Source organism: Nothobranchius furzeri, chromosome 2 (genome assembly GCF_043380555.1).
Source record: "Nothobranchius furzeri strain GRZ-AD chromosome 2, NfurGRZ-RIMD1, whole genome shotgun sequence".
NCBI lineage: Eukaryota > Metazoa > Chordata > Actinopteri > Cyprinodontiformes > Nothobranchiidae > Nothobranchius > Nothobranchius furzeri.
The window spans coordinates 69,068,464-70,193,426 of NC_091742.1; the positions used below are offsets into that span (position 1 = coordinate 69,068,464).

The following is a 1,124,963-nucleotide window of genomic DNA, read 5'->3' on the forward strand; positions in this document are numbered from 1 at the left end:
AGAAGAAGAACAGATGAACAGACAGACAGAACAGAAACAGACGAACAGACAGAACAGAAGAACAGACGAACAGACAGACAGAACAGAAAAAGAACAGACTGAACAAAAGAAGAACAGACGAACAGACAGACAGAACAGAAAGAGACAAACAGACAGAACAGAAGAAGAACAGACAAACAGACAGACAGAACAGAAGAAGAACAGACAGAACAGAAGAAGAACAGACGAACAGACAGAACAGACGAACAGAAAGAAAGAAGAACAGACGAACAGACAGAACAGAAGAAGAACAGACGAACAGACAGAACAGACGAACAGACAGAACAGAAGAAGAACAGACGAACAGACAGACAGAACAGAAACAGACGAACAGACAGAACAGAAGAACAGATGAACAGACAGAACAGAAGAAGAACAGACGAACAGACAGAACAGAAGAAGAACAGACGAACAGACAGAACAGACGAACAGACAGAACAGAAGAAGAACAGACAAACAGACAGAACAGACGAACAGACAGAACAGAAGAAGAACAGACGAACAGACAGACAGAACAGAAACAAACGAACAGACAGAACAGATGAACAGACAGAACAGAAGAAGAACAGACAAACAGACAGAACAGACGAACAGACAGAACAGAAGAAGAACAGACAAACAGACAGAACAGACGAACAGACAGAACAGAAGAAGAACAGACGAACAGACAGACAGAACAGAAACAGACGAACAGACAGAACAGAAGAAGAACAGACGAACAGACAGAACAGACGGACAGACAGAACAGAAGAAGAACAGACAAACAGAGAGACAGAACAGAAACAGACGAACAGACAGAACAGAAGAAGAACAGACGAACAGACAGACAGAACAGAAACAGACGAACAGACAGAACAGAAGAAGAACAGACGAACAGAAAGACAGAACAGAAGAAGAACATACAGAACAGAAGAAGAACAGACGAACAGACAGAACAGAAGAATAACAGACGAAAAGACAGAACAGACGAACGGACAGAACACAAGAAGAACAGACGAACAGACAGACAGAACAGAAACAGACGAACAGACAGAACAGAAGAAGAACAGACGAACAGACAGAACAGACGAACAGACGAACAGAAGAAGAACAGACGAACAAACAGAACAGAAGAAGAACAGACGAACAGACAGAAACAGACGACCAGACAGAAAAAGACGAACAGACAGAACAGAAGAACAGACAGAACAGACGAACAGACAGAACAGAAGAAGAACAGACAAACAGAACAGACGAACAGACAGAACAGAAGAAGAACAGACGAACAGACAGAACAGACGAACAGACAGAACAGAAGAAGAACAGACGAACTGACAGAACAGACGAACAGAAAGAACAGACGAACAGACAGAACAGACGAACAGACAGAACAGAAGAAGAACAGACGAACAGACAGAACAGAAGAAGAACAGACGAACAGACGAACAGACAGAACAGAAGAAGAACAGACGAACAGACAGACAGAACATAAACAGACGAACAGACAGAACAGAAGAACAGACAGACAGAACAGAAACAGACGAACAGACAGAACAGAAGAAGAACAGACGAACAGACAGAACAGACGAACAGACAGAACAGAAGAAGAACAGACGAACAAACAGAAGAGACGAACAGACAGAACAGAAGAAGAACAGACGAACAGACAGAACAGAAGAAGAACAGACGAACAGACAGACAGAACAAAAACAGACGAACAGACAGAAAAGAAGAAGAACAGACGAACAGACAGAACAGACGAACAGACAGAACAGAAGAAGAACAGACGAACAGACGGACAGAACAGAAACAGACGAACAGACAGAACAGAAGAAGAACAGATGAACAGACAGAACAGACGGACAGACAGAACAGAAGAAGAACAGACGAACAGACAGACAGAACAGAAACAGACGAACAGACAGAACAGAAGAAGAACAGACAAACAAACAGACAGAACAGAAACAGACGAACAGACAGAACAGAAGAAGAACAGAAAAAACAGAAGAAGAAAAGACGAACAGACAGAACAGAAGAAGAACAGATGAACAGACAGAACAGAAGAACGGACAGAACAGAAGAAGAACAGACGAACAGACAGACAGAACAGAAACAGACGAACAGACAGAACAGAAGAAGAACAGATGAACAGACAGACAGAACAGAAACAGACGAACAGACAGAACAGAAGAACAGACGAACAGACAGACAGAACAGAAAAAGAACAGACTGAACAAAAGAAGAACAGACGAACAGACAGAATAGAAGAAGAACAGACGAACAGACAGACAGAACAGAAAGAGACAAACAGACAGAACAGAAGAAGAACAGACAAACAGACAGACAGAACAGAAGAAGAACAGACAGAACAGAAGAAGAACAGACGAACAGACAGAACTGAAGAAGAACAGACGAACAGACAGAACAGACGAACAGAAAGAAAGAAGAACAGACGAACAGACAGAACAGAAGAAGAACAGACGAACAGACAGAACAGACGAACAGACAGAACAGAAGAAGAACAGACGAACAGACAGACAGAACAGAAACAGACGAACAGACAGAACAGAAGAACAGATGAACAGACAGAACAGAAGAAGAACAGACGAACAGACAGAACAGAAGAAGAACAGACGAACAGACAGAACAGACGAACAGACAGAACAGAAGAAGAACAGACAAACAGACAGACAGAACAGAAACAGACGAACAGACAGAACAGAAGAAGAACAGACGAACAGACAGAACAGACGAACAGACAGAACAGAAGAAGAACAGACAAACAGACAGACAGAACAGAAACAGACGAACAGACAGAACAGAAGAAGAACAGACGAACAGACAGAACAGACGAACAGACAGAACAGAAGAAGAACAGACGAACAGACAGACAGAACAGAAACAGACGAACAGACAGAACAGAAGAAGAACAGACGAACAGACAGACAGAACAGAAACAGATGAACAGATAGAACAGAAGAAGAACAGACGAACAGAAGAAGAACAGACGAACAGACAGACAGAACAGAAAGAGACAAACAAACAGAACAGAAGAACAGACGAACAGACAGACAGAACAGAAGAAGAACTGACAGAACAGAAGAAGAACAGACGAACAGACAGAACAGAAGAAGAACAGACGAACAGACAGAACAGATGAAAAGAAAGAAAGAAGAACAGACGAACAGACAGAACAGAAGAAGGACAGACGAACAGACAGAACAGACGAACAGACAGAACAGAAGAAGAACAGACGAACAGACAGACAGAACAGAAACAGACGAACAGACAGAACAGAAGAACAGATGAACAGACAGAACAGAAGAAGAACAGACGAACAGACAGAACAGACGAACAGACAGAACAGAAGAAGAACAGACGAACAGACAGAACAGACGAACAGACAGAACAGAAGAAGAACAGACGAACAGACAGACAGAACAGAAACAGATGAACAGACAGAACAGAAGAAGAACAGACGAACAGACAGAACAGACGAACAGACAGAACAGAAGAAGAACAGACAAACAGACAGACAGAACAGAAACAGACGAACAGACAGAACAGAAGAAGAACAGACGAACAGACAGAACAGACGAACAGTTAGAACAGAAGAAGAACAGACGAACAGACAGACAGAACAGAAACAGACGAACAGACAGAACAGAAGAAGAACAGACAAACAGACAGACAGAACAGAAGAAGAACAGACAGAACAGAAGAATAACAGACGAACAGACATAACAGACGAACAGACAGAACAGAAGAAGAACAGACGAACAGAAACAGACGAACAGACAGAACAGAAGAAGAACAGACGAACAGACAGACAGAACAGAAACAGACGAACAGACAGAACTGAAGAAGAACAGACGAACAGACAGACAGAACAGAAGAAGAACAGACAGAACAGAAGAATAACAGACGAACAGACATAACAGACGAACAGACAGAACAGAAGAAGAACAGACGAACAGACATAACAGACGAACAGACAGAACAGAAGAAGAACTGACGAACAGACAGAACAGAAGAAGAACAGACGAACAGACAGAACAGAAGAAGAACAGACGAACAGAAGAAGAACAGACGAACAGACAGAACAGAAGAAGAACAGACGAACAGACAGAACAGAAGAAGAACAGACGAAGAGACAGAACAGAAGAAGAACAGACGAACAGACAGAACAGACGAACAGACAGAACAGAAGAACAGACGAACAGACAGACAGAACAGAAACAGACGAACAGACAGAACAGAAGAAGAACAGACGAACAGACAGACAGAACAGAAACAGACGAACAGACATAACAGAAGAAGAACAGACAGAACAGAAGAACAGAAGAAGAACAGACAGAACAGAAGAACAGACGAACAGACAGAACAGACGAACAGACAGAACAGAAGAAGAACAGACAGACAGAACAGAAGAAGAACAGACAGACAGAACAGAAGAAGAACAGACAGACAGACCAGAAGAAGAAAAGACAGACAGACCAGAAGAAGAACAGACAGACAGACCAGATGAAGAACAGACAGACAGACCAGAAGAAGAAGAGACAGACAGAACAGAAGAAGAACAGACAGACAGAACAGAAGAAGAACAGACAGACAGAACAGAACAGACAGACAGAACAGAAGAAGAACAGACAGACAGACAGACAGAACAGAACAGGCAGACAGAACAGAAGAAGAACAGACAGACAGACAGAACAGACAGACAGACAGAACAGAACAGACAGACAGAACAGAAAAAGAACAGACAATCAGACAGAACAGACAGAACAGAAGAAGAACAGACAGACAGACCAGAAGAACAGACAGACAGACCAGAAGAAGAACAGACAGACAGAACAGAAGAAGAACAGACAGACAGACAGAACAGAACAGACAGACAGAACAGAAGAAGAACAGACAGACAGACAGAACAGAACAGACAGAACAGACAGACAGACAGAACAGACAGACAGACAGAACAGAACAGACAGACAGACCAGAAGAAGAACAGACAAACAGACAGAACAGACAGACCAGAAGAAGAACAGACAGACAGACCAGAAGAAGAACAGACAGACAGACCAGAAGAAGAACAGGCAGACAGAACAGAAGAAGAACAGACAGACAGAACAGGAGAAGAACAGACAGACAGAACAGAAGAAGAACAGACAGACAGAACAGAACAGACAGACAGACAGACAGACAGACAGAACAGAAGAAGAACAGAAGAAGAACAGACAGACAGAACAGAAGAAGAACAGACAGACAGACCAGAAGAAGAACAGACAGACAGACCAGAAGAAGAACAGACAGACAGACCAGAAGAAGAACAGACAGACAGAACAGAAGAAGAACAGACAGACAGAACAGAAGAAGAACAGACGAACAGACAGAACAGACGAACAGACAGAACAGAAGAAGAACAGACGAACAGACAGACAGAACAGAAACAGACGAACAGACAGAACAGAAGAAGAACAGACGAACAGACAGACAGAACAGAAAAAGAGGAACAGACAGAACAGAAGAAGAACAGACGAACAGACAGACAGAACAGAAACAGACGAACAGACAGAAAAGAAGAAGAACAGACGAACAGACAGAACAGACGAACAGACAGAACAGAAGAAGAACAGACGAACAGAAACAGACGAACAGACAGAACAGAAGAACAGACGAACAGACAGAACTGAAGAAGAACAGACGAACAGACAGACAGAACAGAAGAAGAACAGACAGAACAGAAGAATAACAGACGAACAGACATAACAGACGAACAGACAGAACAGAAGAAGAACAGACGAACAGACAAAACAGAAGAAGAACTGACGAACAGACAGAACAGAAGAAGAACAGACGAACAGACAGAACAGAAGAAGAACAGACGAACAGAAGAAGAACAGACGAACAGACAGAACAGAAGAAGAACAGACGAACAGACAGAACAGAAGAAGAACAGACGAACAGACAGAACAGAAGAATAGAAGAACAGACGAACAGACAGAACAGACGAACAGACAGAACAGACGAACAGACAGAACAGAAGAACAGACGAACAGACAGACAGAACAGAAACAGACGAACAGACAGAACAGAAGAAGAACAGACGAACAGACAGACAGAACAGAAACAGACGAACAGACAGAACAGAAGAAGAACAGACAGAACAGAAGATGAAGAGACAGAATAGAAGAACAGACAGACAGAAGAAGAACAGACAAACAGAAGAAGAACAGACGAACAGACAGAACAGATGAACAGACAGAACAGAAGAAGAACAGACGAACAGACAGAACAGAAGAAGAACAGACGAACAGACAGAACAGAAGAAGAACAGACGAACAGACAGAACAGACGAACAGACAGAACAGAAGAAAAGACAGAACAGACGAACAGACAGAACAGACGAACAGACAGAACAGAAGAAGAACAGACGAACAGACAGAACAGAAGAAGAACAGACGAACAGACAGAACAGACGAACAGACAGAACAGACGAACAGACACAACAGAAGAAGAACAGACGAACAGACACAACAGACGAACAGACAGAACAGAAGAAGAACAGACAGAACAGACGAACAGACAGAACAGAAGAAGAACAGACGAACAGACAGAACAGAAGAAGAACAGACGAACAGACAGAACAGAAGAAGAACAGACGATCAGACAGACAGAACAGAAACAGACGAACAGACAGAACAGAAGAAGAACAGACGAACAGACAGAACAGACGAACAGACAGAACAGAAGAAGAACAGACAAACAGACAGACAGAACAGAAACAGACGAACAGACAGAACAGAAGAAGAACAGACAAACAGACAGACAGAACAGAAACAGACGAACAGACAGAACAAAAGAAGAACAGACGAACAGACAGAACAGAAGAATAACAGACGAAAAGACAGAACAGACAAACGGACATAACAGAAGAAGAACAGACGAACAGACAGACAGAACAGAAACAGACGAACAGACAGAACAGAAGAAGAACAGACGAACAGACAGAACAAAAGAATAACAGACGAAAAGACAGAACAGACGAACGGACAGAACAGAAGAAGAACAGACGAACAGACAGACAGAACAGAAACAGACGAACAGACAGAACAGAAGAAGAACAGACGAACAGACAGAACAGACGAACAGACGAACAGAAGAAGAACAGACGAACAGACAGAACAGAAGAAGAACAGACGAACAGACAGAAACAGACGACCAGACAGAAACAGACGAACAGACAGAACAGAAGAACAGACAGAACAGACGAACAGACAGAACAGACGAACAGACAGAACAGAAGAAGAACAGACGAACAGACAGAACAGACGAACAGACAGAACAGAAGAAGAACAGACGAACTGACAGAACAGACGAACAGACAGAACAGAAGAAGAACAGACGAACAGACAGAACAGAAGAAGAACAGACGAACAGACAGAACAGAAGAAGAACAGACGAACAGACAATCAGACAGAACAGAAGAAGAACAGACGAACAGACAGAACAGAAGAAGAACAGACGAACAGACAGACAGAACAGAAACAGACGAACAGACAGAACAGAAGAAGAACAGACGAACAGACAGAACAGACGAACAGACAGAACAGAAGAAGAACAGATGAACAGACAGACAGAACAGAAACAGACGAACAGACAGAACAGAAGAAGAACAGACAAACAGACAGACAGAACAGAAACAGACGAACAGACAGAACAGAAGAACAGACGAACAGAAAGACAGAACAGAAGAAGAACATACAGAACAGAAGAAGAACAGACGAACAGACAGAACAGAAGAATAACAGACGAAAAGACAGAACAGACGAACGGACAGAACAGAAGAAGAACAGACGAACAGACAGACAGAACCGAAACAGACGAACAGACAGAACAGAAGAAGAACAGACGAACAGACAGAACAGACGAACAGACGAACAGAAGAAGAACAGACGAACAAACAGAACAGAAGAAGAACAGACGAACAGACAGAAACAGACGACCAGACAAAAAAAGACGAACAGACAGAACAGAAGAACAGACAGAACAGACGAACAGACAGAACAGAAGAAGAACAGACAAACAGAACAGACGAACAGACAGAACAGAAGAACAGACGAACAGACAGAACAGACGAACAGACAGAACAGAAGAAGAACAGACGAACTGACAGAACAGACGAACAGAAAGAACAGACGAACAGACAGAACAGACGAACAGACAGAACAGAAGAAGAACAGACGAACAGACGAACAGACAGAACAGAAGAAGAACAGACGAACAGACAGACAGAACATAAACAGACGAACAGACAGAACAGAAGAACAGACAGACAGGACAGAAACAGACGAACAGACAGAACAGAAGAAGAACAGACGAACAGACAGAACAGACGAACAGACAGAACAGAAGAAGAACAGACGAACAGACAGAAGAGACGAACAGACAGAACAGAAGAAGAACAGACGAACAGACAGAACAGAAGAAGAACAGACGAACAGACAGACAGAACAGAAACAGACGAACAGACAGAAAAGAAGAAGAACAGACGAAGAGACAGAACAGACGAACAGACAGAACAGAAGAAGAACAGACGACCAGACGGACAGAACAGAAACAGACGAACAGACAGAACAGAAGAAGAACAGATGAACAGACAGAACAGACGAACAGACAGAACAGAAGAAGAACATACAGAACAGAAGAAGAACAGACGAACAGACAGAACAGAAGAATAACAGACGAAAAGACAGAACAGACGAACGGACAGAACAGAAGAAGAACAGACGAACAGACAGACAGAACCGAAACAGACGAACAGACAGAACAGAAGAAGAACAGACGAACAGACAGAACAGACGAACAGACGAACAGAAGAAGAACAGACGAACAAACAGAACAGAAGAAGAACAGACGAACAGACAGAAACAGACGACCAGACAAAAAAAGACGAACAGACAGAACAGAAGAACAGACAGAACAGACGAACAGACAGAACAGAAGAAGAACAGACAAACAGAACAGACGAACAGACAGAACAGAAGAACAGACGAACAGACAGAACAGACGAACAGACAGAACAGAAGAAGAACAGACGAACTGACAGAACAGACGAACAGAAAGAACAGACGAACAGACAGAACAGACGAACAGACAGAACAGAAGAAGAACAGACGAACAGACGAACAGACAGAACAGAAGAAGAACAGACGAACAGACAGACAGAACATAAACAGACGAACAGACAGAACAGAAGAACAGACAGACAGGACAGAAACAGACGAACAGACAGAACAGAAGAAGAACAGACGAACAGACAGAACAGACGAACAGACAGAACAGAAGAAGAACAGACGAACAGACAGAAGAGACGAACAGACAGAACAGAAGAAGAACAGACGAACAGACAGAACAGAAGAAGAACAGACGAACAGACAGACAGAACAGAAACAGACGAACAGACAGAAAAGAAGAAGAACAGACGAAGAGACAGAACAGACGAACAGACAGAACAGAAGAAGAACAGACGACCAGACGGACAGAACAGAAACAGACGAACAGACAGAACAGAAGAAGAACAGATGAACAGACAGAACAGACGAACAGACAGAACAGAAGAAGAACAGACGAACAGACAGACAGAACAGAAACAGACGAACAGACAGAACAGAAGAAGAACAGACGAACTGACAGACAGAACAGAAGAAGAACAGATGAACAGACAGAACAGAAGAACGGACAGAACAGAAGACAGACAGAACAGAAACAGACGAACAGACAGAACAGAAGAAGAACAGACGAACAGACAGACAGAACAGAAACAGACGAACAGACAGAACAGAAGAACAGACGAACAGACAGACAGAACAGAAAAAGAACAGACTGAACAAAAGAAGAACAGACGAACAGACAGAATAGAAGAAGAACAGACGAACAGACAGACAGAACAGAAAGAGACAAACAGACAGAACAGAAGAAGAACAGACGAACAGACAGACAGAACAGAAGAAGAACAGACAGAACAGAAGAAGAACAGACGAACAGACAGAACAGAAGAAGAACAGACGAACAGACAGAACAGACGAACAGAAAGAAAGAAGAACAGACGAACAGACAGAACAGAAGAAGAACAGACGAACAGACAGAACAGACGAACAGACAGAACAGAAGAAGAACAGACGAACAGACAGACAGACAGAACAGAAACAAACAAACAGACAGAACAGAAGAACAGATGAACAGACAGAACAGAAGAAGAACAGATGAACAGACAGAACAGACGAACAGACAGAACAGAAGAAGAACAGACGAACAGACAGAACAGACGAACAGAAAGAACAGAAGAAGAACAGACGAACAGACAGACAGAACAGAAACAGACGAACAGACAGAACAGAAGAAGAACAGACGAACAGACAGACAGAACAGAAACAGATGAACAGACAGAACAGAAGAAGAACAGACGAACAGAAGAAGAACAGATGAACAGACAGACAGAACAGAAAGAGACAAACAGACAGAACAGAAGAAGAACAGACGAACAGACAGACAGAACAGAAGAAGAACAGACAGAACAGAAGAAGAACAGACGAACAGACAGAACAGAAGAAGAACAGACGAACAGACAGAACAGATGAAAAGAAAGAAAGAAGAACAGACGAACAGACAGAACAGAAGAAGAACAGACGAACAGACAGAACAGACGAACAGACAGAACAGAAGAAGAACAGACGAAGAGACAGAACAGAAGAAGAACAGACGAACAGACAGAACAGAAGAATAGAAGAACAGACGAACAGACAGAACAGACGAACAGACAGAACAGAAGAACAGACGAACAGACAGACAGAACAGAAACAGACGAACAGACAGAACAGAAGAAGAACAGACGAACAGACAGACAGAACAGAAACAGACGAACAGACATAACAGAAGAAGAACAGACAGAACAGAAGATGAAGAGACAGAATAGAAGAACCGAAGAAGAACGGACAGAACAGAAGAACAGAAGAAGAACAGACAGAACAGAAGAACAGACGAACAGACAGAACAGACGAACAGACAGAACAGAAGAAGAACAGACAGACAGAACAGAAGAAGAACAGACAGACAGAACAGAAGAAGAACAGACAGACAGACCAGAAGAAGAACAGACAGACAGACCAGAAGAAGAACAGACAGACAGACCAGATGAAGAACAGACAGACAGACCAGAAGTAGAACAGACAGACAGAACAGAAGAAGAACAGACAGACAGACCAGATGAAGAACAGACAGACAGAACAGAACAGACAGACAGACCAGAAGAAGAACAGACAGACAGACAGAACAGAACAGACAGACAGAACAGAAGAAGAACAGACAGACAGACAGAACAGACAGACAGAACAGACAGACAGACAGAACAGAACAGACAGACAGAACAGAAAAAGAACAGACAATCAGACAGAACAGACAGAACAGAAGAAGAACAGACAGACAGACCAGAAGAACAGACAGACAGACCAGAAGAATAACAGACAGACAGAACAGAAGAAGAACAGACAGACAGAACAGAACAGACAGACAGAACAGAAGAAGAACAGACAGACAGACAGAACAGAACAGACAGACAGAACAGAAGAAGAACAGACAGACAGACAGAACAGAACAGACAGAACAGACAGACAGACAGAACAGACAGACAGACAGAACAGAACAGACAGACAGACCAGAAGAAGAACAGACAAACAGACAGAACAGACAGACCAGAAGAAGAACAGACAGACAGACCAGAAGAAGAACAGACAGACAGACCAGAAGAAGAACAGGCAGACAGAACAGAAGAAGAACAGACAGACAGAACAGGAGAAGAACAGACAGACAGAACAGAAGAAGAACAGACAGACAGAACAGAACAGACAGACAGACAGACAGACAGAACAGAAGAAGAACAGAAGAAGAACAGACAGACAGAACAGAAGAAGAACAGAAGAAGAACAGACAGACAGACCAGAAGAAGAACAGACAGACAGACCAGAAGAAGAACAGACAGACAGACCAGAAGAAGAACAGACAGACAGAACAGAAGAAGAACAGACAGACAGAACAGAAGAAGAACAGACAGACAGAACAGAAAAGACAGACAAAACAGAAGAAGAACAGACGGACAGACAGAACAGACAGAACAGAAGAAGAACAGACGAACAGACAGAACAGACAGAACAGACAGAACAGAAGAAGAACAGACGAACTGACAGAACAGACGAACAGACAGAACAGAAGAAGAACAGACGAACAGACAGAACAGAAGAAGAACAGACGAACAGACAGAACAGAAGAAGAACAGACGAACAGACAGAACAGAAGAAGAACAGACGAACAGACGATCAGACAGAACAGAAGAAGAACAGACGAACAGACAGAACAGAAGAAGAACAGACGAACAGACAGACAGAACAGAAACAGACGAACAGACAGAACAGAAGAAGAACAGACGAACAGACAGAACAGACGAACAGACAGAACAGAAGAAGAACAGACGAACAGACAGACAGAACAGAAACAGACGAACAGACAGAACAGAAGAAGAACAGACAAACAGACAGACAGAACAGAAACAGACGAACAGACAGAACAGAAGAAGAACAGACGAACAGAAAGACAGAACAGAAGAAGAACATACAGAACAGAAGAAGAACAGACGAACAGACAGAACAAAAGAATAACAGACGAAAAGACAGAACAGACGAACGGACAGAACAGAAGAAGAACAGACGAACAGACAGACAGAACAGAAACAGACGAACAGACAGAACAGAAGAAGAACAGACGAACAGACAGAACAGACGAACAGACGAACAGAAGAAGAACAGACGAACAAACAGAACAGAAGAAGAACAGACGAACAGACAGAAACAGACGACCAGACAGAAACAGATGAACAGACAGAACAGAAGAACAGACAGAACAGACGAACAGACAGAACAGAAGAAGAACAGACAAACAGAACAGACGAACAGACAGAACAGAAGAAGAACAGACGAACAGACAGAACAGACGAACAGACAGAACAGAAGAAGAACAGACGAACTGACAGAACAGACGAACAGAAAGAACAGACGAACAGACAGAACAGACGAACAGACAGAACAGAAGAAGAACAGACGAACAGACAGAACAGATGAAGAACAGACGAACAGACGAACAGACGAACAGACAGAACAGAAGAAGAACAGACGAACAGACAGAACAGAAGAACAGACAGACAGAACAGAAACAGACGAACAGACATAACAGAAGAAGAACAGACGAACAGACAGAACAGACGAACAGACAGAACAGAAGAAGAACAGACGAACAGACAGAAGAGACAAACAGACAGAACAGAAGAAGAACAGACGAACAGACAGACAGAACAGAAACAGACTAACAGACAGAACAGACGAACAGACAGAACAGAAGAAGAACAGACGAACAGACAGACAGAACAGAAACAGACGAAAAGACAGAACAGAAGAAGAACAGATGAACAGACAGAACAGACGAACAGACAGAACAGAAGAAGAACAGACAGAACAGAAGAACAGACGAACAGACAGACAGAACAGAAACAGACGAACAGACAGAACAGAAGAAGAACAGACGAACAGACAGACAGAACAGAAACAGACGAACAGACATAACAGAAGAAGAACAGACAGAACAGAAGATGAAGAGACAGAATAGAAGAACCGAAGAAGAACAGACAGAAAAGAAGAACAGAAGAAGAACAGACAGAACAGAATAACAGACGAACAGACAGAACAGACGAACAGACAGAACAGACGAACAGACAGAACAGAAGAAGAACAGACAGACAGAACAGAAGAAGAACAGACAGACAGAACAGAAGAAGAACAGACAGACAGACCAGAAGAAGAACAGACAGACAGACCAGATGAAGAACAGACAGACAGACCAGAAGAAGAACAGACAGACAGAACAGAAGAAGAACAGACAGACAGAACAGAAGAAGAACAGACAGACAGAACAGAAGAAGAACAGACAGACAGAACAGAACAGACAGACAGAACAGAAGAAGAACAGACAGACAGACAGACAGAACAGAACAGACAGACAGTACAGAAGAAGAACAGACAAACTGACAGAACAGAAGAAGAACAGACGAACAGACAGAACAGAAGAAGAACAGACGAACAGACAGAACAGAAGAAGAACAGACGAACAGATGATCAGACAGAACAGAAGAAGAACAGACGAACAGACAGAACAGAAGAAGAACAGACGAACAGACAGACAGAACAGAAACAGACGAACAGACAGAACAGAAGAAGAACAGACGAACAGACAGAACAGAAGAAGAACAGACGAACAGACAGACAGAACAGAAACAGACGAACAGACAGAACAGAAGAAGAACAGACAAACAGACAGACAGAACAGAAACAGACGAACAGACAGAACAGAAGAAGAACAGACGAACAGAAAGACAGAACAGAAGAAGAACATACAGAACAGAAGAAGAACAGACGAACAGACAGAACAGAAGAATAACAGACGAAAAGACAGAAACAGACGACCAGACAGAAACAGATGAACAGACAGAACAGAAGAACAGACAGAACAGACGAACAGACAGAACAGAAGAAGAACAGACAAACAGAACAGACGAACAGACAGAACAGAAGAAGAACAGACGAACAGACAGAACAGACAGAACAGAAGAAGAACAGACGAACAGACAGAACAGACGAACAGACAGAACAGAACAGAAGAAGAACAGACAGAACAGACGAACAGAAAGAACAGACGAACAGACAGAACAGACGAACAGACAGAACAGAAGAAGAACAGACGAACAGACAGAGCAGAAGAAGAACAGACGAACAGACGAACAGACAGAACAGAAGAAGAACAGACGAACAGACAGACAGAACATAAACAGACGAACAGACAGAACAGAAGAACAGACAGACAGAACAGAAACAGACGAACAGACATAACAGAAGAAGAACGGACGAACAGACAGAACAGACGAACAGACAGTACAGAAGAAGAACAGACGAACAGACAGAAGAGACGAACAGACAGAACAGAAGAAGAACAGACGAACAGACAGAACAGAAGAAGAACAGACGAACAGACAGACAGAACAGAAACAGACGAACAGACAGAAAAGAAGAAGAACAGACGAACAGACAGAACAGACGGACAGACAGAACAGAAGAAGAACAGACGAACAGACAGACAGAACAGATACAGACGAACAGACAGAACAGAAGAAGAACAGATGAACAGACAGAACAGACGAACAGACAGAACAGAAGAAGAACAGACGAACAGACAGACAGAACAGAAACAGACGAACAGACAGAACAGAAGAAGAACAGACAAACAAACAGACAGAACAGAAACAGACGAACAGACAGAACAGAAGAAGAACAGACGAACAGACAGACAGAACAGAAGAAGAACAGAAAAAACAGAAGAAGAAAAGACGAACAGACAGAACAGAAGAAGAACAGATGAACAGACAGAACAGAAGAACGGACAGAACAGAAGAAGAACAGACGAACAGACAGACAGAACAGAAACAGACGAACAGACAGAACAGAAGAAGAATAGACGAACAGACAGACAGAACAGAAACAGACGAACAGACAGAACAGAAGAACAGACGAACAGACAGACAGAACAGAAAAAGAACAGACTGAACAAAAGAAGAACAGACGAACAGACAGAATAGAAGAAGAACAGACGAACAGACAGACAGAACAGAAAGAGACAAACAGACAGAACAGAAGAAGAACAGACGAACAGACAGACAGAACAGATGAAGAACAGACAGAACAGAAGAAGAACAGACGAACAGACAGAACAGAAGAAGAACAGACGAACAGACAGAACAGACGAACAGAAAGAGAGAAGAACAGACGAACAGACAGAACAGAAGAAGAACAGATGAACAGACAGAACAGACGAACAGACAGAACAGACGAACAGACAGAACAGAAGAAGAACAGACGAACAGACAGAACAGACGAACAGACAGAACAGAAGAAGAACAGACGAACAGACAGACAGAACAGAAACAGACGAACAGACAGAACAGAAGAAGAACAGACGAACAGACAGAACAGACGAACAGACAGAACAGAAGAAGAACAGACAAACAGACAGACAGAACAGAAACAGACGAACAGACAGAACAGAAGAAGAACAGACGAACAGAAAGACAGAACAGAAACAGACGAACAGACAGAACAGAAGAAGAACAGACGAACAGACAGACAGAACAGAAAGAGACAAACAGACAGAACAGAAGAAGAACAGACGAACAGACAGACAGAACAGAAGAAGAACAGACAGAACAGAAGAAGAACAGACGAACAGACAGAACAGAAGAAGAACAGACGAACAGACAGAACAGATGAAAAGAAAGAAAGAAGAACAGACGAACAGACAGAACAGAAGAAGAACAGACGAACAGACAGAACAGACGAACACACAGAACAGAAGAAGAACAGACGAACAGACAGACAGAACAGAAACAGACGAACAGACAGAACAGAAGAACAGATGAACAGACAGAACAGAAGAAGAACAGACGAACAGACAGAACAGACGAACAGACAGAACAGAAGAAGAACAGACGAACAGACAGACAGAACAGAAACAGACGAACAGACAGAACAGAAGAAGAACAGACGAACAGACAGAACAGAAGAAGAACAGACGAACAGACAGACAGAACAGAAACAGACGAACGGACAGAACAGAAGAAGAACAGACAAACAGACAGACAGAACAGAAACAGATGAACAGACAGAACAGAAGAAGAACAGACGAACAGACAGACAGAACAGAAACAGACGAACAGACAGAAAAGAAGAAGAACAGACGAACAGAAACAGACGAACAGACAGAACAGAAGAAGAACAGATGAACAGACAGACAGAACAGAAACAGACGAACAGACAGAACTGAAGAAGAACAGACAAACAGACAGACAGAACAGAAGAAGAACAGACAGAACAGAAGAATAACAGACGAACAGACATAACAGACGAACAGACAGAGCAGAAGAAGAACAGACGAACAGAAACAGACGAACAGACAGAACAGAAGAAGAACAGACGAACAGACAGACAGAACAGAAACAGACGAACAGACAGAACTGAAGAAGAACAGACGAACAGACAGACAGAACAGAAGAAGAACAGACAGAACAGAAGAATAACAGACGAACAGACATAACAGACGAACAGACAGAACAGAAGAAGAACAGACGAACAGACAGAACAGAAGAAGAACTGACGAACAGACAGAACAGAAGAAGAACAGACAAACAGACAGAACAGAAGAAGAACAGACGAACAGAAGAAGAACAGACGAACAGACAGAACAGAAGAAGAACAGATGAACAGACAGAACAGAAGAATAGAAGAACAGACGAACAGACAGAACAGACGAACAGACAGAACAGAAGAACAGACGAACAGACAGACAGAACAGAAACAGACGAACAGACAGAACAGAAGAAGAACATACGAACAGACAGACAGAACAGAAACAGACGAACAGACATAACAGAAGAAGAAGAGACAGAACAGAAGATGAAGAGACAGAATAGAAGAACAGAAGAAGAACAGACAGAACAGAAGAACAGAAGAAGAACAGACAGAACAGAAGAACAGACGAACAGACAGAACAGACGAACAGACAGAACAGAAGAAGAATAGACAGACAGAACAGAAGAACAGACAGACAGAACAGAAGAAGAACAGACAGACAGACCAGGAGAAGAACAGACAGACAGACCAGAAGACGAACAGACAGACAGACCAGAAGAAGAACAGACAGACAGAACAGAAGAAGAACAGACAGACAGAACAGAAGAAGAACAGACAGACAGAACAGAACAGACAGACAGAACAGAAGAAGAACAGACAGACAGACAGACAGAACAGAACAGACAGACAGAACAGAAGAAGAACAGACAGACAGACCAGAAGAACGGACAGACAGACCAGAAGAATAACAGACAGACAGAACAGAAGAAGAACAGACAGACAGAACAGAACAGACAGACAGAACAGAAGAAGAACAGACAGACAGCCAGAACAGAACAGACAGACAGAACAGAAGAAGAACAGACAGACAGACAGAACAGAACAGACAGAACAAAACAGACAGACAGACAGAACAGAACAGACAGACAGACCAGAAGAAGAACAGACAAACAGACAGAACAGACAGACCAGAAGAAGAACAGACAGACAGACCAGAAGAAGAACAGACAGACAGACCAGAAGAAGAACAGACAGACAGAACAGGAGAAGAACAGACAGACAGAACAGGAGAAGAACAGACAGACAGAACAGAAGAAGAACAGACAGACAGAACAGAACAGACAGACAGACAGAACAGAAGAAGAACAGAAGAAGAACAGACAGACAGAACAGAAGAAGAACAGAAGAAGAACAGAAGAAGAACAGACAGACAGACCAGAAGAAGAACAGACAGACAGACCAGAAGAAGAACAGACAGACAGACCAGAAGAAGAACAGACAGACAGAACAGAAGAAGAACAGACAGACAGAACAGAAGAAGAACAGACAGACAGAACAGAAGAAGAACAGACAGACAGAACAGAAAAGACAGACAAAACAGAAGAAGAACAGACGGACAGACAGAACAGACAGACAGAACAGAACAGAACAGACAGACAGAACAGACAGACAGACAGAACAGAACAGACAGACAGACCAGAAGAAGAACAGACAAACAGACAGAACAGACAGACCAGAAGAAGAACAGACAGACAGACCTGAAGAAGAACAGACAGACAGACCAGAAGAAGAACAGGCAGACAGAACAGAAGAAGAACAGACAGACAGAACAGAAGAAGAACAGACAGACAGAACAGAAGAAGAACAGACAGACAGAACAGGAGAAGAACAGACAGACAGAACAGAAGAAGAACAGACAGACAGAACAGAACAGACAGACAGACAGACAGACAGACAGACAGACAGAACAGAAGAAGAACAGACAGACAGAACAGAAGAAGAACAGACAGACAGACCAGAAGAAGAACAGACAGACAGACCAGAAGAAGAACAGACAGACAGACCAGAAGAAGAACAGACAGACAGAACAGAAGAAGAACAGACAGACAGACAGAACAGAAGAAGAACAGACAAACAGACAGAACAGACAGAACAGAAGAAGAACAGACAGACAGAACAGAAGAAGAACAGACAGACAGACCAGAAGAAGAACAGACAGACAGACCAGAGGAAGAACAGACAGACAGAACAGAAGAAGAACAGACAGACAGAACAGAAGAAGAACAGACAGACAGAACAGAAGAAGAACAGACAGACAGAACAGAACAGACAGACAGACAGAACAGAACAGACAGACAGAACAGAAGAAGAACAGACAGACAGAACAGAACAGACAGACAGAACAGAAGAAGAACAGACAGACAGAACAGAACAGACAGACAAAACAGAACAGACAGACAGAACAGAAGAAGAACAGACAGACAGACCAGAAGAAGAACAGACAGACAGACCAGAAGAAGAACAGACAGACAGACCAGAAGAAGAACAGACAGACAGAACAGAAGAAGAACAGACAGACAGAACAGAAGAAGAACAGAAAAACAGAACAGAAGAAGAACAGACAGACAGAACAGAAGAAGAACAGTCAGACAGACAGACAGACAGAAAAGAAGAAGAACAGACAGACAAAACAGAAGAACAACAGACAGACAGAACAGACAGAAAAGAAGAAGAACAGACTGACAGAACAGACAGAAAAGAAGAAGAACAGACAGACAGAACAGAACAGACAGACAGAACAGAAGAAGAACAGACAGAACAGAAGAAGAACAGACAGAACAGAAGAAGAACAGACAGACAGAACAGAAGAAGAACAGACAGACAGAACAGAAGAAGAACAGACAGACAGAACAGAAGAACAGACAGACAGAACAGAAGAAGAACAGACAGACAGAACAGAAGAAGAACAGACAAAACAGAACAGACAGAACAGAACAGACAGACAGAACAGAAGAAGAACAGACAAACATACAGAACAGACAGACAGACAGAACAGACAGAACAGAGGAACAGACTGAACAGACAGACAGACAGACAGACAGAACAGAAGAACAGACGAACAGACAGAACAGAAGAAGAACAGACGAACAGACAGAACAGACGAACAGACAGAACAGAAGAAGAACAGACGAAGAGACAGAACAGAAGAAGAACAGACGAACAGACAGAACAGAAGAATAGAAGAACAGACGAACAGACAGAACAGACGAACAGACAGAACAGAAGAACAGACGAACAGACAGACAGAACAGAAACAGACGAACAGACAGAACAGAAGAAGAACAGACGAACAGACAGACAGAACAGAAACAGACGAACAGACATAACAGAAGAAGAACAGACAGAACAGAAGATGAAGAGACAGAATAGAAGAACCGAAGAAGAACGGACAGAACAGAAGAACAGAAGAAGAACAGACAGAACAGAAGAACAGACGAACAGACAGAACAGACGAACAGACAGAACAGAAGAAGAACAGACAGACAGAACAGAAGAAGAACAGACAGACAGAACAGAAGAAGAACAGACAGACAGAACAGAAGAAGAACAGACAGACAGACCAGAAGAAGAACAGACAGACAGACCAGAAGAAGAACAGACAGACAGACCAGATGAAGAACAGACAGACAGACCAGAAGTAGAACAGACAGACAGAACAGAAGAAGAACAGACAGACAGACCAGATGAAGAACAGACAGACAGAACAGAACAGACAGACAGACCAGAAGAAGAACAGACAGACAGACAGAACAGAACAGACAGACAGAACAGAAGAAGAACAGACAGACAGACAGAACAGACAGACAGAACAGACAGACAGACAGAACAGAACAGACAGACAGAACAGAAAAAGAACAGACAATCAGACAGAACAGACAGAACAGAAGAAGAACAGACAGACAGACCAGAAGAACAGACAGACAGACCAGAAGAATAACAGACAGACAGAACAGAAGAAGAACAGACAGACAGAACAGAACAGACAGACAGAACAGAAGAAGAACAGACAGACAGACAGAACAGAACAGACAGACAGAACAGAAGAAGAACAGACAGACAGACAGAACAGAACAGACAGAACAGACAGACAGACAGAACAGACAGACAGACAGAACAGAACAGACAGACAGACCAGAAGAAGAACAGACAAACAGACAGAACAGACAGACCAGAAGAAGAACAGACAGACAGACCAGAAGAAGAACAGACAGACAGACCAGAAGAAGAACAGGCAGACAGAACAGAAGAAGAACAGACAGACAGAACAGGAGAAGAACAGACAGACAGAACAGAAGAAGAACAGACAGACAGAACAGAACAGACAGACAGACAGACAGACAGAACAGAAGAAGAACAGAAGAAGAACAGACAGACAGAACAGAAGAAGAACAGAAGAAGAACAGACAGACAGACCAGAAGAAGAACAGACAGACAGACCAGAAGAAGAACAGACAGACAGACCAGAAGAAGAACAGACAGACAGAACAGAAGAAGAACAGACAGACAGAACAGAAGAAGAACAGACAGACAGAACAGAAAAGACAGACAAAACAGAAGAAGAACAGACGGACAGACAGAACAGACAGAACAGAAGAAGAACAGACGAACAGACAGAACAGACAGAACAGACAGAACAGAAGAAGAACAGACGAACTGACAGAACAGACGAACAGACAGAACAGAAGAAGAACAGACGAACAGACAGAACAGAAGAAGAACAGACGAACAGACAGAACAGAAGAAGAACAGACGAACAGACAGAACAGAAGAAGAACAGACGAACAGACGATCAGACAGAACAGAAGAAGAACAGACGAACAGACAGAACAGAAGAAGAACAGACGAACAGACAGACAGAACAGAAACAGACGAACAGACAGAACAGAAGAAGAACAGACGAACAGACAGAACAGACGAACAGACAGAACAGAAGAAGAACAGACGAACAGACAGACAGAACAGAAACAGACGAACAGACAGAACAGAAGAAGAACAGACAAACAGACAGACAGAACAGAAACAGACGAACAGACAGAACAGAAGAAGAACAGACGAACAGAAAGACAGAACAGAAGAAGAACATACAGAACAGAAGAAGAACAGACGAACAGACAGAACAAAAGAATAACAGACGAAAAGACAGAACAGACGAACGGACAGAACAGAAGAAGAACAGACGAACAGACAGACAGAACAGAAACAGACGAACAGACAGAACAGAAGAAGAACAGACGAACAGACAGAACAGACGAACAGACGAACAGAAGAAGAACAGACGAACAAACAGAACAGAAGAAGAACAGACGAACAGACAGAAACAGACGACCAGACAGAAACAGATGAACAGACAGAACAGAAGAACAGACAGAACAGACGAACAGACAGAACAGAAGAAGAACAGACAAACAGAACAGACGAACAGACAGAACAGAAGAAGAACAGACGAACAGACAGAACAGACGAACAGACAGAACAGAAGAAGAACAGACGAACTGACAGAACAGACGAACAGAAAGAACAGACGAACAGACAGAACAGACGAACAGACAGAACAGAAGAAGAACAGACGAACAGACAGAACAGATGAAGAACAGACGAACAGACGAACAGACGAACAGACAGAACAGAAGAAGAACAGACGAACAGACAGAACAGAAGAACAGACAGACAGAACAGAAACAGACGAACAGACATAACAGAAGAAGAACAGACGAACAGACAGAACAGACGAACAGACAGAACAGAAGAAGAACAGACGAACAGACAGAAGAGACAAACAGACAGAACAGAAGAAGAACAGACGAACAGACAGACAGAACAGAAACAGACTAACAGACAGAACAGACGAACAGACAGAACAGAAGAAGAACAGACGAACAGACAGACAGAACAGAAACAGACGAAAAGACAGAACAGAAGAAGAACAGATGAACAGACAGAACAGACGAACAGACAGAACAGAAGAAGAACAGACAGAACAGAAGAACAGACGAACAGACAGACAGAACAGAAACAGACGAACAGACAGAACAGAAGAAGAACAGACGAACAGACAGACAGAACAGAAACAGACGAACAGACATAACAGAAGAAGAACAGACAGAACAGAAGATGAAGAGACAGAATAGAAGAACCGAAGAAGAACAGACAGAAAAGAAGAACAGAAGAAGAACAGACAGAACAGAATAACAGACGAACAGACAGAACAGACGAACAGACAGAACAGACGAACAGACAGAACAGAAGAAGAACAGACAGACAGAACAGAAGAAGAACAGACAGACAGAACAGAAGAAGAACAGACAGACAGACCAGAAGAAGAACAGACAGACAGACCAGATGAAGAACAGACAGACAGACCAGAAGAAGAACAGACAGACAGAACAGAAGAAGAACAGACAGACAGAACAGAAGAAGAACAGACAGAAAGAACAGAAGAAGAACAGACAGACAGAACAGAACAGACAGACAGAACAGAAGAAGAACAGACAGACAGACAGACAGAACAGAACAGACAGACAGTACAGAAGAAGAACAGACAAACTGACAGAACAGAAGAAGAACAGACGAACAGACAGAACAGAAGAAGAACAGACGAACAGACAGAACAGAAGAAGAACAGACGAACAGATGATCAGACAGAACAGAAGAAGAACAGACGAACAGACAGAACAGAAGAAGAACAGACGAACAGACAGACAGAACAGAAACAGACGAACAGACAGAACAGAAGAAGAACAGACGAACAGACAGAACAGAAGAAGAACAGACGAACAGACAGACAGAACAGAAACAGACGAACAGACAGAACAGAAGAAGAACAGACAAACAGACAGACAGAACAGAAACAGACGAACAGACAGAACAGAAGAAGAACAGACGAACAGAAAGACAGAACAGAAGAAGAACATACAGAACAGAAGAAGAACAGACGAACAGACAGAACAGAAGAATAACAGACGAAAAGACAGAAACAGACGACCAGACAGAAACAGATGAACAGACAGAACAGAAGAACAGACAGAACAGACGAACAGACAGAACAGAAGAAGAACAGACAAACAGAACAGACGAACAGACAGAACAGAAGAAGAACAGACGAACAGACAGAACAGACAGAACAGAAGAAGAACAGACGAACAGACAGAACAGAACAGAAGAAGAACAGACAGAACAGACGAACAGAAAGAACAGACGAACAGACAGAACAGACGAACAGACAGAACAGAAGAAGAACAGACGAACAGACAGAGCAGAAGAAGAACAGACGAACAGACGAACAGACAGAACAGAAGAAGAACAGACGAACAGACAGACAGAACATAAACAGACGAACAGACAGAACAGAAGAACAGACAGACAGAACAGAAACAGACGAACAGACATAACAGAAGAAGAACGGACGAACAGACAGAACAGACGAACAGACAGTACAGAAGAAGAACAGACGAACAGACAGAAGAGACGAACAGACAGAACAGAAGAAGAACAGACGAACAGACAGAACAGAAGAAGAACAGACGAACAGACAGACAGAACAGAAACAGACGAACAGACAGAAAAGAAGAAGAACAGACGAACAGACAGAACAGACGAACAGACAGAACAGAAGAAGAACAGACGAACAGACAGACAGAACAGATACAGACGAACAGACAGAACAGAAGAAGAACAGATGAACAGACAGAACAGACGAACAGACAGAACAGAAGAAGAACAGACGAACAGACAGACAGAACAGAAACAGACGAACAGACAGAACAGAAGAAGAACAGACAAACAAACAGACAGAACAGAAACAGACGAACAGACAGAACAGAAGAAGAACAGACGAACAGACAGACAGAACAGAAGAAGAACAGAAAAAACAGAAGAAGAAAAGACGAACAGACAGAACAGAAGAAGAACAGATGAACAGACAGAACAGAAGAACGGACAGAACAGAAGAAGAACAGACGAACAGACAGACAGAACAGAAACAGACGAACAGACAGAACAGAAGAAGAATAGACGAACAGACAGACAGAACAGAAACAGACGAACAGACAGAACAGAAGAACAGACGAACAGACAGACAGAACAGAAAAAGAACAGACTGAACAAAAGAAGAACAGACGAACAGACAGAATAGAAGAAGAACAGACGAACAGACAGACAGAACAGAAAGAGACAAACAGACAGAACAGAAGAAGAACAGACGAACAGACAGACAGAACAGAAGAAGAACAGACAGAACAGAAGAAGAACAGACGAACAGACAGAACAGAAGAAGAACAGACGAACAGACAGAACAGACGAACAGAAAGAGAGAAGAACAGACGAACAGACAGAACAGAAGAAGAACAGATGAACAGACAGAACAGACGAACAGACAGAACAGACGAACAGACAGAACAGAAGAAGAACAGACGAACAGACAGAACAGACGAACAGACAGAACAGAAGAAGAACAGACGAACAGACAGACAGAACAGAAACAGACGAACAGACAGAACAGAAGAAGAACAGACGAACAGACAGAACAGACGAACAGACAGAACAGAAGAAGAACAGACAAACAGACAGACAGAACAGAAACAGACGAACAGACAGAACAGAAGAAGAACAGACGAACAGAAAGACAGAACAGAAACAGACGAACAGACAGAACAGAAGAAGAACAGACGAACAGACAGACAGAACAGAAAGAGACAAACAGACAGAACAGAAGAAGAACAGACGAACAGACAGACAGAACAGAAGAAGAACAGACAGAACAGAAGAAGAACAGACGAACAGACAGAACAGAAGAAGAACAGACGAACAGACAGAACAGATGAAAAGAAAGAAAGAAGAACAGACGAACAGACAGAACAGAAGAAGAACAGACGAACAGACAGAACAGACGAACACACAGAACAGAAGAAGAACAGACGAACAGACAGACAGAACAGAAACAGACGAACAGACAGAACAGAAGAACAGATGAACAGACAGAACAGAAGAAGAACAGACGAACAGACAGAACAGACGAACAGACAGAACAGAAGAAGAACAGACGAACAGACAGACAGAACAGAAACAGACGAACAGACAGAACAGAAGAAGAACAGACGAACAGACAGAACAGAAGAAGAACAGACGAACAGACAGACAGAACAGAAACAGACGAACGGACAGAACAGAAGAAGAACAGACAAACAGACAGACAGAACAGAAACAGATGAACAGACAGAACAGAAGAAGAACAGACGAACAGACAGACAGAACAGAAACAGACGAACAGACAGAAAAGAAGAAGAACAGACGAACAGAAACAGACGAACAGACAGAACAGAAGAAGAACAGATGAACAGACAGACAGAACAGAAACAGACGAACAGACAGAACTGAAGAAGAACAGACAAACAGACAGACAGAACAGAAGAAGAACAGACAGAACAGAAGAATAACAGACGAACAGACATAACAGACGAACAGACAGAGCAGAAGAAGAACAGACGAACAGAAACAGACGAACAGACAGAACAGAAGAAGAACAGACGAACAGACAGACAGAACAGAAACAGACGAACAGACAGAACTGAAGAAGAACAGACGAACAGACAGACAGAACAGAAGAAGAACAGACAGAACAGAAGAATAACAGACGAACAGACATAACAGACGAACAGACAGAACAGAAGAAGAACAGACGAACAGACAGAACAGAAGAAGAACTGACGAACAGACAGAACAGAAGAAGAACAGACAAACAGACAGAACAGAAGAAGAACAGACGAACAGAAGAAGAACAGACGAACAGACAGAACAGAAGAAGAACAGATGAACAGACAGAACAGAAGAATAGAAGAACAGACGAACAGACAGAACAGACGAACAGACAGAACAGAAGAACAGACGAACAGACAGACAGAACAGAAACAGACGAACAGACAGAACAGAAGAAGAACATACGAACAGACAGACAGAACAGAAACAGACGAACAGACATAACAGAAGAAGAAGAGACAGAACAGAAGATGAAGAGACAGAATAGAAGAACAGAAGAAGAACAGACAGAACAGAAGAACAGAAGAAGAACAGACAGAACAGAAGAACAGACGAACAGACAGAACAGACGAACAGACAGAACAGAAGAAGAATAGACAGACAGAACAGAAGAACAGACAGACAGAACAGAAGAAGAACAGACAGACAGACCAGGAGAAGAACAGACAGACAGACCAGAAGACGAACAGACAGACAGACCAGAAGAAGAACAGACAGACAGAACAGAAGAAGAACAGACAGACAGAACAGATGAAGAACAGACAGACAGAACAGAACAGACAGACAGAACAGAAGAAGAACAGACAGACAGACAGACAGAACAGAACAGACAGACAGAACAGAAGAAGAACAGACAGACAGACCAGAAGAACGGACAGACAGACCAGAAGAATAACAGACAGACAGAACAGAAGAAGAACAGACAGACAGAACAGAACAGACAGACAGAACAGAAGAAGAACAGACAGACAGCCAGAACAGAACAGACAGACAGAACAGAAGAAGAACAGACAGACAGACAGAACAGAACAGACAGAACAAAACAGACAGACAGACAGAACAGAACAGACAGACAGACCAGAAGAAGAACAGACAAACAGACAGAACAGACAGACCAGAAGAAGAACAGACAGACAGACCAGAAGAAGAACAGACAGACAGACCAGAAGAAGAACAGACAGACAGAACAGGAGAAGAACAGACAGACAGAACAGGAGAAGAACAGACAGACAGAACAGAAGAAGAACAGACAGACAGAACAGAACAGACAGACAGACAGAACAGAAGAAGAACAGAAGAAGAACAGACAGACAGAACAGAAGAAGAACAGAAGAAGAACAGAAGAAGAACAGACAGACAGACCAGAAGAAGAACAGACAGACAGACCAGAAGAAGAACAGACAGACAGACCAGAAGAAGAACAGACAGACAGAACAGAAGAAGAACAGACAGACAGAACAGAAGAAGAACAGACAGACAGAACAGAAGAAGAACAGACAGACAGAACAGAAAAGACAGACAAAACAGAAGAAGAACAGACGGACAGACAGAACAGACAGACAGAACAGAACAGACAGACAGAACAGACAGACAGACAGAACAGAACAGACAGACAGACCAGAAGAAGAACAGACAAACAGACAGAACAGACAGACCAGAAGAAGAACAGACAGACAGACCTGAAGAAGAACAGACAGACAGACCAGAAGAAGAACAGGCAGACAGAACAGAAGAAGAACAGACAGACAGAACAGAAGAAGAACAGACAGACAGAACAGAAGAAGAACAGACAGACAGAACAGGAGAAGAACAGACAGACAGAACAGAAGAAGAACAGACAGACAGAACAGAACAGACAGACAGACAGACAGACAGACAGACAGACAGAACAGAAGAAGAACAGACAGACAGAACAGAAGAAGAACAGACAGACAGACCAGAAGAAGAACAGACAGACAGACCAGAAGAAGAACAGACAGACAGACCAGAAGAAGAACAGACAGACAGAACAGAAGAAGAACAGACAGACAGACAGAACAGAAGAAGAACAGACAAACAGACAGAACAGACAGAACAGAAGAAGAACAGACAGACAGAACAGAAGAAGAACAGACAGACAGACCAGAAGAAGAACAGACAGACAGACCAGAGGAAGAACAGACAGACAGAACAGAAGAAGAACAGACAGACAGAACAGAAGAAGAACAGACAGACAGAACAGAAGAAGAACAGACAGACAGAACAGAACAGACAGACAGACAGAACAGAACAGACAGACAGAACAGAAGAAGAACAGACAGACAGAACAGAACAGACAGACAGAACAGAAGAAGAACAGACAGACAGAACAGAACAGACAGACAAAACAGAACAGACAGACAGAACAGAAGAAGAACAGACAGACAGACCAGAAGAAGAACAGACAGACAGACCAGAAGAAGAACAGACAGACAGACCAGAAGAAGAACAGACAGACAGAACAGAAGAAGAACAGACAGACAGAACAGAAGAAGAACAGAAAAACAGAACAGAAGAAGAACAGACAGACAGAACAGAAGAAGAACAGTCAGACAGACAGACAGACAGAAAAGAAGAAGAACAGACAGACAAAACAGAAGAACAACAGACAGACAGAACAGACAGAAAAGAAGAAGAACAGACTGACAGAACAGACAGAAAAGAAGAAGAACAGACAGACAGAACAGAACAGACAGACAGAACAGAAGAAGAACAGACAGAACAGAAGAAGAACAGACAGAACAGAAGAAGAACAGACAGACAGAACAGAAGAAGAACAGACAGACAGAACAGAAGAAGAACAGACAGACAGAACAGAAGAACAGACAGACAGAACAGAAGAAGAACAGACAGACAGAACAGAAGAAGAACAGACAAAACAGAACAGACAGAACAGAACAGACAGACAGAACAGAAGAAGAACAGACAAACATACAGAACAGACAGACAGACAGAACAGACAGAACAGAGGAACAGACTGAACAGACAGACAGACAGACAGACAGAACAGAAGAACAGACAGAACAGACAGACGGAACAGAAGAAGAACAGACAGAACAGACAGAAAAGAAGAACAGACAGAACAGACTGAACAGACAAACATACAGAAAGGAAGAATAGACAGAGCAGACAGAACAGAAGAACAGACAGAACAGACAAACATACAGAACAGACAGAACAGAAGAAGAACAGACAGAACAGACAGAACAGAAGAACAGACAGAACAGACAAACATACCGAACAGAAGAAGAACAGACAGACAGAACAGAAGAAGAACAGAACAGACAGAACAGAACAGAAGAAGAACAGACAAACAGACAGACAGACAGAACAGACGAACAGACAGAACAGAAGAAGAACAGACGAACAGACAGAACAGAAGAATAGAAGAACAGACGAACAGACAGAACAGACGAACAGACAGAACAGAAGAACAGACGAACAGACAGAACAGAACAGAAACAGACGAACAGACAGAACAGAAGAAGAACAGATGAACAGACAGACAGAACAGAACAGACAGACAGAACAGAACAGACAGACAGACAGACAGACAGACAGAACAGAAGAAGAACAGAAGAAGAACAGACAGACAGACCAGAAGAAGAACAGACAGACAGACCAGAAGAAGAACAGACAGACAGACCAGAAGAAGAACAGACAGACAGAACAGAAGAAGAACAGACAGACAGAACAGAAGAAGAACAGACAGACAGAACAGAAGAAGAACAGACAGACAGAACAGAAAAGACAGACAAAACAGAAGAAGAACAGACGGAAAGACAGAACAGACAGACAGAACAGAACAGACAGACAGAACAGAAGAAGAACAGACAGACAGACAGACAGAACAGAACAGACGGACAGAACAGAAGAAGAACAGACAGACAGACAGAACAGACAGACAGACAGAACAGAACAGACAGACAGAACAGAAAAAGAACAGACAATCAGACAGAACAGACAGAACAGAAGAAGAACAGACAGACAGACCAGAAGAACAGACAGACAGAACAGAAGAATAACAGACAGACAGAACAGAAGAAGAACAGACAGACAGAACAGAACAGACAGACAGAACAGAAGAAGAACAGACAGACAGACAGAAGAGAACAGACAGACAGAACAGAAGAAGAACAGACAGACAGACAGAACAGAACAGACAGAACAGAACAGACAGACAGAACAGACAGACAGACAGAACAGAACAGACAGACAGACCAGAAGAAGAACAGACAAACAGACAGAACAGACAGACCAGAAGAAGAACAGACAGACAGACCAGAAGAAGAACAGACAGACAGACCAGAAGAAGAACAGGCAGACAGAACAGAAGAAGAACAGACAGACAGAACAGAAGAAGAACAGACAGACAGAACAGAAGAAGAACAGACAGACAGAACAGGAGAAGAACAGACAGACAGAACAGAAGAAGAACAGACAGACAGAACAGAACAGACAGACAGACAGACAGACAGACAGACAGAACAGAAGAAGAACAGACAGACAGAACAGAAGAAGAACAGACAGACAGACCAGAAGAAGAACAGACAGACAGACCAGAAGAAGAACAGACAGACAGACCAGAAGAAGAACAGACAGACAGAACAGAAGAAGAACAGACGAACACGAACAGACAGAACAGAAGAAGAACAGACGAACAGACAGACAGAACATAAACAGACGAACAGACAAAACAGAAGAACAGACAGACAGAACAGAAACAGACGAACAGACATAACAGAAGAAGAACGGACGAACAGACAGAACAGACGAACAGACAGAACAGAAGAAGAACAGACGAACAGACAGAAGAGACGAACAGACAGAACAGAAGAAGAACAGACGAACAGACAGAACAGAAGAAGAACAGACGAACAGACAGACAGAACAGAAACAGACGAACAGACAGAAAAGAAGAAGAACATACGAACAGACAGAACAGACGAACAGACAGAACAGAAGAAGAACAGACGAACAGACAGACAGAACAGATACAGACGAACAGACAGAACAGAAGAAGAACAGATGAACAGACAGAACAGACGAACAGACAGAACAGAAGAAGAACAGACGAACAGACAGACAGAACAGAAACAGACGAACAGACAGAACAGAAGAAGAACAGACAAACAAACAGACAGAACAGAAACAGACGAACAGACAGAACAGAAGAAGAACAGACGAACAGACAAACAGAACAGAAGAAGAACAGAAAAAACAGAAGAAGAAAAGACGAACAGACAGAACAGAAGAAGAACAGATGAACAGACAGAACAGAAGAACGGACAGAACAGAAGAAGAACAGACGAACAGACAGACAGAACAGAAACAGACGAACAGACAGAACAGAAGAAGAACAGACGAACAGACAGACAGAACAGAAACAGACGAACAGACAGAACAGAAGAACAGACGAACAGACAGACAGAACAGAAAAAGAACAGACTGAACAAAAGAAGAACAGACGAACAGACAGAATAGAAGAAGAACAGACGAACAGACAGACAGAACAGAAAGAGACAAACAGACAGAACAGAAGAAGAACAGACGAACAGACAGACAGAACAGAAGAAGAACAGACAGAACAGAAGAAGAACAGACGAACAGACAGAACAGAAGAAGAACAGACGAACAGACAGAACAGACGAACAGAAAGAGAGAAGAACAGACGAACAGACAGAACAGAAGAAGAACAGATGAACAGACAGAACAGACGAACAGACAGAACAGAAGAAGAACAGACGAACAGACAGACAGAACAGAAACAGACGAACAGACAGAACAGAAGAACAGATGAACAGACAGAACAGAAGAAGAACAAACGAACAGACAGAACAGACGAACAGACAGAACAGAAGAAGAACAGACGAACAGACAGAACAGACGAACAGACAGAACAGAAGAAGAACAGACGAACAGACAGACAGAACAGAAACAGACGAACAGACAGAACAGAAGAAGAACAGACGAACAGACAGAACAGACAAACAGACAGAACAGAAGAAGAACAGACGAACAGACAGACAGAACAGAAACAGACGAACAGACAGAACAGAAGAAGAACAGACGAACAGACAGACAGAACAGAAAGAGACAAACAGACAGAACAGAAGAAGAACAGACGAACAGACAGACAGAACAGAAGAAGAACAGACAGAACAGAAGAAGAACAGACTAACAGACAGAACAGAAGAAGAACAGACGAACAGACAGAACAGATGAAAAGAAAGAAAGAAGAACAGACGAAGAGACAGAACAGAAGAAGAACAGACGAACAGACAGAACAGACGAACACACAGAACAGAAGAAGAACAGACGAACAGACAGACAGAACAGAAACAGACGAACAGACAGAACAGAAGAACAGATGAACAGACAGAACAGAAGAAGAACAGACGAACAGACAGAACAGACGAACAGACAGAACAGAAGAAGAACAGACGAACAGACAGAACAGACGAACAGACAGAACAGAAGAAGAACAGACGAACAGACAGACAGAACAGAAACAGACGAACAGACAGAACAGAAGAAGAACAGACGAACAGACAGAACAGAAGAAGAACAGACGAACAGACAGACAGAACAGAAACAGACGAACGGACAGAACAGAAGAAGAACAGACAAACAGACAGACAGAACAGAAACAGATGAACAGACAGAACAGAAGAAGAACAGACGAACAGACAGACAGAACAGAAACAGACGAACAGACAGAAAAGAAGAAGAACAGACGAACAGAAACAGACGAACAGACAGAACAGAAGAAGAACAGATGAACAGACAGACAGAACAGAAACAGACGAACAGACAGAACTGAAGAAGAACAGACAAACAGACAGACAGAACAGAAGAAGAACAGACAGAACAGAAGAATAACAGACGAACAGACATAACAGACGAACAGACAGAGCAGAAGAAGAACAGACGAACAGAAACAGACGAACAGACAGAACAGAAGAAGAACAGACGAACAGACAGACAGAACAGAAACAGACGAACAGACAGAACAGAAGAAGAACAGACAGAACAGAAGAATAACAGACGAACAGACATAACAGACGAACAGACAGAACAGAAGAAGAACAGACGAACAGACAGAACAGAAGAAGAACTGACGAACAGACAGAACAGAAGAAGAACAGACGAACAGACAGAACAGAAGAAGAACAGACGAACAGAAGAAGAACAGACGAACAGACAGAACAGAAGAAGAACAGATGAACAGACAGAACAGAAGAATAGAAGAACAGACGAACAGACAGACAGAACAGAAACAGACGAACAGACAGAACAGAAGAAGAACAGACGAACAGACAGACAGAACAGAAACAGACGAACAGACATAACAGAAGAAGAAGAGACAGAACAGAAGATGAAGAGACAGAATAGAAGAACAGAAGAAGAACAGACAGAACAGAAGAACAGAAGAAGAACAGACAGAACAGAAGAACAGACGAACAGACAGAACAGACGAACAGACAGAACAGAAGAAGAACAGACAGACAGAACAGAAGAACAGACAGACAGAACAGAAGAAGAACAGACAGACAGACCAGGAGAAGAACAGACAGACAGACCAGAAGAAGAACAGACAGACAGACCAGAAGAAGAACAGACAGACAGAACAGAAGAAGAACAGACAGACAGAACAGAAGAAGAACAGACAGACAGAACAGAACAGACAGACAGAACAGAAGAAGAACAGACAGACAGACAGACAGAACAGAACAGACAGACAGAACAGAAGAAGAACAGACAGACAGACCAGAAGAACGGACAGACAGACCAGAAGAATAACAGACAGACAGAACAGAAGAAGAACAGACAGACAGAACAGAAGAAGAACAGACAGACAGACAGAACAGAACAGACAGACAGAACAGAACAGACAGAACACAACAGACAGACAGACAGAACAGAACAGACAGACAGACCAGAAGAAGAACAGACAAACAGACAGAACAGACAGACCAGAAGAAGAACAGACAGACAGACCAGAAGAAGAACAGACAGACAGACCAGAAGAAGAACAGGCAGACAGAACAGAAGAAGAACAGACAGACAGAACAGGAGAAGAACAGACAGACAGAACAGAAGAAGAACAGACAGACAGAACAGAACAGACAGACAGAACAGAACAGACAGACAGACAGACAGACAGACAGACAGACAGACAGAACAGAAGAAGAACAGAAGAAGAACAGACAGACAGAACAGAAGAAGAACAGACAGACAGAACAGAAGAAGAACAGAAGAAGAACAGACAGACAGACCAGAAGAAGAACAGACAGACAGACCAGAAGAAGAACAGACAGACAGACCAGAAGAAGAACAGACAGACAGAACAGAAGAAGAACAGACAGACAGAACAGAAGAAGAACAGACAGACAGAACAGAAAAGACAGACAAAACAGAAGAAGAACAGACGGACAGACAGAACAGACAGACAGAACAGAACAGACAGACAGAACAGACAGACAGACAGAACAGAACAGACAGACAGACCAGAAGAAGAACAGACAAACAAACAGAACAGACAGACCAGAAGAAGAACAGACAGACAGACCAGAAGAAGAACAGACAGACAGACCAGAAGAAGAACAGGCAGACAGAACAGAAGAAGAACAGACAGACAGAACAGAAGAAGAACAGACAGACAGAACAGAAGAAGAACAGACAGACAGAACAGGAGAAGAACAGACAGACAGAACAGAAGAAGAACAGACAGACAGAACAGAACAGACAGACAGACAGACAGACAGACAGACAGACAGAACAGAAGAAGAACAGACAGACAGAACAGAAGAAGAACAGACAGACAGACCAGAAGAAGAACAGACAGACAGACCAGAAGAAGAACAGACAGACAGAACAGAAGAAGAACAGACAGACAGAACAGAAGAAGAACAGACAGACAGAACAGAAGAAGAACAGACAGACAGAACAGAAAAGACAGACAAAACAGAAGAAGAACAGACGGACAGACAGAACAGACAGACAGAACAGAACAGACAGACAGAACAGAAGAAGAACAGACAGACAGACAGAACAGAAGAAGAACAGACAAACAGACAGAACAGACAGAACAGAAGAAGAACAGACAGACAGAACAGAAGAAGAACAGACAGACAGACCAGAAGAAGAACAGACAGACAGACCAGAGGAAGAACAGACAGACAGAACAGAAGAAGAACAGACAGACAGAACAGAAGAAGAACAGACAGACAGAACAGAAGAAGAACAGACAGACAGAACAGAACAGACAGACAGACAGAACAGAACAGACAGACAGAACAGAAGAAGAACAGACAGACAGAACAGAACAGACAGACAGAACAGAAGAAGAACAGACAGACAGAACAGAACAGACAGACAAAACAGAACAGACAGACAGAACAGAAGAAGAACAGACAGACAGACCAGAAGAAGAACAGACAGACAGACCAGAAGAAGAACAGACAGACAGACCAGAAGAAGAACAGACAGACAGAACAGAAGAAGAACAGACAGACAGAACAGAAGAAGAACAGAAAAACAGAACAGAAGAAGAACAGACAGACAGAACAGAAGAAGAACAGTCAGACAGACAGACAGACAGACAGACAGACAGACAGAACAGAAGAACAACAGACAGACAAAACAGAAGAACAACAGACAGACAGAACAGACAGAAAAGAAGAAGAACAGACTGACAGAACAGACAGAAAAGAAGAAGAACAGACAGACAGAACAGAAGAAGAACAGACAGAACAGAAGAAGAACAGACAGAACAGAAGAAGAACAGACAGACAGAACAGAAGAAGAACAGACAGACAGAACAGAGGAAGAACAGACAGACAGAACAGAAGAACAGACAGACAGAACAGAAGAAGAACAGACAGACAGAACAGAAGAAGAACAGACAAAACAGAACAGACAGAACAGAACAGACAGACAGAACAGAAGAAGAACAGACAAACATACAGAACAGACAGACAGACAGAACAGACAGAACAGAGGAACAGACTGAACAGACAGACAGACAGACAGACAGAACAGAAGAACAGACTGAACAGACAGACAGACAGAACAGACAGAAAAGAAGAACAGACAGAACAGACTGAACAGACAAACATACAGCAAGGAAGAATAGACAGAGCAGACAGAACAGAAGAACAGACAGAACAGACAAACATACAGAACAGACAGAACAGAAGAAGAACAGACAGAACAGACAGAACAGAAGAACAGACAGAACAGACAAACATACCGAACAGAAGAAGAACAGACAGACAGAACAGAAGAAGAACAGAACAGACAGAACAGAACAGAAGAAGAACAGACAAACAGACAGACAGACAGAACAGAAGAAGAACAGACGAACAGACAGAACAGAAGAAGAACAGACGAACAGACAGAACAGAAGAATAGAAGAACAGACGAACAGACAGAACAGACGAACAGACAGAACAGAAGAACAGACGAACAGACAGAACAGAACAGAAACAGACGAACAGACAGAACAGAAGAAGAACAGACGAACAGACAGACAGAACAGAACAGACAGACAGAACAGAACAGACAGACAGACAGACAGACAGACAGACAGACAGACAGAACAGAAGAAGAACAGAAGAAGAACAGACAGACAGAACAGAAGAAGAACAGAAGAAGAACAGACAGACAGACCAGAAGAAGAACAGACAGACAGACCAGAAGAACAGACAGACAGACCAGAAGAAGAACAGACAGACAGAACAGAAGAAGAACAGACAGACAGAACAGAAGAAGAACAGACAGACAGAACAGAAGAAGAACAGACAGACAGAACAGAAAAGACAGACAAAACAGAAGAAGAACAGACGGACAGACAGAACAGACAGACAGAACAGAACAGACAGACAGAACAGAAGAAGAACAGACAGACAGACAGACAGAACAGAACAGACGGACAGAACAGAAGAAGAACAGACAGACAGACAGAACAGACAGACAGACAGAACAGAACAGACAGACAGAACAGAAAAAGAACAGACAATCAGACAGAACAGACAGAACAGAAGAAGAACAGACAGACAGACCAGAAGAACAGACAGACAGAACAGAAGAATAACAGACAGACAGAACAGAAGAAGAACAGACAGACAGAACAGAACAGACAGACAGAACAGAAGAAGAACAGACAGACAGACAGAAGAGAACAGACAGACAGAACAGAAGAAGAACAGACAGACAGACAGAACAGAACAGACAGAACAGAACAGACAGACAGAACAGACAGACAGACAGAACAGAACAGACAGACAGACCAGAAGAAGAACAGACAAACAGACAGAACAGACAGACCAGAAGAAGAACAGACAGACAGACCAGAAGAAGAACAGACAGACAGACCAGAAGAAGAACAGGCAGACAGAACAGAAGAAGAACAGACAGACAGAACAGAAGAAGAACAGACAGACAGAACAGAAGAAGAACAGACAGACAGAACAGGAGAAGAACAGGAGAAGAACAGACAGACAGAACAGAAGAAGAACAGACAGACAGAACAGAACAGACAGACAGACAGACAGACAGACAGACAGACAGACAGACAGACAGACAGACAGACAGAACAGAAGAAGAACAGACAGACAGAACAGAAGAAGAACAGACAGACAGACCAGAAGAAGAACAGACAGACAGACCAGAAGAAGAACAGACAGACAGACCAGAAGAAGAACAGACAGACAGAACAGAAGAAGAACAGACAGACAGAACAGAAGAAGAACAGACAGACAGAACAGAAGAAGAACAGACAGACAGAACAGAAGAAGAACAGACAGACAGAACAGAAAAGACAGACAAAACAGAAGAAGAACAGACGGACAGACAGAACAGACAGACAGAACAGAACAGACAGACAGAACAGAAGAAGAACAGACAGACAGACAGAACAGAAGAAGAACAGACAAACAGACAGAACAGACAGAACAGAAGAAGAACAGACAGACAGAACAGAAGAAGAACAGACAGACAGAACAGAAAAGACAGACAAAACAGAAGAAGAACAGACGGACAGACAGAACAGACAGACAGAACAGAACAGACAGACAGAACAGAAGAAGAACAGACAGACAGACAGAACAGAAGAAGAACAGACAAACAGACAGAACAGACAGAACAGAAGAAGAACAGACAGACAGAACAGAAGAAGAACAGACAGACAGACCAGAAGAAGAACAGACAGACAGACCAGAGGAAGAACAGACAGACAGAACAGAAGAAGAACAGACAGACAGAACAGAAGAAGAACAGACAGACAGAACAGAAGAAGAACAGACAGACAGAACAGAACAGACAGACAGACAGAACAGAACAGACAGACAGAACAGAAGAAGAACAGACAGACAGAACAGAACAGACAGACAGAACAGAAGAAGAACAGACAGACAGAACAGAACAGACAGACAAAACAGAACAGACAGACAGAACAGAAGAAGAACAGACAGACAGACCAGAAGAAGAACAGACAGACAGACCAGAAGAAGAACAGACAGACAGACCAGAAGAAGAACAGACAGACAGAACAGAAGAAGAACAGACAGACAGAACAGAAGAAGAACAGAAAAACAGAACAGAAGAAGAACAGACAGACAGAACAGAAGAAGAACAGTCAGACAGACAGACAGACAGACAGACAGACAGACAGAACAGAAGAACAACAGACAGACAAAACAGAAGAACAACAGACAGACAGAACAGACAGAAAAGAAGAAGAACAGACTGACAGAACAGACAGAAAAGAAGAAGAACAGACAGACAGAACAGAAGAAGAACAGACAGAACAGAAGAAGAACAGACAGAACAGAAGAAGAACAGACAGACAGAACAGAAGAAGAACAGACAGACAGAACAGAGGAAGAACAGACAGACAGAACAGAAGAACAGACAGACAGAACAGAAGAAGAACAGACAGACAGAACAGAAGAAGAACAGACAAAACAGAACAGACAGAACAGAACAGACAGACAGAACAGAAGAAGAACAGACAAACATACAGAACAGACAGACAGACAGAACAGACAGAACAGAGGAACAGACTGAACAGACAGACAGACAGACAGACAGAACAGAAGAACAGACTGAACAGACAGACAGACAGAACAGACAGAAAAGAAGAACAGACAGAACAGACTGAACAGACAAACATACAGCAAGGAAGAATAGACAGAGCAGACAGAACAGAAGAACAGACAGAACAGACAAACATACAGAACAGACAGAACAGAAGAAGAACAGACAGAACAGACAGAACAGAAGAACAGACAGAACAGACAAACATACCGAACAGAAGAAGAACAGACAGACAGAACAGAAGAAGAACAGAACAGACAGAACAGAACAGAAGAAGAACAGACAAACAGACAGACAGACAGAACAGAAGAAGAACAGACGAACAGACAGAACAGAAGAAGAACAGACGAACAGACAGAACAGAAGAATAGAAGAACAGACGAACAGACAGAACAGACGAACAGACAGAACAGAAGAACAGACGAACAGACAGAACAGAACAGAAACAGACGAACAGACAGAACAGAAGAAGAACAGACGAACAGACAGACAGAACAGAACAGACAGACAGAACAGAACAGACAGACAGACAGACAGACAGACAGACAGACAGACAGAACAGAAGAAGAACAGAAGAAGAACAGACAGACAGAACAGAAGAAGAACAGAAGAAGAACAGACAGACAGACCAGAAGAAGAACAGACAGACAGACCAGAAGAACAGACAGACAGACCAGAAGAAGAACAGACAGACAGAACAGAAGAAGAACAGACAGACAGAACAGAAGAAGAACAGACAGACAGAACAGAAGAAGAACAGACAGACAGAACAGAAAAGACAGACAAAACAGAAGAAGAACAGACGGACAGACAGAACAGACAGACAGAACAGAACAGACAGACAGAACAGAAGAAGAACAGACAGACAGACAGACAGAACAGAACAGACGGACAGAACAGAAGAAGAACAGACAGACAGACAGAACAGACAGACAGACAGAACAGAACAGACAGACAGAACAGAAAAAGAACAGACAATCAGACAGAACAGACAGAACAGAAGAAGAACAGACAGACAGACCAGAAGAACAGACAGACAGAACAGAAGAATAACAGACAGACAGAACAGAAGAAGAACAGACAGACAGAACAGAACAGACAGACAGAACAGAAGAAGAACAGACAGACAGACAGAAGAGAACAGACAGACAGAACAGAAGAAGAACAGACAGACAGACAGAACAGAACAGACAGAACAGAACAGACAGACAGAACAGACAGACAGACAGAACAGAACAGACAGACAGACCAGAAGAAGAACAGACAAACAGACAGAACAGACAGACCAGAAGAAGAACAGACAGACAGACCAGAAGAAGAACAGACAGACAGACCAGAAGAAGAACAGGCAGACAGAACAGAAGAAGAACAGACAGACAGAACAGAAGAAGAACAGACAGACAGAACAGAAGAAGAACAGACAGACAGAACAGGAGAAGAACAGGAGAAGAACAGACAGACAGAACAGAAGAAGAACAGACAGACAGAACAGAACAGACAGACAGACAGACAGACAGACAGACAGACAGACAGACAGACAGACAGACAGACAGACAGAACAGAAGAAGAACAGACAGACAGAACAGAAGAAGAACAGACAGACAGACCAGAAGAAGAACAGACAGACAGACCAGAAGAAGAACAGACAGACAGACCAGAAGAAGAACAGACAGACAGAACAGAAGAAGAACAGACAGACAGAACAGAAGAAGAACAGACAGACAGAACAGAAGAAGAACAGACAGACAGAACAGAAGAAGAACAGACAGACAGAACAGAAAAGACAGACAAAACAGAAGAAGAACAGACGGACAGACAGAACAGACAGACAGAACAGAACAGACAGACAGAACAGAAGAAGAACAGACAGACAGACAGAACAGAAGAAGAACAGACAAACAGACAGAACAGACAGAACAGAAGAAGAACAGACAGACAGAACAGAAGAAGAACAGACAGACAGACCAGAAGAAGACCAGACAGACAGACCAGAGGAAGAACAGACAGACAGAACAGAAGAAGAACAGACAGACAGAACAGAAGAAGAACAGACAGACAGAACAGAAGAAGAACAGACAGACAGAACAGAACAGACAGACAGACAGAACAGAACAGACAGACAGAACAGAAGAAGAACAGACAGACAGAACAGAACAGACAGACAGAACAGAAGAAGAACAGACAGACAGAACAAAACAGACAGACAAAACAGAACAGACAGACAGAACAGAAGAAGAACAGACAGACAGACCAGAAGAAGAACAGACAGACAGACCAGAAGAACAGACAGACAGACCAGAAGAAGAACAGACAGACAGAACAGAAGAAGAACAGACAGACAGAACAGAAGAAGAACAGAAAAACAGAACAGAAGAAGAACAGACAGACAGAACAGAAGAAGAACAGTCAGACAGACAGACAGACAGACAGAACAGAAGAAGAACAGACAGACAAAACAGAAGAACAACAGACAGACAGAACAGACAGAAAAGAAGAAGAACAGACTGACAGAACAGACAGAAAAGAAGAAGAACAGACAGACAGAACAGAACAGACAGACAGAACAGAAGAAGAACAGACAGAACAGAAGAAGAACAGACAGAACAGAAGAAGAACAGACAGACAGAACAGAAGAAGAACAGACAGACAGAACAGAAGAAGAACAGACAGACAGAACAGAAGAACAGACAGACAGAACAGAAGAAGAACAGACAGACAGAACAGAAGAAGAACAGACAAAACAGAACAGACAGAACAGAACAGACAGACAGAACAGAAGAAGAACAGACAAACATACAGAACAGACAGACAGACAGAACAGACAGAACAGAGGAACAGACTGAACAGACAGACAGACAGACAGACAGAACAGAAGAACAGACAGAACAGAAGAAGAACAGACGAACAGACAGAACAGAAGAAGAACAGACGAACAGACAGAACAGAAGAATAGAAGAACAGACGAACAGACAGAACAGACGAACAGACAGAACAGAAGAACAGACGAACAGACAGAACAGAACAGAAACAGACGAACAGACAGAACAGAAGAAGAACAGACGAACAGACAGACAGAACAGAACAGACAGACAGAACAGAACAGACAGACAGACATACAGACAGACAGACAGACAGACAGAACAGAAGAAGAACAGAAGAAGAACAGACAGACAGAACAGAAGAAGAACAGAAGAAGAACAGACAGACAGACCAGAAGAAGAACAGACAGACAGACCAGAAGAAGAACAGACAGACAGACCAGAAGAAGAACAGACAGACAGAACAGAAGAAGAACAGACAGACAGAACAGAAGAAGAACAGACAGACAGAACAGAAGAAGAACAGACAGACAGAACAGAAAAGACAGACAAAACAGAAGAAGAACAGACGGACAGACAGAACAGACAGACAGAACAGAACAGACAGACAGAACAGAAGAAGAACAGACAGACAGACAGACAGAACAGAACAGACGGACAGAACAGAAGAAGAACAGACAGACAGACAGAACAGACAGACAGACAGAACAGAACAGACAGACAGAACAGAAAAAGAACAGACAATCAGACAGAACAGACAGAACAGAAGAAGAACAGACAGACAGACCAGAAGAACAGACAGACAGAACAGAAGAATAACAGACAGACAGAACAGAAGAAGAACAGACAGACAGAACAGAACAGACAGACAGAACAGAAGAAGAACAGACAGACAGACAGAAGAGAACAGACAGACAGAACAGAAGAAGAACAGACAGACAGACAGAACAGAACAGACAGAACAGAACAGACAGACAGAACAGACAGACAGACAGAACAGAACAGACAGACAGACCAGAAGAAGAACAGACAAACAGACAGAACAGACAGACCAGAAGAAGAACAGACAGACAGACCAGAAGAAGAACAGACAGACAGACCAGAAGAAGAACAGGCAGACAGAACAGAAGAAGAACAGACAGACAGAACAGAAGAAGAACAGACAGACAGAACAGAAGAAGAACAGACAGACAGAACAGGAGAAGAACAGACAGACAGAACAGAAGAAGAACAGACAGACAGAACAGAACAGACAGACAGACAGACAGACAGACAGACAGAACAGAAGAAGAACAGACAGACAGAACAGAAGAAGAACAGACAGACAGACCAGAAGAAGAACAGACAGACAGACCAGAAGAAGAACAGACAGACAGAACAGAAGAAGAACAGACAGACAGAACAGAAGAAGAACAGACAGACAGAACAGAAGAAGAACAGACAGACAGAACAGAAAAGACAGACAAAACAGAAGAAGAACAGACGGACAGACAGAACAGACAGACAGAACAGAACAGACAGACAGAACAGAAGAAGAACAGACAGACAGACAGAACAGAAGAAGAACAGACAAACAGACAGAACAGACAGAACAGAAGAAGAACAGACAGACAGAACAGAAGAAGAACAGACAGACAGACCAGAAGAAGACCAGACAGACAGACCAGAGGAAGAACAGACAGACAGAACAGAAGAAGAACAGACAGACAGAACAGAAGAAGAACAGACAGACAGAACAGAACAGACAGACAGACAGAACAGAACAGACAGACAGAACAGAAGAAGAACAGACAGACAGAACAGAACAGACAGACAGAACAGAAGAAGAACAGACAGACAGAACAAAACAGACAGACAAAACAGAACAGACAGACAGAACAGAAGAAGAACAGACAGACAGACCAGAAGAAGAACAGACAGACAGACCAGAAGAAGAACAGACAGACAGACCAGAAGAAGAACAGACAGACAGAACAGAAGAAGAACAGACAGACAGAACAGAAGAAGAACAGAAAAACAGAACAGAAGAAGAACAGACAGACAGAACAGAAGAAGAACAGTCAGACAGACAGACAGACAGACAGAACAGAAGAAGAACAGACAGACAAAACAGAAGAACAACAGACAGACAGAACAGACAGAAAAGAAGAAGAACAGACTGACAGAACAGACAGAAAAGAAGAAGAACAGACAGACAGAACAGAACAGACAGACAGAACAGAAGAAGAACAGACAGAACAGAAGAAGAACAGACAGAACAGAAGAAGAACAGACAGACAGAACAGAAGAAGAACAGACAGACAGAACAGAAGAAGAACAGACAAAACAGAACAGACAGAACAGAACAGACAGACAGAACAGAAGAAGAACAGACAAACATACAGAACAGACAAACATACAGAACAGACAGACAGACAGAACAGACAGAACAGAGGAACAGACTGAACAGACAGACAGACAGACATACAGAACAGAAGAACAGACAGAACAGACAGACGGAACAGAAGAAGAACAGACAGAACAGACAGAAAAGAAGAACAGACAGAACAGACTGAACAGACAAACATACAGAAAGGAAGAATAGACAGAGCAGACAGAACAGAAGAACAGACAGAACAGACAAACATACAGAACAGACAGAACAGAAGAAGAACAGACAGAACAGACAGAACAGAAGAACAGACAGAACAGACAAACATACCGAACAGAAGAAGAACAGACAGACAGAACAGAAGAAGAACAGAACAGACAGAACAGAACAGAAGAAGAACAGACAAACAGACAGACAGACAGAACAGACGAACAGACAGAACAGAAGAAGAACAGACGAACAGACAGAACAGAAGAAGAACAGACGAACAGACAGAACAGAAGAATAGAAGAACAGACGAACAGACAGAACAGACGAACAGACAGAACAGAAGAACAGACGAACAGACAGAACAGAACAGAAACAGACGAACAGACAGAACAGAAGAAGAACAGACGAACAGACAGACAGAACAGAAACAGACGAACAGACATAACAGAAGAAGAACAGACAGAACAGAAGATGAAGAGACAGAATAGAAGAACAGAAGAAGAACAGACAGAACAGAAGAATAGAAGAAGAACAGACAGAACAGAAGAACAGACGAACAGACAGAACAGACGAACAGACAGAACAGAAGAAGAACAGACAGACAGAACAGAAGAAGAACAGACAGACAGAACAGAAGAAGAACAGACAGACAGACCAGAAGAAGAACAGACAGACAGACCAGAAGAAGAACAGACAGACAGACCAGAAGAAGAACAGACAGACAGAACAGAAGAAGAACAGACAGACAGAACAGAAGAAGAACAGACAGACAGAACAGAACAGACAGACAGAACAGAAGAAGAACAGACAGACAGACAGACAGAACAGAACAGACAGACAGAACAGAAGAAGAACAGACAGACAGACAGAACAGACAGACAGACAGAACAGAACAGACAGACAGAACAGAAAAAGAACAGACAATCGGACAGAACAGACAGAACAGAAGAAGAACAGACAGACAGACCAGAAGAACAGACAGACAGTCCAGAAGAATAACAGACAGACAGAACAGAAGAAGAACAGACAGACAGAACAGAACAGACAGACAGAAAAGAAGAAGAACAGACAGACAGACAGAACAGAACAGACAGACAGAACAGAAGAAGAACAGACAGACAGACAGAACAGAACAGACAGAACAGACAGACAGACAGAACAGACAGACAGACAGAACAGAACAGACAGACAGACCAGAAGAAGAACAGACAAACAGACAGAACAGACAGACCAGAAGAAGAACAGACAGACAGACCAGAAGAAGAACAGACAGACAGACCAGAAGAAGAACAGACAGACAGAACAGAAGAAGAACAGACAGACAGAACAGAAGAAGACCAGACAGACAGAACAGAAGAAGAACAGACAGACAGAACAGAAAAGACAGACAAAACAGAAGAATAACAGACGGACAGACAGAACAGACAGACAGAACAGAACAGACAGACAGAACAGAAGAAGAACAGACAGACAGACAGAACAGAAGAAGAACAGACAAACAGACAGAACAGACAGAACAGAAGAAAAACAGACAGACAGAACAGAAGAAGAACAGACAGACAGACCAGAAGAAGACCAGACAGACAGACCAGAGGAAGAACAGACAGACAGAACAGAAGAAGAACAGACAGACAGAACAGAAGAAGAACAGACTGACAGAACAGAAGAAGAACAGACAGACAGAACAGAACAGACAGACAGACAGAACAGAACAGACAGACAGAACAGAAGAAGAACAGACAGACAGAACAGAACAGACAGACAGAACAGAAGAAGAACAGACAGACAGAACAAAACAGACAGACAAAACAGAACAGACAGACAGAACAGAAGAAGAACAGACAGACAGACCAGAAGAAGAACAGACAGACCAGAAGAAGAACAGACAGACAGACCAGAAGAAGAACAGACAGACAGAACAGAAGAAGAACAGACAGACAGAACAGAAGAAGAACAGAAAAACAGAACAGAAGAAGAACAGACAGACAGAACAGAAGAAGAACAGTCAGACAGACAGACAGACAGACAGAACAGAAGAAGAACAGACAGACAAAACAGAAGAACAACAGACAGACAGAACAGACAGAAAAGAAGAAGAACAGACTGACAGAACAGACAGAAAAGAAGAAGAACAGACAGACAGAACAGAACAGACAGACAGAACAGAAGAAGAACAGACAGAACAGAAGAAGAACAGACAGAACAGAAGAAGAACAGACAGACAGAACAGAAGAAGAACAGACAGACAGAACAGAAGAACAGACAGACAGAACAGAAGAAGAACAGACAGACAGAACAGAAGAAGAACAGACAAACATACAGAACAGACAGACAGACAGAACAGACAGAACAGAGGAACAGACTGAACAGACAGACAGACAGACAGACAGAACAGAAGAAAAGACAGAACAGACAGACGGAACAGAAGAAGAACAGACAGAACAGACAGAAAAGAAGAACAGACAGAACAGACTGAACAGACAAACATACAGAAAGGAAGAATAGACAGAGCAGACAGAACAGAAGAACAGACAGAACAGACAAACATACAGAACAGACAGAACAGAAGAAGAATAGACAGAACAGACAGAACAGAAGAACAGACAGAACAGACAAACATACCGAACAGAAGAAGAACAGACAGACAGAACAGAAGAAGAACAGAACAGACAGAACAGAACAGAAGAAGAACAGACAAACAGACAGACAGACAGACAGAACAGACGAACAGACAGAACAGAAGAAGAACAGACGAACAGACAGAACAGAAGAAGAACAGACGAACAGACAGAACAGAAGAATAGAAGAACAGACGAACAGACAGAACAGACGAACAGACAGAACAGAAGAACAGACGAACAGACAGAACAGAACAGAAACAGACGAACAGACAGAACAGAAGAAGAACAGACGAACAGACAGACAGAACAGAAACAGACGAACAGACATAACAGAAGAAGAACAGACAGAACAGAAGATGAAGAGACAGAATAGAAGAACAGAAGAAGAACAGACAGAACAGAAGAACAGAAGAAGAACAGACAGAACAGAAGAACAGACGAACAGACAGAACAGACGAACAGACAGAACAGAAGAAGAACAGACAGACAGAACAGAAGAAGAACAGACAGACAGAACAGAAGAAGAACAGACAGACAGACCAGAAGAAGAACAGACAGACAGACCAGAAGAAGAACAGACAGACAGACAAGAAGAAGAACAGACAGACAGACCAGAAGAAGAACAGACAGACAGAACAGAAGAAGAACAGACAGACAGAACAGAAGAAGAACAGACAGACAGAACAGAACAGACAGACAGAACAGAAGAAGAACAGACAGACAGACAGACAGAACAGAACAGACAGACAGAACAGAAGAAGAACAGACAGACAGACAGAACAGACAGACAGACAGAACAGAACAGACAGACAGAACAGAAAAAGAACAGACAATCGGACAGAACAGACAGAACAGAAGAAGAACAGACAGACAGACCAGAAGAACAGACAGACAGTCCAGAAGAATAACAGACAGACAGAACAGAAGAAGAACAGACAGACAGAACAGAACAGACAGACAGAAAAGAAGAAGAACAGACAGACAGACAGAACAGAACAGACAGACAGAACAGAAGAAGAACAGACAGACAGACAGAACAGAACAGACAGAACAGACAGACAGACAGAACAGACAGACAGACAGAACAGAACAGGCAGACAGACCAGAAGAAGAACAGACAAACAGACAGAACAGACAGACCAGAAGAAGAACAGACAGACAGACCAGAAGAAGAACAGACAGACAGACCAGAAGAAGAACAGGCGGACAGAACAGAAGAAGAACAGACAGACAGAACAGGAGAAGAACAGACAGACAGAACCGAAGAAGAACAGACAGACAGAACAGAACAGACAGACAGACAGACAGACAGACAGACAGACAGACAGACAGAACAGAAGAAGAACAGAAGAAGAACAGACAGACAGAACAGAAGAAGAACAGAAGAAGAACAGACAGACAGACCAAAAGAAGAACAGACAGACAGACCAGAAGAAGAACAGACAGACAGAACAGAAGAAGAACAGACAGACAGAACAGAAGAAGAACAGACAGACAGAACAGAAAAGACAGACAAAACAGAAGAAGAACAGACGGACAGACAGAACAGACAGACAGAACAGAACAGACAGACAGAACAGAAGAAAAACAGACAGACAGACAGAACAGACAGAACAGAAGAAGAACAGACAGACAGAACAGAAGAAGAACAGACAGACAGACCAGAAGAAGAACAGACAGACAGACCAGAGGAAGAACAGACAGACAGAACAGAAGAAGAACAGACAGACAGAACAGAAGAAGAACAGACAGACAGAACAGAACAGACAGACAGACAGAACAGAACAGACAGACAGAACAGAAGAAGAACAGACAGACAGAACAGAACAGACAGACAGAACAGAAGAAGAACAGACAGACAGAACAGACAGACAAAACAGAACAGACAGACAGAACAGAAGAAGAACAGACAGACAGACCAGAAGAAGAACAGACAGACAGACCAGAAGAAGAACAGACAGACAGACCAGAAGAAGAACGGACAGACAGAACAGAAGAAGAACAGACAGACAGAACAGAAGAAGAACAGAAAAACAGAACAGAAGAAGAACAGACAGACAGAACAGAAGAAGAACAGTCAGACAGACAGACAGAACAGAAGAAGAACAGACAGACAAAACAGAAGAACAACAGACAGACAGAACAGACAGAAAAGAAGAAGAACAGACAGACAGAACAGACAGAAAAGAAGAAGAACAGACAGACAGAACAGAACAGACAGACAGAACAGAAGAAGAATAGACAGAACAGAAGAAGAACAGACAGAACAGAAGAAGAACAGACAGACAGAACAGAAGAAGAACAGACAGACAGAACAGAAGAAGAACAGACAGACAGAACAGAAGAACAGACAGACAGAACAGAAGAAGAACAGACAGACAGAACAGAAGAAGAACAGACAAAACAGAACAGACAGACAGAACAGAAGAAGAACAGACAGAACAGACAGAAAAGAAGAACAGACAGAACAGACTGAACAGACAAACATACAGAGCAGACAGAACAGAAGAACAGACAGAACAGACAAACATACAGAACAGACAGAACAGAAGAAGAACAGACAGAACAGAAGAACAGACAGAACAGACAAACATACAGAACAGAAGAAGAACAGACAGACAGAACAGAAGAAGAACAGAACAGACAGAACAGAACAGAAGAAGAACAGACAAACAGACAGACAGACAGAACAGACGAACAGACAGAACAGACAGAACAGACAGAACAGAAGAACAGACAGAACAGACAAACATACAGAACAGAAGAACAGACAGAACAGACAGAACAGAAGAACAGACAGAACAGACAAACATACAGAACAGAAGAACAGACAGAACAGAAGAAGAACAGAAAGAACAGACAGAACAGAAGAACAGACAGAACAGACAAACATACAGAACAGAAGAAGAACAGACAGACAGAACAGAAGAAGAACAGAACAGACAGAACAGACAGAACAGAAGAACAGACAGAACAGACAAACATACAGAACAGACAGAACAGACAAACATACAGAACAGAAGAACAGACAGAACAGAAGAAGAACAGACAGAACAGAAGAACAGACAGAACAGACAAACATACAGAACAGAAGAAGAACAGACAGACAGAACAGAAGAAGAACAGACAGACAGAACAGAAGAAGAACAGACAAACAGACGGACAGACAGAACAGACGAACAGACAGAACAGACGAACAGACAGAACAGACAGAACAGACAGAACAGATGGACAGACAGACAGACAGAACAGAAGAACAGACAGAACAGACGAACAGACAGACAGACAGAACAGACAGAACAGAAGAAGAACAGACAGAACAGAAGAAGAACAGACGGACAGACAGACAGAACAGAACAGACAGACAGACAGAACAGAACAGACAGACAGACAGAACAGAACAGACAGACAGAACAGAAGAAGAACAGACAGACAGACAGACAGAACAGAAGAAGAACAGACAGACAGAACAGAAGAAGAACAGACAGACAGACAGACAGACAGACAGAACAGAAGAAGAACAGACAGACAGAACAGACAGAACAGAACAGACAGACAGAGAGACAGACAGACAGACAGACAGACAGACAGACAGACAGAACAGAAGAAGAACAGAAAAACAGACAGACAGACAGAACAGACGAACAGACAGAACAGACAGACAGACAGAACAGAAGAACAGACAGAACAGACGAACAGACAGAACAGACGAACAGACAGAACAGACAGACAGACAGACAGACAGACAGACAGACAGACAGAACAGAAGAACAGACAGAACATAAGAAGAACAGACAGAACAGAAGAAGAACAGACAGAACAGAAGAAGAACAGACAGAACAGAAGAACAGACAGAACAGAAGAAGAACAGACAGAACAGAAGAAGAACAGACAGAACAGAAGAATAGACAGAACAGAAGAACAGACAGAACAGACAGAAAGACAAACATACAGAACAGAAGAAGAACAGACAGACAGACAGACAGACAGAACAGAAGAAGAACAGACAAAACAGAAGAAGAACAGACAGACAGACGGACAGACAGACAGACAGAACAGATGAAGAACAGACAGACAGACAGAGCAGAAGAAGAACAGACAGACAGAACAGACGAACAGACAGAACAGACGAACAGACGAACAGAGGAAGAACCGACAGACAGACAGACAGACAGAACAGAAGAAGAACAGACGGAACTGAAGAACAGACAGAACTGAAGAACAGACAGACAGAACAGATGAACAGACAGACAGAACAGACGAACAGACAGACAGACAGAACAGACAGAACAGAAGAAGAACAGACAGAACAGAAGAAGAACAGACGGACAGACAGACAGAACAGAACAGACAGACAGACAGAACAGAACAGACAGACAGACAGAACAGAACAGACAGACAGAACAGAAGAAGAACAGACAGACAGACAGACAGAACAGAAGAAGAACAGACAGACAGAACAGAAGAAGAACAGACAGACAGACAGACAGAACAGAAGAAGAACAGACAGACAGAACAGAAGAAGAACAGACAGACAGACAGAACAGACAGACAGAACAGACAGAACAGAAGAAGAACAGACAGAACAGAAGAAGAACAGACAGAACAGAAGAAGAACAGACAGACAGAACAGAAGAAGAACAGACAGACTGAACAGAAGAAGAACAGACAGACAGAACAGAAGAACAGACAGACAGAACAGAAGAAGAACAGACAGACAGAACAGAAGAAGAACAGACAAAACAGAACAGACAGACAGAACAGAAGAAGAACAGACAAACATACAGAACAGACAGACAGACAGAACAGACAGAACAGAGGAACAGACTGAACAGACAGACAGACAGACAGAACAGAAGAACAGACAGAACAGACAGACAGAACAGAAGAAGAACAGACAGAACAGACAGAAAAGAAGAACAGACAGAACAGACTGAACAGACAAACATACAGAGAAGACAGAACAGAAGAACAGACAGAACAGACAAACATACAGAACAGACAGAACAGAAGAAGAACAGACAGAACAGAAGAACAGACAGAACAGACAAACATACAGAACAGAAGAAGAACAGACAGACAGAACAGAAGAAGAACAGAACAGACAGAACAGAACAGAAGAAGAACAGACAAACAGACAGACAGACAGAACAGACGAACAGACAGAACAGACAGAACAGACAGAACAGAAGAACAGACAGAACAGACAAACATACAGAACAGAAGAACAGACAGAACAGACAGAACAGAAGAACAGACAGAACAGACAAACATACAGAACAGAAGAACAGACAGAACAGAAGAAGAACAGAAAGAACAGACAGAACAGAAGAACAGACAGAACAGACAAACATACAGAACAGAAGAAGAACAGACAGACAGAACAGAAGAAGAACAGAACAGACAGAACAGACAGAACAGAAGAACAGACAGAACAGACAAACATACAGAACAGAAGAACAGACAGAACAGACAGAACAGACAAACATACAGAACAGAAGAACAGACAGAACAGAAGAAGAACAGACAGAACAGAAGAACAGACAGAACAGACAAACATACAGAACAGAAGAAGAACAGACAGACAGAACAGAAGAAGAACAGACAGACAGAACAGAAGAAGAACAGACAAACAGACGGACAGACAGAACAGACGAACAGACAGAACAGACGAACAGACAGAACAGACAGAACAGACAGAACAGATGGACAGACAGACAGACAGAACAGAAGAACAGACAGAACAGACAAACAGACAGACAGACAGAACAGACAGAACAGAAGAAGAACAGACAGAACAGAAGAAGAACAGACGGACAGACAGACAGAACAGAACAGACAGACAGACAGAACAGAACAGACAGACAGACAGAACAGAACAGACAGACAGAACAGAAGAAGAACAGACAGACAGACAGACAGAACAGAAGAAGAACAGACAGACAGAACAGAAGAAGAACAGACAGACAGACAGACAGACAGACAGACAGACAGAACAGAAGAAGAACAGACAGACAGAACAGACAGAACAGAAGAAGAACAGACAGACAGAACAGAACAGAACAGACAGACAGAGAGACAGACAGACAGACAGACAGACAGACAGACAGAACAGAAGAAGAACAGAAAAACAGACAGACAGACAGAACAGACGAACAGACAGAACAGACAGACAGACAGAACAGAAGAACAGACAGAACAGACAGAACAGACGAACAGACAGAACAGACGAACAGACAGAACAGACAGACAGACAGACAGACAGACAGACAGAACAGAAGAACAGACAGAACATAAGAAGAACAGACAGAACAGAAGAACAGACAGAACAGAAGAAGAACAGACAGAACAGAAGAAGAACAGAGAGAACAGAAGAATAGACAGAACAGAAGAACAGACAGAACAGACAGAAAGACAAACATACAGAACAGAAGAAGAACAGACAGACAGACAGACAGACAGAACAGAAGAAGAACAGACAAAACAGATGAAGAACAGACAGACAGACAGAGCAGAAGAAGAACAGACAGACAGAACAGACGAACAGACAGAACAGACGAACAGACGAACAGAGGAAGAACCGACAGACAGACAGACAGACAGAACAGAAGAAGAACAGACGGAACTGAAGAACAGACAGAACTGAAGAACAGACAGACAGAACAGATGAACAGACAGACAGAACAGACGAACAGACAGACAGACAGAACAGAAGAAGAACAGACAGAACAGAAGAACAGACGGACAGACAGACAGAACAGAACAGACAGACAGACAGAACAGAACAGACAGACAGACAGAACAGAACAGACAGACAGAACAGAAGAAGAACAGACAGACAGACAGACAGAACAGAAGAAGAACAGACAGACAGAACAGAAGAAGAACAGACAGACAGACAGACAGAACAGAAGAAGAACAGACAGACAGAACAGAAGAAGAACAGACAGACAGACAGAACAGACAGACAGAACAGACAGAACAGAAGAAGAACAGACAGAACAGAAGAAGAACAGACGGACAGACAGACAGAACTGAACAGACAGACAGACAGAACAGAACATACAGACAGACAGAACAGAACAGACAGACAGAACAGAAGAAGAACAGACAGACAGACAGACAGACATACAGAACAGAAGAAGAACAGACAGACAGAACAGAAGAAGAACAGACAGACAGACAGACAGACAGACAGACAGACAGACAGAACAGATGAAGAACAGACAGACAGAACAGACAGAACAGAAGAAGAACAGACAGGCAGAACAGAACAGACAGACAGAACAGAAGAAGAACAGACAGACAGAACAGAACAGACAGACAGAGAGACAGACAGACAGACAGACAGACAGACAGAACAGAAGAAGAACAGACAAACAGACAGACAGACAGAACAGACGAACAGACAGAACAGACAGACAGACAGAACAGAAGAACAGACAGAACAGACAGAACAGACGAACAGACAGAACAGACAGACAGACAGACAGACAGACAGACAGAACAGAAGAACAGACAGAACAGACAGAACAGACGAACAGACAGAACAGACAGACAGACAGATAGACAGACAGACAGACAGACAGAACAGAAGAAGAACAGACGGAACTGAAGAACAGACAGAACTGAAGAACAGACAGACAGAACAGATGAACAGACAGACAGAACAGACGAACAGACAGACAGACAGAACAGACAGAACAGAAGAAGAACAGACAGAACAGAAGAAGAACAGACGGACAGACAGACAGAACAGAACAGACAGACAGACAGAACAGAACAGACAGACAGACAGAACAGAACAGACAGACAGAACAGAAGAAGAACAGACAGACAGACAGACAGAACAGAAGAAGAACAGACAGAACAGAAGAAGAACAGACAGACAGACGGACAGACGGACAGACAGACAGACAGAACAGATGAAGAACAGACAGACAGACAGAGCAGAAGAAGAACAGACAGACAGAACAGACGAACAGACAGAACAGACGAACAGAGGAAGAACCGACAGACAGACAGACAGACAGAACAGAAGAAGAACAGACGGAACTGAAGAACAGACAGAACTGAAGAACAGACAGACAGAACAGATGAACAGACAGACAGAACAGACGAACAGACAGACAGACAGAACAGACAGACAGACAGAACAGACAGACAGAACAGACAGAACAGAAGAAGAACAGACAGAACAGAAGAAGAACAGACGGACAGACAGACAGAACAGAACAGACAGACAGACAGAACAGAACAGACAGACAGAACAGAAGAAGAACAGACAGACAGACAGACAGAACAGAAGAAGAACAGACAGACAGAACAGAAGAAGAACAGACAGACAGACAGACAGAACAGAAGAAGAACAGACAGACAGAACAGAAGAAGAACAGACAGACAGACAGAACAGACAGACAGAACAGACAGAACAGAAGAAGAACAGACAGAACAGAAGAAGAACAGACGGACAGACAGACAGAACAGAACAGACAGACAGACAGAACAGAACAGACAGACAGACAGAACAGAACAGACAGACAGAACAGAAGAAGAACAGACAGACAGACAGACAGAACAGAAGAAGAACAGACAGACAGAACAGAAGAAGAACAGACAGACAGACAGACAGACAGAACAGAAGAAGAACAGACAGACAGACGGACAGACAGAACAGACGAACAGACAGAACAGACGAACAGACAGAACAGACGAACAGACAGAACAGACAGAACAGACGAACAGACAGAACAGACAGAACAGACAGAACAGATGGACAGACAGACAGACAGAACAGAAGAACAGACAGAACAGACGAACAGACAGACAGACAGAACAGACAGACAGAACAGACAGAACAGAAGAAGAACAGACAGAACAGAAGAAGAACAGACGGACAGACAGACAGAACAGAAAAGACAGACAGACAGAACAGAACAGACAGACAGACAGAACAGAACAGACAGACAGAACAGAAGAAGAACAGACAGACAGACAGACAGACAGACAGACAGAACAGAAGAAGAACAGACAGACAGACAGACAGACAGACAGACAGAACAGAAGAAGAACAGACAGACAGAACAGACAGAACAGAAGAAGAACAGACAGACAGAACAGAACAGACAGACAGAGAGACAGACAGACAGACGGACAGACAGACAGACAGAACAGAAGAAGAACAGAAAAACAGACAGACAGACAGAACAGACGAACAGACAGAACAGACAGACAGACAGAACAGAAGAACAGACAGAACAGACGAACAGACAGAACAGACGCACAGACAGAACAGACGAACAGACAGAACAGACGAACAGACGAACAGAGGAAGAACCGACAGACAGACAGACAGACAGAACAGAAGAAGAACAGACGGAATTGAAGAACAGACAGAACTGAAGAACAGACAGAACTGAAGAACAGACAGACAGAACAGATGAACAGACAGACAGAACAGACGAACAGACAGACAGACAGAACAGACAGAACAGAAGAAGAACAGACAGAACAGAAGAAGAACAGACGGACAGTCAGACAGAACAGAACAGACAGACAGACAGAACAGAAGAAGAACAGACAGACAGACAGACAGAACAGAAGAAGAACAGACAGACAGAACAGAAGAAGAACAGACAGACAGACAGACAGAACAGAAGAAGAACAGACAGACAGAACAGAAGAAGAACAGACAGACAGACAGAACAGACAGAACAGAAGAAGAACAGACAGAACAGAAGAAGAACAGATGGACAGACAGACAGAACTGAACAGACAGACAGACAGAACAAAACAGACAGACAGACAGAACAGAACAGACAGACAGAACAGAACAAGAACAGACAGACAGACAGACAGACAGAACAGAAGAAGAACAGACAGACAGAACAGAAGAAGAACAGACAGACAGACAGACAGACAGACAGAACAGAAGAAGAACAGACAGACAGAACAGACAGAACAGAAGAAGAACAGACAGGCAGAACAGAACAGACAGACAGAACAGAAGAAGAACAGACAGACAGAACAGAACAGACAGACAGAGAGACAGACAGACAGACAGACAGACAGAACAGAAGAAGAACAGACAAACAGACAGACAGACAGAACAGACGAACAGACAGAACAGACAGACAGACAGAACAGAAGAACAGACAGAACAGACAGAACAGACGAACAGACAGAACAGACAGACAGACAGATAGACAGACAGACAGACAGACAGACAGACAGAACAGAAGAACAGACAGAACAGACAGAACAGACGAACAGACAGAACAGACAGACAGACAGATAGACAGACAGACAGACAGACAGAACAGAAGAACAGACAGAACAGAAGAAGAACAGACAGACAGACAGACAGAACAGAAGAAGAACAGACAGAACAGAAGAAGAACAGACAGACAGACGGACAGACGGACAGACAGACAGACAGAACAGATGAAGAACAGACAGACAGACAGAGCAGAAGAAGAACAGACAGACAGAACAGACGAACAGACAGAACAGACGAACAGACGAACAGAGGAAGAACCGACAGACAGACAGACAGACAGAACAGAAGAAGAACAGACGGAACTGAAGAACAGACAGAACTGAAGAACAGACAGACAGAACAGATGAACAGACAGACAGAACAGACAGAACAGACGAACAGACAGACAGACAGAACAGACAGACAGAACAGACAGAACAGAAGAAGAACAGACAGAACAGAAGAAGAACAGACGGACAGACAGACAGAACAGAACAGACAGACAGACAGAACAGAACAGACAGACAGACAGAACAGAACAGACAGACAGAACAGAAGAAGAACAGACAGACAGAACAGAAGAAGAACAGACAGACAGACAGACAGAACAGAAGAAGAACAGACAGACAGAACAGAAGAAGAACAGACAGACAGACAGAACAGACAGACAGAACAGACAGAACAGAAGAAGAACAGACAGAACAGAAGAAGAACAGACGGACAGACAGACAGAACAGAACAGACAGACAGACAGAACAGAACAGACAGACAGACAGAACAGAACAGACAGACAGAACAGAAGAAGAACAGACAGACAGAACAGAAGAAGAACAGACAGACAGACAGACAGACAGACAGAACAGAAGAAGAACAGACAGACAGAACAGACAGAACAGAAGAAGAACAGACAGGCAGAACAGAACAGACAGACAGAACAGAAGAAGAACAGACAGACAGAACAGAACAGACAGACAGAGAGACAGACAGACAGACAGACAGACAGACAGAACAGAAGAAGAACAGACAAACAGACAGACAAACAGAACAGACGAACAGACAGAACAGACAGACAGACAGAACAGAAGAACAGACAGAACAGACAGAACAGACGAACAGACAGAACAGACAGACAGACAGATAGACAGACAGACAGACAGACAGACAGAACAGAAGAACAGACAGAACAGACAGAACAGACGAACAGACAGAACAGACAGACAGACAGACAGAACAGAAGAACAGACAGAACAGAAGAAGAACAGACAGAACAGAAGAAGAACAGACAGAACAGAAGAAGAACAGACAGAACAGACAGAAAGACAAACATACAGAACAGAAGAAGAACAGACTGACAGACAGACAGACAGAACAGAAGAAGAACAGACAGACAGACGGACAGACAGACAGACAGAACAGAAGAAGAACAGACAGACAGACAGAGCAGAAGAAGAACAGACAGACAGAACAGATGAACAGACAGAACAGACAAACAGACGAACAGAGGAGGAACAGACAGACAGACAGACAGACAGACAGAACAGAAGAAGAACAGACGGAACTGAAGAACAGACAGAACTGAAGAACAGACAGACAGAACAGATGAACAGACAGACAGAACAGATGAACAGACAGACAGAACAGATGAACAGACAGAAAGAACAGATGAACAGAAGAAGAACAGACAGAACTAAAGAACAGACAGAACAGAAGAAGGGCAGACAGAACAGAAGAAGAACAGACAGAACAGAAGAAGAACAGACAGAACAGAAGAACTGACAGAACAGAAGAAGAACAGACGAACAGAAGAAGAACAGACGAACAGAAGAAGAACAGACGAACAGAAGAAGAACAGACGAACAGAAGAAGAACAGACGAACAGAAGAAGAACAGACGAACAGAAAAAGAACAAACGAACAGACAGAAGAAGAACAGACGAACAGAAGAAGAACAGACAGAACAGACAGAACAGACGGACAGACAGACAGACAGACAGACAGACAGACAGACAGACAGAGCAGAACAGACAGACAGACAGAACAGAACAGACAGAACAGAACAGACAGACAGAACAGAAGAAGAACAGACAGACAGACAGACAGAACAGAAGAAGAACAGACAGACAGACAGACAGACAGACAGACAGACAGAACAGAAGAAGAACAGACGGGCAGAACAGACAGAACAGAAGAAGAACAGACAGACAGAACAGAACAGACAGACAGAGAGACAGAGAGACAGACAGACAGACAGACAGACAGACAGACAGACAGACAGACAGACAGACAGACAGACAAACAGAACAGAACAGACAGACAGAACAGAAGAAGAACAGACAAACAGACAGACAGACAGAACAGACGAACAGACAGAACAGACAGACAGACAGAACAGAAGAACAGACAGAACAGACGAAAAGACAGAAAAGACAGACAGACAGACAGACAGACAGAACAGAAGAACAGACAGAACAGAAGAAGAACAGACAGAACAGAAGAAGAACAGACAGAACAGAAGAAGAACAGACAGAACAGAAGAAGAACAGACAGAACAGAAGAACAGACAGAACAGAAGAAGAACAGACAGAACAGAAGAACAGACAGAACAGAAGAAGAACAGACAGAACAGAAGAAGAACAGACAGAACAGAAGAACAGACAGAACAGACAGAAAGACAAACATACAGAACAGAAGAAGAACAGACAGACAGACAGAACAGAAGAAGAACAGACAGAACAGAAGAAGAACACACAGAACAGAAGAAGAACAGACAGAACAGAAGAAGAACAGACAGAACAGAAGAAGAACAGACAGACAGACAGACAGACAGACAGAACAGAAGAAGAACAGACAGACAGACCAGAAGAAGAACAGACAGACAGAACAGAAGAAGAACAGACAGACAGAACAGACGAACAGACAGAACAGACGAACAGACGAACAGACAGACAGACAGACAGAACGTAAGAACAGAAGAAGAACAGATGGAACTGAAGAACAGACAGAACTGAAGAACAGACAGACAGAACAGATGAACAGACAGACAGAACAGATGAACAGACAGACAGAACAGATGAACAGACAGAAAGAACAGATGTACAGAAGAAGAACAGACAGAACGAAAGAACAGACAGAACAGAAGAAGAACAGACAGAACAGAAGAAGAACAGACGAACAGATGAAGAACAGACGAACAGAAGAACAGACGAACAGAAGAAGAACAGACAGACAGAACAGATGAACAGACAGACAGAAGAAGAACAGACGAACAGAAGAAGAACAGACGAACAGAAGAAGAACAGACGAACAGAAGAAGAACAGACAGACAGAACAGATGAACAGACGAACAGAAGAAGAACAGACGAACAGACAAAACAGAAGAAGAACAGACGAACAGACAGAACAGAAGAAGAACAGACGAACAGACAGAACAGACGAACAGACAGAACAGAAGAAGAACAGACAAACAGACAGAACAGAAGAACAGAGAGAACAGACGAACAGACAGAACAGACGAACAGACAGAACAGAAGAAGAACAGACGAACTGACAGAACAGAAGAAGAACAGACAGAACAGACGAACAGACAGAACAGAAGAAGAACAGACGAACAGACAGAACAGAAGAAGAACAGACGAACAGACAGAACAGAATAAGAACAGACGAACAGACAGAACAGAAGAAGAACAGACGAACAGACAGACAGAACAGAAACAGACGAACAGACAGAACAGAAGAACAGACAGACAGAACAGAAACAGACGAACAGAACAGAAGAACAGACGAACAGAACAGAAGAACAGACGAACAGAACAGAAGAACAGACGAACAGAACAGAAGAACAGCCGAACAGAACAGAAGAACAGACGAACAGAACAGAAGAACAGAAGAACAGAACAGAAGAACAGACGAACAGAACAGAAGAACAGAGGAACAGAACAGAGGAACAGAAGATAAGAACAGAAGAACAGAGGAACAGACAAACAGAACAGACGAACAGACGGACAGAACAGAAGAACAGACGAACAGAAGAGAAGAACAGACGAACAGAAGAACAGACGAACAGAACAGAAGAACAGACGAACAGAACAAAAGAACAGACGAACAGACGAACAGAACAGAAGAACAGACGAACAGAACAGAAGAACAGACGAACAGACGAACAGAACAGAAGAACAGATGAACAGAACAGACAGACGGACAGAACAGACGTCTGTTCTTCTTCTGTTCTGTCTGTTCTTTTTATGTTCTGTCTGTCTGTTCGTCTGTTCTTCTTCTGTTCTGTCTGTTCGTCTGTTTCTGTTCTGTCTGTCTGTTCGTCTGTTCTTCCTCTGTTCTGTCTGTTCGTCTGTTTCTGTTCTGACAGTCTGTTCGTCTGATCTTCCTCTGTTCTGTCAGTTCGTCTGTTTCTGTTCTGTCTGTCTGTTCGTCTGTTCTTCTTCTGTTCTGTCCGTTCGTCTGTTCTGTCTTTTCGTCTGTTCTTCTTCTGTTCTGTCTGTTCGTCTGTTCTTCTTCTGTTCTGTATGTTCTTCTTCTGTTCTGTCTGTCTGTTCGTCTGTTCTTCTTCTGTTCTGTCTGTTCGTCTGTTTCTGTTCTGTCTGTCTGTTCGTCTGTTTCTGTTCTGTCTGTCTGTTTGTCTGTTCTTCTTCTGTTCTGTCTGTTCGTCTGTTTCTCTTCTGTCTGTCTGTTTGTCTGTTCTTCTTCTGTTTTTTCTGTTCGTCTGTTTCTGTTCTGTCTGTCTGTTCTTCTGTTCTGTTGATCTGTTCGTCTGTTCTTTTCGTCTGTTTGTCTGTTCTTTTCGTCTGTTCGTCTGTTCTTTTCGTCTGTTCGTCTGTTCTGTTCGTCTGTTCTTCTGTTCTGTTCGTCTGTTCTTCTGTTCTGTTCGTCTGTTCTTCTATTCTTTTCTTCTGTTCTTTTCGTCTGTTCGTCTGTTCGTCTGTTCTTTTCGTCTGTTCGTCTGTTCTTCTGTTCTGTTCGTCTGTTCTTCTGTTCTGTTCGTCTGTTCTTCTGTTCTGTTCGTCTGTTCTTCTGTTCTGTTCGTCTGTTCTTCTGTTCTGTTCTTCTGTTGTTCTGTTCGTCTGTTCGTCTGTTCTTCTGTTCTTTTCCTCTGTTCGTCTGTTCGTCTGTTCTTTTCCTCTGTTCGTCTGTTCTTTTCCTCTGTTCGTCTGTTCTTCTGTTGTTCTGTTCGTCTGTTCGTCTGTTCGTTTCTTTTGTTCATCTGTTCGTCTGTTCTTCTGTTGTTCTGTTCGTCTGTTCTTCTGTTCTGTTCGTCTGTTCGTCTGTTCTGTTCTGTTCGTCTGTTCATCTGTTCTTCTGTTCTGTTCGTCTGTTCTGGTCGTCTGTTCGTCTGTTCTGTTCGTCTGTTCGTCTGTTCTTCTGTTCTGTCCGTCTGTTCTGTTCATCTGTTCGTCTGTTCTGTTCATCTGTTCGTCTGTTCTGTTCATCTGTTCGTCTGTTCTGTTCGTCTGTTCGTCTGTTCGTCCGTTCTGTTCGTCCGTTCGTCCGTTCTGTTCGTCTGTTCGTCTGTTCGTCTGTTCGTCTGTTCTGTTCGTCTGTTCTGTTCGTCTGTTCGTCTGTTCGTCTATTCTTCTGTTGTTCTGTTCGTCTGTTCGTCTGTTCGTCTCTTTTGTTCATCTGTTCGTCTGTTCTTCTGTTCTGTTCGTCTGTTCTTCTGTTCTGTTCGTCTGTTCTGTTCATCTGTTCGTCTGTTCTGTTCATCTGTTCGTCTGTTCTGTTCGTCTGTTCGTCCGTTCGTCCGTTCTGTTCGTCTGTTCGTCTGTTCGTCTGTTCTGTTCGTCTGTTCTGTTCATCTGTTCTGTTCGTCTGTTCGTCTGTTCTTCTGTTGTTCTGTTCGTCTGTTCGTCTCTTTTGTTCATCTGTTCGTCTGTTCTTCTGTTCTGTTCGTCTGTTCTTCTGTTCTGTTCGTCTGTTCTGTTCATCTGTTCGTCTGTTCTGTTCGTCTGTTCGTCCGTTCTGTTCGTCTGTTCGTCCGTTCTGTTCGTCTGTTCGTCTGTTCGTCTGTTCTGTTCGTCTGTTCTGTTCGTCTGTTCTGTTCGTCTGTTCGTCTGTTCTTCTGTTGTTCTGTTCGTCTGTTCGTCTCTTTTGTTCATCTGTTCGTCTGTTCTTCTGTTCTGTTCGTCTGTTCGTCTGTTCGTCCGTTCGTCTGTTCGTCCGTTCTTCTGTTCTGTTCGTCTGTTCTTCTGTTCTGTTCGTCTGTTCTTCTGTTCTGTTCGTCTGTTCTTCTGTTCGTCTCTTTTGTTCATCTGTTCGTCTGTTCTTCTGTTGTTCTGTTCGTCTGTTCGTCTGTTCTTCTGTTCTGTTCGTCTGTCTGTCTGTACTGTCCGTCTGTCTGTCTGTTCTGTTCGTCTGTCTGTCTGTTCTGTTCGTCTGTCTGTCTGTTCTGTTCGTCTGTCTGTCTGTTCTGTTCGTCTGTCTGTCTGTTCTGTGTGTCTGTTCTTCTGTTCTGTCCGTCTGTCTGTTCTGTCCGTCTGTCTGTTCTGTCCGTCTGTCTGTTCTGTCCGTCTGTCTTTTCTGTTCGTCTGTCTTTTCTGTTCTTCTGTTCGTCTGTTCTTCTGTTCGTCTATTGTTCTGTTCGTCTGTTCGTCTGTTCTTCTGTTCGTCAGTTCGTCTGTTCTTCAGTTCGTCTATTGTTCTGTTCGTCTGTTCGTCTGTTCTGTTCTTCTGTTCGTCTGTTCGTCTGTTCTTCTGTACTGTTCGTCTGTTCTTCTGTTCGTCTGTTCTTCTGTTCTATTCGTCTGTTCTGTTCGTCTGTTCTTCTGTTCTGTTCATCTGTTCTTCTGTTCTGTTCGTCTGTTCGTCTGTTCTTCTGTTCTGTTCGTCTGTTTGTCTGTTCTTCTGTTCGTCTGTTCGTCTGTTCTTTTTGTCTGTTCTTCTGTTCTTCTGTTCGTCTGTTCGTCTGTTCTGTTCGTCTGTTCGTTTCTTTTGTCCGTCTGTTCGTCTGTTCTTCTGTTGTTCTGTTCGTCTGTTCGTCTGTTCTTCGGTTCTGTTCGTCTGTTCTTCTGTTCGTCTGTCTGTCTGTTCTGTTCGTCTGTCTGTCTGTACTGTCCGTCTGTCTGTCTGTTCTGTTCGTCTGTCTGTCTGTTCTGTTCGTCTGTCTGTCTGTTCTGTTCGTCTGTCTGTCTGTTCTGTTCGTCTGTCTGTCTGTTCTGTTCGTCTGTCTGTCTGTTCTGTGTGTCTGTTCTTCTGTTCTGTCCGTCTGTCTGTCTGTTCTGTCCGTCTGTCTGTCTGTTCTGTCCGTCTGTCTGTTCTGTCCGTCTGTCTGTTCTGTTCGTCTGTCTTTTCTGTTCGTCTGTCAGTTCGTCTGTTCTTCTGTTCGTCTATTGTTCTGTTCGTCTGTTCGTCTGTTCTTCTGTTCGTCTATTGTTCTGTTCGTCTGTTCGTCTGTTCTGTTGGTCTGTTCTTCTGTTCTTCTGTTCGTCTGTTCGTCTGTTCTGTTCATCTGTTCTTCTGTTCTTCTGTTCTTCTGTTCGTCTGTTCGTCTGTTCTGTTCGTCTGTTCGTTTCTTTTGTTCATCTGTTCGTCTGTTCGTCTGTTCTTCTGTTCTGTTCGTCTGTTCTTCTGTTCTGTTCTTTCGTTCGTCTGTTCTGTTCGTCCGTTCATCTGTTCTGTTCGTCCGTTCGTCCATTCTGTTCGTCCGTTCGTCCGTTCTGTTCGTCTTTTCTTCTGTTCTGTTCGTCTTTTCTTCTGTTCTGTTCGTCTGTTCTTCTGTTCTGTTCGTCTGTTCTTCTGTTCTGTTCGTCTGTTCTTCTGTTCTGTTCGTCTGTTCTTCTGTTCTGTTCGTCCGTTCTTCTGTTCGTCTGTTCTTCTGTTCTGTTCGTCTGTTCTGTTCGTCTGTTCTTCTGTTCTGTTCATCTGTTCTTCTGTTCTGTTCGTCTGTTCGTCTGTTCTTCTGTTCTGTTCGTCTGTTCGTCTGTTCTTCTGTTCGTCTGTTCGTCTGTTCTGTTTGTCTGTTCTTCTGTTCTTCTGTTCGTCTGTTCGTCTGTTCGTTTCTTTTGTCCGTCTGTTCGTCTGTTCGTCTGTCCGTTTATTTTGTCCGTCTGTTCGTCTGTTCGTCTGTTCGTTTATTTTGTCCGTCTGTTCGTCTGTTCTTCTGTTGTTCTGTTCGTCTGTTCGTCTGTTCTTCGGTTCTGTTCGTCTGTTCGTCTGTTCTTCTGTTCTGTTCGTCTGTTCTTCTGTTCTGTTCGTCTGTTGTTCTGTTCGTCTGTTCGTCTGTTCTGTTCGTCTGTTCTTCTGTTCTGTTCATCTGTTCTTCTGTTCTGTTCGTCTGATCTTCTGTTCTGTTCGTCTGTTTGTCTGTTCTTCTGTTCGTCTGTTCGTCCGTTCTGTTCGTCCATTCTGTCCGATCTGTTCGTCCGTTCTGTTCGTCTGTTCTTCTGTTCTGTTCGTCTGTTGTTCTGTTCGTCTGTTCGTCTGTTCTGTTCGTCTGTTCTGTTCGTCTGTTCTGTTCGTCTGTTCTTCTGTTCTGTTCATCTGTTCTTCTGTTCTGTTCGTCTGTTCGTCTGTTCTTCTGTTCTGTTCGTCTGTTCGTCTGTTCTTCTGTTCGTCTGTTCGTCTGTTCTGTTTGTCTGTTCTTCTGTTCTTCTGTTCGTCTGTTCGTCTGTTCGTTTCTTTTGTCCGTCTGTTCGTCTGTTCGTCTGTTCGTTTATTTTGTCCGTCTGTTCGTCTGTTCGTCTGTTCGTTTCTTTTGTCCGTCTGTTCGTCTGTTCTTCTGTTGTTCTGTTCGTCTGTTCGTCTGTTCTTCGGTTCTGTTCGTCTGTTCGTCTGTTCTTCTTTTCTGTTCGTCTTTTCTTCTGTTCTGTTCGTCTGTTCTTCTGTTCTGTTCGTCTGTTCTTCTGTTCTGTTCGTCCGTTCTTCTGTTCGTCTGTTCTTCTGTTCTGTTCGTCTGTTCTGTTCGTCTGTTCTTCTGTTCTGTTCATCTGTTCTTCTGTTCTGTTCGTCTGTTCGTCTGTTCTTCTGTTCTGTTCGTCTGTTCGTCTGTTCTTCTGTTCGTCTGTTCGTCTGTTCTGTTTGTCTGTTCTTCTGTTCTTCTGTTCGTCTGTTCGTCTGTTCGTTTCTTTTGTCCGTCTGTTCGTCTGTTCGTCTGTTCATTTATTTTGTCCGTCTGTTCGTCTGTTCGTCTGTTCGTTTCTTTTGTCCGTCTGTTCGTCTGTTCTTCTGTTGTTCTGTTCGTCTGTTCGTCTGTTCTTCGGTTCTGTTCGTCTGTTCGTCTGTTCTTCTGTTCTGTTCGTCTGTTCTTCTGTTCTGTTCGTCTGTTGTTCTGTTCGTCTGTTCGTCTGTTCTGTTCGTCTGTTCTTCTGTTCTGTTCATCTGTTCTTCTGTTCTGTTCGTCTGATCTTCTGTTCTGGTCGTCTGTTTGTCTGTTCTTCTGTTCGTCTGTTCGTCCGTTCTGTTCGTCCATTCTGTCCGATCTGTTCGTCCGTTCTGTTCGTCTGTTCTTCTGTTCTGTTCGTCTGTTGTTCTGTTCGTCTGTTCGTCTGTTCTGTTCGTCTGTTCTGTTAGTCTGTTCTTCTGTTCTGTTCATCTGTTCTTCTGTTCTGTTCGTCTGTTGGTCTGTTCTTCTGTTCTGTTCATCTGTTCGTCTGTTCTTCTGTTCGTCTGTTCGTCTGTTCTGTTTGTCTGTTCTTCTGTTCTTCTGTTCGTCTGTTCGTCTGTTCGTTTCTTTTGTCCGTCTGTTCGTCTGTTCGTCTGTTCGTTTATTTTGTCCGTCTGTTCGTCTGTTCGTCTGTTCGTTTCTTTTGTCCGTCTGTTCGTCTGTTCTTCTGTTGTTCTGTTTGTCTGTTCGTCTGTTCTTCGGTTCTGTTCGTCTGTTCGTCTGTTCTTCTGTTCTGTTCGTCTGTTCTTCTGTTCTGTTCGTCTGTTGTTCTGTTCGTCTGTTCGTCTGTTCGTCTGTTCTGTTCGTCTGTTCTTCTGTTCTGTTCATCTGTTCTTCTGTTCTGTTCGTCTGATCTTCTGTTCTGTTCGTCTGTTTGTCTGTTCTTATGTTCGTCTGTTCGTCCATTCTGTTCGTCCATTCTGTCCGATCTGTTCGTCCGTTCTGTTCGTCTGTTCTTCTGTTCGTCTCTTTTGTTCATCTGTTCGTCTGTTCTTCTGTTGTTCTGTTCGTCTGTTCGTCTGTTCTTCTGTTCTGTTCGTCTGTCTGTCTGTACTGTCCGTCTGTCTGTCTGTTCTGTTCGTCTGTCTGTCTGTTCTGTTCGTCTGTCTGTCTGTCTGTTCTGTTCGTCTGTCTGTCTGTTCTGTTCGTCTGTCTGTCTGTTCTGTTCGTCTGTCTGTCTGTTCTGTTCGTCTGTCTGTCTGTTCTGTGTGTCTGTTCTTCTGTTCTGTCCGTCTGTCTGTTCTGTCCGTCTGTCTGTTCTGTCCGTCTGTCTGTTCTGTCCGTCTGTCTGTTCTGTTCGTCTGTCTTTTCTGTTCGTCTGTCTTTTCTGTTCGTCTGTTCGTCTGTTCTTCTGTTCGTCTATTGTTCTGTTCGTCTGTTCGTCTGTTCGTCTGTTCTTCTGTTCGTCTGTTCGTCTGTTCTTCTGTTCGTCTGTTCGTCTGTTCTTCAGTTCGTCTATTGTTCTGTTCGTCTGTTCGTCTGTTCTGTTCTTCTGTTCGTCTGTTCGTCTGTTCTTCTGTACTGTTCGTCTGTTCTTCTGTTCGTCTGTTCGTCTGTTCTTCTGTTCTTCTGTTCTATTCGTCTGTTCTGTTCGTCTGTTCTTCTGTTCTGTTCATCTGTTCTTCTGTTCTGTTCCTCTGTTCGTCTGTTCTTCTGTTCTGTTCGTCTGTTTGTCTGTTCTTCTGTTCGTCTGTTCGTCTGTTCTGTTTGTCTGTTCTTCTGTTCTTCTGTTCGTCTGTTCGTCTGTTCTGTTCGTCTGTTCGTTTCTTTTGTCCGTCTGTTCGTCTGTTCTTCTGTTGTTCTGTTCGTCTGTTCGTCTGTTCTTCGGTTCTGTTCGTCTGTTCTTCTGTTCGTCTGTCTGTCTGTTCTGTTCGTCTGTCTGTCTGTACTGTCCGTCTGTCTGTCTGTTCTGTTCGTCTGTCTGTCTGTTCTGTTCGTCTGTCTGTCTGTTCTGTTCGTCTGTCTGTCTGTTCTGTTCGTCTGTCTGTCTGTTCCTCTGTCTGTCTGTTCTGTGTGTCTGTTCTTCTGTTCTGTCCGTCTGTCTGTCTGTTCTGTCCGTCTGTCTGTCTGTTCTGTCCGTCCGTCTGTTCTGTCCGTCTGTCTGTTCTGTCCGTCTGTCTGTTCTGTTCGTCTGTCTTTTCTGTTCGTCTGTCAGTTCGTCTGTTCTTCTGTTCGTCTATTGTTCTGTTCGTCTGTTCGTCTGTTCTTCTGTTCGTCTATTGTTCTGTTCGTCTGTTCGTCTGTTCTGTTGGTCTGTTCTTCTGTTCTTCTGTTCGTCTGTTCGTCTGTTCGTCTGTTCTGTTCATCTGTTCTTCTGTTCTTCTGTTCGTCTGTTCGTCTGTTCTGTTCGTCTGTTCGTTTCTTTTGTTCATCTGTTCGTCTGTTCGTCTGTTCTTCTGTTCTGTTCGTCTGTTCTTCTGTTCTGTTCTTTCGTTCGTCTGTTCTGTTCGTCCGTTCGTCTGTTCTGTTCGTCCGTTCGTCCATTCTGTTCGTCCGTTCGTCCGTTCTGTTCGTCCGTTCGTCCGTTCTGTTCGTCTTTTCTTCTGTTCTGTTCGTCTTTTCTTCTGTTCTGTTCGTCTGTTCTTCTGTTCTGTTCGTCTGTTCTTCTGTTCTGTTCGTCCGTTCTTCTGTTCGTCTGTTCTTCTGTTCTGTTCGTCTGTTCTGTTCGTCTGTTCTTCTGTTCTGTTCATCTGTTCTTCTGTTCTGTTCGTCTGTTCGTCTGTTCTTCTGTTCTGTTCGTCTGTTCGTCTGTTCTTCTGTTCGTCTGTTCGTCTGTTCTGTTTGTCTGTTCTTCTGTTCTTCTGTTCGTCTGTTCGTCTGTTCGTTTCTTTTGTCCGTCTGTTCGTCTGTTCGTCTGTCCGTTTATTTTGTCCGTCTGTTCGTCTGTTCGTCTGTTCGTTTATTTTGTCCGTCTGTTCGTCTGTTCTTCTGTTGTTCTGTTCGTCTGTTCGTCTGTTCTTCGGTTCTGTTCGTCTGTTCGTCTGTTCTTCTGTTCTGTTCGTCTGTTCTTCTGTTCTGTTCGTCTGTTGTTCTGTTCGTCTGTTCGTCTGTTCGTCTGTTCTGTTCGTCTGTTCTTCTGTTCTGTTCATCTGTTCTTCTGTTCTGTTCGTCTGATCTTCTGTTCTGTTCGTCTGTTTGTCTGTTCTTCTGTTCGTCTGTTCGTCCGTTCTGTTCGTCCATTCTGTCCGATCTGTTCGTCCGTTCTGTTCGTCTGTTCTTCTGTTCTGTTCGTCTGTTGTTCTGTTCGTCTGTTCGTCTGTTCTGTTCGTCTGTTCTGTTCGTCTGTTCTGTTCGTCTGTTCTTCTGTTCTGTTCATCTGTTCTTCTGTTCTGTTCGTCTGTTCGTCTGTTCTTCTGTTCTGTTCGTCTGTTTGTCTGTTCGTCTGTTCTGTTTGTCTGTTCTTCTGTTCTTCTGTTCGTCTGTTCGTCTGTTCGTTTCTTTTGTCCGTCTGTTCGTCTGTTCGTCTGTTCGTTTATTTTGTCCGTCTGTTCGTCTGTTCGTCTGTTCGTTTCTTTTGTCCGTCTGTTCGTCTGTTCTTCTGTTGTTCTGTTCGTCTGTTCGTCTGTTCTTCGGTTCTGTTCGTCTGTTCGTCTGTTCTTCTTTTCTGTTCGTCTTTTCTTCTGTTCTGTTCGTCTGTTCTTCTGTTCTGTTCGTCTGTTCTTCTGTTCTGTTCGTCCGTTCTTCTGTTCGTCTGTTCTTCTGTTCTGTTCGTCTGTTCTTCTGTTCTGTTCATCTGTTCTTCTGTTCTGTTCGTCTGTTCGTCTGTTCTTCTGTTCTGTTCGTCTGTTCGTCTGTTCTTCTGTTCGTCTGTTCGTCTGTTCTGTTTGTCTGTTCTTCTGTTCTTCTGTTCGTCTGTTCGTCTGTTCGTTTCTTTTGTCCGTCTGTTCGTCTGTTCGTCTGTTCGTTTATTTTGTCCGTCTGTTCGTCTGTTCGTCTGTTCGTTTCTTTTGTCCGTCTGTTCGTCTGTTCTTCTGTTGTTCTGTTCGTCTGTTCGTCTGTTCTTCGGTTCTGTTCGTCTGTTCGTCTGTTCTTCTGTTCTGTTCGTCTGTTCTTCTGTTCTGTTCGTCTGTTGTTCTGTTGTTCTGTTCGTCTGTTCGTCTGTTCTGTTCGTCTGTTCTTCTGTTCTGTTCATCTGTTCTTCTGTTCTGTTCGTCTGATCTTCTGTTCTGGTCGTCTGTTTGTCTGTTCTTCTGTTCGTCTGTTCGTCCGTTCTGTTCGTCCATTCTGTCCGATCTGTTCGTCCGTTCTGTTCGTCTGTTCTTCTGTTCTGTTCGTCTGTTGTTCTGTTCGTCTGTTCGTCTGTTCTGTTCGTCTGTTCTGTTAGTCTGTTCTTCTGTTCTGTTCATCTGTTCTTCTGTTCTGTTCGTCTGTTCGTCTGTTCTTCTGTTCTGTTCGTCTGTTCGTCTGTTCTTCTGTTCGTCTGTTCGTCTGTTCTGTTTGTCTGTTCTTCTGTTCTTCTGTTCGTCCTTTCGTCTGTTCGTTTCTTTTGTCCGTCTGTTCGTCTGTTCGTCTGTTCGTTTATTTTGTCCGTCTGTTCGTCTGTTCGTCTGTTCGTTTCTTTTGTCCGTCTGTTCGTCTGTTCTTCTGTTGTTCTGTTCGTCTGTTCGTCTGTTCTTCGGTTCTGTTCGTCTGTTCATCTGTTCTTCTGTTCTGTTCGTCTGTTCTTCTGTTCTGTTCGTCTGTTGTTCTGTTCGTCTGTTCGTCTGTTCGTCTGTTCTGTTCGTCTGTTCTTCTGTTCTGTTCATCTGTTCTTCTGTTCTGTTCGTCTGATCTTCTGTTCTGTTCGTCTGTTTGTCTGTTCTTCTGTTCGTCTGTTCGTCCGTTCTGTTCGTCCATTCTGTCCGATCTGTTCGTCCGTTCTGTTCGTCTGTTCTTCTGTTCTGTTCGTCTGTTGTTCTGTTCGTCTGTTCGTCTGTTCTGTTCGTCTGTTCTTCTGTTCTGTTCATCTGTTCTTCTGTTCTGTTCGTCTGATCTTCTGTTCTGTTCGTCTGTTTGTCTGTTCTTCTGTTCGTCTGTTCGTCTGTTCTTCTGTTGTTCTGTTCGTCTGTTCGTCTGTTCGTCTCTTTTGTTCATCTGTTCGTCTGTTCTTATGTTCTGTTCGTCTGTTCGTCTGTTCTTCTGTTCTTCTGTTCTTCTGTTCGTCTGTTCTTCTGTTCGTCTGTTCTTCTGTTCTTCTGTTCTTCTGTTCGTCTGTTCTTCTGTTCTTCTGTTCGTCTGTTGTTCTGTTCGTCTGTTCTGTTCGTCTTGTTGGGGTTATTAGGAGCGAACAATTCGTAAGCTTTAACTTACTTTTGGATTCTTCAATAAATTCTGTAAATATGGGAATATTTACTGATTTATTAATTAATTAAGATATTCTTAGATATACGGGGCACCATTCCCCTTTAACCGGGGAAAAATTGAATCCAAAACTCTTATCAGTCTTTCTTGAAGTTCGTAGAATCCTTGGAGCAGAGACTTCTCTTCGACACAACAAAGCTACTGGAGACGAAAATCTGAATTTTATAACGTTTAATTAACAATTTGTCAAATGAATAAACAGTGGCATAGATGAATAATAACCAGAATCGTCTGTTCTGTTCGTCTGTTCTTCTGTTGTTCTGTTCGTCTCTTTTGTTCATCTATTCGTCTCTTGTTCATCTGTTCGTCTGTTCTTCTGTTGTTCTGTTCGTCTGTTCTTCTGTTCTGTTCGTCTGTTCGTCTGTTCTTCTGTTCTGTTCGTCTGTTCGTCCGTTCTGTTCGTCCGTTCTGTTCGTCTGTTGTTCTGTTCTGTTCGTCTGTTGGTCTGTTCGTCTGTTCTTCTGTTGTTCTGTTCGTCTCTTTTGTTCATCTGTTCGTCTCATTTGTTCATCTGTTCTTCTGTTGTTCTGTCCGTCTGTTCTTCTGTTCTCTTCGTCTGTTCGTCTGTTCTTCTGTTCTGTTCGTCTGTTCGTCCGTTTGTCCGTTCTGTTCGTCTGTTCTTCAGTTCTGTTCGTCTGTTCGTCTGTTCGTCCGTTCTGTTCGTCTGTTCTTCTGTTCTGTTCGTCTGTTCTTCTGTTCTGTTCGTCCGTTCTGTTCGTCTGTTCTTCTGTTCTGTTCGTCTGTTGTTCTGTTGGTCTGTTGGTCTGTTCGTCTGTTCTATTCGTCTGTTCTTCTGTTCTGTTCGTCTGTTCGTCCGTTCGTCCGTTCTGTTCGTCTGTTCTTCTGTTCTGTTCGTCTGTTCTTCTGTTCTGTTCGTCTGTTCTTCTGTTCTGTTCGTCTGTTCGTCTGTTCTGTTCGTCTGTTCTGTTCGTCTGTTCGTCCGTTCTGTTCGTCTGTTCTGTCCGTCTGTTTGTCTGTTTGTCTGTTCGTCTGTTCGTCCGTTCTGTTCGTCCGTTCGTCCGTTCTGTTCGTCTGTTGTTCTGTTCTGTTCGTCTGTTGTTCTGTTCGTCTGTTCATCTGTTCTGTTTGTCTCTTCTTCTGTTGTTCTGTTCGTCTCTTTTGTTCATCTGTTCGTCTCTTTTGTTCATCTGTTCGTCTCTTTTGTTCATCTGTTCGTCTCTTTTGTTCATCTGTTCTTCTGTTGTTCTGTTCGTCTGTTCTTCTGTTCTGTTCGTCTGTTCGTCTGTTCTTCTGTTCTGTTCGTCTGTTCGTCCGTTCGTCCGTTCTGTTCATCTGTTCTTCTGTTCTGTTCGTCCGTTCGTCCGTTCTGTTCATCTGTTCTTCTGTTCTGTTCGTCTGTTCTTCTGTTCTGTTCGTCTGTTCTTCTGTTCTGTTCGTCTGTTCTTCTGTTCTGTTCGTCTGTTCGTCTGTTCGTCCGTTCGTCCGTTCTGTTCGTCTGTTCTTCTGTTCTGTTCGTCTGTTCGTCCGTTCGTCCGTTCTATTCGTCTTTTCTTCTGTTCTGTTCGTCTGTTGTTCTGTTGGTCTGTTCGTCTGTTCTATTCGTCTGTTCTTCTGTTCTGTTAATCTGTTCGTCCGTTCTTCTGTTCTGTTAATCTGTTCGTCCGTTCGTCCGTTCTGTTCGTCTGTTCTTCTGTTCTGTTCGTCTGTTCGTCTGTTCTGGTCGTCTGTTCGTCTGTTCGTCCGTTCTGTTCGTCCGTTCTGTTCGTCTGTTGTTCTGTTCTGTTCGTCTGTTGTTCTGTTCGTCTGTTCGTCTGTTCTGTTCGTCTGTTCTTCTGTTGTTCTGTTCGTCTCTTTTGTTCATCTGTTCGTCTCTTTTGTTCATCTGTTCTTCTGTTGTTCTGTTCGTCTGTTCTTCTGTTCTCTTCGTCTGTTCGTCTGTTCGTCCGTTCGTCCGTTCTGTTCGTCTGTTCTTCCGTTCTGTTCGTCCGTTCGTCCGTTCTGTTCGTCCGTTCTGTTCGTCCGTTCTGTTCATCTGTTCTTCTGTTCTGTTCGTCTTTTCGTCTGTTCTTCCGTTCTATTCGTCTGTTGTTCTATTCGTCTGTTGTTCTGTTGTTCTGTTGGTCTGTTCTATTCGTCTGTTCTATTCGTCTGTTGTTCTATTCGTCCGTTCTATTCGTCTGTTGTTCTGTTGGTCTGTTCTATTCGTCTGTTCGTCTGTTCGTCCGTTCGTCCGTTCGTCCGTTCGTCCGTTCGTCCGTTCTTCCGTTCTGTTCGTCCGTTCTTCCGTTCTGTTCGTCTGTTCTTCCGTTCTGTTCGTCTGTTCTTCCGTTCTGTTCGTCTGTTCTTCCGTTCTGTTCGTCTGTTCTTCCGTTCTGTTCGTCTGTTCTTCCGTTCTGTTCGTCTGTTCGTCTGTTCTTCTGTTCTGTTCGTCTGTTCTTCTGTTCTGTTCGTCTGTTCTGTTCGTCTGTTCGTCTGTTCTTCTGTTCTGTTCGTCTGTTCTTCTGTTCTGTTCGTCTTTTCTGTTCGTCTGTTTGTCTGTTCTGTTCGTCTGTTCGTCTGTTCTTCTGTTCTGTTCGTCTGTCCGTCTGTTCTTCTGTTCTGTTCGTCTGTTCGTCTGTTCTTCTGTTCGTCTGTTCCTCTGTTCGTCTGTTGTTCTGTTCGTCTGTTCGTTTGTTGTTCTGTTCGTCTGTTCGTCTGTTGTTCTGTTCGTCTGTTCTGTTCGTCTGTTCTTCTGTTGTTCTGTTCGTCTGTTCGTCTGTTCTGTTCGTCTGTTCGTCTCTTTTGTTCATCTGTTCGTCTGTTCTTCTGTTCTGTTCGTCTGTTCGTCTGTTCTGTTCGTCTGTTCGTCTGTTCTGTTCGTCTGTTCTTCTGTTCTGTTCGTCTGTTCGTCTGTTCTTCTGTTCGTCTGTTCGTCTGTTGTTCTGTTCGTCTGTTCGTCTGTTCTGTTCGTCTGTTCGTCTGTTGTTCTGTTCGTCTGTTCGTCTGTTCTGTTGGTCTGTTCTTCTGTTGTTTTGTTCGTCTGTTCGTCTGTTCTGTTCGTCTGTTCGTCTGTTCTGTTCGTCTGTTCTTCTGTTGTTTTGTTCGTCTGTTCTGTTCGTCTGTTCGTCTGTTCTGTTCGTCTGTTCGTCTGTTCTGTACGTCTGTTCGTCTGTTCTTCTGTTCTGTTTGTCTGTTCGTCTGTTCGTCTGTTCTTCTGTTCGTCTGTTCGTCTGTTGTTCTGTTCGTCTGTTCGTCTGTTGTTCTGTTCGTCTGTTCGTCTGTTCTGTTCGTCTGTTCTTCTGTTGTTCTGTTCGTCTGTTCTCCTGTTCTGTTCGTCTGTTCGTCTCTTTTGTTCATCTGTTCGTCTGTTCTTCTGTTCTGTCCGTCTGTCTGTCTGTTCTGTTCTGTCCGTCTGTCTGTTCTGTTCTGTCCGTCTGTCTGTTCTGTCCGTCTGTCTGTTCTGTTCTGTCTGTCTGTCTGTTCTGTCCGTCTGTCTGTTCTGTTCTGTTCTGTCTGTCTGTCTGTTCTGTTCGTCTGTTCTGTTCGTCTGTCCTGTTCGTCTGTCCTGTTCGTCTGTCCTGTTCGTCTGTCCTGTTCGTCTGTTCTGTTCGTCTGTTCTGTTCGTCTGTTCTGTTCGTCTGTTCTGTTCGTCTGTCCTGTTCGTCTGTCCTGTTCGTCTGTCCTGTTCGTCTGTCTGTTCGTCTGTCTGTTCGTCTGTCTGTTCGTCTGTCTGTTCGTCTGTCTGTTCGTCTGGCTGTTCGTCTGTCTGTTCGTCTGGCTGTTCGTCTGTCTGTTCGTCTGTCTGTTCGTCTGTCTGTTCGTCTGTCTGTTCGTCTGTCTGTTCGTCTGTCTGTTCGTCTGTTCTTCTGTTCGTCTGTCTGTTCGTCTGTTCTTCTGTTCTTCTGTTCGTCTGATCGTCTGTTCTTCTGTTCTGTTCGTCTGTTCGTCTGTTCGTCTGTTCTGTTCGTCTGTTCGTCTGTTCTTCTGTTCTGTTCGTCTGTTCTTCTGTTCGTCTGTTCGTCTGTTCTTCTGTTCTGTTCGTCTGTTCTTCTGTTCTTCTGTTCGTCTGTTCGTTTCTTTTGTTCGTCTGTTCGTCTGTTCTTCTGTTGTTCTGTTCGTCTGTTCGTCTGTTCGTCTGTTCGTCCGTTCTGTTCGTCTGTTCGTCCGTTCTGTTCGTCCGTTCGTCCGTTCTGTTCGTCTGTTCTTCTGTTCTGTTCGTCTGTTCGTCTGTTCGTCCGTTCTGTTCGTCTGTTCTTCTGTTCTGTTCGTCTGTTCGTCTGTTCGTCCGTTCTGTTCGTCTGTTCTTCTGTTCTATTCGTCTGTTCGTCTGTTCGTCCATTCTGTTCGTCTGTTCTTCTGTTCTGTTCGTCTGTTCTTCTGTTCTGTTCATCTGTTCTTCTGTTCTGTTCGTCTGATCTTCTGTTCTGTTCGTCTGTTTGTCTGTTCTTCTGTTCGTCTGTTCGTCCGTTCTGTTCGTCCATTCTGTCCGATCTGTTCGTCCGTTCTGTTCGTCTGTTGTTCTGTTCTGTTCGTCTGTTCTTCTGTTCTTCTGTTCGTCTGTTCGTTTCTTTTGTTCGTCTGTTCGTCTGTTCTTCTGTTGTTCTGTTCGTCTGTTCGTCCGTTCTGTTCGTCCGTTCTTCTGTTCTGTTCGTCTGTTCTTCTGTTCTGTTCGTCTGTTCTTCTGTTCTTCTGTTCGTCTGTTCTTCTGTCCATCTGTCTGTTCGTCTGTTCTTCTGTCTGTCTGTCTGTCTGTCTGTTCGTCTGTTCTGTTCTGTCCGTCTGTCTGTTCGTCTGTTCTTCTGTCTGTCTGTCTGTTCGTCTGTTCTTCTGTTCTGTTCATCTGTTCGTCTGTTCTTCTGTCTGTCTGTCTGTTCGTCTGTTCTTCTGTTCTGTTCATCTGTTCCTCTGTTCTTCTGTCCGTCTGTTCGTCTGTTCTTCTGTCCGTCTGTTCGTCTGTTCTTCTGTCCGTCTGTTCGTCAATTCTTCTGTCCGTCTGTTCGTCAGTTCTTCTGTCCGTCTGTTCGTCAGTTCTTCTGTCCGTCTGTTGTCTGTTCGTCTGTTCTGTTCGTCTGTTCTGTGCGTCTGTTCTGTTCGTCTGTTCTTTTCGTCTGTTCTGTTCGTCTGTTCTGTTCGTCTGTTCTGTTCGTCTGTTCTGTTCTGTCCGTCTGTCTGTTCGTCTGTTCTTCTGTTCTGTTCATCTGTTCTTCTGTTCTGTTCGTCTGTTCTTCTGTTGTTCTGTTCGTCTGTTCTCCTGTTCTGTTCGTCTGTTCGTCTCTTTTGTTCATCTGTTCGTCTGTTCTTCTGTTCTGTTCGTCTGTTCGTCTGTTCTGTTCGTCTGTTCGTCTGTTCGTCTGTTCTGTTCGTCTGTTGTTCTGTTCGTCTGTTCTGTTCGTCTGTTCGTCTGTTGTTCTGTTCGTCTGTTCTGTTGGTCTGTTCTTCTGTTGTTTTGTTCGTCTGTTCGTCTGTTCTGTTCGTCTGTTCGTCTCTTTTGTTCATCTGTTCGTCTGTTCTTCTGTTCTGTTCGTCTGTTCGTCTGTTCTGTTCGTCTGTTCTTCTGTTCTGTTCGTCTGTTCGTCTGTTCTGTTCGTCTGTTCGTCTGTTCTTCTGTTCGTCTGTTCGTCTGTTCTGTTCGTCTGTTCGTCTGTTGTTCTGTTCGTCTGTTCTGTTGGTCTGTTCTGTTTGTCTGTTCGTTTGTTCTGTTCGTCTGTTTGTCTGTTCGTTTGTTCTGTTCGTCTGTTCGTCTGTTCTTCTGTTCTGTCCGTCTGTCTGTCTGTTCTGTTCTGTCCGTCTGTCTGTTCTGTCCGTCTGTCTGTTCTGTTCTGTCTGTCTGTCTGTTCTGTCCGTCTGTCTGTTCTGTTCTGTCTGTCTGTCTGTTCTGTTCGTCTGTTCTGTTCGTCTGTTCTGTTCGTCTGTTCTGTTCGTCTGTCCTGTTCGTCTGTCCTGTTCGTCTGTCCTGTTCGTCTGTCCTGTTCGTCTGTCCTGTTCGTCTGTCCTGTTCGTCTGTCCTGTTCGTCTGTCCTGTTCGTCTGTCCTGTTCGTCTGTTCTGTTCGTCTGTCCTGTTCGTCTGTCCTGTTCGTCTGTCTGTTCGTCTGTCTGTTCGTCTGTCTGTTCGTCTGGCTGTTCGTCTGTCTGTTCGTCTGTCTGTTCGTCTGTCTGTTCGTCTGTCTGTTCGTCTGTCTGTTCGTCTGTCTGTTCGTCTGTCTGTTCGTCTGTTCTTCTGTTCGTCTGTCTGTTCGTCTGTTCTTCTGTTCTTCTGTTCGTCTGATCGTCTGTTCTTCTGTTCTGTTCCTCTGTTCGTCTGTTCGTCTGTTCTTCTGTTCGTCTGTTCGTCTGTTCTTCTGTTCTGTTCGTCTGTTCTTCTGTTCTTCTGTTCGTCTGTTCGTTTCTTTTGTTCGTCTGTTCGTCTGTTCTTCTGTTGTTCTGTTCGTCTGTTCGTCTGTTCGTCCGTTCTGTTCGTCTGTTCGTCCGTTCTGTTCGTCCGTTCGTCCGTTCTGTTCGTCCGTTCGTCCGTTCTGTTCGTCTGTTCTTCTGTTCTGTTCGTCTGTTCGTCTGTTCTTCCGTTCTGTTCGTCTGTTCTTCTGTTCTGTTCGTCTGTTCGTCTGTTCGTCCATTCTGTTCGTCTGTTCTTCTGTTCTGTTCGTCTGTTCTTCTGTTCTTCTGTTCGTCTGTTCGTTTCTTTTGTTCGTCTGTTCGTCTGTTCTTCTGTTGTTCTGTTCGTCTGTTCGTCCGTTCTGTTCGTCCGTTCTTCTGTTCTGTTCGTCTGTTCTTCTGTTCTGTTCGTCTGTTCTTCTGTTCGTCTGTTCTTCTGTCCATCTGTCTGTTAGTCTGTTCTTCTGTCTGTCTGTTCTGTTCGTCTGTTCTTCTTTGTTCGTCTGTTCTGTTCGTCTGTTCTTTGTTCGTCTGTTCTGTTCGTCTGTTCTTCTGTTCGTCTGTTCTGTTCGTCTGTTCTTCTGTTCGTCTGTTCTGTTCGTCTGTTCTGTTCGTCTGTTCGTCTGTTCTTCTGTTCTGTTCGTCTGTTCGTCTGTTCTGTTCGTCTGTTCGTCCGTTCTTCTGTTCTGTTCGTCCGTTCTTCTGTTCTGTTCGTCTGTTCTTCTGTTCTGTTCGTCTGTTCTTCTGTTCGTCTGTTCTTCTGTCCATCTGTCTGTTAGTCTGTTCTTCTGTCTGTCTGTCTGTTCGTCTGTTCTTCTGTCTGTCTGTCTGTCTGTCTGTTCGTCTGTTCTGTTCTGTCCGTCTGTCTGTTCGTCTGTTCTTCTGTCTGTCTGTCTGTTCGTCTGTTCTTCTGTTCTGTTCATCTGTTCGTCTGTTCTTCTGTCTGTCTGTCTGTTCGTCTGTTCTTCTGTTCCGTTCATCTGTTCCTCTGTTCTTCTGTCCGTCTGTTCTTCTGTCCGTCTGTTCGTCTGTTCTTCTGTCCGTCTGTTCGTCTGTTCTTCTGTCCGTCTGTTCGTCTGTTCTTCTGTCCGTCTGTTGTCTTTTCTGTTTGTCTGTTGTCTGTTCGTCTGTTCTGTTCGTCTGTTCTGTTCGTCTGTTCTGTGCGTCTGTTCTGTGCGTCTGTTCTGTTCGTCTGTTCTGTTCGTCTGTTCTGTTCGTCTGTTCTGTTCGTCTGTTCTGTTCGTCTGTTCTGTTCTGTCCGTCTGTCTGTTCGTCTGTTCTTCTGTTCTGTTCATCTGTTCTTCTGTTCTGTTCGTCTGTTCTGTTCGTCTGTTCGTCTGTTCTGTTCGTCTGTTCTGTTCGTCTGTTCGTCTGTTCTGTTCGTCTGTTCTTCTGTTCTGTTCGTCTGTTCGTCTGTTCTGTTCGTCTGTTCTGTTCTGTCCGTCTGTCTGTTCATCTGTTCTTCTGTTCTGTTCTTCTGTTGTCTGTTCATCTGTTCTTCTGTTCTGTTCTTCTGTTGTCTGTTCGTCTGTTCTGTTCGTCTGTTGTCTGTTCTGTTCGTCTGTTGTCTGTTCTGTTCGTCTGTTCGTCTGTTCTTCCGTTCTTCCGTTCTTCCGTTCTTCTGTTCCTCTGTTCCTCTGTTCCTCTCTTCTTCTGTTCCTCTGTTCCTCTCTTCTTCCGTTCGTCTGTTCTTCTGTCCGTCTGTTCGTCTGTTCTTCTGTCCGTCTGTTCGTCTGTTCTTCTGTTCGTCTGTTGTCTGTTCTGTTCGTCTGTTGTCTGTTCTGTTCGTCTGTTCTGTTCATCTGTTGTCTGTTCTGTTCGTCTGTTCTGTTCGTCTGTTCTGTTCGTCTGTTCTATTCGTCTGTTCTGTTCGTCTGTTCTGTTCGTCTGTTCTGTTCGTCTGTTCTGTTCGTCTGTTCTTCTTTGTTCGTCTGTTCTGTTCGTCTGTTCTTCTTTGTTCGTCTGTTCTGTTCGTCTGTTCTTCTGTTCGTCTGTTCTGTTCGTCTGTTCTTCTGTTCGTCTGTTCTGTTCGTCTGTTCTGTTCGTCTGTTCGTCTGTTCTTCTGTTCTGTTCGTCTGTTCGTCTGTTCTGTTCGTCTGTTCGTCTGTTCTTCTGTTCTGTTCGTCTGTTCGTCTGTTCTTCTGTTCTGTTCTTCTGTTCTTCTGTTCTGTTCGTCTGTTCTGTTCTTCCGTTCCTCTGTTCTTCCGTTCTTCTGTTCCTCTGTTCTTCTGTTCCTCTGTTCTTCTGTTCGTCTGTTCGTCTGTTCTTCTGTCCGTCTGTCTGTTAGTCTGTTCTTCTGTCTGTCTGTCTGTTCGTCTGTTCTGTTCTGTCCGTCTGTCTGTTCGTCTGTTCTGTTCGTCTGTCTGTCTGTTCTTCTGTTCTGTTCGTCTGTTCTTCTGTTCTGTTCGTCTGTTCGTCTGTTCTGTTCGTCTGTTCTTCTGTTCGTCTGTTCTGTTCGTCTGTTCGTCTGTTCTGTTCGTCTGTTCTGTTCGTCTGTTCTGTTCGTCTGTTCTTCTGTTCCTCTGTTCTTCTGTTCGTCTGTTCTTCTGTCCGTCTGTCTGTTAGTCTGTTCTTCTGTCTATCTGTCTGTTCGTCTGTTCTGTTCGTCTGTCTGTCTGTTCTTCTGTTCTGTTCGTCTGTTCTTCTGTTCTGTTCGTCTGTTCGTCTGTTCTGTTCGTCTGTTCTTCTGTTCGTCTGTTCTGTTCGTCTGTTCGTCTGTTCTGTTCGTCTGTTCTGTTCGTCTGTTCTTCTGTTCCTCTGTTCTTCTGTTCGTCTGTTCTTCTGTCCGTCTGTCTGTTAGTCTGTTCTTCTGTCTGTCTGTCTGTTCGTCTGTTCTTCTGTTCTGTTCATCTGTTCGTCTGTTCTTCTGTTGTTCTGTCTGTGTGTTCGTCTGTTCTTCTGTTCTGTTCATCTGTTCGTCTGTTCTTCTGTTGTTCTGTCTGTGTGTTCGTCTGTTCTTCTGTTCTAATCGTCTGTTCTTTTGTTCTGTCTGTGTGTTCATCTGTTCTTCTGTTCTGTTCATCTGTTCGTCTGTTCTTCTGTTGTTCTGTTCGTCTGTTCTTCTGTTCTGTCCGTCTGTCTGTTGTTCTGTTCGTCTGTTCTTCTGTTCTGTCCGTCTGTCTGTTCATCTGTTCTTCTGTTCTGTTCTTCTGTTGTCTGTTCATCTGTTCTTCTGTTCTGTTCTTCTGTTGTCTGTTCATCTGTTCTTCTGTTCTGTTCTTCTGTTGTCTGTTCATCTGTTCTTCTGTTCTGTTCTTCTGTTGTCTGTTCCTCTCTTCTTCTGTTCCTCTGTTCCTCTGTTCTTCTGTCCGTCTGTTCCTCTGTTCTTCTGTCCTTGTGTTCGTCTGTTCTTCTGTCCGTCTGTTCGTCTGTTCTTCTGTCCGTCTGTTCGTCTGTTCTTCTGTCCGTCTGTTGTCTTTTCTGTTCGTCTGTTGTCTGTTCGTCTGTTCTGTTCGTCTGTTGTCTGTTCTGTTTGTCTGTCCTGTTCGTCTGTCCTGTTCGTCTGTTCTGTTCGTCTGTTCTGTTCGTCTGTTCTGTTCGTCTGTTCTGTTCGTCTGTTCTGTTCGTCTGTTCTGTTCGTCTGTTCTGTTCGTCTGTTCTGTTCGTCTGTTCTGTTCGTCTGTTCTGTTCTTCTGTTCGTCTGTTCTGTTTGTCTGTTCGTCTGTTCGTCTGTTCTGTTCGTCTGTTCTGTTCTTCCGTTCCTCTGTTCTTCTGTTCCTCTGTTCTTCTGTTCGTCTGTTCCTCTGTTCTTCTGTTCGTCTGTTCGTCTGTTCTTCTGTCCGTCTGTCTGTTAGTCTGTTCTGTTCTGTCTGTCTGTCTGTTCGTCTGTTCTGTTCTGTCTGTCTGTCTGTTCGTCTGTTCTGTTCTGTCTGTCTGTCTGTTCGTCTGTTCTTCTGTCTGTCTGTCTGTTCGTCTGTTCTTCTGTCTGTCTGTCTGTTCGTCTGTTCTGTTCTGTCCGTCTGTCTGTTCGTCTGTTCTTCTGTCTGTCTGTCTGTTAGTCTGTTCTTCTGTTCTGTCTGTCTGTTCGTCTGTTCTTCTGTCTGTCTGTCTGTCTGTCTGTTCGTCTGTTCTTCTGTCTGTCTGTCTGTCTGTCTGTTCGTCTGTTCTTCTGTTCTGTTCGTCTGTTCTTCTGTTCTGTTCTTCTGTTCTGTTCGTCTGTTCGTGTGTTCTTCTGTTCTGTTCGTCTGTTCTTCTGTTCTGTTCGTCTGTTCTTCTGTCTGTCTGTCTGTCTGTCTGTTCGTCTGTTCTTCTGTTCTGTCCGTCTGTTCTTCTGTTCGTCTGTTCTTCTGTTCGTCTGTTCGTCTGTTCTTCTGTTCCGTCCGTCTGTTCGTCTGTTCGTCTGTTCTTCTGTTCTGTCCGTCTGTTCTTCTGTTCTTCTGTTCTGTTCGTCTGTTCGTCTGTTCGTCTGTTCTTCTGTTCTGTCCGTCTGTTCTTCTGTTCGTCTGTTCGTCTGTTCGTCTGTTCTTCTGTTCTGTCCGTCTGTTCGTCTGTTCTTCTGTTCTGTTCGTCTGTTCGTCTGTTCTGTTCGTCTGTTCTTCTGTTCTTCTGTTCGTCTGTTCTGTTCGTCTGTTCGTCTGTTCTGTTCGTCTGTTCGTCTGTTCTGTTCGTCTGTTCTGTTGTCTGTTCTGTTGTCTGTTCTGTTGTCTGTTCTGTTCGTCTGTTCTGTTCGTCTGTTCTGTTCGTCTGTTCTGTTCGTCTGTTCTGTTCGTCTGTTCTGTTCGTCTGTTCTGTTCGTCTGTTCTGTTCGTCTGTTCTGTTCGTCTGTTCGTCTGTTCTATGCGTCTGTTCTGTTCGTCTGTTCTGTTCGTCTGTTCTGTTCGTCTGTTCTATGCGTCTGTTCTGTTCGTCTGTTCTGTTCGACTGTTCTTCTGTTCTGTTCGTCTGTTCTGTTCGTCTGTTCTGTTCGTCTGTTCTGTTGTCTGTTCTGTTCGTCTGTTCGTCTGTTCTGTTCGTCTGTTCTGTTGTCTGTTCTGTTGTCTGTTCTGTTGTCTGTTCTGTTCGTCTGTTCTGTTCGTCTGTTCTGTTCGTCTGTTCTGTTCGTCTGTTCTGTTCGTCTGTTCTGTTCGTCTGTTCTGTTCGTCTGTTCTGTTCGTCTGTTCTGTTCGTCTGTTCTGTTCGTCTGTTCTGTTCGTCTGTTCTGTTCGTCTGTTCGTCTGTTCTGTTCGTCTGTTCTATGCGTCTGTTCTGTTCGTCTGTTCTGTTCAACTGTTCTTCTGTTCTGTTCGTCTGTTCTGTTCGTCTGTTCTGTTTGTCTGTTCTGTTCGTCTGTTCTGTTCGTCTGTTCGTCTGTTCTTCTGTTCGTCTGTTCGTCTGTTCTGTTCTTCTGTTCGTCTGTTCTGTTCGTCTGTTCGTCTGTTCTGTTCCTCTGTTCGTCTGTTCTGTTCCTCTGTTCGTCTGTTCTGTTCCTCTGTTCGTCTGTTCTGTTCCTCTGTTCGTCTGTTCTGTTCGTCTGTTCGTCTGTTCTGTTCCTCTGTTCGTCTGTTCTGTTCGTCTGTTCGTCTGTTCTGTTCGTCTGTTCTTCTGTTCTGTTCGTCTGTTCGTCTGTTCTGTTCGTCTGTTCGTCTGTTCTGTTCGTCTGTTCTGTTCGTCTGTTCTTCTGTTCTGTTCGTCTGTTCTTCTGTTCTGTTCGTCTGTTCTTCTGTTCTGTTCGTCTGTTCTTCTGTTCTGTTCGTCTGTTCTTCTGTTCTGTTCGTCTGTTCTGTTCGTCTGTTCTGTTCTTCTGTTCTGTTCGTCTGTTCTTCTGTTCTGTTCGTCTGTTCTTCTGTTCTGTTCGTCTGTTCTTCTGTTCTGTTCGTCTGTTCTTCTGTTCTGTTCGTCTGTTCGTGTGTTCTTCTGTTCTGTTCGTCTGTTCTTCTGTTCTGTTCGTCTGTTCTTCTGTTCTGTTCGTCTGTTCTGTTCGTCTGTTCTGTTCGTCTGTTCTGTTCGTCTGATCTGTTCGTCTGTTCTGTTCGTCTGTTCTGTTCGTCTGTTCTGTTCGTCTGTTCTGTTCGTCTGTTCTGTTCGTCTGTTCTGTTCGTCTGTTCTGTTCGTCTGTTCGTCTGTTCTGTTCGTCTGTTCTTCTGTTCTGTTCGTCTGTTCGTCTGTTCTTCTGTTCGTCTGTTCTGTTCGTCTGTTCTGTTCGTCTGTTCTGTTCATCTGTTCTGTACGTCTGTTCGTCTGTTCTGTTCGTCTGTTCTGTTCGTCTGTTCTGTTCGTCTGTTCTGTTCGTCTGTTCTGTTCGTCTGTTCTGTTCGTCTGTTCTGTTCGTCTGTTCTGTTCGTCTGTTCTGTTCGTCTGTTCTGTTCGTCTGTTCGTCTGTTCGTCTGTTCTTCTGTTCTGTTCGTCTGTTCTTCTGTTCTGTTCTTCTGTTCGTCTGTTCGTCTGTTCTTCTGTTCTGTTCTTCTGTTCTTCTGTTCTGTTCTTCTGTTCTGGTCGTCTGTTCATCTGTTCTGTTCGTCTGTTCTGTTCTTCTGTTCGTCTGTTCTGTTCGTCTGTTCGTCTGTTCTGTTCGTCTGTTCGTCTGTTCTGTTCGTCTGTTCTGTTCGTCTGTTCGTCTGTTCTGTTCGTCTGTTCTGTTCGTCTGTTCTTCTGTTCTGTTCGTCTGTTCTTCTGTTCTGTTCGTCTGTTCTTCTGTTCGTCTGTTCTTCTGTTCTGTTCGTCTGTTCTTCTGTTCTGTTCGTCTGTTCTTCTGTTCTGTTCGTCTGTTCGTCTGTTCTGTTCGTCTGTTCGTCTGTTCTGTTCTTCTGTTCTGTTCGTCTGTTCGTCTGTTCTGTTCGTCTGTTCGTCTGTTCTTCTGTTCTGTTCGTCTGTTCGTCTGTTCTGTTCTTCTGTTCGTCTGTTCGTCTGTTCTTCTGTTCTGTTCTTCTGTTCTGTTCTTCTGTTCTTCTGTTCTGTTCTTCTGTTCTGTTCGTCTGTTCGTCTGTTCGTCTGTTCTGTTCGTCTGTTCGTCTGTTCTGTTCGTCTGTTCGTCTGTTCTGTTCGTCTGTTCGTCTGTTCTGTTCGTCTGTTCGTCTGTTCTGTTCGTCTGTTCTGTTCGTCTGTTCGTCTGTTCTTCTGTTCTGTTCGTCTGTTCTTCTGTTCTGTTCGTCTGTTCTTCTGTTCTGTTCGTCTGTTCTTCTGTTCTGTTCGTCTGTTCGTCTGTTCGTCTGTTCTTCTGTTTTGTTCGTCTGTTCGTCTGTTCTGTTCGTCTGTTCGTCTGTTCTTCTGTTTTGTTCGTCTGTTCGTCTGTTCTGTTCGTCTGTTAGTCTGTTCTGTTCGTCTGTTCGTCTGTTCTGTTCTTCTGTTCTGTTCGTCTGTTCTTCTGTTCTGTTTGTCTGTTCTTCTGTTCTGTTCGTCTGTTCTTCTGTTCTGTTCGTCTGTTCTTCTGTTCTGTTCGTCTGTTCTTCTGTTCTGTTCGTCTGTTCTTCTGTTCGTCTGTTCTTCTGTTCTGTTCGTCTGTTCTGTTCGTCTGTTCTGTTCTTCTGTTCTGTTCGTCTGTTCTTCTGTTCTGTTCGTCTGTTCTTCTGTTCTGTTCGTCTGTTCTTCTGTTCTGTTCGTCTGTTCTTCTGTTCTGTTCATCTGTTCTTTTCGTCTGTTCGTCTGTTCTTTTAGTCTGTTCGTCTGTTCTTTTAGTCTGTTCGTCTGTTCTTTTAGTCTGTTCGTCTGTTCTTTTCGTCTGTTCTGTTCGTCTGTTCTGTTCGTCTGTTCTGTTCGTCTGTTCTGTTCGTCTGTTCTGTTCTTCTGTTCTGTTCTTCTGTTCTGTTCGTCTGTTCTTCTGTTCTGTTCGTCTGTTCTTCTGTTCTGTTCGTCTGTTCTTCTGTTCTGTTCGTCTGTTCTTTTCGTCTGTTCGTCTGTTCTTTTCGTCTGTTCGTCTGTTCTTTTCGTCTGTTCGTCTGTTCTTTTCGTCTGTTCGTCTGTTCTGTTCATCTGTTCTTTTCGTCTGTTCGTCTGTTCTTTTAGTCTGTTCGTCTGTTCTTTTAGTCTGTTCGTCTGTTCTTTTAGTCTGTTCGTCTGTTCTTTTCGTCTGTTCTGTTCGTCTGTTCTGTTCGTCTGTTCTGTTCTTCTGTTCTGTTCTTCTGTTCTGTTCTTCTGTTCTGTTCTTCTGTTCTGTTCGTCTGTTCTTCTGTTCTGTTCGTCTGTTCTTCTGTTCTGTTCGTCTGTTCTTCTGTTCTGTTCGTCTGTTCTTTTCGTCTGTTCGTCTGTTCTTTTCGTCTGTTCGTCTGTTCTTTTCGTCTGTTCGTCTGTTCTTTTCGTCTGTTCGTCTGTTCTATTCGTCTGTTCTTCTGTTCTGTTCGTCTGTTCTTCTGTTCTGTTCGTCTGTTCGTCTGTTCTGTTGTTCTGTTGTTCTGTTCGTCTGTTCTTCTGTTCTGTTCGTCTGTTCTGTTCGTCTGTTCTGTTCGTCTGTTCTGTTCGTCTGTTCTGTTCGTCTGTTCTGTTCGTCTGTTCTGTTCGTCTGTTCGTCTGTTCTGTTCGTCTGTTCTGTTCGTCTGTTCTGTTCGTCTGTTCTGTTCGTCTGTTCGTCTGTTCTTCTGTTCCGTTCGTCTGTTCGTCTGTTCTTCTGTTCCGTTCGTCTGTTCTGTTCTGTCCGTCTGTCTGTTCGTCTGTTCTTCTGTTCTGTTCATCTGTTCGTCTGTTCTTCTGTTGTTCTGTCTGTGTGTTCGTCTGTTCTTCTGTTCTGTTCGTCTGTTCTTTTGTTCTGTCTGTGTGTTCATCTGTTCGTCTGTTCTTCTGTTGTTCTGTTCGTCTGTTGTTCTGTTCGTCTGTTCTTCTGTTCTGTCCGTCTGTCTGTTGTTCTGTTCGTCTGTTCTTCTGTTCTGTCCGTCTGTCTGTTGTTCTGTTCGTCTGTTCTTCTGTTCTGTCCGTCTGTCTGTTGTTCTGTTCGTCTGTTCTTCTGTTCTGTCCGTCTGTCTGTTCATCTGTTCTTCTGTTCTGTTCTTCTGTTGTCTGTTCATCTGTTCTTCTGTTCTGTTCTTCTGTTGTCTGTTCATCTGTTCTTCTGTTCTGTTCTTCTGTTGTCTGTTCATCTGTTCTTCTGTTCTGTTCTTCTGTTGTCTGTTCCTCTCTTCTTCTGTTCCTCTGTTCCTCTGTTCTTCTGTCCGTCTGTTCCTCTGTTCTTCTGTCCGTCTGTTCCTCTGTTCTTCTGTCCGTCTGTTCGTCTGTTCTTCTGTCCGTCTGTTCGTCTGTTCTTCTGTCCGTCTGTTGTCTTTTCTGTTCGTCTGTTGTCTGTTCGTCTCTTCTTCTGTTCCTCTGTTCCTCTGTTCTTCTGTTCCTCTGTTCCTCTGTTCCTCTGTTCTTCTGTTCCTCTGTTCCTCTGTTCTTCTGTTCTGTTCTTCTGTTGTCTGTTCCTCTGTTCTTCTGTCCGTCTGTTCCTCTGTTCTTCTGTTCCTCTGTTCCTCTGTTCTTCTGTCCGTCTGTTCCTCTGTTCTTCTGTCCGTCTGTTCCTCTGTTCTTCTGTCCGTCTGTTCGTCTGTTCTTCTGTCCGTCTGTTCGTCTGTTCTTCTGTCCGTCTGTTGTCTTTTCTGTTCGTCTGTTGTCTGTTCGTCTGTTCTGTTCGTCTGTTCTGTTCTTCTGTTCTGTTCTTCTGTTCTGTTCGTCTGTTCTTCTGTTCTGTTCGTCTGTTCTGTTCGTCTGTTCTGTTCGTCTGTTCTGTTCGTCTGTTCGTCTGTTCTGTTCGTCTGTTCTGTTCGTCTGTTCTGTTCGTCTGTTCTGTTCGTCTGTTCGTCTGTTCTTCTGTTCCATTCGTCTGTTCTGTTCTGTCCGTCTGTCTGTTCGTCTGTTCTTCTGTTCTGTTCATCTGTTCGTCTGTTCTTCTGTTGTTCTGTCTGTGTGTTCGTCTGTTCTTCTGTTCTGTTCGTCTGTTCTTTTGTTCTGTCTGTGTGTTCATCTGTTCGTCTGTTCTTCTGTTGTTCTGTTCGTCTGTTGTTCTGTTCGTCTGTTCTTCTGTTCTGTCCGTCTGTCTGTTGTTCTGTTCGTCTGTTCTTCTGTTCTGTCCATCTGTCTGTTGTTCTGTTCGTCTGTTCTTCTGTTCTGTCCGTCTGTCTGTTCATCTGTTCTTCTGTTCTGTTCTTCTGTTGTCTGTTCATCTGTTCTTCTGTTCTGTTCTTCTGTTGTCTGTTCATCTGTTCTTCTGTTCTGTTCTTCTGTTGTCTGTTCATCTGTTCTTCTGTTCTGTTCTTCTGTTGTCTGTTCCTCTCTTCTTCTGTTCCTCTGTTCCTCTGTTCTTCTGTCCGTCTGTTCCTCTGTTCTTCTGTCCGTCTGTTCCTCTGTTCTTCTGTCCGTCTGTTCGTCTGTTCTTCTGTCCGTCTGTTCGTCTGTTCTTCTGTCCGTCTGTTGTCTTTTCTGTTCGTCTGTTGTCTGTTCGTCTCTTCTTCTGTTCCTCTGTTCCTCTGTTCTTCTGTTCCTCTGTTCCTCTGTTCTTCTGTTCCTCTGTTCCTCTGTTCCTCTGTTCTTCTGTTCCTCTGTTCCTCTGTTCTTCTGTTCTGTTCTTCTGTTGTCTGTTCCTCTCTTCTTCTGTTCCTCTGTTCCTCTGTTCTTCTGTCCGTCTGTTCCTCTGTTCTTCTGTCCGTCTGTTCCTCTGTTCTTCTGTCCGTCTGTTCCTCTGTTCTTCTGTTCCTCTCTTCTTCTGTCCGTCTGTTCCTCTGTTCTTCTGTCCGTCTGTTCCTCTGTTCTTCTGTCCGTCTGTTCGTCTGTTCTTCTGTCCGTCTGTTCGTCTGTTCTTCTGTCCGTCTGTTCGTCTGTTCTTCTGTCCGTCTGTTGTCTTTTCTGTTCGTCTGTTGTCTGTCCGTCTCTTCTTCTGTTCCTCTGTTCCTCTGTTCTTCTGTTCCTCTGTTCCTCTGTTCCTCTGTTCCTCTGTTCTTCTGTTCTTCTGTTCCTCTGTTCCTCTGTTCCTCTGTTCCTCTGTTCTTCTGTTCCTCTGTTCCTCTGTTCCTCTGTTCTTCTGTTCTGTTCTTCTGTTGTCTGTTCCTCTCTTCTTCTGTTCCTCTGTTCCTCTGTTCTTCTGTTCCTCTGTTCCTCTGTTCCTCTGTTCTTCTGTCCGTCTGTTCCTCTCTTCTTCTGTTCCTCTGTTCCTCTGTTCTTCTGTCCGTCTGTTCCTCTCTTCTTCTGTTCCTCTGTTCCTCTGTTCTTCTGTCCGTCTGTTCCTCTGTTCTTCTGTCCGTCTGTTCCTCTGTTCTTCTGTCCGTCTGTTCGTCTGTTCTTCTGTCCGTCTGTTCGTCTGTTCTTCTGTCCGTCTGTTGTCTTTTCTGTTCGTCTGTTGTCTGTCCGTCTCTTCTTCTGTTCCTCTGTTCCTCTGTTCTTCTGTTCCTCTGTTCCTCTGTTCCTCTGTTCCTCTGTTCTTCTGTTCCTCTGTTCCTCTGTTCTTCTGTTCTTCTGTTCCTCTGTTCCTCTGTTCTTCTGTTCTTCTGTTCCTCTGTTCCTCTGTTCCTCTGTTCTTCTGTTCTGTTCTTCTGTTGTCTGTTCCTCTCTTCTTCTGTTCCTCTGTTCCTCTGTTCTTCTGTTCCTCTGTTCCTCTGTTCCTCTGTTCTTCTGTTCCTCTGTTCCTCTGTTCTTCTGTTCCTCTGTTCCTCTGTTCCTCTGTTCTTCTGTTCTGTTCTTCTGTTGTCTGTTCCTCTCTTCTTCTGTTCCTCTGTTCCTCTGTTCTTCTGTTCCTCTGTTCCTCTGTTCTTCTGTCCGTCTGTTCCTCTGTTCTTCTGTTCCTCTGTTCCTCTGTTCTTCTGTCCGTCTGTTCCTCTGTTCTTCTGTCCGTCTGTTCCTCTGTTCTTCTGTTCCTCTGTTCCTCTGTTCTTCTGTCCGTCTGTTCCTCTGTTCTTCTGTCCGTCTGTTCGTCTGTTCTTCTGTCCGTCTGTTCGTCTGTTCTTCTGTCCGTCTGTTGTCTTTTCTGTTCGTCTGTTGTCTGTTCGTCTGTTCTGTTCGTCTGTTGTCTGTTCTGTTCGTCTGTTCTGTTTGTCTGTCCTGTTCGTCTGTTCTGTTCGTCTGTTCTGTTCGTCTGTTCTGTTCGTCTGTTCTGTTCGTCTGTTCTGTTCGTCTGTTCGTCTGTTCTGTTCGTCTGTTCTGTTCGTCTGTTCTGTTCGTCTGTTCGTCTGTTCTGTTCGTCTGTTCTGTTCGTCTGTTCTGTTCGTCTGTTCTGTTCGTCTGTTCTGTTCTTCCGTTCCTCTGTTCTTCCGTTCTTCTGTTCCTCTGTTCTTCTGTTCCCCTGTTCTTCTGTTCGTCTGTTCGTCTGTTCTTCTGTCCGTCTGTCTGTTAGTCTGTTCTTCTGTCTGTCTGTCTGTTAGTCTGTTCTTCTGTCTGTCTGTCTGTTCGTCTGTTCTGTTCTGTCTGTCTGTCTGTTCGTCTGTTCTTCTGTTCTGTCTGTCTGTTCGTCTGTTCTTCTGTTCTGTCTGTCTGTTCGTCTGTTCGTCTGTTCGTCTGTTCTTCTGTCTGTCTGTCTGTTCGTCTGTTCTGTTCTGTCCGTCTGTCTGTTCGTCTGTTCTTCTGTCTGTCTGTCTGTTCGTCTGTTCTTCTGTTCTGTCTGTCTGTTCGTCTGTTCGTCTGTTCGTCTGTTCGTCTGTTCGTCTGTTCTTCTGTCTGTTCGTCTGTTCGTCTGTTCGTCTGTTCGTCTGTTCTTCTGTCTGTTCGTCTGTTCGTCTGTTCGTCTGTTCTTCTGTTCTGTCCGTCTGTTGTCTGTTCGTCTCTTCTTCTGTTCCTCTGTTCCTCTGTTCTTCTGTTCCTCTGTTCTTCTGTTCCTCTGTTCCTCTGTTCTTCTGTTCCTCTGTTCCTCTGTTCTTCTGTTCCTCTGTTCCTCTGTTCTTCTGTTCCTCTGTTCCTCTGTTCTTCTGTTCTTCTGTTCCTCTGTTCCTCTGTTCTTCTGTTCCTCTGTTCCTCTGTTCTTCTGTTCTGTTCTTCTGTTGTCTGTTCCTCTCTTCTTCTGTTCCTCTGTTCTTCTGTCCGTCTGTTCCTCTGTTCTTCTGTTCCTCTGTTCCTCTGTTCTTCTGTCCGTCTGTTCCTCTGTTCTTCTGTCCGTCTGTTCGTCTGTTCTTCTGTCCGTCTGTTCGTCTGTTCTTCTGTCCGTCTGTTGTCTGTTCTGTTCGTCTGTTGTCTGTTCGTCTGTTCTGTTCGTCTGTTGTCTGTTCTGTTCGTCTGTTCTGTTTGTCTGTCCTGTTCGTCTGTCCTGTTCGTCTGTCCTGTTCGTCTGTCCTGTTCGTCTGTTCTGTTCGTCTGTTCTGTTCGTCTGTTCTGTTCGTCTGTTCGGTTCGTCTGTTCGTCTGTTCTGTTTGTCTGTCCTGTTCGTCTGTCCTGTTCGTCTGTCCTGTTCGTCTGTTCTGTTCGTCTGTTCTGTTCGTCTGTTCTGTTCGTCTGTTCGTCTGTTCTGTTCGTCTGTTCTGTTCGTCTGTTCTGTTCGTCTGTTCGTCTGTTCTGTTCGTCTGTTCTGTTCGTCTGTTCGTCTGTTCTGTTCGTCTGTTCTGTTCGTCTGTTCTGTTCGTCTGTTCTTTTCGTCTGTTCTGTTCCTCCGTTCTTCTGTTCCTCCGTTCTTCTGTTCCTCCGTTCTTCTGTTCCTCTGTTCCTCTGTTCTTCTGTCCGTCTGTCCGTCTGTCTGTTAGTCTGTTCTTCTGTCTGTCTGTCTGTTCGTCTGTTCGTCTGTTCTTCTGTCTGTTCGTCTGTTCGTCTGTTCTTCTGTCTGTTCGTCTGTTCGTCTGTTCTTCTGTTCTGTTCGTCTGTTCGTCTGTTCTTCTGTTCTGTCCATCTGTTCGTCTGTTCTTCTGTTCGTCTGTTCTTCTCTTCTGTCCGTCTGTTCGTCTGTTCTTCTCTTCTGTCCGTCTGTTCGTCTGTTCTTCTGTTCGTCTGTTCTTCTCTTCTGTCCGTCTGTTCGTCTGTTCTTCTGTTCTGTCCGTCTGTTCGTCTGTTCTTCTGTTCGTCTGTTCGTCTGTTCTTCTGTCCGTCTGTTCGTCTGTTCTTCTGTCCGTCTGTTCGTCTGTTCTTCTGTCCGTCTGTTCGTCTGTTCTGTTCTCTGTTCTGTTCGTCTGTTCTGTTCGTCTGTTCTGTTCGTCTGTTCTGTTGTCTGTTCTGTTCGTCTGTTCTGTTGTCTGTTCTGTTGTCTGTTCTGTTGTCTGTTCTGTTGTCTGTTCTGTTCGTCTGTTCTGTTCGTCTGTTCTGTTCGTCTGTTCTGTTGTCTGTTCTGTTCGTCTGTTCTGTTCGTCTGTTCTGTTGTCTGTTCTGTTGTCTGTTCTGTTCGTCTGTTCTGTTCGTCTGTTCTGTTGTCTGTTCTGTTCGTCTGTTCGTCTGTTCTGTTGTCTGTTCTGTTCGTCTGTTCTGTTGTCTGTTCTGTTCGTCTGTTCTGTTCGTCTGTTCTGTTCGTCTGTTCTGTTCGTCTGTTCTGTTCGTCTGTTCTGTTCGTCTGTTCTGTTCGTCTGTTCTGTTCGTCTGTTCTGTTCGTCTGTTCTGTTCGTCTGTTCTGTTCGTCTGTTCTGTTCGTCTGTTCTGTTCGTCTGTTCTGTTCGTCTGTTCTGTTCGTCTGTTCTATGCGTCTGTTCTATGCGTCTGTTCTGTTCGTCTGTTCTGTTCGTCTGTTCTGTTCGTCTGTTCTTCTGTTCTGTTCGTCTGTTCTTCTGTTCTGTTCGTCTGTTCTTCTGTTCTGTTCGTCTGTTCTTCTGTTCTGTTCGTCTGTTCTTCTGTTCTGTTCGTCTGTTCTTCTGTTCTGTTCGTCTGTTCTTCTGTTCTGTTCGTCTGTTCTTCTGTTCTGTTCGTCTGTTCTTCTGTTCTGTTCTTCTGTTCGGTTCGTCTGTTCGTCTGTTCTTCTGTTCTGTTCGTCTGTTCTTCTGTTCTGTTCGTCTGTTCTTCTGTTCTGTTCGTCTGTTCTGTTCGTCTGTTCTGTTCGTCTGTTCTGTTCGTCTGTTCTGTTCGTCTGTTCGTCTGTTCTGTTCGTCTGTTCTGTTCGTCTGTTCTGTTCGTCTGTTCTGTTCGTCTGTTCTGTTCGTCTGTTCTGTTCGTCTGTTCTGTTCGTCTGTTCTGTTCGTCTGTTGTCTGTTCTGTTCTTCTGTTCTGTTCGTCTGTTCTTCTGTTCTGTTCGTCTGTTGTCTGTTCTGTTCGTCTGTTCTGTTCGTCTGTTCTGTTCGTCTGTTCTGTTCGTCTGTTCTGTTCGTCTGTTCTGTTCGTCTGTTCTGTTCGTCTGTTCTGTTCGTCTGTTCTGTTCGTCTGTTCTGTTGTCTGTTCTGTTCGTCTGTTCTGTTGTCTGTTCTGTTGTCTGTTCTGTTGTCTGTTCTGTTGTCTGTTCTGTTCGTCTGTTCTGTTGTCTGTTCTGTTCATCTGTTCTGTTCGTCTGTTCTGTTGTCTGTTCTGTTGTCTGTTCTGTTCGTCTGTTCTGTTGTCTGTTCTGTTCGTCTGTTCTGTTCGTCTGTTCTGTTCGTCTGTTCTGTTCGTCTGTTCTGTTCGTCTGTTCTGTTCGTCTGTTCTGTTCGTCTGTTCTGTTCGTCTGTTCGTCTGTTCTGTTCGTCTGTTCTATGCGTCTGTTCTATGCGTCTGTTCTGTTCGTCTGTTCTGTTCGTCTGTTCTTCTGTTCTGTTCGTCTGTTCTGTTCGTCTGTTCGTCTGTTCTTCTGTTCTGTTCGTCTGTTCGTCTGTTCGTCTGTTCTTCTGTTCTTCTGTTCGTCTGTTCTGTTCGTCTGTTCTTCTGTTCTGTTCGTCTGTTCTTCTGTTCTGTTCGTCTGTTCTTCTGTTCTGTTCGTCTGTTCTTCTGTTCTGTTCTTCTGTTCGGTTCGTCTGTTCGTCTGTTCTTCTGTTCTGTTCGTCTGTTCTTCTGTTCTGTTCGTCTGTTCTTCTGTTCTGTTCGTCTGTTCTGTTCGTCTGTTCTGTTCGTCTGTTCGGTTCGTCTGTTCGTCTGTTCTTCTGTTCTGTTCGTCTGTTCTTCTGTTCTGTTCGTCTGTTCTTCTGTTCTGTTCGTCTGTTCTGTTCGTCTGTTCTGTTCGTCTGTTCTGTTCGTCTGTTCTTTTCGTCTGTTCTGTTCGTCTGTTCTGTTCGTCTGTTCTGTTCGTCTGTTCTGTTCTTCTGTTCTGTTTGTCTGTTCTTCTGTTCTGTTTGTCTGTTCTTCTGTTCTGTTCGTCTGTTCTTCTGTTCTGTTCGTCTGTTCTTCTGTTCTGTTTGTCTGTTCTTCTGTTCTGTTCGTCTGTTCTTCTGTTCTGTTCGTCTGTTCTTCTGTTCTGTTCGTCTGTTCTTCTGTTCTGTTCGTCTGTTCTTCTGTTCTGTTCGTCTGTTCTTCTGTTCTGTTCGGTTCGTCTGTTCGTCTGTTCTTCTGTTCTGTTTGTCTGTTCTTCTGTTCTGTTCGTCTGTTCTTCTGTTCTGTTCGTCTGTTCTTCTGTTCTGTTCGTCTGTTCTTCTGTTCTGTTCGTCTGTTCTTCTGTTCTGTTCGTCTGTTCTTCTGTTCTGTTCGGTTCGTCTGTTCGTCTGTTCTTCTGTTCTGTTCGTCTGTTCGTCTGTTCTGTTCGTCCGTTCTGTTCGTCTGTTCTGTTCGTCTGTTCTGTTCGTCTGTTCTGTTCGTCTGTTCTGTTCGTCTGTTCTGTTCGTCTGTTCTGTTCGTCTGTTCTGTTCGTCTGTTCTGTTCGTCTGTTCTTCTGTTCTGTTCGTCTGTTCTTCTGTTCTGTTCGTCTGTTCTTCTGTTCTGTTCGTCTGTTCTTCTGTTCTGTTCTTCTGTTCTGTTCGTCTGTTCGTCTGTACTGTTCGTCTGTTCTGTTCGTCTGTTCTGTTCGTCTGTTCTGTTCGTCTGTTCTGTTCGTCTGTTCTGTTCGTCTGTTCTGTTCGTCTGTTCTGTTCGTCTGTTCTGTTCGTCTGTTCTGTTCGTCTGTTCTGTTCGTCTGTTCGTCCGTTCTGTTCGTCTGTTCGTCTGTTCTGTTCGTCTGTTCGTCTGTTCTTCTGTTCTGTTAGTCTGTTCGTCTGTTCTTCTGTTCAGTTCTTCTGTTCGTCTGTTCTGTTCGTCTGTTCTGTTCGTCTGTTCTGTTCGTCTGTTCTGTTCGTCTGTTCTGTACGTCTGTTCTGTACGTCTGTTCTGTACGTCTGTTCGTCTGTTCTGTTCGTCTGTTCTGTTCGTCTGTTCTGTTCCTCTGTTCTGTTCGTCTGTTCTGTTCGTCTGTTCTGTTCGTCTGTTCTGTTCGTCTGTTCTGTTCGTCTGTTCTGTACGTCTGTTCTGTTCATCTGTTCGTCTGTTCTGTTCGTCTGTTCTTCTGTTCTGTTCGTCTGTTCTGTTCGTCTGTTCTGTTCGTCTGTTCTGTTCGTCTGTTCTGTTCGTCTGTTCTGTTCGTCTGTTCTGTTCGTCTGTTCTGTTCGTCTGTTCTGTTCGTCTGTTCTGTTCGTCTGTTCTGTTCGTCTGTTCTGTTCGTCTGTTCTGTTCGTCTGTTCTGTTCGTCTGTTCATCTGTCGTCTGTTCTGTTCGTCTGTTCATCTGTCGTCTGTTCTGTTCGTCTGTTCATCGTTCGTCTGTTCTGTTCGTCTGTTCATCGTTCGTCTGTTCTGTTCGTCTGTTCTGTTCGTCTGTTCTGTTCGTCTGTTCTGTTCGTCTGTTCTGTTCGTCTGTTCTGTTCGTCTGTTCTGTTCGTCTGTTCTGTTCGTCTGTTCTGTTCGTCTGTTCTGTTCTGTCTGTTCTGTTTTGTCTGTTCATCTGTCGTCTGTTCTGTTCGTCTGTTCATCTGTCGTCTGTTCTGTTCGTCTGTTCATCTGTCGTCTGTTCTGTTCGTCTGTTCATCTGTCGTCTGTTCTGTTCGTCTGTTCATCTGTCGTCTGTTCTGTTCGTCTGTTCTGTTCGTCTGTTCTGTTCGTCTGTTCTGTTCGTCTGTTCTGTTCGTCTGTTCTGTTCGTCTGTTCTGTTCGTCTGTTCTGTTCGTCAGTTCTGTTCGTCAGTTCTGTTCGTCTGTTCTGTTCGTCTGTTCTGTTCGTCTGTTCTGTTCGTCTGTTCTGTTCGTCTGTTCTGTTCGTCTGTTCTGTTCGTCTGTTCTGTTCGTCTGTTCTGTTCGTCTGTTCTGTTCATCTGTTCTGTTCATCTGTTCGTCTGTTCGTCTGTTCTGTTCGTCTGTTCGTCTGTTCTGTTCGTCTGTTCGTCTGTTCTGTTCGTCTGTTCGTCTGTTCTGTTCGTCTGTTCGTCTGTTCTGTTCGTCTGTTCATCTGTTCTGTTCGTCTGTTCTTCTGTTCTGTTCTTCTGTTCTGTTCTTCTGTTCTGTTCTTCTGTTCTGTTCTTCTGTTCTGTTCTTCTGTTCTGTTCTTCTGTTCTGTTCGTCTGTTCTGTTCTTCTGTTCTGTTCGTCTGTTCTGTTCGTCTGTTCTGTTCGTCTGTTCTGTTCGTCTGTTCTGTTCGTCTGTTCTGTTCGTCTGTTCTGTTCGTCTGTTCTGTTCGTCTGTTCTGTTCGTCTGTTCTGTTCGTCTGTTCTGTTCGTCTGTTCTGTTCGTCTGTTCTTCTGTTCTGTTCGTCTGTTGTCTGTTCTGTTCGTCTGTTCTTCTGTTCTGTTCGTCTGTTCTTCTGTTCTGTTCGTCTGTTGTCTGTTCTGTTCGTCTGTTGTCTGTTCTGTTCGTCTGTTGTCTGTTCTGTTCGTCTGTTGTCTGTTCTGTTCGTCTGTTGTCTGTTCTGTTCGTCTGTTGTCTGTTCTGTTCGTCTGTTGTCTGTTCTGTTCGTCTGTTGTCTGTTCTGTTCGTCTGTTGTCTGTTCTGTTCGTCTGTTGTCTGTTCTGTTCGTCTGTTGTCTGTTCTGTTCGTCTGTTCTGTTCATCTGTTCTGTTCGTCTGTTGTCTGTTCTGTTCGTCTGTTGTCTGTTCTGTTCGTCTGTTCTGTTCGTCTGTTCTGTTCGTCTGTTCTGTTCGTCTGTTCTGTTCTGTTCGTTTTTTGTCTGTTCTGTTCGTTTTTTGTCTGTTCTGTTCGTCTGTTCTGTTCGTTTTTTGTCTGTTCTGTTCGTCTGTTCTGTTCGTCTGTTCTGTTCTGTTCGTCTGTTCTGTTCTGTTCGTCTGTTCTGTTCTGTTCGTCTGTTCTGTTCTGTTCGTCTGTTCTGTTCTGTTCGTCTGTTCTGTTCTGTTCGTCTGTTCTTCTGTTCTGTTCGTCTGTTCTGTTCTGTTCGTCTGTTCTGTTCTGTTCGTCTGTTCTTCTGTTCTGTTCGTCTGTTCTTCTGTTCTGTTCGTCTGTTCTTCTGTTCTGTTCGTCTGTTCTTCTGTTCTGTTCGTCTGTTCTTCTGTTCTGTTCGTCTGTTCTTCTGTTCTGTTCTTCTGTTCTGTTCGTCTGTTCTGTTCGTCTGTTCTGTTCGTCTGTTCTGTTCGTCTGTTCTGTTCGTCTGTTCTGTTCGTCTGTTCTGTTCGTCTGTTCTGTTCGTCTGTTCTGTTCGTCTGTTCTGTTCGTCTGTTCTGTTCGTCTGTTCTGTTCGTCTGTTCTGTTCGTCTGTTCTGTTCGTCTGTTCTGTTCGTCTGTTCTGTTCGTCTGTTCTGTTCGTCTGTTCTGTTCGTCTGTTCTGTTCGTCTGTTCTGTTCGTCTGTTCTGTTCGTCTGTTCTGGTCGTCTGTTCTGTTCGTCTGTTCTGTTCGTCTGTTCTGTTCGTCTGTTCTGTTCGTCTGTTCTGGTCGTCTGTTCTGGTCGTCTGTTCTGGTCGTCTGTTCTGGTCGTCTGTTCTGGTCGTCTGTTCTGGTCGTCTGTTCTGGTCGTCTGTTCTGGTCGTCTGTTCTGGTCGTCTGTTCTGGTCGTCTGTTCTGGTCGTCTGTTCTGGTCGTCCGTTCTGGTCGTCCGTTCTGGTCGTCCGTTCTGGTCGTCCGTTCTGGTCGTCCGTTCTGGTCGTCCGTTCTGGTCGTCCGTTCTGGTCGTCCGTTCTGGTCGTCCGTTCTGGTCGTCCGTTCTGGTCGTCCGTTCTGTTCGTCCGTTCTGTTCGTCCGTTCTGTTCGTCCATTCTGTTCGTCCATTCTGTTCGTCCATTCTGTTCGTCCATTCTGTTCGTCTATTCTGTTCGTCTATTCTGTTCGTCTATTCTGTTCGTCTATTCTGTTCGTCTGTTCTGTTCTTCCGTTCTGTTCGTCTATTCTGTTCTTCCGTTCTGTTCGTCTATTCTGTTCTTCCGTTCTGTTCGTCCGTTCTGTTCGTCCGTTCTGTTCGTCTGTTCGTCTATTCTGTTCTTCCATTCTGTTCGTCTATTCTGTTCTTCCGTTCTGTTCGTCCGTTCTGTTCGTCTGTTCGTCTATTCTGTTCTTCCGTTCTGTTCGTGTTACGGCCGCAGCCGTTTTGAAGCCCAGAGGTGTGCTCCGCGCCGTTCCCTGTGCAGCAGCGCAGCACCACGGACAGCTACGCTCTGGGATGTTGTCCTTACTCCAGCACCATGGAGAGCGCCGGAGCGGCAGGCACAAGCAGCTGGGACTTTTTATCTCATCAGCCGGCCCTTCAAAAGCGGCCAGCTGGAGCTCATCAGGGGAGAGACATGTTTGGAGTTGCAGAGGCAACGTTTGTTCTCTCCCCGTTGGCAGTTAACAGGTTGTTGTTGGCTTTTTGTAAAGAAGCAGCTTTAGAACCTTTTGTGTTTTGGGATAGTTGCATTTAAGCGGTAATTTTGGTTTTGGTGTGTCTGCTAGACCATCTTGTGGTTTAAATTACCAGGTGGGGATTATTCCCCTTTTGAAGTCTCAGTTTCCTGAGCTATTTTTGTTGTTTGGGTAACCTAAGTTAATTCAGCATTTGGTTTTGTCTGTTAGACAAACCTTGGTTAATTTAAGGGTGGGATTTCCCCCTTTTGCGTTTCATTCCCTTTTTAAATAAAGGAGATTAATTTTAAGAGAGGTTGGTCCTCTGGACATTTTCAGTTATTCGTTTAAACTTAGTTTGGTAAGGGTTTTTGGCCCTTCTTTTGGTACTTTCTTTTTGTAATAAAATCCTTGAAAGGAAACTTTGAGTTTTGGTCTTGCTTGGACAAGCCTTTTTCTCCCCAACGAGGGTCTCTTTTTGTTAGACTGGTCCATCTTATGTTTATTCCCCTCACCTTCCTAGCTGAGCCCATAGAGGGGTGTAGCATAAATGGGGGCTCGTCCGGGATTTGACTGATTTATAGCTGTTTTATTACACGTTTATAGCCTGTTTTAGATCAGTTAAGCCCGTGCCAAACGTTTGGACTAGTTTTAACGTTTGCTCTTTGTTGGTTTTGTGAAGACACAAAACCCACGCTGTTTTGTGTTGTGTCATTTTGTTTTGTGCTTAAACATGGCTCAGTTTTGTGTGGAGACATTTATGGAGGCTCCATCCCGTGAGGTGCTGGAGCGTTGCCGCAAGGCTGACCTTCTGCAGATAGCTGTCAACCTTGCTCTTGACATCCCAAACCCTGTGCTGAAAAAAGACTTGAAATTGCTCATTGTGGAGCATTTGGAGGACATGGGGATTTTAAAGACTGAGAATGAGTCTGGTGCAAAGACTGAACCAGAAGGATCTCCTGCAGATCCTGATGAATGTGACGATCCTGAAGTCCCTGCTGCTGCGGAGGATCATGAGGGTGAGACGATGGAGACAGGAAAAACTCCTCTAACCGTACAAAAGTCTGTTCCGACCTCCCCAGGTTCGCCAATGGAAGGATCTCGAGACGCACGACTACAGGTGCGGCTGGCACGTCTGGACATGGAAAGAGAGGAGAGAGCCCAGGCTAAAAGAGTCCAGATGGAACTGGAGGTTCGGAGGATGGAGATTGAAGCTGACACAGCTGTGAGAATAAGGAAATTGGAACTAGAAGCCCAGCTTTCCAACCCTGGACTTCATATCACGCCCACCAAAGCTCCGCAACCCGCCACAACCCCGGCCTTTGACATTAGTAAGTGCATTTCCTTAATGCCTACATTTAGAGAGACCGAGGTTGACAGCTATTTTGTAGCTTTTGAAAGAATTGCGGAGACGTTGCAGTGGCCGCGCGGGGTGTGGTCTCTGCTGCTCCAGTGCAAGCTGAGCGGCAGAGCTTTAGAAGTTCTGTCTGCGCTCCCTGTCACAGATAGTCTGGACTATGACCGAGTGAAAACTGTTATACTGCAAGCGTATGAGTTAATCCCTGAAGCTTATCGTCAAAAATTCAGACAAGCTAAGAAAAGTGCTGGACAAACACATGTGGAATTTGCACGTGAAATAAGCATGCTGTTTGATAAATGGTGTGCGTCCACAAAAATTAAAACTTTGAGTGACCTCCGAGAGCTTATCCTTTTGGAGGATTTTAAACGTAAGCTGCCTGAGAGACTGGTAACCTACTTAAACGAACAAAAAGTCAGCACTTTATCAGCTGCGTCCCTTTTAGCGGACGAATTCACACTCACTCACAGAGAGGTTGTGAGGAGAGATGAGAGAAAAGACGTTCAGCCCGTTTTGATGAAGAAATCCATAAAAAGAAGCCCTCAAAACGGAAATCCTGAAACCCGTACCTGTTACTATTGTCACAGAACGGGACACGTTCTTAAGCATTGTTTTATGCTGCAGAAAAAGAACGGGAAGCCCACTGCAGCTCCTAAGGAAGTTGCATTCCTTAAAAAGTCGCCTGTGGTTAACCCCTTGTGCGCCGCCGGGGAGCCTGATGCTTGTTTTGCACCCTTTATTCTTTCGGGGGAGATCTCGTTGACTCCTGGTGATGCAGACAAGCAAAACGTTCGCATTTTGAGAGACACAGGTGCGTCTCAAACGTTAATACTGAGCAGCGCACTCCCATTTTCAGCCAGTAGTTCACGCGGGTACGCTGTTTTGTTACAGGGAATTGAAATGAAATCCCTGCCTGCCCAGGTGCACCGCGTTCACCTGGAATGCCAGCTCGTTAGCGGCTGCTTTGATGTTGCCATTTGTGACCACTTACCGGTAAACGGGGTTGATGTGTTGTTGGGGAATGATGTTGCTGGAGGTAAAGTGCTACCTCTTCTAGAAGTAGTTCCTCAACCTCAAGCCGAACATGTAAATTGTGCTGCTGATTCACATTTTTACCCAGCTTGTGCTGTCACCCGTTCGCAAACGCAGAATAATGCGGACATCCAGTTAAGTGACTCAGTGCTGATGAGACTCCTCAGTGATGACTCCGAACAGACAGCCCATGATGGACTTGGATTTGTTCCGTCATCAGACGCAGAAGAGCAGAGAGAAAAGGCTGATGCTGATCCTCAGCAAGGAGAACCTTTTCCACTTACGGCAGAAACCCTTTCTGCTGCACAGAAGAGTGATATTACTCTGAAACCTTATTTTGAACAGGTGACCACTTCAGATAAAACAGACAAAACTACAACACATTATTTATTAGATAATGATGTGCTGGTACGTTGTTGGCCTCAGCCCGCGGCTGAGGGCATGGAATGGGGGTTGGTGAAGCAAATAATTGTTCCATCCTCTTACAGAGAACATGTGGTCTCCTTGGCACACGAGAGTGACTGGTCTGGCCATTTGGGTGTCAACAAAACTTATAAACTGTTGTTGCAGCATTTCTTTTGGCCAGGGATGAAGAAAGAGGTGTCTCTCTTCTGTCGGCGTTGCCATGTCTGTCAGATGACAGGAAAGCCGAACCAGCCCATTCCTCCTGCCCCGTTACAGCCCATTCCTGTAGAGAGTACGCCTTTTGACCATGTCATCTTAGACTGTGTGGGACCTTTACCTCCTTCTAGAACAGGAAAGCGATTTTTGTTAACCCTTATGTGTTCAGCTACAAGGTTTCCGGAGGCCATTCCGCTGAACTCCATCACCACCAGGTCTATAATCAGAGCTCTAACCCATTTCTTCTCCATCTTTGGGTTACCAAAGGTAATACAGACCGACCAAGGGACAAACTTCAAATCTAAACTGTTCAAACAGGTAACAAAAACCTTAGGAATCACACATGTCATGTCATCCGCGTATCATCCTCAGAGTCAAGGCGCTTTGGAAAGATGGCACCAAACTTTAAAGGCAATGCTGACAAAGTATTGCTTAAGTAAAAGCAAAACGTGGGAAGAAGGATTGCCTTTTGTGTTGTTTGCTGCTCGTGAGGCTGTGCAGGATTCTCTTGGTTTTAGTCCTGCCCAGCTTGTGTTTGGACACACTCCTCGTGGTCCCCTGAAAGCTCTAAAAGAGAGATTTCTTTTTTCTGATCCGCCTGACAGAAAAGTGCGGGAGTATGTCCAACTCTTCCAGAAAAGATTAAAGGAAGCAAACTCTATTGCTAAAACTCACTTGGACAAAGCTAAACTGAAGATGAAGGTTCAGTATGATAAGACGGCAACCAGACGTAACTTTGCAGTTGGAGACAAGGTACTGGTTCTAACTCCTTTGTCCAATTCGGCTCTCAGCACCAAATTTGAGGGACCATTTGAGATCCTGAGTAAGCTCGGGGACACAAATTATGTGCTACACACACCTGTCAGGAGACAGAAAAGCAGGGTTTGTCATGTTAACATGTTGAAGCGCTATGAGGATGGTTCCCCTTTGTCTAAACCTGTAACAACTTGTGTTTTAATACCAGATGCTGCTAACAAACCTATGGTACCACAGGAAGCTGGTGAAGTCGGAGAAGACTTCCCCTCTAGTTGTAGTCCTCGGTTAAATACCTCCGAGGCACTTAAGGAACTGGAAGGACAGATAACACATTTGTCACCTGAAATGGCTGGAGACTTGGTGAAGTTAATTCACTCTAGGAAGAGTCTGTTTGTTGATGTGCCCACTCAGACCACTGTGTTAGCACATCATGTTGAGGTGAGTGAAGCCAAGCCCATTAGACAGCATCCGTACCGTGCTAGTCCCGAGAAAAGACTGATTATGAAAGAAGAAACGGAGTACTTATTGAAAAATGGCTTTGCTATTCCCAGCAGGAGCCCCTGGAGTTCACCCTGTCTGGTGGAGAGGAAACCAGATGGAACCGCTCGGTTTATAACCGATTACAGGAAGTTAAATGCGGTTACCATCTCAGACTCATATCCTCTACCCCGTATAGATGATTGCGTTGACAGTGTGGGACCTTCCAAGTTTGTGACTAAGTTGGACCTGTTAAAGGGATATTGGCAGGTACCTTTAACAGAAGAAGCTTCTCTTATGTCAGCTTTTGTTACCCCAGATGCCTTTTTACAGTACACTGTGTTACCCTTTGGCATGAAAAATGCACCTGCCACCTTCCAAAGGTTAATTAACACTGTTACTTCTGGCCTCTCACATTGTAGTGCTTACCTCGACGATATTGTTATTTATACAGACACCTGGGAAGAACACCTCAACACTCTCACTCAGTTATTTGATCGTCTGGTGCAGGCCAACCTGACCCTGAACTTGGCCAAATGTGACTTTGTTAAGGCTACCGTCACTTACTTAGGTAAAGAAGTTGGGCAGGGGAAAGTAAAGGTCCTGCATGAAAAGGTGAAGGCTATGATGTCGTTTCCTCCTCCCTCTACTCGCCGAGAACTGAGACGGTTCCTGGGCATGGTTGGATACTATAGGGGGTTTTGTCGAAACTTTTCTGCCGTTCTTCCTCTCACAGATCAGCTAAGTCCCAAAAGGAAGTTTGAATGGACTTCGGAGTGCCAGGCCTCTTTTGAGGCTGCCAAGCTGCTGCTGTGCTCTGCTCCTGTCCTGGCTGCACCCGATCTGACCAGGCCGTTCAAGCTGGAAGTTGATGCCAGCGCTATAGCCGCTGGAAGTGTGCTGATCCAGGAAGATTCAGCTGGTATTGATCATCCGGTCTGTTATTTTTCTAAGAAGTTCAACCGACACCAACTGCACTATTCCACCATTGAAAAGGAAACGTTGGCTCTACTCCTTTCATTGCAGCATTTCCACGTTTACGTGGGTTCCAGTTGTTCTCCTACAATAGTGTATACAGACCATAACCCTTTGACTTTCCTCAGTAGGATGTATAACCAGAACCAGCGGCTCATGCGGTGGGCGCTCATCCTACAGGAATATGCCATCGAGGTTCGACACAAGAAGGGGACTAACAACATCATTGCTGATGGGTTGTCCAGAAGTTTTGGTAACCTGTAGCGTCCAATAACCACTACATATCACAGATGCATACAATTTGTTTTAACTCCTCCTTCCAGGGCCCCTTGTAGGCACAAGGGCTTCACCCTCTTTAGGGTGTTGCCGTTTGTTGTTTTCTCTAGGGTTGCGGCAAGAGGCTAGTGTTGTCTGTGTCCTGCAGACATCTCGGGAGCACCCCAGGGTGATGGGGGACGGGCTTGCCAATGGGCCACCCCTCGTCTTCGCTGGTTTGTATGTGTACACCCACACATGTGCTTAATCTGCCCGCCTTAACCCGCATGAAGAGCAAGGGTTGAGTTAGAGAAGCTCCCCCATAGGTAGTTAGCGGGATGCCCTGGTTGTGTGTAAATGGAGGATACTGTTGAGTTTTAAATGTATCTTGCGTTTTAAGAAAAAAGATGGTGGTGTCTTGGGTATGGTTTTAGATTCTTTATCTCACCCCCTCCTTTTTTCTTTTAAGGGTGGGGATGTTACGGCCGCAGCCGTTTTGAAGCCCAGAGGTGTGCTCCGCGCCGTTCCCTGTGCAGCAGCGCAGCACCACGGACAGCTACGCTCTGGGATGTTGTCCTTACTCCAGCACCATGGAGAGCGCCGGAGCGGCAGGCACAAGCAGCTGGGACTTTTTATCTCATCAGCCGGCCCTTCAAAAGCGGCCAGCTGGAGCTCATCAGGGGAGAGAAATGTTTGGAGTTGCAGAGGCAACGTTTGTTCTCTCCCCGTTGGCAGTTAACAGGTTGTTGTTGGCTTTTTGTAAAGAAGCAGCTTTAGAACCTTTTGTGTTTTGGGATAGTTGCATTTAAGCGGTAATTTTGGTTTTGGTGTGTCTGCTAGACCATCTTGTGGTTTAAATTACCAGGTGGGGATTATTCCCCTTTTGAAGTCTCAGTTTCCTGAGCTATTTTTGTTGTTTGGGTAACCTAAGTTAATTCAGCATTTGGTTTTGTCTGTTAGACAAACCTTGGTTAATTTAAGGGTGGGATTTCCCCCTTTTGCGTTTCATTCCCTTTTTAAATAAAGGAGATTAATTTTAAGAGAGGTTGGTCCTCTGGACATTTTCAGTTATTCGTTTAAACTTAGTTTGGTAAGGGGTTTTGGCCCTTCTTTTGGTACTTTCTTTTTGTAATAAAATCCTTGAAAGGAAACTTTGAGTTTTGGTCTTGCTTGGACAAGCCTTTTTCTCCCCAACGAGGGTCACTTTTTGTTAGACTGGTCCATCTTATGTTTATTCCCCTCACCTTCCTAGCTGAGCCCATAGAGGGGTGTAGCAGTTCGTCTATTCTGTTCTTCCGTTCTGTTCGTCCGTTCTGTTCGTCTGTTCGTCTATTCTGTTCGTCTATTCTGTTCTTCCGTTCTGTTCGTCCGTTCTGTTCGTCTGTTCGTCTGTTCTGTTCTTCCGTTCTGTTCGTCCGTTCTGTTCGTCTGTTCGTCTATTCTGTTCGTCTGTTCTGTTCTTCCGTTCTGTTCGTCCGTTCTGTTCGTCCGTTCTGTTCGTCCGTTCTGTTCGTCTATTCTGTTCGTCTATTCTGTTCGTCTGTTCTGTTCGTCTATTCTGTTCGTCTATTCTGTTCGTCTGTTCTGTTCGTCTATTCTGTTCGTCTATTCTGTTCGTCTGTTCTGTTCGTCTATTCTGTTCTTCCGTTCTGTTCGTCTATTCTGTTCTTCCGTTCTGTTCGTCCGTTCTGTTCGTCCGTTCTGTTCGTCCGTTCTGTTCGTCTGTTCGTCTATTCTGTTCTTCCGTTCTGTTCGTCTATTCTGTTCTTCCGTTTTGTTCGTCCGTTCTGTTCGTCTATTCTGTTCGTCTGTTCTGTTCTTCTATTCTGTTCGTCCGTTCTGTTCGTCTATTCTGTTCGTCCGTTCTGTTCGTCTATTCTGTTCTTCCGTTCTGTTCGTCTATTCTGTTCGTCCGTTCTGTTCGTCCGTTCTGTTCGTCTGTTCGTCTATTCTGTTCTTCCGTTCTGTTCGTCTATTCTGTTCTTCCGTTTTGTTCGTCTGTTCTGTTCGTCTGTTCTGGTCGTCTGTTCGTCTGTTCTGTTCGTCTATTCTGTTCGTCTGTTCTGTTCGTCTATTCTGTTCGTCTGTTCTGTTCTTCCGTTCTGTTCGTCCGTTCTGTTCGTCTATTCTGTTCTTCCGTTCTGTTCGTCTATTCTGTTCTTCCGTTCTGTTCGTCCGTTCTGTTCGTCTGTTCGTCTATTCTGTTCTTCCGTTCTGTTCGTCTATTCTGTTCTTCCGTTTTGTTCGTCCGTTCTGTTCGTCTATTCTGTTCGTCTGTTCGTCTGTTCTTCCGTTCTGTTCGTCTGTTCTGTTCGTCTGTTCTGTTCGTCTGTTCTGTTCGTCTGTTCTGTTCGTCTGTTCTGTTCGTCTGTTCTGTTCGTCTGTTCTGTTCTGTTCGTCTATTCTGTTCTTCCGTTCTGTTCGTCTATTCTGTTCTTCCGTTCTGTTCGTCTATTCTGTTCTTCCGTTCTGTTCGTCCGTTCTGTTCGTCTGTTCGTCTATTCTGTTCTTCCGTTCTGTTCGTCTATTCTGTTCTTCCGTTTTGTTCGTCCGTTCTGTTCGTCTATTCTGTTCGTCTGTTCTGTTCTTCTATTCTGTTCGTCTGTTCTGTTCTTCTATTCTGTTCGTCCGTTCTGTTCGTCTATTCTGTTCGTCCGTTCTGTTCGTCTATTCTGTTCTTCCGTTCTGTTCGTCTATTCTGTTCGTCCGTTCTGTTCGTCTGTTCGTCTATTCTGTTCTTCCGTTCTGTTCGTCTATTCTGTTCTTCCGTTCTGTTCGTCTATTCTGTTCTTCCGTTTTGTTCGTCTGTTCTGTTCGTCTGTTCTGGTCGTCTGTTCGTCTGTTCTGTTCGTCTGTTCGTCTGTTCTTCCGTTCTGTTCGTCTGTTCTGTTCGTCTGTTCTGTTCGTCTGTTCTGTTCGTCTGTTCTGTTCGTCTGTTCTGTTCGTCTGTTCTGTTCGTCTGTTCTGTTCTGTTCGTCTGTTCTGTTCGTCTGTTCTGTTCTGTTCGTCTGTTCTGTTCTGTTCGTCTGTTCTGTTCTGTTCGTCTGTTCTGTTCTGTTCGTCTGTTCCGTTCTGTTCGTCTGTTCCGTTCTGTTGTCTGTTCTGTTCTGTTGTCTGTTCTGTTCTGTTGTCTGTTCTGTTCGTCTGTTGTCTGTTCTGTTCGTCTGTTCTGTTCTGTTCGTCTGTTCTGTTCTGTTCGTCTGTTCTGTTCTGTTCGTCTGTTCTGTTCTGTTCGTCTGTTCCGTTCTGTTCGTCCGTTCTGTTCGTCTGTTCGTCTATTCTGTTCTTCCGTTTTGTTCGTCCGTTCTCTTCGTCTATTCTGTTCTTCCGTTTTGTTCGTCCGTTCTGTTCGTCTATTCTGTTCTTCCGTTCTGTTCGTCCGTTCTGTTCGTCCGTTCTGTTCGTCTGTTCGTCTATTCTGTTCTTCTGTTCTGTTCGTCCGTTCTGTTCGTCTGTTTGTCTATTCTGTTCTTCCGTTCTGTTCGTCCGTTCTGTTCGTCTGTTCGTCTATTCTGTTCTTCCGTTCTGTTCGTCCGTTCTGTTCGTCTGTTCGTCTGTTCTGTTCGTCTGTTCTGTTCGTCTGTTCGTCTGTTCTGTTCGTCTGTTCGTCTGTTCTGTTCGTCTGTTCGTCTGTTCGTCTGTTCTTCCGTTCTGTTCGTCTGTTCTGTTCGTCTGTTCTGTTCGTCTGTTCTGTTCGTCTGTTCTGTTCGTCTGTTCTGTTCGTCTGTTCTGTTCGTCTGTTCTGTTCGTCTGTTCTGTTCGTCTGTTCTGTTCTGTTCGTCTGTTCTGTTCGTCTGTTCTGTTCGTCTATTCTGTTCTTCCGTTCTGTTCGTCTATTCTGTTCTTCCGTTTTGTTCGTCCATTCTGTTCGTCTATTCTGTTCTTCCGTTTTGTTCGTCCGTTCTGTTCGTCTATTCTGTTCTTCCGTTTTGTTCGTCCGTTCTGTTCGTCTATTCTGTTCTTCCGTTCTGTTCGTCCGTTCTGTTCGTCTGTTCGTCTATTCTGTTCTTCTGTTCTGTTCGTCTATTCTGTTCTTCCGTTCTGTTCGTCCGTTCTGTTCGTCTGTTTGTCTATTCTGTTCTTCCGTTCTGTTCGTCCGTTCTGTTCGTCTGTTCGTCTATTCTGTTCTTCCGTTCTGTTCGTCCGTTCTGTTCGTCTGTTCGTCTGTTCTGTTCGTCTGTTCTGTTCGTCTGTTCGTCTGTTCTGTTCGTCTGTTCGTCTGTTCTGTTCGTCTGTTCGTCTGTTCGTCTGTTCTTCCGTTCTGTTCGTCTGTTCTGTTCGTCTGTTCTGTTCGTCTGTTCTGTTCGTCTGTTCTGTTCGTCTGTTCTGTTCGTCTGTTCTGTTCGTCTGTTCTGTTCGTCTGTTCTGTTCGTCTGTTCTGTTCGTCTGTTCTGTTCGTCTGTTCTGTTCGTCTGTTCTGTTCGTCTGTTCTGTTCTGTTCTTGTTGTCTGTTCTGTTCGTGTTGTCTGTTCTGTTCGTGTTGTCTGTTCTGTTCGTGTTGTCTGTTCTGTTCGTGTTGTCTGTTCTGTTCTGTTCGTCTGTTCTGTTCTGTTCGTCTGTTCTGTTCTGTTCGTCTGTTGTCTGTTCTGTTCGTCTGTTCTGTTCGTCTGTTCTGTTCGTCTGTTCTGTTCGTCTGTTCTGTTCGTCTGTTCTGTTCGTCTGTTGTCTGTTCTGTTCGTCTGTTGTCTGTTCTGTTCGTCTGTTCTGTTCTGTTCGTCTGTTCTGTTCTGTTCGTCTGTTCCGTTCTGTTCGTCCGTTCTGTTCGTCTGTTCGTCTATTCTGTTCTTCCGTTCTGTTCGTCTATTCTGTTCTTCCGTTCTGTTCGTCCGTTCTGTTCGTCTGTTCGTCTATTCTGTTCTTCCGTTCTGTTCGTCTATTCTGTTCTTCCGTTCTGTTCGTCTATTCTGTTCGTCTGTTCGTCTATTCTGTTCTTCCGTTCTGTTCGTCTATTCTGTTCTTCCGTTCTGTTCGTCTATTCTGTTCTTCCGTTCTGTTTGTCCGTTCTGTTCGTCTGTTCGTCTATTCTGTTCTTCCGTTCTGTTCGTCTATTCTGTTCTTCCGTTCTGTTCGTCCGTTCTGTTCGTCTGTTCGTCTATTCTGTTCTTCCGTTCTGTTCGTCTATTCTGTTCTTCCGTTCTGTTCGTCCGTTCTGTTCGTCTGTTCGTCTATTCTGTTCTTCCGTTCTGTTCGTCTATTCTGTTCTTCCGTTCTGTTCGTCTATTCTGTTCTTCCGTTCTGTTTGTCCGTTCTGTTCGTCTGTTCTGTTCTGTTCGTCTGTTCTGTTCTGTTCGTCTGTTCTGTTCTGTTCGTCTGTTCTGTTCTGTTCGTCTGTTCTGTTCTGTTCGTCTGTTCTGTTCTGTCCGTCTGTTCTGTTCTGTTCGTCTGTTCTGTTCTGTTCGTCTGTTCTGTTCTTCCGTTCTGTTCGTCTGTTCTGTTCGTCTGTTCTGTTCTTCCGTTCTGTTCGTCTGTTCTGTTCGTCTGTTCTGTTCGTCTGTTCTGTTCGTCTGTTCTGTTCGTCTGTTCTGTTCGTCTGTTCTGTTCGTCTGTTCTGTTCGTCTGTTCTGTTCGTCTGTTCTGTTCTGTTCGTGTTGTCTGTTCTGTTCGTGTTGTCTGTTCTGTTCGTGTTGTCTGTTCTGTTCGTGTTGTCTGTTCTGTTCTGTTCGTCTGTTCTGTTCTGTTCGTCTGTTCTGTTCTGTTCGTCTGTTCTGTTCTGTTCGTCTGTTCTGTTCTTTTCGTCTGTTCTGTTCTGTTCGTCTGTTCTGTTCTGTCCGTCTGTTCTGTTCTGTCCGTCTGTTCTGTTCGTCTGTTCTGTTCGTCTGTTCTGTTCGTCTGTTCTGTTCGTCTGTTCTGTTCGTCTGTTCTGTTCGTCTGTTCTGTTCGTCTGTTCTGTTCGTCTGTTCGTCTGGTCTGTTCTGTTCGTCTGGTCTGTTCTGTTTGTGTTGTCTGTTCTGTTCGTCTGGTCTGTTCTGTTTGTGTTGTCTGTTCTGTTTGTGTTGTCTGTTCTGTTTGTGTTGTCTGTTCTGTTCGTCTGTTCTGTTCTGTTCGTCTGTTCTGTTCTGTTCGTCTGTTCTGTTCTGTTCGTCTGTTCTGTTCTGTTCGTCTGTTCTGTTCTGTTCGTCTGTTCTGTTCTGTTCGTCTGTTCTGTTCGTCTGTTCTGTTCGTCTTTTCTGTTCGTCTTTTCTGTTCGTCTGTTCTGTTCGTCTGTTCTGTTCGTCTGTTCTGTTCGTCTGTTCTGTTCGTCTGTTCTGTTCTGTTCGTCTGTTCTGTTCTGTTCGTCTGTTCTGTTCTGTCCGTCTGTTCTGTCCGTCTGTTCTGTCCGTCTGTTCTGTCCGTCTATTCTGTTCTTCTGTTCTGTTCGTCTATTCTGTTCGTCTCTTCTGTTCGTCTGTTCTGTTCGTCTCTTCTGTTCGTCTGTTCTGTTCGTCTGTTCTGTTCGTCTGTTCTGTTCGTCTGTTCTGTTCGTCTATTCTGTTCGTCTATTCTGTTCGTCTATTCTGTTCGTCTATTCTGTTCTTCCGTTCTGTTCGTCCGTTCTGTTCGTCTATTCTGTTCTTCCGTTCTGTTCTTCCGTTCTGTTCGTCCGTTCTGTTCGTCCGTTCTGTTCGTCTGTTCGTCCGTTCTGTTCGTCCGTTCTGTTCGTCTGTTCTGTTCGTCTGTTCTGTTCGTCTGTTCTGTTCGTCTGTTCTGTTCGTCTGTTCTGTTCTGTCCGTCTGTTCTGTTCGTGTTGTCTGTTCTGTTCGTGTTGTCTGTTCTGTTCGTGTTGTCTGTTCTGTTCGTGTTGTCTGTTCTGTTCGTCTGTTGTCTGTTCTGTTCGTCTGTTCTGTTCTGTTCGTCTGTTCTGTTCTGTTCGTCTGTTCTGTTCTGTTCGTCTGTTCTGTTCTGTTCGTCTGTTCTGTTCTGTTCGTCTGTTCTGTTCTGTTCGTCTGTTCTGTTCGTCTGTTCTGTTCGTCTGTTCTGTTCGTCTGTTCTGTTCTGTTCGTCTGTTCTGTTCTGTTCGTCTGTTCTGTTCTGTTCGTCTGTTCTGTTCTGTTCGTCTGTTCTGTCCGTCTGTTCTGTCCGTCTATTCTGTTCTTCTGTTCTGTTCGTCTATTCTGTTCGTCTCTTCTGTTCGTCTCTTCTGTTCGTCTGTTCTGTTCGTCTCTTCTGTTCGTCTGTTCTGTTCGTCTCTTCTGTTCGTCTGTTCTGTTCGTCTCTTCTGTTCGTCTCTTCTGTTCGTCTGTTCTGTTCGTCTGTTCTGTTCGTCTGTTCTGTTCGTCTGTTCTGTTCGTCTGTTCTGTTCGTCTGTTCTGTTCTGTTCGTCTGTTCTGTTCTGTTCGTCTGTTCTGTTCTGTTCGTCTGTTCTGTTCTGTTCGTCTGTTCTGTTCTGTTCGTCTGTTCTGTTCTGTTCGTCTGTTCTGTCCGTCTGTTCTGTCCGTCTATTCTGTTCTTCTGTTCTGTTCGTCTATTCTGTTCGTCTCTTCTGTTCGTCTGTTCTGTTCGTCTCTTCTGTTCGTCTGTTCTGTTCGTCTGTTCTGTTCGTCTGTTCTGTTCGTCTGTTCTGTTCGTCTATTCTGTTCGTCTGTTCTGTTCGTCTATTCTGTTCGTCTATTCTGTTCGTCTATTCTGTTCGTCTGTTCTGTTCGTCTGTTCTGTTCTTCCGTTCTGTTTGTCCATTCTGTTCGTCTGTTCGTCTATTCTGTTCTTCCGTTCTGTTCGTCCATTCTGTTCGTCTGTTCGTCTATTCTGTTCTTCCGTTCTGTTCGTCCATTCTGTTCGTCTGTTCGTCTATTCTGTTCTTCCATTCTGTTCGTCTATTCTGTTCGTCTATTCTGTTCGTCTATTCTGTTCGTCCATTCTGTTCGTCTATTCTGTTCGTCTATTCTGTTCGTCCATTCTGTTCGTCTATTCTGTTCGTCTATTCTGTTCGTCCATTCTGTTCGTCTATTCTGTTCGTCCATTCTGTTCGTCTATTCTGTTCTTCCGTTCTGTTCGTCCATTCTGTTCTTCCGTTCTGTTCGTCCATTCTGTTCTTCCGTTCTGTTCGTCCATTCTGTTCTTCCGTTCTGTTCGTCCATTCTGTTCGTCTATTCTGTTCGTCCATTCTGTTCGTCTATTCTGTTCGTCCGTTCTGTTCGTCTATTCTGTTCGTCCATTCTGTTCGTCCGTTCTGTTCGTCTATTCTGTTCGTCTATTCTGTTCTTCCGTTCTGTTCGTCCATTCTGTTCGTCTGTTCGTCTATTCTGTTCTTCCGTTCTGTTCGTCCATTCTGTTCGTCTGTTCGTCTATTCTGTTCTTCCGTTCTGTTCGTCCATTCTGTTCGTCCATTCTGTTCGTCCATTCTGTTCGTCCATTCTGTTCGTCCATTCTGTTCGTCCATTCTGTTCGTCCATTCTGTTCGTCCATTCTGTTCGTCTATTCTGTTCGTCTATTCTGTTCGTCCATTCTGTTCGTCCATTCTGTTCGTCCATTCTGTTCGTCTATTCTGTTCTTCCGTTCTGTTCGTCTATTCTGTTCTTCCGTTCTGTTCGTCTATTCTGTTCTTCCGTTCTGTTCGTCCGTTCTGTTCGTCTGTTCGTCTATTCTGTTCTTCCGTTCTGTTCGTCTATTCTGTTCTTCCGTTCTGTTCGTCTATTCTGTTCTTCCGTTCTGTTCGTCTATTCTGTTCTTCCGTTCTGTTCGTCTGTTCTGTTCTTCCGTTCTGTTCGTCTATTCTGTTCTTCTGTTCTGTTCGTCTGTTCTGTTCGTCTGTTCTGTTCGTCTGTTCTGTTCGTCTGTTCTGTTCGTCTGTTCTGTTCGTCTGTTCTGTTCGTCTGTTCTGTTCTTCTGTTCTTCCGTTCTTCTGTTCTTCCGTTCTTCTGTTCTGTTCGTCTGTTCTGTTCGTCTGTTCTGTTCGTCTGTTTGTCCGTTCGTCTGTTTGTCCGTTCGTCTCTTTGTCCGTTCGTCTCTTTGTCCGTTCGTCTCTTTGTCCGTTCGTCTCTTTGTCCGTTCGTCTCTTTGTCCGTTCGTCTCTTTGTCCGTTCGTCTGTTTGTCCGTTCGTCTCTTTGTCCGTTCGTCTCTTTGTCCGTTCGTCTCTTTGTCCGTTCGTCTCTTTGTCCGTTCGTCTCTTTGTCCGTTCGTCTCTTTGTCCGTTCGTCTCTTTGTCCGTTCGTCTGTTTGTCCGTTCGTCTGTTTGTCCGTTCGTCTGTTTGTCCGTTCGTCTGTTTGTCCGTTCGTCTGTTTGTCCGTTCGTCTGTTTGTCCGTTCGTCTGTTTGTCCGTTCGTCTGTTTGTCCGTTCGTCTGTTTGTCCGTTCGTCTGTTTGTCCGTTCGTCTGTTTGTCCGTTCGTCTGTTCTGTTCGTCTGTTCTGTTCGTCTGTTCTTCTGTTCCGTCCGTCCGTCTGTCCGATTTTCTAACTCCTGGAGTGATGCATTTACATCTTTTCTTTTACTATGACTGTTGTTTAAATGTTTTATTTTGCCTTTAAGTTGCCTGATCCGTAAACAAGTAAGAACATCCTGATGTGAGATTTTGTTTTTATTTCTTGGATTCTTGTCATGAGCAGACTCTTTGCCAAGGTGAGATATCTGGCCATAATACTTTGACTTACTGTTTTTACAGAAAGGTGTTTGGCTTTTTCATAAACCTAAAAACTTCTTGTTAAATGAGTCTTATCAACCAGTTATTGGGTTACATAAACTAATGGTGTGGGTTGTTTAATACAACATGGAACATGAATTGATGAATGTACTTTGGTATAGTTTGCTGATAATTATATGAGTTGATTCCAGCTTAGGGATGATGATGGTAAATTTCTGGTGAATTTTGGACCCATTTGGAATCCAAAGTGTACTGTATACTGAATGGCTGTTGCTGAAGATGTCAAAAAGCCACAATGACCCTTTTGCACTTTCTCACCGCAGGCCATGGAACCAAGGAGTTTGGGGTCCTGTTGCACGTGATACCACAAATGAGGCGTCAAGGTCACTCATCTCATCCCTCCCACTGCTGCATACTGCTGAGAGGCCACTACAACTGATCATCATCGGATAGAATGCATGCAGGCTCGCCGAGGACGGCAGATAAGTAAACGATCTGCCTTAAGCTTGCAGGGCCAATCCCTCATGTCGCTGCTGATGGTGGGGGATCGCACTTTGCTCTGAAACTGCCCCTCAGCATCTTATGGAACGAGAGGAATAGCAGCAGTTGGGAGGAACAACGGAATCAACATCTGGTGTTTGAGACCCCTCCTGGGTCCGTCCACACGACACTGTGACCTGCCTCCAACGACGTATTCAGTACCCCAAATCTCCCGTCTGGTTTCATGGCTTCCCATCCAAAAGACATCCCCTCACCATCTCTCAGAATGTCTCTCTCTCCTGCCACACAACTGGTGTGGCCCAAAGTGCAGGTTGGCTCCCTACCCCCCACTTCACGTTGCTTGAAGATGGGCGTCCTTACGAGGACATTTGAGCTGAAGAAAGAGTCTGGGTCTGTGATGAGCCTTCTGTTTCATCTCGACAAAAGGGCAACACCATTCTATGGAAAACATTGTTTTAACATCAACTTTCCCCCTCTAGCAACTTCCTGAAATCCAATGGATCGACTGTTGGCTGGTATCTGATAATTGGTGTCAACTCGTGTTAAAGGTTCTTGCACCTGTTATGGTTATCTTAATAAAGCTAGGCACACAGGATAAAGTAGATTTTGGTGTTTGGGTTACTGTTAAGCTAAAATCGTCGTATTGATTCATAATTCGTGTTTTTGATTATTGGGTTATTGACATCTTACTCTGATTTGTTATAACAACAAAAATGAACATCAGGAGGGATTGTTAGGTATTTTTAATTGTTCATCTTTGTTGTGAAATCTTTTCCTTTGTGAAATGTTGTTAGGAAAAACCCTTACTTGTTTACTGTGTATGTTTCAGCACCTCCTTTCTGCTTTAGGCATATTGTTCTATTATTTGAGGCCAAACCAGGGAGTTTCTGCCAGACCAAGAAACTTGTAGATCTAGTATCTGAAGAATTCCTTTGTCCTGTGCATTCTAAGACCAAGGGGTTTTCCATTAGTTAAAAGCGAACTGGTCAGGTAGGGAATTAGCTCAACTCTAGAAACTTCTCTTGTGCTTTTTGTATACTTCTTAAGGCAAAGAAGGGTGGTTCATAAATTGTGGGTGTGGTTTATGTATTCAATAAATTGACTCCACGAGCTTCGGCTCCTTTGTGAGAGGAAAATGGCTTCTGACTCCAGTATGTCTCCGTGCCTCACTCTCACCCGTTACAAAGTGAGCTTTGCAATGTATGTTATGGCCTTTGCAAAGTGTCACACTTTGCAGAGTTTGTTGTCTGTTTAAAGGTTTGTTACAATTTACCAAATTAAGAATCTAATCCCTCTGTGTGTGTGTTCTGACTTTCTTTGAGGTAATATAAGAACAATAGTAGATAAATTAAAATACCCAACACAAGATTTGTCGAGAAAGCATGTTTGCTGTGGTTATGTCAAATTATACTGATCACAAAACATTTACTTTCTTTCATTTTCCTCCGCCACTCATAAATACCTGTGTCCTCCTGCAGCAATCCTCAGGGACAACAGACATCAATAACACAGTAAAAAGTCCGACGTGTTGTAAAAACTGCTATTTTTAGCACATTTTAAGTCTGACGTGTTGCTACCAGAAGCACAGTGTGAGATGAAACTGACTGCTACAAGTGAAAAAGTCTCACAGTGTCCGCAGAATAGATAGAAATACACGCTAAAATACATTATCTTGTAGAGGCTCCGAGCCTGCTTGCAGAAGTGACATTTACATGTGGATGTCAGGTGCTGCCGCATCGAGGAATGTGGTGCTGTGGTAGGCTAAATCCATTTTACATTATTTACACTGGACAACGTTTTCCGCCTTGGTCCCACACCTTTGACATTTCCTGTCTTTTTCACACTCCACCAGGGTCCACGTTGTCCACCATGGCTTAAGAGAAAGTTAAATTACATTCGCTACTCACGTGTGTATTCAGTGCAGTGTGTATGTGCGTCACTTATTTCGGTCCGGGCGAAACATGACCCCGGGCGATTGCAAAGCCATGAATTAAGTAAACATGAATTAAACGAAGCCGGAGGCAGAGAATTTGACTCGAGGATTTTTTGTGCTCGAATTATTCGAGGTACTCGAGGAATCGTTTCAGCCCTAAAATAGACAAAAACATGTTTGGTTGGAGATGTCAGGGAATCAATGGTGAACGTGCTACAGGAAGCCCTCGCTCCTTTCTTATGTTGTTAAAGTGCAACTAATTAAACAATTTGTAATTAGTGCCTCCGTTGTATAAAATCTAAATGTTGGACGGGAATAAAAGCCACATCAGAGTGGAATAATAATGAAATATCTACTTCCCCTCTTTGCTACCCGATGAATCTCAGACCCAAAAAAAAAAAAAAAACTGATGGCTGTGACTTAATAAAAAATGTTCAGTGCTTATCAGGTTCACATTTCTATGTTATTCTTCTAGAAAGTACCAGATTTGCTCTGCGTTTAATATATTGCCTGTTTTCACCTCTCTGCTCACTACAAAAAGCCATCTATGAGCAGTGATTTGTCTTTATCAACCCCTGCAACAGACAAACTGGATGTACTTGTGGGAAGTCTTGCAATGAGGAAAAAAATAAACCCCAACAGCAAAGTCTTATCATATATTAAGATGGATTGTCAATTGACAGCAGAAACAAAAAGTATTTTTTTATGAATAACCTTGGCTGTTTCAAACAGGTTTTGATCTCAAAGGACACTTTGGTAGCACACACACACACACACACACACACACACACACACACCACTAATGAAGGTTCTGAGTTTCTGTTGCGCAGCTAATGTATAGGCAGCCTCTGTTTCCAGTTGGCTCATGGGACCTGGAAGAACAAAAGATTAATGCAAATCAATGGGGCTGAAAATGCTATTTTGAGCATTTAATGTTTAGGTACAGTGCTCAGCATAAGTGAGTACACTCCACTACATTTTTCAGAAAACCTTTAGTTTCCTTTCAGAATCAACATTTTCTGTGTGGTACCATACTACAAAATATTCCACAAACATGGGCCATTGAAACATGATTTGTTAATTTCCACACAAAAAGTGATTTTTCTAACAAACCATTCAGGCCCATCTTGCAAAAATGAGTACACCCCAATTATAGTCTTAGAAAAGTCACATGTAAGACTACAACATTCAAATTAACAGGCATGTAACCACAGGTGAGTAATGATTCATTTAAAACGGAGTCCATACAGGTGACTAGAAAAGAGCATTACTTAAAGAAAGGCCCTTCCCACCGTGGGCTGGAGAGGACTGGCTTGTTTATGGGATTGCTGTGGTGGCTGTGTGTGACTTGACAGGCAGGTTTGGGTGGTCGGCCGACTGCCTCTACGGGCCCGGGAAGACGGCGGCTCAACTTTGCTCTGAGTCGGACACGTTTGCTGTTGTGAATGGGGAAGAAGGGAGCTGGAAAGGCCAGGGTGGCCGATTCTCTGGCGGGATCTGGGGCGGGTAAGAGAGACCATGCGGAGAGCAGTGATGCCTCGGACGGTGATTGGGACAAGCAGGCGAAGCAGCAGAGGCTGGCGGAGGGCAGCTTTGTGGCTGGTGCGCGTTTTGCAAAGTCCAACCCGTTTGCGGTGTCCAGGGAGATCAGTACGGTGATTGGGGATGTGATATGATAGATGCTGTAAAAAGAGGAATGTTATTACTTATGTGTTTCTAGGGGGAACTGTTTAGAGGGAACACAAAGAAGCCGGAAACAGGGGGGGGCTTATGTTTGTACCTGTAGTTGGCACGGATGTTAATAAAGTTTCACGTGTAAGCAACAATACTGCTTTAACTGTCCTTTCTGTAAAGTTGAGTAACAGAACAGAATGAAACATGGTGGCAGCGGTGGTAAATGCAGCTACAAGGTGAGAGAGCTGCTTTGGGAACAGCGGACTGTGCCGATAGCTGGAGGCTGTTAGCCTAGCACGCTAGCACAGACGGGAGCGTGTCCACTAGTACAGAGCCACTGATGGAGCCGAAGGGTGCGCTTGGCGTCATGAATGAAGGTATCCGACCACCTCCGACCCTCTGCTTGGACTCTGCCAACATGGCTAAGATGTGGAACAGTTGGAAGGAGGAGCTCACACTGTACACGGACCTCACAATGCCGGAGGCAGAAGAAACGACGAGAGTTAAGTTATTTAACTATCTACTCGGTGAAAGAGGGAGAGAACTTCTGATAACACTGATGGGGGGTGCCACATCAGCGAGAGTTACTGTGAGTTCGACGATAAAGCTGTTTGACGACCATTGCAATCCAAAAGTGAACGAGACTGTGGAGCGGTACAAATTTTTTGTCAGAGATCAGGGACAAGATGAAAATATCGACAAATATGTGACGGACTTAAGAGTTTTGGCCTGTTCATGCAACTTTGGTGCCATTCAGGATTCACTGATAAGGGATCGCATTGTTTGTGGAACAAGTAGCCCTTCTTTGAGGGAGGAGGACTTAACACTGGATAAGTGCATACAAATATGTAGAGCCTCAGAACTGTTGAAAGAAAACAGTAAAACACTCCAGAGGAGATTGACGGAGGAACTGCATGCAATGACAATGAGTCCAGGAAGAAAAACAAAGGAGATTATTTGCAACTTTTGTGGCAACAGGCATGTAAAAAATAAACGAAAATGCCCAGCATATGGAAAGAAGTGTAAAAAATGCGGGAAAGAGAACAACTTTGCAGTGAAATGTAAATCGAGACCCGTGAAAGACAAGAAAAGCAGGCCAGTGCTAACAGTTGAGGATACAAGTGAATAGGGTGAGGACATCATGACAATAACACATGTCAGGGAACACCAAGAGATGATAAACCAAATGAATGAGGCACACAGGAAAAGTCAACGCCTCTTTGCAGGGATGTTGCTGGACAAAAAGCTTGTCAACTTTCAGATTGACTGTGGTGCTCTGTGTAACGTTATCCCCATACAAAGGTTGAGAGCCCAAACACACAACTGAATAACACGGAGAAGATACTTGTCATGTATAATAAAAGGAAAATACGCCCGCTTGGGAAATGCAAAACAAAACTGCGGAACCCGAGAACTAATAAACTGTACAAGCTTGAGTTTCGGGTGGTGGATCAGGAAGTCGGGGCCCCCATATTGGGCAGGAGGGCAAGCGAAGCCATGAAACTGATCAGGGTGCAGTATGAAAATATACTGGCAATGGACAGTATAGTGACAACGCATAACACAGACAAAGTCCCAAAAAGAGAGCAACTAACAAACATGGACAAAATTAAGAAGGAGTTCCATGATGTTTTCAAAGGCGTTTGCTGCCTGGAAGGAGAGTGCTGCATAGAAATAGATGAAACTGTAACACCGGTAAAACTGCCCAAATGTAGGGTGCCTGTTGCTATGATGGCCCCACTCAAAGGAGTTGAAAAGTCTGGAAGACAGAGAAATCATAGCACCCGTGGAGTGCAGTACAGATTGGATAAGCTATATGGTGTCAGTAACGGAACCCAATGGAAAGACAATGATCTGCATAGATCCCAAACCACTGAACAGATCCCTCAAAAGGAGCCATTTTCCACTCCCAACCATTGACGATATTCTGCCGGCACTTTCCAAAGCAAAGGTCTTCACTGTGTGTGATGTAAAGCAGGGATTTTGGCATGTTAAACTGGATGAGGAGTCTAGTTATCTCACCACTTTAGCTACCCCTTTCGGACAATATCGGTGGCTCAGGATGCCAATGGGTATTAGTCTGGCCCCAGAAGTATTCCAAAGAAAACTGATGCAAGCACTCGAGGGCTTACCCCAAAATTCCACTACCTCCATTCCGCTGCGCTCCGCTCTGGCACGAACTCCGCAGCAAAATCGGTCCCGTTGTTGTCAGAGCTGTTCCACTACTGCGGTCGTGCGGTACAGTGCGCCGCCCTCTGTTCCGGCGTCCGGCAAAAATAGATCCGATCCTATTTTCGCCGGACGCCGGAGCACCTCCGCAGTCAATGGACAGAAATCACAACCGCCCAACAGGAAAGGGAGCAAGCACAGCTTCCGTTATTTCACAATAAATCGATAAACAAAAAGCGTTTTGTTTCATATGCACAGGTTTAACAACTTTTAACAACTATCAATGGCGGCTGAACTTTAAATGCACAAAAGTAAGCCATAAATACAGTTTCCACTATCAAAGTAGTCACACTTTGTTGATCCAAACACTGCTGATCTCTCAACACAAATGATGGGCAGATTAAACAGTTCATTTTGATGCTTCTCCCACACAACGGGTGTTTGGATCTAACTTCCGCGTTTATTGCTCGGACTGTATCGCAAGATCTGGAAAATCCCGCGCATGCTTGTTTGCGCACCTCAGGTCTCCGCACCGGAGCGGAGCCGTTGTAGAGCGGGTACCAGTAAAAATTGAGTTCGGAAACGAGCAGCTGCGGAGGGCGTGGGCGGAGCGGAGATAGTGGAATTTGGGGGTAAGCCTATAGCAGCAAAACTACAGAGATAACTCTGGATAACTTAGCCTTTTTAGATGGAGGCATGTTGGAGGCAGGGCAAGGGAGAGCCGTCTTTACAGACTGTACACTCCACCTCCCTCTACTCCCCCACTTGTCCAGATCTATGCTATCAGATTTGAACCGTAAGCCCTATCAAATAAAAAAGTTTTAAGCCTAGTCTTAAAAGTAGACAAGGTGTCTGCCTCACGGACTAAGACTGGGAGCTGGTTCCACAGGGGAGGAGCCTGATAACTAAAAGATCTGCCTCCCATCCTAATTTTAGATATTCTGGGAACCACCAGTAAACCTGCAGTCTGACCCCGGGTTTCCACGGGAGCCGTTAGCAGCACGTTACTGCAGCAGCACGTCTTGCTCGCGTAAGCTGCTGCTTGGCCCTTCCCACGAGACGCGAAGCAGCAGGGGAGCAGTGTCACCGTCAGAGCACGAAGTCACACGAGTTTCGCCAGTAAACACAACAACAAGCAGGAGAAAATTACAACATGGTTTGTGTTTTATGTTCTGCCCGTTTTATAATCGCCAATACGGACCTGAAAAACAAAGGAGACCGCTAGCTAGGTGATAACTTCTCACGGGGACGCACAGTTAGTAACCTTTTTTAAAAGTAAAGCAACCAGAAGGCAGTACGTTCTTTATTCTGAAAATCTCGGTAGAATCTCTCCATTTCCGCGTCCGATTTCCTGTCTTTCCTTTCCCAAAAATGTCGAACTTGACCCGTTTCAGAGGCGTCGCGCGTAGGAAATAGAACCGACGCGTAAAGGCCGCGACATGCTGCTCCTGAGACGCGGCCGACTTGCGCTGCTGACGGCTGCCGACGGCTCCAGTGGAAAAGGTTCTGTTGACCACAGCGGTTCCTATCAGCAGCTATGACGTGCTGCTGCAGTAACGTGCTGCTGACGGCTCCCCTGGAAAGCCGGGGTGAGAGCGAAGTGCTCGGTTAGGAACGTATCGAACAATCAGATCACTGACGTATGATGGAGCTTGATTTTTAAGAGCTTTATATGTGAGAAGAAGGATCTTAAAATCTATTCTGAATTTAACAGGTAGCCAATGTAAGGAAGCTAAGACAGGAGAGATATGATCTCTCTTTTTAATTCTCATCAAAACTCTAGCTGCAGCATTTTGGACAAGCTGAAGACTTTTAACTGCATTCTGTGGACTTCCTGAGAGTAATGAATTACAGTAATCCAGTCTTGATGTAATAAATGCATGAACTAGTTTTTCCAGCATCACTCCTGGAAAGGATGCTTCTAATCTTTGCAATATTCCGAAGGTGGAAAAAGGAAATCCTACAAAACTGATTAACCTGGGATTTGAATGACATGCCCTGGTCAAAAATAACACAAAGGTTGCTTACTTTGTTCTAGGAGACTAATTTAATGCCATTCAGGTCAGGTGATTGACTAAGCAATGTCCTTTTCTGGATTTCTGGTTCAAAGATGAGAACTTCCACCTTGTCTTGATTTAAAAGCAAAAAGTTTAGAGTCATCCAATTGTTATGTCCTCAAGACAAGCCTGTAATCTACCTAACCAATTAGTTTCATCAGGGTTAATGGATAAATATAACTGAGTATTGTCAGCATAACAGTGGAAGTTTATCCCATGCTGTCTAATAATTTTACCAATTTGGAACATATATATAGTAAAAAGAATTGCTCCAAGCACTGAACCCTGTGGTACTCCACAAGTAACCCTGGAGTATGAAGAAGATTTGTCATGTACATTTACAAAATGAAATCTGTCAGACAGGTAGGATTTAAACCAGCCTAGCGCTGTTCCTTTGATCCCTACAACATGTTCAAGCATTTCTACAAGAACATTGTGATCTACTGTGTCAAAAGCAGCACTGAGATCTAACAAGACTAGAACAGACACAAGATTCTTATCTGAGGCCATGAGAATATAATTTGTAACTCTCACTAATGCAGTTTCAGTGCTTTGATACTCTCTAAAACCAGACTGAAATTCCTCAAACAGAATATTAGTGTTTAAATGCTCACATACTTGGATGGCCACTATTTTCTCCAGGATTTTGGATAAAAATGGAAGGTTAGATATTGGTCTATAATTCATTGGGTCATCTGGATCCAGAGAAGGCTTCTTAAGTGAAGGTTTGATTACAGCAACCTTAAAATCCTGTGGTACATATCCATTTACTAAGGATAGATTTATTATATCTAGAATGGGGGCAGTAACCAAAGGAAATGTATCTTTAAATAATTTGGTTGGGATTGGATCTTAAATGCAAGTGGAAGGTTTAGATGAAGCTAACATTTTTGATAACTCTGAAAGCTCAACTGGATCAAAACGGTTCAAACACAGATGAGGTTCTACAGTTACCTCTGATGATGCCTCACTTACTGAGGAACAAGAAATCGCATTGCGCCGTGTGTGTGTGTGTGTGTGTATGTGTATGTGTGTATGTGTATGTGTGTGTGTGTGAATGTATGTGTATGTGTGTGTGTGTGTGTGTGTATGTGTGTATGTATGTGTGTGTGTGTGAGTGTGTGTATGTATGTGTGTGTGTGTGAGTGTGTGTATGTATGTGTGTGTGTGTGAGAGAGAGAGAGAGAGAGAGAGAGAGAGAGAGAGAGAGAGAGAGAGAGAGAGAGAGAGAGAGAGAGAGAGAGAGAGAGAGTTAAAGAAAATAAAAAAACCCGACTGGAGCGGAGGTAGAGTCACAGCACGTCAGCTCTGTCTTGTCAAATGCACCATGTAAGTTACGAAAAAAGTTACTTTACATATTCAACTGAAAAAGAGGCGAGCTGAAGAAACCTAGGGAAAACTGAAGAAACGTGAGCAACAGTGAAGCAATCACAGCGAGATCCGTTACTGTCTGTGTGTGTGCGTGGATGAGCCGGCCGGACTGCGCTCCCGGGCGGATAGAGAGTTTTGTGTGTAGGGAGGGGCGGGCGCTCTATGTGACTGGCCAATCACAGAGCGTGAAGACAGTCAGTTACCCAATGAGGATTTTCCATCAGCACGATTACAGATATTTATGAGGTTTACTCGTGTCATGCTCATATTTATCAAAAATGCTTTATCCGTACCGGATACTCGTCTGAAACGAGTATCTGGCTCATCCCTACCAGTAACCATTGACGGCCAAGTAACAGGAAAGGAGGAAAGGATAACCATCTCTCATACACTCCAGAGAAAGCTGTGTGAGAGAAGACTAAAGAAGCAGATGAAGAAGCATACACAACACATACTGTGAGAGTATTTTTATAAATATTTCCACCCAATCCCTTGTACTATGACTTACTACATATAGTATTCTTTACAGATTTACCCTAATTTTTTTTTCTTGCAGCATACTTTGATCGTCGGCAGCCAACACAGCACCAGGTGGCTTCCCGGATCGAGCCGCAGGTTTGGAAAAGCAACACACCCAAACCTCCTTCGGTCATCAGGGACTGGAAGTCACCTGATAGCCGCGAAGAAGCCCTCGACTAAAAAGAGATTCGAAAATACATTAGGAGCCAAAAATAGACTGTATTCTTGAATGTATTCTTTAGGGGTGTCCTGATACAATGTTTCACTTCCGATACGATACCAATATTGCAGCCTTCAGTATTGACAGATACTGATTTCAATCCAACATTATATCAGCACAAATTATACATACTTTTACCTGTTTTGTAGTGTGGAATGTATGAAAGGCTTGATCAAGTGAAGAAGAGCCAATAATAGTAACTATGAAAAAAAAATTACTATTTTTTTAAAACCATTGGTTGCAAAAATGTGAACCTGAAAGGAGCATGGGGCAGGAATTGTCCAAAAACAAAAAGTAAATGTTCATTCTTGTGAAGCTTATGGGTGATGAAGCATTTTAAACTAAAAAGAAGGATGAAACCAGTTTATCATTCCATTTTGTTAATCAGGCTGTGTGCTGCAAAATGCAAAACATTCCTGATCCGAATTTCCCGTGCTGTTTTACGGATATGACGTTAATTGACGCTTCAAGCGCGTTCTCAACAAGGTTCAAACCCGGAAAAACATTTGGAAGCTTGCTAGGTGGCGGTAATGCGTCTTTCACTACTAGCCACGTTAAAACCCCAAACAGTAGAGGAAGAACCCTGGAAATGGATTCTACAACTAGCAAACGACCAAGCGCAACCCAAAGCCCAATAAAGAGTGGCACAAAGAAGAAGGTTTTATCAGCGGCATCTCGAGAGTCAAAAAGAAAATATGATAAAAGTCGGTCAGGGACCCGAATATCTATTGGTTACGTTCTGGAAGAATGGAGGCTGCTTCAACTGGATTTGGGCCTGAAAAAGGATGCGGACATGGCGCATTTTCTAGTGACCAGGTAAGTGTTGGTCTCCTTATTTCCGCTGTAGGTTTCAGTAACGAGTAGGTAAACATATCAGAGCTGTACCTGCACAATTTGAGAAAATAAAATAAAACTTATGGATTTAGATAATGCTGATTTAGGTAAACTAACAAATCTTTGTGCAGATGAACAAGAAACTTATCTAAGCTAACGGTGTTTAGCATATGGCTTCCTGATCAGTTTGAAAAAGCTAAAAGCAACTAAGGAGTAATCGGATCACTTCTACGTTTCGTGGACGACACGCCGCATGTGTTTGGAGATAAATGGATGCTCCGTTTATTCTGACGAGAAAAGTAAACAGAGCTTGATTTGATTATATGACGTCACCGCTCAGCCGGAGAGAGCTAGCGTGCGTAGCATGTTAGCTGCGATCACGCTTCAGTTTGTATGTACTACAGAAGAGAACGGACATTTTCCAAACCAAAGATGAGTCTTTAGAATTATGTCATATTTGATCTACAGTCCAACCTCTAAGCAGGACTGTTACTTTAGTAGATAATGTTATTCGTGGGGTTTGTGTAACAGAATCCCATCGGAATATATTTCCCTAGCGCTATTGCTGTGCTACATAAGAATAAATAATAAGTCAGCCATAACAACACGTTTGACTAAAAGTAAAGTTGTGCAGAAGTTTGTGTTTATTTTTCTAAATTTGTCCAGTTGAATGTAGGTCAGAATAAAATATGTTTGTGAAAATGATAATTTTTTTTATAACTGACCTGCATTTTCATATTACTAGTTGTGCCACAGGTAAAGAAGCTTAGCCATTATTGATCTATGTAAACAGAAGGTGTAGAGTCTCAACCAACTTGTTGACATTTTTGTTTAAAAATGTGTTTTCCAGCTACCGGAAGAAGCAGGCTCCTGAAACTGCAATTCAGGGAGGTAATGTGAAGGCAACCTCGACACCCAGTATGAGAACAGCAGCTAAAATGTCGCATCGATTATCTCCAGTTGAACCTGTGTCCGAGGGGTTAGTATCTTTTCTGTAAAACAAATATTCAAGTTTTTGTGCTATGATATTTCATACATTAAATTACACCTTGCATATCCACACTGGTTCAGAACTAACATCACACCACCAAACACTTCTGACATTATCTTTACAGGGAAGATTTTCTAATGGCTGGTGTTGAGGCCTTAGCTGATGACCAAGGATTGGATCCTTTTGAAGAAAGGTAAATTTGTTCATGAGAAGTCTTGCCATATATTCAGGAAATTACTGCTGTACTATGTGCAAAAAAGATAAAAACACAATAGATAAGCAAATATTGGTCATTATATATATTTATTTATTTTGTGAAGTGTCAATTCACAGCAGATTGTTGTTATTTGCAGAAAGAATTAATGACAGATGTATTAGGCTCCACATTTATCTCTTTAGAATCAGTACCATTTCAGGTGAGTTCCAGTATTTATCTTTACGTACAACAAATATTATTTTGTTGTCTGTAGTTTCAAATCCATGGATCTAGCTACGGATGCAGTCAAAATTGATGAGGACCAAGCAAATAACTTACTCAACAGTGTGTGAGTTGCAATGGCTTCTTTACACTCTTTTTTTAAACTCCAAAGTCTTATAACAATATATTAATTCTACTTTTATTTATTGTTTTCATAACAGAATAGAACTGGATGAAAATGGTTCAAATCCTATGGACAGTGATTATGTGCCACCGATCTGTATACAGTATAGGGCTGCAACTAACGATTATTTTCATAATCGATTAATCTTCGATTATTTTTTCGATTAATCGATTAATCAGTTTGTTATTGTTTAGCTATTTAACCTATACAAAAGATGAATACATTTCAGTTAAGAAAAAGAAAAACATAAGAGAATTGTGCAGTTGACTGCAATCTATTTTATTGCACATGAACACAGTCAGCGGTGTAAAATGAGCTAAACAGTGCAAAATATCAGTCCAGAATAATTTTTTGGCATCAAAATATAAGAGGTAAATTCCATAAAAAATAATGTAGAATCTGGAATAGAGTTTGTAAGTGGTATGCATTGCTGGGGGTGAGTGTCTTGTTCCCCATGTAGTTGTCCATCGTTGCTTGTTTTTTTCTGCATAAGAAACACAAATAAACTGAATTAAGTACACATATAAAATAAAGCAGCCCACACACTACAACACTAAATCAATATTACATTATTTGAATTAATTAACAATATACAGTGATAATTTAATTTGACAAAAATGTGTTGTGAGGCGTTTTACGGCGTTAGATAGTAAAACAGCCTTTTAATAGTTAAAAAAAGGACTTTCTGAATTTCTCCTGTATTTAAAAATTGAAAGCGTACAACTATGCCGCGTTATATTCACCTGGACACAGCTCGTCTGTATATTTTTCACCGCGGAGTTGTCCTTTTTTTAATGAGGAACATAGTTATGGGTTTGTGCCGTTTTTCTCTTAACGAGAACATTCTTATAAACAGACGTGCTGAATTTGGCAAGCGCATGATACACAACACGGAGGAGATTCACGATTGCATCTAGTCAATCAGAAGTAGAACACCGTAAACTGACGCGGCAAAAAAAAAACATGTTTAACATCCACTATAACAAACTCAGCTAACACTAAGTCCCAAATGTGATCTGCGTTAGCTTGTTTATTTTCTGTTACTTACCGGACATTCCTCTGCTGCATCAGCCCCCACGTTTTCGTCTCAAATGTTCACTTAGGGACGTCGTGCTTCCGTCGTGCCATGGTTTTTGCATATTTTGCAGGTCACCGGTTTTTTCAAGGCATCTAGTGAAGTGCTCCCATACTCGTGAGGTTTTTGTCCGGGGTTTCTCTTGTTTTGTCGCTTCTGTTTTTCTTCCGTATTTCTTGTTGATCCGCCATCTCTCACAGCAAGATGAGCGTCAGTAACGTGATACGTCATGAAAACCGAGGGCACTTATTGGCTCATTTCTTCTTCTACGGCTCCACTGGTAGATCAGTGGCTCATTACTGCCACACACTGGCGGCAAATTTAACAGATTGTAACCGATGTCAGATTGTGGTAAAAAATAGACTTTATGCGGTAAAATATGATTATTAAACAACTAATCGATGACTAAAAAAGTTGTTAACTATTTTAATAATCGATTATAATCGATTAAATCGATTAGTTGTTTCAGCTCTAATACAGTATGTATTTCTTTGTAGTAGATCCTATGATCTGTTTCCTTAAGCTTTGTTGGTAGGGTGGGTGGTGGAGGCGGGACGTGCATTTTACATGTATAAATGAATTAAGATGATGATGACTTACATTTTTGTATCCTAAAGACAGTTCACATGTTTGTTTCCTGTCACACAGAGCTGCTGGTGGTTTACAGCGTGCAGTTGATGCTCTACCCATTGTTGGGCTGGACGAAAGTGTCATTGACATTCTTCAACGAGATGATGAAACAGATGAAGAAGCTGACAACCCAGAGCAATATGAGGAGGCGGACAATGATGTACCCTCCTTCCCCAGTTTAGAGAAGGTCTCCATAGAAGAAGACCTAGTCAACCAGCCAGCATGCATCGCTTTTACCAGCAGCATGGCAAGACTGGTCAATTTCCTCCAGCTGCCCATCCAGAAATGTTTTTATAGGGACAAGATGATTGGTACAGAATGTGATGCCACTCCACCATTTCATGTCAAACTCAACCGAAGGGGAAGTGCTACCATTATCGAGTGGGTGGGTTGACTTTAGATGTCATTTTGGTTATTAACCTGAAAATATATACAAAACACAGAGTTTTACACTGGTCAGGTTGCCCTTAGAATGACATAAAGTTAGGCACCTATTTTACAGAGGATCAGAAATATTTAGGATGTAGCCTATAAATATATTTGATTTGGAGCTGGAGATCAGAATTTCCTTGACAGGTAAGCCTCAAATTATGAATTTGGTTAGAACACAAAATGCCTACACATTGAGCTGCTGCTAATATAGACATCATATCAGATTGTAGATATCCTGATACAAATCAACACGTTCTTGTCTTTTCTAGTTTTGCATTAATGGGCATATGCTGTGGAAGTGGAACAGCCAGCCTGTCCTGAAGTACGCGATGCAAGGAGGGGACTTCATGGTTGCCACCAACATACTCCTCTCTGGCAATAACTTCTGAAAGCTTGCCCTCTTCTTTAGGTTTATGAATATTGGCTTTGTGTCTCCAAAAACATTCAGACTTATACAGAACCATTACTTGGTAGACTCTATTAAAGATTTTTGGGAGAAGAAGAGAGCGATCATCATTGACTGCCTGCGTGCAAAGGAAAGTGTTGTTGCACTTGGTGAGTATGGAAATGCACTACATCAAACAGCAGCAGAGAATACTTTGCATAAACAATTTGGACTAACTTGCAAGTGAAAAAAGTTAGCAATTAGTTAAATTGCTGTTGTGGGCAAATTACTACTTCATATATTTTAGAAGATATTTTATGATTTGATGTATATCTAACGTTCTAAATTTAATGCATCTATAATATCTACTAGCCAAGAGTTCAGGTTCGAATGTCATATACTTGCATTTCTCTGTTTCAGCTGATGGAAGGATGGACTCTCCAGGTAATATTAATTATTTTCTAATCGTTTATTTTTGTTGACAGGTTTTATGCAACCTAAAATCATTTTTAAATTGTAACAGGCCACACTGCCCAGTTCTGCACTTATACGACCATGGAGAACGACTCCAAGGACATAATAAGTGTTGTCACTGTTGACAAACGACAAACCAATCGCAACAGTGTGATAATGGAGAAGCATGCCTTCATTCAAACGTTTGACAACCTTTTGGCGGACCTGAACATCACTGAGATTGTCACAGATGCGCACATGCAGATTTCTGCACTGTTGGGTAAATATGTCTTTATAAGGATTGCAACACTTTATGTTCCACATTATGGAGCATGCCACTGTTCATAAATGAACAAAAGGCAACATTTTAATAATATAATTGAAGAATACTGTGATTAAACCTTACTAAGTGCTTATTTATTGCCGATCCAAGAAAAGGAAGATACAAAGAGAAAGCTATAATACATTCCTTGGATGTCTGGCATGCAGCCAAAAATCTGACCAAGAAACTTCATATGGTAGGATTAATAACAATGGATGTTATTGTTTCAAATATTTGTGAATACCAATAATAATAATGAGACTTTATTGTTGTTATTGTTGTTGTTTTATCATCTTTGGTGTGTTCTTGCTGTGTTGAAATTCTAATTCCATCTTTTAGTTCTTTTTAAAACACAGAAAGGTTTGATTTACCTGAAACGTTTCGTCTGCGGCTGCAAACCTTTCTGTGTTTTAAAAAGAACTAAAAGATGGAATTGTTGTATCCTTGTTCACAGGCTGGGATTCTAAAGGGAAATTCCATCCTACTTGTGTGGCTGAAGGACATCAACCAATTTTGGTACATTTGCCAGAAAGCACAACATTGTGATATGTTTAATGTAAGTATTGTGACATCTTTTGGACAACAAGACAACAATGCACTTTGACATAATTAGGCCCGAGCAGCGAAGCTGCGAAGGCCTATTGTATCTGCTCCGTTTATTATTGTTATTTTTATTTATTTATTTTTCTTTTTCTTCCGCGTCTTTGAAGGGCCTTTAGGGGGTCTTAGCATATCCAAAAAGTCACCAAATTCTGGCCCAATATAGAAAGTGCGTGAAATTTACGTATTTTAATGGCGATGTGAAAGTTGGTAAAAAAAATTCAAAGTTTTCAAATAAAACTTATTTTTTCTGTTAGGACATGTGGGTGGGTGTGCTTCACCATGTCACAGGGAAGCATAAATGGACCCGTGGCAAATGTGACCATGGACCACTTGATGCAATGACCAGTGATAAAGAGCTCATGGTGCCAGGATCACCACCACACGAGGCTCTTCAACGAATCATGTTCAACAGACGCTGGTTGAAGGATGTCACCAAGTATCTGACCTTTAGGTATATTAATAACATTTTCATAAGCAAAAAAGCTTAAGTGTCAATATCAAAGCTGACAGTTTACATATAGAAATGACAATTGTGGGTGAAAAGGCAATCAAAGGTGTGATTCGTAATAATCTATAAAGTTGTAGCTTTTGTTTTTTTACAGGTCAACTTCAGAACTGGAGAGTTTCCAGAACTGCATTCTCATGTATGCTGGAAAAAGGTAATTTTATTTAGAAGTGATTTGTACATTAATTGTTATAATTACTAACTGAAATTATTACATTTTCCAGGTTATGAATGACAAATAGAAATATCTAGCATGTGCTATGTCCAAGCAATATTAGTCCCTTGAAAATTATGTGGTTCAATTTTTATAAATCTTGTCCCCCCTCTCCATGTAAAACAGGTTTGCCTTCTCTCCTCCTGTCTACAAAGCCAGGTGCCTTCTTGCTGCGTTGGATTACAACCACCACAACCACCGACCAGATTATATAACCCAGAAAAATGAGAAGTCGTAAGTCTAATAGTTTTGTTTATCTTCAAGGCAACTGAATATGATCTGTACTTCAAAATAAGTTGTTGGATTTGTTACTGTAAAATATTCGTGTCGTTGAATGAAAATGTAGAAAGGTGGACCTTCAGTAAATCCTGTAATGCTTGTCTTTTTGTCATGTTGTGTGGTAGATGCCTAACCCACGACATACAGAATCAGTCCACAGAGTCAAAGAAGATCGCAAACAATAATTTATTAGAAAAGGAGAACAGAAGGAGCTGCTAGGAAGTCTAGCATTATTCGGCAGAGAAGCGAGGTTCGGGTGTGGAGAATCCTGGAGGAACAGGGAGAGTTAGGTCTGGCACTCGGAAATCTGAATGTTGGATCTGATGGAACTTACAGGTTGGAGGTGAGACCTCGTGAGAGAGGGAGGAGTGACCGGTCTGGGGAGGGCAGGAGGCTTACTGGAGGCTGATGAGCTTGGAGTCCAAATGAGGAGGGAGCTGAGCATGAAGGGTAATGGTGATCCAGGAGGGAGGGTGGGCAGCCTGGAGTGGGAAGACCAGAGGAGGACGCTGAGAGACGAGTGGACAGTGAAGAAACCAGGTTGGTAGCAGCAAACGAGGTGAACTGATAGGTGATATCTGCAGGAGGCAAAACAAGCAGTCAAAAACACAGAGATCTCAAAAATCAAAAATCCATAACCCAGAAATTCTCAAAATCAAAGCTTAGTTTGGATTTGGCTGTTAGGAGAAATACCCAAGTTGAGTTAATCATCCAGCGAAGTGAAGGCGTCTCTCAGGAGCTTAAATATCCCTGGCCAGCTAATCAGCAGATTACCTGCAGCCTCCCAACTTCCAGGCACGCCCACCTGCAGAGGAGAGATGAGACTCTACACCAATTAGTGTGTGAAAAAAAAAACCAGACCGTGACAGTACCCCCCCCCCCCCCCTCAAGGGACGCCACCCGGCGTCCTGGCAGAGGAGGAGGAGGCGGAGGAGGAGGCAGACCGGGCAGCCTCAAAATCCCTAATGAGGGAGGGGTCGTCAATCCAGGACCCCGGGACCCATTGCCTGTGCTCGGGCCCATAGCCCTCCCATTCCACCAGATACTGGAGACCTCGGCCACGACGCCTAACGTCCAGGAGGCGCCGGACCCGAAAACCGAGACCCCCATCAGCCAACCGAACCGGAGGAGGAGGAGCAGGAGGAGGGCAAAGGGGACTGGAGGAGACAGGCTTCAGGAGGGAAACATGAAAAACCGGATGTACCTTCATATGAGGGGGAAGCTCCAAACGGACAGACGAGGGATTGATGATTGAGGAGATGGTGAAGGGGCCGATGAACTTGGGGGACAATTTCTTGCAGTGGCCTTTCAACGCAATATCCCGGGTCGACAGCCAGACGCGCTGACCAGGCACATAGACTGGAGCCGGCCTCCGGTGACGGTCGGCTAAACGCCGGTTACGGTCAGCAGTCCTTTGCAGGGCCTTCTGCGTGGCTGACCAGGTACGCTTTGCACTCCTGAGGAACTGGGGAATGGAGACGACTGAGGAGGGAAACTCAGAAGGGAACAGGCAGGGCTGAAAACCAAGGGAGACCTCGAAAGGAGACAACCCGGTAGAAGAGGAGACATGTGAGTTATGGGCGTATTCGATCCAGGGTAGTTCTGAACTCCAGCGGGAGGGGTTGGAGGAACATAAACAACGGAGCATGGCACCTAGTTCCTGATTCATCCTCTCACACTGGCCATTAGATTGAGGATGAAATCCGGAGTTGAGGGCGACCTTGGCCCCGAGACAGGCGGCAAAATCCTTCCAGACTCGAGAAATGAACTGGGGACCTCGATCAGAGAGTATTTCGAACGGAATGCCATGTAACCTAAAAACGTGTTTCACCAAAAGTGCAGCTGATTCTGCAGCTGAAGGGAGGGCCTTTAAGGGGATGAGATGGCAAGCCTTAGAAAAACGGTCAACTACTGTCATGATTACTGAGAAGCCACGAGAAGGAGGCAGGCCAGTTACAAAATCCATGGCGATGTGGGACCATGGTCTAGACGGAACGTGTAATGGGTTGAGTAAGCCAGAGGGTGATTGATTACTGGTCTTATTGCGGGCACAGGTCTGGCAGGCGGCAATGTACTCCTTAGTGTCCTTAAACATAGTTGGCCACCAAAAAGTCCGTCTGATCAATGCTACCGTACGACTAACCCCAGGATGGACAGAAAACCTAGCTGTATGCCCCCAGTGGATTACATTGCTTCTGACCGAAGGGGGAACAAATAATGTGTTTGGGGGTACCTTGCTTGGGCCCGGAGTGGTCTTGAGGGCCTCAAGTACTTGGTCTCGGACCTCCCAGGTTACGGACCCAATGACACAGTCAGGAGGGAGAATGGATGCTGGTTCTGGATTGGAGTCAGCCGAAAACTGTCGGGATAGGGCGTCCGGTTTGATGTTCTTAGTGCCTGGTCTGTAAGAGAGGACAAAATGGAACCGTGAAAAGAACAAGGACCACCTAGACTGTCTGGGATTCAACCGCTTTGCCTCCTTCAAATAGGCGAGGTTTTTGTGGTCTGTCCATATGATGATGGGGTGCTCAGCTCCCTCCAACCAGTGCCTCCACTCCTCCAGGGCGAGTTTCATGGCCAGGAGCTCCCGGTCCCCCACATCATAGTTTCTCTCGGCTGGGGAGAGGCGCCGGGAAAAAAAAGCACAGGGGTGGAGACGGTGGTCTGAGGGAGAAACCTGGGATAGGACGGCACCCACACCTTTATCCGATGCATCCACCTCGAGTGTGAATTGCCGAGAGGGATCTGGTCGGGTAACAACCGGTGCTTGAGTAAACTTGTCTTTGAGTGCAGAGAAGGCACTCTCGGCTGTGGAATCCCAAACAAAAGGTCTCTTGATGGAGCTTAACCGAGTCAGCGGACTGGCAATCTGGCTGTAGCCCTTAATGAAACATCTGTAGAAATTTGCAAAACCCAGAAATCTTTGCAGCTCCTTACGTGTTGTGGGTGTTGGCCAGCTCTGTACCGCTTGGACCTTCTCAGGATCTGGTCCCAGTCTCCCACTCTCCAGAACAAAACCCAGGAACTTCACACTCGGGACATGGAATTCACACTTCTCCGCTTTCACGTAGAGGCGATTTTCCAAAAGGCGGTGGAGAACAGCACGGACATGTTTGGAATGCTCTTCAGGTGTCCTCGAAAAAATCAAGATATCATCAAGATACACAGTAACAAACTTGTTCACAAAATCAGCCAAAACCGAGTTCACCAAAGACTGAAAAACAGCTGGGGCATTGGTGAGCCCAAACGGCATTACCAAATACTCGAAATGTCCCACTGGTGTCTTAAATGCCGTCTTCCATTCATCACCCTCCTTTATTCGGACGAGGTGGTATGCGTTCCTCAGGTCGAGTTTGGTGAAGATGGAGGCATCTTGTACAGGCTCAAAGGTTGACGATAACAAAGGTAATGGATATTTGTTTCTTACTGTTATCTGGTTGAGTCCTCGATAGTCGATACATGGTCGGAGAGTGCCATCCTTCTTTGTAACAAAGAAGAACCCCGCTCCCAGAGGGGATGTAGACGGTCGGATTATGCCAGCTGAGAGTGATTCTGAGATGTATTTTTCCATACACTCACGTTCTGGTCTTGAGATGTTGTAGAGACGGCTAGATGGAAGAGGAGCTCCAGGAAACAAGTCTATAGCACAATCAAAAGGCCTATGGGGGGGTAAGGAGGAAGCTTTATCCTTTGAAAATACCTGCAGTAGGTCGAAATATTCCTTGGGGACACCAGTGAGATCGGGAGGTGGTTGTTCAGGGGTTCTGCACTCAGAGCGGATCTGAGCTGTGCCCAGACAGGAAACGTGACATTGGTTGCTCCATTCCTCCACCCTGTTAGACACCCAGTTGATGCGGGGATTGTGGAGACTTAACCAGGGATGCCCCAAGACGATTTCTGACTGGTGACATGGAAAAACAAAAAAGGTCAGTGATTCATGATGATTGCCAGAGATCGAGAGGTTAACCGGAACAGTTTTATGGGTTATAGAGGTTAGGAAGCTGCCATCTAAAGAAACAACCCTCGTTGGGGCCTCGAGTGGAATAGTGGTTATGCCGAGCCGATCAACTAGTAGTTGGTCTAATAGGTTCTGTTCACATCCAGAGTCAATCAGGGCTCGGGTGGATATTGAGGTTTTACTGAAGGTTAAAAAACAGTCTAAAGCACACCGAGACTTCATGAGTGCAGATGAACCGCCCACCAGTATCCTAGGTTCTACTGGTGGGCTCTGGAGTTTAGTCTTGGGACAGTCAGACATGAAATGGCCAGCTAGGCCACAGTACAAACAAAGACCAGATCTCATTCTTTTATCTCGTTCCTCCTGGCTTAGTCTAGCCCGGCCCAACTGCATGGGTTCGCTGGGGAGAGAGGATGGTGCTGGTTGGGCCGCCCTGGACTGAGTATGGGTCTGAAGATGAAAAAACAAATTGTTACCTTTATGACGGTCATTCAGTCTCCTCTCGATCCGGTTGCAGAGCATTATCAAGTCCTCCAGGTTTGTGGGTTCCTGGCAGAAAGCCAGCTGGTCTTGGAGGCGCTCGTTTAAGGCTTGTGAAAACGCCCCTTTTAATGAATCCTCGTCGAGAGTGGAAGCCGATGCCAGGGTCCTAAACTCGATGGCGAAGTCAGCCACTGATTGCTTGCCTTGGCGGAGGTTCCAGAGCCGTTTTGCTAGCTCTGAGGCGGGCTCGGATTTGTCAAATGTCAAGTTAAACTCGGATAAAAACTCAGTAAATGGGCCCGCAAGGAAGTTCGGAGAGCGGCTCTTGGCTTCTGCCCACCTGAGGGCCTTGCCGCGCAGTAATCCGACAATGTAGGAAATCTTGGCTGCGTCGGTTGCAAAAGATTCCGGGGAGCGTAGGAAAGCCAAGTTACACTGGAGGAGGAAACCTCTACAAACGTTTCGATCCCCGTCGAACGTCTCGGGGGGAGGAGACAAGGCAACCCGGAAGTTGGGCGGGATGGACTGTGCCGAGGTAACGGGTCCGGGCGGACTCGGAGCAGGAGGAGCAGAGGGTTCCGGATTGGTGAGCTGTTCACTTAATTGTTTAACCATCGCACCCAACTGAAACAGAGTCTGGTTAGCGTCTGACAGTTGTTTGGTGAGGGAATGAAGGGCTAAACTGTGTTGTGATAAGGTTTCGGTGATAACAGGTGGAACTGATTTGGTACTGAGGTTAGGATTCTGGCTGGATGATTCTGTCATGTTGTGTGGTAGATGCCTAACCCACGACATACAGAATCAGTCCACAGAGTCAAAGAAGATCGCAAACAATAATTTATTAGAAAAGGAGAACAGAAGGAGCTGCTAGGAAGTCTAGCAGTATTCGGCAGAGAAGCGAGGTTCGGGTGTGGAGAATCCTGGAGGAACAGGGAGAGTTAGGTCTGGCACTCGGAAATCTGAATGTTGGATCTGATGGAACTTACAGGTTGGAGGTGAGACCTCGTGAGAGAGGGAGGAGTGACCGGTCTGGGGAGGGCAGGAGGCTTACTGGAGGCTGATGAGCTTGGAGTCCAAATGAGGAGGGAGCTGAGCATGAAGGGTAATGGTGATCCAGGAGGGAGGGTGGGCAGCCTGGAGTGGGAAGACCAGAGGAGGACGCTGAGAGACGAGTGGACAGTGAAGAAACCAGGTTGGTAGCAGCAAACGAGGTGAACTGATAGGTGATATCTGCAGGAGGCAAAACAAGCAGTCAAAAACACAGAGATCTCAAAAATCAAAAATCCATAACCCAGAAATTCTCAAAATCAAAGCTTAGTTTGGATTTGGCTGTTAGGAGAAATACCCAAGTTGAGTTAATCATCCAGCGAAGTGAAGGCGTCTCTCAGGAGCTTAAATATCCCTGGCCAGCTAATCAGCAGATTACCTGCAGCCTCCCAACTTCCAGGCACGCCCACCTGCAGAGGAGAGATGAGACTCTACACCAATTAGTGTGTGAAAAAAAAAACCAGACCGTGACACTTTTAGATACAAGCGACTCTACAGCAAAAAGTCACAAAATTACCGCGTACAAGTGGTCAAGATTGCCAAAAACTACAGCTACATCCCTGAACTTCAGCGTTGCATCCTCAGAAAACGTATGGATGGAGGGCCACTCCCAAGAAAGGCAAAACCCAACCCCGATGACCCAAGAAATCTTGGGAATTTAGCTGGAGTTGTGGCAACCCCCACGGCGGAACTGGTACAGACACAAATTCGCAGAGGACAGGTGTGTCATTCAACAAAATCCCACATTTCTTGTCAGCTCAATTCTAATTATGTTTATTGTTGTACTGGTTAAAATAAATAAATAAAACAGCATAAAATATTCAGTCTCACAAGCCATCCGCTGCACCTTTGTGCAGTTTTGGATGTATCACCAATTATAATACACCAGTAATTGTCTTCTTTTTTCCTATTTAACATAGTTTGGGTAGATGTATTTTTACCTTTCATGTTTCAGTCGGATCACTTACACCTTCGCCAGTGTCGCCAGCTGTTCGAGACGTCGCTTCCATTTATATGCAGGCAGCAGATGGCGACATCGTCCCTCTGCTGCCTGCATATAAAAGGAAAAAACATCTACCCAAACTGTGTTACATAAGAAAAAAAGAAGACTATTATGAGTCACAAAGTAAGAATATACAGAAGAACACCAGTAATTCATTTATAAGTCTGGAACTATTTGTAATGTTCACAGTACCTGCACAACACATCACTTTTCTGTTGTGCCAAGGTCAAGTTGAAATGACAGTTACCAGATTGGATGGAGCCTTACTATATGATCTAATGCTGCTGTTCTCCTCTCTCCATAAAGGCCCCAGCTACATGAAGCATCAAAAGACAGGAATGACTTCTTTCATTCACACTGATTTATTAGAAATTAAGAAAAAAAAACTATGTACAAATGCAAATAACAGAACTTTTTTGTACATAAATAAAAATAAATATATTGCACAAACAGTTTGTTTATTTTTGGGTGAAAATGCTGTCTTCAGCTAAAGTTATTTTGAGGTATTGTGCTGTTTTGGAACTACTGTAGTTGTAGATAAACGTTTTGGATTTTTAGTCTGCAGCCCTAAATGGTGCTTCTTTGTAACCAGTGTAATTCCCAAATGGATCAGGGAATTTTTCCCGTATACGTACAACACAGCAGCTTGGAACTGGTCTCCGACTTGCTCTTCCCAGACGCCCATGATGCCAGACTGTAAACTGACGATACGCAGCAAAACGAAACTCTCGGTTGTCTGTGCCCACATCTTGGTTGTCCTCTAAGGCGAAGATGTCATTCCAGGTCATCCTCACTAGACGCAGTGTGCCCTCATCCAAGCAGTATAGCTCCAGGTGAGCACTTCTGCTTAGACAGAGTTCCGGAACCTGCCTACAACACAGATTTTCAATCTGTGTAGGCATGCGTCGGCAGTTCTGGCAAGTGCACCACACAGGCTGCCCTCGATCAGGAAGATGGTGTCCTGGCGTCTCTTGCCGAAACTCCAGGATATCCAGCATCACCCCTGGAAGACGGGTCACCACTCTCTCGAGAATATAATCTCTCTCCTCCTGGCTCAGGTGTTGTAAAGCTGTCTAGAAATTAAAGAACATATGTTTACATGACTAGATTCATATCTCCAGTGAGTGATGTTATAGTTTTTGGCACCTCTCTATTTTTTATTTATTTTTTCTTTACACACATATGGCTACAACCAACCTGCATCTCAGCTATACTGGCAGCTCTCAGCTGTGCAAGCCGGTCTCGGTCCTCTTCTCTGAAAGCTGATGTTCGCTGCCTACCCTGGCGCCCTGGTCTTCTTGAAGGAGCTCTGGACCTCGACCTGCTGCCCTCACCCCTTGAGCGTGTCCTTCCCCGACCCTCCGAGCGACCTTTTCCTTTCCCTTTTCCTTTACCCCCTGGTCTCAGACTTTCCCACGACACATCATAGCCTGTGCCTTAGCCTGCCACAGGCACATACTCCTCATCCGAACTGTTTTCCATCACTCCTTCCAATGTGAATTCCTGAAAATCAATGACAGTAATGATAAAAATGACTGTATTACCCTGTTGGTCTTCTTGATATTATGATTTTATTTGATGCATTTTTTTGAACTAAACATTAATATTTATGTTCTTATTTACATTGTTGTAATGCCTGTCCTGTAATGAAATTGGTTTCACAAATGATGTCAGTGACTTGAAATTGGATGTTCTTACATGATGTATAAACAATAACATTAGCTTGTTAGTAAGCTTAGTGCAAAATAATAACTGTAATTTGTCTAAAAACATCAGAAATCACCTGCAGCCACAAAGCCTTATGCTAATAAAGTAGCATCATGTTACTGTCTTGCTCGCCAGTCACAAAACTGGCTTATGAATATTTCATAGGAAGGAGCACTTGCTTTACATCACGAGTGTCATGGCTAAATTAAAAAGCTAATGTCATGGAATTTTACAAATATTAGACAAAAGTAACAATGTTACTTCATCGCTCGACATGGTGCCTTGTTCGAGCCGCACTCTGGCCGTACATCACTAACTTTTTTTTTTCTAGTGAAGAGTTTGTGCGCGCTCTCGTGCCGGGCTGCAGTTACTCACAGCGCCGAGTGCGTCGCTAATGAGTTTTGTTTCTTCATCCTGCCCCATGCTCCTTTAACAGACCACTTACATCGGAGAATTTTGATGCAGTCCAATACATTGTTTTAGGGCCGATATTGAATTACTTCCGATATCTATATCGGAATGGGGCATTCCTAGTATTATTTAAACAATCTTTATCTTGGTGACAGAAGATGTTACAAAGTTTAGGCTATGCTTATTGGAAACAGTCAATTATGCAGACAATTTAAAGGCCAGGCAATCCAGAATCCAAGCATGTCTTCTGCTCTCTGCACCAAGTCCATAGTAAGTTGTAATTCAGGCTGTTATTCTCACTTACACGCATGTTAAAGACTGGGTGGATTTTGACTAGCAGTATAAAACTGCACAAATGGTATGTTTTCAGAGAACGCACATCATTTGACATGCGACTTTAAAATTAGGGCTGAGCCGTATACTCATTTTAAACGAGTATCTGGTAAGGATAAAACATTTTTAACGCGTACGAACATAAAACAAGCAAAATCCATGAATATTCGTTCGTGCTTGAGGAAAATCCTCATTGGGTAACTGACCGTCTTTACGCTCTGTGACTGGCCAGTAACACAGAGCACCTGCCCCTCTCTACTCACACACAAAACGTTGGTTACGTATTGTAACCCCAGATTCTATGAGTCTAGTCGCAGCCCTTAAGCGAGCTGCTATTGGAAGGATGATCTCCGCATCAGCCAATCATGAAGAGCTAAAATGTACGCCCACCAATAGAGGGCCCCCTCGTGGTATATAACCGCAGTGACCCCACTGCTCACCTCCAATGGCTCTTATTCCCATCATAACCAGTGGGGCCAGTGGCTTAAGGGCTGCGGCTAGACTCATAGAATCTGGGGTTACAATACGTAACCAACGTTCTATTTCGTCTAGTCTTAGCCCCTAAGCGAGCTGCTATTGGAATAAAGCGCAGCTGGATGGGTTTACGCCCCACTGGTTAACACAACCAATGGACACACCGAATCAAATCTCCTCTAGTGGGGGACGTTCAGCCTCAGACCAGGCTTAAAGACTGAGGCAGCCACGATAAAAGAGGGGCCCCCACTAAAAAACATAATCCACAAGAGGATGAAATCCATCTCAGCAAGGCCAATGAGGTGCCATAAGCATTCATTTAGCCTGCTGGGGTCCAAGCACTGAACGAGTGATGGAACCTGAAGACACATCTCATAAATAATAACGAGTAAAGGAACAGGGTGAAGCCCATGAAGCAGCCTGACAAATGTCTTCCATTGACACACCACTGAGGAGCGCCATAGAAGTGGAAATCCCTCTGGCTTAGTGAGCCCTGAGTGCCTCAGGGGGATCCTGCCCTGATGATGTGTAAGCGAGGGAAATGGCGTCACACAGCCAGTGTGAAAGACGCTGGGCCGACAGCGCCTGACCAAGGGAAGACTCCCTGTAGCGCACAAACAGGTTTTGTGAGCGACGAATCCCTGAAGTGCGTGACACATATCGTGCAAGCACGCACACCGGGCAGAGAAGGTGCGAAGCCGCTTCCTCCTCAGAATTATGGGGAGGAGGAAAAAGTCCAGCCAATGAAATTGACCTGGATTTGAAGGAAGCATTAATGCTTTTGGGCACAAAGGCTGGGTTGGGGCATAAAACAGCAGACCCGCCATCCTCCCGGATCCTGAGGTGTGCAGGAGCCACTGAGAGGGCGGTCAGGTCACTCACTCTCTTAACTGATGCTAGCGCCAGCAGCAATGCAGTTTTAAGCGACAGGAACTTGAGTGAGACCTGGTCCAAGGGTTCAAATGGAGCTCCAGATAAGCTGTGCAGAACCACCGTTAGATCCCATTGGGGAAAAAGCGGGCGGGACACAGGTCTGTTCCTCCTGACACCTTTTAGAAAACGTTTTGTGAGGGTATGATTGAAAACAGATCTATCTCCAAAACCCTGATGACAGGATGAGATAGCTGCAGCATATGTCTTAACAGTGCTGAATGCGAGGCCCCTGTCCATCAGTATCTGCAGAAACGATAGGACATCCGCCAACTGGCAGGAGAGCGCTTGAACATTTCGCTCTGTGCACCATTTCTGGAAAGCTGCCCATTTAGCAGCGTAAGACGAAAAAGTAGAAGGCGCCCGCGCACTCTGAATCGTGGCGACCACATCATGCGGCAGCCCAGAAGCCTCTAAGTGTGACCGCTCAGCGGCCAAACCCACAGCCGCTGGCCTATTTCTGGAGGATGTTCGATTATCCCATCCGCCTGGAGAAGGGCGTCCGCCCTCCACGGGAGCCTCCACGGGGAGCCGGACACTAGCGCTTGCAGGTCCGGAAACCATGACGCGGACAAGCGTCTGGGAGCCACCAGAATCACCGAGAGCTGTTCCGACCGAATTCGGTCCAGGAGACGGGGAATCAGAGGGACTGGTGGAAACGCATAAAGGAGCATTCGAGGCCAGGGCTGGTGTGAGAAGGCGTCCGCCCCGAGCGGGGGTCCGTCCCAGGGACTCAGGGAAAACCACAGGCGACACTGAGCGTTTTCGCGAGCCGCGAACAGATCCACAGACGGTTCCCCGAACCTGATCCAGATCTGTGATATCAGTGCGGGATGCAGACGCCAGTCGGAGTCGCGGGGTCCCCCTCTCGACAGGATGTCTGCCGCTACATTCAGGACCCCCGGAATGTAGATGGCTCTGATGGACAGCAGATGGACATGTGTCCAACACAGTAAATCTGTGGCGACACACAACAGTGGGAGGGATCGGACTCCCCCTTGGCGATTTATGTAGGCTGCCGCCACCTGGTTGTCTCTGTGAACTTCGACATGACGGCCCTCGAGAAGGGCGGCGAAGTGTCTGATCACATTCCTCACTGTCATAAGCTCTACCACATGTATGTGCTCGTGCGTGTGGGAGGGCCAGCGATCTGCCACTGTATGGGAAAAGCACGTGCCCCCCCACCCCTACAGTGACGCATCCGTAAACACAGATACGTGTGACGCAGGACGTCCGATGGGAACCCCGCGTGAGAGGATGCAGGGGTTCCCCCAGTGAGCGAGGTCCCCGCCCACTGAAGGGGGAATCCTCAACATACGTCTCTGACGTATCGGGTGTACCCGGAGGCGGATGAACCAGCGTTGCAAGCGCCTCGTGCGCAGCAAACCTAGCGGTACCACCGAATGGGCTGCGGACATCATGCCCAGGAGTTTCATGACTAACAGGGCTCTCACGATCTTGCGGGGTTGTACATGGGAGATCACCGTGGAGAGATCTGCCGCTCTTGCAGGCGATAAACGTGCTCTCATTAGGGAGGCGTTCAGCTCCACCCCGAGATACACAATCGACTGGGACGGAAGGATGGAGCTCTTCTCCCAGTTTATAGAAAACCCTAGGGTTGACAGATGCTCTGTCAACCTCCTGGTTTGCCTTAACGCCTCGTCCTTGGACCGAGCGCACAGGAGAAGATCGTCCAGGTAAAATAAGACCCTCATTCCCTTCGTGCGCAGTGGCTGCAGCGCGGTCTCCAGACATTTGGAGAAGGTGCGCGGGACTAGCGAGTAGCCGAAAGGGAGGCGATTGAACTGATATTGAACTCCCTTGAACAAAAAAAAACGCAGAAACTTCCGGTGGTTTGGAACTACTGGTAAGTGGAAGTATGCGTCTTTCAGGTCGATTGACGTGAACCAATCCCCGGGGCGCACGTATTCCAGGACTTGTCTCATCGTTAACATGTGGAAATGCATTACTGCTATGGAGCAGTTGAACAGGGACAGGTCAAGAATCGGCCTCATTCCTCCCGACTTCTTCGGTACTACGAAGTAGCGGGAGTAGAAGCCCGAGAGTTCTTGTCCGCGAGGGACTCGGGAAATAGCGTCCTTGGACAGAAGTTCCCGCAGCTCCAGCTCTAGGGCCTGAGACTGTACTTGCGATGTGAACGTCGTCTCCACGATCCCGTTGAAGGGAGGTGGAGTGGCCTGAAAATGAAGTGTGTGACCGCAATGAATGGTGTCCGAAATCCATTTGCTCATGATACAAAGGCGGCGCCACTCGTGCGCGCGTTCCGACAGTGGACGCGTGTGAGCGGTCACGTGAAAATCGTCCGAGGGTTGTGCATGCGCCCTTACCGCCGTCACCCGTACCAGAGAACTGGGGGCGACCCATGGAGGGCTGCGCTCGAAAGGGCGAGTGCGAAACAGCTGGAACAGGCTGGTCCACACCGTGGAGCGTGGAGTCCGAGAGTGAAAAACGAGTGGGAGCCGGACCCGTGCACGGGGGCGACAGAGTGCCAGCGGATGGAGCCGCGCACTGTGCCGCCGCGCGTGGTCGAGACAGCGACCTGACATCCCGCCCCACCCAACGGTGTGGGGAGAGCGGGAAGAGTTGGGCCTGGCCGGATGCTGGGGCCGGAGCGCAAATGGAGCGCACCCTTACGGCTGGCCGTGTATTATGACTGCCTGTACCTGCAGGAACATGTGTGCGTGCAGCAGTGCTTGGTGTGGGGAACATGTGTGAGAACTCGGCAGAGGATTCTGCGGAGGACTGTAGGATTGTGCTCTTTGAGTGACGTTCTTTGGGTTTTATTTCAAAACCAACAACAACATCAGAACAATCAGTAACACACACATTCCCCCCAAAGAGTCACTTCTGTGGCTGCTTTTGGCGAGGCTCCTGCACTTGGGACTGCCAAGACTGCATCTGCTGGCCCCGCCGGAACCGTTGTCCGCCATCTCGCTGGTCCCGCTGATGTGGAGCCAAAGCGGGAGGCCAGCTCCGTGGAGCGGGCGGTGCAGCTGGACGTCTGAAGCTTCCGCGCCGTTCATCCCATCCTCTGGCTGAACGGCCGGAGTGCGAGGCTGACCGAGGGTGGACCAGGTCTCGCACCGTAACCGATAGTTCGGCCGTCTTCTGAGCCCGCTCAATGACGCCTCTAAGATGGGGATCAAACAGAACATCGGTGGTGATGGGGCCGTCTAGCATCTCCCTTTGCAGATGTTCTGGAATGGAGGGCAGGGCCTTCCGCCAGATAGCTCGCTGGATGAGGGTCTGCCAGGCAGCGACGCGAGCAGAACCAGTGAGCACAGCAGCACACAGATTGAGGATAGCATCAGCAGTCTTAGTAATGACAGCTTTCGACTCCTCGGGAGCTTCCAGCTCCTCCATCATCTTTGAGACGCCGAAGGCAAGAAGGGCGATGTTATTCCCTGCAGCGCCGGTCTGAAAGGCACACTGATGTGCGCGGTCGGTGAGCCGCGTCAGCAGCTGGTCATGTTTTGAAGTGGGAACAGCTCGCGGGCCAGCGAGGTGGTTCTTGGCGCCAAACAGCGAGGCCAAGTCCGGCTCTAGCGGAGGAACGGACGGCCAGCCTTGGTCGTAAAACCCCTCGACCTTGGTGATGGGCGCATACGTGGAGACTGGTGCCTTGAGCTTGGCAGGCTCGGAGAAGGCGGCAGACCAGCAGCTCATAGCAGCAGGGAAGCGCGGCCAGATAGGGTCTGGACAGCGTGTCTGAGTCGCCCCGAAAATTCCCGCCAAATCATCCGCTTCAGGCGGGGCCGGTTCTGGCACAGCTAGCCCCTTGCGGGCTGCTGCCGCAGAAATGATGGCGGGCAGCTCCTGGAGCAGTGCTCTTACTGCTGGCAGGGAGGAGCGAGAAGCCAGTGGGGCAGAAGGACCCACTGAGCGAAGCTCGTCGACCTCCGTTATGTCCAGGAGGGATTTCGCCTCATCGTAGTTCTCGCTGTCGGTGACGTCATCCAGCCGGTTGAAGCCAGCCGGCTCCTGACCGGCGTCGAAGAAATCCAAAGCCTCGTCCAGCGGGTACGAGTCAGCCACCGGAAATTCGTCGTTGGCGACGGGAGTGAAGTACTCGACCCGGCGAATCTTCTCTGCCACGGGCAGAGCGGCACAAACGGGCACGAGGCCTGCGGGGTCAAGGCCAGGCCAGCGTGGTGAGCCCCGAGACAGACCTCACACTTAGCGTGCAGGTCGCCACTGGAAATGGAGCCCGTCTGGCAGGTCGGGCAGGGTCTGGCGTCGCTGGACATGGCTGGTAAGTCGTCTTCGGATAATTTTGCTCTTTAGGATAATATTTGCTCTTTAATAAAGCTCTCAAGCTTGGCATGAAGAGAAAAAGGAGGTGAGCAGTGGGGTCACTGCGGTTATATACCACGAGGGGGCCCACTATTGGTGGGCGTACATTTTAGCTCTTCATGATTGGCTGATGCGGAGATCATCCTTCCAATAGCAGCTCGCTTAAGGGCTAAGACTAGACGAAATAGAACCAGCAGATGGTCCACAGCTGCTGTCCCACAGAAACACAAACAGCGCTCCATGAGCCACATATCTAAGTTGTGTTTATTTATGAAAATTTTTAGAATGTAGACGCACTAAAAAGCAGGGGTGTGGACTCGAGTCACATGACTTCTGACTTGACGTGATAAAATCTATAAAGACTTACAACTTGGCTTGGATGCCAATGACTTGTGGCTTGAATCGACTTGCATCTGTTGACTTGAGCATATTTGATATTTTTGCACAAAAGTGGCACAACGTGAACAAAAATCATATATCATTCTATGTTTTAGGTTTGATTTTGAACTGCTAAATGCAGAAGCACTTTGTTTAAAAATCAATTTCAGTTGCACTTTCTGCTTGTTTGAGCAAATAAATTAAGCTTTAAGAAGCTTTATTTCTGGAATTTATTTATTATCATCGTCATTAAATACAAGTTGGACAGATGACTTGAAATTTCAAAGTTTACGACTTGGAATTTGTTGTCTTTGACTTGACTGGAAAGACTTGTGACTAGGAAAGCAGGAACTTGTTCACACCTCTGCTAATAAGCGCCTATAGGGCCAAGCTCTGGTGTGATTTAATGTGATGAGGTGCTCCTGTCTAACAGGGACGGCGAGTGGAACCAGGACCCGACTGGACGGACACACACACACACACACACACACACACACACACACACACACACACACACACACACACACACACACACACACACACACACACACACACACACACTTTAGTTTAACTGTGTGGGAAGAAAATGCCCAGAACATTAGAGGGGGGGAAAATCTGTTTATCATTAAAAAAAAAAAGATGCATTTTGTTCTAGTAGTTCATATTTCCTACTGCATGAGTTCATATGTATTCATTCATGTGCTTAAATATTCAATTCAACTTTATTTTTAAAGCACCAAATTACAATATTAGTTTTTGCTGTTGTCAGCAGTGTATAGAGATGGCCAAAGTTTTCAAACCCAAATAAATATTAATTTGTAAAGACCACAATGCACCTGTATTTTTTTTTTTTTTTGCTACCTTAGTTGCACAAATTAAGTCCTACAGATGCTCAAACTAACTAGTTTGTTGGTGCTACAGTTCAGCTGTTTTGAAGAACGTCCCCCCCTTTGAACCAATTTAGAGTTTGAAAGATTTAATGCTGGGTGATTTTATCATTTCGCTATTTTGAGGAGACGCAAGAAAGGTCTGAACCAGCTTGAACAACAAACAATCTGGCACTGGAACAGAGGATGCAGGGTGTTTAAGTAGAGTCAGATACAGGTGGAGCTAATCAGCAATCAAGTAGAGAGGAAGAAGATGGATGGCCGTGCAAACTAAAATGTATACAAGCAACCTGCAAGGTCACATTTTTGTGATTATTTGGTCAAATTATAACACTTTTGGTATTTATTTTATTTGTGTTTTATTTTTTAAGTTTGGCCCAATCCTCAATAAAATGTAAATATAAAAATGTACTCTACCATTTTGTATATGGTTAATTCCAGGCTTCACAAATAAATTTTTGCAGTGTTTACAATGTGATTCACACTATACAAATCATAACCCCCCAAAAAGAAATGTCATCCCCAAGCCTTTTGTGAAGGGCAAATAATATGAAAAAGTTGATCATCTGTTGCAAAACTCACTGCGTTTGCCTCCTCGTATGCTCGGCAAGTGATGGAAGCCTGGAGGCTTCTGGACGGAATCCCCGGTGTTGCATGAGCGAATCTTGCAGTTCAGAGGCATTAGAGCTGCATAAACACATATAAAAAAATTAGGATTCGGAGTTAAGAGGCTGAAGATGTATCTCACAATACAGCACTAAATGTTTTAGGTAATTAGTATTTGACAAAATGGCTCACATTATGGATGTCACTAATTGGTATTTTGTTTTTAGAGTAAAAAACACAAGTAACCATGCACAGGATTTAGTGGACTAACCTTGAAAGTAACAAAGTACCCACAAGCTATGTTGGCTGAGAGAAAATAAAAAATGGAGAATTGTATGAAATTTTGTGTAACCATATAAATGGTGCTATAGTATATCAATGTGCATGTTGCATTTTTGAAAAGCATCTGCAGTGTCCCATTTGGAAGCACATTTTTATAGAAATCCTTTACAAAATGAATGATGCAAAAGATTTCTTGCTTAGGAAACTGCAAAATGCTGAATTAATTTTCCAATCAACACTTAAAGCTTCATTAACATAGCACAGAAATCTAGACCAAGACCGTAAAAGTAGCAAAACGATTTTGCTCTGCAGGTCAGTCTAGCCCACTCCACTGTAGCCTTAGCAGATCTACCATATGTATATATATATATATATATATATATATATATATATATATATATATATACATACACATATATACACATATACGTATATGGTGTGGGGGGTGGGGGGGTGTCGACATGGTCGGGACTTAGAAGTGGGTACGCAGCTAAATAAGTTTGGGAACCACTGTAAAGATTGTCTTAACCTTAAAGAAAAAATAAACAGGAAATATGTCACAAGATGATTTAAAACTACACTTAAATGCAGATTACACACGGCACTTAAAGTCTGTATGATATATAGTTCATTTAGTTTAATTTTCATGTTTTCTTTAATATATTTTGTGATTCCTATGTTCTTCTTCCTGTGAGACTGGTGCCCTAGCGCCCCCTATTGACAAGCTGCCACCACATAATTTGAAACCCTTTTAATTTAAACAAAACTAAACAAAAATCTCAATTGCATAAAGGGACAAAAATCTGTCATTCACCAAGTTAAAACCAAATAATAATACAGTTACTGCTAATGTTAGCAGTTAATCACATTTACATTGATTTTAATATGCAGCAGTTGTCAGAAAAAATATATCAACAATTATGCAGAGTTAATAATTTGCATAATTACTATTTACCTTCAATACAGTAGACAGTAAATAGCAAAGCCATGATCAAATGACTGGAAAATTAAGTATACCGTTGAGTTAACCAACTCAGTTATTTTCTCCCTCAAATGTTTTTGGTGTTACAAACAAAAAACGGGCACTAATCAGCCAAAATATTATGACCAATGTCAGGTAAAGCTGTTTGCTTCATTAAAATGTTTCTTCCTTGTGAAAAAAATAAATTTTTCCCGGCAATCACATGTTGGTGTTACTTGACTATTACCTCCCGCACATTTAGACAACCGTTTAAATATTCCTACTCATTCCATAAAAGCAACCTCCTCATACCCCATACGTGCCCTTGTCAGACTCGAAGACTGGGTTCGGGAGTAAGAGCTTTATTTAGACTGCTGGCTGAAAGCGGTGCTGGAAAGGCTGACGGTTGGATGAGGTCTGAGTGAGAAAGGTGGAGGTTCAGCTGTATTAGCTTCAGAATACTCTGATCATGGATCACGGTGGAACGATGACTGAGTGAAGAGCCGGTGTGGCGTCTTCCATATATAGACACGGATTGACGCAGGTGCAATGTGGAGGGAATCCCTGCGAGGGGCATGGTGGGTAATGTGGTCCAAGACGGAAGCCTGTCAGCTGGGAGAGCCCGGCCTGGGGGCTTGGACTCTGACAGCCCTCCACAGGGCAAAAATGAGGCCTGTACAATTGGTACAAAGTGTCTGAAGAATTTACCTGGTTATGTCTTTGCTGATATAAGTATACATTTCGATATGTAAAGTTGTGTTAATAAGTCAACATTAACCCTCCAACTGTCCCCGCAAGGAAAGTTGACCATTGAGCAGGATTGATGGTTTATCCCTTGAGGTCCACGTGGCAGGGGTTAGGTGGTGCTCACTCCTCACCCTTGCCACATGGACCCAAGGAATAAACCATCAACCCTGCTCAGTGCTGGACTGACCATAGGGCATAGCGGGCAACTGCCCGCTGGGCCGACCCTTTCATCTTTTATGGGCCGGTGTCTGTTTTTTTTTTTTTTTCCTGGCCTCTAGTTGTTGCAGACAACTTGCCCGCGCCGCCCCACGCGATGCCTCGTAAAAGTTGGTGGATTGGCCAATTGGTAATAATACACTCTGGGCTGGACCAATAGCCAGAGGTCTGATGCACCCGCCAGTTGTTTGTGAATCTCAGTAAACAGACAGACGAGCTTAACAAAATGGAGAACAAAAAACGCAAAGGAGAAGCGGAGAAAATTCGACTAAAAAAGAAACTGGTCCTTCAGGCTGATGCTGGCACATGTGTTAAAATCTCACAGTTGTTTGGTAGTGAAGGTTCAAGTAAAATCAATTTAGGAAGTGATGGAGCCTCAGCCCAGCGACAGGTTGGAGAAGAAAAGAGGGAGGAGGAGGAGAAACCCGAGCCGGTGTTGTGCATAAATTGACTCGCTGCCAAAAAATGATTAGGCACCACGGGATCGCGCACGGTTAGGTAATTGCATTTCTAGACAAAATTCCCCAGGATTTCGCCCTAAAACTCAGCATATCTAGCAATATGGACATTCGGAAAGCAAAGATAACCTCTTCCGGTACTTAAACAGATGTTTATCGCGGATATTACTGTGGCAGTGTTTGTGGCACCCTGCGCAGGAGCACAAGGACGTGCTTGTGGAAAGAAGGAGTAAGATGTGGCAGTGTGAGCATCCACAATGTCCCGATAGATCATGCGCCCTGGCTACATGGCCAAGAAGATGCCCCTTTGGCTGACTGGTTAGAGCGTATGACTCTCACCAGGGAGTCTGGGGATCGAATCCCGTCCGGGCACTCGTTTCTGCACCTTGCCACATTAGTTTTTCCAGTTCGGAAGTTGTTTGAAGTGTTGCTATTTGTCTTAAACGTTCAAAATGAGGATATATTAATCCTTTTTGCAATATTTGCGATTGAAAGATGGTTTGTGCCACAAACTTTGTGGTAAGAACTGGCTTTCTTTATGTTACAGCCTTGATACTAAAAAAATAAATAAACAATGTAAAATGGCACCCTGTATTGAATGTAAACGTTGTATAAATGGAAATAAACAATTCTCCAGCGATTTAATTTTTTCCCCTTCCTTTCTTTAGTCCACTTGACATGGAGCCACAGCTAACTAGTTTGGGGCACATTTTTACTTGAAAAAAAGTATTTAAAATGATCAAGCTTTGGCTTTACAATGACACTGTGTAGGTTGCTATTCATTACGTTGCTCTATTTAAAAGTAACAAGATAAAAGCATTTCAGCACATAAAATCAAGATTGTCACTTGCCAAATAGACTACACCCTCCCGTTTACCTATAAGAAACGCCTCAAAATATCTTTAAATTCTTTATTGATGATTTAATTGTAGACAAATAAAATGGCATTTTTCATGGAGGCTAAAATTGACCAAATAAGGGTTTGATGTATTATCTGTTGACGTTACTGTACTCATACTGCCTACTGTGTCATCAAAAACACCCCAAAAATGGCAAAAAAAAAAAAGAAAAAAGAAAAAGATAATTTCCCTTGCCAAAAATTGATTACAGTGTCCTGGTCACCTGTAAAGGGTTACATTTACCTAAATATTACTTTATTTATTATCTCTTGATGTTATTAGTGCCATCACAGGACGCCGGGTGTCTTTCACATTCATAAACACCTCAAAAATGGCAACAAATGATCATTTCCCTTGCCAAAAATTGATCACAGAGTCCTGGTCACGTGTAAAGGGTTAAATTGACCTAAATATTACCTTATTTATTATCTCTTGATGTTATTAGTGCCATCACAGGATGCTGGGTGTCTTCCACATTCATAAACACAGAGTCCTGGTCACCCATAAAGGCTTAAATTGGCATAAATATTACTTCATTTATTATGATGCTGGGTGTGTTCCACAATCATATTCGAATAAACGTGAAAATATTCTGTCAGAATATCTGTTTCTTGTTATAAATATAACAGCTAGAAGGATTTACAGTTAAAATAGGAGAAACACGTGACTCCCCAGGAAGGGTCGTAACACCACTTGCCTCATGCACATAAGTGAACAAAACAAAGCAGCATGGAGACACTCCGTCTCCAACCACCTCTCAGGCAGCAGCCTGCACTCCCAAGTTCTACACGTCACCAGAACATAAACAACCGCAACACAATAAAAGCAGTGTTATACAAAATGGAAGGCCTGTAGTGTTTATTCTCTTACAGTAACAACTTATCAATTTTTTGGAGGAATTTATTTGAGAATTTTTTGGCTTTTATTAATTGTGCAATAGAAAAGTAATCGCTAGATTAATCATCTAAATAGTCATTAGAATAGTCGACTATTCGATAAAATAATCGTCAGAATAATCATTTTAAAAATAATCAGTTACCCCCAACCCTACTTTTTAGAATACCAGGATAGGAAGGATGGTGTAGGTTTACGTTTATTAGATTGATACATAAATACTACCAATAAGAAAGTGTACGTTGGTGTGTGTCAGAAACAGCGTAAGGCTTAATGTCTTTTCCAAAAAAAAACAGGTGATGGGCCGGTCTCCAGTCAAAATGCCCAGGCTGAATTTTTGTCCCAGTCCAGCCCTGACCCTGCTCAATGGTCAACTTTCCTCACAGGGTCACACCTATTAAGACAGTGGGAGGGTTAAAGAAACAAGAGACTGTTTAAAGAGAGAGTGTGTAGTTTTTACCATGAATCTCTGGAAATATCCATCAAAATGTTGTCGTAAATGAATTAAAAGACACCCAGTTGTTGAAAAATATTGGCAGTTTCATAACATATAACCATAAAAATTGGGTTTAAAATACATGGGAGCGGGTGTACGTTTCTGGGCGATGCCATATTGGATGCCATGTTTCCTTCTACAGAAGCACGTGAGGACAAAATGCATTTACTGATTTGTAACAAATGGTTACACAATGTTCACTAGTAATAAACAATGTTGTTTTACCCATTTACCTCTTCATTCATTGCAAGTGATAAAATGTTCTGATGTTCTTGTTATTTTGCTGGAGGTTGCGCTCCCAAGGATTTTTGACCCTAACAGCTAGGGATGAGCCGGGTACTCGTTTCAGACGAGTATCTGGTATGGATAAAGTATTTTTGGTGAATACGAGCATGAAACGAGTAAAATTTGTAAATATCTGTAATCGTGCTGAAGGAAAATCCTCATTGGGTAACTGACTGTCTTCACTCTCTATGATTGGCCAGTCACATAGAGGGCCCGCCCCTCCCTACACAGAAAACTCTGCAGCCGGACGGGAGCTCAGTCTGTCCGCGGCTCATCCACGCACACACACACAGACAGTAATAGATCTCTCTGTGATTGCTTCACTGTTGCTCGCGTTTCTTCAGAACTCCCTAGGTTTTCTTCAACTTGCCTCTTTTTCGGTTGAATATTTAAAGTTACTTTTTTCGTAACTTACGTGGTGCATTTGACAAGGCAGAGCTGACGTGCTGCGTCAGTCACTGCCTCCACTCCAGTCGTTTTTTTTTAAATATTTTTAACTCTGTCCCTCTCTCTCTCTCTATCTCTCTCTCACACACACACACCTTAATCAACATTGTTTTGTTTAACTTTGTGTGGGAAAATGCCAAGAACGTTAAGGAAAAAATCATTTAAATCAAATAAAAATAAAAATATATAAAGTTGTGTCTGGTTCTAGCATTTCATATTTCCTAGTTCCTACTGCATGAGTTCAGATGTATTAATTCATGCACTTAAATAATAATGTTCTGATTTTATTGAAAAACTTGTTCTGTAATAGTTCCTTTACTATTGTGATCAAAAATATTTAATCTCAATTCTGAGGCTGCTCTATAAATAGTTTTCAAATAAGCAATACACATAGCAGCTTCTGATTAATCCATATCAATTTCAGACTTAAAATATTATATTGATCTAAACCACACCCATTTCTGGTTAAACCACACCCACGTCCAGGTTATGCAATGCCCACTCCGAGTACAGATACAGATAGTGGTGTACTCGCTCATCCCTACTAACGGCCATCTGTTGGTAAGGTCTTACTTAAACACAAAAATAATACGTTCTTGCAATGATTTAGGTATGTACTGCCCCCTATAGCCAGGGAAAACACACACTGTCACTTTAAAACTTCATAGTACTGTTTGCAGCGGGTTATAAAGGTACACCTGAGTGAGGCATTGCAAGAGAGAGGTAGAATATTATAAACAGTGAAATCTGGGTTTCATCTAACCCTTTTCATTACAGATTTCACAGATTTGTCTAAAATAAAGGACAACACAAAGATGTTTGGGAACAAAACAAGAGGCAACAACATTTTCTGTGAAAAGTCACCTTAAACATGATTACATAATTGTGAAATCTGCAGAAAAGAAAATCAACTCTGAAAGGATCTGATGATGCTTGTTATAGCCTGTGCATCATCAGGCCTATGCAGGAGACTTTGCCAAGACAAACACACACATGCAGAGCTAATGTAGCTATTATGTAGGCCATTGTATTCAATAACTGTTTAAGTCTCAACGTGTATTTGTTAAAGTGAACGCTATCTCTAAAAAAAGCAATTAAAAAAAGCAATATACACATTACTTATCAGCAGGTTGCTCTGTGACAGAGTGACCCAGTAATTGACACTTTCCGCATTGATTTTGCCTATCCCATTTTAGCGATGAACAACTGGAGAAAATGCGTTCTCCTTTCTCAAAGTTTGTAAGTGAACACGACAGGATGTTTGTGTGGATAAAGCTTGGCTCTGCTCTGAGACATATTTCCAGGCCCCAATATTTGAGCTGTGTAGGAAGAAGACAGAGAAAAAATTGAAACGTAAGGAGCAGCTTCGGTGGCGCCACGGTGATCTGAGAGGTGCCATGGAGATGCCTGTCATGGCTGGGGCGTCCTCAGAAGTTGGCGTGTCTCTCTTTCTGCAAAGGGCTGACAATCTGCTGGAGTCAAACTCCTCAGATGAGTGCTCAGTGTGCATGTGTGGACGCGCACACATATTAATTTGTGTATAATCTCATGTGCATGAGTGTGTTTGTGTCGAAGTTTCACTCGGTGTGTAGGTGTGTTCCTGCCCTTTGTAGATGCATACTTTGATTTGAATATATCCAAAGAAGGTGCTGCCTGGAGCACAGTGACAGGTTCAAAGGAAAAGCGACCCAATTACGACCAGGAAATAGAATTTTCATATAGAGCCCATGAGTATTAGAAGATGCAGCCACAGATCATAAAACAAAGAAATATTATTCTTGTACAGCTTGACTGAGAAAGAGACTTGCATAAGAACACTTGGCTGGCTTTGAGTAAAAGAAGTCAGTTCCCCAAATCGTCTAATTTTACGTAATTAGACTCCTTTAAAAATTCCGCATCATGGTAAAGTGATCATCATCACGAAGGAAATCTCACAAAATGAAGGCATGCATGTCTCTAAACTTTGATCTTTTTATAATATCCTTTTTTGACAAAATGTCGGCCATCTGTGCAAATTGAAGAAGACTCATTCCATCATTTGACCAAAATTATTACAGCATTCTGAAGCAAAATTTCACCTTCAATCCATTCAATGTTAGAATTGGGTTTTGCCCAATTTAGCACACATTGCTGCTTGCTTACTATAGAAACTGAATAGGTCAAATTATGATTATTTGTAAGAAAGAATAAAAAAGTGTAACCAAGTCTATATTGGTCACAGTTAAATCCTCCCTTTCCTCTTGTGAACCCTGTACTTGATACATTTATAAAGCGTTTTTTCCTTAAAGCTGCAAAACGCGGTCACAGATCTCACACTCCTTCCATCGACTATCAACGCTGGCCACGTCCACCGGATACAGGACCCTACATCGCCAGTAGAAATGAGAAAGGGCTAAACACCAGCGGTGTCTAAATGTGTTTTTTTTTTTTTTTTTTTTGTCTGTGACTTCAAATGGTGATTTTCTTTTTGGGTGGTAGCAACTGGCTGTTTCTCCTTCTCTGATATTATTGAGCGGCGAACATCTCACACCAGTGGTGTTCTTTTGCCAAATGCATGAGTGAGTAATGGAGGACCTAGGGAAATGCAGAAGTGAGGGGATTCGGTGAGACCGACAAATGGATGTTCTATTTCGTCTAGTCTTAGCCCTTAAGCGAGCTGCTATTGGAAGGATGATCTCCGCATCAGCCAATCATGAAGAGCTTAAATGTACGCCCACCAATAGTGGGCCCCCTCGTGGTATATAACCGCAGTGACCCCACTGCTCGCCTCCTTTTTCTCTTCATGCCAAGCTGAGAGCTTCTTAAAGAGCAAATTTATCCAGAAAGAGCAAGATTATCCGAGAAGACTTACCAGCCATGTCCAGCGACGCCAGACCCTGCCCGACCTGCCAGTCGGGCTCCATTTCCAGCGGAGACCTGCACGCTAAGTGTGAGGTCTGTCTCGGGGCTCACCACGCTGGCCTGGCCTTGACCCCGCAGGCCTCGTGCCCGTTCTGTGCCGCTCTGCCCGTGGCAGAGAAGATTCGCCGGGTCGAGTACTTCACTCCCGCCGCCGACGAAGAATTTCCGGTGGCTGACTCGTACCCGCTGGACAAGGCTTTGGATTTCTTCGACGCCGGTCAGGAGCCGGCTGGCTTCAACCGGCTGGATGACGTCACCGACAGCGAGAACTACGACGAGGCGGCATCCCTCCTAGACATAACGGAGGTCGATGAGCTCCGCCCAGCGGGTCCTTCTGCCCCAGTGGCTTCTCGCTCCTCCCTGCCAGCAGTAAGAGCACTGCTCCAGGAGCTGCCCACCATCATTTCTGCGGCAGCAGCCCACAAGGGGCTAGCTGTGCCAGAACCAGCCCCGCCTGAAGCGGATGATTTGGCGGGAATCTTCGGGGCAACTCAGACACGCTGTCTAGACCCTATTTGGCCGCGCTTCCCTGCTGCTATGAGCTGCTGGTCTGCCGCCTTCTCCGAGCCTGCCAAGCTCAAGGCACCAGTCTCCACCTTTGCGCCCATCACCAAGGTCGAGGGGTTTTCCGACCAAAGCTGGCCGTCCGTTCCTCCGCTAGAGCCGGACTTGGCCTTGCTGTTTGGCGCCAAGAACCACCTCGCTGGCCCGCGAGCTGTTCCCGCTTCAAAACATGACCAGCTGCTGACGCGGCTCACCGACCACGCACATCAGTGTGCCTTTCAGACCGGCGCTGCAGGGAATAACATCGCCCTCCTTGCCTTCGGTGTCTCGAGGATGATGGAGGAGCTGGAAGCCCCCGAGGAGTCGAAGGCCGTCATTACTAAGACTGCTGATGCTATCCTCAATTTGTGTGCTGCTGTGCTCACCGGTTCTGCTCGCATCGCTGCCTGGCAGACCCTCATCCAGCGAGCGATCTGGCTCAAGGCCCTGCCCTCCATTCCGGAGCATCTGCAAAGGGAGATGCTGGACGGCCCCATCACCACCGATGTTCTGTTTGGTCCCCATCTTAGGGGCGTCATTGAGAGGGCTCAGAAGACGGCCGAACTATCGGCTACGGTACGAGACCTGGTTCACCCTCGGTCAGCCTCGCACTCCGGCCGTTCTGCCAGAGGATGGGACGACTGGCGCGGAAGCTTCAAACGCCCAGCTGCACCGTCCGCTCCACGGAGCCGGCCTCCCGCTTTGGCTCCACATCAGCGGGACCAGCGAGATGGCGGGCAACGGTTCCGGCGGGGCCAGCAGACGCCGTCTTGGCAGTCCCAGGTGCACGAGCCTCGCCGAAAGCAGCCACGGAAGTGACTCTTTGGGGGGAATGTGTGTGTACATGATTGTAATGTTGATGTTGGTTTTGAAATAAAACCCAAAACATGTCACTCAAAGAGCACAGTCCTACAGTCCTCCGCAGAATCTCCTGCCGTTTTCTCACACATGTTCCCCACACCAAGCACTGCTGCACGCACACATGTTCCTGCAGGCAGTCATAATATACGGCCAACCGTAAGGGTGCGCTCCATTGGCGCTCCGGCCCCAGCATCCGGCCGGGCCCAACTCTCACCACATCGTCGGGTGGGGCGAGATGTCAGGTCGCTGTCTCGACCAAGCGCGGCGGCACAGTGCGCGGCTTCGTCCGCTGGCACTTTGTCGCCCCCGTGCACAGGCTCGGCTCCCACTCGTCCTTCACTTTCGGACTCCACGCTCCGCGGTGCGGACAAGCCTGTTCCAGCTGTTTCGCACCCGCCCTTTCGAGCGCAGCCCTCCATGGGTCGCCCCCAGTTCTCTGGTATGGGCGACGGCGGTAAGGGCGCATGCACAACCCTCAGTCGTTGCTCACGTGACCGCGCACACGCGTCCTCTGTCGGAACGCGCGCACGAGTGGTGCCGCCTTTGTATCATGAGCAAATGGATTTCGGACACCATTCATTGCGGTCACACACTTCATTTTCAGGTCACTCCACCTCCCTTCAACGGGATCGTGGAGACGACGTTCACATCGCAAGTACAGTCTCAGGCTCTAGAGCTGGAGTTGCGGGAACTTCTGTCCAAGGACGCTATTTCACGAGTCCCTCGCGGACAAGAGCTCTCGGGCTTCTACTCCCGCTACTTCATAGTACCGAAGAAGTCGGGAGGAATGAGACCGATTCTCGACCTGTCCCTGTTCAACTGCTCCATAGCAGTAATGCATTTCCGCATGTTAACGATGAGACAAGTCCTGGAATATGTGCGCCCCGGGGATTGGTTCACGTCAATCGACCTGAAAGACGCATACTTCCACATACCAGTAATTCCGAATCACCGGAAGTTTCTGCGTTTTTCATTCAAGGGAGTTCAATATCAGTTCAATCGCCTCCCTTTCGGCTACTCGCTAGCCCCGCGCACCTTCTCCAAATGTCTGGAGACCGCGCTGCAGCCACTGCGCACGGAGGGAATGAGGGTTTTATTTTACTTGGACGATCTTCTCCTGTGCGCCCGGTCCAAGGACGAGGCGTCACAGCAAACCAGGAGGTTGACAGAGCATCTGTCGACCCTGGGGTTTTCTATAAACTGGGAAAAGAGCTCCGTTCTTCCATCCCAGTCGATTGTGTATCTCGGGGTGGAGTTGGACGCCTCCCTGATGAGAGCACGTTTGTCGCCTGCAAGAGCGGCAGATCTCTCCACGGTGATCTCCCGTGTACAACCCCGCAAGATCGTGAGAGCCCTGTTAGTCATGAAACTCCTGGGCATGATGTCCGCAGCCCACGCTGTGGTACCGCTAGGCTTGCTGCACACGAGGCGCTTGCAACGTTGGTTCACCCGCCTCCGGGTGCACCCGATACGTCAGAAGAGACGTATGTTGAGGATTCCCCCTTCAGTGGGCGGGGACCTCGCTCACTGGGGGAACCCCTGCATCCTCTCACGCGGGGTTCCCATCGGACGTCCTGCGTCACACGTATCTGTGTTTACGGATGCGTCACTGTCGGGGTGGGGGGGCACGTGCTTGTCCCATACGGTGGCGGATCGTTGGCCCTCCCACACGCACGAGCACATAAATGTGTTGGAGCTTATGACAGTGAGGAATGTGATCAGACACTTTGCTGCCCTTCTCGAGGGCCGTCATGTCGAAGTTCACACAGACAACCAGGTGGCGGCAGCCTACATAAATCGCCAAGGGGGAGTTCGATCCCTCCCTCTGTTGCGTGTCGCCACAGATTTACTGTGTTGGACACATGTCCACCTGCTGTCCATCAGGGCCATCTACATTCCGGGGGTCCTGAATGTAGCGGCAGACATCCTGTCGAGAGGGGGACCCCGCGACTCCGACTGGCGTCTGCATCCCGCACTGATATCACAGATCTGGATCAGGTTCGGGGAACCGTCTGTGGATCTGTTTGCGGCTCACGAAAACGCTCAGTGTCGCCTGTGGTTTTCCCTGAGTCCCCGGGACGGACCTCCGCTCGGGGCGGACGCCTTCTCACACCAGCCCTGGCCTCGAGCGCTCCTTTATGCGTTTCCACCAGTCCCTCTGATTCCCGGTCTCTTAGACCGAATTCGGTCGGAACGGCTCTCGGTGATTCTGGTGGCTCCCAGGCGCTTGTCCGCGTCATGGTTTCCGGACCTGCAAGCGCTAGTGTCCGGCTCCCCGTGGAGGCTCCCGTGGAGGGCGGGCGCCCTTCTCCAGGCGGATGGGATAATCAAACATCCTCCGGAAATAGGCCAACGGCTGTGGGTCTGGCCGCTGAGCGGTCACGCTTAGAGGCTTCTGGGCTGCCGCATGATGTGGTCGCCACGATTCAGAGTGCGCGGGCGCCCTCTACCATTGCGTCTTACGCTGCTAAATGGGCAGCTTTCCAGAAATGGTGCACAGAGCGGAATGTTCAAGCGCTCTCCTGCCAGCTGGCGGATGTCCTGTCGTTTCTGCAGATACTGATGGACAGGGGCCTCGCCTTCAGCACTATTAAAACATATGCTGCAGCCATCTCATCCTGTCATCAAGGGTTTGGAGATAGATCTGTTTTCAATCATCCCCTCACAAAACGTTTTCTAAAAGGTGTCAGGAGGAACAGACCTGTGTCCCGCCCGCTTTTTCCCCAGTGGGATCTAACGGTGGTTCTGCACGGCTTATCCAAAGCCCCATTTGAACCCTTGGACCAGGTCTCACTCAAGTTCCTGTCACTTAAAACTGCATTGCTGCTAGCGCTAGCATCAGTTAAGAGAGTGAGTGACCTGACCGCCCTTTCAGTGGCTCCCGCATGCCTCAGGATCCGGGAAGATGGCGGGTCTGCTGTTTTATGCCCCAATCCAGCCTTTGTGCCCAAAAGCATTAATGCTTCCTTCAAGTCCAGGTCAATTTCATTGGCTGGACTTTTTCCTCCTCCCCATAATTCTGAGGAGGAGGCGGCTTCTCATCTTCTCTGCCCGGTGCGCGCGCTTGTACGGTATGTGTCACGCACTTCAGGGATTCGTCGTTCACAAAACCTGTTTGTGCACTACAGGGAGTCTTCCCTTGGTCAGGCGCTGACGGCCCAGCGTCTTTCACACTGGCTGTGTGACGCCATTTCCCTCGCTTACACGTCATCGGGGCAGGTTTCCCCTGAGGCACTCAGGGCTCACTCAGCCAGGGGGATTTCCTCTTCGATGGAGCTCCACAGTGGTGTGTCAATGGAAGACATTTGTCAGGCTGCTTCATGGGCTTCACCCTGTTCCTTTACTCGTCATTATTTACGGGATGTGTCTTCAGGTTCCATCACTCGTTCAGTGCTTGGACCCCAGCAGGCTGAATGAATGCTTATGACGCCTCATTGGCCTTGCTGAGATGGATTTCATCCTCTCGTGGATGATGTTTTTTTAGTGGGGGCCCTTCTTTTATCGTGGCTGCCTCAGTCTTTAAGCCTGGTCTGAGGCTGAACCTCCCTCACTAAAGGAGATTGATTGGGTGTGTCCATTGGTTGTGTTAACCAGTGTGGCGTAAACCCATCCAGCTGCGCTTTATTCCAATAGCAGCTCGCTTAAGGGCTAAGACTAGACGAAATAGAACATTGGTTACGTATTGTAACCCCAGATTCTATGAGTCTAGTCGCAGCCCTTAAGCCACTTGGCCCCACTGGTTATGATGGAATAAGAGCCATTGGAGGCGAGCAGTGGGGTCACTGCGGTTATATACCACGAGGGGGCCCACTATTGGTGGGCGTACATTTAAGCTCTTCATGATTGGCTGATGCGGAGATCATCCTTCCAATAGCAGCTCGCTTAAGGGCTGCGACTAGACTCATAGAATCTGGGGTTACAATACGTAACCAACGGTCCAATTGTTGCTTTCATTTCAAGCCGTGTTAAAGGCAGAGGTTTGTAGACAAAAATGAGGGAACCACTTTTTCATTTTTTCCATTTTTTAATCACCAAAATATATTTATAACTCTAAACTGTTAGAAGGTTGCTAAGAGGCATGAAAACATGTTTTAAGCTTGCTTGTTTTACCTATTTGCTGTTGCAGTTTTAATTATGTAAACAATGAAGAATTCAATTCAATTCAATTCAAGTTTATTTATATAGCGCCAAATCACGACAAGAGTCGTCTCAAGGCACTTCACGTAATAAACATTCCAATTCACAGTTCATTAAGCCAATCAGAAATAATGTTTCCTATATAAGGAACCCAGCAAATTGCATCAAGTCACTGACTAGTGTCAGTGACTATACAGCAATCCTCATACTAAGCAAGCATGCAGCGACAGTGGAGAGGAAAACTCCCTTTTAACAGGAAGAAACCTCCAGAGAATCCTGGCTCAGTATAAGCAGCCATCCTCCACGGCTCACTGGGGATCGAGAAGACAGAGCAGGCAGACACACACACACACACACACACACACACACACACACACACACACACACACACACATATACACACACACACACACACACACACACACACACACGTAATGTGTCTATAGTTATATTGTGATGTCTTAGTAAATATTGTATTTGGTGAAATATAAACTTTATTGTATTTATCCTAGTGGATAATTAAACGGATAAACTAGTATTAGCACATCAAAAGTCAATGAAAACAAAAAGTTATTATCAGGAGAGAGAGAATGTATTAGTGGTTAGCAGCAGTGTGCTAGTCGATGGCCCCCTCCATGAGGCCACCACAGCTGAGCAGAACGTCATTGTAGCTTATTCTGGGGAGAAAAACACTTACAGAGAAAATAAAGTTAACAGCTGAAATTGCACAAAATAGTACAGTTAAAGAGCAGACTGTAGAAGAAAGCAGTAGAGTGTGAAAAGTGGTCAGTGTGTCCTCCAGCAGTCTAAGCCTATAGCAGCATAACTACAGAGTTAACTCTGGATAACCTATCCTATTTAGATGTAGTCATGTTGGAGGCAGGGCAAGGGAGAGCCGTCTTTACCGACTGTACACTCCACCTCCCTGTAATCCCCAACTTGTCCAGATTTAGGCTAACATCAGATTTTAACTATAAGCCCTATCAAATAAAAATGTTTTAAGCCTATTCTTAAAATTAGACAAAGTGTCTGCCTCACGGACTAAAGCTGGGAGCTGGTTCCACAGGAGAGGAGCCTGATAACTAAAAGATCTGCCTCCCATCCTAAGTTTAGATATTCTTGGAACCACCAGTAGACCTGCAGTCTGAGAGCGAAGTGCTCGGTTAGGAACATATGGAACAATCAGATTACTGATGTATGATGGACCTTGATTATTAAGAGCTTTATATGTGAGAAGAAGGATCTTAAAATCTATTCTGAATTTAACAGGTAGCCAATGTAGGGAAGCTAAGACAGGAGAGATATGATCTCTCTTTTTAATTCTCATCAGAACTCTAGCTGCAGCATTTTGGACAAGCTGAAGACTTTTAACTACATTCTGTGGACTTCCTGAGAGTAATGAATTACAGTAATCCAGTCTTGATGTAATAAATGCATGAACTAGTTTTTCAGCATCACTCCTGGAAAGTATGCTTCTAATCTTAGCAATATTCCGAAGGTGGAAAAAGGAAATCCGACAAACTTGTGAAACCTGGGATTTGAATGACATGTCCTGGTCAAAGATAACACCAAGGTTCCTTGCTTTGTACTCGGAGATTAATGTAATGCCATTAAGGTCAGGCGATTGGCTAAGCAATTTTCTTTTCTGGATTTCTGGTCCAAAGATGAGAACTTCCGTCTTGTCTTGATTTAAAAGCAAGAAGTTAAGAGTCATCCAATTTTTATGTCCTCAAGACAAGCCTGTAATCTACCCAACCGATTAGGTTCATCAGGGTTAATGGATAAATATAACTGAGTATCGTCAGCATAACAGTGGAAGTTTATCCCATGCTGTCTAATGATTTTACCAATTGGGAGCATATATATAGTAAAAAGAATTGGCCCAAGCACTGAACCCTGTGGTACTCCACAAGTAACCCTGGAGTATGAAGAAGATTTGTCATGTACATTTACAAAATGAAATCTGTCAGACAGGTAGGATTTAAACCAGCCTAACGTTGTTCCTTTGATCCCTACAACATGTTCAAGTCTTTCTAAAAGAACATTGTGATCAACTGTGTCAAAGGCAGCACTGAGATCTAACAAGACTAGAACAGACACAAGATTCTTATCTGAGGCCATAAGAATATCATTTGTAACTCTCACTAATGCAGTTTCAGTGCTGTGATACTCTCTAAAACCAGACTGAAATTCCTCAAACAGAGCATTAGTGTTTAAATGCTCACATACTTGGATGGCCACTATTTTCTCCAGGACTTTGGATAAAAATGGAAGGTTAGATATTGGTCTGTAATTCATTGGGTCATCTGGATCCAGAGAAGGCTTCTTAAGTGAAGGTTTGATTACAGCAACCTTAAAATCTTGTGGTACATACCCATTTACTAAGGATAGATTGATTATATTTAGAATGGGGGCAGTAACCAAAGGAAATGCATCTTTAAATAATTTGGTTGGGATTGGATCCAAAATGCAAGTTGAAGGTTTAGATGAAGCTAATATTTTTGATAACTCTGAAAGCTCAACTGGATCAAAACGGTTCAAGCACAGATGAGGTTCTAGAGTCACCTCTGAAGCTGCCTCACTTACTGAGGAAGAAGAAATTGCATTAGGGAGGATGCTAAAGATTTTGTTTCTAATAGAATTAATTTTACTTGTAAAAAATCCCATGAAGTCATTGCTGCTGAGGGCTAAGGGAATAGATGGCTCAGAGCTACGATTCTGTGTAAGTTTAGCAACTGTACTGAAAAGAAATTTAGGATTATGCTTATTCTCCTCAATTAATGCTGAAAAATAAGCATTTCTAGTTTGTTGAAGCTTATTTTTATAAAGCACAAGACTATTTTTCCAGGATAGGTAGGCCTCCTCATGGTGCGTAGAGCGCCATGTTCTCTCCAATTTCCTAGAGTTTTGTTTTAAGGCTCGTAGATGAGAGTTAAACCAGGGAGCCAAATTCCTGTCCCTAATTACCTTCTTTTTTAAAGGGGCAACATCATCTAATGCCACACGTAAAGAGGAATTCACATGATGAACTAAGGCATCAATTTGTGAGAGGCTAGAACTGAAAATATTGCCCTCTGCTACATGCCTCTGAGATGCTGAGGACAGTAAAGATGGAACAGTTGATTTAAAAGACGCAACAGCGTTGTCAGATAGAGACCGACTATAATGAAATTTACTTTCATGTCTCGAGAACTCAGTTATAAAAAACTCAAAGGTTATCAGAAAGTGGTCCGAGAGGACTGGATTATGTGGAAAGATTGTTATTTCCTCACACTCAATGCCATAAGTCAGAACAAGGTCCAATGTATGATGGCAGGAGTGGGTGGAGCTATGTATTATTTGAGTAAAACCAATTGAGTCTAAGATATTGCTAAAGGCTACATTGAGGCAATCATTTTCGATGTCCACATGAATGTTGAAATCCCCCACTACAATGACCTTATCAGTATTTAGCACCAAATCAGATAAAAAATCAGAGATCTGATCCAAAAACACAGAGTAAGGGCCTGGTGGACGATATAAAACTACAAACAAGAGTGGTTTTACAGTTTTGCAATCTGGATTAGGAAAACTAAGAATAAGATGTTCAAACGAACTGTAGCTATTAATTGGTAAGGGACTGATTAATAAGTCTGAATGAAAAATGGTTGCCACTCCTCCTCCTCGCCCTGTACTTCGAGCAATGTGATGATTTAAATAATTTGAAGGAGTCGACTCGTTTAAGCTAACATAGTCCTCTTGCTGCAGCCAGGATTCTGTGAGAGAGAGCAAAGAGATCTGATTATCACAAATCAACTCATTAACTAACAAAGTCTTAGAAAAAATGGATCTAATGTTCAACAACCCACATTTAATTTTTCTAGTTTTCTGCTCAGTTGAATTTGTTCTAATATTTATGAGATTTCCATGATTTGCTTTATTAAGCCTGATATTTAATCTGTGTGATTTTGGCTGTGGGCAGGACACTGTCTCTATGGGGTAGTGGGTGGGTAACAGTACAGTAGCTGCAGAGGGGTGAGTTAAACTATGACTCTGCTTCCTGGTCTGGACCCTGGGTAGTCATGGAGGACTAATAAAACTGGCCATATTCCTAGAAAGAAGAGCTGCACCATCCAAAGAGGGATGGATGCCGTCTCTCCGCATCAGACCAGGTTTTCCCCAAAAAGTTTTCCAATTATCAATGTAGCCCACGTTGTTTTCTGGACACCACCTAGACAACCAGCGGTTGAAGGACAGCATGCGGCTAAACATGTCGTCACTGGTCCGATCAGGCAGGGGGCCAGAGAAAATTACGGAGTCCGACATTGTTTTGGCAAACTTACACACCGAAGCAACATTAATTTTAGTGACCTCCGATTGGCGTAACCGGGTGTCGTTACCGCCAGCGTGAATAACAATCTTACTGTATTCACGCTTATCCTTAGCCAGCAGTTTCAGGTAAGATTTAATGTTGCCCGCTCTGGCCCCAGGTAAACATTTAACTATGGTTGCTGGAGTCTCAAGAATAAATACACAAATCTAAAGTTATAAAGTACATCTACTTTGACATTATGATTTCATTACCATAAAATGGTCTTAGCATTACTCAGCGAGTTCCAAATACTTGGATTCTCCAAACATTTCTTTACACCTCCTGAGTAGTTTTTGCTCATTGCTGGTGAAATGCTAGGGGCCGGCATTGTGTTTCTGCTAGCCCAGCTCCTAAAATATCCAAGTGGCATGACAGTCTTTTACATTCCTATTGTTTAATTATTATGAGAAATAATCCATTTTGAACATCTATGAATTGCTATCAAGTTGGTATAGTTCACATTACAAGTAAAGGCTTTAATAGTGGCATGACACTAATTAGTTGGCACCAGTGATTTTTATTACAGCACATACCACAAAGGTTTATCAAAGAAGAATTTTAAATATGAAAGTTGTTTTTGTTTTCTAAACAGCTACTAACATAGCCTAGGAATTACCTACACTCCACCTACCCAGATGATGCAATAAAAATAAAAAATAATAGTTGAGAAACGAAACTCCTTCTTGCAAAGTAAAGTTCTGCAATCATTTTCATCATAAGCTGTACCAACACCAATAGGTCAACAATAACATGGCGGTGTACAGCTTCCACCACAAATACATAAATAATATTTTATGTTGGAGCAACTGTCCTTTTTTTATATTTGTAATTTATATAACTGTTCAAATATTTAAAAATATCAAATGTAAAATAAAATATCGATGAAAACTTACTTTGTCTCTCAGTTTGTTTATTAATTTGTACGACAAATAAATTAGGTTATAAGGACAATAATGAGCACATTTTAAAGAATGTTCTAAAAATGTAACTAAATAGTAACTTTTACAGTAATGCATTACTTTTTGGCGTAAGTAATCGAGATTAACTGAGTTATTTTTCTGAAAAGAGGAACTGGTACCTGTAACTAATAACTTATTTCAGTAACTAGCCAAGCACTGAATTCCACCAACAATTTGCATCTTTTTCTCATAACCCTAACCCTAACCCATCACAACCCAGTGAGATACTGACTTTGGATTTATATTTAGCTTAAACATGGAAACAAATTCTGAAGAGTAAAACGTGTTACTAAAATAAAGATTTTCTTAGTAACAAAAAGTTTGAGCAAACGTTCATTAAACTATTTTAATAAACTAAACTGGAAAATGTTTCATTAACTGACAAACCATGTTATTGATAGCATTTTGAAGAATTCTGAGACTACACTCAGAATTCTTAAATATGTTGTTTTAAAAATATTAACTCTCTAATTTAGTTTGATATCGTTGTCCCAGGTGAAATATAAGGTGCCCCAATTTGCATTGAAAGAGCCAAGGTTAGCTGCTGATGCTGTTACAGCTTGTGAATGACCGTGGCTGTTCCTCGATACATGTACTTGTCTGAACTCGTGTACTCACGTCATTATGAAAAGCCATCAGTGATGGACCAAGTACTGTTCCAGTCCTAAGTACGAATCATCGTAAATTCGCTCAGAGTTCCTGGATGTGTTCCTGCTTTGCCTGTTGTGTCGAGAAGGCATCAATGCATCCTTCTGTGGACTTGAGACAGCAAAGTATTCCACAATGAATTGTGCCGTAAACTATGCTACCCTGAACATCAGAGGAGAAACCTCATAACTGCAATGTTTTATTTCAGAAATACAAATAAAGAAATATAAAGCTGTCTGTCAATGTAAAATTGTCTGCAACCTGTAAAATTAGCTGTGTGAGTTTGGTTTTTACTCTTCACGATCCCTCAAACTGCTAGCTAACCCATTATCAAAATAAAAGCAGCGTATGTCTGCTCTGATGAAAAATAAACTTTTTTTTATTAATTTAACAGCAGGAAATGACAGCATTTTATCAGTTTTAATTAAAAATGGACCAGATATAATACAAAAATACACTTTCATTGTTATTTTGTTATTTAAGGAACAAACTAGACTTTTATTTTTATGACAGTTCATTTTTCTTTTACTATAGCAGCCGTGATGCAGCAGGGTAGGGTTTTGTTGCAAAATACTGTCCTCGTACTCCTGTATTGGGGAAAATGGACGTTCAGGTGTCATCGCCAAAGTCAGACTTGTCAAGTACACAAGAATGTACTTGCTTCCTCGAATATTGAGAAACAGCCCCTGCCATGTGAATTTGAAATGTATGGTTGTGGCATGATTTTAAAAATAACATAAACATGGACCACCTTCACATTTTGTAAATTGGTGCAGTTTTAATATAACAGCGTTGGTCCTGGCCCCTATGGAGTTGTTGTTAGCCCATCATTCTGGTGAGAATAAATTATTTCTTCAAATTGAAGCCATTCAAAGAGTTGTTTACGAAAGGTGAACTACTAAGTATTCATACCTTTTCCACAGATCTTCACTTCATAGGATCTAAAATGTCCTTTTAAAACAGTGGTTCCCAATCATGACCCCAACCCCCACCCCCCACCCCAGGGCGTCCCCAAAAGGTTGTAGGACATTCCCACAATTTTGTGTGTGCTGAGGCGTCTAGGTTACCAAGAATATATTTGTAAAAATTGCATTCATAAAACCCAAATAACATGCCCAATAGTACAACAAACCTCTTTTTAAGAGGCATTACTCTGTACACCTGTGTAAAGTTAGTAATTATTCACTTTTAATTGTGTTCATGTGCGTAGGAGTTGGGGTTGGGGGGCCGTGGTTGTTCTTGAACACAGGAAAAAAGGTTGGGAACCACTGCTTTAAAGTCATAGTTATTCTCAGAATGACGGGTTGTTCAAGCTCTTTTCTATGTCCCTACTAATATTAGTCCATCCCAGCCATAAAGTTTCTTCTGACTATTACATTTGAAGTTATGATTGAGTCCAGCACCACCTGTTCCTGAGTGTACCCAAACTCTTGATTTGTAGGTTGACGTTCTGCCTCCTAACTCCCAGCCAATCTTGCCCATATTGCTAAATCAATACCTCCACAGATGGATGTTCAGCCAGATGGATGGTAGGCGACAAAAATCAACTCAAACATTTGCTGCGTGTCTATTCAAATATTCATTTGTATATGGAGGATGAGGTGGTGGTACCGGGGCTCAGGAACACTATTGCCATTTCAATTACTGCTGACCCCCCCCACCCCCCCCCCCACCCCCCCCACCCCCCCACCCCCCCACACACATCCTGCCTCCAGAGAATTGGGTTGAAACAGAGTTCACATCAGGAGACATGAAGGAAAGCATGTCTTATTAACAGAGAAAGCTGATTTTAGTAGATGCTTTGACTTCTGTTTACATCGGTTTAAACACTCTCCAGTCTACAAACACTTCAACTTCAAAACCCACAATTTAAAGTAAAACTGGTACCCAAACATCATGCATATTATGTAATGAAGCTATGTTATCTAAAGACGAATTATATTTTGATAAACATCAGTTTAATGTAGAAATAATGTATCTTTAAATCCAAATGGTTAAACACATTCAGAGCTAAAACTCTTTTATGGGCCTTGATAAAGTGTTGTGAAGAAATTCCGAGTGAGGAATGTGTGAGAATCAGCAGGAGGAGGGAAGTTGTCAGCGAGAAAACCTGTTATTTTTAAACCTCTGACTCATCCCTATTTGCTTGTACCAAATTGTCCTGTGTGACAAGAAGCTAAACAGTTATAAAAGTAATAACAGCATACTTCTGCAAACTTTTTTGTCTTGCACTGCAATGCATTTGGGGAGAATGCTTGGCACCACTTCCCGCCGTTGCTAAAAATTGCAACAGATAACAATGGCATGTTTATGAATACATGACTGCTGCAGGGAATGTAGCGCAAGACAAGCCTTGACAGTGACATTTGTCTAGAAAATATCTTGTGTAAGATATGTCACCTAACTTCCATTTGACAATGACAGAGCATATATATATATATATATATATATATATATATATATATATATATATATATATATAACAGGATAATGGCTTGAAGTGCCTGAGTTGAACGCTGTCTCAGCAGAAGTAGCCACCTAACGTGACAACACCATCATCTAAATCTTGGGGTGAGGTGAAACTGCTAAATCTTGCACTTAAGGGGCTCCACAAGCTCATATAGCCCAGCAGATACAACAAGGAAGCAGACCAATCCACCAAAGAGAGCCAGATTCTCCAGTGAAGCATGAGCGATTCCCTACATAAGCACATCATCAATCTGTCCTAAGGGGCCCCAATCTGTATGCCTTAATAGCTAAAGCAGCGATTCAGTCATGAGCACAAAAATTAGAGACGAAAAGAAAAAATGAAGAGAAGGGGGGAGGAAAGTGCTTTGAAGTGAATTGGGAATTAATGCCGTCTACGCTCGTGGCCCCATATATCAAACATGATAGGTGTTGCCCTACTTCTGTAAGCAGCAGTTACATTTGCTAAGAGTGTTTTGTCTCCTCAGAGAAAATGAAGCTTGAAACAGGGCAACGTGGTTAAAGAAAAACCACAGTCAGAGCCAGTGTGTGTTTTTTTCTCTCCTTACAGTCCATTGGTCAATATAGTCATGAGAATTGCATACTGATCATCACATTACTACATCAACAGAGTTCTAGTAATCCAGAGCATATTTTACAATTACAGGTGTAATTTTGGGCTTCCTTTTAAAACGGGTTGCAAATTTAGCCTCGCAAGTTTCCAGCTTCAGCACTCCTGTTCCACAAGATTACCAGTAAACAGCATTCCCAGAGCCAAAATTCTACTTTTATCTTTTCACAAACTTGCCAATCCGCTAACCACTTTTGTCATGGAGTTAGAACATTCTCAGCAACACACCACTGTAGCCACTCAACACATGCTCCGATAATTATCTTAAATGGCTGCCATGGTAGAAGTCAATAAAATGATCATAAGTATTTCCATGATAATTGCCTTACTTTTGAAGCAGTTGCCGATGGGAGACCAAAATACATTTAACTAGGTTTTAAGGTGTGGTTCACTGAAAACCTGTTTTGTAATTATTATTTCTGATTATGATCAGTCATTCTGAGTTTTTAATGAAAATAGTCTCCTACACCTATCTCCTGCTTTATCTTCTGATAGAAAATAGACGGTGAAACTCTAGGATTAGAAAATCTGGACAGATCTACGTCACACTGTTACTTAAGATTCATAGACTCACCCATCCTGACTCTTGACAGGGAAGGGTGTTGTTGGTTTAGCGTCCAGGAAACAGCAGAAAACATCTAGACTAGAAGAAACTAATTGTTAGCATTAGCAACACCACCACACAGCAGAAGGTCCTCCAGGCTTGTGTTATTTGAGGAGATAAAACATCCACATTACAAGACAGTGGCAGAGTTGTGTTGCTGTTATCCAATCCAAGCCAAGATCTCCAAATGTCAGGAAAGAGTTCAAAACCTCTTGTCTGAGGCCCTGTCCACACGTAGCCGGGGATCTGCCAAAACGTAGATATTTTTCTACGTTTTGGCCTGTCATCCACACGAAAACGGAGTTTTTTCACACAAAAACGGATCTTTTTAAAAACTCCAGCCAAAGTGAAGATCTGCGTTTTCTCCGTTTTGGGTGTCTGCGTGTGGACGGACAAAACCGGAGTTTTAAGGTCCGCAACGTCACTTTCCGTGACAAAAAAATGCTGACATCATGTGTGCGACCTGTGTTTACACTAGCCGACAGCATGGATGCCCTCAGAGCTGCGCTCACTTTATCAATTGTCCAAGCGCTTTTTGCTTGTTTGTTTTTGCAAGTGGAATTACTGCTCCTTGCGGAAGACCACAGACGACGCTGACTGGACACAATTCGGGGGAAGTACTGCCGCCTACAGGTCTGGCATGTCCTTAACAACGTATTTATCCGGTACGTGTGGACAAGGTGGTGTGGATGCAAGTTTTTGGAGGGGTGGATATTCGTTTAAAAGAAAACGGCTACGTGTGGACTAGGCCTGAAGCTCAGCTGTGGTGTGAGCAGCTTTTAGTTTCATGAACTGTTGCATCGGTCTATTTTCTCTCCCCCACCCCCTTACATGGAGGAACACGTAGATTCAGGTATTGTTTTATTTCATTTTGTTTTATCCCTATAACAGTTCAGCTAATAAGGTTTTGCTAGAATGTCCACTCATGAATAAATTAAAAACAGATAAAGATGAAAATAAACATGATGGTGTAAAGTTGCTGTCGACTTAAGTAGCTATATATTTAGGTCACCACAACTGCAACCTTGCGCTGATGGAACATTAACAAAAATGGAAACGTGAACATCTTTCTACTGTAGCGAGAATTTTGGCTCATTTAACAACTTCAGTGGCAAATATTTGATAACGGTTCATGAAATGCATAAATGTTTGTTTCACCAACAGTTGTACTTTGCAACTTTTTCCTGTGCAGCATGGGACACTTCCATAATAGTTATCAAATAATTAATTTTACACACCATTTTTAAGATATTAGGAGTGAAAGTGTAACCTAAAGTGTAGGAATAAAAACTGTAAATAAATATATCATTATCAGATAAGACGGTCATTTAGAAATTCATCTCTTTTCTTGAGAATCATAGAATGAGCTGTAGACAGTAAAAAATAAAGAAAATGTATCCATGCACAAAAACATGTTGTGTCTTAGCAAAACACTTATGAGCTGATAGTATTTGGCTCAGGACACAAAAATGCCTTTGAGTAATTGCAACACCAAGATTTGTCTTTATCTAAATATCAACAGTAGCTTTTAGCTACAGTTTTAAGGCTTTACAGAATCATTATTTGGGTTGCAGACAAAGATTTATCTCTTCTGGTGTGTCAGAAAAAAAACAGCTGCGTAAAAAATAGTTACTGCAAGCCTTTCTTACCTCTGTGCTGTTGTCTAGATGCTACAATGAAAGCTGCATTTAGCACGTGTTCCGCTCACATTCTAGATTACTTACAAGTAAAAGTCAAGGTCATTATGAAGATGCTGAAGGTATGATAGTAGAAAATCACGGGCGTTTTATCAAACCAGATATAAATCTTTTCTGCTATATTTTGGTTTGCTTGTGATTCCACACAGAGGTGGACTTAATCTATTTGGGGCCCTGGGCAGAGCACAGACACCCCCCCCCCACACACACACACACACACACACCTTGACATTTTTTGTGACACTACTGAAAACCTGCTTGTTTCCTATTATCATAGTTGTTGTAAGTACAAATTTTGATCACAGTTATTTAAAAAGTGTCAAACCACCATACCCTCAAGAATAAAGAACAAAAAGCTAGAGTGTGTGTGTGTGTGTATGTAAAAAGTTAAAGAAAAACAGACAAAACAGATATCCAGAAAACCTGTTTTTTAAACACTTACAATAGTGTTAGTCATTTGGTCTACAATGCCTTTTAAAAGTGTGGAACACTGACAAAAAAGTGATGATTATTTCAGATTGTAATCAATTGATAGTCACTCTGAGTTGTCATGCATTATTGGATTTTCTTTGTGGTATTTGGAATATTTATGAATATTAAAGTAATAAAGTAATATTAAAGTCCTGGAATGATTTATTGAATTAGGAAAAGATGAATTATGAATATCTGATTTGCTTGTCATACATCTTACAGCTTTAATGATGCTATTGCTCCCACTAGGAATTTTGCTAGTAGTCTTTTCTTTTAGTTTCTCACTATTGTTTGAATTGCCAGTGGCTGAATTAAAACCCTTTCTTGTTGGCAGTTAACCCTGAAACTCTATACACCTTTATTATGTTTTTCCTTCTCCTGTTGGTATGGTAGCAGAAAACACCATAATTTGTTCATATTTGTATCAAACAAGTGCAGCGAGCCTGAGCAGTCAACTATCCTGAGGGGGTATTTCTTTAAATTAGCATTTTGAAGTCATTTGCAGCCAAACCTTTATACTGTACCTTTATGAGGCCTGTATCTTGAGGCTAATGCGTCCATTGCCTAATTATAAGTCTTTCTTTGGTTTCACTTGTTTTATTGGGTTTGACCATTATGTTTGCCTGTTAGTTTATGGGAATACAATTTGTGTTAAAATAAAATGTTTTGTAACCCTATGTTGGCCGGTTGGATCAGGATACAGAAATGCATAAATATTGGCATTCATTTGACCACATTCTTCCATCTTAAAGACATATTTGTTGGCCAGATTTTGTTGCATAACCAAAAGGAGAGGCGTTTCATCCACAAATAAACTCTCGATAAGAAAAAGAAAAACTAACAGGTGCATGCCAGGACATCGTAAAATATTTGCACAATGATTTCAATGCTACATAGACAATAAACCTGCCTGTTGAAAGGCAGTGTGTAAGGAAGCGAACCCCAAACTATTCGGCGTCTCATACTCATCTGCATCTGTCAAAATCCCTGTTTACAGGCCCCCCGGTCATGTCACAGACGCGTGTGAAAATATAGCTGCTGAGAGAAAAGCAGATGGGGAGAAGCTGGGAATGGGAGTTGGGAGTGAGAAATCAAGCAATGATGAAATAAAAGCAAGTGGGAAAAACAAGGAAGAGAAATAAAGTGAGAGGAGAAGTGAAAGCAGGGTAGGAGGCTGGAGAGAAAATATGGATAACGGAGTAAGAGAAAAACAAAATCAAATGGGCTCTGAATCCCAATAGCTTCCATTTCAAAGCATCTAAACTTAACATGTACAACTGTGATTAAGAGAACTGTACAGAAGGATATCTTCTACTTTTACTTTATTTTCTGCTCAAGGAATGTGTGCGTGAATAAGGGCCTGCCCAGCGTGTCCCCCGCCTCTGACCCTGCTGGATTTAGCCATCACCTTCTAACTCCAGCAGAGGTGTCCAGTTTTGGGACCCGTGGATCTCATCCCTGCTTTTTGCAGGTTGTATGGTTTTCAGGGCATGGCCTTTAGCATGTGCTTAGGTGGTTCATAGATGAGTGCTAAGTGGTTGGGATGAGAATGAGCTCCACCAAATCTGAGGATGTGGTTCTCAACTGGAAAAAGGTGTAATGAGCCATCTGGTCTGGGAGTAAGCCTTAGCTTCGAGTGGAAGATATCAAGTATCTGTATTATAGTAAGTAGTGAATGATGATAGGGTGGAGTGAGAGATAGATCCATGGGTTGGGGTTTCATCTTTCGTAGTGATGATGTTGCTCCATCATTGAGACAATTTCATGGTGATTTCACTCGTTAACGGGTTCTCATGGATATTGTTAATTTTTAGTTGCAATGAGCAACTAATGAAGCCTCGACATTCAGTCTATAAATTCCTAGTTTTTAGTGTCTAAACATGTAGAGTCATGAGGATCAAAAAGATCAAAAGAAAAAAAAAATCTGGATGAGTAGAGTCATAGGACTCAAATATTACTGTTTTCTCTGAGTTTATGCTACATTTAGTCCAAGAAATGTAGTCCTTATTTCCACATAAACAATTGAAATATGTAAGATGCCCAACTCATCTCTCGATTTTGTGTAAAAATGCTAAGAAATGCTAGCCTAGCAAGCCATCCTTTATATGAATATACATTCCTGCTACCACCCATAGACAGAGCTCAGTTGAGGGGTGGAATCTACGGTTGTCTTTCAAACTGTCTCCAGATGCTATTGGACAATGAACAACGTGACATACTCACTGCTACAGAGGTTAGCCATTGGGGCAGTCTGCCGTATATTGTTGAATAAGACATAAATGCATCCTTGGGTGGGACACTTTACCCACCTTGCCTGCTGGTGGTGGTCGGTGGTGCCAGTATTTGGCAGCCTCACTTCCGTCAGGGCGCCCCAGGGCAGCTTTAGCTACAATGTAGCTCATCAACACCAGTGTGTGAATGTGTGTATTCATGGGTGAATGACTGATTGGGCTGTAAAGCACATTGGGGGGTTGTAAAGCCCTAGAAGGAAATATACAAATCCAGTATTTGGAGTCAAACACAGGTTCCCCAGTTTGGCTTGCAAAAAAGACTACTATATTATAAACCATTTCCAGTCATGATCATATGCTATGTTTGAGCATTCTGATTGGCTAAAAAACAGCCAACTTTAATTCTTTTTAAACCAGTTTACATTTGATACCTTTACTAGACTGTACCAAGATTTGATATTTAACGATTGTGCTTGATAGCACAAGTTCTACAGCCAGAAAAGGTCCTGGGCCACTAGCTGACTAGATGGTAGGATGATCAAAATGGGACGTGAGCATTTGAAACGTAACGGAACCAAGCAGAAATGACCATTTGAGGAACTACAAAACCACATCAAATGCGTTTAGCTACGAAAGGAAATATCTAAGCCACAAAACATTTACGTTGCATTGACACAACAATCACGAGAGTCATGTAACACCCCCTTGTCGTATCACCAGACACAACTGCAGAGCTAAAATAGAATGATGGGAAGTTCGACAAGGTGAGGGAATGAATGTGTGTGTGTGTGTGTGTGTGTGTGTGTGTGTGTGTGTGTGTGTGTGTGTGTGTGTGTGTGTGTGTCTGTGTGTGTCTGTGTGTGTGTGTGTGTTAGGAAGCAATGCCAGGCTTCATTGTCTAGAAGTTGATCTATAAAAAGAAAAAAAAGAGGTTGGAGAGAGCTGTGGGAGGAGAGTTCCCAGAGGACAGCACCATTTCATAGAGCAGCGCCCTGTAGTACCTTCTGGGTTGGAACTAATTGGTGCGAGATTAACTTTCCAGCAAGATATAACGCCCTCGAGCAGTGCCCACATCAGTGGATCAGTGACATCAGTAAAGGCCGGTTTCCACGCCACGACCTCGGAGTGATTACTTGTTCCCGGACTGTCTGGTGATATACCACTACAGCCAGAAGGGGCAAAATAGCATGCTTCTGAAAACACTGTCGGGCTGTGATTCTTGATTATGACACAGTGATGAGAAACTATGAGTGTGGTGCACTCGTGGCTGTTACATAGTTGCTGAATCAATATAAAACAAGATGCCGGATTGGACGGATAATGCTTGACTCCCAAACCGCTCCTTCAGAAATAAACATTTTAAAGTAATGACATGGAATGGAAAATTCTAAAAATACCCATCTTGCTGCAATAATGCAATCTGCTAGCTGTTGTATGAGTCATGTCTCTCTGCATTGCAAAAATGAGGCAAGCTGGAAACATTTTTAAGCCACTTTTCCTGTTGTGCTTAGGCTGCAATACTCCATGATCCGATAGTCCTCATAAACACAGCTTGTTTTCCTTGTATCCACTTCCCACTCTCACCTCTCAGTCCTGACAACCTGAGAGCAGCATCAGTCAATTCCTGTGTTGAACTAGTTGTGGTAACAGACAGATTTGTTGTTGACACGTTGATCTTTGCTATTGATCCTGCATCTGTTTGATTATTGGGCGACAGCTTGTTTTGGCAGGATTAGGAGTCCCACCAACAACTTCCCCCAGCTGTACTGCTGTTTGTTCTCTGCAAATCTGGTGTTGATCCACACAGGAGCACAGCGAGTCTCACCTTCACGGGGAAACACTGCTGTTAAAGTAGCTTTTGATGGAGCACTGCTCTGAAACTTTATTTTACAGAGTGAAAGGTGAAAAGTTAGTTAGGTATGAAGTTGCATTAAACATAGCTGCACTCATGTGTTCATAAGGCATGTAATGTCTGGTATCTTCTCCAAGTACCTAGAAAATATCCAGAGAGAGGCAACAAGGAGGCATTCTAGTCAGATGCTTGAACCACCACCTTTCATTGAGGAGGAGCAATGGCTCTACACTGAGCAAAGCCTGGATGTTGGAGCTCTCACCTTACCTCTGACCTGGGCTTTCCACCAGATGCGTAACACAATAGTCGTGTTTTCTCAGGGATCTTAAACCTGATTTATGCTTCTCCGTCTGCGTCAGTGCGGAGAAATGCAACGCCATTATCCGTCCTTGCGTAGGGCACGCAAGGACGTACGGAGTCGAGCCCACTTTTTTAAACATCCGTCGAACGAGACGGATTACGCAAGCTTGTGATTGGTCAGGACACCACTGTTGTTTACAGCGCCGCCATTGCAAAGAGAGCCGAGGATAACTAGCGGCAGACACGGAGAAGCTTGAAGAATACCTCACAAAAAAACTCTAAATATATGAACGTTTAATTCTCCCGTGACTGGAGGAGTGAAAAGATGCGCAGCAAGCGTTTTATTTGTGGACGGAAATGACAGGAAACGTAGGTTTAGAGGTGGGGAGCGCATGAAGCGGTGGGAGAATGAGAGACAAATATGTCCGTGTTAAAAGTCTCTTATATACACAAAAAACACAATATAAACACACTGTCTTGGACCGATACATGACAGGATACCACAGAACAGCGCTACGCCCTCTGTTGTCCTGCCGGGCAATTGCTTTGCAACACTCCCCAGGAGACGGAGAAGTAAAAGAGCAAAACGCTTCCGTCAATCCGTGCGTGTCTGTCCGTTGCGGAGCTGACGGAGAAGCATAAACCAGGCTTAAGAGGCACGTTCCTTCCCAACAAGAGAATTTCAGACCCTTAGCGGCTACGACTGTGTTCCATGTAGCTGGTCCTATGTGATCACAAAGTCACTGGAGAATTGCAAGATCATGCCTGAATGTACCAGGTCTTGTCTTTTATTTTGAAATTTTCCAGATTCTAATCTACGGAATGCCATGATCTGAACTACGGGCATTGGCGTGTTCTGGAAGTGTAACTTAAGTGGAGCGCCACCACACGATGCTGGGATGAGTCCAAGATTTGCCACTCCATACCCGATGAAAACAAACCCAATGACTACATCGGCGACTATTAGATGTTACGTGACGATTCCACATCTGGTGGAAAGCTAGGGTGAAGCTGAGCTTTCAGAGGTCTCTAAGTTGTGATGACAATTTAGTTTACAAAACCGAAGTACCCAGAGAAAACTCACACATGCCTGGTGAGAACATCTCAACTCCACGCAGAAAGGCCACAATCAGGTTTCGAACTGTATGACTTTCTGGCTGCAAGGCAAGACTGCGAACACCGAGCAGCTGTTTAAACATCCTTTGCAATATTAATAATATAGCACTTTAGCTGTTATAATGGTAAATTACAAATATACCAGGAAGTCCAGCTGTTTGGTTATTCTTTTTTACTTTAGTTGATTTAGTATCTTTCTAGTGATTTTCAACAAAACACAAATGTTAAGTCACAAAGTGTACAATTATGCTCCAACTGGTGAAAACTATACAAAGAAGGAAGCTGATTTGAAACATCTATCTGCTGCTTACCTTACTCTTTCAACCTTTTTGTTGCTGATACTTTCTCATCCTTTTCACACATTTACGGAAACAAATTCGCACTCAGAAACATAATTGTTGTCCTCCTCTGCCATTCTTCTCTTTTCATTCTATTACCGTTCCTCCTTTGCAGGCACGTAATAGGCCTTTCTTCTACCTAATGCACAGTGACTTTGAGGAGATATGAAAGAGAAAATCATCCAAAGAAAGCAGACGGTAATTGTTTTTTCTTTGAATTTAAGCCTGTCTCAATTTTAACAAGCAATTTGACAATTAGGTAACTATGAGTCATCTGTTCTGTTGACAGTGGCTGTATTAACTAATGAGAAATACTACATTCAGCATTTCAAGCATGACTGGCATCTAGTTATAGAGGCCATTTACTCGTCAGGTTTTTTTTTTCATGGACGTTTAACATGAAAGCTTGTCTTGTACAAATAAATCCATGAAACTGATAAATCATGACAAAAAATTAGACCTGCAGTTCATTCGAGGCAAAATGTCTGAAGAAATGGAAGGGAATGCTTTTCAGATGGTTGAAAACGGAGCATAGAGGCTTCACAGTTTCTCTGAACCTTACATGATTAAGTAGAATATATTTATTTCAATATGACTAGAAAACACATACATACACCACTTTAAAATTGCATTAAAGTATTGCCTGTGGTTCCATTTCCATGATGAATGTGTTAATTTAATTTGAAAGTGGGTAGGTATACCCACTGTTGTGCAGAAGAAGCTCTGCATTATTTTTCAAGGTCACAGCAGGATGGCAATTAAGGAGGTGTAAACCAGAAACTTTCTCACGTGTACATTTGTTAGGTCAGTTCACAAAAGAAATGAAGGTTTCTTGTTGTCCAGTGGGAATGTGCTGCTTCACGAAACCATAAGCTGTTTGACAAATCATTTTTGCTTTATTCTATAGCCAGTACAGTTAAAAGCAATCCCTCATATTTGGCTGTTCTTTTCATTTCTTCAAAAATAAGTTCTGCTCATATAAGTCCTTTATTTAGAAAAAGGATGTATTTGCATCTTCTTCACCAGAGTATGGTGGACTGCCCTGTTGACTGGCATCTGTAGCCGTGAGTGTGTCATGTTGTTTGTTGTCCAATAGCATGCAGAGACAGTTCAAAAAGAAAATCTCAGATCCCGCCCATGACATAGATCTGTCTATGGGTCATGGCCAGACTATATATTTACAGACTAGACTAAATTTCTGTCATAACACTGGTCAGATACATAACACACTAAAGAAATCCAGTCATTTATCAATTCTCTTAAGTTGAGAATTTTTGTAATGGTTGATCAACATTAGCATGATAAATAGGTTCCATTGCACCATAGTCAGTAATCTCTTTGCAGCATTTTAGCATTAAGCCAATGTATGGTGATTAACAATGGACATTCGACTATTGGAAAGGCTATTTCTGTGATAGAAGGCAGACTAGTGTGGCTAGTTTTTACTTCTAATCATCACCACCTCTAAATTTAGCTTTTTCACAGATTAGACCAAGCTTGTGTAAAAACCAAATTTTGCAACTGTTCATTTACCATCTGTTAATTTAACTCAAAGAAGAGGACTGAATACCATAATAAGCTCTACAAAGACTGATAAAAAGTGCCTTAATCCATATATTATAATGTTGTTGTAACAATTTTTTTCACCATCTCCTGAGGAAATCATCTGGCTTACTGTGATTTGCCAGATGTTCATTTTTCAGTGTTTACTCCAGCTCCTTTACAACAGATGTCACAAGAGACAATTAAAACACTGAGTGACAGACTGGGCCAGAGGTTAGCAGGACTTTTTATGCTATTCAGAACCATGGTATTTATAGCAAAAATTACTCCTGCTATGTCCTTATTTCACCCCCATTGTTTTATGGGCTGAGTTGCCTAGATAGATGGTGGAGTTATGTTTTTATTTTTATTTTAAAGGGTTTATTAGTAGATTTGTTTAGTTTCCACATTACGGAACTCAGAGTAATAACGAATAAAAAGACAATTTTTGAGCATTTTTGTTAAGTTCATTTAACTCATTCGCTGCCAGCCGTTTCCTGATCGCTAACGGCCTTCGCTGCCAGCGTTTCTCACCATTTTTCCTGTTTTTTAAGACTCACAGAACATTGCGTGCTAGGATGATGTCCACGCCAAAACGACCAAAACAACCAAAACAAAGCGGAGACTAACTTCTTACATCGGGAAGAATCAGCGCGTTTCGAGCTCTAAATGTCCTTTCATAATCTGTTGTTAAATTGTGATCGGCAGAAGTCTTTTCGGTTTGCATCTCACTTTTTTTACAGCAGCAGCTCAAAACGACCTCCTAAAACATGGATTTTCTGCTTCCCGATCAGGTGACGTGTGACGTATGACGTATGCGGATTAAGATCGGCTTTAGAGCTGGGATGCTTGTTCTCACAGTGCGGGGGCTCGTTCCGATGCCCACACAGAAAAAAAATGCAAATGACGATTTTAGACGTCTTTGGCAGTGAACAGTTGGATTTAAAATGACGACTTTAGTCATCAATGGCAGTGGATGAGTTAAATGTTTCATTCACTCGCTTTTCAATAATTCTCCTGTGGTCTAGTAAGAATGAATGCCTTATGAGACATTTTCTTTAGAAGAAAGGCTCTTGCACTCCTGTTTCAGGGGGTTAACATTTTCCAGAGTAGTGGGTGGTCGGATAAGGAAATGATTTCAAGTCTAATTCATTAATATACACAATATGCAAATGTATCACCTTTGATTGGCTAACACCAATGCAACTCTTCTGCTGCCTTCGGGAAAACTCTTAAAGGGCCTGTGCCTTGCTATTTTACACCTCCCATACCAAGGACAGGTACAAAATATGAAATATTCTCATTGGCACTATTAAGATGACATTTTTTTTTAATTATCAAGACACATTCCTAAACCCGAAAATAAGAAGCTTCCCCCAGTACTATTCCACAATAGTGCACAACTGCAGACCTGGAAACAACAGATTCACTCCATCATGTCCTACATAGCGACTGCCGCATGCTGGCCTTTTTATTTTGTTTGTTTGTTTTTTTTGATCCAGTCTTCTATTTTCTTTCTGCAGCTAAGGCAAGTGGTTTGGACATGGTGTGCAGAAAAATTAACCAAAGCACAAGAACGAAGCTAGTATAATAGACAGTGTTTGACCACAGTAAACAAACTAAATGCGTAAAAACACAACAATTGCAGAAATAAATCAAAATGATTTTGAGCTGGAGAAACAGCTTTACATTTTAATCTGAACACTTTGATTAAAACAGCAAAGAAACATGTGAGTACTCAAATTCATATCAGCAAACAGAGAGGAGGTGAGACAGCAGGTGTCGATCACTGGACAATGTCTGAACGTTGGTTTAACAGAGGGACTACTGCACACTATACTAGCATGGCTAGAGGGAAATAACTGAACAAAAAGTGTGAAAAAGCAGCCAAAGCCCATGAAAACCTTTCAGAAAACCTAAGGTACTATTGATCAATAAAATCTGGCTTCTTGGAAGTAAAGCCCAAGGACTTTTGTACAGTAATATACATATTAATATTTCCTGTACTTACAGCTGAAATACATCTGAGCAGCTGGCGAGAGATTTTGAAGGTATTTAAATGAATGGTCATGAAAAAATGGTATAAATTACTGTCAAGAATGCACACGGTTGCAGACAATTACTTTAGAATGAAGAGCGTGCCAGTCAGGCTTAAAAGGTGGCAGTAGGAAAATCTTTAATCATCCTTTATAAAGGAGACGTACAGTGACGGTTACTGAATGCTGATGATATCCATGTTTAAGACTGTTATCTGTGTAAGGGATTAATCTATCACCTCGTCTTGTCACAAAAACTCCAGCCTCCATTTCTGCTTCTATAAAAGTCATATTTAAGTTAAGTTCAAGACTATTGAAGTCTACTAATTCAGAGTTATGTAACATTTAATCAAATTATTTTCCAATCCCTACACACTGACTGTTTAACAAAGTCACTGTTGCAACAGATTGGATAGAAACTTTTAAAGAAATGGTTGCATAGATTTTCAAACATTCTGCATAATTTTGGACGACATCATCAATATTTGCAGACTTAGACAAAACATTGGTGACACATTTACAACAGCATTATAAAGTTCTATGTAGCTGTTTCTGGTCAGAGGTAATAAATACCCTGGAAAGAGAACCTGTCCACTGGCAGACAGTGTCCCAACATACAGCCTATAATTAAAGTGATGGATTCACAGGATCCATAGTTTACATCACTAACTGTTGGGAGTTTAAGGTCAAAGGAAGCCAATGAAAAAGGTCATATTGAGACAATGGAGCTAAACCAATTTTATATCCAAAGGAAGCGACACAGGTTAAATGTTGACCCAGTAAATAAAGGTCAGCCAAGGCCCAACTGATTTGATTATCGGTATACAACATTGATCAAATCAGTGTTTCCAATCTAAACAACAGACAGTGTTGTTTGATTTGCTACGTGTCATGTCTCTGCGGTGGTGGTCCCTAAAATAAACTGAATAAAAGAAGCAAAGTACTGTGCTAAACTTTGAAAGGCACATTTATATCACTAAATTTGTTTCCAAGCAGCAAAACATCAGCCTAGTAATCTAGACCAAATTCTGGCTTTGCAAAGTTTGGTCTAGGAATGATTCATATGAACCTCCGCAGCCCCTAGCAGCATTCTGGCTGGTTAATCACAGCACTCTATTGGATTTGTGGGCCAATCAAGCACCTCTATTGATCTGGTGGGCGGGATGACACAACAGAGTGGAACAGGATGGCGACAGCTTATTTGAAATTACTTTTACATAAATTTTGGACTATTTTCACTTGGGCTTAATTAGAATTAGGAGCAGATACGTATATTTAAGTTGTTTATTTAAAAAAATGTATTTTTGCCTTCTTCAACAGCAGACTGCCCTGTTGATGGACATCCGTTGTGGTGAGTATGTCACATTGCTCATTGTCCAGTAGCATGCAGAGATCATTGGAAAGACAACGGTAGAACCTACCCCATTACGGAGAACCATCAATGGAGTGTTGCCAGACTAAATAATATATTCATTTAGTCTGGCTTGCCAGGCTATCAAAACATCTCTCTAAAATTTATTTCTGCATGGAGTCTATTTAAGTAAATGTTGGAGGTAATGAGATCACATGAGCCAGACAGGAAGTGATTTGTGGTTCAGCAAGACGCATGACGTATATTTCAAATTAAAACCAGTGTTGCATTGTTTTTTCCACCTGTTGTCTTAATCTTCAATGACAAGAATATCAGTCCACAGTTTATGATAGTTCACTTTATTTTTACAGGTAAATCTTCAGTGAATAAGTTCAGCAGTAGAATTTTCACGTTCAGTCTGCATGTTAAACTCCAAGTGACCAATCATATATCACAAATAACAAGTAGAAAATGGTTTCTCAGTTAATTTGACCTTTGAAAAAGTAGTGTTTAATTTCTTGTGGAGCAGATTTCCAGAGACATTCAGAACAAGAACCGTCAGTATGAATGGAAGTTCAAAGCTGTACGAAGATTGGGCCGCATCATTTCTACACTTGTGTGGCGTGAACAAGGGTTAAGTCTGATATGTAGGATGTAAAATGTAAAGAAATATGTCATTTGAACTCCACTTCAAAGCTGTAACAGCAAATTAGAAAAATAAATGTTACTTTAAAACTTTTTTTCATGCCTCAACTATTTTCTTACAGTATAGCTATGAAAATATTGAGGATATTCAAAAAAATTAATAAAGTGTTTTTCTCACATTTCTCTGAAAACCTCTACCAATAACATGGCTCAGACCGAAAGCTACAATTGAACCCTTCGGTTGTCAGTCTCGCCGAACCGCCACTCTTTCCTGGGTCCTCCACTCATTATCCACTCACGCATTTAGCAACAGAACGTCACTGGTGTGAGAGGGTCTCCGCTCAATATTAACAGAGAAGGAGAAACAGCCGGCTGCTACCACTTCTACTTTAGGACAAACTACCTGCCCCAAAAAGAAAAACAACATTTGAAGTCACGGACAACAATAGATGTTTGGACCTAGAAAATGGCGACTTTGTTTAGGACTCTGGTGTCCTCTAGCAATGCAGGTTTCTGGTTCTGGTCGATGCAAATCCAGGGAAGATACCCGAGGTGAGGGGTGAGTTTTCAATGACCGTGTTTGCATTCAAAAGCTAGCTTGTCCTGCAGTTTTGTTATAGCAGCTTTAAACTGGGGGGTTGACTCTGGTAATTGGAAACAAGAGTAGTGCCACATATCACTCGACCTCTGAAAGAAAAACAACTCATATTGTTAAAGAGATACTTTGCAATATTTTCATACTTTTAAATCATTTTTCTTGAGCCAGCATGTGCTAAAATGACTCTTTAAGCTGTTAATGAAAAGCCACCCAGCCCCTACCACCCCCTGTGGCCACAATGTTTGGAATTTCAAATTGAGCTGACATACCTGGCGCTACAGTCTGTATATTTCCTGCATGTTTTAGATCAGGAACGCAGCTGATTTGTTTAATTGAGTGATGAATCACTCCTGTAAACACTAATGAAGACTGGGAGACATAAAGATGAATGCACAGCAAGAAAATAGGTTTTGTTTTGGTTCTACAAACAGACACTAGTGTGTGCTAAAAGCAAGCCAAAACTGCCTAGTTCCCGTTTAAACAGGCAGTAATCATAGACAAAACTTTAAAACTTGAAGCAATGTTCCTGATGGTAATTTTGTCTTTCCCTGGAATCAAGGTAGAAATGATTCCAGTAGAAGTTGTGATGCATGATCCAGCTAATTGTTTGGATTTTTTTTCTTTGCAGACTGAATGCGGAGTAGAACAATGAATCATTCAAATGTGTTCATTTAATAAATAAATGACTTGTGATTTCTGTGCGAACACATCTATCTTGCTTGTTCCTACTAGAGAGCACCACTAAGAGAGAATAAGATTGTGCAGGATTTCACCTGACTTCCTACAGGCAGCAGGCTGCTGTTAAAAATAGCCACAAGCTGAACACACACATTTTTTCTACTAAAAAACCACACCACAGCGTTCGCCGCAGAAACACACATAGCAGCTCTGTGAAGACCAATATATCCTCAAACTCTACTGGCAGCGGTGGAAAATTACTATCCCTGTTTGTTTTTGTGATGTTGTACACCTGCTGCGTAAGAGTCCATTCCGAGGTTCGTGTAGCCTTGTTTGACACAAATTTCAGACAAGATTTACATGTTGCAAGCAGGAAGTAATAAAGCCACCTTCAATAGTTGTGAAATAGTCTGATCTTCACAGTTTCTGGAACTTTAGTTGAACCACAATGGCACTTCAAGGGGAAACAGAAATCAAATAAATCTAACAAATAGCAAGGATGTTTGACAGGAAAAGGCAAAAAGGTTTGCCTCAAACAGAAGAGTTTGACCATCTTTGTGTCATGGTATTATGTGATGGTAGTGGTGGTTTGCTGTGGTAAAGTTCTCCATTCGTTGGTCTGTCTACATTCCAACAATCACCAATACACACAATGTTTGAGTCAAGACTGACAGCTCCCTTGCAGGGTGACCAGGTTTAGCTTTACGGATAAAGTGTGGAGCTCTGTCACCTGATATGGTGCAGAGTGAAGACATAACTCCTTATCGAAAGAAGCCAGCTGAGGTGGTTCAGGTATCTAATGCTGATGCTTCCTGGTCTTTTTCCCTGAGGTTTTTCCAGAAAAATTTCAATTAGTTGAGAGACCAGCTACGACTACAGGACCTGGAAAGAGGGATGCCTGGTATTCCTCAGATGGACCTGTTATCTCTGGATCGATTGATTAATTCCAGACATGCTGGTCAGTATAAAGTAAGTGCCAGTGGCTCCTGGCTTTGTTGGGTCCCCGGCGGGGCTGGCCGCCCCTGGGTCCCGGGTTGCTGGTTTTCGGGCTCGGCCGGCTTGGGGGTGGGAGGCTGTGGGCGCGCCTGTGGGCTTGCCGCTGATATCTCCCGGGACTCTCCCGGCTGCTGGTTGTGACCCCCCCCCCCCCCCCCCCCCCGGGCAATCCTCTGCGCCTCTTGAGGGGAGCTTGGGCTTTTCTGGTTACAGTCTCCCTGGGGTCCCTGCACTCTGGGGCAGCTCCTGAATCTCTGGGACTTGGAGTTCCCTCCATTTCCTACACATCTTTGGGGGGCAGATCTGTGGCCCCTCACACTCTCTATTGGACGCTCCTATAGAGAAACCTTACATATACACGCACGTGTATGTACTTGTTGGCTAAAAAGTTAGCTCAACAATTCAGTTGCCAGATCCTAGCAGAGAGTTACCTGGAATGCGACCTTTCAAAATAAGACAGACTGAAATCAAGCTCTGGTGCTAACGACAGTTATCCTCATTTGAATGCGGTGAACCTCACAGACGACCATGTAAGCAACGTTACCTAAAAAGCTAACAGCCCAGACGAAGCCATCCGAGATCTGTGGCGTCGGGCTGCAAGGCATCACAGTCCCAGGAACAGGAATGCTTCCAGATTCAGAGAAAATCACGTTTCTTTTAATTATATAGAAAAAAACACATACGTCATTACATTGCTATAAGTTGTTTGTTTCTGGACATGTGCGGCAGATATTTTCACTTTTTTATTCTGTCACAAGACTTTGTCTGGGGGGTGTGGTGGGGTGGGGTGGGGGTGGGGGGGTTACGTCATGTTGCAATGGGTCTTAAGTAAGAAGGAGTGAATGCCTTGTAAACCATAGCTTGGGGGCAGTTTGTATGTTTTCTCAGACAAAAGTGTGTGCTAAACACATTAACATTATCATAAACAAATTAAATGTATTAAATAACCTTTAATAAAAACTACTGATTTCTGGGACATGTGTTGCGTTCAGTTCTCCATATGTTGCATATACTTCTCTCTGGAAAACATTGGAGTGTACACAAGTGTATATATGTCGATGTGTACACATCAGCAAGAAGAAGTGATGGTTATGTTTCTGTTTTAGTCGTTAATGTAGTGCATGTTCACCAGTTTGCCTGCCAATGTTGTAGCCATCTTGTCGAGTCGAGATTTCTTCAGCTATCTGTGAGGATGGAGTGAGTGTGCTACTCTTGTGTTGTCAGTTTTCATAGGTTAGTGGAAGTGTTGGTTGATTGTGAGAACTACAGAGGAGCAAAAAGAGGCCACTGCTGTGCTTTTGCACTACTTGGCTTTCTTTGTTTTCTCTCTCTCTCTCTCTCTCTCTCTCTCTCTCTCTCTCTCTCTCTCTCTCTCTCTCTCTCTCTCTCTCTCTCTCTCTCTCTCTCTCTCTCTCTCTCTCTCTCTCTCTCTCTCTCTCGCTCTCTCCGGCATACACCATCATACATCAAGCCATGCATTTATGCCAAGCAATTGAATTCTTATTGGATATAAATCTGAACAATGACAAACGAGGCTTCTGTCTGCGTCTTCGTCCTATAAACTTGGCATGCAGTTCTCATGACTGATACTTTTAATTAGCACAGCAGTTTGAAAGATCCAAGGCTCTGCCTTTCACCTGTTAAAGCCAAGAGACGCTCGCTGAATGGAGTTATAGACAAGTAGAACTTAAGTGAAGCAGTAAGACACTTTCAGACCTTTTCAGGGCAATTAAGAAAAACTCAAGATCTAGCTATCTCAATATATCACTTGAAAGTAAATATTTCAACATATATTGTTGTGATTTGAATACATTGGCGTGTTGTTCCTTTGTGTTTAATGAACAAAAATACCACAGATATATGGAAAATAAGTACTTAAAAAGGCTGTGGGGGTCAGCTTAGTAATGCATTTTATAATATTAATACTTAATTGATACTGTATTAAGTAGTTGATTAATGCTTAATAATGCGCCTTTTGGGTCAAGTGTTTTAGCTTTTTTTTAATCGAAGAAGACGAATAAGCGTGAATTCCAATGCTATGTGATTTGTATACAAACCAAGGTTTTAACCATATACTGTTTAGGTCAAAGAGGAAGGTTATTAGGAAGATTTTAGAGAAGTAATATGAGCTCTGTTATTCTATAGTGATAAGCATTTATTCGCTAGTGGAAAATGTTAAAGACAGTTGCCAGACTACCCAAGAGTCACTGTCCCATCAAGATTGTCTTGACATTTAACTGTCCAATGCTCTTAAAATGCCTGAGCCCATATCTCAAGCTAAAAATATGAGTTGAGCATAATAAACACCAAAGTTCACAGAGGTAAACCTGAAATAGGAGTAAGCAATTTCTAATCGGATTCTGGTGCCCTTGAGCCTGCAAGGCTCCAACGAAAACTCCCCCCTCAGAAGATATGCTGGCAGTAGGACCGGGAGTTGAGCTTGACTCCATCCTCAACCCCAAAAGAACCCACAAGCTCATCTTTGATGATACCAGCCCAAACCAGTACTCCACCTCCACCTTGCTGGTGTCTGAGTCGGACTGGAGCTCTCTGCCCTTTACCAATCCAGCCACGGGCCCATCCATCTGGCCCATCAAGACTCACTCTCATTTCATTAGTCCATAAAACCTTAGAAAAATCAGTCTTGAGATATTTCTTGGCCCAGTCTTGACGTTTCAGCTTGTGTGTCTTGTTCAGTGGTGGTCGTCTTTCAGCCTTTCTTACCTTGGCCATGTCTCTGAGTATTGCACACCTTGTGCTTTTGGGCACACCAGTGATGTTGCAGCTCTGAAATATGTCCAAACTGGTGGCAAGTGGCATCTTGGCAGCTGCGCGCTTGACTTTTCTCAGTTCATGGGCAGTTATTTTGTGCCTTGGTTTGTCCACACGCTTCTTGCGACCCTGTTGACTATTTTGAATGAAACGCTTGATTGTTCGATGATCACGCTTCAGAAGCTTTGCAATTTTAAGACTGCTGCATCCCTCTGCAAGATAGCTCACTATTTTTGACTTTTCTGAGCCTGTCAAGTCCTTCTTTTGACCCATTTTGCCAAAGGAAAGGAAGTTGCCTAATTATTATGCACACCTGATATAGGGTGTTGATGTCATTAGACCACACCCCTTCTCATTACCGAGATGCCTCTCGTCTCGTCTCGTCTTCCTCCGCTTATCCGGGTCCGGGTCGCGGGGGCAGCATCCCAACTAGGGAGCTCCAGGCCGTCCTCTCCCCGACCTTGTCCACCAGCTCCTCCGGCAGGACCCCAAGGCGTTCCCGGACCAGATTGGAGATGCAACCTCTCCAACGAGTCCTGGGTCGACCCGGGGGCCTTCTGCCGGCAGGACATGCCCGAAACACCTCCCCGGGGAGGCGTCCAGGAGGCATCCTGACCAGATGCCCAAACCACCTCAACTGGCTCCTTTCGATCCGGAGGAGCAGCGGTTCTACTCCGAGTCCCTCCCGAATGTCCGAGCTCCTCACCCTATCTCTAAGGCTGAGCCCGGCCACCCTACGGAGGAAACTCATTTCGGCCGCTTGTATCCGCGATCTCGTTCTTTCGGTCATTACCCAAAGCTCATGACCATAAGTGAGGATTGGGACGTAGATCGACCGGTAAATCGAGAGCCTGGCTTTCTGGCTCAGCTCCCTCTTCCCCACGACAGATCGGCTCAGCGTCCGCATCACTGCAGACGCTGAACCAATCCGCCTGTCGATCTCCCGATCCCTCCTACCCTCACTCGTGAACAAGACCCCGAGATACTTAAACTCCTCCACTTGAGGTAGGACCTCTCCCCCGACCCGGAGGTGGCAAGCCACCCTTTTCCGGTCGAGAACCATGGTCTCAGATTTGGAGGTGCTGATCCTCATCCCAGCCGCTTCACATTCGGCCGCGAACCTACCCAGCAAGAGCTGAAGGTCAGAGCTGGATGAAGCTAGGAGGACCACATCATCCGCAAAAAGCAGAGACGAGATTCTCCTGCCACCAAACTCGACACACTCCACACCACGGCTGCGTCTAGAAATTCTGTCCATAAAAGTGATGAACAGAACCGGTGACAAAGGGCAGCCCTGGCGGAGTCCAACCCTCACTGGGAACAGGTCCGACTTACTACCGGCTATGCGGACCAAACTCACGCTCCTCTGGTAAAGGGACTGAATGGCCCTTAACAGAAAGCCACCCACCCCATACTCCTGGGGCGTCCCCCACAGGGTGCCCCTGGGGACATGGTCATAAGCCTTCTCCAAATCCACAAAGCACATGTGGATTGGTTGGGCAAACTCCCATGCCCCCTCCATCACCCTTGCAAGGGTATAGAGCTGGTCCACAGTTCCACGGCCAGGACGAAAACCACATTGCTCCTCCTCTATCTGAGATTCAACTATTGATCGGACCCTCCTCTCCAGTACCTTGGAGTAGACCTTTCCAGGGAGGCTGAGGAGTGTGATCCCCCTATAGTTGGAACACACCCTCAGGTCACCCTTCTTAAAGATGGGGACCACCACCCTGGTCTTCCACTCCCTAGGAACTGCCCCCGATGACCATGCAATGTTGTAGAGACGTGTGAACCATGACAGCCCTACAACATCCATAGCCTTGAGATACCCAGGACGAACCTCATCCGCCCCCGGGGCTCCGCCGCTGTGTAGTTGTTTGACTACCTCAGCAACTTCTGCCCCCGAGATCGGACAGTCCATCCCCAGGCCTCCCAGCTCTGGTTCCTCCTCGGAATGCGCATTGGTGGGATTGAGGAGCTCCTCAAAGTATTCCTTCCACCGTCCGACTATAGCCTCGGTTGACGTCAGCAGCTCCCCATCCCCACTGTAAACAGTGTGAGCGAGTTGCTGCCTTCCTCTCCTGAGGCGCCGGACAGGTTGCCAGAACCTCTTTGGAGCCGATCGATAGTCTTTCTCCATGGCCTCACCAAACTCCTCCCACGCCCGAGATTTTGCCTCGGCAACTGCCACTGCTGCACCCCGCTTGGCTATCCGGTACCTGTCTGCTGCCTCCGGAGACCCACAGACCAGCCACGCCCTGTAGGCCTCCTTCTTCAGCCTGACGGCTCCCCAAACCTCTGGTGTCCACCAGCGGGTACGGGGGTTGCCACCACGACTGGCACCGGCCACCTTACGACCACAGCTAGCAACAGCCGCCTCGACAATCGCAGAGTGGAACAAGGCCCACTCGGACTCAATGTCCCCCACTGCTCTCGGGACGTGGTCAAAGCTCTGCCGGAGGTGGGAGTTGAAGACCGTCTTGACAGGTTCTTCTGCCAGGCGTTCCCAGCAGACCCTCACTATGCGTTTGGGTCTGCCAGGTCTACGCGGCATGTTCCCTTGCCATCTGATCCAACTCACCACCAGGTGGTGATAAGTTGACAGCTCCGCCCCTCTCTTCACTCGGGTGTCCAAAACATACGGCCGCAGGTCAGATGATACGACTACAAAATCTATCATCGACCTGTGACCTAGGCTGCCCTGGTACCAAGTGTACCGGTGGGCATCCTTATGTTCGAACATGGTGTTCGTTATGGCCAAACTGCGGCTTGCACAGAAGTCCAATAACAAAACACCGCTCGAGTTCAGATTAGGTGGGCCGTTCCTCCCAATCACACCCCTCCAGGTCAAGCTGTCATTGCCCACGTGAGCATTGAAGTCCCCCAGCAGGACCATGGAGTCCCCTGATGGAGCACTATCTAGCACTCGTCCCAGGGACTCCAAAAAGGGTGGGTACTCTGAACTGATATTTGGCCCATAAGCACAAACAACAGTCAGGACCCGTTCCCCGACCCGAAGGCGCAAGGAAGCTACCCTCTTGTCCCCCGGGGTAAACCCCAACACACAGGCAGAGAGTCTCGGGGCTAACAAAAAGCCAATCCCAGCCCTCCGCCTCTCACCCGGAGCAACTCCAGCAAAGTAGAGTGTCCAACCCCTCACCAGGTCTCGGGTTCCAGAGCCAATGCAATGTGTCGAGGTGAGTCCGACTATATCTAGCCGGTACCGCTCAACCTCTTCCACAAGCTCCGGCTCCTTCCCCGCCAGCGAGGTGACGTTCCATGTCCCAAAAACTAGTTTTCTTGTCCGGGGATTGGACCGCCAAGGCTCCCGCCTTGGTCTGCCACCCGATTCGCATTGCACCGGACCCTTCATGTTCCTCCTGCGGGTGGTGGGTCCACAGTTGGACGAGCCCATGTATCCGGTTCGGGCTGGGCCCGGCCGGGCCCCATGGGCGAAAGCCCGGCCACCAGGCGCTCGCTCACGGGCCCCAACCCCAGGCCTGGCTCCAGGGTGGGACCCCGGTAACCCTCCGGGCCGGGTACTCCGACTCTTCGTTTTAACCACCATGAAAGATCCTTCGAACCATTCTTTGTCTCACCCTTCACCTAAGACCAATTTGTCATGGGAGACCCTACCAGGGGCACTAAGTGCCCCAGACAACATAGCTCCTAGGATCATTAGGGCACTCAAACTCCTCCACCACGATAAGGTGACGGTTCAAGGAGGAGTCATTACCGAGATGCTTAATTGGTAGTAGGCTTTCAAGCCTATACAGCTTGGAGTAAGACAACATGCATGAAGAGGATGATGTGGACAAAATACTCATTTGCCTAATAATTCTGCACTCCCTGTACTTTCTCTGTAGAAAAGTGCTACCATAAATAAGTTAAAACTATTTATATTGTAAATCATCTTATGGACATAAAGCAAAACAATAATAATGCGAGTTGAGAGAAGTCAACTTCTGGGACTGAAATGTTTATTTTATAATTTGCCAGCCAGGGAATTTTCCAACAAATGACAACTCTCCTGCTCTGATAAAGACTGTCCTCCCTTATGGAACAATGTATAAAAGGTATATTTTTATTATTGTAAGGCAGACATATTCTCTAGAACCAGAGCCCTTTTACAATCAATCCTAAAGGTGCAATTTGTAAGAATGAAGTGAAAATGGCACCTGTGGTCAAATGTAGCTACTGCAGTCCATTTTTTTAGCAAATATATTACCGTATTGACCCAAATATGACAAGTTTTTTTATTCATTGAAAATAATTTTAAAATGTGGGGTTGTCTTATAATCAGGGTCTAAGCATTTACGCATGCTGATATTTGTCAGGGGTTATCACACACCCATAACAGCAGAGGGCGCCAGGCTGTGTGTTCTCAACTTGAGACAAAGATGGAGAGGAGAGGTCCAGAGCAGATTGGACCAAAAGTGGGGCAAGTTAACGAGCTGTAAGGCAGAGTTAAGTGAATTTTAAGATAACAGTGGTCAATTCAGCAGAGGCATCAAGAACTGGATGGCGGTGAGGACGATGTCCTGGGAGGAGCCGGCAGGTGTAGCGATCCGATGGTACACCGCACAGCAGCATGAGTGAGGACAGCGAGGCAGAGGGCATCTGAATAAAAGCCTCATTTGACTTTTGATGTCAGCAAAGATCTGATCGTTTGCATTAAAATTGTATTTTTGCTCAGTATTTGTTCTCAAATTTTCAATAAAAACAGATTTTTTGAAAAGGGATTTTTTATATTTTTTTATTTTTTTGTCTTTTCCTGAAGATTAGTCTTGTAGATAAATACATGTCTGGTGACATCGCTCATGGGTGTTTTACGGTAGGGAGCAGCACTAACGTTTGTAAATGTGATAACAACCTAAAAGCGAATTGTATATATTACCCATAACCTTGTAATTGATCTGTTATTGACATACTTATAAATGTATTTGTAAATGTTGGTATAAAGCTCTATAAAATGTTCTACATCATGTGGAACAAATTCCCACTAGATAGTAAACAGTCATCTACTGTCTGGAGGTTTAAAGCTAAATTGACGCAATGTTACAAATTGAGTTAATTTTATACTTTTTTGTACTCTTTTGGTTTTATTCTGATTTTTCTGGTAATATTACTGGAATATTTTTATGTATTTTCATTGTTTTTAGGCATTGTTTGCATTTAGATTTTATTTGTTTTTAGTGTTTTTAATGTCTTATGACATCCATTTTTAGTATAGTCTTATTGTTGTCTCTAATTTGAATGTATATGATCTATGATTTTATCATGTACTGTAGTTTGGGCAGCCTTGGCTGGTGGCATTAAGATGCTTTATAAATAAATAAATTAATGAATCATTATCTACAGTGGCGGCTGGCCAGTAGAGGGCGATAGGGCGCCACCCTCCCAGTTTTTCCGTGTTTTTAATTTTTATTTAAAAAAATAAATAAATAAAATTAACAATAATCACATATTCTAAATTAATTGTGTGTTTTGTATCAAAAATAAATTATATATATATATATATATATATATATATATATATATATATATATATATATATATATATATATTGGTCTCTGCCGGTCTCTGCTGAGCGGTGGAGGCTGTGTGCTGTTTTTCAATCGCCCAAACAGGACGAGACCAGCTGTCCAATTGCTGAGAAGAATATCAAAGGGTAGGAATGGGAATGTATCCAATCAGCGTCGACGTTGTTTCAGAACGTTTCAGAAGCATGATGGGCGATGGAGCTACCGCCAAAGGTTTCGTTGGTGTTCGGTAGAACTCGACAGAGTCGTTTTTGGTCGTGACGCAGATGTAACATGGACGCCGCCGGTGACTACAACCAGCATGGATACCGGATCTCAGCAGCCACTGAATTCAGTTCGGTCTCTTCTCCACTATCCGTTCGAGAGGAGAACTATGGTGGAAAAACTTAATGTCAAAGAGCTTGGACCAGATCAGCCCGACGTAAAGATAAGCCAGCAGGACAAGGAGAGAGGTAAACTGTACACACTAGGCTTCTCCCGAAATTGGTACACCAAGAAGGCTTGGCTAGCTGGATGCAATCACGCTAATGCGTTATTTTGCTTTCCGTGTTTGTTATTCAAAACGGCTGGGACAGATAAGGCATGGATGAGTCAGGAGTTACAGACATGAAACATTTTTCTGAGAAGGTGAAGAAACACGAGTCATCCCGGGCACACATGGACAACACGGTGAAGCTAGCTATGCTAGGCAGCAGAGCTAACGTTGCCATGCAGGGAACAACAGCAGCTGGGTGCAGAGGTAAGCTGTACATTACATTTCTGTGAACAAGACAATCAGAATCAGAAATCCTTGGTTGTCCCACAAACCGGCATTTGTTTAATAACATGTTTAATGTGCAATAACTGTAAAAACTAATTTCAGCACACATACTTATTATACATATTTAATCACGTAAATGTGTATTTCATGTAAATTTGTACATACATCAATCTGATTCCAGTTTACTTGTTACACTTCTGCTGCAGCAAACAAATTTCCCAGCTTTTGGGACAATTAAACATTTCTGATTCTCAATTAGATGTTTTTACCTCAAATGTAAAAACATCTGATTGAGAATCAGAAATGTTTTATTGTCCCAAAAACCGGGAAATATGACATTTGTAAGAGGATACTGATGACATTATTTCCTATGAAAGTGTTTCCTATGTACTTATCTGTTGTTTTTTATTTATCATATGACAGGTTTTTCACACCATCCTGAGCCATGCAAAAGAAGATTCTTGTCACCACACCCATGACCACAGCCGAAACAGAAAGGTGCTTTTCTACTTTAAAGAGGATTAAGACTTTCCTTGAGGACCACCATGACACAGGATGGGCTGAATGCTCATGCCATGCTCTCCATGAAAAAAAAAGCTTGTCACAAACATTCCTGACTTCAATAAAAAGGTCATCGAGAGCTTTGCCACTCAGAAGGACAGAAGGGCAAAATTTCTGTACAAATGAGGTTTCACACACACACAAATGCATCCACTTGATCTTTGTATAAAGTTGACCTTGGCACAACACTCCAGAAATATTTAACAGTGTAAATTTCTGGCATTTTGTCTAAGTGGTGTTTACTACCATTACTGTAACAGTGACCTGCTCAGAATTTTTGGTGTTCACTCAAATGTTGAAATTAAACAAAATGTTTTTGTTACTTGCCTCTTGCATTGCCTATTTACCAGAGTTGTGCACAAAGCTCAGAAAGCACAAGTTTGTTTAAAAATAAAAAATAGCACAGCCCCACCAAAAATATTTTTCACCAGCCGCCACTGATTATCTAATACCTTGCAAATAATCTGTAAATGACTTATCAATGTTTAATAGCAAAACATTATTATAAAGTGATACTGAAAAAAGGAGTTTAGCTGTGGAGTATTGCAGCAAAGTCACAAATCGATGAGAAGAATGTCTTTTGTACCCCCATAGAACTTAGGGATTGTATAATTTCCAACAAGAAAGGCAAAGGTTTAAGGATTGCAATATTATTGTATTTTTTTCCACCCACTTAGTGAGTTAACTCTTTTTTACATATTAAAAACACTCTGTTGTGAGAAAAAAAAAACTAAGAAAATGATCAGTATCTAGGAATCGGGAATGCTGGCGGCTCCTTTGTGCTGCTCAATATCAATGTAACAATGCATCTGTTTTAATGCTTCCCTTTAATATTTATTAATTAATCTACTTGAAAGTCAGGCCCTTCCTTTGTCTTGGCTCACAGTGTACCATAAGTTAATAGACCCCTTTGGGAATAGTAAACTGAACTGTGAGGTGAAATGTCAGGCAGCAATTGACCTCACAAAGGTCTGCTTAAATGAGAGGAGCATCTGGGTTTTTGGGTGTTTGTCCTCATTTGTTTGAAGAATGTGTAAAGATAAGAAAGAGACACAAAGTAATAGAAAGAAATATTGTGGATTTGAAAAAAGACTATGAAGACAAACGAGTTATGTGTTTGGGAGGGTGAAAGAAGAGAGGGATGTTTCCGAACTGCAGCTCTGCCGTTTAAAGCCTGACCCTACTTGATCTCTTCCCGTTTCGCTCTCTTCCCTGCTGCTATTTTAGGAACAACTCACTGGCTTTAAATATTGCGATGCTATAACCGGAGGGCACGTAGGAGAGTCTTTTGTGTGTGGTGATCCCAGTCAGCGTGTGTTCAGATACACTGATGATAAATAAATTTCCAGTCTCTTTCTGCTACAGTCACTGGACTATCCGGTAAATGCCTAATTTAAAACACTAATTATTCAAGCACTCCTTGACCATAGAAACGAAGGCTTACAACTTCAGCAGCATTTGTTCAGTATAAGAAAAGAATAATCAGTGTTTAAAAAGCTGAAAACCTGGTTATATACATTCTTAATTTGCATAAACATGCTGTTATGTGATTTAAAATCACAGTCAGGCATTATGTTGGTTTTGTTTGTTATATTGCTGTATCGTCAATTATACTGCTGCTATTATAATTACATTTTTCAATCCTCTTCATAAAATGAAGTTTAAAAAAGAGAGAAGATAAAATAAATTCATTACTGATATGAAGTAATTTTTGAGGATATTTTTCAACAATGTATACTTGAAAAGATTGCTTCTTACCAGTGTAACTATTTAAATTGTGTTTGCCTTTAAGTCCTAAATTGTATTATTGACTGTTTCAGTTGGATGATTGAACATTTTTGGTTTTATCTTCCATGCTTTATTCTTTGTTTTGATGGCTTGTTAGTCTTTGATTAATTACTGTATCACCTGTGAGGTAATTGGTCGGTTCACATGCTGTTTTGTGGACCAATCACAGTGTTCTACTTTTTTAGAAAAGCCTATAGAGAGCTGTGATTGTCCAGCCAGAATGCTGCTAGCTGCAAAATTCCAATGTACCATTCCTATACCAGACATTGCGAAGCAAGAATTTGATCTAGTTCACTAGGCCAATGAATCACATATCACCTCTGCTGAATCCAGACTGTCCTTGATTTAATCACACCCATTACTCGGGTTGACCCAGTGGTTGGCTGGTGTGGTTTAAAGTTTATCTAGATCTTGGAGCTTTTCCACATATATTTATTTCTCAGCATTTGCTGTCATCATCTGGCAGGTACCTCTCATTGACCAATGAGATTTTTCAACTCTGTGAACCGTACTTTCCTCTTCCCTAGGTGCTGGTTGAATTCACAGAATTTGCAGCCTGTGTTTTGGCCTTCAAGGATGGCTAACAATATGGCCCACTGATCCACATATTGTATGATCACAAACAATTTGTTTTTAGGAATTTTTTCATGTCCCGAGCAATGGATTTTCTCTGTGTGACTGAGACATGGCAGAGAGTTGGTGAGCTTAGTATCTTTACTTAATTTGAATCAAATTATTATCTTTTTGCTGTTCCAAAATGTGGAACAATCTGCATTTTGAAATTGCATATCTCTTTTCTGTCAGCTTTTAAATATTTTACCTACTCTTTTTTTCTTGGCTTGACTTTTAGCTTATATGAAACATTAATTGGCTGTTGTCATTTTTTGATACAGAAAATTGTACTGGTTTAAAAATTGTTTGAATTAATTGGATAAACAGCGTCCAAGGAGTCTCCACTTCAATTTTTTCAGTAAGTAAAATTATATTTATATATTTTAGGTTACTGCCGAGCTGAGCTTAGGTTTTAACATGTACTGTTTAACCACGAAATTTAAATGTAATAGGGTAAAACCCAGTGCATTTAACATAATGCTGCACTTTAGAAAAATGGGTTGAAATATAACATGTTGGTGGAGCTGGGTTCCGACTATCGGCTTGTGGAGCTCTCGGGAGACCGATGTTTTCCCCCCTTTTTTTCCCCTCCCCGCAGCTCGTCGCATCTCTTGTCTGATCACAGCTTCTGTCTGCTGCGCGGGTTGCCGGCTTTCAGCAGCATTCGGGAGACGTCTGTGTTCCACTCGGTTTTACCCAGCGGTCAGCCCAGCGTATCGCTGACTCAGAAGCTCTGGTGTTGTGCACAGTTAACTCTGGTTGTAGCTAGGTTGCTACCTCCGTTAGCTTAGCTCCCACCTCCGCGTTAGCTTTGGGTTAGCTTCGGGTTAGCTTGTAGCTAGTTTGACCGGGTGTCGTCAGTTGATCCCAGCCTTAGAGCCACACCCTCAGCTCCACCTCTCTTCCCTTTTGTGGAATTGTCTGGGCTTGACGGAACCTGTGACACGGTCAAAATGGCGGTGGTGGCCACCTCCCATTTAGCCTCAAAAACGTGTTATTGGAGCCCATGGAAACCCATTGTCCGATATCTATATGTCGATGGTCCAGACCGTCAGTGCTACGTAAAGATCATTCCAAAGTAAGGGTGCTACACTCTGGATGCAGCGATCACCTCGACTTTTATATCTGGTCTTTGGAATTTCTAGAAGGTTCTGGAATGTGGACCTGAGGGCTCAGGTTGGAGCATTAGGCTTTAACAGTTCAGTAATATTGTCAGGTTCGTTGGCAGATCTGAAGCGTGACTGAGAGTTCTGTTGCCCAGACGCGGAGAGACGGAGATAACCGGCGTGGTTATCTCCTGTAGGTGTAGCTTGAGGGTTTAGAGGGCTGGTAAGCCTGGAGACTCGATGCAAAGTCTGGTGAGAACGATGACTGAGCAATGAATGAAATGCCGGCACTTCCTTAAGTAGTGTCGGCGTGATGACTTCAGTCGCCACGTTAGTGGCAGGAATGAATGGAATGCAGTCAGCTGGAGGAGTTCGTGACAGGACCCCCCCCCCCCCCCCCCCCCCCCTCTAGGGACGGCACCCGAAGTCCCAGGACGGCGGGCCCAGAAGTCTGTTAGCAGGGCAGGATCGACAAACGAGCTTGTGGGCTCCCAAGAGCGTTCCTCCGGCCCGTACCCCTCCCAGTCCACGAGGTACTGCCAACCTCGTCCCCGGCGGCGGGCGTCCAGTATCCTGCGGACCGTGTAGGTGCGATCCGCCTCAACACCGCGGGGAGGAGGCACCCGGACCGGTGGAGGGTGGAGAGGAGAGGAGATCACCGGCTTAAGCTGGGAGACGTGAAAGACCGGGTGGATCCGGAGAGTAGCCGGGAGGCGTAGACGGCAGGTGACTGGATTGATGACCTTGAGGACAGGGAACGGACCCAGGAAGCGAGGAGTGAGCTTCCGGGAGCCAGCCGGCATCCTCAGGTTAGCGGAGGAGAGCCACACCTGGTCGCCAGACCGGAAGACGGGGCCAGGCCGGTGTCGGCGGCGATGCTGACGGGCATACTCCGTGTTGGCCCGGGTGATGGCCGCACGGGCCCGGATCCAGGTGAGCCGACAGCGGCGGACCAGCGTCTGGGCAGCAGGGACCTCCACCTCGGGCACCTGATGATCAAACAGAGGAGGCTGATAACCGTAACAGGTCTCGAAGGGAGACAGACTCGTGGCAGAGGAGGTCTGGATGTTGTGTGACAGCTCCGCCCACAGGAGGAAGCGGGGCCAGGAGGTCGGCTGGGACGAAGCGAAGCAGCGCAGGTAGCGTCCAAGCTGCTGGTTAGCTCTCTCTGTCTGACCGTTTGTCTGCGGGTGGTATCCAGAGGACAGACTGGTGGAAGCACCGACCAGGCGACAGAACGCCTTCCAGAAGCGTGAGACGAACTGGGGTCCTCGGTCGGAAACCACGTCCTGAGGGAAACCATGGAGCCGCACCACCTGTTCCAGGAGCAGTTCGGCCGTTCTCTTGGCAGTGGGGAGGCCGGCCAGGGCTACTAAGTGCACGGCCTCGGAGAAACGGTCCGTGATAGTCATTATAGTGTCCAGGTGGTCGACCACCGGCAGTCCCGTGACAAAGTCCAGCCCGATGTGTGACCACGGCCGTTTGGGCACAGGGAGAGGCTGCAACTCTCCAGCGCCGGGTCGGTTGGAGGACTTGGAGCGAGCACACACATCACATGCAGCTGTAAACTCGCGGACGTCCTTCCTCATGGACGGCCACCAGAGAGCCCGACGGAGGAACTGGAGGGTACGGGCTTGTCCTTGATGTCCCGCGAGCCGCGAACAATGCCTCCACGTGAGCGCCTCTTGCCGGCAGGAGGCGGGAACGTAGAGACGGTTCGGTGGGGTCTCCGGCGGCGCTGGATCGCCAGGAAGTGCCGCCTGTATGGACTGCTCCAACGGCCATTGGAGGGAGGCCAGGAAGCATTGAGTCGGCAGAATGGTCCGAGGCTCCGGGGGGGCGGCATCTGGTGCGAAACGCCGAGAGAGAGCGTCCGCCTTGAGGTTCTTGGAGCCGGGCCGGTAGGCGATATGGAAGTGGTACGGCTCGAAAAAGAGGGCCCACCGAGCCTGACGAGGGTTGAGCTGGCGGGCAGTCTGTAGATGAATGAGATTCTGGTGGTCGGTCCAGATCAGAAAGGGATCGGTGGTCCCCAGGAGCCACTGCCTCCATTCCTCCAGCGCCCATTTTATTGCCAGCAGCTCTCTGTCGCCGACCCCGTAGTTCTGCTGTGTGGGGGAAAACTTCCGGGAGAAGTAGGCACATGGGTGGAGCTTAGAGTCTGGACCCCGTTGCGAGAGAACGGCCCCCGCTCCCACATCTGAGGCGTCCACCTCCACGACGAAGGGCCGGGTCTGGTCCGGGTGGAGGAGGATGGGTTCCTTAGTGAAACATCCGACCAGCTCATGGAAAGCACGGACAGCCTCTGGACTAAGGCGAAAAGGGCGAGGCTGATTGGTGGTTTTGGTGAGTGAGGTCAGTGGTGCTGCGAGGGAGCTGAAGTTGCGTATAAACCTCCGGTAAAAGTTCGAGAAACCCAGGAAGCTTTGCAGCTGCTTCAGGGTCGTGGGTAGAGGCCACTGAGCTACGGCCTGAACCTTCTGGGGGTCCATCTTCAGGCCCTGGGAGGAGATGGTAAAACCCAGGAAGGAGGTGGACTCCTGGTGAAATGCACACTTCTCCAGTTTGCAGTAAAGTCCATGGTCCAGGAGGCGGGACAGAACCGCTCGAACATGACGGATGTGCTCTTCGGCCGTGCGGGAGTAGATGAGGATGTCATCTAGATAGACAAAGACCCAGCGGCCCAACATGTCTCTCAGCACATCTGTAATGAACCGCTGGAAGACGGCGGGGCTGTTGCAGAGTCCAAAAGGCATCACCAAATATTCATAGTGGCCAGTGGGCATGATAAAAGCGGTCTTCCACTCCTCACCTTCCTTAATACGGATGAGGTTATAGGCGCTGCGCAGATCCAGTTTAGTGAACACTGCGGCTTGTGTGATGGCGTCCAGAGCGGTGCCCATGAGAGGGAGAGGGTGACGGTCCCTGATCGCTATTTTATTTAACCCTCGATAGTCTATGCAGGGCCGGAGATCCCCCTCCTTCTTCTTAACAAAGAAAAACCCCGCGGCCCCGGGGGATGTTGAGGGTCGGATGAATCCCTTCTGCAGGGCATCAGTTATATAATAGTCCATAGCCCGGGTTTCCGCCGGAGAGAGGGAGAACAGGCGAGCCCGAGGGGGGGTGGTGCCGGGCTGGAGCCTGATCTCCAGGTCGTAGGGTCGGTGAGGAGGTAACCTGGTAGTGGGTTCTTTAGCGAAGACCTGAGCGAGGTCATGGTATTGAGGAGGGATGAGCGTCAGGTCTACGTCTGTGGGAGTGGCTGCTCTGGTCCGAGGTGCAGGGGAGTCCCGGTGGTTATGGCAACCCGTGCCCCAGGCCAGGACTTTACTGGTGGACCAGGAGATGTGAGGCTCATGGCGGCAGAACCAGGAATGACCCAGGATGAGTGGCGTGGCCGGAGCCTGGATGACCAGGAAGTGGGAGGGTCTCCCGGTGTTGGTCAATAGTCATGTGGAGACCCTGAGTTCGGTGGGTGAGAGGGTACGGCATGATGGGCCGGCCGTCCACAGAGGTCACGGGAATGGGTCGGTCGAGGGCGGTGAGGGGTATCTTGAGCCGAGTAACCAGTCCGTGATCGATAAAACACTCCGCAGCCCCAGTGTCTAAAAGTGCCTCCAGTCTGGTCGGGGCTTGGTCCAGGTGGAGGGAGACCGGGAGAGTGGTTCGGTGTGGAGCCGGAAAGGTGGAGACTCCGGGTGGGACAGCTCCTACTCCGACCCGGAGGGACCTTTTCCCGGTCGTTTTGGGCACGTGCCACGGTGGTGACCCAAATCCCCACAGTAAGCGCATCTTCCCTCCTGGTAGCGCCGTGCTCGTTCCTCAGGGGGAAGATGTCCCAGCTGCATCGGCTCCTCCGTCAGTTGGTGAGCCGGCCGGCGGGGTGACGTCCTGGTGTGTACGGGGGCTGACATGGTGCTCGGCCGGTTCAGGATGCAGCGGTCCAGTTGGAGAGCCTGATCCACTGCCAGGTCCAGGGAGGTTGGGACCTTGTGCCCGATCATGCCCTCCCGGATTCTCGGTGACAGTCCCTCCAGGTAAACGGCCTTTAGGGCGGCGTCATCCCACCTCAACCGAGCTGCTGTCGTCCGGAAGCAAGAGGTGTACTGAGCCGCCGTCTGGGAGCCCTGGCGAAGCTGAAGCAGCCGCGTCTCGTCCGAGACCTCGCTGCTGGGGTGCACAAAAGTCTTTTTCATCTCCTTTACAAAAGTCTCATAGTCATTGCAGGCAGGAGATTTCTGATTGTAAAGAGCCGCCGCCCATTCACCGGCTCGACCTGTCAGCAGTGAGGTCAGCAGGGCGACACGAGAGCAGGATGTGGGGTAACGTGCCGGTTGGCACTCGAAAGTCATGGCCAGGGTCGCCAACATGCCCTCCGGGGATCCCCTGGTTCCGTCCCACTTCTCTGGAAGGCTGAGGCGTGGTTCCATCCTGTCTGGAACAGCTGCGGTCTGACGTTGCAGAGCGGTGGTCAGCTGGAGTACTAGCTCGGTGAGTGACTCGATCTTAGTTGCTTGGCGATCAGCTGTGGCGCGGAGCTGGTTCATTTCTGCCGTATGCTGATCCAAGGTTGCGCGCTGTTGAGCCACTTCGGCACGCAGACGCGCGAACTCCGCTGGGTCAACTTTGGGCTCAGTCATCCTGTCAGGTTCGTTGGCAGATCTGAAGCGTGACTGAGAGTTCTGTTGCCCAGACGCAGAGAGACGGAGATAACTGGCGTGGTTATCTCCTGTAGGTGTAGCTTGAGGGTTTAGAGGGCTGGTAAGCCTGGAGACTCGATGCAAAGTCTGGTGAGAACGATGACTGAGCAATGAATGAAACGCCGGCACTTCCTTAAGTAGTGTCAGCGTGATGACGTCAGTCGCCACGTTAGTGGCAGGAATGAATGGAATGCAGTCAGCTGGAGGAGTTCGTGACAAATATAGGAAGGACCATGATCATGTAGAGCATTGAAAGTTACAGTCAGGATTCTAAAATGCACTCTTAATATAATGGGTAACCAATGCAGAGACATTAGCATAGGAGTGATGTGTGCTCTTCTGTTTGCTCCAGTTAGGAGCCTCGCTGCAGAGTTCTGGACCAACTGCAGAAGGAGATAAAGGCATGGATAACCGTTTCAAGTTCATGTTTTGACACTAACTTTCGCAGTTTGGAGATATTTCTTAAGTGATAAAAACAGTTTGATTTAACCACAGACACACCAGCTTTCTTTTCCTGAAGAATGGTAAAATATTAACTCACAGTGTGAGTAAATTAAAGCAAATAGTGTGCAAAATGTTTAAAGAGTTTCAACTAATTATTATGTAATTTAATTCCCTTCAAATATTACTGAGATAAATGCAAGATTGTTGCCATTCAGGCCAAACAAACGGCCAACTAAAACAATCAAAACAGGAATTCATTGTACCTGAGATGAATAAGATTTTTACAGCAGAGAATGAAAGACATTTTTATTTTATCCTTTTTGGGATTCAAGCTGATATTTAAAACAACCTATATCTCCTTTTTTTTTTTAAGCCCTCTCCAAATGCTAGAGATCTTAAGAAAGGTCACCTTCCACCCCATCCCCTTAACAAGGACACATCTGTTTAATCTCTGTGGTGGACATCAGCACTGTAGAGATCACGGTCAATGTCAAAGATGAATGGCATGATTTAAAAGGAATAAAAAAAAAATACATATTTTCTCCACCCAAGAGTAATCTAAACCACTTGAAAACATTTTTGGTTGAATAATTTAAGTAATTGTTAGAACATTTTTGATTCAAACCAAGTCTTCTTACATGGTGTTAAAAAAATAAAAATAAAGCTAATGCACCTAGTGCATGCCTGCAACTACCCAGCTACATTTATGTCAATCTAATCTGGATATAATCCAATTTTAAATGAATTACTCTGTTGAAAAGAATCCATCCATCCATCCATTTTCATCCGCTTATCCACAGTTGGGTCGCGGGGGCAGTAGCCTAAGGCGAGAGGCCCAGACTTCCCTCTTCCCAGCCACTTGGGCCAGCTCCTCTGGGGGAATCCCAAGGCATTCCCTGGCCAGGTGAGAGACATAGTCCCTCCGCCGTGTCCTGGGTCTACCTTTAGGTCTCCTCCTGGTTGGACGTGCCCGGAAAACCTCACCAGGGAGGCGTCCAGGAGGCATCCTGACCAGATGCCCGAGCCACCTCAACTGGCTCCTCTCGATGTGGAGGAGCAGGGGGTCTACTCCGAGCCCCTCCCGAATGACCAAGCTTCTCATCCTATCTCTTAAGGGAGAGCCCAGCCACTCTTCGGAGAAAACTCATTTCGGCCACTTGCATCTGCAATCTCGTTCTTTTGGTCACTACCCAAAGCTCATGACCATAGGTGAGGGTAGGAACGTAGAGTGACCGGTAAATCGAGAGCTTCGCCTTCTGACTCAGCTCTCTCTTCACCACGACAAATCGCAGCACCAGTCTGCCTATCGAACTCACGCACCTGTAAATCCTGTCCATAAAGGTTATGAACAGAATTGGTGACAAAGGGCAGCGATGGCGGAGTCCAGCTCTCACTGGGAACGAGCCTGACTTACTGCCGGCAATGCAGACCAAGCTCTGACACCGGCCATACAGGGACCTAACAGCCCGTATCAGAGCGCCTGGTACCCCATACTCCCAGAGTACCCCCCACAGGGCCCCCCGAGGGATGCGGTCAAACGCCTTTTCCAAATCCACAAAACACATGTAGACTGGATGAGCAAATTCCCACGCACCCTCCAGGATACCCCTAAGGGTATAGAGCTGGTCCAGTGTTCCACAGCCAGGACGAAAACAACATTGCTCCCCCTGAATCTGAGGTTCAACAATCCGAACTCTAGAACCCCTGAATAGACCTTACCAGGAAGGCTCAGGAGTGTGATCCCCCTGTAGTTGGAACACACCCTGCGGTCCCCCTTTTTAAATAAAGGGACCACCACCCCATCTGCCAGTCTAGTGGGACTGGCCCCCGATGACCAAGCGATATTGCAGAGCCGAGTCAGCCAACACAGCCCCACAACAGAGCCCTAAGTAACTCCAGGCGGATCTCATCCACCCCCAGAGCCTTGCCACAGAGGAGCTTTTTAACCACCTCAGTGACCTCAGCACCAGAGACTTGAGAGGCCAACCTAAAGTCCCCAGAATCTGCTTCCTCACTGGAAGACGTGTCGGTGGGATTGAGGAGGTCTTCGAAGTATTCTGCCCACCGATTCACAACGTCCTGAGTAGAGGTCAGCAGCACACCATCCCCACTATAGATAGTGTTGGTAGCACAATGCTTTCTCTCCCTGAGGCGCCGGATGGTGGACCAGAATCTCCTCGAAGCCGTATGGAAGTCTTGCTCAATGGTCTCACCGAAGTCCTCTCATGCCCGGGTTTTTGCCTTGGCGACCACCCATGCCGCGTTCCACTTGGACTGCTGATACCCGTCAGCTGCCTCTGGAGTCCCACAGGCCAAAAAGACCTGATAGGACTCTTTCTTCAACTTGACAGCATCCCTAACCGCCAGTGTCCACCAGCGGGTTTGGGGGTTGCCACCACGCCAGGCACCGACGATTCTGCGACCACAGCTCCGGTCGGCCGCCTCAACAATGGAGGCACGGAACAGGGTCCATTCAGACTCATTGATGTAATGATTGCTACGGAAATCAGTCAAGGGGGCAGTCCACCATACATTCCAAAGAAGAGGCAAGAACATCCTTATTTTAAATAACGGACTTAAGTCCCTTTATCTGCCGAGAAAAGCTCAAATAGTCCAAAGCTGATGCCAAAGCTGTTTCTACTGAGTGCCATTCCTGAACCGATGCCATCTTTCTAGTTTTTCTCAGCTGCAGCTCTGGTGTTAAGCCCTCCCACCGATCGTAGAGTGCGGTGACAGGCAAGACACAAAACTGAGGCTATGGAACGTGGCTGGACTGACCTGCAGAGGAAAACTGTTTTTCCACTGCTGCGGTTGGTCTAGATTTCCAAGCTAAGTGTGTATAGATTTAAATTACCCTTGATTTGGCTTCACTTTGTAGTTTTGGTAGAAAAATGGTGCAATACATGTATTACTTTTGCACATTCTGCTGGTGAAGGTTCCCAGTCATCCAGGTCATGGCAATCCATCAGCGTTCAAATGAAGGCAATTCAACTTCTTTGGTATCTTGAAGACATTTTGCTTCTCATCTAAGGAGCTTTGCCAATTCTGACTGGAATGTGGGAGAGTCAAGCTTGTAAGCTGCAGCTGTCAGTTGTTTTTAACGAGCTGAAACTACCTATGAATACCCCTCCTCACTACCTCCTGATGAGTCATTGAAATTGCTACGCTCTCTTGTTAGCATGGTTGTTTTGATTCATTACAGGTGGGTGTGACCTAGACTGACACTGTTTTGGAATTTGGTTTAAAGCTGCATTGTAAGAGAATCGAATTGTCTTCAAGAAACCAAAGAAGCTCAGTTGCATTCATTCGAACCCCTTAAGTTTACTGGAGATATTCATAAGTCAGTTGCACCTATCTACATAAAGGTGAGGGTAATATTTAATAAAATATTAGGGATATGTTTCGAAACCTCTTGCCTGTCCTTGTTTATATTTTCTATTGTTTAAGCTCATTTTTCCTTTATTTATAGGTCTTTGTTGGCCTGAATTCAAATATAAACAATATTTCCGATTGCTTTTTGCTTTTACTGTTTATATTTGCCTAAAATTAAAACACGTTCAGGTGTGAGTCCCTAAAGATGCACATAAAAGCACATGTAATCAATGTTCAGCTCTATAAAAAAAAGCAAACTAAATGCCCCCTTGAGCGTTTGAGTTTTGTTTTGTTAGCTGTAGCTCTGTCACTAATTCCTAGTTCAACTAACCAAACGTGTAAAATAAAATCAGGGTTGTGTGAATATTTGTATGACAGTGTTTGTACGAACTGCTATGAAATGTGTTCATCAATGCCAATAATCTACTAAACAGTCCTGCAGCTAATTACCTTGCCTACCCAGTTTTAGCTAATCTGTTTTTCCAGCATTCTTTTGCTCAAATGATCATCTTCAGTAGGTAAGATAGAAATCACCCCTCAAAAGATCTGTGAAATATCTTACGGAGGAAAAATCTCTCATATTAAATTGCAATAACTAAAGCAGACATTTGCCATGTGGGCAGAAACCTGACTAATGAAGTATTGACACGCTTTGTTGATCTGTCTGGTTGAAGTTTGGTTGTAAATGAGAAGAATGCATCATGCAGTCACCTGCAGGTATTTCCTCAAAAGGTTTATTATTAGTTTGAGGCAGAAGTAGCCTGGCCTGCAGGACTCCTCCTCTGTTTAATTCTGCACAGAAAAAGAGTCTGGTAACTCACAGGCAGAGGCACTTGAGGGGCGAGACTAGGTGGCTCAAAAATGACCAATCAGAAAAAAGACGGAAATGCCAACTGTACCAGCTGTAGTAAAAAAAAAAAAAAAAAAAAAGCGTCCGGTAATGGTGCAGATGTCTTTTTTTTTTTTTTTTTAGAAGAAATGCTTCGAGCGCTTCTACTTGTTGTGGTTTTAAAGACATTCATGTCATTTAGAACAGAGGAAAGAGCCACTGCGAACTCGGCCGCTGGCTTTGTTGTTTATGATAAATAAACAAATAAATGCATGAAAATAGTCTCCTACACCTATCTCCTGCTTTATCTTCTGATAGAAAATAGACGGTGAAACTCTAGGATTAGAAAATCTGGACAGATCTACGTCACACTGTTACTTAACATCCATAGACTCACCCATCCTGACTCTTGACAGGGAAGGGTGTTGTTGGTTTAGCGTCTAGGAAACAGCAGAAAACATCTAGACTAGAAGAAGCTAACTGTTAGCATTGGAAACACCACCACACAGCAGAAGGTCCTCCAGGCTTGTGTTATTTGAGGAGATAAAACATCCACATTACAAGACAGTGGCAGAGTTGTGTTGCTAATATCCAATCCAAGCCAAGATCTCCAAATGTCAGGAAAGAGTTCCAAACCTCTTGTCTAAGGCCCTGTCCACACGTAGATATTTTTCTACGTTTTGGCCTGTCATCCACAAGAAAACAGAGTTTTTTCACACGAAAACGGATCTTTTTAAAAACTCCAGCCAAAGTGAAGATCTGCGTTTTCTCCGTTTTGGGTGTCTGCGTGTGGACAGACAAAACCGGAGTTTTAAGGTCCGCATGCTAACATCACGTGTGCGACCTGTGTTTACACTAGCCGACAGCATGGATGCCCTCAGAGCTGCGCTCGCTTTATCAATTGTCCAAGCACTTTTTGCTTGTTTGTTTTTGCAAGCGGAATTACTGCTCCTTGTGGAAGACCACAGACGAAGGACGAGGTTAAGAACGGGGGAAGTACTGCCGCCTACAGGTCTGGCATGTCCTTAACAACGTATTTATCCGGGTACGTGTGGACAGAGTTTTTTTTTAAATGAGGTGGTGTGGATGCAAGTTTTTGGAGGGGCGGATATTCGTTTAAAAAAAACCCGGCTATGTGCGGACTAGGCCTCAGTGATGCAGCCCCTACCCTGAACAGGTCACCAGTCCATTACAGGGACCAACAGCATACTTGCAACGTGAATGTTACACTAAAGATGACAGCACTTGAGTCAGTTTTATATTTTGACAGTACAACGTGACAAAAAGGGTAAGGACAATGACCATCTGTAACGTTGGATGCAAATGGTTTGGTTGAAGGTCACAAGAAAGTCCATTTTTGGTAACACTCAAGTGAAGTGACAAGAAACCTTAAAGTATCTGTATTTTGCAACAAACCCCCTTTAACCCTTTAGGCGCCATAGTTTTTTCAGTAAAATATGAATTTTTTATATCACTATTTAAAGAGCTAGTAGCTTAAATCTGGTTAGAGATGGAGGAATACTGTAAATTAGAAAAATTTTCAGTATGAGCCAAATTTTGTGATAGAAACAAACTCACTCACATAATTTCCATATTATGACATCATCAGGTGGCAGCCATATTGAATTGCATCACATTTGCAGATTTTTTTATGTTTTTGTCTTATTTTCTTGGTGTTGTTATTGTTTATGATACATATATACATATTCCTATGTATACATATATAACTATGTTTGTATATATATATAAGATTTCTTACTTTATTGGTATTTTGTTTAGTGGTGGGCATAGATTAATTTTTTTAATCTAGATTAATCTCACTGTAATCTTGGAATTAATCTAGATTAAAATGGCTCATTCAAATTCTGCCAAAGGCATATGTGTTTACTACCTAGATAATGAATAAAAGCAAGTATTTGAGAATGGAGGCGTATTTCTTGTTTCAATAATGCATCACAGACTGATAAAGCAGTTTTACTACGATAACTGATGATGAAAATAAATAATGATCAATAAGTATTTGTGTTTAATAGCTGTTTATTCAGTTCAACAACTTCTGCACTGTAGGTCTACAGAATAGGTCATGATTAACTATTTACAGTCAGTAGCATTTGGTCAATCAGTCCAAACTCTATTTCTCCTTCTTCCACCAGTCACTCAAGCAGACCAGCTTGTTCACATTGTCTGGTGACAAACTAGATCTTCTCTTCTGCACAATATGGCCTGCTAAAGAAAAAAGTATATACACACACACACACACACACACACACACACACACACACACACACACACACACATACAGACATACATACATACACACACAGAAACTATCTGGCCTAGGGAGGGGGTGAAATTTCTGGGGTGCCCTTCCAATGCCCCCCTTTAGTTTGCATGTAGGATCGCCTCTGGTGAATGGGAGCGAGCTGGAAATGATGCCGCAGCTCACCTGTATGAGCAGAAGCCATCTGTTGCTGTTGTTGTCTCTGAAAACGGCAAGGGGAGTTATCCTAGCTCAACTTTTCTAAACAAATATAAAAATCTATGAGTAAAACGTTTATTATTACAGGTGAATTTGAGTCGAAGCCACATGAACAACGACCTGTAGAAACAATTTATCACTTTATCACAATAAACAGCTGCTAAAAGAGCTAAACTTAGTTGGAAACTGCACCTGTCTGAGAAAGTCTTGTCTCGGTTTTCTCACATCCGAGCGCTGCTTCGGCCGCGGACGGTGAAGTGTGGCCCGGGGAAAGCCCGGCTGGAAATGTCGGAGGTAAACAAAACAAAATAAAAAGAATGAAAGTCGGATTTATGGATTAAAGTCTGGTGAAAGTACATAAATTATTTACTTGTCCCGCGCGATGAGAAGGGAGAAGTGCTGCTGGTGGCGAAGGTGCGACTGTTCGGCTGCATGGGGAACATTAAACTCCGCGAGCCTGGCGTCCGAAAATAAGTACGATGATATGCGCCGAGTATCCAGCCGCGCCAACCAGGTATCCATCCGCGCAATGTGAAAGCATGTGTGAAAGCCATCATAGCTTACTTAGTATAGACCCAGATCCCAACCCAACTTTGAGAATAGATTAATGGCGTCATTTTTTTTATCGCGCGATAAGAGTCTGGCTTTGCCGCAGCGCGTTAACGCCGATAACGGCCCACCCCTAATTTTGTTCTGTTTACTGCATATCAATCAAGAACACTGTTTTTGGTGCTTCAGTGTCATGAACACATTTCACTCATCCCTTCTTTGGTTTATTTTGTTTATAATATATATATATATATATATATATACGTATATATATATATATAGATAGATAGATAGATAGATAGATAGATAGATAGACAGATAGATAGATAGATAGATAGACAGATGATAGATAGATAGATAGAATGTTTGATTAACAATTTGAACTGGATAAAGTGATCTGAACAGTAATATATAGATATATAGATATATATATATATATATATATATATATATATATATATATATATATATATATATATATATATATATTTGTTTTCTTGAGTATCAAGATGGCATTGCTTGTAGTTTTTCAGTGTGTGGTACCTTTCGTTGCAAGGTACGGCACACAAACCCACTCCACACTGACTGCACCGAAACTTTGTCTGGCGACGGGCTTTTGGCGGGTGCGATCTGAGCTCACGGCATAGTCTGGACGATCGTCTGCATTGCGGAGCCAGCACTTCTCCCAGCTGCATTGAAGGTTATCCTCCTTTTTTGTTTTCCTTCATGGCGTAGCCTTCAAGTAAGGAAGTCACTATTTGCTGAATGAAGACTTTCAGGGATTTGTGTGGACCAGGAACACTCCTGGTGTAAAGAATGTGGGCATTCATCACACAAATGCTTAGAAGAGCATTGAAAATGCGGTTGTACCATTTTCTTGAGCGGTGTGGAAAGAGGTTTGTTTTCATTCGCTGATCAGCCCTGTCTACTCCTCCCATAAATGAGTTGTAGCTGTCAGCACATACTGGTTTCTCTACTTTTCGAAAGCCAATCACATTTTACCCTGTGCGGATGCGTTTTTTTGTGCATGTGTTGCCATGAATGGTGGACAGCAGAGTGAGACGCTTCGTGTCATGCCATGCACATGCCAGCAGCTTATCATTTTGCATGAACACGGGAACATCTCCCCTTCTCAATGGCAACTGGGCTGGTTTCAGGCCGCTTGGCATCCCTCTCCTGTTGCAGTTTACAGTGCCACACATACCAATTTAGTTAGCTGCCAGCTCACGAGCTATGGCTGGTGAAGTATAATAGCTGTCCATATACACCTCATGCCCTTTCCCTGTAAATGGGGCCAGCAGATGACGAACAATGTAATGTGTGGCACCTACATTTTCATCATCATTTGCACTTTGTCCAGTGTAGAGGGACCACTGCAAAACGTAACCCGAGCTGGCCTCACTCAGAACAAACATTTTGTAGCCATATTTGTCTCTTTTGGAGGGTTGTACAGCCTCAAGGTAGACCTTCCCTTGAATGCGATGGTCATTTAATCCAAGGACAGTTCTTTCTGCGGACCATAGATGGATGAAAAGCGTGGAATTATCATCTCAATAATGGGGCGCACCTTGAACAGTCTGTCATGACCTGGCTGACCCTTTTCAACACGCTCATCATTGTTTACAAAGTGGAGAAAAGAAAGGATGATCTCAAATCTGTTTCTTGACATCCCTTTGATGAAGCCAAGTGTGTATGTTGGCCAAAAGCCAGCCCAATAATCCTCAATCTCAGGCTTTTCCACAAGCCCCATGCAGAACTGAATGGCAATGATCGCTTTCATTTCTGGGACAGTTACATGATACCAGTTATTATAGCTGGAGCTAGATTTCAGTTCCTCCCTCTGTAAATACTGGTGAGCATATCGGTTAGTTTCAGTTGTGATGAGGGTCCAGAATTCCTCATCCAAAAAAACTGACAGAAAATCAATGTGTTCTGAATTTGACAGATCCCTGTCTCCACAGTATCCAGCTGTCTCATCAAAATGCCTGATCCACTTGGAATACTGTTCCTCTTCTCCCAAACTAACCCAGCCATCATCATTATTATTGTCACTGAGGCTGTGTTGGGCCACCCCCTGCTAGCAGTGATTTTTTTCCCGCGGTTCCTCCCCCCTGCTGCATTTCCCGCGGTTTACACCCCCGGGGCCGAATCGATCACCAGCGGAGTTTTCACCGGCCCATCACCGCCACCCCCCACCCCCACCCCACCCCGGCACGGACCGGTAAGAGCTGCTTGTGGCCCCCCACCACCTGTCTTTCCCAGGACACGGTGACGCGGAACATCGGACAAGGTAAGGGCTGGATGGGCTGCTTGTGTAATCGCGTAATCGCTGACAGACTCCCTGTTGCTGCGCGCTGAAGCCACGCTTTCCGTCTCGCTAGAAGACAGCAGATCATCCTCGGAAAGGAAATATTCTTCCTTCGAATCCGAATCTGCCAGCAATAGACGAAGAGCTTCGTCAGCACTGAACATTGCTCTCGGCATTATGTTTTTATCCTCTACCACTCACTCGCTCTCACTCGATCTGACTGCTCTGACAACCCCTGCATTTCTGCGACTGGTGGGTGGGGTTCAAGCTCTAAATACTCCAAAAGTTTGAATAGTAACACACCCACAAATGCTGCTTGGATTGAAGTTACAGGTGTCTGCCACCCCGCTGTGTAACGTATTAACTGCATGAGGGCTCATTTCTGCTGCTGTGGCTTGTTAAATCCAACATTGCTGCTTGTCGCATTTCTGCGACTTTGGCGCTTAAAGGGTTAATGATAGATGTGGGAGGTTTAAACAGACTTCTAGTGGATTTGAAAGCTGCTATTCACCCTTTGCACGTGACGTCACGCCACTCATGTGACCGCCCCCTTCGCCATGATGGACGGCAAAAAGACAGTTTACACCCGTGGAAACTCCAGTGAAGGTAATCAAAACAAGCCAGTTTGTAGCCTTTTATTGCTTTTATTTAGGTGATTTGACTGTAAAATGGTTTTAGCTTGCTGCGTGGTTGGCTGCACTAACAGACAAGGACGTAAACTCAACTCGTCTTTTCTTTTTAATAACTTTGATGGAGACTGAGGACTGAGATGAACTGCAGCGATCAATCAATCAAGAGGACTAGCAGGCGTTAGATTTGCAGCGAACATGTTTTTAACGGGTAAGATTAACGTTAATTTATTTCATGAGGAAGAAAGGGACAGGGAAAAATGTGATGTGTTTACACAAGTTATTGATAATCCTGGATGGATATTTCACCACGGAGGCTGCGCTCCGTCCACCGTAGTGTAAAGCGAGATATTAACAATATTAAAGCTCCAATGTATGATTACATGTGTTAAAATCACATTATTTATTTATATGAGCGTCATCGTTCAGACATCTTCTCATTCCAGTGTGAGGGCAGCAGCTGAACCCGGTAACACCACCAGCAACAGAAGCTGGTAGGGATCCGGACTTTTTAAAAATCAGCTTTGGTGTAACGTGAAACGCTGTTTACAACATAATGTTATAAATCCAGACGGGTGAATTTAGGCAAAGTTAGCAACATGTTTACATTGGTGAACAGCTGCAGAGAGAACGTAAGCTAACGTTGGTAAGCTAGTTAACATACCGCTCTCTATGAGCCCCCGCTAGATGCGCTACTTCTTCTGATAACTGAACTGGGCATGAACTACAGTAGTTGAAGGAATGCTGGATTTTTGTTTTTGTTTTGATTGCAAAAACAATTTCAGGCTCTACTTTTCCCTTTGTTTAGTAAAAAAGCTAGGTTTTAAACGCAAACACGGTCATGGAACATTCACCCCTCCCCTCCCCTCCCCTCTGAGATGCTTCTGCTGGCACCAGAGATCCGTTATACCAGAAGAAACGAGATAGCACTAAACACCAGTTGCTGTTTTCTAGGTCCAAACATCTTTTGTTGTCCGTGACTTCAGATGGTGTTTTTCTTTTTGGGACTCTGGTAGTTTGTCCTTAAGTAGAAGTGGTAGCAGCCGGCTGTTTCTCCTTCTCTGATGTTATTGAGCGGAGAACCTCTCACACCAATCAAATCAAATCAACTTTATTTATATAGCACTTTTCATACAAAAAAAATGCAACTCAAAGTGCTTCACAGATTAAAATGGCTCCATAGATCCCACATTCCCATCCCAGCCCCCCTGCCCAAGTATAAAACAATTGACAATTACACTTCCCCTCCCGCAACCAATTTCCAAGGTGAGCGTATAGTCACCCACACACTCGCACACGCACACACACACACACACACACACACACACACACACACACACACACACACACGCACGCACGCACGCACGCACACACACACACACACACGTGAACAACAGAGTAAACAATAGGCTGGGTTCAGATGGGTCAGGTAATGGACGGCACATCATCAGCAGAGCCATATGCCTTGACAGCAACAGATCATGGCAGCAGCCAAGACACCGGCCCATGACGCCCAGGGGGGGAGGGCGGAGACCCGCACCACTGCCCGGGCACTACCCAAGGAGCGCCCCGGCCGCTGCCGCCAACCACCGGCCCCAAGGCAGAGGGCTCCGCAGAGGAAACACTGGAGGATTAAAATATATAACTGTAAATTAACAAAAGCTAATATGGATAGAAAGTAACTGATAAAAAGTGATTATAAAGATAGTAAAAGAAAACAATCATATAAAAACACTAAGATGTAAATAAAATAATAAAATTAGGTAAAAGAGATAAATAGGTATATATATATATATATATATATATATATATATATATATATATATATATATATATATATATATATATATATATAACAAATATGACAAGCGATACAGTTAAACAGACTAGATAAATAGTAATCAGTTAAAAGCTAAGCTAAAAAGGTGGATCTTGAGCCTATTCTCAAAAGTCTGGACATTCTCTTCGGCCCTGAGGTCCTCCGGCAGCCCGTTCCAAAGGCGAGGACCGTAACACTTGAAGGACGTCTTGCTGTGGGTGTGTGTCTTAACTTTCAGAATCAGAATCAGAATCAGAAAGAATTTTACTGCCAGCGTTCCAGCGATCCACAGCATAGGAACTTGACTCCACAGTACAGCCTGACCAAGATTACACACACACATATAGACAGGACAGATACAGGCAGACCGCGAGAGCAGCCATAACGGCGCTCTTTTCAGTAGATGAAGAGGGGATTACATGAGGAGAGTTCGGGGGTGTAGGAACTTTAGGGATAACTAGGAGACAGCTGCCAGAGGAGCACAGAGACCGTGAGGGTTTATATAGTAAAAGCAGTTCTGAAACATAAGAAGGCCCGAGACCAAAGTATCTTAAAATCGATCCTGAAACATACGGGGAGCCAGTGGAGTGATTTTAAAACCGGAGTGATGTGCTCCCGCTTCCTGATCTTCATCAGGACACGTGCTGCTGAGTTTTGTAAAAGTTGTAAACCTGAGATGCTCTTTTTGGGAAGACCAGAAAGCAGGGCATTGCAGTAATCAATTCTACTGGTTATAAAAGCATGCATCAGCGTCTCCTTATTGGCCCGAGAGAGAATGGGGCGGACTCTGGCGATATTCTTAAGATGGTAAAACCCTATTTTTGTGATGTTTTAAATGTGGGGGATACAAGTCAGCTCAGAATCGAAAATAACACCCAGATATTTCACATGTAGTGATGGATAAAAAGACATTGATTGTAGTTTAGGTAAAAGTTTGTCTCTCTGGCTCTCAGGACCGATGACTAAAACTTCAGTTTTGCCTTGGTTGAGCTGGAGAAAGTTTTCAGTCATCCATGATTTAATATCTAAAATGCAGTTAAAAAGTGTTTCCATTGGCTGTGCGTCATCAGGAGACACGCACTCATCAGCAATGGTGTTCTGTTGATTCATACGTGAGTGTGTAGTGAGTGTCGGACCCAGGGAAGTGCTGCGGTTTGGCGAGACCGAACACGGGATGGTCTAATTATTGCTTTCTGTACAAAACGTGTTATAGGCAGAGGTTTTTAGACAAACGTGAGAAAACAACTTTATTATTTTGTTTCTGTTTATTTGTTTATGTCCACAATATAATTATAAAAATACTGTGTTAGAAAGTTGTCAAGAGGCATGAGCGGAAAAAAAATTCAAGCTAATTTGTTTTCCAAATTTGCCATGGCAGCTGTAAGCCTTCAATTATATTTTAATGCTTACTCCCAGGCAGCAAGTAAAAGTTTAAAGAAAAATAAAGGATAAAACAAACTAAGTTGGACAGGAGATGAGCTCAGAACCTCTTGGATGTCAACTTTTATGAAGATCCAGAGCGCATCTGAGAATATCCGGTACCACTTTACAATAAGGCTCCCCTTATAAATGGCTAAGAAAGGGCACATAAGACCTTGGGGGGTGGACAAGTCAGGGAGTGCGGGAATGGACCCCATTTCCGCATTCCTGTGACAATCTGCCCCCCAATTTTATTTGCACCTTATACACTTCCACCAACGACATTCCACGCAGACACACACTTAGGGCCTCAGGAGTGAGCACATTCAACGGCACTTGGCAGGGGGATTTCTCAGCCTCCTCCCGAGTGCCGGTGCCCACTTCCAATTTTAAACTGCACTTAGACACTGAGGGCTGTGGGTGCAAGTGGGGTGGTGCAGTGGCATCAGCTGGCATAGGCCAAACGATGCCCGCACTGCCCGCTCGCCACAGCCATGGAATACACTTCATCAACACACAACACTGTAATGGAGTAGGCGGAGGGAGACTAAGGCCTAGTCCACACGTAGCCGTTTTTTTTAAACGAATATCCGCCCCTCCAAAAACTTGCATCCACACACCTCATTTTAAAAAAAATCTCTGTCCACACGTACCCGGATAAATACGTTGTTAAGGACATGCCAGGCCTGTAGGCGGCAGTACTTCCCCCCTCGTCCTTCGTCTATGGTCTTCCGCAAGGAGGCGTGACATTTAAAGCAGACACTTTGATGCTCCACCTGAGAGTAAATCTGTAAGGCTTGTCACCAGCATTCAGACATCAATTCTGCTTGCTTCACAGCCAGACAGGACACGGGAAAAAAAATAAATGCATGACCATTTTTGACAGTAATTAACATAGTTTGTACAAACATTTTAAGCATTTAGTGTAACTCTGAAGTTTAACAAATTTTTGGTATTTATAAATGTTTATTAATCATTAATAAATAAAGACATGTTTTACACTTTACAATTAGGCTCCCTTTAATCATTGTAAGTATTCATAATGCAGTTATAAGGTACATTATTATTTGCCCAAAACTTTGTTTACAAATGCCAATAGTGCTTAAAAGGTAGTTCCATAGTTTGAAATGTTTAATATATGAAGCCTAGATAAAGTACATAAGTCAACAGATTTGGTTCACTATTTGGCAAGAAACTAGTAAGTTTTGTCTCTTTCTCACCCCTAATTAATGCATAATAAACATTTATTAGTCATTTATAAGGCGTTATAGATTGATTGATAATACATTTAGAAACCATTTATTAGCCATTTATAAGGGGAGCCTTATTGTAAAGTGGTACCACAAATATCCTAATAGAAACGTGTTTGTTTCTTTAGTGAATTATTAAAATCTCAGCCAGATTCTCACTGGGCTGCAGCTGAGGACATTCAAAAAGCAACCTGTAACAGGTAAGATATTGGTTGTTGAGAATCTTTCCCACAGAGTCCCTCTTCTTAAGATCCAAACCACCAGTTTAAGAGCAGAGGATGATTTGTCTCTTGAAAACATCAACAATTCACATCAGAATTTTGTGTCAATCTTCCTGAATGAAGGAGGAAAAGAAAAAATAACATCAAGAATAATCAGTCTGCATCACATACACACAAAGAAAGCTGAGATGTAGTTCCCCCCACTGATAGCTGCTGTAAAATACCGTGCAGTCAAAGTGTCCTTCATCTGTTATAGTGTGGAGTCATGTTCCCTCCACGGTGTTCTTTTTGTTCTTTGATAGTCTCAATCCTGACAAGCTGTTCTCTGGTTTGAATGAAGAAGAGGAAAAGATGGCTCCTCCTAGCAGTATGCAGTTGATTCGGTGTTGGAAAAAACCTCATTTAAAGATGGGAGAAAACTGATGATTACCTGATAACGTGGTTTTCTTAGCTAAGATGTTCCATCTATGTAAGCCAAATCTACTCCTGATTTATGTTGTACACTGACATTGATCCACCTTGTCTATCCTTGTCTATTATAGAAGTGCTCCTCTGTATGTGTTTTAATGAATGGCTGTTTTACCAATCCATGAATTGTTTCCAACACTGTGAATAAAATTAAGCTCATTTCCAGTTACAAATGTTTGCACACTCAGCTGAGATTAGGCTGGTGGAAGTGATTATAATTTATTAAAATAAAAATCACAATTAATCTGTTTTTTTTCCCATGGGGATGATCATTAAAGGTATATTTTAACCATTTTGATGTTTGTTTCTGAACCCGGGACATTCAGAATCAACACAGGAGGCAGGATTAAATAAAGAAAAATATTTCATATAAGGTCAACTAAGGGAGCGCCGTTAACGTGAGGCGAGGGTTCAGGTTCAGGCTAGTGATGAGGTGGTCTGGAAGAAGAGGATAATTGCAGGATACTGAGAAAAGATTATTTGGAGCTGAGGGTTACAGGTTTGGAAGGAAGCTTTGATGTTGAGAGAGAGGTTGTGAGGTCTGAGTTGGAAGCCAGGCTGGAGAGTCTTTCCAGGAGGGGTGAGAATAAGAGGTGAGTAAATGGCCTGTATTTGTATAGCGCCTACTTAGGGTTCTACAATCCCCCAAGGCGCTTCACAGCATCCACCCAATCACACACATTCACACGCTGGTGAGGATGAGCTACTATCTAGCTACACTGACAGAGGTGAGGTCAGCTCAACACCGGACTATTGGAACACCCACTCTACCTCTTGAGCTACTGCTGCTTATGAAGAGCAGATCGGTCTGGCTGAGTGGGGTGAGACGTGGTCCAGAGATGTTGTCTGCTGAGTTATGGCTGGAGAACATGGTGAGAGTAACCTAGAAACAGGAAGAGGGGTTAAGGGGGTTTAGGGCTCCAAGAGCCAGAGATGGAGATTTCAAAAGAAATTCAAACGTCTCAAAAGGTGGGCGACTAATCTCAGGTTGAGTAATACCCAAAATGAGAAATCCTCCTTTTAAGCCCAGGCCGGTTGTTTAGCGAGACTGACAACCAGATGGTCCAACCAATGGTGTTGGCCATGTTATTGGCTGAGGTTTTTAGACAAATGCAAGAAAACCAATATATTAATATCTATACTATGGTAGAACGTTGTTAGGATGTATGAAAATTTTTTTAAATGGATTATTATGCTTTGGGTATAATAATAATAATTATTATAATGATTAAAGATGTGTTTAGCAAAGGTCAGTTCACCTTATCCAGCTAACACAGAGTTCAGATAAACAATAAATGCATCACATGTTTTTGACGCATGATCAAGCTTTCTTCCGGAGAGAGTGGGAGTGGTCTGAGAGCTTTTGGTAAAACTAACCATCACAGATTCAAGTTCAGTTCTGGAACCAAACATCATCCTGAGGACCCAGGGACGGCTGCCCTGACCCTCTGCCTGCTGTTCTAGTCACGCCGACCAGAGTAGCTAAAGAATAAACGAACTGTAACCAGCTAACGAAGACTCTACCAGAGTCATTGATTTCTGAAGTTAAGACGAGAACGTCCATCTGCCAAACGCTTGATAAACCGTGTACCCAGGACCACTCTGGACCAGACGATCGGACACTTGCGTCTCCTCTATCAACCCGAGTGTCATCTTGGATGAACCACATCCTCCTGATCTCCGGATCCACAAGAGGGTCCTGCTTGGGTGAGGTGGAACACGAGAATGCGTTTGATGCTGTTTCTCTCAAAATAACTGAGTTATCCGCAAAACAACAATTCCATCCAGAACACTTTCATTCTCTCTGAAAGAAACCTTCTGAGAACTTCATTCACGCATCCAAAACTCACCATTCTCATTTTAGTTTCATCCAGTCACAGGTTTGCTTTTAAACAAGTTTAATGTCAAAGCTGTTGAGAATTGTCATTAAAATTGCCATCCATGAATTGTCATTTTATAATTGTCATTTCAAATTTTTCAGTTTAAAATTGTTAGTAATAAAATTTCTTCATTTTTAAACTTGCCTCATTAGTGAAACGAAACACAGAAAAGGCATGAGTTTCTGGTTATTTGAAAGCAAAGATCCTAGCTTCTGATTTAAAATAACTTTTGCTGTTACATTTAATTATCTAAATTAAACATTAACCTTTGGATTAAAATTAGATCAAACAGGTTGATGTATGAACTTAGATTGATATATAAGTATCCGGGATAGTTATATATATATATGATATAAGCTTCATAGGTTAATCTGATTGGTCATCGTTCGGAATCTCCACTGCATAGCAACAGAGGTGATTTCAGTGTGCAGATTAACTCTACATGGTATAAAAATAAACTTCACAAATGATCATTTTAGATTTGTTTATTTAATTCAAAATAAAAACAGATAAAGCATATAAACAATAAGATATACATAACAACAAACAATCAAATTTGAACGAAAATGAGCAGAATGAAGAAAAACATCTTTAGATATTCTATCTTTTAGTTCTTTTTAAAACACAGAAAGGTTTTATTTACCTGCAACGTTTCGTTTGCGGCTGCTGACGCAAACGAAACGTTGCAGGTAAATAAAACCTTTCTGTGTTTTAAAAAGAACTAAAAGATGGAATTAGAATTTCAACACAGTGTAAGGTTATGAAGTTCATCATTTTCAGCTCCACACAGCTGCCCCCTGTGCACAGTAACACCCGTGTTGAAAACGCCAAGGTCGGGTGTTCCTCAGACTGTTTACATTCCAGGAGAAGAGTCCGAAGGAGAAGAAGAACGCTTTTCAATAATCAAAGTACTTAATTTGTGATTAAAGCTATTCGAAACAGATGTTGATCAATAATAATCAAGTGAATGATCTGTGGAATAAAGATGTCATGATTTATGTTTAATGAAAACAGGACTATTGCACAGACAGACTGATCCTCATCTCCATAGAAACGCATGACACATTGTTCCAACCAATCAGAGCTTTCGGCTGCCGCAGGAGAATCTGGCTTGTAGACTTAAAGTGTCCAATCAGCTTTACTGAAACTTAAACAATTCAGAGATATAAAACAAGGCAACGCCATTTTAAGCTCAGTTCCATTTTGACTTCAGTTCTATTCACCGTCATCCTAAAGAAAAGCGCAGCCTGGCCAGATGTGTTTTCTTCTTTAAACTAAGAACTGTGAAGTTGGAGATTTTCGTCGTTTAACAACCAGACGACATCCTTTCAAAATAAGAGCACCTGCTGACGCCGCCGATTGGTACCGGGGTCGACCCTTCAGACGGGCTTTGACGTGCTGCGACCGCTGCTCCGACAGCTCCAGTACACATCCGAGGTTCTTGGACCTGGCATTTCCTGATCTACCTGGGAGGCCCCCCACTGGGTACGTACACGGCAAAATAGCGGCTCATGTCATCACTTTATAAGCCTCGTGATATCTAGTCATAACAAAGACGACCAGATTCAATGACGTCAGCCTAAGGAGTCTGAACCAACCACACACACACACACACACACACGCACCAACACAACATCCAAATCCATTTTCATCCATCACAGAGGTAGTCCTAGTAGATTGTTTAGAATTTATAATTAAGAAATTAAAGATTCTCAAACGATCCCATCTTTCTCTCTTTTCTTGTCTCAAAGTCAATACAGAGTGTTTAATTAAACTCCCTGATGATAAAAACAGCCTATTCTTCTGATTATAAAAAGTGATCTACTTACAGTGTATTAAAATACAACTCTAGATAGTTACATCACTTCAATTCCGTTACAACAGCAAGAATCCACCAAAGATCTTTAGATATTATTTATTAGAAAACATTTACAGTACATAATCTCTTTTTTTTCCACACAAAAGCAGATTTGTCACATATTCTCCCAGAAATAAGACATTAGGGTGATGTTGAGACTGTTAAGGGCCTTCTCTTTAGTTAAACGGTGAGATGGCCTCTATCAGGTGTGTAGAGCTGTGTGTAGGAATTTCCTTAAAGCCCGTGTGGTCAGCTTGAGTACATCAGCTCTGTCTTTTGATAAACCAAATATTTTAGTTCTTGTAGAAATATTTATTCTAATGTTGAATTAGTTTGAAAGCAGGTCTCAAGTCATGTTTCTAATGGGCTCGACCCACGGGAGGTCACATCACCTCTCCATTCATTTTCAATGATGCATGAGCGACAAAGCGATAATCGGGTGTCTCCCTCCTGCAAAGCGCCATCCGATAAATGTGCGTGTGAAATTTGGCGCTTGTGCATGTGTCATGCACAGGCGAGCCAGCAATGCGATCCCAGAAAGTTCAGAAAATTTCAGCTTTTCATCGCTGCCGCTTGGACAAGGACCAGTCAGCAGAGGTTGCATTGACAGACCATTGAGCGGACAGGATGCTTTTCAGTACATCTCTGGGCAAACATGAAGGAAAAGTTAATACTTGCCATGTCAGATTTCCCAGAGCTTTACAACATTTCTCCAAAAGAATATAGAGATCTTCACAAAAAGACAGCAGTATGAGAAATTGTTGGTGAGCTGGTTGTTGGTGTGGTCTCACACTGCTTCTGTTTGTAATATGAGATAAACTCATTCACATATTTTTCTTTTTTCATAAAGTCAGAAGTAAGACTTGACTTAACTCTAGCAAAACCTTGTGAGACATCATATCCACCGCTTTTCCTACTCTGAACTGCTTTAATGACCCAACTTTCCGTCCAATCTGATGGCCGATCAAAACAACGAAAGGCTCGCTATTCATCCTGGAACAGAGCACGTCACCGGCTTTTAACGCTGCCGCATGTCACCTCCCATGTGTCGGGTTATCAAAAAGATAGCGAAAAATTTCTATCCCATTGAGCTGGGTGCAGGTGGCTACAGCTCCACATTTGATGTGTTTTTTTCTCTTTACTCTACTTTATGCTCGACATCCTACTTTTCCCATTGTACAGACAGATTCCGTCAGCAGGGAATACCGTTTTAATCAGAAACACATCAGGCATTTGTACAGTGACATCATGTGGTAGCAGATAACTAATTTGGTTTTACCTTTATGTTTGAGAAATTTCCAAACCTTTACCTACTTCTCAGATTTTCTTATCAGTGTCCCCCCCCCACCCCCACCCCCCCACCCCATCACACAGAACCATCCCTGTAATACCTGAGGTAACCAAGCAAGGACGGGTTTGAAGAAAGAATCTAATTAAAACAGATTTTTCAAAAATGTTTGATTTGAACTGAATTGTCTCAACCCTGGTATACTTTAAGGCACATAAAAAACTGGTTCAGCAACAAAGGATCCCTCAGACACTAATTCTCAATTCTTCTTGGTAACTTGAAGCACTTATATTCTAAATATGATGAATTCAAGATGTAACTGATTTCTCTACATCCAGAATTCACAACAATACTTTTATTCCATCCTGTACACAAACACTAATTATACTTAATTTGGTTGTTTACATATGCAGTATAATTAAAAACTGGATGCAAATTGCTTATTTATCTGACTGGTCGTCACCTGCCTCTCCTCTCTTCTCTTGCTCCAATGGTAACTTTGCCATCTTTTTCTCTCTCTTCATCTCTTCCTCTTTTATGGCACATCCTAAAACCCCACTGGAATCGTTACGATGCACACTCAGCTGTATTATCTGCAAATATTTGTATGGTAATGTCTGTTTCTGTGCGCCGCTCTAATTACTGCTAGTGTGACACAAGCCGGTCTACAGCTCAGAGTGCTCTCAGCGGACAAAGGAAAGAGTAAAACAAACCATAAGCTCCACTGCTTAGTGTGGAAATGTTCAGAGCTTTCCCCGCGGACAGTCTACTCATCTACGACCTGCCTGACTGGATTCAACCAAACTACCTTTATGTTGATTTGAGAATTGGGGGGGGGAAACATGCCAGTTTATTCATTATGCAGCAGCTTTTCTTTTAGAATACATTTACTGAAGAAAAAAAATTCTATTGCATCTCACTTCAGTGTCATTGTCTGCAAACTGTCGGGGGCTCATTGACGCTTGTATTTAGGCTCCTTTTGGGTTAGTTCATCAACAGTGTTTGACTCAAGGGTTTATAATTGTCATTTCAGCACAGTATGTGGTGGTAACATGCAAGTGTGTTGACTCCTTATGCAAAACAAGCAACAAAAAAAGTTATTCTAGGGGCCTTCATCAAAACAAATGTTTATCCTATTTTCCTCCATTGGTTCACCTACATTCCAGCCCTCACCAATGGCCAGGAGCTACAGGTCACGAGTCATGACCAAAAGAACAGGATGCCAGAAACAAGCAGGCATGCCCCACTGGGAGGATACCCTCAATGGGAACCACAGTTCACTGGAGATAAGGTATCATCTCTGACCTGAAGGTGCCTGGAAATCCCTCAGATGGAGCTGGGAGAGGGATTTCTGGGCCTCCCTTTTGTGCCTTTTTCCTCAATGACCTGGCCTTGGTTAAGCAGAAGGAAATGGAAAAATGGATGAATGGAAAAAACTTTCTGAGTTTATTTTTGAGGAGTTAGGTGAAAATGTTTGGTCACACGGAGTGAACTTATTTCTTACTTCATATCCAAGCAAGTTTTACAATTCACTTAGGAACTCATGGACGAAAACCCCTCAGATGAGAAAGGAAACCACAAAACAGACAAGATGTCCAGTTATAACTTCCTGAAATGACTAGAACCATGTTTAATCCTGTTCTGCATGACTCAGACCAATGCACTACCATTGAGTTCCACACAGAGATGGAACCGTACGTGGAAGGGCGGATCCATGACCTCGTAACCAAATGTGCCAGCTTCTTATATGCATTAATTTTAACCAAGGGGGAAGCGATTTAAACTTGGTCAAAATTTCCTTCATTTATCCTCCTCAACTAGCACAGCTTCTCGAGAAACCCTTTGGCCATTGTATTTTTATTTACTTTATCCTCTGTGATAAAATATCCATGCTTTCCACCACAGGCCCACTGGCCTCAAGTGTGGATGAAATTAGAAATCCATAATTCAGTTCAAACTTCAGAAAGTGTGCCCAGCAGAGTAAATGTTTGGCAAGCATAAAACACACAGACCACACATGTACTCTACACACACGGAGGGAAAAATGAAGTTTAGTCAGAAAGAGAGAGAGATTTAATTTCCTATATGCCACGGACGATCAAACTGCTCGTGGCACAGTAAACTCCCCTGGACAGAACGCTGCTTTGAATAAAACGTGCTCAGGAATATATTTTTATTTTTAAATTGATGTGAAAAAAGTGAGTGGCGAAACAGAGATGAAGCAAATGGAACGGCAGCTGAACGTAACAAGCTGGAATAAACTCCAACCACCGAACAGTTTGACAAGTTCTTAGCAAGAGGCCTGGAGAGGAGTTCAGCACTTGATCTCTTGACATGATATCTGACACATTTTTCTGATATAATTGCTTATGGTCAAAACCAGGTTAAGCTCCTCAACATCATAAACTTTATATATATTTCTTTATTTTTCACTTCCTCCACAAGCCTCATCTGCTGCTGATAAAGTCACATCAAAGATCCGACTTAGTGGAATGTTATTGAATTTTTGACAGGGGTAGAGGGCTACTGGGAAACGATATTGCTCGAGTGTTTTTTATTTTATTTTTGTTTTATTTTTTTGCAAACACTCAGACCAATATTATCAGATATTAAACATGGGGAGAAATCTCTCCCTTTTGAAATGCAATAGAGGAAGAATGAAGAAAGTCAGGAAAAAACAAGATCTATTACCCCAGATGTTGACATAATAATAATAATAATAATAATAATAATAATAATAATAATAATAATAATAATAATAATAATAATAATAATCATAATAATAACCTTAATCATATATTTACATCAGAAAAGCCTCCAGGCGCGAGCCAGTTTAACCAGATTCAGACAAACACTTTGGCTTTTTATTCCATGTGGTGGCATTGTATTGGACTTTGTCAGGCAATAAAGCCTCTACTATCTACAGAAGTGAACGGTGTTCTTTTTTCTCATGAAAGTGGTATTCTAGGGTGGTGTAGTCTAAAGTCTGGTTCCATGGCAGAAGGTAAATGAAAGTAACAGTGTAAGCCATGATTCTTTCTTCTTTTTACTCTTTACTTGAGCTGCTGGTACTGGTGAGAAATGAAACAGCCATGTGCATCAAGGCGGATGCATGGTACAATGTGTCCACTGCCGTGCAGCAGCTCTTGAATTAAAGGTCAGAGGGGTGGAACTACGTTTACAGACTGGCCATTTTTTATTCATCCTGTGCTGGGTGAGGGACAGCTACACACAAAGCTATGTTTCTGCACATGTTTGTCATTTATTACACCAGCTTTTCCACATGTTTATGTTTATGTTTATTTATTTCACAGACACTTTTATCCAAAGCGACTTACAAAATAAAGAGATTAATTAAAATAAATAAATAAACACATAGGTCCTGTACATATCCATCTGTTTTATGTACCAAAACTATTATGTGATTGTACACTTTCTCAGTACAAGTTTTGACCCATTTTTGCCTTCAGAACCATCTTAACCTCCTCAGAGGTCCTGTCCCACATTTACATGACATCATCACACAGTTCCATCCAGGATGAGAATCTCCCATTCCACCACATTCCAAAGGACCTGGACTGGTTTTAGGTCTGGTGACTGTGGAGGTCGTCGGTGTCCAGTGAACTCATGGTCACATTCTAGAAACCAGTTAGAGATGATCTGATCTTTGTGATGACCCTTGCTTCCTGGCTCCTCTGCCTCCTGCTCTACCTGCGCCCTGTGTCCCTACGGTACAGCTTTCAGCACCAGGGACAGCTCCAGAATACGCTTCACCTCACACTCCAGCACCTTGGAGAGAGGCACGCCAGCAGCAGCAGCTGCTTCACCAGCTGAAACAACTCAGCAATCTTCGTCTCCTGAGGGTTTTTAAGCCTGTCTCCAGCCGTCATTCATGGAGACCCAGAGCTAGTCTGTGGTTCTCCTCGGCGGTGATTTTGCTAGCGTTAAAGCTACTGGTCTTTAGAATTACTCTGATTTAAAGGACTTTCTAGTCCTTTTCGTTACCTCTGTCTGAGGACTTTAAGTTCAGAGTTTCCCTTTTCATGGTGCTAACCTTTAAAGTGGCCTTTTCCTGTAAAGGTTTAGCTTTAGTTATTCTGGTTGTTTGGACTACTGGTTTTCTTCTTAGTTAGGAGACGCCTTTATCTTAATAAATCATTGTGTTTTAACCGACTTTCTTCTCCTTATTTCACCTTTGTACAACCTTATTTATTTTCCACTGTGTTTGTCTCCTCGTCCTCCTAGACCAGGGGTGCCCAATCCTGGTCCTGGAGGGTCAGTATCCATCATGTTTTAGTTTTAACTGCTTCAACACACCTGATTTCAATCAGCAGGTGATTAACAGGCTTCTGCAGAGCCTGATGAGATGCTGCACAGGTGATTCAACCAGTTAATCAAGTGTGTTGGAGCAGAAAAAAACACAAAACCTGCTGGATACCAGCCCTCTAGGACCAGGATTGGGCACCCCTGTCCTAGACGGTCAGAGGGGGGATAACAGACATGGTGCTTTATCCTGCCAGAAGTAGCATCAGAAGATGGATCCATGTGGTCATGAAGTGATGGACATGGTCAAAGACAATACTCAGGTAGGGTAGAGTTACAAAGTGGATTTCTGTCATCTTAAACAACTTTCATCTAAAATGAGTTTTAGGAAGTCATCTTAAGATTTTTTGGGCTAATCCTGTCATGTTGTGATGGTGGAGATGATGGACCAAGTGTGGTGGAGTTGACCAGGAGGCAGGAATGCAGGCACGGATAAAGTAAAAATGGGTTTAATGACAGGATATGGCAGGAACAACGAGAACAACACGACAAACAACAATGATCTGACAAAGACTGGCACAAGGAGGGAGGTATAAATACACAGGGAAATCAGGAACACATGGGCAGGTTAACAAGGGGCAGGTGAGAACAGTAAGGGCTAATCAGGGCAGGAGAGACACAGTCAGGAAGGCAGGGGCAGAACTTGACTAATCCAAACCTCAACACAGCTGTCAATTTCACATTACTTGACTATTCGGTCAGAAATATACTCATTTGACCAGAAACATCAAATATATTTCTCAAATGTTTGCTGTAAATACATATAGACTTCTATGTGTGCCAGTATGAATCACTTGAGTTTTTCAATAGAGCAGAAATCCACTTTGGTCTTGGACCTGCTCAGACTATCTAGTAGATTTTCTTGTCTGGTTAGCCTTTATTTTCCATTTCTCCAAACTACAGTCATTCATAGAGTATCCACAATGGCATTAATCTCATTTGTCTTCAGTGCAGGGGATTGTCAGCCAACATCTTTATCCATTGGGATAATGATGGAGTTTAAAGCTAATCAAGAATATGTCAACTTCCAACCACCCAAAGCTTCCTAGGGTCAATCGTCACCTGGTCAGCCTGAATATGAAAATAGTCTCCTACACCTGTCTCCTGCATTAGCTTCTGATAGAAAATAGACGGTGAAACTCTAGGATAAGAAAATCCTGACAGATCTATGTCACACTGTCACTTAACATTCATGGACTCACCCATCTTGACTCCTGGCGGGGAAGGCTCTTGTTTTAGCGTCGAGGAAACAGCAGAGAACGTTTCAGCTAGTAGAAGCTAACCATTAGCATTAGCAACTCAACCACAAAGCAGAGCTCCTCCAGGATTTTGATAGTTGTGGAGATGAAACATCAAAGTTGCAGAGCAAACTGAGAGAGGGTTGTGTTGCTGTTATCCAACCAGACTCCAAATCCTGTTGTTTGAAGCTCAGCTGTGATGTGGCTCACTTCTAGTTCCTGAAATGGGTGCACAGGAGCTTTTTTTCCCCAGAGTTTGATTTACAAGGCATTCATTCCTACTAGAGACCACTGCGAATACATTAAAATATGAGTAAAGAGTATCTTTAAATAATAAGTCAAAGTCAAATACATATCTGTAATAAATTTAAAATTTTATAAACAAAACCTAAAGATCAGCCTCAGCTACGTCTCTTTACCATTGGTAATGTAACAAAGAGTTAAAGAAAAAAAGCCATTTGACTGCTGTGAGAACCTCTAGTATAATGAAGCATATGAGTGAAACCAGTAAGCCTCCACCTCACTGATGGGGAGTGGAGGCGATGAGGCATCCAAGTCTTTTCTATCAAATAACTTAATGACCTTAGAAACTGATCATTTATGGCTTAAGTCCACCTTTTTTTTATTAATCGCCCTAAAGTAAAACTTATTTCAACTCTCTGAAAAGTGCAGATGTCAACTGTCTCACATCTGGAAAGTGCTAGCTTTGGTTTAATGTTCTACTCTGTGGTTTTCTCCACCATGTTTCAATGTTATATACATTGTAATATTATTTAACTGAAAAAAAAGGTTAAGCACAAAATCCAGATTCTGTGATTTATAATCAGTTGTTACTTGAATCCTTCCTCTGTCATCTGAGTTGTGGAGAAGCGTTTGAATTGTTTAGCTTTGCAAACCGTGCTTTACTATTGCTATCCAGATTTTGGTGTATTTTGTTTCTTGTCTTTACTTTGAATTGGTCGGTCCACAACGTTGTAGCTGTATTTTGTGGGGACTTAATGACACATTCGGTCAACACTTTGCCCACAAGTGTTACAGGTAAAAATGGGCCACAGCTATATCAGCGTACAGGGTTTTCAAAGACATGTTCAATATCAAATGTCTGGGAAAAAATAGATTTAGGTGTCCAAATCCTTCAAGATTAGTTTTTGTGCATCTTTGCTGAGCACAATCTCTCCCATCCCTGTGTAGCTGAATGGCTGGCCACAATAAAGCAGGCAGCCAGCTCGGTTAGCCCTGAAGGCCATCTGCCAAGGCCACACCTGAAAACCAGATCTGACAGGCAATCAATAAGAAAGCCTCTAGCTGTGGTGGCCAACCTCTGTGGCATATGTCGTTCTGATGACACCCGTTTGTCTGCAGTCCTCCTTCAGCGGTCTGAAAAGGCAGGAATGCATACCTCATTCTGGATAAGTCAAATCCAAATGAAGCGTTTCCATGAAAAGTTAAATTTGATCTAAATTTGAAAACAAAACAATATGTTTGGTTTGATCTTTATTTGAATACTGGTGTAAAACCTCAAAACTCTAGAAACTTTTAAATCAAAACTGAAAACCTTCATGCATTCATCAGCATTTAAATGAATGTTTCTTTATAAAGCGACTTCACATCACCCAAGGGACAAACAAAGCACTGAAAATCACAAATTAGCCCAGTCTGATGTAAAAACCAATACAGAAAACATTTAAAGGCATTTTAAAGAGATCAAGCAAAAACCTGTAGCTAGAATTTAGGTGGGACCAGCAGACAAGCACCAACCAATGAATATTTCATGTATTGATTTTGGTCTAATTTTATTTGTGTATTTAAATTGTTCTGTCACACTATTTTAAAGGCTCGATTGTGCAATTTTAAACCTTTGAGTGCAACAGCAGGCACAGTATGATAAATTATTACCATTGGCACTATTGAGATGTAATATATACACGGAAATAAAACGGTCTGTTTCAGTGAAGGTCCGCCAATTCCTGCTCTGGCAAGATGTGCCTACAACAGGGTCTTAGGCGAGTCAGTTACTTATACCGGCTATGGTAGTTCAGTGGTTAAGGCATCCATCTGAGCACTTTAGCCACTAGAATACCTAGTCTGCTACATGACACCAGTCGCCTAAGCCACACATCCTGTGCTTACCAGAGGAGACAGGTTTCAGACCCCAGAGTGGAGCAGGGCCTGATGATGAGATTAGTTTCCATTGACGCTTTCCAGGATTTTCAATGTGTTTGCAGCCCAACATTTCTTTTTCAGTTTTTTTTTTTTGTGAGAAAATACCTGGCAAAAAGCTCCAAAAGGTGGATTTACCGTGATATGGTCCCTTTAATGTTCATCCTATTCTCACTAATGGAAATTACATTGAATTGTCTTTGTGTGTGAAATGTGGTATACAAATAAAGCTGCCTTGCCTTCTTTCAGGTAAATTCAAGGCCTTGACTGTACTTTTATAGTCCAACAGCTATATTTAAAATATATTTAACTATTAATAATAATAATTAAATTGTAAATTTCACACAAAGTTAACCTTAATGATTAGAAGCTCATGTGGAGAAGGCTGAGAGACTTTCATCTTAAGCTCAGCTGTCAACATTTCCTTAATTAACAGACCGAGGTTGTGAAGGCATCTTGAGGATAGTTGGATTGCTAACCCAGCAGCTGCAGCCAGATGGTCCAGCTGTGACATCCAAGCCCTAAAGAATCAGCTGATGATCTTTCACTCGGGCTAAACAGGTCACAGGTTTACTCTGTAAAGACTGTGTACTCAACCTTAGAGGTCATTGTCAGCCATTTTAAAATGTGTTTCTGTGGAAAAGCTACAGTATTCTGAAGTACTGTCTTAGTTGTAGATATAGTTTATGTATGGAAGGATTGATCGTCTTGAATGCTTCCATCAGAACAGCTGTCTCATAAAACACTTTGCCAGCAACAACAAAGAATGAGAGCAGTGATTAGCTGAACTGGTAGCTGGAATCACTGGTTCTTCTAATTTACTATTTTCAAAAAGAATGAAAATGTCTGCAATAATTACTGTTTTATTATATTTATATTGATTCATGTAACTTCATTTTACACAGTTATTTCTATGAAAGGATGTGGTTATTAGCAAGTGTACGTATAATCAGTAGCATTGAGTCCAGCAAGTATTTCTTCATATTTCTGCAGAAATAACTAATTCAAACGTGGAACTGATGCTTTGAATTGATATGATAACATTTTATAAAACACGAGTTGAGGCATGGTCTGAAGGCCCCGGCCCTTGGGGGATGGTCCTGCACTGGGGAGGGCCCTCCACTGCTTGGCCCCCTATTTTATGCAGCCAAGGGTGTCGTTTCCATCCTCACCATCCTTTTGGGTTGGGGCGCAGTTCGGGAGTTGGCGTTTGCTCCGCTGGTGGGGCAGGGCTGGGTTGGCCTGGTCACCTCATGCTGACTGTCCCCCACAGGGTAATGGGGTGTGCCCGTTGGGCCTGGGGTTGTCTCACTCTTGTCTGTCTTGTATCAGTGGGGGCAATAGTGTGCTGGGCTCAGGGATCCAGGCTTGGCAGCACCAAATAGGTTCCCTTTGGCTGGGGGCTGGTGCCTAATAAAGAAGATCGAATGAAGGCAGTGGAAGAGTTGTGTTGCTATTAGCCAGCGAAACAATCGCATGTCATAAATATTAATGAGCAAGACTCAATATGTATTTCTGACCTACTCATCCAACAAACTTCTACCTCCGTAACAGGAGTCCAATAGATTCTTTTACCAACACAATGGCGCTTGTAAAAACACAAGCAAATGAGAAATTTAGGACAGCATAAATCTTTACTTCTGGTTCCATCTGACCAGCTGATCAAAACTAGTCTGTTTCTCCAAGCTGAGGTTTTTCATAAAGCTTTGAAACTAACCTCAACTAAACACTGCAAGCATCAGCAGCGCAGAACGGCACCACTTCAAATAGAATCCAATATAGTCTATGGGGGTGATTCAAACCAGCCACGACGGCAATTTTTTCAAGCGCATCCCAGAAGTGGCTCACTGCGCCGCACTACTAGAGATGGGATCAGGTTCTATTTTTGCTGTGAGCTGCTTCTGTTTCTGCAGTTAACATAGGGCTAGAAAAGGAAATCACATACAATGTTAGTGTATTCCCCCTGCAGTACTTTCAAAATAAAAGACTATTGCGGTGATGCAAATTCATAGATTATGTCAATACACGTGACTCCCCACATTTACTCCCTGTATCGTTTGAGAAGTGCACCGATGTGTTTTCATGGCTTTGATCCTGGCAATGACCTGTGGGTTCTCGAAAGATTCTGTGATCTGGCGAATCCAGCGAGGAACACGACAGAGAGGCCAATCCGTGGCTGAGATTCTCCCGGTGTGGCACACAGCAAAACTCGCCAGAAAAATGTTCCACCGCCTCTCCGCGCCACTGATGCCTCCATTGTGAAATGGGGTTTATTGGTAATAAATGTCAACACTGTAAAGATCTCAACCTTTTTTTTTTTGTGACTGAGGTCTGAATACAATAATCTGTACCAGTTTACTCCCCTTACTTTCACTTCTTCCAAAAGATGGTGCCCTGGCAGTTGCATGGAGTGACTGAGATATTCTTTTACACACAGCACTTATGAGAGAGCAGTCACTTTTTATCTATTAGACGGATACATTGGTGGTATAGAAATTCACAACTACCAGTTATATGCGTTGATCTTTGAGAAGCACTCATGTGCCCTTGTGGGTTCTTTTCTTCCAGGATAAAACGCTAGTTTTGAGAAATAACTGCAGCTCAGTAGCTTAATATCAGATTTATTTAAACATAATAATACATGGGTTTATTAAAACAAAATGTGTTGTCTTTGGTGAGGCTCTGAATCCACACATTCATAATTCATTACTGTAGGATCATATAGTTGAGCTCTCATTTCATAAATCCATCATTTTCACTATGTCTCTGGTGCAGGAGGTCTCTTTCTTGGTGGAGATTGTTTGAGTGTATCCTGTGGTTTTATACTGTGGATGACTAAAAAGTGCAGACGAAAACCAAAAACCCATCCATCAAACAGATAATTATGACTGGTGGAGCCAAGGCCTCCAAAAACAGAGCTAAGATCATCAAGGAAAAGGCTTGGGGGCTTTCAGGAGTGTTCAAAAAGCTGAGCAGGCAAGTTACACAACTGAGCTGAATGTCTTGACTTTTATGTCGTATAGTGGAAGACAGGGATTCAAAATGTATAATGAGCTGATTTAATCTGAATCATGCTTCTTCTGTGAGTTACGGAAAGTGATTGTGTTTATGGAGTCAATTAGCAATGCACCCAGGCAGATGTGCTTCAACAACAGGTCTGTTGATGGGGTAACTGAGAAAACTGTTGATTTATTGACCCTGAACAGAGTTTTTAAGAGTTGGCTTTGGTCCATTCAAATAAAAGGTTGGTAAAGTTAAAGGTGAACTAGGCAGGTCTGGCTTGCTTTTAGCACCCCCTGGGGTCTGCCTGTTCAAACTAAAAGCAAAGCGTTTGTCTTTTTAACACCTTAATTTAACAGCTGAAATGTCTTCCAGCCTCCGTTAGTGTCTACAGGAGTGACTCGTTGCTAAATTGAACAAATTAGCTTTGTTCATGATCTAAACATGCAGGAAACATGCTGGAAGCAGACCGCTGTGCCAGGTATGCTGCTCAATTTTTTCTAAGCCTAACAGCAGCCCACCAGTCTGAAATTGCAAGTGGAATATTCTGGCGACAGAGGGCGATAGGGGCTGAGTGGCCATTCAGTAAATCATTAACTCATTCACTGCCATTGATGACTAAAGTCTTCATTGGCATTTTTTTTTACTGTGTGGGCATCAGAACGAGCCCCCGCACCGTGAGAACAAACCCACTGCTGTAAACAAAAAGTGAGGCGCGAACCGGAAAAGCCGGAAAAGCAACGGATTATGAAAGAACAGATAACGCTCGAAACACGCAGATTCTTCCTGATGTAAGAGGTGAGTCTCCGCTTTGTTTTGGTTGTTTTGGCATCAACATCATCCTAGCGCGCGACGTTCTGTGACTCTTAAAAAAACAGTAAAAACGGTTAGAAACGCTGGCAGCGAAGGGCTTTACCGATCAGGAGACGACCGGTAGCGAATAAGCTAACTGCCAGCCGTTTCCTGATCAGAAAAGCCTCTTGCTGCCAGTGTTTTTAAGCTTTTCTGATTTGCACATTGCTTTCTTCATACCAACGGCCCATAGGAGTCTCCCAATACATGGATTTTCTGCTTCCTGATGACGTGACATGTGACGTACGCAGATGAAGATCAGCTGTGATGTTTTTCTGAAGGTGCGGGAGCTCGTTCCAACACCCACACAGTAAAAAAAATGCAAATGACGACTTTAGTCATCAATGGCAGTAAATGAGTTGACTCTGTAAAGGGTCATTTTGGCACACACTGGCTCAAGAAAATAATTTCAAAATATGAAAAAGTTGCCATGTATCCCTTTAAAAACAGCTTATCGGCTAAACCTATTAGAAAGTAGTTTGTGGTAAACCTCCAATTCAAGTTTATTTCTATAGCGCCAAATCACAACAAGAGTCGTCTCAAGGCACTTCACACAAACATTCCAATGCAGTTCAATTCATTAAGCCAATGAGTAAAAAGTTTCCTATCTAAGGAATCCAGCAGATTGCTTTCGTGTGAAGGCTATCTAAATGACGCTTTGTTCTGTCATGAGGTTCTCAATTCGCATTCCACAGTGGTTGTAACACCAACAACAACAGGAGACATAACACTACATCAGCTGTTGAAAAGTGCTGCTAAAATATGTGCTGCCATGTTCTGGGGCCTTGAAGTGCCACCTGCTCACCTGAACGCAACAACTGTGTTTTTCAATGTGTCAAATGAATAATTTCACCTAAATGTGAGAAAATAATTTTGCAGCACCAAGATCTAAAAGAATCAACAAAAGTCGACGCCTGAAAAAAAGTTTGTTTTACTTTGTTTTCAGAGAAATGTCTGGATGTTGGTACCAAAGGAACAGGACCAGACAATACTCATTTAAAGCAGATCCGATGATCTGGGATGCAGCTGTCCACCATTCTAGAAATGCAACTAGGGCCCACACAAAATCACTCCATGACATACACATGCCCTATGAAAACTTCAGGACCAATGTGGCTGTCAAATAGCACTAGTGAGCCTCCATGAGGCTTGCTAGCAACAAGAAGTACAAAAGAGCAGTTTTGGGAGTAACGCCGTTTAAATATAACGGCGTTCTTTATTAGGTAACGGAATAATCTAATTCATTACTTTTCCTGTTGTTGCAACGCCGTTACCGTTACTGGGGACGGAAGGTTGTGCGTTACTATGTGCTTGTCGAACGTTGAGCAACAGTGTGAGGCTTTCTGACCGCCACACTTCAGCTGCAGCCAGGGAGAGAGAGGTGTTGGTAACGCACTTACAAACACGATGATGATTGGCCGGGTGGGCGGAGACCGTTGGTTACGTATTGTAACCCCAGATTCTATGAGTCTAGTCGCAGCCCTTAAGCGAGCTGCTATTGGAAGGATGATCTCCGCATCAGCCAATCATGAAGAGCTTAAATGTACGCCCACCAATAGTGGGCCCCCTCGTGGTATATAACCGCAGTGACCCCACTGCTTGCCTCCAATGGCTCTTATTCCATCATAACCAGTGGGGCCAAGTGGCTTAAGGGCTGCGACTAGACTCATAGAATCTGGGGTTACAATACGTAACCAACGTTCTATTTCGTCTAGTCTTAGCCCTTAAGCGAGCTGCTATTGGAATAAAGCGCAGCTGGATGGGTTTACGCTACACTGGTTAACACAACCAATGGACACACCCAATCAATCTCCTTTAGTGAGGGAGGTTCAGCCTCAGACCAGGCTTAAAGACTGAGGCAGCCACGATAAAAGAAGGGCCCCCACTAAAAAAACATCATCCACGAGAGGATGAAATCCATCTCAGCAAGGCCAATGAGGCGTCATAAGCATTCGTTCAGCCTGCTGGGGTCCAAGCACTGAACGAGTGATGGAACCTGAAGACACATCCCGTAAATAATAACGAGTAAAGGAACAGGGTGAAGCCCATGAAGCAGCCTGACAAATGTCTTCCATCGACACACCACTGTGGAGCGCCATCGAAGAGGAAATCCCCCTGGCTGAGTGAGCCCTGAGTGCCTCAGGGGAAACCTGCCCCGATGACGTGTAAGCGAGGGAAATGGCGTCACACAGCCAGTGTGAAAGACGCTGGGCCGTCAGCGCCTGACCAAGGGAAGACTCCCTGTAGTGCACAAACAGGTTTTGTGAACGACGAATCCCTGAAGTGCGTGACACATACCGTACAAGCGCGCGCACCGGGCAGAGAAGGTGAGAAGCCGCCTCCTCCTCAGAATTATGGGGAGGAGGAAAAAGTCCAGCCAATGAAATTGACCTGGACCTGAAGGAAGCATTAATGCTTTTGGGCACAAAGGCTGGATTGGGGCATAAAACAGCAGACCCGCCATCTTCCCGGATCCTGAGGCATGCGGGAGCCACTGAAAGGGCGGTCAGGTCACTCACTCTCTTAACTGATGCTAGCGCTAGCAGCAATGCAGTTTTAAGTGACAGGAACTTGAGTGAGACCTGGTCCAAGGGTTCAAATGGGGCTTTGGATAAGCCGTGCAGAACCACCGTTAGATCCCACTGGGGAAAAAGCGGGCGGGACACAGGTCTGTTCCTCCTGACACCTTTTAGAAAACGTTTTGTGAGGGGATGATTGAAAACAGATCTATCTCCAAACCCTTGATGACAGGATGAGATGGCTGCAGCATATGTTTTAATAGTGCTGAAGGCGAGGCCCCTGTCCATCAGTATCTGCAGAAACGACAGGACATCCGCCAGCTGGCAGGAGAGCGCTTGAACATTCCGCTCTGTGCACCATTTCTGGAAAGCTGCCCATTTAGCAGCGTAAGACGCAATGGTAGAGGGCGCCCGCGCACTCTGAATCGTGGCGACCACATCATGCGGCAGCCCAGAAGCCTCTAAGCTTGACCGCTCAGCGGCCAGACCCACAGCCGTTGGCCTATTTCCGGAGGATGTTTGATTATCCCATCCGCCTGGAGAAGGGCGTCCGCCCTCCACGGGAGCCTCCACGGGGAGCCGCACACTAGCGCTTGCAGGTCCGGAAACCATGACGCGGACAAGCGCCTGGGAGCCACCAGAATCACCGAGAGCCGTTCCGACCGAATTCGGTCTAAGAGACGGGGAATCAGAGGGACTGGTGGAAACGCATAAAGGAGCGCTCGAGGCCAGGGCTGGTGTGAGAAGGCGTCCGCCCCGAGCGGAGGTCCGTCCCGGGGACTCAGGGAAAACCACAGGCGACACTGAGCGTTTTCGCGAGCCGCAAACAGATCCACAGACGGTTCCCCGAACCTGATCCAGATCTGTGATATCAGTGCAGGATGTAGACGCCAGTCGGAGTCGCGGGGTCCCCCTCTCGACAGGATGTCTGCCGCAACATTCAGGACCCCCGGAATGTAGATGGCCCTGATGGACAGCAGGTGGACATGTGTCCAACACAGTAAATCTGTGGTGACACGCAACAGAGGGAGGGATCGAACTCCCCCATGGCGATTTATGTAGGCTGCCGCCACCTGGTTGTCTGTGTGAACTTCGACATGACGGCCCTCGAGAAGGGCAGCAAAGTGTCTGATCACATTCCTCACTGTCATAAGCTCCAACACATTTATGTGCTCGTGCGTGTGGGAGGGCCAACGATCTGCCACCGTATGGGACAAGCACGTGCCCCCCCACCCCGACAGTGACGCATCCGTAAACACAGATACGTGTGACGCAGGACGTCCGATGGGAACCCCGCGTGAGAGGATGCAGGGGTTCCCCCAGTGAGCAAGGTCCCCGCCCACTGAAGGGGGAATCCTCAGCATACGTCTCTTCTGACGTATCGGGTGCACCCGGAGGCGGGTGAACCAACGTTGCAAGCGCCTCGTGTGCAGCAAGCCTAGCGGTACCACAGCGTGGGCTGCGGACATCATGCCCAGGAGTTTCATGACTAACAGGGCTCTCACGATCTTGCGGGGTTGTACACGGGAGATCACCGTGGAGAGATCTGCCGCTCTTGCAGGCGACAAACGTGCTCTCATCAGGGAGGCGTCCAACTCCACCCCGAGATACACAATCGACTGGGATGGAAGAACGGAGCTCTTTTCCCAGTTTATAGAAAACCCCAGGGTCGACAGATGCTCTGTCAACCTCCTGGTTTGCTGTGACGCCTCGTCCTTGGACCGAGCGCACAGGAGAAGATCGTCCAAGTAAAATAAAACCCTCATTCCCTCCGTGCGCAGTGGCTGCAGCGCGGTCTCCAGACATTTGGAGAAGGTGCGCGGGGCTAGCGAGTAGCCGAAAGGGAGGCGATTGAACTGATATTGAACTCCCTTGAATGAAAAACGCAGAAACTTCCGGTGATTCGGAATTACTGGTATGTGGAAGTATGCGTCTTTCAGGTCGATTGACGTGAACCAATCCCCGGGGCGCACATATTCCAGGACTTGTCTCATCGTTAACATGCGGAAATGCATTACTGCTATGGAGCAGTTGAACAGGGACAGGTCGAGAATCGGTCTCATTCCTCCCGACTTCTTCGGTACTATGAAGTAGCGGGAGTAGAAGCCCGAGAGCTCTTGTCCGCGAGGGACTCGTGAAATAGCGTCCTTGGACAGAAGTTCCCGCAACTCCAGCTCTAGAGCCTGAGACTGTACTTGCGATGTGAACGTCGTCTCCACGATCCCGTTGAAGGGAGGTGGAGTGACCTGAAAATGAAGTGTGTGACCGCAATGAATGGTGTCCGAAATCCATTTGCTCATGATACAAAGGCGGCGCCACTCGTGCGCGCGTTCCGACAGAGGACGCGTGTGCGCGGTCACGTGAGCAACGACTGAGGGTTGTGCATGCGCCCTTACCGCCATCGCCCGTACCAGAGAACTGGGGGCGACCCATGGAGGGCTGCGCTCGAAAGGGCGGGTGCGAAACAGCTGGAACAGGCTGGTCCGCACCGCGGAGCGTGGAGTCCGAAAGTGAAGGACGAGTGGGAGCCGAGCCTGTGCACGGGGGCGACAAAGTGCCAGCGGACGAAGCCGCGCACTGTGCCGCCGCGCGTGGTCGAGACAGCGACCTGACATCTCGCCCCACCCGACGATGTGGTGAGAGTTGGGCCCGGCCGGATGCTGGGGCCGGAGCGCCAATGGAGCGCACCCTTACGGTTGGCCGTATATTATGACTGCCTGCAGGAACATGTGTGCGTGCAGCAGTGCTTGGTGTGGGGAACATGTGTGAGAACTCGGCAGGAGATTCTGCGGAGGACTGTAGGATTGTGCTCTTTGAGTGACATGTTTTGGGTTTTATTTCAAAACCAACATCAACATTACAATCATGTACACACACATTCCCCCCAAAGAGTCACTTCCGTGGCTGCTTTCGGCGAGGCTCGTGCACCTGGGACTGCCAAGACGGCGTCTGCTGGCCCCGCCGGAACCGTTGCCCGCCATCTCGCTGGTCCCGCTGATGTGGAGCCGAAGCGGGAGGCCGGCTCCGTGGAGCGGACGGTGCAGCTGGGCGTTTGAAGCTTCCGCGCCGTTCGTCCCATCCTCTGGCAGAACGGCCGGAGTGCGAGGCTGACCGAGGGTGAACCAGGTGTCGTACCGTAGCCGATAGTTCGGCCGTCTTCTGAGCCCTCTCAATGACGCCCCTAAGATGGGGACCAAACAGAACATCGGTGGTGATGGGGCCGTCCAGCATCTCCCTTTGCAGATGCTCCGGAATGGAGGGCAGGGCCTTGAGCCAGATCGCTCGCTGGATGAGGGTCTGCCAGGCAGCGATGCGAGCAGAACCGGTGAGCACAGCAGCACACAAATTGAGGATAGCATCAGCAGTCTTAGTAATGACGGCCTTCGACTCCTCGGGGGCTTCCAGCTCCTCCATCATCCTCGAGACGCCGAAGGCAAGGAGGGCGATGTTATTCCCTGCAGCGCCGGTCTGAAAGGCACACTGATGTGCGCGGTCGGTGAGCCGCGTCAGCAGCTGGTCATGTTTTGAAGCGGGAACAGCTCGCGGGCCAGCGAGGTGGTTCTTGGCGCCAAACAGCGAGGCCAAGTCCGGCTCTAGCGGAGGAACGGACGGCCAGCCTTGGTCGGAAAACCCCTCGACCTTGGTGATGGGCGCAAAGGTGGAGACTGGTGCCTTGAGCTTGGCAGGCTCGGAGAAGGCGGCAGACCAGCAGCTCATAGCAGCAGGGAAGCGCGGCCAAATAGGGTCTAGACAGCGTGTCTGAGTTGCCCCGAAGATTCCCGCCAAATCATCCGCTTCAGGCGGGGCTGGTTCTGGCACAGCTAGCCCCTTGTGGGCTGCTGCCGCAGAAATGATGGCGGGCAGCTCCTGGAGCAGTGCTCTTACTGCTGGCAGGGAGGAGCGAGAAGCCACTGGGGCAGAAGGACCCGCTGGGCGGAGCTCATCGACCTCCGTTATGTCTAGGAGGGATGCCGCCTCGTCGTAGTTCTCGCTGTCGGTGACGTCATCCAGCCGGTTGAAGCCAGCCGGCTCCTGACCGGCGTCGAAGAAATCCAACGCCTTGTCCAGCGGGTACGAGTCAGCCACCGGAAATTCTTCGTCGGCGGCGGGAGTGAAGTACTCGACCCGGCGAATCTTCTCTGCCACGGGCAGAGCGGCACAGAACGGGCACGAGGCCTGCGGGGTCAAGGCCAGGCCAGCGTGGTGAGCCCCGAGACAGACCTCACACTTAGCGTGCAGGTCTCCGCTGGAAATGGAGCCCGACTGGCAGATCGGGCAGGGTCTGGCGTCGCTGGACATGGCTGGTAAGTCTTCTCGGATAATCTTGCTCTTTCTGGATAAATTTGCTCTTTAAGAAGCTCTCAGCTTGGCATGAAGAGAAAAAGGAGGCGAGCAGTGGGGTCACTGCGGTTATATACCACGAGGGGGCCCACTATTGGTGGGCGTACATTTAAGCTCTTCATGATTGGCTGATGCGGAGATCATCCTTCCAATAGCAGCTCGCTTAAGAGCTAAGACTAGACGAAATAGAACCTCAGTGTTCTCACTGTCTCAGTCGCTGCCTGCTGTAGACCCAACAGAGCAGTGATGGGAATGACCCCGGCTTTCCACAGCAGCCGTCAGCAGCACGTTACTGCAGCAGCACGTCATAGCTGCTGATAGGAACGGCTGTGGTCAACAGAACCTTTTCCACAGGAGCCGTCAGCAGCCGTTAGCAGCGCGAGTCGGCCGCGTCTCAGGAGCAGCATGTCGCGGCCTTTACGCGCCGGTTCTATTTCCTACGCGCGACGCCTCTGAAACGGGTCAAGTTCGACATTTTTGGGGAAGGAAAGACAGGAAATCGGACGCGGAAATGGAGAGAAGCTCCCGAGATTTTCAGAATAAAGAACATACTGCCTTCCGGTCGCTTTACTTTAAAAAAGGTTACTAACTGTGCGGCCCCGTGAGAAGTTATCACCTAGCTAGCGGTCTCCTTTGTTTTTCAGGTCCGTATTGGCGATTATAAAACGGACAGAATATAAAACACAAACATTTTGGAGCCATGTTGTAGTTTTCTCCTGCTTGTTGTTGTGTTTACTGACGAAGTCACTCGTGTGACTTCGTGCCCTGTCGGTGACAGCTGCTCCTCTGCTGCGTCGCGTCTCGTGGGAAGGGCCAAGCAGCAGCTAGACGTGCTGCTGCAGTAACGTGCTGCTGACGGCTTCCGTGGAAACCCGGGGTAACGCTGTTTAAAATAACCACGTTAATAAAAAAATATTTCTCTTTCTGTAACGAGCAAACTAATTAATTACCGTCTTTTAACAAAACAATCGTTTCTGTTACTGATAAGGAAATGTGTGCATTAAGCAGCGCAGTGTGTTGAAGCTGTCATCAGCTGATCAGGAGCTAAAGAGGTAGATGTTTTCATCCAAGAGCATCACGGCCCGTGAAGAACGAGGAAGACTACGGCTGTAGACCCGCAGATTCGCTGTTGCAGCAGCGAATCTGCGGGTCTGCAGCCGTGCCCTTCTTAGCGTGACAGCCCGAAGTTCCGCTCACTTGTTCACCACTCAGACGTCCTGATCTTCTACCTTCCTAGATCATCCAGCTGTAACCTGTTCCTGATCATGTCTTTAGTCCCGCTGTAACACTGATGCATCAGTCTCAGATGTCATGGAGCTCAGGTGTTATCTGAACTACCTGTGTGTGTTTACCACCCAGCTTCAGCTCTTCTGTGGTTGGGTCTGACCCACGTTAGTAAATGTGAGTCCTCCATCTGTCATGTTTGGAGGAAGGTACTTAACCCAAGACATGCAGAATACAACACTGACCAAAAACTGATGGAAAAAATGATTTATTTATAAGGAGGAACTTAAGGCGCACAGATAAGTCTGTGGTTGGAACTGCAACAACAGCTCAGCGTCTGGAGGAGGGAGAACACAGGTGAGCATAGGTTCTGGTTTCAAAATCCATTGTAGGCAGGCAGAGGTGTTCAGCAGACTTACTGTGGGGGGTGTATGTGTTGGCTGGAGGAGGGAGCAGAGGTGGAGAGAAGCAGGGCGTCCTGGTGGATGGGGCACTGGGTGAGATGAGAGGTGGGTTATGGAGGGTGGTGATATGGTCCGTGTGTTGAATATCCAAATCCTGGAGTAGAGGTCAGTATCCAATGAGGTCGACAGGAATCCTGAGGAAGGGTAGATCCAATATAAGAGCAAAACACTACGAATAACATTTATCCTAAGAACACTAGAGGTAACACGAGTGGCTGGTTACTACCAAAACTGAGTTAATCTTCCGGCGTCGAAGTGTGTCCACCATCCACCTTAAATAGGAAAGCACCCCGCTGATTGCTGATCAGGAACAGCTGGGCCACTCCCTCTCCTGGCAAGAGACTCACAGATGGTTATGAGAACAGGAGTACTCACCCTGGCTCATGACACCATCAGGCTTGTGCCTCTTCTAGTGTCATTTTAAAGGATTTTATTTTTTTATTTATTTAACCGTTACTAGATTACCAGCAACAGAAATGCTACTAATAACACACAATTATGTGAAGCTGGAAAAATAAAAATGCTGTGCAAAATTATATTTATTTCTGCAATTTAACTAGACTGAGAGACCATTTAAAGGCTCGGGAACCTTTACAGGTGTTTCTATTTGCAATTATAAATGTTAGCTGATTGGGGTCTTGTTAAATATCACAAAGTGACCTTTTAATAGTTTAGATAAGTGTAATGCTCCTATTAGTAGTTCCTCCTGTTAAGTGCTTATTTATTTAAATTATTCAGGTTTATAAAAAACATTTGGACATACATTTTATTATGTTCCAGTCATTAGTCATTTATATTTCACTATTGTAGTCATTCTTTCATGCTTTAATGAAAAAAGTAACTAAATAGTTATTTTTCTTGGTAATTAGTTACTTTTATAATCTTGTAACTCAGTTAGTAGCTGAGTTACTTTTTTGACAAAGTAATCAGTAACTCTAATTACTTTGTAAAAGTAACATTCCCAACACTGCAAAAGAGTGAGGAGATCTAATACGAGTTATATATAATGTCTCTACCGGGGCTAAGAAAGAGTGAAGACCACACAATACATGGGATGCAAATAATCATATCGTAGACTTCCACCTGGTTGGAGAGATGGCCAGTTTGCTTATTTATGTCAGAAACATAGATTTTTTTCAACTTTATCCAGATATTAACAAATTCCATGATTTAAGGTCCTCTGTCCTGTTTGGAGTTATTTGGTGTTTTGTCATGTGCTCTTCTGTCAGAAACTTCACCTTCACATGCTGCTCATCAGTAGTGATGACACATGGAAAACACTGAGTATTTTTGACACTGCAACATTGCAAAGCCCTTTGTTGAGGTCAGTGTGAGCAGCATGAGCAGACACCAGATTCTGGATATTCCATGCAGGGCCTGAAAAACACAAACACCACAACAATCCAAACCCTAAGCTAAAGATGAGCACCTTTGACATTTGAATTGATATGGTACCAATTGCCGGGACCTAAGAATCAATACTGGCAATTAACGGTACCAATTTTTTATAGCGTCCAGAAATGGTCAATTTTCATCTATATATTGACCACAGAGTGACCGGTCGCCTTCAGACATAATTCCACTGAGTGGAGTTTCTATTCTGTCTTCTAAAGCCCAGAAGATTCTGCAGTGCGTGTTGACATTTCATGATGTAAAGATTGTCAGCCTACGTTTCCAAACAAAGCTTTCTTCTGATAAGACTGCAGGATTTGTCCTCTGAATAAAAGTGAACACTTACGGCTCATATGCTTAAATAATCATAAATAATCATATGGTTGAATGAACAAATAAGGTTTAAATGAATGTGTCCTTGTGCTAGCCGTGTGCTACATGTTTGCTTTATAATCGGTGTGCTTGACAAGCTCACACACACGTGCATATCTCCCTGACACAAGGCTACTGTTAATCCATGACACATAGAGATTTTCTTATCTACAAAATCAGAGCATCTTCTATCTGAAGGGGTGTTTCTGAGGTTGTTTGGTAAAACCTTCTTAACATGGCACATTGTGATTTGCCAGAAAATCATAACATAGGAATTAATAAAACTCAGATCACTTCTTGAGTTATTCAGTTCAGTTGAGTTGAGTTAGTTTTTGAGTAGAACCTCGGAGTGGCCAGTCCGGTGGAAACTCTTTGAACCATCAAATCTTTTGACAAGCCATCAAAACCTGTTTGCACGCTGCAAAGCTGACACAGCTAAGACTCCTTAAGAGTCCGTCCATCTTTGACGCAACAACCTTCCTGCCTGTTGTGACCTGGAGAACAACTGAGACCGGATTGGTCGTACTGTGGTTTTTTTCTAACTTTGGTGCCTGAAGGTTCTCCAGACTTCCTGACATTCTGGACCACATCGGGTGTCTCCGATCAGGGTTTGTAGACACAACTTATTGCGTCTGATGTTGTTTAATAAATAACCAACTCTCTAGTTTATAGCAGACCAAATTCTTTTACACCCAGAACTCAGTTTCTTTCAGATACAGATACATCATCACACATCACATTCCATCACACATCATTATTCATACTGTAGCTTGTCATGTATTATAATTAGTCTAGAAAATAAAGTTTATTTTTAATTATATACTTGACTCTGTCTGAATTAATACGGAGTGTGTTTATGGTCACTGAATAAGCAAAGAATTCTAAATTATTTTGGTTAAACATTCAAAGATCAATCAGGTTGATTTTCTAAATTTATATAGAATCATCACATCTTATTGGTCATAATTAAAGCCCATGATTCTCTACATAATATCCTTATATTTTGATATTTTAGAATATTTAAAAATTAATTAAATCTCTTTTTAAATTAAATATGTTAATTTTTCTCAATATACCATATTTGATAAATATCACAATAAATAACATACAACATAGTGTTGTAAAAAAAAGTCTTCTTTTTTTTTCTCCCCGTGTCCTGTCTGGCTGTGAAAAGACAAAGGGTGGTGGTGGTGGGGTTCCACAAAAATAAACAATAATGAACAAGAGTCTGCTTCTAGACCTGCAGAAAGAGAAAGAAAAGAGAAAAAAATGGGACACACAATACAATAAGAGCAAGCTATCACTGTGTCAACTTGAAGAAATATACAATCAGCATTGTTTTACTGAACAATCACGCAATAATAAATCATAGTGCATTTAGTGGCAACAACAGCCTTAAGACATGTGTTGAACGTGCCCAAGCCCATACTTTTGAGAGCACCATGTGAGCACCTGTGTGTACACGTGCTTGTTTATGTAAGGTTTCTCTATAAAAACGTCCAATAAAGAGTGTGAGGGACCACAGATCTGCCCCCCCAAAGATGTGTAGGAGACGGAGTGAGCTCCAAGTCCCAGAGATCTATATCATCAAAAGAATTCCCAGGAGAAGGGAGGAGTCAAAGGCCCCACCTGACATATACAGTCATACACAAACACAGTCACACACACTCCCTCCCTCATGCTCACACATACACATACAAACAAAGACTTACAAAAATGCATGCCGGACACCCACTCATGCTCCCCATACACACCCTATTCACTCTGGTCCCGGTACTGCTGCACATTGGGTACAACCATCACCGGTTACCAGAGTTTGACCCTTTCTGCTGGGGTGCTGATGAGCAGGCTCCCCCGCCCAACGCTGAGCACAGCAACCCACCACCCGAGACCCCAACTGGACGGCTGGATCTCCCTCCTAGCCTCCAGCCGCAGGAAGCCAAGCGACAACAGAGGTGTGCCAAGACCCCTAGTCTTCCTCGGCCTGCTCCAATATGGTGTTAGTGTGTGTTGATGAGGTATATTCCAAGGCTGTGGTGAGCAGGCAGTGCGGGCATCGTTTGGCCTATGCCAGCTGATGCCACCGCACCACCCCACTTGCACACACAGCCCTCAGTGTCTAAGTGCAGTTTAAAATTGGAAGTGGGCACCGGCACTCAGGAGGAGGCTGAGAAATCCCCCTGCCAAATGCCGTTGAATGTGCTCACTCCCAAGGCCCTAAGTGTGTGTTTGCGTGGAATGTTGTCGGTGGAAGTCTTTAAGGTGCAAATAAAATTGGGGGGCAGGTTGCCACAGGAATGCAGAAATGGGGTCCATACCCGCACTCCCTGACTCGTCCACCCCCCAAGGTCCTATGTGCATGTTGTGTGATGATGTGAGGGAGCAGGAGGAGAGAATTGTGTGTGGATGGGGAGGAATGGCTGGTTGGGCTTAGCCCTCCAGGGAGCCAGCTCCCCCACTGGCCCCAAAAGGCACCTCTGTTGTCAATAGGCCACCCAAGGCATGGAGACCCCAGCCCATCCTGCCAGGGCCCAAAGCAGCAGCATTGCAGAGCCTCACGGAATCCGAGGGCACCAACCCAGCCCCACCCCAGCAGAATATCTACGCCCATCCCTGCATTTGCACAACTTCCGGATTATAAAAGACATAGGACATCCAGGTAAGGTTGGGTCCTCCCCCTCCTGGACTTCCCCCTCCCCTTCTCATTAAAGGACAGGTACCAAAACAAAGCAACGTTTCATATCACGTGAATGAACGTGGTAGGTACCACAGAATTTGGTTGGTGCCTTAAAAAGTACTGAATTCAGTATCCATCCCCATTGCTATCCTAACCATAACCACCGTAATCTTACTGTGGAGGTTTTGTCTTTCCTAATGCTCTTTCCCACAAAATAGGGACCCTATTGCATTTTTAGTTCATTTTTTTACCAAGACCATCCAAGTTTTAGCTGATGTTTTTGCATGGTAACTTCTTAGACAAATGGGGTTTTTCCAACAGCACTACTCCGCATGACATGGATTGATGCAGTTTGGTTTAACAGCCTTTTCCTGCAGCACGGTGCGGTATTTCCCCCCAACTTTCCCTCAACTTTTCAGTATCTGCTTAGTTGTGGTTCCTACTGTGCTGACGCTGTCTGGAAACAGAAGATCAGCAACTGTTGACCACTTGTTGCTAGGGCTTGGAGGCACTGGTTGTCCCAAACCTCTCTGCCTCACTTCCTGCAGCCATCCCCGTATTTGGAGCCTGATAAAATGCCAGAGACTGAACAGAATGTTCAAGATCACTGCCATTGTTATGCTGTGTTGTGTTTCTGTGTAGTATTCAGATGACCTCACTCTGTTTACTGATCACCTTGCACTGTTTTTGCCTCGAGTAAAGGTTGCAAGTGCCCCCCCAACCCTATGGAATGATGAACTTTTTGTCACAGAGTTAGCACGAAAAGCCCACAACACTGAAGTGAGCTGTGTTAACCCACGCTGTACCGAGCCATTTTTGGCTGAATAGTGCTTTTAGAAATACGGCAAATAGCTTAAAAGTATGGTAAAGGATCAATATGCTGACATTTTTATTACAAAAGTTCAAACATTGAGGTGAGTGGGCAAACAGCATTAAATTGCCACCTTTTTCAAAGGAAAAGTGTCTTGAAAAAGGGAGAAGTAGTATTGTACATTGGCCTCATGCAACCACTGACCTAATTTGCATACCCACAGATGACTAGCAAGTGACAGTTTGGTAATTATGTATGTAAGTAAAGGAGGATTTCAGATGCAGCTGCTTCACAGGTGCTCCATCTGCATTCACAGAACACAGCGTAGAAGAGACTTTGACTTGCATGCTTTCATTGTTACTCATTATTTAGTTTAAGACTAAAATAGACAATAATGGGTAGAGAAAAATCATCACGCAGGGTGTCATTTGGAAGCTGTGTCTACAATGAAGTTTCTGTTTGTTTCCTCTGCAAAGCCGCAGAAATGTTCTGTGCCATTTGTTTGTCTGCAAGATCCGAGCCGGTTTCCCATGAAAAATAGTGTTGAGGTGGAGCATGAGCCAAGGGAGAGCCCATTAAAGTAAGAATCCGGATTGACGTTTTTTCTCTTGTTTAAAAAGTGGAAAACACACTAGCCGTGGCTGGCGTTATCCCTCATTTCTTCACAATCCATTTGACTAGTGAGCAGACCGGTAAACAGCCTTTCATCTCCACTTCCTTTTTTCTCCTCTTCCAGTCTAACTTCCTTTGGTAAATCCTTGATTTGAAACAAGAGACAAACAAGAAATGGAAGGGAAAACTTTGAGATGATAAAATAAAAACATAAATAACAGTACGCGTGTTTAGTTGCTTTTCTTGCCTGTCAGTCATTCGGGCTAATTTAGAGTTTTCTATCTGTGCTCCACGGGGATCTCAAGGAGGGGTGTCGGTTCAAGTCATTGAAGGAGCTGCAATTCGTTGGCTCAAATTAGAGTGAATTTCATTTTTAAAGGTGCCAGATCATGCTATTTTAAGCCTTTGAGATAAAAGTTAGGCACAGTGTATGATTAAAAAATTACTGTTGGAACTATTGAGAAGTAATTTTATATTAAATATGAGTTATTTTCGTCAGCCTGAATTTATACCCACAAATGAAACGGTCTGTTTCAGTGAAGCTCCGCCTTCGCCCGCTCTGACAAAGTGGTGTTGGCAGTAATTTATTTAGCCAGCTGAAGCAGATTTAATTTTTTTTCTATATTAGTTTTGTTGATTAATTTCCATAAAAAAGAAAATATCGTTGAATTTGGTTGTTTGCAAGCAGCATTGTAGGTGATTAACTCTGCTCACCTCACATGAACTCACACTGGCTAAATAAAAAAAAATAAAACAAAGTTAGTCCATACATTTTAAACAATTCACCGGGTTAGGCGGGTTCCAGGTCTGTGACTAGCTTCATGGGGACGAGAAAGGTCTGATGACACTTAGTTTCCATCCTCGTGTTTGCAGGCTTTTCCAAAAAATCTGAAAAATTGCACTTGAGACAGAAAATGCTTTCAGCCAAAAACAGGTTTGGGGGTATTTTTCATAAAGAAATAATATCAAAGGGAAAAGTGGATTTTTCATGATATAGCTCCTTTAAGATTGCAGACTAATTATTAGTTTTAGGGTTTGACGTCACATCACAAAGATGACCCTGGAAATCATGTGATCAAAACAACGCTCCAAAAGAAGAAACACCGTCTACGGAAAGCCTCTACTTGTAGTCATGGATCAAAGACACATGAGTTGAAGCACCAACTGCAACATCTGGCTTTGCTGATGCCAGCATGAACATAGCAGCTGGCACAGCACGGGTATTATGTAATTCAATTTCCTCAGGTAAAGCTCCAAGTCAGGGTTCTTTTGGGAGTACCACTTGTCTTTAGGTGCAACACATCTGTTTTAAATTCACATTCAGAACAGCCGGAACAATTAAAGACAGCCTCTATATAGTATGGGTTTTGAGCTACAACCATATATTGAAGAATTAAAAGAAAAAACAACTGCTGAAAGTTTTATTGCAAGTTTAAAAGAGACTTCCCGTTCAACGGAGCGGCAAAGTAAATCTCACATAAATATGTGATTAAAAGCACTCTCTTGTGCAAATTTGTTCATTGTCACATTGTACAATATATGCAGAGCTGCAGAAGTGGAGTAAGAACATCTATTTGCTGTGTCAAATTTAGCTCAAATTCTTTGAATAATTGATTAACTTGAGTTATTTACTTATTTTGATGTATACGACTAATGTCAGCCTAAAACACTTCTCTGGAAAGGCAGTAACCTTCTTTTAATGTACAGTAGGACTGTCTTTTGAATTCTAGATCCTTCTTTTCATGCCCAGCCAAGTACTTTAACGCATCAACATTAATTTGGCCATCATGCATCATTGCACATAAAAGCGGCGGGCTACGATACCAGAAACACTGTGGTAATTGCCGTTGTGATCATCTAGTGAAATGTCTGTGAAGCTGCCTGGGGCTGCTAGTTTTATCCGGTGATGTGAGGAGAGTTACGCAGCCAGTCACGTGGCTGACACTGCCATCTGGATGTCACACTTAGTGAGTAAGCTACTCCTGTACAGTGTCATAGTTACTCTATCAGTGGCTGGGGGTATGTTAACCTCTGCACCTTTTAGACCCCAGCAGCACCTTGTGGTTCAAATCTGGGCAGATAATCCCCTTCATGTTAGGGAGTTGGCACCTACTTTAGTGGTGAACAAGGACAAAATGTCATCTTCAACACAGCCATAAGTGTTGGTCTTCTGAAGGTTCAAGGCATTAGTTGTTCTAGACTGAGAAGAGGAATGAACCATGCAGAAAACTGAAAATAAATAAATAAATAAAATTCTGATTATTTTTTTATTATAATCAGTCATTGAGTTTTTCATGCAGGCTGAACAAGAAAATAGTCTCCTACACCTATCTCCTGCATTAGCTTCTGGTAGAAAATAGATGGTGAAACTCTACAATTAGAAAATCCTGACAGATCTACGTCACACTGTCACTTAGCATTCATGGACTCACCCATCTTGACTCTCGACGGAGAAGGCCGTAGTTGTTTTGGCGTCCACGAAACAGCAGAGAACATCTCCCCTAGTAGAAGCTAACTGTTAGCATTAGCAACTCCAACACACATCAGAACTCATCTATGCTTGTGTAAAACGTGGAGATAAAACATCAACTTGCAAAGCAAACAGAGTCAGTGGTAGAGTTGTGTTGCTGTTAGCCAATCAGTCGAGTTGTCCAAGTATCAGGAAACAACAGTTCAAATCCTGTCGCCTGAAGCTACTTTCGCCTCCAGCTGACCAGCTGGAGGGGAAAGTAGAAAAGAAGGATTCACTAGATGATCACAACGGCAATTACCGCAGTGTTTCTGGTATCTTAGCCCGCCGCTTTTATGTGCAATGATGCATGATGGCCAAATTAATGTTGATGCATTAAAGTACTTGGCTGGGCATGAAAAGAAGAATCTGAACCAGGAATGGTTCAGAGTATCTGTGTGATTTAAAATGTTCAAAGATCATAAGATGTGTTTTTAACAGTGCTGTGTGAGACAACAAATCCCAATGAATTATGTTGGATGTTTTGCATTTTTCAGAGATGAGTTTAGTCTAACCGGGAGAAGGCCTAAAGGGAGAACCAGGACACGCTGGAGGGACTGTCTCTCACCTGGCCAGGGAACACCTTGGGATTCCCACGGAAGAGCTGGCCCGAGTGGCTAGGGAGAGGGAAGTCTGGGCCTCTTGACTTAAGCCTGAGTCATGCTTCTCCATCAGCTCCAAAAGGGAGAGACACGCACACACGGATGGAGACATTTTTCCCTCACACTGTTAGGCCTGACTTGAGCTGGGCGGGACCGGAGCGAGAGTTTGGAGTGTAGCGTGTATTTATGACCCAAGCGCGGAGTGACTGACGCCGGGCAGATAGACACGCGTTTGCTCTAGGAGCCAAACCGTAACAGGCTAGTGAGCACGGCGGCTCCAAAAGGAAACAAGCTGACTTACTATGAGTCGGCAGGGTGAGTAGCTTGGGCTGGTCTGGTCAGAACTGGTTAGAGTAATCCGGTACGATTCGGTGAGGACTCGGAACATAGTCTGGTTAGGTTCGATGACTGAGTGATCTGGTGTTGTGCTGCACTTCCTTATGTAGACGTGGTGGGTGACGTGAGCCGGAAGGCTGGCGCTGGGAATGCTGGGTAGTGGAGTTGGACCGGGCTGAATGAGTGTGGGTTCCTCCGGGGGAGGATGTCGAGGGCTGAGAGGAAGGCAGTGTGACAGGACCCCCACCCGAGGGACGGCCCCATAAGTCCCAGGGCGACTGGCCCAGAAGTCAGAGATGAGCGAGGGGTCCATGATCGAGCTTGTTGGCTCCCAGGAACGTTCCTCAGGACTGTAACCCGCCCAATCCACCAGGTATTGCCAGCCTCTGCCACGGCAACGGGCGTCCAGCAGGCGCCGCATGGCGAAAATCCCATCCTCGCCAACCCCTCGAGGCGGAGGCTCGGGATCCGGAGGAGGAGCGAGGGGAGAAGTCCGTACAGGCCTCAACTGGGACACATGGAAGACGGGATGGACTCTGAGAGGCCTGGGCAGGCGAATGCGGTAAGCCACCAGGTTAATGACCCTCTCTACCGGGTAGGGTCCCAAACTGTGCAGCGAGTTTCCGGGAGCCAGCGGGCAGGTGCATGTTCTGGGTGGACACCCATACCCTGTCGCCAGGTTGGAAAACCGGCCCCGTCTGGTGGCGGCGTCTGTGCTGGCGAGCGTACTCCGTGTTGGCTTGCTGGATGGCTGCCCGAGCATGGATCCAGGCGAGGTGGCAACGCCGGACCAGGGTCTGGGCAGCGGGGACCTCAGTCTCCGGTTCCTGGTGGTGGAAGAGAGAAGGCTGGTACCCGTAGCACAGCTCGAACGTGGAAAGACCAGTGGCCAAGGAAACGTGGAGATTATGGGACATCTCCGCCCACAGGAGGTATTTGGGCCAAGTGGTTGGCTGAGATGAGGCAAAGCAGCGGAGGTACCAACCGAGTTGCTGATTGGTACGCTCGGTCTGCCCATTGGTTTGGGGGTGATAACCAGAGGAGAGACTGCTACTGGCACCAACCAGCCGACAGAAGGCTTTCCAGAATCTGGACATGAGCTGGGGTCCCCGATCTGAAAAAATGTCCTGGGGGAAACCATGGAGGCGCACCACCTGCTCCAGGAAGATCTCAGCCGTTTGCAAAGCTGTGGGCAGACCAGGAAGCGCCACCAGGTGGACCGCCTTCGAGAACCTGTCCACGATGGTTAGGATGGTCTCGAGCTGGTTGACAGGAGGTAGCCCAGTCACAAAGTCCAGACCGATGTGGGACCATGGTCGGTGCGGTATTGGGAGAGGTTGTAGATCTCCGGTCGGGGGTTGGTTTGGTGTCTTGGAATGGGCGCAAGTGGGAGAAGCGGCCACGTATTCCTTTACGTCCTTGGCCATGGAGGGCCTCCACAGCGCACGTTGCAGGAACTGGAGGTTTCGGGTCTCCCCTTGGTGCCCAGCCAGACGGGATGCATGCCCCCAGGCCAGGGCTTCAGAGCAGCAGGAGGAAGGCACATAAAGCCTGTTGGAAGGCATATCGGCAGGTGCGGGATCGGTGGGCAAGGCAGCTCGGATGGCGTCCTCTACCGGCCAGTAGAGAGCAGCGATAATCTTCTGGGCTGGGAGAATAGGAGGTGGTTCCCTGGCGGGTGCAGACTGGGTGTAGCAGCGTTAGAGGGCATCAGCCTTGAGATTCTTTGAACCGGGACGTTAGGCCAGGTGGAAGTGATATGGCTCAAAGAAAAGCGCCCAGCGGGCCTGACGGGGGTTAAGTTGCCAGGCATTCTGGATGTGGATGAGGTTTTGGTGGTCCGTCCAGATGGTAAAAGGGTCCATTGTGCCCAGCAACCACTGCCGCCATTCCTCCAAGGCCCATTTAATAGCCAGGAGTTCCCTGTCACCTACCCCGTAATTGCTCTGGGTTGATGTGAATTTACGGGAGAAGTAAGCACAGGGATGCAGTTTGGAATCGGGACCGTGTTGGGACAAGACCGCCCCTGCTCCCACTTCAGAAGCATCCACTTCCACCACAAAAGGCTTTGTTGGATCTGGGTGCACGAGGATGGGGCAGTGGTGAAGCGATGGACCAGGGTGTGGAAAGCCTGTGTGGCCTCAGGAGTTAGACGGAATGGGCGGGTCTGATTGGAGGTTTTGGTTAGGGCAATGAGAGGGGCCGTGATGGAGCTGAAACCGCGTATGAAGCGTCGGTAGAAATTCGAAAATCAATCAATCAATCAATCAATCAATCAAAGCTTTATTTATAAAGCGCCTTCCGCAACCCTGTCAGGAAGCCCAAGGCGCTGAACACTGTACAGTACAAAGTCAAATAAAGTGAATAAATCAGAAAATAAAAGCAATTCAAATTACAGATTACATATTACAACAAAGGTGAAACATTCTAGTAGAAGACTAATGTGTAAAACAAGGGAAACATTGAACCAATGAAAACTGTGAGATAAAATCAACATAAATGACGGCCTAACTCAAATACATTCAGGGAACGCCAAGCGGAGGAGGTGTGTTTTTAGGCGGCTCTTGAAGACTGGCAGAGATGGGGACAGCCTAACTGAGGGTGGCAACTGGTTCCATAGTGACGGTGCTAGTACTGAGAAAGCCCGGTCCCCATGAGTACGACACCTAGAACGAGGGACAACGAGCAGGCCTTGGTCAGAGGAGCGCAGAGCGCGTGATGGGGAATGTCTGTTCAGGAGTGTGGCCAGATAGGGGGGAGCACCACCCTGGAAGAAATTAAAAACAAAGACGAGGAGTCTGAATTGTGAACGATAGCGAACCGGAAGCCAGTGCAAGGAGGCCAGAACCGGACTGATGTGGTCCCGTTTCCTGGTCCCAGTCAGGAACCTGGCTGCGCTGTTCTGCACAACCTGTAGGCGACGCCGTGATGACTGACACAACCCTGCATATAGAGAGCTGCAGTAATCAAGCCTAGAAATTACAAAAGCATGGAGTACCCGCTCCAGGTGGGCTTTTGACAGCATGGACTTGATTTTTGCAAGGCGTCTCAGGTGAAAGAAACTGGACCGAATCACAGAGTTGATGTGAGCAGAAAAGCCCAGGTAGCTCTGCAGCTGCTTCAGGGAAGTGGGTATCAGCCATTGGGACACAGCCTGGACTTTCTGGGGGTCCATTGAGGAACCCTGGGATGAGACGATGAACCCCAGGAAGAAAATGGTCTCCTGATGAAAAGCACACTTCTCCAGCTTGCAGTAGAGCCGGTTTTCCAATAGCCGGGAGAGGACTGCTCGGACGTGTGTGACATGTTCCACTAGGGTTCGGGAGTAAATCAAGATGTCATTGAGGTAAACAAAAACCATCTGCCCAACATGTCTCTCAGGACGTCCGTGATGAGGTGTTGGAAAACGGCGGGGCTGTTGCACAAGCCAAAAGGCATCCCAGTGGCCTCTGTCTCTCCCCTTTTAATAAACATGGTTAAACTTGTCAATCTGTGTTGGGTGCTTTTACGGATCCGCCAGTTAGCTTGTGACAGTATCCTTACAAATGAAATAAACAGATATTCCTACCAGCTTCTAAAAAATATAATCCAACATTTGCCCAGAGCTCTATAGTGGAATCCAATAACCTTTGTAATGAGGTCTTTTAAAGAGGAACTAGAATGTAAACCAGCATTTTCCTTCTTGTTGTTGAATAAAGACAGCTTAGGTGGTCTAACTTAGCATGCCAAAAGATCAAAGCCATGTGTGTAATGAATCAAATAGAGGGTAGAATGGATTAAATAAATTGCTTAAGAGCTATTTATTTCTATTATCATTACTTCTGACCACTAGCTGTAATGCTCTATTAATTATAGAACATCACCTTGCTTGGTCCTAGGATGATTAATTAGAAGGTTCTAGGATTCTTTTAATTATTAAAGGATCGTTCACACTTCGTTTATGATTCAAGAACCAGTCATTGTTTGCAAACAAATAAGCATTTATTTTGCAAACAATTAAGACTTGACAGATTGTTTAAACTATTATGTGAGTGGATGCTAATTAAAAGATCGGTGTCAAGAAAATATCTGTGAAAATAGTGTTAGAGTCAAAATCTCCATATCTCAGAGAGGGGTGTGTTCTGGCTATAAAATAATTTGGTTTGCAGATAAGCTATAAGCTGTTATTTATCAAACTGCATACAGACGCTATCTGTGTGTCTACATTACCATCGAGGCACCCTCTTGGTGGATCCGAAAGTCAGAGTGGTCGGATGATCGCTGGCACCGGAGGGCTGTAGAGTACCGAGGTGCCGTCCTTTCAGTCCTAGAGATGTGTCTCAGGTCACGACAGATGGATGGAAACCACGCATCTTAAAATAACTCTGAAGGAGTTTTGCAAAGTCAGCTTTGTTCAGCAGGAAAACTATCTTGTTGTTTAGCTTCGCAGGTGCAAAAAGCTTTAAGGTTTTGCCAGCGTGTTAAAATCTTTCTGAGCTGGAATCTGCTAAGAGATGGCCAGTCTCCAGCTTTCTCTCCTGACTGGGGAGAAAGCAGAACGGCTGGTTTATATACCCACTATTATCGATTACCAAACTTACCAAGAATCTCAGAAACACGCTGTCTCTGAGTCTAGGGACAAGGTTAGTTATGTGTCATGCGTTCTTAATTTTAACCTTACTCTCTGTCTGGTGTGAGCAGATGGTGATGACCTAATCCAGTAAACATACTTAAACAATCCTTGAGTACAAATTCATGAGCATTTCATTGCTTAATTATACGTGGCAATATGTAATGATTTTTAATCCTAAAATATTTTTTCTTCCATGATTATTTTGAAATATAAAATGATGACTTTTACATATAAAATCTTCTTCTGGGAATAAAGATCTATCTAAACAGTTCTCTTGTGAAAGGCCTTGGCTTCTACTGTTCATCTTTAATATCTGATGAAGCTGCGCTCAGCTGATGAAGTCATCTGATTAAAATGCTGAGTTGTGCAGACTCACAGACTCCTGACAAGGGAAGATACAGCAAAACATGTAGTAGCCAGGGTTATTTGCTTTTGCTGCATATGACCTGTAGGATCTTTAAAATCAGGCCATTTGGTGACACTAATTTTAATGTAAATTAAAAAGTTGAAAAAGTTGAGAGAAAAACTTCACATCACAACCTCAAAACCTGCTCGTCACCATCTTATGAAGATGGGCTCCACCTCCACCAGCCTCGGCTAAATGCAAGCCCTCCTCACTTATCACAGGACTTTTTCTCAAACCTTAGACCAGCGGTCCTCATTTATAATGGTCCAAGGGCCACTCAAAAAAAAGACCCAGAGGCAAGAGGTCCCAACTGGGGTGGGGTTGGGGGGCTTAGCTGCTCTCACGTTGCTGCTGGCTGTTCATTACACCAGCCCTCTGTGACGGTGCACCTCCCGTTTGCCCGTCGTTCGTGGGGGGGTTCAAGGGCCACAAAGAGGAGACCCACAGGCCGTCTATTGAGGACCACTGCCTTAAACGGTATGAATCCGGCTTTTCACAGTGACTGTCACACCATTTTGTCAACTCAACCATCATCTGTGAGTAAAGTGTATTGTTCTATGTGCTATGGTATCACTAGCAGTTAGCACATTTTATTACTTAACTACTGGGATTTTTTCCAGATTACTTTATTTTATTAACTGCCAGCTTTCATTTAATAACTTTTCCCAAACAAATTTGTGTTTCTTTTTAGTAAATTAGAAGAGGTGTTTTTAACAGGGACACATATTCCTGGTCCTGGTGGCTCGCTTTGTCAGTTGTTATCCAGCTTTTGGACCTAACAGCTCGTTAGCTTTGTAACACATGGTTGTTTAAGCATCTTATTAAAACCAGGTTTGATCTTCTGATTATAGATCCTCTTCCGTGGATTACTTTAGGTAAACTCTGTTTTTATTTTATTTCAACCACTTTTGCATTCAGGAACGCCGTGATCAATCTTGTAGCTATTTTTAGCATCGATCAGCTTATAGCTGCAGTTTTAGATTGCTGATTAACTGGATTCTTTGTTCTCTTTAAAACTGGAAGGTCTGATTGGCATGACTTCATTTGTTTTACATAAACATTTTTTAAAGTGTTTTTAACAAATTTTCACCAAGATGGGCTTGTGAATCAACCAAGCAAAGAACTTTGCACATACAAAAGCTGTCATAAGACTGTTGAGGTCCTTTAGCCTCACAGGAAAAGGTGGACATAAATGTAAGTACACAACACACTGCAATAATTACATGTTCCTCACAGGAGAGAGTCGTTCCCCTGTGCACACACTGAGAGGCAGTGTGCTTGTATGTCACCGTGTTTGTGCGGGATTGGTGTGGGGGGGAACCTCGTACAATGCAGCATAGATCAAATTACACAGCACATGAACAATCTCTGGCAGGCAAAGTGAATAATCCTCTCATTAAGCTGCTGCTGACATTGTTTGGTCAACTGTGAGTTTCAAATATGCAAATGAATGAGAACGTAAGCAGGCTGGAAAACAGTGTTTCTGTGCCAGATTCGCTTTAACTGTGTGAGAATTCAAAAGTTTCCCTTCATCACTTAAAACAAATTGACTAACGACGTCACAAATTATATTTAGTCTCTGTGAAATCTGGTCCTCCAGTAAACCTTTGTTTGATTTCTGTCTTTTCACATGCCAACATAATCACGTTCATTAAGCAGCACTCTAACAGCGGTATAGTACTGGGATCATTAAGGATCCATTTGGAATTGTCAGATTCCCTACTCCAAACATACCAGAATGAATCAGTCCTGAGTCATTGCTTTAAGATCTTTTCACAAGAACCACTAAAGCTCAACACAGAAATGTCTGATGGATTACTCTGACAGCTTTTACCATTTCTTAGTCATTTCCATAAACACAGCAAAGCTCCAAATTAAATGTAAACTTTTTAAAGTCAAGCCGAGATCAGGAGGCTTGTTTAAACCAATAATAACTAAGAACCGTGATCCAAATTATACTTTAACAGCTTTCAAGTTACTTTGTATCTCTGTCTCATTTAGTATTTAGGCATCTATTAATATGGAAATTTCCAAGCTTTTTACAAAAAAAGGATAATTTATGTCAGAGTCCATTGGAATCGCTTAGGTGTGCGAGATGTTACTGCGACTGAGTGAGGATGGAGAGAACGACTTTGGCATCAACTTTGAACTATTTAGACTTGGGCAGATAGAGGTACTTAAGTCCTTTATTTAGAAAAATTATGTATGTGTGTTTTCTTTTACAGCCACCCCATTGAGAAAACTAATTTCAGCTGCTTGTATCCATGATCTCATTCTCTCGGTCACTGGCCAAAGCTTGTGAACGTAGGTGAGGGTAGGAATGTCACGACGTGCGCGGAGTGGAGCGGAGGAAAGGCGTGGATCCAGACCGGGGAGGAAACAGGCAGGCAGGTAGGATATCTTAACATGGGTTTATTAAGCACGCTGACACTGGAACAATGACACCACAAGGAACACAGAACAGCAGGGGTTTAAATACATGAGGAACAGGAGCTATGGTGATTGGGAAACAAGAGGCAGGTGGGAGCAATTAACGGAGACACAGACTACAACCTAGGAGAAGACAGGACAGGGTGTGACAGTACCCCCCCCCCCCCCCCCCTCAAAGGGCGGATCCCAGACGCCCACAGGAACCAGGAGCAGGGCGGGGGGGGGGGGACTCGGAGGGAGGGCCCAGAGGACGATGGAGAGAAGGCAGGGAACGGCAGAGTCCGGGTGCCGGCGCCTGAGGCAGATGAGGCGACGGGCCCTTGGAGGCCGGCGCCTGCGGCAGATGAGGAGGCGACGGGCCCTTGGAGGCCGGCGCCTGCGGCAGAAGAGGAGGCGACGGGCCCTTGGAGGCCGGCGCCTGCGGCAGAAGAGGAGGCGACGGGCCCTTGGAGGCCGGCGCCTGCGGCAGAAGAGGAGGCGACGGGCCTCTGGAGGCCGGCGCCTGCGGCAGAGGAGGAGGCGACGGGCCTCTGGAGGCCGGCGCCTGCTGCAGAAGAGGAGGCGACGGGCCTCTGGAGGCCGGCGCCTGCGGCAGAGGAGGCGACGGGTCCTTGGAGGCCGGCGCCTGCGGCAGAGGAGGAGCTCTGCAGGCTGGGCCGGCGACAAAGTCACTGCAGGCTGGGCCGGCGACAAAGTCACTGCAGGCTGGGCCGGCGACAAAGTCACTGCAGGCTGGGCCGGCGACAAAGTCACTGCAGGCTGGGCCGGCGACAAAGTCACTGCAGGCTGGACCGGCGTTGCCCTCAAAACCACCATCGGAACTGGAGACCGTGGAGACGCCGGGCTGGACGGAGCGTCGGCCTCTTGAGTGCAAAGAGCATCCCCAGACGAGACGGCGACGTCATCGGACGAGCCGACTTCAGAGGACGAGGCGGCGGCGACGTCATCGGACGAGCCGACTTCAGAGGACGAGGCGGCGGCGACGTCATCAGACGAGCCGACTTCAGAGGACGAGGCGGCGGCGACGTCATCAGACGAGCCGACTTCAGAGGTGACGGCGGCGACATCATCAGACGAGCCGACTTCAGAGGTGACGGCGACGTCATCAGAGGTGACGGCGACGTCATCAGACGGGACGTCATCAGAAGAGGAGGCGACGTCATCGGACGAGCCGACTTCAGAGGTGACGGGGACGTCATCAGAAGAGGAGGCGACGTCATCGGACGAGCCGACTTCAGAGGTGACGGGGACGTCATCAGAAGAGGAGGCGACGTCATCGGACGAGCCGACTTCAGAGGTGACGGGGACGTCATCAGAAGAGAAGGCGACGTCATCGGACGGGACGTCATCAGAAGAGGAGGCGACGTCATCGGACGGGACGTCATCAGAAGAGGAGGCGACGTCATCGGACGGGACGTCATCAGAAGAGGAGGCAACGACTTCGGACACGTCGTCATCAGGGGCGACGACTTCGGACACGTCGTCATCAGGGGTGACGACTTCGGACACGTCGTCATCAGGGGCGACGACTTCGGACACGTCGTCATCAGGGGCGACGACTTCGGACACGTCGTCATCAGGGGCGACGACTTCGAACACGTCGTCATCAGGGGCGACGACTTCGGACACGTCGTCATCAGGGGCGACGACTTCGGACACGTCGTCATCAGGGGCGACGACTTCGGACACGTCGTCATCAGGGGCGACGACTTCAGAACAGGAAGGGGCGTCGACTTCAGAACAGGAAGGGGCGTCGACCACCATCGACTTCGGGTCCAGGGGCGTCGACTTCTGGTCCTTCGATTTTCGGACCGTCGACCTCTGGACCGCTGGCCTCTGGACCGGAACCGGAACCGTCTGCTTCTGGCCCGGAGGAGTCTGCTTCTGGTCCCTCGACTTCTGGACCGCCGAGTTTTGGACCGGATCCGGCTCCATCTGCTTCCGGGTCGGTACCCTCCGTCTCTCGGCCCGCTCCGTCGGCTTATGGGCCGGTGCCGTCTGCTTCTGGGCCGGTGGCAGAGCCGCTGCTAGGAGGGCTTGGAGCGTTGAGGAGAGGTGGGAGGTCAGCTCGTCCAGCTGTAGCTCCCTGAGGCTGAGCGTCCAACGGAGCTGGGCCAGCTCAGCCCGCTGACCGGCGAGCTCCGCTGGGGGAACCCCGCGCTCGCTCCTCTGGCCCTGGGACGAGGAGGATAGGGCGTCCAGGTGAGACTCCTTGCGGCTGAGGAGCTCGCGGAACCGGCCGAGCTCCGCCCGTTGCTCCATCAGCCGGGCCGCGATTGCTGCTCCTTCCTCTGCAACCGACGGGGGCTCCAGTTCGGCAGGAGACGGGACTGGTGGTCTGGCCGGGGGCGTGTCTGAACTGCCGCGCCGGGCACGGCCAGCGGCGGGCTCGATGCTCCGTCCAGAAGCGCTGGGCTGTGGTGGCTTCCGGCGTCTCTCCCCACGCCGTGGACCGACTCCGGGGGAACAGATCGCCAGCTTCGTGCCCTCATAGCTGGAGCGATCTGGCAGCGGCTCCCGGTCCAAACATGCCTCCGGTTCCGGGAGGACAGGGAGGAACGCTGCGGCCGAAGGTCGGCGACGCCAGCGGCGGCGAGGCGGAGCTGGGGCAGAAGGAGATGGAGAAGCTGGCCGGTGGTCGGACGTGAGCCACTGGAGCAGGTTCTCCCAGGGCAGAATCTCCCGACTGGATCCATCAACGGGTTCGGGTGGTGTCATTCTGTCACGACGTGCGCGGAGTGGAGCGGAGGAAAGGCGTGGATCCAGACCGGGGAGGAAACAGGCAGGCAGGTAGGATATCTTAACATGGGTTTATTAAGCACGCTGACACTGGAACAATGACACCACAAGGAACACAGAACAGCAGGGGTTTAAATACATGAGGAACAGGAGCTATGGTGATTGGGAAACAAGAGGCAGGTGGGAGCAATTAACGGAGACACAGACTACAACCTAGGAGAAGACAGGACAGGGTGTGACAAGGAACATAGATCCAATGATGAATCTATCTCCATTTCGGGGATCTCGAGAGACGTGATCCCTAAGGACAAGTTAGTGACAAGCAAGTTGTTGTTGGTGTTCGGCCCCATAAACTCAAGTGTCAGCATGAAAGATCTGGTCACGATGAACATTTTGTTTTTGAAAACATAGAGCGGCAGGAAGGAAATCCTGCTGCTGCTTCAGTGTGGCACAGAGCCAAATAATTCTCAGTTTCCCTTATCGTTCTTGCTTCAGGCAAGGCCTGTTTGAGGTTAGCACTCTAATGTAGAGAGCTATTGATAGCATCACAGGGGTAGATTTTCTCTTGTCTTCTCTCTCCTCCGTCCCATTCTCCATTCATCTCACTAGACACTCACTTCTACTGTGGTATTTTACGCAGTCAAATATTATGAAAGTGCTCAGAATAGAATTGAGCAGAGTTGGAAGTGGAAAAATGGCCAGAATGAATTCATAGCATGAGTTTGTTCTATATTCCAGCAGAGATGATAAGAGGCACTAAAGAGCCTTGGAGGCTTGGAACTGCAACACTAGAAACAAGCATAAGTCGAAAAAAAAAAGCTCAAAATAATTCCATTGTGATGGCAGCCATGCATCCCAATACGTGGGGTTAGGTAAACTGGGTACTTTAGCTCAATACAATGTTAACTCTACTTGTGACCAATAAGCTGTGATACTCTATCCAAATATAGAATATTACCCTGCCTGGTCTTTATTGTGTTTAATCAGAATATTCTTGGGTTCTTTATTTATTAGGGGATTGTACACACTTTGTTTTGATTCAGAAAACAGTCAGGTTTACAAAAGTGAGAATTTATTTTACAAACAATTAAAACTTGATAATTTAATCACGATAACTCATCATGATGATTTTTGCACAAACACTCTAAAAGTTTCCCCTTGGAACTAATCATGGTATTTAAATATCAGATCAATCTCACCACTGTTTCTCATTGTTTGGGACAGGGATTCCCTAAGTGTGGTGCGCGCACCCCTGCCGCTAGGGGGTGCGCGAGCTGCCGCTAGGGGGTGCGCGAGGTGAAAAGTGTAATGGCTGTGGAGATCAGAGAAGTCTGTCATATGTCACCATTAGTGTAGCCAGAAACTCATTTGTGGGTGGGCAAAAGAAAAAGGAAGTGGGCCCAATAAATGTAATTGAAAGCAAGTATATTTTGCTTGTGTGTGTGTGTGTGTGTGTGTGTGTGTGTGTGTGTGTGTGTGTGTGTGTGTGTGTGTGTGTGTGTGTGTGTGTGTGTGTGTGTGTGTGTGTGTGTGTGTGTGTGTCTGTGTGTGTGTGTGTGTCCTCCGCATGTGCCCTAACTTCATAATAATGATGCGCTCTGAGCTTCAGCACTCTGACCTGCGCACGCTGTCAATAGCAAGATATGTTTCGTATTTGATCATTTTTATCGGTGTTGGAGAAATCTGAAGGTGGCGAGTCATTCTGGCAGATTGTAATTAACACCTGTCTCATGCAAGTGTTCTGACATTGTAAACCTCACACACAGAACATTGTGGATGTAACAAAATAAATCAAGAAATTATTCCCATCTGAGCGTTTTAGCATTATTATATTAGCACACTGACTGTGGGACAGCATTCTAAACGTGTCTGGCTATTAATAGCGCGCTGAAGATCTGAAGTTCAGAGTGCGTCTGTCAGAGGTCAGACACGTTCCAGCGTATCCACGGCTCACGGGTGCACATGTGAGCACATCTAGGCTGGGCAGAAGTAATTTTACAACAGTGGTTTAAATAGCGCCAATAACGAGACGTGGTGACTGGAGCGGCTCATGGAGCTGTGCCGCACACACACAGACACACACAGACACACACACACATACTGATTCAACAAGCGCATGCTGCGCTGTGCCGTCAGACTGAAGGCAGAAATGAGCGCTGCCTCCTCCGTGATAAAAACTTGTATGAGGTTTTATAACAACATTTTTCATTCAAGGTCATATTAAGATATTAGCTTCTATTTTGGGATGACGTATTAAAGTCAATCAATCAATCAATCAAAGCTTTATTTATAAAGCGCCTTCCGCAACCCTGTCAGGAAGCCCAAAGCGCTGAACATGGTACAGTTGTAAGTAATTATACTGAATAAATCAACAATAAAAGAAATTCAAATTACAAAATACAAATTACAAAATACAAAATGGAAATAACAAAATAGATGAAACATTCCGGTAAAATACAAATGTGTGAAACACAATTGGATTGAGTGGATGGATTGAGTGTACCAATGAAAACTGTGGAATGGATTCAACATTATAGAGGGCCATAATCAAACATGTTCTGGAAACGCCAAGCGGAGGAGGTGTGTTTTTAGGTGATTCTTAAAGACTGGCAGAGAAGGGGACAGCCTGACTGAGGGTGGCAACTGGTTCCAGAGTCGAGTCCGCTACAGCCAGTGACTCCTCATGAACCTGACTACAACTCATGTTACTGCAGCATATGTTATTCCAGTTCGCATGGCAGCGGATCGCAGATTCAGCCACACCATAAAACAGCAATAAGTCGGTCTGAGGCAAAAGTGAACCTCATGGCTATATCTTTTCCATCTTTTCCCCTAAATACATTTGATTACGCACAAGTAGGTGATCAGCTCAGGTTTACGCAGAGCAGAAGGAAGGAGAGAGCTCTGGTTAAGCGTTCCTGCTTTAAGAAAACCGTTAAATTGCATTTTTTATGTGCTACCTGGGCACTCTAAATATTGATTTAAAATTAAATCAAAGGAAATTGTAATGGTATTGAATGCTTTTTAATTACTATTTCAAAAATACATAATACATGAACATAAAAATGAAAGTGATGGGGAAAAAGGTCATCATATTTTTTTAACCCTGTCTGTCGAGTGACTGTTTAGCGTGACGTCTGGCATATATATATATATATATATATATATATATATACAGTCAATATATATATATATATATACTGTATATATATATATAGCCATGCCCTGATGTGGGGCTGGGTGGTGCGTCGACATGGTCGGGACACAGAAGTGGGTGCGCGGCGAAATAAGTTTGGAAACCACTGGTTTAGGTTAAAGTATTTGGTCAAGTAACATTTTCTCTGAGTTCCATTTTTTTCTGTTTTTTATTTATTTTTTTTTTATTTATTTATTTATTTATTGCTCTTAGGTTATTATTTATGTCACTACTTTTTACATACCACTCACTTCTGGTCAAAAAGCCTTTGTCGTCCTGTTTCATGTTGTCAAGGACCTTACCCAGCTTTGAGAAAAGGATAAAAATTGTCTCACATCCGAGCTTGGTATCTAGAGTCCGATTAGCACAACCCCAACACCTGGGCTTAGTTCCTTCCTGTTTGAACTGTAGCGTCATGAATGGCCTCTAATTTGTGACAAAAGTCACGTTTTCCCAGCTGGGTCAAGCTGGGTCGTTCTGTAACTTTACCCCACAGATTAACCCGCCAGGAGCTGTGATGTCTGCTGAAACCATCTTTATCTGCTGCTGTTCCGTCCCAAGACGAAGGACACTTCGTTTCACAGTGATAATTTTTAAATAATAATTTTAATAAACTCTTGACTTTATTACTTTTAATTACAGCCATCATAAATAATATCTTGATTCAGCACAAATGTATTTTAATTACTGAAATTACTTATTATGCTTTGGGTATAATAATAATTATTGTTGATAATGTGTGTTCAGCAAACCAGAAGGTCAACTTGCAGGTTTAACCACCTCATTCAGAGGGTATTCAGGGTAAAGTTAAAACATCTCTCAAGTCTTTACCTCATGACCAAGCTTTCTGACGCTGAGAGGGCGTGTTCTGAGGGTTTTGTTAAAACCAAATCCCGCGGCAAAAACTTCAGTTCTTGAACCATACCAGGAGAAGAGGGATGGCCGCCTAAATCTCCACCTGCTGTTCTGTCACGCCGATAGAATTGCTTTGAATAAATGCACCTGTAACCAGCTGACGAAAAACTCCTTCAGAGTTATTGATTTTGAGGCGCAAATAGTTTCACCAGTTGAGTGACCCACGGAGACATCTCAGGACCGATTTGGTCGCACTAAGGTCCTTCTACCAACCTCGTGCCCGGAGGACATCATCTCGACCTGACATCTCGGATCCAGAAGAGGGTCTCCTGATCTGGGTGAGGTAGACACTTTTGACAGATGGCGTCTGTATGCTGTTTATCTAAGTAACATCAGTTGGCTGCAAAAACAACTTTTCACCCAGAATGCTTCTCTCGCTGAAAGAAACCTTCTGATATTCATTCACGCATCCAAAAACTCACATTTTCATTTTAGCTTCCATTCAGTCACAGGTTTGCTTTTTAAAACAAGTTTTAATATCAAATTGTCTGTTAAAAATTATCATTTTTTTAAGTGTTAGTAATAAATTCTTAACTTTAAAAACCAGACTCTTCTTTAAATGAAACACAGAGTGTGTGTATATTTCTGGTTATTGAAAAAGCAAAGATTCCTTTAAACTTCTGATTAAATAAATAAACTTTCGCTATTAAATTTAATTATCTTAAAATTAAGAATTAATCTTTGAATTAAAAATAGACCAAGCTCGTTGGCATATGAACTTCTATCGAATATATAATATCCTAGATATTAATATATGATAGAAGCTTAATTGTTAACTTGTTTGAGCTTTTCTCAGAATTTAACAAAGCTGATAGCAAACAGCGTTAGTTCTAGTATGTAGTTAACCACACTACAGAACATATTTATAAGACAAAACTACAACTTTGCAGAGCACAGCGACTCAAACCCAAAGGCACCCATGCAAATAACATGCTTGCTTAGGGCTACATCCCACAATGCATTGGGAAGTTACATCACCATCTATTTTTAGCTAGTTTAGAATATGCTATTTGTTCAAATGGTATAACACTGTGAATGTAAACATTTGGTTTTGTCATTTTAAAAAAGTGTATTTAACTCATTCGCTGCCAGCCATTTCCTGGTTGGTAAAGCCCTTCGCTGCCAGCGTTTCTCGCCATTTTTACAGTTTTTTTTTAAGAGTCACAGAATGTTGCGTGCTAGTATGATGTCGAAGCCAAAACAACCAAAACAAAGCGGTCACTCACCTCTTACATCAGGAAGAATCCATGTGTTTCGAGCGTTATCCGTTCTTTCATAATCCGTTGTTGAATTGTGATCGGCAGACACTTTTCCGGTTCGCGCCTCACTTTTTTTTACAGCAGCGGCCCAAAACGATCTCCTAACACAAGGATTTTCTGCTTCCTGATCATGTGACGTGTGACGCATGCGGATGAAGACCGGCTTTGGAGTTGAGATGTTTTTTCTCATGGTGCAGGGGCTCGTTCCGACGCCCACACAGTAAAAACAATGCAAATGACAACTTTAGTCGTCAATGGCAGTGAATGAGTTAATGACTTATGGCCCTTTTATACTAGCACTTACTCAGTATGGCTCAGCATGATTCCAAGGCTTTTCCACTAATAAAAAATAATGGTGTTGTCCTTTTTATAGAACCCACTTCAATATGGTTCCAAGCGTACTCAGCCGGACCCAAAACCCAATATCTTATTTTGCATTCTTGGTTACTCTTGTACTCTTTGCTATCTGTCCTGAGCTGTGGTAATGCAACAATCCCCCCATTGGGGGATTCAATAAAGTCTCATCTTATCTTATCTAGAAGAAATGTCATCAACTCTGCATCAGTCTAGGTATGTCTGCACACACTCTATGACAGACATCTGTGAGTAAGCAGATGTCTACGCTACTGGCTGATGCTGAACAGTGCTCAATCCATTTTGCATAGGGCTCCACAGGATGAGTGATGGGCTCAGCAAAAAATGTGACCAACACCCAACATGATATCCAGAGGTGGAAAGTAACGAATTACATTTACTCACATTACCGTAATTGAGTAGCTTTTTTGTGCATTTATACTTTTGAAGTCGTTTTGAAAATCTTTACTTTTAAAAAGAATTATAATTCGCTACATTTTCAGTCGTATCCGTTACTGAGTAAAAATAAATTGTTGACTTAATAAATTAAAAATATTGCATGTCGCAGCGTCAGAACAGAAAGAGACTCCTACAGGATGACCGCATCTAAACCGGGGGTGCTCATAAACATCAGTTCAGTCCCTGTGATCCACTCGCTGTTTACCTCCTCTCCTGTGGGTTGAAACCCGCACCTTCGCGCACCGGTGTTACGTCATCTGAATACCGCTCAGTTCGGTAGCCGGACTCGGTTCCGTGTTTGAAATGTGTTTCCCTACTGCTCCGCACGGAAGCGGCAAAATAACGTTTAGCGTTCATAACAAGCGGATTATCAGCGCTCTGCTCATAAAACAGAAGACCTGCAGGCCTCCGTGAGTTAAAACATCCTGATACTGTTCAGGTGTAAACATTGTGCTCCATCTGCGTTTGAACTCAGAAGATGCTTCTTGATGCCACAGATATGTGATGATTTAGCTTGTTTCTTTATTTTACTCCAGAATAAGAGATTAAATTATTACTAAAATAGTTCAATGTAGTTAAATTAGTCATGACGTGTGTGTGTGTGTGTATTTGTGTGTGTGTGTGTGTGTGTGTGTGTGTGTGTGTGTGTGTGTGTGTGTGTGTGTGTGTGTGTGTGTTACACATATAGGACTGCATGAGACAGCATGGTTTCATCAAATCCACGCATCTTATTTCTTGGTTGAAGTAATGGCTCAGGAAAATAACTTATACATCATAAATAATGACGTCTCTATAGTGTCTACAATAACGTTTTATCTTACCTTTGGTCTGGGAGGTGTATCTTATCATGATACAAGCCTTTTAAAACATGTTAAAGTGTTACAAGAGGAGATAAATGCATGAATTTAAAGTTCATGTTTGGAGACCAACCTTCACAGTTTGGAGGCTCACGCTGGTGAGGAGACACCGTTAGTTCTAGTAACACCTGGGCTCCCAAGGCCTGTTCTGACAGGATGGACGTTACGAGACCCTTAAGGATTCCAGTTGGATGATTGGAGGATTATTTAGGAGGATTGGAATGAACACACTGATTTCAGTGGTGAAGGGTTAAATGAGTGAGTGAACCCACTACCAAGGATGAACTCTGCTAACTTTAAAAATCAGCTGCTCTAAATAAGCATGAAGGTCAGAGAGGAGCTCTAGGATGGACATGAATAAAGGAACTGTAATGTAGAGGTAAAGTAGAGCAGGGCCAACGTTAGCAGCTGTCATACGGTCCATTTGAAATGTTTGAATTTCATTTAGCTTGTTATATTATGAGAGGTTAGAGTACAGTCTCATGTTAAAGTTTTGTCATGAAAACATTGAGATACCTCACATACTGATGACATCTAAAAAAAATTTTTCCTCAAAATAAAGAATAATTTTAATCACAATTGAAATGTACAATCCTAGAAAAACCTCGTCCAATCAATTTGCACGTCCTGTTCTCACTGATTGGATAGAAATCCCTCCATCAAACTGTGTGTGTGTGTGTGTGTGTGTGTGTGTGTGTGTGCGTGTGTGTGTGTGCGTGCGTGCGTGATTTTGCACTACTTAGATGTAGCCATCCTTCCGCTGACAAAAATGTAACTAAGTAACTTTTACTTTGAGTACATTTTATTTACAATATTTTTTACTTTTACTTGAGTAAAAATGTAGGCAAGTACTTGTACCTGAGTAAAAAATTATCAAAGTATTGGTACTCATACTTCTTTCCACCTCTGATTTTAACTAAGTAAAGGGTAAGACTGTTTCTAAAAACTTATACATAGATCCCAAAGGAGGGAAAACTCTTGAGTGCATCTTTAAATGCAGTCATGATGTGACTTGAACCATGGATTATGACATTACAGTTGACACACATGAATAATTTCAAAACATTTTTAGTGTTTATTCGTCTAATTAACCACTATTTAAGTCTCCATCTTTGTCTCGCTCAGGGCGTCAATTTGTTTAGTCAATGTGTTTCTCGTTACCAGTAATTCTGAGTGTAGTTTTGTTGTTTTCTCCTTTTTGGAGGACTTAGTCAATTTTACACGTTTGGTTCTTTAGCATTAACTAGCAACATAAGCATGTTTAGTGGAATTGGTCCTATGTTCTCCAATTCTTGGTTGCATGGCCCACCACATCTATTCTCCCAGAATAATACAGTGACTCATAACTATCACCTTTCTTCTGCGAGCCAAAGCGAATATCAGATACAAAGCACCCAGCTTTGCTTCACCCACTCAGTTTTTATTTATATTACATACTTGGCATAATCCCAGCTAAATACTTTTTGCCCAGCCTTCTGTGGAGTCAAAACACAGCTTTAAAACAGGAATCCCATTTGTTTTCATTTTACTTTTGGTCAGGATTCACTCATGTTTAAACATCAGGTCTTCAGTGGCACTTTGTGTTCCATCAGTTTAATAACCTGAGGAGGATTTCCAACCTCTTTATAAATGGGAGAATTTAAATGGTTGAGTTGCAGATATAAAATGAAAAGCTTCTGAACATCATTCATCGCTTTATGCTTTTGTATTTTCAGTATAAAAAAGTACTTTGATAAATGAAGAAGATATGAAAATGTACCGCTGTAGTACCGAAATAAAACCAGTCTGCATAATTAGCTAAATGGCTTCATTCAAAAGTCTCTTTTGCAACACGATGAAAGTAGTTCGGTAAATACCTTGATGTAAACAGCCTTCAAAGCTTGTTGCAGCAATATTCTCCAACATGAGAACATATGGTAAATAAGAATTAAAAGCCAAGTCATTTGCATCAGTTGTTGCACAAGATCATCTTGTATTGATAAATAAAGGAATTATAAGAAATTATCATTTTGGTCAAATCTCAAAAATTAAGTTATGCGCAAGTTGGAAAATTCTTGTGCAATCAGTTGTTGAATTTAAACTGTGTACTTGGTACAGGAGTTTGATAGTTTTGTTTCATGATCCATAGAACGTCAATCCCTTTCCAGGAGTGTGTATAAGGTGTAGGTGTAGTGGCCGCGCAGTGGTCCATGCAGTTGGACTCATGAGATCACAAAAGTTACAGTAGAATCGACCTTACACACTTAATTATATCATGGTTTAAACCTTTTACACTTACGATTCACTCTCATAATTGTTGATAGTTCAGTTCATACCTTTTCCTTCTTGGAGTTGTCTTTGTAAAAATTAATGAGACGTGCACAGGAGTGCCTATGAGAATTTTTTTTATTAAAAAGAAAATATGGTCCCCTGTCAGTCCCTGTCAGTGATTGGCCCTTAGAATCATTCTAACTCCCTCCTATTACAGCTCCCCTGTTGTCACGTATAATGTTAATTCTCTGCTGTCAGGATAAAAACCTCGCCCATGCTAAAAACCACAATGTTGCCCTCAATCGTAAAAGTAACACTAAATAACTTTAGGCTAGAGCTTTTACATTGATCTCAGGGATTGCTGAGTTAGAAATTTGCCCAGTTTCACATTTGACATCACTCTGCAGCCCTCTACTGATCACATACTGCACAACAGTTTTGTGGAGTGGTTAGGTGCTCTGTAGAGGGAGCTCTTTACCTGTTTTACAGCTGTTAGCTGTTGTGCTAGCAGTTAGCATTTTCAGTTTGCTGACTGTCAATAAAAAGCACATGAAGAAGAAGTATGTTTTTTTTCATTCGCATCATGGCAGAGCCTGGAAGAAACTGGGAGCTAAAACCAGTGAACATCAGCACGGCCTACACTAGTTTACGGGAGCTAAAGGAGGCTACAAAATCACAGACTAATGGTGACCTGGCTTTGTTGCTACTGGACTTGTTAGTAATAATATTTTTTGTCCAACAGTGTGGATTTTTTTTACTTTGTGGTTTATTTTAGTATAAGTTAACTCATGGTAACGTTAGGTCATTGTTAGTGCTAGCTACACCAGACTGCAGCAGGGTTAATTGCAACAGTTGTAATTTCACTTTCAACCAGTAGGACGGAGGAGCAGGAAATGGTTTAGAGTTACTTTAAGGAGTCACTTTATTTTGAAATTACCTGATCGTTTACACTGATGCTGTCTGTGATTTCCTGTTTAACCCTATGCTAACTTCGGAGCTTAATGCATCCCAGAAGGGTGCCTTGTCAAAAAAAAAAAAACAACAACAACAAAAAAAAAACCTCACAAACCCTCTTCTCACAAAGCAAGACGCTTCTGGGATGCGCATGAAGCATTCCGCGCTGCATCTGTTGTCAATCAAACCAAAGGCTATAAAGATTTTGACAAAGCGGATGTGCAATGCTTGGCACCTAGAATAAGTATTAATTTTTAGCTCAATATCAGTAAAACTGACTGAGTTACAGCTATTTGTTGACTATGGCAGCTTACTTGAAATTGATTAATACCAAAACTTAATCAGTTATCTATGTAAATCTAATTATTAATTATTGAGAGTGTCAGCAAAGTGTATCCAGTGTTAATTATAGAAAATCCCATTGTTACATTGGTACTGCTCTTTCAAATGAAAAAGATTGCAAAGCAGCAAATCAACTTGTAAAGGAGGGGGCTTTCAGGAAGCTCTGGTGATGAAAAGTTCACTACATGTTCAAAAAAGGTCAAGAGCACTTTAGAAATACAGCATTCCTGCATGAAAAGAACTGTTTTCAGTGGTAAATATAATAATAATATATATATAGCTTCTGTTAACCTCTTTAAACCACTTGATGGTCTGACTAGTGGCGATACAAACAAGCCATAATTAACCAAAATAATTAATTAAAAAAAGAACAAAGGCTTTGTCTATGTTTAAGGTTTTGTCACCTCATTAGAAGTCACTGAACAGTATGTTACATATGTGTGCATAAAAACAATAAAAGCACAGTCTTGCTTTTTATTCTGAGGCTCAAGATTGAACAAAAAACTGTATTTTAGACATCTTGTGTCAAAATATGTCCAATCATTCTGTGCTAAATGTCTACAAAAAGCCCTGGAGGAATATATTAACATTCTGACATTTCCACCTCTGGACTGGGAAGTTTTAAGCATAGACACGAGTTCTTAGGCCCCACACTGACTGGCTCAGCTCGGTGCAGTGGTACATCAACAGGTCCGTCACAGTGGGAGGAAAGACTTTGGCCAAGAAGAGCATTCAAGTAGAGCAGAGGGCTGCAGTTTAAGAGGATTAAAAGCGGTACAGTGTTTCATCCCTCTCGCTGTCTCTCTCTTTCACCAAATAGCGATTTTTTTAATGTAGTGTAAAAACGGCTTCCCCCTCCTGTGACTTAAGGTGTTATAGTTAGGTAAAAATAAATGCTGAAGAGCTCTGTTTTGCTTGTTAAAACTAATTAATAAAACAGTTATAGAAGGGTATTTATAAATGCCTGGAAACTAAAAAGTTCCATTATTAAAAATAGATATTTTGTATGTCATTTATAATTTTACCTGAACACATTTATGTGCATTCATTGGATTATTTTCTTACTTATTTATGATTAAAATATTTTAATAATAATTCTGTGACTGTCGAAAAAAGATTGTTATTGATTAATGTAAATTTGAAAATCATTGCCACAGTTTATTTCCTCTATGCCTTTTAAAATACTATCAGTGTATTTAAAATCAGTGTTATTAAATTAATGAAGATGAAAATAGGGTTAGGGTTATAATTAGTTGACGGCCAAACAAAATCACTCAGAGGGCCACAAATGGCCCGTGGGCCACATATTGACCACCCCAGACGTACACAGAGATGAGTTTGATGCTAATTTATCTGTTAGAAAACAAAACACATTTGTAAAAAGAATGTTTGAATGTTTAATTCAGCCCCTTTACTGGAATCTTGTGCTAAAAAACCGTCCTTGATCATCGACTTGAGCCAAACCACATTGGTGGTGGGTAGCCTGCCTGCCAGATTCCTTCTCTATGTACAGAGGGGGGAGATTTGAACAGGAGAGTTCCCAGGCCAGGTGGTGGGGGTATAAACATTGCACTCCCCACTCTGATTGCCCTCCCTATTTTATGTCCTTAAAATAAACCTTAATTTGTCCAAAAAGTGACGGATGAAATCTGTGTAATAATTTCAGTACTTTCAAAAATGTGTCTTCAATATTTATTTTGTGAAACACTGTTTTTCTTATTTATACCTAAACATGTATTCTTAGAGGAAGTAATGACAGTAAATAGTTTTAAAGTGTTTTTGTTGACATTTTGTTGACTCCACAGGGATTTTCACATTTTCACTTCAACGACGAGCTCCTTGCCTAGATATCTGTAGCCTCATTTGCCCCCTTGTACATTTGTTAGATCCACCACTGTTAGCAACACTAATTCAAGTAGCTAGCAACAGTCAGTGTATTTGCATGGGGCATCAGTGAACAACACTAATTCTTTGTGTCGACTGAAGCTGTTTTTTCAATGAATTTCAACACACTAATCTGGCTGAAATCAGACTGATTCTAATCGAGCTGAAGTACACAGCTAATGTGATGGGAAACTGACTTCCTCTGGATCTTCATCTGGATGTAAATGGTTCAGCTGATCTGGTACCAGTTTGACACAAATCTCTAGAAGTGATGAGACCGCAAAAGTGGTCTTCTGATAATATAGTTGCCACAAAGTAACACGTATAACACCAATAAACAGTAAAGTGTGTACCAAATAAGCTGAGTGTTTAATCAGAAGACTTTAGTTTCTTCTACTTATTCAGGGACCATATACACACTTCATATTAATTCAGACAGAGTCACGTATATCGTTTATAAAAATTCATTTATTTATTTCCCTAAACTAATGATTATACAAGACAAGGTATGAATGAAATGATGGAATGTAATGGATGGAGTGATTGAATGTAGTGGGTGAAATGACGGAATGGAGGCTAGATACTTTAGCAAAACCATTTTACATAGTGAGCTCCACTTGTTGCCAGTGATGAAAGGGAGCCTGATGCACTTGTTATTTAGCGGACGTTTGCACTCCCCATGGCTTTTTGACCCTAATGGGAATTCCTTGGTAAGGTCTTACTTCAACATAAAAAAGACTGCTTGCTTGGTATCTACTGTCCCCTATCGCCAGGAAAAAATACACACTGTCACTTTAAAGTACCAGTAAGTATTTTGCAAGAAAAAAATATACAGTAACAAACTGAAAGGCCCTGTCTCTGCATCTCCTTTCATATAAATTAATTCACATACTTTGATTCCACTGTATTCCATTGTATTAGGCTGCATCATCGCTTTTCAATCTGGGGTCCAGAACCCCTCAAATGGCTCCCTAAAATTGTTTGCTTAAGTGGTAAGGTTGTTAAGATTATGTTTTCAAAAACTACATTTATAAAATCTCAATAACTCAAAACTCTGTATAAACCCCTTGACACATGCCCACACCTCCCAGCTTCTGACTGGAAGGCAAGAAGCCGTCACTTCCCTGTTGACCACTGCTGTTTTTATTTGTTAGTAGTCAATAAATGGAGCTAAATAGCATCAAAATAAAATCTATCAGCATGGTTAACACACGCAGAGCTGTAGGCTGCACAAGTAATCAAACGAAGCACAGTAAAGTTACATTTCACAAGTTTCCAGCTGATAAAATAGAGCCTGACCAGCCACTGCCTTATGGGAAGCATGGAGGTGGGAACGCTTCTATTCAAATAACCCCACCCCCTGAGAATTATAACTGAGCCAGTCAGCGCTGAGCAGCGTAGATCATTCACTCAACGCAACGCTAAGTTTCTCATAAACATGGCATCTGAAGCGGAGTTCGCAGCGGTTCCTACCTCTGTTCTAAATGACTTGGACATGTTTTTAAAACCACAACAAGTAGAAACGCAGTACACAGTAAGGATACAAAAACTACGTATAATGTAAAGTCTATTTTATTTGTCAGGAATGCAGAACTGTCAAGCACACAGGTGGCAGGAACAACCAATCACACGTTGTACTCATTCACACACATTTACACACTGGTGGGGAGGAGCTACAATGTAGCCACAGCTGCCCTGGGGCGCACTGACCGAGGCGAGGCTGCCGAGCACTGGCGCCACCGGTCCCTCCGACCACCACCAGCAGGCAAGGTGGATTAAGTGTCTTGCCCAAGGACACAACGACAGCGACAAACTGAGCGGGGCTCGAACCTGCAACCTTCCGATTACGGCAAGTATCAGCAGAGCCAATAGATGACCTTATGAATGGTTCTGATGGGAAACAGGCTTCAATGCAAGCGGTTGTTTTCTGCTTGGTCCCAGTGCTTAACCAGTGTCTGTTTAGCATAGCATAATATTGTTTTGGTATGGTAAAAAGTGCAGGGGACAAGAATTTACTTTGAAAAAAAAATTAAATAACTACGTCCATGTTCTGAGGACTGTCATCTCATAGCTTATTAACTAATTATATTCTAAAGTAGTGATATCTAAATCACTAGGTTTTATTATGTTAGCTTTAAATGTGGAGATACAGCTCTTGCCCTCCAGTTTTGTGCGGATGTGGGCAGTTACCCAGCTGTAAACATTAACTATCAAGGGGTCTACAGGTGCTGGCCAGTAAATTAGAATATCATCAAAAGGTTGAAAATATTTCAGTAATTCCATTCAAAACGTGAAACATGTACATTATATTCATGCAATGCACACAGACCAATGTATTTCCAATGTTCATTACATTTAAATTTGATATTCATAAGTGACAACTAATGAAAACTCCAAATTTGGTATCTCAAAAAATTAGAATATTCTGAAAAGGCTGAATATAGAAGACACCTGCTGCCACTCTAATCAGCTGATTTACTCAAAACACCTGCAAAGGCCTTTAAAAGGTCCCTCAGTCTTGTTTTGAAGGCACCACAATCATGGGGAAGACTTCTGACTTAACAGCTGTCCAAAAGACAATCATTGACACCTTGCACAAGGAGGGCAAGACACAAAAGGTGATTGCTAAAGAAGCTGGCTGTTCGCAGAGCTCTGTGTCCAAGCACATTAACAGACAGGCGAAGGGACGGAAAAAATGTGGTGGAAAAAAGTGTACAAGCTCTAGGGATAACCGCACCCTGCAGAGAATTGTGACGACAAACCCATTCAAAAATGTGGGGGAGATCCACAAAGAGTGGACTGCAGCTGGAGTCAGCGCTTCAAGAACCACCACGAGGAGACTCATGAAAGACATGGGATTCAGGTGTCGCATTCCGTGTGTCAAGCCACTCTTGAACAAGAAACAGCGCAAGAAGCGTCTCGCCTGGGCCAAGGACAAAAAGGACTGGACTGATGCTGAGTGGTCCAAAGTTATGTTTTCTGATGAAAGCAAGTTCTGCATTTCCTTTGGAAATCAAGGACCCAGAGTCTGGAGGAAGAGCGGAGAAGCACAGAATCCACGTTGCATGAGGTCCAGTGTAAAGTTTCCACCGTCAGTGATGGTGTGGGGTGCCATGTCATCTGCCGGTGTTGGCCCACTCTGTTTCCTGAGGTCCAGGGTCAATGCAGCCGTCTACCAGGAAGTTTTAGAGCACTTCATGCTTCCTGCTGCTGACCAACTTTATGGGGATGCAGACTTCACCTTTCAACAGGACTTGGCACCTGCACACAGTGCCAAAACCACCAGCACCTGGTTCAAGGACCATGGTATCCCTGTCCTTGATTGGCCAGCAAACTCGCCTGACCTTAACCCCATAGAAAATCTATGGGGTATTGTGAAGCGGAGGATGCAATACGCTAGACCCAACAATGCAGAGGAGCTGAAGACGACTATCAGAGCAGCCTGGGCTCTCATAACACCTGAGCAGTGCCACAGACTGATCGAGTCCATGCCACGCCGCATTACTGCAGTTATTGAGGCAAAAGGAGCCCCGACTAAGTATTGAGTGCTATACATGCACATTCTTTTCATGTTCATTCTTTTCAGTTGGCCAACATTAGAGAAACAAACATTTTTTCATTGGCCTTTAGAATATTCTAATTTTCTGAGATACCAGATTTGATGTTTTCATTGGTTGTCACCTATAAATATCAAATTTAAATGTAATAAACATCGGAAATACATTGGTCTGTGTGCATTGCATGAATATAATGTACAAGTTTCACGTTTTGAATGGAATTACTGAAATATTTTCAACCTTTTGATGATATTCTAATTTACTGGCCAGCACCTGTATAAGACTTACAACTCAGCATGTCTGTGAAAAGTTGGTAATTATTTATTGTGTGTATGTTCAAGGGTGCTGCCAGGTATTTTGGACTCCAATATCACATTCTGCCCCATGACCTAAAAGCCATAAGCAAGAGCATCCGCTTGTTTTTAAAGTTGCCAGGTACTGAATAAGTTGAATGTTGCTTGAAGAGTGCTGCATGGGGGCAGTTGTAATTAATTATTTGTATATGTGACAATCCAGGTCATTACAATATTCATTGCAGTGTAGTGACAGATGTTGAAAAATGTACCCAACTGCCATATCACGGTGCTCGTTGGGTTGGTGGGCATTGTGAGGAGACGTCTGCTGACATATCAGCTGCTGAGTCTAGTAGGAACAACTCATTTAGTGCAATTGGCAGAGTGGGGTCCAACATTGCTTTCAGGGTGGCACTGGTCCACTCTGGCCCCCTCCTAGAACCACCCCTGCTATTTTAATATGTTTGTATTTGATTGCCTTTATACCAAAATTATCTTCGAATTAAACTAATTTAGCTTTCAAAACGAATTAATTGTTTAATCAGAACTCATGTGGCAGGTCGGCCAGTTGGCCACCACGCGGCCAGCAGAGGTACTGCAGCTGATCAGAGCTCAGCATCCCGCTCTCCTCTCCTCTCCTCCTTCCTCTCCCCTCTCCTGTGTGCGTTTGAGAGTGCATCTTGGAGCTGACAGCATGCTGGGACTGCGTTTCCAAAGAAAAAGCTCAGCTCCCTCAGTTTCCCGTCCGTCTTTTTGCCGCTCTCATTGTCTTTGCCGACAGTGATAAAGAGAGCAGGTATCGTTTGTCCATTCCGCCAATTTATCAGCGGGCTGTCTTTTTCTCTCTGCTACTCTTCTCAGATGTTATGTCAACACTTTTTTGGCCGCTGTGGAAGCGGGTGAGGGAGGGAGGGCTGGACTCCCGGTTCTAACGGAATTTGTTGTCGCTCTTTTTGGTGTCTTCTCTCTTTCAGTTGAACCAGGGGGCCCGCGTGTGTGTGTATGTGTATGTGTGTGTGTTTTCACATCATTTCTTTTTTGGGAATAAGAGAAACCATCGCTGTTTTCTGACTCTGAGAGAAGAAAAGAAGAGACTCCTTTGGAATTTCCCAAGGAATTTATCCTCACAGCTCTGGTGAGTGCTCGTGTTTATATATAAATATATAATATAGTTTATTCTAATAAAACAGGCGCGTCTCGTCTGCTTTAATTACAGTTATCCGGGGCTTTCCGTCCTACCGCCGGGGTATACAGTAAGTACTTTTTTCCTGCATCTCCAAACAGCGCTGTGCGGGTTGTTTTTATTTACTTAATGGGCTCATTTTGATATTCTGTGTGGATTTTATGCGCGCGTTTCTCGCACGCTTGGTGGATAACCAGCGCGCATCCAGATCTGCTTATGCTCTGGCGAGATCTGTTTGCAGGACACCACTCTGCTCTGGCTCTACTTCTGCTTAAAATAAACTATATGGTTGGTTGTGGAGAAAGTTTATAAAAGGAAGGATGCGCTGCGGTCAGTGTTGGGCTGGTTGGGCTCCTGACTCGGGTGATGCAGACGGTGGGAGGGCTGTGACTCATCCACTCTACCTGCTTTTATCTGACAGGCTTTGATGCCACATTTGACAGCTGATTGGCAGCAGATTAGTGTGTCAGCACAATTGTTATGTCCTCCTCTCCCTCTTCTTCCATCTTCTAAATATAGATGTTTTGTAATTTAAAAACACTCCCTACCTCCTCCAACTGGCTTATTTGTAAGACTTCCACTGATAAGTGATTCATATACAGCCAATTACCCATGATTTGCTGCCAGAACTGTGCTTCTGAGAAAGTGGAAGAAGAAGAAAAAAGAGGGGAAAATGGAAAGCCCATTTAAAATGCAAGATAATGAACTGGAAAGTTTGTGTGCCCCAGTGCTTTGTAGCAAGCTGAAGAGAAGTGATTGTAAATGAGGGCTGCTAACAGAGCCAGACAGATGCGTCTTCCCTGGCCAGTGTAGAGTGACGCTGGGCTAAATGAGTATGACCATGGAGGAGAGAGGTAATGGCATTAGAGGCTGCCATGGAGGCGTGCAGGGTGTATGGGGCGCTGATTGTGAAGTGAAATGTCCTAGATCAAATTTAAAAATAATATAGCAATGCTTCTTAATGATACACGTCAATCCTCAAAAATGTTAAACATGGGATAAACACAGATTTTTATCCAATTTTTTGATAAATAAGACATTTTACCTTCTAACTGAACTGAATTAAATGTGGGGAGAAAGAGTGTGATGGTAATTTTGTGTTTTTTATGTGTATGGATATCTTATTTTTGCCCTATTTTATATTTTGTTATTGTCTCAACAATAATGAGAAAGAATTCCTATTTTCATTTATTTGATCGATAAGACCTTCTAACTGAATAGTGTTAAAAACAAGTTATGAATCTAATCAAAATGTATAGAGTTAAATCTAACTATTTCAGTAATAAATACAAGGCTATAGAGGTGAATCTAAATATTTGTTCTAAATTAAATCTAAATACATATCTGAATCAAAATAGAAATGTAAACTTATATCAAACTCATATAATTATTTTTTTATGTTATCGTAAATCATTTTTAAAAACAAAAAATCTAAATATTTGGAGTTAAATCAAATAGTGTGACAATTAATAGTGTGATAATTAATTCCTCTGTACTACTTTTCAAATCCAAATATTGCCCTTATTTAAATCAAACATTTAGAATCATACCTTAATAAACAGCAATACACTGATGTATTTATAATCAAATATAACATAAAATATAACCTAAATATTGGTACTCACCTCTAAAACAATCATTTAAATGTATTTATTGAGAGTGAAAGCTAATTCAATTTAGTTAATTTATATAGTCCCAATTCATGACAAGAGTCATCTCAAAGCATTTTAAACATTCCAACTGAATTTACTACTCGGTGCATTGAGTTCAGTTCATTATGCCAATTAGTGAAAAGTTTAATTTGTAAGAAAACTCCAGCAGATTGTATTGAGTCACTGACTAGTGCCAGGGACTTTACAGCAATCCCCATACTGAGCAAGCACACAAATAGGTGTGTGTGTATATACATATATATATATATATATATATATATATATATATATATATATATATATATATATATATATATATATATATATATATATATACACCTATTTTTGTAACACCTTTCAACTACTAATTAACTATCACAAGTCTCACAAGTTTAGATAGACCTATCAAATACTCTTGAGATACTATCTTGAAGATCTTCTGACCTATGTTTTATTTAGTTTGGTTAGTTCATTTATGTTTTTACGGCAACACACATTAGCTTGCTAGCTGAGTGTTTGGATTAAAACGGCAACATTTCTTTCAACAGCTACATAACAGTTCACATTTAAATTTTATTCTAAATGTCTTTGAATGAAATATTTAGTTTTTAGTTGAAGCTAAATGCTAATTTTTGAATGCATTACTTTTCAACTGGCACCCTGTACAAAAGAGGTTTATTACATTATTATTGAATTGAATCGAAGGTGGGTGAAAGATTGTGATGAATATTTAGTGTGTTTATGAGTATGCATGTCTTACTTTATTTTATTTCTTGGTCATTTTCTCAGTTGCCATAGCAAGACCTGCCACACCTGCCACTCATATTCTCAAGCTTTCAAGTTTTGTCTGTTTTTAAAATCTGACAACATTCTACAGTTTGATTTCCTCCAAATGTTCTTTGAACATAAACACTATTGCCCAAATCCACACCAGCCACTTCCTAAATATGAGTTTTCTGAGTTACAAGCTGACTCACAGTGACCCCGCAGAAGCCCAGAGCCAGCAGTTCCAGTCAGAACGATGCACGCCTGCAAATCATTCATTAATTATGCCTTAACGTAGGGTGCTCTTCTCTGTGACTATGCTGACAGCGCCTCCACTTTTACAGAGCTTGCTGCACTTCTCTGGAGAAAAAATTATGGTTTATGAACTTATCCAGGTGACATAATCGGGGCACAGCTTAAATGGCAAGAGACTGATAATAAATTCATAGATGCCTGCCAGACTCTGTTCCTGTATAAATTCATGTTTGCCAGATATGTGCAGCTCAAGCATTAAGAGGAGACCAAACGTCGGCCAGTTGACAGTAAAAATGGGGGAAAAAAAAGATATATAGGCGGTACATCTATCGAAATGTTTTGGCTACATTCTCCTTTTTTATTTGTGATGTGAGGGACACCGTGATTGTGATCCAAAGGCTCAGCAAGCCGAGTAGCCAACTCCCAAGAGCTGATTTATAATGAGGATACGCTGTCAGATAATTAGATACACCTGGCGCAGGCAGTTTCAGGAAATTTTGATTCATCCAAAAATAAAAAATGCCTGTGCCTGCCAACATGAAAGCAAGGAGAGAAGAAAAAAAATCCCGCTGTCACACCGCCTCCCCTCTCATAGTGGCAATGTTTTATTTATTTATCCACATCTTAATGCTCTTGGATGAGGCAGGCTTCATTTTGTAACCCGGCGATGCATCGGGTGCCAAAGTTTCTCATTTCTTGCACAGCGAGATGCTTACTCATAAGGGTGCCACTGTCCCTGCATGGACACAGGCTGCTCTGAAACTGGATGTTCTGGTGCCGCTAAATATAACAACTCCCCTGGCTGCAAGGCACAAGATACATCATGCTCGGATTTTAAGTCAGTGGTGGCACGAAATAAACCTGAACGATCTGCAGAAAGAAAATAAATAAGGACGTAGTCTCGGAAGAGGGCGTTGCGAAAAGTAGGACTATAAGATGTGAATGCTCCCCGTTAGGCATGTTCCTTCGTTCCTCCTGGAATATATTTAGGTTAGGAATTGGATAAATGCACATACAGTGGTATGATAGGCTGATACAGATTTCATATTGAATGTTTCAAATCAGCAAACAAAGACCCAGGTAACCTGAGTAAAAAAAGCTATCTAAACAATTCTAGGACCATGTGAAAAAGTAACCTGCCCTTGGACCTAAGTGGTTGCAACACTTTTGGTGGTGGGAACTGTGCATTTGAATTAAACAGCCTGTTCTAGGTCAAAATCAGACCTTCTGGACTTTCTAGCCTGGAAATCTAGACTAACCATATCATCTAGTGGGCGACGGTGGCACAGGAGTTAAGTGCTCCCCCCGTAATCGGAAGGTTGCAGGTTCGAGCCCCTCTCAGTCTGTCGCTGTAGTTGTGTCCTTGGGCAAGACACTTAACCCACGTTGCCTGCTGGTGGTGGTCGGAGGGACCGGTGGCACCAGTGTTCGGCAGCCTCACTTCTGTCAGTGCGCCCCAGGGCAGCTGTGGCTACATTGTAGCTCATCCCCTCCAGTGTGTGAATGTGTGTGAATGGGTGAATGACTGATTGTGTTGTAAAGCGCCTTGGGGGGTTCCAGGACTCTAGAAGGTGCTACATCAAATACAGGCCATTTACCACTTACCATCCATTCTAGCCTCAACTGGCCTAACTGACTAATTTTAGGTTTGGCCAATTACAGTGCTCTGTAGAAAGAAATTGGGTGGGCTATAAAAATGGTGAAGGCCCAGGAATGGTGCTCTTTGAAATCAGCTGTGGCATCTACTTTGTGATCCTGAAGCAGCAACAAAATGCCAGACCATCACACTGCCACCACCATGCTTGGTAGCCTAATGTTTTGTTGTTCATTTTACTCCAGATGTAACAGAACACACACATTCGAAAAAACATTGCAGCTTGTTTTCATCAGCTTGTATTTTCAGAAGTCTAGAAGATCTTCAAGATGTGTTCGGTTTATGTAAGATGGGTGTTTTTGCTTTTTTTGCATACAGGTGTTTTGGAACCCTTCCATGGATGTATTTTTCTTATTCTTGAATTATGACCTTAACTTTAGCTATGCAAGGCCCACAGTGGCTTCATAATGTTGCATGACATATTGATTTTTTAGATCTTTTACGATACTTTGTGCAGTCAGACAGGACCTAGAGTTACGCTGGTATGAATAGGTTTCTAACCCCTTCTTTCTACTGGATGTGAAAGCATTGCGAAATGGGCACGAAACTTACTGTATGTCGATTAGCTGCTGTTATGGTGGACAATTTCCCTTCCATCGGCAACAAAGTGTAACGTTTTGGAGGAATCCCAAAAGCGAAGCAACACTATCACAACATGTTGAGCAGGCATGCACCGAAAATTTGACCACTGAAAATTTTCAGCCGTAAATTACTCAAAAGTGCTTTTTTGGTTTTCGGCCAAAACGCCTAAATCATGAAATATGGACATGAGCCCTGTTTTCATTTCATTTTGCTCTGCCCTCACGTGGCAACTTGCTCTTTGCTTCATAAACATTGTACCTTGGTACTGATTTGAAAAGTAAAGTTTTCCCCTTTTTAGTAATGCTGTTTTATTACGATCGCTGGAATATTCATATCAATTATGTGACACACTTTTTACTTTTTTACTGCAGCGTCACCTTCTTCCTCACTGAACTGAACATACCTTTATCAGTGGGTGAATATTACTCTTCAGAATCAGAGTCAGCCATTACCAGACAAAGAGCTTTGTCAACAGTGAACGGACCTGTCAGCATTGTAAGTTTCTCCTCTCTAATATATAATAATATTCACCGTCTGTGAGCTCTGCGCATCTCCTCTCCTATAAACTCCAACATTTTCAATAGAAAGACCCAAACATGTTGCTCAGATTGAAGTTACACATCTCCACTATCTTCTGGTGTAAATTAATATCTTTATGAGGGATTTTATTTGGCAATAGTTAGACTTTGGCACCTAAAGGGTTAATTTCACAGAATTTCTAATGCTATGGTTCTGATCGATCTAATAATTTCTTTCGGTGTTTGGTTTTCTGTTTTGGTTTCCTCATTTTTGGTTTTGGCCAAGAATTTTCTTCTTGGTGCATCCCTAGTTTTGAGTCTACGCTTCCAAAACACGTCAAACTCCACAGTTTAGATCGTGCCAGACAGGAAGTCAAACAGGAAAGTAGTGTAAAACATCTGGAAACATTCAAAATAAAAGCATACCTCATTTCAAGTAAACAGAACAGAAAATAAACCACAGCCCTTTTTGGATACATGCAGCTCCTTTTCTCTTTGCTTGTAAGGTCAAAAAATAATGCGTGGTGTTGCAAATCTCCTGTGATATTATGACCTCACCGGATCAGCTGTGTGGAACACTTTTGCACCTGTTTCGTGTCAGAATCGCTCCTGGTTGGAAGGAAGCTCATGGGTTAAACTCCTCTGTTACATTACGAGCTGCTTTCACGTCCGGTGGAAAGACAGGATTAGTTTTAATAAATCAAGCCATCGTTTGAAAACTGCTATTTATATTTTTGGCGTGATCTTTGACACTGAAATTTGATTCACATTTAAGTGTGACAAAAAAAGAAAAGTTAAAATCTCTTAGGGGGCAATCGCTTTGTCAATGTCCCGTAAAACTACCCAGACATATAGTCTGGGCTGAATAGCACACACGGTTATATGCACACTATGCAATTTAACTATTACAAATTTTCTTTTAGACATTCTCTCTTGAACTTTCAGAAACTTAAATAAATAAATCATAAATCATATCTATCACTGAGTTTTTTATTTTTCCTTTCTGCTGTGGCAGAAACCACATAGGAACCACATTTAGAACCGCTGAAGATGGCTCACGTAGCTCAACTCCAAAACGCGCATTAGTCTTTTTTTCTGTTAATTTTAACAAATAAAATGAGTTTAAAGGTTGTAAACACTCTATAAACTGTGTCTTTGAGTTCAATGAAGAAAAATCATCGGGAGAGGGAAGTTAGAGCGGGTTGTAATAGCTCAACAGAATATTTTATCAGCTAAATAATGACTACAATAATGACAAGATATGGAAATAAATGCATATTTGCAAGCTTAACTTTTTTGTTCCCGCATGTTTGCGGATTCTGCTGAGATAATGGAATGTTTTTTTAAGTGCCTTGCTGCCATTGTAAATTGTACCTGTGCCAGGATTATTTCTATATTCATATCATAAGTTTAATTATCTGATAATTAAATAAACTTTCTGATTTCCAGAGGTGCAGCCAGGCTCCCTTTGTGTTGGGCGATGCACCGTCTTGTAGGAATCCCTTGGTGTGACATTCTAAAGCCAGCGTCTTGCTCTTGTGTCAAAAAAAATTAGAAATCTTAAAATGTTTTTGTAAACTTTTTTGAGGGGTTAAATAGCTACAGAGTTGTTTTACACTTTGCAAACATTAATTTTAGTTTCCATCTTCAACAACAATTTTAGATGGAGCCTAATAATAGGAGGCAAGGTCAAACAAAACTGAAGCTCTCTTTAGTGTCTGGCTGCAGTACAGGCTTTCAGCCTCCTCAATGTCTATAAATTGAATGCTTTTCAAAGTCCAAAGTAGAAATATAAATCAGATTTTTTCCAAGGTTTCCAGGTTTGTATTTTAAGTGGAAAAAAGGAGGTTCTGCCTCATAATATAAGTAAGCAGATTTAAAAAAAAAAATCCCAAAAGTTCATTGTTTTCATGAACCTGAAAGGGGTTTAGAAAGGGGTTGGAAATTAATGTCGCGGCATACTGGAGATAAAACTTTGAAATTGAACTAATATGAAGGTAAATTTGGAATACATAAGGCCCTAACTGATAAAAAAAATTGGCAAAGAATTAGGACCAATGTCAATTAGCAGTTTTGACAATTGTACCAGTGTTGCGTTTACCATTCCAGTGGAATTACAACTAAGATGTGTGTATTTTCTCACAATATTATGCCTCTAACAAGTCACCAACAACTGCAACAGCAATGAGAAACTGGTTACTGGAAGAGAAGGTAATCAGTCCAATAAAATGACAGAGGAGCTAAATAGAACCTAAAAAGGGTGAAATCAATGTCTCCAAGGAGAAACGTGGTAATTCAAAACAATGGTGACAAACAGAAGCTGAACAAGAGTCTAGTGACTAATCCCGCCCACACTGTGTTTACTTAAACTGGATTTAGTCGTTTGTTTCAGCCATCAAGTCTAATCACACCTGCTATGTTTGAAAATAGATGCTTGTCTTTCATTTTGACACGTAGAATTCAACGCATTATTAATAAAAAGGAGCCAATCGTTTCCAACCCGATTCACAATGTTATTGTGATATAAACACAAAGGTAGTCATTAGAGGCATCAAACATTGAAAAAAAAAGCTAAATTTTTTGGTAGAAGTCTTGCAAGATAACAATAAGCCCCCCCCCCCCCCCCCCCCCCCCCCCCCAATAGAAAAACGCCCCACGCTTCTGGCTACAACGATGACTTCAGGTTTAAACAAAGACAAATAATAGGAGAAATTATTTTCAGTGGAATGTGTTTTACATCAAAGGTAGCTTGACATCAATGGTGTGTCATTGAGTGCATTAGCCAGGAAATACAATTATAGGTTCCTCCCGTCATCTGATGTGGAGAAAACCTCCTCAGAGTGAACCTACCTGTGAATTAGGTCACCTATAATTCCTTTCATTTGTGTTAATGCAGTCACAGATATTCAGCAGTGTGCGGGAGTTACAGTACTGAGTTGGCAGTTGTGTGGTTCTGACTGCTTCCCGTTCCTAGCACTAGACTGTATTCACATCAGCTTCTAAGGAGATATGTCATTGTTTAACCACTACAGTTAATGGACATTTTACCTTCATATTTTACAATATACAGAAGCAGTTTTCTGAACGATCTGCATGATGTGCAAAGTTGACGAAATACTGGTATTTTTTAATAAGATTTTAAAGTACTTAATAGTTTCCTGCTCCTCCTCCCTACTGGTTGAAAGTGGAATTACAACTTTAGTAAACAACTGTGCTGCTGTCTGCTGTAGCTAGCGCTAACAGCAAGCTAACACCAACATGAGCAAACTATACTAAAATAAACTGTGGGACAGTGGTAACAAAGCCAGGTGACCATCAGTCTGTGATTTTGTAGCCTCCTTTAAGGCTCTTGCGGGTCACTGCCGGTGGAGTGAACCTCTGATATCAGGAACCCGTAGGTAGCTCCGATAAGACCCATCCAGTCTGAGATCCCTCGAGGTGAAGGCAGGAAGCTGGAATGCTTATTTGCGTCTAAGGTTGTTTGTTTGACTCAAAAGTGCCGGTTGTCTGGTATCAGCCACAGCGTTGCAGAGGTTTGACAGGAGGTCAAAGGAGAAGATGGCTTCAAAAGTGGCTTCTTTCCGCATCACTGCAGACGCTGAACCAATCCGCCTGTTGATCTCCCGATCCCTCCTACCCTCACTCGTGAACAAGACCCCGAGATACTTAAACTCCTCCACATGAGGTAGGACCTCTCCCCTGACCCGGAGTCAGCAAGCCACCCTTTTGCGGTAGAGAACCATGGTCTCAGATTTGGAGGTGCTGATCCTCATCCCAGCCGCTTTGCACTCGGCCGCGAACCTACCCAGCAAGAGCTGAAGGTCAGAGCTGGATGAAGCTAGGAGGACCACATCATCCGCAAAAAGCAGAGACGAGATTCTCCTGCCACCAAACTCGACACACGACCACACCACGGCTGCACCTAGAAATTCTGTCCATAAAGGTAATGAACAGAACCTACCAAATAATGTGCGACTTTAGGTAAACACAAACCATCTGCAGAATAGAAGATAAAGGTATATTACACAACATACAAAGCATTAGCTTCCTTATGCTAATCTATCAACACATGTAGCAATGAACACAATAATGGTGTTAATGTGGTTAAAGTAATGTGTTAAAAGCTAAAGTTGGAATTGGGATAGAAATAAATGATTGGTATAGCTCTGCTTATAACATCTGTTGACATGTATTTGTTGTATCGTTTACACAGAAAGTCAATTCTGCCAACAAATGCAGCACTAATGTAAGTTTTAGTTAATTATGGGATGCTCAAATAAATTATTTTAAAATGTTTTCAAAAATCGTAATATGATTTAGTAAAATGTATAATAATTGGAAATTGGAAGTGACCTTGGACCTTGAAAATTCTAATTGGTGCACCTATTCTAAATTATCATGTATGGTTCCTACAATGTGGAAACCAATGGTATAACAATAAATCCGCTTTGAAAACCCTTCACCTGCTACTCTTTAATTGGTTTTTCCTTTAAAACACACACAGTATGAATATTAATTCACATTACAAGAGCAAAACAGTTATTTTTCTCAGTAAAATTTATAGACATCCATTTTTACCAGAAATTTCTTGATATGCATGAGGCGTTAGCTAATAACCTCATGTAAAAATGCAAATGTCAGGGTAATTTTACAACCTTTAGTGAGCAACACCAGCTTAGTTTGGCATTTTATCTCTACGCTTTGCCAGTCCTGCACTGGTCTGGCACCTTGTGAGTTTTCAGAGTGCACGGGTATGTTGTGTATTGACAGCAGGGTCTACTGGGATATGGAGTCAAAGGAGAAAACAGAGGAATAATGCAGGCAAGCTGGAGCCAGGGTACTCTGCACAGTTCGATGCTGCTGCCTCTAACCGACAGGAACAAGAGAAATCAATTAGACCTACTCGGTTGCTATCCATGGGACTTCCACCATGGGAAAGGGTAGAGAGAATCAAAGCATTTGGCAAAAAAATAAAATAAAAAATAAGGAAGAAGCAGAGGACAAAAGTAAACTCAAACAAGAGGCTTGTTTTCTTTGTCAGCTGACCTCGAGATACCTTTCATTTCCTCACTTTTTGCTCCAGAATCTTCTGTCAGTTCTGTAGCTAACCATTTTCTCTAATGGGTGAAGTTTGGCTGAAAATGCACCAAGAGCTTTCAGTTTAACTCATTATCTTTTAATATACATCCTGTTTTAAACCAGCTATTAGGAGGTTACTGTGAAAGACGTTTCCTTTCCAAACTCTTCTGCTAAACAGTTCGCTACTGTCAAGGAAAGTAAAGAACTTCCAAGTGGGAGTTTGTAGGATTTCAGACAGCTTTAAAACTTGGATTCAAACAGAATTTAGTTGAACCGATGGCTGTTTTGTTTCTGTTACAAAAGAAAAGTCCCTCAAGTTTAAAAGGAAAGAAATATTATATTGAATTGGAAGTAGTCCAGCTATTTTGGGAGGACCAGTGAGACTTGTATCCACAGTATATCATTTATTAATGGTGTTTAACAGACTAAAGTACTGTAATGTAAAAGCATGCAGACATCCTGCGAGTCCCAAATCCAACGTTGCCTTCACAGGCGTTTCATTTTTCTATGTGTGCTTGGCTTGGATTAAAGGTGGAAGTGATCAAGAGAGTTATTGATGTGGTATGCATATTTGATTGAATATGTAACTGTAAATGTGAACACAGCAGATGGGTTGAAAGTGCACTGCATTAGTTTCACAGGACCCCAAGACTTCACAGTCGTTGATCAGACTGAAAAAGGGACATTTTTAATCAATGGACAACTCTAGATCTATTCAAGGTACGCATTTCGCGGGTCAATAAAATGACTCCATAATGATCCTGACTTCAATTCAATTCAATTCAAAAATACTTTATTAATCCCAGAGGGAAATTGATTTGACAAACTAAATTTCAGATGCACCTGTTTCAGGAAGTAGAAGTCAGCTGGAGGAGAACGTAGCTTCAGTCGACAGGATTTGGAGTCTTATTTCCTGATATTTGGACATATCACCTCTGATTGGCTAACGGCAACACGATTCTACCACTGAAATATTGTGGTATTGTTCTGCAATGTTTTATCTCCACAAATAGTTCAAGTCTGGAGGAGTTCTGCTGTGTGGTGGAGTTGCTAATGCTAACGGTTAACTTCTACTAGCTGAGACGTTCTCAGCTGTTTCCTGGACGCTAAACCAACAACAGCCTTCCTTCCCTGTCGTGAGTCAAGATGGGTGAGTCTGTGAATGTTGGCAGTTGTCGGGCTTTTCTAATCCTGGAGTTTCGTCACCTCTTTTCTATCAGAAGCTAATGCAGGAGCTAGGTGTAGGAGACCATTTTCATCTTCAACCAGCCTGAAAAACTCAGAGAGACAAAGTTAAAACAAAAAAATGTGTTAATATGTTTATAAAACGATGGGCACCTTAACAGCAGCAGCTCTGAAACTTGCCTTCCGTCTAGAATCCTGTGTGTACAGAAAGCTCAGTCCCCTGACAGAGCACACAAGTAAACACAGCCCTTCCCTCCCTCCCCCACCTAGCCACCCACCCACTTCCCACTCAGCCCTGCTGTAAGTTTGGCTGTGGGTGCTCAGCAGATCCCTCAGCATCACGAGAGAATAACAATGAGGGGTTTGGAAGGGATCAGTTCCCCAGCACAGAGCCATACTAGGTAGGGTTTATGTAAGACGCCGACTTTTGCAGCTCTCTGCCAGTTTAAGACGACAAACAAATGGTACTAAAAAGTTTACATTCACAGGGGGGTGAGATGCATCCCCTCGTGCTTCGTCCTCCCCTCCCTCTCAAACACCCCTCCTTCTCTGTTCATGCCTGGTTATGTGTTGTGGCTTGTGATATCATGTCTCCTGTGTATCCGCACAAGCTGATGTGCGTTTTCACTCCATTTCTTGGCTCTGCAGCACAGTTTCCCACTTTGAAGCCACCACACACCCTTATCCTCCTCCTCTTCCTCCTTTTGTTTTCCTCATCATATGTTCCAATGAAAGACGCCGGGATCTGTCAAAATCGGTCCTTTCTTCTGTTTGGCTTGTCAACTTTTTTTTAGGTGGTCTGGCACAGAGATTCACTCATCCCTGACACCCCAGCAGTTTCTAATGTGTCAAAACAAGTGGAGGTTGAAAGTGTTGTTGTTTCAGCTGATACAATTTATGTTTTCATAAGCAGTTTCTGTTTCTGTCACCTGGTCATGATTTTCACATTATAACTACCGCAGCTGCTATCATAACTGACTATTGATGATTCAGTTTTATTTGTCAAATCAAAGTCAGTTCAGATATTTTTTCACACCATAAGAAATACTTTTTAAGTAAACATAATAAATGTAGGACACAATCAGAAAATGTGGTCCTTTTCCCCTCAACGTGGGGCAGTTATGTTTTAATTTAATCTGAGCTTGCTCGAAATAATATATTAGTGTTTTTTTCTGTACTAAAGCTGAATCTGATTTGTTTTAACTCCATCCATCTATCATTGTTCACTTATTTGGGGTCCAGTCGTGGGGGCAGCAGCCTAAGCAGGGAGACTCAGACTTCCCTCTCCCCAGCCACTTGGACCATTTCCTCCAGGGAATCCCAAGTTGTTCTCTGGCCAGCCGAGAGACATCGTCCCTCCAGGGTGTTCTGGGTCTTCCTTTGGGTCTCTCACCAGTTGGATGTGCCCAGAAAACCTCACCAGGGAGGCAGGCATCGAGGAAGCATCCTAACCAGATGCCGGAACCACCTCTACTGGCTCATCACGATGTAAAGCAGCAGCTGATCTACTTTGAGCCCCTCCCCAATGGCCAAGCTTCTCACCCTATTTCTAAGGAAGAGCCCAGTAATGCTTTTATCTGCAATCTCATTCTTCCGGTCACTACCCAAAGCTTGTGACTAGCTGAGGGTTGGAACATTGACCAACCGGTAAATCGAGAGCTTTGCCTTGGGACTCAGCTCTCTCTTCATCTTGACAGACCGGTTCAGCGCTCATATCTTGTATGTTGAAATTCGTCCTACATGAATCATACATTTTAATATTGCCAAAAAACCTACAACTGCGTGCTACTTGTATTGCTTCGTACAAAAAGTATCCTACTGTTTCTAACTCAGAAACTACAATAAAAAGAATAAGGATGGGTTTGCAGTCTCTTGAAAATTTGGGATTTTAAAACTTTCTAATTTTCTGCAACAGTTAGTCGCTGCTGAAAACAACTCAGTCTTTCAAAAATGACAAAGAAAAATACTTAAAGAGCAAGTACAGTAATGCCTAAATGTACTTTTTATTTTTGTTTTTGCTGATAACCTGTATCAGCAACCTGACTGTCTAATGGTTCTGTACAAATGTGTAATCATTAGTGCGGCAGGTTAGTTCAACCTACTTAAAATTTATTATTTCAGCCCAAAACCGTGATTACATCTCCATCATCAGGTTAAAACTCTGCTCCACATCCATGTAGAACCAGCTGTGGCTGATGCCTAAGCTGAAAAATGTGACGTTGTCAGCAAAGTACTACGTGGCTGCACTGCACTGGTCTCCAGGTGAGACAGCCGCACCTCCACCTGGCTCAGCCACTCACCTGTCGATTTGACACTTTGGCACTCGGAGCTGCTCGCCTCCTTGAAAAAAAATGTCCTCCTCCCCTTTTCATCTAATGATCGGGATTAACAGGAAATCCTCCAGGATCTGTGTCTGCTTTTCTCCTGAGTGGAAAAACTTGTGTGAGCGTGTGCTTGCGTGCACGGGCGAGTGCGCACGTGCTTGTTAACAACTCGTTTAGACTGCTAAACTCCGACAGCACACGTGGGGGTGGGGGGTGGGGTGGGGTGGTGTCTACCACTGTCTCAGTGCCGCTCTCTTGGTCTGCCAGGTGACGCCTCTTTCAGAAGTGTTTTTCTAACAGGAAGTGTGGATGAAATACGTCTCCACCCATGCCTTGACCCTCACCTTAATATAACTAGGAAAATGTTGTGTTTTGGTCAGAAAAAATAGCCAAAATTTGTTTTTCAGTTAATGGCTTGACATCACCTTCTTAATTTCCTCTTGTTTGTCTAAACGGAGATCATTGTGATAACTACAGGTTTACCAAAAAGAAAGATTGAATAAATAGTCAACAATTTCACTAGTCATCATGTGGTCTCTTAGCAAAGATGGTATCCCTTAGAGACCACCAAGAGACTGTTTTGAACAAGCTCAAATTTTGAGGTAGACCATGGAGACTAAAGGATTTACTGAAAGATCACTGAGAGATCATTGGATAACTTTGGAGATTATTTGATGTCTACAAAAAAACACCATACGACCATGGTCAAGTTTTTGTCTATAAATGCTAATCCAATGGTCAAACCCAAAATTTGATGACTTTTAAACAGATGCAATAGGTCTTACTTAAACAACTCTAAATCCTTTAGTACCAAGTCAACACAAGTTGATAAAGTTAACTTGGTAAAAGAGAGACACGACACACATACCAAAACACTAATTCCTCGATCATTTCACCCTCTAGAGAAAACCAGGTGATATATTGCACCCAGTGTCTTCTGACATGTGGTAATCTAGAGTAAGGCATCCCCCCTCATTCGTGCATAGCAGAGAACTACTCCACAGAAACATTAAGATCCACTGAGTCGGTAGTAGGGAGAAAATCAATATAAGGTGAAAATTAAATTTGGCTCAAAGAGCCTTTAGGCAAAGTGCAATTTGAAAACACATCTTTTATTTTCCCCCGGGTGTCTAATAGGGCCTGGCAGGAGATGGACGGTGGATTTAACCATCACAAGAAAAAAGCAGAGGTATGCTGTGCGCATAAGGGACACACCCTCCTCTCACCTCTAATGTGCCTTCCCAGTGTCTAATTCGGTTTGGGCCGAGCGTCCCTTATTGGATCATATTAAAGGTCAGAGGCATCCTGTAGACAAATCAATCTCCTCGTCTGAGGAGGTGCAGGGGAGGCTTGGATCACGGGAGGGCTGATCCATCTAGTGGGTCTGGAATGAAGGTGGATGAGGTAAAAAAAAAAATAAAGTAGGGGGGCAAAGAGAAATTGCGGAATTTTCCTGCTTGGAGAGAAGTGGGCGAGGAAGGTGAGATTGAGCTGTTGACTTGGGAAGTGTAATGTGCTTAGAGAGAAAAAGAGTGAACATTATCACGTGAGAGTTAAGTGCTATTATTTGAGACGGCCTGATACATTATAACCTACCAGACTGCAAAACAGAAGAGCCATGTTCGGAAAACTAAATGAGCTTGGTGGTCATCGCTGTCTGGCATTATAAGCCCTGTGATCTAACAGTGTCAAAGTTAATCCCATGGCTGCTCTTCTCATCACGTACGGCTTCCTCCAATTTTGTTCATACGACTGGGATTGGTGTACAGTTTTTTGAGCTGAACAGCTCAGCACACATCTCTGAGAGAGTTTTGCTTTTCGGGATCTTTAAAGATTAGTTGGAAACAACTGGACACTTCAAGACAAACTTCAGATAATCTGCAATACCCTTACTCTTACAAGATTCCTACGGGGCTCCCCCAAAATAATTCAAACCCTGTATGGTACCTTGCAATAATGATGAAATTTAGCCACTTGTGTTTGGTCCCAGGCAACAAAGTGAATCAATATCTAAGTGAAAATTTATTTTATTTTGTCACGTGAGATGTGAATTGCATTGAAAGTTACAAAAAAAAACACTGATTTATGATACAAGAGGCTGCAATGAGCTTCCTTTGCAGAATGACCACTCTCAGCCTTAGAGTGAAGGTGGTGACCTCCATCGCTCAGAGGGAGCACGGTAAAAGGCCACCGTTTGTTCTTGTCAAAGGGTGTCAGTAAATTGTGTTCAGACATCTGATTAAGATGCCTCCTGGTCCTTGGGCAGGTCCCACTTGTGGGAGACTCCAGGACAGAGCCAGAACTCTCTGGAGGAAATAGAATTTCTCACTGATATGGGAATGTGTTGGGATCTCCCGGGAAGAGGTGTAATGTCTGGATTTCCTCCTGGATCTATTCCGTCTCCAATACAACCTTGGATACGTGGTGAAAAAGGAACTGAGTTGAATAATGGTAAGCAGGAGTTATTAATAAAGGATTGACTCCAGTAGTTGGCGTACTTGGCATTAAAAATAATTAGCTCAAGATTAATCAGTGATTCACCGTCTTTTGGGAAGTCCATTAACGGTAAATAATGAGAAATATTAGTGAAACCACTATAATACGATTCCTCTCATTTCCCATGACCCAGAAAGCTTGGGACCACTCACAGTGCCCATTACCAAATAGTTTTAATTAAACCAATGATCCATAAATGTATTAGTGGCGGGCGGTAGTCCTGGGCAAAGTTTATAGGTGAGAATAAATCACCCACAGTTAAAAGGACCAAATAAAGCTTCCCGTTGGCATTTAAGTGCAGCATTAGCTCAGTTGGCGTCAGCACAGACACACACACACACGTAGTATGTTCCAGGTTCTTTACAGTAAATGGGAACAAAACTCACAAAACCCTCTCATCTAGGCAGAACTGCAATGGCTCAGTGTGAGATAATGTTTGCTCAAGAAAGTCTAAATGAGATGCAGCTCTTCTGTGACACCATTACTCTAAGCTCATTGCCTCGTCGGATTGGGTGGGTCTACCCTGCCTTAGAAAAGTCAAAGCGTCAAGGCACCAGAGGAGAGAGCACCTCTCGAGACAGATTACATGTCTGTGTGCAACACCTTGCACTTCACCTCTGACTGAGACAAGTTATTATCGTCTTTGCTTTTCATGCTCTTGCCAGTCATGTAATGCATCCTGGACAGAATGCTTCCCCGGTAGACCCAGTAGGTGGACAGCAAAGCAGCTTACATGGGGTTTACTAATAGCAGGCAGTCACCAAAACGTATCTGAAATAAGGATGACGGTGCACAGGAAGTCAAAGAAGCAGCCGAGGCCTTAGCCAAAGTGTTTTAAATGGATTACACCAGTGTGTCATTGCCATTACACGCTCCTCTCAGACGTAGCAACAAGATGAATTGTATTTCAAGGCTTTACTGCAGATTTTTTTCTTTTCTTTTCTCTTCAACTTGAATGAATTTCCCCCTTTTCTATTTAAGGTGGTATGAATGAGGAAATGTTGTTTTGCATTAGAACTAACTCACATAACAGTTCTGTTTTGTAAGAGAGCATTTCCTGTTTATCGATGCAGAGAGTATCTAAAGGATCCCAAATAGAAATACATTTGTCAACTTGTATTTTGCCTTGTTTAGTCAGAGTGAATCACTCCAAATTGCTGTTTTGTTCTTTGTACTTTACATAAAAACATGCTCGAGGCCTTTCAAAATAAACTCCTGAAAGCAAGGTCAAAGGAACTAATTTTACATGTAAACAAGAATCAATTACTGCTTAAATTTTCATCTGGTTTTTGGCTTGTCTTTTGAGTGAAACATTTTACTGAAAGCATGTTTGCTACATAAACAAATTTATTGCATACATTGTGCATAATAAATACTGGTAAAAGCAACACCAGGAATGTATTTTAACCAGAAAACCAACAGATATTGTGTAAGTGTAAGCTAGCTCATTTGCTTTGTGTGTAAAGAGGGAAAATGTTCCACCTTTACTTACTTACAGGCCAAGCTCACTTGTTGTTTTCACCACATTTGCAGTGTCTCTAGTGTAAATAAATGCCTTATGAGTCAATTTCTGTTACATGAACTAGAACTTAGCTAGAGGAGTGGGGAGCAGAACACGGCAGGTTTTGGAGTCTTACTGTGCATTCCAGTTGTCCTCAGAACTCGGAATTTCCAAGCAGGAAATTAAACAACGGGCTCGTTTTGTGTTCCAACTTCCATCTTGGAAAAAATGGGTGCCACCAGCGTTGTTGAGCACTACACCAAAAGCATGGACGTAATTTGGGGGGGGGGTTGCACCCACTTTTTCCAAAGTCAAGTTTTGACCCCTGCACATGTTACCATCCAAAAACAATATTACGCTATATTAACTTGACACTGGTTGAGCTCTAGGACCAAGCGGAAAACAACATTTGTGTTTAAGCCTGTTTCCCATTAGAGCATACTGTAAAGTCCACCCCATGTCCCCCCTCTTCTAAAGTGAAGATTACGTCCATGACCAAAATAATTATATAACCAAGTATTTTCCGCACCTTAATAATAGTGACACACACGCCTTTCGACAGTTGCCGCATACAATCTGAAAAACATTACAAATCAATTGTACAAATATAAACGACAGGAAACAATGTAACTATTGATAACAACAATAAACAACTTACTGGTGCTGTTAAATCCAAAAAAAGGAAGAAAACAAAACATATACATGAGAATAAAATAAAGACGATAACTACTTCCTGGTAGCACGGGGCGCAGCCATCTTTAAATTTATGATCTCTGGGTCCTCTGAAACCTACAAGCTCGCAGCTTGGAATTCTGAGTTCACTGCGTCATTTCTGGCTAACTTATCTCGAAAAATGTGTTCCGAGGACAACTGGAAAGCATCATTATTTCCTGATATTTGGACATTTCATCTCTGATTGGATAATAGAAACACAACTTTACCACTGACTCTGTTTGCTTTGCAACATCGATGATTTATCTCCACAATTATCGAGCCTGGAGGAGCTCTGCTCTGTGGAGGAGTTGTTAATGCTAATGGCTAGCTTCTACTAGTCAAGACGCGCCCTGCTGTTTCCTGGTTGCTAAACCAACAACAGCCTTTCTTCTTGGGAGCCAAGATGGGTGAGTCCATGTATACAAATTTTTAGTGTGATGTACAGTAGATTTGTCAGGATTTTCTAATCTGAGAGTTTTCTAGCTTTTCTGCGGCTAAAGCAAGTGTAGCGGAGAATTAAGACTACACACTGAAATCACCTGTGTTGCTATTCAGTGGAGATTCCGAAAAATGACCAATCAGAATAACCTATGAAGCTTATATCATATATATAAATATCCCGGATACCGGTACTTATATATCGATCTAAGTTAATACAGCAACCTGTCTGATCTATAATGTTTAATTTAGATAGTTAAATTTAATAGCAAAAGTTATTTTGAATCAGAAGCTAGGATCTTTGCTTTCAAATAACCAGAAATATTATACCTTTTTGTGTTTCGTTTCAATAATGAAGCAAGTTTAAAAATGAAGAAATTTATTACTAACAATTTTAAAATTAAAAATTTGAAACGACAATTATAAAATGACAATTCAAGGATGACAATTTAATGACAATTTTTAACAGCTTTATACTAAACTTGTTTTAAATGCAAACCTGTGGCTGGATGGGAACTAAACTGAAAAATACGAGTTTGGATGCATGAATGAGATTATTAGAAGGTTTCTTTCACAGAGAGTTGGAAGCGTTCTGGATGAAATGATGTTCTGTGGCTAACCGAGTTATTTAGAGAGAAAACCGCATCAAACGCATTCCCGTGTTCTACCTCACCCAAACAGGACCCTCTTGTGGATCCGGAGATCAGGAGGATGTGTTCATCCAAGATGACACTCAGTCTGGTAGGGGAGACGCAAGTGTCCGATCGTCTGGTCCAGAGTTGTCCTGGGTACACGGTTGTCAGCGTTTGACAAATGGACTGTCTCGTCTTAACTTCAGAAATCAACAACTCTGGGTAGAGTTTTCATTAGCTGGTTACAGTTTCGTTTATTCTTTAGCTACTCTGGTCGGCGTGACTGGAACAGCAGGTGGAGGTTTAGGGATGGCCGTTCCCCTTTCCTCCTTGGTGTTGGTTCAAGAACTGGTTCTGAAGCTGATGATGGTTAGTTTTACCAAGCTCCCAGGACACTCCCACTCTCTCCGGAAGAAAGCTTTGATCATGCGTCAAAACATGTGTTGCAGTTATCGTTTATCTGGACTCTGTGTTAGCTGGATAAGGTGAACTGACCTTCTGATATGCTGAACACATTTTTTACTGTCATCAAAATCATTATTATAATTAATCATTATTATACCCAAAGCGTAATAATCCATTTAATGTAATTAAAATACCTTTATACTGAACCAAGTGATCATTTATGAGATTATGTTAAACAGTAATAAAATCAATGAGTTTTATTAATTATTATCTAATTAATATCATCGTGACTTGAAGTGTCCTCTTCCTGGGATGGAACAGCAGCAGATAGGTGATATGATCTTGAGCAGACATCGTGGCTCCTTGGGTTAATCTGTAGATTTAAAAGTACTGTTTGACCCAGCTTGACCCAGCTGGGTAAATGTGCCCTTTGCCACAAATTAGAGGACCTTCGGTGACGCTACACAAGAGACAGGGATAAAAGACTATTTTCACATTGATTCAGCATGTTTCTAAAAACAGCAAGTCAAAATAGTTTATCAGTGAACCTGGCCTTTTAGCATCTGATTTAGAAGTGGGGTTTTTAATGGCCAAGACTATTTTTAGAAAGCAAACCAGATACGTGTCAAGTTTGTTTTTAACTATCCTTTGTTTAATTGAATTTGAACAATGTTAATGTGTTAATGCTTCGATCATCCAGCTGAATGATTAAAAAAAACACTTTTGATCTCCAAATAAGATACTTCCCTTGTAAATTTGTAACTATTGACTGGTCCAAACTTTTTTTATGTAGAAAAAAAATTCCGGTGTGGCATTTATCTTGACATTTAGAGGATTTCCTTTGGGGTTTCAGTGTCTTTAAAATGATACAATGCAACTTTTTCATATTTCTAAATCATTTTCTTGAGCCAGTATGTGCTAAAATGACCCTTTACAGTGTTAAAGAACTGATGCTCAGACCCCCACTGCCCTCTGTGTCCAGAATATTGGACTTGCAACTTCAGAGTTGGCGGGCAGCTCCCTGGTAGTAGAGGGAGCTGTTGAATAAAGTGGAACTGACATGGTGGCGTAGCAGTCTGCGTCCAGCACATTTTCTGCATGTTGGATCATGAACACAGCTGATTTGTTTCGTTTAGTGATGGACCCCTCCTGTAGACACTAATGATGGCTGGGGAGACATTTCAGTGAGGACATAAGTTTAATTTTTGGTTTAACCATATAAAATTCATAATGGTCACTAGGGGGTGGTAAAAGCAAGGAAAACTGCCTAGTATCCCTTTAACAGACCAACGTCATTACCAGTCCAGCCTCTTTATGATCTTAAGTAAAACCTTCCTTCACCATGAAATCAATCCATCAGTCTCACCTCTTTTAGTGGTTACAGATCTTTGTGCTTTAACCTGGTTTGTCCTTTTGAATATGCTGAATACACTTGTTCCCCTGGCTAATCATAGCACTAGCACCTGTGCAATTTGAGCAGTCCTGACAATGACCACTGTATGCTTCTATTGAGAAGCGTACAAATTAGGTTCTGTGCAAGTGACCACTGGGACAATGTATTCTGCTGGCTTTATCATATCCTGCCTCAGCCTGCTATAAATCTTGCGGACTGTATGAGATGAATTAATGCACTGAGGAATTTGCAAAGGCTGTGAGTATGGATTACACGTACTAACAGTACATTTGAATTTGCTCCTTGAATGCAATTTCTTTTGGTGTGAGATAAAACTCTTCTGATAAGAAGCTGCTGAAACAAATCACACCGTTGGTGCCCTTGTCAGTCTGTTGTGCACAACAATATGAAGTTGTTTTTATAATCCTGTTCATCACCAAGAGGTCTTCAACTTGTGTGAGGTATTGTAGTGTAGTTTGTGTATATTGTGCCTTATTCCTTTTCTAACTTTCTGATCCCGTATGTCAGAATATCACTTCTTTATATAAATTATCCAGTGATCCATGCTTTCGTTCTTTTTTAAACACAGAAACAGTTTTGTTTACCTGTTTGTAGCTACAGTTTCGCCGACGGCTGCCGGCTTCTTCAGGCTGATGCTGATGGTGGCGCGTCACTTCCTTCTCCGTTTATCTGCGGGCAGCAGAGGACGTTGTCGCCCTCTACTGCCCGCTCTCCCCTCTCCGACGATGCAGTCCCATGCGTGGTCCAGCGTGTAAACTCCGTCGTCCCTGTTCATGGTCCCACATCCACGTCTCCTTATCTCGATTGCTTCCTTGATCCATCTTTTGTATTTTTGTTGTTCGGTGGTTATGATCCGTGTGTTGTCCCAGTACTGCATCGTCGGAGAGGGGAGAGCGGGCAGTAGAGGGCGACAACGTCCTCTGCTGCCCGCAGATAAACGGAGAAGGAAGTGACGCGCCACCATCAGCGTCAGCCTGAAGAAGCCGGCAGCCGTTGGCGAAACTGTAGCTACAAACAGGTAAACAAAACTGTTTCTGTGTTTAAAAAAGAACGAAAGCATGGATTTAGAAAGACACAGCAAGAACACACCTAAGATATCCAGTGATGTTTTTTTCAATAGTGTCCACAAATGCTTTTTGGAGCGGTTTGAAATGACAAACAAAATATGCTGTGGAGGATTCAGATTTTTTATTTTCTGCTTTTACTTCTCGAATAGACAGTTCATGTCTAGACTGTAGCTGCTCTGTCCTTTCTCAAGTTTAATGAATCATCTTTTTAAACAGCATCTTTTTTCTTTGAATGCACTTAAAGCTGTTTATTTAACCCCAATTTAAAGGAATGTCTTTCTTTTCTGATTTTTGTTTTTCATTTTTTTCATTGGCCAATGGATTAAAAAAGTTAAACATTTTCTAACTGGTCACAAACAAGAAAATCTTGGTTGTCCAAGCCACGCTTATAAGTGGTGATGGGCAGTGATTTATCAATATTGAAGGAATTGTTATGGACTTCAATCATTCCTGCAATGTTGCGACTCTTCGTTTTCCATCCACATACCCGGTAGCTACTCTCTGCTGAGATGGACTCTTGCTGGTGACATTCCATGGTCCTTTTTCCATTGAGGGTACTGTTTTTTAAAGGTGTGTTTACTGAAAACCGGATTATTTCTGATTATAATCAGTTACTGAGTTTTCCATGCAGGCTGAACATGACATAATCTCCTACACCTATCTCCTGCATCAGCATCTGATAGAAAATAGACGGTGAAATTCTAGGATCTCAAAATCCTGACAGATCTACGTCACACTGTCACTTAACATTCATGCTCACCCATCTTAACTCACAATGGGGAGACAGAAAGCGTCTTGGCTAGCAAAAGTTGTTGCCTTGTTGTTATCCAATCTGAGGCGAGATGTCAAAATATCAGAAAATACGACTTAAATCCTGCCGTGATGTGCCACTTTCTGCTGCAGCAGACTCTTCTGCCCCCTCCCCCGACATCCATCCTGACCAGAGGCAAATCTATTGATTAAATCACTGTTCTACACCTTTAACACACACACATCCCCAACATGCTCTTTACCATTGTAGTTTTATTTGGAAAGAATTGCGTAATTTAACAGTGGAAATGGACAAGCTACAGCTTTGCTAGCAGAACTTGTGTATACCCATCTATAACTATACACCAGCCAGGTGGATATGAAGGAAAACTATCCCTTACTAATAGGATTAACAACATGCCTTTTTAGCTTTTCCATCTGAGGATGCATTCATCTTTAGTAAGTAAACTATATTCAGCGCAACAGTCCTAAAGTTGTTACCAAAATTAGACCTTGTTAAAATGAATGTAATTAATTCAATCTCAGTGATGTTGTAATGACATATTTGAGCTCAAAACATTTTACTATACCATCTGCATCACTGTCTTTACTATACCATCTGTATCACTGTCTTCAAAGGAGATCTGGTTATTTTGTCTTGTATGTAATTTAGGGCATTTTAGTCATTTATAATTTTTTTTTACGTTTGTTTAAAAAAAGATGGGCAATATAACAGACAACCACACCTAGAAACAAAGTGATTCAAACAACAGATAAATACAATAGCAGCTCAAATGCAATCACTATGATGTCACAAGTGAATCAACACTTTATTTTATTTATGGGACTTATGGTACTTCAAAGCTATCCGTTCATTCACATCACTACTTTATTTTAGGATTCTTTTTTGTAAATCCAACATGTTGGCCTTTTTCACGCCTGTCAGCCAATCCAAAGGTGTGCACTCAGGCGTTATTTTTCCATGACTTGTATGGAGCACGATAAGTTCAGACAACTAACAGAGTTAGTTGTGGTTCTGCATTATTCACAGAGAAAACTAAGCGTTCCATTTATTAGAAAATGCTTGAGATTACACAATTGCTGTGTTGACTTAAAGACCCATGCTTGAATGTCACTGTAGCCTTTGGCTTTTTAGTGTAAAGTAACACCTACTACAAGTTACAAGCCAACATTGGGGCTTCTCTAGAGAGAAACATCACAAAAGTTTTGTCATTCAATAAGTGATGATTTAAATTCAAAAGCAGCATTTTACATGGACTTTCCTGAGAGGTTCATACACATATGAAAAAATCAGGCCTCCATTTGGTATTAAAGTGAGGATCAAGGCATGGGTGGAGACGTATTTCATCCACACTTCCTGTTAGGAAAACGCTTCTGAAAGAAGCGTCGCCTGGCAAACCGAGAGAGCAGCGCTGAGGCAGTGGTAGACCAAGATTTCCCCCAGCGCTTTATAAGACTGGTGGCCCGCCAGGCTTTGCTTGCCCACCCGCTAAGCTAAGCGTCATGCCCCGCCCCCCTCCCTCCCCGACCGTGTCCGCTGACACGAACGGCACATCAAAACTAGAGCCCTCCATCAGCTGATACTGGTGAGAAACAGCATCAGAACGTGTTCAACCACCCCATCCCCGCTCTCACAGAGGAGAGCTGCGGGACAGAGTGCGTGAAGCCCCAACCCCCACCCCACCCCCCGCCCCCGCTGTCATGGTGAAGCGCTGCGGGACGGAGCACACGAACCCCCACGCTCTCATGGAGGAGCGCTGCGGGACCAAGCCCCCACAATGCGGGTGAAAAATTGAGGCCAACGCAGTAGTGACAAAAATTGCAGTTCCACCCTCATCCGCTGGGGGCTGGTGTCAGAAGCGAGCAAATCCTCATTGACTCCCATGTTAAAAATACCAATTTCACAGCAGAAATAAACATGTTTACAGCCTGGTTCCAAAACATGTTTTTTGTTTAAATGATCTAGTTTACACTCATGACAACTCTGAGGGGGGTGAATTTTTTTCTCACTCTTCTGTTTAAGTGTATTAAAAGCCTAAAATTCTGTATAATTAAAGAGCATCAGACCCACGTGACCACAGAGCTAGCTCCATGGAAAGGCCTCATTAGAGCCTCGGTCTGGCCTGGAAACTGTTCCTGGATTTTGAGTCTCTGTGTTTGTGTATTCTTTTTTGGATATTTTTTGTGCAATTGTTGGACAAAATGACTTGCTGTGGCATTAATTGCACTAATAGAGCGTCCAAGGAGTCTCCACTTCATTTTTTTCGGTAAGTAAAATTATATTTATGTATTTTAGGTCACTGCCGAGCTGAGCTTAGATTTTAACAGGTACTGTTTAACCATGAAATTTAAATGTAATAGGGTAAAACCCAGTGCATTTAACATAATGCTGCACTTTAGAAAATGGGTTGAAATATAACATGTTGGTGGAGCTGGGTTCCGACTATCGGCTTGTGGAGCTCTCGGGAGACCTCTGTGTTCCAACCGGTTCTCCCCTCCTCGCAGCTTGGCGCATCTCTGTCTGATCGCGGCTTCTGTCTGCTGCGCGGGCTGTTGGCTTGTGGAGCTCTGGATGGAAACCAATGTTTTCCACCCGGTTCTCCCCTCCCCGCAGCTCGGCGCATCTCTGTCTGATCGCGGCTGCTGACTGCTGCGTGGGCTGTCGGCTTGTGGAGCTCTCGGAGACCTCTGTGTTCCACCCAGTTTTACCCAGCGGTCAGCCCGGCGTATCTCTGACTTAGAAGCTCTGGTGTTGTGCACAGTTAACTCCGGTTGTTGCTAGGTTGCTACCTCTGTTAGCTTAGCTCCCACCTCCGCGTTAGCTTTGGGTTAGCTTCAGGTTAGCTTGTAGCTAGTTTGACCGGGTGTCATCAGTTGATCCCAGCCTTACAGCCCCAACCTCAGCTCCTCCTCTCTTCCCTTTTGTGGAATTGTCTGGGCTTGATGGAACCTGTGACATGGTCAAAATGGCGGTGGTGGCCACCTCCCATTTATCTTCCAAAACGTTTTATTGGAGTCTATGGAAACCCATTGTCCAATATTTATATGTCGATGTGCGGGACGGAGCACGTGAACAACCCCCCCATCTCTGGCCCCACTGTAAGTTTGTAAGGGTCAAATAAGTAAGAGAGATCAAATTTATCCATTACACAACGTCACGTTTTGCAGCTTAGCCATCAGCCACAGCTGATTCTACATGAATGTGGAGCAGAGTTTTTAACCTAAAGATGGAGATATAATAATGGTTTCGGGCTGAAATGTTTAATTTAAAGTAAGTTGCACTAAACTGCCACACTGATGATTACAAATATGTACAGCACCATTAGACAGTCATCTATACAGGTTATCAGCAAAAAAAGTTTATTTAGGCGTTACTCGCTCTTTAAAGGGACTTTACGGAGTTTTGAATTTTTATGCTCGCAATTGCCCCCTCAGGCCATGATGTGTGTGTGTGTGTGTGTGTGTGTGTGTGTGTGTGTGTGTGTGTGTGTGTGTGTGTGTGTGTGTGTGTGTGTGTGTGTGTGTGTGTGTGTGGCCCGGAGGACAGGGGACAAGAGAACGCAATTAGGTTCTGTACCTTTACCTTTCTCTTCAACACAGCCGACAAAGGTTTATGATGAATCAGTCCTGCATGCTCAGATCATTCCCTTCCCTTGCTTGAAAAATTGTTCCAAAATGAAAGTTGAACCCACATCTTTTTCATCTGTGAATTCAACGCCATTCGGCGAGTCTCAAATAAAAATGTGGGCATCTTACTGTAAAAAAATACCATTAATGTAAAAAATAAACTCTAAATAAACTATGTTCACATCTAGAATCAAACCCAGGTCTTCTGCACAACAGTCCGATGTATTACTAGGTGAGCTATAGCACCAGTGATGTCTATTGTATCTGTAATGTTTATATCCTTGATGACAGCTGAAACAACGTTCAAAGAACGGTTTGGAGCAAAAATTGCTATTTTGTTGTTAATTTGCAGGAAATATCTAGAAGAAAGTAGCTAACGGTCCTCAGAAATGTAGCTAGGTTCATCACTAGGCGTTAGGAACAGCGACAAAGACGCTGATTTGGCACTACCTCACTCTCTGCTGCTAAAGCTACTGATAGCAAATGCTACGGGCTATGCCTGAGTATGAACGCGCATGAAGCAGCCTGCTCGACCCGAGCAGCTCTCTTTTTCTGTGATTTTACAGAAAAAAAGGGCAATCACAGCTCATTCTACAGGACCAAGGCATTGCAGGAGAATGTATGAAGAAGAAAATTATTATTTCTATACATGTTTTGGCTGTCAAACTTCCATAATGCCCGTTTAAGCAAAAACATTCCACATCATTCATAAACATCTGCTGTAGGTGAACCCACAGGGAGGTGGCGGCACTTTCAGCTCCCCCCTAGCGAGATCCAGTGTTTTTTCCTGTGTTTGGAGCTGACCCCGCCATCCATTTGGCCCTGTTTTACGATTACCACAAATGCTTGGATTGCCTGCATAAAATTGTAGAGTGGAAATGAGGGCCTCTGCTTCCATTAGTGGCCTCTTTTTACTGGAAGGGCCAAGTGTGTCCCCCGGGGTAAGGCCAAAACTCTCTGTGTCCTCTCCACAGTCTGTCAAATAGACTAATAAAGGACTGAGCTAAGTGGATGTCTGATGGAGATGTTCATAAAATGATTAATCATCAGGAAAAGGGTGTGTGCGTGTGTGTGTGTGTGTGTGTGTGTGTGTGTGTGTGTGTGTGTGTGTGTGTGTGTGTGTGTGTGTGTGTGTGTGTGTGTGTGTGTGTGTGTGTGTGCTGGAGAGGTAAAAAAGGGCATGGGTGTTTCCGATCAAGAAGACATTAAAACCCCAAAAATGACAATCAGGTTTTTCTTTTGATTAGCTGTAAAATATTAGCCAAGCTCATTATTTGGAACATCAGGAAGCAGTTATTGAATTAAATCCTCTTCGTTCTCCTGATTTGATCGCTTGATACCAAGGAGAATAGATAAATATAGTATAAGCACAAGAAGGTGTTTCAGTAAATGACAAAACGCTTAGAAGATTGTAAGATATAAAGAGGAATGAGAGCAGTAATATCACAAGTAGATCTGCTACAAGCATATGCTTGATTGTAATTTATGGCTCGTAGATTTTTCTGGTCATTTAATCATTTGGGAATAAAGAGTCCGACTTTGTTTTAGCAAATTTAGCAGAAAAGTCCAGGTACTGCTGAGACAGTATGGATGATAAAATTACATTGTGTTATTCATGGAACAGTCAATTCTTTTTCTTATCCAATTCACTTGTTTAGAAAAGAAAATTTTGTCTGAGACGACCTCTGTACAGTCCAGTTGATTTTGGAGCTGACGTAGATGCAGACAAGATGCACAGCAGTAATTTAGCGTTCTGAGTCAACCTCATCTTGTTTAAAATGTGAAACAGCTCTCTGGCTCTCAGGAGAGAACTGCAACATTGATCGAAACAGAAAAACATGACTTTATTAGAGTGTTGATTAGTCAATAGTGGAGATAGAAGGATTTTAAATAATTAATTTGGTCAATTTTTCTCTTGTCAATAAGAAAAGCAAAAATGTTCTGGCCATCCTCCCTTTTTGAATTCTGTCCTCAAAATACTAAATACCCACAAATACTTATGGCTCCTATATTGTAACAGGTCTAAACTTTATATTTTCATTTAAAAAAGGAAATATTTGAGGGAAAAAGGTGCTATTACTGATCCAACTAGGCTCTACCAGCTCATCCGTCTAAAAACGAGCGCCTCTTGCTGGAAACCGGAAGTGACGTCACTAAAGGAAAGCGTTCCTGACTCTGCTCAGAAAAAAAAGAGGATTTTCAGCAGCAGCATGACGCTCCAGATTCTGAAAACAAATATACATTAATGTTAAATAATGAAGGTGCACAACCATACAGTTTTGAGCCAGCAGCAAGAGTTGATGGGATAAGGCTAAACATGGATAATAATTTAAATAGTGAAAGAAGAGCTGGTGAAGTGTGGGAACTTCAAAATACACACAGACTAGGAAACGCTAACTGGGAACACCATTTTTTAATTTAAATACTGTATATCTTGACAGGAACTTGTCCCCTGACATATTACGTCAAACACATTTTCATAAGAATAATTTTTGTTCACTAATTTATGAGTTTCTAAGGTAAGTAAACCGTAAGTGCTGCTATTTTCCAAATTCTAGTACATCGCTGTGTTGGCTTCCTAATTACTAAATGTGAGCATGGCATTGGTTTAACAATCACGTGAGAGACACTTTACTACTTACTCTAAAAAGAAAGTGGTGCCACATTCAAACAGCATTCAGAATAAAACGCAGGTCTAGTTTAGAAGAAGAAAGTTGACTTTTGAAATTAGCACAAATATACTTTTTTTAATGAAACAGCTAGTTGCCACAACAAAAAGAAATACGTTTGGCGCTGGAGTATAATCACTTTGCCGTCATATTGGATGGGTCCCTCACTCTAAAGTCTAATCAGAGTCAAAATGTTGCTGCTAAGTTGATAAGATCTGATCTCTATGCCTCTCATATTAATTTTCTGTTCAGGAAATCGATGAACATGATGTCCAGACAAACAGGAGTTTGTACAACCCCAACATACGCAAACATTAACCATCGTTAAACTAGTTGAATCTGTTACCTCAGCAACTAAAAATAATCTGAGTCGAGCACGTCTTCTTCTAAGTTTTCCTGTTTTATTTCCATTTCATCTACATCTATAGAGGTCCTAACTAGGGATGTTCTGATCCCGTGTTTTTTTTAAATCCCAATCCGATTCAGAGTCATTTGATTTTGAGTATCTGCCGATTACGGGTCCCGATCAGATACTTTATAGGAAACCATTAAAATAAGAAGAAAACACATCCAAGATGTCTTTTACAATATAATAGAATAGAACAGAATAGAATACAGCAGACTTTATTAATCCCACAGTGGAGAAATTCTACAGCAGCACATACACTGTTTCACTTGTCACTCGTCTTTTTAAGTTTAACTTTAACATATTTAGAAAGCAAACTAATTAAAAAAATGTGTTAATATTATAAATATATTTAGCAGCATTGCTCTTATTTCAAGTTGTTTACTCCCCCAATATGCAGCTGTATTGAGCGATGCGTGTTCCCATGATGGAGCAGGCAGGCGGAGTTTTGCCAGGTAGGGTAAAGCCTGGGGCACACAGATGACAGATGCACTGCATCACGTCTGCGCCATCTTTTTTAAAAGAAGTCATTATAGTTACTGAAAGTGGCTACACAGGGAGCGCAACTCTGTGTCTCAGAAACACCGGTCCGCACGGAGGCAATGAAGATAGGCGCCAGTTCTATTTCAAGCGCCATGTCAACATTGTGGAGTACTTTACAAAAGACATTCCGATGCAGAACGGTTCCACGGCACAAACCCAACCACCAAAACGTAGACGAGTAGCTTATAAGTGCTACTTGATTACAGTATTGATAACTTTAAAGTACTATTGATCTTAAAATATTATAATAGCGTACTTACCTATTTTTAATGAATTAGAGTTTAACAAAACACTATGTCAAGTCTGATCATGTAAAAACAAAAAGTCATTTTCCGCTTCCTGTTCTGAGGTTTCACGTAATTTTGTGACTACAGTATTGCACAAATTTCCCTGAAGCGTCCAGTGGCGTTGTGAGTCCTGTGTGACCAGTTGACTTCCCAAAACTACGGTGCTTCTGTGGCGCTGCACATCTGTCTTCTGTGTGCCCCAGGCTTAACTTTTTCCTGCACAACACCTGTAGCTCCAGGTCCACTTACAAGTAGCTGTAGCTCTGCCTTCTATGTCTATTTTAAAATATCACCAAGCTAAAAAGAGCTTTCAGCTCTCCTTGTCATGTTCCTGGGAAGGTGTTTAACCCACGACATGAAGAACCATCACAGGACAAAGGCAGAAAGTTCAAACAATGATTTATTAACCCTAACTAGAAGTGTACTGGAGATATCCAAGTGTGAAGTAGTCGGCAAGAGTCCAAAAGCCAGCAGGGAGGGCAGACGGTGTGACGGGGTGCGTCCAGGAGAGGGAGCCAGATAATGGCGGCAGAGGGCAAGTGAAGAAGGAGGAGAGGTGAACCTTGAGTGTGTAATCCAGGCGGGTTATGGTGACTTCCAGGTAGGTACATCCATCAGTGGTTCAGCGATTCCAAGTATCCTGAAGATGAAACAAACTTGAGTCCAAACACCAAAATCCAAGCACAAAAAACCAGAAAAATCCAAAACTGCGACCACACGAATGTCTGAGAATAGACAAAGCAAAACCTAGAACTGAGTGGCAAGATTCTACCGTGAGTAGTTAATCATCCAGTGATGTGAAGTGGTTCCCTCTCCTCTTAAATAGAGCTCTGCTGCGGTTGATTAGAGGATCTGCAGCTGCTGCTGATCGGTAATGCCCCGCAGCTGGTGAGTGCCCTCTCCTGGAATGACAGTCTTACAAAGATGTTGTGGAGAAGAGGGAGTACTCACCCCGTCACACAACACTCCTGAGGAGACCCATTAGCTCTGCATTAGCCTGCTAGGCTAGTTGACAGCTGTGCCTTGGTGTCCGAGTCCCTGCCTGCCGTAAATTGTGTGACGTTACTGTGTTGTCTTCATACAAGAAACAAATAATACTGATTTAGAGTTATTGAAATTAAAACTAAGCCATTTTTATTCTAATTGAAAATCTTTATCTCAAGATGAATTTAAAGTCATGTTTGTTGTTTTAAAAGATTAAAACTGATTTATTTCTCCCGATCCGATCCTTTCAAAATCACGTGATCGGTCCTGATTTGTGATCATGTGATCGGATCAGATTATCCCTAGTCATAACCCTAACTTTGGTAACCACTGACAAAGTATTTCCCCAACAATCTATGAGTGTAGTCAAAGTATAAACATGATTTTGCTCTAGAATTAAAATTTCATGGCTATTGCCTTTTTGCTAGCAAAACTTACTCAAGGAGTTGTGTTGATTGGAAGACCTAAAGTCCTAAATAAATGCATTTTCTTCTTTATATGTATACATTGTCTTAATAGAAGCCCCAAGTTTTGTGTTACCCATAGCTATAAAAGATAATCATAAGCTGAACTTTATCTTACATCAATTGACAAAAGGTGCTTTTTGTTCAATACCAGTTAAAGTTTAGAGTTGTCATAACACAGGTTATGTTTCTACACATGCCACAAACTATGACTGAAAACTTAAAAAGAACTAAAGAAATAGCCGTTTTAATATATAATTATGAACAATAAATCGTATACTTTCTGATGTCCCTGTCCGATCTTCTTCCAGGGTCTATTTTTTAATCAGTTGAATACCGAGGATGGCTACAGTAATTTGTCGAAACTTTTGCAATACAAGGTTACGAGCAACTCTTATTTTTTCTGTGTTTTAAAAGAACCAAGCAATGCAAGTTGACAGAATACACAGAATGAACTTACAGAAGATGTTTCATTAAATAGTCTTAAAGCTTTTCCTGTTTGCTTGTTCAAGTTGAATTAAAAATAATCTATAGTACGTTAAATATATGATGATAGTAATTTTATGTATATTTAACAGTGACGCTAGAGCTAAAAAGCAGAAAGGAAGTTTTATTTATTTATTTATTTATTTATTTTAACTTTATTTCAATAGTGAGTGGAATTTCACGTTGTCCCACATTGAGTAGGCTCTGTCTCACATTTGGAGAGTTGGGATCTGGTCACCCTAGTAATGAATGGATGACCCAGGTAAAGGCGGAAGTGTGGTGGTTCTGTGAGACTGACAACTGGATGGTCCAATAGTTGGATTCAGTTCAAAATGTGTTGTTGCCTGAGGTTTTAGAACAAATGTGAGAGAACCGTGTCATTATTTTTTTCCACATAGATGTACTATGCTAGAGTGTTGTTAATAGGCATGAAAAGAGTGTTTTAAGCTAGCTTGTTTTGCAGATTTGCTGTTGTAGCTTTGAACTGTCCTAATACTGGAAACAATACCAGACCACACATCCAGTCATAATTAAACAAAATTATTTCATGTGGAGAGTCAAAGCACTGGAATAACAAAATACCACCAGACTGTCCTTTTTTTTAAACTCCTTTCTTTTAAGAACTATCCCTGTTGGAGCAAATGCAAACCTTGAGCAGTGCAGTTTCATGTTTTGTCGGCCCAAGACAGAGTAAAGTCACACCTTCTGACAGAGAGAAAAAGCATGTCACTGGAATTCTCCCCCACTTGGGTTACACAGCGCAGACTTACAGATCAATACTAACCTGCCAACGATAGCGTGTCTGTGTTATTGCGTTGGGTTGCTGCTTCCTTTTCTCCCCACAAAATTATCCCTCTCTGCAAGAACACGGCTCACCCACAGCGATAAATAACCACCCACATGAAGTTCATATATTTTGCTCCTGGTGCAGCTTTGATTCAGTGAGTTATAAACTCAAACTTCCACATTGTTGTGTCCTCACTCGATTATTCTGTTATAAGGTGGATCTTTGCAGGATCGTCTTGCACATCGCCCAGATGTCTAATGGAATGTAGACAAGTTTGATAAACGGATGATCCCTTAAGTCACCCATCAAGTTATTTTTAAACTGCATGCCCTTTATGGCAGATGACTTCCCAGACAGTTTGATGTACCAAACCATCTGGCACATCATGTTATGGGATTTGGAAGCTTAGGCACCACCTTGAACTCATGCTCTTAAGCCAACTGCTATGTTGGAGTGTGTTATCTATATGGCAATTAAATCTAAACAAGTACAGTTTGTTTGAGCTCTAACTGATGTTTAGGTAAATGGGTCATCAAAATTTGTTTGGAGGTCATCAACAGATCAATCACTTTCTCACAGCATTACACTACTATGACTCACTTTTTAATGGTCATTGCTCCGAGATGCTCATTGTAGATGTATTAGATTAGGTGGTGAGTTAGACATGGGAATGCATCCATGCCAATCCATGTGCATGTATCAAGGTATGCTTGCTTTTTCTGTCATAGACTTCCTTAGAGCGTCATTTAATTAAAATGTACCTCAGTGCCTTTTTTCAGTTTTGTGATCATACCATACAAAAACATATTGTAGCTTTGGTTGTTCATGACGTCATGCCTCGTCTTTGACATTGCTTCCTTGGACCAATGTTAGTGCCTTCGGCAAAGATGCCAGTAACGCGTTACTCTAAAATGACTACTTTTGCCAATAATAACTAATCTAGCGTGTTACTATTTCCATCAGTTATCAAATTACTACTTGCACTACTGATTACAACTGATTACTACTTGAACTACTGATTATTAGTTTTATGTAACCATTTGTACATTTAGCCAAAGTGTGAAAAGCAGCTACAGAAATAACTTAACCATATGCATTGCCTCAGCATGAAAACCATCAGTCAGTATTGCTATGCTTAAGCAATGCATTGACAAAAATGCTAATAGCTAGCATCCAATGTGAACATACACACTGGCAGTCATGATTGTTGTTAGACACATCAGTAAAAAGGTGAACAACACTGGGATCCCATTTCTTGGAATGGAACCGCTAATTGAGGTACAAAGTTAACACCAACCCAAATTATTACCAACAGAACACTGTACAAAAGACAAACAACATCCAACACAACGCTGGCAACAAAACACACCAAAACAGAACAAACAACTGGAAGCCTGACTACCCACAATGCACCTTGCCTGCTGCTCATTCCACAGTCACTAGTGACCCTGCCCACCACGGAACAGACAACAAGCGAGGTGCATCGTGGGTAGCTGGTTTTCAGTTGTTTTGTCCTATTTTGGTGTGTTTTTTATTGTTTTGTTGGGGTTTTATTGCTAGGTTTGTGTTGACTGTTGTTTGTCTTCTGTTCAGTGTTCTGATGGTGCTATTTTGTGTTGGTGTTAATTGTGCACCGTGAGTAGAGGTTCCACTCTGAGCAAAAAGTGGTTCCATTCTGAGGAATGGGATCCTGCTGCTGTTCAACTTTTTAACAGTGTCTAAAAATAATCTTGGCTCACAGTCTGTTTTCCCACATTGGATGCTAACTGTTAGCATCCTTCCAAATGCATTATATCAGCATACAAAACTGACTGCTGATTTTACTGTTGAGACAATGATTACAGTTAGTAGCAGCTGTTGAAAGTAACATAAAGTAACTACTGATCTATCTTAGTTACTTTATGTACTTAATATAGCAATCGTCAGTAATGAAACAAATATTTCAAGGTAACTGTGCAACACTGGTCTTCTGTAAATGTGACTTAAAGAGACAATGCGTATATTTAATGGTAATCTCTAGAAATATCTGTAGGAATGTTGAAAGTGACTAAAATTATGTCCTGTTGGTCGCTTTGTAACAAATAACCATAAAATACAAATACTAAAATACATGATGTGCATGTCTTTAGGGAGACGCCATATTAGATGCCATGTTTGCTTCTGGCTGGCTCAAAGTCCTGCGCCTGTTGATGATGTCACACTAGACGACTGGCTGGACGTATGACTTATGGAAGTTAAGTTACCATGTTAAAAACATTTATGCAGTAAGAAACATGAAATTAATAACAAAACTGCTAAACTACTTCCAAAACCTATGCGAATGAACAGAATCTACAAAGAGATGCAATATATTTTGGCTGAGTGGTAATGCCATAGTAGCAGGACCCCAAGCACGTCTGGAAACTACAATGCCAGCAAACTACAATCAGCACTGCGTTCTCTCGATGAAATTAACTGAAAGATCATCAAAGTCTGAGGAGTCCCGCCAAGGTTGCATGCTTTCTACTCCAATGAGAACAACATTTATAGTAATGTTTTTCAAACTAGCAACAGTCATGGCGATATGGTGTAAAACTACAGTGAAATGTATGTTTTTACTGATCTCTAGTGGCAGGAAGCTACACACTGCCACTTTACTGGAAATGTAGTTCTTAAAGTTTGTGTACTCACTTATAATTTTGTTTCTCCAGCTTTTGACCTGCAGTCATATCCCACTGAGATGCTGGCTTAAGATGAATGGGATAACTTAACGGTCCAGAATGACTTTAAATGGCTTCTTTTAAAACACTAGTGACATTAGTGATGTAAGAAACATTTTGTTAGTCTGCTGACACAGTTTTTTCTAAATTAATTAAAGAAGTGAGTTTTTTTTTTCTTTTGTATTTCTATGAATTCTCAATAGGACTTTATGTGACTTGTCCTTAATACCAGTGGGGTGAGATAATGTTTTCCCTTACTTGTCAGGGGTTTTAATGTTAAATCTTCTTTTTGTTCTCCCTTTGTCAGTCTGCAACAAGCTTGTAACGAGCACTAAAATGGTTTTATTTCTTTTATTTCCCCAGGCTATACTCAGTTCTAGTCAATATGCATTTGTACCTTAACCAAATGCAAACTACAATTTCTTTTGTACAAGTTTGGAAAGAAACACATAGTTGTTTTGACTAATCAGCTGTTTCCAAATCATACAGCCAAATATTTAGGATTGTCAGATAGATATAAAAGGAAGATGCAAGAAAGCTGGCAAATTAAGACAAAGGGGATAAATATGCACAGCTGGTGAAGAATAATGAACAAAGGCGAGACGGAGAGGGAGGAACGTTTCTCTGTGGACATGAATAATTCAGATGTCTCCTCTAAACAGCATGCAACTGCATTACTGGCCCTGTTGAGTTCACAAATCCTCAGTTTTGGTGTACTTTTATTGTCTAAATAAAAGCAAAAATGCTCAAGTGTATAGTAATTAAGGGCAAGGTAATGCAAAAAAAATCTGCTGCAAGTAATGTTAGTTCTAAACTGTTGACGCTGTTATGAAGAGATGTAACATTCCACAACTTCACAAGTTGAAACAGTTTTTGAGGTTAATAAAATGGCTGTGATACATTTTGTTCAAACTTTAAAGTCAAAACGTGACTTTGTAACCATTTTCTTTGCTGCTAATTTTCGAGGCAAAGTGGGATACTCAATTTCCACTTTTATCTGTGATGCGTGTATCTGAAAATGGTTGGATAAATACAAAATGGGGAGCCTTTAGTTTCCAGTTTGACAGCTTCCATCAGCACACACAGCAAACTGTAGCATTTAGGAGAGAAAACATGGTTTTAGTTTAAAAAAAACTTACATTTGCTGTGGTGTGAAGTAATATTTTCCTTCTTACTGGTTTCTTCTGGTTTAGATTCTTTGGTCACAGTTAAACGTTTCAGACAATATTTTAACAGCAGACACATATAAACTGATGATCTATTCAAAAAATGATCTCCAACTAACCAATCTTAGCCTAAAAGTCTAAACCAGCGTAGCAGTAGCAACGCTTTTGCTCTGTAGGTTGGTCTAGCCATGCTCCATTGTGGCCTCAGCAGAATGGTCATTGGTCCGAGCAGTTTTGTGTCTTGCCAATCAGCGCTCTACTTTTGGGACAGCAGTAGCTCAAAATTCAAATTTTATTTGTCTCATACACAGTACAAAATGCAGTGAAATGCCTTACACAACTGCTCGTGGCCTAAGAGTTGAAAATAAAATAACTGTACACCATGAATTAAAATGAAGGGTAAATTTAACTGGGAAAGAGTAAGGTAAAATATATCTGAATTAAAGTTGAATAATAGAATGGCTTTACAACAAAATACACTATACAATACAAATTAGAACAAAAGGTAAATTTAGCTGGGAAGGAATAAGATAAAATATATATAAGTTGAAGTTGAGAATAAAGTAACTGTACAACAAAATACACAGTATGTAAATGTATAAGAATGTATGAAGAAACAAAAATATCTATCCAAAACAGCGGCTTAACAAGTATTAAATGGAAATGAAAAAAAGTATATATATAATGTCCAGAGTTGTGCAAACCACATTTTAGTGACTTTGTAGTGCAACTATGCTTAAGTAAAGTCCAGACTGTTCGGTGTGTGTGAGAACCATATGTGTGAGCACTTACTATGCGGTGGTGTGATTTAAAGATCGTAGATCAGAAGGTAGAGCAGGTTGTCAGTAGCACCTCAGGAACTGTGTTCATTTAAAATAGCTTTGACATCTACTATGAACAATTTAGTCTTGGGATTTTCTTTGAGACATGAGGAGATAGAAACATTTAAGCTATTTCTTTTGGAAAGGGGTGTACTTACTTCTTTGATGGTGTATGGCGGATTATGTTTTATGTCTTATGTTTATTTATTTAGCAGACGCTTTTATCCAAAGCGACTTACAATTTATAACCTATAGGGCATGTTGTGATCTGTGGGGTAAACCGGTCGTACCCGGAGGAAACCCACGCATGCATGGGGAGAACACACAGCTCCATGCAGAAAGGCCGCAGCCAAGCTGAGTTTTGAACCTGCAACCTTCGTGCTGCGAGGCAACAGTGCTAACCACTGCGCCACCATGCAGCCCAGGATTGTCCCGTTGACTGATTTCCATAGAGTATGGCATGTTGTTTGTGCACGCATGTTAGTGCAAAGATGGCATCCATTGTAAGGTTCAAGACAAAAACCTTTTTGAAAGAGTTGTGCCCTGTTATATCTGCTTAAAAACTAATGTTATTCAAGAAAAAGATGATCATACCAATAATCAAGCATGGTGGTAGTAGTATGATAGTCTGGGACTGCTTATGCTTCAGGACCTGGATGGCATAAAGTTGTAACAACAAAAAGCAAAAGATGACGAAATCCATTTTGGGGAAAGTGCTTTTCGCTGCACTGTGCCTTGTCTGGAATTTGGCGACACAAACTGCATCTTTTAGCTGTAATCTTGACACACATTACAGTTAATTGTTCCAGGTTACTAAAACCCAGCACCACAAAGAGAATCGCTGCATAACTTATCTTACATCATAACTTCTCCTTGACCTAACAGCCTCCTAACTTGGTCCATTATTTATCTTTTTTAGACTCTAACATTCAGTAACATTCATTTAATAAATGTAACCACTTTTGTCAAATTCCCTCAAAAAAAAATGTACCGGTATATATAAATGATAATCACGATTGGTAGTTAAAGCTGGGAGAGGATAAAGAGACAGGGGTATTTTCTATTTTTTTACTCTGAGTTAGAGAAGTACGTTTTCATCACTGAATCAGATCTTTTTTCACTTAGAACCTGACAAAATGTGACTTTTTTCGTTTTGTCTGAAGTTTTAGCTCTGTGGTCTTCAGAAATGCTATCAAAAGCAAAAAAGATAAAACAAAATAAAAAAAACTAACAGATCTTTCATAAGATTGTCAAGTTAAAACTTGAGAAAATGATAAATACAAATAATACTTGCTTTTTATATGTGACGGTTTAAAAAACACCTATAATGATGTTAGCCTGGTGCAGTGATTGACAGTTGGGGGACTTCCCCCTCTGCCCGTTGATCAGAAACGGGTTAGCACCCCTCACCATCATCTTCATAATTGCTGTGCGACAGAAGCACACAAACAAATGCAGATAGTTTTTTGTATTTGTGCCTTTTGGCTTGCAGTTCATTCATTTTCTTAATATCAAACCCCGTTTGGAAACGGGAACAAGGAAAAAAAAACCTTGCCTCAAAGCTCTCAGCTCGTCTCCATCCAGCTGTCTTTGTTTTCGCCGTCTCAGCTCTGAGTCTGCGTCTGCTTGTACATGCTCACTTAAACTGGATTCATTTAGAAGTGAATCACATTAAAGACTCAGTTTCGACATCTACATCAGTTTCACTTTAAATTTGAGAAAAAGGTTAAAGCTAAATAAGATTAAGAAATCATGTCAACGTATACTACATTTTTTAGTATTGTAGACAAAACTCCTAGTTTTGAATTTAGGTATGCAATTAATAATCTAGTAATCAAGAAGTCTGTTGATAAAAGCCTGACAAACTGAGTTTGTGGAAATAGAATATGCTACAGCAGGACTTTCCGACCTTAAGGTCATAAAGCCCTCATTCATACAAATAACGAAAGCTGCCCTTTGCCCCTCTTGTGCATTCACATATTCCAAAAAAAGATCCACTGAGTTGTTATTTTTCATTTTCAGAACATTGGTCCTGAAATCACCATTCCCTCATATTTTTAATACATTTGTAGTGGCCAATAGTAGGAATGAATCCTTTGTAAGTCATACTTGGGGAATGCTCCTATTTCAGCACGGAGAATTCAGCTGGAGGGGAAAGTACCTTAAGACGGCAGGATTTAGAATCTTATTTCCTGGTATTTGGACATCTCTCCTCTGATTGGCTAACAGCAACGCAACTCTACAACAGATTCTGTTTGCTTTGCAACATTGATGTTTTATCTCCACAAATAACACAAGCATGGAGGAGTTCTGCTGTGTGGTGGGGTTGTTAATACAGTTAGCTTCTACGTGTTGAAGCGTTCTCTGCTGTTTCCCGACGCTGAACCATCAACAGCCTTCCCTGTCGTGAGTCAAGATGGGTGAGTCCATGAATGTTAAGTGACAGTGTGACGTAGATCTGTCAGGATTTTCTAATCCTAGAGTTTCACTTTTATTTTCTATGAGAAGCTAATGCAGGAGATAGGTGTAGGAGACTATTTTCATGTTCAGCCTGAATGAAAAAATCTGAGTAACTGATAATTTCCAAAAAGAATAAGTAAAACGTGGTGACCTCTTTAATGATTTGCCTATTGTTTTTTTTTTTTTTTTTGTCTCTGCTCATTGACACTTGGCTTCATGGCTGGTGACGTCCTCATCAGAGCTTAGATTTAGGAAACACAAACCTCCAACATCTCATTTTGACTTCAAAGAGAATTTGTACATATATGTAATATCACAGCAGAATCTGTTTTTACTGTTAAAAAGATAAAAACTCTAAACATGAACTGACATATATGTCTGTTGTGTGTATAGATTGATTCTAAAAATATTCAATCCAAAGGGGTTTGAATGTAGGCAACTGGACTTCTTTGGTTTCTTGAAGACATCCGATTTAGTGTAAGGCTGAACGCTATGCTAATGATTTATCTCCATTACACAAAACATAAATCCCTTTTCATTCCCCTCTCTCCACTTCTACAGTTAGCTTCAAGATTAGAGACTGACATTAATTCAGTGCAGGTCGATTTAGCATTTAAGCTAGTTTGGTGCACTAGACTGACTGAGGCGCCTCTGTCACCTTGTAGTGCATGCTGGGAAATAGGATGCATTCTCGTTTAGTAACAGCTACCTCTTGTGCATAAGCAGCTCTACTGGTCAACTCCCTAGGCTTGTGTAAATAATTAGTTTTGCTGTGGAGACCAGGGGAGTGACTTAGGGCATATACAAAATTATGAAAGACTTGATATTATAGAACAGGATTTAAAATTTCAAACCAAGTACGACGGATTTGAGCAGCTATGATAATGCATGGTGTTATATATGGTTTTATTACAGTATTTATGCTAATTTGTTAAGATTTTATTCTGAAAATTTGAACAACTTCTTTTTCCCACTTTTACTTTTTCGATTTCTTTCTTCCTCCTTCTCACAGAACATAGTTTCTATAGAGCTCCGGGAGTTGACGTCACTTCTCCCGGCATACAACAGTTCAAATCGAAACGGCGCCATATTGGCATGCAGAAGCCGGCAGCTGGACTATTTGTTATTGTCAGAAAACTCAATCAGACAGGAAATATGGTAGATTCCTGTTGTGCCCCAGGATGCAGAACAGATGCGGACGACATAAGGAATGAGCCATCTACAGGATTCCCCAAGATCTGGAACGCCGCACACGTTGGATCATTGTAATAAAACGCGCTAGTGACCGGGCTAAAATGAAACTGTGGGATCCCGAGAGTAAAGGTTTTCACTTATGCAGCGACCGCTTCATATCAGGTACTTAAACCAACGTTTCCTCAACTGTGTATGGTATTTATTTTAAATGCTTTTATTATGATTCTTAGTGGGCTTCCTAAACTTATTTAGGCGTGGCTTTTTCTGTCTCATTACTCATAGCAGCAAGTAAACATCACGTAAAACGTTGCCTCGTGAGTTCTGCGTGCTGCCGTTTACGTGTTTTATGATCACAGCATTTAACCGGCTAAGCTGTATTAAATTTTTAAGCAATGGTTGATCAATTGTCAGATCACACATAAAAAGCACTTTGGATTGCTATTATCTGTCTAACCAAGACTACTTACGTGTAAATCTGTTATTTGTCCGTCCACCCATCCATTTTCATCCGCGTATCCGGGGTCGGGTTGCGGGGGCAGTAGCGTGACTTCCCTCTCCCCAGCCGCCGGAGCCAGCTCCTCCGGGTAAATCGCAAGGGGTTCCCCGGTCAGGTCCGGTGTTGTGCCGGTAAGAAGTCCGCTCCGACAGCTTCTGGCGTCGGAGCGGGCAGTAGAGTCGAGAGTCTCAGACCTTCTCCCCAGCTTCTCCGGCCGGGGGAATCCCAAGGGGTTCCCCGGTCAGGCCCGGTGTTGTGCCGGTAAGAAGTCCGCTCCGACAGCTTCTGGCGTTTTTAAAAAGTATCCCAGGGGCACGGTAAGGGTCGGAGATGTTTAGTCTATTTAATTTCTGACTATATGAAACGATTTCTTCTGTTTTAAAGTGTGAAGTAAACTCTGACGAAGTAAAATCCAAGCGGATCCCGTTCATGTTCATGGTTACATCCGTGTTTGTTTACCTTTTTTGCATGCCAAAATGGCGTCCACTAACTGAGAGTCACGTGGGGTCCGGAGCTCTATATGTTGTTCCACATTGATAAATGTCCCTTTAAAGCACACGATCAGTGAGCAGTGTGTAGTCACATGACTTAACTAGTCATCCACTCTAATACTTTTGCCTCAAGGATTTTTTGTAAATTCATTGATTCAAGTCTTTCATTGAATCCTCACACCTTAATCAAATTATCACTCCAATGGTGCTTTGTCTAAATTTTCTGTTTCCATGGAAGGAATGAATTACTCAAAATTATTACAAAATGAAAACAATTGTGCTGTAGCTCAAATCAATGCTATTCATGTTTTTATTTTATAAAATACATGACATTTCAAGCCTAATTGAAAAATGTATGCAATTTTTATTCAGAAAGTTTTAGAAATAATACAAGCTGAGCTGAGGGATAGATGTAAACTGTGTATTTAGCTATTTGAACACTGTTGGTACATTTCTGCAGCCTTTAAATTTGTTGGCGCTATAATGATTAAAAAATAAAATGCTTCATTTTACCCACTGATAAGAAAAATTAATTGTTTTAGCTTGACTGGTTTGAGCATAGCTCTATCCATTGTCTGAACCCGCTTTGTCCACATGGAGTTGCGGGGGGGGGGGGGGGGGGGGGGGGGGGGGGGGGGGTCTGCCTATCTCCAGCAGTCAATGGGCAATCAGGCGGTGTACACCCTGGACAGAGAGTCAGTCCATCGTGGGGCAACACAGAGACACACAGGACACACAATGCCACACACACACACTCACACCTAAGGACAATTTAGACAGACCAGTTAACCTAACAGTCATGTTTTTGGACTGTGGGAGGAAGTCGGAGTACCCGGCGAGAACCCACACATGCACAGGGAGAACATGCAAACTCCATGCAGAAAGATCTCAGGCTGGGAAGCGAACCCAGGACATTCTTGCTGCAAGGCAACAGCTCTAACCACTGCATCACTGCGCAGCCAATTTTCCTCCAAATTTCCATTAGGAGCACAAAGTTAAATTAAAGTGACAGTGTGTATTTTCCCTGGCGATAGAGGCCAGTAGATATCTAAATCATTGCAAGCAAGCAGTATTTTTGTGTTCAAGTAAGACCTTACCAACAGATGGCCATTAGGGTCAAAAATACTTGGGAGTGCAACCTCCAGCAAATTAACAAGAACATCAGATTCGCTTTCATCACTGGCAACGAGTGATTAAGTAAATGTGTAAAAGAACATTTATTAATGGTGAAAGTTTTGTAACCATTTGTTACAAATCAGTAAATGCATTCTGTCCTCACAGGCTACCATAGAAGGAAACATGGCATCCAATATGGCGTTGCCCAGAGACTTAGACCCGCTCCCACGTATTTTAGACCCGGTTTTTATGGTTACATGCTATGAAACAGCCACTATTTTTCAACAACAAGGTATCTTTTAATTCATTTATAGCAACATTTCAAAAGACATTTCCAGAGATTAATGGTAAAAACTACACGTTGTCACTTTAACATTTTGACCATAAATTAACATTAGTCCTTAAAGAGCATGTGCAGAAATCAGAAGTGCTTAGAAAAACATACACTTACACTTTTAAATAAAATTCTGGCTCAGACACTACAGTTGTTGGACTTGTTCTGAATGCAGATAGACCCAGCAGGTCTACCAGACTTGCACCTGCACTGGTGCTTTTATACAAGTATTTTCTTCTCCAAACTGCATACTGAACACATAATGGCCTGCAGGTGTTAAATGTATGAACACAGTCTGGACTTCATTTCCGATGCTAAATGCTTTTTGCCTGGGCAAGCATCTCGCACTGAGGTTAAAACAGCGGAGATCTTTCAACAGTCTAGCAAAGGAGAGAAATTGGGCCATTGTTTGAATTAAAAATTAGAGAAGACGGCGAGAGAGAGCGTGATCAACACACTCTCTTACACACACACTGGAATATTGATCATACGGGTGGTGTATAATTTTAGTGTTAGGCTCTTGGGTTCTGGTTTTTAATGTTAGTGAGTGGAGAGTTTTAGACGCTCAAGAACTCTTTGTAGTTCGGCAGAATTCTTTATTTTTATTCCAGATTTTTAAAATTCATCTTCATGTTGCTTTCTCATTAAGTGAAGCAATTGTATTTGTAGTGTCTTTTGTATAGAGGAAAGACATTGTTAAATAAGATCATTTTTTAAACTTGTCTCCATTGACGTCACACCGTTGTGTTTGTCGCCACTCTCAGGAGAGTTCTCTAAAAAGTGACTTATACTTCAGCTGTCGTATCTATCTGAATTCATCAACACAGAGACTCACTCTATTAACTAGGCAAGGCACCAACTGAGAAGGTGGGAATTATTTCCCATCTCCGTTTTTTTTTCTTACTGCTCATCTACTGCGACACAGAGAGTTAGAGATCCAAGGCAGAGCTTGCAAACTGTGTTGAAAAGGTCAGCACAACATTAGTAATGATAAGTGTAGAAGGGAGGGGTAACTAAAGAATAAATAAATAATATAGGCCTAGGTGGTTCGCAGGCTAATGAGACAGCTGCACCCATCATGAATCAATAAGCTCCAGTGACAGTAATCACTACAGCTTCCTTAACTGTGTTTTAATTGGCTGTCAGTCAGTTTCACTGGTGCAACAAAAAGTGTTCTATACAGTACCTGCTTATGGAAGAAAATGAGGGAGCAATGTTAACATTATACAAATCTGAAAACAAATTGCTGCTTGAAATACCCAGCAGAGATATTCCTCATAGTCTTGTAAGGATATAGTAGAAGGGCTTTACATGAGCCACACAAATTAAACCTGCTAAAACTGTAGGTAAAGCATGCATTGCAGGATACTAGTCTCAACATTCTCTACTAAATCAGTCATGTTCAGTCCTGATTACAAGTTCTGAACACCCTGGACAAGCCCCCAATTTTTGTTACTACCCAGCTCTCCGGTTCTCAACCGGGAAAGGGTGGCTTGCCAACTCCGGGTCGGGGGAGAGGTCCTACCTCAAGTGGAGGAGTTTAAGTATCTCGGGGTCTTGTTCACGAGTGAAGGTAGGAGGGATCGGGAGATCGACAGGCGGATCGGTTTGGCGTCTGAAGTGATGTGGACGCTGAGCCGATCTGTCTTGGTGAAGAGGGAGCTGAGCCACAAAGCCAGGCTCTTGATTTACCGGTCGATCTACGTCCCAATCCTCACCTATGGTCATGAGCTTTGGGTAATGACTGAAAGAACGAGATCGCAAATACAAGCGGCCGAAATGAGTTTCCTCCGTAGGGTGGCCAGGCTCAGCCTTAGAGATAGGGTGAGGAGCTCGGACAATCGGGAGGGACTCGGAGTAGAACCGCTGCTCCTCCGGATCGAAATGAGTTAGTTGAGGTGGTTTGGGCATCTGGTCAGCATGCCTTCCCGGACACCTCCCTGGGGAGGTGTTTCGGGCATTTCCTGCTGGCAGGAGGCCCCCAGGTTGACCCAGGACATGTTGGAGAGGTTACATCTCCAATCTGGTCCGGGAACGCCTTGGGGTCCTGCCGGAGGAACTGGTGGAGGTGGCTGGGGAGAGGACGGTCTGGAGCTCCCTAGTTGGGATGCTGTCCCCGCAACCCGGACCCGGAGAAGTGGAGGAAGACGACGATGACGACCCAGCTCATCTGGCTGAGCCATAAAATAAAAACTGGACACACTGTTGGGAGTTTCAGTTTTCAGAGCTGCTAATTTTTACCATTTCAATGTGTGAGCGCGAGTGGGTTTGGGGGGGTACGCGGACCGTTTCACCCTGTTCACTGACTGTCAGTGCGGGGGTGGGGTTGGACCTTTGCAACCTTTAATTGGTGTTTTGAACAACAATACCAAATAGTACCTACATGCTACTATGACATGTAGTCATCTGCCCATATATCAGTAAATATATTTGTTTTACTCTAAATACACTGTGCTCTACCTAACTTCCTCTGGCTCACGACATAGTCCATACCAAGATTCACTTGCAAGCAGCCTAACAAGCATGTAGCCAAAAGACTACAGTAGGCTGAACCACTTCTAATGGTGTTTAAAGATTATTTTAAAAGTGTATCATAATTTTAAACTTTTATTTTATGACTTAAATATATAAAAAATAAAATATGAATATTTTTGCATCCCTACTGTTAAATATATAGATGCTGTTGCTCTACTTGCTCAGGTGTTTGTGTGATGATGTTATCAGCCTTACATGGGGAAGACCAAATAATTAAGGCATGAATGTGAATTATTGCCCTATTTTGTGGATATGATTATAAACTCTGTTGTGTTTGTGTATATGTGCAAACACCTGTGTTTGTGTAAGTAATGTCTACAGCACTCCAGAGTCATTAGCATTGATTTTTCCAGGAGGAGCCCTCCTTTCTTGGCCTCCTCATTGCTTTCAACAGCCCACCACCTCTTTCCATTACTCTGTTGTGTGCAAATTGCCATTACTTTGCTCTTACGGTCTTGGACACTGTGAAGCATGGCCACTTGCTGTGTAAAGGGTGGCAGCTATTGATCAAGACCTCCCCTTATTGAAATCTCAGGTGAATCACATGAACTCCTAGATGGCTTTCAATGAACAAGTCTGTTGGTGATCAGTGTTTTCATAACCATCAAGAACAGGAAAGCATTTGGAGAAACTGGTGGATATGTGTGTTCATTGATTCATGGTGATTATCATTCATAACCGTTGTGATGGTACAATTCTGAAGAAATACCTTTTCTACAGCATATCCTGTCCTGAATGCACAGGCTATTGTTTTAGAGATGATTGCTCAGGAGAAATCTGACTCATAGCCAGTCTCCGCCATTTCCTGTAAAGTCACTGGGTGGAAGGAACAATATGAAATGTGATTGTCTGAGCTTTGTGCAGTGCTTGGTTTCTTTTTCTGTGCCGAGTTGTAACTTAAAACTTGTGCTGATTGAATTATGAGTGACATAAGACTTTCTTTTTTGAATCAAAGTGCTCATACTGTGCTGTGAAAAGAGTATTTGCTCCCTTGCAGATTTTAAGCGTGAGAGGTTCTCCACTCAATGACATCAGAGAAGGAGAAATAGTTGGCCGCTACCACTTCAGCTTTAGTACTAACTACCAAAGTTTCAAAAAGAAAAACACTATTTGAAGTCTCGGACAACAAAAGATGTTTGGACCTACAAAACAGCTAATGGTGTTTAGAGCTAGCTTGTTTCCTCTGGCAATGCGAGGTTTTGGCATCAGGCAGAAATGGCGAAAGGATGATAGCCGACGGGAGGGGTGAAAGTTCTGTGACTGTGTTTATGTTTAAAAGCTAGCTTGTTTTGGAGGTTTGTTATTGTGCCTTTAATGGATGAAATCTTTTAATTTTTTTTTGTTTTTTTCTTACACAGTTTAGTAAAATTAATTTGTTTACCTCACATGTTTCAGCTTGTAGTTTTAGCAATCCTTAGAGATTGCCGGTGATGCTGGCCTCACTTAGCCTGGCCTGCCAGACTCATCCTCTGTTTAATTCTGCACAGAGAATGAGCCTGGTAACTCACAGGCAGAGGCACTTGAGGGGCGGGACTAGGCAGCTCAAAGTAACCAATCAGAAAAAAGATGGAAATCCCGACTGTATCGCACGACGGTGTAGTTTTCTAGCTGTAGTAAAAAAATAGCGTCTGGCAATGGCGCAAACATCTTTTATTTTTTTTAGAAGAAATGCCTTTAGTGCTTCTACTTGTGGTTTTAACGACATTTGAGTCATTTAGAACAGAGAAAAGAGCCGCAGTGAACTCCGCCGCTGTCTTTGTTGTTTATGAGAAAGTGAGCATCGCTGTATGTGATGTCCACGGCACTGTAGTTTTTTAGCTGTAGTCAAAAATGGAGTCTGGCGACAGCGCAAACATCTTTCTTTAGAATAAAGGCTTTTAGTGCTTCTACTTGTTGTGTCCAAGTTATTTAGACCAGAGGAAAGAGCCGCAGCAAACTCCGTTTCAGTCGCCATGTTCGACAAACTCAGCGTTGTGGTGTGTGATGTACGATACTCAGCGCTGATTGGCTCGGTTAGAAATCTCACGGGGAGGGGTTATTTGAATAGGAAATTTACCAGACTCATTCTCTGTGCAGAATTAAACAGAGGATGAGTCTGGCAGGCCAGGCTAGAAGTCACTTTGTTTTATTCACGGGCAGCAGAGGATGGTGTCGCCCTCTACTGCCCGAGTCTTCCTTGCTGATGACACAGTTCCATGCGTGATCCAGATTTTATTATATTATTATAGTATAGTATTCTTTACTCTTCAGGCCTAATAGAGGAATGATAAAATTCACCGAACAACTGACACACAGATGAGAAAAGCTGAAGCATTTATAAAATATATTTCCGGACATATTGCCACATATGTGTAACCTTACTCAAGCAGAAATTATCATGTCACGATCTTAACTGATGCGGATTATGCCAGGTACCATTACGTTTCACCTCCCAGGAGGCAAATGGAAGAACATTCAAGAGGCAGCTGAAGAAGTAGAAAAGTGCAACAAAAGTTTTTTTATGTAAAAAACTGAACAAAAAAAGGTTTGCTTTTCCCAGTACATTAGTGTATGATTACTCATATTTTCTTCAATCTTCAAACCCAATCTCACTTCCCTTTCCTCTTCCATTAATAAAACCAAAAACATTTTGTAATTTGGCCAGGCAGCTCTTTTTCTCCTTTTTCCTCATCTTTGCTTGCATCTCTCATCTTTCTTTACGTCTCCTCTCTACGAGCTCTAAGCCCACTGGGCCCAGTAGGGAGGATCTAGCTGTCCACATAATGCGGCTGTAATAACGCCAACAAAACATCTCATTCCACGTCTAATTCAGCTGGGCTGCCGTGTGTTGGATTCAAGACAATCCTCAATACCACAGATCGTAGGTGGCTCTTCTTAATATGGTTACATTGTTTTTAAAAAAAAAGATAAATGACTTCATTATGGTATTAAGTAGGTTGACCTCACAGTGAACCGTTATTTCCAACCACGATCATATTAGCCACAGTTTGAAATTTCGTGACCTGTCCTTTCGAAACAACGCCGTGAATAAATGATCTACTGGATTTCAGTTGCGTTTTAGGTTATTGCATTATGAGAGAAGCCCGTGGCATTGTAATCAAAGGCTCTTTTATTCCTTCTCTTTTGGAATTCCAGCCCATGGGGGTCTTGATTTCATCAGCTATATTACAGCCCTCATTACTTCAGAGAAAACACAGTGTCCCATATTTTCGGTCACTGCTCTTTTTATGAGCTTCCTTTGCCCTAACCGGTGATATCATCGGCTCTTTATTGTTTCTGTATTGTCCATCTCCCTTTTTAGTCCGGGTGTTTGAATGAAGGATTTTGATGTGGCAGCTTTTGGCTCGCTGGATCCAGAATACTTGAAAGAGTACATTATTTGATACGGTGACAATAAAAGTCTTCCTTTCTTTTTTAATTCTTTGATCCTTTCCCAACATGAATCATTCAGCTGATAATTATATAATGGTGAATTAAAATAAATGTATTTGTTGTACAAAGACATCTCTTTTCTAGTTATTTTAACATGAGACTAATAATTTAAAATCTTAAGTATGCCTTAACTGGTAATGTCTTCAAAAACTGCATGTTACTGTCAGTCACATAGAGAGCAAAAGGTCACATCTGGAGTTGCTCTGGGGTTTACGGCTGTTACCAATTTTCAGTTCTTTTACGGTTGACCTGCCAATGCCAATTTTATCTTTACTGACTTATTTCAAAGAAGTATAATTAACCTAATATTGTTTTTTAAAAGTATGATTACCTTGAGATTGGGAGTAAAAACTTTCACAGTGAAGCGTGTGTGAAAGATTGCTCATTATTTCTACATATGGGATTAATGTAGTGACTGCACGCCCACATGTTTGTGTTTAGTGTGCTGTATGTCTGATCTTGGAAAGGTTGAATTGGAACTACGTTTCAAAATAGGATGCTGGTTCAATGGCAAATGAAGATATCCTCTTATCATCTTAAAAATCAGATTTTCACACTTTCAGTCTGCGAATAACATTGAGTACTGGCCAATGGTGGTCTAATTGTTTTGTGCATTTCTAGAAACATAAATTAGTTTAATTCTGCTCATCAATCCAATCATGGGTTATCAATCAATCAATCAATCAATCAATCAATCAATCAATCAATCATCAATCAATCAATCATCAATCAATCAATCAATCATCAATCAATCAATCAATCAATCAATCAGTCAATATATCAATCAATATATCAATCAATCAGTCAATCTGATTTATTTATGTAGTACCTACCACCACCTTATTGGAGGCCCATGGTGCTGAACAGCGCATAAAAACAAGGATAAAACAACATAAAAGATAAAAGAGAGTAACATTGATTTAAAAAAAAATAGAAAAGTAAAAGGAATTAAAAACCATAAAGTACAAAAGGTAAAAATACAAAACCCAGGGTCAACGACGTTGGAGGAAAGCTAGTAGATAAAAGGGAGTTTTCAGGCGAGACGTACACTCCTGTAGAGAAGGAGCTTGCTTTACTGCCAGAGGGAGCTCATTCCAGATTGTAGGGGCCATTACTAAGAAGGCCGGGTCCCCCCTTGATCTGGGTTTAGAGCGGGGGACTTCCAGCAACTCCTGCCCAGCAGAGCGAAAGGCCCGAGTGGGGACAAGCCGCTGCAACAGTTCAGTCCATGGACACTTAAACCCTCTTGCCTGCTGATGGTGGCTGGCGCGCCAGTGCTCGGCAGCCTCGCCTCTGTCAGCGTGAGTGCCGCTGTGGCTACATTGTAGCTCATCACCACCAGTGTGTGAATATGTGTGTAAATGTTACACTATAGTATAAAGTGCTTTGGAGTCCTCTAACTCTGAAAGGTGCTATAATAGTGCGGGTCATTCATCATTTAATATAATGACACCATTTAGTCAAGTTCTAGTTGGTTAGGAAGGTTACGAAGAGAGTAGTGTGGTCTTGAAGCAAAACGAAGGGTGCCTAAGAAATAAATAAAGTTTAAAAGGAACTTGATTGCAAATGTGCTCACTGTTGCTTTGAAAAGGACTACAACAATTCTGCCTTGCTTGCCCCCATTTATTGGCTTTTAAGCCTTTATTGGCCCCTAAAAGCAAGTACTCCATCCATCCATTCATTCATCACACCTCTGATTTTTGAGTTGGTCATTGTTCTTCTATTGCAAATCCAGCTGAAACAACCAACCAAAGAGCCGAACATTTTGACACCAAAATAGCAGAATCAACACAAACAGGCAGGTATTACTGGATTCATGAGGAGTTAATGATATATATTAGTTTCTTTGTCATGCCTGCATTTACTTTCAACCATTGTACCAGCTGAATGGCATTTTGAGAAATACAACAAAAAAAAAACGGCAATCAGTAACATAAACAGCATTGATAATGGGTTTTAGTGCTACTTTCACGCAGAACCAGTAATTTCCAGTTTTTGTGCAAAACCAAAATGGGCTAAAGTATTAAAAACTGTTCATAACAATGGGCATAATCCGATTCCTGTTATATGAACACTGCCCTTTAAAAAGACACACATAACTGTATAACTAATTGTGCAAAATTAAGTATGCCTAATTGTTTTTAATATTTATGCATATATTCATATCAGCATCCCTGATTTCTAATTTCTCATATAATTACCACCTTAGCACCTCGTTGTGGCACAGGGCACCTGAAAGAAGTGTAGTCCTTAACGGGGAGGCTCAAAAGGGCCTCGCCAATCATAGCATACTAATTGGCATTAATTTCTTCATTTCTCTTAATATTCATCCTTTGTTACTCACACTTACTCCACATCCCATTATATTTCTGTCCTTCTACTTTTCTCTTAGCCCCTCCAAGTGTGCATGGACTCTTGGTTTCCTGCAACACAATAATGCTGGGCTTTATTTTTTGAATAGCCAATCACACTTTTAACGTTGGTGAATAGCTTTGGACTAAACCCAGTCATACTAGTGTTTCAGTAGCGGAATCAAAGTCATTGAGTCATTGTCAAACGTGGCCCACTGGTTTTGAACAATGGCACGTTCAGTCGTCGTTGATCTGCAGAGAAGATTTACTCAGATATAGTGAGCTGTGTCCATGGACATAATTTTGGGGTTGGACATGCCCCCCCCCCCCACTTTTTCCAAAGTCAAGTTTTGACCCCTGCACTTTTTACCATTCAAAAACAATATTACGCTATATTAAATTGACACTGGTTGAGCTCTAGGACCAAGCGGAAAACAACCGTTTGTGTTGAAGCATTAGAACATACTGTAACGACCCCCATTTCAAGTTCATGTTTTGACACCAACCTTTGCAGTTTGGAGATATTTCTTAAGTGATAAAAACAGTTTCGGACCAATGTTTTAGAGTAACCTTCAACAGACATTGATTGCTCAAAAATAACACCCAAATTCCTTAAGTTTGTCTTGACGGCAGATGATAAATTACCAAGTTTTAGACCAATCAAGGGAACCATGTAGTCAATTTTTTTCAACATTTTTCCAAAATAGCACTTAATTTGTCCAAGTTTCCTGCAGCTTAAGTCATGGATCCTTCTTTCCGCTGTGTTTCTTACAGTTAACAGTCTTGCCTTCGGTGGCAAAGGGTTGAGTGCTCGTCTCATAACTGGATCATGGTGTCTGCTGCATTTGCTGTGTTCTTAGGCAAGACACTTAGTCCTGGTTGTCTGCTGGACCAGTGGCGCCAGTGTTCGTCAGCGTCGATTCTGTCAGGGCAGCTGTGGTTACAGTGTAGCTCATCATCACCAGCATGTGAATGTGTGTATGTGCGGGTGTCACAGCACCTTGAAGGGTTGTGGAACACTAGAAGGCAAGCTACAAATACAAGGCATTTACCATTTTACCATTTAACAAGTGGAATCATCTTCTGAATAAATATTTCTCCACAATTTGAGCCCTCATAAATTTAGCTCGACTCCCTGTTGTCTTTTTGTAAGAAGTGCATGGTCCGCTCCTTAAGATCTCTTCACCCTTTCCCTCCAACTTTATTAACTGGGTTTGCGTTTTAGGGATCTTCACAGGATAGAGTGCAGCTGTTTTACTTTCTATTAATTGACTCAAATGGCACTCATTGTTTAGAACCACCATCCATTTTTCAGAGTTTTAACTTGCAGGAATATGCTGAATGAGCATCAAGCCTAACCCTATAATCTCCTCAAGCTGCTGCTTCCTCCTCTCATCCATCTCTGCTCATATTTAATATCAAACAACACTTTATTTGTGTCGCAGCACAAGGTGTGCACCAACTGCAAGACAGTGATACAATTTACATTACCCGGCCTACTTACGAGCAGAGAAATATCCACCTTCATTATGCACAGGACTCTTGACAATCCCCTCGTAGGATTAGGTATGTGTGTGCGACAGGGAGCATGCAGGCAAGCGGGGATCAGACGAAAATGAGCAAAGAAGGAAAATATGCAAGGTAATATTTATCCCCCCTCACTCCTTTCTGTCTTTCTGCACCCAATCCTATTCTATCTGACCAGCGTTGCATATTATACATTAAACTGTCTATAATAACAGAGATCAAGCATATTCCTGTTAGTGGGAATAAGGAAGCCTATGGGGATTTTTGAAAATCTGCATGCATAGACATATCAACATAACACAGCTGGAATATATACCTTTTTATCTTGTTCTATTTTAATCCTGACTGCTACAGAGAAGCTGCTTGGGTAAAATATACATAGCAGTGTTTAAACTCTTCTTTTTGTATGGTTTAGGACTCTCAGTGACAAACTGAACATGAGTAAAGATAGGATTAAACTTAGTTGTAAAGATTAAATTGCTACTTCCTTTACTAGTTACCATGGTAAATGTCCCAATGGCTGCTGTTTTAACAGTAAATGAAAGTCAATTCTGTGTTCGGTGAGTGCACTTTCTAAAAGCCTCAGTAAAATTGTTCTCCGACAGACGCAGCATCACCGCCTGCAGAGTTACCAAATCTCTAATGGGAATTAATTCCTCTTCATCCACAAAATGTCAAAAGGAAGTTTTTGTCCTACATATTATAACTGGCCTCCTACAAATGTGTTCTGTCCCATCACTACTACTACTACTACTACTAATACCTCTACTACAGCAAGTGCTACTACTACTACATATTTGTTTGGTCCTATCACTACTACTACTACTACTACTACTACTACTACTACGGCCTAGTCCACACGTAGCCGGGTTTTTTTTAAAAACGAATATCTGCCCCTCCAAAAACTTGCATCCACACCACCTCGTTTAAAAAAAAAACTGACGTAACCCGGATAAATACGTTGTTAAGGACATGCCAGACCTGTAGGCGGCAGTACTTCCCCCGTTCTTAACCTCATCCATCGTCCGTGGTCTTCCGCAAGGAGCAGTAATTCCGCTTGCAAAAACAAACAAGCAAAAAGCGCTTGGACAACTGATAAAGCGAGCGCAGCTCTGAGGGCATCCATGCTGTCGGCTAGTGTAAACACAGGTCGCACACGTGGTGTCAGCATTTTTTTGTCGCGGAAAGTGACGTTGCGGACCTTAAAACTCCGGTTTGTCTGTCCACACGCTGACACCTGAAACGGAGAAAACGCAGATCTTCACTTTGGCCGGAGTTTTTAAAAAGATGCGTTTTCGTGTGAAAAAACTCAGTTTTCGTGTGGATGACAGGCCAAAACGTAGAAAAATGTCGATGTTTTGGCAGATCCCCGGCTATGTGTGGACAGGGCCTACTACTACTACTACTACAACAACTTCTACTACTACTACTACTAATACCTCTACTACAGCAAGTACTACTACTACATATTTGTTTGGTCCTATCACTACTACTACTACTACCACTTATCCCTCTACAACTGCAAGTACTACTACTACATAGTTGTTTGGTCCCATCACAACTTCTACTACAACATATTTGCCTAATCCCAACACTACTACTACTACTACTACTACTACTACTACTACTAATGCCTCTACTACTGGAAGTACTACTACAGATTTGTTTGGTCCCATCACTACTACTACTACTACTACTACTACTACTACTACTACTACTACTACATATTTGTCTAGTCCCAACGTTACCACTACTACTAATAATACCACTACTACTGCAAGCACTACTACTACTACTACTACTACATATTTGTTAAGTCAAATCACAAAAACTACTATTACTACTATTAACTGTTCATATCTTTTCTCATCACAATTACAAGTACCACTACTACTACATATATTTTTCTGTACCATCACCATCACTACCACTACTAATACCTCAACTACTGCTAGTACTACTACTACTACTACATATATTTTCAGTCTCATCATCACCTTTACTAGTACATCTACTATTACTACTACTGCATATATCTTTCAGTACTATCACTACCACTACTACTAATACCAGTACTAGTATTACTAATACTACTACATATGGGCTTTTTCTGACCACTACCACTACCATTACTACTACTGCTACTGCTACTACTACTACTACTATCACCACTACTACTACTACTACCACTACAAACACTAGTACTACAGTGATCCCTCGTTTATCGCGGTAGATGCGTTCCAGACCTGGCCGCGATAGGTGAAAATCCGCGAAGTAGGGACACCATATTTAAAGTATTTATTTAACAGGTACATATTCAGTATTCAGACTTTTAAAACCCTCCCTTTACATAGAAAAAAAAATTTACTTGTTTTTTTATAGTTTTATTACAAAAAGAGCATTTTATGATGAAGTTGATGTAAAAACAGGAATTTCTTGATATTTCGCATAGAAAAATACCGCGAATCGGTGAAAAATACCGCAAATTGGCAAATTTCCCTTGAATAAGGCTCCAAAGAAAAAATCCGCAAAGTCGTGAATCTGCGATAAACGAACCGCGAAGTAGCGAGGGATCACTGTACTACTACTACATATTTGTTTAGTTCCATCTCTATAACTACTACTATTACATGTTTTGTCGTATCACTACTACTACTACTACTAATACTAATACTAGTATTACTACTACTAAAATATCTCCTGACATCCTTTAACTCTGCAGTCAGAGACGCTAGGGTTTCCTATTTCTCCAGCCTGGTCTCCCAGAGCAAAGGGAACCCCAAGGTGCTGTTTAACACCATCAGCAGCATCGTGTCTCCTGCCTCTCCTACAGCCTCCATCCACTCTGTTGTGGACTGTGAGAACTTTCTGTCTTTCTTTGTGGACAAAGTCAATAAGGTTAGATCTAGCATCTCTCCTTCAGCCTTATCGCTGCCTCTCCCGACTCCAACCAGGCCCGTCATCCTAGATAGCTTTGCTCCGGTTTCTTTGCCTGAGTTAACCAAACTAGCTAACTCTATGAAGACCTCTGCATGCCCCCTCGACATCTTACCCTCATCTTTGTTTAAAAGTGCTTTTCAGTCCATCTGTCCCAGCGTGCTCTCTATAATTAATTCTTCTCTGGTTTCTAGTCAGGTCCCTGCTTACTTTAAGAACATTGTAGTCCACCCCCTTCTTGGAAAACAGAGTATTGACCCCTCTCTCCATAGCAGCTTCAGACCCATCTCTAAACTTCCGTTCATCTCCAAGATCTTGGAAAAGGTTGTGGCTAAACAGCTCACAGCTGCTCTTGATGATCATAATGTCTATGAATGCTTCCAGTCAGGTTTTCGTAGAGCTCATTCTACTGAAACAGCTCTTCTTAGGGTCTCTAATGACCTTCTGACTCACAGTGATGCAGGGGACTGTTCTGTTCTGGTCCTGCTGGACCTGACTGCAGCCTTTGACACTGTTGACCATCACCTGCTACTGATAAATGTGATAAATGACCTGCACTTGTATAGCGCCATTTTACATTTATTTAAAATCATTTTCTAAATTCTTTTTTTCATATTTTTACATGTTTTGTTTTTGTGAAGCGCCTCGTGATTTTTATCTTGAGATGCTCTATAGAAAAGATCTCTTCTTCTTCTTCTTCTTCAACCACTAATACTACTACATATTTGCACAGGCCCACCACCACCACCACTACAACATATACTGCTACTAATAATAATACTAGTACTACTACTACCACTAATACTACTACATATTGGCTCAGGCCCACCACCACCACTACTACTAAATAATACTAGTACTACTAAAACTACTACATATTTGCTTAGTCTGACCACTACTAGTGTTTCTACTACTTCTATTACTACTCCCTTTTTCTAAATACATAATTTTCAGTACTACTACTACCACTACCGGTACTTGTATTACTACTTCATATTTGTTCTGCCCCACCATTACCACTGCTACTACTATTACTACTAGTAGTATGACTACCCCACTACTACTACTACATGTACACAGGTGTCATCTAATGAATACACATTGTTGAATATTTTTTGCACATTTTCAAATATTACTTGTGAAACTCAGGCTCCCACTTGATCTCCGCTTAGTAATACCTTCTAAGTGACATAGTGGTAGAGTGTCTACCCCAAGACTGAACTATTGTGGGTTCAAATCCTGGTCGGGTCATACCAAAGACTTGAACAATGGGACCCAATGCCTCACTTCTTGACACTCAGCATTAAGGGGTTGATTGGGGGTTAAACCACCACTAGTTCCCGAGCACAGCCACAGCTGCAGCTCACTACTCCTCATGGGGATGGGCTAAATGCGAGCTGAAATTTGACCAGTGTGTGATGATGTCTATGGGACTTTAACTTTGACTTTAATACCTAAATAAGCCAACATTTCCCCCTAAATATCATACACAGACTCTTCTTATTTTCAGTCAGAATGATACTTTTGATCAATTAGACTGGGTTCGACTTAATCCGTCTTCTTTTACAAAGAACTGACTTTAGAAAAGCTGCAGTAACTTTTCCTCTAAGTGAAAATTAACATCTTGTGTTTCAACACCTTACGATAGCACCTATATATGAACATGTTCTGCCTCATTATCGCAGCATTGATGCCGTCTCTCCTCACAGCTTCCAGCTCCAAAGATTTCATTAAGGCACCAGCTTAATTATGTAGGTGTTGAAATTTAATTAATGAAAGACGAGAGCAGCTCAATTACTCTGACACATTTTTGACACTTGCTCAGACAAAAGAAAGAGATCTTGTTTTAGCAGAGCTGCATCCCCTGATTATATCCCTTTTTTCCTCTTCTCCCAGCCTTTGACAAGCCTATAGTGCCTATCTTTACAGCTGCTAAGCTTACACCTCGCCATCGATCATTCCTAACACTGTCAGAAGAGTTGACAGCAAGATTCTCCTATCACCGAGCCTCTCGCCTCCTTCTGCTTGGTGACAAAGAGAAAAAGCCTTCTTTTCTGCTGATCTTTGCTTCCATATCACATTTCCATTGATTGTTCATTGAGATGGAAACAAACGTAGGTCTGGTGTCTTCAGTGAAGTGCGCTGAAGGCCAGACACCTTTGTCAACAGAGATAAATAAGCTGCAAAACCCGCAACTTCTTAGCTTGCAAAAAACCGTACAAAAGATACTAATATTTATTCCTGGACACCTTTTGATCTATTGAGTTTATGTAGAAAACACCACATGGCCCCTTATGAAATGTGTCAAAATACAATGGATCAGATTTTTTTACTTCAATTCATCACCAATAAGATTTTATTAAAAGCTAATTGCCACCCTTATTGAAAGAAAAGCTTGAAGACGTATATATATATATATATATATATATATATATATAGAGAGAGAGAGAGAGAGAGAGAGAGAGAGAGAGAGAGAGAGAGAGAGAGAATGTAACATTACTTGTGTCAGACAGGAGTTGGATGTAAAATACAGGGAACAATGGAAGAAGGATAATTGGAATAAACCAAAACTTAGAAATTATGTACAATTTAAAAGGGATTATAATACAGAATTATTTCTCAAATGTAAGTTAACAAGAAGACAACGATTTCTCTGTGCTCAAATAAGAACGGGCACCCTCCCTTTGGCAGTGGAAGTGGGACGATTTAAAGGAATACCTTGGGATTCTCGTCTATGCGAGTTTTGTGATTCCAATGTGGTTGAGAATGAATTCCATTTTATCTTTCATTGTTCCTTATATTGTGATTTGAGAGAGTCCTTATTTGAATTTATCCAGTCGAAAAATCCAGATTTATTTAGGAAGCAGGAAGCTGAAATTATGTATTGGTTGTTTGTAAATAATATTTTTGTTTTAGCTAAATTTGTTGAAAAGGCTTGGTACAGACGGCAAAGAATTCTATACCCCATATGAGAAATACGTGGTCATAGTTGTGTTTGTTTAGCAATGTTGTGTATTAATCTGTATCACGCAGCCATGTTATGATTTATTGAATGTTGTCGTGTCTAATAAGCCCGTGTGGGCTGGGCACCCTTTATGGTGTATGACACTTAAAAGAATTTAAATCAATCAAATCAATCAATCAATCAAAAAAAAAAATATATATATATATATATATATATATATATATATATATATATATATATATAAACATACACATCTTGCCAGAACAAGTTCCGGGGACTGTCTTATTTTGAATGGACTGTTCCGGCAACTGCCTGCTAGGTTACGGCAACTCACGTGACGAATGAAGAGCTCCCCTGAATGCCATCAACTTGCACACCCTATAAACGATCCTGGTTCTACTTATATTACATTATCTATGTGGAATCTTCAGGGATTATTTTGACCTGAGAGGCGCAGAGCTCTAATTGTTGATGCGCTCTAGACGTCTTGAGCCCAGCCACAGTAACATTCTCAAATTGTCGCTACCTCAAAAACATATATAACATGCGATTGTTTACGTTGGCTCATATCCTTTTATGCTTTCTATCTTTTATTTGAGCCTGATGTGTTTTGCAGCTGTGAAGCGGAGCACATCACTTGTTTGGTCCTCCGGTGACTCCGGAACATTAGAATCAGACTCTTTCTCTTGATAGAATTGCATCAGTAATAACGCATATCTGGGTATCCTTGTTCATATAGTCAAACCGTTTGTGTAGATGCTCAATACAGTTTTTACTACTGCCAACAGGTGGCAATACAAACTTTATACTCAAAAGAAGAAAGAGTTTGAACAATTTCACACTTGAGATTAATTTTAGTGGTTTCTGAGTTATATTTTTCTCGTCACATCATCAATAATAAAAATGGGTGAATAATTCCCTTCTTTTATTGTTAAAAAGTGATGAAAGTGAGTCTGTTGGCTGGCATTGTGATGAAACTAGAGTCCAAATCCCAATATGTGAGGCTAAAAGTCCCACCTACTAACTTTATTTACTGGTGTTTTTGCAAAGAATGAAATAACTAACAACTACATTTATTTTGCAATAACTATTTTTGGAATACAAAAGAAAAAGATGAACTGAACTACTACTAAAAAACAAAGAAGGAAAAAAATATTAGAGGTATATTCAAATTTTTTGTATGGTCAATGCCCTATTCATTCACATGGAAGGGGCGGAGCTTGAAACCTATATCGCAGCCAGCCACTAGGGGGCATTTCAGTGTATGTTCTTGTATCTAGTATACATACACGTTATCACCATGACTTTTTTTTGTCCATCTGCTGTGATTTCACTCATTTGTTGTTATTTTTTTTGGTTCTTTGTCGATAAAATGGCTAATGAGAGCAAAATACTGGTGCTGTGGAATTTGGCAGATGTGTATTAGAAAGTATGAACAACTATGTTTCCGTCTTGAGCAATTTCTCTCCTAAATTCGACCTCAAGGTATTTTTCTTCATCCTCTTTCTCAGTTATGCTGCCTTGCTTCAATTGCCCATAGCTCAAAGCACAAACAGGAATTGGAGTGTGTTCTCATGTTCCCAGCGGGAGCCTGACTGACCAACTGCCCTGCCACCTCCGTCAGAGGAACACCACGCACAAAGAAAACTAAAGTGACCTCCCTTCCCTTTAGGATGGCAGCCTGGAACAATGTCAACCACACAGGGATGGACCATGACATTGTTCCCCTCAGAAAGCCAAACTTCTTTAAAAGTCTGCAGAAATGTTCTTCAAACTGTGAATGCAGGATTCCACCAGTGACTAATCCCCTTAAAAAAGGTGGACATCTTGAGTCAAAGGGCCTTTCACTCACAAGTGGTCTTTGATTCAGATTAGAGACAGGTCAGGCTGAAGCACCTGCCTCGGCAGGTTTTTCCTGCCGCTTCGTGCTGCAGACATCATGGGCAGCAATGCCAGCAAGAGGCCATTACACAATCCATGGCAGCATGATCTCTGAGAAACAGAAGTACGGGGACCAGGGGTGTGCTGGTCTGTTTCTGCGAGCCAGAAGCGCCGGATAGACAATAATGAGGCTAAAATAAAAGAACAAAGTTTGTGGCTCTCCGGCTTCACTGTGGGTTGTGCTTATAGTAACAAACCCTAGACATGTCTTAAGTGCAGCAACCCCAGCCAAGCAGTCAGCTCAGCCGAAGCCATGTCACAGACTCCCTTTGATGTTGGATGGGAGTCCAGAGGGGAGGAGGGATAAAGAGGGAGACTGTGGTGGTGGTTTAGAGGGAGTGGGTGGATAGACTGCAGCTGGTTTGGCCTCTTCATCACCACAGCTGACACGGCAAGAGCTAACAATAATTCTTCTCTCTAGTTCTGTGCCTCGATGCTGATCCAGCCCCATGCCAGCCACCTTCCCCACTCCGCTGGGATGGCTGTAATTGAATACAAACACCAATAAAAGAGCCACAGCAACTCCCAAAAACTGGGTGTTTGATTGTCTGTAAGGTCTCACACAAGTGCATGAGCTCTCCATCCATGAAACCAGTCACTTCAACACAATTAGTAAAAACTGGAACAAAAGTAGAAATAAATGTGCTCTTATTTCCAACTCAGTGTACAGTACTGAATTAGTTGTAGGATTTTATACCCGAGAGAGCACTTAGACACCAAGCAACAGCTCTGCAGAGAGTCCTTGTTAACTTCATATTGCAAACCTTCTAGCTGACGAATCAACGGGCGTCCCAAATTAGTGCATCCTTCTAATTCCCTCTCACAAAAATCTGAGGAAACGTTTGTAGAAGCTCTGGCTTACTTTAGTTGCAATTCATTTTCTTTTTTGGGTGGGGGGTGGGGTGGGGGTGGGGGGGGTGAACTGTTCCATACTTTGTCTGAGGAGCTGGTGTAGCATGGAGTTTCCTTAGAGTGCATTGTGGTTAAAAACCAGTAAAGGTTTGGTAGAAAACGGCTGTGGAATCATCAGCATATATCTGGGATTGCAGTTTAACTAGATGGATTGTTTATTTATGGTTTAATAAAAGCGTTATTCTGAAATACCAACAAGGATTTTGCTCAGATTTGTTTGTATTTTATTCCAGACATTATTGTGGAGATTCTCACTCTACCTCTACATTTTATCCAAATCACATGCTCTACTGCGAGTCCTACCCCCTGCCTGTTAATTCACGTTCTCAAAGAGTAGTGGTTAAAATATTCCCCCTTTCAAGAAACCCTTACACCACTTATTTGTTCTCAATACACCTTCTTATAAATAAGTGACATCAATATATGCATAAATGTGTACATTAATAATCTAGCTAGTAAAATACCATATGTTGTTTTTGGTTTTAGCTTAAGAAAGATATTTGCAATGCAACAAACTAAACATGAAAGCAGTTGCAGTGAGGAATTGAAAAGTATTTTTGCTATGCTTGTTAAAAAGAGAATGAAAACATCTAATACACATGTTAAAATATACATTATAATGATCATGAAAGAAAATAAATCAATAGGAAAATATGCTGTTTAAAATTTTTATTATCCCTGTTGACATTTTTTTTTACAATCTGAAAGAGTCCGACCTTTCAGTCAGGTTTAGACAGAAACAATATCCCTGAGCATTCCAGGATCGTAGCTGGCACGAATAAAAACACGAGAGTGGAAAGAAATTTCCAAGAGAGCACACTCTGCTGAAAGGTAGAAGAAGGACTCTTATTATCTGCTGTCATGTCTAGTTGTTTTCTGCAGAAAAGAAGCTCTGATGCTTTTGTTTCAGTCAGTAGATTAGTAGCAAGAAAGGGGAGGAGATAATAGCAGGATTTGGAGCCTTACTCTTCCTTATTCATGATATACGTGCACCTCGTCTCTGATTGGCTAAAAGCAAGGCGACTTCTAATGAATCCGTTTACTCTGCAACTTTGGTGTTTCATCTCCACAAATAACATACGTCTGGAGGAGTTCTGCTGTGTTGTGGAGTTACTAATGCTAACGGTTAGCTTCCACTAGCCGATATGTTCTGTGCTGTTTCCTGGACGCTGCACCAACAATAGCCTTCCTCGGTAGTAAGCCAAGATGGGTGAGTCCAGTAATGCTATTTCACAGTGTGACATAGATCTTTCTGGCTTTTAGGACCTGAGCTTTCCCCGTCTGTTTTCTATCAGCGGCCAATCTAGAAATAGGCAAAGAAGACTATTTTCATGTTCAGCCTGCATGTGAAACTTATAATGACAGTCATATGTTAAACTTTAATGTTCAAAATCAACAATTAATTTATTAAAAACCATTTTGGACTGACTAAATTTTCTCCACAAATTACTGAAATTGATCGTATTATACTTTTTCCTGTTTTGATTTGGTGCTATATAAAAAATTCTATTGTATTTGATTTTCTAAAATTGTACATATATTTAGGTCCCTTAAGATATCGAGTACAAACTTTGACATTAGCACAAATTTTGCCCAAAATTTCTTGTTGGAGTTTACCAAAAGCGCCCTCTTGTGTTCATCAGCGATCACGTCATTAACCTTAATTTGACGTGAGTTTAGGATTAACTGTTTTGTATCCAAATGCCTGAAATGTCTCCTTTTTTTAATTCAAATTAGCATCTGGTCCTGCTAGTTTCTGAACATGTTAAAGTTCAGTGACAAGAAAACAAAGCTCTGCAACGCACACAAGAGCATTGGGACTCCTTAAAAATGTTTCAAGACATTTTTGAAACTCCTTTTGAAGGTTTTTATAAATCTGTCACCATCAGTGGCTTCAAGGTACCGTAACTACCGGACTGTAGAGCGCACCTCAATATAAGCCGCACCGGGCTAAAAGCCGCAGATATCTACTGAATTGAAAAAAAAAAAAAAAAAAAACGTAGTTTAACTGAACGTAACTGAACTGATGAGTATCAAACAAAACAGAAAAGTTATTGATTAGTTTATTCATCGTCCTCCTGCGCACTGAAACCACTGAAGTCATCTTCTTCAGTGTCGGAGTTGAACAGCCTCAGAAGAGCTTCGTCACATGCCTTTTCTGTGGCGATGGCAGTGTCGCTGTCCGTGTTGCTGTCATCATCCCGGGGTGAAGCTGGGAAAACAAGCAGCGCCGTTTTACTGTGAAAAAAATCCTCCTGGGTGCTTTCCGTAGCACTCCTTTAACCATTCCTTCATTAGACTTTCCAGCATCCATCCTTTCTGGTTGACTAAAGCCCCACCTCATTATAAGCTGCATGGTTCAAAGCGTGGGAAAAAGTAACGGCTTATAGTCCGGAAAATACGGTAACTGACGGTGATCCAAACAGAATTAATCAGTTAAAACATTGCAGAGTAAAACATACACTTTTTAAAGGTTTGATGCTAATGCGGTGCAAACTCCTTCGTTTGAAGTGTGTCCCTCAAAAGTCAGCCCTCCCAAGGTCAGATGAACCACTACAGTCGTTATTTCGTGTTGAACCTGGGTCATTTATCTAAAAAGAAATTCTCCTTCCTTGAAGTCCACTTGTAAATGTCGGTGTGTATAAGTTAAATGTCTAAATATTCTTTGGAGAAATAAACAGTGGAAACTAATTTGATTGTGATCCATGATGAATCTGAACTTTTCACTGATGCTTCTTTGCTACACATGAACATCATGCATGAGTTAGTCCCAACACAAGTCAAAAGGAAAAGTCATTTCTGTAACAGTGATGTCGTGCTTAACACGAAACATCATGAAATAACATCTTGGAGCATGTATTTAAGTTGTTTGCTTCTTTTATTTAAATATGAATTAAAGAAAGCCTGTGCTTGATGTTCTACATGGGCTTGAGAGACGAGTTTGTAATGGAGTGTAGGCCGGTAATTATGTGTTTTCAGGCGTCGCTGGTTGCAAACATACATACTGTACACAGTGCAAGCTCTGCAGGGTGGGAGTATATTTACTAGTATTCTTACGAAAACATTTCCCAGAAATGTCTTGTCTAATATTTCCATTCTTGTTGAAGATTAGGGGAAAGCACTGAGATTGATTTGCAGTGGTTTGGTTGCTATGGCGATTTTAAATGCTACAGAGATTTTAGCTGAAATTATGTGCGTGAGTGCGTCTCCTAAAATACTGCCATGATTTCTTTAAAAGTATGTAAAATGTTGTCTTTTTTTCCAATAAAAATCTGATAAACCACTTCCCTAACACACACACACACACACGCCATAAGAAATTCTAAGTATAGCAACACCCTTTAAACCCAAGTTATTGGCAAGGATGTCGACCCTAAATATTCCTGAAATACAAATATTTTTAGACATAATGTACAATTTCCCCACAATAAAAATGCCCATTCATTTATTTTTCCATTTGGAAATGGAATTAGAAATCAGACACAGCAAGAACGTACCAAAGACATTTATTTCTTTATTTTTACAAATCAAAGAATTCAAAATTGGTTATAAAAATGTTTATTTGTCTCACAAAATACTCCCATTTGCATGTAAGAGGTGTGAATGCAGCGGAAAACACTGGACTTGCTAAAGGTCCACTTAGGTGTGGACAGGACTTAAATTACGGTATAATTAGGGAACCAGGGATCTCACCAAAAGCAAAAAGGTGTTCAGTCATCCTTACAAATTAGGCCTTAAAGTCTCGTGGTAAAACGAACATTGTATTTTCAGAGCACAAACAAAGCCAAACAGATTTGTAAACCACTTTCTCCACATACCCATTGTTATAATAGTTTTATAACATTTGCATGATTCTGTTGCAGCGGAGAGCTCATTATGGTGCACAGCAGCTGAACATCCATCAGTGCAGAACAACCGTTGCATTGATTCTGTCTTTTTAAGGTGATGAGAGTCTATCTGAATGCCTCTCTGTACAGTGGGTGAGACGCTGCAAAAAAACATGTTGGTATTCTGGCCAAGTTCCTCTTTACCATCCCAGGAGGAAGTTCATGCATAATGGATTAATTGTTGCTCACATCCACATGTAGAAGGGGCCTACAGGTTAGTATGCCCACAGTCTCGCACTGCTCAATAGGTCAGCCAAACGGCCGTGCCCAGCAATATCGCTGCAAATCTGTGGAAATGGTTCAATTAGGTCCACAAGTGCTCTACGCTCCCCCTCTGAGTGAGAGGATGCTCGCTGCAGACCTACAAAGGCGGAGCTGCACCATAAGGTGGAGCTGCACCAGAGTCAGCCCCGCCCATTCACGCAAACTCAGTCTAGCCCACTGACTTCCGTTTTTGTTTTTCCAACTTTATCGCAAACTAACCTGACCCACATGAATTACGGCTGTTACTAGTTTACAGTCGTTAATGCTATGTTCTATGCTTCAATTAAACAAGATAAATATAACTTGCTACATGACAAAGCCTGAATATATCTCGAAATGAAAAGGTTTCTTTTAACGAATATCTACCCACAGCCGCTCCAAGAAAGGTGGTGTACAACAGCATCTGTGGCTTACGTACGTGCTCTGGTAGTCCAGTGGCGAGATCGTTTAACTTAAGTTTTGCTTTCCCCTGAGCTGGTGCTGGTTCGATTCTCGGTGAGGTCGGCAACAATCCATTTAGCCAGCTGAAACATTTTAATTTGTTTATATTTTAGTTGTAATGTTTATTTTCAGCAAAATATTTATGTCTCTAAAAGTTCTTTGAATTTGGTCGTTCCTAAACAGTATTTTAGTTGAAACTCTGCTCACAAATGGACTCACACTGGCTAAATAAACAAATAAATAAATAAACACATTAGTCATTATATGTTAAACGGTATACCAGTAAATTGTTGTAAACATAGTACTGGCAAGTGTAGCTAGAAATGAGGAAAAGGGGTTGTAAGCTACCTAATATTTCTGCTAGTGGGAGGCGAACCTGCGCAAAACTGCATGTCAACTTGACTCTATAACCACTACACCACCACATCTTAAAAAGGTCATGTGGCGTTACATTTGATTGTCCTATCCGGTGTGTCTTTGTAGATGGTATGTATGATTTTTCCGGCGGTGTCTCAGAAGAAGTCATTTAAGAAATAATTTGTCAGAAAATTCACAGAATATCCAGATTTGAGAAGCAAGACCAGACCCTCTTCGGGGGAGGAGACCAAATTGAAGCTGAGATGGGAAGAAAATGCATGAATGAGGCCAAAAATGGCTTTGGCGTGTTTCTTATGAGGAAATGACAATATAACATGATTAAAAGTTCCAAAAGTTTGATTTTTAATTATATGGAACCTTTACAAAAACTGTTCAATTAACTTCTCAACTCCGTCCTCAATTTTTTAGCTATAACACCCTCTTTGGTTCCAGAATGCTATCAAGTCTGACAACTAGAAGGAATTGGACTGACTCTTATGGAATGGGCGGGGCTGATTCTGGAATGGGCGGGGCTGACTCTGGTGCAGCTCCACCTTCTGGTGCAGCTCCGCCTTTGTGGTTCTGCAGCGAGCACCACTTGCTCTGAGTGCCTGCTAAAGAGCCATAACAGGTGCATTTTGGAGCATTCCCCAACCCTGAAATGTTCAAAAGTGACACGAGCATGTCATGTCTCTCACACACACACGCACACACACACACGCACACACACACACACACACACACACACACACACACACACACACACACACACACACACACACACACACACACACACACACACACACACACAGCCTTATGCAAAGGCCTGAGTCCCGGTGGAGAATGACTTTGTGAATGTCAATGCGATTCAGTGGTGACAGGGAGCCGTGTCAGCAGTGAAATGGGCCCTATGTTGAGCGGAATGTAATGACGCGCAAGACAATTGGAGTCGAATATGGAACAGCTTCCACTTTGTTGTGACGTGCTGGAGAAGGGTGACAAGCGGACTAGCGAGCGAGGGGGGGTGGGGGGTTTGGGAGCCAGAGTCCTTCTTCTACCTTTCAGCAGAGTGTGCTCTCTTGGAAATTTCTTTCCACTCTCGTGTTTTTATTTGTGCCAGCTATGATCCTGGAATGCTCAGGGATATTGTTTCTGTCTAAACCTGACTGAAAGGTCGGACTCTTGCTTTTCTTGTTACACCTGTGCTTTTAGCATCTGGCGTTCATGTTAGGAGGACCCGAGCCTGGAGACAAAAGCAGCTTGTGGTATTTTGGAAGGATGATATCAGAGGAAGAGCCACCTTCAAACTGCAGAGAGTCTCCCACATGCAGGCAGGCATTTATTGGAGTTTTTAAATTTTTACACAATTTAATGATAGAAAATTTGGTAACGCTTTACAATAACGTTACTTAGTGCATTAATAAGCATTAGTAAATAGCAGATCCCTGTTCTAAAATCGTTTTGTTTATTATTGCTAAATAATGTACTTAGAGTATTATGAAGTAATGAAAAACAAAGGGTTACTTTATTAAGTTACTTAGTGAACGCTGACGTCGTTAGGTCCGTTTTAGGGGGGCTTCAGCCCCCCTAAAATAATCACAAGCCCCCCTATCATTTTGGTTTATTTTATTTTTTTCAGTTAACTTTTTTTATTTGTTCACATCTACATGCTGAACACAATCATGACACGTGTAATTGGTACATGAGTTTTTTAGTCTGAAACAGAAATAATAATTAATGAATATAGAACTACACCGTCGCACACAGGAAGTATCAAGAAAGGACTTCCTCCACTTCCTTAAGCCCGCAGCTTTGTTGACAAGTCAGGGGGCGGGATGATACAGAAAAACCTATATATCGATGAGCAAACCCTGCTCAGCGCTCATGTAAGTCACTCAACATCACATTAGGGTAAGATAGCAACAGCAGCATACCGTTAACATTTCAAGGTTATAGTTCAGACGAGAGAGGAAAATGCTACCGCACCGACATGCTAATGCTAACTCCGCTAGCATGTATACATGCCGCAAACCATAATGAAAAGCTTTGATGTCAAGTAAAATGGTCGGAAAACTCCCCTGAAGTGACATGATTAACCAGCCAGCCAGTTCATTGAGTGACTTAGTGCCACCAACTTGAGAGTACAGTAATGAGTCTGCACAAACAGAACCTGTTCTGCGCTTGTGTGCAGCAGCTGCAGCCCTCTCTATGGGATCAATTCTGCACATGCAAATCTCTCCCTGCTCTCCTCAACAAGTAGCCTCTCCAACAGTCAATCACAGACAGCTCTGTTTTATCCAACCAAAGCATGTCCAGGAAATACTGCTTTACAGAAAAACACCCATTTAACAGCTTATTGAACTGCTTTCTGCTGCTGGTTAGCTACCAGTCACCATCCACTGCCTGCAAGATACTTTGTTGTAATTCATGTGTCATGATTGGGGTGACCATATTTGACTTCCAGAAAAGACACATTGCCCATTCCTAAAACTGTTAAATTGCACTCTTTTCAGTTAAAAATGACTTTTAATTTCAACATATAAAGTGTTTCTTCTCTGTTTGGTTAGGCATAAATGATCCCTTGATGTGTAAAAGGAAGTGAACAGTGGAAATGTCCCAGGAAAAGAGGAGGGTTAATCAACCTAATTAAATATAATTATATAAAGTCATCTTTATCTGAAAAAAGTGCAATTTTCCTGGCAGTATTTCCTGGACATGCTTTGATTGCATAATGGAGAGCTGTCTGATTGGCTGACGGAGAGGCTACATTGCTTTGTAAATTGCAAATTGAGCAACAGCAGGGAGATTTGTGCAGGCAGAGACGGAGTTGAGCATGCAGAGAGAGGGCTGCATACGACGTTGTGCTCTTGCAGATTGATCACTGCACGCTCCAGTTGGTGGCACAAAAATCACTCCACACTAAAAACCTGAATCAGAATCTGGCCGAATGTGTATATTATTGACCATTTTTCTATATTATATATATTTTTCTATAATATATATATATATATATATATATATATATATATATATATAATATATTATAGGTACATATATGTATCTATAATATAGTAAACAGCCAGTTTTATATGTCACATATATTCAAAAGCTACATCAAAACATATATTAAAACCTATATGTTTATATGAATTCTTTCCATGTGGGTTGTCAGTTGCTTAATATTTCCTATGTTTACCTATGGGAAAGAAAGGAGAAATTGTACTCGTCTAACTTTAACATAAATTTTGGCAGCTCGATGTGATGTTATGGAAAATGCCATCATCATGAGCAACCAAACATGGGCTATATTAGGCTAACAGTTGTCCATATTCTGTCCCATTTATCCACCAATGGCTGTTTCAGTTATTGTGAGTGAAAACTAAATGGCTTAGTAGCGTTTGTCTTGGCATTAGAAATTGAAAATGTTTTTCAATGTGTTGGCTAGATGGATATACGAAGATTTTTTAAGAGAGTGAGTGAGGAACAGGAGAGAGACCAGGTGTTTGATGCTGAGGAGATCTGCATGGTCAAGGTCAGTGATCTACAGCGAAAACAGGGGCGAGCGCACCGTTATGAGCATTTACCTGAGCACAAAGTTCCCAAGCAAAATTGAACAGTTTTCTATTTAGGAGTGAACAGGTAAGAGACATTGAGAAAAAAATAACTATAATTATCATCTGGCCTGCAACCTTATGTCAAGTTGTATCTGTATAGTTGACTTTCTGTATTATAAGTTCTACTACTTGCTGGATATTTTCATATATACTGTTATTTTGTCTTGTAATAGTTAATTATATACTCCTTTATTCCATATCATAGCAGTGTTATTCATATATTAAAACTGTCAACTGCACACTCATTTGGCAGAATAAAAGTTTGACAATTATTAATTTGTTCTTTATTGTCATATTTCAGTAACAGTTATAATTAAACAAGTTGTAAGTAAACAAATTAAATAAATGACTACAACATTTCCCCCTGTTAAGTGCAGTAGACTGAAATGAATAGCTTTATTTGGAAATATAACATATCTCATTTTTAATGGACTTACATAAAATCTTTCTTCAACATAGACCCCACTAATGAACTGATTAAGGGTTATTTTTTATAAAAAGAAGAGAGAAAATGCACAAAAGTAGGAAAGGAAAAGAAAGTGATAAAATAATAGGTTTTGTTAAATGTTCTTCAGATAATGAGTTAATTGACAAAGTTTTTGCAGGGTGTGACAAAAAACGTTCGAGGTCAAGCTCCTGGGGCTAAGCCCCCCCTATATCTCAATCCTAGTGACGTCCATAGTGCATTATTAATGGTGAATTTTGTAGAAATTAAGTAAAAATCACATTCTCTGGTGAAATATGGTTACTGCAACCACCAACATCAAATTACAATTGTCAGTGCTGCAGCATTAGCTCGCAGGAGACACGGCTACCCCAAACTCACTGATGGTAAACAGTAGTCACGTCCCTCCTTCCTTTATTTTGAAAGGAGAAAAACTGACAATCCCCGAAGCCAGATGGATATGAAATACATTTCAGTAGAACCATCCTTCCAAGATGACTGAAACATTAGACTCTTTTGGGATTGTCTCACTGTAAAAACACTATATTCTTACATACTGCACCTTTAAGCAGTTAAAAAATGGTTCATTTATGAATATTACTTAGTGACTTGTTAAGCACTAATAAACAAAAATCCATTTAACGTTGGGCATCTGGTCAGGATGCCTCCTGGACGCCTCCTCGGGGAGGTGTTTCGGGCATGTCCTGCCGGCAGTGGGCCCCCGGGTCGACCCAGGACACGTTGGAGAGGTTACATCTCCAATATAGTCCGGGAACGCCTTGGGGTCCTGCTGGAGGAGCTGGTGGAGGTGGCCGGGGAGAGGACGGTCTGGAGCTCCCTAGTTGGGATGCTGCCCCCGCGACCCGGATAAGCGGAGGAAGACGACAACGACGATTATTGTTAACAATTACTTGTCCTCTATAAAAGATTATTTTCTTTCTTTCTTTCCTCAATGTTAGGACAAAGGGCCCTGGGGGTGGGGGGTCTACTTAGTAATGCATTACACAATATTAAGCAAATGTTTTTACTTTATCTAATAGGTTATCAATGCTTAATAATGCACTAAATGATGTTAAAAATTGACTTTTATTGTAAAGTGTTACCAAAGCTTTTCATACAGTCTGTTTTCACTCACCTCAGGCAGCACAGAGGCCGTCAGTCTTTCCTGAATTATGGCTTGTAGTTGAGATTTTGAATGATAACAAAATGAAAGAGCAATAATGAAAGTATTGTCATTCCCTTGCTCCAGCCAAGCCCCGTTTCCCCAGCAACCACTACGTGCTCACCATCAACCTCATCCGAACCACCTGTCTCACATCAACTCCTCATCAGCTCCACCTGCAACGCTCTTGTAGTGAATTGGAGGGTTTAATTATGACCAATAAGTTGTGATGATTCTATATAAATATAGAATATCTACCTGATTGATCTTTGAATGTTTAACCAGAAGAATTTAGGATTCTTTGCTTATTCAGGGACCATAAACACACTTCGTATTAATTCAGACAGAGTCAAGTATATAATTAAAAATAAACTTTATTTTCTAGACTAATTATAATACAAGATAAGCCATGAATACTGATATTTGATGGAATGTGATGTGTGATGATGGAATGTGATGTTTATCTGAACCTTTGTATCTGGAAGAAACTGTGAGTTCTGGGTGTAAAAGAAATTTTGGTCTGCTATAAAGTAGAGTTGATTATTAATGAAACAGCATCAGACACCAGTATGCAGGTCTACGATACCCTTGTATGAGTTGCTCCCGGCGGTCCGGAGGTTTGCGGTCAGAGTGGTGAGGTCGCCGGACATCAAGACCATGATCCTCAGAGATTTGTAGCTTCCTCTGAGTTCAGCTTTCCCGGCCATGAGATGCAACCCGGGGTCTGCCTATTAGGTGTCTAAGATGGTTGTCTGAGAGTTGCAGTAGCTCTGAAAAGAGCTGCTGTGTCTGTAACCACTTGCAGCGTCATGGCAAGGTTTTGACTTAAGGTCAAAGGAGGTTGTTTCAAAAGAGGCTGGTTCCGAATTGGCCACTTCGGAGTGTCAGCTGGAAACTGAGTAACTCGGGCAGTCACTCTAGTTTTAAATCTAGAGTTTATCATTTCTGCTAATCAGAATTTGACATGTTTGTCGGCGTTACCAAACATCCCTCAGAAAAACACAGCTTCCAGATACAAGATGTTCTTGTTCTGTGGATAAAGAGTCTTTATGTGATGTGGCCTTAATCTGAATTTACATCTAATGAACATTGTGTACGAATGTAGATAATGATTCACTTGTTAAATCAAACATTACTGATCATAACATATAAATGGATCATTGTAATAATAATATTTATTTCAACAACACTGAATTAGTCACAGATTATTCAAGCATTGTTATTATTATTATTATTATTATTATTATTATTATTATTCATAAAAAATCTGGTTCATTCCACCATATGATTTTTTATGATTATTTAACTCATGAGTTGTAAAAGTTCACTTGTCATTCATTGTGTGGAATCCAGCAGTCTGAGATAAGTTTGACAATCGTGTCCTCATGGACCGTCAACAAGCACTGCAGAATCTTCTGGATGTTGGAAGATAGAGTAGCAACTCCGCCTAGATACTGGAATTATGTCTGTAGGTGACCGGTCACTATGTGGTCAACAGTGTTGGGAACGTTACTTTAAAAAAGTAATTAGTTATAGTTACTAATTACTTTGTCAAAAAAGTAACTCAGTTACTTACTGAGTTATGAGACTATAAAAGTATCTAATTACCAAGAAAAATGACTACTTATTTACTTTTTCATTAAAGAATGCAAGAAAAATAGGTTCCCCTCTTAATTAAACTTACTTAATTTACTATAAAGTACTACAATAGTGAAATATAAATGACTAATGACTGGAACATAATAAAATGTAGGTCCAAATGTTTTTTATAAACCTGAATAATTTAAATAAATAAGCACTTAACCGGAGGAACAACAAACAGGAACATTCCACTTATCTAGACTATTAAAAGGTCACTGTGTGATATTTTACAAGACCCCAATCAGTCAAAATTTATCTTTGCAAATAGAAACACCTGTAAAGGTTCCCGAGCCTTTAAATGGTCTCTCAGTCTAGTTAAATTACTGAAATAAATGTAATTTTGCACAGCATTTTAATTTTTCCAGCTTCACATAATTGTGTGTTTTTAGCAGCATTTCTGTTGCTGGTAATCTAGTAACGGTTAAATAAATAAATAAAATCCTTTAAAATGACACTAGAAGAGGCACAAGCCTGATGGAGGACTTACATTTACTAACTTGGGTCAGACCCAACCACAGAAGAGCTGAAGCTGGGGGGTAAACACACACAGGTAGTTCTAATAACACCTGAGCTCCATGATGTCTGAGACTGATGCATCAGTGTTACAGCGGGACTAAAGACATGATCAGAAACAGGTTACAGCTGGATGATCTAGGAAGGTAGAAGATCAGGACGTCTGAGCGGTGAACAGGTGAGCGGACCTTCGGGACGTCCCGCTGTCACGCTAAGAAGGGCACGGCTGCAGACCCGCAGATTCGCTGCTGCAGATTCCCACCAGCAGCAGCAAATCTGTCTGCAGCCGTAGATTTTCAACACGTCTTCCTCGTTCTTCACGGGCCGTGATGTGCTTGGATGAAAACATCTACCTCTTTAGCTCCTGATCAGCTGATGACAGCTTCAACACACCGCGCTGCTTAACGCACGCATTCCCTTATCAGTAACAGAAACGATTGTTTTGTTAAAAGAAGACGGTAATTAATTAGATTGCTCGTTACTGAAAAATATATATTTTTTAGTAACGTGGTTATTTTAAACGACATTACTCCCATCACTGCTCTGTTGGGTCTACAGCAGGCAGCGACTGAGACAGTGAGAACACTGAGGGTCTCCGCCCACCCGGCCAATCATCATCATGTTTGTAAGTGCGTTACCGACACCTCTCTCTCCCTGGCTGCAGCTGAAGTGTGGCGGTCAGAAAGCCTCACACTGTTGCTCAACGTTCGACAAGCACATAGTAACGCACAACCTTCCGTCCTCAGTAACGGTAACGGCGTTGCAACAGTGGGAAAAGTAATTAATTAGATTATTCCATTACCCAAAAAAAGAACGACATTAGTAACGCCGTTATTTTAAACTGTGTTATTCCCATCACTGGTGGTAAATATATAGGCCAAAATTGACCCTTTCTGGACGTTACACTCTCTATAAAACACCTGGACCAACACCAAGCTAGTGCCAGATTGTTGAACGCCTAAAGCCTTCCACCTTGCCTCGCCCCGTTTGGATCCTGTTGCTTTGATTACAAGCCTGCCTGGTATAGGGACCTTGGATCTGCTTCTCGACCTCGCCTCCTGTCTGCTCCCCATCTGTGACTCTGCCTCTCAGTCTTCCTGGTTTACCGAACGCCAACCCGTCTTTTGCCTCTTGCCTTTCCCCTTGGATTTATTACAGATCTCTCTGGCTCTGTCCCACGCCTCCTCACCACTCTGCCTCAGCCTCAGCCCCATCAGTCTCTGGTAACGCTGCATCTCTGTAAATAAAAGACTTAAAGCGCTTACTGTGTCTTGTCCTCACGGGTCTCCAAGTCTGATCATAACAAGTTGTATCATGTCTTGTTTTTGACAATGCAATACAGCGAATATTTGACAAGCTAGAGTTCTCCACCATTACCGATATACAACAGATGCAACTTAACTCTAATACCAAATTGACTTTAAACACCCTCTACAAAACATTACTTTACTCCAAATAGGGATGTATTGCAAATGTCTCTGCATAAGATGTGCAATACAAATTATGTTGATGTTACCCGGTGCATAAAAATCTAGCTGCAAATGCAAAACAACAAAACAAACAACACCGCCTGCCTCATGGAAACGCTCTCAGCAGCACAATTAGACACCGGGAGATTTGACTCCCGTTCGAAAGCCTCCTCATTTCAAACATCTCTTTGATCACTTTGCTGACAAGAGCACAAATTCAGCCTCAGTGTTAAAAGCAATAAGCCAGATTGTTTTTTTTTGTCCCCTCTTTCTCTTTAACTATGATTTATGCATGTTATGTGCAATAATTAAAACATGAAAATAAAAAAAAATGCAAGGAAAACACAAGGAGAAATGAAAAAATGGATTATTTTATACAAAAAGGATGTGCATCTTTATGTTGTTAGAAAAGGAGAATGTCAAAGTGTTCAGAAGTATTTTTGGGGAAAAATGAAACCGTGTCAGAAAATATCTAGTAGGGAAAACCGGCAGCCATTTTGTGCCCTAATGAGCAAATGATAAACATCATCAGACACATCCAGGCAAGCTAGAAGTAGACCCGCAGAAATAAAAGCGACATTGTGAGGAACGGGGTATAGTAGAGGGGTTTGTCAGTGATTAATCAACACAGCTGAGTGTTGGAGAAAGGCTGTGCTTCAGAATTAACAAGCTACTTCCAGTTACTCCACTAAGAGAGCGGCGTGTGCAGATCAAAGATGGTCATTGTTGCTGCCAAGGACATCTCATCAGCGCTATCTGTTTTTTGGAGTCCTTTAATTGCTGAAGTTTTTACAGGAGTGCTGAGACAACAAAGAGTTAACAGGCATAATTAGGGCATCCAATTTATCACTGGTAACTTTAAAGATTTCTGAAGTTTCTGACTTTTGCTTTAATCGTATATTTAGTTCTGTTGTAGACGTTTGGTTGTTCAATTTTAATAACAGTGAGATAAAAGTTTATCTTAAATGCCTGGAAAAGATTTCCAAGAACATATGACTATTATGAAGGACAGTATTACACTATGTCTGACAACGTTTTGCAACTTATTATTTCAGGCAGGGTTTTTGGTTTATGCGGAATGATCAAAGGCTAGGGAGGAATTTAAACCGTACAACCTTGAGCAAAATACCACAACATAACAATATTTTAAAAAGTCGCATATCAAGAGAGCAGTAGCTGTCACAAGGAGTCACCGATCTCTCTCTCCAGCTACTTCCACCAACGGGACCCCAAAGTGTTCCCAGGTCAGAATGTTTATGTCTCCTGGGTCGACCCTGGGGCCTTCTGCCAGCAGAGCATGCCTGGAACACTTTGTTCAGGAGGAGTCCATTATGAACCGCTTCAGCTGGCTTCTCTTCATGTGGAGGAGCAACGGTTCTACTCCAAGTCCTTCCCTGATGCCCAAGCTTCTCACCCTATCTCTAAGCCTGAGCCTGACCACACTGTCCCAAGAGAACTGAGCACATCACTCCAGTTCTTTAATCTCTACGCTGGTTACTAGTAAAGTTTAAAGTGTGTCTACTAGTTTATACATCACTCAATGGCATAGGGCCAAAGTACATCTCTTTCCAATATTTACACCCAGCAGGGCTCTGAGCTCCTTAGGAAGCAGTCGGCTGGTAGAACCCCGGGTCAGAACCAAACAGGGTGAAGCTGCTTTTAGCTACTATGCTGCACACAGATGGTATCAGCTTCCTTATGACCTTAAATGTGCTCCAACTCTATAGTAACTTTAAAATCATAATATAACTGAAATTAATGTTTCTTATGCTGCACCTTCTGCACTGTAACTGCTCAGTCTTTAACTTTGTGTTTTTTCTGATTCTTAAATCTAAAATTAACTTGTTTATCTTGTTTGGTCTAAATGTATTTGTGTATTTTAATTGTGCTGTCATGCTGATTTTAATGTTCATGCTATCCTTGAGATAGTCTCTGTATTTACAATGTACTATACAAATATAGCTGCCTTGCTTCTTCACAACAGACCGGCCTGTTAATACAAATCTCCTGCTTTGTCCTTCTCTCACTTGTGAACCAGGTCCCAAGATACTCAAACTCTTCCCCCATACTTGAAATTGACAATTCACACTTTTGTGGTCTATAATTTTGGCACCAGATTTGAGGTGCAGATTCTCAAAAATTAGATATTTTCCTGCTGCCAAATCTGACACCTTCAACCCCAAGGCTAAACAGAAAACTCTGTCTATGAAAGTTATCAACAGGAACACAGTACCCGTGACAAAGGGTAGCTCTGGCAAAGTCTAACCTTCACCCGGAACAGGTCTGACTTGCAGCCAACCCTGTGGACTAGACTCACATTCTCTTGGTACGGGGACTCAGTGGCCTATAACACAAGGTCATCCACCCCATATGCCTTTAGTGCCCCCGACAGGGTGCCCCTTAACTCATTCACTGCCACTGACGACTATAAAGTCGTCATTTTAGATCCAGCCGTTCACTGCCAATGACGACTAAAGTTGTCATTTGCATTTTTTTCCTGTTTGAGCATCGGAACGAGCCCCCGCGCTGAGAGAACAAACATCTCAGCCCTGAAGCCGATCTTCATCCGCATACGTCACAGATCACATGATCAGGAAGCAACACATCCATGTGTTTGGAGATTGTTTTGGGCCGTTCCTGTAAAAAAAGTGAGGCGCGAACCGGAAAAGCATCTGCCGATCACAATTCGACAACGGATTATGAAAGAACGGATAACGCTCGAAACACGCGGATTCTTCCTGATGTAAGAGGTGAGTCTCCTCTTTGTTTTGGTTGTTTTGGCATCGACATCATGCTAGCGCGCAACGTTCTGTGACTCTTAAAAAAAACAGTAAAAACGGTGAGAAACCCTGGCAGCGAAGGCCGTTAGTGATCAGGAAACGGCTGGCAGTGAATGAGTTAAGACACTGCCATTAGCCCTCACTGGACCAACAAATGCTTGGACAATCTCTTATGCCCCTTCCACCAGAAGGGTAGCATGCTAGTCTACGGTTCCAGAGGTAAGACAAAAACCAAATTGCTCCTTCTTAATCTGAGCTTTGAAACATTGGAGTTGATTTAAAATCATTTTATCCAAACATTCAGGAAATCTTGAATGAAAAGGTGATGTACTGCACAAAAGCAAAGCTTCTGTATACGGTTGTATTTAAATATCAGCCATTTTGTCCTTGCATATCTTCGGTTTGTTCATTCAACATGCATGCGAGCACAAAAGAAAACCCCTTGTGACTAATTCCCTGACCCCTGATGCGCTCTACAGATTGAAATGTCTTTTAAGTGCTCAACCACAGTCAGTTACTGTTGACTTAGAGTAAAAGACAAATCAATTCCTTCTGTTCGTTGTGTGATGTTGACACCTGCTGAGGCAACACAATGACTTTTTCAGTCACAAAATGATTTAAAAACTTCAATTTGTTTTTTGAGGAAGAACAATTTGCTTTGGCTGAGCCTTGTCAGAGTATAGACCTTGCAGGCCAAATTACGGTCTGGTTTATAAGATCCAAAACTGAGTCGTAATCTGTAGTTTTGTTGACATCTATAAACGTACAGTGATAGAAGTGGTGGCTTTTTCTGTCTTTCAGATGGCACCTTCTTGTATTTAATAAAATTAATCATTACTGTATTTTTCTTTGTTCGCTGTATTCAGGGAAAACAAGTCATGGTTTTAGAGACAAGACATATGAGAAGAATGCACTAGTGACTTTTCTGCATGATGCATCAGTTTTAGATCAAATTCAATCTCCTCCATCTTCTTACATTCCATGGAAAAAGGCCATTCTATTAGATTTGTCTTTAGTCACTATCTGCGTAGAACTATTGTGGCAACTTTAAAAAAGAACCTAAATGACATAGACTGCAACAGGACTGGCTTGTTTTAAAGTGGCGGTTAGGGTCAGTTAATACCTCCAAAGGTTGCTAGGTGCAGTCACACGAAGCAGCTTGTGTTGGTTGATCCCACTGGAGCCTTGCTTTTTTTCTTCCACCAAGCTGAATATTTTATAAGTCCAGGATGGGGAAGGTGATGCTGTACTCAGGGCAACTGACCTTTCACCTTTATCTTACTATAGAAGTTTTTTCTTTCTGAACGCTGTTTCCATCTCAGTGGTCAGGAAACTGAAATACCACAAACCTCCAAAGACTTTCAGGCTCCGCCTGGCTGCTAATAACGGACTGTCTATCAACCTTTTTATTTGTCAGAGAATAATATAATTGCTTCATTTTCAAAAATGTACCACTTCTGCGAAGAGTCACTGATGCCATCTTAAGGTGTAGTTAAGAGACAAATAAAATGGTGCCCTCAGAAGACTTCTTACACTAATATTATATTCTGTCCTACTTAGTGTTGTTACAACACATAGAAACCTGGTTTTAATTATGTACGCGTTTAATGATTTTAAATTTAAGAAAAAGAAACAATCTTTATCATTTAACTACTCAGAAAATACCTTTTTTTTTTTGCTATATGGTCCTTTGAAAAAACCAAACAAATCCTTGGGTTTCAGGAGAAGCATTTTGATGCTTCCAGAAGGTATCATGTGTAACTATCCTGCAAGCTCTACACATGCTTATAAACTATATAAGGTGCAACCTGCCAAAGGGTCAACACGCAGGGCAAACTATGCATGCAAATACAATGCAAGGTCAATTTTGAATGGCTAATTAATGTAAACTGCATATCGCACAGTTGTAGAAAATGTGGAGTTACCTAGATAAAAACAAATACTTTTAAAACAAGTGTGTAAAGCTGCTATAGCGAATCTTTAAACAAGTTAGGTTTTGAAATCAAACATGGTCACAGAACACTTGCCCCTCCCCTTGGGAACCTTCACTGGTTTTGTGCCCACTGGAACTGGAAACCCACATTGCAAGAGGAAACGAGAGAGCACTAAACACCAGTCGCTGTTTTCTAGGTCCAAACATCTTCTGTTGTCCGTGTCTTCAGATGGTGTTTTTTCTTTATGGGACTCTGGTAAATCCTCTCACACCAGTGGTGTTCTGTTGCTAAATACACAAGTGCGTTATGAGTGGAAGCACAGCGGTTCGGCGAGACCAACAGCCGAATGGCCCAAGCCGAGAACCGCTTCATTATTTTTTTTCTTTTTTTAATCTCCACAGCATAGGAGTAGCTATACTATATTAGAACATTGTTAAAAGGCATGAAAAAAATATATATTTTAACTTGTTTAACAAATTTGCTAAAACAGCTTTAAGTTAAATTGAGACAGTGTCTTCAGTCGTTTCTCATCTCTTTGTTTTAACTTCTAACAGTTTGAATTGTTTCATTTGATATTTTCCAGTCATTACTTTTACCAGAGCAACCCCACAAAGCTAACATGCATGTTTTAGGTAAAATATCCAGGAAGTGGTCAATGTCACAAGAGGTACATGTCAGTTATTGTGCAAAATGTTTTCTTATCTACCAGTTTCTGACTGATGTAACCCAGGCTGGCAATTCAACACCCAGCAGGGCGTTAACACCTTACAGTGATGTTATCCAATGGAAGTACTAGGAAATGTTCAACTTTAAACCTGGTCTTTTCTATAATATTTATCTAGACCCATATATGAATATACAGCTGCAAATACACACAAGCCTTCATAATTTAATATGAGCCTCAGTTACAATAAATGCAATCCCCCCCACCCCCTACTGTAAGGACAACAATCACTCTCTGGAGAAAGAAAGGTGAAATTTATTGTTGGGCATGTTTACATTCTGCCATGTAATGCACCTCGGGTGTCCCTGGAGCCAATCAATCTTGACCAAATGTAAGAAGAGCACTGCTGTATTTAATAGGTTTAGCAAAAGGTTGGACAGCACAGTGTGTTCATATGAACCTGCATTCACACACAACCTTCCTTCGAGGTAGCCACCAGCATTGCTTCATTCCTAAACTTACAGTAGAGGTGAAACCAACTCTCCTTAAGATTTAAGCTTCTAATGCTGACAATACATTAGAAATTGATGATGGTGGTGGAAATGGTTAACCATAAGTACCGGTATCTGAAACCCTTCCATGAGGATATTGTTTACAATATAAGGATAGGTCAATGCTAGCATTTTATCATGAACACTGATGGTTAAATAAATAAATATAAAATTAAGCAGCATGCACATCGAAAGGCATCTTATTTGTGTTAGCTCAACAGATTTCTGTGTTGCTCTCCATGTTCAATAAAACCACAGTGTTCTGGTTTTACAGTGGGTACAGAAAGGACCATGTAACAATTCAGTTTTTTATTTTTTTATAACGGCATGCATTAGTAGCTAGTAGGAGTTAACCCTGAGAAACTCCCCAACATGGCAGAACTCCCTCAGGCTTGTGTTATTTTAAACATCAATGGTGCCAAGCAAATGGAGTCGGCAAAAGAGTCCCATTTCCGTTAGCCAATCAGAGGCGAGATGTCCAAATATCACAAATATTAATGACTATAACTCTAAATCCCATCATTTTCTGCCCCACCATTTTCCAACTAACTTGTACTTCCTGAAACAGGAGGACCAGAGCTTTTTTCCACAGAAATTGACTCACAAGGTATTCATTCATACTAGAGACCACGACAAATGTATTGAAAGATCAACTGTAAGAACACTTTCATATCACCAGCTGGTGTTTATAATTCCTGTTCATAGCGCTGTTTGGAAATTGTGATAGGAGGTCTTTACAGAGTGCAGTTGTAATGAGAAAAATGAAACAAACACTGGTATTTGTGTAAATTAACTGTTTTATACAATGACTAAAGAAAAGTGACAAATTTGATTTTATATGGAAATATAACATCAAATTTAATATAACACAATCAAAGCATATACCCCCCACCCCCCCATCCCCCCACCCCACCACCACCACCACCAAAGAAAAAGAAAGAAAGAAAAATCATTGTTTCATGGATTTAAAACACTCAACTCAAAGGTATCTGGCTTGATCTTTGGTTGCTCCATCTCTGTGAAGATGCTCCAGCTAATATCCAAGGAAATACATCTTGGAAAAAAATCTCACAAATTAACTTACCACTTCCTGCATTGACAGTTCTCATTCTTCACCAGGTTAAAGTGACTTCATGAGGAATCTTTGAGTTTCTGTACCCATTCCTCGCTGTTTTTTCTGTGGGAGTAATTTGACACATGACAAAGTATAGTGGCTTTCATGGATGACTCTATCTATCCAATTCAACCCATGTTGTTGTTTTTTCTCTTTGCAAGTCATCTCACAACATTCAGACCTTTTGTACCCTCTTAATGAAATCAACTAACCAAACCAATATGAGGTCCAAGAGAAGAAAAGTTGTTTGATTGTGCTAAAAGATACAATAAAATGTGGAGATAAGACTGACAAACTATAGATTAGAAATAATAAAGGAAGGTTTTTTTTTTGTGAGAGAAGCATGCAAAGGAAAACATATTTTACAGCATTGGATGCACCCAAAAGGGGTAATTAATTGAAGTCGCTGTGCTTTTTTGTTTTATCACCCTCAGCTCTTATACGATGGGGCTTGATAATGTGCAGATGATAAATTGAGTTGATGCTGGACTGCTAAATCCCATCTCTTGTAGTAAATCTGTCCCTGTTTCTTGTTAACGTAACTATCACACGAGTCCAAAGCAAGGGCCCTTCTGTGGACGTGTTGACATTTGAATGAGATCACCTCTGACAGGTCGGGATCTCTTTAGATTCATGGCTTCTTTAAGAGATCATTCATGAATGAATTATTTATCTCTGAAAGAATGAAGGGGATTGTTTTAGGTTAAAACAGGACGCTCACTGGAATTACTGCTAAAAGTAAACATGCACATTCAGTTGGAATATGATTTGCACAGCATGATTTGAGCAGCGATGTTGGGAATGTGCAACAAGGCGCTGTCAATGTTCGGCATGATTGTGCTGTTGGAAAGCATGAAGGTCACCTTTCTATCCCACTTGACTGACTCTGAACATAAATCTCAGCCAATGAGGGAGCAGAGGTCTTATCTTAGCACTGATTCACGCCCATGTTGTCTGAGCATGTGGTTTCTCCCAAGGGCCATACAATGCACCGCGCTGCCAAACTCTCTTAAACGTGCCAGAATGCACTCTGCCGTGACGAAGATCAGTTCCAAAACCACAACACCTCATTCAGCTAATGATGTAAATCCCCCTTAAGAGCAATCTGAGCACATGCATTTGTCCGGACCCGCTCCGGTGGTCGCACTAAGCTCTCCAAGGCATACCTGTTAGTTAAATGATCCTGCATGAGCCTATTAGCACAATAATATGTATTTTTGAGTCAATTAGGTTGTTTTTATTTCTCCACTTGCAGCAGAATTCCCTCCAGTGCTAGGTGAACTCCTCTGCATGTCGAGGCGCCCTCAGCCTTCGGCTGTTATTGAGGTCACGTCCTTTTACCATCTGTCTTTCGCAGCATCAGGGCTAATTCTTGAGTGCGGTCTCTTAACCTTACTCAAGAGATCAAGGAAATCAAGCAACCGCTGCTGTTAAGGACCAGCACCTCATTTTTTACTATAAGTAGGGGCATAATAGCAGATCTCACTTTCTACTCAGGCTGCTATTACCATGCCACCTCTCTGTAATGACTAAAAGGCATCTAATGGAACCAGTTCTTTGAGTTCTGGATTTTTTTCTTCAAAATTCTCTATTCCAAAGAAAAAGAAGCTATTCTTTGGGCAAATTACAGGTGATGTCTGAAAAGTTCTTGGGGAGTTCTCCATTAGCTCTAATCGCACCTTTACAAGTTCTCATGTGAACATTGATGTGAGAAGGAGTTGCACTGAGGCACAGCAATCATGTCTGATGATATGCTTTAGTTTGCATGACTGCGATATTACAAGGGTATAATTACTGTGTGCTATATGATTTTCTTTGAGCTTAAACAACAAGCTTTTATAGGGTTTACCAATGATGTTTAGTCACGGTTCACTTAAGTATCAACATGACTAATGCATGGTAAATTTATCACAATGGCAACATACTGTAAATGGCTGCAATACATTGGGTTATTCTAGGGACCACAGATTTATGATTTGAATGCTAAAAATTGGTTTTGGCCAGTGCTTCAAGTGGGCCAGTATGCAGTGGTACAGTACTGGCACCGGTACTTTTATGGCCATTTGTCAGTGTGAATCTCTAGAGCAGGGGTCCTCAACTACATTTGTTCAAGGGCCAGAGTTTTTTCCAGCAGATATCGTGAAGGTCAGATCCTACAGATGCATCTAAATTAAAGCTCACATATTAATGTATCTTAATGGATCTGGAGACCTGTCCACGGTGTCCCCTTCTTTTGCTCAATTACAGGTAAATGGCCTGTATTTGTATAGCGCCTTCCCAGGGTTCTACAACCCCCCCAAGGCACTTCACAACACAATCAGTTATCCACACATTCACACAGTGGTGATGGTGAGCTACAGCGTGGCCACAACTGCCCTGGGGCACACTGACTGTGGAAGCAAGGCTGCTGAGCATTGGTGCCACCAGTCCCTCAGACCACCACAAGCTGGCAAGGTGAGCTAAGTGTCTTGCCCAAGGACACAACAGCAGCATTCTCTGGTGGGATCCGGAACTGAGCCTGCAATCTTCCAACTACTGGACAACCCACCCTACCTTCTGAGCTACCGCTGCCCCTAGATAGGCACCAGCTCTCCCGCAACCCTATTGGGAAGGGATGGTTAAGGAATTTGTTCCATTAGGTTGTTTGCTAACTATACAGGCCAAAACAAAATTGTTTGCCTTTTTACAACAAAAAAACAAACACACTTTTTTTTATTAAACATGAGCTGCCTTAAAACAAAATGATGCTTTTCTTACCACACCTCTCTAGAATCAATATCGGGTGTACTAATCTACCTGTCTGCAGTTTGATATCAAATGTGATGGATGACAGCAAGCCGATGCCCAAGTCAGCTATTTCGGAGGAGCTATCTGGTTCAGACGCAGTCAAGCACAAATCTGAACGTCACAGTCCTGCTCACATCAAAGGGCCCCTTTTGGATTCATTAATTCAAAGAGATGGCCCTCCCTATCAATTACAGCTAAGATTAAAATGTTTTGGGGTTGTCTTGCTTGGACTTAGAATATTATTACTTGAGGCTTAACATCAAAGTAAGAGAACCCTTTAAAAATGCAAATAAATAAATAAATAAATAAAACTAAAATAAATCTTCTGCTTTAGTTTATAAAATAAACCATTTGTGGAAATTGATGGAAAAATAAAAATTTCACAACGGCAGAAACACACCAACCAACAAAACATTCCTCATTAACGGCTAGATAGGAATGTAGAATAAGACTTATTGGGTTTAAAAGATGTTATTGCTAGATTTTATAATTAATAATTCATCATTTTGCATGATGAGAAGCAGTTTCAGAAGTTTTTATCACGTGACTGTCTTCTGTAACTGATATATGAACAGAGATTCAATGGAAAAAGGTTCATTTCTACATAAACTGAACAGCTGTTATCAGTAGCAAAGATGAGTTCCATTATTACCCACCATTACACTTATTTCTTTCATCTTCTGTTTCTAATGCTGAGGACTGATTTCTCTCAGAGAGTTCCACATATGAAAGGAGGACTACAAACTAAATTGTCTGTGGACGAGGATGATGGAGAGGCTTGGAGCTCAATGCACACACCAAACAAGCAAAATAAACACTTGAAAATGTAAATAATGATTTAGTACTACTTGTTTAGAAGGCCCCCACCCTCCTCAGTCGGTCTAATTTTCCTCATCCATCCATTTGGCTCGAAAGACCCTTTGAAGAATCTCTTTCGAGCTTGTTTGTGATGTTTATGTGTGCGGCGCTCTGGCACAGCTGCAGTTACTCTACTGGGAGCAAAAATGAAATTGATTGATGACAACTTTGGTTGCGTTTTGATGAAGAAGACATCAGTTCAGTTGACTGGTGGGGGTGAGGAGGGGTATTTATTGTATGTAGCAGGAGTATTTTAGAGTTTCATGTTGTTTTATGGCGTCTCTTTTATCAGGAGGTTCTAATTTTACATCTTCAGTTACAGAAAAGAAAAAAAAAAGCCCCTGTAACCTGGTCAGGTTTAATAGCAAGGGTTTTATCTGGAATACCAGAAAGGGTCAAAATAAATGTTAGATTTAAAACATTATCATGTTACAGTTATGTCTTGGTGTATTTTATTAGAAAAGTCATAGACAAATCACGTTTCACTTCTAGAGGAACCACTAAGGAATTAGTGCTTCCATCAAATTCAGAAAGGCATCGGTAACTCCCATTCGCACCAAATTGTGTTCTACCATTAACACAGCAGCTATCTGCACTGCAGACTTTTTGGTTAAAGGAAATGTAAATTTTGTTAATGCTGTTAGAAAAAGGGTCTCTTTATGTTATAATGAGACGCACAATTAGAGAAAAATATTTACTGCAGTATTTGTAGGTTCTCGGGAAAAAAGTAGGACGATTTTCAGCTAGGCTGTTGTCTTAAAATGGAGCAGGCATGTCAGGAAAAGTCTATTGTTTTATTTCTTTCCGTGATTGGAATGATATCATTCTAAATTAAGAGTCCTGCTGTTTAGTCTTCAGATTAAAACCGCTCAAACTTGTGTTTGCTTCAGTATACAATTAACACTGCTTGTTTTCCAAACTTCTCAGATGAAGCTTACAACAGAAACAAAACACATGCTACTAGAGCAGGTGTAGATCTGTTTTGGTAAGGGCCTTATTTTTGTCATGTTAAACAGCAGCAGTCAGACTACATCTAGGAAGCACTAGCTCAGGAGGTAGAGCGGGTTGTCCAGTAATCGGAGTGTTGTAGGGCACCTGTGCTCAGAAGCCTCGCTTCAGTGCGCCCCAGGGCAGCTGTGGCTACAGTGTAGCTTATCATCACCAACGTGTAAATATGTAAGTTTGTTTGGGTGAATGACTGATTCTGTTGTGAAGTGCCTTGGGGGGTTGTAGAACCCAAAGAAGGCGCTATACAAATACAGGCCATTTATACAAATAAGGACGAGCAATAACATCTCAAAACTGATGCATGGAGCACACAGACAGCAAATGTGCTGCACCCACGTCGTCATCTTAAAAAGAAGCCGCTATAGTTACCGAGAATGGCTGCACGGAGTGCGCAACACCAAGTCCCAGAAGTGCTGTTCTTTTCTTTTTTTTTTTTTTTTGCTAAATCCAAATCAGGTTTTAAAAAGATATGTCATATGCTGCTATTTGCACCTGAGACAACTTGAAACTGTGCAAAGGAGCATTGGATTGTGTCATCACATTTCCATTTGTAAGCACAGAAGCATTAAACACAGACCTGGGGATCACAGATGTCAAAGATAACATGGTGTGCTGAGCCAGACAGCACACAGCTACTCAGCGTTTCTCTGGACAGGTGAGGGTCCTTCAGACCATGACGGTTGAGTCTAATTTCATCAGAATGCTTGGATCTCACCGTGAGACTAAGCATTTGCTTCGCTGTGCACAGCTTCACGTCAAAAGATGCTGTAAAGCAGAACGAGCATGGCCATTAGAGATCTTTTACTCTCTATAGATTTGTTCTTTTACCTGTGCAACTGTACCTAAACTGTCAAGCCTTTTCCTTAACATGGAACCCTGCTCAGTGCATTATAAGATTTAGCTCTTGTAAATGAACTAGTGTCTCCATTGTTGCTGCATAAATGACAACATCTCATTTGAAATCACATCAGCTTGTAACGTAACAGTATTTATAAATTCTCTTATGTCAGACCTGAGATTTCACACCAAGTATTGTGAGACACGTTAGTGCCCTTGTGTTTCTGGTAATATCTCAGATTAAAACCCTTCAAACTCCAGTAATAGAAGACAAACCATTTCCTTGTCTTCTTCACTCCTGTCCTTACACCAGATGTGTTCCTGAAGGAAAGCAATCAATACAGCTTTCATCCTGAAAGGCCGTTAACCTGAAATAGTACCCATGACAAGCCCTTGCAGGTAATAGGTCAGATGCATTGATTGATTTGCTTCTAAACACACATTTCTCCCTGTAAAAATTCATATTTAGTGCAAGAAGCCTTCAATTTATAAATAGATGGACATTACTTTGATGCCTTGTTTGCACTTATTTTATTTTCAATGTAGATCTGAGTGCTTTGTTGGCAGAAAAGAGGCACTACAAAAATCATTGCAGTACCTTTAAGTTTATGAAACCATAAAATAATCATTAGACCAAACTACGACTTCAGAATTGTAATTTGTGCGTAGGACCACATACCAATTTTTTTCACCCCGCAGTTACAGGCAGTTATTCTTTAGTAAGTGCTATCCTGAGTATGGCTGTGCAATAATGAAATGTTAGAGCTACGTTGCAAACTGACATTCACAGCTCACTTAGTTGCATTATTGTATTTGGATTTTGTGCACTTGGATTAGCAATTTTGACAAGCAAATAGCATTTTCTATAATGGTGTTTAAACGACTTTCAAATGGTTTGTTGAATTACTTCAGGAACCATGAAAAGTTTATAAAATAAAGGTGTGTTTGGAGCTTTAATTTTCATGATTTGCACACACCTACTGTAGTGTGACTTTACTGTCTTTAACTACATTAGTAAAGTAAAATGTTTTTCTAGAGCACATAGAGACATCACAAAGTGCTGTGCGAAATGTACTTTTATTAATTCCTTGGACCCAAAGGAATGGCATGGAACACCATCTTTTTGGGGGGCCCTTAGATACTGAAAAGTTAGAAACCAGTTTTTCTGAAATAAGATCCCATTAGTAAACCAAGTGGATGATTATGAGGTCTAATATCTAAAGATTCACTAGTTGTTGGCAACCAGACGATAATGGGCAGATTACCCCTGCTTTCCACCGGAGCCGTCAGCAGCATGTTACTGCAGAAGCACGTCTTGCTCACGTAAGCTGCTGCTTTGCCCTTCCCACGAGACGCGAAGCAGCAGGGGAGCAGCTGTCACCGACAGAGCACAAAGTCCCACGAGTGACTTCGTCAGTAAACACAACAACAAGCAGGAGAAAATTACAACATGGCTCCAAAATGTTTGTGTTTTATGTTCTGTCCGTTTTATAATCGCCAATACGGACCTGAAAAACAAAGGAGACCGCTAGCTAGGTGATAACTTCTCACGGGGACGCACAGTTAGTAACTTTTTTTAAAAGTAAAGCAACCGGAAGGCAGTACGTTCTTTATTCTGAAAATCTCGGGAGCTTCTCTTCATTTCCGCGTCCGATTTCCTGTTTTTCCTTCCCCAAAAATGTTGAACTTGACCCGTTTCAGAGGCGTAGCGCGTAGAAAATAGAACTGGCGCGTAAGGACCGCAACATGCTGCTCCTGAGACGTGGCCGACTCGCGCTGCTGACGGCTCCAGTGGAAAAGGTTCTGTTGACCACAGCGGTTCCTATCAGCAGCTATGACGTGCTGCTGCAGTAACGTGCTGCTGATGGCTCCTGTGGAAAGCCGGGGTTAGACTTTGACAAGTGCCAAGCCAATACAACACTCAAAAATAAGAGGTTTTAACTAAGGTGTGTAAACAAATCATAGCTAATATTAATCCAAAAATAATTTTATCATGATGCTTGGCAACTTTAAAAATTTGAACAAATTTGTTACTTGCTGTACTTCAGCATGGTCATCATATTTTAGGATAAAAATGATTGGTGTAGACCTTCTGGTTACTGGAAACAGCGGCAGAAACATGCTCTAAAATGCTCTGTGTTACATTTTGCACAGCTGAAACAACAACAACAACAACAAAAAAACTTCACAAAAACTTAAATTCTATTTAGTAAAAGTGGAGGGGTTGCTTTCAGCCAAAAGGGAGTAGGACTATGATGCAGGGGCTCAATACCCAGATGTGTTGCACCAGCATTGCAAAGCTATTTGAAAGGTATACACAGATGAATCAAACATTAGATGGGCAGGCGGATTATCTACAAATCTGTGTTTGCTCCTTATTTAATGGCTTAGGCTGTTGTTTTTCTTGCTGGTGAAAGATGCCTCTTGTAAATGTGCAGTCACTGCACCCCATGGGTGTAAAATGTTGAAAGGGTTTCCTGCCATTCTAACAAGTTTTTTTTAAATTTTAAAAGTCAGAAATAATATCTTACTCATAAATATGTGACGTAATAAGTGTGTTGGTGCCATCTGAAAACAGCCCAAGTGACAACTGTCCCATCCAGAAGCTAAAAGTAGCACCTTTGGCACACAGGTCAAAATTAGATGGAATTACTAAAATTTTCTATTAAATCAGCCATGCTTCTTTTGTCTGCTGGGTTGAAGTTGGTGCAGTATGAAAGAATGATGTAAGAATGACATCCTGTGGTCAAATCTGTGAACTTCAGTCCGGTTTTATAAACAAAAACTCACTTTCTCACTCCTGTTCTGTGAGTTTCATGGCTGTTACCAGTTATGGATCAGCACCAGAAGATTCTAGACGACAAGCAAAGATGAGTCATACACAGTAAGTTGATAAGTAGATAAATATATTGTCATATCAGGTGTTAGCACTCTTGGATCTTTTACAGTAGGGAACACTTACTACACTGTAATATCAAGTTGTTGGTAATTGAAAAAGTAGCCTGAGATATTTTTCAAATCAATTCAGTTTATTTATATAGCACCAAATCACAGCAACAGTCATCCCAATACATTTCAGTTTATTATGCCAATTAGTTGAATGTTTCCTACATAAGGAGCCCAGTAGATTGCATGGAGTCACTGACTAGCATCATCCGCCACAGCTCACTGGGGATTAGGAAGACAGAGCAGATAGACGCACACCCCCACAAACCTACACACACCCACACCCACTCACACACCCACAGACACAGATTATATTTTTAGAGCCAACTATTTGCCTCTAATTTACCATTAGCATTGTTAGCTCAATGTTAGCCTCTAGCCATGGTTTCTTAGGGGTACAAGAAATAACTTCTGGGTCGCTCCTGTTTCCTGGCTTTACTTCTTTAAACAACTCTGGAGCTTTTTCCATGCCTATGTCCATCTACTTCCAGTCCACGGGTTCTCTACTGCAAAAAAATTAATGGGAGCCTATAAGCTGATAACAGTTATTTTTGGAACCTGGCACAGCTTGTAAACAGTAACTACACCCATCTTCAGTTTTGTTGAAAGGAGAAAAACTGACCCCCACTCCCCTTTCCCCAGATGGCTGAGAATAAAATCTGTCTCAGTATAACCTGCTTTTCAACATGAAAAACATTTTTTCTATTATTATTTCTGATTATAAATGATCACTGAGTTTTTCATGCAGACTGAACATGAAAATAGTCTCCTACATCTACCTCCTGCATTAGCTTCTGGTAAAAAATAGACAGTGAAACTCTGGGATTAGAAAATCTTGACAGATCTACGTCACACTGTCACTTAACATTCATGGACTCACCCATCCTGACTCTTGACAGGGAAGGGTGTAGTTGGTTTAGTGTCCAGGAAACTGCTAGGGATGAGCCGGGTACTCGTTTCAGACGAGTATCCAGTACGGATAAAGCATTGTTGACGAATACGAGCATAAAAAGAGTAAAACTCGTAAATATCTGTAATCGTGCTGAAGGAAAATCCTCATTGGGTAACTGACTGTTTTCACGCTCTGTGATTGGCCAGTCACATAGAGTGCCCGCCCCTCCCTACACACAAAACTGCAGCCGGCCGGGAGCGCAGTCCGTCCAGCTCATCCACGCACACACACAGACAGTAATGGATCTCGCTGTGTTTGCTTCACTGTTGCTCGCGTTTCTTCAGTTTTCCCTAGGTTTTCTTCAGCTCACTTCTTTTTCGGTTTAATATTTAAAGTTACTTTTTTCGTAACATACATGGTGCATTTGACAAGACAGAGCTGACGTGCTGTGTCAGTCACTACGTCCGCTCCGGTCGGGTTTTTTATTTTTTTTAACTCCTCTCTCTCCCTCTCTATCTCTCTCTCTCTCTATCTCTCTCACACACACACACACACACACACACACACACACACACACACACACACACACACACACACACACACACACACCTTAATCAACATTGTTTTGTTTAACTTTGTGCAGGAAAATGCCAAGAACGTTAAGAAAAAAATCAGTTTAATCAAATTAAAATTAAAAAATATATATGAAGTTGTGTCTGGTTCTAGCATTTCATATTTCCTAGTTCCTACTGCATGAGTTCAGATGTATCAATCCATGCACTTAAATATTAATGATCTGATTTTATTGAAAAACTTGTTCTGTAATAGTTTCTTTACTATTGTGATCAAAAATATTTAATCTCAATTCTGAGGCTGCTCTGTAAATAGTTTTCAAATAAACAATACACGTATCAACTTCTGATCAATCCATATCAATTTCAGACTTAAAATAATATATTGATGTAAACCACGCCCACTTCCGGGTTATGCCACGCCCATTCCGAGTACAGATACAGATAATTTAGTTGGTTGAACAGATACAGATTGTGGTGTACATCCCTAGAAACAGCAGAGAATGCCTCAGCTAGTAGAAGCTAACAGTTAGCATTAGCAACATTACCATACAGCAGAACTCCTTCAGGCTTGAGTTATTTGTGGAGATGAAACATCAACGTTGCAGAGTTAACAGAGTCAGTGGTAGAGTTGTGTTGCTGTTAGTCAGTCAGAGGTGAGATGTCCAAGGATGAGGAAGTAAGACTCCAAATCCTACTTCCTGAATCAGGAGCATCTATGCTTTCCCTCCCAGAGTACGACTTACAAGGCATTGATTCCTACTACATACCACTGCAAATGGAATGATTAAAGGAGTGCACTACATCTTTAAAGGGTTTTTCCACAGTCTATATGTTTTCATATAGGCATGATTCATACCACGTGAATTTTTTTCTGTAACTAATAATGAACAACAACACACAGTTGTACAATTAATCCAATTTAAAATGTTAATAGCTCCATAGAGAGAGTTTGACAGTCAGCAAAGCCTAAATTATTAGCTTGTGATTAGTTTGTAAACTGATTGCCTAAATCAATAACTTGGCAAAAATATTACATAGACTCCCGCAATTTATTTTTCTTTTCAGCTGAAGTGAAGATGTACTAGATCATCCCGAGGGTAGATAATTATCAGTCTAACTATGTGTGTGAGATGCTGTGGTGCTGCTATGATTACATCACTTATTTGTATTTGGAACATGTGCTCTGGGTACTGCAGGGGTCCAGCCGCCTGCAAATTCTCACCAGGAAAAAACACACTTTTCCAATTTACACCTAGCATGTAAATGCTACCTACATCTGGGTACACTGGCTGTTTGGATAAACATGCTAATGGCATGTGTAGATGAATGCAGACTGCAGGTATATTGAGTCAACATGATTTTGAAGAGGTTATTTTTAGACTGTGATACGATTATAGTCAGATTTATTTTTGCATAATGCCAACCTGTTGTCTGACTTTGTTTCTTTACAGTCACCATGGTTGAATAGACCAATATGTCTAAGTGATTAGCATTTAGGAAATAGATGTTAAGTGAATAAAAAGATCAACAAAAGCATACCACGTATTCAGGAGAAAAAAGGATGCTTTTATTAATCATAAGAGATCTGCACCATATTACAGGATAGAGATCCATCTATCCATCCATCCATCCATCCATCCATCCATCCGTATTTATTCATACAATTTATGTCTTACATTCATTGTAGTTCTTGGTGTTATATTGGACACATCATTATCTTGATATTGTTACATGTTCAATATATTTTGCTACCCCACCTAACTTTGTATTTATCTTATTAAGGTCTTTCAGGTAATTACAACAAATTGTAAAAAGTATCTCTAGCAGTTAAACAGGAATAATTTTAGCCTTGTTATTCTGAATTTGTAGTCAAATGTCTTAAGCCTTAATGAGAAAAGCGTAGGTTGCTTAATGAGGCGATTTGTGTTGTAGACTTACAGCAAGATATCTTCTGTTTTACATTTTAGCCTTTTAGGAGTTTACGTTTTAGGTTCTTTCCTTCTGTCTTTCGGGTATTCTCTAGAAAATCTACCATTCCCCTACAGTCCAAATACAGACATAATGAAGTTAGTGGTAATTTTAACTGTGTGAAGCTGTTTCTGGTCATTTTAAGTAGGACATTATTGTATCAAAACACAAAGTGACATCTTTTGACATTGATAAGGAGCACTGTTTCAATATTTCCAACATATAACTAGGGTGGTGCGATGTGGCAATATAAGATTGTTAAGGATTATAAAGTGATGGCGATCTACTAAAGCTCAGAGTTCGTAGAACCGTCTATTTGCATTTTATCACTTATGCCTTCTGGATGCACCTCCGGGCACAGATTTTTTCTCAGCCGAGTCACGCTATTTGCTAGTCTGCTTTTGTCGGAATGACAGACAAACCAAATAACCAGAGAGAGCAAGTTTAAGTCAGCTCGTAGGTTTCTTTAGCTTGGGTGCTCAGTAGAGCTGAGGAAAATAATTGAATAATCAATGCATTAAGATGCGGACATAAACGATTGTGAATCTTTGATGAAGCACATGATCATTCTTGATTTTAGCCGCTAGCATTAGCCACTAGCTTACTCCGTCTCTCCTGTCATAACATGTATTCTCACGTGTCTGCTTGATCAGGGAACCTCTGGGTCAATGCTCTGCTCTGAACTTTGCATTTGGCTTTGTGGCGTTTATTATTTGGCGATGCGCGTTAGCGTTTTAGCGAGCCTTTTCATTGTGGCTGCTGACCAGAGCTTTTATGCCAAATCTCTCCCCTGTGTAGTCAGCTACGGAAAGCAGTGAGGCACAAATAGCGGGAGTGTAATCCTGACTAGAGGATGCATGAGATGAGAATGCATCATGAGTTTAGCCTAACATGATAGATTGTTTTCTCTGGACAAGAAATATTTACTGGTAATATTGTGGATTATTGGTGATATTGTGTGATATTATAATATATGAACATATAATTCTTTTTGTAAAAGTTTATTAATACTTAACACACTAACTTTGATCAAGGGACCCTTAATGTAAAGTGTTACTGAGTTTTTTATTGCTGCTCAGCAATGGTTCATTCACACATCGAATGAAAAATAAACTACTGTGAGTTTCAGACTAGACAATCACTAATTAAGCCAATCATGCTGAATATTGGCTGATTCCAATCACCAGCCAATTTACATCAACATCAGCTAGAATAATAACATAAAACCACATTGTATGTATTAAATGGCATTATGAAGTCCCTATATGTAGAGTTTGAGACATATACACGGATCTGTTGCACGGTTTGATAAAGCCAAGCCAATCCTTCCTTAAAGAGATATTCTTCTAAGAGATGATGAAATTATGCATGATCAGAAATCAGTTGGAATGTTTGTTGTGCTCACCTTCTAGCACATCAAATTTAAGCGCAGCATCTGTACAACAGACCGAGTTGGTCTTTTTTATCCTGTTTGCTAATGTCCATAAGCTGTGGCAGCCATCTTGAATTAAGTTATCTCTGAGATCTAATCAGATACAGATGCATATCTAATGATTACTTTCTTAGAACTTTTATAGAATTTGTCTTGAGTTACAAAATATGTGTCATCAAGCAAATGAATACTCACACAGCCCAACTTTCACTATAATGTAAAAGGTGATCAAATGAAAAGTAGACATAAAATTATTGTTTGGCAAACAAACATATAAAATTAAATTATCATGGTTCCTAAACTTTGTTTGCACTTCAGACCAGTGTTCTAATAGTTCTTGCCAGAGACATGGGTCAAGAGTGAGTTATACATGGAAAAAATCCCAAAATTCCCATCCTTTAAAAAAAAAAATAGATTTTTCTGACTCAGATAACGAATGAAATGGGACAGTAAGTTATTTTGTTTTACTATGTTGCCCGGTACCAAATGAGCCATCAATGCCAGGCCGTGGCCCATGGCTGGGGACCCCTGTTGTAAAGGACATGAGTTGTTGACTTTAAATAATAGTGAAGTGATTTGGACATTGAGGGAAAGCTAATAAAGGGTCATCAGGCTTTATGAGTTCATCATGAAGATAAGAGGAGTAGGTTCAGAGCTGCTCCAATCATGCTCATTGAGAGACTGTGTTGGTTATTTAACCAAGTAACCCCAAGTAATAATGGCAGAATGCATCACTTAGGCAACGGCAAACAAAAAGACCAGAGCTTCCGTCAACCAAACAACCAACCAAAACTGCAGGGTATACCTTGAATCTGGCTAATTTTATGTGTGCCTCCTTCCACAACCATCACAGAAGCCCAAGGTGCAGTACACTGAATAAACATTACATGGACATAATAAACATTAAAGGAATGATGTAAAAAATCATAGAAATCATAAGAAGAATAAAAAAACACAAGATCATTAAGAGCAAACACAAAAAGCACAATAAAACAAGAAGTCAGTGTCGCAGGTCATGTTGGGGGACGGCTAATAAATAATGGGGTTTCAAGCGAGACTTAAACACCTAAAGGGATGGCACCTGCTTTACTGCCAGGGGGAGCTTGTTCCAAACGGCTGGCGCCATTACTGAGAATGCCCAGTCCCCCCTTGATCTCAGTTTGGAGCGTGGGACTTTAAGCAACTCCTGCCCAGCAGGGCAAAGCGCCCGAGAGGGCTCACGTCTGTGTAAAAATGCAGCCAGTATTGGTGGAGCACTGCCCGACAGAGCCCAATACATATGCAGGAGGACCTTAAATCTCACCCGATGATACACCAGGAGTCAGTGCAGAGAAGCTAGCACATGGGCAATGTCCCTGACAGGATCAGGCAGTTGGAGCCGTGTGACCCCAAGCATCTTTGGAGACTTTACCTAGACTTCTTCATCTGCACCATTGGGAAAAACATGAAACCTATTCTGTGAATCTTGTGATGTGCATTTTAAAGTGTTGCCCCAGGGAACGGATGCCATAATCAAAGCTAAAGGTGGTCTAACAAAATATCAATGTGATTTTTATTTTTCTCTTCCCTTGCCCGGGCAGTGTGTGCCGGGGCACTGAACCATCGGTGCATCTGCATTTAGATCTGCCAAAAAAAACAAGCCCATATCTGGCTCCTGTCGCTGATTTGCATAATTGGAGATTGTGGCCGGGTGCTTGTTATTCATTGACACGACACTGCAGAGAGGCAGATGGAGAGATGTACTGAACTGACTGTTCCAGTCTCTGTTGGGGAGGGGTGTCTGCCTCTTATCACAAGGGTCCTGAAGAAGAAAACAGCCTCGCAACCAAATGGTGAGATCATCTCAGTATCTGAAGCAGTTTAGGATTTCTTGGTTTATTTCTTGGTGTCTAAATCTACATACAGACGAACGTCTATAAACAGCACTTTCAACAGCTGAAGAATATTCTTCGGTTTAAAAAAGTGAGTTCTGTCCAGTTTGGTAGCATGTAGAACCTTAAATAACCTGAAGTATCCAGGACATCTGGGTGAGATGAGACTGCACCGAGTGACTGACACACCCATCTCCTCGGTTATCAGTCTGACCGAAGGAAGAGAGCAAACGTGTCCCTGGTGCACGGAGAACGGAACGCAGCTTATTAGTGACGGGAGACAAAGTGAAAAAGTAGAGATAACATCATAAAAAAGCCTCATTCTGATGAGGATGAGGAGCCTTCACTAAACGTTGGAGGAATTGTACAATACCGAAGTGAAAGTGACACGACAGGAAGTGTATTTACCTTTTTTGGATGTATTTGATCCAAGCAGTTTTTAGTAGAAAATTTTCGTCTGAGGAGAGTGACCGGAATTCTTTAGCGTAATTATACATTAGTTGTGTATGACAAGAAAAAAATATTACTCTTTTCACTCACTAGTCCTAATTATTCATTATCACCCAAAGTGGGTGATAATGTTTTTGCCTTTGTGTGTTCTCTAGCAGAAATTACATGAACCACTAACTGGAATATTATGAAGGAGAAAGGAAATAAAAAAAATACTGCTTTCGATACGTTGTCATTTCAAAACTGCAGGGTACCTTGAATCCGGCCTAGAGCCAACCTAATTAAACATGGCTGCTTCTGACACCATTAAACCAAAAGATCGCTTTAATTCTTCATTTAGGTAGCCAGATCGCTGAACACATTTTCAGATCCTAATCTGCAGAAATTATTAGCTTTAGGAGGTTCTTCAATTCATTATGGCTGTCACAGCCAAGTGGCCAATCAAAACACAAACATGCTTTTCACTCATTGGGATTTACAGATATTGAAATAAAATTAGTTAGTGGCTAAAACTATCACATACACTGAGCACCATCCTTGCTGTGACAGTAATTGTTGGAGTCAACCTTGTCCATCATGTTGGTGTGGTAAATGTTGCTGAGGCAGTTTTGTGTCAAAGCTGCAGAGGACGACTTGAGAAGGAGGATTTTTATTTCAACAAGCTTCCATCAGTACAGATCTACACATCTGCTGGCCACATGTCTGATTAGTAAACGTCTCTCCAAAAACTGCCTGTTTAAACACTCTAAAGCCTGCAGAAGGAACTAAGGCCTAGTCCACACGTAGCTGTTTTTTTTTAAACGAAAATCCGCCCCTCCAAAAACTTGCATCCACACCACCTCGTTTAAAAAAAAATCTGTCTACACGTACCCGGATAAATACGTTGTTAAGGACATGCCAGACCTGTAGGCGGCAGTACTTCCCCCGTTCTTAACCTCGTCCTTCGTCTGTGGTCTTGCGCAAGGAGCAGTAATTCCGCTTGCAAAAACAAACATGCAAAAAGCGCTTGGACAATTGATAAAGCGAGCGCAGCTCTGAGGGCATCCATGCTGTCGGCTAGTGTAAACACAGGTTGCACACGTGATGTCAGCATTTTTTTGTCGCGGAAAGTGACGTTGCGGACCTTAAAACTCCGGTTTTGTCCGTCCACACGCAGACACCCAAAACGGAGAAAACGCAGATCTTCACTTTGGCCGGAGTTTTTAAAAAGATCCGTTTTCGTGTGGATGACAGGCCAAAACGTAGAAAAATATCTACTGTTAGAGTTTTTATTCATCTTTTTTAGAGACTATTATCAAAAATATTTATATAATTGTTAAACATTTTTATTAGGTAAATAAATATACCACAAAAAAAAACATTATTGGTTCTTATGTCATGAGGTACTTTGATGTTCTGCAATGATTCAAGGTGGTCAAAATTTGAGGAGTACTCTGATCCTGCAAAGAGACTGAAGTCTACGAAATTTTGGAGTATGAGTCACAGATAAAGTGGCGTTTCACGTTTGTCATGGGGTCCCAAACAAAGATCCACTCTAGCTTTCCATCGTCTCACTACTGTTGAGATTCTGACTTTAAAGATTAATGGCCCTTTGGGGGTCCTTTGTGGCCCGAGGACCCCAAGCAAATGTCTGCCCTGCTTGTCTGCATGCAGCGCCGCTGCACAAATGATTCATTTAGCAATAAATTGTTGGACTTTTTGGACACAAGCATTTCTTCTCATTTCCTTGTTGTCTTTTTATTGTCCTTTCTTCACTATGACCTTAAAGGAAGTGTGCTCCAGCCGAACGCAACTCGGAATGTGTCTGCAAAATAAAAATAAAAAAAGCATTGGTCTACGTTCTAAATAAGACAGAATTTGTCTTGCTGTATTTTGCAAAGACTCCACAGGATAGATGGTTCTTTTGTGGGCATCAAAAACGTCGTCATCTCTGTGAATGGACTGCTGTGATATTTTTAAAATAGAAAAATCCAGGAAATGTCATTTCTATCTGTAAGCCCCATTAATTTTCAACACCCCATTAACAGGCCTTTTTATGCTTGACAATGGGATTTAAAACAGGTCACGAATTGATGAAAGGTGGCATGTTTGCAAGTATTTTTGTTTCCGCCAAATTGCAGGTCTTTAAAGTAAGCCCATCCAATCAGCTTCACTTTGTTTCGAGTGGTCCCTCTTAGAGGCTCGTGTAATTTTCCACCAGCTAATGACTGCTAAGTGCCAGATTGAAATTTTGACTCATTTGTTCTCGCATTCAGCGACACGAGCTCCTGTTTAATAAAAAAATTGTTTCGCACATGGCTCAAGGTGGTTATAGCTTCAAATGTCTGACCATTTCTATCCAAGATGTTTGGGGAGTTTAATTCCACAAAATTCAGTTCAAACCAAAGCATGGAGATGTTAAAATAATCATCGCATCTTTACAACTTTTAATAATATATGATTCCATTCAGAATTCTCTTGTGTCCAGATGGCAGGTTACTTTATCAGCCCCTTGGGAAGGCTGAAAATTAAGCATTGTTTCACTTTTTTTTTTTTTTTATCTGACAGCGTTCTTCCGCCCTCTGGTAGAATTTTTTTCATTATTTCGACAACAACCGCTGAGTTATTGTCTGAAATCGGTGGCTTTAGCTAACAGCATTTACATAAGTGACAGACATCAAGACTAATGTCACTTTATGGCAAAATAAAGCAAATTTTAACTGAACTCCTGCTGTTAGTTCTAACTAATCTGCCATCAAGTAGTCATTCTTCTCCCGATCTTGTTTAACACAGCAGCTTTCTTTCACCTGGCTTTGTTTAGTAATAATCTTTGCATTCTCTGCTCTTATATTTAATTTGACAGATAATATTGCTGTCAATTTGTGCATTGTTTCTGTCACGCTTTGTGTCACAATCTCAAACAAAAGGATGTAAAGTCGGTGGCTTTTGGTTCTGCAGCTTCCTGTTGGATATTTAGCTTCTTTGTCCAAATTTGCTAAAGTGTTTTAGTGAAGATGGGACGTGCCGTGATGTGTTGTTGTGTAGTTGTTTGAGAATAGGTGGCATTGCCACTAACCTGTGAACCTCCATTCTACCATGTGTTACACCATGACAGCACAAACACAAACTATTCTTTTCAAAAGTCAAGAGATTCAGCTTTGTTTTGAAAACGAACCGTGAGATGGATCCTTTGGTCACTCAAGTGGAGAGCATCCAACTTTAAGTGAAAACTATTTCTATAACAGTGACAATGGCTTTTAAATGCATGGAGACATTAATGAATAAATAAATAAATAACATAAATAAATAAATTATATATATATATAATCTTTTCTAACAAGACACCCACAAAATTAAAATGTGTAAAATGTGTAAAACATAGTGGACGACAGTCAAGGCCGGATTAACCATATGGGCAACTGGGCAATTGCCCAGGGCCCACAAACTCTAAAGGGCCCAGGGCAGCAAGGGCATGTGCAAATTACTGTACCTGTAATCTCCCGCTTTATATTAAACTAGTGCGACCGTGCGTCCTGTTTGCCCCGGGCATGTCCGCTTTTCACTCTGTCCTGGATGTCCGGGTTCTTGTATTGATGAAAATGTCCGGCTTTTCATCCAGGAGCAGGGATGGGGGAGCTGTATATCCTACACATCCAGGGGAGCCGGAAAAAAGTTTTCTACCTATATTACTATATTATCATTTATGGACTCTTTTCAGCAGAGAGCGGCAGAGCGATGATCGGTGCGCAGCGCTCCAGGCTGCTGCGTCCAGCGCACGGTCCCCCCCACCACCACCACCACCACCACCCCACCCCCATAGCTGGGCTCCCCAGAAGCCTCTGTGTAATCCATACCCTCTCCAGTAGTGTTAGTTATACATTGTTTATAAAATCCCCTCAGACATTACTGACATGTTCTAATATTATCAGATGAAAAACTTAATTATCAGACATGCTGTCTCATCTTCTTCTTTTCTAAACTTGCAAAAAGTAACAAAACCATTTGAAAGCCACTATTTGTGGATTCTCTGAAAGTTTCCAGTGTGGCAACTTATTTTGTCATTGATCCTATCGTCTAATCTCACAGCTGAAACCAGCATCCTTAATAATCTGTGCACAGGAAGCGTACCGATGCTGTAGTAAAACAAAAGTTATAATTTATTATTAATAAAACCTTGTTGCAGCACTAAAGCAGAAAAATGAGATTTTGCAGTAAATATGCTAAGTATTTATTGTTTTAGAGCCCTTTTATTGGCAGAATCTGATATTAATTTAGTTCTTACAAAAAAATGGGTCCCAGCGTTGTCTGGTGTTGCCATAGTGTGACGTCATAGACACAGATCCCCTGTCCTCTTGTTTGGAAATGGAAATATGATCACCCTATATTCAACAAACTGTCCACCCGGGCTTTTGCGCTGCACAGAGACGCTTCGCTGCCTATGACTGAACGTCAGTTGAGAGTCAGTCTCTTGTACACTGACCAATGAAGAGAGGGCCTCAAGTTAAGACTCTCTCCTCATTGGTCAGTCCACACAAGGTGGGTCAAAGGTTACCCTGAGTGGGTTACGTGAAGTCAGGCATTCAAGTATTGAGTATATTTACTGCATATTACAGTAAAATATTCTGTATGTGATCATATTATGGTGATCCTTGGGTCGTGATGATGGGGCCCTTGAATATTGTTGCCCAGGGTACGTCGAAGTCTTAATCTGGCCCTGAAGACAGTGCCCTCAAATGTGTGAATCACTCATTTAATCAATACAGTGGTCTCTAGTAGGTATAAATGCCTTGTCAATTGTATGGCGGGGGGGGGGGGGGGGGGGGGGGGGGGACGACGCACACTCCAGTGCACCATTTCCAGGAACTAGAAGTGAGCCACATCACAGCTGAGTCTTATTTCCTAAAATTTGGACATTTTGCCTCAGATTTGATAAAAGCAACGAGACTCTACCACTGGCTTTCAATGCTGATCTTTTATCTCCATAGATAACACAAGACTGGAGGAGCTTCTGCCGTGTGGTTAAATTGCTAATGCTAATGGTTAGCTTCTACTGGCTAAAGCCTGATTTATGCTTCTCCGTCTGCGTCAGTGTGGAGACACGCAATGCCATTATCCATCCTTGCGTAGGGCATGCAAGTACGTACGGTGTCGAGCCCACTTTTTTAAACATCCGTCGAACGAGACGGATTACGCAAGCTTGTGATTGGTCAGGACGCCGCTGTTGTTTACAGCGCCGCCATTGCAAAGAGAGCCGAGGATAACTAGCGGCAGACACGGAGAAGCTTGAAGAATATCTCGCGAAAAAACTCTAAAAATATGAACGTTTAATTCTCCCGTGACTGGAGGAGTGAAAAGATGCACAGCAAGCGTTTTATTTGTGGACGGAAATGACAGGAAACGTGGGTTTAGAGGTGGGGAGCGCATGAAGCGGTGGGAGAATGAGAGACAAATATGTCCGTGTTAAAAGTCTCTTATATACACAAAAACACAATATAAACAAACGATCTTGGATACCACAGAACAGCGCTACGCCCTCTGCTGTCCTGCCGGGCAATTGCTTTGCAACACTCTCCAGGAGACGGAGAAGTATGAGAGCAAAACGCTTCTGTCAGTCCGTGCGTGTCTGTCCCTTGCGGAGCTGACGTAGAAGCATAAACCAGGCTTTAGACAGTCTTTGCTGTTTCCTGAATGCTAAAACAACAACAATCTTCCCATCAGTGAAGATGGGTGATACTCATATGCAAAGTCTGTCTTTGACTTAGCATATGTTGCTAATTAATTAGCCAATCGATTAATGGACCTGCCTTGAAACTGGTCATCAACAAAACTAATAACAAAGGCATTTGTTACCATCAAAGAGGATGAAGACATTAACATTCAAACAAAAGTTTATCAATTTTAGGTTTTGAGTTGCCGATTGCAGTCTTTAGAAAATCATGGCAATTGATGACCTGGAGCCATTTTTAACTAATTGATAAATAGCACTTTAATATTTCTACTTAATACATTAGATTAGATGCAAAGAGGAAAATGAAACCCATCTGTGCAGCATAACATTTAAGTTATCTTCCTTTGTCCTGGTAAATGTTCTTTGAGAGGTTAACATAATGTTATAAGCAGCTTTTTTTCAGGGTCTGGTGATGTTAAACTTAAAAACACTCCTGCCATTGTTGAGCTTAACAATGCTGTGCTGCCCGCAGACATGCCTGTCTTTTAATCAGCTTAGTTTGTTCAAGTGTGGCCAATGCCAATTATTTCAGGAAATGGCAAATTTCAGCTAATAAATAGGCTGACTGATCAGTTGTTCTACCTCTAAACTGGTTATCAGTACAAATGTAATAACAAAGGAGCTGGATGTTAGGGAGACGTTGTCATTCATTTGTGGTAAAAAATGCATGTCGTCAACTCTCTTTTCCCATGACTGTGCCATTTTATTTTTGCACACTTACATCTGAGTCTACTTCCTTTGTAGTTTCATTTGAGTGGTACTGAAACTAAAATAAAGTCACTATTTCTTCACCGTGTTGTTTGGATCAAAGCATCCAAAGTGTGGCGCTTAACTTTCACATTGAGATCTCACACATCAAAATAAATAAATAAATAAATAAATAACTTCCACTCTACCAGCTCTAAAAAAAAACAATCCCGTATTATCTCTCAGTATCTGTACTCCGACCTCTTTTTAAGAAAACTTCCATCATCCTCCCTGCAGAGCTGTCTCGTTTAAACATGCAAACCGCTGGGAGGCCAGACACAAACGCCTAATTGAGACGCCTTTTTCGTTTTATGAATAAGAGAAACGTCGACGGATGACAGAGAGAGGATGTCTTTAACAGCCTTGCATCACTGAGCGCTCTAACCGGCCTGTTACGTAACCCGCTGCTGCAGGTGCAACTTATACAGAGCAGATATGAATGGCAGGCAGCAGCTTGTAAGTGACCATCAGGCTTGTGAGTGGGGGCACGGGGGGGTAGAGGAGTGACAAGTGAGGAGTTTTTCACACCACTGTGCGTGCTGAAGGCAAAATCCGACATGGTAATTATAGTTCTGCTATTTCTGCTGAGCCCAGGCAGATGCAAGCTTGTCAAAGGGATACAAGTGCAACGTGTTTGAGTGTTTTATTTTTGTGCCACCATATGGGACGAAGGTTTCAATTAAAAAAAAAAAGTAGGGATACTATAGTCAGAAAGGACTAGTTTTAGGGGTTGATCTCGGGAGAATGCTATTTTTGTTGGCCCTTGTTTGGTCTATGAATACTTCATGGGCTCTAAAGTGACACAATTCTGTTAAAGTTAAATGCCGCATCAAACGCCCCAAACAGATCTCAGCGCGGTCGGATTAGTCTGTAAAAGATGGATGTGGTGAGGACGAGGGCTGCTACACGTCCTCCGAGCTGCTAGCAGCTGTTTGGGGTAGGGACTTGGCAGGTATACATCGCAAGGGATCTCACAAGTAACTCACTCCTCCTCCCTCAGCCAGCAATGGCCTCATTTATCTGTCACCTCCCCTCCTTCCACCCGAACCTCCCTCCACTCTTGACATCTTTGTCTAGAACGCCTCTGCCAAGCTGAGAAAACTCTGTCACTTTTGTTTGTATTTCATCAGCTACTTACCTGCCTGTCTTTCATTGTCCACCCTGAAAGCTGCTTGCTGCCCCAACAATTCGGCTTCCCGTCCGCCACCGGATTCTAGTCACTTAATGACTTAACAACAGGCCTGACACGAAGACCACACTAGTCATTTGTATTCCCTGTGCGGCTTCTGTCATTTGGTTGCAAAACATACCTCCCCAAGCACATTTTTTTGCTCCCTTCTGAAATATGCCTTCAATTAGGATGTCACAACGCAGCGCCCGAGTCATCTTTCGCTATTGCAAAGAAATGATGAGAGGGAATTAGACGTTAGTTTTACACCAGACTGATGCCTCCTTTCAATAGCTCTCATTAGAAAAATACATTTAGTCCTGTCACAGGGGACTTACGCTGTACAGTCATTTGGATCATGCACATAACCCTTAACTTTAAGGTACTTAATTACCAGTGAATGTGATAGAAATGTAGAAAACTGATGCCAATTTCAGACATTTAGCATTTTTTTCATGAAAGGCGAGTGTAGGTGATAAAATGTTCACGGTCAACTAAGAAAATGTTCTATTATGCCTCTGGAGGCAGGCGTTGCAGATTTGCAACGTTAAAACCTACCTACCTGGTTACTCCACACATGGACGTAATTTTCGGGGGGGACAGGGGGGACATGTCCCCCCCACTTTTTCCAAAGTCAAGTTTTGACCCCTGCACTTTTTACCATCCAAAAACAATATTACGCTATACCCCCCCCCCCCATCCCCCGTGTCCCCCCCACTTCTAAGGTGAAAATTACATCCTTGACTCCACATACGTATTTCATGAGCATTTTTTTACTCAGAAGTACCCCTGAAGGACTTCGTTGTTCGTCCTTTTATCAAAACTTATTTTGAGCCTGAAAGGGTTAAATCCTTAGAAAGTAAAAAGCAACTGATTAACATTTGAAGCAGACTAAAATCAAGATGGCTGCAGCAAATTGGACACAAAGGTTACATATATAAAGCTAGAATTTGGTGTGCGGTAGTTAATAGTCACCCCTGCCACACTTTCTAAGCAACACACATTTGCTTATAATGTGGCATTAATTGCTGGAGGCAACCAAATGCAAGATGGCTGCCACAGCTCTTAAGTCACAAGAAAAGGGCTTTAACTCATGAATTTCAGGAGTTAAAACTGCTATAGCAAATCTACAAAACAAGCTAGCTTTTAAAAACACATGCAGGGTGTTTCTCAGTGGCAAGACGCCTGGCCTCGCAAGGCAAGATGTCTTGCTAACCCACAAGGAGACTGTTCTTACTTGGTCGAAGAAAACTGTTAAATGGAATTGACTTACATCACACGACCGCAGTGGTCACGTCACGTGACGCATGTGGTAACGTTATATTTTAAACATATGTTTCAATATAAATATATGATGAGCCTTTTACTTTTTATATTGTGTATATATTGGTTAAATTAAATATGTAAGTGACTTACTACCTGCTAGCTACCAAAGCTGCAACTAACCAACCATAAATAAATGTTTTGGATATAAAATAACATGTTTTAGATATCAGCCCGATATCTACAATTAGTCGACTTACAACGGCAACGGGAAATTTGCCCCCAAGTAGCCAAAGATTCTATTGAAAATACAGTGATGTATTCTGGGAATTTTTTTTTCACCAAGACACCTCCTGTGTATCCTTGCTCAGCTAGTGAAACAGCTAACAATTGAAGATTGTTCTACCCAGATGCCTGGGTAGAACAAGAACATTGGAACATGCCTTGGCAGTTCCTGATGACGTATCTCCTAGGCAACCAGGGCGGGACCAAGACATCAAGGTGAGGTTCCTTGACAATGAAAAGCAACCTAAGTCACAGAACTCTCACCCCTCCCATTGGCTATCATCCCTAGGCCACACCCCAGATAATGGAACAGAGTAAACGAGATCGTGCTAAACACCAGTCGCCATTTCCTAGGTCCAAACGTTTTTTGTTGTCCATGACTTCAGATGGTGTTTTTCTTTTTAGGACTTATGGTAGTGAGATGTAAACTTTTAATTACTGAGTGGAAAACCTCTCACACCAGTGGGTGAGCATGTAATGAATGGAGGACCAAGGTAAGTGTATAAGTGTGGCAATTCAGTGAGACAGACAACTGGATGGTCCAGTTGTTGGACTGGGACTGAGCTGTGTTATTGGAGCAGGTTTCTAGACAAATCCCAGAGAACCACTACATTATTTTTGTTTTGTTTTATGAATCTACAGAATATATTTATAAGTATACTCATATTACAAAGCTGTTAAGAGGCATGAACACATTTTTTTAAGCTAGCTTGTTTTGCTGATTTGCCATTGTAGCTTTAAAACCATGGGAGATGCTGGCAGAGGAATTAAGTGCCTGTCTTGTAACTGGAAGGTTACAGGTGCACATCCAGTTGGTCTGTCCTAGTCTATGTGTCCTTAGGCAAAACACTTCACCTGCCATTCTCGCTGGTGGTGGTGGGATGTAACCTGACACCTAGTGTGCTCGGGCACCCCACCTCTGTTGGTGTGCCCCATTGCAGCTGTGGCTTGATTGTGACTCATCAACACCAGTGCTTTGCCTCATTAATCTATGGAAGATGTGTCCTACATCAAAGCTGTCCATGACTCACATTAGAATGGGGATCCACTGCTTTGATTGACAAAAAAATTTCAATTCAAATGTCTTTGGATTTCCATTTAAAGGATAAACAGTGTATATCTGCCTACAAAAGGTCTGAGACAAGCACGTGAGTCCTCCCTCTCCGTCTCACACTGACATAGATCACTCTTCTCCCCTGTTCAATACTACTTGCTGATGAAAGCAGAGTGCCTCGCCATTTGGACGGCCTGCGCCGATAGCAGAGCGTTCAGTCTAACAATCGGACCAAGCAGGTGTTTTGGCGCTGCGTTGAGGGAATAGAGCAACTCAACAGCACATTCGAGGATCAGAAGAGGCTTCTGATGCGCCTGGTCACGTGCCAAGGCCTCCCCCCCACACACACAATCTGGCCTGTTCTGTTCCTACTCGGTGGCAGACGCACCTCCGCTGGACGCTAAACTCTTCTGGTGACAAATGTAGAGATCATCCGCTCCTACCCACGCAAGTGTTTAATCATGATGCACTGCTACTGCTGCTCACACTCCAGATATTATATGGTTCCAAGCCTGTTACTCTTACTTTCTGGGAGTTTAAAGGGCTTCGAATGTTCAAGCAGCTAATTTCATGTTTGCTTTTCTTTCTTTTTTTTTTTTTTTCCAGAATTTCATTTTATGTTTTATTTGGCGAGCATCGAGGGTTAAGTCACATTAAAGTGTAGAACTCTAGGAATGTCATGATTTACTGTAGACTTTGACTCTTCCACCACACACATGGATAAGAAAAGAGAAGATATTAGAAAAACATAGAAATAATCTTTGAATATTGTGATACTCATATCGATTGCAGATATGTATATATATATATATAAATATGTGTATATATATATATATATATATATACACACACACATACATACATACATACATACATACATACATACATACATATATATATATATATATATATATATATACACATACATACATACATACATATATGTATATATATATACACACATATATTTTTTCCCTTTTTTCCTGTCCTAATTATGTTCATAACACTGCTGTGTGATCTTGATTGCCATCTAATTGTATGATTTACTTTAGTCCAAGCAGTAAAAATTGTGCATATTGCTATCACCATGATGGGACATTTTCAATATATTGTGCATCCCTCATGAAAATCCTTAGCAATATAGTAAAATGTATGTTTTTGTGGATAAATTCTCATTAGCTGATAAATGTTAAGTTTTTCAGTGTTGATGTAACTGTATTGACTGTTTATACATTATGATTGTAATACTATGAATTGTTGAGTTTATTCCAAAAACTCTATTCAGTCCCATTCTATTACTATGGGAAATGTGTTTTCACACCTTTTTTTTTCATGCAGGTAAAATGCTGGTGTTCAGAAATGCATCCCGGTTTGTTCTATATAAATATCCCAATTTCACATTCTCCAAATTTATCTCCAAACCTTTGATTGGGGGAGGTCTCTGCAATGTCAAAGGGCAGCAAGAGATATGGGAATGATTTTGTCCCAGAGGGTCTGTGAGCTGAAATAAAACAGATACAGCTGAGTGAACCTCCACGGGTGGTCTCACCCTTCTAAGCTCGAGTCCTCTACCAGAGACCTGGGAGCATGAGGGTTCTGCAGTATGTTAGCTGTTCCTAGATCTGCACTTTACTGGACTGAGATGTTTGATGTTTTTCCTGGGATCTGCTTTAGCCACTCCCCCAGTTTGGGGGTTACTGCCCCGAGTGCCCCGATGACCACGGGTACCACCGATGTCTTCAGACTGAAGGCTTTCTCAAGAGGCTCTTTAAAAAAAATGCTGCCAATTTGCCGTAACGCCTCGCCAAAATTATGGAGCCTTAGGTTGTTTATACGTGGTCAGACTGGCGGTAATGTGGCACAATCAAGCCCTTTTACAAAAGATTACGCAATGGCGGTACAAAGGATGTATGGGGTCGCTTTTTATTGCTATCGCTCCTAAAGTCCTCATGAACTGTCTAGTGATCTGACCTCAATTGCCTCAGTTTATCATCTCAACTGATTCTGTTCAAAAAGTGAAACTTCTTCCTGTTTACTTTAATTTTTAATATGGTAGCCAATCAGAGCTCAGCAGTAACACCCCACATGATCATGACACCACCCTCTGTTGCGTTAAGGAGTAATCTGTATTCACAAGTCCGGCATTGCGGCCATATTACTACCAAGCGTAGCAGCATGAATGCTGCAAAATACCCACATCAGAATGCCGCCACGGCATGTTCATAAGACACATCGTGGTGGCAGTACTACTCTGATTTGCCAGCATGACGTGTCTTCTAAAAAGGGCCAAGTTCTTCTTTAAGGCTCTGGTACTTCTTGTTGTGTTCCTTTATCCTGAGGCTGACATCACTTGGTATTGCCACATCAACCACAACAATGTCCATTTGGTTCGCCATCACCGTTTTGTCAGTCTGGATCTGACAAAATATATAAACTGAAAACAAGGTTAAAGAAAAGACCTTGTTCACAATCACCTAACATCCTTTTGCAGCTTTGATGCAGACGGAGGACTTGTGAAACAAACTTCATTTACATTTCCACCACTGTGCTTTGGTAATGTTGCACATAGAATATAATTAGTTACATTTTCAGATTTACTTAAATCCTCATTTATTTGGTGGTATGTGAAGAAACTGGAACAAGGATAATGATACCTCTAGTGGGGAAATATGCTAATGCGTTCTCTTGTTGAGAACTTCCCAGTGATTGTTTTGTTGGCTTGGAAAAAACTGAGAATCAAGTCTCAAAACCCTGTTAAATATCAGACCAGACTTGTTTAAAGAGGACTAGAAATGTTCATGTGCATAGGTTCACACAAGTTTATGATAATTGACTTGGTGTAGATTATTTTAATCAAGGACAATACAATAAGAAAAGCAAACAAATAATGTATTTGTGAGATTATTACGAACAGGGTTTATAACTAACTTTCAAATGCAGTCCATGGTTTGTGTTTTAAGCTAAAATAACAAAACTCTAGCTAGTCCAGACTTATTACAAATTACAATAATGACAGAAACGGAAAGACATTGCTGTATGCACTACAGTGCAATTTCTATATTAAACATAATAAACACAGTCTTAAAAAATGTGTTTTACTTCAACTACTTGTACACCTTTAAAGACTGTTGTCACAAATTCATTTTAAAGGACCTCCTGCCTTAAAGAAGCCATATGTAGTATTAGGATTAGCACTTTCATCCAAAACCTGTTTGGTCATACACATGCCTACTGCCCTCTGGTGGAGGATGTACAGGTGCGAAGGACAATTTTATTTCCCTAAACCTGTTATATTGTCATATATTTACATAAGAAAGTAATATATTATTGAACATTAACAATGACTAGCTATTTTTTAATAAATATTTCAGTATTACTATTCAATAACGCATGCTTTAAAGGTGTGGAGCACTGAAAAACCTATTTTTAATTATTTCTGATTATAATCGGTCTTTCATGCGGGCTGAATATGAAAACAGTCTCATACACCTCCCTGCTGTATTACCTTCTGATAGTGTGAAACTCTAGGATTAGAAAATCCTGACAGATCTACGTCACACTGTCACTTAACATTCATGGACTCACCCATCTTGACTCACAACGCGGAAGGCTGTGGTTGCTTTAACATCCAGGAAACAGCAGAGAACGTCTCTTCTAGGAGAAGCTAATCGTTAGCATTAGCAACTCCACCACTCAGCAGAACTCCTTCAGGCTTGTGTTATTTGTGGAGATAAAACACAAACATCAAATAGAGTCAGTGGTAGAGCCGTGTTGCTGTTTGCCAATCAGAGGTGAGATGTCAAAATATCATGAAACAACACTCCAGATCCTGCTGTCCGAAGCTCAACTCTGATGTGGCTCACTTCTAGTTCCTGAAAATGGTGCACCAATGTAATTTTTCTCACACTACGATTTACAAGGCATTCCTTCCTACTAGAGACCACTGCAAATGTATTGGTTAAACGAGTGTTCTGCAAGAAACAACTTGAATCTCGAAAAAAATGTATGAAGGATCATGTGAACATTTCAGTTTTACTTACATTAGTCCAAAAGTGACACACGTCACTATTGGACAATCTTCCAGATCAAAACAAACCTTTGCACATTCATTCTGGAAAAGTTACTTTGCATGGCCATTTGATCTGATGTGGTTCCACAGTCATATATAAACAAACTTGAATTCATTTCTGTGGAATTTAATGCATTTAGAGCTTTATTTAATTTTTTACAAAACAATGGACATCCTTAAAGAAAGGTAAATTACCTAAATTGCTGTATGAATGTGCCCCCAAAGAAGATATTTCTTTAAGAATGGTGTTGCGTTAAATAAGCAGCATTTCTTATTCCACATCCCCTAATAAGCTGAGTAACTTTGTACTGCAGTAATATGCAAGCAAACGTGCTTCTCTGAAATGAACTGTTTTAAATTTACTTAACAATATTTCATTTTTAAATTAGCTACCAGTCTAGTTGGGGAATAATTTTCTACATTTAAGTCCTTTAAACCTGTTGTCTTTTACAACAACATCATCAGAGTTAAATCATGTCCAACTTTGTCCTTGTTGACAGCTCAAACCCTTTCTTATTGTGGCACTTTGACAGCTGACAGCTGAAACTTGTCATTATTGTTAACAGAAAAATTTAAATCATCCAGAGTCTCCTCAAGATAATCCTTAAACGCTATTTTTGTACGTCTCTTTTCCAAATAAATGCCTATTTTTCTTCTTTTTCACCACTTCATGGTGAATTGATTTGTCTGTGATGTGGACCGTTTGCGTGTGGAGTTGACATGTTCATGCGTTCAGATACTGTATGTAGGCAGTGTGTTGGTAAGGTGTTGCATGACAGCACGAAGCAGACTGGCTGTTTCTCGCTTCAAGCCATGATTGCTCAGAGGTGTGAACAGCAGGAGTCTGATTTTTTCCCTATTCAGTTGCACTCATGCAAATGTTAATACTTCCCCTGAATTGGATCCGTCGGAAAATGATATTTGAACTAAAACACACAGCAAGACGCATATGCAATTAAAACAATGTGCTAATAATCATCTAGATTTATTAGTTAGTGTTGCAGACAACAATCGTCTTACTGTCGTTTCTCTCAGATACGAGAATGATTCACTGCCGCTCGGTTGCCCAAATGTGCAACAGTCTGCAGATTTGATTATCGTTCTCTGCAATGATCTGAACTACAGAGCAATTAGTTGCCAGGAACTGTAATCACTTCGAGTCTAAGTATGCATTTAATTACAGGAGTATTAACAAAAAATAATCACTCTTGAGCACCAGACACACAGAATGAGATCTGGCACGGGAACGCCAAGATGATTACTGCCGGTAAATCTCACCATAAAAGCAGGTGCTATTATATCTCCTGCTTGTTCAACAAAACTCTAACCGCATGCATAATTTTACACAGTTCATTACAGTAGTTCATTAAGATACTATAGGTGGGTTTTTTGGGGTTAAGCCTGATTCTTTATGTCGTGGTATAGAGCATTGCTCAGCTTCATGGTAAGATAAAGAGTACTTTACAAGTTGCATTTGTGGTAAAAACGCTGGGTCCCAAATCAAAGAAGTTGAAACAACTTAAGGCTGTCCTCCAGAAAATGAGTTGAGCCTGGCGGAGTCTAGCCTGGCAAGCCAGACTAAATAAATGTATTATTTATTTAGACCAAACTTTGCAAAGCAAGAATTTGGTCTAGTTAACTAGGCTAGGCGGAGTCAGCTGTCAGAGGGGGGAGGGGGTCGCGTGCTCGTCAAGCAGCGCTCCTCCGTGAGAGCGGGGGGGGGGGGGCAGCAGCACCCCTCTGTGAGAGCGGGGGTGGGGTGATTGCACACATTCTGCTGCTGTTTCTCACCAGTATCAGCTGATGGAGGGCTCTAGTTTCGTCGCGCCGTTCGTGTCAGGGTCGGGGGGCGGGGCATGACGCTTAGCCTGGCGGGTGGCCAAGCAAAGCCTGGCGGGCTGCCAGGCTTATAAAGCGCTGGGGGAAACCCTGAACTTACACTAGTTATTTTTAAAGTTTACATTAAATTTCCAGGAAGCAGTGGGCTCAAAACCATTTTTTTTGGATGATTTGGAAAAAAATCAGATTTTTTAAGAAACACACGAGATTTATATACATTTTTTTAATTTTATTTTTTTGGTCAAAATGGGTGAATTACTTTCCCTAGATTCAAGGAGAGGAGGTGTTTAAGTGTCTCATATGGGAATGTTTAATTTAAAGTAGCCTCAAGCCTAATTTTTACTCCTCGTCTGCGTCGGGACGGGCACACGCAACTCCATTATCTTTCTCTTCGAGGGCTCTCCAGCAGGCTCGCAAGGACGGACAGAGTCGATCTCTCTTTTCTAAACATCTGCCCAACGAGACGGAGAATGCAAGCTTGTGGTTGGTCAGGAGGCCGCTGTCAACGACAGCACTTCCATTGCACCCTCAAAGACATAAAGAGAGCAGAACATATCTAGTGGCAGACACGAAGCAGCTTGAAGAATACCTCGTGGAAAAACTCTAAAAATATGAACGTTTTATTCACCTGTGAATGGAGGAGTGAAAAGATACGCAGTGGACAAATAGTTTGAAACCACATCTGTAGTCATGAGGGAGACCCTCACCTATGACCACAAAGTTTGGGTTGTGTCTGAAAGAGTACATGAATACATAAGACCAGATGAGTGTTCTCTGCATGGTGGCTGAGCTCAGCCTTTAAAGTAACACAAAGCAGTTTTCTGCTCCTCTGCTCTACTGGTTGAAATTGGAATTACAACTGTTGTAAACAACCCTGCTGCAGCCTTCTATAGCTAACGCTAACAACAAGCTAACACTAACATGAGTCAACTAATACTAAACTAAAGCACCAAGTACAAAGTTCCACACTGTTGGACAAAATATTATTACTAACAAGTCTAGTGGCAACAAAGCCAGGTCACCATCAGTCTGTGATTGCGTGGCCTCCTTTAGCTCCCTAGTGTAGACCGTGTTCACTCTGGTTTTAGCTCTTTGCTTCACCTCTAAAGACATTACCCTCTTACTTTTACCTCCAGGCTCCATGATGCCAACACAAAAATTTAACTTTTTCTTTTTCTTCTTCTTGTGCTTTTTATTGATGATCGGCAAACTGAAAATGCTAACCACTAGCGTTACAGCTAACAGCCTTAAAGCAGGTAAAGAGCGCCCAGTAGAACACCTACCCACTCCACAAATCTAGTGCAGTTTTTGGTCAGCAGAGGGGTGCAGAGTGGTGTCAAATATGAAGCTGGTCAAGTGTCTAACCCAACAATCACTGAGACCAATGTTAAAGCTCTAGCTTAACATTTAAAAAACTATCTATTATTACTTTAAAGCTAAAAAACGAAAAATTAGATCAGATCAAAAACAAGGGTCAAGCATTGGGAAGCAAAAGCTCAGAGACAAGGGATTCAAATTGAATGCAATCCTATTGCACTAGTAAGTTTAACTTCAATACGTGGTCAGCTGGTTTGAAAATATGGGAGCACGGCGCCTTTTATTGACAGTAATTTATAACGAATACTAACGGGTGTTAAAGCAAGCCAAATCTGCCTGGTGTCCCTTTAAAAATATCCGACTTGAAAAAAAATACTTCAGTAAGTGATTTTCTAAACACTTTGTACTGGCTTGTTTAGCTAAAGTATGTTGTATTTAGTCTCATTTTACTTTGTACACATTAGTGTAGTTGTTCAACACATACCGTATTTTCCGGACTATAAGCCGCTACTTTTTCCCACGCTTTGAACCATGCAGCTTATAATGAGGTGCGGCTTTAGTCAACCAGAAAGGATGGATGCTGGAAAGTCTAATGAAGGAATGGTTAAAGGAGTGCTATGAAAAGCGCCCAGGAGGACTTTTTTCACAGTAAAATGGCGCTGCTTGTTTTCCCAGCTTCACCCCGGGATGATGACAGCAGCACGGAGAGCGACACTGACATCGCCACAGAAAAGGTATGTGACGAAGCTCTTCTGAGGCTGTTCAACTCCGACACTGAAGAAGACGACTTCAGTGGTTTCAGTGCGCAGGAGGACGATGAATAAACTAATCAATAACTTTTCTGTTTAGTTTGATACTGATCAGTTCAGTTACGTTCAGTTAAACTACGTTTTCAATTCAGTAGATATCTGCGGCTTTTAGCCTGGTGCGGCTTATATTGAGGTGTGCTCTATAGTACGGAAATTACGGTAATTACTTAATATTTTTGGTGTAAATGGTTTTCATTCTTTTTTCAAGTAAGCATAACTAATTTCATGTTACACTTTGGAAGCAGATGGATATAGCTTAGCTGCTGCTACATGGATAAGTGGAAAACAAAAAAAAAAGGATTCAGGAAGTTGTAAAAGGTGTAAATCACAGCACCCATGTCCAGAATGAGCTGTTCAAAAATATCTAAATTGTTCAAATAAGACCAAGTGTGTAGGAGTAGTTACATACTGAAAGAACGCTAAGCAATACCACAAATGAATTGCACACAATCTAATTCCTGCCGTCACCCCTAACCTCGTGTGGATCTATTATAAAACCATTAGGTAATCCATGCAACACATCTGAGCGGTTTTCAGCTGCTCTCTCTCCCTCTCTCAGTGTGGTTCCCTTCACCTTCCCCTGTGATAAGGCAATATGCAGCACAGTGGGCCGCACAGCAGGCGGCTGCTGGGAACCTTGCTCTCGCCGAGGCTCCTGGCCTCTGGCAAGCACCGACCTCATAATTTTCCTCTGGGATTAATACTTTAATTTCCCTCTGGGATTAATAAAGTATCTTTGAATTGAATTTGAACTTGAATAACACCTGCAAAAAACCCATCCGCTCTAACCACCCAGTGTGTCAGCCCGGGCATTGTAGCAACCCAGGAAGCCTGTCCGACACGCTGAGTCGACAACAAGGAGAGCTCAAGTGGCAGGGTGGACAGCAGCCTCAGGGAGTTCTCTTAAAATGTACCCTCGCGACTGGGGCTGATGAAACACTGGAGTTACTGTAAGGATCTCAAATTTACTTTTGAGATACAGCTGCTGAGGCCAGGCTGTAGGGTGAGTCTGGAATATACCTGGTAGAATACATTTGGTTTAGTTTTATGTGCGAAGCTTTGTTCGAAATGGTTAAGAATAGTTTTTTTTTATTGATTGGTGCCCAAATAATTAGGTGATCTTTGCTAATTAAACAGATTAAAGGGAAGGCATGTCGGTGGGATGAACAGCATTTGTGCAGATGCAAACTCAATGTAAACTACAGAAACTGATTATTATTTCAAGTATCTCGTCACATTGTTTTCACAGGCATATGATTTTTTTCAGGCCTTCTAATGATGACGTTTTCCACTCGTTCCAAATCTAATGCTGTATTAGCTTCTGATAGCGTGAAACTCTAGGATTAAAAAAATCCTGACAGACCTACGTCACACTGTCACCTAACATTCTTGGACTCACCCATCTTGACACAAGACAGGGAAGGCTGTTGTTGGTTTAGCATCCGGGAATCAGCAGAGAACGTCTCGGCTAGTAGAAGCTAACCATCAGCATTAGCAACTCCACCACACAGCAGAACTCCTCCAGACTTGTGTTATTTGTGGAGATAAAACATCAACAATGCAGAGCAAACAGAGTCAGTGATAGTCATGTTGCTGTTAGCAAATCAGAGGTGAGATGTCCATCTATCAGGAAATAAGACTCCAAATCTTGATGTCTGAAGCTCAGCTATGATGCTGCTCTGGCTGAATTCTCCATGCTGAAACAGGTGCACTGGAGCTTTTCCCCCAGAGTACGACTTATAAGGTATTCATTGCTACTAGGAACACCTACAAATGTATTAAAGTATGAGTAAAGAAACTCTTTAAACATCATTGCAAGTAGAGATGGTAGAAAGAGGGCAAAATTCACCGGCACCTTATGATGCATCTGAAAAACCCTTTCATTACTGTCAAATATCACTTCCACATTTTCTGCGGTCTTTCAGTTTTCTTCCTATCATTTTAGTTTATTTGGCGCTTATTTTTTTCATTTTTAAAAATATATTTTCATTGTGCTTATGAGGCACCTTCTTTGCCTTCCTTCTATCTCTAATTTAATTTAATCTAATTAAAATCTAAGTCTATTAACCCTCTGGAAGCGGGCGTTGCAGATTTGCAACGTTAAAACCTACCTACCTGGTTACTCCAGATGCGTATTTCATGAGCATTTTTTAACTCAGAAGTTCCCCTGAAGGACTTAGTTGTTCGTCCTTTTATCAAAACTTATTTTGAGCCTGAGAGGGTTAAATCATGTCTGTCATTCACCCATACATAGGAAGTTCTCTTGGGCACATGCATGTAGAGAAATATTACCTTATAGAGCTGTCTGAGCCTTTGTAGCGCACAACTACATCAGAGAACATTTGGTATTGTGACATTCAAACTTTATATATAATATTGATATTTCATTTTCACATTACTCACCCAGCTTGTTGGAAAGTACTCAAACAAGCCTATGAGTATGCCGACTATAAATAACAGCATCAGAAGGAGGAAAAACAAAAGGAGAGCTGCCTCTAGCAGCACAAATCAACAATCGTAAGTCCATTTGTCTCCTGTAGAAATCGGCGTTGGAGTCTCTTTTTGGTCTTATCACATTTGGCAGTTGGTGTTCTGTTCTCAAGCAGCTGTAGAGCTAGTGCCCTTCTCCTTGACAGCTGTGAAGGAGGAGGCACATAAATGAGGAAAATGTGCTTTTCTACAAGCTTAGAGGGTTAAAGTCACGGGGAGGTCATTCTGTACAAAAATCTTCTTACAAATGCTGCAAGAATGACTACATGAAGGAAAATCAACATAATGTTTTGCATTTTAGAACAAAAAATATTTTAAGAGCTACTAAAACCAGCATGAATCCAAAAGAGTGGATTCTCATGCTTACCTTCTTTTTAAATGTTTTTTTCTCTCTTCAAAGACGAGACACCCAGCTATTAACAAAGATGGAGAACTTGCGCTGGTCACCTCAGGTTGTTTTTTGTGTGTGTTTTTCCTGACAGAGTTGAGGACAGATGACACATTTGGAAAGAAATGAAGAGGTACCTAATTTCACCTCACATAATAAGACACCTAAACGCTGCCTGTTGTTTTTATTTTACGGCACTTTACGGGAAAAAAGTAAATATCTAACAGTGGTAGTTTAGCTGCAGTGGTTCACTTTCATTTATTTAGTTTTTTAACGAGAATTACGCCACAATCAGACTGCCTTTTTATCACATAGCAGATTAAATGACTCACTGAGGATTTCAAGTGTCATTCAGTGTGTGGCATCAGCGAGTATTCAGAGTAAAGCACGGGCAGCTGAATGACACGGACACGCGGGAAAACATTTCTACCTGTCATTACAGACAGTAAGGAAACAATTCCTCATCACCTCCAATTAGTCACTCATTATTGCCTCTGCCTTGTCTGAGATAGAGACATCGCTCATCCTGCAGCTCGTTTCCTGTTTTTGGTTTTCAGAAAACCGCCGTAATGAAAACAAGAGAGGAGACAGTGGGCAGCTGATTTTACAAAAGCCCATCTCTCTCTGTAGCGGTTCAATAACAGGTTAAATCAATATACTCTCCTCTTTTCTTTGTGAAACATCGCCTAATGCCACCTTTGCTTGAACTGCAAACAATGGACAATAATTAACCTGGTTTAACAAAAACAGGCCAGGAGTAGAAAAGGTTGGACTAACAGCTGGATTTGTCATTTTACACGGTGGAAAAAAACAAAAACAAACAGAGTCCAATGATGTGTTTAGTATTCACTCCTTCATTTCCACAGGCCACAAGGGTGAGCCATCATCTAGAGCAGGGGTCCCCAATCCTGGTCCAGCAGGTTTTGTGGTTTTACTGCTCCAACAGACTTGATTCAGTGGTTGAAACACCTGTGCAGCTGCACATCAGGCTCTTAGCTAATATCAGCAAATTAGCTGCTGATTGAAATCAGGTGTGTTGGAGTAGAGTTCAAACTAAAGCATGCAGGATACCGGCCTTCCAGGACCAGGATTGGGGACCTCTGATCTAGAGCTATGATCCAAGGCTGACGTGCTCATGCTGTTTGCGATGTTTTCTCTTATGAAGACCCGACAACATAACAGCAAAATATAATTTCTAAATCCAAAGCAGTCAAACCAGAGATGACTCTTTAGACAAAAACTGGTGAGGACCTCAGATTCAGGGACAGCAGTGTGGCTTTTTCTTTGGATTGAAGTAATTCAAGGGGAATAGTTATTCTGCATTAATAACCAAAAATATTATGTTCTGATATTATGTAAATAAACACCAAACTCCACATGTTAATAGAGCCTAAACAACAACCAATTAACCACTTGTAAGCAAGAATCTGTTCCCCATTCAAAAGTCAGATTTGGTTCATACCTAATTACTAGTAGTTTAGTATTAATTAACCACTTTAAGGTAAGAATATGTTCCCCTTGAATTACTTCTTTAAAAGCCACATTTTGATTTGAGCTAATTAGTATGTGCGTTAGTCAGCAACAAACCATTTACTTTCAGTTAACAAACCATTATGAATGGCTTATTTTGATAAAACTCTTAATTTATGGCCTGTTTATGTTAGAATTACGGCATTAGTAATAAGCTGTTAATAAGTGCTTAATAATGACTAGTTCAGACTTATTAGTCCACAAATATGCATGTTAATTGGCAGCTAATTAATAGTTAATTTGTGTTCACTAAACTAAAGTGTTAACACATTATTATCTTATCAAACACTGTAACGGATCTCCCTGTCATTAAAAATGTTTTAAAATGCTGGAGAAAAAAATGCAAAACAGATTTTGTTTTGAAATATACTGGATGCACCTTGCTATTACACATCTCACTTCCTGCCTGGCTAATGTTATTTGTTTAAAGAGCAAGTCACTCCCAAATCAACTTTGTTTTGCTGATAAATTATATAAATGAGTGTCTAATCGTGCTGTAGACACGTGTAGTCAATAATTTGGCACTGTCTTCAGGTAAAACCTCTGCACTGCATTTGAATTTAAATCTGCCATTGCTATTGGCTAAGATGTACACTACAACGTTAGCTGGTACATTATGATGTCACAATGTCATTGTGAGTCTGTGTGTGTGTGTGTGTGTGTGTGTGTGTGTGTGTTTGTTAGCGGTTCTGCCCTCTTCATCTGCCAGGCAACAGCATTTGTTGCATTTTTCAAACCGTAAGTGAGAGTGGAATAAGACTCTAGTAGGGGGTGACTTGCTCTTGTTCATGACAATCCTCATGCGGTGTCTAGAAAATATTGACTCTATGAGAAGACTTTCTGGAGCTCCACATCTATTCCATGCATGATGTGACTGAAGTGTGAGGCTGAAGAGATATATTACCTGCACAACCAAAGCAAGAGCTGTATAGTCAGCTCATTCCCAGTGTTTGTTGCCCCTTGTCTCTGGGGCTGTAGAGCTAGGATTGGGACAATATTACATGTAACTTGTACCAAGGTTTGTAACTTGTAACTTGTTTTACAGATGTAACTTTAGTTTTGTAACATGTAATTCATGTTTTGTAACATGCAAATTTCATTTCGGAACATGTTGTTCTGAATTTGTAACACGTACATTTTGTTTTGTAACACAACTTTCATTTTGTAACATGCAATTCACGTAATGCAACACGTAACAACTCTCAAAACACACATCTCAGTACATAGATTTTTTCTGCAAGATACAAAGGGAAAAGTTTTGTGTTACACATTGAAAGTTACATGTTACAAAACAAGGATCACATGCTATAAAACTAAAGATATGTGTTACAAAACGTGAATTTCATGGTACAAAACAAAAGTTACGTGTTATAAAACAAAGGTTCTGTGTTAAAAAAATGAAAGTTAAATGCTAAAAAACAAAATTTATGTGTTACAAAACATGAATTAAATGCTACAAAATGAAAGTTACAGTTACAAACATGTTACAAGCTACAAAACTTGGCACAAGTTACATGTAATATTGTCCCAATTCTAGCTCCGTGTGGTTCTGGTGTTCATGGACAGGATCTCGAGATGCAGTCTTGGAGAAGTGGATGTCTTATTTGGGAACCTCAGTTTCTCATGTCTGCTTTTTGAAATTCTGTTGGCGTCTTCAAGCAATGGCATTTGGTGTCAGACTATTTTTTACCCTCTGTTGGGACCTACTGTTCTTACTTCTTGTTTTCCACCCAATGCTAATTCAAAACCACCCACTACTGCTGGATTTGCATTGGGTCCTGCAGGAGCCATGAGATCCCAATCTGGTGGCAGGTCCCTACTTTGGTGTGTACTAGGAAAATGCTGCCAAGAAAAGAGTCAGCTTCTCCACATCTAAGGATAAGGCTCTTCATCACTAAAAGGTGTACTGCTTTCTCAGGTTTAGGTGTAAATACGCAAAGTTCACATACCTTGGTGTCTTGTCTTCAATTGACGGTGCGATGGAACAACAGATTTGGGCTTCGTCTGCAGATATGAGGGACTGTCATAGTGAAGGCAGGAGCTGAATCAAAAAGCAAACCTCTTAATTCTAATCCTCACCATGGTTATGAGATTTGAAATGTGACTGACAAAACTTGATCCTGGTAACAAACATCAAAAATGTGCTGCCTAAGTAGGATGGAACAGAGCAGCAGCTTCACGTCCAATGGAGGCAACTGGGGTGGTTAGCTCCATTCTTTCATCTATTATTTTGGTAAGCGTTAGTGCTGTTAAATGATCCTGTTTGCTCCTCAGCATTGAATCTGAATCATCACGAGATATAATTGGTTTGTTTATTTCCCCTGACGGCTCGGGCCTTAGAGCATTTGAGTGCTGCTTTTGTAGACCAAAACAGCTGCTTTTATGATCAATATGTCTTGTATGCAATAGGATTCAACTGTATATGTTTACTTTATGTATTTGAACGACAGTGCATGCATTCTAACCAAATAATCCAACAGATTTGCCATACATAATGATCAGCTTTCCAAAAAAAATCTGCATATTAATGCAGAGATGCGGTAGACTGGGTGCGAAGGATAATATGCAATGTGTGATCATTCCACGTTCATGTCAACTAAAAGTGACAGGAGGAAACGGTAATCCTCGCTCGTCCTGCTGCAGATTGTAATATAATCTCAGATTAATGTCCAGGTAATGCCCTTATGGGATGAATGCAAACAAGGGCAGATGTTGAAGTGTGCTAAGGCACGTTTTGCTCTGGAGATAAGTATGAATGGGCGCTAGTGTTCTCATGTCTGTCTAAATCTGGTCACCTGAAATAGCATTAGAAAAAATGTCTGTTCAAAGATATGAAGTGCTGGCTTTTTATTCCTCGCTGGTGCTTTTTTCTCTTTTGCTACAAAGAAGAAAGCATGGGGTTTCACTACAAAAAAATAATCCTGAGCTAAAAGAGGAAAAAGGCAGAAATATTTTGTTCATTTTTAGTTTTTAATGTCAAACTATACAGCGTAGCATATTTTATATAGGTAAGGATTTGTGTTCATTGTTAAAATAATGACTAATGAAATTAAATCCTTTTTTTTTTACACAACTTGATTGAGAAAATTGTAGGTTTTCATTAGCCTGGCAAGCCATCCTTTATATTTGATTATATAATCTGGCCACACCCCATAGACAGATCTCAGTCATGAGGCAAAATCTATGGTTGTCTTTCAAACTGTCTCCACATGCTATTGGACAACAAACCAGTGCGGCCCTACAATGGCTCCTACTTATGTGACAGGAGGTTTTGTGTTACTGTAGGGCAAACCTCCTTGACCTGGGTGGGACTAAAGTGAGGTGTGCCACAGGGGTCTGTACTGGGTCCACATCTTTCCATCTGCATACTGTAATACCACAGGTATACGATTGTTAGATCTACCTCACCCTTCAACGTGAGGTCGATGGATCAATATCAAATCCTATGGATGCCTTAGGGGATGTCTGCTCCCGGATGGCTACAAACTTTTTACAAGTCATTGTACTTAGCCTTGGTGTGTCTACACGCACCTGTGATGCTGTGGATCTTGGTCCTTTAGCACCTAATGTTAAAACCACCATCCGAAATTTGGGAGTACAAATGGATTCAGCCCTTCAGTATGATGCGCAAATCAACCAAGTTGTGCAATCATGCTTTTTTTTATTTGCATGGACTGGCCATAATTAAGCCCCTGCTGTCCAGAGTACATCTAGTCTGTCACCCATGCTTTTATTCTCTCAAGGCTTGACAACTGCAACGCATTGTAGGCCAGCCTGAGCCAGGGCGGGACAGCCAACATGCAGCCAAAACATGCCTTTTACACTTTAGTCATTTTCCCATTTAGCATTATACAATACATCTGAGGCACGTGTTGTTGAGCTAACATGGCTAGCTAGTTGAATTGCTAATTTCCAATGCAAGTGACCATTGAATTTTATGTAAATGCAAAAGATTTCCATGGTGTAATATTTGGAGGGTTTTTCTGGTTTTAATAAGGCAGTTATCCACAATGTGCTTGGCCTTGTTTGGACTAGCTGTTAGCTTAGCTAACAATCAGCTTAGCTGTCTTTCTCCAACCTGAACCTATTTAAACACTTACCTACAACAGAAAATGTATTTAGTGTTTTAAAGACTCAAACCAAAGGATCAGAACTATTGCTTCAAAATTATATAACTTCTCAAAACAAAGTCTGTATTTCTGAAACCAGAGGGTTTCACAGAAGTATTGTTATTCAGCAAATATTACATTAGTCTTCTTCCATGATTCTGTAGTTCAAAAGATTTTTAAAGGTGTGGTTGACTAAAAAAACATTTCTGATTATAATCAGTCGCTCTGAGTTCTTCATGCAGGCTGAACATAACGGTCTTCTACACCTATCTCTTGCGTTATCTTCTGATAAAGCATAGATGGTGAAATGCTAGAAATTGAAAATCCTGACATATCTATGTCACACTTTGAATTTGCATTCATTGCCTCCCCCATCTTGGCACAGAAAGGCTTTTTAAAAATGTTTTTCAGCAAGGAAAGAGGGCAAAGACAGTAAGTAATAGAGACTATGCATCTTGGCTGAATACAATTTTTTTAGCCAATCAGAAGCGAGGTGTGTGCATATCATTAATAATAATGAGTAATCCTGCTGCTTTCCGCCCACCTCTGCACTAGTAAACTTCTGCATTTCAGAGCAGGAGAATCATACCCTTTTTTTCTTTTAATGACTCATACAAATTTATTGAACAAATTAGTAAATCACACCTTTACATAAACTTTCTTGTTTTTATAAGTTACTGAGAAACTAGATGTTTATAATTTTGCGGGGAATTTTTATATATTTAAGAGGAGAAGGAGGTAGAACCTGTGGTTTTCACCACAAATACACCAGTTCAAACTCTTGCCAGAGCTGAGCGCTGGATTTACCTGAGGTGCGTCATTCTGCTTCTGCTGATGTTTATGCTCGGAGAACCACATAAGTTTAAGGTGACTGTAATAGTTGTGCAAATTTTACGGTGATGTGCAGATTTATAGAATTAAGTTGCATTAGTCGTTGCAGGATTTAGGAAATAGCCGTTTCAGGTTCCATCATCGAAGATCATGAACTCTTTTTCTAAAGAAAGTGACCATTGATCCACAATGGGCACGTCACTTACTTTCACACAGAAAAATACTTCAAAGAGTCCCAAAGTTTCTCAAAGCCCTAATACATTTAATCATGTGTTAAAGTAAATGTTTCAGGAGTGTACACACACATATGTTTGAACTGAAATGGTTAAACCCAACAGCTGTCCTGGGCAACAGCAAACCTTGAACAGTGACTTAATGCACTCCACTGAGGCTGCTCCGCGTCTCCTATAATGGATCATTTTTCACCTGGCACCTCAGCTCTCTTAAGATCAACTGAGAAGGATCAGCTGTATCGACCCCTTTCCTCTACACCGGCTCAGATCAATAAGGATTCCTGCATTATGAACCACTGGCATCGTGTTTCTGAGCTGCTGCATCTCGTCAGTGTCTCACCCTTGTCGTTTTCGGAATCGCATAATGAATTACACTGATGCAACTCATTAGCTGTAGAATAGCTGCTTGCACTTCAACGTATTTTAAGCGAGAGCCACACCTTGGAGTTGACCCCATCCCCATTGTCTATCTAATTAAAAGTGATTGATTGTAAAAGGCGTATGATGTCCATCTTTAGCCTTGGTTGTAGCACTTACAAAATGAGAATTGCTCTTGCGAGTTGTCTTCATCAATGCCCAGATCAGTTCCCCAGGCGCACATTCTGGCAGATGATTCATTGGCATGTTGAAGTAGCAGTTGGAAGTCGGCGAGATTGTTAAAACCTGCAGGGAGGGAAAATGCATGCGCTCAGTCAGCACGCAATACATCAAAGATGCTGAGATGCCTCAATGATACGCTCGCTGGCATGATCAAAACAGCATGCCTAAAATGCAAAATCCGCGGCGGCTGAGGTGCAAAAGCAGCACTAATACAAACAAGATTCATGAGAGGAAACAAAGGCAGAAACTCAACACAGTGGTGTTGGGACGCCTTCAAAGGAAATGACACTTTCTTGTTGGATTCAACCTTAATCCATCCACTCGGATGGAAAAAACAATGACCTGGCATCATTATTCTAAAGAAGGAAGCAATTATTTGTACAGCTTGTTGATATTGGCATCAGACACTTGGACAAAAATCTCACTATGGTGGCAGGTTTTGGGGGGGATGGAACACAGAATGCATTCTCAGGTTTTACCTCCGGCATTTGCAGCCTTTTATAAAGCGATTCCGCGCTGGGTTAACGTAGAAATGCCTCCACGCCTGGGAGGATTATTGGCAATACGCTGCCACCAAACAGCTGGGGAAGGCAAATTATTGTCTTAAGGTGAATAATAATACAGCTTTATTCATATTTTTTCAGCGGGGTGGGGTGGGGATGGAGGGAGGGTTCATTTCTTCGACCCATGCTTCATTTATGAGACACACACATTAAGCTCTTTATTTATGGTTTATGTTTGCGCAGGAATGTAAGGAATCAGAGATATTTCTTATGTGGCAGTGAACAGGGGTCCCAAGGCATTACCAATGAGATTTGGACTTTGTGAATGAAACCATCCTTATCTGCATACTGCCGGTCTGTAAACGCTGCCCAGGGTGAAGTCTTCTCCGCAGGGCGTGGAGACTCCAGCACGTTTGCAAATGAGCCTGTTTCTCCGATCCAAATAAGCTGAGATGTGCAGAGCCCGGAGTGAAATATATTAGTATGGTCTGGGTGGATGATTACTTGGTGGCAGTGCACAGTACTGCCTCGAGGTGAGTAACAGAGAAGGCTGCTGTGATACTAAAATGAAGGGTCTGTTCACACACTGGGTTACGATAGACTGAGAAAGGTCAGTGTTTGGTTAAACAACTCCACTGGTGGTACAACAATAGGAGTCAAACACTGGAAAACTAAAAACAACTCTAATACCACTGATGTTGAACATTAGGAATCTGCTGTTTCAATTTCACATAGTTCATTAATGGTGCAATATGTAAGAATGATATCCGTTAGTCAAATTAGGTAACTGCCGTCTATTTTCCTAAGCAATAAAATCACTTTCTCACTGCCGTTCTTTAAGTTTCATGGCTGTTACCAGTTGAGGATCCGTGCCAGGGGATTCTAATTGTTAAATGACCATAAATAACTTCTGGGTCGCACCTGTTTACTGGCTTCAGTTCTTTAAACAACTCAGCAGCTTTATGCCTGCTGGTGTCAAATGGTAAATGCTGGCGCACCAGCGTTAAGTCGAAGGATAAATGGTGACCTTACAGATTGTAAATAGCTACAACGTCCCTCTTTTTTTTTTTTTTTTTTGGTTTTGTTTTTGTTTTTTAAGTAGAAAAATTGACCACCTCCAGCCATTTAAACAACTAGTTAATTTAGCTGTGGCAGCCGTCTTCTATTGGATTGCCTCTGAAAGGTAATCAGTTTTAAAGCTACAGACGAAAAAGGTTGTCTCAAGCAGTAAGTAACAGTATCAATGGAGAGCCAATGTACTTAGGAGATAACGTATAACTACAAGACACAAAATTGTTACTCCATACCCACAAAAAATGGTTTCAGCCCTTGGTTGGTTTTCTAAGGTACATTGACTGTTTACCATCAGACTGATACCAAAAGTTAATTAATTTATGATTTTTTTTATTGTTATTATTTTGGAGCTGTTTATTCCACATTTTTTAATCATTTACTAACTGGCACCATTGTAACAGCTAAGAAATAGCAACACAACAAACATTAAATGTTTTAGTTGATTCTAGATTTTGTATTGTTTTTCAGTTTCACTTTTTAATTCAGGATATTTGCTGCTTTCAGCATCTTTAGATGTCAAGTCGCTTGGTGTACATGTCACATTTACCAGGGTCGAATTACCTGGAGGTAAAGGGGCAGGGGAGCTAGGGGGGGAGCCCGGCTCCCCTGGAAGCCCTCGACTGACACATCCAGGAGGAGCCCAAGAAAATATATAGCCCCACCTTGGAGCTTTAATGAAGACAACTGGCCAGACGATCATTACAGAATGGAGGGATAACCACCACCTCTCCTCTGGAAGCCATTTCTCAGCAAAGTCTGTTTGATTAGTTAGCACTTCTGTTTTTTTCAAGTTAGATTAATATTGAACCCGTGGTGGTCATGAAGAATGCTGAGTATCCGAACAAACTAAAAAACTGCATAATCACTCAATGATGTCTTCAAAAGACTGAAACGATATGAGTATCTGAACTGGTTAATTACTTCTCAGATTTACAGTACCACAGGCCATCAATAGCGGAGCTAATTTGGTGTTTGCTGCTAAATATAATTGTTGTAATCTCTAAATTTACTCAAAAATCTCCACTTTTAGGATACGAGTCAGGCAAAATAGCCAGGAGCTTCTAGTTGCAGTTTACCAATCTGGTTCCAGTGTTTCTCCTCATAATAGAAGTAAAAAAATAAATACATAAAAAATAAAAAAAACAAGGTCAATTGAAGAAAATGAAGAAAATTGCAATTTAAATATTCATAAGGCTCTTTGTCTTTCCTCTCCTGTTGGTGTTGGAGAGAGATCATTTTATTCCACTGTGGATTTTGGCAATTACCTCTCACTGTAACCTCACTGCGTCCAAAGTCACCCCCGTGCTCTTGAGAGGCATGAGCAACCTTAACATAATTGGGAGGTTAGAAGAGGATTCCAACAGATTGGATACCCCCTCAAGCTGACATCATTTCACATTTGTTGAACAGAGGCGCATCGCTCCTTTGTCTAATATGAATTAATCCTAATACCACGGCTGTGCAGTTACAAAAAATGAAAAAGATTACATTCTATAATTGCATGCTATGCTCTGGTACAACAAGCTATTGTTGCGACACAGACTTGTCATGTCAGACAAAAATGACTTTCTTTGCTTTTTATGCTAATTGAGCTTTTAGTACGCCTTTTATTTTGAAATAAATGTGTACTTGCCTGTAAAGAATGGCGGATCCTGGGCCAGCTTCATATTTTGAAAAGTGTGATGTACCTAACCAAGTGTTGTCACAGCCTTTCCTTTAGAGAGAGCATAACTCAGACAGGATCTTGGCAAAATGCAGCAGCTAAAGGCCAACTCGATGCCAGCCCTGTCACACAATCATTCCACCGTGGGCCATAGGGTGTCCACTCCCCAGAGACTCTGTTCTCTAAGTGCCAATTACGGCGTCCGATTGAATTATGCCCTTGAGTGGTGTTATTAGCAGCTGTTGAGGGATCTAAACATTTGTATTCATTAAAGGCCTGCCCACAAAAATGATTGAGTGACCAGACGGCCTGATTACCGTGTGAATAAACATAATGCATAACAAATGTAGATGTTTATTACCTACGGGCAATTTAAAAATGTCAATTTTGCAAAATGTTAGTTTTTATAGCAGGTGATAGGGTTTTAATGTGAGGAACTTTTACTCAGTAAAAGTATTGTTGCAAAAATACTTCAGTTAGCATCCAGATTTTGGTTTAAAACTGGTACAAACACATTTTTTAAAGGACTCTAATAAAATAGGACAAATGTTTTTTTCCAAAATAGTTTCAGACTGGCACATCTACAACCCTTCTCAATCTAGTTTCCATTAGTAAAAATTAAACTTCAGAAAGAGTTGGTGGCCAAGCTGTGAAAAACGTGCAGGTGAGTCACCCACAAACTGAAACATAACTCGTGACTAAATTGAGCACAATATTCAGACAGCTGTTGTCATTTGATTGCCATGATGCCACACAGTAAATAGTAAATGAACCATGCTTGTATGAGTGCAGTAACAGGACTTTAAAATGTTCCCCAGTCATCAATTTGAACACATATACATCACTTAGATTTTCTATCATTGACCAATAAGCATATAAAAGGGGCATTAAGAGCTTCAGTGGCATTTTGATACCCAGTGACTAGGTGTCAAATATTAAAGCTGCTCCATGCAAATTGACCTTTTACAAAAAAAATAAAAAAACGTTCACTTAAAGGTGCAGTATGTAAGAATATGGTGACATTTTTACAGTGAGAAAATCCCAGAAGTAGGAAGGAAGGTTATACTGAAGCATATTTCATATCCAGCTGGCTGTGGGGATTGTCAGTTTTTCTCTTTCAAACCAAAGGAAGGAGGGACATAGCTACTGTTTACCATCAGTGAGTGTGGGGGTGTCGCGTCTCCTGTGAGCTAATACTGTAATTTGATGATGGCCGGCAAAAAGCCCCAGAGTGTTTCAAAGTGGATGCAGTTACCAAATATTACCACAGTGTCATTTTTACTTCATTTCCACATAATGCACCTTTAAGTGCAGTATACAGCAATTCATAGTGACAGTTATAATTCCATCCAGCCATCCATTGTCTGGACCTGCTTTGTCCACGCAGAGTCGGCGGGGGGGGGGGGGGGGGGGGGGCTGGTGCCTATCTCCAGCGGTCAGTGGGCAATCAGGCGGGGTACACCCTGGACAGAGAGCCAGTCCATCACAGGGCAACACAGAGACGACACACAGGACAAACAATCATTCGCGCGCACCCACACACACACACACACACACACACGCACGCACGCACGCACACACACACACACACACACACACACGCACGCACACACACACACCTAAGGACAATTTAGACAGACCAATTAACCTATTGGGCCATTCCCATCTGTACCGGGTCGGCCCGGGCCGGTTAGCCCCAGCCTGGCCCGGTTGATTCCACACATCCTTGTCTTAAGCCCATGTGGGCTGATTCTACCCACCAATCAGAGGCTTGCTCTAATGGAAGGTGTGAATTTGCTGTCAGCAGTGGGTGTGTTGGCCCTGGTCAGCCTGAAGCAGACCCCCTCGAGAAGAGGGCTGAGAATGAGCCTTGGTTGGCCCGGAAAAGTACCAGGCCACCCAGATATGTAAACAACCTACGCTACCCGGCCCGGGCCGACCCGGTACAGATGGGAATGGCCCATAACAGTCATGTTTTTGGACCGTGGGAGGAAGCTGGAGTACCCGGAGAGAACCCACGCATGCACAGGGAGAACATGCAAACTCCATGCAGAAAGATCCCAGGCCGGGAAGCGTACCCAGGACCTTCTCGCTGCAAGGCAACAGCTCTAACCACTGCTCCACTGCGCAGCCCGCAGTTATAATTATCCCTCCTAATTTTGCATCTAACTAGTGACCAACATTTGCAGTCCAGTAAGATATTTGTTTCATTGTTCTAATGGCTAATGCTAATGCTAACTGCACTTCTTTTTAATTTGGCACTCGCAGACTTTATTGTGTTTTTTGTAAAAGAAATGTGTCCTTTGTTTAAGAATCAAAGTCCGGGCGAAACATTCAAATTTCGCAACACAGCTCCCAATAATTAACAGCAAAGTTGACTAATGGGAATCACTATCATTTGCTTGCATGAGGAGCCATCCACCTTCCTTTTCTCTTATAAGTGTTTCAGTCTCTAGCTCCATCTGATTGGTACTCTATCTCCAGGACCCAACCCCAGGTAGGCATGGCACCATGCCAGCTTGAATTCTGTTTGGGAAAAGTTCACCAGTTCTTCTGGCTCATCCCCTCACCTGTGTCACAGATTTCTTCATATTCTTATGTGATCAGTGCCCTTGGCCAAATTAACACACTCCATATTTACCCCAGCAGTAGCTACTGTACATTTTAAATGTAAAAGTCACCAAAATATCACTTGCATCTCTTGTACAGATATTATATTTTTGGAAATGTTCTCCCAAAACATGAAGCTTGTTTATCCAAAGCCAAACCAACAAACCATCAGGCTACTGGGTTTATTCAGGTCCAAGTTGCTGGCATTTAGCATTTTTAAGGATTTGATACCATCATAACTGAAGTTTGACTTATGAAACCAAATAAATACTACTACTACTTTATGAAAATAATTAACTGGAATATTGAAATTATTTTATCCTCTAGTATTGTAACACATTTAAAGTTTGCAACATATAAAATAAAAAAAAACACGTCTTTTGCATACTTGTGCACTTATGGCATAAGCTTAAATATGATCCATTTAGTTGACCTTTTATCTCCGATTTACAAGCATTACATGGACTTGAAGCTGCTTTAGTAAATCTACAGAACAAGATAGGTTTTCAAGTTAAACACGATCATGGAGCACTCAACCCTCCCCTCCGGTATCTTACAAAGATGCTTCTGCTGGAACCAGACACTTGCATTTAGAGGAAACAAGATAGTGCTAAACACCAGTTGCTGTTTTCCAAGTCCAAACATCTTTGTAGTCCATGACTTCAAATGTTGTATTTCTTTTCGTGACTGGTAATTTGTCCTAAAGTTGTAGTGGTGGCAGCCGGCTGTTTCTCCTTCTCTGGAGAGCAAGACCAACAACCGGGCAGTCCGGTAGTTGCACTCAGTCTGAAACGTGTTATTGGTGAAAGTTTTTAGACAAATGCGAGAGAACCACTTATTTTATTATTATTTTTTATCTCCACTATAAATTTAATAGAACATCGCTAAGAGGCATGAAAATGCTAATAATTAAGCTAATTTGCTTTTCAAAATTGCCATTGTAGCTTAAAACTTTAAAAGAGGTGGTCATGGATGCTTAATGACCTTTGTTCTGCAAAAGAAACCTCCCAGTAGCACGTAATAGGTTTGACCCTGTTTGGAATCTGTCATTTATGGTATCTGGTTGCAGGGGCGGCGTTAGGCCCGACTACTTGGGCTGAAGCCCCAGATGTTTCATGATAAGCCCCGGATCTAAATCGCGGAAGTAACATGCAGTACCAAAGTCCACCAGAGAGGGAGCAGCTAGCAGTAGTTTGTATACAGCCTGCCTGAGCCTCCATCACTGAAGAAGAAGCCGGCTTCTTCTACACTCTCTGCCTGAAACGCATGAGTGAAGATGGACAAAAGGACATTTTTTAGACCAAAAGTACAACGACAGAACCCCAGCTTTGATGAGACTGGTGTTGACCAGGGGCGGATTTAGGACTGAAGAACATCCGGGGCTTAACACACGCGCGCACACGCACGCGCGCACACACGTGACACGCACTAGTCAACATCATATATGTCTTGTACCACATAATTATTCATCTGAAGCTACATATTAAGCATTTTCAGGGCAGAGTATTGTTCCTGTTAGTGTTTAGTGTGAGATGATAGTAAATATTCCCTTTCTTTCTCCATCAACTTTGCCTGATAGTAAGCTAACTTTAGGCAAACCAGCAGCACAACAAATATTTTCAAATAAGACTCACAAACCTGAGTCAACACCAGTCTCATCAAAGCTGGGGTTCTGTCGTGGTACTTTTTGTCTAAAAAACGTCCTTATGTCCATCTTCACTCATGCGTTTCAGGCAGAGACTGTAGAAGAAGCCGGCTGCTGAAGGGCTTCTTCTTCAGTGGTGGAGGCTCAGGCAGGCTGTATACAAACTACTGCCAGCTGCGCCCTCTCTGTTGGACTTTGGTACTGCATGTTAGTCTAATGAGCTTTGAAAGAAACAGACGTACTGCATGTTACTTCCGCGATTTAGATCCGGGGCTTCCTATGAAACATCCGGGGCTTCAGCCCAAGTAGCCGGGCCTAACGCCGCCCCTGGTGTTGACTCAGGTTTGTGAGTCTTATTTGAAAATATTTGTTGTGCTGCTGGTTTGCCTAAAGTTAGCTTATCAGGTAAAGTTGTTGGAGAAAGAAAGGGAATATTTACTATCATCTCACACTAAACACTAACAGGATCAATACTCTGCCCTGAATATGCTTAATATGTAGCTTCAGATTAAAAATTATGTGGTACAAGACAAATATATATGATGTTGACTAGTGCGTGTCACGTGTGTGTGCGCGTGCGTGCGTGTGTGTGCGTGCGTGCGTGTGTGTATGTTAAGTCCCGGATCTTCTTCAGTCCTAAATCCGCCCCTGTCTGGTTGGTTGCAGTTTGCTGAAAAGTTTCTTATTTAAACCTTTATCATTTACTAAAACATTTGCTAAGATTTGGAGATCATTTTGGGTGTCCTAACTCTAAATGAGGCTGTTCGCTCCCAAGCCTCTCCGTGGATCATTCTGGCGCTGTGACACAGCTGACAACTACTTGTGTCACACTTTGCTCTCTCAGTCGGGACGAGCGAGCTTTGTACCAGCGCTGCTGTGTCATGAAGCCAGTTGGCAGCATCTCTCCTCTCCGTGAGGCTGCCGTAACCTGCCCCGGTAGATCGCTTCTCTTCTTGACTCATTTCACCAACGCTACGAGTCTGTTGCAGGTTGGTCAGCTGCGGGTCAGAGCCATAAAAACACAGCTTGTGCCTTCATTATGTGTGAAATCAGCCCAGTCAGGAGGTAACGGTCTTTTCCTCACCTGTAACTCTGCTCTTCCTGGCAATATTTAGTTTACGGCCACGTGTAGCTGCTTCCTCCCTGTATGCAAGGCTGTTGATCTGCACTCAGGATGATTGCACCGTACAATCAAAGCTAAACCTCTCTGCCTGTGTTTGTGGACATTTTTCTTTTATTATATGCCAGGAGCAGAATCTCTTTTCCTACCATATCAGGGTTGTTTTTGTCTCATTCCTTTAATGTATAATAAATGCAGCAATGCAGAAAGACTTGCTGTCACTATAAAACATTTGATTTTAAACCAGAGTAGTTTATGGGATTTTAAAGTTCTCCAATTCCAGTAATTTATTCTGTCAGAGACTAGAAATCAAACGTAGATGGATAATGATAAGATCAGTTGAGAGTTGGTTTTATCCGCTCTCATATTTGACTTAAAAGAACTGAAAATGTATCCATATTTAATTCCAAGCCAAGCTTCTTCAAAACAGTTCACTTATGTGAACACACATAATAGGGAAGAGTGTCTTATATCAAAAACAAGGTTCTCTCGGGCTATTTGGGTTAGACGGGATGTGGACTGAATTTGAAATGTGCACGTTATTTTGATTCACAAATTCATATGACTTTTTTCCCCGGAAAGAGGGAAAACAGAATCTAATGGATTGCAGAGTGAGTTTCATGCTTTAAAGGATCCAACTGAAAATGCAGTTGTAACCTAATTTATGCAAGTTTACTTCCCCCTCGTTCTTTGTTCCACTTGTGTTTTATAAATGCAGAAACCGGTGCTGCATATGTGGACGGCAGACAAAGGTTTGATGCAAAATGTAACAAAATCATGCCACAAAAGTCTAATTATAGCTATAGCTGGCATAGCCAATCGAGTCTGTGCAAACTCATAAGTGCCTTTCTGTTTTCAGTGTGGATGTGTGTGCACATGTGCACGCATGTACATGACTCTGCCATCTCAGTACACTAGATAATCCACATCTTGGACAAGCACAAACCGCAGTCTTCCAGAACACTGCAGAAGGTAATTACAAATTAGGCCATCCCTCGGATCAGGAGGCAGGCAGCGTTCTCCAGCACATCCTATCACCCAGACTTTTCTGTGGCCAAAACCAGCTTTAGACCGAGTGAACAATGAGTCAGACCTCCCCAGTGTGACAAAAACACAAGCAGGCGTCCTGTGCTCAGCCCGTTGGGGACCGCTGCCCTTGGTGAATGGCTTATCGGTAAATGAACCAGAGGTCACTTTCTGCACAGGGAGCAACAGTGGGGAGGTATGCATGTAGGAAGCTATAATAGAGGTTATTTTTAAGCTTTAAGTCAGTTAGAGTTGTGCCATGTCGTACCGACCAAGATAATCCCAATAAAATGGTGTTATATGGCAAAGAAATGACATTCATGTTATGTGCGTACTTGGCGAGTTGGTTTATCTCATTTACACACAGAAAAGCACAGAGTGAAAAAGATAGCATATAATTTTGTACTCAATACCTTGTTCAGATCCAGTATTGAGAGTTAGACTAGATCGTATGGCTGATAAAAACATGACGTGACTATTTTCAGACTGTTCGCTCTATATTTGAGTACCAGCACATCATTTGGACATTCCGAAGTGAATAGGTTAACATTTTGATGAAAATAAAAACTGTTTGGACACCAACAAAAAACTTCTATCAGATAGCTGTATCCTAAACATTTTACAAATGCATATGTTAGTGCTTGTCTGTGGCGTTAGCAAACTCTCATGAACCAATAGACGCATTTACAAAAAAGTCGTAGAAAGTTATTAATCAATAGTAGCTGTATATCCCTTAACATTTTATGCAAGGTACTTTATAGGTGGTTGTCACAGGTAATGGACATTATCCAAACCAAAAGTGGTTGTAAATCAGTGCTGAGGTGAATTTGATGTGGTCGGAGCTAGCAGATGGTCTTGCAAGATTTAACGACAACCCTAGAAATCTAGACACACAGCAGCAGAAACAAAGTGATTTTGTCTGCATGTCGATTTAGCCACGCTCCATTAGAGCCTCAAGAGGCCAGACTAGTCTTTTGCCTTGCAAATTAAATATCAGTTTGGTGGGTGGGATGATGCGACAGAGCGGAACAAATAACATGGCGATGGCTCGTTTGAAACGACTTTAGCATCAACTTTGGACAATGAAGACTTGGGCTTTTCTTTGAGTCAGGAGCAAATAGAAGTGCTTCAATTATTATTTTTTTGAAAAAGTATGTATTTGTGTCTTCTTTAACAGTGTATGGTAGACTGCCCCATTGACTAACATCTGTAGCTGTGAGAACGTCAAATTGTTTGTTTTTCCAAAGGCAGTTTGAAGGTCAAACACCCCTACGACTGAGCTCTATTTATGGGTCATGGCCAGACTATAAATTCACATATTTAGGATGGCTTGCCAGTCTAGTAAACATCAAATATGTTAGCATAAGATGATTTTAGTTTCAAACATTGACTTTAGGTGATATGTATTAGGGCTGGACGATAATTCAATAGTTCGATATATCTATCGATAGCCATGTGATGTGATAGATCAAAAAACGGGTCGATAAGACTTTGATAAAAAAGTTTACTTTTCTCATTACACCCTATCAGGTAGCAGCATACTAGACTCACTACTTACTACTTACTGAGATCCTCATCTGTGCCCCAGACAAGCTGGTTCCCAAAGTCAGAGACTCTCTTGGTCAGCTGGCTTCTGACACCAAACCTTCCGTCAGGAATCTTGGCGTGACCTTTGACCCAGCTCTCACCTTGGATTCTCATGTCAGTTCTCTTGTTCGCTCTTCCTTCTTCCATCTCAGGAACATTGCTAAGCTGATTCCCAGTCTGAACTTGAGACAGTTATCCACACCTTCATCTCCTCACGCTTAGACTACTGTAACTCTCTTTTCACGTGTCTGAGCAGAACCTCCCTGAACCATCTACAGGTGGTTCAGAATGCCTGTGCTCGGCTTCTGACCAAGTCCTCCAAACACACCCACATCACCCCGCTTCTCTTCCAGCTTCACTGGCTGCCAGTCAACTTCAGGGTTCATTTCAAGATCCTGGTTCTGGTCTATAGGGCCTTACATGGACAAGCACCATCTGACATGGGTGATCTCCTTAGTCCCTACACCCCCAGCAGGTCCCTGAGGTCCAGTGATCAAAGCCTACTGGTTGTGCTAAAGACCAAAGGTGACAGATCATTTGCTGCTGTGGCCCCCAGACTCTGGAACTCTCTCCCCCTGAGCCTGAGATCAGTGGACTCAGTGGTCTCCTTCAAAAAGCAGCTGAAGACTCACTTGTTCAAGTTGGCTTTTGTATGAACTTCTTCACCACTCTCTCTTTATTCTGCTCTCCCCACCTATTCCACCTTCCTCAGGATCCACTGATTTCCCTCTTTCCTGTTCACACTCTCTCTCTTTCTTAATATTTTTCTTTTAAATCCCAATTACCTATTTTTGCTCATTTTAAATATATTTTTAAACATTTTCTAAATGCTTTTTTATATTTTAACATTTTTTTTTGTTTTTGTGAAGCGCCTCGTGATTTTTATCTTGAGAAGCGCTATAGAAATGATATTTTCTTCTTCTTCTTCTTCTTCTACTCCTAACCAATCAAAACCACAGACGTAGCACGCTACTTCACCAGGCCCTCCCTTCTCAAGCTAAAACAGAGCATGTGGCGGCCACAGCAAGATGTCTAGGGCTGTCATGATTAGACGACTCGTCACAACAACGACAACAAATAGAATAGGCCATATTTGCCTCATTTGGAATCGTAGTATGTCCAAGAAGATCCCGCCTTTCTCGCTTCTGATTGGCTAGAAGGGCTCCACTACGATTGGCTATTTCATTCAGCAGCAAGCAGTCTTCCCTCACTAAGTGCAGACTGTTCTCCTGCCATCAGCAGAAAGCTGTTTTGGGGAGTTTGTAAAGAAAATTTGAACTTAGCGCTATAATAATCATTCTGTTATGTTTTGCCATGTATTTTTTTATTTTTCATTTATTAAAAGAAAACTGAAAAACGTAAAATGTGACCTTATAATAAATGTTGCATTATCACACTGTTTGACCTAATTTATATCTGTTGGCTCTTTAATTAAAGCAGAGTAGAAATCTAGTCATTTCACAAAGCTTCACATTTGGTCCTTTAACAGGACGTGCACTCAGGTGTTAAGTGTTAAAAACCTTTGCCTCCTTAGCGAGCCAGTATTCGTTCTTCTTCTGTGAGGCAGAAAAATGTGTAAGAGCGTGTGCTTTGAGGCTTCGAGGCAGGCACCATTATTATTTAGAGTTTGTCGGTATGTGCGCTCCCGTGCATATGCCTCCCGTCTTCACGGTCATCAGGGCTGATGATGCGCTCAAGGTGGCACGGCAGCATTTGAGCGGCATTACGGAGTGAACACGAAAGGGGAATACCAGCCACTGAAGCGTTCCAGTTCATGAAGTGTGCAAATCAGGTGAGGGGCAGAGATTAGAGCGGGATGAAATAGCAAGGCCAGGGTCAGACCACCTCATCTGGGAGGAGAGGGATGGATTAAGAAGGATAGAGAGGGCAGATGAAGAGTGAAGGGGAAGTAATAAAAATAAGGGGGTACGGACACAGAATGGGACTCAGACGCAATAGATGAGCAAAAGGAATGCTTGATATGGTGAGATGAAAGCAGGAGGTGACTTGAAAGTGTGTTTGTCCAAAAACAGTCTGTATCTTCAGTTGAGCAGACCTAAAAAACTATTCTGCTTCGAGGACTCCTCCAAGAAGATCCTCTGGTTATTCGTTTTATTTTTAGGGGGCTTGTTTGAACCAGTCACAGCATGAATTAACAACCGCGCTGTGCAAACACGATGCATTATACATTCTGCTTCGTCTTGATAAACAAGTCTCAGCACCGAGTCGTCCCGCATGTCATTTTGGGCTTGGGAAAGCCCCACCCCCAAACTCCACCCTGCCCAAGAGAAAGAAAAAAAAAGAACTACGATGGCTGACTTTCCAACATCAAGGCTTTTAAATGAGGTTCTTGTATGTTGATTCTCCCTCCTCTTACCCATCCGAGGTTGTCGTGGCAACAGGACTTGAAGATTCAGTAAAGAAAGCTTGTCAGGAGTTACCAACATTCACAGACAACTTCTCAGATAATTTCTGCTCCTTCTTTGTTTATTTTGAAAAAAATATTTTTCCCTCTACCTTTTCCATCCTTTTTCATTCTATTTCATTCTGTTTTACAGCAGCTTTCTTGCAATGTTTAAATAACCTGATTAGTGTGAAGAGCAGCACTGAAGTGGTGATGGTGAGTTTCAACAACTGTGGCTGACAGTTGCTAAAATTTTATCTGCTTGTTTGATTTAATTTCCCACTTTTGGGATGCATTGTTTTTTATATTTTAACGGTTACATTTTTACATTTTGGACCCACTTTCAACTGCACATTTTATATATACTTTAATAAAATACATCGAATAAGCCTGACAGGCATTAACTCTAAGCATACTAGTATATTTTATTTGAATTATTTCAATTTTGATACCATCCATCTCCACAGTTTACAAGCTTGACTCTGATTAAACATCTAGTTCCTATTTCCATAACAACAAAGTGAAACCCAACAGGCGACCTGACCGCGTGTCTTCGTCAGGCAAAGATGTGAGTGTAATGGTGCTTCTCTCTACTAAATCCCATGATGTGATCCATCTTCTGGATAATTACCAGTGAGGGGAAGGATGGAAGGAGGAGTGGGAGCTGGTGAACATTGTTACACATGAGGACTCTGACTTTACACTGATGGAAGTTGTTTTTAATAAGTGTGAGTTATGTCACTGTCTCAAAGCAAATCTAGAACCTTATCTGGAGCGGTTTTCATACACTGGTCGAGGTTTGTCAACGTAAAGGAGCCACTGTTGTTAAAAACAGACCAAAACTCATCAGTGTGTGCTCACACACACAAAGAAAGCTGGCTTCACAGAACCAACTGAGGGCTGTTAGTAAAAGAGATGTGACGCTGTCATGGTCTGGGGGATACGTCTAACCCAAGACATGCAGAATCAACAACAACTCATGGATGGATGGTAAAAAATAACATTTAGTTTTAAAACGGGAACTGAAGGTGCACTGGTAAGTCCAGTGGGAATCGAGAAACGGGAGCGCAGCGTCTGAGGAGGGGAGAGCAGATACAGGTGAGTCCGGGGAGGTAAGTCTTAACTTGGTGGGTGCAGAGAAAAGACTAACTGGGAGATGGGGAAGCACCGGAATGAGGGAGGGCAGGTTGAGAGCCAGGGTGTATCCAAGTGAGGGGTCCAGGAGAGGGAGCGTGAGGAGAGCAGGAGAGCGGGTATGTTAGGGGGAATGGAGAACGGTTCAGAGCTGCGTCCAGAAGTCCTGTGGGAAACGGGTGAGTAATCCAGAGGGGTCGCTGAAACCAGAGACGTTCAAAAACCTGGAGACGGGTAATCACAAAAAAATCCAAAGTTCACAAAGTCCAATAACACGAGAGCACAAAGTCCAAGAAACACTAGGAGGCTAGAAACTACCAAGCTGTAGTAATCATCCGGCGTCGAGGTGTATTCTCCATCCTCCTTATGTAGCCGGCTCCACTGATTGCAAACCAGGTGCAGCTGGGAACCTCCCTCTCCTGCAACACACAGCTCAAAGGTGGAATGTCGAGAGGAGTACTCACCCCGGCTCATGACTGACGCATGTGCAGCCTCCCTTTTTACACATGCATGTCAGTTCAACCCTGTGACTATCCCTACTGGTGTAACAGCCACAGATCAGCTACTCTGCTTCTGTTCTCTCACACGTGGCGTTGAAGCGTAATGGGGTGAAAAGGGCTTATTGTCAGTTGTGTGAACAGTCGGGTATTTTAAATCAGCTAGCTTTTTAACACAAACACGGAACTCTCAACCCTCCGTTCACCCCTAGGCCACGTCCGCCTGATGCTGGAACCCCTATTGCCAGAGGACACGAGATAACCCTAAACACCAGTTGCTGCTTTCTATAGGTCCAAACGTCTTTCACTGTCCGTGACTTCAAATAGTGTTGGTGAAACCAACAGCTGGAAGGTCCAATCGGTGGTTTTGGACCGAGCCGTGTTATTGGCTGAGGTTTTTAGACAAATGCAAGAGAACCACTTCATTAATTTCTCCTTTTTGTATCTCCATGATATATTTATAGCTATGCTATATTAGAATGTTGTTAAGAGACATGAGACATTGTAAAGCTTTGACATGCCCCCTGGATCAGATGGTCCAAAGCATTCACCTCACTGCTCTATGGTTTTACACTCCAGTCCAGAATGCACCGAATAACAGAAAAAAAACAAAAGCATGGGTGCTCTCTCCCGAGTAGCTCAACGTAATGTCTGTGTCCTGTTCTGTGAGATGTAAGAAAAGCAACTACTACAGCAAACTGTCTTTTCTCAAGGAAAACATTCGTTGCTTGCGGTTTGACTTAGCTTGTTTGTATTTTGCTGCCACCTTTTCATTGAGACGTATATTGTTCAAGTCAGGCAGTCACATTTTAAAAATAAAATCAAAACATTTGACACAAAAAAAATTAATTAGCATTGTGTATTGGCAATTGGTAGCTCTTATTCAAAAAAACCTATATGGGCCATTGTAGAAAACATTGACAAAGTTACCCCCACCTGGGCATATTCTTATTTCCAACTATGTTCAAATACTGTCAAAAATGGGTTAACGAAATATAACATATTCACTCGGATGGTTTACAAAACCATATCAACACCCCCCGACCGACAACGACAAAGTCGTCGAGTGTTTGTCCCAGACTCATGGCATTTGCCATAAAAAACCCAAGTTGATTGACTTTTCCTTTTTATGTCACCTTTATGGATTCATGTCTAATAACGTCATGTTTGCAGTCATACTCGTGGTCTTTAGATGCCATCAAAACAATGCAAATTATTTTATTTTGCTGCTGACTACATGGAGGCAAATTTATGTGTTTTTCACACAAATAACATACACAAATAGTCTCAGTTTCAAAGATATTTGCCTCCTTTGGGATAAAAATGGCATTCTAAAGATGCAGTACATACATTATGGAATAATTGGTGTATTTTAAGCTTAGATGATTTAAACCTTAAAGATTCCTCAGAGACACTGGGAATACAGTGGAGGAGTGGAAGTGAACGGAATGCCAATGCAACTCTCAGAGTGCAATTACAGCTTTCACATACCATTGTGGATTTCCTGATTGCCTCAAAGAGCGCTCTCTGACATCCCGCTTCGCATATTGCCTCATGCTCACAGGCGCCAAAAGTACATCCCGTCAACGAGACAGAATCAGATTTATTTCTGGAGTCTGAGATTGAATAACAGCACGCAGGGATGATGCTGACCAGCCACAAATAAGGCTGAGTGGGTGAATATGCAGCGCAGGGCTTGTTTTACTTCTTCTTAACAACAAGTTCACCTCAGGACATGTATAATTCATCTGAGTCGCCACTGTTCAAGATGATGAATGTAAACGAGAGTACATCTGTTTGTGCGCGCACCATTGCCAACGGGCGACAAAGAGGCCTTGCCTTTAATTAGAGCCATGTTTCTTCTTCAAAACCTGCTTATTAAATTCATTCACATCCAACACATACACACGTGTGCCTCGGTGAGTGTGCATGCTTTTTTTTCTGCTCCAGTAAGGTGTTTGTCAGGGCTCGTGGGAGGGGTCAGTCTAACAGGTCATTAATCAAGACAGACAGTAGGAACACCCCTGGATCCTTAGATGACAGTGTTCCTGTGAGCAGCAGGTCCCACAGCCCAGACCCCTCTCTGATCAGTGCACCAATTAAGAACCTTGGTTGCTTCACTCTTCTGCAGAAGCCGAGTTGGACAACCTTTTGTTCTCTGGCCCTACATCCATGAGATGAGCCCAGGAGCATTTCTGTCCAGCTTGGTTTCGGTAGAGCATGTTACATTTGGTTTTGAAATTAAACAATTTTAGCTGTTTAAAGTGGCAGTGTGTAGTTTCCTGGAGCTAGTACACACATTTCAGGGAAGTTTTAGACCACATACCATACTGACGCTAGTTTAAAAAACATTACGGTAAATGTTGTTACATGTGGAGCAGAAAGCTGCGACCTCAGCCTGACTCCTCAGACTTTGATGGTCCTTTAGTTAATTCCACAGAGGGAATCCAATGCTGATTGTACTTTCCTGGCTCTGAAGTTTGTTTATGTTTTTGAAAGAGTTTAGCAGTTTTGTTAATAAATTCATGTTTCCTACTGTGACGACCCTCGTCCCCTCGGTCCGTCCTCTCATGCCAGCCTGATTCTTTTGTCCCCGCTGCACGGGATCCAGCACCAGGGACAGCGCCAGGAGCGGCCAGCTCACACTCTCCAGCGCCCCAGCGCCCTTTCAGGACCTTGGAGAGAGGCATGCCGGCAGAAGACAGCAGCTGATCTCCATCAGCTATCAAGCGGCCAACAGGCTTAAAAGGAGGAACGCAGCAGACGTCGAGGAGATCCTGGATTGGCCGGAGATTCTCCTTAGCTCACGGACACTTTTGCGACCGTTACCAGTCGGGTTTAAGGCTGTTTACAGCGTTCCTGCTGGGTTTAAGGTTGCTGATAGAGATCCAGGAGTAGCCTGAGATTCTCCCTCGCTCATTTGTGTTAGGTTTTCTACTAAGTATCCAGGATTAGCCTGGGTACCTTCTGAGCGTGTTTTCACACGCCTTGTTAAGGGTTAAACCTTCGTGGTGGTTTTCTTTTTATCCCCATAGGACTTTTGAGCCGGGGATATTTTGCGTTTTGGCAGAAAGCCTTTTTCATAAGCAGTGAGACTGCTTATGTTTTTAGTTTCCCTAATTATTATTATTATTAGTAAGCCTTATTTATGCCGTTTACCCACGGACACCTTATGTTAATAAATCCTTTTGTTTTAACTCTAACCTCCTCGTCCTTTATCCACACACACACCTTTACACCTATTTTCTTGTGTTAGTCCCCTCATCATCCTAGACCTGCAGAGAGGGGGCGTAACACCTACTACCTAAAGGTTTTTGAACATGGTGATGTAACTTCCATAAGTCGTACATCCAGCCGATCATCTAGTGTGACATCATCTACAGGCGCAGGACACTGAGCCGACCAAAAGGAAACATGGCGTCTAATATCATATCCCCCAAAAATGCTAGACTCGCGTCCTATGTACTTTAGACACGATTTTTATGGTTAAATGGTATGAAGCCACCAATATTTTTCAACAACTGAACACTATTTTATTCATTTTCAACAACATTTGGATGGATATTTCCAGAGATTAACAGTGGAAACTACACACTGTCTCTTTAACACTCAGTTGAAAAAGACAAGTGGAAAAATAAAAGCGTCATATGTGCAAAATAATCCCCCAAAATCTGAAAAGAACCAAAATTGACGATACAAACATCCCTCTTGGATTGTTCAACACCACTCATCGAATCGCCTCTTGTCATTCTTTTTTCATATTTCTGCCTGCTAGACAACACTAATGACCAAATCTAGCCCTCAGCATATTTATTCAAGAGTAAATTACACTTAGTTCCTTTTTGTTGCCAGTGCATTTCCTCAAGTATTGTGTGACGCTGTCCCTCCCACGCTGCTGGCTCAGATAATGCTTCAGTCTTCTCCTGCTCACCACCAGGCTTTGTTTAACCTCATGCATGCACACTTTCATGTGCACACACCGCCGCACACTTCCATTATTCACATCGGAAAAACCGGAGCCCTTTTATCCAGTCCTCCTCCGGTATATATCAGTTTAAGTGCAAGTGCGGGTTTTACTTTTGGAGTACTTTGCTTCCACTCAGTTTTTTACCTTCCTGTTCAGTGCATACGGTTGTAAACTTAACTGTGAGTATTTGCATGCCTAAATGTCCCTCTTGGATGTGAATCTGTGCACAAATATTGGAATATAGATGGAAGATATTCAGTGGATCTGCCTGTGTGTAAGGCATAAATTATTAAAAATATTTTTCAGTTGCAATATCAAATTAGATCATTTCTAAAAAATGTAACCTTCAAAACATCTTTTGTAAATGAGCAGATCCACTCTTAGCATTTTGGTTGAACTTGAACATGAGGCTTCCATTGCAGAGCATGTATAACATTTCTATAAGAGTCAATCCAAAGTTTAAAGGACAGCAAATCTCCTGGTGTGGATGGACTCACCCCTGAATTTTACGCATTCTTCTCTGAAGAGCTAGCTCCATTTTTATTAGAGATTTTTAATGAGAGCATTTCCAAAGGTTTTCTCCCTCCAACTGTTAATGCAGGGCCTCATAACCCTGATCCCTAAACCTAAGAAGGATATTTTACTTATTGACAATTGGCGGCCAATTAGTCTCCTCAACAATGACTATAAAATGTTAGCTATTATTTTTGCTAAGCACCTAAAAAACGTGTTAGATAATATTATAGATGAGATACAGTCTGGGTTTTTGAGGAACAGGCACATTTCTAACAATATTCGACTCGTACTTGACAAATTAGATTACCCTGAACTAATTCTCAATGAAAGTTTTATCCTCATTTTGGACTTTTACAAAGCATTTGACTCCATCGAACACAATTTTATCTTCAAAACACTAGAGAAATTTGGATTTGGGGATTTTTTTGCAGAGCAATTAAAACCTAAGGGAAACAGTTCAATTAAACTAAAAAATGCCACATCTCCTAGATTGAAGTTAAATAGTGGGATACGTCAGGGATGTCCCATCAGTCCTTATTTATTTATCTTGTCCACTCAATTATTGGCCTCTCATATCAAAATGAGCAACTTAAAAGGCATATCGATTTCAGATAGATAAATCATTATTAGTCAACTGGCCGATGACATGGCCCTTTTCTTACGTGACTCATCTCAATTTTCCTTAGCTCTTGATATTATTCACGTTTTTTCCAAAGCTTCGGGCCTTTCCTTAAATGTAAATAAATAAGAACTAATGGCAGTCAAGAACTGTCCATCTGCAATATTCCAGTTAAAGAAGAAGTGACGTACCTAGGAATAGTTGTAACAAAAACCAAAAAGACAGATGTGACCTGAGCTTTACCCCAATATTAGAAAGAACCAAAAAAATTTAACCTGTGGCTCCAAAGGGACCTTTCATTAAAAGGTAGAATACTGCTCTCTAAGGCTGAAGGAATCTCCAGACTTACATACGCTATTTCTTTAGATGTTAATAAAAAAAATTACCAAAGAAATTGATCACATGCTTTATAAATTTGTTGGGAGAACAAAACTCATTATATTAAAAAATCAGTACTAATGAATAATTACAAAAATGGTGGACTAAATATTTTTGATTTTAATATTTTAAATAACACATTCAAAATGAATTGGATTAAACAAAATTTAAAAGAACCTATGTCTATTTAGAATATCATTTCCCATCAAATTTTTCTAATCTGGGCGGTCTAAACTTTATCTTAATGTGCAACTACAATATTGATCGTATACCTGTCTCTCTCTCAAATTTTCTTAAACAAATGCTATTGGCTTGGTCTCTAATTTATAAGCATACTTTTCCTCCTAATAATTACCTTATATGGATCTATAAAAATGTCTGTTACAAAAGGAAATCCTTATTTTTGACAATTGGTTTAGGAATGGCATTATAAGGATCAATCAGCTCTTTAATAAGGAAGGAAGTTTATTTAATTATCAAGAATTTCTTTCGCATTATAAAATTCCTGTAACCCCTAAAGAATTTGCTATTGAATTTGGCGCTATTCCATCTGGAGTTATCATGCTTTTCAAAAGTTGTACCATCCCACCATCTAACATGACCCCTTTGCCTGATCCAAGTGACACATGTATAGGGAAACTATGTTTTCCATCGAGAGTACGGCCAAATAAGCAGATTCACTCCCTTTTTCTAGCTGATTGTGTTTCTGTACCACATGTTCTCTCTAAATGGAATACACTTGTTCAGAACGTGTCGTGGGAAACAATATGGACTCTTCCTAACAGATACTTGCTTACAAATAAAGTCAAATAAGTTGCATTCAAACTCCTTCATCGCTATTATCCTGTTAAAACGTTCCTGGGGAAATTCATTAAGGACTTTGATGTATCCTGTACTTTCTGCAACAACACTATCAACCACTTGTTCTGGACTTGTGAACACACTTGGAATCTATGGCAAGGCATCTGTAGATTTATTTTGGACCATATCCATGAGACCTTTGTATTACATTTTCACAATGTTTTGTCTGGATTTCTAGACTATCAGAGAGATTTGGAAAATGAATTGTTCCTGTCTAACCTAATCATATTTCTGGCCAAATTTTACATCCATAAATGTAAAGTGTTAAAAATAAGACCTTCCTTTTGTGTCTTGAAAAAAGAAATCAAGCTTTATTTGAAAACGATCTCAACCTCAAACAATAACAAAGCCATTAAGACACTAAGTCTCTGCTCGAAATTTCAAATCTTTCCATAGTTCATTCTCAGTTGCATGTCTCATATTGTTTCCTGTTTGTTCATCATTCTAATACTTTTCAAAATGTATATACAGTAACCCCTGGCATTGTATGTTATGTTTATGTTATGTTTGTACTTTTTCTGTGTACTTCAAGTTGGATATTTGGTCAGATTCTTCACTGTATTATTTTATGACCTAATGCTCGAATAAAAAATAAAAAATCTATAGAATGCTGGTCCACGTTTGCCTCTAGTGGCATGGAGTGGTACTGCAATTCACAGGCAATCACAACACTTAGCCAAAATATCAGGACAAAAATGCTCAAATGTGGAAATTGCAACATTAGATTTACGTATTAAAACTTCTTCTGCAATAGCTTGTCTGTGATCTGTTTTAAGCGCACAGGTGTCATTCACTATCAACATTTCTATTTAAAGGTTTATAAAGAGCAAGTTCACTGATAAACCACGTTTTGCTCCGTGACTCATGAAAATCACCAGTCACTCTGAATTTAACTCGCAGGATGAGCATGAAAATAGTCTCCTACACCTATCTACTGTATTAGCTTCTGATAGAAAATAGAAGGAAAAGCACTTGATTCAGAAAATCCAGACAGATCTACATCACACTGTCACTTAACATTCATGGACTCATCCATCTTGACTTACGACAGGGAAGGCAGTTGTTGGTTTAGGAAGGAACAGAGAACGTCTCAGCTCGTAGAAGCTAATCATTAGCATTAGCAACTCCAAAACACAGCATGACTCCTTCAGGATTTTTTTGTTTGTTTGTTTGGGTTAGATAAAACACCAACATTTCACAGCAAACAGAGTCAGTGGTAAAGTTGTGTCCTTGTTCGCCAATCAGAGGTGAGATGTCCAAATATCAGGACACAATGCTCCAAATCCTGCTTTCTGAAGCTACTTTCTCCACCTGCTGAATTCTAATTCCTCAAAACAGAAACTTTTCCCCCAGTGTACGACTTACATGGCGTTCCTAATCGAGATCACAGCAAATGTAGTTGACATATGAGTAAACTTGAGCTTTAAAAAATATCTATGGCATTGTTGTGAGGGGAAACATCTTGTTGGTCAATTTCTGTGACATCATGTTGGATTGAAGCTTTTCACTTAAATTTGACTTCATGACTCTTTTATCACCAACACTATGGCATCATGAACATGATGAGAAAGTTCACTCATGCTTTGGGTACTGACTCCTCGCTAACCCACAGATATGTTTCCTTTTCTCTCCATTGCTCTCCATTTTTTTATCCCACTCTCTGAACTTCTTGTGCTTTTTTTCTGAATGCTCTCTGCACCAGTGATGCAATACCATTGTAGTTAAAGCTCAGCTTCCTGATATGATTATGTGTCATTAGCTTGTTTCAGTCTTTTGGGTTAGCTCATCACTCAGCCAAGCACGAGGAGGATTAATGGCTTACTTTATCCTCATAACATCAGCCGACAACTTTTTGCTCTTTTTACCTTGAACTGAACTGCCTTTATGTCATCCACTAAGAGGTTTACAATAAAATGTCCATGCTACGCTAGAATGTCCACCTCCGTTTATCTACATACATATTTCCACCCATCCCCTGGACCTTCCTTGGATATCCCGCAGCTATTTCCACCCCTAGTGATGTGGTCGCTAAAGGATATGGAGTTTAGCTGTGGCTGTCTCGCTTGGGAAATATGAGTTGACTGTTTATTGCATTACTCTTTCTGGGCCTCACATCAGGACCTGATCAAATTCCCTGAGGTAGAAGGAAGAGAAGGGACGCAGGAAGGAAGAATAAAACATGTCAGTTTGTTTCTCGATGTTCACGTTTTTGTGTGTGCACGTAGACTCCTCGAGAAGAGTATTTGTTTATTCGAGATGTGGTATTGTTTTATGGGTCAGGGTTAGGGGGTTACAGAGAATCACTGATCAATACGGATTGTTGAAAGACATGTAGATTTGACAGAAAATGAGAAATTAACAAAAACATCACAGACAAGAAATTTTAGGTAACCTGTTCACTTTTAAGTGTCATGGGATTTTTAGTGAATATTGGTGATTTGGTTGTTTTCTATGAATGACCTGAGATCCCCATGTACTGTGCTCGCTGGATTTTGTAGAGAAGGGTGTGGTAAACTTGGAAAAAGCCTGCAGTCAGCAGTATTTTGTGGTGAAAAACAACTTGTCACCAAGACTCATGGGACCAAACACTGAGCCACTGGCCAGAATCTGTTTACCTAACAGTAAGACTACAAGTTTGAATAAGTGCTTTAAGTGCAAAAGTGCCCCTCTTACTTTTAAGTGTGCAGCCTACAGATGAAACATTGCACCACACAATATGTTGTGTTAATCCAATAATTTATCCTCTGTCCCGCACACAGAAAGTGAAAATCAGGGCAAGTTTATTTTTTAGAGTCACCAATTCACAAAATTGAGATCCTTGGAGGTTTTCTAATTGCCGATTGGACTTATTTTTCCTTGTTTTCAATTTATTGATTCAGTGGCTGGATCTGCTGGCCACGGGTAAGGACAAGCAGAGTTTTAGGGGACTTGAGTGCTGTTCCCCTGCTTTAACATACCAGATTCTATAATTGAATCACTTCTTCAGCATATATTCGAGTTCTTCAAAACCGGGTCTGTTAGTCCAAGAAAACATAAAAAAAACCTACCAGGTAGTGACCCTCTACGACCCAGGTTGAATAGCCATACTTGAGAGGCTTTCCAATGCTTGGAACGCTGTCATTTCCTGTGTCTATAGAGAGCTCTGGCCAGTATGCAGTGGCCATAACAAAAAGAAAACGCACAAGGAAAGACTTTGTTTAATTGCAGATTAAAGCCAGGGAGATAGTGGCACAGGAGTTAAGTGCTCGCCCCGTAATCAGAAGGTTGCAGGTTCGAGTCCCGCTCAGTCTGTCGCTGTCGTTGAGTCCTTGGGCAAGACACTTAACCCACGTTGCCTGCTGGTGGTGGTCGGAGGGACCGGTGGCGCCAGTGCTCGGCAGCCTCGCCTCTGTCAGTGCGCCCCAGGGCAGCTGTGGCTACATTGTAGCTCACCCCCACCAGTGTGTGAATGTGTGTGTGAATGGGTGAATGACTGATTGTGTTGTAAAGCACCTTGGGAGGTTCCAGGACTCTAGAAGGCGCTATATCAAATACAGGCCATTTACCATTTAAACTAATAGAAAACAATTATCGGCATATTTGGAGTGTGGGGTGCACTTGCAGTCAGCTTAGAGTATGATGGTACATGAGTGTGTGTGTCGCTCTTGTAATTAGGAAAAAAATCATGACTTAACACACATGTAACAGCTACCTGTGGGGAGAGCAGAAAGAGGGTTAGGCTGAAGTCATGTATTGAGTAAGTATGATGCTTTCCAGGTCCACATTACCCCAATTAACACACCATAAAAGAGCTAAAGCATCTCATCCATCCACAAGGTGAACCACAGGGTCATTCCTGGCCGTTTGTGACAAAATAAAAAAAGCATTTCATCTTCTGTCTAGACAGTACCTTCTCCATGGCTAGAAGCACATTTCTTAGGATTAATGGAAACAATATTTGTGCAAATTGTTTCAATCTGGTGTGAATTGTTGTTGTTTTTTTGTATTCATTTGCAGAATGAAAAAAAAATACAATTGTTCCTGATTATTGGTCAAGAGGGTTTAGCTATAATCTTCCACTCATGGAAATTGGCACAACATTCTATGGTCCCTGAAGCATTTAGTGCTTTCAGTCAATGATCTATGGTTTGCAGTGTGTGGAATGGTTTTTTTTTTTATTAATAATAACTGATTACAGCTTCAGTGTTTTGGTGGTAAAATATGGAAGAAGTACAATCACATCAGAATATGACTTTTTTAGACATTGACTTTATGGCACTGAGTTTTTATTCAGTGAAATTATGTATTTTCATTTGTTTTAAATGAAATACACCAGCAAAAATTCCATTCATGAAAATTCAACAACTACTGGTGATCCAAGCCAAAGCAATCATCAAGCAATCAAGTCGAGTGGCTTTTAGCCAATCACGTTACACATCTCTGATCACGTGACACCAGTGAGATGTTGACTGGATCGAGTGACGATTGCTTTGGCCTGGGTCAGCAGGAGGTCACCTCATTTGTTGTTGAGAAGATGAAATTCTATTGTTGAATTTTGGTGATCTAATTTTACGTTGAAATTCTGCAGTTGAATTTTTATAGATGAAATTTTTGCTGGTGTATTTTTAGATAATAAAACTCTGAATCATAATTCTACTGAACACAAATTCTATGTCATAAATTCAATGTCTAACGAAAGCTATATCCTAACGACACTATATTCCTTCCACAGTAAAAACATTTTTTCTAGTAATTTATTAGTTGACAAAATGATTTCAGTCCTAATATTGTTCAAAAATTTCCAATTAAGGGGATTGCATTTTATAACCCTGCTTAATATTTCTCAAAACGCCACTCCAATTAAAATTAAATCCATACCTATTGCAAATGAGACCCTCAACTACTTAGATGTAGCAAGTCGGGGTAAACACTTTATCCAGTAGCCTCCAACAGCAAGGAGCAGTGATAGCGTGAGTGCACAGAGCGTTGCTTCGACTCTGAGCAGCAGCTTAACGGGCTTATATCAGTGCAGGGGAGCGAGTCAATCAGCTGCTATTGAGTGACTCTGTAATGGCCAGCCTGACCATCACACTCCCCAGAGAGACAGTTTTATTTTCCATTAAGACTGTCATTACGCAGAGAGACACGACGCAATCCCTCCATAAGTGTGTCTTGTTGCACAAAGGGAAACCGAGTTTTTATGTATGGCTGTGAAAGAAAAGAGACATCCATTGTATTCACTGCTTGTTAATAAATACAATAATACACAGTTTATCCAGCCAGTAATCTCAATCACCAGTTCACTGGTCTTAAAAGCTAATTAAATGAAGTGGGTTTTTTTGGCCATTTAAAGGGAACATGATGCTATTTGTTTCAGTCAGCCCTCCACCCAAAGAGAGTGAGACATTAGTTGTAATCAAGCACCGCTATAATTGAGAGGCCTCCCATCTTCATGAAGATAATTACTAGAAATGTCAGAGTGCACGAGTGCTGCCCTGTTCCATACAAGCAACCTCCAGCACAGACCACAAGACCGGCCATGTGTCTTTATCGAAGGGCCACTGAATTGACTAAAACAATGAATGAACATTAGCAACAGATTACTTCAGGAGCAGGATAAAAGGCTGGTGAGTTACTCAAAATTATTTTCTTTATTACACCAGTGATTTATTAAATCGTTCACAAAATAACAGTAGAATTCATAGTGACAAATGTCATTATCTCCACATTAGTCTTGGGCGGTATACTGGTTCATACTAAAAACCGGTGTTTATTTTGGTTATGATATGAATTTTTCACATACCGCTATACCAGTGAATGGCATAAACAATGTACAGAACGTTTGTAGTAGGAAAGTGTTTCAGCGGGGACTCATTTCACTGCCACACACAAACACCACAGCATGTTGAAACTAAGAATGGTGGCTGGCGGGAGCTGTCACGGCGACATCAAAACTTCGAACGCAGAAGAGCTTATTCCAAAAAGAGGAGCCACATCTGTTGTTTGGAGGTTTTTTGGGTTTAAAAGTTTGGACGTGGAGCAAACAACTATTATATGCAAATGCTGTCGAGCAACGGTGGTAGCCAGCGGGGGTAACACCAGCAACTTGCTTCATCACCTCAGCCGAAAATATGTCTTGGAATACCAAGCATGTCTCAAGCTTCGATCTGCACCCTCCACCTCCAAGGCTAAAACGGCTAGTAGCAGTCAGAGTCAGATGTCCATTAAAGATGCGTTCGCTAAAGGGACTGTATATATATATTTTTTTTTTTTAAATCAAGCGGTTGGTCGAGATAACCAACGCAATAACGTTGGATGTTAAATCATAAAGATGGTTAACTGCACAGATTATATGCAAAATGTGTTCAATAAAAAAAGTTTATTTTCACTGCAATATTTTATCTTTCTAGTTTTTTCTTAACTTCTTTCTTTTGACAAGGGTACTTTGAGGGGTTTCTGCATTTACCTACCTGTGACTGGACATGGAAAAACTGGTATTCTGCACATGAAGGTAAAATGGGCTATTTAAGGCCAATATAGTGCAGTAATAATTTTCTTATAAAAATAATCTGAGTAATCACGGCCTTGTGAAAAATACAGTAAAACCGATAAAATTTTAAAAAATACCGTGATATGACATTTTTGCCATACCGCCCAGGCATACTTCATATGTTTTAATAAATGGGTAAAGTAATTTTCTTGTTCAGATAAAACATCTGAATATTAAAGATTTGAAAACCAAAAGCGTCAGTAAAGTTTTTATTAAGTGGCTACTTTTCAGGATATTTGACTTACAATTATTACGACATCTCAAATGATCACAAAGGACTCAGGAATAGATAAACACAGTAAGAGTTTTTTAATAAAATGTTAATTTTGGTTCCCACTTTTATGTCATTTTCTGTGAGTCAGTCAGCGTTTACATGCACATCAGAAAACCATTGCCCTAAAGAGACTGATGGCAGTTTATTTAATACATGGTTAGTCTGGCTGTAGGCAAACCTAATCATGCTGAAGCACCCAGATAATGTAGTAGGTACTCAACTCCATCTGCAGGTAAACCATCGGGCTGATAATTCTGGAAGTGATGGGAGGGTTAGGGTTAGCGATTTTCTGACTATAAGATCGCTACAAAGTAATACGTGTTACACCATCAAACAGTACAGTCCTTACCAAATAAGTTGTTCTGCAGCGTTGTTCATTCCTTCAGCCGTTGTGCATATCTTCTTTTAAATTTGTCTACTTAACTCTCACTAGCCTTTGTTAACTATTTTTGTTGCTATTAGCTAACCAGAAGAATGTTGACACAAAAGGGCGCATGTCGCCACCTACTAGGGGCTGCATTACAATTTTTTTTTTAAAGTCGACCATCAAGTAATGAAAACCGAGTCAACTTCGACTAGTCGTTGATGACGTCATACACCTGAAGTGGCTAAAATTGCTGATGGGTGACCAAGCGTTTTTTTCCGATGGATGGGGGGTGGGGGGGTGGGGGGGGGGGGGTTCGCTGGAGTTTTTTGACAATTAAAATTGCGCCCACATTTTCTAAGTTAAACATATCTCTTTTAACAACGGTAGATTCTGCATCTTGCTTCAGCCTTCTCCCCCTCCCCCTGCACAGCGACCGCAAACTCACTGATTGCATACCTGGATTTTGTGGTGAATTGTGTTCATGTGCAATGTCAAAACTCCAAACTATTTAAAAAGTTGCACCAAAGTTAACTGTTAGCAAAAAAAGGCAAACATGAAGGATGCTTGTTCAGAGAAAATGTCATGAGTTGGTTCATTTGGATACCTCTGGACACCTATTGGACTTGGTGACAAAAATGTAGATCTATGAAATAAACTTTGGTATAACTAACCCCCAAAAAACGGAATGAATATGAGCATTTACTGCCTGCACTGACATAAAAAATCACATTGAAACCTTACTGAACATATCTTTTTCTACTATGAGAGAATTATGGAATATGTTTGGTACCAATGAATGAAATCTGCATAACTACAAGTGTAAAAAAAAGGGGGGGGTCTTTGGCACAAAAAAGGATCCATTGCAGTGTGTTTCATAAAAGTCTTTAAATTTTTTCATGTATTTTAAAAAGAGATGAGCACCATTTTATCTGTGTGGCAATGAAAATGCAGTCATGCTCAGATGGATATCTAAAAATGCTTTGGGCAAATCCAAATGATTGTTTACCAAGATGGCAAGAAAAAAAAAAGACGATTACAGAACTCTCAGTGCTGGGACACAGATGGCAAGCGCTTCCATCACAAAGACCGCTGTACTTATGTTTAAATGGCAACTGAACTGACACCTGTCTGTAAATTTCTGAGAGAGACACAGGTAACTAAGCATATTCACGAGTATGCATCTGATGTCTGATAAGCTTGTGCAGACGTGCTTTTTGTAAGGAAAAGCAGAAAACCAAGCCTTCCTAAGGGAACCAAGAATGTCGATACAAGACGTAAACAAACCCTGCTTACCAGACCAATCTATGGGTGATTAAACAGAGGGTGTTATGGTGAGGTAGGAATGCACACATTCCTATTTACGAAACTGAATGCATATTTGTTCTGTAATTAAGAAATATTGGTTGATAGCTAAGGCACGGTCCGCAGAACAATATTTGAAAATTGCCTGATGACTTTGAAAACATGTGAGACCCCACACATAGCAGGGAAAAAAATCCTGAATATAATTGTTTTTGTGATCCAGTGTCGTGTGTGGATGCACACCAAACAAATTGATGTCACTCCCAAACATTCCCAGGTCAGGCAGGAAAATTTGTAACACCTCATGAGATTAAATGTGACTTCTGAGTAAACAAACATGGCAGATGTAGACGAGGGTTTGGATTCCTCTCTTTGTTCAGTATACTTCTATCACCTTGTTTTCTGATTGTACTGTAATATGAAATAATACACAGTAATATCGGGCTAAGACATTTCAGCATTCCCCAATTTGTGATTGGAGCACACTTGATGTCCTTCAGATTCTACTGGGGCACTCCAAACACACCACACATGACCCAAATATCTGGTAAGATTACCTTTAGAACCATGCTGGTAATCAAGGGAATTGTCGCACGGGAGTAATCTGGATAAAAGTTGGCTAAACCAGGCCGGAGTAAACAAATGTTACCAAAAGAGTGATTTAGCACTAAATTCCAGACAATTTAATTCAATTCAATTCAAAGATTCTTTATTAATCCCAGAGGGAAATTTAGAGTTTCAGTACACATAATTCTGAGATCAGACATACATACATAAGCATAGACACATGACAAGAATTGGTGACTGTGGTCATTTGCAACCTGAGTCACGCTACCTTAATAGAGATCAGAGAGGTTTATTGGGGATTGGGTCAGGTGGAGGAAAAAAAGGCACTTCAGAGTTACCCTCCGCAGGGAAGGCAGCTTTGCTATGCAAAAAAACACCTCAGACAGAAATGCAACAGACTTCAGACATTATACAACATAAGTGTCCACTAGGTAGGGAGGTAGGGTTGGGGACTCTCTCTAAAGTTCTGTGTATCTTCAATCCCTCTGAATCCAATAATGGAGTAAATTAATCTTTTCCCAACCGTGCTGTCCCATCAACTCTATCCTTGATGGCATCAACCTTCTGTGCCAGAGTCTGAATCTCAGCCAAAGTTCCAAGCTCACGATTCATCTCGACAATTATATGAGTTTGTGCATTCACAGTGCGGAGAAATCCATCCCTGAGCTCCGGGATTGAGCCAATATTCCTCGACAGCTCATTAATTTTCCGGTAAGCCAGGTAACTGCTTAGGCCAAACAGCACAAAACATGACACCAACACCACGAATATCCAGACGTCTTCAGAATCCTCTACAGACAGTTGACAGAGGAAGATCAGGTTCCACTGTTTCCAGGAGTCCATGATATGCCCAGCTGGCTCTGTCCCAGAGGGGCAACTGGGAGCCCCTTCTCCCACTCTCATCGTTGAAAAAATGTTGTCAGTCACATTGAGAGACCAACAGACCAGGTCCATTTTAATAATTTCCAGTTTCCATAAAAAATGCAGAAGCGCCGTACACCCAAAGACAGACAAAGAGCCTTGGGATAAAACAGGGAGGAGAGGAGGAAAAAAGCGTCTGAACTCTCCAAGAGCCGTAAGAAGAAAATTAGGAAAATTAGGAAATTTGAAGATTAGTGTCAACTAGGGATGTCCCATTCCGATATCAATATCGGAAGTACTTTGATTTCAGCCCAATTATATCGGACTGCATCACAAATATCCGATATAAGAAGTCCGTTAAGGCTCACATTTTTGCAACCAATGGTTAAAAAATTTTCAACATTTTTTTCTATACTTACTGTTATTGGCTCTTGTTCTTTGATTGAGTAATATCAATTGATCAAGCCTTTCATACATTCCACACTACAAAACAGGTAAAACTATGTATGATTTGCGCTGATATTGTATTGGATTGATATCGGTATTGGTCAATACTAAAGGCTGCAATACCAGTATTGTATCAGAAGTGAAAAAGTTGAATCGGGATGTCTAGTGACCACCAAATGCTTAATCTCTAAACAGAACGTGCTCCGTGGCTCTGTTTCTACAAAAGTCTGGGTTCATTTGTTTCATTAGAGCAGTGGGGCCCAATCCTGGTAACCGAGAACAAGTATCCTGCATACATTGGATGTTTCTCTACTTCAACATGCCTGATTCTACTCAGTCGGTGATTAATAGTCTTCAGTAGTTCAACCAATGACAGGAATGTTGGGGCAGGAAAACAACTAAAACATGCTGCATAGTGCCCCTGAATGACCAAAAAAGGGCACCACCTGCAGTGGAGGGAAGACACATGTCAATCAATCCAAAGACGAAGCACATGTATGACATACTAAATCGAAATTCAAGAATATTTTGGATTAGTGTTCAATAGTCCCGATAGCCCCAATGAGAAAAGACAGCCATCAAGAGAATAGCTACACTGAGATGTGTCGTAGCTGTTTTCAATGAATGGTATAAGGAAAACGTGATGCTCCACAACATACTTCCTTTGATTGTACAATGTCACTGTCAACTCTGAAAGCTCATATCTTGATCCTCTCGGTGATTTCTGAAAAACCAAAAGACCTTCGAGAAAGAGTACCCTTTACATCCATGTTATGGCACTGTTTTTGTAAAACAGTGGAACAATCAGAACATGTCATGGACATACAGGATGAATCCCGAGGTGCACTGCATCTGCTTCGAAGGCATTTGATCACATTCTACTTGTTGCTATCATTCTGGGTAAAGTATTAGGTTATAGTCAGCCGCTCAGTCTGTGTAACAGTGTTCAAAGTCTCATCACCTCTTTGATGAAACGTTCCTGTCTCCTGAACTTTGAGTGATCACTCTCTCAGGGCCTCAGAGTGTCAGGAGAATGGATGAGATGGCACAGACTGAGTGACAGCTAACAGGCAGTTGTGGCTCCCCCAGAAACCACAATCCAGCCAACCCAACCTGACAATAATGGGAAAATATCTACATTTATAGATGCAAGCAATCTTTGACAAGTTTTTGGCACATTGTGGTTCCTTTTGACAACTTCTCAAACATCATTTTTATTTATTTAAATTTACACATTTTCCAATTTGATATATCGCTGTCATTTGTATTTTAACTACATAGTTGTGTATCAATGATCTAGCGTTATATACTTACGGTTACAAGCAAATTGTTATGGATCTATGATATTCTCCTGTACAACCGATAATTTGGGCCAACCCGCACAGAGGATATCAAGAAATCAATATTGCTTTCCCAAGTCTATGGCTGAGCTAGGTGGGCCTAATTGAAATGTATGAGGGAGCCTGCTAAATGATCTGTGCAGGCAGGGGAGCCAGACTGATTGCAAACATATGGAATAGCTCCTCAGACAAAAGCAACATTTGTACAATGCTGCAAGAGAAATAGACAGAGGAACAGAAGAGAGAGAGGAGTGATCATGAAACAAAAAAAGACAGAAGGAAAAGACCAGATGACGTGTTGTATGTGGTGTTTGTTCATGTTCATGCAACTGGACGAAGATATTTTATGACTTTGACAGCTTCTCAGATGACTGGACATGTTAGAGATATGATTGGAGAAAGAAATTTTGAGACAACTGTAAGAGTCTGGCACATTATCAACCAATTAGAATCAAATAAAGATGCAAACATGGAGCTTAACTGCAAAGCCATGTTTGCAGAATTTTTTGAATTACAATTATTCTCATGTTCAGAAGAGCAATTTGGACATCATGTACTAACCTTTACTTCCTTTGTTGTAGTCTTTTCTCACCATCTTACCATCTGACTCCCATGTCTCTCTTACGGATAAGCTATTGACATTTTACTCAGTAATGACTGCAATGATAATGGGTCTCGCGTCATTCAGAAGAAGCAATGAGTAGGAGTGACGTCTGAAAGAACCTGCAATGATGCTCACTTAAGTTCAACTGGGTTGGTTTAATTATGCTTTCACCTCTAGACAAAGAGTATAAACCCTTATGAGAAGAACTGGCAGACTTCAATGGTGCAAAATGCTATGAGTAGTCAAGGAGAGGTATCTTCAATGATTCATACAAGGCATCACTGTTTGAATCAGTCACTCACTCCTTTTCTGAGCTGCTGCTTCTTTGTAGGGTCACAGAGACGGTGCAAAAGGCAGGAACCACCCTGGAAAGATTGCCGGTCCATCAAAGGTCTACATAGAGTCAAACAACCATTCACACATAGAGATGATTTAGGGTTGCATATTAAGCTAGTGCATGTTTTTTCACTTTTGAGAGATAAACCAGGGTACCCTGATAAAACCCATGCACGCATTAAACGGACATCCATGCAGAAAGGCTTCAAACCTGCAATATTCTTACTGCAAGGCAACAATTCTAACACCCATGCCAGCAATCAGCCCAGAAGTACACCTCTTCTCTCTTTTTTGAGCTTCCTAACCCTAACCCTCATCTAAAATCTGAGGAGCACTGAGAGTTTACCAACCACCAAGGCCAAAAACTACTAATTAAAATAAAGTTACCAAGCTTGCAATGAAAATTTAATGGGATCTTTTTTTTTATTGGCTTATACATTTTTTCGTTTATGTTTCAGAAACAAGACTTATTTGGTTTTGGGCAAATAAATAAATAAATAAATAAACAAAAATGATGAGCCTATCAAAAAACAAGGATTGTTTTCCAAACAGCCCTTTAGCCCATCTATAATGCTTGGCTGTTGAGAGTTAGCTCTATTCCCTAACCAGGAGAAAAGGGATTTTTTTCATGACAGCCAACTGGCAATAATCATTGCTTGCGGCTATAAACAAAACTCAAGACACATACCTATGGCCTAAGGGAGGTTTATGAGCAAGTGTCAAGTGTGGTGACATAAACCCTGCAGATACAGTAGCCTTATAAATGAGAATACCTGAATGTGTAAGTGCACATATTCATGCTATCTCTTAGCTACTTAATTCATCCCCATTAAGATGTGCTGAATTGACAAAACTCTCAGTATGACACAAGAGGTTTGATGATCAATTTTCTGTCAGCTTCTGTGGCAAGAATCTTTTGAATTTCACGAGCATGAGAGCGGCTCAAGCTGAGAGGACACCTTGGCACAAGGATGTAACAAAAAAAACATATATTATTCATTTAGTCAATGAAAAGCTCAGATGAGCATCAGGGTAAGGTCAGGAGTAAATGCTTCAAGAAATGAAATCCATAAATGGCACAGATGTAAATAAAAATGGCTCCAAGGTGAGGAATGTTGGTTAAACTGGCAAAAAAAAAAAAAAGACATGGACGTTTGGTGAAAAAATGTTTTTAGAGTTTTCAAGCGCGTTTATTACAATATGCAAACATGCATCCTTTTAAGGATAGGAACTCGTGCACATGTATGAAGCAGCATACAGTAGGAAGTGCATGCCGTAATAACACAGCTGACTGACAGCCAGGAATTGATTTGGTTGGCACAGGGCTGATTGACTTTATGCACACTAATGCAGAAGTTACCCCCCCCCCCCCCACACACACACACACACACACGCAGCCACTATAGACTAGGGTAAGCGTTTCGGAGCGAGCCTGATCCAGCCAAGTGGGTGCAGATTTGATAATCCATTTGTTTAAATATATTTGACATGTTCATTAAGCTGCTAAGCCACACACCCTCACATTTTTCTCTTTTCTCTCACAATCCTCCCACCAAAAGCTGCTTTTTCCTACCGCATTGAGACGGTAATTACCGTGCAGTTAAATGAGAGGATGGCAAGCAGAAACACAGCGCTCGTCTGTGGCCGCCTGCCAGCCGTGCTGCTTACACTGTAGAGCGCACTGTGCCCAGACGCTACAGGCTGGATGCATATTAATCTGGCTCTATAAAGATTTAGTCTCCAACTATGGGCGTTATGTGAACATGATATCAGCATGCTGAGAGTCGTTTATAGATATGTTTGTTGGCGACTGACTTATAGGTCAATAAAGCTCAATGGCAAAGCCAAACAATGTTTTAGAACGAATATAAAAAGGCATATTCAGTGTCTCTAAGGACGATTATCATCATGTACTGATGCACGTAGCTCAGATCACACCAGCAGTCAGGAAACTGCACCGGCGTGAAGCCTTCTCATCAATTTCAAGAAAAAAGAAAAGGTCGTCCACCATCTTTCCACTCCAGGAATGTTAGGTACCATGTGCTTGTTTACCCGCCTGGATTTTTGGCATGTTGCTGCCAACTTGGCATATTACCTAGGCACCGCGCTGGTGTCGGCAGCGGGCCATCTCTGCCAGCTCCATGATTGCCATGATCTGGGTCGGCAGGAGTATTACACGGCCACCTGGAAAGAGTCGAACACCTGGACATAGCTTAGCGCCCAGCTCAACCATAATGCAGGTCTTTTCTCTGCCAGTTTACACAAATCTCACTCCTTCCTCTTGCATGCAGCACACACTAGTTGTTAGAAATTATGTAGATTTATTGTGGGTCAACATATATGGGGTCAGTTCAGAAAATCAAACTTTATTTAATGTCCAGCCTTTTCAAAGGTCTTTTAAATGGAATTTAACAACTAAATTATCACAGTGGGAGACTTTTTTATTTTAGTTTAGTCATGTATCTGTTTTTTTAATGAGTAGCTGTGAAAGCGGCTCTTACCCTCTTATGGATTATTATCACAACATTTCAACAAACCACTTCCAACCTTTAAGAGATATTCCACTCAAACGTGACATTGTGTTAGTTGACACATTTCCCAGTTAGAGAAGTTGTAAAAACTATTTCTAACCAGCCCAGTCATTCAAGAAGGACCTGGCTGCAGCACGCAGAAAGGGGTGGTGTCGGAATCAGTTGTCAGACTCATACCTTATTTGGAAATGATGCAATAGCATTCCGGAACCGAAGAGGGTGTTACAGCTAATATCACCTTAAATGCAATATTGAGGATGGAGTTGAGAGGTTTATTGATTGAAGGTTCCATATCATAAAAAATCTAACTTTTGGAACTTTTTACCACGTGATGTTGTCATTTCCTCATAAGAAATACCCCAAACTCCTTTTTGGGCTGCATTCATGCATTTTCCACCTGTCTCAGCTGCAATTTGGTCGATGTAAGAATTTTTACTGCAAATGGAAGAAAGTAGCCCACTACCAGGCGTCTCCTCTCCCCTGAAGCTGGTCTTCAAGTCTTGGTTCTCAAATCTGGATATTCTCTGACAAATTATTTCTATAATTACTTCTAGTGGGACACCGCCAGAAAAACCATGCATCCCATCTGCAAAAACACACTGGATGGCACAAGAAATGTATGCTAGGTGCCAACTGCTGTTTGACCGATGTAGCAGTGAAGTGGCTACGGTGTCAGACTGGTGTTAGTTCTGTGCAGGTTTGCCTCCTGGTCGCGACGTAAACTTTTTTCCTTCTCTTCTAGCTACACTTGCCAATATTATGTTTTCAACCTTTTATTGGTATATTGTTTAACATATAAGGACTAATCTGTTTGGTCTTTACTTTCTTTGTTAATTTAGCAGTGAGCCCATGTGTGAGCAGAGTAGCAACTAAAATGCTGCTTGGAAACGACCAAATTTATTGAACTTTTAGAGGCTTAAAATATTTTGCAGAAAATAATCAATAAAACTAAAATATAAATACATTAAATCTGTTTCAGTTGGCTAAATAAATGACTGCCGACCACACCTAGAGTCGAACAGGCGTCAACAGATGGCGAAACAAAACGAAAGGAAGCTTTTCATATTCAGGCTTTGTCATGTAGCAAATTATATTTATCTTGCTTAATTGGAACACAAAACATAGTATTAACAACTGTAAACTAGTAACAGCCGTAGTTCGTATGGTCTGACAACTGACCCCCACCGCCCCTTTCTGCATGCTGCAGCCAGGTGTACTTGAGTCATTCTCCTGACTTAGCTGTTCTTCTTTAACTTAGCATCAAACACAGTAAAGCTGGGTGGACACTGTGCAACTTTTTCACTCGTAGCACTTAGCTTGAGCTCAAACTGTGCGACTTTCTCTCAGGGCATATCTCACGAGTCATGTGCTCACAATGTATGACCCAGTTCTCGGTTGCGACCTGACTGCTCAGTCACACTGTACGTCTGGTAGCAACACATCGGCCCTAAAAATATGCTAAAAATAGCAGTTTTTACACAACACGTCAGACTTTTTTGTCTTGTTTTGCCTGTTGTCCTTCGGGAGTGCTGCAGGAGGACACACAGGGATTTATGGGGGTTGGATGAGGAAAACGAAATAAAGAAAGTAAATCTGTGTTTTGTGATCAGTTTAATTTGACATGAACACGACAAACACGCTTTCTTGACAATCTTTGTCAATGTGTGTAAAAAAATGTGTAGAAATAAAAATTAACAATGTGTGTTATTAGGGACATAGCGGGTGAGCGGTGTTGATACATGATTGTGCATGCTGTGTGAGCAGTTCTGATACTTTATGGGTCGCAGCCGCTCGCTGCGCCGCTTCAACAGTGCGATGCCCTCACGAGGAACAAGCAAAATATCAAACACTCCAGAAGTCCATGCGAGCTCAGGATTGCTGATCGATAGCTGGTCACGTGGTGTTAATCGTCTCTCGTAACCCTCTGTACACTACACGACGCTCAGCGCAAAACTCGCCCCGATCAGGTGGATTCTTGCACGAGCGGAAAATCGGCTCAAAAAAGTGAAAAAGTTGCACAGTGTACGCCCGGCTTAAGTGAATGGATTCAACTAGCATTGTGAGAGTAGTTCCAAGTCTAAAACTATGCCTGTAATTCCTTTGTGTTACTTTTATATTTTCACATGTATACTGCCCTCTAGTCGAGGATCTACAGGTTGTGGGGGTCAATTTTATCTGTCATTTACTGTTATTTTGTTATATAATCACATAAAAAAACCATAAAACACATCTAACAATCAGTTGTATTTTATTAGAAATTATTGTAAATATGTTAAGGTTAAGCATTAATGAACAAAGGGTCCCTTTATTAACATTTCTTAGTGCATTATTAACCATGAATAAACAAAGGGTCCCTTTATTAACATTTCTTAGTGCATTATTAACCATGAATAAACAAAGGGTCCCTTTAGTAACATTTCTTAGTGCATTATTAATCATTAATAAAAAAGGGTCCCTTTATTAACGTTTCCGAAATTGCTAACTAATAAGTGTCCTTAAGGTCAGGACAAAGGGCCAGCAGGTCCAGTGGTGGTGATGGGGGTCTGCTTAGTAATACATTACTTAATATTAACATAAATATTTGCCAGTTGTTAATACTTTCTTTAATAGTTTATTCATAGTTAATATTGCACTAAATGACATTGATAAAATTACCCTTATTGTAAAGTGTTACTGTACATTACATCATTTTTAATATTTCACTGTAATGCATTATACCGTATCATACTGTGTTGTATTGTACTGCTTCATGTAATTGTATGGCTTACTATCACATCATAATATATCATGTGTAGTGTTTTATTATTATCTGGACCTACTAAAGGCCTCTTGCTAAATAAAAATAAAACGCTGTGCTTTCTGTTAGAATTGTCCAGCGTGGAACACATCGGTTGATTCGGTCAAACATGGTTCAGACAATATTTGAATGTTCTGTGCCCATCTCTTGCTCTTAAAAAAGATATTTGTATAATTTCTGCTTTTTCACTGACAATGTCCTCTGTTATTAACCAGCATTCTTTTTATTTTTGCAAAACAATCCTTGCAGAGTTGTGCTATGCAATCAACCCCTGTTCATCCCATCACAGTCCAGTTAACCTTTTGTCACAAAATTTCATTTCCCAATGTATTGTACTATTATTTTTGCACAGGCTTAACCTTTTTTCTGTTATTGCTGGTGATGTATTCAGACCACAAAAACAATTTAGCAATATCTCCACAAATCTGTCAATACATCTGCAGATGTACCCTGTAAAAAAAAAATCCACCATTATTATTCTGTGTGCTGTTGCTGGGTTAATCCTTCAATTTTTCTTTGTTTTTTCAATCAGATAAAAAAAATCTAGTTGTAAAGCTCTTATATACTTAGGAAAGGCTATTACACACTAGTACGTGTTATAAAATAATTGGTAAAATAATTAAATTGATTTCTTTAAGTGTTTGTCGATCCTTTGCTTCTTTTTAATTTTTGAAGAAAAGTCAGACACACAGACCATGGCTGGTGTTGTCTGTCAAACTCCAAACTACGTATGTATAATCATGTAACTTATTCCCCTACACTAAAAAAAGAAAACTTTTGACCTCAGCACAGCCAGTGTGGCTTCAACAATTTCCCCCTTCAGTAAGTCCACAAGTCACCTCTCACAAACAGCGGGGTATAAAACCATGGCTAAGAGAACCTGTGGCGGTAAAAACGTCTGACCTCCTGCTATCTCGACCAAGGACGTCACTGGAGTCCGTCAACTCCAGACAGCTTTCAGAGGTATTCATCAGAGCGTCCCAGTTAATCTGCTGAAATCATCTGAAGCAGCGTGGCTGTTAAGGAAGAATAAAAGGATATAAAAAGGACAGAGACATGAAGACTGATTCAACACAGATGCTCTGGAGCGATAACAACTGTAGCAGGGGAATTACGTTGCAAACAGCCCAACAGGAATCAGGCAGAAAGGTCACAGAAGGGAAAAGGCATCGATAAACAAAACCAAACCACTGACCAACTAATGAGGTGAGATAAGCTGACGGAGTTAACCATACCCTAGGATTTGTGCTAATTACTACTCCTGTGGGGGATTGTAAACTGGGAATGTCCACTGCCTGTGTGCGCTTATATAAGCAATCAATGGCTTTAATTAGACTATTAGGTGGGATTGGGTCCCAGCAGACTGCTTCGGAGCTCTGAGCAGACTCACTGTTTGTTTTCCTGGTTACTGAAAAGCCAGAACACAGGGAGGTGGGAGAAAAATATCTATTGATGACGTCTAGTAATGTTAATGTTGTAGAGGGCACATCTGATGATGTTCTTTGGGATGATTCTGATACTACTTTAGTTGAAGAACAACTTTTTGTTAACACAACTGGTAATGGAGTAAAAATATATGATTAATTCAGGCTTTTTCGGTCCAAAATGGTTCTCTGACTTTCAAAGAAAGATGATGTGTTTTGTTTAGATGATCCATTTATATCCAAACATCACATTTGTACATCATGATAAATATAGCCATATTTGAACAATTACAGTTAATATACTTTGTGGTATCCACTGCTTCTTTTACAAATAATGGTTAAAAAAACAACTAACAATTGCAACTTTGAAAGAAATCTCTACAATATGAATGTTTTACTTGAGATGTCATTTAGCAACTATTAACATTATTACAATTAGCAGCAGGTTTTCTCATTCATATATTTGTATTTGCTGCCAAACAATAATATTATCATCCATTTTCAAACCACTTCCTTCTTGCTGGGATCACGTGGAGCTGGTGCTGTGACAGGCCACCAATCCATCACAGGAACAGAGACCAAATAACATTCACACTCTCTTTAATTGAGTATTTACAACTTGCTGGCCTCTTAATTTTTAATGCTACTAATGTCATTGTGACCATTTTCATTAAACCCCTTGTAGACCTTTGTTGCAAACTCTTGTTAAACCAATTTTAGCCATAAAACATCTAGATGAAGTATAAGGATGTGTACCTTCTTCAATAACCTTACCAGATCCAGTCGGTTACTGCCCTCTGGTGGATGGTCTACTGGTAGTGTAAGTGAGAATACTTTGTAAAAGTATTTACGGTAGTTACAGAATATTGAATACTGGCATTAAAATGTATTTTGTAACAAAATACTTGGAATACTTCCCCTTCAAGATAGCATTGAAGTCTATTAAAGGTCACAATATGTGTTAGCTTCTCCCGCAGGAAAACAGAGGGCAAGTTAATGCTAAAAATTATGTACTGATTGGGAAAACTAAATAAAACAATTTTCTTTTTGGTTACTTTAAGTGTCCAGAAATTATACGCATTTCTATTTCTGTAATAAAGTGAAACTATTTCTGCAAGAGCTGAGAACCAACTCACAGCGTGTTTATTTAGAAAAATGATATATTATTTTATGTTTTATGTAGTTCTTTCACAATGCAATGGTGGACTGCCCTGTTGACTGATTCATGGTAATGATCCAGTCACAGTGCTCTATTGGTGCTACAAATATGGCAACTGCTTGTTTGAAACTTGGGCTTTTCTTTGAGTCAAGAGCAGATAGAGGTTTTTTTTTTTATATATGAAAAGGATGTACTGCATCTTTAATGGAGAATGGCGGATTGTCCCGTTGACTGACATCTTTTGAGTGGAAAGTGAAAAACACAAAAAAGTATTCCAACGGTATTACGAAAGCAACTGTGTTCCAAATCCCATGTTTATAAATAGTAACTGTAACGGAATACAGTTACCGTATTTTCAGGACTATAAGTCACACTTTTTTTCATAGTCTGGCTGGTCCTGCGACTTATGTACCAACTTATGTATACCGCGCTGCTGCGGGCCAGCTCCGGACCAGGAATGAGCTCCCCTGCCCCGCCATCACCTGCTGGAGACTGTTGCGGGCTGCTTCTGGCCTGCTCCGGTCCAGGTTTCAGCTCCTCTGCCCCGCTGGGAGGGTTTCAAACACTGCCATCACCTGCTGCAGCCTGTGGCGGGGTGCGGCGGGTGCTCTCCCCGCCTGCCGGGAGGGTTTCAAACACCGCCATCACCTGCTGCAGCCTGTGGCGAGTGCGGCGGGCGCTCTCCCTGTCCGCTGGGAGGGTTTGAATTCAATTCATTTCAAAAATACTTTATTAATACCAGAGGAAAATTCAATTGAAGCACCACCATCCTCTGCTGGAGACCGTGGCGCGCTGCTGCGCCCTGATTGTTTATTCTGTTATTGTTACCGGTACTTGTCTTGCAATGTAAAATGCATGATCTCAGATTTTGTAAGAAAAATAATAAAATTTCCCCCCAAAATACGACTTATATGAGAGACCTAGTCCCTCCAACGTGTCCTGGGTCTCCCATTAGGCATTATCTCGGTTGGATGTGCCTGGAAAACCTCACCAGGGAGGCATCCTCACCAGATGCCCGAGCCACCTCAGCTGGCTCCTCTTGATAGCTGTATTGTAACATATCCATCCATCCATTGTCTGAACCCGCTTGTCCATGTAGGGCCGTGGGGGGGCTGGTGCCTATCTCCAGTGGTCAATGGACAATCAGGCGGGGTACACCCTGGACAGAGTGCCAGTCCATCGCGGGGCAACACAGAGGCACACAGGACAAACAATCATGCACACACACACACACACACACACACACACACACACACACACACACACGCACACCTAAGGACAATTTAGACAGACCAATCAACCTAACAGTCATGTTTTTGGACTGTGGGAGGAAGCCGGAGTAGAACCCACCCATGCACAGGGAGAACATGCAAACTCCATGCAGAACGATCCCAGGCCGGGAAGCGAACCCAGGACCTTCTTGCTGCAAGGCAACCGCTCTAACCACTGCACCACTGCACAGCCCTTATTGCAACATAGTTAACTAAAAATATTTTATGACAATATGGTTTATTTTATTAACAGATAATACATAGATCAAGAAAATACATGCATTATGTGTAAAATAGTTAGTTTTATAATCCATATTTCAGGCATTAAGGGTTAACGTTTAAGGATTCCTACAGTATTTGTTTCTTTAAATAATTTTGGCTGATATTTTTTTAGCATTTATATTTGTGAATTTTATCTTCATATTTCTCTAATTTGCAATATTGTCAATTGGACAAAAATGAACCCTGCTCATCTGTCGTGAAATTGCCTCTTACACGAGTCACTTCGAGCTGATTCCAGTTCTATCATTCCAGTACTTATAATAATGATAATAATGCATTGAACTTATATAGCGCTTTTCAAGACACCCAAAGACGCGTTCACACACTCTCACAGCTACTGCTGCCCCTTATCAGTCTTTTCCAACTTCTGCTCAACACCAGCTGTAGTGATGTTTCCAAAACTTGTAGCCCAGAAACTCATAGCTTTACAGCTATGACTCAAACCTGGCTGTACTAATAAAGCCATCACAGACATGCAAAAACATTATCAATTCATTAATGTTTGAAAAGGTAGGTCTATTTCTAAAAACCTGTAATAAGATTCCCCCGAGTTTTGCTTCATCAACTCATTAACTTATTTTGTTGTTGTTGTTGTGCACGGTAAGCCAAAAATGTGTGTCTGCCAGAGCCACAACTGCAGGTTTGTGGATCCAATAACCCTGAGCAAACATGCTGGAAAAATCCACTACGGCAATTCTTTATCTTCATATTCAATATTCCACATCATGCAGATTCACTGACCGCTCGGAGCTGAAACACTGTGAAATAGGAATCTTTAATGCCGGTATTATTTTCAGCTGTCTTTTATCTTAAAGACTTGGATATGTTTTATAGAATCGGTTGAGGTTACATAAAGAAGAGGCTGTAGCTTTTGTCTTTGAAGAAAGAAAAAAAAACAAGTCTATGAAAACAAAATACAAAAAGACGCTATATTTATTGAAGCTGATAGAGGTAACGATGAGGGAACATACATATCAGACTTATACATAGAAAACAAGCTCCTTGAAAGACTAATGTAAAGCACTGCAAAAATTGGTGATGACAGAATGAATGAAACATCATCAAAGACCAGGAGAAGGAGAGTGCTAGGATACCATCATGCATGTGTAAGCACAGTGGAAACATCTAAAGACATCTGACATTTGAGGTGCTCAATGGTAACTGGTGGTCAAAGCGTTAAGCTGCATTGTGCAACTTCATGTTGACGCATGATCAAATGAGACCTCAGGTTTTAGATTAAATGACACATACCTTCATTCTTGGTACAAGTAATGTCCCCAGAGGAATAATCCCATTCAAATGTCCATCGTATGTGCCCTGGTATATTTGGATTTGTGAAAACAGAACGACTAATCAACATCCATCCATCCATCCATCCGTTTTTATCTGCTTATCCGGAGTCGGGTCAGGGGGCAGTAGCCTAAGGCGAGACTTCCAGAGGCCCAGACTTCCCTCTCCCCAGCCACTTGGGCTAGCTCCTCTGGGGGAATCCCATGGCATTCCCTGGCCAGGTGAGAGACATAGTCCGTCCACTGTGTCCTGGGTCTACCTTTAGGTCTCCTCCCGGTTAGACGTGCCTGGAAAACCTCACCAGGGAAGCGTCCAGGAGGCATCCTGTCCAGATGACCGAGCCACCTCAACTGGCTCCTCTCGAAGTGGAGGAGCAGCGGGTCTACTCCGAGCCCCTCCCGGATGGCCGAGCTTCTCACCCTATCTCTAAGGGAGAGCCCAGCCACTCTTCGGAGAAAACTCATTTCGGCCGCTTGTATCCGCAATCTCGTTTTTTTGGTCACTACCCAAAGCTCATGACCATAGGTGAGGGTAGGAACGTAGATTGGCCGGTAAATCGAGAGCTTCGCCTTCTGACTCAGCTTTCTCTTCACCACGACAGACCGGTACAATGCCCGCATCACTGCAGATGCAGCACCAATCCGCCTATCGATCTCACGCTCCAGTTTTTCCTCACTCGTGAACAAGACCCAGTGATACTTAAACTCCTCCACTTGGGGCAGGACCTCATCCCTGACCCGGAGAAGGCATTCTACCCTTTTCCTAATCAAGACCATGGTCTCAGATTTGAAGGAGCTGATTCTCATCCCAGCTGCTTCACACTCGGCTGCAAACCGCTCCAGCGAAAGCTGAAGATCACGTTCTGATGAAGCCAACAGGACCACATCATCTGCAAAAAGCAGAGACCTGATCCTCTGGCCACCAAAACGGATGCCCTCCACACCTTGGCTGTGTCTAGAAATCCTGTCCATAAAGGTTATGAACAGAATTGGTGACAAAGGGCAGCCTTGGCGGAGTCCAACTCTCACTGGGAACGAGCCCGACTTGCCGGCAATGCGGACCAAGCTCTGACACCAGTCATACAGGGACCTAACAGCCCGTATCAGAGGGCTTGGTACCCCATACTCTCAGAGTACCCCCACAGGGCCCCCCAAAGGATGCGGTCAAACGCCTTCTCCAAAACACATGTAGACTGGTTGGGCAAATTCCCACACACCCTCCAGGATCCCCCCAAGGGTATAGAGCTGGTCCAGTGTTCCACAGCCAGGACGAAAACCACATTGCTCCTCCTGAATCTGAGGTTCAACAATTCGACGGACCCTGCTCTCCAGAAGTCCTGAATAGACCTTACCAGGAAGGCTCAGGAGTGTGATCCCCCTGTAGTTGGAACACACCCTGCGGTCCCCCTTTTTAAATAAGGGAACCACTACCCCGGTCTGCCAGTGCAGTGGGACTGCCTCCGATGTCCATGCGATATTGCAGAGCCGTGTCAGACAACACAGCCCTACAACATCCAAAGCCTTAAGGAACTCCGGGCAGATCTCATCCACCCCCGGAGCCTTGCCACAGAGGAGCTTTTTAACCACCTCAGTGACCTCATCACCAGAGATTTGAGAGGCCAACTCAAAGTCCCCAGACTCTGCTTCCTCACTGGAAGACATGTCGGTGGGATTGAGGAGGTCTTCGAAATATTCTGCCCACCGATCCACCACGTCCTGAGTAGAGGTCAGCAGCACACTGTCCCCACTATAGATAGTGTTGGTAGCACACTGCTTTCCCCCCCTGAGGCGCCGGATGGTGGACCAGAATCTCCTCGAAGCCGTACGGAAGTCTTGCTCCATGGTCTCACTGAACTCCTCCCATGCCCAGATTTTTGCCTCGGCGACCACCCGAGCCGCGTTGCGCTTGGACCGTCGGTACCCGTCAGCGGCCTCTGGAGTCCCATAGGCCAAAAAGACCTGATATGACTCTTTCTTCAGCTTGACAGCATCCCTAATTGCCGGTGTCCACCAGCGGGTTCCGGGGTTGCCACCACGACAGGCACCAACGATCCTGCGACCACAGCTCCGGTAGGCCGCCTCAACAATGGAGGCATGAAACTGGGTCCATTCAGACTCAATGTCCCCCGCCTCCCCCGGAACATTTTGGAAGTTCTGTTGGAGGTGGGAATTGAAGCTCCTTCTGACAAGAGACTCTGCCAGACGTTACCATCGCGATACGTTTGGGCCTGCTTGGTCTGACCGGCAGCTTCCCCCACCATCTGAGCCAACTCACCACCAGGTAGTGTTCAGTTGACAGCTCCACCCCGCTCTTCACCTGATTGTCCAAGACATGTGGCCGCAACTCAGATGAAACAACAACAAAGTTGATCATCGAGCCGTGGCCTAAGGTATCCTGGTGCCAAGAGCACATTTGGACGCCTTTATATCTGAACATGGTGTTCATTATGGACAGTCCATGACTGGCACAGAAATCCAATAACAAAACACCACTCATATTCAGATCAGGAGGGGCGTTCCTCCCAACCACACCTCTCCAGGTCTCACTGTCATTGCCCACGTGAGCATTAACGTCCCCCAGCAGAAGGAGGGAGTCACCGGAAGGAGCGCTCTCCCAAACCCCACCCTCGACTACCACCCATCACACACTGCACCTGACCTCTTTGCCCCCCCCCCCCCCCCCCCCCCCCCACGAGTGGTGAGCCCATGGGAAACAGCGGGGGCAGGAGCCTAAGTCGAGAGACCCAGACTTCCCTCTCCATAGCCACTTGGGTCAGCACTTCCGGGGGGATCCCAGAGCATTCCTGGCCAGCTAAGAGACATAGTCCCTCCAGCGTGTCCTGGGTCTTCCTTTAGGTCTCCTTCCAGTTGGACGTGCCCGGAAAACCTCACCAGGGAGGCATCCAGGAGGCCTCCTAATCAGATGCCTGAGCCACCTCAACTGGCTCCTCTCAATTTGGAGGAGCAGTGGATCAATTCTGAGCCCCTACTGGATGAACAAGCTTCCCATCCTATCTATAAGGGAGAGCCCTGCGGAGAAAACTCATTTCATGCACTTGTATCCACAATTTCATTCTTTCACTACCCAAAGCTCGTGACAATAGGTGAGGGTAAGAACGTAGATCGACTGGTAAATGTTCGTCAACAAATAATATGACATCTTAATTAATCCTGTCACCATTTACTGAAGTATCCATTAATTAAACATTGCATGTACTAATGTGCAGATTTGAAAAAATTCCCAGAAAAAAAAAGGTTGAATCTGAATCTAAATTGCTGTTTAAAGCAAACATCTTTTGGACCATGAAATGGTGTTTTTATTTTTGGGACTCCGGTAGTTTGTCCTAAAATTTAGGTGGTAGCAGCCGGCTCTTTCTTCTTCTCTGTCGTTATTGCACAGCAGTAGCTCTGGCGGTAGAGCGGTTTGTCCAGTGATCGGAAGGTTACAGGTTTTGATCCCTGCTCCAACCAAAGAATGCTGCTGTAGTGTCTTTGGACAAGACACGTAACCCATCTTGCCTGCTGGTGATGGTCGGAGGGACCGGTGGCACCAGTATTTGGCAGGCCTCACCTCTGTCAGTGCGCCTCAGGACAGCTGTGGCTACATCGCAGCTCATCCCCACCAGTGTCCCAAACCAGGGAACAGTGTCACGAGAGAAAAAAGGACAGCAGCGGTATTGTGGATAGTGTGAAAGACCGCTAAAACAGAGACAGTCCATGTGAGTGTGTCTCGCTCTTTTGCGAACTCCAACTACTGGTTACTCATGTATGACAGCATTCAGATGCATTATTTTTGCGGGATACGCACAAACAGCGCTTCAAATCAACTCAAGTAATGCGTGGCAGCCATTTTAAACACGTTCTCATCATTAAATAGCAAGTATGTCACAGCCCTAGGTCCAAAGTGTGTATTTGTTTTTTGGCAAAGACACCAAAGATTTGGGGAACTACTGCCACATTACAGGTTTAGAATGCCTATAAATGTTTGTTGTATTTTTGGGCTGAAAATGAGGTGGTGTGTACCCAAGTTTTTCCTAGACGGGCCGGGGAGGATATTCACTTTAACAAAACCCCAGCTACAGGTATACGTGGTCCAAGGTTTATGTAAACACATCTTTAACTGCATCAAGTATCAACCTAAAACTCTTTATGAAAATTTGCAGATGACATGCATCATTTGAATAAATTTGATTAAATATGGAATCTTAATTATTAAACTAACCGGGACTGCTAATTAGCTAGGAGTCCTTATGCAAGATAATATGTTATTTAATATGCAACACTGGTTTCTGACCTGACTCCACTTGGACAAGTAATTTATCCACCTATACAATACGCATTCAAAATACTAAATCTTCTTGTTAAATAAAACATTTGCATTTTGCCTAAACCATTGTTGGTTGGAAAGAATAAGATCACGTACCCGATGACTTTCTAAATCGACAACGACTAATCCCTAAAAAAGATCAAACTAAAAACTAACATCTGCATCTCCAGCTCATACAACCATGCAGCTGAGTTGAGTCTGTGCGATAAATATGGTTTGTGATTTACTTCCCTCCTTCTCCCTAGCCCTTCCTGCCATGCACATACTCACACACAAACTCCGCTCGTCTCACCAGGGAAAATATCTACTGTCAGTGCGAAAGATGGAGTGGAACAGATGGCATCAGAATGATTGAAACCACCTACAATAGCTCCCACAACTTCCCTCATCCTTTTCTCTCTCGTTTGATGACTATCTCTCCCTTTCTCACATCACCCCTATGTTCCTATGTTCTGGCCCAACTATAGCCATCGTCTGGATGCATCGTCCCAGCCGTTTCAATGCCATCCAGTCTCATAGTTCTTGCCAAAGAAGCTCATGCTTACTGGAAACCCCATGGCGCTACGCAAAGTCAGCCAAGAGGAGAAACAGAGGAGGGAGGGCAGGGAGAAGAGAAATATCTCTCCTTGTGTTTGCAAAATGTTTTAGCCTATTAGCCATGTTTCTGTATTGACTATATAATCATTTAAATCATACAGGACAGTATCTATCACAGCCAGTTTCACTCGACGTCTCTGTCTCTTCTCACCCCTTATCTGCCCCGCCTTTCCTCCTCACACTTTCTCAACACCAGGTTTGCTGAGTGCCAGTCATGTAAATGAGATAGTTAGCAGATCAAAAGGCATGGAGAGGAATTTTTAATAGCTGAAGAGGTGTTGATTAGTGTCAGAGAAGAAGAGATGAGACAAAGTGCAGGCAGCCTTCATTTCACCCCAAAGCTTCCAGGCCTATGTGTCTGTTGATGTGTTTGATGTGAGAAAAACAACGAAAGTAAACATCTGTGTTTTGCATGTGGTCAAATTGTGGTAATGATAATGGGAGTGTGTGTGTGCTTGCCTTAAAGTGTGCATGCCTCTCCCTCCAGGAGACGGTGGTTAATGCATAATACATAGCTCCATATTTCCGATTATAACAGCAATAATGTTGGCATGCTGAGTTTATGAAGAGGAGATCAGGTGCAGGAGAAAGTGATTACAGAGCATAAACACTGCAAGTGATACAACTCTATTGTGAGCAGTAACTGGCAGGAGGATGACAGGAGCTGAGGAGGGTTCGAGGAAGTGTGTCAGCAACAATGCTAATCAAGTGCCTTTGAAAAAAAAGGGGGAAAGAGGCGGTTGCTAGCGATTGTTGGATCATTTACTTGAGATTCTCTGAGATTAATTTGATATCTTGGATGTGGCATAGGTCACCGTCATTATTTATCATGTGGAAATAAGAAAAAATAAATAAATAAAATACATTTGACCAGTCGAGTCAAACCAAAGACTTTAACAATGGAACCAAATGCCTCCCTGCTTGACACTGGGCATTAAGGGGTTGGATTGAGGGGTTCCCGAGCACAGCTGCCGCTCACCACCCCGATGGATTTTGGTTAAAGGTAGTGATTCATTTCACCAGTCTTTTGGGGCTTTTTTTCCCCCAAATTTTAAGACCTTCAGATAGTATTTATCTATGCATACCCATGTTCGCCTACTCAAACTGAACAAGGTGAAAAAAGCAGACAAATTGCAAAAACAAATTCTTCCAACAACCTTCTTCAGACATGAAGTATTGATCAAGAGCATTGGCCTGCTTAGAAATAAAATAAACAAAAGTTTTACTTTTCTCCTTTGACAAATCAAATCAAAACCAATGGAAAATAAATAAAGTATTGTTATAATTTGGAGGGTCCTTTATGGGTAAATATTTTACCATGTGTAGCATCATGAATTCCTCTTTTGAGAGATAGTTCTTATTATTTAACAAAATCTTTCACATAACACTTGCCATTTGGCTTTTTGATTCAATCCCAAATGCGATCACTTCCAGCAGCCCTTATCTCTGAATCTAAATCTGAGTGCAGCTTTTGTTTAAAGTCTAGGAATAAATAAATAGTTCAAAGCTGGCATATGAGAGACTCTCCATTCTGTGTCCAGGGGCTTGCCCGCACGCTTTTGCCCGTGTCAGAATTCTCATCTTCCCGAGTTCCCCAGCTGCTTCCACCGCCGCTCCCCCTCACTCGCACAGATGGTAGAAGGGTCGGAGCACTTTAATGAATTTTCAAAGAAGCTGCATTGGCAATATTAAAAGAAGCTCCTAAACTTAAACACGGCTGACACTAGATGTCATGTGCATGCGTGGAATGACACAAGTGCACACTTTTTAAAGGTCCAAGCGTGCACTCTATCTAAAGTTGAACGAGATCTCCGCACAAACCAATAACATCCGCAAACAGGGAGAAAATGCCACATCCTACATACCGCTGGACTTTTTTTTAATGAACTCTATTAGGATGAGGAGCGCTCGCTAGAGGGTCACGGGTCAGTTTTAATGATGAGCTTACATATGGCAGCCACCGCACTGCCTTGCAAGGGAAACAAGCAGCACTTCTGCTGATCCATCTGTCCCATTGGTAATGACTGCACCTGGACTCAAACGGGCCAACGCACACAGGTACCGGGAGCTCCCGGAACCGTGTTCGGTGCACACACGCAGAGAGAAAACACAATTAAAAAGCAATAAGCAAGCACACATCTTGCTGCCACGTTGTTTACTCATTATGTCTAATTATGTTTTAGAGTCAGAGATATAAAGAACTCCTTTTTACAAGCTTTTTGGACAGCGTGACTGTTTGCTGTGCAGTGAGGCTTGAAATGACCGGCATGTTGAACCTGATGAATTTCAATCGGAAATGGAATCAGTTTCCAGGCATGTCCTTATGGCCTATGCTAATAGTTTTCTAGTGATGAGAGACCAAGGTCTGAAACATCTCCAAAGCTTCCCTGATTTCGAGTTTCACCACCAACAGAGGGTACAGCTCTAATGTAAGGTGGCCTTGATCAGCTCAGCTGACAGGCTTGTCTCAAAAACAGGCTAATATGAAGCGAACACTGAACCACTAGAACCATCAAGGCTACTGCCGCTCCTTCTTTTTATTCCTTCCTCTCTGTTCCATCCTGTTTCTCCCCAGGCTAGAGAGTCTTTATCCCACCTGTGCACAGCTGAACTCAGGGTCAGAACTCGGCATAAAGCCCACGGGTCTCTAATCTCCCGACTTCGCCCACGGGTCTCTAATCTCCCGACTTCTGATCAAGGACTGCCGGGCTGAAAGAGTTACAGTTTAAAAAGTCACATAAATTCACCATTTTTTATGTTTTTTTTCCCTCTGACACAGGACATTGTTAGCGCCAATGGCAATATGACTTTTATCTTCTTTTTTTAACGTTTAAAATTTTAAATTACCTCAAAATAAGGTGTACATTTATGAACGACATCATCACATAGCCATTTGTATTTATAATATGATTAAAGCCTTCCTCAAGAGTATTCGTTCGTGCTGTCAGCCTGGAAATATTTTCTCATTAATTTACAATATTTAAATGTATTCTGAAATATTTAACCATGTGATCTTTTAGAGTAGAGATACTACAGCTAAATGTTATTTTTATTTCTTTAGTAGGTAATAAAGTTTATTTCTATGGCAGCTATCACAAAATTAAACATGATTAAAAGACAAAAATCATAAATAAATATCAACAAAAACAAAAACAATCAAAAGGTGTTTAAAATATTTGGTGTTCAGCTGCTTTCTAAAGGTGTTCAGACTACAAATACACCTAAGAATACAGGAAGTTTACATAAAACAATGTGATTTAACACCTTAATGCCTGAATTGAATACATTCCAATCGGGCCGCATCGGATGAGAATGTTCCGATTGACATGTTTACATGACTAATTTTTGATCTGATAATTATTGATTTCTTGTGCCCATGTAAACGTAGCTATAGAGAACAAGCACGGCCCCTGTGCTGACAACCAAAAGACGGATAGAACTGGAAGCAAACATCTGCTGCATCGCTAACAGAAGCCTTGCTTTACTGTCGTGACTGAGCAGCCGTGAAACCGGACTCCTCAGAGTTTGACGGGTGCCTGATGAAGTTTGGAATTACGTCAAACTGACACTCACAAAACACTCTCGACATCAAGAGTGGCTGTAAACAAATCAAATATGAGCTTGTTTGTCTTTGTAACGTTGCGAATTTTAGTATATTTATTCAGTCTGAGCCCAGGACTTTTGTGTGAAATCAACTGAAGAAGATAAAAAAAAGTAATGTTTATTTTGGCTCTGAACAGGAAAGCAGTGCTCTTCTTCATTGCTACGCCACTACATGGTTTTCTCTTTGCATCAAGGCCTTTTTGCAGCTAGCTGGATCTTCGCCAGCCTGAACCAGTCTGGCCCATTATGGTGCACTGTAAAAAAAAAAAAAAAAAAAAATAAGATGCTGCCATTCCACTCTGGCGAATAGGTTAAATGGTGAAACAAGGACCTTTTCTTTTTTCCTTCTTCTTTTCCCCTTTGGTCATAGTCTTAATTGAGCGACAACGAGTACTTGCTGTTTGGCTGTTCCTTCACTTCTGCCTTTCAGCTCTACTGCTTTTGATTTCCAATTAGTGGCTACTCAGTCCTGCAGCCATTTTGGACTCTCTCTCTTTCTCTCTCAGACCTTGTGCATGTTTGTTCTGGTATGCGATACTTAGTGGGTAGATGAAAAGCAAAGCCACAGATTATCCCCAAAAACATGTTTACTCAAATTAATCTTTAATGAGCACAGTAGAAAGAACAAAAACGGTCTGATAGTGCTTTGATGTATCACTAAGTGCAATATTTGAAGCAGTAGTTGTAAGTGCACTGTAAAAAATCATATCAACAACTGACTAGAAAATTTCAGATTCTAACATAAATGTTTATATATATTTGTGTATTTATAAAAATACAGCTAATTAGTATTGATTAGAATATCCAAATTCAAATACCTAAATTATTCCACAAACTTTTCAGTTGTGTTTTACAGTGCATTTCCAAAATGGGGTTGCACAAGTAACAACTATTACAACTCATGTTTATGTATCTTTCATACATGAATGCATTTAAAGGGCTTTATTTTTATCTTGTCACATTTTTATACATATGGTTAAACCATTTGTTTACCCTAAAATGGCTTTTATAGCGTGGCGGTTTAATGTAATTGATAAAAACAACTTAAAATTCAAATTATGCTCCTTCAAAATGCATAACACCTCTCTTCAGGATGCTGTATTATCAGTTTGGTTGACCAAGTTTGTTATTTTTGCAAAAATTTCAACACAGCATTTACTTCCTTTTCTTCACTGACAAATATTGAGTGTCTGGGTTGCATTTCTAGTCAATTACGTATAAAAAAAACCCTAAATAAATTCATTTGAAGATAGGACATTATTTGACTATATTTCAACTTTGAACTTTTTTGTAATGAAATAGTCATTTGCCTGCAGTGGACTTCTTGCGACATCCTATCCCCCATCCCCCCCTGTCAAATCGCACAGATGAGAGTTGCCACAGTCGTAAATAAAATGGTCTTCATTCTAGACATTAGGATTCATAACTTGTGTTTAGAGATGTTGAAAATGAGATAACTGATAGCTTTGACTCAGCAGTCCAAATGGTTCTGTCGTGGTCTGCGTCCTGCGTCCCCGTCATGTGTTCTCCAGCCCCCCTCTAGGTTCCCCTTATTTGTCTCCTTGTGTTCCTCATGTGCCTCCTTGTGTTCCCCAACCCCTCCAGGAGTGCCTCTAGGATCCCCCTCATGTGTACCCAAGCTTCCTGTGCCCCTCTTTGTCCCCAGCTCCCTCCCGGTCTCCCTCAGGTCTCCCCTAGTCACCCCTCTGTAGTTTTTCTATAGGATCAGCTTTTCATTTTATTAGTCTCCTGTAGTGTGTGTTTCCTTCCCCACTTGTTAATTAGTCTCCCTTACTCCTCAGGTCATTAGTTATTTATTCTTTGGTTCTCCTGTGCCCTTAGTCTTTTAGGTTTATTATTTATTTTGAGCTTTAACGGTTAGGGTTTATCCCCTCTTCTTGGTTTTCCCTTCCCATTTAGTTAATTGATTTCACCAGTCTACCCTCAGTTCTCTCTCCTCACGCCCCTGCTCCTCATCTCCCAATCACCCAGTCACTGTGTATATAACCCTGTCTGCATCTCAGTGTTTTGTCGGTCCATTGATGTTTGTCAATGTGCTTTGTCCCCCCACTAGGTCTCTAGGTCTCTGCTCATAAGTGAGCTTTTGGGTTTTTTTCAGTTTAGATATCAGGTTTGGCTTCTTGCGTTTTTGTATTTTTTGTTCCCCATCCTAATAAAAGGGATTTTTACTTTCACAAAACGCTCCTGCCTCGTGTCGTCTGGTGTTCTGCATCTTGGGTCCTAACCACCCCCCTACTCGCATCGTAACAGGTTCTTCCATTCTTGAGACTCGGTTAAAAAAAATGGAGATGCATGTCAGAAAAATGCAACAAATATTATTGGCAATCTTTTTTTGTATTGATCTAGATGTAAAATAAAGTTGATAAAAATTATATGAGTACAACTTTTAAACTTTCATCTAAAAGGTGAAAAATCATGGACCCAGGGTCCGAAATTAAATTTTTTACTCACCGGCCAGGTTGGCTGGTAGATGATGAAAATCTACCGGACAAGCATATTTTTTACCGGCCAAAATTCTAAATGATTTAGATCTACCTAAAGCATGTTATTCTATATTATGTTGATTCCAAACAGAGTGACAAAATAATTAAAACATCAATTAATAAGGAAAACAACTCTTTTGTCATTTTTACTATTTATTTATTTTTAGAAATGTTTTTATGAACTCTTTCATTGAAATCTAGTCAGACTCCTTGTTTTCTCTGTCCATGAAGTCTGGCCTCCTGCTTCTGACACCGTCTTTGTGCCAAAGCATTACAGCCTCATTTGGGTCATAGTCCTTGATCTCTGGAGAACACAGCTGCACCATGAGAATATCTGAAAGTGTCAGGGCTAGGGTTGTCACGGTAACCGGTGTAGCAGTAAACCCCGGTAAAAAAGTTGACAATAATAATAACCATCTTGTTTTAAAAAAATATATATTATCTCGGTGGATTACCGTGGCTGCGGTGTAGGCGCGGTGACCCTTACCAGCCACCGTATCATCTGTGACGTTGCCGGCGGCACATGCACACTTTAGCACTCGGGACATTTATTATCCCTCAAAGTCGGAAGTACAGGCATTTTTTGGATATTTGAAGAATGCCGAGGGACAGTTGATAGAAGATGGCTACCCTGTTTGCAGCACGAGCAGAAAAAGTGTCTGTGAAAGGCAGCAACGCTACATGGCCATCATAATGTAGCATTGTCTCACGACTCCGCCGTCTCCAGTTCGCCACTTTTCACAAAATCTTCTGGTTGCCACTGGTCCTGGTGGTTTTTCTTCCAGTTCGACGAGTTTTCTTTTGGAAGGTTGGCTGACTCCAGTTAAAAACCACCACATTTCACCGCTAGTATTAATGCAACGCTAACTGCTAACTTGATAAACTGATTGAATGGGATAGGTGGAAATGACGTTGGATGCGGCATTCACGTTTCGCGTACGTTTGTGTACGTTGCGTGCAGGCGGGAGGAGTATCAGAAATCCATGGAAGATGACTGATAAACATAACTAATTTGGTGCAAACATTTACTCGCCAGGTGGCAGATAGAGCTCAAAAATTTACTCGCCAAATGGAGCAATTTGCTCACATTTGGCGAGTGGTGAGTGTTAATTTCGGACCCTGCATGGACCACATGCTGGATAAATAAAAGGGTACTCACGTTAACATTCTGAACGTTGATGGCATCATTTTATTAGTTCAGAACTAGTATTTTACCAAAAATTCACCCTTTTTTTCCCTTTTGATTGCAAGTTGTGTTTGTAGAGTGAGGTTGTTGAAGTTTACTGTCAGTGACCCGAAGAGCTACTGCAGTTCTTCTAATTCTTTTAATCTCATCCCTGCTGTTGTGTGCTGACTGCTATGTGATGAACGAGGCGAGTCAAGAACGGTTGTGTCAAAAACAATCTCCCCAGAGGGAATCTGATGTCCTTGTGTAAGAACTGCAAAGTCTCAAAGGACTCACTACAAAGCTCGCCGGCCCAAAAATCCCACCAAGGACAGATGATGTCTCCTCAATTTAATCCAAATTCATGGACAAAGGTCAATGTCTGCTTCCACTTGGTTCTCTTCCACCAATTACATTTTGAAAAGCATGCTAACTGACAGCCTCTTTGAAACAATTGGGTCAAAGTTACATTTTTCTTTTAACAAAACCAACGTAATCTGGACAAACTGTACTGTCAAATCACTTAGATCTTCCTCATGAAGTCTACTGTAAACACTTTATTCACTCAGTTGCACAAACAAATGTTATGTAGTATTTAATTACCAAAATCTTGTGATGGAAATTAGGATCAAGCATATGATTCAGGTCATAATAGATTAAATTATTTAATGGTATCAGAGCCACGTGTTAAAGCTACAATGGCAAATCTGCAAAACAAACTAGCTTAAAGGTGGAACAGGAGTTAAGTGCTCACCCTGTAATCAGAGGGTTGCAGGTTCAAGTCCTGCTCAGTCTGTCACTTTTGTAGAGTCCTTGGGCAAAACACTTTACCCACCTTGCCTGCTGGTGGTGTTCGGAGGGACCGGTGGCACCTGTGTACGGCAGACTCACCTGTCAGTGTGCCACAGGGCAGTTGTGGCTACAGTGTAGCTCATCACCACCAGGGTGTGAATGTGAGTGAATGACTGTGTTGTAAAACACCTTGGGGGGTTCCAGGCCTCTAGTAGGTGCCATATCAAATACAGGCCATTTAAAAATAGTTTTCAAGCCTCTTAAAAATGGGTTTAATTCAGTCAGTTTTACAATAATTGAGTTAAATCTGAAGAACATTAATGAGAAAATGGACTTACCTAAGTTGTTTCTATCTTATTGCAATGGGTTGTCAAAGCAAAAATCCACGTAAGAGCCACACCAAAGTGTCACACTGTCACTAGAGTCTTTTTTAATTCCCCACCACCATCACTGACCATTCCCAACATCCCTAAATCCGTCTTGTCAATACAGAAAAGACCACACGAAGAACACACTTCTCAGCTTCCTTCTCTTTTTTCAAGTTGTCAAAAGTTTCCGTATCTTGTTGTGAGTTCTACATGGCATAACTAAGACCCTGAAAGCAGCTTATCTGCTTAAAACAGGGGAGGAAAAGGGTGGAGAAAGAAGAAAGTGTCTGAGTCTTCGATTTATTTCCTGGTTCACACAGAGGGCTTATTGAAGGCATTGGTTTTCCCCTCCAGACTATCCCTCTTCACCATCCATACTCATCTAATCCACTTAGGCCTCCACTTCCTCCATTGGTTTTGATTGGCCAGGCATCCAAATTTCCTCCACAGGACTTTGGAAAATCAATAATCTTCACTGCAGTGCAAGGATATTTCAAAATGCAATAATGGTTGCAGCTGTAGTGTTTTAGGTTATCAATTTCCCTTTTTTGGCATGACTGATTTGACTTCGGCACATCCAGGTGCACCATACTTCATTATTTTTTTACAATTCATGCTTGCTAGTATCATAAACGAACTGCACCACCTTAAATATTCCCATCAGTTGAGTCAATTCATAAGTCTTTGTCTATAGTCGTCTTTCCTCGAAACTAACACTAATGCTAATGTCATTGAAACCCCAGGTGCTTCTAGAGACTCTTGAAGTCTTAACATCAGTCCCTGCTACCCCCTTCCCTCCCCTGGGTCCAATTTTCCCTGCATGAAGCTTCAAGGCCCTCAGCTGAGCTCTCTGTTTAGCAACAACAGTAGCACAACAGTGTGAATGTGTGTCAGACAGAATGGTAATGAGCGTCCCAGAGACCGAACGCCATTCTTTCCCCCTCTCTTTCTGCCTGAAAATAGATTTGTTCTTACATGCAAAACAGACATTGTAATCACATTTTCTCATTCCCGATGCACCTGGGGATTTGTTGCACGTGCACCAAAAATGTAAATGAATGCAGGGAGACAGTCATCACTGGTGATAAATCACATTACCCCCCAAATTCTGCTTAGCAACACAACCAAGCTGCACTGTAAGCAACATAGTTTTACGTTGGTCCACCTCGTTTCTTTGCTTTATTGCATACATACAAGCAAGGAGAACTGCACTCATGTTGGAAAATGTTGCAGAGAGCCCAGATTTGATGTGAAAAATATCTCTTTAGTAGCACTGTGGAGCAGGAAGTTAATGCAGAAAAACTTGCAATATTCTTTTCTATAAATCTTCCGAGTTGTGACTTAGTGAAGTTGTCGTCAAACGTTGCTTTTTTGGGACTACAGTTAATCTTTTGTTGAGCTAGCCTAAAGTCTTTGTGGGCCGGGCAGGACCGGCATTTTATTATGCCTTTGGCGCCGTACATCATGGAATGGCCGCAGTCTGACTAACAAGCTCGGGGAAATGTGGCGCATGGGGTGAGATAATAAATTATCTCAGAGACTTATGGGAGAAGGAACACTTTTTTTTTGGTTTGAGCACATTTGTTTGCTCCGTCTGGTTACATAACACAGCAAAAGGGGAAAAAAAAGAAGACTCACCGGTAATGGATTAGGTTTTCACTTACACCCTTTTTTCCTTCCACCCTTAAAATGTTGAAACACTGACAAATATTAATGCAAGTTGTGCAAACGCGGGGTCCTCAAGGGAGACCATCGAAGATCCTTCATGTCTTTCTGTTCCTTGACAGCGACTACTCCTAACCTCAAGTATGCATGATGCAGGAAGACAGTCATTTTTCAAGGGAGCTAGTGACAAATTCAGCTTACATTGAAGTTTAGGTTGCTGTACATTGTAATTTGCTGACATTTCTCTTTTTCTTTCTCTTCCTCTCCTTTTATCCCCCTTCATACCTCTCCTTGTTCTTCTGCTTCCTTCTTTCACCAATGGTGTGCTCACAGATGTTGTCCACAGTTCCACGCTAGGTAAGTCATTTCATTTTTCATAGCTCTGCCCTCAAGAGTGAGAGTCATGTTTGAGGTGTCTTGTTTTTGGGAGTGTAGTGAATGCATAAATAAAGTACGTCGGCGTCGGAACTGAAGTGGCACCAGGATGCTGCCGTGTGCCCACTAAGGGATGCAAGTCCTTTGCAATCATCTCCCATCCTTGTTTTCCTTCAAATGTGTGTCTGCTTTGTGCCTTTTAATTTGAGATTAATTCAAATGAGAATCAAATGTCCCAGATTGTTCAAAGAATACATCTACAGTGTTGACGTGAATTTGAAAGCGAGAACGGATGGTGTTTGTTTCCACACTGTGGTGAGTGTAAGGAAAGACAAAACAATACGATGAGGTTTAAACGTTCACAACTCCTGTGTTAACAATGCCGGTGTGGACAGTGTTCATTTTACTACCATTTAATAAAGAGTTCAATTGATGTTGTTGAGCAATAACGCCTTGTAGCTGTCTAAATCCGGGAGCCAGTTGCGTAAAACTGTCTACTTAAGTTTTAGAATGCATTTGCATTTTTTTTTTTTTACCAGTTTACAAAGCTGTACTTTTATGTGGGTCTCTTCTATGCATAGACATAAATGAGAAACTTTATGCACAAGCAACAACCTGATTTCCGGTTCCATTTCTTGGCATGAATAGATGCAGATGCTGTCGAACGCTTAGTCACTGGGATTGGAAAACAGAATCATTTTCATGACAGTGTTGCAAACTCTGAGAACAATAAAAGGAACTGCGAGGAGAAGATTCAGTTTTATCGTATCTAAAATGACGTTGGGACTAATTAGTGAAGTAGAAAAAAAGTAGGAAGTGTGTTTTAGGATTTGAGTTATGAAAGTAAACGTGCTGAATGGTGGGAATAGAGTTAATTTCACAGAAAATGAGCCTACCTCGGTGATCTGCTTTATTTGTTTTACCTTATTTGTTTAACCTTAAGTGCAAAATGTAAATTGGTTCACACAGTCGACAAATAAAATCTGAAGCAGTTTTTTTTATTTATATTTTTTCATGTTTCTGACTTGTTTGATAATTTTTCACTCAATAGTAGCAAATCAGTATTAAGTATTGTCTTTAACATTGGGATTTAATTTTAAATGTCCGTATAGCTGCAGTTCCATTGTATAGAAGATTAGGCCAGAAAGAAACTGAAACACCCTCTAGTGGCTGGCTGCTGTATGAGCTTTAAGTCTCAACCCCATCCATATTAGTTATTTGGACATTTTTCTGACAAAAAATAAAGATCACTTCAGATAGATTTTTTCAGGAGTTTATTTGTGTTATTTTTTTAGTTTTAACTTTGCTGGAGTTCAATTTTGTCTTTAAAGTCCCACTGGTCATCATCACACACTGGTGAAATTCATCTCCGCACTTAACCAATCCTGTGGGAAGCAGTGAGCTGCAGCAATAGCTGCACTTTGAAACTATTTGGTGGTTTAACCCCCAATCTAACCCCTTAAAGCTGAGTGCCAAGCAAGGAGGCATTGGGTCCCATGGTTAAAATCTTTAGTATGACATGACCATGGACTTTTACTCCAACATCCTGCTTGCTGTCAAATCCTGTAAAACCAATATTTAAGTTTTTTTTATTGGTTGGAGGTTAGATGGGGACACAAAATACTAAAAATAGTAACATTTTCTGTCAACATCACACTGATGACATAAGTAAATTGACCCCTAACTGTAATAAAGTGTTGACCTGACATTTAAGGTCAAAGATCAGACATTCTCCTTCAGGTTTTTTTTTTTGCTAGAGAGCAGATTTCATGATTCCATCAATTACAGCCAGCGACCCAGGTCCTGAAGCAGCTAAGCAGCCCCAGACCATCACACAACCACCACCATGCTTGACTGTTATACATTTCTCCATCTGAATTCCAGTGTTAGTTTTTTGGTCAGCTTAAATTTTGCTAACGGTTAGCTTCTACTAGTCGAGACCACAGACATCATATACAAAGATACCTCATGGACTGGTTTTGCCTTTTGGAAGTGGTGTAGCAATGGATCGCCATCTTGGATGAGTCTCCATTTGCCCCTAGTGCATTTATTTCTACTGAGAAATGTGTTTACGCAACTAAAGACACGTTTTATTATGCTTTTTCACAAAAACAGACACATGGTAGACATAATAAAATGAAACAAACGAAAATATAACATCAACAGGTAGGCTAGAAAAGTCAACAGTAATCCCAGGTGATCGGTTTTCAACAGTACGCCAGTTGTTGCAACCGTAGGCTGCACAAAAAACAGGCGTAAGTTCTCACTCGGCGTTGACTCCAGTTGGGTTTGGAGAGTGAGGACCCCGTCTAATATGGCGGCAATGCAGTTATGTTCTCCCGCGTCTAATGGGCGTCTATATATTCATGACTATGGTCGAGAGGTTCTCTGCTGTTTCCTGGATGCTAAGCCTGGCTTTTAAGGAGATAAATGCATTTTCGCTGCACTGCAAGCCAATGAATGCATTTTTGTTTTTGTTCAGATTTTCTTGCATCCTTTCCTATCTCCACTTCTTGTCTGGTCCAAAGTCACTCATAACTGCTCTAAAGAATACATGTGGTGTGTTTGGTCCTTCATAAATACCCATGTGTGTGGTAAATAATCAGCGGATGGTTTTATGCTCTTTGTTGTAGAAGGAAAGCACAAATCGCAGTGGTGGCAGCGGCACACGAGGCTCACAGATCCCCGCCAGGGTTAGATGGAATATATGAAAAGGTTTTAGCCACAGAGTGCCAAAGCATGCAGCTTCCACTGTTTTGTCCGACTGTTTTCAGAGACGCTCAGCAAGTGGTGGGAAAGTGATAGAGGTCAACTGCATGACTGACTCTACCATAGCAGGGTGTCGGTGCAGGACGGCACTACCAGCGGTTCTGAGTATCTGCTCATGAGGGAAAAATCAATCTCCTCATTCCAAGATGGAACTGGTGGATTGTACTAAAAAAGAAAAAAAAACTGATGTTACTCTCACCAGACTGGTGTTGTGTCTCAAAATCTTGCATGGATTTTTCCTTGTGTAACTGAAAACACTGAAACGGTCTGACTAGTTGGTAGAGCGAGCAGTTCTGGTCCAGATCTCAACTCTTTGAGGCTGGCTGACTGCTCGAAAAAAAGAGTGAAAAAAAGAAAACCCCTGGCTAGCTGAGAATAATAAGTACCCATGGGAAGCTGCCAGATGGACATTTACTGTGAGCCTAGCTGGAGAGGGAGAAATCTGTCAAACATCACACCAGGCATCTGTAGGGAGGGGAGTGGGGGGGCAGCACAGGTTCAGGTCCACTACAGCGAGCCGGATGAGAGGAGTGCTCTTTGTCGAGACTAAAAGCTGTTAGATTTTTTTGAAATATCACATATAGTTGATGCATTTGGCTCCTTTCAAGGTCAACAATTCACATTACATTAAAGCCCCGATGTTCGAGAAAGGGCTTTAAATAATGTGGAGATAATGGATGCTGTAAAGATGTTTCCTCTTTTAACTCAAATGCGCGTGCAGTTTCCGGGCACTTGCTAGCTGTTAATCAACACTTTACATAATTTAGAGCCGTGCTCAGACCACCTCGTGCAACGAGCGACGTTTTATTCTGGTGAAATGTGTTTCGGTCAGAAAGATATCTAAAAAATGTGTTTCTGCCTGGGATGATTCCTAAAGTCTCACTGTGGCTCCTTCCGAAATTTCCATTTTTTTCTCATTCTTCTTCTTTCCACAAACTCTTCATTACAAAGCTATAGGCGAGGAATTACAATTGGCTTATTATGCTCTAGTAAGTTCAAGGGTGTCAGAGTCGGTAAAATGAGAGAGAAAAAGCACAAAGAGTTCATTCCTGTACCGTCAGCGGTGAAATAGGAGCCCGCTCGTCTCAAACAAGCCGAGCGCCCGTTGTGATTGCATTATTGTCTGGCCACCCCTCCATTCAGACAGGAATCGAGCCACACTTGATCAGCGATATGACACTGGCAGGCAAGAGGAGAGTGATCGCTAGCTGCTTAGTTAAGCAAATATCATCATGCTGTTGATGTCTAAAAGTAGGTTTGTGCTCGGTTTTAAAAGAGAGGGAAAAGTGAAAGATAAAAGAGCAGTCTGGACAGGATCCATAGTCCTGATAGCTTTGTGATGCAGCAGAGTGGATTCCTCTGAAACATTTCTGTCATCCCTCGGAGGTTAAGAACAATGGTATTCATAGGTAATACAGGACTTTTAATTTCTCCATACATGCCCTGGCAAAATGCTCTTTTACCTTTACAATAAAAGCATAGTTTTTTGTAGTTGTGTGCTTTTTATATCAGGTTTGGTTTGGTGTACAGTTCTCCTTATCAAAGAATTGTGTTGAAAATAACTAAAAGGTTCCTGTTAAGAAATATTTTATCTATTTGAAGAATGTCAAAAAGTCAAATATCCTAAATGTCTAATAAATGCACGCAGCACAACTTTTTGAACCAATTAAATGATCACTGGTGTTACAATTAACTTTTATTCACGTGGATTTCTTTGGTCATTTTCAAGTGTATGTGTCCCATCAGCTGTTTAGCATTTTATGTGAATTCAGAGGTCAATTAGCCTCACAGGCACTCCTGTTTGATTCAATTCAATTCAGGTTTATTTATATAGCGCCAAATCACAACAAGAGGTGTCTCATGGCACTTCACATAGTAAACATTCCAATACAGGTCAGTTCATTAAGCAAATCAGAAAAAAGTTTCCTATATAAGGAACCCAGCAAATTTACAGCAATCCTCATACTAAGCAAGCATTTAGGAAAACCCCCTTTTAACAGGAAGAAACCTCCAGAGGATCCTGGCTCAGTATAAGCAGCCATCCTCCACGACTCACTGGGGATCGAGAAGACAGAGCAGACACCCGCGCATGCACGCACGCACGCAAACACACACACACACACACACACACACACACACACACACACCACAACATATATAACAAGTAATGTTTCTATGGTTACATTGTGATGTCTTAGTAAATATTCTATGAAGAGATAAACTTTATTGTATTTATCCTAGTAAATCAATAATTAAAGGGTAAACTAGTAGTAGCACATGCAGTGTCAAGGGAAGTATAATGTTATTATCAGGAGAGGGCAAATGTTTACATTGTTAGCAACAGTGTTCAAGCCGATGACCTCCTCCATGATATATATTAAAAATACTTGAGTCTATCTGCTCATGTCTCACAGATAAGCTCATGTCTAAATCGTTTAAAGTTTATGTCAAAGCGGTTTTAAATTAGCGATGTTCCTGAGCCGACGCCATCAATGTAGTTATTTCTGTAGCAGCTCTGGTGCTAGGTAAGCTCTGTGATTGGCCATACCTAAAACTGTTCTGGCCTTGACCTTAGCCAAAATAATAATACAAGAGTATATAAACAAAAGATTGTGCAAAGACGTAAAAGATGATCTATGATTTTGAACTTTAAAGATAGCATTGAAGTAAACGCAAATGGCTTGTTGAGACTAGCCATTTGCGCATCAGTCTTTAACTTAAAGTGGTTCCTGATTGGAACCGTAAGCAGATACTCTGGCCAGCATGTACAATTGTTCTATGTGTTAATTAAATAAAATAGACAATTCATAACTGCTTAACTAATATGTTTGAGTATGTTCTACTCATTTCAATTGAGTTCTATTTGTTAATTAAATAAAATAGGTGAATTTAACTCATTTTTTATTTCAGTCTTTTACTAATATATTTAGTAACATTTTAGATTATTTAGTGGGTGATATTTAGCATTCCAAAAAATATGGTTTTTCAGTCTTCCACTTACTCTGTTTGCTCTGATGTTTTATCTCCACAAATACCACAAGCCTGGAGGAGTTCTGTTGTGTGGTGGAGTTGCTTACACTAACCTTAGCCTTTGCTAATCAAAATGTTCTCTGCTGTTTTTGGGACGCTAAACCAACAACAGCCTTCCTCGTCTCGAGTCAAGATGGGTGAATCCATGAACATTAAGTGACAGTTTGACATAGATCTGTCAGGATTTTCTAATCCTAGAGTATCACCTTCTATTTTCTATCAGAAGCTAATGCAGGAGATAGGTGTAGGAGACTATCTTCATGTTCAGCCTCATGAGTTATAAACAGAAATTATCATTAAAAATGGTTTTGCAGTGAAGGACTTCTTTAAATACCTGGGTGTTCACCTGAACAACAAACTGGACTGGTCTCACAACACAGACACACTGTACAGGAAGAGCAGGCTCCACCTCCTGAGGAGACCATGGTCTTTTGGGGTGACGGGGACACTCCTGAAGACCTTCTATGACTGTGGTGGCATCAGCAATCCTGTATGGTGTGGTGTGTTGGAGCAGCAGCATCACAGAGAGGGAGAGAAAGAAGGTGGGCAGGCTGATAAAGAAGTCCAGCTCTGTCCTGGGCTGTCCTCTGGACTCAGTACGAGAGGTGGGGGACAAGAGGGTGCTGGCAATACTCAGATCCATCCTGGACCATGAGTCACACCCCCCTGCAGGATGCCTTGTCTGCTCTGGAGAGCAGCTTCAGCAACAGACTGATCCACCCTCGCTGTACAAAGGAGATATATCACAGATCTTTCCTCCCTGCTGCTGTTAGACTCTATAGTAGTCACTGCTAATAGAAGCCATACATCTTTAACCTTCCACTGCAAATATCATCTTTTCAAAACGTGTAATATAACTTCTACTCTCATTACCATGTGCAGTAATTATCTTAACTTATTAGTACTATGTACTCTTGTGTGGTATCTGTGCTACAGCTGCTATCCTGCTGTGCCTGAGTCATTGCAATATTGCAGTTTCCCCACTGAGGGACTAATAAAGGTATTCTTATTCTTAATTCATGTTTCTATGCACAGAGTCCAATCACAAAGCTCCACAATGGGTTAAGTAGTATTAATTTATACCTTTTACACATAAACACTCATCAAAGTGGCAGACAAATCCCTGCAAATAATTAAAGACCAGGCATAGATGTCTATAGTTTTTATTATTTTGTCTCTTTCTCCAACTGCAGCTTTGAGAGCAGTTAATAAGAAACGTGCCTGATCGCTTGTTAGTGTGACTTTGCATACATTCAGGGGTAATTAGACTTGAGTGACAGATTCTCCAAGTGTTCAAAGGCTTCTGTAAGAAAGCCCACTTGCATGGCAATAGAAGACAGGAGGCCCTCACTATTTTCTTAATTGTCGCTCATCACGGTTTATGATGCCACATGGGGGTTTCCATGCTAGCTGCATACAGACACAGATTTGTGTTTAGTTGGACACCCCCATCCAGGTGAAGCCAGGCCGCTTTTACGAACAGATGGCCTGTCTTTAATTTTATCAGCAGTGTCAGTAACAAACATTATATTTGTCTCCAATTCGTCAGTAACCAACAGCATATGGCGAAGGCGCATTAAGGTGTCATTTGTCTTTTTCCTTCCTCCTTTTACTGTTCCCTGAGTGGTGTTGAAGCCAAGCATTAGATGCTCACTTCACAGGACAAAATGTGTGCTTGTTTGTTGGACACCCAGTTTTAGATGCTCTGCTTGCTGTTTGATCTGCCTTTTCAAAGCTATGTGGTAATTTATTTTACTTATTATTCATTATGATGCTGAAAATTAGGTTTAACTCTAGCCTCTATGCATTAGACTTGTTTATTTGGTGTTTAGTTTGAGTTTTTAGCAAGAATTGAAGAGTTGTAAATGTTTATTGAGATAAACTCAGCAGCCACTCTTAGACATAGCTTGCTAGTCTTTGTTACGTTAGTTCTGTTTCTTCTCTGACTCCATTTTATCAGGGGTTTTTTTTTTTAACCACGCAGAGTAAATAGAGCTTGTTGTTACCCTTTTTGCTGACATGTTTCGGCTTCCACTGCAGCCTTCATCAGAGCACAGTGGGATAGACAAACAGAGACGGAAGTGATGCCACCAACATTGGCAGTATCGTTGAACCTTTGCCTTCAGAACCACTGTAAGTGTTGGTATTTTAGATCCAACAAGGATCCATCCAGGATGTGAGTCCAGCGATCTCATCGTTTGGCTCTAGAAACCAGTTAGAGATGATCTGATCTTTGTGACATGGTGCTTTATCCTGCTGGTAGCCATCAGAAAATGGGTCCATGTGGTCTTAAAGTGATGGACATGGTCAGAGACAATACTCAGGATAGCTGTGGTGTTTAACACCAGGCTTAGATCAGGAAACGTGTTTCCAGTCTCTTATGGTCCAGTTCTGGTGATCCTGTGTGAATTGTAGCCTCAGTTTCTTGTTCTTAGCCAATAGGAGACATCTGGAGTGGTCTCCTGCTTCTAGAGTCCATCTGCTCTGAGGCTCAACATGATGTGTTTCAGACATGTTGTTCTACAGAGCTTGGGTGTAACCAGTAGATATTTAAGCTTTTGTAGCCGTTCTATTATCAAGAACCAATCTGACCATTCTCCTTTGACCTTGTACCAACAGCTCACTGGATATTTTGTCTATGGATTTTATACAGAATGGTCTACAAACAGTTTCTGAAATACTTAGACCAGCCCCCCTGTCACTAACTAATGTGACACATTGAAAGTCTCTTAAACCCATTTTCTCGTCCATTCTGATGCTTGGTTGCAACATCAGCAAATCATCCTCACCACATCCAGATGTCTAAATGCCTAACGTTGCTGCCATATGATTGGTTGATTAGCTAGCTTTGGGAAAACATTTCTTAAACAACAGGTGTACCTAATGCATTTAGAACAAATCTGGACTGCCACAACAGACATTTATATGTCAACGCGGTGTTATATTCTTGTGTATCTGACTAAAAACACCTTTGGCACCATTTTGATATTCTTTGTTTCATCATTAAAACCAGAACGTGTCTTCCAAATGCTCTGTGAGCAACAGTACCCTAAATGTCATTGCTTTCAGGAGGAAGTATCTTCAGTTTCCTCAAACTCAGAAAGATGTTTAGAAAATTCCAACATTCCTCAAAGTTTGGGGTTGTCATCTGTACGATAAGTGCTCCATCGAAACGTGGATTAATAAAAGCGTATCTCCCAGGGCAAAGACAGATTGTAACATACGAGCAGCGATGCGTTTGTGTGCCTCGTTGCGAAGTCAAAGTTGCATAACTGCACCAGCTCTCTGCAGTAACACCTTGCCTGAAGGTTGGTGTCATCTCTACGCTGACTACATTAGCCTTTATTTTAGAGTCACTGTTGTTCAGGAAAGAATTAATAGTGTGCAATAACCCCCAGTGCTTTTCAAATCTTTCCTTTCTTCCTCTGTGGTTTTGACACCCCATTTATCCAGAGCCTCCGCTCACGTCTCAAACTTGTGATGTGCCGCTGAATGCATTCCTCACAAACCCCTTTAGCCTCCCTCCTTCCGTATTATTATTCCCTGTCTAATAAGCAGCATTAATTAGCCTGCTCTTCAAAAATATAACTTTCCTCTTTGTCTGCTGGGTTTGGTCATTAAACGAACAAAGGCAGTCAAAAGACTGACACAATGGGCTCAGCTGATTAAGTGCGCACCACAACAAAACCTGGCTGGGGAACAATCAAAGAGAGTCCCACTTTATTCTGCATCATTTGGTCCTTTCATGTTGACTAGATGATGTGTGTGGAGAACAGGACACGTACAGGTGTACAAGTTTGTCTTTTAACTCGTAAAACTGCCTTTTTACAGTCTGTTGTGACATTGAATGTGTAACAGTTTGAGTTTCAGCAGTACTCTTTGGCCAGTTTCAAATTTTCAGTTTCATTTTCTAAAAGTATTTTTGTATAAATATGACAGTTTTATTCATTTTGATTGAAATCTAAAGGAGATGGTCACGTTAGACAACTTTGAGTAAGGCTTGTGACTAAATTGTGGTGTGATATAGTTCAAATCAAAACATTTTGTGAATACCTTTATAACCTCAATTCACTATGATTATAACAGGAAAATTGCTTCTTTTCTTCCCTGTTTGTGCATCAAACTGGTTAGTCCCAGTCCCATCACATATTGGCTTTAGTTTCAACACTTTTAAAAGTGACCTAGAATTTAAAATTGTTTTTAACTTGTTGAAAATTGGCAGCCTGAGGTATCAAATGTACCATACCATCTTGGACCTGCTTTCCATTGAAACCTAGTAATGTTGTAATGGCCACGGAGAAACATTTTGTTCTGAGAAAAGCTGGTATAATCACAGACATATACTCAAGCGTTATCCGTTCTTTCATTATCCCTTGTCGAATTGTGATCGGCAGAAGCTTTTCTGGTTTGTGCCTCACTTTTTTTACAGCAGCGTGACGTAAACGATCTCCTAACACATGGATTTTCTGCCGTACGTGGATGAAGGTCGACTTTAGAGCTGGGATGCTTGTTCCCGTGGTTCAAGGGCTCATTCCAACGCCCACACAGTTTAAAAAAATGCAAATGACGATTTTAGTCGCCATTGGCAGTTAACGTTTGGATTTAAAATGGCAACTTCTTTTTGTCAATGGCAGTGAATGAGTTAAAGACATGGCTCTCCATGGAGCATCTCCTCCTCAAAACCCTGTCATTCCCTTCCATTTCTCTACTGTAATCTTTATGTCTTTCCTCTTATGCTTTCACCATTTCTACACTGTGACCTCTGACTAGTTTTCTTCCCACTAAGTAGCTTCTTGTTAACCTCAAGGGCAAATGCTTTATTACGTGTTTATTTTTATTTCCCTTTGGTTAAAAGTGTCTGTCACAAACACATTAAACACTGCATTAAAATATTCTACAATATTTCTGCTGAGGTTCATTATTATACCATCAGAATTAGAATCTGGCCAATACATCTTCTATGTATGGTGTAATATTTTTATTTTTCTAAAAGAATTACCGCCAAGAAAACAAATTTTAAGAAATCAGCTGAAGTGATGTGGCCTCCGTTGAGATGCCATTTGGCTCCAAGTGTTCATTTTGGCAGAACATTTGAGAATGATGGACCACTGGACAAATTCCATGGCCTCTCTTCCCTGAAGGTTGAACGTCAGAGGTTGTGGGGTGACCAACCAATCTGCTGGTCTGGCACATTCACTTAGAACAGGCGTGATGTTTGTATTGGACAGGCATGTTTCGTGGGACACTAAGCAGAAACAGACTGCAGTCATAACTTAGATGTACTTGCTACTTCTAATCCTGCATAGCAGCCAGGAGATGATGTCACTGTCAGTGGTTTGATCTGCAGCAGTAATTTATAAATAACAGTTATTACAATGATAACAATCCTTATTTTACATGACATGCACGGCTGATGTTTGCACCACTGGTGAGAAGAAACTTTCACCAGGAACACAAATCTCAATTTGGAGCCCCTAAGCATACAAGATCTACTGTTGCATGAGAGACAGTCTACCCATGAGAACTTCATTTATTTTCCTTTTATGTCCAGTATTAGAATGCTGTTATATGATTGTGTTTGTACAAAAAAATCAAGCTAATAAGGAAAAGGCTGTTTGCTTTAAGGGCTACAGTGTCCTATCTTTTAAAAATGAACGTATCTTTAAAATCATATTTAGTAACGTTCTTTTTAAAAGCTTTTGATTGCCCTAAAGGCTCTGTGTCTCAGGAGATGGCAGAGAGGGAGCAACGGAGATTTATTTTCCTTCAGACCAGACCAAAGCTGTAGTGAGACTGTGTTTAAGATTCTGGTAAAGAGTTGAGGGAAAGTGTTTTATTAAAGATGCCCCTCTATTTGTTAGCTATATTACAGCTACAGCAAATCTAGCTAGTGTTTTAGCCCGATTTTCAATTAGTTTTGACTCATGGCTTGTTTTAGCCTAGCAATTCATGTAAATATGTATATGTAAAAATATGGTCAGGCCGTGACCCCCAGCCAGACCTCAGTCCTTAGGGCAGAATTTACGGTTGTCTGTCTCCCCATGCAATTGGACAGCATTTGGACCAATCAGAGGAACGGGCACCATAAAGAAAAGAAAAGCCCAAGTCTAAATGATCTAAAGTTGATGTTGAAGCAGTTTCAAAGGAGTGCCATTTCAGAGACGCCGCCATCTTTGTTGTTTTTTGCTCTGCAGTCAACGAAAGCTGCCATGCAGCATCTCTACAAACACTGTGATGTGATTAACCCAGCCTATACTTGGCTGAGCCAATGGTAGACCTGCTAGGGCTACTATGGTGTTGCTAGTGCTACAGTTTGTCTACATTTCTAAGCTAGCTTTGTTTGGTGATTTGGCACATTTACTTGACTGAGCCACTAAAATATAAGGCTATTTAGTCATAATGCTATTTTTATTACCATGATAGCATATTATGGCATAATTTTCTTTAACCCTTTAATTCACGGATCAGCCTCTTGGTAGAGCACCAATTAGTCCACTGATCCTATTAAAAAGTTCTGAATGCAAATAAAAACTACTAAAGTAAAAACGCATTGGTGTTTGAATTGTTATAAATTCATTAATTGACATTATATTAGAAATAATAATGATATTATACAATTTTCATGTTTAGTTCTTTCGTGACATCATATTAAAACCCTTACTCATCGTTCACAAAGAGTACAGAACGGATGTGATACGGTTTCTGTACAGATTCCAGATGGATGACCGTTCGCACTGACTGCAGTTTGTGTTCTGAACGTCTCCAGAATTCTGCTCCCACAAGAGCACCAAACTGTTAGAAATTTGTCACGATATGTTTAAGGATACACCTGTAAAATAACGTGAACCATCACGGAACTGATGTAACTGTCATTAATAATTAATAACAAATTATTAAAAAAGCCGAAAAAAACAATATAACATTGGTTTTATTTTGCTTCATAGCAGGTGCACATCGCTGTTCCACATCTCACTTCTTTTCTGGCTAAAGTAATCTTCAACCTCACAACATACCTTCAATACTAGGGATGAGCGAGTACACCACTATCTGTATCTGTATCTGTTCAACCACCTAAATTATCTGTAGCTGTACTTGGAGTGGGCGTGGTCTAACCCGGAAGTGGGTGTGGTTTAACCGGAAGTGGGTGTGGTTTACATCAATACGATATTTTAAGTCTGATCAGAAGTTGCTATGTGTATTGTTTATTTGAAAACTATTTACAGAGCAGCCTCAGAGTTGAGATTAAATGTTTTTGATCACAATAGTAAAGGAAGTATTACAGAACAAGTTTTTCAATAAAATAACAGAACATTAATATTTAAGTGCATGCATTAACAGAGAGAGAGGAGAAAAGATCTTTTCTATAGCGCCTCTCTAGATAAAAGTCACGGAGCGCTTCACAAAAACAACATGTAAACTAGAAAAAATAATGTAGAAAATGATCAAAATATATTTAAAACGAGCAAAAAATAGACAATTGTGATTAAAAAATGTAAAGAAAGAGAGTGAATAGGAAATAGGGAGTGAATCCTGAGGAAGAGGAGAGAGGAAAAAAACCAACTGCAGAGGAGGCAGTGAGTGGCTGACGCAGCACGAGCCGTTTTCAGCTCTGTCTTGTCAAATGCACCACGTACGTTACAAAAAAAGTAACTTTAAGTAACTTTAAAGTAACTTTAAAAAGAAGCAAATCGAAGAAAACATGGGGAGTAGTGAAGAAACGTGAACAGTGATGCATGCACAGAGAGATCCGTTACTGTCTGTGTGTGTGTGTGTGTGTGTGTGTGTGTGTGTGTGTGTGTGTGTGTGTGTGTGTGTGTGTGTGTGTGTGTGTGTGTGTGTGTGTGTGTGTGTGTGTGCGTGGATGGACCGGACGCGGACTGAGCTGTGAGCTCCCGGCTGCAGAGTTTTGTATGTACGGAGGGGCGGGCGCTCTATTTGACTGGCCAATCACAGAGTGTGAAGACAGTCAGTTACCCAATGAGGATTTTCCTTCAGCACGATTACAGATATTTACGAGTTTTACTCGTTTCATGCTCGTACTCGTCAAAAATGCTTTATCCGTACCGGATACTCATCTGAAACAGGCTTATCCCTGTTCAATACAAAAAATACCGAAACCTTTTGGAGCACCGCGTCCAGTTCCACACCACACCGTAGCCGATCTGAATGCTCTGATTGGACTCAATACATTTTTGTCTCTGAAGAAGCCGTAAGGAGTTGATCCTCATCTGTGTCGCTAGGTGTGAAGGAGACAGATTAACCAATTGTCAAAATAGATTTAAAATTAATGGCATTGCCTCAAAACCTCTGTAAAATCACACACAGAAGAAATGTTTAAGCGCTAGTTGCGTCAGGTTTTTTTCCTGCAGACTGTAATCAGTCTGTTGCATATTTCTTCATTTTTAGTTGATCCTGAACTCCTGAATGTTAAGGTTTTCATCTATAGATTGAGGGATCCTCATCAGGCAACCGTTCAGGAAAAATCTATTTGCACTGAGCAGTTTTACACTAAACAAACCAAACTGAAGGTTTTCAAGCCTCACAGCATTCTGGCATTTTCTTCCCCTCACTAATTATTTTTTACATTGCAGGGAACGTCACTGCACTGAAGTCAGTGGAAGCAAAGATGGGATCTGTAGAGGATTCTCTTTGTTTACCCTGCAGAGCTAAATGTACACATAAAGCTGCTCCACCGTGTCCCAGTGCAACACCACTCTCTCTGTCTTGACCGACACCAAAGTAGAAAGCTGTGTTAATTAGTCCGTTGTGGCCTGGCATAGTGTGAATTCAAGTCGGTAAATAGAGAAGTGGATCCATCCTCAAACATCTGTTGTCATAGATGACCTGCGGTCAGAGGGGAAATTTGGACCTGGCGTTTTTATTGTTTTTCTGGTCTTAGACGAGACTGGCATTTCTGCAGGTGAAAAAAAAAACAGAAATTGAAGAGGATTTTTTTCTCAGTGGCTTTATTATATTGATGCTTTTTTTTTTGCTCTTTCTAATGGTTGGGTTCACTGAGAAATGTACGACACTACTAATACGACTATTATAGATATGGTTATTCTGAGTTTGCAGGCTGAATATGAAAATGGTCATCTCCTATTTCTACGTCACACTGTTAAATTTGCGTTCATGGACTCACCCATCTTGGCTCGCAACTGCAGAAGGCTGTTTTTGGTTTAGCCTCCAGGAGAGAGCAGAGCACGTCTCTGCTAGAAGAAGCAAGCCATTAGCATTAGCAACTCCACAACATGGCAGAAATCTTTCAGGATTGTGTTTAATGTGATGATAAACCATCAACTCTCAGGGTGATTGGAGGAGGCAGAAAAGTTGCGTTGCAGTTAGCCAATCAGAGGCGGAATATTTTCATATCATAAATCAGGGATTCCCTTAGTGTGGAGCGTGCGCGAGCTGCCGCTAGGGGGTGCGCGAGGTGAAAAGTGTAATGGCTGCAGAGCTCAGAGAAGTCTGTCATATGTCACCATTAGTGTAGCCAGAAACTCATTTGTGGGTGGGCCTAAGAAAACGTAAGTGGGCCCAATAAATGTTATTGAAAACAAGTATATTTTTGTGCGCGCGTGTGTGTGTCCTCCGCATGTGCCCTAGCTTCATAATAACAATGCGCCGAGCTTCAGCACTCTGGCCTGCGCACGCCGATATGTTCCGTATTTGATCATTTTTAACGATTTTGGAGAAATGTGAATGTGGTGAGTCATTCTGGCAGATTGTAATTAACACCTGTCTCATGCAGGTGTTCTGACATTGTAAACCTCACACACAGAACATTGTGGATGTAACTAAATAACAAGAAATGATTCCCATTCAGGCTATTAACAGCGCGCTGAAGATCTGAAGTTCAGAGTGCGTCTGTCAGAGGTCAGACGCTTTCCGGCTGAACCACGGCTCACGGGTGCACAAGTGAGCACATCTAGGCTGGGCAGAAGTCATTTTACAACATTGGTTTAAATAGCGCCAATAACGAGACGCGGTGACTTGAGCGGCTCATGGAGCTGTGCCGTGCACGCACGCACACACACACACACACACACACACACACACAGATTCAATAAGCGCGCACGCTGCGCAAACTACGGCGTGCCGTCAGACTGAAGGCAGAAATGAGCACTGCCTCCTCTGTAATAAAAACTTTTAAGAGGTTTTATAACATTTTTCATTCCAGGTCAAATTAAGATATTAGCTTCTATTTTGGGATGACGTATTAAAGTCGGGTCCGCTCCAGCCAGTGACTCCGAACCTGAACTCATGTTACTGCAGCATTTGTTATTCCAGTCCGCGTGGCAGCGGATCGCAGATTCAGCCACAACATAAAACAGCAATAAGTCGGTCTGAGGCAAAAGTGAACCTCATGGCTATATCTTTTCCATCTTTTCCCCTATAGACATGTGATTACGCACAAGTAGGTGATCAGCTCAGGTTTACGCAGAGCAGAAGGAAGGAGAGAGCTCTGGTTAAACGTTCCTACTTTAAGAAAACCGTTAAATTGCATTTTTTATGTGCTATCTGGGCACTCTAAATATTTATTTAAAATTAAATCAAAGGAAATTGTAATGGTATCAAATGTTTATTAATTACTATTTTAAAAAAGTAAGTGATGGGGAAAAAGGTCGATCTTATTTTTTTAACCCTGTCTGTTTGGCTTGACGTCTGATACATACATATATATATATATATATATATATATATACACACATATATATACATATATATATATATACACATATATATACATATATATATATACATATATACATATATATATATGTATATATATATATATATATACACTGATTCCGTAAGGTCACAAAATCACAGGAGAATTGCAACACCACACGTGATTTCAGAAGTCCACACAATAACAAGCAAGAAGAAAGACAACTGCATGTATCAATAAAGATCTGTGGTTTATTTTCTGTTTTGATTACATCGGCTACGAGTTTTCACAGGAAATGCATACCTGCCTATAACTTTTATTTTGAAAGTTTCCAGATGTTTTACGCTGCTTTTGTGTTTCACTTACTGAGCTGCGCAAACTAAACTGCAGAGTTTGACATGTTGGAAATCACTCGAAATGTAACAATTGCGTCCTGTCACTTCTGGGGCATGTCCAAAATGTTTACATTCTGCTGCCGTCAGAAAAGGAACTGATCCACTATAATGGCAGCTCATTGCTGCGTAATAAGTTTCAGGGCCATTTTGCAACGCTTTCGGGTCCGTTGAAAGGGAGTCAGCATTTTTTTTTGTTTTTTTCTCTGTATTCTCACATTATTCTCAGAAAATTTGACAACAAAAGAAAACATTTTATGGTCCCTAATTCTCCTCCATAGATATATATATATATATTTTTTAAGTCACGCAAAAATGTTGCAAATGTTAAAAATTTTGTTTAGGTGGACTGAAAAGGACAGCACTTAAAGATTGAAGACCCCCAGTCTTTGACTTTACAATCGTCCCAGCTGAAATTTGCTTGGCAAAGGAAACAACGTTTCTGACAACTGTAGCAACAAAACAGGTAAACAAAACTGTTTTTGTGTTTAAAAAAGAGCAAAAGCATGGAATTAAAACAACGTTTCTGTTTGCAGGATTAACTGGCTGACACTGCACCATCATTAACAGTAAATAATCTTTGCAACATTTATATTCCTTCCCATAGGATTCTACCACTAACACAGCCTGTTAGCTATTGTTGCTGTTTTTTGTGTTTACAAGTGGATAATGAACCTAATTTTGTGAAACCGACAAACAGTATCAAATTTAGACTCTTTTGAATTCTAAAATAGATTCCACATTAAGCAACCATGGAGAAATAATATCCTTGCCACCTGAATGCATGTTAATTTTTATGTTTACATACAGACATTTAATGAGTCTCAGCTGAGTTTGGTGCATTGTGATTATTAGCATAATCCAGTCATGTTAAATTGGATGAGTAACATTATCAAAGCAGGCACAGCTTTCATTCAGTGTCACTAATTCCTTTCACTCCAATTCTTAATGAGAAATAAGGAAGCACTTAGAAAGAAGCACACAGACAGAGCACAGATAGAGATTATACGTTTTCTTCACTCGGCTTCCCTCACACACACGCCCATCGCACACTAAAACAAAGAAAATCACACACAATCAGAAACAGAGAGGACTGCAAGGTAAAGTGAATTCATGACGGTCTGAAATGAAAAATACTTTGGAACAACAATGTGATACTTCTTAAGCATGTGTAAAAAAGAAACCAGCTGACTTAATTGGCGTAGTTAACAACTGATGTTTTTTAAACCTCCTAAAACGAATATGTTACATTACGTTGGAATGACATGTTGTTGGCCATAGGGGACTGTGAAACAGGGTCCTCAGCTGATGCGTCTTCAAACAGTCTCTTTTTGGCACAACAAGCTTTTGACGCAAGCACCTGCTCCAGATCCGAAACCCTCTTGGTCATTCCCTCCAGCGCAGATGTCTGTGCTGCCAGCATAGACTCTTGATTTTGTATTTTGGTTTCTTGGATCTGCAACAAATTCTGGAACCCTCCCAAAGTCACATTCATTGCAGCCTGTTGTTCTTGCAGTAGGCGCAGCTGTGCTTGGATGGACTTTGCAGGGCGCCGATCTGCCGTCATGGAGGTTGTGGATGGCAGAGACGGGGCGATCATCTCAACAGAGATAGCCCAGTGCAAAAAAATGAGAATCAGAATCAATAGATTGCTCAAAACATATCCACACATCTGTAAATAGAATCCACAATACAAGTGTGCTGGCTCTATTTACGCCGATGTGTCCCGATTAAAATTACAAAGTGACTTTTGAAACATATCTACCTTCATATCAAAGGGCCTTTAAGTAGACTACGGTACTGCTGAAGTGCCTTTTTAAAAGGCCGTAATGTAAGCGAGAGCAACCTTGTAGTGCACTCACTTTCTTTGTTGTTATAATTAAAAAGACATGTGCCTTAATGTATTTTTAGGTTGGTAGTTTGTTAAGTGTTATGTTCTGATGTTGTGTGTTTATGTGTATATGTGAGGTTTGTTATTTTTATGGGCATGGAAAAACAGAAGTGACGTGTGTGTGTGTGTAACCTTTGACCTGTGACATTAGTAAATAAAAGCGAGCTCCTGGCGAAAGATGGGCGTGTGAGCAGTACCCGGATGTAATGGACTGGCCGTCTGACGCCGAGCTCTAAAACGGTGAATCTTTGAGTCCGTGTGAGTTTCATGAGTTAACCTCCATAGCTGCAACACTTACACTTCAACTTACGTCGTAATTCCGCTGTGTTAAAACGACATCGGCTAACATAGTTCAACGCTTTCGTAGTAGACTAATAATAGTAATAATAAAAATAGTCCTTACTGCCTTTTTCTTCACCTTCTGAGTTTTGCTCTGGTTTGTCAGTGTAGCCCGTGCTTTTTTAGGCGGTGGCATACTGGTAGCTTGCGGGATATTTACCTAAGGACAACAATATACAGTAGGAGATTAGTTTGCAAGCTGAAATCAGCCGTACAGTAAATGTTGCCTGAAGACATGAAGTACTCAAGTTTCCATACCTTCAGCGCACGAGTACTTGCAGACCTGTAAAAGGATGTGGCACTGTTCATCGTGGAAGGCATCATTGAGCTTGCTTCTCGTCCGAGGAGCTTTGTCAATTCTAACTGGAATTTGGGATATAGAGCTCCAGACGTCATATGACTCTCAGAGAGTAGACGCCATGTTGGCAGGCAACAAATGTGAACAAAATGAACGGGATTGTCTTGGATTTTACTTTGTTGGAGTTTACTTCACACTTTAAAACCGAAGAAATCGTTTTATATAGTCAGAAATTAAATAGACTAAACATCTTCGACTATTACCGTGCCCCTGGGATACTTTTTGGATCAAACCACTGCTTTTTTCAGGACAATGACCCAAAACATACAGCATCTGCAGCTGTCATTGCCTCCAAAGGACTCAACTGGGATAAAACCCCACCAGAGTCCCCAGACTTAAACCCAATCAAGCTCGTCTGGCATCTAATGAAGGACTTCATTCACAAAGAGGCTAAACTGGGCACAAAGCAAGAGCTTATTCAAGCTATTAAGACATTCTGGACAAGCAGACTGACCCAGGAAATGTGCAATAATCTCATCACAGGTCTCCACAAAGTCCTTCGACTTTTCGTAAGCAACGGAGGTGGGCATACCGGAAAATGACCTGTTCCTCAGCTTCTCTTTGGAATGTAAAAGCCGCAGAGAAATGGAAAAGTTACTCCTTAACAAAATGGCATTTTAGGCCTATTATTATGTACATTCAAGCAACTTTTTCCTATTTTTGTTTTTTCTGTTGAGGAATAAAAATGTTTTTATTTTATTTTTTTATCTGAACCGAAATAGAGCATTATTTGTTTTACTGTAATCCACCAAGTAGGAGCAAAGCTCATCGTGTTCCCTGTTGTTGACTAATGTAAGCAGTACAGTAAATGCTGAGCAATAAACTTTGAATACTTTCCTCATTTGAGAGCAGTTGTTGTCCTTTGTTAGAAAACAACTGATTAGCAATGTGAATGATGCAAAATTACCAAACCTTCTGTATAGCTTACTCTGCAGAGCTACATTTTTCCTACACAATATTTGTATAGCTATACTATGTTATAATGTTAAGAAGCATGAAACATGTTTTAACTAGCTTATTTTCCATATTTGCTATTATAGTTGATTTTAATAATTTACTCTAGGCCTTGGTATTTTGTGACAAGCAGTTACTTCATAAATGTTGAATGAACAAGTCTGTAGTTCTCTCCAAACATTCACCGTTCCCAGCTTTTCCACTGCGCCCGTTTTTCAAAGACCAGAAGAAACACTTTAGGATAGATTGGTGTGCTCACTTGTGTTGTGTTAGCACATTGTAATTGTCACTGCTTCATGACATTCATCAACCTGATTGGAGAGAGACTTTCAGCAGCTCTGGCATGTGTGAACACGCCAACATGGAAAACATCACAGCTCTGTCCAAGGGGGGCCACTCACCGCCTTACTAAGCTCTCTGACAACACGCAGTGCTGATACAGGTGTGAAGAGTAAACTCATGTCCATTTTGGAATCTGTCGTGTCTTCAAAGCCACCCAGACTCTCCCTGTGTGGTTGCTTTCCTTTGGACACGCAAAACAAATTCCTAATATCCACGATGAATTGGGAATGAAACGAGCTAAAAAGGATTATTCATTATGCACGCAAATAATATGACAGTCAATACCCTATCGATCAACGTGGAGTTTTAATTTACCCATAATGACACAACATTAAGTGAACCTGATTGATAGTTTTCACACATGGGAAGACACAATTATGTTCCACACACACTGCACCTGCTAATATGCGCACACACACATACACACGCACACACACTCTCCCATTCCCACAATGTTATTATCTCATTCTCCATGGTCTCATTTTTCACAAAGTCCCCCCAGGGTGTGTGCGGGACATTCAGGGTTGAGCTCACACAAGCCCTCCAACTCCATCGCCGACTGCCAGTGAAGGTCTGTGTTAATACCAGGCGCAACACTGCAAGAAGACACACAAACAAGGGAAAAGAGAATCCAAATAATCCTGCAAAAAGATGAGATGCAAGGCTGTGACACAACTGGAAAGTAACTGCATGGATTTATTAATCCCATGTAGACTATTGTCACTAATTAGCATCAATCCCCTTCTGGTCTTACAGCAGAGAGTTGGATAATTGGGATTAATACCTTGATCACAAACCTGACACATAGTCTTCTCCATGTCTACTGCCCTCTAGTGGAGGATCTACTGGTGGTGAGGGTCCATTTTATTTGTCTATTACTGTCATATTGTTTTCAAATTATATAACAATATATAATTTATTATAATAATAATAATAATAATAATAAAAAACTTTATTAATCCCTCGGCTGAATTCCTTCGGGAAATTCAGTTTCCAAAAAAAGCAGCGCAACACCGACAGAGGTTACAGAACGTCAGAAAATATTATATAATAATAAAAATAGAAATAAATATAAAAATACAATTGAACTGCACCTTCCGGATATCAACGTCCTTAGCACCGTTGACCATTAAACCAATTTAACTGTTTAACAAAGGTACTTGCATTGAGGTATTGCACAGTGAAGTGAAGAGTCACTACAGCTTCGGTGTCCCCCCCTCCGTTGTCCTCCTGGTTCTCCTCCCTCTCCCCTCCAGAGAGGAGTTATACAGTCTGATGGCGTGTGGGACAAAGGAGTTTTTAAGTCTGTTAGTTCTCATCTTGGGGAGAAGCAGCCTTTCACTGAATAGACTCTTCTGTTTGTTTATGGCCGTGTGCAGAGGATGCCCAGCATTGTCCATGATGTCAAGCAGTTTTTTTAATGTCCTTTTCTCTGCCACTGACACCAACGTGTCCAGTTTCATGCCGACCACAGAGCCTGCCTTCCTGATCAGCTTCTCCAGCCTAGATGTGTCCTTCTTCGCTGTGCCACTCCCCCAGCACACCACAGCAAAAAGAAGTACTCCAGCAACCACTGACTCGTAAAACATCCTCAGGAGCTTCCTGCAGATGTTAAAAGACCTCAGCCTCCTGAGGAAGTACAGTCGGCCCTGGGCTTTCTTATACAGGTGGCCTGTATTGCATGACCAGTCCAGTTTATTGTCCATCCACAGCCCAAGGTACTTGTACTTAGTGACCACCTCCACCTCCTCCCCCTCTATCTTAATCGGCACTGGACCCTCTCTTGACCTCCCGAAGTCCACAACCAGTTCCTTAGTCTTTAAGGTGTTGAGTTGCAGGTGATTCGAGTGACTCCATGCGACGAAATCTCTCACCAGACCTCTGTACTCCGCGTCCTGATCATCCCAAATACACCCCATGATGGCTGTATCATCTGCGTATACACTATTTATACAACATTAGACAAATAGTTTGTTTATTAAAAAGTATTATTGTTTCATATTTTAGACATTCATGGGTCAAAGGAGTTGGTTGGAAGACACTGATCAATGACATTTTTAGTCTGATAGAGGAGATGTGTAGATTAGGGATTAAATTAGAGCATATTGTGTCTGAACATGACTTCGATTTACCAGATTTTCATGCACTTTTCTCTAAATTAAATATATTGTCAATAATAGAGACTAGCAGTAAAAACAAACTGGAGTTGCACAGGTTTTGAGGGCTGATACCAAAAATATATTTTACAAGAACAGAAATGTATTAATTTTTTTCATTGCTGATTAACTAAAGGCAATGGTGACTCAGGGGTTAGTAGTTTGCCCCGTAATCGGTGGGTTTCCAGATTGAACCCTGCTCAGTCTTAACTGCAAGTGATAGTCGGAGGCACCGATTTTGAAAGTGTTATTTTTTTAGAAATCAATTTTAGATCAATTTTTGTCCACTGATTGTATTTATGTATTTAAATGTAGCTATCTTTTTTATGTTTTACTTTATTTTCTGTTTTTTTTAATGAATCTTAATTGCTTTTGCATCTGTACTGTGCTAATGTTCACATATTGAGAAGCATTTACATATACTTACTAGTGTGCATGCACATTAATGTGTGTGTCTGACTATGTCATTACGTGTGTGTTTGTGTACAGATACGGACTAATATGCGTGAATGAGAATTTAATTGATATTGATGTCTACTCTTTTGTGTCCTATTCATATGTAGTCTATTCATATGTATTAATATGGTGTGAAGCAGTTTGCATTGCCATGCATGAAATGCGCCATATAAATAAAGTTTAGATTTTTTTTTCTTACATAGACTTATTGCCATTGTGACTTAAGCCTGATTTCTACTTCTCCATCTACATGGGCACAGAGACACGTAATGAAATTATGCATCGGCGCTAGGGCTCTCTGACGGGCTCACAGGGGCTGATAGAGACATGCCCACATTTTTAATTATCCTTCAAAAGTGACAGAAACCGCAAGCTTGTAATTGGTCAGGATGTCACTTCCCTTGAATTTGTCAACAGCACTGCCACTGCCCCTTCAAATAATTAAAACATATTTAGCAGCACACATGGAACAGATTGAAGGACACATTGTGGAAAAAGCAGAAATTTGAACATTAATTCACCCGTGACTGAACAGTACAAGAATATGCTGCAAATGTGTTATACTTTGGGCGGAAATGATGAGAAACGTGAGTCCTTATAGGAGGGGAATGAGAAAAAACTAATCTGTGTTAAAAAGTCTCTGAAATACTTTAAAACAATAAAAACATATTAGTTAATGCACTAATGTGGACTGGATACATGGGCTGCACAGTGATGCAGTGGTTAGCGCTGTTACCTTGCAGCATGGAGGTCCTTGGTTCACATCCTGATCTGTGGTCTTTCTGCAAGGAGTTTGCCCCTGTGCACGGGTGGGTTCTCTCTGGGTGCTCCGGCTTCCTCCCACAGTCCAAAAACATGACTGTCAGGTTTATTGGTCTTTCTAAATGATCTTTAGGTTTGAGTGTGCATGGTTGTTTGTCATGTGTGTATCTGTGTTGCCCTGCAATGGACTGGCAACCTGTCCATGGTGTACCCCGCCTTCTTGCCCAGAGATAAGCACCAGTCCCACTGCGACCCTGCGTGGATAAGCCGGTACAGAAAATGGATGGATGGATGGACCGATACATGACTGTAATGATGGCAGGACACCCCAGAAAAACACCATGCGCTCCATTGTCCTTGTGGGGAATTTCTTTGCAACACTCCCCAGAGAACAGAGAAGTCCAAAGGGTAAATGTCTCCATCAATGGGTGTGGATGACTTCCAACCTGAGCTGACAGAGATGCATAAATGAAGCTTTAGTGTTTAGCATCAGTGAATATATGATCTCAAATGAAAACGTTCATGTAGCCTAGCAAGCCATCCTACGTATCAGTGGTACTCAATTTGGAGTCCTCTGTCTGGCGCCTGATCACTGTTGCAATGTTAACAGGACTGCCATATGGGCCATTCCCATCTGTACCGGGTCGGCCCGGGCCGGGTAGCCCCAGTCGGCCCCAGCCTGGACCGGTTTATTCCAAACATCCCTGCCTTAAGCCCATGTGGGCTGATTCTACCCACCAATCAGAGGCTTGCTGTAATGGAAGGTGTGCATTTGCTGTCAGCAGTGGGTGTGTTGGCCCTGGTCGGCCTGAAGCAGACCCCCTCCAGAAGAGGGCTGAGAATGAGCCTTGGTTGGCCCGGAAAAATACCAGGCCACCCAGATATGTAAACAACCTACGCTACCCGGCCCGGGCCGACCCGGTACAGATGGGAATGGCCCAATAGTGTCAGCTCCACTTACTCTAACAGCACCCCCCAGGATGGGGGTCAGTCGGACCATTCATGGACCACTACATAACTTTCTTATCAACGTTTCAGTCATCTCTCTGAACTTTTTCAAACAGCAACCTCCCCCCGAACTGGACCGCCAACTCCAAATTTTTTTGTGACCCTTTGCCACTTGTATTTGAGTACCCCAGCTATATATGCTAATATGTACTGTAGTCTGCCCACAAGCCATTGAAACAACCCAGTCATGGAGCGGAAACTACGGTTATCTTTCAAACTGTCTCTCCAAGCAATTTCACAAAGCTAGGAGCAAAGATCAACATATTCATCAGCATAAATGTCACCGTTGAAGAAGCAAATACATCCTTTTTCTAAATAAATGACGTAAGTACCTCTATCTGTGTCAGAACCCATGTCCCTAAACCAGCCTCTCCCAGCTAGCCGATCTCCACCATGGACCACAACTCCCAGCATGCTCCTCGCGGGGATTCCCTCCACGTCACACCTAGGTCATTAACCGCGACTATATACGGAAGTCACCTCCCCAGCTCACCACTCAGTCATAGTTTCTTCAGATCCATGACCAGAGTTTCCAATCAACCGATCCATCGTATGAACTATCTGCTCACAGTAAATGCTCTTACTTACCTCTGGAAAACCCAGCATTTCCGTGTCACTTCATTGACGCTCGAACGCTCTGGGATTCCTAGATTAAACAGTGAGCTGGCGTTTTACCGACGCTATCACTTCCGCATCTGTAAAACCACGCTCTCTACAAGCTCAACTCCCGCATCCAGCCGACCAGTCTGACAATCTGCTCTTGATTAAGATAAAGCCCAAGTCGAAATGGTCCAAAGTTGACGCCAAAGCTATTTCAAATAACTGCCATTCCTGAGCCGCCATCTTTGTAGATTTTCTCTGTTGCAGCTCTGGTGATTAGCCCATCTAACAAACATAGAGCGCTAATTGGCAAGACACAAAATTCATCAGGCCAATGGTAGACCTGCTGAGGTTACAATGGAGCATGGCTAGACTGACCTGCAGAGCATAATATTTTTGCTACTAGTTCTGTCTAGTTCTGTAGACTACCGATCAGGCTGAAACTGTTCCGTTTATATATATATATATATATATATAATTTTTTTTTCCCCAGTAGAGACACTCTTTAACTGGCCACATCATGACAACCCATTAGCTCATGTGTCAAGTCAGAAAGAATATTATTTTCTCCAAACTGAGGCTCTTAAAGAGCTGTCTACACCAGATAAGATATATTACATAGTTACTTAGAGATCAGTGTCAAAAAACCCTTTTCAACTCTTCTGGACTTAACATTTCTAATTGTGGCATGGTTGCTTAAAAATTATAGGACTTATGGGACATTCGTGATGGGATACTGGAATAAAAAAAATCTGCTGATTCATATAGCTCCAACTGTCAATGTGCCTTTTTTTTATCCAGCTCGATGAAAAACAACAAAATTTGACCAAACCACTTTACCGTTCAGTTTCAGAAAGGCTAAAACAGTAAACACACTAAAATAAAAAATACCCAAACACACATCTTATTGGGTCACACACTCTTCCAGAATCTAAAGCCTGGGAGAAAAGATGATTTTCATCATAGATTTAAAAGGACCCAGCAGGCTTAGTGGTCTGGAGGTTGAAAAGTAAACTGTTTGATTTGAACTAAAATCCTCTCATTTAAGATGGGATTGTTTTTCCCACTGTTCCTTGTAAAATTCATCTATTCTGCATCATGTCCAGCTACCAAAAGCCACTCCACACCAATACTAATTAAGCCAGACATTTTGGGGTTTGCTTTGGTTTATACAAAGTTGTGAGGGGAGTAGAGGATCAGATGAAGAGACAAACACAGAAAGTAAAAGTGGTTCTTGTGAACCCTGAACCATAAATGCAATACAGTCCAGCCCAGAGTCCTGTCACAGAATGTTGTGGGAGTATTTCAGACATGACTCTTACTCTGAAAAGCCACTCATATCAGACAGACGGTGTAGTGTCAAGCATAATTACGCCCAGTTTTTACTGTGTCATAACAAAACCCGGGCCAGAGCTGTGGAACCAAGCAGCAGATACAGAAGTGATGCATGAGAAACCCAGAGCTGATGGCCAGACTTCCAGCAGACAACCACACTCATGATTAGTGTCAGATCACTGACATCATCTGGTGTGATGCTTCAGACACAGGGCAGCTGTTCCTGCAGACCGCCAAGCCTCCAACCATCACATGCTTGGGTCAGAGCCAGACTTATTTGTGGCCGGTGGAAAGCAGCGATTCGGAAGTAAATATTCATCCATCAGTGTGGTTTCGAGAAGAAGCAGCTCAATCAAAGCAATGCATTGCTGATTGGATTAGCTGATAGCAAAATTACGGGAACACCCAATGGGATATAAAGCCCAATCCAATAACTCTAGACGTGAAATTTAATGTTTGCCCAGGAGGTACCATAAAATCTTCCCCTCCATTTTTCTCTTTCACAGTGATGTCCTAAAAGAGATTACAAGACTCAAGTGACACTGACAACTTGCTACTAGCTTGTAAAGAGATTTGGGCGATATGCTGATAAACTTCCTGTGGTTATTTAAAGAATTAAAAAATAAATAATGTATCCTTTTTGTTCTAGTGCTGTTGAAACACATTTGCTCTGCTTGAAATTAGCCTACAAAGACCCTGTGTGAAACAGTAGTTGCCCCCTTATTAAATCACAAATTAACTGTAGGTAATTAGCCTGGCAAACCATCCTATACATCTGAATAAATAGTCAGATGACTATTTATGAACTCTGTCTGTGGGCCACGACCCATAGACAGAGCTCAGTTGTGGGGTGGAAACAATGGTTGTCTTTCAAACTATCTCCACACGTAATTGGACAGGTCTAGAACCAATCAGAACAATGCCATCCATTCATCTCTAAAGCATTTAGTCAACGAGGCAGTCCACCATACATAATCAAAGAAAAAGCAAACACATCCTGTTTCTAATGCCTCAAAGAAAAGCGTGAGCTTAAATAGCCCAAATATGATGGCAAAACTCCTTTGGAATTTGTAGTTTTTCTCCAGATCTGCTGTGGTCCCCAGACTCTGGAACTCTCTCCCCTTGAGCCTGAGATCAGTGGACTCAGTGGTCTCCTTTAAAAAGCAGCTGAAAACTCACCTGTTCAAGCTGGCTTTGTATGACCTTCACCACTGCAGGCATCACTTTGTTAAAGTTGAGGTCAGAGTTCCTGATTGAACAATCTGCTGGTGTGTTCTTGGGTAACACACTTGTAATGGTGGACTCCTATCTGTCAGACCACCCCAGGGCAGCTGTGGCTAGGAAGTAATTTACCATCATCACCAAAGTGTGAATGAATGAGTACATGAATAACTGAAAACTTTTTAAGTGTCTTCAAAATCGTATAATCTATAGTTAATATTATTAAAAACGAAGAGACAAGTGAGACAAAAATGTCTGCGTAAGCATCCAGCGACCAAATCCTTTACTTAAAGACACATTCCGCAACTTCTATCCATCCATTTTCTTCTGCTTGTCTGGAGTCGAGTTGCAGGGGAAACTGCCTAAGTCGAGAGGCCCAGACTTGCCTCTCTTCAGCCACTTGGGCCAGCTCTTCCGGGGAGATCTCAAGGTGTTCCATAGCCAGCTGAGACACACAGTCCCGCCAGAGTGTCCTGGGTCTTCCTTCAGGTCTCCTCCAGGTTGGACGTGCCCGAGCCACCTTAACTGGCTCCTCTCGATGTGGAGGAGCAGCAGATCTACTGCGAGCCCCTCCCAGATGACTGAGTTACTCACCTTATCTCCAAGGGAGAGCCCAGCCACCCTGCACAGAAAACTCCTTTCAGCCGCTTGTATCTGCAATCTCATTCTTTTGGTCACTACCCAAAACTCGTGACCATAGGTGAGGTTAGGAACGTCGATCGACCGGTAAATGGAAAGGTTCACCTACTGGCTCACCTCTCTCTTCACCACAACAGACCGGTACAACGCCCGCACCACTGCAGATGCAGCACCAATCCGCCTATCGATCTTGTGCTCCATCTTTCCCACACTCATGAACAAAACCCCGAGATACTTAAACTCCTCCACTTGGTGCAGGACCTCATCCCTGAGAGTTGGAAAACAGCCAGTAAACATGCCTCTTATGCGCGACAGCGAGATTTGATTTTACGACAGTGAAGTTGTGCAGCAAGTCTGCAAAATAGCCGCAAAGTTTAGGAGTGTGTCTTTAAAAAACACAAAGATCTCGGTGACCCCCAAGACATTTTAGAAAATATTATGTGAACTGTTAAAACAAGAGTGGAAGTTTCTGGAAGGTATAGAAACCATTCCATCTGAGGTAAATAACTGTATTTTCAGTTAAACATGGTGTTAGAGTGACGGTCTGGGGCTGCTGCTGTTATTGATGGAATCATGAATTCTGTTCTGTAGTAGAAAATGCTGAAGGGTAATATCTGACCTTTGACCTCCAATGTGGCTAATGTAAAAAAAAACTATGCAGAGAAAAGTGGAACGAAATACCCCCACAGTGATCTGACAGACTAATTACTGGTTATCTCAAATGCATGATTACTGATTTTACTTGGTTACTTATTTTAGGGCTCCGTCGTCTTTTCAGAGTCAGGTTGGTTAGGATAAATTCAAATAAATCTATTTACATGATTTGTCTTTGTCTGGTGAGGATTTTTTAAGGCTGATCTCAATCGTTAAATGTGATGAAAAATAAATATGGAAGAATTCTGCAACGGGGTAAAAACTGTAAATCCAGACTAACTTTAAAAACAAGTGAGAGGACTCTGTCCAGAAACAACCTGAAGAACAATATTAGCCACAGGGAGAACACCCACTTATGGTCACAGTGAAACAGTGAATAATAAAATACACATGGGAAAGCTGAACATATAGAAGCAGAAAGCTCTACGCTGCAAGAAGTTTTCTCCTCCCACCTATGTTATTGGGAAAAATTCTTCTCCAACACTTTTACCAGAATAGCAATAGCAGCATCTATAAATTTAGAATGGCGGATGACGCCCCGTGAACCTGTGACGAACACTAATTAACAACCTTTCAGTTTCAGAACGCTCCAGGTTCTTGCCTCTTTGCACGTTGCATCCCCTTGTTGCTGATGCGGTAGCGGGTAAAGTGAACGTCTGGAAAGGTTTTTCTTTTAATACCTTTTGTTAAAATGACTTCTGCACCTTTGCTGAAGGTGTAAACCTCTTGTTTATACTCACTCATGTCACTCATGTGCAAGACGGTTTCATCCTCCAGTCTTCTGCTTACTTTTGTTACAAAGTTTGCTCAACTTAAATCCTCACTTTATCATAACATCCTAAAAGGTTCTAGAACACGTTCATTTATTTATTTTACAATTGGAAACTGTTGGCAGATGAAACTTTGTTATGGCTCCAAATGGCCAAATATAACTCCACGTAGAGTCCCTGCTCCATTGTATTTGTAGATACTTTTAATCTAGAAAACGTTCCTACAACAGAACACTATTGAATCACACCATGTTAGTGATTACCCTATTAATAAGACTGAGTTCTAATGTTTTGCACCATCTAATGGTTGAGTGAAATAAGCTCCATCTATTAATGTTTAATGTATAATTGAATGTTCTACATGGCTAGACTTGTTTACAGGAATAATTGATGTTTGGGATTTCCCATTTGCTTGATGGAGGGACAGAGAGGTGCTCAGGGTGCATGGGTCAGCCCACTTATGTTACTGAATGAGGGGAAAGATTCTCGTTTATTGTTTGCTTTAAAATTAAATTGTTGGTATTTCAAGCAATATTAGTTTTATTTTAATGTGTTTCTATTTATGGGTTGGTTTTAAGTTGTCTGCTTACCAGATAGGACCAAAGGAGGCGACTTATTAAGCATGTCTCTCTAAATAAGACTTCCTGCGTGGACTCCATGTTTTTATGACATGATTATTTCCTTATTTTTGGCTTCAAAACTAAACTTGACTCTGCTGAGTTCTTTGAACTTACGTTACTGTGGAAGTCTGTCAGTGTAAAAATATATATTTGCAGCAATTAATTAAGAGAAAAGTTTGGAAAACTCAGTTTCAAGATCAAAGGAAAACAATTTGACATCTGACGTTTGACTTAAAGCAGGGGTGTTCCAACTTTTCAAGAAAAGTGCCATCAGGGTCTTTGCAGGCAACAAAAATGAGAATTTATTTTACTTTTAAAAAAGTGAAAATTACATTAGTGATACTTTTTTTGCAGCACCCAAATAGACATAGGCATAAACACAACAATGTTTCAAACGTGTCGATCTGCATTAATAGCAAGTTGCAGAGACAAACTTCATCTATTCTAAAAATGCAAATGAGGGCTGCAAAGTGGACCATTGTGCTACACTTTGGACATAATTGACTTAAAAAGCAGATGTGTATCTGTCACTAAAATGTTTTATTTTTCAGACCATGCAAGAATAAACTAAATCAACTTTGTATGTAAAATGATGTTGAAAACAAAATAATAAACACAACACAACCACTGTAAGCTTTTATTGGTCGGCCAAATGGGAGAGCTTTGTTCTTGTATCAATGGCAATCAATGAATGCAGGGATTGGGTGGGTCATGATACACCAGACCCATTCTTGGAGTCCGAGTACTCATTTGGAGGAGTCTTTGAATTTAGACAGCCTTGCTAATTTGCTGTTATGAAATCAGCCTTAAAGGTCAACTTCACTCATACTTTCCATACATTTGCAGTGGTCTCTAGTAGGAATGAATGATGATGTTTTGTCTCCACAAATAACAAGCCTGAAGGAGTTCTGCCATGTGGTGGAGTTACTAATGCTAACAGCTAATTTCTACTAGACGTTCTCTGCTGTTTCCGGGATACTAATCTAGCGCAACAGCGTCACCGCCATATTGGATGGTCTCCTCACTCTCCAAAGTCAACGCAGAGTGAGCAACAATTCCCCTTTTTGTGCAGCCTACCATTGCAACAACCGGCGTGCTATTTAAAACAGATGATGTGGGATTACTATTGACTGCTCTAGCCTACCTGATGGGATTTTATATTAATTTTAACTTATTTTGTTTAATTGTATTTATTTTTAACTATCATGTCACACCATGTGTTTGATTTTGTGAAAAGGTTGGATAAAATGTTGGGTAAGCACCTTCCTCAGTACAAATGCACCTGAGGTGAATGGAGACCCATCTACGATGGTGGCCGGCGACTACGGCAGCTTCAATAGGCAATGTCTATGTATATATGTCTGTGACAACAACATCAGCGTTCCCCATTGTTTCACATTCAGCCCTAGCATTCTTGCACTCACCCATCTTGACTCACAATGGGGGAGGATGTTGTTGATTTAATGTCCAGGAAGCAGCAGAGAAACTAGCAGAAGCTAACTGTTAGCATTAGCAACTTCACCACACAGTAGAACTCCTTCAGGCTTGTGTTACTTGTGAAGATAAAACATCAACGTTGCAGAGCAGTCAGTGGCAGAGTCATGTTGCTGTTAGCCAATCAGAGGTGAGATTTCAGGAAACAAAATGACAGATCCTGTCATGTTTTGACACTTTCTCCAGCTCATTTTTTTTTATCCTCAAACAGGCACACCAAAGCCCCCCACCCACCAGAGTACAACTTACAAGGCATTCATTTCTACTAGAGAATGTATTAAAAAGATAAGTAAACCTAAGCTTTAATAAAACTGAAGGTCCAAAAAAACCTGTATTCATATTATGAAACCAGCCCACAAGCTTTGGTCTCCATCAGCACATTTGGGTAATTTTTAATTCCACAAAACTCTTCTCCCTTCCTCTGTTTCCACCATCTCTCCTTTCATTATTCTAAGCAATCGATAATCAATGTGCATCTCCCGCTAAAGACAAGCCACCTGTAATGCTGTTTACAGTGGCTGGACAATAGCCAAGCCTTGATCCACACACAGATCCTCTTGGAGATGTTCCATCTTCCCTGCTGGTTCTGCAGAGCCCCACACCCGGGAGACTCCTTCCCGTTTTCTCTTCGCCATAACTCCTTTTGTCCTTTTCACCCCCCCGCGGTCTCCTCGACCGTGCTTGCCTTCGAGTCATTTAGTTTTCTCCCAGCTGGTTCAAATTCAGTTTGAACTCACAGGCATGCTTAAACTGATGAATAGCTTTTATTGAACATGAATACATTTCAGGAGTGAGATTAGTCAGCTCCAGTTCTCTGATGATCTGAGTCCGCCAGAGGATGTGTTCGGCATTAAATGGCGGTGCTAACGGAAACAAATATGGGAGGGGAGGGTTTGCCGTGCGTGTGCTGCCTGCAGGGTATCATGAACACCTGCTAGTGGTGCATGGTGTATGGGAAACGGAAATATCCTAGGATAACTGGTGCTTCCTGTAGATTTTTATTTTTTAGGTCAGCCACTCATTTCTGGCATCCATCTACTTCATCACTGTTACCCCCTCCCCGCAAATTAGTCCTGGACATCAGATCTGAGAAATACTCCAAGCCCCAATCTCGACGTTTCTCAAGCAGCCACCAGTCCTCATGTTGATCAATCCCGCTTATGGCCTCGGCGTCTATTTTCCAACTTCAAGTGCCAGCATTTCACGCTCCAATCAGACACAATTGCCCTCAGGTTTTCGAATAGCAGCTGACCTTTTGATGAACTGTGCACTCGTAAATATCCGTGTGAGTGTTGTGATTCATCAGGCCAGGTCGCAATCAAAACATTCCTCCAAGTGTACAACACAAGTAAAAACTAGAGGGAGATCTGCTGATAACAAAGCTTGTATTAATATTAGTGTCTCACAAGACAACACACAGCTCCGTGCAACTTCGCCTGCCGCTGTAAGGCTTTTATTTTAGAATCAAAAGGTAAGGCCCCGATGTGCAGTTCTCAATAAATGGAAACAAATGTCATTTGTGGAATGATTATTGCAGCTCTCAGGTTGATTTTATATGATAGAATTATTAACGTTGCCATAATGACTTCAGAATTAAGCAGCAATGAATCGAGCTTTAGTTGTTTTTTTTCCCCCAAACATTAACCTCGCCGTCACCAGAGGGCGAACAACCGAGACCTCAAGCAGACGTGAGCTCCGCTTCCTTTTTAAGTATTCCACTGGAGAAGTCTTTACAGACATCCCTCTGAGCAACGTTCGTACACACATCACTAAAAACAACAACAGCACAACAAATACCAGGAAGAAAAAAATAAATCAATATTCAGCAATAAGGAAGGGAAAAGAAATGCACTTCAGTGTGTGATAAGAATGCTACGGAAAGCCAAAAAGTAAAGTACGTTCAAGTGTTGCTAGTTTTTAAAGAATGTCAAAGGTCTTTGTTTTTGAGAAAATAAAGTTTTTATCCATCTTGCATTTTTGTTAAAACCTGTTCCAAATGTAGAAATGAACTAATTATAGGAGGAAAACTGTAGAAAGCACCACTGACAGTGATGCCCCCCCCCCCCCCCCCCCCCCCCCCCAGTGGGGAACAGAACGAGGAATGGTGACCCCAAAAGACTTGATTACAGTTTTATGATTATTTTTAACAAATGTGTTTTGGTTTTTTGGGTTTTTTTTTTAGAGAGGACAATATTCATTGAGTTGCGACTATAGCTGGGCATTAATTCAGATTTAAAGAATCGATTCTATTCATATTCTCATGGATTAGAATTGATTATCATGATCCAGTTCAATCTGTTTCAGTTCGATTTAGATAAGGGTCAATTCTAGTAAAACATTTTTGAGCTTCTGCTTAATTATATGCCTGAAATTCAATGATGCGACACTGGATGAGTTACAGTTCATCAGGGGAAACTGTATTAACCCTTTCAGACCTAAACCCTAAAATGGCCATCTGGACTTTTTTTTCTAATTTTAGATGTAAAAAAAGCAAATTACGTTAAACAATTAAATCGATTGTTGTACTTATGAAATGATTCAATTCGATTCCTAAAATTTTCATGAGAATCGATTAATCGATTTTATCAACACAGCACTAGTTGCAACATGTATTTTGCTTGTGCCTGTTTCCACCTGTTTCCTTTGTTTTTATTGTTGTTTATTGTCGTATTATGATTGTTTTATGCTGTGTTCACCACTTTCGATCACCTTTACAGGTGTGGAAAGGGTGTTATAATTAAAACTGATTGATTGAATTAATCAGAGACCATGGTCTTGAGTTGGAAATGGTTAGAATGCCTTCAGGGACGAGGTCCTGCCCCAAATGGAGGAGTTTAGGTATTTCAGGTCTTGTTCACGAGTGAGGTAAAGATGGAGCATGAGATTGATAAGCGGATTGGTGCTGCATCTGCAGTGATGCGGGCGTTGTACCAATCTTTTGTGGTGAAGAGGAAGCTCAGCCAGAAGGTGAAGCTCTTGATCTACCGGTCGATCTACGTTCCTACCCTCACCTGTGGTCACGAGCTTCAGGTAGTGACCAAAAGAACGAGATCATAGATACAAGCGGCCGAAAGGAGTTTTCTTTACAAGGTGTCTGGGCTCTCCCTTAGAGATAGGGTGCAAAGCTTGGTCATCCGGGAGGGGCTCGGAGTAGACCTGCTGTTGTTCCACGTCGAGAAGAGCCAATAGAGGAGAGGTTGGTGAGGCTTTTCAGGCATGTCCAACCAGAAGGAGTCCTAAAGGAAGACCCAGGACACATAGGAGGGACTATGTCTCTCGGCTGCCCGGGGAATGCCTTAGGATTCCCTCGGAGGAGCTGGCCCAAATGGCTGGGAAGAGGGAAGTCTGGGCCTCTCTGCCTGGGCTACTGCCCCCGCGACCCAACTCTGGATAAGGGGAAGAAAATTGATTGATTGATTGATTGATTGATTGATTGATTGATTGATTGATAATTCACCCCCATGAAGAGTTTCTGAAAGCTGCCCTACAAGCTGGTAACGCTGGAGAGACATTTAACCTTAGTTTGAGGTTGTAGTTAAATTTTTCACCACCAAGTGGGATCCATCATTTCCAAACACGTTTTCCTAAACAAACAACAGTTTGTTCTTTCTCCATTTTAGTCTTGTGAATGCAGCATGCAGCATTGTTTCTAGGCACAATTACAGCACTATGTGAGCAGGAACTTCAGTAGTAGGGGTTTCACGATTGTGGACAACAAGTTCTCCTTTGTGTGTTTAAGATTTTTACATGTTCATGTGAAATATTTTTATCTTAATTTGAATATTCCATGAGAGCAGGGGTGGGGGGTGGAACTGGAAGATGGACTGATTTCCACAGATAAATGACTGGAAAAAGTGCTGACACTCCCGTTATGTTAAAAAAAAAAGTCCTGGTACGCCCAGTGGTAAAATTTCTAAAGCCTGTGTGTACCAGCCCACGTAAAGGTCAACTTTACTCAGCTTTTTATTCCATTTGCAGTGGTCTCTTGTAGGAATTAATGCATTGTAAGTAATCCTCTGGGGACAAAAAGCTCCAGTGCACCTGTATGAGGAAGTAAAAGCCAGCCAGAGGAGAAAGTGGCTGCAGATGACAGGATTTGCAGTCTTACTTCCTGATATTTGGACATCTCGCCTCTGATTGTCTAACACCAGCATAACTCCACCACTGACTACATTGGCTTAGCAAAAATTGACATTTTATCTCCACGAATAACACAGCCCGGAGGAGTTCTGCTGTGTGATGGAGTTGCTAATGCTATTGTTAGCTTTTACATCTCCACCAAGCTTTTTTTCAGTCTGTTTTCCATCAGAAGCTATTGCAGGAAATAGGTGAAGATGGCTATTTTCATTTTCAGCCTTCATGTTAAACTCTGAGTAACAGATCATTCTCAAATTTAAGTAAAACATTGTTTTTCAATTAACCTGCTCTTTAATGAACCCATAAGAGTTTTTTTCCAGTGTACATGTGAGGTTTCACTTGTGTGTGAATAACAGATTTTTACTAGTGTGCATGAAAAAGTTTCCACTTGAATGTATGAGAAGTCTCTACTTGGTACATCTCAGGATATCCTCAGGTCTCAGGAAGACATAGTCAGACACCAAATCTAATGTCTTTAGAGATCAGACCAGAGAAAAAAAAGCTTCAGATTTTATTCAAAAATCCATCAGACTTTTGACTACATAGTGTCAACCAAAACGGACTCAGGAAAACCTCTGTCAGATATGAGGATGTCCCCTGTAAACGTGTGTGTATGAGAAGCCTTCAATAGGTGTTAACGGTAATGGGTTAATTTACATGTTATTTAATGGACCATAAGACATGAGATTCCACAATGAATATGGAATCAATCTTGTTGACCTGTGGGTACTTTTTAAACCAGAAGATTGGAACTTTTTATTGCAGGGATTATGTAACAGCTTCGTATTAACTCAGAGACAACAGAAGAGAGAGTCAAGTTTTAAAAGTTTAAAGATTTATTACTAAACAAATTAAAACTAGACTAACTTTAACACTAAACGTATGGTGTAACTAAGGTGGAATGAGATGGAGAATGGTGTAATGTGAAATGTTGTTCAGGACCAGCAAATCCGAAGAAACGATTAGTTCTGGTGGGAAGTGAAGGTGATGTCTTTGCGCTAAACTTTGGTTAGGAGATTCATAAACACATTGGACGCCATTCTGTCGGTCTACGTACCCTTAGCGGAAGTCCCCATCTAGATCATGAGGTGTAGAGGTCCAGCTTGGACCTTTGGAGCCGAAGCATGTAGAACAGCCGCGGCAGCCGACCACCAGCCTTGAGATACTTCTGGGTCACGATAGTTTATCTGCATCTAACAAGACCCAAAATGGTGTCGTGATGGTTCAGCTTTTATTCTGAAAGGAACCGTTGCAGCAGTTGGAACAGCAGCAGATTTTATTCAGCTTGTCGTTGGTTCTTTTGGCTGAAGAGGAGAGTCACGGATTGGCCAATCCGTCAACTTCTCTCAAACGCTTTGAACTGGCGTTAAAGATGACGTGGGCATAGTTTTATACTTCGGATGTTTTGGTTTATGGTCGAATGAAAAGGTGACAGATTTACCAAGCACCACCAAAACCACGCCTCCATCAGATCTGGCAGATTCTGATTGGATCAGTAAAACAATGTGTCATGTCTTAACGCTACGTGAGATCAGTCCTAGTGGAAACATTTAAAGTCATATTACTTATTATATTCTATAGAATTATAATAAAGTAATTAATGTTTTGATTTCACAGATTGGTCACATCTTATTATTGACTAACACTTTGTTTGATTAGCTTTATTAAAAATAGAGTTCTTTGATTTATTAAAAAGAAAGAGTCCTTTCTTCATTCTTCTCTTGAGCTGGAAAGGAAGCAGTTTAGAGCAAATGCATGAGACCTTGAGGCCATATCTCATGCAGATTAGTTATGTGTCAGAGGACAGGGGGAAAATTACTTTTAGGTGGAAACAATAATTTCATTCCGTTACATAGCAAAGTATGTATGACAGGTTTTAGTAACTGTAATAGATTTTTGCTCGTATACATAAAAACGTTTTATGAGTGGGAAAGCTTTTATGTGTGTGAAAAATATTATACTTGTTTGTCTGAGAGGCTCACACTTGTGTGAATGAAAACTTTTTAGGAAGTGCATCAGAACTTTTACTTGTGTCTAGCAGGTTTTCATTAGTGTGTTGGTTTTCAGTGGTGTGTGTGTAACGTATGAAATGTTGTTTGTCTACATGACAAAGTAAAAGTTCCTCTGTATAGCAGCAATGCTGAAAAATAAACGTTTGCAGCACCTAAATCATCGACATGAATAGCTCAGGAGCACTTCAGCAGGGTGGACAGCATGCAGACTTTTTGTCTCAAATCCACCAATTGAGATGTCACAAACATGAGAGGGCACTTCCCAGCTTGTGACAATTGAAGCACATTGTAGTTTCAAAATAAAACGCCTGCTTTCATCAGTCCTGGTCTCTGACCCATTTAGAACTGGAACCCATACACATCCGATCGTGACAGGACGGGCATCTGCCTGTTCGGATGCACTAAAGTAGACCTGCCGTTGGTAAGCTAAAAGGACAGCGACAAGCACTTAGCTGCTCCCTTAGCAGCTAGTCCCATTTCCTTTCTCTTATCTAAAGTGACAAGAGGAGTTTTCTTGCTCTCCTGCACCCAAGGCTCATCCTGCATTATCACCAGCACTACCACTATCTCTTGTGTTCCTGGCTCACTCCGTCTTGAAGTATGCTAAAAAGCACAAGAACAGTGCTAAAAATTCGAGTCTGAACAAGTTTACTTCTCAGATTTTTTTTTTAATTTTGATCGTATCAAATGATGACGGACTTAAAGCAGTGCAGGAATCCAGAAATCTCGCAGGCAGATGTGGAGGTCCATTTTTATTCTGTCACTGCTGTAATTACACTTCGTATAGTGTGTGTAGGGAATTCAAAGTGACAAAACACAAACTAAAACCGACACTCAATGAGATATTGATTTCCCAAACCGATGTTTACACTTTTCCCTATTTAATACTGACTGTCCGAGTCCATCGTAAACAATCAACCATCTGCTCAAGCACTTTAGGAGACCTGCTGTGCGGTTTAGATACATTTAGTGATTAAAAGGGCCAACCAAAAGGCCACACTTTCAGAGTCCCTTTTTGTCAGTTGATTTTGTGAGATCTAAGTTTTTTATGTTATTTTTTTAATCAGTTCATTTAGTTTTAACATAAAAGCACATCCTCCTTCATCCTGGTAGCCTCACCTCTGTTAGACTGCCTCGGGGCAGCTGTGGCTACATAGCAGCTTACCATCATCAGCTGCATGTGAATGTGTGCGTGCCTGAATAATTGAAAGTGCAAAGCGCCATTATTAAATCAGTTAATGGGTCCGTTTCCTCAATCTGAACTTTCCGGTTATTTTACTGGATCTTCACATTTTGCACGTGTTTCTTTTTCACCTTCCAAAATAAATACTTTCTAGGCTTTTTCGGGGCTCAAATGAGAATCCTACCTTGGGGTATGTAGCCCAACTTGGTCTTTAGGCAGGGGTTATGGTTAACTCATTGATTGGTTGTAACTCAGTCGGAAATCATATCGGCAGACGTCACCAAACAACCAGCATTTTTATAATTGGAAGAGTTGCCGGCGAAATGGAATGGAAGGAAAATTAATTATGAATCATTTATGTTGCTTTAAAATCCCTGTTTCTTAACTCCAAACTCTGAAAAATCTGCAATGCTGTAACTTACACTGCGTTGTGGTCTCCTAAAGGGTGCTGTAACAACTTCCCCTTGCACTGAACACTGTTTAAGTGACACGGCTACTTTCCCAGTCCCCTGAAATGTATAAAACATAAAGTACTGTGATTAAAACAACTATAATGTTATGTATAGCTGTGTTCTCTTTTTGGTCATGGTCAGTGGGGTCACTTACCCTTAAAGTTCTTTAGGGGTAATGTTGTATGGAGACACACCTGAGCTCTGTACATTACATAATACCTTTGTCAACAACTTTGGAATGAACCAGCCTCAACCCTCTGTCCAGACACAAAGTATGTACGTTTCACTTCAGTTATAGAACACAGTTAAAACAAAAGTTCAAGAAAGTGCCCTCACAGCATAATCGGCATAAATAGGTAGGCCCTATATGGATATATATATATGCAAACCACATAGGCACCAACAAGTTTTGTCCACAGTTTCCATAGGGGCCCCATGAGGGTTGTCTATGTAAATTACATAGATTTTCAAAGGGTTTTCTAAGGGACCCAAATGGTTTGATTCATACATGAGCGTGATAAAATCTTTGGCAAGACCCTGTGAGGTCACCATGGAAACCACCGACAGACCCTTTTGGGACCCATATGGGTTGCCCATATGTATCCATATGGAGTCTTGCTAAGTATGCTGGATGGGAGTTAAGTCAAAGCTAAAACTGCAGTTTAAAAAAAAGCAATAAAACATGATATATTAAAATACCCAAGTAAGAAAAATACCAAAACAAAACAAAAACTCATTCAGCTATATTTGAATCTTATATTCTGCTGGAGGTCAAAACCCCTTCCTTTCTTTCCTTTGATTTAACCATAGATTTCAAAAGCTCAGCTCAATATTTCATGAAGCACTGGTTGGATTTTAATAACTCCAAGGAAAGAATCAATGGATGTAAACCTAAATTTGATTAACTGTTTTGGAATTACCAACATAGCTTTGTGTAGGAGGTGAGTCCATAGAGTGGAGCTTCAAGTTTCTAATGTTTAATAAAAACGGTCCTGAAAGGAGACATTACAGTGGGCCTATTCAAGTCTAGTCAGTCAAGTTCATTCTCTCAACAGATAAACAACATTGACTGAAATAAACGTGGCTATCAGTCAGTTCTACTTATATTGAGTTAAAATCTTAGAACACAAACTCTTGCACTGTTGGATTCAAAAAGTTCTGTCCTATTGAAAGAAATCTCATAAACCAGTGGAAGCATTATGAAAAAAACTTTCAACATGAGATGGGCATAAACTGGTTAACTTTTGTGATGGTAAGGTGTTAAGGACCCAAACTGTCCAAAGAGGCAGAATTTTGTTGAATTAAACCACAGAACAGGATGAAAAAGGCAACAAATGAATTCAGCAGTGGGACATGACATGACAAATACGTTTAAGACGTGGTTTACTTCAATTTTTAATTATAATTTCTGATTATAATTAGTCACTTTGAGTTTTTCATGCAGGCTGAACATGAAAATAGTTTCCCACACCTATCTCCTGCATTAGCTTCTGATAGAAAATAGATGGTGAAACTCTAGGATTAGAAAATCCTGACAGGTCTATGTCACACTGTCACTTAACATTAATGGACACCCATCTTGACTCAAGACGAGGAAGGCTGACCGTTAGCATTAGCAACTCCACCACACAGCAGAACTCCTTCAGGCTTGTGCTATTTGTGGACATAAAACATCAACGTCACAGTGGAAGAGTTGCATTGCTGTTTGCCAATCAGAGGAGAGATTCCCACATATGAGAAAAAAGAACTCCAAATCTTTGAGTCTGCATGGTGGCGCAGTTGTTAGCACTGTTGCCTCGCAGCACGAAGGTCGCAGGTTCGAAACCTGGCTGCGGCCTTTCTGCGTGGAGTTGCGTGTTCTCCCCATGCATGCGTGGGTTTACTCCGGGCGCTCCGGTTTCCCCCACAGATCACAACATGCCCTATAGGTTATAAATTGTAAGTCACTTTGGATAAAAGTGTCTGCCAAATAAATAAACATAAACATAGTCTGAAGCTCAGCTAAATGGAGCAATGGAGCCCCTGCAATTGACCAATGATGACCGTAATTTGTGATTTGTAATGCTGCTGGTACACCCCACAAATGCAACTAACGTTAACCACATTTTAGACCTGTATGACTGCACAAATTGGAACAAAAACAACTTACATTAGCATAATGAATATGCATCATTTGGAGCAGGTTCATACTGACTCCACTGCACACACACACACACACACACACACACACACACACACACACAGAGCAGTCTGACACTAACACAAAACAGAGTTTTTTAAAAATCCATGATTTTAAGCTGTTTTGGCAGTTTTGTACACTCAAAGGCTACAAACACAATAACAGTTTCTCCTTGAAAGACAAGCTGGAGAAAAGCAGTGTGATTACATCTTAGCCTCCATCTACTAGTCTCCCTTTTATGCACTCAATTAAAATGTGTATTAAATGTGAAAGAGCCCCTGGGATTTAAGTCATTTGGATGGTTTTCATTAGCTGCGGTGATTTTTTTTCTTTATATAGCCACTGAATGCAAATGATTGCAACACATTTTTTGTACTTAATAACAAATGGATCACTCAAAGCACCCTGTTGTTTGTGCATTGGTCACACAACCTAAAGTAAAGCAGCAAGAGGCCTCTTTCGTAATGAACCAAGGATCTTGCTCTTCGTTCGAAATCAATAGTGACGAGCTCTAAAACTCTAACTTTGAGCCTTTGATGCCCAGGAATACATTACCGCTTTTAACTAGGGCTCCTGTTCAGCCAATAAGCATGTAGCTCACTGCACAGACTCCATTTGCCCTCCATCTTGCACACAAACACACACACACACACACACACACACACACACACACACACACACACACCTGCACTGCTGCTTGTGCTTCTAAGACAACACTGTGCCCCCCAACTCCTTGCTGCAAGTAGCTTAATTTATCACCCAGATCATTCCCACGCTGCAAATTTATCAAATGTTACAGTTTTATTAAGAGTCATTGATAAATCTGTGAACTGGGCATGACAGCAGCAATGAACTACTGTGGTTCTGTGCGCTCCATCAGTGCACAGCTCCATCCACCCTGTGAACCTTACCATAGAGCACAGAGTCTTTACAGTGCCTTTAGTTTCAACCATATTGCAGCGAAGCATGAATGCACAAATGCAGGAAACAGTTGTGTCTAATCATCCCCCAGCTGCTCTTAATGAACATAAGATCTATGAGTGTTTCCACTCAGGTTTATGTAGAGCTCATTCTATTGAAACAGCTTTTCTTAGGGTCTCTAATGACCTTCTGACTCACAGTGATGCAGGGGACTGTTCTGTTCTGGTCCTGCTGGACCTGACTGCAGCCTTTGACACTGTTGACCATCACCTGCTACTGGAGAGGCTGAGAGACTGGGTAGGCCTATCAGGATCTGCTCTGGAGTGGCTCTCCTCTCATCTCTCTGAGCGCTCCTTTTCTGTGGCCGTCTCCAAGTTTAGGTCCTCCACCACCTCCCTTACCCATGGTGTCCCACAAGGTTCTGTGCTGGGGCCTCTACTCTTCCTCCTCTATCTGTTTTCTCTTCAGCACATGCTGAGCTCCTTTAAAGGAGTCTCCTACCATCTTTATGCAGATGACATCCTGTACATCTCCTTTAAAGGGATACTTTGCAACTTTTAATACTTTAAAACATTTTCTTGAGCCAGTATATTCTAAAATGACCCTTTACAGGATTAATGAAATGCCACCCAGCCCCATCACCTCCTGTGACCAGAATATTCCACTTTGCAGTTACCGGTCCGGTCTGTTGGACTTAGAAAATTGAGCTTATATACCTGGCTATGCAGTCTGGTTCCAGCACATTTCCTGCATGTATAAGATCATGAACACAGCTGCTTTGTTGACTTAAGTGAGGAATCCCTCCTGTCGACACTAAGGAAGGCTGGGAGATGTTTCAGCTGTTAGAATATGCAGATGACATCCAACTGTGCATCTCCTTTACGCCCCATGAGATGTCTAAGCTCCAGCTGTTACACACCTGCTTAGACTCTATTAAAACCTGGATGGCTGGGAGCTTTCTTCAGCTGAATGAAGATAAAACTGAGATCCTCATCTGTGCCCCAGACAAGCTGGTTCCCAAAGTCAGAGACTCTTTTGGTCAGCTTGCTTCTCACACCATACCCTTTGTCAGGAATCTTGGCGTGTCCTTTGACCCAGCTCTCACCCTGGATTCTCATGTCAGTTCTCTTGTTTGCTCTTCCTTCTTCCATCTCAGGAACATTGCTAAGCTGAGTCCCATTCTGTCCAGCTCTGAACTTGAGACAGTTATCCACACCTTCATCTCCTCACGCTTAGACTACTGCAACTCTCTTTTCACGTGTCTGAGCAGAACCTCCCTGAACCGTCTACAGGTGGTTCAGAATGCCTGTGCTCGGCTTCTGACCAAGTCTTCCAAACACACCCACATCACCCCGCTTCTCCTCCAGCTTCACTGGCTGCCAGCCAACTTAAGGGTTCATTTCAAGATCCTGGTTCTGGTCTATAGGGCCTTACATGGACAAGCACCATCTTACATTGGGTGATTTTTTCAGTCCCTACACCCCCAGCAGGTCCCTGAGGTCCAGTGATCAAAACTTACTGGTTGTGCAGCACACCAGGCTAAAGACCAAAGGTGACAGATCATTTGCTGCTGTGGTCTCCAGACTCGGGAACTCTCTCCCCCAAGCCTGAGATCACTGGACTCAGTGGTCTCCTTTAAAAAGCAGCTGAAAACTCATCTGTTCAATCTGGTTTTTGTGTGATCTTCTTCACCACTCTCTCTTTATTCTGCTCTTTCTACCAGTTAATTACCTTTTCTCATTATTATTTTTTCTTCAATCACATTTTTTATCAAAATTTTTAATTTAGCCCATTTTTAATCATTTGTTTGCTCTTGTGACGCGCCTTGTGAGTTTTAATCTTGTGAGATGCTATATAAATCATTTATGTTTATTTACAGTTGTGGTCAGAAGTTTACATACACTTGTAAAAAATATAATATAATGGCTCTACTGAGTGTCCCGTTATTTCTAAAACTCTGATTTTTCTCTGATAGAGTGAGTGGAAATGATACTTCTTTGTCACAAAAAACATTCATGAAGTTCGGTTCTTTAATGTCTTTATTATGGGTTAACAGAGAAAAGTGATCACATTTGCTGGGTCACAAATATACATACAGCAGTGCTAATATTTGGTTACATGTCCCTTAGCCATTTTCACTTCAATTAGGCGCTTTTGGTAGCCATCCACAAGCTTCTGGCAAGCTTCTGGTTGAATCTTTGACCACTCCTCTTGACAGAATTGGTGAAGTTCAGTTAAATTTGATGGCTTTCTGACATGGACTTGTTTCTTCAGCACTGTCCACATGTTTTCAATGGGGTTTAAGTCAGGACTTTGGGAAGGCCATTCTAAAACCCTTCTTCTAGCCTGATTTAGCCATTCCTTTACCACTTTTGATGTGTGTTTGGGGTCATTGTCCTGTTGGAACACCATACTGCGCCCAAGACCCAACCTTCGTGCTGATGATGTGAGGTTATGTTGAAGAATGTGAAGGTAATCCTTCTTCATTATCCCATTTACTCTCTGTAAAGCACCAGTTCCATTGGCAGCAAAACAGCCCCACAGCATAATATTCCCACCACCATGCTTGACTGTAGGCATGGTGTTCTTGGGGTTAAAGGCCTCACCTTTTCTCCTCCAAACATATTGCTGGGCATTGTGGCCAAAAAGCTCGATTTTTGTTTCATCTGACCACAGAACTTTCCTCCAGAAGGTCTTATCTTTGTCCATGTGATCAGCAGCAAACTTCAGTCGAGCCTTAAGGTGCCACTTTTGGAGCAAGGGCTTCCTTCTTGCACGGCAGCCTCTCAGTCCATGGAGATGCAAAACACGTTTGACTGTGGACAATGACACCTGCGTTCCAGCAGCTTCTAATTCTTGGCAGATCTGCTTTTTGGTGATTCTTGGTTCACTCTTTACCCTCCTGACCAATTTTCTCTCAGCAGCAGGTGATAGCTTGCGTTTTCTTCCTGATCTTGGCAGTGATGAAACAGTGCCATGCACCTTATACTTACAAACAATTGTTTGCAATGTTGCTCTTGGGACCTGCAGCTGCTTTGAAATGGCCCCAAGTGACTTTCCTGACTTGTTCAAGTCAATAATTCGCTTTTTCAGATCCATGCTGAGCTCCTTTGACTTTCCCATTGTAGCGTTTGTGGGCGTTTGTATCCAATGAGCCCTATTTACCTGGCCTAAGAGAAGTCACCCGCTGTAGTCACTCATAATCACTCACAAGAAGTTAAGAGGCCATGCTATGAAGCTCAGTTCACTGACACGTTTCTAAGTCACCAAAATTGCTAGTTCATGTTGCTGTATGTATATTTGTGACCCAGCAAATGTGATCACTTTTCTCTGTTAACCCATAATAAAGACATTAAAGAACCAAACTTCATGAATGTTTTTTGTGACAGAGAAGTATCTGTTCCAATCACTATCAGAGAAAAATCAGAGATTTAGAAATAATGGGACACTCAGTAGAGCCATTATATTATATTTTTTACAAGTGTATGTAAACTTCTGACCACAACTGTACACTGAACAAAAACATAAACGCAACACTTTTGTTATTGCTCCCATTTTTCATAAGCTGAGCCTTTATTGTGGGCAGTCTAAGGCACTCGTACTATATTCATGCTGTCTAATCAGCCCCTTGATATGCCACACCTGTGAGGTAGGATGGATTATCATGGTAAAGGACATGTGCTCACTAACACACGTAGACAGATTTCAGAAATATTTTTGAGAGTAATGGGTGTTTTGTGCATGTAGAAAAAGTTTCATATGTTTGAGTTCAGCTCATGAAAAATGGGAGAAAAAACAATAGTGTTGTGTTTATATTTGTGTTCAGTTTGGTGTCTTTTCCTTTCTCTTCTCCCCCATAATTCCAACCCTGCGTCGTCCAGTTTTATGACGCACTGAACTTTCCAACTTTCTTTGCATCTATGAAGTAGTGTGCATTGTTTAATTGGAACCAAAATGGCTGGATTCTTGTCTCAGTTTGTGGCATCAACTAACTGGCAGCATTGTGAGCCAAGACAAAAGTAAAAGATTAAATTATCCTGAAAGTGTGACAGTCAAACAACCTCTGAGCAAGACATGCTGACACTGAGGCTTTAATTTATTTATCCGCAGACGTAGATGATGCACTGAATCATTTTTTACGATAAAAGGAGTTCTAATTTTAGCAACAAAATGAATAAAAGAAAAAGTTCACTTAACCACATGTGTTTTGAGCTCATTTCCTCTCAGAGAGCATACACATGCTCCTGTCTGTGCATGCATGTAAACGCCAAATCTTCGTACATATTAAAGATTTTTCCGTGACGCACGACATAATGATTGCATAAAGGAGCACTCTCACCCGATGGGGACACGTGTGAGATTACGTCTGTGCTGCAGAGCCCCTATGTGTTAGAATAATACTCAAGCTGGATTCCCCGAGGAAAAGAAAAGGGACTGAGCACCATTTATACAGATTATAACTGTGAATTGACTGCTACTGTGTTAGAAAAGAGTGATGTGCAATCTGAAAAAGATCCCGGGTTAATTTAGATTCACTTTATCCTCGAAGAAAAGGTGAAATTTGTAATCATTTTCATTTGAACATTTCCAATAAAAAATTCCTTTTTGAAAAAGATATCTGAGTTTTTTTGCAATAAAATATACAAACATGGAGAGAAAACCAGATGAATAAATACTCTTCGATTTATTAATGTAATATGTGATGATAAGTTGTTATTACCTTTTTAATTTCACATCATAACGAGGGAATATTGGTGTTAGGGTGAAATAGGTGGTGAAATGGCCACACATTGAGATAAATGTCACTCTGTAACCATTTGCCTGGTTAATAACGTTGACTCTGCGGCTGCCCGGATTGTCCACATGTCGACAATCAACAGGAGTGTCTGAATTCTCACCTTATTCAAAGCTCTTAGACGTAGAAAAGGTGCTGCGATGACTAATAAGTTCTCTGACATTTGAAAGAGCTACAGACTGTTAATTTTAGAGCACAATGACTTTTGGTTTTCACATGTTTTGTGTCTGAATGCTGCTTGATTGCATTTTATTTGACTTTTTCAAGAACAGGTTAACTGGTTTTGGTGTCTTCTATAGCCAGTTCTGATGTCGATTGTAGAGATCTTTTCTGTTGGACATGTATTTTAAATCCCGACAAATTTCACTTTTTAGGAGATAGAAAAATCTTTTTTTTTTACAATGAAGCTGGCCGCGCCAGTGAGGCGAAATCACGGGTAATGAGCTCCGCAGCGGCAGAGTGCTTCAGGCACAAATAAAAGAAAGAAAGCACCAGAGAATATGAGCAGACGTGAACAATTGTGTGTTGATTATATTCTTTTGATGGCGCAACTTTGAAAATGTTACTGTGGCCATGTGCAGAATATAGGGGTCCTCGTATAATTCAAACCATTTGTGGTCATGACAAAGTGCAGCTTTTTGAGAAAGAAAAACCTTTTTTGACACACCTAGTGGTGTTTGAAATTACATGTGGGCCATGACTGTTTCCCAAGATAGAAATTAGTGATTGGCTGACCTGGTACAATATAACAGCGCCATTGGTAGGTGTGTATAGTCTAGATTAAAATGTAACTAATTAATTTAGTTGCAGGTGTAGATTAATAAACATATTCATTTTTGCAACACTTTATTGAAAACATGTGCTCAATACAGTGTTCAACCTTTGTTTTTTTAAGTAACTTTCCCTATTTAACTAATTAAAGTATCCTTCTGGAGTTTTCCCATTTCAGTAATTAGGTATGATTTTTCAGAAATCCGTGAAAAGTGATTGTCTTATCATGTATTGTGATATAATGCAAGCAATGTATCTTGTTTTTTTTTGTTTGCTAAACACACCCCCTCCCCCGCAATAGGAAACTGAGTGCCGACCAGAACTAACCAGCAGCGTTAGACTACCGCTTACTTGCTTCAAATTTAAGGAATATCTCGTCTGATGCAGAGTTGGTGAACTTTTCACGGACAAGTAAGTCTCTAAAATATATGAGAACACAACATGACATGAGAATAATACTCGTAAAACAGCGTGTTTTAGCTCTGTTTGTCGGCTACAGAAGCACATTTATAAACAGAAACGTGAAGTCAACATCTTAAAAAAACTGAAGAATTTATTTGTGTGAGATGCTTGTCAGCCACTTGATGGTGCCATCAGATATAAGAAATACTCCGCAAAGAAACTTTAAAGGAATACTAATCAACATATTCATTTATGTAATATTTTCTTGAGCTATGAGCTAAGATGATCCTTTACACAGTTAATGGCAAGTCACTAAGACCCCTACTGCATAGCTTAGATTCTTATAATTTTTTTTCATCACTAGTAGTATTAGTTGAACATTTCCCCTAATAAAACATAGACACAAAATAGCATTCAGCCATTTATATTATAAGAATTGTAAAATAGCCATCTATAAAATACAGCAGAAATTTACAAAATATCTTGATAATAATGTCGGACATTAATCCACAACTTTGTGTAAATGACAAAACTTATTTAAAACTCAGATTTTCTCCCCTCCAGCGCCTGAATCCGAGCTATTGGTTGTCTCTGTGCATGGAGATAAAATAATGCAAATCAGCCATTTTAAAAAAATGTTAGCAATCAAAGTGGAAATTATTTGTTGCAGGCTTCTCAAAATACAGATGGCTGTGGTAGCACACGCAGCTCTGTCATGACGTCATCGTTGGCCTTTTAAAATCCATTTAAGGAAAAGCCTTGTAATGCTCAGATTACAAGCTTTCAGATAGGAATGAAACTCATTTACATATTTAAACTTCATGTCCTGTTTTCCATCCACGCCATTCTTTCACGTATTTCATATTGAAACAGGACCTATTCATTGGCTTTGGCATTTCTTCATATTCACAACAAGCCCTGAAAACAAAGTAATAGATCCACAGCCTGGTGTTTGTCCATGCACATGCACCAACTTGTGCCCCTGATCTTTCACTTATTTTTTTGCATACAATGACTGGGGCCTGATCACATACCCATATAAAGGGAAACCTAATGGGCATGTGCAAAATTCCAGGTCACATGACTGTAATGTGTTTTGTCCCATGCGTGGGATATCGGAATGCTAAAGGTGCAGACAGCTGAATGTCATGCCAAGGAGCTGAAACCTGAAATCTACAGTGAAAGGTCACAGACTGGACAACATCCTTCAGAGGGCCCAAGAACTGCTGCTTAACGAAATAATCTGACACATTCACTTCACTGCAGACATGTTGAAACACAGGACGGACTCCCTCTGTAAGGAAGTGACAATCATTCATTTCTGGGTGCAACCACAGAATATATTCAAAAGGCAGAGCTGTCCAAACACTGGAAAGGCTATCTAGGAAGTTTGCTATTCCATCTAGACACCAAGCAGCAGAAAATCCTTCCTGGATTTAGAAGGATGCCAAGACCGCAACAGAGGGGGTAAAGGACAAATGGGTGAACAGTTTCTCAGACATGGAACTCTTGCAGTCAGACATTTTACTATTACTCCTAAAAAGGCTCCTATAGTGGATTTATTGCAGGACAGATTCAGCCGTCTAGAACAACAAACTACCAGAGACAGAGGTGGAACAACTAATGCACAACCCTCACTGGTGCATAATCACCACAACTTTACATCACTTGGGAGGAGAGTGTCACCCTGAGCCTAGTTTATACGTCTCCATCTGTAGAGGTGCAGAGATACGCAACGCCATTACCCGTGGTCGCAAGAGCTCTCCAACAGACAGAATAAAACCCAATTTTCATGGAAAATTGCTTCACAACCAACACACCAATGGAGAAGTAGTAAAGGATAACGTCTCCATCAATACTCGTGTGTGTGGGTGCAAAGTTGCTGACAGAGAAATGTAAACTAGGCTTTAGTATCCTTTCACAAGTAGAAGACCAACACAATCCTACCAGCAGACAGTTGTACCCAACATTACAGATTAGAACACAAACGTCATTTAAGTCTTGATAAAGTGATAGACTGTCTAAAACAGTGGTTCCCAAACTTATTTAGCCTCGCACCCCCTTCTATGTCCCGACCATGTCGACGCACCCCCCAGCCCCCACATCAGGGCATGGCTATGTGTGTATGTATGTATATATATATATATATATATATATATATATATATATATATATATATATATATATATATATATATATATAATCAGACATCAAGCTAAACAGACAGGGTTAAAAAAATATGATCGACCTTTTTCCCCATCACATTCATTTTTTAAATAGTAATTAATAAACATTCGATACCATTACAATTTCCTTTGATTTAATTTTAAAATAAATATTTAGAGTGCCCAGGTAGCACATAAAAAATGCAATTAAACGGTTTTCTTAAAGTAGGAACGTTTAACCTGTGCGGCCAGAGCGCTCTCCTTCCTTCTGCTCTGCGTAAACCTGAGCTGATCACCTACTTGTGCGTAATCACAAGTCTATAGGGGAAACGTTGGAAAAGCTATAGCCATGAGGTTCACTTTAGCCTCAGACCGACTTATTGCTGTTTTATGGTGTGGCTGAATCTGCGATCCGCTGCCACGCGGACTGGAATAACAAATGCTGCAGTAACATGAGTTGTAGTCAGGTTCGGAGTCACTGGCTGGAGCGGACCCGACTTTAATACGTCATCCCAAAATAGAAGCTAATATCTTAATATGACCTTGAATGAAAAATGTTGTTATAAAACCTCTTAAAAGTTTTTATTACAGAGGAGGCAGAGCTCGTTTCTGTCTTCAGTCTGATGGCGCGCTGGAGTTTGCTCAGCGTGCGCGCTTATTGAATCTGTGTGTGTGTGTGTGTGTGCGTGTGCGCGCGCGAGGCACAGCTCCATGAGCCGCTCAAGTCACCGCGTCTCGTTATTGGCGCTATTTAAACCAATGTTGTAAAATTACTTCTGCCCAGCCCAGATGTTCTCACTTGTGCACCCGTGAGCCGTGGTTCCGCTGGAACACGTCTGACCTCTGACAGACGCACTCTGAACTTCAGATCTTCAGCGTGCTGTTAATAGCCTGAATGGGAATCATTTCTTGTTATTTAGTTACATCCACAATGTTCTGTGTGTGAGGTTTACAATGTCAGAACACCTGCATGAGACAGGTGTTAATTACAATCTGCCAGAATGACTCACCATATTCAGATTCCTCCAACATCGTTAAAAAGGATAAAATACGGACCATATCGGCGTGCGCAGGCCAGAGTGCTGAAGCTCGGCGCATTGTTATTATGAAGCTAGGGCACATGCGGAGGACACACACACGCGCGCGTGCAAAAATATACTTGTTTTCAATTACATTTATTGGGCCCACTTACTTTTTCTTAGGCCCACCCACAAATGAGTTTCTGGCTACGCTAATGGTGACATATGACAGACTTCTCTTAGCTCCGCAGCCATTACACTTTTCACCTCGCGCACCCCCTAGTGGCAGCTCGCGCACCCCCGGGGGAAGACACAGCTTTACTTTCATGCTGGACTTTAGGTGTTTGACAGCTTTAATGTTAACACTCCAGCCATCTTAATACAAATCATTTTTCAAGGTGGCTGTTTCTTCCCAAGGAAATGTGTCCAGAATGTAAAACCCCAACTTAAAGTGCATTAGGTTTGTGTTGTTTATTGGCTTACAATTATATTATAGAATAAAATGTGGTCCATAATGAGTCAAGGCTTTCTCATTTCTCCTTTACCTTTTAAGACATAATGGGCCACTTAACTCTCAAAACCACAATTTCTTGAAATCTTCCCCAACATCTTCCTTGTTTCCGTATCTGGCTCCCACCCTTTTATAGAGTACAATGTAAAACTGTGCCTTGGGAAATAAATAAATTGCCTGAATGCAACGCAAGCTGCATTGCATTGACTGAGACAGAGAAAAAAATATCAACAGAGCCAGTTTTAATGAGCCTCTTCCCCTCTCCATCTATCAGAATGAAATTAGGACAGCACTCAGCGGTGGAGGGGAGGGAAGTCGGGGAATGGGGGCACATGGCAAAAGGAAGAAAAGTCTTCATTAAGAACACTGACTTGGAGGTGGGAGGAGAAAAAAGCAGAGGAATGAAAAACGAAGGAAAGAGGGGTACTTAAGTAATCCAGACACCCCCCCCACACCCCCACCCCCCACCCCCCCACCCCCATCTTTGTACCACCTAATCAGAGAGACAAAGTTATGCTGGTCAGAGCATTTGTTATTCCAGCTAATCCCCTATCGCTGTATTTCATCAGGTTTGGCATTTGGCTATCTGCATTAATTAGATGTTCAAACGGGCATGCCGTTAATATCCAATGCACCGCAGATAATGACAAAAGGTCGGCGTGGCCGTACCCTCTCACCATCACGCCTGCCCGATGCCTTTGTTGTCGCCGATACCTTCTTGTGCTTGCAACAGTGTCGTGTTTACCTGGACTGGATTTCATTTGTTGACGATTCAGGCGGTTTTGTTTTTTTTCCAGTGCCAGTGGAGATAATGTACTGTCTGCACTTTGGGAGATAAGTGTGCTGAGGTGCTATAGTTTGGACTTGTGTTGGGATGTCTTTACCTTCTGTCTCTATTTTTATCTCCACTCCCCTCTCTACTTTTGTTTTATCCAACATTTTTCCTTCCCCCTCCCCTTCGCTGTTCTCTTCCATTCACTCTATCTCACCTGTCTTTTTTTCTCCCCTGAGCTTCCCAGAGGAGCGTAGGAACTGCTATCTCTCTTCTGCATGCTCTCCTCTCTTTTAGATGGTTTCCTCCTCCCCCACCCCATCCCCCTTCATCCATATCAACAGCAGGTGAATTGCCCCTCTGTATATTCATTCACAGTGTTTCCCTTCTTCCCTGCTGCCTCTTTCTCTTTAACTGTGTCTCTGTCTAGCTGTACCACTTTCAGGTTACACCTCACGCTTTTATATTCCACTACTCATCCTCATAATACCCCCCCCCACCCCCCCGCCCCGCCCGCCTCATTCCCTCACTTACAGCCCCCTCCCGGTGGCAGTGATCTCCCTTTAATATTCAGTCAGTCAAGTGAGCGGTGATGCTCCGTCTCAGGACTCAGATGGGCTACAGTGGTTGAAAACTCATTGTCCTTGACCTTAACTTTCTTTGATGTGAATGTGCATTCTTTTCTGCATCTAAAGCAAAAAAAATGGTAAAAATCTATTGTTCATCCATTTCATCACCCCCTTTAAAACCCGTTTGGCTGTTGTTTCTTCTCCTCTGTGATCTCAATCGAGAACGCTCAGCAGAACTTTCCAACAAAGCTCATTCACACAGACCCGTTCCTGGAACCTGACTTCTGCTCCTTTGTTCAGCATCAAGAGCAAAACAGGAAAAAATCTTAAACCTGCAGAACACGAGATAAATCTGCTGGGCAAACGGCCTTGACTGACCATTTGCTCAGCAGATACCTCGCTATGTACGCCTAATTTTCACTGAGTTTTCCACCTCACGAGACACTGAGGTGAATATCTAACTGGTTTGATATTTTCCACTTCACGGGGGGTAATAACTCACCTTGTGCACACTATGTGAGCTGCCGGCTGAGCTGCAATATTCAAGTGGACAATCAAAGCGCGTTCTTCCGTGGACTCAGTGTTCTTCTTTAAAAAGCTGCTGAAAACTCACTTTATCAAGCTGGCTTTTACGTGACCTTCGTCGTCACCCTCTCCTTCTTCTGTGCTTATTCCGCCTTTCCCGGGATCCGTTGATTTTCCTCTTTCCTATTCATTTTCTTTCGCCCTTTTCAGACATTTTTTGTTCTTTTCTCCTTTTAAACATTATTTTTATACTTGAATTTTTGTTTTGTTTTTGTGAAGCGCCTTGTGATTTTTATCTTGAGAGGCGCTATATAAAAGATTGTCTTCTTCTTTTTCTTTTTCACATGATTCGAAGATGGCAGCCCCCTGTGTGCATGTCAGAAAAATAAACAAAACGGTACCTTGCGGATCAATGGGCTCCCTGTTTCCAATACCCTCTCGAAGGATTCAGGATCCAGGCGGCGGTACAGGCTCTTCAAAGCACATCTCTTGGACTAGATTGGTATAGGGAGCATAAGTCTCCTCCCTTTCCGGTCGGCTCATGGGTCCCCGGAAGAACAAAAAAATGAATGCAAGTCAACGGGGCTAAAAGAGTTATTTTCTAATCCACTTTGCCTTACACCCTGGATCACACATATGTTGTACTGTGATTTAAATGAACACTAATGATGGGTGTTTTGACCATACCAGTCACATACTTTGAGATTTGTTAGCTTGTAAAAGTTCGTAATTAGCATAAAAACACAATAGAAATGGGCACGTCACATATGTGATGTCACCACTTAATCTCCTCTCCCCTAACATACATGCTACTTACCACATGGCCAGATTTATGGTGGTTTTTTCTTGTGGGAAGTTTGCTGGAATTACAGCCATTTTCCCTCAGTTTTCTCCTTGTGTGGTTTGATGACATCACTTTCGTGAAGAGCACTTGTAATCCTGGACTTATTTTCACACAAAACCTAAACTATATTTCTTGACATTGAAATGTGTCTTTAAAATTCATGGACATCATATGTGAAATCCTCAGCTCAAACAAACGGAATTAGAAAATCCTCTCCCTGGACTGCCACCTTACCGTGGTGGAGGGGTTTGAGTGACTCAATGACCGTAGGAGCTAAGTTGTCTGAGGCTTTCTGCCTCTGGTAGGGTCACCCATGGCAAACAGGTCCTAGGTGAGGGATCAGACAAAGAGCAGCCCGAAGACCTCTTATGATGAATTACATAAATGGAAACCGTGTTCCCTCGCCCAGACGTGGGTCACCAGGGCCCCCCTCTGGAGCCAGGCCTGGAGGTGGGGCACGTTGGCAAGCACCTGGTGGCCGGGCTTTCACCCATGGAGCCCGGCCGGGCACAGCCCGAAGAGGAAATGTGGGTCCCCCTTCCCATGGGCTCACCACTCATGGGAGGAGCCAAAGGGGTCGGGTGCTGTGTGTGACGGGTGATAGTCGAGGGCAGGGACATTGGCGGTCTGATCCTCGGCTACAGAAGCTGGCTCTTGGCACATGGAATGTCACCTCTCTGGTGGGGAAGGAGCTTGAGTTGGTGTGTGAGGTTAAGAGGTTCCAATTAGATATAGACAAACTCACCTCAACGCATTGCTCTGGAACCAGTTTCCTTGAGAGGGATTGGTCTTTCTACCACTTTGGAGTTGCTCCCACTGAGAGGCGCCAAGCAGGGGTGGGCATAATAGTTGCCCCCCATCTTGGTGCCTGTACGTTGGGATTTACCCCAGTGAATGAGAGGGTAGCCTCCCTCTGCCTACGTGTGGGGGGATGGGTTCTGACTGTGGTCTGTGCTTATGCACCAAACTACAGTTTAGACTACCCACCCTTTTTGGAGCCCTTGGAGGGGGTGCTGGAAAGCGCTCCTTCCGGTGACTCCCTCGTTCTGCTGGGGGACTTAAATGCTGGCATGGGCTATGACCGTGAGACCTGGAGAGATGTGGTTGGGAGGAATGGTCCCCCTGATCTGAAGTGGTGTTTTGTTATTGGACTTCTGTGCCAGTCATGGATTGTCCATAATGAACACCATGTTCAGACATAAAGGTGTCCATATGTGCTCTTGGCACCAGGACACCTTAGGCCGCAGCTCGATGATCGACTTTGTTGGTGTTTCATCTGACCTGCAGCCGTACGGCTTCGAGGAGATTCTGGTCCACCATCTGGTGTCTCGGGGGGGGGGGGGGGGGGGGGGGGTCAGTGCGCTACCAACACTATCTATGGTGGGGACGGTGTGCTGCTGACCTCTACACAGGACGTTGTGGATCGGTGGCCAGAATACTTTGAAGACCTCCTCAATCCCACCGACACGTCTTACAGTGAGGAAGCAGAGTCTGGAGACTTTGGGTTGGCCTCTCAAATCTCTGGTGCTGAGGTCACTGAGGTGGTTAAAAAGTTCCTCTGTGGCAAGGCTCCAGGGGTGGATGAGATCCGCCTGGAGTTCCACAAGGCTCTGGATGTTGTGGGGCTGTGTTGACTGATGCGGCTGTGCAATATCACTTGGACATCGGGGGCAGTCCCACTGGACTGGCAGACCAGGGTGGTGGTCCCCTTATTTAAAAAGGGGGACCACAGGGTGTGTTTCAACTACAGGGGGATCACACTCCTGAGCCTTCCTGGTAAAGTCTATTCAGGGGTTCTGGAGAGGAGGGTCCATCGGATTGTTGAACCTCAGATTCAGGAGGAGCAATGTAGTTTTCGTCTTGGCCGTGGAACACTGGACCAGCTCTATACCTTTAGGGGGATCCTGGAGGGTGTGTGGGAATTTGCCCAACCAGTCTACATGTGTTTTGTGGATTTGGAGAAGGCGTTTGCCTGCGTCCCTCTGGGGGCCCTTTGGGTGGGTACCCTGGGAGTATGGGGTACCAGGCCCTCTGATACGGGCTGTTAGGTCTCTGTATGACCGGTGTCAGAGCTTGGTCCGCATTGCCGGCAGTAAGTCAGGCTCGTTCCCATTGAGAGTTGGACTCCGCCAAGACTGCCCTTTGTCACCGATTCTGTTCATAACCTTTATGGACAGAATTTCTAGATACAGCCAAGGTGTGGAGGGCATCTGTTTTGGTGGCCTGAGGATCAGGTCTCTGCTTTTTGCAGATGATGTGGTCCTGTTGGCTTCATCAGAACAGCTCTTCAGCTTTCGCTGGAGCGGTTTGCAGCCGAGTGTGAAGCAGCTGGGATGAGAATCAGCTCCTCTAAATCTGAGACCATGGTCTTGATTCGGAAAAGGGTAGAATGCCTTCTCCAGGTCAGGGATGAGGTCCTGCCCCAAGTGGAGGAGTTTAAGTATCTTCGGGTCTAGTTCACAAGTGAGGGAAAACTGGAGCGTGAGATCGATAGGCAGATTGGTGCTGCATCTGCGGTGATGCGGGCATTGTACCAGTCTGTCATGGTGAAGAGAGAGCTGAGTCAGAAGGCGAAGCTCTCGATTTACCGGTCGATCTACGTTCCTACCCTCAACTATGGTCATGAGCTTTGGGTAGTGACCGACAGAACGAGATTGCGGATACAAGCAGCCAAAATGAGTTCTCTCTGAAGAGTGGCTGGGCTCTCCCTTAGAGATAGGGTGAGAAGCTTGGTCATTCGGGAGGGGCTCGGAGTAGACCTGCTGCTCCTCCACATCGAGAGAAGCCAGTTGAGGTGACTCGGGCATCTGGTCAGGATGCCTCCTGGATGCCTCCCTGGTGAGGTTTTCCGGGCACGTCCAACCGGGAGGAGACCTAAAGGTAGACCCAGGACACAGTGGAGGGACTATGTCTCTCACCTGGCCAGGGAATGCCTTGGGATTGCCCCAGAGGAGCTGGCCCAAGTGGCTTGGGAGAAGGAAGTCTGGGCCTCTCGCCTTAGGCTACTTCCCCCGCGACCCGACTCCGGACAAGCGGATGAACATGAATGGATGGATGGACGGATGACTTGCATCCACTTTTTCGTTCTTCCGAGGAGCCATGGTGGGGAAGTAGATGGACGTGACTTGGCCCCCTATAAACTCTTTGCCTAACCCTTCTTTGCAGTCACCGCACCCATACTTTTCTAACCTTGAAATGATGGTGGCGGCGACTTTTCATCAACAAAACAAGTAGAGGCATTTCCTCCATTTCCAGCTCTGTCTCTGTTTTGTTTATTTTCTGACATGCAGGCAGGGGGCTTCCATCTTGGAATCATGTGAGTGGAAAACACGCTTTGATTGGCCACTAGAATAATTCAGCTCAGCCAGCAGCTCACATAGTGCAGACACGATGAGTTATTTCCCCCCCACCCCCCCACCCCCGTGAAAAACCGGAAAAGATCAAACCGGTCAGATATTCGCCTCAGCGTCTCTTGAGGTGTAAAACTCAATGAAATCAGGCGCACACAGTGAGGTATCTGCTGAGCAAACGGTCCTTTGAGGCCGTTTTTTCATCAGTTTGCTCTCATGTGCGGCAGGCATTAGAAACTAGTGTTAGGTTTTTTACTTTTGTTTTATTTTTATGTTTCTGCAGTTTTACCCAACAGTTGGACAACATGGTTTATACCCCTTACACAAACTCTAACTCAGGGGTGTGCACATCTTGGAGACTATCTGTGGCAACTGGAGTGGTTTTGTGTGGTCCTCAACAGCAATACAAGAATGGTTTCATTTGTGTCTTTTAAAGCATATTGTTTGGCTTTTAATCAAATCAGAGTGATTAGATGCAGCATGTGTAACTGGAAAATATATGACTCAGATCCAGTTCTTGCTGCTGCAAATGGATAGAAGTGCAACCAACCATTATTTGGATAGCTAACCTCTCAGCCTATTGATTGAACCAATAAGTGTTGGCAATCTTTTTCATCTCTTTCAACCTCTTCTGTCCAATTCACAATGTTTATGTTCACTTTATGTTCATTTATTCCTCCTCAGATGCAGTTATTAGCTGGTGGGGCTGTGTGGAGTCCTGGTAAACCATAAAAATCAATACTGCCCCAGAGGTTTGACATCGCAGTTATAAAACAATATTTATAATTTAATTCCTGAAACTGTGTTGAAGGATCTAATAAAGCAACACTTAAGAGTTTTGAAAACTTTAAGCTATTTGTTTTAGTGGTTCTTCAGTCATAAAGGTTATCAAAGTCCCATTGGACCTCCGTATGCAGCCCTCTGCTGACCAGAAACTGCACTTAACAGTTTTGTGGTCCGGGTAGGACTACTAGTGGGAACTCTCATACAGCTTTATGGCCATTAGCGGTTTACTCTACTGGTAGCTAATTTAAGGGCTAACAGATAGTTTTTTCTGTTTGCCAACCATCAATTAAAGGCACAAGAATAAGAAACATTTTGCTTTTTCTGTTGACATCATTTTGGAGCCTGGCAGTAAGAGTGTAATGCATTTGGAAGCAAAGCAAAGAGCTTAAACCAGAGTGAGCATTGACACAGCCTAAACTTGTTTTAGGCTGCTAAAGGAGGCTATGAAATCACAGAATGATGGTGACCTGGCTTTGTTGCTACTGGACTTTTAGCTAAATAATACTTTTTAGCCCAACAGTGTGGATAATTTTACTTTGTGGCTTATTTAGTATCAGTTGGTTCATGTTGTCATTAGCTCATTGTTAGCGCCAGCTACAGCAATCTGCGGCAGAGTCGTTTATGACAGTTTGTCCAGTAGAAGGGGGAATCAGGAAACATATTAATTGTTGTTTAATGACACAACAATAAATATATTCTGCATTGACAACTAGTTTTTTGTAGTTTAGGTCATATATTTTTAAGGCCACAATGATCAGTCAACACAATCTAAGATGTGTTTTCAATGCTTAGAAACTAGAAAATGTTAGAGTGTGCGAGGGGGATTGACTGGATGTGTCATCATCATCATCATCATCAACCTTTATTTGTAAAGCACATTTAAACGGCGACAACGCCAACCAAAGTGCTGTACAAGACAATACATCACCAAACTAGATACAGTAACATAAAATAGATAAAACAAATAAAAACTATAATAACAAAAAAACAGGAAAGCACACGGGTGTCCACTTTAAAAGTGGGAAGGGAGGGGGCACGTCGGACTGTCAGGTGGAGTTGATTCCAAAGTTTAGGCGCACAAACTGAAAAAGCCAGTTCGCCACGGGCCATATAGCGGGCAGGAGGGACAAGCAGAAGGTGCTGGTCAGAGGACCTCAGGGTTTGCACCGGAACATAGGGACTCAAAAGATATTCCAAATAAGAGGGGGCCATTTCATGAATAGATTTGTAAACCAACAGGAGAATTTTGAACTTAATATGAAACCGAACTGGAAGCCAGTGTAAATTTGCCAAAACAGGGATGATATGCTGCCGTCGGTCTATGCCCCTAAGAAACCTTGCGGCAGCATTCTGTACCAATTGAAGGCGTACCACTGAAGAGGAGGGAATATCATATAAAAGAGAGTTGGCATAGTCCAGACGTGACGTTACAAAAGCATGAACAACTGACTGAAGATCTTTTTTTTTCCTGACAGATTTTAGTTTGGCCAGCCGGCGAAGATGAAAGAAACACAACCTGACTACCTGATTATATGTGCATCCATTAAAAACTGACAATGAAAGGGGCAGAGATGGCTCGCCAGCAGAGGGGGAGCAGGGGGCAAAGAAAATAGCCTCCAGTTTGGAGCTGTTAAGATGGAGAAAATTAGCCGAGAGCCGAGACCTGACTTCACTCAGGCAGTCGGTCAGTGGTTGCACAGGGTCAGCAGATTTTAGGGCCACATAAAGCTGACAATCGTCAGCGTAGAGATAAAACTTTACCCGGAATTTTCTAAAAATGGCTGCCAAAGGTAAAATATTTCGATTAAAAAGAAGCAGACCTAAAACGGACCCCTGGGGAACCCCACAAAAAAGAGGTGCCACTCTAGAGACGCAATTCCCCAGGGCAACCTTAAAACATCTGCCATTGAAACAGGAGCGGAACCACTCTAAAGCTGTTCCACGAATGCCAATTAACTGCTCCAGTCGCTGTAATAGGACTGCGTGGTCGACAGTGTCAAAAGCGGCAGATACTGTAAGTCTAAAAGCACCAACAACACATGAGAACCAGAATCAGAGGCAAGCAAAATATCGTTAAAAACACAAATAAGAGCAGTCTCAGTGCTGTGGTGAGGACGAAAACCAGACATAAAAATATCTAAAACATTGTTGGATTTAAGGAAGTTAAAAATCTGGATAAAAACCATCTTCTCCAAGAATTTGGATATAGGACGGTAATTGTTCAAGTTGTTAAAGTCTAAGCCTTGCTTTTTTAGAAAAGGCTGGACCACCGCATGCTTAAACTCCTGGGGAACAATCCCCGTCGTAAGGCTTGCATTAAGGATCTCCAGGATCGGTTCAGCAATTACTGGGAAGACATCCTTCAGGAAGCGAGGGGGCATAAAATCACAAGGAGAGCCAGAGGGCTTCATAGCAGCCACTGTCTTCCATAGGGAGGAAGAAGAGATGGGGGAAAAACGCTCAAAGTTTGAGCCAAGGGTCAGAGAGACAGCGGGAATGTCGGGATCTTAGAGGGGCAATCTGATCGAGCACGGAAGTGCAAGAGGCAGAAAAGAGGGATGGGGGATCTCAGGATCAGAAGAATCCTCATAGGAAAACAAAAAACCTGAAAATAAAGCAGAAAACTCAACTATTGAGGAAGGGGTTATGCAGTGAGCATGGCAAATCCCCACCTGCCTAGGAGAGACAGGCCGGGCCACATCCACAGAAAACAAAACAGGAAGATGATCAGACAGAGAAAAAACATCAGGTCGGACCTCTGTTACACTAACACCAAAAGAAAAAACTAAATCCAATATGTGAGACCCCCCATGAGTGGGGAAGTCAACCAACTGAGTCAGTCCACAAGAGTCAATTAATTTACAAAAATCAGCCAGCAGGATCTTCTCAGGACAACAGACATGAATATTAAAATCCAGGTATAAGCAAATGATCATACTTAAGGAGGACATCATCAAGAAAGTCCGAAAATTGGGAGAAGAAAGAAGAAGAATTTGCCTTAGGGGGCCTATATAATGAAACACAAAGAGTTGGAGGAGACAATCCCAGTTCAAAGGTGGACAGTTCGAATAAGTCCCAATTTCCCAGGTAGGAGATAGGCCCACAGGGAATATTAGTCTTGAAAATAGTCAATAAACCCCCGCCGCGGCCCGTTGGCCTGGGGACATTCAAGTAGGCACACTCAGCAGATAACAGTCCGGCGATAGGTGCCAGCTCACCCGGCACAGTCCACGACTCAGTGATATAAAGGACGTCCAACTCCCGATCGATGAAGAAATCCTTCAAGATGGATGTTTTATTCCGAATTGAGCGTGCGTTGATCAAATCACACAGCAACGGCGCCGCCAGCCGATTGACAGGACCTACAGAGGTATGGCAGTTGTTGACCCGTCGGATATTAGACGCCATCACTCCTCGCTGGCATCTGCCACAGGTCTGGGACAGCAGCTCCGGGAGACGGGAAGCACAGTCAACGGAGCGACGTCGAGGCCTAGAAATCAGACGGAGTTGCTGCGCTCTGACAGAGCAATCCAGAGCCAAACAAAGGTGAACCCAGCGGCCTCTATGACAGCCCCGCCAGCGTTTTGGGAGCCGCCCTTGAGGATGGATCCTCCATAGGGTGACAGAAACAAAGGGAAACTGATGTTGGACCATTTCCCGGAGATTAATGCTGCCACACAGGGTAAAACGCCCAGAATATTGAAGATCCAGAAGGGTAAGTCTGTCATAGGTCGTGAGTAAAGAGCCCAGGGAGAGCACAAAACATAGAAGAATAAAATGTAGAAAGAGTCCATGGACGGATAGACGGCCTGCTGAACACGCTGGCGCCATCTTGAGTTGCTCTTCCTTAAGTCATGAGGGGTTGTAGAACCCTTGCACAATATACAAGTAAGCCATTTACCATTTTACCAAAATCAAATCAACCTTTGATCCAGGGAGTCTTGTGTTCAGTTAATGCATCACTAAGGTTAAATGATTCAAATATACTTCACCAAGTGGTTGACCTGCCAGTTAAAGAATAAAAAAAAAACACTATGATTTTATGGAGACAAGACACTTCAGCAAATCTCAAATGAGCAGTGTTGGGAATGTTACTTTTAAAAAGTAATTAGTTATAGTTACTGATTACTTTATCAAAAAAGTAACTCAGTTGCTTACCGAGTTACAAGATTATAAAAAGTAACCATATTTACCAAGGATGATAACAATTTTGTCACTTTTTTTCATTAAAGAATACATGAAAAATAAGTTCCCCTCTTAATTAAACTTACTTAATTTAATATAAATTACTACAATACTGAAATATAAATGACTAAAGACTGAAACATAATAAAATGTCTGTCCAAATGTTTTTTTTTTAAGAAAACTGAATAATTGAAATAAATGGGCACCTAACAGGAGGAACTACTAACAGGAACATTACACACTAATCTAGGCTAATAAAAGGTCACTGTGTGATATTTAACAAGACCCCAATCAGCTAAAATTTATAAATGCAAATAGAAACACCTGTAAAGGTTCCTGAGCCTTTAAATGGTCTCTCAGTCTAGTTAAATTTCTGAAATAAATGTAATTTTGCCCGGTATTCTAATTTTTCCAGCTTCACATAATGGTGTGTTTTTAGTAGCATTTCTGTTGCTGGTAATCTCGTAATGGTTAAATAAATAAATAAATATCCTTTAAAATAAAAGAGGCACAAATCTAATGGAGGACTTCAATTTACTAACTCGGGTCAGACCCAAACACAGAAGAGCTGAAGCTGGGTGGTGACGACACACAGGTAGTTCAGGACTAAAGAAATGATCAGAAACAGGTTATAGTTGGATGATGTAGGTGAGCGGACCTTCGGGAGTCACGCTGTCACAAGAAGAAGGGCACAGCTTTTGACTATTCATCACGTCTTCCTCGTTCTTCACGGGCCGTGATGCAGGCGGATGAACACATCCGCCTCTTTAGCCCCCGATTAGCTGATGACAGCTCCAACACACCACGTTGCTGAATTAGTAACACACACATTTTCTTATCAGTAACAGAAACAGCGTTATGATGAAAGAAGATTGTAATTAAATAGATTACTCATTACTAAAAACCATTTTTTTTAGTAACGCCGTTCTTTTAAACAGTGTTATTCCCATCAATGCAAATGAGTAGTCTGTAGTTTCAAAGAATACACATGAACAGAATATTATGGCATCATTTTTAGACAACAGAACTAAGCAAAGATCTATATGACACTGCATGAGACACCAATTTTAAAAGGAGTGAGTCTACCTCAATAAAGGGTCAGCTTCATTTAATCTGTAACATCTGCCAGCCTGGAGCTGCACCCATCGACACAGAGCAGCTTCAGCCACCAAAAGGCACTTGAAAAACTTCTTACAGTGACTGTAGATCATATCGACTCCTCAAACAGTCCTTTTGCCTTTACATCCACTCCTTCAGCTTCTCCCATCTGTCCCCTGCTTGTCACACTTCAGCTGTGTGTCAGAGAGGATTTGGAATTTGTCAGCGTGCCGTCTGGTCACCATTAAGTTTAATTTTGAGCCAATCTTCTGTGAATGTTCCTCTGTCTCATTTGTTCACTTTCACTCCTTGTTGCTGTTGTAAACAATTGATAACGCCTTGGAGTTATTTCATCAGTTTTTTCTTCCTCTGCTATTGCACAGAGCTGAACATTGATGTGCACACACACACACACACACACACACACAAATGCACATACACACACATGCTCACACATCTCTAGTGAACTTTCAGATCCCAAAAGCTACCCAATTCTCTTTGGAGAGTCTGCACCAAAAGCCAAATCTTGGAGTGAATTTATCAGGCGGCCAACTCGTCATTATTTGTGCTCAGTGCCATGATCTTACCATCATTAAAATCCATCTCTTACATAACCATCAAGGACAGGATACCTCTCGCTGAGAGTAGGAACCGAGTACACAAACACACACACCATGTTGTTTTCTATCCCAGTTTTCTCGCTGTTGGCGAAGATGCTGAAATTCTAAAGAGAAAGGTGTGAACACACATTAATCAAATTGAAAATGGTTGGCAATGTTAGAAGCTTTCTAAATCAGCTTCACAGATAACTGGACTGTGTTTTGCAAAATGCAAAGTTTGTGCATTAAAATTCATCCTGTTAAAAATGAACACATTAGGGTGTGTTTTGATGTTTATCAGAAGGTTTCCTTAGCAATCATTAATAGGTAGACCCCATATGGGATGTATACTCGCAAACCGTATTGGTCCCAACAGATTTTGTAGCCCCACAGGGGTTTGCCCTTTAAATAGCAGATTCACTGACAAACCATTATTTACTTATTTTTTTTAATGATCAGTTACTCTGAGTGTTGCATGCATGTTGAACATGAAAAACATCTCCTACACGTATTTCCTGTTAGCTTCTGATAGAAATGGATGGGAAAACGCACAGTTCCGACACCGCCACTTAACTTTCATGGACTCACCCATCTTGTGTTAAGTGTTTTTCTCCTCAGAAGAAGCTACAATGGTGTTCTGCTGAGCTGTGGTAGCCTCATGGAGGGGGCCATTGGCTAGCACACTGCTGCTAACCACTTAACATTCTCCCTCTCCTGATATTAACATTTTACTCTCTTTGACATGAAACTGCTGAAAATGCTACTACTAGTTTACCTGCTGAATTCATTATAGTTTCACCAAGATAAAGACAAAGTTTATCTCTTACTAAATAGAATATTTACTAATATCGACAGTGAGTGGAGGCGGATGGCTGCTTATACTGAGCCGGGATCCTCTGGAGGTTTATTCCTGTTAAAAGGGAGTTTTCCTCTCCACTGTCGCTGCATGCTTGCTTAGTATGAGGATTGCTGTAAAGACTCTGACACCAGTCCGTGGCTCGATGCAACCTGCTGGGTTCCTTAAATAGAAAACCTTTTACTGGTTGGCTTAATGAACTAGGGCCTCATTTATCAAGCTTGCTTACGCACAAAACGGGGTCGGAAAACTGCGCCCAAGCAACTTTCCACGCAAACTTTGGGGTTTATGAAAGAAAACTTAGCGGAAAAATGTGCGCAACTTTAAGTTGACAAAGGACCTGGCTTACGCACATTGTGGACATGGAGAGCACCTGCAGTGCTGCTGCTGAGAAGGACACAATTATGAAATCCTGCAGCATGATCACTTGTACTGCTTCATTTTCACACAGAACAAGACCCCCCACACGCACACATGTGCACGTACACACACATGCACGCACACTCACACACACGTGCGTGAGCACACACACAGCCTGAAGCGCAGAATACGGAATGCAGAATATCAGCAGGGGGACAGATTGAGACAGAATGTCATGCGTCTGTGACAGTGTGAGCGTCCTGTCACTGTGACCCGATTGATCCTACTCCCTGGCTACTTGTACAGGGGAGATCTCTGTTTGGGTGACTGATTAGCGTGCGTAACTTTCACCCAGGAGTCTGGGGAAAGAATCCCGAATAAACATTTTTTTTATATAACCGCCACAGATCTCTCTGAAGAATTCACAACATTGACGGCTTCAGCAACGCTGTGTCAGTCCGTGGATTTTCTCTTATTTGTTTTGCAAAAGCACTTCCTTTCATTTCTCCACCTCACCCACAAGTACCTCAATTTCTGCTTCTGTGAAATTGAGCTTCCTTGATCTGCCTTGATCTACGGTCGCCATGTCATTTGCGGCTTATGTATATGCATGAGGTCCACAAGGCACTTTGCATTGACTATTTATGGCAGTAAGTGGGCGTGGTGAGGGCGGGGTGTGACTAAAATGCAGCTGAGAAACATTCTCGTTAGTCTCCGATTTATGAAACGGAGATTGCGTGCAGCTGTGCGTACTCCATGTTTGATAGATCACAAACCTACTTGGCGTAAGTACATTTTTTTGCTGAGCTTAAGTACGGTTTTAGTAAGGATTCTACACAATGTTTGATAAATGAGACCCCTGACCTGTATTGGAATGTTTACTACGTGAAGTGCCTTGAGAAGACTCTTGTCGTGATTTGGCGCTATATAAATGAACTTGAATTGAATTGAATTGAATTAAATTAAGTAGACTGATAAGGCACGGCTACTTAAAGAGTAACTAAACCCAAAATATTTTTTTTGCTTATAAACTGTATAATTGGGTCTTTACAAATGCAGTTTTTCTGTTTCTGTGCATTTTTTGACGTGTTTGTGTAAACTTGATTAAATCTAGAATCTAGGTCTAAAAGCTGCCCCCTGTGGCAGAAGAGCGGCTACTGCATTTTAAACTTGTGATTGACTGGGGCTGGTACAATTTCACATCATTGGTACAATCTTCTCCCACTCCCCCTCTCTCCCAAGATGGAAATTCTCCACACTTGGCCATGCCACGCTGTCCCGCTTCACATGTAGAGGACAGGAGTTTAGCTCCTCTCTTATTGGATCAGCATATGTTTTCTTTGGGTGTTTGCCATCTGCACATTTAGACTAGCCCAATCAGGCTGAACAATCCCGACATGGTCAGCATGATCAGAAGCCATAATAATCTAACAAAACCTGTTGGGAACCAAAAGGTTTGCCCTTATACAGTCCATAAGGGGCCCGCCTATGTGTGCTTCTGCAACAAAAGAGAAAAGAATAGCTGCTCCAACAACTGCATGCTTGTTTCTTCTCAAGTTGCCAGACGGCTGCTATCATCCTGAATCAGACAGGCAAGAAAAGCTGGCAAGTGCCGTTCTTTCTCCCCTAAAAGTTCGATCCACCCCGAGGAAATTTGTCTCGCCGTTCCACCTTTCTGATTCCCATATGGCGGCACTAAGAGGGGAGCACATTTGTTCCTATTTGCCGTTGACGTCTCGATGCACACACAAACAGGTAAAAGGTAACTAAGGAAATCGCTTGGCCTTGTCACAAGAAACGGTTTATTTTCCTCCTCTTGTTTTTGAGTCTTCCCTCCATCTGCCCTCACTACTGTTTCTCTCACTGCTCAATTAAAGCTTTTTCTCAGAATCCCTGCTCAGAAGCATTAAAAAGAATAGAATATATCAGGAGAGATGTGATTGTACACGTGACAATCGGAATAGAATAAGAAGGCAATGAGTATATTGTATAGAGACATTGATTCAGCCATGGTTACTCATCCCTTCCTTTTTTGCACAAGACCTCATGTCATGAGTGTTTTAAGTGCTCTCCAGTCCGTTGTTCTCCTTTAATCCTGTTAGATAACTATTTTCCTCCCTCCTCCTCCTCCTTCAGAGGCTTTCTATTTCTTTTCTTTCCTCCTCCACACCCCGCTGCCCACTCAGCAAACGGCGAGTCCTACTGTATGCTCTCTTGCCACAAGAAAGAAGCTACGCTGTGCCTAAATGTGGCAGGAAAGCAAAGAGGTGTGGGCCTGAAAGGGAAAGGAAGGAAGGAGGGGTAGAGAAACATGTGGAAGTGCTGGCAGGTGTTGGAGGAATTTTCTGGCCAGTGTAGACTCATTTGTTTCGAGGAGGGATGAGCGTGGAAGAGCCAAGACCAAGGCAAGTGGAGCCTGTATGGAGCGTGGAGTTAAAATGTACAAAGATAAGGGGAAAGAGATGGACTTAGTAGATTGAAATATATCAAAGCTGCCACAGATGTGTGTATATAAACAATTGCACACGTCTATTGAGAAAAAAATGTGAGGAAGAAAGAAGTTTTTCTTACATAAAAGTGTTTTTTGACATAAAAGTGTTTTTTGTAACCTGGAAGTGAAAATAAAATGCTTTTTTCCTCCATCCCATGCCTTTAAAGCATGAGATGGGAGGAGGTTCAAGCTGCACAGGATCCACATCGGAGCACAAAGTGTTTGTGATGCAACGTTTCAAACCTGCCTTGTAATCGCCGTGCAAAACCAGCAACACTCCATCATCTCCTCACTCGATTCTCCTCCATGAGACCTACATTTCCCATAAGTACCCATTCTCCCTGCTGGTCCATCATTTTTATATTAAAGGGTTTTTTTAGAGCCGATTCTGGACCTTTGGTTTCTTTTACTGGACGGCGAAGGCAGTTTGCTCAGCTGAGGAGGAGCAGCTACAAGGTGGCTAAAAAAAATGGGTCACAGGAACTGAATTGCAATTTTCTGAATCAATGGCACAGACTAGTGGTTAGGGAGTAAAACTGCATCTTCTGTGGTGAATCTAAGCTCAACCCCCTCGATAGGTGCATCAGTGAAATCTGTGCTTCCATCTCAAGCCACTCATTTACATGCAGATTCCTTTTTCTGCTAAAAATATTAATTTGGGTTGGAAGGACAGGAACATGTGCCAAGAAGTATTTCCATGACCCAAAAACGCCCTGCATTTGTTGGCATGATAAATCAAAAGAGATAGTGGAAATCTGCCTCTATTTGTCGTCTTCAGAGGTGATAAATCAATCCCTGCTCGGCCAATAAACAATACAAACTTCCACATAAGTGTGTTTGTAGTGGATTTATAGAGGGGGGAATGGATAGCATAATCTATTTAAATTTTTCTTCCTCTCTATACCTGTGAGACTTGAGATGGGGCCTCCGTAGGGAAAGCCGGGGGTGTGAGCATCAAATCAGTAAAACTTCCAAACAATAGAAATAGAATATATGTCATGGAGGCTGCGGATGTGATGGAATTACATCCTTTTGATTGATGAACACATGCTTCCAGCTTCCTTTCTCCTGGATAAAACTGAACTCAATGCAGTTTTGAGTGGATTTTATTCCCAGACTTTGGCCTACTTTCATTAAATCATAGGTGTTACAAAAATTAATTTCACTGGCAGCTCTTGGGTTTGCACCAAGCAAAGGGAGGAGGGGTGACAGTGCTGTAGAGAGGCCGTTGAATACCTCATGAGAGAAACCTTTTAGGCTGGCTCAACCAGCCATCAAAATGACGTGAGGCGGTATGGTGATGAAAAAAAAAACAGTCCTGAAAGATCAACGCTATCATCTTTTCCAAAAGCTGACATAAGCGAAAAAGGGGTTGGCATAAAGTAGCATAGAGTTTCCAAAGCAGATGGAGCGTGCCCTTTGTCCATTTTTTCCTTTAGTCGTGTGCCAAATTCTTTTAGTCAACGTGTCTTCCTTCTTCCTGTCAGCGCATTTCATCATCCCTTTGGAACCACTCTTCCAGCATCCTTTGCTTCACTATCCTTTTGTCTTACTCCTTTTTACTGTTTGTCTCCTGCACACTGTCGTCTTCACACCCATTTTTACCCTGACAGCATGCTTATCCTGTTGTGTTGATGAGATATTTGAGGGATTAACATTATGCACGCTGAGCAGATTATGATAGCCTTTGGGGAGGAGCAGTTTCTGCATGATGGAAAGTTTTAGCAAGATGCACAACTCTGCTGATAACTGAGGCGATTTAACAGAAGACGATGGAAAGCACAGGGCAGAGATCATCGTCACAATGGCAAAAGCCAAGTAAACCATATAGCCTTTGCAGTTAGAAGTGTAAAGGCTTAACTAATAACAGTTCCCACTAGTGTGCATCGATTTGCAAAATATAAAACTTGACAGAGCATAAAAAGTGTTTATTGGAGGCAATTGCATTAGGCAGCAAAGGGATGCCAGCAGACAGCTTTTTTTTTTGCAAACCTAAACAGAAACTTCTCAGTTTTTGACCCAAAAAATGGGTTAAGGTAAAAAATAACTGGGTATCTTGGTAAAATTGAATATTGCAATAACAATATCAAGTAGTGATGAACCTTCTTCAAAACTTAAAATAGTATAGCATCATAGTATTCTGTACTACAGTGTGGTGTATTATAGTATAGTATAAATTAGTATAGTATAGTATAGTATGGTATAGTATAATGTAGTAAAGTATAGTATGATACGGTATTGTATGATATAGAATAGTATAGTAGTGCAATATGGTATGGTGTAGTATGATATAGTATAGTATAGTGCAGTATGATGTAGTATAAAATAATATGTTATAGTATGATGTAGTATGATATAGTATAGTATAGTACAGTATGATGAAGTATAGTATGATGTGGTATAGTACAGTAGTATGATATTCAATTCAATTCAAATTCAATTCAAAAATACTTTATTAATCCCAGAGGGAAATTGATTGCTGTAGTAGCTCAGAATAGTCAAGTCATCAAAGAGTTGTTGTATATTACAATGGCTGTTGGCAGGAAGGATCTCCAGTAGCGGTCAGTGTTGCAGCGAAACTGAAGAAGCCTCTGACTGAATACACTCTTCCGTTGTTGGACAGTCTTGTGAAGAGAATGCTCAGGGTTGTTCATAATTTTCTTGATTCTCTGGAGAATACTTCTTTACATTATCTCCTCCAGCGGTTCCGAAACTGCCTAAACTCTGGCTGAGTCCTTGAAAGGGCTTGGAGTTCCTCCATCTTGTTGGCCAGTGATCTCACATTGCCCATTATGATCGATGGAAGAGATGGTGTGAATTTCCTCTTTCTCAGTCTCCATTTTGCTCCTGCTCTGCATCCACGCTTCTTGCGTTTTAGCTCATTTGGGATTTGTGGCTTCAGTTGAGGTATTATTTCAGCCTTTCCAATGTTAATCAGCTGCTCCCGATTGTAAACCAGCTTGTTGCCATGGTTACACATCAAAACAAATGCTCAAAAAGTGAAAAAAGCTAAAAAAAAAATAGCAGTAAAAATCCTCCAAGCTTCACAGCACCAGAAACTGAAAAGTAAAGTGTCCAAAAAATACAGTTTTTCTTGAGAAACTAGAAGAAAAAATGCCCAAGAAAAGGCAAAACTTACATATAGTCAACAGAGCTACTCCAAAATGCAGCCTCACTGAGCAGCGCAGTTCCGGAGTATAGTATATTATGGTATAGTATGATAGAGTATAGTACAGTATAGTGTTGTACAGTATGATATAGTATAGCATAGTAGTATGATATAGTATAGTTTAATATGGTATAGTTTGATATAGGATAGTATAGGTCATAGCAGCAGCTTTTACTAGCTGTCAGCACGGTGGTGGAGGGCTGATGATTTGGACACCTTGTAGTCACTGAGTCAACTCTAACCACCAAAGGAATCTAGAATCAAATGTGAGTCCCTGTTCAAACCAAACTGGATCATAAATCCGAACAGTGATCCCAAACACAGCAGAAAATCTACAGTTGAGCAGCTGAAAAATAAAAGATTCAAGGTCCAGACCTTGACCTGACTGAAATGCTTTGGTAGGATCTCAAGAGGGATGAGCACAAACAAATGTCTGCAAACATCAATGAATTGAAGCAACATCATAGAGTGCCAGAAAACTGTTCCACAACATGAGAAACTGATAAAGTCTGACAAGTATTACTGATTATTGTTGCTGCTGAAAGGCATTCTATAGGCTGTCGGATCATGGAGCAGAGTTTGTTATATAAATAATGACATGGCGTGATCTGTTGTGTCTGTGTGCATAGAAGTTACATCTGAATCATCATAGAACCCAATAAAGACCAGATCACATTTATTATGCCCTGAAATGTAGAACTCTAAATTTGAAAGACAGGGGACTCTCTACTCATACAATTGCAATGATTTTCTGCGATAGCAACATAATGCGCATTGACATTATGATGGCAGGACATTGATGTATTGTAGAGCTCTGGGGTTGCTTTTTTCACACATCTTCTCAAGTTTATCCTGCCTAACTATGTAAATGTTTGAAAACCTATGAAAATTAAACCTAGTTGCACTGCAATTCCACGTAGATACGTGGTATTACATGTAAGCATCTCTTCGCCTGATGTCGACGCAGCCCTGTTGCTACAGGGACTGAGTGCGAACAAGCAGGGGAGGAGGAAGTGAGAGGCAGATCGTTTTCCAAATGCTCATTTTTAGTTGGCTTGTTTTTGGGCACAGCGCACCGGAGCTGACGAACTGAACACAGAGTTTTTGACACAATGGTGTCAACGTTGGTGCTGTGATGTTCGGCTCGCACATCAAATGTGCCGCACCTGCTGGCAACATGCAGACACAAACAGAATGTTATCGAATCTGGGCGGCAATTGCCATGTTTGGGAATACTGCAGATTTGAATGAATCATTTGCCTTACATTGTTTCATTAAAGAGGTCCTCAGAAATGAGGCATATGGTATTGATTTTAAAAGCGCAGTGGTGTGGTCAGATTAAAACTGTCAGTTTCACTTATTCTCTTTTATAAAAAGTTGAAAATTAATGATCTTTACAGACTTCCTATAAGCTCTACGGTCTACCCTGACGTCTTTTACCTTCGGCTTGCCGTCGTTGCTTTCTCTGAGCTTGCCTAACTCATTCAAGTTTTTGTGAAAAGACCCGAACCAGCCCCCTGCTCCGAGGCCACATTGCAGACATGGAAGTTCTAGGAAAAGTTGCTGAGCAAAGAGAGACTGAGTTAAACTGGCGGTAGGGAGCAAAAAAGCCGCAGCTGCCAAGTGGGGAGAAATATGATATGTGTTATCAGGCAGTGAAAACCTGACTGCCTTTTAAGTTAAATACTAATTTATCACATCAAAAAGGGCATGCTGAAGTGCTCCCCTTGCCTCGTACTTAGTATTCAGTGTGAGGCCTGGAGTTGGCTCCCGGTGGTCATGCAATAATCGCAGTAACTTTGCTCCAGTCCATTTCCTGTCTTGTTTGTGTGATGCATTGGAATTTTTCAGATTTGTCAGCATCAAAGTAGGCAAGACATTCCCAAGGAAACACTTAAAAAAAAAGAATATAAGGATCATATATATTTTCCTACTTGACTCCTGCTTTAGAGGTTGTGTATATATGTAATATCTCCACCTGCATCTGAACATTTCTGCCAGTTTAATGAGTTGAGCCGGCGTCTCCGTTGGTTACTGTTCAGCGGAAGGTCATAAATTCAAATTCAAAGATACTTTATTAAATGTGCAATTTATGTCTGAAGTGCGTCCAGGAATGCTGATGCTCCTGTCAAGGAGCAGAGATACTGTCTGCTCTGACTCGTATTTAATGGAAACTGTAAAGTCCACAACTCCGTGTCCTTACTCACACTCTTTACAGTGTGTGCTCACAGAGAGTAGGAGTTAACATCCTCCAGCTGAAAGGAGGAGAATGTATAGAGCGGCATCATGCGACGGATAAAGATAAGGTCATAAATTTGCCCCTTGTTGCACTGAAAGGTTGTTTTATTTTTAATTTTTTAATTTTTTATTTTTTTTGCATTTTCACTGTCTTGCATGACACATTCCAGAGCTAATTGAAGCCAACTGCTGGCACCATAATTAATTGTCATAGCAGGAAAACGAGAACACTTCATTTGCTTCCAGTGGTCTCTCTACTTTTGCAGAATACTGTATAAACAAAACACTAGCATCGCTTTCAACATGTGAGAACTGCAACACAGTTAATTAATGATGCACCAGCTAACATAATGCTACATTGATTAGCACCTACCTTGTTTCCCCCCTTTCTCCTCGATATCTGTTATCAGGACTTCCAAACCACCATTTGTTAAGATATGGGCATTCTAATTGTGGTAGACAGAGGTCCATTAGCATAGCTTCTTGGGTGGCCATGGCCATGTTTCTCTAAATCATTAAGCTAATTACACAAGCTAATTAATCAGTATGCTTGGAATAGGGGTGCGGCTCTTTGTTGGCTTGCATAATGACAGGAGGCCATTTTTAGATGGAGGCATGCGGGGAGAGTAAACCTTTGATCCTAGTAAACATATGGGTTTTGCACATCATGTGCGTTGCAAAAGGAAGGAAAATGAGATGTAAAAACATTCACATGCTAAATAAGGATGGGGAAAAAGAACCGTAGAGCTTACAGAATCCTGCACAAGGGCAGAGTTTGGTCGGGAAAGGTGTCCGACATCCAATCAGGAGTGTAATTTTCATGCTGAACAAAGCAAAGGCACAGGATGTGTCGATCACCGATACCACTGAGACATTTGAGCTTAGCATTTAGTTCTCTCCTCAAACTCAAACAAACAAGTGTTTGTATATAAAGGATATTTATGTTCATTCGTCTTAGAAAAGTGTTTAAATTCTGTAGAAAGCATTTCTGGGCATCAGGAGTGAGTCCATGCAAGCAGACATAGACAAGTGCCCGTCCTGTCTTTTGTAGAAGGTGGAGAAGGTGTATGGAGGAGTCTATTTTTAGTAGCTCTCATTATGCACAATGAAAAATAACCTGCTCAGAGTATGTGAAGTGCCTTTGCACATCCAGTGCGTTGAGTGTGTTTCAGTTCATGAATCTGTTTTTTTTTTTTGTGTGACGTTCAACTGACGCTAATGTGGTGATCAATCCTGACCTCCTCAATTTTTTCTTTTTCCTTGCAGGGGAATTCTGAGGAGTTCTGTTCTTTCTTCACTCTTGTCTGAAGCAGCGGGTTGCCGTCGATTGGTTCAAACTGGTAAGAATCCAATTGGAGAAAGCTCTTTTTATTTCATCCATTGACGGAATTCTAGTGTTATTTGGGGTTCATATGTCAATTATTGTTATTAAAGTTGAAGGGTAAATATGCGAAGCCTCAGAAATCAAATAAAGGGCCAAGCTACTAAATGCTGTTAGCATGGACTGGGTCTCCATGTGATCTAATTATGAGTCACAGTCAATTTGTTTTCTTCATTTTATGCCTTTTAGAATTGGATTCGATTCAATCCTTGAACATAAAAAGCGCTTTTGATTTCATCTTTGAATTTGGCTGCGCAAATCTGACAAATCTGAACAAAAAAAGGTGCAACTCGGTGTCACATTATCTTGTCCTTTTCTGTTTGGCTATTAATTTGGATTTCAAGATATGGGTGCAGGATTATGACCCAGCTTAGGCATGCTAATGGTGCCATCTGGAGTACAGAAATCACTACTGCCGCTGTCTACTCTCACAGCTCTGTGGAAATGATTCACCCACTCACACCTCTAACAGCATTTTGCCGGAGGACTGACAGGTGCTGTCAGCACGTTGTGCATACATGCAAACACACCAGGGCTGCAAGAAAAATCTGCAAGAAGCCGACTCAGTCGGTGACCCAGATGGAACATCACTAAATCTTTTCACTTGTTTTTCACGTTAAAATAGTACTGCTGGATTTAATTATACTGTTTGATTTGCCATTTGCTGAGATGTCTTTAATTGCCCTGATGCCAGTGGTTTTGTTTTTTGTTGACTTCATTTGAGATCTTTTAGTGTAGTTTTCCATCACCACGTAAAGAAAGATCATCAGAAGAAATGTTAAAATGCAGAGCTTGAATTACACACAGGCTTCTGGGGAGCCCAGTGAGAGTGCCGTAGAACCAGAGGGGAATGCGTCCATCTGATCACCTCCATTAAAGCTCCATAGGTGCTAGGACAAATTATTTCAAGTTTAATAAAAAAAAAAATTCAGTTTTTTTTCTGCAATATTTTAGAGTCCGCTTTCATTGATTTTTTTTTTTGCAAATGCTCAAATAAAGCCTTTTCTTTCTTTCTTTCTTTCTTTCTTTCTTTCTTTCTTTCTTTCTTTCTTTCTTTCTTTCCTTCTTTCCTTCTTTCTTTCTTTCTTTCCTTCTTTCCTTCTTTCTTTCTTTCTATCCACCCACCCTTCTAGCCATCCACAAACTAAGTGGCTTTTTTAAACAGCAGACCTTTGGGCACCATTTATATAACATGTTAGGATACAGCTCACATTTACAAAGAAAGTGGATCCGATATCCCATTCCTGTTGCTGATAATGGGCTATAAGTTGGTCTCCAAGAAAACTAAAGTCAAGTTTGAGGAATATGATGCTTTTTTTTAATCGTGACAAAAATAAACATTTTTTTTCTCACTATATTTGTGACTGAGTGACTGCGTTTTTACTTTGTTTATGAGCATGTAAAAAGAAAACGTAACTCTGAAATTATTATTTTCAAACTGGTGAATTTGGCTGAAGTGACAAAAAGCTTGAACACCACAGTTAAGCAGGAATTGGCCCAATACCAGTCAATGAGTCTTCCACTAACTTGAAGCTCCACTCACAAGTTCACAGGCCTACAAAACCCCACTACGCCATTATAAACCAGGACGTCTCATTATCACTGGTATTTCAGTGTTTCAGCTGGAATCATTAAAAGTGTGCTCAGTGTCCTCTGTAGCTGGGGTGAGGTTACCCTCCATCACAGTGGTGTTTCTCAGATCAATGAGCAGTGTCTCGGTCCCCCCACTCGCCTTGAGGACTACAGCTGTAATTGGAGGCCAGCGTAGACCGGAACATTCTCATTCATGTCCTGAGGATTTCCTTGTGAACTTACAAAACACTGTTGTTTCTGAGATGGAATCTTAGCTGGACATGTTCTCTTTATTGGCTCTGGCTTTAATTCCTTCCCCATACTCACAGTGTACACACACACACACACACACACACACACACACACACACACACACACACACACACACACACACCTTGCCTGCTGGTGGTGGTTGGAGGGACCAGTGGCGCCTGTGCTTGGCAGCCTCGCCTCTGTCAGTGTGCCCCAGGGCAGCTGTGGCTACATCGTAGCTCATCACCACCAGTGTGTGAATGTGGGTGTGAATGGATGAATGATACACTGTAGTGTAAAGCACTTTGGAGTCCTTACTCTGAGTGGCACTATACAAGTGCGGGTCATTTATCATTTATCACACACACACACACACACCCATGGACAATGTAGAGTCTCCAATCAACCTGACGAGCATGTTGTGGTTTGTGGGTTGAAACCGGAGTACCCAGAGAAACCCCACACATGGCTGTGGACTTTTTGCATTTTAGCATGTTCTCCTCATGCATCTGTGGGTTTTCTCCAGGTACTTCGGTTTTCTTCCACAGAACAAAGTCAGTGTGAATGTGCAGGTCCTTCTCAAAAAATTAGTATATTGTAAAAAAGTTCATTATATTCTGTAATGTACTGATAAACATTAGACTTTCATACATATTAGATTCATTTCAACTCTGAAGTAGTTCAAGCCTTTTATTGTTTCTAATATTGATGATTTTGGCATACAGCTCATGAAAACCCTAAATTCCTATCTAAAAAATTAGCATATTTCATCCGACCAATAAAAGAAAAGTGTTTTTAATGCAAAAAAAGTCAACTTTCAAATAATTATGTTCAGTTATGCACTCAATACTTGGTCGGGAATCCTTCTGCAGAAATGACTGCTTCAATGCGGCGTGGCATGGAGGCAATTAGCCTGTGGCACTGCTGAGGTGTTATGGAGGCCCAGGATGCTTCGATAGCGGCCTTAAGCTCATTCAGAATGTTGGGTCTTGCGTCTCTCAACTTTCTCTTCACAATATCCCACAGATTCTCTATGGGGTTCAGGTCAGGAGAGTTGGCAGGCCAACTGAGCACAGTAATACCATGGTCAGTAAACCAACCAGTGGTTTTGGCACTGTGAGCAGGTGTCAGGTCATGCTGAAAAATGAAATTTTCATCTCCATAAAGCTTTTCAGCAGATGGAAGCATGAAGTGCTCCAAAATCTCCTGATAGCTAGCTGCATTGACCCTGCCCTTGATAAAACACAGTGGACCAACACCAGCAGCTGACATGGCGCCCCAGATCATCACTGACTCTGGGTACTTGACACTGGACTTCAGGCATTTTGGCATGTTTCTGGTTCAAAAGTGGCTTGACCTGGGGAATGCGGCACCTGTAGCCCATTTCCTGCACATGCCTGTACGCGGTGGCTCTGGATGTTTCAACCCGATGTTCAGTCCACTGCTTCCGCAGGTCCCCCAAGGTCTGGAATCGGTCCTTCTCCACAATCTTCCTCAGGGTTCGGTCAGCGTTTTCTGCCACACTTTTTCCTTCCCACAGACTTCCCACTGAGGTGCCTTGATACAGCACTCTGGGAACAGCCTATTCGTTCAGAAATTTCTTTCTGTGTCTTACCCTCTTGCTTGAGGGTGTCAATGATGGCCCTCTGGACAGCAGTCAGGTCGGCAGTCTTACCCATGATTGCGGTTTTGAGTAATGAACCAGGCTGGGAGTTTTTAAAAGCCTAAGGAATCTTTTGCAGGTGTTTAGAGTTAATTAGTTGATTCAGATGATTAGGTTAATAGCTCGTTTAGAGTACCTTTTCATGATATGCTAATTTTTTGAGATAGGAGTTTTGGGTTTTCATGAGCTGTATGCCAAAATCATCAATATTAGAAACAATAAAAGGCTTAAACTACTTCAGTTGTGTGTAATGAATATAATATAAATGAAAGTCTAATGTTTACCAGTACATTACAGACAATAATGAACTTTATCACAATATACTAATATTTTTAGAAGAACCTGTATCTATCTTTCTATCTATCTATCATCTATCTATCTATCTATCTATCTATCTATCTATCTATCTATCTATCTATCTATCTATCTATCTATCTATCTATCTATCTATCTATCTATCTATCATCTATGAATATTATTATTATTAATAATAATAATAATACTTTTTGTGAGCATTTCAAACAGATGAGCACCAACTGATGCCCCTTTACTTGTGTGCTACTCATGTCACAGGATGAACATTTGTGAAAATTGATTGTCGGCACAGGTGGCAACGTGATTTAAAGTAAAGGTGACAGGGACGGTGTAACTCTTGTGGCAAGGCAAGAATGAAAATCAAACTTTAAAGTGAGTTAGATTGACTTTGTGACAAAAATATTAGATATGACAGCAGCAGAGTTGTCATAAAAATGTGGGGTGACCACTTAAATGTTATTTCACCCCCAAATAAACCACTGAAGCAATACATTTATATTGACTCTGCAGTTTTTGTGCCTAAAACAAAGAGTTGAAGATGACTTTTAAATGAAGTTTCAGTGCATTTTTTTCTACTAAGAATATGCATACATCAGTGCCCTACTCCTGTCTGATGGAGTTGTGCTATAAAAGGCAGATTTCACAGTATGAGGTCACCTGGTTTAAAGCTGCAGAGTCTGGGAGCCAAAAAGAGATCCATAGCAATCCTTAAACCTGCTTTCAATTAAGAAATTGCATATTGTTGGTAAAATAATTAAGATGAGCAGGAATTAGTGTTTAATTTGGATTCTTTGCAACAGTTAGAGCATAAATGTCATCACAGATCATTTATAGCTCCTTCAACATCGGTGTGCTTTGACCTGACTGGTCCATCCTGCTCCCTCAAAAAGGTTAGAGCACCTGATATAATTGTGTTTCCACACTTCTCAAACTTGATGTATTATTTCAGGGCCAGCGTTGTGTCTATGGGAGGCGTGCACGCACATGTGGGGCGGCCCGGGCAGGGATGATTTATTATACGCCTTCAAGGGATTTTTTTTTTACTTCCACGAGGTCACGGGAAAAACATGTCAGGCAGGGAACGGTACACCGTTTTCTTTGGGCCCGTTGGCGATAGGGAGGCACGCCAAAACAGCTACAATGTGCTCCAGTTTCAGTCACACAGCCACAGCCGCTGCATGCAAACAGGAAGCGTACATGGAAACAAAAGTTAAGGGGTAGGTTAGCACCTGAATGGGATGAAACAGAAAATAAGGAGTTGAAAATAAAATAATGTTATATAAAATAAGTTGAGTAGAAGTTAATTTAAACAGAGACAGTGTACAATTTAAATTTAGCCATAAAGGAAGGATTGTACCAGGTTGTAGCAAATATGCTAATTTCCACCTAGGCAGGTTGATGTTACAATCATACAATCATAAAACTAAAAGAAGTGTTAATATATGTCCATATCGTTTACTAAACATAATCATTTACATACATTTAATTAAAATTAAAAACACGATGCCCAACAGACATTCAAAACTCTGTTTTTGGGGATACACTGTGAAACACTGTAAGTATTTGGGCCTAACTTGTAATTTATTATTTATTTTTTTGTCTTATAGGTTGGGGTCAAAGGGGGCAATAATTTCACTGGTGTCAGCGAGGTGAAACTGCAGAAGTCAGCAGCATGGTGGCAACTGCATGAACCCAACTGTGTAGCCTCTGTTCTTGGTAAGTCCAACATCTTCAGATTCAAAAGACTGTAGAGGTTTAGCTGCAAATATGTGAACTGAAAATTTTATTTTAAAAATGCAAAAAGAAAGTAAAAGAACAAAACATATAATAATCAAAATACTTAGGTGGAGAAAAATAATGACTATGAATTAAATAATGAATTTCCGAATCCAAAAAGGAGTGGGATGAAGTAAAAACTTAACCCACCCCTTCCTATCAATTCAATATAATTAACTAATTTGGCTTCCAGTAAACAACATTATTAAATACTATTAATCTCAGCCTTTCATTATATATCATACTATCATACAACAAAACCAAATTGCTCCATAATACCAGCTAACCTACACAACAATTACAACAATATTAAAACTAACAGTTCTATTTGCTGTAATTATCTTGTTGGTTTTAATTTAGGTTGGAAAATAATGTTTTTGTGAAATAAAATGTGCAAATAAAAAAACCTAGTCTCGGGTTTGTACAGAAAAGTAAAAATCACATTGGGAGTTATTGCTTTTTGGGTCAAACTGCAAGTACAAATGTGAGTTATGGTGTTGATGGATCTGGGAAAGAAGCGGGTCTTGAGTCTTCTCTTTTGTACTGTAGCGCCTCCCTGAAGGCAGCATGTTGAACAGGCCATGACCAGTGGGAGATGTTATTGATGATATTCTTGCTCTGTTGAGGGAGCATGAGGTGTAAATGTCCATCAGGGAAGGGAGGGAAAAGGGCAGCAGATGATCTTCTGTGCAGCTATTACCATTTCTGAAGACTCTCCCTATCTGCCAAGGTGCGGTTGCTATACCATACCATTGTACTATAAGTCAGAATGCTCTGAACATTAGAACGTCAACAGCAAGTCTGGGTCAATATTATGCCTTCCATTACAATGCCTAAAGATTGCAGAACAATGTTGATTACATTTTCCAACCTTTCGAAAGAAACCAAGCAAGATAAAGATATCAATGTGCATAGATTTTTTTGGGTTGTGTAACGATATGAATAAATGTGTTTTAGTAATAATTATAGCAAGTAGATAATATTAGAAATTAGTGTTTGCACCAAAAAAGGCTATTGCATTATGGAAGAATCAGTAGTGAATTACTGAAACCCTAAATCTCAATGGGCAAACATCATTCATGAGCAAGTAGCCAAGAGTCTGTCAGCCTTAGGAACTCACTTTTGTTAATAAAATAACTACAAAAACACATTTTTTATCAGAATATTTTTGGTGCTTTCACGTGTGTCTGGAATCCTTTTTGATCTAGTTTCTGAGTCTTAAAGTGAAACTTGAGACAATTTTAGGAGGGGTTAGTGACAACTTTGTAAACAGAGACAAAATTAAGATACATTGTGAGCAGTTACACCAAAAATAACTGCACATTTTCCTGCAAGTATCAGAATTTTTATTCAACTAATTCACAGGACCCACATGGCCAGGCATGTGTTTTCACTCATGTGAAAACTTGTATTATCTCAATTTTGTCTTTAACTATTTGCGAGAATCTGCCATCACCAAAACATCATTATTGATTATATTGAGTTTCTCCATTAATTACCAAAAACATTGTTAAAGGAGTCACATTGCACTATTTTAAAATTTTGAGAGCAAATGTCACATGGTATGATAGAATAGTTTGTGTCTCTAATGATCTTTGAATTTGGTCATTTCCAAGCAGCAGTTTGGTTGATTTTCTCTGCTCACCTCACATGGACTCACACTGGCTAACCTGTTTAACCCTAATGCCCCCCAATTGGGGGCCTCTACAGTATCATGTCCCAAACATCTACAACTATCCACATTCCTCAAACACAACTAAAACCACAACCAAACAGCCCAGGCGGAAACAAGGCCATTTTAAATTGTATTAAATTAAGATACAATGATATTTGAACTTTATTTTAGAATAGCATCTGGCCTTCTCTGGTGTCTGCTGGAGGAAAAAAAATACTTAAACAAATGTAGTTGAGGACCCCTGGAATAAATAAAACAGTTGACTAAATTTCCTCAATGGAATTTGAACTCACAACCTCCATCTTGTCAGCACTTTGACACATGGCAGCTCTTCTAAAATAAAGTTCAAGTATTATTTTATCTTAATGTATCAAAAACCAAAAATTGCTTTGCTTACAAACTGTTTTGATTGTAGCTGTAGCTGTGCTCTAGGAATGCAAACAATCACTGACACTTGGGACATGAAACTCCAAAGGCCCCCAATTGGGAGGCGCCACAGGGCCCAAAGGAAATAGGCCTAGGGCTTAAAGGACTAAATAAACAAAGAAAGTAAAAATAAATAAATAATTCAGAGTTCAAACACTGATTCAGCTTCAAAAATGTTTAAACCCGAACCTCTATCATGAATGCATCCAAAAACGTGTTTGGGGGTTGTTTTCATGAGGAAATAACAATACCACATGGTAAGAACGGTGAATGGCCTGTATTTAATATAGCGCCTTCTAGAGTCCTGGAACCCCCCAAGGTGCTTTACATCACAATCAGTCATTCACACCCTGCTGGGTATGAGCTACGTATGATGTAGCCACAGCTGTCCTGGGGCACACTGAAAGAGGAGAGGCTGCCAAGCACAGGCGCCCCCAGTCCCTCCGACCACCACCATTGGGTGTTAAGTGTCTTGCCCAAGGACACAACAACAGCAACAGACTGGGCGGGGCTTGAACCTGCAACCTTCCGATTACGGATAGCTCCAACAAGTGGATTTTTCATGATATGGCCCCTTTTATGTAACTTTGTGATGTTTTCTATTGACTTTTGTACCCCAGAAAACATTTTCTGGATTAATGTGTTGCTGTATAAATTATTTAGGAGCTATATGATATAAAAGGAAATAATATAGAAATACATGCAATCACACCAATTTTTTTTCTCCAAAAAAAGGAACGACAAAAATGAACCCTTCTGAAACTTCAGATGATGCTTGTGGTAAATCCCAAAAGTTGGTCTTTAAAACGGTTTATTAGTCTCAAATAGCAAATTTTAACCTGCCATAATGTGAACAGAAACAAAGTCTTCATGTTATTTCCCAGATTTAAACACAAACCCTTACTCTGAGAGAAGAAAATCCCTGACCCGAGACTGTGTGGGGATGTATCTGAGGAAATAAATTCAGTCGAGTATAAATATTGCACAGTGAGTACACGGAGGGCTTTTTGGCTGATAAATTATTACGTAGTCTGGCGGCTTTACGCCAGCCTCAGAGTGCATCTCGCACAGCTTTGCCCTGCTCAGCTACTATGGCTGGGAAATTGTGGTTATGGGTGCAGCGCATAAAACTGTCAACGATACCAAAGATCCATCAGGGTCTTACCACGTGTTGTGGTGTGCTCACACTTGTGCAAAATCAGCAACAGTTGGCATAAAAAAACATACAAACACAGGTAACAACTGGTGAAAATGATATTTAAAGCTGTTCTGACACCATTCTGTAGAAAAATACTGATTTCTTCTGTTTTTGCTTTTTTTTTGGTCTCATTTCTGATCAGCAAACAAATGTTGGTAGAAAACAAGAATAACACGAGAAAATGAAAAAAAAATGCTGTTTTCAGTTAATTATGGGGAAAAGCTACCCAAGCCTACATGGCTTTATTAGTAAAAAGGAATTAACCCTTAAACTTAATAACTGGTTGCAACACTCCAGGCAGCAACTATAATAAAGTGTTTGTGGTAACAATAATTACTCTCACATCACTGTAGAGGAATTCTGGCCCCCTCTTCTTTATAGAAGTTGTTACAGTTCATCCACATTGGACGCTTTGCCAGCATGAACGGCCTTTTAAAAGGTCATTTGGGAATTCCTGCAAGAGAACACAATTCGGGGGTGACAGTGGCTCAGACGTTACGAGTTTGTCTTTTTTATTGCATCCTTGCCAGCTGGTGGTGGTGAACGGAGGAACCCTGTTTGTGTGTCCCAGGGCAGCTGTGGCTACGGTGTAGCTCATCGCCACCAGAATGTGAATGTGTAGCTGTCTGATTGTAGTGTAAAGTGCTCTGGACTTCCCTAACTTAGAAAAGTGCTATATATGTGCAGTACTCATTTGCATCAATTTACAGCGAGTGGTCCAGGTCTTCAAGCAGCAAAGCAGCCCCTGACCATCATATTTTATGTTTTTCCCCCACTTGAAAGGGATGAACATCCCCAGAGGTGTTTAACTGGATTCCACTCATTTGCCAGGCAATGTCACCTTTTTCCACCGTTCATTTGTCAGTGAATATAGTGTGACAATGGTAGCTGGTAGCAGTAGTGGTAGCATTAGGTGAAAAACCTAAGAAAACATCAGGTTTTGATGATATGATATAATCAATTATCACCAAACAATACAGGTAAATACTTTATCCAGAATCATTTTCAGCAGGAACCTCACACCGGAAACATGAAATGACCATAATTGTGTTTACTTTGTTAATCAGACCACCACATAAGCTGTCATGTTCCCTGATTCATAAATGCAAGCCAAGCAGTCATCTTTCCTCATGTTACATGCAGCTATACGTGTGTTTTTTTTCTCTTCTTCCTTCTCTTCTACTCTGCCGAGCAGAGCTGGCAGTTGCAGCTGTTCTCAATTGGTTATTTAGCCTGAACCAGAGTTCTGGGAGCCAATTTTGTGAGTCTTTCGCTCAGGCTGGAGAGGTGCTGATGTGGTGCTGGCTGATGGAGGGTTTGATCTGACCACAGGCCCACACCTAGCTGTTGCATGAGGCGACTATTCCTTTTCTAAAAGGAAGGTGATCTGACCCCTTCTTTGTGTAGAAGTGGGCCGGGTGATTTCTTACTCTTACTCCTTAGTGTAGGAGGGTGTTTTGGCTTGGTTTACCCCTTAGTGGAGTAGGAAAATGGGGGTATTGTTCTCAGTTTGACTTCAAGTAGAGATTTAGCTGTTTCTTCTTATATTTTTCTTGATCTTCCCCTGGTTGAAAAGGTGATTTTGCTTTCCAGCTGTCCTCAGGTGAGAAGGAGAGATCCAGTTTTGGGACTGGTAATTTGTTTAGCTGTGGTTGGTGTTCCTTAGTTTTTATTTTTGTTTCCCTTTTTCAGGAGGATTCCGCCTGCATCTTCTGTTTCTTTTTAAGGTTTAGAAATAATAAACCAGTTTTGTTAGCATAACTTGTAGACTGTTTTCTTCCTTCCAGATTTTTAAGTCACATCTGAAGGCCCATTATTATGTCCAGGCATTTTTACCTCTGGGGTCTGCAATTTTGTCTTGATTTTAATTGTTTAACAATTGTTCTCATTTGTTTTTTAATGCAGTTTTTTTTATTCTGTTTTTATTTTTTATGATTTTTGTTGATGGAATTGCCTGTTTATTGTTGTGTTCAGAACCTTGGGCTTCTGCTAAAGGTTGTGGAAGGTGCTCTTAAAATGATTAAATGACTGAATGAATGAATGAAATGAATTTTAAGCCACTACACCTTATTTTTACTTCCTCCCTCCCATCTCCTAGACTCATCCTGAGGGTTGGCATGTAACACTTAAGATAAGGAATTGCGCTTTCCTGTCCAGGGGTGCAAGTGCATAGGGTGCCCCAATTCTATACAGTGCAGAAGTTGACCACTTTGCGCCCTTGATCCACATCAATGTTGACTTTGGCAAAGGGTAGTACCCACAATCCATTGCTGCGTAGGGATTTTTAGAAGAAGGTGGAGCAATGGCTCCAGCGTCCTTTCTGAAAATATGTGATATTTATTTATCGCTTGTTTTAATATAATAAAAATAATAATAATAATAATAATAATGCATTGAACTTATATAGCGCTTTTCTAGACACCCAAAGACGCTTTCACACACTCTCACATTCACACACTGCTAGTGATGGTAAGCTACTTGTAGCCACAGCCGCCCTGGGGAGGTCTGACAGAGGTGAGGCTGCCATTTGGCGCCGTCGGCTCCTCTGACCACCACTAACACAGGCAAGTTGGGTGAAGTGTCTTGCCCAAGGACACAACAGCAGGATACCCCTGGCGGGAGCTGGAATTGGACCCATGACCCTCCGATCATGAGGCAACCCGCTCTACCGCCTGAGCTACTGCTGCCCCACATATAATATAATATTTAATTCAGTTACATTTCCGTCAACAATAAAATGTTTAGATTAAAAATGAAAGAGTTTTTCCCATCTGATCAGGAAAAAACAAACATTTAGAATGTTTATGGAAAATCACATCTTCAATATTAGAACCCAATTTTATCATTTCCTCTTACCCAAAATGAAATAAGTCAATTTTAAGAAAGAAAGAAAACAATCTTTTATATAGCGCCTCTCAAGATAAAAGCCACAAGGCGCATCAGAAAAAAAATTTGAATTTAAATATAACTTTTTAAATTATTAAAAATATGTATAAAATGACCAAATAAATAAAAATGATAAAAAAAATGTAAAGGAAGGGGGAGAGAAAATGAAAAGGAAAGAGGGAAATCAGTGGCTCCCTGGAAAGGTAGGATAGGTAGGGAGGGCGGAATAAGGAAAGGGTGGTGATGACTGTCACACCAAAGCTAGCCTGAACAGGTGAGTTTTCAGCTGATTTTTAAAGGAGACCACTGAGTCCACTGATCTCAGGCTCAGGGGGAGAGAGTTCCAGAGTCTGGAGGCCACAGCAGCAAATGATCTGTCACCTTTGGTCTTTAGCCTGGTGCTGCACAACCAGTAGGCTTTGATCACTGGACCTCAGGGACCTGCTGGGAGTGTAGGGACTAAGAAGATCACCCAATGTAAGATGGTGCTTGTCCATGTAGGGCCCTATAGACCAGAACCAGGATCTTGAAATGAACCCTGAAGTTGACTGGCAGCCAATGAAGCTGGAGGAGAAGCGGGGTGATGTGGGTGTGTTTGGAGGACTTGGTCAGAAGCCGAGCACAGGCATTCTGAACCACCTGTAGACGGTTCAGGGAGGTTTTGCTCAGACATGTGAAAAGAGAGTTACAGTAGTCTAAGCGTGAGCAGATGAAGGTGTGGATAACAGTCTCAAGTTCAGAACAGAATGGGACTCAGCTTAACAATGTTCCTGAGATGGAAGAAGGAAGAGCAAACAACAGAACTGACATGAGAATCCAGGGTGAGAGCTGGGTCAATGTCAAGTTTATTTATATAGCACATTTCCAACAATCAGAGGTAGCACAAAGTGCTGTACAAAGACAACCAGTAAAACTAAAATGATAAAACACTGAGAAACATCCAGTAGACCCTAAGTAAAATAAATGAATGAAGAAATATGTTTTTTTTATTTTAAAGCAAGGGTAAAAAGGTAGGTTTTTTAAAGAGATTTAAAAGCAGAAAGGCTGTTAGCAGACCTAATCTGTAGAGGAAGGCTGTTCCAGAGCTTGGGAGTGGCCACAGAAAAAGCTCTGTCGCCTCTGGACTTCAGCCTAGACTGAGGCCCTGTCCACACGTAGCCGGGGATCTGCCAAAACGTAGATATTTTTCTACGTTTTGGCCTGTCATCCACACGAAAACGGAGTTTTTCCAGACGAAAACGGATCTTTTTAAAATCTCCGGCCAATGTGAAGATCTGCGTTTTCTCCGTTTTGGGTGTCTGCATGTGGACAGACAAAACCGGAGTTTTAAGGTCCGCAACGTCACTTTCCACGACAAAAAATTGCTGACATCACGTGTGCGACCTGTGTTTACACTAGCCAACAGCATGGATGCCCTCAGAGCTGCACTCGCTTTATCAATTGTCCAAGCGCTTTCTGCTTGTTTGTTTTTGCAAGCGGAATTACTGCTCCTTGCGGAAGACCACAGACGAAGGACGAGGTTAAGAACGGGGGAAGTACTGCCGCCTACAGGTCTGGCATATCCTTAACAACGTATTTATCCGGGTACGTGTGGACAGAGTTTTTTTTAAAACGAGGTGGTCTGGATGCAAGTTTTTGGAGGGGCGGATATTCGTTTTTAAACAAACCCGGCTACGTGTGGACTAGGCCTGAGAAACAGATAAAAGATGTAGAGAGGATGATCGCAAGTTTCTTTTGAGGACATGAGTGTTTGAGTTCCGACAGATAAGGAGGAGCCAAACTGTGTAGTGCCTTAAAACAGAGCAGTAGTATTTTAAATTGAATCCTGTAAGCGATCGGGAGGAGCTTGTACCTGCGTCTCCTACCTGTCAGCAAGCGAGCTGCCGCATTCTGAGCCACCTGCAAGCAGTGAATTGATGACTGCTCCAGTCCATGATATAGAGTTGCAGTAGTCGAGTCTCGACATGATTAGCAAGTGTATAACCTTTTCAAAGTCTTCCATTGGTAAATAGGGCTTGACTTTACTAAGAACATGCAAACGAAAGAACACGCTCTGGACCACAGAACTTATCTGTTTATTAAGCTTAAAATGGCCATCAATGAAAAAACCCAAATTTCTTACCTGAGACACGCAAAAGGATTCTAAAGGGCCAACTACACTGTTTACCCAGTACAACAGCACAGGGTACCCAAAAAAAAACTGTTTAAGTTTTTTTTTTTCATTTAAAGTGAGAAAGTTAAGTTGTAGCCAGTTTTTAACGTCTTTTAGACAATTCAGTAATTCATCAAACTATGGCCTTCGAGAATGTAGTGGGACATATATCTGCACGTCATCCGCAAAGAAGTAGTATGAGATGCCATGCTTGTGAAAGATGGTGCCAAGGGGCAACATATACAGTGAGAACAATAGCGGGCCCCAAACTGAACCTTGAGGGACACAACAACTAAGTTTCGCTGGAGACGAACAATACTCCCCCATATTTACAGTAAAACTCCTGTCTGACAGGTAGGACTTAAGCCACTGCAACACTGTGCCCCGGATGCCAACGTCAAGCTCTAGGTGGGATAAAAGGATCTGAATGTCCACTGTTCAAAGGCCACTGTTAAGTCTAAAAGGATCAATACAGCAGATTGGCCAGAATTGATAGTTAAAAAAATTGCTAAATATTCTTAAAAGAGCAGTCTCTGTACTGTGGTATTGCTTAAAACCTGATTGAACCTTCTCTAAAATACCATAATGGTCGAGGTAGTCCTGCAGCTGCCTGTAGACAATTTTCTCCATGACCTTAGAAAGGAAAGGGTGCTTCGAGATAGGCCTGTAGTTGGAGAGCACCATGGGATCGAGATTAGGTTTCTTTAAGAGCGGCTGAATAACAGCAAGTTAAAGGCGGCAGGGACATGACCAGCAGATAAGCAAGTATTCATAATAGGTAAAATAATGGGCCCAATAGTAGAAAAGAACTTTTTTTTTTTAAAGTGATGGGTAGATACTATCCAGTGGGCTGCAAGAAGGTCAAAGATCACACCAAGATTCCTGACAGAGGGTTTGGTGTGAGAAGCAAGCTGACCAAGAGAGTCTCTGACTTTGGTGACCAGCTTGTCTGGGGGACAGATGAGGATCTCAGTCTTATCTTCATTCAGCTGTTGAACAGTCCCCTGCATCATTGTGAGTCAGAGATGTTTCAGTAGAATGAGCTCTACGAAAACCAGACTGGAAACTATCATTATGTTTTGTTCATCAAGAGCAGCTGTGAGTTGTTTAGCCACAACCTTTTCCAAGATCTTGGAGATGAACGGAAGTTTAGAGATGAGTCTGAAGCTGCTATGGAGAGAGGGTGGATTACAGCATTCTTCAAGTAAGCAGGGGCCTGACTAGAAATCAGAGAAGCATTAATTATAGAGAGCACGCTGGGACCGATGGACTGAAAAGGCCTTTTAAACAAAGTCAAGGGTAAGATGTCAAGGGGACAAGCAGAGGCCTTCACACAGTTAACTAATTTGGTTAGTTCAGGCAAAGAAACGGGAGCAAAGCTATCTAGGATGATGGGTTGGGTTGGAGTCGGGAGAGGCAGAGATAAGGCTGAGGGAGAGATGATAGATCTGACCTTATTGACTTTGTCCACAAAGAAAGACAGAAAGTTCTCACAGTCTGCAACAGAGTGGATGGAGGCTGTAGGAGAGGCAGGAGACACGATGCTGCTGATGGTGTTAAACAGCACCTTGGGGTTCCCTTTGATCTAGGACACCAGGCTGGAGAAATAAGCAACCTGTGCATCTCTGACTGCAGAGTTAAAGGATGTCAGAAGATCCTTTAGATGCAGCAGATGGACGTGGAGATGGGTTTGAGATGGCTCAATTTTACTGCACTGGCGCTTCAGACTGCGAATGTTGTCATTAAACCAGGGAGTAGGGTTCACTGCAGGAACTGATCTGGTTCTGACAGGACAGATGTTGTCCAGGATGGAGAAGCAGTGCTCGTTAAACTGAGAAGTTAAGACATCTGGGTCATTATCAGAGGAACAGTGTGGATTAAAAGCAGCAGAAAATTTGCTAGCTGTGTTCTCATTAGGAATATAAGTATAAACTACTCAGTGAGCAGGAGATGAGGACGCAGGAACTGACTAGTTAAAGAAAATGCAATAGTGACCTGAAACAAAAACGTCCTCTGGACAAACACTGTTAGCATTTAGATCCAGGGTAAAAACAAGGTCTAGAGTGTGTCCCCTGGTGTGTGTGTGTGTGTGGCAAGAAACATGCTGAGTAAAGCTGAAGGAGTCCATGAGGTTGGAGAATCTCATGGCAAAGTGATCTGAGGGATCATTGACTTGGATGTTGAAATCACCAACAATCACCAGTTTGGACAGCTACACAGTGGAGAATTTAAAAAAAATAACTGAACTCCTGAAAAAAGAGTGGTTTGGACCAGGTGATCGATAAACCACGGTACAGTAGAACGGGTCCTTACACACTACTTTTAAGCCGATGCCAGACTTTTAAGACGATTAATAGTATTAATTTATGCTCTGAATGTTTGAGACTAAGATTTGATGTGGACAACAACAAATATAAATTTTGTCAAATAATTGTTTGTAGGACATTTATGAGACGTAAAACGAAGTAGCACAAACAGCGACCAGCATCCCAGCCTGCATCGCGGTCGATGAAACACTGCTCACTGTCCCATTTCAGGATTTATTTGCACAGTTGTGTACTACGCACGCAAAGTGTACTTTGCTGAGGACCGTATGGGTGCAGTCCGTGTATTGGGAGTGGGCCAATATGGTTTTGATAAATGTAAGACTAGCCCATCCCCTGTCTCATCAAAGTTAGGCCTACAGTTCTTCAGATGGTCTGGCTTCTCCTGTTGTTAAATTTCTTAAGAACTGGGCATGATATGTGGCGTTTGGAGATCCTTTAGCTCACCAATCATGCTACTTTTTTTTTTTTTGCCATGGATTTTTTTGATAGGTTTTGTGTCATGATTAGATGAAATCATCATTTGAAAACTTCTTTTGCATTCAGGTTATCTTTGTCTAAAAATAAACAAAAAGAGCAACAACAAATCTGAAGAAATGTATGTGGGAGCTATTGGACTTTCACAATTCTGTAGGTACTTGCTAAAAGGGAGCTGTGAATAGGGAACAGAATGAACCGTACACCCTCTAAAGAGCAGATCTAGATGAATAATGATGAATCTATTGAATCTACATCAATAGAACAAGGATGTGAAATTAGTCTACCTTGTGATGGTTTGTTCTTTCCATTTGCATACGATAATCGTGTAAGCCAACGCAGCATGAAGTTAATAGTTAATACAGCTGATTAACACCAACACAATGGGAGCAAAAGAAGATCAAAATGTGCATCTAAATGAGAAAATGACTTCTGCTTTCTGCGACACATTCTCAAAAAGAAATGCCAGCCAGGTTATGTGTGTATGTGCAGTTATTCAGTTATTAGCAAAAACGAGAGAGAGAGAGAGAGAGAGAGAGAGAGAGAGAGAGAGAGAGAGAGAGAGAGAGAGAGAGAGAGAGAGAGAGAGAGAGAGAGAGAGAGAGAGAGAGAGAGAGAGAGAGAGAGAAGCATAATCTCCAGACTGCTGACATATTTCTTTTGAAAAAGCGGCTGTCTGAAAATGGCAGATATGCTTCGAGAAAATGGATGCAATCTGTGTCAGGTCAGATAGCAGCTGGTCGTTTCCCTGGAATAAGTCTGAGCTAAGCCACAAACAGACAGGATTAGGAGCTGGAGTACAAGGGACTGATTACCAGGGAAATAAAATAATAAAGGGACAACATTAGCTGATTAGTGACAACTTCAGATAACCTCCAAATTACTTATTTAAAAGACAGCACATGCTTCTAAGCACGCTGTAAGAGCCTGGATTCAAAAAGCTTTGTTAATTTCTTGCAGTGAAGGTTTAAAATTGAGGTAATGAGAAAATAACTGTGGAACTTATATATTTATTTACTCTAGAAAATATGGCAGGTGCTAAAATGCACCAGTGTCTCAAGAAATCATGGGAGGGGAATTTAAATGTGGAGCATATTTCAAATCAAATCAAACTTTACTTATATAGCATTTAATCACACAATGAATGTAATTCAAAGTACTTAACAAATTAAAAAGGCCCCGCATACCCACATTCCCTCCCATCCCCAGAATTTTAAGAGTCTGACAATAAAAACCCCTTCACAACACTCATTCTCCGGCGCACACACACACGCACACAAACATGCAAACCCCCCCCCCGGAAAAAACACGATGGGCTGAGTTTAGATGAGCCAGACCAGCTAACATAGGGAAACACCATCAGGGAAGCCATCCGCCCCGACAGCAGCAGATCCACAGCAGCAGCCGAGGCACCAATACAGGGCAGCCAGGGCAGGGAGGGCGGAGACCCACACCTCCACCCAGGCCCACCTGGAAAGCACCCAGGCCACCACAGCCGACTACCGCCCCCAGGGCAGAGGGCTCCCACAGAAGAAACACTGGAACAAGGTTAAATTAAGATTAAAATATAAAATAATAAGAGCTAAAATGAAAATTGTAATATAAAACGTTATATAGATATTAAAATAATGTTGATCATAAATCAATGGTTTAAAAAATATATATGTATAAAAAATAAAAACTGTTAAAAAGAATACATAAAATAAATAAATAGATAAATAAATAACCTCATTTATTTTTTTATTTATTTAAAAAGTGAGAGTAAGCAGTTAAAAGCAAAGCTAAAAAGATGGGTCTTGAGCCTGTTTATAAAAACATGAACATTCTCTGCGGCCCTGAGGTCCCCTGGCAGCTCGTTCCAGAGGTGAGGACCGTAGTACTGGAACGACGTCTCGCCGTGAATATGAGTCCTGACTTTAGGGATGACAAGGAGACGGCTTTCAGAGGAGCGCAGAGACCGCGTGGGTTTATACGGTAAAAGCAGTTCTGAAAGATAACAAGGCCCAAGACCATTAAGACACTTAAAACCCATTAAAAGTATTTTAAAATCGATCCTGAAACATACGGGGAGCCAATGCAGTGATTCTAAAACTGGAGTGATGTGCTCCCGCCTCCTGGTCTTCGTCAGGAAACGTGCTGCTGAGTTTTGTAATAGTTGTAAACGTGAAATCCTCTTTTTAGGAAGACCAGAAAGCAGGGCATTGCAGTAATCTATCCTACTGGTGATAAAAGCGTGCATCAGTGTCTCCTTATTGGCCCGAGAGAGAATGGGGCGGACACTTGCAATGTTCTTTAGATGATAAAAACCTATTTTGGTGATATTTTTAATATGATGGATAAAAGTCAGCTCAGAGTCAAAGATGACACCCAGGTTCTTCACTTGTGGAGATGGATTAAGAGACAGTGATTGTAATTTTGGTAAAAGTTACTCTCTGGGCCTCAGGACCGATAACTAAAACTTCAGTTTTGTCCTGGTTGAGCTGGAGAAAGTTTCCTGCCATCCAGGATTTGATGTCTAAAATGCAGTTAAAAGTGCATCCATTGGCCATGTTTCATCAGGGAACACAGAAATGTACAAATGTGTATCATCATCTTAGCTGTGGAAATTCACCCCGTGTCTCCTGATGACACTGCCAAGAGGGAGCATATAAAGGTTAAAAAGCACTGGGCCTAAAATTAAACCTTGGGGCACACCACATGTAATCCCATGGACCTTCGAGGAACAGGTATCCAAACTCACCATAAAAGTCCCGTCTGTGGGGTAGGAAGTGAACCATCGGTGAACAGCACCAGAGAGGCCGATCCGTTTCAAACGAGTTAAAAGAATAGTCTGGTCTATTGTGTCAAAGGCAGCACTTAGATCCAGTAGAACCAACACAGTCACCTTTCGTTTATCATAATCCATCCATCCATCCATTTTCTGAACCCGCTTGTCCACGTAGGGTCGTGGGGGGGGGGAGCTGGTGCCCATCTCCAGCGGTCAATGGGCAATCAGGCGGGGTACACCCTGGACAGAGAGCCAGTCCATCGCAGCCGTTTATCATAATTTACTCTAAAATCATTTAAAATCTTCAGAAAGGCTGTCTCAGTATTGTGGTTCAAGACATTATGGGTGTTGATAAAATCATTAAGTTGAATTAAAACAAGCTTTTCTAAAAGTTTGCTTAAAAATGGTAAGTTGGATACTGGTCGATAATTGTTAAAGTCATTAAAATCTAAATTGCTCTTCTTCCGCAGGGGCCTCACCACCGCCCGTTTAAAAGCGGCAAGAAAGACTCCCGTCTGAAGGGAGCATATCATCATAGTTAAAACCTCATCTCTAAAAGAATCATAAAATTGTTTAAAAAATCTAGTGGGAATAGGGTCCAGGACACATGTGGTGGGTCTCACTGAGCTTCAACTAGAATAAAACTGTCCAGTGTTTCCTCAGGTACACACACACTCTCAGATGTGTCTAAAACCATGTTACGTTGAGAGGATAAAATCTTACATCTGATGGTGTTTACCTTCCCTCCGAAGTGGGCTGCAAACTCCTCACAGAGAGTGTTTGAGGGGGATTTCTGAGGCCCTGTCCACACGTAGCCGGGGATCTGCCAAAACGTAGATATTTTTCTACGTTTTGGCCTGTGATCCACACGAAAACTGAGTTTTTTCACACGAAAACGGATCTTTTTAAAAACTCCGGCCAAAGTGAAGATCTGCGTTTTCTCCGTTTTGGGTGTCTGCGTGTGGACAGACAAAACCGGAGTTTTAAGGTCCGCAACGTCACTTTCCGCGACAAAAAATGCTGACATCACGTGTGCGACCTGTGTTTACACTAGCCGACAGCATGGATGCCCTCAGAGCTGCGCTCGCTTTATCAATTGTCCAAGCGCTTTTTGCTTGTTTGTTTTTGCAAGCGGAATTACTGCTCCTTGCAGAAGACCACAGACGAAGGACGAGGTTAAGAACGGCTATTGCCCGGCACCTGGCTTCTCCAAGTACTGCCGCCTACAGGTCTGGCATGTCCTTAACAACGTATTTCTCCGGGTACGTGTGGACAGAGTTTTTTTTTTAAACGAGGTGGTGTGGATGCAAGTTTTTTTGAGGGGCGGATATTCGGTTTAAAAAAAAACCCCGACTACGTGTGGACTAGGCCTGAGTTGAGTTTGGGTTAGAGTTGAAAATATTATTGATTATGGAGAAAATAATTTTAGGATTATTTTTATTGTCTTGAGAGGATTTTGGAAAAGTATGCATTTCTTGAATTCCTTATGGCTTTATTGTATGTTTTAAGTAGTTCTGAATATAACTGATGATTTACTGTTCATTTGTTTTTCCTCCATCTCCTCTCCACCACTCTGCAGTTTCTCTTTAGTTTTCTTAGGTTTTCATTTCTCCAAGGGGATGTATGATTTGACTGTAAGTTTTTGTTATTTCATGGCTAATAACTGAGAGTGTGCATTTCCAACAACGGTTGGTGCAATCTGACACTGATGTTCCTTGAAGTTCCCTTTGAATTTCAATGCAAGTTTTTTTTCTGGGCTCTTTCGTTACCACTCAGATTATCTGTCTCTTTGTCTTTAATTTTTGTCCAACAGCCTTCTGTATTTGTTACTAATGTGTGCAACTGTAGTCACAGGATCATCTAGCTGCTTGGAGATGGTCTTATAGCCTTTACCTTTAACATGCTTGTCTTATAATTTTCTTTCAAATCTCCTGAGACAACTCTTTCCATCACTTCCTCTGGTCAATGTTGAGTGTGGTACACACCATGTCACCAAACAACACAGTGACTACCTGGAGCCCTATTAGTTCGGCTAATTGGCTAATTAACAAGTCATTTTAGTCACATTATTTTCTAGGGGTACCATTTTGGTCCAGGCTTGTTACATGAGTTTACTTTTTAAATGATTCCATTGATGCATGATTGAAAGGCTATGTCTGACTTTCATTGGTTAAATTTCATAGAATTTTTATTTATTATTACTTTTGTCAGATTCAAGTTAGTTCCGTGAACATTGTGGGTTTTTCTTCCATCGACTGAAGGGTAACAACAATTTTGTGCACATCTGTTTATGCAAGTAAAGGTTCTCAGCCATCCAAGAGAACTGGACAATGTGCCCCTCATATGTGAAGTTTTTTTCAAATTCAGTTTAAAAATGAGTAATATTTTATAATGTACTTAGCTTCATTAACACATTCTAGTTTACAATAATCCCCAATCCTCCCACTACACTGTAAGACATGTAATGTCAATTTTACTGAAAGACCAAGTTCACTGTATTTTTTTAAGCATAATTGGTCACTTCGAGTTTCACATGCAGGCTGAAAATAATCCTCTACTCCTATCTCCTGCATTAGCTGGTGATAGAAAACAAACTGGGACATGCTTGGATTAGAAAAGCCGCACGGATCTTCGTCACTGTAAAATAACATTCATGGACTCACAAATCTTGACCCGCAACGAGAAAGTAGGTCTAGCATCCAGGAAACCGCAGAGAATGTCCCAGCAAGCAGAAGCTAACGTTAGCATTAGCAACTCACCACACAACAGAACTCCTCCAGGCTTGAGTTATTTGTGGAGATAAAACATCAACATTAAAGAGCAAACAGTGTCAGTGGTAGTCAAGTTACTGTTAGCCAATCAGAGGTGTCCAAAAATCTGGAAATAAGACTCCAAATCTTCCCATCGGAATCTACTTTCTCGTCCGTCTCAGTTCTAGTTTTTAAAACAGAAGCATTAGATATACTCACAAGAAATAAATTTATACTAGAGACCACCACTAATATCGAAAAGTCGATGGAACTTGGTCTTTAACCAAGTTGTGTCAAATGGTTTCACTAGTTGCTTAAATGTAAACATAATGTATACCAATGTATATTACCCTTTACAATTAAGTAAGTAATGGAACCGGTTGGCATAACTTGGTTTAGTCATTTCAACATTTCATTTTTTACAGTGTAGATGGGGGATCATCAGGGTCTTATATCTGATCTGCCTGCAATTGTTTTGATGACATTCCTGAATGTTTGGAATAATTTGCTCTTGTCCGGGAATCCGGCTCAGAGCAGCAATTCTGGAAGTAAAAACCTGAAACCTCCTCCTTTTCTGACAAAAATGTTTTCGGGAGTTCTTACCTTTTTTTTTTTTTGCCCTCAAAAATGCTAATAGCATTTTCCAGCATTTTCAAGATTTTGAAACTACTTGGATATTTGTAAAAGTGCTTCAAACTAGAGATGCATAAAAACTTATTCTGTAAGAAATATTGTACTTTAACAATACTTTTCAGATTTTTTTAATTATTAGTATTTTTTTGCTTGCCTACAGAGTTTTGATAAATCCGATTCAGACAAACATCTGAATTAGCAGATCACAACTAAACAAAAACTGTAGTCAGGGTCATAACTAAAAAACAAAATCAGTGCATTTCTATTTCACGTTTTATTGCCAGTGATCATAGCACAATAACATTCACTTTTATGAGTGAAAAGAGCGAAATAATCATTTAAAAGTTTTTTCATGTGGAAATACTGAAATGTCATAAAGGCTCACCTTTGAAGATCTTGGGGAGACTATGAACCCAATATTCCTTTCCTTGATTGTGTCCCTTTTCCTTTAGATGGAAGTGGAATTATTGCTTCATGATAATCTTAAAATCCACAACAGCACTTTTGTTTGGCTGTTCTTTCTATTGAAGTAAGCAGGTTTTATCTGCTTGGGTTTGAAGTTCTGACACTGTGGTATATATTTTCAGATTTTATTCATTTTGGTTTAACCACAAGATGGTGCTGTGCTTTAGCATTTGCAGCTTTGTACATCTGAGGCAAGGCTTTATACAGTTATTTATTAAAGAAAAAATGCAGTTTAAAATCCACCAAATAACACATTTCCACCAATTTTAAAGAGTAGTTTTGCACCAAAAGAAACATATTTTTCTAAGCTCGACAAAAACAGCTGTTTTGTAGATTAAACCCAAGAATATCAACACCGTTTTGATCCTTTTCTTGATTTTTATTGTATAAATGAAGCATTTTCGACACAAATGTATTAAAACAACTATTAGGAAAACGCAGTGATAATAGGGAGGATGGGCTCATGCTGCAGTTACTCGTATATCCAGTAGATGGCAGTATGTCAATGCAGAATTCCCATGATTGTTTCTTCCACACACACACTCTCGGTCCTTTATTCCCACCATCAGGTGAGGTAACTTTTTCCAGCATTTTCTCTGCAACATGACAAGCAGATTTATTGTAAACACGATCAAAACAAATATAATAAAATGTCAAAGATGTTTGGATGTTGAATTTAAGGGATGCACGTAACCAAATGGATACATGGCTCCACTTTCTGTTCTCCACTTTGTGTTTCCCCTCTTCTTACATCTCTCACGCTCCATCTCTTGCATTTTTACCAAACCGAATGGCGTCACCACCCACTTCTCGTGCACACACACACACACACACACACACACACACACACACACACACACACACACACACACACACACACACACACACACCATCTGTCTGTGCAGCAGCCCATGTCTCCTGCACCGGGGAGTAGTTGAAGGAGCAAAGAGAGTGAAAGTGTCTCCTGGCCCTCTAGTGCTGAATCCCTCTTCCTCCCGCTGTGCCATTGTCTATCAGACGGCCTCGCAGCATCAGGCTGCCTGCCGGAACCCCCCTCCCCCAAAACTACCATATCACCCTTAGTACGCTCTAGCAGCCATGAATGCACATTTTATTCATTAACTACAGCGCCATTTCCCTGCAAATGTTAGAGCTCTGCGGGAGGAAAAATAAACAAGCTCCAATAGCTAATTTGTTATAACTCTCGCATCCACAGATGGTCGAGTTTCATCCTCTTTTGTCTTCACCGAGAGGAATATTTAGCAAAAAGGACCGAGTAGAGCAAGTGGGTAACATTTATCAGCATTATCTCTGACAGGGTTATAAATAAGCTGAGATTTTCTCATGAGCTATTCAATAGAAAGTGTGAAACTGAAGAAGTCTGACTCAACAGTGTTGAATTAGCACTAAAGTGTCTACATGTGTCCACAACAAAGTGGGGTTTTAAACACTACTTAGTTTGAAGCAAGCATTTGTCCTTTACACTGATGTTTTACCTTAGGTCGATTTTCTAATGCTAACCATCTACTTCCTGTTTCAGGAATTTCTTTGTGTTTAAAAATACACAATTTGACAGTTGTATTTTCACCCCTAACAGTTGAACACAAACAGAAAGGTTTTTGTGTTCGTTTATCACTGGTTCAGGATGTGAATTTCGTCAAAATAGAGACAGCAGCCTAAGCAGAGAGGCCCAGATTTCCCTCTCTCCAGACACTTGGGCTCGCACTTCCAGGGGAATCCTAAGGTGTTCTCTAGCCAGCTGAGAAACAGAGTTCCTACAGCGTGTCCTGGGTCTGCCTTTAGATCTCCTTCCAGTTGGACGTGCCCAAGATACTTAAACTCCTCCACTTGGGGCAGCACCTCATCCCTGTCCGGGAGAAGGCATTCTACCCTTTTCCAACTTAAGACCATGGTCTTGGATTTAGAGGAGCTGCTTAAACCCAGGCTGCTTCACACTTGGCTGCAAACCGCTCCAGCGAAAGATGGAGATCACTATCTGATGAAGTCAGCAGGACAACATCATCTGCAAAAAGCAGAGACCTGATCCTCAGGCCACCAAAGCCGATCCCTCAACACCTTTGTTGCACCTAGAAATCCTGTCCATAAAAGTTATGAACAGAATCTGTGGCAAAGTGCAGCCTTGGCGGCCCTGCCAATGGCAGGGTCTAAATCTTACCGGGAACAAGCCTAGCTTACTGCCATCAACGCAGACCAAGCTCTGACACTGGCCATACAGGGACCTTACAGCCCGTATCAAGGGGTACAGGTAATCACAAGGGACCCCCCCCTCCACAGGTCCTCTCGAGGGACGTGGTGAAATGACTTCTCCAAATCCACAAAACTCATGTAGACAGACAGCGATAGATCAGGAGGTAGAGCGAATGTCCAGTAATCGGAAAGTTGCAGGTTTGATCATGAATCTGACCAGAGAATGCTGCTTTTGTGTCCTTGGGCAATACACTTAACCCCCCTTGCCTGCTGGTGGTGGTCAGTGGGACTGCTGTGCTCGGCAGCCTCGCCTCTGTCAGTGCGTCCCAGGGCATCTGTGGCTGCATCGTAGCTCATCCCCACCAGCGTGTGAATGTGTGTGTGAATGGGTGGATGACTGTGTTGTGAATTGCCTTGGGGGTTATAGAACCCTAAAAAGGTGCTATACAAATACAGGCCATTTACCATTTACCATTGGTTTGGCAAACTCCCTCCAGGACCCCCCTAAGGATATAGGGCTTGTCCAGTGCTTAATGCCCAGGATGAAAACCACTTTGCTGTTCCTGAGTCTGAGGTTCAACAATGTGATGGACCTGAATAGACTTTACCAGGGAGGCTCAGGTAGTTGATCTCCCTGTAGTTGAAACACACCCTGCAACGCAACCATTTTACCATTAATAAAACAATGGTAGATTGAGAGCAAAACACACTGGCAGCAGATGAAATGCCTCTGTTATTATCAGTTATGGCCCTCACATACTCCACCAAATTCTTCCATACAGTTATGTTTACAAGCTTTAGCACATTCTAAAAAAACATGTTTTATAGGCTCCAGGCTACCGTAGCAGCTCTTCAGCGAAGATTGATGCAGCCCTTTTGTTTGATAAGCCTATAAACACAACTGTTCAGACATGCTTTTTCCACTTGTCCAGGATCAAGTCAATGTTCTCTAGGAAGCAGCTTGAGACTGTAATCCATGCTTTTATTACATCGAGCCTGGATTATTGTGATTCTACTCTGACAGGGGCACGTAAGGCAGTTGGTGCAAAAGGCAGTAGCTAGGTTTCGGACTGCTACATGGGGGAGGGATCACATCACCCCAGTGCTGGTGGATTTACACTGGTTACTAGTCCGTTTTAGAATTGATTATAAGGTTGTAGTCTTTGTTTATAAAGTTTTATCTGGAAAGGTGCTGGTTTGTCTTCACTCACTTGTAAACCGCCATGCTCCAATACATTCACTGAGATTTGCAGACTAGTGTCTGCTGTCTACCCCAAGATATAACGTAGGAACGCGAGGTGGGCTAGCCTTCTCGGTGGTTGGTTGTGGAATGCTCCGCTGTTCGAACAGCTCCATCACTTGCTGTTTTTAAATCTAGGATAAAGTCACATTTTTATTCATTAGCTTTTATTTAGGCAGGTTTGTCTCATTTTGTATTTTTGTAGTTGTGTTACAGTCATTTTGATTTTGTGTGTTTGTTGTATTTGTGATGTGTTTTTATTTGTTGTGTGAAGCACTTTGGGGCTGACTGAAGTTCGCTAGAAAGTGCTATATAAATAAAATTGGTGATGATGATGGCTTAATTAGCTGATTTCTGCAGTTGTATAAACCCTATCTTAAATAATCTTGACATTAAGCTTTGTTATCATTTCTATTGATTCTAGTACAATCAATGTAACCCTCATCTCATTGCTTCCCTAATTTAGGTTTTAATTAAGATTAAACACAGCAACTCTGCCACTTGTTGATGTAAATTGATAACTGCAGTTATCTGGTTTGATGAATAAGTGCTTACTCTTTTGAGAAGTACTCAAAGCTCACAAACATTTCTCCAGTGGATAGTACAAAATTTATTCTCATTTCAATCAGAGGACTGTATGAACAAAGTTGTTTATTAACAGTGTGGTTCACTGAAAAAAAGCATTTTGAATGATTATTTCTAATTATAATCAGGCATTCTGAGTTTTTCATGCAGGCTGAACTTGAAAGTAGTCTCCTACACCTATCTCCTGCATTCCCTTCTGGTAGAAAATAGACAATGAAACTCCAGGGTTAGAAAACCCTGACAGATTTACGTCGCACTGTCTGGGGAAGGATGTTGTTGGTTTAGCGTCCAGGAAACAGCAGAGAACATCCCAGCTAGTAGTAGCTAACTGTTAGCATTAGCAACCCCCCCCCCCCCCCCCCCCCCCACACACACACACACACACACAGCAGAACTCCTTCAGGCTTGTGTTATTTGTGGAGATAAAACATCAGCGTTGCAGAGCAGAGTCAGTGGTAGAATTGTGTAGCTGTTATCCAATCGGAGGCGAAATGTCCAAGAAGAATACTCCAAATTGTGCTGTCTGAAGCTCAGCTGTGATGTGGCTAACTTCTAGCTCCTGAAACAGGTGCTAGAACTAAGTGCTTTTCAGCATTAGCCAATAATGTTCAACACCCATGTACCTACAATTACAGAGCGTACGTGAGCATTTGAGGACATAACCCACACAGATGCAAAGTTGGTGACATTTTTTAAGTAAGTCTTTTATATATATATATATATATGTATATATATATATATATATATATATATATATATATATATATATATATATATATATATATATATATATATATATATATACATACATACATACATACTGGTGACGACTGTGCTCGGCAGCCTCGCCCCTGTCAGTGTTCCCCAGGGCAGCTATGGCTACAATGTCACTCATCACCATCTGTGTGTGAATGTGTGTGTGTGTGTGAACCGATTAATAAAGCGTTTTGGAGTCCTCTGACTCTGAAAGGTGCTATACAAGTCTGGGTCATTTATCATTTATTCAAAGTATTGTTCACTTCCAGAATGGTATACAATATCTAAACCTATTTGAATTGGTAGTAATTTACCCCTTAATACATAAACAATGAAATGAGGTTGTATTGAGTCATTATGGCACATTTTTAACAATTTTTTGTTTTGCCGTCAGTCTGACTGTAGTTGGGAAGATGCTGTTTAATAAGGCGTCTTCAATGAGTGGTATGCTATCTGCTCTGCTATGCTATGGCGCCAGTGTACAGCAGACATCACCTCCGTCAGTGTGCCCCAAGACAGCTGTGGCTACATTTTAGCTCATCACCATCAGTGTGTGATTGGGTGAATGAGTGATTGTGGTGGGAAGCGCCATTTACCATGTTGAACATTCTGCAAAGTCACTGGCTATTTGTCAGACTCTGAACCCGGTAATGAGTCGCTGCACTGAAACGGGAAACAATTGCGGTGAAAATAACTAGACCGTGCTGTTGATAAAAGCTGTCCATCTGAGGCCTAGTCCACACGTAGCCGGGTTTTTTTAAAAACGAATATCCGCCCCTCCAAAAACTTGCATCCACATCACTGCGTTTTAAAAAATAACTCTGTCCACACGTACCCGGATAAATACGTTGTTAAGGACATGCCAGACCTGTAGGCGGCAGTACTTCCCCCGTTCTTAACCTCGTCCTTCGTCTGTGGTCTTCCGCAAGGAGCAGTAATTCCGCTTGCAAAAACAAACAAGCAGAAAGCGCTTGGACAATTGATGGATCGGGTAGTGACAGAGCGCAGCTCTGAGGGCTTCCATGATGCCGGCTAGTGTAAACACAGGTCGCACACGTGATGTCAGCATTTTTTTGTCGCGGAAAGTGACGTTGCGGACCTTAAAACTCCGGTTTTGTCCGTCCACACGCAGACACCCAAAACGGAGAAAACGGAGATCTTCACTTTGGCCGGAGTTTTTAAAAAGATCCGTTTTCGTGTGAAAAAAAACTCCGTTTTCGTGTGGATGACAGGCCAAAACGTAGATAAATATCTACATTTTGGCAGATCCCCGGCTACGTGTGGACAGGGCCTGAGTTACGCTGAGTGGTGCTTTTGGAAAGGGGGCATCAGAGTCCATAGAGGGGACTTTCGTCCAAATAATCCTCTCCACGATCTTCCTGACACTTTGCAAATCTTTTCTCTCTGCCTGTGTGTTGTTGCCATGCCAGACAGTGATGCTTGTTAGGTTTAGATTCTCTTTATCCATCCTCTGTGGGTAAGGGGCCAATCTTGTGGCTTTCTTTAGCTTTTCTCTTTATTTCTAACACAATTGTATTAGATAATCTCCACAACCATAAAAAGCAAACCCTCAGACTTGGATGCAGTTCATCAGCTAGATGATTTCAGGTGTCAATTCACTGTAATTTATACTAAAAAGTTATTTCTGCATTGCCTTTTGTTGGAAAACAATCATTCATTCCCACTGATTGTCACCCATGATGACATAATCAGGCTTAAAGCCCGATGGCGCTGGTCAGCTCCATATATCAGAGCTGTTGACAGCAGAGTTATGCACAGGTCATAAACCCTCACCTTCCTTGTTTGACCCCACATCAATTTGACTCTCCAATACGGATGCAAATAACTTTGCATTTTTGGTGACATGTTTACGGTTATCTCTGTATCTTCTCGCCAATGGGCCCGTTGTTACTGAGCTAGCGGTGACTGGCTCTCGCCATTGCTGCAACACAAACAGAAGCATTGGCCCGTGCTTGCACACACACACACACACACACACACACACACACACACACACACACACACACACACACACACACACACACACAGTGTGCATACCTACGTGTCCTCCATCCCAGTCACTTGTCTATGCATTGAGCTGATAAGTACCGCAGTTCATTTTCTCCATGGCAAAGCACAGTAAAAAACTGGGGAGTAATAATTGCTTGGAATGGGGGGAGGGGGTCACGTGGGTGAGGAAGGGGAGCGGCGATGGCTAAATATGCTTGATTGCCTCCTAAGCTTTTGGTGCTGTGTAATGAAATATGGCTGCTGCAGACAGGGGCTCCCTCTGCGATAGCTTTCTTGTCACCCCCACCCCCATCCAGCCTTTAACTCTTCTGTTCTGGCATTCTGCTCGGCTGTCACGGTCGTTACCAAACCGAGTCCATCAAAGCATTTGTTGCCACTGAAGTGTTATCTTAGCTGTGATGTAATAATTATGGAAGCCCAAACCAGCCTAATTACGTATTCCTCATTGCATCAGAAAGGCAGGCGCCGTATTATTCGTCTGTTCTACAATTTAATTTGCAGATTTATTAGCTTGAACAGGGAGCATAAAAAGAAAGAACTCAAACAAAAGTCACAAGTGATGAGGTCGGGTTGCATGGGCCAGAGAGCAGATATATCCTTACCCGGTTAATTACAGAGATCTACTTATTAGAATTGTAAAACTGATGGAATAAAACATTAAACTGGCTTATTTGTAATCCAGGAAGCCACTGGCTATTGTCTGATGATTTAGCCTGCAGGAGCAATGGTCAATATGCCTAGGATTCTGTTGCAACTAGTGGGTAACCAGATAATGAACATCACTTCCTACCCTGAGGACTGCTTTGACCTTGAATACAACCATGGTTTGGTGAAAAATTCTTGAGTTGCTCAATTTGTCTTATTTATATATATATGCATGCATGCATGTATGTATGTATGTATGTATGTATGTATGTATGCGTGTGTGTGTGTGTGTGTGTGTGTGTGTGTGTGTGTGTGTGTGTGTGTGTGTGTGTGTGTGTGTTATCACATTAAAAACAACTTGTATTATTTGTGAAATCTATAAAAGATATTAGATAACAAATTTACAGACATTAAAGGTGTGATTTGTAAGCAGGACATAGTTCGTGTTTACACTCTGAATTTGTGAGGTTGCTGAATCTGCAGTGAGCCAACGCAGCGGTGTACGTATTTGTAATTTGATGTAGACAGGAGAAAAGCTCCAGCATTGTTTTAAAACTAAATCCAGTTAACAGGAATGACCCAAAAGTTATTTCTTGTACTATAAGAAGCCTCAACATCTTTTTGTTTTAGTCTAAAATCAGGTAAAGAAGGCGTTGAGCTAATGTTGAGCTAACAATGCTATTGGTGAATTAGAAGCAAATAGTCAGCTCTAAAAATGTCCCAAGCTACCTTTTCGATTACCAACAACTCAATATTACAGTGAAATGTGTGTATGAAGTGAATAATGAGTCAATTGTGGCATTTTACTTCCTTTAAGGAGTCATTCAGGTCTATAACAACAAGCTAACAGCAAGACAGCAAACAACCACACTTCCTGTAATGCTGGAGGCATACTACCATGACAAATCTAGTAAATGCTCCCTACTGTAAAACATCCAAGAGTCTTAACACCAGATTTGATTGTGTATTTATCTATTCATCAACTTACCATGATTGGCCCATCTTTGCTTGTCATCTAGAATTTTCTGCCGCAAATACAAACTGGCAACAGCCATGAAGTTCTCGGAACGGCAGCAAGAAAACAATATTTTTGTTTAAAACAAATGGACCGCAATAACCACCTTTGACCACAGGATGTCATTTTTACATATTGCACCTTTTAATATCTGATGAAGATGATCCCCAAAGAGCTATAAACTGAAAAAAGTTGCAACATTCTTACACACTGTGTCCACTTTCATGGGACTGCTTCTGAAACCAATGCTCAAAGTAGAAAACAATAAGTGTAGGAATTCTCCTTAGAAAACTGTCTGGTCAAGGGGGTGGGGGGGGGTGGGGGGGGGTAGAAGGGGGGTGTTGCATTAATTAGATGGGGGAGACTGCGAATGGCTGGTGTTTACCTAAAGAAGGACATTTTTTAGTAATGTTTGAGATTTTGACTGATGAAAGGAAAATTTCATAATGCACCATAGGCTATGAAAACAGCGTAAAATTGAAAAGTGTAAGTTACGGTGTATAACAGCCAACTTAAAACACTGCCCAAATTTAGCGTAAAGGCAAACAAAGCAGTCCCCAAAAGCTTTCAACATCTAGCTCCTGATTCTAGTGAGGGATTTAAATATTTTCCTTAGTTACAAAGGTACAAATTTATAAAAATAGCAAATGTTTTCATAGCAGTACTTCCACTAATGTGTTTCTCTAAATAAAGGTTAATCAGAAGATTTCAGACCACCAGCAGACGGCTTCTTGTACCAAAATCTTACAGATCAAATGTGTTTACTGGAGATGAGGTTGTGTCCCCTCATTTCTGCTTTTACAATAGTAAAAAACCTAATCTGCATTCCCCCAGAAAATTGACTCTGAATTTACTCCATTGAGGAGTTTTGGGCAGATAGACAACTGCAATCATGACATTCATAATCGCCATTGCTAATCATCTTACTTGACTGCTGCAAAGCCCCATAATAATGTTTTAAAAGATAATGAAGCTAATTAAAGCTCGTCCAGCGAAGCTAAAAAGATAAAAAAGACCACTTTTTTTTCTGGCTACATTCTCCATACGTAGTTGCTAAAATCACCAACTAAGCATTTATAAGAATTTTGGTCCATTGGATTTAATAGTGGAAATAAGCCATTTTTGTAAGAAAATCACATTAAAAATCATCATGATTCTTTAGCAAGACATTATAAGATGTATAGTCTAACACAAAACAATTTGAAAATATATAAGTATATACATTTAACCCTCCCACTGTCTTTATGGGTGACCCCGCGAGGAAAGTGGACCATTGAGCAGGATTGATGGTTTATCCCTTGAGGTCCACGTGGCAGGAGTGAGGTGGTGCTCACTCCTCACCCCTGCCACATGGACCCAAGGAATAAACCATCCGACTCTGCTCAATGGTCAACTTTCCTCGTGGGGTCACACTCATTAGCACAGTGGGAGGGTTAAAGTATAAATAAATCAATACACAGACAATTATATGAATAAAACAAAAATTAAGTAACAGAATCAGAAGGAGTTAAAATGTAAAATGATCAAAATATAATAAAACATAACAAAGTAAAATAAATTATTTAAAATAATTTCCATCCATCCATCCATCCATCCATTTTTATCCGCTTATCCGGACTTGGGTCGCAGGGGCAGTAGCTTAAGGCGAGACTTCCAGAGGCCCAGACTTCCCTCTCCCCAGCCACTTGGGCCAGCTTCTCTGGGGGAATCCCAAGAAGTTCCCTGGCCAGGTGAGAGACATAGTGCCTCCACTGTGTCCTGGGTCTACCTTTAGGTCTCGTCCCGGTTGGACGTGCCCGTAAAACCTCACCAGGGAGGCATCCAGGAGGCATCCTGACCAGATGCCCGAGCCACCTCAACTGGCTCCTCTCGATGTGGAGGAGCAGCGGGTCTACTCCGAGCTCCTCCCGGATGACCGAGCTTCTCACCCTATCTCTAAGGGAGAGCCAAGCCACTCTTCGGAGAAAACTCATTTTGGCCGCTTGTATCCGCAATCTCGTTCTTTCAGTCACTACCCAAAGCTCTTGACCATAGGTGAGGGTAGGAACGTAGATCGACCGGTAAATCGAGAGCTTGGACTTCTGACTCAGCTCTCCCTTCACCACAGCAGATCGGTATAACGCCCGCATCACTGCAGATGCAGCACCAATCCGCCTATCGATCTGACGCTCCAGTTTTCCCTCACTCGTGAACAAGACCCCGAGATACTTAAACTCCTCCACATGGGGCAGGACCTCATCCCTGACCCGGAGAAGGCATTCTACCCTTTTCCGAATCAAGACCATGGTCTCAGATTTAGAGGAGCTGATTCTCATCCCAGCTGCTTCACACTCGCCTGTGAACCACTCCGGCGAAAGCTGAAGACCACGTACTGATGAAGCCAACAGGACCACATCATCTGCTTTTGCCTTGGCGACCACCCGAGCCACGTTCTGTTTGGACTGCCGGTACCCGTCAGCTGCCTCTGGAGTCCCACAGGCCAAAAAGACCTGATAGGACTCTTTCTTCAGCTTGACAGCATCCCTAACCGCCGGTGTCCACCAGCAGGTTCGGGGGTTGCCACCACGACAGGCACGATGATCCTGCGACCACAGTTCTGGTCGGCCACCTCAACAATGGAGGCACGGAACAGGGTCCATTCAGACTCAATATCCTCCGCCTCCCCAGAACATTTTGGCAGTTCTGTCGGAGGTGGGAATTGAAGCTCCTTCTGACAGGACACTCTGCCAGACGTTCCCAGCAGACACACGCAATACTTTTGGGCCTGCCTGGTCTGACCGGCATCCTCCCCCACCATCTGAGCCAACTCACCACCAGGTAGTGGTCAGTTGACAGCTCCGCCCCTCTCTTCACCCGAGTGTCCAAGACATGCGGCCGCAGGTCAGATGAAACACCAACAAAGTCGATCATCGAGCTGCGGCCTAAGGTGTCCTGGTGCCAAGAGCACATATGGACACCTTTATGTTTGAACATGGTGTTCATTATGGACTATTCATGACTGGCACAGAAGTCCAATAAAAAAACACCACTCTTATTCAGATCGGGGGACCGTTCCTCCCAACCACACTTCTCCAGGTCTCACTGTCGTTGCCCACGTGAGCGTTAAAGTCCCCCAGCAGAACAAAGGAGTCACTGGAAGGAGCGCTGTCCAGCACCCCCTACAAGGTCTCCAAAAAGGGTGGTAGTCTGAACTGTAGTTTGGTGCATAAGCACAGACCACAGTCAGAACCCGTCCCCCCACACGTAGGCGGAGGGAGGCTACCCTCTCATTCACTGGGGTAAACCCCAGTGTTCAGGCACCACGATGGGGGGCAACTAGTATGCCCACCCCTGCTTGGCGCCTCTCGGTGGGAGCAACTCCAGGGTGATAGAAAGTCCAACCCCTCTCAAGGAAACTGGTTCCAGAGCTAGAGCCATGCGTTGAGGTGAGTCCGACTATACCTAGGCGGAATCTCTCAACCTCATACACCAACTCAGGCTCCTTCCCCACCAATGGTGGCATTCCATGTGCCAAGAGCCAGCTTCTGTAGCTGAGGATCAGACCGCCAAGGTCCCCACCCTCGACTGCCACCCATCACACACTGCACCTGACCCCTTTGGCCCCTCCCACAAGTGGTGAGCCATTGGGAAGGGGGACCCACCTTTCCTCTTCAGGCTGTGCCCGGCCGGGCTCCATGGGTGAAAGCCCGGCCACCAGGCGCTCGCCAGCGTCACCCACCTCCAGGCCTGGCTCCAGAGGGGGAGCCTGGTGACCCACGTCTGGGCGAGGGAACATGGTTTCCATTTATATAATTCCACAAAAGAGGTCTTTTAAAATAATTTAAAAAATAAAACTAAATAAACAGAACATAACACAACATTAAGAATTAACTTCAGGATACAACCGCATAACTAAAGCGTTGCTTTATGCTTCCGTAAGCACTTCATGTTTGTCGAGAATAGAAAGAAAAAAGCTTTCTTTGTGCTTCAGATCGACAGCTTGATTAGGATGTTAATCCCTGTTTCTCGTTTATGCAGTTCTCTTTCCTGAGATGTCAACTACAGGATGAGGCCTGCGGCAGGTAAGAAACTGAGAAGAATAGACAATTAACTGAGCGTAGAGCTGTGTTTTGACCCCTGTTTTGATTTGTTTTGCCCTAATTTCACACATTGCACGACAGCTGATCAAATGTTGTGCTTCATTAATGTCTTTTAACCCATCAGCCCAGGATTTCGACCGATCCGTCTTTGTTAGAGAGATGAATTGCCTGTCGTTGAGACGGCAAAGAGAGCATGTCAGGTGATAACTCCTAAGCTGAATCTCCATCAGTAATTATTTTTCATTTGGAGATTTAGTTTAGTTTAGCAATCAGGTTGATGATGTTCATGGCTTTGTAGTATAGTCTTCTGCTTTTAGAGGGTTACGGTGCTTTTGTATGTGTCTTCAAATATTTTACAAACAGCAATTTAAATAAAAACTGTTGGTTTTAATATTATAAACAGGATGTCTGTTGAATTGCACATTTGGAAAAACAAATTGATTTAAAACTTGACAAAAATCACCAACTGGCATTTGCATAAAAAGCTCAGATCCAGTCACTTTTATGCCTTTTATACTTTTCGTTATTGCCCGTTTTATTTGCCCAGACTTCCCTCTCCCCAGCCACTTGGGCCAGCACCTCTGAAAGAATCCCAAGGCGTTCCCTGACCAGGTGAGAGACATAGTCCCTCCACCGTGTCCTGGGTCTACCTTTAGGTCTCCTCCTGGTTGGACATGCCTGGAAAACCTCACCAGGGAGGCGTCCAGGAGACATCCTAACCAGATGCCCGAGCCACCTCATCTGACTCCTCTTGATTTGGGGGAGCAGCGGGTCTACTCCGAGCTCTTCCTGGATGACCAAGTTTCTCGCCCTATCTCTAAGAGAGAGCCCAGACACCCTGCAGATAAAAATAATTACGGCCGCTTGTATCCGTGATCTCGTTCTTTTGGTCACTACCCAAAGCTCATGACCATAGGTGAGGGTAGGTACGTAGATTGACCGGTAAACCGAGAGCTTTGCCTATCAGCTCAGCTCTCTCTTCACCACGACAGATTGGTACAACGCCCGCAATAGACGCAGCACCAATCCACCTGTCAATCTCACGCTCCATCTCCCCCTTACTCATGAATAAGACTCCGAGATACTTAAACTCTTCCACAGAGAAGGCATTCCACTCTTTTACGATTTACAAGAACCAGAATTCATCATAACAATGGGAACAGTAGAAATTGTAATAAAAAGGAATAGGAAAGAGGTCATCTCTGTAAAGGTAGAATTGGTAGAAAGAGCTGAATAAGGAGGAGTTGGTGACGTAAGAATCAACCGAACGTCACACCAAACCACTATTTCAAGGAACTAGAAGTGAGCTCATAGCTGAGCATCACATGACAGGTTTTAGAGTCTTGTTTCTAGATTTCTGGACATCTCACCTCTGATTGGATAACAGCAACGTGACTCTACCACTGACTCTATTTGTTCTGCAACATTTTTGTTTTGTCTCCACAAATAACACAAGTCTGGAGGAGCTTCTTGAGTTGCTAATGATAAATGGCCCGCACTTGTATAGGGCCTATCAGAGTAAGGACTCCAAAGCGCTTTACACTACAGTGTATCATTCATCCATTCACACACACATTCACACACTGGTGGGGATGAGCTACAATGTAGCCACAGCTGCCCTGGGGTGCACTGACAGAGGCGAGGCTGCCGAGCACAGGCGCCACCGGTCCCTCCGACCACCACCAGCAGGCAAGGAGGGTTAAGTGTCTTGCCCAAGGACACAACAGCAGAATTCTCTGTCCGGAGCCAGGATCAAACCTGCAACCTTCCGATTACTGGACAACCCGCTCAACCTATTGAGCTACTGCTGCCCCAAATGCTAATGCTAACAATTAGCTTTTACTAGCCGAGACATGCTAAGCTCCCTCCTGGATGTTAAACCAGCAACTGCCTTCCCCTTTTTGGTGGCAACATGGCTGAGTCCATGAATGTTAAGTGACAGTGTGATGTAGATCTGTCAGGGTTTTCAAATCCTAGAGTCTTATTTATCAGAAGTTAATGCAGGAGATAGGTGTAGGAGACTATTTTCATGTTCAGCATGCATGAAAAACTCAGAGTGACCGATTATCAGAAATAATCAATAAAAATGGGGGTTCTTTTTTCTGTTTGGGTTGCATTTGTTGTAAACACAAGCACGGCCATAGAACTCTCACCTCTCCTGTTGGCTAGCATCTGTAAGCCACACCCTCCTGACACTGGAACCTGCATTACCAGAGGATACGAGATATTCTAAAACACCAGTCACTTAGCAACCTGGAGGATATTCTTTATAGATTTGGAGAAAATGAATGTTTATTTAACTGTCAATTGTTTAGTTTGACCCGCACCTCCAACCAAATGTGAGGCCATTGCGTTTTGACTGGGAAAGGCTGGATTGCCAACATTGGGTCAGGGGAAATGGTCCTCCCAATAGGGGTGTTTAGGTATCTCAGCATATTGTTCATGAGTGAAGGAGCGGCGGACTAAGTCAGCATCTGCAGATGCTTAACTGTTCAATTCAGAGGGAGCTAAGCAAGAATGCAAAGCCAGCCCATCTTTGCTGCAGTCATGAGCTTGGGTAGTGACTAAAAGACCAAGACTGTGAGAACAAGTGGCCAAAATGACATATCTTCACAGGATGATCTGGTTCAGCCTAATGGGTTGGGCGAGGAAACATCCAGGACAGATTCAGAGTAGAGCCACTGCTCCTCCACATCAAGAGAATTCTGCAAAGGTGGTTCAGGCATTTGGTGTGAATCCCTCCTGGACACCTCCCAGGAAAAGATACTTGGGTATTTCCTGTAGCCAGGAGGCCCCCAGGTGAACCCAGGACCTGCTGGAGAGATTATATCTCCACTTTGGCTAGAGAACACTTTGAGAGGATCCCGGGGAGACGATGGTTCACGTCGCTCCTCTGGGGCTGCTAACACCGCAACTCAGACCTGAATAAGCAGATAAAGTTAAACCAATGAACAAGCAAAATTAAACCAAATATTAGGGAAATTAAATGGGTTTTTTAATAGAAAAACCTCTGCAGAAAAAAAAGGAATCTGCTATAATCGGGGATGGTAGAAAAACTGCTGATTGGCCTTCGACTGGTAATTCATTTATGCTTTTTTGACCTTTGTTTTGATCCGTTTGCCTCACAAAGCATTAACAGTGCTCACATGCAGTACTAATGTCTTTGAACTCATCAGCCCAGGATTTAGGCCAATCCGTCTTTGTTATGAAGAGGAATTGCCCGTCTTGAGGGTTGAGATGGCCCAGAGAGTATGTCAAGTGATATCCAATCAAGCGCTGAGCCGAATCCCGACTCCAGCCCCTTCCCTCCCATCCTCTGACCTGCAGCTGCGCACGCGGAACAGACTATATCTGGCAACCTAAACCTTTTTAAAGTGACTGAGAGAGTGACTGGCGCTGATGGGAGCAGACCAGGACTGCGCGATGGCGTGCCGCGCCGCGCCCGGGCCTCAGAAGCTTGATTGATAGAGTGTGATGAGACTGTCACAGAGCAAGGAGAGCGGCACAGAGATAGGTCGGGCGGAGGGGAGGGGGGGAGTGGGTTGACCAGGAGAGAGAGATAGAGAGAAATAAATTTAAGAACATGTGAAGGATGAAGTGGCTGGATGGAATGTGTTTCAGACACATGAAGGATGTGGAGGTGGAGGGCCGAGGGGGGTGTTACTGTCAGAGAGGTGAATCAGATACCGACTGGCTGAAGGCTTCACTGATACGTCACATCTGGCTTTGACACATTCAGTTAATATGATGGAGAAGATTCCACAAAACCTCCAAATAAGTGGAAAATGTATTTAAAATAGAAATTATAAAGCGCTCAGTGGATGAACTACCTGAGCTAAGAGCGGCCAAAGGATCATCTTCTCAACTGGGTGTTGCAGACGCTCCTAGTCTGGTCTGCTGATAATGCTGATGATTAATAGATTTTATACTTTAAACTTTTAGAAAAATATATTTCAAATAATTTCATGACTGTAATAGTAATTAAGAATATGATTAACATATTTTGTGACTATTCAAAGAATAACAGACAGATAAGAAAATTTAGTTAAATAATTAAAAATGTTGTTTATCTATTTTTATTTTTTTTACCGTTTACACCGTTCATAATAAAAGTATTTGATTAGGAATAGTTTAAGTTTTATTTGATGCCTTGAACTATCTGAAGACCCCATACTTGGAGGTTTGTGGGCGATAGTTTTAAGATTATTTAAAAATAAGTTCTTAGTAGGGATGATCAATGTCGCCTGTTTTACTGATAACTCTTAATTTGTGACACAGATGTTGGAGTTGAAAAAAAAAACTAAATAATTTTAGGTAATCAACATCGCATTCAGGCAAAACTGGAAAATTTTGAAAAAGGTGCAACTGTTAATTTTTTTCAGTAATTCATCTTTGACTGAGAGACCATCTAAAGGCTCAGGAACCCTTTGCAGGTGTTCTGGATTCATTAGCTGATTAGAGTGTGACACTTCTCATCTAGAATATTGAAACTTTTCACATTATTCTAATTGTCTGAGATTATGAATGTGGGGTTTTCATCAGTCGTAAGCCATAATCATCACAGTTATAATGAATAAATATCTGGCTAGACTTTTGTATCGCGTCTGAATGTTTTGAGTGTCACCCGTATCCCTTACACGTAAACATTGTCTGTTTAATGCAGACCTGACCTAACATAACTTCAAGTTGTATGTATGAAATGTGCATGGTATGTAAAAGTTGTGTCATTAAGAGTAAAAACCAATTATTTTGGATATTACATTTTAATGCCAATAGCAGGTCATAACTCTAATGGTTTGTATGAATGCCATCACGTTTTTATCAGCGAGGTTATTTAGGACAGGACTAAATGTGGTGCAACCCTCACATGAACAGGATTTAAAGCCACAATGGCAAACCTGCATGCCTCCTAACACAACACATTCTCACACCCAAGGCATCAAAATATGACGCGTGTGACCAAGACTCAATATATGACGATTTGGGATGCCCCAGAGCGTCAGGAGACGACGATCAGGGACAAACTGCTGTTGCAGCGTACCGCGGTGCTGAGATGGACATTAGAACTACTTGTGAACTACTGAACCTTCCCCTCACCCCAATCCTAACCTTAAGGTCACAGTTTATGGGCCTTAAGGTTACGATTGGGGTGAGGGGAAGGTTAAATATTCGAATAATGTCCGTGTGACCGCGCACGTCAAACAGTGATATCAGCGGAGCCACGTGTCCCCGATCGTCGTCTCCTGGTGCGCTGGGGCGTCCCGAATCGCCATATATTGAGGCTTACACATGTCATATTTTGACGCCTTGGGTGTGAGAATGTGTTGCTTAACAATATGAAAAATCCATTCAACAACGACAAGGAAACAACCCCAAGTCACAAATAAAGTTTTAAAAGGCCCTGTTCCCTGTACTGTAACACACCTGTGCGAGTGTCATAACACGTTTTGGGGCTTGTTTATTAGTTTATCAGCATCTGCTTTGGAGACAATATTAGATCCTGTGGACCCATGTTGGCAGAGAATAAAATACGGTCTGAGTTAATGCTCTGTTCAGGGAATTCCACAGTTAGTGAATCCAGACTCAATAAAGGCACCATGTTTTACTTTTATCCTCGCCTGAGGAAAGAAGGCTGACTCGCCCAAATGCCTAAGTTATTATTAGGGCCTCACGTGTGTGTGTGTGTGTGTGTGTGTGTGTGTGTGTGTGTGTGTGTGTGTGTGTGTGTGTGTGTGTGTGCGTGTGCGTGTGTGTGTGAGAGAGAGAGAGTGAGAGAGAGAGAAAGACTGAGGCTGAGCTCCAGTAGCAGAGGCAGGTATATGCAGGAGCTCCTATCTGCCACCTGCCAAGCTCTGACCAGGGCTCTGACTCCTGCACATCTTTCCCAACACACACACACACACACACACACACACACACACACAGACGCACACACACACACTGCCTCCTCTTCCAGCAGGGCTTCCCACCAACCTGCTATAGAGGTAAGGCAGTCAGGTGAAATGAGCAATTCCCATTCAGGGACAGGAGTGCTGCACAGGCTCACCGTGTGAAATGGCTGCTCGCGTTGGCAGATCAATGCACTCTCTTTCCTTCATGCACTGCCACTGAGTGATAGTCAGAAAGAAAAGAAGAGGAGGAGGGAGAGGCGGTGCTGGTGGTAGGATTGCATGGGATGTTTGTGTGTGTGTGTGTGTGTGTGTGTGTGTATGTGTGTGTGTGTGTGTGTGTGTGTGGTTGTCTAGAGGAACGGTAGGGTAGAGTGTTAGCCGGGCATTTAATTATATTTGCCACAGCTGCTCTGAGGGAGTGCTGTTGGAGGAAAATTTGAGGTGCTTTGCATAACCTCAAAAGACATGCAATATTGCCATTACCCTTTGGAAGGGAAAGTGCAGTTCCTGTGTCTCACCGGATATGAGAAGACTCAGCCGTTCAACTGGAAATGTTGCCAATATGAATGATATTAGTGACAATCCTATTAAAATGCTTAGCTGTGCCAAAATGAATCCCATATTTCTACAGTGATGAAACTCGCATGTCATACATTTATTACAGTTTTAGGTTCTAAACTCTTCTCTCATATATATATATATATATATATATATATATATATATATATATATATATATATATATATATATATATATATATATATATATAAGGTCAGCATATATATATAAACAAATGTATGTATGTATAAAACAATTCAACTGAAAAAAGGCCAAAATTAAAAGAAATTCAAAAAGATTTGAGGATGTTTGTAAATGTAGGTGATTAAATTAATTTAGTTTTCTTTAGTTCTTCATTGTACACAGTGTGATGAGGGTATGTTTTTACCTTTGATGACTTGTTTTGACGTCACTGTCATCTTCGTCAGATGATATCTGACATCCGGCAGTTACCCTGACGAAGACGGCAGTGACGTAGAAACATGCCATCAAAGGTGAAAACAAACCCTCATCACACTGTGTACAACACAGAACTAAAGAAAACGAAATCAGAAACAAACGCAGTACAAACGTAACAAAGATGATTAAATTAATATTTCCATTTATTAACTGTTTGACTACTTTGTTACATTTTGTATCACAGGTACATAACTAATCTGACAGTGACCCACATTTCTTGTGTTTTTCACATTAAAACAGAATTATTTAGAACAGCAATTTCCAGTTTTCAGATCAAACAATTAAATAATGAAAAACATTTGTAAAATTTGGTTTACTTGTGATTTTAATATGAATTTCTTTACCTGATGACCTAAAAAATACACAGACAAACAGAGTTGTGATTTGAAATGAGCACCTACACCTAGTCATGGCATTTTTAACTGTGCCAGGGGTGAGGTGGTGCTCACTCCTCACCCCTGCCACATGGACCTCAAGGGATAAACCATCAACCCTGCTCAATGGTCAACTTTCCTGGAGGGGTCACCCGATAGGACGGTGGAAGGGTTAAGGAACCATTATAATTTTATTATCTAGTTATAACCAAAATGTTAGAAAGTGAATGTAACAACACATCAGCAATACAACAACTAAATAAATCAAAAGGTATCAATAAAATAAAATGTATTTTGCTTACTCAAAAATGTCCTGTTTATGTAAATGTTGGGCATAGGTCTTGAAAACCTATACCGCAGCCAGCCACTAGAGGGGTGCTTGTTACATATTTCCATCGAGTCGTTTCAAGTATGTGGTTGCACTGTTTGTTGGACAGAATAATTCTTCCTCGGCTGCTTTGGTAGAAAATATAAAGTAGAAACCAGCATTAAACTGAAGGAGATATGTTTCAGTGACAAATGTGAAGCAAAAATTGATTAAAGCTGTATTGCTGCTGCACGAGGAGAAACTTTATTACAAACCAATATGTCTACAATTCAATTTCCTCTAAACTATTTAGCTGGTCCCTTTATTCTAATCATCTCCATTCTAATAATCCATCATCCCATTTCCAGAGTCCCTATGCCTGTCTCAAGTCTCTCAACATCAGTGAAGCCTGAGTCGGAGATATAGTCAGACTACTGCAGACGTGATGGCAATAAAGTGCACTTGATTATATGGTTGAAAGTGAGGACAAGGAGACAGAAGTGTGCAGGATAAGAAAATAGAAAAGAACACAGCCTCTCAGCTTTGATCGCACCGAACATCTTGATGCTAGAAAGTCCCATTTGTGTGCAGTCTTTGTAGAGGCGGGCGCAGGAAGGTTAAATCTTGGTCATCTGCTGTCAAAGCAGTAATGAACAGTGTTTAGTAGTAATACCATGCGCCGCCGCACTTCAGGTTGTGAAATGTTACAGTGTCCATTTTCTCCCTCAAGATAGTCCGAAATTCTACTGTCAGGGGCTTCAGCGGTAAACACGGAGATCAACAAAAGAGAGAGGGCAGGGAAACGACAGCATCAAGGAACTTTCTCTGTTTCAGACATTACAGTCAGAGGGAGTAGAGAAAGAATCTCAAGCCTGGGAGAAAATAGATGCTTGCAAAAAGGGTTGGAAAAACCAGGTTCAAATGGATTCCATTTGGCCGACACCTAATGATAGCTATTAAACAAAACTGAGGAAAGGAAAGCCGCAGAGGCTGTGAGAGATGCACAAGAAATGGAACCCCAGAAAGACAAGAGGATACAAGACAGACAAAAAGAGAGACACCCGCTGTTGCATCACCTGCTGTAATAATGGTGTTGACATTCAAACAGAAAGCTGTGACAATGGGAGGTAAAGCTGAGGCAGCACCCGCTATTCAAATCACATCAGGAAATATTAGCAAGCGTCAGGACTTTTCATAGTACACACAGAAAACTACTTGACCCGTGAGTATTGCACAAGTGCTTCTCTATTATAAATGAATGTGTCATCTGCAAACAAATTTAGATTAAACATGAAATGAGTTTTCCATTTAATGTTGAAGCTTAAGAAAAAATAAACTGGCAGTGTTTTTGTTAAAAATGTATCTAAATTAAGGGAGACTGAATTAAAATAAATGATTTCCACTCACTCTTTAACCCCATGTGGACTACTGTCTCAAATTAGCATCAGACCACTTTTGCCCTTAAAGGGGACAAATAATCTAAACCAACATTTTCCTGTTCTTTGTGAGTAAAGACAGCTTGGGTGGTCAAAAGCAGCACGCCAAAAAGTCAAAGCCGTGTGTGGCCTATTTTTATGCAAATTATAAAGTTAAAAATGCCAGAGAAAAACTTATTTTCTGAGAAACCTCTCATAAAAACGTCAAAATGTGGAGCCCTTCCTCCTCCAATCTGCAGTCTCCAGTGTCTGAGGCATTCTGGTTTAAACCAACCAATCAGCAAGCAGCTCATTAGCATATTCATGTCCTGGCCAAGTGGGAGTGGTAAACAGCTCTTTTCACTGGAAGGTTGATTAAAGCTTTGTTTATGCTTGACGCATTCACTTTCCGCGCGGTGATGCGGCTCGCGGATGGAACGCGCTTCACAACTCGCAGTGTTTATGGTTCGTGCGGCTCGTCTCTGCGGTGAGCCAATATTCTCCCAAACTGAACGGGGCAGCATGGAGCTCTATGGAAAGCATCCAACACTACACCATAGTAGAAGTAGAAATTACTGTTTACAACATGGCATTTCAGCATTTTTAACAGCGTTCTCGTCTTTTCCAACAGTGCGAGCTATTTCTCTCCAAGAATTATTAACAACATGTTGATCACGGTGATCTTTGAGGGCTGAATCATACAAATGTCTGTATTTACGAACCTCTGCCATACTAGTTCTTGCCGGTCCGCCATGTTTTTCCGCGTCCGTCCGTCCGCGTGGTTAGAAATTTTCCGAGGTGCGCGTTGCGGAAATTCTGGGCCGTGCGGAGGCGCGGTGGAGGGGCGTGGTTGTTAAAATGACGCAAAATGATGCAACTTTTCCGCACGGAGACGTGCGGACCTCGCGGACGCGTCAAGCATAAACCAACCTTTAGGGGTGTTAGTATCAGTGCTCCTGGAACAGATGAAAGCCAAAAGAAAATTTCTTATGCTTTTTAGAGATTCAAAGCAGTGTTTTAGATTGCTGATAAACGGCATTATTTGTCCCCTTTGCAGTAAAAACGAATGCCTTGTAAGTATAGATGAGCGATATGAAAAAAAAATCCTATCACAATCACAGGAGAAAGTAGCTTCAGGTGGTTTTGAACTCCTATTTCCTGATTAATGGACATCTCACCTCTGTTTGGCTAACAGCAACATGATTCTGCCACTGACTCTGTTTATCCTGCGACATCTCCACAAATAGCATAACCCTGGAGGTGTTCTGCTGTGTGGTGGAGTTGCTAATGCTAGCAGTTAGCTTCCACTAGCTGAGACGTTCTCTTCTGTTTCCTGGATGCTAAACCAACAACAGCCTTCCCCGTCAAGATGGGTGAGTCCATGAATGTTAAGTGACAGTGTGACGTAGATCTGTCATGATTTTCAACTCCTAGAGTTTCACCATCTATTTTCTATCAAAAGAACCTGACGCATCTATTCCTCAACATGGCTACTGGCCTCTGGTGGAGTATTTACAGGTGGCAAGAGCTTATTGTATTAATATATTACTGTTATATTGCAATAGCATTAGACAAAGAGTAAAATTTTAAACATTTTTAAATTATTGTAATCACATAATTAAGGCATTAAGGGGTTAATAATAGCCTACATATTAAAGAAGTCTTTTTCATTGTCTTTAGTTTTCAATACATTAACTAATTATGAATATATGAATTCAATCTGACCATCATTTTCCAAAACAACAATTTACAATATTGTCTTTTATGTATCTTGTTCATGCCATACCATGTTTAGCATTGGCCTGACTTCATTCTCTTTTCACCAGTCGCTTGTATCAACATCGACTAGTGGTGATTGGGGTGGAAACCTCACCTGTTGGAACCCAGTGGTGTTTGAAGGACTGCAGATATCAGCAGATCCTTGCTGATGCAGAGATCAATACCTATTATAGTAAAAGCAATACTCGATACAGAGCTCCCATGTTGGCGTCTGCAGAAAGCTACGGTCCCCTCCCACAGTGATTCCATGATGAATTTAATGTTTCAGCACCACTGTGATCGCTGCCACTGTGTGACTGGAAAACAAATTTTATATAGGAGCTTGTTTGAGGGGATGTCAATGGTTATGTCTAGTTTGTGCAAAGACGAGAAATGTTGGTCCAGCAAAGAATAAAGGGAGTCCTGGGATACTATAGCTTCATGGATGTAGTTTATTTTTTGTTGGGGGGTGGGGAGGTGTGTGTGTGTGTGTGGGGGGGTGCACTCAATCCACATTACCTGCTGTTGGTGGTCGGAGGGACTGGTGGTGCCAGTGTTCAGCTTCATCAGTGCGCCCTAGGGCATCTGTGGCTACATTGTGGCTCATCATCACCAGGGTGTGAATGTGTACTTTAGTGGACGAAAGACTGGTTGTGTTGTAAAGCACCTTGCGGGGGTGGAGAATCCAAGAAGCTGCTACATATAAATGCAGGGCATTTACCATTCAAAAACCTAGTTCACTCATGAACAGTCCTAGATCAGGCTGAAAATTCACACAAAACCTCTCGTGGTGAAATGTTATTTCATCTTCTACACCTCAACAAATATTCTAATAATTAATGGTGCATTAAATCCAAAACCTTGTGAACCAGAGAATATTGCAACTCTTCAGGGCCCACTAAAAACACACATGAAAACCACAGAAGTTGTCTTGTGTGTGGCTAAGAAGTGCATTGCAGGGTCCTGAAAATTGGATTCCCCTATTGACAGATGGTTTATGGAGATGAATAGTTAAATTCGCCTGGACAATAATACATATTGTCTAAGAAAATAATACACCTTTCTGGAAAATGTAACACCTTACTTTACATATCTAGATGCATCTCGTGCCCCAAATACTTAGTACAATGTTCTTTTCTCAGTTTTGTACTTACAGTATTTGCATTGACTTTTATGCTATTGGGGGGGGGGGGGGGGGGGGGTACAGGATACGAGTGTTTAATAGTTAATCTCTTTACTTCTGTTTTGTTACGTTGATTTGTCTCAATTTAAAAGACCAAAATTACTTTAGAGTAACAAAACATGACAGACAAGCTGGATTTGGATTTGCCTCGATCCGTGTAGCACCTCACTTTCTGATTGGCTACACATCACATTCAACAGGATGCATGAACATGTGTCCTTGGAGCACACCACAAACACTTCAATACAGGGTCGAGATGACCCAAAATGTGGATATTCCCCAATTTGTATTCAGAGGGGTTCTGACACCATTCCAAGCACGCCAGAACACTCTTAATAAACCCCACATGGCAGGAATATTTTAAAAGATCATCTTTAGAGCCAGTACTGCAATCGGGGATGTCTTCAAGATTATCAAAATGAGAGGAATGGGTCAAATTTCACGTAACTATTTGGCTTTTTGAACAAGACATTCATCCCTCAGAGCAATTCCAAAAACTGGCAGTTGACACAAATAAGGTAGAACTAGACTGACAAGCTAACGGCTAGTCAAAAGGGGAGTTAATGTGGTCTTTAAAAACCTCTAACATTGGATTCATGCACCTGCTTTGTTATAAACATTTACACCATGTGGTCCTTGGTGTTAGCTGGGATGTAAGGGTTCATAGAAATACATCTGAACTATTCTGTTTGCTTGTCTTGGTTTTGGATGTGTGGGCGTGGTTCAGTTCAAGGAAGGAAAAATATGCTTTCAACGTTCAGTTTCTACAAGACTGAATGTTGTGTCCTTGAGAATAACTGATGTTTAAAAAAAACTGTATGTGATGGGTTAGCTATTTTTGATCCATGGTATTTCTTGATAGTTGACTAAACAATAAATCACTGAACTGAACGTAAAATCATGACTCAAACCAAGCGGTGGATTTTAAGTGAATATTTACACTAGAGCATGTAAGCGTTTTCTCTGTTACCAATCAAAGTCCATATGAAACGTGTTCTGGAGCACAAAAAGATGTAACAATGTGTAAACTTCTCCACTTTTACAGATGTTCTAATAAATGCCATTTTATGTAAGTTTCTCTTCCACGTTTCTATCAGATCAGTGACTCTGGCTGAGCCCACTTACAGGGATTTTGACACCAAAGGGGTACCAACCCTGGTCTTCAAGAGCCTCATTCCAGCATGTTTTAGTTATTTTTCTGTATCAAAACACCTGATTTGGTTGTTAAATCATCAGTTCAGTATGTCATCATGAGTAGAGTTGAAGCAGAGCAGCATCTAGATGGTGGCCCTCGATGACCAGAATTGGGCACCACTGGTATATACAGATCACAGAGTTTAACTCCCCAAATATGTATTAATGTGTCTTAATGTCCCCATGTTTCATTATGGGAAACTTGGGGTTGGGAGCTCTCCCATTCAAATCACCCCACCACCTGAGAATCCTAACCAAGCCAATCAGCGCTGAGCAGTGTATGTCTCACACACACACACACACACACACACACACACACACACACACACACACACACACACACACACACACACCACAACTCTCAGTTTCTCATAAACAACAAAGACGGCATCTGAAGCGGAGTTTGCTGCGGTTTTTTCCTCTGTCCTAAATGACTTGGACATGTCTTTAAAACCACAAGAAGAAGTGCTAAAAGCATTTCTTCTAAAGAAAGATGTTTGCGCCATCGCCAAACGCCATTTATGACTACAGCTAAAAAACTACAGCGCCGGCATTTCCGCCTTTTTTCTGTTTGGTTATTTTTGAGCTGGCTAGTCCCGCCCCTCATGTGCCTCTCTGCCGGACTACCTGACTAGATCTCTGTGTAGAATTAAACAGAAGATGGGTCTGCCAGGCCAGGCTACATGTTTAATGCTCCTGCTGTCATCCTGGAAGAAAGATTTGAGGCTCGCTAAACTCACAGCCATTTTCTTCTCCATGCCTGGTTCGATGACATCAATATGCAGATGCGCGTTTGTAGTCCGCTACTTCTTTTCACACAAAGCCTAAAATAACTTTTGCCTCAGTTTGAAAATAAGCACTTTCTTGTCATCAGAATGTGTCTTTAAAATTCAAAAACATCATAAGTGAAATGCACGGCACCTAACAAACGGGGTTAGAAAATAGCTTTTATAGTTCCATTGACTTGTATTAATTTTTTCTTATTTACAGGGATTTGTCCTGTAGTAGTTGTGCATGATTTGGGCTCCCTGTAGTTAAAAGATGGAGACAAAAAATAGTTTTAAGTTACAAAATAGAACAATGATATCCAGAAGCTCCTGCATTACTGTTGTTGCATATGAGGAATGGTGTAAATCCACTCTTCCTTCTTTGAGATACTTTTTGAAGGTTGCATGTGAAAAGAAAGTGAATCAACCAATTTTTTTTTTTTTTAAAAAGGCACATAAGTCATGTAAAAGTAGGCAGACAACTGACATTGTACTGTTACATATGGGATGTGAAGTAGAGGGTGTATGTAATTCAAGTTTCCGAAACACGAAAATGACGACATCATTTCCTGGCAACAGGAACGACCATCTAGTTTATGTTCCACTGTGGTCAAATTTACAGATCATTTGTGTTTCCTCTAGAATATTGAAAGACCATTACCTCATTATGCAAAAGTGGCCAAAAATGACTATAGCTGATTTTTAGCTTCATTTCAAATCAAAGGGTTTTGCTTGCTGAACAATGACCACACCTAATGCACGAGAAACACATTTAAAACACTAATCCAATGTGCAAAAACAACAATAATGACAATAAAATTAAAATAACTAGTTCCCTAATTTACCGCAATAATTGAAAACTACATGTTTGTTGCTACAGCTACCACATAGATGGCATAACATCAGTGTTATGGCTGGTCTCTTATCCATGCTTGGTGTTAATTGATATAAAAATAAGAAATTTAATCTTGCCATTAGAACAATAGAAAATCTCAGATTTATGCAAAACAGTGGAGAGCTTCAGACAAGCTCAAGCGACTTGGAACATTTATAAGTGAATTGTGATTTGGGTTATGACAGAACTCCCAATGTCCTTACACGCAACTTTATGCTAATGCTTTACCCTGACTGCTAATACACAGCCAAAAAAGACATAAAAAAAGAAAATGGGTCAAATAAAAGGAAGGTGAGGCTTTGAAATATAAGTCTGAATGCCCATAACGAACGCAGCATCAGCCGTCCTGGTCCTGTACTTCTTCATTCGGATGTTCTCATTTGTATCCACACCTGTGTCATTCACAGCCTTACGTCTTAACCTAATTTCATGGTCTGTGGGTTTGGATGGATGGTTCTGCTTCAACTTTTTACACTGAGAAGACCATGAGTGTCTGTGTGTGTGTGTGTGTGAGTGTGTGTGTGTGTGTGTGTGTGTGTGTGTGTGTGTGTGTGTGTGTGTGTGTGTGTGTGTGTGTGTGTGTACGTGCATCTGCAGGAGTGTGCCTTCACACTATAACACAAATGCATTTGGCTGTTGTTTTTTTAACCCCTAGCCCATTAACTTATTTTGTACGATGAACCTTTTCTAAGCTTAACTGAATCATCACACCGTAGCGACTCTCGTTTTGTTATTGTGCGCTTCACTTTTATTGCCATCTGAGATCTACATGTTCCAGAGTGATCTAAATGGGAATTACAGTGCAGGAAATTTCAGAATCAGCAAATAACTGACTCAAAACTATTGTCAAACACTAAGCTAGTAAAATGTATTCATATACCACCTTTTACAGATAAAAATCTCAAACTTGGATCAACTTCTAGATCTGGCCTTTGGAACAGCTTGTAGATTTTAGTCTAACCCTTTGAATCTTGAAATATTAAATAACAAATTCTAGTTTTTAAAGCTGTACAATGCATTGTTTAATGTTATCACAACCCCTGTATAAGTATCAGCCTATTTTATCATGTAATTGTAACAGTAATAATTAAATAAAATGGGCCAGGGCCACATGTAGATTCTCCACCAGAGGGCAGTAGACACGTATAGGACCGATATAGCAGGTTTTTGTTGAAAGTACTAATCCTAATACTCCATCTGGATGCTGTAAGGCCAGAGGAAATTTGATGCACATTTGTTGAAATAGTTCAAATGTGGCTGGAATGCAATTTTTATTGAAATACAGTGAATCAAACAATTTCAGTAGATTTAAATACAATGTAAACAAAAAATACCAGTGTCTTTATTTTTTCATTTAGCCCTCAAGGGCCAGAGCACATTTTGCAGTCGTCGGGGTGTTGGTTCACTACTGACTTGCGAAGTGACCCACCCACCAGCACCATCTCCAGTGACGAATCATAGAGGGTAAAGCCTAGTTTATACTTCTCCATCAGCTCTGCGAGGGAGAGATGTGCACGCATTGACATAGACGTTTAGCTTTCAGACTTCTTTGTCTGCTGGGGAGCGTTTGTCCCTCATTCCCCTCTACCTCTTCATGCGATCGGGACCTCTAAACTCGTGTTTCTCATCTTTTTCCGTCCATGAATAAAAGGCTTGTTGCATATATTTGTACTCCTTCACTCATGGGTAAATAAACGTTCATATTTTCATACTTGTTCCGCGATGCGTTCTTCATTCTGTTCTGTCTGCCGCTAAATATCTCTTTACTTTTTGAAGCGGCAAAGATGGTGCTGTTGACAAATTTACAGGAAGCACCGTCCGGACCACAAGGTTGTGCTCTCCATCTCTTTTGAAATTGGGGCATGTCTCCGTCTTTCTCTGCGAGCATGTCGGAGGGCTCTTGCGTCGAAGCAGTATGGCATTGAGTATCTCCATCCCGACGCAGACGGACAAGTATAAATTAGGTTTTAACACTAATTTCTATTAATATGTTTATTTTACAGCAGTATTTACCATTAGAACATCTTCGGGCTCAGAAATAGCTGCTTGACTTAACGAGTCTGCCATTTTTACACAGCCCTGGCATTGACTTCCCAAGCAGACTTTTAACCACAATGGTCTCCTAATGGCTGGTAAGCATAAACCCAGTGTCGTGCCCGTCAAAATACATTTTTGATCATTTATTTTTTAAATATAACTTCTATGGAAGCAACCGTATACTTGCACACCTCTAAACGCTACTTGGAGGTGTTATATTTAAAAATATAGCATTTTTCTTTAAAGATGGAATAACAACTAGGTAGAGCTTGACCATGAAAAGCCTTGAATGTCTGCATTATAAAATGAATTATAAATTTAGTAAGAACCAGTTCAAAACATTAGAACAGGAGTGATGTTAGCTCTGCTGCTGGTTCCAGTTTAGAGCCTGGCTGCAGGGATTTGGGCCTACCAAAGGCAAGGAAGTGTGTTTCGTTAAAATCTGTAAAGTGCATCACTATAATCTACATGAAAGGAATTAAAAGAAAGAATAATCAAATTAGAGTCATGTTTATGTACTAATTTTCAGCTTGAACATATTTCTTGAATGATGAAAACTATTTTGCACCAGTTGTTCAGAAAGACCATCAGGAGACCTTTATTCAAACTAAAACTACTCCAACTTGATGGTTTAATGACCAAATGTTTCTCTAGCAGAGGAACCGTGTTCACTGAGGTAATGCCCTTTTCAGAGTTTCACTTAAGGTATTTTTTTGAGTTAGTGATTACTCAAATATTCCACACATTCTAAAGAACTTCTAGAAGAAGTCCAGCATAAATTTAGTAGAAGATATGGAAGAGACAAAAGGTGTTAATGACCTGACATAGGTTGTAAAAACAGGAGCGAGACAAACACTGTGCCCTGGGGTACGCCACACAGCAAATCAGAAGTTTCTAGCTTAGGCTGGTGGTTATTCAGTGATTTTCCACACAAAGTCTGCTGTGATCAATAATGTCAGATGCCAAAATAAAGTCAAACATGTAAATTCCCTTCTCTGCATACTTTAGGGGAAAGCTATTTCTTTTGAATGAATGTCACAAAAAACCACATTGGCTTTTATTGAGTTGTTCCAGAAAATAAATTACTTAGGTAGGTTGGTCCAAACTGGGTTTGTTCGGATCGACGAATAATCCCAAACAAAAACAGAAAAAGATAATAAAGTAACATTTCTTTGTTGTTTGGGTTTCATTAACATGACAACAAAGAGCTTTTGTTCTTTATGTAATTGCTCAGCATATTCTGTTATTTTCCTTCCAGTTTGTTGGTGTAACTCTTTTTGTGACGGCTTATTTAGCCAAACCAGGCAATTATACTGGAAAGGGATCAATTCTGACAAAACCCTCTGATGAGCCAAACAGCAAAGTGATCAAAGCGACTGGAGGTTTCTCTTCCAACAAGCAGCAGTGTTAGTTTTTTTTTTTTTTAGAATTAGCTTAACCCAGTTAAAATCTGGACTTTGTGTGGATTTTAATGGTGCACCCCCTTCTCCCCGCCACCACCGCTCTGGAATACGTGAAACTGGGTTGTTCACAAGGATTTGAGAGGGAAACGACATAAAAATGAAAATGCAAACCAGGTTCTGATGTTCATCACACAACTTCTGTATTCATATTTGATCACTACGACTATAAAAGTATTGGTGTCAAACTAATTCTCATAGTTGAAAGGGATTGTAGGGTAGAATTCATTATTTTTATGAAATAATAGAGTATCTTGCATTTTTCGCTAATAAAAACAGTACTGAAGCCATTTTGTTTCTTTTTTTTATAGATGTCACCAAAATAGTTCCAGGATGCTTTGCTGTAGAATTTTTGTTCTCTATTTATCCACTCTTCTGTGATATTACATCGTGATATAATCGGTAGAGTATTTTGGGTAAATTTGGAAAAACCTTTTTTTCTTAATTTGAAACACATTTTTCATTTTATTTAATTATGTTTCAGCACAGACCCAACAATTGTTATATTTCACTTGGCCTGGATTTGAGTAATTGTATATGTGGATGTAAACTTTCCTGATAAATTTGGTTCTTTTAACTGACACTATATTAGCAAAATATTTCAATATATTAAAATGTAATCTTCTAAAAAAACATTTATTTGGGTCACTTGTGTCAGTCTTGCTGAACGAATAAAAATATCTCATTGGCTTTGGAAATATTAGTTCATTCATTAAATATCTATAAAATCAGCTCCAGCTAAGCCAGTGAAGGTATTGAATCAGTCAAACCTTAAATATTTTTAGTAGTTTTTCTTCAAATAAATGATTTAGTCTCAATGGAATGGGGAAGAATGAGTCAAATGTGTCTTTTCTCACCACCAAATTACCCATATAAGTAACATTATTATGTACAGCCACCAAAAATGTCAGATGAGTCGCAAACATTTCCTTCCACCAAGTGAAACTTTATTACTTGACAAATTCTCCTTTATGATACCAAACCCAGATAAAGCCTATAATGAAGAGTTTTCATGCAAAATATTTTAAAATACTAAAACTACTGTTAGTTTTTTTTTATGGCTACATTAAAAAAGTTGAGCCACAGTTTGTGCTAGGCTTCTTTTAATTACTTTATCTGGATTGTGCTCCAAAGGTGCTGTCCTCGCTGGAATGTACAGTACTATGAGAGACATTAAAATCATAATGAATATGCTAATTATTCATTTTTTCCTTTTCAGAATCTTACAATGTTTTTTTATATTCTAATGACAATATCACAGTTTTACGTAAGCTACATTGAGTGCATCTAACGACTTTCGATAATATGTTTCATAAGACAGTGGGAAATTAGGGTGAGCTCGGCTACAGACCTGTGGTTTTACAGCCATGATTACTTCAGAAGGCTCCATGAGAGTTCTTGTGCAGCTCCGTATTTATGGGTCGGAAGCCTGGTGCCACTCATTGTCAGTTTTCATTCTTGGATGTCCCAGATAGAGCCGTCACCCGTCTGAACCAGACAGACTATTTTCCTGAGTCTGCTGTATCCGCTGAGCTCCACAAAACTCCTCTGTCTCCATCATCACCATGGTCATAACAGACAGTGGATTTACTCTTTTAGGTGGCTTAGTTTGAGAATGACGTTAGATTTGCATTAGTGTCAGTTTAAATAGGACTTTTTAAAAATTATGGTCTATTTGGAAATAGGTTATGAGCATGTATTACCTGTTATAGACAGGTCTATTCATTACCTGGGCGATGGTGGCACAGGAGTTAAGTGCTCGCCCCGTAATTGGAAGGTTGCAGGTTCAAGCCCCTCTCAGTCTGTCGCTGTCGTTGTGTCCTTGGGTAAGACACTTAACCCCCCTTGCCTGCTGGTGATGGTCGGAGGGACCGGTGGCGCCAGTGTTCAGCAGCCTCACTTCTGTCAGTGCGCCCCAGGTCAGCTGAGGCTACATCGTAGCTCATGCCCTCCAGTGTGTGAATGTGTGAGTGACTGATTGTGTTGTAAAGCACCTTGGGGGGTTCCAGGACTCTAGAAGGTGCTATATCTAATACAGGCCATCTACCATTTACCATTTACTATTTACCCCAGATTGGAAATATAGAAGTTACCCAGATTGATGAGCTAACTGCTAGAAGGAAAATCTCTGCCGATGACTTCCAAGTCAAATATTTTATTGTGGTTTATGCAAATTTTATTTTATTAAAGAGCGGGTTCATTGTAAACCCATTTTTAATGATTTTTTCTTGATCATAACTAGTTTTTAATGCAGGCTGAATGTGAAAATAGTCTCCTACACCTATCTCCTGCATTAACTTCTGTTAGAAAATAGATGGTGAAACTGTAAGATCAAACTTAACATTCATGGACTCACCCATCCTGACTCATGACGGGGAAGGCCATTGTTGGTTTAGCGTCCAGGAAACAGCAGAGAGCGTCTAGTAGAAGCTAACCATTAGCATTAGCGACTCAAGAGGCTGCTCCAGACTTGTGTTATTTGTGGAGATAAAACATCAGCATTGTAGAGCAATCAGACTCTGTGGTAGAGTCGTGTTGCTGTTAGTCAGAGGTGACACGTCTGAATATCAGGAAATTAGACTTCAAATCCTGCCGTGTTCTGCCACTTTCTCCTCTAGTGGACTTCTACGTTCTAAAACAGGCACACCTGTTGAGTAAAGTTGGCTTTTAACCATAAAGTTCACCAGTGGGTAATTGCCAGCAAAATTATGTGCAGCTAGCCTAATAATTATGACAGTTACTGGAATAATTAATATTTAACTCTTCATTAAGAAGATTATTTTAACAGTTAAAATGTTTCTGTTTTAATTTGGAAATTATCCAGCAGAGCGACACTAACAATTTTAGTGGCTAATTCTTTAAATGCCAGAATTAGCCCAAATTTGCCTGAGTTTTACTAAACCACCTGAACCAGGCTGGGACTCAGTCTTGTCTTAACGGGGAGTGTCGGTGAAAAGCCAGCTCTCTGTGGCACAATTACAGAAGTGCAGCGCAGTCACTTACCCTGCTAATACACAGTGTGATATTAATTACTGTTTGTAAACAATGCACTTTGCAGAGATTACTGCATGCACTCGGCGTCCTCCATTTGTGTTTGGTAATTCTCACAAGTGATTAAACGTTGCAGCTAGGACAGCTGTTCAAGATGAGTTCATTGGCATGTTTAATTAATTGCACTTGAGATAATTATTCAATCATTAGTTTGATTAATTTTCGGCGTTCCCAGATAATGCATCAACCGTCTGCTTGGTGTCAATAGTTCTGAAAGTCCAACAAGGATGCATTTTTGGGGGGGAGAGGATTTGATCTGGAGATAAACTCTGCTGGAGAAAGTAATGTCCATGTCAGACATTGATAATGGGATTTGTTTTTTTTGGCCTCATGGGTAATGTGAGCAATGCTAATGCTTAGTTAGCTCGCAAACTGAGAGACCTGCTAAATACTTCCTCGTAAAACAAGCACAACACCGTCATTTTCCGTAATTCCCAGTGTTTTTTGATTGTCCTTGCTCTACATTGTGACTGAAACACATTTTTCACCCTCTCAAACATTAAGGAGAGTGGCAATATCCAGCTGAAGGAAAGCCTGACAAACCGTTTGTGAGAGACCTTGTCAAACGGATTAATTCCCACCATGGGCCTTGGGGTTCAGGGCCGTTTTTCTGTCATGCTGTTTTGCCAGGCTCCCTCTTGATAATACCCCAAAGATAACATTAATTGTGCAGGGAGATGTGGGATGGGGAGTATCTAAAAGGAACTTGAGCAACAAGCAAAGCCTTCCTTCCCCCCCCCCCCCCCCCCCCCCAACTGTCTGCTCCACTGCATGTGAAAACCCGGCAACAATCAAAGCATCAGGAGCCTGACACGTTGCATCAGTTATCCTCATGCTTGGTGTGAAGTTTCTGGAGGGACTGGGTTTGAGAAAGATGTGAAAGGACAAAAAAATCAAATAAATCAACCCATCTGTTCGGATTTCATGTTTAAACCACTACATTTGAAGCAAATCAGAAACTACTGCTCAAATGCTATCACATTTGTTTGCGGCTAAAATGCTTCATTTTGAATGAAAAAAAATTGTGCGGCAAAAGCAGGAATTGTGACATTTCCAATGCCATAGCTGGCCAAGAAGCACAGTAGCTTGTTAAAAGCATGGAGGAGCTTAAAAAGGTTAAAGACAACATATTAAAGGTCTCGTTGACTGAAAAACAGTGTAATAGTTATTTTGTGTATTCATCGTGTTTTTCTTCTAAACACTTTTTTAAGTGCTTTTTAAACACAGAAACGTTTTTTTTTTACCTTGCTAACAGTTTAGATCGCTCCTGCAATCTTCTTCAGAGCTAGCCACTAATGGCAGTGTCACTTCCTTCTTCGTATATTCATGCATGATCTAATGCGTAGAAGACCCCCTTCGTCTGTTTTACATAGAATATGGATTAAGGAAGCCATAGAAATACGGAGACAAGGGCACGGAACCGAGAACAGAGACAAGGGGGTCTACACGTTAGAGCATGCATGGAACTGTGTCATTGGTGAGTAGAGCGCAGGCAGCAGAGGTGACGCCATCCTCTGCTACCCGCGGATAAACAGAGAAGGAAGTGACACCGTTATTAGCAGCTAGCTCTGAAGACTGTTGGCAAGATAATAAAAAAAAACGTATGTTTTAACAATTAAGGTTTGTAGAAGCTGTTGTTTATTTTTTGGTTTTGCTCTCACATTCAGTACAATTGCATAACTTACAGACTTGGCTTTTTTTCAGTTGTTTTTGAGAAATAAAAGTTGTTTAAATATTGCCTAATAATGAAGTAATTGGGCAAAGGGTGTGAGAACCAGAAAACAGATGGTGTTTAATCCAGGTTACTGCACACCGTTGCAGATTAAACATATTTGGTTGATGGATATAGGGCATTACTGCGGGTCTGCGCTAAAATCAGATGCAGTGATAAGACGTTTTTTTCTAAGAGATTGTTGATACCTTTCTTCAAATTGTGCCCATTGCATTGCCTTCAAGGCATCGTTACTCGTAGATTGGATGTACTCACTCGTTGCACTTACTGTGGAAAAGTTCAAATAAAGATGCTGAGTCGCATACGTTTTAATAATTATTAAGCTATTTTCATTGATTTTCAAAACATGTTCTCAATGTACAAACAGCTGTTTCACTGTTATCACTGACTTAACTGCTAATGTGATGTCTTCCTTTGAAACTCAAGAAAGAAACGACGGACCTGGGGGCCTTACTTCTAAAACGTTGCGTAGAATCTTTAACAAAGCATTACTTCAGCTCAGCAACAACAACAACAAAATAATAATTGACTTTCATTCATTTATTTTCTGACCTATAAAACATTGCTAAAGCACAGCTGCATGCAATTACATTCTGTGAGTCACACCCATCCTAGTAATGCTGATCTGTGGCATTTTTCAGGTAACCACGGCAAAAGAGATGACAATTGAGGCTTTGGGGCACCACATAGGCAAGGACAAATGTTTTATTCCCTTAGAGGAGCACTGTGCTGTTGCAGCGATGGGCCGTGGAGCTGCGGAGCAATCATGGTGGAAATAAGTCTAAAACAAAAAGAAAAGAGAAGTGGTCAGAGGGAGGCAATGAAGAAGATGGCAATAATCATTAATGCCATTCTATATTAATAACTGCACTATTTTCATGTTCAGCCTGCATCTTAGAGTGACTAATCAGGATTAATAATAATAATAATAAATTCAGCCTGCATGATGGCTAATTCCCACTGGAAGGAGCTGGACTTCTGTCAGAACACCCAACAGTTACAAAACTGCCTCAGTTTGCTGCGATGCAGATACAGATGTAATTTTTATTCTCAGTTCAGAGATGGAGGTGCTGACTGGTGTGTGTGTGTGTGTGTGTGTGTGTGTGTGTGTGTGTGTGTGTGTGTGCGTGTGTGTGTGTGCGTGTGTGTGTGTGCGCGTGTGTGTGTGTGCGTGTGTGTGTGTGCGTGTGTGTGTGTGCGTGTGTGTGCAGTCGATGGTCTACAAGTCTGAAAATGTCTTAAATTCAACATTTTACTATCTCCAAGCCCATTTTGTGCATAAGCAAGATTCATAAATGAGGACCCTGTATCTGAGGAGTAATCATTAGCTTTAGCAACTCCAACACACAGCAGAATGGGCTCGACACACGGGAGGCGACAAACGACCGCGATCAGCGAAATTTGTCGCTGTCGCATTTATTACCTGACACACGGGAGGCGATCCGCGGCCAGCGGCAAAGTCGTCTACGCGTTCTGTTTCATGGCGAAATTGAAACTTCCGTTGTTTTGTTTGGCTGTGTCAGGTTGGAGGGAATTAAGGTTATTTAAGCGGTTCAGAGTTAAAAAAGTGGTAGATATGATGTTTCACAAGGTGCTGCTAGAGTTATGTGAAATCTTACTTCTGATTTTACTATATAAAACATAATAATAATCAACTTCTCCTCCTTGTTTGTTCGGAGGTGTACGGAGCATCCTGTCCGCTCATTGGTCAGTGAATGAAACCTCCGTTGATTGGTCCTCGTCCGAGCAACAGCGATGAAAAGTTGAAAATGTTTCAACTTTCTGGGATTGCGTCGCTGGGTTGCCTGTGCACGACACGTGCACGAGCGCAAAATTTCACACGCACGTTTTTCGCGTTTCGCTTAGTAGGAGAGAGACCCGCGATTATCGCTTTGTCGCGCCTGTCTCATTGAAAATGAATGGAGAAGAGGCGATGTCGCCTCCCGTGTGCCGAGCCCAGAACTCCTTCAGGCTTGCTTTATTTGTGGAGATGAAATATTAACGTTGCAGAGCAAACAGAGTCAGTGGCATAGTTGTGTTGCTTTTAGCTAATCTGAGGAGAGATATCCAAATATCAGGAAATAAGACACCAAATTCTGTCATTTGAAGCCACTTTCTCCTCCTGCTGACTTCTACGCCCTCAAACAGGAGTTTCTGCACTAATTGTATGGCCATAGTACGATTCACAAGGCATTCATTCCTACTAGAAACCACTGCAATAGTATTAAAATATGAGTAAAGTTGACCTTTAATTAATCCAAATTTTTGTTTACATAAATGAAAAAAAAATCAGCTTTGCTCCTCAACTTGTGACAACTTCCATGAGGTCGTCACATAAGAGTTTAGTTTGAAAATGAATGGAAACTCTTTGCGTTTCAGCAAAATCTTGTCATCTTCTAAACCGTGAAATAGCAAGTGAAGTGTTCCGTTTAACAAATTGACCTTTTGTGAGCTTTTTTGCTCCACAGATTGTAATTCTAAACCCACATAATCCACGAGGAATAAATTCAACAGCTCCCGTTGACACCGAGCTCATCACTCCCCAAAAAGTACCTTCAAATTATCCAGACAGACAGATAATGGCTTGGAAGCGACTTGCTGCTGTGTGACAGACATTTCCAATTAAAAAACGGTAAATAACTTGAGATTCGTCCATTTCAACCTGTCCTGAGATTTATCAGTGTCTCATGCCTTAAATCTTTTCACTCCAGGAACGGTAATATCACAGATTTGGATTTGTTTGACAAAGATAAATGTCGCATGGCTCCTATCACCCTGTATTGCTGTTTAAGCATTCCCGTGTCTGCGTAAGGAATTTCACCAGGCAACATACAAAGAAGTCAGTGACTATGCAATTATTTATTAGGAATTAAATTCAGTGCAGTTTTGATGGCTTAAGAAGGAAGTTGTACTGTACAATCAGGACCCTATGAAAAGTTTTATTCATTCCCCAAATTTGCTTTTCTTTGCTACCTTTCTGAAATCTACATTTCCATTCAAACCAGAACTGTAGACAAGTCCCAATGGCATCCAATTGTGGTCCTCAATAGCCACCATCCTGTCTCTGTTTGTTTGTTTGCCCCAACCATGTCGATGGCCCAAACACAACTGACTCGATGGCTGAATTACCTCCTCGAGAATGTCCTTACTAACTCTAGGAACCTCTTAATCACTGATTCATTTAAATCAGGGATGTTGAAGCAGACAAAACAACTTAAACATGTCCAAAGGTACCCTCAAGGGCTAGAACTGGATATCATTAGCATATCGGCTATTTGAAGGAATTTTCTATTTTGTAGAGGCATATTTTAAGCAAATTCTCTTGTGACTGAGTGAAGAGCCCAAGAGTAAGAGTGGGGCTATCACTAAGAAAAGGATGCATCTATTAGGGAATTTCTTTTCTTTTACTTAAGATAAACATTTTGTAATGGAGTAAAGCTGCAAAATGAAGTAGAGATAATATATGTTGCATGCATTAGCTGATTGGCTGTTCCATTGTTGTTTCATATGCACTCTTTATGTAGCTTATTACATATGTGTAGCAGTAGGAGATGTGTAATGGGAGCTTTCTGGTTTCCATTTTAGGTCTACTCATAAGAATAAGAGGAATTTGAATAGCAGTCAGTGGCATAAATGTACGGAAGTCAACTAACTAACTATTGTTAATCTTAGTGAATTTACAATATTTGCTCATTTCCAGAGCTTTCCTCTGCAATAATGTTTTTGTTATGTGAAAGTTACACAAAGAAAATCTAAAGATGTGAAAAACTTGGACCTTTTTGGTTAAATTTTAGTTTTTTTGTACTGATCAAAAAGAACAGAAATTAGTTTTTTTTTCTGAGTGCAAACATTAAAGTAACAGTTAGCACATCCCTGCTCCTTTGCCCTCTTGAATGAAAGTGGAATTACAACTGTCGTAAACAACCCTACAGCAGCCTGCGGCTAACACTAACAACGAGATAACATTAGTCAAATAATACTAAAATAAACCACTACCTAAAATGATCCATACTGTTATACAAAAATATTATTACGTACAAGACCAGTAGCAACAAAGCCAGGTCACCATTAGTCAGTGACTTTGTAGCCTCTTTTACCTTCCTCAAGCTAGTGTAGGCCGCACCAATGTTCTCTCTGGTTTTAGCTCTTTGCTTCACCTCCAGAGACAGTCCTCTGTTACTTTTACTTCCAAACGTTACTTTTTTAAGCCATGATGTCAACAGATCAAACAAACCTCTTCTTGTGCTTTTTATTGACAATCGACAAACTGAAAATGCTATCCACTAGCATTACAGCTAACAGTCGTAAAGCAGGTAAAGACCGCACCCTATAGGAAACTTACCTGCTTCACAAAACTACCAAATTCACTTTTTGGTCAATAGAGGGCTGCAGAGCTGTGTCAGATATGAACCTGGTCCAGTTTCTTACTCAACAATCACTGAGATGATGTTAAAGCTCTAGTTTAAAGTTTAAAAAACTTTTTCGTATAACTTTAAATCTTTAGTTTGTAATTATTTCAATGTGTCTTTTACAACATAAAACAGATATAGTTAGAAAAAAATACATCAACCAAACTTTTATAGGGACTGAAATCCACCTCACGCAAGCCCATAAATGAAGTTTTGGCCCAAAACCAATCCAAAGCATATTCCCAACCCAGATTGCCAAAAATACGTCCATGGATTTTTCAATGTATCAAAATCACACACACACACACACACACACACACACACACGCACACACACACATTTATACATAATCACATCAAATCCAGGAGGCGAAGATGAAATGGCGGATGGGTGGAGTCTTTCTCTCTTATTTTTTGTAAATAAAGTGACATGACTCATTAATGTGATGAATGACTGAGCAATTCCCCAGGACCCTGCATTAATAGTACCCCACCCCCTGCAGGAATCCCTCACTTGGGCCATTCCGGGTGAAAGCCAAACATTTTAACGTTGTGTCCGTAAGTGCTGAGGCAAGCAGGTCCGCCAGCCAAATGGTCGCTTTCTTCAGCTGCCGAAGCTCCCAAGGACCCACTTCACTGTTAACATCAAATCATTAAATTCACTCCATACTCACTCAGACTTATAGAGACATCAGTAGCAAAACAAAGGGCGAGACATTAAAAACAAGAGAGGATGCCATTTTTAGGATGGGAACAACAACTCAAATATATTTTCTGGTTTTAAATAAAAATGGGGTAAATTAGTCTGGCCACGACCCAGAGACAGATCTCAGTCGTGGGGCAGAATCTTCTGTCTCCAGATGCTATCGGACAACAAACAACGTGACATGTTCACAGCTATGGCTGTCATTCAACGAGGCAGTCCACCATCCTCTGTCAAAGAAGACACAAATACATCCTTTTCCTAAATAAAGGACTGAAGTACCTCCATCTGCTCTTGACTCAAATACAAACCGTGGTCTATATAGGCCAAAGTTGATGCCCATGCTGTTTCAAACCAGCCACCACAATCTTGGTTGTTCTGCTTCTTTGCATCATCCCACCCATCAAACCAGTAGAGCACTGTAATCGACAAGACACACAACTGGTCAGGCCTGCTGAGGCTCCTACGGAGACCAACATGCAGAGCTAAATCCCTTTGTTTCTGGTACTGTCAGTCTGTATTTCTAGGGTACTACATTGATATGTATGACAAAGTAATTACAATTCAATTGATCAATCTTAAGAATATCCTGACCAGCTCAGTGGCCTAGTGGTTGAGTGTCCACCCTGGGTCTGGGAGATCAGAGTTCAAATCTAGATTGGGTCATACAAAAGACAATGAAATAAAAATGGGACCCAGCACCTCCCTGCTTGGCACCCAGCTTTATGGGGTTGGATTGGGGGTTTACACCAAATAGTTCCCTGCTCCCCACGGGGATGGGTCAAATGTGGAGGACAATTTTCACCACACCATTCCAGAGTGTGTGACAACTGTGGGACTTAAATCTTTAAATTTATGCAAAACACCATAACGATTGAAGGAGCATACTTTGTTACAATACATGTGACAATTTGGCAACTTTTGGCACATTCCAAAAAGTACAAAGTGGTGGCTGCATTTCAACTTGTCTAGGTTAAGCTAACCTTGAAGTCCTCACCCATTTTCAAATCCATAACAGTGAAAAATCCTAAAGCCACTTTGAGCTACTATATATTTCAGCTGTTTCTGTCCCTACATTGAGTGCATTTTTAAAGAGGCTTCCTACATCTGATGCACGCCACCGCAGGGTACGACCCACTAACTTTCCACAATTATGCAAAGAAAATGGTCTGTGATCTGTAATGTGTGTCACTGCATATGTCAGAGTTAGCAAACATGTAGATCCCAGCCATGTCTGCCTTTCTGTTTGACTAAACACTCAAGTCCACAAAAATCACTTAATGGGGAACATCTAGATATGGCAGCCCCCTTACCGCATGACACATAACACGCTAAGTACTGGTTACTTGCAATTATGCTTGCAGACTGCTCATACAGCAGAAACCATTATAATTCATCCACTTAAAGACACTCACAGAGATGTTGTACCCTTGCTACAGTTGGGTGACTGGACTTGGTTTCTATAGCAACAAAATATGCAAAGCAAAGCAGCAAAATGTGGATACAGCAGCTGCTGCCTAGATAAGCTACAAAAAGGAGGCAAATGTTAAGTCCCTAAGAAGAGAAAAAGGAAATGCTTTGTTGGTGACTTCAATTGTACCAAATTAAACTACACTGGCTAAACTGTAAAAGTGAGTGAGTGTGTGACTGGTTGTTTGTCTCTGTGGATCCCTGTTATGTACTAGAAACATGTCCAGGGTGTCTCTCCTTCTCGCCTGATGACTTTTGGATTCAGGCATCAGCCCTCTGTGACCCTAATGTCAATAAGTGGTTAAGAAAATGAGTGAGCTATATAAGAAATTGTATAATATAATTAGCAACAATCCCCAAATTCTGATGATTAAAAATGATTAAAGAGAAAAAGAAAATGTCAAAATAAAATCTGTTACAGCAAATTTGGGAAACAAGCTAGCTCAAAACATTTTTTTCATGTCTCTTGACAACATTCTAACATAGTACAGCTGTAAATATATTGTGGAGATAAAAACATAATAATAAAGTAGTCCTTTAGTCTAAAAACCACTGCTAATAACACGGTTTGGGTCAAAAGCAGCTTTCAGACACTCCAATAGTGGATCTCACCGTACTCTGCACTTCCCTGGGTCCTCCATTCATTACACACACGTATTTAGCAACAGAACACCACTGGTGTTAGATGTTCAGCAGTGTTGGGCAAGTTACTTCAAAACTGTAATGCATTATTTATTACTTGTTACCCTCAGTTTAAAGTAATTCATTACATTAGAATATTACTGATTTTAAAATGTAAGGCATTTCACTACTTTTGCATTACTTTAAGTTACTTTCACCAAAACAACTTCAATATGAATCTGGTAATGTGACGCTCAGTGAGCTCATGACATATATGTGGAAGGTGATGTGGTAGCTGAGCTAGGGTTGCTGTTAAAAACAGTCAGATATAATAACAGTGCTTTAAAATGATTGTTTATTAAATAAAAGCAACAACAATCTGTACTCTCAGCATGCTGCCATCTTAAGGGCCATCTGAGCAGGGAGTGAGGTGGTGGGGGCTCCAAGCCTATATTTGCCTTGGTCCCCAAATGCCTTGATACGACCCTGGATGTGGGACTGACTTCTGGGGTGATCTGATTATATCACATGTATAAATATTAAATGCTTATATATTATTGCTTTTCACTGGTAAAAATGTGTATTGGAGATAAATCTACCAACTTTTTTTCTTTTCAAGCACTTTGTTTTGTTTTCTTGATTTTATTTGAATAATTTCCGGCCCTTTCTCTCTCTAACCTTCCTGCATGCTGCATGTTTTCTCCGCCTTCCAGAAAAACTGTTTCCTAGATTTCCTACTTTCTAACTAATCAGCCAAAGGGATCTACCCAACGCAAAAAAAATAAATAAATCAAAAATAAAAAAGCTTAATATGTGCTGCGCTCCAGCAGCAATGAGTTGAAATCACTGGGGCACAGATTATGAACTCAGCTGAAAAGTACATGAAGTACCAGAGAATATGGGCTGATATAAACGATCGCAAATGAATTACTTTGTTTTGGTGGAGCGATTTTGTGAATATAACAGCGGCCGCGCGCAGGACGCAGCTGGAGTATTTGAGCCATTACCGCTGCGTCCTCTCTGCTCATAGAGTGCCCGCAAAGCTGAGTCCATAAATTATGTCATATATGTGGATACTGGATATTTTTTCAGGCTTCCCGCAATTAGAATTTTTAGGAAACCCACATCTTGATTCTGTGTTTAAAAATGCATTGTATTTACCGCGTTACTGACAATTGTACCGAGTAAATATTACCTTTTCCTTCGCTGTAATGCCTTACATTACCACATTATAGCAAAAAGCAATGCATTCCAGTAATTAATTACTTTTGTACCGCGTTACTTCCAACACTGCCACTCAGTTGTACCAGAGAAGGAGAAACAGCCGGCTGCCACCACTTCAACTTCAGGACAAATGACCAGAGTCCCAAAAAGAAAAACACCATTTGAAGTCACAGACAGCAAAAGATGTTTGGACCTAGAAAACAGCGACTGGTATTTAGCACTATCTCATATACTCCGGCATCAAAGATTTCCAGTTCCAGCAGAAGTGTCTCTGGGAAGATACCTGAGGGGAAGAGTGAGTAGTCCTGTTTGTGTTCAAAACCTAGCTTGTTTTTGTAGATTCGCTAAAGTAGCTTTAGCAAGAAAGGTTTGGGGTGGGGCAAAGGAAGCCCTTACGAAAAAGAAGTATACTTTAAGTATCTAATTTCAAGTATACTTAAGTGTACAGAAGTTTATTTGCATACTTGTTCTTAAAGTTTACTTAGAAGTATACTCATTGGGACTAAATTGGGCCACTAAAAGTATACTTGAAGTATACTACAAGTATACTTCAAAGTATTAATTTAAGTTTATTTGTAGTGTACTTCTGATATAATTGAGTATACTTTTCTTTGAAAGTATACTTAAAGTAACCTCACAAGTGTACTTGGAGTGTACTTCAGATATAATCGAGTATACTTTTCTCCTTGAAAGTATACTTATAAGTTTACTTGTAGTGTACTTCTGATATAATTGAGTATACTTTTCTCCTTGGAAGTATACTTAAAAGTAACAATATAAGTTTACTTGTAGTGTACTCCTGATATAGTTGAGTATACTTTTCTCCTTGAAAGTATACTTATAAGTTTACTTGTAGTGTACTTCTGATATAATTGAGTATACTTTTCTCCTTGGAAGTATACTTAAAAGTAACAATATAAGTTTACTTGTAGTGTACTCCTGATATAGTTGAGTATACTTTTCTCCTTGAAAGTATACTTATAAGTTTACTTGTAGTGTACTTCTGATATAATTGAGTATACTTTTCTCCTTGGAAGTATACTTATAAGTTTACTTGTAGTGTACTTCTGATATAATTGAGTATACTTTTCTCCTTGGAAGTATACTTAAAAGTAACAATATAAGTTTACTTGTAGTGTACTCCTGATATAGTTGAGTATACTTTTCTCATTGAAAGTATACTTAAAAGTAACAGTATAAGTTTACTTCTAATAAAACTGAGTAAACTTTTGCCCTTGAAAGTATACTTAAAAATAAACTTTAATTACCATTATAAGTTTACTTGTAGTGTACTTCTGAAATAATTGAGTATACTTTTCTCTGTGAATGTATACTTAAAATTATACTTAAAGTAATAATATATGTTTACTTGTAGTGTACTTCTTATATAATTGAGTATACTTACAGTTTTGAAAGTACACTTTACAGTAAACTTGATGTAATATTCTTTTAGTACATTTAAGTATCTCTATTTTTTCTATAAACACATACTGCAAGTAACATTTAACATCTGCTATTTGCTTACTACCAATACATTTACTTTCCACTATTTACTGATACTTCGTCTTTATGCAGAGAAAAAAAAGTAAATAAAATAGCTAAGTCATTTTGTTTAAATTTATTAAACTGAGAGAATTAGAACAGAACAAAAACAGACCCGTTTACCAGGATTAATCAAAGATGAGAACGCAAACTGTTCTGAACATGTTTAATGCGTTAATTCTGTCCATTTTGAAAGACTTTTTAAAAATGCGTTTAAAAAAATCAGTCCATTTTATGGATCCACTTGCTTGGTTGTTGATGCCTTTTTGAAGTTTTCATTGTTGCATTTCTTTCGTATTATTTTTCTTACATCTTGAACGCGCAGAGATGGAAACTTCAACTGGGCATGCCCTGTGAACACACAAAGCAAAAAAATGAACACTTGCTGTTAGGTGAACTCTGACACCACAAAATCTTTACAGTTCGTACACTGTAAACCCGAATAAGTAGGCAGAACTCAAAAAATGTAAGGCAATCCGTTGCCTCATATTTTCTGAGTTTATAAACTCAGATATTTGAGTATATCAGACCATAAATAAACTTAAATATTTGGAGTTTATATTAAATATATTTTCAAATTATGATCAAATTAAAGTTACCGATTAAGCCAACTCAAACTGAAAATAAAACAAAATTTGAAAGAAACAATTACAAACGCACACTTTTGAAAACTGGACAACAGCAGTGTGTAGACTTTCTTTGAGTAGGTGGTTTAAAGCAGGGTGAGCATGTGAGCGGAGAAAGTGCTTTGATTGGCCACTAGAATATTTCAGCTCAGCCAGCAGCTCAGTAGTGCACACACAGCGAGTTTTTACCCCTGTGAGGCGCAAAATATCTAACTGGTCAGATATTCACCTCAGCGTCTCGTGAGGCAGAAAACTCAGTGAAAATCAGGCGCACATGGCGAGCAATCTGCTGAGAAAACAGTCATTCGAGGCCGTTTGCTCAGCTGATTGCTCTCGTGTGTGGCAGGCTTAAACATCTTGCCAAAGGTTTGTAGTTGAAACAATGGCACATTTTCCAAAATGTTCATGTGCGTTGTCCTTGTGTTGTCTTTATGCATAAATAAATAGAATGATTTGTTCAAATTTACAATACTGGGACTTACCACACATGTCCTCAAAAATCCAGAGGATTCCTCACGTAGATAGACAGGAAGGGCATGGAGAACAGTGGTACGCCTTGTGTGGACATCATGTAATTCCTAAGAAGATTATTAAGAGTGTAAATACTGTCAAGTTTACTAATCAAACTTAATGCCAAATTGCTCTGACCAATTTTCCAAGACAGTGATATCTGCATCTAAATCCAATGATAAACTGCTGAATTCAAAAGTTAATTTGAATTGTTTAATATTACATAATACGGAGGGGTATTAGGGCCACTGAAGAAAAAAAATTCTGAAAATAAATAAAATAAATAAAGTCAGAATTCTGACATTTATCTCAGTATTCAATTGTTTCCTTCAGTGGCCCTAATACTGCCTTATTGCCTAAGAGTATTAGAGTCACTGAAGAAAAAGAAAAGAATTGAGAAAAAAAGTCAGATAATTTCAAAATTCTGGGATTAAAGTCAGAATTCTATGGGATTAGATTTGTGCCAATAGGATCAAGAAAAACACTTTGGAGAGCAAACAAATTTTAAGACATTGAGAGAAAAAACATTGGTTTCAAAAGAAAAACTTACGATCTGAATCAGATTCTTAAAATGACCAAGAAAAACACTTTGACGGTCAAACAAAAATTAAGAAATTGACAGAACAAAAATATTGACTAAAGGAAAAAAACATGTTTCAAAAGTAAAACTTACTATCTGAATCAACTTCTTAAAATGAGTAACAAAGTATGTTTCCTTTTTCTGTTTGCCTCTATGTGTTTTTGTTATCAATTTCCTTAGTTTTGTTCTCGCTGCTCAGAGCTTTGCTCTCACTACCAGATTTGCACTTACACTGTCTGGCTTTCTCCTTTGCAATCCCTGAGTTTTTGGTTGCAATTCTGACACAACCCTTTCGGGTGGGCGGGACTTCTGAGAAGTCCTCTCCCATAGGACAGTGGTTTCTCTTGAGTGACAGTTCAGTGACCTGGAAGTGATGTAGCCTCCAAGACATTTTTTTTCCACCTGGTCAACAACATGAATTTTGAGCCCCAAACAGGTTATTTCTGCTGTCTGTGGTGTCTATTGAGGATCTAAAGTGAGTATTGATAATATATTTTATCTTTTCTTAGTTAATCTGTAAATTAAGCCACTTTTTAAGTTGGTTTTAATCAGACGCTAGCTCACTAGCTAGCTGCTAAGCAAGCCATTGTGCTAGCCTCAGGACAATGGTCTACTGTTCCAGAGAGACGTGTTAAAAACTCATCTTAACATATTCATTACTGGTTTCATGGAATAAATTGTTGCAGTTTATGTTAATAAGTTTGCTAATTTTTCAGGAACCTGTGGAACATCAGAGACTTTGCAGCTATTAGAGCTAACCTGTGTACTGCTAACTTGCTACAGAGGAAGCAGCAGAAAGCTGAGCTAACAGGCTGTTTTGCAGGTAAATACTCTTTTAGTGGAACTGCAGGACTTTTATGGTATAACTCAGAATCTACATGAGCTATTGTGGGAAGACTTTTAAACTACATTTACATACAGATACATGCATTTTTTTTATTCCATGTTACTTGGACGGGCTTAACAAGTTCATAGTTCTGCCTGCTCCTTTTTCAGTGAAACGAATGGATTATATGATGTAACTCTCTAGTAAATCTATAGTAACCATAGTCTGGTGACTAGTGTCTACTTTAGCTACATTTAGCTTAGCTGGAGTAATATAGTCTAACTCTGCCTCAACTGGTGACTTTTCTACTTCATTGTCAGCCAGACAAAATGTTGCTACAAACGCCCAAGGTACTGACCCCACAATAGAAAATCATAATGTCCACATTTATTTCCCACAATCTCAAATGTCACACTAAAATTAAACTTTTAGCTCTGATTTAATGATTTCCTTATTGATATCAGTTTTCCCTTTGTTGTAGGCAATCCTCGGGTGTCAGCAGGAGGAGACTACCTGCATTACGGAGCACCCTGGTTCTGAGCCAGTTGCACCTTTGTGCTGCTCTTTGGGGAGGCAATGCTCAGCAGGTTAAACAACTGTAAAATTGATTTTGTTCGTAGTTTTTGTTTAATCTCTTACATCACCAGTTTTCTTTCTTACAGACACATGCCTCCATGTGGTCAGGTGGTGTTGGTGTGATCTGGGAGGGCACACTCATGTCGTCATCTCCTTGTGCCGTCTCCAGGATCCTGATGGGAGTTCTCTGTGCCTATAAAGCAGGAGTATTTGCTTCTGGGCCTGGAGGACCGGTATCCAGCACGTTTTAGTTTTAACTCTGTTTCAACACACCTGATTTCAGTCAGCAGATAATTAACAGGCTTCTGCAGAGCTGCTGCACGGGTAATTCAACCACTGATTCAAGTGTGTTGGAGCAGGGAAACAACTAAAACGTGCTGGATACCAGCCATCCAGGACTAGAATTGAATACCCCTGCTATAAAGCCTTCCTCCTTCCTCCGGACTTTAAAATTAGTATTTTATTATGGTTTACCTGATTTAGTAAATAAATCTCAATTTATAAATTTCCTGTTTTGGTGCCTGTCCATAAAATCCTGCATTAGACACCGAAAGCTGAATGGATGCCTTTCATTCACTTTGACATTCAATGTATTTTTAAAGATACACTTGAAATTAATATCAGCTGTTTAACAGAGTGGTGCAAAGTATTTGCTGATGTCATGATTTTTGCAACAACCTGACCTTCATGCAGAGAAACTCAGGAGACAAATGAGCTAAAAACAGTTTATTAAAATGTTTGACGGATGACTGAAGACGTAACAGCTGGAGATCAGGAACCAGAAGCTTCTGCGAGGAAGAGCAGAGGTTAGTAAGAGGCAACAGGTCAGGTTTATCTTAGACTGTGCAGGTAGCTTACAGAGACTGAGAAACGCCACAGAGATGGAGCCACAGGTTTTAGTGTTTAAAGATCAGAAGGCCCTGAGGTAAAATTGAGTGTTAGTAATGACTAAATAATGACTTACAAAAGGAAAAGTTTAGATACTTACGGTCTGAAATAAAAGCGCAGACGGGAGACAGCAGAATGGTGGAGAAACAACCAGAAGTCTGGGAGAATGACAGCATGAGTTGCAAGCGGGTGAGCAGAAGGTAGTGGGTAAGCCGACTGCCAGTATGGTTGTGGAATCACGAGCTTCAAGGAAAGAATTCCCATAGATCAGCATAGAACATGAGAACGTAAGTTTGAAAAACGGCAGAGTCATGGGCTAGATATGGGTTAAAACACTCTGATGAGTGACCAGCTACCAGCTTTTATTCAAGGATGGGGTCACAGGTGTGTGAGGATGTGCCTGCCCCATGAGAAGAGTTTTCAGGTAAGCCTCTCCATGGTGCTCTGCAATGGTGACTAGCAAGGCTAAGGAAGAGATTAAAGGGAACACAAACCCAGGACTCCGACCCAAACTCCTAACAGCAACACAACGACTCCTCCCACAGGCGGTTGTTCCACGGAGCACGCAGCTGCCCGAAGTTCAGCATCAGGCAACCTGTAGGCGATGTAATCATACGTGGCTTCTGAGCATGCAAGTTTATTCTAGCTGTACGGTGTACAATAATAATAAAGATTTATATTGTGTTGCTCACCTTACAGGTTCTTTTAAAATCTTAACCTGTGCCTGCTTACAGCAGGTCTTTCGAACTAGACACAGAGAGGTTCAGGCACAGGTACTTAGTCAGACTCCTGATATGATAGAGCATCCACCACCACGGACTCGAACAATAGGTCCATATGCTTGTCAACTGGAAACAATGGAAAAAGATTGCCATTAGTACAGATATTTATCCATAACCATCACTGTGGGTTTATTATACAGCATATGAACTACATGAGGTGGGATTGGTCTGCAGTAGGGCTGTGTATTTTTGACAGGATTTGTTGTAGGAATATTAAGTAAACAGTCCAAACTGATACTTAACATATATAACATGAGTTATCTGAACCATAATAGTGAGATTTAAATTTCAATGGTGGAAACAAAACCCAATGCACACTGCTGCCAACTAGCGGGCGACATTTAAAGTGCACCAAAAACAAAGAAAATACACAAATGTTTGCATGTAAATTCTTCCAAAAATTAGATACACTGCTTTTGAAAATGGATGTAATATCTCAGGAAAAAATATCACGATATATTGCCATATCGATATTTTAGAGACAGAGTTCGAGAATATAGATACAATATTACTGGGAAAATATATTGCGATATATTGTCATATTGATATTTTCTTACATCCCTTGTCTGCAGTGTACTTTGTGTACACTATGGTGTCTCTTAGCTCACCAGCTGCAGTTGATGCATGTGGCTGTGTAGCACTTCCATTGTAATGCAATGCAGCAGTTTTCAATCTAAAAAGAAAGAATAAATAAATAAATAGCTTTTAGACAAAAATATAGATTTTATGTAAAAATTAATTAAAAGCATGTATTTAACTCATCATTGATTATCCTGGATAACATTCTTTTGATGGAGAATACAGAGCACGTGACAGAAAGCACATTGAATCTGATTTGTCTTGTTCTGACAAACAAATGTCAGATCTGTATACTGGAAAGAAATGTATTATCAAACATACTCACTTAGATAATTATTCAGAGTTACATCATATAATCCATTCATTTCACTGAAAAAGGAGCAGGCAGAACTATGAACTTTTTTAGCCCGTCCAAGTAATATGGAATAAAAAATACATGTATCTGTATGTAAATGTAGTTTAAATGTCTTCCCACATGTCTTCTCATGTAGATTCTGCCTGAGTTATACCATAAAAATCCTGCAGTCCCACTAAAAGAGTATTTACCTGCAAAACAGCCTGTTAGCTCAGCTTTCTGCTGCTTCCTCTGTAGCAAGTTAGCAGTACACAGGTTAGCTCCAGTAGCTGCAAAGTCTCTGATGTTCCACAGGTTCCTGAAAAATTTGCAAACTTATTAGCATAAACTGCAATAATTAATTCCATGAAACCAGTAATGAATTTGTTAAGATGAGTTTTTAATGGTCTCTCTGGAACAGTAGACCATTGTCCTGAGGCTAGCACAATGGCTTGCTTAGCAGCCAGCTAGTGAGCTAGCGTCTGATTAAAACCAACTTAAAAAGTGGCTTAACTTACAGATTAACTAAGAAAAGATAAAATATGTTATCAATACTCACTTTAGATCCTCAGTAGACACCACAGACAGCAGAAATAACCTGTTTGGGGCTCAAAATTCATGTTGTTGACCAGGTGGGAAAAAAAAATGTCTGGGAGGCTACATCACTTCCAGGTCACTGAACTGTCACTCAAGAGAAACCACTGTCCTATGGGAGACGACTTCTCAGAAGTCCCGCCCACCCGAAAGGGTTGTGTCAGAATTGCAACCAAAAACTCAGGGATTGCAAAGGAGAAAGCCAGACAGTGTAAGTGCAAATCTGGTAGTGAGAGCAAAGTTCTGAGCAGCGAGAACAAAACTAAGGAAATTGATAACAAAAACACATAGAGGCAAACAGAAAAAGGAAACATACTTTGTTACTCATTTTAAGAAGTTGATTCAGATAGTAAGTTTTACTTTTGAAACATGTTTTTTTCCTTTAGTTAATATTTTTGTTCTGTCAATTTCTTAATTTTTGTTTGACCGTCAAAGTGATTTTCTTGATCATTTTAAGAATCTGATTCAGATCGTAAGTTTTTCTTTTGAAACCAATGTTTTTTCTCTCAATGTCTTAAAATTTGTTTGCTCTCCAAAGTGTTTTTCTTGATCCTATTGGCACAAATCTAATCCCATAGAATTCTGACTTTTTTCATAAACCTAAAACCAAACAAACAAAAAACTATTTAGGATTTTTTTTTGTTAAAAAAAATCAAAACAAACAAACAAAAAAAAAGCCTGAATTTTAAGATTTAAGTCAGAATTCTGATCCCCCCTCATAATCTTCCCCAATTTCCCTTTTTTTGTTTTGTTTTAGGTACCAGTCAGAACTCTGAGATTAAACTCAGATTTATGACTTATTTTCTCAGAATTCTATATTTTTTTTCCATCAGTGGCTCTCACCCCGGGTTTCCACGGGAGCCGTAAGCAGCACGTTACTGCAGCAGCACGTCTTGCTCGCGTAAGCTGCTGCTTGGCCCTTCCCACGAAACGCGAAGCAGCAGGGCAGCAGCTGTCACCGACCGAGCACGAAGTCACACGAGTGACTTCGTCAGTAAACACAACAACAAGCAGGAGAAAACTACAACATGGTTTGTGTTTTATGTTCTGTCCGTTTTATAATCGCCAATACGGACCTGAAAAACAAAGGAGACCGCTAGCTGTGTGATAACTTCTCACGGGGCCGCACAGTAACTGTTTTTAAAAGTAAAGCAGCCGGAAGGCAGTACGTTCTTTATTCTGACAATCTCGGGAGCTTCTCCCCATTTCCACGTTCGATTTCCTGTCTTTCCTTCCCCAAAAATGTCGAACTTGACCCGTTTCAGAGGCGTCGCGCGTAGAAAATAGAACCGGCGCGTAAAGGCCGCGACATGCTGCTCCTGAGACGCGTCCGACTCGCGCTGCTGACGGCTCCAGTGGAAAAGGTTCTGTTGACCACAGCGGTTCCTATGAGCAGCTATGACGTGCTGCTGCAGTAACGTGCTGCTGACGGCTCCGGTGGAAAGCCGGGGTAATACTCATAGCATAAAGGCATTACCTGTAAATTGTATATTCACCAGTTTTAAAAGACAAATCTGTATACATATATATACATACATATATAGTCATGTTATTTAGGATGTGCCATCAAAAATGCAGATTGTGAGAATTACTCACCAGTGGTCTCACTTGTATGAACCTCTTGGGGGTCAACAGCAGCATGCCATCAATCTTGTGTGTGTGTGGGTTGGATCAATGAAGTCTGACTGCAGATTCATAGACAGGCTTCCCGGTGTGGCTGACAGCTCATAGGAACGCAGATGGTCTACATTTACACATCTACACCAGGAAGCATAATCACTAGAGAAATCAAACATTGTGAATCACAAGGTAGATCTGTGTTAGTCTGCAAAATTTAGGCAGTCCTCCACTATATATGAAGCTAAATCATTAATCATCTAAATTATGTGTGTGTGTGTGTGTGTGTGTGTGTGTGTGTGTGTGTGTGTGTGTGTGTGTGTGTGTGTGTGTGTGTGAGGAGATTCAAGTGTAATTTGACTTATCCACACAAAGTTAAAAACATAACATTTAAGAATCTGGAGTAACAGTGTACAGTAAGGACAAAATTACAACACTAAAATACTGTGAAATTAATAGAAACAGCGTTCTGCGGTTCAAGATAAGTGCAACTGAGCACTATTTAAAAAAACTATGGAGGGGACAAAAATGGAGGGAACATAGCATCCGCTTCATCTCTTGCGGTCACATTCCTCTTCTATGGTTAAAAAAAAGCAGGCTGCTTGCAAAGCTATCGCACGGGTGCTACGGGGGAAATAGTTTACAACACAGACTGATTTTTTCATTGCTGTACAAGAGACCACTGCTCATTTACTTTTAATAAGTGGACGTATAAGTTTGACTTGGTGGCGCTGAGCTCCCGCTTTTATTTTTTTCTAAGAACGTCACGTTTAAAAAATTACGATGGAGGGGACAAAAATGGAGGGAATAAGTCTCTAGAAGTCTAATAAAAAAGTATCTAAAGTAATGCTAACCTTTAATAATGAGATAGCGCTGCTCATTTAATTTAATAAACGGACTTTAGTCGCACACATAGTTAATAACACAGCTAACTCATGCGATGACTTAGCATATTAGCTTGCTACATGGCCAACATTACTCACCATGTCAGTCTTAAAAACATTTCAAACATTTAGGCAACTTTTATGGCAGCTACTTACATTTAGCTCAGTGGTGCAGAACCAGTGACTGTCAAGTGCAGATGCAGAACAAAAGCGCGACCTCCGACGGTTAAAGCACCTCCAACCCTTGCTCCTCTCGGTCTGCTGAGAAGCTTCGAGAGCTGACTGAGCAAATGCTACAAAATAAAAGCACTTCCTGTGCATGTAATTTCACAATAAATCGTAATTTCATGCTTAATATGTTATTTAGGACAGACAGACAGAGTAGTTATTTCAAAATAAGGCAAAGTTTCAAGCAAGGATAAACTTAATATGGAGGAAGTGATTAGGTTAAACAGAAAGGACATGTCAAAAAGGACTGATTTCAAAAATATATAAAGCTTTACAACAGGATTTGATTGTTAAGAATATAGATATTAAAGAAAAATGGGAACTGGAATTGAACATAATGATAACAGATGAGGAATGGGAGGAAATACTTGAAACAGGCCATGGACTAACTACTAGTCCGTCTTGGAGGGAATTTGAATGGAAGGTGAAGATGCATACTTTAAAACTGCACTTATCATGTCTAAATAGTAATGTTTCAAATTTATGTTGGAGAAAATGCGGGCTAGTGGGAGACTTTTCACATATACTTTTGGACTGCCCTAAATTCATACCATTCTGGGAAGGTGTTAGGGAGAAATTGAAAGAACCTTGAAGGTGAAATTACAATTTAAGTTAAAATGGTTTGTACTGGGAATGCTGTATCAAAAATCATACACACATAATGGAGACATACGTAATCAAAATTCTGCTTATGACTGCCAAGAAGTGTATTACAGTTTTATGGCTGGACACAGAACCCCCAAGGGTGGCACAGTGGAGAGACAGAGTTAGACAGGTCTACAAAATGGAACAAATTAATGCAAGACTATGACTGGGACTAGGGAAATTTGAAAAAATTTGGGAACCAATAAAACAAATGTTAGAAAGATAGTACTCTCATGTGAAAATTATTATTATTAATTTTTATTTTTTTTTATTTATGTATTTTTGTCTTTTGGGTGAGTTATTTAGCTAGATCAAAGTAAAATGTAGAATGTAGTAGAGAGCAGATAAGATGAATACAGAGAAAGCTTGTCAGAACTATATGTACTGATTGGTGATTTGGTTAAGTTGGATAGATCTTATGGCCACAAGGAAATTCGAACTTTGTTCAGGGAAACACTGCCCTGTAGAAGGGAAGAAGAAACTCAAATGCATCTCCATGTAAATGTTATTGTTCTAATTCAAAAATAAAAGGTTCCAAATATATATATACGTATATATATATATATATATATATATATATATATATATATATATATATATATATATATATATACTTAGATATAATATATAAGTATATATATATATATATATATATATATATATATATACTTAGATATAATATATAAGTATATATATAATATATAAGTATACAGTATATATATATATATACTTATATATTATATCTAAGTATATATATATTATATATATACTTAGATATGTATTATATTATATAAGTATATATATATATATATATATATATATATATATATATATTAAGTATACTTATACATTACTTGGTGAAATATACTTCTGATAGAGTCAAGTACAAGTATAGTCTAAATGTAAGTAAACTTTAATGTAAGTATGTATTAAAGTATACTTAGTAGTATTTAAAAAATGTACTCAGATAACTATACTTCTAATAAGTACATTGAAAGTAAACTTGGAAGTATACTGTATTCATTTTTAGTATACTTCAAGTATACTTCAGTGTACTTCTTTTTGGTAAGGGAGTATTGGCCAAAATAGTAATATCTAAGTTGTAATCTAAGACAAAATGACAATTTTTGATGCAAAAGAAGTGTAAAGAAAACCAAGAGCAACAGAAATGCTATGGGCACTCATTAAAGTCACGAGGGTAGCCACAAATCTGTTCCAACTGTAAACATAGGAGGCAGATGCAGACCAAAAAGTAACCGTCAAACAAAAAAGTTGATGTGTAAAAATATAAGTCAACTGAAATAAATATTAAACTATGCTCACCATCGGAAAATGTATTATTTCTACAGTGTTTTGTATTTTATTATTATTATTATAGGTATGTCTTAGTCTTTATTTATGTGTACTGTGAAGTTTAGCAAAGAGAAAAGTTGAAGCACCAGTCAGATGGTTTGCTTGAAGGGCTGGCTGTTTTCTGGCCCCATTTACTCACATATGAGTAGAGAAGAAAGCAAATGTGTCCCTCCTTATGGCAGGTCAGACTACAAGACCGTCCAGATTTTTGCGGCATGTGTATTACAGAGTAAAGTAAAAGAAAAGGACACACAAACTGAATTTTAACACAGTGGCATATGAAGACTCTGCCTCAAGGGTCTGATTTCTTTGTTCTCTGGTGCTTTAACAATGAGCCCGTGACAGTCCAGCTCAGGCAGGCACGGATGCTTAAGTGTCCCCTGTGCTCGGCCTCTTTTGTGCTACAGAGTTAAATGTACCACAGAGGATAAGTATGTGAATTGTAAAAAACTATTAGCTGTCCATCAATGGAAATGCACCAATAATGGTCCATATTCTACAGACAGTATTAGTTTTTTTCAGAATTTTGATTTATTTTTTAAATATGATTTTGGTCTTATTATGTTAACTGACAAAAACAATGTTTTTCAAAATTTGCTTTGTGACAAATTATTGACTAGAAAAGTACTACAAAAAAACCCATCATATTAATGTTTAAACAAGATTAGGTCTCCTTAACAGCAATATTTATTATAATAGTTATAAAAGTTTAAATAGCAGCAGGAACTATGGCATAGATGTTAAAATCAACTGTGGCTGGCTGCTGTCAAAGCATTAAGTCCCGCCCCCTCCTTGAAAACAAAACATTTTCTCACCAAAGACTGAAAAAGGGTTTCTCGGACTTTTATCATAAAAAAGGTGAACATGCTTTCTCTAAACATACACTTTCACTAGCCTGAAATTGCTGATTTTACCTCTTGAAACCTGATTCTTCCTTGGAGGATATTGACTTCTTGCCAGAGGTAGGAGGACCAATTCATTGTTTTGCAACAAGTCTGTATACTGCAGCTCTTGCAGACACACTAGCCTACAGAGAGACGTCTAATAATATGGGATAAGTGAAGTTATTTAAAAATGGGCAACTGTGAAATAATGGATGTGTAAAGTAGATATAGGGTAAAATATAAAGGCTTTTCAAGGAAACAGGTTCAAGTCTAAGTCAAGTCACTGGTCAAGAGAAAGTCTTTGAATGTTTTTCAAGTCAGTTCTAAAATCATAAAATTAAGGACTTAAGTCTGACTTCAGTCCAAGTGATGCTGATACACCTCTGCTTCTTTCTCTGTAATATTTTATTCTGTTGAATAAAGAGTTATTAATACTCAGGCAGTCTAATTAAAATAGATGTTTAACTTTTTTTTCTTAATTATTTGAATTTAAAAGAAAAATTGCCTATTACATTTTCTCTTACCTTAGCCCTAAAACCTAGCCTAGTGAACTAGACCAAATTCTTGCTTTGCAAAGTTTGGTCTAGGCGTGCTCCATTGGAACCTCAGCAGCTCCTACCAGGACTCTGGCTAGCCAATCACAGCTCTCTAGAGGGGTTTCAAACACATAAAGAGCTGTGATTGGTCCATAATGGTGGGCCAATCATAGTGCTCTATGAGCTTAGTGAACAAATCACAGAGCTTTATCCGCTTTGTGGGCCAATCAGGGCACTCTATATGCCTGGTGGGTGGGATGATGCAACAGAGTGAAACAAGAGTATGTCACATTCATTGTCCAGTGGAATGCAGAGATCATTTGAAAGACAACGGTAGAACCCGCCCCACAACCGAGAGCCGTCAATGGAGCATGGCCAGACTAAATAATACATTTATTTAGTCTGGCTTGCCAGGCTACCTAAAACCCTTACTAATATCCGGATTGAGTGGAGTCAGCTGAGGTGGCTCGGGACATCTGGTTAGGATGCCTCCTGGACGCCTCCCTTGTGAGGTTTTCTGGGCACATCCAACCAGGAGAAGACCTAAAGGGAGATACTCAATGATGGAGGGACTGTGTTTCTCAGCTAGCCAGGGAACGCCTTAGGATTCCCCCAGAGGAACCGGCCCAAATGCCTGGGGAGAGGGAAGTCTGGGCCTCTCTGCTTAGGCTGTTGCCCCGTGACCCAGTCCACCAAGTGGAAGAGAATCAATGGATGGAATATCCTCTTCGGAAGAATGCTTTTTATGTTGGGCTTAAGCCCAACCAGCCATTCCTCCCCATCCCCGCATATTTCTCTCCTCCTGCTCCCTCACATCATCACACAAACATACACATAGGACCTTGGGGGGTGGACAAGTCAGGGAGTGCGGGTATGGACCCCATTTCTGCATTCCTGTGGCAACCTGCCCCCCAATTTTATTTGCACCTTATACATTTCCACTGACGACATTCCACACAAACACACACTTAGGGCCTTGGGAGTGAGCACATTCAACGGCATTTGGCAGGGGGATATCTCAGCCTCCTCCCGGGTGCCAGTGCCCACTTCCAATTTTAAACTGCACTTAGACACCAAGGGCTGAGGGTGCAAGTGGGGTGGTGCGGTGGCATCAGCTGGAATAGGCCGGATGATGCCCGCACTGCCCGCTCACCACAGCCATGGAATACACCTCATGATCACTCAACACTATATTGGAGCAGGCGGAGGGAGACTAGGGGTCTTAGCACACCTCTGTTGTTGCTTGGCTTCCTGGGGCTGGAGGCTAGGAGGGAGATCTGACCGTCTGGTTGGGGTCTGGGGTGATGGGTTGCTGTGCTTAGCGTTGGGCGGGGGAGCCTGCTCATCAGCACCCCAGCAGAAAGGGTCAAACTCTGGTTACCGGTGATGGTTGTACCCAATGTGCAGGAGTACCGGGACCAGAGTGAATAGGGTGTGTATGGGGAGCATGAGTGGGTGTCCGGCGTGCATTTTTGTAAGTCTTGGGTTGTATGTAAATGTGTGAGCATGAGGGAGGGAGTGTGTGACTGTGTTTGTGTATGACTGTATATGTCAGGTGGGGCCCTTGACTCCTCCCCTCTCCTGGAACTTCTTTTGATGATATAGATCTTCGTCCCCCCTCCCCCTGCCACACCTGGTGTGGGGGTTGTGCCTTTGTCTGCCTAAGTGTTCGTGGCAACCGGGTCTGGGGGTTTAGATTTTTGGCATCTGCCTGATCAATCCCGTTGGCTGCCTGGTGGGGTCTGGGTCCCTGGGCTCTGCTGGGTCCCCGTTGGGGGTGGTCGCCCCTGGGTCCCGGGTCGCCGGGTCCCAGGCTCGGCCGGCTAGGGGGTGGGAGGCTGCGGGCGGGCCTGTGGGCTTGCCGCTGATGTCTCCCGGGACTCTGTCGGCTGTTGGTTGTGGCCCCCGGGGCGATCCTCTGTGCCTCTCGAGGGGGGCGGGGGCCTTTCTGGTTGCAGTCTCCTTGGGGTTCCTGTGTTCTGGGGCAGCGCCTGGATCTCTGGGACTTGGAGCTCCCCCCGTCTCCTACGCATCTTTGGGGGGCGGATCTGTGGTCCCTCGCACTCTCTGTTGGACGCTCTTATAGAGAAACCTTATGTAAACAAGCACGTGTACACACACAGGTGCTCACATGGTGCTCTCAAAAGTATGGGCTTGGGCACGTTAAACACAGGTTTTAAGACTATGGTGGGCACTTAATGTTCTGTGATTTATTATCGTGATTCTTCAATTAAACAATGTTGATTATATATTCCTTCATCAAGTTGACGCAGGGATAGCTTGATCTTGTTGTATTGTTGTTGTGTCCCATTTTTTTTTCTTTTGCTTTCCTTTTGTCTTCTGCAGGTCTAGAAGCAGACTCTTGTTCATTATTGTTTATTCTTGTGGAAACCCCCCCCCTCTCTCCCCACCTTTTGTCTTTTCCTTTCTCTTTCACCTCTGTCTCCGTGTCTGGTCGGACTTACAAAGCATTCAAAAACAATAACAGTAAAGTTTTAAGTATCAGTCGTGACATTAAAAGCAGATGCTTTGATGCTCCACCTGAGAGTAAATCTGTAAGGCTTGTTACCAGCATTCAGACATAAATTCTGTTTGCTTCACAGCCAGACAGGGCACGGTAAAAAAAAAATGTTTTTGGTTACCTTTTCTGCAAAAACTCACCATTATCATCATTCATTATTCTTTATCAATATAAAAATCCTAACATTTTCTTCTTAGAAAAAAATATTGTAGTTCACAATGTCTTCCTGTTGTAGCATACAGTTGATACCTAGAGAGGCACTGCAGAGGTTTTTGGTGGTGATTGCGGCTCTTTCTGTAGCTCTTAATGACACTAACACTTTTCAGGTGGTAGACTGGCCCATTAAACCACTCCAGCTCTCTACATTTACCGTCTCTCAACTGTGAATTTCTACTCCTCCCATTGACGTTCATTTGGATTAAGAATGCAACACAGAGCAGGTCACTTCAGAACACTATAATGTTTTCTTCTTATCCATTCCTTGATGCTTTCACATTTATATTTTGGGTCATTATCCTGTAGGAGGAGGCCTCTGATGGAAGCACATAGCACCCAATGAAGAAAATAAGCCCAACTCACAGCTAAACCTCCACATTTCACAGGTGCATTTTGCACTGAGAGTTCAAAAATGTTCACATTTTTACATCAAATTAAACAGGCTCCAATTTATTTAATCAAAAACATGTTTCTAAACGCACGGTGTGTCAAACTTTTATTTTCTATTTAGTTCAATGAGTTTTATCCAACTAGTCAAGACAGCATTTTTTTAAAATCTACTTTCTTTTTACAATAAAGGCTAATATTTCAAGATTATTCACTAGTTCTCCTTAATTGCATTCTTTTAAAGGGATACTTTGCAACTTTTTCATATTTTAAACAATTTTCTTGAGCCTGTATGTGCTAAAATTACCCTTTTACAGGGTTAATGAAAGGCCACTCAGACCCCTACCACCCTGTGTGACCAGAATACCGCACTTGCAACTTCAAAGTGCCGGTCCGGTCACTGTTGGACTTTGTAAAGTGGAGATGAAATACCTGGCTCTGCAGTCTGCTTCCAACAGGTTTCCTGCATGTTTTAGGTCATGAACACAGATGATTTGTTTAATTTAGTGATGAATCACTCCTGTAGACACTGAGGAAGGCTGGGGAGACATTTCAGCTGTTAGATTAAAGGTATACCGGAGGATGTTTCTGAATTTCAGGAAAGAACCGCACCCTCCTCGTTTTGGAAAAAAAAAATGCACACGAGAAAGAACGCCCAGTTATCAGTAGCAGCAGGCTTCTTCTTCTAGCAGTAATCTGAAATGAATTTCTCCAAATAGCATGACAAACTTCAGCTCACCTGTTGAGCAGAAAACCGGTAACAGGCGTCTGTGGGGAGCCCAACCTTCGCTTTGCGCAGGAAGTGAAAACTGCCCAGCAACGTATGACGACGATGGCCTTGCTTGAATGGTTCACCAGAATGATTTACAGTTAAGCAGACCAGTGGTTCAGATGATCCACCCGGAAGAAAGCGATCCTTTGCTAAGCCTTTAAGGTGTTAAAAAGACGAACGCGCAGCGAGGATATGTTTCCCTTTTGGTTTGACTCAAGGGACACTAGGGGGTACTAAAAGCAGACCAAACTGTTTTTTATCCCTTTAAACACATACGTGAACTTCATAAATTCAGTCCATATGTAAATATGGCATGCATGTGTGTGTAAATATATATTTTACTGCTTATATTTCATCCATCATTTTATTATGATGTTCATTTAAAGACAAAAGAATGTGGTTATTGTAACCACTATTCAGTAGGTGTCATTTGGACTTTCATTGAAAAGAAATCATGGTAACATTTTTACATATGTTTTGTATTTCTGCTGAGAAAGTTTACCTCTGATGTACAAAACTCACTGTCTAACTTTTAATAGCCTTGCTGGTTATTTATTTGATTTCTTTTCTGACTGCAGTCAGTCAAACACCTGTGCATATACTGTATTTCTATCAACATCTGCTGACAGGTTGATCCTCTTAGCACCTCAGAAATCTGGGACGCTATTCCTCTCATCTCTTACTTTTGCCAATTTGCTGGTGGGAGACCCAGAGTCCTTGTCTTCATTAAAGGAGTTCCTCATTGATCAATCACTGTCAGAGGAGTTTCTCTGTAATTGCACTGTGGCCTAATCATGACTGACGTCTCATCCTCTCGCTCTGTCGCAGGTCTCAGGAGAGAGAATGCTTTGTGACTTTCACACCTTTTACCTCAAGGTAGGAAGGTCTCTTTACTCTGTTTCGGTTATCGTCACAATGTATAATATGACTCAGTAATTCGTTAGTTGAATGTAGTAAATAAGTCTGATACTCTTTTAAATGATGAACTTACTCACAAAACTACTATTTTAAAGATAACGGGGGGGGGGGGGGGACTTAGGAGTCTTTTATTTCCAGAGAGACCTTAAAGAGCAAGTCACCCACCTACCAGAGTCTTACTCTACCCATAATCCACCCTCCGCTCTCTGAGTTGGTGAATCTTAAACCTGGTTCATGCTTCTCCATCAGCTCCGTAAGGGACAGACACGCACGGATTGACGGAAGCGTTTTGCTCTCACACTTCTCCGTCTCCTGGAGAGTGTTGCAAAGCAATTGCCCGGCAGGACAACAGAGGGCGTAGCGCTGTTCTGTGGTATCCTGTCATGTATCGGTCCAAGATAGTGTGTTTATGTTGTGTTTTTTGTGTATATAAGAAACTTTTAACATGGACATATTTGTCTCTCATTCTCCCACCGTTTCATGCGCTCCCCACCTCTAAACCCACGTTTCCTGTCATTTCCGTCCACAAATAAAATGCTTGCTGCGCATCTTTTCACTCCTCCAGTCACGGGAGGATGAAACGTTCATATTTTTAGTTATTTTGCGAGGTATTCTTCAAGCTTCTCCGTGTCGGCCCCTAGTTAAACTCGGCTCTCTTTGCAATGGTGGCGCTGTAAACAACAGCGGCGTCCTGACCAATCACAAGCTTGCGTAATCCGTCTCGTTCGACGGATGTTTAAAAAAGTGGGCTCGACTCCGTACGTACTTGCGTGCCTGCCGGATCCCTACGCAAGGACGGATAATGGCGTTGCGTGTCTCCGCACTGACGCAGACGGAGAAGCAAAAATCAGGCTTTAGTCTATAGAAATGATTGATTCAAATTCAAATGTAGTGCAGAGTTTCAACCTGAAGAGGGTGCCAGATTGATGGTTTTAGGCAGCATTTTCAATACTACACAACGTTTTCATATGTTTAAATAATTTTCTTGAGCCACTATGAGCTAAAATGACCCTTTACAGGGTTAATGAAAAGTCACTCAGACCCCACCGCTTTCTGTGGCCAAGAGGTTGCACTTGCAACTTCAGACAGGCGGGTTGCCTCCTGTTGGTCTTAAAAAAAAAGAGCTTACATACTTTAATACCCTGCAGTCTGCTTCCAGCACGTTCCCAGTATGTTTTAGATCGTGAACATACCTGATTTGTTTAATTTAGTGATGAATCATTCCTGTGGAAACTAAGGAAGGCTGGGAGACATTTCAGCTGTTAGATTAAGGTGTTAAAAAGACAAAGCACAGCGAGGAGACAAGTTTTATTTTCTCTAACCCTTTGAACACAGAAGTAATAATGGACTCAAGGGGGTGCTAAAAGCAAACAAAGCTCTTAGTATCATTTTAAATGTTAAATAGGAATCACTAAAATTCCAAAATAATGGCTACATATGTCTCCAGAACTACTGCACACTTCTTCATACAGTTTATCAGAAAACTAATTTTCAATTTAGAGGTGACTGGCTCTTTAACCAAGCCTCTACTTCGAACTGTCCAGGGAAAAAAGCACACCCAATTGAAATTAAAATTTCTCAGGCTAAATTTGCAGGGATTTTTAGGGGTTAAGCATGATGAAGAACAGCAGTCAGCAGCCGTTTAACCTACAAAGATTTTTTTCCCCCTCCCATAAAATAAAATGCTTAAGAAGGAAATTGTGTTAAATTAAAAAGATCAAGAGTGATTTTCCAGGTTGAAATTGACAACTCTGCCAGAATATTAAACCCACCAGGATGCATAAATTCAGAGAGCCTGCTGTGATTTTGCAAAATGATTTGCCGGTTTACCGTTTCTGCTGCTGGAATGGGTTTAACACGAGTTTGATGGCACAGATTAGTCTCAGCCCTCTGGTGATTTCACTGGTGCTCATGGAGTGATCTCTCTGAACACCCGCTCAGCCTGCATTCAGTAAACACAGGAAGATTTAGCACCTCAGACAACTTAACATTTTCAGAAATGTGTTCTAGTGCCGACGTTTAAATCTCATGTATACAGATGATGTGATCTGTCGTACTAAATAGAGGGAATGGGTACAACCAGAAACATCTCTCAGTATGCAAATATTCCATGAAACGACATGTTTTATGCAAATATCTTCATTGTATATCAGCAAATGTCATATAAATGACATTTGCAGGCACAGGCAAGTAAAACGCTTTGACTAGGGAGAAGAAATCGCAACACAAATCTTTTGGAAAAGCTGAACTCTGCAAAAAAAACTTTTAATAAAAATTATTTTTATGCTACTATAGAACACATCACTTTTTAATTTTGCATTTGGTTGAAATAATATAGTATAAATTTTAGAGAAGTGATATTAATGTGTTAATTACAATTAAAATTCAGAAAAAATATCATGTTAAATAAATTACTGTGCCCAGCAATTAGGAGCTGAGAAGGTTTAGCATCACAATTTGTGACAGAAATAAAATCAAGCTGCACCTCTAACAAAACTGCAGAGCCCAGCCTACAAGACCAGATAAACATTTTTACCTGCTCCAAGCACAATTCAAACTCCAATTAAATGACTCATTAAAAATCACTCTTCATGAAAGAAAGAAAGAAAGAAAGAAAGAAAGAAAGAAAGAAAGAAAGAAAGAAAGAAAGAAAGAAAGAAAGAAATACTAATTTTCCCCGTTATGTTATTCTTTGTCCATATGAACTTTATCACAGCTACTGTGCTTTATGAATGCGCCATGCTAGCATGTAGATGCCTCACTTGGTAGTAATATTGCTGTAATAGTGTGTTGTACAAACGGCTTTCGCACCTTGACACAACAGAGGGAGGTGTCCTGATCACGTGGGGAGTTACTGCCATGCTCCGGCTGGCACCTATATTGAAAATGAAGGTAAACACGGGTCATAAGTTTCACTTTTGTAAACAGGTCTACACTAGATGGGCCTTAAAGCAACAAGGAGTACGTTTACATGCAGCCAATATCCGGGTTATGATCGGGTTAAGGTCGGGATTCGGGTTTCTGAGTTGATCAGAATAACCCGTTTACAAGCATAAATAGAAAGAGTTACGTCTAACTTGCATAACCCGATTTAACTGCGGACGTTGGGGTAGTGTCAGGACATATCTACGTCCAGACGCAATATGCGTCATTTCCGGTTCTTCTTGTTCCGGTATCCGTGAAAACAACAACATGTTTCCCAGTTCGGAAGAGATAGTGACCGCGTTTGTTTGCCCTTTAGTTTCCTCGTCACTCAAAGTGTGGTGCTGTGCCGCGACTCGCCATTTTGCCCCCAACTTGTTGTTTACTTCCAGTGTTCTGGCGCATACAAGACATCTCGCTACTCAAAAGACCAAGATTCCTTGCGAACAGAGCATGCGCAGAACACACGCTTTGATGGGGATATCCCGATATGCGTTTACACGACCAAACATTCGGGTTAGAAAAGGGTTACCCCAGGTGTAGTAACCGGGTTTTTAAAAACCCGGTTATGAGCATATCCGGGTTTCTGGCGGTTTTTACAAGGACCTGCGGAACCAGGTTATTGTGAATATTCGGGTTTTAAAAGGGTTACTGGCTGCATGTAAACACACTGATTCTGAAGTTTTCCCCCTCTCAGGAACTATGTTTGATGTTTTAAGCCTGGAATATATTTGCTGCTTAACAATGCGTGTTCTGTACAAAAAAGTAAAGAAATAAAAGTGGGACTTTTATCTGACTAAAAATTAAAATATACCTCAGGTAATTGATAATTGGGTATTGTTACAATATATTTTTATGCCTCCAAATGGTGCACACTGGGGAAAAACTTCAGATGTCTGCTTTAGTAGAAAACTAAAAACAAAAGGTGTCAGGTTTTATGTTTTAGGAGAGCTGAAACTAGATAGATACGTCTAGTCGTCAGCCCCACCCACCAAGAACAAATAAAATGGCAATTTTCAAAGTGAATTTTGAAAAATGACAAGCAGATGGTACTGCTGAAGGTGGTCAAGCAATGAGGTCAGGTTAGAAAGTGAAGAAAATACAACATGCCTATATTTATTAGTATACTTCCTTGAAGGTCCGTTTCAACATAAAACCATTGACACTTCCAAACTTTACTGTCATTGTGAGCGAAGCTCCTCCGTTCATGTTCTTGTTGTGGTAAGGAGAAAAAAAAAGTTTTAAATTTAAAATGTAATCAGCACAATCACCACAAGCAATCAGTTCCTCTTCATTTCACACGATCGAGCCCCCCGCTAAAGACGAGCTTGTTAAATGGAGCATCTTATCAGGCCTGGATTAAGTTTTGACTTTGATTAACACATGTAGTCTGAGTTTTAGAATGTCAGAGTTCAAGTTTGGAAAAAACATTCTTTTTGAAATGCAAATGCACTTACTGCCATTGTAAAATTAGGTTCCTTTTTTAAGGATAAAAGCCGAAAATACCACATTCAGTTTTTAGACATGTGCATAAATTTGAACTTTAACCGTTATGATATCTGTGTTTGGTTGTGACTTCTTTTCAACAAATTTTCACCTTAGCCTTGACTTCTGCTCTCAGTGTTGTCAGTACACCTTGGCACCATTTAGTGAATTCTTATTCCTCCTTAGTCTTCTGTGGCCTTTGAATTTCTGGTTTTCCTGGCCCTGCAGCGTTGACCCTTTGGTCAGTAATAAAATATTATTATCATTAGGTTTAAAGCCTTTTATTTCCTGTTGTCCATTTATTCATTAGGAAAGTAATGTGTTAATAATCTGAAACTGAAAATGCAATAATAATAATTAGTGAAAGACAATGCAGCCATCTATAACAGACTGAATTTCTTCTCACAGAAGTTAAAATATCTCCCAATTACATCTTCAGACACATCTGTAGCACTAAAATGTTTCACAGCAGAAGCACCTTGCGTCTTCTGTTTCAAATAAATCTTCTAGTTAATTGGATCAGAAATTTGAAAAATGACATTAAATTTTTGAACTCATTAGCTTGATTATTTATTGTACCTTCAACATGTTTAAATGCTGTTGGAACTATGTTCTAAACAAAGGGAACGTCCTTCTCAGAGTGTTGGTTTGCCATAAATTGTACATTCAAAATCAGTTTCCACATAGACTGCAAAGGCACAAATCTGCTAACCTGGTCCACATCTAGACACATAATCATCCAGATTGCGCAGCTGTGCTTGCTTAATTAAATGCTCCGCTGTGTAATGACTTTGTTTGAAAGGGAGTTAAATGTCTAAATGCTGCAGAATCTGTGTTGAGCTGAGCAGAAATCAATGAGACATAGTGCGAGAGCTGAAGGTGTTTTCCGACTTGTTTAGGGTGAGCGTTTTATATTGATGTTGTCCCTCACTCAGTGAGTGAAAAGCTCATTCCTCTTGGTCTAAAGCATTGATTGCTGGCAGACACAACAGTGTGCTTACTTGGTGCTTTCTAGAGAGGCTGCTCCTTACTGTACATGTGGGCAGTCAAGTGGGTGGACGGCTGTATTTACATGTAGGAATGGATGAAAACTGACAATAACTACTGAGGGGATGGATGGTTGGATGAATGGATAAATTGAATTGGATGGATGGAAAGATAGATGAATGGATACGCTGAAATGGGTGGAAGGATGCTGCGCAGTGGCACAGTGGTTAGAGCTGTTGCCTTGCAGCAAGAAGGTCCTGGGTTCGCTTCCAGGCCTGGGATCTTTCTGCATGGAGTTTGCATGTTCTCCCTGTGCATGCGTGGGTTCTCTCCGGGTACTCTGGCTTCCTCCCACAGTCCAAAAACATGACTAGTAGGTTAATTGGTCTGTCTAAATTGTCTTTAGGTGTGAGTGTGTGTGTGCATGATTGTTTGTCCTGTGTGTCTCTGTGTGGCCCTGCGATGGACTGGCTCTCTGTCCAGGGTGTACCCCGCCTGATTGCCCGTTGACCGCTGGAGATAGGCACCAGCCCCACCCCCACCCCCCACCCCACCCCCGGCAACCCTGCGTGGACAAGCGGGTTCAGAAAATGGATGGATGCATGGATGGGTGGAAGGATGGATGCATTGAACTGGATGGATGGGCAGATCGATACATTGAAATTGATGGTTGGATACATTGATTTGGATGAATGGATGCATGCATTCAAATGAATGGATGGATTGGGATGGATGCATGCACTGAATACATTGAAATGAATGAATAGAATGGGAATGATGGATGGATGCATGGGTGGATGGATTGGGATGGATAGATGGATACACGCATTGAATCGGATGGATAGATGATGCATGCATTTAATTGGATGGATACACTGAAATGCATGGATGGATGGATGGATGGATGGATGCACTGAATTTGGTGGATGGTGGTTGTAAACTGACCTTGTATGCTGACTACTACTCAGTAGCAACAAGACTACACGTCTCTCAAAACAACTTTAAGAGCCGTGAACAATCATCTTTCTACATTTACAACTATAGGCAAACAACAGAACCTAACCCAGATGGAAATAGTTCTTAAAGTGTTGCAGCGAACTAATCCGAAGACATTTGATGGAACTAAGGATCTTTAGAAAACCTTAAAGCTGGGAGGGGCACAGAACTGGAAAAATGACAACCGATTATCAAACTGCCTCTGGCTCGAGACACTCTAATTCCCCAGATGTTGTAACTCATGAAATATTAGAGCTGGAATTAGATCTCTCAAACAATGTGGACTTGTCTGCATTTGTAAACCTGCAGCATTTAGGTCTCAAAATTAAATTGACCCCATCAGAAAGCTTAAGGACATGTAACAAAGCCCCTGGCGCTCTTATTACTTCATCTGCTTTCATCTCATCTCCTCTTTGTAATAAGTTTCCACTCTAGCAAGACCACTGGGGCTAATAAGAGTTTTATCTGCTTTTGATATTAGATACGAAACACCTCATCAAAGTTAAGCCAGCGGTAGGCTCGTCTCGCACCTACATTTACATTAGCTTAACAATGTCTCTCAAAGAAATCTTATCGAATTCAAATTAAGGGTGAGCTGAATAGCCAGAAGGGTTCTGCTTCCTGTCACTCAGAGAACATAAAATGGTTCTGCTGGTGGGGTGACGAAAGTAAATACAAGCTGCCTTTTATAATCGATGAGGTCATAGTTTTTGTAAAATAAACTTTGGATTTGTTCTTCGTAATCCTGAACGTTTTTGCTGTATTTAAAAGCCCAGTGTTTAGCTGGTGGGTTCACAAACATCTGACACCTTAACTCTTGATTCAAATGCACAGAAACACAACAAAATAAATGAAAGACAGTTAGGTTTTTCCTTAAGTTGTGATTCAGCATTACTAAAAGACTCCTAGCTGTCAGGAGAAGTTTTATTCCCTTCAAAGTAATTCTAAAGGTACACACTGTTAAGAGCGGGAGTGCAAAGGTTTCAGAATTCTTATCATCCCTCGTGGCATCCGTTGTCAGGTTGTGTGAAAAAAAATGAAATATTAACTGGAAAATATAGCTCGGAGAGATAGAAAATAAATTACTTCAGTGAGGCAATGAAAGGAAGATTGTGAGATTTATCAAGTCAAGATGAAAATGCCTGCTAAGTCTGTGCCCCTGCCTTGAAAAATTAAAAAGGAATTAAATGCCTTAGCATACACAGGGACTGTAATGTAAAGCATGTGTGCAAGCGTGCCTCTGCATGCTTGTTTTCTCATTGATTTGTTGCCAAAGTATTATTAATGCTTCATATCAGAGATTACTAGTGTGAAATGTGCCAAAACATCCAAACTTGATGTTTGATCATGTGATTCTGCAAATACAGATTGTTAAATTCAGCTCACACACACATATGGGCCACAATTAGCCCTGACTGTACCCCTCTCGTCTTTTAACACTCTACAGATTTTGTGCGAAACAGCTTGAGTGGCAAAATCTATAATTGTACAGATAAGTGAACATGTTGGCAAGATAAAGGTTAAACTATCAGGGATATGTTCTCCATCCGTCTGAAGCCAATTTTCCACATTCAGCTCAAGCTGTAGTGGGTGGGAAAGTGAGAAAGAGAGGAGGTAAAAAAAAAGGGGGGGGGGGGGGGCAAGTCAATATTGATTGATCTGAAGCCTTAGCAATTACCTCCATGTGCAGAAGACCATGTTAAGGTCAGTATTATCTTAGCTCATTTTATGGGTCAGTGCTCCGGCTTCAGCAGAAATAAATTAATGGGGTAAACACTTTAGCTCACCTTGATGAAATTTACAGCAAGCGGAAAAGCTTAAGTGGAAGGTACAGTGCCAGGGAGTGACCTTTGGTATTTACTGAAGCCTCGTGAATTTAAGCGGTCTATAAATAACAACACATTCACTGACATGAAACTGCAGGTGGACAATAAGATACGCCGTCAACATGCAGTAAGTCTGACACATTTAGTGGTGTTAGAATGAGGATCTTGTTTAAAACTAAAGTCCTATATATCAACGGATGAAGAGAAATGATTACCATAGCAGCTAATACATATATGAACTAGGCTTAAAGAAAAAGCTAAAATTACTGGCAGTGGCTTATTAGTCACCATGGTAACCACTAGTGGTTCTTTAGATACACCATCATAACTAAAAAATAAATGAATGAATGAATGAATGAATGAATACATACATACATAAAGCTGCCTAACTACCAATGATTCATTGGGATTACTATGGTAACACCAGTGGCTCATTAGGATGACCTCGGTAACCACTACTGGTTCTTTAGATACACCATCATAACTACTAATGATTTATTGGGATCACTATGGTAACCACCAGTGGCTCAATAGCATCACCTTGATAACCACTAGTGGTTCTTTAGAGGCACCATCATAACTACAAGTGAATCATTGTGATTACTATGGTAGCCACTGGTGACTCATAGGATCACATGCTGACTACCAATTCAGTCATGTGACGTCTAGCATTCTTATAATTATGGTCTATTGTGAAGTATTTAGGTGCTACAGAGGTCCAGTTTTTGCCCAACATTTAATTGCGTGTGGAAACTGATGTATTATTGAAGTACCTTTTTCTGTTTTGTCTAAACTAATAAATGTTGTTAAAGGAATATAGTGATAGAAACACACGATTTATGGAAATTTTCTTCAATGGCACCATTAATAACACGTTTGTGTCGATAAACAGCAAAACTACCACATGGATGTTAACTAGGTTAAATATATTCATACACTGTCATTTGTTTGCCTGCTTGCCCAAGACCACAGCCACCATTATACTCAAGGCTAACAGCATGGAATACTCTGTGAGGAACAACCTGAGCTTTCTGCAGCCAATAACATTAGCAGAGTCTTCGATACCCACATGTTACGTTTTGACACTTGTATTACACTGGAGGGAACAAGGAGTGTTATTAGTCAACCAAAAAATGTAGTTTTCTGTGCATTGGCATTCTTCTGTGGCCATCAGGCTGACTTTCAACCTGCTCTGTTATGTTCTTAAGTCCAAAATAAATTCAGTTTCCATTGCAGTGATCTCCTTAATGAAAAGTCAATGTCCCTCTTTGCCTGTTTAGCTCCTACAGGGACAATTGGAAAGATGAATTCATCAACTAGCTGGAGACAGCACCCAAGGGGACACCGCCCCTTGTAATCAAAGAACACTGCAGAGTGTGTCTAGCCAGTCCTCCATTATTACCCAGCTTGTGTTTTGAATATGAGTTGGCAGAGGAGGCATGGCAGTATCGAACAGTTGAAAGGGCTATTTATATTCTCACAAATCCTGCAACTGGTGATTATAAAAGTGTTCCGATGTTGCATTCAGCCCAGTCTCTTGTTAAGTGCAGAGGGGGAGCTTGTTAGAATCGGAATGCATGAAGTATTATCTTAGCAAGCGTTTTTCTTTCGAGGCGTAATTGTGCCAAAACCTGTTTTAACACGTTTGAACCCTTCTTTTCCATTCATTCAACCAAATCCTAAAACAACTCTTTTGCATTTACATTCAAGCCTAATTTTCTGCTTTTTGTATTGTCATTTTTATACTGTTGTACTTAAACATAATCACAGAGACTTGGCTTTAGTTTGAAATGCTTTTATTTGATTTTAATTTGAGGGAGGGAGGCCTTTTAGGTGTTTGAACCCCTAACTTTTCAAAAAAAAATGTTTTGCTTTATGTTTATGATATACTGCCAATCCCAAAAAGCTAGGGGATATTAAATATGCTCATCAAACAAAAGTGCAGGTCTCTGCAGGTTAATCACACCCTGTCTTGTCATCAGCATAACCTTCTGATAAGTGGGGCATGAGGTTTTTGTCAGTGTGCATGGTAAACATTCCTGTAGATAAGCCTTAATCCCCATGGAACTCAACAAAATGAATACAGAAATTAATAGGAAACTGCACATGTGCAAACATTACCCACTCAGGGATATAGCAAGGTGATGAAGTTTACAAGCTTAAAAAGCATAATTTGTGGCCATCACATTCATCTTAAAAATTACAGGCTTTTGTCAGTGTTTCATTTATGTGAACCACAACAAGAAAATATGTGTTAATTGATATGCATGGCCCACTCCTACCCGTGGTTAAACATGCAGGTCTACACTAGCTTTTTACAAGACAATGAATCAACTCATTTTGAGGGATTAGAACATTAATTTAGAATTAATATCAATCATTTCATTTGGAAAGTCTGCAAGATGATGATGTCATTAAAAGCATCCATCTATCTAATATTATCCACTTATCTGGGGTCAGGTCTTGGGGGCAGCAGCCAAAGCCAAGACACCCAGACTTCCCTCTCCCCAGCCACTTGGGTCAGCTCTCCTGGGGGAATCCCAAGGTGTTCCCTGGCAAGCGGAGAGACATCCTCTCAAAATCAGTCCGAGGGCCTCAAATGACCCCTGGGCCACACCTTGATCATTTTTTATGTAAAGAAAAGGAGTGATTTGAACTCTTGTTTGGTCATGCAATTACTACCTAGCCATTATATGCTTGAATATGATCTTTTCCTCTAATTAATTAATACACACTCAAAATATACTATTTTGCAAGGGTGGTGGTGTTGTGTGTGGGGGGTCTTCATCATAGCATATGCCTGTAAAACATAGTATGCCTTAAAAAATTAAAAGACAGCAATGTTTGGTATATTTTTACAGACTATATGTCTATAGAATCTAAACTCACCATAAACTATTGCATTTAGCTTGAATTTTACTATTAAAATGGTTCGTATTACTTGAGAAAAGGAATGACGAGAGACTTGAATTTATTGGATCCTTCCCAGATAGAAGATCTCTGTTCATCTCCGATTCCACAATGTGAGTCTCTCTCCAGTGTGGCTGTACTGCCCAGAAACAGACAATGAGTGATTAGCGCTGCTCTGCCATTGACATCATTTGCATTTTAATAGACCATAATTACAACTCAGGGAAAATAAATTGCAGTTTGAAGAATGTTTGAATTACTTAGACTCTGTGGCTCTCCTCGTGAGATAGCAGTGTGCATATGCAGGAGCTGTTAGGATGGTTAATGTTAGGTTCAGAAATATACTGAGATGCAGGGTTGCAAACTGTGATGAACACAGGAAGATATCGTCAGATGAGGTAATATCATTTATTGAACAGTTAACGTGATGTATTCCATGGGTAGACATCCACCAGCATCGTGACTACAATTAGTTTTATCCTGAGGCGTACCTTAAAGAAATTTTTTTGAGAATAACTTCCCATGCAAATTGATGGTGATAGACACCCTCTGCTAATCTCTTGAATCACCTCTGTGATGTAGTACTTTTTGATGATTTTGCACTAATTCTTTGGATAATTGCTTTTTGTTCGTTTAACATCCCCCAGGTGGTCTTATCATTGCACCTCACCTGCCAAGTTGTGACACCTTCTTGGGATTTGCAGAGGGACGTCTAGTCCCGGCAGTTAAAGCCCATGTGACCCCGTAAGCAAGAGTGACAACACAATAATACTCCCCTACGTCTAATCTTTCATTGGTGGATTATCAGATTAGAGGCCCCAGTTGTTTATGGACTTGGCTACTATCAAAAAAGTTGATCTGTCAAGTTTATCTTACACTTGTCCTATCGAGGCAGTGTTGGGCCATACAGTTGGCTGTGGATGGAAGATAAGGCACACACACAGTTGAATAGAACCTTTAAAAAAATGAGAAACAGGACTTTTCTTTTGACTCTGGCAACAACGCGCTTTATCTAGGTTGGGAATCGGACCTCATCGAAGGCATTACCTCTCCTTTGGATTCACTTGATTTATTTGACCTCTTTGGTGTGACAGAGCTGCCCTGTTTTTATTTTTGGAGGGAGATATTAGAAATCATCCACCACTTTAAAGCTCAGGTCAGTGGTGTGGAATCGCAAGTTTCAAATAGGACATATAATCCATCCTTTTTTCAAGTTGCCCCTCTGTGGCATTTCAAAGGCTTAAATTGATATAGGTTTCCTATCAATGTGTTGTTTTGACAAAGCAGCAGAGCGAGGAAGGGGGGGGGGGGGATATATTACCCAACTTCTGTAAGCCAACTGGTTTCCCTCTATTCCGCAGTAGTTACTCCAAAATGTCACGGGCTCTTTAAACATGACTGACAGAGGATATCTGTGAATAGTCCTCAGAAATTAGATCGGTATCTTTTTAAAGACGGTCTTATCAGATTTGCAAGTGAAGGTGAAAAAGTTGGCATCACCTCTAAAAGACTGGAGGTTGAGTGTTCTCTCTCAGAGCTGGATCACATGAGAGTAAGCAAGCACAGAACCCCTAATAAGAGATACTCGTTCACAAGGTAAGTATTATGATTTTAGGAGAAATAAAGGCAATTCTGTTGTAGTTTTAGTTGTTTGCTTCCAATGCAGACTAAAGCAGCAAGATGATGGAACAAGCATCACACATTTTGAAAATGAAAGGTAGAAGACAGCAAATACAAGCGTTTATTAGGTTTTCAGACGTTAATCGTTAAATCGGGGCATAGATGTATTGTCTTTTCCCTAAACACAACTAATCTGGATTAGGTAAATGTTTTTTTTTTACTTTTTTTTTCCATTGGCTAATAGCATGTTCCCCTTGAGGTTGGATTTGAAATTTTGGGTGAATTTTATGGCCAAGCAGACAATGTTCTCCCTCTGTATTGTGATGTTGTTAAACTGGATTTTCCTGCTTCCTAGCTGATGTGTGGGAATTTCTGCATTTTTAGTAGGATGACTTGGAGGGAGATGTTTCCACAAACCGAGAATGAAAATCTATTTTAAAATGAGTGTGGAGTAATATAGACAAACACTGACCTACCTATAGAAAAATATAAAATATATGGCAGGGAATGCAAGAAATAAACAAAAATCTAAAGAAAGCCACAAGGAGCCATTGAATTAAGCAATCAACAAAATACAATGAACTGAGGAAAAGGAAACACAGGAAGAAAAAAACCCAATGAACTGTAGAATGATGTAGGGCTTACGGAAATCCAAAGCCTCAGTGTCAGTAGCTCTGGGTCTTTGACTTCCAAAGTAAAAATGATTTTAGTTTGTTCTCTGTGGTAAAGGATTTTTTTTTCACACACAATAAAGATGCAACTAGCAATCAAATTATGGCAAGAATTGGACAGTTTTTAGTTCGGCTGGCTTGCTTAAAGGGGTACTTTGCAACTTTTTCATATTTTTAAATAATTTTTTGAGTCAGTATATGCAGATTTTTTACTTAGTAGCCTATTTTGGATTTTATTGAAGAGTGCAAATAAAAAGAAATTACCATTAAATAAGGTATGCATTTTTTTATGAAGGAAAACCACATTCTTGTGGCCCCCCCATTGACTTTAAACATGACTATTTTGGCCCTCGCCTTGAAAAGTCCAGCCATTCCTGCTGTAAGGGGTCATTATAGCACATACTGGCTCAAGAAAATGATTTAAAATTTTAAAACATTGCCAGGTGTCCCTTTAAATTGACCAAAAAATGAATGCATTCATTACAAGCTAGTTCCTAGTGTGCACTGTTTGTGCCACAATACCTGGTGTGCACTTGAGTACTCAGTGATAAAGTTGAATGAGATGCCATATTTAGATTGCATCTGCACCATAGCACTTCCATTAACTTTGTACATCAATAGCTGCTTTTACAAGACACACCATGCCGGCAAATCAGTGTAATATTACTACAACTGTGTGTCTTATAAATGCGCCATACCTGGCATGATGATGCGCAAATTTTGTGGCATTCTTTCCGCCTCGCTTGGTAGTACTATTGCGGTATAACGCTAGAGGGTGGTACACAATCACATGGGGAGTTACTGTCGGCACCTATATTGAAAATTAAAGTCAAAATGGGCCATAAGGTTATCTTTTGTAAACAGAATCAGCTGAAATGATAATCTGGAATAATCCAAAAGGGTTCAAATAAAAGCGACTGGACTTCTTTGGTTTCTTGAAGATGTTTTGCTTCTCATTCGAGGAGCTTTGATAAGAGGCAAAATGTCTTCAAGAAACCAAAAGAGTCCAGTTGCTTTTATTTGAACCCTTTTGGATTACCATGACCTGTATGACTAAGAACCTTCACCAGCAATGTGGAACAATGCAGCACCCCTGGAGCTTCGTACCGTTACAGCTGGAGCTCAGATTACCAGAAACTGCATGGAGACTGTGAAGGACAGTCACCTTTAGGAGTGGCTTGTTAAGAAAAAAAACATAATGAGCAGGGATTCAATCACAATAAAAAGCAAGTTATGTCCAAGATAAACGGAAGTCCACGGCAATGCAGAGACCGCCCCCATACCCCCTTTATGCCACCATTGCGTGATCTTTTGTCAAAAGGACACGATTGCGCCACATTACTGCTACAGTCTGTCCACTTATAAATGACCTGTCTCCCTGATGCCGCTTCAGCATTGCGACAAATTGACGGCATTGTTTTGTAAAACACAACTAATAAGAAGATGGCTCTTTTTCTATACAAGAGCTGTCCAGTAATTGCCCCACACTGTTATAATTTTGAAACAGGCTGAAATAATGTGACAATTTTTGATAGGATTTCTAAAAAATGTGTTTCAATTACATAGTTTTTACTTTAAAAATAGTCAATGATAACTAATCTGGTTCTTGGTAAATGGCTTATATTTGATACCTTGCTTTCTAGAGTCATCCATGCACACACACATTCACACCCTGGCGGTGATGAGCTACAGTGTAGCCACAGCGACCCTGGGAACACTGACAGAAGCAAGGCTGCTGAACACTGGCACCACAAGCCCCTCTACCCACCATCAGCAGGCAAGGTGGGTTAAGACAGACTGAGCAGGACTTGAACCTGCAACCTTCCGATTACAGGGCAGACACTTAACTCCTCTGTCACTGGTTCTTGGTAGGTAGAAGTCAAACCTCCTGAAGAAATGAAAAGATTTAATTTCTTTGAGCCATTTTCCAGTCTTGTAATTATCTAGTATATAACTACGTAAATGAAGCAGTGACTCATGGTTGCCATTGAAATAAACCTGAATTTACAGACTATTTTACAGCCTGCTTCAGCTGACTCCAGTATACAGGCAGAGTAATTAGTGAAGTACATTCATCAACTCGCGTTTGGGGACTTTCACCATCACAGTAGCGATATACCTGAAGACCATTTGATCGTGCCAGAGCGCTGCAGCTTGAATTTATAATGTAGACACACAAGGAAGGATTTTTTAAATCGAGAAAGCAAAACGCCCTCCTACAGATGATGATAATAATTCTTCTGTCCTATTTCCATTTTATTTATGGCATAACCCACTGGTTTGTCACTCCCATCCTCTGTGATTATTCACCTGGCTAGCACATTATTCTTGCAAATACCACAGCTATAAAATGTTTCATATTTCATTTCAGGGCTTTGATGGGAGTACACTGAAACCAATTTCCCCAAATATTGGGCATTCTATGCAACAGGAATGTGGCTCCCCTGATTGCATTATGCCTCTGAGGTGTGTTTAGCCAAATGGGCATGAACTGCAAGCTAAAAGCACAATGGGCTGACGCTGCTAAGTCCTATTTGGAAGTGAAAGGGAGGAAATAAGGCATAACATTTGGTCCAAATTCATCACATTAATTCACTGAAAATTAATACTCTGCTTGGGTCTGCCTTGTTACAGCAAGGTGACAGAAGGTTCTCTTCAAAGTACGTTTAGTTCCTAAATTAGTGAATTTTAATTCTTGCCTTTGAATAATTTGAATGTTTTAAATTGAGTTTTAGAAGCTGTAAAGACATGTTTGATTTTACCCCAGGTACAGACTATTAGATCCCTTTTTCCCCTGGTTTCCCGCATAAATGACCTCAACTGACACATTGTCAATGCAATAATACACTCTTCAACTTTTGACTCTAAACTCTCAGTACATTCTTTCGGCTTTCTTTCTTCCGCCTCTTGGAGAGTAGAGACGCTTTTTTATCCTCTCCCTCCCTCCTCATCCCAAGGCTCTTTGTCCTGTCTTTGTGTGCACGGCGCTTTCTGCATTTTTTCTCGAAACTGGAAATGATTAAAAATGGATCTGGTCAGTTGGTCTCTCAACGGGAGAAGGGGCTCCCGGATGCCCCTCTGGGACAGAGCCAGCTGGGTATATCATGAACTCCTGGAAACAGTGGAACCTGATATGCCTCACTCAACCGTCTGTAGAGAATTCTGAAGATGTCTGGATATTCGTCGTTTTGGTGTCGGGATTCCTGCTGTTTGACCTGAGCGGTTACCTGGCTTACCGGAGAATTAACAAGCTTTTGAGGAATACTGGCTCAATCCCGGAGCTCAGGGATGGAATGCATCATGCTGTGAACACACAAACTCATATAATTGTCGAGATGAGTTGTAAGCTTGGAACTTTGGCTGAGATTCAGGCTCTGGCACAGAAGGTGGATTCCATCAAGCACAGAGTTGACGGATCAGCACGGATTGGGATAGATTAATTATGCCATTATTGGATCTAGAGGGGTTGAGGACCAACCAAGCCCCCACAATGCGGGTGAAAAATTAAGGCCAACGCGGAAGTGACAAAAATTGCAGTTCCACCCTCATCCGCTGGGGGCTGGTGTCAGAAGCGAGCAAATCCTCATTGACTCCCATGTTAAAAATACCAATTTCACAGCAGAAATAAACATGTTTACAGCCTGGTACCAAAACATGTTTTTGGTTTAAATGATCTAGTTTACACTCATGACAACTCTGAGGGGGGTGAATTTTTTTCTCACTCTTCTGTTTAAGTGTATTAAAAGCCTAAAATTCTGTATAATTAATGAGCATCAGACCCACGTGACCACAGAGCTAGCTCCGTGGAAAGGCCTCAGTAGAGCCTCGGTCTGGCCTGGAAGCTGAATGTGTAATGAATGGAGGACCCAAGGAAGTGCGACAGTTAGGTGAGGCAGACAACCTGATGGTCCAATCGTTGGTTTTGGTCCAAGCCGTGTTATTGATGGAGGTTTTAGACAAATGCAAGAGAACCACGTTATTGTTTATTTTTTAATCTTCACAATATCTTTATAGCTATATTGTTAGAATATTGGCATGAAAAAATCTTTTCAGCTAGCTTGGTTTGTAGCTTTAATCAAAAAGTTAGTAAAACTTTTGCAACTTTTTGGGTTTTCTTTTCTAGTCTTGATTTACACTCTTAATCAAAAGCATTAATTTACAAGTTTAAGAGCAAAATGTTGCTTTACAAGCTGAATAGCAAACCAGATCTGGACACAACTATGGAACTATTTTGCAGTATTTTGCTTTTACATTTTACGCTTAAATCTAGAAAATAAGGGAAACATCAACCGCCTTTGTCTTGGAGCCCACGTGGACTACATTTCAGAATCAAATATCCTTACGCTACTTGGCTCTACAGACTCAAGCTCAGGTGCATATTCTTGTTAGGCATTTGGAAAGTCCCACAGTTACAACACAACACCTGGAGACCTCAACGGTGCCACAAGAATTCAGAAATTAGTAAACAATGCCAAGCTCTGTTTTAGTGTGCTGGGTTCTAGTCTCCAAATCATTTTTCAAACCCAATAACTAAAATGTATGCCAGTTGCTCAACATATTCTTCAGTCATGATGCAATTATAGATTTTTTTTAGTTAAATACATGGAGGCAAATATATTCCAGCTGGCTTGGTCAGTGTTGTGAAATCCCTTAATTGCTCGTGTTCTCTTCTCCATAGTCCTCCTCCTAATGACAATCACCCCCTACACACACACACACACACACACACACACACACACACACACACACACACACACACACACACACACACGTAAATTAATTAAATTGGCGTGTCGCCATACTTGTGAAATGAAATCTGATGCTCATGTCTGAAGTATTTGAAGTGTCACCCAAGATAATAGATGTAGAAGACGTTGCTTATTCTCAGAGCCCCAGACCCTAATACCACCAGAAGCCATCTGTATTCTCATTTCTACAGCAGTCACTAAATCAACACCCTCGACACAAGCCTGCGGATGTCTCCACACAATCATGCATGACAACATCAAAGCTTTTCTTTATTGCCTCGTCTTTTCTCAGTCACCGTTACCTACGCTCCAAAGCTAAAAGCGGCACTACTGTTGCGAATACTAACTCAGGGTTGGTGCAAACACGGACGAATCTTGCTTTCATCGTCTATAGTTTCTGTTATGGCTGATGGATGTGTTTGGGTATAATTTTATTTATAAACAGGTGTGAATATATCAAGTAAAAACATTTGCACATGGATTACATGGAGACTTTTTTGGCTATCCACATGCCCCCTACTCCTCAACCTCTTCATTCTATATCCCATATGTTTTCCTGCGTCTCTTCATATTAACAACCATAAATCAATAGAATGTTTGATGAGTCAAATCCCCAGATTTCCATGAGCAGGATGTTTCAATGATGAGCTGGAACTGTCACTGGGGAGCATCCACAAACAGATTGAGCCAGGCACCCAAGATGGATCTGTTGACACTTCATTCTACATGTCTCTATTTAATGATATTATATTTCATTTCCAGAGCAAAGAAAACACCATTACGCAAAGCAGTGAGTTGTAACAAGCCATTCTACAGCAGACTTCAAAACTCCTTGGTGGTACTGCAATTTAATTACAATAGCACAAAGTTTGAAAGAGACTGTGTTGGTTTCCATTGGCTCCTTCTGTGTTTCATGCTCAACCTTCCACACCGTCAAATACAATTTAACCATCTTGGAACCTGAAAAATATAAAAAGAGCTCAGTTGGGCGTTTTGAACCATGTGCAGACATAATATATGGAGGGAAATAGGGCAGGCTAAATGATTGCAACAAGTTTGGAAATCGACAATAAAAAAATAATAAATGGGATTGGAAAATCTGGATTTATCCCAAGGCAACGCTTGATTTTTTAACAATACAACACGCCCACTGATCAACCTAAGATTGATTTACCAGCTAACTTGCGTTAAGTGCTTGGGGAGCCGTTGGGGTTTTAAAACCTGGCCTCACACGTTGAAATGCTGTTATTGTTTCAGTGAGAGACAAAATGCTCAGGAAAGGGAAAGGACAAAGGAGTGGAGTGAGTGCTTGCCTGGGCACGAACAGTGCGCCATTCAACCCCCACCGCCATGAAAAGAGACCAGTGGAAATTGATTTCAGCTTTATTCCGGATAAAATACATCACTGTTCTGGTTGGTGACCCAACGGTGGACCTGTCCAGTCAAATTAGAGACCAATTTGGAAGATTTGGAACATGTGAATGGCCAGTCACACTCTGTGAGTGCTGGACTACGGTGACATTGTTTTCATACACTAAAAGCTAGTGCTAATGTTTGGGGAGTGGTAATGGTTGGGTTGGGGCTAAATCCAATTTACCAAAGTGGTTCTCAATAGGAGCACTGTACAGCCATGTTGGTGAAACCAACCAAGAACAGAGTGGGATGATTCTAGGACAGCGTTATAGGACAAATGTTTTTAGAAACTGTTTCATGTTGTTCAGCAAAAAATGGGGCCATAGTTTCATCTGGGAACTCATTTCCTCTACTGACGTCTGCCAAGGCAAAGTCAGGGAGTACACATACTATAGCAACCCTAATGATATTTTACAGGTTTTCGTCTTACGCATATTGCATTTTGGAATAGCACTTTTCTAAGTCAGGGTCTCCAAAGCCTTTTACACTGGTCATTTCACACACTGATGGTGATTACAATGTAACTGCAGCCAGCTGCCTTGGGGCACACAGAAGTGAGGCTGCCACAATCTATGCCACCGGTCCCTCTGACCACCAGGGAGGAGGGTGATGTGGCTAGCCCAAGAACACTAGTGACATGGGAGGAGCCTGGGTTTGCAAAGCACGTTCACTGAGAAACCATTTTTGTGTATTCTCTTTGAAAATGATCAGTCACTGTGTTTTTCATGAAACAAGTCTCCTACACCTATCTCCTGCATTAGCCTCTGACAGACAACTGACAGCAAAAAACTGCACATTCTAGTGTGACCTTTTATTGTGGGCAGTATAAGGTACACCTGTGCACTACTCATGATGTCGGATCAGCATCTTGATGTGGCACACCTGTGAGGTGGGATGGATTATCTCAGCAAAGCAGAAGTGCTCACTATCACACATTTAGACTGATTTGTGAACAATGTTTGAGAGAAATGGCAATAGTGTGTATCTGGAATGAATTTTAGATCTTTAAGTCCATCTCATGAAAAATGGGAGCAAAACAAAAGTTTTGCATTTATATTTTTGTTCTGTGTAGTTAACTTTTAGTCCATGTTTAATATTACCCATGTTGCATTTTGTTTCCTAAATTTCCCCCAAAGTTTTGTTTTGTTATTAGGAAGCAGAGTTTTATAGAAATAGTTTATAGAAATAGTTGGATAGGGGGGTTCTCTGTTACACAATTGTGGACTGGATCTGTGTCCAACTCTTATCCTCCAGAACCACTATCTTACATTTTTCATTTGTTTCTCTGCTCCAACACAACTGATTCATTGGTTGACTTGCCCGTTCAGCACGTCATCAAGCTCTGCAGAAGCCTGCAAATTAACTCCTGATTCCAATCGGCTATGTTGGAAAAAAGAAACGTCTAAAACTTGTCAGAGGATGGCTCTGGAGGACCAGAATAGGACATCATTGGATTAGATCACGGTACTGTGGATCATGAAATACCAGGTGAGGGTTCTGGAGAAGATCTTTAGATATCAAATTAGCTTATTAACTGATGGTTAGTGAGATATTTAGTTATTAAAGGACAAAGTACAGTTGAATAGTTGACAAGAATCATTGCTTGTTGGCCACTTTACCCAGAAATAGCCGAGCTCATGAGTCTTTAATTATTTGGTCAAAAGCTAAAAAAAATTGGGAACTACTTGACTAGATTTCATTATTTAAGTAGGACCTGAATATTAGTAGGGAAATAAATGTTTCACCGACAGTTTGTGTTGCTTCAACACCACAGACCTTGACGCATTGCTGGCTGCCAGGCTGCAGTCACCCACAGAGCTCTGTGCTCATTTTCTCTGCCCTCGTCTTGACCATATGGAGCACAAGGGGTCACGGGGACTCTGTGTTTCACAGATTTGTCTCTGTGTGCGACAGCATGTACACGCATGTATGGCCGGCCTGTGGAACGGGCCAAATGTTGCTCACCAGCGTCTGTGAATTTGGCACTCAGGAATAGAGACTATTTCTTTTCAGGATTTGTATCTCCGGATCTGCCAGGAGTACTTAATGTAGATGATGAAAAGACGTGTGATTCAACAAGCTTGTGTATTTGATGGGACATTCCATTGCACAAGTGTGAGGAAGCCTCTCCAGCTAGATAATAAGTGTTAATCCCTAAAGGTCAAAGACACTCTATAGGTACGAGATGATGAAGTGTCTTTTATTCATCCGCTCTCGGGGTCAGCTTGTCAGTACTGACACGGCTACACAGCAGCAACCACACTCTTAATCGGCACATTAATTCACCCATCAAAAAGCCCTAATGACACAGCCGCTGGCCAAATAATCATGGAATTTGATTTAGCACGTCTCCATTCATCATAACTGATTCTTTCAGTATGCAATCAATACGGACCTCGTAGCACGTTGGGCACCTAGACCTTACGAGGAATGCAGTTGTGGTGCGAAGTGTGTTATGAGAAAGTAAATGCTCGGCCAGGCCAAAGGGGGAACGCATCAATCATGTACCGGTGCATTCATCAACAACACTTTTCTTCCCACCCCGTCGGGGTTCTTGTGATGAGGTTCTTCAGGCGAGATGCAAATTCTGGTCAGATTTTAATCTTTTCCTTCATAGGTTATCCTGAAAAGCTGGAAAATCTAGACTAGATGACCACTTTATTAGGGAAACATACGTAAACTTGCTTTCAGCTTTCAATTCACTTGTTTTTATTCCGGCGTCTTGGAATGAGTCGCTAGCGCACCTTGTCAGGATCCCTCCAGGCTTGCACTTGGACACACACAAATAGACGAGTTGGTATATATACACACAGCATCAAGCCTCAGGGTGAAGGCAGCTCTGCTCACTCAAGGGGAAAGCGAACAGCTGTGCCTGTGACAGCTGGAGCAGTCATGACATCCCTTCACCAAATATCAGGGATGGCTCTGGACACAATGGCAAATCAGCCGAGAGGGGTCCATTTACAACCTGGACGAGGCGCAGAGGCTTCAGCCCACAACCGGGCTGAGCTCAGTGTTTCCGAAACACATTTCCAGCGATAATGTGAGAAGTAATGAGTTTCTCCTTGGTCTGTGTCCCATATAATAGTCCCCCATTTGCTACAAAACAAGCCAGCAGAGGAAATTAGATAATGCCACGGCTGTGAAAAATCAGTCAAACGCTAATGTTTGTTTTCAGGGATTTTTAAGAGGCCAGGTTTAAATGATTTCCTCGTCAGATTCTCACCAGAATATTTGACTGCGTACATTTCTAATCATACCCCTAACAACATGACTGTAATTCAATCAGACGGAATAAAGATCTCAAAATCAGCTCTGTCTGTTTAGAATTGCTTCTGTTTTAGTAACTAAAATGTGTGTGTGTCAATCATTTTGCCCTACGCTGAAGAAGGAAAGAAAAAAAATTGAGATTGCATTGAAAATATTGTCACATGGAAGCTGTTTTCTTTAATCACATCCAAAGTTTTTGGTTCTGTTCAAAATCCTGCATGTGATGGGTGTCTCAGATGAGCTGGAGCCAGTTGTGATTGTGAGGGAAGCATTAAAAAAATAAATCAGTGTACTATGCAAATGAGCGTAATCACCTTCAGCCCCGTTAGCACCAGACCGATTTTAATTACACCTTAATTTCATGTCTAAATACCCCCAATTCAGACGAGCTGCTGCAGTAAGCCCCGGCAGAATAGACTGTGTGGGAGGACTGTATAGGTACAGATAATTACAACCCACTGCTATGGACTCCTGATTATATGAGGTGGTGGCCAACATTCAGTGGGATTTTCTCCAAATCTCCCTGAATGAACTTCATCAGGCTGATTGATTAAATACATCACAGTTAAGGCCGTGGTGTGGTGTGAACCAAAAGGCCCCTAACGGCCAGAAAAGTATCCTTTCTGTCTTCCCGGATACCCAGGGCAGCCATGTTGAAGTAATTTGAAGTTTATATGTGAGAAGATGTGACTCCAGGCAGTGTAGAGTCAGATTTAGTTGAAAATTGTACAAATCGTTCCAAAAATCACATAGATTTAATATGTGTAAACAAATGATCAGTGTAAAACTTCTACAGATTTCAATCGACCAATCAAAATTTTTATTTATAAAAGCGCTTTATATCAACCAAAGGTTTCACAAGGTGCTTTTCAAAGATAAAACCAGAGTTTGGTATAAAAACACAGAGACAAATAAAAATCAAGTTATTGCCACAGTGACATCATTTCTCAAATGTCAAAAGCCACAAGTGGTGTTTTAGATCCCACCACTACGAAAGCTCAGTCACCCTACTGCCCACAAAAGACCGTGGACTGAACACAAAAAAACACACAGTAAGATTTTGAACTGCTCTAAATTAGACGGTGAAAGGTATAAAGTAATGGTGTTATATGGCTGCGCCTACGGGAGTTGGTTGAGGAATTGCACCAAATGTGGGCGCCATAAAGAGGTCCGAGGTAGTCCAATGCAGAGGTTTCACTTAGGACTTCATGTTGATTGCATCTAGGATAATGCTACCAAACTCATCCTTATTTCGTATGCTCGGCATGTTTCAGTTTTTAAATTCCTGCTTTCAGCATGCGCTGTCACCAGTTTTATATGGTAAACTTTATGGTTTTTAAAAATTTTCTTCCCCAAAACACATTTCCCGTGTGCAATTTTTAACTCCATACAAGTAATTTAATAGTTTAAGCCAATTTCACATATCGTTAAAATGTTCCAGAGTAATAGAATAAATAGAAAAGAATAGAATAGACTTTATCATTGCCACAGTGGGGAAATTCACTTGTTAATGCAGCACAGACACAAATAGAGAATAGGAAAAATGTGTCCCATCTGCAAAAACTTATTAAATCCCTTTTCTGGGTTTCACATGTTTACATTGTTGTAGTTTAATCCATTGTGGAAAAGTCCAGTCTAACCATTTAAACATGGCCCTCTGGTCAATGATTTACAGATGTTGACAGTCAGGTGCTTGTAATTTTATATAATTATCAAACAACATGAAACAGATTTCATAGAATATAGATAAATGTAAATATAAATGTGTTTGACTATTATTTGATTTTTCAGCTTTTAAAGGGGTAAAGGATTTTACTAACCTATATATATATATATATATATATATATATATATATATATATATATATATATATATACATATACATATAAACATATATATATATATATATATATATATACATATATATATATATATATATATATACATATAAACATATATATATATATATACATATATGGCCATAAACCTGTGAGACAAACCGGTCATAGAGAGGAATCTACTGTTGTCTTTCAAACTGTCTAAGCACGCAATTGGATCGCAATCAATCAACTGGAACAGTCAGAGCAACGAGTGACGTGACATATTTATCGCTACAAAAGTCAGTCAAGGGAGCAGTCCACCATACACCACTGAAGAAGCAAATACATCCTTTTTTCTAAATAAAAGACTTAAGTACCTCTATGTGCTCTTGACTTAAAAAGAAAGCTCAGGTCTAACTTGTTTAAAGTTGATGCCAAAGTCGTTTTTAAAAAGTGTAGCTCCTGAACCGACGCCGTCCTTGTAGTTTTTCTCTGTCACAGCTCTAGCGTTAAGCCTGCCCGTACAGAGCCTAAATTAGCAAGACACAAAACTGATCAGGCCAATGGCTAGAGAGTGGCTATACGACCTGTAGAGCAGGATCTTTTGCTATTTCAAGGATGGGTTTAGATTTCTAGGCACCAAAAATCATAACTCCCGTGTGTAAAATAGATTACACATGTGGAGACGCTTCTATTCTCACAGCCTTTACATGGCACTTTAAAATTGCATTTCCAGATTGTGGGTGAGCTTCTACAAATCTCACATTTTCATGAAAATGTTCCATACTACATTTGTTTACCACTTTTTCACATACCCCATTTTACCACATTTTCCTACTTTGAAAAGGTTTAACTTGCATCTCCCTGTGTCCTGAGTGAGATTACGAGAATCTCCTTTAAATGTTCCCAATCAAAGTGACATCACAAGGTTTTAATTAGCTTTCCAAAATTTGATTTTCCCCCTAAGTACATAAATACAACTTAAAGTGGAAAAGAAACAACAGCTAATCTGCATCCAAAGATTCCACCTCAGCACACAAACAGCTAAAAACCCACAGCCCATCTTGAAGAACCATTAAAGTTAAACGACTGAATTTGTTCTATAAATAGAAGGTTTGCTCCTGCAGGGACTGAAGATTGAGCTTTTGTTGTAAAGAGAGGGGGAGAAAAACAACGGATAGTGAGGAGCATATGCTCAGGCGCAGCCTCAGATGTTCCTTTACAGTTGATTTCCTCAAGTTGTGTTTTCCTTTTTTGCTAACTTATTGTGCTAATTATTTTTTGGCGCGTTCCACTCGGGTGGCTCACTTCCTGCGCCGATCAAACTGGAGGGGGGGGGGGGGTTTCTGACACATTGGTTTCTGAACACCACGGGCTGCTTTGAAACGCTTCAGAGCGGATGGAGTGCTTTTCTCTTGCTCTTACCCTTTATGCAGCCAATTAAGATCAACTCATAATGCTAATGTCTGGCTAATTTCCTATTTACAAATAAATCTAATCATTGCTCAAGTATTCTTTTAAATTGATTTGCTGTACTCCACCTCCTGCCACACTGAGGGGCTCTGGGAACGCAAAACCAGGAGCGATGCAACCTGTAATCGCCGTGGACGACAGCAAACATGCAGGCAGAGCTGCAAACATAGCCAAAAACAAAGAGCGTGTCATCATGACTCCTGGCACTCTGAATCTTTTTACTTTATATCTTTCACCTCAAATGATCTGATTTGGCACCCGGGGGCTTTCCACCGTGATGTGGAGCATGTGCACACCTTCAGATCATTGTTACACTCTGAATCCATGCTTGTGTTCATTTTATGCTAAAACCAGCTTTTGTGGTTTGACCTGATTGTGAAAAAAAAAATCAAAATTTCAGCAGATAGCATCTTGTCTAAAATGTCAGCATGGAAATCCATGTCAAGGTTTTTGTTCCCTGCGTCGGATCATGTTCGTTAAGAAAGAAAAATGAAAAGGTTGGGAAAAAAACACCTAAAAGAAGAAAAAGCCCTTACTGCTTTTATATTTCAGCCCTGCCAATTGAGGTGAGGAGCTTCTTTCTTTTTTGCATCTTTAAAAAAACTATATCTAAAAGCTGCTTCTTCACCTGCAAACATAAATCAGAAGTCACTAACATCTACTGAATATGCTCCACTGGTCCCAGCGTGAAACTGGTTTGCCCCAGCAGGGTACGCCTTTATGCACAGAAACCACACAATTGTATAACTATATAACTATGTGAAAATGGGGAGAACATTTGATGTGAACACACTGACACATGCAGGAATCCATCGCCTTATTTTTTTGGACTCACACAGCTATCCCAGTATACTAATTTATGTCCTTTTTTTTCTTTGCTTTTTAGGTTTCAAAGCTGATCTGAGACTGATTTTTAATCATTAAGTTGTATTAAAACAAGCCTCTCTAAAAATTTGCTTACAAATGGTAAGTCGGATACCGGTCGAAAATTGTTAAAGTCATTAAAATCTAAATTGCTCTTCTTCAACAGGGGTCTGACCACCGCCCGTTTAAAAACAGCAGGAAAGACCCCTGTCTGAAGGGAACAGTTCATCAAAGTTAAAATCTCATCTCTAAATGAGTCATAAAATTGTTTTAAAAACCTTGTTGGAATAGGGTCCAGAACACATGTGGTGGGCCTCACTGAGGAGAAAACTTTATCAATAATCTCAGCTTCAACCAAGACAAAACTGTCCAGTGTTTACTCAGGTTGACACACACTCTCAAATTGATCAGGAGCAGCGTGACATTGGGAGGATAAAATGTTACATCTGATGGTGTCTACCTTCCCTCTGAAGTGGGCTGCAAACTCCTCACAGAGAGCATCCGAGGGGGTTTTCTGGAGAGAACTAAATTCACGACCCAAAATATTTGTAATTGTGGAAAACAAAATTTTGGGATTATTTTTGTGTTCAGAGATGATTTTAGAAAAGTAATTATTTCTGGAATTTCTAACTGCTTTGTTGTATGATTTTAATAATTCAGTGTATATTTGTTCATTAATTGTGTTCTTATATTTCCTCCATTTTCTCTCCGCCGCCCAGCAAGATCTTTTCAACATTTTTAAGTTTTCATTGTTTTAAGGGGAAGCCGGTTTTGGTTGTAGCTTTTTAATTTTAGGTGGAGCGAGCAAATCCAGAGTAGATTTAAGTCTACTGTTAAAATCATTGAAGATAAAATCACAAGGGGCATTTAAATTAATAGGAGGGATCTTTTTAAAAGTTTCCAGAAAACCAGCAGCCACTTCAGGGGTTAGATAGTGTTCCATTACAGTTCTCACAGAGGTCTCCTGCTGAATTATGCTGGTGATGTCAAAAAACACAAAGAAATGATCTGACATTGCTAAATCCACGACAGAGGACACACCGTTGGACAGACCATACGTGATGACCAAGTCCAGGGTGTGTCCTCTGTCATGGGTTGGTTGTGCAACATGTTGTATAAAATCCATATAACTCAAAATGTTTAAAAATCCAGTGGTAAAAGGGTCTGCAGGGTCATCTATGTGTAAATTAAAATCACCAGCTAAAATAATACTATCAAAAGAGTTGTGCAGAATTGATAAAAACTCGGAAAATTCCTGTATAAAAAGTGCACTGTGCCTCGGAGGCCTATAAACAGTAACACATAAAATCTGAAGATCGCTAAAAATGGCTGCACTATATTCGAAAGTGGTGAAGTTGTCAAATAAAACAGGTTTTGCAGAAAGTGTAGATGAGCTTATAAAAGCAGTTCTGCCTCCCTTTTTTCCATTTCTTATTGAATAAGTAAAATTAAAGTTTGGTGGGGAGGCCTCTGTGAGAACAGCAGGAGCATCTGAACTCAACCATGTTTCTGTCAAAAATACACATTTAAGGTGATTATCTAAAATTAGGTCATTTATAGTAAAAGTTTTGTTCAGCAGAGAGCGAACATTTAAAAGAGCCATTTGATAGTAACTAAAGATGGAGTGATTGTGTGGTTTACTGGGGGTGAGATTCTTGACAACTGTTTAAGATTATTAAGATTAGACCGGTTAGTTTTATGTTTATGTGATCGCTCTCTGCTGATGACAGGTATGTGAGAGGTGTGCAAGGGTCCAAGTCCGATATGCGGGTTACTGTTAAATCAGCCAACTTATACAAAAAAAAAAAAAAAAAAAAAAAAAATACAACACGAAGATAAAAGGCACATGGTTGGACAAAAAATATTATTGTTTACAAGTCAAGTAGCAACAAAGCTAGCAGTTTGTGATTTTGTAGCCTCCTTTAGCTTCCTCAAACCAGTGTAGGTCACACTGATGTTCATTCTGGTTTTAGCTCTTTGCTTCACCTCTAAAAACATTACTTTCTTACTTTTACTTCTAGGCTCTGCCATGCTGCCAACAGGAAAAGCAAACTCCTTATTTGTCTTCTTCACTTGCTTTTTATTGAAAAGGAACTGAAAATGCTAACTGCTAGCATTACAGCTAACAGCTGTAAAGCAGTAAAGAGCGCCCCCTAGGACACCTACCTGCTTCACAAAACTATCAAGTGTGGTTTTTAGTCAGCAGAGGGGTACAGAGTAGTGTCAAATATGAAACTGGTCAAGTTTCTAACTCAACAATCACTGAGATCAATGTGAAAGCTCTAGTTTAAAGTAAAAAAAAAATCTAACTCCGATTTTTTTTTTTTTTTTTGGATTAAGTCAGATTTTGCTATGGTTGTTCACACAATAAGTTAAATGCTACAGCAAACATGTCACATGACATGACATGTAGTGGCTTCAGTACCACTGATGAAAGTGGCCTGGGTTGGACTTAATAAAATCGTATTTGTGCCATTCAGCCTGTCATAAAGAATTCAGATACTGTATGGGTTGTGTTGAAAAGTAGAAGTAGAAAAGAAAGTTGGATTTGATGTGCTTGCCTGCAGATTGAATGAAGCCTTAGAAGAAAGTATGCATTAAAAACAATCAATGGATGCAAATTACATTCAAGTATGACATAGAGGTTAATGACAGTCATAGATGCTCACCACTTTAATCTAATTGACCTATAGAGAAATCACAAAAACATAAATTTTAGTGTTTTATTCTTTCCATTTTCCTCTACATATTCTTTGCACAATATTTGTTTTAGAGAATCAGTTTAACTAGATTTTGAGCCAATGATCTAATATGTTTTCCCTCTATCGATATCATGGAAGAGATTAAAAAGTCATTTGAATATTCATATATTAAATTTATCTACCCACTGAACTGGTGGAATAAATGTGATTTATTGTTTATTAAGTGTACAAACGTGAAAACAAATAAATAAATACCTCAGCATTTTCCATCCCTTTGTTTAATCACCTTGCCATCATGTGGATAAAGACTTAGATCCTGTCTGATAGTCTTGCACTGCACATCAAACCATTGTGTCACCATCTAATGTATGACTTCATGATATTCCCCTCAAAGTATGTGACAGACGCTAACTTCTTCCTCAGTGGAGCTTTACCAAAATTCCCTATGTGTGCAACAAATTACCATTAACGACATCCTTTCGGAGTTGTTTAATGTGCAGCAAATGATTCCAGTGACAGATCGGGCCATGTAAACGCACAGGGGTACACTTTAACTTTCACCAAGGTCAGCGAGGTCTCTGTTGGTCGGTTCAGCTGGGAGCTGCAATTATGTTGTGTATCATACTGAGTTAGTCACCAGCTTTAGTCGCCCGTTAGTACCATACATCACCCCTGGTTGCACGTCGTTGAGTATTCATTTGGAAGGTCACCATGTGGCTGCAGGGAAATTACTGGTTCATATGTAAATATGAGAAATTGATGCAGATTTCACCTTGAATGCTTCAACTGGAGTCGTGTAGTTTTTAGGAATGATGGGCAAGTTTCTTTCCCCAGATTTTTCAAATGCTTTTAGGTATTGATATTTTTATAGGAAATGTTGCTCTTTTAGTTACATGGCTTTCTTTTTTTAAATCCACAACAAAAATGGCCTTTATGTTACTAATGTTAGTTAGTTAGTTAGTTAGTGAGTTAGTTAGTTAGTTAGTGCTAGGGTTTGTTTTACACACAGGCTTCTAGGGAGTGAAGTCATCCGTCCAATCACATTCACGAAAGCTCTGTTCTACAGGGTTGTTAGCCCAATTACCTCCATAGGGAGCCTGAATCTACTTTCGGACCATGGGTCCTCGGAAGAACAAAAAAAAATAATTCAAGTCAGTGGAGCTAAAAACGCTACTTTCTAATTCTGCTTGTAATGTTCCATGGATTTTACATGGGATGTCCGTGAATTTTAAATACACATTTTGATACCAAGAAAGCGCTCTTTTTCGAACGAGGCAAAACGCTGTTTTAGGTTTTGTGTGAAAATGAGTCCAGGACTACAAATACACATCACCAAAGTGACATTATTGAACCAGACACAGAGAAAAATAGAGGGAAAATGGCTGCTACTTTCCACAATTATTTTGGTGGCTATGCTACAGTACGCATGATACATTTGAAAGAACTGAGTCTTTATAAATAATGTATATGTTGAAAGTGGATAATTCTTCAGATTAGGGTTAGTTAAGGGCTTCTGGGGAATTAGGCTCCCCTTAGCTCCTTTGTAATTCAAACTCTGGTTAGTGCTCTTTAGACCTGAAATGCTAGCCTAGATTTGGTAGCAAGTATGAGCTAGCATTAAGTTAGACTTATTGTTTAGCATTTGCAAGCTAGCATATTTTCCCCAAAAACATTACTGAAGTAAGGTTTGTTAAAATTAGTCAACAATTTTAACAAGTCTAATCAAGAATTTTTATTACAAAGATTTTAAACAACTTTTTGTGAGTAAAATTCTAGCAATTTGCAAACTAGCAATAGGAAGTCGAGTAGACATGAGAGAGGATTTGAGTTGAATTAGGATGAGTTGAGATGAGATTAATAGAGATTATCATCATCGTCATCATCATTTATTTATTTCCAACATGCCAATAACATCACAATTAACAACAGGATATAAATCAATAATAAACCTCACAAGATAAATCAATAATAAATCAAGTTGACATTGTTGTAGGCATGTTCGAAAGGGAGTGGGCGGAAGCCAAGCTTATTCGAGCCCACCCCTATTTTTCTCTAATAGTTTAACATTCAATATGTAGAAAAAACTCAAATTCAACAACCTTTTGACCAAAAAAAATCATAACAATAATAATAATGGTAGTCTAGACAATTTAACAATTCTTATCGATGTCATTAATTATATATTCCCATACACCTTTACTCCTCACATCATTGCCCATTCTCATTTGTAATGTATTTTAACCAAACTGTTCTTCTGTAGTGTGCTTTAAAAAGCTGAATATTTTGACATTGTTTGTGATCAGTCTTTAAGTTATTCCATATTTTTGTCCCACACACGGACACACAAAAGCTTTTACGTGTTGTTTGCACCAGTGGTAATTGAAATATTTTATCTCTCCTTAGGCTATGTGACAGCTCTTTAATTATAAATAGCTTTTGTAAATTATTTGGTAGAAGTTCATTAAATACATTGACAAGAATTAGAACTGTTTGATATTTAATTATATCCTGTAATTTTAATCATTTTGATTGTAATAAAAGTTGATTTGTGTGTTCTAAGGATCCAACCTTATTTATGATACGGACCACTCTTTTTTGCAATATATAAAGAGGCTGTAAGGAGCATTGATAATTATTCCCCCATACCTCAGCGCCATAAGTAAAACAAGGGAGAATTAAGGAGCAATACAATACACAAAGTGTTTTGCAATCAAGAAATGACTTGGCTTTATTTATTATCGATAGACTTTTAGAGATTTTTTGTTTTGTGTGTCTGATGTGAGGTTTCCATGACAGTTTACTGTCTATTGTGAATCCCAAAAATATACTTTCTTGTACCATTTCAATTTGAAAACCACCTATATTTATTGGCAACTCAAACTTTGTTTCTTGATTACCAAATTTTATTGCTTTAGTCTTGTTTAAATTTAATGACAACTTATTGCTGTCATCCATCTTTTAACAACAGTCAATTCTTCATTTATTTTTTAAAATAAGATTTGGATAATTGTCACTGCTATAAAATATATTTGTATCATCTGCAAATAAAATAAAATTTGGTAATGTAGATATTTCAAAACTATCATTAATGTACAAATTGAACAAACTAGGTCCCAGTACTGATCACTGGGATACACCACAAACAATGTCAAGATTTTTTTTACTTTTTCTGTCCAATATTAATATACTGTACCCTTCCACTTAAATAACTTTTTACACAGTTCAATGCCACTCCCCTAATTCCATATCTTTCCAATTTGTCAAGCAGAATTGAGTGATTTATTGTATCAAAAGCTTTTTTGAAGTCAATAAAAATTTCAATTGCACATTTTTTGTTGTCAAGTGCACTGGTAATTTCTTCTACAGCATCTATTATAGCCAAAGAAGTTGTTCTTTTATTTCTGAAGCCATATTGTCCATCATTAACTATGTGATGTTTATCAATGAAAATTTCTAATCGTGTATTAAAGAGTTTTTCCAAGATTTTTGAAAACTGAGGCAACAATGAGATCGATGTATAGTTGGTAAACATGTGTTTATCATTATTTTTGTAGATTGGTATGACTTTACCCATTTTAATTTTGTTTGGAACAGTGCCAGTTTGAAATGATAAGTTACAAATGTAGGTGAGTGGTTTGGAGATATGATTTATAACTTTTTTCACCAGGAACATATCTATGTCATGACAGTAGATTGTTTGCTTTTGCATTTATAAACAAAATTTGTAAGTTCTTGTTTGGCTGTAGCTGCAAGAAACATGGAGTGTGTGTTTATTTTAATCTTTTCATTAAATCGTCCAATTGGGATGTCTCGAAATTCTCCTGCTAAATTTGGTCCAATATTAATAAAAATTTCATTGAAGCTATCTATTGCTAATTCCATATTACATTTGTTTATGTCATCATAAATCAAATTGAGATTAGTTGTGTCAAGACTATTTGAAATTAGATTAGCTGAGTTGAATTCAGATGAGACAAGAAAAAAGATAATTTTCTCTTACATGCGAAAACAATTAATCCCAAATGTATACCTGTAAGTAAAATGGAACAAATGGAGGGAAAAGTACCAGTCCATTTGGTTTGCTGCAGGGTTAACCAGGCTAAAACAAACATGTCTGATTACATAACTCTTATCTAGCCTCTCTGGTACTGGTGCAGACTGCTGTGGCCAACTGTTTCACACACACGCACAGAGGAGATATGCTTTGGTGATGCTGTGTCACACAAACATATTGATATGAAATAACATCTCTCAAAAAGCCAGATGCTTCCCGTTTTGTTTCTGATCGCTCGTCTTCCTCCTACATGGGAGCCAGCAGCTGTTACCCAACAGGAGAGACAGCTGAAAATGTCAATCTCAATAATTATCATAGTGGAAGTTAAGCAGCTTCTCAGAAATTATCCTTCTCACCAGAGAACACAAAAATCAAGCCATCATTCTGGTTTTGGTCTCCACGTTGGTTAAAACTTTTGTTTTAATTCCCTAGATTCCCTAGATACCAGTCCTATGGCGACGCAACGTTTCATAGAAATGTTGTCACTTAATGATGCAGATTACAGTTACGGGAAAGATTAAAAGCATTCTCCCTTGTACATTTAGAGCAGTGCCAGCAACTCTGGTACCTGTAACTTATACTGCAACTCCTAATTGATTTTACAAGGCAGCTTAGGCTCTAATTGCTGATTTGTCAAGGGATATTCTTGATCCAAACAGCTTAACAACTGTGCCGTTTTAAGAGATTCATGAGGGAACGAACAGGACAGTTGTCTAAAAGCTTTTTTGTTTGATCTAAATGTAATTTTTCAGGTTTTTAGGCAACATCACAGAAAAATACCAGTAATCATATTAATTACAGTGAGCTGAAGACTGTAAAGCACCATTGGACTGTGAAAAAAATATGCTAACTAGCTTTCAGTGTTTGAAGATTAAAATTTAATCTCCAAAAAAGACCTCCTAGTTGGATCAAGTGAAAAATCTAATTAAATTTGGTGTAAACAATAATATTTTAGTGTGATGAATCAAGATTTCTAAAAGATGAAAAGTGTCCGCCATTAATTAGTTTAAAATATTCCCAAGCGCAATCTCAAACTTGGCATGATCAAAACGTCCTTTTGTCAGTTTTGATTTTCTGAGTTTCATTTAACATTTGTACAATTTTTAATGGTTACTGAATAGGAGCTAATGTGTTACCGAAAAAGGGTTCATGACTTTAACAATTAAAGATCAACTTCACTCGTACTTTTAATACATTTGCAGTGGTCTCTAGTAGGAATGAATTGTTTGTAAATTGTTCTTTAAGGAGAAAAATGCTTCGGTGCACCTTTTTGACGACTTTAAAGTCAGCCGGAGGAGAAAGCTTCAGATGGCAGGATGCGGAGTATTTTTTTCCTGATATTCAGACATCTTACCTCTGATTGGACAACATCAATGCAACTCTACCACTGACTCTGTTTGATTTGCAACGCTGATGTTTTATCTCCACAAATAATACAAGCCTGGAGGAGGTTAGAATCAACACCGATTTAGCTTTACAGCATCTGACATATTGGTCTGTCACCTTTTATTGTAGGCTAATCCATAAAATGTGAAAATCGTAGGTCACTGCAAATCGTCAAGAATCCCGCAATAGTTATTGACTGAAAATGCACATCCATTTATCCTCAGCCAAGGCTTTACCCAACTCCTGCATCGCCATAAAGACATCTGTTAAATTTACAAGCATTCAATGATAATGATTCAGATGTAATAACGCCCCACTGAGACTTCTGACATTTTTTTTTCAATTACATTCACCACATCAAGGGTCAGGAAACCACAGTCTTTTACCCTCAAAGGTCTGCCATTAAATCTCCGAGGTGTACATCATTTCTCTGATCAGTTCACGCTCATTGTTGTTTGAATTGTGGTCCTCTCATGCAGAGCTGCTACTCAAATATCCAAGATGTAAACAGTAAGGCAATTTGATGGTAGGGATCTGACACAATTTATGTGGTTTCATGAGGCCAGTCAGGTAGAAAATAGATATGGGTTGTGATTCTGGAGAGGCAGGATGGGAGGTTAAAGAGAAATAATATGTCACTCAGAGTGCCGCAGCTATGCTGCCTCTGGAAACAAGGCTGAGTGATTGTCCGCAGTCTTCCTCTGTGATAAAAGTAAAACATTTGTAACTTTCACCTTCTGTTATGAGAAATCCTCCCGATGAGGAGGTTCAAGACTCAGAGAGGCTGAATGTGCTTTGTACATATGGATGACCAGCCTCATTCTTTCCCTCCTCTCTAATGATGCTTGGCTATTTTGGAAGGGCACTGGAAGGACATTTCTACCATACATGATGAAATTATACCACTGGAGATCAACAATTATCTAGTTCTTGTTTGCCACAAATAACCATTTCAGTGGGTGTGAAAACAAGTGCTCAACAATGATCCATAAAACGGAAAAAGCAACTATTAAAAAAGCAGTGGAATTTTCTGACCAATCATTAAGAACAAGTTAAAGGTTGCACCAAATCACAAGAGTCGTCTCAAGGCACTTTACAAAGCACACAGTCCAACTGAACCTACTTACCTGTTCATTGAGTTCAGTTCATCATGCCAGTTAGTGAATCGTTTCCTATTTAAGGAAACCCAACAGATTGCATCGAATCACTGACTAGTTGTGTCTGAGACTTTACACTAAGCACGCATGTAGCGACAGTGGAGAGGAAAGCTCCCTTTCACAGGAAGAAACCAACAACAGACCTTGGATCAGTATGAGCCACAACTCACTCTGGGTTTGAGAAGACAGAGCAGATACATACTCATGCTCATACAGATGCACATGAAAATACGCAACAGATGGAGTAGTAGTAGCACATGCTATGTTGAAGAAATAAAAAAGTTAATATCAGGTTAGGGAGAATGTTCTGGGATTGGTACTGTAACCCTTATTTGTAGATAGGTGCCGGCTCTTGGGGGTACATGGAAGATGGGTTACAGTTGTGGTTTATAGTCCTTCTTTATTTCTGAACAGCAGGACAGAAAAAAAAAACTCCCACACTACAGCTCGCTGATGCTCCTTCACTTCCTCCTTCTCCCCCTCCCCCAGCATGTCTTTTTCCTAATCTGCCAGCAGGTGGTGTAAACAGATGAGTCTCTCCTTTTAATACAGAACTCAAATATACATAAACACAAAAATTACTGTACTGCCCAAAATAAATTCAATGCCCAACACATTAATTATATAAACCTTAAATAATGATTACAGTACATTAGGTTGACATTATGAGGGACATCAGTGGGGGTGAGAGTTTACCTGTTCAACAGGAGTTCAAGTATCTTGGTGTTTAATTTCCGCTACATATATGCTCTGGGTGAGAAGCCAGACTAATTCAGAAACCCATGCAGTGACCACAAAAATCAGGGTTCAAGATACCTTGCCAGCACTAAAGATAGCACGGCCTCACCTTTGAGCCAGGCCTGGTAGACAAGGTCATCAGCTAGCACATGGTGGCTTGGCCTTTACCTACTGGGTCAGCCCAAATGTGCTATGTGGCACTACTCATCACCTGTTGAATATGCTATTAAGAACTGGTACTATGTAGATTGCTGATACTGGCTTTAGTGCGGGGAAAGACCAAACCTGTGAAGAGGTTTGACCAACTATTGTTGGGTTCAACTCCATCCTCGGCTCCAGAATCTCCAGGTGAGGGACTGTATGTATATGTTTATACAGTGGGCACGGAAAGTAATCAGTCCACCATCAATTTTTCACTTTTATTTTGCAGCCATTTGCTAAATTCAATTAAATTATTTTTTCCTCTCATTAATGTACACATTGCACCCCATATAGACAGAAAATAATTTTCTAAATGTATGCGGAGTTACTAAAAAATTTTGCTAAAAAAGAAAAAACTGAAATATCACAGTCTTATGCAGTCAGACCCTTTGCTCAGTATTTAGTAGAAGCTCCCTTTTGAGCTAATACAGCCATGAGTCTTCCTTTACTACACCTGGATTTGGGGATCCTCTGTCATTCCTCCTTGCAGATCCTCTCCAGTTCTCTCAGGTTGGTTGGTGAACGTTGGTGGACAGCCATTTTTAGGTCTCTCCAGAGATGCTCTGTTGGGTTCAAGTCAGGGCTCTGGCTGGACCATTTAAGAACAGTCACAGAGTTGCCGTGAAGCCACTACTTTATTATTTTAGGTGTGTGCTTAGGGTCATTGTCATGTTGGACGGTAAACCTTCGGCCCAGTCTGAAGTCCTGAACAATCTGGGGAAGGTTCTTGTCCAGGACATCCCTGTACTTGGCAGCATTCATCGTTCCCTCGGTTGTAACCAGTCATCCTGTCCCTGCAGGTGAAAGACGCCCCCACATCATGATGCTGCCTCTGTCATGCTTCACTGTGGGGACTGTATAGGACAAGTGATGGGCAATGCATGGATTTCTCCACATATATCACTTAGAGTTAAGGCCAGAAAGTTCTATCTTGGTCTCTTCAGACCAGAGCATCTTATTTCTCACCTACTCTGGGTCCTTCAGGTGTATTTTAGCAAACTCCATGCAGGCTTTCATGTGTCTTGCACTGAGGAGAGGCTTCCAACGGGCCACTCTGCCATAAAGCCCCGAGGGCTGAAGTGATGGTTGGCTTTCTACAACTTTCTCCCATCTCCTGACTGCATTTCTGGAGCTCAGCCACAGTGATCTTTGGGTTCTTCTTTACCTCTCTCACCAAGGCTCTTCTCTGCTCCGTTTGGCCAGACAGCCTGCTCTAGGAAGGGTTCTGGTCATCCCAAACATCTTCCATTTAAGGATTATGGAGGCCACTGTGCTTTTAGGAACCTTAAGTGCAGCTGAGATGTTTTTGTAACCTTGGCCGGATCTGTATCATGCTACAATTCTGTCTCTGAGCTCTTCAGGCAGTTCCTTTGACCTCATGACTCTCATTTACTCTGAAATGCATTGTGAGCTGTAGGTCTTATATAGTCAGGTGTGTGGCTTTCCTAATCAAATCCAATCAGTATAATCAAACATACCTGGACTCCAATGAAGGTGTAGGACCATCTCAGGGATGATCAGAAGAAATGTAAATCATCTGAGGTAAATATATGAGTGTCACAGCAAAGGGTCTGAATACGTAGAACCATGTGATGTCTTGCTTTGTATTTTAATAACTGCAGAAATGTATACATTTCTGTGTTTTTCTGTCAATATTCCAGATGTGTGACCAAGTCACTGCTTTGCCAGTCACAAGTCTTTCCAGTCAAGTCTCGAGTCATGTCCAAGTCAAAGAACAACCAAGTCCAAGTTGGGTCCAAAGTCAATGATGTAGAAGTCCAAGTCAAGTCCAATTCCTTAACTTTGAATTTTCAAGTCGTAATCATGTTGTCTGTCCAACTTCAATTTAATGACAACAATAATAAATAAATTCCAGAAATAAAGCTTCTTAAAACTTCATTTATTTGCTCAAACAAGTAGAAAGTACAACTAAAAGTGCTGCTGCATTTAGCTGTACAAGATCACACCCAGAACAAAGAATGATTTATGATTTTGGTCCATGTCGTGCCATTTTTATGCTAAAATATCAAAAATGCACAAGTCATCATCAATCCATGCTTTCGTTCTTTTTTAAACACAGAAACAGTTTTGTTTACCTGTTTGTAGCTACAGTTTCGCCGACGGCTGCCGGCTTCTTCAGGCTGACGCTGATGGTGGCGCGTCACTTCCTTCTCCGTTTATCTGCGGGCAGCAGAGGACGTTGTCGCCCTCTACTGCCCGCTCTCCCCTCTCCGACGATGCAGTCCCATGCGTGGTCCAGCGTGTAAACTCCGTCGTCCCTGTTCATGGTCCCACATCCACGTCTCCTTATCTCGATTGCTTCCTTGATCCATCTTTTGTATTTTTGTTGTTCGGTGGTTATGATCCGTGTGTTGTCCCAGTCCATTATATGGTTTTCTCTTAAGCAATGATCTGTTACGGCTGACTTTTTTATTGTACTTTCTGCTTCTTCTTTTGCTGCTCTTGTGTGTTTACGATTTGCCTCTTTCTCGCACTCCTTTCTGTGTTCTATTGTCCGTGTATTGAGTTGGCGTCCGGTTTCTCCTATGTATGTTTTATTGCATATTTTGCATGGGATTTCGTAGATGACTCCACATTTTTGTCCAGCTGATATTTTGTCTTTTGGGTGTACTAGTCTGTTTCTAACTGTTGTGTATGGCTTTGTTGGTGTGTTTATGTTGTGTTTTTTCATTGTTGCTCTTATTTTTTCCGTTATGCCTCTGATGTATGGTAGGGTTATCACTGGTTTTGGTTCTTGTCTTTCTGGGTTTCTGGTTCTTTTTTTGGGTTGTTCTTTGCTTTCTGTTTTTGTTTGTTGTTTTCCTTTGTTTATTGCCCATGTTGGGTATGCGCAGGTCTTTAAAGCGTGTTGTATGTGTTTGTCCTCTTGTTTACGGTCTCTCTCTTCTGTTATTATGTTTCCTCGGTGATATAATGTTCTGATTACTGACATTTTGTGTATGGTGGGGTGTTCTGATGTCCATAATAATGGTGGGGTGTTCTGATGTCCATAATAAACATACCAAAAGGTCAAATTAACACTAACACAACACTTAAACAATATTGACGACACGGGCAACATAAAATTCACTTATGAGTTAGAAACAGAAGGCAGCATAGCATTTATGGATATGAAAATCACCAGGCAGACCGACGGGACCCTAAACATAAACACATACAGGAAACCAACACACACAGACCAATATTTATTATGGACATCAGAACAGCCCACCATACACAAAATGTCAGTAATCAGAACATTATATCACCGAGCAAACATAATAACAGAAGAGAGAGACCGTAAACAAGAGGACAAACACATACAACATGCTTTAAAGACCTGCGCATACCCGACATGGGCAATAAACAAAGGAAAACAACAAACAAAAACAGAAAGCAAAGAACAACCCAAAAAAAAGAACCAGAAACCCAGAAAGACAAGAACCAAAACCAGTGATAACCCTACCATACATCAGAGGCATAACGGAAAAAATAAGAGCAACAATGAAAAAACACAACATAAACACACCAACAAAGCCATACACAACAGTTAGAAACAGACTAGTACACCCAAAAGACAAAATATCAGCTGGACAAAAATGTGGAGTCATCTACGAAATCCCATGCAAAATATGCAATAAAACATACATAGGAGAAACCGGACGCCAACTCAATACACGGACAATAGAACACAGAAAGGAGTGCGAGAAAGAGGCAAATCGTAAACACACAAGAGCAGCAAAAGAAGAAGCAGAAAGTACAATAAAAAAGTCAGCCGTAACAGATCATTGCTTAAGAGAAAACCATATAATGGACTGGGACAGCACACGGATCATAACCACCGAACAACAAAAATACAAAAGATGGATCAAGGAAGCAATCGAGATAAGGAGACGTAGATGTGGGACCATGAACAGGGACGACGGAGTTTACACGCTGGACCACGCATGGGACTGCATCGTCGGAGAGGGGAGAGCGGGCAGTAGAGGGCGACAATGTCCTCTGCTGCCCGCAGATAAACGGAGAAGGAAGTGACGCGCCACCATCAGCGTCAGCCTGAAGAAGCCGGCAGCCGGCGGCGAAACTGTAGCTACAAACAGGTAAACAAAACTGTTTCTGTGTTTAAAAAAAGAACGAAAGCATGGATTTAGAAAGACACAGCAAGAACACACCTAAGATGAGTCATCATCAAGTCAACAGATGCAAGTCAATTCAAGTCACGTCATTGGCGTTCAAGTTCGAGTCAATTCGTAAGTCTTTATAGATTTTATCAAGTCGTCAGAAGTCACAAAAATAATGACTCGAGTCTGACTCGAGTCCAAGTCATGTGACTTGAGTCCACACCTCTGCAATATGGGGTGTTGTGTACATTACTGAAGAAAAATTAATTTAATTGACTTTAGCAAATGGCTGAAATCTAACAAATAGTGAAAAATTGACGGGAGTCTGAATACTTTCCGTACCCACTCTTTAAATAACTTTAATTGGTTTAAATTAAACAAATGTGGCTTCCATCTATAATTGCTTGAGGTTTACTTCTGCTCTGGTTTTTGAGTTTATTCTACTTTTGTTAAATGGTCTTGGTACCTGGTGCTTTTTATCCAATGAAGGATGCTGCATGAATACATTAAACTTACTACATTTTATGTTGATTTTGTCCATGCCAGTGATTTTTTTTTAACAGAAACATTGTTCTGGATGATCTTTCTGGATTCCAAGTTTGAATATAAAATTACAACCCCTGCTTAATTTTTGCCACATCAAAGCCTTTCCTTGGACAGCAAATTCAATTGTACTCCAGACGACCCACTTCAACTTTTTTTGTTGTTGAATGGGATCAGGAAAGATGCCTACCTATAATGTTAGTTAGCTCGGAGCATTTTAGTTTTTTTCCTCATTTACCCACTTGGAAACTGTAGCACGCTCTCATGGTAGTGGACCAAACGATTACCATCGGCAGTCCCTGCAAAACATGCATCTGTGCCCCAGGTACATCTCAGAGTGACTCAGCCAGCTTTTGTTCATGTGGCGCTGTGGCTGTGGGCAAAAGTGATGCTGCTGCACAATAGACTAAAAGCTCTGGCAGACAAAAGAGAAAAAAAGCAGAAAAGATCCCAACCCAACGGGCAGGAGCCAACCCCGTAGCAGCAATTGAAAATAGCTTCACTTCAACTGCAGGCACAGAAATTATGTTTTGCACCACTTCACATGAGGGCTTCAAATATTTCTATTAGACCATACCAAAGTGTGCATGTCACAGTGGTTATCTCTGTCACCTCACAGCTATTGATGGTTCTCTGTGGCTTTTCTATGTGTGGATTGTGTTCTGGGTCTGTTTTCTCCATACACTCTCAACAGTCCTGCACAGGGCTGTACAGTGTTGGAAAAACTGGATCCTGATGTTATTGCTGCATGATGCTTTTACTTTGAAGATCAAGTTCACTGAGAAACATTTTTTAATAATTGTTTTTGAACATTATCAGTCAATCTGAAATTTTCATGCAAGCTAAACATGAAATTAGAATCCTACGCCTATCTCCTGCATTAGCTTCTGATAGAAAATAGACGGTGAAACCCTAAGATTAGAAAGTCCTGACATATCTACGTCACACTGTCCCCTAACATTCATGGACTCAGAGGTTGTTATTGGTTTAGCATCCAGGAAACAGCAGAGAACATCCCAACTAGTTTAAGCTAACCATTAGCATTAGCGACGTCACCACACGGCAGAAGTTCCTCCATGCCTGTGTTATTTGTGGAGATAAAACATCCATGTTGCAAGCCAGTGGTAAAGTTCTATTGCTGTTAGCCAATCCCAGGTGAGATGTCCAAATATCAGGAAATACGACTCCAAAACCTGCCATCTGAAGCTGAGCTGTGAGTGTGGGAAACTTGTGGTTTCTGAAATTGGTGCACCATTATTCTCTGGAAGCAAACCTCCACTTTGTAGGTTAAAGTTAGAAAACAGATCATTTAAAAATCTGTAGTACATACAGGGAGAGTTTTACAGATAAACAGGTATATGAGCATTATTATCCATCCCTCCGTCTTCCCAGTATACCTGTTTGTTCTTGTTTAGGGCTGTGGAAAGCTGGTGCTCACCACCAGATGAGAGTAGGAGGTTAAAAGTCTCTAGTCCCACTTTTTCTAGGTCTAACAGAACAGTATAATAATGTGCAATAGTAACATTTAGCAGCCCAAAACATACAATTTTGAGTTTTACATGTCAGTCATCAGCTGTCTTAATTCTTAAAAATGTGTTTAATGAAACAGTTTTTGAACTATCGTAATCAGTCACATCAGACTCTCCCACTAGATAATTAAGACAAGAGAAAATGTCCAGATGTTCAGTCTTCCCTCCTCAACAACTACTGGACACTGGTGACCAGATGGTTGGTTTGTGAGAGTCCAGTTGTTTCAGGATGTGGGCTGATCATGTCGAGAATCAGTCCAAACACTGCCGCTTTCAAGAAAGAGCAACTGGAAAAGAAAAACTTGGATTGATTTCATTCCCATACCCGATGCACAGAGAAGATTTCTGACAAAGACATATGGAGGAGAGAATTGCACAACAGCAGGCGGCCCAGCCTCTTGTCTGGGAAGTTTTCACTTGATTGTTTCGGGCAACACACACCTTTAGACGAACGATATGTGCAGTGTTTTCAGGCAGGCAGGCACACGCTCTGATTTAGCTGCAACGCAGAGCCAGCAGGAGGCCGTGAATCTCTGCAGAACCACAAATATCATCTCTTAGAGCTGTTTGTTTTGTCACTGCATAGAAAGTTCATTTCTAATATTATTAATTCATATTTGAAGTCAAGTTATTTATCATCAACCCCTCATCCTGCATGCCGTATGCTGACAGTAGCACATCAGGAAATGAGTCGAATTTTCCGCCTCACCTCAGTCACCATCTCTTCACCTGAACAGATCTGTGAGAAATCCTATCTTTCACCTTCAGTCCATTTGGACTTGAGGTGCCAGGGTGGCGGGAGGAGAGGGGACCAAACGGATGTTCAAAGTTTCTTCTTGAGAGAGACGCTGTCTGGGCTTTGGCAGCTGGACTGATAGCCAGCCTCGTGGAATGGCAGCTGTTGAAGGGCTTTTTAAATTGCACCCAGGTTGATGGGTGGCTGTCAGGAGGGCAATGGACAGAGAATTTGAAAAGGGAAAGAGAGAAAAAAAACACAAAGAGACACAGATCAGGTACAGAGCAAAGCTAGAAGGGACTGTGACCCTGATGTGAAGGTGAGCAGAAGAGGAATCATTCAAATCATGTAAAAAAAGGAAAAGGTAGAAGTACTAGTGGTTGTCATCAGGGTTGATCAATAAGGAGGTGGGAATAACGTTTCATCTCTTCCCACGGACACAAACAGATCTGCTTTACATATTTAAATCCCACCCTTTTTATTAATTACATTCCCTTCATCACTATAAAAGTCACACTGTAGGAAGTCAAACGAACTAATGCAGAAATATTGCCATTTGCAGGGTAGGGGAACCACTGTGGCTGTCATGTAATGTGACTCTTTCAGCCTGACTGGCTAATATCGCCTTGCTGTGGCTGCGCTGTGCAACAGATGGCATTTTAAGAAGGTCATCACGTCTATTTCAACAGTTGCTACACACTCTAGCGTCGTTATTTGGGGCTATTTAAGGCCTAATGTAAGAATCTGTTGAGGTGCTGTCAGACGGCAGCTGAATAAATACAGCCCTTGTTAGGAGTCTCTGCAAGACTGTGGAGTTTCCCTGTTGAGTGTTTGAGATTTGTTCACAGCGAAATGCAAATTATGTTTTAATGGTTTAATTACTGTCTAAATTCTGTTAAGTGTTCTGTCGTAGGGATGTTTAGAGGATCACTGGGAGTATTATTTGCCAAATTAGGATCGCAAACATTGAGAAAATATGTGGAGAAATTTAGAAAATGTAGGCAGTGTCCACAATTGCAGTCTTTTTAAGTTTTATAACATTTTTGCGTTAAGCCCAGCAGTAATTTGGGACTTATGTAAAAACCTAAAACATGTCCAAAGTGTGGTTCGGGGGCCATTTGGAGCTCGTGAAGTGGTTTTGTGTGGCTCCATTTTGTATTTTTTACATAAAATGTTGTCACTCCAGAAGGGTTTTGACAGCCTAGAACCGTCATTTGCTGAAGCAAAACGATTTAGCTTTGCACGCTGGCCTAGCATGGCTGCACAGTGGCCCAGTGGATAGCGCTGTTGCCTTGTTGGGTTCACACCCCAGCCTGGGGTCTCTGCAAGGACTTTGCATGTTCTCACTGTGCATGTGTGGGTTCTCTGCGGGTACTCCGCCTTCCTTCCACAGTCCAAAAACATGACATGTCAGGTTAATTGGTCTGTCTAAATCAGGTGTCACCAACTCCAGTCCTCGAGGGCCACCATCCTGCTAGTTTTCTGTAGCCTGCTTGCCCAGAGACTGCTGGAGGTAGGCACGAGCCCCCTCCCCACGACCCTGTGAGGATAAGCAGGTTCAGACAATGGATGGATGGATTGATGCTGGTCTAGCCATGCTCCATTGGAACCTCCATAGCCCCAGTCAGTACTGTGGCAGGCCAGTCACGGCACATTTATTTAGAAAATGTATTTTCTGGTCTATTTAGGCTTTGCTTTTCTTTGAGTCAAGAGCAGATAGAAATAGGATGTATTTGCATCTTCTTCAACAGTGTATGGAGGACTACTTCATTGACTGACATCTTTAGTGATGTTGTTTGTTATTCAATAGCATGTAGAGACAGTTAGAAAGACAACCATAGATCCCACCCCACGACTGGGTTCTTTCTATGGACCGTGGCCACACCATATTCACATATATAATTTGGTTTTTCAGGCTAGCATTTTGTTGTAGATAGACATTTCTTATGAGATATTTGCTATTTTCTAAACAGACAATTATTTAATTAACATCAGAGGATAAGTTGTTCCATTTAAACATTTTTTTTTTCATATTTCAAATATTTTCAATTGAGAATAATCTTTTATAAATTACAACACTCAGCAAAAAAACTGAATGTTTTCCTGTTAAAACTGTAGTGTTAGATGAACTGGATACTTATCTCACTATGTATATTTTAACTGTACTTGTGACCAATAAGCTGTGATACTCTATTTAAATCTAGAATATCACCTTGCCTGGTCTTTATTTGTTTTAGTCAGAAGATTCTAGGATGCTTTTATTCATTATGGAATTGTGCACACTTCGCTTTGATTCAAGAAACAGCCAGGTTTGAAAAAATTAAGAATTTATTTTACAAACAATTAGGACTTGACAAATTGTTTAACTGTTATTTACTGTGAGTAGATGCGAACTAAAGGATGGTGTCTGGAACTTATGTGTAAATATAAAGTTAACAGAATCTCCGTATCTCAGAGAGAGCTGAGTTCTGTATGTAAAAGAATTTGGTTTGCAAAGAAGCTAAGATGTTTCTTATTAAAAACATCAGGACACAATCTGTCTGAAGTGTCTACCCCACCCATTCTGGAGCCCCCCGTCTTGATCCGAGATGTCCGGAGGAGTGATGACCCCAAGCACGAGATGGGTAGAAAAACCTTAGTGCAACCAGGTCGGTCCTGAGATGTCTACGGGTCACAACGACTGATGAAATTGGTTGCGTCTTAAAAGGAACTCTGAAGGAGTTTTGCAATATCAGCTTTGTTCTGCAGGAAACTATCTTGTTGTTATCAGCTTTGCAGGTGCGAAAAAGTTTTAAAGGTTTTGACGACGTGTCAAAATCTTTGCGGGTTGAAGAGTTTTGCTAAAGATGGCCAGTCTGAAGCTTGCCCTCGAACTGTCAATTTACTCAAAGCCATCTAGTTTTAAGGAATCGATATTATGATTTGGCTAGCCAATCAGGGGCTGACAAGTTTGAGAGATGTTACCAAGAATCTCAGAACCACACCCTCTTTGATCTGGAGACTATGAATCTGGGCAAAAGGTTAACTATGTGTCATGCGTTTATTTAACCATTCTCTGTCTTTGTGTGAGTGCAAATGTTATGACTTTATCAAGTAAACATACCAAATAATCACTGAGCACAGATTAATGAAACATTTCATCATTTATAATTATTATAAGTAGCAATAACAAAGGTTTATTTAATGATTATCTAGCTTGTAATTTTTAGAAGTTCATATTTAATTTTAAAAATCTTCTCTCTTCTTTTCTTCTGTGAGCAAGGAGACCTGGATAAAAGACTTATGTGAGGAACCTTGGGAAATAAAGTTATTGTTTATCTTTCATTATCTCTGCCAGAGCTTCGGGCTTTCAGTCTCCTGTAAGCAAAATATTGTAGGCTGTCTTAGCCAGGGTAAGTTGACCTGGCTGTGGATTTGACCTGTGGGTCTCAAAATCAGGCCATTTCGTGATGTTACAAAACCAACTGACTCTGCCAGGTTCTGACTGAACTAGAGTGGCTACATTCAAGGCCAGTTATTAGCCGTAAAGCTGCAAAAAGTGGCAGGACCTCTGACAGGTGGCAGTCTTATTGCCTGCTGATTGCTGCAGTGTAACCATCAATCATTTTCTGTATTCCCCACAGGTTTAAAAAAAAAAGAGCTTTCCTCTGCTCGGGGATGGATCAGACACAAAGAGGCTGCCTGATATCAACGTCATAAACTCTTTTATTCTCGTCTCAAATAACGTAATAAAAACTTTAATGTATTTTTTTTATCAAGGAAATAAAATGTTACATGTTGACCAATATTACGTTCATGGTGTTTATGGCAAGTCATGTGTGTGTGTTTTTTTTTTTTTTGTATATTCATAATCATTTTGAGTTTCTAGTTAGCAACTACCAGAGGTGTGGACTCTAGTCAGACTTGAGTCATTATTTTAATAACTTCTGACTTGACTTGATAAAATCTGTAAAGACTTACGACTTGACTCGGATTTGAATGCCAATGACTTGCGATATGAATCGACTTGCATCTGTTGACTTGATGATGACTTGAGCGTAGTTGATATTTTAGAACAAAAGGGGCATGACATGGACATAAATCATAAATCATTCTTCGTTCTGGGTGTGATCTTGTACTGCTAAATGCAGCAGCACTTTGTTTATAATCAGTTGCACTTCCTGCTTGTTCGAGCAAATAAATGAAGCTTTAAGAAGCTTTATTTCTGGAATTTATTTATTGTCATTGTCATTCAATAGAAGTTGGACAGATGACTTGATTATGACTTGAAAATTCAAAGTTAAGGACTTGGACTTGACTTGGACTTCCACATCATTGACACTGGACTCGACTTGGACTTGGTTGTCTTTGATTTGAACTCAACTCGAGACTTGACTGGAAAGACTTGTGACTTTCTTGTGTTTTGCAAAGCAGTGACTTGGTCACACCTCTGCCAACTACACAGAACCAGTTAGACATTTGATCACTTTTACCTTCTTGCTGGAACTAAAGTAACATTACTTAACCAAAGTGCTGCACTAGAGGCCCCAAATCACCAACTAGTCCAAAACTTGTGGATAACTATGTTGTGAAGGTTAAAGAACACAAAATAGTTTTTAACACTTTGCTGATGCTTTTAAATTGGTTTCAGTGGTTCTTGAACCAGAAAGTTAAGCAGCTTCACATTAGACAGCAGTGATGGTAAACTCAATTATTTTTACTGAATCGAGGTTGAACGAGTCACTTGCCAAAATGAATCAGGTTTTTGAGTAATTTGAATCACGGAGTCAGTTGCCCACAGAGTGCAAAGGAATCTACATTTTCACGCAAACTTAATATGCCCCTCTTTCCGTGTAAATGCTACCGTTAATGTGAGAGATTGAAAACATTACATTTTATAGAGCAAAAAGATTAAGATTCCTAAAGGGAACATTTATTTTCTTTCATTAGAGCATCTATGAAATTAATTTTTTTTAAATGGTGGTGGAACAGGGTTAATTCATTTAGCTTTACTCTGCTTATTGCTTTTGCAAAACAGTGGAGACTGAATATGGCGTGGTTGAAAATTTATCGCAGGAATTTATTTTATTTCACATGCCTGTGAGTTTTTCTTACAAGTACACATTCATCTTTGCAAGTTTGTGCATCTTGGTGTGCAGTTTCTCACTTTCTACTGCACACACACACACACACACACACACACACACACACACACACACACACACACACACACACACACACACACACGTGCATTTATGGTTTATGAAGCCACTATGACTTTTTGGTGGTTTATGAGGACACACCTTTCCCTGCATCTGGTGAACACGAAAAGTATGTCAAAAATTTTGATTTTACCCATAGAAGAAAAGTCTCACTTCAAAATTAAGAAAAACATATCAGAACATACATACATTTCACATATGAATTTCCACAGGCTTATGAGGACTTGACAACCTGGTGGTTTATGGAGACAATTAGGGTTTATGAGGTCTGTTTACAAAAAAATTACAATTCTGACTGTTTCATGGTTTAAGGGGACATTTAAACATTATGAGACCAGTATACACATTTATATATAACATTCAAAATATCAAGGAATAAAAGAGGAAATAGAGGTTTTTTTGAGGAAGTCAAGGCCTCAGAAGTATTTTTTTCTTTTTTCTTTTGGTCAGCTCATTATTCCTGACAGATATCTGATTACTAGCAGGGTGTAGCTGTTTATTTCCCAAATCTTGTTCTTGCCCTTGAGCCGATTTCTTAGGACTTGCCTTATTTGTTTTAAGTATTTGGTTGTGGCTTATTTCCTTGCAGCCTCATCGAGGATGCCATTTGCTTGCTGGACACCAAGGAATTTGTAGCTGTCCTCAAGGTCTGATTGTCTTCCTTCTGGGAGTGAGACCCCTCCTGTATCTATTATCTTCTCTTCCTTTGTCAACATTCGACCACACTTCTCAAGTCCAGATGACATTCCAATATCAGTGCTGTAGATCCCTGTGGTGTGGATCAGTGAGTCAATGTCTCGCTCGCTCTTGATATACGGTTTTATGTCATCTATGTAGAGGAGGTGGCTAATTGTGGTTCCATTTTTGAGTGAGTATGTCAGATTTATTTATGGGACAATAACTTTATTGAAAGGATATCAGGATTGGATAGGATAGCTTGTTGATGGCTTGTTGTGTATAAAAGGCAGCTAGGGGCTCACAGAGTGTACAAACCTTGTCAAGTTAACACTCAACACAGCTACAAGGACTAAACAAGAAAGTCATATTGAAATATTATGGCCTTTTTTGTAGAAGTCATGAAAGAGATGAATGCATGCAAGGGGCCCTAAAGCAAAATTAAGACTTTAATTACCAACAATTTGCAAACATTTCTTTGAGAGACTGTAACATCTGTTGTGTTTAATTTGGTGAAAATCAGTGTGTATGATGAAATTACAGCCAATTGTAAGGCCACGGCTTGCCATCCGATTTTGCCATGCCACCACAACCCCATTCTCTCTTGAAATATCTCAGTACTGAATGCTGCATTACACCAGCATGCCTTCTGTCATTGGGCAGTGTCTCATGTTGATTCTATACAAAGGGTAAAAGTTGGACCTTTTAGAATAAAACAATAAACTTCCTGTTGTCAGGGGTAGTGGCTTTGGTGATGGCAGGAAATGACACTGTCATTGTCTTGAGATTTGAGATAACACACACTAAGTTGGATATAGATCTGATCATTTGTCTGCAAGTTAATAAACCAAGGACTTTAATGTAAAAAGATCAATATTTGAGACTAAGCCCAAACTACACCATTAGTCCTTTTGAAAACTATTTAGACAGCTTTTGATTCCCAATAGCTTATCAATTTTAGGTCATAGGCCTAAAGCCCTAGGACAAGTTAGTTAAAATATAATATGTGTTAAAATGACAAAATGGCATCATCTGACCAAAATGACCAACTTCCTGTTGGTCTTGAAACATGGTTTCAGGAGACTTTTTTGTAAGTCTCAAGACACATCATGAATGTACCAAATATCATAATCCTCAGTCAAAGCATGACATAGAGCTGACTGTTGTGATGGTCCTAGCGAGCACTATATTAAAACTAATCCATGCCTATGGAAAATTTGTATAATTATCTGTTTGGGGTTGGATTAGAGTAAATCACATTACATTTTGCACAGATGAGATGTGAATTGAGGAAATTAGAGGCAAATGTAATTCCATGGTGTGATGCCTAAATTTGCCATACTCCTTAAGCCCCACCCTCTTTTGAAACCTGCCAGACACTACATATGTGTACCAAATTTCATAATCCTCAGTAAAAGCATGGCATGAGGCTGATAGTTTTAATCGCCCTAGGGGCCTGCTATTTTAAAGAAATAGGTCACACCCACTGATGTGGTAAGGGGTCAATATTTTAGGCTTAGCCATGCCTACACAGTTATACTTTTGAGAAAGTTTTTCACAACTTTTGATCCCCAGTGGCTTATGAGTGAAATATGTCATTTTGAAGTCTATAGGTCAAAAACTCTACGATAAGTTAGCTCTAATTAAGCATGTGCAAAAAAGAGAAGAAGAAAAAGTCATGTGACTAAAATGGCCGACTTCCTGTCGGATTAGGAAAGTGGCTTCATAGACTTTTTTGTAGGTTCTGAGACACTACATAAGTGTACCAACTTTAATAATCCTCAGTAAAAGCATGACATGGGGCTTACTGTTTCAATGGTCCTAGGGGGCGCTATTTGAAAAAATAGACCACGCCCACCGGATATTTGCATCCATATCTGTTTGAGGTCAGATTAGTCACACTCATGCAAAATTTCCTGCAGATAACTTGAGGAATGAGGAAATGAGAGGAAAACAAATTGCTACGGCGTTACGCCTGAATTCGCCATACCGTCACAGCCCCGCCCTCTTTCAACACCTGCCAGTACTGGATGCTAAGTGAGCCCAACATGACAACTGTTATTTGGCAGTGATTCATATTGGTTAGATCAAAAGGGTACAATTGGGAGCTTTCAGAGTAAACATGACCTTTTCTGTTGTGAGGGGGCGGAGCCTTGATGACGTCATCATCTGATTATTGATTGTTGTTTAGGAGTGGATGACAAACAACCACAAAAATTTTCATGACTCTGTGTCCTACGATGATGAAATTATGGCAATTTATATTTTTTTGCGAGAAGTCAGTATTAGGCCAGAAGTCCTGCTGCTGAGGTGCTAAGTTGTATCGGTTGTATCAGCCCTGCTATGCAGTTTTCTACCTGCAGGGGGCTCTGATATTATATACAACACAACAGATATGGTTTACGAAACCAATTTTCAAATTAGCTATAAAACACAAACGGAAGGTTAAGTTGCAGAAATAACTAAATAAGATGATAATTGCTGTTACACAGTTTGTAATGATACATTAACAATGTTTACTTTTTATATTTTTCAAAGATTACAACACTTTAAAAGTCACGGTTTACGAGACCATCAAAAATGGTCACGCACACACACACACACACACACACACACACACACACACAAACACACAATATTCAAGCTCAAATCATGTTGTACAAACACGCAACAGATCTACAAGTATGTGCATTTTTAAACAGATTGGCCTTCCTATCAGGAAGTTCTGGTGAAGGAGATATTCTGCAGCATAGAGCCAGCTAGGAGGGGGTGAATGAGTCATATGTAGATCCACAAGCTTCCACTAGGTGACTCGTTTTACCTGAGAGCAGGGTAGGAGCGGTGATTGAGTCGTTGGTCCTCTGAGCCAGGCCATCAGTGGAGGAATAGAGTGATTTTGTCATGCTATGATCCAGCAGAATTTTGCTACGGTTCACAGCTTCTACCTAATAGTTTACTAGTAACTGTCAAAAACGCTATGTGTAGTTGACTGGTTTGTGTTATTTTGACCTCATGAGTCAAATATTGTTCCAAGTCAATTGGCCCATACCAGTTGACTAGTTGAAAGTTCTCTGTCCTACACTCAGGAGTGTTACTACTGAGCTAGTAGGCAGGATTTCAAATTGACTGAACAACATTAAAGCCTGGGGCACACCGGAGGAAGATGTGCCACATCACTCCCCGCGCCGTCATTTTAAATAGAAGCCACTATAGTTAATGAGAGTGGCTACACGGGGTACGGGCTACACGGGGTGTGCCGCGCCGCGTCCCAGAAGTGCTGCGCCGAAGATAGGTGCCAGTTCTGTTTCAGGCTGTTTACAACAGACATTACGATGCGGCACAAACCCAACCGTAGTTTTGATAACTTTAAAGTACTTTTGATAACTTTAAAGTACTTTTGATCCTAAAATATTCTAATAAATAGCGTACTTACCCATTTTGAATGAATTAGAGTCTCACAAACCGAGACGACAACCTGATCATGTATAAACAAAAGAGCCACTTCCTGCTTCCTGTTCTCGAGTGATGTTGTGACTACCGCACGACTTTCCAAGAAGAGCTCAGCGGCGCGTCCTGTGTGACCACTTGACTTCTCAAAACCGCGGGTGCGATGCGGCGCGTCTGCCTCCGATGTGCCCCAGGCTTAAGAGTTTTGATGCTTACTAGTACTAATTGAGTATATTAGTGTATGAAAAAGACCACAAGTGACGCAGTCGTATGACATTAGTTCTTCTTTAACTCATTTTATTATAACTTGTGTAGCCATATTAGTTAAACTAGTGTCAACAAATGCCCAGGTATTCTAGTTGCCAAACATTTTTCACAAAAGCTGCATGGTATCAAGGATACTAAATAAATATACCAACGACTTGCCATGGTTAATTCTTACAGCTGTTTTCTGTATTTAAATGGAAAGGATTCTTGAAAGTGTTTCTGCTGCCGTCTATTTAAAAACTAGAGAACTTTATCAATTGAATTTCCTTTACTTCATCATCTTTAACCTTTTAAGCACCTCCTACATTTTAATTAGTTCCAAAAAAATCTGTGCTTCTCCAATTCCGGTTTCCCGTCTTTGATTTAGTGGCTCAGTGAAATCCACTGGAGCTACTTGAACCACATTGAAGCAGTGAGTGAAAATCAGTGGTGAAGACAGGATTTTTGGAACGGCTTTGGAGAATTAAAAGGGCTTCAAAGTGTCAGAGGCATATGCCTGCCAAATGTAATCACAGGGTAATAAATGTTTGCCCTTTACACCATAAGAAGCCACGGCAGTGCTGAATTAGTGCAAGGCAGCAGATCATTGCATTGTGCTGGCTGTGATTAGAATTACTTTCCAATTACAGAACCTGTCGTAACACATTGAACTCTTTCCCTCAGTTGACATCAGTCTTTTATCGTACCCGCCTTTATGACAGTGTAAATGTACTGCAATCTAATGTGTATTTTATTATTTCTGTTATCTTGCAGCTCTTGAACTGTTGGAGAGGTTGCTCGAGAGCTGAAAGGTAATCTCTAATGCTGGTAGGAAAAACAATCAAAACTTAGTTTTGAAAGAGTTTGCACCTGGTGTTATTTTGATGTGGTTCTGCTTTGGAAATCACAATCTCTTTCCAGCCAATGAGCTATTGTGTTTAACCCTGTCTGGTTGAAGCGAATGGCATCATCTCTGTTACCCATGAAGGACTGCGTTGTGGAACAAAGATGGGGACAGGATGTGAGACTTGGACTCCAGTTGCCCTTAAGTCACAAAACAAAGACTTTTGACATGACTTGCCTTTAAAAGGTTCCGTGATTTGCACAGACTTGAGATTTGAGGAGTATGAACAAAACTTATTTAGCTTTTAAAAAGAGCAAAACAACAAGATCAGTTTGACAGTGGGCATTTTTCTTTTCTTTCCTATGTGCGGACTCATGTTGAGTTTTTACACAGCTCTGACTTTGGTAAATATTCATATATTTTTAGAATTTTATTTTTTTTGCAATTTCAAATTGCTAAAAAAAATCAGTCAATCCGAGGTAGCAGTGAGGCAGCATTGTCAATCATAAAAGGAAGTGGACAAGGAGGGGACAGGTGCAGGGAGGGTCCTAGTTTAGAAGATGCTTTCTGAACACATTAAAGTTTTTTTTATTTTGATTTAAAAGTTTGAGGTCATGAGGAAGCTGATTCCATCTGTGTGCGGCATAGTAGCTAAAAGCAGCTTTACCCTGTTTGGTTCTGACCCGAGGTTCCACCAGCTTACCGCTTCCTAAGAATCTGAGAGCCCTGCTGGGTGTATATATCTGACGGAAATCTGGCATGTACAGTATTCTGGTGCCACTCCTTTGAGAGATGTATTAACTTGTAGAAGTATTTTGAAATTAATTCTGTAGTTTATTGGTAACCATTGTGGATATTTAAGAACAGGAGTGATGTGTTTGGTTCTCTTGGTTCTTGTTAAGACTCTAGCAGAAGCATTCTGAATAAGCTGCAATTGCTTCACAGCGTTTGTGGGAAAGACCAGTCAAAAGACCAATGCAATAATCCAGTCTGCTGGAGATAAATGCATTAATGAGTTTCTCTAGGTCTTGTTTGGACATGAGATCTCTGAGTGTTGCTATTTGCTGCAGATGATAAAACGCTGGTCCACTTATAGCCTTAATGTGACCAGTGAAGCTCAGGTCTGAATCAATTATGACACCAAGATTTCTAACCCGGGGTTTTGTCTTTGTTCCTCTGCAGCCACGCAGAGGAATAACATCCATCCAATCCTTCTTATTTCCAAAGATGATAACTTCAGTCTTGTCTTTGTTTAACCAGAGGAAGTTTGATTGCATCCTGTCATTGACTTAGTGCCAACACTGATAGAGTGAGTCTAGAGGACCACAGTCACAAGGTGTTAGTAGATCTGGGAGTCATCTGCATAACTATGATGGGTCATGTTGTATGACCTGACCCACGGGGAGCATGTAGAGATGAAGAACAGAGGTCCATGAATGGAACCTTGGGGGACCCCACATGTCATGGTGATGAATTCTGATTTGTGTTCACCAATAGAAACGTCATAACCCCTGTCTTTGAGATAAGATCAGAACCGCCTGAAAGTTCCACCCATTTTATCAGCCTATCAATAGGCATGTCAAAAGCTGCACTGAGATCAAGCATCATCAGCACAGATACTTTGCCTGAATCTGTATTTGGACGAATATCATTTAACATGTCTCAGTGCTGTGGTGTTGTCTAAAGCCTAACTGGAAACTATCTAGCAGGTTGTTCATCACAAAAAAGTTGTTGGAAGCTTTTTCACAAATTTTCCCAATAAAAGGGAGACTAGAGATTGGTGTGTAGTATTTCATCACCAAGGAATCTGTTATTTTCTGTAGAAGAGTTTTTCCAGCAGCAGATTTCAGTGATTTAGGAAAAATACCTGACATAAGGGAACAGTTTTCCCAATTTTAGTAGGCTACGTCAGTTTTCAAGCAGCTAAAAATTTTTTAAGAAGTTAGTTGGCAGGTTTTCCAGACAGCAGGTAGATGAATTTGAGGTCTTTACCATGTCCTCCAGTGTTTTAGCACTAATCACACTGAAAGCCGGCGTTCTACAAATTATTTCATGTTTTCATTATTCTAGATATGCAGTGAAAGGGCAGTCTCTCTCTCTCTCTCTCTCTCTCTCTCTCTCTCTCTCTCTCTCTCTCTCTCTCTCTCTCTCTCTCTCTCTCTCTCTCTCTCTCTCTCTCTCTCTCTCTCTCTCTCTCTCTCTCTCTCTCTCTCTCTCTCTCTCTCTCTCTCTCTCTCTCTGTGTGTGTGTGTGTGTGTGTGTGTGTGTGTGTGTGTGTGTGTGTGTGTGAGCGTGCGCATGCTTGGAAGAGTAGTGACTGCATTGAAATTGGATGAAAACCTGACATGTGGTTTGAGATGACTAAAAAGAAAATGACAGGTTTATTTTTCTGTTATATTTTATTTGGAGCTAAATATTTTATTTTTGTTACTTTCCTTTTTGTGCTGCGTCATGCTAACTACTGCAACTCTGCTGGCACCTACAAGGTTTTGTAGTAAAAATCAATGAGTGAGAGTGGAAAACCCAACTATTTTGTCCATTTTTAAACGTAAAACCTGGTAAAGTTTTTTTCAGCACCTGAGTTAGAAGGCAAGAAGGCCAAAAGATATTCAACAAAGTTTTGTAAAATATGAAGTTTTAGTTTAGTAATTAAATTTTGGGTATGCATGGAAAAATTAAAACAGATTTCTGGGAAAATATTTCATAGACTTTAAGGACCCCAAAGAAATGATTTTTTTTTGGATGAATATTAGAGGGTCTAGACCAGCTCTTGAGAAAATGCAATAGACCTCTTGCTAAAAGTCCACTTTCAAAAAGCTTTGAGCATGTACAACATTTTTTTAAGTCGTGGTGATTCATAATTGTGGTGGCAGCGTATTGAGGTCTTGCAAGTAGCGGAGTTACAGAACATTCATGGCATGGGGGTTTGCATGCACCAGTGTTAATTGGCCATCAATAATAGAAATAGGGCTAGAATAAAAGCATATCAATAAAATTCATATTGATCGAAATCGATAATTGTAGAAAAAAATTTTTTTAAACTGTAGAAAATATATTTTAAGTGTGGCCCTGGTCATTTAATGCTATTCCTTAATTAACTATTTTTAATAAAGAACAGACAACAACTGACTTAAAGTCAGCATCTTTATTTTACTAGGGCTCAACGATTTCAGGAAAAGGTGGAATTGTGTTAATTTTTCTAGTAGAAATTTAGATTTCAGCTAAATTCATGATTTTCTTCAAATCAAGGTTCAGCTGCAGCAGATTATTCACAATAAATAGGGATATTTACAAGCATGGTAGAACATGATTTCATGCCATCTTGCTTTGAGCAGGGCTGCCAAATATCATGCACTGAGCATGAGACACATGCATCTGACCCTCTCCTCACTCTCTAATGCGATACCTTCAATAGCTCATGCTGAAAATTCCCCCCGAACAATCTCAAATTCAGATTGGGAGTCAGCTTAGCAATGTTCCTGAGATGGAAAAATGAAGAGCAAACTAGAGAACTGACATGAGAATCCAGGGTGAGAGCTGGGTCAAAGGTCACACCAAGATTCCTGACGGAAGGTTTGGTGTGAGAAGCAAGCTGGCCAAGACGGTTTCTGATTTTGGGAACCAGCTTATCTTCATTCAGCTGTAGAAAGCTCCCAGCCATCCAGGTTTTGATAGAGTCTAAGCAGGTGTGTAACAGCTGCAGCTTAGACATCTCATGGGGCTTAAAGGAGATGTACAGTTGGATGTCATCTGCGTAAAGATGGTAGGAGATTCCTTTGAAGGAGCTCAGGGTGTGCTGAAGAGGAAGCAGATAAAGGAGGAAAAGCAGAGTCCCCAGCACAGAACTTTGTGGGACACCATGGGTAAGGGAGGTGGTGGAGGACCTAAACTTGGAGACGGCCACAGAAAAGGAGCGCTCAGAAAGATAAGAGGAGAACCACTCCAGAGCAGATCCTGATAGGCCTACCCAGTCTTTCAGCCTCTCCAGTAGCAGGTGATGGTCAACAGTGTCAAAGGCTGCAGTCAGGTCCAGCAGGACCAGAACAGAACAGTCCCCTGCATCACTGTGAGTCAGAAGGTCATTAGAGACCCTAAGAAGAGCTGTTTCAGTAGAATGAGCTCTACGAAAACCTGACTGGAAGCAATCATAGATGTTATGTTCATCAAGAGCAGCTGTGAGTTGTTTAGCCACAACCTTTTCCAAGATCTTGGAGATGAAGGGAAGTTTAGAGATGGGTCTGTAGCTGCTGTGGAGAGAGGGGTCAAGACTCGGCTTTTTAAGAAGGGGGTGGATTACAGACCTGACCAGAAACCAGAGAAGCCTTAATTGTCGAGAGCACACTGGGACCGATGGACTGAAAAGCAGAAACAACAAAAGGAGGCGAAATGGTCCTAAGCTCGGTCTGCTGAATAATTGTCCTCAGCTCCCATTACAAATTTAACAAAAAGACTTGTAAAAACCAAAATATTCTTTTGAGACAAGCTCCTCCTAAGTCACGTGCTGTCTGTTTAGGTTTGAGAAGGGGGGGCTTGATGATGGAGCATGCCTGGATCTGTGTTGTTGATTGGTTGGTAGTCTAGTAATAAGCTACCTGATAGGCCATAATGAGAAGAAGAAAAGAAACTTTTTTATCAAAGTTTTTATTGATCCATTTATTTTTCTATCGCACCACATGTCTATAGATAGGATTATCGTCTAGCCCTGCTTTGAAACAGGATAAGCCATGCTGACTTCCTACCAAGGCTACAACCAAGGAATGCAGTAATCTTCTAGCACATAGCTGCAAACCAGTCCAAGCAACCTATGCCGGAACAGGTCTGGTGTTTGGTGTAACCAGTTGCATTTACTAAGACTACACAGAGGCGAGAACCATCAGAGTTGCCTTCACAAACATGAAAAGACTCATCATCTGGTGGACCTTAATAGCTCTGTGGAGCAGGGATCTGAACTGCTTCATCTTCATTAGGGTCTAGAGGAGCTGGTGGCTAACTCCAGCAGTCATTGAGCAAGAGGCAAAGGACACCTTGGACGTGTCTCCAGTCCTTCACAGGGACACAGAAAATAAACAACCATTCACACATTCACTCACACACACCTACATTGGGGCAAAAAAGTATTTAGTCAGCCACCGATTGTGCAAGTTTTCCCACTTAAAATGATGACAGAGGTCAGTAATTTACATCATAGGTACACTTCAACTGTGAGAGACAGAATGTGAAAAAAAATCCATGAATTCACATGGCAGGATTTTTAAAGAATTTCTTTGTAAATCAGGGTGGAAAATAAGTATTTGGTCAGTAACAAACATTCAACTCAATACTTTGTAACATAACCTTTGTTGGCAATAACAGAGGTCAAACGATTACTATAGGTCTTTACCAAGTTTGCACACACAGTACCTGGTATTTTGGCCCATTCCTTCATGCAGATCTTCTCGAGAGCAGTGATGTTTTGGGGCTGTCGCTGAGCAACACGGACTTTCAACTCCCTCCACAGATTTTCTATGGGGTTGAGGTCTGGAGACTAGGCCACTCCAGGACTTTCAAATGCTTCTTACGGAGCCACTCTTTTGTTGCCCGGGCGGTGTGTTTGGGATCATTGTCGTGTTGAAAGACCCAGCCATGTTTCATCTTCAAAGCTCTCACTGATGGAATAAGGTTTTGGCTCAAAATCTCACGACACATGGCCCCATTCATTCTTTCCTTAACACGGATCAGTCTTCCTGTCCCCTTAGCAGAAAAACAGCCCCAAAGCATGATGTTCCCACCCCCATGCTTCACAGTAGGTATGGTGTTCTTGGGATGCAACTCAGTATTCTTCTTCCTCCAAACACGACGAGTTGAGTTTATACCAAAAAAGTTCTACTTTGGTTTTATCTGACCACATGACATTCTCCCAATCCTCTGCTGTATCATCCATTTGCTCTCTGGCAAACTTCAGATGGGCCTGGACATGCACTGGCTTCAGCAGCGGAACACGTCTGGCACTGCAGGATTTGATTCCCTGCCATTGTAGTGTGTTACTGATGGTGACCTTTGTTACTGTGGTCCCAGCTCTCTGCAGGCCATTCACCAGGTCCCCCCATGTGGTTCTGGGATTCTTGCTCACCATTCTCATGATCATTTTGACCCCACAGGATGAGATCTTGCGTGGAGCCCCAGATCGAGGGAGATTATCAGTGGTCTTGTATGTCTTCCATTTTCTGATAATTGCTCCCACAGTTGATTTTTCGCACCAAGCTGCTTGCCTATTGTAGATTCACTCTTCCCAGTCTGGTGCAGGTCTACAATTCTTTTCCTGGTGTCCTTCGAAAGCTCTTTGGTCTTGGCCATAGTGGAATTTGGAGTCTGACTGTTTGAGGCTGTGGACAGGTGTCTTTTATACAGAAAATGAGTTCAAACAGGTGCCATTAATACAGGTAACGAGTGGAGGACAGAAAAGCTTCTTAAAGAAGACAGTACAGGTCTGTGAGAGCCAGAGATTTTCCTTGTTTGAAGTGACCAAATACTTATTTTCCACCCTGATTTACAAATAAATTCTTTAAAAATCCTACCATGTGAATTCATGGATTTTTTTTCACATTCGGTCTCTCACAGTTGAAGTGAACTTATGATGAAAATTACTGACCTCTGTCCTCATTTTAAGTGGGAGAACTTGCACAATCGGTGGCTGACTAAATACTTGTTTGCCCCACTGTATGTACAATTCTGGGTGGTATGTCATTGGTCTGTGGTAGGAAACCTGAGTACCCTGAGAAAACCCAGGCCACAGAGCTAAGGACCGTTTTGCTGAGAAGCAATACTGGCACATTTGAAGCCCTTGTGTGTCTAACATAATTATTCTAATTCAGTTGAATGGACATTTTAAAATTCAGCTGTTAGTCCTAGTTTTATCATTTATAGCATGTTTAAAGAAATTGTGAGCAGCTTGAACCACTTCAGATGCCTCCAGTGTAGATTTAATTAGCTTACTGACACCAGGAAGTAGCACCACATCATTAAGTCAACTACAAACAAGCTACTGTACACAAAACCACCTTAGTTTTCCACTGTCTTTGAAGTTGTTACCTTTATAAAACAGCTCCGAGTTTAAATGAATGATTCCAACAATTGCACCAACCTGATTGGTGGGACTGGTTTCCTAACTGGTGGGGAATGACTGTAAAATTTATTCATTAACAAAAAACCATTAACTAAACCAAAATACCTCATCTAAGTAGAATTCTTTGAAAGTTTTGCCTTTTTATTTGGGTGAAAAGTGGAAGGTAATGTTTCCACTTCCTTAATTCTGAAACTGAGACTGTGCTTTGGTTCTATGACATTACCTAGTATTCACAGAATGTAAGGACTTATGGTTCAAGGATTTTGAAACTTCCAGCTTCAAGATAAACTGTAGTTTTTCTCTAAAGCCTTGATGTTGCTAAAGTAGATTGACAGAGAAAAAAGGAAATGAACCTATATTTAACTCATTAAAAATTGCACCACACAAATGCACACTTAGTGTACCACCGTTGAATGTTGGGGGTTTATATTTATACTAGATGTCAGTCATTTCATTATCAGTAAACTGCTTTTTATAGTTCTTAAATGAAAAAAAAAATCTGTTGAACCACACGGGCTGTAAACTAACCATACTACTGGCAAGGAATACATTAGTGGGTTGTCAGCATGGCAATTATAAATGTCAAATGTCTAATATTATTTTGATAATGGTGTGAGAAATATCATTGTTGAAAAATATATGACCAAGAGTTTCTTCTAAGGTCCTGTTGTTTCAAAAGAAGTAGAAGACCATGTACTGAGCCCTGTGACATCCCACATAGACCAAATAAAGAGTAGTAACAAGAAAACTATGCAGTTGTACATTGCATTTATACTAAGTATTTTGTAAAGTAAGGGAGCAACTTTTTTTAAATGTATTGTTATCGCATAATTTAAGTGGCTAATACCAGGATAATAAAGGGGTTATTGGACTCAGTTTGACCAATCCCATGTTTGTTGCCGACTTTCATCATTGGTGTCCAATACTGGTATTTAAAAGCCACCTTCTTGTATGTATCAGATGTGTCTAAATGGATATTTGGAAACGTGTAGCCTTTGAAGACCAGAATTAGACACCATTGGTTTAGATGATAGTCCTATGAGTACATTGAAAACAATTTTTTCAAATGTAATGATTTGTTATTGAATATTCAAAAAATTAATTTGTTGCATGTTTATTTAATGTCAATATCATACAGGAGAGTACATAGTATTTCAGACTACAAGCCTAACCCTTCTATACTGTCACTGTCTCCTCTTGCTGGCCTTACCTTCCTTCCTGTTGTTTTCTTATTCATTTTTCCCCCTTTCCTCCCAATCATAGCTGTCTGCATGCCTGTGCTCACCCTCATCTGTCCATCCAATTCCATATTTTTATTCATTATTCCAAAATCCTTTTTCCTCATACAAGGTTTAGCATCAGTGAAGGACATGACTATTTAAAAACTGCCTTGAAACATGGGATTATACAGACATTAATCAAGGTCTATGTCAAGTATAAAATTTCTTCTTACAGCAACTTTTGTAGAGTAGACTTCACTTCTCACTGTACTGTTATTTCTGTTGGCTCTGCAGCCTTGTTGCGTCCAATCTACGCTCATTCAAGGATGTAAATTTGTAAATGTGAAACGCTGGGTTCAGGTGCGAGCCCAGAGCCATTTTAGGAAAAATCCCTTCAGCCAGAGCACATGGCACCTACACAGATAGCCATCCTTGTGCTTCACTTGCTCCATCACATGATATTAACTTCAGAAAAACTATAAAGAAACACAAATATTTAAGTTATTTCTTTGTACGTTTCTGCTAACAGTAACCTATTAAGACTTCAGGGAAAGAACTGTCAGAAAAAGAGTCAAAAAGGTTTGTAGTGCCAGCATTTTGTCTTGACTCAGGAACAATGTCAAGTAAACACCATGTAATAAAGATTGCATCAAGGTTGTTTTTAGTATTCCTGTGGACCTTTATACTTTGGATCGTGCATCATCAAAAGGTGCACTTTGACCATCATTCAGATACACATCAAAGTCCGCTGGCTGCATAAATCCCTTGTACTGTTCATTATCTTACGTAGGACCAATTTTCTGTGTATTCTGGCTCAATTAAGGATGCTTTCAAACTAATAAATGTGGCTTACTGAATGAAAGCAAAAAGCTGTACTCCCCATCATCAAATGTGTTCATGGTAAATAATCTGAATCTGTTAATTCAATATTTAGTGACAATAAAGGTAAAATAAACCTTTGAGTTTACTGGGTTTAAATTGAAACTCCTAACAATTTATGTATATAAAAAAACAGTTGCCTACTGAAGCCATTTCACCCCTCTATGTGTCAGATCAAATGTGCAGTATTCTCAAAAACTCAATGCTTCCACTTCGGAACTTCTGGGTAACTTAACCAAAACTTCCCGGCATGCTCGGTCTCCTCGTCACCAGGCCGACCGAATCATTTTTAAGAACCAGTGGAGTAGCTGAACAGGGGTAGGTACTCGGGAAGGTCCAGAAGAGTTGTTCAGCAGAACTTTTGAGCCCCATCAACACTAGCGCCAGCTCCACTCCACGCAGTCAGCCCCAGCCCGCCGCAGCATGGCTGGGGATGTGACTGAGCATATGCGCGGTCTCCAAAATTGGCGCAAAGGTATCAGTGCTGTCATGAGCACATCTCCAAGCACGTGGGCGGGGCAAAACACTTGCAGAGAAGTCAAAAGACAAACAAGGCAGCCGTGAGCAGTGTTGCCCTTGGAGACTGACTCTGATATTGTATCCTGCTCTGCTGCATCTGTCCTCCCACGGTGCAGTTCAAGCCTTGCAGCTCTGTGTGTGTGTGTGTGTGTGTGTGTGTGTGTGTGTGCGTGTGCGTGTGCGTGTGTGTGTGTGCGTGTGTGTTCATGGCAGAAACGGCTTCAGTCAGAGGCATGTCTCCTCTTCAGTATCCAGAATGGTAATGGGCCAATCCCAATACTCGCACTACGCCACAACGGTGCAAAAGGGACTTGATCAACTTCTGCACTTGAGAATCGAGATCGTGCAATTGAAGGGCACAACTGTGCAATTGCGAATATTGGGATTGGGCCAATGAATTGCACATGCAAGAAGCCCCCGCTGGCTAAATCTATCCGCCAATCGCAGGCTCGCCCTGATGGACCAGTTCAGCCCGAAGCAGGCCGCCATGGGAAGAGGGCTAAAAATCTAGACTATGCGGATGTGAACACTCCCTACCTAGTCCAGGTGGTGTAGAGCCGATGCTAGTGTGAAAGTTAACTCATGGGGATTGATTGTAACTCAGTAGGAAATGACATCAGCAGACAACATCCTAAACAACCAGTGTTTGTAAAATATAAAGAGCTGTTTGTGAAGCAGAATGGAAGCACAACAAAATTAGCACTTTTGCCGTTTCTTTAATATAGTCATTACTCAACTCCCAACGCCAAAAACGCAGCAAAACTCCCTGAAAAACATATAAATCACAGGACTTTGTTGTCTCACAGAGCGCTTCTTCTGGTCATTAAACGTCACGTTTTACATCACACGGCAGCTCTCCCGTTCCTCTAAATGCATTAAATGATGCCGTACATCTATAAAATAAAACTTTTGATGTTACTTCAGACCCTCTTTGGTACTGATCAATGACATAACCTACTGCTGATGACTTCACAAAATCATGAAAAGGCTGAATTTGTGTGGAGAAACAACAGCTGAGAGGACCAGGCGATCATATCTCCCGCTGAATTCCCTAACCCTCCCAAAACTTACCCTGAAGTTCCGAAAATTGAGACATGCTTTATCTTGACTTCATATTTCACCAAGAAGCCACAACTTATCATACAAGCTGAAGAACGCAGCAAAACATGCTTCTATAAAGCGGATGAGCGACCGCCAAAAAGTCAAGACTGCAATCCAATGGAGTTTTGTAGATGGGGCTCCTGAAGAAATAAATGCTTTAAAGGTTAAGCAAAAAAGAAGAAAAAAAACACAAAGAAGGAACTGAAGGAATGAATCAAGAAAAACATGCAGAACATTACTCTCACAGACATTGAATTTAATTGGATCATTGGAAAAATGTGTAGGAGCATTCTGTAGGAAAATGGTGCTCAATCGACCACTTACTCAAGTGAAATCAAGTGGTGCAAAATCAGAGCTGCATTTTTAAGAGCGTGCAGAGATGGGAGAAAGTGTGAAGTATGTACAGTATATGGTAAACATCTGCATGATGAAGCAAGAAAGGTTTCATAAAATTATATCAAAGGTTTGTTGAGTTAGCTGATGTTCAGATCTGGCTCATTCCCCTATGCTGGCTTAGATCCAAGAGCATTTATTTTTCCAACTTGAAAGATGTTCTGTGGGTTTTTTAGTGTGTGTATAACCACCTCATGAAAAAGTATCCTGACATATTGCTGCAGCAGGTCATTAAACTTGGTCAATAATCATTTAATAAATCTTGATTAGTTTCTTTAATCTCATCTCATTCCGCCCTCATGATAAAACTTCCATCCCTTTCTTGTGCTAAAGTGATGAAGTCTCCCGCATTTTTAAGCTGAAGCGTAATTCACCGTTTTCTATTTGTGCAGCTTGTTGGATATCGACTTTATTTACAGGGCTTCTATTTTTTTTTTCTCCATGCATATCAGAGCGATTGTTTCTAAGTGCTTATGTGAATCAATGCATTCCTGGACCCTGTTCTGGTGACTGCCAGTGACTCAATACCACCGATTTATGTTTTAATTACAATGATCTAAGCGTTAGGAGCTTGGACCTGCTCGCACAATCAGCACCAACATGCCCAATGGTGTTTATTGTATTTTGCATTCAGTGTTGTGGTTTACATGTGCAGACATGTGGTGGTTTTGACAGCAGTCATTAATTATGCCTCAACTATCCTGATTTGTTGTGTTGGGGATGATGGAGAGTGCAGTTTACGAGGACGGGACTCCCTTTTGTAAATGTGGTAAAAGATGACTGGAATACTGGAAGAGATATGTGCACAATAGCAACTTGGAGGCTTAACTGCCATTTTCATATTTACAGCACTGCAGTGACTTTTGCAAAGCCACGAATAAAACAGCAAATTGTGGTACATTTGATGACTTGCTATCAATTTTTGTTCAAAAGGAGTATTGCTGAGCCTTGACAACCTTGTTGGGTGATACGTGACACCAGACTGGAGTTTATTCCCTTCCTTGTTCTCTCTCTCTCTCTCTCTCTCTCTCTCTCTCTCTCTCTCTCTCTCTCTCTCTCTCTCTCTCTCTCTCTCTCTCTCTCTCTCTCTCTCTCTCTCTCTCTCTCTCTCTCTCTCTCTCTCTCTCTCTCTCTCTCTCTCTCTCTCTCTCTCTCTCTCTCTCTCTCTCTCTCTCTCTCTCTCTCTCTCTCTCTCTCCCATCAATTTCTTTTTTTCTATTTTGCTTGGCTGAGCTGTGTATCATTTGATCACTTGCCATTAGAGGTGATTGCTTAACTCAGTATGCAATATAAGTGGCTTCTGGCAATCCTAAAAGCCATAAATTTTATTGACTCTTGTAATTAAGGGTGGATCAATAAATGCAGTTGCTTTCACGGCTTCCCTGGACTGGATTGGTTGGTGCACTTGTTTGCCTTTGTTTCATTGCAAACTCTCAATATGATGACACATAACAGATGCAGAAATATGAGTTTGTGATATTTTGAATGGTTGCACAATCTATTAAAGATGTGTCAATATCGTGATATTGATGTGTGCATTGTCCATATTGCAGAGGAGTGCAATAAATCATATGGTATTAAATTGTAACTGCCACATATTCATCCTCTATGCACTACTAATAAACTTGACCAATTAGATGAAGGGAGGGAGGAAAAATATGCTGGTGAAGGTTCTCAGTCATCCAGGTCATTGTAATGCAAGAGTTCAAATGAAGACAACTGGACTTCTCATTTGAGGAGAATTGACAAAGGTCTTCAGATGAGAAGCAAAACGTCTTCAACAAACCAAAGAAGTCCAGTTCCTCCTACACTTTGGAACGAGTTCCCTTTAGTAGTAAGTACGTCAGTCATCTTCACTGACTTCATGTTAAGGCATTCCAACAATAACTACCTCAGCATGGGATTATTGTGTTTTTCTTTCTCTGTTGTGTTTCATTGTCGGTTTTTAATCTAATCTTTTACTGGTTTTATGAGACTTTATATTGTGGTGTATTGTTGTGTTTGGCACCTTGGGCATCCGCTAAGGTTGCAGAAGGGGCTTTATAAATAAATTAAATTACCAAAATTAATATTGTCCAAAAACATGCATGTAAGGTTCATTCACTCCAAAGGTATCTTGGTAATTGTACGCTGCTTTGGGTAAGACAGAATCATGTCTGGACATAAACCATTGAGATATAAATCATTGGTTGGTTCCAGATATTCAACGTTGATTGATGAAGAGACTCACTTGTGGCTAGTTTTAGGGGTGTCTAGATTGTGGTCACCCATGACACATTAAAAGTTTGGAGACAACATGGTACTAAATGTCATGCATTTATTGTGGTGGCGATGGCCCAATGGTTGAGAGGTTGTATTCTTATTTGAAGGATTGAAGTTTTGATGCTCGGCTCCTGCATTGCGCCCAAGAAGGCTTAGTCAAGACCATCGACATGAATATATGGACAATGGGTTTCCATAGCCTCCAATAACAAGTTTTTCTGCTAAAATGGGAGGTGGCCACCACCGCCATTTTGACCGTGTCAAAGGTTCCGTCAAGCCCAGACAATTCCATTAAAGGGAAGAGAGGAGGAGCTGAGGGTGGGGCTGTAAGGCTGGGATCAACTGACGACACCCGGTCGAACTAGCTACAAGCTAACCTGAAGCTAACCCAGAGCTAATGCGGAGGTGGGAGCTAAGCTAATGGAGGTAGCAACCTAGCTACAACTGGAGCTAACTGTGCACAACACCAGAACTTCTGAGTCAGAGATACGCCGGGCTGACCGCTGGGTAAAACCGGGTGGAACACAGAGGTCTCCGAGACCTCCACAAGCCGGCAGCCGCACAGCAGACAAGCGCCGCTGCGATCTGAGATGCCCAGAGCTGCCGCTGGGGAGAACCGGGTGGAAAGATTTCCATCTCAGAGCTCCACACGCCGTCAGCCCGCGCAGCAGACAGAAGCCGCGATCAGACAGAGATGCACCAAGCTGCGGGGAGGGGATAAGGGTGGAAAACATCGGTCTCCCGAGAGCTCCACAAGCCGATAGTCGGAACCCAGCTCCACCAACATGTTATATTTCAACCCATTTTCTAAAGTGCAGCATTATGTTAAATGCACTGGGTTTTACCCTATTACATTTAAATTTCATGGTTAAACAGTACATGTTAAAATCTAAGCTCAGCTCGGCAGTGACCTAAAATACATAAATATAATTTTACTTACCGAAAAAAATGAAGTGGAGACTCCTTGGACGCTCTATTGGTGCAATTAATGCCACAGCAAGTCATTTTGTCCAACAATTGCACAAAAAACATCCAAACAAGAATACACAAACACAGAGACTAAAAATCCCGGAACAGTTTCCAGGCCAGACTGAGGCTCAGACTGAGGCCTTTCCACGGAGCTAGCTCTGTGGTCACGTGGGTCTGATGCTCATTAATTATACAGAATTTTAGGCTTTTAATACACTTAAACAGAACAGTGAGAAAAAATTCACCCCCCTCAGAGTTGTCATGAGTGTAAACTAGATCATTTAAACAAAAAACATGTTTTGGTACCAGGCTGTAAACATGTTTATTTCTGCTGTGAAATTGATATTTTTAACATGGGAGTCAATGAGGATTTGCTCGCTTCTGACACCAGCCCCCAGCGGATGAGGGTGGAACTGCAATTTATTTCACTCCTGGGTTTGACTCAATTTCAGAGCTGCATGGTGGGGGCCTGGTCAAGACTCTGAACCCTACACTGGCCTAGATAAAAAGCACTGAAATGTTCCATAGGTTTCCAAGTATCATTCATATCTGGGGTAACTGTGGCTCAGTCTTGCCATCCTTACCACATGTCTGATAGTCTGTATTCAAGAAAATGAACCTGATATATTGCCCCGGTCTGTAAATTAGGACTATGTGTGACTGAATGAGTGAATGCAAATACGTACTCGATTATTTCATATAATTAATAATAATAATTGATTCTTTATCTGTCCTCTTAAGGAAACATTTATGTGCATTTGACCCCTCCCTAAGGAGCAGTAGGAGGCTTTGTACAGTGTGCTGGGGGCAAGTCTAGGGGTTCAGAATTTTACCCATAGACACTTCACCGCATTGTCTAATGGGGCCTGGGATCAAACCGCTGTCCCCATTCAGCCCTCACCGTCCATTTAAAGCACATTTATTGTAAACTGACAACTAATTCCTGATATTTGGTGTTTATGATCAAAATTCCAATTTGTTTTTTTATTACCTGATGTCATCGGAATAAGTGCTTGACTGGGCCCCGTTTTCCCTGAAGTAAGCTTACGTTTTCACCATTATCAAATTGAACTGCGTATTTCCTTTTCTGCCCACTCTCCTTTACTTTCACTTTTAGTACATCCTCAGTGATTTTTTTTATACCTACATAGAATTTCTCCTTTAAAAAAATACCCACATGATTCCGGTCCAGGTTCGAGTTGGCCTTAAATGTTCTAATTTTGTTTTTATAAATCAAGGAACCTCATCCTGCAAATGTTCGTTTTGCTGGAATACGACATCATTTTCAGAAAACAAACTGCAGTCCGGGAGAGCTTTGTGAAAATGGACCAAGCGACTCAATTTTAAAATTGTTCCTACCTGGTTCAAGTTTTGTGTGGATCTGTTACAATTTAGATCATGATGTAAAAACACATGAAGGGGCTTCTCAACTTTCAGCACTATTAATCTGGAATCAAGAGAAAACATTGAGACCATGATTTCTAATTTGTTGTTTCATCATGCGCTGTTTGCAGACGCTCCACCAGTCGCACCTATAAAACAGCAGATAAAGGGGGACCCGTGGTGTGCTGCTGTCAAGTCTCTTAAGTTGATAGCTGTGTCTTTGACAGAAAAGAATTCTTCCCCACTGTGTGCAAACAACAGCTGGTGAAGACAACATAATGCGGAGGCCATGGACGAGTGAGCCATCAAACCTGAGTCTCTGACAGCATTTTGGCAAGCGAGTCTGCCTCACTATGCTCTGCTTTTATGGCACATGAATCAATAATGATTGTGCTGTGTTCTCACTTGGATGGCAAAAGTGTCCCCCCATGTGGCAACATTCAAAGGACTGGCAGAGTGCAGAGATGGATCATTATCCCAATAATACCCAGAAACAAGCATGAATTAAATGAATCAGTTTGACAGGGATTAGGGGTGGTTAGTTAGAAGAATAAAGTGCTGTGATTTTCCTTTGGGGAAAAAATCACAAACACAACAAAACTAATAACTTTTGAACTATTAAAGGAGCAATATGTAATATTATTAGAGTGGAATAATTACAAAACAGTCTTATGTCATAATCATGTTGGAAAGAAGATTATACTGATACAGATTTCATTCTCAGACGACTGGGGGGTAGTCCGTTTTTCTCCTTTCCAAAAGCTGAAGAGGGACATAGTCTTTGTTTACAATCTGTGAGCCTGCTGGGTTGCAGAATCTGCGCCAGCTAACGCTGCAGCACCAAAATTTGTAATTTGACACCAGCCAGCAAAACGCAGCAGTGTTTTTAATACGCAAAAGCCAGTAAACAGGAGTGACCCAGAAGTTATTTATTGTACCCCTAAGAAGCCACGGGTTCTTTTTGTTTTACTTTAATATCAGGTGAAGCATGCTAGAGGCTAATGATAAGCTAACAAGGCTAATGATGAATTAGAAGCAAATTGGCTCTAACAATATCTCAAGTTTCTTTTTTCAATTATTAACAACATTATATTACAGTGAGGGGCTGCACAGTGGCACAGTGGTTAGCTTTGCAGCAAGAAGTTGCTGGGTTCACATCCCAGCCTGGGGTCTTTCTGCATGGAGTTTGCGAGGTCTCCCTGTGCATGCATGGGTTATGTCTGGGTACTCCAGCTGGCTCCCACAGTCCAAAACCATGACTGTCAGGTTAACTGGTCTGTCTAAATTTTCCTTAGATGCGAGTTTGTGTCTGCTTGGTTGTTAGTCTCTGTGTTGCCCTACGATGTACTAGCAATCTGTCTAGATTGTACCCCGCCTGTTTGCTCGTTGACTGCTAGAGATTGGCACCATCCCCCCACAACCCTGCGTGGACCAGCAGGTTCAGATAATGGATGGATAGATGGATATTACAGTGAAACGTAATATGTGAAGTAAATGAGTCAGTCGTGGTGTTTTACTGACATTAAGCAATCTAACAGAAAGACGGCTAACTACTACGATGCCAAAAGCATACTACCATAATAAGTGCAGTAAGTGTTCCCTACTGTAAAACATCCAAGAGTGCTAACACCAAATATAACAATGTATTTATCTACTTATCATCTTAATGTGTAGACTCATCTTTGCTTGTCTAGAATCTTCTGGTGCTAATCCGTAACTGGCAGCAGGAATAAACTCATGAAGCAGCAGTGATAAAGTGATTGCAGTAAACAAATTAGACCACAGGATGTCATTCTTACTTCATTCTTACATGTTGCACCTTTAAAGGAGATGTCCAAAAAAATTCAACCAAGGTTCATCCCTTAAAAGCTCACGTACGCTCTTTGATTAACATCTGTATGTAAGCGGAAGTCCAGTGCTATTGGTTAGTGCTAACTGGCGCTCCGTTCATATTGCATGGAGCTTTACTGGACAGGGGGTGGGCTTAGCAAAAAAGAAAAAAGATGCATTTCATAGCACATAATAAGACAATCACTTTTATAGATTTGTGAAGAATCACACGTAATTCCTGAATGGGGAAAACTCAGATAGCAACTTTAAATCTAGACTAAGATTACATGCAGTCTTCAACTCTTTATGGGATTGATTCATAAAGGTATGTACAAGAGTAACTTCCTAAGACAATCACCTCTGTCCAGTCTATCTTATTCCAGCTGCAGCACAGATTTGTCCAAACATGCCGCTTGACCAGCTTTCAATCAAACCGTGTTATCAAAAGAAATCTCAACAACCTTATCATCGTCTCCATCAGAGCCTAAATCCGAACCAAGCTCCCATTCTCTACTTTTTTACCCCCTGGTGAAAGCAAAAATGATTAGGAGCTAAGCCGAACAAAGTAAAACCACCAACTCAGTACTACATTCATTCCCAAGAGGACTTTGTTGAACCCCCAAAGCCTTGGCTACTTTTATCAGCATCAGGGGATCAGGCAATCTCTCGCTGCCCCTTCAAACGAGCAGCCCAGTGTGTTCCACGGTCTTTGGTGTAATCTCTTTGGCTGTCGGCAGATTTAGCAAGGGGTCAGCTGTGATAACAGGATCACTCAGGTGGAGACAGTTGGAGGGACAGAAGCTAAAAACATGAGAAATATGGGCAAGAGAAAGGGGGGATCGACTTACTCATTCACACTGTTAACTCAGATGAGAGAGAATATTTATAAGCATATAAAATAGTACGCTCTTCTAAGGAATTACATATCAGGACAGAATAAAAACCATCACTAGGTCTTAGAGATGTGTAAGAACAGCTTCCAATGAGTAATATTTTTAGCTTTATTATTTATGTGAACGTGGCTAAATGGAGACCCGGTTTCTGGAAAGTTCAAACTTTAACTCTATCTTAGAAATTCTGTTGAAACAAGTGTTCGAGCTGCAGTAGTCATACCTTGCACACATTCTCAACAGGTCATTCAGAGCCTTAGAAAAACCATGCACATTCATATCCAACTTATGACCTATGATTAGGTTGGCATTTGTGGCTTTGGATAATAACAGAGACCCAAAGTTACAGGTGAAACAGGAAAAATTAGAATACAGCCCAAAAGTCTGTTTATGTCAGTAATTCATCTTAGACTGAGAGACCATCTAAAGGCTCAGGAACCCTTTGCAGGTGTTCAGAATTCATCAGCTGATTAGAGTGTGACACTTTGAGTCTAGAATATTGAACCTTTTCACAATATTCTAAAGGTCTGCGATTATGAATGTGGGGCTTTCATCAGCTGTAAGCCATAATCATCACATTTATAACAAAGAAATATCTGACTTTGTAATGAGTCTATCTTGTATATTAGTTTCACCTTTTAAAGATATAATGTGTTTTTTCCATTAATCTCTGGAAATATCCATCAAAATGTTGAAAATGAATTAAATGATGCCCAGTTGTTGAAACATATTGGCGGCTGTGAAACATATAACCATAAATATCGGGTGTAAAATACATGGGAGTGGGTACAAGTCTCTGGGCGACGCCATATTAGACTCCATGTTTCTTTCAATGGGAGCCCATGAGGACAAAATGCCTTTTTCTGATTTGTAACAAACGGTCACAAAAGTTTCACCATTCATAAATGTTGTTGTTTTACACGTTCACCTCTTCACTCGTTACCAGTGATGAAAGGGAGTCGGATGTTCTTGTTATTTTGCTGGAGGCTGAACCATCTGATGAAGTACCTCGCTGAAAATTACACTAACAGGGATTTTGGACCCTAATGGTCATCCGTTGGTAAGGTCTTACTCGAACACAAAAATACAGCTTGCTTGCAGTGATTTAGTATGTACTGCCCCCTATCGCCAGGGAAAATACACACCATCACTTAAATTTGAATTACTGTTATAAATGAACTTTTGAACCACATTCTAATTTCTGAAGGTCCGCCTGCAACCCATGCAGGGACACCGTACAAACTCAATGTAGAAAGGTTCAAGCTGAAGTTTAAAACAATTACTTTCTTGCTGTAAAGCCGCCATTGTCAAACCTTGGTCCTTACTATCCAGCATATTTACAAATTTCCCAAGCACAAACACACCTGATTCAGTGGTTGAATTACCAGTTCTGCAGGAGTCTGATAATCACCCGCTGATTAAAATCAGGTGTGTTTAGGCAGAGAAACCTTTTTTAACTTGTTTTAAATTAATCAGTTCATAAAATCCATTTTTAGCAGAAATCTTAGACCAATTTAATGTTCTTAGCTGCTCAAGCGCCAAAGAACAGAACTTCTGTTCCTCATAATGTTTTATCTTTAGACACGGCATGAATGCTGAAAAGTGATCCAATACAGAACAAAGTAATCAATGGCGGAAAATAATTATTATCCAGAGAAAAATGAGCTCAAGGCTTTGAAGCCAAATGTAATAAAACGGCAACGGCTGACAGAAATAGAAATATGTCAAAGCTATTGTGATGGAAATAATAGAGAATCCAATATTTGGATACAAACCAAGCCTCCTTTGACAAAGCTTGACGTCTAACAATGCAACAAGGCACCCTGTCAAGGTTTTTCTTTTTCTTTTTTGACCTCACTTGGCTGGTCTCCCATTTTCATGCGTCTAGTTGTCTACAGCAGCCTGAATCAGAGTCCTATTATAACTGCTACCATCCATAGATAGAAAACAGAGCATCGCTGGACATACAGTAAATAGTGGAAATGATGGAGAATCCTGAAGAGTTAAAGTATCAGTTTTAGTCTTGAGTTACCCCAACTGACAGACTAACATGTATGCACAAGGCTTTACCAACATATTTGCATACCGAAGTGACAACATCCATAGATTTCTATCTTTTTCTTCTTTTACTTTGGATTCTGTCTCATTGACACACACATGCTGGGAAGCAGCATGGTAGGCAGTGACACAAAGCTAATGCCTTGTCACACAGGCTGTCAGCAGATTAGCCAGTGGATTACACCCAAGCCATTAGATGTGCACAGAGAAAGGCCACAAACACGGCAAAAAAAAGAGCAGAAGGGTGGTGAGGATGAAAGTGAACACGATGTACCCAACAAACATCAGAGTAGTTTATTTATAAGTAAGAAATTTATGATCAGTACTGTAGGCAATACATGCTTTCAGATAGATGACTGAAACTATGGTGGTGCCATGTGCAAAATCAGGTCTGGCATTAACTTGATGAAAAAAGCAAGATGTGACCTAAAAATAAACGTCTTCTGGAAGGCATCACATGCAGCTCTGGTCTTCACTATAAAGGTGGACTGGTGTAGGTTCTAATTCAGTTACGATATTGTAATCCTAACAAATAAAATCAAAGGCAACTGGATTTCTTCTCAGCTGAGGAGCTTGTTGATACATACGGTAGATTTATAAGGAATCTGATGAGAAGCATCTTTAAGACTTCAAAAAAGGAAATCCAGTTGCCTTTGATTAATTTAGGATTGTAAACTGGGACCTCACATGTTAAAGATAACCAGCTCACAATCAAAGTTGTCATTAGTGGAAACGTTTAAAAGCTAAATGTATACTTTTTGTTAGTGGACACAGTGATGAGGTGTTCCTGAGGTCACACATGAAATAATATGTGTAGTTCTTCTGTTATTGATGTAATTAGTCAAATTAGCTGTGTGTAAACTTTAGTAAAGTTTGTGAGACTTTTCCAGCATTTGATATAGTCTTTGTTGACCAAAGCACAGAATAAGGCTGGGAATATACTTGCTTTTTAACCTTGTATTGATGCAGGCCACTGTTTGTTGTACTTGAGGATCCCACTAGGAGGCACTGTAGAGAACTTGCACTGAATAGAGTCCCAGGTTTGTATAGTACAACCAAAACAAACATGGCGTCAATAGAAAAGATCAGTAGCCGTTTAATTCTGAAATCATGACAGAAAAAAGATCTCCAAACCAGAGATGGAGTCGCCATGATGAGTGTGTCTTGCTCGTTTTGTCAACTCCCCCTACTGGTTACTCATATAATGCAGCTTGTGAATGTGACACAATAATGTTGGGGGACGCGCACAAATGATGCTTCAAATCAACCCAACTTTCGCAGCCATTTTAAACACACGTACACACTATTAAAAAGCAAGTATGTTTCCGGCCTTAGTCAGCATTAAACTCCTGTTGGCTCAGTCACTACCATGACTCAAACGTGCCATGACACTTTGCAGATGTGACTACAAAATCATCTTTTTTGGCGCTGTCACATCTTTGGAGATACAAAACTTCAATAAAGCATGCTGTTTGAAATTGGTATGAGTTATGGTAACATCATGTTGGGTATGTTTGGAAAATGACAGTCATGTTAACATCACAGTACCCTGTCAGAAACTGTCTTGTCTTATGTCTCAACTTGTTTGCAGTGTACCATTGTTCTATTTGCAATCTGGTCACGAACCACTTTTTGATTGAAGGAAACTGAATTGAGAAGTTGGTATGGGACGAATGAAGCCAAGGCTTCGAGGCTTGTATCGAGCACGAAGGGGACACGTCAGTGATGCCCTGCTTCAAGGCTTGCGTCATTTTGCAGCAAACCATGTGACTTGTGATCAGCAAGGCCTTGTTTTACCAGGGTCACCTGACTGGTTTGTTTGCTACTTTTCAAAATAAAAGCTGCCAAAACCCTCAGTGCTTTGTAGGTTGTTCTAGTTTCTATCAGAGTTTCAAGTATTTGAGCTTGTAGAGAAAATAGCATTGTTATTATAAGTGTTGGTAACTGTAGTGAGAGTGGCATTCTTTATATTTATTTGTCATTGGCACTTGTTGAAAAAAAGTACTGGTCCGTTCATGGCTAATTCTTTTTGCTGAAAATGATGAGGTAGAGAATAATGAAAATAAGCTCTATTGACCTTCAGGATTATAAATCAGAGGTCTCCTAATCCCACATCTGTTGCAAAGGGAGTTGCACAAGCACGGAGCGTTCCTCTTATTGAGGAGGGGGACGCATCCCTTCAACCGTGTTTAGGGGTACTGGGGTTCAGTTAAAGATGCGGTCTAGAGTTTTCCCCCTTTCAGTATTTATGTATAACTTTTAGAAATCAATAAAAGTGATAATCTTACCCTGTAATGTGATAAGATGTAAGCAGTATGTCTTTTTTCTTTGCTAAGCCCATGCCCCGTCCTGTAAAGCCCCTTGCTATTTGACCGGAGCGCCGCTCAGCATTAGCCAATAGCGTTAGTCATCCGCTAACATACAGATATCAATCACAAAGCGTGCAAGAGCTATTAAAGGGATACTTTGCAACTTTGCAACATATTTTATATCATATTTTTATAACATATTTTATATCCAGCTGGCTGTGGGGATTGTCAGTTTTCCTTCTTTCCAAACAAAGGAAGGAGTGACATAACTACTGTTTATCATCAGTGAGCGTGGGGTTGCCGTGTCTCCTGCAAGCTAATACTGCAGCGCCGACAATTGTAATTTGACAACAGCTGACAAAATGCTCCAAAGTGGTTTAAAGTGGTTGCAGTAACCAAATTTTATCACAGAACGGTAAATGGTAAACGGCCTGTGTTTGATATGGCGCCTTCTAGAGTTCTGGAACCCCCCAAGGCACTTTACAGCACAACCAGTCATTCACCCATTCACACACACGTTTACACACTGGTGGGGAGGAGCTACAATGTGGCCGCAGCTGCCCTGGGGCGCACTGACAAAGGCAAGGCTGCCGAGCTCTGGCGCCACCGATCCCTCTGACCACAACGACAGCAACAGACTGAGCAGGGCTCGAACCTGCAACCTTCCGATTACGGGGTGAACACTTAACTCCTGTGCCACTGTCATGTAATTTTTACTTCGTTTCTACATAATGCACCTTTAGGGGGTGCTTCAACACCCCCCAAAAATGACCTAAAATGTCTATGTTGGCCATGTGTAAAATGTGGATCACTGACACCCCACATGTCATTTGTGTAACGGCCCCACTTTTGAAACCAAAACTATTCCCTTGAATGAATAACTAGCCTACATGATGTGAACACAAGCATTATCCACATTTAGCTGCATTCAGCAGTACTGCAGAGTCATAAACATGCAATCCACGTATTTATTTACAGGTTACAGCCAGTGAAATACTGGCTTTTTGGCATAAATAAGATGTCTAGCTAACTGAAGCTAGTGTGAAATTCAGCTTTCCATCCATTTGTGATGTAAGCTTTGATCACACATAAGGCATGCTTCGTGCCTCAGCTGTTGGAATGGCATGATTCCCCAGCAGCATATTCAATGGTCAATCTTTCTGATTGAGCTGCATCTGTACATTGACTGCATTAGCATTGCATTAGCATGATTAGCATGCGTGTCTGCGTTTGACAGCATGGCTGATGTCATTCGGGACATTTAGCTGGTTGAGTGATCCTAATGTCTGCTGTGGAATGAGCTGAGTTTCAAAAGTACCTGAGGGAAACATGACAGAAACCTTTTTTAGACATAGCTTTAGATGCAGCTTCTGCTTTCTGAGGAAGGAGCGTTGGAAACAATAAGCTTTGGACACTGGTAGACTTGCCGTTCGCAGCCTAAAAACACTAACTCCACACCAGCCTATCCATCGCCATGTCTTGTGGGAACCATTCCACCTTTTAAACCCCGTCTCACTTAAAGTGGGCCCAGATGCAAGTCGAGGGGCTGCTTTGGATTAGCTAGAGGAAGGAATAAAAAAGAAAACTAATTTCCTTTGCCATTTTACGAGCAGTTAATTTGAAACAATTAAGATATTATGGCGCAGTGGACTCACTTCACAGAGTGACAGCTGGGAGCAATCCCATAAACCCCTGAGCCAGTGTGAGGCACCTTGCTACCCCTTATTTTTTTCTGTCTTTTCCTTCTCCTTCTTTTTTCTTCTCCAGCTATTTCATGAAGGCATTTTGCACCACTCTGGTCACCTCAACTTGGGGATGGCTTAAGCATCTCACAAAAACGCCAATTGGCGAATGAAGGAAGACCAGATTTGTCCAAATGGAAACGGAACAATCATTTATTGTTTCTTTCTGACTCAATATTGGGTTTTTGAATGAGGAAGCAATTACCTACAGGGAGGCAACAGTAATACAATCTAAAAATGGTCAACCTAACCATATTCTGGTCTCATTTAAAAAAAAAACTTGTGTTAAAGAAAATAATCCACTGCCTATGTCCTTTGTGTCTTATACTTGGGTAACTCTACCAACCCCCTGTCGACTTTGAATTGGAGCTGGTTTTGTCACCCATCAATTTAAGTCCTCCCCTCCTGCCAGCCACACTGGCATAGAAGGGCATCAGAGGTGTGAAATTGATGGAGGTGTGATTGTGAAAACACTAGCAGGGGATCGCCCAGAGATTGTGTGTGTGTGTGTGTGTGTGTGTGTGTGTGTGTGTGTGTGTGTGTGAGGTGGGAGTATATTTTGGTGTGACAGGTAGGAGTGGCAAACACCCCTTTTCATGAACACTGAGCTGTAAAATGGACCGAGCGCAAACAATGACCATGATCAATCGTCTATGGTGAGAGGCTTCTCGTAAACGCCTGGTTTCCAAATGCACAAAAAAAGAACGGGTGGTGGAGGGAGGGAGGTGGAGAGGTGTAAAGAAAAGCATCTAGAAAGAATGTACGCATCATTATTAATGTGAATGCGAGTAGAAAAGAGAACGTAAGTATGGAGAATTGGTAGATAAATAAGCAGTGAAATAAAATGGTTTCTGAACGAGATAAATAAATGAAAGGATGATGAAGGGAATTGAAGGGGGAGGGAAAATAGAGGGAGGAGAGGATAAAATGTCTTCTAGCCAGCCTCTTCAGGTAGAACAGGAAAAGAGGCCAAGACTCCAATAAAACTGATTTGAAACCATAGTAAACGCTGAAGATTATTAAAGATTCAGTCATGGCGGATTGGTGATTCTGAAAACTTGTTTATAAATGTTCTGTTTCATGACTTCTTTACTTATTTTAGTAGTAGCTTTGAAACATAGCTTAACACCTGGTAATGGCATCTATCGTATATGTAAATATGTAACATGTAAGAATTCTACAGTGAAATAATCACAAAACAGTCTAACGTCTCAATCATATTGTAAGGAAGGTTACATTGAAACAGATTTCATTCACAGTTGGTGTTGTCAGTTTTTCTCCTTTCAAAAAAAAAGAAGAGAGTTAGAGTTAGGGTCCAGAGTTACTGAGTCAGCTTGTGAGGTTGTTGAGTCTGCACCAAGCTAACGCTGTAGCGCCGGTATTTGTAATTTTACACCAGCAGGCAAAAAGCTCCAGAGTTGCTGTGCTGAAGCCAGTACACAGGAGCGACCCGGAAGTTATTTCTTGCACCCCTAAGAAGCTACGACATCTTTTTGTTTTCTCCAGGTAAAGAAAGCTAGAGGCTAACATTGAGCTAATGGCATAGTTGGCTTTAGAAATACCTCAAGCTACTTTTTCTGTCACTAACAATTCAATGTTACAGTGAAATGTGTACAATATGAGTCAATCGTGGTGTTTTACTTCCTTCAATGAGTCGATCAGAACTATAACAGCAAGCTAACATCAAGATTGCTAAAATTCACCATTTCTCTAATGCTTGAGAAATATTACCGTAGTAAGTGTAGTAAGTGCTCCTTACTGTGAAACACCCAACAGTGCCAACACCATATGACAATGTTATTATCTACTTATCAACTTATTGAGTAAGAATCATTTCTGCTTGGCATCTAGAAACGTCTGGTGCAGATCCATAACTGGTAATAGCCACGAAACTGACTTAACGGAGGTGAGAAAGTCAAATTTTGCTTAGAAAAACATATTGCAGTACCCAAATTTGACCACAGGATGCAATTCTTACCTTAAGCCTGGTTCATGCTTCTCCATCAGCTCCGCAAGGGACAGACATGCACGGATTGACGGAAGCGTTTTTCTCATACTTCTCCGTCTCCTGGAGAGTGTTGCAAAGCAATTGCCCGGCAGGACAACAGCGGGCGTAGCGCTGTTCTGTGGTATCCTGTCATGTATCGGTCCAAGATAGTGCGTTTACCGTAAATCCTCTAATACAGGCCGGCATTCAATTAAAGGCCGGGTCTCCAATTATGGGCGGTGTCTGAGTCAGTGGGGGTAAATAAAAGCCGGTCTCTTATTGTGGCCGGATGGAATGTGGTAACAAGCAAGTACGAGCGTCCCAGCGGCAGGGTTATAGTCCCCAAATCAACCAGCAGGAGGCAGTAGAAGTTCACGCAGACCTTTTTTAGGCCTTTTCTTCAACGCTTTGTAACGCTACAGACACGATCCTCTATCACGCTCCTACCACACAGAGTCACGGTGTCAGTTAACCATGCTAATTCAACCCCTCCACAGAACACACATCACCTTCCCTGTGGCTTACATAACACTCACACAACACGCAAATCAGCACATAGGAACTAGCAGAACGATAGGAAACACATATAACACAATACCCAGAATGCACCTGGCTTACAACCCCAGCCAGGTCATTACACTATCAAATTCAAAGAGAACGTGCTGATTATGCTGCAGAACACTCTGGGGAGCAGCAGTAGGGGGTGTATGAACTACAGTAATCCCTCGTTTATCGCGGTAGATGCGTTCCAGACCTGGCCGCAATAGGTGAAAATCCGCGAAGTAGGGACTCCCAGCATGCCCCTCGCGGGGATTCCCTTCACGTCGCACCTACGTCACAAACCGCGGCTATAAATGGAAGTCGCCTTTCCAGCTCACCACTCAGTCATCGTTTCTTCAGATTTACGATCAGAGTTTCCAACCTACCGATCAATCCAACGAACTATCAGCTCATAGTAAGTTATCTTACTTACTTCTGGAAAGCCCGGCATTTCCGTGTCACTTCGTTGACGCTCGAACGCTCGGGGGTTTCCTAGAGCACCGACGCTATCACTTCCGCGTCTGTGAAACCACGCTCCCTATTGAATTATCGTATGATCACATTCTCTTTTTGGGGGTAAAACTCAAGTGCCAGACCGTAGGTACTGACACGCGATCGTTCATGTCGGTTCATTTCCTTTAATGTTTTCTGTCTTTTATTTGCGCCTGATGTGTATCGCTGCTGTGGAGCGGGGCGCATCAACTTGTCCTCCGACCCACAGATCACAGCAGGGAGCGCTCAGCTGTTTTCGCGGTCGGTAGATCTGCCTCCTGAGCACGGCCACAGTAACAATCAGGTGTCGCCACCTCAAAAACTAATTTAACACGCGATCGTTCATGTCAGTTCATTTCCTTTAATGTTTTCTGTCTTTTATTTGCGCCTGATGTGTTTCGCTACATGCTGTGGAGCGGGGCGCTGCGGGCATCACCTTGTCCTCCGACGCACTGATCACTGATACAGCCGCCAAACAGCAAGCGCTCCGCTGTTTTTGTGGTCGGTAGATCTTTTAGAACTGCAGTTCAAAGGTAACTCATGAGGTGAATATGTATGAACCCAGGCAGCAGTTTTTCTTTAGGACTGAGAGGAGATGCAGGAAGATAATAAACAGGCAGGACAGAAAAATAGTCAAATAAAAACAAGTTAGTTTTTGTACCTGCTGTTGCAACAAACAGACACCAATGAAGGTAATCAGAAGTGAGGAACAGAAAATGAAATAATTATTTTAATGTTTAGAGCAGCAGGAACTCCGAGAGGCTGCAGGCGCATCAGTGAGTTTGCGGCTGCTGCGCAGGGGGAGGGGGGAGAGGGCTGAAGCAGAAACTACCGTTGTTAAAAGAAATGTGTTTAACTTTGAAAATGTGGGCGCACTTTTAATTGTCAAAAACTCCAGCGAACCATTAGTTCATTTTGCTCAAATAGAAATAGAGGCCTGCCTCTAATACTGGCCCTCCTTCCAATAAAGGCCTGGAGCTTGATGAGCTTGAGTCAAATACAGGCCCGGGCCTGTATTAGAGGATTTACGGTATATTGTGTTTTTTTTTATATAAGAGAGTTGTTAACACAGACAAATTTGTCTCTCACTCTCCTCCACCGCTTCATGCGCTCTCCACCTCTAAACCCACGTTTCCTGTCATTTCCGTCCACAAATAAAACACTTGCTGTGCATCTTTTCACTCCTCCAGTCACGGGGGAATTAAACGTTCATGTTTTTAGAGTTTTTTCGCGAGGTATTCTTCAAGCTTCTCTGTGTCTGCCGCTTGTTATCCTCGGCTCTCTTTATGTTTTTGAGGGCGCAATGGCGGCGCTGTAGACAACAGCGGCGTCCTAACCAATCACAAGCTTGCGTTGTCCGTCTCGGCTGACAGATGTTTAGAAAAGAGAGCTCGACTCCGTCCGTCCTTGCGGAGCTCTCCGGCAGGCCCGCAAGGACGTTGCGTGTCTCTGCACTGACGCAGACGGAGAAGCATGAATCAGGCTTTACTCTTACATATTGCACCTTTGAGTTAAATTACTGAAATGAATGAACTTTTGCTTCATATTCTAATTTCATTTGTATAAACTGATTTTAAACAGCAGTTGGGTGTGAACATTCTTTGTTGATCTCCAATTTAGTATGAATCTAACACCACTAGGATTTAGAAACATCAGCTGGTAAAATCTAAAAGGGCCTACAATGTTTATAAACTGTGTTTCAAACTCTGTTTATGAATTTAGCTGGAAACCATGATTACCACTAAGCCACCGAGAAGGTGACAGAGTGTCTGTCCTGGGACTGGGAGATCAGGGTTCAAATCCTCGTTGGGTCATATCAAATATTTAGAAAATGAGACCCAATGTCTCCCTGCTTGACACTCAGCTTTAAAGGGTTGGATTGGGGGGGTTAAACCACCAAATAGTCCTCGAGCGCAGCCAGTGCTGCAGTTCACCGCTCCTCACGGGGATTGATCAAATGCAGAGATGTAATTTAATCTGTGTGTGATGACAACTAATGGGATTAAAGGCAGCTCCTCAGTGTTCTGACCTACTTCTAAATGTTTAATTTCTGATTTAAAAGGCAGAAAACGTTAATGCTCAACAACTCATAAAATGCTTCTAAAGCTAACAAAACAATAAAGGATTTCATGTAAAATACCTTTACAATGTACAGATCACAAAAATATCATGATTTAAACTCTGTTACAAGAAAGTGGGGCAGAATAAATCACAAAAGTGGTTTTCAGTTGATGAGAGAGTACAAGAGCCCCCCTAGTGGAGACTGAAGGCCCTACCAATCAATCCCAGAAAAGTCAAGTCTTACTAGCTGACTATCGATGTACAAATTACAATTCCTCTGAATAAGATGACACAACTATAAATGCAACATGAAACATAATAACGTTTCAACAATTATTTTACTGTATTTACAATGCTTATGTCACTAATGTGGCTTAGGATTTTTGAATACTTTTTTTACTTTGAACTCCTGCTGTATGAAATCAGCTCATGAACAGCTGTATGAAGTCCTTTAGTCCTGCATTGGGGTAATTTTAGTCCTTCATCTTATCACATTTATAGAGACATAACTGGCATAAAACCATGGAAAGTAGGTCAGTCACAGAGACCAGGAGCTGGGTGTCACCATACAGATACAATTCCAATCAATGAAAGACTTCATGATTGGAGCCCCAGTTTGATAATTGAGTCCAAATTCCAGCTTCCTTCAGATGTTTTTATTTTGGCAAGGCACCTGATACAAGAGGTACAAGTATGGATACACAAAGCAAACAGAGAACATGCTCATTGTGTCGAGGTGATTTGTATTCGAAATGGAAACAGCATGTAATATACCTCAAAAGCAGAGCAATCAGTGCATCGGTAGAGTATCCATGGTGACAAATGCTTGCCCCTTATTCCCTCCCTAATAGGTAGCACTCTCCACAGCTGCAAAAGTGACTTCATGCTGATTGAATGGTAGTGAGGTGCAAATGTGGCTAGATCAGTTTATGAAAAGGCCCTTCTCATCCATTCTGATCTGTTCACATTCGCTACTCCACCGTTTTCCTACTATGGACGTCTCAGACACACTCTGCACATGAAGAAATACAAATCTGGGATGTTTTGGTGGCCAGATGTCCTGAGCCAGGTTCCACGGTGTGACTCTGTCAGGCTAGAGTTGACTCAGTCTGTCTAAACCTCCTCCCCTCATTGCCTTTATCTCTTTGTCTCTGCACGTTGGCTGCTGCACACCATGGCCGCTTGTGCCATCCCAGTTGATCTCTTAATGGATCTAATTGCTTTTCAGCTCATTGCTCCCCGTGCCTAGTGCTGAACTAAATCAAACCGAGGTCCAATCCACGAGCCTCATCACAAATCGGACGCTGGTTGACATAATAAGGTGATACTGACTCATGACTCAGATGTTCTGGTGAGGATGAGTAAGCACTTGGCCCCTGTTGGGGCTCACCTTCTGAGATGTTTATGCAATTGTTGTGTGTTTAGGACCTTCACAGTGACAGACAAGAATTTATTAATTGTTATCCACTGAAAATTTTAATATAAATTGAAAAAGCAGCAATACATCTGTCTCCTGCACTACCGTCACCTGCCTGATGTCATGTGAAGCATACTTGAGAACTAATTTAAGCCAGTCACACATAAAGCAGTAGCCTAGAGAGCTCCTCTGTAAAGAGGCCGGCAGCACCAACGTTAAGACCTAATGAACCACTCCAGGTACATCTGGATTCATCCAACATCACAAACTGTAGACTGTAGATTGTAGAGTAGAGTATCTCACTGAAACAAGCAAGAGTCACATGCAGTTTGAAGATTTAGCATCACTTTAGTCAACAGGTGGTGACATTTGGTGAGTTTTCTGCTCAGGTTGCTTGTGGCGGGTGAGTCAACCGTGATTGCATCACATCTGCATACACTGACCAGCTATTATTTCACACAAACTTCAGTTTAGGCATCATGTACCAAGAAGTACTGACCACTGTCAATGGGCCTTATTTTATTGTTGAATGGTGGAGACACGGGCAAAAGAAAAGCGGATTTTTTGGTGACTATTTCAACATAAAACATACATTTTCTAGTGTGAATTTGTTTTAGTTGGTTTTATTTGGTCTCTGGGGTGATATGGATCACATCTTTGATGTGACGTTCCATTAATGACAATATATTACTTGATGAAGATAGCTCTGAACAGCCTCAGTTAGGAGAAACAGCTATTAGATCAGATTGTCATGCTGACAGCTAATCCAAGGGCATAGAAGTACACAGTCACTTTAACTCCAATCATCAACATTTCGTTGTGATGTAGAGGTTTACAATGATGCTGGCATGAACCCCTGTCAGTTTTGGCTTAATAAAAATAGAATTATATGGTTATTTGCAAGTGCTAATAGCAGCAGAAGCTAACTGTAGGATTAATATTTGGAATTTTAGCGTGTTATTCCCCCCCCCAAAATACATACAGAAAGTGTTATATTTTACTATTTTGTTTTCATGTAGGTGGCTATCCACTTTGGTCTTGGTCACTTGGAGTGGCAGTTAGCACATTGGTCTGATCAGAGTAATTTCCTCAAACTAGGGTGACTCAAACCACTAACAAAAAAAAGGATTATATTGTTTACAACATTGAAATATAGAAATAAATGCATTAGTTAATGGTCCTTTTCAATGGTATGAACTGCAGCTGCCATGTTGTATTTTGAGAATTACAGGGTGTATGTTGAGGGTGTCAGGCATGATGCCCCTCCTACTTCCCCACACACAACTATGGTGTTTTGTTTTGTTTTTAGCAAATAACTAAATACAACTAAATGTAGGTGAAGTGTCAGCAGCAAAATGGGAAATGTGTGAGTCAAAATGATTCAGTTAATGGAAAAAATATTTTAGGTGTGTCATGTTTATCCTGGAAACCGTTCTATCCGTTTACATAGACTGATATCTGATACTGCAGTCAGCCACTAGGGGGAGTTTATTTTGCTTTGGCCCAGAAATCGGGGTTTGTTTGTTTGGATGTCTAGATTATATGCGTGGAGAAATTAATATTAAAAAGGGTTAGCCTAACCCTACACAAACATTTAAACTTAGTTTAAAGTGTTGTAGAAGAAGCTCGGGCTGTGAAACATCTTCTTTTGACTATTATTTTTATCTAAAGTGTAAGTCATCACACCAAGCTTTCACTTACTGCCATTGAACATCAACCCTAGACCCAGGGTAGTCTCTAAGGAAGTCAGCTGCATGGGGTTAATTTAATATTCTGTCTTCAAAAGAGATTAAATCACGTTTGCCTCTGAGGGACATGGGAAGTGACTGTCTTCAAGTTATGTAGGTCAGTAAGTGATATATACACTGCTGGCATTAACGGTGATTGTGTAAGACTGTGCACCATCATCTGGCTTCTAACCAATTATTTCACTTCTCCTTGATAGTCTTGTACATAATTCTGGCAATAAATCTCAGCCTCATACTCGACAATCATTTCAACGTGAAACTCTCTTTTGTCTGCAGCAAAGTTTATGGCTAATAAGTCCCCTAGTTTTGACTAAATTCTTCACAAATGCATGACTGTGCGCTTAGCCATGCATCATGACTGACAGATACCGAAAAGAAGATGAGTATTGGATGTCTCAGACAAGTACTGGCGTAGGGTGTTGGCTCCTATTTTTCATGCCTTGGAGACGCGTCTAAGATCACCTTGGCATTTGTTACTCTAACCCTCCCACCGCCACCCCTCACCGCCGCTTTACCCTTCTCTCCTCTTGACTGCTTGGGCAATGACCATAAACAAGTCAATCTCCATCCGTCTGAACACATTGGATTAGATTTATCCGCTTAAGATAGATTGTTATCCCAAAGAGAGCGAGTCTCGCTTGATGGGGAAATTAATTTTACGATGACTGGTTTACTTGATCAGGGTTGCAGGGGAGGTAGGGACTATAAATGTATCAACCCTGGGGTGTGAGAAAGCTGAAAACAACAATCCCTGTTTTCGATTCAGACAACTTGTCCCGCTCCTTATTATACATGGTGTTGTCTTTGGGTCACAGAGACTGGAGTAATGACATGACTGACAGTCATTTGTAAAGTGCCAAGAACTTGTCAAGGGTGAAAAGGCCTGCACCCCAGGCTATAGGAAGATTGACAGTGAAAGATATTATATTTTTCACATCTGTCAGTCCAACGTGAAAAGTGGAAATGTCCGTTTTCATTCAGAATTATAAATTGAGAATCAAACGGGGTATTTGTGAAGAAAATAATTTTTAAATTCCATTATGAGACAAACTGTCCCAAATTAAAAGCCTCCCATTGATACAGCAGTTATTGGACTGACTTTCAAAGGAACCGACCCAGGCCTGTTGAGCAACAAAATCCAGTCTGAGCCTGCAGGAGCCCTCACTGCAGATTCAGCTGACCAGCATTACTGAGGACCTCTTCAAGCAAAGCTGGAAAGCTTTTTCTTTAACTGTTTCTATGAATTCCTCACAAAAGATACCCAAACCTTTCATTGCACTCCGTTTGGTTGCACTAAAATAACACGCCAGGCCTTTTTGTTTTGGCTATTGAAAAAAACTGTTGTAAAAAAAAAAGAGTGAAAAGAGAGCTTAAAAAATAATTAGTAGACTTTCAAAGTGCTGAGAAAATATGGTGCTAATTAGGTCTGTGAAGTCGGAATAATCTCTAAAGACTGGCTGTGTTGGCAGGTACTCGGGGAAACACATGCATCAAAAGGTTTTTCTACGTCATTCATGCATTTGAATCTTATTTACACAGTAAATGTCAATGCTATGCTCTCATGGACCCAATAAACATACGCAAGACATCAAAACAAACACGCTTAATTAACACAATTGTTGGCCATAGGATAATGATAGTAGGTTATAAAAGTTTTTATTGCATAAAAGGCAATTTTGTCACTGTTGGGCCATTTAAATTTCAAAATTTTTCCAAATTGATTTTATGATACTGCATTTGCCAGAGCTGTCATATTCCTTTAAAACAAGGAGATTTGAGAACTGAAGACTTGAGAACCAACCACGGGTATGGTTGTTTCGTTGCAACTTCCACATCTGCATCACATTTCTGTGTGTGGTTTTATCAGATTTGAATTAAAAAAAACTTGCATTCAAGAAATTTTTATTAAATTCATAAAGCAATCACAGTTTCATCAGTCACTTTTACTGCTCTAGCATTCTGATACAAAAAATGTTAATGTGCTCCAGCATAATCGTAGTCTAGAAATCTACACAGACCGTAGCAGTAGCTAAATTATTTTTCTCTTCATGACGTTCTAGGCACGTTCCAATGGAGCCTCAGCAGACCTGAACAGTCTTGCGTTTTTCCAATCACTGTGCTCTTGGTGGACCGGATGTTGCTGCAACTAAGGAAAAAAAACAGAAATGGGGATGATTTAGTTGTAATGGTTTTGCCATCAACTTTGGACTATTTAGAATATTTAGAGGTACTTAACTGCTTTATTTAGAAAATTTTTTTTTTTAAAAGCCATCTTTTCATCCCAGTAGATCCCCAAGAATTATTTTTCATATTGTTTTTAACAAGGCAGCAGTAACTTAGTAGGTACAGTGGGTTGTCCAGCAATCAGATGGTTGCAGGTTTGATTCTGGCTCTGACCAGAACATGCTGCTGTTGTGTCCTTGGGCAAGACATTTAACCCGCCTTGCCTGCTGGTGGTGGTTGGAGGGACCAGCAGACCTCACCTCCCTCAGTGCACCCCAGGGCAGCTGTGGCTATGTTGTGTGAATGTGTGTGTGAATGGGTGAATGACTGATTGTGTTGTGAAGCGCCTTGGGGGTTGTAGAACCCTAAGAAGGCACTACACAAATACAGGCTATTTACCATTTAACAGCCTTAATTGTCACAATATTGAAAAATCACAACAGTAATGACCACAGAAGGATTCTGAGGCTGTTTTTTTTACTACTTTTTATACTCAACTTGTTTCCAGTGTTTTTACACTTAAACCTTCAGGGTTTAACTTTCAGGGTCACTTATTTTGCATATAAGCTGAAACACCTGGACCAGCATTTCCCAAAGCTGGGTCAGTGACATCTCTGTGGGTCATGAGGCACTAATTAGTGGGGCTTGAGGAGATCCTCAGAGATGAAAGAGTAACTAAACCCCAAAATAACTTGTTTTTGCTAATTAACTGTAGAACTGGGTCTTTACAAATGCATTCTTTCTGTTTCTGTGCATTTTTGACATGTTTGTGTAAATTTGATTAAATCTAGAATCTAGGTCTAAAAACTTCTCAGTGCTGCCCCCTGTGGCAGAACAGCAGCTACTGCATTTTAAACTTGTGATTGACTGGGGCTGGTAAAATTTCACATCATTAGTACAGTCTCCTCCAACTCCCCCTCCCTCCCAGGATGGAAATTTCCCACACTTGGCCATGCCACTCTGTGCCTCCTGGTAACGCCCACTTTCATAGTATTTTTCAAATCTTGACTAGGGGTGGAGTTACATTTTCTGATGGTGTGCAGTCCATCTTTAAATTACCTCTAAAAACCATTCCAAAGAAGACACTTGGCCTTAAAGTTTACATTGAGAAAAGCAGTCAAAATAACTCAATGGTTGATAATGTTTAATGGTCAGTTGCTGATTATTGGTGACTGTATCCTTCAACCAGCAGCCGACAAGGTCATAAGTCTTTGAGAATGTTTTTTTGTAGGTTAAAAGCCCAAACCTTTGGTAACTGTTGGTCTAAACGACAAGTCTGACCTTGACCACATTTGTTTGCTCTATTACTACATTAGACATAAAGTGAATAAAGACATCTGTGGACCGAGTTATTAAAATTGCTTTAAAAATATGTCAGCTGTTGAAATCTAGAGAGCTGAAAACATTTTCTGAAATATTTTGCACTGTTTAAGACTTCCTGCATGTCTTGTTCCTAACCCAATTCCCAACCGCTTCCTGTTCTCCTGATAAAACAAATAGTTTCCAAACAGTCTGAGTTTTGAAAGTCTGGAGACAAAAAGAAAGAAAACAGACAGTTCTAATCTACAGAACATTCTGCCCGGAGACACAACTATCTTTCCCACAGTGCTTTCTCATAACCAATAGTCAAGGGCGATAGTTCACATAAGAGTGATTTCATCAAGTTTCTCCATTCATTGTTCATTGTCACAAAACCAACTATTTCTTCTGGTCTAAGAATCTACATGTGTGGAGTATCAAATTATGCCCTTAGAAAATGGAGCTGGGATTTGTTTTCAGGTATAATTCCCCGTCACAGTTACTCAATCAGATACCTGACACGGTTCGGTGCTGGTAGGAAAACAGATCTGCTGACTTCAGAGGTCTGTCTATCTTAGAGTACTATGATGCTGGATGTTTGTGTCTTCAAGGCCAGGTTGTTCATCACAGGGTTTGGCCTGCTGCCACAAAAGCATCTTTTCTCAAAACACTATTGGTCATTGTCATCCATCTGTCTGGCCCATTGCTGTTACTTTTCTCTAGCTCTACATCAGACAAATATGCACTTGTCCGTATTATCAGGAGCGCTATTATCCCAAATGTGGTGTAACATTATAGCTATTCAGTGTTGTGAATGTGTGTGATTGTCTTTTAACAATGGCATAAAATAAGTAAACAAAATAAGCTTTTGCCTCTCGACAGACTGACCTTTAAGTCCACAAAGTGTAACACAGTTCATCCCTGCCACCTCACCAAAAAAATAAAAGCAATGCAGTTGATAAAACACACAAAATGGAAGATGAAATGGCTGCCGAAGAGACGTGCACGCACATTTAGGCCTAGTCTGACAACAGAATCAATACAATATCCCTACGGGGATTTTCAGTGCATCTTTGGCTTTTAGTGATGGGTTCATGGTGACCCTAATGCAGGAGATAGCCATTTTAAAATGGCGTGACATGATGTTAACCACCAATAAAGTTCTTTCATTCCCCTCTATGTGTAGATTTATGTGGGACAAGTTATTCTACTACTACTGGATACATCTGTGTCTAATCGTGTTTAAAATCTAGGAAGAAAGTGCATTTAAACATCGTACTTGACAATTATTCATTCATTAAATGGGAATGGTGCAAACACAAAAAAGACTTACAAACCAAAGAATAGGCATGTTTCCACTGTTGGAGCTTCAGGTGATTTTACCAGACCGTCCACATACACGTGTCCAAATGTGATGATTTAGTTTATTTATTTTACCCAAGAATAAGAGATTAAGATAATTAATAAAGGACAAATTAATTTTAATTCCATTAATTAATTAATTAAAAGCAGTCCAATGTAGTCGAATCGGTAATTCTGATTATTCTAAAATACTGCAGTGTGTGTGTGTGTGTGTGTGTGCTCATGCAGGCAAGCGTGTTGCGAGCTAGTGCTGTGATTTTGCACTACTTAGGTGTATCCATCCTTATGCTGACAAAAAAAGTAACTTAGTAAATTTACTTTCAGTACATTTTATTTACGATACTTTTTACTTTTAATTGACTAAAAATTTTAGCAAGTATTTTTACTTGTACTTGAGTAAAAATCTATCAAAGTATTGGTATTTGAACTTCCACCTCTGCCGAATCATTTTCAGGAACCAACAGAATACCTGAACACGGGTAGGTACTCAAAAAGGCCCTGTAAACTCACTGCCTATAGAAGCTGTCGTAGTGGCTGGCCACCATCTTGGATCTCCATTTGCCCCCAGTGCATTCATTTTTACCCAAAAATTTTTCTTTTTGAAAATTAAATTTAAAATTTTAACAATATCAGACGTGTGGTATGGCATGATAATAAAAATATAAATATAATAAAACAAAATAAATTAAAATAAACTAAAACATTATTATTATTATTTTTTTTGTTTCTGTTATTGTCAAGATATGCTGACTTAAGGTGAATTAACCAGTAAGAAAAAAACTCTATCCTAGTTCGGATCTGAGGTGTATTTTGGGCTTATTTATGAATAAATAGGCTAATAACTCCATAGCAAATAACAGTACTTACGCCAACACCAAGACAGCCATAATCTTTGTTGTTTCTCTCAAAATTCTTGTCTTGTCTCCTTGTTTGTGATTATTACATGGCTGGAAGGACATCTTATCTTACTCAGCTGGTTGGTACAACCAGTAAAACCTATCATTAATGACTGATTGGCTTCACTTGTAGTGTCGCAGTTAGAAAAGGAAGTCTCACGAGATCAAGAAAAGATGTGGTTGATCTAAGGCCCTCTGTTTTCTGTGATGCAGAGTGTGTCCAGAATCACAGAACTTAACTTTACAATTGAACAAAGCTGCTTTTCACACTACACAACACATAATGGTGAGCTGAGGAAAAGAGGTCTGCTGCAGGCAAACCACACATTTAACACCAAGTTTATAGCAGAACAATATTCAGTGTACAACTTAAAGCTGCATAGTGGGGCTGTTGGCTAAATTGGTGCTGGTTGTTTGTCTCATTTGCATTTAAGTGTGTCCCTGTGATGGACCAGCGATCTGTGCCTCTTACTCGATGACGGTTTGAATGCTCTGTTGAACTGAAACACATTTTGGAAGCATTCTTTACTCAAACTTGACCAAAATTTATTATTAATATATATACTAACGTAGAAATAATAGAAATCAAGCATATATTAAAGCTGTTATAGTGAATCTGCAAACTTGTCCTAAAGTTGAAATGGTAGCGGACCGGCGCTACCGTAGTGACTGGCTGTTTGTTCTTCTCTGACTACGTTTACATGCAGCCAATATCCGGGTTATGATCGGGTTACGGTCGGTATTCGGGTTTCTGAGTTGATCAGAATAACCCGTTTACAAGCATAAATAGAAAGAGTTACCCCTAACTTGCATAACTCGATTTAAATGCGGACGTTGGGGTAGCGTCAGGACGTATGGACTACGTCAAGACACAAAATGCGTCATTTCCGGTTCTTCTTGTTCCGGTATCCGCGAAAACAACATGTTTCCCAGTTCGGAAGAGATAGCGACCGCATTTGTTTGTGCTTTAGTGCTGGTATTGACCCACCAGCAGCTCTTACAATGACTGTGCGTACTGGCCTTCATTCGAAGGAGAGTACATGAGCAAGAAATGGCACATATAGAGAGAGCTGCGCTAAACAAACCGGTGTTACTTCCGGTGTTCTGGCGCATACAAGACGTCTCGCTACTCAAAAGACCAATATTCCTTGCGAACAGAGCATGCGCAGAACACACGCTTTGATGGGGATATCCCGATATGCGTTTACATGACCAAACATTCGGGTTAGAAAAGGGTTACCCCAGGTGTAGTAACCGGGTTTAAAAAAAAACCCGTTTATGAGCATATCCAGGTTTTTGGCGGTGTTTACATGGCCGTGCAGAACCGGGTTATTGTGAATATTCGGGTTTTAAAAGGGTTACTGGCTGCATGTAAACGCACTCTCTGATAATATTGAGTCAAGAACCTCTCACACCAGTGGTGCTCTGTGTCTAAATACATGAGTGTGTAATGAGTGGAAGACTTAGGGAGGTGCAGAAATGCAGTGGTCTGGTGAGACCAACAACCATTTGGTTCAATTGTTGGTTTTGGCCTGAGTCGTTACTGGCTGATGTTTTTGGACAAATGTGAGAGAACTACTTCTATATTTTACTATGTTTTGTATTTTTATCTCTAGAATATATTTATAGCTGTACTATGTTAGAACAGTGTTAAAAGGCATGAAAAAATGTTTTCAGCTAGTTAGTTTTGCAGATTTGGCATTGAAGCTTTAATGGTGAAAAACTGGTGAAAACCCAAAAGCAACTATAGTGTTATCATCATTATTACTCATCATTAGTGAGTTAACTATATTATCATAAAGTTTTACACTGACTGTCATTAGTTTGAGTGTGAATTTAGTTTGTTTTGTAATTTTATTTCATGAGGGAGTGAAAATGAATGTGCATTATTTAAGACCATACGTTTATATATATATATATATATATATATATATATATATATATGTATGTATAGGATTCATTTGTTTGCAGCTTTTAATGAAAGCACCGACCGCTCTGTTTAACCAAAACACTTTTTAAGTGTTTTCTACTCCAATTTGACCCAAATTTTGAATATTTTTTACTAGTGTAGATATATTAGAAATTAAGGCACTTTTGTGAGGAAGAAAATGTGCATTTATACGAAAACAAATTTATTTTTATAAAAAAATGTTATGCTGCTATTTTACATTTGACCTCCTTGAGTTTTTTTTTTTTTTTTTAATTAGCGAGACCCACATAAGCTCCCATGAGCGCGCACTAATACAAATATGTGCGCATTCCTGCTCAGGAATTTTCGAGGTTGTGTGTCTAAATGTGCGCGCGCACGCGCGCGCGCGCGTGTGTGTGGAAAGCAGGCAAGTGGTGCTCGCTGCAGAACCACAAAGGCGGAGCTGCACCAGAAGGTGGAGCTGCACCAGAGTCAGCCCCGCCCATTCCAGAATCAGCCCCGCCCATTCCATCAGAGTCAGTCCAATTCCTTCCAGTTGTCAGACTTGATAGCATTCTGGAATCAAAGAGGGTGTTATAGCTAAAAAATGCAAGATTGAGGACGGAGTTGAGAAGTTAATTGAGCAGTTTTTGTAAAGGTTCCATATAATTAAAAATCTAACTTTTGCAACTTTTAATCATGTTATATTGTCATTTCCTCATAAGAAACACGCCAAAGCCATTTTTAGCCTCATTCATGCATTTTCCTCCCATCTCAGCTTCAATTTGGTCTCCTCCCCCGAAGCGGGTCTGGTCTTGGTTCTCAAATCTGGATATTCTGTGAATTTTCTGACAAATTATTTCTGAAATGACTTCTGCTGAGACACCGCCAATAAACCATACATCCCCATCTCAGAGACACACTTGGATGCACAATTAGACGTAACGCCGCATGAGTTATAACAGATGTGCTGGTGTAGTGGTTATGGAATCATGTTGACATGCAGTTTTGCGCAGGTTCGCCTCCCATTAGTGTAAGTTTTAGGTAGTGTACAACCTCTTTTCTTCATTTCTAGCTACACTTGCCAGTACTATGTTTACAACAATTTACTGATATACCGTTTAACATATAATGATTAATGTGTTTTTTTATTTATTTATTCGTTTATTTAGCCAGTGTGAGTCCATTTGTGAGCAGAGTTTCAACTAAAATGCTGTTTAGGAACGACCAAATTCAAAGAACTTTGAGAGACATAATTATTTTGCTGAAAATAAACATTACAACTAAAATATAAACAAATTAAATGTTTCAGCTGGCTAAATAGATTGCTGACGACCCCACCGAGAATCGAACCAGCATCAGCTGAGGGGAAAGCAAAAGTTAATTCAAGCATCTCGCCACTAGACTACCAGAGCCCGTTCAAAAGTCTGCTATGCTGTTATACAGCACTTCTGTTAGACCGGCTGTATGCACATATTCGCTAAGAGAAAGCTTTTCATTTCGAGATATGTTCAGTCTTTGCCATGTAGCAAGTTATATTTATCTTGTTTAATTGGAACATAGAACATAGCATTAACGACTGTAAACTAGTAACAGCCGTAATTCATGTGGGTCAGGTCAGTTTGCGATAAAGTTGAAAACAAAAACGGAAGTCAGTGGGTAAGCTGAGTTTGCGTGAATGGGCGGGGCTGACTCTGGTGCAGCTCCACCTTATGGTGCAGCTCCGCCTTTGTGGTTCTGCAGCGAGCACCCTCTCAAAGCAGGGGGACCAGAGTGACGTCACCCCCACCCTAACAAACCATCAAACGCGTTCTCCGTGGCTCGTGCTCGGGAAGGGAGAAAGAGGAAGGCAGAGAACGAGAGAGTGAGTGAGGGCGGGCTGTGCGTCCCAGTCACACCGCACTCTCCAAACACAACCACAGTCTCGCCACGTTCTATCCAGAGAACATCTAACGAGCAACAACACAAGCAGAGAACACATCACACGCGCCACATGCGCGTGATTTTTCCAGCTTTTCATTGACGGGACAGGAAAGCAAGAGGCTCAATAAAAATTGGAGAGAGGAAGGGAAAAGCCTGAGAACGGATTCTGTTTCTTTTATTTTTCCTGCTTCTTTTTGGCGTTATGCTATCTCCCCGGGACTCGACTATTCCCTGGATGTAAAACAAACTCGACTTCAGTGAAAGACAAGAACAAGATAAAACAACAGAACAACACACGGCAGAAGAGAGGAGTTTGAAACTGTCTGCAGTCATGGTGACAAGGTAAGGCTGCGGTGATTCCAGGTGCCTCGTGATGGAAGTTTATTCTCTTTACGCAGAGTTTATTCTTATTATAGATGCGCGCGACATTAAATAGGTGCCAAGCAGAACGTTTTCCCGGAGACAAACCAGAAAAACATTAGTGCGCATATTTGCGCAACTTTAATATCTTTAATGCTTCAAATTCTCCACATAAATCACCAAAAATGACACAAACAGGCGCACTTTTTGTTATTTGAAGCTCCTTATAGATCACCATGCAAACCCAGCTTCATAATCCTTTTAGAGTTGTAGAAGCCTTCCTCAGCGACTGGATTGTGAAGAATTTTTCAAAGTGCATTCCTGCGAGTCTCCAGAGGATCCCTCATCCGAGGCTTATTTTAGAAACGCGTTTTTATTTTTGGTTGGGGGTTTAAAGTTGACTTTACTTGATTTTTAAAAATATAATTCAGAGGCGGCAAAGTGTTTCTAACTGGCGGAGAGAGTCCTGTAAATGTGCCGTCAGTTAGGTGAAAGTGGAGGTTTTATTTCCTGTTGAAGCGCACAGCACCTGAGCTCAATGCGCGTGCTGAGCCACTAGGGGACTCATTGTTCACAAGCTGCGAAGGGGAATGCAGCAGGGGAGCAGGTACTAGAACTAGAAATAGGATAACAGAACACAAAATATAAAATTTAACTCAAATGTTAATAAAATAATGTAACTGGTTCTACTGAAATGATGGAAAACATCAATAATCTGGAAATTTTACACCTTCTTTATACTCCTTATCAATACTTCCCTCTAAACAAGTTGGACAAATGAAATTAAGTTAAGGTTAGTTAAAAAAAAAGTGCATGGATATGTGTGTACACATGCAAATGGTTGTGTTTGCTCTATCACTTCCAGGATTTGACTCTGATAGAGCAAACCCCATCAGTCCAGCTTATTTTGCAGTCCCTGCCTCCCAACAATTAGCACTTGCCAGATTTTTGACGCGGTGCAAATTAATGCTGCCACCACACGTTCGATTTCCCATTTTGCTTTTGCTACAGCAATTCTCGAAATTGCAAAGCGGATGCTGGAGCTCGGAAGTCCCGTTGTTCGGAATTCTCTAAAGGGGGTGAGGATTCGAAGTTGTCGAAATGTGGTATTGCTTTGGGCATCTTCCATTATTATCATCCTGTTTTTAAACTACAAAAAATGTGTGTAGGAAAGAGACTTATGAGCTCACTGGTGTTTTTCTACTATCAGTTCATAAATGCTGGTTTTGCCGTACAAGCCAATGAACTGGAAATGATCAAAGGCAGCTTATAGGGGGTTAGTACATGTTGGCATCCCACCCAATCACTGTGTTCGAGGAAATTCAGAAATTATATCCTGAAAATTTTGACCGCACTGTGAATGAAACCAAGAAAAGTCTTTCCAATTTATACTACATCCTACCAGCTTTTTTCTTTTTCTGAGAGAATGGCGAGACTTCCAACATAAATGTTTTCCAGTGGTCAAAAGGATGATAAATTACGTGGTCTAATGGAGATTTTTGTTAAGACTTCTAAACATTTTCTTATAGACCTTCATTTTTGGTGTCCTCTTACAAACAAGTGTGCTTGCACCTTACAGCCTTATTGTCTACGCTCAGCCAAGTGGCTCTGACTCACTGGTTTATTTTCAAGAGCAGGGAGAGTTTTCTGTCATTTTTTGCACACGCACGCACACACACACACACACACTGAAATCATGTGCTTTTGGAGCACCGCATCAGGAATTCCAAGGCCAAGGCCCCCATTACAAGTGTGGAATGAGGAATCAACACTTACATTACCAAAATGGATACGTAAACACAGAGGCCACAATTATCAGGCGCCGTGGTGTTGGAACTGGAGGAGATGGAGTGCCAGTAGGTCTGTTAGCAATCACCCCCCTTACTGCCTGCCCTCTAAAATCCAGTGGGTGTATTTTAGCTTATTTTGTACCGACGATGGCCCTTAACAGCTTCCCACTGACTGACTGACTGGCAGTCAGGCCGGCCTGCTCGTTGGCAGGGTGGGTGGATGTAGAGGGAAAGTTTGACTGGTAGATGTCATATCCAGACACGTATGTGCCCCACGTTTTATGTAAGTTTCCTCTCGTTAATCAGCTGATGTTCTACGCCTCCCGCCGACTGGAACTTCACGGAGTTTGATGCAATGTGACAAATGAAAGAAGCAGTCTGATTTCGCAGTACACTGAGCTGCTCCGCGGCATAATGAAGTGATCATGGCTTTACCCTTGGTTCACTTTGGCCTTGGTTTCACTGTGTGTGTACCCCCCTCCTTTCCCTCTTTTCAATCGCTTCACTCGCTTATTTACTTGGCAAGCATTTCCTACCGTAACCTCTAGTACAGCATAACTAGCGTCAAGGGTGGGTTGTTTGATAAAAACCACCGCTACGGGGCATTGGTTTTACACATGGGGGGGACGCCAGGCAGTTTTTTTTATTGATATTCAAGTTGCCACTGGGTTGGAATAATAAAAAGGCCCATTTTCACGCCCAGGCGAAGATCACCTCTACTGTCCATCACCGTGTCAAGGCAGAAAGCTGAGGCGTAAATGTTTTTAGCGGTGGAGGAAACACAAGGCTTCACCTGAGCTTGTTTTCTCTTCAAACTTCTGTTTATACAGTAACTCTCCTGTTCTCGACTAATGACCGCTTTTATCTGGATAATTTCATTGACTAAGTTATCGGCAGTTTTCTTCCAAAACTAACATTAGGTTGTTTTATTATGGTCTTAACACTTAACTTTGTGATTTTTGTAAACCTTAAAGATAACTTTGCATAATAAAGTGGGAATATTCAGGATAGAGTACCAGTAACTGCATGACAAAGAACAAATGTGTATTATATTTTTGAAAAGGTTGAAATTGTATTATATCAATGTGTTGAATGTGATATTGAACTAGAAATAATCAAAAATAAAGTATATGATTGTGATATAATCTGAATTATATTGTACATGATGTTATTTATTTTATTTCTGTCATGCATGAAATACAATAAACTCAGTTCTTTTTTCCCTAGTTAAAAATACATATTTGAACTTTAGGATTTCATTCTTTAGAAACATTTATTTTAAATCGTATTTCCTTTAAATTCTCTGTCAGATGGATAATATATATTGTGACTTTCAAACATTTATTTGACAAACAAATAAATAAAAATTTAATTATATGAGATTAACATTGTTAATCTGTGCACCTACAGTGAGTGGTAGGGTTTGAAGTGGTACACTGGAATTTAAATGTTGGGTTATGTGTAAGTATTCCAAGAGTAACCACAGCTGAATAGGGTTAAGCTGTAGAGACCAGTATGCATGAAAAGGTTACATATCATTCATTTAGCTATCACTAATATCTGTGTTATAGTAGGCAGAACAAACTTGCAGTTGCAGCCTTTTTCAGTTGAATGTCGATCCAAATTTTACTCCAAAAGTTCCTCAAAGTATTTTGTGGAAAATGTAGCAAATACATGACCTGTCTAAGTTCATAAAGTAGTAGTAGCCTATGTCCATCCTTTTTTAGATGCATAATGCTAAACTAATCTGGGGGGAAAATACTCCATTTGTTTGCTACTTTGAAGTACTGTCATACTTAAGAATATTTTGATCTTTGTAAAACATTTATAACTTGGCTAATTTGAGACTAGCATACCTGCAACCTGTTGTGATAATCAAGCTGTGACTAGGGCCAAACTCGACTGATGGCACAGCCTATTGGTGTGGAGGGTAACATTAGCCTGGCAAGCCATCTTAGATATGTGTGTATATAGTCTGGCCATGACTCATAAGCAGACCTCAGTCGTCGAGCGAAATCTACGGTTGTCTGTCAAACTGTCTCTGCCTGCTATTGGATAATTAATATCATGATTTACTCATCAGTACTGATGTCAACAGGGCAGTCTGCCATACACTTTCAAAGAAGCAAATACATCCTTTTTCTCAATAAAGGACTTAAGTACCTCTATCTGCTCTGGAGTCAATGAAAAGCCCAACTCAAAATAGTCCAAAGTTGATACCAAAGTCGTTTCAAACAAGCTGCCACCATCTTAGTTGTTCTGCAGTGCCGCATCATTCCCGCCCACCAAACCGACAGCACAAAACTGATCACCTCAATGGCAGACATGCTGAGGCTCCTATGGAGCATGGCTAGACTGACATGCTGAGCAAAATCATTTTGCTTTGGCTACTGAATGTCTAGATTTCTGGACTAGGAAAGCATTGATTCTCAGTCAAAATGTTTATGAAAACCAAAGTTAAATTGATGTTGACTATGATGACTAGTTGCGGCAACTGTTGTCTCAGCTGAGTTTTTCCTGAAATTAACAGCCATCAAAGAAAACACCCCCATCACAGTGTTCTATTCTAATCTCTCAACACTTCCTATTAGGTTTATTTGAATGCTTTGTAACATCAAAGCATGTTGTCACTTTTAACCTGGTTGAACATACTTTTCCTTAAGGCACATGCCTACAGGCCTTGCATTCTGTAGGGGTGGGGCATGGTTATGACAAAATCAGGGAGGCCTGCTTTGTGCCCCAGCTGTCCTTTGCTTACAGATTGGGTTTCAGAATTTGTGACGGATGCCAAATTCCTGTAGCCAGTTGTAAAGACATAAGAGAGACGGGTGGTGGTATGGTGGTGGTATGGGGTCAGTGGCACCAGTTTCTAATTTTGCCCTTGACTTCCATTTTGGATCCTCCCACATGTAGCAACTAACTGACAATAATTACTACAAGAATTTAGATTCCAGTGAAGCAAGAACAACAATAACGGGTGATATTTTTGATTGTGTTGCATCCTCTGAAATATTATTTTCTTTTATGCTGTTGGCCTTTCTCATTTTCTCTTATCTTAGTTTAAGAAAAGGCTGAGAGCTGAATCTAGCAAGGTTCATTTGAATAACCGGCAGAATGAGGAAATAAAAGCTGGAAGGAAAGAAGAAATAGAAGTTGGCGGGCGGCTCTGTGCATTCATGTCACATGGCTTTATCAAATTATTCCACAATACCAGCCACACAAGTGATGGAATTTCAATTAAAGAATGACAGTATTTGGAATCTGTTTCTACTCGCAAGAGACTGTGGAGACTGCGTCTCGTAGGGATGGGTTCTGGGCGGGGTTGTAAGGACGGACCTTGGGGATAGTCTTGGATTGTGGACATGTTCTGCAGTTGCTCAAACCAAAACATTATCCATCAAAAGGAAATGACAAAGCACTTGGTTTAGAGGTACTTTTCAAGAGGGAGAGAGAGAGAGAGAGAACAAGAATAGGCGTTATGATGAAAGGCTTTGAAGGAAAAAGTCAAAAATTGACTTTAGTTCATAGACCCTTTCTGAGAAAAAATTACACTACCTGCTGTGCAAAACACAACATTGCAAAGACATAAGTGCAAGGAAGAGGTGCTTGGCCCAGACTGGTGGCGGGCTTGTAAACTGGGAAAGAGCTACTATATATATATATATATGACCCTCTGGGACTGTAAAATGTTTAAGAGCTGAATGAAACCTCTCTCTCTCACGCACGTCTACACACACATATCACATAGGTGCGTAGAAGGTTGGGACAAACAGAAGCATCAAGTAGAGCCGTTTGTACCAACTGAGCCTAAAACAAAACAACAATTATCTCAAAGGCAGCTAAAGATTTGTATTTGCTGTTCAAAGAAAGAAAGAATCCCATTAAAGAAGTGCAGTGACATTGGCACATAGCAATTTCACGAATGAGGAATGCATTTAATAGGGGTTCATAATTCCAAAGTGTTATGTGAAGTCACTCCGGAGTTGCAGTGTTCACTGAACAAGATCTTTGAACATGTATTTTACGGAGGGAAATAAAGTACATTAAACGACAGCAAATGTGATCTGATTGGTATCAACCTGGTGTGAATATTTTCTCTCCATTAATGACCGTTTTTGGTTTGAATCAAAATGAAATTCCTGCACTTCTACAAGGTTAGGAGTCAGTGTTTAAATTCTGAGTAACCCTGGCATTCTCCCACTACTCAATCTGCAATTATAGCTAGCCGCTTTGAAGAAGCCAGGCGGAACTAAAATGACTTTTCATGTCCGGTATAATGACTGCCATTTGGAAGAAGACATGGGGAGAGAGGGCGAGAAAGGCAGAGCTTCAGTGCAGAGGAGCGAGTGGAGGGGAAAAAATAACGAGGGGAGGGGTTGTGGAAGGGGGGGCAATCAGGGGATGAAAATGGCTTAGGTCACCTTTGGTTGTGCCCAGATAGCCCAAACCAACCACCTTTCATTCCTGCCACATTTAAACTCCTTTCTTCTCTCTAAGGGGAAACTCTCACCCTCTACCCCCTCAATTTCCATCTTTTTTAGCCATTGGTCACCATTCATTTCAGTGGCAACTCTGCAGCATGGATTACAAGATGAACTGCGCAGAGCAGGATGCCATTTATTCTCTTTAGGGTGGGCTGATTTTGCCAAAGGCCTAAGCTGCTGAGTGCCATCACCTGGGCTAGCAGCTGGCTATCTTTTACACTTTCCGCGCTAATGAGGCCAGACAGTCGGGGCTGAAGTTATAGCGTAGACTGGATGCTGTGTTGGTAATCTATTATTTAGACTCTCATGGGGAGGCTAGTCTTGAGAATTTCATGCATGCATTTTGCAAAGCAAATGGTAGCCCAGGGGGAACACTCTTCTGTGTGGGAAAGTAATGAGCGAGTATTAGACATTAATGTGAGCTGCAGCTTTTCCTCTCCTGTCGTTTCTCCAGACCCGCCAAACACTAAAAGGAAACATCTCAATATTTTGTGTTTCTTTGTCGATCACACTAGAATAGTTCTAATATGGATGTGCTACAGAAGTATCCTGACAGCTCCATTTAACGCTTCGTCTTTTCCCCCTTTTCTCACCCTTCTTCCCCTTGTCGTAATATTTTAGCGATGACAGTTGAGGATTGTGCTTGGGTCTTCAAACAGCCAAAAAGAAACGATTGAGCGTATCTTTCCAAACCTTTTTCATGTATATTTTAGGAAGTATTTCAGAGGAGTTTCTAGGAGTTGCATCACTCAGTTATAGTTAACACCATGCATACCTTGTTTATATTTAGGCAGGCACCAATGACGGCCCCCATCTTTCCACATTGTATTTATAGTTGTAATTTCGCACAATATATATAATGGGTATCCCACTGATTATAAAAGGCATGAATCACTATAAATAATACAAATCTGGAAACTTTCACTGATCTAAAGATTACACTATTGCTATGGACTTACAGAAATGTGCCAGGAGATATGATGGCAATGGTTAAACATAGAGGAGCTGTTTTAGTCAGAGTTGTCGAGCAGACTTAAAAGAAGTTGTGCAAAGTGGCTTGGGATACTGAAAATAGAGCAGAGTCATGAATACCTAAATAAACTTTACAAACCAGTCCCCATGAACTAACTAAGGTATCCATGACTCTATATATAACAGATTTACATAAGGATGATTTGAATTGGTACATTTGCCACGGTGGGAAATCTTTCCAAACTAAAGGTCATTTTAAAGGTCCTACGTAGATGCTGTAGGGACATCTAGTGGTGTAAAAATGAGGCAAACTACTAGATATTCCCCACTTTCCTGCAAAATTTTAAATTAATTTAATGTATCATTTTTGAAGTCCTCACTGCTGCTAAGATTAAAGAATAAAGTCCCATTAGTTGTCACACACTGGTCAAATTTGTTCTTCACATTTGACCCTTCTTCTGGGGGAGCGGTGAGCTGCATACACAGCTGTACTTGGGAACTATTTGTTGGTTTAACCCTACAAACAATCACATTAATGCTGAGTGGGAGGCACTGGGTCTCATTTTTAAAGTATTTGGGATGACCCGACTGTGGATTTTAACCGACAATCTCCCAGTCCCAGTATGCTTGTCAGCATAGCATTTTAAATTTAAATGTTATGATGCACTAACTCTGGCTTTGAGGGTTGATACATAGATTGGGCCAATTCCAATTAAAATACAAAAAAAATCAATATTATCAAAATGTATTTATTTTGTATAACATAAAACATTGGATTCTGTGAGAAAAATGTCCAAAATAATAATTGTGAATGGAAAAACAAACAAAAAAAAATCCTTCTGATCATTCACCATTTTGTGTCCATCACCAATAATTCTTTATATGTGATACCACCTGAATGGAAACAGTAGTCAGTGCATATCATTGATGTTAAAGAGTATACATTTTAGAAAAAAATATGCACTAATCAGTTTTCAAGGCTAATTACAATTCCTGATTTTTGTAATGATCAATATTTTGTTGTCATTTTTTTTTTAAATCTCAGAAATAATAACTATCAGTTATTTTTTTTTTGTAAACCAAATTACAGCTATATTGTGCATCTCAAAACTTAATGGTACACAAAGACCTCAATTTGTAAATCAGCGCATCCCTAAGTGACCGAAGCTAATTTACACACATGGACAATATTTTTTATTTTATTTTAATGAAAAGGTCTGAAAGTTATTCAGCACATCTGATAGATATTTAGCACATCTTACCAAGTCATGTAATTTTACAGGTTCAGTCTTTATAAAATGATCACCTTTCAGTAAAATCCTTCCCATAAAGAAGAGAGAAACTGTGTTAAAGTAGACTTTTTGTGACCTCTTTTGGAAAGTTTTCCTTCCGATTTCCTCACGCTGCTCAGGGAAAGTCCATGTCAGGTGTAGGGCACTGTAACCCTAGCTGCCAAACTTAATCCTCCACCTACACCTACCTTGTCCTTGCATGTTTTCTCTCATGTCGATCTACCCTAAAGAAACATTCCAGGAGAGTTTTAGCATCACTGTAACTAGACACCATCACATGTTGCCTGGATGTTGGTTTAACTGTGAGAAAATGATAGTTTTGAAGGAAAGAAGGAATGCTACTTTTTTTTCACATTGAAAGTTTAAAATACATACTTCATATATTAGATCATGACACACAGTACATGCATTGATAGCAAAGCTTATTCAATGTATGAGTATGTATGTTTGTACAAAACTGGTTAATTGTTTTTCTATGGAAAACTGATAATGACTATCTTACCCATTAGACAGAAAAGTCTCAGTTTAGAGGGATATTCGTGTTACACATTGTGTTTAATAATTTATTCACTTTAGCCCAAGAAAGTTTGTTTTTTATTCATTCATATATTTTTGCAAGTACCTCATGAATAGTATTATAGTTTTCTTTCACCATTGGATCAAGTTTTGTGTCTTGCTAATCACAGCACTCTTGTTTTCATGCGGGCTTAGCACCAGAGCTGCGGTGGAGAAAAACTACAAAGATGGTGTCGGTTCAGGAATGGGGCTCGTATGAAATGGCTTTGGCATCAACTTTGAACAATTTAGATCTGGGCTTGTCTTTGAGACATGAACACATAGCTGTACTTAAGTCATTTATTTTGAAAAAAGATGTATTTGCTTCTTCTTTGATGGTGTATGTCAGAGTGCACCATAGATAAATGCATCATGTTGTTCATTGCTCTGATTGGTCCTAGCACTGTCCAATTGCAGGCAGAGACAGTTTGAAAGGCAATTGCTGAGACTGCCCTATGACTGAGATCTGTCTATGGGTCATGGCATATTGCCGTATAGGATGGCTTGCCGGGCTAGTAAAACATAGCACTTCAGGTGAATCCAAAACTCCACTTGATCAGGAAATTATTATTTCTCCTGCTCGCTAGAACCAATATGAATTTCAGTAGAACTACAATCACTTTTCGTCTCAGGTGCGCTTGGACTAGCCTCATCGGTCCTCAAGAATTTCAAAGCCTTTTCTCCAAACAGAGGCTGTTCTGTTTATAAAGGTGTTAAGATAATAATTGTTATTTTTTACGGAGAAACAAGCTTCAAAATGGCTGAAAAATTATGATAAGATTAAAATTCCTATTAGCAAGAGCTTCTTTTCTGACATTCTAACAGATGAAATGTGTTCCCAATTGTTTTCAGCCAGACTTAGACGCAATTGAGATTTATATTTCTAATAAAAGGATCTAATAACTTTAAATGTGATCTGTATTTGATGTCCTGCTCCAGGTCTGGTTTAGAAATAAAGGTGTCACTTAAGACATAATTTATTTGAAAATTCTCACTCCAATAAGACAGTTAAAGCACATTAAATATAAAAATTTATAGCTGGATTGGAACTTAACTGCAACCCTCAAGCTTTTATTATTCAAGTAACTATTGCTGCTTTTCCCTCAGGTTTAAGTGTGTTTTGTGGTGTTATGGTCTGGAGAGGGTTCATTCGGTGGCCATGAAACATTGCAGCACGATCCATTTTTTATTTTGATTCTGCTGTCTTCCCACCCTCTGTCGTTGTCTGGAAAGATCCCAAACCGTCCACTGTGATAAGCTGTTGAGAAGAGTAGGACGTCCTGCGCTAGATCCTCTCCATACTGTTTGTTGTACCTGAGGGTTTACCTCTTTTCATATTATAAATTATTTTTTGTGGCAGTTCTGGGAGAAATAGCCGTTAATGTTTGCCAAATTAATTGACAGCCTCTCTCTTCTTAGTCCAAACTCTTTTGGAGAAATAAAATGATAAACAGCTCAAGCTTGCATCTAGAGCAACCTTTACAGAAACAAAAGGGCAGGACATTTTTAGAAAGACAAGTTATTTGATGCCAAAGAGAGGAAGTTAAATAAAGGAGGGCGTACTTCACTGAATGGGACATTACTACGCTGTCACAGTTAGTGACCTTTCCCATTTCTTCTGACGAGACCGGGGTTCACTCTGTCAAAGTGCTCCATGTTCTGAAGGGATTCTTCTCTTTTCAGACATTTTTTTCCTCCTCTTGCTCTCTTTCTTTTTTATATCTGCCATCTGCAGTGACCGCATGATGCCACAGCTTCTGTGTCATCAGTGACAACACGGAGAAGGAACAAGAAACAAGAGGGAAAAGTGAGAAACAGAAAAGCAGCAAAAAGCAGAGCCCTATTTAATTGTGTCTCCGAACATCCCGGTGGACGTCATTACCTCGGCAGCCCAAAAAATCTCACTTGTTTGTAAAGGGAGACCTGTAAAAAAGAAAAAAGTGTGTTTAGTTTCTCGTTTCATGGTAGTTTGAAGTGTTTCAGGCTTCAAAATAACTTTGGATTGAAGAAAGAGTGGATTTTTAAGCAGAATCTTAAGTTTTATACTTATTTTATTTTTCATGTGTTGGCCTAATTCACGCGATAAGTTCTTACCTAAACTTTACATTACAGCAAAGTTTGCAAAACGAATAGAAGTTTAATTATTATGATGAGTTTATTACGTAAGTGGAGGTAAATATTCACCTCATTAAGACGTTTTCGGCAAATTAGAAAACTTTCGAACAAAAAAAAAATTCTGGAAAAAATGACAGAAACTCTGACTTAATGTTCAAGTTTATAAAGATAAAATTTCCCTTTTAGAATATATAGTGACACATTCAGCTTTTCCCGGAGGACGTAACTTAATTTCCGTTAAATCCAAGAGTAAGAAAAAAAATTTATAGCATCTCTGCATAAAAACCCAGCAGGAGAGGTGATTATCTTTGTAAATTAGCTCACTCGTTTAGAGCTGTGTGGATGCAGATGCTTCTGTTCAATGGAAGCCTATTATTCCAAACGACTCTCATTAAGCCACAGTGAAATAAAGCAAGCTGTGGAAGCAGTGAAATAAAATCTTTAGACTGCGCGGCTCGGCAGCCGCAGCAGCAGAGAGCTGCGCTGTCTTCATTAAGAGCCCTGACGTCAGGAGTGAGATGCAGAAAATGACTTGGTGTAAAAAGGAAAATTGTATGCAGCTGATTTCTGCTTCTCGTGCCCTATAGGTGGTTATTTGCTGTTTGTGCTTGCAGCCGAGGAAACTGACAATACGGTCTGATCTTAATGAGTGAGTTTAATAAAAACCCTAACACCGAGGAGCATGAGTCACAGCTGATCTGTAATTTCTGTATTTCATTGCAGACCTGCTGTTCAGAAGCTCTTTTGAATGGCATTCATCACGAGCCACTTTCCTGTTCAGCCGAGCCGTGCGGCGCTCGCTCTCACATAACACACCAGATCTCGGTCTCTTTTGGCTCCAGTTCCCACACTTACCCATCAAAATGCTCATCCATCATCATATTACAGCTATTGACAATCTTCCTACAGTGAAAGTGCCAAAACCTTGTGACCTCTGAAAACCCAAAAGGCCTCTGCAAGAGGAAAAAAAATCCCTGCAGAGGTCTGTGTACTGAACAAACGGCACAGGTCATAAAACACCGTCATCCACAGTCTCCGCTTTCCAGTGACCTCCATTTTTATTGTATGCTTTACAGCCCAGTCCATTAGCAGCCAATTGAGGACATTCCGTTGATATTTCATACATGACTCATTCCAGCCCTGTTACCCAGTGCACACATTAATTTAATCATGATTTGTTTACAATATATGTAATAACATATTTTTGTACTTCTTGTTGAGGGGTAGCAATTAATATTCTGACCTTAGTGCATGTGTTTTTTTATATGAAAACGAAAGAAGATGGTTTAATGTAGGCGTGCTTTAGAAAGGTTTACCCTTTTGAAGGGTAGAAATTCAACATTGCCACACATTCATTATTTTTCTAATGAAGGCAATATAGAATAAACCATTGGTTTTAATCGTTTATTGTCATTGGTCGTTGGTATTAATCATTATTGTCATTCACATTCAGCAGCAAATTAGAGACATTGGAGAACAAAAGAGGATAGTAAGGGCATGTTAAAAAAGAACCCAAAGTCATTAAGAAACACTTATAGTCTTATTATCTTAAGCAATCCTAAAGGTCAGAGTTCACAAACCTAGTGGCCTCAGAAGAAACCATTCCTGGGCATTTTTGTCCAGGCTTTAATGCTGCTATATATTTCTAGCCTGGTAAGCCATCCTATATATGATAAATGACCCGCACTTGTATAGCGCCTCTCAGAGTAAGGACTCCAAAGCGCTTTACACTACACTGTATCATTCACCCATTCACACACACATTCACACACTGATGGTGATGAGCTACAATGTAGCCACAGCTGCCCTGGGGCGCACTGACAGAGGCTGCCAAGCCACCGGTCCCTCCGACCACCACCAGCAGGCAAGGTGGGTTAAGTGTCTTGCCCAAGGACACAACAGCAGAATTCTCTGTCCGGAGCCGGGATCGAACCTGCAACCTACCGATTACTGGACAACCTGCTCAACCTGTTGAGCTACTGCTGCCCCTAAGTACTGAATGTGAATATAAAGCATGGCCACCTATATACCTATAGGTGGTGCTCAGTCATGGGTGGATCCTATGGTTGTTTTTCAACTCGTTTCCACATGGTGTTGGACAAAGAACAAAAGAACATACTCCCCGTTACCGATGTCAGTCAATGGGTCAGTCCACCATGCGCTGTTGAAGAAGACGCAAATACATCCTTTTTCGAAATAAAGGACTTATGTACCTCTATCTGCTCTTGACTCAAAGAAAAGCCCAAGTCTAGATAGTCCAAAGTTGATGCTAACCCCGTTTCAGTCGCCATCATCTTTGCTGTTTTGCTTAGTTGCATCATCCCTGCCAACACATCAGTCCTATTTGCTCTGTCTGTCTAGATTTCTAGATTAACATGTTCTGCCTGAAGGTGATTGGGTGATTGTTCATATAGGGTCTGTCATTATGTGGTTTGCTTTGGTTTAGTATTCAAGCTTAGGTAAAATTTAAATGACTTACTTCAGTTTAAATACTTCATTAAAGCCATTTTGTCAAGTTTGTTTCATCAGCAAACCAAACAACAGCAAATAAACAGATGATTAATTATCCTGACTTGAACATATTTTAAATTTCACCAACCATACAATTGAACAGTAAAGAGGGTAAAAGTGTATAACTGTAGTAAAGCAGAAAGTAGAGAATGTGCAGTTGCTGCTAGCGCTAGCTTTCTTTTTGGTTATTGAATTAATATTAAGTAAAGTACTAATATTGAGTAAAGACATCCTGATGTTTCTCAGGTCTGTCTCTGGTAATAATCCAAAGCAAGTTGGCCACAAGTAAAAATGTTTTCATAACATTGATAGACTTTTTCCTTCTTGTGCCAATATACTCCCTGTAAGAAATTACCTATTAATGACAACAGTGCATAGACACATTGAGTATTCTGAAGCCAATTTTATGTTGTGCTGAGGCTGACTTTCCTAATTTTACAATTTGTGATTTCTAATCAGTCATTTATTTATTTCTTGGTTCATTAAAAGAGCATCTAACTGATAGTTTTTTCAGGCTTATGCTAGCCCGACTATTGGCCTAACATTGGTCAACATTTTGTCAATTACTGTTTTCTTTTTTACAAAAACATTAATGAAATTTAACGTTAGTTAACGTTAAACTGGCATAATTATGGTCCAAAACCAAACAAGTTGATTTTACAAATCAACCATAGCCCATTTTTTAAAAGTGTGCATCAACCATTGAGAAATTATTGTCCAACGTCTAATCTAGAATAATTAGAATTCATTTTTGACTTCCCTGGAACTGTTTTTTTATGTTTCCTAGCAGGGAAGCAAGCTAGAAGAGTTGGCAAGGAAAGGAGAAAAGATGAACTCTTGTCAGTTGAGGGTAAATACTGATGGGCCTCCATTTCCCCATGGTCTCAATTCGGCCGCCGCTCGCTGCTCCTCAGTTCAGACCAGACACTTGTTTCTCCGCTCCGGTCGAGGCACGCCTCGGCTCAGCTGTAGTTTTTCTTTTAATCACTTGGTGTCCTCCATTTCCTCTCTGCCTTTTCTCTGCTCTTTTCCTCTACACCCCCCTCCCCCTTGCTGTTTGTGTGTGTTTGTACGCGTGTGTGTGAACCTATGGTGTGAACCAGTTGTTAATAGCTGGCCTACGACTTTCTGCCTCTCTGTCCTGTTTGCTCCGGTTGAAAGACACCCAAAACCACACCCCCTTCACATGGTCTCTCACACACACACACACGAACACACACAGTGTTTGTGTGGTTTTTATGCAGTGTCTGTTTACGAACACATTTGACTATTGCGGAATTTTATTTTGAAATGCTTTATTTTGTTAAATTTACTGGCCTGCCTCTTATGTATAGGTTTGACTTCCTGCCAGAATTGATGCGGTTCACCCGCGGCTCCCTAGAAAAATAGAGCAGAAGCCGAAACGCGGCACTTCGGCGGCCCATGTGGCCTATAGAATAGGATAACAAGGGCGCTGAATGAAGGCGGTCCCCGTTTCGCGGCGCTTCGGCGGCCGGTGTGTCCCAGGCGTTACACTCACTGGAATACCTATTTTAAAAAAGTGTTTCCCAGTTTATTATTGCTCTACGATAACCTCCATCCATACATTCATGCGCTGTTTGGCAGAGGCTCTAAAAATCAGTAGTTTGTATTAAGTGATGGAATGTAGACATTAAAATTCGATCTCCTGCATCAGTACATTCGGTCCTGGACTATAAATTGTTGGCCATTATTTTCGATTAACCACGCTGACACCACGGCCCATCACATTTTCTCCCATCTTTACCCCACCCTGTCACACTTGCACCATATTTCCAGCGCCATTTCATTTCAAATTGTCCCAAAGCATGATAACGCAGGCCAGCGAACCTCGGGACACGAGCTAGCAGACCATCTTATTAATAGTCGAGCTGTGATAACAGAAGTTGTCCTCATCCTCACTTATCTCGATCTTCAGGCACATCCTCTCCTTTGCCTTAAGAGCTAAGGCACCATAGTGGGTGCAAAGGGGCAACAACCTGGCTGCTTTTTGATATGCTGAACAAGTTTAATTGCTTGCCATTTATTACTGCAAACAGGATTCGTCAATCAGGGGTCTGAAGGCAGAGAAACAACTGTCTTGTAGCAGAAGTACAATTTCAGCCCACATAAGGAAGTGAGTCTATTGGCAATGGTCGACATTGCTTTGGAAAGCTTGGATGAGAGGAAAAGGAAAAGAAAGATAAAGGCTGAAGTTAATTATCTAGAGGTGGATTTCACGGCCATAAAAGCTACAAATCAAACTGAAAAAAGAGAAAGAGAATGGGAGGAAATCTGCTGGTCAGCTGCCAGCCAACATCAGGGATAACAGATGCACAACACAAGAGCAGCAGATATGACATTGTTATCATTTGCTCATTTTGTGGAATAATGGCCACGCTCCCAACGCAGGCAACTGCTGGCTGAAATTCAGCTCTGTCGAAATTACTGCCTTTTCATTATGTACGTCCATCTAATTGTCTAAAAGCCTTACGAATATTGAGACGCAGCTGATAACACTGTGGTTGTGGTGTGAAGGTACCACTTGTTTGCAGAAAAATGAGTTAAAAAGGGCAAAAGAGTGAACCAAATCAGGGAAAGCAATCTTGGCGCTTAAGCTCTTGTTTTGACAGAAACAATTTGTTGTCACTGCAGAGACTCCTTCTCGTAGTTCGTAATGAGTTTATTGGTAATCAATATTCCTTTCTTGTCCGCAGACATCTGACACCAAGGCCGCGACCCGAGAGGGCCTGTTAGATGGTGGAGTTGATCGGGTTAGTGGGGAACGGTCGTCGTTTGTTCACACTTAGGCAGTTAGGCGTGCTCCAGTTTCACCCAGGTGAGAGGAAGATAGGAAATGAAAGAGCTTCAGAGCTGCTGCCTTTTATTTAGTTAACATGGGGGTGGGTGTAGAAGTGAGGCAGAATCTTAAAAAAAAGTTGCACGCTTTACGAAAGCTAATTGTTAACGCTGTCAAATATAGCACCGATTGCTTTGTTGCCTGTTTGTGGAACGATTCCTTTTCCTGCGACCCGGAGAGCATCCTGCTGATGTATAGCTTTTCATTTTTGTGTTATGGTAGTTTTTCACAGAGACATATCCTGGCCTCCTGGTGTGGGTCAAAGCACTTGACCTCACCCTTGGCAAGCTTACAGTGATTTTTATTCAGCCCCATTGAGTATAACAGCGGGGTTTGACCCGGATCGATGTGGCACTGCCAGCGCCGACTTCACTGAGAACTCCAAGGCCCATTTGAGAAGCGCTGTTCAAGGGCGCCGGATGTTTTTGACTCATGCTGCTGAGTCTCGATATATTCAGCAGTCAAATCAGTCTGCTGAAACTGGCTTTCTCTTCTCTGAAAACTGACTCAATGGTAGCTGGCAGGGTGCAGGAAAGCTTTGCCGTCCTCATAAAACACTGTGTCTTTCTATGTTACACACTTCTTCATTCAAGGTCCCAGCCTTTATTTGGGAGGGGGGACTTTTATTTAGCCAACACAAAGCAGGACAAAGGAGGGAGAGACAAGGATATCAGGCAAATGAAAAACAATTGGGCCAGGTACCAAACTTAAATCAACCGTGCAAGCTCAATAAAGCACACGCTATTGATTTTGGAGTTATTCATTATTTGTTGTGGATGTACTGAAAGTTCCTTGGAAAATGATTTTGGTGTGCAGCTCAGACTCTGAAATTAATGGTTTGACAGATCATCGATGGCCATGGAATATGATAGTAAATGGCCTGATATGGATTTATTTCCCGATGACCCCCTCTTCATCAGCTGTTAGGTTTAAAGCAGGACCAAACACTCTCTCATGTATTGGATTTTTTTTCCCTGACCTGCTCTCAAAGCGGAAAAATGAGGATTTATTTTCAACTCCGCTGCTTGGGCTCGAGAGCAGGAACTCCACTAGATAAATGGAGATCGGGAGAGGATGTACATCACGCGGTGTTTAATATCTCTCATGACAACAAACAGCCTTGCTAGTGGTAATATACAAGCAGCTAGACCCTCAAAATGCAAAAATGGCAGCTTTGTTTACTGCATTTAAAATAAATGGCTGAGGCCCCGCTGTCACTCACAGATGGCACTTCCTCTTGAGGAGGGGAGAAAAAAAGAGAGAGGCGAAAAAACTGCAGAGCTAGTGAATTGTAGCAATGCAACGGCATAGCAGCAGCCATTTTGCACAACCTCCGGAGGCACTGATCGTCACAGGGAGGCGTTGGCATCGTCTTGGCACCGGCCTGACTCTGAGCTCAGAGTGGTAAACGATAGCCAAACTAGAGCTTGTCAGGCCTGACGGTTATCACTTTTGACATCTGTCCACACCATCTCTCTTCTCTCATCGGTGGCTTGCCCCAGAACACTGACCTTGGGATCTCTTTCCCAGTTGCTCCACCGACCCAATCCTCCTACCCTCCCACCTTTCCTCCCTCCCTCAAAGGCCTCTTTTGGCACAGCTTTCATGTGTGTTGGTTTGAGGCTTTCATTTACCCTTCTGGAACTCATGAACTGATGCTGCGGCACTGCCGTGTGTAGATTCTTGCTCTTATTTGATATTCACACATTCTACGCATTGGCATGTCTCATCGTCATGTCTGTTTGTTTCAACGGAAAACTGCCAAAAAAAAACAAATGACAGAAAAACCCCAGCAAAGAAAACAAACCAGGAAGTTTGCATCCATTTATGACTTGAGATTGGATTTTGACTGCACATAGAATTGCCAGTAATACAATGATAATATTTTTGTGAGTTTCAGCCAAAACGAAAAGGGGGAGAACAAAAGTTGTCAAGTTACCACACAGACACAGCCTGATGTTGGCAGTCTGCCAGAAAATGTCAGACATGCTGTGTTAAGAGGAAGTGCCACTATAAGAGACATACAGCGTTGTTGTTCGGCCGCCTCAGGAAAAGGTCAGCATGGCAAGCACATCCAGACACATGTATGTCCATATGGCATCTCGAATCAGTTTCTCTTTCCTGTTTTTGCAGCACACATGGCAGTTCAGAGGTCTGGTTCTGTGTTTGCATAAAGCAAATGAGCTCGAAGGAGTTTCTGCAATAGGCCATCTAAAGAAATCCGGATAACTCACTACTGAGACACAGTTTTTATCAAAAGGATGTGCAGGGTTGTGAATTACACTGTTTAACAGGGTCCCATACAATACTACAGCCTTTGAAGTTCAGTATTGGTATGATCTTCTATGGGGAGGAAGAGGACATCCCTGTACATCGTTTAGTGTTTCCATTTTTTGGTAAAATTTGTTTCTTTGTTAATTGAGTCTGCACGTAACATTTTGTCATATGCGCTGCTGGGACTTAGTCATTTCATGTGTTGTAGTTCTAAATGAGATTTTTAATTTTTTTTCAGTTATGATTATGACAGACCACAAGGTCCATAATGCATCTGGACATTTAAGCAAAAACGTTTGGTTGCCCTTCTTAGTTACTTTGCAGTTTGTTTACGATTGGGGTGTCTACACTTTTCAAGTTGAGGGCCAAAAGTTACAGATCTTTATAGGGCACCATAATTTTTATTTACAAGATGCAAAAATTATTTTATTGCAAATATTTTGTACTCGGATATTGGTTTTACATTAGTAAAAATCCAAAGAAATATGTGAAGTGTTGATGTACATCATCATCCTGTAAGAAAGGCAAAATTGCAGGTTTCTAACATGTCGTGTTGACATGCCTGCTTTAGGGAATTATCCATTACCAGTTCCCCTGCCATGAGAAAGCGTGTATTTTTCATAGATTTGCTTGAAAACAGGGATGTAAATCGTTTGCTAACTCCTATCGTCATTTACCATTTTGCAGTTATTAAGTATCAGAGATGGACAAGGGACCGAGTACAGAGACCTGGTGGACCACTCTGAGTGGTTAAAGGAACATTCATCCCATCGTAAATATGAACAACTCAGGGGTGACTGTGGCTTTTAAGAGAACCAGCGTTATGTCAAACTCTTGTTCCATCATTGGAGATAACGTAAATGTGGTGGAGGGATGAACTACCACGTGCACAGCTCGATCTACGGCAATAAAACTGGAAGCCTTTTTTCTAATTTACATTTACATTAGAAAACCAAACTATTGAATGTAGTGTGTTTCACTCCACTACGGTAGGTGACGACTGCGCCCTTTCATATCGGCTGTTACGTCCCCGACATGAGATGGTAAAATGTGAACGGATGGGGATAACAAAAACTGGCGGAGGAGTTTAAAATGGGTTTATTTGTACAAAAAGGTATTAAAAACTAGGGCTGCAACAAACGATTATTTGGATAATCGATTAATCGGATGGGGTCTCGACACGATTAATCGGATTACATGGGGACATTTTTAAAAACTGCTAGGGAAACGTTATTTCTCTACTTCCTTCACTTTATTTAACACAACATTAGTAGAAAACAGTTCAATAGCAGAAAAACAACATGCCATCACCTAAATTGTCTTATAAGGTGTATAGACAGAGACCCTAAGCTACATCTATCTGTGACCTAAAATGCTTGGTCCAAGTTAAACAGCTTAAGGGCAATTCTCATCTGTTTTGTTTGATCTCATCTGTTGACATTTATTTTAAATGTAATTAAACATAGGCTGTGAATTAATCAAAATTGATCACTATTTCCAAAAATGACTGAAAAAATACCAAATAAAACAAAAGTAAATGAATGCCATCCTCCTTGCGATGATGCCCTGGGCAACTGCCATAAAGTCACATCAAGAAATGCTGCTGATCATTCCAATGATCCCAAATAGACTCAGATTAGGCCACATGAAAGCAACTGAACCCAAAAATATATTAACCAGTATATAACTGCACTCTCACACAACACGCCTGCAGCAACAGTTAGGACTCAACCCTCCCTTTTAAAAGCGTTTTTGCTTCTGAGGACATTGTGGTTGTAAAACCACATGCTAGTAGTCTGGCCCCGGTGTGATCAACCAGTTTCTGCGGGAATGTGACGGCGGAACCAGGGCCAGATTAACACTTTGTTGTACCCTGGACAACAATATTCAAGGGCTCCATCATCACGACCCGAGGATCACCATAATGTGGTCACATACAGAATATTTTACTGTAATATGCAGTAAATATACTCAATACTTGAATGCCTGACAACACGTAACCCACCCAGAGTAACCTTTGACCCACCTCGTGTGGACTGACCAATGAGGAGAGGGTCTTAACTTGAGGCCCTCTCTTCATTGGTCAGTCTGCATGAGACTGACTCTCATCTGACGTTCAAAGTCATAGGCAGCGAAGTGTCTCTGTGCAGTGCAAAAGCCCGGGTGGACAGTTTGTTTAATGTAGGGTGATCATATTTCCATTTCCAAACAAGAGGACAGGGGATCTGTGCCTATGACGTCACACTATGGCAACGCCACACAAACCATGTTGGGACCCATTTTTTGTAAGAACTAAATTAATATCAGATTCTGCCAATTAAAGGGCTCTAAAACAATTCATATGTAAATATTTTGCATATTTAATGCAAAATCTAATTTTTCTGCTTTAGTGCTGCAACAAGGTTTTATTAATAATAAATTATTATACCTTTTGTTTTACTACAGCACTGGTAAGCTTCCTGTGCACAGATTATTAAGGATGCTTGTTTCAGCTGTGAGATTAGACGATAGGATCAATGAAAAAATAAGTTGTCACACACTCCATGGAAACTTTCAGAGAATCCACAAATAGTGGCTTTCAAATGGTTTTGTTACTTTTTGCAAGTTTATAAAAGAAGCAGATGAGACAGCATGTCTGATAATTTAGTTTTTCATCTGATAATATTAGAACATGTCAGTAATGTCTGAGGGGCTTTTATAAACACCATATAACTAACACTACTGGAGAGGGCATGAATTACACAGAGGCTTCTGGGGAGCCCAGTTATTGGGGGGGGGGGGGGGGGGCATTTTGCCTTGGCCCCCAAAATGTCTTGAAACGGCCCTGGGTGTGTGACTGAGTTTTGAAGGTGATCTGAATTGTATCAGATGTATAAATATTACATGTGTATAACTTATTGTTTTTTACTGGTAAAAACGTGTAGTGGAGGTAAATCTACCTACATTTGACTTTTCAACACTTTGTTTTGTTTTCTTGTTTTTATTTAACTATTTTCCAGTCCTGTCTGTCTCTCATCTTCCTGCATCTCCTCTTAATTCTCCAGAAAATCTGCTGCCTGGATTCTTACCTTTTCACCTCATCAGTTACTTTTGAGCAGATCAAAGGGATCTCCTGACCGAAAAGCACAGAGCGCGTTTTCGATGCTGCGTGAGGTGAAATCACCACAGCACAGGTGATGAGCTCCGCAGAAGCGCGCTTCAGGCACAAATAAGACAGAAAATAGAGAACATGTGCGGACATGAACGATCGTGTGCTAATTATAGTTTTTTGGTTGCGCCACTTTGAGAATGGACCGTGCGCTGGAAGCAGCTGCCTGGATCGTTGCTCAACAATGCGGAACCGGTTCGCAGCAGCGCAAGTCTGCCGGCTCTCCCTCGCGCTGATCTGCCGCTACCGGCTCTCCCACGCTGATCTGCGGCTCTCCCTCGCGCTGATCTGCCGGCTCTCCCTCGCGCTGATCTGCCGGCTCTCCCTCGCGCTGATCTGCCGGCTCTCCCTCGCGCTGATCTGCCGGCTCTCCCTCGCGCTGATCTGCCGGCTCTCCCTCGCGCTGATCTGCGGCTCTCCCTCGAGCTGATCTGACTTGCTCTGGTCTGCGCGCAACGGCGGGCGGGAAGGGGGGACGCTTTTGGAAGAGTTGTGCGACACAACGAATCGATGACGCAATTCGTTGCCAACGCTTTTAGTAATCGATTTTCATCGAATTTATCGATTAGTTGTTGCAGCCCTATTAAAAACACAAGCAAACAGATGGCGAGCATTATTAAGATAATGCTAAACACAAATACTCTCAAAAAGGTTAACATTAAAAGAGCAGTTACCAACATTAAAAACACCTGGTTAAAACTTATTAAAAGTTTCACCAAAACAGAACGTGTTTCTAAATCCACAAAGTTGATAAAAGTTCTAAAACAATCCATTGACATAAAACACCTGGTTAAAATTTATGTTAAAAGTTTTACCGGAACAGAAGGTGTTTTAAAAACGAAGTCAATAAAATTGCAACAAACGAAGTTAACCTTAAAAACCAACTAACACAAGATCCCACAGGATCACTCAAGAGTTTAACTATAAAAGTTAAACTCATCAAAACGAAGGATCGAACGAACAAAGGGGTTAAAACAAAACGAAGAATGGAGAACAGCAGAACCCCTGCACTGCTTTCTCCCAGACTGCTGAAGGCACAGCCTTTTTATCCTAGGTGTGGGTCATCAGGAGGATTCAGCTCAGCTGTGCTCCTCAGCAGCCTGGAAGAGAGGAGGAGGAGGGGCGGTGTCCGGCTGATCACTAGACCTGGGTGATCCTGGCTCCTGCTTTTCACTCCCCAGGCTGGCAGCCATGACATCAGCATTCTTCTGGTTAGTTTATAGCAACACAAATGGTAAACAAATGCTAGCGGGAGTGAAGCAGACTTAGTTAAACAGAATATGCACGATGGCTGAAGGAATGGACAACAACAACACTGCAGCACAGCTTATTTAGTACGTACTGTCCTGCTTGATGTTGATACATAGGGCTGCAGCTGTCGAATATTTAGTATTCAATTATTCTATCAAATCCTCCATCGATTAATCGAATATTCTGTTTGACAACGTTTCAATTGAAATGAGATTGTGGTCTGCTGATAAAAATATAAAAATAAAATGACAAAAATGATAAAAGGATCAGCAATATGTATTAAATTACTGTCTTCTAGTTTACTCCTTCCCAGTTTATATGTATAGGTAATAAAGGATTTATGGAACAAAATTTGACTTTTATTTCATTAAACTATTTGGTTTATTATCATTCATCCTTGTCTAAACATACCATACCATACCATACCATGTTTATTTATAAAGCACATTTAAAAACAGCATGACAGCTGACCAAAGTGCTGTACAGTATTAAAATAAATAAATAAATAAATAAATAAAAGACAAGTTAAAAATTCAGATAAAAGAGATTTTAAAAAATGAAAAGCGTTAAAAGAACATACTAAACAAGGCCACGACTAAAAGCATTAAATAAAAACTTACCTAAAGGTTAGCCCATGTTGGCAGGGAAATACCACGGAGGAAAAACACTAGATGCCCTATCATAGCTCAAAAGCTAAATGATAAAAGTAGGCCTATAAAAATATCTATATAAACTCACATATGATCAGTAGAATTTAATTATTTTATTAACGTGTTCAGTAGCAAACTACTGGAAATGCTACTAGCACTTAATTTCTACTAGTAACAATGTAATGCTGGCATATATATTTTATTTTGTATGGGCTGGCAACATAATCGAGTCTAATTGCATTCAAATCTAGAAGTGTTTGTGAATTACATGCTACAATGGCTTTCCATAGGCTGCTGTGGTGTGTGGAGCAGACATGAGTCGCTGACTCAGTAGCAACAACCAGACTCCAGGTAGCAGTTGCTGACATCCACACATATTCGGGATGGTGGAGATTTTTCTTCCGCTTAAAATTATTCACAACCATCATGCTTTTTTCTGAACTCCACTTGATAGTCAGCGTGCTACGCGTTAGCTTAGCTTGAACTAATCTGCCCTTAGTTTAACTCTTGATCCTAAACTTTGGACCGTTTCTGCCTTTTACAATGGTTTGTGTCTTTGCTGGTTTCTCCATTTTCCTTCCTCAGCACCTAGATTACCACACTGTGCACCAGTAAAACGTGTTCAGACTATGATGCGCACATTTAACAAAGCCAAAAAAAATGAATTGAGGAACGTAATGAATCAAACCATTTGAATCATTTGATGATTCGTTTCAGCCCTAGTGTTATACATGTTACTTTGTGGCGATGATATTATCAGACGACCGCTTCTCGTGTCTTCCGGAAGTGCAGTGTCCAACCAGTATCAGCTAGACCAAGGGTGGGCAACCCTGGTCCTCAAGGTCCGCTATCCAGGGAGTTTTAGTTGTTTTCCTGCTCCAACATACCAGATTCTTGGTTGAATCACCTGTTCAGCCGCTCATCAAGCTCAACAGCAACAGATTTAAACCAGGTGTGTTTAAGCAGAGAGACAACTAAAACATGCTTGATAGCAGCCCTTGAGGATCAGGATTGCCCCACCCTGAGCTAAACTGAGCAGATTACATGCAGATGAAGTCGATTTCCAACCGCATTCTCAGGGTACTTCAGCTTGATTAAAACCAGTTCACCTTCAGCTGGACTAACACGTTTACAAAGATTTGACATAAGGCAACAGTTGAGTCTTCCGACTCTACACGTTAACACACTGACTGTTTACCTAGGGTAGCGACATCAAAACCAGTGATTGTAAAAAGCTGATAGAGAAGGATAAAAAAAGAGTTAATTCCCCCGCTCTTTGTCCCCCTCCCCTCAATAATATGAACTAGCAGTTTTGTACCCTTTTTACTTTTCGTCCCAGTGACTTCTCAGCAGCCCTCACTAGGGCCCGACCGATATGCTTTTTTTGGGGCCGATACCGATATAAAACTTTTAACAAAGGCCGATAGCCGATTTAATGGCCGATAAATCTCCCTCACAAAAAAGAAATAAATACAAATGTTCTTAAGATTAAACCCTTCATTCTCTGCCTTTTTGATGCTAACTTATTTCTATATTAGACACCAAAGAACTGTCTCATTAACTCACTAGGGTTTCCAAGTAATGCAAATAAGATTTATTTTGCAATCTCAAAAACAACAGAACACACAAACTCAGTCAGTATAAATCTAACATTCAAGTTTTTTGTTTTCTGAGTCTGTGGAGTTTTACACTTTTGTGTTTTGATCCTTTCCAAAGCCGACAGTATTAGGAAAATAAAAATAAGATATGTTAAATGACTAGTATGTGTGAATGTGTGTGAATGAGTGAATGACTGATTGTTTTGTAAAGCGCCTTGGGGAGTTTCAGGACTCTAGAAGGCGCTATATCAAATACAGGCCATTTACCATTTTTAGTATGTGGCAATGTATAAGCCTTATGTAAAATATAAGGCTGAAAAAATACAATAGATTTATTCTTTTGTAGAGAGGGATGTTTATTTTCTCCTATTACCGCCCCCCTCCTAGGGAGAGGAGGGGGGACTCCCTGCACAGCATTTCATTGCTTTGTTGCCAACCCCCCCTCGCCCGTCCTCAGCTGCGACAACGGTCGTGTGCCGCCGAAGCGCCGCAAAACGGGGACCGCCTTCATTCGTCGTCCTGGTTATCCTGACCTATTCTATAGGCCACATTGGCCGCTGAAGCGCTCAGCCGGCGCTCCGCCCGCGCAGTGCTGCGATCGTTTCGGCGTCTGCACTATTTTTTTTCGCGAGCCGCGGGTGAACCGCGTGAGTTTGAAAAGACTGCTGAAGAAGAGCGGAGGAAATTGTCTGAGAATATTCCAGAATGTCTACCAGAAAAAGGCCAGTGTTACTTACTTACTGCCCTGCATGACTAAAGGGGAAGCAGCGTGAGCTCTGCATAGAGCGTAATGCTGCGGCAGTTTTATTTTATTTTTTCAGGTTAACTTTTCAATTCGAGGCCAGGAGGCACGCAATAAACTTAGGAAGCATGTTGAGGGGAAACATACTTTTGTCATTGCTTATTTTACCGTTCAACTTACCACTGACACAACAAATATGCTTAAAACTGAAGACTTACCTCCTACTTCCTCATCACCGTCCTCTCTGCTTGACCGAATTGATTCTGCTGCTGCACTGCATGTGTGCTGTGACGGTGGCCCCACCCCCCAAGGAATGGAGCCACACAACATGAGTTCATAAAGCTGGCGCCATCTGCTGGATAGGTAGCACAATATCGGCCATATCGGCCGTCTTTTTGGCCGATAGTGTTAATGACCCCTATATCGGCCGATAATATCGACCAGCCAATATATCGGTCGGGCCCTTGCCCTCACCCCTGGACTTCCATATGAGGTAATCAAGCCCCTGGTTGTTTGTTGAGCTGCCTGCCTGTGTGTCCTGTATAAAAGACGTGAGGGGGTGCATATGTTCTTCCTACCCATTGAAACTGTGGGAGATGAGTGGCAAGGAGGGGTCTGCTGTGAGTGAGTATATATACGCGTGTGTGCACTAATTGGGCAGGCAGACGTGTATGTGCTTCACTGGGCAACAGCCAGCTGGGAGCATCTGGAACCATCTTTCATATCCCCCCCCCCCCCCCCCCACACACACACACACACACATGTCCATTCACACTCACATGAAATTTAAAAAGATATCCATGGGGCTGCAGCGCGATAAGAGAGTGGAGGTCAGGCATGACAGGTCATATGCACAACTATTTAAGTCTGCCAACATTTTAAGCCTCCCTCACATCACAGGCCCGATTCCTTTCCCTGAACAAAATCTTTGTTTTCACAGAAACATGCTACACTTAATTTCTTCTAGATCTTTAAGGGATACTGCCAACCAAAAGGTAAAGACCTCATCAACACACAAGTTGCTTTGATCTTTATCTTATTAATAAGAAATGAGAAAGCTGCTAAACTTCATTTTTCACAATATTTTAATGAGTACATTCTTCTAGTCTTATTATTTTTATATATTTGCCAATGCATGGAAACACACACACTTGGGCGCAATCTCACCTCAGTGTGGAATGCAATCACTTCCAGAGTATAAGCTGAACTCACATGAAGACATACTACTGCCGGATGCTGCAGGGAAAAATTGGAAGAAAAAAAATAATCAAGGAAACAGACTGAGTTGGGGTCCTAGTATTTTTTTTTCAGTATATAGAGCTCAATGAGCCAGCTGAAATACTCTTTCTCAGGGCTATTGATTAGCTGGTTAGGCCATGAAAAGCCAAGGACAAGACAGCCACTGTGCTCTTTTCCCCCGACTTACCAAGGGATACTTTAGTTTCTGTTTCTTTACTCTGTACTTTTGGACATGACCATTTACCTCTCCATTTATCCCAGTTCTCACTGCATTTTCACACTTATTCTTGTAGCATTTCTAGTATTCTACTCCTTGATTGTTAGATGAAAAGCCCCTTCATGCCTAGTACAGAGTCAGACCACAAGCTGTTTGCAGTCAAGGGCCACTTCTTTTATTAGTTGTGAATGGGCTGACCTAGTAGGGCAGTGAGGAAGGAGAGGCGGTGCATACATCCCAGCTGTTAGCCCACAAACTTCGCCTCCCTCTCAGAGACGGTGTACATTGGCAGGAATGTAAGCAACTTCAAAGACTGGACAGCTGACACAAAATAGATTGAGATATTCTCTGCAAGGAGACTGGTGGTTGTTTACAGGACAACCAACACAATGCTGGTTTTAGTGGGTGGGGGTTTAAAGCTGAGTCTGAACTTATCTACCCCTGTGCTTCACACATTTAGCCTTGAGGGTGTCCCACTTTATTTCCTAATGTCAGATAAAATAAAAGGACAGGGCGATCTCACCTAACAAGTGTTGTTTTTCTCTGGTTCTCAATACAAATGAAGGACTATCAGCTATGCTAGCAAAGAAACTCATAATGTGTATCCCAATGTATGTTTTGTTTTCTAATAAAACAAATTAGCAAATGAAGTGGAAGGTAGTTTTCTCTTGTGGTGGATGAAGGATAATGAAACCTAACTCAACAGCAACATGACACAAGTAACAGCATAGGACATTTTATTTTTGTATACAGGCAAGTGAACAAAAACAACTGTAGAAGTAGAATTCATCAGCAGAAACCAAACTTCCACTAGCATTAGCATTGAAGCACAGCCAAAGGAAGTTAGTTTGACTCCTATAAGCCATTGCTTAAAAGTAATGCAATGATCGTTTGTTATTTGTTGAGCGACTTTTTCCATGTAGCTACCAGTTACATAAGCAATTATTGTTATCCATCCATCCATCCATCTATTTTCATCCGCTTATCTGGGGTCGGGTCGCGGGGGCAGCAGCCTAAGCAGAGAGGCCCAGACTTCCCTCTCCCCAGCCACTTTGGCCATCTCCTCCGGGGGAATTTCAAGTCGTTATCTGGCCAGCCGGGAGACATAGTCCCTCCTGGTTGGACGTGTCTGGAAAACCTCACCAGGGAGGCGTCCAGAAGACATCCTAACCAGATTCCAAAGCCACCTCAACTGGCACCTCTTGATGTGGAGGCGCAGCAGGTCTACTCCAAGCCCCTCTTGGATAACTGAGCTTCTCACCCTATCTCTAAGGGAGAGCGCAGACAACCTGCAGAGAAAACTCATTTCAGCCGCTTGTATCTGTGATATCATTCTTTTTGTCATGACGCAAAGCTTGTGACCATAGATGAGGTAAGGAACGTAGATCGACCAGTAATTTGAGACCTTCGTCTTCAATAACAATTATTGTTATTAGTGTGTTGTTCAAATTATACTTTGATGTTTCTGGGAATCCTGCTTCACTGGCAATTGGGAGCTTCAATGAAAAAGGTTCTCTGGAAGAAAAGCCGTAGTACTCACTTCATCTATAACCGTTAAACTTTCCAAAGCTGGTATTGTGATGCCAAAGCTGGTCACAAAATTTGGGGGCCTTGAAATGGCCTCCCGGATTCTAATAAAACAGGAAAATAACTACAGATAAAAATGACCACTCAATTATTTTGAATCCAAAAAATAATAGACACAAATGAGTAGCTGGAATAAAATATCTATAGAAGTTGTTCTCACCATGCCTGCGTAGTTTTGGCTATTAGTGTTTTAGCATTGCTTTTATTGTTTAAACCCAGCAAGATTTGGGGTTGTAAGTATTTGCTTTTGCAACTTTGTTGGTTAGACTCTTAAATGTTTAAGAACCGTTTCACTAGAAAATGGTCAGCCCAAGCACCAGTTCAATAACAGAAAAACATATATTGAAGTCTTAATAACTAGTTAGGTAGACCATGGACAGCTCCTTCAGAGGCATACTGAGACATCCCAGATGTAAAACAGGATGCTGCCACATATCATTCATACCCTCTGCAGTAAGAGTGTGTAATTCCTCAGTTTAAGCTGTACTGGCATTATTCATTTACACAATAACATCAATGAAATACCCAGTATGTGTTTAATACCTGTGCAATACCAGATATACATAGCTTGTCTGTGCCCCTTACAGAATGCAGTACCGTTCTGGAAACCCAAGTTTTTCATTTTTTTTTTTCATTATTTTTAATGGTCGAAGGATACAATAAAAGGTTCATGCCTATGTGTATATACGTGTGCCTTTGATATTATTTTTCTTCAAATTATTCTCTTAAGTTTTGGTGCTGCTTTAACAAGTGAATTCCCCCACTGTAATATTAACAAAGTCTATTCTATTTACATAAATAAATATGAGGATAATGGCATAGAGAATATATTGATGGGGAAAGCAACAGAACTGGTTCTCTTTAATGAGGTTTTAGATTTTTGAAGGCATCTTGCATTTTGCAGTAACATCTTGTTGACCTTTATATGAAACCACTAAATGAAATGGAGCTTAGAAAAGCTACAAGCTAGCAGGTATTTATCACGTTACCTTACAAACTTTCCTTTTCTTAAGCTGATGCTTTTCAGTATGTCTGTGACTGCCTTTGCTGTTATGGACTTGAGTATAAAGCTATGCAACCAGACTTCCACTCTTCCATTTTAGTATAATTTCATTACAATTGTGTGATAAAATTTCTGGGATTACGTGGGAAATTCATCCCAACGTTTAGAGTACACTAGAGACTTTGGTTCTGAAAATATGGAAAAACGGAGAGCCCTTGGAACAACGGATAATGGTGTCTCCGCACTGACGTAGACGGAGAAGTATAAACTGGCCTTCAGTTCTCATAATGTCTGTGTTGTATTTGCATATTTATGGGGAGCAGGTGTCACAGTGATTAAGTTACCTGGGAGCCAGCTCTACAGAGCCAAAATAATATCATCTTATAAAATGTAAAAGTCAAAGGAAACTTTGAAAAGCAGCCTTCCAATGTTGTTGCTAACTTTCTGATTTAAGGAATCTTTTTTCTTTTTTGTTTAACGATAGACGTTCAGATGTCTACCTCTGATTTATGTAGCTTGATATTTAAACCTGAAAGTAAAACTCAGGCATTGGTGCAGATATTTTCAGCAGCATTCATGTTGTGTTTAATAAACATAGAACCAATATGGACTTCATTACTAAGTGCTTGAGACCACTGTAGCTCACTGGCCCCAGACAAGTAATTAGAGTTCACACTGAGGCCCGTCTCTAAAATACAGTCATTATCCCAGCAAAAAATACAACCTTTCCAGGTCACATCACTTTGTCTGCTGCAGTAAAAGTAGTTTATTTCTGTATTGTGCCACCATTATAGTAGCCTCAATCTACTTGCCAACGTTTTATAGGGCACAGGGTGATCGGGGGCAACTGAGAGTTTCAATAAAAGCGCGGTAACACAGTTGGCCCAACAGAAGGTAACTATGAGCGTGATCATTTTTGTCTGGAATTTGTGCCTGATTATAGTACTTTTTTTCTTTTGGTAGCCTATGTGTTGCACGCACAGAGTTGTTTTCTGTCACCTCAATTTAACAAATGACTCATGAGCAAAGCCCCCAAGCGAAAGCATGTTCTTTACGGTCCCCCTAAGAGCTAATCAGCCACCTCGCAATGAAACACTAGTGTTTATATCATCCCTGCTCACAATAGTGCCACTGTGAGGATGTTTTCCATCTCAAAGGGCTCGGTGCGAGTAACTCTTGTCTCGGAGTTGTCTGTGATTATTGGAACCAAACGGGAGATAAACAAGGTCATAATCTGAGAGGACAAAATGAAGTTTCACAGTACTTTTTGACACAGCAAGTGAACATGTCCCTTGGAAATTTTGCTGTGAGGATCAAATATGAGTTTGTTCAGCAATTTAACATTATTCTGCACTGAGTTATAATTCAGCCACCTAACTGTAGTTAGGAAATTTAAATGTAACAGTACTCAAGATTTGATAGGACAGACTTCAGTGTTTTGTCTCTCACACAGAGTTGATACACATGTTTTAAGATGCATTTTGCTAAATTCTACAACAGAAAATTGGTTAATGACTTTTATACGTATAGTGCTTTTTAGGGTTCTATAACTCCCCCAAAGCACCTAGCACATCCATCCATTTACACACGCATTCACACGCTGGTGGTGATGAACTACAATGTAGCCATGGCTGCCCTGGGGCACACTGATGGAAATGAGGCTGCCCAACACTGGCGCTGCCAGTCCCTCCCACCACCACCAGCAGACAACAAGGGTCAAGTGTCTTTCCCAAGCACACAACAACTGCAACAGACTGAGCGGGACTCAATCCTGCAACGGGCACTTAACTCACTTAACTAAATCAGGTGTGCTGAAGCAGAGACATGGAAAACATGCGGGTCAGTGTGCCCTGCGGACCAGAGTTGGGAAACACTGGTTTAAATAATAAGAGAATGATGACTTTTCTGTTTAAAAAAATCCATCCAGTCATCAATTCTCTGTACCCATTTATTACTTTATAGGGTTGAGGTGAGGTGTTTTTTATCTTTTCTACTAATTGAGTGAGAGGTAGGGTATGCTCTATACATGGTAAAGGGTTTTCTAGAGTTCTAGAAATGTTCTATTGTACAAACTGTGTATCAAACTATGACCCTAAAACAGAGCTACACACCATTTGTTTCAGCTTAAGCTAAGTATGTTTTGGACCAAATCCACATAGAAGCATTGTAATTTGTTTAGTCCAAAGAAATATGTGTATTTTTCATCTTGTAGATGTACTATATGCAGTCAATATGCATCAAATAAACCACAACATGGGGGATCAAAGGATCATGTGTGTTTACACAACACAATTGGGGCCGCATTAATTTATTACACCTAATTTCCTCATGGCTTAACCTTTGACTCATTCCTAGAGCTGTATTTGTATTGAGGGCAGGGTGTCACTGTCTGAAACTGTCTGTCTGAAGTCTTTCTAGAGGGGAGAGCTGCCGTTTGATGGGGATTCCACTCTTTAATTCCCATCATGTGTTTCTTTTTCTTTTCTTTTTTTCGTGTGCATGTCTGCCATTGTCTCCTCGGCCCCCCAGTGTTTTATGCATGCTGCTCATTAGCCAGACAATGGCTACTTGTGATGAAATGCCATTCAGGGCAATATGTCAGCAAACCCCTGGGATGAAAGACGGGAGTGCCTGGCAGCAGAAAGCCGTGTTCATGGAAATTAATATTTGACCGCAGGGCGGGAGCTAAAGGGAACTGGAGCTGAAAGAAAGAAAATGGAGAATATGAGGCTAATTTCTTAAAAAAAATTGGAGATGTTTTATGTTTTCAATGCTACTGAAGTCCAAGTAAAGAAGCAAAAAATGACTTTGCAACCTGCTGTTCTTGGTATGAGCCAGGAATAGTGGGTCAGATTGTTGTGTCCTTGTTCATTTTGAGCACTAACTGAACAAGACAATCCCTGAAAGCTTCAGCCATGCCACTGCAGACCCAACAAGCAAACGCCATCCAGTGCATGCTTGCTCCCCTCCCCATCGCCACGTCTAGAGGCAGAAGGTAGGGAGGGGTAAAAGATTAATGATGGTGCTAACCACGTATTTATCATCCGACTGGAGAGTAATGCGACACCTTTCTAATCTGAATATATTTCATTGGGTTGTTATGGCACTCAGGCTTGTGAGTGTGTGTGTGTGTGTGTGTGTACGGCCGACTGTGTATTTGAATGTTAATCGTATCTGCATGAACTTAAGAAAGCGCGGTGCTTGTAGAAGCACCAGATACCAGCCAGACGCCATAACTGCTTGTGCTGTTTCCGATGGCAAAACAGCCCCGTGGTAATTAGATAAGGATGAAGTTCCACTCTCCAGCACTTTAGGACCACACTCCCAAAGCTACACATGTCTGATTCCCAGCTGCCTTATCAGCTAAAACACCCCTTTTCCCCATCCTTCTTTCCATCGCTCCATCTGATTCTCCTGTGACTTATTTTTGGCACTCAGCAGAAATCAAGTTGGATGTTTCCCAACAAAGATAGGGAAGATAGGGAGGCCAAGATTGGTCCTGATAGGGTCTATGTCGGGCCTTCCAATAAACCCACTCTTCTCCATTGCCAGAATTGTTTAAGGGCTTTGGAATACAAACTGCATAGGTTCGAGGATATTCTGCTGTGGGTGGTTTACTGAAGAGAAGACATATTTCAAGGCTTTTTGTCACACATAAGTGTTCAAAGTGCATTTTTCTTTCATCCTGTGTTTTTCTTTTAAACAAAATGGTGCCAAAAACATGTTAGATGTGTGGGAAAACAAAAAGGACAGTAACAAATTTATGTTGATCGTTTCCAAACAAGAACAAAAAAGCTTAAAATGAGGATGTACAGCAAATACTGTATAATTGTTCTTAATCATCAGGTGGTAATTACTGGTCATTCTACTTTTAAGGAAGAAGAAACTACTGATTTATGAAAAAGTTATCAAATGCAATGCAACATCGAGGTAAATTTGCAAAATGTCTTCGTCTTCAAATAATGGCACCCATTTATATAAAATTTAAGAAGGATGAAAGGCAGTAAGGAATGGTAAAATTTGAATGAATGCTGAGCCAGAATCAGTCACCATAAATGTAAAACTGACATCCATAATTAAAAACCAACTGATTCATCTCTATGAACCCCAGCGTTCTCTTCGCTCCTCTGCTTTACGCCGTTTGGGTGTTCCACCATTATATAAGAAAACACACAGGATCTAGAGATGTGTATTGATGATACATGTATCATGATACAGGTGAGACAATACAATATATCACTATATACTGATATACATTCAGTCAGACGTTATTAGTGATTATTTTAAACTGAATCTTTTGTAGGAATAGAGGGATTTACATTTCAATGGTGGAAACAAAACCCATTGCACACTGCTGCCAACTAGCAGTCAGTGTTTGAATTGCACCAAAAGAAAAGAAAATACACAAATGTTTGCATGTAAATTCTTCCAAAAACTAGGAACACGGCATTTGAATATTGATATAATATTGCAGGAAGAAATATCACGATATAATACCATATCTATATTTTCAATACACAGCTTTTGAATATATCGATATTTTCTTACATCCCTATTGGGATCTGTCATTTGGTCTGAAAACTTTGGAATGCCCTGCCTTTGTCAGTGAGGTTGGCCTCTACCAATTCGACGTTATTGCAGGAAGAAATATCACGATATAATACCATATCTATATTTTCAATACACAGCTTTTGAATATATCGATATTTTCTTACATCCCTATTGGGATCTGTCATTTGGTCTGAAAACTTTGGAATGCCCTGCCTTTGTCAGTGAGGTTGGCCTCTACCAATTCGACGTTCAACAGCAGGCTCAAAACTTACTTTAGAAACTTGCTTTTACACATCCTGCAATTTAACGTCTTGTTTAATGGATTTTACTTAGCTGTTTTATAATTGTGTAGTAAAGTTTCTTGGTTTTAGATAATTAGTTTAGTACTTGACTGCTTCTTGTTTGTTATCTCCATTGGGTATGTTTTGGGTACTTTTTAGCACTTTGATGTATCTTCCCAATTGTTAAAAGTTCTTTACAAATGGCATTTAACGATGATGATGATGATGATGATGATGATGATGATTAATATAAATATTAGTTACACCTCTCATTGTGAGAATTAACCAAAATGGAACAAAAAGTGGCAGTGCAATGGCAAAAATCTTACATAGTTCATTTAAAGTTATAAGAAGTTGTTAAAACATATATGAATCACTTACATTACATGGCTGGACATGAGGGCTGCACTGCTGATCAGATAAAACATTTGCAACCAGATGGATCTACATTTGAACTACTGTAGCTAAAATGCTAAAGTCTCAAAGAAGAACAAAACCATCTCTGCTGACTTTGCGATGCTTAGTATTTCTGATAGCATTGCTTGAACAGTATTAAATCAAAGATACTGTGTTTACAGTTGGTTTGTCACCACTGTTGGTACAGCCTCAGAATTCTCATCAGAGCTGCTTTCTTTCACCATTTGCAAAGCAATCTTTTCAACTTTCATCATGTCAAAAAGAAATAATGCTCCTGGTGCCGGATCAGCACTGGCAGACACATGATGTTTCAGTGTCATTAGAGCCCTGATCGTCTTTGGCCAGACTTCAACACATATAAATCCCGAGGGCGGGGGCAGTTTATCGGTTGCAGTCGAGCAGCTGGTGTCTGCCCCACAAGAATCCAACAGCCCCAAGCTTTCACTGCCACTTTAGTTAGTAGTCATTTAGAAAACAAGTCAATCATGTGCAAGGCAACTGCTTGCAACTCGCCAACATCTCCACTGATCCCTGATATAGCAATGAGAGGGCAAAAGGGGGTCACGGCCTTTTGGGTCAACCAAAAGTCAGGTCAAATCTCTCGTCAGCAAAGCTATCTGGGTCTATCTAGAGTTTTCTTCAGACGATTGCAGCTGTTAAAGCTGTCTGTGCTAACAAAAGATCAGGGGATGCTGTCGTTTTGAGGAGCCCAGCTCCATTGATTGATTTTCACCTCCATCATGGGCCAGTGCGGAATTTTGGGTCTCATAATTAGAGTTCAGAATCACTCTGCTATGCGATTAAATGAGCTGAGTGACACAGTAATGTCGGGGAATTGCAAAGGAATGTGTGGTTACCCATAAATTGGCTGTTGGTTGAACAAATTAAACACATTCTCTGTCCTCTGCACCAAAGCTGACGTTTTTTTTAAAAACCCTTCTTTTTTTGGCCGCACGGCTTTGAAGATTTCTGAAACCGCAGCAAATATTTTACAGTAGGGTGTCCTAATTATTATAGCAATGTAGGGGAAGTGTGAAATTAAGATTTTTCAGGAGCAAGCTACAAATAAAAGGTTATGAGCTGTGCGAGCTAAGAAACCCATTATCTCAGCTGACAACATTGTACAACCATTAGTCTAGCTTCATGTCTTGATCTATGGAGAACTGGTGACCTGTCCCAGGTGTACAAAACCTCTTGTTCATTGATCTTTAGAGATAAGCACTAACTCCTCATAACCTAAACAGGATAATGCATGTTTTGAAATGAATACATGGATGGACTATCTCTTATAGCTTCATTTAAGGACCTGGGGTAACACAAAGAAATTCAACCAACGAATGATAAGGTGTGCAATCATTTCCATGTACAGGTGCTTGTCAGAAAATTAGAATATCATGACAAAGTTGATTTAGTTCAGTAAATCCATTCTAAAATTGAAACTTGAATATTAGATTCATTCATTACACACAGACTGTTATATTTTGAATGTTTATTTATTGTAATGTTGATGATTATCAAAGAAAATCCCAAATTTAGTATCTCAGAATATTAGAATATAAATGCAAATACTAATGCAAAAAAAGGACTGAAGGGCTTAAAGGCATTTGCAGGTGTTTATAGTTAATAAGCTGATTAGATTGTGGCACCAGGGGTCTTCAATATTGAACCTTTTTACAATATTGTAAGACTGAATTTGGGATTTTCATTAGTTGTTAGTTATAATCATTAAAATTAATCCTTTAGAACCCAAACCCTTTTGAATTAGAAAACAGAATGAAATAAATGCATTAAAACATAGAAAAAATACAATAAAATGAAGAAGTAGAATCATTTTTGACATATGTATGGACAGAATGTCACGTGGGGTTTTCAAACTTGAATATTTGACTCAAAAAGCAATTTTGCAGATGCTTGAAACAGGTTGACACCAGTGTCATCACGGGTCCTTAAGGGATAAGGAATAAACATTTAAAATATATTAGTCTGTATGTAATTAATTAATTTAATATACATTTTTCACTTTTTAAATGGAATTATTGAAATAAATCTACTTTGTCATGATATATTAGGGGCAGGAGTAGCTCAGGCGGTAGAGCGGGCTGCCTCATGATCGGAGGGTCATGGGTTCGATTCCAGCTCCCGCCAGGGGTATCCTGCTGTTGTGTCCTTGGGCAAGACACTTCACCCAACTTGCCTGTGTTAGTGGTGGTCAGAGGGGCCGACGGCGCCAAATGGCAGCCTCGCCTCTGTCAGACCTCCCCAGGGCGGCTGTGGCTACAAGCAGCTTACGATCACTAGCAGTGTGTGAATGTGAGAGTGTGTGAAAGCATCTTTGGGTGTCTAGAAAAGTGCTATATAAGTTCAATGCATTATTATTATTATTCTAATTAAATGACCAGCACCTGTATGTTGTAAACTAAGAAATCTTTTTTGAGGTTATTCAGTGAATTATTGAGTAAAAGAAGCAAATCGGAATATGAAATGATCACAAATAATGTCCAAGTACTGTTAAATCAAGAAATCAATCCAAAAACCGGTCCAGAGCTATACTTCACGTGTGACCTTTGCAACCTGATGCAAAAATAACAAAGTCTCAGGAGCACTCTGCTATGGAAAGTTTCCATATTTACCCTTGGCTATTAATTTACAGAAGGTGAACATCTGTTGGATTTATTTGCACAACCGTTCGCAGGTCTAAATGCAGTGTAAACAGAAAACAAGCCAGAGACCTTGTTGGTATCAAGGTAACCCTTCAATTCAAGGTTACAATCTGCTGCCTCTCCAAAATGCAGACACAGGCATATGTGCGTCTACGTTTTCTTATCACCACCTACCCTCATACCTGCACATACGCCCAAACATGCTTCAACAAACATCTCTACTCATCGGGTCTTCCTTGGCAAAATCTCAGAGCCAGTCTCTTAATGAAAGGCTCAATTAGGGTCTTTAAATAGGTAATTATTCAGTGCCTAATCCCTTAGCTCCTGGGCCCTATCTCATTTAGTTGACACTTTGGGCAGGCGAGATGGGAGGGGCAGGCGCTGGGGCCATACTTTCTGTCATCAAAGCGCCTTGTGGTGGCACAGGCAGCCCTGTTAATGATAAGCCACATCTAGGCAGTCAGTCAGCAGCTCCCAGTGAGGGCCTCTGACAGCATGGGAGACGGCAATGTCAGGCATGACAGTGTCTTAATCATGTTTGTGAGTGTTCGGGGGTGGATTGTGCTCGGTGGGGTGAGATTAAATAGAGGTTCTGAAGAGGGAGTTAGAAGACCCGTGACAAAAACAGGGTGTGAGGTAATGTACATATTTTTTAGAGCAGGGGGGTCAAACTCAAACTCACACGGGGCCGAAATGAAACTGGGACGGTGTCGAGGGCCAAACTTAATATTTTTTGAAAAAGTGACGGCAAATTTGCACATTTTCTTTATCAACATATATGCAATTTTGAACCTTTAAATTTGGAAACAAACTTATTTTTGCATTAACACTGAATGTGGAATAACCAAATGACACACGAGCAAGTCAGTTTTAAATAAAAGGCATCAGTGGTATTCATTACTTGTGGTATATTTAGCATTTTTAAAATCTATTCAGGATTTATGTTTTCTTGTTTATTCATTTTTCTTATTTTTTATTCTCCTTTTTTTCTCCTGTAATAAGTGTCATCGCTGCGGTGACGTCTAGCTTTCCCCACTGAGGAACAATAAAGGGATTTTCTATTCTATTCATCTATCTGCAGCCTTTCCACTTCCTGTTTACTGTAGGTTAAATCATTTCTCACGGGCCAACAACAAAATAAAAATATCAGTTTATCTTAAATGAAAATGCAACATCTCACCTGTTAACTTTCATGTTCTGGAGCAGAAAAAGAGCATAAAACCAGCATATTTAAAGCTCAGTTTGTTCCACTGGTTTACTGTGATGCTCATCTGTTCCAGCCAGATACCTGCATCATGGGGATGATCTGAGCTGAGGAGGAGACTCCTGTTGTTTTATTCATCTTCATCATAATAATGACAACATTAGATGACAACAGGTGCTCACATAGGTTTGTGCTGATGAACATGTCTGAGCAGCTTGACCGCGTTGTTGTGTGTCGGGGAGGAAACACAACCACAGAGCCGTGCTGGTTTGAGCGTGTCGCTGTTCGCTGGAGTTATATCGGCTCTGTCTGGACGTTAGTTGGAAAACTTTCTCTTTCAGTCATGAACACATTACTGAGCGGTTACAATCCCCGTTTCTGGGCTTCAACGTCAGAAAATAGCTGAGTGAACTCGGCGCTGAGTGCGAGGAGTGTTTAGTTTGTCCGAGACGCGGAGCTGCAGACACTGGCAGCAGAAGCTGGAAAAAACACAAAGGAGGGGGCGCGTCGGCTCCGCGCTGATGCCGCAAAGGATCATGGGAGTTGAAGTCTTTGCGGTAAAATCGGCCAGCGGGCCAGTTTAAATATATTTTGGATATTTATCTTGAGGGCCACATAAAAATGCTCAGCGGGCCGCATCTGGCCCGCGGGCCTTGTGTCTGACACATGTGTTTTAGACAATTACCAAGTTCATTTTACATGAAACACAGACAAAATAACTCCTAAATGTCAAACTGCCTGGCATGGACAGAGCGGTTTTGATTTGGAATACTGATATCAGTTAGAAGGTGGCATTTTGTTTGAATTTCAATCTTCAAGCTGTGACTAGAGAGCAGGATTATTTATTCATTTTCCTCCAGAATAATAAAACGTCTTGTTGGAGCGCTACAATATAGCATCACTGTCAGGGAACTACACTTGTTTGGTTGCTAATGTTGCAATGGCAAACATTTGTCTTGGTGAAACGACAAAGAGGGAATTGTTGCATTTGCCTTGGGGGTGGACCATTACTTTCCCTCCACTGGGTTGCGTAAACAGCCTGCACTGCTTTTTCTGAGAACAATAGCTTAGCTTGGGTAAAACATCTTTCAAGGGCATCCAAGACCAAGCTTTTTAAATCTAGTAATCTCAACACCACCATCAGAGTGCTCAGGAAACTTTAGGAATATTTAAAAAATGCTTTGAAAACTAATGTTTATCCTCATCTAGCAGGTCCTCTGATAGCCTTATCATGGTGTAGAGATGGAGGGGCAGGGATGACACAATTCCACCTCTATCTGTGTGTATTCAGCAAAAACATATCTGTGATAATGTCCCGTTCCCCTCAACTGTTGGCGCTGATAAATTTTCATGCAAAATGGTCGATAAGCCTGTTTCCAATAGTGCTTTTTTTCAGATGTTGACTCAGACTCTTTTTGATCAAATAAAGCATCTGTAATAAACTTTATATTTTAAAACATATATGCTGTCTGGATGACTCATTTGACCTAACAGTAACAAAATATGGGCTTCCTGCAACATGGAGGCCTTATGTCAGTACAGCACTGGCAGAAACCTAAAGCGGTTGCTTGTATTATGATAAAAAGGATTAAAGGGTAGGACCATAGATTTTTTAAGGGTCTTATAAATGTGATTGGTTACGGTAATTAAAATGATATTTTTTTGGTGAGTCTTAAAGGCCCCGTGTGTGAAATTCACAGAAATCATAGTAAAAAGATCCGACTCTTTAGCACCACGCAGTTTAGAGTCGGTATTGCAGCTATTGGAGCCCCCGAGGATCAAAACGTTTTTTTTAAATCATTATTTAAAACTTTATTAACAAATATAACAAATACAATACAAAATCGTGTTGCTGTAAACGGCAGCATGTCATCATCTAATTCCAGCTTTCAAGTCAGCGAACAGGTTAGTTGTTTTCATCTAACTTATTTTATTAATTTAATCTAAATAGGTTTTGAATAAGAAAAACTTTTTTATGTCAGTTATGTTTGCTAATAGCAAACGGCAGCTAGTTAGTGATGATTTCTGACTACAAAAAATGACAATATTTTGTTCATTTTATTTGAGAAATGTTATATTTCTATTTGCCATTTTGGAAATATACAAGGTAGTGTAGTCTGTAATTGTTTTCTCTCCGTAAACAGAGTCAGATATCATCCGATGGCTCATCGGTGGAGACAGACAGAGGACGAGGGAGAGGAAGAGGGAGAGGAAGAGGGAGAGGACAGACGTGTGCCAGCGCACAGAGAGGCAGAGGTGTTAGACATGCGACAGAAGCAGGGCAAGCATCCCAAGATGAAGGAGCCGAATTTGCTCAAACCAGCCGCAACGTTCCACGCACAAGAGGAAGAGGCAGAGCTGCAATAAAGTCTAGAAGATCGGCGCTTTCAAGCGCTTTCAAACTATCCCGTTTCTCAAGTTTGCTTGTAGAATATGTGTGATCCTCCATCGCTAGAAGTACGGTGTGGCTAGTTTCTTCTTCTTCTTAGTTACTTTGTCAGACTGCATGCTTACAAGGCGCACTTCTGCCCCCTGCTGTTTCTTTGAGGTTACATAATTTAAAAACGCAAACATCAAATGCGAAGCTTAATATGTTGTATGTCCCTAAAAGGTCACTATTTTAAGATGGTGCATGCCATATGGAGCACCGGTCTGCTTCTTTTGTCTAAAATATTAAAATATAAAGCTAATAATAATGCTTAGAATAAATGCTTGTTTGAATTATCATTAAAAAAAAACAAATTTGAGAATGTGATACAAGAAATTTGATAACTTATAAGATGAAATATCACACATTGGGCCTTTAAAGGAGCACATGTAAGCATTTATCTGCATTGAGCTCTTGGTAGACGGTTGTTTTTTTTTATCTAGTATTGTGTGGAAGAATCAAACCATAATCTTTATTAATTTATCCCAACATAAGGTGGAATGCTCACTTTGAGTTGGGATTGTGTCTTTTCCTCCTGCAAATGGTGTCGTGTTCATGCATGATAGTACGATGGCGGAGGAGTTGGATCAATGGATTGTGACTTGGTCTGCAGTAAGGATGATGCTATAATCTGTTGCGAAGAAGAAACTCAGCTAAAAGGTCTTTCGTTCTTTGGTCATGAGATTTGAATTGTAACTGGTTATGGATTAAAGTGGTGGAAATGGGATGGCAGGGGGTAGGGTAGTGATACAGCCCCTGTTGAAAGGAATCCGCTGGGGTGGTTTAATCACTGCTTTTAGCTCCTACAGAGGTTTCCCACATATGGTCCAAAAGGAGGAGCCTTTAGGGCGTACCCAGTCACATTGGGCATTATATATCCTCTGGAATAGTTTAGGATGAGTTGGATCTTGATAAATGGAGTATAAATGAAAACTGTTTATAGGGAGCCTATGCTAATCGACTTCTGGACCAAAGATCCCCAGAAGAACAAAAAAATGAATCCAAGTCAATGGGGCTAAAAAGGCTATTTTCTAGTTCCGCTTTTTATGTGCCATGGATTTCACATATGATGTCTGTGAATTGTAGACACATTTTGATACCAAGAAAGTTCTTATTTTCGAACGGGGGGTAACGTTATTTTAGTTTTTGTGTGAAAATAAGCCCAGGACTACACATGCGCCTTATGAAAGTGGCGTCTTCAAACCAGACATGGAGAAAAACAGAGGAAAAATTGCATGGGTTCAGCAAACTTCAAATCCTTCCTTCAGGAGGGAAGAACCACCAAAAATATGGCCATGTGGTAAGTAGCAGCTACGCTAGAGGATTCTGTGGTAACGTCACATGTGCGACGTACCGACGTCCGATTTGTAGTCATGCTAATTGCGAACTTATACATGCTGATAAGTCTCAAAGTCATGACAGGCATGGTTGAAACGCCCATCAGTACTTTTCATTTAAATTGCAGCACAACATATGTGTGATCCAGGGTGTAAGGCAAAGCGGACTAGAAAATAACTATTTTAGCCCCGTTGACTTGCATTAATTATTTCGTTCTTCCAGGGACCCATGAGCCGACCGGAAAGGGCTTATGCTCCCTATGTGGCTTAAGCAAACAGAAGTCAGACTATTGACTGCCTGTATGTCTAAAATCACCACTATAGTATCAACCATTGAGAATCCCTGGTTGGTTGACTTCTAAAAAGGGTAATGTCTATTAATTATGTATGTGTGGGTACATTAAACTGTTTAGCAAATTAACATATAGAACTTGCAATATATCAACTTATTCACCTTTATAAATTTTAAAAACGTCAGTGAAGGACATGGAAGGAAAATTCTCATATATTCTTCATAACAACCATTATATTTGAGCTGAGGAAACCCTGAGACATATTTGCATAGATAATGGAAGACACTTGGCATTGTAATTAATTTCCTACCCTGTGAGCATTGCATGTATGCCCTAAGTGCCTCTTTATATCCTTCATGTATGGATAAGTAGTATGTAAACATACCCAACGCTTTGGCTTGTGTGCAAAAGGCACTAAATGTCAGTACAGACAATGCACCTTGGTGTTTCCGGAATGATAAAAAGACATAATGTCTGTTGGCTAATATTCATTAGAGGAGAGTGCCACATAATTCCCAGTGTGGTTTTGTTTGGTTGCTTTCCATCAAGCTCTGTCCTCATATTTTGTACCATGTCGGAGGAATGTTGTTTTGTCTGTTGAGGAGCTCTGTAGTTTCCATAAAATGACACAAGCTAGAATCTTTTCTCTCTCTCTCTCTCTCTCTCTCTCTCTCTCTCTCTCTCTCTCTCTCTCTCTCTCTCTCTCTCTCTCTCTCTCTCTCTCTCTCTCTCTCTCTCTCTCTCTCTCTCTCTCTCTCTCTCTCTCTCTCTCTCTCTCTCTCTCTCTCTCTCTCTCTCTCTCTCTCTCTCTCTCTCTCTCTCTCTCTCTCTCTCTCTCTCTCTCTCGGAACAGAGATTATTCATCCTCCCACAGACCGTTGGTGTACCGAGGGTAGATGTCAAAGTGCCAGTAGCATGACGTGCAAAGGGTATGCATGCCCGTGCTCCCGCTAGTATGTGTGTGTTTGTGAAAGTCGGTGCCCGAGTCCATCTTTCTATGCGAGTGTGTGTAGGAGTAGTGCATTTTGAGATGCATGTCTTCTTCCTGTATACGGTCCCGAGCCCAAGAACGAGTTTTGGTGGGTATAAAAAGTTTATACGAGTAATTTGTCTTTGTGTCTTCATTTTTTCCCCAGTTCTTGCCCTTCAGGAAACAATACATTTTGACTACCGTAGGGGCCCTTGCAGCTATCATCTCCACCTCTCTAATGCCTGCCATTTCTCCTTCCATCCCTCATTTTTCCTCTTCTCTCACATAGCCTCCATTAGAAGTGTGAAAAAAGCTGGCAGTGAAGCGAATTCCCTCGCTTTTCCTTCCTTTGTCACCTCTCTTGCTCTCTGCCCAACAATGTGCTCTTCTCCCCCCTTTCTCCTTTGGCTCGTTGCACCTCTTATCCATTATATTTCCAGCCTTCTGCCCCACCCTCCTCTCACTTCCCCCTTTCTTTTTTTCTGCCTCATAATATGTAACATGATTTAGCCCTTCCCTGTTCATGCGGCGTAAATTTAATCCCAGCCATTCCGGGTTGGCTGCTGCATCTACCGTTTTTCTCATTTCTCCCTCCCTCCCGTCCTGACACACTCGCTGCTCCCGACACAATAGACTCCTCAACATTCAGCCTGTTTGCATGATAAGAAGTTCTTTCCTTATAATAAACGCTGATGCACAAGGTCAAGCACAACCCGAGTGGCACATGCTTGTGCTATAGACGTCTCCCACACCGTGACAAACAAAGCACGGGGGAAGGCCTCCCAACAAGCTGGCGATTATTTGAATAGGTTTTCCACAGCTTCACGTGCTTACCGAAGGCCTGGCTGCACTGTGCTGTGAGTTTTATCTGCTGCCCATTGAAAAGGCATTAGCAGCATCCATTAGCACTCAATAGGAAGTGTGTTTACCAAGGTCAGAGGAGGTGATCCAAGCATAGAGACGAAGATAAAATAGGTTCCTGGACTTTTTCGTAGTTTTTTTTAATTCTTCCCTTGAAGTTCCAGTGTCCTTACAAATCGCCCAGCAGTACAGTTCAACTTGTGTTTGCGTAACATGTTAGTTAAATGCGTCGAAGGAGCTGCGCAACATGGCATGGGGGTAATCATTCACTAGATTGCAGGTCAGGGTGTTAACGCTGTGGGCACAATCCATCTGAAGCCAGCAGCTGGAGGGAGTGAGAGAAGAGAGATCAGGTAGAAAAAAAGCCTAGTAGAGATGGTTGATGACAAAAAGGAGGAGGGCAAAGGGAGTGTTTGTGAAATCGTGCTTGTGTCAGACTAAAACATACAGTCATGCTTCATGTCCTTGTGGCTGGTTGTTACAATAACACAACCTTGTTCAGAGTAACAGTTTTGAAATTGCACCATCCCGTCCTTGACGTGGAGTTTCATATGAAATTTTCATTTTCCCAGACATTTTTGCTTAATCCAGATTTCCGTTGCACCAGTTGCTTGGCAGATGACTGGAATCAGATGATTTTCAGCTTGACCAGTCACTCAGAAATCACATTATTTCCCAATCCATGAACACGCAATAGCCAAATGGCATTTTCCTATGATAGTATCGCATTTCCCCAAAGGAAAAAGCCTTAAAGTTGTCCATTCATCTATTCTCTAAACCCACATCCAGGCTCACAGGGACTGGTGTTTGTCTCTAGCTGACGTTGCACCATAGGATGTGTACACCCTGATAGGGTATGCACATACACCCACATCTGATCACTAGTTAGCAGTTACATAGTTTCGGTATTACAATTAGTAAAGCTTGTGCTTTTCATCATGGAGGGAAGCTGATGCTCAACTCCAGCAGCCATAGGACAAGCGGGACAGGTCACCAGTCCATCACAGGGATGCCCAAGACAACCAACCATTCATACACTCAAACACACCTAGGGACAATTTAGAATCTCAAGCATGCTTTTGCATGTGGGAGGAGAAAACCCACACATGCATGGGGAGAATATGGTAACACAGAGATGTTACAGTCAGGATCCAAACCTGCGATCTTCTTGCTACGAGGCAGCAGTGCCACCAGCTGCACCACCATGCAACCCCAGCTATTTTACTTACAACATATAGAAGGAATACTCGTAGGAAACACAAGTTCAAAGTGACAGTGTGTATTTTTCCTGGCGATAGGGGGCTGTATTTTTGTGTTGGAGCAAGACCTGACCAACGGATGCCCGTTAGGGTCAAAAAGTCCCAGGTAGTGTAAACGTCAGCAAAATGACAATCACATCAGACTCCTTTTCATCACTGGCAACGAGTGAAGAGGTTAATGTGTAAAACAACAACAGTTATGATGCTGAAAGTTCTGTAATCATTTGTTAAAAATCATTAAATGTGTTTTGTCCTCAAGGGCTCCTGTAGAAGGAAACATGGCAACTAATATGGCGTCACCAAGAGACTTAGACCCGCTCCCATGTAATTTAGACTTTTTTTTAGGTTATATGTTACAAAGCCGCCAACAATTTTCTACAACTGGGCATCATTTGGTTCATTTTCAACAACATTTTGATGGATATTTCCAGAGATTAACGATGAAAACTACATATTGTCACTTTAAGCCACAAAGGAGCTGAAATCCCCCCTCATGGCTGGCTGCAGTAAATGCTTTATGTTCTGCCTCTTCTATATAAAAATTGAGACATTTTTCTTACAAAAATAAAAAAAATCAGGTAATTGTTATCAGGATTTATGTGTAGCTCTTACCTTGCTGGCGTAGGTTCAAATGTTATTTGTATGTTATTTGTAATTACTTAATAGGTGGATACATTATTATCCAATATTATGCAAGTAGGAGACAAATTAATCGACAGATTTAATAATTTTCATGTATACCATTATTATTTAAAAGTTATGAGGACTTTTTTTAATCAAAGTTTTGGGAATGTTCTTTTTCTTTATCTTGTTCTTTTAAATACTAATGACATTTATTTCATTGAGGCTATATATATATATATATATATATATATATATATATATATGTGTGTGTGTGTGTGTGTGTGTGTGTGTGTTCCTTTATTTAGTGTATTTTATTGTTTTTGTAAAATAGAATTTACTGCTTATTTCAGTTCAGCAATATATTAATATATAAGTCAGTTCAGTGCCTGTTAGAAATATTAATTCTCTGTCTTTTTCAGGAGTTACGTCTAATGTAAAATAACTTAAAATGTAAGAAAAATAAAGTAAAAAAAAAAACAACTGGCCAGAGATTCACAAAAATCAGCTTATAAACTATTGGAGAAAATATTTTTTCCTCTTAAAATAACTCAAAAAATATATTTTTCTGTGATTTTACAAAGTTCTCGGGTAGTAAAGCAGGAGTTTTCAAATCTGACAATAATTTACTCGTAGACACGCGAGTGAGACTCCTATAGCTTCCGACCTCACATCCCAGCAGGTGCTTTTACAAACCAATTATTAAGCAGATGAATGTGACCAGAGCCAATTAGCTTCCTGCTGAGTGTTTCATGTTGGCTGATACATTCATAAGAAAACAACTTATAAGCAAAAAGACAGCAACGCTGGAAGCGGGAATTAGTCAGGCTCCTAGTCTGAGGCTTAAACCCTTTAATTCTGCAAACATGGCAGCGCCACCCAGAATGATAGTTTATGACCGCGAGAGGCTTGTTTTCAGGGAGGTCATGGGAGGCGATACATCGGGGGTGGGGGGTGAGTAAATAAGTGAGTACAGCAAATAAACTCTTTTGATGTGTGGTTGTCAGGGTCTTTCATGTGGCGGCTACACTTGAGGGCATAGCTTAGACTAGCTTTAGGGATGTTTTTACACATGCCGGCTGATCAGGAGCGATGTGTGAGAAACGGCCTCGTCACTCGGCTTTAAATCACATCATCGCAGGCAGAAGGGAGAAAAAAGAGGGTAAAATGGGCAGAGATTCAAACGGGAGAAGCATGAGAGACTAAAAGAGAGGGGTGTTTAAATGGTGAGAAACCGAAAGTTGACTCTAGAAAACAGGAAAAAAAGATCAAAAGATGGGACTCTTGATTCCACATTCTCTCACTGATGATCTCGTCTGGTCAAGCAACATACAACAAAAACACATCAGCTTCACTTCCAGCTCAGTGTATTTAAAAAAAAAGTTTAATTATAATGCTCTTTTAACTTTCTGAAGGAATATAAGGAAAAAAATAATAATAAAAGATCAATGCCTTGATAAATGTGTGTTTGCTGTGCCTGGCTGGGCATGATAGTAATGAATTCAATGTAGTGCAGCGTGGCTCTGCGTATCGTGGCGTTTAGCTGTGTTTTTGAGAGAGTTAGGCCTTTTAATAGATTTGTTGGCATTTTTGTGGCTGCTTTGGTCAGTTACGATAACATATACTCAGCTATTTTCTTTAGGTCCTACACAAAACGCTTGGAAAAATGTAAAAATGGGCTGAATCTGGTAAAAATAAAAATAAAAAAGCTGAAATGACTTAGCTGGCACATGGGAAATGTTAAACCTGTTATCACAATAGAGGTGTAAGCAAGTCAAACTGGCAAAACACACCTACAGCAAAAAGTCAATAGCATTTTCCATTATTTTCAGTTTTGTTTGATAGTATTTTTAATGATATGCCTGGGATTATATAGCAGACAACGTTAAGCCCTTTTCACACCTAATGTGGTACGGAAGTGGTTCGGTTTTTGCACAGCTTCCGGACAGGCTGTCATTCACACTGACTGTGGTTTGTGTGCTGAACATCACCAGGTGTCTGCTCTCACAAGAGCAAATTTGACATACCGGTAATACCTTTAAGGATATACGTGTAAAAATTATGTGAACTATCATACACTGTGAACTGATAACCCTGTCATTAATAACAAAAGCTGTCAAAATTCATATAACACATGTTTTATTTTTTTAAATAAACAGGGTGCAGATATATATATATATATATATATATATATATATATATATATATATATATATATATATATATATATATATTTTTTTTTTTTTTTTTCAAGTTTGGAAACACAATACTTTTTGTGGCCAACAAGTACTTAAAGCTGCAATAACAAATCTACAAAACCAGCTAGCGTTTAAACATAAACACGGTCACGGAACTCGCTCTCCTCCTGTTGGTTATCATCCCTTGTCCACATCCACTGGATACCGGTACCCACAATGCCAGAGGAAACGAGAGAGCTAAACACCGATCTCTGTTTTCTAGGTACAAACGTCTTTTTTTGTACGTGACTTCAAATGGTGTTTTTCTTTTTGGTACTCTGGTAGTGTGTCCTAAAGTTGAAGTGGTAGCAGCCAGCTGTTTCTATTTTCTCTGATCTAATTGCCAGGATAACCAGTGGTGCTCTGTTGATAAATACGCAAATGTGTAATAAATGGAGGAACTAGGGAAGTGCGGAGGTTCGGCGAGATTGACAATCGGATGGTCCAACAGTTACTTTCAGTCCGAAACGTGTTATTGGTTGAGGTTTTTTGACAATTTTTTTTAATCTCCACAATATATTAAAATCTGTACTATGTTGGAATGTTGTTAAGAGGTATAAAAAATTTAAGCTGACTTGTTTTGCAAATTTGCCATTACAGATTTAACAACAAATAAATAAGTACTAAAGGGTACTTATTTTAGTCCATTTTTTTAAAATTAGAAGACAGCTATTATACATCGTATAGAATTTCTAGACTTTCAATTCAAGTTTATTTATATAGCGCCAAATCACGACAATAGTCGTCTCAAGGCACTTCACACAGTAAACATTCCAATACAGGTCAGTTCATTAAGCCAATCAGAAAAAAGTTTCCTATATAAGGAACCCAGCAAATTGTATCAAGTCACTGACTAGTGTCAGTGACTTTACAGCAATCCTCATACTAAGCAGGCATTTAGTGACAGTGGAGAGGAAAACTCCTTTTTAACAGGAAGATATCTCTAGAAGATCCTGGCTCAGTATAAGCAGCCATCCACCACGACTCACTGGGGATCGAGAAGACAGAGCAGACACACACATACACCAACACCACCCCACCCTACCCACACACACACACACACACACACCATATATACCAAGTAATGTTTCTATGGTTACATTGTGATTTCTTAGTAAATACTCCATTTGGTGAGAGATAAACTTTATTGTATTTATCCTAGTGAATCTATAATTAAACGGGTAAACTAGTAGTAGCACATTCAATGTCAAAGAAAGTAAAATGTTATTATCAGGAGAGGTAGAATGTTTAAGTGGTTAGCAGCAGTGTTCAAGCCGATGGCCCCCTCCATGAGGCCACCACAGCTCAGCAGAACACCACTGTAGCTTCTTCTGGGGAGAAAAACACTTAGAGAAAAAATAAAGGTAACCACTGAAATAGCAGGAAATAAGGCAGTTAAAAAGCAGATTGTAGAAGAAAGTAGTCGAGTGTGGAAAGTGGTCAGTGTGTCCTTCAGCAGTCTAAGCCTATAGCAGCATAACTACAGAGATAACTCTGGATAACCTAGCCTTTTAGATGGAGGCATGTTGGAGCTAGGGCAAGGGAGAGCCGTCTTTACCAACTGTACACTCCACCTCCCTCTACTCCCCCACTTGTCCAGATCTGGGCTAACATCAGATTTTACCCTTAGGCCCTATCAATGCCCAATTTGCAATTTCCACTTTTGGCAGGCTATTCTACCCCAAAAATACAGCAATGTTAAACATAACACCTTAACAAAAACAGGTACCGTGGATAGGCTTCTAAAAGATAATAAATAACACCACATGAAAATTACAATCAAAATAGGTTTTAATATCTAAATATCTTTACTTTTTTAAGTTTCCACATCAATAGGCTGTTTATAAAAACGTTGAAAGTTATGTATTTATCTAATTGCTTGTCTACGTCAGTAATCACAAGTGACGTCTTTATTTCAGCCAGTTTCTTACCTGATTTGACCCTCACATACCTGTGGTGTCTTTCTGTATGGTTCTAATTCCAAACTTTGATGCTTCTAAAATAAATGATTTTATTGAGCATCCGTTCCCTGCTTGCAGATCCACAGCTCTTCTCTGTTTTTATAGCAGTGTGTCTGCTCCAATTTCAGTCATGTTATTATTGTTATTTTATAGTTTATATTAATGCTAGTATTATACGAACTTTGGTTTAATATTGTTTAGAGATGTACATATTTAGTTTTGCCTGGTTAACTTCTTCAAGTCCATTTGCTGCTGTACTTTGTGCCACTAGAGGGCGCAATGAGCTCATCACATGACCAAAACAAATGCGCTCAAACATGAAGCGGTTAGCAAAGAGCACAGTGTGGGAGCAGTTTATTCTGAGTTATTTCACCCTTGGAACACAATAATCCTCACATCAAAGCCGAGCCTGGCAGAACATGGCGCAGCAAACTGAACCGAGGCCAGCAACAGGTCAGTCGGCCGTGACGCTCCTGCTAGCGCCTGACTCCTAATTTGTCTAGTAAAATAAAGAAATGTCAGTGTAATTATTTAGTTCAATGTAAGGAAAGTAAAGTGTTTTTTTTTTATTCGTGTCATCCAGAATGTGTTTTTGAACACGAAGTCGCAAGCGGCGCCGTGTATTTGACGTCAGACGATCCACTGCGCAACAACTTCCGAGTCTGGCAGATCCCTGCCATCCCACTCTCTCTTTACTTCTTGTTCATAAATGTAACAAGTGTGGGACTTAAGTTGTGCGTCGGAATTATATATATAAAAAAAAAGAATAGACGAAAAATGCGTTATTATTTGTAGAGAGGCGCAAATGTTTGCGTGTGTCCAATAACTGATTAAAGAAATTTTGTAAGACGTGCATCCATAATATTTTTTATCACCAGTAAACAACAAAACTTCCATAACCTTTATAAGTAAATTGGATTTTGGCATTGTCTTTAAAATGTCAACTCTGAGTACCGTTTCCTAATTTAGTAATGGCGTTTATTTGAGATGTAGATATTCTTGGAATTATTGCTGATCATAATTTATTTCCCATAATTCATGCCCAGGTTGTTTTGGAGATTCTCAGCAATGTGAGAGAGCGTAGAAACACAGCAGATTTGTTTCAGTGTTTTAAGCTCCAGGGACTGATTTCATACATCTACTCTACTCTCCATTAATAAGTCCATTGAAGTGTGGCTGGAATGTGTGAAAAAATGAGTACATTATTCTGTTAACTTTTTTTTATCCATAATAATGTCTAAGAAAAAAAATAACAGTATACAAAACCATCCTTCATGCAGAATATAAACATCCCACCCTCATTCTTTTTATTCCCCGATAAGGATCATGGGGAAGGAGAGACAGTTCAGCAGCCCCCTGCATTCTTTTTCTTTCACCTTCCCCTCCTTTTCTAATTAACATGGCGCATGTTGTCGGGCTTTTGTTTAATAATGCATGATTGCTATCAGCAGCAAAACCCTTTGAATGAAGCGCCACAGAATGGGAACACAACAATATCACCAGGGGCTCAGGAAGAAAGACGAGGTTGTTTTTTGTTTATTTTTCTCTAATGTAATAAATGCTCAACGAAAAGCATCAGTGCAGTTGAACATATGCGTGTAAATGTTTTGAAGGCAACACTAAATGTCCTCACTGAGGATGAAGCGACCATTGTGGGACTATTTGAAAATACTTGCAGTATTTAAGTTGTGTTTTAAAGGTGTGTACCATTGGAAAAACGTTTTTTAAAATATTATTTCTAATGATAATTGATCGTTCTTGGGTTTTTTATGTAGTTTGAACATGACAATGGTCTCCTACACCTATCTCCTGCATTAAATTCTGATAGAAAATAGATGGTGAAACTCTAGGATTGGAAAATCCTGACAGATCCACGTCACACTGTCACAACATTCATGGACTCACCCATCTTGACTCGTGGCGGGGAAGGCTGTTGTTGGTTTATTGTCCAGGAAACAGCAGAGGATGTCTTGGTTGGCAGAAGCTAACTGTTAGCATTAGCAACTCCACCACACAGCATAACTCCTCCAGGCTTTTGTTATTTGTGAAGATAAAACATTAAAGTTGCAAAGTTGTGTTACTGTAAGTCACTCAGAGACTAGATGTCCAAATATCAGGACATATGACCCCAAATCCTGCCGACTGAAGTTACCTTCTCCTCCAGCTGACTTTTACTTCCTGAAACAGGAGCATCTGAGCTTTTTCCCCAGAGACTGACCCACAATACACTCATTTATACTCGAGACCACTGCAAGAGTATTGATTGAATGAGTGTTCCACACCTTTAAAATAAAGGTACAATTGCTACAAACATTAGCTTGTTACACATTTTAAAATATTTGAGTGGATTAGGGTTTGCTGGTGAAGGTTCGGATGTCCAGGAAACGTCCTGAAGGCGTTTCGCTTCTCATCTGGTGGAGTTTCTCAATTAAAAAGTGAAAAGTACCCAGCTTTTAAAGTTTAATGATGGCTAAAGGTGATCATTTTGGTGGTAATATTTGATCAGAGCCGTGTCCAGGGAGTGGCCTGGGGTACTCTTAGAATCTGATTGGCCACCCTTGTTGCCAACCCGCTAAGTTTCCAATAAATCGATTTGACATTGTCCATAAAGACATGGGGTCATAAAACCCCAAACCAGCAGGTGGCAGCACACACTTTAAACATTGGTTTCTAGCTTCAGGCCTACAGAACATTGCTGGATTATTATTATTATTTATTAGTTTTCATGTTAGCATAAATAGTATTTAGAGTCCTGCTACACACAGAAGACAACTAAGATAATGAAGATAAAGGAGAATGGACATGGCACAAACTGGAGCACAGAAATGCACCAGAATACTTAAATAAATAATTAAATAAATAAATGGGCACATCCAAAGACACCACCCATGCATATAAAAGTGCCCCACCCCATTTTGAAAGGCCTGGCCACACCATTGCATTTGATCAAGAAGTAATCTAAACACCTGATGATTAAATCAAGACCTTTTGACAACTCCCAACAAATATTGGGTAGTAATTTGAGAAATCAGCTTGTATTGACAACGACATGTTTGACTTGTTCAGTCCAAATGAGTGTCTCTTTCAAGGATATGCAAATGCAAGACCTCCAGTAACAAGCTATAAAACAGATAAAAACATTTAATTAAAAAACTGGGCTGAAATGATAGTGAATTTGCATCAGTTGTACCTTTAAGACTAATGACATTCAGATTTCAATCACCCAACAGATATGTCCTCTCTGGAGGCTTTATTGTCTGTAATTTTGCATTTTCTTTATATTTAACACAAAATAATAATCAAAAAGCAAAATTTTAAAACCAACCATAGATAATATTACCACAGTTACATAAAACCATAAAACATTTGCCATAGTCAGGTGTGTGTTTTTAGATTCAATGTTGTTTGTATTTACTCGCCTGGCACAGCCTTCTAGCTGTCTCGCTGGTTGTTACACAGATGGTTTTGTTTGCCTCCATCAGTGCATGGATATGTGTGTGTGTGTGTGTGTGTGTGTGTGTGTGTGTGTGTGTGTGTGTGTGTGTGTGTGTGTGTGTGTGTGTGTGTGTGTGTGTGTGTGTGTGTGTCCACACGCAGGGTTGGTATTAGGAAGGGGAGGGCTGCTGAGCTGTGCAACTTCGCCCCAACCCAGTGTCGTGTCACTTTGTAAATTCACACTTCATCAATTAACTCCAAGGCAATCACTTAGACTTGGAGACGTGTAAAACAATAACCTGGGGAGACGGACGGCAGCACCGTACACAGGAGCTCCGTCCCCTCCTTCCCTGCTCAGGTTTTTTTTTCTTTATATTTTTTTCAGTCCAGTTGGTTTTAATCAAACTCACTGTCACTGCAAAGGCTCAGCTCATGTGAGAATTCATCCCGGTGTTCTCCGAGGTATGCATATGCTTCTGCATTTGTGTGTGCTTATGTGGCAAGAGCGAGCTGGGGATAAGATTGTCTCAAATTGATTCCCTTCGCCACACATTCCCCTGCTCCCACGCTTGCTACCAGCCTTGCAGTGTTAGGAGACAGGTAGCTGTGTCTATCTGACCCCCCCACCACCCGCAACACAAATCGAGTGTGACAGGTGCACTATCTCCCTGTCTTTTCTGCCATTTACAGCCCACAGAAATGAAAGAGGGAGAGCTTGGAGCGGGAAAGAGGATGATTGGTAACAGGGAAATGAGGTACTTTGTCATCACCGGGCCTTGTTATTGGGCCTGGGTGGGGGGTGTTTTCTGTTATTAGGTGGCAGTCAAATCTGCAGATAAACAATCCAAAATAAAAGCATCCCCGCTGAACACAAAAATCCCCCAGGCTTGTAAGAAATCCCACACCTCGAACTCCAACTGCCAGCATGGCCGAAAACACAGTTTTTCATCGAGCAACGCAGGCAGACCGGACATTTACTAACCCTAAGTACAGTATGACAGTCAGATTAGCTGGGAGATGTGCTATGAGTCGAAATCTACCGCAGAGCATCCATCACTAAGGATCAAGCTCAGGCTTAAGCAAATGGATGACAAGGGATAGAGGGAGTCGGCAGCTAATACCAGTTCACTGTATCACATCGATTTTTCACAGCCGTGTACTCTCCTCTGATAAAAGGCTGGAACATGAATGGAAAGGGTCGGCTGCTCTGTCTTAAAGATTTTATTTGGTGTTTGTGTTGCGCTGGATAAAAGAGAAAATCTTGTGGTCTGTGTGTGTGTGTGCACTGAAGTTAAGACGTAACCATCACTGTTCACATTGTGAATCATACACTAATACAATGCATTATGGCTGAGCTTAATATTATACCATACTACAGGATGAAATATATATCACATGACATAATGTAAAATAATACAAGATCTGAAAGAAATCATTTATGCAAAACAACAATACAAGAATTGCTATCATAGAATATTACATATGATAATAATGACAGTATAAAATGATAATTGTATGTATGTATGTGTGTGTATATATATATATATATATATATATATATATATATAGTATATCATGATCATAATTATGTAATATGAAAGAAAGAAATAAACATTACAAGACATTTAATTGGCTCAGATCACAGCGTAAGCAGTGATGGTTGACATGTATGATGTCACCACAGAATCTCACTTACTTACCTCATGGTCATTTTCTTTGCTTTGGTTTTCTCCATGTTTACTGCTCGATGACGTCATTTTGGTGAAACACATTTGTAGTCTTAGACGTCTTTTGACACAAAACCTAAAATGACTTTTGCAGCATGTCAAAATCAAGCACTTTCTTGGCATGAAAATGTGTCTTTAAAATTCACGGACATCACATGTGAAATGCATGGCACGTAACAAACGGCATTAGAAAATAGCCTTTCTAGCCTCATTGACTTGCATTCATTTTTTCTTATTTCTGCGGACTTGTGGTTCGGAAGTGGATGAGCGTGACTTGATCTCCGTGTTGTATCATACCATTTTCCAGTATGGAGTTTCACATGGCATTGTGTCGTTTGATGTAACATCCTGTTTGATGCAAATACAAGTGAAGTTCTGACAGTTAAACTGAATATTTAAATGAAAGAACGTTTTTGTATGGCTTCTTAATTAAAACGGTGTGTTAAGTGAAACAGACAGGGAGGCTGATCTGAGAGAGAGTTAAAACACTCTTTAATTATGCAGCATATTTGACTGGTGCGATCGACCTAAGCTGCGAAGACAAAATCATGTTAACTCGCCCTTTTATCTGTGTGATTCTTTCTCTCTTGCGTTCAGTTCGTCTGCCTCTCATGCACACACGCACACGCATCGTGTGAAGTGACTATTCCATTTAGGGAACTGTCAGAATATACCCCGTGAGCACATCAGGCTGTTCCTATCCTCTGTCAGCTCCAGCCGAGGCTGTGTGGGGGTATGTCAGAAATGTGCGGGGATAGATAAAACCCATGGAGCCAAACAGCTTTGTTTCATTCATTCCCTCTCTCTTTTTTCCCCCTGCTCCCCCCCTCCTTCCTTCTCCATCTTCCCATCCCTCCTTCCCTTGTACAGGCTGTGAAAACGCTGCATCTGAGAAATCAGACCAGACTGACTCACAGGGCTCTGTGAGCCAGTGCCACCGAGGCTGCCAAAGCATGCTGGTGCCAAGCTGTCCCACCATGCACAGAGCCAGACCCACGCTGCTGCTGCTGCCGCTGCTGCTCATCCAGGGTCTGCTCCTCCACCTCGCCGACGCTGACTGTAAGTTCACCGTACACTCCCATGTAGGACTTGTGGAAACTGACCTGCGGAGCTGGGGGAGATTCCCCTTTTCTTCTCTTTTAAACTGTTTTTTACGTGAATGCCAAACAACAAATGTAAAATGTACAGGGTGACAAAGTTAGCATCTCACTTTTTAGTCAGATTCTCACTGAAACGGTATGAAAACGTGGCACTGAAGAAACATTAGGGACACATGGTGTCATTGCAAACCAATTACAAATTTTGCACCAAATTGTCAATGGTTCTGCTACAAAATGGCCTAATTTCATCACACTTTACCTTTATTGTATCAACAGTTTGGTCATCAGCCCCTCCTGAAGTTGTCTCATACTTCTCAGTTTCTGACTCTCACGAGCTAAACTTTTGTTTTGATGCATACTTGCCTTGCTAAATTCTCACTACTGAACAAGCGAACCTTCGGATCACCCCTATTTGAAAGCAAAAGTGAAACTTAGGGCTGCTTCTCATCTTATCTATGTCACCTTGCGGTGGCAACATGGAAATATCGAAGGAATTAAGAGGTTGGGGGGCCACAATATGATGCTTGCAGACCTCAAAGATGTGGTTCACAGTCCAGGCTGCATGTTCAGTAACCCTGGCCTAGGGGGTAATAATGGAGAAACTATGTGACTATGATTGGTGTAAACCTTTTCTCACCTTTGTTCTTTTAGTAATTTTGTCAGTTGCTGTTGTTTTTTAAGTGCTACGTAAATAAAGTTAGCGCAGCCATGTGAGGAAAGCCCTATGGGTGTTTCAGGTCTTAAAATGAGAAATTAGGTCTTAGAATTTAGGAAACTCCAAAAAAGCTTTTTTAATTAAGACATCCACAACTTTTGGCCCCTCCAAGCCCTTTATTTAGTAAATCAGTCACAGACTAACTGAACTTAAAAGATTGGATGCAGATGGTATATGTATGTGTTACAGCCCCTGCCAATGGGAGACGCAAGGCGTCCATTCTGTGGGCAAACAAATGTTGCTGTGCCAGTGCAACCAGCTGATTGGCTGCTTCTTTGATGATTCATCAGGTTGTGTGCAGTCTGCAATTGCACTGACTGCACCTGTAGGTGCAGCATAAAAGGCTGCTTGGTGCAACTCAGAGGTCAAACTGTGCTTTGGGAGCTGCTGCCTTTACGGCATTTGGCGAGGCCTTTTGGAGGCCAAATTTAATAAATATACTCTTTAAATCACACCATGTGTCCAGGCCATCTTATGTTGCGGTCCCACAAGCTGGGCTGTTTTGTATGGGGGCTCGTCCAGGATTTGAACACGGATCTCTTTCCTTTATGCATGTTTTTGTCCTGTATTATTTATGTCGAATGCTGATTTTTAGAAATTGGATACCTTTATAACTGATTATTTCAAAAATTCTCCTTCTTTAGAATCAGAAAAGTGTGCACAATCATGACCAATTAACAGATTCTACAATAAGTCAGCTCCCAGATAATGGGGTAGGAATCCAACTGCATCTGCATGTAAAGTTAAGTTAAAGTCCCATTAGTTGTCACACACACTGATGTGTGTGCGAAATTTGTTCTCCGCATTTGACCCATCCCCTGGGGGAATGGTGAGCTGCAGACACAGCCGCGCTCGGGAACCATTTGGTGGTTTAATCCCCTAATCCAACCCCTTAAAGCTGAGTGTCAAGCAGGGAGGCATTGGGTCCCATTTTTTCAAAGTCTTTGGTATGACCCGACCAGGAATCGAACCCTGATCTCCCAGTCTCAGGGCGGACACTCTACCACTTGGCCACTGAGCTGGTCACTAGGCCACTGAGCTTGTAAACGGCTCAGTTGAGCTGATACCCGTTACTTCATGAAGTGACGAGATTGCAAAAGTGGTCCTCTGATAGCATTGCCACATATAACACATGTGACACCATCAAACAGTACGTACCAAATAAGCTGTGCTGCAGTGTTGTTGTTGTCCATTCCTTTTGCCATTGTACATATCTGTTTACTATTTGTGTTGATGTAAGCTAACTGGAAGAATGCCAACACGAAAGGGTACATGTCATCACCTACCCCAGTGAAGTTGAACAAACTTCACTTGAGAGTTTGGTTTTCTAAGACGCTAGCATACATAAGCGTAAACTAGGATAAAGGCTCCCATTTTATTGCCGACCTATATCGACTTAGATGCCCATGTGAAGCACTGACTGATTATTTCCAAAATGGCTATTTATCGGGTAGGCTGTTTATCTTAAATTGCAAAACCTTCATGTGGTTTGGTTTTCTTCACTATTAGGAAAAAGAATTGCCACCCAAAAAAGTTTTAAGCTGTGAAAGAGATAAATGGAAATAAATGGTGAAATAAGTCATGTATCTTAAAGGTGTTTACAATACCCAAACAGTTTGTTTCTCACTAAATCTCAAAATCCTCTAGTCCCTATTTTCTAACTTTTTTCTACTCTAAATCCCATAAAGGCCTCAGCCAAGAGTATCACAATGAGAAATCTGTGGAATTGAGTTACTTGACATGAGACACCTGCTCATTGATGTGTGACAACAGTTTTCAAACCTCATTGAGCTTTGGTCCTACACCAAAGATTCTCCCCCTTTCTTCCACCTCTGTCCCTCTCTTTTTTTAAACACTAAGATCCATGAATCATTAGCTTCTGGAGTCACAGTGTGATGAATAAAAATTTTATTGCTCCCTTTGGAGCAACTGAAATCCTCTCGGTTCAGCCGAATATCTCCGACTGAAGGGATCATTCACCCAAGGTCGTATACAACGGAGCCATGCAAAGTGAAATTGATGGGCGAGATTTTCAACTTTGTGCTTGAGAAATGTTCCCTGCAATCTCCTCAAATGTGTTTTATTTTTCTTCCCTTTCTCTCGCCACATATGTCTCTCAGCAGGGGGTGGGAAAAAGAGGCAAACAGAGAAAAGTATCCTCATTTGTCCCTCGTTTTATGTGCCGCTACGGGATTTATTGACACAATTTAATATAAGAGGCCTTCCAAACAAAGCATTAATAGTCATTACAGAGGGAGTGCTGGGAAGTTCAGATGTTCTGTGGACTAGTTGGAATGAACTTAACATACTATGGGGGAAAAACATTCAGCTGTCGTGGTGAAAGGTTCACTGTAACTTGGTCCTGCACAACTGTACCTAACAGCCCTTGGAACCGTGACGCCTCACCATTACCATTGACCCTCACTGGTCATTTCCTTCCTGTAGCTGTGGGCTGTGAGCAGCTGCCTTTACCCCGGCCCTCTCCTTAAACAGCTGTGCTGGGTCATCATTTCCAAGCCAAAACAAACTTAGCATGAGGGAGCCACAGTGGCTGTCTGTTAACGACTGAGAGGGGGAGTCTGGGAGTTGGGGGAGGTCATCGGCGTGTCTCGGAGTGAGGTGTGAGAGAAATTGCCTGTTCCTACTTCAGGCAGTACATTACAGCTCAGGGATTTATATTTAGTCTCTGTTCCTGCGCTGTCTCATCTCCCTCTTGCATGTGTTCGGCCATCGCTTTCCCAGCTTCCCTCCATTGTTTTTCTTCCTAATCACCCTCTTGCCAATTTTTTCCATTTCTTCTTTGGGCTTTTTCTGTCTCTACTGCTTTTTTTGTTTCTGCCTGCCTCTTTTGTCTTCTCTCTTTGGTATTTGGAAGCAGTGCAACAGCCCCTTCCAGCGACTCACATAAGCATTAATTTCCTCAACTATTGGGGAATTCCCAGCCAAGACCAATTCAGTCTCTCTCTACGTGTGTGGTGTGCATCAAGAACCTTAGTGTACACCTTTCTAGTCATTTATTTGTTTTACTGTTTTCTGGAAATTCAAAAGCACAGATATCCATTCTAAAGAGAAAGCTTGTCTGTGTGTTTTACTTGGGCCATTTGGGCGTGAGCTTGCCCCCGGCTGTGGACACGGTGGAAGACACAAGACACGCCAGAGCAGAAAATGGCCGAATCTGCCCGCTCAACAGATGGCATGTTCCCCAGAAATGTCTTAGCCTGCATACAGAACTCTACAGCACCTTTTAACCAACCTGTACAAAACTTTAAATACATGTCCATCTTTTTTAAGACTAAAGGCGTTTACTGGATTTGGCCAATCATCTTTTTGTTAAAGGTTTTTAAATCACAATCATTTCCGTGTGTTGCTTGTTTTTTCCCTAGGCGAGTGTCTAGTGTTTGGCCGTCGCTCTCCTGCTCTCTCATTTTTCTCCTTCACCCTGCCCCGCTTATACTCTTCAATTGCGGCTTGTTTAATTTGTGTGGCAAATTGGGCTTGGCGTCAGTGTGAAAGGGGGGCATAATTGTCCCTGGTGAGCTGGGGTGGAGTGGAGGGGAGCAGAGCACAAGAGACGCAACAAACAATTTGTGCCGTTTACTGAACAGTAATGCAAAGAGGAAGCATCTGAGATGGGAGCAGATCTGGAGGCGTAGAGAAGGGATGGAGCACACTAAAACTTTAGAATGGGAATCAGAAAAGGCCCTCAATAAACCCCTCTGGAGACTTTTAGTTCCTCCTGCTGAAAGCCTAATACAAGTGTTAATGTTTTTGCCCATTTGTCTTTTATCAATAAACCTCATGATCCACTGGATGATTTTGAAGAAAACCTCAAGAAGTCTTCATTGTAGGTACATCTAAAATCAAATAACCTTTTGGGTCACCCCCATTGGAGATAGCCACCATAGGGTAGAAAACTTCAAAAGTGACAAAATTCTGACAAATTTAATAGATTTTGAGCTAAAAATTGGTGTCTTAGTAGCTAAGAGTCATTCTCAAAGGATACTCAGTATTAACATTTTACATTAAATCTTAATCTTTAATTGTGCATTAATTATTATCTCCTTTTAGTATTTATGGTGACCATGTCATTTTAAAATAGTTTTCAGCACCTTGGGCTTCTGTCAAGTGTTAGGGTTGAGGAAGGAGCAATACAAATTTGGATGGTCGGTCGGTCGATCAATTGATTGGTGTTCAGTCTTTCTGTCCTGGCAAAAATACATTGACTATTGTTAACATGGCCACCACAGCTAATCAGCATTAGCAAACAAATAAATCACTCAAACTCAGTTTATTATCAGATACTGCGACAATTGAGTATCTTAGTGGCTAAAAGTGATTATTAATATGAAACCTAAGCAGTAAAATATTGCATGTGTCACTTTTGAATTTTGATCAAATGGCTTTAACGCAATTATCAGCATAAGATGATCGTAGTTTCAAAAATCTGTCATGAAATCTATGCGTATCTTCAAGTAATAACATAGGTTCAAACAAAAAGGCTGAAGTACTCATACCAGGGCAGTAAGTGGTGATAACGTCAACTTTACCAGGTCAAAATTCTCAATCTTAAACTCTAAAGATGGCTAGCCGTTTTCAAGAAGCATGGCAACATTCACCTTCTCTTTTAAAAATGGTTAGAATTTCTCTGATGGCACACGTTAATTCCATCAAGCTAACGTGTCAGAGTGTCTCTTTCAATGCATGTGTCTCTCTCACTGAGCTTCCCGCAGCATAAACTAGGCTTTATAGTGGAGTTTTAGTGAGGAAAAACATGCAGCCAGCCTGCCTTGGTAATGCAGGGGAAACTGTGCATTTTTTGTTATTTAATACATTTGAAAGCTGTTTCTACCTTCAGATTTCCTCCATGCATTTTTGGTAGATATAAATGTAAAAATGGGTGAAAATATTAATAGCTTTAACTATTTTTATGGTATTATTAGATAGTAAATATTAATGTGATTAATTTGATGTACTAGATTAGAATCTAGACCATATTTTCACTTAACATACAGGATAGCATGGCAGGCTAGTGTTGAACCTTATTGAAGAAAACCGTGAATTTAACTAAAATCGCAATTCAATCTTTTCCTAAAATCATTCAGCCCTAATACCCATCGTTTTATATATATATTAATTATATATATATATATATATATATATATATATATATATATATATATATATATATATATATATATATATATATACACACACACACACACAGACAGCTTTGTGGTAAGGGGCTAATGTGAGCCTCATTCTAGAGAGTAATAATTACCAATAAATTATCAGCTGTAGTTGGAACTAGAAAAATCCCTCCAGGCTTCATGTTGTTACTGAGCATCATTTTTTTAAATCAAGTCACATTGGACAGAGCTACAAATATGAAATGTGCTATTTAGTTTCTCTATTAAAATTATTCTCACTCTCCAAATAGATATCCTTATTTAAAATGTGCTGACCTGAGTAGAAAATGCTCTCAGTAGCACACTGTGACCCATTCTGTGCTGGACCATGTCAAACTAAGGGCCTAATGGTGTTTTAATTGATTTCCCACTTTGCTGGTGGATGGCATGGTGAGTTCCACCGAGCCAGCATGATTCTCTTTAACACGCTAAATGACTATTGACAGGCTCACTCCTAACATGAAGATGTTAGCGCCCAAAGCTCATCTCTTGTCACACATTCAAGCCTGTATGCAGAGGCAGCAACAATCAGACACACACAAATGTATTAGCAGCATTTTGGAGCCTGCAATCAAAGCCCCATGGGATGAAATCAAAAGATCATCTATTGATGTTGCTGTGCTTTGATTTGTAGCACAGTGACAAAGGCAGATCAGAGTTGGATCTGAGTCAAAATTTTCAGATGTTAAGGCCATAGTGACTGATAAAGTCTTCTGTGCAGTTTTGGTAGCCCAGTTTCAACTTCATGAACCTAATTCAGAAACTAAAGTAGGTTTTTGGGATCATTATTTTGCAGCTGTCTGATTTACACCAGAAATCTGCTGTGCTAAAGGGGTTGTACTTTCAAAACTATAATGTAGTTTATCCTTAACTTGGCCCATCCCATTTGGTGACATGGTGCATTTCTATTGGATCAGTACATGGAAATGATCCAAGATCCGTGTACATGACACATCTTATCCTGAATGAACAAGATGTGAAAATCATGGGTGTTGCTGCATCTAGTCTGATTGTGGGAAGAATACTTTCTGTGCCAGACAGATAAACAATGGAGACATGGCCTTAGCCAGGACCCAGATCAAATAAATTATCCAACAGAACCTTTGGGGTGGTGGTAGAGCAGTCAACTGTCTTGACTAGCTGAGTATTCACAACATACCCAGCAGCCATTGTTTAGAAATGTACATCCAAGGGAACTCCCTGCTTGCAACACAGGCAATGGAGGAAAGGCAATAATTGTAAAAATGCAGCAAACCAGACATGAAAGAAATGTGGATAGTCCAAGATGAGAGAATATTGATACTATGAGCATGTTTTAATAAAAGGTTGGACATTGCTATGTTGTGTTTAAAGGTGCAGTATGTAAGAACATATTGAGAATTTTACAGTGAGAAAATTCCAAGAGTAATGATTCAGTCATTTAGGAAGGAAGGTTATACTGAAACATATTTCATATCCGCCTAGCTGCCGGGATTGTCAGTTTTTCTCCTTTCAAAACAAAGGAAGGAGGGACGTAACTGCTGTAGGGCTGCAGCTATCGAATATTTTTGTAATCGAGTACTCTATCGAATATTTTTTTCGATTAACCGAGTACTCTAATAAATTACCCTTTTGTATTTGTAAACCATTATATCAAATAGCATGTTATAATTATGAAAGACCTGTTAAAATGAGCAAGCAATTGCCAGTTACTCTTCAAGTTTTATTCAAAATTAGTTTGCAAAACTTCAGCACTTCAACTTTACTTCACAGTAAACAAATGGCTGTGCAAAAAATAAGTACACAACCTGAGCCGATTTTCCCCTCGTGCGAGAATCTGCTAGCCTGCAAGCCAGACAAAAACTAGGAGGATAACTGTTGAAGTAGCGCTGCGAGCGGCTGCGGCCCAAACAGAACCAGAACCGCTCACGGTGCATGCGCAAACAGCTCGCCGGCTGTTCCCTATTAACACACATCCGTTTTAATTTCAACACTTTTTTTTCTCACACAATAACAAGGATTGTCGAGAAAGCATGTTTGCCGTGGTTTTGTCAAATTATACTGATCACAAAACATTTATTTACTTTCTTTCGTTTTCCTCTCATAAATACCCATGTCCTCCTGCAGCAATCCTGAGGGACAACAAATATCAATAACAACACAATAAAAAGTCCGACCTGTTGTGTAAAAACTGCTATTTTTAAGCACATTTTAAGTCTGACGTGTTGCTACCAGACGTACGGTGTGAGCTGAAACTGAGTGCTACAAACGAAAAAGTCGTACAGTGTCCGCAGAATATATAGAAAAACAGGCTAAAAAGCATTATCTTGTAGAGGCTCCGAGTCCGCATGCAGAAGTGACATTTACAGGTGCTGCAGCACGGAGGATGTGGTGTTGTGGTAGGCTTAATCCATTTTACAGTATTTATACTGGACTACGTTTTCCGCCTAACGACGTGAAAAATGGTCCCACATCTTGACATTTTCTGTCTTTTTCGCACTCCACCGGGGTCCACGTTGTCCGCCATGGCTTAAGAGAAAGTTAAGTTACATTCACTACTCTCGTGTGCAGTCCAGTGGGCATGAGCGTCACTTATTTCAGTCCGGGTGAAACATGACCACGGGCGACTGCAAAGCCACGAATTAATTAAATATGAATTAAACGAATCCTCGAGGCAGAGAATTTGACTCGAGGATTTTTTGTACTCGAATTATTCGAGGTACTCGAGGAATCGTTTCAGCCCTAAACTGCTGTTTACCACCAGTGAGTGTGGGGGTGCCATGTCTCCTGCGAGCTAATGCTGTTGCACTGAAAATTGTATTTTGATGACAGCCAGCAAAAAGCTCCAGAGTTGTTTAAAGTGGTTGCAATAACCAAATATTACCAGACAATGCCATTTTTACTTCATTTCTACATAATGCACCTTTAATGACCTCATATTAATAACATTGTTTGTCCATTGTTTTTATATGACACCAATTCTCCTCATAGAAAATGCCAAAGAATATTTTTTTCTTGGTGTCAACATTAACAGATTAAAAAATATTTGACCCCTAACCCCTGAACTCCTATACCTGGTGCTTCATGACCCACAGTTGGGTTGCAAACCTCTTTGATAATCAATCACAGGAAACATTACATATTTATTTAATTTTCTTCTTGTGAAGCGCCTCGTGATTCTTACCTTGAGAGGCGCTAAATAAAATAATTTTTCTTCCTTTCATTTGTTTTTGTGAAACAGATGTAACAAATTACCTTAGTGTACTTATTGTTATTTTTTAAATATAACAAGTCATGGTGTAAAACAGCATAAAGCAGAAAACAAGGAACTATTTCAGAATCAAAAGTGAGATTTTTTTAGTAACACGACCAAGTCAACATCACATTGGATAACATGACTTGATAACATAGGCTTTGAAAATAGAATAAATAAATGAGTGAGGTGTGATTAGTTAGAGGTAATAAATGTCCTAAATTGGTTATAAAACACAAGAAAATGTGAGTAGTCCCAAACCAAACACCAACACAACAGCTATGAAACACCAGGCTCAGCTATGGTAAGCATAAAATGGTAAATGTCTTTGATGTAGCGCCTTGTACAGTTCTACAACCCCCCAAGACACTTTATGACACAACCAGCCCCCCCCCCCCCCCCCCCCCCCCCACACACACACACACACACACACATTCACACACTGGTGGTGATGAGCTACGATGTCGCCACCGGTCCCTCCGACCACCACCAGCAGGAAAGGAGGGTGAAGTGTCTTGCCCAAGGACACAATAACAACGACTGAATGAGTCGGGCTCAAACCTACAACACTTGTGGTTATGGGGTGGGCACTTAACTCCTCTGCCACCATCACATAATAGTAATGTTCATTAAGACCCCAGAAAAGAAACATCATAAACACAGAGGTTTACAGTGTTTGTAGAAAATACATGTTGCATGTAAGAAACAGGAGCCAGAACAAGCTGTGAAGTGCAATAAATCTGCTGCAGTACCAACACACACAAATACAGGAGCGTTAACATATGCACGTACACGTACACCCACTGCACATAGCCATTAAACAGAGCCACCTTGTAGCAAGTCCAAAGGCTAATGATACTCTATTCCCCAGATTACATCAAGTTGTAATATGTGTGTTTTATGCATGCCTGGACTAATATGAATTATTGTAAAATTGTGTTATATTTGCATACAGGCTCCCGGGCTGTGCTAAAATTAGCATTTTTACAACAGCTCAAATTAAATCCCTATGCTTAATTTGCCTTCATGCTAATTTGATTTAAATTGAGTCTATCCGGTTCCCTTTTACACTCATACCCACACACGCGCGCATGTTCGGACGTACTGTGTGTACTCTTCAAGAGCTGCAGCCTACATTTGCCCCCCACACACACCGCCTGGTACACATCAAATTAGACACACATACACTCGTATAAACACACATTGAGCTTCCATGTCTGTGTGCCCACATTAAATGACATTAAAGCAAAAAGGGGAACGGAGCTCACGGAGGGTTTGATCCAATTTTAAATCACTGTAATTCCTCAAGTCTGCTCCTCGTTCATCATTCTGCCGGACACTGCTCAAGTGGAAATCTCATTGTCGGCTCCACTCGTTCATTTCAAAACGTGTCTCGGTACAGTATATCTTTGAAACGTGCGTCGAAAATCTACAAGAGCGGCGAGTGTGCATCGTGATGGCACTTCAAATGGTTAAAAACACTTTTGGCTGAGGTTTGCCAGCATTTAATTACCATCTTGTTAGCTGGATGTAGACCTTGTGACAAGAGCCTGAATCTGAGATAAAACAATGTTATCAGCGCCGCGCAAGATGCTTCTTGCTCGCAGGTTGAACCAAACGAGTCATTATCATTTTCCTCTGCTGTGAATTCCTGCACTGACTGCTTGTCAACAATGCGTCGTGCGATTGTGTGTAAAGGTTGTATCAGGCCCATTATTAACTCGATGAATGCCGATTTCTCTGGCAACTGTTCTCAAGTGTATTATTTAAGGCCATTAGCCTCATGTATGGATTGCAGTCATTTGGCCTCTCACTTGGGACCCCAGAAATCACACAAAAGCCAAGCAATTTTCATCACACCCCTGACCCTCCCACTAAAGAAAAGCAGATAATCACATACAACGCGGACATGTTGTACAGGCCCACATGAGTGTAATTAAGTGCACTCAGATATGGGAGTAGAAGCATTTAAGACATAGCTGACTTGTGAAAACGGGGTCAGTAAATTCTCCATGTTCCAACTTTCAGTGTGGAAATATTGACAAGAGCAAAAGCACCACAGTCCAAATTGTAAATCCATTTGAGCAGCAATCAACAAACACTTCAAAACATGTCCTCATTACCATGGATTTGTGGTTCAAGACATGATAAGAGAAAGCATCTGTTCCTCTTGAGGTCTCAAAACTAGGTACCAGCCTGGAATGAGCAAGGACAGATAAGGGTGTCTGGAACTCAGTGGGAACTCTTTGTGGGTTAATGACCAAATAAAAAATATTAAGACATTTTTGACTAAATTAAAGATTCATTTCACTTATATTTTAATACATTGTTCTGTAGGCGTGGGGCAAGAAACCAATGTTTAGAGGTTTCAGATGCGTCTGTTTCAGGAAGTACAAGTCAGCTGGAGGAGGAAGTAGCTTCAGATTGCACATCTCTTCCCTGATTGGCTAACAGCAATGCCACTCTACCACTGACTCTTATTTGCTTTGCAGCATTTAGGTTTTATTTCACAAATTTATTTCAACAAATAACACAAGCCTGAAGGAGTTCTGCTGTGTTGCAGAGTTGCTAACAGTTAGCAACTAGTGGGGACATTCTCTGCTGTTTCCTGGATGCCAAACTAAGGCTGGGCAAATAAATAAAAGCAATAAATATTTTAAAAAGACTTTTCCTCGATAGACATTTGAGAACAGGTTGATTTAAGTGACAATTGTAACAAAAAAATTGGAGTTATTTCTAAAGTTAGAAACAACAAAACATACTTGCAATAACGATGTTATTCAACATTGCAATATCAGTTGTGATATACCCACATTTTCCTAATTTAATTTACTCAACAAGATGCTGTTGACACGTTATGGTCTTTAGCATCTTGGCTGCTATAATTTCTTGGCTTGCAATAGTTAGCCATTATTGTCAGCAGTCCTTTGCAAAAGTATGCATATTTATACTAAGATGAGTAGGGGTGTAACAGTACATTAAAATCGTATTCGGTTCGGTTCAGTGAAGAGCTCGGTTTGATGAATTATTGGTATATTATAATTATATTTAGTTATTTAATATCTGAAGCAGCTCCTATAGTGAGCAGAACCAGGTGTCATCACAGGCTGCTGATCTAGCATGATGTCTTTAATTATTCCACAGGTTATTTGTGCAGCTATGAATGTCACGCTCATGCAGACAAGTGTGTTTGACTGTTGATGCTCCATGTTTTTATTTCTGCAGCGAGCCTTAAAAACCCACCTCACACCGCCCAGAGTTTCTTCTTTAAAAGTCGTATTAAATAACGAACTTCCTCCGAGCCATAATTTTTCATTGTAGGATGAAAACTTTACATCGGTTGTCCCAGTTGGGGGGGAAGTTCAGCAGACGGGTTTGTTTGCATTTTTGCCGCTGCGTGCCTGCAGTGTGTGGGAGAAGGGAGGGAGGGGCGACGCTCCGTTCAGCGTCTCCACAGGCTCCAGTAGCAGCGACAGCCAGCTGGTTTGATCCGCTCTGAAAGGAGTTGATCAGAATTTGCAGATCACATTTTTTGCGTTACTCCAACAGCGTCCATGCGGAAACTCGCCGAGGAACTTTTATCTGCTGCAATTAAATCATGCAAATAAAAATTAAATATTTAAGGTTAAAAAAATATACTGAAACAGTACGCAAGTGGACCGAACCGAAAGCGGTGAACCGTTACACCCCTAATGATGAGAATACATTTTGGACATATTGTGGAACTCTGTGGTGCAAAAGTGATATTTGGGGCTTGTTTGGGCACCTTAAAGTCCTTTGATTGACTATCACCTCCAGAGAAAAGTGTGAAGCCATCTGTCCAACAACTGAACCTGGCCAATGTTGAGTCAACAGGATAGTGACCCCGAGTAAAGCAGCAAATGCTCAACAGAATGTTTGAAAAGAGAAAGGTTCAAGGTTGTGCAGTGGCCCAGATAAAGTCCAGACCTCACCTCAATTGAAATGCTGCACCTTAAAAAGGGGTGGAACAACATCTCTCCATGGTAATTGGATGGACAGAAAAGGTTTAACAGAAGAAGTAGCTATTAATTCATGAAGTGCAGTTAAACACTACTTCTTGGCCAGGTAATTTTTTATATCCTTGTAGTTAAAACCATCAAATTGAATGAGGAGGTATTTATTTTGACCACAATTGTTTCTGAATGCCCCTACACAAAACAATTGTCGTGCTGTGAACTGCATTCCAGTATGACACAATGCAATTTATTTTGGTGCCTTCCTTTTGGCTCTTGGACTGTTTAATGTGCCAGAAAAACAATGATGGATCACAATAAAGCAATGCACCATGTTTGGCTACTACACTTGAGCAGTATCTCCTCCTCTCCCATGTACACACACAAACAAAGGCTACTTTGTCACACGTCTTTAAAGCTGGAATGAGCTGAGCATAGTGCCAGCTGTTTTGCATCTGCAGGGCTCACATTTGGCACAATCCTGGCCTCGCTGGCGCATGCACTCAATCTGATCACCCTTCGCCAACCGCACCAGTGAACCGTGTAAAAATGCAGGTGTTTCATGACATTGCCGCAGTGACAGTGCAATTAATAGATTGATGTTGTAGCTGCGGCGGTGGGATTACTTGGCCAGTCAGCTCTGAAATACGTGAGCGTGCACTGTGCGGATGATGTTTCATGGCAGCGTGAACAATGAAAAGCGTGTGAGATCATATCATCTACACGTGCAGTCATTTACCTTTCTGAAACACAGGCTATAGGTGAATAAAGAAATGTTGAAAACAAAAAAAAAAAGATTCTCAGAGTATTTATACAACGTATTCCAGGTATTGTCTGGAAAAATATTAGAATATTTTCCTTTATGAGTGTACTGTAGAACGTTCATTTAGCTGCGTTCAGATATAGTGTCTAAAATGCTTAAATGCCTAAAAATGTAAAACAGAAAAGAACAACAAATGTTCTCAAAATACTTGCCGTAAATTCTGAAAGATGCTAGTTTTAGATGTTAGTTTTAGAGTATACAATTTTCTGCTAATTCTGACATAATTTTTCCATGTTTTACAGTGCATCAAAGACAATTAAGAAAACCATGGTTGATAAACAGTAAATCAGTCTATTTAAAAGTGCCAGAACTTCTAAGGAAGGTGTCCTGTCCACTGACTCTCTTCTTATGCTGTGAAATAAAATCTTAATACAAAAAAAGTGCAATTTTGGCCAATATTGCAACGTCTCATGCAATCAAGGTAGGGCTGTGCAACATCACACCATCCATAATATGAAATTATATTATAGGGATGTACAATATTATTGGTCTGGTAATTCAAGTTTTCAAGTTTATTCATATAGCAACAAATCACGACAAGAGTCGTCTCAAGGCACTTCACATCATAAACATTCCAAAACAGGTCAGTTCATTAAGCCAATCAGTAAAAAGTTTCCTATATAAGGAACCCAGAAATCCTCATACTAAGCAAGCATTTAGCGACAGTGGAGAGGAAAACTCCCTTTTAACAGGAAGAAACCTCCAGAGGATCCTGGCTCAGTTTAAGCAGCCATCCACCACGACTCACTGGGGATGGAGAAGACAGAGAAGACACACGCGCACGCCAACACCAGCCCACACACACACACACACACACACACACACACACACACACAACATATATACTGAGTAGTGCTTCAGTGGTTACAATATTATTAATATTGGCATTAAAGACACACTCCTGAACTTTGCGTATAAATGCTATCTGTCGTCCTTTCAAGGCTTGCTGCATAACGTCACTGTTGTAAAATCAATTCTCTCCGTCGCGCATAAGAGGCATGTTCACTGGTGTTTTACAACTCGCATGCCCAAACAAACACAACCAGATTTTAGCAGTGAAAATAGTTTTATCAGCACTGTACAACAACTTTATACCCGACCAATCACAATAACCCGGGTGAAATAATTTATTTACCTATACATTAGCAGCATGGCTAGGTCAAAGTCTGTAGCACATGCCGTTCTTCAAGAACTCTCCAGCGAGGAAAAGCCAGCTCAATATTAGCTCTGGTTTTTGCTCTTCCTCTACTGCATTCTCTTTTTCTTTTCCTAGATACCTCTGATAAGGGATTTCTAGATATATTTGGTGGATCTGCCACTGCTGAAGTCTTTAAACCGCAGGTCTATGTGATACTGCTGTAAAGCAACACAAAGTCAGTACTGGCGGACTGTGGGTCAAAAACAGTATAGTGCGGTAAAGAGACAAAAAAAAAGACGTGGGGCCTTGTAACACTATCACGGCTCTGGAAATGAACATAATAGATGATAGTATGCCACTAAAACGTTTCAAAATTCTTTATTTAAATTTGTAAAGGTTGCAGAATTTGTCTTTAAAATGTAATACTGGAAAATAGCTGTTTTTGCTTTTAATGATCTAATTTTTACGTACCATACACGTATTATACGTTAAACTCTTTAGCTACTTCTCTTCTCTCTCAAAATGTAAAAATATGACAGATCTAAAGTAAAGTTTTTGAGATATTTTAGGTTATTTGCCACAACTTGTGAAGTAGAAATTTACGTGTATAGTGAATGTACGCTGTCCTCAGCACATAACTACAAGTAGCTTGCCATCTAACAAACAACTAAAACAAAAACAAGAATCTTCACCCAAGGCTTGCTTGTCTTTTTTAAAGATCTTTGTAAATGTTTCACCACCATAACTGAAATATGCAGAAAAACACACCTTGGTGTGACACCAAGCAGTTAGCCTAGCTTAGCATGTGTACACACTGCTTACATTTTATCAGCGAAGTAACTTTAACACGTGTCCAAACATTCCCTAAACACATCAATAGCTACAAAAACAAAAGTTCTCCAAGCATATTCAGCTTGTTCGTGATCCGTTTATTCTCTTGTTTCTGCCTATATATTGATGCAGGAAAAGTGTTAGCAATATTGTTTTGAGATTATCGCTATTAATATTGGATACTGGTAAAAAAAAGAAAAAGCCAATAGCGACCATCCCTAATTATAATATGATGCATTATTAAAAAGTGTAATTTTGCCATATTAATATGCCACTACAACACATTGTATTCGTTGTTGTGCATAAGTACTAGTAAATAATTCATTCTGTCATTTTGCACAGTCGATTATTGAAAACTAGATGCAAATGCGTATCGTTCGCACTAATAAATTCTTACAAGTTGCAGTCATAGAAACAATGTATTGTTTGCGTCTTTAGCTAAACATTAATATTTCAATATTTTCTTGCCTAATCCACGTGATTCTCTCACGTATGTCTCTCACACTGAGCTTAAACTATGTGTTGTAACTAACATGTAAGTTCCATATCAGTGGAAGTCATCAGCTGATTGGCTATGGCAGCAATCTTGAATCACACTAGTTCTAAAAGTGAAAATGGTCTGAAATATGTACACCTGGGAGTATGTCTTGTATCTCTCAGATACTACGATGCCAAATTTTAGCTCAATAGCTGTAAAACTTACTGAGATTAGGCCTTTTTTAATCTTTGCTGGGTTCAGTTTTCAATGATGGCCACCTTGAATTGGGCTGACTTACAAAGTTCATTAGTTAGAGATATTTATCTGGTAACTACATTCGAGAGATTTGCTCAAACCTAATTGTGGTACATGTGATATTTTGCTAACAGACACACATACACCCACCCATAGGCAAAATAATTGTTGCTAATTTGTCCCTTTCAGTAGCAAGTGATAAAAGAAGCTAAAAGGAGTCAAATATGGTTTTGTAAGCATGACAGGGATCCGCAATGCATTTTATAAGTAAGCGATAATAAGGTGGGCTTTTTGCATCGTAGTGATACCATCCAGAAATTGGCAAAATAAATGCTAACTTTTATCTTAGCGGAGAAGTTATTCACGTGATTCTATATCGAAAGAACAGCCATAATCACAGATGTTCACCCATTCACAAAAATTCTAATAGCATGTTTATTTAAGCCACCTGCAAGAAAAAAAAACACATTTAAAACAGGTGTTTTTGCACAAGTGGAACAATAGTGATCTATTATAAGAGTCAGAGCCAGAACTGAAGCCTCTGTGCGTGTGGCCGTGCATGTGTTGCTCGTATGGCTAACACCTGGCCCTGGGCCAAAGCTTTGGTCTCACTCCAGGGGTCCTAAGAGGGCGATGCATTGCACTGATCTCAGCTCAGCACATTTGTGTGCCTGTGGGCTATGTTGGGATTCTGCGGTGGGGTTAATGATCTAAACCATTCATCTCCATGAAGCGCCTCGGGGTTTGTCTCTCAGTCCCATCCAGGGAAGAGCTTACATCCCCACCTTCTTACCTACAAAGTTCCCACTGATACTCAACGCGGATTGGGAATCTTTACGCCCTGAGCTCCTCCTGTCACAGCTGATTTACATTCGTCAGGGTGATGGAGTGAGCGCTCCAAGTCCGTCTTCAGAGAGTAATTTTTCTCACCTACCACTCCCTCGCTCGCACACTGCATCTGTCACTCTTCTGTCACTCCGCCCTTTTTTCCCCCTTGTTTGCATGCACGCTCACTCATTAACTTGCACACTTAAACACCACCACCCCTTTCCCTGCTCTTTCCTTTTGGCTTCTCCGCTCTGCCAAATGAGTCATGCCATTTGTGGAGCAGAGATTTATTGTGGCACATTGCTTTTAGCGTGGCTTATTAGTTATGGCAAATGACAATGAAAAAGCCTTTACAGATAGTTGAAAGTGCTCTCACGCCACAGCCGGACCCCGAAGGCTTTTTGGTTTTTAACACTGAAACAGAGCCTCGTCTTTAATTGCACATCATGAAATGTGAAATATGCATCATCCTATGCTCCATTTCCAAAAGCTCCCTGGACATTTACGAGGTGTTTAGACAGATTCCATCATAACATCCATGAACTTTGGTTTTAACACTCCCTTGGTTCCATCTTCCATCAATCTCCCATCTACTAATTAATTACCATATTTGCCACTAATTCGATTTATAATTCAGGTTAAGTGAGTTTTATGAATGTACAAAAAAATTATGTGGACTCCTGAGAAGATTTTTTTGGCTTGATGTCCTAATGGATATTTTTCTCCAAGTTCAGTCTCATTCAGCTTTTACACACTTGGAGTCTTATCTTCCTCTCAGCCTGGTAGTTAGTACAGTAAAGCGTGGCTCACTCTGATGTCAGGATTTGTGCCTACATGGATTTCTTAAAGTGCACTGTCCAAATAGGATTCGCCCACTCTCTTCCTGGCGCCTCCATAAGAGAAGAGAGAATATAACCTCAACTGGGGTTGGGGAGATTCTCTTTCAATTTCTTTCTGATTAATTACCATTAAACATCAAATGACCTGTTTGTTCTTTTAACAGGGCAAAATGTCATTAACTGCACCTTTTACTTCTGTCACAGTTATTTAAAGGGATATTTAGACCATTTAGAAATGTGCTTATTCAGCCACTATACCCAGGTTCCCGAATGGAGTATATGATTGACAGGATCAAAAACCTACTGCCTTTGTCGAGAGCATTCAGCATCAAAATGTCTTTATGCTTTTTTAACACACCCTCCAAAATTCTATCATGATTTATAAAACATTTTAGGGATGGACAATGTCAGCATCAATATTGGTATCGGCCGATGTTAGTCATTTTTTTAACATATCGGTATCGGTTCAATAAAGAAAACCGAGCCGATATTAACCCTTTAAGACCTGCCATAGAACAAGTTCGCCATGCATTTTTACATGCTGCGGTGCCATTTTTTGGAGGATTTCTACTTTCTATGCATCAATACAACCCTTACATTCTAAGTTTTAAATATATAAATGTAAAATGTTCATAGCAACAAATTTTTTTACAAAAAAGGCAATTATCTATACAGAAATTGAAAATCGTGTTTTGTTTTTACACATATTTTTCATTATACAGAAATGCCACAGCTTTATCCCTCAAAATTGTCAATGGAAAAAAGTTTCACACAATCCTTTCAAAAAATCACAAATTTATTTGAAGTGCTTCCATAAGTTAGTTTCTGAGATACACCCATTTATATAAACTGTAACAAAAACAAAAACATAAATAATAATAATCAGCAGGAGTCTAATGTAAAAATGTTGAATATTTTTTGCTAATTTTTCAGTTGTATATAGTTTTCCTTTTCTCTCACTAATAATAATATCAATAATAAAGAATATTGCATGAATATACATGTGAGGAAACAGAAACTGAAACTTAAACATCCTCTGGCGCTTTAATGGCATCAACCGCTTCGAGAAGGGAGTATTTACAGTTTGGCGGGTCCGTGAGTCATCAAAACGTTCGTAGTGATGTGTGTGTGGGTGTGTGTCGGAAGTTTGTAGTGGGTGTGTGATATGTGTAGGATGTGTTTGTCTAAACGTATTATTGCGAAAAAGCACAAGAAAGAGCCGAAAGACTGGGACTACAAAGAACTACAATTCACGGGAAAATGACATCAAAGCAGGTGATTGGGTGAGTGATAATCATGTGACAGTTCACATTGACAACGTGATGACATTTATTCTTGAGTGTGAAGCCCTGTGAGCTGCAGATCAGAATGACACAGCGTCTGTGAATGAAAACGCTTTTCTTATTTGCGCATTTTTGTTGTTTTTTGTGGAGATGCGCAGCGCTCTGGGGCATGTTCAGTGTGTGAGATATAAGTGGAAATTCTCCGGTTTAATATGCAAAAAAACATTTTGTTCTATCTTATATAGTTTCAGTTTTACAAGCATTTGAACACAGATGTGCAAATGGGAGCGCTGGCGCTCCCGCCGGTCTTAAAGGGCTAACAACCGATATTTTTTCCATCTTGTCTCCATTTGTTTGCCTGTTTCGGGGGGTGGGGGGGAGGTATTTGGTTGACGTGTTAATTGTTTAGTCATGTGAACAGTGAATGAAATCATCTCAGAACCCTTAATGTGTGTGTTGTGTGTACATAATAATGTAAATTCAGCTTTAATAATTTTCGTTCTATATGAAATCTGCTGATTTTAGAAACATTAGTGTCAGTATATTGGTATTGGCAAATATCGGTTATCGGCCATAACAGTGATCTTAATATTGGATATCGGTATCGGCCTAAAATTTTCTTATCAGTGCATCACTAAAACATTTGTATGACTCTTTTATTCTGCCATCTATTTAACATAACCATTTTTTGTTCTAAATATCAGTAGCTGTTGTAGCACTTCCTGTGTATACGTTGAGCCAAGTAGCTGGCTGGGTCGGGGTGTGTGTCAGGTTTTCTCTTTTCAAAAAACAAAGGAGGGACGTGGTTACTGTTTACAATCAGTGAGGTTGCAGAGCCTGCACCAAGCTAATGTTGCAGCGCTGGCATTTGTACTTTGACACATACAGGTAAGAAGCTCCACAGTTGCTAAAGAGCTGAAGCCAGTAAACAGGAGCGACCCAGAAGTTATTGCTTGTACCCCTAAGAAACCACGGCATCTTTTCATTTTGCTCTAATATCAGGTGAAGCAGGCTTGGGTAAGATACTGAACTACTAATGTTACCCTCTTGGGTCCCATAGAATTGGTAGGCCACTTCTCCATAGGGATGCATCAAAAGAAAATAAATAATTTCCCCAAAGAGATCTATAAAGTTTGTATTATTATTATTATTATTATTATTATTATTATTATTATTATTATTATATTTTTTGTATATTTGTATATTATTATCATTATTATTATTATTATTATTATTACTACCTTATTAACACCTCAAACATAACATACAGAGTCTAATCATTTAGAATATGTTCAAAGCATCGGTTCAAAGTAGTGCATGTTGCTGTTGTTTAGATGGTATACATGTATAAAATGTAACTGTTTTCTTCTTATAATGGGACACCAAATGGAACATGAGGTGCAAAATGTGGTGTAATATGTGTAATACTATGCTTTCAGTCTCCATTGCTGTGGAAGGGTGTCTCGGATCAGATGGTCAAAAATATCCACCTGTCTAAACAACAGAGGCTTTTATGCATGGTTTTCAACCCAAACAGGGATTTCCTCCAAAGAAAGCAGCTAAAGTAACCACAACTAAATGATTTAAAAAGGTTGGACTGCTTAACCAGTTTTGTGTGAACTCTGACAGAAATGAAAAATTGGATTAGGAGAGATTAGATTGTAAACATGCATCAGAAAAGAATTTAGGTGGGAAATTAACTCTTAAAAATTCTTTCTTTGATTTTCAAAGGCATCCAAACTAGATGTGTTGGTAGTTATGAAGGGAAGATAGACAATATCAGTTACAGCTTTAAAAGACAAAATAAAGAAAAAAAAAATATATATATATACACATATGTACATATATATATATATATATATATATATATATATATATGTACACACACACACACACACTTTTTTTTAAATCCTTAAAGCCTACAACTTTATATGATTATTTTGTTTTGGCATAATATGTAATAAATCTGTTGATTAGAATCTGTTGTGTCATTTTGAAATTTAAACAGACTAAAAATACGTTTTGTCTAAAGTGTAAAGAATTTTCTTTAGGTTGGCCTTGCTCAACTTATAAGATTTGAGTTAACTACATTCCTGCATAAATGTATTCATGCGTAAAACAAATAGAACATGTGGTTTATGCAAATCCAAGAATCAGAGGGCGTAAGTGAGACAGAAACTCAGTGTTCTAGCTATCGAAACATTTTAAGACAATAAATTGTAAAAACCACCCCATTTCAGACTTCTTTTTTGTCATAATGACTGTTGCATAGTGACTTCAGTGATACAGAGCTGGAGATGGGAGTCACAATACTAGCAAAAGCAAAAACAGAACCATGAGAGGGTATTCTTATCTCAGATGGCTGCTGTCTCATGGCAGACAGCCACTTTTGTTTTGCCATCCCTCATTGTGTGGCATCTTTGAAAGCCACGAGGAGCAGTTACGCTCTATTCATTTTGTTTCATCACTCGCACAAAGCCTTGACTGGAATTATTTCAGATAGTTTGTTTCAGGTGCGAGAGTAATTATTCAGGCGGCACTGAGAACAAAGGGAGTACCAACAGAAAGTAACCAGCATTACAGGCAATAATGCAGTATTACAACAAATTACTAATAAAAGCTGGCACCATAGCATTGGTGCACCATTTCTGCATGATGTACTGTGTTTTAGGCTGGCTGGTCTATGACCAACCCTGAGTAGCTTATGGGTTTCAATAGTTACTAAGCCCTGCTTTTGATCAATGTCCCTTATAGCATAGACGTACCTGTTTCAAGCAAAAATACTGTGAGTTGTTTCTTCATTCATGGATGCATTAGCTGGAAATATTTGGACTAATATGTAAATATGGGAACTCTAGGTAATGACAGAGTCAACAAAATGTCACAATAACCTCTAGTAACATCATATTGTTTTGGAATAAAAGTTTGATCCTCCAAGCACAACTTAACGTAAAAACTAGACATCTCCACTTCCTTAAGTTGTCCAAAGCTGAAGCCAAAATGTCAGTTGTTACACATTTGAAATCCCCTTCTTTCTGCAGGACTGTAGGTACGTGATCACTCATCCCCACACAATCACAAAAAAACAAACATTAACTAAAAAGAAATAAAGAATGTGTAAAAACGCAACAGGAAGGCAAGATCTGGAAAAAATATATTTTTGTTTTTCAAGTAAATGCCTCATCTGTTTACCTAAAGTGGGTTGGAGTTAAATCCTTTACTGCAACCAGCAACTAACTCCAAAATTCCACTATCTCCGCTCCGGCACGAACTCTGCAGCAAAAACGGTCCCGTTGTAGTCAATCAGAGCTGTTCCACTACTGCGGCCGTGCGGCGCAGTGCGCCGCCCGCCATTCCGCCATCCGGCCAAAATAGGGTTGATTCTATTTTTGCCGGACGCCGGAGCACCTCCGCAGTAAATGGACAGAAATCACAACCGCCCAACAGGAAAGGGAGCAAGCACAACTTCCGTTATTTCACAATAAATCAATAAACAAAAAGTGTTTTTTGTTTCATATGCACAGGTTTAACAACTTTTAACAACTATCAATGGCGGCTGAACTTTAGATGCACAAAAATAAGCCATAAATACAGTTTCCACTATGAAAGTAGTCACACTTTGTTGATCCAAACACTGCTGATCTCTCAACACACATGATGGGCAGATTAAACAGTTCATTTCGATGCTTCTCCCACACAACGGGTGTTTGGATCTAACTTCCGCGTTTATTGCTTGGACTGTATCGCAAGATCTCGAAAATCCCACTCATGTCTGTTTGCGCACCTCAGGTCTCCACACCACAGCGGAGCTGTTGTAGAGCAGGATAGTATAATTTGAGTTCCGAAGCGAGCGGCAGCGGAGGGCGGGGGCGGAGCGGAGCGGAGATAGTGGAATTTTGGGGTAAGGGGCACATTGGTTCCCTTTGCTATGTGTTACTTTCCTACATTGCGTTTTTATATTTTGTTCATTTTCTAAACTCAAAGAAGTGGTAAAAATGTCCTGGTGGTAAAATTTCACCTCAGTAACAAAATAAATGGGTTTCTAAGGCTCGGTGTTCACGTTTCTAAATATTCAGGATTGTTTTACACTTTTAACAAAGTGGTTTCACCTAAACTTCACCATGAAGTGCCACGAGTTTTTGAGAAACACGGACCAATGACATCTGCATTATTTTAGTCCTGGTTTTTGTTTCTGTTGTCTGGAGAAACACAAACTATGGTTGGTACTTCGTGTTTTTGTTCTGCTTTTCTAAAGTGACTGTTTCTATATTGAACTGGGTTTCTTACGAAAGGTTACCCTAATTGTTTAGGCATTTCTAACAACTTACGTTTTGTAGAAACAGTGATTTGTTCTGACTGGATTGAGCTAACCGCTAATTCGTATGAGGTCAAGACCAAAGTGGATTACTGCTGCTCAATAGGGCTGTAGCGACGCCTCGATGACGTCGACGGCTCGATTCTAAAAATTTGTCGACGTCAGATCCGGTAGTCGACGCACCGCGCCCACTTGTTGCATCCACAGGAGTTTGTAAATAGAAGAGGAATCTGCATGTTTTTCCTCTAGTTCGCCCTCTTCTCCACCTTCACTAACATCTCCGCCAAATACCGAAGACCCAGAACAATGTCCGTCCACTACTAGATTCCTTTCCTGTTTTGCCCGCCTTCGTCTCCCGGCAACGGACAACAACTTCCGGGGTCAGATGCGCTGCTCCGTCTCTATCGCAGATGTAGAACATCACCGGGAGCGTTTCTCCCTTCATAAGGGAGCTTCTTTCAGACATTAGGAGAGCTGTTTTGGTGGTAGCAGTCTCTCCTCCGTGCTAGTCTGTTTGCTGCTGGGTGTTTTTGGTTTATTTAAACTTGGTAACTTGAACGTAACGTTGGTAAAGCTACTGTTAGCATTTTCGCTAACAGCTTCTTGCGTTTGGATAAGCTGTTACGTTTTGGTTTAGAGTTCATCTTTTTTTGTGGTGTAGATCTCCCTTTTATTACATTTAGAGTGTTGTGGGTTTTTGGTTTCGTTTAAGATATCACCTTGAGTTTGGTTTAACCACCCAGTTTAGAGTTGGACCTTTGGAGATTCTTATTTTTGTCCAGAACCCTGTAATCTTTGCCCAGTGGGACATCCCTACTTATTTGCACTTTTGTTTTAATTCCCCACAGGCAGAATTAGTTTTATTATTCCCAACCTGTGGATGGAAAGGTTTATGTTTTTTTGTAGTTGTAAATAAACCTGATCATCATTTTAACTTTTAAATCCCGTGTTATTGTCCCTTCCTTTTTTGCACACAAGCCAAACTCCCCAGGAAGGGTCGTAACACCACTCGCCTCACGCACATAAGTGACCAAAACAAAGCAGCATGGAGACACTCCGTCTCCAACCACCTCTCAGGCAGCAGCCTGCACTCCCAAGGTCTACACGTCACCAGAACATAACCAACCAACACAATAAAAGCAGTGTTATACAAAATGGAAGGCCTGTAGTGTTTATTCTCTTACAGTAACAATTTATCACTTTTTTTGAGGAATTTATTAGAGATTTTTTGGTTTTTATTAACTGTGCAATAGAAAAATAACCATTAGATTAATTGTCTAAATAGTCATTAGAATAGTCGACTATTCGATAAAATAATCGTCAGAGTAATCGTTTTAAAAATAATCGTTTACCCCCAGCCCTACTGCTCAAACAACGTTAATCCCAAAAATATAACAGCAGTGTAGCTAACATTTTTTGTAATTTTTTTTAGACCTCACTCAAACTAGCCTTAAGCTTCTTCCTAGGACTATTAACATTTAAGGCGTTATAACTCTACCCCTTAACTTCTTTTCAAAAGGTTCGAACAATCACGGATTTTACTTTTACATTAAGGCACTTTTAAAAGAAAACAATCAAGATAAAGGCACTGAGAAATCTTTAAAGAAATATAAACTATCGTATATGGTAATTTTGTTGTAAAAGTTATAAAACCTTCTGCCCTGATTAGAATGCCCCTGTGGGTTGGGTTTAAGGAAATTTAAAAATACATAAAAGGTCCTATGAAATGAAGGAATCGCTCAACAGCGTTAAAACAGAAATTATTTTCTTTTTAATGTAAAAATGTCCATCTTTTCTTCCCCTGGCAATGATTAAACTGCTATAAATTCAACTGTCGTTTTGTTTCCCTTTAAAATGATCTGTTACAACAAACAAATGGCTTAGATTTAAAGGTTGAACCATTGACATATAAATATTGGACAATGGGTTTACATAGACTCCAATAACAAGTTTTTGTGCTAAAATGGGAGGTGGCCACCACCGCCATTTTGACCGTGTCACAGGTTCTGTCAAGCCCAGACAATTCCATAAAAGGGAAGAGAGGAGGAGCTGAGGGTGGGGCTGTAAGGCTGGGATCAACTGACGACACCCGGTCGAACTAGCTACAAGCTAACCTGAAGCTAACCCAAAGCTAACGCGGAGGTGGGAGCTAAGCTAACGGAGGTAGCAACCTAGCTACAACCGGAGTTAACTGTGCACAACACCAGAGCTTCTGAGTCAGAGATACGCCGGACTGACTGCTGGGTAAAACCGGGTGGAACATAGAGGTCTAGGAGACCTCCACAAGCCGGCAGCCGCACAGCAGACAAGCGCCGCTGCGCAGAGCTGCCGCTGGGGAGAACTGGGTGGAAAGGTTTCCATCCCAGAGCTCCACAAGCCGTCAGCCCGCCGCAGCACACAGAAGCCGTGATCAGACAGATGCGCCGAGCTGCGGGGAGAAGTGGCATATTTTGGCGGTTCTGGCTTGCCATAAGAACCAGCCGTCAGCCCGCCGCAGCACACAGAAGCCGCAATCAGACAGCGATGCGCCGAGCTGCTGGAAGAGCCAGCCATCAGCCCGCGCAGCTAACAGAAGTCGCGATCAGACAGAGATGGACCGGGCTGCGGGGAGAAACAGCCAGCATTCCGGGTGGAAAACATCGGTCTCCCGAGAGCTCCACAAGCCGATAGTCGGAACCCAGCTCCACCAACGTGTTATATTTCAACCCATTTTCTAAAGGGCAGCATTATGTTAAATGTACTGGGTTTTACCCTATTACGTTTAAATTTCATGGTTAAACAGTACATGTTAAAATCTAAGCTCAGCTCGGCAGTGACCTAAAATACATAAATATAATTTTACTTACCGAAAAAAAATGAAGTGGAGACTCCTTGGACGCTCTATTAGTGCAATTAATGCCATAGCAAGTCATTTTGTCCAACAATTGCACTAAAAATATCCAAAAAAGAATACACAAACACAGAGACTCAAAATCCCGGAGCAGTTTCCAAGCCAGGCCAAGGCTCTACTGAGGCCTTTCCACAGAGCTAGCTCTGTGGTCACGTGGGTTGGATGCTCATTAATTATACAGAATTTTAGGCTTTTAATACACTTAACCAGAAGAGTGCGAACCCCCCCCCAACCAACCAACCAACCCACCCCCCTTCAGAGTTGTCCTGAGTGTAAACTAGATCATTTAAACAAAAAACATGTTTTGGTACCGGGCAGTAAACATGTTTATTTCTGCTGTGAAATTGGCATTTTTAACATGGGAGTCAATGAGGATTTGCTCGCTTCTGATACCAGCCCCCAGCGGATGAGGGTGGAACTGCAATTTTTGGTACTTCCGGGTTGGGACCAATTTTAGAGCCGCATTGTGGGGGCTTGGGTTGAACATGGAACACAAACACTGGAGCGACATCTAGTGTGTAAAAATTGTAGTTGCAACAGCAGAACAAGGTTTCCAGTAGGGATGAGCTAGTACACCACTATCTGTATCTGTATCTGTTCAACCAACTAAATTATCTGTATCTGTATCTGTACTCGGAATGGGTGTGTCGTAACCCGGACGTGGTTTAACCGGAAGTGGGTGTGGTTTACATCAATATAATATTTTAAGTCTGAAATTGATATGGAATGATCAGAAGTTGATATGTGTATTGTTTATTTGAAAACTATTTACAGAGCAGCCTCAGAATTGAGAAATATTTTTGATCACAATAGTAAAGAAACTATTACAGAACAAGTGTTTCAATAACATCAGAACATTAGTATTTAAGTGCATGGATTAATACATCTGAACTCATGCAGTAGAAACTAGGAAATATGAAATGCTAGAACCAGACACAACTTTTATGTATATTTTTTAATTTTAATTTGATTAAACTGATTTTTTTCTTAACGTTCTTGGCATTTTGCCCCACACACAGTTAAACAAAACAATGTTGATTAAGGTGTGTGTGTCTGAGAGAGATGGAGTTAAAAAAAATAAAAAACCCGACCGGAGCGGAGGTAGTGACTAACACAAATGCACCATGTAAGTTACGAAAAAAGTAACTTTAAATATTCAACCGAAAAAGAGGCGAGCTGAAGAAAACCTAGGGACTACTGAAGAAACGTGAGCAACAGCGAAGCAATCACAGCGAGATCCGTTACTGTCTGTGTGTGTGCGTGGATGAGTCGGACGGACTGAGCTCCCGACCGGCTAAAGAGTTTTGTGTGTAGGGAGGGGCGGGCGCTCTATGTGACTGGCCAATCACAGAGCGTGAAGACAGTCAGTTACTCAGTGAGGATTTTCCTTCAGCACGATTACAGATATTTACGAGGTTTACTCGTTTCATGCTCGTATTTGTCAAAAATGCTTTATCCGTACCGGATACTCGTCTGAAACGAGTATCCGGCTCATCCCTATTTTCCAGCCATCGGGATACCAGGTTCACAGCAGACAAGTGATCATTTGTATTTGGGTCCATCTGTTGTACGCTTCACCTAAACTCGCTCAGGTTTTAGATCTTTATGGGTGCTCAGAAGCTGCTGCTTGATGAGTCCACCATTTTCCAGGGTGCCAGCCTTGCTGTGCCGAGCAGACTGCTTGGCAACCCGCAGTGGTGCCCTCTAGTGGCTGGTGGATGTAAACATAAACCTAGCGTCATCCCCTTCAAAACGAATATTTGTCTATTTTTAAATAAAATAGACAGTAGCTTTTAATTAAAATTTTACCATATTCAACCTTTAAAGGTACAATGCCACCTTTTTCATATTTTTTAATAATTTTCTTGAGCCAGTATATGCTAAAATGATCCGGTACAGGGTTAATGAAAGGCCAACAAGCCCCTATCGCCCCCTGTGGCCAGAATATTGCACTTGCAACATCACAGTTGCTGGTCCGGTCTTTTGAAGCTGACATACCTGGCGCTGCAGTCTGGCTTCAGCTCGTTTCCTGCATGTTTTAGATCATGAACACAGCTGATTTGTTTAATTTAGTGATGGATCACTCCTGTAGACACTTTGAAAGGCTGGGAGATGTTTCAGCTGTTAGATTAAGGTGAAGGTTGAAAAGACAAAAGCACATCAAGGAGATGGTTTTGGTTCTACAAACAAGCAAGCATACTGCTTAGTATCCTTTTAATTCTATATTTTTGCCTCCTCGATTATTCTGTAAATTATAAATGAATGAAAATGGCTTTTTACAAAATGGTAAAACCTCGACTTTTGGAAGGGACTGCCATGACAGATTTAATCAGAGTTGTTCACACAGGCTGGCAGCCTTGCTCATATTTACTTCTGCCCTGTTGTCCCCCATATATGAGCTTTCTCTACTCAGTCACACATCTACATCGTTACAAGACCTGGTCATATTGATTAGGTGATAATTAAATTGTCCACTTCAGCTTGATATGGATTAATAATTGCCCGCTAATGCCCTCTTGACATTTTATTGGATCGACTCAACACTGTTTGCAGGAGAGCTCTGATAATTATAATGTGTAGTATTCCTCATTTTGCCCCTAATGAGACCAATCAGAGTTGACTTTTGCCTAAGAAATGAGCAAACATGGGCGAGTAAGAGGGAAAAATAGATTTCCTCATAGGACAATTTTGGCTTTATATAATCAAGATTTCTTCTTTGTGGGAACAATTCTCTTTCACAAACTTTTTATTTTTAAAATCCTTGGTGGATATTGTATAAAATCACCATTCCCATTGGATCCAAGTCATGTAAAAAGGATATCTCTGGATAAACAACAATACTAAGGGTACTATAAATACCGCAATGAGAAGGTGGTATGGGCACCACGCCACATCACTGCTTCGACTTCCTCAGTGCCATCTGTGAGTGTTCCTCCTCTGGCATTCTCACGACGGCCCTTTGTGCATTTTTTCATCCCCCTTTTGTCCCTGCTTGCTAGGTTTAATTAGGTTATTTACTTGAGCCTCACCTCCCATTGTTTCATTACACTGGGCATTGGAGATAGGGCTTCACACAGGGGAAGGGGCAGATAAAAAGTTAGGAGAAAAAAATGATAAATGTTGTGAGCGGGGACAGGAATGCAATCTGGCCGCCATGATGCAGAGATGCTCTAATGGCTTCCCAGCAAGTAAGGGAAAAGGCACCAGCGAGATGGCAACGTGATAAATGGTGCCGGGATGGCTTTAAGGACTGTAGGCAAGACAAATAAAATAAAGATAGACGTGGAAAGAAGGGAAAAAACAAAACAAAACCAAGTTGACCACAAAATGGAATCTAATTAATCTGGAATCCTTGCTGAAGGAACTAAAGGAAGAATTGTTTTCAGGTACGTGTTCCGTTCAACTTCAGCCTCCAACCTTTCCACCGTCTTGCTTTTTCCTGTCTTATGTTGAAAAGGCAATGGGACGCATGGATCCTGACAATGCTCCAGTACCTACACAATGAATAATGGCACCAGACTCTCCTTGTGTGCTGCTGAATAAAAACACACACTCACAAAAATAGAGGAGTACTTTTATGTGCATTACACAAGCCTTCTACGTCTGATTGTCTGATACCGTCCATACTTACGTATGATGATGACAATATGAAGAGACAAATGGGATAAAAGACGGGAAGGAAATGTAAAAGAAGAGCTACTTATGAAGGGTGGAATTACTGGATAAAAGTGCATTAGTGCCAACATCTCATATGCACATTGAAGTGATGTCAGTACTTCTTTATTGTGACTTAGTACCTCTTCATCTGTTTGATCCCCTCTCAGGTTGAAGCCACTTTGAGCTTGCTTTATAAGCTTAAGTGCACTAGATTTGCTAGAATATTCATGATGTTAGTGATCACAGCGAGTAAATTTGTAGGCTTACGGTTTATCGTTTAGTCTTTATAAGAGAAAGAATAAAGTCATTACTTCACAGGATTCAGTGAAGATGTCGTCAGCTCTTTACGGTTCGGGTACTCAACATTAAAAGCCAAAACTCGTGGGTTTGCTTATAGAAAAATTCTGATAAATGAGAAAAGGTAGCTGAAGTTTTTTTTACGCAAGGATATATTTAGACAAGAACCACAACCTGCTGTAAGGTTCAAGGGAATTGGATCCAAGGATTCAGCCAACACACAAAATTGAGCAAATAATAAAAGTTTTTATTCATCAGGAAAAAATAGCACACATAGCTTGAATGACTTGACTTAAAGCTGTTAAAATAATTCTGCAAACAAGCTAGGTTTTGAACGCAAACACGGCCACAGAACATTCACCCCTCCCTCAGGTATCTTCCCTGAGACGCTTATTCCGGAACCAGAAAACCACAATACCAGATAAAATGAGATAGTGCTAAACACCAGTCATCCTTTTCTAGGTCCAAAAGTCTTTTGTTGTCCATGATTTCAAATGGTGTTTTTCTTTTTGGGACTCTGGTAGTTTGTCCTAAAGTAGAAGTGGTAGCAGCTGGCTGTTTCTCCTTCTCTGTTATTCTTGAGTCTATAATCTCACACACCAGTGGGGTTCTGTTGAAAAATAAGTGTCATTAGTCATCACACACTGGCGAAATTCATCTCGGCATTTGACCCATTCCCCTGGGGAGCAGTGAGCTGCAGCTGTGGCTGTGCTTTGGAAGTATTTGGTGGTTTAACCCCCAATCCAACACTTTAAAGCTGTGTCAAGCAGGGATGTATTGTCCCATTGTTAAGGTCTTTAGTATGACCCAACAGGGATTTGAACTCCAATCTCCCAGTCCCAGGGTGGACACTTGGAGGTGGAGTGGAAGACCCAGGACAGTGCAGTGGTTTAGCCAGACCGACACCTGGATGGTCCAGTCCAGTGGTCTCCTTTAAAAAGCAGCTGAGAACTCACCTGTTCAAGCTGGCTTTTGCGTGACCTTCATCACCACCCTCAAACGTGACTTGACTTGACTTGCTTAGCTTGCCTAGGTTTGACTGGATATGAACTGGAACAGGCCGCATCTGGTCTGCATGAAGCTTGTGAATGATCTAGCCCTGGATCTATGGCTGCAGGGAGCTTATATCCAATGGAGCAGAGGCAGAGATAATGAAGCAGGGCCAGGTGAGCATGGTTGGAGGATTAGGTGAGTGCAGAGAGGCATGAAAACAGTCCAGGAACTTGAATCATGACACCTGTGGACTATTTCTATTCAGATATCTTCAGTTATTCATTCAATAAATATGTGGTAAAGTCTTCACATTCACTCTCCCAGTGGTCTAAAGCTGAGGAACATAATCTCTTAAGACTGACCCCTTTGTGTCACACTGAGGCTACCCTTTGGTGATGGGTGAAAAGGACAAAGGAGAGAAGCATAACAAACTCAATCCAGTCCAAAACACCCTTGTGCCCCAAAGGGAGTGAAAACTCCTTTCATTTTCTTTTTTCTTAGCCTGGTCTGACGATCTCTTACTAAATCCAACATGTAAAGGTGTATAAACTGTTCACATGGTGATTGTATGCATTGCTATTGCTGTAGAACACCAATGGCCTTTTGTACTGAAGACACAAAAGCATGTTTTGTCATATTTGAGTGATTCATCCTTGGGTGGAATTTTAAAATTCCTTAAAATGTAATGAAAACATCCCGATACACTCAGAAAACAGCTTTGTCTTCCCTGTTGTAAAACACAAGTTGCACAGGACTGTGTGCAAAAGTTTCTTTGAGACGTTTGACGTGATCTTGATCAAAAATCTACTGACTTTCTGGTATTTCAAAGTTGTTGTTTTTTTTTTTTAACTTTTGCTGCCTTTTACTTATTCTCTGCCCACTCATTGTTTTTAACTATGCAGAGTTTTAGCTAGTGTATTATTCATCATGGGTTAAGTTTAAAAAAGGACCTGAGAGATGCATTATCTACTGCAGGGGTGTCCAGCTCTGGTCTTCCAGAGCCCCCTTTCAGTATGTTTTAGTTCCCCCCACTCCCAAAAACTTGGTTCAATGGTTGAATTAGCCGTTCAGCATATCATCAAGTGCCGCAGAAGCCTGTTAATCACCTACAGATTAAAATTAGGTGTGGTGAAGCAGGAAAAAAAAATCTAAAACGTGTTGGAAAGGGGGGCTGCACAGTGGCGCAGTGGTTAGAGCTGTTGCCTTGCAGCGAGAAGGTCCTGGGTTTGATTTCTGGCCTGGGATCTTTCTGCATGGAGTTTGCATGTTCTCCCTGTGCATGCGTGGGTTCTCTCCGGGTACTCCGGTTTCCTCCCACAGTCCAAAAACATGACTGTTAGGTTGATTGGTCTGTCTACATTGTCCTTAGGTGTAAGTGTGTGTGTGTGTGTGTGTGTGTGTGTGTGTGTGTGTGTGTGTGTGTGTGTGTGTGTGTGTGTGTGTGTGTGTGTGTGTGTGTGTGTGTGTGTGTGTATGGTTGTTTGTCCTCTGTGCCTCTGTGTTGCCCTGCGATGGACTGGCTCTCTGTCCAGAGTGTACCCCGCCCACTTGCCCGTTGACTGCTGGAGATAGGCACCAGCCCCCCACCCCCACCCCCCCACCCCCGAGTTCAGAAGATGGATGGATGGATGTTGGGAAGCGGCCCTTAAGGTTCAGGATTGAACGCCAGTGATTAAAAGCATGTATAGCTTTCAGCTAATAGCTCTTTGAGTTACAGTGTTGGTGTTAAAACATTTTTATTGTTAAACTGCATAAATAGGGGTAGTTTTAGATTTGGTGAAAAAAATGCTTTGTCTGCATGATGGACTGCTTAAATATTTTTTAAAAGTTTAATAGCAAGCTACTAGCTAGAATTTTAGCAAGCTAGTTTCAAGCTAAGTATCTAGTTGAAAATGGGTTTTTAGTTAAATTCATCGTTGTAGTTTTTCACAGTACTGGTTCATTTCTTGGTTTAGAAGCCAGTAAATGTCTGCATTTTCATTATAGTTACTCTTATCATTTTTATTACTATTAAAAACATATAAACAGAGAAAAAAAATCTGAAAATGGCTGGGCTCTGGACTTGAAAGGATTGAAATAAAAATACGAGAAAGAACAAAGTTCAAAGAAGATTTTTGAAAGACCTTCAGAAAGTCTGAAGAACTATTGATCACTTCAAAACATTGAGTCTGCCTCCTTGGAAGAGAGATGACTCAAGGCTCTCACACAGTGCTGTATTTTTATTTTAATCAGTGTTAATATTTTAACAGGTTGTTGAATATAAAGAATGCAATTACATCTGTTTGAAAATTACATGCTCTATATGTACTCGTTCGTCAATGACTCTTTTAAACGTGATCTAAAGCATGCATATTTTAGTGAATGGTTTTATTTTCTCTCCTAGATTGTTGGTGCGCGCCTGACCCTGATAAATCAAGCCCACCTGTTTCTTACTTGTAAAGCTAAGTAAGTGTGATAGGGGCATAAAGGATGTTTATGTACCATACATGGGGTCAGTAGCAGACATGAACCCCTGTTACTAGAAAAGTTGGGGTTGTTTTTTTGCACTGGAGTGATGTTTTCATCCTAAAGCTGGGATCATTTAGCAGGAAAGCTGCTGAAAGAAAGCCAGTTTTCATTTCACTGCGTTTCTAGAGCCTGAGCTATTTTGCCTGTAAGCGTCTGAGAAAACAGCGCGGGGAATGTGTCACTTCTCATGGGTTGACAACTGGCATCCATAGGAAATGGCTTGGCACTGCATATCAATAAAATTAAAGTCTGCTGAAATACACAATGTTAAATCCGTGGAATGATTTGGTGCATAATCCATCTCTGCTCCCGCTGAGACAAATATGAAGCAGGGCTTTTTCCGCTCCGTGGTCGAGGGCAAAGACAATTACATGAAGTTTATGTTGTAAGGAAATGGGACAAGCTCAAGCATAAAGTGTAATTCCATCTCTGTTTGAATCCGATGATGATTATTTGATTTTCCCTTCCACTATTTCCATCTGTTACTTTGGATTTCTGCTACATGTGAATACAAAAAACCAGCAGCTTTAGAGATTTGTGTGTGTGTGTGTGTGTGTGTTTTAATAATCTCACTTTTCTTAACATCTTCACTTTGTAAATCCAACATGGTCAAAGTCTGTTTATCACTTTAGCTATTTTCCAGGTCTTTTCAAGTCCTCGCAGCCTCGTCGTGGCCGATTTGCTGCTGCACTGCCATTTAATGAATTGTTCCATTGCCTAGTGGATAACAGAATGAACAAATGGCTTTTCTGTGTTAGTGGCTGCCATCGCCCATCCTATCAGATAATTAACTTTTTGCAAATAGACTGCACTGACTACCAAACAGAATAAGCCCGCACAATTAGAATTACTTATCTGTGTTCTTTCCCTTCTTTCTATTTTTTCTTTGCCCAGATGTCGAAGGGAAACCAAACAAGACAAACAAACAAATTTCATATTTCTTGCTTGACTGTCCCTCGAAATGGTCACATGGTAGAAGTCAGTCACAGAGTCGTGTGTGTGTTTAAATGAAGGAATAATGACTGAGTAAAAGATGAAAATGAAGTCTTATTGAAAGTGAAGCTGCTGCATTATCAGATTAAACCTCAGCCCAGATGTTCTGAGTACCTGACAGGGAGGCGAAGCACTTTCCTCTTCTCACTCTCTTGTTCTTCTCGTCTTCTCACGTTTAATTATTTACATTTTTTTTTCTTCTTCTTTCACACGCGGTTGGTCTCACACAGACAGTGTTGCACTTTAATATTTATATGTTTCCTTCTGTTTGGGGGGAAAAGAAGGGGTGGGCCTTGGTGTGCTGTTTATTTGGTTCCAGTGTTGGGGGTGGGGGCTGTTGGAAACAAAGCCATCTGTTTGAGTGGGCTGTTTTTATCAAGTGACAAACTGGATCCTTCTACTTTGCTAATGTGTCCTTTGGGAAACGGCGGCTGGCGTTTGTGTGTTTGTCTGGTTGAAAGACGGCGTTTTTGTTGTTGTTTTTTTCCTTCCATAAAACATGGTGATACACAACAGAAGCGACAGCACAGCCAGTGCTGCTGTGATTACAATGCTGATAGCTTTTGGCCTTTCTGACACTTGAACGAGAAGCCTCTCAGCCTCAATCCTACGACTTGAAATACGGGCTCCATAAATAACCACTTATACTTTATTTAATGGAACCTTCTGCAACTTCTTGTCTCACATCCCCCTCAATTTATTAATGCCATTCTACCATTTGCAGCGCTCCCTTCATCCATCAAGAATATTCTAGCACCCATGAGAGTGTATGTGCTTGACACTACGCGCAGATCTCTAAACCCAACCCACCACACACACACACACATACACAGAGTCCATGCTGTCAGTGAATTTGTCAGTGTGTTGAATGTGGGACAGGAGCATTAAACATTCTTTTTGAAGATGCTGCCTGTGTAGACGAAGCGCCCTTTCTCTTGCAGTGTAACAGACCTTCCATACAAGTGCCACTGAGCATGAGTAATACGCAATGACTGGGGTTAGGAAAGTCCCAATATGACTTTTGCAGAACCGTCACTTGGGTGAAACTTTGGTGTGAAGAATTTATGCATTTTACTGAAAGCAATGAACAAAATAACCCAATTTGAATTTCAGGGGTACAAAGAGATGTTCCTGGGGTGGGGTCCTGAAAAACTGAGGTTCCCAAATGTTTTTACCTTCCTAACCTCCAACCCTGTCAGTGTCATGTGGCTCCACTTGTGATGGCTGAAGTTGATAAGAGAGTAAATAAAAACCTCATTTTGTTGTCTTGTGATAATTATAGCAAAACCATGGCAATAACAATAACTTTTATTTTGAGTAAAAATACACTTGGTGTTTCAAGACACAAAATAAAGTCCTGACCTTATATCTGAATGTTACCTCCTTAAAACTAAAAAGGGGTACTTTTTAGTACATTTTTTATATATTTATTTATTTTTTTAACCATTACTCTTTTTTTCTGGCGGCACCCTTGATTGCTTAGGGACTTCTAAAAAGGCACCAAAGCACTTTTTTGCTCCCACACTGAGTCCAGAATCATTTAATTTGAAGTATCTGCTGATACCAAGTCCTGATCTGATCCTTTCCAGCAAAGCACTAAAATAAGAAGAAAAAAAGAAAACACATCCAAGCTGCTGTTTAGGAAGTACGTTGATAAAAAAAACATGTATTAACGTTATGAATGTATTTGAAAGTCACAGTGTTGCACTTATTTCAAGATGTTTAATCCCTGAATATACAGATGTATTGAGCAATGCATGTTTCCATGACGGGGCAGGCACACGGTGCCACCGCCGGCAGGCCAACTTTTCCCTGGACAATGCCTGTTGCTACTGCAGTCAGCTTAGGTACTGCAGGACACTAATGGCATTTACACATTAGCGTTGGCGCTGTCGGGGTTTGGTCAGGCTAGATGGCATAAGTTCAGTCTTGAACGGGCGGTGTAGTGTTCACATATAAATCCTCGGGACTTCTCAGGGATGTGGAAATCCCTGAGCCTGTGGGCGGGGTTTAATAAGGTATTATAAGGTATACAAAGGCGTGCATGAGCTGTCTTGCTTATGGTGGTGCCTATCTCCAGCGGTCAATGGGCAATCAAGCGGGGTATACCCAGGACAGAGAGCCAGTCCATCGCAGGGCAACACAGAGACACACAGGACAAACAATCACACACACACACACACACACACACACACACACACACACACACACACACACACACACACACACAGCTATTCTCTTCTCCCGTTCCCACCTTAAAACGGCAGCTCCGGGCTACAGACAGAAGTTTACTCAACAGCATCCAGCATGAAAAAGAATCGCGCATGCAGGAAACCCCCCGCTGGCTCATTCGTCTTGCAGATCGGAGGCAGTAAGCGTAATACAGAAGGTCTGAGAACAAAAGTCGCCTCAGCACCGAAAATGCAATTCGGCCCTGTGTGTGAAACCAAAATCCGGTGTCGTTCGGTAACTTTTGGGGCCATGCCAATGCTAATGTGTAAGCGCCATAGGAAACCCTGACGCTTTGCTGTCCGTCAGCAGTTTCTCCTTGTTTATTAGCGTATTTTTCTCTGTCAGTTGGCTCCCCATTTTTGTCCGAGTTGCTGCTGTGAACTGGGAGTATTAGTGGCAAACTTGGACTTAATGGAGACGAGTGATTTGCTTTAGTGGCACCTGAAGCGAAAAGGCGAAAAAAAGTTGTTTATTTTGAAGGCTCTGTATCAGATTCAAAGTGTTGAACGCAGCTCTCACTTTTCCATCACATAAAATACCCAGTTTGCACAAGTTACAAGCGTCTGTTACACTCCCTTTGCTGTCCAGTTTAAAATACCACCATAGCCTGCTAGCTAACAGCTGCATGTTGGTGTCCACCTGCTTTAAATTAGTAATGACGTAGGACGACTTGTTGTTTTCTACTACGGGAGCTCATGAGGTCAAAGTACATTCACTGATTTGAAACAAAGGGTTGCAAAAATTTTGCTATTCATAAACGTTGTTTTACACATTAACTCTTCACTCTGTCAGTATTAAAAGGGACTCTGATGTGCTCATCATTTTGCTGGAGGTTGTGTTCCCAGGGATTAATGGCCATTCATTGGTAAGGTCTTAGTTGAACACAATGAAACGGCTTGCTTGCAATGATTTAGGTATGTACTGCCCCCTATAGCCAGGGAGAATACACATCATCACTTTAACAGAGAATTCAATTCTCATTTATCCAATCCAAAGGCAGGCAAAAATACAGCTGATCCAATCAGCCAGTTCTAGCTATCTAAAGTTTTATTTCAATGTGGTTTAGGCGCGATCGAAGATAACATCTTTAAAAGTATAACTTCTGTTCAAACAGATGGTTCTCTTGATGCTGTACCTTTTGCATTTAGAGTAATTACATGTATGCACTTTCTACAAATATGGCACTCAAAAAAAGCTTCTAAGTCATCAAAAAGATTATAGTGATCAACCCTAGAGGGTACTTTGGTTCAAACTCTACCTGGGGAGCTAAGGTAAACTACATATATCCCCTCATATATGATCGTGTGGTATTTCAGTCTTCCTTCTGTAAAGGAAAGATGTGGATAATTTTATTTTATTTTATTTTTTTAAGGGGGGGACTTGCAGCAGTGTGTCGTTAGAATACATTTTTGTATATATTCTGTTGAATTCATTTTACACAAAGCCTGAATTTTTGCTTACACAGCACACTGAAGCAGCTGAAAGACAGTTCGCATTATGAACTTCATTACGTGTGACAAGCAGCACAATATTGATGGAAGAACGGGTTCCCATCATTGCGCAGCATTAAAACCTCTGCAGTGAATTAATGTACTATTCCTGATCCAGTAATTAACAATCATTCAGGGGCCGTATTCCTTTTCAAATAATCACTAATTGCAATAAGAATTTCAGATTCCATTTAAGGCAAGATTAACGATGAGCATGCAATGCAAATCAACGCTGAGTCCCAATTAAGCCCAGATTCTTTTTAGACCATCTTTTTCTTCCCTGCTTGGCCCTTGGTGAGCACATACAGTGTGGAGTTTGTTTCCTCAGCATTAATGAAAGATGCATTTTATCATAACGCTGCAAGTAGAAAGCTGCTTAGTGCTTGGAGAAATTGATTTTTGCCTTTTATCTTTGCTATGGATTAGTGGTGGTTTACCACCACTTTCTTTACGTCTTAATGTTTTTTTAACCTTTGAGTTTCTGCCATCACTACTGTCGTCTGTCTGTGTTTCGGCTTGAGGTAAAATGTGTCCGAACTCTGTCTTTGCAAGTAATTAAACCCCAGAGGAAACTCCCTCATAAAAGCTCCTTTTACATCTAGAAGCTCATCGTTCTCTTAAGAAGAAAGTTCACCCTCTGATTTTTGAGGAGGGAAAACAAGAACACTACAGGCTTCAGCAGGTTAAAGTTCATGTAACGACTGCTTGGAAGGGTTGCTGGTAAAAACAAACTCTTCTTGCTAAAAAGGCTTTGGCAGCATCATTAAGGTTTGTAAAGTGTTGTTTGAGGCAATAACACTTTTGGACGAGTGTCCTTCGGACAGATTTGACCACAGAGAACCGTTCTGCCAATTTCCATGGTGGATATCTAGATATTTTCCACCTTATCGTCATGCTAAAATACCACTAATAACATTGGTTGATGAACAACATTTTTTAAGCTGAATCAGTTTTTGAACTCTAAATTTAACTAATTGTTCAATCTTAATTTTGTGCAGTGCTCAGCGTTAAAGTCAGACATGTAAATAAAGTTAATTTGGAGTATTTATTATCCAGATGTTGTTAGTGAACATAAAAATGTATTTACATTAGATTCTACAACAGCACTGGGCTGCCTGAGGATGTTCCTGACTTTAAATGGGCTTTACTAGGGACAAATGTTGGCTGATGCTGATATATGAAAATGGTAAATATTGGCCTACTCCTACCAGCAGCTGTCAGCATGGTAGTGGAGGGCTAATGGTTTGGCCACCTTGGGGCAGAATAAACACTTCTAAGGTCAAATGTGAGGCTGCCTGTCTGGCAGATGAGGGTTTGGACCAAACTAGGTCTTAAAATGACCCAAAACACAACGTAATGGCTGAATTAAGATGTCAAAATAGTCTAGTCAAAGTCTAAACTTAAAAAGTAATTTTTTACCAAGCCAAATTAACTCAAGCAGCATTGTGAAGAAGACTGAACAGGAAAATAATAATGATGTAGTAATGATGTCTGAGACAGAAATGACTGACTTTTTGCTGCTAAATGTGGTTCAACAAGCTGTTGGGTTAGTTTTTCCTCATATCTTTTGTAATTTTGCTGTTTTAGTTTAGTAAATGATGGTGACATGTTTATGTATACTTGCAGTTGGATTGAAATCATTTTTGAACTTGGCCATTTTTATCATGTCCTGGTATAATTCTAGATCTAGAAGAGAGTGGACTTTCTTCATGTTATTGCTGTTTTTGTACCATTTCAATCTACTTTCAGAATATTTATGAGATAATATAAAGCCAAATGTCCAAATTATATACCGTGGTGCATGTGTCACTTTCACCCTCTCCCCTGACATTAAACACCCTCCTTTCAGTCTAATTTGCTTCGCTTGCTTCCATTGTGACAATTCATCAATATCACAGAACTGATATGCTCCGGCTTTCAGATGTCAAATGAGGTTAATGGCATCTTTAAATGCTCCTTTTCTTCCAACGCGTGTGTCCAAAGTGAAGCGGGGGAATTTGCAGGCTGCCACCCAATGTGTTAGGATTAATTACCCCACCCCCACCACAGCCCCACCTCACCAGCAAGTTAAAAATTCAGAAAGGAAATGGCCCCTTTCATGCAAATGAAATTGAATATGTCAGTCAGTGTAATTATGAAAACCGAGCTGTCTTGGGCTGAAGCCTGCGCCCAAAAGGAGGCATCTGAAAGTGGGTTTATTAATGTTCGTCTCTCCACTCTTTTGATTCATGCTCTTTAATGGCTCGGCAGATCAAACTTAAGTCTATTGTGGATCCCTGATGACTTAAAATGTTTCAAACATTGCAAACAAATCTCAAGACTCGCTTCTTTGCAATAGCTGACTTTGAATGCAGGCGGTAGGTTAAACTGGTGTCAAACAAGCTTGGAATGAATATGCATATGTGATGTCATGAAAAAAAATCATTAGTTACACTGTCTAGTCTGACCTCACAGCAAGTACTTTTATGGAGGGATTATGTAAAGATTTTTGTGGTACAACCTGTACCAGGAGACTTGGGTGATGCTCTTTATTATATTGATATAAGGCTCTAAGAATTTAAGAGAGTTCATTTTACTAGGATTAGTGATATTGATTTAACCCTCACACTGTCTTTATGTGAGCAGCACCTCACCCCTGCCACATGGACCCTCAAGGGATAAACCATCAACCCTGCTCAATGGTCAACTTTCCTTGCGGGGTCACACTCATTAGGACAGTGGGAGGGATATAAAAAAATCTTTGTGTCTTTTTTATTTTTTGTGAAAATTTTTCAACTTTTACTCAGTTGTATTTTCTCGATTTACCGGTCGATCCACGTTCCTACCCTCACCTATGGTCATGAGCTTTGGGTAGTGACCGAAAGAACGAGATCGCGAATACAAGCAGCTGAAATGAGTTTTCTCCGCTGAGTGGCTGGGCTCTCCCTTAGAGATAGGGTGAGAAGCTCTGTCATTCGGGAGGGGCTCGGAGTAGATTTGCTGCGCCTCCACATCGAGAGGAGCCAGTTGAGGTGGCTTGGGCATCTGGTCAGGATGCCTCCTGGACCCCTGGTGAGGTTTTCCGGGCACGTCCAACCGGGAGGAGGCCCAAAGGGAGACCCAGGACACGTTGGAGGGACTATGTCTCTCACCTGGCCAGGGAACGCCTTGGGATTTCCCCGGAGGAGCTGGCCCAAGTGGCTGGGGAGAGGGAAGTCTGGGCCTCTCGAATGAGGCTACTGCCTCCGCGACCCGACTCCGGATAAGCGGATGAAAATGGATGGATGGCTTTTTTTTTTCAACATTCGTTCATTCATTCATTCTTTCAAATAGTGGCCTGTGGGCCATTTCTGGCTCTAGAGTGATTTTGTCTTGGCCCAATTCTAGAAGGGTAGCCTAGGTCGGTTACATACATAAACACAATCATTGATCGTTTTAAGAATTTTATGACTATTTTGAAAATGGAAAAAATATATGTGAAAAGACCTTTAAATTAAAAGGTATTTGTGTTTTTTGCTTTTACTTTAGCGTTATGGTAACTGACTTCTACCAAAAAGCACATTTGTGAGCACCATTTTTAAAACTTCACTAAAAACAGCAAGCGTTACCAAGAAGAGCATGACCTATATCATGTTTTTGTTGCTGATAGTAGACTATCATTTATATTCAAAACCATGAATTAAAAAAAACAATACGTCCATCCAATCCAGGGAATTGAAAACCCATTTTTACGTTATATAAATTAGACAAAATGTTGCAATTTGATTAATTTTTGTATTTTACATTTTTTAAATAACAAAAATAATTTTTTTGTGGTTGACAAGTTTTTTTTAACTTGGTGATTTTTGCCCTTGTGTAAAGTTTAGAGCTTTTTACCATCTTATATTTAAATCGCTACTTTTAATGCAACAATTTTTCCATCCTGGTCAGGAATTTAAAAACAAAGATAGTTTCATTCATCCAACAGTCAACCTCCGCAGCTCTGAGGCCATGACTGTTTCTGTGAAGCAATAAAAGCCTTCACTAATAACGCTACATTCATCAGTGGAACTGTGGGAGGACGTGACGAGCTTCCTCCCTCTGTGACGATGAATGAATGAGCAAGGATATACAATGACCTCTAGGGAGGCCAGGCAGCCTTTCGTCACTAACCTTTCAGCTTGTGACAGGCTTTACACCGCTCATTTGTTTGCTGACGACAGCTTAACACTGGATTAACAGGTTCCCAGTCAGAGTATTAATTATTGTAGATTACGCTTACCTCTCCGAGGAGATGTGCGCATGCAGCTTAGGTGAAAGGGACTTCTTTTTTGTTCGAACTTATTTAGTAAAACAATGAAAGCCCACGTTCTATTTCATGTTAATGGCATTTATTGAAATGAACGCATGGTGAATACAGTTTGGTTCCTTCTCTATGTTGGAGTGCAACGGAGGCCATTTTCTAAGACGAGCGGTGAAAAACCTGCACCCAGCTTTCTGTACAGTCTCTGAGTTTGCACAATGTTTGTTCACAGAGCGTATCTTATTGTTTGCTGTCACGGTTCTAGTCACGGCATTGTTCGGACAAAACCGAGGTTTCAATCAGCCTCTATCTACCCGAAGCCGTACCAGGAGTCTTCCAAAATTGATGTTTGTCAGCAGCAGAACTAAAATGAGTGTATGATGGCGATATCAGCAGCCATGTCTTTGAAAACACCATTACCTCCAAGTCACGCCTCAATCACTCCCCATTGTGTGATGACCCCCACCACCATTTCCCCTCACCTCAAAGCTGATCTCCCGTACACGCCAAAGAAGTATATTACAGCCAGCGTAGGGAGACGCACCGAGCCATAATGGATGGCCCCGGAGCGAAAACAGCCCCCGATAGCATATCAATTACCCATCAGCACCTTGCTGGTTGGATGCCAGTCAGTACCACATGCCAACTAAGTCAATGAGACAACATGAAAAGGCAGATGTCATTGACATCATATGAACTGACGTTCGACGGGTGAAAGATTTTGAGAATTATTTGTGAATGTGGATGGAGCAGTGGTCGTTGATGTCCACAAGCACTCAAATCAGCTGTTTTTCACAATGAAATCTAGTGATTTCCCAGACTCATTTGCCCAGTGGAAGCCCAGCTGCTTGCCCGTTTTATCTTTTCGCCCTTTTGATTGCTGTCCACATGTCTTATTTCACCTCTCAACGAATCCTGTAGGTGAATGTGTCCCTCAATCATAGTGCTGCTTGCCACTGCTTCTGGGCAACACAACTTGGTCGGGCAAGTCGGTTTTGCACACGAGGACGAGCACAACGACACGTCCTCACACATACAGATGAGTCGATTCAGATGGCTGGCATTACTGCAGCTGTGTGGCCTCTAACGGCCTGTTGATGTGATTGATAAAAGGCAAACAGTCACTTTGCAAGGTGGGGACAGATGGAGGCGCGCCTCCCACTGAAGCTTCAGATGGAAATCTCTGAAGGTGGAAGCAGGGGTCTTTGACTCTTTCATCGTCAAAATTAAAGAAACTTTGATCCTCACAACAAAGTTAGAATATAAATTCCACAAATCAAAATCTCATCCAGGAGAGATGGGCTTCTTTGATTACTAATCGCTTTCATGTGTTTTGATTTTTCTGGGACTGCAATAGAGCTGTCAGCTTGTGAGCGGGGACTGATTGTCCTGAAGGCACGAAAAAAATAAAACACGTTACATCAAACTCCGCTCCCGAAAATTAAAAGAAAATGACAAACGTTTGAAAAAGCGTGCGTTTTTTTCCCAGGAAACATCTGAGGAATAATTTTAGAAAAATCAAAGTAAATACAAGCATACAACAAAAGAAGGTTCAACATGGTAATACAACAATACAATACAACAGTTTCTCAGTTGTGTAAGACATATGTCCTCATTTCTTTGCACATGGTGCTAAATTAAATGACCATTAGAAACATCACAGGCTCACAATAACAATTAGTGGCCATGCTAATAAAATATTCTTCTTATAGTTCTTAAAAGTGCTTTTGTTTCAAACAGCAGCATTTTAGAGATAGGTTAGGACTCCCAATTACTGAGAATTTGTTCACAGCTCAAACCAAAGAATTACAGGAAAAAGAAATGAAAAGGACAAGTCAAGATAATAATTCTTCACACTAATTCATATAAAAAAAGACTTATAATCAAGGTGTTCAGCTGTCTCTTCTGCGAAGAAAGTTTGATCACATTTGCCTTCTCTAAAACAACGTGAATTGTTCACCAATAAGTTACCGGAGTTACGGTTGTTTTCCGGCTTTTACGTAAAGGTTGTGACTCGTTGAGATTATAAAACTAAATAAAATCACAAATTTTAAGTTGGAATATCACCAAAGTGGTACGCATGTCACCTTTGCAAGAAGTTTTATTTAAAAGCAATTTCTTATATAGCACATCTCAACATAAAAATCACGAGGCACTTCACAAGAACAAAAATCATTTAAAAAAAATTAATAAAAAACTAGAAAAAAAGGAAACATTCTAAATGTGAAGGAAGAATAGAAAAAAAAAGAAAACGAATAAGAAAAGGTAATCACGTCATCCCGCATGAAAAAAAAAGGTAGTGAGGAAGAATCAACTAAAGGTCACACAAAGGTCAACCAAAATTTGGGTGGGCCACATATGGGGCATTTGACAATTAGGAATTACGAGCAAAATATGACACCCGTGCAAATATTCTTGTAGCAATCAAGTAGCATTTTTCCAACCCTTCCAGTGGTTTCTGATAATTTCTGACTAACAAAAATAAATTGAGAACAGTCTGAGGCAAAATTCAGACATCCAGAATAACAGCATCTAACTGCAGACATCAAAGCGAGGCTGTGATACTCGTGCAAGAGAAGTGAGATTATTTCAAACATCTTGGAATAATTTTTGGAACTTCTCACCAACGTATGCAGCAAAGGCTCAAAGGGATACTTTGCAACTTTTTTAAATTTTTAAATTATTTTTATGATCCACTATGTGCTAACATAAAAAATTGGAAAAAATTGAGCTGACAGACTCTGCAGTCTGCTTCCAGCACGTTTCCTGCGTGTTTTAGATCATGAACACTGCTGATTTATTTAATTTAGTGATGAACCACTCCTGTAGACACTAAGGAAGGCTGGGATAAGTTTCAGCTGTTAGATTAAAGTGTTGAAAAGACAAACGCACAGCGAGTAGATACGTTTGGCTTTTGGTTCTACAAGCAGGCACTAGAGGGTGCTAAAAGCAAGCCAAAACTGCTTAGTTCCACTTTAAGCTTATGAAAATTAATTTACATCCAAAAATATTGTAAACATTCATTAAGTTATCAGTTTGTGACGTTTACTACACTGTGATTACAATCAATAAAGCAATTACTGTTTCCAGGACTTTTTTTCTCCTAACCCCTCGTGTTGTACTTTTCTGCTTGCACAATAAACATTTTAATTGCTCCATCTGCAGTACAGTCCTCACTAACATTTTTGGGTATACCTTTTTTTTTCTGTCTATCTCCAGCACCACCAAAGTTTTTAAGAACCCCCAATGACCAAACAGGCGTACAAGGAGGTGTGGCATCCTTCATCTGCCAAGCCACGGGAGATCCGCGGCCGAAGATTGTGTGGAACAAGAAGGGGAAGAAAGTCAGCAACCAGAGATTTGAGGTATTAGGTCTATTGTTCTGATGTAAAATGCTCGACAAAATGAGAATGCTTCAGCACAGCTTCTGGCTCTGTTTGCACACAATAACCCATCGCTACAAGACCCATTTGGCTTGCTTTTGGCTTCCACTCGCCACAACGCATTAGTGAGCTCTAATAATCATGCTGACCAGGCTTTTTAAACGTGCATGACGTTAACTGAGAAAGTACACAAAAGATCCAGAAACAACAAATGCAACTGAAGGAATTTCAATTAGAAAGCAACTGGATTGAGAGAATAAAACAATCCGATGTGACCCAGATCCATACATTAGGATCACGCCACATTCACCAGTGTCATGCAAAAGGAAAGGGAAAGCAGCGCCTTCCCTTCCAAACACCCTTTTGCTTTGTGGCATCTTTATCTTAATGCATGACCTGCTCTTCTCACTTTGGCCCAAGCTTCGCTTGCTGGTCAGCTTAAATTTGCACTTGGGCTCAGTCCCGTCACCATATCATAACAGAGCGCTGATAAGATTTCTATTAATTTCTGTGTCAGTCGTCAGGACTATTGGAATGCTATTTCTTTATTTTTTTCCATCACTTTGCTCCAGTTGCCATATTTGTTAGCTTCTACAAAGCATCGGTGGCTTAATGGAGCTCAGGGACCTCTTCCCACCTCTTTTTCGCATCTCATGCCCACAGAAATCTAATCTTATCAGAGTTCATCGCGTTTGCATCGCATGCTAACACATTCGTTTTCATTCACCCGTTGCCTCACGGGGCTTGCTGGCTGCCGCGATTCTGTACCCATTCAATCATGCGCTGCCACCTCATCTTCTAACAAAAACCCATTTCCTTTTGGAAACCCCGCAACTTCCTTTCTAATTTGCCTTTGGCTCGAGCTAAAGAAAGGAGGCTGTTTTTTTTACCATCACCTGCAGAAACCCTGAATGCCAACACTGCTTTAACTCGGCCAATGAAATGTTAAAGTGTTCTGTTAACATGCTCAGATGTATTGTGTACTTGAAAATGTTTGTAGGCCTGTGTGTGTGTGTGTGTGTGTGTGTGTGTGTGTGTGTGTGTGTGTGTGTGTGTGTGTGTGTGTGTGTGTGTGTGTGTGTGTGAGGGAGAGAGAGAGAGAGAGACAGAGTGTAAAAGATCTCAGGCCTATCTTTATTCAAATCTACCTCGATGCTTAAAAGAGATTGAGTTATGACACAGAGCTTTCTAAAATCAGTGAGTATAAAACACGTAGCATGCTACGATAGCTGAATAAGCTACAACCAACACCTGTTTGTGAGCATTTTATGTTTCGTCTGTCCCAAACAGTCGGTCCTGTCTTTCGTACCACTACCTCACCTCATGGTACAGCTGTCCGTGACTAAATTCCAAAGCTACGTCTTAAACTGTCTGTGCTCGTTTCTGTCCCATCGACAAAAATTAAGTGTGATCCATTTATATATCAGGGGATTCTGTGTTAACTTTAAGAGTGGGAAACATTTTGATTTAAAATTTCACACTGCAACCCAAGATCTCAGCAAATTATTCCGGAGCAGCATCGCCTCCCCCATTCTTAAAGTTTGTCAGCAACATCTGCTACTTTACAAGTTAACGCACAACGTCACACTGACTAAGAAGGAATAAAAAAGAAAATGGTGGACACATACAAGCAATCAAATTCTTCACAAATATACACCAAATCACTATCTTTCACTTAAAGGTAGGCAATGGCTTCTGTTTATGTCATAGGAAGCACATTTTGTCATCATCAGTGTTGTTTAACTGTCTTCTTTTTGTTTTGTTTTTATATTTTATTTACTGTGGAAGGTCCCGAACCCATTGTGAACAAAAAAATCTCCTTTAACATATCCTGTCTCTCGCACCTGCAGGTGATTGAGTTCGATGACGGCTCTGGTTCCGTGCTAAGAATCCAGCCATTGCGCACGCCCAGAGATGAAGCCATATACGAGTGTGTCGCCTCCAACAGTGTTGGAGAGACGAGTGCTACCACCAGACTGACTGTTTTACGTGGTAGGTCCTTCTCCACAACCTAAAAAGAAATTAAAATAATGTGTACTGCATTCAGTACAATGCAAGAGTTATCAGTCATTTCTTTGTGTTTAGCTTCACATGAGCCAGACTTTTAAATCTTTTAAAAAGGTCCTGATCAAAGAAAAATACTTCAAAGTTTTCTTTGGATGCTTCATCTATGAATGTGACTATTTACTCTAGCCACGACCCATAGACAGAACTCAGTCGTGGGGCGGAATCTACGGTTGTCTTTCAGCCGCAATCGAGCCTGCAAACTTACTGGACAACCCACTCTACCTCCTGAGCTACTGCTGTCCCAATTTGTCCCAGCAGATGTCACAAGCACTGGTGTGTGATGAAATTTGTCCTCCGTTTTCGATCCATCCCCGTGGGGAGCGGTGAGCTGCAGAGACGGTCGCGCTCGGGACCAATTTGGCGGTTTAACCCCCCAATCCAACCCCTTGAAGCTTAGCATCAACCAGGGAGGCATTGGTATGACCCAACCGGGATTTGACCCATGATCTCCCAGTCCCAGCCTGGACACTCATACCACTAGGCCACTGAGCTGTTGGGCACATCACTTTTTCTTTGAGTTGATTTTTTTACGACCGACACTTTCACGCTTCAAGTTAAGCAGTTCAGATTGGGTCAGACAGGGTGTCAAACAGGAAAGCAGTGTAAAACATCTGGAAGCTTTCAAAATAAAATTCATGCGCAGATTTCCAGTTGCTTAACTAGTAAACAAAATGTGCAATTTCCTGTGAAATCTCTGAAGCCCAAGTAAACAGAACTTATAGAAAATAAACCAAAGAACTTTTTGGATACATGCGGCCATCTTTCTCCATGCTTGTTATCACGTGAACTGCCCAAATCACACGTTGTCCTGCGGTTCTCTGGTCATTTTGTGACCTCACAGGACCATCTGCGTGGAACGTTTTTTCGTCAGAAACTCTACCGGTGGGAAGGGAGCTCGTGGGCGAAACACTTCTATTACGTTACGTTCCGCTAGTCCAGCCGGTGGACACCCAGGGTTAGGCTCTACTCCGGACATTTTTAACTTGGAACAGGTCTTCATGGGGGTAACTGCCACTGTAATACCAGGTGACTGTGAACAGGACAAGCTTTGTTCACACTTATGCTGAAAAATAACAGTTTAGCATACAAATTTATTATTTTGCACCCTGAGCTGAAAACTTGATTTTACAGTATATAATTAAAGAAGAAGCATTGTGGATTTATTTACATATTTTTGATATTTTTTGGTACAAATGGCAAATTTTACTATTTTCAAACAAGTTGATATTCAAAAACTGTAGGTAGGTAGATGTTTTTTCATGTAAACTGCGTAATATGGTCAAATAAAAGACCTAGACGGAACGTGAGTTTTTAAAGAAGCAGCTGAAGTCTAAAGGAAAACCTTGAAGACCATTTTGAAAGATCACAAGAATGTCTGGGAACTCAGGAGCAAACTTAAAGAATGAGAAGCTGATTGAAAACTTTTGCATAGTACTGTCCACACACGCACCACTGATGTGCACTACCCTCCAGCTAACACAGGTAAGGTTGCTTTAATCTGTTTAACATTTCTTTCCTCTCCTCTTTTTTCCATCTGTCACCTGATCTAAACTCGTTATGTTCTCTGACTTGATCAGATTTAGTCCATTAGCTCTTTAGCCAAGTAAGTTTTCCTTTGTAAGTGACTTAAGTCATTTGCATACAGATTTCTGACACAATAATTAAGATGCCAGTTAAATTATGCAAATAGCTGTCCTTTCCTTGCCTGCGGTGGTTTAATGAAAAAGCACAGCAATAATTTTCAAATCAGTCATTTTTCATCTTGGCTTTGATATTCATTTGACCGTGCAGGAAATGCAGCAGCATGCTCGGCAGCACCGTTTGTTTTCCACACGCTTATCCTGTACCTTCTAGTGATCAGTGATTGTTTAAACCCTGTTTTTTTTGTCATGTTCTGTGTCCCTGTGGTCCCCAGCCCCCTCCAGGTTTCCCTCATGTTCTCCTAGTCTCTCCTCAGTTCTCGCTCCCCACTTAGATCATTTGTTTACTTATTTTTAGATTCCCCTGTGCCTTTGTTCTACAGGGTTTAAGTTTAGTTTGGGTTGTTTTAGTAGCTTTGGTTTATAGTTTTAGGATATGGGTTTCTCCCCTGCTTATTTCTGCCTCTTCCCTCAGTTCATTTGTTTCACCTGTGCCCAATTCCCCACGCACCTGCTCCTCGTCTCCTAATCACCCAGCCCCTGTGTATATAACCCTGTCTGTGTCTCTCAGTGCTTGTCGGCCCTTTGTCGTTGTCAGTGTTGTTCTGTACCTCCTAGTGAATCTAGGTTTTGCTCATCAAAGAGCTTTTTGTTTTTGTTAGTCGGGTTACTGACTTTTGGCTTGGCTTCCTGCCCTTTTTGGATTTTTGAATTTTGGACTCTCTTCCTAATTAAAGGATTTTAATTTGATTTCGCTCCTGCCTTGTGTCGTTCTTGGTTTCTGCATCTTGGGTGCTAACCTCCTCCATGGCTCAACGTGGCATTTTTGGACAAATACCTGCCACAACACAAGCGGTAAAGGTCAAGTGGGTTTGAGAGCAGCCAGGGCAGGATGTCAGGTGACCCATATCAAGAATAGTGAGCAGCATTTTATCTTGATTACACACAACATTCCCTCTCAAAGGCTAATTTTGTGGCCCCAAGCTGAAAAGACAGCCTTATATCGCTCCAAACACACGACTTTGTTCGGCCGCGAATGGAGAAGACGCTGTTAGAATAACAAGACGTGGGTTGTTTGAATAAGGTGCGCTCTATTATGTTTCACAATTACACAACATGGCAAATGAGTTCCCCATTGAAAGGGGTGCTGGCTCGGCGAGTCTCTGAAGCCCCCCCACCCCTTATCTCCACCAAAAGGCCCTTTGCACTGTCTCCAGATGCCGATTGAAAGAGAACGGTGGCGCGTTCACGTGCAGCTCTCTCCTGTTTCGTGATTGTGTGCATATTTGTGTATAAACATGCACAGGTGTGTGTACGTCCCCTTACTCTCATGCAATTCTGCACACAATTCTTTTTTCCTTTCACTCTTGCTCTATCTCTATTTTCCCCTACACACACACACACACAACAGCAGATAGCTGAGGGACGGATAGAAGCTGCTCTTTCCGTCTTCGCGGCCTAGCATTAGCATGTTTATTACTATTTCCATTTTGCTCTCCTGCTCTTTTTCTCTCGCTCTCCTCCTTTCCCATCAATGTATTGAGGGCGAGTACAGACCTATCAGGCACCAAAAAATAGAAAACCAAGAGTGGGATTTTTCTTTTTTCTTTCCTCGGCTTTTGTGCAAATACGAAGCCGTGTACCAATCAGCCTGCAAGTCCACATATACAAAAACTTCCACTGTGGAGGATTTGGTTACCAGTTGCTAATTTTTAATGCAAATGTGCATTTATTTAACTTTTTTTCTTTGATATTAAGTGCTGGTATTTTGTCTGAGCCATGCATCAGCGGTTCATTTAAAACTTAATGCACATGAGAAAACTGAGGTCGCATTAACATCATTGACAGCCAAACCAATCAATCAACAGATATTTATATTTACCATCTTTTATTCAGGTATTTACTGTGCTTGTTTATTTTCGCCTAAATACCAAACAGAAGGCTACAACTAGCTGAGTTTTTTATTTATTCCATCCATTATCTAAACCCGATTGTCCACGTAAGGTCACGGGGGCAGGTGTCTATCTCCAGCAATCTCTGGGCAAACAGGCAGGGCACACCCTGACGGGTTGCCAGTCCATCGCAGGGCAGAACAGAGACACACAGGACAAACAACCACGCGCACGCGCGCGCGCGCGCGCGCGCACACACACACACACACACACACACACACACACACACACACACACACACACACACACACACACACACACACACACACACACACACACACACACACACACACACACACACACACACACACACACACACACACACACACACACACACACACACACACACACACACACACACACACACACACACACACACACACACACACACACACACACACACACCTACACCTAAGGACAATTTAGAGAAACCAATCAGCCTGCAAGTCATGTTTTTGGGCTATGTGAGGAAGCCGAAGTACCCGCAGAGAACCCACGCATGCACAGGAAGAACATGCAAACTCCATGCAGAAAGATCACAAGTTGGGATTTGAATCCAAGACCTTCTTGCTCCAAGGCAACAATGCTAACCACTGCACCACTGTGCAGCCCTCTTTATATATTTTGAATACATTTGGAATTGAATTGAATATTCAGTTCAGTTTTTTATATAGCACCAAATCATGACAAGAGTCGTTTCAAGGCACTTCACAAAGTAAACTTTCCAATTGAGTTCCATTAATTTTGCCAACTAGTTAAAAGATTCCCTTGTGAGAAAACCCAGCAGATTCCATCAAGTCACTGACAAAACTAAGCAAACATGTAGTGACAGTAGAGAGGAAACCTCCAACTGATCCTGGCTCAGTTTAAGCAGCCATCCACCGTGACTCACTGGGGATTTGAGAAGACAGAGCAGACACACACACACACACACAAATGTATCTAGTACTCAGTAAAATAAAAGCTTATTTACATAAATATTTAAGTTTTGTCAGATTAAAAAATTATATGCAAGGTCATTAGAATTTTTAAAATAATTTGGCATTTTGTATCAGTAATCAGCTGCTCTGATGTCTAGAGACTGCCATCGGCCTTTTGATAACTCACACCATTGACCTCTATTTGACCTCCATACTCACAGCTTGACAAATCAACTACAATGAAGTGTACTGACGTTTTCTACGTTGACACCAGAAAATTTTCGTAAAATCTAGTATTGATCAATTACTACTTTTCTCCAATATCTATAACCCCCCCCCCCCCAAGCAAATATATATCACTTTACGATAAGAGTCCCGTTTTAAACGTTACCGTTATTGTTTACTATTAAGTGTCCCTAATATTAGGACGATGGGCCAGGGGTGTGTCTGATGCATTACCTAATATGGTTAAGCAGTTGTTAATGTTAATACTTTACTTAATAGTTTAATATTGCTTATTGTTAAGTGTTCCCAAATATAATAACACTTCTCACTCTGGAGTAAAATAACCGGGTGGGCTTCTGTGTGAATATATAAGATCATGTGGTTAACTCAAAAGTGTGTTATACATTATTTAAATACAAAAAAGCTTCCTGAGACCAAAATGCTTTTTACTGTACCAGTAATCCAGCCCTGCTGGTGTGCAGATGCACAAACTGCTGATACACATTTGTCAGTTCTACCACTACCACCAAAAATGTTTAAACCATTTCATTAAAAGACATATTAAACCTCAGCAGAAATAACGCAAATTTGAAGACATAAACGAGTAAGCAAATAAAGACAAAGGCCTAATACATATAAAGCGGCTGTTCATTTAGTTCATTTAGGCCCCAATGATCTGTGGAAAGAACTCCAAGGCATCTGTTGGGGAAAGATCGCCACAGGGGGCGATGCCTAATTCCATGAAGGAAAAGCGCATTGTTGTAATTGTCATGTTATAAGGAGACGGGACTTGAGGTGACGAATCCAAAGTACCGTGGGATATTAGTATTCAGATGGGGTATCCGGCTTGATGGGAACTGCCATTAGTAATGAACTTCCAGGCTTAGAGAGGTGATTTGCATCAAAGACGAACCCTGAAAACGTAATGATGTTCTGAGTCAAATCTGCCAGCCGATGCCAGGAGGGACAAGTTTTCCTCATGCACTTAAAAAAAACTGTTTTCATTAACTCTGAGATGACTGGCCCCGTATGCATCTTACACCTTTACATTTAGTTCATCTTGATCTAATTTCTGCATGTGTGTGCTCATGCAGCGTTTGCACAAATACCGTCTATCGCTGTGCAATATTAGCACAGCTGGAAATCTATTAACTACTTGGAGAGAAACGTAGCCACACAACACAGCTCAGGGTCCAGACTCCCCACTAATGGCAGTTCCAGCAGAATGATGTGTGCATTTGAGTGCTTGCAGTTCATGATTCAGGCATGATTAAGGATTTATATTGCATCTTCATAGTCCCATTATGCTGTCAACAGCCATTTCCTGTGCCCCCGCACACAAGCGAGCAAACTTATGCTGCTGTGCACAACTCAACAGTGGGAGCGGAAAATGGGGAGCCGCTCTCCTGTGACGGAAAAACAGAATGCATCATTTCCATTTGTATGGAATGGTGCAACGGAACAGTCAGGGCTGTATGGTTTAGGCGAATGCTTCCTAAGGCAGCTACACCATCGGTGATTATTTGGAGACATTGTACGTGGTCAGCTCTTTCTTATTTAAAAAGTATAAAGATGTTGATCAAAAGTTCCCAATAATAATGATGAAATTTGCTCTAATTCTCGCTTCTTGAACACCATTAATCATCTGCCATTGCTCTTCCTCCAACAAGTGCAGAAACTGGTCCACATGCTCAGAATCGCTTAGGAAGATAAATGCTGTGTCAGCACTCTGGGTCTGTCAGAGCAAATGTAGCACTCTGAAAGAAGCGAGTGACCATTGTTAAATTACTGTGTTCGTGATCAGTGGCTTGCAAAAAAAAGAGGGGTAGAGGAGAGGAGGTAGCCAGCAGCGTCTGTAAAATTCTCCGGAAGCTTTTCTGTTTTTTACTGGCGAGACCTGTGCTGCCACATGGAACATTCAATTTTGTCAGAAGAATGCATTTCCTTACGTAGAAGAATCCATTTGGAGGGAAAAAAGCTGACTCACTGTGGGATATTTTTTGTTGTTGTTGGTTTGTTTTGCATGTGAATAAGCTCTCTTCTAAGAGCTTTTTCCACTTCACTTAAGTCAGCATGCAGGGAGATGTGGCACTTCACGTGCCGACAGTCTGTTATCTCCACGTCCATTTGGTGTTTCATGAAAATCATAATTAAAAAGATTGACCTAACGGACCGAGCTGATATTGATAGCTCCTCATAAAACAACAAACACAAAAATCTGCATAACCAACAGTTTAATCAGAAAAGCTTGTTTCAATAACATGCAGGATGATTTAAAACAAACAACCACTGCCATAAAGATGGATGTGAGTGCTAACAGTCTGGGAGAAAACATCTGCTGGGTCCTATTACTTCCCTCTGACCATGATAGATAAGTTTGTACATGTTTGTGACGCTACACTCACTTTAATAAAGCATACAAAAATTATTAATTACTGATTTTGGCAAATGAGGGATGTATCCTCGCTTCCCTGCTGCTCATAGATCTCGCCGTCCTTGCAGTACTGATTTATATTATAAAATTTATATATTATAAAAATATGGACATTTTCCTCCCATTAAATTAGATTAAGTGCAACAAAAGACCATAACAGTACAAGTTTTAACACTTTTTATGATGGGATTCTAATTTCATAAAATGTTAAACAAAAGTAGAGTGTTACAACCAGGTGTCTAGGGGGCCTGGGGTAACATGGAGGACGTGTGACACAAAGGAAAATTAACAAAAGTTTTATTTACTTTTCTCTTAATTCAGAAAAGATGACTATTATTACTATTAACCACCATGGATCTAAATCCCCTTTTACCAAAACAGGTTCAAACAGTAACATGTAACATAACTCTAAAGAGCACAATATCGAAGTTCTAAGTGGGAGACAACAGACCAGAGGAAAGGCAGCTCTGCACTATTGTCCCCATTGGTGAGGAGCTCCAGCTGGTCCTTTAAACAATTTGTGGCTGATGAAAACCCAGCTCAGCTGGTGCAGGGAGGAGCAAGGGTGTGCCAACAGGCCATAGTCTGCAGGCAGGCTCCTCAGATGCAACATAAAAATGCACAGAAAAATGAAATCACAACACAAAAAGGCTCCAGCCATAACATAGAGCCCTACGCTAAAGTCAAAATTCAGATGTGCTCACTTGAAAGGTTATAGGCTCATTGATGGAAATTGTGACCAGCTGTCATTCCCATACATATGGACAAGAGGTGCCCTTGTCCACCTGAGTCTGGCATCATCATCTATCCTGGTAATTAATACACTAATAAACAGAGAGAGAGCCAGGTCATGTGTCCGGTGTTGATTGTGTGAAAGGCTTGATTGAGTCAGACAGCATAAAGGGGCTCAACTTTAATGAGGAAGTTAAACGTCTGAGCAGAAAAACAAACAGTAGCTAAAAATGAAAGGGGTAATGTAAAAACCTAAGGGTAACGCCTGATTTATGTGTCTCCGTTAGCGCAGATTTGGAGTCACACACACATTGATGGAGGCATTTTCCCTTCCACCCATCTCGGTTGCTCTGGGAGCAATTCCCTTCCAGGACAACAGGGGGCGTAGCACATTTCTGGGATATCATGCCACCTTTACAGTCATGTCTCTGGTCCAAGAGACGGTAACATTTTCTATGAAATTGAAAAACACATCTTTCTTGATTTTAAGATTGTATTAAGATTCTTATCACATATTAATTTCCATTTCTGTCTGACTCTCCAGCTTGTGAATGGACTGCTCTGTAACTGATACACAAACTGTGTCAACTCAACATTTGAGGCCTGACCGCAGTTTCTCGCAAGTCACAGTGGAAACCGTTTCCTGCTGCTGCATTTTATGGCTGAGCACGATACATTTTCATGGAAGAATATGTCATTGGCGAGACTAGCGGAAACACAAGGTCACAAAATGAGAAGCGTGTGAGAGTCTGAGCCAGGTAGCTGAGGGGCGCTAATATTAGCAGCTTTGATCTTAGCTGCGTTCAAAAGTAATTTTCTACTAGATTAACTGGATACAGCGGGGTCATCCTTAATGCATCTAATGATCTTGAGAAACTTCTCAAGCCATGTAAGGTTGCTTACTAATTAGAACCAAACAACTTTGTTGGAAATTGATGTAGCAGGAAGGGCGTGTTAAATTGTCTATACAACATTATGGTCACTGCAGCAGGAATGTGTCAGGACTTATTCTGGGAAAAAAAAAGAGGACAAAATGTTGCATTTCCTTGTTTTGTATTTCATCAGCTGTATAATCTGACGACATGTAGTGATAGAGCTGTATTTCAACCTGAAACATCCTCAGCCACAGCCTTTCGTGATACCCATTGTCTCCCACACTTACTTCTAGTTGAGGAATTCTGCCTGTCTGCTCGGGCTGAAAAACCTGACGTAACCCCGTTTTCCATTAGAGCTCGTTGAAAGCCAAAAGGTCCTCTGTGCAGGATGGTAGCAAGCATGAATAATCTCTGTCCCGGCTTCTGCTGTAGCAGGCTTTTAGCTATCTAAATTATTGAGACGACTGGTGCTAGGCTTTTCCTTTCCCAGAAGGAAGTCAACTCATATGAAGTCAGTTTCCTCAGGTCCTTACGCCACATGTCTCTCTTAAGAGTATCTGTCTTAGTTTAATGGCTTGATGTTCAAATAGAGCAACCATAAGCCTTGAATCATAAAGGTATCTGATACCGTCACGCACAAAGTGATTAAACTTCATAGGATCTTTGCAGACGTGTCAACAACAACTGATGATTGTGAAGTAACACACCCAACAAACACTCTTTTTTTAACATCAAGACTTGTTTATATTCCCAACAAACATTACGAATACCTCGTTGGAACAAACAAAACCGCCTGCTACATATATTACATGAAGGCTAAAGTAACCCAGCATCTCTTTGCCTTCTGTGTTTTGTCTTCTAGGTAGGAAGCTCAAGCTCTCTTGAGCCCCAACCTATTTTGGCTTCTTGTATGGAACTAGGATTGGGACAATATTACATGTAACTTATACCAAGTTTTGTAACTTGACACATGTTTTGTAAATGTAACTTTTGTTTCGTAGCATGTAATTAACGTTTTTTAACACGTAACTTTAGTTTGAGGCATGTCATTCTCGTTTTGTAACATGCAACTTTTGGTACGTAACATGAAACTTTAATTTTGTAGTTTGCAGAAAAAACATTTATGTACAAGTTTAAAACCACAACTCTCAAAACTCACACCTCAGTAGAATTACATGTTACAAAACAAAAGTTATGTGTTACAAAATGTGAATTTCATGTTACAAAATGAGAATTTTGTGTAAAAGAGAGGTTACAAGTTACACAATTTGAATTGCATGCTACAAAACTATAGTTACAGTTGCAAAACATGTTACAAGTTACAAGACTTGGTACAAGTTATTTGTAATATTGTCCCAATACTAGCTCCACACTTGTGGTGTTCGTAAGCTGTCCTTGTTCAGACTGAATTATTGAACTGGTTTGGATAATTTAGTTATTTCTTGATAAAGACTGACACATAATTGAACTTTGAAATAGCATATTGTCATTTTTGTACAGGAATTGACATGAGTTTTAAACATGACAAGGCAAAAAAAAAAAGCATTACAATGTTGGGACTAAAATTTGAAATGCTCAGGTGATGAAAATTAAGTTTGATGGACTGAAGACACATCTGACGAAGAACAGGGTTCATATCTCTTCTCTTTTTGCCCGAAGTGATCTTTACTCAAAACAGTACGTCTGGCTGAGATGATGTGTAGTCTGTAAAACAAAAAGAGGGAGGGGAGCATCTGAGCGTAAATGGCGCTTTGTGCCTGGCTTCCTGCCTTGCTGCTTGCCCAGCCAGGCCTGTAGAGAAAGGCCTCCTCTCCGCCTTTCCTGCTTCATCTCTCCTTTTCATCTCCCTTTTTTGCCCATCCATTCTGGCACCACCCTAAAGGGGCATCCGACACGAACGCTCCCTCTCCGCTCGCGCTCTCTTTCTCCCACTCCCTTCACTTGCGTTGTAAATGGAGGAAAATCACAGCTAATCCGTCATGTTTATGAATGACACAGGGCCTACGGAGAGTTGGGGCGCCTTGCCAGAAGTGGCGTATATCTCTGTTGCATGCCCCTCCGCTTGGCTGGTCCAATCTGCCCTACCAGTGAACACAGTAAAAAATGTCCGTGGAGGATGGCAGGCTCGGAAGAACACCGGGATGGGTCATTTTAAGAGATTTAAAACAAAACAAATTAATGTTTTTATATATGAAAATACACACAAACCCAAGTAAAGCCAAATAAAATAAGGTTTCTGAAAATTTCACCTAAAGCTATGTGATCATTTAGTGGAAATGAAATGACAATTCTTTTCAGGGATCTCAACAACAACACATGCCACTATATTATAATATTGCAATGATGATATTAGCAGAAATATACCTTAATTTCCCACTCTTCTACTACAGCACTGTAAGCAGATATAAACGATTGTGGTGTGAATGCAAAAACAGACAATGGACATTGTCATGCCCCTCTGTCCCATTGGCCTGGCTGTAGGTAGTCCTTTATTGCACTGAGTGGCTGCACCTGTGATTGTAGGATAAATGCCTGCTTGGTGCAACATATGGAAGATCACCTCTATTGGGTTATTCTTAAAATCCTTAACCCTTAAACCTGAAATGAGCACACACAAAGAGGAGGGAGGTGGTTTCGCTGTGCGGCCAGAGCAGCGGAGGGAAGACATGGCACAAACCCCTCCGGGTCTCTGCCATACTTCTCTTCCCCTCTCTGTCCCACAGTAAGTTTTATTAAAAGACAGGACGAAGAAGGCGGGGCCTTCTCGAGTTACAGAGTTACAGACTCGTCTCCTAGGATACCAAGCAAACATGGTTTTTAAGCAGTAATGTCAACGAAAACCACTTTTTCCCTATCAACCTCCACAGATCATGCCATGTTGGTGAGGCTGTCTAGAGGTTGATTTTTGTTAAAAATAAATAAATAAATAAATAAATAAATACTCTGAAACTCCTAAGTCAGTGTTCAGCCTCCATGTTATGTTGCTGCCCCACAATCTGCATCATGACAACATTTAGAACAAGGGTAGGCAATCCTGGTCCTAAAGTGCTAGCATGTTTTAGTGTTTTTCCTTTTTTCCAACACACCTAATTATAATCAGCAGGTGATTAACAGACTTCTGCAGATCTTGATGAGTAGCTCAACAGGTGAATCAACCGCTGAATCACAAGTGCTACAACTAAAGCATGCTGGATGGTGGCACTCAAGCACCAGGATTGCTTACCCTGATTTAGAGTATCTTATTAAATATATTATTAAATTGCAGTTGTAACTGCAATTCTTTGCCAAACTTAATCTTTGTAAGTTGGTTTTGCATTGAAAGCCCTTTTTATTTTAACTTTACCTATGATGAAGTAATATTGATAATTACTGATTATTTGCAGCCCCTTGTGATGATGTATATTTGACATAGGCAGCACCATAAATATGGTGATGAGGATACACTTTGAGTATACACTCACTGGCCACTTTATTGGGTACACCTGTCCAACTGCTCATTAACGCACATTACCAGTCAGCCAATCACATGGTGGCAACTCAGTGCATTTAGGCATGTTGACACGGTCAAGATGGTCCGCTGCAGTTCAAACCGAGCTTCAGAATGTGGAAGAATGTTTTGAACATGGCATTGTTGTTGGTGCCTGAGTATTTAACAAACTGATGATCTTCTGGGATTTTCATGCACAACCATTTCTAGGGTTTACAAAGAGTGGTCTGAAAAGGTAAAACATCCAGTAAGCAGCAGTTCTGTGGGTAAAAATGTCCTGTTGCCAGAGGTCATAGGAGAATGGCCAGACTGGTTTGAGCTGATAGAAAGGCAACAGTATCTCAAATAATCACTCATTACAACCAAGGTATGCAGAAGAGCATCTCTGAACGGGGGCTAAAGCAGCAGAAGACCACATCGGGTGCCACTCCTGTCAGCTAAGAACAGGAAACTCAGGCTACAATTCACATATAGGCTCACCAAACTTTGACAATAGAAGATTGGAAAAATGTTGCCTGGTCTGGTGAGTCTTAATTTCTGCTGCGACAATTGGATGGTAGGGTCAGAATTTGGGGTCAACAACATAAAATCATGGATCCATCCTGCCTTGTATCAATGGTTCAGGCTGGTGGTGGTGTAATGGTGTGAGGGACATTTTCTTGGCACACTTTGGACCCCTTAGTATTAATGAATCATCGTTGCAATGCCACAGCCTACCTGAGTACTGTTGTTGACCATGTCCATCCCTTTATGACCGCAGTCTACCCATATTCTGATGGCTTTTCCAGCAGGATAATGCACCATGTCATAAAGCTCCAATCATCTCAGCCTGGTTTCTTGAACATGATGATGAGTTCTCTGTACTCAAATTACCTCCACAGTCACCAGATCTGAATCCAATAGAGCACCTTTGGGATGTGGTGGAATGGGAGAGTCACATCATGGATGTGCAGCTGACAAATCTGCAGCAAATGCATGATGCTATCATGTCAATATGGACCAGAATCTCTGAGGAATGCTTGTCAGTGTGCCCCAGGGCAGCTGTGGCTACATCGTAGCTCATCACCATCAGTGTGTGAATGTGTGTGTGAATGGATGAATGATACATAGTAGTGTAAAGCGCTTTGGAATCCTTACTCTGAGAGGCGCTATACAAGTGCGGGTCATTTATCATTTAGTACCTTGTTGAATTTATGCCATGAGTCATGCCAGAGGCCCAGGAGATAACGTCTACCCCACGGCCCGCCTGCAGCTGCCCACTCCAGGGCAGGCCGAGCTTGGAACTCAGCAGCCCGGGACCCAAGGGCGCCCAACCCCAGCAAAGACCCGACAGAGCCAGGGGTCTGGACCCCACCAGGCAGCCACCATGAGGAGTGAGCAGGCAGATGCCAAATACGTACATTCTCAGACACGAAAGCTGCATCTTAGGTGTGTTCTTGCTGTGTCTTTGTAAATCCATGCTTTCGTTCTTTTTTAAACACAGAAACAGTTTTGTTTACCTGTTTGTAGCTACGGTTTCGCCGACAGCTGCCGGCTTCTTCAGGCTGACGCTGATGGTGGCGCGTCACTTCCTTCTCCGTTTATCTGCGGGCAGCAGAGGACGTTGTCGCCCTCTACTGCCCGCTCTCCCCTCTCCGACGATGCAGTCCCATGCGTGGTCCAGCGTGTAAACTCCGTCGTCCCTGTTCATGGTCCCACATCCACGTCTCCTTATCTCTATTGCTTCCTTGATCCATCTTTTGTATTTTTGTTGTTCAGTGGTTATGATCCGTGTGCTGTCCCAGTCCATTATATGGTTTTCTCTTAAGCAATGATCTGTTACGTCTGACTTTTTTATTGTACTTTCTGCTTCTTCTTTTGCTGCTCTTGTGTGTTTACGATTTGCCTCTTTCTCGCACTCCGTTCTGTGTTCTATTGTCCGTGTATTGAGTTGGCGTCCGGTTTCTCCTATGTATGTTTTATTGCATATTTTGCATGGGATTTCGTAGATGACTCCACATTTTTGTCCAGCTGATATTTTGTCTTTTGGGTGTACTAGTCTGTTTCTAACTGTTGTGTATGGCTTTGTTGGTGTGTTTATGTTGTGTTTTTTCATTGTTGCTCTTATTTTTTCCGTTATGCCTCTGATGTATGGTAGGGTTATCACTGGTTTTGGTTCTTGTCTTTCTGGGTTTCTGGTTCTTTTTTTGGGTTGTTCTTTGCTTTCTGTTTTTGTTTGTTGTTTTCCTTTGTTTATTGCCCATGTCGGGTATCTGCAGGTCTTTAAAGCGTGTTGTATGTGTTTGTCCTCTTGTTTACGGTCTCTCTCTTCTGTTATTATGTTTGCTCGGTGATATAATGTTCTGATTACTGACATTTTGTGTATGGTGGGGTGTTCTGATGTCCATAATAAATATTGGTCTGTGTGTGTTGGTTTCCTGTATGTGTTTATGTTTAGGGTCCCGTCGGTCTGCCTGGTGATTTTCATATCCATAAATGCTATGCTGCCTTCTGTTTCTAACTCATAAGTGAATTTTATGTTGCCCGTGTCGTCAATATTGTTTAAGTGTTGTGTTAGTGTTTCTGTTTGACCTTTTGGTATGATTTCCAGTATGTCGTCTACGTAGCGTTTCCATAGTTTTATTTTGCAGTTTGGGGGGGCGGTGGCTATGGCTTTTTGTTCCAGGTCTTCCATGAAAAACTCGCACAGGGTGGCTGATAACGGGTTACCCATGGCGAAGCCTTCCAGTTGTTTGTATATTGTGTTGTCGTATGTGAAGTAAGTGGAGTTAGCTACCAGTCCTATCAGTTGTGCTATGTCATCTGCTGTGAGGTTTGTCCTTTTATGTAAAGTTTTGTCTTGTCTGATTCTGTTAACTACTATGTCTATGGTTTTTTGGGTTGGTGTTTTTGTGAACAGAGATGTGACGTCATGTGAGATGAGTATGTCGTTGTCTTCTATTGTAATTTCCTTTAGTTCTTTTGCCAATTCTATGCTATTTTTGCAGTGTTGGTCTGTATTTCCTAATAACGGGCTGATGATTCTGCTGATATCTTTTGCCATGTTGTATGTTGGTGTACCTATGCTGTCAACTATTGGTCTAAGTGGGGTGTTTTGTTTTGTTTGGTGGAAAAAATAAGAGCAACAATGAAAAAACACAACATAAACACACCAACAAAGCCATACACAACAGTTAGAAACAGACTAGTGTACCCAAAAGACAAAATATCAGCTGGACAAAAATGTGGAGTCATCTACGAAATCCCATGCAAAATATGCAATAAAACATACATAGGAGAAACCGGACGCCAACTCAATACACGGACAATAGAACACAGAACTGAGTGCGAGAAAGAGGCAAATCGTAAACACACAAGAGCAGCAAAAGAAGAAGCAGAAAGTACAATAAAAAAGTCAGCCGTAACAGATCATTGCTTAAGAGAAAACCATATAATGGACTGGGACAGCACACGGATCATAACCACTGAACAACAAAAATACAAAAGATGGATCAAGGAAGCAATAGAGATAAGGAGACGTGGATGTGGGACCATGAACAGGGACGACGGAGTTTACACGCTGGACCACGCATGGGACTGCATCGTCGGAGAGGGGAGAGCGGGCAGTAGAGGGCGACAACGTCCTCTGCTGCCCGCAGATAAACGGAGAAGGAAGTGACGCGCCACCATCAGCGTCAGCCTGAAGAAGCCGGCAGCTGTCGGCGAAACCGTAGCTACAAACGGGTAAACAAAACTGTTTCTGTGTTTAAAAAAGAACGAAAGCATGGACGGAAGCTGCAAATACACAGGCATACCGAGGCACCACCCACCAGCAGGAAATGTTACAGTGGGAGGGTAGGCAAGGATGTTGTTGCACCAAAAGATATCCCAGGAGAGAGGAGGAGGGCAAGACCCCACCTGACAGACAGTCACACACTCCCACCCTCTTGCTCACACATAAACACACACACAACTACCCTACTCACTCTGGTCCCAGTACTGCTGCACGGAGGACACAGCCATTCCTGGACACCAGAGCTGGTCCCGTTCTTAATGGGGTAACGATGAGCAGGCATCCCCGCCCAATGCAGAGCACAGCGACACACCATTTTAGAAGGCAGTTCTGAAGGAAAAAGGGAGTCCGACCCGGTACTAGCAAGGTGTACTCAATAAAGTTGCCTGTGAATGTATACTGCAGTTCTACTGAGATGATGATCAATTTGAATATGTTTTATAGTCTTACTATTTGAAAATGATATAGTTTGTAGCTCTGAATCCTAATGTTAAATTAAGAGTTTTACAACTAGTTCTCCAATGTCATTTAGAACGAGCTTAGATCATTCATCTGTGAAGGATTTCTGGAGGAAAGGCCTAATGATTAATAAGATTGATTTTCCCCAGTTCCCTAATAATCTCAGGCATTAGGTGAGTTTTTTTTTAATGACAAATAAGATGCATTCAATTAATTACATAATCTCAAAGGGGATTTATAGAAGAAACAATCAGTGTGGGGCAAAGGGGGACAAGATGCTATTTTTCATCCAGACAGACGGCTATGAACCTTTGGTTCAGAGAGCGTTCCTCCTCCTACATTTCATTCCAACATTCATCATCGCTTCGGTTTTAAGGAACACTCCAGATAGTATTTCATGGCCTGTTCCTTCTTCACCTCTTCAGGCAGCACGGTAGAATAAAATTTTAGTGGATACTCAATGGTCCCTCACCGTCTCCCCTCAGGTTTTTTACAGTTTTCATGAAAAGATTGTATTTGTTCAGCAAATTACTGAACAGCCTTTTAGAGGTTCCAAGCCGGGAAGACTTAATGCCACTTTGTGTCAGACTGGGAATGTTCGCCTGGGAACTCTATTACAGTAAAATGAAATTAGCAGTTTGAGCCAACAGTGGTACATTCACTGTAATATTCATTATTGTGCTCTGTACCTGTGGAATCCACTAATAAGCTAAACTGCAGCATATTCTTCTCAGCCTGACTAAGCTTTTACTGCTGATTCTGACAATATACAACATTTTCTGAGCAAAACATAATGTAGAAAAGCACATTTACCAAAACATGGTTGATGTGCTGGTTTTCTAAAAGCCCTAATGCAGTCATGATTGTTGTTTTTTTTTTCACCTGAAAACCTCACTCGGCAAGGATGTTTTTAAAATGTTTTTATATCAAATTCCACGTGTGCATTTAAAGTCAGTCAAAAGACAGAAAGAATGCTTTTTGAAAGTACCGGCTGCATTAAATAATTAATGATTCGTCATTCCACATGTCATCCTGACATGAGAAAAGTGGATCATGAGCTTTTCTAAAGAAAAATAAATGCTCCTGTAGTGCTGCAAGTCCTGCAAAAATACAAACTTAAGCCTAGTGTATATACATCTCCATCTATGTTGGTACGGAGACACGCAACACCACTACCCGTCGTTGCAAGGGCTCTCCAACAGGCACGTAAGGACCGATGGAGTAAAGCCCATTTTTCGAAATATTCGTCGAAAGTAACCAATGAGCACAAGCCTGTGATTGATTAGGATGCCGCTTTCTTTAACTTTGTCAACAAAACTGCCATTTTGCTTAAAAAAAATTAGAACCAAACATATCTAGCAAAAGGCACGGAGCTTATTGCAGAAAAAGTCAGTCGATTTAAATGTTAATACACCTGTGACTGAAGGAGTACAAAAATATGGGTAACTCTTCCTTTTACAGTCCCCTAATTACTAAGTACTTACTAGGGCTGTAGCGAAGCCTCGACGAAGTCGACGGCTCGATTCTAAAAATTTGTCGATGTCAGATCCGGAAGTCGACGCACCGCGCCCACTTGTTGCATCCCCAGGAGTTTGTAAATAGAGGAGGAATCTGCCCGTTTTTCCTCTAGTTCGCCCTCTTCTCCGCCTTCACTAACATCTCCGCCAAATACCGAAGACCCGGAACAATGTCCGTCCACTACTAGATTCCTTTCCTGTTTTGCCCGCCTTCGTCTCCCGGCAACGGACAACAACTTCCGGGGTCAGATGCGCTGCGTAGTGTCTATCGCAGATGTAGAAAATCACCGGGAGCGTTTCTCCCTTCATAAAGGAGCTTCTTTCAGACATGAGGAGAGCTGTTTTGGTGGTAGCAGTCTCTCCTCCGTGCTGGTCTGTTTGCTGCTGGGTGTTTTTGGTTTATTTAAACTTGGTAACTTGAACTTAATGTTGGTAAAGCTACTGTTAGCATCTTCGCTAACAGCTTCTTGCGTTGGGATAAGCTGTTACGTTTTGGTTTAGAGTTCATCTTTTTTGTGGTGTAGATCTCCCTTTTATTACATTTAGAGTGTTGTGGGTTTTCGGTTTAGTGTAAAATATCACCTGAGTTTGGTTTAACCCGTAAGACCACTCGCCTCACGCACATAAGTGACCAAAACAAAGCAGCATGGAGACACTCCATCTTCTACCACCTCTCAGGCAGCAGCCTGCACTCCCAAGTTCTACACGTCATCAGAACATAACCAACCAACACAATAAAAGCAGTGTTATACAAAATGGAAGGCCTGTAGTGTTTATTCTCTTACAGTAAGAATTTATCAATTTTTTTGAGGAATTTATTTGAGATTTTCTGGTTTTTGTTAATTGTGCAATAGAAAAATAATCATTAGATTAGTTTTCTAAATAGTCATTAGAATAGTCGACTATTCGATAAAATAATCGTCAGAATAATCGTTTTAAAAATAATCGTTTACCCCCAGCCCTAGTACTTACATGTTAATCGCATAATAAGTTAAAGTGCATTATTGTTTCTGAGTTCTTAAACAGTTATTACCATGTAACTCAGGTTCAATTCTAGTTTTTATTTTATTAATCATTTGCAGTAAATACTGCTTTACACAATACTTACACTTTATTACATTATACACTTTAATTACACAATAATACACTTTTACTTAGTATGAAATTACCATGTAAGTACTAGGTAATTAGGGGACTGTAAAAGGAAGTGTTACCTAAACATGTGACAAATTTAAATTGTGTAAGGAAATGACAGAAAACTTGAGTCTAGAGGTGATGACTGTATGAAAAGGTGGAGGACACATTTGTTTGTGTTAAAATATCTCTGAAATACATTAACACATTATGTGACTGTAACAATTGCTTCACAACACTGAAACACCAATAGAGAAGTGTAAATGGAAAATGTCTCCATAAATACGTGTGTGTATGAGCACAAAGTTGATGACAGAGAAGAATGAACTAGGCTTTACACCAGCATAGGGTCCTCACTAGTGTAATTTAGATGTGCTCCCAAGGCTTATCTGAAGATTTTTCCAGTCTGAACAAACACAAAGGGCTCAGTAGTGCAAATGCATGCTATATTTTAAAGGAGTTTATAGGTTGATGCAGAGTTCAGTGGCTTTGATTCCATAGGATGAAAAAGTCACGAGTCTAATATTCCCTGTCCCCCACCATCAGAAGAAAGCACTAAGCTTCTGGGTTTCAGGCACTAATTGCAGGTGCCAGTATGCTTATTTGTGAAATCTACCTGGAATAAAAACTAATCATATTTGGATCAGAAAACACGTGTCAAACAGCACTAAGTTGTTTCTGTGAAATTAATACCAACTCTAGATTCTCTGAAGAAAGTAAAGGAAAAGAAGCTGTTTATTCCCCCCAATGGTTAGTTTCGGCTTTGCAGGTTTGTCAGACTTTGTTGCTTTCTAAGTAAATGACTCTACCACTCACAAATGCTACTTCATGCCTTTAATGTCAAAGGTCGCTATAAACCATACATCATTTCCTTTGAAACATCCTTAGCAAAGGTAAAAAAAAAACAAAACTGAAAATTAACCACAGACGTTTTGGATACATGTTGCGATCTCTATCCTCACTTGTTATTGTGTGAACTTCAGAACTCAAGCGTGATGTTGCAATTCTCCCATGATTTAGTAACCTCACGGGACCAGTTGCGTGAAATGCTTCAGCTCCAGTTTTGCAGCTGAAGTGCTTCCAGGTGGAAGGGAGCTTGCGGGTAAAGCACATCTATTACTTTGCACTCTGCCTACACATCCAGTGGAGTGGTTGGGTTGGGACAATGAAGCTGCTCATAAACCAACACACATCCTTATCAAAGTCAGAAGAATGAAAAGGGTGTAGTAACTTTAATAAAATTTGAAAAAATACATGTAAATGTCCTGAAACAAGTAGCAAAACTGATGGTCCAAATTACTCTTCACAAAGACTTGTTGCAATTCTCTCGTGATTTCGTGACTAGGGGACCAGTGGCGAGGAACGCTTTCTCGCCCGTTTAGTCTCAGAAACGCTCCCAATTGGAAGGGAGTTCATGGGTAAAACGCCTCTATTTTTGTTACACGCTGCTTTAATGTATGGTGGAAAGCTGGGGTGAGGCTATTCCACGGAGCTGCAGTTAGCTGATAAAGCAAAAAGTGGGCACAGATTTTGAGTCTGTCAATCATTGGTTGCCATACAGTAGCTATAGGGAGCCTAAGTCACGCCCATCTACTTCAGGACCATGGGTCCCCGGAAGAATGAAAAAATGTATGCAAGTCAATGGGGCTAAAAATGTTATTTTCTAATTCCGCTTGTTTTGTGCCATGGATTTCACATATGATGTCCGGGAATTTTAAAGACACATTTTGATACCAAGATTGCGCTTATTTTCGAACATGGGGAAACTCTATTTTAGGTTTTGTGTGAAAATAAGTCCAGAACTACAAAAGTGCTTCACGAAAGTGACGCCATTGAACCAGACACGGAGAAAACTGTGGGAAAAGGGCTGTAAGTTCAGCAAACTTCCCACAGGAGGAAAGAACCACCATAAATCTGGCCATTTGGTGAGTAGCAACTACTTTAGGGGAGAGGATGACATGTGGTGTTGTAACAAATGTGACATGCCAATTTCTGGTGTGTAGTCATGCTAATTATGAACTTCTACAAGTTGATAAATCTCAAAGTACGTGACTGGCATGGTTGAAACACCCATCAGTACTTTTATTTAAATTGCAGTAAAACATTTGTGCGATCCAGGGCGTAAGGCAAAGCTGATTAGAAAATAACGTTTTTAGCCCCTTTTTTCATTCTTCCGGGGACCCATGAGCCGACCGGAAAGGGAGGAGACTTTGGCTCCCTATTGTGTAGAGTGGACCTTGTAAGTAGAGCAACAAAATCAGTGATAGCAAAAGTGGTGAAATGTCAGTAAACAGGAACAACAGAGTAGATATCATCATGGAATTGGCACAAAACAAATGTGATGCCTTTCTTTTGTTGATTGAGAGCTCTTAAGTTTGGTTGAGCAATTTTGTTTGTGTGAAAGCACAACAGCTCCCTCTTTCAAGCCAGGGGCGGGAAATAATTTAACGTCAGTGGAACTGAACAGGAACATTTTACTGGAAAGGATTCAGGTCAAGTCTGAACAGATTTATTAATGAGGCCTCCAAAAACAAAAAGTACCATCTCTTCATTCATTCACTCTAAATCAACAAGCTCATTTAGAAAAGAAAAGATTCACGTCACTTGGGCCAAATGTTCAAAAACATTGTTGCTAATTCTTGGATTATTTTAAAGTAAATGTAAACTTTTTGTCCAACATTTTTTTTCCATTTTTAACCTCTGAAACACTTAAGTTTTTATTCATTCTAAGCAAGGTAACATATTTTTTAAAAAGTCAGTTTCAGCTTGCTGGAGTACTATGTGATTAACATGGGAAGCACTCAGATACATTTTCTCAATTCTTTTTGACTATTTTCATGTGTGCAAACATCTCTGCGTCCCTCAATTTCAAATGATATGCTACAGTGTGGTGGGAAAAAATGGGTTTGGTTCAGGCTGCTGAGCAAAATAAGCACCGCTGTCATACTTCAAGTGTTATGCTTTATGGCCTCCTTTTATGTCATATTTACTGGTGGATGTCTTGAGAGAATGTCTTGAGAGAATTTTGTGAGAATCCCATCGTTTTCATCTGGGGTAAGAGTGGTTTTTAGTGCACTGGGTGAAACAGTTCAAACACGCTGTCTCAAATTCTTTCACTCAAGTATCTTTTCCCGGATACCTGAAGAACAATGTCTTGACACACATTTTTCTCCTCGATGCCACAGCAAGTGACCTGTGACGGCCTCTTTGTGGAGATTGTATCCACTCAAATAGGTCCAACAAATATATTTTATTATGGGCCGCAGGGATTTTCCCCAAAGAATATCTTCAACCACGGGGTGAAAAGTCTCGTTCCGCTTGGCGAGAAAGAGGTCGGATCAAATCCAATCCTTGTGCAACAACCACAGAACTAAAGCCAGAATGTGACCAGAAAGGTTTGTTTTTTATGACTTCTTTTGGAAACCAAGCTTTTTGGAGCAACAAAGGCTTATTTTCTTCCCAGAGTCTTTTGCTTGGTTATTTTTGGAGTCTAATGTGCTTTTAGTGTAGTTTTTATTGCTACCTCTTTTAGATCTTTATCTGCAGAAATATTGCAGACATTTTCACAAGACAACTGTGGAAACATCAATATACTTGCTGTGCAAAGGTGTAAGTACATTAAGGAAACATCAATAACCGGCCGAACCTTTGTGTCTGGTGATCCAGTGAAAGCGCTTATCATGAACTCAGACTTTTCACTTTAAATAAAAAAAAAAAACATGATCCAATCAGATTCCTGAGATTTTTCTTTTTTACTGAATTAGACACTTTTTTTGGTATGGTGTCTTCTTAGGATTCGACAATCCCCCAAGGCGCTTCACAACACAATCAGTCATACACACACATTCACACACTGATGAGCTACACAGCTGCCCTGGGGCTCCCTGACAGAAGTAAAACTGCCTAACATTGGCATACTCGAGTATACTGCTTTAGTATCTCTCATTTACATACACTATAACTAGACAAATGAACATAATGTGGAAGTTGAGGTAAAATGCAACAAAGCACCCCTTAGTGTGTGGTTGCAGTAAACGCATTAAGCCTCAGTTTCCCAGCTCTTTACTCATATTTGTTTAGTTCATACCTTGCCCCTGTTGCTCAAATATTGACCAGAATGTAGTATTATATTTAGAAGTAATGAAAAATACTATTGTTAGAGTAAAAACGTCTTTCAAATTTCATAGTTTTCATTAAGCTTTTTCTTTTTATAAACTTTCACACGACCATCAATTTTGAATTGCATGGTTATCGACGAGCAAAAAAAAAAAAAATCACATAATCACATACATTTGATAAATATAGCTTCTCAAGTGACTACAGGAGATCAAGTCCAACAGGGATTTCTTAAATTTTCTGCTGAGTTAACCATAGCACAGAAAGTAACTGTCCAAACATTTAGAAAATGTCATTATCTATGGGTAAGATAGTGATTATTTATAACTTTATGCAAAAACACACTTCAAAAAGGCCCCTCCAAACAATTCCTTTTTAATGATGATTATTGTAAAATCCCTAAAATATTGCATTGTTGGGCACCATACTCAACACTTTTGTTTCCTGATAATAAATCCTTTTATGCTAATATAGGTAACACTTTCTCAACTTTGCCTATCCACCATTTATACCGCAGCAGGTGAACAGTTTTCTAAGAACAGAGGCAGAATGTGTGTGCTGCTGACAACTGCATTATGATAGCAAATTGTGCAGAATTTATGGCTGCACTCAAGCAGCATTTCAGTAGCTGCAACGACCAATGTTGTCATACAAAGAAAATGTGATTTCACTTATGCTCGTATTTTGTGAGTGATCAATAAATATAATCTGCTAATGGGCTGAGTTTCTGTCCAGTGGCCTTATGTATTCTAGAGAAAAAAAACTGCCCACTGAAGTACTTTTTAAGCCAATGTCCTTTTTATGCTCATCCACGGTGCTTGGCACCGCACATCCATATGACCTGATTGGTTGGCAGTGTCTAATGTGTGCAAATTGTCATTGGGAGTCTTTTTATATCAAGCACCACTGCTCAGCACTTCTTTAGAAGGTGACTTCAGCATTTCTTTCCCTTCCATCTCATTTAGTGTGTAGATCCATTGTTGAATATACAGTATGGGTCTGTAAAGCAGAAACTGCCCTTGTCGTAGTCCGTCCTTGAGATTGCAGTCCTCAGCGAGGTAGAGTGAAGTACCCAGGAAAGTGTTGGAAAATGTCTTTTTATTTTTGTGCTAATCTCTCCTTTCAGATATGACTTTTGTATAAATGGTTTAATGCTTTATGCTACACTTATGCAGCCTGTGGCGTAATAATACTAGATTGTTTTGCTGAGGAATTTTGTTATGCCCTTCAAATAGGTTTCAGTCAAATTTGCAACACCAAAACTGTCAGATCAGCAAGTCCAACACGGGGACACAAAGAGACATCCAGTCACATATACAGGTCCTTCTCAAAAAATTAGCATACTGTGTTGAAGTTCATTATTTTTTGTAAAGTACTGATAAACATTAGACTTTCATATATATTAGATTCATTACACACAACTGAAGTAGTTCAAGCCTTTTATTGTTTTTAACATTGATGATTTTGGCATACAGCTCATGAAAACCCAAAATTCATATCTCGAAAAATTAGCATATCATGAAAAGGTTCTCTAAACAAGCTATTAACCTAATCATCTGAATCAACTAATTAACTCTAAACACCTGCAAAAGATTCCTGAGGCTTTTAAAAACTCCGAGCCTGGTTCATTACTCAAAACCGCAATCATGGGTAAGGCTGCCGACCTGACTGCTGTACAGAAAGCCATCATTGACACCCTCAAGCAAGAGTGTAAGACACAGAAAGAAATTTCTGAAAGAATAGGCTGTTCCCAGAGTGCTGTATCAAGGCACCTCAGTGGGGTCTGTGGGAAGGAAAAAGTGTGGCAGAAAACGCTGCACAACGAGAAGAGGTGACCGGACCTTGTGTCATGACTCTCATTTTTCAGCCTTCATTCAGCTCACCTGGTCCCCTCACCAAGCTCTTGACAAGCCCTGTTTCCCTGGCAACCACCATCAACTCCATTCATCTCACCTGTTCCTGTAATCAGCTTCATCCACTTCACCTGCTCCTGACTCCTCAGCTCATCTCACACACCTGCTTCCCCTACTGTAAAAGATCCATTCAGCTACCCAGTCTCTGCCAGATTTTTGAAGACTTCGCGCCAGCAAATTCTCCAGCACTCCAACTTCTGCCTGTACCATAGATCCTGACCTCGTTTCTGTTCCTTGACCAACTCAAGTGCCTGCTCCCTGCCTGGATTGTTTTCTCTGCCTCTGACTACCTGCATTCTCGACCTCATTCCATTCTCTGGATTCTGCCTCCTGCCTGCCCATTGTAGCATTCACGGATCTATCTGGTTTTGACCCTCGCCTCCTCTCCTACTCTGTCTCCAGCCTCGCCCACCTGGTAACTCCACAATAAATAAAATACTTTTTTATATATATTTTTACTGTGTTTGGTGTCATTACGGGTCTTCTGAGTTCAGCTCGTGACACCCTGAGGAAGACTGTGGAGAAGGACTGATTCCAGACCTTGGGGGACCTGCAGAAGCAGTGGAATGAGCCTGGAGTAGAAACATCCAGAACCACCATGTACAGGCGTGTGCATGAAATGGGCTACAGGTGCCGCATTCCCCAGGTCAAGCCACTTTTGAACCAGAAACAGCGGCAGAAGCGCCTGACCTGGGCTACAGAGAAGCAGCACTAGACTGTTGCTCAGTGGTCCAAAGTACGTTTTTCGGATGAAAGCAAATTTTGCGTGTCATTTGGAAATCAAGGTGCCAGAATCTGGAGGAAGACTGGGCAGAGGGAAATGCCAAAATGCCTGAAGTCCAGTGTCAAGTACCCACAGTCAGTGGTGGTCTGGGGTGCCATGTCAGCTGCTGGTATTGGTCCACTGTGTTTTATCAAGGACAGGGTCAATGCAGCTAGCTATCAGGAGATTTTGGAGCACTTCATGCTTTCATCTGCTGAAAAGCTTTGTGCAGATGAAGATTTCATTTTTCAGCACAGCCTGGCACCTGCTCACAGTGCCAAAACCACTGGTAAATGGTTTACTGACCATGGTATTACTGTGCTCAGTTGGCCTGCCAACTCTCCTGACCTGAACCCCATAGAGAATCTGTGGGATATTGTGAAGAGAAAGTTGAGAGATGCAAGACCCAACACTCTGGATGAGCTTAAGGCCTCTATCGAAGCATCCTGGACCTCCATAACACCTCAGCAGTGCCACAGGCTGATTGCCTCCATGCCACGCCGCATTGAAGCAGTCATTTCTGCAAAAGGATTCCCAACCAAGTATTGAGTACATAACTGAACATAATTATTTGAAGGTTGACTTATTTTGTATTAAAAACACTTTTCTTTTATTGGTCGGATGAAATATGCTAATTGTTTGAGATAAGAGTTTTGGGTTTTCATGAGCTGTATGCCACAATCATCAATATTAGAAACAATAAAAGGCTTGAACTACTTCAGAGTTGAAATGAATCTAATATGTATGAAAGTCTAATTTTTATCAGTACATTACAGAATATAATGAACTTTTTTACAATATACTAATTTTTTGAGAAGGACCTGTACATTCACACTGACTTTGTTCTGTGGAAGAAAACCGAAGTACCTGGAGAAAACCCACAGATGCATGAGGAGAACATGCTAAAATGCAAAAAGTCCACAGCCATGTGTGGGGTTTCTCTGGGTACTCCGGTTTCAACCCACAAACCACAACATGCTCGTCAGGTTGATTGGAGACTCTACATTGTCCATGGGTGTGTGTGTGTGTGTGTGTGATAAATGATAAATGACCCGCACTTGTATAGTGCCACTCAGAGTAAGGACTCCAAAGTGCTTTACACTACAGTGTATCATTCATCCATTCACACCCACATTCACACACTGGTGGTGATGAGCTACGATGTAGCCACAGCTGCCCTGGGGCACACTGACAGAGGCGAGGCTGCCAAGCACAGGCGCCACTGGTCCCTCCAACCACCACCAGCAGGCAAGGTGGGTTAAGTGTCTTGCCCAAGGACACAACAGCAGAATTCTCTGTCCGGAGCCGGGATCGAACCTGCAACCTTCCGATTACTGGAGAACCCACTCCACTTGTTGAGCTACTGCTACTTTGTGTGTGTGTGTGTGGGGGGGGGGGGGGGCTGGTTGTCCCTGTGATGGACTTTTGACCTGTCCAAGGTGCCCCCTACCCTTCGCCCGATAACTACTGCAGATAAGCACAAGTTCCCTGTGACCCTATGAGGATGAAGCGGTTCATGTATGGATGGATGGTTTTGCTGCTCTAAAGTTGCCTCTAACATATTTGAAGAGAATACAAAATGACGAATGGATGCTTTACATGAAGTCTTTGCTTCTGCCCAATGCAGCACAACTGTGTTAAAAGTCAGAGTCGACCTCTAAAGTTTCAATTCCAAACACCTGTATTGACGCCGCTCCTTTGTGACGATTCAGCTACAATAAAATGGGATGTTTTGATTGGTAACAAAATGCAAACACAGTGAACTGGGAAAAACACCAAACCACTTGCCCTGATTCATTATTACACAATTTACTTTCAATGCTTCGTCAATACCCTGTATTCTCTCCAAGATTATTAAAAACTAAACAAAATGCATGATTAAACAGTGATTAGTTTGCTTTCATTTTGGTTGCGGGCCTTGTAAGGACAAAGCTGCAGCAGCTCTGTTGAAAGGAGATGTTAATCACTTCCCAAGCTACCAGATGTATTCAATCTCCCAGAAAATTAATTCCCTTCACAGTTAAATAAATGACGTTACAGCTGAGAACTACGAGCAGCACGAGCACCTCTTGCTTATTTTATTTAAAAATCTCCGGATCTGTGTGAGGGAGGGTTTTTAGATGCCACACTGTGGATGTGGAGACCTGGTGGATGGTTCTCAGCGAACATGAGCTTACAAAGCAGCTGCAAAACGTATTTCTGAGCTAAGTAACAGTGCATTGAAAAGGCCAGAAACCCATGTAACAGATCATTAATTTTAAATGCACCGCCTGGAGTGATATCAGCAGCCTGCAACTAAATTGTGGCCTAGCTCTTTTTTTCTATAGGAGTAGAAGCTATGCGGCTTGATTTGTTCGTAGGGATGTTACAGAATTCATGTTTTTCGTTCCTAACAATGTAAATGCTTACCGCATTTTATTACTGCTCAAATAGAAACGGTTTGACGCTGGATATTCAGAAACTCGGCATTCTGCAGTGTGAGGGGTTCTAAAGGTTTTAGAATGAATTGCAACTTTAAAGACGTAGATTTTTTTATGGCTTGTCACTTTCAATCACTCCAGCTAACGCACATCTATGCTCATGGGCTCGCTCCTGGCTGTTGTGTTTGATCAGGTGTACTTTTGACTTGCTGTGGAATGAACTAATTGTCTGTTTGACCTTGAACAGGCTGGAGGGAGTTTAGACAGGAGCAGGCAGTTAATTTATTTCCTCCTCCTCCTCCTTGTTCCTCACAGTTTAAACTGTTTTCATTTATTTCAGTAACACCTTGACTTTATTTTTTTTACAAGTTGATAATACCACATGCTTACTGTACATTTTACCAAAGGTTTCACTTGTATTTTTATTCTTCTTAAATACGTATTACTGTTAATTGATGCTATTAAAACTTCCAAATATGCAGCATTTATTTACGACCCTGTGCTTGTTTTAATGTTGAACAAAATAAATGTTTAATAACTACCTTGTCACATTGTCGTTGTTAGGACATTAAATCAAAAGCTTTTGAAGGCTAACCTCATTAGACGTCATTATGCAGTCCTAGAAATAAAGAGGCAAACACGTCATGCATAATTACCAAAAGCACATTTACAGTGAGTACATTTTAGTGCTGTTTAAAATCTCAGAGTTAGTTTCACTTTTACCTTATTTATTCATCTTTTACATTTTTCTTCTTAAAGAGCAGGTTTACAAAGAAACAATTTTTTACTTATCACTTTTGCAAAGGATCAGTCAAACTGAGTTTCTCATGCAGTCTGAACATGAAAATAGTCTCCTACACCTATCTCCTGCATTAGAAAACTGACGGTGAAAATCTGGGATTCGAAAATTCTGACAGATCTACGTCACGCGGTCACTTAGCATTCGTGGACTCACCCATCTTGACTCACGACAGGTAAGGCTATTGTTGGTTTAGCATCCAGAAAAGGACAGATAATGTCCCAACAAGTTGAAGCTAACTGTTAACATTAGCCACACAGCAAAACTCCTTCAGGCTTGTGCTATTTGGGGAGATAAAACATCAAAGCAAAGCAAACAGAGTGGTAGAGTCGGGTTGCTGTTAGCCAATCAGAGGTGAGATGTCCAAATATCAGGTAATAAAACTAAATCATGTCATCTGAAGCTACAGGCGTACCGGAGCTCTTTTTTTTCCTCTTCAGTGTATAACTCGCAAGGCGTTAGAGACCACTGCAAATGTTTTAAAAATAAAGCTAAAGTTGACCTTTAAAAACATGGCTGATATGTATAAAATATGTATTAAAAAATAAATAAATTATATATATGTGGATAATGTTTTAATAAATTCAGTAATATATGAATGATAAAATGATACATTTAATTTTAAATTACTTGATTGTGTTTTATAATCCTAATTATTTTATTTAGATATAACCCTAACCCTGTGTAGATTGTCGCCCTACATTGTGATCACATTCACCAACATTCATGTATTCAGCTAGCTAACTAATGCAAGGCTAAGAATTAATCTACGTGAATTCTTATTGTTAAATGACTCTAATCAGTATCGGGGACAATAATTTGACTGGGGTTTTCTTAATTCAGATTTTCTGAAATGAGGTTTTGTGATTCCATGAACAGTTCATATCCCTCCTGTTGCAGTTTGCTCCTTTAGCAAACTGTTAGCATGAGCCAATATGATCCACATCCACTGAAGTAATTCAAATAGTTGTCTACAACATATAAGATATTAATTATTCCTAACATGTCCCCAGAAAACCCCCTTCCTAATATCTGAACTATCAATAAATGGTTGTTGCTTTTAATGAAAAGACATTTGGCACCAGCAAGTGGACGCAATGCCAAAAAACACAAATATTTAACAAAGGCATGCCAGAGAATTTCTCATTAACCTAATGGACAGTGGAAAGCAGAGAGGTATATAATACACATTATGTGAGTGACTTGTAGTGATGTAACATAAATTAAAATAAGGAAGCATAACTGCCAAGAAAATGACTATGTTTTAAAAGTTTTAAATACAATATATATCATTAGGAGTTATTAGACCATCCAAAGCAGCTGACCAAGAATGATGCTGTGTGACGAGTCATTTTTAAACACTCAGCAAACAATGCCTCATGTCAGTTCAGATGGGGACACAAAGTTGCATGAGAAACTTTTTGCAGTTCGGTCTGAAGTCGCTCGTTTGTAATGCAGTCTCATTTCAGAGAAGATTTATCCATGAAGGCGGTTTCTGGTGCCAGATATCCATAGGCGCTATTGGAAAGCAGCCATGTTTGTTTCTTTGCTGCACGCAGTATATGTCATGTGAAAGCTGTTTGCAAACTGATGATGCCTCATGAAAATTTTATGAGAAGATATTTTTCCCAAAAAAAAAACGGTGGTGTGGACGAAAGCAAGGGAAGATATTAATTAGCCACATCACAGCGGGGAGGGGCCGACTTTAAGATGTGGATAAACCATTTTGGCACTCGGAATAAGCATGGGCTTGTTTGTGGAGGTTAGCACGTGGCTAACACCGCAGAACAGACGGGCGTTTCTGGACCTGGGTTCTTACGACATTTAGAATATTCAAATCAGAGATCATGCTGCTGCAAGCCAGAAATACATCCTCCTGAGACAAAGCTGCTCAAGGCTTTGGTTTTTTCTTTTATTTATTCTTCTTTGTTTTGCTAAAGGAACACATTTGGAGCAAGGTGCACTGTGAGCTATCTTCTTTCACATCTCAAATGGCAGCAAGACGTAGCCCCACCAACCTCTTGTTCAGTAGGAAAATTGAGACGCCGGGAGAAACAAGACAGCTTAGACAACCTGGCAGCGCCATCTGCCATCATCAAAGAACATCAAAGCTGCAGCTCTCCTGAATGCTCCTGCTTGCTGGCTTCTGCAAAAAGACTTGGACATTTTTGGATATTTGTTTGTTACTTCAGATCTTTTTATACTAGAAGTAATTTAGGCAAGTAAACCTTCAAATCGCTAATGTCTCCCGTGGGAAAACATTACAATCAGCATTACTTCCTGGGTTGGTTGTCTATGCAGTCGCCTCGAAACACGATGCCTAGGTGGATTTGCTAATATCTGCTGAATATGTGCTGTGCTCGGAGCTGCCTTTGAAAACATGTTATTGACCTAAGCATCTCACATTAGTTTCAAAGCTCATTGGTACACCAGCCCACAAACACAGCAGTTTACAAGTCTGTGGGACCAGCTCAGCTGTCACACTCTAGCCCCAAATAAATTACATTTCTCCCCTCAGAAAGTCAGCGATACAGGCAGTTGATGTCCCTCATAACATTATTAATACTTTGGATTTGTCTGTCTGTGACTGTAGTCTGCATCAGCAAGCTAACAGCATGCCTGCAGCTAAAAATGAAATAAAGATCAGCAGATGTCTTGTTTTTGCTGAAGATAAAGCTGGAGCATGCATGCCACATTTGGTTTTAACCCTTTGAAGCCTGATAAATGAAATGAGTTTTTTTAAGACAAATCTATTAATAGGCTTTATTTTTATAAACCTCTTCACTGTTGTTGGTTTTGTGGTACACTTGTTTCCATAAAGTTCTTATAAGTATAAACTTCACCACCAGCAGAAGTACAATCCCATTGTTCCAGTGCATCCAGAGTACAGGACCAGCAGGGACCGTGTAGTATTTTAGCTGAAATAACACTCATTTTCTGAAGTTCTTTCTGGAGAAAACCATAGCATGGACAGCTAGGATTCAAACCGGCAACCTTCTCAATGCAAGGCAATTGTGCTGCCACTGCGCCACTCACGCAGCCTGAAAAAAAGAATTACAAAATACAAGGGAAATTTCCATTATTGGAATGCAACATGTTCTTGGCTGCACCATTATGTTCAGAAATTATGGAATTACAGTTACATTGGTCAGATCTTAACATTTTCATTCCTATGCAATAGTGCACAGAATTACTAGCCTGGCCCGCCAGACTCATCTGTTTAATTCTGCACAGTACACCAGTATCTGTACTTAAAGTGGGCGCGGCTTAACCTGGAAGTGGGTGTGGTTTACATCAATACATTATTTTAAGTCTGAAATTGATATGGATTGATCAGAAGTTGCTATGTGTATTGTTTATTAAGGAACACACACACACACACACACACACACACAGACAGACAGATGTTTTCAGATCTATCTTGTCAAATGCACCACGTAAGTTACGAAAAAAGTTACTTTAAATATTTAACAGAAAAAAAGGCAAGCTGAAGAAAACCTAGGGAGTACTGAAGAAACGTGAGCAACAGGGAAGCAAGCACAGAGAGATCCGTTATTGTCTGTGTGTGTGCGTGGATGGGCCGGACGTGGACTGAGCTCCCGGTTGCAGAGTTTTGTGTGTAGGGAGGGGTGGGTGCTCTGTGACTGGCCAATCACAGAGCGTGAAGACAGTCAGTTACCCAATGAGGATTTCGCTTCATCACGATTATAGATATTTAAGAGTTTTACTCGTTTCATGCTCGTATTCGTCAAAAATTATTTATCTGTATCGGATACTCGTCTGAAACGAGTATCCGGCTCATCCCTACTGTTAACTCACAGGCAGAGTGCCACTTGAGGGGTGGGACTAGGCAGCTCAAAAATAACCAATCAGAAAAAAGACGGAAATGCCGACTGTACCGCGCGACGTTGTAGTTTTTTAGCTGTAGTCAAACATAGCGTCTGGCAACTGCGCAAACATCTTTTAGAAGAAATGCTTTTAGCGCTTCTACTTGTTGTTTTAAAGACATGTTCATGTCATTTAGAACAGAGGACAGAACCGCAGCAAACTCCGCTGCTGTCTTCATTGTTTATGAGAAACTGAGCGTCGCTGTGTGAGATGTTCGCAACGCTGTAGTTTTTTAGCTGTAGTCAAAAATGGCGTCTGGCGACAGCACAAACATCTTTCTTTAGAAGAAAGGCTTTTAGGACTTCTACTTGTTGTTTTAGAGATGTCCAAGTCATTTAGAACAGAGGAAAGAGCCACAGCAAACTCCGCTTCAGTCGCCATGTTTATGACAAACTCAGCGTTATGGTGTGTGGCGTACGCTACTCAGCGCTGATTGGCTCGGTTAGAATTGTCAGAGGATGGGGTTCTTTGAATAGGACAGTTCCCAGACCCTTTCTCTGTGCAGAATTATTATTCATAATTATTATTATTTTTTTAAATAATTAGTCAATTAGTCCTGAGTTTTTCTTGCAGGCTGAAGTGAAAAATAGTCTCCTACATTAGCTTCTTTTTTTTTCTTTCCCGGTGTCCTGTCTGGCTGTGAAGCAAACAGAATTAATGCCTGAATGCTGGTGACAAGCCTAACAGATTACTCTCAGGTGGAGCATCAAAGCTTCTGCTTTTAATGTCACGCCTGATACTTAAAACTTTATTGTTATTGTCCTACGTTAGCTTCTGATAGAAAGTAGATGGAAAAACACTTGGTTCAGAAAAGCCCGACAAATGTAAGTCACACTGTCACTTAACATATTGACTCACGACGGGGAAGGCTGTTGTTGGTTTGGCGTCCGGGAAGTGGCAGAGAACATCTCGGCTAGTAGAAAGTAACTGTTAGCATTAGCATCTCCACCACACAGCAGAACTCCTTCAGGCTTGTGTTATTTGTGGAAATAAAACCTCATTGTTGCAAAGCAAAACAGAATCAGTGGTAGTGTTGCTGTTATCCAGTCAGAGGCAAGATGTCCAAATATGAGGAAATAAGACTCCAAATGCTGCCACCTGAAGCTACTTTCTCCTCCAGCTGAATTGTACTTCCTCAAACAGACACACCAGAGCTTTTTTTTCACCCAGAAGTACAACCAAATCATTCATTCCTACTGGAGACCACTGCAAACATATTAAAATATGAGTAAATTTGACCAATAATGGCATCAAAATTGATTTAGATCAATTTCTTGTGTTAAGGTTGATTTAGTTTGTTATTTTTTTATTGTATTATAAGTGCATAAATTGCAGATACAAATCCAACAAAGATTTCCTCAGAAATTAAGTCAAATCAATCCATTGGTTCTCAAGATAACTGTGCTTATAGTTGGACAAGGGTTATCCCTACAGTTAGCTGCACAATATTAAGCAGAAATGTTCTGTAATGTCTAAAATTCCAGATATGGGAAGGGGGATCGCTTTCACCCAGTAAAATACCATTTCTTAATCCAGGGTCTTTAAATCGGACTGAGTAATGGTTATCCATATGTGTAGCAGCTAGCTGGAATCATGTTACTCTAGATGTACAGTTATGATTGCTGTTCTAAAAATTTACATCAGTTCTTGAAAAAATTTGCCATCACAATTATCATCTCTTGCGTTTTGGCAGAGGGAAGCAACAAAGACTAGCGTAATGTAAAAATGACTGATAGCGTTTTGCTAGAAGTTATAGTTGGTTAGCATCCATCACTCTGCTGCTTTTCAATCACTTCTGTGTATTTTTCCATCAGCTGGCTCTCTGGTGTCAGTAGCTCAAGGTCTCATTAAACCGCTCTCTGACTCTGTTTCTCCACCTGTTTGCAGAGGACCAACTGCCCCCTGGTTTCCCCACCATAGACATGGGCCCACAGTTGAAGGTGGTGGAGCGAACGCGCACCGCCACCATGCTCTGTGCCGCCAGCGGCAACCCTGACCCTGACATCTCCTGGTTCAAAGACTTCCTCCCTGTCAACACCACCAACAACATTGGCCGCATTAAACAGCTCAGATCAGGTAGGCTTCCCGCTGCTGAAAACCTATTACCAAACAGGGAGTCTTCTATCTGATCTGCTCCCCACATCGTATTCGCTCTTCTGTCATCCTCTACTTCCTGCCATAATTTAAATTCTCATTTGGCTTTTAATTTATAGGTAATGGCATTGTTTCTACTATTTCCTGTTCTCTGTTGGCCCCAAACCCTCCACTTGTTGTGTGTGTCTGTTTGTGTCTCCCTTTGTCTTCTAGTGTTGTCATGAGCTATTGGGATCGTTTCTTCGTGTTTTTGCTGGCTTCAGCCTTAACTTCTGCCCTCATTGCTCACTGCTGTGACTTTCTACACATAATTCTTTTGCTGTTTTGTGTTTTACTTTCCACTGCAATGGTGCAGTATCCTTTAAAACCATATCCTTCATTTATGTCCTTTTCTTCTTTTACAAAATAACAATAAGTAACATCCAATATTTGGCTTATAAAAATAGGAAAAACATGCAGAATAGCAAAGTCTAAATTTGTCCATTGACATGTTCTTATTTACATAACATCATTAGTGTAAGAAAAAAGTAAACATGTACGTTAATCAGCCACAGTAGTGCGTAAAACGTCATAAAGCTTTACCATTTTCCTTACATTCTTTAATTTTACAGCCCCTGCTTTAATGTTTAGATCCTAGTTGTGGTTTACTTTGCTTTTTGTGCACTCGAACAAGCCCCAACTAATCTGATATCCATGAAGCGGTGCAACGGTACACTTAAGCAACAGGACATAACTCAGATTTAGGGTAGAATTAAGGACAAAAAGTTTTCTTTCTTATTAATATTATACTTATTGAATTTGAATCGGTGCCCTAAGGCAACGGCTCCAAGAGAAGTTGAAAAACAAACCAGATAGAAGAGTTGTTTATTCAGGCTTGATGCAAAATATAAGACAAAACAGTACTTAATGACATGTCCTAGCGTGAAGATACAAAATAAAAAGTGACAAAATTCACAGCTAGCTAAAATGCTAAAATGGGCGTTCCATGCAAGTTTGGTGCTTAGAAACCTTTAGAAACAGTGTTTAAAATTAAACAATTAGTGATTGTTTTTGCTTTCCTGTAAATAAAATACTGCCCTTTTGACTTTCCATACAGAACGTTTTTATTTATGTACCCTTTTTACTGTTCCTTTAGGCTGTCTGTACACAATCTGTGAGGCTTTCAGCCATTCATACAAAACATATGACCCTTTGGTTTTGAATATTCAAATAACAAGCCTTTTTTGCTTCCCTCTGCCCTTTTGACTTTCCTCCACCAAACCACTCTTTTTTTGCTTTTCATTTGAAAATTTTGGTCCATTTTTATTTCCATATACCAATTAAGGATCAAATCTTAAGGCTTTCCTAACACAAATTATTACAATCTTTAGCTTCTAAATACTCTATGATATTATTGTCATTCCAAACACATCTTTTTGGTGATTACTCTGCTGGCTTTTCATAGAAGATTATTAGCCCTTTGCGGCTTTCCATATATTTCACGTTCTAAACGAGCCTTTCCTACGTTTCTATAGAAAGCCAATATATTTTCCATCAGACTATATGATGTGTACCGTGATGGTTCGATATGACACATGTACCGTTACACCGCTAATTTTGGAGGAAGCACTAATTTTTCCTTAACAAATTATACGGTAGCTAGCATCTCTATGTGCCAGTTGGCAAAAGCACTTTAGGCCAACTTCTTCAATTCTCACTCTTGTGTGTTTGACCACCTGTCGTCACAGATGTCACAGCTGTTGTTTCTGTTAAAACCGTCATGTTTAACCTTACTTCCTTTGCTCACTCTGTTTTTTAGCTGAACTGTGTCAAATTAACCTTTTAATTTCTCTAATGTGCGACTTTGATTCACGCACAGTTGCTAAAGCATTAACGAAAGCTTGTTAACTTAAACGTACCTAAAAAATATAATCCAATTCTTATGCTGTCTTTCTTCTCTCTATACTTTTTTAATCTACAGAATCCTTTGGTAAGTGCTTAGCTCTAAAGCACACATCACCCCCTTCCACTAATTTCCATGTTCCAACAACTATTAAAATGCATGGCATGCATTTTACTAACAGATAGCTTAGTTTCAGGGCTAGACAAACACACACTGTTCCCCTCACCCCCTCCACCCACAGTGTTCAAGTGTCCACCACTGACAAGGATCACATGATCGTTAGGTGTTAGCTATTAGCCATTAGCCTTAGCAAAAGCTTTTTTTTTTTCTCCGTATACTGATCTAAGCAATAACCTGTCCTCACATGTTCTTTCCTCACTTATTCTTTTAACACCAGCACCTCAGGGATGGAAAGTTCAACAGATGTAGGGAGGTGACCAACACTGCTTTCATATAAAAAAGCAAAAAAAGTATTTTCCTTCAGTAGATGGTCTACAAAAGGCTTCTCAAATGGCACCCCTGTGGTACATCAATGCACAAAGTTCTTCTCTCTGACCTATGAAGTTTTTTTCTCTCTCTATGATGAATCCTGTCTTTATTTGCCAGAAGAGTACAGAAAAAAGTTCTCTATTCTCTTCTCTCTTTCTTGTAATACCTTTTTTTTACCTACTCTGTTAAATCTAATTTAATTCTTCTTCCAAAGCCCCAGCCTCTATCTGCCCGTACTAATGCTTCTTCTTTCTAATCTTATTTGCATTCATATTATCCACCCAGGTGGTACACCAATAAGAGGTAAGAGTGCTGAACTGACGTTCACAGAATGAAAATACAAGTTCATTCTTGCTGTCAACCCATCCGTTCATTACAATCACGTCCATTTTTGTCCCGTTTACAAAAGACCAAATTCCATTCCGTTCGTATGGACCATCCTTCTTCTTTGTCCCGTTTTGTTGACTAAAATTGTATTCCATCATGTTGTCTATGCCTTATTTACTCCTTTGTGTTCTTGTTTTAAGAGCCCATTTAGCTCAGTTGTGATATGCTTGCCTTGGCCCTCAAATAAGCATATACAATGGCGATTCTTTTTTTAGACAATACTTTTTACGTTCACTTTTCTTTTTTTTCCTTTTCTTTTTAGCCATAGCAAACCATGTGTCCCTCTTCTTGTCCAACTAAAACAACCAAGCATTTTTCTCCCCTTAGCTGTTCTTGTTCAGCACAACAAAAAAAAAATCACAAAAAACCCATGCAGATGCTGTGGAGACATGCTGAAGACGACATTGCCTCTCTTCTGCTTTTTTCTCCCAAAGAGTTCTTTCTATCTTTGCAAACTTTTTTTTCCCATATTTCTGCTATTTGCTTTCCTCTCCTGTACCTCTACAAAAAAGCCCAAACAACCACTTTTTTGATAAAGTTTCTACGGTGCTTTTTTACCTCTTTCACCCTATTTTTCTTACTTTTCTTGGGTTTGGAAACTATTTTCCTTTTTGACTTTTTTATTTTTTTTCTTCAGGGTTTGGGAAGGCTAACAGTAGAGTCTGGCGAGGACCTGATTGGCTCATTTTTGCCATGTGACATGGAGCGGGAGAGTTGTTGATGCGTAAAGCAATTTTTCTCTGGGTCATGTGACCCCACACTGCTGATCCCATTGGTGGATTTTTATGGGTGTCTTTTGTAGCTTTTCACAAGCTAAAGCAGTGGTTGGTTGATTTTCTTGTTGGCTCAGGCCATATTTTGAATTTTGTCTTCTAATACATTTGCATTTTATTTTTCAGCTAAGGGTTGTCAAAAGGTTGTAAGTTGTGTCGACATACATTTCTTGCTAAGATTTGCATGTCAAAACTTTTATTAGAGGGTTAAATGTTGGTTTTGCTTCATGTGATACTTCAATTACTATTTTTCCCAAATATCTAAGCAGCTTTTTTCAATTTTTTTGTACACGCTGCATTTTTTTTTTGTTTTTGAAAACTGCTTCGCTCCGGTGAAGTTCAAATTGATTCTGTAGGCTGAATATTACAACTGATCTGTGATTGAATATGCTAAAAGTCATACCTAAAATTCTTTCTTTCAATTGTCCTCCCTTGTTACGCTGCTTTCTTATACTGTAAACCTCTTTTCTTTGATCCATGTTTCCCTGAAGCAGTATCACTCATCCCCATATTGACCAGTCCAGTGATATGTTGTATATGAATAGGCTTGCCCCCCTTTTATGACTTTTTGTTACCATTGGCGATAGGATGAGTGTCTTTTTAGATAAGTGACATATTTTTCCAAAAGAGGTTATAAACACAGTAAACATGTTAGGATCAATAGGTATATATTTTCAGTCATTTGGATTTGGTTTACTATGTTTTCCTTATTTTAATTTGTTCCTTTTAAGCCCTGTATTGAAATGTTTTGCATGATTATCAGTTGTGGTTTCTTACGCTTATAGTAGAGCAGCACAATCTCCATTTTATCTCAATGAGCCAGTCTGCTGATTGGTCAGGGATTGTTAATGAAGGATAAAGACTAAAACATAGTGTACTCATTGAAACACAAAAGTACACCCAGTCAGGAGAAAAAGAAAATTCACCCTTGTATCACCACATATTAAAAATGATTTGATCTTTATCGTCTTCAAAAGTTATTAAAATCGAACCTCAAGTGTACAAAAACTCTTAGGATTCTTAAAATAAAACAAACTTTGTTTTGGTGGAATATGTAGTTGTGTGTTTACACAGCCACAGAGTAAAACTATCAGCAAAACCTTAGAGAAGCAACTGCTACCCATCTGGGTAGGGTTAAAGGTCATGCCCAAGCAATTTGGAAGTCATTGTTGTACAGAGAGTAAACATATTTACAAGTTGAAATTATCTAAGAAAGTCTGAAGGTGTAACTTGGATTTTACTGACCATTTCATACAAAGTATACCATATGGACATTGTTTGATCACCTCCAGTCAGGAGAATGTAGAAGAAGAAATCAATACCTGTACAGCTGTCAGTGTTATCGAAGAAAGAACGTCTTAGACAAATTACGCCAAGATGGGACAGTTTGTTCTAAAATCCCAAGAGCATCTTGAACTTAGCAACCATAGGTTAGCAAGTTAAAAGGACAATGTTCATTACGCACTACTAGTAAAACTTCATAATGTTTGATCTGGTTGAACCACATAACTTCTGAAAGTAGTCAGAAGTAGGGACATGCAAGTTTAATGAACAGCGCCATGTCTAGTGAAAAACAAACACATGCTATATCTTAAATCAAGCGTGGCTTCCTTATGGGCTCGACACACGTGAGGCGACATCGTCACTCTTCATTTTCAGTGAGACATGCGCAACAAAGCGATAATCGTGGGTCTCCCTCCTACTAAACGAAACGCGAAAAACATGCGTGTGAAATTTTGTGCTCGTGTCGTGCACAGGCGACCCAGCGACGCAATCCCAGAAATTTGAAATACGAAGACCAATCAACAGAGGTTTCATTCACTGGCAAATGAGCGGCAGGATGCTCCGTACATCCCGAGCAAACGTGAAGAAGAAGTTTAAACTTGCTGTGACGGATTTCACAGAACTGTACAATATTTCTACCACAGAATATAGAGATATTCACAAAAAGGCCGTGGCATGGGTCCCTCATTAAATGATGGTATTCTCCATTTCTTTCTCTGGTTTGTAATATCGGATGAACCCATTCTCGGGTTTTTTATTTTTTATATAGTAAAATCAGAAGTAAGATTTCACATAACTCTAGCAGCACCTTGTGAAACATCATATCTACCGCTTTTTTAAACTCTGAACCTCTTAAATAACCTTAATTACCTCCAACTTGACACAGCCAAACAAAACAATGGAAGATTCGATTTTGCCATGGAACAGAGCGCGTCGCCGGTTTTGCCGCTAGCCGCTGCCGCAGGTCACCTCCCGTGTGTCAGGTAATTAAAGCGACAGCGAGGAATTTCGCTGATCGCGGTCATTTGTCTTCTTCCGTGTGTCGAGCCCATTAGAAGGGCCCAGTGTTTATGGCTGATGCAGGCAGACCGGAACTTAGCTGTAAAATAGTTTTTAGCCGTCAGATTTATTCTTCCCCATACCTTGGCGTATGTCCTGTCACCTAGCATATATAACAGTGCTTAACAGAAGCTAGTGAAAGTCAAGCTCAAAAATTTGCAAAGCCTTTGAATTACTCAGCTTCGTGAACCTACTGTCCCTTGACCACCATACGAGCTTGTTAACTAAATGATAAATGACCCACACTTGTATAGCGCCTTTCAGAGTCAGAGGACTCAAGAGCGCTTCACCCTCCAGTGTGTCATTCATCCATTCACACACATTGACATGCTGGTGATGATGAGCTCCGTTGTAGCCACAGCTGCCCTGGGACACACTGACAGAGATGAGACTGCTGAACACAGGCACCACTGTTCCCTACAACCACCACCAGCGGGCAAGGTGGGTTAAATGTTTTTCTCAAGGAACCAACAGCAGATTTCTCTGCCAGGAGCTGGGATTTATCCCAGAGACCTCTGATTACTGGACAAGCCACTCTACCTCCTGAGCTACTGCTGCCCACATAGCATTTTTGAAAACATTTTACATTAAAACTACATGCAAATGACAAAAGCCTACAACACAATTGCTGTAAGCTTTGGATTTTTATTTTTATTTTTTACATCTAGATAAAAATATACTTAAGTTTCAAACTAGACTATTACCCTGCTTTGCCCAAAATTGTTACAAGGGCCATCAACGAATCAAGCACTGAAACAACTAGACGTTCATTTGTCCCATCGCTTTAACGTATCAGTCTTGGAAGGATGTGGCACCTAAAATTAGACACAGCCAATGCATATAAGCACAAACAGCTTTTACCAACATAGTGGTGTTGGGCTGATGATTTAGGAAAACACTGAACCCTGTTCTAGAGGCCATCTGTTCAACAGCTTGGACCAAACTGAGTCATAAAACGAGACAATGATCCCAGAGTCAACATCCACCCTAACCCTAAAATGAGCAGCAACACAACGTTCCTTTACAGTGATGATAAAATTAGACTGAAAACTACCATAACGTATTTCGGAAGTATCATATATTGGACTTAGACTAGTTTTATATATTAGTTTTTTTGCATATTAGTTTTTTTTTTTTTTTTTTTTTTGCATAGTAATTAATTGTAGGGTATGTTTTTGTACACTTCAGGTTAGATTTTGAAAACTTGTCGAAAATGTTAATTATTCTGAACTTTTTGACTATTACATCTTTGTAAATTTAAAGTAGGTGGGCTTTCTTTCTTCCTTTCCCATGACCAGAGTGAGTTATTTATGCAGAATTGGAGAGCATTTACTAAAAACCTTCTTCGAACTGGCCAGGTGGTTCAACACTTTAAAGGACAACATTAAAATAATACAAAGGTGGTGGGATAACAACCTCCTTTACCAGCTTGTTTATTTTTTATTTATTACTTTGATTTGCAAACCTGAAGCTAATACTACAACTTTAACCACATACGTTTTGTTACCCCGTGTGTTATTCTCAAATAGGAGCCCTTCAAATCGAGCAGAGCGAAGAGTCCGACCAGGGGAAGTACGAATGTGTGGCGACCAACAACGATGGAACCCGCTATTCTGCTCCTGCAAACCTTTATGTCAGAGGTATGAAGCTCGGGTTAAAGTGTTCTTCAAACAAATATTCCCAATAAAATGCTCTTTAGGAACTATGAGAATTGTTTGAAATCACCAAATAGTCTTTGTGAGGGCCCGATCCAATGAGGCTATTGTAAGTATGATTTATTATGGCTTGTTTCCTGTTCCTTGCACTTGACTCACCTGCAACTGATTTTAACCTGCAGTATCTACTCCATGGTGTGTTTCTGGTCCTTTTCCGTTAATTATCCCAAGTCTAACACTAGTGACGAAACTGCTTGCTGCATTTATCTACTAATTGCTTTTAAAACACGACTGCTGGAGGTGGTGAAGGGTGGACAGCTCGCCTCCATCAGGCCCCTAATCTTACTCTGTTTTCTGCCCTCTGGATAAACTACTACAAGTTTAATCACATTACTTTTGTTGCTGATAACGTTACATTTGGAAACAAAAAAGTAGAGTGCAATGCAATTATTTGATTGTGTACGAAACTCTCTACCATAAAAAATAAACACTTATCCCGATTTAGGTTCTGATGAAAAAATGTATACAGCAGCCTGGTTTTACAGTAGGAGAATAAACTATTATCTAGGCAAGTTTTATTTCAGTGTTAACATTAGTAATTTATTTTAGCCATTTTAACCTCTACATTAGCTAAAGCCTCTCTTGGTTTTGTGTAATGAAAAACAATGGTCTTAAAATTATTAGAAAATTCTTTAAATTTCACAAATATGTTTACATAAAATATACTCCCTGGCTACTTTATTGGTCATTCAAAAAGTCCTCAGTTCATACTGACATGACCGCATCATCCAGTAAACCCATGATGTAAATCTCCCGTTCCACCACATCCCAAAGATTCTGGGCTGGACTGAGATCTGGTGACTGTGGAGTCCGGTGAACTCATGGTCATCTTCTAGAAACCAGTTAGAGAGGATCTGAGCTTTGTGACATGGTGGTCATAATGTGAAGGACATGGCCAATTTTTATTTCTTAGACCATTCTCTACATACCCTTGAGATGGTTGCAGTTGAAGATCCCAGTAGACAGCATGCCACATTCAAGTCACTTGAGCTACCCTTCTTCCTTCCAATTCTCACTTAGAATTTCTTCAGGTCGTTTTTATCCACTTCTAGATGCCTAATTGCCTTGAGTGGTTGCCCTGTGATTGGCTGCAATCTCTGTTAATGAGTGGTTGAACATTAGACTGTAACATAGTAGCCAGTGAGTGTATTTTAATGTGCTCAAGCTGTTAAAGTCCCCAAACAGTTCAGAACGGATATTTTATAACTTGTATAATAATAGTTTATTATTGTAAACTGACAAAAGACGTGGAGACAGCTTTGTTCCACGAGTTGAGCTCTGACAGGAGCACTCAGGGCTCACCGTAACCTCATGGTATTCTTGGAAATGTTTGCGTAGCGTTCCAACGCCAAAAGACAAACGGCCATTTTACTCTCTGTGTTTCCCTTGTTTTTTCTCCTTTCCTTACTTTGTTTTGCTCTGCATCAAAATCCCTACATCCTTCAGAGCTACGAGAAGGTTGGTGTGATTTCTTTTGTAATTTAAAATCAAAACAGAAAAAGAAAATTGTATATGTGTTGGATTTGTCACTCCATCCTAAAGACACTGAAACTCAGGATGCAATCCCTTTCATGTCTCTCACTGATGCATTTTCAATATATCTATTGCCACCTCCCAATGATCTTTGTCTGAGTGCTCCATTCTCCAACAGCTGGTGCATGTTTGCATGTTTGGGGGGGATTTGCATCTGCCTGACAGTCTATTTGCATGCTCCTCCTGTTAATGTTTGACCATGCCATTCCTTTTTCCAAGCCTGTCTGTGTTCCTGCTCATTTTTCCAGCAAGTACAACAACAGGAAGTCTGGCCTTGATCTGTTCGGTTTCTTTATATTCACACGTGAAGCCATCACCGCTGTAACATTATCCTCTTTCATGCTCAAAGTATGTTTAAGAAAAATCTATCCAGTATTGTAATTGGCACTAAAGTCGAGCTGTAAAAACAATCTTGCCTGCTGAGACTGCGCATTTCCTCTGATGAGGATGCAGCTGCTCCAGAAGTCATGAAAGAATGTTCAGTCTTATCCATGACTCTTGACAAAATGTAATGATTTTCAAATGAGCAGGATAATATTATATCTATGGGGAGTGTGATCCAATTGGATATTAATTAAATATTGAGATAGAGGAAACGGTGTATTTAATAATGCAAGCAGCTCCCTTAGATTTTCTCTCTAGAGAGCAGCAGGCTGCTCAGCGGAGTGAGTGTTGAGAGTTAGAGGCAGAAGCTGAGTGAAGCTAACACCTCCACTCAAACACACTTCAGTATTACATACACTTCAATACTGTAATTAAAAAGAGGGTGAAATAACAGGTAATATTATTCAGTCTGTTTATTAAGTTTTCCTTAAAGTACTTGTTCTAATCTAAGGTTGGAACAGTAACCCTGACTTGAGATTAAAATTACATCCCTCTGTTAACATGTGTAATGCACCTGTTTATTTTTTGTCTGTGTTCTAAGCTTAACTTTTTATTTATTCATTTTTGACAAAACATAAAAAATAAGTTTTAACCTAATTTGCTTTTCAATTTCTTTGCTTTCCTCTGTGGTGCCTCCAAGAACATTGACTTATCCTGTCATGCACTCATTTTTAGCCCAATACTGCTGCCATTTATTAACCTAAATAGCTATTTTTTTTTATCCTAAATAGTCTTTATTATAGCCTTCACAAGCTAATACATCCATCATTCGTTTTTTTTTTTTTTGGAAACTTTTTTAAAAGGTCTCATTCACTGAGAAATTGTTTGATACTTTGAGTTATATTTTTGCACACTGTACGTGAAAATTGTTCTCAAACCCTAACGCCCACATTAGCCGCTGAAAGGAAACAGACAGAAAAATGACTGGGTCAGAAAAGCCTCCTCGACGTTACTGGGAAAATTAGTATTCATGTCCATGTACACTTTGGTTTGCAGCCACGGGCAGCTGTGTTGATTTTGCAGCTAAGAGAGAGCGGTAGAAGCTAGTAGAACTAGCAGCTTCACAACATAGTGATTGAAGTTAGCAACTTCACAACACAACAGTAGAAGCTAGCAACTCCTCAACATAGCGGAACATGCTAAAGTTTTTTTTTACCCAAGACAATATGTTTTACAGTATTCTGAGTTTTGTCATTGAAGGCAGCAGAGAAGTTGTGTTGCTGTTAGCTAGTCAGAGGTGAGAAATTTGCATGTCATGACTAATAATGGGCAGGTTTACAACACAGTCAATCACTCACACAAACACACCTTCACACCCTGGTGATGATGAATAAGACGGAACAATTTTGTATATAGTGCCTTTCAAGATCAGAATCATGGGGCACTTAAATGAGCTGCATTATAGCCACAGCTGCCCTGGGGAGCACTGACAGCCAAAACTGCTGAACAATGGTGCCATCAGCCCCTCAGACCACCACCGGTAGCTAGCAACGTAAGCTAAGTGTTTTGTCCAAAGACACAACGACTGAAACAGACTGAGAGGGGCTCAAGCCTACAACCCTCTGCTTACGGGGTGGGCACTTAACTCTACTAGTCATCCCTACCTACTGACCCACTTCTGACAAACAAGAACATTTTCCCACAGATATGTATGCACATGACATTCATTTATACTAGAGACCATTTATACTTGAGACCATAGAAAATTATAATAAAAAAGGTGGATGAGACCTTTAAGTTTGCTTGATATATATCCAGTAGCCAATGTTAGCCTGACATCACCTTATGTTACTTTTATGTTAGGCTAAAAGTGTTACTTTTGTGAGTATGATCAAATTACATCAGGCTTATAGCCTATAGGCTAACAGTCTTGGGTGCCATTTCACACTAATTAGCTAAGTTTCTCATTCCAAACCACCATTCATGGTTTTCTCTCAAATTTGCATTGTATTCTTGCATGATTGATGCTGAAGCCACTATAAAAACGCCTGAGACCATTTTAAGCTTACTCAAAATCGAACCGTGATGTAATATTACTTTTTACATCAACTGTTTTATTTAATAGTGTCACGTTTAGGGGATGTTTAGGACCCAAATATGCAGATACCCAGGAGGACACGAGGCAGGAGTAGACATAAATCCTTTTATTAGAGGATGAACAAAAAAAAATCCAAGGCAACGAGCCTAAAATCCAAAGTCCTGGAGCACAGGACACCCAAAGCTCTCAAAGAGCACGAAGACCAAAGACTTTGAAACAGAAGCTCACCTAGAGCACAAAGTCTGGGGACGAGACAAAAGCTCATAAAGAGCACGAACAAATGCAAACAGAATACAAACAATGGACCGACAAGACACTGAGACAAGACAGGGCTTAAATATACAGGGAGGATGAGAGGGAGATGAGCTGCAGGTGTGTGGGGTGTGGGAGGAGGACCAGGTGAAGGCAATGACTAATCAGGGGAGAAACTAACTTGACCTAAGAATAAAACCTAATACAAAAGAGCAGGAAACATAACTACAATTCAAAGGGAGGGGGGAGAAAAATAATAAACACTGATGGGAAAAAACATACTAAATCATGAAAGGCTGTAACTAAAGGAAATGACTTGAGAAACCTAGAGGGCTGGAGATCTAGGGGCAAATGGGGAAAACCAGAAGACACATGAGGAAGATGCAGACATGACACATGAGGGTGCTAGGACACAAAAGGAGCACCTAGAGAACGAATGGAGGGCACAAGGAGACACATGAGGGGAGATGCAGACAGACCATGACAAATAGAGCTGTTAAATGTTTTGCGGGCATATGAACTTTAATATTTGGTATTAAAATGCAGAATTGTGTGAATTTCTTTAGAAAAAAAATCAAGTAAGTATTTAAAATTTTATATTCAAAGCATTTAAAGTTTAAACTTAGTTTTCTAAACATTCTCTGAGAAACAGTCCTGTGTTCTGGACAGTAGCAGGACCTTTATTAAAGCAACATTAATCATTAAAGCTCATGGTGGTAACTCCTTTTTGCTAACTACCTTTTCAACTAATTTTAGCTGCCATAGCCTTTTTCAAAGGTCCTCTATCTAATAAGTCACAACAGGGTAATTTTCAATATTGACAAAATTTCAAAAGTATTTTCTATTTTAAAATAAAAAACAACTGAAGGAAAACCTGGTTAAGTTAAGAATAAACAGTAAGAATGGTTTTGCAACAACCTTTTGCTTATCCTAAACAGTTTAAATTAGGTTCAGTTAGCGATTCTGCAGATGAATTCATAGTCAAGAAAGGAAATATGGTGGGACGCATTAATGCATACTTTTGTTCCCATAATAAGCCAAAGACGTCTCATTGGCCTTTAAATTATACACCTTTCCTCTTAGCTGTCAGGCATCATTCAAAAATCTAAAGCCACTTGCAAATGTTATAATTGCTTCACCACTTTGGTGAAATTATTATTATTATTATTATTATTATTGTTAAACATAGTCTACATTACATCATATTTTATCTTCCAGATCTCAAACAGATGCAAGAACTTCGATTTGCATTGTGAATCTATCTGATCTTTTTAGTTTATTTGCTTTTACTTGTGACTTTAATCACCGTTGAAAAGAACATCTGACAGCTTTTCTTGCCTTTTCAGGCAAGAAAGCCATCCTGCCTCATTGTTGCGTGTGAGACTTGAGTGATCTGTTTGTGTGTGTGTGTGATGTGACACATCAGCTCACATCAGCGAGCAGCCTAAAAGTTGTTCCTTTTGCATAAATCTGTGCCATTTCATTTGATCACCAATACTTTGTGCAGTTCAGCACGTCCGTACAGTGCCTTGTGTTGTGCATGCTGGTGTTAATCCATTGTATGGTTTAACTGCTTATATAGAAATTTTGATAATATTCCCTTTTGGCAACCATTGTTAGTGGAGTTTATTCTATTTCCTGCTTACTTTTGTAACTCTCTGTAATGTGGTTCATTTGTAGTACGTCGGGTGCCACCGCGCTTCTCCATCCCGCCTACAGACAATGAGATCATGCCAGGAGGCAGTGTGAATATCACATGCGTGGCAGTAGGCTCTCCCATGCCGTATGTCAAATGGATGCTGGGTGCTGAAGACCTTACTCCGGAGGATGATATGCCCATCGGACGCAACGTCTTGGAACTCACGGATGTGCGCCAGTCGGCCAATTACACGTGTGTGGCCATGTCAACCCTCGGGGTGATTGAGGCTGTAGCCCAGATAACAGTCAAAGGTAAAGGTTTTCTTCTCTCTTTTTTACGTAGCTGCAGTATTTATAGCAATTTCCAAACCATAAGTCTTGTTAGTTCCCTTACACTGATTTTCTTTAAAGGTTTTAACTCTATAACTAATATGACTATACACAGTATATTGTAGAAAGATTTTCTCCTGAAATTTCAATATCAAAGTTTGCTGAATAAAAAAAACTAAACATTGCCAGTGATGACTTCATTTATTTAGAGAACAGCATTTTCCAAGGCAATCTGGTCCTGTGAGAGAACCTAATTACCCCCTAATCTTAATAACATGTTATAACACTTTTGGTGACAACTTAAGAATGTGCTTGTGATAACTGGTGGGTCACATTGCTCTGATCCACTCTCATTTACAGCATAGTTTTAATTCAGCCTCACTGGAAGGTTTTCCAATTCCTCTTCCAGGTTTTCTTCTAAAGAGGAGAATATTTGATTCCATAAATTACAGCAAATATCCTAGGTCTTGAAACAGTAAAGTAGCCCCAGACCATCACACTACCAACTCCATGTCCAACTGTTGTTATAAGTTTGTTTTAGTGTACTAGAAAGTTCCACTTCTGTCCACAAATATTGTGAATCATCAAGATTGCTTTTGGTAGTTTTGAGATAGGGCTTTAGATGCTGGTGAAGACCATAGACAGAGATAAGAATCATGGGGCACTTGAATGAGCAGATAGACGGCAACGCCTGGTGACCCCTACTGAGGATGTAGTGGTAATACAAAAGGGTTCAAATGAAGGCCATTGGACTCTTTGGTTTCTTGAAGACTTTTCGCTTCTCATGCGAAAAATGTCAATTTGGACTGGAATATGGGAGAGTCACGTTTATAAACTGTAGCTGTATTGTTGTTCAACGAGCTGAAAGTACATATGAATACCCCTCCTCCCTACCGCCTGAGGAATCATTGGAGTTGTCATGCTGTATTGTGTGGAGGTGGTAGTTTTGATTAGATGTAGGAGGGTGGGGGGTCCCGCAGGGGTCGATCCTTGGTCCACTTTTGTTTGCCATTTATCTGCTACCTCTGGGGTCAATCTTTCGTAAACATGGCCTATCATTCCATCTGTATGCTGACGATTGCCAGATTTACTCTCCGTTGTGTCAGGAGAAAGGTCACTCTATTCAGTCCTTTGTCTCCTGTGTTAATGAGGTGAAGTCTTGGCTAATGTCCAACTATCTACATCTGAATGAGGGAAAGACAGAGCTCATTGTTTTTCACCCCAACAGCAGGAATGTGGATCGTTATGCTGATCTTGGCCCTCTTTCTCCATACTCAAAACCAGTTGTTACCAGTTTGGGGGTGAAACTTGATGTAGGACTTAAATTTGATGCTCACATCAATTCTGTGATCCGGTCCAGTTTCTTTCACCTGAGACGCCTTGCTAAAATCAAGCATATGCTGTCGAGAGCCCACCTGGAGCGGGTACTGCATGCCTTTGTAATTTCTCGGCTTGACTACTGCAACTCTCTCTATGCAGGGTTGTGTCAGTCAACACTGCGTCGCCTACAGGTTGTGCAGAACAGCGCTGCCAGGTTCCTGACTGGGACCAGGAAACGGGACCACATCAGTCCAGTTCTGGCCTCCCTGCACTGGCTTCCGATTTCCTATCGCTCACAATTCAAAATACTCGTCTTTGTTTATCATTTCTTCCAGGGTGGTGCTCCCCCTATCTGGCCACACTCCTAAACAGACATTCCCCATCACGCGCTCTGCGCTCCTCTGACCAAGGCCTGCTCGCTGTCCCTCGGTCTAGGTGTCGTACCCGTGGGGACCGGGCTTTCTCAGTCCTAGCACCGTTACTCTGGAACCAGTTGCCACCCTCAGTTAGGCTGTCCCCTTCTCTGCCAGTCTTTAAGAATCACCTAAAAACACACCTCCTCCGCTTGGCGTTTCCAGAACATGTTTGATTATGGCCCTCTATTATGTTGAATCCATTCCACAGTTTTCATTGGTACACTCAATCCATCCACTCAATCCAATTGTGTCTCACACATTTGTATTTTACCGGAATGTTTCATCTATCTTGTAATTTCCATTTTGTATTTTGTAATTTGTATTTTGTAATTTGAATTTCTTTTATTGTTGATTTATTCAGTATAATTACTTACAACTGTACCATGTTCAGCGCTTTGGGCTTCCTGACAGGGTTGCGGAAGGCGCTTTATAAATAAAGCTTTGATTGATTGATTGATTGATTGATTAAAACTCTTTTGGAATTAGGTGTAAAGCTGCATTATAGGTGCTGGAAAGGTGAAACCTGAGGCCTCGTATTTTTAATGTTGGCTTTCCCATTTGACATAAATAGCTTCCTTTACTCCTCTCTCAAACCATGTCTTCTCTGTCCAGAATGTGTACTTTGTCATCTTCAAAAGTGTGTCCCTTGTCCTTCAGCTGTAAGTGGACTGCAGAGTCTTGACCTGAAGAGGTGGCTCTCCTGTGTTGTCATGCAGTTGTGTAGGTGTTGTTTGGTTTCCCCTAAGCATAGGTCATAAAACCCTACAAGGCCTACAAGGCATTGTATCAAATACAGGCCATTAACAGTTTTACTATTTCTTGGTCTGAAAATTGTATTTTGTATTTCATCAGGTTATCTTTACCTGATAATGAAATTTGATGTCGCTCATCTGGAACATTCAAGTGTGAGAGAAAAGCAGAAGCTTAATTCAAAACGGGGGCAAATGATTTTCTCACAGCACTGTATCCAGGAAACTGTCTGAGCAATTGACTGTCAGTACTTCAGAGAAAGTGGCTTACCTGTCAACATTTCCAAAGGATTCTTTAACCTCAAAGGGCCCTGTGTCCACATATGTGGACATTGGCTCCTTGCACTTTTAAAATTTTATCATCTTCACCTTAGGCCTTTTTGTTATTATTTATAGACACATGAAATTGACATTGACTTAAAACATTGTTTTCTTTCTTTTTTATAGGAAATTTGACAAATTTTAAAATTTAATTTAATTTTCATTTTATTTTAATATTTGTAATTTTGTTTCCGTTAATGAGAGTAGACAACTCACTAATAGTTAGATGTATTTTTTCTTTTAAATCACATCAAATACAGGTTCAGGTCTCAGAAGGTTAAAGTTTTAGATGAACCAGGGTATGGGTGTCATGTTGGGGTGTAGATGTTTGACTCACGACATGTAGAATCACCACGGAGGCAAAGGTAAGTAAAAAAGTATTTATTTTTGTTTGGTTGAAGTGCAGGTGAAGGTCTGTGGTCGGGAGGGTCCAATAGTGTTCTGAAGCAGAGACAAGGATGAATAGTTGCAGTAAAATGAGAATAAAGCGAGGTGAGCGGAGGCTTACGGTTTCCTGAGCATTTGGGGAGCTTGATAGGAGGGCGAGTCAGGTCTGGCTGAGCGAGATGGTTGTGAGGGGCAAAGATGATGGCTGGGAACTGAGCACAGGAGTCCAAAGTATCCGAGCGGGGCAGGTGAGCGTTGGAGAGCAGGCGGTCAGGATGAGCGGCGTGGCTGGCAGGCAGGGTTTTCCGGGAGTTTCTTTCTTGAAGAGGAGTGCAGTCATATGAACGAGAGGTACCTGGGGGGGAGTTGGAGGAGCAGGGCAGGTAAGTACGAGGCTAGCAGGGAACACAGGAGACAACAAGCTAGAGACAAGCAGAGTGCAGGTGAGATACTACCCAATACTGAGTAATCATCCGGCACTGGTGAGTTGTCACGCCGCTCCTTAAATCCCCTGACCTCTGATGAGAAGATCCACAGCAGCTGCTCTCCGGGACAAGCCCACCTGCAAACAGAAAGACTCAGACCCAGACAGAGGTTAGCTCAGCACAGCGCATGACAATGGGCATCAGTTCATTGGACATCAGATTGAGGATGTGGTGAAGTGCTTATCTCTCAGCTGGAGAACTGCAAAACCACAATCCCACCATTAGCAGGATGTAGGAAGGAGGGGGTGCAAGAGTATTCTTGTGTTAAGTACAGTTTGTACAGAAAACACCTCTCTAAGAGTAATCATTTCTACATTGCAATGTACAGGAAAGATATCATAGAATCGTGTTGCTATGCTTACATTCACTCCAGGGAATAGCTCCAGTGCACACACACACACACACACACACACACACACACACACACACACACACACACACACACACACATACACATACACATACACACACACACACTCAAAGCTTTGTTTTTCTGAGACATAACGTAGAGATATTAGTCACAATATAACAGTCTGGCAGGAGCTCCCCTGTAGCCTACTTCAGATGGCATATAAATACAATCTATGGCCCTGATATCTTCTGCTGTGTGCTACAATGCAGGGAATTAAAGCAATAAATTTACCTGTTTAATTATTAAAGTGATAAAGTGAAATCGAAGATGAACGACAACAACAGCACTGGTAAACGCTGAACATGGGGAATACAAGCATCTACGATGCTGTGCAAAAGTCTTGAGTCACCCCTTTTTTGTATTGTGTCAGACTTTGCAGTCTTTTAAACTTTAGTTATATTCAGAGGAGGTTTTTTTGTTTGTTTCTTAAGAGGTTTAGTCTAACATACGCCACTCACAGCCAGTGTGTTAACATGTGCATCAGTAAACCGAACTATTGCCTTAAATAAAATAAAAAAAATTTTAATGCATGTAAACCAAACGAGTGCACTCATGTTCATTGAGCTGAAGTACCCAGATAATGCGGTTGAAAGCATGAAAACTGTTAAGCCGAGCTGTGACCGATTGGACACTAATCTTTTGGAAGAGATGAGACGCGGTCTTCAGATAATTGTAACACCATCGAAAAGAACAGTACGTACCAATGTCCATTCCTTCGAACATTGTACAAATCCTGTTTTTACGCCGTCAGCTTTCTCTTTCCAGTATAAGTTTACTAATGTGTTGCTATAGGCTAAACGAAAGAATGTAAAGAGGACACATGTCACCACCTACTGTAGCGGCATGGAACACACTTCTATAATTCAGTTCTCTGACATGTAAACTAGCATAAAGGCGCCCAGTTTATTGCCAGAATTGACTTAAATGCGCATGTAAACGCACTGAATGATGGATTTGTAGCCTGTCCTGGGCGTACCTCACCCCCCACTCGATGATGTCAGCAGATAGACGGCAACGCCTGGTGTCCCCTACTGAGGATGTAGTGGTTAAGATGGATAGAAATCATATCAGGCACAACATGGCTTCTAAACCTAAAGGATGTACTTTGTTTATATTGACATGAAACAGATAATTTAGCAAAGGAAATATTTGAATGGAAAATTTTCTAATAGCTGCCTAAAATACTACAGAGTGGGCCATTTATATGGATACACCTTAATAAAATGGGAATGGTTGGTGATATTAACGTTCTGTTTGTGACACATTAGTATATGTAAGGGGGCAAACTTTTCCAGATGGGTGGTGACCATGGTGGCCATTTTGAAGTCAGCCTTATTGGATCCAACTTTAGTTTTTTTCAATTGGAAGAGGGTCATGTGACACATCAAACATATTGGGAATTTCACAAGAAAAAAAATGGTGTGCTTGGTTTGAATGGAACTTTATTCTTTCATGAGTTATTTACAAGTTTCTGACCACTTACAAAATGTGTTCAATGTGCTGCCCATTGCATTGGATTGCGACCCTCTTCTTCCACTCTTTACACACTGATATCTACACCTTAAGAGAAATGCCAGCACATGCTTCTAGTATCCGTAGCTTCAGGTGCTGCACATCTCATATCTTCACACCATAGACAATTGCCTTCAGATGACCCCAAAGATAAAAGTTTAAGGGGGTCAAGGAGACCTTGGGGGTCTTTCAACTGGCCCACGATGACAATCCCCTTTCCAGGAAACTGTTCTTCTAGGAATGCTCAGACCTGACACCCATAATGTGGTGCACCATCTTACTGGAGAAACTCAGTGAACGTACCAGCTTCAGTGCATAAAGAGGGAAATACATCATCATGTAACAATTTCAAATATCCAGTGGCCCTGGGGTTTACATTGATGAAGAATGGCCCCACTATATTTGTACCCCATATACCACACTATACCATCACTTGTTTTTGTTCCAACAGTCTTGGAAAGATCTATCCAATGTGGGTCGTTGTCAGACCAATAGCGGTGGTTTTGTTTGTTAACTTCACCATTCACATAAGTTTGCCTCATCACTGAACAAAATCTTCTGTGTGAACTGAGGGTCCTGTTCCACTTTTTTTTTTTGCCCCATTCTGCAAATTCTGTGAGCCAAACTGGGTCATCCTCATTGAGATGCTGCAGTGGCTTGAGTTTGTAAGGGTGCCATTTGTGAGTAGCTAATATCCGCCGAATGGATGTTCGACTAATCCAGTGACATTCGGCAAGTGCTACGCTGTGGGCTCTTGCTGAAATGAAGCTAGGACAGCCACTGATGTTTCTTTGTTAGTGACCGTTTTCATGCATCCACATTTTGGCAAATCCAACACTGAACCACTTTCACGAAACTTAGCAAGCAGTTTGCTAACTGTAGCGTGGAAGATGGGTGGTCTAGTAGGGTTGTCTTGCATTGAAATCTGCTGCAATGACCCTGTTACTGCGTTCACCAGATATCAACACAATGTCGATCCGCACCTCATGTGTTAACCTCTTCGACATGTCGATGGCTGTGAACAAAGAGAAACTTGTAAATAACTCATTAAAGAATAAAGTTGCATTCAAACCAAGCACACCGTGTTTTTCTTGTGACATTCCCAATAAGTTTGATGTGTCACATGACCCTCTTCCTATTGAAAAAACAAAAGTTGGATCCAAGATGGCCAACTTCAAAATGGCCACTAAGGTCACCACCCATCTTGAAAAGTTTGCCCCCTCACACATACTAATGTGCCACAAACAAGACATTTAAGTCAACAACCCTTCCCATTTTATTAAGGTGTATCCATAAATACTTTAAACTTTTGCAAAACACATTTTGTTAAAATTAACTTTTTAGTTAATTGCTGAAATGCTAGCTAGTGACTTTGACAATAACTGTTCTCATAAACCCAATTTGTTCCCATTGTTTTTTATTTCCTACATAGTTAAAAGGCTATCTAGTAACTTGACACCAACCTTTGTTTATACAGTTTGTTCCCACCATTTATTATCAAACCCACTGGGAACCTTTTCTTCAAGTCATAGAAAAAATGACTTTGTCTGGAAGACTAAGTGGAAGTTTGATTGAAAAGTGAATGATGAAAGACAAAGTGTAAAAAAACTGTGTTTAAATATCTTAGTTTGAGCTAAATTTGGACCACATCACAAATATGTTAAATATGTCAGCCCAAATTTAAACTTCATCTTTGTGGCTGAAATTGCTAATGGCAGAAAAGGTAAGCATCTGAAAAAAGCCATATAATCTTTATCTGGACTCATATGTGATGTATGGTCAATTGTTTGGTCATGTACGAAAATCAGACAGAATATAGGGCCGAAAGTCCACCAAAATGAAGAAATGTTAAACTTTGTTTAAAATATAACAAAGACAGAGATACAGACATGCAGCTTTATAATGTTTATCATGTATTGTATTAATATGTATGTAATACTTGTAATTACAGCATTGCCAAAGGCTCCTGGCATTCCCATAGTGACCGAGCGAACAGCCACTAGCATTACATTGACCTGGGACTCTGGCAATCCTGAACCAGTGTCCTACTACATCATCCAGCACAAGTCTAAATACTCAGAGGACTTGTACAAGGAAATTGATGGCGTGGCCACAACTCGGTACAGCGTTGGGGGCCTCAGTCCCTACTCTGACTATGAGTTCAGGGTAATGGCCGTAAACAACATTGGACGAGGGCCATCCAGTGAGAGCATCGAAGCCAAAACAGCAGAGCAGGCACCGAGCACGGCACCAAGGCAGGTCCGAGGTCACATGATGAGTGCCACCACAGCTGTTATCCAGTGGGATGAACCAGAGGAGCCCAATGGACAGATCATGGGCTACAGGGTCTACTACACCATGGATCCCACCCAACATGTCAACCTCTGGGAGAAGCAGATTGTTCGGGGGTCTAACTTTGTTACCATCCAGGGCCTCATCCCAAATAGGACCTACTACATTAAGGTGTTGGCTTATACTTCCGTAGGTGATGGACCTCTCTCTCCAGACCTGCAAATCATTGCTAAGACCGGAGGTAAGTTTGTCTTCTCAGCAAGTTTGTTCAGTTTCTAAAAAGTTTGGCTGTGTTGCAAATATTTTAGGTTTAGACTTTTTATTTATTTATTTATTTTGTCATGGAGTATCATTAGTAAGGTATAGTTGTTAATCAGAGCTCTAAACACATAGCCATCTCCAGGCTGTTACATGTTTAAACAAAAAACTGATTTAAAAATTCATGTTTACTTTATTAAAAAAATCATTTTAATAACAATATCTTGTGTAACACCACTGCCTCCTCTGAAAATACAATATGGAAGCCGTTGCAAAACCACAAGCGCTAAGCAGTCATGTGCACGAGTGTGACTGAAATGAAAATGAACTGTGCATAATGCTGAGAATAATGAAATTATCTCTTTATTCAAATTCCAGTTCCCTCCCAGCCGACCGACTTTAAAGGGGAAGCCAAATCAGAAACAAGCATTTTACTTTCATGGAATGCTCCAGCACAGTCTGGACAGGAAAACCAAGTCATGGGATACGAACTCTTGTACAAAAAGAGGGATGAAAGGGAAGAGGTAAATATTTTTCTAAGCCGATTATATGTGTTTACCACTGAGATTTCATGTGTATATAATTACCCTTGAAATAATTTGAATCAAACCCAATTTTACAGCACAGTGAGAACACCAACATGATTTAAAATATTTTGTTTTAAGAATTGCCTTATATCCTCCTATACCCATCTAGTTACCCAGAGTCATGAACATGGGGGAGATTTTTCTGGTGTCATGTAGTTTACGAGTTTGGCCTTTACAGACCACGGGTAGCAGCAGGTCTGATATGATTGAAAGTTCTATTTTATTACAATATAAACAATATCAAAGGAATAACGTTAAAGGGACGTCCCATCCCTAAGTGAAATTTAAGGTGGTTTTCCAGGAACACTACTCAGAGTAACTCGGACCGATGCAACTCGGCCCTACCACTGTCTTCACGGGTACGGCTCGGTATTTTCCCTCTTTCTCCCCTATTTTAAGTCTCTGCTTCGTTGAGGTACCTGGCAAGGCTGAGTCGGGCCGGCATCGTGATTCTGGCCGCTGATTGGCTAGGGGGTGGAGTCACTCGTTGCTGTAAAGTTTTTTGCTTTCTGTTTCACTGCCTGCGGCCATTTACTGGTTCAGTCTGACATAAAGCCATAAAACTGTGCAAAATATTCAGCAACACCAACATTTTTCAGCTGAGTTGTGTTTCTGTGGAGCATACAGATTACCTTGCACTGTTAACTCATCCCCTCATGTTATTTTGTCATGAGTAAAATGTTATGTCAATGTTACCAGCTACACATATTACTGTTTCTTAGATCTCTATCTTTTTAACAGAATTAGTGCATTTCTTTCTATTTGATTGGCAAGTCTTCCCCCTCCTTGTGGAAGATCTAAGTACTGCAGCACATGAGTGTCAATTATATTGTGTTATTACCATTGTAATATTGTAAATTTACCAAATACAATGTTTTTAACTATTGCATTTTGTCTTCTAACATAAGAATAGATAAATCCTTTGGGGGGAAAAAATCTGTTATAGTTTTAGGCATTAAAATGGTCAATAGCTCTTCTTAATAATTGTGACAACACATTTAATATCTAAACACTTTTCAAAAATAGTAACCTTCTATGACATGAATTTTTATTGAAGGTGGGAAAAGTTTTCTCTTGTAAAGATATCAGTCCTAAAATGTTTTTATAGAAACCAACCAAAATCCAAATTCTTTTCGCAGAAACGAATCAGCTTTGAGCCGACAACAACGTACCTTCTGAAGGACTTGAAACCCTTCACTACTTACGCTTTTCGCCTGGCGGCACGTAGTAAACATGGAGTCGGGGCTTACACCAGCGAGATCTCTGCAGAAACACCACAGACACGTAGGTCCCTTTCTTTATCCGACCAAGCTACAGAGGAAGGACATTTTCAAATGCATCAGAATTTGTTTCGGAGCTACAACAAAGTTTTATGACAAATTTCAGAAATAACTGACCCAACTCCAATAAGGAAGATTTTCTTTTTAAGTTTGATGCATTTGAAAATTGGGTGTAAATGTTCAAACAATTGTACGGAATCTTATTTGACCATGAAGCATTCACTCTGAAAGGTTGCACTGACCGTGTAAACAGGCTTTCCTGCATCAGGAGGCAAGGTTATGAAAATTTAAACTATATTTTGATTGGAAAAATAATTGAGCTGAAATTCCCCTAAGTGATGGATCATTTATATCAAATCAGAATTTGTTTCTGTTTTCTGATGAAAAAAAGAGGGTGGATTAGCTCTTTGAAAGCCTTGCCTCTTGGTACAGCCCAAAACCAGAGAGAAAGAATTAGTTTAGAGTGAGCTTTCTATGTATCAACTATGGTTAAACAAATTATCTGAATGTTACAAGGACTTTAAAGTATTTTTTTTTTCAAACAAATTTCGAATAAGTGCACCTTTTAAAATGTAATCAAAAATTTGGAGCTACACCATCATAGAAAGCTCAAAGCAAGAACCTTTTCTTGCCAGGGAATCTCAGATTTATGAAAAAGAAATCAAATGAACAATAAGAAAATTGGATTGTACCGATGAGTGCAAAAGGAATCAAATGTGGTTCCAAATTAAATAAAACCAGAGTTTGAACATTTAGCATAAATCTGAGAGATCTAACACTTAGAGGCAGAAATCAGGTGGGTATAAAATGCTCGGATGTTGTAATTCTGCCCAGATTTATGTTGTTATTATGTTTAAAAAGCATGCATATGTCATCAGAATCTAAGAAATCAGTCATGTCTCCTTGGGAAGTTCTCTTTTGTACAATCAGGCTTTTACCACAAACCAACAGGCTACGGAAAGGTTGGTGGCAAATACAACATTTTTTTCTATTCCTAAAATAGAGAGAGCATCAACCTTTATGTTTTTGGATTGATGGTAACTGCTTGCAAAAGTTCTTACATTTCTCACATTTATGTAGAATGATTTCTGAAGACATTTGGTTTTTATTTACGATTTCTTGAATTTAAGAGAAGCTGTACCGGAATATGTAATATTTTTTCCTTTTTTTATTATTTCGTAATTTTGTCATGACAAAGGTAGGTGATATTGTGTAAAGCTGTCCATTTCCCAATCACCTCCTTCCATTCATTGTAAATGTTAGCATTTTTGTGTTTCTTTACATTTTTTGTCTCTGATCTTTGATTTTAACATGTACTTACTGTAGGTCGTCATCATTCTACATCATTTTATTTTTCCCTTTTTTTGTCTTTTGTTCATTTTCTCCATCATCATCTTGACAAAACCAAAAAACTGAATCTCCTTTGAAACCAACAAACCCAACTCAATGAATGGCCTCAACAAACAAATCAAATTCTACAAACCCAATCCACCAAGCAGAACCCGCAGGCCCACCTCAGGATGTAAATTGTTATAGCCCCAGCTCCACCAACATCCGGGTAAGTTGGCGGCCACCCCCAATGGAGTTACAAAACGGGATCATAACCCAGTACGTCATCCAATATGCTGCAACCGAAGGCGATGATACAACAGCTCGTCAAATCTCCAACATCCCACCGGAAAGCTCTGAGTACCTTTTGGAAAACTTGGAAAAATGGACAGAGTACCGTGTGACGGTCATTGCTCATACTGACGTTGGAGCAGGACCGGAGAGCCTGCCGCAGCTTGTCCGCACAGAGGAGGATGGTATGTGTTAGCTAAAAAGAACTCCAGCTGCAAATCCAACCTTTTTTTTTTTCTTTAACCTTCCCCGTTCAAACACTAATAACCTTGCCTATATCTACCTCTTCTACTTCTTCTTTCTTGCCCCAACCCCCTTCTGCCTGCTTCTGAAATGAACTGCTCTATTCCGGACAAAAGTTCTATTTTTCATATTTTTAAACACAAACTGTGACTCATGCAAGCACCATTTTTTTTCTTTTTTTTTTTCCTCCTGACGCTGCTCAATTTCAACACATGGTATGGCATTTTTGACCTTCAGGCCTTTAACATTCCAGTCCCGACTGTCACTTTTTACCAAAAAAAAAAAATTTTCATTCAAAATTTTTTTTTAATGCAACCCAAGATTTGTTTGAGACTTTTACAAAGGATTGATTTATAGACAGTGGGGATTTTTTGAAGGCCATTTTGAATATTTTTCCACTCATGTGAGAATCATTTTTATTTTTTATATATATATTTTTTTAATTCACTTAATAGCCAAAATTCTTGTTGCACTTCAAGCATTCAAAAGTCTTGAAGTCCTATTTTTGACTCCACTTTTCTATTTTGGCTAAACACATTTTTTTTTTTATCCCATGTTTTTAAAGTTCACTCTGCTCATTTTCAATGTTTCAGGATTAGGTCAGTCGTCAGACCTGTTTTTGCAGTTGTTTTTTTGTTTTTTACCCTCCTTACCATTGTTGAAATATTAATGTCATGCAGTGCTTGTTGCAGTTTGCGGCACTTTTGTGCCATTTTTTAATTTTTTCTCCTCCTTTTTGGTCACTGCGGCGTTGGGCAAGGCTTTTATAAGAGAGGTGAAGGGGTGCTCTATAATTTTGACCTTCTTTCTTTTATCCCCCATGGTGTTCCTCCAGTTCCTAGTGGGCCACCTCGTAAAGTTGAGGTGGAGGCTGTCAACTCTTCATCAATTAAAGTGATCTGGCGTTCGCCGGTGCCTACCAAGCAGCACGGTCAGATCCGAGGATACCAGGTGCACTATGTCAAGATGGTTAATGGGGAGCCCACAGGACAGCCAGTCATCAAGGACATCCTGATTGATGATGCCCAGGTACAGCACCCCACACAGCCAGTCACCTCATTCCTCAAACAAACAGTTCGGCTTTCTGTTCCTCACCTTGTCAGAATCAGACGGGTTTTGTTGCCATATGTGCAAGAATCACAACATTAGGAAATTGCTGTGGTACTTGGTGCAGCTTGTATTTTTTCTTCATCAAATAGCTTTTTTCCCCCTCAAACCTCTATGTTTTATGATCCGAACACATTTATTTGGAAAATAAAATCAGATTAGGGTGGGACAGATCGAAATGAAATTAAATGTATTGTGATCTATTTACATTTACTGCTGATTTTAATAACACATATTTACTGGGTACAATGGTCGTTCTTATGTTTTATCTCTTCTCTCCCTTTACCCTGAAATAACCAGTGGGAGTATGACGATTCAACTGATCATGTGAGTATATAAACTTGAAACTCTCTATAATGATCACCTCCTAAAATATTAAGTATAGGCTCTTTATCATTTTTGATAAGTGGGAAATTAAAAATTTAAATGATTGCTTTATTATCTAATTTGATTGATTGGAGATTACATTTTAACAAAATTGTACCTTCCTTTTGGTGAACAACTGAAAGACCTTCATCACTTCTCTTACCAAAGGATGTTTTCAGTGTTTGTGATTATTACACCGTTACATACCACATATATCATGTGTTTGCCTGCAAGTGCAAATATTAGAGTTCTGTAGCTTAAGTCTTTCATCATTTCAGGAAATGATCATCCCAGAGCTTCAGGCTGAGACCACATATTCAGTAACAGTGGCAGCCTACACCACAAAAGGGGATGGTGCTCGTAGCAAGCCCAAACTCATCACCACCACTGGTGCAGGTAAAAAATTAACTTGTGTTTTATGTACTAAAAATGTATGTTTTTACTTTGCAAATTAAAGAAAATGCAAGCTGGAAAGAGCATCATGAGAGGAAAAGGCTTTATTTGGAATGTACCAATAACAATTATCTGTGAGGGTGCAAATTTTGTGTAGAGTAACAGTCTGAGAATGCTTCAGTTAGTATTTCACTGGATTGCAACTAAAAGAAGAGACACATTTGAAAGTTGCAGCCCAGTGAAATAATGGCTTTAAAAAGTGTACTTTTATCTCTCTAAAACCTTGTTCTTTTCTTCCAATATTGCCAATAGTTCCAGAGAAACCTCGTCTTATGGTCAGTACTACTAACATGGGCACAGCTCTACTCCAATGGCATCCCCCAGCAGTAACACATGGGCCCCTGCAAGGTTATCGCCTTCGCTTTGGTCGCAAAGACGTGGATCCATTGACTGTTATTGAGTTCCCAGAGCGAGAAAACCACTACACAACCAAAGAGATTCATAAGGGGGCCTCATACACTTTCCGCCTTTCAGCACGTAACAAGGTGGGCTTTGGCGAAGAGACGGTCAAAGAAGTTACCACAAACGAGGACGTTCCAAGCGGCTACCCTCAGAACATTAAAGCCGAGGGTGCCACCACCTCCACTGTTCAGGTCAGCTGGCAGCCCGTGCTGCTGGCAGAGAGAAACGGTCAAATAGTAAAATATGCTCTGCAATACAAAGACATCAACAGCCCACGCAGTCCCTCCGAGCTCTTCATCACTGCCCCAGAATCGACTGTCCTCCTGGATGGCCTTAGAGCAGACACCACTTATGATATTAAAATGTGTGCCTTCACCAGCAAGGGCTCTGGTCCCTATAGCCCAAGTGTCCAGTTCAGAACACAGCCCGTGGATCAAGGTAGGACCAGTCCCTGAACTTTCTTAGTCCTTTCCTTTATAAATACAATCTTTTCCTGTACAACCACAACAACATCCTCTGAATGCCTCAAATGGCAGACCCAACCAAAAGACTCCGGTACTAACATTGTGCCCTATCATTATTTTTTTTTATCCTACAATTTAAAAACTCACTCACATTGAGTAAGTATGTATGTCTCTTTGTGTCTTGTCAGTTAAGTAAAGGTCAGTCATTAATTTTAAAAGTTGGTGTAAGAAGGTAAGAGGACAGTTTTGAGTTCAGCATAGCACTTCATTCTGCCTGGTTTTGAAGAAGACATTTCCAGGTAAGCATTTAGTGTGGGACTGCTGGAAGACAGACAGGAAAAGGATATTTTGTCTAAATCATCTGCTCCCCCTTTCTTTTAGCAGTGTTTGCAAAAAATTTTCACGTGAAAGCTGCTATGAAGACTTCTGTATTACTGATGTGGGATATTCCAGACTCTTACAATGCTGCACAACCTTTCACTGTGAGCATTTCCTTTTGTTTACGTAGAGCCCAGTTGAATACAGAACCAAAAATGAGTCGTGTCTGCATGAAACAACACATGATTTTCCCAACAGATCCTCTATGATAATGGGCAGAGTGTGGAGGTGGACGGCAAGTTAACACAGAAGCTTATCACGGGCCTTCAACCAGAGACTCAATACTCCTTCCTCTTGACCAACCGCGGCAACAGTGCCGGAGGTTTGCAGCATCGAGTGTCAACAATGACTGCTCCAGACGTGCTACGCACCAAGCCCTACATGGTTGGAAAGACCAACTCAGATGGAATGGTAACTGTAGAGCTACCATCAGTGCAGACGTCTGAGAGAGTATGGTAAGCATCCAGGATTAATGTCAGTACCAGTTTACAGCAGAAAACGATCTAACTCTAGACATTTAACAGTCTGTGTCTAAGTTTAGCTGTTAGATTGGGTTGCTTTCAAAATTAGGTTAAAGTCAATGCTCCAGCCTATGAAGGCAAATCTACGCAACATAGCCCCACTTGGATTTGCTGGTTGCCAGTGCACATGATCAGAATATATTTTGATTTGACATAAAAAAAATCTTATCTGCAGAAAATTTGATTTGTTAGGAAATGACAACAGTAACAGGGGCCTGCCACTGTCATATCTACAGCCTAATGATAACTATTTTATACTGATGCTCTATGAATGAAAATACACAACTTAACTTGGTAGTCGACCTTGCCAGGGGTATTTTCTTCTAAAACAGCCATTTATATGCATCCCTGCATTCAGTGTAATAGTCACTTCACCTCAGTTGTTGCACACTGAAACAGACCGACTCTTTTAAAGACTCTCCTCTACCCTATATAAAGACTCTGACAACCCTTTAGCAAAGCTCATGGTTGTCAGAAGGCTAAAGGACACATCTGATAGCATAATAAAGCTTTAAACATAGTTTCTGATGGCGTTGAGTGTAATAGCCCAGACGTGGGCAATTCTGATCCTTGGGTACCACTAGCCTGTATGTTTTAGATGTTTCCTTGCTCCAACACACCTCATCAAATGGCCTTGCCTCTTCAGTAGCCTTTTTTATAAGAAAGACCATGCCAGCAAATCTGCGTAATATTACCGCAATGGTATGTCTATGAACGTGCCATGCCGGCATGGCGTGCAAATTTTGCGGCATTCGTTCCGCCTCGCTTGGTAGTAATATTGCGGTAGTGGTCTGTCGTATGCGTCCTGGCGCAACAGAGGCAGATGTCATGATGACATGGGGAGTTATTGCTGAGCTCCGGCTGGCAAATTTATTGAAAATGAAAGTAAACACAGGCAATAAGGTTTGCTTTTTGAACAATATCAGCTGAGATGGCAAACTAGAGCGCCGCAGCGCTCCATGAGCCTCTGTTAGAGCTGAAGCTCAGATCACCAGAGACTGCACAGGGACTGATAGGGACAGACACCTTTAGGAGCTGCTTGTTAAAAAATAAACGTAACGATCACAGCTTCAATTGCAATAAAAAACATGTTTCGTCCAAGATAAACCGAAGTCTGCGGCAGCGCAGAGACCGCCCCCATACCCCCTTTATGCCACCATCACCTAATCTTTTATCAAATTGCCACGATTTCACCACATTACCTTATAAACAACCTTTATCCTTCCCAGGGAGCCGCGGCAAATCCCGTTTTGCAAACGCTATGGTCCTGTAAAAACAGCTAGTTTGTTATTAACTCCTGCAAAAGTCTGGTGATAATGTATTCATTTAGGTTTTTTGAATAAAAATAAATAAATCATTCAGGACATTGGCCCTTGACGAATGGAACTGCCCACCTTTGTGCTACCAGAGCCAAAACCAATCAACAGGGTAGAAATTTACCCCAGAAATGGCCCTGGTAGGGAAGTAATTGATAAGTAGAAGAAGAAGTTTACAGCACTTTTCAAAGACACAAGTCACAAAGGGCTTCTCAGACAAAAACAAACATACAGTGAAAGACAGAATTACAGTAAATCAATAAATAAAACAGCATTACAGTAAACTGTCAATTTTCAATGAAAGTGAGACTAGTGGTGAGGAGGGATTAAGGAAAAGACAGCCAAAATTAAACCTAGGAAATTTAAGGTGAGTTTTCACCAGTTTGGGGATGGTGTAGGTAGCCAGAGGGGGGCAAAACAGAATTAGTATAGACTAAACAGCAGAACTTGTATCATGAAACATTGAGTAGAGAACTAAACGTAGCCAGCCAGGAATTACTAAGTAAGTGAAATCATTAGACTTCTCAGATGCCGAGAGGTACAGTGTCCGCATTTGGAGATTGGGGTTCAAATCCCGGTCAGGTCATACCAAAGACTTTAAAAAGGGGGTCCAATGCCTCCCTGCTTGACACTCAGCTTCAAGGGGTTGGGGGGTTTAAACCACCAAACAGTTCCAGAGCGCAGCTGCAGCTCACCTTTCACTGTGGGGCGCTACTGCTGAGCTCCAGCAGGAAACAATATTGAAATTGAAAGTAAACCTGGGCCATAAGTTTTGCTTTTGTAAACAGAACCAGCTGAGATGATAAACCGAAGTGATGCAGAGCTCCAGGAGCTTCTCACCATTAGAGCTGGAGATCAGATCACCAGAGACTGCACAGGGACTGTGGAGGACAGACACCTTTTAGGGGCAGCTTGTTAAAAAAAAAAAAACTCAATGAGTGTGGCTTCCATCACAATAAAAAGGAAGTTATGTTCAAGTTAAACTGAAGCACAGCCATGCAGAGAACGTTCCATACCTTCTTTATACCGCCATTGCATAATTTTTTGTAATAAGGACATGATTGCACCACATTACCACCACAGACTGACCACTTACTGTATAAACAACATAAGGCTCCCTGATTCCGGCTTGGCGTTGCAGCAAATTGGCAGCATTGTTTTCTAAAAGAGGCTAAAATGTGGTCAGCCAAGAATTACTAAGTCAGTGAAAACATTGATTAGGCTAAAGGTGGAATGTGACTAGAACTAATGCAGTAAATAATTACCTTGTGTAGCGCATTTCTGAGTCCAGGGAGTCCAAATCACTTTATTCTAGTCAGTCATTCATCCATTCACATACACTAGGTCCAGCCACCCTACGGTGCACTGACAGAGGTATGGTAAAATAGCACTTTTGAAAGTAGCTGGAGCTTTTAGGAAGGCTGAGGAGCACTCAATACTTTTGATTGAGTTAAGTTGGGTACCTATATTGAGTCTGAAAGTGTTTTTTGTTTTGTTTTTTTGTTTCAGTTTTTAAGTTTAATAGGTGCATGAATAACAAGTTAGTAATACATCGGTATATTCATGCCAAATCAGCCACCAGCTTCTTAGTCCAAGACTTCGTACCAGGATCAGCTACTGAAAACACTTAGATGGTTATTTCCCCAGCTTTTCTTTATATATATATATATATATATATATATATATATATATAATATATTTAATGTTTTTTAAATATTTTTTTTATCCTCCAGGGGGTATTACATCGTGGTTGTACCACTGAAGAAGCAGCGCACTGGGAAATTTTTCAAACCATGGGACAGTCCTGATGAGATGAACTTGGATGAGGTAAATCCCAAAAGAGTATCCTGTTATACTGACTCACGCTGCCGAGAAAGATCAGTAAAAAAGTGTAAAAGACAGCTCAAGTCATTCTTGTGTTATTGCTACTCAGTTTGTAACTCAGCCCTACATACCTATGAGCACATGCCACATATTGATTTTCTGAAAAAAACTAGAGTAAACAAGTTGAGGCCGGTAAGAGGACAAGAGAGACAGGAGATAAGTCTTTTTGATTGATGCAAATAGCTCCAGAGAGCACTGTTCATATGGAAATGAGAACATAAAGTAGCCATCAATCCCATTGCAAACTCAACCCCATCACTACCACCACCTCCTCGTTGTGTCTGCAATAATTACCTGAAGAGCTGCATTGGGCCTTCGTGGCTCTTCTCATTCCAGGCAAACCTCGGCTACCACATGCGTATAAAACACTTGAAAACTTTTATATTTAGCCAGTAGATTATTCTAGAGCTTTGATGCATCTCATGGAAATTAAAGCTTTTACCACAACACACTTTAGGCTGTTTTATGTTATCCTTTAAATAAAGTATTATGTACATGCACTACTTTACTTAATATTGAGTATACAGAATAAAAGGTTATAGTATAAAAAAGTTAGGCCCATTTCAGTTTGAGAGTTTTACATAACAAGATGCAATAAAATAATCTGAATGTTCAAATCTAACCTCTAGTACAAAAACACATGACCGATCCCACCATGTTATCATTAAACAGAAGAGTTGCATTTGAAAAATTTAAACTTATTGCTTTCAAAGGGATTTTTTGGGCAGTTTATTTTTCCAGGACATACATGCATGTGTTAACATGTTGTTTGGGAGGAGCAACGGCAGGAATTGTTGCTTCCCATCAACATGGGAAGGGTTAAAGCTGCTATAGCCAATCTACAAAACCAGCTATGTTTTGAACACAAACATGATCACAAAACACTCACCCCTCCCCTCGGGTATCTTCATTGAGATGCTTCTGCCGAAACCAGAAATTCACATTGCCAGAGGAAATGAGAGAGCGCTAAACAACGGTCACTGTTTTCTAGGTCTTTTGTTGTCCTTGACTTCAAATAGTGTTTTTCTTTTTGGAACTCTGGTAGTTTGTCCTAAAGTTTAATTTGCTGCAGTGGGCTGTTTCGCCTTCCTTGATGTTATTGCTGCAAACCTCTCTCACCAGTGGTGTTCTGTAGCTAAATACGCGAGAGTGTTATGAATGCAGGACCCAGACAAGTGCGGTGGTTTGGCGTGACCAGATGATTTATGGTCGCTATGTGTTATTGGTAGATGTTTTAGACAAATGCAACATACACACTTTATTTTAAAAAAGGGTGGCACAAGAGTTAAGTGCTCACCCCGTTATCAGAAGGTTGCAGGTTTGAGCCTCACACAGTCTGTCGCTGTTGTTGTGTCCTGGGGCAAGACACTTAACCCACCTTGCCTATTGCTGATGTTCAGAGGGACCGGTAGCTCTTGTGTTTGGCAGCCTCACCTCCGTTAGTGTGCCCCAGGGCAGCTGTGGCTACATTGTAGCTCATCACCACCAGGGTGTGAATGTGTGTGTGAAGGGATGAATGACTGATTGTGTTGTTAAGTGCCTTGGTGGGTTTCAGGATTCTAGTAGGCGCTATATAAAATACAGGCCATTTTACCATATTATTATCTCCAATATATTCATAGCTAAACTATATTAGAATGTTGTTAAGAGACATGACAAATATGTGTGTGTGCCAGAGGTTCGGGGAGCCGTCAGGCTGAAGAAGGAGGCCTACAGGGCGTGGCTGGTCTGTGGGTCTCCGGAGGCAGCAGACAGGTACCGGATAGCCAAGCGGGGTGCAGCAGTGGCAGTTGCCGAGGCAAAATCTCGGGCGTGGGAGGAGTTTGGTGAGGCCATGGAGAAAGACTATCGATCGGCTCCAAAGAGGTTCTGGCAAACTGTCCGGCGCCTCAGGAGAGGAAGGCAGCAACTCGCTCACACTGTTTACAGTGGGGATGGGGAGCTGCTGACGTCAACTGAGGCTATAGTCGGACGGTGGAAGGAATACTTTGAGGAGCTCCTCAATCCCACCAATGCGCATTCCGAGGAGGAACCAGAGCTGGGAGGCCTGGGGATGGACTGTCCGATCTCGGGGGCAGAAGTTGCTGAGGTAGTCAAACAACTACACAGCGGCGGAGCCACGGGGGCGGATGAGGTTCGTCCTGGGTATCTCAAGGCTATGGATGTTGTAGGGCTTTCATGGTTGACACGTCTCTACAACATTGCGTGGTCATCGGGGGCAGTTCCTAGGGAGTGGCAGACCGGGGTGGTGGTCCCCATCTTTAAGAAGGGTGACCTGAGGGTGTGTTCCAACTATAGGGGGATCACACTCCTCAGCCTCCCTGGAAAGGTCTACTCCAGGGTACTGGAGAGGAGGGTCCGATCGATAGTTGAATCTCAGATAGAGGAGGAGCAATGTGGTTTTCGTCCTGGCCGTGGAACTGTGGACCAGCTCTATACCCTTGCAAGGGTGATGGAGGGGGCATGGGAGTTTGCCCAACCAATCCACATGTGCTTTGTGGATTTGGAGAAGGCTTATGACCGTGTCCCCAGGGGCACCCTGTGGGGGACGCTCCAGGAGTATGGGGTGGGTGGCTTTCTGTTAAGGGCCATTCAGTCCCTTTACCAGAGGAGCGTGAGTTTGGTCCGCATAGCCGGTAGTAAGTCGGACCTGTTCCCAGTGAGGGTTGGACTCCGCCAGGGCTGCCCTTTGTCACCGGTTCTGTTCATCACTTTTATGGACAGAATTTCTAGACGCAGCCGTGGTGTGGAGTGTGTCGAGTTTGGTGGCAGGAGAATCTCGTCTCTGCTTTTTGCGGATGATGTGGTCCTCCTAGCTTCATCCAGCTCTGACCTTCAGCTCTTGCTGGGTAGGTTCGCGGCCGAATGTGAAGCGGCTGGGATGAGGATCAGCACCTCCAAATCTGAGACCATGGTTCTCGACCGGAAAAGGGTGGCTTGCCACCTCCGGGTCGGGGGAGAGGTCCTACCTCAAGTGGAGGAGTTTAAGTATCTCGGGGTCTTGTTCACGAGTGAGGGTAGGAGGGATCGGGAGATCGACAGGCGGATTGGTTCGGCGTCTGCAGTGATGCGGACGCTGAGCCGATCTGTCGTGGGGAAGAGGGAGCTGAGCCAGAAAGCCAGGCTCTCGATTTACCGGTCGATCTACGTCCCAATCCTCACCTATGGTCATGAGCTTTGGGTAATGACCGAAAGAACGAGATCGCGGATACAAGCGGCCGAAATGAGTTTCCTCCGTAGGGTGGCCCGGCTCAGCCTTAGAGATAGGGTGAGGAGCTCGGACATTCGGGAGGGACTCGGAGTAGAACCGCTGCTCCTCCGGATCGAAAGGAGCCAGTTGAGGTGGTTTGGGCATCTGGTCAGGATGCCTCCTGGACGCCTCCCCGGGGAGGTGTTTCGGGCATGTCCTGCCGGCAGAAGGCCCCCGGGTCGACCCAGGACACGTTGGAGAGGTTACATCTCCAATCTGGTCCGGGAACGCCTTGGGGTCCTGCCGGAGGAGCTGGTGGACAAGGCCGGGGAGAGGACGGCCTGGAGCTCCCTAGTTGGGATGCTGCCCCCGCGACCCGGACCCGGATAAGCGGAGGAAGACGAGACGAGACGAGACGGGCTAATTTGTTTTCCAGATTTGCCATTGCAGCTTTAAAGGTCATTATCAAACAATTTGGAGTCCTAAATCCTACAGCGAGAAAATATATTTACAAGTGGAAAACATTTAAGAGCGGATTCCTTTGCATGCTCACTTCAAGGTCAGAAAAAAGGAGCTTTATCTCACACATTATCAGCCAAAGACTGCAGCTTAAAAGTTGAATTTCATGATTGTAAAATGAGAAAAAGACTGAACAAAAACAGGCTTCTTCTGAAGGTTTAATGGTAAAATAAACTTTATCTTGAAGAAAGACAGCAGCATTACTCGGGTTCCTAAAATAGCATTTAAATGATCTGAGGATTTTGTGAACAATTTTCTTTGGGTCAATGAGATCCATAATGTTTGGATAAAACCACATTGCACAACAGGACAAGCAGCTAAAACTCAATGTCAGCACGGTGGTGGAGGGCTGATCATAGTGTCTTATGATATGGGCAAATAGTTTTCTCTGGAATAAGGGTTGGTTGGTTTGTTGGTTGATTTGGGCACCTTGCATTCATTGAAGTTTTCTAGAGTCAATATTGAATCTATCCATCTGACATCTGAAGCTATGACCAAACTGGTAATGAAACAAGACAATAAACTCAACAATTAAATACTTAATTTCATGACCGAAAGGACAGCAATCAAGGTGGTGTAAAGGTCTAGTCCAACATCTACCTGATTGAAATACTCTGGTTGGACTTTTAAAGAGCTGACCAAAATAAGGTAAAAAAAAAAAATAAATAAATAAAAACCCTTCCTCTCAAGGATGCTAAAAGTGATCCAACAGGATGTTGGTGTATTGAATAGACTTGGTGAAATCTGTTTTTTTATGCTTAAAGTTAGACATACGTGTTTCCAACCTGACAAAGAATACATTTATTTTATTTTGTCAAGAAATGGAAAACTCCCAAACTGAACTCAACTTCCTTTTTAGCAAAAACAGCCAACAATTCCCATGGAATGAATCTAACTCTACATCACATGACTAGAAGAATAAAAGATAACACACAGCGTCTCATCTGACAACGCCTTTGCAGTCGTGCCTACAGGCCCTTGTCTGCAGCCTTGACCAATTGCCCAAAAGTCACCCCTCTGTCAGAATTTATTTGTTTGTCAATATTGGCACTCACCTTTTCACAACTTTTCCCAAGGGCGGCTAGATTTAGTTGTGTTGACAGGAGAGATGATTGAAGACATTATCGGGCAGCACCAACAGCCCCGCAGCCAAAACAAAGCACACACAGGACCGCACACACAATATATATGATGTGAATGACACACACGCACACACAGATTTCCAGTTGCACGAGTCAGATATATACATTCAGATGCAGACTGGGTTCGCGTAATTATCATCAATATTCTTTGTTCTTGACATTTAAACTCTATTGATACTTGACTAAATGAAATCGTAGATTTTCTTGTTGTTTGAAGTCTCTGATAGTAAAATGGCCTGTATTTATAGAACACCTGTTAGAGTCCTAAAATCCCCCCAAGGCACTTTACAAGACAACGGTCATTTATCCTTGCATGCACACATTTACAGTAAAAGGGTTGAAATGATTTTGGATGAGCAAAGTCAGACAAAGATAATCTGAGAAAATATAAAGTGCGGTTTTCCCATGATGATTTCATTAATGAAGGGAATAACAATTTCTAAACCAACCTGTCCTTGTGTAGAAAGGGAACTCTCTTTAATTACGTAACTGGTTGTAAGACATTGAAGTAACAGCTACAGTCAGTTGTTTGAGATTACAGGTAATGAGTCTCTTACACTACTGTGAAGAAATATTAGCCCACCCTTCTTTACAGAATGGTTTTCATTCAGCCAAATTGAGGGTTTTCCAGCATAAAGGATCTGTTTAAAGGAGAAATATGTAAGAATTCTACAGTGAAATAATCACAAAAAAGTCTAATGTCTCAATCATGTTGAAAGGAAGGTGACATTGAAACAGATGCCTTTCCTAGACAGATGGGGGTTGCCAGTTATTCTCCTTAAAAAAAAGATGGACGTAGTTACTGTTTACAGTCAGTGAGTTTGGGAGGTTGCCATGTCTCCGCCAACCTAATACTGCTGCGCTAGCATTTGTAATTCAACAGCATAAAGCAAAAAGCTCCAGAGTTGTTTAAAGAACCAAAGCCAGTAAACAGGATTGACCCAGAAGTTCTTTTTTGTACCCCTGAGAAGCCACAGCATCTTTTTGTTTTACTCTAATATCAGGTGAAGCAGGCTAGAGGCTAACAATGCTAACGGTTAGAAATAAATAGTCAGCTCGAAAAATTTCTGAAGCTACTTTTTCATTTACCAACAACTCGACATTACAGTGAAATGTGTGTGTGAAGTGACTCATTTGTGGCATTTTACTTTCAATCATTGAATCCTTCAGAACTTTAATATCAAGCTAAAAGCATAATGGCTAACAACCACACTTCCTGTAATGCCAGAGGAATATTACTGTAATAAGTGTAGTTAGTGATCTCTATGTAAAACACCAAAGAGTGCTAACACCAGATATAATAATTTATTGTCTATTAACTTACTGTGTATGACTCGTCACTTGTCATCTAAAAATTTCTAGTGCAACACATAACTGGCAACAGCCACGAAACTCATGGAACGGCAGTGAGATAGTGATAGTAGTTACCAAATTTGACCACATGATGTCATTCTTATATACTGCACATTTAAAGTGAAAGGTCAGACATTCTCCTTCAGGGTTTTTGCTAGTGAGAAAAATTTATGATTTCATCAATTACAGCAAGTGGCCAGCACCGTGCTTGACGATGTTCTTTTTTGGAAATGCAGTGTTAGTTTAACATCAGATGTAACCAGAGGCACACTTTTAAGAAAGTTCCTCATTTTTCTTGTCTACATAATATTTTCCAAAAGTCTTGGAGATCATCGAGATTATTTAGATACATTTTTGCTCTTGTTGGTCTTGGAAAGCCCCTTGAGGTCAATTTTGCATCTAATTTTTATTGAATCAGGACATCTAACCTTAACTTTAACCTAGGACTGCAGTGATGCTTTTCATATCTGGCTGCATGGTGGCGCAGGGGTTAGCACTGTTGCCTCGCAGCACGAAGGTCGCAGGCTTGAAACTCGGCTGCGGCCTTTCTGCATGGAGTTCTCCCCATGCATGCGTGGGTTTCCTCCGGGTACTCCGGTTTCCCCCACAGATCACAACATGCCCTATAGGTTATAAATTGTAAGTGGCTTTGGATAAAAGCGTCTGCTAAATAAGTAAACATAAACATATCATTTAGCCTGCTTCACATGTCAAATTCAGGATGTAAGAGCCAGGATGGGTTGGATGACATTTTTCTCCAATAGTTTGAAAACTGTATTTTGTATTTTCTCAAGTTATCTGCCTGGTGTTAAAATTAATTTACTGATCTGAAAACTTTAGGTGTGTCAGCAAAAGCATTAGAAACCTGTCACGACAACATTTTCACAACACTGTCCTTGTTGGCAATATTTCAAACTTTTCTTCACTTTATGTATGCTGGATTCATGTTCAGAGGGAAATAAATTACACTACACTTATCAAACACTGCTAAATTCTCCCCAGACTCTATTTGTCGATCTGTTTAGGCAGAAAAGCTTTTGATAGTATCAAAAGAACAAAATTCAGTTTTTTCTTACCATTTGAAGTTGTTAGATAATCCTCAACTGCTTCATATGCAGGAAATCCACACAATCTTTTAATCTAAGATCGTGTGCAGTTTAAAATACAGATGAAGTAAATCATTGATCTTTCCTCTAATGTCCCCCCCCCCCCCCTCTTTTTTTTAGCAATCAGCGTTTTTCAGCTCAGCAGTCAAATGAGATAGGCACATTCAGTGAGTGTGGACTTGTATTTCATGTGGAACCTTATCAACTGTCTTTCCTCTTCTACTGTAGCTGCTGAAGGAGATAAACCAAACTAGCCGAGGCCTTCGTTTCCAGAGGCACGCGGAACCCAAAGCCTATATCGCTGCCTACTTCAAAGACCTGCCCAAGGAGTTCACCCTGGGAGATGGCAAGATCTACGGAGACTTTGAAAACAAGCAACTCCAGAATGGCCAGGAATACATCTTCTTTGTGCTTGCTGTGCTGGAGATGTCTGAAAATGCAAGTGTGGTGCTTTTCATGTCTATTTTTCTACTTGACTTCATCTAGACACTAGTTTGTTTCACTGGGGAAAAAAATTCCTTACTGGTTTATTTCATGTTCTTTGTTCTATAAACTGTTCAAAGGCGGTTAAATCCACTCCATCTCGGCCAAAGGTCAAAGTTTCCCTCTGGTCAGATGTGGGACTCTGAGCACTCGTGAGGCTTTGGCTTGAAATCTTAAAGCAGCAGCAGGCCGAAGCAGCTGACCCTTTCCGCTTTAGGGCAAAAAACCCCTTAAGACCTGAGCTGATCGCAAGAACACCTCGATAACAGAGCTCCTCTTTAATTGCATCCTACGTGTGGTCCACCTTATCTCCGCTGCAGCAGCTAGTGTGTGTTTGTGTGCCTGCGTGTGTGTACGGAAGACCAGAAAGCAGCATGATTAGGCAGCTGCAGGCGAGATGATGGATTTGATGAGCTCCTGGGTTTATAGTGCCGCCTCACTCTCTTCACTAACCCTGAGTTCAGGTAGAGCAAAAAAACGATAATGATGGACAGAGGCAAATCTCTAATTTGCCCACTGAGGCATACATTTTCTTCCCCGAAGACCTTTTTTTTTTATCTTTACTTAGAATATAAAATAGTTCAATCAGCTTTGTCCTGTATAGGAGAGATAGGGAGATAATTGTGATTGGTCCATCTGCAGCATAGGGGAAAATTTGGACAGGAAAACTTTGAATTAGCTTTCAGTTTGTGTTCATGCCAGCTTTGTTTTATGTTGCCTTTTTGCTGGTATTTTCACTGAAACTGTGTTTTAATCAGTTTTACACACCAAATTAGTCAAGAATGATCACTATAGTGTACTCTGTTATGTAATTCTCCTTTCTAATGATGTTCTGCTGTTTTTTTTAATGTCCCTAAATGCTGTAGTCAAATCAAACTGAACAACTTTAGGTTTTGTAGATTTTTTCAAGATTAAGGGGTAAAGGGCAAACAGCCCTTTTTTTCTAAGTGCTGCATTTCAGGTTATCCAAACTAATCCAGAAACCATCTTTCCTTAAAAGAGAGCATATTAGCCTTTCAGATCAGAGTTTTGCGTTATGAGTGTCTTGTGGTGGGGAGATTTAAAAAATTTGTTTTGTCAAATTTTGTTAAAATTGCAAAATCTTGCAGGATTTATTTGCACTTTGAGTGAGCCAGTTGTTACTTTCTAAGAGTTCCCTTAAAATCCATTGTATACGTAGAATTGTTATTGCTAATTTAATGTAGCACTTTGGCATTGATGCGTTTACTGACCATCAAAATGTCTTTTTTGAGTCTTGGCAATTCTGTAAAATTTCAAACTCCTACTTTTTGTTTCAGATTAGCAAGTTGCTGAAAAAAACGACCATGCTGATTATTGGCCAATTCCAATCAACAACTGAAGTTTTGGTAAACAACCAGGGCAGCAGTAGAGGTTCAGGAATAAATAGTTGTGTCATCAGCATAAAGTTGTAAGATGCAACGTTCCAGCTCATTGCCAATGTAAAGTTAAAATAAAAAGCATGGATCCTTAAACAGAGCCTTGAGGCACACCTATTCCTGTTTTGAAATAACTAGAACCGAACCTATTGAGTTTCACACGTTACTGACAAGATGAGAAAATCTAGCAAATGTTGTGTCAAACAATTAGTGTAAGGTGCTACATTGCAGTGTCAATGACATGGCTGCTTATCAGATCTTTTCCTCCCCTAAATTTCAAATTATAGTCTTACTAAATGATAAGGACAGGGTGATGGACATTGAAGGAAACTAATGGTAATGTCTAGTTTGGGTTGATGTTAACAAGTTATTTTCTGCTCTCCTCACTCAGATCATGTATGCCACCAGCCCTTACTCCGACCCAGTTATCTCAGCAGACATTGATCCGCAGCCAATCATTGATGAGGAGGAAGGTCTCATCTGGGTGGTGGGCCCTGTGCTGGCAGTTGTCTTCATCATATGCATTGTCATTGCCATCCTTCTTTATAAGAGGTGAGGAAATGAAATGATCACCAGCATTGAAGAAAGTTACAGGAAAGTTGCAGAAATGTACTTTAACTATGTTAGAGGAAAAAGGACGGTGTGAGACATGCACTGCAACCACACGATTACTTATATATGAGCATTTGAAATTCATGCCATGTGTAGCCAGTCGACATTCATTAAATATTTACCTTTCAGTAAACTGACACACTAGAGTGGACACATTTGCACGTTCAGATGCTGACTTAGAAAATGAGATTTTAACTTAAAGCCCGGGGCACATTGATCCTCACACTATAACCGCGACCTTCATTCTCACTAACACACATTAAATCTTACATGAGTAATTCTAAACATGAAGCTACCCAAGCTGTCAAGTCATCATGTGCAGGCGGACACAATGCTTCAGAGAAAAAAGAGAAAAAGAAGACGACTTGTCTGCTGACTGAAAGTTAATCAGACACAGCCCTTCCCTTCAGCTCACTCACAAACTTGCCTGACAGTGGAGCAAACACTTGCTGTAATGCATTTTCCCACTGAATCAAAACAGCTTCTGTCCTTTTTTTTTTTTTTTTTTTTTACTCTTCAAACTGAAACCCCCCCAGTGGTAGTCAGAGCCTGCAATGTCACCGCTCATCAGTCAAGCGTAGGAGGGAAGAGCTTTGCCTATCTGCTGCTTGTCACTACATGTGTGTGAAGCTTCAGAAAGACCCCGGGGTCTGGGCTCACTTCCCAGCCATCATAACCCCTCCTCATTTCACCACTACCCACAATCCATAGGGAAAACTCGGCTCCACATTCCCATTTTGACCTTATGATACTTTTTTTTTTTGTTTTTGTTTTTGCCAGGGCACGTATAGCTTACAAACATGCCTCCTTCATGGCCATCTTTTCTCACCAGTACAGATATATGGCTGTGCATTAAATCAAATGTTTGGGCCTGTGCAGAAATTCATCATAAGTGTGATTTTTGTGTAATTTGAACGTTTTAGAACAGCAAACAAAATTCATTATCTGTCAAAAATGTAACAAATATAAACAAGGCAATGCTTTTAAATGAGTATTTAATTACTAAAGGGAAAAAAGGTTTGGCAAAGCAACATAGTTGTATGTGGAAATAGGAACTTCCTCCAGGTTAAATCAAGCTTAGCCACATTTACACTAGCACACCAGACGTGATTACTATCAGACTTGGAGAATTAACTCATTAACTGCCAGCCGTGTCCTGATCAGAAAAGCCCTTCGCTGCCAGCATTTTTCAGCATTTTTACTGTTTTTTTAAGAGTCACAGAACGTTGCGCGCTAGGATGATGTCAAAGCCAAAACCACCAAAAAAGAGTAGACTCACCTCTTACATCAGGAAGAATACGCGCGTTTCGAGCGTTATCCGTTTTTCATAATCCGTTGTTGAATTGTGATCGGCAGAAGCTTTTCTGGTTCACGCCTCACTTTCTTTACAGCTGCGGCTCAAAACGATCTCCAAACACATGGATTTTCTGCTTCCTGATCACGTGACGTATGCGGATGACGATCGGCTTCAGAGCTGGCACGTTTGTTCTCACAGTGCGGGGACTCGTTCCAACACCCACACAGTAAAAAAAATGCAAATGATGATTTTAGTCATCATTGGCAGTGAACGGTTGGGTTTAAAATGACGACTTTTGTCGTCAATGGCAGTGAATGAGTTAAGAAGTCACTTCAATAGAACATGTCTGACAACATGAAGTAGAGAGAAGATTCAAGGGTATTGGACCCAATGATTCAACCAACACAAACAAAGAAGCAAATAATACAAGTTTTAATTATCAGGAAAACAAGAGTGTTAACAGAAGGGTTTATGTGGCTTGACTTGGCTTGATTAAACCATCAAACTTGACATGAGCTGACTTGTTTAGTATGATTTGACTGGAACAAGCTGCATCTTGAGGATGATCTGGTGTCAGAGCTGTGACTCCAAGGAGCTTATGGTTCCCAAACTTACCCTGGAGGACCCTCATGCCCATATCTTACACAAGCCAGGACCCCCAAACCCAACTCCTACACACATATCAAATGTGGTGATTTAGAAACTTTGTACAGACACACAGAGTTATAACTTTTAAATAGAGTTCTGATTATACTAGGTGTGTTTTCTGGATTTTATAAATGTAATTTTTACAAATAAAATCTTCAACTTCCTCATAACAAAATTCAGGTGGAAACAGTCCAGTACTGGGTTACCACAGTTAAGTGGCTAACCCAGGCTTTCTACTGCATGCGTAATTGGCGGATAACGCATTCGATGCGTTTTCCCCGCAACCTCAGTGGCACATCCAGTGCTGCTGAAAGAGTGAGATACACGAATCAGCAGAGAATGTGTTCCACACGGCTGATCCCATGAGGTCACTAAATTAATGTAAAATTTCAAGATCTCGTGATTTTGCCAGGTCACACTATAACAAGCATACAAAAGGTCTGTGGTTTTCTGTTTTTCTTACCTCGACCACAGATGTCACAGGCAATGACATATTTATTTTATTTTGGTTGTTACACAACAAGAAATCTGCATGTTTCCTTTATTTTGGAGGTTGCCAGATGCTTAAACCTACTCCCATGTTCGAATTCCTGTTCTGCCTGATCTGAACTGCTGAGCTTCTGGAAGCAAAGCCAGTAAAAAATTGACTTGAAAGCGTAAAATTAGCAGAGTTTTGTGACACTATGGTAAATGGCCAGTATTTGTGTAGCACCTTCTTAGAATTTTATAACACCCCCCCCCCCCCCCCCCCAAGGCACTTCAGAAAACAGTCAGTCGTCCATTCACACACTGGTGATGATTAATGTAGCCACAGCTGCCCTGGGACACACTGAAGAAGGTGCTGCCAGTACCTTTTAACCACCACTGGCAGGCAAGATGGGTCTGTAAAAAATCTCAAACAGCATCACATCATGCCCATTCTAAATAATTCTAAATGAAAAGAACCCAACAATAACATCTAAAGCATCTTAGACCTCAGTTGGTCAACGTCAGAGGGCTCGGCTGAACACATCTGAACATGATGTTTTTCATATCAACAGTCAAACATCAAATCTGTAAGGGTGAAAACCTTTTTCATAGCACATACACATTGATTATCTAGCCGCTGTAACCGCTGCACTAGAAAACATTCTAACCTGGAGATATTTTTCTTCTAAATCAATATTTATGTGATAGATTGCACCCTTTGTGCTGGACTAAATGAAACCAACATCAGTGATTCAGCCTGCCCGAGAGAAACATAAATTAAAGTAAAATGTAGGTCATGTAAGTAAGTACATTTTATTTATATAGCCCTTATCACAGACATAGAATCACAGAGTGCTTCACATAGATCAAAATAAAATAAAACAAAGTCATAAAACAAAGTCATAAAATCATAAATAGATTAACATCATAAAATCAAAATGCTTTCAAAACAGAATTTGATTTACATCAGGAAAATAAAGTCATAAAATTATAAATTTTCATAAATAGATTAAAGATTACAAATTTGAGTTGAAAATAAGAAAATAAAAGGTTTAGGTAAAAGCAGCTTTAAGTAAAAGGGTCTTTAGCTGTTTTTTAAGTGTCCAGACTGTCAATGCTACGTAAGGACACAGGAAGATCATTCCAGAGTCGGGGTGCAACAGTCTGGAAGGAGCGATCACTTCGACTTTTGTATCTGGTCATTGGAACTTCTAGAAGGTTCTGGTGTGTGGACCTGAAGGCTCGGGTTGGAGCATAAGGCTTTAACAGTTCAGTAATACAGGGAGGAGCTTGACCATGTAGAGCATTGAAAGTTATAATCAGGATTCTGAAATGAACTCTAAAGTTAACGGGTAACCAAGATCTAGGGTGTGGCCAATTTTGTGTGTGGGGCCACAAACGTGCTGCTCTAAGTTAAAAGACTCCATAATATACATGAACTCCACTGCTGTGCTACAATTAGGATCATTAATGTGCAAGTTAAAATCACCGAGGATTAAAACTTTCTCTAGTTTGATCATTGATGATAGAATTCTCCAAATTCAGAGAGAAAAGGGCCAGCTGGACCGGGAGATCGGTAGATCAAAATACAGTGAAATACATTTTTTAACCCTGCTTTGATGACCTGTTAAAGGGCAATTTTTCTCCAGATTGCAGACATGTTTGTCCTTAAAGACCACAGCAAGACCTCCACCACGACGTGTCGGGCGTGGTGTGGTAAACACAGAGCAGTTTGGTGGACATATTTCATTGAAATGTACAAAATAGCCATCTTGCTGCCACGTCTCCGTAAGAAATAAATAGTCCAACTTTTCTCTGGTGAACAGCTCATTTAAAATAAAGGATTTGTTTGAGATGGAGCAGGCATTTAACAGGGCACTGAATCCTGGAGAACATTTGTCTTCTTAACCTGTTGGAGAGGGATGGGTCGTAAACATCTGGTGTTCTGGGTTCTCCGGCCATGAATACAGTTGATGTCTTTGCTGGTTGGTAAATGAACTGGAATAGGGAATCTTTTGAGTTTGTCAGCAGAAGACAACATTTTTGGAATTGTGTCCTTTGGAAGACACACAGAAGACTGTTGCTTCATGGGAGGACTGTAGGGAGTGATGTCATTTGAAGTGGAGGTTTGAGCAAAGGCCGAAGAAGGTGGAGATCTCTGGGACGTAAACTGTCACGTCTGTGGAAGGGAATCCACCACAGATGTATATCTATGGGACTGCACAGCACACTGGATGTTAGCTGTTAGCATGCTTGAGCCATGTCGGTTAGGGTGAATACTATCTCGCCTGAAAAAGGAGAAACAGTTCCAAAACAGGTCAAAATTACCAATGAAACCAAAACTGTGGGACCTGCAAGCAGACTGAAGCCAGGAGTGGAGAGAGAGCAAACAGCTAAAACATCCATGTCCATGAGAAACTGTGGGGATCGGGCCAGAGATTAAAACAGACATTCCACTGCTCTTCAGCATGTGAACGAGATGGTTAAAATGCTGTTAAGTGATGACAGAGTCCCGGCATTTAACATCGTTTGATCCCACATGAATGATCACTCTTTTAACTGAAGCTGGGATGGAGTACAGCAGACCAGGAAGTTTATCCAGGAGAGCAGGTATGGTAGCTGATGGAAAACATCTCGTCATGACGTTAAAAAAGCGGACATTCCTGATTATTAAATCCCCTACTAGCAAAGTGGTAGGTGAAAACAGTGGACGGGGTGTAGAGGGCTGCTGATTTGTGTTCCCGTGGAGTAGTGGAGGATTCTGGGTTTGGGTTCCTGTGGTGTCAGGGATCTGGAGGGTTTGAGGTGGAGGGTTTGCCATGGAGGAGCTCACCTCCTGAGCCAGGGCAGGAGGTCTAGCAGAGTGTTGACACACAGCCTCCTTTAGTATTTTGCGTTGGGCATCAGAGGTTGAGGTCTGGGGGGAAGAGACTGCTGAGGTTGCTTCTTCCGGATTACAGGCTCCTGCTGGATGGGATCAGATGGTTGGGAGGGAAGAGGAGACCTGTAGGAATCAGCTGGTTGTTCCTCAGCAAGTGGAGAGAATCGGTTTGGAAGATTGACGTCAGGTGGGGAGTTGGGATCAACCACAGGGGCTCTCCTATGGCCACGTACCACAACCTCTGACCAAGATGAAAATTGGTCAGGAGTAGAGCTGGAAGTCGGATTTCGTGGTGCAAAGGGATCCCAAGCAATGGTGTCTTTGAGTAGAGCGTTTTGCACGGATTGGAGCAGAGAGTTTTGCATGGATGTTTTATCTTCAAACTGACTGACAATGGTCCCAGACAGTCCAGGAAAATGAGATCTAAAACTATCCAGCATCATTTCCTTCTTTTGCAGTTCAGCAGAGAGTCGTCGTATGTCTTCTTTAAGGTTTTCATTTATTTTATTTGCCTTAGAAAGCATAAAGGCATCATTGTGGGGCAGAAGCAACAGGATGACAGACATTCAAGATATCTTCAAGGTTGCTTACCCTTTAGCTGGGCTGCCTCTGTTGGATTTGAAAGATTTGTATTCCCAATAAAGGTCCAAGAAGTGTGTGCATGTATGATTTTTTTTTTTGGGTGGGGGGTCCTAATGAAAGACATTTAACGTGGGTTATGCCTTATAACACATCCATCACAAAATGATGATCCATTCCACACACTCCAACATCCATAATTCCTAACTTTAATAAATGCAACAGTGGCAGGCAGGACAAGACAGGCACACCAATTAGCAGTTAAGAGAGGACTTTTATGCTTGAACAAGAATCAATCAGCTGAAACTGCTCAAAATAGCAGACATACAGTGTTCAAATCTTGGCTGCACCTGGGAATTTGTAGTATTTGAAACAAAGAACCCCAAGGCTGCATAATTGAGCATAATCCCCGAAGTGAAGCGTCACTAATCTAGCACACAAAGCTGCAAACGACGTGATGGTATCATTTGTCTCTTCCACTGCCGGTCGTTCAGTTACTGGAATTCTCAATTATGTAAACCTAAAAGGTCTCACCACTTAATGTCGTTTTTTTTTTTTTTTTTTCCTGCTTTCCAATGGAGCAGCAAACCAGACAGGTAAGATTATCAAATAATCAAATAATGGCTATAATGGTTACAAACTCATTGCTCTCTGGGGTGGAAGTCATCAATCAAAACACATCTTGATCATTAGGAGCGGTTGTTGGAAAACCAAACCGTTCTTCCCTCAATTTAAAACAAACATATAAAATTTCATATTCTATTTCTATTCAGTTTATTTATATATCGCCAAATAATGGCAAGAGTTGTTTCGAGGCACTTCATGAAGTAAACATTCCAATACACATTCTTTAAACAGAATGCATAAATTTCAGATATAAAACCTATTTTGCTTATGATGCTGCAAGACCCACACTGCTTTTAAAATACTGAAATACGCGTTGCAATTTTACAAAAAAAAAATTCTCACAGTTTTGCAAGTTATAATTGTACTGATTTTTACCACTTTTTGCAATTGACCAATGGATACAGCAACTTGTTTTAGCAAACTGTCACAAATTGAGATCAAAGGTACTATCCATCTCGATAAAACAACCAGAACAATTGTGTTCCGAGTTGTTTTAAAAACATGAGAATGTGCTAAAAGTTCTTTGTGAAAGAAAGCATCCTTAAAGGAAATAAAAACATTGAACAATAGGCAAGCATTAATTAAAAAGTATAAAACCAAGATTGAACATTTTACAGCCAGGTGAACAGTTCTGTTAAAAGCAGTATTAAAGACCGACCACAAGACTTCTAAAGGTACTCTCACGGCGACATGAGTAAAAAAAAAGTAAAGTCAGAAATTTGTTTTAGTCACAACAAATGCATTTTTTTGCTGATGCATCAAAAACAAACGTGATAGCTTCAATTTTCTGTGAACTTGTAACTAATAAGGTTAGTGAGGTTTTCTGCAATAGCCAGTGCCCGTTTTACATCTTGGATCAGTGCCACTCCCTCTTCAGTGTTCTCCAATCATGTTTTGTTGTACCACAAAAGCTGCATGTGTCACAACAATCAAGTAATGTTTCAGGGTTGGACTTTAGTGGTAAACTATAGCAAGTTCAGGAATATAGCTGTGTCATCAGCAAAGGTGATCTTCTGGCATTGGCCATGATTCCTTTTTGCAGGATTGACTTAACTCTTGCCTGAAATATTAAACAATGATGATCAATTGGAGACTGATCTAATTATTGTTTAATATTAATAACTTGGCTATATAATGTGTTTTATTTCATTATGTAATTCTATAACGATATAGCACTAATAGACAAATAAAATTGGCTCTTGCCAAGTGTAGATCCTCCACCAGAGGGCAGTACACATCTATATGACTAGAAATGGCAGGTGTATGGTGAAGGTACTAATCCTAATATTACATCTGTAAGTTTTAATGCCAGAATGGGTTGAATGTGTGTTTGTGACAAGGGGTTAAAAAGGTGGTAAACCAGGAAGGGGGTGGAAGTGATTGGTTAAAAATACCTGTCAAAGGCAAATTACTGGGGTATTTGTTGAATTTACATAAGTAGTTGTGATTGTGAAATTGCAGCTTTTGATGAGGCATGTTTTAGGCAACAGTAAAGACTAGCTATGATTGAGGTATTATTTCTCATCTGAAATCATTTTACAGAAAACGGGCAGAAACAGAAGCAAGAAAAGGAAGTCTGCCCAACAGCAAAGAAATGCCACTTCATCATCCAACTGATCCCGTCGAGCTCCGGCGTCTCAACTTCCAAACTCCCGGTAAGTATTCAAAGCTGCACTTTCATCAAAATTAAAATTGAAAATGCCACAGACTGGGTCCTTCATATGAGCCAAAACAAAAAACATTCATGATTCATTGTCTCTATGACAACCAAACAGACTTCAAAGTATACTGTCAGATCCATCCATCCATTTTTGGCCCCCGCTTGGGTCGCGGGGGCAGTATCCTAAGCAGGGAGGCCCAGACTTTCCTTTCCCCAGCCACTTGGGCCAGCTCCTCCAGGGGAATCCTAAGGCATTTCCATGCCAGCTGTGAGACATAGTCTCTCTAGCGTGTCCTGGGTCTTCCTTTAGGTCTCCTCCTGGTTGGATGTGCCCGGAAAACCTCACCAGGGAGGCGTCCAGGAGGTATCCTAACTAGATATCCGAGCCACTTCAATTGGCTCCTCTCATTGTGGAGGAGGAGCAGGTCTACTCCGAGCCCCTCCTGGATGACCAAGCTTCTCACCCTATCTCTAAGGGAGAGCCCAGCCACCCTGCGGAGAAAACTCAATTTAGCCGCTTGTATCTGCGATCTTATAATTTCGGTCGCTACCCAAAGCTCGTGACCATAGGTGAGGGTAGGAATGTAGATTGACTGGTAAATCAAGAGCTTTGCCTTCCGGCTCAACTCTCTCTTCACCATGACAGACCAGTACAATGCTTGCATCATTGCAGATGCAGCACCAATTCGCAGATTGATATTGCATTCCAGCTGTCCCTTACTGGTGAACAAGACCCAGAGATACTTAAACTCCTCCACCCTTTTACGACTCAAGACCATGGTCTCAGATTTTGACGAGCTGATTCTCATCCCAGCTATTTCACAGTTTGCTTCGAACCACTCTAGTGAGAGCCGGAGATCACATTCTGATAAAGCCAACAGGACCACATAATCTGCAAAACCAGAGACCCATTCTTTAGGAGGATACCCTCAACACCTTAGCTGCACCTAGAAATCCTGTCCATAAAAGTTATTCAGATGTTGTTCAGATGCTTAAAAAAATTCTTCCATCACCTACGCCGAGGCGTTGGCATTGAACATGAGGGCCTTTTGTGAGGAGACAGTGGACAGGTGCTCATGTCCCTGGAGATGCTTCACGGAAGAAAAAAGAGGCAGGAATGCAGGCTTGATGCTAACATGGCATATGTCATCTTCATCTGCACCTGGGTTATCCAGGTCATCATAGCTCGTCATACATACTCAGAATAGAACAGAACAGCTTCAAAGGTACAGTGCTGTGTAAAGTCACAGCAGAAGGTGAAGGAAAACATATGAAGGCTGCAAGTTCTATTTTTGTGTGAAAGCCAGTGAGACAGGAGTACTGGCGTTTTGTTGCTTTGACCCCTCTTTTCTGACATCAGTCCCATCTTGGCTCATTCACGTTTGCTGTTTCTCACCTCAGGTAAAAATGAGAGTCTCCATCTGTATATTACTTGGAGAGGTGGCGTGCATCTTTAGCCGTACCCAGACCGACAGCTTAACTACCTCAACTTCCTCTGGCATTGACTGCTTTTGGACTGGTGTTCAGAGACTGCCAATAATGTTGAAATATCAAAGTCGTATTTTCAGGTCAGCTGGTATAAAGACGAATATATTATCCCCGCAGGCTTTTTGTAATGCATATTTATGAAAGCTCCTCAATGATTTTAGGACCATTACAGAGTGCTTCATCCTAGCAGAGGGGTATTTTTCCTTTTGGCTCAGAGTGATTTCAACTATCCTTCCACTATTTCACTCACCTCTCAAGCCATCATTTCCCCCCTCCCCAAAAGCTTTTCTGAGAGCCAGTATCTTGCCTATTTCGCTGCTCAAAAGAAGGGCCAAACATTTTTTTTCTCACCATCTCTCAAGTACTTCTACATAAGAACACCTCTCTCTTCCCTTCCCTTCTTTTCACCTCTTTACCCTCTCATTGGACATTTCCATTATAAGGATGCTTGATGATTGAACGACGGCATGTCAGAAAAGGCACTTTCATTGACACCCCCCCCCCCCCCCAAGGGAAAATGGATTTTGAGTAGGAGATGGTAATAGAAACAACTTTTGCAGTCTTTCGGAGTGGGTGTGCCAACAGCGCAGCTTCCATTAGCTAATGCCTACTTGTGCCAGAAACAAAAATGAAACATCACTGTGTTTCCATGACACCCAGCTGGTAAGCCTAAATGGTGCAAAAGTTTTTGAATGTTTGATATTTGGTAATCAGTTGGATCTGTCACACCAGTAAAAAAAGAAAGGTATTTGTGATTTTTTATTTTATTTAATGAAATGTCTTTATTACTTTGCTTTAAAAAAGCATGAGTTGAGATTGAAACATGATGCTGCAGACTGTAGCAGCAGTACGCCATGTTAGCCCTGTCAGTCGAAAATCAAGACATCTCTCAAGTAATATTTGATTGATAAAACGCTATGATGGTATAACCATTTTTAGGTGTGAAGGGATTTAATTAATACAAAAAATACTATTAGTGCTAGATCTATAGCTTTGTGTCACACTATACTGTACTGTACTGATTTTGATAGAAATATACATCTAAGACATTAGTGGTTTTCTTGTAAATTAACTTTTTTTAGTTAAAAAAACAGAGAACTGAACCAGCCAGTGGTTTAAAAACAACATACATTTAGAAATCATCAAGATTTAAACACCTTCACAAAAAATGTAAATTAAAAGAACATTATCTTGAACATAAGTTGCTTTTATTGCGATTGAAGCCACACTCAATAACTTTTTTGACAAGCCGCTTCTAAAGGTTTCTGTCCTCCACAGTCCCCGTGCAGTGTCTGGGCATCTGAGCTTCAGCTCTAACGGAGAGAAGCTTCAGGAGCACTGCATTGCTTCAGTTTGCCGTCTCAGCTGATTCTGTTTAAAAAAGCAAAACTTACGGCCCGTGTTTACTTTTATTTTCAATATAGTTGCTGGCTGAAGCTCGCCAGTAACTCCCCACGTTATCATGATACCTTCTTCTGTTGCACCAAGGCATAATCGCTGTTTATAATGTTTATCTTTCTTCTTCTTCCACCTCTTGGAGAGTACAGACGCTTTTTTCTCCTCTCCCTCCCTCTCTTATCCCAAGGCTCTTTGTCCTGTCTTGTGCACGGCGCTTTCTGCAGTTTTTTCTGGAAACTGGAAATTATTAAAATGGATCTGGTCAGTTGGTCACTCAACGCAATTGACAACATTTTTTCAACGATGAAAATAGGAGAAGGGGCTCCCGGATACCCCTCTGGGACAGAGCCAGCTGGGTATATAATGGACTCCTGGAAACAGTGGAACCTGATCTGCCTCTCTCAACTGTCTGTAGAGGATTCTGAAGATGTCTGGATATTCGTGGTTTTGGTGTTGGGATTTATGCTGTTTGGCCTGAGCGGTTACCTGGCTTACCGGAAAATTAACGAGCTTTCGAGGAATATTGGCTCAAACCCGGAGCTTAGGGATGGAATGCATCGCACTGTGAACGCACAAACTCATATAATTGTTGAGATGAGTCGTATGCTTGGAACTTTCGCTGAGATTCAGGCTTTGACCCAGAAGGTGGATTCCATCAAGGACAGAGTTGTGGATGGATCAGCACAGATTGGGATAGGTTCATTACGCCATTATTGGATCTAGGGTTGTCAGAGTGTGAAAATTTAACCTCACGGTTATTGTGACCAAAATTATCATGGTTTTCTGTATTATCGCGGTATTTTTTTTAAACGTGTTACATTTTCAGACAACTAAATAAACCCTGTATATCAGGAAAATATTGTCCTCAGTTTGTGTCTAAATTTTGCCTAAAATTTGTTGTTTTGTAATTATGTTGTTTATTTGTTGACATGTTTCCCCTTTAGTCTTTAAAATACCAATATTTGCCCATAACTTCTTATTTTTGTTCTGTTTGATGACATCATTTTAAAAATATTAGATCAGACGATACTCAGTACTCAAGTAGCCTTCTAATCGGATACTTTTTTTTTACCCTTACTTGAGTAATAAACCTTATATCAGGAAAATATTGTCGTCGGTATGTGTCCTTCCAGTGAGCTTTGCAGATGTGGGAAAATGTCATCAGGAAGTAATCATTGTTAAATTCATAATTATTCTCGGAGAGAGACCAACTCTTATCTGCCCCTGGGAGCCCCGTAATGCATAGCGTCATTTCAATATGGGGGTGACCGCGACACGGTTTATATGCAGGTAGCAGTGCTGCGGCTGATTTATATAGCGACTTGTTGCATTCTCCCTCAACCCAAATCCTCAGATCACAAATTTTAGCTAAAATGCTAACGTTAGCTTGCCTTGCGTTGTCTGTAGAGTTGTGGGTGATGGTCACGCAGATGTGTCATGAGATTTGAAGCGTTGCTGCCTTTCACAGAAACTTTTTTCTGCACATGCTGCAAACAGGATAGCTGTCTTCTATAAACTGTCCCTCGGCATTCTTCAAAAATCCAAAAAATGCCCGTACATCCCACTTTGTCTTTTTTGAGGGATAATAAATGTCCTGAGTGCTGCCGTCTCCTCCTTTGGCCATTATTTCAGCTTTAGCTTCAAGAACGTTTTGGCTGTAAACAACAAAGTGCGCGTGTGCCACCAGCAACTTCAGCATATGATACGGTGGCTGGTAAGGGTCACCGCACCTACACCGCAGCCGCGGTAATCCACCGAGATGATATATTTTTTTAAAAACAAGACGGTTATTATTATTGTCAACTTTTTTACCGGGGTTTACCGCTACACCGGTTACCGTGACAACCCTAATTGGATCTTGAGGGGTTGATGACAGAACTCTAAGGCAGAGAGGAAATTGGCCCAAAACAATGCTTATCTGAATCTGGTGCCCTTGGAGCCTGCAAGGCTGAAGTAAAAACTCCCCCCTCAGAAGAAATATGAAATGCGGCTGTTGCTATGGTAACTCTTCTAGCCTATCCCACTCTGGGCGGGACTGTGACCGGTGAGGGCCGTAGAACCGTATCTAGGAGTCATTGTGCTCTCTAACCCATTACCTCAGTCCCCTGTCCAAACGGAGGTGAAATGCGCTGCTCTGCGGCTGCACGCACCGAAGTGAGGAGAGTCCCAACCCTACCTCACCATCTAGTGGACACTTATGTTGTATAATGTCTGAAGTCTGTGAGCATTTCTGTCTGAGGTGTTTTTTTTTTTTTTTTTTTTTTTTTGCATAGCAAAGCTACCCTCTCTGGTGAGGGTAACTCTGAAGTGCCTTTTTTTCCCTCCCCCCAACTCTATCCTCATATAAACCCTCTTGATCTATTACAGTAGCGCGACTCGGGTTGCAAATGACCACAGTCACCAATTCTTGTCGTGTGTGTGTATGTATGAATGTCTGATCTCAGAATTGTGTGTACTGAAACTCTAATTTCCCTCTGGGATTAATAAAGTATTATTGAATTGAATTGAATTATAAGACAGACAACACAATATTACTGCCAAGCAAGACAGAATGAATGCTGCAAAATTTGCGCATCGCCATGCTGGCATGGCACATTTATAATATTACAGTAATATTATACTGATTTGCTGTCATGATGCGTCTCTTGTAAAATGGGCTTTACAGTATTCTCGCGTGGGTCCCCCGGAAGCCTGTGTGCAGTTTAAACCCTGGTGACTCACCACCATTATTTTATGGTATTTACAGTAAAATGGAAAAAATACACAGTTTTAGACAAAATTCTTTTCAGTACCAGTATGAATGAGTTTATTATGGTTTTAACCCACTGTTGGATCAATTAGATCTTATCTTATCTGATCTTATCCAGATACCACCTAATGCTGATTTCTTCTCCCAGAGTATCTTGCATTATTTTGTTACTAATAACTGTCCCATCTAGTTTACTTATTCAGCTATTTATCACATTTTAATTTCTACTCTTTGTCTTTTGAAGAAAGTAGTCATCACATGTCTTTTCATCAGTTAATTCCACCACCATTTCCTTCACAGGTTCAGGTGCATCCAGTTACCCCAGTAATCTCCATTTGTCAAGTTAGTTGTTCTCGATTATTCATTTGACATAACTTGTCCTTCTTTTACCTTTTTTTTCCTGCCAAGCTTTGAATTTCCATTTGCATCTAATCCATCTGGTGTTAACACAAAATCAGGAGGTGGAGTTTAAAATGACAACATGTTATTGCTCAAATCAGCTATTTGTTTTTTGGGGGGTTTTGTGGCATACTCTCACGCTAACTATCCATTTCAGCCTTCTGTGTGAATAACATGTTTCTCTCGAGATAGGGAGTGGGGACGAGTGTTGATGACCTCCCATTTGCTTTTTTGTCCATTTTCTCTTTATTGGCATGGTCACTGCTTTGAGTGAACAAATCAGCCTAACAATCTTCCATTCCCACACTTATTATCACATACCGCTAATTAAAACATTGTTTGCTTGGGTTTTGGAGATGACTGATACCAAGACCGGTCAATCACTTTTCTGTCTTTATTTATCAACAGGTATGGCTAGCCACCCTCCAATCCCCATCATGGAGTTAGCTGATCATGTAGAGCGCCTGAAAGCCAACGACAACCTCAAGTTTTCACAGGAATATGAGGTATGATCAGAAAATACAAGCAATTTTGAATGAATTGTATTTGTCCATAAAAGTAGAAGAAGAAAGTTGTCAATAACCAAAGTAGTTTTTCTATCTGCGCAAAGCGGTATACTTTTGAATTATTGTTGGCTTTGGCATCCCTTACTTCAGTAAACGTGTAAGAAATGTTGAAAATTATCAATCTTTGTTAAAAAATGAAGCAAAAAGATAGCAACACATTCAGGATGAAAAGGAATGAACTTGGATGAAGCCCAAAAATGAAGATGCATCATGTGACAAACCAGGTTGTTTTAGTATATGGCTTGCCAATTAATTAAACTGTTTATTGTCATTTTAAAAATAATTAGTGTTGTCTATGCCTGTGCATACTAATCCATTTAACTGGCAGGCACATATGTGGGCAGCAAACCATTGTGTCAATCAAACAACGAGGGTGGCCTTAAAAGCAAAGGTACTTTTTAATACAACACAGAAAGTTTTGTGGATTTTATGTTTAAATCAAAACCATATAATTATTTCTGTGAAATCAAATGGTGTAGGTTTGATTTTTAAAAGCTGCTCAAAAGATGCCTACATCTATGGTATACCCATTGTTGACAATTAGCCCACACACAGTGTAGTGTGAGCATTGCACACATTTCCTATAAGGGATGTCCCGATCCGATCACATGATCGGAAATTGGCCCCGATCACGTGGTTTCAGACTGATCGGGACTCGGGCTTTACTTCCCGATCCGGACTCGGATACTGGGTTCAAATTACCTGAGAGCAACTTGGTTCTCCTTAAAGGTTGCCAGGCTCCCCTGATGCCCTTAACTTACACACCCAGAAGGAGCACAAAAAATATCCCGTTTCTACCTATATTATATTATTTATATGGACTCAACGTAGCGGGGATTCTTTTGAGCAGAGCAGCAGGCAGGCCGCTGATTATTCATGAACTCCAGCTGCGTTCTACACACTGCCACAGTAACATTTTCTAAGTTTGTAAGTGGCGTCACCAAAAATATACAATGAACACACAGTCATTCGTGTCCATTCATTTTCTCTGGTAATTTCTGTCTATATGAGCATGACGTGTGGACGCGCTCGCACTGCAGCACTCGTCACTGGCGCAGCCGGGCAGCGCAGTGCACACTTCGCTTTTTTTGCGATCAATAGATCAATTTTATCTAATAGGTAAAAAGTTACTTGTGAGGTGAAAAAGAAGGAAGCAGGCAGGAGTTTTTCTGGAGGACTGGGAGATGCAGGAAGATCGGAGACAGACAGGACAGGAAGATAGGAAAATAAAAACCAAGAAAACAAAACTAAGTACTTAAAAAAATAAAAAGTAGGTAGATTTATCCCACTACACGTTTGTACCTGTATAAAATAATAATTTATCAGAATGTAGTATTTATATAGTTGATACGATTCAGATCATCTTTAAAACTCCGTTCCATGCCAGGGACGTTTCTAAGCATTTTGGGGGCCGAGGCAAAATAGACCCCTGCCAGGTATTTTAAGCTGAAGTGCTATCTGTTTTTATAATAGACTTTTTATATTTGCAATAAAGTCCAAAAGTGAAGAATTTATGTTATTTATTACTTGATTGTTCAAGCTACCTCACAGAAGTGTTGTTAAAAATTAAAATAAAAAGGTAATTAAATAAAAAAATAAGGAACATTCTAGAACTGTTTCTTCCTTTTCTTTTCTTTTTTTTATGTATTGAAAGCATCGGATCGGGACTCGGTATCGGCAGATTCTCAAAATCAAATGACTCAGACTCAAGGGCAAAAAAACCTGATCGGGACATTCCTATTTTCTTTGATCGCTTTTTTTGTTTTTAATATCATAAAAATTGTAAAAATAAATAGATATAATGTTAAATAAGCCAAACCAAAACTGTCTGAAATTGTTGATTTCTAAAACTCAGCATCAGTATTCAACAAAAGCAAACTGGTTCACTTTTACCATGTCCTTACTTTTACCCTTCAAGACTGTGTACAGAAAATTTTGGTGTAAATGCACAAGTTTCTAGTGTATAGTTTTGTTTGCAGAACATTCATTGATCCCAAAGCAAAAGACAGGGTCACCATACTGTATGTATGGTTGCATAGCTGCCCAATCATTACCACACCTTGAGTACCTCTCAATTGCAATTTCACACTGCTTACTCGAGAACAATGGAAAACAATCTTATGAGCGCAGTGTAATAAATATCTTTATTGCGAGCAACATTGCAGTCCACTGTTTCAATGTATTTTGATAAAATATCATGCTGAGCCAGTGCTTTGTCTCCTACGTACTGCTGTAGATAAAGAACACGGGCATGAAATATATTATAAAGCTTTTAATGTTCACATCCATGGAACGCCGTCACTCTTTTGATTTTATTTTTGTGATCCAGTATTCTGTTTCAATTACCAAGAGAGACCATTATCAACTGCTAGGGATGAGCCGGATACTCGTTTCAGACGAGTATCCGGTACGGATAAAGCTTTTTTGACGAATACTAGGGCTGGGTGGATCGATCTAAAATATCGATAGTATCGATCTAACATTGGTTTTTAGTATTTACTAGATACCTGCGTTATGGTATCAATTCCGTTTCTTCTAGCCTGGCAAGCCATGACGTACTCACCGCTACAGATGTCGGTCAATGAGGCAGTCCACCAAACTCCGTCAAAGAAGATGCAAAACACATCCTTTTACTAAATAAACGTTAGTACTTCTATCTGATCTTGACTCAAACAAAAGCTAAAGTCATAATAGTCCAAACTTGATGCCAAAGCCGTTTCAAACGAGCGGCTGACCGCCGACTAGTTTCGTTTTGTTTTTGGTTATTTTTCTAATAACATCCCACCTACTTAGTGTTGCGATTGGCCCATGAAATCTATATAGCGCCATGATTGGTCCACTACAGAATGGCAGCCATCTTGATTTGTAGTTTACCTGGCTGATACCTGTGATTGGACCGTTTCGAGCGGCAGCCATGTTTGTTTGCAGGGACATCCCGCCTACCTCGCTAAAAGAGCGCTGTGATTGGCCCAACAAACCAGTAAAGCACTTTGATTGGAACGCTACTGATGTCAGTCAACCGGGCAGTCCGCTGTTACATTGAAAAAAAGTAAAACAGTGCGCCAGCACGAGACAAGCACAGAACAGCAGAAAGCACTGTTGTGGCTGCGTGACGGCAGACCGAAAAAGGAGCGCCGTTTGGAATTTTTTTTACACAGCTTTATAGATTTCAAATAGAAAAAAAATCTTGAGCTTGTTAACCATTTTAAACCATTTTGAGTTTCCTAATGAAAACATTATTTGCCTGAAAATGTTCCCTGTATTTTATTATCATCGTACACATGATTTATTAAAGGAAAAATTACAAAATAATTAAGTCATCAATAAAACTTGAGTTTTCAGACAAGATTCTCATACTGATGATGAATAAGGTTAGGGTTACATCATCAGTATGAGAATCTTGTCTGAAAACTCAAGTTTTATTGATCCTATTTATCTTAATAAATCCCACAAAACTACTAGACTAGTAGTAAAAAGTATTGGTATTGGTATCGGTATCGGCAATACTAGCCCCTGTATTTACTTGATATCTGATCGATACCAAATTTTGCAGTATCGTACAGCACTAACGAATACGAGCATGAAACGAGTAAAACTCGTAAATATCTGTAATCGTGCTGAAGGAAAATCCTCATTGGGTAACTGACTGTCTTCACTTTCTGTGGTTGGCCAGTCACATAGAGCGCCCACCCCTCCCTACACACAAAACTCTGCAGCCTGGTGCTCAGTCCGTCCGGCCCATCCACGCACACAACAGTAACTGATCTCGCTCTGCTTGCTTCACTGTTGCTCACATTTCTTCAGTACTCTCTAGGTTTTCCTCAGCTCGCCTCTTTTTGGTTGAATATTTAAAGTGACTTTTTTCGTAAATTACGTGGTGCATTTGACAAGACAGCTGACGTGCTGCGCCGGTCACTGCCTCCCCTCCGGTCGGGTTTTTTTTTTAACTCTCTCCCTCTCACACACTCACACACACACACACACACACACACACACACACACCTTAATCAACATTTTGTTTAACTTTATGTGGGAAAAATGCCAAGAACGTTAAGAAAAAATCTGTCTAATCAAATTAAAATAAAATAAAAGTTGTGTCTGGTTCTAGTATTTCATATTTCCTAGTTTCTACTGCATGAGTTCAGATGTATTAATTCTTGCACTTAAATATAAATGTTCTGATTTTATTGAAAAACTTGTTCTGTAATAGTTCCTTTACTATTGTGATAGAAAATATTTAATCTCAATTCTGAGGCTGCTCTGTAAATAGTTTGCAAATAAACAATACACATAGCTACTTCTGATCAATCCATATCAATTTCAGACTTAAAATAATGTATTGATGTAAACCACACCCACTTCCGGGTTATGCCACGCCCACTCCAAATACAGATACAGATAATTTAGATGGTTGAACAGATACAGTTAGTGGTGTACTCGCTCATCCCTAACCTCTGCTTCACAAAGCTAAAATAGGGTTTGAATGCATGATTGAACTTATTGTGAGTGTGGTATACTATGATGTTTTCCTATGTGGTGAGTCTAGCATATATAAATGCTTTTGACTTGTGGTTGATGTCATATGTTGTAATTATTTAATGACTAAAGACAGATTGCATTTAGGTTGCAGCTCAGATTCCAGTTCTCAAACTTCTTAAGGTATTAATCAGGTTAAATGTTGAGATACTAGACTTTTCTAAATGACATCATAGCCTGATTTGCATTATTTAGTTCATGTATGCTGAAAAACTGATGAATAGGAAGCATGGCACTCAGGTGGGTGAATATTTAATAGAGGCAAAAACGAACTACTAACAATTCGACACCACGTCTATTTCAGACCCTAACACTTCATTCTGAACTGATGAATAATATCATGGAGGCACAAAAAAGGCACCCAAAACATATTTAGAACTATAAATTATATTTTGTTCTTTATTTACCACATAAGAGTTACCAAACTGTAAATTATACAAAAGTGAAAGTGCAGTCATCCTTGTACCTATTCATACACACATTCATGCATCGGTTGGGGCACATTGACGGAAGTTAGGCTACTATACAATCGGCACCACCTATCCCTCTGACCACCACAAGTAGGACCCAAACCTGCAACCCTCTGGTTACAGGGCAGGCATTTAAAGTCCCATTTAGTCGTCACCTTCTCTGCCACTGTTACCCCTACTTATGTGTTACTTTAGCTAGGTGTGGATCACTTCATGCCTTCACATTTCATTTGCAGTCTTGACACAGAGGGGGAAGCATATCCTGATCTGACTGCGGCTCATTGTGGCATTAGGCTGCCTGTGAGTGCTTTGGACTTTGGGCCCTTAGCAGTACTCCACACTTGTTGAGTACGTAAGAACCACATGTGTTTTTATAACTCCAGTAACGTGAAAGTAAAACAAGTTAGCTTTTAAACGCAATCACGGCCATGGAACTCTCACCCCTCCCGTTGAGGATTATCCTTAGGACCCGTCCATTGGAACCAGAATCCACATTACCAGAGGAAACAAGATGCTAAAAACCAGTTTCTGTATTCTAGGTCCAAACATCTTTTGTTGTCTGTGACTTCAGATGGTGTTTTTCTTTTTGGGACTCGGGTAGTTTGTCCTAAAGTTGAAGTGGTAGCAGCCGGCGGTTTCTCCTTCTCTGATTGATATATATGTATATCTATATATATATATATATATATATATATATATATATATATATATATATATATATTAGGGATGAGCCGGATACTCGTTTCAAACCAGTATCCAGTACGGATAAAGCATTTTTGACGAATACGAGCATGACACCAGTAAACCTCGTAAATATCTGTAATCCTGCTGAAGGAACATCCTCATTGGGTAACTGACTGTCTTCACGCTTTGTGATTGGCCAGTCACGTAGAGCGCCCACCCCTCCCTACACACAAAACTCTCTAGCCGGCCGGGAGCTCAGTCCGTCAGGCTCATCCACGCACACACACAGACAGTAACAGATCTTGCTGTGATTCCTTCACTGTTGCTCACGTTTCTTCAGTTTCCTTAGATTTTCTTCAGTTCACCTCTTTTTCGGTTGAATATTTAAAGTAACTTTTTTCGTAACTTACATGGTGCATTTGACAAGACAGAGCTGACGTGCTGTGTCTCTACCTCCTCTCCGGTCGGCTTCTTTATTTTTTTAACTCCCTCTCTCTCCCTCTCTATCTCTCTCTCTCTCACACACACACACACACACACACACACACACACACACACACACACACACACACACACACACACACACACACACACACACACACACCTCAATCAACATTGTTTTGTTTAACTTTGTGCAGGAAAATGCCAAGAACGTTAAGAAAAAAATCAGTTTAATCAAATTAAAATAAAATATATATATAAAGTTGCGTCTGGTTCTAGCATTTCATATTTCCTAGTTCCTACTGCTTGAGTTCAGATGTATTAATCCATGCACTTAAATATTAATGTTCTGATTTTATATAAACACTTGTTTTGTAATAGTTCCTTTACTATTGTGTTCAAAACTATTTAATCTCTATTCTGAGGCTGCTCTGTAAATAGTTTTCAAATAAACCACACACATATCAACTTCTGATCAATCCATATCAATTTCAGACTTAAAATAATATATTGATGTAAACCACACCTACTTCCGGTTAAACCACGCCCACTTCCGGATTATGCCACGCCCATTCCGAGTACAGATACAGATAATTTAGTTGGTTGAACAGATACAGATAGTGGTGTACTCGCTCATCCCTAATATATATATATATGCCTTTTTTTTTACTCTCCACAATATATTTATAGCTCCACTATCTTAAAGCGTTGTTGAGAGGCATGGTATAACATTTAAGCAAATTTGTTTAGCATTGTTTGTTTTTTATTACTGTTTTCGCTAATCACTAGAACTAATTAACACAAATCTAAATGTAGCTTCAGCTCAGTCAATTCAATACCTAACCTTTTAAAAACACATTTCATATATAAAAACATTAAGCTTAATTTTAAGTTTATACGTTGAATTTGTGTTTAAACTAGCACTTTTCTCAGTTTTGAGCTTGAAGACTGCTCATATTTATGCATCAGTAACTCTTCCATGAAGTAGTAATTCATCAATATTTTAGAGCCTTTCAGCTTCACTGTTTTGCACAGCTGAGAACAGCAGCACTAAAAATCCATATTATGAATAACAAAAGTACGTGAGGCAAATTTACAGCCTTTGCTCTGCAACAAATGTGCTATTAGTGTAGAGATGTCCTAAAATAGATTTTGGGGCCAACTCAAACACCTGACAGACAAGACTAAAATATTTAACAGTTCTATTATTATTGTAGAGGTTCTCCTTTTGGCAAACCAAGACCTAGATGGAGTTAGGACACACACACACACACACACACACACACACACACACACACACACACACACACACACACACACACACACACACACACACACAAAATAACACAACTATTGTCTTTAAATGGGCTTCTGACCCTCAAAGCATGTTTGTGTAAAATGTATAGATAAATACCTTGTTGCTAGTTGGAGTTTACGATTATCTAGTTTTAGCTGCTGTTGCTTCTGATAGGATATGTAGAGGTTCAGTCAGACACAGTTTCAGATCAAGTCTGAGCTTAGTCTTGACCAAACGGTCAAAAAACTGCTCCAACTTACACATTTCACATATTTCATTTGTTTAAATTTTTTTTAATGATAAAAATTCCCAGAAGACAAGTATACACATTGGCCTTGGTTAAACATGTTCCTCAGGAGAGTTAACTCTCATTTCTCTGAACAAAAGTTGTTTAGGAACCCCTCTACAAGTAAAGTGGTAAATAATAATAATACATTTTGTCAAAAATGTTGTTTTTGTTACAGAATCATCATCATGATCATCAAATTTGCTTATAAAGCACTTTCCATCAATCAAAGCAAAGTGCTGTACACACATAAAAGAATTTAAAACATAAATGACCCTTTCATAAAAGCAAATAAAAGCAAAATATATTGGTAAAGGAACAAAATAAAACTGGATAAAAATGTGACTAACTCACATGTTGAGGGAATAAATAAGTCATACTTCAAATGACCCAAAAATAAGCCTAACCCTTTTGGAGGCTCTTACAGTGAGTTCTACTAAATAAATGAAATTACATTAGACCAGATGTATCTTGCAATAATTTTAAGCTAAAAGGAAAATTTTGGGTAGCCCTCAGATATTGACACGCACTACCTCTTCGACAGCATTCAATCATTTAAGAATATTTCACCACACCACTTGTTGGGAAAAGGATTTCATTGTAATAAACACAAAAATGGTCTCTTCTCTTGCAGTCCATCGACCCTGGCCAACAGTTCACATGGGAGCACTCCAACCTGGAGGTCAACAAACCAAAGAACAGATACGCCAATGTAATTGCCTACGATCACTCCAGAGTTCTACTCTCTGCTATTGACGGTACGCCACCCACTGACGTCTCCTCTTCTAACTGCTGTATCGATCCTACAGAGAGCTTGTACAAATGTATTTTTAAAACCTCAGGTGTGCTGCCACACTGGTAAAATTACATTGTATTTATACTGATAGAATCAGCTTAGATAGTTTGCAAAGGAAGAGTAGTTCTAAGGGGAAAATGCTATTTTTAAAGGCAAAACAAGAAAGTAAAATTGGAGGTATAATAAGTTTCCCCACCATCTGTTGTGGCACAAATAAAAAGCACACACACACTTTTGAGAAGATAATACAGGTGAATGAGTACACCCAAATGGTTTTGTGTCTACAAAACTGATTGGTTCCCACCACAAAATGTTTGCCTGCAAAAGGAAACTTTGAGGAAATGTTTATTAGGAAAATGTCAGAGGGCCAGAAAACATGCAGAAAGGACACTCTGACCTGGTACTGCAGACCCGTCATTAGGTTTATTTCATATGACAGCAGCTCTTATCATTGACAGCATCTAGTATTCTAACTTTATATCAAGCAAGTCTCTGGTTGTCTATATTGTGTTTTTAATTAAAACCCATGTCTTCAAAAAAGAGAGACCATAGAAGGTTCCAGGTTTTTTTTTTCTTCCAGAACGTTTATTTTTTATGCAAAATATTTGTATATTGTTTTTTTTTTGCTCAGTTTTATTTGTTTCCTACATCTGTAGGCAACTTTTTAATAGGTATTTTATTTTAGTTAACAAACTTTAATGTTTTCATGAAAATGGGGCTTTCTTTTTACATTTATGTCAAACAAACCCATTTCAGAGCTGTCTGAAGGGTCTGTAGTACCTTAAAGACACGTCACACTCCATGCCTGCTATTAAATAAAAAGGGTTCTTTAAAATGGCCTTCCAAAGTACCAGCCAATTCCTCTGTTTATGATCACACACACACACACACACACACACACACACACGCGCACACACACACACACACACACACACACACACACACACACACACACACAGCTATTAATTAACCATTTCCTTTCAGGCCAATGGAAACGAAACAAAGTCGTAAATGGATAATGCTGTAAAAACCGATAAAGACTTAAGAGCGCTCCTTTTGTAGTCACTCGCACGGCTTCAGTGTTGATGGAGCTCCATTAGTCGACCATCTAACACTTCTGCACAACCATACTGAAGTCTTTCTGCAGCTGAAAATGAGCAGATCTCTGCCAGATGGACACGGGGGACATTCCTCCTTGTTAAGCTTAAGCAAAGCCTTTTGGCAAGCAGTCCTTCCATTGTTTACTTTGATTGAGTTCTTTACATAAAAAGGGGATTTAAGATTTGACATTAGAGATTGAAGTTTGAATATATCGATGTGGGGATGGATCAGCAGAATCTTCTGCCAACAGACGTCCTGACGTCCGTTTGTGGAATTCATTTCAGTGACATCAATAAAATTGCTTCTTTTTCATGACTTCAGCACTTTGTGCTTTACAATTAAATTAAATTACATTAAACTGCAGTCCCCAAAATACTGCTAACCTTGATCTGACTAAATAAGATGATTGGTTGTTCTTGTTGTGTTTCCTGAAAATTTGAAGTCGCCTCCAAATTTCTTCCAACATTTTCGTTTTGAGGACAGGGATTAAGAAAAATTGGACATTTGTAGTACGGAAGCTACAACAAACTCCCTTTTTTCAGTGAACGTTTTTTATAATTAGCAACCTTTGGAACAGCACGTTGCGCTGAAAGTGTGAATTCAGAAGAATAAAGATCAACATCCTCACCATTTAAGTCATGAAATGCCTCAGCATTTCATTCAAGTTTCCTTTGCTTTCTTTCAACAATGTTCCGCAAAACACCACAAAAACAGCAATGCTCATTCCTTTTGAGCCACAATGACTTTGGAAATGGACAAATTTGAACAAATCCTGAGTGACAGAACAGAATAAAGGCAAAATCCATTTGCAAATGTACATTAAGCAACTCGCCTCGCTCTCATTAAACTTCAGTAATGTCTTCTTTTGGGTTTTTTCTTTTCAAATTGAAAACACACTGGGCTTAATTGTACTTATCCCCTTGTCCATCATAGAAATGCATGGGCTCTTTGGCTGTGTGGACAACTTCAACAGCGAAAAGCAGGCGTGGTGGGAGGGGAAAGAAAATAATGTGGGTGGGTTCTTTTAATGTGCTCGTATTTTCCCCTTTTTTATGTTAAACAAGTTACCTGGGAGGAAAAGAGAGTCTGAGAGAGAGGAAAGCAGTTGGTGTGTTGGGGGGGGTTGTCTCTGAGACGTGGCGCCCATGCTGATGAGACTTATCTTGGTCGACCATGTGTGCACGGAGCCCCTAAACTGCCAGTCCTAAAGCATTGACTAGCTGTCAGCTCTGTCTGTTTTGCCTGGATTCGAAAAAGGCTGCGGCGCCTTTCATTTATTATAAGCAAAGGAAAGAGGGAGCGAGGAGAGCTGGGGGAAATTGTTTTGCTAGTTTCTTGTTGGTTTGTTTTTCTTCGTGTTTATCGTTAAGTCAGTTGCAGATATGGAATAGGGAAATGTGTTGTTGATAGCAAACACAAATCCCTTCGGAGGCCTCCAAAATGTGTGTTTTTGCTGTACTTTGTACAGGAAACACTGGCTTTACTCAAATAGTTTTAGGAAGCACAAAAGAGAGCATGACATTGTGTTAAATGAGCCGACAGGCAGTTATTTGATATTATCTCCAATAAGCTGTCAGGAAAATAAAAGCTTAGAGACAAAATCAAGGCCTAGATCACACATTTTAATTTAATTTACTTTCTTAAAAAAGTTTAAGGAACTTGGAGAAATCAATGTTTTAATTTACCCAAATTCTAAACTAAACATCCTTTTTTCTATTAAGGAATCCCGGGAAGTGATTATATCAATGCTAACTACATAGACGGCTACAGGAAGCAAAATGCTTACATTGCTACCCAAGGATCTCTGCCGGAGACATTTGGGGAATTTTGGAGGATGATCTGGGAGCAGAGGAGCGCCATCGTCGTCATGATGACCAAACTGGAGGAGAGGTCCAGGGTAAATGACAAAACCTGTCTTTAAACAATTTTTCAACCCAAACAGATTTCTGTTAACCACTTTAACCCCCAACTCTCACACAATGACATTTTATAGTTCTAACTGGTTTTGTTCCACTTAAGCCGGGCAAACGTTGTGCGACTTTTTCACATGTAGCATTTAGCTCCATCTCAATCCGGACAAATTCCTCACAGAGCAAAGCTCATGAGTCGTGTTTTCACACCGTATGACCCAGTACTCAGATGGGACCTGACTATACACACTATATGTGTGGTAGCAACACGTTGGACCTAAAAATATGCTTAAAATTGTAGTTTAAACACAACACCTTGGACCGTCGAGTCTGAAAACACGTAAGACCCATAGACTGTTGTGATGTTATCGGTGTCTTTTGTCCTTTGGGCTTACAGTAGCTGTAGGATGACACACAAGTATTTATAGGGGTTGGAGGACGATGAAACAAAGTAAAATCGTAATTTAGCATCCATTTATTTGAGTCAGTGTGCTGCTTCAACAGTGCGATACTCCCAAGAGGAACGAGCAAAATAGCAAACATGTTTGATATTTGAGTGACCGCACGATTCATGAGGCGTTAATCACCTTTCGTAACCCACACAACGTACGACACAAAAAACGCCACGACCTAAAGGATTCTCGCATGAGAGGGAAATCGCCTCAGAACGGTCCAAAATTTGCAGTTTAAGCCCAGCTTTACTTAAGCAGCAGTAGCAACAGTGGCAAACGTACCCACACCAAAGCCACGTTGTGCAAATGTGAATAATGGCTAGGGTTGTCAATGCTACTTTTCTTTCTAACTTCACCAGGACAGGAAAAATTATTGGGCAGGTTTTCTCAAATTTGGACGCAATACAAAGCTGACAGCTCAAAGGAACTGAAGAAGCAGGAGGTTAAACTCAACAGTGGCAAAAAACCTTTTAAAGAAAACCCACGGTCTTGTCATTATAAACAGTAGGATGGAATTGTTAGTGGTTTAGAATATTTTAAATCATTTTGTAGTTTTAAACCAGAAACTGTCTATTTAATGAGTTTTTTACTCAGTTTCATAAAATCTGTAAAATAAAAACACTCTTATATAATCACATAACTTGATATATGCATAAGGGCTGTATGGTGAATTAATTTGTGCTCAATTTGCTTTTAAAAGCACATTCTACACCAATGTGCAGAAAAACTTTTTTCTAGGGTGTAGTTGTGTTCTCTGTTTTTTTTTATCAGCCAAACCGTAACACTGCAATTAAAGTGTTTTATTGTCCTTTTACTGGGGAACAAAGCTGTAGACTCAAGAACCAATAAAGCCCAGACAATAATATGACTGGTGATGTGCTGTTTAATTATAGAGTAAAGCGTGACAATTAATAGCACTGTTGGCCATATTCAAATACGTCATGCCATTTTATTGACTGGAAAATTAAATCCACTGAAAAGATTTCAGCCTTAGTTTGACATTACACGTCAGAGCCGAGTGGAGCCGAGAGTTCATCCGTAGGGGCTGAATCTACGATTGTCTGTAAAACTGTCTCTGCAAACTAAAACAGTGCTAGATCAGCAACGGACAACATGATGTATTCATAGAGATGAAATTCAGTCAACATGGCAGTCAAAGAAGTACCTCTGTCTGCTCTTTTCACAAAGAACGGTGACATTTGCTGATTGGAAATATTTAAATGTGACAAAAAACTCAAACAGCAAAACTCTCTGAGGGCTAAATAATTATTTTCCAGCACTCTAGAATTCCTAAATGCTTATTCAGCCTTAATCTAACATGATGTTTCTCACTGCTGCAGGTAAAATGTGATCAATACTGGCCCACCAGAGCGACGGAGACGTACGGTCTCATCCAAGTAACGTTGCTAGATACAGTAGAGTTGGCCACTTACTGTGTCAGGACATTTGCACTTTTTAAAGTAAGGATTTCTTCTAGTGTTTACTTCAGCTAGAGTGAAGCAGTGAAGTGTTTGACGGGTTATTCGTCGTCTTCCATCTCCATGTTCAGAACGGCTCCAGCGAGAAGCGAGAGGTGAGGCAGTTCCAGTTCACCGCCTGGCCAGACCACGGGGTACCAGAACACCCCACTCCGTTTCTCGCCTTCCTGAGACGGGTGAAAGCCTGCAACCCTCCAGACGCAGGGCCCATGGTGGTGCACTGCAGGTATGAAGCAACATGGTTTTGCAAAAAATATCCTGAAGCATGAAATTGATTTTTTTTCCTCTCCATTTCCCGTAATGAATAAATGAATGCACGCTGTACAGCGTAAAACAAACACATTCCTGGTTATTTAGAGGTTCGTATTTTAGTCATTTGTGTAATGACGATATTAAGAAGAGCTTCAGGTTCAACCAGGAGTATTGATAGGACTTTCACCTGAACTCAGAAGGTGTTTTCTGCATCACAGCACAGGGAGTACCGATGTCGTTCCCCGGAGCGTTCTCCACCTACACGCATGCAGGCTGTCCTGACATATTCCACACCGCATCACTAACATGTCGCATATCACCAGCCCACAAGGCTTTATCTCCTCGGTTAATACGTCCAAAACCAAAACAAACATGCACGCTGATTTTCCATCGCCAACAGAGAGCTGCAACATTAAACAGAAATTCCTGGCATCTCTTAACTCAGGGAGTCATCAGACGCTTTGAAGGAAAAAGCTGCATAAGGAGTGAAAGAAAGGCAACAAGAAGCAGCGACTCTGAGTGTAACAGATGCAAACTTTTGTTAGAAACTGACAAAAAAGGAAGGGGGGGGGTGGGATTACTGAAGACTTAGTGTAGAATTACCACATGCTGAAGTTAATTAGTGCGAGTTGGCAAACTGCTTCAAATTAAAAGAAGACGAAGAAAAACTGTCTACTAAAGGAGGAAAAATGCAGGAATTAATGTCACACTGCTGATTGGGGGTTTGAAACGCCTCTGGCTTCCCATCAGATACAGTCGTCATGTCCACGCTCAAAATCCTTCACCAGGCCTTTCCTAATTTCATGTCTCACCACCAGCATAAATGGAGCGAGTGGTTCTATTCACAAACTTGCAGAACACCACTGGTTAAGCTGTGAGATAAAAATTTGTTTTCCTCATGAAATCTGTACAGATTTTGACGTTTCCAGGCTGTTCAGGCACATAAAAACGGGTCTAAATCACACCCAAAGGACATTAAGTTGTACGTACAAAGGCGTCTTACGCAACACCGCAATGAGGGAATATTTATAACTTGTCCAGATCGTTACGCGTAGGTCTTTCCTCAAAAACGAATAATTGTTTGCATCTTCTTGGTCACTTTTGTCTGCATTAATCCATAAAGACGACACAAGACTCAGATTTCATACTGTTAAATAAATGCAGATGTCTGGAATAAACAGCCTTACAAAGCAAAACCATCAAAAAAAGTTAATAAAAGTAGAGTGCACATTGTGTCACGCACTGTCATGCAATACAATTAATATGAGGTTTTGGTGGGTGGTTAATCCATCACCTACTGAAATGCATTCCCCTATGCTGGCTTATGAAATTCGGTTGCAGGAACATTTTTAGCATGCTTCCATCTTCCGTCATTTAGACTTTAAAGACATTTTCTCTCCTGGAGAAAACAGTCTAGACCAGAGTTCTGCAACCTGTGTCTCTGGAGATGAAACTGGCCCTTTGGATCAATAATATCTCTTAATAACTTTGGATAGAAATGGTCAAAAACTAACTCATGTTTTTAAATATAAATGCATTTTATTTTAAAAAATGCAGGTTTAAGCAGTTTTTTCATGGAATAATTGCATTGAGTTTCCATAGCAGAATTACACTAATAGGGGTTTCACACCTGATACCGCTTGGCCCGGCCCACATTGCATATATTGTTTTCGTACCTGGGTGGCCCGGTACTGTTCCCTCTCCTACCAGGTGGTTTTTCAGCCCTTTTCCTCTGGTGGTCTGCTCAGGGCTGGCCCGGGCCAACACGCCCACTACGACTGATTGGTCAGCTCAAATACACACCTACCGTTAGGGGGAGCCTCTGATTGGCGGATAGAATCAACCACCGGGGGTTCCTATAGCCGCAGTTCATTATCATTCATTACCGCAGTAGACTGAAACTGCGGCAGCTCGTCCTTTTTTCTCACTGCTGTGAGTTGTGTTTCTGTGTAGCTTGCAGATCACTGTACACTGTTTACACATCACTTCATGCCATTTTTGTATGGCGTAAAGATCGCATTTCAAAATCTGTTCAATGTATTTTTTGCATGATTGTCCACAAATATCAATCTCCCATAGAAAAGAAAAAAAATCTTTGTAAAAGTGTTATTTTTTTCTTTATTTTAAAACCGAATAATAGAAACAAAATGCTGATTCCCCCCCCCCTTTTATTACGACAACTCTCATAGTAGATTTTTACAAACAGAAAAGACATTTCTTTTTCTCAGAAATCTGGGGGACTTTTTTTTATTGGCTTCTTGTTTTTTTGGAGTGGCACTAATTCTCTTCCGTACATTGATTACAATGCATAACCTGTCCCTTTTCAAAAGGTCCTCTACTAGTCGCAGCTGTAAATAAGTTTGATTTAGGTGTACTGAATGGAAAGGTTGCAGACGTGGCTCTCAAGGCTAAAGAAAAGTTCAAAAGGACAAGATTAAAAGTTAAAAAGATCACAGCCTCTTCCAGCCACCCAGAAGGAAAACCTTTTGATAGAACAACGTGAGCAACTTTAAAATATTCACGAGCTAGACATTTCCCCCTGACTGATGTTGTTGTACCCCACCTGTTCAAGTCATGCAAACAAGTTCATGTTTTAACTGCCTTGGAAGCATAAATAAACTTACTTTTTGGGTCCTTATGACTGATTTTACCTACAAATTAGATTTCAAACACGTTTAGTTTATTCACTATCCTTGGTGATGACATGTAACCTAAATTTGAGCTGCTGTTAAAATGCTTTTTTACCTACTCGAGTGTTTCACTGGACTACACCCAGCTGGGTATTTGAGTGTAGCAGACCTTTTCTTTCTTTGCACAGAATCTGTTGGAAATGACTAAAAGCGGTTTCCCTGCAATAAAACACCCAATACTATGTTTGTCCACTTTCCAAATTTTCATTACAAACTGCTCTAATGGTCAAGTATAAGGGCTGGACAGAAAATCAGTGAAAAAGAAAAATTCTTGAACATTCGGTCAAGATCACTTTAAAGAAAAACAAAGATTTTTACAGCTTGTGAATTGATTACAACAAATCTCTCATAGTAGATATTTACGACACAGGAATCTAAAATTTCTCACTTTAATCACATAATTCTTACTTTACTCTCAGAAAGTGAGAAAAGAGACTTTTTTTGCTGAGTGCCACTAATCATCTTCCGTAGTTTCATCAAACATTGTAAAAGGTCTTCTAAAGTTGTAAAGATTTTTACAACTTTTGTACTGAAACCCACAGTCTAAGGAAGGGGTATTCAATTCCAGTCCTGCAGGGTGATTCAACCTCTGAATCTAGTGTGTTGGAGCAGAGAAACCACTAAAACGTGCTGGATACCGGCCCTCCAGGCGTGGAATTGAATACCCCTGGAGTAGGGAAACATCTTCTTCATCATGAGACCTTCCTGCAAGCCCGTCTCACCAACTGAAGGAGGAAACACCGACGTCAACAATCAGTTTGTTAGAACAAACTCCCCACCTTTTTACTTTAATAAATCATTATTTTCAGTTCACACAATCAATGACGACCAGAGTTACCATCTTCCTCGTTATGAGCAAACCAGTCATCCTGGTGGGTTTAATTTAATACATGTGCACATGTTTTATAAGCAGAGCAGCAAAATGGTGACAGTTTAGCTGACAGCTAGAGATTTCCTAACAATACATATGTAATTGCTTTCACTGCTGCTAATGCTTTATCTTCACAGAACCCACTGCAGCTGTGTTTTACGCACACGCACACACACACACACACACACACACACACACACACACACACACACACACACACACACACACACACACACACACACACACACACACACACACACACACACACACACACACACACACACACACACACACACACACACACACACACACACACACACACACCTCCCAGGCCTTATTCCCTAAACTGTTGGGAAGCATATTAGTCTGACACTTTAGTGTGTGTCAACGTCCAAGGCAGCTGCTTTTGAATAGCTGAAAAGGCAGTGTCAGGTCATTAGTGCGGTCAGTCCGCCAGCTCCCCTTCAGCTGCCAAATGTACTGACAGCTTTCTGCACCAACTCACCCCAACACACCATCCCTTGTCAATAAAGAAATATTACACATGTTTCTTGCATTTCCCGCTGCTTCGTTTAGAAGAGAAGTGTGAAATTCTGCAGCTCAGCTTTTGGAATAACGTAACTTGACGAGTTGTGGATACGTGTTGGTTTCTCCGGCTGCATGACACTGCTCCACCTTCCCTTTCCCCATTTCCCTTCCTCATCCCTCATCCTCCTCTGTCTCCGTCTCTCCAGCTCTGCGCTGTCACACTGTCATTTACTCTCTAGCAGGTCATCACTCTCCCACGTTCAAGACTGCAGCATAAATGTTTTCAGCTGGGGTAAAAGAGAGGAAAAAAAGAGGAAATCTCCAATTTCTCCATCCAAAGCCCCAAGGAGCTTTGGTGTATTTTTTTCCCAGACCTGGAAGTGATTCATTCCCAGAATATCCCCAGGATGCTTTTTTACATTTCTTTCCACAAGTTTTCCTCATTATACTTACGTGCACTTTTTTCAACTCTGAGCTAAGCGGAGTTTTGTCACCTAAACGTCTCATTTGGAGCCATTTTATAAGCGATCACGAGATGGTTTTGTTGGGGCCAGGGCCTCCCACGTGTGTCTTTATTCCATTTTGATGTGCGGCACGGCACGTTAACTAGACTTGGCCCTTGGGGACCGGCTTCACTGCCTCTTGAGTTTCTCAGCTCTCAGTTCTTTTGCAGCAAATAAAAGCACAAATGCCTCCTCGGGAGGACGAGGTGGCACGTGAGCCGGGCTCACACCTCACAGGCATGTCAGCTTAATGAACTGAATAACCTATTTACCTTTGAGTGCCACGTGCAAGGACTTGTCTTGTCAATGCTAAGCTATGTGGGAGGATTCTACACAACCTCCATTTCTCTCCATCTTTTATTCTGATTCAAACATGCAGGCTTTTCTGAGCTGTCAGCAGTGTGGTTTTGCTAGGAAAGGTCAAAGTGAAACACTTTGCCTAAGAGTTGTTTTCTTTGTTTTTCTCCCACCTGTGTATTTTACACACTAATGTACAAATGTGCCAGTGTGAATCTTAATGAAGAGACCTGCCTTTCAGTGCCTCTTAATAAGCTCTCATGCCATTTAGGTGCGCGACGTTAATCTAACGGCCTTAATTGTAGTCAGCTGCACTTCTCTGAAGTCGCCCGGCACATTAGCAAGACCACGCAGGAGGAAAAAATAGAAGATGTTCCTCTCAAATTTGCCACGGTGTTTCACATTTGCTGTAGTGGCACTTTTCCAAACCACGAGCTAAAGGTTAAAAGTAGCTATTACATGAGTGCATGAGGTCCGGTGAGGTGCAGGGCACAGGTGAGGTCTGCAGGCCAAAGACTAGATTGTGAAACCAGTGTTGAGTGTGCTATAAGCCTTCCTTCGTTTTTGAGCAGAGCCACTCCAGATTCAATTATACCACAAGGGAAATGGCTCATTCTGCAGTGACAGACTTAGTGGAGTGTTACTTTTGACCTTTCAGAGACAATTCCTCAATCAACAGTAAGAAAGAGGGACAAAAAGAGGCGGGAGATATTGATTAACCTTATGGCCTCAGGGATGAAGATGTTGTCCAGGCTTTCAAGCTCCTCGTTCTTCTGCCTAAAGGGTGAATGGTTCATGGACTGGATGGATAGGGTCCATCATTATGGTTTTTGCTCTGGTTCTGTGTCTGCTAGTGTAAGATGTCCTCTAAACCAGTGGTTGCCAAACTTCAGACCCTGAAAGTAGCACTTATCTAGACACGCTACCCTAGATATGTCAGGATCGGCTCCTTTTTCCTCTGGTGTGTTGTCCTGTCTCCCCTCATTCTGTTTATTGGACTCACCTGCCCCTTGTTATCCTACCCACCTGATTCCTGATTGTCCTCATGTACTTAAACCCTCTGGATGTGCTGGTCTTTGTCATATCCTCATCTGGTCTTCCTACGGTATCGTCCTGCATGCCATTGTTCATATTAAACAGTCCTTTTGCCTGCCAGGTTGTCTCGTGTTCCTACTCACCTGCATTTGGGTCCTACTGCAACCAACTCCACATCATGACAATACCTCTGATTTAACATGACAAAAATGCTAAAAATCCAACAAATTTTTTGCTTACTTTATTTTAAGAGAGGACATTGCATATTTATGGACAGTAATACAAAAGTCGAGGTGATCGCTCCTTCCAGACTGTTGCACCCCGACTCTGGAATGATCTTCCTCTATCTTTACGTAGCACTGACAGTCTGGACACTTGTTTAAAAAACAGCCAAAGACCCTTTTATTTAAAGCTCCTTTTACCTAAACCTTTTATTTTCTTATTTTTAACTCAAATTTGTAATCTTTCATCTGTTTATGAAAATTAATAATTTTATGACTTCATTTTTTCTGATGTTAATCAAATTCTGTTTTGAGAGCATTTTGATTGTATGATAATCTGTTTATGATTTTATGACTCTGTTGTATTTTGTTTTGATCTATGTGAAGCACTTTGTGATTCTATGTCTGTGATAAGTGCTATATAAATAAAATTTACTTACTTACTTACTACAACTGTAAATATGCCAGATTGTAGCCCTAGGCTAATTTCCATCTGCAGTCCTCTGGCAGGTCATTGTAATAAGAGATAAGACAGAAAACAATATACATTTAGAAAAAAACAGTTAGGAACATATTTTATGGAAAAAGACAAGAGTAAAAACAAATAAAAGTGTCATCTATGATTGCATCTTTGAGTTTCCTGTAGCCACATTTAATAGAACTTCTTCAGCTCATGTTCAGTTATACACATTTAGGACCATTTAGTTGAGGTTTTGTAACAATTATGCTAGAAATATAGCTTCAGCTATTACTTTTTAATCATATTTTGATTAAAAATTATCACTTGACCCCCATTCATAGTTCTTGGTGCCCTACCCAACTTTGGGAATCAATGCTCTAGTGGAGGGAGTTAGCTGTTGGTCATTTATTCAAGCAGATTTAACCACCTTATCTAGCAACCACTAATAGATTCCCAACATTACCATAACTGACCAGTGTTTCCAAAGATGAGGTGTGAGCTCTTGTGAAGTACATCACAATTTTGCCTTGGTTATTTAGTGCATGCAGGTACACTGTTGACTGCTTTTCTTTTCGCACAGATGGGTTTAATGGCCATTTTTCTTCGCTGACTAACTTTAGATCAGTTGTGTTCTTTTTTTTTTTTTTTTTTTTTTTTTTTTTTTGCAAAAACAGTTTAGTCCTTGTTTTTATTTTGCCATAAAAAAGGAAATTATAGAAGGGACACATGTTAAGTCCTGCATAAAATACCAGAACACATTCTCGGGAACTCAAAATAAATTCATGAGTCACTCCCAGGTTTAATAACCCCACATAGTTTTTAGTTCCATTATCCATCTAAATCTATATTTATGTAGCTACGCAAGTCATTTTAAACATAATTTGGTTTGATCTTAGTCTAGACATCTGTTGACAATCTAAATGTCATTTAGGCTTCTTGTTAGCCCAAGTTGTTTACCTTACTTGCCTCGTGCATTCTCTCTGACCTTTGTTCTAACATTTTCCACTGCTTCTGACAACAGTGCTGGAGTTGGACGCACGGGTTGCTTCATTGTGATTGATGCCATGCTGGAACGTATCAAGCACGAGAAGACCGTGGATATCTACGGACACGTAACGCTAATGCGTGCCCAGCGCAACTACATGGTGCAGACAGAAGACCAGTACGTCTTCATACACGACGCGCTCCAGGAGGCCGTCAATTGCGGCACCACCGAAGTGCCCGCCAGAAACCTCTACGCCTACATCCAGAAACTGACTCAGACAGAAGGTGGAGAGAATGTCACTGGCATGGAACTTGAGTTCAAGGTTTGGCTTGTCTACAACTACATTCTGTATCAAGTTTTACGTCAACTTTTTTGTCTAAACTTGCATTCAAGCAGTCTAAACTGCATGAGGCCTGTGGTTACTTCTTTTTTTAAGTCAGCATACTCACTTCCTTATCAAAATATATTCTCTATTCCGCTTTATTGTTTTTCCTCCATTCAATATCTCCCTTTTTTGAGTGACAGTGATCTTAGTTTACCTGAAAAAGGCCTGGCAAAAGTATTTTCTACCCAAGAATTATTGCCAGAAAAACCCCAGCATTAGAATATAGCTTTAAGAATAAGAATTTACTTATCATTAGTTGTATCCCCCTTACAAAATGCATTATTTTTGAATGAAACTCTTATTTCAATTATATTTTGGAGGCATTATGTCAAACAAGCTTTGTTTAGCTGCTTTAGACATTCAGCTAGACGTCATTATGTTGACAGATCTTTATTTTTGTCACCACACAGCGTTTAGCTAACACTAAAGCCCACACATCACGATTCATCAGTGCCAATCTCCCCTGCAACAAGTTCAAGAACCGCCTTGTTAACATAATGCCATACGAGTCCACGCGAGTGTGTCTTCAGCCCATCCGAGGAGTTGAAGGCTCAGACTACATCAATGCCAGTTTCATCGATGGGTACAGGCAAGTGCAAAAACACGCCTAAAAACAAATAACAACCAAGCTCTGTACAAGAAAAGCTGCTGGCAGGTAAATAATGTATCTACGTTGTGACTTTATGTTGCATGGTTTCAGGCAACAGAAAGCTTACATTGCAACACAGGGACCACTGGCAGAGACCACAGAAGACTTCTGGAGAATGCTCTGGGAGCACAACTCCACCATTGTAGTCATGCTCACCAAGCTTAGAGAAATGGGCAGGGTACGCATTTTCCATTCTGATCACTTTGTTCTGGCAGCTTCATATGAAATGAATATATTTATAAGGATGAATGCAATAATCTACAGGGATTTGACTCACTGTGGTTTATTTCTGCAGGAAAAATGCCACCAGTACTGGCCGGCAGAGAGATCAGCCAGATATCAGTACTTTGTGGTGGACCCCATGGCTGAATACAACATGCCCCAGTACATCCTGAGGGAGTTTAAAGTGACTGATGCCAGGGTACATTTATTTTCTTTTATTTAAAAAAATGATTGAAAGATCGGGGGCAATAAAAAATACAAATTCAGGTTATGATTAAATGTTGAGTTTTGCAGGATGACTACATCAAATTCTCGCTCGAAAGTGCAAAGATTAGGCCAATGTATCAGCCTGGCAAGTCATGCTATACATGTGATTATACAGTCTGGCTATGACCCATAGACAGAGCTCAGTCGTGGGGCAAAATCTATGGTTGTCTTTCAAACTGTCTCCACATGCTATTGGACAACGAACAACGTGACATACTCACCCCTACAGATGTCAGTCAACAGGACAGTCCTCCATGCATTGTTGAAGAAGATGCAAAGACTAATGATGGGTCCAGCAACACTGATGCACTGGCAGATGTATCTGGCTCATTAGAGCAGCACCCACGTCGGTGTGCGTATCGTTTAGGAAGTAGTCACGTGACCGATACAGCTGCTGTGTCACTCGTCAGTGACGCGTCGAACTGTGTTTAAATGCAGCAGTGTCTCAGTCTGTCAACAGGATGAGTTTCTGTCACAAGTACAACTTTTGAAGCTAAATTATTCCACTGTTACATCAAGGAGCCAGAAAGAAAATGTAAGATGGTTCATGAGGGATTATTTTGTTCTATCGACACATAAGTTATTAGTTTTTATTTCCTTGTTTCATCCTGTTCCTTTCAGTTTCTGCTTGATCCATCAGAAAGTTGTTTCTAAATTATTCTTTTTAAATCATTCATACTATTTTATGCAGGTTAAACGTCCCGTTTGTTAAACTGAACCTCCATATATTAATAAAAGAATGCCGTCAATGCTGAGACATAGCAGAGAAACGCGTGGAAATTTGGCCGTCCTGCTGGTCGTCATAGCGATGAGGTTGGGGTGGGGGTGCCGACCGGACTGGCCCAAATTGGATAAACAGCCCACCTGGACTTCATTTCAGTAGAGTCTCACTATTAGGTTTACTTGCAGTGTTGTTTATAATCCAGCAGGTGTCAGTAGACCAACCTGTTGAAACAGTATCGATACAGTTTGGGTAATGTGCTGAAACGCCTCACGAGGCCTCATCTGCCCATCACTGGCAAAGACATCCTTTTTCTAAATAAAGGACTTAAGTACCTCTATCTGCTCTTGACTCAAAGTTGATGTCAAAGCCGTTTCAAATGAGCTGACACCATCTTAGTTGTTCTGCTCCGTCGCATCATCCCGCCCACCAAATTGATAGAGCACCGTGATTGGCACAACACAATACTGCTTAGGCCGATGGTAGAACTGCTGAGGCTCCAATGGAGCTTAGCTAGACCAATATGCTGAGCAAAAATATTTTGCTTCTGCTACTGTATCTGGATTTGTAGGCTACCAATGTATAGTTACAGTGCATGTATAGTAAAATTGTAAAAATTTCCTCAAACATAAACTAATCATTTTAAATTTTTATTTGAAGAAGGAGGAGAAGAAAATATCTTTTCTATAGCGCCTCTCAAGATAAAAATCACGTGGCGCTTCACAATAACAAAAAAATTAAAATATAAAAAAGAATTTAGAAAATGATTACAAATATGTTTAAAATGAGCAAAAATAGACCATTTGTTTTCTACTGTGACACATGCCTGAGATACAGAAAGCCAAAAAGGGCAGCATTTTTTTTTTACTTATTTCGGCAGAATCCCGTCCTGTATGTTCAGAAGTTTGTTTTCTATTTTGTATTATATATGACTACCAAAGATTAGAGTATGCCAAACCTGATTAAATCACACATTTGGATGTATCTATGTGGTTTTTCTAAAGGTGTAAAAGGCAGATGAAAAATCCCAATGGAAATCAGAGAATAACAGCAGAATATAAATAAAAGAGCACCCTTAATAAGAAGGTCTTAGACCGTAATTCCTCACATTCATTTGAAGTTATCATTAGAACAAATTTTTGGCATTTACTCACATATTTGTTTACACCAAACTATGGCCTTGAGTGTTACAGCAGTGTAAATGTAAATATGTGAAAATGACACATTTCCCTTTGTAAAAAAATAAATAAAAGTTGTGCCGGCAGCACTGAGCTGCCACAGTTTCTAATTCCATCAAAGGCTTAGACAGATAAATGGTGTAGACTCCCCTCCTTTGTAGAGCATGTTACACTGTCTCGTCAATGGGATTGGTTTCCTTATCAAGGGGGTGCAACTTCTCTTAAGCAATGCACATCCTCAAAGTTGAGATTCACACGTCAGGTTTAGCACATCAAAACCATTAGCATCTTTGGAGTTTACGTTAAATAGGTAAAATGAGAGGCATCTTTTAAAAAAATGACTTTGATGTTTTAATTTTTTGGTCCAATCATTAGTAAAACGGTTGTGAAAGGAATATTTCCTGTTTGGCATTTCTTTTCTATTTCCTGTTTGACATTTCTTTTCTATTTCCTGTTTGACATTTCTTTTCTATTTGGTTTCAGGACGGACAGTCACGGACAGTAAGGCAGTTCCAGTTCACAGACTGGCCTGAACAAGGAGTGCCAAAATCAGGCGAGGGGTTCATCGATTTTATTGGACAGGTACATAAAACGAAAGAGCAGTTTGGCCAAGATGGGCCAATCACAGTCCACTGTAGGTAAGTGACCAAAGCAGAGCATTCAGTGTTTCACAAGTTATTGTTCTTAAAGTTTCAGTTCTTTTAGGGTCTCTTTTTTTTGTCATTTTTGATTTTCAAATTTCTGTAAATCCTTGTACTACGGTAGAGTTTTGTTATTTGTGTACTTTTAATGCCATGACAAAACACATTGCACATGCAGTAGCTCAGGCGGTAGAGCGGGTTGTCCAGTAATCAAGTGGTTGCAGGTACGCCAGTCAGGCATCCTTTTACACTTGCCTGCTGGTGGTGGTCAGAGGGACTGGTGGCGCCAGTGTTTGGCAGGCCTCGCCTCTGTCAGTGCGCCCCAGGGCAGCTGTGGGTGCATTGTAACTTATCCCCTACAGCGTGAATGTGTGTGAATGGGTGAATGACTGATTGTGTTTGTGATTTGTATTTCCTACCAATTGGTTGCAAAATGGTTACTATATAACCAATAACTATATCCACAAACCCTATGCACCACCACGCGTAGGTTTCTGAATTGAAGCCCAGTAGGTGGTTGCCACCACCGCCACCTTGGCTGTGGTGTCTCGTCACTCCTGGAAAATACACAAATGGAGCTGAGAGCAGGGCTGTGAGGGTGGGGCAGATGATTGACACCCAACAAACTGAGATGATGCAGCTACAAGCTAACGGAGCTGTTGGTGGGTATTTTTTAGACAGAAAATCTCGGTTGAGTAACTCTGCTACCCTCTGCCTTCTAGGCTTTAACACTTTTGACGTGAGGCCATTGCTGAGCCCTTTCTTGGAGCAAGCAAAGGGGCAGGCTGCTAGTGCTAAAGCTGACAGCTCTTCTTCAACTTGTCAATCAATTTGACATGCCTTTAATTAGTCATTATGTCAAGCTTTAATTACATCAAAATGAATGAGTTACACAAAAAATTCACCCCCTCAAAATTGCCATGACTGCAATTTTGACCTATTAAACCTAAAATATTTTTTGAACCAGGCTGTAAACATGTTTATTTCTGCTGTGAGGTTGGCATTTTTAACATAAAAGGCAATGGGAACTGCAGTTTTTGGTCACTTCCGTGTTGGCTTCACTTTTGGCAGCCGAAGATTCCCCCTGGCATCTTACACATGTACTGTTTCAGGTAAATATGACACAGTGATAAGCTGGTTAATTCAAAAGTGTACTGTAGTAGATTAAATCGTCCACATTGAGGCAGCTGCCAAGGGGTGTACAAAGGTGGCCTTGGTGAGTACAAAAGCCCTGTTGCAGGTGGCCCATAACATTTTGGCTATAAAATACAACCTATTAGAAATGTAAACTAAACCCACACATCAACATGTAGAGAGGACTACCTACCATGCCATGAGCTATATACACAACTGCAAAATCTTTATGAACTAGCATGAGTTCAGGATAAAAAAAAATTGAAATCATATCTAATAATCGATTAAACGTTCAACTCAAAGTTTGATATAATAGATCAAACTGACTAAAGCTTTATTTTGAATTTAGAAATTGAGATTTTCATCTTAGCAAATGCAACAAGGACTAAAATGTTGAAACTCAAACATTATTCCATACTTGGACATCGTGTTGTAAAGTGAAACTTGGAACGGATGGCTTTAAAAAAAGTTAAAAACACCATTCTTTTTATCTACTATTCAAAAATCACATTCACAGTAAGCGTTTCAAGCCACTAAATGAATATTTTGCCCTTTTGTTTTCTGTGACGCAGCGCGGGTGTTGGTAGGACTGGAGTTTTCATCACCCTCAGCATTGTCTTGGAGCGAATGAGATACGAGGGTGTAGTAGACATCTTTCAGACGGTGAAAATGCTACGGACACAAAGACCGGCTATGGTACAGACAGAGGTGAGAAGTTCACTTTTTAGTAAAAGAAGAAAACTGCACTGTAGGTGTTTGAGAAAATGTAGAAAACAAAGAGGCATCTACTGTAGGTTGTTGTTTTTATTTTTCTAGGGAAGATTTCAAGAATCTTTCTGAGCCACAGAGATAAATGCATAAGCAATACTTTGTAAAAGTAGCTGAATCAGTCCACTGCAGTCTTATTGCATCATTTCAGAAATACTTGCCAACATTTTCACACCAACTTGTATTTATATTTGTTTATTTGAAGCAAAGAAGAGGTTATTCAAATGCAGTTAATGGATTATTTGTAACTTTAGTATCAAATTAGAATACGGGAATGAACGTGATAGAGGATTTTTGACATTAATGGCTTCTCTCTTTCCAGGATCAATACCAATTCTGCTATAGAGCTGGCTTGGAATATTTGGGAAGCTTTGATCACTATGCAACGTAAAACACCCAGTACTGGAAGATAAAAGTGGAGGGCCCCTTGGAAAAAGCGAGCCTCTTCTGAGCCATAAAATTCCTGCTTGAGAAAGTACTCCTTAACTCCTTGCTAACAGTTCGTTGTGTCGGATGTGTGACATGACTCGTCAATAAAATGAAAAAGAATTTCCGGAGGACCAACTATTTCCGTAACCCCTTTCCTGCCCCAATAACAAACTTCGCCTTGGTACAAGACAAGGGAATCCTGACTTTTGAAGCATCATGTGGAATTACTTTTTTTGTTTGCTTCAAGGATTCATTTTGGGGGCTCAGAAAAACTCAATGAAACTAACACAAGAAAAAAAACTGAACACTTCTCGAACAATACCGCCAGAAATGCATCAGTGATAATGACCCATAACGAGAGATGACGGAGGCACACAGAAATGCAGATGGACACGACTCGATACGCACTGTAAAACAAAAAACAATCACAATCAGTCCACATCATCACAAAAGAAGACTATACGTGGTCAACAAGAGCAAGACAGACTTAAAGTAATAATGAATAAAAATATCCCTTTTTTTCACTAAGTTTATCATTTCAATTTGGGGCAGAGTCAAAACGAAATAAAAACTATTGATTTAGTTTTTTAGTATTTTATTATTCAGCTGATGTGCTTTTTTTGAACTGTGTGATCTTTCCTTTTTTACAACAACTTATCGCTTGAAGGGGGAAAAGCAACAAAACATGTTTGGTTCTGTTGTTGATTTTTAAAGCTGTAGAAGTTTTCTAACGTATGTGCCGTTTCTTGCAGAGAATTGTCGTTTTCATTTTGTTACACATGGTGCAAAAGAACTCACACAAACCAAAACACAACTTTGTTTAAAAGTTACGTTTTGGTCAGTGTGCTCATTTTTATTTTTATTTTTTATTTTTTGTTTATTGTTCACAATTACTTTCATTGTAACTTAATTACTTCCATTATAAAAACTGGGGATTTGCTGAATCAACAGGGATGAGCAAAGTATGAAGCTGCTGCTACCAATTATCTTAGTTCTTCCATTTTTCAATGATACGAGAGAATTTGATGAATTGAAAAAGAGAATATATACACATATACATATATAAGATTATGGTACAGATTGTTGAATATGTGTGAAATATGTATATGAAAGTATAGATACAACAGTACATATATAGATAAATTATATACAGAGGTGTTTGAAAGCTTTCAGGGTGAGAGGTATGTGCTAGGAGGGAAATGAATATATTTTTCACTGGAATGCACATCAGTAAGACAAAACTGTATTCTGATTCAGTGCATATTTTTTCTTGTGCAATAACTGTGTTTTAGATTAGGTTTTTATGTGGATATGTCATTCACTCATGGCATTATTATAATCCCCTACCAATAACCCAGGTAGTACCATATGGCAGTCTGATTAAAGCGGGGTCCTTCACAGTAACACCGACAGTTAATGGTACGGACTTCACTTTTGTTTTCGTGATATATATCTATACATATATAGATACAGATATGTTTGTTTCTTTTTGCATTTAGAGTGCCTTATATTTATGCCTGTTTTTATAATGTTTCCTTTATCGTTAATGTATCCTTTCCATAATGTAAGCATTTAGTGTAAATTGCAATGTAGAGTTATTTACCCATCATTTGTCACAAGATGAGATTATAATATATGCAAATAAGAGCATTTTAGAGGTCGGAGATTTCATTTTCAGTGGCCTTATCATGGCTGAGTGAATTAGAGTAAAAGAGTGGCCGTTAAAACACAGATGAGATGGAGGGGAAAAAAATTCCACATCTCCACAGGCCCAGAGTTTTAAGGTGGATAACTTCTATTTTTAAAGTAGATTTGGTGAAAGCATGCACACTGAAAGTTCTCCGTGCCATCTGAGGTCATGCGAGAGTGGATTTAGAGAAAACAAAACACCCATTCTGTTATCCTGACAATCCTGAACAGTTGTGGGTGTTTTTATTTTTTTTGTTTTTGTTTTTTTCGTAAAACAGGATTTTATTTATTGACCTTTCTTATGGCTTTGTGGATGTGCATTCCAGGTGCTTTCCTTTCCCCTTTTCAACTCAAGTTATTTTTTATTTATATTTTTCTGCTTTCCTGTCTATATAATAATTTTCTTCATCTAGTTTTATGTTCATCAATTTATTTTTTTAAATGCATGGTAAAGAATTGCAGAGTTGGCCAAAAACTGGTCAAAGTAGGGAAGACTTGCACTTTCTCTTTGTACTATGCACTGCCCTATTGATTCGAAACCCAATAATATATTACTTGAACACTTCTATTATTGAAAGAAAAAACCTCCTCAAACATTCACTTTGTGTGTATGTAAATAACACAGAAAAGGTGTTAACCTTTTGGGGGAAAAGACAAAAAAAAGTCTGTTGGTGGGGAAAAGAGCATCGATCTGATGCCATAGTAACTCCAGCAGATAACTTCAGATGAATCTGCCCCTCCATGACCATCTGTTCTTGTGGCTTTGCCATTCAAGCTTGGAGTGTCATTAACAGAAATAAACGTTGTGTTCTCTGCTCTCTCTATCTATCTCTCGTCTGGATGCATAGACTGATAAATAAATAATGAAATTGTAAAAAGAAAAAAAAGGCTTGTTAAAAAGATTATACAATTACCTCTGATTAGTTGTAAGCGTAAACTGTTTCCTTTTTCTGAATGAAAGGAGTGCTTTTTATTTTCTTACTTAGGTCACATTGGTGGAGAAAGAAGTCTGTAAGAAAATCAGTTCTTTGCTGACACGAGTTCCATTTGTTATAAATGAATTCTATTAAAAAATGTCAGTGTTATGCATCGGCGTTTCGCTTGTTTCCCTCCACCTCACTTCGACTTGGAAAGACTGATGAAGCCATTTTACCCCCTGCTGGTCTGGGTCCAACACATTATCCACAGTTCTCTGGTGAAAGGGGGAAATTGAGTCTCACCACATTTGAACAGATTTCCATTGCTCCGTTTTTTCTGTTGGTGGTGTCAGCCACAATGAATCATCCCAGAAACCTCGAACAAATGAAGTGCAATGTTTTTATAAAAGCTGCGTTGCTTTTTAAAACTCTTAATTTTGGTCGCCCAACTGGCACAGTGGTGTGTTTTTAAATTGAAATAGCAACCTCAGTTCAGCTGTGTTAAAAGAAGTTTTCTAGCAGCATTAACTAATTCACTTTATGTTCCTAAAAATTTTCTTTATTACATATTCATATTTATTAGAGCTGCAGCTATTGAATATTTTAGTTCTCGAATATTGTAACGAATCGTCTGTCGATTAATCAAATGCTCTGATGACGTTTCAAGTGAAACGAGATTGTGATCAGCTGCTAAAGTATGACGTTTTTAAAAGGTTAAATAATTTGTATTAAAGTGGTGTTGTCTAGTTCCCTCTTTCCTATGTGATATTTATAGTTCATGAATATTTTATGGAAAAAACTTGACCTACATTTCATTAACATTTTAGGTTTCTATTATTATCACTCATATCTGCTCCATATTGCTGCAGGTTGCAGACATCCGTAAATAAACAGGATGGTGGGTGCAATATTTCCAGGAACAAGAAGTGAGCCACATCAGAGCTGAGCTTCAGACGGCAGGCTTTATAGTCTTATTTTTTTTCATATTTGGATATCTCAGATTGAATAATAGCAATGTGACTCTACCACTGGCATAAAATGTGAATGTTTTATCTCCACAAATAACACAACTCTGAAGGAGCTTTTGCCATGTGATGGTGTTGCTAATGCTAACAGTAAGCTTCTACTAGTCAAGATGTTTTCTACCGTTTCCTGGACGCTAAAACAACAGCCTTCTCTATTGTGAGTCAAAATGGGTGAGTCCATGAATGTTAAGTTACAGCATGAAGTAGATCTGTCAGACTTTTCTAATCCCAGGGTGTTTCTCAATGTCAAGGCATCTGGCCTAGCAAGGCAATAGGCCAGGAGCCTTCCTTAAAAGGACACTGTCCTTCCTTGGTCAAAAAAACAGTTAAATGGAACAGACTTAGCTCACGTGACTGTGGCTTCTACAACGGTCACATCCCGTGACACGTGAGGTAAAGTTTAATTTTATATGTATAAGTTTCATTATAAATGTATAACAAGCCTTTTAATGATGCCTCGATAGAACATGACATTGGAACATGCCTTGGCGGTTCCTGATCTCCTAGGTAACCGGGGCGGGACCAAGACATCAAGGTGAGGTTCCTTGATGATGAGAAACATCTCACGAGTTGTACTTTCTATTTCTATCAGAAGCTAATGCAGGAGATAGGTGTAGGAGACTATTTTCAAATTCAGCCTGCATGAAACACTCAGACCAATTATAATCAGAAATAAGATTTTTGAATGGTTTTTCACATTTCACACCTCTTCACTTTTGTCTGCCACACCATCAGCACACCTTCTCCAGCCACTTTATTAGGTACATAAATTACATCTAACACAAGAAATTAATCAGCCAATCAAATTGCACCTCAATGCATTTAGGCATGTAGATGTGGGAAGACTTAGAAAAATTTCAGAATGATGAAGAAAAGTGGATTTAAGTGACTGAATGGGACATGGTTGCTGATTTATTAAAGAAACTGCTGATCTGGGTAAATCTGGACCCACAGCCAAATCCTATTTGCGGAGAATAACAGAAAATACCAACTTTGCTGGAAAAGCTATTTGGAATTCAGAAGTCATTTGGTAAACTCATCGGAAAATACATTAGTGCACATTATAATAAATACAGACGGAACAAGGAAAGGAAACATATTTCATTTGTTTAATTTTTCATGAAATAGAATAGTTGAAAAGTACTAAAAATGTTAGACTTCAAGATTAAAAGTTGCTGTGTGATGGCACAAAATCTGAGATACTCTACTGTCCTGATTAGCCTCAGAAAAAAGGCTGTTAACCACTTCTTATTTCTGCAAATCACGACTTAAACAAACTAACTTATAGGATACAATCCTATCAAAATAAGCTGTTGCATTTGTTATAATCTTCAGATGTTTGCATTAAAAATGAAAACCAAAGACCCCTTATGATGGAGTCTGGGAACTTTGGGTTGGGCTCTCCAATCTCTGCTGAGACCACTGAGGTGGTCAAAAAGCTCCTTGAAGGCAAGGCCCCAGGGGTGGATGAAATCTGCCTGGTGATCCTTGTTGTGGGGCTGTGCTGGCTGACACGGCTTTACAATATTACATGGACATCGGGGGCAGTTTCACTGGACTGACAGACCAGGGAGCTGGTCCTCCTATTTAAAAATGGTGTGTTCTAACTACCTGAGCCTCCCTGGTGAAGTCTATTCAGGGGTTGGAGAGGAGGGTCTGTTGGATTCTTAAACCTCAGATGTAGTCTTTCGCAGTTGTAATGTCCTTCAGAGATTTGACCCTTTTTTCCTGCTGGTGGTGGTCAGATGGACTTGTGACAAATGTGGTAGCCTCTTATCTGTCAATGTTCCATATAGCAGCGGTGGCTACATTGTAGATAATCATCATCAGTGTGTGAGTGGGTCAATCACTGTTGTAATGTAAAGCACATTGGGGGCTGTAGCGCTCTAAACGGTGTTATATAAATATAGACAATTTACCATTTATTATATGACATATCCATCATATTTAGCTACTACTAAAGTTTTCACTGAACAAATATGCTAAGTTGGCCATGAAAAGTCAATATGTCAATATGAGGGTCGTTGTTTCAACTAACATACCTTTCTCAGTGACCTAGTGGTATAGTGTCCGCCCTGAGACTGGGAGATCAGGGGTTCGATTCCTGGTCGGGTCATACCAAAGACTTTGAAAAAATGGGACCCAATGCCTCCCTGCTTGACACTCAGCATTGAGGGGTTGGATTGGGGGGTTAAACCACCAAATAGTTCCCGAGCGCGGCTGTGTCTGCAGCTCACCGCTCCCCCAGGGGATGGGTCAAATGTGGAGAACAAATTTCGCACACACACCTGTGTCTGTGACAACTATTGGGACTTTAACATACATTTCATCGGTAACAAGCATCACAGAGGCAAGAGCTGCAAGTGAAAGCTCAGAATTACCAACTTTCAGATGTTGCAACCGATGTACATGCAGCAAAGCATCTGTCCCATATCATTATTTTATATTTTAGTGTTGTAAAACTACTGATAGTGGGCAAAAAGGACTCATCATCCTGGAAAACCTTCGAAAAAGAAACATGATCATTCAAACTGAGCTACATGCACTACAATGAGAAAATTAACTACAAATGCTGGTTTAGACTGCCATATTGAAAAATGGTGACCATATTGGATTTTCAAATAACCAATCAGGCAGATTTGAAAATTACCTCAAGAGGTTTAAACCAAATTTTGGACATTTTGCACGTTTCTCTATTATCTGCTTCCCTGGACAGGGCTAAGACTAAAACCAAATGCTGAACAGGCAGATTATTCTGAATCACTACAGTATTATATCATCATGTAAGCAGAATTGCTTATGACACAATGTAAAATGTTTGCAGATTTCTTCATGGCAGGAAAGATGATTGCTCCTCCGTGCTCCTTGTTTCTTTCGATTTAATTTAAATGGGCTAAAATAAAACCGAGAACATCTTGAGCAGCCGTGCCGCGGTACACCTCTCTTTTGTGTGAGACAAGAACACAACAAGCGAGGGTCCCCTCCGCTGTCACGGTGTCTGGTTTTCTCTTCAGATGTGTCAAGCAGATGTTCCGTCTTTGTCTCCCAGCAGTTTCAGCAGAATTATGAAAACAAACAGCCAGTCACACACCCCTTCCACAATCCATCCCTCGTTTCTACCAACGACAGCTTGCACCCATACTCCCCCACTTCCCCGTGCTTCACTTTCTACATGCTAGATTTGTTGAAACATTTTGCCCAAATTGAGTTTTGGCACCTGTGCAGTTTTGCTCTCTACAGTGCAGACGAGATAAAGGACTGAGATGCTTTTATTTTGAACAAAATGACCTTGTGGCGTGCTCAAAGGATTCAATTAAATTGGCACTTAACTTTGATCATGAAGGCAGAAACTCAGCATCCGCTGTTGATGCTCCGTTCCTGTGCTCATAATCACCTGTGACCTCCTCATGAATTTCCAGTATATTGTGATTCACTTTACTCTAATTTTTAGTTTTACAGTAGGACACTTCAAGTAGTTCTGCTCTGCATTTATGCATCCATTTTCCCATTAACACTGCGGCGAGCTGCTAACTACTGTAATTAAATGTAATATTGCAGGTGCAAATAAAATGCTTAATTAAAGAAAAGCTTTGTTCCCCAAAAATAAAAAGCTTTTTTGATGATCTTTGAGAAATTCATAACTGATGTTGATTCTGGACTAACTTTTTAATCATATGAATCTCAACAATAAATACTCTTCAGCCGTGCAGGTCATTGTGCAGAGAATGTTTGATACATACAAAGGAAGGAAGTTGTATTGATTAAGTGAGTTTTTAAATTTTTTTTTATGAAAAACAAAAACAGTATGATCAATACCACAACATGCACCACATCTTTTATTTGCACTATTGATTTCCATTCTTTTCAAAAAGGGGTCCGTCGGATTGTCGAACCTCAAATTCATTAGGAGCAATGTGGTTTTCATCCTGGCTGTGGAACACTGGACCAGCTCTATACCCTTAGGGGGTTCCTGGAGGGTGTGTGGGAGTTTGCCCAACCAATCTTGATTAATCAATAAGTTCAGCATGAAAAGGAAATGCACTTCATCGGTTTATATATACCGGTATATACTTTTTTATTATTATTGCTATAATACTGTTGATTTAATGTGGTTGAAATGAGGTTTAGATTCTGTTCAGAAAAATAAAGCAACAGAATAAAAAAATTGTTAATATAAGTATTAGGAATTAGTTTAAAACATGGCAAACATCTGAAAATATTTCTAAAGGGGTTATGCCAGGATCTGCTTGTTACTGCTCCTTTAACCCCCGGACACAAACTTGTATTTGGTTTGATTTAAAGGCAAAAACATATCTAGCTATTACTTATTAGTCAAGTTACAAAAATTTTAATTTCAATAAACATTTATTCAATAAAAATGTTGTCAAATATTCTAAAAAAGAGACAACTAAAAACTTTTTTAATTCAAGTCATATAAAGTGTCTATAAATAATAACAAAAAGGTCTAAGTAGAAGATAATCAAATTTTAAAGTGCAAGGAGCCAATGGCACAGGGCCCCAGGAGGTAAGGACAAAAGGTGAATGCTGGAGAAGCAGAGAGAAGAGTTTATCTCAGTTGGGACTGGGAAGGACATCCACATTTTGGAGTAACTTGTGAAAAAAAACTGAAGGAGAATTGTTTCAATCAACACAAAACACAAATTACGTTCAAGAAGGAACTGTGTGACAGCACAAAGGCCACCCCCAACCCCTTTATACAGCTATTGAGTAATATGTTGTGAAAAACACACAATCACGCCAAAGTCGGACCACTTATGAACGACCAAAGGATCCCTCATGCCACCTAAGCTTTGCGGCAAATTTGGAAGGAGAGTGAAGCCTAGAGCAGCAACACTAAACGGATGAAGCAGGCTAATCCAAGCTAACCCTAAGATTTCTCAAAAATGTATTAAATTAAAATTTCAACCCATTATCTTACACCGTAAATCCTCTATTACATACAGGCCCGGGCCTGTATTTGACTCAAGCTCATCAAGCTCCAGGCCTTTATTGGAAGGAGGACCAGTATTAGAGGCAGGCCTCTATTTCTATTTGAGCAAAATGAACTAATGGTTCACTGGAGTTTTTCACAATTAAAATTGCGCCCACATTTTCAAAGTTAAACACATTTCTTTTAACAACGGTAGTTTCTGCTTCAGCCCTCCCCCCCTCCCCCTGCGCAGCTGCCGCAAACTCACTGATGCGCCTGCAGCCTCTGAGTTCCTGCTGCTCTAAACATTAAAATTATTTCATTTTCTGTTCCTCACTTCTGATTACCTTCAATGGTGTCTGTTTGTTGCAACCACCAGGTACAAAAACTAACTTGTTTTTATTTGAATATTTTTCTGTCCTGTCTGTTTATTATCTTCCTGCATCTCCTCTCAATCCTAAAGAGAAACTGCTACCTGGGTTCATATATATTCACCTCATGAGTTACCTTTGAACTGCAGTTCTAAAAGATCTACCGACCCCAAAAACAGCGGAGTGCTCGCTGCTTGGCGGCCGCATCAGTGATCGGTGCGTCACCGGAGGACAAGGTGATGTGCCCCGATCCACAGCAGCGAAACGCATCAGGCGCAAATAAAAGACAGAAAACATAAAAGGAAATGAGCCGACATGAACGATCACGTGTTAAATTAGTTTTTGAGGTGGCGACACCTGATTTGATAATGTTACTGTGGCCATGCTCAGGACGCAGATGTCTGGAGCGCGTCAACAATCAGAGCTTTGCATGCGCAAGCTGGTTATGGTTAGGATGGGGGTGAGGGGAATGTTAAATTGCAAGAGAGTTAATTTCACAATTTGGTTAAATGTCCGTTTTACGGCGGGTGTCAGTACCGACGCTCTGGCACAGCGCGTTGCCTCCCAACGCGCAGGAGCTTGTCACCTGCTGTCTTTTCCGTGGACTGCATCTTGCCGGTCATTATCACGTGACAGCGACTAGTCAATGACAGGCATAAAAAGTCACTATAGAGCAGTGAAGTCGACTAGTGACTAGTTCATACAACCCCTACTGCTCTCCAGAGTGTTCTGCAGCATAATCAGCACGTTCTCTTTGAACTTGATATCAAGTTTTTGCCTCCTCTTCGTCTCCGCACGGTTAAAGTTACCCTCGTGGTCTATCACTGGCAAATCAAAAGTGAGACGGATGACACAACCGCCCCCCGTACTTGCTTGTTACCACATTCCACCCGGCCACAATAAAATACCGGCCATTATTCACCTCCGCCGACTCCGACACCGGCCAAAATATGATACCCGGCAGTTAATTAAATACAGGCTAATATAAGAGGATTTATGATATATATATATATATATATATATATATATATATATATATATATATATATATATATATATATATACAATATACTATAAATACACAATATACTATAAATAGTTTCTAATTCAACATGACTAGTGACTACATGCAAGTTTTCATTTTGGGATGCACACTAAAATGGCAATAATCAAGTGAAATTGTACTAAAAATATTTTTTAAATCCCTGCTAAATCGTTTGTATGATACTTACATGTTTAAGATGAATTTAAAATGGCCTGTATTTAATTAATAAAAGTAAATGATTAAAACATCAAACGTTTATTTTAAACTGTGATTGCCTTCTTATTTTGATAAAGTATTAGTATTAAACTGTAATTGTAGTTGTATTTCTATTTAAATTAAAGTGATGAATCAAGGAAAACACTTACATTTGTAGTTTAATACCATAAAACTGTGATTTTATCATAAGGTATACGTGAGAGTTTCATGCTGGCCTACGTCTTAGCATCAGTTCATTTTATAGTCATTTAAATACCCTAAGTGAACAGCAGTCTGACTTGTGTAAATTAAAGCAAGCTTCAGCATTAGTCAGTTTAGAGTTTAAAATGTCAAGTGTGTAACCCAAAGTGATTTTATAGAGTAGTTTAAGCACATGGCTCACATAAATTTACTATCACAGCTGGCTGCCAGCATAGCTAATATTGCACTTGAGAGCTAAGCATCTGAGTAAACAGACATTGCACCTCCCGGATCCCTGGCTTGACTGAACTAAAGGCACAAAGCAGAACAAGTGGAGCGTCTGTGCACTGCAAATGAAATAGACAGCTATGGGTGTCTGAGCAGCAAAACCCAAAGGGCCTTTTGCCAGCAGAATGGTGAAGAATGTTTGTGTGTGGCAGCAAGACAGGCACCATACCCTGCAGTAGACCGATTATGTTGACCCAAATGGCAATCCTCAATCGAGCGAGCTCTCTGTTCAGCGATGACAAAGTCAGATAAAATCTGACAGTGCTGCCAAAGCTGTGCTGATTTTGTGTGCACATCACATTAGAACTACTTCAGAGGCAGGAGGAAGATTTGACCTTTAGTTTTTGCATCTATGGGAAGGAAAGGAGAGTGGTATCAGGCTGCTCAAAGCATGAAGTTATTGGTGAGGTTATGCAATTTTCTCTTTGAGGCGTAAATCATTATTAGCTTTCTCTCCGTAAAAAAGACAGTCCAACAGTTGCTGCAGTGAAGGTTAATTTCTCCAGCTCAGCATCTTGCCAACATCCAAGTGATCAGAACCTCTGTAGGCCAGCCATCTGTTTCCAGTCCTCTCATTGCCTGAACCGCTGATGCTTGGTTGGTTTCATGTGGAAGAGACATTTTTCAGAAGCTAATGTCTAAATGACAGGGTGAGGCAGGGGTTTAGATACATAACTATGCATCACAAAAGCTGAGTCAAGCCTTGACCCAGCCTTATCCCTAACTTATACCTGTTTAGGTCAAGAAGTGGACTTCAAGTGTCTCAATTGTTCGTTTTAATGTAGGGAGAGCATGAAGGGGTAAGCGGTGTTGCAAACTGCCCCCGACAGAAAGTAGCTGAAGTTGACCCAAAAAGTCACATATGGCAAAAAATAAATAAATAAATAAATAAATTACACACACACACACACACACACACACACACACACACACACACACACACACACACACACACACACACACACACACACACACACACACACACACACACACATATATGTGTGTGTGTATGTGTATGTATGTATATATATGTGTGTATATGTATGTGTGTATATATATAGGTGTGTGTATGTATGTGTATATATATATATATATATATATATATATATACAGTGGGGCAAAAAACTATTTAGTCAGCCACCGATTGTGCAATTTCTCCCACTTAAAATGATGACAGAGGTCAGTAATTTACATCATAGGTACACTTCAACTGTGAGAAACAGAATGTGAAAAAAAATCCATGAATTCACATGGTAGGATTTTTAAAGAATTTCTCAATTTGATGTATATAGAAGATGAAACTCCAGGTTCGGCCATTTTAACTCTGGATGCTGAAAAAGCATTGAACTGAATAGAATGGTCGTACCTACTAGTGATACTTGAGTGCTTTGGATTTGGTGAGTGTTTCAGAAGATGGATATCAATTATATTAACAGACTCCTGTGCTTCAATAATGACTAATAATTATATATCTCAAGCCTTTAAGATGACTCGTGGTACAAGACAAGGCTCCCCTATTTCCCCACTACTGTTTAAAATAGCAATGGAACCTCTTGCATTGGGAATACAAGCTCATTCTAAAATACAAGGGATAGAAATATCGGGGACTGGACATAAATTAGCTATGTATGCTGATGATATGGTTTTTTTTCTAACTCAGCTATCAGAATCAATAACAGCAAATTTGTCGGACTAAAAATCAATAAAGATAAATCATACATTATGTTCCTTAATGAACAAGAAAGAATAACGCCCAGGGTGTCCCACCCTTGTATTAATGCCCCCCCCCCCCCCCCCCACCCCTCATTCTTTTCTAGGATTAAGAAGCTTCTTGCCAAATTTATCTGGAATAATAGGAGAGCAAGACTCAGACTCTCTCTGCTATACCTACCATTTGATGGGGAGGCCTACGATTGCCAAACTTTCAATGGTATTTCTGGGCTGCCCAGATGAGAGCGATAGGGTTCTGGTTCACTAATGATCAGAGTCCCCCCGGTTTGAATTTGAAAAATTATCAGCCAAAATATTAGCACTAGATACTTATATATTTTCAGCTCCAATAAAGAGATTAAGGGAGAATACATTTAATCCATTTGTAAAAAAGTAGTCTATTAATCCGGCAGGAAATTCAGAACTTCTAAGACATACACCCTGAAATGTCAGCATTTACTCCTATCTGGGGAAATACCTCATTCACTCCGGCTACGCACAATAAGGGTTTTAAAATATGGCACAACAAAGGTATAAAAATGTTACAAAGTATCTTTAGAAATAATACTCTCATGAGTCTTCATGAGATAAGAAATTCATTCAACATCCCATCTAAACATTTTTTTATCCTTACTCGACTGAAGAATTCGACATACCTTCCACTATTATCAGCGATGGAGGAATATGTATCAAAAATGCCAGGGTAGAAGCTGATCTCCCAATTTTATAATCTGTTGAGTGATAACCATAAAGATAGCACCGATAGAAAAAGACTAGCATGGAGTAATGATTTACATTTAGTAATACCTATTGAAGAATGGTCAAAATTTTGCACTAAAGCACACTCGCGAACAATAAATACTTGCTTGAGGCTTATACAATACAACTGGATAATGACAACGTATATCACTCCAGTAAAATTAAATAAATTTGATCCTAATATTCCAGATACCTGTTATAAATGTAGTAACCATCAAGGATCCTTAGTGCACTGTGTATGGAGCTGTGAAGAGATCCAGAACTTTTGGGAAGACATATTGAATTATATACGTATCCCAAATTACATTCCTCGTTGTCCTAAATTATGCATATTTGGCATATATCCAGATAATAGCTCTCTGTCTTCTAATGAAAGGAAAATGATCGACCACTGTTTACTACAAGCCAGGCGATCTATTGCCCTCTGCTGGAAGAATACCTGCGGTCCCTCTCGGAATGTCTGGCTAAAAAATTTTATGACAAGTCTAGCGCTGGAAAAACTTACATATACAATTAAGAAAAGGATAGCAGATTTCCATAACATCTGGCGGACTTTTTTAGGTCCAGTCAAGACCGGGGACTTAGATATTTTGGATGATAAAAGACCTAGGTGGGATGGAAGACACCATCCGTAGAGGTAAATGAGTATCTCTCCCCACCCCCCTTATTATTATTATTATTTATTTATTTATTTTATCTTTTCTTCCTTTGGGTTTGGGCACATTAGGGCCCATTATTAGTTATAATATTGGTTATTGTATATGTTTTATTTTATTTGTTTTACCTGTATGTTGGGATGAAGGTATGGGTTGAAAGTATATGCATATTTCAATGTATATGTAATCATTTATATTGGAAAAAAGTTCAATAAAAATATGAATACCAAAAAAAAAAGTTCAAAACTCCAATGAGAAATAACAGAGGCCCTGCAACTCACCCAAGGAGACGGAATACCTTCGTTAACATTTCAACTGGATCTTTGGACTCTTTTCCACAACTGATTATCACAAGTTAGAGCTGCATGAAAACCCTTCTATTTGTTGCCTCTCATGAGGTATACTCAATAAGAAATACACAAAATATAAAAGTTGAATTTTCCACTCTTGCTTATTGCTTCTTTTTAATGCCAAGACAAGGTATTCCTCAAATAGATTTTTGACAATGCATATAATAAGTTCATTATGGAATAGATTTCAGACTTTTCATTATAAATCCCCAGAAGCAAATAAAAAAACAAACACTGTCTTCTGATTCTCTTTTAACGATTTCTTAATGCTGATATCTGTGTTAAGGTTTTCCCTCATGTGACGTCAATATTCTCAATAGCATTATTTTTGTTCTGGCTGAAAACAAAAGGAAAATAACCAATCGATTGGCTAGTTGAAACCATTTGGAAGTCCACAGCACACATCAATTATCCTGTCATGCCTGAAGAAAAAGGAAATATAATTTATGAGTCCCCCAAAAGGTTTTTGTTGCAACCTAAAGCAATAATACACCTTCGGTTTGGTGCTCGGCTCCAGTCCTTTCACACACTGCCACTTCACCAAGGGATAAGAACTGAGTGTATATTTTTGCGACCTCAGAGGACATTGTCAATTATACTGGAATGGGCCTATGGATGCCTTCATTCCCTAATCAAAATAAATGGCTAAGACAGCAGAAAGTAAGAGAACTTGAGCTCCTATATTCCTTAGAGGCAGAAAGCGAGGGGCTACAAACAAATCCATTACCACAAACGGGACACATCAGCACTTTTGCCCCATTTGAATGGTTCGAGCCGATGACCACCCTAAGATGGCTTCATTTTAAATGTGAAAACTGATAGCATCATTTTTGATTCCTTTTGCATGCCACCCTGCAGTCAAACTTGAATAATACATTCTGGAAATGCACATAATACATTCTGGAAATGCCTGCTGCGCTAACGTAAAGTGGCTGTGACTAACCTACTGTAATGGAAAAATTCAGCTACATAATAGAAAAGGTGCTGAGAGTGTCTTTTCAAACTTTGATGCAACTCTGTAGCTTAATTTGGTCTTAAGCAGGGATGAAAGTTTGGAGGAAGGTGGGGTGTCAATAAAATCAGCTGTCATAAAATTAAGTGTTTTTCATTCCTACCACATTTTCTTACCCACCAGCTGCTAGTGATTTCACTGTCAGGTTTCAGCTGATAGCGAGACAGTTTGGCTTCAGGGCATTGCTTTATTTTTTTTTCTCACAGCAAGGGTGCTTTTAGGGCTCGTCGTCCACAGAGAGGCTTTCATGTTGTCTGACATTTTTCCGCACGATCGTTTGGTGTTTCACTAAAGCTGAATCTGGGATAGTGTGAAGCTTGTCCTACGAAAATTTAAAGAATCTGTTACAATTTTATGGAATGGTGTTTAAGAAATATTTTACAAGCTTTACCCATTTTCAAACTCACACGTGTAACTGGACTGTTTTCTCCTCTTCAATCTTGGAAAAATGACAAATTGCACAATTTTTTATGATGGTCCTTACAAAATTAGGTTTTCAGTCCAAAATGTTAATGTTGCCTGTAGCAAGAAACAAAATAAGCACATATTGAAAAAAATATTTTTCCAAAACTGGACTCAGTTTTTTTTGTATTTGTATTTTTGTATATTTTGAAAATATGGTAACACTTGATAAAAAGGGTCCCACTATTAACAGTACTTAGTTCATAATTAAGCATTAATAACCAAATGTCTCTTTTCAATGTTCCTGGTACTGTTAAATATGAAGTATCCTTAAGGTTAGGACAAATGGCATTATGCATTACATAATATTGTTAAGCAGTTGTTAATGTAATGTCCAGAAGTATCTGGTTGATATGTAGACAGGAGTCTGCATGTGTTGCCTTTAATCTGCCGGGTCCTGCTATTCCATCAGCTGGGGCCTCTCTACAGCTCGGAACACATGATAACAAAGTGTCAACAATACTGTTCCCTTCTCAAGGCCCTTCTGTGCCAAGCCTGCCTGGTTATCTAGGCCGGATTGGACTATCATAAGAGTGGCTATTTTCAGCTTATATATGTTAATCATTCGAATAGTATGTAAGGTTATGAAGTTCATTGTTTTCAACTCCATACAGCTGCCCCCTGTGCACAATAACACCGTGTAGAAAAACCAAGGTCGGGTGTTCCTCAGACAGTTTACATTCCAGGAGAAGAGTCCGAAGGAGAAGAAGAAACTTTACTTAATCAAAGTACTTTATTTGTGATTAAAATTATTAAGCAAAACAGATGTTGATCAACAATAATCAAGTGAATGATCTGTGAAATAAATATGTCATGAATTATGTTTAATGAAAACAGGACTACGGCACAGACATACTGATCCTCATCTCCATAGAAACGCATGACACATTGTTCCAACCAATCAGAGCTTTTGGCTGCCGCAGGAGAATCTGGTGTTGACTTCAAGTGTCCAATCCACTTTACTGAAACTTATCAACAATTCAGAGATATAAAACAAGGCAACGCCATTTTTAAGTCAGTTCCATTTTGACTTCAGTTCTATTCACCATCATCCTAAAGAAAAGCGCAGCCTGGCCAGATGTGTTTTCTTCTTTAAACTAAGAACTGTGAAGCGGGAGATTTTCGTCGTTTAACAACCAGACGACGTCCTTTCAAAATAAGAGCACCTGCTGACGCCGACGAACGGTACCGGGGTCGACCCTCCAGACGGGCTTTGAAACGTTGTGATCGCTGCACCGACAGCTCCATCGTACATCCGAGGTCTCCAGACCTGGCATTTCCTGATATACCTGGGAGACCCCCACTGGGTACGTACACGGCAAAATAGCGGCTCATGTCATCACTTTATAAGCCTCGTGATATCTAGTCATAACAAAGACGACCAGATTCAGTGACGTCAGCCTAGAGAATCTGAACCACACACACACACACACACACACACACACGCACCAACACAACATCCGAATCCATTCTCATCCATCACAGAGTAGTCCTGGTAGATTGTTTAGAATTTATAATTCAGAAATTAAAGATTCTCAAACGATCCCATCTCTCTCTTTTCTTGTCTCAAAGTCAATACAGAGTGTTTAATTAAACTCCCTGATGATAAAAACAGCCCATCTTCTGATTATAAAAAGTGATCTACTTACAGTGTATTAAAATACAACTTTAGATAGTTACATCACTTAAATTCCGTTACATAATAATAATATTAGTAATAATAATAATGTCTTTGTTGCTCTGTGCTTAAATCAATTAGGTTGATTGATCTGTGCTTGAATAATTGAAATGAAAGGAAGTATTATATATATATGTGATAATCAGTAATGTTTGATATGACAAGGCAATCGCCACCCGCATGCAGACACGAGGACAAATTAAAGTTAAGTTAAACTCATGATACATAGATATTTCTTTACCCCAGATCAGAGCATCCGGTATCTCAAAAAGGTGTGTTTTCTAAAGTTCTTGGTAATATCCCTTAACATAGCACGCTCCGATTGGCCAAGTAAATCCTAACATGAGAATATTAAAACAGAATCTAGTGATTCAGCAGTTGTAGTTGCATTCCACCTTCCCATCATTCAACATTTGAGTTCTAGAGAGCGCTTCGGAACGGCCGTCCGGAGCGACACCTCTTTAACCCTGAGCATTTTTGGCAAGCTACCAAAACCCTGCTAAAAGCTGCCGACTGCTGACACAGCAAACGGTTCCTGCAGAACAAAGCTTATATTGTTCAGACTCCTTAAGAGTCCTTCTAGACGCAAACGGTTCCATCCATCTGTTGGGACCTGGAAAACATCTCTGGACTGAAGGGTCGGTGCTACGGTATTCTACAACCTTGGTGCCAGAGGTCATCCAACAACTCTGACCTTCGGATCCACGAAGAGGGGCTTCCAAAGGGTGAGGTAGACACGCAGATAGCGTCTGATACCTTTATGATAAGGATCAACCTCATAGCTTAACGCAAACCAAATTCTTTCACTTTGACACCCAGAACTCACCTCTTCTCGATACGAAAGTTCTGATAACATCACAGCGCCTCTCAAGATAAAAATAACGAGGCGCTTCACAAAAGCAAAAAATGTAAAAATGTGAAAAAGAATATAGATAGTGGTTAAAAATATATTTAAAATGAGCACAAAATAGACAATTGTGATTAAAAAATGTTAAGAAAGAGAGAGTGAACAGGAAAGAGGGAAATCAGTGGATCCTGAGGAAGGTGGAATAGGTGGGGAGAGCAGAATAAAGAGAGAGTGGTGAAGAAGGTCATACAAAAGCCAGCTTGAACAAGTGAGTCTTCAGCTGCTTTTTAAAGGAGTCCACTAATCTCAGGTTCAGGGAGGGAGAGTTTCAGAGTCTAGGGGCCACAGCAGCAAATGATCTGTCACCTTTGGTCTTTAGCCTGGTGCGCTGCACAACAAGCAGGCTTTGATCACTGGACCTGCTGGGGGTGTAGGGACCAAGAAGATCACCAATGTAAGATGGTGCTTGTCCATGTAAGGCACTATAGACCAGGACCAGGATCTTAAAATGAACCCTGAAGTTGACTGGCAGCCAATGAAGCTGGAGGAGAAGCGGGGTGATGTGGGTGTATTTGAAGGACTTGGTCAGAAGCCGAGCACAGGCATTCTGAACCACCTGTAGACGGTTCAGGGAGGTTCTGCTCAGACACGTGAAAAGATAATTACAGTAGTCTAAGCGTGAGGAGATGAAGGTGTGGATAACTGTCTCAAGTTCAGAGCGGGACAGAATGGGACTCAGCTTTGCAATGTTCCTGCGATGGAAGAAGGAAGAGCGAACAAAAGAACTGACATGAGAATCCAGGGTGAGAGCTGGATCAAAGGTCACACCAAGATTCCTGACGGAAGGTTTGGTGTGAGAAGCAAGCTGACCAAGAGAGTCTCTGAATTTGGGAACCAGCTTGTCTGGGGCACAGATGAGGATCTCAGTCTTATCTTCATTCAGCTGTAGAAAGTTCCCAGCCATCCAGGTTTTGATAGAGTCTAAGCAGGTGTGTAACAGCTGCAGCTTAGACATCTCAAGGGGCTTAAAGGAGATGTACAGTTGGATGCCATCTGCATAAAGATGGTAGGAGATTCCTTTGAAGGAGCTCAGCGTGTGCTCAAGAGGAAGCAGATGGAGGAAGAAGAGCAGAGGCCCCAGCACAGAACCTTGTGGGACACCATGGGTAAGGGAGGTGGAGGAGGACCTAAACTTGGAGACAGCCCTAGAAAAGGAATGCTCAGAAAGATAAGAGGAGAACCACTCCAGAACAGTTCCTGATAGGCCTACCCAGTCTCTCAGCCTCTCCAGTAGCAGGTGATGGTCAACAGTGTCAAAGGCTGCAGTCAGGTCCAGCAGGACCAGAACAGAACAGTCCCCTGCATCACTGTGAGTGAGAAGGTCATTAGAGACCCTAAGAAGAGCTGTTCCTGTAGAATGAGCTCTATGAAAACCTGAATGAGAGCAATCATAGATGTTATGTTCATCAAGAGCAGCTGTGAGTTGTTTAGCCGCAACCCTTTACAAGATCTTGGAGATGAACAGAAGTTTAGAGATGGGTCTGAAGCTGCTATGGAGAGAGGGGTCAAGAATAATTTTTTTAAGAAGCGGGTGGATTACAGCTTTCTTAAAGTAAGCAGGGACCTGACCAGAAATCAGAGAAGCATTAATTATAGAGAGCACGCTGGGACCGATGGCATGCAGAGGTCTTCATAGAGCAGTGGCGGCTGGTGAGAAATATTTTTGGTGGGGCTGTGCTATTTTTTTTTAAACAAACTTGTGCTTTCTGAGCTTTGTGCACAACTTCACTATTTCCTGAATTAAGCACAGCTCTTTTATTTCCTGTCTTACATCATTGGACAAACTGATTATCCAGGTGTGTCTGACTATTGGCAAACTGCCTTGCGGACCAAGGTTGAAAAATACTGCATTAAATTGCACATAAATTAACATGACCATAAATGGTAAATAGGCAATGCAAGAGGCAAGTAACAAAAACATTTTGTTTAATTTCAACATTTGAGTGAACACGAAAAATTATGAGCAGGTCACTGTTACAGTAATGGTAGTAAACACTACTTAGACAAAATGCCAGAAATTTACACTGTTAGGACTTATGGAAAGTGGAAATACTTTCATAGGAAATAATGTCATCAGTTTCCTCTTACAAATGTCATATTTCCCACTTTTTGGGACAAATCAGAAATGTTTTATTGTCCCAAAAGCTGGGAAATTTGTTTGCTGCAGCAGAAGTGTAACAAGTAAATTGGAATCAGATTGATGTATGTACAAATTTACTTGAAATACACATTTACATGATTAAATATGTATAATAGGTATGTGTGTTGAAATTAGTTTTTACAGTTATTGCACATTAAACAATGTACATGTTATTAAACAAATGTCCCGGTTTGTGGGACAACCAAGGATTTCTGATTCTGATTGTCTTGTTTACAGAAATGTAATGTACAGCTTACCTCTGCACCCAGCTGCTGTTCTCCCTGTCCAAACGTCCTCCGTTTCTTTGTTGGCTGCTGCACTGATGCGCTGCATTCCTCAGTCAGAGAATGAATGGAGTCCCCAATGAGACACAAGTTCCACATCCACCTTCTGTGGATCCCAGCCGTTTTGAATAACAAACACAGAAAGCAAAATAACGCATTAGCGTGATTGCATCCAGCTAGCCACTGCTTCCTGGTGTACCAATTTTGGGAGAAGCGTTGTGTGTACAGTTTACCCTTCTCCTTGTCCTGCTGGCTTATCTTTAGTCGGGCTGATCTGGTCCAAGCTCTTTGACATTAAGTTTTTCCACCATAGTTCTCCTCTCGAACGGATGCTGGAGAAGAGACCGAACTGAATTCAGTGGCTGCTGAGATCCGGTATCCTGGTTGTAGGCTCACTGGCGTCCATGTCTGCGTCTGCTCCATGTGCGTCATGAGTCACGACCAAAAACGTGCTGGAGTCGAGACTCTCCGAGTTCTACCGAACACCAACGAAAGCCTTGGCGGTAGCTCTATTGCCCATCATGCTTCTGAAACGTTCTGAAACAACATCGACGCTGATTGGATACATTCCCATTCCTACCCTTTGATTTTCTTGTCAGCAATTGGACAGCTGGTCTCGTCCTGTTTGGGCGATTGAAAAACAGCACACAGCCTCCACCGCTCGGCAGAGACCGGCAGAGACCAATATATATATATATATATAGATATATATATATATATAGATATATATATGATTTATTTTTGTTACAAAACACACAATTAACTTAGAATATGTGATTATTGTTAATTTTATTTATTTATTTTTTTAAATAAAAATTAAAAACAGTGGGGAATCTGGGAGGGCGGCGCCCTATCGCCCTCTACTGGCCAGCCGCCACTGTCATAGAGTTAACTAGTTTGGTTTACTCAGGCAAAGAAACAAGAGCAAAGCTATCTAGGATGACAGGCCGGATTGGAGTTGGGAGAGGCAGAGATAACGCTGAGGGAGATATGATAGATCTGACCTTATTGACTTTGTCCACAAAGAAAGACAAAGTTTTCACAGTCTGCAACAGAGTGGATGGAGGCTGTAGGAGAGGCAGGAGAAGCAATACCGCTGATGGTGTTAAACAGCACCTTGGGGTTCTCTTTGCTCTGGGACACCAGGTTGGAAAAATAGGCAACCCTCACGTCTCTGACTGCGGAGTTAAATTATGTCAGACGATCCTTTAGAAGAAGAAAATATCATTTCTATAGCGCCTCTCGAGATAAAAATCACAAAGCAGTTCCTGATAGGCCTACCCAGTCTCTCTTTAGGTGCAGCAGATGGACATGGAGATGGGTTTTCTTCCACAAGCACTCAATTTTTCTGCATTGGCGCTTCAGGTTGCCAATGCTGTCATTAAACCAAGGAGTAGGGTTCACTGCAGGAACTGATCTGGTTCTGACAGAACAGATATTGCCCAGGATGGAGAGGCAGTGCTCGTTAAAGTGAGAAGTTAAGGAGTCTGGGTCATTATCAGAAGAACGGTGGATCAAAAGCAGCAGAAAAATTGCTAGCCATACGGCAAGCAGGATGTGGGGACGCAGAAACTGACAAGTTAAAGAAAATGCAATTGTGATCAGAAATATAAACGTCCTCAGGACAAACACTGTCAGCATGTAGACCCAGGGTAAAAACAAGGTCCAGAGTGTGCCCCCTGGTGTGTGTGGGGACAGAAACATGCTCGGTAAAGCTGAAGGAGTCCCTGAGGCTGGAGAAATTCATGGCAAAGTTGTCTGAGGGATCATCAACGTGGATGTTAAAGTCACCAACAAGCACCAGTCTGGACAGCTTCACAAAGGAGGATAGAAAGTCACATAACTCCTGAAGGAAAGAACTGTTTGGACCAGGTGGACGATGAACCACAGCACAGTAAAACAGATCCTTACGCCCAACCTTAATCAGCTGCAGTTCAAAGGAAGCAAAGTGGCCAGATGTTGTAGATGGTCTCTGAAAACAACAGCTTGGCCTCCACCACGACCAGAGCCCGGGGGCTGGCTAAAGAATGAATAACCACTCGGGCAGAGTTCAATCAGACCAGAGTAATCAGATGTTTGCTGCCAAACTTCAGTCAGAAACAGAAAATCCAGGTTTTTAGAGAGAATTAGATAATTGAACAGGAAGGATTTATTGTTAACAGAGCGGGTATTTAATAGAGTCATGCTGAGTGAGGTGGGGGAATCAGAAACTACAGAAACAGCTGGAGTTAGTGGATGTAAATTAGCAGGGTTAGATCCACAGTGCTTAAAAAAAACCACCTATGGAGAGAACAGGAGAATAATCTACTGAGGAATAAGGATAAACCGACCTTAAAAAACTTGGACGGAGAGACCGTGCTGCAACGCGGCCTGGCGGGAATGGGGAAGTGGCGCTCAAGTCGCCAAACAAAGGACAAGAAGCTAGAAGATCACGCCGATGTTTACTAGATAAACCACACTTTAGAAGAAGTCTTATTCTCACCTGGATTCCTGCTCGTTTACCTCTTTTCCTCCGACATTTTCCCGGGACTGGATAAACATCGCTGGAGGCGCCCCGGTTGGGATCGTCGTTTGGCTCCGGGCCAGTGCGCCTAGGCACCATACATCACATCCACCTAGATCCATCCATCACAATATATATTAGTTAACTTGTCATGTTTTTAATGGTTTGGAAAATAAATTCTTACTTTAACAAACCTGACTCTTTCCTGAATCAAGACGAAGTGTTCTACAATCCCTGAATAAACAAAGAATCCTAGAATCTTCTGATTAAACATCCAAAGACCAAGCAGCTTGATTTTCTATATTTATGTAGATTATCACAGCTTATTGGTCATAAGTGGACATAATATATTAAGTTCTTAAAGGACTACATTTACCAACTCCTACAATGTTTTATTAAATAGTTTATTAATGTTTAATAATGCATTAAATAACGTTAACCAAGGTCACCCTTAGTGACCGAAAATTGAGAACCCCTTCTCTAGCCTAACATAGATCCCCAATGATTTTTGGTAGGGTTAAAAATTGACTTGACTCTCAGCCAATATTCATCTGTAGAATTCCAATCGCTGCCTCTCTCCTTCCAAGTCCTATACTCTCAATTACTCTTCAAACATAATTAGATACTCACTGGCTGTTCTTGTTCCCTGTTGGTTATTTCTCCATTCGGACCAAATCTAATCAAGAAAGGCATCCATCTTTATTCTCATTTGGGGAAATTATGTATCTGCTTAACCTAAATTATTTTTGTGGTGAACCCTCCCCCAGAACCTCCAGTACCTTCACATTTGTATCCAGTATTTGTAATCAAACTATTTAGGACCATCTAGTGTGTTTGCATCTCTCTGGGTCCAGCTTGTCATCCTGAAACTGTGACAGTATTTCTAGAATGTATTATTGTAATATCAGTATCAAAATGATTGCAATGAATCAGATGCATTCTGGATGCAAATAATTGATGTGAACATCAGTTTGTTTATATAGTTGACAACAATAGTTGTCTCAAAGCACTTCACAATGTAAAGCATTCCAGTTGAGTTCAGTTCACTGAGCCAAATAGTTAAAAGTTTCTTACATAAGGAACCCATGAGATCCAGTCAGTAGGGTTTCAAGGTTTAACCAGTTTGACAAATAACCACGGTGTGAAACGTTGGCGTTAACCCACCATAAAGACGTGCCCAACATCACAAAAAAAAAAATTTCAATAAAATTTGTGGACCAAAGCAAAAGTGAAAGAGGGAGGAAAAATTTAGACTCCCAAAGCTGCTAAAAGAGAAATTTAGACTGATGGCTCTTCCGTCTGCAGTGTCGGATGTTCTGACTTTCCGTGCTTCCTCATCAAATATTCCTACCGCAGCGTGCTACAACAGTTTTGCTCTTGTTTACAGTATAATAACACACTTAATAAGCACAGACGATTTTAAATAGGTGATATTACTCAAAAATACAGAACTGTAGTATAATTTTAGCAAAGATATCAGTGTTTGTCATGATTCCATGAATGACAGCAAACAGTGGGAGAAATGTCTTGTTTACAGTATAATAACGATATTTTACAAGCCATTTACAAGCTAACTGTCAGGTAAACCTACAACAAGCAGTAATATAACAAGTTCCAGAGTAAAAGCGTCTCTTCAGGTAAACAGCCTGTAACGAAGTAGTCTGTCTATCACATAATATAAATATTTATTGACTTAGACTCCATCTGACCACTTAGACTCCATCTGACCACTTCTCCTTTATTTTCTTATTTTTATGTCTTGACCATCTCATTGACCTCAGTGGCAAGGTGTCATGACTCGAGGTAAGTGTCTAACCCAAGACATGCAGAATCAATACTCGTCGGGCAGATTGAGTAAAAGTAAAGTTCTTTATTATTAAACGGGAACAAAAATAGCACAGGGATGTCCTGTGGGAGTGAGCGGTACAGCTCGAGTCCAAGTTGCGCTCGGGATGAATGAGGGAGGCGGGGGAGCTGAGGTGAGCGCTGGGCAGAGGGTGAGCGATCCGGGTTGGTGAGGTCGCAGAGGGGGGCCAACAGGAGCAATGGAGGAGGATGGGACGTGGTATATGAATCCAGAGTATAAAAACAGCTAGAGTGAAGCAGGTTGAGTGAGGATCCTGCAGGAAGGGAAACAAATAACAGGCATAAGGGATAATCCAAAAACAGTCCGAGGTCAAAATCCAAGTATCCAATAATGAGATTAAGCGAGTAAACAAGAACGAGTACGAAGGGCTGGGGCTACCTAAACTGGTGCAATCTGACATAGTGAGGTGTCTCTATCCTCCTTTTAAACCCGCGTTCCTGATTGGGATCTCCTGCAGCTGCCGCCCCCTCCGCTCCTCACCTGTGGGAAATCAGCTCAATCATGGTTAGAGTGGAGATGGTGTCACTCACCTCTGCCCGGGTACATGACACAAGGCCCCTGCGGGGGATAAGATCCGCCCGGAGTTCCTTAAGGCTCTTGATGTTGTTGGGCTATGTTGGTTAACACGGCTTTGCAATATGGCTTGGAGTATCGGAGGCAGTTCCACTGGATTGGCAGACTGGGGTGGTGGTCCCCCTATTTCAAAAGGGTGACTGCAGAATGTGTTCCAACTACAGGGGTCACACTTCTGAGCCTCCCTGGCAAGATCTATTCAGGGCTTCTGGAGAGGAGAGGAGGGTCAGTTGGATTGTAGAACCTTGGATTCAGGAGAAACAATGTGGTTTTTGTCCTGACCATTGAACACTGGACCAGCTCTATACCCTTAGGGGGATCTTGGAGCGAAACTGTGCAGCTTCGTGAGTTAATGCTTGTTTTACGTTACCCCTTCTTTCCACAGGACGTGAAAGTGTCATGTAACATAATACAGCTCCTTCCCAACCGGAGCCTTTCACTTGTGGAACGGGAGTGAAAGCATTCCATGAGGCCTGTTCCTCAAAGTCACAAAATCACGGGAGAATTGCAACACCACACATGATTTCAGAAGTCCACACAATAACGAGCAACTTAGTATTCTATGTGGAGGGAAGCACGATGCTGCAGCCTACACAATTCTTTGGTTCCAACTGGACCGGCCTAGCCTGGCCTGCCAGACTCGTCCTCTGTTTAATTCTGCACAGAGAATGAGTCTGGTAACTCAGAGGCAGAGAGGCACGTGAGGGCGGGACTAGGCAGCTCAAAAGTAACCATTCAGAAAAAAGACAGAAATGCCGACTGTACTGTGCGACGCTGTAGTTTTAGCTGTAGTAAAAAAAAAAAAAAAGGCGTCTGGCAACAGCGCAAACATATATATATTTTTTAGAAGAAATGCTTTTAGAGCTTCTACTCGTGGTTTTAAAGACATTTGAGTCATTTAGAACAGAGGAAAGAGCCGCGGCGAACTCCGCCGCTGTCTTCGTTGTTTATGAGAAACTGACTGTCGCTGGTGTGACGTCCATGACGCTGTTGTTTTTTAGCTGTAGTCAAAAATGGAGTTTGACGAAAGCGCAAACATCTTTCTTTAGAAACAAGGCCTTTAGCGCTTCTACTTGTTGTTCTTTTAAAGATGTGTACAAGTCATTTAGACCAGAGGAAAGAGACGCAGCAAACTCTGCTTCAGTCGCCATGTTCGACAAACTCGGCATTATGGTGTGTGACGTGCGCTACTCAGCGCTGATTGGTTCGGTTAGAATTCTCACGGGGTGGAGTTATTTGAATAGGAGAGTTCCCAGACCCTGTCTCTGTGCAGAATTAAACAGAAGAGGAGTCTAGTAGGCCAGGCTAGGACCGGCCCACCCAGCGGCACTCCTTCAGGCTTCCATTATTTGTGGAGATAAAACTTCAATGTTGCAAAGCAAACAGACAGTGGTAGAGTTCCATTGCTGTTAGCCAATCAGAGGCAACATGTCCAAATATCAGTAATTAAGACAAATCTTGTCGTCTGCTGCTCCTCACTTCTCTGACTCACTTCTAGCTCCTGAAACAGGAGTGCCAGAACTCACAGGGCATTTTTTTAACTAGAGACCACTAGTGATGTGTCGTTTGCGAATGAAACGGCTCTCTCTGAAGTGACCAGTCAGATCAATTTGGCACCTCCGTCCCAGACCCCACCACCCTCTGTAGCCAGAATGGCACTTTTTGTTGATGTTTAGCTGACATACCTGCTGATGCAGTCTGCTTCCAGCAAGGTTCCTGCATGTTTTATATCATGAACTCGTCTGACATGTTTGATTTAGTGATGAATCCCTTCTGTAGACACTAATGACAGCTGGGCAGACATTTCACACTGCGAGGAGATAAGTTTTGCTTTTGGTTCTACTACACGGAGACTAGAGTTGCCAAAACTAGCCCAAACTGCCTAGTCTCCCTTTAAATAATAAACCATTGATGTAAAGTTAGTTTGTAGATTGGTCCATAATTTCAAACACATTTTACATAATTTCTGGGAGCTGTTTCAGAGCCAAAAGAGCCCGTTCATTTTAGTGAGCTGAGCCGTAAGAACCGGTTCTCTTTAAAGAGCCGGAGTCCCCATCATTAGAGACCACTGCAACTGTGTTGAAAAAATGTGTGAACTTGGTCATTGAATAGCATGATATATGACGTGAGAACATGACCATTTTTAAATATGAATGCCAATGAAAAATGGAAATTGATAAACTATAGCAATTAGAAATAGAATTTATTACAACTAATATCTTCATCATAATATTCAGCAGTATCACAGTATTTTTTAAATATGACTAAATTAAACATACAAGCACAACAATAGACACTAAATGTGATATAAAGTAGCAATTAAATGCAACAAGATGAAAACAGAATGTCTTTTATTTATGTATTTATTTTTGTATCTGAAAATATAAGATTTTTTATCATAGTGTTTGAGAATAGTTGTGACAAAGTCTCACCAAAGGAAAAGCCCCACAAAGACCACTCTTGGGAGTTGACATAGGCGGAATAAAAACTACCAGCGAGTGAGAGCAGAGGCAGCTGCCCAGGAAAAGAAAAAAATATGTCACAGAGGTCGATAAAAAATTTTGCTCTCTGAAACAAAACTGTGGATCAAGTCTACCTTTTTCTGTTTTTTCTTTCCAATCGTAGTGATAAAACGATGAGCTACAAGTGAAACAGCTTTCACAGACTACATGTGTAGGATGTGGTGATTCACTTTCAGTCACTTCAGTGATAAACACACAAGGCCCGTAAACAGTTTTCCTCTTGTACCACATTAACACAGGACTGAACAACTTCCCCAGAGAAAAAAACAGGAAAGCCGAGAAGAAGAGATGGCTGAGTGCTAGAGCTCAGGGCCATACAAGAGCATTTAACTAGCAGAGATTAACTACTGTATTCCCACTGGAAGCCTGGTGTAGTGCCTTGGGGACGACAATATCGGAGGAGCTAAAGGAAGGACCAAAAGTGGATGTAGATTGTCCATGTAAATGCTGACGGCTTTAGTCACAAGAGAGGATAGAGTGACAAGTGATACAAAAAAAAAAAAACAACTCCTAAAACACTCATTACTTTTGATGTTTTAGTCTCACTGGGAAAAAGTAATTAATTTGTCATGAATATCAAATGATGCAGCGATCAAATTGTGGCTTCATACCATTTTGATGGGTAATGATGGTGCTTTTAAGTTCTGTGAATTCAGTAAAAAATTAACAAATATTATGAGTTATTCTAGAAAAAATTCTTGGACTCTGAACAAACTTCCAAACCAACGACACAGCAGCTGTTTTTGTAAGTCAATTTTTTCCCTGCTGAAAACTGTCGCTCATTTTCCCAACATCCCAACCGAGCCTGGAGACAGCAACAATCACTTTAACTCAAATGGACACATTTGTGGAAATTTCTCTAGTTGTTTCCGACATTTTCCTAAGACACCGCTTGTTAGCATGCATAACATCACACCCATACCCACTGGCATTTATGCTGTTAATACAGAATGTTATGTATCACTCAAAAAGTCAACAATCCAAATAGAAAGGTTTGATCTATGAATGCAGGTCTGCAGGACTTCGCGATAAGCAATCGAACAACAGAGAAAAATACAACCCATAACTGAGACAGGTAGTAATAGCAAAATTTTGACAGCATACAATTTCAATTCATAAGACTTTGCAGTCATTTTTCTTGTAGCAAACAAAGCAACACATCAAAATGTGTTTTCACAAACACGTTTCTACAGAATTTTAATATTTCTGTTGTAACTACTAGACAAATGAAGAGAATTTATTTCCTGCAAGGAGCAAAATGATTTTGTTTTGCAGGTCAGTCTAGCCATGCTCCATTAGAGCGCCAGCAGGCCAGACCAGTTTATTGTTACAGCGACTGAGTGAAAAAACAATGGCAATGGCTCACTTGAAACATCTTTGGTGTCAACTTTGGACTAGTTAGACCTGGGCCTTTCTCTGAGTCGAGAAGATAGAGGTACTTGCCTTTTATTTAGAAAAAGGATGTCCATCTTTTTCGAGAGTGTATGGTGGACTTCCCTGCTGAATGACGTCTGTAGCGATGAGTATGTCATGTTTGTTGCCCAATAGCATGCGGAAGACAACAATAGATCACACCCCACGACTGAGCTCTTTCCATCGGTCGTGGCCAGACTGAAAATTCACATTAATAGGATGGCTTGCCAGGCTAGCATTGAGTGATTCTACATTAAAGCTGTTATAGCAAATCTACAGAACAAGCTAGGTTTTGACGGCAAACATGGACACGGAACACTCAACCCTCCCCTCAGGTGTATTCCATGTGGCACTTGCAGAAACCCACATTGCCAGAGCAAATGAGATAGCGCTAAACACCAGTCGCAGTCTGTTATGGTGAAGGAGCAGCTAAGCTGGAAGACAAGGCTGGTCTGATTAAGCTCCAATCCTCAACCACGATCACAAGAAAAAATGAGATCTTGGACACAAGTGAGTGAAAAGGGTTTTCTACATAAAGTGGCAGGGCTCAGACGGGCAGGTGACAGGAGCTCCATAATCGGGGGTGCACAGATGGCAAAGCCACTGCTCCTCCTCATCAAAATAGGTAATTGAGGTGGTTCGAGCATGTGAAATAGATGCCTACTAGTGGCATTGCTGTGGCCATATACTTTGGGATACGTCAGTAGAATCTGGAGATAGTTGTTGGAGAAAAGGATATCTAGGTTTTATTCCTGGACCTGTTACTACTGGAACACAACTTAAGAGATGAATCCAAGTGGACATGATCAAGTACCAGTACAGCCATAATAATAAAGAGTGGACTACATTTCTAGTCTTACTGTCTACAAAAAGCACTTGTTATTATGTGCTTAGCAGACGCTTTTACCCAAAGCGACTTGCAATTTTTTATTTTTTTTTAACCTATAGGGCATGCTGTGATCTGTGGGGGAAACCGGAGTACCCGGAGAAAACCTACGCATGCATGGGGAGAACACGCAACTCCACGCAGAAAGGCGAGTTTTGAACGTGCGACCTTCGTGCTGCGAGGCAACAGTGCTAACCACTGCGCCACCATGTAGCCCATTATAACAGACAACACTTACCCACTCATGCCCTGGACTTGAGGGTCTACATGAGGCTAGGTGTCTTGACCATTCCATTCCATTTATTTGATAGAGCACATTTAAAAACAGCATGTGAGCTGGCCAAAGTGCTGTACAGGGGTAATAGCATATAAGGCTAAAAGAATAATATAAAAGAATAGAACAGCTAGAGCATAGCACAAAGAACCAAACAAGAGAAGTCAGTAAAATATGAAAAGGAATAGTGTAAATAAACCTAGATAAAATAGCTAGGCAGTAAAAGCAAGGGACTAAAAGTAAGTCTTTAAGTGAGACTTAAAAACCCCAATGGAGGGGGAGAGTCTGATATCCAACGGGAGATCATTCCAGAGTTTGGGATCGCAGACAGAGAACGCTTGTCCACCATGGGTTTTGCAGCATAGACGGGGAATCTGTAGTAGGTGTAGGTCACCTGAACAGAGAGTCCTGCCCGGCATACAAGGAGTGAATAACTCGGATATGTGAGGTGGTGCTAAGCCATTCAAGGCCTTAAAAACAAACAATACAAATTTTTTACGTATGTGATAGTGCACAGGAAGCCAGTGAAGTCTTGTTAAAATTGGAGAGATGTGCTGCCGACGGCCCGTATTAGTCAGAAATCTTGCTGTCGCATTTTGTATCAGCTGAAAGCGGGATAATGCGGCTTTTGAAATACCAAACAGAATTGCATTGGAGTAATCCAACCTTGAGGTGATGAAAGCGTGAATAGTTGTCTCGAGGTGGCGCCGATTCAGAATGGGTTTTAGTTTGGAAAGACGTCTCAGCTGATAAGAACATGATTTTACCATGTGATTAACACGAGGGTCCATTTTTAGAGCCGCATCCATTTTAATTCCAAGATTAACAATTGTTTGACTAAGTTTAAAAGGAAGAGCAGAAAAATCAGGAGCGGAGGAAGACGAGCCATTAGGAGTAAAAACAATAAACTTGGTTTTAAAATCATTCAGCAGCAGAAAATTTGCTGCCAGCCAGTCTTTAACCTCACTCAGGCAATCAAGGAGCGGCTGGATGGAGGCAAAAGTCTTCAAGGGAACATAAATCTGGCAGTCATCCGCATAAAGATGAAAGTTAATGTTGAACTTCCTAAAGATCAGTCCCAGTGGAAGAATATAAATGCTAAATAAAAGAGGGCCGAGAATAGAACCCTGTGGCACGTCCCAAGGAAGAGCAGCAGAGGGAGCTGAACAATCGTCCATCCTAACTCTAATAGACCTGTTGTAGAAATAGGAGCGGAACCAGTCAAGCGCAGATCCCTTAATGCCGACCAAATTCTCAAGGTGGGACAATAAAATGTCATGGTCAACCGTGTCAAATGCAGCTGAGAGGTCCAACATCGCCAAGGCAACATGGGAACCGGAATCAGTGGCTAAAATAATATCATTAAAAACCCTGATGTGAGCAGATTCTGTGCTGTGATATTGTCTAAAACCAGACTGAAATTTATCCAAGACCCCAAAGTTGCTCAGATTTGATGATAAACAGTTTTGAGATGAAGGGGAGCTTTGAAATTGGGCGAAAGTACCCGAGGACAGGTGGGTCTAGGCCAGATTTTTTCAATAGTGGTTGAATCACGACATGTTTAAAAAAGGAGGGTATAATTCCCGAAACAAGGCTGGAGTTAATAATGTTGAGCACATAAGGGGCTACCACTGGAAGAACCTTCCGGAAGAGTCTGGCTTGTACAATGTCATCAGGACATCCTGATGGCTTCATGGAAGTTATTAATCTCTCCAGGGCAGGCAGTGTGATCAGCTCAAAATGGTCAAAGCATCTACAAACATATACGGGTAGCAGAACATCTCCTAGGGAAATGATTAGACTCCTAATATTGGAGACTTTGTCTAGGAATAAACTTAAAAATTGTGAGCAGAGATCATCTGTGATTGCAACAGTTGGAGAGTTATTTGTTGACAAAACTGCATTTAGGGTTTTATATAAAACCCTCTGGTTCCCAGAATGGGTAGTAATAATGCTGGCAAAGTATTTATTTCTGGAATTCCTGACTGCTCTCTGATATTCATCTAGCGCATTTCTAAAAAGTTCATGGGAAACGGACAGTTTATCCTTCTTCCATCTGCGTTAACACCTTCTGCATAATCTTCTGAGTTCATGTGTGTGAGAATTTAACCAAGGGTCGGATTTTGGCTTAGGGCGTCTAACCTTATAGGAGCAACGGTATCCATCACCATGAGGCAGGCTGAGTGAAAAACCTGCAAAGCATCGTCCGGATTGGTGTAAAATAAGGGGAGGCCGGCAGTTCAAAGAAAGAAGAAGAAAATTTGTCTGCTGTTGCCGGGGTAATAACCCATGTCTGGTGCAGCACCACAGGCCTTTTACCAAAGCTCACCGGACAATCAAAATCAAATAAAACTGGAAAATGATAAGAAATGACTGTTTCGTCAACAGACAAATTATTAGCATTTACCCCATAAACATCACTAAATCTAAAATATGAGACTGGTTATGGGTAGGAACCGACACAACCTGATTAAGACCAAAAGAATCAAGTGTGTCAGTAAAATCTTTCACAAGGGCTTGGCAGGACAGCAAACATGAACATTAAAATCACCCATAATCAGGACTCGTACGTATTTTGTTGTTATTTCTGCCACAAGTTCTGACCATTCTTCAATGAAGTCCTTATTGAATTTAGGGGGGCGATAAACAAGCACACATAGGACTGGATGGGTTTTACCCAGTTCGAAAGTAATCGGTTCAAAACTATTGATGATGGTGGGTAAGGATGCCATCTTGCAGGGGATATTCGCTTTAAAAATAGTCAGGAATCCTCCCCCGCAGCCAGAACGCCTGGGAGAGTTCAGCACCAAGCACCCAGGAGGAAGAAGTTCAGTTAGTAGAGTGGACTCACCGGGGGGGATCCAGGACTCTGTAATACAAAAAATGTCCAGGTCTTTATCAGAGAAATAATCCTTCAGGATAGCGGTTTTATTTCCAACGGAGTGGGCGTTAAGCAGAGCAAGCTTAATGCGAGTCGGAGCAGGAGAGAGCTGCAGATCCAAAGTGGAGGCGGAAAGGTGTCCAGCGAAAGCGCGCAGGTTTGCGTGGTTGACCCCGCATCTCCATAGACGCGGGAAGAAGGGGCGACGCGCTGGAGCTGCCTCCTTTGTGCAAACAACCCAATGCACAGATGAAGAATCAGCGAGGGGAGAATGGAGCACGGCAGCCGGCCAGGTCTGGATAGACCCCTGGGAAATCGCCATGGCAACTCGAGCCCGGACACAGCAGCCCCCGCGCTTACCGCGGCGTCTTTTCCGATGCCAGGATGGGCATGGCAGCCTCCACAGGTAAGCAGGAATACCTGTTAGCAGTGGTTCAAACTGTTTCTGCTGTTCAGTGGCTTTGGTTACTGCATAGTCCACAGGTAAACGAAGCTTCAAAAGGGTAAGTCTGTCATACACCAGGATGGAGTTCACACCATCCACTAGAATACTAGAAAACAGGAAAAACAGGAGAAGTAGAGAGAGCAGATGGTAGGCCGAGCACCTTGGCGCCATCTTGAATCTCTCCAAGGACAATTAAAGCAGTGTTTGTGCAAAAATTTCCCTCTGAAAAATGAGTTTCTGCATTTTTACTGAATGATGTACAGTACCTGCACACAATAATTGTAGAACAAATTTTTCATATAGTTTCATCCTTATACATGACCACATTCCAACTTGTGAAAAATCATCAGGCTATCAAGACCCCGACTGGGACAATGCTCTCTTCAGAGTGGACATTTTGCCGGAGCAACAACTTGCACTTTCTTCATTATTTCTGAACACCAGTGGAGTGTATGAGGGAGTGCACACAGCAGGGTCACTTTTTCTTTTCTTTGCTTTCTTCTTATTATGGCCTCCCGCCCCTCTCGGTTTCCCTCTGTGTTTTGGCTCGAAAGTGGAACCAATGATTCTAGATTCCCTCCTTCGTCAGAGGCAAAAAAATAAAGAAGACGCTCCTCTTACTTGTGCTGCAGAGCAGGACATAAAGTACAGGGATGTGGCATTTTTCCAACAACGCTGGTTCAGAGAGAAGGAGTGCAGCATTTTGCATGCAGGCGGGATTAGCCTAATTGAAGTGTCAGCCTGAGAAAATTGTGGATGCGCGCGGGTTAATGTCTGTGTATAGCAGAAGCTTCGCTCATCTCTGCGATGATGAGAAATTTGGCCATCATTGCAGGCCTCATTTAATTGTTTGTGTGTGTGTGTGTGTGTGTGTGTGTGTGTGTGTGTGTGTGTGTGTGTGTGTGTGTGTGTGTGTGTGTGTGTGTGTGATCCATTGGCTACTGTAAAAACCTACCATCAGTTATATTTATGATGCCGAGATTGCAAGGTGGAAGCTGTTGGGTATATAATTACCCTCCACCGCTGGGAACATCTACGTTACGCATTCACAATTAAAAGCAGCAGCTTTCTTGATTAATTAAATGTTTTTGAATAAACTGATCAACTGTGCTTTAGCCCTTTTCTAACATTCAACCTGTACAGCGTGCATATTTCTTTCTCTCTCTGTCCATCACTTTTAACTGCCATTTTCAGTCCAATGTGTCAATGCAATAGTGATAACCCCAAATTAATGCTGAGTCTAGGAGATGGAAATAAAAAGCTGCACTGATGGAACAATACTCTTTGCTCATTGTAAGGTAGATATAAAAGCTATGATTGCCTTGTCAAGACAAAATGACCGCTGTAAGTAGGTCTCATTCACCACTTTCACAGCAGCAGATCCAGAGATGATGTTGATGGTTTAGTTTCTTTACACGTCTTTTACAGTCAGGCAACACTGAGACGTTTTCCCAAAAACAGTAATTTATTGACTTTTTTAAATTAAATATCAATCTCCACTTAATCCTGCTGAATATTTGACTCTTTCAATTGTATTCAGTTTATTTATATAATGCCAAATCACAAGAGTCATCTCGAGGCATGTCACAAAGTAAACATTACAATTGAATTTACTTCTCAGTGCATTGGGTTCAGTTCATTATTCCAGTTAGCTAAAAGTTTCCTGTGTAAGAAAACAAAGCAAATTGCGTCAAGTCACTGACTTGTTGTTTCAGAGTCTTTGAAGCAATCCTCATACTAAACAAGCATTAGGCTACAGTGGAGAGCAAAACTCTGTTTTAATGGGAGGAAACCTGCCGGGGCTGTTGAGTGGGCATGTCATCGCAACTTGTCCCACCCCCCAATCACCACATCAGTCCGATCCATTAGCAACTTCATTTGCTCCCAGTTAAACAATGAATTGAGTTCAAAGTTCTACTTCTCCCCAAAGTCGACCTGCCTGCAGGTCTTTGGGGCCATTGCAGGGATAGATGGCTTGGGGTGGGTGCCCACAGGGTTGGGGTATGGTCAGAAAGCCCTGACCCTTGTTGCAGCACAGTGGGTGACTCGCTGCAGGCTTAGGATCTCACCCCGGTTTCACACTGGAAGCATCAGCGGCACAAAACGGCAGCAGAACGGTTTACTCGCGAACTTCAAAGCGGTCCTTTTCAAACCAGGAGAGTCTTGGCAGTGGTACGGCTTCCTCGCTGTGCTCTTCACTAGACTCGCAAGATCACACGATCCCTCGAAACTTCAAAGGTCACAGTTTGCTTATGCAATCTGCCATTAACCCTTTAAGCCCTAGGCCTATTTTAAAGCCTAATGGAACTAATGTCACAGGGTCACCCTAGGGCTTATTAAACCAAAAAGAAGGAAATCACATTTTATATCGCTATTTGATTTCATTTATGATGTTGTTCCTCTCCACTGCAGGATTAAAGCCATGGAAAACACACCACTGCACTTCTGGAACGATACTGGGAGTAAATATGCTGTTGGGTCAAACATAAGCTACATATATATGAAATTGCATCGCTGCAGTACTTTTACGTTGAAAACCTTGAGATTTTACACTGAAATCATGTGTGATTTCCTGTTTAGCCCTATGTTAACTGCAGAAACTGACATGTCCCTGAAGTGGCTCTGGCAAAAATAGAACATGATCCTATCTTTAGCGCTTCTGGGACATGGCTGAAAACTACAGTGTCCCAGCTGGTTTGAAACCGTCCATAGACATAATACAATGGATTCTATTTGAAGCAGAGACGTTCCACTGCCATTCTGTGCCGCTGATGCTTTCAGTGTGAAACTGGAGTCAGGTATCTTGGGCTGCCTGTGTCCTTGGGTGCTGCACCCAGGAGGAGGAGGGCCTTCTGCTGCTTGGCCCCCCATATTTAGAGGCCAATTCTGTTTTCTCCATCTACCACCCTCACCATATGGGGTGGGGGGCTGGCGCTCACTATGCCAGGAAGCAGGGTCAGGTTGACTTGGTTGGCAGGTTGTTGGGGTTCTTTCAATCTGGTCTGGACTGCATTGGTGGGGATGACGGTGTGTTGGGCTGGGGGCTCCATGCTTGGCAGCCCCAAATGGGTTCCCTTTGGCTGGGGGCTGGTGTCCTGACATCTTCTGGCTGGCTCCCCTTCCTCCCTGGGCTTGGCTTTGTCCTCTGTGCTGGCTTTTTGGCGTCCATCCATTGGTGGCTATCGGCTGCTGGGGTGTGTGTGGCCCGTGGCCCTGGACTCTGGCATTGGTGGGACCTGGCTGTTGCGAAGAAGCCCCTGCCTCATCACATACACAACAATAAAAAACAACACCAATGCAACACATACAAACAAATCCACATACAGGCACCCACAAACACAGCGATTCACAGAAGAGCAGTTTAGACCTGCACACATAGATAACCACACAAACACGCACACAAACATCCATCCATTCATCCATCCATCCATCTTCTGAACCCACTTTGTCCACGCAGGGTCGCGGGCGGCTGGTGCCTATTTCCAGCAGTCAACGGGCAAGTAGGCGGGGTACACCCTGGACAGAGAGCCAGTCCATCGCAGGGCAACACAGAGACACACAGGACAAACAACCATGCACACACACACTCACACCTAAGAACAATTTAGACAGACCAGTTAACCTAACAGTCATGTTTTTGGACTGTGGGAGGAAGCTGGAGTACCCGGAGAGAACCCACGCATGCACAGGGAGAACATGCAAACTCCATGCAGAAAGATCCCAGGCCTGGAATCGAACCCAGGACCTTCTCGCTGCAAGGCAACAGCTCTAACCACTGCACCACTGTGCAGCCCGCACACAAACATATTCTATAAAATATGTGCATGCACACACACACACACACACACACACACACACACACACACACACACACACACACACACACACATAAATACATACTACTATGGATATTTCCATTTAACTGTTTATTATTTCAGTTATTCTTGTAGATTTTTTTCTCTATTACTGCCTGTGCATTTGTTGCCGGTTGTTTGTTTGTTTAGTACTGTTGTCCTTTCATTTCCCCCTCTTTCACTGTTTCTGTTGTATGTCTCTTATCTGCCTACCAATCCACTGTAATGTGTAGGCACCACAACATGCCAACATGTCACAAACAAAGTAAGAACTACTTGAAACAGAAGGAATATCCCTCATTCCTCTTGCTGTAGAGTAAAACTGGCATGTTGTGGCACCCCGGATCAACCATTCTGTCTGCCTCTATTGCTGGGACAGATTAAAATAAATAAATGAAAATAACAGGAAGAAACGTCCAACAGAATCTGGCTCAGCATGAGCAGCCATCCACTACTGCTCACTGATCGGTTAGCTAGTCTCTATAGTCTGCTGCGGCTTTATATTCATTTTTTTTTTATCAAGGTTACTTTGATTTTCCAATTTCTTTTTGGAGTTGATAGAAATTTCAAGTAGTTTAAACATGGTGGCAAATGTTGGTAGCACTGTTGCCTCGCAGGTCAAAGACTTCAGGATTTATGCTATGAGTTCACATATTCAAAGGGGCCACATGCTAGTTTGAACCACACCCCTACCCGGATGTTATCCATGAATCTGAACCTTGCTATGACCCTGCCCCCCTGCCTTTCAGCACCATAGGATATATTCTCTCGAAGCATGTGTAGGCTTTCTCCGGGTACTCCAACAGACCAAAGCAGTGCATGATTTTGATTGGTCCAGACAAGTTTGCACTTGTAGTTCTTGCGGTTGTGATTATGTAGTTAAAACAAAAAAAAAAATCTTTTTTGGGGAAAATATGTTTATACAGCCAAAGGAAATGTAAAATAAAAGCAAAAATATCAGTTGATCAACAGCGACCCTGAACAGCTCTGATTTTGATGAAATGGGCCAAAGTTAAAATAACTTTGTTGGTGGAAAAACGTTCATATGTTCAGACTTTTTCCGGGAGGAGTTATGCAAGCTTTTAAACTGCTTTGTGTCTGCCGCCAGATATCTTTGGCTCTATTTATCTATCAGAAGGCAATGGAGGTGCTGTTGGTCAATTTAAAGGAAACAACGTCCTGACCAATCACAAGCTTGCACTTTCCGTAACGGTTGACAGATAGTTAAAAACTTGGGGATGTCTCCATTCAAGTACCTGAATGAGTATGCTGAGCAATGGCAGGTTTTACAGGAATCTACTTTGATCTTAGCAAAGCACACAATTTAAATGAAGTTTCATCCTATTATGTATTATTAGCCATCTGTAATATTGACAAATTTCTGGTTTTTCACCAGTGTCGTCTACAGTACAGATAGGGCTTTCTTGGCAGTCAATCACCCTAATGTATAGGAGGTTGAATAGCCATACTAAAAATGTCAACTGTAGGGTTATACACCAGGACACCACTTTGCACTTTAATATTGCTGAGTCAGAGCATCTGTAGAATGAGGTCAGCCTCTGAGGCTGCCATAAGGATCTGGAGACTTGCAGCCATGGAGGTAAAATGCCTGACAAGTCCTTCTGAACCTTATGTCGTCAAATCCCAAGGTCGGAGACAATCGGACCTAAGATAATGATGCTGAAAGATAAAACTCTATGCTTGTACACATAATGCTAACTTCCACTGTTCTTTATTTGCTTGTACATTCAGACCACTTGGCAGATTGTTTGGTAAGTTTGGAAGCAAAACAACAGAAATGTGAAGAGCCAGGCCACCATGTGGGTCAACAGTTACATTACAGTTAAATAAGGGGAACACTGGGTGAGCAACTGCTAAATGGTTCAGCAGTGGACAATGTCTCACACAGAGAGTCGGAGGAGGCATGCGTGGGATGGATTAGTGTCTTTTTTTTCCGCGCTTTAACAGGATTTGATTTTATAGAACCTAAACCAGCTGAGGGCTGAAAAAAAAAAATACAGCCTAAGAAATGTCTTGCTGAATTATCCCCCATCGCTTGGCTTCGGGAAGATGTTATCCCACTTTTTAAGAAGACATATTAAAATTACAAGTTCATACGTAAAATTTTACAGCCAAAAATAAAAATGTGGAATGAGGAAGAACTGAATCTTGTAGGACATGCACTAGTGCTGACAACTTTAAAGTGATGTTTTCTTTATGCAGTACGGTAGAAAATCCCTGCAGATATTTTACAGCCAGAGTGAAGGAGCCAGTTTTGTTTTTACAGAAGTACTTTTTTACTGGCTCTGTAGTAGCATCTATAAAAACCCGGTGGGTGGTTTCAGCATTTAGAGTGAGGGAAGCAAGTTCCTATTTGAAAAATTCCCCTTTTCTCTTGTGATGGCCTTTATAGAAGCACTGTATAAATGTTTAAACGTAAAGGGCCCTAAACAGAAAGTTAATAGATACAAACTCATGTTTTCAGGACAACGGGAAACTGTGATATTGTTAATTATTGTAATAGTGATGTTGATCACTAATCCCTTTTATCACTAATCCGACTGTTTTGGTTAACATCTAGGCTCTTTGTTGTCTAAACCATAACTGTCAGACCCTATTTCATTGAGGGTCAACAAGAATACACAAGTTTTTATTATTTTTCAGATGCCTTGTGTCCAAATATTTATGTGGGGACTTAAAATACCTACAATATTCCAGCAAAAAGAAGTTCTCATGTCTTCACAGCATTTTCTACTGATTGTTTCTTATGAAAACATTTTACCGCAGGGCATTAAAGACAGTTACAGAAAACCCTTTGATAAAAATCCTTAGACTTCTAAGACAAAACTAACATAAAATGTAGACTAGTGTAACTTGAAGACTCTGTATCTTTTATAAAGCACATATTTCAGATCTCAGCTCAAGTGGAGTGATATCTGTGATCAAACTGAGCTGTAAAATTTTACAGAAACAGATGAAAAAGACAACCATTGAGACGACTCCTGCTGGTCGTCCATATAAAACAGAACCCTCATGACCCCTGTGTGCAAAGGTTGAATCCCTGTCTCCAAGCACTTTGAGAAGGTTGAGCAAGGGAATAACCAAATAAGTGTCGCTGTGCTGCTCCTTTAAATGAGAAGTGCAGGAACTTCCAGTGTTATAGAAACACATAGAATAAACATCTTTCAGATGTAGAGTTAACTGCATACTGAAATCACCTCTGTTGCCAAGCACGCCGACCAGAATAGATAAAGACTAAACCAACTGTAACCAGCTAACGAAGACTCCACCCAGAGTCATTGATTTCTGAAGTTAAGTTAAGACGAGAACGTCCATCTGCCAAACGCTTGACAACCGTGTACCCAGGACAAATCTGGACCAGACGATCGGACACCTGCGTCTTCCCTACCAGACTGAGTGTCATCTTGGATGAACACATCCTCCTGATCTCCGGATCCACAAGAGGGTCCTGTTTTGATCATTCATGAGATTATGTTAAACAGTAATAAAATCAATGAGTTTTATTAATGATTATTTAATTATTATCATCGTGACTTGAAGTGTACTCCTCCTGGAATGGAACAGCAGCAGATAGGTGATATGATCTTGAGCAGATATGGATATGATCTTGCAGACATCGTGGCTCCTTGGGTTAATCTGTGGATTTAAAAGTACTGTTTGACCCAGCTTGACCCAGCTGGGTAAATGTGACCATTGCCACAAATTAGAGAACCTTCATCACGTTACATAGATCAATAGATATCAAACAGCCGTCTTGGTGCACGTAATCCAGAATTTGCTTTATTGTGAGGATGTGGAAATGGATCACTGTGGTGGAACAGTCGAGGATGGGTCTCATTGCTCCCATTTGAAAAAAGAATGTAACAGAAGTAGAACCCTGACCTCGCTTCCCTCAAGGAAACTCGGGAAATGGCTTCCTTGAATAGGAGCTCCCGTAGTTGCGACTCGAGGGAGGAGTACTGTTCTGGTGATAAGCCAGAAAAATACCACTGAAAGGGGGAGGGGTGGACAGAAAATAAAGTGTGTGACCATTGCAAATGGTATCTCCACTTGCTCATATGGCAGAGGTTGGCGCATGCATGGCACGTGTGTGCTCAATGCATCTGAAAGCCAGGAGCAACCCCCTACCGCCGTTGCTTGTTCTGGGAAGGTACCAGAAGCAACTCGTGGGGGGCTGTGCTCAAAAAGGCAAGTTGAGAGGCCCAGAAGCACAAGAATCAAACTGCAGCAGAACCCTAATAGGGAGCCTAAGTCTGCTCCCTTTCGAGTCGGCTCATGGGTTCCCGGAAGAACGAAAAAATGAATGCAAGTCAACGACGCGAAAAATTTTATTTTCTAATCCGCTTTGCCTTACGCCCTGGATCATATGTTGTACTGCAATTTAAATGAAAAGTATTCATGGCTGTTTCGACCTTGCCAGTCATGTACTTTGAGATTTATCAGCTTGTAAAAGTTCTTAATTAGCATGAATACAAACTAGAAATCGGCACATTACAAATATGACGTCACCACACAATATCCTCTCCCCTACCGTAGATGCTGCTTACCAAATGACCAAATTTATGGTGGTTCCTTCCTCCTGTGGGAAGTTTGCTGAACTTACAGCCCTTTACCCCAGTTTTCTTCGTGTCTGGTTCGATGACGTTACTTTCGTGAAGAGGATTTGTAGTCCTGGACTTATTTTCAGACAAAACCTAAAATATCGTTTCCTCCTGTTTGAAAATAAGCGTGTTCTTGGTATCAAAAGGTGTCTTTTAAATTCATGAACATCATATGTGAAATCCATGGCACATAACAAGTGGAATTAGAAAATATTGTTTCTAGCCCCATGGTCCAGAAGTAGATGGGCTTGACTTAGGCTCCCCATCACGAGCGCATGCAAGAGGAGAGGCTCTTGCAGCGCACGTTTGGGGCGAAGTAAAAACTTGTTTTTGATTAAATTAAAACAAGCCAATTAAGGTGATGTTGTTGAAGATTTATGCCCATTCCATGTGATCGGTTTTGGTATTGGTGGTCAGCAGCAAAAAACTAGATCAGAGCATCGCTAACTGACCTTTGACCTTGTGTAAAAATTGATTTCTCCTTTTGAGATGTTCTCCCTTCAGAAGCCCTGTCTGTAGCGCCAATAGACTACTTGGTTATTATTATTGGTAACTCTTTGCCATTTCAAATTAAACTATGTTGCTTCTTTACTTGGCAGAAAAGCCAACTGTTAAACCTTAAGGTGTTTCCACCTGAGAGGGAACTTTTAATACAAAAGATGCAGAATGAGAGAAAGTGTCACAACAAATACTTTCGCAAATACATTATGAAAATAAATGTAAATGCCTTTAAGAGCTTGGGGTGCTGATTACGTTTGGACAGAGAGCAGATATAATTGGCTTTGGGTGACATCCAAACTCTCCAAATACAACTCATTTTATAAATACACCCCCAACCCTACCCCCACCCCACTTTTAGCCATACACTTTCATATAATGAAGCAGTGAGCAAGAGCTTCTTTTCGATGCCAGACCTTCAATCTTTGGTCATATTTTTACCTTATCTATATTAATTCCACTGACAGCCTGCAGATAAATTCAGAGCTGTCTCAGAGCTATGGTGACAGCTCCCAGGAATCCTGTGTTAGAAAAAAAAGTATTTTTCCTTCCCAACTCACTGTGGAATGCAGCTGAAAAAGTCCAAATCTGCAGCTAAACCAGTATTTTCTATGCAGATTCTTCAGTAAGAATAAAGATTAATGTATCCATCCCGTTTCACATTATAACTATTCAATGTCACGCAAATACTTAGACAGTAAATATTATTCTCACATGAACTGATATGGAAGGTATGCATGTTTCCCCTAACCCACAGTGAGAGGCATTTGGAAGGAAAATAAACAGGTTTCTCAGATCATTTCCTGCAATACCAACTCCAAAATGGGGAAAACTGCTGAAATATGAGCATTAACGACCTCACAATACTTCTACCATTCCCTTCTTCTAAAACTTTAGAGAAATAGCTTTTTTATCCACTTTTCTCAGACACATTTTCGTTTTTGGTCAACTAACTTTGTTCTTTTCTCAAAAATTTTTTAAAAACCTTTCTAAAAATAATTTTGTAAGGACTTTTTATGTTTTATTGTTTAATCATTATCTGCTCAACAAATACACATTAAGGGCTTTTCAGGTTTTACATGTGCTGGTGATGAAATTAGAATATTATGACAACGTTGATTTATTTCAGTAATTCCATTCAAATAATCCCCCAAAACTTCTGAATGAATCCAAGGTGAGCTTCTAGGAACATCAGTGTCAGACAGCACCACCCATCGCTGTTTGAGCCAAAGTAGACATGGGAGATGACTAATAAGGACACCATTGTTGAAAACAAATTATAAAAAGCCAGACTGGAATTTGCAGAACTGTTGACAAGCCACAAAGCTTCTGGGAGAATGTCCTATGGACAGATGAGACAACAATGGAACTTAATGCCAAGGCACATTGGCTCTATGTTCACAGACAGAAAAAGGAAGCGTATACAGCAAAGTACACTGTCCCTACTGTTAAACATGGAGGAGGCTCTGTTATGTTCTGGGGTTTCTTTGCTGCATCTGACTCAGGGTATCAAGGTCGGTAACAAGATGGCGCCTGTGCTTGGCTTAGCCGCGGTCACCGGCCACTTTTTCAAACTTTTCTCCACAAACTTCCTCTTTTCCACCTTGCTCCTGTCTGTGATCCTCTTCGGTAGTGTCCCTGCTACCATCTCCTATGATCGCCAGACTCTTTTGTCCTTCCGTTCGTTCACGATCACCCAAGATGCACCGAAGATTTACCTCCCAGTTTGACTACCTGAGCAGCGTGCTGGCCCGTAGTCAAACGATGATTCCTACCAGGGCGCCTCCAGCGATGTTTATCCGGTCCCGGGAAAATGTCAGAGGAAAAGAGGTAAACAAGCAGGAATCCAGATGACAATAAGACTTCTCTTAAAGTGTTGTTTACCTAGTAAACATCGGCGTGATCTTCTAGCTTCTTGTCCTTTGGCGACCTGATCGCCACTTCAACAATCCCGCCAGGTCGCGTAGAGGCGCGGTTTCTCCATCCAAGTTTTTTAAGGTCGGTTTATCCTCTTTCTTCAGTGGTTTCTCCTCCTGTTCCCTCCATGAGTGGGTTTTTATAAACACTGTGGATCTAACCCTGCTAATTTATGTCCACTAATTCCAGCTGTTTCTACAGTTTCTGATTCCTCCACCTCACTCAGCATGGCTCTATTAAATACTCGCTCTGTCAACAGTAAGTCCTTCCTGCTCAATGATCTAATTCTCTCTAAAAACCTAGATTTTCTGTTTCTGACTGAAGTTTGGCAGCAAACATCTGATTATTCTGGTCTGATTGAACCCTGCACGAGTGGTTATTCATTCTTTAGCCAGCCCCAGGGTTCTGGTCGTGGTGGAGGCCTAGCTGTTGTTTTCAGAGACCATCTTCCATGTAGCTCTACAACCTCTGGTCACTTTGCTTCCTTTGAACTGCAGCTGATTAAAGTCGGGTGTAAGGACCCGTTCTACTGTGCTGTTGTCTATCGTCCACCTGGTCCAAACAGTTCTTTCCTTGTGACTTTCTATCCTCCACTGTGAAGCTGTCCAGACTGGTGATTGTTGGTGACTTTAACATCCACGTTGATGATCCCTCAGACCACTTTGCCATGAATTTCTCCAGCCTCATGTACACATTCAGCTTTACCCAGCATGTTTCTGGCCCCACACACACCAGGGGTCACACTCTAGACCTTTTTACCCTGAGTCTAAATGCTGACTGTGTTTGTCCTGAGGACGTTTATATTTCTGATCACAATTGCATTTTCTTCAACTTGTCAGTTTCTGCGTTCCCACCTCCTGCTCGCCGTATGGTTAGTTCTCATTTTCTTAATGAGAGCACAGCTAGCAATTTTTCTACCGCTTTTGATACACCCTGTTCTTCTGATAATGACCCAGACTCCTTAACTTCTCATTTTAACGAGCACTGCCTGTCAATCCTGGAAAATATCTGTCCTGTCAGAACCAGATAAGTTCCTGCAGTGAACCCTACTCCCTGATTTAAAGACAGCATTCACAGCCTGAAGTGGCAATGCAGAAAAATTGAGCGCTTGTGGAAGAAAACCCGTCTCCACATCCATCTGCTGCACCTAAAGGATCTTCTGACATGCTTTAACTCCGCAGTCAGAGACACGAGGGTTGCCTATTTTTCCAACCTGGTATCCCAGAGCAAAGGGAACCCCAAGGTGCTGTTTAACACCATCGGCCGTATTGCTTCTCCTGCCTCTCCTACAGCCTCCGTCCACTATGTTGCAGACTTTGAAAACTTTGTCTTTCTTTGTGGACAAAGTCAATGAGGTAAGATCTAGCATCTCTCCCTCAGCCTTATTGCTGCCTCTCCCGACTCCAACCTGGCCCGTCATCCTAGATAGCTTTGCTCCTGTTTTTTTGTCTGAGCTAATCAATCAAGGTAACTCTATGAAGACATCTGCATGTCTCCTCGACATCTTACCCTCATCTTTGTTTAAAATTGTTTTTCAGTCCATTGGTCCCAGTATGCTCTCTGTAATTAATGCCTCTCTGGTTTCTGGTCAGGTTCCTGCTTACTTTAAGAATGCTGTAATCCACCCGCTTCTTAAAAAATACGAGTCTTGACCCCTCTCTCCATAGCAGCTTTAGACCCATCTCTAAACTTCCGTTCATCTCCAAGATCTTGGAAAATGTTGTGGCTAAACAACTCACAGCTGCTCTTGATGAACATAACATCTATGATAGCTTCCAGTCAGGTTTTCGCAGAGCTCATTCTACTGAAACAGCTCTTCTTAGGGTCTCTTATGACCTTCTGACTCACAGTGATGCAAGGGACTCTTCTGTTCTGGTCCTGCTAGACCTGACTGCAGCCTTTGACACTGTTGACCGTCACTTGTTACTGGAGAGGCTGAGAGACTGGGTAGACCTATCAGGAACTGTTCTGGAGTGGTTCTCCTCTTATCTCTCTGAGCGCTCCTTTTCTGTGGCCGTCTCCAAGTTTAGGTCCTCCACCACCTCCCTTACTCATGGTGACCCACAAGGTTCTGTGCTGGGGCCTCTGCTCTTCCTCCTCTATCTGCTTCCTCTTCAGCACATCCTGAGCTCCTTCAAAGGACTCTCCTACCATCTTTATGCAGATGACATCCAACTGTACATCTCCTTTAAGCCCCATGAGATGTTCAAGCTGCGGCTGTTACACTCCTGCTTAGACTCTATTAAAACCTGGATGGCTGGGAACTTTCTACAGCTGAATGAAGATAAGACTGAGATCCTCATCTGTGCCCCAGACAAGCTGGTTCCCAAAGTCAGAGACTCTCTTAGTCAGCTTGCTTCTCACACCAAACTCTCTGTCAGGAATCTTGGTGTGACCTTTGACCCAGATCTCACCCTGGATTCTCATGTCAGTTCTCTTGTTCGCTCTTCCTTCCATCTCAAGAACATTGCAACGCTGAGTGCCATTCTGTCCCGCTCTGAACTTGAGACTGCTCTCCACACCTTCATCTCCTCACTATTAGACTTCTGCAACTATCTTTTCACGTGTCTGAGCAGAACCTCCCTGAACCGTCTACAGGTGGTTCAGAATGCCTGTGCTCAGCTTCTGACCAAGTCCTCCAAACACACCCACATCACCCCGCTTCTCCTCCAGCTTCACTGGCTGCCAGTCAACTTCAGGGTTCATTTCAAAATCCTGGTTCTGGTCTATAGGGCCTTACATGGACAAGCACCATCTTACATTGGTGATCTTCTCAGTCCCTACACCCCCAGCAGGTCCCTGAGGTCCAGTGATCAAAGCCTACTGGTTGTGCAGCGCACCAGGCTAAAGATCATTTGCTGCTGTGACCCCCAGACTCTGGAACTATCTCCTCCTGAGCCTGAAATCAGTAGAGTCAGTGGTTTTCTTTAAAAAGCAGCTGAAGACTCACCTGTTCAAGCTGGCTTTGGTGTGATCCTCCTCCTCCTCTGACCAATTTGTTTGAATGATCTAAATGGAGACATAGAATGTTTGAAACTAATTCATTAATTATTGTATTCATGGTCAGTGAGGCCAAAGCAAAAGGGAAGGTTCAGAGTATGGATGGCCAAGAACGACAAGGGATCAAGCAGCAGGAAATGTTTGTGTTTTAGCACCACATGTTATTTAGGGCGTGTTTGACCCTCGCCAGATTAAAAGCATCACTGATACTGGGTCTGCTGACTTTAAAACTTTCTAACGAGATTATTTGTTTGCTATTTTTTGTAAAATGTCCACAGGCAGCTAACTTAAAATAGACTGTGACATTTACATGTTTTTTTTATCATTAAACCACATAAAAAGATAAAGATTAACTTTAGTTCTCTTTATAAAAACAGTATAAATCATCAGACTTCTTTGTGGAAGGTATTTCAAGGTATTCAGGTACAGAGAGACTTGCACAAGCCACAAACTAGTCCAAACAGACGTCACTTCAAGTTTTATGTTTTTATTAATATAATTTATTGCCACTGACACAGGATGCAATCACTACTCTCCGAGGACTAAAATCTGTACGAAGGAATATTTGCGGCATTCATCAAAATGATGCTTTGAGTGACCGCTCTCCCACGATGGCTTTACTTCCCCTAGCCATCTGCTACACTCAGTGTGGGAATACAGTGCCGGCTAGTGCTCCCTACTGTACCACCAGGCATTCGCAGTAATAAATTAGGTGATGACCTAACGCAGGATAAGAAAAGGCAATATCCCATTTCTCCCCCCCCACCTTCTTCACCGTACCACATGGGATCTATTTCCTCTCAGCATTAATAATACTCTGGAGCATTAAGGCATGCAACAAAAGCAGATGTATTCCTCCCCGGGCTGATTCAACTTGTAAGCATTTCCTTTCCCTAACCCCGTCCCCAGTCCTGAGGCAAAGCATGATTACCCCATTTTAATGAGATTTTTAATGTATTTTCTTTTCTCAATTCCTGCGAGACAATCCAGCTTTCTGTTATGTACATATTATAGTTAATGTTTGCAGCCTGACGGTGTGAAGAAAATGTGTATTTGTTTTTCTTTTGGACTTTCTGACAGAATCTCTCTGCTGGGAAGAAAGGATTACATCACACACCTTAACTATTTGATGTCTCTGCTGTTTTTTAGGTTTTCTTATACACGTTTCAACATTTTTTCCAATTTGAACTTGTGTTTTGTTACAATTGTTTCCATTTAAATTAAGTAATCTTTAAATATTTAAGTAATTATCAGACTTTGTTGCCTTACTTTTCCATACGATGATGCTTTTTTCCGTTTCAGGCTCCAAAGAACAAACATAATAAATAATTGAATGCTGGGAGTCTGGAGATTTGTGTTATAAGAAAAGCCCATGGTTATTCTCTCAGAGCAATCCTCACCTTTTTCATGTGTTACCTTCTCATCTCTGCTGCTTTGTGACTTAAAGAGCTTTTATGTTTATTTGCAACAAAGAATTCACATATTTGTGAGAACTCTCACAAGTACTGCTCTAGTTTCCTTGCCAGCCACAATAAAGACATCACAACTGAGGATAAAAATCTCTTAGGCAAAGTGTCTTAAATTTAAGCCATCTAGAGAGGCTGAAAACATTTGAAGGAATGTGTTAAATGATGAAGGAAATCCTCATTTGATCTGGACTTACGCTCTGCTTAGTACTTTACAACTATTCAGTCATTTGAAAATAATTATTTACAGTGAATAAGGATGTATTTGTTTTTTCACTAAAAGGTGCCAATGAAGAATTGAAGTTTTGAAATAAACATGTAAAGTATCATGCCAACTGGAGCAGTGAGCTATGCAGCTTTATGAACTAAACCAGTGGTTCCCAAACTTATTTACCCGCACACCCCCTTCTATGTCCCGACCATGTCGACGCACCCCCCAGCCCCACATCAGGGCATGCATATATATATATATATAGCCAGATATATATAAACATATATATCAGATGTCACTCTAAACAGTCACGCGACAGACAGGGTTAAAAAATATGATCGACCTTTTTCCCCATCACTTTCATTTTTATGTTTATGTATTATGTATTTTTGAAATAGTAATTAATAAACATTCAATACCATTACAATTTCCTTTGATTTAATTTTAAATCAATATTTAGAGTGCCCAGGTAGCACATAAACAATGCAATTTTACGGTTTTCTTGAAGCAGGAACGTTTAACCAGAGCTCTCTCCTTCCTTCTACTCTGCGTAAACCTGAACTGGCCACCTACTTGTGCGTAATAAAATATCTATAGGGAAAAGATGGAAAATCTATAGCCATGAGGTTCACTTTAGCCTCAGACCGACTTATTGCTGTTTTATGGTGTGGCTGAATCTCCGATCCGCTGCCACGCGGACTGGAATAACAAATGCTGCAGTAACATGAGTTGTAGTCAGGTTCGGAGTCACTGGCTAGAGCAGAATCGACTTTAATACGTCATCCCAAAATAGAAGCTAATATCTTAATATGACCTTGAATGAAAAATGTTGTTATAAAACCTGTTAAAAGTTTTTATCACGGAGGAGGCAGCGCTCATTTCTGCCTTCAGTTTGACCGCACAGCACAGCATGCGCTTGTTGAATCAGTGTGTGTGTGTGTGTGTGTGTGTGTGTGTGTGTGTGTGTGTGTGTGTGTGTGTGCGGCACAGCTCCATGAGCCGCTCCAGTCACCACGTCTCGTTATTGGCACTATTTAAACTAATGTTGTAAAATTACTTCTGCCCAGCCCAGATGTGCTCACTTGTGCACCCGTGAGTCGTGGTTCCGCTGGAATGCGCCTGACCTCTGACAGACGCACTCTGAACTTCAGATCTTCAGCGCGCTGTTAATAGCCTGACACGTTTAGAATGCTTTCCCACAGTCAGTGTGCTAATATAATAATATAATAATGCTAAAACGCTCAGATGGGAATCATTTCTTGATTTATTTTGTTACATCCACAATGTTCTGTGTGTGAGGTTTACAATGTCAGAACACCTGCATGAGACAGGTGTTAATTACAATCTGCCAGACTCACCACCTTCAGATTTCTCCAACATTGTTAAAAATGATCAAATACAGAACATATCTTGCTATTGACAGCGTGCACAGGTCAGAGTGCTGAAGCTCGGAGCGCATCATTATTATGAAGCTAGGGCACATGCGGAGGACATTCACAGTAAAGATGGAACAGTTGATTTAAAAGATGCAACAGTGTTGTCAGATAGAGACCGACTATGGTGAAATTTACTTTCATGTCTCGAGAACTCAGTTATTAAAAACTCAAAGGTTATCAAAAAGTGGTCCGAGGACTGGATTATGTGGAAATATTGTTATTTCCTCACACTCTATGCCATAAGTCAGCACAAGGTCTAATGTATGATGGCAGGAGTGGGTGGAGCTATGTATTCTTTGGGTAAAACCAATTGAGTCTAAGATAATACTAAAGGCTACATTGCAGCTATCATTTTCAATGTCCACATAAATGTTAAAATCCCCCACAACAACAACCTTATCAGTATTTAGCACCAAATTAGTTAAAAAAAATCAGAGATCTGATCCAAAAACTCAGAGTAGGAGCCTGGTAGACCATACAAAACTACAAAAGAGTGGTTTACAGTTTTGCAATCTGTATTAGGAAAACTAAGAATAAGATGTTCAAAAGAACTGTAACTATTAATTGGTAAGGGATTGATTAATAGGTCTGAATGAAAAAATGGTTGCTACTCCTCCTCCTCACCCTGTACTTCAGGGGTGGGCAATTATTTTTTCCATGGGGCCACATGAGAAATAGAAAATATTGTGGAGGGCCAGGCCAAAAGGCTGAAGTCAATTATGCATAATATTAATGGTATTTCTTTATAAAAAGCAGTAAATACCATCGTTTTTTCAAGCTGGTAAGAGTAGACTAAATGTTATGAATGAGCAAAAAGGAAAAAGTGAGGTTGTCTTACAAAAATGTGATTTATTCAAATTTCCCAAGGCAATGGTAAACAAAGTGTGCACATTTGGTTTTTGTTAAACATTTGTGACATATATTAGTTAACAGTTTCAGTCACATTCACTCCAAAACACATTCTGAGTTTCAAATATTGTTGGAAAGAGGTTCTTAGCATTCTACAGACACGCAGTATTGTCTGTAAAATAAAATAACTGAACTGTGATCTTGAGAAAGAGGTTTAAAAAAAAGTGTCCCAGTTCACTGCTAGTTGCCTACATTTGTGGTCCAAACACCTTATTTTGTGTTTTTAAGCAATTTTTTTCTTATTCATTGAGAGAAATCTAGTCTCTGCTGGGCTTTAACGAGTGCATCAAAGTCAAGTTGAATGTCTGAGGTGGAGATGCGAAGCACAGCTGACACATGATCATCAGTGAGAGAGGATCTTTACCTGGATTTTGTAAACTTAATCATTGAAAATGCTTGTTCACAAATGTAGGTAGAGCCGAAGAGAACCAACATCTTCTGAGCACGTCTCCTCAGGTTTGGAAAGTCCTCCTTAAGAAAAGAGTAGAAATCCAGCAGAGATCCTGAATCTCTGCTTTCAAGTCCCAAACCCTCTTCAGAACTTTCCCCAGGCTGAGCCATCTGACAGCTGTGTGGAGTCCTCCAAAAGAGCGACACACTGTCTGTGATTCATTGCCCGTGCCCTGATGAAGTTTATTATTTTAGTAACAACATCAGTAACATGGTTGATTTTTAGCACTGACTTGCACAACACATGTTGGTGTATAATACAATGCAAAAACACCAATTTTTGATCTGCATCGATTTCTGTCACTTTATCTTGCATGCGTTTCAAAAGTCCGACATTTTTCCCTGTAAGATTTGGACAACCGTCTGTTGTGACACCTGACAGTCTCTCCCCTTTCAATCCCAGAGTGTCCGTGCACGCATTTACCTCTGTAAAAACATCACTCCCTGTCGTTGTCCCTTTCATCGACCGCATTGCTGCCAGCTCCTCTGTGAGCTTGAAGTCCGTTATCCCCCAGACAAATACGAGCAGCTGGGCTGTGTCCCGGACATCACAGCTCCCGTCTAATGAGAAAAAGTCAAAACTTGCCACTTCACGTTGCAGCTGAAGCTCCAGGTTCCCCGCAATGTTCTCGATCCTCCTGGTCACGGTTCGCCTGGACAGCGGGATTTGCTCAAATGCGCCTTTTATTTCAGGGCATATTAGTGCGGCAGAGTCCTCCATGCACTCTGACAAACTCTCCCTCCGAAAACGGCTTGCTGTTTTTAGCTATTTTGTGGGATATCACAAAGCTGGTCCTGGTTGCTGCATCCCTGGATGTGTGAAGCTTAGTAAAACAGCCTTGCTGCTTTTGTAACTTTGCTAGCAAAGCTTCAGATGTCCGTGCCCTCTCAGCATCAGATGAGTTCTTGTATTTTTCCGAGTGTTTCTTGTCGTAATGCCGACTCAAATTGTAGTCCTTAAACACGGCAATCTCCTCCCCGCAAACCAAACACACGGCTTTACCTCCGACTTCAGTAAAAAAATACTTAGCAGTCCAATTTTTGTTGAAAATCCTGCATTCGGCATCTTTCTTTTTTTTTTTCCATGAGCGGACATTTCTCGGGCTACAATCACCATGTCAACCGCGGGCACTTGTGGCTATACGTATTGCGTCATTGTGCACGTAAAAAACAACTTCAAAATAAAAGCAATGCAGCCTTAGCCCATGCATGAGGTAAAATGAGAAAATACATTTATTTTGTAATTTCCAATTAACCTTACGCGGGCCGGTCAAAGTCAACCAAAGGGCCGGATGTGGCCCGCGGGCCGTAAAATGCCCAGATCTGCTGTACTTCGAGCAATATGATGATTTAAATAATTAGAAGGAGTTAACGCATTTAAACCAACATAGTCCTCTTGCTGCAGCCAGGATTCTGTGAGTGAGAGCAAATAAATCAGATTATCACATATCAAATCATTAACTAACAAAGTTTTGTTTTTTTGGTAGTCACAGCACTACATGGAACTGTGGTGGAGAAAAAAAACCTACATGATTGTCTCAAGAGCGGCAAACATTTTAAATGGCTTTGAATTAACTTTGAATGACTTATTCTTGGGCTTTTATTTAGCTTTCTTTAGAAGACACCATGACAGGAAATTGGTGTAATACTGCTGCCATGGTGTGTCATATGAACACACCGTAACAACATGGTGATGCAAGAATTTAGCTGCATTCGTGACACCACGTTTAGTAGTAATTTTGCTGCAATGCCGGACTTGTGAATGCATTGGCGCAACAAAGAGTGGTGTCATGATCACTTGGGGAGTTACTGCCAAGCTTCGGCAGGCAACTAGATAAAAAAATGAAAGTAAAAATGAGCAGTACGTCTTTCTTTTTGTACAGAATCAGCTGAGATGATAAACTGGAGCAATGCAGAGCTTTGGGAGCTTCTCTCAGATCTGGAGCTCAGAGACTATGTTTTATGAGAAGAGCTTTGATTGCAATAAAAACCATTTTATGTCCAGGTTAAATGGAAGTCTGCGGCAGCACAGAGGCCACCCCCATACACCCTTTCTACTGCCTTTTGGTATTTTTTTGTAAAAAGGAGACGATTGCATCCACATTACCGCCACGGTCTGACCACTACCAGCAGGGGAGTTGGGTTAAGTGTCTCACCCAAGGACACAACAGCAGCGTTCTCTAGGAGGAGCCAGGATCAAACCCACAACCTTCCAATTACTGGACAACCCTCTCAACCTCCTGAGCTACTGCTGCCCTTGAGCTACTGCTGCTTCTGAACACCAAAGCTTCCATAGTCTGGTTAAATGTTAACTGCTAATGGAAATGGCCTCTTCAAAACTACAATAAAAGGGTTATTTTAAACCTTTCACACTTTCTACATAAAACACTTTGGAAATCAAAGTCAAGGTGGAAAAATATCAATAAAACTTGTTTTTTTTATTATAATTTTTTTAATTAAATTCATGCACCAGCAGTCTATCAAGGCTTAGTTAACGTCCATTAAGTAGGTAGCAATCTAGTCTTGGGTTGATAAATGCATGGACTCCTGCATCAAACTGTGCACGAGAAATGACTAAGTAAAAAAATAATTAAATAAAATAAAACACAACAACAGTCCCATTTATTGATTTAGTGGTTAAATGGAACGGCAATAGTCATCTCATATTTATTATGTTAGGGCAGACCTGGGCATTTTACGGCCCGCGGGCCACATCCGGCCCTTTGGTTGACTTTGACCGGCCCGCGTAAGGTTAATTGGAAATTACAAAATAAATGTATTTTCTCATTTTACCTCATGCATGGGCTAAGGCTGCATTGCTTTTATTTTGAAGTTGTTTTTTACGTGCACAATGACGCAATACGTATAGCAACAAGTGCCCGCGGTTGACATGGTGATTGTAGCCTGAGAAATGTCCGCTCATGCAAAAAAAAAAGAAAAAAAAAAAAGAAAAAAAGAAAGATGCCGAATGCAGGATTTTCAACAAAAATTGGACTGCTAAGTATTTTTTTTACTGAAGTCGGAGGTAAAGCCGTGTGTTTGGTTTGCGGGGAGGAGATTGCCGTGTTTAAGGACTACAATTTGAGTCGGCATTACGACAAGAAACACTCGGAAAAATACAAGAACTTGTCTGATGCTGAGAGCTGAGAGGGCACGGACATCCGAAGCTTTGCTTGCAAAGTTGCAAAAGCAGCAAGGCTGTTTTACTAAGCTTCACACATCCAGGGATGCAGCAACCAGGACCAGCTTTGTGATATCCCACAAAATAGCTAAAAACAGCAAGCCGTTTTCGGAGGGAGAGTTTGTTAAAGAGTGCATGGTGGACTCTGCCGCACTAATATGCCCTGAAAAAAAAGGCGCATTTGAGCAAATCCCGCTGTCCAGGCGAACCGTGACCAGGAGGATCGAGGACATTGCGGGGAACCTGGAGCTTCAGCTGCAACGTGAAGTGGCAAGTTTTGACTTTTTCTCATTAGACGGGAGCTGTGATGTCCGGGACACAGCCCAGCTGCTCGTATTTGTCCGGGGATAACGGACTTCAAGCTCACAGAGGAGCGGGCAGCAATGCGGTCGATGAAAGGGACAACGACAGGGAGTGATGTTTCTACAGAGGTAAATGCGTGCACGGACACTCTGGGATTGAAATGGGAGAGACTGTCAGGTGTCACAACAGACGGTTGTCCAAATCTTAAGCCGGGCGTACACTGTGCGACTTTTTCACTTTTTTGAGCCGATTTTCCAGTCGTGCGAGAAGCCACGACATCGGGGCGAGTTTTGCGCCGAGCGGTCGTGTAGTGTACAGGGGGTTACGAGAGGCGATTAACACCACGTGACCAGCCGCCGATCAGCAGTCGTGAGGTCGCACTCTGGTGTGTTTAATATTTCGCTCGTCCCTCGTGAGGGTATCGCACTGTTGAAGCGGCGCTGCGAGCAGCTACGATCCAAAAAGTATCAGAACCGCTCACGGCGCATGCGCGCGCAATCCTGCATCAACGCCGGCCGGTCGCTCGCTATTTCCCTAATAACACACGCTGTTCGTTTTTGTTTCTACACGTTTTTTTACTCACAAAGATTGTCAAGAAAGCGTGTTTGTCGTGTTCATGTCAAATTAAACTGATCATAAAACACAGATTCACTTTCTTTATTTCGTTTTCCTCATCCAACCCCCATAAATCCCTGTGTGTCCTCCTGCAGCACTCCCGAAGGACGACAGGCAAGACAAAAAAGTCTGACGTGTTGTGTAAAAACTGCTATTTTTAGCACATTTTAGGGCCGACGTGTTGCTACCAGACGTACAGTGTGAGCAGTCAGGTCGCATGCGAGAATTGGGTCGTACAGTGTGAGCACATGACTCGTGAGATCTGCTCTGCGAGGAAGTCGTGCAGTTTGAGCTGAAGCTGAACGCTGCGAGTGAAAAAGTCGCACAGTGTACGCCCGGCTTTAAGGAGGACTTTCCAAACCTGAAGAGACATGCTCAGAAGATGTTGGTTCTCTTCAGCTCTACCTACATTTGTGAACAAACATTTTCAATGATGAAGTTTACAAAATCCAGGTATAGATCCTCTCTCACTGATGATCATTTGTCAGCTGTGCTTCGCTTCTCCACCTCAGACATTCAACCTGACTTTGATGCACTCGTTAAAGCCCAGCAGAGACTAGATTTCTCTCACTGAATAAGAAAAAAATTGCTTAAAAACACAAAATAAGGTGTTTGGACCACAAATGTAGGCAACTAGCAGTGAACTGGGACACTTTTTTTAAACCTCTTTCTCAAGATCACAGTTCAGTGATTTTATTTTACAGACAATACTGTGTGTCTGTAGAATGCTAAGAACCTCTTTCCAACAATATTTGAAACTCAGAATGTGTTTTGGAGTGAATGTGACTGAAACTGTTAACTAATATAAGTCACAAATGTTTAACAAAAACCAAATGTGCACACTTTGTTTACCATTGCCTTGGGAAATTTGAATAAATCACATTTTTGTAAGACAACCTCACTTTTTCCTTTTTGCTCATTTATAACATATAGTCTACTCTTACCAGCTTGAAGAAACAATGGTATTTACTGCTTTTTATAAAGAAATACCATTAATATTATGCATAATTGACTTCAGCCTTTTGGCCTGGCCCTCCACAATATTTTCTATTTCTCATGTGGCCCCATGGAAAAAATAATTGCCCACCCCTGTGTTAGGGAGTGTTCTGTGTGAACACAAGTATCATCTTTAGTATTAAAACCATCACTTCACTCTTTGTCTTATTCAAATCAAACATTATAAAAATGTTGGTTTATGTCTGTAGACCTGACCAGTAAGGATGTGAACTGCCCAGCTGTAGCTAAGCAGCCATAGCTCAGAAGCTCAGAATATGTCTGTGTAAAACTGAGCTCCTGTGCTAAAGCGCCTGTCTGGCTGCCAAGATTTTTAGATCTCAGTTTCACGTTTGCTCCGAGATCAGCGGTTCTCAAATGAAGTTGCCCTCACTTTTGCTCCCCCCTTTTCTTATCCCAGCCTACAATTCCTCGACAGTGGGGTCATGGCTCTCTGTTAAGCTAAAGTCAACCCAAATGAACGTGAGAGACGACAGACTCTTGGCTCCTTGCACTCACATGCTTGCCGTTATATTTGGACAGGACCATGACATCATAAGGCAAAATGCCTGGTTTCCGCTCTGAATTAGTCTGCCTTTTTCAGCTTACCTTTGTTTCCCACTGCTTCGACAGCAGCTGTTCTCAGTCCATTTTTGAATGAAACCCATGATTTCCTGTATTTTTGTTAGGCTGATGGTGACCATATGCTTGGACAACAACCAGAACAATAAAAGTCACGGGATTAGGATTTATTTTCCTGCAATACTTAATCAGTCAGCTCTAAAGTGGTGAGGCAGAGCAGGTGCTAAAAGTTTACCACAATAGAATACATCATACACTTGGCCTGAATAAACACAGGTTTATGTCATAAATGCATAATTCACAATCAGTTCTTCTGTAAGCCGTGTCTGGAGGAAGTTAGGGGGTATCACAGTGTAATACTAGTACTTTGAAGCCACATCTTATTAACTTTAACAAAAGCCATTTGTAAAAAATTTAAGAGAACTATGAAATGTCTTCATGAGATGGAACAGTTCTTTGTCATCTTCTTGTCAATCAGTTTCATAAAGATCACACAGTATTCTTGTTGGCATCTCCTTTAGCCTTAAAGGTCACAGGGACCTAGTTATATATTCATTTATCCTCAGGTGAGAGGCAGGTTCCACCGAGGTCAGAAAGCCAGTTCCTCTTATTCTGAATTTTGAAAAGTGATTAAGTAAGTAAGTAAGTAAGTAAAAGTTTATTTATATAGCGATAATCACATTTAAATGCGATTCTAATGTGGGAAGAAACTAGAGAAGCTAGAGAAAAGCCATGCATATGAGAAAAATACATTACAAGCTGTGGTAAAAAAAAAGGTGCATTGATAATTGCATCAGCTAACACGCCAATCTAAATTTGGATTGAAGCTATTCTGAAAATTGCCTTGATGCACATCTTTGTACTACTTTATACACATTAGCACTGCTAACCAACTCACTGTTATTTGCAAATATTTAGTTTTTCACACCTTGCAGATGGTTCATTCAGCCATTTTAAACAGTCTTCATGCCAATGAAGTGCTAAAAGGCTTAGATAGAAATAAATACACAGAAGACAGATGCACTGCGCCAAGGAAGGGCCGTGGTTTTGGGATCACACAGGAATCGCTGCACCGCTGAGCGCTTCTTGGTAGAAGAAGAAGAAAACATAATTTCTATAGCGCCTCTCAAGATAAAAATCACGAGGCGCTTCACAAAAACAAAAAATAAAAAATAAAAATTTAAAAAAGCATTTAGAAAATGTTTAAAAATATACTTAAAATGAGCAAAAATAAGCAATTGTGACTTAAAAAGAAAAAATGTTAAGAAAGAGAGAGAGTGAATTGGAAAAAGGGAAATCAGTGGATCCTGAGGAAGGTGGAATAGGTGGGGAGAGCAGAATAAAGAGAGAGTGGTGAAGAAGGTCATACAAAAGCCAGCTTGAACAAATGAGTCTTCAGCTGCTTTTTAAAGGAGTTCACTGAGTCCACTGATCTCAGGCTCAGGGGGAGAGAGTTCCAGAGTCTGGGGGCCACAGCAGCAAATGATCTGTCACCTTTGGTCTTTAGCCTGGTGCTGCACAACCAGCAGGCTTTGATCACTGGACCTCAGGGACCTGCTGGGGGTGTGGGGACTAAGAAGATCACCAATGTAAGATGGTGCTTGTCCATGTAAGGCCCTATAGACCAGAACCAGGATCTTGAAATGAACCCTGAAGTTGACTGGCAGCCAGTGAAGCTGGAGGAGAAGCGGGGTGATGTGGGTGTGTTTGAAGGACTTGGTCAGAAGCCGAGCACAGGCATTCTGAACCACCTGTAGACAGTTCAGGGAGGTTCTGCTCAGACACGTGAAAAGATAGTTGCAGTAGTCTAATAGTGAGGAGATGAAGGTGTGGAGAGCAGTCTCAAGTTCAGAGCGGGACAGAATGGCACTCAGCTTTGCAATGTTCTTGAGATGGAAGGAAGAGCGAACAAGAAAACTGACATGAGAATCCAGGGTGAGAGCTGGGTCAAAGGTCACGCCAAGATTCCTGACGGAAGGTTTGGTGTCAGAAACAAGCTGACCAAGAGAGTCTCTGACTTTGGGAACCAGATTGTCTGGGGGCACAGATGAGGATCTCATTCTTATATTCATTCAGCTGTAGAAAGCCCCCAGCCATCCAGGTTTTGTTAGAGTCTAAGCAGGTGTGTAACAGCTGCAGCTTAGACATCTCATGGGGCTTAAAGGAGATGTACAGTTGGATGTCATCTGCATAAAGATGGTATGAAATTCCATTGAAGGAGCTCAGGATGTGCTGAAGAGGAAGCAGATAGAGGAGGAAGAGCAGAGGCCCCAGCACAGAACCTTGTGGGACACCATGGGTAAGAGAGGTGGTGGAGGACCTAAACTTGGAGATGGCCACAGAAAAGGAACACTCAGAAAGATAAGAGGAGAACCACTCCAGAGCAGTTCCTGATAGGCCTACCCAGTCTCTCAGCCTCTCCAGTAGCAGGTGATGGTCAACAGTGTCAAAGGCTGCAGTCAGGTCCAGCAGGACCAGAACAGAACAGTCCCCTGCCTCACTGTGAATCAGAAGGTCATTAGAGACCCTAAGAAGAGCTGTTTCAGTAGAATGAGCTCTACGAAAACCTGACTGGAAGCTATCATAGATGTTATGTTCATCAAGAGCAGCTGTGAGTTGTTTAGCCACAACATTTTCCAAGATCTTGGAGATGAACGGAAGTTTAGAGATGGGTCTAAAGCTGCTATGGAGAGAGGGGTCGAGACTAGTTTTTTTAAGAAGCGGGTGGATTACAGCATTCTTAAAGTAAGCAGGGACCTGACCAGAAACCAGAGAAGCATTAATTATAAAGAGCACGCTGGGACCGATGGACTGAAAAGCACTTTTAAACAAAGATGAGGGTAAGATGTCGAGGGGGCATGCAGAGGTCTTCATAGAGTTAGCTAGTTTGGTTAGCTCAGGCAAAGAAACAGGAGCAAAGCTATCTAGGATTATGGGCCTGGTTGGAGTCGGGAGAGGCGGCGATAAGGCTGAAGGAGAGATGCTAGATTTAACCTTACTGACTTTGTCCACAAAGAAAGACAGAAAGTTCTCACAGTCTGCAACAGAGTGGATGGAGGCTGTAGGAGAGGCAGGAGAGACGATGCTGCTGATGGTGTTAAACAGCACCTTGGGGTTCCCTTTGCTCTGGGACACCAGGTTGGAGAAACAGGAAACCCTAGCGTCTCTGACTGCAGAGTTAAAGGATGACAGAAGATCCTTTAGGTGCAGCAGATGGACGTGGAGATGGGTTTTCTTCCACAAACGCTCAATTTTTCTGCATTGGCGCTTCAGGCTGCGAAGGCTGTCATTAAACCAGAGAGTAGGGTTCACTGCAGGAACTGATCTGGTTCTTACAGGGCAGATGTTGTCCAGAATGGAGAGGCAGTGCTCTTTAAACTGAGAAGTTAAGGAATCTGAGTCATTATCAGAAGAACAGGGTGGATCAAAAGCAGCAGAAAAATTGCTAGCTGTGCTCTCATTAAGAAAACGAGAACTAACCACACGGCGAGCAGGAGGTGGGTATGCAGAAACTGACAAGTTAAAGAAAATGCAATGGTGATCTGAAATATAAATGTCCTCAGGACAAACACTGTCAGCATTTAGACTCAGGGTAAAAACAAGGTCTAGAGTGTGTCCCCTGGTGTGTGTGGGGCCAGAAATATGCTGGGTAAAGCCAAAGGAGTCCATAAGGCTGGAGAAATTCAAGGCAAAGTGATCACAGGGATCATCAACGTGGATGTTAAAGTCACCAACAATCACCAGTCTGAACAGCTTCACAGTGGGGGATAAAAAGTCACTAAACTCCTGAAGGAAAGAACTGTTTGGACCAGGTGGACGATAAACCACAGCACAGTAGAACGGGTTCTTACGTCCAACTTTAATCAGCTGCAGTTCAAAGGAAGCAAAGTGACCAGAGGTTGTAGAGCTACATGGAAAATGGTCTCTGAAAACAACAGCTAGGCCTCCACCACGACCAGAACCCCGGGGCTGGCTAAGAAAAGAAAAATCACTCGGGCAAAGTTCAATCGGACAGGAATAATCAGATGTTTGCTGCCAAACTTCAGTCAGAAACAGAAAATCCAGGTTTTTAGAGAGAATTAGATCATTGAGCAGGAAGTACTTATTGTTAACAGAGCGGGTATTTAATAAAGCCATGCTGAGTGAGGTGGAGGAATCAGAAACTACAGAAACAGCTGGAGTTAGTGGACGTAAATCAGCAGGGTTAGATCCACGGTGTTTATAAAAACCACTTATGGAGGGAACAGAAGGAGAAACCACTGAGGAATGAGGATAAACCGACCTTAAAAAACTTGGACGGATGAACCGCGTCCCAACGCGGCCTGGCGGGAATGCGGAAGTGGCGCTCAGGTTACCAAACAAAGGACAAGAAGCTAGAAGATCACGCCGATGTTTACCAGATAAACCACACTTTAAGAGAAGTCTTATTCTCACCTGGATTCCTGCTCGTTTACCTCTTTTCCTCCGACGTTTTCCCGGGACCGGATAAACCAGTGGTTCCCAAACTTATTTAGCCGCGCACCCCCTTCTATGTCCCGACCATGTCGACGCACCCCCCCAGCCCCCACATCGGGGCATGGCTCATATATATATATATATATATATATATATATATATATATATATATATATATATATATATATATATATATATCAAGCTAAACAGACAGGTTAAAAAAAATTCCCCATCACTTTCATTTTTTAAATAGTAATTAATAAACATTCAATACCATTACAATTTCCTTTGATTTCATTTTAAATAAATATTTAGAGTGCCCAGGTAGCACATAAAGAATGCAATCTAAGGGTTTTCTTAAAGTAGGAACGTTTAACCTGTGCGGCCAGAGCGCTCTCCTTCCGTCTGCTCTGTGTAAACCTGAGCTGATCACCTACTTGTGCATAATCAAATGTCTATAGGGGAAAAGATATAGCCATGATGTTCACTTTTACCTCAGACCGACTTATTGCTGTTTTATGGTGTGGCTGAATCTGTGATCCACTGTCATGCGGACTGGAACAACAAATGCTGCAGTAACATGAGATGTGGTCAGGTTCATGAGGAGTCACTGGCTGGAGCGGACCCGACTCATCCCAGGTCGGGAATGAAAAATAACCTCTTAAAAGTTTTTATCACGGTGGAGGCAGCGTTCATTTCTGCCTTCAGTCTGACGGCGCGCCGGAGTTAAAGCAGCGTGTGCGCTTATTGAGTCTGTGTGTGTGCGCGCGCGGCACAGCTGCTCATGTCACCGCGTCTCGCGCTATTTAAACCAATGTTGTAAAATTCCTTCTGCCCAGCCCAGATGTGCTCACTTGTGCACCCGTGAGCCGTGGTTCAGCCGGAACGCGTCTGACCTCTGACAGAAGCACTCTGAACTTCAGATCGTCAGCGCGCTGTTAATAGCCTGAATGGGAATCATTTCTTGTTATTTAGTTACATCCACAATGTTCTGTGTGTGAGGTTTACAATGTCAGAACACCTGCATGAGACAGGGTGTTAATTACAATCTGCCAGAATGACTCACCACCTTCAGATTTCTCCAACACCATTAAAAATGATCAAATACGGAACATATCGGCGTGCTCAGGCCAGAGTGCTGAAGCTCGGCGCATTGTTATTATGAAGTTAGGGCACATGTGGAGGACACGCATGCGCGCGACGGAACATATCAGCGTGCGCAGGCCAGAGTGCTGAAGCTCGGCGCATTATTATTATTATGAAGTTAGGGCACATGTGGAGGACACGCACGCGCGCGACGGAACATATCGGCGTGCGCAGGCCAGAGTGCTGAAGCTTGGCGCATTGTTATTATGAAGCTAGGGCAAATGTGGAGGACACGCGCAAAAATATACTTGTTTTCAATTACATTTATTTTGCCCACTTACTTTTTCTTTGGCCCACCCACAAATGAGTTTCTACGCTAATGGTGACATATGACAGACTTCTCTGAGCTCCGCAGCCATTACACTTTTCACCTCGCGCCCCCTCTAGCGGCAGCTCGCGCACCCCGGGGGTGCGCGCACCACACTTTGGGAATCCCTGGGATAAACGTCACTAGAGGTGCGCAGCTCTGGATCGTTGTTTGGTTCCGGGCCAGTGCGCCGCTCAGGTAAACAAACAGGATGGAACGTCCTCGGTGCATCTTGGGCGATTGTGAACGAACGGAAGGACAGAAGAGTCTGGCGATCATAGGAGATGGTAGCAGGGACACTACTGAAGAGGATCGCAGGCAGGAGCAAGGTGGAAAAGAGGAGGTTAGTGGAGAAAAGTTTGAAAAAGTGGCCGGTGACCGCGGCTAAGCCAAGCACAGGCGCCATCTTGTTGCCGACCGGAAGCGAACTGATACGGTAGTAACCATAATCACATCACCCAGGACCTGAGAACAATGGGAGAAAAACCCATAATGGTCAAAGAATTTTTTTTACCTGACAATAGTAATAAATAATAATTTTATGAAATTTAACCAATGAAAGTCAGACATTGCTTTTCAACGAAGCTTCAACAGAATTATTTTTAAAAAATTAAGTTGTGGAACAGAACTAGACAAAAATAATGGTACCCCTAACTTAATATTTTGTTGCACAACCTTTTGAGGCAATCAAATGATTCCAGTAACTGTCAATGAGATTTCTGCACCTCTCAGCAGGTATTTTGGCCCACTCCTCATCAACACACTGCTCCAGTTGTCTCAGGTTTCAAGGACGCCATTTCCAGACAGCATGTTTCAGCTCCTTCCAAAGATGCTCAATAGGATTGAGGTCAGGACTCAGAAGACCCCTTTAGAACAGTCCGATGTTGTCCTCTTAGCCATTCTGAGTGTTTTTAGCTGTGTGTTTTGGATCATTGTACTGTTGCAAGACCCATGATCTGTGACTGAGACCAAGCTTTCTGACACTGGCCATCACAATCCTCTCTAGAATCCCTTGACAGTCATGAGATTTGATTGTGATTCAAGAAGAAGACAAAGAAAATATATTTTCTACAGCGCCTCTCAAGATAAAAATCACGAGACGCTTCACAAAAACCAAAAATGTAAAAATATAAAAAAGAATTTTGAAAATAGTTAAAAATATATTTTAAATGAGCAAAAAATAGACAATTGTGATTAAAAAATGTAAAGAAAGAGAGAGAGTGAATAGATAAGAGGGAAATAAGTGGACCCTGAGGAAGGTGGAATAGATGGGAAGAAGAAGAAGAAAATATAATTTCTTTAGCGCCTCTCAAGATAAAAATCACGAGGCGCTTCACAAAAACAAAAAAATGTTAAAATATAAAAAAGCAATTAGAAAATGTTTCAAATACATATTTGAAATGAGCAAAAATAGGCAATTGGGATTTAAAAGAAAAAATGTTAAGAAAGAAAGAGAGTGAACATAGCCGGAGGCGGGCAGCTCGTGAGCGTTGTTTGGCTCCGGGCCAGTGCGCCACTCAGGTAAACAAACACGATGGAACATCCTCGGTGCATCTTGGGCGATTGTGAACGAACGGAAGGACAGATGAGTCTGGCGATCATAGGAGATGGTAGCAGGGACACTACTGAAGAGGATCGCATACAGGAGCAAGGTGGAAAAGAGAAGGTTAGTGGAGAGAAGTTTGAAAAAGTGGCCGGTGACCGCGGCTAAGCCAAGCACAGGCGCCATCTTGTTCAATTCAATTCAATTCAAGTTTATTTATATAGCGCCAAATCACGACAAGAGTCGTCTCAAGGCACTTCACATAATAAACATTCCATTTCACAGTTCATTAAGCCAATCAGAAATAATGTTTCCTATATAAGGAACCCAGCAAATTGCATCAAGTCACTGACTAGTGTCAGTGACTATACAGCAATCCTCATACTAAGCAAGCATGTAGCGACAGTGGAGAGGAAAAGTCCCTTTTAACAGGAAGAAACCTCCAGAGAATCCTGGCTCAGTATAAGCAGCCATCCTCCACGACTCACTGGGGATCGAGAAGACAGAGCAGGCGCACACACACACACACACACACACACACACACACACACACACACACACACACACACACACACACAGACACAAGTAATGTGTCTATAGTTATATTGTGATGTCTTAGTAAATATTGTATTTGGTGAGAGATAAACTTTATTGTATTTATCCTAGTGGATCTATAATTAAACGGATAAACTAGTATTAGCACATCAAAAGTCAATGAAAACAAAAAGTTATTATCATGTTATTATCATTATGTTGCCGCCGGGAAGCGGAAAAGTATTGTTCCACATATCTTGTTGTACCATAGCTCTTTAGCACAGAGAAAAATGATATTTTGGTCTATAAAAAAAGCAAAAACTTTTTTTAAGTCAACTCAATTCAAGGGGGCCACCACAATTAATTAACACAAAATGGAAATTATATAATAAACATTATTATGCCTGCAAGAGCTAAAAATTCCAATTTACAATAATCGAACAACATGTCAAAACAAGCAAACTGTTGTTTAGTCCCATTGTTTCACTTAAATAGATTTATTGTGGCTCCACAGCTATAACTGTGGCTTCATGCTATGCATCCATGTTACCAAAAACAGTTGTGACCTTTTGTGACACAATATGATTTTCACATCATTGCACTCATCTGTTTTGTATTTATAGTTTTTTTTATTGTTTTGAAACTTCTTTTTTTTTACCAGCATATGTTTTAAATGTACTGAATTCAACATAGTGGCTGGTTCTGAAACAATGTCACACATACAAACGGTCACACAAATACTAAATAGATATTAACATATAAAAATTAACATGTGATTCTCTTGGAATAACATGTGTTTTGAGTATGTTTGTTGATGACCAACTTCTCTTATCTTCTTTAGTACTTAGGCCTAGTCCACACATAGCCGGGTTTTTTTTTAAACGAATATCCGCCCCTCCAAAAACTTGCATCCACACCACCGCGTTTTAAAAACAAACTCTGTCCACACGTACCCGGATAAATACGTTGTTAAGGACATGCCAGACCTGTAGGCGGCAGTACTTCCCCCGTTCTTAACCTCGTCCTTCGTCTGTGGTCTTCCGCAAGGAGCAGTAATTCCGCTTGCAAAAACAAACAAGCAGAAAGCGCTTGGACAATTGATGGATTGGGTAGTGACAGAGCACAGCTCTGAGGGCATCCATGCTGTCGGCTAGTGTAAACACAGGTTGCACACGTGATGTCAGCATTTTTTGTCGCGGAAAGTGACGTTGCGGACCTTAAAACTCCGGTTTTGTCCGTCCACACGCAGACACCCAAAACGGAGAAAACGTAGATCTTCACTTTGGCCGGAGATTTATAAAGATCCGTTTTCGTGTGAAAACACTCCGTTTTCGTGTGGATGACAGGCCAAAACGTAGAAAAATATCTACGTTTTGGCAGATCCCCGGCTACGTGTGGACAGGGCTTCAGGAGCAGTACAGGACTAATGCAAAGTATTTTCCTGTTTTTTTGAAACATTTTGCTTTGTAATTTTTCACCATCAGATTTTTTAAATAACCAGGACATGCTTCTGCTTTTATTACTGCCCTGAGTGCTCCGATGACCACCGATGACTTTACCCTCAGGCTTTCTCAAGTTATTCTCTAGTTTCGTGTTCCTTTTCTCGATGTTGCCATCACAACAGCTGTCATATATATATATATATATATATATATATATATATATAGAGAGAGAGAGAGAGAGAGAGAGAGAGAGAGAGAGAGAGAGAGAGAGAGAGAGAGAGAGAGAGAGAAACCAGTATCAGAGGATTGTGTTCGACCTGCTTTTTTTGAAAGTTGAACTATTATGAATGATTTTATTTCCTCCAAGCAGCCAGTTAGCTTGTTGGGAAAACGGTCTTTTGTTTCAGGGTATGGGTATGGTATAAACTGCATTATGGTGAAAAACAATCTTGTGCTTTCCTTAAATGAACAAGAAGAGCAGAGAGGAAAAAGGCCCTGCATCAAAACCTGACTTTGGTTTTCGTTGACTGTAAACCATAATTACCAAGACTGGAAAAGTTTCACTCTGTGTGATAATGGATCTACAATATATATCGGGGTCACTTGGTGAAATGAGTGACAAATTAATTAACTTACAGCATTTTTATTTTTCTCGTGTCTTTAGATGTAGCTGTAAAACACAGTGGTGGTGTATTTGTCTATTCCACTGAGACTATGCATCATTTTTGTGCACAAAGGTTAAGCGATGTCAGTCAGTGCTACAGAGTTCAAATGATTACTTGACTGATCCCCACAGAAACAGGATTTTTCTGCCTGCCTTTTGGTGCATGACAAGTGACATTAATTACAGCACTTGTTCCTCCGTTTAATTATGCCCAATTATGTGGCATATGCAATAATGGCCGAGACATGCCAAACACAAACGGTGACTTGATGGGTAGATTGATAGTTGGGTGAATCTGCAGAGCATCCCTTTTGTGCTTGGCCCAGAATTAACACAGCAATTACAGCACTTTTATAGCTTGAGCTACGGAGGCCAACTTGGACATCTCTACCATTATCTCCCCACTAGGTTTGAAGAAACTACCTTTAAATCAAGCGGTCCCTCTATGGTGGAGTCGAACAACCAAGGCCGCTGTAAACTCCAGAGACATTAAGAAGGATGCGGGGACCTTAAAGTGTGGAATTTATGAGTGTGAGTTTATATTCTCATTGCTGCAGCAGGCCTACTTTGAAAGGATGATTGATTCCTCCTCCTCATTATAGAGCTATTCAAACTCTGCTATGGATTTTCTCTACCTCATAATGATGCAAATGGGGAAAGATAAACAAAACAAAAACAGATCTGATAGAGCTGGAAATGCATTGTGCTCACATGAAATTGCATGCTTATTCATATAAATACAGAGGATTTCATTCTGCTGGTTGTCTTAGTGTCACAAAAACAATGCTGTCCATCTGTGTTTCCTTTTAAATATTTATGTGTGTGTGGTTGTCACTGCCCTGGAATAACTTTAGTGCTCTCTTTTAAGGTTTCTTAGAAAGACATTGTGTGTTGGGGAAAGCATTACGCAAAATCAACAGGTCATTTTTAAAAGTAAACACTTCCAGCAACATTTAGAGCAAAAGCTCAAACTTCAAACTAATGTCCTTTTTCAATGAATAATGTTTTCTTTGAATGCTTGCAAAGTTTAATACGCCATCAGAGTGAAATAGCATTTTTATATGCAGCCATAAATTTACAAAAAAATCACCCACAGTGACTCCATAATGATACGAATGCATCAAAAACGCAACGTGAAACTTTTAAGTATAGGTTCCTTTGACAGAGAGGGGAAGTTATGGACTGACTAAAGAAATGATTTCACTTGAAAACTGTAATTGCTCCTCTGAAAATGTACTTGAGGTTGGTTTTCTCTCTCTCTTCCGATAAAAACAGACATTCAATGACAGAAACAGCTGGGAGAATGATAAACGCCAAGTTGTGTTTGTCTTCAGCTTAGGATGTGAAACACACAGAATGTTCTACTTGTCGTGCCTCGGTAAAGACAATTTTTTTAAATAAGTATTTGAAAGGTCAAACTGATAGTTGTAATCACTCTGAACTATTAGTTTGGAGAAACTCAGATTGGTTCTGACCAGAATGAAAAGCTCCAAGTCTAAGCAGGGCACAGGCAATGCATTTTTAAAAAGCTCCGACCTGAAAAATGTATAAGTATTTAAAGCATATTATTGAAAACACAATATTATAACGTCTGCATGTAGATGTCATATTACTTATTTCCCTGGTCTCTTGTGATTATTTACAAGAAAATTAGCACCAATGCAATAGTTTTATCCCTGATATGAATAAAAAGTTTTATTTTTGTTTTCAAGCATGTAACAGTGAAACTAAAGCAGAGTTTTCATTGGTTCGTGGATGTGTTTCTTTATTTTTGTCCTGTCTCCATTTTCTTATGAGAGCAAAGAGCATTCTGGGAAGGGTGCTATGTGACTGTGAGCAGGGCAGCTGGCTGAGGTCCTCACTGACACCTTCAACATGCTGCTGTCCTGGTGTTCTGTCCCCCTGGTGTTCTGTGGGTGGGGTGCAGGTATGCCATCTGAGAGATGCGCTAACCACAACTCCATTAAGCGACACCGAATTACCATTCTACTGTTATGATCCACGTTTTCTACCTCAACAACGGCGCTAAATAGAATGACTGAAAAAGCTAAATACACATATTGAGGGAAAACACAGAAGCTACATGAGCCTATCCACAGAAGCAGCTGTTTTAATTAAAGCCCAGACTCTCCTCTTTATAACAGTACAAATACCATCACTCTACCTGCACAACTCAGGAAACTCAGCAGCAAAACAAACAAAGCTAATTTCATGATGTCAAAAGGGTAAATTAGTCTTGCTGATTTTTGGTCAGAATAATCTGTGGTATAGTAAAAAAAAATAAAAATAAAATAAACACTCTGTTCATGTAATCCAATGTCCCAACGTCACACTGAGCAGGTTGTTGTGCTTTTTTATAACCTGATGGGGTGTTTATAGGTTTCTGATGCCACATTCCATCATTTTCTGGTTCTCCATTAAAATTAAAATAAATACTCGACGAGGTGTACTCAGCTGCTCTACAAGGACGATGAACTGTAGAGAATTTCCAGTTTTGTCCTGACCTGAGACTCTGCTCTGCCAGTCTCCTGCATGCGTCTTCATGGCCGCTGTACCCCGTGCCCAAAGGCTCTCCTATTCTTTGTTTTGGAGGAGGAGTTCCAGCACGCATGCACCAGTTAGTGTATGGTAGAGATTGCTGCACCCAAAAGCTACAAGACAATTCAGCAGTGGTCAAAGGGTAAATAACATTTTGAAACTACATTTAAATACAGAATACACACAGCACTTATTTTCTGTATGTATCATTTAGATTCATTTTCATGTTTTAAACATATTTTGTGATTTCTATCATCTTCTTCTTCCTCCTCTTCCTTGAGACTAGTGGGGCGGGGCCCTCTATGGATGAGCCACCACTGATGATCTACTTTGGTATCGGCTCCCTCTGACTAGCCCGTTAGCTCATCCATCCATTTGAAAGCTGGGCTATGTTTCCACTGCAGGTCAATTCCAATAATCTTTTGCAGAGATCAGGTATTTTTTTATTTAATTTAATTCTATTTTTACACAAAATTCAAATCTGACCACCATCGGACTCTGCAGTCCTTTAGTCACCCACATGTGCAGAGGGTGACGTAACATGCTGTGTGTGTGCTTTGCTTTTATAAGTAAATACGGATGCTACGTGTTAGCATGTATGTTTGAGTTCTAAATTTAAGTGAGAAACAACAACATGGATGAACGTAAGCCTGATTTATCCATTTCACACATATGAACTTGCTGCTTTCACCACCCTTCCATGCAGTTTAGTTAAATCGGTAAATGACATAAAAAAAACTTCAACAGGATGCAATGCAACTAGACTGAAATTACTGCAAAACACTAGACATGGCCTGGGATTGGTTTAAAAATTATTTTACTGTCTTTAAAAAATGGATTTAGGTCTTTTTTTCCCTTTTTTGTGTACAGTGTGAATATAGCCATATTCTACATCTCTCCAAACTGAGGTTGTTCTAATGCTTTCTGTAACCATTAAAGCATTAATGTATATAAATGATGGTTATAATTATTAACTTGTAGTATAGGTAAAAAAAATCAATCTTTATTAAATTCTTTTTCATATTTCCAATAACTTAATTTGAAACACGTTTAAATCTTTGTATTAACCTGCCGATCTTGTGTTTTTTCTCTTTTGTCTACAGATCTCCGTCCTCTTTGTTCTGTGTTTTCCTTCCCTCTCATCCATTTTTAATGAATTGTTTCTGGTGTAGGCTTGAGAGGAACAAATCAGAGGGATATTTAGCACTGGGAGAGAGGAGGTGACTATTGAGCCGATAAACCAAAGTAATGAAAACGGGCTCCAATCTCAATGCTCTCTGCAGGACGTTTGTCTTTTTCTCATAAGCGGAGCGCCAACTCAGTGGCCTTGCCTCTCGTGAGCCATAAGTGTCAGACTCGAGATTGCAAAGGGTGAAACTCGGGGCCTCGGAGCAAAATATCATGAATGGGTTCCCACATTTCTTCCGTGCATGTCTCCAGTTTGATTGGACGATGTTCAGTGGCCGTTTTGGGTTTGTGGTGCCTGTGTGTACATTTTGTAGGTGGTCTCAAATTTGGCTGCTTGTGGGAGAAAATTCACCATGAGGTCACTGTGAAGAAGTGTGTGTGTGTGTGTGTGTTTCAAGACACTTTTGGCAGGAGGAAAGAAATGGCGTGCCATTGTTCATTTTCCTCACACAAAGAGCCTCATAAACGGAGGGAGAAGCCTCTCCGAATGGTGGTTACTTTACAAACAATGTGATTGTGTTGACATCATAGCACTCTGGTTATATGAGGGACCATTACAGACTGACCACACTTCGGTCAGAGTTGGCTAGTGTTAGGGACACACTTACGTAATGGGAAAAGCTGTGTGGGAATCGAACTTGGATCCAAGGCTGCTTTGGCAACAAGAAAAGACTAAATCATGCAGTGCCAGGGCTCAAAAATTAAACAAAGTCTCTGCTAATCAGTATTTATTATGTCATGAGAGATTTTCAAATACACGCATAGTTTTTGTTCTCTTTGTGTTTCTTTTCACTCTTTTTCTTCCATCATCTTTGTGGTTTAACATGAGGGCACAAGCTGAAAAAAATGCATGAGTGCTGTGTTGTTGCTGTGATGTTGCCAGGCAACCAGCATTGATGTTTGGATGTAATGGCTTTATATTAAAAAAAGAAAAATGGTTATGAAGTCATTCAAAATTTCTTCTGGTTTTGTTGAAAAATGAGAAAACGACATGTCTAATTTAGAATTCAATGAATATAATATTCTTTTCACACAAAATATCACAAAATTTTTATTCATATTTCTATTGAATCAAGCACAATATTTGATTTTGAGCCCAAATAAAACTTCATACACAAGCATTGGGAGTTCACTTGCTAACCACAAAGCCAAAGACGGTCTATTTGTCCAACCCAATCCAAATGTACTGTATCTGATAAGAGCACACAAGTTAAAGCTGAAATCGCAAATCTGCCAACAAAAAGTAAATGGCCTGTATTTGATAAAGTGCCTTCCAGAGTCCTGGACCCCCCAAGGCACTTTACAACACAGTCATTCACACATGGATGGGGATGAGCTACGATGTAGCCACAGCTGCCCTGGGGCACACTGACAGAGGCGAGCTGCCGAACACAGGCGCCACTGGTCCCTCTGACCACCACCAGCAGGCAAAGGCGGGCTAAGTGTCTTGCCCAATGGCCCAACATCAGAATTCTCTGGTCGGAGCCAGGGTCGAACATGTAACCTTCCGATTACTGGACAACCCGCTCTACCGCCTGGGCCTTTGCTGTCCCTAAAAAAGCTGGCTTAAAACATTTTACATGCCTCTTAACACCACTCTAACATATAAATATAATGTTGAGATAAAAAAATGAAATGAAATAAATAATAATAATAAAAAATGATGAAGTGTCGTTTTCTTGAGATTGTTTAAAAACCTCCAAAGTGTTGGCTTCTCCTTCTAGTTGTATTGCCTGTATTGATTTACATTTGGGATCATCAATGAATACATGATTTTTTGTTTTGTTTTTGTTTAGAGGACCAACACAGACTATGCAAAGACAGATATTTTTAATGTTATTTTAGACACTCAAATGCTCCACATTTCTCTGGAAATTTCATTATCCATCGATAGTTCCCAGTGAGAAATGTGGAAGTTTAAAAAAGCCTTTACAAAGCTGAATTGGGAACAAAGATTTCTCTGTAGGTAAGACATGTTCATGCCTACTAAAATAAAAATAAATTATTTAAGTATTTGCTGTGAATGGACAAGTTTGTCTGTCTTACAAGCTGGATGACCAAGAAAAATAACCACCAATGTTCTATAATCTCTGGTCCCAGCTGTGGGTAAGGTAAATGAAACCTTTCAGAATAAATGCAAATGAGATACACAAAACTGTCCTCAGAGACAAGCCATGCCAATTAATTTGAAAATTTGAATATTTATTTAATTACAAAATTTTATGCAACTCTTATTAATTTATTTAATATTTGTTGTATTTAAGTGTTGCCTGAATCTCCAGAGAAGGATGTGGAGGGGTCCGCCTGACCCACCATATAGAAGATGATGGTGCCAACCTTAGATGGCAGCTCAATGACGAGTGTGGTCTTCAAGGTGGTTGTGGAGGAGCCGTCCAGCCCACTGAAGAGGAGGAGATGGCATTGATCAGATCAATAGATATGTGGAGCGACCATAAAACCCAATGCAATAAAATCTATGTTATTCGTTTAATGCAGGAGCGAATGGAAAAGGGAGCTTCAGCCCATTGAAGAACCCTGCCTTTGCCACAACTGACACCTTCTTAACCTCGATAAAGGAAGGGCCCGATAGGCAGTGTGCTGTAACAAAACATTTAAGTCCCATTAGTTGTCACACACACTGATGTGTGGTGAAATTTGTTCTCAGTATTTAACTCATCCTTTGGGGGAGTGGTGAGGTGCAGGCATGGCTGCGCTCGTGGAACCATTTGGCGGTTTAACCAATCCCAATCAAACACGTTAATGGTGAGTGTCAAGTAGCGAGGCATTGGGTTACATCTTTAAAGTCTTTGGTCTGACCGACTGTGGATTTTGGAAAAGTAGAAGAAACAACAATCTTTTCTACAGCGCCTCTCAAGATAAAAATCACACAATGTCCCAGTCTCAGGACAGACTCATACCACTAGGCCACTGAGCTGGTAAAAAGTCTGCACACCTACTGGTGTCACCGAAGCAACGGATGGTACAGGGTTAACTCTGAAGCCGAGTACTGATGGGCCCATGTTGGGTAGTGTCTCCAACCAGACACTAAAGGATTTAATGATTTTTACATGAAAACTAAAAACTGACAGAAACAAGAAACACTAGAAGACCAAGGTGGAAAAGGAACAAGAGACCAACAGGAGGACTGTGTGTGAGTAACTGTCAGTGTTGGGCAAGTTACTTCAAAGCTGTAATGCATTATTTATTACTTGTTACCCTCATTTTAAAGTAATTCATTAAATTACAATATTACTGATTTAAAAATGTAAGGCATTACACTACTTTTGCATTACTTTAAGTTACTTTCACCAAAACAACTTCAATATGAATCTGGTAATCCGACGCTCAGTGAGCTCATGACATATATGTGGAAAGTGATGTGGTGTCTGAGCTAGGATTGCTGTTAAAAACAGTCAGATATAATAACAGTGCTTTAAAATGATTGTTTATTAAATAAAAGCAACAACAATCTGTACTCTCAACACGCTGCCATCTTATATTAACTGAGCAGGGAGTGAGGTGGTGGGGGCTCCAAGCCTATATTTGCCTTGGTCCCCAAATGCCTTGATACGGCCCTGGATGTGGGACTGACTTTTGAGGGTGATCTGATTCTATCACATGTATAAATATTAAATGCTTATATATTATTGCTTTTCACTGGTAAAATGTGTATTGGGGATAAATCTACCTACTTTTTTTCTTTTCAAGCACTTTGTTTTGTTTTCTTGATTTTATTTGAATTATTTCCTGCCCTTTTTCTCTCTAACCTTTCTGCATGCTGCATGTTTTCTCCGACTTCCAGAAAAACTGTAAACTAGATTTCCTACTTTCTAACTAATCAGCCAAAGGGATCTACCCAACGCAAAAAAAAAAAAGAAAAAAAAGCTTAATATGCGCTGCGCTCCAGCAGCAATGAGGTGAAATCACCAGGGCACAGATTATGAACTCAGCTGAAAAGTACATGTAGTACCAGAGAATATGGGCTGATATAAACGATCGCAAACAAATTACTTTGTTTTGGTGGGGCGATTTTGTCAATTTAACAGCGGCCGCTCGCAGGACGCAGCTGGAGTATTTGAGCCATTACCGCTGCGTCCTGTCTGCTCATAGAATGCCCGCAAAGCTGAGTCCATAAATGACGTCATATATGTGGATACTGGATATTTTTTCAAGCTTCCCGCAATTTGAATTTTTAGGAAACCCACATCTTGATTCTGGGTTTAAAAATGCTTGTAATTACCGCGTTACTGACAATTGTACCAAGAAAATATTACCATTTTCTGCCCCTGTAATGCCTTACATTACCACATTACAGTAAAAAGCAACGCATTACAGAAATTGATTACTTTTGTATCGCGTTGCTACCAACACTGGTAACTGATGTTTTCAGGTGTGGATGAGGGAAAAACAAAATGGTATGCTTTCAAAAAGTCTAGAATGTTGATGGCAAAAAATTAAGCAGTTAAAATCTTTGTGTCAAAGTGTTTCTTTTCACAGCCTACAGCATCGGTAGCAACTGTGTTTGTTTTAAAAGGTTTCTTACTTTTGTTTTTTCTATGATGCCTGAACCCCTATGTATTCTAATTGATATAATGTCACCTTACTGACTATTGACTGCAGGCATTATGGTATTTTTGAAGCTGGTGTGGGATGTATACCTGCAGCGGGTCAAGCCGACTAACACCAACACACTTTTGTTTGTTTGGCAGCTTTTTCCTACACTGATGAACTTCTTTACCCAAACCACAGGGGGAGAAAACAACACTGGAGAATACATTTTCTGCATAAGTTGCAGCAGAGGCGACGGAATAGTCAAAACAAGTCCTGACAACAATGTGATTCATAAATATCACTTAAGAACCTTTTTGGAGAAACGGTATTCAAATCTCCCAAAATGGGATATTTTACTGCCTACAAACAATCTTGAATCATTGAACTGAGGAATAATGATGTCAAGTTTGTCGCAAATGGTGGTGCACCTGCTGTGAAAAGAATCTGTTTGGCAGGCAGGGCGGGTGGATGCAATGCACTCTATTACAAACTCACCTAATAAAATACACTTTTATGATGAAATTTCAATATAAAACAGGATCACGGATAATCAACTCTGAGAATGATGGCATTTGCCAGTCAACTTCCGAGAAAGCAAACCTATTTACAAGTATTCTCTCACCTCGTTTTTGAGCAACGGAGTTAATCTATTTAAAGTCAAGAAGAATAATATTTGTAGCAGCAGTAGTTACTGATTATTTCCTTTTGACTTTCATGGTTCATAAGTCTGAAATGACAAATCAGTTTTATTATATACCTGTCTTTCTTTGTGTGCGAGTATATTTCCTCTTCTCTGCGCTCTTTCACTTGTGTTGACATGATACCTTGTACATTTATTAGACACACATGCCTAAAGTCTCAGCCATTTGTTTCAGCATTATAATTAAAAGTCAATTATTTCCCTTTCAAAAGCAAAAATAGATTTATTGTATCTATGAATAATTTATGAGCAATGTTCTGGAGCAATTAACTGACACTATTTCTTTACTTGTATTATATTTTCCTGTGATAAAGCTTTTTTTATTTTCTTAAGCATGTTACATTTTGAGATCTACAGTAATTGGCGCATGGTGTGCAGCAGCAATAACGCAACATGACTGTAAGCAAGCACTGCTTTCTCCATTAGTATGATTGAACATGAACAACTAGGTCATCTCTCACTAATTTCTCTGAAATGTTATGGGCTGTTCCAAATGACCTGTTCATGATCTTAATCGATAACCTTGGAAGTCGTAGTAATGTGAGTAATATAGCTGCAGTTCATTTTGCAGTTCTGCTCCTTAGCACTGCAGACAGCTAAGCCAATTTCTCGGGTCGGTAACAAGATGGCGCCTGTACATGGCTTAGCCGCGGTCACCGGCCACTTTTTCAAACTTTTCTCCACTAAACTCCTCTTTTCCACCTTGCTCCTGTCTGCAATCCTCTTCGGTAGTGTCCATGCTACCATCTCCTATGATCGCCAGACTCTTTTGTCCTTCCGTTCGTTCACGTTCGCCCAAGATGCACCGAGGACGCACCTTCCTCTTTGTTTACCTGAGTGGCGTGCTGGTCTGGAGCCAAACGACGATTCCAACCAGGGCGCTACCAACGATGTTTATCCAGTTCCAGGAAAACGTCGGAGGAAAAGAGGTAAACGAGGAGGAATCCAGGTGAGAATAAGACTTCTCTAAAAGCGTGGTTTATCTAGTAAACATCAGCGTGATCTTCTAGCTTCTTGTCCTTTGTTTGGCGACCTGAGCACCACTTCCACATTCCCGCCAGGCCGCATTGCGGCGCGGTTCATCCGTCCACGTTTTTTAAGGTCGTTTTATCCTCATTCTTTAGTGGTTTCTCCTCCTGTTCCCTCCATAAGTGTTTTTATGAACACCGTGGATCTAACCCTGCTAATTTATGTCCACTAAATCCAGCTGTTTCTGCACCTCACTTAGCATGGCTCTATTAAATACCCGCTCTGTTAACAATAAGTTCTACCTGCTCAATGATTTAATTCTCTCTAAAAACCTGGATTTTCTGTTTCTGACTGAAGTTTGGCAGCAAACATCTGGTTATTCTGGTCTGATTGAACTCTGCCCGAGTGGTTATTCTTTTCTTAGCCAGCCCCGGGGTTCTGGTTGTGGTGGAGGCCTAGCTGTTGTTTTCAGAGACCATCTTCCATGTAGCTCTACAACCTCTGGTCACTTTGCTCCCTTTGAACTGCAGCTGATTAAAGTCGGACGTAAGAACCCGTTCTACTGTGCTGTGGTCTATCGTCCACCTGGTCCAAACAGTTCTTTCCTTCAGGAGTTTAGTGACTTTCTATCCTCCACTCTGAAGCTGTCCAGACTGGTGACTGTTGGTGACATTAACATCCACGTTGATGATCCCTCTGATAACTTTACCACGAATTTCTCCAGCCTCATGGACACCTTCAGCTTTACCCAGGATGTTTCTGGCCCCACACACACACCAGGGGGCACACTCTAGACCTTGTTTTTACCCTGAGTCTAAATGCTGACAGTGATTGTCCTGAGGACGTTTATATTTCTGATCACAATTGCATTTTCTTTAACTTGTCAGTTTCTGCGTCCCCACCTCCTGCTCGCTGTCTAGTTAGTTCTCGTTTTCTTAATGAGAGCACAGCTAGCAATTTTTCCGCTGCTTTTAATCCACCCAGTTCTTCTGATGACCCAGATCCCTTAACTTCTCAGTTCAACGAGCACTGCCTCTCCATTCTGGACAACATCTGTCCTGTCAGAACCAGATCAGTCCCTGCAGTGAACCCTACCTGGTTTAATGAAATATTGAGCGTTTGTGGAAGAAAACCCATCTCCACGTCCATCCAATGCACCTAAAGGGTCTTCCGACATCGTTTAACTCCGCAGTCAGAGACGCTAGGGCTTCCTTTTTTTCCAACCTGGTGTCCCAGAGCAAAGGGAACCCCAAGGTGCTGTTTAACACCATCAGCAGTATTGCTTCTCCTGCCTCTCCCAAAGCCTCCATCCACTCTGTCCACAAAGAAAGTTTTCACAGTCTGCAATAAGTCAATAAGGTCAGATCTAGCTTCTCTCCCTGACCCCTGCTTTCCACCAGAGCCGTCAGCAGCACGTTACTGCAGCAGCACGTCATAGCTGCTGATAGGAACCGCTGTGGTCAACAGAACCTTTTCCACTGGAGCCGTCAGCAGCGCGAGTCAGCTGCGTCTCAGGAGCAGCATGTCGCGGCCTTTACGCGCCGGTTCCATTTTCTACTCGCGACGCCTCTGAAACGGGTCAAGTTCGACATTTTTGGGGAAGGAAAGACAGGAAATCGGACGCGGAAATGGAGAGAAGCTCCCGAGATTTTCAGAATAAAGAAACGTACTTCCTTCTGGTTGCTTTACTTTTAAAAACAGTTACTAAATGTGCGGCCCCGTGAGAAGTTATCACCTAGCTAGACAGAACATAAAACACAAACCTTTTGGAGCCATGTTGTAGTTTTCTCCTACTTGTTGCTGTGTTTACTGACGAAGTCGTGCTCGGTTGGTGACAGCTGCTCCCCTGCTGCTTCGCGTCTCGTGGGAAGGGCCAAGCAGCAGCTTACGCGAGCAAGACATGCTGCTGCAGTAACGTGCTGCTGACGGCTCCTGTGGAAAGCAGGGGTCTCTAATGACCTTCTGACTCACAGTGAGGCAGGGGACTGTTCTGTTCTGGTCCTGCTGGACCTGACTGCAGCCTTTGACACTGTTGACCATCACCTACTACTAGAGAGGCTGAGAGACTGGGGAGGCCTATCAGGAACTGCTCTGGAATGGTTCTCCTCTTATCTTTCTGAGCGCTCCTTTTCTGTGACGGTCTCCAAGTTTAGGTCCTCCACCACGTCTCTTTCCCATGGTGTCCCACAAGGTTCTGTGCTGGGGACTCTGCTCTTCCTCCTCTATCTGCTTCCTCTTCAGCACATCCTGAGCTCCTTCAAAGGAATCTCCTACCATCTTTATGTAAATGACCAACTGTACATGCTCCTACAGGCCAACTGTACATCTCCTTTACGCCCCATGAGATGTCTAAGCTCCAGCTGTTACACACCTGCTTAGACTCTATCAAAACCTGGATGGCTGGGAGCTGTCTTCAGCTGAATAAAGATAAGAATGAGATCCTCATCTGTGCTCCAGACAAGCTGGTTCCCAAAGTCAGAGACTCTCTTGGTCAGCTTGCTTCTCACACCAAACCTTCCGTCAGGAATCTTGGCGTGACCTTTGACCCAGCTCTCACCCTGGATTCTCATGTCAGTTCTCTTGTTCGCTCTTCCTTCTTCCATCTCAGGAACATTGCTAAGCTGAGTCCCATTCTGTCCCGCTCTGAACTTGAGACAGTTCTCCACACCTTCATCTCCTCACGCTTAGACTACTGTAACTCTCTTTTCACGTGTCTGAGCAGAACCCCCCTGAACCGTCTACAGGTGGTTCAGAATGCCTGTGCTCGGCTTCTGACCAAGTCCTACAAATACACCCACATCACCCCGCTTCTCCTCCAGCTTCACTGGCTGCCAGTCAACTTCAGGGTTCATTTCAAGATGCTGGTTCTGGTCTATAGGGCCTTACATGGACAAGCACCATCTTCCATTGGTGATCTTAGTCCCTACACACCCAGTCCTGAGGTCTAGTGATCAAAGCCTACTGGTTGTGCAACGCACCAGGCTAAAGACCAAAGGTGACAGATCATTTGCTGCTGTGGCCCCCAGACTCTGGAACTCTTTCCCCCTGAGCCTGACATCAGTGGACTCAGTGGTCTCCTTTAAAATGCAGCTGAAAACACCTGTTCAGGCTGGCTTTTGTGTGACCTTCTTCACCCTCTCCTTGTTTTGCTCTTCCTACCTATTCTACCTTCCTCAGGATCCACTCATTTCTCTCTTTCCTATTCACTCTCTCGTTTTCTTTACATTTTAAATCACAATTGTCTATTTTTTGCTGATTTTAAATATATTTTTAATAATTTTCTAAATTATTTTTTAGATTTTTAGATTTTTTGTTTTTGTGAAGCGCCTCGTGATTTTTATCTTGAGAGATGCGGTAGAAAAGATATTTTCTTCTTCGTCAAATGTAGTACTCAAGCACAAAGACTGGAAACTGTAAATTTGTTTCATTGATTCTTAGTTCTTTTCTTGTAAACAATCCGATAGACCGTAAAATACCACTGAATTACAAAGAATGGTAAACAAAAGAAATCTAGCAAAAGTAAAAATCTAAAATTATTAGCCAGAGTCGATTCTGAAGTGACTAGGAGGTGTTTTGCTGTGTCTCCTCGAGTTGTCTACCTTCAGGTCTCTCACCCTGCTGATGCCATCCGCATGTGACACATCTTTGTCATATACCACTGTCCTGTGACAAACAAGCTTGGACCTTGGACCTTTGCCAGGTGCATCAGCCTGGGTATTCTAGGGAAAGCTGTGACAAGCTGCCTTAACCCCTGCCCTGCTGTTGTCTTCTGCACATTGCTTTCCACTCTCTGATACTTCTGCAGGGCAGCAACATCTCTTTGGACAGCTCTCTCTTGTGACAGCCTTCCTCTTGCTTATGCATTTCTTTCGAACATCTGAAGGCATTGTGTAGGGCAGTTGAACAAACTTCCTTCTAATAAACAGTCTAGTCATATTCAACACAAGCTTCACCAAGCAAAACACTTTCACTAGTGTGCACCCCTATAGTAGATCATGTTTATGATTATACATCTTGCAGAAGCTTCTATTCAACTTACATTTCACCCTAACCAGCATGATTTTTATTCTTTTTTTGGCAGATATCTTTTTTCACTTGGCTAGAGAGCTTTGGTGACATCCCATAGTGATAAACAATTAAACAAAAAAACAGTCATACATTAGGCAGTGATGTGGCCTGGCTTAAACAACTAAGTTGTGACAGTTAGGGGCTCGTCCGGGATTTCAGTCCAGGACCCTTGACATTCTAAGTGACAATTAGAATAATTTTTCATACAGGCTTTCTCCAAAAATAAAAATACATGAGTTTTTTTTATGGCCTAGTTCGAATGGCCAGGTCACTCTTCCTCAGGTAAAAATTAAGACGTGACTATATAACATAAGGGTTATTTGAGATTTAGCCAGACAAGCAATTATCGGACTTGTGGCATGGCCCCCAAATGACAAGGTCACAAAAACTGAGGGGGTTTGAACCCAGTACTTCGTGCGTTAAAAACAAGAATCATAGCATGATTTGTCAAATGTTTAACCACAAATTATCCTGGTAGAGAATAGTTTCAAGTACATATAATTCTACACAACTCTTTTTCTAAATCGTTATATCTAAGAACAGCATATTAATGCACTTTCTATGGCAAATGGATCAAGTGCTCTCTATTTAACATCACTATTGATTTAAATTTTCAAGCATAGCGGTAAAAATAGCTGCACGATTCAAAGTGACACTAACGGATGCTGAAGTTTCAGCACACAATAAATTCAGCTGGCTCTTATGTGCCAGATAGTATTTATTTCAGGCATGACTGGGAATATATCACTTTTCATATCAAGTGAAATAATTTCCTTACTATTACACTACAATAAAGATAAAAAAAGCATATTAAACACGTTACTGGGCTGCATCAAGGTTTATGGATTATTTTTTTTTTACTTTGAACAATCAATCAACATGCTATGGAGCTGTAAAAATTATAGTGATGCACATCATGCTTTTCAGTCTGTGATTAAAAGATGAGATTTGGGCTTAGTGGCGTTCTCTTTCTTATCTCTTGATTTGGTGCTTAAAGCAACAAAATCAAGAGTCCCGAGAACTAGAATGAGTTGTTCAGTGATTGATGTTCACTCAATCAAAATTGGCTGGAGCCCCTGCACACCAAAGGAAGCTTAATCACTGTTTTTGTATCCAAAGTGTGTATCTGTACAGCTAATTTGCATCTCTGTCATCTCCATGAGGTTTGGAGAATCTGCCTAAGGGGTGTGTTAATTATGTCTAATTTTACACTCTGTCTTTTTGAGAGGGACCCAATTTGGTGTCTGGCCCCCTTAGTTTTCTTAACCTGCCATTTACCACTCATCGCTACCAAGTAAACAGCCTGAACAATAGATAATCAGAGGGGAATGATGAGGAGAGTGGCATATGCGGCTCTGCAATGCAGATATCTGCTGCCTCTGCTCCAAATCAATCGGCAATTAGCGGCATTTCACCACAGCTGTTATGGGGCGATTTATTTTCACTGGAGTGATCCCCTTTCCTGAGCGCCCAACACGTAATTGCAGAACCCTCTAAGGCAAAGGTGAGAGAGAGATAGGCAGAAAGAGAAATGGTGCATGAGAGGGAGGAAGGATGAGACTCGGAGACAGAAAAGAAGGCACAGGAGATGGCTGCTCTGAACTGTAGCTGACGTTTGAACAGCTGAGCTATTTTTCACTGCACCACTCTTAATAGTTTTCTTTGAAAGTAGGAAATAAGAATTTCAAACTTTTTCATCCATTTTCAAATATTTGAAGATCCGCTGAGGACGACGTGATTATTAGTTGCACAAGACAAGAACTAAAGGCAAACCAGTCAGTTAATATCTCAACTTAGTAACTGCTGTCAGATAAAAACATTAATTTTTTCTGCCCAAAAGATAAGACTATGTGCCTAAATAATTAGGATCAGCTTTCTACTTGGACCACAGCTGTGACAACAGATCATTGTTCTCAAAATTGGGGTTGAAAGAAAGCATTTTGTCTTCAGAATTAGGAGTTCAGAATTAGGAGATGAACTCATCAACTTTCATGTATAAATTAGCATTAGCAACTCCACCACACAGCAGAACTCCTTGTGGCTTGTGTTATTTGTTTGCGTCGCAACACTGATGTTTAATATTCAGTCAGTGGTAGAGTCGTGTTGCTGTTAGCCAATCAGAGGTGAGATGTCCAAATATTAGGACTTCTACATTCTCAAACAGGCTCGCCGGTGCTTTATTCCCAGAGAATGACTTGCTAAACACTGATTCCTACCAGAGACCACAGCAAATTTTTGTTAAATGAGCTGCCAGACCAGGCTCTGTTCCAACAACAGGTTCTGCTCCAGCTTCTGGACCCAGGTTCTGCTCCAGCTACCGGGCCCGGGCTCTGCTCCAGCTGCCAGGCCCAGGTTCTGCTCCAGCTACCAGACCCAGGTTCTGCTCTAGCTACCAGACCCAGTTTCTGCTCCAGCTGCCACGCCCGGGTGCTGCTCATGCTGCCAGACCGGGCTCTGTTCCAGCGACAAGTCCTGCTCCAGCTGCCAGGCCCAGGTTCTGCTCCAGCTACCAGACCCAGGTTCTGCTCTAGCTACCAGGCCCAGATTCTGCTCTAGCTACCAGGCCCAAGTTCTGCTCCAGCTACCAGGCCCAGGTTCTGCTCCAGTTACCACGCCCAGGTTCTGCTCCAGCTACCAGACCAGGCTCTACTGGAGTGAGTCAGTAACAATGCCTCCAAAAAGAAACAATGTTGCTGAGGAGGAACTGGAAGAGATAAAGAAATCACTGTTAAAGTTAAAGTTAAAGTCCCATTAGTTGTCACACACACTGATGTGTGTGCGAAATTTGTTCTCCGCATTTGACCCATCCCCTGGGGGAGCGGTGAGCTGCAGACACAGCCGCGCTCGGGAACCATTTGGTGGTTTAACCCCCCAATCCAACCCCTTAATGCTGAGTGTCAAGCAGGGAGGCATTGGGTCCCATTTTTTCAAAGTCTTTGGTATGAGCCGACCAGGAATCGAACCCTGATCTCCCAGTCTCAGGGTGGACACTCTACCACTAGACCACTGAGCTTTATGTCAGAAGAAATTACAACAGTCTCTAAACAACAGAAAGTGATAATGGAATTAGTGGAGGAGGTTAAAGTCCTAAGAAGAAAAAACGAGGAAAAGGACAGGAAAATTACCTTACTGGAAGAAAGAGTGTCAGAACTGGAACAATATTCAAGAATAAATGATGTAATAGTGACAGGACTTGAAACAACACACCAAACTTATGCAAGAGCAACAGCTACAGAGAGTGGAGAACCACCTGAACAAGAGTTAAACAACTTAGAAAGGCAGGTAATGGACTTCCTTGGTAGCAAAAGGATACATCTAGAGGCCAAGGACATAGAGGGATGTCATCCTCTTCCACGTAAAAATAAAAATCAGAAACCTGCAATCCTTATCAGATTTATGAACCGAAAACACAAGAAAGAATTGCTTAAACAAGGAGGGAAGCTGAAGAAAACCAAATGAACACCTAATCAAGAAAAATGCATACATTGCAAGGCAAGCGAGACTTCTGAGAAAGCAAAAGGAAATACAGTCAACATGGACTTCAAACTGTAAGGTATTCATTAAACTGAATGGGTCTCCGGAGCAAGCAAAGATTCTGATCATTAAGAAACTAACAGAACTAGAAAAATACAAGTGATAAATGAGTATATAAAACAAGTTTGCAAACTCTGGTTAAGATCATCAGAATTTATGCATCCAAACTTATTTTGGATACTGTAAAAACAACATGGATAACTCGGTTTAATATTGGTCTTGATTCAAACTGGCAAAAATCACTCAACTGAAATGGATACAGATGATAAAATATATGATATTGGCAATAAAATAGATGGAAATTTAAATGAATTAAAAATAAGTTGTGATTATATTGGAGAAGAACAATTGAACTGTGGGAGAATGACTAAGGACACAATGTCACTTATCCACATTAACAGTAGAAGCTTATTTCCTAAGTTATTATCAAAGATTATTTTAAATAATTAATTCAAAAACAAATTTAGTGTGATAGCTATAACAGAGACTTGGCTCAAAGATGATATGATGGATGAAGTACAAACCAATCAATCAATCAATCAAATCTTTATTTATAAAGCGCCTTCCGCAACCCTGTCAGGAAGCCCAAGGCGCTGAACATGGTACAGTAGAAGTACAAATATAGTGAATAAATCAAAAATAAAAGCAATTCAAAAATAAAAGCAATTCAAATTACAAAATACAAATTACAAAAAAAAAGGGTGAAACATTCTAGTACAGGACAGATGGGTAAAACAAGGGATAGAGTGAACCAATGAAAACTGTGAAAGAAATTCTTCGTAAAAGAGGGCCGAATCAAACATGTTCAGGAAACGCCAAGCGTAGAAGGTGTGTTTTTAGGCGACTCTTAAAGGCTGGCAGAGATGGGGACAGCCTAACTGAGGGTGGCAACTGGTTCCAGAGTGACGGTGCTAGGACTGAGAAAGCCCGGTCCCCGCGAGTACGACACCTAGAACGAGGGACAGCAAGCAAGCCTTGGTCAGAGGAGCGCAGAGCACGTGATGGGGAATGTCTGTTCAGGAGAGTGGCTAGATGGGGGGAGCACCACCCTGGAAGAAATTGTAAACAAAGACGAGGATTTTGAATTGTGCACGATAGCAAACCGGAAGCCAGTGCAGGGAGGCCAGAACCGGACTGATGTGGTCCCGTTTCCTGGTCCCAGTTAGGAACCTTGCTTTGCTGTTCTGCACAACCTGTAGGCGACGCAGTGATGACTGACACAACCCTGAATAAAGAGAGTTGCAGTAATCAAGCCTAGAAATAACAAAGGCATGCAATACCCGCTCCAGGTGGGCTCTCGACAGCATAGGCTTGATATTTGCAAGGCGTCTCAGGTGAAAGAAACTGGACCGGATCACTGAGTTGATGTGAGCCTCAAATTTAAGTCCAGCATCAATTTTCACTCCCAAACTGGTAACAACTGGTTTTGAGTAGGGAGAAAGAGGGTCAAGATCAACATGACGATCCACATTCCTGCTGTTGGGGTGAAAAACAATGAGCTCTGTCTTTCCCTCATTCAGATGCAGATAGTTGGCCATTAGCCAAGACTTCACCTCGTTAATACAGGACACAAAGGACTGGATAGAGTGACCTTTCTCCTGACACAATGGAGAGTAAATCTGGCAATCGTCAGCATAGAGATGTAATGATAGGCCATGTTTACGAAAGATTGACCCCAGAGATAGCAGATAAATGGCAAACAAAAGAGGACCAAGGATCGATCCCTGCGGGACCCCCCAGCGGAGCCCCTCCCAAGAAGAAAAAACATCACCCAGTTTAACGCAGAATGTCCAGTTGTGGAGATATGATCTAAACCAATCCAGAGCAGACCCTTTGATCCCAACCCATCGTTCCAAGCGATCCGAGTAGAATCGCGTGGTCAACTGTGTCAAAGGCTGCCGTCAGATCTAACAACAGAAGCACCACAGATGTACCCTGATCTAGTGAAAGATAGATATCATTTAAGACCCTCAGTAGAGCTGACTGTGCTATGGCCGGACCTGAACCCTGATTGGAAAACCTCAAACAGATCAGTCAGCTAAACGTGAGACCAGCTGCTAATAAACGACTTTCTCAAGCAGTTTCAATGTAAAAGGCAGGGTAAAGATAGGCCTGTAATTTTCGATCACAGAGACATCAGCACCAGGTTTCTTCAGGGTCAGCCGAATAACTGCTGCTTTCAAAGCAGCTGGGACCACACCTGTGCTGAGGCTCCCATTGATAATCTGACCAAGTGATGGGCCAAGACACGGAAAGGCAGCCTTCCAGAGACGAGGCAGCAGAACATCAAGTGGAGAGCCAGATGGGTTCTGCCTTGCAACAAGCTTACTCAGCTCAGAATATGAAATATTATTGAGGGAGCTCAGGGTGGGTGGTGATGGAAGAAGTGGAACAGTGTCAATAAAGTTACCGGAAATAGCTGCTCTAATGCCTGATACTTTATCAACAAAAATCTGTGAAAAGCTTCAGAGTTTCCAGCAGCTGTAGGAGACATGAAGCTAGGCTCCTGAAACACCAGAACAGAGTTTAGTGTTTTGTAGAGAATCTTGGGATTCTTGGAGTTTGTTTCAATGATGTCTGCAAAATAGGCCGTTCTGGCAGCCCTCACAGCATCCTGATAAGCAACCAGAGATGCTCTGAACAACTCATGCAAGACCTGTAGGCCATCCTTTTTCCACTTTCTCTCAGAGGATCTACACGCCCGCCTACAAGCCCGTGTGACATCAGAGAGCCAAGGCTCCCTCCTAGGCCGAGACTTGCAAAGTTTGAGAGAGGCAACCACGTCCAGGACCTGATTACAAAGTAAATCAAAGTGTTGTGAATAGTGTTCAGTGTTAGATGGATCAGGGTTAAAGGTCTCTAACCTTACAGACATACATTCCACAAACTTTGAAATAGTTTCTGCATCCAGGGCTCTGAACCTAGTAGCGGGAGCTTCACACACAGGGACAGGACATGGCAACGTAACATCACAGAGTATTGGAGAGTGGTCAGAGAACACAGGAGGCAACGTCACAAGGTTCATGACGGGGAGACCAAAAGAGAGAACCAGGTCCAGGGTGTGACCCCTGGCATGAGTTGGGGATGATACCCATTGAGTCAAATTGAATGAATCTAGCAAATTAAAAAACCTTTAGCAAGCACATTGTCAGGACAGCAGATATGGATGTTAAAATCACCAAAAAATAGGACATCATCATATTTTAGGATGCAGTCTGCCACAAGATCACAGAAATCATTAAGGAAGTTAGAGTCAGTCTTTGGAGGCCGATAAATCAGCACAACGAGCAGGCAGGGGGAGATGCACAGTTCAAATAAGCACAGTTCAAAGGAAGAAAATGACATGGTGGGTGTAAGCTGTTTACAAGGAAAGCTGGATTTAAAAACAACAACCAGCCCTCCACCTCTGCCCCGTGATCTGGTGATATTAAAACAGGAGCAGCCAGGTGGTACCAGCTCCAGCAGGGCGCTTGCGTCACCAAACGGGATCCATGACTCACAGATGCAGAGAAAACCCAAGTCATGCTGAATAAAAAAGTCACGAAGTATAAAAGTTTTGTTCAGCACAGACCTGGCATTGACCAGACCAAACCGGGTCTGCGGCGGGGCTGCAGCACCGAGATCGCGCACGAGCACAGTCTCCTTTAACTCTGTGCCCGTAACCGAGCGCAGATTCTCCCAGCAAACCCCAGTCTGGCGAGATCTTCGAGCCGATCGGCCGTGGCGCGGTGCCAGTTCACCCTCAGAGCCGGCCAAGTTCCCTGGGCAGGGCGCCGAGTAATCCAGGAGACATCTCGGAACCACCGGGTCAGAAGCTGGGCCGAATCAGGCCAGCCGCTTGTTCAGGGATCCAGGCCGACGTCTCACGCGCCGGCTACCTCTCTTCCCCCGTCTTCTCCGATGCTTCCTTCTGAAGCTGGGGCGGACAGAGGGCCGACACATCACGGCTTGGGGGGAGAGAGCACACGGGCAGTCCAACCAGCAGCACCATCCGTGAGGTTCCCAGCGCGCGCAGCCTGCTACATCAACGGAAGGACGAAGCCTCAGCAGCGCAGCTCGATCGTATGTCAGCAGAGGATCCACACCATTCAAAAAAAGCATCAGAGACAACAAAAATGCATAAAAGTCAACAAAACACCAATAAAAACCAGTAAAAAGCAAGGTACCAGTACATAAAGAGGACAAGCAGCTCGTAGCGTGCACCCACGCGAGCGCCATCTTACTCCTATGACACGGCAAATGTAAGGGTATGAAGTTTATTTTGTAAATAAAATAAAAAAGAGGTGGTGGGGTTGCCCTGTACATTAAATCAGATCTAAAATGTAAACTAGTTAAGAAAAATGACAATGATGGAAGATTATGTTACGGAAATTGAAACGGTAGAAATCAGCAATGAAGCTGCTAAAAATACTTTAATTAGTTGTGTTTATAGAGCACCAGGATCATGTATTGGGACATTTAATGAAACAATTATTGAATTGGTTGATCACATTAAATACAAAACATTATTTCTATGTGGTTACTTTAATATTACTTTAGAACATGAGGCTGGACAGATAACTAAGGATTTTGCAGATTCGCTGTATAGTGTAGGTTTATTTCCCTTGATAAACAAGCCAACTAGAATTACATCTCGGACTGCAACAATCATTGATTACATATTCACTAACAATAAGGATGATGTCAGGAAAACAGGGATGTTAATGACGGATATTAGTGACCACCATAGGCGTCATTTTAACCGGGGACGCCGGGGACATGTCCCCGGCAAAATTTGTGATTGGCAGCTGTGTCCCCCCCACTTTCAAAAACGCCTGCTGATGAGGATTTTTGTTTTACCAGCTCAGATCTTATCCAGGGGTCGGCAACCTATTCCCATCAAAGAGCCATTATTACTCGTTTCCCACAGTAATTCTGGACGGACCTTAATAAGCAGTGACTTAAGTGAAGCAGGCAGGTCGCGCTAGAAAATTTAGTTTAAAAAGACGTCATAAATGTTTTCCCCCGTCATTTTTATTTATAAAATATGAAGTAAAAACTCAATTTAATTTTCATTCATTTGTCATTAATATGTAGTCTACACCCGTGCGTTAACCATCTTCCAGTAAACGCACAGCATCCAGCCCACCTCTCCAAATGCGTAAAATGTGCATCACAGCCACTAGTTAGGCGCACCATCAGCTGATCAGCCCAGACAAGAGCAGAGCAAATAGAGACAGAATAGAGGATGATTCTGTCTGGATGTGGATGGAGATTACATTTTACAGCAGCCTGATCATCATTTAAATACGTAAACCATCACCTGTCTTCTAGTCCACGCTATCAGCATATATTTTAATTGGTGTGTGTGTGTGTGTGTTTTCCACTTCAAACACTGGTCTAACCAACCAGACCAGCGTGTCCAGTAACGTATTAATGTTACAATTAAACAGTTTCCCTTCATGTAGGCTAGGAACGTTTCACCTGCCGTGGCCCGACCGCTTCTGCTCCACACGAACTTTGTGCGTGATCAAATGTCTCTACGCGTCATGCGTCTCCATATTAGAGACGGGAACAAGCGCTGTTCAGCCAGTTTCATAATTTTATAAAAAGAACATTTTTCCAAGTGACACATCCCTCAGAGAGACCGGGTTTCCAGACCGCTTCAGTGGGAGGAAATCTCATCGCATGCACCATGGTTCTGCGCTGCGCTACGAACCCCTCAGATCTTCAGCCCACTGTCCACCGTGGGCGCTCCGAGCCGCGCTGAACACAGTGTCCAGTATAAAGCTCTGATGTTCTGATGGGAATCTTTTACCTCCGCGATGTGCGTTAACGATTAAAATGTCAGCTCATCCATGTGCATCAGTGTGCGTGGGGGTAATTCTTTCAAACCAAGCAACATCCTTGAGTTCATCTGTCAAAATAAACAGTCAAATGGAAATATATGTAACCTGCCGTTTAACTGTTTTGCCTTCTTGTGAAGATTGTTGCAAAGAGAAACAATTAAACTTGATTAACCCCAGAGCCACCCAGAGAACCAGAGCGCATGTGGTTCCTCCCACTGAAGCGAGTGTTTTCCAAACCCGGTCTCTCAGAGAGACTTGTCACTTAGAAAATGTTCCCTGATGATGAAACTTTGGCTGAATAGCGCTTGTTCCCGTCTTCAATGTGGCGACACATCCAGGAGCCGTCTGAGGAGAATCCCAGAATCTCACATCGTCTTCAGCTAATAAAGCGCCTATGATTACGCACAAGCGTGACGCGTCAACCCGGTCTCACAGTAAGACCAGGTTGGACCTGTTCAGGTTTACGCAGACAATCTTTACATTTAGAATTGGCATACAGATGTAAAATTAATGCAGTAAAATATAAAGCATTTTATTTAAATATCCATTCATTATTTTACAAACACAGAGCCGCATCAGATGGATGGAAGAGCCGCATGCGGCTCCAGAGCCGCCGACCCCTGTGCTAGCCTACTTTATTGTCCCCAGCAATTTTTAAACCCCACTCAAGTGTATGGTTATTGTCCCCAGCAATTCTGGAAACAAACTGACGCCCTTGGTGACCACCTACCTGTTTTCGCAGTCTTCAAATACAAACATTCCATGAAACAAAACATCACCATGAACTACAGAAGAGATAAATCAGTTAAAGCCATGGAGGCATTAAACAAAGATCTTAATAAACAAAATTGGAAGGAGGTATACGTCAGTGATGTCAATGCTGCATACACATCCTTCATAAAAATACTGTTGAAGTCATATAATGATAACTGCAAATTAATCAAATCTACAGGTAAAACGAAAAATCAACCTTGGATGACTAAGGGATTAAAGAATGTGTGTGCAAAAAAGAATAATTTATATAGGAGTGTTTTAAAATTGCAAACAAGGGAAGCAGAAGATAGATATAAAAAATATAAAAATAAATTGGTAACAATAATTAGGAAGCTAACAAAAGATTATTATGGTAATCTATTGAAGCAGAATAAAAATAACACAAAAGCTACTTGGGGAATAATAAACGGTGTGACTAATAGAGAGAAAACAAAATCCAGTATTCCAAATCACTTTGTCAAGGACTAAAAAGATATTTATGATGATAAAGAAATCACTGATGAGTTTAATGATTTTTTGTAAATGTGGGTAGGAGTTTGATGGAGAACGAACCAATAATAGAAGATAAATTGGCCACAATGATTAGTACTGTCAATAGTATTGTCCTTGACATAGTAGATAAAGAAGAAACATTGTAAAAAAAACTGTGGAAACAAACGATCAACCGATTATCAGGACCTGGACATGATAACTGTTAAAATCAGCCTAGAATCTGTCATTGAACCAGTCACTTAAATTTGTAATCTATCACTTTCTACTGGAAAATTTCCTGACGCAATGAAAACAGTGAAAGTCATTCCTTTGTACAAGAGTGGTGATAAACATAGTTTCAACAATTACAGGCCGGTGTCACTGCTTCCACAGTTTTCTAAAATATTGGAAAAAGTATTTGTATCAAGGTTGGATAAATTCATTGAAAAAAATAATATTTTAAACAATGAACAATATGGGTTTAGAACTAAACATTCCACAGCAATGGCAATAATGGAATTAATGGATAAAATATTAACAGCAATTGACAATAAAAATGACTTTGTTAGTGTTTTTATTGATTTGAAAAAAGCTTTTGACGTCATTGATCACTCAAGGTTACTTCGAAAATTAAGTCAGTATGAAATAAGAGGTGTGGCTCATCAATGGGTTAAAACTTATTTAGAAAAAAGGAAACAGTTTGTTCAGATAAAGGACCATGAATCAAAACTATGTGAAATTAATTGTGGAGTGCCACAAGGGTCGGTCCTCGGACCAAAACTGTTCATTTTGTTTATTAATGACTTGGTAAATGCAAGACACTCGGTACCATTATATTTGCAGACCCGTCATGCAACCCTGTTTTACTTAGAATCAAATATTGAGGAGGTGGTTAAAGTGATAAATGATTAACTTATTAAAATCAAAAACTGGTTTGATATAAATAGATTGACACTGAATCTAATAAAACAAATTTTATACTGTTTAATGATAAAACGAACAGTGATGTGTCATTGGAAATAGATGGGATTGCAATTCAAAGAGTAAAATAAACTAAATTTCTTGGAGTTCTTATTGATGAAGACTTGACATAGAAATCCCATATTAGTTACAAAAAAGGTAAAATTGCCAAATCCTTGGGAGTATTACATAGTCAAGTCTTTACTGACTAATTCTGGATTGTTGGCATTGCACAATTCACTGATTGTTCCATACTCGACTTATTGTGTAGAAATCTGGGGAACAACATACAAAAACCATACACAACCCTTATTTATTTTACAGAAAAGAGCTCTGACAATCATCATAGTGGCTGTAGAGATCCATTGAACCCATTGTTTATTAAATATAAATTACTGAAATTTCATGATTTAAAAGACTAGAAAATCATACAAATGATGTATAAAGCCAATTTAGGTACTCTGCCAACAACCATTAAGGGGATATTTGAAAAGAGAACTAGTAATTACATGCTGAAAGAAACCTAGATTTTGAACTAAAATTAAAGAGTGGAATATATCCAGGGCTGGACTGGGACAAAAATTCAGCCCGGGCATTTTGATTGGAGACCGGCCCATCACCTGGTTTTTTTGGAAAAGACATTAAGCCTTACGCTGTTTCTGACACACACCAACGTACACTTTCTTATTGGTAATATTTATGTATCAATCTAATCAACGTAAACCTACACCATCCTTCCTATCCTGGTATTCTAAAAAAGTAGGGTTGGGGGTAAATGATTATTTTTAAAATGATTATTCTGACGATTCTTTTATCGAATAGTTGACTATTCTAATGACTATTTAGATGATTAATCTAGCGATTATTTTTCTATTGCACAATTAATAAAAACCAAAAAATCTTAAATAAATTCCTCCAAAAATTGATAAGTTGTTACTGTAAGAGAATAAACACTACAGGCCTTCCATTTTGTATAACACTGCTTTTATTGTGTTGCGGTTGTTTATGTTCTGGTGACGTGTAGAACTTGGGAGTGCAGGCTGCTGCCTGAGAGGTGGTTGGAGACGGAGTGTCTCCATGCTGCTTTGATTTGGTCACTTATGTGCATGAGGCAAGTGGTGTTACGACCCTTCCTGGGGAGTCAAGTGTAAAGGGTTAAATTTACCTAAATATTGCCTTATTTATTATCTCTTGATGTTATTAGTCCTTATTTCTGTGGTTAATTGACAATAGTTCCCTGAAATGTTTCTCCTATTTTAACTGTAAATCCTTCTAGCTGTTATATTTATAACAAGAAACAGATATTCGGACGGAATATTTTCATGTTTATTCGAATATGATTGTGGAACACACCCAGCATCATAATAAATGAAGTAATATTTATGCCAATTTAAGCCTTTATGGGTGACCAGGACACTGTGATCAATTTTTGGCAAGGGAAATTATCATTTGTTGCCATTTTTGAGGTGTTTATGAATGTGGAAGACACCCAGCATCCTGTGATGGCACTAATAACATCAAGAGATAATAAATAAGGTAATATTTAGGTAAATTTAACCCTTTACAGGTGACCAGGACTCTGTGATCAATTTTTGGCAAGGGAAATGATCATTTGTTGCCATTTTTGAGGTGTTTATGAAGAGACCCAGCAACCTGTGATGGCACTAATAACATCAAGAGATAATAAATAAGGTAATATTTAGGTAAATGTAACCCTTTACAGGTGACCAGGACACTGTAATCAATTTTTGGCAAGGGAAATTATCTTTTTTTGTTGTTGCCATTTTTGGGGTGTTTTTGATGACACAGTAGGCAGTATGAGTACAGTAACATCAACAGATAATACATAAAACCCTTATTTGGTCAATTTTAGCCTCCATGAAAATCTGAGCGATTCAATCACTTTTTGGCAAGTAAAATGCCATTTTAGTTGTCTACAATTAAACCATCAATAAAGAATTTAAAGATATTTTGAGGCGTTTCTTATAGGTAAACGGGAGGGTGTAGTCTATTTGGCAAGTGACCAATCTTAATTGTATGTGCTGAAGAGCTTTTATCTTGTTACTTTTAAATAGAGCAACGTAATGTATAGATAGTAACCTACACAGTGTCATTGTAAAGCCAAAGCTTGATCAGTTTAAATACTATTTTTCCAAGTAAAAATGTGCCCCAAACTAGTTAACTGTGGCTCCATGTCAAGTGGACTAAAGAAAGGAAGGGGAAAAAATTAAATCGCTGGAGAATTGTTTATTTACATTTATACAACGTTTACATTCAATACAGGGTGCCATTTTACATTATTTATTTTTTTAGTATCAAGGCTGTAACATAAAGAAAGCCAGTTCTTACCACAAACCATCTTTCAATCGCAAATATTGCAAAAAGGATTAATATATCCTCATTGTGAACGTTTAAGACAATTAGCAACACTTAAAACAACTTCCGAACTGGAAAAACTAATGTGGCAAGGTGGATAAACGACGGCCCGGGTTGTATTCGATCCCCAGACCTCTGGGGTGAGAGTCATACGCTCTAACCAGTCAGCCAAATGGACATCCCCTTGGCCAAGTAGCCAGGGCGCATGATCTATCGGGACATTGTGGATGCTCACACTGCCACATCTTCCTTCCTCTTTCCACAAGCACGTCCTCGTGCTCCCGCGCAGGGTGCCACAAACACTGCCACACTAATATCCGCGATAAACATCTGTTTAAGTACCGGAAGAGGTTATCTTTGCTTTCTGAATGTCCATATCGCTAGATATGCTGAGTTTTAGGGCGAAATCCTGGGGAATTTTGTCTAGAAATGCAATTACCTAACCGTGCGCGATCCCGCGGTGGCTAATCATTTTTTGGCAGTGAAACGATTAATGGCACAACACCGGCTCGGGTTTCTCCTCCTCCTCCCTCTTTTCTTCTCTAACCTGTCGCTGGGCTGAGGCTCCATCACTTCCTAAATTGATTTTACTTGAACCTTCACTACCAAACAACTGTGAGATTTTAACACATGTGCCAGCATCAGCCTGAAGGGCCAGTTTCTTTTTTAGTCGAATTTTCTCCGCTCCTGCTTTCCGTTTTTTGTTCTCCATTTTGTAAAGCTCGTCTGTCTGTTTACTGAGATTCACAAACAACTGGCGGGTGCATCAGACCTCTGGCTATTGGTCCAGCCCAGAGTGTATTATTACCAATTGGCCAATCCACCAACTTTTACGAGGCGTCGCGTGGGGCGGCGCGGACAAGTTGTCCGCAACAACTAGAGACTAGGGAAAAAAAAAAAAAAAAAAAAAAACAGACACCGGCCCATAAAAGATGAAAGGGTCGGCCCAGCGGGCAGTTGCCCGCTATGCCCTATGGTCAGTCCAGCAGTGAATATATCTGTAAATGGTGTTAAATTATGGAATAACCTTAAAAGGGAAATTAAAAAAACTGTCATTTAATATATTCAACAAATGTACCAAATTGAGTGTACTAAATATTTATGAAAATGTAAATTCAATCAATGATCATGATCGCACTGGAATTTAGAACAGCAAAAAGTTTAAAATGAATCTGTATGTGTGTCTGACAAATGGTAATTATATATAAATTGATTATTTCTACTGGAAAAGGGGGCAGAAATTATAAGATGTTTTTCTTTATTCTGCTCCTTTTCGTTCAAATTAGATTTTTTGTTATGTATTTCTTATTGTTTATATGTTTTATTTGTTTTTATTTTGAATGAAATAAACGAAGAAAAAAATGTGAGTAAAGGTTTCAGTTAAACCAGAATACCTTTAGATTCAGATGAAGTGTGTTGAAGCAGAAAAACGTGTATAACTTGCAAGATGGTGGACCTACACTCCTGGGCCTCATTTATTAAACGTTCGGAGAAACTGTCCTATATTCCCTCCTACGACCAAATTAAGGCCTAGTCCACACGTAGCCGTTTTTTAACGAATATCCGCCCCTCCAAAAACTTGCATCCACACCACCTCGTTTAAAATAAAACTGTCCACACGTACCCAGATAAATACGTTGTTGAGGACATGCCAGACCTGTAGGCGGCAGTACTTCCCCCGAATTGTATCCAGTCAGCGTAACTTTTCGTCTTCCTGTGGTCTTCTGCAAGGAGCAGTAATTCCACTTGCAAAAACAAACAAGCAAAAAGCGCTTGGACAACTGATAAAGCGAGCGCAGCTCTGAGGGCATCCATGCTGTCGGCTATTGTAAACACAGGTCGCACACGTGATGTCAGCATTTTTTGTCGCGGAAAGTGACGTTGCGGACCTTAAAACACCGGTTTTGTCTGTCCACACGTAGACACCCAAAACGGAGAAAACGCAGATCTTCACTTTGGCCGGAGTTTTTAAAAAGATCCGTTTTCGTGTGAAAAAAACTCCGTTTTTGTGTGGATGACAGGCCAAAATGTAGAAAAATATCTACGTTTTGGCAGATCCCCATCTACGTGTGGACAGGGCCTAAGAAAGTGTGTGCTAACAGTCAAAAGGCATGTGAGGGAATCCCCCACCCCCCACCCCCCCAAAAAAGGAAAACTTTATTGGCAACAAGATTGAAACACTGGCTGCCAAACTGCAAAACAACCAAAAGTTACAGAGGTTATAAAAGTGGTCAGGATAGAGGAGAGGTTCCCATCAGACATAAATAAAAAATGGATTTGATAAATGGTAGAGTAACGGGTTCTCATTTACATTAAAGGAGTTGTTCTGTTTGGAGTTATTTTCATTTGAAAATGAGCGTGCAGCCTCAGTCTCTTCTGAGCTGTCATTCAGTCTGGTTGTGTGTATGATCGGGCAGCAAAGGAGGTTCTGGGGGTTCTTGTAGTTTTTAAATAAAATATGACCTGCAGTCGGATTTGTGCGGTTTGTCTGTCCCAAATCACAGCATAGCAGAGGGGTTTCCTAGTGTGCTCACGGAGAACGTGTTCCCTTCAGTGTGCACGCTCTGTTAAATCTTCAAATAACACAGATTAGTCATGATATAATGTCAGATTCTCGTCGATCACATGTGTCTTTTATTAGTTTTATCACGAATAATGTACAAAAGCCGTTTTTCCACTGACACAATTACAGACTGGGTAAGTATAATATGTGGATGAGGAACATGTGTGGCTGAGACGTTCAGTACTGTGGTTCCCTTGTTCTACCACTAGATCCTGTTCCTACGCATGGTCAGAGCTGTTCTATTTAGGAAAATTTTCACACACAAGCACAAATTGGTAATGAGTAAAATCGTTCCCACGCACGAAATACGCACAGATCTGTTTGTAAGTACAGTTGCTAAAAGAGGGCCCAGGATTTGCCTACCTGTGGGACAGAAAATACTGCAAGGTCATTCTCTAGGGCAGGGATTCCCAAAGTGTGGTGCGCGCACCCCCGGGGGTGCGCGAGCTGCCGCTAGGGGGTGCGCAAGCTGAAAAGTGTAATAGCTGCAGAGCTCAGAGAAGTCTGTCATATGTCACCATTAGCGTAGCCAGAAACTCATTTGTGGGTGGGCCCAAGAAAAAGTAAATGGGCACAATAAATTTAATTGAAAACAAGTATATTTTCGCGCGTGTCCTCCGCATGTGCCCTAGCTTCATAATAATAATGCGCCGAGCTTCAGCACTCTGGCCTGCGCACGCCGATATGTTCCGTATTTGATCATTTTTAACGGTGTTGGAGGAATCTGAATATGGTGAGTCATTCTGGCAGATTGTAATTAACACCTGTCTCATGCAGGTGTTCTGACATTGTAAACCTCACACACAGAACATTGTGGATGTAACTAAATAACAAGAAATGATTCCCATTCAGGCTATTAACAGCGCGCTGAAGATCTGAAGTTCAGAGTGCGTCTGTCAGAGGTCAGACGTGTTCCAGCGGAACCACGGCTCACGGGTGCACAAGTGAGCACATCTGGGCTGGGCAGAAGTTTAAATAGCGCCAATAACGAGACGCGGTGACTTAAACGCTGCAAGTTGTGAAGCGCGTTCCATCCGCGAGCCGCATCACCAAGCAGAAAGTGAATGCGTCAAGCATAAACCAAGCTTCATGGAGCTGTGCCGCGCACGCACACACACACACACACACACAGATTCAATAAGCGCGCACGGAGCGCTTACAAGTTTAATTTATCCAGACAGAGAAAAAAGGAACAAATATGGCGCAAACTCCGGCGCGCCGTCAGACTGAAGGCAGAAATGAGCGCTGCCTCCACTCTGATAAAAACTTTTAAGAGATTTTATAACAACATTTTTCATTCAAGGCCAAATTAAGATATTAGCTTCTATTTTGGGATGACGTATTAAAGTCGGGTCCGCTCCAGCCAGTGACTCCAAACCTGAACTCATGATACTGCAGCATTTGTTATTCCAGTCCGCGTGGCAGCGGATCGCAGATTCAGCCATAAAACAGCAATAAGTCGGTCTGAGGTAAAAGTGAACCTTATGGCTATATCGTTTCGATATTTTCCCCTATAGACATTTGATTACACACAAGTAGGTGATCAGCTCAGGTTTACGCAGAGCAGAAGGAAGGAGAGAGCTCTGGCCGCTTAGGTTAAACGTTCCTACTTTAAGAAAACTGTTAAATTGCATTCTTTATGTGCTACCTGGGCACTCTAAATATTTATTTAAAATTAAATCAAAGGAAATTGTAATGGTATTGAATGTTTATTAATTGCTATTTAAAAAATGAAAGTGATGGGGAAAAAGGTCGATCATATTTTTTGAACCCTGTCTGTGTAGCTTGACGTCTGATATATATATATAGAGCCATGCCCTGATGTGGGGGCTGGGGGGTGTGTCGACATGGTCGGGACATAGAAGGGGGTGCGCGTCTAAATAAGTTTGGGAACCACTGCTCTAGGGTGTACACAAAGTCCTATTATTTCATGTTTTTCACTGTGTCAATAGCTTCAGTGAGAAATAACAATCTTATTCAATGGCCTCATACCTTTGCCACGTCTAAAAAAAATAGACACCAGTTTCTGGGATAATCTGTTACTCGGGGACCAAAAATCCATATTCCTCATAAGAACAGTTGACAACTTTGGGCATTACCACCCCTATTGGATTAGAGATGTAAACTAGAGACCCCGCGGTCCTGCTGACTCATAATAGAATCTTTAGTTCTCAATAGCTTGTATTTACATACAGAAGCATCTCAAATCCTTGATAGTTGACCCACAGCTGTTAATGCCACAATATGTACAGAATAAAAAGTTTTTACAAAACAGATTTCACATGGTCTGATTTTCAGCTCTTGGACTGAAAAATTACATCATCTCCAATTTTAAACCCCACAAATATTTTAAAATGTCAGATTTTCTCACATTCGTAGATGGAGATCAAAATGCAAACTACTGGAACTGGTTTAGCCATTGCAGGCTGTACAAGTACACATCTTTCCCCCCTGCTGCATTACCTTTTTTCTGTAAGAGGAAATGGAAGATCAATAGGTTTAAATGAGTCTTTTTTTCCCTACGGTTAAAAAGCCAAGTTCTTACCTCAGAAAGCATGCTTGCTGAGGTGCACTTTTATGTGAAAAATCACACAGAGCCAGAGTAGTTACCATCTATAACCTACAATTATGGTTGGCCTTATGTCATTTTGTCCCAAAAGTCTTTACGGAAAGAAATCTGGTTTCTATGGAAATGCTTTTACATACGGTAATGGGGAATATAATTGTGTCAGAGTGCTGGTTAGAGAGAGGGAGAAGGGGGACAGAGGGAACGCAAGAAAAAGCAGACAGAATGTTGATTTTTTTTTTACCTAGATCAATGTGCTGATTAAAACCACCTACAGTTAAATTCAATAACATTGATTACCGTGTCACAATGACAGCTGTCATAAGAATGGGACAGATCAGAGTGGAGGGGAACACGTCTGAAAGACAATTTGGTAGAGGCAGGAACATGTTAATGCATAAATATAAAAACATATGGGTTAGATTGTCTCCAAAACAGTAGCACTTTTTGGAGTTGGACCAAGATTTTTAAAGCTCTGTATTCAAGGGAGAAAAATCCTCATGAAGGTTAGTGGACAGAAACTGATATGCATTTTTTAAAGTAATGAGATGATCACACTAATGATGTGCAGATGCAGTAATTAGTCAGTTAGAATGAAAGCACTAAAAAAATGGCAGAAAGTAGTTATTTGGAATTTATTAAAAGTATAAAAAAGATGACAGCAACTATTTACAGAACTGAAAAACTTTGCAACTGCAACAATAACAATAATAATAATCGAAACCCTTGCAGAACACGTTTGTGACATGAAAGCGAGTGAGCTACTTCAAAACTCAAATGTTTGGTCAAAACAAAAATAATGCACATCTCTGTTCTGAATGTGTAAGGAATAACTCTCAGATTTTTCCTTAAAGGGAGACTACGCAGTTTAGGCTTGCTTTTAGCATCCCCTAGTGTTCCGTTAGTGAAACAAAAACTGAAACTTATCGCTGTTCGTTTGTTTTTCAACACCTTCATTTAACAGCTGAAATGTCTCTTAGCCTTCATTAGTGCCTACAGGAGAGATTCATCACTATATTAAACTAATTTGCTGTGTTCATGGTCTAGAACAGTGGTTCCCAAACTTATTTAGCCGCACACCCCCATCTATGTCTCGACCATGTCGACGCACCCCCCCCCCCCCCAGCCCCCACATCAGGGCATGGCTCTCTCTCTCTCTCTCTCTCTCTCTCTCTCTCTCTCTCTCTCTCTCTCTCTCTCTCTCTCTCTCTCTCTCTCTCTCTCTCTCTCTATATATATATATATATATATATATATATATATATATATATATATATATATATATATATATTAGAGAGAGAGAGAGAGAGAGAGATTTGGGAATCCCTGGTCTAGATGAAACATGCAGGAAATGTGCTGGAAGCAGACTGCAGCGCTGGTGGTCAGATCCACTTTTACTAAAAGTCCAATAGTGGCCTGCCACTCAGAAGTTGCAAGTCCAATATTCTGGCCATAGAGTGTGGTGAGGGCCTGAGTGACATTTCATTAACCCTGTAAAGGATCATTTTACAAAATTTGAGAAATTCTAAGACCAGCACCTCTAGAACCATTGACCATGCCACATTAGTAGCACTAAATAGTTTTTTTAAACATTGGTCTTAGTGATTGTTGAGTTAGAAACTTGACCAGTTTCATATTCACACCACTCTGCAGCCCTCTGTTGACAACATACTGCACTTAACAGTTTTGTGTAGCTGATAGGTGCTCCATATATTGTCATTATGCATGCACACAATTAAATTTGTTGTAAGGGAAGCTCTTTACTTGCTTTATGGTAGTTAGCTGCTATGCTAGCAGTTAGCATTTTCAGTTTGCTGATCATCAATAAAAGGCATTAAATGAGGAAGTTAAGTTTTTTTGTTGGCATCATGGTGGAGCCTGGAAGTAAACGTCAGATAGTAATGACTTTGGAGGCGAAGCAAAGAGCTGAAACCAGAATGAACATCAGCACAGCCTACACTAATTTAAAGGAGCTAAAGGAGGCTACAAAATCAAGGACTGATGGTGACCTGGCTTTGTTGCTGCTGGACTTGTAAGTAATATTTTTCTGTCCCACAGTGTGAATCTTTTTACTTAGTGGTTTGTTTTTGTATTTGTTGGTTCATGTTAGAGTTAGCTTGTTGTTAGCAGTAGCTACAGCAGGCTGCAGCAGGGTTGTTTCTGACAGTAATTGCATTTTCAATCAGTAGGGCAGAAGAGCAGGAAACTCCTCAGTTTTACTTTGAATCCTCTTTTCGCTGATGTCTGAATGCATTTCTTCCATGTGATTAGTGCACATTGAGGGTGTAGTGAAGAAAGTTATTAGTGATGTATTTAGTTCTCCAACTCTGACCTTTAAAAACATCCGACTTACATGAGAAAGAAACAAAACAATCTTTTATATAGCGCCTCTCATGACAAAAATCACGAAGTGCTTCACAAAAGCCGAAAAACAATGAAAGTACAAAAAAGATAAAAAAAAATTAGAAAACTGTCAAACATGTTTTAAATGAGAAAAATAAAAATAATTGTGATTAAAATAATAATGTAAGGAAAGGGAGAAAGAAAATGAATAGAAAAGGGGAAAATCAGTGGATCGTGGAAAAGGCAGAATAAGTAGAGCAGAATAAAGAGAGTGGTGAAGAAGGTCACACCAAAGCCAGCTTGAAAAGGTGATTTTTCAGCTGCTTTTTAAAGGAGACCACTGAGTCCACTGATCTCAGGCTCAGGGGGAGAGAGGTCCAGAGTCTGCGGGCCACAGCAGCAAATGATCTGTCACCTTTGGTCTTTAGCCTGGTGCCCTGCACAACTAGTAGGCTTTGATCACTGGACATCAGGGACCTGCTGGGGTGGTAGGGACTGAGAAGATCACCAATGTATGATGGTGCTTGTCCATGTAAGGCCCTATAGACCAGAACCAGGATCTTGAAATGAACCCTGAAGTTGACTGGCAGCCAGTGAAGCTGGAGGAGAAGCGGGGTGATGTGGGTGTGTTTGGCGGACTTGGTCAGTAGCCGAGCACAGGCATTCTTAACCACCTGTAGACGGTTCAGGAAGGTTCTGCTCAGACACGTGAAAAGAGAGTTACAGTAGTCTAAGCATGAGGAGATGAAGGTGTGGATAACTGTCTCAAGTTCAGAGCGGGACAGAATGGGACTCAGCTTAGCAATGTTCCTGAGATGGAAGAAGGAAGAGCGAACAAGAGAACTGACATGAGAAACCAGGGTGAGAACTGGGTCAAAGGTCACGCCAAGATTCCTGACAGATGGTTTGGTGTGAGAAGCAAGCTGACCAAGAGAGTCTCTGACTTTGGGGACCAGCTTGTCTGGGGCACATATGAGGATCTCAGTCTTATCTTTATTCAGCTGTAGAAAGTTCCCAGCCATCCAGGTTTTGATAGAGTCTAAGCAGGTGTGTAACAGCTGCAGCTTAGACACCTCATGGGGCTTAAAGGAGATGTACAGTTGGATGTCATCTAAATAAAGATGGTAGGTGAACCTTTTAAATAAGCTCAAGGTGTGCTGAAGAGGAAGCAGATAGAGGAGGAAGAGCAGAGGCCCCAGCACAGAACCTTGTGGGACACCATGAGTGAGGGATGTGGTGGAGGACCTAAACTTGGAGACGGCCACAGAGAAGGACTGCTCAGAAAGAGAAGAAGAGAACCACTCCAGAGCAGATCCTGATAGGCCTACCCAGTCTCTCAGCCTCTCCAGTAGCAGGTGATGGTCAACAGTGCCAAAGGCTGCAGTCAGGTCCAGCAGGACCAGAACAGAACAGTCCCCTGCATCACTGTGAGTCAGAAGGTCATTAGAGATCCTAAGAGGTGTTTCAGTGGAATGAGCTCTACGAAAACCTGACTGAGAAAGGAACTTGACATCCCCACCAAATTCCCTTCTTGAATACATTTGCTTCAGTGTGTGTGATAGCCAGAAGATGCTTTTCTCCAGGGACTATCCATCCCTCCCACCCCATCAGCAAGTCAAACACTAATCAGCCAGTCCATAAAAATATATTAAATGAAGTTCTCAGAAGAAATATTGATAATACGTTTGCTGGCTGTCATTGTGATTATATCTGCTGCAGTCAGGACAGTACTAATTTTAGCTAATTCTTGTTTTTTTTAATCTGCTCAGAAGTTTTCACATAAAATGTATTTTAATTTTTCTTGAAGGTACAACCTAATCGCTGTACAAATAGTTTTGTCCTGGGTTTTCAAAAAGGTTTCTGATTATAGTGGCAAAGGTTGACACTGTTGGGGAGATTTGTTAAATCGGGAGTGTCTTTTAACAGCATTTTTATTCTCAGTGACCTGGTTCAGGATCCTGGTTTATTCCCCCTTCTCTGTCCACTTACAATGACAAAAACTAGCCGTTTCCAAAGATGTATTGCCTCAAATTACGTTGCAAGTTTTTTTCCCCCTCCACTTTTGTTGCTGATGGCACTTTGGGAGGAAAGTGATAGCGAGTTGTGAAAAAACAAAGTGGCCGGGCTTTATGACCTATTGCCTTGTCTGCTGTCTGTGGAGATCAATTAGTCTTCCTTGTGTAATGGCTGAGAGCTGAAAAAGCTTTAAAATATATACTTCTTCTACTGTAATAACTAGCTTCCGGTGTCTAGGCAGCAGTGCATTGGTGCTCGGTATTTGTCAGATTGTGGCTCATAATACAAGTGTCAAAAATGTTGTTCACAAATGCAAGAACATCGTATTTGTCCATGTTGAACAGTGTGGGGTGGGTGAGCGAAGCACAATTATAAAGCTTTCTTCTTGTTCTCCACTATATTTCAGCTCTCAAACACATACCGTGTACCTGGTTCTTGTTTCTGCACCGATGTGATTGACTTCAGGAAGAATGGAGTGGAAGCTTCCGATCTGACACATGAAAGTGTTGTACTTATTGTATCGCACCCAAGAGGTGAAGTGTGTAAGTTTTAGGTCTGTTTCCATTGCTATATGTCATCTCAGAACATCACAAAGTCCATCTTGTGTGCAAAACAATCAATGCCTTTCCTTCCTGCAGCCTCAGGGTTTTCTAGCAGAGGCCAGGGAGAGAAAACATTGCATGTTTACCAAGAAAAGAAAAATACAACAATAAAAAAATAATCTGTGGCTTTTTTTTTTCTTACCTTGGGGCAAAATGTAGACATAGCCATTTTCTCCAACTTTTTCTCTTTATGATGACAACTTGTCACTGCGATCAGGACAAATGTTAATTGACAGTGACACTTGGATATGTTCTCTTGAAAAGGGTCATAGCACCCGGAAGTAAAGACACTATCGATATTTGAAATGTTTTTTGATCTACAGGCTATTTTGTGAGTACTATCTAAATGTACAACGAAGGACAATAATGCATATTTTGAATATCATATAAGGTAGACTTTGATGACTAAAGATATTTTCACACCTGTTGCGCTTGGCTTGTTTGTGATATCTTAGCCATGCTAATACTCTTGGTGGAGAAGGAGGTTTTGGTTTGGTTGGTTCAGGTATGTCTGGACAAAAGGCATTATTTACCCATTTTTCTTTTCTTGAAGCAAATAACAGTAACAACTGGGGATGGGTACCTTTGACATTTGAATCGATTCGGTACTAATTCCCGGTACCTAGGAATCGATACCGGTACTTAACGGTACCAATTTTAGATACTTTTGAGTGTTTATTATTTTAATTCTCTTTTATAATTAAATATATTTTTTCTCAAAATGTAACAATTTTTGATAAATATCACAATAAATAACATTCAACTGTTTGTATTTTAACATCGTCGTTGTAGTTTTATAAGCTGATAATTAAACTTAAGCAAACATCTTTACTGTGAACTAAATTTACTGTGTAGCTTCATTCCTTTTGCCGTCTTTTTTCATTTGATTTTTCCTACTGGGAAGTTAGAATTTCCGAGGAGAAAGCGAACGCACCATTAGCTGATAACAACGGTAGCAATGGAAGCTAACATATCAAGCTAATGTTATCTTAAACAGTTTATTTAGCTGCTGGAGCAGATTAAAACGATGATGCCTTACACTTAGATCGTTGTCACTGGTTTCATCTTTACCCAGTCACCCGTCGCATTTAGTAAAGTGAAGCCAAACTTTAGAGCGCGTTCATGTTCTTCTAGTCAGAAATTTGGAGTTCCGAGGAGAAAGCGAAGGCACCATTAGTGGAATGGAAGCTAACATATCAGACTAACGTTATCTTAAACATTTTATTTACCTACCGGAGCAGATTAAGATTAGGATGTCTCACTTAGATCGCTGTTGCTGGTTTCATCATCACCCAGTTACCCATCACATTTAGTGAAGTGGACCCAAGCTTTAGCGTGCATTCTTTCTACGATGCTGCTCTGTTTACAACTGGCTCGCAGCGAGCAACGACATAACGCTCTTGCGCAGCTGTCTTGGCAAGTTCTCGTTATGAAGGACGGGTACTGAAACGAGGCACCGTTTGAAATGACGTGAATTGGTGCTCGGTCGGTACTATGGAATTCGGTCGGTACCTTAAAAAGTACCGCATTCGGTACACATCCCTAGTAACAACGACCAGTAATGTTACTATCCCCAGGTGAACAATGTTTCTCTTGTAAACCAAATCTTTCCCTGTATAAGTCTATCATTCACTCTTCTATCCCTCCATATCTCCTTGTTCTAACCATCATGAAATTTTGTCTGACCTCCAACTTTTCCCAAACAGTTTTCTGCTGCTGCAGTTAGATAAACACAAAAGATGTTGATTTACAGACCTGTGCTTTTACATAAGGGTATTAAACTACTCCAGAGTTCACATATATACAATAACACCACATAAATGCTCAGAGAGCACTTAAGACTTCTACAGCAATCTTCCTTGCATTATTCATTATACAGTTGAAAGGACTCAGAAACTAACATGGCCCACACAAGCACTCAAGTGCAAAATGTGATGCCACAAAGACCCTGGAACATACCCAGGAGTTGGGCAGGTAGGTAACAAGCATACAGTTGTTCTAAACACTGAATATAAAGTAAATTGCTGCTCATAAGAGTCAGCACAATATGTAAGCGCAATCTTATAAAATCTTTATAGGGACCTGTGTCACACAGTACAACATATAATTAAAAAGAGGTTAAATTTTACCACAATATATTTGCATCAGAATTTTATTTTAGTTGTGCTGTTTTGTGTGGCTAATTACAACTGGTAAGACAAGAACAGTTGGTAATTAACATGTGATTACATAGATATGTGTCCACTTCTAATTGCCAGTTACATAATTGTTGTATAAGTGAACTTAAAGTAATTAGTCCCTGTAAACCTGACATTTTCAACATAACCATTACTCAGAGCTACAAAAAGTTAACATTAAAAAAAAGCCTCACGTTAACCGTCATGTTTACGCTTATTCATTTGGCAAACATTTTTATTCATACCAACTACCAGGAATGTAGATTACAATACCACCAATAAACCTAAGATACATGTTTTAGGTTTGTTGGATTAAAGCAACAATAAGCGGTTTTTAACACTTTCACCAATTCCTTTAAAAGTGGAATTCTGTCACGGTCTGCCCTGATCATTCCCAGTAACAGTTAATATACTGCAGTTATCCCAGGTTTGTGTTCACAGACGGACGTGTCAGAGAGCCAGCTGTGCCTGAGCGCCCTGATCAGAGGGCCAGGGGTATTTAAGGAGTGGTGTGACACAACTCCAGTGCCGGTTGATACTCTCACCTTGGGTAACTACTAGCCACTCGTAGTCTTAGTCTGCCTGCTCCAGTCTTAGTCTTGGTCTGCCTGTTGTCAAGTCCTGAAAGTTCCTGCTCATTTTGTCTTCAGAAAGAACCTACTGTGGTCTGGAGTTGTCCGCCAACGTCACGTTGCTCAAGATCCCCTGGCCTCCGCTCTCCACCGTCCGCCCGTCATCCTGTCTGCCTCACAGCCTGCCTCTCAGTCTGCCTCCCAACCTGCTTCCCAGCCTTGTCCTGGATCTGAACTCCCGCCATTCGTTCATTTCCACCCGGTCTCAAAGACCCAGCAACCTCCTTGTTCCCAGACCTGACCTATCCTCACCAGTCCTGGTCATCAACCGTAGGAATAACCTCCAAAACAAATCATATTCTCGGTTCTCTAGTTCCGAGTTTATCTCATATCTGTTGCTTCTCATTTTAGATTCCGGTTCATCCTGTTCCCGTTTGGAGCAGTGCCCTTAGTTTTACTCACCATTCTTAATAAAGATTATTATATGATTTTTACTTACCCTGTCTGCGTAGAGTGATTCTTTCATGTCTTGGGTGAAACTGCTTCCTACAAACATGACAGAGTTCTGTGATTGTGTTGGTAGAAACTTTACCAACTACATTTAATGAAAATGAAATGAAAAGAAATGAAAATGAAATGAAAAGCTTTATTTGTCCCAGGGAAGGGAAATTAGAGTTTCAGTACACACAATTCAGAGATCAGACATACTGGGCAAGACACATGACAAGAATTGGTGACTGTGGTCATTCGCAACCGAGTCGCGCTACCTTAATAGAGAGAGAAAAGGATAACATGAGGAATGGATTCGGGAGGAGGGAAAAAAAGGCACTTCACAGCTACTCCCCCCCCCCCACCCCCCCCCCCACCCCACCCCCACCCTGGAGGACAGCTTTGCTCTGCGAAAAAAAAACACCTCCACAGATAAGCAACAGATAACACAACACAAACTTCACAATAGGAAGGCAGGGGGGGCTGGGATCCTGTTTCCCCCAGCGAGAGCAGCCATGTACGGCACTCAACCACTGTAGGCCACAGGTGGGAGGGAGATCTTGGGAGGAACGCAGAGCACATTGACCCTGCAGGTTGATGAACTCGCTAGGTAGAAGTCCACAATCTGAAAGGGGGGGAGGGGGGTTCACAGCATCTGTATGCATTCCTTCCTTCTTCGGGGTTGTTGCTGTTGGCATCTTGAAGGCTGCCTTGGCGTCAGATTTGGATAACAAGACTTTGTTTGGGATTTAAGAGTTTTGTGGAATGTGTAGGTACCCTAGGAGGTGCTCTTTACCTGCTTAACTCATTCACTGCCATTGACGACTAAAGTCGTCATTCTAAATCTTACCACTCATTGCCCTTGACGACTATAGTCGTCAATTGTGTTTTTTAAAGGACAGGCTTAGGAACAGGCTCGAGCACCTTGAAAGTAAACCTCATGGCTCTACAGTTGATTTTCACCCATGTGTGTCACATGTCACATGATCATGAAGCAAACAATCCATGAATTATATAGTTTTGGGATTCTGCTGTGAAAAAAGCGAGGTGCAAATCGGAAAAGCTCATGCTCTGACAACAGATAGTGAAAGAATGGAAAAAGCTAAAAACACTCCAATTCTTCCAGATGTCAGAAGTTAGTCTACTCTTTATTTTGGTAGTTTTGGTGTGTACATGGTTATAAAGCACAATATTCTGTAACTCTTCAAAAATCAGTAAAAATGCTGAAACGGTGGCATTCACAGGCTTTCTGTTGATAACGGCTGGCAGTTAATGGCTTATCAGCTGTTAGCTGTTTTCTGTGCTGATAGCTAATTTAAAGGATAGCAGTTAGCTTTTCCATTTTGTCGAACATCAATTAAAAACACAAGAAAAATAAATTTGCTTCTTTGTTAGCATTATGGCCAAGCCTTGAAGTAAAAGTACAAGAGTTATGTCATTGGTTTTAGATCTTTACTTTGCCTTCAAAGTGAACATCGGCACAGACCACTGATTTTAAGTAAGCTAAAGGAGGCTATGAAATCACAGACAGATGGTGACCTGGCTATGTTGCTACTGGACTTGCAATTAATAAGAATTGCTGTCCAACAGTGTGGATCTTTTTACTTTGTGGTTTATTTAGTAAGACTTGGCTTACGTCACTGTTAATGCATCGATTGTGCTAGCTACAGCGAGCTGCTGCAGGGTTGCTTATGACTGTTTTAAATCTACTTTCAACCAGTAAGACTGAGAAACTGAAAACTTCTCTAGTGAAACTTTAACACTCAGAAGAAACTCACATAGGCATTAATAGAAAATGCCAACTCTACATAGGCCACAGCCAAGATTAGAACCTGCAAGGCAACAGTATTACAAACTGCACTCACATGCAGCTCTGCTGATTTCATCGAAAAAACTTTTTAAAAGACGTGAAATGGTTGAATATTACCTTGTAGACCAGATGCCCACGATAAAAATAAACCTTTTTTTTCAGTTTATTTCTTGTGATGATTGTACCCTTGTATAACATTAGCATATGTGCCTAGTAAATTACATTTGTGGCTATAGAAAAGCATCTTAAGCCCCCTTCAGACAGGCCATGAAAAACGGAAACGTTCAGGACTCTGTCCGTAAGACCCTTGTGCAGGGGCGGCGTTAGGCCCGGCTACTTGGGCTGAAGCCCCGGATCTTTCATGATAAGCCCCGGATCTAAATCGCGGAAGTAACATGCAGTACCAAAGTCCAACAGAGAGAGCGCAGCTGGCAGTAGTTTGTAAAGTCCCATTTAGTCTCCGCATTTGACCCATCCCCTGGGGGGGATGTGAGTTGCAGACACGCCGCGCTCGGGAACTATTTGGTGGTTTAACCCCCCAATCCAACCCCTTAATGCTGGGTCCCATTTTTCTCAAAATCTTTGGTATGACCCGACCAGGAGTCAAACCCCTGATCTCCCGATCTCAGGGCAGACACTCTACCAATAGGCCACTCAGTCGGTATACAGCCTGCCTGAGCCTCCACCACAGAAGAAAATCCCTTCAGCAGCCGGCTTCTTCTACAGTCTCTGTCTGAAACGCATGAGTGAAGATGGACATAAGGACGTTTTTTTAGACCAAAAGTACAACGACAGAACCCCAGCTCTGATGAGACTGGTGTTGACTCAGGTTTGTGAGTCTTATTTGAAAATATTTGTTGTGCTGCTGGTTTGCCTAAAGTTAGCTTACTATCAGGTAAAGTTGTTGGAGAAAGAAGGGAATATTTACTATCATCTCACACTAAACACTAACAGGAACAATACTCTGCCCTGAATATGCTGAATATGTAGCTTCAGATTAAACATTATGTGGTACAAGATATATATATATATGATATTGACTAGTGCGTGTCACGTGTGTGCGCGCGCGCGCGTTTGTGCGCGTGTGTGTTAAGCCCCGGATCTTCTTCAGTCCTAAATCCGCCCCTGCCCTTGTGTCTGAATACAAACATCCAGATAACCTTTTCCGTATTTAAATCGGATGACGCCCCTAGTAACAGGTCCGGACTTTTCACGGACATGGTGGCTGCTTCAGACTGGCAAGGTCGAGTTCCGGACAGGGAGGAGGAGGAGGAGGATGAGGAGGTGACCGGGGGACGCTGTGCGCACCTAGATAGCTAGCATGCAGTGAACCATGGCAGCTCGCCTCCTACAGTACCGTCTCCTAGACGCGCGACGGAGCGCATCACACCGCTTCCGTGATTCCTTTTAACCATTGAGCTTCATCATCCTGGTCTCTTATGCGTCTTCGTGTGCGCAGAATTATGCTTAACATAAGTCCGATCAGTGAGAGGAATTCTATCTCTTCGTCTGCCATGTTTGACTGAATGGCTTTGTTTGGGTAAATGACGCATGTACGCCCACCGCACTATGTCCCCCCCCCCCCCCCCCCCCCCCCCCCCCACACACACACACATCTGGAACTTTTCCCTGCTGTGTGAACGCAGCCGAAATGACAAGTTCCGGTACAAAAGTGGTGTGTCTCTGAAAACACAGTTCTGGTTAAAAACCGGACTGAATTGTCCACACATATTCCAGAATGTCAGTCTGAAAAGGATTTTAGACTAGTGACTCAGTGGGGATCACTGGAACTGTTCTAGACTGGTTTAGATCGTACCTTTCTAATTCAAGTTACAGTGTCTGTATGAACCAAATCATATCAGATTATACTGATCTATCCTGTGGGGTACCCCTAGGCTCTGTTTTGGGTCCACTCTTGTTTTTACTGTACATACACCCTCTTGGACAGATAATTATTGAATGTCTGACCATTGCCTATGGGAGCATGGTTCCTCTGGTTAGTCCAACAACTTGGTCATTTTGCTTCTGCTGTCAAATCAAACTTGAGGAATTTGGGTGTTTTTGACCAATCAGTATCTCTTGAAGGCCACTCAAAAGTATTGATCCGAAACAGTTTTTTATTATTTAAGAAATATCTCCAAACTGTGAAGGTTGTTTTCAAAACATGAACATGAAATGGTTATCTATGCCTTTATCTCCTCCCGGCTAGATTACTGTAACACACTTTTCACGTTTTAACAAGCCCTTGACCGCCTTCAGTTGGTCCAGAACTTTGCAGCAAGTCTCCTAACTGGAGCAAACAGAAGAGCTCACATCACTCCTATTCTAATGTCTCTGCACTGGTGACCATTTTTAAATCCTGACCATAACCTTCAGGGCTCTACATGGTCAAGCTCCTCCCTATATTACGTCTGGATCACATCAGACATGGAAGCATGATGATGTGCCATGAAGTAAAATGAAGAGCACTTCTATTCGGCACCCTTGTTAACCTATGGTCTCAATCACATCAGCTGGGAAGCGCCACAAAGCGCGATAAAGGTCAAAAGTAACTGTATAATAGCATTGGACACTACCACAAACACTAGGTTATTTACTTATTTACGTTAAGTAAGTAAACTTAAATTCTCACCTGATGTGAAAAGAGGAGCAGCAAGCAGTGTGTGAATTTCGAGAGCGACCCACTTCACGGTGCGGCTGTTTGCTTCAGTATTAGAAACACAAAGGAGTGAAAGGAATGATTTTTTTTATCTTAAAATTTCAGATTCAGTCTCCACGTTAAAATGTAAACTTGGTGCATGTGATCAAATATGATGACTAGCACTATAAAGGATTAAAGTCTGTATCTCTAAAATCAATCAAGTTGATTTATAGAGCACTTTCCACAACCCTGGAAGGTGACCAAAGTGGTTAACATAAGAATAAAAGGTAAAAAACATAAAAATTTAAAATAAAACCAAATAGTGTTAACTCGTGCATAGAAAATTGCAAACCCTCAAACATTTCAAGGCATTTTGTAAACCAACTTTGTGTTTTAAGGGGGGAAAAACTCGGGGAAACATACATAACGAAGTTTCTTGTAAGAGAAGCCAAGGAATTCAGACTATGCAATAAATGTGAGATGACCTTGGAAAGGGGTCGGCGACCATGCTGCAATAATAATGAAGGTAAATTGTAAACAAAACCAGACTTGACAAAGACACTTTTAAAAACTGGATCTAATTTTGTTTTAAACATTGTCTCTGTTTGAAAAAAACGTTGTTGTTTTTTCTGTAAAAAAATCAATTGTTTATCTTTCTAGGCTGTGCATAACATGAAGATCATTGTCTATTGTACTAAACATTTGATTAATAATTGGGTTGTGTAGGTTTACCAAAGTTATGCAGTATAGAGAGAGAAGGCAAATGAGACATTGCCTGCAAAACGAATTCTTCTAAAATACTTTGACTAAATGAGACTGCTACTGCCATTTATTAGCTCTGCAGCAGCCTCAATCATGAAAACAAATGAAACGTGTTAATCTGCATGCCATTATTTTGACAACAGTCATTTGTAGAGAAATCCTCAAAGGGCACAATTTGGGATACAAAAAGGCATTTGGAATTGTAAATGAGTATGTAATAGTTTGATGAATCTTAGAATGAAATGCTCTATAAATCCCATGCTTTGTAGGCAATCTGAGCAAATGGCGTCCATACATTTTAATCATAAATTAATGTTTTACTTAGGAAAAGCTGAATTTATAGCATTTATCTAAGAAATGTCCAAACAATACCAAAGCTGATGGTATGCTAGATGAAAAACAAATGTCATTATTCTAATCCTTTTATGTGCTTTTCTCAAGATACCATTATTCTTTTTAATGTTAGAGGTATAGTAGGATGATAGCTTCAGTGTGCCTTTACCAAATAGGGTGACCAATGAGGCCTTCTAACCTCAGGTGAAAGTTATTTACCCACTGCACCCTCACCACCACCCCATCTTATTTGGAATGGCACATCTATTTTTATCTCACATTCACTGAGAAATCTAGACAGGGCAATTGCATCTCTACTGCTGGGCCTCCAAATATTATTAGAAATTACACTTTCCATTTACCACCACACAGCCAAAGTCTTGGCTTTCTCTTTTGTGATGACCAGCAGGGACGATTGAAAGTACAGTGGAGTCAGGAAAACAGAGAGTGGATGTTGGGTTTGGTCTCACAGACCAAATGATGGATGAAATTCTGAGAGTTTAAGGTTTAAAAGTGGGAAACTGTGACTGTAAAAGAAATCAATTTCCCTTTTTTCCACAATAACACTATCTTATTCTATTTGGGGTAAGAATGGTCAGTAAATGTCCATGGTAGATTATGGCATCAAAGTACTGTAGAGATTAAACTACACACTGGAATCAACTCTGTTGCTATTCAGTTGGAGATTCCAAAAAATGACCAATCAGATTAACCTATGAGGCTTAGATTATGTATAAATATCCCGGATACTTATATATCGATCTAAGTTCATACACCAACCTGTTTGATCTAATTTTAATCCACAGATTAATGTAGTTAAATTTAATAGCAAAAGTTATTTTGAATCAGAAGCTAGGATATTTGCTTTCAAAATAACCAGAAATATTATACCTTTTCTGTGTTTCGTTTCAATAATGAGGCAAGTTTAAAAATGAAGAAATTTTATTACTAACAATTTTAAACTTAAAGATTTCAAACGACAATTCATGGATGATAATTTAATGACAATTTTTAACAGCTTTGATATTAAACTTGTTTGAAAAGCAAACCTGTGGCTGGATGGAAGCTAAATTGGAAATACAAGTTTGGATGCGTGAATGGAATTATTAGAAGCTTTCTTTCACAGAAAGAAGAAGCGTTCTGGATGGAAATGATGTTTTGCGGCTAACTGAGTTATTTAGAGAGAACAGCATCAAACGTCATCTGTCGATTAGTAACTACCTCACCCATTTTCCAGAGACCCCCTTTCGGATCCGAGATGTCAGGTGGAGATGATTTCCTCCGGGCACGAGGATGGTAGAAGGACCTCTATGCGGCCAAATCAGTCCTGGGTTGTCTCCGTGGGTCACACGACTGATGAACTATTGGCGTCTCAAAGTCCGTAACTCTGAAGGAGTTTTTTGTCTTAACTTAACTCAGAAATCAACAACTCTTGGTAGAGTTTTCGTTAGCTGGTTACAGTTTCGTTTATTCTTTAGCTATTCTTGTCGGCGTGACTGGAACAACAGGTGGAGGTTTAGGGATGGCCATTCCCTTCCTCCGTGATGTTGGTTGAAGAACTGACTTGAAGCTGGTGATGGTTACAGTTTTACCAAGCTCTCAGGACACTCCCACTCGCTCAGGAAGAAAGCTTTGATCATGCGTCAAAAACATGTGATGCAGTTATCGTTTGTCTGGACTCTGTGTTAGATGGATAAGGGGAACTGACCTTCTTTGCTGAACACATCTTTTACTGTCATCAACCATAATCATAATTAATCATTATTATACCCAAAGCATGAATTCATTTCATGCAATTAAAATACCTTTATATTGAACCAAGTGATCATTTATGATGATTATATTAAACAGTAATAAAATCAATTAGTTTTATTGTTATCTAATTATTATCATCCTGAACTTGAAGTGTCCTTCTCCTGGGATGGAACAGCAGCAGATATGGATATGATCTTCCAGACATCGTGGCTCCTTGTTTAATCTGTGGATTTAAAAGTACTGTTTGACCCAGCTTGACCCAGCTGGGTAGATGTGCCCTTTGCCACAAATTAGAGAACCTTCATCACGTTACAGTACAAAAAGTTATTATAGGCAAAAGGCCTTCTTTTTTATACCATCATGGAACACAAATGCTTTCTGCTGTATTTAAAGCTCCTAGCCACATACAACATTCAAAATTTGGTTCTAAAGTATATATGTAGACTTAAACCATGTAGATTTTAGTTAATGGTGCTTTGCTTGAAACCGGCAGCAACAATAGACAATTTAAAAGAGGACTAGCATCATAGAATAATTTAAAAAAAGGCTACATAATTCTTCCAATGCTAAATTACTCAATTCATTACTAAAGCACAGAAGAATGTCTCTCAATTAGTAATGTAATGCAATACATTATATTTGTCTAAATACCCCAGTCAATAGAACAAATTGGTCCAAAACCAGTGATTTTTAATTATTTTATGCATGCAGAACTTTGGTTTGCCTCCTAGCTGATGAAAAGTGCTTTATAAATAAAGTTGAAGTTGACTGGACCATCCGCTTGTCCATCTCACAAACCATCGCACTTCCACACTTCCCTGGGTCCTCCACCCATTACGCACTCACATATTTAGCAACAGAACACCACTGGTGTGAGTTTCTCTGCGCAATAATATGAGAGAAGGACAAACAACTGACTGCTACCATTTCTACTTTAGGACAAACTACCAGAGACCCAAAAAGAAAAGCATCATTTGAAGTCATGTACAACAAAAGACATTTGAACCTAAAATACAGCAACTGGTGTTTGGTGCTCTCTCATTTACTGTGGTAATGCGGGTTCCGGTATCAGGCGGACGTAGCCTATAGGGATGATAGCCAACAGGAGGGGCGAGAGCTCTGTGACCTTGTTTTATTTTAAATCTAGCTTCTTGAGCAGATTTGTCGATACAGCTGTGAAACATGGAATTTTTCTAAATCTTAGATCTGATTTTAGTTGGACACTTTCTCATGCAGGCTGAACATGAAAACAGTCTTCGGCAGATACGATGGATGCATTTAACGCGGCAGACTCATTAGGCTGGGAATATACTTGCTTTTTATGTTTAAAATAGCTGCCTTGCATAACGTGTTGATTTAAAGCATCACTTGTGCGCGTCCTCTAAAATTAACATAAAGCTTTTGCAAGCTGCAACGTAAAAATAACTAGTAGGTGGAGTTGACAAAATGACAAAATTTACCCATCTCTATTTTTTTGTTGTGTTCTAAAAATTAGACATAAGTATTGTAGGTAGTATGATAAACCTCTTAACCCACCAGCAATCTCTTTTATTGATGCCATGTTTGTTTTGGTTTGTAACCACAAACTTGGCACTCTCTGGTCTGAGATCTCTGCTGTGCCTCCTAGTGGAACACTCCAGTACTACGTGCATTGCTGGAGCAAGTATGTGATCAAAGACACAGCCTGTGACAACGCCAGGTTAAAAAGCAGGTGTGTTCCTGGCCTTAGGCATGGCAGATGCGTTAGATACAGGAGAAGCCACAGCACTGGAGCAAAAAGACACAGCTACAAATGACTGATCTAACCTGATCTACATATATTCAAAGGACACAGAGGGCTTTCTAATCCTTTAACATCAGTAAACAAAACTTGGTGTTTGACAGTTGAAACAGTTTTTTCACATTGCCTTTTTGATGTGTGTGGGCTACTGTAGCTGCAATACCGAGTCTGAACTGCATGGCACTAATGAGTCAAATATTTTAACACACCGGGGCTTTAAAGTTCCATCTTTGGTTTTTTTTTTTTTTTTGTCTGCATTAACCATTACATTTCTGACAGTTTTGTGCCTTTTCTTTCGTATTTATATTGAGAAAACCGCGAATGATAATTTCTGGGTGGGCTGTACAAGTCTGTCTGTACGACAGAGAAAATACAGCAAGTTTACCCTGCTCAGATTACAGCACGTCGTGTGTTTATTTTGCTGTCAGAAGTAACTAAAGGGGAACTGACAGTCCCCGCTGTGGTGTTTGTCTAAACTCGTGTTTTTCCAGAGGAGTCAAAGGATATGCAGCTGTCTCTTTGTGAGTGTAGAGAGAAACTGTTGCAGAAAGATATTAGAGGCAAGCCTAATGCATCTGGCAGTGGAAAAAGTCCAACTAGATAGGAATTTATTTGTGCTTTTGGGAAAATTACTTAAAATTTTTACACGTCATGAATTACTAGGCCTGTGCAAATTTGCGTCATTGTCCTCCTACTTTTGTTGTGTTAACATACGACTTACCATGGAACCCTTCCACATTTGTATTCCTTTACTCAGACTGCTAGCTCAAATCAATAGGGTGTGATACAAACCTATTTGTGTTACAGGGAAACCTTTACAAGTCTACACTGGCTATAACGATATCCCACACACTGACTGACCTGCAAAAATGCCAAAGCAAGTCAAAGCATACAGATGAAGACAAAGGTTAAAAAAAGTAGAAAATAAGATTAAGAAACAGTTCAGTGTGGGCAAATTTACAGCATAAAAATAAGTAGTAAAGGCTATTAAGATTTAAATTCCATAAATGTGCAGCTGTGTAAGATTTTTGTTATAAGACCCATGAAGAAAGTTGTACCATATGCACAAGTATTTTGTATAAAAACACTGTAAATACCACCAGGGATGTAAACACCTATTTAATTTGTTGCAGTGATGATTATGTAGTCTAACAGCTGCTGGGAGGAAGCATCTACAATAATGCTCCTTTGTGTGTCTGGGATGCAGCAGTCTGTCACTGAAGAAGCTCTCTAGTTCTGCAGCAACCATCTTCAACAGTGATGTCATGTTAGCCAAAGGTCTTCTGTACTGGGTTGTGGGGACATTCTAGGACAAAGCTGGCATTCCTGTTCAACAGATCTAACTCTCAGCTCTAGAGGAGCTGCTGCTCCAACAAACTACACCATAGAAGATGGATAATGCCCTCACAAAGTCAAAAAGGTCTTCAGGAGTGTCCCTGGCACTCCAAAAGACCCCAGTCTCCACAGCAGTTAAAGTCTGCCCTGACCCTTCTGTAACCCAGAAGCTAGAACCTTAATGAGGTATTAACTAATTGGCTTACTAATATGATCCATCCTCAATTTAGATAAAATATAAAATATAAATTAAGGAAATTAACAATACTAATTAATAGATATCTAATTAACTAATAGATAATTTCATAATGAATTATTGGAAGGGTGAATAACTAAAATAACGAGTTTAATATTAAACATCGGTTAAAACAAGAATCTTGAACATCACTAACAGAAACAGAAGAGGAAAGCTGTATACTATTGGTCCAGGTGGGAATCTGAAATTTCATTGGCTGAGAGAAATAAGTCCCGCCTCCGCGAAATAAAACCGTGCGACGCAGCTGAGCGAGAGGAGAGACAAACGGCTGTGCAGCACGCAGATACAGAAAGCAAAGACTGAGCGGTTAGAGAGAGAGAGAGAGAGAGAAAAAAACAACGGTCGAGGCCGTGAAGAACCCTGATTTGGGTGCCGCATAGATAGAGGGAGAGGCGGACTTGACTCCTTCTAATAAGAGCTAGGAACTTGGAACCAACGCGGTGAGTAAAGAAAAAAGAAGAGAAAAAGCTAACGATGCAACTTAAAAAAAAAAAAGGAAACTTAAATAGCTTATCAAATTAATTCCATTCTTATAGATTTGTGTGGAGACGACAGAGTGAACCAATCCTCTGTAGGAGGGAACCGTTGGAGCGCGTTGGTGAGTGAATGAGATTAAATTCAGTAAATTATTAAATTCAAAAAGCTAATTACAGCAACCGAGGTGACAGCAGTGGGCTGCTAGACGTTAGATCCCAGGAGTTAACATCTCAAACTACCAGTTAACGGTGGTAGGGCATATAGGAGTTAACGGCTCAAACCGCCAGTTAACGGCGGTAGGGCATATGGGATTCCCAGGAGTTAACGGCTCAAACCGCCAGTTAATGGTGGTACGGCCTAGATGTACAAGGTCCTCAGGGGCGTTATAGCTAACGCCATAGAATTAGCAATGCGTCCCTTAACCAAACATTTAATAATAAAAAAAATAGATAAATAAAAATAAATAAAAGCTAACTGATTAGGGAGGAATTATTTTACAAAGGTGGACCAAAGGACCAGAATTTATATTTTGTTGAATTTTGTTATAGAACATTTTATTTATTTATTTATTTATTTATTTATTTATTTATTTATTTATTGTGTTACAGATATACAAGGTGTCACAATGCTGTATAGAAACACAACTAAATGTATCCTTGTTGTCATGAATGTATTTCTTGTTGAGTAGTGTAGAGTAATAGAATCTAACTGAGCCTATTGAGCTGAACAATTGTTGTCATATGTAATTATATTTCCAGAGCTACTGAGAATTATTTTAATAGACAATCAAATTGATGTTATGTTAGTTGAACTGTGAACCCAAACATGATTGGCTATGCCAATAGAGTGAAGCATTTGTTTAAGTCTGTAAGACTTTATGCTGTGATGTGACGAGAAGGGTCGATGCCAACTCGCTAACAGTCCTGTTGTTTACAGGCTGGGTTTTTTTTTTCCTTGGGTTTGATCCCGACTCCTATGATCACTCACTTGGAACGAGAACTGGATTTCTTCCTGACGAGGGAGATGGCGAGCCTTAACCACTGAACGAACCAGGACATCTCAAGTAACTGAAGAGCAGACTGCTCTCTTCTGTGAACAATCTCAACGGTGCGGTAGGAAAAAATCGCACCACCGGACTCTGACTTTCACCCCAAGCGTGGGGATTTGACTTGACGCCGGCTGACTTGTGACTCATATGATCAAATCTCATACCGAGCATTTTACTATTGTCGATTGTTTTCATCTGTTTTTGTGTGTTATCTTTATGTGTTATATTTCCCATTATTATTAAAATTTAGTATATAAACCGTTTCATGCTATACCCGTGACTCCAGTCATTCTTAAACAACCTCCAATTCTCCCCGAACCTAATTATTGGCCCATTTGTTTATTTTTTCTTTTAATTATCTTATTGTATCCTGTAATCCGGTTACATAAAACTTGGCGAGCCAGCCAGGAGAATTGTAGAGTTGTTACCTTAGCTAACCATTGACTGACATCATAAGAGTGCCTGGAGGTCACAGTGGTTTGCCATTTTGGCATTATTGGTACTTTTGAGTGTTTTAAAATGGAAGTTGTAAAAACAGAAAAGGTCAAGGTTTCAAATGCTGTTTTAATCAGTGGGTTAACTGATACAGACCTTGATAACGAAGTCTTTGGGTTTATGGAAGGATTCGGACCAGTTAACAGGCGCATTAAGTTACCAAACTGTGATCAGATTATTGTGGAGTTTCAACATGAAGCCACTGTTAAGGAATTAAAGAAACAATGTTTACCCTATGACAAACCTTGTACTAGGAACCCAGATGTTTTCTTCCATATTCAAGACCTAGCCAGCGCGTACAGTCTAGAAACTAGCACATCTGCCACTGATGCCTATCTGTCAGAGCTCAGGGACATAGCTGCGCGTAGCAATCAATCATTTAAAGACCTTCTAATGGAGGAACTGGCAAAAATTGGGGAATCTTTAGGAAGGGATACCCATGCATCTGAACCAGTCACTGAACCAGAGCCAATGCTCCATAGTGACCAAGTTACATATTCCCTGCCTTTAACACCAGAAGTTAACTACAGGTGCTGGCCAGTAAATTAGAATATCATCAAAAGGTTGAAAATATTTCAGTAATTCCATTCAAAACGTGAAACTTGTACATTATATTCATGCAATGCACACAGACCAATGTATTTCCGATGTTTATTACGTTTAATTTTGATATTTATAGGTGACAACCAATGAAAACATCAAATCTGGTATCTCAGAAAATTAGAATATTCTAAAGGCCAATGAAAAAATGTTTGTTTCTCTAATGTTGGCCAACTGAAAAGAATGAACATGAAAAGAATGTGCATGTATAGCACTCAATACTTAGTCGGGGCTCCTTTTGCCTCAATAACTGCAGTAATGCGGCGTGGCATGGACTCGATCAGTCTGTGGCACTGCTCAGGTGTTATGAGAGCCCAGGTTGCTCTGATAGTCGTCTTCAGCTCCTCTGCATTATTGGGTCTAGCGTATTGCATCCTCCGCTTCACAATACCCCATAGATTTTCTATGGGGCTAAGGTCAGGCGAGTTTGCTGGCCAATCAAGGACAGGGATACCATGGTCCTTGAACCAGGTGCTGGTGGTTTTGGCACTGTGTGCAGGTGCCAAGTCCTGTTGAAAGGTGAAGTCTGCATCCCCATAAAGTTGGTCAGCAGCAGGAAGCATGAAGTGCTCTAAAACTTCCTGGTAGACGGCTGCATTGACCCTGGACCTCAGGAAACAGAGTGGGCCAACACCGGCAGATGACATGGCACCCCACACCATCACTGACGGTGGAAACTTTACACTGGACCTCATGCAACGTGGATTCTGTGCTTCTCCGCTCTTCCTCCAGACTCTGGGTCCTTGATTTCCAAAGGAAATGCAGAACTTGCTTTCATCAGAAAACATAACTTTGGACCACTCAGCATCAGTCCAGTCCTTTTTGTCCTTGGCCCAGGCGAGACGCTTCTTGCGCTGTTTCATGTTCAAGAGTGGCTTGACACACGGAATGCGACACCTGAATCCCATGTCTTTCATGAGTCTCCTCGTGGTGGTTCTTGAAGCGCTGACTCCAGCTGCAGTCCACTCTTTGTGGATCTCCCCCACATTTTTGAATGGGTTTGTCGTCACAATTCTCTGCAGGGTGCGGTTATCCCTAGAGCTTGTACACTTTTTTCTACCACATTTTTTCCGTCCCTTCGCCTGTCTGTTAATGTGCTTGGACACAGAGCTCTGCGAACAGCCAGCTTCTTTAGCAATCACCTTTTGTGTCTTGCCCTCCTTGTGCAAGGTGTCAATGATTGTCTTTTGGACAGCTGTTAAGTCAGAAGTCTTCCCCATGATTGTGGTGCCTTCAAAACAAGACTGAGGGACCTTTTAAAGGCCTTTGCAGGTGTTTAGAGTAAATCAGCTGATTAGAGTGGCAGCAGGTGTCTTCTATATTCAGCCTTTTCAGAATATTCTAATTTTTTGAGATACCAAATTTGGAGTTTTCATTAGTTGTCACTTATGAATATCAAATTTAAATGTAATGAACATTGGAAATACATTGGTCTGTGTGCATTGCATGAATATAATGTACAAGTTTCACGTTTTGAATGGAATTACTGAAATATTTTCAACCTTTTGATGATATTCTAATTTACTGGCCAGCACCTGTATATGAACAACTCAAAGGACAATTGTCCACCTACAGAGACTGGAAAACAAAACCCTTGCATTCCACCAAATCTTTTAAACACACCTGAGGTTCAGCGAGTTATTGTGGAACACATTGTTAAAAGCAGTGAGGTTATCCCTCCGCCTACTTCACAATACAGACTAAAACCGTTCTCAGGGCGAGTTCCACACCCTTCTTTTGAAACTGACTATGATACTTGGCGTAGTAGTGTAGTGTTATGCATAAATGATCCTTCACTCACCAAGTCCCAAATTGTACGAAGAATCGTGGAGAGTCTGTCAGCCCCAGCAGCGAGCATCGTTAAAGCTCTTAGTCCAAAATCCGACCCGGAAACGTACCTTGAACATCTCGATTCAGCTTACGCAGCTGTCGAAGACGGCGACGAGCTCTTTGCTCGCTTCTTAAACACAAACCAGGACAGTGGTGAAAAACCTTCCGATTACTTTCAGAGGTTATACACCTTGTTAAACCTAGTTATTCAGAGGAATGGAATTTCCTCCAGTGACGCCGACCAGCAGCTGCTCAAGCAGTTTTGCAGAGGCTGTTGGGACAGCTCGCTGATTTCAAACCTGCAACTCGAACAAAAGAAAGACAACCCGCCTCATTTTACAGCACTTCTCCTCAAACTGCGCACTGAAGAAGACAAACAGGCTACTAAAGCAGCACGCATGAAACAACACTTAGGGGCACAACGAACTAGAGTGTATTCAAATGTGCAAACAACATGCTCTCAGAGTAAAAACACTTGTGAACTGGAAATAGATGATAACTGTGATGACTTACGCAAACAAATCGCTGAGCTCAGGAGCCAAATTGCACAGCTTAAGGTTAACAACACAGATAAAAAGGCAAAGAAAACTCAAAAAGAGTCAAAACCCCGTGTGGGGACTAAAATTCCAGATGAGCCCAAACAGATTCAGCAGATAACAGCAGTGGTGCCCAGACCAAAGCCTGGATACTGTTTTAAGTGCGGAGAAGATGGGCACATAGCTTCTAGCTGTAGCAACGAGCCAAATCCAGCACTAGTTGCAACTAAAAGACTTGCTCTTAGACAGAAGCAGCGCGAGTGGGAGATGTCAAAGCCAATTGCTCAGTCTCCTCCTTTAAACCGGTAGAAGCTCCTATCGTGGGACAGATAGGTGCTAAAGTAGAACCAAGTCCCTCTAAGGAAAGGACAGAGAGACTTTTTTGCAAGCCAGTTCATGCTCATTCAGTGCCAAAACTTCCCAAAAGATTAGTGGGTGGGCGATGCACAGCTACAGTCTCAGTTAACAGTGTTGAATGTAATTGTTTACTGGATTCAGGGTCCCAGGTAACCACCATTGCCAATTCTTTTTACCAAGAACACTTACCTGACCTCTCAATTAAACCCATCAGTAATCTGTTAGAAGTCGAGGGTGCAAACGGTCAAGCAGTTCCTTATTTAGGATACATAGAGATAAGTGTCACATTTCCAAAAGAGCTCGATCAGTCTGGACTTGAGTTACCTACCCTTGCGTTAGTGGTTCCGGATATAAGCTCAAACTCTGATACACCACTACTCATTGGCACAAACACACTCGATCCTTTGTATGAGCAATTGTCTGCCAATAACTTACCTGATTCCAAGGCACTCTCTTATGGGTACCAACACGTGCTAAAAGCCTTAGCAGTCAGAAAAAAACAAAGCAAAGATGGACGAGTTGGTGTGGTGAAGCTTCGAGGGAGAACCCAAGAAGTTCTCCCTGCAAATAAAAAACTGTTACTAGAAGGGTTTATGCAACCCAGCCAAAACAAGCATGAGCCTTATGCACTCATTGAACAACCCACCAATGGTTCTCTACCAGGGGGTATAATTGTAGACTGTTGCCTCATTTCCTTACCTTCACATGGTCCATACAAAGTACCTGTTGTACTAAGAAACGAAACTAACCATGACATCACATTACCCACTAACTGTGTGATCGCTGAGTTAGTTAAAGCCGATCGTGTTATGCCATATCCAGAACCTGACAAAAGTGATCAGAAAGTACTTGCGGCGTGTGGTTCGCAGCAACAGACTTCACCTTCAAACCCTCCTCTCAGTTTTGACTTCGGTACTTCGCCCTTGTCCGAAGAATGGAAAGGGAGGATCACCAACAAACTTAACACTTACTCCGATGTGTTTTCGCACCACGATCTTGATTTTGGTCATACACAACAGATAAGACATCACATCAACTTAAAAGACGAGACCCCATTCAAACAGAAATCTCGGCCGATCCATCCACATGATTATGAAGCCGTGAGAAAACATTTGGAAGCCCTCTTGGAAACCGGTATAATAAGAGAGTCGGAGTCTCCATTTGCCTCACCAATAGTGGTAGTTCGGAAAAAGAATGGTGAGGTACGTCTATGTATAGACTATAGAAAGCTTAATCTGCAAACCATTCGCGACGCATATGCCCTGCCTAACTTGGAGGAGTCCTTTTCTGCTCTCGCTGGATCACAGTGGTTTTCTGTGATGGACCTCAAGTCAGGTTACTATCAAATAGAGATGTGTGAAAAGGATAAACCTAAAACTGCTTTTGTTTGCCCGTTTGGGTTTTATGAATTTAACCGTATGCCACAAGGAATAACAAATGCTCCAAGCACTTTCCAACGGGTTATGGAAAAGTGTATGAAGGACATTAATCTGAAGGAAGTGTTAGTTTTCCTAGACGACTTGATCGTCTTTTCCAACTCCTTGGAAGAACACGAAACCAGACTTTCTCACGTTCTTGAACGGCTTAGAGAATACGGACTCAAGCTATCACCAGATAAGTGTCGTTTTTTCCAGACATCTGTGCGTTATCTTGGACATATAGTATCTCGAGATGGCATAAAAACCGATCCAGATAAGGTGGAAGCACTCAAAACATGGCCGAAGCCTCAGACTTTGAAGGAACTCCAATCTTTCTTAGGATTTACCGGTTATTACCGACGCTTCGTTAAAGATTACTCAAATATTGTCAAGCCACTAACATCTCTCACGGCTGGTTATCCACCCAAACGGAAAAACTTTAAAACACCACCATGTAGATCAAAGTACTTGAACCCCAAAGAACCCTTTGGGAATCGTTGGAGCCAAGACTGTGAGAAGTCCTTTCAAACTATTATTGAAAAACTTACCACTTCGCCAGTTCTTGGCTACGCTGACGCAAAACTCCCATATCTAGTACACACAGATGCTAGTACGACCGGACTCGGTGCAGCGCTATACCAAGTGCAAAACGGTGTCACACAGGTAATCGCTTATGCAAGTCGCGGTTTAAGCTCTAGTGAAACTAGGTACCCTGCGCACAAGTTGGAGTTTCTAGCCTTAAAGTGGGCCATAACAGATAAGTTTCATGACTATTTGTATGGGAACACATTCACTGTCATTACTGATAATAATCCGTTAACTTACCTCTTAACAACGGCAAAACTCGATGCAACGAGCTATCGTTGGCTAGCTGCGTTGTCCACCTATAATTTTGACATCAGATACCGTGCAGGTACACAGAACGTTGACGCGGATGGCCTGTCTAGGAGGCTGCATGATAAACCTGAAGACAACTCAAAATTCACTGAGGAATGCCAACGACTAGATGAGTTCCGATCTCATCTTTTATCCTCTGTCAAAGAAGTCGAGCTTCAACTTCAAGCCGAAGCAGTGAAGGCAACATGCCAAAAGCACATGGTCTTGGATGAGACTGATTCTCCTTGTGGTTTAGTTCAGTCACTTGCCATGTCTGCAGCGGCCATTCCAGACCTATTCCAGTTGGAAGACAATAGTGACAGTTTCTTTGCTGTGCCCAAGTATAACCATGCTGACCTTGTCTCCTTGCAGAGGAAAGATCCAACCATTGGCCGAGTCATTCAGCTGCTTATGACTGACAATAAACCGCCAACTGATACTATTGCAGAACCCCCGGTGGTTCTTAACCTTTTGAGAGAGTGGAAACGGTTTGAGTTTCAAAATGATTTACTGTACCGGAGACGCCAATTAGGACCAGAGACATCATTGCAGTTAGTCTTGCCTGATTCATTACGTTCAACAGTCATGCAAAGCCTACATGATGATATGGGGCATCTTGGGGTTGAACGTACGACAGATCTCATTCGGTCCCGTTTTTACTGGCCAAGAATGGCTAGTGATATCGAAATCAAAGTTAAAACTTGCGAAAGATGTATCCGTCGGAAGGCCCTCCCTGACAAAGCTGCTCCAGTGGTGAGTATTACCACCACCAGACCTATGGAGTTAGTTTGCATGGATTTTCTCTCCATAGAACCAGACAGTAAGAACACTAAAGATGTCTTAGTGATTACAGACCATTTTACAAAGTATGCAGTGTCCATCCCAACCAAAGATCAGAAAGCCACCACCGTCGCGAAGAACCTGTGGGAACATTTTTTAGTCCACTACGGGTTTCCTGAGCGTCTTCATAGTGATCAGGGACGGGATTTCGAATCACGTACAATCAAGGAACTTTGTTCTTTACTTGGTATCCGTAAAGTCAGAACGAGCCCTTATCACCCTCGTGGCAACCCCGTTGAACGGTACAATCGTACATTACTCAGCATGTTGGGAACTTTACAAGCCACTGAGAAACATCACTGGCGCGATTTTGTAAAACCACTTACTCACTCGTACAATTGTACAAAAAATGACGTGACGGGATACTCTCCCTACGAGCTAATGTTCGGTAGGCAGCCTCGGTTGCCTATAGATATTGCCTTTGGGTTACCGCATTTGAACAAGCCCTCTATAACTCATTCTCAGTATGTTAAAGAACTGAAGAGTCATCTGGAACAGAGTTATGACATTGTCATAAAAAACTCTCAAAAAACAGCGAGGAAGAACAAAGAACGGTTCGACAGAAACATTCGTGAGTCCACACTAGGTGTGGGAGATCGTGTTTTAGTCCGAAATCTTCGCTTAAGAGAAAAGCATAAATTAGCAGACAAATGGGAGCAAACAGTGTATATAGTTCTCAAACAGATGGAAAACTTGCCAGTATACACTGTAAAACCAGAGAACGGAGAAGGACCCAACAGAACACTCCACAGAGATCTTTTACTGCCTTGTGGTTTTCTCTCTTCATTAGAAAATGAAACAGAACGCGTTACGAAACCTAGCAGACCTCATACAAGACAGAGTTCAGCCTTAGAACCTGACCCAGATGAGCCACTTGACGAAGAGGTAGATGAGTTTTATTACTCTGATCTTCCACAAGTGCTAAACCGACCATCCTATCAAATAGAGGTCACCTTGCCAAATAGGGAACTCATAGCAGATTCAGGACCGGTAAATAATATTCAACAACAAAACACACTATCCTTACACACAGGGGATCGCAAGGAACCAACCTTAGCTGGTAATGAAAATGCTGAATTGTCCTTACTTGACAAAGGCATCAACACCGAAACATTCTTACCTGACAGAATGAGTGAAACTGCAACATTCTTACCTGAAAGAGTGAAAGAAGCAGCAACATACTTACCTGAAAAAACGAAAAAAAACGAAGTATACTTACCTGACGTAGAAACGGGGGATGAAACTAACACAAACCTACCTCAATTGGATGGTGTCCTAAAGTCGCAGCAACGTGATGTAAGTTTTGAACCCATCATACACGATCAGACACATACATCTGAAAAGACCAAAGTCTTAGAGAATAGCTCATCAGCTCTGTCGGAAACAGAGAGCTCACTTCGTCCTGTCTCAGTTGAGAATCAAACCGAAACGGATGAGCATGATACTGTGCAACCAGAGATGTATGTCAGGAGATCTGAACGAAGTAGTCAGCCTCCTCAAAGACTAACTTACTCTCAATTGGGCAATCCACTAGTGACCGTAGTTAGGTCCCTTTTCCAAGGACTTAATAAAGCTTTTATTGACTCTCTTACTCAAGAAGTTGTGTACCCCGTAGAAACAATGCACAGGGACGTGCATGATATTTAATGGGGGAGGATGTAACCCAGAAGCTAGAACCTTAATGAGGTATTAACTAATTGGCTTACTAATATGATCCATCCTCAATTTAGATAAAATATAAAATATAAATTAAGGAAATTAACAATACTAATTAATAGATATCTAATTAACTAATAGATAATTTCATAATGAATTATTGGAAGGGTGAATAACTAAAATAACGAGTTTAATATTAAACATCGGTTAAAACAAGAATCTTGAACATCACTAACAGAAACAGAAGAGGAAAGCTGTATACTATTGGTCCAGGTGGGAATCTGAAATTTCATTGGCTGAGAGAAATAAGTCCCGCCTCCGCGAAATAAAACCGTGCGACGCAGCTGAGCGAGAGGAGAGACAAACGGCTGTGCAGCACGCAGATACAGAAAGCAAAGACTGAGCGGTTAGAGAGAGAGAGAGAGAGAAAAAAAAACAACGGTCGAGGCCGTGAAGAACCCTGATTTGGGTGCCGCATAGATAGAGGGAGAGGCGGACTTGACTCCTTCTAATAGGAGCTAGGAACTTGGAACCAACGCGGTGAGTAAAGAAAAAAGAAGAGAAAAAGCTAACGATGCAACTTAAAAAAAAAAAGGAAACTTAAATAGCTTATCAAATTAATTCCATTCTTATAGATTTGTGTGGAGACGACAGAGTGAACCAATCCTCTGTAGGAGGGAACCGTTGGAGCGCGTTGGTGAGTGAATGAGATTAAATTCAGTAAATTATTAAATTCAAAAAGCTAATTACAGCAACCGAGGTGACAGCAGTGGGCTGCTAGACGTTAGATCCCAGGAGTTAACATCTCAAACTACCAGTTAACGGTGGTAGGGCATATAGGAGTTAACGGCTCAAACCGCCAGTTAACGGCGGTAGGGCATATGGGATTCCCAGGAGTTAACGGCTCAAACCGCCAGTTAATGGTGGTACGGCCTAGATGTACAAGGTCCTCAGGGGCGTTATAGCTAACGCCATAGAATTAGCAATGCGTCCCTTAACCAAACATTTAATAATAAAAAAAATAGATAAATAAAAATAAATAAAAGCTAACTGATTAGGGAGGAATTATTTTACAAAGGTGGACCAAAGGACCAGAATTTATATTTTGTTGAATTTTGTTATAGAACATTTTATTTATTTATTTATTTATTTATTTATTTATTGTGTTACAGATATACAAGGTGTCACAATGCTGTATAGAAACACAACTAAATGTATCCTTGTTGTCATGAATGTATTTCTTGTTGAGTAGTGTAGAGTAATAGAATCTAACTGAGCCTATTGAGCTGAACAATTGTTGTCATATGTAATTATATTTCCAGAGCTACTGAGAATTATTTTAATAGACAATCAAATTGATGTTATGTTAGTTGAACTGTGAACCCAAACATGATTGGCTATGCCAATAGAGTGAAGCATTTGTTTAAGTCTGTAAGACTTTATGCTGTGATGTGACGAGAAGGGTCGATGCCAACTCGCTAACAGTCCTGTTGTTTACAGGCTGGGTTTTTTTTTTTCCTTGGGTTTGATCCCGACTCCTATGATCACTCACTTGGAACGAGAACTGGATTTCTTCCTGACGAGGGAGATGGCGAGTCTTAACCACTGAACGAACCAGGACATCTCAAGTAACTGAAGAGCAGACTGCTCTCTTCTGTGAACAATCTCAACGGTGCGGTAGGAAAAAATCGCACCACCGGACTCTGACTTTCACCCCAAGCGTGGGGATTTGACTTGACGCCGGCTGACTTGTGACTCATATGATCAAATCTCATACCGAGCATTTTACTATTGTCGATTGTTTTCATCTGTTTTTGTGTGTTATCTTTATGTGTTATATTTCCCATTATTATTAAAATTTAGTATATAAACCGTTTCATGCTATACCCGTGACTCCAGTCATTCTTAAACAACCTCCAATTCTCCCCGAACCTAATTATTGGCCCATTTGTTTATTTTTTCTTTTAATTATCTTATTGTATCCTGTAATCCGGTTACACTTCCTTTAAAGAGCATCTGTTTTGTGAGTCCACACATTCATGTGTCCATCACATGCACTTGTAACGTCACAAAATGGCCTGATTTTGAGATCCCACAGGTCAAATTCACAGCCAGGTCAAATTACCCTGGCTTTCAAACATCCTACGTATATTTTCCCCTAACTGGAGACTCGAAGTCTGCATGTAGTCCCTTTAATCAGAGCCTGCTTCCTCACACCAGCTGGCCTGCAGAGATAATAAATGATAAACAATAAGAATTTGCTCCTCCAAGGTCCATCACAGAGGATCTCTCTTAAATAAACTCTGTTATTTCCATATCAGTTCAGTTCACTTTATTTCAAACATATACATTCACCAACATTTCATAAAATCATTCCACGCAATTGTTTGAAAAGGAGTAGGGAGAAGTGTATACTTATTTAGCCCTACCCCCTCAGGTTTACATCCTCATCATCAAAATTTAAACAACAAAACAGTTACAATGCCTTAAAAAAAACACACAAAAAATAACAATAATTATAAATAAATAAAATTCTCATGTTCAACTAGAACTATATTTAGATTTTCTAATTTGTAGAAGAGATTAAACATCAGTTTACATGCCGTCCTGGGTTAATTGCATTTTCTTCATTCTTATACTTATTTAACATTTCTTTTTTGAGTTTTATTTTAAACTGGTTTATATCACTACTGTCCTTTATTTCTTCTGTTAACTCATTCCAGAATTTAACGCCCGCTATTGAAATAGACATCCTTTTCAATGTTGTTCTTACTCCTTGTACTTTTAAATTCCACTTCCCTCTAAAATTATACCTCCCTTCTCTTTCTAAGAACCATTTACTTATTTGGAAGAAGAAAGAAGATTTTATAATTAAAAACAATCATTGAATGAACTTTTGTTATTGCTAATTATAGATAATGAAATATTTCATCGATTTGTGTTTAATGATATATGATTAGTATGTTTACTTGACGAGGTCATAAAATTTGCACTCAGAGTAAAGTTAAGTTAATGCATGACACATAAGTAACCTTTTGCCTAGATTCAGAGTCTCTCCATCACAGGGTGTGTTCTGAGACGCTTGGTAACATCCTCAACGTGCCAACTTCTGGTTCGCTATTCAAGATAACATCAATCCGTTAAAACTAGTTTTACTCTGGTTTTTCCCTGAGTTCAACTTCAGACAAAACAGTTCAAACAGCTCAACAGTTCGAAAGCTCGAGAGCAAGCTTTAGACCGGCCATCCTTAGCAGACCTCTTTAACCACACCTTGTCAAAACCTTAAACCTTTTTCGCACCTGCAAAGCTGAAAACAACAAGATAGTTTTTCTGCAGAACAAAGCTGACTCAAAACTCCTTCAGAGTTATTTTTAAGACGCTTGGTTTCATTCATCTATCCTTGGGACCCGGAGACATCTGAGGACTGATTTGGTTACATCGAGGTTTCTCTACTATCCAGGCGCAGTGGGGTCGTCGGCTCCTGGACATCTCAGATCCAAAGGGGGTCTCCAAACGGGTGAGGTAGAGCACAGTGAGATAGCGTCTGCATGTGGTTTTGATAATAACAACTTATAGCTTAACGCAGAACTTATATCCAGAACTCAGCTCTGAGAACGGAGATTCTGAATACATTATATTCACACATAGGTTCCAGACTATCCTTTAGTTCACATCCACTCACAGTAAATAATAGTTTAAACGATTTGTCAAGTCTTAAGTGTTTGTAAATAAATTCTTACTTTGTTTATAAACCTGACTGTTTCTTGAATCAAGCAGGTGATATTCTGTTTATATAGAGTATCACAGCTATTGGTCACAAGTAGTGGTAATAATATAAATAGCTTTTCAAGCAATTTACTTAACCCAATTTACCCTCTATTATCATTACACACCCATCCTGTGATGATGATGGCAGAATAATCAGAGACTGTGTCAGAGACACATCCCTATTTCCACGCATACTGTCTGAAACTCAGTCACAGTCTCAATCTTCTAAAGTGGAAGGGGTAGGTGATGGCTGAAGTTTTTTAGGGGGGAAAACAGGAAAAGACAAGGGGAGCAGGTGTAGTATGTATATGTAGTTAACCGGTTAATTGCATTTAATGTTGTAACCGGGTAAAATAGTTCTGCCTGGTTAACTGCTTCAAGTCCTTCTGCTGTGCTGGGTGCAATATATTTATAGAAAAACAAAGGTGAATTTTGTTTTCGTGAGATTTCTCTGGCTTTGGCTGTTCTGATTTGGCTGTGTGAAAATAGCAACAGTTGTGTATAAAAAAAACATACAAATCTGCACATTCATTGAGCAATGGCAGTTCGGCAGACATGTATTCAGTACAAGCACCAACACACACATTGCTAGTAGCAGTTTTTTTTTTTTACAATATGCCAGACCTGGCTGCAGTGAATGCCTACATTCTGTACAGAGGGGAAAAACAAGACTGTTTTTGAGTCTTCTAGCCAAGGAACTCTGTCTCCATTGCCTTTTACTGCATGAATCTGCAACAGAGAGGATAGCTGCTAATGTGCCAGGACCTGTGGAGACAACTCGGATGTCATGTACAAGACAGCTGTGATTGAAAGCTGCATTAAAAATCACAGCAAGTTTACCTGCATAAAATGTCCCAAATTCACCTGAACAAACTGTAAACTCTGCATTGAAGAGTCCACCCACTCTGTCTGAGGGCCTCCTTCACTCCACCTGTCTGATTCTCTCCTCCACCTGCTGCATGGCACCCTGCTTTGTCCTCTCTGACCGGCTAGTTTTCGAGCGAGCTCGGTCCAACTTTCTAAACTAAAAGAAATCTATCAGCTTTGTGTTTTGGAGTTGTGTGCTGGCTGCCTGTTCAGCAGCAGTAGAATCTTCCTGGAGCTGCATGACGATTGCACAGCGTAAAGCAAACTCGTGGTTCCCGCGGGTATACGACCTACTCGAAGCCTGGCTTGGCCTTCTCCGAGTCCTGAACTGCTCATGGTGCAGTCCTGTTCAGGAGGAGGAGGCGTGCCGGGTGCTGTAGCACTCTGTTGGGACCTCTGCTTTACATTGTTTTAACATATACATTTGTAACATGTTGCATGGTTAAAAAAATTGTTCCAAAATGGAAGTTGAACCGACGTCTGTTCTGCCTGTGAATTCAATGTCTTTCTGCGCAACTCATTTGGACACTGACGTTAGTGGACGTCTTATTACTGTACAGAAATACAGTACATACAATAATCTCAGCCAGTTTGTTGTATGGCCCCTTAATTCCTACTAGAGACCACTACATATTCATTGATTATACTGATTTTGTCAGTTTGTCAAAGCTTATTTTATGTGGGCTTCTTTTTTCTGTCTCTTCTTTTATGTGGCTGGTGTGATTGGACAATGTGCGGACCACTGACAGTTTGTGCCGGCGGATGTTTGGACGGCTATATTAGGAATTAGTCTGTGTGGGTGGGGTTTTCTGTGTATTAAAGTTTCTAGATGTTGGCAGAGGACCCACACTAATTTGCATATTGATGACATCATCACACCCTGCCTATAAGTTGTGGCGTTTTTCAATTTGTCCTCAATATTCAATATGTGAAAAAAAAATCGACAAAAACTCCAGGAGAAGTTATAATGACTGACAGAAATGCTGCTGAGTTGATCACAAAGTCATTACGGGGGTCTGACAAGTCATTAAAACTAAGCTAAGTCACTAGGCTGACAACAGATATGCGTATTTCATTCTGAGGTGGGTTTGGACCATCGACATATAAATATTGGACAATGGGTTTCCATTGGTTCCAATAACATATTTTTGAGGCCAAATGGGAGGTGGCCACCACCGCCATTTTGACCGTGTCACAGGTTCTATCAAGCCCAGACAATTCCACAAAAGGGAAGAGAGGTGGAGCTGAGGGTGTGGCTGTAAGGCTGGGATCAACTGACGACACCCGGTCGAACTAGCTACAAGCTAACCTGAAGCTAACCCAAAGCTAACGCGGAGGTGGGAGCTAAGCTAACGGAGGTAGCAACCTAGCTACAACCGGAGTTAACTGTGCACAACACCAGAGCTTCTGAGTCAGAGATACGCTGGGCTGACCGCTGGGTAAAACCGAGTGGAACACAGACGTCTCCCGAAAGCTGCTGAAAGCCGGCAGCCCGTGCAGCAGACAGAAGCCACGATCAGACAGAGATGTGCAGAGCTGTGGGGAGGGGAGAAACGGGTGGAAAACATCGGTCTCCCGAGAGCTCCACAAGCCGATAGTCGGAACCCAGCTCCACCAACATGTTATATTTCGACCCATTTTCTAAAGTGCAGCATTATGTTAAATGCACTGGGTTTTACCCTATTGCATTTAAATTTCATGGTTAAACAGTACCTGTTAAAATCTAAGCTCAGCTCGGCAGTGACCTAAAATACATAAATATAATTTTACTTACCAAAAAAAGGAAGTGGAGACTCCTTGGATGCTCTATTAGTGCAATTAATGCCACAGCAAGTCATTTTGTCCAACAATTGCACTAAAAACATCCAAAAAAGAATACACAAACACAGAGACTCAAAATCCCGGAACAGTTGCCAAGCCAGACCGAGAATCTACTGAGGTCTTTCCACGGAGCTAGCTCTGTGGTCACGTGGGTCTGATGCTCATTAATTATACAGAATTTTAGGCTTTTAATACACTTAAACAGAATAGTGAGAAAAAAATTCACCCCCCTCAGAGTTGTCATGAGTGTAAACTAGATCATTTAAACAAAAAACATGTTTTGGTACCAGGCTGTAAACATGTTTATTTCTGCTGGGAAATTGGTATTTTTAACATGGGAGTCAATGAGGATTTGCTCGCTTCTGACACCAGCCCCCAGCGGATGAGTGTGGAACTGCAATTTTTGGTACTTCCGGGTTGGCCTCAATTTTTGAGCCGCATTGTGGGGGCTTGGTTTGGACGCACATATTGCCTGAGTGAAAAAAACGTACTATGGCAGTGGACTGTAATGGTCAGTAAATCAGTGGATGTAAGATTTAAAGTAGCCCCAGTTTGGCTCTATTATTTTTGCTGCTCATTTGCAAAAACCTGTATATTAAAATTAATTAATTAATTAATTAATTAAACATCTGCCAATTAATTAGGAGTAAACCCCCATCTGAGATGGGAGATTTATTATCAGAGAGCCAAATTTCCAAACAGTCTGTAAAACTGGCCTTCTGATTTCATTTCCAAAATAAATGTCCATTATTTTAAAAAATCTTTTGGACATATAGTTGCTTGTTTCCTTTTTGGTGATGCTGATGGGGGTAGAGGTGTATTAAGGAGATTATGGACCATAATATAATCTGAATCACCAGTGTTGCTGCCCCAACTGCTCAGGAGGATTCAGCTGAACAGGTTTCCCCCCCCCCCCAGTGCAATGCGTTATGTGTTTTGCTTGACAATGCAGAGCTTCACACCTGACTGGTTTCTATCATCATTCCAGCTGCCTAATGAGAGTTTGTTTGTAGGCTGATAAAATTAAATTGCAAGCCTGGCTGATTTTAGCAACAGGTGTTTTTCTCTGTTTCATAATAACATGAGAGACGAGGATTTTCCCCACTTACTCAGGATGTTAATGCATTCCGGTTTACCGATTTTTCCGGTTTACCAATTTCCTTTTTCACATATGCATATATGCGCAATAAATTGTAAGATTTTAAATAGGACTTGAGGAATATCGTTTCAGGTTTTAAGGTGTTTTATTATTTTTTTTTCTTCAGAGTTTGGGAGCTTTTTTAGACATTTGTTCAGTTTGTCACTGACACTATATTGTGCAATAGATGCATAAAAATATTAAACTATGACAAAAAGGGGCTAACCTAAATATCTTTTAAAAATAGAAAAATTTCTATACATTTCTAAAGGACTTTCAAAACCTTTCCTTGTGCTTTTTCAAGCTCTTGTAGTCCAGTACTTGGATTTTTTCAATCGAACCTTTAAAGCTACTTAAAGAAACCCACATTGAGCTTAAAATCCCTAAAGGTGCAGTGTGTAAAAATAAAGTAGGAATTCTACTATGAAATAATCCCCAAAGAGTCTAAAGCCTCAATCATGTTGGATGGAGGGTTACACTGAAACAGATATTATTCTAAGCCAGCTGGGGATGTAGTTACTGTTAACCATCAGTGCGTGTGAGTTTGTTGTGTCTCCTGCAACCTAATGCTGCAGCGTCGGCATTTGTAACTCGACTATGGCCGTCCGGCGAAAAGCTCCAGAGTTGCAGCCCTGACTAAATACTGATTCAGTAGTTTCAGATATCTTCATTTATATAGTGAAAAGACAGATGTGATACATGTATACTACATAGGCCTGGACTTTTGTATCCACCCCATTCTGATTGTCTCAAAAGGTCTCTTCTTTTCCCAGACACCACTGTCAAACCCTTAAGCTTGGCTACTCCTGTTCAGAGGTAGAGGCCATCCTGTACAATTTAAATACTCTGGAAACCTGCTGGTGCATTGGTCTCCTCTTAACTGGAGGACAGCTTGTGTTACGACTACTATAATGCGTGTGTTGCAGAAAGAAAAAGAACGCTCCCAACCTTGTTTAAACAGACTGACAGGTCGTCCTCGTAGTATGATGAAAAGCCGAAGACCAAATGAATGTTGCAATGGTCAGCATTCTTAAATGACACTAATTACACAGTATAACAGTTGTTCAAAGAGCTATTTACAGCAGATGATAAAACCTCTCAAGGCCCAGGGTGTTCCTCAATGTCAAGACAAGACATCGCCTCGCCAGGACAGGCCAGGCGCCTTGCTTACGAGGACACTGTCCTTCCTTGGTCAAAGAAAACGGTTAAAAGGAACAGACTTGCATCACGTATATATTTTATACGTGTAAGTTTCAAAATAAATATATAACAAGCCTTTTCTTTTTTTAAATTGTGTATACATTGCTTACATATGTAAGCATATGGGAGCCACAAAAGCTGCAATTGCAAAGCCAATCATAGATAACTACTTTGGTTTTAAAAATTTGTTTTAGATATCAACCCGATAGCTACAATTATTTGACTTACATTTACCCTCGAAGTTGCTGCTGGCTTCTGATTCACCATCCTTTTGAAAATACCGCTGTGTATTCTGGGAAATTTTTGACCAAGGCTAGGCTACAAGACACCTCCTGTGTATCCTTGCTCAGCTAGCTCAACAGCTAACAAATGGAGCACAGATGCCTCAGTTGAACATGAACATTGGAACACGCCTTGGTGGTTCCTGATGACGTATTTCCTAGGCAACCGGGGCGGGACCATGACATCAAGGCAAGGTTCCTCGACATTGAGAAATGCCCCCAGTGCCAGTTTATATGGATGTTGGCTTCTTTTATTACATTTTATTATTTAAGGAAACTTTTTTAAAATCATTTTTAAACTAAACCTATTTTTTTATTATTTAGTACAATTTTTAAATGAAATGTTCAAAAACATTTTTTGAGGCCCTAATAATCCAAATGCACTTCTTTTTAAAGGTAAAAATGTGTTTTAAACTCAAAGGTCCTGATTTGTAGCCAAAACTTTGATTGATTATCACAGATTGAACTTCTTCACGCGCACCTCCCTGTAACACGTTTCTCTTTGGAAGAACTTGCAAATCTTCCTGCTGGACTTTTCAAAGCTCTTTTAAAAACTTGCAGCTTTTTGTTCAGTTTTCTAGTTTATTCCACACTGCTTCATTATCCAAACGCACCTTGCTGAAGTTTCTCAGAAGGGTTTTTATGGGTTTTTTTTAGCAATGCAAGACATCTTTCTAAGCTTTAAGTGGAAATCACAGTAAATTTACAACTCACTAGCAGTTGTTTCTGTGTAATTTCACCACTTGTTTGTACAGAACACATAAGCTGCAGCTTTGACAGGTTCAAATCTGCATTTATGCAACCTTTTACAAAAGAATTAAGCTTGTTCTCTCATCCACAGCACTTGCTAATGAAACCACATCTTCTAGTACTTAATATGATAATTTCAATTATGATCGATTGTTGAGGTGTGAATATGGCAAGATTTCTGTAAACAAAAAGTAGTTGTGCTCAGTGGCAGAATCCACTTCCAAGCCTTCAGAGAAATAAAATGTTTTAATAGCATGTTTCCCCTTTTAATGATATTCATCTCATTCTTAACACGCCATTGCACAGATATTGAAACCATTCATTGCAGTAAAAGAGAAGAGGAGCCCACAGAGAACTCAAAGTAGTTTTCTTGACAGTTTTGGGGGAATAACAAATTTAACATCTTTTTATTGCTGTGAATATTTTGTTTTGATCGAGCTCAAATTTCAGCTAAAAAAGGTACAAATATTTTGTTTTTAACTTCTGTAGAAAGTAGACAGTTCTCCTCCTTCATTTATCCACAATAATAGTCTGTAACAAACACACGTGTCTCCAAATGTTTATCAACATTGTTCTCTGATAAAATGTAAGAACCAGTTGAGTGAACTCGTATGTCATGATGTTCTCGACTCTAGATCTTCTTCTCCTGAAACTCGAGGGTCTGACCCATACGCTGATCAGATGCAACTACGTTTTCACCACAATTTACCTGGTGGAGGCGGTCCTGTTGCTCCTCAGGCATAGGTGTGGCAACTTCACTGATCTAGGGAATCTGTGACATCACCATCATCTTCGTCAGGTGGAATGAACCCTTGTTTTAGGTAATTGATGGTTTATTTTTGTTGTTTTCTCTCAGCCAGTTGAAAATCACGCTGGGCACATATACCAGATATGCCTTCCTGCGAGTAACTTGCATAGTTCTCTTGTCCAAGATCTACGACACCCTGCAGCCAAATTTGGACACATTTTACAAATATTGACATTTCAAAGGAAGAATGTGGACTATGTAAAGCAAAAATATATTTTCAAGCAGGTTTTACAAATTTTAATGTGTGATTATCATAGCTTTTCTAAGTTGCTTACCTGTAAATAGTTCAGTCTATAAACATTTGACATACAGAGTTCATTTTTGTTATTTAAAATGAGTTTTATTGCACTCTGTTTCATGCTGGATAGTTAGAAGTCATTTAAATTTATACTATGAAACTTTATCATATATTTTAAAATAATTTTCCTGAGCCAGTATGTGCTAAAATGACCATTTAAAGACCTTACCGCCCTCTATAGCCAGAATATCACACTTTCAACTTCAGAGTGGCTGACATACCTGGTGCTGCAGTCTGCTTCCAGCATGTTTCCTGCACGTTTTAGATCATGAACACATCTGATTTGTTTGACTTGGTGATGAATCACTCCTGTAGACAATAATGATGGCTGGGGAGACATTTCACACAGCCTAGTCTCCTTTGAAATAAAAAAAAAGTTGATTTAACCCTCCCACTGTCCTATTGGGTGGGTGACCCCTCCAGGAAAGGTGACAGTTGAGCAGGGTTGACGGTTTATCCCTTGAGGTCCACGTGGCAGGGGTGAGGTGGTGCTCACACCTCACCCCTGCCACGTGGACCAGCCAGAGAAGGAGGAGCACAAGGGCCCAGAGAAGAGCGAGGGCATGGAGGACCATCAGGTCCAAAGGGAACGGGACGTTCCTGAAGAAACCTGAACTCCACAAACAAACCGGACCCTATAGTCTAAAGGCCAACAGATGCAGGGAAGTGCAGGATGGGCTGTACAAACAAATAATCCCCTAGAATTCAGAATTCCCCGGAAAGGACAACTTGTTGCTCCGGTGTCCTTGAGAGAGGTAGAGGGTGGGTAGCGTTCCGCTGACATCCGTCACAGCGGTGGGTGGGGGTTAGCAGCTGTGTTTTGGGGCGGTTGTTACTGGAAGACGAGATGAACGTCTTTCTACAAGGACTCGGCTCTCTCCATTCACTTTGAAAATCCCTTCAAAAGATTTGATTTGTTCATGAACGTCACATCACTAGTCACAAATCAAGTGAGACACCGTTACTCTCTTTCTGCCTACTGCGCTAGAGGGATGAGAGGGTGATCTTACAATCTGGCCAATGCTAACACACAGTAGCATTTTTATCTACTTAGCTGCAGCAAAGCAATTAACAATGGTAATACTATGTAGGTACTGGTAAGCCACAGTCTGATATTTAACAAGACCCCAATCAACAGAAATGTATAACTGCAAACACAAAACACCTGTAAATGGTTCCTGAGGGTAAAACAGAGGTAATTATTTTTCATCCAAACAGTGGGTTGGTGGCAGGTCCAAATGTGGATCTGGGCCTTCTGCCTCCCTTTCTGAAGCCAGTTGTCACTGACTTGGGGGTGAGAATTGACTCTGGAAATAAGTTTGATGCTCACACTAACTCAGTGATCCAGTCCTGTTTTTTCTATCTGCGATGCCTTACCAAAATCAAGCCTATGCTGTCTGTCAAATGCCCACCTGGAGCGGGTACTTCATGCACTTGCAATCTCAAGGCCAGATTATTGTAACTCCCTTTATGCTGGACTGGGTCAGTCATCACTGCGTTGTCTTCAGAGGTTTCTGACTGGGTCTAGGAAACGGGTTCACATCAGTCCGGTGCTGGCCTCGGTGCACTGGCTTCCTATCTGTTTTCAGGCATGATTTAAACTCTGGTATCTGTACTTAAATTCCTTCAGAGAGCTCTATTTATCTGCGCTCCTAAATAGACATGTTCCATCACGCTCTTTGCACTCCTCTGACCAGGGCCTGCTCGCTGTCCCTTGTACTAGGTTTCGGACTGGCGTGGACAGGGCTTTCTCAGTTTTAGCTACCTCACTCTGGAACCAGCTGACACTCTCAATTAAGCTGTTTCCATCCCTGCCAGTTTTTAAGGGTTGCCTTAAAATTAATTGTTTTCGCTTAGCGTTCCCTTATCACGTCTGAAATTGGCCCTCAGCTTTATCATGTTATTTTTTGCTCTTAATCCATTTTTTTATTTATTTTATCAGGTTTTTGTATAATTTATTGTACTGCATTCTAGATTTTTTATGTGCTGTGTCCAGCAGCTTGGGCTCCCACTGAGGGTTGTGGAAGGTGCTTTATAAATAAACCCATGATTGATTTAATTACTGAAATAAAGTAAGTTTTCACAGTACTTAAAATTATTTACTTTCACATAATATTGTGTTTTTATTAGCATTTCTATTAGTCTTAAATCTAGTAACAGTATATATATAAATAAAAATCCTCAAAAATGACATTAAAACAAGCACAAATCTAATTGAGGACTTAAATTTACTAATTTGGGTCAGACCCAAACACACAAGTTCTGAAACTGGGTGGTAAAGACACATGGGTAGTTGAAATAACACCTAAGTGCCCATCTGAAACTGATAGTATTACAGCAGGGCTTAATGGTAAATTGCCTGTATTTGTATAGTACCTTCGTGTTCTACAACCCCCCAAGGCGCTTCACAACACAGTCATTCACACACTGGTGGGGATGAGCTATGATGCAGCCACAGCTGCCCTGAGACGCACTGACAGAGTCGAGGCTTGCCAAACACTGGCGCCACCCGTCCCTTCTACCACCACCAGCAGGCAAGATGGATTAAGTGTCTTGCCCAAAGACACAATAGCGAAATTCTCTGGTCAGAGATCTAACCAGATCTAACCTGCAGATCTAACCTGCAATTTTCCGATTACTGGATAACCCGCTCTACCTCCTGATCTACTGCTGTCCTACTTCTAACTAAAGAAATAATCAGAAACAGGTTCCCATTGGATGATGATCATGACGAGGAATCAATGAATCAATGTCTGAATGAAGCATCAGGAAAATCCCGCTGTCACGCCAAGAAGGGCACAGCTGCAGATTCACACCTGCAGCAGCGAATCTGCGGGTCTGCAACCGTAAACTATATTCATCATGTTATCCTCATTGCTCACTGCCTGTGTAGCGCTTGGATGAAAATATCCTCCCCTTTAGTTCCCGATCAGCTGATGATAGCTTCAACTCACTGTGCTGCTGAATCATAGTAATGCACACATTTTCTCATCAGTAACAGAAACAAAGAAAACAAAAGAAGACGGGAATTAATTAGATTACTCGTTACTGAAAACACTAATTTCCATTAGTAACACCGTTGTTTAATACGCCGTTATTCCCATCACTGGTTATATCCAACAACAAAGTGATGTGGGTGTTCCTCTCTGGGTTTTTTCACAACAAAATGAAAGGAACACACAAAGTAATGTGTGTTTTGACCACGCCTGTCACGAATTTTGAGATTTATCATCTTGAAAAAATTCATAATTCCTATGACTAAAAATCAGACGTTGATAGGTCGCAAATATGACGTCACCACAGAATCTCCTTTGCCCTAGTATAGATGCTGCTTACTACATGGCAAGGTCCTTTCCTCCTGGATGAAAGATTTGAAATTGGCTAAGCTTATAGCCATTTTCCTCTGCTTTACTTCAATTTGGTGATGTGCATTTGTAGTCCTGGACATATTTTCACGCAAAACTTGAAGTAATTTTTGCCTTCATTTGGAAATAAACGCTTTCTTTGGATCAGAATGTATCTAAAATCCAGACATCATATATAAAATCCATGTAACATAACAAACAGCATTAGAAAATAGCATGTTTAGCGCCATTGACTTGCATTATTTTTTGTTGTAAGTAGATGGGTTCCCTATGGTTGAGCATGGCTTTGTTAGGTGCATCAGTGTAATCGGTGTACCAGGAAATGGTGCGCTGACAAAAGTTCCACCTTGATTGAAATGCAAGCTGTGATTAAATGCATAACATTTTATTGTCTCGTTGTTTTTTTTCTAAAGTGTATATATGTATATTTTATACACTGAACAAAAATATAAACACAACACTTTTGTGTACGGAGACAAATTTTCAGATTATTGAGTTCAGCTCATGAAAAAGGGACCAAAAACAAAAGACCCATGACTCAAATATTGTTCTGAAATCTGTCTACGTGTGTGTGTGTGTGTGTGTGTGTGTGTGTGTGTGTGTGTGTTTGTGTGTGTGTGTGTGTGTGTGTGTGTGTGTGTGTGTGTGTGTGTGTGAGTGAGAGAGAGAGAGTGAGAGAAAGAATAGGTTTAGTCCAAGTTGTTCCTTGACATTATTATGGATTGCTGACTAGGGTTTGTGCAAGCCTACATTGTTATCAGTTTTCAGGAGTTGTAGCTGCTTGTAGTTGCTTTGTTCATTTTTTAGGAAAAAAAAACTGCCTAAGTTTTCCCATTATTACAACCCTTTAAATTTAAGAATGACATAATTTGCTTAATCAGTTTCCTTGGTATGGATTAAAATTTAAAGCATCTAAAACCCAAAGAGAAACTACTGACACAAAACCCATGTAAATTGCATTTTTACCTACAAACTCTTAACAAAGGCATCAAATAATTAAAAAAAATAAGATATTAAAAACATTGACATTAGTGCTACATCCCCAATATTATTGCATAAAATCTAGCCTTGTTATTGGGTGCTTTCCTGGGGCCATATGCCGGATCCGAAAATCTAAGCTAAAACGAACCTGAGCTAACGGCACCCGCAGGGTTTTGTTGAACACAGTGTGTGCGGAGTTAAGTAAAAAGCTTTATTCAGATCGATAGACAACACATTAACCTTAAGCTCCTCATAACGGGATCAATATGTTCACACAGTTAACTCACTTCAAGACCCAGCCCATGTTGTTTCACTGATATCAAGCTCCAACTATTTCATTAAAGTTGATCTAAACAAATGATGGATTTTAGAGTACATTTTTTTAACTGGTGTTTGGATTCACCCCATTGATCTTTGCAAAGACACGCATCACAGGAAAAAAAACTGTTGTCTATTGTCTTTATATACTACCAGCTAACTTCCTTAAAAATGTCTTTAATTGCACGAAAGCTGATGTACTGAAAATTTTTAATTGCCCCTTAATGTCTGATATTTTTCCTAATTCATTGAAAACTGCTGCTGTTAAGCCTCTTTTAAAGACAAGTAAACTAGATCAGTTAGTGATGAATAATTACACACGCATTTCTAATCACCCCTTCACTGGGAAAATTGAAAAACCAGTTATGACCCAGCTGAACAACTTCTTAGGGACAAACAACCTCCAGGATGATTTTCAGTCAGGCTTTAGACAACACCACAGCACGGAGAGTGCACTGATTAAAGTATTAAATGATATCCGTATGATACAGATTCAGGCAAAACATCTGTTTCAGTGATGCTCGATCTCAGCGCAGCTTTTGATGCTTTGGACCACAACATCCTTTTTGATAGACTAATAAACTGGGTAGGACTTTCAGGCACAGTCCATAATAGATTCCAGTCAACCCTCACAGACAGGAATTATGTTGTTTCCATTTGGTGAACACAAATCAAAGCAAATCACCCTGACATGTGGGGTCCTCCAAGGCTAGATTCTTGGACCACTGCTTTTCAATCCCTACATGCTCCTACTGGGCCAGGTCATAAACAAAAACAACATTGCCTACCACAGTAATGCAGATGACACCCAGATCTACCTAGCTCTGTCACCAAATGAATCTGGTCCCTTAGACTCACTCTGTGAGTGCCTAGAGCAAGTTAGCGACTGTTTAACTAAAGGAAACTTGATTGTATCCAAAGACAAGACTGAAGTTATTGTCAAAACAAGACCTAGAGAAACAAATTAATGCATTCATCTCCAGCAGGCTGGACTATTGCAATAGTCTTCTAACTGGTCTCCCCAAAACAGCTGTGAAGAGTCCTAACAAGAACCAAGAGAACCGAGCACATCACCCCTGTTCTTAAATCTCTACTCTGGTTACTAATAAACTACAGAATTGACTTCAAAGTGCATCTACTAGTTTATAAATCTCTCAATGGTATGGGGCCAAAGTACATGTCAGATCTCCTTCCCGTATATAAACCCAGCAGAGCTCTCAGATCTCTGAGAAAGTCAGCTGGTAGAACCTCGGGTCAGAACCAAACAGGTGAAGCTGGTTTTAGTCACTATGCAGCAAACAGATAGAATCAGCTTCCTTCTATTCTCAAATGTGCCCCAACTCTAGTAACTTTTAAATCAAAATCTTAAAACATTACCGTAATTTCCGGACTATAGAGCGCACCTGAATATAAGCCGCACCAACAAAAAAAAAAAAGGTTTTCTACACACACATGCCGCACTCGAATACAAGCCGCGGCGCAGCGGCCACATGCAGGTCTCCGGCGCACAGCGCATGTACGGCCGTAACATAAGATAATTAGACAGAAAGACGCTACACGGAGGTTTTTCGTTGTTGTTTTAATTCAACAGAACAAATTTTAAACACGGGTGAGCACTGATAGCTTTCATATTTCTGGATGGTTATAAAATAAAAACAGCACTGACACGTTATTACCGGTAGTTTGCATGCATGTTTAGAAGAAAAGAACAGCGCTGACACAGCATTAATAAGACCTGGATGATTAGAAAATAAAAACTGCACACAATACATGCCTGGTTAGTAAATAAAACACACTTGCCTACCAGAAGAAGTCATTCGCTCTCATCTTCCTCTTGCGCACTAAAGCCATTAAAGTCCTCTTCTTCAGTGTCGGAGTTGAACAGCCTCAGAAGAGCTTCGTCACATACCTTTTCTGTGGCCATGTCAGTGTCGCTGTCTGTGTTGCTGTCATCATCCCCGGGTGAAGCTGGTTTGAATGAGTTCTTCCCGCTGCAGTCTCCAGCGCCGAACCATGGATTCATTCATGCCAAGCTTACGTGCGGCAGCACTGTTTCCCTCCTTTACTGCCAGATCGATGGCCTTCAACTTAAATGCGGCAACATATGAACTCATACGTGTAGTTACCATGATGAGGGGGTATGGATTAAAAAAAAAATTCTTTGTCGTGCCGGCTGCTTGCATGTGCTAAATTAAAATGAGCACTTTCTTCGATTTCCACTTTTGACTTCCACCTGTTTCACTTTCTGCTAAAGCGCCCCCTGCAGGTGAAGGAAAATCTTCAGTAAAGCCGCACCTCATTATAAGCTGCATGGTTCAAAGCGTGGGAAAAAAGTAGCGCCTTATAGTCCAGAAAATACGGTAATTTTTTCATCAGCTTTCGATTAAATGTTGCTTATGCACTTCTGCACTGTAACTGCTACCCTTTTGACTATGCCTTTTATCTGTTTGTTAAATCTAAAATGACTATCTACATTTCTTTGTTTGATTTATTGTGTTTGCTGTTTTTGCTTCTGAAAAGTGCTTCGAATTGCCTTTGTGCCTTGCCTAATAGTCTGCTTGGCTTGCGCATGCCATTTTCATCAATACTACTGTCTGAAAAAAGATGTTTTCAGCACCTGGTTATGTTTTGGTCAAAGACACTATAAGGTAGGACAAATGAAATATGGAGTACTACTCTTCATCTTAGATGAGCGTTACCTATCAATATATTTCTCAGTCTGTGTAGTACGTCCTAGAATCCCCCCGCCCAATGGAGACCTTCCAAACACACTTATCTCTGTTTACAAATTGGTTTAAAACATGAGAACAACAAACTGTACTCCTCTGTGCTTATGTGTGCCTTTGAATGGCAGTTGTATGCTGGCAGCAGATTTTGTCCATTTTTAAATCACAGTGTGGTGCAGAATGTCAAACTGATTTGTCGAAACAAAAAGACTGTGAACATCTGCGTTTTTGTTATGTTTAATTCAGCTCTCTGGGGAAAGGCTATTTTTTTCTTTCTGTGTAGCTTTGCAAAGTTCGGTGTTGTTATTGCAGAATGGGGTTGGAACAATTCTGTAGTCAGCTGAAAAAATCATCAAACCGACAAACAAAAAAATTGACAACATGAGGGTAAACACTAATATCTGCATACAAACACATTTACTTAAAAAAAATCTCTCCCAGCTGACACAGTCAATTTTATTTAAAAACAAATCAAGTGACATGGTTGCTGCTGTAAAGTATTTAAACACACCTACTCTTTGAAGTCTTGAGATGTCATTGCTGCTTTATGCTTAAAGGTGGGGCTGACTGAAAAAAACATTTTTTAAATGATTTTTCTGATTATAATTGATCGCTCTGAGTTTTTAATGCAGGCTGAACATGAAAATAGTCTCCTACACCTATCTCCTGCATTAGCTTCTGACCTGATGATGAAACTCTAGGATTAGGGATCTGGTCCTGGAGGGCCAGTGTCCAGCACGTTTTAGGGCTTACTCTGCTCAAACACACTTGATTCAGTAGTTGAATCACCTGTTCCTCAGGCTCTACAGAAGCCTGTTAATTAAGTGCTGATTGAAATCAAGTGTGTTGAAACAGAGTTCAAATTAAAACGTGGTGGATACCTGCCCTCCAGGCCTGGAACTTAATAGCCCTACATTTGAAAATCCTTAGAGATCTACGTCACATTGTGAATTAGCATTCTTGGACTCACTGACCTTGATTTGCGATGGAGAAAGCTGTTGTTTTATTGTCCGGGAATCAGCAGAGAAAACCTCAGCTAGTTTAAGCTAGCCGTTAGCATTAGCAACAAAACAAAACACCTGAAGCACCTCCAGGCTTGTGTTATTTGCATAGACTGTACATACAGTTATTTGTCTAGATCAACCATTAACGTTAACCATTAACGTTGCAAGTCAGTGGTAGAGTTGCATTGCTGTTATCAAATCGGTGGCAAGATGTTCAAATATCAGGAAATACAACTCTAACTAACTAACAACTAACTAACTAACTATCTAACTAACTAACTAAAACTTTATTTATATAGCGCCTTCACATGGCCCAAGGACCAAACAAAGAGCTGCACAGCAGAAATAAGCATTAAAAAATAAATAAAATAAAAAATAAAAGCATATAAAACCATTTAAAACCAGCAAAAACATGCAGATAAAATCTAGGTGGGGCAGCAAAAAGTGCAAAGCCAACAGTTAATGGGACTCTTCCTGAATAAAAGCTAGAGTGAAAGTGAGTTTTCAGCTGGCTCTTAAACTTGCCGAGCGTGGTGGCCTGTTTAACCCATGCAGGTAGCTCATTCCAGAGCCTTGGCCCCAGCACCGAGAAAGCACGACCCCCTCGGAATTGTAATCGGTGTTTCGGAAAGTCTAACAGTCCTTGTTGTGCTGACCGAAGGTTCCTTGCGGGAACATAATGCTGAATCAAGTTTGCCAGATTACGTGGAGCCAACTAATTTAAACATTTAAAAACAAACACAAGAACTTCAAAGGAAATTCTAAAAGAGACTGGAAGCCAGTGTAGGGATGCCAAGATGGGCGTGATATGTATCGGATTAGATTTGTGCCAATAGGATCAAGAAAAACACTTTGAAGATCAAACAAATATTAAGACATTGAGAGAAAAAAAATGTTTCAAAAGAAAAACTTACGATCTGAATCAACTTCTTAAAATGAGCAACAAAGTATGTTTCCTTTTTCTGTTTGCCTCTATGTGTTTTTGTTATCAATTTCCTTATTTTTGTTCTCGCTGCTCAGAGCTTTGCTCTCACTACCAGATTTGCACTTACACTGTCTGGCTTTCTCCTTCAATTGCAAAGGAGAGTAAGCTCCTCAGTGCTACTAGGCCCAGCAGTTTGCCCCTGGCCCACCAACCCAAACACTGAACAAAACTCAGTGGCCGTAGAGGACTTTAACACCCGGCAGAGTTTCACAGGAGGACACTGCATCACAGGCTGACAGGGGAAAGGCATTAAATAAAACAGGTCTATGGTCCGAGAAAAAGGCCTCCCCAATCTGCAGATTGGAAGCAGATACCCCAAAAGACAACACGAGGTCCAGGATATGCCCACATACCTGTGTAGGTTGGTCAACTAACTGAGACAGATTAAAAGAGTCAAGAAGATTTAAAAAATCCTTCACCAAAGGCTTATCATGACAGCAAACATGGATGTTAAAATCCCCAAGATTTAAAACCTGATCATTTTGGGAATAGTTTCACAGAGGAACTCTGTGAACTCCTCCAAGAAGATTGCATTTAACCTTGGTGGACGGTACCGGCGTGCGACCAAGAGTCGGGGTGCATGACCCAGCTCGAACAGGCAAAGCTCAAAACTAGTGGGCACAACTGGCAAAGCCACTTGTTTACAAGTGAACTTTCACTTACAAATCACCGCCAGTCCTCCTCCACGTCCTGATAGTCTCGGGACACTAAAATAAGCACAGTCATCCTGTAGTAGCTCCACAAATGCAGCAGATTCACCTTTGGGAACCCAAGATTCCGTAATGCATAGGTAATCTAGGCCATGAGTCTCAAAGAACTCCTTCAGAAAAAAAGTTTTGTTCATAATAGACCTGGCATTCACCAGGGCAAACCTGATGGTGTCCGGCGCCGAAACGTTCTGATCCTTCCCATCCGATAATGAAGACCCTGATGGCTCGTAAATCATCTCTTGTTAATTCCGCCGATCGACTCCTCTCCAAGCGCCGTATCTCGGACGCGAAGGACGTCGGGCGCGGACCAGCCGACTGCCGCCAACCACCGACACCAACCCAGAAACCGCCGGGCCTGGCGGACGCCATCGCTGCAAACAGGGCCCAGCCGCACCAGGATTCTCCCTCAAAACATCCGGTCCATCAAGCAGCGCTGATCTTAGCTTCGCCAGCCATCCAGCCCGTTTACCCCTTCTCCGACGCTTCCTCCACTTAGGTAGATTTGGCAGTCGGAGTAAGAATCCGGGGACTCCCGAGAGTAGCGCAGATGTGTCTTGTCCATTATCATAAGGCTGTGACAAACAGTTAGCCGGTTGCCGGAGCTGCAGCAGGGCCCCACGGCTATGCACAAGAAGTGAGCTAACATTGTAGAAAAAACATCCCAGTAACAAAAAAAAAACCCCATAACAACCGCGAGAGCGACAGATGAGCTGCCCAACATGCTGGCGCCATCTTGCCTCTCTAAAACATGCTGGCTCAGCTGTGATGTGGGCAATTTTTAAAACAGAGAAATCGTGCAGCAGTATATTCCTCCATTGATTCCAACTAGATAGCACTACAAATGTGTTGATTAAATGAGTGAACCACTTCTTTAAAGGCAGTTTTGCTTGCTTTTAACATGCCCTAGTGCCCGTTATTAATGCTCTGTGGCCAAACCGAAAATGAAACTTGTCTTTTCGCTGTCCATTTGTCTTTTTAACACCTCAATCTAACAGCTGAAATGTTTCCCAGCCTTCATTAGTGTCTACTGGAGTGATTCATCACAAAATTAAGCAAATCAGCAGTGTTCATGATCTAAAACATGCAGGAAACATGCTGGAGTCCAGCAGGTAGTGGCCTGCCAGTGTGAAGTTGCAAATGTCACTAATATCCGTCATTAATATCCCTGTTTACCTAACATCATCCTTATTGTTAGTGAATATATTATTAATGATTGTTGCAGTCCGAGATTTAATTCTAGTTTGCTTGTTTATCAAGGGAAATAAACCTACACTATACAGTGAATCTGCAAAATCCTTAGTTATCTGTCCAACCTCATGCTCGAAATTAATATTAAAGTCCCGACATAGAAATAATGTTTTGTATTTAATGTGATAACCAATTCAATAATTTTTTCATTTGAAGTCTTCAAATACAAACATTCCATAAAACAAAACATCACCATGAACTACAGAAGAGAAAAAAACTGTTAAAGCCATGGAGGCATTAAACAAAGATCTCAATAAACAAAATTGGAAGGAGGTATATGTCAGTGATGTCAATGCTGCATACACATCCTTCATGAAAATACTGTTGAAGTCATATAATGATAACTACAAATTAATCAAATCTACAGGTAAAAGGGAAAATCAACCTTGGATGACTAAGGGATTAAAGAATGCGTGTGCAAAAAATAATAATTTATATAGGAGTTTTTTTTATTGCAAACAAGAGAAGCAGAAAATAGATATAAAAATATAAAAATAAATTGGTAACAATAATTAGGAAGCAAAAAAAAAAGATTATTATGGTAATATATTGAATCAGAATAAAAATAACACAAAAGCTACTTGGGGAATAATAAATGGTGTGACTAATAGAGAGAAAACAAAATCCAGTATTCCAAATCACTTTGTCAAGGACTAAAAATATATTTATGATGATAAAGAAATCACTGATGAGTTTAATGATTTTTTTGTAAATGTGGGTAGGAGTTTGATGGAGAACGAACCAATAATAGAAGATAAATTGGCCACAATGATTAGTACTGTCAATAGTATTGTCCTTGACAAAGTAGATAAAGAAGAAACATTGTAAAAAACTGTGGAAACAAACGATCAACCGATTATCAGGACCTGGACATGATAACTGTTAAAACCAGCCTAGAATCTGTCATTGAACCATTCACTTACATCTGTAATCTATCACTTTCTACTGGAAAATTTCCTGACACAACGAAAACAGCGAAAGTCATTCCTTTGTACGAGAGTGGCGATAAACATAGTTTCAATAATTACAGGCCGGTGTCACTGCTTCCACAGTTTTCAAAAATATTGGAAAAAGTATTTGTATCAAGGTTGGATAAATTCATTGAAAAAAATAATATTTTAAACAATGAACAATATGGATTTAGAACTAAACATTCCACAGCAATGGCAATAATGGAATTAACGGATAAAATATCAACAGCAATTGACAGTAAAAATGACTTTGTTAGTGTTTTCGTGGATTTGAAAAAAGCTTTTGACGTCATTGATCACTCAAGGTTACTTCGAAAATTAAGTCAGAATGGAATAAGAGGTGTGGCTAGGGATGGGTACCTTTGACATTTGAATCGATTCGGTACTAATTCCTGGTACCTAGGAATCGATACCGGTACTTAACGGTACCAATTTTCTATACTTTTGAGTGTTTAATATTTTAATTATCTTTTATAATAAAATATATTTTTTCTCAATATATAACCATATTTATAAATATCGCGATGAATAACCAAATAACATAAAACTGTTTGAATTTAAACATCATCCTTGTAGTTTTATAAGCTGATAATTAAACTGAAGCAAACGTCTTTACTGTGAACTAAATTTACTGTGTATCTTCATTCCTTTTGCCGTCCTTTTTCTTTGATTTTTCTTACTGGGAAGTTAGAATTTCTGAGGAGAAAGCGAATGCACCATTAGCTGATAACAATGGTGGCAATGAAAGCTAATTGATCAAGCTAAAGTTATCTTAAACGGTTTGTTTAGCTGCAGGAGCAGATTAAAACGATGATGCCTCACACTTAGATCGTTGTCGCTGGTTTCATCTTCACCCAATCACCCTTCACATTTAGTAAAGTGAAGCCAAACTTTAGAGCTCGTTCATGTTCTTCTAGTCTGAAATTCAGAGTTCTGAGGAGAAAGCGAACGTACCGTTAGCAGAACGGAAGCTAACAAATCAAGTTATCGTAAACATTTTATTTACCTACCGGAGCAGATTAAGATGAGGATGTCACACTTAAATCACTGTCGCTGGTTTCATCATCACCCAGTTACCCATTACATTTAGTGAAGTGGACCCAAGCTTTAGCGTGCGTTCTTTCTACCATGCTGCTCTGTTTACAACTCGCTCGCAGGGACCGACGACATAACGCTCTTACGCATGCGCAGCTGTCTAGGCAAGTTCTCGTTATGAAGGACGGGTACCGAAACGAGGCACCGTTTCAAATAACGTGAATCGGTGCTCAGTTGGTACTATGGAATTCGGTCGATACCTTAAAAAGTACCGAATTCGGTACCTATCGCTAGGTGTGGCTCATCAATGGGTTTAAACTTTTTTAGAAAAAAAGGAAACAGTTTGTTCAGATAAAGGACCGTAAATCAAAACTATGTGAAATTAATTGTGGAGTGCCACAAGGGTCGGTCCTCGGACCAAAACTGTTCATTTTGTTTATTAACGACTTGGTAAATGTATCTAAGACACTCGGTGCCATTCTATTTGCAGATAATACAACACTGTTTTACTCAGGATCACATACTGAGGAGGTGGCTAAAGTGATAAATGATGAACTGATTAAAATTAAAAACTGGTTTGATATTAATAGATTCACACTGAATCTATTTTATACTGTTTAATGATAAAAAGAACAGTAATGTGTCATTGGAAATAGATGGGATTCCAATTCAAAGAGTAAAAGAAACTAAATTTCGCAGAGTTCTTATTGATGAAGACTTGTCATGGAAATCCCATATTAGTTACATAAAAGGTAAAATTGCCAAATCCTCAGGAGTATTACATAGTCAAGTTTTTACTGACTAATTCTGGTTTGTTGGCATTGTAGAATTCACTGATTGTTCCATGCTCAACTTATTGTGTAGAAATCTGGGGAGCAACATACAAAAACTATACACAACCCTTATTTAATTTACAGAAAAGATCTCTGAGAATCATCAATTATAGTGGCTGTAGAGATCCATCAAACCCATTGTTTATTAAATATAAATTACTGAAATTTCACGATTTAAATGACTGGAAAATCATACAAACCATGTATAAACCCAATTTAGGTACTCTGCCAACAACCATTCAGGGGATATTTGAAAAGAGAACTAGTAATTACATGCTGAAAAAAATGTATGTGTTTACAAAACCTAGATATAGAACTAAAATTAAGGAGTAGAATATATCTGTAAATGGTGTTAAATTGTGGAATTACGATAAAAGGGAAATAAAAAAAACTGTCATTTAATATATTCAAAAAATGTACCAAATTGACTGTACTAAATAATTATGAAATGTAAATTAAATCAATGATCATGATCGCACTGGAATTTAAACAGGAAAAAGTTTAAAATGAATCTGTATGTGTCTGACAAATGGTAATTATATATAAATTTATTATTCCTACTGGAAAAGGGGGCAGAAATTATAAAATGTTTTTCTTAATTCTGCTCCTTTTCGTTGAAATTTGATTTTTTGTTATGTATTTCTTATTGCTTTTATGTTTTATTTGTTTTTATGTTGAAAGAAATAAACAAAGAAAAAAAATGTGGTATTCTGGCCACAGGGGTCTGAGTGACATTTCATTAACCTTATAAAGGGTCATTTTAGCACATACTGGCCCAAGAAAATTATTTTAAAACATGAAAAATATCTCTCCTCACTGCTCAATAGATACACCCCCTGCAATCCCTAGACAGAGAACTCTTGGAAGTGCCACGATCTAGGTACAAATCTAGGGGTGATTGTGCATTCTCTGTGGTGGCCCCAAATTTATGGAACCCGTTGCCTTTGCTTGTGAGGCAAGCTTTTAAAACACTTTTACCAGCTGGCCTTTTCCCATTGAGTCACAAGTCAGTCTTGGTTTATTGTGATTTTATTCTTTTATTGTCTTGCATTTTTTTAAGTTCATTTTTATTTTAACTATTTATTTTAATTATGAGTGTTTTTAATACTCTTTTACTTCATGTTTCATTGTGAAAGTGTACAGCATCTTGGGCTACTACAAAGGTAGTGGAAGATGCTATAGAAATAAATGATGATGATTAGGGATGCACCAATACCAGTATCTGTAAAAGTTAACCTATACCAGGAAATGATATTAATGCAGTTGCCTGAAAGTGGCTTCACTGTAACTTGTTGTTTCTGTTCACCTAATATTTTAGTTTTGTGATCATTTCTATTAATATATTTTATTTTTAACCTACCTCACAGTCTTTTCCTGTTGAAAGCAGAGAAGAAAACAAAACCTGTGTTCCAATTCACTGCATTTTATTTTGTGTGGTAGACGTATAAGTTGTCAGTATCAGTGAGTACTCAGATCCACGTATCGGTATCGTATTGTTTTGGAAAAAAGTGGTATCGGTGCATCCCTAATGAGGATGATGATGATGATGATGATGATGATGATGCAGCAAAAGTTGCATAGTATGGCTTTAATGTATGTATTTGTATTTGTGTGTGTGTGTGTGTGTGTGCGTGTGTGTGTGTGTGTGTGTGTGTGTGTGTGTGTGTGTGTGTGTGTGTGTGTGTGTGTGTGTGTGTAAATATATATATATACATATATATATGTAAATTTTTCATGGCTTGATGGAGACCATTCTCTTTGCCCCTCATCTCCAAGGGACAATCTTGACATGTCATCTTGTCAGTTAATTTCACACATCGCTAGATACATTGTGATGTAATGGAAAGCCATATAGCTGTGGTCAGCCAACTCAAATCCACAACACATACAAAGTCGATGTAAAAGCATGATTTATTGACTAGACAAGGTCAAGGTACATGAGGTAAATGTGTTCTGTATTTGTCTTTGGGTGATGTTTGAAGGCAGTAATTATTCAGATTTGGGATTTCTTGAAATGTTTGCTCATCTTTCGATGGCACTAACTCAAAAGGTCAGTCCCACATTTTCAGTTGGGATGTAGAAGTGAACTGATTTGTATTAATTTGATTGGTTTGTTAGAGCAGCCATGTGCTGATGCAGGTTTCAAATAATACCTAGATCAAAAGTTTGATTACATATTTGTACAGATAATATAGATGAAAATCTGCAAGATGTTTAGGTTTTTTTTGTGTGTCCAATAATTCAAAAGGATTTCCTGTAAAAGAAGAAGAAAACAACTTTTCTATAGCGCCTCTCAAGATAAAAATCACGAGGCGCTTCACAAAAACAAACATTTAAAATATAAAAAATAATTTAGAAAATGATTAAAAATATATTTAAAATGAGCAAAAATAGACAATTGTGATTAAAAATTAAACAAAAGAGAGAGAGGGAGAGTGAATAGGAAAGAGGGAAATCTGTGGATCCTGAGGAAGGTGGAATAGATGGGGACAGCAGAACAAGGAGAAGATGATGAAGGTCACACCAAAGCCAGCTTGAACACGATGAGCTTTCAGCTGCTTCTTAAAGGAGACCACTGAGTCCACTGATCTCAGGCTCAGGGGGAGAGAGTTCCAGAGTCTGGGGGCCACAGCAGCAAATGATCTGTCACCTTTGGTCTTTAGCCTGGTGCGCTGCACAACCAGTAGGCTTTGATCACTGGACCTCAGGGACCTGCTGGGGGTGTAGGGACTAAGAAGATCACCAATGTAAGATTGTGCTTTTCCATGTAAGGCCCTATAGACCAGAACCAGGATCTTGAAATGAACCCTGAAGTTGACTGGCAGCCAGTGAAGCTGGAGGAGAAGCGGGGTGATGTGGGTGTGTTTGGAGGACTTGGTCAGAAGCCGAACACAGGCATTCTGAACCACCTGTAGACGGTTCAGGGAGGTTCTGCTCAGACACGTGAAAAAAGAGTTGCAGTAGTCTAAGTGTGAGGAGATGAAGGTGTGGATAACTGTCTCAAGTTCAGAGTGGGACAGAATGGGTTTAAGCTTTGCAATGTTCCTGAGATGGAAGACGGAAGAACAAACAAGAGAACTGACTTGAGAATCCAGGGTGAGAGCTGGGTCAAAGGTCACACCAAGATTTCTGACAGAGGTGTTGGTTTTAGAAGAAAGCTGACCAAGAGAGTCTCTGACTGAGAACCAGCTTGTCTGGGGCACAGATGAGGATCTCAGTCTTATCTTCATTCAGCTGTATAAAGTTCCCAGCCATCCAGGTTTTGGTAGAGTCTAAGCAGGTGTGTAACATCTGCAGCTCAGACATCTCATGGTGGTTGAAGCTTGGTTTATGCTTGACACATTCACTTTCCGCTTGGTGATGCGTCTCGCGGACACGCTTCACAGCTCACAGCGTTTATGGTTCATGCGGCTTGTCTCTGCGGTGAGCCAATATTCTCCCAAACTGAACGGGGCATCATGGAGCTCTATGGCATGCATCCAACACTACACCATAGTAGAAGTAAAAATTACTGTTGTTGACAACATGGCATTCCAGCATTTTTAACAGCGTCCTCGTCTTTTCTGACTGTGCGAGCTATTTCTCTCCAAGAATTATTAACAACATGTTGATCACGGCGATCTTTGAGAGCTGAAACATCCAAATGTCTGTATTTATGAACCTCTTCCATAACTAGATCTTGCCAGTCCGCCATGTTTTTCCGCGTCCTACCATCCGCGTGGTTAGAAAATTTCCTAGGTGCGCCGTGCGGAAATTTTGGGCTGTGCGGAGGCGCGGTGGAGGGGCGTGGTTGTTAAAATGATGCAATTTCACCACGCGGACCTCGCAGACGCGTCAAGCATAAACCAACCTTAAAGGAGATGTGCAGTTGGATGTCATTTACGTAAAAATGGTAGGAGATTCCTTTGAAGGAGCTCAGGATGTAGTGAAGAGGAAGCAGATAGAGGAAGAAGAGCAGAGTCCCCAGTACAGAACCTTGTGGGACACCATGGGTAAGGGAGGTGGTGGAGGGCCACAGAAAAGGTACGCTCAGAAAGATAAGAGGAGAACCACTCCAGAGCAGTTCCTGATAGGCTTACCCAGTCTCTCAGCCTCTCCAGTAGCAGGTGATTGTCAACAGTATCAAAGACTGCAGTCAGGTCCAGCAGGACCAGAACAGAACAGTCCCCTGCAAAGAAGAGCTGTTTCAGTAGAATGAGCTCTACATAAGTCTAACTGGTGTTACGTGCCGTGCCCCTTTTCGGCCACAAGATGGCCTTGATGGCCTTTGTCTCGCCTGTCTCCCGGTGCCCAGCTGTTCCAAATCATTGATCACTTGGCAACAGTTAAAAGCTGCTCCCAGCCACCAGTTCGAGGAGAAGGTCCAGGGTAGAGTAGACTGGGAACAGTTTATACTATTCTCTTCTCCTCGGTTCGGTTTTTGGTACAACTCGGTTTACTCGCTAGTCTTCGGTTTGCTCTCACTAGGAATTTGGATTTTGATTAATAGGATTTGACGATTTGGCTTATAGACTTCGGACCGGCTTTAGACACTGACCTCGGAACTCCCCTTTTTTTTTTTTTTTTTTTTTTTTTTTACCTTGTCCTGTCTGGCTGTGAAGCAAGCAGAATTAATGTCTGAATGCTGGTGACAAGCCTTACAGATTTATTCTCAGGTGGAGCATCAAAGCGTTTGATTTTAATGCCATGCCTGATACTTAAAACTTTATTGTTATTGTTGTTGAATGCTTTGTAATTCCGACCAGACACGGAGACAGAGGTGAAAGAGAAAGGAAAAGAAAAGGTGGGGAGAGGGGGTGGGGGGGGGGTGGGGGGGGGGGGGGGGGTTCCACAAAAATAAACAAAAATGAACAAGAGTCTGCTTCTAGACCTGCAGAAAAAGAGACAAAAAAAAAACAAAGGGACACAAAAAAAGGACACAACAACAATACAACAAGATCTACCTATCACTGCGTCAACTTGATGAAAAGAAAATATATATATATATATATATATATATATATATAATCAACATTGCTTAACTGAAGAATCACGATAATAAATCACAACGCATTAAGTGCCCACCATAGTCTTAAGACCTGTGTTTAACGTGCTCAAGCCCATACTTTTGAGAGCACCATGTGAGCACCTGTGTGTGTACACGCGCTTGTTTATGTAAGGATTCTCTATAGGAGCGTCCAACAGAGAGTGTGAGGGACCACAGATCCGCCCCCAAAGATGCGCAGGAGACGGGGGGAGCTCCAAGTCCCAGAGATCCAGGCGCTGCCCCAGAACGTAGGAACCCCAAGGAGACTGCAACCAGGAAGGCCCCTGCCCCCCTCGAGAGGCACAGAGGATCGCCACGGGGGGCCACAACCAACAGCCGGCAGAGTCCCTGGAGACATCAGCGGCAAGCCCACAGGCCCGCCCGCAGCCTCCCACCCCCTAGCCGGCCGAGCCCGGGACCCAGCGACCCGGAACTCAGGGGCGACCACCCCCGCCGGGGACCCAGCAGAGCCCAGGGACCCAGACCCCACCAGGCAGCCACCGGGATCTAACAGGCAGATGCCAAAATCTTAAACCCCCAGACCCGGTTGCCACGAACACTCGGGCAGACCAAGGCACAAGCCCCCACACCAGGTGTGGCAGGGGGAGGGGGAACAGAGATCTATATTATCAAGAGAAGTTCCAGGAGAGGGGAGGACCCAAAAGCCCCACCTGACATATACAGTCATACACAAACACAGTCACACGCTCCCTCCCTCATGCTCACACATGCACATACAACCCAAGACTTACAAAAATGCACGCCGGACACCCACTCATGCTCCCCATACACACCCTATTCACTCTGGTCCCGGTACTGCTGCACATTGGGTACAACCATCACCGGTAACCAGAGTTTGACCCTTTCTGCTGGGGTGCTGATGAGCAGGCTCCCCCGCCCAATGCTGAGCACAGCAACCCACCACCCCAGACCCCAACCAGACGGCCAGATCTCCCTCCTAGCCTCCAGCCCCAGGAAGCCTAGCAACAACAGAGGTGGCTAAGACCCCTAGTCTCCCTCCGCCTGCTCCAATATAGTGTTGTGTGATCATGAGGTGTATTCCATGGCTGTGGTGAGTGGGCAGTGCGGGCATCATCCGGCATATGCCAGCTGATGCCACTGCACCACCCCACTTACACCCTCAGCCATCAGTGTCTAAGTGCGGTTTAAAGTTGGAAGTGGGCACCGGCACTCGGGAGGAGGCTGAAATATCCCCCTGCCAAATGCCGTTGAATGTGCTCACTCCCAAGGCCCTAAGTGTGTGTTTGTGTGGAATGTCGTCAGTGGAAGTGTATAAGGTGCAAATAAAATTGGGGGGCAGGTTTCCACAGGAATGCGGAAATGGGGTCCATACCCGCACTCCCTGACTTGCCTACCCCCCAAGGTCCTATGTGTATGTTTGTGTGATGATGTGAGGAAGCAGGAGGAGAGAAATATGTGGGGATGGGGAGGAATGGCTGGTTGGGCTTAGCCCTCCAGGGAGCCAGCTCCCCTACTGGCCCCAATAGGCACCTCTGTTGTCAAGCTGCCACCCAGGGCAGGAGACCCCAGCCCATCCTGCCAGGGCCCAAAGCAGCAGCATTACAGAGCCTCACGGAGTCCGATGGCACCAACCCAGCCCCACCCCAGCAGAATATCTATGCCCACCCCTGCATTTGCACAACTTCCAGAATATATAAGACATGGGACATCCAGGTAAGGTTGGGTCCTCCCCCTCCTGGACCTCCCCCTCCCCTGTGATGGAACGGCAGAGGAGCCAAGGTCTACCTGAGGCCCCCGAACCCGGGCCAGGCACTGCTGGGTGTCCCTGCCTTCTTCCCGGCAGCATACATGTCAGGACCCGACCCCCAAGGCCCCGCCCAGATCCCCACACGGGGCCGGCCACCCCCAAACCCCGAGCCCCCAGGCCCCCACCCAGACCCGCCCAGGGGCATTGCAGCCGCCAGGCAGTGACCCATGGCCGCCGCCAAGATCCCCAAGGGGCCCCACTCACAACCGCCAGTAGTCCACCCCCCGAGGCGACCCAAGCACCTCCAGAGGGGGGCAACGGCCCCCAGTCCCAGACACCCCCCAGTGAACCCACCTGCAGGGAACATCCGGATACTCCAAACTCAGACCCTCCACCCCCCCACCCACATCATCCCGCAGGACAACATCAACGGCCCCCCAGCCTCGCTATGTGATGGAACCGATCAAAGGAGCCCAGAGAGATTCATCTGAAGTGGAAGCAGAGGCTATATCAAGTGCAATATGATCTAACAAAAGATTTCTATACTGGTTAATGCAGAGACTTTCTCTATTTTTCCAATTCAAGAGGATAGTTTTCTTAGCGATGCATATGGCAGTCAGAACCACGTGAACCAAAGATGTTGCAATCGGGACATCGTCCAGCTTCCCCAGTACACAAAGAGAGGGGGAAGTTGGGATATGACATTTCAGACATTTTGACAGATCCTCACATACTCTACCCCAAAATTCCTGGACAGGTGGGCAGGACCACAGTGCATGAATGTAATTGTCAGGAATGTTGTTTGTGCAGTGTGTACAGGTGTCAGATGACACAAACCCCATCCTGAACATCCGATGACCTGTATACAGGTGCTGGCCAGTAAATTAGAATATCATCAAAAGGTTGAAAATATTTCAGTAATTCCATTCAAAACGTGAAACTTGTACATTATATTCATGCAATGCACACAGACCAATGTATTTCCGATGTTTATTACGTTTAATTTTGATATTTATAGGTGACAACCAATGAAAACATCAAATCTGGTATCTCAGACAATTAGAATATTCTAAAGGCCAATGAAAAAATGTTTGTTTCTCTAATGTTGGCCAACTGAAAAGAATGAACATGAAAAGAATGTGCATGTATAGCACTCAATACTTAGTCGGGGCTCCTTTTGCCTCAATAACTGCAGTAATGCGGCGTGGCATGGACTCGATCAGTCTGTGGCACTGCTCAGGTGTTATGAGAGCCCAGGTTGCTCTGATAGTCGTCTTCAGCTCCTCTGCATTGTTGGGTCTAGCGTATTGCATCCTCCGCTTCACAATACCCCATAGATTTTCTATGGGGTTAAGGTCAGGCGAGTTTGCTGGCCAATCAAGGACAGGGATACCATGGTCCTTGAACCAGGTGCTGGTGGTTTTGGCACTGTGTGCAGGTGCCAAGTCCTGTTGAAAGGTGAAGTCTGCATCCCCATAAAGTTGGTCAGCAGCAGGAAGCATGAAGTGCTCTAAAACTTCCTGGTAGACGGCTGCATTGACCCTGGACCTCAGGAAACAGAGTGGGCCAACACCGGCAGATGACATGGCACCCCACACCATCACTGACGGTGGAAACTTTACACTGGACCTCATGCAACGTGGATTCTGTGCTTCTCCGCTCTTCCTCCAGACTCTGGGTCCTTGATTTCCAAAGGAAATGCAGAACTTGCTTTCATCAGAAAACATAACTTTGGACCACTCAGCATCAGTCCAGTCCTTTTTGTCCTTGGCCCAGGCGAGACGCTTCTTGCGCTGTTTCTTGTTCAAGAGTGGCTTGACACACGGAATGCGACACCTGAATCCCATGTCTTTCATGAGTCTCCTCGTGGTGGTTCTTGAAGCGCTGACTCCAGCTGCAGTCCACTCTTTGTGGATCTCCCCCACATTTTTGAATGGGTTTGTCGTCACAATTCTCTGCAGGGTGCGGTTATCCCTAGAGCTTGTATACTTTTTTCTACCACATTTTTTCCGTCCCTTCGCCTGTCTGTTAATGTGCTTGGACACAGAGTTCTGCGAACAGCCAGCTTCTTTAGCAATCACCTTTTGTGTCTTGCCCTCCTTGTGCAAGGTGTCAATGATTGTCTTTTGGACAGCTGTTAAGTCAGAAGTCTTCCCCATGATTGTGGTGCCTTCAAAACAAGACTGAGGGACCTTTTAAAGACCTTTGCAGGTGTTTTGAGTAAATCAGCTGATTAGAGTGGCAGCAGGTGTCTTCTATATTCAGCCTTTTCAGAATATTCTAATTTTTTGAGATACCAAATTTGGAGTTTTCATTAGTTGTCACTTATGAATATCAAATTTAAATGTAATGAACATTGGAAATACATTGGTCTGTGTGCATTGCATGAATATAATGTACAAGTTTCACGTTTTGAATGGAATTACTGAAATATTTTCAACCTTTTGATGATATTCTAATTTACTGGCCAGCACCTGTAGTGTACTCTGTGTAGAATTTTGTACTGAATTAATTGTAAATTGGGGTGTCTGATCATTTTAAAAGTTTTTAAACAAGTTTGGGACCAGAAGTCCTGGTCAAAGCTAACTGATAGATCCACCTCCCATTTTTCAATAGGGATTGCAATTTTATCGTCTATTTTGGACAGTGTCTTATATACTTTAGACAGTAGTTTGGGGGGTTTGAGATTATAAAAGTCTAATACCCTTGGTGGTGTTTGTAATTCTATTTTATTGAGCTTAAATTTTTGTTTGACTACAGATTTAATTTGGTGATATTCTAAAAAGCTATTCTTATCCATTCCAAATTGGGAGACTATTTGATTAAATTGGATGAAGTCCAATCCTTCATATATGTGTTCCAGGTATAGGATTCCTTTATTTTTCCAGTCCGGAAGGTTCATCATTTTGTTGTTTTGCAAAATGTCAGGATTGTTCCAGATAGGTGTGCGTCTGCATGGTACTAGTGAAGACTCTGTCATTTTAAGATACTCCCACCATGCTGTCAGAGAAGTGCTGATACTAATACTTTTGAAGCTTTCATGTTTTCTTATGCTTGAGCTAATAAATGGTAAGTCTGAAAACTCTATCGTATTGCAAAGTGTCTGTTCTATATCTAACCAGGACTCGTCTAATGGGTTATCTTGCAACCATCTTGGTATATATTGCAGCCTGTTGGCTAAGAAATAATAATAAAAGTTGGGTAAATCCAGTCCTCCTCTGTCTTTGGTCTTCTGAAGCGTTTTAAAGCTAATTTGTGGGGGTTTATCCTGCCAAAGGAATTTTGTAATTGAGGAGTCCAGAGATTTAAACCAGTCAGCTGGAGGTTTGTTTGGGATCATCGAGAATAAGTAATTTATTCTAGGTAAGACCATCATTTTAATTGTAGCAACTCTCCCCATGAGTGATATTGGTAAGCATTTCCATCTTGCAAGATCATCTTCCACTTTCCTTAAAAGTGGGATGTAATTTAGTTTGGTTAGATCTGCTAACTTGGGAGAGATATTAATTCCCAGGTATGTGATATTCCCTGACTCTAATTGTGTATTAAGCAAATTGACAAATGAGAAATTAATTGGTAGAACTGTGGATTTTAACCAGTCTATAGAGTAATCTGAAACTCTGGAAAAAGAGTTTATCAGTTCTATTGCTTGGGAGAGAGAGGATTGAGAATTCTGGAGAAAGAGTAAAACATCATCTGCATAAAGACTGATCTTATGTTCTATTTTCTTACACTTTATCCCTTTAATATCTGTTGTTTGCCTAATTGCTGCTGCTAGTGGTTCAATAAAGATAGCAAATAGTGAGGGGGAGAGTGGGCATCCCTGCCTGGTCCCCCTCTGAAGACAGAAGCTAGCTGATATTTGGTCGTCCGTCCTGACACGTGCTGTTGGTGAACTGTATAATGTTTGTAGCCAGTTTATGAAGAAGTTCCCAAAACCAAATTTATGTAAAGTTGCAAATAAGAACTTCCAGTTAACTCTATCAAAAGCTTTTTCTGCATCTAGAGATAATATACTAGTTTCTATGTTTCTACTGTAAGAGAAATCTATCATATTAAGTAATCTGCGTGAATTTGTGAGTGATTGTCTACCCTTAATGAAACCAGTTTGGTCAGGGTGTATTATGAAGGGGGTTACCTTCTCTAATCTTTTGGCCAGGGCTTTACAAATTATTTTGAGATCAACATTAATAAGAGAAATTGGGCGATAGCTGGTAGGAAATGCCGGGTCTTTGCCTGGTTTTAACAAGAGACTAATATTGGCTGAATTCATGTTTGGCTGTAATCTGCCGCTCTCTTCGATTTCCCTCACCATTCTGAAAAATGTTGGAGCCAGAATGATCCAGAATTCTTTGTAGAATTCTACTGGGAACCCGTCTGGACCTGGAGCTTTCCTATTAGTCATGGATTTAAGGGCTTCCTGGAGCTCCGCTGATGTTAGTGGCGAGTCCAGGACTGTAACTTGGCTGTCTGATAATTTAG

At 41.5% G+C, this 1,124,963-nt stretch overlaps 3 protein-coding genes and 2 long non-coding RNA genes across 46 annotated transcripts; 3 read left to right on the forward strand and 2 right to left on the reverse strand.

Annotated features, from left to right (window-relative positions):
- The first annotated feature begins 125,218 nt into the window (after positions 1-125,218).
- On the forward strand, positions 125,219-130,361 carry LOC129165221 (uncharacterized). Of its 2 annotated transcripts, XM_070547712.1 has the most exons (8): positions 125,219-125,495; positions 126,364-126,492; positions 126,629-126,697; positions 126,975-127,049; positions 128,830-129,196; positions 129,513-129,798; positions 130,049-130,072; positions 130,152-130,361. In XM_070547712.1, exons 1-6 carry the CDS (start codon positions 125,269-125,271, stop codon positions 129,630-129,632), a joined length of 987 nt encoding a protein of 328 aa, XP_070403813.1. In that variant the 5' UTR covers positions 125,219-125,268; the 3' UTR covers positions 129,633-129,798; positions 130,049-130,072; positions 130,152-130,361. The 2 variants fall into 2 exon arrangements, with proteins under 2 accessions (XP_070403813.1, XP_070403814.1); XM_070547713.1 differs by lacking the exon at positions 126,975-127,049.
- Positions 130,362-139,049: 8,688 nt separating this feature from the next.
- LOC129165439 (P2X purinoceptor 7-like) lies at positions 139,050-140,620 on the reverse strand. Its single transcript, XM_054748613.2, has 2 exons — positions 139,693-140,620; positions 139,050-139,568 (listed from the first exon to the last, which is right to left on the reverse strand). Exons 1-2 carry the CDS (start codon positions 139,696-139,698, stop codon positions 139,050-139,052), a joined length of 525 nt encoding a protein of 174 aa, XP_054604588.2. The 5' UTR covers positions 139,699-140,620.
- A 142,789-nt stretch (positions 140,621-283,409) lies between these two features.
- On the forward strand, positions 283,410-961,194 carry LOC107377453 (protein tyrosine phosphatase receptor type D). Of its 39 annotated transcripts, none has more exons than XM_070547717.1 (46): positions 283,410-283,562; positions 283,741-283,901; positions 283,983-284,019; positions 472,269-472,292; positions 548,428-548,501; positions 553,952-554,060; positions 584,371-584,414; positions 634,648-634,695; positions 649,798-649,936; positions 689,254-689,291; positions 789,595-789,783; positions 836,262-836,407; positions 838,276-838,417; positions 873,426-873,614; positions 875,593-875,601; positions 876,289-876,306; positions 881,036-881,146; positions 882,668-882,679; positions 887,109-887,378; positions 894,950-895,531; positions 895,927-896,072; positions 897,275-897,419; positions 898,915-899,220; positions 900,114-900,307; positions 900,686-900,712; positions 901,030-901,147; positions 901,457-902,044; positions 902,452-902,552; positions 902,647-902,903; positions 906,019-906,112; positions 913,708-913,917; positions 915,751-915,911; positions 924,014-924,126; positions 930,067-930,108; positions 930,574-930,671; positions 939,080-939,203; positions 942,064-942,239; positions 944,045-944,164; positions 944,254-944,408; positions 952,061-952,346; positions 952,820-952,998; positions 953,110-953,236; positions 953,354-953,479; positions 955,930-956,084; positions 957,794-957,929; positions 958,312-961,194. In XM_070547717.1, the coding sequence occupies exons 11-46, from the start codon at positions 789,678-789,680 to the stop codon at positions 958,378-958,380; spliced, it is 5,838 nt and encodes a 1,945-aa protein (XP_070403818.1). In that variant the 5' UTR covers positions 283,410-283,562; positions 283,741-283,901; positions 283,983-284,019; positions 472,269-472,292; positions 548,428-548,501; positions 553,952-554,060; positions 584,371-584,414; positions 634,648-634,695; positions 649,798-649,936; positions 689,254-689,291; positions 789,595-789,677; the 3' UTR covers positions 958,381-961,194. The 39 variants fall into 39 exon arrangements, with proteins under 39 accessions (XP_070403818.1, XP_070403820.1, XP_054604808.2 ...); XM_070547719.1 differs by lacking the exon at positions 649,798-649,936 and adding an exon at positions 661,766-661,845; XM_054748833.2 differs by lacking the exon at positions 649,798-649,936.
- Positions 619,130-620,807, forward strand: LOC129167751 (uncharacterized). The gene is made up of 4 exons (XR_008566103.2): positions 619,130-619,672; positions 619,914-620,020; positions 620,505-620,610; positions 620,686-620,807. It is a non-coding gene; the product is annotated as an uncharacterized lncRNA (long non-coding RNA).
- On the reverse strand, positions 621,315-627,680 carry LOC129167752 (uncharacterized). Of its 3 annotated transcripts, XR_011519289.1 has the most exons (6): positions 623,742-627,680; positions 623,395-623,501; positions 622,878-622,942; positions 621,588-622,335; positions 621,458-621,519; positions 621,315-621,387 (listed from the first exon to the last, which is right to left on the reverse strand). It is a non-coding gene; the product is annotated as an uncharacterized lncRNA (long non-coding RNA). The 3 variants fall into 3 exon arrangements; XR_011519288.1 differs by having other exon boundaries at positions 621,458-622,335; XR_011519287.1 differs by lacking the exons at positions 621,315-621,387; positions 621,458-621,519 and having other exon boundaries at positions 621,963-622,082; positions 622,180-622,335; positions 623,742-625,192.
- Positions 961,195-1,124,963: the final 163,769 nt, after the last annotated feature.

Bases quoted from the DNA above. Each gene is read 5' to 3' on its own strand.
- LOC129165221 (XM_070547712.1), top strand. From the start codon at position 125,269: ATGGATTCTACAACTAGCAAACGACCAAGCGCAACCCAAAGCCCAATA. The intron at 126,698-126,974 runs GTAAATTTGTTC...TGTTGTCTGTAG, and splicing joins TTGGATCCTTTTGAAGAAAG to TTTCAAATCCATGGATCTAG. The intron at 129,197-129,512 runs GTGGGTTGACTT...TGTCTTTTCTAG, and splicing joins GTGCTACCATTATCGAGTGG to TTTTGCATTAATGGGCATAT.
- LOC107377453 (XM_070547717.1), top strand. From the start codon at position 789,678: ATGCTGGTGCCAAGCTGTCCCACCATGCACAGAGCCAGACCCACGCTG. The intron at 895,532-895,926 runs GTAAGTTTGTCT...TTCAAATTCCAG, and splicing joins AATCATTGCTAAGACCGGAG to TTCCCTCCCAGCCGACCGAC. The intron at 953,237-953,353 runs GTACGCATTTTC...TTATTTCTGCAG, and splicing joins AGCTTAGAGAAATGGGCAGG to GAAAAATGCCACCAGTACTG.